The sequence below is a fragment of the Saccoglossus kowalevskii genome, chromosome 5 (assembly GCF_978046115.1).
Source record: "Saccoglossus kowalevskii chromosome 5, keSacKowa6.1, whole genome shotgun sequence".
Classification (NCBI taxonomy): domain Eukaryota; kingdom Metazoa; phylum Hemichordata; class Enteropneusta; family Harrimaniidae; genus Saccoglossus; species Saccoglossus kowalevskii.
This window is the reverse complement of record NC_140645.1, coordinates 13,068,486-14,221,918: the sequence shown is the minus strand read 5'-3', so window position 1 is coordinate 14,221,918 and position 1,153,433 is coordinate 13,068,486. Positions and strand designations below refer to the sequence as shown.

General features: G+C 36.0%; 27 protein-coding genes, 1 long non-coding RNA gene and 291 other non-coding genes across 325 annotated transcripts; 15 read left to right on the top strand and 304 right to left on the bottom strand.

Annotated features, from left to right (window-relative positions):
* Window positions 1–75,613: 75,613 nt before the first annotated feature.
* On the top strand, window positions 75,614–171,949 carry LOC144361222 (allatostatin-A receptor-like). Of its 4 annotated transcripts, none has more exons than XM_085499139.1 (3): window positions 75,614–75,715; window positions 105,596–105,845; window positions 167,812–171,949. In XM_085499139.1, the coding sequence occupies exon 3, from the start codon at window positions 167,820–167,822 to the stop codon at window positions 168,924–168,926; it is 1,107 nt and encodes a 368-aa protein (XP_085355265.1). In that variant the 5' UTR covers window positions 75,614–75,715; window positions 105,596–105,845; window positions 167,812–167,819; the 3' UTR covers window positions 168,927–171,949. The 4 variants fall into 4 exon arrangements, 2 of the variants coding, with proteins under 2 accessions (XP_085355265.1, XP_085355266.1); XR_014929412.1 differs by lacking the exons at window positions 75,614–75,715; window positions 105,596–105,845; window positions 167,812–171,949 and adding exons at window positions 141,840–141,988; window positions 150,254–150,388; window positions 150,682–150,936; XR_013422365.1 differs by lacking the exons at window positions 75,614–75,715; window positions 105,596–105,845; window positions 167,812–171,949 and adding exons at window positions 148,953–149,175; window positions 150,254–150,388; window positions 150,682–150,936.
* A 28,378-nt stretch (window positions 171,950–200,327) lies between these two features.
* On the bottom strand, window positions 200,328–210,771 carry LOC144363067 (uncharacterized). Its single transcript, XM_078014012.2, has 5 exons — window positions 210,669–210,771; window positions 209,247–209,302; window positions 207,118–207,221; window positions 201,430–201,523; window positions 200,328–200,546 (listed from the first exon to the last, which is right to left on the bottom strand). The coding sequence occupies exons 2-5, from the start codon at window positions 209,299–209,301 to the stop codon at window positions 200,374–200,376; spliced, it is 426 nt and encodes a 141-aa protein (XP_077870138.1). The 5' UTR covers window position 209,302; window positions 210,669–210,771; the 3' UTR covers window positions 200,328–200,373.
* A 2,543-nt stretch (window positions 210,772–213,314) lies between these two features.
* Window positions 213,315–220,849, top strand: LOC100377800 (uncharacterized). The gene is made up of 5 exons (XM_006823537.2): window positions 213,315–213,475; window positions 214,737–214,792; window positions 218,939–219,051; window positions 219,781–219,874; window positions 220,630–220,849. Exons 2-5 carry the CDS (start codon window positions 214,750–214,752, stop codon window positions 220,761–220,763), a joined length of 384 nt encoding a protein of 127 aa, XP_006823600.1. The 5' UTR covers window positions 213,315–213,475; window positions 214,737–214,749; the 3' UTR covers window positions 220,764–220,849.
* A 1,644-nt stretch (window positions 220,850–222,493) lies between these two features.
* On the bottom strand, window positions 222,494–227,474 carry LOC146745790 (uncharacterized). Its single transcript, XM_085499136.1, has 2 exons — window positions 227,364–227,474; window positions 222,494–223,008 (listed from the first exon to the last, which is right to left on the bottom strand). The coding sequence occupies exons 1-2, from the start codon at window positions 227,448–227,450 to the stop codon at window positions 222,610–222,612; spliced, it is 486 nt and encodes a 161-aa protein (XP_085355262.1). The 5' UTR covers window positions 227,451–227,474; the 3' UTR covers window positions 222,494–222,609.
* A 1,431-nt stretch (window positions 227,475–228,905) lies between these two features.
* LOC146745789 (uncharacterized) lies at window positions 228,906–230,644 on the top strand. The gene is made up of 2 exons (XM_085499135.1): window positions 228,906–229,069; window positions 230,130–230,644. Exons 1-2 carry the CDS (start codon window positions 228,983–228,985, stop codon window positions 230,496–230,498), a joined length of 456 nt encoding a protein of 151 aa, XP_085355261.1. The 5' UTR covers window positions 228,906–228,982; the 3' UTR covers window positions 230,499–230,644.
* Window positions 230,645–241,895: 11,251 nt separating this feature from the next.
* On the top strand, window positions 241,896–243,479 carry LOC102808846 (uncharacterized). Its single transcript, XM_006823536.3, has 2 exons — window positions 241,896–242,060; window positions 242,195–243,479. The coding sequence occupies exons 1-2, from the start codon at window positions 241,974–241,976 to the stop codon at window positions 242,591–242,593; spliced, it is 486 nt and encodes a 161-aa protein (XP_006823599.1). The 5' UTR covers window positions 241,896–241,973; the 3' UTR covers window positions 242,594–243,479.
* A 5,745-nt stretch (window positions 243,480–249,224) lies between these two features.
* LOC102800523 (uncharacterized) lies at window positions 249,225–250,627 on the top strand. Its single transcript, XM_006821735.3, has 2 exons — window positions 249,225–249,390; window positions 250,111–250,627. The coding sequence occupies exons 1-2, from the start codon at window positions 249,304–249,306 to the stop codon at window positions 250,474–250,476; spliced, it is 453 nt and encodes a 150-aa protein (XP_006821798.1). The 5' UTR covers window positions 249,225–249,303; the 3' UTR covers window positions 250,477–250,627.
* A 7,925-nt stretch (window positions 250,628–258,552) lies between these two features.
* LOC102808736 (uncharacterized) lies at window positions 258,553–260,030 on the top strand. The gene is made up of 2 exons (XM_006823535.2): window positions 258,553–258,704; window positions 259,511–260,030. Exons 1-2 carry the CDS (start codon window positions 258,618–258,620, stop codon window positions 259,877–259,879), a joined length of 456 nt encoding a protein of 151 aa, XP_006823598.1. The 5' UTR covers window positions 258,553–258,617; the 3' UTR covers window positions 259,880–260,030.
* A 4,210-nt stretch (window positions 260,031–264,240) lies between these two features.
* On the bottom strand, window positions 264,241–273,411 carry LOC102808546 (uncharacterized). The gene is made up of 5 exons (XM_006823533.3): window positions 273,294–273,411; window positions 270,076–270,228; window positions 268,627–268,770; window positions 268,409–268,510; window positions 264,241–265,819 (listed from the first exon to the last, which is right to left on the bottom strand). The coding sequence occupies exons 2-5, from the start codon at window positions 270,201–270,203 to the stop codon at window positions 265,273–265,275; spliced, it is 921 nt and encodes a 306-aa protein (XP_006823596.1). The 5' UTR covers window positions 270,204–270,228; window positions 273,294–273,411; the 3' UTR covers window positions 264,241–265,272.
* On the top strand, window positions 273,406–284,548 carry LOC100377646 (PIH1 domain-containing protein 2-like). Its single transcript, XM_085499134.1, has 5 exons — window positions 273,406–273,547; window positions 275,302–275,498; window positions 278,398–278,521; window positions 278,876–279,399; window positions 283,833–284,548. Exons 2-5 carry the CDS (start codon window positions 275,316–275,318, stop codon window positions 283,971–283,973), a joined length of 972 nt encoding a protein of 323 aa, XP_085355260.1. The 5' UTR covers window positions 273,406–273,547; window positions 275,302–275,315; the 3' UTR covers window positions 283,974–284,548.
* Window positions 284,549–288,720: 4,172 nt separating this feature from the next.
* On the bottom strand, window positions 288,721–341,191 carry LOC100377495 (uncharacterized). The gene is made up of 32 exons (XM_085499138.1): window positions 340,981–341,191; window positions 323,575–325,765; window positions 323,080–323,126; window positions 322,546–322,747; window positions 321,155–321,332; window positions 320,987–321,034; window positions 318,570–318,619; window positions 318,156–318,211; window positions 317,552–317,665; window positions 317,024–317,137; window positions 315,655–315,792; window positions 314,786–314,878; window positions 314,558–314,678; window positions 313,994–314,107; window positions 313,022–313,209; window positions 312,155–312,772; window positions 311,861–311,974; window positions 311,569–311,642; window positions 310,158–310,297; window positions 309,797–309,888; window positions 309,276–309,413; window positions 308,628–308,786; window positions 307,488–307,605; window positions 305,920–305,998; window positions 297,357–305,134; window positions 296,468–296,695; window positions 295,898–295,972; window positions 295,159–295,289; window positions 294,839–294,996; window positions 293,987–294,200; window positions 292,605–292,700; window positions 288,721–291,875 (listed from the first exon to the last, which is right to left on the bottom strand). Exons 1-32 carry the CDS (start codon window positions 341,146–341,148, stop codon window positions 291,702–291,704), a joined length of 14,208 nt encoding a protein of 4,735 aa, XP_085355264.1. The 5' UTR covers window positions 341,149–341,191; the 3' UTR covers window positions 288,721–291,701.
* A 7,237-nt stretch (window positions 341,192–348,428) lies between these two features.
* Window positions 348,429–428,919, top strand: LOC100377347 (dixin-like). 4 transcript variants are annotated; one of them, XM_085499131.1, is made up of 19 exons: window positions 348,429–349,291; window positions 412,887–413,016; window positions 413,212–413,337; window positions 413,749–413,992; window positions 414,744–414,806; window positions 416,084–416,326; window positions 416,928–417,054; window positions 417,426–417,515; window positions 418,488–418,592; window positions 420,878–420,982; window positions 421,548–421,694; window positions 422,459–422,563; window positions 423,408–423,512; window positions 424,369–424,470; window positions 424,609–424,665; window positions 424,909–424,990; window positions 425,135–425,258; window positions 425,456–425,564; window positions 425,753–428,919. In XM_085499131.1, the coding sequence occupies exons 1-19, from the start codon at window positions 348,995–348,997 to the stop codon at window positions 425,825–425,827; spliced, it is 2,436 nt and encodes an 811-aa protein (XP_085355257.1). In that variant the 5' UTR covers window positions 348,429–348,994; the 3' UTR covers window positions 425,828–428,919. The 4 variants fall into 4 exon arrangements, with proteins under 4 accessions (XP_085355257.1, XP_085355259.1, XP_077870136.2 ...); XM_085499133.1 differs by lacking the exon at window positions 348,429–349,291 and adding an exon at window positions 363,342–364,692; XM_078014010.2 differs by lacking the exon at window positions 348,429–349,291 and adding an exon at window positions 393,561–393,892.
* Window positions 428,920–432,819: 3,900 nt separating this feature from the next.
* On the bottom strand, window positions 432,820–459,760 carry LOC102809111 (uncharacterized). Its single transcript, XM_006823538.3, has 7 exons — window positions 459,654–459,760; window positions 458,774–458,840; window positions 457,029–457,223; window positions 438,216–438,368; window positions 436,617–436,895; window positions 435,787–435,864; window positions 432,820–433,423 (listed from the first exon to the last, which is right to left on the bottom strand). The coding sequence occupies exons 1-7, from the start codon at window positions 459,726–459,728 to the stop codon at window positions 433,272–433,274; spliced, it is 999 nt and encodes a 332-aa protein (XP_006823601.2). The 5' UTR covers window positions 459,729–459,760; the 3' UTR covers window positions 432,820–433,271.
* A 14,900-nt stretch (window positions 459,761–474,660) lies between these two features.
* LOC102808435 (uncharacterized) lies at window positions 474,661–488,899 on the bottom strand. The gene is made up of 5 exons (XM_085499548.1): window positions 488,793–488,899; window positions 476,408–476,510; window positions 475,981–476,096; window positions 475,589–475,676; window positions 474,661–475,029 (listed from the first exon to the last, which is right to left on the bottom strand). The coding sequence occupies exons 2-5, from the start codon at window positions 476,457–476,459 to the stop codon at window positions 474,737–474,739; spliced, it is 549 nt and encodes a 182-aa protein (XP_085355674.1). The 5' UTR covers window positions 476,460–476,510; window positions 488,793–488,899; the 3' UTR covers window positions 474,661–474,736.
* A 2,713-nt stretch (window positions 488,900–491,612) lies between these two features.
* LOC100372762 (uncharacterized) lies at window positions 491,613–500,609 on the bottom strand. The gene is made up of 7 exons (XM_002733464.4): window positions 500,555–500,609; window positions 499,560–499,675; window positions 496,201–496,291; window positions 495,342–495,416; window positions 494,900–495,018; window positions 494,253–494,349; window positions 491,613–492,312 (listed from the first exon to the last, which is right to left on the bottom strand). The coding sequence occupies exons 1-7, from the start codon at window positions 500,607–500,609 to the stop codon at window positions 492,140–492,142; spliced, it is 726 nt and encodes a 241-aa protein (XP_002733510.2). The 3' UTR covers window positions 491,613–492,139.
* A 4,778-nt stretch (window positions 500,610–505,387) lies between these two features.
* LOC102805926 (carbohydrate sulfotransferase 1-like) lies at window positions 505,388–511,138 on the bottom strand. Its single transcript, XM_006814862.3, has 2 exons — window positions 510,993–511,138; window positions 505,388–506,808 (listed from the first exon to the last, which is right to left on the bottom strand). The coding sequence occupies exon 2, from the start codon at window positions 506,782–506,784 to the stop codon at window positions 505,681–505,683; it is 1,104 nt and encodes a 367-aa protein (XP_006814925.2). The 5' UTR covers window positions 506,785–506,808; window positions 510,993–511,138; the 3' UTR covers window positions 505,388–505,680.
* A 4,050-nt stretch (window positions 511,139–515,188) lies between these two features.
* LOC102806041 (carbohydrate sulfotransferase 1-like) lies at window positions 515,189–519,182 on the bottom strand. Its single transcript, XM_006814863.3, has 2 exons — window positions 519,002–519,182; window positions 515,189–516,823 (listed from the first exon to the last, which is right to left on the bottom strand). Exon 2 carries the CDS (start codon window positions 516,797–516,799, stop codon window positions 515,696–515,698), a length of 1,104 nt encoding a protein of 367 aa, XP_006814926.1. The 5' UTR covers window positions 516,800–516,823; window positions 519,002–519,182; the 3' UTR covers window positions 515,189–515,695.
* A 10,286-nt stretch (window positions 519,183–529,468) lies between these two features.
* TRNAT-AGU (transfer RNA threonine (anticodon AGU)) lies at window positions 529,469–529,542 on the bottom strand. The gene has a single exon. It is a non-coding gene; the product is annotated as a tRNA-Thr (tRNA).
* A 271-nt stretch (window positions 529,543–529,813) lies between these two features.
* Window positions 529,814–529,887, bottom strand: TRNAT-AGU (transfer RNA threonine (anticodon AGU)). Its single transcript has one exon. It is a non-coding gene; the product is annotated as a tRNA-Thr (tRNA).
* Window positions 529,888–530,432: 545 nt separating this feature from the next.
* On the bottom strand, window positions 530,433–530,506 carry TRNAT-AGU (transfer RNA threonine (anticodon AGU)). The gene has a single exon. It is a non-coding gene; the product is annotated as a tRNA-Thr (tRNA).
* Window positions 530,507–531,442: 936 nt separating this feature from the next.
* On the bottom strand, window positions 531,443–531,516 carry TRNAT-AGU (transfer RNA threonine (anticodon AGU)). The gene has a single exon. It is a non-coding gene; the product is annotated as a tRNA-Thr (tRNA).
* A 936-nt stretch (window positions 531,517–532,452) lies between these two features.
* TRNAT-AGU (transfer RNA threonine (anticodon AGU)) lies at window positions 532,453–532,526 on the bottom strand. Its single transcript has one exon. It is a non-coding gene; the product is annotated as a tRNA-Thr (tRNA).
* Window positions 532,527–534,151: 1,625 nt separating this feature from the next.
* TRNAT-AGU (transfer RNA threonine (anticodon AGU)) lies at window positions 534,152–534,225 on the bottom strand. Its single transcript has one exon. It is a non-coding gene; the product is annotated as a tRNA-Thr (tRNA).
* A 259-nt stretch (window positions 534,226–534,484) lies between these two features.
* TRNAT-AGU (transfer RNA threonine (anticodon AGU)) lies at window positions 534,485–534,558 on the bottom strand. The gene has a single exon. It is a non-coding gene; the product is annotated as a tRNA-Thr (tRNA).
* Window positions 534,559–535,161: 603 nt separating this feature from the next.
* TRNAT-AGU (transfer RNA threonine (anticodon AGU)) lies at window positions 535,162–535,235 on the bottom strand. Its single transcript has one exon. It is a non-coding gene; the product is annotated as a tRNA-Thr (tRNA).
* A 271-nt stretch (window positions 535,236–535,506) lies between these two features.
* On the bottom strand, window positions 535,507–535,580 carry TRNAT-AGU (transfer RNA threonine (anticodon AGU)). Its single transcript has one exon. It is a non-coding gene; the product is annotated as a tRNA-Thr (tRNA).
* A 258-nt stretch (window positions 535,581–535,838) lies between these two features.
* TRNAT-AGU (transfer RNA threonine (anticodon AGU)) lies at window positions 535,839–535,912 on the bottom strand. Its single transcript has one exon. It is a non-coding gene; the product is annotated as a tRNA-Thr (tRNA).
* Window positions 535,913–536,183: 271 nt separating this feature from the next.
* On the bottom strand, window positions 536,184–536,257 carry TRNAT-AGU (transfer RNA threonine (anticodon AGU)). Its single transcript has one exon. It is a non-coding gene; the product is annotated as a tRNA-Thr (tRNA).
* A 258-nt stretch (window positions 536,258–536,515) lies between these two features.
* Window positions 536,516–536,589, bottom strand: TRNAT-AGU (transfer RNA threonine (anticodon AGU)). The gene has a single exon. It is a non-coding gene; the product is annotated as a tRNA-Thr (tRNA).
* Window positions 536,590–536,847: 258 nt separating this feature from the next.
* TRNAT-AGU (transfer RNA threonine (anticodon AGU)) lies at window positions 536,848–536,921 on the bottom strand. The gene has a single exon. It is a non-coding gene; the product is annotated as a tRNA-Thr (tRNA).
* A 595-nt stretch (window positions 536,922–537,516) lies between these two features.
* On the bottom strand, window positions 537,517–537,590 carry TRNAT-AGU (transfer RNA threonine (anticodon AGU)). The gene has a single exon. It is a non-coding gene; the product is annotated as a tRNA-Thr (tRNA).
* A 258-nt stretch (window positions 537,591–537,848) lies between these two features.
* On the bottom strand, window positions 537,849–537,922 carry TRNAT-AGU (transfer RNA threonine (anticodon AGU)). Its single transcript has one exon. It is a non-coding gene; the product is annotated as a tRNA-Thr (tRNA).
* Window positions 537,923–538,193: 271 nt separating this feature from the next.
* On the bottom strand, window positions 538,194–538,267 carry TRNAT-AGU (transfer RNA threonine (anticodon AGU)). The gene has a single exon. It is a non-coding gene; the product is annotated as a tRNA-Thr (tRNA).
* Window positions 538,268–538,538: 271 nt separating this feature from the next.
* On the bottom strand, window positions 538,539–538,612 carry TRNAT-AGU (transfer RNA threonine (anticodon AGU)). Its single transcript has one exon. It is a non-coding gene; the product is annotated as a tRNA-Thr (tRNA).
* A 258-nt stretch (window positions 538,613–538,870) lies between these two features.
* On the bottom strand, window positions 538,871–538,944 carry TRNAT-AGU (transfer RNA threonine (anticodon AGU)). Its single transcript has one exon. It is a non-coding gene; the product is annotated as a tRNA-Thr (tRNA).
* Window positions 538,945–539,214: 270 nt separating this feature from the next.
* On the bottom strand, window positions 539,215–539,288 carry TRNAT-AGU (transfer RNA threonine (anticodon AGU)). The gene has a single exon. It is a non-coding gene; the product is annotated as a tRNA-Thr (tRNA).
* A 257-nt stretch (window positions 539,289–539,545) lies between these two features.
* TRNAT-AGU (transfer RNA threonine (anticodon AGU)) lies at window positions 539,546–539,619 on the bottom strand. The gene has a single exon. It is a non-coding gene; the product is annotated as a tRNA-Thr (tRNA).
* A 271-nt stretch (window positions 539,620–539,890) lies between these two features.
* TRNAT-AGU (transfer RNA threonine (anticodon AGU)) lies at window positions 539,891–539,964 on the bottom strand. Its single transcript has one exon. It is a non-coding gene; the product is annotated as a tRNA-Thr (tRNA).
* Window positions 539,965–540,554: 590 nt separating this feature from the next.
* Window positions 540,555–540,628, bottom strand: TRNAT-AGU (transfer RNA threonine (anticodon AGU)). The gene has a single exon. It is a non-coding gene; the product is annotated as a tRNA-Thr (tRNA).
* Window positions 540,629–541,160: 532 nt separating this feature from the next.
* TRNAT-AGU (transfer RNA threonine (anticodon AGU)) lies at window positions 541,161–541,234 on the bottom strand. Its single transcript has one exon. It is a non-coding gene; the product is annotated as a tRNA-Thr (tRNA).
* Window positions 541,235–541,504: 270 nt separating this feature from the next.
* Window positions 541,505–541,578, bottom strand: TRNAT-AGU (transfer RNA threonine (anticodon AGU)). The gene has a single exon. It is a non-coding gene; the product is annotated as a tRNA-Thr (tRNA).
* A 258-nt stretch (window positions 541,579–541,836) lies between these two features.
* On the bottom strand, window positions 541,837–541,910 carry TRNAT-AGU (transfer RNA threonine (anticodon AGU)). The gene has a single exon. It is a non-coding gene; the product is annotated as a tRNA-Thr (tRNA).
* A 271-nt stretch (window positions 541,911–542,181) lies between these two features.
* Window positions 542,182–542,255, bottom strand: TRNAT-AGU (transfer RNA threonine (anticodon AGU)). The gene has a single exon. It is a non-coding gene; the product is annotated as a tRNA-Thr (tRNA).
* A 590-nt stretch (window positions 542,256–542,845) lies between these two features.
* Window positions 542,846–542,919, bottom strand: TRNAT-AGU (transfer RNA threonine (anticodon AGU)). The gene has a single exon. It is a non-coding gene; the product is annotated as a tRNA-Thr (tRNA).
* A 595-nt stretch (window positions 542,920–543,514) lies between these two features.
* Window positions 543,515–543,588, bottom strand: TRNAT-AGU (transfer RNA threonine (anticodon AGU)). Its single transcript has one exon. It is a non-coding gene; the product is annotated as a tRNA-Thr (tRNA).
* A 545-nt stretch (window positions 543,589–544,133) lies between these two features.
* TRNAT-AGU (transfer RNA threonine (anticodon AGU)) lies at window positions 544,134–544,207 on the bottom strand. The gene has a single exon. It is a non-coding gene; the product is annotated as a tRNA-Thr (tRNA).
* Window positions 544,208–544,465: 258 nt separating this feature from the next.
* On the bottom strand, window positions 544,466–544,539 carry TRNAT-AGU (transfer RNA threonine (anticodon AGU)). Its single transcript has one exon. It is a non-coding gene; the product is annotated as a tRNA-Thr (tRNA).
* A 616-nt stretch (window positions 544,540–545,155) lies between these two features.
* Window positions 545,156–545,230, bottom strand: TRNAT-AGU (transfer RNA threonine (anticodon AGU)). The gene has a single exon. It is a non-coding gene; the product is annotated as a tRNA-Thr (tRNA).
* Window positions 545,231–545,831: 601 nt separating this feature from the next.
* TRNAT-AGU (transfer RNA threonine (anticodon AGU)) lies at window positions 545,832–545,905 on the bottom strand. The gene has a single exon. It is a non-coding gene; the product is annotated as a tRNA-Thr (tRNA).
* A 1,496-nt stretch (window positions 545,906–547,401) lies between these two features.
* On the bottom strand, window positions 547,402–547,475 carry TRNAT-AGU (transfer RNA threonine (anticodon AGU)). Its single transcript has one exon. It is a non-coding gene; the product is annotated as a tRNA-Thr (tRNA).
* A 916-nt stretch (window positions 547,476–548,391) lies between these two features.
* On the bottom strand, window positions 548,392–548,465 carry TRNAT-AGU (transfer RNA threonine (anticodon AGU)). Its single transcript has one exon. It is a non-coding gene; the product is annotated as a tRNA-Thr (tRNA).
* Window positions 548,466–549,081: 616 nt separating this feature from the next.
* On the bottom strand, window positions 549,082–549,155 carry TRNAT-AGU (transfer RNA threonine (anticodon AGU)). The gene has a single exon. It is a non-coding gene; the product is annotated as a tRNA-Thr (tRNA).
* Window positions 549,156–549,426: 271 nt separating this feature from the next.
* Window positions 549,427–549,500, bottom strand: TRNAT-AGU (transfer RNA threonine (anticodon AGU)). Its single transcript has one exon. It is a non-coding gene; the product is annotated as a tRNA-Thr (tRNA).
* Window positions 549,501–550,448: 948 nt separating this feature from the next.
* On the bottom strand, window positions 550,449–550,522 carry TRNAT-AGU (transfer RNA threonine (anticodon AGU)). Its single transcript has one exon. It is a non-coding gene; the product is annotated as a tRNA-Thr (tRNA).
* Window positions 550,523–550,793: 271 nt separating this feature from the next.
* Window positions 550,794–550,867, bottom strand: TRNAT-AGU (transfer RNA threonine (anticodon AGU)). Its single transcript has one exon. It is a non-coding gene; the product is annotated as a tRNA-Thr (tRNA).
* Window positions 550,868–551,138: 271 nt separating this feature from the next.
* Window positions 551,139–551,212, bottom strand: TRNAT-AGU (transfer RNA threonine (anticodon AGU)). Its single transcript has one exon. It is a non-coding gene; the product is annotated as a tRNA-Thr (tRNA).
* Window positions 551,213–551,828: 616 nt separating this feature from the next.
* On the bottom strand, window positions 551,829–551,902 carry TRNAT-AGU (transfer RNA threonine (anticodon AGU)). Its single transcript has one exon. It is a non-coding gene; the product is annotated as a tRNA-Thr (tRNA).
* Window positions 551,903–552,173: 271 nt separating this feature from the next.
* Window positions 552,174–552,247, bottom strand: TRNAT-AGU (transfer RNA threonine (anticodon AGU)). Its single transcript has one exon. It is a non-coding gene; the product is annotated as a tRNA-Thr (tRNA).
* Window positions 552,248–553,195: 948 nt separating this feature from the next.
* TRNAT-AGU (transfer RNA threonine (anticodon AGU)) lies at window positions 553,196–553,269 on the bottom strand. The gene has a single exon. It is a non-coding gene; the product is annotated as a tRNA-Thr (tRNA).
* A 271-nt stretch (window positions 553,270–553,540) lies between these two features.
* Window positions 553,541–553,614, bottom strand: TRNAT-AGU (transfer RNA threonine (anticodon AGU)). The gene has a single exon. It is a non-coding gene; the product is annotated as a tRNA-Thr (tRNA).
* Window positions 553,615–553,885: 271 nt separating this feature from the next.
* Window positions 553,886–553,959, bottom strand: TRNAT-AGU (transfer RNA alanine (anticodon AGC)). Its single transcript has one exon. It is a non-coding gene; the product is annotated as a tRNA-Thr (tRNA).
* A 258-nt stretch (window positions 553,960–554,217) lies between these two features.
* Window positions 554,218–554,291, bottom strand: TRNAT-AGU (transfer RNA threonine (anticodon AGU)). The gene has a single exon. It is a non-coding gene; the product is annotated as a tRNA-Thr (tRNA).
* Window positions 554,292–554,562: 271 nt separating this feature from the next.
* On the bottom strand, window positions 554,563–554,636 carry TRNAT-AGU (transfer RNA threonine (anticodon AGU)). Its single transcript has one exon. It is a non-coding gene; the product is annotated as a tRNA-Thr (tRNA).
* Window positions 554,637–556,274: 1,638 nt separating this feature from the next.
* On the bottom strand, window positions 556,275–556,348 carry TRNAT-AGU (transfer RNA threonine (anticodon AGU)). Its single transcript has one exon. It is a non-coding gene; the product is annotated as a tRNA-Thr (tRNA).
* A 1,165-nt stretch (window positions 556,349–557,513) lies between these two features.
* On the bottom strand, window positions 557,514–557,587 carry TRNAT-AGU (transfer RNA threonine (anticodon AGU)). The gene has a single exon. It is a non-coding gene; the product is annotated as a tRNA-Thr (tRNA).
* A 2,370-nt stretch (window positions 557,588–559,957) lies between these two features.
* TRNAT-AGU (transfer RNA threonine (anticodon AGU)) lies at window positions 559,958–560,031 on the bottom strand. The gene has a single exon. It is a non-coding gene; the product is annotated as a tRNA-Thr (tRNA).
* A 619-nt stretch (window positions 560,032–560,650) lies between these two features.
* Window positions 560,651–560,724, bottom strand: TRNAT-AGU (transfer RNA threonine (anticodon AGU)). The gene has a single exon. It is a non-coding gene; the product is annotated as a tRNA-Thr (tRNA).
* A 604-nt stretch (window positions 560,725–561,328) lies between these two features.
* Window positions 561,329–561,402, bottom strand: TRNAT-AGU (transfer RNA threonine (anticodon AGU)). The gene has a single exon. It is a non-coding gene; the product is annotated as a tRNA-Thr (tRNA).
* A 258-nt stretch (window positions 561,403–561,660) lies between these two features.
* TRNAT-AGU (transfer RNA threonine (anticodon AGU)) lies at window positions 561,661–561,734 on the bottom strand. Its single transcript has one exon. It is a non-coding gene; the product is annotated as a tRNA-Thr (tRNA).
* Window positions 561,735–561,992: 258 nt separating this feature from the next.
* On the bottom strand, window positions 561,993–562,066 carry TRNAT-AGU (transfer RNA threonine (anticodon AGU)). The gene has a single exon. It is a non-coding gene; the product is annotated as a tRNA-Thr (tRNA).
* A 595-nt stretch (window positions 562,067–562,661) lies between these two features.
* Window positions 562,662–562,735, bottom strand: TRNAT-AGU (transfer RNA threonine (anticodon AGU)). The gene has a single exon. It is a non-coding gene; the product is annotated as a tRNA-Thr (tRNA).
* An 877-nt stretch (window positions 562,736–563,612) lies between these two features.
* TRNAT-AGU (transfer RNA threonine (anticodon AGU)) lies at window positions 563,613–563,686 on the bottom strand. The gene has a single exon. It is a non-coding gene; the product is annotated as a tRNA-Thr (tRNA).
* A 271-nt stretch (window positions 563,687–563,957) lies between these two features.
* TRNAT-AGU (transfer RNA threonine (anticodon AGU)) lies at window positions 563,958–564,031 on the bottom strand. The gene has a single exon. It is a non-coding gene; the product is annotated as a tRNA-Thr (tRNA).
* A 271-nt stretch (window positions 564,032–564,302) lies between these two features.
* Window positions 564,303–564,377, bottom strand: TRNAT-AGU (transfer RNA threonine (anticodon AGU)). The gene has a single exon. It is a non-coding gene; the product is annotated as a tRNA-Thr (tRNA).
* Window positions 564,378–564,978: 601 nt separating this feature from the next.
* TRNAT-AGU (transfer RNA threonine (anticodon AGU)) lies at window positions 564,979–565,052 on the bottom strand. Its single transcript has one exon. It is a non-coding gene; the product is annotated as a tRNA-Thr (tRNA).
* A 1,831-nt stretch (window positions 565,053–566,883) lies between these two features.
* Window positions 566,884–566,957, bottom strand: TRNAT-AGU (transfer RNA threonine (anticodon AGU)). The gene has a single exon. It is a non-coding gene; the product is annotated as a tRNA-Thr (tRNA).
* A 961-nt stretch (window positions 566,958–567,918) lies between these two features.
* TRNAT-AGU (transfer RNA threonine (anticodon AGU)) lies at window positions 567,919–567,992 on the bottom strand. The gene has a single exon. It is a non-coding gene; the product is annotated as a tRNA-Thr (tRNA).
* A 942-nt stretch (window positions 567,993–568,934) lies between these two features.
* Window positions 568,935–569,008, bottom strand: TRNAT-AGU (transfer RNA threonine (anticodon AGU)). The gene has a single exon. It is a non-coding gene; the product is annotated as a tRNA-Thr (tRNA).
* A 930-nt stretch (window positions 569,009–569,938) lies between these two features.
* TRNAT-AGU (transfer RNA threonine (anticodon AGU)) lies at window positions 569,939–570,012 on the bottom strand. The gene has a single exon. It is a non-coding gene; the product is annotated as a tRNA-Thr (tRNA).
* Window positions 570,013–570,973: 961 nt separating this feature from the next.
* TRNAT-AGU (transfer RNA threonine (anticodon AGU)) lies at window positions 570,974–571,047 on the bottom strand. The gene has a single exon. It is a non-coding gene; the product is annotated as a tRNA-Thr (tRNA).
* A 942-nt stretch (window positions 571,048–571,989) lies between these two features.
* Window positions 571,990–572,063, bottom strand: TRNAT-AGU (transfer RNA threonine (anticodon AGU)). The gene has a single exon. It is a non-coding gene; the product is annotated as a tRNA-Thr (tRNA).
* Window positions 572,064–572,679: 616 nt separating this feature from the next.
* Window positions 572,680–572,753, bottom strand: TRNAT-AGU (transfer RNA threonine (anticodon AGU)). Its single transcript has one exon. It is a non-coding gene; the product is annotated as a tRNA-Thr (tRNA).
* Window positions 572,754–573,024: 271 nt separating this feature from the next.
* Window positions 573,025–573,098, bottom strand: TRNAT-UGU (transfer RNA threonine (anticodon UGU)). The gene has a single exon. It is a non-coding gene; the product is annotated as a tRNA-Thr (tRNA).
* Window positions 573,099–573,369: 271 nt separating this feature from the next.
* TRNAT-AGU (transfer RNA threonine (anticodon AGU)) lies at window positions 573,370–573,443 on the bottom strand. The gene has a single exon. It is a non-coding gene; the product is annotated as a tRNA-Thr (tRNA).
* A 948-nt stretch (window positions 573,444–574,391) lies between these two features.
* On the bottom strand, window positions 574,392–574,465 carry TRNAT-AGU (transfer RNA threonine (anticodon AGU)). The gene has a single exon. It is a non-coding gene; the product is annotated as a tRNA-Thr (tRNA).
* A 616-nt stretch (window positions 574,466–575,081) lies between these two features.
* TRNAT-AGU (transfer RNA threonine (anticodon AGU)) lies at window positions 575,082–575,155 on the bottom strand. Its single transcript has one exon. It is a non-coding gene; the product is annotated as a tRNA-Thr (tRNA).
* Window positions 575,156–575,426: 271 nt separating this feature from the next.
* TRNAA-AGC (transfer RNA alanine (anticodon AGC)) lies at window positions 575,427–575,500 on the bottom strand. Its single transcript has one exon. It is a non-coding gene; the product is annotated as a tRNA-Ala (tRNA).
* A 272-nt stretch (window positions 575,501–575,772) lies between these two features.
* On the bottom strand, window positions 575,773–575,846 carry TRNAT-AGU (transfer RNA threonine (anticodon AGU)). The gene has a single exon. It is a non-coding gene; the product is annotated as a tRNA-Thr (tRNA).
* Window positions 575,847–576,117: 271 nt separating this feature from the next.
* Window positions 576,118–576,191, bottom strand: TRNAT-AGU (transfer RNA threonine (anticodon AGU)). The gene has a single exon. It is a non-coding gene; the product is annotated as a tRNA-Thr (tRNA).
* Window positions 576,192–576,450: 259 nt separating this feature from the next.
* On the bottom strand, window positions 576,451–576,524 carry TRNAT-AGU (transfer RNA threonine (anticodon AGU)). The gene has a single exon. It is a non-coding gene; the product is annotated as a tRNA-Thr (tRNA).
* A 272-nt stretch (window positions 576,525–576,796) lies between these two features.
* TRNAT-AGU (transfer RNA threonine (anticodon AGU)) lies at window positions 576,797–576,870 on the bottom strand. Its single transcript has one exon. It is a non-coding gene; the product is annotated as a tRNA-Thr (tRNA).
* Window positions 576,871–577,474: 604 nt separating this feature from the next.
* On the bottom strand, window positions 577,475–577,548 carry TRNAT-AGU (transfer RNA threonine (anticodon AGU)). The gene has a single exon. It is a non-coding gene; the product is annotated as a tRNA-Thr (tRNA).
* Window positions 577,549–578,153: 605 nt separating this feature from the next.
* Window positions 578,154–578,227, bottom strand: TRNAT-AGU (transfer RNA threonine (anticodon AGU)). Its single transcript has one exon. It is a non-coding gene; the product is annotated as a tRNA-Thr (tRNA).
* Window positions 578,228–579,178: 951 nt separating this feature from the next.
* TRNAT-AGU (transfer RNA threonine (anticodon AGU)) lies at window positions 579,179–579,252 on the bottom strand. The gene has a single exon. It is a non-coding gene; the product is annotated as a tRNA-Thr (tRNA).
* A 951-nt stretch (window positions 579,253–580,203) lies between these two features.
* On the bottom strand, window positions 580,204–580,277 carry TRNAT-AGU (transfer RNA threonine (anticodon AGU)). Its single transcript has one exon. It is a non-coding gene; the product is annotated as a tRNA-Thr (tRNA).
* Window positions 580,278–580,894: 617 nt separating this feature from the next.
* TRNAT-AGU (transfer RNA threonine (anticodon AGU)) lies at window positions 580,895–580,968 on the bottom strand. Its single transcript has one exon. It is a non-coding gene; the product is annotated as a tRNA-Thr (tRNA).
* Window positions 580,969–581,226: 258 nt separating this feature from the next.
* Window positions 581,227–581,300, bottom strand: TRNAT-AGU (transfer RNA threonine (anticodon AGU)). Its single transcript has one exon. It is a non-coding gene; the product is annotated as a tRNA-Thr (tRNA).
* Window positions 581,301–582,158: 858 nt separating this feature from the next.
* On the bottom strand, window positions 582,159–582,232 carry TRNAT-AGU (transfer RNA threonine (anticodon AGU)). Its single transcript has one exon. It is a non-coding gene; the product is annotated as a tRNA-Thr (tRNA).
* A 605-nt stretch (window positions 582,233–582,837) lies between these two features.
* Window positions 582,838–582,911, bottom strand: TRNAT-AGU (transfer RNA threonine (anticodon AGU)). The gene has a single exon. It is a non-coding gene; the product is annotated as a tRNA-Thr (tRNA).
* Window positions 582,912–583,183: 272 nt separating this feature from the next.
* TRNAT-AGU (transfer RNA threonine (anticodon AGU)) lies at window positions 583,184–583,257 on the bottom strand. The gene has a single exon. It is a non-coding gene; the product is annotated as a tRNA-Thr (tRNA).
* Window positions 583,258–583,861: 604 nt separating this feature from the next.
* Window positions 583,862–583,935, bottom strand: TRNAT-AGU (transfer RNA threonine (anticodon AGU)). The gene has a single exon. It is a non-coding gene; the product is annotated as a tRNA-Thr (tRNA).
* A 605-nt stretch (window positions 583,936–584,540) lies between these two features.
* On the bottom strand, window positions 584,541–584,614 carry TRNAT-AGU (transfer RNA threonine (anticodon AGU)). The gene has a single exon. It is a non-coding gene; the product is annotated as a tRNA-Thr (tRNA).
* A 618-nt stretch (window positions 584,615–585,232) lies between these two features.
* On the bottom strand, window positions 585,233–585,306 carry TRNAT-AGU (transfer RNA threonine (anticodon AGU)). Its single transcript has one exon. It is a non-coding gene; the product is annotated as a tRNA-Thr (tRNA).
* Window positions 585,307–585,564: 258 nt separating this feature from the next.
* TRNAT-AGU (transfer RNA threonine (anticodon AGU)) lies at window positions 585,565–585,638 on the bottom strand. The gene has a single exon. It is a non-coding gene; the product is annotated as a tRNA-Thr (tRNA).
* A 605-nt stretch (window positions 585,639–586,243) lies between these two features.
* TRNAT-AGU (transfer RNA threonine (anticodon AGU)) lies at window positions 586,244–586,317 on the bottom strand. Its single transcript has one exon. It is a non-coding gene; the product is annotated as a tRNA-Thr (tRNA).
* A 617-nt stretch (window positions 586,318–586,934) lies between these two features.
* TRNAT-AGU (transfer RNA threonine (anticodon AGU)) lies at window positions 586,935–587,008 on the bottom strand. The gene has a single exon. It is a non-coding gene; the product is annotated as a tRNA-Thr (tRNA).
* Window positions 587,009–587,266: 258 nt separating this feature from the next.
* TRNAT-AGU (transfer RNA threonine (anticodon AGU)) lies at window positions 587,267–587,340 on the bottom strand. Its single transcript has one exon. It is a non-coding gene; the product is annotated as a tRNA-Thr (tRNA).
* Window positions 587,341–588,198: 858 nt separating this feature from the next.
* Window positions 588,199–588,272, bottom strand: TRNAT-AGU (transfer RNA threonine (anticodon AGU)). Its single transcript has one exon. It is a non-coding gene; the product is annotated as a tRNA-Thr (tRNA).
* Window positions 588,273–589,222: 950 nt separating this feature from the next.
* On the bottom strand, window positions 589,223–589,296 carry TRNAT-AGU (transfer RNA threonine (anticodon AGU)). The gene has a single exon. It is a non-coding gene; the product is annotated as a tRNA-Thr (tRNA).
* Window positions 589,297–590,246: 950 nt separating this feature from the next.
* On the bottom strand, window positions 590,247–590,320 carry TRNAT-AGU (transfer RNA threonine (anticodon AGU)). Its single transcript has one exon. It is a non-coding gene; the product is annotated as a tRNA-Thr (tRNA).
* Window positions 590,321–590,925: 605 nt separating this feature from the next.
* TRNAT-AGU (transfer RNA threonine (anticodon AGU)) lies at window positions 590,926–590,999 on the bottom strand. The gene has a single exon. It is a non-coding gene; the product is annotated as a tRNA-Thr (tRNA).
* Window positions 591,000–591,616: 617 nt separating this feature from the next.
* Window positions 591,617–591,690, bottom strand: TRNAT-AGU (transfer RNA threonine (anticodon AGU)). The gene has a single exon. It is a non-coding gene; the product is annotated as a tRNA-Thr (tRNA).
* Window positions 591,691–591,948: 258 nt separating this feature from the next.
* Window positions 591,949–592,022, bottom strand: TRNAT-AGU (transfer RNA threonine (anticodon AGU)). The gene has a single exon. It is a non-coding gene; the product is annotated as a tRNA-Thr (tRNA).
* A 942-nt stretch (window positions 592,023–592,964) lies between these two features.
* On the bottom strand, window positions 592,965–593,038 carry TRNAT-AGU (transfer RNA threonine (anticodon AGU)). Its single transcript has one exon. It is a non-coding gene; the product is annotated as a tRNA-Thr (tRNA).
* A 513-nt stretch (window positions 593,039–593,551) lies between these two features.
* On the bottom strand, window positions 593,552–593,625 carry TRNAT-AGU (transfer RNA threonine (anticodon AGU)). The gene has a single exon. It is a non-coding gene; the product is annotated as a tRNA-Thr (tRNA).
* A 271-nt stretch (window positions 593,626–593,896) lies between these two features.
* On the bottom strand, window positions 593,897–593,970 carry TRNAT-AGU (transfer RNA threonine (anticodon AGU)). Its single transcript has one exon. It is a non-coding gene; the product is annotated as a tRNA-Thr (tRNA).
* Window positions 593,971–594,893: 923 nt separating this feature from the next.
* On the bottom strand, window positions 594,894–594,967 carry TRNAT-AGU (transfer RNA threonine (anticodon AGU)). Its single transcript has one exon. It is a non-coding gene; the product is annotated as a tRNA-Thr (tRNA).
* A 258-nt stretch (window positions 594,968–595,225) lies between these two features.
* Window positions 595,226–595,299, bottom strand: TRNAT-AGU (transfer RNA threonine (anticodon AGU)). The gene has a single exon. It is a non-coding gene; the product is annotated as a tRNA-Thr (tRNA).
* A 271-nt stretch (window positions 595,300–595,570) lies between these two features.
* TRNAT-AGU (transfer RNA threonine (anticodon AGU)) lies at window positions 595,571–595,644 on the bottom strand. The gene has a single exon. It is a non-coding gene; the product is annotated as a tRNA-Thr (tRNA).
* A 603-nt stretch (window positions 595,645–596,247) lies between these two features.
* TRNAT-AGU (transfer RNA threonine (anticodon AGU)) lies at window positions 596,248–596,321 on the bottom strand. The gene has a single exon. It is a non-coding gene; the product is annotated as a tRNA-Thr (tRNA).
* A 271-nt stretch (window positions 596,322–596,592) lies between these two features.
* TRNAT-AGU (transfer RNA threonine (anticodon AGU)) lies at window positions 596,593–596,666 on the bottom strand. Its single transcript has one exon. It is a non-coding gene; the product is annotated as a tRNA-Thr (tRNA).
* Window positions 596,667–597,264: 598 nt separating this feature from the next.
* Window positions 597,265–597,338, bottom strand: TRNAT-AGU (transfer RNA threonine (anticodon AGU)). Its single transcript has one exon. It is a non-coding gene; the product is annotated as a tRNA-Thr (tRNA).
* A 258-nt stretch (window positions 597,339–597,596) lies between these two features.
* TRNAT-AGU (transfer RNA threonine (anticodon AGU)) lies at window positions 597,597–597,670 on the bottom strand. The gene has a single exon. It is a non-coding gene; the product is annotated as a tRNA-Thr (tRNA).
* A 271-nt stretch (window positions 597,671–597,941) lies between these two features.
* On the bottom strand, window positions 597,942–598,015 carry TRNAT-AGU (transfer RNA threonine (anticodon AGU)). Its single transcript has one exon. It is a non-coding gene; the product is annotated as a tRNA-Thr (tRNA).
* Window positions 598,016–598,619: 604 nt separating this feature from the next.
* On the bottom strand, window positions 598,620–598,693 carry TRNAT-UGU (transfer RNA threonine (anticodon UGU)). The gene has a single exon. It is a non-coding gene; the product is annotated as a tRNA-Thr (tRNA).
* Window positions 598,694–598,952: 259 nt separating this feature from the next.
* Window positions 598,953–599,026, bottom strand: TRNAT-UGU (transfer RNA threonine (anticodon UGU)). The gene has a single exon. It is a non-coding gene; the product is annotated as a tRNA-Thr (tRNA).
* A 259-nt stretch (window positions 599,027–599,285) lies between these two features.
* On the bottom strand, window positions 599,286–599,359 carry TRNAT-UGU (transfer RNA threonine (anticodon UGU)). Its single transcript has one exon. It is a non-coding gene; the product is annotated as a tRNA-Thr (tRNA).
* Window positions 599,360–600,212: 853 nt separating this feature from the next.
* Window positions 600,213–600,286, bottom strand: TRNAT-AGU (transfer RNA threonine (anticodon AGU)). Its single transcript has one exon. It is a non-coding gene; the product is annotated as a tRNA-Thr (tRNA).
* A 604-nt stretch (window positions 600,287–600,890) lies between these two features.
* TRNAT-UGU (transfer RNA threonine (anticodon UGU)) lies at window positions 600,891–600,964 on the bottom strand. The gene has a single exon. It is a non-coding gene; the product is annotated as a tRNA-Thr (tRNA).
* A 1,548-nt stretch (window positions 600,965–602,512) lies between these two features.
* On the bottom strand, window positions 602,513–602,586 carry TRNAT-UGU (transfer RNA threonine (anticodon UGU)). Its single transcript has one exon. It is a non-coding gene; the product is annotated as a tRNA-Thr (tRNA).
* Window positions 602,587–603,439: 853 nt separating this feature from the next.
* On the bottom strand, window positions 603,440–603,513 carry TRNAT-AGU (transfer RNA threonine (anticodon AGU)). Its single transcript has one exon. It is a non-coding gene; the product is annotated as a tRNA-Thr (tRNA).
* Window positions 603,514–603,784: 271 nt separating this feature from the next.
* Window positions 603,785–603,858, bottom strand: TRNAT-AGU (transfer RNA threonine (anticodon AGU)). The gene has a single exon. It is a non-coding gene; the product is annotated as a tRNA-Thr (tRNA).
* A 604-nt stretch (window positions 603,859–604,462) lies between these two features.
* On the bottom strand, window positions 604,463–604,536 carry TRNAT-UGU (transfer RNA threonine (anticodon UGU)). The gene has a single exon. It is a non-coding gene; the product is annotated as a tRNA-Thr (tRNA).
* Window positions 604,537–606,066: 1,530 nt separating this feature from the next.
* TRNAT-UGU (transfer RNA threonine (anticodon UGU)) lies at window positions 606,067–606,140 on the bottom strand. Its single transcript has one exon. It is a non-coding gene; the product is annotated as a tRNA-Thr (tRNA).
* A 1,198-nt stretch (window positions 606,141–607,338) lies between these two features.
* TRNAT-AGU (transfer RNA threonine (anticodon AGU)) lies at window positions 607,339–607,412 on the bottom strand. Its single transcript has one exon. It is a non-coding gene; the product is annotated as a tRNA-Thr (tRNA).
* Window positions 607,413–608,016: 604 nt separating this feature from the next.
* On the bottom strand, window positions 608,017–608,090 carry TRNAT-UGU (transfer RNA threonine (anticodon UGU)). Its single transcript has one exon. It is a non-coding gene; the product is annotated as a tRNA-Thr (tRNA).
* Window positions 608,091–608,942: 852 nt separating this feature from the next.
* On the bottom strand, window positions 608,943–609,016 carry TRNAT-AGU (transfer RNA threonine (anticodon AGU)). Its single transcript has one exon. It is a non-coding gene; the product is annotated as a tRNA-Thr (tRNA).
* Window positions 609,017–609,965: 949 nt separating this feature from the next.
* Window positions 609,966–610,039, bottom strand: TRNAT-UGU (transfer RNA threonine (anticodon UGU)). Its single transcript has one exon. It is a non-coding gene; the product is annotated as a tRNA-Thr (tRNA).
* Window positions 610,040–610,892: 853 nt separating this feature from the next.
* Window positions 610,893–610,966, bottom strand: TRNAT-AGU (transfer RNA threonine (anticodon AGU)). Its single transcript has one exon. It is a non-coding gene; the product is annotated as a tRNA-Thr (tRNA).
* A 604-nt stretch (window positions 610,967–611,570) lies between these two features.
* TRNAT-UGU (transfer RNA threonine (anticodon UGU)) lies at window positions 611,571–611,644 on the bottom strand. The gene has a single exon. It is a non-coding gene; the product is annotated as a tRNA-Thr (tRNA).
* Window positions 611,645–612,515: 871 nt separating this feature from the next.
* On the bottom strand, window positions 612,516–612,589 carry TRNAT-AGU (transfer RNA threonine (anticodon AGU)). The gene has a single exon. It is a non-coding gene; the product is annotated as a tRNA-Thr (tRNA).
* A 271-nt stretch (window positions 612,590–612,860) lies between these two features.
* TRNAT-AGU (transfer RNA threonine (anticodon AGU)) lies at window positions 612,861–612,934 on the bottom strand. The gene has a single exon. It is a non-coding gene; the product is annotated as a tRNA-Thr (tRNA).
* Window positions 612,935–613,192: 258 nt separating this feature from the next.
* Window positions 613,193–613,266, bottom strand: TRNAT-AGU (transfer RNA threonine (anticodon AGU)). Its single transcript has one exon. It is a non-coding gene; the product is annotated as a tRNA-Thr (tRNA).
* Window positions 613,267–613,870: 604 nt separating this feature from the next.
* TRNAT-UGU (transfer RNA threonine (anticodon UGU)) lies at window positions 613,871–613,944 on the bottom strand. The gene has a single exon. It is a non-coding gene; the product is annotated as a tRNA-Thr (tRNA).
* A 271-nt stretch (window positions 613,945–614,215) lies between these two features.
* TRNAT-AGU (transfer RNA threonine (anticodon AGU)) lies at window positions 614,216–614,289 on the bottom strand. The gene has a single exon. It is a non-coding gene; the product is annotated as a tRNA-Thr (tRNA).
* A 604-nt stretch (window positions 614,290–614,893) lies between these two features.
* TRNAT-UGU (transfer RNA threonine (anticodon UGU)) lies at window positions 614,894–614,967 on the bottom strand. Its single transcript has one exon. It is a non-coding gene; the product is annotated as a tRNA-Thr (tRNA).
* Window positions 614,968–615,493: 526 nt separating this feature from the next.
* Window positions 615,494–615,567, bottom strand: TRNAT-AGU (transfer RNA threonine (anticodon AGU)). The gene has a single exon. It is a non-coding gene; the product is annotated as a tRNA-Thr (tRNA).
* A 604-nt stretch (window positions 615,568–616,171) lies between these two features.
* TRNAT-UGU (transfer RNA threonine (anticodon UGU)) lies at window positions 616,172–616,245 on the bottom strand. The gene has a single exon. It is a non-coding gene; the product is annotated as a tRNA-Thr (tRNA).
* A 1,197-nt stretch (window positions 616,246–617,442) lies between these two features.
* Window positions 617,443–617,516, bottom strand: TRNAT-AGU (transfer RNA threonine (anticodon AGU)). Its single transcript has one exon. It is a non-coding gene; the product is annotated as a tRNA-Thr (tRNA).
* A 604-nt stretch (window positions 617,517–618,120) lies between these two features.
* On the bottom strand, window positions 618,121–618,194 carry TRNAT-UGU (transfer RNA threonine (anticodon UGU)). The gene has a single exon. It is a non-coding gene; the product is annotated as a tRNA-Thr (tRNA).
* A 259-nt stretch (window positions 618,195–618,453) lies between these two features.
* TRNAT-UGU (transfer RNA threonine (anticodon UGU)) lies at window positions 618,454–618,527 on the bottom strand. Its single transcript has one exon. It is a non-coding gene; the product is annotated as a tRNA-Thr (tRNA).
* Window positions 618,528–619,053: 526 nt separating this feature from the next.
* TRNAT-AGU (transfer RNA threonine (anticodon AGU)) lies at window positions 619,054–619,127 on the bottom strand. The gene has a single exon. It is a non-coding gene; the product is annotated as a tRNA-Thr (tRNA).
* A 604-nt stretch (window positions 619,128–619,731) lies between these two features.
* On the bottom strand, window positions 619,732–619,805 carry TRNAT-UGU (transfer RNA threonine (anticodon UGU)). Its single transcript has one exon. It is a non-coding gene; the product is annotated as a tRNA-Thr (tRNA).
* Window positions 619,806–621,002: 1,197 nt separating this feature from the next.
* On the bottom strand, window positions 621,003–621,076 carry TRNAT-AGU (transfer RNA threonine (anticodon AGU)). The gene has a single exon. It is a non-coding gene; the product is annotated as a tRNA-Thr (tRNA).
* A 604-nt stretch (window positions 621,077–621,680) lies between these two features.
* On the bottom strand, window positions 621,681–621,754 carry TRNAT-UGU (transfer RNA threonine (anticodon UGU)). The gene has a single exon. It is a non-coding gene; the product is annotated as a tRNA-Thr (tRNA).
* Window positions 621,755–622,351: 597 nt separating this feature from the next.
* On the bottom strand, window positions 622,352–622,425 carry TRNAT-AGU (transfer RNA threonine (anticodon AGU)). Its single transcript has one exon. It is a non-coding gene; the product is annotated as a tRNA-Thr (tRNA).
* Window positions 622,426–622,684: 259 nt separating this feature from the next.
* Window positions 622,685–622,758, bottom strand: TRNAT-UGU (transfer RNA threonine (anticodon UGU)). Its single transcript has one exon. It is a non-coding gene; the product is annotated as a tRNA-Thr (tRNA).
* A 526-nt stretch (window positions 622,759–623,284) lies between these two features.
* On the bottom strand, window positions 623,285–623,358 carry TRNAT-AGU (transfer RNA threonine (anticodon AGU)). Its single transcript has one exon. It is a non-coding gene; the product is annotated as a tRNA-Thr (tRNA).
* Window positions 623,359–623,629: 271 nt separating this feature from the next.
* Window positions 623,630–623,703, bottom strand: TRNAT-AGU (transfer RNA threonine (anticodon AGU)). Its single transcript has one exon. It is a non-coding gene; the product is annotated as a tRNA-Thr (tRNA).
* Window positions 623,704–624,307: 604 nt separating this feature from the next.
* Window positions 624,308–624,381, bottom strand: TRNAT-AGU (transfer RNA threonine (anticodon AGU)). Its single transcript has one exon. It is a non-coding gene; the product is annotated as a tRNA-Thr (tRNA).
* Window positions 624,382–624,640: 259 nt separating this feature from the next.
* Window positions 624,641–624,714, bottom strand: TRNAT-UGU (transfer RNA threonine (anticodon UGU)). Its single transcript has one exon. It is a non-coding gene; the product is annotated as a tRNA-Thr (tRNA).
* Window positions 624,715–625,567: 853 nt separating this feature from the next.
* Window positions 625,568–625,641, bottom strand: TRNAT-AGU (transfer RNA threonine (anticodon AGU)). Its single transcript has one exon. It is a non-coding gene; the product is annotated as a tRNA-Thr (tRNA).
* Window positions 625,642–625,912: 271 nt separating this feature from the next.
* On the bottom strand, window positions 625,913–625,987 carry TRNAT-AGU (transfer RNA threonine (anticodon AGU)). The gene has a single exon. It is a non-coding gene; the product is annotated as a tRNA-Thr (tRNA).
* A 513-nt stretch (window positions 625,988–626,500) lies between these two features.
* On the bottom strand, window positions 626,501–626,574 carry TRNAT-AGU (transfer RNA threonine (anticodon AGU)). The gene has a single exon. It is a non-coding gene; the product is annotated as a tRNA-Thr (tRNA).
* A 271-nt stretch (window positions 626,575–626,845) lies between these two features.
* TRNAT-AGU (transfer RNA threonine (anticodon AGU)) lies at window positions 626,846–626,919 on the bottom strand. Its single transcript has one exon. It is a non-coding gene; the product is annotated as a tRNA-Thr (tRNA).
* Window positions 626,920–627,517: 598 nt separating this feature from the next.
* On the bottom strand, window positions 627,518–627,591 carry TRNAT-AGU (transfer RNA threonine (anticodon AGU)). The gene has a single exon. It is a non-coding gene; the product is annotated as a tRNA-Thr (tRNA).
* A 271-nt stretch (window positions 627,592–627,862) lies between these two features.
* On the bottom strand, window positions 627,863–627,936 carry TRNAT-AGU (transfer RNA threonine (anticodon AGU)). The gene has a single exon. It is a non-coding gene; the product is annotated as a tRNA-Thr (tRNA).
* A 258-nt stretch (window positions 627,937–628,194) lies between these two features.
* TRNAT-AGU (transfer RNA threonine (anticodon AGU)) lies at window positions 628,195–628,268 on the bottom strand. The gene has a single exon. It is a non-coding gene; the product is annotated as a tRNA-Thr (tRNA).
* Window positions 628,269–628,539: 271 nt separating this feature from the next.
* On the bottom strand, window positions 628,540–628,613 carry TRNAT-AGU (transfer RNA threonine (anticodon AGU)). The gene has a single exon. It is a non-coding gene; the product is annotated as a tRNA-Thr (tRNA).
* Window positions 628,614–629,211: 598 nt separating this feature from the next.
* On the bottom strand, window positions 629,212–629,285 carry TRNAT-AGU (transfer RNA threonine (anticodon AGU)). Its single transcript has one exon. It is a non-coding gene; the product is annotated as a tRNA-Thr (tRNA).
* Window positions 629,286–629,556: 271 nt separating this feature from the next.
* TRNAT-AGU (transfer RNA threonine (anticodon AGU)) lies at window positions 629,557–629,630 on the bottom strand. Its single transcript has one exon. It is a non-coding gene; the product is annotated as a tRNA-Thr (tRNA).
* Window positions 629,631–629,888: 258 nt separating this feature from the next.
* Window positions 629,889–629,962, bottom strand: TRNAT-AGU (transfer RNA threonine (anticodon AGU)). Its single transcript has one exon. It is a non-coding gene; the product is annotated as a tRNA-Thr (tRNA).
* An 868-nt stretch (window positions 629,963–630,830) lies between these two features.
* On the bottom strand, window positions 630,831–630,904 carry TRNAT-AGU (transfer RNA threonine (anticodon AGU)). The gene has a single exon. It is a non-coding gene; the product is annotated as a tRNA-Thr (tRNA).
* A 258-nt stretch (window positions 630,905–631,162) lies between these two features.
* Window positions 631,163–631,236, bottom strand: TRNAT-AGU (transfer RNA threonine (anticodon AGU)). The gene has a single exon. It is a non-coding gene; the product is annotated as a tRNA-Thr (tRNA).
* A 617-nt stretch (window positions 631,237–631,853) lies between these two features.
* Window positions 631,854–631,927, bottom strand: TRNAT-AGU (transfer RNA threonine (anticodon AGU)). The gene has a single exon. It is a non-coding gene; the product is annotated as a tRNA-Thr (tRNA).
* Window positions 631,928–632,198: 271 nt separating this feature from the next.
* TRNAT-AGU (transfer RNA threonine (anticodon AGU)) lies at window positions 632,199–632,272 on the bottom strand. Its single transcript has one exon. It is a non-coding gene; the product is annotated as a tRNA-Thr (tRNA).
* Window positions 632,273–632,543: 271 nt separating this feature from the next.
* TRNAT-AGU (transfer RNA threonine (anticodon AGU)) lies at window positions 632,544–632,617 on the bottom strand. Its single transcript has one exon. It is a non-coding gene; the product is annotated as a tRNA-Thr (tRNA).
* A 950-nt stretch (window positions 632,618–633,567) lies between these two features.
* TRNAT-AGU (transfer RNA threonine (anticodon AGU)) lies at window positions 633,568–633,641 on the bottom strand. Its single transcript has one exon. It is a non-coding gene; the product is annotated as a tRNA-Thr (tRNA).
* Window positions 633,642–634,258: 617 nt separating this feature from the next.
* TRNAT-AGU (transfer RNA threonine (anticodon AGU)) lies at window positions 634,259–634,332 on the bottom strand. Its single transcript has one exon. It is a non-coding gene; the product is annotated as a tRNA-Thr (tRNA).
* A 271-nt stretch (window positions 634,333–634,603) lies between these two features.
* On the bottom strand, window positions 634,604–634,677 carry TRNAT-AGU (transfer RNA threonine (anticodon AGU)). Its single transcript has one exon. It is a non-coding gene; the product is annotated as a tRNA-Thr (tRNA).
* Window positions 634,678–634,949: 272 nt separating this feature from the next.
* On the bottom strand, window positions 634,950–635,023 carry TRNAT-AGU (transfer RNA threonine (anticodon AGU)). Its single transcript has one exon. It is a non-coding gene; the product is annotated as a tRNA-Thr (tRNA).
* A 617-nt stretch (window positions 635,024–635,640) lies between these two features.
* On the bottom strand, window positions 635,641–635,714 carry TRNAT-AGU (transfer RNA threonine (anticodon AGU)). The gene has a single exon. It is a non-coding gene; the product is annotated as a tRNA-Thr (tRNA).
* A 271-nt stretch (window positions 635,715–635,985) lies between these two features.
* TRNAT-AGU (transfer RNA threonine (anticodon AGU)) lies at window positions 635,986–636,059 on the bottom strand. Its single transcript has one exon. It is a non-coding gene; the product is annotated as a tRNA-Thr (tRNA).
* Window positions 636,060–637,010: 951 nt separating this feature from the next.
* On the bottom strand, window positions 637,011–637,084 carry TRNAT-AGU (transfer RNA threonine (anticodon AGU)). The gene has a single exon. It is a non-coding gene; the product is annotated as a tRNA-Thr (tRNA).
* Window positions 637,085–638,026: 942 nt separating this feature from the next.
* Window positions 638,027–638,100, bottom strand: TRNAT-AGU (transfer RNA threonine (anticodon AGU)). The gene has a single exon. It is a non-coding gene; the product is annotated as a tRNA-Thr (tRNA).
* A 258-nt stretch (window positions 638,101–638,358) lies between these two features.
* TRNAT-AGU (transfer RNA threonine (anticodon AGU)) lies at window positions 638,359–638,432 on the bottom strand. Its single transcript has one exon. It is a non-coding gene; the product is annotated as a tRNA-Thr (tRNA).
* Window positions 638,433–644,583: 6,151 nt separating this feature from the next.
* TRNAT-AGU (transfer RNA threonine (anticodon AGU)) lies at window positions 644,584–644,657 on the bottom strand. Its single transcript has one exon. It is a non-coding gene; the product is annotated as a tRNA-Thr (tRNA).
* Window positions 644,658–644,915: 258 nt separating this feature from the next.
* TRNAT-AGU (transfer RNA threonine (anticodon AGU)) lies at window positions 644,916–644,989 on the bottom strand. Its single transcript has one exon. It is a non-coding gene; the product is annotated as a tRNA-Thr (tRNA).
* Window positions 644,990–646,278: 1,289 nt separating this feature from the next.
* TRNAT-AGU (transfer RNA threonine (anticodon AGU)) lies at window positions 646,279–646,352 on the bottom strand. The gene has a single exon. It is a non-coding gene; the product is annotated as a tRNA-Thr (tRNA).
* A 929-nt stretch (window positions 646,353–647,281) lies between these two features.
* On the bottom strand, window positions 647,282–647,355 carry TRNAT-AGU (transfer RNA threonine (anticodon AGU)). Its single transcript has one exon. It is a non-coding gene; the product is annotated as a tRNA-Thr (tRNA).
* Window positions 647,356–648,298: 943 nt separating this feature from the next.
* On the bottom strand, window positions 648,299–648,372 carry TRNAT-AGU (transfer RNA threonine (anticodon AGU)). Its single transcript has one exon. It is a non-coding gene; the product is annotated as a tRNA-Thr (tRNA).
* Window positions 648,373–648,631: 259 nt separating this feature from the next.
* On the bottom strand, window positions 648,632–648,705 carry TRNAT-AGU (transfer RNA threonine (anticodon AGU)). The gene has a single exon. It is a non-coding gene; the product is annotated as a tRNA-Thr (tRNA).
* Window positions 648,706–648,977: 272 nt separating this feature from the next.
* Window positions 648,978–649,051, bottom strand: TRNAT-AGU (transfer RNA threonine (anticodon AGU)). Its single transcript has one exon. It is a non-coding gene; the product is annotated as a tRNA-Thr (tRNA).
* A 271-nt stretch (window positions 649,052–649,322) lies between these two features.
* TRNAT-AGU (transfer RNA threonine (anticodon AGU)) lies at window positions 649,323–649,396 on the bottom strand. The gene has a single exon. It is a non-coding gene; the product is annotated as a tRNA-Thr (tRNA).
* Window positions 649,397–649,654: 258 nt separating this feature from the next.
* On the bottom strand, window positions 649,655–649,728 carry TRNAT-AGU (transfer RNA threonine (anticodon AGU)). The gene has a single exon. It is a non-coding gene; the product is annotated as a tRNA-Thr (tRNA).
* Window positions 649,729–651,004: 1,276 nt separating this feature from the next.
* Window positions 651,005–651,078, bottom strand: TRNAT-AGU (transfer RNA threonine (anticodon AGU)). The gene has a single exon. It is a non-coding gene; the product is annotated as a tRNA-Thr (tRNA).
* A 1,288-nt stretch (window positions 651,079–652,366) lies between these two features.
* TRNAT-AGU (transfer RNA threonine (anticodon AGU)) lies at window positions 652,367–652,440 on the bottom strand. Its single transcript has one exon. It is a non-coding gene; the product is annotated as a tRNA-Thr (tRNA).
* Window positions 652,441–653,025: 585 nt separating this feature from the next.
* On the bottom strand, window positions 653,026–653,099 carry TRNAT-AGU (transfer RNA threonine (anticodon AGU)). Its single transcript has one exon. It is a non-coding gene; the product is annotated as a tRNA-Thr (tRNA).
* Window positions 653,100–653,357: 258 nt separating this feature from the next.
* TRNAT-AGU (transfer RNA threonine (anticodon AGU)) lies at window positions 653,358–653,431 on the bottom strand. The gene has a single exon. It is a non-coding gene; the product is annotated as a tRNA-Thr (tRNA).
* A 604-nt stretch (window positions 653,432–654,035) lies between these two features.
* TRNAT-AGU (transfer RNA threonine (anticodon AGU)) lies at window positions 654,036–654,109 on the bottom strand. Its single transcript has one exon. It is a non-coding gene; the product is annotated as a tRNA-Thr (tRNA).
* Window positions 654,110–655,376: 1,267 nt separating this feature from the next.
* On the bottom strand, window positions 655,377–655,450 carry TRNAT-AGU (transfer RNA threonine (anticodon AGU)). Its single transcript has one exon. It is a non-coding gene; the product is annotated as a tRNA-Thr (tRNA).
* Window positions 655,451–655,708: 258 nt separating this feature from the next.
* Window positions 655,709–655,782, bottom strand: TRNAT-AGU (transfer RNA threonine (anticodon AGU)). Its single transcript has one exon. It is a non-coding gene; the product is annotated as a tRNA-Thr (tRNA).
* Window positions 655,783–656,713: 931 nt separating this feature from the next.
* Window positions 656,714–656,787, bottom strand: TRNAT-AGU (transfer RNA threonine (anticodon AGU)). Its single transcript has one exon. It is a non-coding gene; the product is annotated as a tRNA-Thr (tRNA).
* Window positions 656,788–657,045: 258 nt separating this feature from the next.
* TRNAT-AGU (transfer RNA threonine (anticodon AGU)) lies at window positions 657,046–657,119 on the bottom strand. The gene has a single exon. It is a non-coding gene; the product is annotated as a tRNA-Thr (tRNA).
* Window positions 657,120–657,710: 591 nt separating this feature from the next.
* On the bottom strand, window positions 657,711–657,784 carry TRNAT-AGU (transfer RNA threonine (anticodon AGU)). The gene has a single exon. It is a non-coding gene; the product is annotated as a tRNA-Thr (tRNA).
* Window positions 657,785–658,042: 258 nt separating this feature from the next.
* TRNAT-AGU (transfer RNA threonine (anticodon AGU)) lies at window positions 658,043–658,116 on the bottom strand. Its single transcript has one exon. It is a non-coding gene; the product is annotated as a tRNA-Thr (tRNA).
* A 258-nt stretch (window positions 658,117–658,374) lies between these two features.
* Window positions 658,375–658,448, bottom strand: TRNAT-AGU (transfer RNA threonine (anticodon AGU)). Its single transcript has one exon. It is a non-coding gene; the product is annotated as a tRNA-Thr (tRNA).
* A 931-nt stretch (window positions 658,449–659,379) lies between these two features.
* On the bottom strand, window positions 659,380–659,453 carry TRNAT-AGU (transfer RNA threonine (anticodon AGU)). Its single transcript has one exon. It is a non-coding gene; the product is annotated as a tRNA-Thr (tRNA).
* A 258-nt stretch (window positions 659,454–659,711) lies between these two features.
* TRNAT-AGU (transfer RNA threonine (anticodon AGU)) lies at window positions 659,712–659,785 on the bottom strand. The gene has a single exon. It is a non-coding gene; the product is annotated as a tRNA-Thr (tRNA).
* A 931-nt stretch (window positions 659,786–660,716) lies between these two features.
* TRNAT-AGU (transfer RNA threonine (anticodon AGU)) lies at window positions 660,717–660,790 on the bottom strand. The gene has a single exon. It is a non-coding gene; the product is annotated as a tRNA-Thr (tRNA).
* Window positions 660,791–661,048: 258 nt separating this feature from the next.
* On the bottom strand, window positions 661,049–661,122 carry TRNAT-AGU (transfer RNA threonine (anticodon AGU)). The gene has a single exon. It is a non-coding gene; the product is annotated as a tRNA-Thr (tRNA).
* A 931-nt stretch (window positions 661,123–662,053) lies between these two features.
* Window positions 662,054–662,127, bottom strand: TRNAT-AGU (transfer RNA threonine (anticodon AGU)). Its single transcript has one exon. It is a non-coding gene; the product is annotated as a tRNA-Thr (tRNA).
* Window positions 662,128–662,385: 258 nt separating this feature from the next.
* Window positions 662,386–662,459, bottom strand: TRNAT-AGU (transfer RNA threonine (anticodon AGU)). The gene has a single exon. It is a non-coding gene; the product is annotated as a tRNA-Thr (tRNA).
* Window positions 662,460–662,730: 271 nt separating this feature from the next.
* Window positions 662,731–662,804, bottom strand: TRNAT-AGU (transfer RNA threonine (anticodon AGU)). Its single transcript has one exon. It is a non-coding gene; the product is annotated as a tRNA-Thr (tRNA).
* A 270-nt stretch (window positions 662,805–663,074) lies between these two features.
* Window positions 663,075–663,148, bottom strand: TRNAT-AGU (transfer RNA threonine (anticodon AGU)). Its single transcript has one exon. It is a non-coding gene; the product is annotated as a tRNA-Thr (tRNA).
* Window positions 663,149–663,747: 599 nt separating this feature from the next.
* On the bottom strand, window positions 663,748–663,821 carry TRNAT-AGU (transfer RNA threonine (anticodon AGU)). The gene has a single exon. It is a non-coding gene; the product is annotated as a tRNA-Thr (tRNA).
* Window positions 663,822–664,080: 259 nt separating this feature from the next.
* On the bottom strand, window positions 664,081–664,154 carry TRNAT-UGU (transfer RNA threonine (anticodon UGU)). Its single transcript has one exon. It is a non-coding gene; the product is annotated as a tRNA-Thr (tRNA).
* A 526-nt stretch (window positions 664,155–664,680) lies between these two features.
* TRNAT-AGU (transfer RNA threonine (anticodon AGU)) lies at window positions 664,681–664,754 on the bottom strand. The gene has a single exon. It is a non-coding gene; the product is annotated as a tRNA-Thr (tRNA).
* Window positions 664,755–665,358: 604 nt separating this feature from the next.
* Window positions 665,359–665,432, bottom strand: TRNAT-AGU (transfer RNA threonine (anticodon AGU)). Its single transcript has one exon. It is a non-coding gene; the product is annotated as a tRNA-Thr (tRNA).
* An 853-nt stretch (window positions 665,433–666,285) lies between these two features.
* TRNAT-AGU (transfer RNA threonine (anticodon AGU)) lies at window positions 666,286–666,359 on the bottom strand. The gene has a single exon. It is a non-coding gene; the product is annotated as a tRNA-Thr (tRNA).
* Window positions 666,360–666,630: 271 nt separating this feature from the next.
* Window positions 666,631–666,704, bottom strand: TRNAT-AGU (transfer RNA threonine (anticodon AGU)). Its single transcript has one exon. It is a non-coding gene; the product is annotated as a tRNA-Thr (tRNA).
* A 513-nt stretch (window positions 666,705–667,217) lies between these two features.
* On the bottom strand, window positions 667,218–667,291 carry TRNAT-AGU (transfer RNA threonine (anticodon AGU)). Its single transcript has one exon. It is a non-coding gene; the product is annotated as a tRNA-Thr (tRNA).
* Window positions 667,292–667,562: 271 nt separating this feature from the next.
* Window positions 667,563–667,636, bottom strand: TRNAT-AGU (transfer RNA threonine (anticodon AGU)). The gene has a single exon. It is a non-coding gene; the product is annotated as a tRNA-Thr (tRNA).
* A 271-nt stretch (window positions 667,637–667,907) lies between these two features.
* TRNAT-AGU (transfer RNA threonine (anticodon AGU)) lies at window positions 667,908–667,981 on the bottom strand. Its single transcript has one exon. It is a non-coding gene; the product is annotated as a tRNA-Thr (tRNA).
* A 513-nt stretch (window positions 667,982–668,494) lies between these two features.
* Window positions 668,495–668,568, bottom strand: TRNAT-AGU (transfer RNA threonine (anticodon AGU)). Its single transcript has one exon. It is a non-coding gene; the product is annotated as a tRNA-Thr (tRNA).
* A 271-nt stretch (window positions 668,569–668,839) lies between these two features.
* TRNAT-AGU (transfer RNA threonine (anticodon AGU)) lies at window positions 668,840–668,913 on the bottom strand. Its single transcript has one exon. It is a non-coding gene; the product is annotated as a tRNA-Thr (tRNA).
* Window positions 668,914–669,171: 258 nt separating this feature from the next.
* On the bottom strand, window positions 669,172–669,245 carry TRNAT-AGU (transfer RNA threonine (anticodon AGU)). Its single transcript has one exon. It is a non-coding gene; the product is annotated as a tRNA-Thr (tRNA).
* A 271-nt stretch (window positions 669,246–669,516) lies between these two features.
* On the bottom strand, window positions 669,517–669,590 carry TRNAT-AGU (transfer RNA threonine (anticodon AGU)). Its single transcript has one exon. It is a non-coding gene; the product is annotated as a tRNA-Thr (tRNA).
* A 258-nt stretch (window positions 669,591–669,848) lies between these two features.
* Window positions 669,849–669,922, bottom strand: TRNAT-AGU (transfer RNA threonine (anticodon AGU)). The gene has a single exon. It is a non-coding gene; the product is annotated as a tRNA-Thr (tRNA).
* Window positions 669,923–670,193: 271 nt separating this feature from the next.
* TRNAT-AGU (transfer RNA threonine (anticodon AGU)) lies at window positions 670,194–670,267 on the bottom strand. Its single transcript has one exon. It is a non-coding gene; the product is annotated as a tRNA-Thr (tRNA).
* A 598-nt stretch (window positions 670,268–670,865) lies between these two features.
* TRNAT-AGU (transfer RNA threonine (anticodon AGU)) lies at window positions 670,866–670,939 on the bottom strand. The gene has a single exon. It is a non-coding gene; the product is annotated as a tRNA-Thr (tRNA).
* A 598-nt stretch (window positions 670,940–671,537) lies between these two features.
* Window positions 671,538–671,611, bottom strand: TRNAT-AGU (transfer RNA threonine (anticodon AGU)). Its single transcript has one exon. It is a non-coding gene; the product is annotated as a tRNA-Thr (tRNA).
* A 271-nt stretch (window positions 671,612–671,882) lies between these two features.
* TRNAT-AGU (transfer RNA threonine (anticodon AGU)) lies at window positions 671,883–671,956 on the bottom strand. Its single transcript has one exon. It is a non-coding gene; the product is annotated as a tRNA-Thr (tRNA).
* Window positions 671,957–672,214: 258 nt separating this feature from the next.
* Window positions 672,215–672,288, bottom strand: TRNAT-AGU (transfer RNA threonine (anticodon AGU)). Its single transcript has one exon. It is a non-coding gene; the product is annotated as a tRNA-Thr (tRNA).
* Window positions 672,289–673,154: 866 nt separating this feature from the next.
* TRNAT-AGU (transfer RNA threonine (anticodon AGU)) lies at window positions 673,155–673,228 on the bottom strand. Its single transcript has one exon. It is a non-coding gene; the product is annotated as a tRNA-Thr (tRNA).
* An 866-nt stretch (window positions 673,229–674,094) lies between these two features.
* TRNAT-AGU (transfer RNA threonine (anticodon AGU)) lies at window positions 674,095–674,168 on the bottom strand. The gene has a single exon. It is a non-coding gene; the product is annotated as a tRNA-Thr (tRNA).
* Window positions 674,169–674,786: 618 nt separating this feature from the next.
* On the bottom strand, window positions 674,787–674,860 carry TRNAT-AGU (transfer RNA threonine (anticodon AGU)). The gene has a single exon. It is a non-coding gene; the product is annotated as a tRNA-Thr (tRNA).
* Window positions 674,861–675,131: 271 nt separating this feature from the next.
* On the bottom strand, window positions 675,132–675,205 carry TRNAT-AGU (transfer RNA threonine (anticodon AGU)). Its single transcript has one exon. It is a non-coding gene; the product is annotated as a tRNA-Thr (tRNA).
* Window positions 675,206–675,476: 271 nt separating this feature from the next.
* On the bottom strand, window positions 675,477–675,550 carry TRNAT-AGU (transfer RNA threonine (anticodon AGU)). The gene has a single exon. It is a non-coding gene; the product is annotated as a tRNA-Thr (tRNA).
* Window positions 675,551–675,821: 271 nt separating this feature from the next.
* TRNAT-AGU (transfer RNA threonine (anticodon AGU)) lies at window positions 675,822–675,895 on the bottom strand. The gene has a single exon. It is a non-coding gene; the product is annotated as a tRNA-Thr (tRNA).
* A 259-nt stretch (window positions 675,896–676,154) lies between these two features.
* Window positions 676,155–676,228, bottom strand: TRNAT-AGU (transfer RNA threonine (anticodon AGU)). The gene has a single exon. It is a non-coding gene; the product is annotated as a tRNA-Thr (tRNA).
* A 272-nt stretch (window positions 676,229–676,500) lies between these two features.
* On the bottom strand, window positions 676,501–676,574 carry TRNAT-AGU (transfer RNA threonine (anticodon AGU)). Its single transcript has one exon. It is a non-coding gene; the product is annotated as a tRNA-Thr (tRNA).
* Window positions 676,575–677,191: 617 nt separating this feature from the next.
* Window positions 677,192–677,265, bottom strand: TRNAT-AGU (transfer RNA threonine (anticodon AGU)). Its single transcript has one exon. It is a non-coding gene; the product is annotated as a tRNA-Thr (tRNA).
* A 271-nt stretch (window positions 677,266–677,536) lies between these two features.
* Window positions 677,537–677,610, bottom strand: TRNAT-AGU (transfer RNA threonine (anticodon AGU)). The gene has a single exon. It is a non-coding gene; the product is annotated as a tRNA-Thr (tRNA).
* A 951-nt stretch (window positions 677,611–678,561) lies between these two features.
* Window positions 678,562–678,635, bottom strand: TRNAT-AGU (transfer RNA threonine (anticodon AGU)). Its single transcript has one exon. It is a non-coding gene; the product is annotated as a tRNA-Thr (tRNA).
* A 271-nt stretch (window positions 678,636–678,906) lies between these two features.
* TRNAI-AAU (transfer RNA isoleucine (anticodon AAU)) lies at window positions 678,907–678,980 on the bottom strand. The gene has a single exon. It is a non-coding gene; the product is annotated as a tRNA-Ile (tRNA).
* Window positions 678,981–679,909: 929 nt separating this feature from the next.
* TRNAT-AGU (transfer RNA threonine (anticodon AGU)) lies at window positions 679,910–679,983 on the bottom strand. The gene has a single exon. It is a non-coding gene; the product is annotated as a tRNA-Thr (tRNA).
* An 892-nt stretch (window positions 679,984–680,875) lies between these two features.
* TRNAT-AGU (transfer RNA threonine (anticodon AGU)) lies at window positions 680,876–680,949 on the bottom strand. The gene has a single exon. It is a non-coding gene; the product is annotated as a tRNA-Thr (tRNA).
* A 573-nt stretch (window positions 680,950–681,522) lies between these two features.
* Window positions 681,523–681,596, bottom strand: TRNAI-AAU (transfer RNA isoleucine (anticodon AAU)). Its single transcript has one exon. It is a non-coding gene; the product is annotated as a tRNA-Ile (tRNA).
* A 258-nt stretch (window positions 681,597–681,854) lies between these two features.
* TRNAT-AGU (transfer RNA threonine (anticodon AGU)) lies at window positions 681,855–681,928 on the bottom strand. Its single transcript has one exon. It is a non-coding gene; the product is annotated as a tRNA-Thr (tRNA).
* A 944-nt stretch (window positions 681,929–682,872) lies between these two features.
* TRNAT-AGU (transfer RNA threonine (anticodon AGU)) lies at window positions 682,873–682,946 on the bottom strand. Its single transcript has one exon. It is a non-coding gene; the product is annotated as a tRNA-Thr (tRNA).
* Window positions 682,947–683,205: 259 nt separating this feature from the next.
* TRNAT-AGU (transfer RNA threonine (anticodon AGU)) lies at window positions 683,206–683,279 on the bottom strand. Its single transcript has one exon. It is a non-coding gene; the product is annotated as a tRNA-Thr (tRNA).
* Window positions 683,280–683,537: 258 nt separating this feature from the next.
* Window positions 683,538–683,611, bottom strand: TRNAT-AGU (transfer RNA threonine (anticodon AGU)). The gene has a single exon. It is a non-coding gene; the product is annotated as a tRNA-Thr (tRNA).
* Window positions 683,612–684,555: 944 nt separating this feature from the next.
* TRNAT-AGU (transfer RNA threonine (anticodon AGU)) lies at window positions 684,556–684,629 on the bottom strand. Its single transcript has one exon. It is a non-coding gene; the product is annotated as a tRNA-Thr (tRNA).
* A 929-nt stretch (window positions 684,630–685,558) lies between these two features.
* Window positions 685,559–685,632, bottom strand: TRNAT-AGU (transfer RNA threonine (anticodon AGU)). The gene has a single exon. It is a non-coding gene; the product is annotated as a tRNA-Thr (tRNA).
* A 962-nt stretch (window positions 685,633–686,594) lies between these two features.
* Window positions 686,595–686,668, bottom strand: TRNAT-AGU (transfer RNA threonine (anticodon AGU)). The gene has a single exon. It is a non-coding gene; the product is annotated as a tRNA-Thr (tRNA).
* Window positions 686,669–687,597: 929 nt separating this feature from the next.
* Window positions 687,598–687,671, bottom strand: TRNAT-AGU (transfer RNA threonine (anticodon AGU)). The gene has a single exon. It is a non-coding gene; the product is annotated as a tRNA-Thr (tRNA).
* Window positions 687,672–688,615: 944 nt separating this feature from the next.
* Window positions 688,616–688,689, bottom strand: TRNAT-AGU (transfer RNA threonine (anticodon AGU)). Its single transcript has one exon. It is a non-coding gene; the product is annotated as a tRNA-Thr (tRNA).
* Window positions 688,690–688,947: 258 nt separating this feature from the next.
* On the bottom strand, window positions 688,948–689,021 carry TRNAT-AGU (transfer RNA threonine (anticodon AGU)). The gene has a single exon. It is a non-coding gene; the product is annotated as a tRNA-Thr (tRNA).
* Window positions 689,022–689,279: 258 nt separating this feature from the next.
* On the bottom strand, window positions 689,280–689,353 carry TRNAT-AGU (transfer RNA threonine (anticodon AGU)). Its single transcript has one exon. It is a non-coding gene; the product is annotated as a tRNA-Thr (tRNA).
* A 617-nt stretch (window positions 689,354–689,970) lies between these two features.
* On the bottom strand, window positions 689,971–690,044 carry TRNAT-AGU (transfer RNA threonine (anticodon AGU)). The gene has a single exon. It is a non-coding gene; the product is annotated as a tRNA-Thr (tRNA).
* Window positions 690,045–690,635: 591 nt separating this feature from the next.
* On the bottom strand, window positions 690,636–690,709 carry TRNAT-AGU (transfer RNA threonine (anticodon AGU)). The gene has a single exon. It is a non-coding gene; the product is annotated as a tRNA-Thr (tRNA).
* Window positions 690,710–691,658: 949 nt separating this feature from the next.
* Window positions 691,659–691,732, bottom strand: TRNAT-AGU (transfer RNA threonine (anticodon AGU)). The gene has a single exon. It is a non-coding gene; the product is annotated as a tRNA-Thr (tRNA).
* Window positions 691,733–691,990: 258 nt separating this feature from the next.
* TRNAT-AGU (transfer RNA threonine (anticodon AGU)) lies at window positions 691,991–692,064 on the bottom strand. Its single transcript has one exon. It is a non-coding gene; the product is annotated as a tRNA-Thr (tRNA).
* A 258-nt stretch (window positions 692,065–692,322) lies between these two features.
* TRNAT-AGU (transfer RNA threonine (anticodon AGU)) lies at window positions 692,323–692,396 on the bottom strand. Its single transcript has one exon. It is a non-coding gene; the product is annotated as a tRNA-Thr (tRNA).
* Window positions 692,397–692,987: 591 nt separating this feature from the next.
* TRNAT-AGU (transfer RNA threonine (anticodon AGU)) lies at window positions 692,988–693,061 on the bottom strand. The gene has a single exon. It is a non-coding gene; the product is annotated as a tRNA-Thr (tRNA).
* A 258-nt stretch (window positions 693,062–693,319) lies between these two features.
* Window positions 693,320–693,393, bottom strand: TRNAT-AGU (transfer RNA threonine (anticodon AGU)). Its single transcript has one exon. It is a non-coding gene; the product is annotated as a tRNA-Thr (tRNA).
* A 932-nt stretch (window positions 693,394–694,325) lies between these two features.
* Window positions 694,326–694,399, bottom strand: TRNAT-AGU (transfer RNA threonine (anticodon AGU)). The gene has a single exon. It is a non-coding gene; the product is annotated as a tRNA-Thr (tRNA).
* Window positions 694,400–694,657: 258 nt separating this feature from the next.
* Window positions 694,658–694,731, bottom strand: TRNAT-AGU (transfer RNA threonine (anticodon AGU)). Its single transcript has one exon. It is a non-coding gene; the product is annotated as a tRNA-Thr (tRNA).
* Window positions 694,732–694,989: 258 nt separating this feature from the next.
* On the bottom strand, window positions 694,990–695,063 carry TRNAT-AGU (transfer RNA threonine (anticodon AGU)). The gene has a single exon. It is a non-coding gene; the product is annotated as a tRNA-Thr (tRNA).
* A 591-nt stretch (window positions 695,064–695,654) lies between these two features.
* On the bottom strand, window positions 695,655–695,728 carry TRNAT-AGU (transfer RNA threonine (anticodon AGU)). The gene has a single exon. It is a non-coding gene; the product is annotated as a tRNA-Thr (tRNA).
* A 258-nt stretch (window positions 695,729–695,986) lies between these two features.
* On the bottom strand, window positions 695,987–696,060 carry TRNAT-AGU (transfer RNA threonine (anticodon AGU)). Its single transcript has one exon. It is a non-coding gene; the product is annotated as a tRNA-Thr (tRNA).
* A 931-nt stretch (window positions 696,061–696,991) lies between these two features.
* TRNAT-AGU (transfer RNA threonine (anticodon AGU)) lies at window positions 696,992–697,065 on the bottom strand. Its single transcript has one exon. It is a non-coding gene; the product is annotated as a tRNA-Thr (tRNA).
* Window positions 697,066–697,323: 258 nt separating this feature from the next.
* Window positions 697,324–697,397, bottom strand: TRNAT-AGU (transfer RNA threonine (anticodon AGU)). The gene has a single exon. It is a non-coding gene; the product is annotated as a tRNA-Thr (tRNA).
* A 931-nt stretch (window positions 697,398–698,328) lies between these two features.
* TRNAT-AGU (transfer RNA threonine (anticodon AGU)) lies at window positions 698,329–698,402 on the bottom strand. Its single transcript has one exon. It is a non-coding gene; the product is annotated as a tRNA-Thr (tRNA).
* Window positions 698,403–698,660: 258 nt separating this feature from the next.
* TRNAT-AGU (transfer RNA threonine (anticodon AGU)) lies at window positions 698,661–698,734 on the bottom strand. The gene has a single exon. It is a non-coding gene; the product is annotated as a tRNA-Thr (tRNA).
* Window positions 698,735–699,005: 271 nt separating this feature from the next.
* Window positions 699,006–699,079, bottom strand: TRNAT-AGU (transfer RNA threonine (anticodon AGU)). Its single transcript has one exon. It is a non-coding gene; the product is annotated as a tRNA-Thr (tRNA).
* A 270-nt stretch (window positions 699,080–699,349) lies between these two features.
* Window positions 699,350–699,423, bottom strand: TRNAT-AGU (transfer RNA threonine (anticodon AGU)). Its single transcript has one exon. It is a non-coding gene; the product is annotated as a tRNA-Thr (tRNA).
* Window positions 699,424–699,695: 272 nt separating this feature from the next.
* Window positions 699,696–699,769, bottom strand: TRNAT-AGU (transfer RNA threonine (anticodon AGU)). The gene has a single exon. It is a non-coding gene; the product is annotated as a tRNA-Thr (tRNA).
* Window positions 699,770–700,027: 258 nt separating this feature from the next.
* On the bottom strand, window positions 700,028–700,101 carry TRNAT-AGU (transfer RNA threonine (anticodon AGU)). Its single transcript has one exon. It is a non-coding gene; the product is annotated as a tRNA-Thr (tRNA).
* A 272-nt stretch (window positions 700,102–700,373) lies between these two features.
* Window positions 700,374–700,447, bottom strand: TRNAT-AGU (transfer RNA threonine (anticodon AGU)). Its single transcript has one exon. It is a non-coding gene; the product is annotated as a tRNA-Thr (tRNA).
* Window positions 700,448–700,718: 271 nt separating this feature from the next.
* TRNAT-AGU (transfer RNA threonine (anticodon AGU)) lies at window positions 700,719–700,792 on the bottom strand. The gene has a single exon. It is a non-coding gene; the product is annotated as a tRNA-Thr (tRNA).
* Window positions 700,793–701,064: 272 nt separating this feature from the next.
* TRNAT-AGU (transfer RNA threonine (anticodon AGU)) lies at window positions 701,065–701,138 on the bottom strand. Its single transcript has one exon. It is a non-coding gene; the product is annotated as a tRNA-Thr (tRNA).
* A 271-nt stretch (window positions 701,139–701,409) lies between these two features.
* Window positions 701,410–701,483, bottom strand: TRNAT-AGU (transfer RNA threonine (anticodon AGU)). Its single transcript has one exon. It is a non-coding gene; the product is annotated as a tRNA-Thr (tRNA).
* A 272-nt stretch (window positions 701,484–701,755) lies between these two features.
* TRNAT-AGU (transfer RNA threonine (anticodon AGU)) lies at window positions 701,756–701,829 on the bottom strand. The gene has a single exon. It is a non-coding gene; the product is annotated as a tRNA-Thr (tRNA).
* A 271-nt stretch (window positions 701,830–702,100) lies between these two features.
* On the bottom strand, window positions 702,101–702,174 carry TRNAT-AGU (transfer RNA threonine (anticodon AGU)). The gene has a single exon. It is a non-coding gene; the product is annotated as a tRNA-Thr (tRNA).
* A 943-nt stretch (window positions 702,175–703,117) lies between these two features.
* Window positions 703,118–703,191, bottom strand: TRNAT-AGU (transfer RNA threonine (anticodon AGU)). The gene has a single exon. It is a non-coding gene; the product is annotated as a tRNA-Thr (tRNA).
* Window positions 703,192–704,467: 1,276 nt separating this feature from the next.
* TRNAT-AGU (transfer RNA threonine (anticodon AGU)) lies at window positions 704,468–704,541 on the bottom strand. The gene has a single exon. It is a non-coding gene; the product is annotated as a tRNA-Thr (tRNA).
* Window positions 704,542–708,753: 4,212 nt separating this feature from the next.
* TRNAT-AGU (transfer RNA threonine (anticodon AGU)) lies at window positions 708,754–708,827 on the bottom strand. Its single transcript has one exon. It is a non-coding gene; the product is annotated as a tRNA-Thr (tRNA).
* A 3,284-nt stretch (window positions 708,828–712,111) lies between these two features.
* TRNAT-AGU (transfer RNA threonine (anticodon AGU)) lies at window positions 712,112–712,185 on the bottom strand. The gene has a single exon. It is a non-coding gene; the product is annotated as a tRNA-Thr (tRNA).
* Window positions 712,186–712,442: 257 nt separating this feature from the next.
* On the bottom strand, window positions 712,443–712,516 carry TRNAT-AGU (transfer RNA threonine (anticodon AGU)). Its single transcript has one exon. It is a non-coding gene; the product is annotated as a tRNA-Thr (tRNA).
* A 1,262-nt stretch (window positions 712,517–713,778) lies between these two features.
* On the bottom strand, window positions 713,779–713,852 carry TRNAT-AGU (transfer RNA threonine (anticodon AGU)). The gene has a single exon. It is a non-coding gene; the product is annotated as a tRNA-Thr (tRNA).
* A 1,262-nt stretch (window positions 713,853–715,114) lies between these two features.
* Window positions 715,115–715,188, bottom strand: TRNAT-AGU (transfer RNA threonine (anticodon AGU)). Its single transcript has one exon. It is a non-coding gene; the product is annotated as a tRNA-Thr (tRNA).
* A 257-nt stretch (window positions 715,189–715,445) lies between these two features.
* On the bottom strand, window positions 715,446–715,519 carry TRNAT-AGU (transfer RNA threonine (anticodon AGU)). Its single transcript has one exon. It is a non-coding gene; the product is annotated as a tRNA-Thr (tRNA).
* Window positions 715,520–716,467: 948 nt separating this feature from the next.
* On the bottom strand, window positions 716,468–716,541 carry TRNAT-AGU (transfer RNA threonine (anticodon AGU)). The gene has a single exon. It is a non-coding gene; the product is annotated as a tRNA-Thr (tRNA).
* Window positions 716,542–717,803: 1,262 nt separating this feature from the next.
* On the bottom strand, window positions 717,804–717,877 carry TRNAT-AGU (transfer RNA threonine (anticodon AGU)). The gene has a single exon. It is a non-coding gene; the product is annotated as a tRNA-Thr (tRNA).
* A 1,280-nt stretch (window positions 717,878–719,157) lies between these two features.
* TRNAT-AGU (transfer RNA threonine (anticodon AGU)) lies at window positions 719,158–719,231 on the bottom strand. Its single transcript has one exon. It is a non-coding gene; the product is annotated as a tRNA-Thr (tRNA).
* A 1,262-nt stretch (window positions 719,232–720,493) lies between these two features.
* On the bottom strand, window positions 720,494–720,567 carry TRNAT-AGU (transfer RNA threonine (anticodon AGU)). The gene has a single exon. It is a non-coding gene; the product is annotated as a tRNA-Thr (tRNA).
* A 257-nt stretch (window positions 720,568–720,824) lies between these two features.
* TRNAT-AGU (transfer RNA threonine (anticodon AGU)) lies at window positions 720,825–720,898 on the bottom strand. Its single transcript has one exon. It is a non-coding gene; the product is annotated as a tRNA-Thr (tRNA).
* Window positions 720,899–721,514: 616 nt separating this feature from the next.
* On the bottom strand, window positions 721,515–721,588 carry TRNAT-AGU (transfer RNA threonine (anticodon AGU)). The gene has a single exon. It is a non-coding gene; the product is annotated as a tRNA-Thr (tRNA).
* Window positions 721,589–721,845: 257 nt separating this feature from the next.
* On the bottom strand, window positions 721,846–721,919 carry TRNAT-AGU (transfer RNA threonine (anticodon AGU)). Its single transcript has one exon. It is a non-coding gene; the product is annotated as a tRNA-Thr (tRNA).
* A 948-nt stretch (window positions 721,920–722,867) lies between these two features.
* On the bottom strand, window positions 722,868–722,941 carry TRNAT-AGU (transfer RNA threonine (anticodon AGU)). The gene has a single exon. It is a non-coding gene; the product is annotated as a tRNA-Thr (tRNA).
* A 257-nt stretch (window positions 722,942–723,198) lies between these two features.
* On the bottom strand, window positions 723,199–723,272 carry TRNAT-AGU (transfer RNA threonine (anticodon AGU)). The gene has a single exon. It is a non-coding gene; the product is annotated as a tRNA-Thr (tRNA).
* Window positions 723,273–723,888: 616 nt separating this feature from the next.
* Window positions 723,889–723,962, bottom strand: TRNAT-AGU (transfer RNA threonine (anticodon AGU)). The gene has a single exon. It is a non-coding gene; the product is annotated as a tRNA-Thr (tRNA).
* Window positions 723,963–724,219: 257 nt separating this feature from the next.
* On the bottom strand, window positions 724,220–724,293 carry TRNAT-AGU (transfer RNA threonine (anticodon AGU)). Its single transcript has one exon. It is a non-coding gene; the product is annotated as a tRNA-Thr (tRNA).
* A 948-nt stretch (window positions 724,294–725,241) lies between these two features.
* TRNAT-AGU (transfer RNA threonine (anticodon AGU)) lies at window positions 725,242–725,315 on the bottom strand. Its single transcript has one exon. It is a non-coding gene; the product is annotated as a tRNA-Thr (tRNA).
* Window positions 725,316–726,577: 1,262 nt separating this feature from the next.
* Window positions 726,578–726,651, bottom strand: TRNAT-AGU (transfer RNA threonine (anticodon AGU)). The gene has a single exon. It is a non-coding gene; the product is annotated as a tRNA-Thr (tRNA).
* Window positions 726,652–726,908: 257 nt separating this feature from the next.
* Window positions 726,909–726,982, bottom strand: TRNAT-AGU (transfer RNA threonine (anticodon AGU)). The gene has a single exon. It is a non-coding gene; the product is annotated as a tRNA-Thr (tRNA).
* Window positions 726,983–736,534: 9,552 nt separating this feature from the next.
* LOC144350040 (uncharacterized) lies at window positions 736,535–745,088 on the bottom strand. The gene is made up of 2 exons (XM_078008419.2): window positions 744,509–745,088; window positions 736,535–739,158 (listed from the first exon to the last, which is right to left on the bottom strand). Exon 2 carries the CDS (start codon window positions 739,150–739,152, stop codon window positions 737,806–737,808), a length of 1,347 nt encoding a protein of 448 aa, XP_077864545.1. The 5' UTR covers window positions 739,153–739,158; window positions 744,509–745,088; the 3' UTR covers window positions 736,535–737,805.
* A 4,300-nt stretch (window positions 745,089–749,388) lies between these two features.
* LOC146745532 (uncharacterized) lies at window positions 749,389–750,302 on the top strand. Its single transcript, XM_085499546.1, has 2 exons — window positions 749,389–749,462; window positions 749,822–750,302. The coding sequence occupies exons 1-2, from the start codon at window positions 749,405–749,407 to the stop codon at window positions 750,244–750,246; spliced, it is 483 nt and encodes a 160-aa protein (XP_085355672.1). The 5' UTR covers window positions 749,389–749,404; the 3' UTR covers window positions 750,247–750,302.
* Window positions 750,303–750,865: 563 nt separating this feature from the next.
* Window positions 750,866–757,091, top strand: LOC146745531 (neuronal growth regulator 1-like). The gene is made up of 4 exons (XM_085498735.1): window positions 750,866–750,923; window positions 751,282–751,623; window positions 755,351–755,668; window positions 756,742–757,091. The coding sequence occupies exons 1-4, from the start codon at window positions 750,866–750,868 to the stop codon at window positions 757,089–757,091; spliced, it is 1,068 nt and encodes a 355-aa protein (XP_085354861.1).
* A 1,040-nt stretch (window positions 757,092–758,131) lies between these two features.
* On the top strand, window positions 758,132–759,451 carry LOC144342144 (cell adhesion molecule 2-like). Its single transcript, XM_085499544.1, has 3 exons — window positions 758,132–758,396; window positions 758,541–758,858; window positions 759,014–759,451. Exons 1-3 carry the CDS (start codon window positions 758,144–758,146, stop codon window positions 759,358–759,360), a joined length of 918 nt encoding a protein of 305 aa, XP_085355670.1. The 5' UTR covers window positions 758,132–758,143; the 3' UTR covers window positions 759,361–759,451.
* Window positions 759,452–759,940: 489 nt separating this feature from the next.
* Window positions 759,941–761,685, top strand: LOC146745530 (uncharacterized). The gene is made up of 4 exons (XM_085499545.1): window positions 759,941–760,108; window positions 760,315–760,407; window positions 760,773–760,865; window positions 761,062–761,685. The coding sequence occupies exons 1-4, from the start codon at window positions 759,941–759,943 to the stop codon at window positions 761,068–761,070; spliced, it is 363 nt and encodes a 120-aa protein (XP_085355671.1). The 3' UTR covers window positions 761,071–761,685.
* A 3,809-nt stretch (window positions 761,686–765,494) lies between these two features.
* Window positions 765,495–775,527, bottom strand: LOC146745529 (uncharacterized). The gene is made up of 10 exons (XM_085498734.1): window positions 775,455–775,527; window positions 774,265–774,606; window positions 770,895–771,212; window positions 769,479–769,808; window positions 768,164–768,481; window positions 767,721–767,987; window positions 766,927–767,060; window positions 766,641–766,732; window positions 766,173–766,265; window positions 765,495–765,956 (listed from the first exon to the last, which is right to left on the bottom strand). The coding sequence occupies exons 1-8, from the start codon at window positions 775,525–775,527 to the stop codon at window positions 766,691–766,693; spliced, it is 1,824 nt and encodes a 607-aa protein (XP_085354860.1). The 3' UTR covers window positions 765,495–765,956; window positions 766,173–766,265; window positions 766,641–766,690.
* Window positions 775,528–781,273: 5,746 nt separating this feature from the next.
* On the top strand, window positions 781,274–816,902 carry LOC144347721 (mixed lineage kinase domain-like protein). Its single transcript, XM_085499543.1, has 10 exons — window positions 781,274–781,748; window positions 784,380–784,466; window positions 807,826–807,900; window positions 808,476–808,632; window positions 811,012–811,118; window positions 812,872–813,086; window positions 813,892–814,034; window positions 814,975–815,024; window positions 816,296–816,439; window positions 816,771–816,902. Exons 1-10 carry the CDS (start codon window positions 781,280–781,282, stop codon window positions 816,812–816,814), a joined length of 1,491 nt encoding a protein of 496 aa, XP_085355669.1. The 5' UTR covers window positions 781,274–781,279; the 3' UTR covers window positions 816,815–816,902.
* Window positions 816,903–823,398: 6,496 nt separating this feature from the next.
* Window positions 823,399–824,346, top strand: LOC146745528 (uncharacterized). Its single transcript, XM_085499542.1, has 2 exons — window positions 823,399–823,486; window positions 823,780–824,346. Exons 1-2 carry the CDS (start codon window positions 823,441–823,443, stop codon window positions 824,154–824,156), a joined length of 423 nt encoding a protein of 140 aa, XP_085355668.1. The 5' UTR covers window positions 823,399–823,440; the 3' UTR covers window positions 824,157–824,346.
* Window positions 824,347–825,316: 970 nt separating this feature from the next.
* LOC144360747 (uncharacterized) lies at window positions 825,317–833,590 on the top strand. The gene is made up of 12 exons (XM_085498733.1): window positions 825,317–825,410; window positions 825,718–826,062; window positions 827,494–827,757; window positions 828,122–828,448; window positions 829,040–829,357; window positions 829,650–829,916; window positions 830,165–830,461; window positions 830,860–831,117; window positions 831,864–832,000; window positions 832,151–832,243; window positions 832,485–832,577; window positions 832,782–833,590. Exons 1-11 carry the CDS (start codon window positions 825,353–825,355, stop codon window positions 832,563–832,565), a joined length of 2,445 nt encoding a protein of 814 aa, XP_085354859.1. The 5' UTR covers window positions 825,317–825,352; the 3' UTR covers window positions 832,566–832,577; window positions 832,782–833,590.
* Window positions 833,591–835,296: 1,706 nt separating this feature from the next.
* Window positions 835,297–962,755, bottom strand: LOC100375589 (roundabout homolog 2-like; the record flags this gene model as incomplete). The annotated part of the gene is made up of 27 exons (XM_085498732.1): window positions 835,297–840,075; window positions 840,590–840,754; window positions 840,900–841,088; window positions 841,967–842,749; window positions 843,273–843,320; window positions 843,750–844,048; window positions 844,704–844,827; window positions 846,712–846,762; window positions 846,979–847,043; window positions 847,186–847,231; window positions 847,936–848,127; window positions 848,852–849,023; window positions 849,352–849,720; window positions 849,900–850,024; window positions 850,501–850,650; window positions 851,282–851,476; window positions 851,603–851,730; window positions 851,980–852,136; window positions 852,916–853,075; window positions 853,246–853,370; window positions 853,662–853,789; window positions 854,443–854,581; window positions 855,698–855,788; window positions 856,579–856,769; window positions 872,917–873,115; window positions 878,780–878,913; window positions 962,617–962,755. Coding segments are annotated over 27 exons (4,950 nt in total), but the record flags the coding sequence as incomplete, so codon positions are not given.
* Window positions 962,756–1,000,871: 38,116 nt separating this feature from the next.
* LOC146745527 (uncharacterized) lies at window positions 1,000,872–1,148,958 on the bottom strand. Its single transcript, XR_014929411.1, has 3 exons — window positions 1,148,787–1,148,958; window positions 1,087,439–1,087,537; window positions 1,000,872–1,001,065 (listed from the first exon to the last, which is right to left on the bottom strand). It is a non-coding gene; the product is annotated as an uncharacterized LOC146745527 (long non-coding RNA).
* Window positions 1,148,959–1,153,433: the final 4,475 nt, after the last annotated feature.

Sequence of the window (1,153,433 nt, the reverse complement as noted above, 5' to 3'; positions counted from 1 at the left end):
TTCATTTAAATACAATTTGTCCCCGAACCACCAACACAGGGAAAAACAAAATTCAAATTTGCCAGCAAGTTCAAAATGGCCGGTCTCTGCCTCGCGTAGCAACCATCTTTCTGATTGATAAGCTTGGATAATCATAGCTTTCTGAGTAAAATCTTTGTCTGAATCATATATATTAATATTAATATACAACTTGTATAGATTATACAACTATTTGACCACTTACCATGCGAAGAATGAAGATAATGCCGGCAACAGTTATACCCACAAGCTTTATCGTTGCGGGAAAGCCAGCGGATTGAGCATGCTCAGTACTGAGCTTATGGTCCATACCATTTTTTGGATAGGGGTGCAAAGATAAAAACAGTACTAGTATTTATCCGCAATTAAATTACGCTATAATAACGTTTTCATCAGAAAAATAATAATATTATTTAACAATTACATCTTTAAAATATAATATACATGTAAGTGTGATTGACTTAACTCGGTTTTCTTAAAACTGATGTGTCTACACAACTAAGTAAACAGTGAGTAGCTGCTAATAAATGACGTTATAATAACGTTTTAGAATTTTAGAATTATGAAATAAAACATGATTTCAATATACTTTATTTTTGAAAATGGCAAGTCATTACAAAACACTAATACTTAATACGTAATAAAATTTTGCTGTAATAACGTTTCTGTTTTGGACCAGTATAATAGCAGTATATAAAATTGCATTATCATTGTTTTAAAATAGTTCATATTGAGCCTCATTTTATTACGTTATCATAACGTTTGAAATAAAAATATTATAAATACGTTATGTGAAAACATTGATAGGAAATTATTTAATGATAGTCCAATACTGATATATAATAACATAATAAATACATTGTAGAAAATTACGTTATAATGATGTAATTAGAAAATGTTTCGATGTCATGATTTTTCAGATGGTTTTTATGACGTCTCAAAAATACGTTGCAAAATTATAGTTCTAAACGTCATAATGCCGTTTTCAAAAAAAACGTATTTTCACCATAACAATAAATAACAGTATAATTACGTAATTAATTATATCATAATTACGTTTCATATGATAACGCTATAATTACGTTTTCAATCAGCATCTATGTAGCCTTGACAAAAAGGCATTATTTTTCTTTGCCTTAATATTGCATTTTTTTTTTATATCTGTGTAACTTCATGTGGGAATCCTGATGAAATTTAAAATTCAGTTCACAACGGTTTTGCAATATTAGTGGCTGTGAACTTGTCCATGGAGACTGCAAGTTAATAAATACTGTATTCACTGACATTTATTTTGTTTCCACACTATCTTTTTCTTACTGGTGTGGCTACAGTGACTGTGAAGTGTTTGTGTTTTGTCGATTGTTGTCAGTTGTTTGTTTTGTGTTCTTGGAATTTTGTAAAAAAAATCAACAACGGTTAAATAAGTATGGTATTTCCATTTTGCAGTATATCGTAAAACAGTACTTGTATACTTTGTTATCCAGCATAAATATCAGATTGTTCGGAAGAATGATGTTGTAAATTTCGTTCATTAATGTTGTAAGATGACGCTTTCTCCGGGCCTTCAGAGTCCCATGTTGACTTTGTCCCGGTCCATTTACTCACTTGTTGTCAGCGTCTGAGTGGTACGACCACTCGACCAAGTGAACGTCAGAATATTAAAAAAACAGAAACCTGAAAATCAGTTGCCCATTCTAAGAGAGCCGCAAAACCAAAACAATCTTTCGGCCGTCGCCGTCCACAGCAGCGATATGATTTTACACATCGAAATTGAGAATCGCATGTGTAGACATATTGCATAGAAATGAACAATAAATACATCTATCCCGGCCATCAATCGAATCATCAATCTTCATGAGTGACGTAACTGGCATTTCCATCTATTTGCTTCTATTCCCACTATCCTAAAACTCTCAAGTGAATATTGTCAAATTCGTGAGTGTGCGTATTTTCGTACAGTGGCGTAAATATTGCTACAATCAAAGACGCGCTGAACAGAAAGTCAATTCTGGGCTAGTACCATTGTCAAATTCTGGGGAGTAGATGGCTATTTATATGGGAGACGTTACAATAAGGAACTATTAAAATTGTTCGATTTGCATATCAAAATCCTTTATTGGAACAGAGCATGTTCTATATTTACCAAAAAACAAAAAAGTTATTATGTTTCTAGACACACAACAGACTCGAAACAATAGAAACCGTCCGATCCGAGCGACCTTCGTTTTTGAAAATCGAGTCTTATCGCCCTTGTGTTTCCGAGCAAAAAAACGTTGAGGACAAAACTGACCGATTTTCGCCCAATCTTGTATGAATTTTTCATAATTTAGCTAATTCAATCCAGCGGTTAGATAGAGTATTTATTAGAGACGCCCGGAGAACCCAAATTTAGGACGTAAATCGCTCCGGCGACTAAAAATCGGCGAAAATGGCCAAGGGGGTGAGGGACTGCATTTCAAAAACATATTTTATATATAGGGTATATAATAATAATAATATTGTTTGAGGGCGCATGTCAAAAATGAAATACAGGACCTGTTTGTTTTCAATAATACAAATATATACCATATCTCATGGCAGTTTATTGTAATAAAGAAGTGCAATTTTATATATCTCCGATATTATGTAATACAAATTGGTCTTTGGAATCAGATTGACCTTTTGACATCATGATTGACTATCGCTGAATAAGAAAACGTCTCAAGATATTGGTGAATATTTCTAGTACTTTTATACGTTGGCTAGATTGCGTATATGATATAACATAGCATATATATGTGGGATGTTATTTTAAACTCTCCCAATCTATATGTCCATGAATTTATTTAACCGCTATTTATTTAAATAGCGATTTGGGAAACGTTCACGGTTTGAATTAACTTATATGTTACCAATGCATGGCTAAAACCGTAAACTTGTTGGTGTCTCCACAAATTTATCAATCGTAATAGGGTAAATTGGTAAACGGCGTCCATGCCCGCGCGATCGGTTATGCAAATTACCCAGAACCCTTCATGATGTCTTAGATATGCCCCCAAAATCTACGATCTTAGTTTGTAGCCTCTGCATGCTGCGAAATAGATACATGGAAACAACAGGATATAAAATTCGTGACCCTCCAATATCAGATTTATTAAACCCGTGTAGTAATTTTCATTTGTTCCTCGCCAAAGGCTCGGGCAAAATGAAAGTCATTATCCACTATATAGCAATCGGAAGCTTGTATCGATACAATATTGCTAATAAAATTTCAAATTTGGCATTTCATAACAGAGTTATAATCTGTTGTTATGTTTAAAAACATAACATTTAAATTATTATTGTGTACAACTACTTTCTTTTAACTTTCCATCCAAGAAAAAATAATATGAAGTTATTACGAAGTATGCACGAAGACACCGGAGTATCGAATGACGCGCGGCGGAGGTCGATGCGATGGTGTACTGTCTGAGTGCATACTGTAAGGTACCCTCGTAATAACTTTATTATTATACATATTTTCCTTCCAAGGATACATCATGGGAGTGCCGAAATCTAAAAACTTCTTTGTGTGGAGTCTGGTCAAACTCCGGTGGCAGCCATGTTGTTGTTTTTTTATTAGAGGACGCTTAGGCGCGTATTCATTCTATATTCGGAATTCGCATTTCCTAATATGGTAGGATGAAAATACCCCCGTAAAATACCGCAAAATTACGGCACGCTGTAACTTATGGCGTTACGGTGACAGATGCATAATAATAGAGATTATTACCACTTATATGTAAATAGAATGCTTAATATGAAATAGTATTTTTGCAGTGTTTAGGCGTGGTGACACGAGCACCAGTTCGAATCACGGGTTCGTGTTATAATGTATGTATATTTTCGTTTACCGGTGATCACAATAACTTCACGCAATGATTGTGGAAAGAACCCCCCTTCCCCCGGGAATAAACGTAATGTGTAGGGTTTATATTAAGCTATGAATATTTGATTTATATGTGTTATATTTTTTATGCTGTTAGTATACGTCAGAGATTCGACTTCCGCATTACCAACTAGTCACAGTGGGACTGTACTCATTACACTCCATTTGAAAATGTTGTTTCTAGAACAGTGACTGCGGCGTAATGAAGAGCACGCATGCCTGCAGTGGCGAAGCGCTTAACTGTGTTCTATGTTTAGTGTTGTAACGAATTTATAGTCGTTTGCCTGAATTTACATAATGGTGTTATTAACTCAGTCAACGCATATGATACAAAAGTGCTTTTTTTATCATATTGCTACTAGTTTGTGTGAATTTTACTCGAAATAATACAGCTTTACACTCGAAAGATATCAAAACTTATAAATTCGTAAGGTTCAAATGATGTTCTATTCTATGTATGCAGTGTGAATGTGAATAACATAAAATGTAACTGTCTAATTCGCCTTGAGGTTTCAGTCTTTAATGATGAGAAATATTGAGGCTTTTCATCTCTTACAAATCGACTAATTTACTGTCTCTGAATCCAGTCACGCACACGCATTTTTTTTTGCTTAGAGCGCTCACCGGTGCGTGTTTTATAAAGTCACCGCACGCTGTGCAACTGATCAGAACCGCACCTAGTTGAATGTTACCTCATAAAAGGAACGTTTTCGAGTGTGAATAATTGTCTTCTCGACGTCAGACGCCAGCCACTCGATGTGTTATATTATAATGCTATAATAACTGAGCACTTGTTCGCAATTAGTGTGTTTGTAATATTTGATACGTTTATAATAATGTGTGCGTCTAACGACAAGCGCCAAGACGTAGATGCTTAGACTATATTATTTAGTCACTTTTTTTATTAAAACTCATCTTTTTTTTCAATTTTCAAGTGTAGATGTTAATATACTGGGAGAAATTTGAACACTGTATCGTCAGTTGACAACACGGGAGGTGAATACTTCTTTCATTACAAAATATAGTTTGTTAGGACTTTATTTTTTTCATAATTGCTTGTGATTTACATAATAGACCATTTTCCGTTCACTGCGAGAATCATGCGTTATGCGTGAAATCGAACGTAAAAACAAAGGTCATAGCGTCGTAGTCGCGTCAAACATCGCGTGGGATTCGACAAACGCGAAAGTATTTCGGGGACATTTCCATGCTTAATAATGTGCTGTCCACATTTGATGATAGGCAATTTCAATTAAGTAAGGGTATTCGGAAGCAATATTCCTCTGTCGAAGATCGGCCGGCCAATGTAAGCTACGAAATAAAGAAATTCTAGTTCAAAATCAAATCGTTCGATTTTTGCGGCAGACATTCGACGCGCGTCTTTCATGCATCTCGCGAGATCTCGCAATTGTACGGAAAATCATCTATTGTAAATCGTCTGTATCGTCAGTTAAAAACACGAAAGGTGAATACTTGTTTCATCACAAAATATACATTTTTAGGACTTTATTTTTTTATAATTGTTTGTGATTTACATAATTAATGTGGTTTGTAAATAAAACAAGTGTCTATCTATTCAAGGGATATTTCCAGATATTTCACTATAAAAAATAGCGTGTGAACGAACACAGAAAAGATTAATTTTATAATATTTATAAAGACCTTTTTTTACATACTCTTGTACAAATAGGAATATTATGCAAATTAGAAAATTAGCTTCCAATGGATTTTTTTAAAAAGCTTTGAAATTTCAAACGTCCATCGCCTTGTGTTTCCCCTAAGTGTGAGGATAGGATTGAACGTTAAATGTAAATGTGATTGTCATGCAAAACGTAAATAAGTTTAATTTTAATTTCATATATATATAATGGTACGTCTTAAATATCATTTTCTTCATTTAATTGCTCATTCAAAAATGAATGAGACCCATTAACATTTGTTATGGCATCAAAAGCGGATAAAGAAGAACCAAGACTCGATCATCTTGCCCACAGCATTAAGAACGTCCTGTGTTAAAAAAAATCATCGTTTTCAATAGCGAAAAAAGCACAATAGCAAAAATTGACGTCAGGTAATCCCTTAGACAGACATTGCTACAGTATATGCACTTAGTCTACCACATTCGTCTGTATCTATGTTTTGAAATTGCAGATTGATATAGTACCATGCTTAGTAACGTTTAGAGAATATCTGAATCACGCATCAGTTTCAACACGTTTTACCCCAGTTGCTAACAACGTATATTTATAAATAGACCGCGTAGCCGCAAAACAGCGCGTAGCGTACGCGCAAGTTCGTGGACAATGTGCCTAGAGGATGACGGCATACTAAAAAAAAAACGCTAAATTTAGTGACACCACATGCTAGGTCAATTTCTGAATTTACAAACAATTACTCGAACGTCACAGTCAATTTTTTTTTCCGTTGTCACCCATTCTAAATCGCTGGAGTTTTATGTTTTCCCAAATCGACCGATTCATGAATATATATATTCACAATACGCAGAGTTTGGTAAGCTATTTTGACGGATAAACACTGTTGAAAGACCGCTATGATTTATTATCAACATGAAGTAAGCACGATTTAGTTTTTATGTTCAGGTGAGCTCTTAAAATTGCTGTGCTAAACAACGGTTAGTTCCCCAGGTCGGCTTTGATCCGCATTTATTTAGCCATTCTAGAGATCGCATAAGTATTCACGGACCCAAATGAACGTGGCGCAGGGTGGCTTCTTATAAGGCTTGACGCGTTCTAATAATTAGAATAATTATAAAATTAAAATCAACCTTGTGTCAGCTTGTACGTGAGAGTACGCAGCTAGTGCATACACACAGGTCATATAAGAAACGTTGAAACGTGCTGCCAAATCATCTTCGTTTATAAACCTCGAGTCCGCACTGGTAACGAGCACATTGTGCATATAGTATGATGCGTTAAAATGTGTTGATGTTAAGATTTGGATTAATTTTCTCGTGTAATATCTATTATTTAAAACAGCTCCATTAGGAAACTGAAAGAAATTACATTCTTTGCTTTTCTTATACTCAAGTAATTTGAATAACTATTATTAAAAGTCAGGGAGTTGTCAAGGTATGTATCACCAATCAAAGCCTTCGTACAACAGTTTCAGTCGAAATTTTCTAATAATTTTTCAATATCGTAATGTAGGCATACACACACATTTGAAATACTAATATATCAAATGCAACCTTTAAATCAATGTGAAACGACGCTCTTGTGCCTTCAAACATTATGACTGTTTCTCGCAAAAATGGTTATTACTGATATTTCTATCATTTCTTTGTTGATTGTAGGCCACTGATTACAAATCATGATCAACATCAGTTTCACAGTTTACTTAGAATCAAAATATTTAGGTTGATATGAGATTACAATCTGTTTTTGAAAACCCGAATCTATGAGCTGGTACCTAGTCTCGAACAGTAACATGTACAATAATTTTGAACAACCTAGGCTTACTATGCTATCTAAATGTTTCAGGAAGTCATTTATAAAATCCTCCTTACAAGAATAACATCCATTTGACAAACAAATGGAGGATTGTTGTATTAAAAACGACGTTCATTTACTCTAAGTAGTCTATATCTGACAGCAGAATTGCATAATCAACGTCCTGTTTATTGTATTTCCAGGACGCACTAAAAACATTTTAGTGAAGTATGCTTATCCAAATATCATTCTAAAGGCATCGCGATTACTAAAATATCACGACTAAGTGACAGCAAATACTTTTTCAATTAGAATCCTTTAGAAAGTGTTTCGTTAAGAAGTTAACAGCATCTGTTTTGTAATATTTGAAAATCGGAGTGAATAGGCAAATACGATAACGATCCAGAAGGGTTACTTATATTCTTCATTTTTCAAGTAAGTAGAATTGCTAGTGCAACATCCAAGACTGTTCAAAAGGTATTAATTGGACAGTTTATACCAACTTCTTGATCACATCGCATTCCCAAAAAAATAGTTTTGTAAAAATAAAATTGAGCAGAAAGACGAAACATCGACGCATTCAATGGAATCATATTCTATTTCTGTTGCTAAATGAACTGTTAAATAGACTACATAGTAAGCAACCCTGTCTGATAACAGCTTCCCTGAGTTTATAAACAAATTAATATGTTTTGAAATAACTTTAATTATGGTTCACTGAAGTAATGAATATACTCTTTGTGGGTTGATATCAACGTGAGCTATATGTTCGAATGTATTAAAAAAATTGACATGTTATTCCTAAACCTTGTATCTCTCTCGTCTCTTTAAAGTGTAACTGTGTATTAGCAAGATAAAAATTATAATAAATTTGTGTTTTTAAAAATACTTAAATATATTTGTAGATCACCAGTTTTAATTCTAGTGAAAATGGCTACGCATCACGATTGTCTCAGTAAATTTAAAGATATGTCATGATAACTTTCAAAACGACAGTATTCATATTCTTTCAGATTACTCCGAAAAACATAGTTATAACATAATTTGATTATCTGAATGCTTTCAATGGTTAATGTTTTACCAATATATTGTAGATATTTTTTTAATATTTCAGTTCAAACTATCTTACATAAAATGTATGCAGAAAAAAAACTTACTTTTCTTTATAGTACTTAACTATGGAATCGGAATGATTTATAAAAACCATTAGACCAGATGACACTTACAGTAATTTTGCAGATTAGTGTGCAGATTCGAAACGCGGTGTGCACAAGCATGCACTATTTTCAATACATCGAGACCGCTGTGAAAAGTAATTACACATTATATTGCAATCGTAGCGGAAAGTAACGGGTTCTTAAGTTACCAAAAGAAAATGATGTTCATCTTCTGTTAACCTAGCTTCGGAAAGCAACAATTATGCAGTCACTGTTTACAATAAGATTTTTACCACTTTGTCCGTTTATCCGACCACATAATCAGACCTTTCTGATATTATCTTTTAGAAATAACGCTTATTAATCTTGTGGACGTTGAAGACCCTCTTCGTGGATTGTATTGTGCTTACCCTAAGTTTATTTGTTTCCACTTTAGCTAGTATACGCTGCATGACTGTTGCAGTGTTTTCTATTTTTTAAATGAACCCACGCACGTATTACGCAGATTACAACAATCTGTCCGATATATTCAAATTATTCGTTTACAAAATCCGCCTGACAATAATAACATCAACTTGGAAAATAGTAAAGGATTGCTTACTACTCCCTTCCACTGTATAAAGATAAAACGAAGTTTATTTACTGTCATTCTGCTTGTAACAGCAAAATGGCACAATCGGCGTGCTCAATGTAAAAGATATAAAATACTTTCGTTGTATTTCCACGACGCACTGAAAAACCTTTTAGTAAAATATACTTGTCCAAGTTACGTTCTAAAGGCATCGCGATTTCTATAACATCGTGACAAAGTGACAGCAAATCCTTTTCGATTGTAATCTTTTGAAAAGTTGTTCATAACAAATTTGTATACAACATATTTCTGTAATGTGAAGGATGGAACGAAGACGTGCGCATATACGCTAATTAAAGAATATCTATGTTATTTATTTCCATAAATAAAGTACAAATGTTGATGCGGAATGCCGCATAGTGTTCGAGACGTAACAATTGCGCATTTTAGCTACATCAGTTGTTTCGTATGTTCACTAGACCACATCTCATTCTAAAAAAAAGGGAAAGACAAAGACCATTTTTCATCGATAGACTTCAGACGCAATGTGCCAATCAATGTGATCTTATTATTTGACGTTGTTGGACATAAGTAATCTTCTCCGATAAAGCCTTTCTTGTGTTTAAAAAAAACAAATTGATTGGTGATTGGTCCCCAAACGAGAGCTATATATTCGATGTAATTAAAACTGCTACATTTGATTTTGGACGTATATGTATGTATATTATCGTGGGCTCTCGTCGTATCTCTCAATAGTCGCTTTAAAGTTTACACACGAATTAGAAACATGGAAATGATAATTAATCTCCCTTTTAATGCACTTGGGTATTTATTTGACAATATATTTGGAGGGAACCGGTCTTTAACCTAGTGGAAATGACTACTCATCAATAATTGTTTGAGTGCATGTAAAGATATATCACCATATCTACGAAATGTAATTAACGACATGTGGTGACAGTTTTTATATCGTTTCAGAAAAATTTAATTAACTTAGTGCACAAAATGTCAGCCCAAACTCTCATACATAAAATATATGCAATAAATACACGTTGTCCATTTCATTATGGCACATAGTTATTTGTCAATTTCTACTATCATAATGTCACTTGGTCCCAATATACAATAATATATATATTTAATAGTTTGCCATGACATAGAAAGGTCATAAGATCCTATAACAGTTACAGTGAGATTTCACATCTGTGCGTAGGCTCGACACGTGGTCTGCGAACGAAGATATGGTTTGCAATGCATGGAAACCGCTGAGAAAAGTGACTGTCTAACCTATTAAAGGCGTAGTGGAAATGTAGCGGTTTTTTAGATAACTAAAAGATAATTGTTGTCATCTTCTATTTTTCTATTTTTGCGAAGCAAACAAAATGCAGTTCTTTTTCACAATATGATCCCCCCCCCCCCGCCCAGAAACGTTAAACTGGTCATGACTATATAATCTATCCGCTCTGATATAATTATCCGTATATTTTAAAGCATTCAATACTCATTTTTGATCCACACTTTGTGGATTTTGTATTGTATGCGCCTAAGTTCATTTCACGTTAGTTAATATTCGTGGAATAACTATTACTGTGAATTGAATGAAATTTAATCTTTGAAATTACGCAGGTTACAAAAATTTGCAATACGCACAATTACTGACACCTGTATATAATTGTATATTCCCGTGTTTGTCTCTGGGTAATTCTGTTCACTGTCTGTAAGATACTCTAAATTAGTTCTTGAATACGTTTAGATTTTTCTGTCTCTTTCCCTATTATTTGTTCGTACAATGTGAATCTTCTCATTCTCAATTCTCAACAGTTCTGGTTAAGAAAGACTGTAATAAGATTATATATATGTGTAAATATATTCTTATAATTAACTATATATCTTTTTTGTTTTTGTTTTTTTTTGTATGAACGTACGTCACTGTGAAAATAACACAGTGTTTTATTGTTATTTTAACATACAAAAATTGTAACAGAATATTTTATTTTGGGGCTCATAAAGACGAGTCGTGAATTTGCTTGACGATTACAAAGTTATAATTAAGTTCTACGTTTTCGTTTTTTGTTTTTTTTTATTTTTTATTAATCCAAAAATTAAAACCGCGACGAAATGCTTACCAACTTGTTTTGTTGACAAAACAACTTGTTTTGTTTTGTTTGTTTTGTTGTTTGTTTGTATATGTGAATTTAGACGAAATCTGTTCAACTTCATCTGTCAAAAAACTAATACATAAATTACACTTGAAAGTAGCCGTATAAATACTGTTTTCCCCCTAATCTACTAAATGTACAAAACGGCAAACAGTGAAATAATCATTTCTCAAAATTTGGACGTATTTAATCTTCTGTATTCGCTGGGGGACTACCGAAGCAGGGTATTTAGGTATGGTCACGTCGTCAAGAATTCTCATATATAATGAGGAACGTCATCATTAACTTTTATACCATTATGAAATTACTGATTAGTATGTTTGCTAAACACGCAAACAAAAAAACTATTGCTGTACTTCATTTTAGAACTAAATTAAAACTAAAACTATCAGGACATTGTATTCAACCACAACGCCTATAGATATAAGTGTGAAAACAAATTAACAAGCTGAAATATTAAAGAGTGGAAGTCGTCGTGCCGCGTCCCGTTAGATATTAGACCTATAGCGACGTATAAAACGCGTGTAAAATACATTGTTTGTTCACATGAAATTCGAACACGCGCTGCGCGAAGACCACCGCGCTTTAAATATTTAATCACGACGTTAATTATCTTTAAAAGCGATCCACGTTTTTTTCCTCTTTCTTACAAGATGTACTCAAACAAGATTGAAAAATTGAAAAGCTTGACAGCTGCATAGAATTCTTTAGGCAGTTGAAAATCGCCCCTCCGATGTAAGCGCAACACAAAACCGAAGTTTTGATTACAGGAAGGATCGCAGCATGAACGCTATTATTTAGTAGGTGATACGAAAGGGGGTACTATTGATCCTGGTTAATTAAATTTCAAATTGGCTGCGCCAACACATAAACGCGCAATCGTAAATTATGGGAACAGGACGTAAATTCAAACGATAGTAATTACTCCTTTTCTCACCCAGTATTTAGTCACGTGTTGCTTTATTACGCAATCGCATTGCTGTCGGTACATTCTTTGATGCCGTAGATGGCTTGCGTGCACTTTTGTTTCTGTCTTTAACACAGTATATCGGCATGCAGCGGGGTGTCTAGGTTACACAGCAATTAAATGTTCGCAGTCTGTACATGTCACACGACCCTCGTGTGTGCGTTTCGCAACATTTGAAATGTAACTACTAATAGCTACGCCGCAAGCTTGTGCAATATATCGTCGTCACGACTGTCGGTGCATTCATTGTGTGTAGTCATGGAAACATAATAGTCACACGAAGATTGTCTCAAATTGTATAGTATGACGATTTCAATAAGTTGTCGTTTTTTTGGGGGGAGGGGTAATTGATATTATAACGTGAGAGAAAGCTGACTGTAGTATATTTCAAAATATTGATATAGCGCGAAAAGGAAGTTTTATTGTAATTCAGTCACTTGCATCAGATATTATTACTAATGTTTGGTTGTCGTAATATTTTTTTTTCATTTCAGGCGTATTTTATTTCTTTGTTTGATTCTATGCTGGATACTACACGTTCCTACTATGCCCGGGGTGTCCCGGCTCAATATCTCAATAACAATTGAAATGTCGCTGATGTTTTATCGCTACGATAGTCATTCAGACGTGACTCACGGTTAATAAAACCCACCGCTGTGGTTAACTATTGCGATGTGCGCCAGGATTTCGGCTTCGCTAAGTTTCTTGTACGTATACGGGGAATGATTCACAACAGCATAAGTTTTGGGAGTGGCTTGACGGATCCGGTCCTGCATTTGATACTGCATTATTCCACTATGTTTTGAGGGAACACAGTACAGTACATTTTGGAAGATGTTATCTTTGAAGAAAAATCGGAAGTAATGCAAGCCGCCGTTATTTGGTTGTATCGTATAAACACCGCCCTCTGTCGGTAGGTAACGCGTGTGTATGATACTTATGTTGGCGGGATCCCATCACGCGCTGCTCTAGTGTCAGTAATCTGTTTGATGAATCGTCACACATGCCACTTTGTTTTATGGCGTATTTGATGTAGCATAATACTTACGTATACGGGTAATATACACTGTGTGGCTAATTGTAACATGATACAGATTAACTTTATTTCTACTAGCAGCGAAGGCGCCAACTACGCGTAAACTATACGTATCACAGAACGCGTAAACAATACAATTATTTTTACAAAAGCCCTAATTTTATCACAAACCGTATTAAAAATATTACAAAACGCATAAATGTAATGTAATACAGTATAGTACAGTACTATAAGTTGGTATTAATTTTGCCCAGTATGATTCGGGGCCACAGGCACGTAAGGAACGGCAGTTTAATACATTTCGACTAGACTGCAGTTTAAAACATTTCGACTAGACTGTCTTCTTTCGCAACCGTTCAGAATTATGCATTATATTGAGATGGTCGGGCGTGTCCAACCAAACAGCGCCCTCTATATTTTTAGTTGCGTGCACGGCCATGTAATTCTTCCACTACCATTTAAGTTCACATTCACAAAAATTGTACGCTTTAGGAAAAACATCAGTCTTTGTCAACTTTTAATGAATTGTAAGTGCCTGCATTAAAAATCAGAGTTAAACAACCCTGTGGGGAAAAAAACTCTGGAAAAGCATGGCTTACCAAGTTACATTGGCATTGACAAGTATTTATACCATATACTTCCCATTTATACACCTCTCGTATTGCTCTTCCTTCACATGGAAGACACCAGTTTTGTGCGCAGGACACAGCTTTTTTGCCAACAGCTGAATCGCAACTCAGTGTTTAATCATAGAGGGCGCTGTGAGAAATAAATGAAGGTTAAGTGTCACGTCCCATTCCATCCCATTCAAATATGTTTGCGACAACGCTCTCCATTTTCAATGTATCACTACACAGCAAAGTTTGTACTGAAAAACAACTTTTTTTCTCATAGAAACCCGTGTATTAACCTGAAGTGAACTAATATAATTACAATTTTTATATCACCTCAAGATAGTATCAGGCAACTCATAACTCTTTGCTCAAAAATGTATTTGTGTCGACCAACATTGATATTAGTTTCTGAAGGACGTTCAACCTGCGGAACGCGTTGGCAATGTATTAAGAACTGAGGCGCCCAGTCAAAGAAAAAGATTTATATGCAAAACTGCAGACACGTTCTGACATTACAGCTCATATTATAGTGCTTGCTAGCTAGCTGTATGTGCATATGTTTGCACGTAGTGCCCACACCACCGCGGGGGGAACTGTGTTTGTGAAGAAATCGCGACAATTCTTTTTAAAATTGAACGTTAATAAATAATCACTTCATGATAGAATCCCCTCGCGTCTTCTTAACGAACTAAATCATTTAGTACGTCCGGGAAAAACAAATCAATGTTCTTGTTATAAATAGTTGTTCGAATAAATCTATTCGAAGACATTAGCGATTTGACACGTGTGTACGTCCACGATTCTACGTCATCAACAATTTCCACCACATGTTTGATTTAGCACACGCCCACGCTCTTCTTCAAATTATTAGCATGTTCTCGCGTGCCCATGGGTCCCATGCAATATATAGAATACGTGTACAGATATTGTTCATTACAAACAATTTCAAGTTGAAGGCTCTTGGTGTGGCGACAGCGGCATTTTATTGAATAAATTAAAACGTTTTCTGGTGGCGTCTGTCTAATAAAATGCATCCGTCATACGGTAAATTCATACCTTGTTTTGACGAAGTTGATATTTCAAAACTTCGCAAGTATTTAAGTACTTATAAATTTTATTCCGGGGAAATTTGTATTCACAAAAATCCGAGTGCGAGAATGTTATCAAACCTAAAGTCATCTGACTCAAATCGTTTTTTAGATATGTATTATATATTCTAGGGAAAAATCGTAAGTTGGAAGGCATAATGCAGTTTTGTTTTTCGTTATACGCACTATTCAAAGTATTGAAAGGTGGGCCATACTTCAATTTGCAAATAAAATATGCTATAAAAATATTAAGATATTATTATTTATTGAGTGAAGGCAGTACAAAAACGTGAGCGCTGACCTCGTTACATCATATAGCCCAAAATGTCAATGACCGACGTCGTGTTCGAGTTTCACCAATGGCCCGCCACCCATTGCGCTAACGCAGCGTTGGAACGGAGCCAATGTGGTTACTTATTGGCACAATTATTCCTGATCAGTGTATCGTCTTTGATAACTCGTGACTTTTTATAATAATTCTCATTCCCTATGTACTGTGTTGGCATCTTTTTCTAAATCTCTAATATCCACACGTCTGAAATCCGCGATTTTTTTAGACCTTTCTCGGTAATATGGCGTCATCAGGTCATCTGTAACTGATATGTAAATGAATGAATAGCTTGTTTAATACCTCTTGCCTTGTTACAAAACATAAATTATAGTTGCCATAATTCTGAGTGTATCTGGATGGCATTTTCTAAAACTAACCACAATTTATATCTACTGTTACTGACTTCAGGGTAGTTTATAGTACCTTGGCTATAACATATATTTCAAAATCCGATGTCTGGAAAAATCCCAAATGTTCTGAAGGTAAACAAACAGTATTTTATTTGATACATGATAAGCTTTTTTTTTTTTTTTTTAAATCTGCATTTTTTTAGGGTAGGGATGGTCTGTGGTTACTGTATCAGTTTGTCTTTTTTCGTTTCACGTTGAAATCAGTGAATAATAATTTCCTATTTTGCATAACAACTAACATTTTGTTTTTCACATATATAGCAATGTCAAAGCTTCGCTAATATATCAGAAAATCCATAGTTAAAATGTATTGACCAACATTAGTCGGTTTTGGCCACTGTCTGGACGTTTTTTTTTTTTTTTTTGTTTTTTTTTCAATCAAGTATTCTTACTACAGTTTTATTGTAGACAGGGTCATAATGATAGAAAGAATAATATTGAACGGCGCCACGAGGAGACGTAGGTATCCCAGACAACCGCCAGGCCATCTTTTGATCTGACAATTTCGTGAGCTTGGATTTGATATCTAAATTGCGGTCTTAGCATACTATTAAGGCGAATCGGCAATGGAGTTAGACACGTCTCAAACGGCAAGGCGAATAAAGCGAATATTTATTCCGCGATTAGCCCGTGCAATTTATAAACGATTTCCCGACGAAATCACTGACGCGAGAAGAGTCTAGTGGTAGCCTTTCATGACACAGCGACTACAGGTGAACGATATGAGACAGCTTTGATTTGTCTTTGCTTGTGTAATAACCAATCATTTGGGATGATATTTCATATATAGTTGCATATGATTACTGAGGTTTAGAATTGTTCTCCGTCCTAAGATCTGTTATCTGTCACTTGCGGAATTAGTGTTTATGTTAGATGGTGTCATAGAAAGCTTGTGTGTGTTGTCAGCGCGGCGTAGCAGGCGATCCTAAAAAAATGTTTGTTTTTTTTTGTAATGGGTTCGTTTGCAACATCTATCAATCTATTATGTTACTAGGACAACGTTATAATTGTATTTTGTGGCGCCGAAGTTTGCTTCCTATGACCAGTGCCTTAATCTGTATTTTTGTCCGATACTCGGGCGTCCCAGTTGTATACAAACTAGAGTATTACAACATAATGTATACTGTATTATTATCGGTTACGGCGAGCAGCGAACCTGGAGTGGCTGAACACGTGTATATATCCAAAGAATAGAAAAGTAATCTAAATAGCCTAAGTGTTTGAAAATTGTGTCCATCCGGTCCATGGATGGCGCCATTTTGCTTATTTTTTCACCAGATATATAAAACGCCTTTCAAGATAATCAAATTATACAACACGCTAAAATTCTTTTATCTCTGAATGCGCGTGTGACTAGATGTTTGCATCCATTTTGAATCCTGTTCGACTCCTGGTTACGCGCTTAGTCTTCATGTGGCTAAGCGAGTTCCAATTAGTGTTTAGTAATTTACCCATTACCTATTATACTGTATATTTGCAAAAAGAAGATGACGTTCTATGTACTCAATCTATCATATTCAGCGATCTATAAATCTCATGATAACAAATACGTTCCTTTAGATTGGAAACAATTCATGAGTGTATCTAAAAATGCATTATTCATTATGCTCGAGTTATTCAGGTCCGTAAAATGATCCGTAATTAGCTGTCGGGTAATCCATTTATTCAATCAAGCTGTATATACCGGGCTACAGCCTCAAGTTTGTATCTGTGCCGCTGCAATACCAACCACTGTGAGTCACAATAGGGCTTACGTTATGGGTTAACAACGAGGAAACATGCTGTGATTCGTCGCGAGACTACATGTTGCGAGACGATACAGGGTGAGTTAGTACGAAGCTGTCCACCGATTGTCACAACAAGGCTAGGCACTGTGAGTCACTGCGTGGCTGAGCACTTGAGTCACCACGTGGCTGTGCACTGTCAGTCACCACGTGACTGAGCACATTGAGTCACCACGTGGGTGCGCACTGTGAGTCGCCATGTGGCTGAGCACTGTGAGTCACCACGTGGCTGTCCTATGAGTCAGTGGAGGGTTCAGCAAAATGTATTGGGGGGGTCCAAGCTACGCTTAAAATATACGGAGCGTAAATCGCAGAGAAACTATGCGTAATCCAGATGATATGAATCGTCATGCGTTTGGGGAGGGGCATGCCCCCCTGCCCCTGGATCCGCCACTACCACGAGTCACCACGTGGCTGGGCACTGTGAGTCACCACGTGGCTGTGCATTGTGAGTCACCACGTGGCTGTGTACTGTGAGTTACCACGTGACTGTGCACTGTGAGTCACCACATGGCTGAGCACTGTGAGTCACCACGTGACTGTGCACTGTGAGTCACCACGTGACTGTGCACTGTGAGTCATCACGTGGCTGTGCACTGTGAGTCACCACGTGACTGTGCACTGTGAGTCATCACGTGGCTGTGCACTGTGAGTCACCACGTGACTGTGTACTGTGAGTTACCACGTGACTGTGCACTGTGAGTCATCACGTGGCTGTGCACTGTGAGTTACCACGTGACTGTGCACTGTGAGTCATCACGTGGCTGTGCACTGTGAGTCATCACGTGACTGTGCACTGTGAGTCATCACGTGGCTGCGTACTGTGAGTTACCACGTGACTGTGCACTGTGAGTCACCACATGGCTGAGCACTGTGAGTCACCACGTGACTGTGCACTGTGAGTCATCACGTGGCTGAGCACTGTGAGTCACCACGTGGGTGTGCACTGTGACTCACCACGTGGTTGTGTACTGTTAATCACCACGTGGCTGAGCACTGTGAGTTACCACGTGGCTGAGCACTGTGAGTTACCACGTGGCTGGGCACTGTGAGTCACCACGTGGCTGTGCACTGTGAGTCACCACGTGGCTGTGTAATGTGAGTTACCACGTGACTGTGCACTGTGAGTCACCACATGGCTGAGCACTGTGAGTCACCACGTGGCTGCGTACTGTGAGTCACCACGTGGCTGTGCACTGTGAGTCACCACGTGGCTGCACTGTGAGTCACCACGTGGCTGAGCACTGTGAGTCACCACAAGGCTGAGCACTGTGAGTCACCACGTGGCTGTGAACTGTGAGTCACCACATGGCTGTGCACTGTGAGTCACCACGTGGCTGTGCACTGTGAGTCACCACGTGGCTGCGTACTGTGAGTTACCACGTGACTGTGCACTGTGAGTCACCACATGGCTGAGCACTGTGAGTCACCACGTGACTGTGCACTGTGAGTCATCACGTGGCTGAGCACTGTGAGTCACCACGTGGGTGTGCACTGTGAGTCACCACGTGGCTGAGCACTGTGAGTTACCACGTGGTTGTGCACTGTGAGTCACCATATGGCCGTGCACTATGAGTCAACACGTGGTTGTGCACTGTGAGTCACCACGTGGTTGTGCACTGTTAGTCACCACATGGCTGTGCACTGTGAGTCACCACGTGGCTGTGAACTGTGAGTCACCACGTGGCTTTGCACTGTAAGTCACCACGTGGCTGTGAACTGTGAGTCACCACGTGGCCGTGCACTGTAAGTCACCACAAGGCTGTGAACTGTGAGTCACCACGTGGCTGTGAACTGTGAGTCACCACGTGGCTGCGCACTGTGAGTCACAACGTGGCTGCGTACTGTGAGTCACCACGTGGCTGTGCACTGTGAGTCACCACGTGGCTGCACTGTGAGTCACCACGTGGCTGTGAACTGTGAGTCACCACGTGGCTGTGCACTGTGAGTCACCACATGGCTGTGAACTGTGAGTCACCACGTGACTGTGCACTGTGAGTCACCACGTGGCTGTGAACTGTGAGTTACCACGTGACTGTGCACTGTGAGTCACCACGTGGCTGTGCACTGTGAGTCACCACGTGGCTGCACTGTAAGTCACCACGTGGCTGTGAACTGTGAGTCACCACGTGGCCGTGCACTGTAAGTCACCACAAGGCTGTGAACTGTGAGTCACCACGTGGCTGTGAACTGTGAGTCACCACGTGGCTGCGCACTGTGAGTCACAACGTGGCTGCGTACTGTGAGTCACCACGTGGCTGTGCACTGTGAGTCACCACGTGGCTGCACTGTGAGTCACCACAAGGCTGTGAACTGTGAGTCACCACGTGACTGTGCACTGTGAGTCACCACATGGCTGAGCACTGTGAGTCACCACGTGGGTGTGCACTGTGAGTCACCACATGGCTGTGAACTGTGAGTCACCACGTGACTGTGCACTGTGAGTCACCACGTGGCTGTGAACTGTGAGTTACCACGTGACTGTGCACTGTGAGTCACCACGTGGCTGTGCACTGTGAGTCACCACGTGGCTGCACTGTGAGTCACCACGTGGCTGTGAACTGTGAGTCACCACGTGGCTGTGCACTGTGAGTCACCACGTGGCTGTGAACTGTGAGTTACCACGTGACTGTGCACTGTGAGTCACCACGTGGCTGTGCACTGTGAGTCACCACGTGGCTGTGCACTGTGAGTCACCACGTGGCTGTGCACTGTGAGTCACCACGTGGCTGTGCACTGTGAGTCACCACGTGACTGTGCACTGTGAGTCACCACAAGGCTGAGCACTGTGAGTCACCACATGGCTGTGCACTGTGAGTCACCACGTGGCTGTGCACTGTGAGTCACCACGTGGCTGTGCACTGTGAGTCACCACGTGACTGTGCACTGTGAGTCACCACAAGGCTGAGCACTGTGAGTCACCACGTGGCTGTGAACTGTGAGTCACCACGTGGCTGTGCACTGTGAGTCACCACGTGGCTGTGCACTGTGAGTCACCACGTGGCTGTGCACTGTGAGTCACCACGTGGCAGTGCACTGTGACTCACCACAAGGCTGAGCACTGTGAGTCACCACGTGGCAGTGCACTGTGAGTCACCACGTGGCTGTGAACTGTGAGTCACCACGTGGCTGTGAACTGTGAGTCACCAAGTGGCTGTGCACTGTGAGTCACCACGTGGCTGTGCACTGTGAGTCACCACGTGGCTGTGAACTGTGAGTCACCACGTGACTGTGCACTGTGAGTCACCACAAGGCTGAGCACTGTGAGTCACCACGTGACTGTGCACTGTGAGTCACCACGTGGCTGTGAACTGTGAGTTACCACGTGGCTGTGCACTGTGAGTCACCACGTGGCTGTGCACTGTGAGTCACCACATGGCTGTGAACTGTGAGTCACCACGTGACTGTGCACTGTGAGTCACCACGTGGCTGTGAACTGTGAGTTACCACGTGACTGTGCACTGTGAGTCACCACATGGCTGTGAACTGTGAGTCACCACGTGGCTGTGCACTGTGAGTCACCACATGGCTGTGAACTGTGAGTCACCACGTGACTGTGCACTGTGAGTCACCACGTGGCTGTGCACTGTGAGTCACCACGTGGCTGTGAACTGTGAGTTACCACGTGACTGTGCACTGTGAGTCATCACGTGGCTGTGAACTGTGAGTCACCACGTGGCTGTGCACTGTGAGTCACCACATGGCTGTGAACTGTGAGTCACCACGTGACTGTGCACTGTGAGTCACCACGTGGCTGTGAACTGTGAGTTACCACGTGACTGTGCACTGTGAGTCACCACGTGGCTGTGCACTGTGAGTCACCACGTGGCTGTGAACTGTGAGTCACCACGTGACTGTGCACTGTGAGTCACCACATGGCTGTGAACTGTGAGTCACCACGTGACTGTGCACTGTGAGTCACCACGTGGCTGTGAACTGTGAGTTACCACGTGACTGTGCACTGTGAGTCACCACATGGCTGTGAACTGTGAGTCACCACGTGGCTGTGCACTGTGAGTCACCACGTGGCTGTGAACTGTGACTCACCACAAGGCTGAGCACTGTGAGTCACCACGTAACCGTGCACTGTGAGTCACCACGTGGCTGCACTGTGAGTCACCACAAGGCTGAGCACTGTGAGTCACCACGTGGCTGCGCACTGTGAGTCATCATGTGGCTGAGCACTATTGAATTGTGGTTATTCACAACGTTTTGCACTGATTGTCACCAACAGTTTAATTGTGAATCATCAGGTTGTACATTATGGGCATCCAATTGGCTGTGCACTGTCAACACGAGGCATAATAGCAAATTGACATGATTGCAATGAAAGCAATTATTAGTAGCATCATCTTATATATCGTTTGCCATGTTTTGGTCAAATAACAACGATGAGGGCGTGATTTCTGTACGAGCTGAGAGGGTGAAGACAACTGCAGTACTCCCTCGGCAAACACGTAGGAATACAGATATCAGCACTTGAACTTAGTACATGAATATTCACCAAGGACTATGGAATGCATTAACATGGTGGCAAGAGGAGGCTTGCCTGTCATGAAATTGAGTTGGCAGTCGGTGATTTGATATACCAAGACATAAAGCACTCACACAAACATGGCGACTAGAAGTGTACGCATCGACGACCTCTCGTTGGTATTTTCCGAGCGAAGATAGCCTAGTAGCTTATCTTTAGTGCGCATTCGACGCTGTCTGACGCAATGCTATCTTAAAAAATCTCAAAGATTAATTTGAAATGCCAGCGTGCGAAATTTCAGATTCGGTTTCAGGTTTGTTTGTTTAAGAAAATTTACCTCCAATGTTGACCTTAACGCTGGTGGAATATTAATGAACCTTTCAATCATTACATTAGGGACTGGGGCACCAAGACCAGTGGCATTCATCACCAGTGAAACAAGAGGGCGTCTACAAGGGTCACACGTTTCTTTCGAATTAACCCGCCCTTCGCCATGGATAAACCCATGATTAAAATTGATACCCATTCTGATAGATTATTATTCTCAGATTTCTATCTTTCAATCTCCGAGTTCGGTCATCTAATCCCGGTCACGTGCAGAAAACAGAACAAACTTTGATGAATTGTTTGTTTTTCCAATGTAACATAGTACACAGTCATGTTACGGATAATATGATTGTGTTCAGGTATCCTCTTCAAGTATTCTTAAATGTCCTGTTTGTATAGGGACCTAGAAACTTGCCTCATCGACTGAGTAGGAATATCACATAGTATCTTTCTTTATTCATCCCAGAATTTTTGTGACAGCTGAGTTTACTGTCAGTTTTTGATGTAAAATGTTTGTGTATTTGAATATGTAATTTTAATTTATTTTTTGTTGTTGTTTTTTGGCATTTTCTATGAAAACATGTTATTCATACACCCTAACATTACAGCTCTTCCATCTTCCAAGCACATGGAAAAACAATTTTTAATAGCTTCGTCTTACTTTTCTTATAAACCAGCCCATCAAATAACCGTGTTTGCTGTAATGTGCAGACTCGGATTTAGAATCTACAAATAACACATTTTTCTGAGGTTAATTGATGTCGATATTATGCTAGATCACGTGATTGATAATTTACTGTGTACATGTCATTCCATCACCGGTCCAAATCTGGCGGGACCTAATCGTTCCTTTGTGTGGGTTTAACGCAAATAACCTTTGAACAACTCGAAGAACGATAAACTAAACGATAGGTCACCACAAGACGGCGCACTACAGTCCATCATAGAGTTCTGTTTAAAAAGAAAACTACCTAAAGGATTCGTCATTACAAAACACAGAATATTTAAATAGGGTATCATGCCAACGTAAATAAAGTTAAGTACACTCGGTGTGATCATTTTTTTTTAAAACTTTCTACCCCATGGGAAAATCACACAAAACTCATTAGTTTGTAATCTCCCGGTGGGTTACACAGAGAGTACTATTTACTACTATGGCGACAAGAGGGTTACTTCGGGAGAAGGTAAAAGCTTAATACCACGCACTTGGGAAAGCGCTACACGTGGCCGTTAGGAATCAAGGTCACGAAAGTACATTGTATTGTAGATCGTTTATGACTGCCATCGTGTTTAATCATTATACTTTAATAGTGCGATTCCCGGATTTGATTCGAACACACTAATTGATTACAATCCAAGCATGAACTTCAAGTTGTACTGCCTTCAATTTAAAAGATGATTCAAAAAGAGGCGCATATTGTTAAATGCCTCATAAAAGCAGCTTCCATTAACTGATGCGTGGCGTACTATAAACACGCGCACACTATTTTCTTCTTTGTGAGTTCACATTGTGTTTTCAAGTTGACTTCTGGAGTAAATTGGAGCCTGTATATTCAATCGTATACACAAAACGTTTCCCAAATTGCTTCTTCTTCTTCTTGGTCATATGCTGTATCAAGTTCTATGCTCTGCGTTTTAGCGAATAACGGGGACTAGGGATATTTCACATATATAACACGATAGGTTGTCTCTTTTCCTAGACAGACATATGAAGACAATTAATGTTGTATATTGCGTATAATCATAACTTATACTACAAATATCAGTCTTGTTTTACAGAGGCATTATGTATAATTTTAAAAAGGCATGTACATTTTAAATACGTGAATGCAATGGGGCTTGACAGTATATGCAAAAATTTGATGAAGAAACGTAGTGAGTCAATGAAATGCAATATTAATACATATCAGCGTGCATCACCCCATAATCATTTTGTGATATCACATCCTGGCAGATGTATCACAACAAATAAATTTGTCCCCTCCTTCCATCCGTCCCTAAAATCCCTCTAAAAAGATTAAACGGATGAATGGCCGTACAAGAGGATATTTTGTGTAATGCATTTCAATCATCTTTGACGATGTTACGCTAATAGGAAATTAAGGTGTATAATTGAATTCAAGTTCATGACTTCGAACAATATTAATTCGTACAACTCTTTCATTCGTCTCGAAACTAAACGTTATTTCTCATCTTCATTCATTCGTACACAGTCAACGCATTTGGGTCTTTTGGTCCAATTACCAGAACTGAATGGATAGTCGGATCGCGATATCTCAGTAAACTACTCGCGCTCTGTATGTCCGTAATAGCTACAGGCTTCAAACTTGGCACACATGTTGCGTATGTCATCCAAATAACACATCAATCTTCTGGTAACAAAAGGTCACAGGTTAAGCCCCATCATGTGTTGATGTGTTTTTGCACTTTGTACTGTGTTAAGAAAAATAGTCAGTGCCATAAAGATGAGGTCATGAGGTCAAATGTCAAGGCCAAGGTATGAGTTTTTTGTTATGTTCCCCTGAGCAGATTGTATGTATGTTCAGTATTTAGCTACAACTGGGAATAGAAAGAACTTCACACTTGATATGCATGTTTCTCTTGTAAGCCACAGGACATGATCAATTTCAGGATGAAGATCAAAGGCGAGATTATAGTGTGTATTATAGTGTGGGGAAATAGCGAGTGCCTTCAAAATTAACACACATATTTACTTTACGCGTCACAAAACTTTCTACATTTGAGATAAAAGGTATGAGCATGAGTTTGTGTATGTTTCTTTATAACTAAAGAGGGGAAATTGGACATAGAGTCAAATGTCATGGTCACGGTGTGTGTTTATGCATGTTCAGCTACGCGGGTTAATAGATATAAACTTCAAATTTGGCACACAAGTCTTCTATGTAACCGCATACAAGACAAATTTTAGGGACAGAATGTCAAGGGTCAAAAGGGCTTGGATATGAATATTGAAGAAATCTAGGGTAGGTTGCCATAACCGCCGAGTTAAGAGTGTTAGACAGTTGTTTTTGCCTCGATAGTACTATACGTCACCTGAACGTTGTTTTTGATAAAGACATTTCGATCAATATGTTCTAGGAAAATAACATGTCGAGAATTGTTTCCGCACAACATGTTTTGTTTTTGCTTCAAGAGACATTTTTTTGTGTTTGTGTATTTTCACACAAACAAAATCATTCCAGTACAATATAATACATTCTGTGTGTTCTTAAACAAGCCTGGGGGTACAAATACAACTAATTGAGTTCGCAACTAAATAATAAGACATCGATATCTTTCCCGAAAACGATTCTTCGCTGAGCCTATTAAATGTGAAAACCATTATGATAGTGTCTGGCGTGTATGTGCTTTTCAATCTTTCTAGTACATTGTTTCCGGCACCTGCTCGAGGTGATGCCGACTTGATTATTCCGTGTCGCATTATATTCGCCCGCGATTGAAGTGATGCAACAAAAGCCGAACAAATGTACTTTCTAATTCACGGTAAAACATCGCACATCGGTAAATCTAAACAAGACTCGTGATCCGACGGTAACAAATGCATTCTAATCGCTACACTTCACAACGGCGGCTGCCTTTATCCAGCAGCGGCTAACAAGGAGAAGTGAAACAGAATCGATTACATGTTTTGTTGTAGTGCTCACAGTGTAGCAGATGCCGCACTGTCAGCTCACGCAGGACATCTTTTCGTCATCTGACATTCATCCCAATAGATGTAGATCTTATCGTATCCTAGCAACAAATTTTGAAATACGTCTAGCATGACCTTATCTTTGCTCACACAATCGCTAGAGGATAATGCAATTATATGCTAATCAAATTTAAGTTTTATATAAATATTAATGCTGTCTCTTCCCCCGGGGGTGAAATATCGATTCGTTCACATGCAAAATAAAATCAATATATCATGCTTTCAAAGAGTTATGTGCAATTTTATAATGCCAGTAACTGTCATGGTAATTTAATTGAGGGGCACAACGATATATAGTTTAATTAATGCGTGTATTGTTAAATGTTAAAGTTTGCAATATGCATCCCGCTATTACATTTGTTGTTGTTATCTTTTTGGGCATTTTATTTCATTCGTTATTTGCTTCTTCAAAATACACGTGTCATCTTGTAGCACTGTTGACAATGTAACATTCAGACGGAGTTACCTTCAAGGCGTTACGCCAGCATAATCTTTATCCCATGAGATAGTTTCGGCCATTAATAGTCCATTCAGTTTTTAAAATACCGCCATTTTTATTTGCTTTAAAGCGGGGGAGGGTCGTCACCTGCGCACGCGTGAAAAATGGGTCCCAAACGGCAATAACAATACACGCTAATAACACATAGGCTCAGGGGTAGACGCTTGTTTGTAAACAATGACACGCTACGGCTATTTGACGACCCCCCCCCCCCCGCTTTCACATAGCCGTTGTTACATTTCATGCTCGGACATTTAGCCCCAGTTACCGAAAAATATGTATCGCTGTAGTGAAATACACTTACATGTCGTCTAGAAGAATAAATAACGAACTAATGTTTGTGTCAAAAACACCTCTTTTAGCCAGATTTAAACTTTTCTCATTACGCCTGGAGGTGTGAAGTCACATATAGTGATATTCAATAACAGTATGTACTTTGACATTTCTAACTTAAAATGCTTTTGTTAAAAGTTACTACACCTATGTTAGCACTACACGTAGAGTATAATGTTGCTGCCCGAGGCGTACTAGTCTGACGTCAAGGAATATTTTCTTTTATAAAGATCAATCAAACAAACCACAATACAAAAAAAATCGCGCATGAGGTGTTTGACCCTCGCACGAATACATGTAGATTTAAAATATCTGTTATCTGTTTTATGGCTCTGTTTAGGAACCCCCAAACCTCAATTTGTAGCAAAAACCATGTGAGTTTAAAATATCAGAATGGTAACATCTACAGGCGCGTTCTTACGAATTGTGCGTTCTTTGTAATGTACATTGTGCATATGGAATGCAAAAAAATATTTTCAGAATTCTGTATCTATACGTTTGCATCGATATTTTCACTAGCAACATCAACATTATAGTATTCATTTACTGAATCAGATATGAAACTCACAAGAGTTGTAAATTTCATACATATATATAACGTAAAATGACAGTGAATTATACAGAATATCGTACTTATTTGGAAAAGTTTATGCTTTTTTTTCTTGCTTTTTTTCCCGGACGGCAATTTCGCAGCTATCACCGGGGGCAAGTTTCTGACCATAATTTATTCACAATGATGTGATGGAACGCCGGATTAACCAATCACTGAGCAGAACGTCACGTTACTATCGCAAATACGGCCACCAGATACACAGTATCACACTAACGCAATGGATTGATGAATATACCTATTGACGGATAGAGAAGTCTTGTTCTGTTGCCATGTGTTTGCCTTGATGTGTCGAACACAGATCGGTGATTATGGACACTGACGCCGTTAAACGGGAACCCCGAGGCTCATCAAGATGCATACGAACGTACGGCAGTTGTGACAGCGCGTGCCGCCAGACTCCAGTAGAGTTAGTTCAGTTTTTAAAATACCGCAATTTTTATTTACTTTAAAGCGGGGGAGGGTCGTCTCCTGCGCACGCGTGAAAAATGGGTCCCAAACGACAATAACAATACACGCTAACAACACATAGGCTCAGGGGTAGACGCTTGTTTGTAAACAATGACACGCTACGGCTATTTGACGACCCCCCCCCGCTTTCACATAGCCGTTGTTACATTTCATGCTCGGACATTCAGCCCCAGTTACCGAAAAATATGTATCGCTGTAGTGAAATACACTTACATGTCGTCTAGAAGAATAAATAACGAACCAAAGTTTGTGTCAAAAAGACCTCTTTTAGCCATATTTAAACTTTTCTCATTACGCCTGGAGCTGTGAAGTCACATATAGTGATATTTAATAACAGTATGTACTTTGACATTTCTAACTTAAAATGTTTTTGTTAAAAGTTACTACACCTATGTTAGCACTACACGTAGAGTATAATGTTGCTGCCCGAGGCGTACTAGTCTGACGTCAAGGAATATGTTCTTAAATAAAGATCAATCAAACCACAATACAAAAAAAATCGCGCATGAGGTGTTTGACCCTCGCACGAATACATGTAGATTTAAAATATCTGTTATGTGTTTTATGGCTCTGTTTAGGAACCCCCAAACCTCAATTTGTAGCAAAAACCATGTGAGTTTAAAATATCAGAATTGTAACATCTACAGGCGCGTTCTTACGAATCGTGCGTTCTTTGTAATGTACATTGTGCATATGGAATGCAAAAAAATATTTTCAGAATTCTGTATCTATACGTTTACATCGATATTTCCACTAGCAACATCAACATTATAGTATTCATTTACTGAATCAGATATGAAACTCACAAGAGTTGTAAATTTCATACATATATATAACGTAAAATGACAGTGAATTATACAGAATATCGTACTTATTTGGAAAAGTTTAAGCTTTTTTTTCTTTCATTTTTTTTCCTGGACGGCAATTTCGCCGCTATCACCGGGGCAAGATTTTGACTATAATTTATTCACAATGATGTGATGGAACGCCGGATTAACAATCACTGAGCAGAACGTCACGTTGCTCTCGCCAATACGGCCACCGGATACACCGTATCATACTTACGCAATGGATTGATGAATATACCTATTGACGGATAGAGAAGTCTTGTTATGTTGCCATATGATTACCTTGATGTGTCGACCACATATCGGTAATTATGGACACTGTCGTCGTTAAACGGGAGCCCGGGGCTCATACATATGAACGTAAGGCAATTGTGACAGCGCGTGCCGCCAGGCTCAAGTAGCGTTATTGGATTCCGAATCTCATGCAAGAATCGTTTTATATATAATAATGGCAGAACTCTGTGATCTTTCCCCGAAGTTCGTGCATGAATGGCAGTTCTTTTACCACGTCCCGTGGCCATAGTCGTATCAGCGACGCGCTTACAGAATGAAAACCCGGACAGTATACATATATGTTTTGAGTACAATTACACCCCACGCAGTACTAAAAAAAATAATTTCCCATCAAAACCAATGAGTGAAAGTAATTTAAAATTCAAAAAATCCAAAAATAAATAGTGTGTCGAAGTGACAAAAAAAGTCCCAAAATCAAGCCTTATTAACTACACTGACATTGGCATTGATGATGACCCATGATGACGTATTATGATGACGTGTCGCTATTATGTTCGACGTTGTGACTTGTTTGGCATTTATATTATACAGTAACAGTGAACTGTGCCAATGCTATAATTTATTCAGCTAAAAACTTTGTCACGATTCCTAGTTGTAGCATTGTGTTGTTGAAAACCTTTTTACTAAATTGAATTAGATTTCTATAGGATCCAATCGATGTGTTTCGACCTTTCAGAAATTAATCAAGTATGCATCTACGAAAAGGCGGAAGGGCGTAGTAATGCACGAGTTGTCGGTAAACCCATTTTCATTACGTAACAGTACATTTGTGTCAATTCCGTGAACGACAAAGAACACCTCTAAGATGGTTTGGATAGTGTTGAGTTTCTTCCCTAAATTCTTCGCAAAGGCACCGCGAGTAGCGTCAAGTGAATCGCTGATTGCTACTGTGTTATATAAACTTATCGGCGCCTTTGAACGCACAGTACACTTCTCGTACATGCAAGTGGGTAACGTGTTTATCCACAACGTACGAGTGTGTCCTGATTGGCAACAACTTGTGAAGAAGAAAATGTTGTGAAGATATAACGTGGGGTCCGCAATAGATAAACGTCGGTGCTATTGTATCGATTATCAACTGCGCCAAACTGTCTGAAACGATTGAGGTGTTAGGTACGGAGGTGGTTTGAATTATTTGAATAACTGTTTCGGATGACATGGAATGATGTTACAATGGGGCAATGTACAATATCGGTATACTCGATTTGTCAATAACAAAATATCTTATTGGTCATATATTATGTCACGTGTTCTTAAAAATATATTTCTTTATTTTCAATCTATCTGTTTGTGATGATCACGTCGAATTATAAACTATTCTCAAATTGGCAATACTTTGTTTTACATAAAATTCGTAATGTTATGAGTTGAACACGTTCAATTCTGGTAAATATTTGTTTTAATTGCAAGTATTTGTTAGTTTTCATGTTACGCTCTGAACATGTTCAATTCACAGACACTCACAACTTAGCAATACTTGCTTTACGGAACATAAATTATGGGTTATATTTCCTGTCATTTTGTTTATTGAAGATGGCTAATTTAAGGATGTTATCACGTCGGTACTACCCTTTGATGGACCTTCATTCATTTTTGATATCAAAATTAAAAGATATTGTCAATAAAAAAATAGACAGTCATTTTCTTGGTTAACATTGTTCACTTTAATGTGTATTCATATCAAACGCCGTGTATTGAGTGTACATTGACGAGTGATGAACCAGGCCATAAAAAGACACATTTAAAAGGATGCTGCAGCATTTTGCACAGTACATTCTCACTGTGTATTACATAATAACATTCGCCGCTGTAGTCTTCATTCTTGAATAATTCAATATTGTTATTTTGTTTTTGTTTTCAAAAACTATTCACATTACAAACTCTATTCACGATGCAATGATAAATATTTATTAGTTATTGAGAAATAACATTAAAGTCTTTTAGCCAAATCCACCGTCTATATCAATTGTAACGGGTAAACTACGATGAAGCCTATATTTGCAATCTCTGTTCAGTGGCTCATTATGTTCAGTGTCAGTCATTTGAGTTAGAAAAAATAAGATAATATAAATAAACACCAACAATTTCATGCAGTGTCATTGAAAAACAATGCATCTTTGTAGTTATAATTATAAGTCATATTCGATACAGACGCGCCAATAGACAATTATTGTTGTATCCTATATTTCAAAGACTTTTAACTATTGTTGAATCATTTAAGCATGGTGTAATGAAATGGATAGTTAGTTGTTCATATATACAGTTCATATCCAAGATTTCTTGATTGTTTACAAACAAAAACACATCCATATTTTAAATCTACTTGACTAAACAATATCAGGTAAAAAAAAATTCTCCCATCACGTACATGTGTTGCCATGACAAATGATTCATTTAAGTACACTTAGACTTGAAACTGATGTATGAATTAAACTAATCGATTTCTTTTCAGAAACCATCACGAGTTTAAATTACTGCCGAGCACAAGCTGCTTTTTATGGATATACCTTTGAAGATCCCAATATAGCATTATTATAAGTACAGATCGAGAATGCCTGTTATCTTCGCATTAAACACTAAATTATCTAAATGGTAACCGGAAATACGTTCTTTTATGCCATTAAGATGGAAATGAATTTTAATTCCGTAGAGTACATAAGAAATGTTTAAGGTTATCCAGGTGTATTCAATATGTTTTAATGTGGAGGTCGACGCGGTCAGTGTTCGTTTCTCTCTTTATATGTAAGTGGCAGTGCTTGATTAATTCACCGACTATACGCGTGTATTCCACTGAAACCTAACTAAAGCAGGGTTTAGAATGCAGTTCAGTGTTATTACATCTCATTGGCTATTATAGTCTGATGGTCAGCAATGTACCCAATCAGGGAATACCTTGCATTTGATACTAAAGCTTCCAATAACTGGCCCCGTGTTAAATGGCGAACATGCATTGTAATCAGAGGATATATTTACGGTAAATTGATTTATGGCGTTGTGGTTTGAACATCGTGGACTAATACCGTGCTCACACTTACGCCAAAGAGCCAGCTTAACTTAGTAAACAATCCTTGTCAGTGGTTTCAATTGGTCCTGTTTGACGTTATTACCGGCCGCCACGTTTCTTTAATAACTTGCAATAAATGGAACTCCAGAGCGAGGCTGTTATTTAGGGCGTGCTTTTAAGGCCGAAAAAATCGCCATTTTAGGGTGGCTTAAACTAAATCGGCGTGGCGCCGGCTTATCTTGTTCTTGTTCAACGCCGGCTTAACTATAAAGCTGGCTTCCAAACCGGCTTTTTGGCACACGTGTGAACACGGTATATGAGGACAACGCGTCGAGGGAGATATAAATAACGTTGTATATAGTAAAACTGACATACACAACAGCAGATCCTTAAATACAACAACTATCTGAACCAAACACACAAACATAGTATATTACAAAACCAAAAAATATTGTTAAATGATTGAAACAATGATACAATGATTCTGAGGTATACAACACAGATGTTTTGAATTGTCTGGTGTTTCGCAGAAAGCTTGCATGGTATGCCCTACGTATCGATCCCGACGTCACAGGCAAATGTTATATATGTGCTACATACCAATTACTTATTAATAGGGTTAGTAATATTCATTGCCGGGACGCATGTGTTTTCACTACGTGTTTTAAGAGACGGAATATTGTCTAATACCTTGTGATCATGATCTAGTTGAGCTAAAATATTCGAATAAAATTAACCTGGTGCGTGGCACAAATGTTAGTGTGTCAGACCCTCATCAGGGAAATTGTAGGTTCCACCCCAGGAGTATTTTCGGCTGCAAACTGAGCAATGCAAAACAAAAGTACATTTTGTTCACTTTGTCAGACTCTCGGCATTCGTATTTGGGTGAATGGCGTCCTTTCGGATGGCACCGTAAGGCTGTCGGTCCCTTGTTCAATTCCTATATTATCAGTGCACGTAGATTCAGTTGCTCTTGTTGCAGAGATTTGAAGGTTTTCGTAGGAAAACTGACGTGACAATGTGTACGTTTGTATAATGTGCTGACCCACCTTTTTGCATCTATAAATGGACTTGGGGCGCAAATGATAGTATGGGTGAGTAATATGCACCTCAGTCTAATGAATCGTGACCTAATACTCGATAGTTTGACGTCACATTTTGATTTTTATGTGGCATTTAAATACGTCTGCATTTCTATAACTATTCCCTGTAATTTTAGAAATAAAAACTAAGTCTACATGATTTTATTGAAGCCAGAACAAATACGTTTGTCTAGCTCTGTGTACACACGCCAGTGTATTACGCAGTGGTCCCATTGCAAACGGAATAATGGCGTAACTTCCCACAGAGGATTGTTCACCCTGGCTAACATCGCTACCTGACAGAATCAGACATAATGAATCGACCACAGACACCTTTAGAGCTGCAAGAACTTAACTTGGTACATACTGCAATTTGATTATCCCTCACGCTTTCGGGTCTTTTCTGGATCTAACTTAATCGAATATATATTTTGTAATTTCTCTGAAATCAGAATCAGTGCGTTTCATTTCATGCATGTGTTCAATGTTTCTTTTGTCAAGCTCCGGAAGAGATATGTAAATATTGTATGTAATGATTGTTATTATGAGAATTAGTAAAACCTACACTGATGAATGCTGTGTGTGTTAATACATTGGACAGGTCCACACATCATTAAGGAAATGTTTAATATTATTTGTTTCTAGATCTGTTTAACGTGTCCCACGTTCAATTCAAGTTGTTCCAGTACATTTACCAAACTATACCACAGAGAAAAAAAACACTCTCGCTGCAGATTTTATCCATCTTGGCGTCAATAATGCAGTTGATCAAATGCAATTGATTAAAGATTCGAATTACCATTCACTAATTGTTTCTACGCGTGATATGAAATGAATCGAACAGTTCAAGATTGTAGTCTAAGATTAAATTCTTTCGTTAACATTTATCAAGCGTCTTAGGTCATGCGAGCGAAGTGTGTGTTTATAAAGTAGAGGACGTTGTTCTTGTAGTTGTTTTTGCAGCGATGTTCAATTCTCGTGAACTTCCATTCCCACCTACCATGAAGGTCGGTTTACCTATTGAACAGCTCAAGTGGTGATGTTTTTAAAACTGTTAATGGCGTTGTGAATTTGAACTCATCAAAGTTTAGGCACGTTTTGTTTGCACAATTGAAGCATATTAATTTCACTATAGATTTTTATGGCATATATAAATTATGTGATGTTTTAATTAGCTATATCATGCACAGACACGTGTACATTTGCATAAACGGATCACGACATCAGCGCATTGTTAGTTAAATTAAATGCAGATAGTTAAAACATCTTTTTGGTCATAAGTGAAAGCGATAAAATAATGATAATAAATCATTATTGTCGTTAAGCGCGCCAAAAATAGTTTCGGTTGTATACGTCTATTTCATGTGTATTTAAACAATATAGGGAGAAACATGGACCGTGCTATAATAATGGTATCGTGCTTATTCCAACAGTGTGAACATTTTAGGCTGAGGATATCAAAACACAAGATATTTTTATTTTGGAAACTAGGACCTATATTTGATTCACTGATCTCGATGTATCAGAAACGATTACATATGTTCTGGTATTATGTGTGTAAGACCTGGGCTATACTTAGAAATTTGAAGGACCCGAAGCAACTGACTAACTTTCATTCATTTATTCATTCATTATCACAATTAGTGTTTGGTGATTAAATGAGAGCCGCAATGAGAATAACTAAAAGACATGTGATAACAATTGTAGAAAAGGTATCTCTCATGTTTTCATATTCCATTATTTTGTGATTCTCGCATACATTTATTGAATTGTTAATTCTCATGATCATTTACATTCGAGAAGTTTAATGTTAAAAAGCATAATTGTCGTCAATATGTAAAACTATAACTCACATGAACTCACGTTATAAGTTCTGTAAAATCTTCCGTACACGATATCTTGTTTCATAATTAGCAATAGGATTTTACAGATTCGGGAACAAAAAAAACACAAATGCCAAATAAAATAGAATAAATAAATCGGAAGAGTCCCGGCCCTCAAAAATATGTATATAAATCTGATATCAGGTGTATTCAATAAAACTGCGATCAGATGTAACATTTGAACACGACTTTAAATCAAATCCAATCAAGTTGCCCATGTTTAAAAGGTATGTATGCAACAATATATAAGTACTTTACAAGACAAATTTACTTCCACTGCTTTCAGGTCAATCCAGTATTAACAAATATAATTGTTGAATCTGGTATAACAATCTACCAATCAAGCGATTCAAAGTACATGCTGATACTTAACAGTAAGATGACACATTATGCAAATCGATTACGCAAGCGGCAAACGGCCATAGCGTATCGTTGTTTACAAACAGGCGTTTGTCCACGAGCCTTTGCGTTTTTAGTGCGCGTTGTTATCGTCGCTTGGAACTCACTTCCCATGCATTCGCAGGTGACGACCCCTCCGTTTTAAACCTAAACGTTTAGTATGCGTATATTAATGAATAAACATAAACCATTCTATTACAGCCCGGAATGATTTAGAGTGGTTGCCACAAGTAGAGCAGGATGTATTCACTCATTTTTTTTAAACATCTGGTATCTCTTCGTGCATAGCATGGGGTTACATAAGAGTAGACTAGTGTACTTGCCAGTTCTTTTTGTGTTCTCAGTTTTGTAAATTGCTCCAAGCGACTTTTGAAGACATATTTATGGTGGGATGTGTTATTTCCACTTTTCTATAGGGGGAATAGCTGGTACAGATTACAGGCAAATAAAATGAAAGTTCCATTTAAAGTAAAAAAATAGGTTTTTACACTTTACAGATAACAAAAATTACATTTTACATTTTTATAATATATTTGATAATTTGTGTTTAAGAATCAACATTGGAAATTGTGTACTGATTATAACATTAAATGCGGAAAATGCTTCATACGCTTACTACAAAAATAAGATCTTTATACAAATTACGGACGAATAAAGTAACTGATTACATTTTACACCGTTGCCCAAGTCTACGAAGTTTTTTTTTATTTATTTAAATTACATTATTACGAACATAAAAACAATTGATTGCAGCTTACGAAAATACCCCTTGTCGACCCTCTTTCTACACCAGACATTGACTATGGGTAAAACAGTGATATAAATGTGTTGACAAGGCGAAAGTTACATTGCAATTATTTCTGTTGTCAAACAGTCTAACTGATGGGAAGGCTGCAATTCAAATCAGCTATAATGTAGAGGTCTATCCGCGAAGCTGGCCTGTCGTGTTTAAGTACCAACTAATTTGACAATGAGCTTCGCCGGTGACATCTATAGCTCTTGTCGATATCGTATAACGACATATTCCTCGTTTGTCTTCGTACTCATACAGTGGTACCATTAGCCGTGGGTTGCTCTTTAACGCACTCGGGAAATGTGTTTTGCTATTGGAGAATCGATCGTTGGAAGCGTCAAGTGTGTTTTGCCCTTCAATTGACCGCATACAAAATACCGGAGTTCAACAAAGTTCAATTCATTATCACTTAGTATCATGTATCAGTAACAATGATAGGATCGTTTTTCATTGTAGAAAAGGTGGCTACAAATCTTTATTATAACGCTTTGTGCTATGTGAGAATGTTCTGCGTAAACAACATAAAGACACTTAGAAGTTCTATTTTTGTCAAATAGACTTTTACGATTTGTAATCACGTGCGCGTCTCAATCCATTTGAGTCAGGGTTGATTTTTGTTTGGAATTGTTGGCAATTGTGCTGCATTTTCATTAGTAGTAATTGAGGAGAGGAAACTACAGGAAATACTAAATATTTTCGGCATTTCTATTTTTTCATACGTGTAAAAATGATTATGATGTTGAGATTGACAAGCGAGATAGAAATCATATTTCCGTTGAGATTTACCCGTTTTCTCAGAATCGAAATCATTATCGTTGGTGAGTGATGATCCAGTTCCGAAATGTTTATTTTACGAGGTCCAGCAAATTCCGTACGTCCCGCTGCAAATTATCACAAGATTTCTAAATTGGAAAGAACCGTTATGAGAAATTAACATCGACGTTTAGCTGTGTTCAATGATTGGCCAGTCACTATTCATCAACGAGAAAACGAATACAAATCACTGACGAGTTCAGTTTCAATATAAGCATGTGATATGTTTACGACACAGTAATTAGGTATGTAACCTATTGCCCTCGCAGGCTAATACACGTGCGATATTGTTATTTGTAAATGAACTATCTACGTCCACGCAATATTGGAAGTCAATGCTTTTTATTAACGCATGCACGTCACAGAAAATATAATACGAACAAATAGAATGTTATACACACCAATAACGGATCAAATATTTGTATCATTAGGGAATTTATTAACGCAGTACTGTATTTATTTGCTTCCGCCTAAACCGTATTATGTATGCTGTTGCATGAATGCTCATTGCAGTCTTAATAGATATTTAATACTAACTCACGAATCTCAGTTTATGTGTTCCTAACAAGAGAAGTAACGGGGCGAACTAATACAAAAACTAATACGCACGGAGGACTAATATAAACACTTTCTGAATAATTATTTCCTTTGATTTACTCTGCATCTGCCGATGACATTTAAAAGTTGAATAGATACCTGCAGTTTGTTCAATATTTTATAAAGGTTTTATGCATTTTTACATACGGTTTATTCGTCTTTTAAAATTAAGCCATACAACTTCGTAATAACTTATTCTGTTGAGTATAGTTCTTTTAGAATAGGATTTTAGTATATTTGTTTTAAGTATTAGATTGGCGGTGTACTATTTTTATTATACTTTTGTCTGCATTTGGCATAATAAATTACGAAAATGAGCTAAAAATCATGACAGAATTATTTCTAATAAACAAAGAATTGCCACATGATAGTTTATTTCGCATTTGTAACCAATGGAAAAAGTAGCCAATGTAGATCAAGGAGTGTTTTTACAGTAACAGTATATTCAAATAATCCCCGTGCGGCTTGATCGTAAACTTATTTGAAAAGCCACATTCGTCTCACATACAATGCGTTCCACGATGCATGGAACTCATGCCGAAGATGTCATGGCACAACGACTGCGGTGGCGCTATAATACATCGTTTCTATAAGTCACGCTCCTCAGAGAGTTGCGATTTTATAAAGACGAACGACTACTCAACCAAGCGTATTTTGTGTATTTGGAAGACATCGCTTACACCCATCAATGCAATTTTACAGAAACATGACGCGCGCGCTTATTATTGTTTATAGATTAGTCGTCACCTGATCTGCTGATTAAGCATTCTGCCAATTACTTCAATCTGTAAGATTACGTAACACATCAATATAAGCCGAAATGTTGACTTAAATTAATTTAAAATTAGATGTTTGGAAATCTTCTTGTTTCGCGTGATCTATAAGATGATTTACAAGCAAGTAATTACAAGGAAATCAATATCCCAACCAACACAAGCATCCTACTGCTACTACGACTCTAGGAATTTCGGTTAAGAAAGTTGGAAAAAAGTTCCGGCAGTGAGTGAAAAGGCATGTGCGCGAATATTTTGAATATTGCAGTTTATCGACAAACAAACTCACGCTTGATTAAAAATCCTCAAGATGGTTAACTTTGAATATGTAATTTGCTTAGAAATATACAATGAATTTAAGAACATATGTTTGGCCGCGGAGGTTAATAATAATAATATAATTACCTTAGTGTGCCTTGTAGTTATTTGAGGCTGTGTGACCTTCTTTGTATCTAATGCCACTTGATACGCTGTCCCGATGTTACCCAGGCAAGGTCAAGTGGGCATCGACGAGCCTTAATCTAATTTCTGTCATCTTTCGCATCAGCCAGTGATTCATCAAATTGAGTCTGTGGCATTCTCGCTCAGGATCCGAGTCGTCACCTTTTTTGGCGCGACGACTACCGCTTTTTAACCGGAGACCATGTTTATATACATAAATATAAATAGACTTTGAACTTTCATATATCTACTACTACTTTGCTCATGTAAATATTCTTCTTAATTTGAATTATTTGAATATAAATTTACTTCTACATAAGCCAAGTAACCATAGATATAATATATAATCAAATTTGTTAATAGGAAATTTGTTTACATCGGCAATAAATTATAAAACATAGAACACATTATCTGTTACATACATGCATAACTGTAATTATTAATCGCATTATTCTTCATTTATTTGAACCGATAGAAAACAAGTTATCATGAATATGCTCAAGTAATTGTCGGCTGGGAATACTACAAATACAACAAAACCAAATTCGATTACATTTTTATGGCCAAAATGGCCAAAGGGGATTTTTTTTTTTTTTGAAAATAACCTTAATGTCGTTAGTTAAGAAGACCGTAATCACCTGCATATATGTTTTAATGGCTTAGAGACTATATAATTTCCTGTCTCTAAGTCGAACTTGTTCCGTGTTTTTTTAATGATATAAAATTGTTAAATCAATCCAATTAAAATTAGTATAATAGTCTATGCATACATTCGCGCTCCGGGTCAGGTGATATAAAACGCATTGTACTCTGGGAAACACCTGTGATGGGCAACGTCTTCTTACGACCATCGTTACAAGCAATGACTGGAGTATAATAAATGTATGCGTTTCTATATACTGTTTCTAATAGCATACCTGCGTTGATACAGCAACTTCAAATATGTTCGAGTTTGTTTGATTTTGACGTAACCGGCGTGTACGTCCACGTTAATCGATTCAGTCGTCTTAAATGTGTAAGTGCCGTTATTTGGCTCTCTGTCACATTTTACTACCCGAGTAACATAGTCTCCTTCTTTGCAGCTGCCTCGTTTTAGCATCGTCGTAAAACTCCGGTTTTTTTTATTCACCTGGTAGTTAACACAAGAAACTCCGTGATAAAATATTACAAATTACTATTTTTTTTTTCTTCTAAACTATACAGCCTATTAAAACCCGGGCTTTAGGGGCACAATCAACATGTAGCGCATAATATATATTTAGAAGCGCCGTCGATATTTGCGTCTAATATAAACATTGGATAGCGGCGCAACTTGAAGAATTCATCGATGGCGCGGCGAAAATAACACTAATAATTGCCATCTCTTGGGATCTCTCCAATCAGCTTCTTTGCCCTCTGGCGTTAGCATAGGTTCCCTTTAACACGGCCTATGTCAAAAGCGCTAGACGGTTTTCTGGTTGAGATCGTAAGTCCTGTTTTTAGTGTAAAATATCTTAACGATAGAGAGCGTGTGTTCATAATTACTGTAAACGCCACTACCGCAGTATGCACGCTTATCAATCGTATGACTCACATGGTGTTTCATTTCAGTACGTGGTTAACCACTTCTGCTCATTTCATCGTGTTTATTTCTCGTTCTCCTTCCAATCTATTGTTAACACGGAAAATGCGATTCCGACAAATTGACATCGATCACAGTTTTGATTCGTTTCGCTCAAACAGTCAAAACAATGTTGTTTGCTTTGTAGTGGTGCTTTCTGGTGGTTGTGTTACCGCTGTTTTACAGTAATGCGATTTTGTGGTAATGAGCGCACGATTTCCGGCACCCATTTTCCTACATTCTTGGATTAGTCAGTGTAAGTATTTGCGACATGCATATGATTATAACAAACATGAAGGCATATATTTTTTACGTTGTATGTATATACCTTTGAGCAAAGAGAATAATTACAAACACACACTTTATTGCTCATACATTTCCCTGATTAAAGTAATTAAAAATATACATGACCACTTCAGGGTAAAGCTTGATATGCAGATTTGTCGGACCGAAGAGGTGAGGCCAAAGACAACATTTGTTTAAGGCGGGAGGGTCGCCACCTGCGCACGCGCGTGAATTGAATCCCAAGCGATGACAAAAACACACGCTAAAAAAACGCAAAGGCTCGAGGGTAGACGCTTGTTTGTAAATAATGACACGCTATGGCCATCTGACGCATTCGCAGGTTACGATTCTCCCGCTTTAAGAGACTCGACAAATCTGTTGAGTCGACCGCGGCTGTATAGGTCAATCTTTGTATTATTAGACCGAATAGAACATATTTTGATTGCATTTCATGACCTCTGTCGTCTAAATTATTCATTGACAACATCCAGAACTTCATCCATTCACAAGTATCAATTTCATCACGGGTTATATGTATTTATATGCCATAACCCGTTTCTGAATTACTATCACACTTATAACTTGTGTGGGTATAAACTAGCCAAGGATGGCCGGCGGACATTTCAGAAGCCGCGATGTTTGTTTGTTTTTTCACGTGACGCGCGCGCGCACGTAAGCGAACACTGCACAGTACATTCGAGCAGTTTCGCAAATATAACAACGCTTTTTCTGGTTAATGTATCAGTTTAATGAAAACAATTAGACTTGATGGAATCAATAGAAGCACTAAACGTCGTTAAACGACACACCGAAATGCAATAAACAGTGTTAGCCGCGTACACGGTGCGATGACTACGGTCAGAGTGACCGTTGTAGTAGCGTTGTTTAGTAATTATCCCCTGCTTATAATGCACGATACCTTGTTTATCAAAACATGTTACACTAGTTCGACCCGTTCCCAAATTAAATGTGATCCTCCGAGAAAATTACCTTATATTATATTCCCTTCTTGTATCGGTTTGTTGTTATGGCAACTAGGCACACTATTGCCCGCGCAGGAATTAATTGCGCTTAGATTTCAAAAAAAACAAAACACATGAAATAATTCCAGTACAATAATTAATATACTCCGTTGTCGACCAGTGCCCTTAAACATATCATTCTCTCAAAACCACTGACATAAAATATACAGGCAATTCAATATCGTGACAAATTCACTCATAAAGTATATTTATTATATGCAATTATATTCTCACCATGCTTATTAATGGCGCAGTACGAATTCACAAATACCCTTTCAGTTACTGTGACACGAAGAGTACAGTTAAAACGCGAGAACGAAGGGCTGGGATAATACCATGGTTTATATAGGTTAGTTTTATCCTTCTGATGTAAAGATACGGTAAAGACAAGGTAAAGACAAGGCTGAACAAATCTTTGACAGTAAAACGATGCGGTCAAAACCCAAGAGTATGTCAGGGGAATGTATGTCTCCTAATACGGGGATACAAACAAACATATATCTCATAAAAACGGGTTATGGTTATATTTATCCTACTTCCTTTTGGTCATTAGGTATTTGCGACGAGAAATCCGGGTTGCAATCCCTGAAAGATCAGTAAAAGCCCGCAGAGGAGTAGAAGGGAAAGCCCGAAAGTGGTAAGTTTAATTCAATTCAATGTACAAATATGGTTGGAAAACTCAACGCGATATACGACAGCGACGTTAACCATCCACCTTCTGCGTGAATGACTGAAGAGTTTACAGATTGAGCTTTGCCCTTGACGGATGCCCTTCCTCGAGATTATTTCTTGAATTTGAACATAAACAACTGAAATATTTTTTAAAAAAATGGAACATAATTACACGACAAATTTCAGATCTGTGTCGTTTAAGATGAGTTTACAATATTCCTGTGGGGTTTGCTCAAGTATATCTTTTCCCTCTCAGAAGCGCAAGATATGATACGCGCAATCTGTAAATTCATAATTTAAAGCGCGATGCAATCGCATATAAGATTCGCTACTGGGCTGATATCGATTCCATACGTTTATTACTGCGATAAGACGGCTAAAACTGCTTCTTTAATTTATATTTTTATATATCCCCGGCAGCAAAATATAAGTTCCTCCGTGTTTAATGGCTTAAAAAGACTAAATTAAACATGCGCGATCATGGCTACTAGATTAACAATATTAAATAAATAAATAAATAAATAAATAAATAAATAAATAAATAAATAAATAAATAAATAAATAAATAAACAAACAAACAAACAAACAAACAAATAAATAAATAAATAAATAAATAAATAAATAAATAAATAAATAAATAAATAAATAAATAAATAAATAAACAAACAAACAAACAAATAAATGAATAAATAAATAAATAAATAAATAAATGAATTCAGTGTAGTCAGAAAAACATGTTTTACACTCTTGTCAAAACACGACGATTTCGAAGTTTTACTTATCAGAGACGAAGTGTGCAATAAAACAGACATATCTCTAAAGAATTTAGTCTGACTCGAAGAGTCGCAATGTAAGTCTTTAAATCGCCATGGGGTAGCAGCGAGCAACGTGTTCCGCGACTTAAATCGTACACGCGGGATTGCTTGGCAAACACACAAGACGTGAATGCCAGTATGCGCTACAGGAAAGAATGTAATTATGATCAAAAAGACCGGAATAGAACACGAGCAGCTGACAGTCATTGTAAAAGAACAGTAAATGCCTTGTAAATTCAGCTGTAAAGCGAGAGGTAGGATTTAGGGTTTCAATTACCGCAACTCACAATTATACCTGAGTGCATGCATCAAGCTCACATATGCCTGGCAGTCATTATTTGTTGTTTCTGTGAGAGCTACTTTGGTTGACTACGGCGGTGGAGGATTCTATTTCTATTCACTTGATTGTGCCCATTACGAGCCAGTGTCTATGACTTTCAAGAGATAACAGTGCGTCGATGTGGATATGTAGATGTTGCGTTATCAGAACACAGTACAAAACGAAAATGAAATGAAACAAAATGAAACAAAACAGAAGAGATTGATACAGCTTAAGTCTGGCATGAACTTAATTTAAAATACATGGATCCAAAGTTAAGTATTAAAGAATACAATAATTTAAACAAATGCTTTATAAAGGTTTGTAATCTATGCGTGGATTTTATTTTACATTTAATACAAATATATGCACGGGATGATTTTAGTCGGATAGGCAACCCATTGGGATGGTCAATCTATTCAGATAGGTAACCTATTGGGATGATCAACCTATTGGGATAGACAGCCCATTGGATGACCAATCTACTCGAATAGGCAACCCATCGTGATGATCAACCTATTAAAATAGGCAACCCATTAGGATGGTCAACCTATTCGGATAGACAACCCATCGGGGTGATCAACCTATTAAAATAGGCAACCCATTTGGATGATCAACCTATTAAAATATGAAACCCACTGGGATGGTCAACATATTCGGATAGGAAACCCATTGGGATGGTCAACCTATTCGGATAGGTAACCCATTGAGATGATCAACCTATTGGGATAGACAGCGCATTGAGATGGTCAACCTATTCGGGTAGGCAACGCATTGGGATGGTCAACCTATTCAGATAGGTAAGCTATTGGGATGATCAACCTATTGGGATAGACAGCCCATCGGATGATCAACCCACTCGAATAGGCAACCCATCGTGATGATCAACTTATTAAAATAGGCAACCCATTAGGATGGTCAACCTATTGGGCTAGACAACCCATCGGGATTATCAACCTATTTGGATAGACAGCCCATTGGATGATCAATCTACTCGAATAGGCAACCCATTGTGATGATCAACTTATTAAAATGGGCAACCCTTTGGGATGGTTAACCTATTGGGATAGAGAACCCATTGAGATGATCAACCTATTCGGATATGCAGCCCATTGAGATGGTCAACCTATTCGGGTAGGCAACGCATTGGGATGGTCAACCTATTCAGATAGGTAATCCATTGGGATGGTCAACCTATTCGTATAGGCAACCCATTGGGATGATCAACCTACTCGAATAGGCAACCCATCGTGATGATCAACCTATTAAAATAGGTAACCCATTAGGATGATCAACATATTGGGATAGACAACCCATCGGGATTATCAACCTATTAAAACGGGCAACCCAATGGGATGATCAACATATTCGGATAGGTAACCTATTGGGATGATCAGCCTATTGAGATAGACAACCCATTGAGATGGTCAAATAATCGGATAGGCAACCCATTGGGATGGTCAACCTATTCAGATAAGTAACCTATTGGGATGATCAACCTATTGGGACAGACACCCCATCGGATGATGAAGCTACTCGAATAGGTAACCCATCGTGATAATCAACCTATTAAAATAGCCAACCCATTAAGATGGTCAACCTATTCGTATAGACAACCTATTGAGTTGATCAACCTATTAAAATATGAAACCCAATGGGATGGTCAACCTATTCGTATAGACAATCCATCGGGATGATCAACCTACTCGAATAGCAAACCCATCGTGATGATCAGCCTATTAAAATAGGCAACCCATTGGGGTTGTCAACCTATTGGGATAGACAACCCATCGGGATTATCAACCTATTAAGATAGACAACCCTTTGGGCTGGTCAACCTATTGGGATAGTCAACCCATTGAAATGATCAACCTATTTGGATAGGTAACCCATTGGGATGCTCAACATATTCGTATAGGCAATCCATTGGGATGACCAACCTATTCGTATAGGTAATCCATTGGGATGATCAACCTATTAAAATAGGCAACCCAATGGGATGGTCAACCTATTCGTATAGACAACCTATTAGGATGATCAACCTATTAAAATGGGCAACCCATTGGGATGGTCAACCTATTCGGATAGACAACACATCGGGATTATCAACCTACTCGAATAGCCAACCCATCGTGATGATCAGCCTATTAAAATAGGCAACGCATTGGGATGGTCGACTTATTGGGATAGACAACCCATCGGGATTATCAACCTATTACAATAGGGAACCCCTTGGTATGGTCAACCTATTGGAATAGACAACCTATTGAGGTGATCAACCTATTAAATACGCAACCCATTGGGATTTCCAACCTATTGGGATAGACAACCCATCGAGTTGACCAGCCTATTAAAATAGGCAACCCATTGGCATTGTCAACTATTAAAATGGGCACCATATTGTCATATACAATATACTTTGCAATTCCCTGCCATATACTCAACAAATCAATTGACAATAGCCGAGCCTTGCGTTCTCTGGCTGCTCAGCTACCGTTTGCGTGAAGGTAGATGAACACATATTTCACATTAAAGTACACTCATTGAATCATAATCAAGTATATTGGTATGCGTTCATTGTGACATGTTTCCATAGACCAATAGCCAATCATGTGTATTCAACATGTGAGCAACTAGAGGCAAATACGCCCACGAACGGACTAGCTATACAAAATTATCCTTGTTTTGTAACAGGAACGCGCTCAGTAGTTTAACAACTATGGAATTCGAAACTCACTTCAATCACCGTCTAGAAATTGAACACACGGGGGATGGACGGGGGATTCGTTTGCTTGTTGGTTTGCGATATTACCATTAAACTTGACATACAGAAATGCAGACTCTTGAAATAATTAGCAATTACATGATAACCTTTATTAACATGTATTACTATTAGCGAAGTTTTACTAACTATTGATTATTCAGCGAGTTATTTCTTACGATACTAATGAGCACGAAGCTCGATTTGTTTTTTTGTTTTTCCCGAGTTTTAATATTTTAAATTCATCTTTCTGGTGTGATTGGCGGATTGAGTCGCCTAATAACTGAATTGTTTTTTGTTTGTTTTTTTATATGTCATGTAATCTTATATACAATCATGTACGTATTTTTATTGTTTGTAAAAGATGTTTTAGCTCGCCCACACAAACTTTCACGATAAGATGACCTTCGTGTTTAATGAGCAATGTCGTATAACCTGGTCAAAATAGAGCACTAATCCACTGGCAAATGTATCATCGCTATCAAAATTCTGTATTCCTCGGTACATTTTGTCACAGTCGTCACAATGGATTATAAGGCCATATCATGTGAACATTAGCTCACACAATTGTCACAAGAAGTGAGATGATACAAGTAACCGATACATACGCATCACAGGTTAATTCACATTCAAGATTAGACATTTCTCATGATCAATTTATTAATGATAGATGTCTTAGAGTTTCAATATAAATTTTTAGTTAAACGGCATGTGATTTGTGTATAATTTAGTAAATTTCTGTTAATTGACTGTTCTGGTTACGTAGACGTACGAATAAGGTATAGCAGTTGTTTAAAACCGTTATTAAAAACATGTTAATGTTATAGTGTCGTAATATTTTGGTACTATCAACTATAGAGCCTTGAAATAACCTTAAGGATGTAGTAGAGGTTTTTTTCTATGAACATACAAAATTTACTTTTTTCCATATTCTCTCATACAAATATATGAAGCATGCATTTAACTAGAAAAAACAATTGTAGAGATGGTTTAGGAGGGTAATACATTTTGAATAAATGTGAGATACAGTATGTTTTATATTTTTTGTGATTTTTCACGCTTAAGTAAACATCAGTATTTGGGGGTTAGTCTAGAGAGTTGATCTCGACTCCCAGCTGCTCCACGATGGTGAATTTTGGCATAGGCATTCTCTGGTAGCTGCTAATGAAATCTGGCAAAGATAATTTGTCTACCACTTTGACTTTAGAAAATACGACACAACTCTCACCTATGTGAACTATGAAACAGGGAACCATATTTCAAAACAATGTTGACGATGTTTTTAAAAAAGCATTATGAGGTAAAATTCTAGGTCACGCAACAGTAGACGAACTGGGATATTAAATTCAAACCTTCTATAGTATCTCTGAATTCCGCGAACATGATTTCTGTGGCCTTATTCCCGTCTCTTCAAAAATAACACCTCTCTATTTGTACAGTGATCATGTGATTACACGGTACCATTTTTGTTGTTGGAATATTTATTTCATATTATTTGAAAAATAAGCTTTCTAAAAATATACAACTTGATGGGATTCAAAGAATGTGTTACTTTAGAAATGTGCTATGCAATTGCAATAGCAATAACCTCTAATACATCCTTAATCTATCGATTATCAACAAATCCGCAGTTCTAATCTTAGTAGAAATAAAAGTTGATGTCTAAACTGAATGTATATTGTCTAATTATAATGTATGTCACGGATATTGACCCACTTAATGTCCTTTGCTCGTGACCTAGTTTGTGTACAAATCGAACACGAATTTAGTCGCCGCCGTCGTTCAGTACGATACACACTGTGTTTTTAAATGGTTCTAATCTGTTGGAGGTATGCTGCCGTCTCGGTGTTCTTTGAACTCACGTCGTATGTATTAGAAGGCTTTTTTTTAGTTAAATGCAGAAATGTTCGAAAAGCGATGGGGGTTATTTCATACGATCTAAGAGGAAAGACATGTATGAATGCCAGTTTATTATGATTTTATTAAATTACGTTTTTTAACGTATGCTAGAATGAATAACGATAGCAGATACATTCTACTGAATTACTAATTACGTTAAACGGTTCCCTCGCGCGTTGATATGTTGAGTAATAGTAACAAAACTACCAATTAAAGAGGATATTATAAATATATATACGCTTATAGAAATTAATGCGAGGTAAAACCATTAACATTGTTTCACTAATGCGTTCTTCCACTGAAACTCTGAAAATTGGAATGCTCTAGAGAGCACAAGTAAACATAAATCAAAAACGGTATAATACGCTCTCAATGTCAATATTTGGGTACTCGAGTATGTTTTATATGGTTATTAATGATTGATTGTAAAAAGTTATGGTTAACAAATAACAGATGTGTTCTAATTGGTGGATGAAATCAGACATAATTAATGTTTTTGTATCGAGTATCGTTTTTCTTTCCTAATTTTCCAATATTACACAATATTAATTCACATTAGAGAGTTGTTATTTGTTTTTAAATTACACAATGTTGATTTCTAGTGGTTAGACACGTTACTAAACTCTATACTGATGGTCCGTTGGTTTTCGGTTGTCCAAATAAAATTGCCGATATTATCGTAAAATCTGTATCAAAGCAGTAAACTTTACTGTCCTCGTACATACATCGGCGTGTCTCTGCGTTCACACTGAATTTTCCGATGTGGTTATCCAGAAAAGCCCATTTCCAAGTTCGAATAGGAACACCTTATTTTCAGAGCACGTATTGCATGTATGTATGTGTATTCGTTGTCTCTTCCAATAAAGACTACATAACCAATACTTTGCATATTTGTTTTGTCTGGCAAGTATGGCCACGTTTCGTAACATGTCTATAGTATACCCAGCGCAAAGATGCATACTCCCCGTTCGTGACTGTATGGGGAAGGCGACGAACGATTAACGAAATTGCGTTTTGAATATAATTGCTGAAAGGCTTACACGGCCTTGATGGGGATTACATTATTTATAAGTATATTGACATGTATTGACTCAGGTCGTACTTTTATGGAATATAACTTAGAATTATTTCTCGCATACCGTAAAATAGTACCCACTTTTTAATTAGTTCCATGCAGTTAGCCACCACATGCGACAACACGAAGTGAATATTTCTTGCGGTCGAATATATTTAATCGGGTTTTGTAAATATCTATTTTTACAGTCATATCACGCACACCCGCGGATGATTAATCTGTTTGAATTTCTTCTTTGAAAAACAAGATATATTTCATAACGATGTTTGTTATCCTGCGTGGAAATCTACCAGCTTTTCCGCCTCGCGATGTGATCCGTTAATTTTAAAATTATCTACGTTTCAAAAACTGTTTACGTTTTAACATTTTCACGCGGTATATCCAATACATACTGTCACAAGACATATGCAAATTATTGTAATGCAATATGGTTCGTGTGGCTATTTGTTACACAATTTGTAATTCTTATAACGTATTTTAATACTAAAAATAATAACAGCAATCTTTGCAATATGAGTATCGGGCGCGTGCTATTAAAAGTATAGACAGGGCGTTTCTCAATAAATATTATTCATTTGTTATAGTTAGATACTGTAGTCATCCCGTGGTGTCCATTTAATTATTTTATATATCTATAACCAAGTTTTTAAAAAAATCGCAATATTTGCAATATTCATGACAACTGTTATTTGCCAGTATAATTAGATCTACGCCTAGTATGGCTGGATATTATAATATTAGTTTTTGGCGTAATTTTGTAAGTTTCATATTCGAACGTTCTGTACTATGCAATGTCGTCTTTATTTTCACCTATATTTGCTCAGTTTTTAATACAATCTATCGACATCAAATCATAGTAAAGAAATAGGATTAGGTAATGGAATAAACGTTCTATAAATTATACAAAAAGTACACTTTTTAACTAAAACGTTAACATCAATTTATTCTATCCAAGATGGAGTTCACACTTCATGAATATTATCATGTCATCTTTGGTATAAAAAAATGAAATGTTCATATTAAAAAATATAGAACCTTTTGAAATATTTAAATCGCTTTCAGCCGAGAATTCAATCAACATTTCTGATTTAGATATTTTGCCACTATAATTAATACATTAAATGTAAATTAGAAACATTATCCATCAAGCGATGTTATTGGGAATAATTCTAATCGTAAAGAGTGTTTATGTCCACCTACTTTGTTAAAAACAAGACTGGTGCAAAACATTGTTACACTGAAGATTATATAATCAGTATGTTAGAATTAACTTATTTGTCTAGTTTTAAGATTATAACTGCGGCTTTCCAATTGGAACAATGTGTTCTCTCTTACTGGCTTATTTATTTTATTCTAATAGTTGAAAATCAAATGGGCAAGGAAGTAATAATCTAATTTATTGTGTATGTTGATTTTTGAAGAGACAGATGTTTCTATTTTTGTACAAAATATTAAACCAGGAATTGTACAAAGGGAGATATACTTCATATTTTAAAAGTTTCTCGATTGATAGCCTGAGAATGGTCTGCTTATGGCTGTATAGGATAGAATTGTTGTAGCACGAATGATCCATCCCAATTGTCTGATGTAAAGTTTCTCACAGAAAGGCATTGTATTCACGGCCAAAATCGAAGGATTATATTTTATGTGGAGTTTGAATGTTATATTAGGCCATTACATATATTAGCATATCCCGTTTTTATCGTTGTTAATTTCATTCCTACGTAAAGACGTTTGATTTCCACATTAGGTCATTCCATTTATGTATTGGCATATTCCGTTTTTTATAATATGTCATTATGTGTACATTACTTTATATTACGTTTTTATTTTAGCTCATTTCATTCTTATGTGAGAGCGTTTGATTTTTATTTTAAGTCATTACTATCCTACATTAGCGTAGTCCGTTTTTACATTACCTAATTTCACCACGTTCCGTTTTTGCATTAGTGTGTCTCTCTGTGCGTACACGCACTCCGATTGGAGAACAGTCGATTTTATTTCTCATAAATACTGCTTGCTTAGGGGGGACTTTTATCGCTATCGTTACTCGATATATGGCGCTGCATATAAAATGGCGGAAAGCCTAACTCCACCAACTGCGGTTCGTTCAAAGACTGTTCATTAGTGATCCAACAGGTAGAAGACAGTGGAGGGTAAGAGCGAAGTTGCCCTTCATCTAGCCGCCAGTTTAATGACATCGTCGCCACTTTCTTTCAGTACCACCCTGACCTATACCGCGACCACAGTGGTTTAATACTATATTGTATGAGATTTGTCAAAGGTGCTTGAAATCGCCGTGAATTCGACGTGAAATTCATTATTTTTTTTAAATGCTGGGTACAATATTAATCACGCTTTTCAATCGCTAAGTTTATTTCCTTGAAAGCTGTATAATTCACCGTAGTATTTCGACAGTTTCTGCCGATTACAGTATAGATCCATGGCGAAAGAGTAATAATCGGTGGTCTTTTGGCGCGGAGATTTGTTGGTAAAACGGCAATGCGACGTTGGGATTGGCTAAAAGCGAGTTTGCTTATAGTACAATTACCTCATTGAGCATGGAACGTGACAGTCATTCATAAAACTAATAATTATATGACTTTTGTTGAAGGTCCATGTTTCACTATGTTATTTCCAGTTTAGTAATAACGATATTAAGAAAAAAAACTAAAAAAAACTAAAGTGAACTGATCGATTTATTTTAATTTTCGACCCTCACGTATGTGTGTCCACGACCCCGACACAGTTTGCCTAGCCATCACAGAAACAATTTAATCATTGTTTAATCTACCGAAAAATAGGAATCAAGAATCCAGACGCAGCTCTAAAAATAAAGACAATCACAGCTTTGCTAATCCTAGCATTTTTGTTGTATTTGGACTTAAAAAATTAGTTACTTAGAAAATTATTTATAAAGTGAACTGATCGATTTATTTTAATTTTCGACCCTCAAGTATGTGTGTCCACGAGCCCGACACAGTTTGCCTAGCCATCACAGAAACAATTTAATCATTGTTTAATCTACCGAAAAATAGGAATCATGAATCCAGACGCAGCTCTAAAAATAAAGACAATAACAGCTTTGCTAATCCTAGCATTTTTTGTATTCGGACTCAAAAATTTAGTTACTTAGAAAAATTATTTATTTAATTAATTATATCAACTATATAAAAACAATGGAATTGAATCAATTTGTTTTTTGAGGCTCATTTCCAAAATTAGTGCTTTGAAGTACGCGGCTTAGGACTGTAATATATCTTCTAGTTTGCAAATATACTAAACTATTTTTTTTTTAAATCCATTTCTTCCAATAATGCGCTTATGACAAAATATCACCACATTCATGAAACAAAGTTACTACCTTGATTGAATTGTAATTCTATGTACTGTGTTCTTTATGAGCAGATCTTCAAAACAAGATTCAACGTATAAAAAGGTATCAAATGATAAGCCTCAATTATTTCATTGGTTTACTGAGAATGTACGTAGTCCTATTATTTTGTAGGTATGCTTTTGTTTTGTTTTTTTACTACAGGGCTTCTTTTAAACTGCTCTTGGTTTGCCCTATACATTAGATACGATTCATGAATAATGAGGAACATTGGTGTTATCATTGATCAAAAACTGATTTGTTGTGATCATGTGAGATCAATATTGTAGAAAGAGTTTAAAAAAACTTTGGATTTATCACGGGACACACTGTTTGTATAAAAAATGAGAAAGTCCTTAAATTATTGTACTTTACGTTGATTCGCTCAAAACTAGAATATGCATCTATTATTTGGAACAGCATTAACCAATCAGTCCGAAGGAGTAGAAAAGGGTAACAAACAAGAGGTCAATCCTTAAAGGGGCACTTCAAGATATGCCTAATCTCACAACAAATTTACTTTCTGGATTAAAATTACAATTGATAACAAAAGATAGATTAACATTGTAAACAACATAAACAATAGTGTCCCATGATTCGTTGGCGCAATCCCTGGGCTTGGAAGATTCCCCTTTAACACAAACGTCTCACTGTGTCCCATAGCGATAACTATGTTTTTATACATAATCTGCAAACTTTGAAAGCTATAAACATAATTTTGTTTACAGTATTGTTATAAAAATTCAAAATGCATGGTCATCCTAACTACTTACTTTAGACTTTGAGCATAATGACAAAGCACTTTACCCATTATCGCATTTATTTATCACGCTAAATTGTGAAATTCGACATAACTGCGAAAACCTTTGTCAAACAACAAAGGACATTATGTAAATTATGTTACGTTGTCTTAATTTGCATGCGAATATCGATGAGTACTCTCCGAACAGACTTGATGTTACCCCCTGATATACCATGTTGAATGACATGAGTATGTGCTTATAAATGGAATATGATTTCACTGTGCCTTTACTTCTTTTGCATATACTGTAAAATGGTTAATTATTCACTGGGTTTTAATTTGGCTTATTTCGCTGACTGGAAAATGCGCTAAATTAAAACCCAGTGAATATGTAACATTTAGCATAAAACATATTATCTAAATAATAAAACCGTGAATATAAAACCCACTGAATATGCCTGAAATGGTAAATCAGTGAAATTTAAACCCAGTGAAAATTAGTCATTTTACAGTACTATCATGTAGCATAATAACATCTAAAAATAGAATCAAAACATGATGTTGCTCATTAACATATTATGTGTTGTGCAAACCCGGATAGTAGAGGCTTATAATAGGCAAGATGTACTGATATCAATGTCAATATATTTTCCTTAATTTTGAAAACCATTTTTTCTTCGAGTGAAAATAAAGTTGTCTCTAATTACATTGAGGGTTTGTAGGTATAAAAAATGTCATACGTTCAGGTACGGTTTAAGTTATGTCACCGATACTGTCACAGTACATTGATATAAATTATTTGTTCTAAACATCTATTTCATTCTATATTTAGCTTCAATGTAATGATAAAACAAACAAAACATGACCCACAAATCTATTGTATATATTGTGCAAGTGGGTTACTGTTACATACTACTTTAAATTGTAATAATTCATCTTGTTTTTCTACGTAAACATGAATCTATGAAAGTAATTTATTGAAGATATTGTGGCCATGAATTTATGGCGAAAAAATGAGATTTGAAACAATAATTTGCATAATTTGCTCAAAAATTGAAGCAATTATGCATATGACAAATTGACAAGAAAGTAGTACAATTACAAGAATGGTATGTCCGCCATTTATTTTAATAGTTGTTTTTCCAATATCTTTTAAGCTTACTGTGCTTAAGAGCAATAAAGTCAAATAAACTCACATTTAGGAATTTGTGTTCGAATAATGAAATGAGCTTACATATGAATTCCTCTACGAATAATGAAACGCGCCGATGGGAAGACTGAATGTGCGAAGGTGGGAATGAAATGCGATAAATTACAAAAGGAATATTCTAGAAATGTAATAAAAACGTAATATAAATATCAAATGTTCATGAATTTTGGCATGGATATCACCAAGGAAACTACTTTGTTATGACTCAGAATGATCTATGTCAATTGTCATATGAGAAGCAGGATGTGTCCACAATTTTCCATTACAAAAAAACAGGAGCTAGATTATACATGTTTTTTGTCATCAAATGACATCGGTTGTGATTGGATAATGGCCGCGATATACTTTGGTAATATTAAAATTGACTACCCACTGACTACTCATTATTGCGCATGTCCAGAGTACCTGCACTCTGATCAGCTACTTAGAAGAAAATGTCACTGGAATACAGATTCAGAGAATACGGTCATACGAGATAAATAACGCCATTCCGGCCATAACTCTCCCGCCTACACTCGTCTGACATCCAGGTGGTTTTGAAAGAACGTTCTTCCTTAACTAAGAAATCATCATTCTATCTCAAAGAAAGACTAATTAATGTCGAAAAAACACCGAACCACTGAGTTCACTGCTTACAATTATATATTATCTATACTGATTCATTCAGGGCGTGCTGCAATAAATGGGTGGTCTTGTTTCCGGGCAGACATGGCGTATATCTGTTCACGTCCGATACGTCCTCATATTTCAAAATAGTTACTGCTTAAGGGATTCTCCGGTCATACACTACTGTATTCAAAGGAAGATTCATCAACAGAGCCAGCTGTTAATTACAAATATCTCTGGAGCAGCGAGATTTTCTGTTTTCGATTTGTTACACTATTTCTCTCAACGCTTATCAATTATACAAGACAGGTCTAGACAACTCAGTGAGAATTATCTCAGAATTAAGCTTGATGATCTATCAACTTATGCTAGAAAATTAGTTTTTAGTTTACGTGATAGACATTTAATTTAACTTTCAATAAACAGAGATTAAATAGAAAGCAAACCTATCCTCCTCTCATAGCACTCAAAGTGTATCACCACGTGTGTCTGTAGCTCAGATTTGAAATTGTGTTTTGGAACATTATTATGTTAAGTACACCAACTTTAACGTTAGTTAGGGCTAATGTGACGTAAATGGTGCAAATTACACCACGTTTACAGTTTCCATATACTTAAATTTTGTAATTTCTAAATGACAAATAGCTACACAAACAAAGTCGAATGACATTGCTTCCATCCATCTATGTCGCGATGACGTCACATCCGTGGTTAGTCCCTATAAAGCGCGACTAATCGGAATCGTGTTCTGAAAATTACAAATAACAATCGGCAACGAATTGTTTTCTATTACACAGTGTATCAATATATTGGATAAATATTGGAATGCCGAATAAACATAGACGGTGCTAAGCGAGTTCCACTGAAATATTGGTTCACGAAATACGGTCATTGTTCGGAGTAAGTAAAATCATCAATCAGATTTTAAATAACTAGTACTGGTGTAACATAGGTGGAGCCATTACGGTCGGTAACACCCACATTTCTTAACATCTCTTTAAATGTTAATTTAGTTGCGTTATAGTCGATTAAATCGTAACTCTATATAAGAATGTAATTTAATTGGAGTTTTGTTAAACTCAATTAAATTTCAACTCGATATGAGATTGTGTTTTAATTGAGTTAATTGAATTGAATTCAACATAGGGGATATGACGTCATACAAATTGTAACTGGAATGTATCTCACGACATGGAAACCTCGAACTTGATTTATTGTAGTAGGAGTATCTTATGGTATAGTTTCTATTTTAATTTATGTATTAAATATATCTCGCCTTTTACAGTAACCCTAAGCTACGCAAATGTTTAATTAAGAATTGTGGAAACATTGTTAATAGAGACAACAATTACGATATAGCTTCACTTCTACAGTTAAACAGAATGTATAGTAGTTTTACTTCGATGGTTAATCAAACATACACACACACGTGATTGCGTCTAGCTATCTTTTTATGGTAGAAGAGGACAATGACTTGTTCATCCGCAAATATGTATTCGATGTGGATATGTGCAATATATATTCTTTGCGTATCAATAATGTAAAACGTTAATCTGATATCGAGCACCTCTATAAGACAGACAGTATCTCATTCATGTATACATGTGAGTTCCTCTGAAGAGACTGCAGTGGGAATTTATGTATATGAAATATTAATTCTCATCAAATTCCAATTTAATCATCTAAATATTATGTTTCGTAAATTCAGAAAAGTTAACCGGGCATCATCTCATGTTTTAAAAGTCTGAATTAAAAGTCAATTTATTTATTGTCATTTCTTACTGATTCATGAGTTCGTGTTAAAGTCTTTAGATCAAATAGTTCATTTATATTGATGAACATGTAGTCCTTGAGATGTTAATGAAACTAATATCCATTGATCAAGCTGCGTGGCATAAGAGTCTGTAATGTGGGCGATGTAATACATGGTACAACGCGTCAGTTATAAAGTATTACAAGACTCGTGTTTTCAACAAAAGCTTTAGCGAACTGTGCATTAAACGTGGACAATCATGGCCTGGACACAATATTGTTGCTGAATATTCGGCATCTTACCAGGACGAAAATGGAACGAGTTTGGCTTATTTAACTTACGGGTTATAGTACAATTGAATCAGTGTTATTGAGTGCTCGTTTTTTATAGATCCACAAATACGGAAATGCCGGTACTAATGTTTCGGCCATTCTGAGAAAGAATGATTTGAGCTGCGATATATATATTGATTTATTAAAAGTTACAACTTGAAAATACAAGTGTGTTGTAATTAAATGTTTCTAAATATGTAATTGGTGCAAAGTATATATGTTTGACAATCTGTGGTGAATGGAAATATATACACCCAGTGCCGTTCTTTGATCAGGATTTCAATGCACGTATACCGTGACTATGGTACCAAACCTTTCAACAACACAGGCGTTTTGAAAACAACTGGAGAAATTAATGATGTTGTTTTATTTTAAATTACTTCTCTTGTAATTCTCTCTGCTTCTAACGGGTGGCATACTTGACAGAGTACGTATAGTTTGCTATGACATCGCATGATAACATAATCCCGCTCATGTACACTTAGTGCTACACTCAGTTGTTCAGCGTGGTAATAAGGCATATACAAACTTCGTCAATCTTCGTCATTTATACTACGCAGGCTTTATTCAAATGTTTTGCTCTTATTGTTTTATTAATATTCACCCTTGTTGTGTCAGTCCTGAGTGTGTCCAATGCGGCAGTTAGTTAGTTAGTTAGTTAGTATTACTCCGCGGCCGGAGTCTTTGAAACGCTCGGGCAGTGTGCCGTCCAAATCATTGTTGCGGTTTATCCAGGGTATCAATGCACCAGGAATGCAAAGTCCGTAAAAAACATGATTGTGTGTAACCACTGAGAAAGTCAGTTATATGTTAATGTATCTATTAAAGCGGGAGGGTCGTCGCCTGCGCACGCGCGGGAATTGAGTCCCAAGCGACGATAATAACACACGCTAAAAACGCAAAGGCGTAGACGCTTTTTGTAAACAATGACACGCTATGGCCAACTAACGCATGCGCAGATGACGACTCCCTCGCTTTAAAATTTACTTGCGAAAATGAATGCGTTTCTTGGCCACAACAAGTGGTCACCAAGTTATGATTTGTGAGCGAGAAAAACTTGTCTGTGTTAATCAAATACTGTTTCATTCGCTTGCACATTCGCGTCCATTGCTTCCTTGACGCATGTAACAGTGACGGGATGACGGGAAAACAAACGGAAAACTATTTGAGACACAAGAACAAATCTCGTTGCTATCTCGCTCTCAGCGAGATCTCGGCGACCATTTACACCCGTGGTATATTTTGTAAGAAACCGAAATTGATTAATGTTAAAATAAGAACAGCTATACGACAAATCAATTAACTTTAAGTATTACTTGTGTTACATGATGCATTTCCAGAGATACATTTAAATTTAGTGTTTTGTTACATATTTGTTTGCCATGTCGGAACTTCGTTGCCTAGCAACACTGGGGTAATATTTATTTCGTGCACGCCTTAGAAGGGATTATAATTGCAGACTGCTCCCGGCTGAAGAGACATAAGTGTGATCCGTTATGCTAGGCTGTCCCAGTGTGTTATGTATGCTAAGAAGCTATGGTATTGTTAGGACGATAATCTGGATTCCACTGCAGAGACTATATGATGATTCAGCTTGTCTAGACCAAAATGTCAATGACCGCGTTGCCTTGACTAACACGTGTGTATTTGCCTGAAAATAGAAAATGAATAGAAAATGAAAGAATGAATGAATGAATGAATGAATTAATTAATTAATTAATTAATTAATTAATTAATTAATTAATTAATTAATTAATTAATTAATGTTCTGCCCCTAATCGAACAAGTGTTTTGGAGTTTTATCAATTCTAGCTCCATTGTTTATTGGCCAGTGTAATGAATGATTGGATTGGCTCCCTGCAGAGTCTATTTATCTACCGCCTTCACAGGGTGGTCAAGGCTTAGTTCATTTACCATCAAGAATTGCCTCCTTTCGTTTGCAATACATTCAACGTTATTTTTACTCTAATTTGAAGCATCCTAGTTTTTATTTCACCAGTTATTTTCTTGATCGTTTTAATAATTTAAAATATGACAAACAGTTGTTTGTTACAAATGTACCACTTTCTTTTCATAATATTCCAGTTTACTATTGTGAGCTTATGAAGGTTTGGTCCTCCATCTCAATTATTAGAAAAGGGCAACCGACCAACTATTACTCTGTTTGTAGGGAGCCGCTCTTGTACAACAGTCGGATGTTGCACCCTTTGCATGGTGTGCCACTCACCCTCACACATTTTCGTGATGCGGGCAATTGGAGATCTTGTCGCTTGGACTGGGTGGTTGGGACGTGACATCTTGTATAACAAAGTGCCGATATGTTCTAGAAGGCTTTTGAGTGTGGCACTTGATGTGGGGCACAGAGCAATCCCACCCCAATTTAAAGAAATTATTGCAAATTGCAGTAACAACACTACACAAGTCACCAACTCGAATTATTGTACAAGGATGAAGACAATGACATCCTTTTAAATTCTCCACTTTATAAGTTAGAAAAAGGAGTTATCTATAAATATCTTATTTCTAACCGTTATTTTTCAAAGCACACTAAATATTTTTACAACGTATGGGCAGATATTCTCTCGTTGGAAAAGGAACATCAGCCTCTTTTTCGCGGCTGTTACTTGAAATCAATAACTAAAAAAGATGGCGACTTACAGTGGCTGTTACTACATGACGTCTATCCCACTGGTAGCTTTATGCAAAATGCCCGTATCCAAGAAACCAGCACTTGTCGTTTCTGTGAAGAAAAGGATGATTTGCCACATATTTGTCTTGAAAGTAGCCGACTAAATCGACTCTTTGTCATTTTCAAATCTGTTATTTGTACATTACTCAATGTAGACAGTGTACCGATCTCTTACTACGTTCTGGGTCCGCCAAGACGTCAAGCAATAACACAAACGCGCCGTATTCTGTGTTACCTTTGTGTCTCGGTGAAAACTGCAATTCACATTACAAGATACAAGAAAATTAACGATGATTCGGATGTCTGTGCAGCAAAATGTTTCACTACTTGCCTAAAACACAGAATTAACAGAGAATACGATTACCACATGCTTACAAAGTCACTGGATGTCTTCGAATTTCAATGGCGCGTGAATGGTGCTGTGGCAATACTGGATAGAGAGATACTACGCTTCTTAGAAGTACTGGATACTGGCTGAGAAAACAAGAGAGACAGTCTGCTCCTAATAATATCGTTACATCATACTCGTATTTAACGCTTTTATATTATTGTGATTTTACAAATAAGCTTTTTATTGAATATAATGTAACCAATAGTTTTATAATTCGTATGTATTATATCGTTACATGTATGCATTGACTTGCATTGTGACATACACTCGTAATATTTTATAATTGAACATTGATACATATTTGATACTTTAATCGGATTTTGAGATTTTGACATTGTAATTAGTCAATGGTATATTTTTCTATACTCGAGGAATAAAAATCAGAAATGAATGAATGAATGAATGAATGTTCCCTAGCAAGTGTTTCGCAGGTGTTATCGATTCTAGCTCCATTCGTTTATTGGCTACTGCCTAATGCTTTCAACTATGTGCCGATTATCACAAGCCTCGATGACGAATGTGGTACTTAATAGAAAACAAAACAGAAAAGAGATGTCTTTTATAGGTGATAAAAAACTGTACAGTAAGAAAGATACGTATCAACTAGTCTCAATACACATAATCCATTACAAAAACAATCTGTACTCCCACATGTCGTTCATCATTCCTTGCCCGCATATCTGGCAGACACGATCATGCGTAACAAGCACCTACTGCCAACACATGAACTCGGCGACAGCAGCTCGCACAATATTTCCAGTCCATACGTTGCTACAACCGCAACCAAATCCATTGACATAGTTATAATATAAATTGGATATATGAAACCTAACGACAATTCAGCGGAGCGTGCATGCGAAGATCACGTACGTAATCGCGCGTGGTAATTACTGTTCATTGTTGTTTTGTTTTAGGTTAGTGTTGCAAATGAGTAGACACGTGACTTGACATGTACAGCGATATAATTAAAGAAAAACACGTGATTAAAAATAATCGAAAAAAAGTGGACTTCGTACACGCGCGTTCATAATACGTATTATACGCGTGTTCAAAGTGGTCTAAATTAAATTAAATTAAATACACGCGCAACCAATATAGCAATGCAAATTACGGGTATGTTCCATGAGGTTGGAGGTTGGAGTATTCACATCCCTTTACTGTAATGTGTTCGTCACATTCTTCCTTTCTGCCCGATGTGTTCTCGTAGATTATGTGAGTCTCGCTGACTAAGTGCGGTTAAAAATGCACTGTATTATTCTAATAAATATATAATAAATATCGTAATGAATAAAAAAAATCAATAATCAAAGACGAGGATACACTTTCACTAAGCTGTGTTCAAAAACATGTGCGGATGTGTTCCAAAAACTCGCTTTAGATTTTGATGTTATTTTTGACGTTACTAAGATTGCAAAACGGATTCATCAAATAATGTGGATGTTAAATACGTTACCTTACACTATCAAAGATATTTGTAGCCATGTTAAGCCCTAGACAATTAAAAAAAACAAGTTTGCATATACTAACACGCATAAAATGGATTCAAAATTCCTTTCATTAAATATACTTGGAGTAGCGTAATACTGAAATTCCCATAAGTAAATCTAGCTCTTTTTATTGACACGTGTCATATTAGTGTCTCAAACCAATATCAATACGAATATGGTGTTATGACTATGCAGTTGATCATCTTATATGTTGTATGTCAATGTGTATTTTTGGGAAAAATTTGTTTTATTTAGTTCTCTTCTCCCAAAGGATCGTTATTAATCAGATTAATCAAGCATGATCTGTCGAACCGTCTCGTCGCGTAGAGGATATTAATTTTAATTGTGACAAGACGTAGATAAAGCGTCAATGTAATTATGACCCAGGCGTCTCTGAGGCGGCATTTCCATATCATCAGCCACTAGTCTTTTATGGTTTTATTTTTTATCTTCCAGAGATTGTGTAGATATAGTATCTAGTATGGTGGAACGTTGACTTATACAAATTTCAATTCTGTTATAATTCAAATATGTAAAATTGATTAATATATACAATGTGCTGTTGTCTTTTAACCTGGGTACATCTAATTCTGTTTCATGGTCGTTTTTTTGTAATTGTATTTCTATTAGGTTTAAATAAATCTCATTCGCGTTGTCCACAAACACGTCAATTATATGACTTTTTAAACTTTATAAATTTTTAAAGATTATGTAATCTTTGAAATAAGTTCCGTGGCCGACTGTGTGGTAATTTTTGTTTTACGAAAGTGGATTGTTGGTCACATAATTTTCTAATTATTCATGAATATGAAAAACAATTTCATAGAATAAAAGATTGACTCTGAATCATTTTTCGCATTTGTGAGTTACTGACGAGCAAAATGTCAAGTTCGAATAAGTCAATATGATGACCGCTCTCATTTTACGTACCAGTAATAAGCAATGAGCGTCTGTACATTTTTGAGATTTTAAAGTAATTACAAATCAATTTACTTGCTAAGACATTGTGTTTGTATGTAAAGTGCATAACTATGTTAGTAAAAACAAAAGTGTAACCAGGATCGAGATTATAGTGGATTTGATGACCATCTCTCGTAAAAAAAATCGGCAATCGGTCTGCGTATAATAGGTATAAGGTTAAGTTCAAAGATCATATAACAGGCATAGGTTAGTTGGTTCACTTCGACGTTAGGATTGTACGTATTCAGTGAATGTATGCGATGTGCGATAGTATCTTCCTTAAAGTGCCGTAAACATGAACTTGCTGTTCCATATGTAAAAGAACATTATCGGTGGAGCCGTAATATCTCCCATTATTAAGTGGGATACGATGGATTGCTGAATTTCAAATGATATGCGATGTTATGGAATTTAGTACTGTGTTGATGCATAGGAAATGTTTTAATTAACCCTAACAGCTTATATGATAATCGATTATGTTAACATTATTGAGATGTCGACGCCAACCCCAGTTCTGGAAAATGACATTACCTCTTGAATTATTATGAAATGAATGCTATAGTTAATGTGTAAACTGTGAGAGGAAAATAATTTGTAGTCTGAAGTAATGTTACCCGGATGTGCTCATGGTGAATAAATAACAGGACAGAGAATTGGAGCAAATACGTGAGCTTTGCACTTAACTTTAACATATTTCGCATACATGAGGTGCACTTAGTTTTTCTTACAAAATGTTTAAATGCATCGAACCTAGACAAATGGTGTCCCCAGGGATGCGATCGCCGCCCTCTGTGCTGAAGTAATAACTTGTTTAATCTGATTTGCATCATGAACATCATCAGTACAATACATTTTACTTCCTAATCGATGTCAATGACAAGACAGCTATTTGTCATCTCACTATAACTGTGAAAATGTCTACTAGGGGCACACATTTCTCAACCCCTGTTAAAAGCTTTTCAGTGTTTTATTATGATATCGACTTTGCAGATCGGCCAAAGTCCTTCTTGGGTGTAGAATAGTGCGTGAGATATTACGTTCTGAAAGTTCGTTCGTGGGGATTAAGAAGGGTTTTCGTGTATGCTTTCTTTTTTACACGATATAGATTGCTGCCGCTGCAATTAGATGAGTCAACGATCCAACGCTATATTAGATGAACTTTAAAGGAAATTACATTATCATATCAGCGGGTCAATCTACTGTACATGTTGATACTATCCAGCGCTATCGTTCATGTTTGTGAATTATCCTCCGTTCCGCGATGCAACTGCTCTGAGTAATTGTCAAGCTACCGTGATGTCGAACACAATCTTCTATTTGTCACCAAAACATGAATTTCATTCATTGTCTTCTCGTTTTGAAGGAGATTGGTTAGAAAATGCGAGTATATTGGCTCTAAATAATATATTAACACTACACGTAATATAGGTAACAAATACTGACAGCTTTCAATAAAGATAGTGTTCCACTTTATATCCCTTCTGTCAATACGGATGTCAAAAATATTCACAATGACTGATTCAGTATTCCAATTTACGTATCGATTTACTAAATCCCATTATTTTGTCTCAATACGCAAATTAAACAAGCAAATGTTATTAGATATTCAACGTATATCTATATATATATATATACGCCTGGCGGTATGAAATATTATTTTCATTTTAAATATACTGACGGAAAAACGTTGTTTGTATTACGAGTAATTTAATTTCAGGAAAAGGGGAATAAAACTGCGATAATTTCGTATTTGTTGAAACTTAGTCACAATTAAAACAATCCGTATTGCTCTTAGTTTTCATTGTTTTGCCGCTAAGAAAATGCGTTTAACTCAGTAGTATTACTTGTCTAAATTCATAATTACTGCGCCAGGAATTGTCAGGAATTTAAATAAATTTATTTTCATAAACCACACGCGCAAAAAAAAGTGGATCATCAAATCCATCATTTCATCCTATACCGTAATATAGTGACGTGATTTCCGGCGGTTTAGTTCTCTAAATACGTACGTCGCAAATATGTGTTTGGGGCATTGCAATTAAGATTTTACATATTAGGATTCCATAATTAACACTCAGTACTTAGTTTGGTTTTAAGTTGGGTAGGTTAGCGGGCCGATGAGCGCCCCGTCGCACTGTGCGCCAGCTTTACACGTTCACATTAACGAGCGTGTTCCAAAATGTTCACGCGATGAATGTATACTCGAAATACAACTACTATTGAATTATGCGGGTTTCAATATAAAGTAAATAGCATCAGCTCCGCGTTCTCAACCCCCAAAATAAAGTGGATTCAACCACACTCGGCACTAGAGTAAATGACAATACTGTAAATGTAAATCAGTCCGCAAATTTCAAAATTGATTGGTTTTCGCTAAAATCTACTTCATGGTTGTTATCAATTATATTACGTGATATGTAAAAATTAAGGGCCTGTCACGAGTAGCATATTAGTGTCAGAAACTTGATAAATAAAAACATTTTATTATTAAGAAACCATTCCACAGGTATACGTCATATTGCACACCTTTAATATTGAGGAGATGAAAAAAAGAAAACAACATCAAATTTTGTCATCTGACACACAATAAATCTGCTTATTTTTTTCAGAACTTCTAGTAACTGTCATTCAAATTAGGTATATTTGGTATAAAAAAACAAATGCGTCACTAACAAACACATAATTTAGCAAAATATTGCACTGACATTTTTTGGGGCAAAATAATGACGTTCAAAAAGTACGAATTCAATACCTGTCATTGTCATCCCACATCTTTCATTTGTTAAAATTATTGTTCCGCACATTTTTGGAAAATGATAGCTAGAAATGAAAACAATTAACGGCCAACGATTAAATAATCTTCTAAAAATAAGTTTTTACCCATTATTCACCTGCCGCAATTAATACATGGGATATATCATTTTAGGCATGCGCTATTGAGGTGAATGTTAACATAAAATGTGAATATCCGCGCATGATTAAATATCGTCGACATCCACAAGGTTTATGGAATTTACAAAGCATTGCATATCTCCACCTAATACATTTCAATGAGCAATAAAATAGAGAAAACTGTTCTGTCGGTTCCCTTTTTTTAACGTGGGTTTTGTATTTCGATGTTGTAATTATGAATTATTTATGATAACGTAAGAATCGCGCTGCTCTGTTTTGTAAGAGATACTATCGTACACCGTTGCCGGCGCAGCAGTTGATCATTACACGGCATAACATCTTGATTATGATATGTTATACGTCGGGAATTGATGTTGAAAACATCGTCTTATTGCGTAATCCCAGGCGACCCTGGTTTGACAAATCACGGCGTGTGAGCAGTTTGCAGTGTGCTGTTCTATAAGTTTCCAATGACAACCTAACCAGCCCGCCCGCTCACCTCAGGCCCACCCTGTGGTCGACAAATAATGACGAGCCCCTCCCACGTGGTATATAGCGTTAACCCTGGTTGTATTCATGGATGATCGATTAGATATCGTCTATAATTACAGTTGTACACATGTTATGCATTTCCAAACCTAGACCTACAACATGTTACGGTCGATAGGGTGACATGATGCAGGTTTCCGTAATAGCCTATGATTTATTACCGAACTGCTCCCCGCAAAAAGTGCGACACACATTTAAATAACATCAGAGTCTAAAAGCCAATCCATATATAAAGCAGGTCAGTGCACCGTAGTGAAATATAATGGAGCCTCCGTGTTTCCACGTGTTTCAACATTGTTGTGAGTCTGTTTCATTAGATATATTTAATAGCGCATTTCGAAGAGTTCACCGCTGGACCTGGATGTAGGAACTATTCTTTAAAATAAATAAATATGTCTGACATATACACGCAGCTTAGCGCTGTTGACAGCTGATTACAAAGTATAGACGACGCTTAATCAATGTTAAGCGGTTATATAGCGCGTTACGCATTATTGTCGGCGACACGCGAAACTTATATAACCCGCGGGCGCCAACGTATATATTTGAGTGATAGGGTATCTAGGATAAAGATCGTCAAGAATGAATTCAAAGTAATCAATGTGAGCATTTTCTGTATTACTTTGTAATTCTATCAAACCGTACGTTCACAATCACATGGGTCCTCACTGAGTCACGACACAATCACTGTACGATGCACGTACTGTGCTGAGAGTGGGTCAGTACGCTACAGGCCCAGAGGATTTGCGCTAATGACATATCCCGAGTCCTGTCAGGATTGTGATGTATATATTTCCAAATGTTCTTCCCCGGGGTATCGTTAATGCTTGTCTGCACCGATGATGGGGACACATTTCTGAATATTGATAACTCGCATAAGATTCGTGTCACCTGGTTGCACTTTTGAGTGGTAGTTTCAATGAAGCAAAGGAGGGCCGTGTGTTGATTGTGGCGACAGTACGGAGTCAAGACACAGAGCATTCGTTTAGACTAGCGTATTTGGCGGTTACCGTTATTTTTTTTCAAAATTTATCAACGATTACACAGTAGTACTCTGCGTTCATTTGCACATTATCGCGAATTCGAGATGCATTGCGGGAAATCGAGACGCATTGTATGTGTAGACTTCATGAATCATTGAGCAGACGGTAAGCTACGTAATGAACACATTTCTCCAAATCGTTTGACATACACATGTTTTGTTCGAGTGTCGCAGAATATCGTATCATATCAAATCATAAATTCTAACTCTGATTTTGACAATCAAATATTCCAATTACAATTAGAATCGTGGAACGAGGTTGTAAAACGGGTTTATTGACCAGTAGACTTCGGTTACATAGCAACATTTTCCATAGCCGAATCTAGTTCAACTTTGAACAAGTTTGAGTTCCGCATATTTGTGAATAGTCTGCGCATGCTGTGCGCATTTTACTTATTACACGATCTGTAACCATGGGAACCCCAGTTTTTGATGTCCCTAAATCTATCTAAATCAAGACTAAGGTTGCTTTTGATTTGTGTCAGTGAGACAATCAACTAGCTTAAAGATTTAGTAAAAAAACGAAACATAACACATATTGTTCAGACTGCTTGGTGAACGTGATCAAAAATACTGAAATATTCGCTTCTCGACGTAAATAAAATATCAAAAGGTTTGATAGTCGTTTGTATTTTTGAAATGCATGCGATCCATAATAATTTGATGGTGGTTCGCTGCTAATATCATCTCTTGAAAATTAATAGATAATAGATTACTTGTGCATAATTCAGGTTCGACTGAAATAATATTTTGATTCGGTAATATCGGACCAAGCATGTTGAGCGAACGGATTGTATTAATATTTTTATCCGAATTGTATGTATCGACCAGATATTTTGTTATATATTAAGGGCAGCTTGGTACCGGTAGTCAGCGCGTAAGGCTGTTCTCACAAATATGTTTCTGAAATCAGACACATTTGTATGTAAATAATATCTGTCCATTGGTTAATTAAAAATAACAATGAAATACACATATAGCTATAAAATAAATATTGTAATTAGTGTATAGTGTATTCAAATTCGACTGTTGAACAGATTGCATCTAGAAATGAATCATTGCTCCGCACACACAGGTAAGACACACTATTGAATCGCGGCATAGTGTGGCCACTGTGACAGCAAGAGTGATGGGTATTCCTGAGATAACGCAGTTACAACAACATGCAGTTGTTGATTCGCGTATTGTACGGGTGTTGTATGTGCTCAAATTTCCATTCACTTAACCTCTGACCTTGACTTCCTTTTCCCAAACCGGTCTGCGCTTCAAGACCTAAATTTGCAACCATATTGGTGAGTGATGAGAATGATTTTATGAATTGAAAAAAAAAAACACAGCTATGATTGAACAACCCAACACGGTAGCCACGGTGATCACACTTATTGAATTCGACGAAGAAACGATCACAAGGCTTACAATAATTTCATTAAGTGCGTTTCCGATTAATACATTAGATATACAGAACTTCGTGTTATCACATTCATTCTAGGAAGTGCAAATGAACAAGTTACAACTATATATTCAATTACACTGTATTACACTACACAGCCAATTCTGATTAATTCAATTGTGCTAGCATCTAATGTGATTGTTCGGTTTGTAACTAAGGCATGCCGTGGGAAACTAACTTATTACAGCTCACTAATTTTCTGCATCTTGTCTTGTAACATTCAGCTTATTAAATGTATTATTCGTTTGGATGTAATGTCTCAAAATGTTCAAGACTACGGGGCCGGGCGGTGTAACCAACTTCCTATCACTATGGCATTATAATATAAGCATTTTTATGCCCCGCCCTAACGGCAAGTAGGTCTGCTCGAATTCAAGCACCTGGACATTAAAAGGCGGTAGTCGTCGCGCCGCGTATGTGCGACATTTGTGTTGATAGACATTGATTTTCCCACAATCCAATGCGCTCTTCTAATGAAAAACACGAGTTTTGACCCGGGTCCAACGTGCAATAAATTACCGCCGGTGACTTCTTCGATACCTTCAATCACCATAGAAATTACCTAGTTAAAGTTTAGTAACGTCTCAGTTTGTAGTCGTTGGGCTGGGCAACAGTCAAAGTCGCCATCTTGTTCATATGTGGCCAATATCTCGCGCATGCGTGGCGCGCAGACAATCGTTCTCTAAACAAGGTTCTTCTGGATAATCTGTTCTATGTAGGATTCAAACTCCGGTGTTTCATTAAATAGATGAAATAACCTAATAATCAGATTAGTCTCTACCCTCACATTCAAATGTACGAAACATTTAAGCGAAAAAATATAATCCCATTTTACATTTTTTCAAAACGATGTATGTAACACATTATCGGCATTTACATTCGAGTGCTTCATACAGCGAAGGCATTGTTCGGGGCGCAAAGCATTAAATAAGGTCATTAAAAAATGACGGAATGTAGGTTCCCGTACACCGTACGCTTCGGCATATATGCTTCGTTTGTGTTTTCGGCGATCAGGCTGAGTGATTGAGAAGTATTTGCCCAACCGAGCTCTGTCTGTACAGGAACACCATAATCACAAATAATCCCAGAAAAAACAGTACTACCACAGTGGACATTCAGCCAAACAATTTTCACTACACTATCAAAAAAATACTTGTAAATACATTACATTATTATACATCTGTCACCGGAACTCCATAAGTAACAACGTGTCGTAATTTTGCGGTATTGCACTGGGTATTTTCATTCTACCATATTCGGAAACGCGAATTCCAAATATGGAACGATTGCGCGCGTAAGCGTCCTCTAATAATAAAAACAAACATGACTGCTCCAAAGAAGTTCGCTAAATCTGTTCTAATTGTTATGGATTTCGGCATTCCCACGATGTATCTATGGGACGAAAAGATGCATAATAATAAGCTTATGACGAAGACACTGCAAAGTATGCACGAAGACAGTACAGCGAGACTATCGACAGACGCGCAGCGGAGGTCGATGCGACCGCGTGCTGTCATTCTATCTGGAAAAAACAGGCACACGGTCGAGATTACATATTTAATTACCAATTTGAATCATGCCGGGCAATTTGTAAGGTTTTAACGTATCCTGTGGACGACCAGTCGAGCACATTGTCCTAGATAAAAATAAAGACATACATTGAACATGTGAATGACAATGTCTTGTAGCTTGAATACGATTTGCATACAGTTAATAGTTTTTACGGATTCACTTGAATTTCCATCACAGAATTTCATTAACATGCCACATCATGATATGTTTGTGTGACGTCATGTTCAGACGAATCGATGAATTTCACAGATGTGTACGATTTTCTAGTCTTTGTGGCAGTAAATTTACCGCCTACCTGCACTTTTTACGGATGGCCAGGAAACGCGTTGATGTGCATTTCTGGAAATGATTTAGCATGTCTAAATTTATTCTCTTAGTACGTGGGATCGCAATCGTAAAATATCTGCGATATCTGTTTAATGCAATTGCACGCATTTCATCCATCGTTGCGTCTCATTACCGCAATAAAACCACTCCTGGTTTTGGTTACATAATTCAGAATGTTTACATGTAACGGTTAGAAGACAAGACAGGACTGCGCACGTGATTTGAATACGCACGCTCTCTTGAATTGGAAACCATTCGCGATACACGCGGCACTTTCATTTGAAGCTAGTACTGAAATACGTTTGAGGACATGCTACGAAGAAGGCAAAAGCGAAACTCGGCTACAACTGCAACATATATTCAGTATTCCCATTACACATAAAGTATAAACACATGAGTGTTCTGCCTCGTTGTCATGCACCGTTCACATAAATAAATAAAGTAGCCAACATAATAAAATAAACTGCGAAACCGGCAGTTTGTCGTGATTCATAAGAAGTGATTATGCAGAACTCGTCTGCACACAACTATTGTTTTTTACAAAATCTTTGCTCAGCCACCAACAGACATATTTTCTAAAAAATCATTAATCACAGTTTCGTGGTAAAAAATAGTAATTTTCATTGTTTTGAGGGCATGTATATAACACGTAAATATTTTTGTTACAATAGAAATGGCGGCAAAAATACGACAATGTGAAATAGGTTTACAGATAATAATTAAAGGCAGCCGTTTTCGTGTATAAAATTCACTTGGCTTAGGTGGGCTTTCGGAATCAGATAACGCGTGTTCAACACAAAAACAACACGTTATATTAACAAGTCTTTTTTTTAATTAATTTCATTACCTATAGATTTAACAAACAAAATTGAGATTTTATCACGATCACGTATCGCCTGCGTGGCGAGCTTGTTGTTGTTCAACAGACGATGTCAGATACAGTCATGTTCCGTTCTTACCACATCGACGTCGTCAGTTGTTATGTACATGAATGCGGCAATCGATGTTTGCTACTTTTCTTTAGCAAACCAGACAAATAGAAAGTATAAATATTGATTTTTTTGTCAGTTGCATGTAATCATGCAGGAGACGGTATTGATCATCGATGAATTCGGTTACTGAACTACGTCGATATGAACCTGAGCATTACATATGCGAAGTTTCACAATCGTGTGTAATATTGAGGCAGTGTGGCAGATTTATTAGAGGACAAAATGTCCCATGCGACGGCTACGCGCACATTTGCATCCCAAAATACGAGTCATAATGAGATGAAACAGACACTGACTGGCAGATGCATTCTTTTTTTTTTTCAAATCCCATCTTCTTATTGGCTATTTTTTTTTTCAAATATTCACATCTAATTTATTCTAGGTCTGATTGGTGGAGATTTTCACAGTTATGTTCTTCAAGGTGCCGATATGATATAAATGACCTTGTTTCCGCAGACAATTAACCTAAGTTACATCGTTAGCGCTCTGTGTCCCTGCATTCTCTTGTGCCAATGTCGTCGGAATGATGTTGATGAAAACAATCTTAAATACATACGCCCATAATTATGTATATCATCCACGCACAGAGTGGACGAAGTGACCTCCCGATTCTGCTGCGAACACGCCATTCAGGCACATTACTTGAAAAATAAAATTATATGTAATAGGTGCTGTCGACAGGGGAGCGGCGTAATTTGTAAAGTAATGATTTCGTTTCCGGTTTCCTATTGACCAGTCATTGTGTTGAGTGTCATCGTCGCCGGATCGACGTACAAAATAATGTCACCATCGTTCATTCATTCATTTATCAATGCAGTTGTCATTCGGGATGTTTCGATCATGAATTATGAATAGAAACAAGCACAAATCTGATTATTGATCACCGCGATAGTGTCTAAATAGTGTAAATAAATCGACATGTGTTTCCTTACGTCTATCGTGGCTCTGTTCATGTTCATTTCTGTTGGTGGCAGCGGTGGGATTTCCCGTGTGGCATGATGGGAAGTTCTTCACTTCACTAGTTAAATGTTCCGAATCAAATTAGTTATTCATCGGTCATTCCACGGAAAATATACTCCAAATTGTTTAAACCAATACTGCAAAACACATACATGTAATTTGACTAAATGTAGACAATGCTCTCGCGATGGGATATTCTTTAATATGCCAAGCAAGCGTTTAATAGGTTACATGGCACAGTATATTCGAAAACTTCTGCAGTCGAACGGTCGGTAATAAAATTTCCACAAGGCCAATCAGCTAGACCAAAATCCAATATTCAGAATGAATGCAAATAAAACGCTATCCCTATTCGCTAGGAAATCATCTTCCATGGCGATATTTAACATAATACTAAACTGCTTTCAAATATTCAAGTGTGCGAGGAAGAGTTGCCGCATGAGAAGCCCATTTAACTTGTTGTCGCATGTAATTTATGTTATAAAATGGACGACGACAGTTTCAACTTAAAACTCTGTCAAAATTGATAAAGAGCATGTTGAACAGTCTGTGCTATTGACCAAGAATGTTTGCTTGGCTAGAACATGCACTGGGTGAAATTAAAAGCAATTAAGAGAAAGATGCTAGAACATGTAAATATAGTTTATAGAAAATGGCAGTGGGTAATCGCAGTCATTGGTAATTATTCAATATAGCACGTGGTTTCGAACAATGTTTCCTCCATAAAAGGGTAATCTGAATAGAGAATTATTTTCAGATTATCCATTAAAGAAGGGTACATTGCCTGAAACATCTTGTTAAATTGAATAATTACCAAGGACTGGGATTACCTACTGCCATATTCATGTACTGGGTAGATGTGTGTGTCTAGAAAGTGGGTAAGCAAAGTCTGATACGGTCTGTACACATTCAATTTGCAACAGTGTCCCTGGGGTTATTCTTGCTATATATATATATAGGGAGAAAAAAAGAAGAAGATGATGTTGTTTTGGTCGATTGTTTTGGATTTTTGTATTTCAGTCATGTACTTAATTTTTAGTTTTACTTACGACTCGCTGTCAGATTTGAAAATAATCTCAGCATATATCTGTTCTTGTGGCATTGTAAAATGTGTAAAATTGCGAGGTTATTACGAGGATACCTCAAAGTATGCACGAAGATAGTATAGCGGGAGTATCGACCGACGCGCAGATGTGTCATACATCATGGAAATGCCGAAATCCGAAAAGTTTAGAATAGAATCAGCGAACTTCTGTGGAGTCCGATCAAACCCTGGTGGCAGCCATGTTTGTTTTTATTATCAGAGGACGCTTACGCGCGTAATCATTCCATATTTGGAATTCGCATTTCCTTATATGGTAGGATGAAAATACCCCGTACAATACCGCAAAATTACGACACACTGTAACTTATGACGCTACGGTGACGGATGTATAATAATATGAGGTTATTACGAGGATACCTCAAAGTATGCATGAAGGCAGTACATAACGTGTGGCGTTACGGTGACAGATGTTTAATATTGCGTTAGTGCCTATGTTTAAAATTCCCTGTCTCTTTAGCAAAGCAATGACATCATGGCCGCTATAGTTCTGTGATATTTTTGTTGATGCGTCGTCTTCCATCTAAATCTGCCACAACACTGCCTCAATAATACACACGATTGTAAAACTTCACATATGTAATGCTCTGGTTTATACAGGAAATAATCGTCTCTGCTTTTGCATAACGTAAGCTCCTATCACTCTATTACTCGTTGAGCTCTTCATCTGCATTGCACGACTAAACAAAATGAAAAAAGAAATTATACGGACGACGGAGTAAATATAGAATTGAGGGTTTACTCGGTAAGCTGTGTTTTCACGTATGGTGCACGTAATGCATAACTTAAAGTGAAATACGTGAACTCACAGTGTAATAGGTTATGATTTTACTTTACGTTATTTTGATTGATTATATTTATTCTCCATTTTTTTCTGCAGTTTCCATGACACAACACAAAATAACACTACACTAAAATACACTACACTACACTACACTACACTACACTACACTACACTACACTACACTACACTACACTACACTACACTACACTACACTACTCTACACCATATTACACGACACGACACGACACGGCACGGCACTGCACTGCACTGTACTGCACTACACTACACTACACTACACTACACTACACTACACTACACTACACTACACTACACTACTCTATACACTACTATAAATTACGTGCTGTTCATTTTCACTAGGACACGTCGGCGAAAATAATCGTATCTGTATTTGAATAATTTAGGCTCTAATCTGCATCGCACATCTCTCATGTTACTCGTTCAATGCTCAACTTTTTATCGGTAGATTTTAAAAGACGGAAATCCTGGAGGGTAACAACTCATAAGCCAAACCTCAAATTATCTTGACGCACTGGCACGATGTCGTCAATACGTGTGTGTGTGTGTTTAATTGTGTTAATGGCAATATATTACGCACTGTCTTGTAAACATATGTTGATTGCACGATGTCGCATCATTGGCAATTTCATTGTTTTTTAAATATTATTCTGAGAGATAAAATTGCCCTTTTTTTTCAATTTAACCCTAAGGGCACACAACCCGATTCACTAATTGAATACCTCAGTGGATTTTCCGATCATGACTTGTTCAATAATGTTACGTCATATGTAAAAACAAAAGCATGAACATCATCGAAAATGAATTATTCATATTTTGCATATGAAAAATTCACCGCAGAGTTCCTGCGTTTGAATAATTTGCGTCTTTTTAAATATTACATCAACCCTCGACAGCTATTAAATATGTGCATCTAACAAGAGCGTGTAAGGTAAAATGAAACCAAAATCAACTGAAATTGATTCTCATCTTGCTTAGATTGATTGTACAAAGCGCATCGCTAAATTGACGAGACGTTCTTTTTATCTGTTTTTTTTTTCTCTCTCAGTTGCTGCTGGCTAAACACGGGGAATTCAATTTTATGCAGGACCCCCTAAGTTTCCTGAAACTAAAGCTGGTTATGATTGTTGGGTGATTTCAATTCATCGTGGATGCATGTCATACCACTCGTCTGGTAAGTCGTTTGTCAATTATTGATAGATTTTCAAACCAATGTCTGTTGCTAGTCTTATAGTAGTATATATATGCAAAATGGGTCGGGGACAGAATAATATGAACATCACCTTAAAAGCATGCACCTTTTTCCCCCGTAAGGAGTGTACTGCTCTTTCATTGAGCGATAAACGGATAATTCATTTTGCTTGCATCGACATATTCTCTTTATTCGCCGGCGCACCAACGCAATAATAAGACGTGTGACAGTTTTGATCTTTGATAATGAATTAATTGTTAATTATACCTGCGAAGTTAAATGATGAGTCAAATGACATAATGAGTCACAACAGCAATGTCACTTTCTACTGTATTAGAGACATTGACTTTTGTATTATTCAACAGTGTAAATTCGATGTTATCGTTTGTTTGAGCCAACCGCTGTGTTCTGCACTTTTCAGCATTGACTATATATTCCTATTGTATCAAATAACAATATCGCGCTTATTGCATAACGTAATTAGGTAACAATTATGGCGCTCCGTCGTGCAATTGGGAATCAACAACACGTGACTCGTCGACAATGTTAATTTAGAGGTTTGCTTAGCTCTAAACATGTATACAAAACAGATGTGTTTTTCATTTACATTCGCGTGTCCTCTACTGACAGCGCAAATAGTTAACGCAGTAATGCAGAAACTTCAATGATTCGACATTCGGTGAATGTTGGAATGACATATAAATTATTATTGATTTATTAATTTTTGTTTTTACTTTTACCAATTGAAAATTTAGATTATCCGTATTGTATGAATGTTCTGTTTAATAGAGACAATATTTATATGCATATATTCACTACTTTTTTATCGTTCCCTATAATTGTAGAAACCCCATTGTATGTGTATAGTGATCAGGCAGTAAAGTAATCGATATATATTTTGTATCTGTGTTCTATTGAGAAGCCCCTGGGTCATTCATGATCTGTTTCTTTTGGTATTTCTCGTGACTGCAATTTAAGAAAATATTTTCTCAAGAGAATGAACGTTATTATCATGTAACATGAGTGATAGTCGGCGTTTCCTTACAAATGCGCCACTCAGATCATAGAATAAAAAACAGCAATATGTATACTGTATTGTATATCTATATTGTATTTTATTCATAAAACTATTGTATTAAACAGTCATTCGAATGATTGTGTGTGTTTTTTTTTGTGTGTTCTTTTTTATTTATCTTATTCTAACTGCATTCGATTGGCCCTTTCAATAAAATAAATAATTGTCATTTGCACTCATGAATCACTTCAATGCCCTTTCCAGTTCAGCAGAACTCGAATAACTTCCTATTCCGTGAATGTATATTTTGTGACTTTTAATAAGTAAATACATTTGTTTCAAATCACTTTATGCACTGATATAAAAAAAATATGCTCATAACGATGAAAATAGCATAATCTTTTCTAGTATTTACGGGTAATGTGACTTTTTTGCACGAGTTGACTGCTTGTGTAATTTAACTCAAATCACTCACACATTCCGCACATCCACCCGCACAATTCATTCGTTTATTCATTTCAGGAAACCATTTTATTTATCCTCAATGCAGTCTCCAAACAATTTGTTTGTACAAATATCCGATTGACCGGCTTAAATCATCATAAAACCTAAGATTTTAAGGCATTCTTCGATGGAAATACATTGATGCGGTTGATCAGTTTAGGTTCATGTATTAGGTTTTAAATATGGCAGATTACTTTTCGTCGTGGCGTTAATTGTATTCCCTTTCCTAAAAATAATCCGGAATTGAACACTCATACACTCATGCGTGCAAAAACAGATACATAATCGCTGTTGTATGACGATACTCAGGCTAACGAGCCTAATTTCCGACAAGTCGTTCAATAAAGTATGGTGTTCATTCACCATTTTACTACGTCATAAGTCCACCCTTCTGACTTGTCGAATACAATAGGCATTTGATTGGAACGACGTTTTGTTGAATGTAGAGAAAACCGAACTTCGGCATGTGTCAATCAATCCTATAGAAATAGTGTTGCCAGATGGATAATCTGAGTTTAAGAACTAAATCACTTTTAATAAGGCCACGACAATATATACATGTACTTCACAATTCTTCCCATTTTTAAAATAAATTATCCAATTATCTGCGTGTACATAATTGCCTTATAATTATATATTTTTACAATATTGCAATATGTTGATGATGTTTGCATATACCTGTTTTTATATTCCATAAATCTTGGTTTTATATATAAACATATGTTGTTTTAAGATTTCAAGACAATTGCATTCCAGTTGAAGGTTTAAAGGTATAAACAAGAATTATATCTTCACATATGAATATTTAGACAATGATCCTGTCCATGGCGATTGAATACATCTGAACGCAGTATAGTATTTATATAATGACATATGTAAATTACTCTTTGCTATTTGCATAATGTATGTATGTTATAAGTAACAGTTTATGTAGTATGTGTATGTACAAGTACTTAGTGTGCATTTGCATATAATGTATGTAGTGTATTTTAGGTATCATTGTATTTGAATGTTTCATAGTAGCGCTATACCAGTGGTATATTAATACTCGTTCAATAACATGCCTATAAAATTGTGTATATTAGTTCATGTACGCATGCTCAGAACATGCTTTACATAGAGTAGAAACAACACTCCGAATCAAAATCATTAATCGTATTCCAAGAAATGAATTCGAAGAATACCAAACAATAGTCAACAATATATAATAATAACACAGTTTACAATAAAACAAGAAAACAATAATATTCAAGAATACAAAGAAAAAATCAGTGAAATAGACATAGTGATGTTACAATACATTATGAAATCAGTGAAAGAAATATATGCACGAAGACAAGGCGTGATATGAACATGTGCATATATCGAGCTACATCCTATTGGACCAAGTAATCTATTTGTATACTTATGGACATGATATGCTATTAGCACATGTGAGTGCTGTGTTAATTTCAGCTAATCATCACGAAGTATTCTTCACATACATTCATATATACGCAGAGAGCATATTCTCCTTATGTTCGCGATGTAGACAGGGTATTATTTTCATTGATGCTTACTGCGTGTGTACTCGTAGTGTTATTTTTTATACCTTCTCACGTACTTACGTATTTGCATATATGCTTCTTATCTGTTATTTAACTCTTACTGCGCTTAAAATAATTCTTTAACGAGAACACGTGGAAAATCTTCAACTCGCTAGTCGTATAATTACAGAGTATAGCAAAGTAAGTTGTACATATAGCCACTCATGTTAGTATGCTGAAAGTGCCGTTTTTTGTTGTTCATTCCTGAAGACGCTGTTTATATATTTGTGCAGGGGGGATTTGTTCCGCTACTTTGCACTTCACGTTCACTGCAGCGCGTGTGTGTCCCCCTGAGTATACGATTAAATGATAGTCAATATAATTGGCTATCTTTTAGATTTTATGTTTTTCGGAGAAATGTCCCCGAATAGTTATTTGTTCCCTTATTCATTCATAGTTTTGCCTTTTACAGCTTTACACAGTTAAATAATTCCTTTGACGATATTTGACCTATGTCATAAAAAATAAAAAATAAACGTTATTCCTAGATTCTGATCACGGTATGAACACCTGTCGTCCGAACTGACGTTTTCCATTTACTCATCTCCCTAGATGTCACGCAGTGTTGATACAGAAGTTTTTAGTACGCCCATCAGCACGTTGAAACAACATTATTATTCACAATCCTCTTTCAGCGAAACGATTGATTTGACTTGTTTGCAAATTAAGGATATGTAAAACATAATATTCCATATCTTTTCTATCGTATCTGATCATCGTATCATAAGGGCATTATGCCATTTGAAAGTGCTATCCGGATATCAACGAGTCTCAGACGAACATGGGCATTTGTAGACTATAACAAAGCTTCTCACAAAGTCGCGTCCATTAGTGTGAAATAATTTTAGGCATTTATGTTCAATTCGTTTATTTAAAGTCAGTTTGAAATACCTAGCCAAAGGCTAATATCACTGACTACTAAAAATTACATCAAACAAAAGCAAAAATTGCAAACATCAAACACAGAGAAAAACCACAGTAAGATTTCACAAATAATCAATTAAATATCTTAAAATGATGGTGACCACAATGACACCATTTGCTTAAAATAATACAAATCTTTGCACTCCTTCATTGGATTAGTAAGCGAGTTCCACATTTTAGGACCATAATAAGACAATGACTCCAGTCCATAGCGTTTTGTCCTTGGTCGTTTTAACTGTAATTGATGAGAATTTCTTAAATTGTACATTACATTTTTCTCCTTGTATAAATCCTACATAAAAGATGGGGAAAGTTTGTTCATACTTTTATAAACTTCAACAAGTATGTCACGATTCCTGGACATCTTTAGTGTTTGTAGTCCAGCACGTTCCAATAAAGTTTGATAGCTGGACTGAAAATCATTGTATACAAATTTCAGAGCTCTCATTTGTATTTACACCAGTAGCTGATATAGTATTGTCATCAGCATAATTATAAAGTGACATATTTGTAGATATTGCAAAAAGGTCATTTACAAAAGTATTAAAAAATACTGGCCCTAAAACAGACCCCTGTGGGACCCCCTTACATAAACTGAGCCAGTCATGCCCAGATAGTTTGACTCTCTGCTTTCTAGATGTAAGATAAGACCAGATGAAAGCACATCCTTCCACTGACATGCCATAGGCTCTCAGCTTGGCAATTATCAGCTGATGGGGAGATACAGTCAAATGCTTTACTAAGGTCCATTAGAATGGCCCCTACTTGTTGCTTGTTTTCTAAAGCAAGCTTCCAGGCTTCCACAAGACGTAAAAGGACATATTGACAGCTATAACCCTTTCTATAGGCTGCAATTAGAATCCCATATATGATCCAGGAAAACTGACATCTTTTTATGAATAATAGTTTCCATCACCTTAGATATAGATAGCAAAATATTTTTTTATAACAAGTCTGTTGTCTTTTTTAAAAAGTGGTACAACCTCAGCTAATTTCGCATTTTCAGGAAAAATACTCTTATCAATGCATTGGTTGAATATGGTGGAAATATGATGGCATATACTGGAAGCACCATGCCTCAACAGCCTTGGCGGTATATTGTCATAACCCGTGGCGTTCCTTGTATTCATATGATTTATTATTTCTTCCACACTCTCAGGTGTTGTGTGACAAAAAGAAAAGTTACACGAGTTCAGATTTCGTTTTTTTATTAATGATACTAGGGTGATCTTTAAAATGTTCTTAACAAAGATTCACACATTTAATGTTTGAAGTATCATGTTCATTGTATAGTAGATCAATGTGGCTACCTATCTGTGACGCAATATTAAAAGTCGTTCATTAAATTGGAAACATCGCAAGGATTTGTTTCAATTTTGTTGTTTGTTTTAATCATTATAGAACCACTATCCTTATTGCCCTTGTCTGTCAAAAAGGGTTTGATAGTTTTCCAAAAGCCATTATTTTTGGGTCCCCCATTACATTTATTTTTAAAATAGTTTTTAATGGCCTGCTTACGTATCGAAGTTGTAAGATTTCTTTGGCGGCGGTAAGCTTCCCAGTTGTCATCAGTTAAGTGCTTCTTATATTTATTATGAAGGCTTCTCCATATATAGCACACTCGTCCATAGTGCAGGTAGAACCTGTAAAATGTTTTAACAATATTATAATTCGTATCAATATTACTATATGACTTTTTATCACGTGCAACCAATCATGCACAGTTGTGAGCTATGTGAATATTTTTACCATAGAAACCAGTATAAGAAATGTCAATTGTGACCATTTTCCATGTAGAAATTCTTATTTCACAATTTTCGGTTTACTGGTATTATGAACTCATTACAAGGAAAGATATGGACAAATTCGGCCTGTACACGTTTCATGACGTCATTCACTTTGTGAAACAAATCTACGTTGACTACAAGTACAATATGACTTGCACCTAAAAACAAGAAAACAAATTACCAGCGTCAAGGCCGCCGCCAACTTTACATATACCTTGCTAAGAGACGAAGAAAAGCAAATTACCTATCACAAATTAATGCTGCTGTCGTCCACCATGTGAATGAGTAACCGTAGCTGAGCAAAAATAAATCGGTACACGAGTTAAGTTACACAAAGAGCATCATTTAGCAATTACCAACCGAAAAGTGGACAAATTTGATTCTGATCAAGTGCGTTTTTCACTTAATGTTTCGAAAAAACTCATTCGCGAACGGATAATGTGTTGACATTGATCCTTGCGTGAGGGGTCTGAGCCTTGGAGGTGAAGGAGAAACTAAGGTGAATCTTTCTCGCTGTACTTATTTCTCATAGTGCACAGTGCCCAACGAAACTTTTTGTTCTGTCTCGAAGCCGGGTACTAGTGTCATTGTAAAATAATATAAGGTCATAGTCTGTTTATTGATTTATGAAACTTGTTCGGTAAAGAACATATGTTGTAATTGATATTTCACATTGATCGGCGTAACAAATATATATATAGACAGAGCCATGAATAAATGCCACTTCTTGTGTTTTTTTTTAAATCGATGTTTATCCTGAGGCGATGAAGGTGCTTGCTAGTTCACTTGTAGACAGTTTAACAATTTCGTTATGAAGAACAACTACGTATGTTGGAATATACATATTTGTATTAAGGTGAAAATGTACAGCCTCGATTCCTCTCTCGTCTCATTGCACCACGACAACCGTAACATAGATGACATTTGCATATGGCAAAAAAAATACGTTGAAAATCTGCCTTGTGTCGTGCCATTTGCACCTGGTAAAACACAATTCAGAGAATAGCACACATTTGTATCATGGTTGATTAATATCTTCTCTGGGTAATTCCTTTTGAGATAATCGAAAAGCATTTTTGTATTGTACAAATTTACACCAAAATAAATAAGCAAACGGAAATGCATGCCATTGGTACGAATTGAACACCATGTACATGTCAACGTTGTTGTTTCAAAAACGTATACCATGTGTTTCTATAATGTACAACGTACTGACTAACAGGTATGACACCCTTGGGAGGCAAACTATTTTGTGAAACTAGCCGTAATCATTTCAACTCGTTGAAACGTTTCCCTCCATCCACGTCTACAAATAGACGCATCGTCAAATATCCCCTGGGCTTCATTTTCCCTCTGTATTTTTGTTGTGCTTTTTGTTACAGGCTTTCGGTCTCCCATAGGTAAAGCGCGAATGCCACAAGGGTCAGTTTCCCGTAATTTGAACGAAATAGTTGGACACGCACTGTAAATGTAATAACCGATCTGTAAAGTCACTTGACATGTTCTGGTGAATTTATGGCATGCATATTTTGAATTCAGTGTATAATTAAATACGTTTGCTTATTACCACCTGGTTTCGTTTTTCAGTAGTAATGCTTTGTTGAGTTGTTTGTTAACTAATGTACAACTGAAAGAATTATAGATGGTTTCTCTTGACATTTTTAGAAGGGGTGCCAATCGGTAAAAAGTTGGTGCCATAAAAATACAATTTCGTTGCAAAATAATTCTTGAGTTTTTGCTAAACTAATCCATTGTATTCGGATTAGTAATGGATCCAGTTGCTTTGGAGATATTTTTTTAGGATTTTGTGCCATTACTAGATAGCGTCATACTCCGATTCCTTAGGTGAACAAACTTATTCAAGATTCAATTTGATCTTTCTTTTCAAAAGATATTAGAAACTTGTTATGTCCGTATGATAAATGTACACAATGGGGTAGAAGTATTAGTGAAGATATGTAATTTGCAGTGTAAGTGTGTAAGTTTGTGCTCTCCGAGTACCTTCTAGTTCCAAACACAACTACGCAGTACATGCACATGCCCTAAAATCCAATATTAAGCGAATACGTGAATAACGACTAGGACTATTTGGTGTTTCTGGAGAGTTTTTTTTTAATCACGTGAAGCAACTTCGAAAAGTAAAAAAATATATTCCATTAAGTCAACACTCTGACTGAGTAGAACGTCTGTATAAACTCGATTAGCAAGTCTCGCAGTTTACTTTAGCGAGTGTAAATTTACACTAAGCTTTTAAAATACCCAAAGAGTGGGCGCAAGTTGTTTTCGAGTGAGGCTGGTAGTCGTTTTACATTGTACAAAAGATGCCGCACTCAGTATGCATTCGTGTGTGTGTGTGTGTGTGTGTTTGTTTTTATTTGGGTTTTTTTTCAAGAGAAGATACCTACGTGCGTGGACTTTGTGTGTCATAAATCATTTAATTTACATGCGAAGCTTTGTTATTGTCAAGACAGCACGATTTCTCGTCAGGCACCACAATGTGTTTGTGTCCGCGGCGCGTGCATTGTCGAATGCTGAACAAAACAGTTCATTCACTGACATTTTGAGAAATTGCTGGACATCTCTCGTTATTTTATAATCTGTTTTAAATGACAATTTATGCGCCAGACTGTCACCGAATTTGTTTGTGCATGAGCAAAATCAATGCGGATTATCACTATTTTTACAATACAAAATGGCCGTCTAATTGATGTATAACGCTATATACACGGAATTGAGATCACGTTTTTAAAACACTTACAGCGAATCGTTAAACGCATTTTTTTTTTTTTTTTTTTTTTTTTTTTCGTTAAACGCATTTGTCAATACTTTATTGTCATAAAAGCGTATAACATGACGAATTAAATTTTCAAACAGGCACTTTGTGATTGTGTATAGTATATCAGTATATTTAAATACAAGCGTGTGTGTAGATCTCTATTTACTGAATTTTGTTGAATTCGTACAATAAGCGAATCAAAACAATTTCAGATCAGTATACCGCTCCACTCTAAGCACCGGTAAAATTATCTTACCGTCTTGCGCAAATAATCGTGTTAATATCCTCTACTCACAGTCTTCTTCTACAATACATTTCATTCGACATAATGACACAATTTTATTCAACTCCGTCGTGACTTTGTGTAAACACCGAGATGATTGTGTAACTAACACCACGAGTGTGTTTTGTCTCATAAGCACCGAAAAGTTCGCTACAGCGTGAAATCAGATGAACCATTATTATCACGATAGCATACATAATATGAATAATTTGCGATTCTTTTTGTCTGAGTTTGTATGAAACTGGCGAGTACGCCTGAAAATAAAAACGTGCGATCGCGATTCTTTCTGCTCACAGTTGCATTGAGTGTTTTCTTATCATTTTTATAAAACAGCACGACGCAGCGTGAAATTGAATGGGTTATATATTGTACCTGTTTCATGAGAATAATGAACACTATAGAATGACATGTACAACAGATAAACAACGCGCTTGGAAATAACACGTGAGATGTGCTAACTGGCAATGTTAACGCAGAAAAAATGTTACACTGTTATCTGAACTGCAAATAGTCTACGAGATTTCGTTGATAGCAGGAAAGCTACACCTTAATTACTCGTATTATTTTCGCACTTCCATCACATTTACTGTTTCGTGGACCTACGTAACAGTGGTATTCATACCAGTTCCCGCGATTTTATAAATGAACACTATGTCAGCGAGATCTCGGCGACCATTTTCGAATCAGGTCCATTACATTGTAAAAGAAAGAATATTGATGGATGTACATCACACTTGTGACGTCATTTCCTGGTCTCGTGTGTCATGCGCAATTAGTGCAGACTAATACAAATGAGCTACGATTCGAAGACAACTACGAAAGCTTCAAGAAAAAATCAACAGTGCGTGTAAAAAGGCGAACGTTTATACTAGTTGAAAGTCTGCACACAACTGCATAATTCTGGTGGAACTAGAAATAAAATAGTCCCAACTCCAATACATACAAACATACACTAATTAAACATTTTTTCTTCAGTTTTCTAATTTTCGAATAAACGTAACATTTATTATTTCCGTAAGTGTACACTAGTGAATAGAACATGTTTCTAGTTGTGTGTAAATGTCAAATTGTGGAACCGGAAGTATTTTGTCGAGCGCGACAGTGATGGATGGTAAATAGCGTAGGAATATGGAAGAGGTTACCAGTACGCCATCAATACAAATGTTAGTGTCAAAACAGAACAGATTATATTAGAAAACACATTTGTTTCATTTGAGCGATACATCATGTCATGAATTAGTATTTGCTCCAGAACGTTTCTATGGAAACCGCGTTCTTGCCTCTAAAATCAGATACCAAGACGAGCTTAGTCCTACATACGTAGAGCTGCGGTTAATACGGCACTCAAAAAAAGTCCTTTGTCAAGGTTATATTGCTTAAAGTAGAATACTACTCGTTTGTGCTTTGACTTGTACTTATATGTGTAACCCTATTTCAAAAAATATATATATTTGTTTTCTAGTGTTATATCTATGACATAATAGGTTCATGGTACTTTGCAGTTATTCCCCGACACTTCGACTTTATTGTAACGTGGTTTAGCAGTTTTTTACGAGTCATTTTATCACTTGTCTATTTAGCTATATCGGTGTGTGTATAAATAAAAAATCCTTTTTCTTGTGTTCCTTACTAGCTTCAACCATTTGAATAGAACACATAAGGGTCAAATTTAATATAGAGTTTAAGTAAGCATGTGTTTTCATCAAATGAATAAACTGTTATTACTCTAAGTTGACGTGTTGTATGATGCAATTACGTACATACAGCCTAAATCACTGTGTCTTGTATCATATGGGTATAACTGTTTGAACAATAAATGCATAAGTTGTTTATTTATTTGTTTATTTATTTATTTGTTTATTTATTTATAAAACTATTTTTCGGATACATTTCCAATCACTTAATTCGGCGTACGTCAACGTTCAAACCGAAATATGATTTTGGTATTTGTTTACATGTCTTGTAAAGTAGGGTCGTTACAACGCAGCTTCGTTGACTTGTTTATCAGTTAAAAGTGACGTCGCACATCTACTAAGGGTAATAAGAAAAATTATTCCAAGAAACCATCTTATTTTCGATGTGCGGCAAATACTAGGGATGACGCGTGGTATTGCGCTAAGTAATTTCCATATTGAGCTAAAACGAGGGAGTCGTCATCTGCGCATGCGGGAGACGGTCATATCGTGTCGTTGATTACAAACAAGCGTCTACCCATGAGACTTTGCGAGTTTGGCGTGCGTTGTTAGAACCCAATTCCCGCGCGTGCGCAGGTGGCGACCCGTCCGCTTTAATATCAATTCTGCATCGAGCTATATCCGACGTTATCTACGGTATTAGCCGCGAATAACCTTTTATCGTATGAGAAACTCAATCAGCGAAAACATCACTCAAGTAAACAATACGTTCCGTTTCAAAATGAACAAGACGTCATATCGCTTACATACGTACGGTAAATGCCAAATCATCAACACTGGCAGGGTTGTGGCAAATGGAGCTCTTCATTCGATGTTGCGCACTGTGTGCCATTGACCCCGAGTCAAAAAAACATTACCGAAGTCAACATACTTCAAGGGGGTAAAAAAAAAATATCGGTCAAGTACCACAGGATATTACTGCACCTAAAACAGTGAGGCACCGCGGATATCGCCGTTACTTATTGTAAATACCATCGCTTGTATTCACATCCCATTCTGTATTTAATGATTTTCAACATTTTCATTATTTCAAACCATCTTCTAAATCATTTTCTTCGACACGAAACCATAAAACTGGAGATATTTATTTAATTAGGTGTCTTGGGAGAAATATGAAAAATTGAAGTGGATATTTTGTTTTCATCGCCCTCTATTCATATGCAATATAGTACGAATATGAAAAGGTCTACTCGTTTTACATACAAATTATATTAAATTAGTGAATCCGGTAATTGGAGGCATGTTGTCCAAATAAATTCGCAATCACGTTACACCGTGTCCTACAAGCCCCAACTGTATTCATTTGCCAATTGCATTCATTTGTAATTGTTGTCGTTTGTCGAGCCATCGACTCGATCAACATGAATACGATATCTGATTGTAGGGCGACAATCTTATGGGACCGACTTCGAAAAGTTCGACGATCTGTATTTCCAAATTGCGTGCAGTGACAACGATCTTCCCCGTCATCGATTGCTTTTGACAGTGGTTGAAATGACACATGATATTCTCTTGGAGCGTAGTAGGAAACGTTCAGGGAGTGAAATCTCTAATTACATCAAATTATCAGGCTCTCGACACTTCTTCAATATCGATACAAACTCATTAAAAAGTCACGTAATTGTGTGCTACATAGATCAAGTCCGACATGAAACGTACATACTGTTGTGGATTTCCTTTTAATAATTGACCTAGCACTTTCATTCTTTCATTCTTGTAAGTGCAGTCATGTTATGTTGTCATACTATTCTCTCACAAGCGTGTTCCACGCTTTTGTGTTGTATCCGAGAAAATAATTCAGAATCGGGTTTTAATATCCGGCGGCAAAGTTAACCAATATCCGTTTAGTATTGAGTTGGAGGATGATCTTTGGATAAATTCGATGTTTTTCATTTACTAAAGTGAAAATTAAGACAGCCAGAAGTAATTTTTTGCAATTCTAAGATCCGTGTTATTTTTTTTTATAATTACAGTTAGGCAAACGCGAATAAATAGTATGAATAGCTAGCTACTAGTTTTATTGTCGACTATGTTTTGTTGAAGGCCTTTAATGTGTCGGTTGCTTATCAATAAATGATACTTCGGTATACGTCACAGTAAATCCTTCCATACATTGCTGTTTGTAACTACTGCTTTGGGTGCGCCCTTAGTTCGCTGAAGAACGTACTATACAATGTTCGAGGTGGCACAGACGCAGTAGCAGCGGGAGTGAAACCCCCATTCTATGCATTATGCATGACTGTACGGGAAACTACCCGTATATACTCATCTTATATACTTCTTATATACTACACATATTTCTTAATTACATCTTTTTTAGAAGAAAGCTGACGTGTAGCGACGCGCGTGTACCGATCTTAAAGATTGCGACTTGTTAATGTCGTTCCTGCTAATAAGCCAAATGCGTGGTCGCATATCGCAATGCTACTACGTTAACCGGTGAACGCGAATTATCTTGTTAAAAACAACTGAACAACCAATTCTAGATTTTCCACTAAAAACCGAATACCACAATCGCTTGGATTTATTTATGCTTGGAAAACTAATATTCTTAAAAAGAAAAATTGTCGTCATCTGTTTGAGTTATCAGGCACCGAAAACATCCTTCTTTCCATGGCAACAACATCCAAGATTGGTACTTGTCTTCATAGGAAAACTCTTCGGAAAATGTCATAAGAATACAAAGTGTTGAGTTATAAAAAAATTATTCCGAAATATTTGTTTCCATAGCAACCATATTCGCGTCTTCGCCATTGTACTTGTTTTCAAGACCAAGCCTTTTTAAACATCCCTTGTGAATCCATTTAATTTTTCTGAAATTGTTGTTTTCCTGTCAACATCTATACCGACATTTAATTGATTGATACAAACAAAAAAACGCCAGTTCTAGACACACGTGTGTAAATATTGCTGAGTTGGGGGACATTGAATCTTTGACGTCATATGTAGCTGAAGAAAATCTTACTTTTTTTTCTTGCGATTGTACATGAAAAATAAAACACAATGACAATGTTTTAGCTTCATTAACGGAAACCAGACGGACGGCCTGGCGGGTATGCAAGTCAATTTCATAAAGATTTAGAGCAATACACTCCAACACACAATTGATATCAAGATAATACCTTCCCACAGCTATTCTACGAATCCGCAAAATATATATATTACAAATACTATATAATAATTTGTTTTTGTGCTTTGAAGATGCCGTCTTCATTGCCCTGAGAAAAGTAATTGCGCAACCTTGTGCTACACGTATAAAACGACACAGCAGTGAATAGAAAGTAAATTACTCATTCATTCATTCTGCCAAAAGCATACACGCACACACTAACACACACTCTCTCTCCCTCCTTTGCGATGTGTCTCTTGTACAATTTGCGTGTGATTTGTACACTTTAAATGATGAAATTTAAAAAAACGTTTGATCATCATGAGTTTTTCAACTGTCCTATGATAATAATCATTATTATGGTTAGGTTTCTCTTCACTTCAGTTTCCAGACCATTGAGCTATTGTAGTTTGCTTTTGTGAGTAAAATCATTTTAAACAAGGCATGAGATTAGGGTGTTCGTGACTTTGCTATCCACACTGATGAGCCGTTCATATGATAGAGACATTAATTAAAACAAAATTTAACCACCCGTATTCACCGCAAAGCAGTCGTAAATACATGACAAGGTATGATGTCCAACTGCAAATCCAATACAGCGTACATGTCAAAAAAGTTCAATCCCACTATGACAGAATGCGCAATAACGTAAGCGGGACTTGTGTGTTCCTATAACGTCATATGCTTAAGAAGGCGTGATATTTTCTTTAAGGTTGCGTTTAGTGGTATTGTCTGTGATGGCGATTGAATATTGAATGCCGGTGACGGTTTTCAAGGTATGGTGGTCACATGACAGTGCGTGTCATTAGTGATTGCAAATGATTCTACTCAATCTTTGAAAACGTTTTTTTTTTTTTTACTATTTAGAAAAAAGGTTATCGACCAGACACAACTACCTTGTGATTACACCAAGATATAAAAATGTAGTATTGTATCTCTTTAATAACGTTTCGTTTTCAGTTATTGTCATAATGATATAGAATTATCTTGAAAAGCAGACATCATATACATAATATTTCTTCAATGTAATAAAATATAAAAAGTATAATGTGTACATGCCGGCATATATCATGTAAACACGTGCTGTTGTATTTTCGCAGCTTTGAGGTTATATAATGTATATTTCAGCTCATCAGTCATTGGACAATTTATTTTGCGAAAGGTTTTATTTTTTAGGTAATGTCATACCTAGGAAATCACTTTCGCTATTAAACAATGACAGCTTTCATTTTTACATGCCTATAAATTCTACAAATGGTTCAATATTTCCACAAAAGCTGATATCAAATCTTTGGTCAGGGGATAACATGTTTGCTACAGCTGGGCCTCATATCTATGTTTCAGTTGTGGATCACATTTCTGCTTTAGGTTGGGATCACACCTCTGGTTAATTGAGAGACCACATCTTTGCTTCATTTCGGGATCACATCCTTACTTCAGTTTGGGATCGCATTTCTACGTCAGTGGGGATCATATCTCTGCTTCATGTTTGGTTCCATTCCGACTTCAGTTTGGCATCACATCTCTGTTGAATTTGGGCCTCACATATCTGTTTCAGTTGGGAACCACACCTCTAGTTCAGTTGGGGATCACATCTCTGCTTCAGTTTCGGATCATATTTCAGCTTCAATTTGGAATCCCACCCCTAATTGAGTTGGGCGCCACTGCTTCACTTCTGCTTCGGTTGGGAATCACGTATCTGGTTTACGTATTGATCACATCCCTGCTTGAGCTGTGTATCTGCTGCAGTTGTGGATCACATCTCTGGTTCAGTTTGGGATCACATTTCTACTTTAGTTGGGAATCACACCTCTGGTTCAGTTTGGGATCACATTTCTACTTCAGTTTGTGATCACATCTCTGGTTCAGTTTGGGATCACATTTCTACTTCAGTTGGGGATCACATCTCTGCTTAAGTTGAGCCTCACATATCTGCTTTAGTTGGACCTCACATCTCTATATTTCCGTTGGGGATCACATTTCTGCTCCAGTTTGGGATCACATCTCTGGTTCAGTTGAGAACCACATCTCTGCTTCAGTTGGGCCTCATATCACTATTTCAGTTGGGGATTACATCTCTGCTACAGGTGGGGATCATTTCTCTGGTTCAGTTGGGCCTCCCATTTCTGTTATAGTTGGAGATCACATATATGCTTCATTTGAAGATCACATCTCTGCTTTATTTGGAGATCACATCTCTGCTTCAGTTTGGGATCACATCTCTGCTTCAGTTTGGGATCTCATTTCTACTTCAGCAGGGATCATATCTCCGATTCAGTTGGAGCTCATATCTCTGCTTCATTTTTGGTTCCATTTCGACTTTAGTTTGGCATCACATCTCTGCTTAATTTGGGCCTCACATAGCTGTTTCAGTTGGGGATCACACCTCCAGTTTAGTTGGGGGATCACATTTCTGCTACAGTTGAATTCACATCTCTGTTACAGCTTCGTATCATATTTCTGCTTCAATTTGGAATCCCACCTCTGGTTGAGTTGGGCGTCACATCTCTGCTTCAGTTGGGAATTATGTATCTGGTTTAATTGTGGATCACATACCTGCTTCAGCTGTGCATCACATTTCTACTTCAGTTTGGGATCACACCTCTGGTTCAGTTTGGGATCACATTTCTACTTCAGTTGGGAATCACATCTCTGCTTAAGTTGAGCCTCACATATCTGCTTTAGTTGGACCTCACATCTCTATATTTCCGTTGGGGATCACATTTCTGCTCCAGTTTGGGATCACATCTCTGGTTCAGTTGGGAATCACATCTCTGGTTCAGTTGGGCCTCCCATTTATGTTATAGTTGGGGATCACATCTATGCTTCATTTGGATATCACATCTCTGCTTCATTTGGGGATCACGTCTCTGCTTCAGTTCGGGATCTCATTTCTACTTCAGTAGGGATCATATCTCTGATTTTAGTCGAAGATCATATCTCTGCTTCATGTTTGGTTCCATTCCGACTTCAGTTTGGCATCACATCTCTGTTGAATCTGGGCCTTACATAGCTGTTTCAGTGGGGGATCACACCCCCAGTTTAGTTGGCAATCACATCTCTGCTTCAGTTTGGGATCACATCTCTGCTTCAGTTTGGGATCACATCTCTGCTTCAGTTCGTGATCGCATTTCTACTTCTGTGGGGATTATATCTCTGATTCAGTTGGAGCTCATATCTCTGCTTAATTTTTGGTTCCATTTCGACTTTAGTTTGGCATCACATCTCTGCTGAATTTGGGCCTCACATATCTGTTTCAGTTTGGGATCACACCTCCAGTTTAGTTGAGGATTACATCTCTGCTACAGTTGGGATCACATCTCTGCTTAAGTTTCGGATCATATTTCTGCTTCAATTTGGAATCCCACCTCTGATTGATTTGGACGTCACATCTCTGCTTCAGTTGGGAATCACGTATCTGGTTTAATTGTGGACCACATTCGTGTTTCAGCTGTGGATCGCATATCTGGTTCAGTTGGGCCTCATATCACTGTTGCATTAGGGATCGTATATCTGCTGCAGTTAGGGGTCACATCTCTGGTTCAGTTGGGCCTCGCATTTCTGCCTCAGTTGTGGATCACATATCTGCTTCTGTTGGGATTCACATCTCTGCTTCAGTTTTGGTCACATTTCTGCTTCAGTTGGGGTTCACATCTCTGCTTCAGTTTGGGATCAAATCTCTGCTTCAGTTGAGGTTCACATCTCTGCTTCAGTTTTGGATCAAATCTCTGCTTGAGTTTGGGATCACATGATAACATCTGCTTGAGTTTGGGATCATATATCCCTAGTCCAGTTGGGAATCACATCTCTGCTTCAGTTGAGGATAACATCTCTGCTTCAGTTTGTGATCGCATCTCTGATCATATCTCTGTTACCAGTTGGGGTCACATTTCTGCTTCTGCTTTAGTTGGGGATCTCACCCCTGGTTCAGTTAGCATCACATCTCTGCTTCAGTTGGGAATCACATCTCTGTTTCGTTTTGAGTCATATCCCTGCTTTACTTGGGATTTAATTGCTGCTTCAGTTGGGGATCACATCTCTGCTTCAGTTTGGAATCACATCTCCGCTTCAGTTGTAAATCACAACTCTGCTTCAGTCAGAATCACATCACTGCTTCAGTTGGAGATCATATTTCTGTTTCAGTTGAGGATCACATCTCTGGTTCAGTTGGAGATCACATCTTCAGTTTGGAATCTGTCTTCTGCTTCAATTGGATATTATAGAAAGGGATCTAGTTTCAATTTCATCTTTCAGTTTTGAGTTTCATCTCTTTTGAGTTTCATTTTTTGAGTTTCATCTATTTCATTTTATATCAGCTTTGAGTTGGGGTTTTCTTTTTGCTCCTTTTGGATTTATTGACAGTTATTGTATTGTGAATGTTCTATATGCAACATAAATGTTGACATTGAATTGACGAGGGTACGTTGACGTAGACTACAGATTATATATAGTAGTTATATTCTGAATCAACCTCCAGAATGGCTTTCCATGAAAAATACAGCATGGCATTCGATCCCATGAAGGGGCATTTGTATCTAGCCTAGCAACTCGACGTATCAGCTCAATCATCTCTGATTAGGGACCTTTGTACACCATGATAATACGGTTCCTTTCAATGGGTTATCTACCATATGTGCTTAATTATATTTAACATCAAGTTATGACAGTTTATTTCAATCAGTGTTGCATTCTGGGCGTATGAGAGTTAGGTTCTCTTGTTGCTGGGGCAAGCATGTGTGCGATTGTGATCAAATAAGCACAGTGTGACAACCTTTTGGTTATCACCAATATGCAAATGTATGCAGAAATTCTACCAGAACACATTAACGTGTATCAATCCTATAAAAAAATGTTCATTGAAGAAATCAAGCACGATGTATTTGAAAGTTTAAGTTATAAGGAAAAACAAAAATTGCTTAAACGAATGACTGATTATAGAATGAACACCCCTTATTTTTTTATTCTGGTATCCACGCTGGTGTGCGCCTAGCTCGTAGCAACGTGGCATGTCGGTGATCATCGTTGGTTGTATCACTGAAGCACTATTTTATTAATTTGGTATAACCTTATGTTTGTTGTAGTGATACCATTGATTTCATTCATGTCCAAAGAGACATTGATATAATACATACATGAATAAGCAGATCCATCAGATGTTTGTTGCCATTATCTTCTCGCCAGATGTATCACTAATTGTTTATTAATGAGTTTAGGGGGTTATGAGTAATCAACCACTCATGCATGGCATTGACAAGTTGACAAAGTAACACGTGACCTTGACAATATGACACCGTAACACGTAACACTTATGTCATGTAAGCGATGTTAGCTAATGTTACAAAGCATATGCAAAGGACGAAAAACATTTCTATTAGTAGACTTACTCAGAACATATCTAGCTTCCGTCGAGTACGCAAATATAGACAAATCGCATGATCTTTTGAAACTTTGCCAACATTGTTAAAAAAAGGCAAAATGGCATAAGTTGCCAACATTAACTATAAAAAAGTTGCATGTGCAAAGTTCCGCTTTCGTAAGCACGTCTAATTAATCACTCATTATCAGGCAAATCGTATAGCAATTGTCTTACGATTGAACTGACGTATTTTATCTGTTTGTACCCATCGCTGCATAAATATCCCGTGGCAGATGTAACAATCAACTGAAATGGCAGAACCCATCAAATGCTTAATGACATTTAAATTTCTCGCTAGCAAGCCCGCTGAACAAAGTTTCCGTGTTTTGTTTCACTCACCTCTGCACATGCGTAAGTAAGTGTGACGTGTGACGTATTTGAGCAAGCCAAATTAAATTACCATTTCGGTAAAAATTGGTCTCATAACATGACAGTTAGATAGAATGTTGATAAATTGTATGTCTGCTTTGTGTCAGTGACACCCATGTGCATTTACAAATTAACATGTTCGTAAAGAGCGATACCTTTAAACGTCTGGTTTTCAACAAAATGAAAGCGAAACTTAAGTTGAGACCAAACGTAGGTCACGAAACATTCGAGGACAAACGCGGAAAATAGGAGTAACTATATAATCAGTGCCTCGGTATCAATTAAACAGTCCACTCACATGCCATCTATTGCTCGCACAAATATTATATAAATAATGTTTTTGTTGACTGTTCTGTATATCCTTCACGTTACAAAAAACACATTTACGTTATCGTTTTATGTCTAGATGATAAGATATAAATTTGGGGTTTATGACACTTTTTTCGAATATAACTACTACGTCCCCCTCCCCGCTAAAACTGAAGCAAAAGTGATAGATGAGAAGGTGATATTGTGATTTTCTTCATTGATTATTTTTTCCAAAATAGTTTTAGGGGGGAGTTATGTTTCAACCTGCCTAGTTAGAAGTTCACTTAATGACGAACAATGAACAACTAATGCTAAAAGCGTGTTCTCTGTTTGATTGATAGAATTTCCTATTCACGCGGTGATAATACAATTAGAGCTAAGTCAATTACGTGTTTATATTTTAATTAAATTTAATGCAGAATCATATTTGAAAATATTGATATGCTTTTTGATTCAGTATGTTTGACAGTCTTTTTATGCGTACAATGTCAACAACGTTCATATGAAATGACATTTGTCTTCGTTTCAAGGAACAGTTATTTATTTTTTCTTTGCCTTGTTTAAACCTTGAGAATTGGAGAATTTTGTATTACAAGCCTTTCTGCTATCGGTTCAAATGATCAAACCCAGGATGTGTAGCAAATACCACACACAACACCGAATATTAACCACGCATGTCAGCAAATGACATACTTAAAGTATCAATTCACTCAACGAAGTATGTCACATCGTTAGAACCATTTTTATACTATGGTGAATATGTATCGTGACAGCACACACACGCTTTTTTCTAGGCGGAAGCAATTCAATGCGATTATCAGCAATTTGATTTATAATAATGTGTATCGCTAACTGCTTCTCTGTAATCAGTGTCATATATCACTCGTCTTGGGACGTTAAAAATCCAATGAAATACAAATGTGATTTCTTTGATTTGCTTACACATTTTCCATAACACATTTACATCACACTAGAAAAAAATATATATTTAACAGCGACCTTGTTGCATTATTATTTTTTTGGCGATTTGCGTTATGTAATTCCTAGTGAAAGGTGTTTGTAACCCTCTCCCCTCTTCTAGACGACAGGAATACTAACTTCATCACTTCGTACGGTTAAACGCCAATCGTCAACAAAAACGTCAATCTCCATCGCATGCATGAAGTAACGCCTTTAATATTAGATGGTGTTTTTTCATGTATATCCAATGTACGCTGGAGGAGTTTGGAATGAACGTTCTGCCCATTATTCATGCGCGTTATTGAACAGTTCAATATTTTCGTTCTTACGTCGATCTCGTGCGTCATATAATATTTAGAAGTCTAGCAGCACACCACAGTACTTGCATGCTTACATGCCCCCTCCCACTTTTATCTTGCGTTGTATAAGTGTCCTTATCTTAGAGATTATTTATGCTGGAGGGAATTTTTTCTATCTATGAAATTTACATTCGTTATTCTCATGATTATTTTACGTTCGTCGTGGTTGTACGTGTACGTGTGCATCTGTGTCGATATCATAATCCCATCATATTATTATATTATGGATTTGGTACGAAATTTACGTAATTATTTCTAGTGTGTGAATTTTTCAATTTTACGTTTCTCATCAACCGTCAACGTCCGAAATGTTAAAAGAAAATTGTATAAATCATCTTAATAGTCAATTGTCTCGGGTTATGCTACAAACAAGTGTGTTAAAATGGTTTAATACAATGTCTCGACAAGTTTTTAAAAAATGATTACAAAATGATTCCTAATTGTACAAATTTGTGACATTGTCGAGTTTCATCAACGTGGTCTTAGAACGTCATCTTGAGTAGCCTTTGCGGGAGAAGGTTGGTAGTAAAAGTAATAAAAGACTCACAGAGGTTCGTACTACGTATTTCAAGCGTGGTAACAAGTAATCATTGGTGTTCCCAGAAAACAAAATGATTCTCAATTTAGGGAAAGAAAGCAATTAAATATGCATAATTAAACACCGCAGAAACAGATATATACACTGTCTAGTCTGAAATTAGTAAATATCCGATATCAGCCGATATCAGCCGATATTTGCCGATATTTGCCGATATTGCTGAATGGTGCTTTGTGCAATTGTATGCAGACTACATTCGCAGTATGTTTTGATGTTTGTTTTCTTTGATGGGATTTGCCTAAGCTGATCACTTGGCTATGGGTATCTGACGTAACTACATTCACGTAAGGATTCGTAACGCCGACAAATGAAAACAAATCACAGAAAGACACTGGGGGGAAAATCCATTACAAATAATAAATAAGACTTGTTTATTTGTTTCAGTTGTAATTTGTTCCATAGCGATGCCGGCGTCACAATATTGATACGCAATTGAGGCGCCGAGATCTCACTGAGAACGAGCGTCACGTGACCTAAAATAGTGTCCACCATCGCGTCCATTGTTACAAATAGCTTGCTTTTTCTAGATGATTGGAACAGTAGACAGGAAATGAACGCGGGGTGAGTTAAGGGTCACCTCCACTAACGGGCATCAACAACACAAAGGTATGTTGATAGACAGTGTTCCACTCGCAACGACAGATATGGTGATTTTATAATCACGTGATCGAGGTTAGTGGGGTCACGAACTCACCTCGCAAGGTCGTGTTGCCCCTCGAGTGAAATCGAAGGTCATTTGAAACTGACAGATTAATTATTGATAGCACCTTGTTGATCAGAGAATCTAGATTATATGTAGTGTTTGTCGATACCCAATATACCGAGCATGTACGACAAAAACATCTGCTTCTAGCAAAAACTCAGCTGTAATATGCAACTCATAGATCGAATCTGATAAGACGGTATGTATACAAAGGTTGAAAGAGGAGCAGACCTTGCTGCGATTAGCAAAACATGTCGATGTCGATGCTGAATTCTGTTCCGTTTGCATTTGCTTGCAGCACATGTATGAATCCAACACATCCTGTTGTTGGATGAATCTATACGCGGCAGTTTCTAACGTACTGATTTGAATGGATTGTCAGTTGTCTCCTCTTCGCATTAACGTTAGTGTACTGAGTTCCCTAAATCCAGACATGTGAATCATATTCATACAAACCACCATTGAAAAAAAAGGTCATCAACAATTGCTTTTTGTGTGAATGCGTTTGTATCATTCAGAATATGAAAAGAACATAAATACCTAAATTTATCTGGATTTCCTAGCTGTGGATCGCATGCAGCTGTCACATGCATTCGCAGCGGGAAATAACTTCTCCACCAGAGACAAAGGATATGTTTGATCATCAGGGAATTTATTTCAGTTAATTGTATCTGTCATTAGGAATGTATGGGTTCTATTTGTCAGTCTCGGAGAGTAAGCGTCATGCTAATGTGGGGAATCTAAATGATATCAATACTATATATATTCAGTATTTGCCTATTTCCCTGTGTATACTAAGATTGTTTCGAGTAAGTTAGTGGTGTCTTTCATCTAGTCATTGTATCTGATTTCAATGCTTTGTTATCTCCAGACTATGTCACCATAAGAATATTCAATTTAACCGTTTGTTTACACCTTCACAACAATAGTCCACACTTCCCATTCTATACATTGCTCATCTCTTAATTCTTCATTTCAATCTGTATTCGTGGCTTTGCATGGAAAGCCAAGAAGATGGTATCAGAAGGCCTGACCACACATTTTCAACAAAAGTTCTTGATTTTACTTATATATGTCAGTTGTACCACGTGGAAAACACATGCGATCAGTCTTTGGATGTATGCATTGAAGTTTATATGTATTTCTCTTGCCATAATGCCCACTTGACGCAATGTACCTTTAGTGTTTTCCTTTTTCTTTTCTTTTTTCGATTTTGTGATTTTGTGTCCGAATAAGAACAGTATTTTCATTTAAGAATATCCACATTCAGAACTAATAACGAAATGATATTTTACATCGGTGGTGAACTACGAAGAAAAGATAATGTCCATTTTACCAGCACTCAGGGTAAAATGAAAGGATGTTTTATATATTTATTTAGATTGAATTGCAGTGTGCATGTATCATGTCCACATGCAGTGTACAAATGTTACCCCGGTGGCAGCCATGTTTGTTTTTTTTATTATTAGAGGATGCTCACGCGCGTAATCATTCCTTATTTGGAATTCGCATTCCATAATATGGTAGGATGAAAATACCACCTAAAATACCGCGAAATTACGGCTCGCTGTAACTTATGGCGTTACAGTGATAGATGTATAATAATATATATTATCAGCATAGCAATACAAATAAGATGTTCAATTTCAACAACTTCAGATTAGAAACTGTTTCGTACAGTATAACAGTAATCAGTAATGGAGACCAAGCAAGGAATACGCACAAATTAAAATATACAAATTCTAAATATCAATGTATTAGATAAATAACGTTTCTGCGCTTGGGAATTTCAATTCTCTTGACTGCCAATTGTTAACCCTTGTGCAATGTACGATTCAAATGATAATTACTCGTTCACAGAAGATTGTCATAAATAATACATGAAAACAACTAATATAAGTAATAATCATAAGAGGCACTTATATAATTACATACGGCGTTATTTATAGCAAATAAAATAGAAACTTATCACTGAATTAAACAACATTTGACCTGACAATAACCAAAATAAATTAAGCATCGATTTTGACAACAAGGTATTGCACACTATATTATTGACATTTCCAAGAAACACATTTGAGAAATATAATATAGCATGAGCAGATTTGTCTCTGGATATGTGATCATGATCAGTGGCACATACGGAAAAATGTCTAAACAGACCCATCTTCAGTAATGTTCCACAAAAGTAATTAGAACTACCCATGGGAATATGTATGATGGTTATGTTATTGTTCACGTGCCGACACGTCTACGCTACAGGGCCGTGAGAGTGTCATTTTTAAAGTACGTGTATGCTCGGGGCAAATGATCTAGCGTGATTAAAGGTTTTGGAAGACCAACAATTGGGCCGCTGAGAGTCCTGCGAAATAATTGTAATTATAAAAAAGAAATTCCTACCTTAACTGCTACGCCTACCTAGTTTATTCGGTTTCAAAATCAGCAAAATAACCATGATTTCTGAGATCTAATCATAATATACCTAGATGCTAATATATGATTTTGTAAAAAAAAAAAACATTAACATCAAATAACGCATTAAGTGTTATGTAACTCAGTAAATCAGGCCACTATGTCATTGGTGAAAGTTGCAACTGATGAAGAAACTGTTTCTACAGATATCTTTTTATTTAGTAGTAAATATTCCCAGGGTATGTGTCCTGGTTTGTTGCAAAATCGGGGTACACAAATTCCCATGTTTCAGGTACGTCATACAATATAAGATGGGAATCCAATTATAAATTGACAATTATTTCAACTTGATTTGTACGAACACGTATTGATTTCTGAATCTAATCTGAGTTGTCTACCCATCTCTAGAGGTTTACATTATACGTTGACAGTTTAGTCGAAGCATATATACACGGCACACTCGCATTGAATTTACAATAATACTCAATGGATATGTTGCTTATCCAGTAAATAAAAACTTCAGTAGATTTCAATGTCCGATATAGAATATATTTTTCTTGCAGGAACTATTTGATAATGTCTTGGAATAATACATGGCTCGGATTGATATATCATGGCGGATTGATATATGGCCAGGGTTGATACATGGCAAGTACCACACGCAGAGAACTATGTCTTCAATCTTTTTTAAACACTTGACATCAGTGACCCGTCTCTATACCTTAGGTCTATAAATATTTTCTTCATCATATATTGTATTAGGTTTCATAGTTGTGAGTTTGTTCTTTTATGTTATTTTATTTTATGAAGGTAAATTCGGGTTGGGTTTAAATAGTTTATTTTGGTACTCATACAAGTTATAGATCTATAACAAAAAACGCACTGTATGCGATTAAATTTGAAGAGGTATTGTGTCTGAGCATGTTCAAATATTTCTGTTTAGACATGCATATCAATGAATATTGGATATCGTAAAATTAAACGTTTTTGTTTTGTTTGTTTTTCTTTTGTTTGCAAACATGGCAGCGTTTGTTGATACAATAGTGAGAAATCTAGTGCGTGTACAGGAGCATCCAGTGCGCATGCGCATCTATGTTTGTTGTGTTTTAGTATTTTCATACTGCAATATATAATACTATATAGTTCCTGTCAAAAATGATAAAAGCGGACTTATTTAGAGCTAAAATTAACCAAACATTGCACAATTTCAAATAAGTGTAGCTTACCCATATATGTTGATCAGTTTTATTCCAAATGTATATAACCTAACATATATTCAAGGCAGTTGCGTATAACACCGTGAATGACATTTAGTGATCACACAGAATCCTATGCTCTGGTCGTGTTTCTTTTACATACGCGTTATTTTCAAATATACCACTACAATTTATATCATCATGATGTTAAAATGTTTCGAACTTTAATCATTAAAAATTATTACCGATTATTCCCCGGAGAAAGAAGTTGTAGTCATACTTGATTGTTCTGGTTGTAAATGCTATACAAAAAAAGGCTCAAAATGTTGTTTTACTAATTGACTGCCAAGCGCTAAGGTGCGTACAATGAAGTGATGTGATGGCGTGTAAGCATGTCAATAGAAACTAGTACGTAAAAGTAGTAGACACGTGTACAAATATCTTATTTTTTGTAGGGACTCTGTTTGGCATGACTTGTGGAATTAGTGTGCAGTAAAATATTCTATTTTTTTATTGATATTGAATGTTTACTCTCCGAAAATTCACGGATGTGTGGCTTCTAAAGGCTAAGCATAATTAATATTGCAGTAATCCTAAGGGGCTGTGAATGTCCCATGATTCATGTCATTTATTTGCCCTGCAGTGATACGAATAATCATTTCTTTCTATAATAAGTGTTCAAGGCGAACATTATAATTTCAATTCTATGCACGATACATCACAAATAGCAATAATCCGACAGAGATAATTACTCTATTTACTGACTCGTCCAGATGATAATAAATCATTTAATATCTTATCACAATCAAATCAATCGATTACGGTGCAATTAACAAGTGGAAGCTAATTTTGATAAAATTACGCTTTGTTTTATAAATCAAATTGTAGGCGTTTCCATATATTTAATGAAATTGAATAAAAATCCGCTTGGGGCGGTCATTTAAAAAATGTCAGTAGTTTACATTTCCACCATAAAACAAACATTCTCGCATACATCGGACCGACAGATTGGCGGGAAATTCCAGTTATTATAACGTCATGTGTTGAAATAACCTCAAGATTTGCATTTTGAAATATACATCATGTGATATTTGTGTACGCCACTAAATCCGCCATCTTGGTCCATCCTCGTTCGTAGCTGGTTATGTTATAATACTGAAATAGTCGCCCATATTTATATTAATAACAACTATCACTATCGGGCACTTTAATTATTTCACCCTTCCATTACCATTTTCCTTATGCTGCCGCCATCTGCAAATCAGTCTACCTATTTGAGCTATAAGTTATAAACGTTGAAACGTTTGATTAAATGTTTGTAAATGTCATAATCGGTTCGCCTGAAAAAAAAAACTGAAAGCAAACATTAAGGCCGAAAAAAAAGTCTGGTGGAAGTATTGTACGAATTAGTCGATATTTGTACAAGTCAGAGCGAGACAGCGAATGTGTGTCTGTGTTGTTTTTTTTCGGGGTGGAGGATTTAACATGGAAAGCGAACGGTCTTACAAGTAATTATGTTAAAGCGAGAGGGTCGTCACCTGCGCACGCGCGGGAATTGAGTCCTAAGCGATGATAACAACATGCGCTAAGAACGCAAAGGCTCATGGGTAAACGCTTGTTTGTAAACCATAACACTCTATGGCCACCTGACGCATGCGTAGGTGACGACTCCCCGCTTTAAACTCAGTATGGCTGGTAGTATGTAGGTCATGTTACTGAACATGTACCGTGCATGTTAGCGGTTTAGTCGTTTGCTTCAAATAAGATTACCCTACACTCGTGTCAGAACCATATGCAGTAGTTGTACGTCGATAAATGAACGTCTGTTGATTGAATCGCGCGTGTGTTGCATAAAGCAGGGATTACTACAAATCAGCCGAGGTAAAATAGCTACTTCCTTTTAAATAAATACGTGCAACATGTGGTGAAAGATCATCGTAAAACGGAAATAGAAATCAGTTCCATTGCGCGTTATATTGTGTGTTATATACCATGCAATGTTCAATGCACAGAGAGGCTGCCAAATTCCCCGTTCATTTGCACTGGCAACACTGCCTTCGTAACAAAACTCTGCTGCTAAAGACGTTGCGTCGAGTCGTCTGCCCCCAGAACGATACTGCGTCGCCACGGGACTTAACAGTTCAAAGGTTATAAAAAAAGGGGCAACGTCGCGCTCAATATCTATATACCGCGTAACTTAAAGTGTAACTGAATTGGGACAATTGACTTTCTTTGTGTGCAAAATTTATTTATAAACAACATTATGAAAAAAAAAAACAAGTGAAAAATGTACATAAATTAAATAAACAATCAATAATAATGTTCTGGATAAGGAAACGCCCACGTCCAATTTCTTGGCCGACTCAGAACGAGGCTTCAGCTAGAAAACCTAATTAGCATGTGTTGTGTGTAATGCATTATGGAGGGGGGAATACCCATGTACTGACAATTTGATATCAAAAGTCACCAACAATGTACAAATATAACATTATACTATTTATTTTTAAACTGGTGTCATTAAAATATTTGCATTAATACGAAAGAAGAAAATAAAATATAGATTTCACAAATTTCCACGAATATTCGGACACTTGTTGACGCAAAAACTAATCATTTTTATGTCAGAATGGCCGTATATTGTTTAAAATATGACGAAAATGATATTTAATTGTTAACATCTTTAGTACTGGAATAAACTATGTGTGTTCCAGTTATTGGTGGACTGATACAAGCCATAACAATTATAAAGTTATCCGGTCGTTTCAAACCTTTTGATGTGTTACAATGTAGAGGGCGTTTTTTTTTTTTTTTTTTTTTAGTGTGTGTGTGTGTGTGTGGGTGTGTGCGTGTGTGTGTGTGTGTGTTTTCGTGCATCGAGGGTGAGCCGAAGATGTGTTATTGATAAAAGAAAACGATCTTTACGTTTAGTAGTCCGGGACTAATGGACTAATTTGTTGTACCAACATACGTTAATGATCTAGCGGCATAATGTGTTCCCCGCCCACGATTAAGAATAAAAAGTAGCGTAAATACAGTTTTAACATTGATGTGTTCATTCCAAAATGAGATTTTTTTTTTTTTTTTTTAATTTTCCATATTTTAGTTATCGGGAAATAATATGCGCCAGCATGTTTGCCGAGCAGTAACTCGACTTGGTATCAGATTTTTCCGTTCGTTAGTTTCTCACCTATCCTAGAACTCGCTTGTTATGCAGCCAACCTCTTCAGAGATGTAACTTCCTAATATTCTCCTAAGATACTACATAACATGTGCCTAGTCTAGTGTTGATGTTGTTTATTTACATATTATTGAATGACGAACATTATAAACGAGCGAGTATTCGTGTAAGAGAAAATAGGGTGGGGTCGTCACGTGATAATACAGATTATCGCGGAAAATAGTATGTGTGTGGATTCAAAAAAGAGGTCACGTATGTTTTCTGATGAATGTACAGACCATCTCTGTTTTCTGGTTATGTATTAAAAATTAATATCTTAGATTTATATTACAGCTTCTTTTGGTAACGTGTTAGTCTTCGTAAACAGTGTATATTACTTATTTTGTTGCGTCGGTGGATAGTCGTATTTACTATTGAGATAGGGGGTCCAGGAAATTAACAAAGGCAGAAAATTGCCTGACTGCAATGAATAGAATCATTACTTAGTTTGCCATTGAGTCAAGCATCTCCTACCGATAACACTACCGTACCCCCTGCGCTGACGTCCACTAGCCTGTTCGAAACCGATTCACCGCTGGAGAGCGTTTCACTTCAACCCGTGCTCGCTGTGTGCTCGTGGACTATCTATATACATCACCACATTACTCTACGCGTGTTCCCATACTCTGTTCTTTTTCATTGCAGCAGTATCACGGACTAACTCGTCTCTGATTTCAGCGGGCAGACTCCAAGCTGCCGAGCCGTGTTGTCTTGAATCTAAGGGGTGAGGCAGCTCGAAGATTTAACTATGTCTTTAAAGCCACTTGTTTCTTTATCTATTGCAAAAAACAAGAAGGGTCGTCTACTGTAGTGTGGATGAACTGTCACTTCTGTGAAGAATATTCGATTTTTTTGTGAAACCAAATCATCTATTTTCAACGGTGTGTATCTGCAGGTGAGTGTTTCTGTTTTATTTGTATATGTTTGTGGCGATATAGCTGTCTCGCCTCTAAAACATCATTTACCGCATTGAACAAAAAAAAAACATCTTCTTGTTTTTGCGTGGTAGGAGCGATCTAATTGCCGTAAATGTCGTTTATTTTGTGCACTCAAACAACGGTTCCCTAGGTAATTCCCGGGTTAAGTTGCCGATTTTCAACGCGATACAGCAGTTTTACGACTCGGCGTTAGTGGCGTGGCGTTTGCATGGCGACGTACGGGAACACTGCAGCACGTCGCTGTGCCCTGATGAGGACAAAAGATTTTTTGCAGCGGGTGGTGGTACATTGCAAGGGTGTACGCCCAGGTTACATCACAATGGCCACAGACTATCAATACGACGTCGCGAACGGTTGGCCATGCGAGTACACGAACACAATTGTATAGTCACGTTGGATGCGAGAACCACTCGTGGATGACAACGAATGTTTTAATATTTTCAATTCATTTTGAACGCTAAATTAGTAATCCGTAAATTGTGTCATCAATTGTGATTTTAAATAAACATATAACCATCATATTATTGATTGGATTTTCGATAAATATAAGAGACAAAAAAATAAGAAAAAATTGGAAGTACTCACCTGATGCGTTTGTTATGAAGACGTATACGAAACGCTAGAAGACGTGTGAAACTAAATAATATAGATCATTACCATGGAAACGGCGACTACGCCGATATAATAAAACATTATTTGCGCAATTAGCCCGTCTAGGTAGTTAATGAGCCTGGACATCGGCCGATGAGTGCTTGCGGCCACGTTAGTGGGCACCATGTGCAGTTCCTTACCCTCGAACCAACGTTGACAACGTTAATTATCGATGCGTATCTTGGCTCGCGTTTACGACCACAATAAAACGTAGCAGACATACGCAATAAATACAACTGTATTGTACGTCCTCGATGCACCCATGCGAGTAATGAAGGGAATACACGCTGTGTTTCAAAAGCCGATCTGTATAAATAATGCAAACAATGGTGTCGTTAGGATTTGAGCGTGTGATTTCGGGTTACGACGAGATATAGTGAATAGTCGCTATCTCCTGTCCATCTCTGGCATGTCACAGTAATATTCAATAATCGATGATATGGTCAGAAGCAACGTACAATGAAAGCGTTCGTAGATATTAACAGTTAATAATGCCACATCGAATTTTGTATATAATGTACATTTCGATTCCTTGAACAAATTGTATTTTCTGGTTATTTTGTGAAATGCGTTGCGATAATAAACTAATCGATGCTTTCAATTTTTCACGGCTTTCTGTACTAGAATTACACTTGATCCAATGTTGTTGACGTTCAAAAAAAAACTTTGCTATGCTTAATTTCCCCCCAATTCCTAACGAGCGGCCGCGTACAATACATAACACACGGTCTAAAATCTGCCTTTGTACACAAACGTGGAACACCAGCGGCTACGTCGACTTCTGTTCTGCACAGCAAAGCGGCCTATATAGCAAACGCACTAATATTTCAAAAATATTCTCTGTAGTAAATATGTAAATATTAAATTGTTGGTAACTTATTTGACCGAGCACTTTGGCAAACACGGTGATTTGTCAGCCAGACAGTCCTGACAATAATCTATTAATTTTTAAACAATGGTCTCGTTAAAAAAGAAAGCCACAACGTAATCATCATAAATATGCCATCTAAATGAGCAATGAGATATGATTAAAACACCAGACTTATTAATTATCCATTTGCGCCCTTATGTAAGCATATGTCAGCGCAGTGTCAATGATAGACGACTGGTCACAGAAATAGCCAACAGCTAGCGGATACTGACTTAAACACATGAGCACAGAGGTACATACCTTTCTAGTATACGCCGGCGAAATATAACACATTACGTAACAGTGGTCGTCGCGACCACGTGCGTTTTATTGAAGGTTTTCTTACTATGCAAGGCAACGTGCAGTGCGCATTTGGGTTTGGGTATACGCGAAAATCACCGAAAACTGGTATGTTAAATATCACAGTGGGTCATTTTAGAGAATATAATAATATTACATGTAAACATATAATAATAATGCCACTGTGTGTTGCTGTATTGTCTTGTATCTTTTGTAGAATACATAAATGTCATCGAAACAGGCAGCCGAATCATCTTTTAGCGCGCCAGTTCATTTGATACATATTCATATTTATATTTGCATAATTCATAACTGCTAAATGTTCACCGCCAAATCCTCATTACCCAGCAGCGATACAAAATGCGCAGCGGCTGACAATTGTAAGTGAAAACTACGTATACGGTGTCTGTTTACCGTAAATCGCGGCCTTGAATTGATGAAAAGTATCTCCAAATCAGTCTCTTCTTATATCCGGGGCTTAAATATTCCGGTGTATATCGTTGGTGTTAAATTCGGCACGCATGCGCCATGTAAACAACGAGGATTACCCAAGTCCTAAAGCACAATGCGAGTACTGCTTGATTTCAGTTTTCCTGAATAATACATTGTGAAGTATCCAATGAGTATTATAGTTTTTCAAACATTTCGAGTTATGTATTCCCCTTTCTAGAGCCATGAAATGTTAGCCGTTGTGGGATCGGATAACTTATTGATACGAGGGGTCAAAGTTTACCTTCAATAACGCGATATTTATTAAAATGCAAATTAATTTATCTGAAGCTGATTTCATTATAACTGCTTACGGGGTTTTCTGAATAGTTTCGTTTTAGGTGCAATATTTTCCAGTCGCCACTGTTATCGGTTTTATCGGTTTTCTCTATCGTTGTGTTGCATTTAAGTTACCTCAAGGTACCCTGATTTTTCTCGCTCCAGAGAGCATACTAACCATATCCAGGCCGGTGCCGTGTACAGACACACGATAACTTATAATACAGTGCTTACAAATAATTACCCTGCAACAATCAACATCATTTATTTATTTATTTTTGGAAACTTCTGATCCAAAACTATAAGTTCGCAAATAAAATGGCGACATGGATTTCGTAACGCATATATAACGTGACCCGATAAAGTGCCGCAGCAGTGTCTCCAAAAAACATACACATACACAGATAACAATTTCTAATTTAACAAAAAACCTAAACTGAAACAATCAATTTGTTAGTAAGGTGGTCCAATAGATTGGTGGTGTAACAGACTGATGAATAACGCACACATGGGTTGCACGGAAATATACTTAATTCATACCGTATAACCGGATTCTAGACTGTTACAGTATATATCTCGATTACACTTGGCGGATATTAAAGTCGGCGTGAATTGCATATAAATTTCGCCCCGGCCGAAGAGAAAATAAATCATGTCTCATTTACGCATGTTGATTACTTAAGTTTTAATTTGTTTTAACACATCGCAAGCTTCTGTCGTCATGATAGTATTCTGTCCTCTTCATCGCACTAGGGGGCCGTTACAACTCAACAGGGTCCCGGACCTGATCTCGGCTTTCATAAGCAAATTGATTTTTGCCATGTGTTCTGATTTTAACACGCTTACGTCCCAGGTCAATGCATGTCCTAGTTTGGATTGGATTGCTGTCTATTCACCGGGAATGTATGTGTCCTGGAGGTGTGCGTGTATGACCACTTTGCCCAATACCTACGATATTGTGATATTCTTGTTTACTATCACTATCTGTTCACTGTTGACAGAGGGCGTCTTTCATATTCCGCCATTTTGGTTTTCGAGTTTATGACAGTTTTTCAAGTAGGCTGTTATTATCAACACGTAATAACCATCCAGAAGATGGTCGTTACGTGCAAGAAATTGTTAATAATATTATTTCGGAGAAATTATAAGTCGACAAAGCAAAGTTTGTACATTTGCATTATGAGTTGCTGTATTTTAAGAAAACATTTTAGCATGTACGTTACAGTGTCTTGATATCCAGTATCAAACGATTGTTTTGTTAGGTAATAATCCAATTAATATTGACCACGTCGAGTTTAGTATGGTAAATAGAACATGCAAATGTTATTTTCGGCTAATAAAGTAGATAAAATATTTTTTGAAGTGCACATTTGCTATGATAAATGTTTGCAATTGAAAATCCCTGTCGAACCAAACCCCGGAAGTGATTTTTTTTATCAGTGTGCATTCACTAATTGTTATGGTATGATTAATCATGTTTAAAGCGGGCATTTGTCACTTGCGCATGCGTCAGATGGCCATTGCCATTGTTTACAAACAAGCGTCTACCCATGAGCCTTTGCTTTTTAGTACGCGCTGTTATTGTCGCTTTGGACTCAATTCCCGCGGCGCGCGTGCGTAGGCCTTGACCCATCCGCTTTAATATCAGAAAACAAACCTTTTTTTCACGTTTTGTGAAATTATACTATAACATTTAATAATGAACTCTAATAAAACAGAATATTATTGGCATACAACACGGTATCTTATCATGAGTGTAAGCGATTGTTAAGTTCCACATTTTACCAAACCATTTTATAATCTAAAACAGTGAACTCTAATAATGTTGTTATTATAAATGTGTGGTATATCAGAAAATGAGTGCTGTTTTCTTAGTTTCACTTCTCGTGAAATAAAATATAATTCTTAGTAATTTTAAAATCTTCACAATAACCATTAAAAAGGAAAAAAAGTGTCTGCAATCATCATTACTTTTTTTTATATCAAAAAGCAAAGGCATTCCCCCCTCCCCCACTTATTTTATTAAGTCTAAACAGTGAACAGGGGTGTTACTTGAATTCACGATCAAAGGTAATTTCATGATTTTGTTTATATAAAGTTGAAAGTTTGTAAGCAAGACAATCGGGTCATTGAAGTGATGACCAAAGTTATATGAGACTGGCCTCCATGGCTGTAAGCGTAAACATAATTAGATTGTACGCTGCAATGAATAATGTAACTTACTTTTCAGATATTTTTTCAATTTAAATTTCATCGCGTGAAAAGCCCCTTCCTTGTATATTTAATGTGCTCGGACTGATAAAAACACGCAGCTCCCCCTCCCCCTCCTCGTAAAATGATATAATTTGTATTCGGTGGATCAAGGAAGACAAACGACGCTGTCATCATGACCTAATTTCCGATGCGTTTGTTTAATAAATTATAGTAACTTAATTAACCCCCGAGTCGCACATCATCAATCACTATTTTCAAAGTCGGTTATAAATCGATCGTTCGACTGTGTGCGCTATAAAGTTTATATTGTGTACATGTCTCCTTTAGCGTGTAGTTTGTTTCTGTATTACCGATCAGAACAGATACATTACTGATTGATCTGATGCGTTTTTTTTGTTTTTTTTCAATGTTTGCGTGTACGATATCTATCCGTCGGTGTGTTTGTTTCTCGGTTCCTTTTTAATACTTTGCCTATTGCGTATGGTATATACCTGGGATGTTTGAATGTTCATTATCAAATTAATCACATGTCTCGCCTTTGACAGGCTTTACATGTCAACGGATATTGGTTAGCCACGTGTACTTACATAAAGACCGATAGCACATTGTTGTCTCACGAATATGACATATTACTGTCCCAATTGATTATATTAGTGTTTTCCATATCTTGTAATTATGCGCGTGCTGACATAAGATGAGTAATTTGTATACTGCGTCTAACAGAATTGTCGATTGCCCAGATTTTTTTATTTTTTTTTTAAATCTGGATTTTCAGAAAGTGAGTTAAAAATGGTCTTTAAAATAGCGTTGTTTGCATAATTAATATTTGGCAAAGTGTGTGTTTTTTTTTTCAAAATAGAGTTTCGTATACAAAAACAGAGTGTTATTCGTTTACCTGAATAAAACTAGTCAGTAAAAATGAAACATCGCCAAGCCAGTTTTTACCAATTGAATATTTGAAGGTATATTTTGCGTAGATTTTAATCCAAATAATACTATGCCACTATAAACACACACACACACACATACACTGTGACTCGAATGAGCAATTTCTTTCGAACAACAATCATACATTTACTTGATATATGGCCTGGCATATTGACTCTAACACTTATTTTAGATAAGTATTGTTTGTAATGTACGAGCATATTTGCCAAGAAACTGCAGCCCTGAGCTTGTAACCATATAATGAGCAAGATAAATAGTTTATTACTATATATATATTGAAAACCAAACCAGTCTGTAATCTGTACATGAAGTGATAGCTGTATTGTATGACAATTCCCCTACTCAGCTCTCCATGTAGAATTGTGATACCACGTTTCATAATTTTCAATCCAGGCAAAGTCGATTTTCTAAAATTGATGCATTGGTATTCGAAAGACGTTTATCTTTCTCATTATAAGTAATGACGGTATTATTTTCTCTATTTCGAACAAATATGTCAATATTAACGGGAATTTAAAGTGCTAAATCGTGACATGTTTTTTTTTTAATTCTAAACATAGATCCTACTGTGCCATTTAAAATAGACTGTCAGTCATATGCTTACTAACGCGATCTGCTGCAGTTGTGTATGGAATGAAAATTATAATTCATGGCACGTGGAACGCGCGCGAGCTTCGAACGTTTGTCTTCTGTTTTGCGAATTGCATCGCGGGTAAGTGACAACAGAAACCCCGCTGAAATCGAAAGACGGCAAATAACACACTTCACGCGCAATATGGACAAAATTCCACTTCTGTGAAGATTATTCTTTTCCAATCGTTTTTGTAATTCCATTCCTGCTATAAAAAAATAACATTTCCGGCACCATCGTAAAACACGACCTCCGGAAGTTCGAAAGTCACGAAAGCCGTATTTCAAAAACTACGCAATAATGAAATAAATAAAATAGATAGATTGCCATTGCCAGTGTGCCCCCCACCTATGCGCCACCATTTTATCTTATGCATATGGCAAATCACAGACACATTCGATCATATTATAATGTTTCGCAAATCTTTCAGAATGTCAGAATAGTCATTCCATATTTAGGTGTTCCCACCTCGTACATAAGGCATGATTCAGCCGCATTTGACAATTTAGCCGCGTATTACCTGCCCGATCGATGGAATAACATGCATACGGCCTCTTGTGACCATTCGTCATTATTTAGACAGAGGAAGAGTTCATTTCCAGTACAAGGTCAAAAGTGCGCCCAGTGAAGCACATACATACGGTATGTATATATCCGTGTTAGCTCGGCGAGAGTAAATCAATTCAATTTCTATATTGGTTATATTAGGCAAAGGATTTTATAGTTGGCTGATTTTGCTCGAGAAGGATCACGGAAACTAGTGATTCCCGCCTCCATCTCCGTTAAAGAAACGCTATGTAGAATTACGCAGTCTCTTCATAGATAATCATCTTGTAGTTCAGTGACTTTCCCTGCGCTTTAACAAACCTACAAGTTATTAACGACTAGAAAGACTATGTGATAGCAGCTTAGGCAAGAGACGCGAATATATTGCGTGTGTCAATATGCCTCGTACTGTCGATAATTGAGTCTATATTTCCAAATTGCTATTTTAATGTCTTTGCCTGGCTGTCTAAGTATATTTACCGTGACGAGATAGCTGATTAGAGTTGGGAGACAGCTGTACGGGTGTGTCCGTGAAGCGCTGGGGGTTTGTCTTGAAGGATTTAGATCTTTTTCAAATGTTGCATTATGTTCTGAATAGGTTGTGTTTATTTTAATATCTATTTCAATCTCGCAAATGTACTGTGGCAACATTGCTACAAAAATTCTAATCGCGAGGCTTCGAGCTTTTGTTTTTTATAAATATGATTTTTTTTAAGTCAGTGTACAAATTCTGTTATACATAGTAATATGAAATATTATTTTTTCAGCTAAAAACGGGAACGTAATAATGCGCGAGAGTAGAATTTATTTGTTCACATTCCCTAGAAGTTTAGTGCGCCAGTGAGCTGACAGTGCCTTCGAAGTTGTATGTATAGTTTGATGTGTTGACCTGCGTACCATTATATGTCATTACGAGTGCACCAGTAGGACAACAATTATATTGTAAATATACGATACAATATTTTGAATGTAAACAACAGTTCGAGTAATTATTCATAATCAGTCACTGAATAATTGTATTGTAGTTCAGTTCAGTATACAGTGTTATATACATATCTATTATATTAAAGGCTTGCTGACTGGCGTGCCATTGTTCGTGGTGTTTGACACTTGGAATAACTTCCACTATGATTCGCCCTGTAATAATTGCTGTGTCGATCGTGAAATGATTACTAACGTGGACGAATGTACACAATTAAAAAGTATACATAGATTTCGTGGCGTCTTAGCTGATGGGGCGTTCATTTACGGATGGCGATCATTCTCCAATACCTAAATGACAGGTTACCACGTGACTCCTTTCGTTCCAGGCTCAGTAATATTTAGTAGCAATGGAATATGCACGGGAGGGGGGTCTATACCCCCGCCGACTTTTTCAATATTGTCATACTCCTACAGAAAACGTCTCATCATGCACATAATTTGTATGCCGCTCAGTGTTGACTCTTAACATTTGCTACATGTCTGCAAATTAATGGTGGGATTCGTGAAGTAGCATTACCCATTAAAACGATGTCGTCGGCATGTTGCATATTCGCCAGATCGTATCGTGATGTAACCGTTTCAGTAAAGGGCACAGATGATGATATGCCCAATCCAAAAAAATACGTTATGTTGCGTCACGGGACAGAATTCGAGGATATCTTCGCACATGGGTAGCTATACCTACGATTGCTTGCGATAGCCTCAGGAACGAAAGTATGTTGCCGAATTAGATATACTATTGTACAAAGAATATATATACTGATCCTAGTTTTAGGCATAACATTTCAGACAACACCGATGTGACTGTCACATGCGGGACACTATTATGCACCATAGAAAAAGAACGATGATGTACAAACATGATATAACAAGTTGTGTGAGTTTTATAATTTCGTTTGCGAATTGTGTAAATAACTAATTCAATACACCCCCGCGGACTTGTAAATTGATTGAGTTGTCTAAATTGACTATCTAACCGAATGAGCTGATAGGTTTGTCAATTGAATTTGTTAAATTTAATTACTATCCTTGAATTAGCGTCTCACAATAATTATTGAAATAGAAATTAAAATTTAATCGATTTGATGGAGATCCATAGTTATTATATAATATCGCACCTGTTACTCATAGCGTGGGCGTGAACATCCGACATCCATATGTATCGTGGAATTGGCATATGTGTACGCATGAAAGACTGTTTTTGATTGGCTGCCAAATTCTTACATGTAAGTGTAAAGCCAATCAGCGACTACCTTGAGTATATATTATGTATGGCTACTCTCCATTTGACACTTTGCACCGTTTTCTTCTTTTTTTGTACTAATGAGATAAAAAGTCTGACGTCTGTATTTTGTTTCCATCCATTTGACCAGATGATGATGCTCGAATGCCGCGCGGGGAACTCGGAAAGGTGAATTGTAGGCACTTTCTAAAGTTCTTGAAACAGAAAATTGTGTTGAGGATTACTTAGGTACTGTAATGTTTTCATAAAAAAAATTCTGGAGCACATGCTCCAAATAGCCGTACCACTTAATAATATTGATGAGTTTAGTATCATGTTCTTGTGTAGTTCATACCTCCTGTTGACAAAGCCTTGCAAGTCTGTAAGCATATATATGTAAACTCATTTAAAGAAAATGCATTTCAGACCGTGCCTTTTCGGACTACCATACAGGTTCGAGTTGGTTTTTCAATCTCCATGCATTATTGTGTTAGTTCATGCACCAACACTTGACACGGTGTACTTTTCTCAGTACACGGTGGACGAAAGCGGAAATAAGGTCATATTTGAACGTTCGAACTGGTGTTTTAAGGTAAAAATCATTGTGTGTAGCATAGACAGACTTCACATGAAGTTTGTAGGGAAATGGCATCGAATGACAGCAATTCGATCTTCTAAGGAAGCCATTTTGTCACTTTGTGTGGGCTGTTCAACCGAACACTAACTTCATGAACGCTGAACGTATGAATACAAAAACAACAAATGCAAGAGTACGTTTACCAGCTGGCATTTAGAATCAAAACAATCTGTGACCAAACGAATAAATAGTTTGTTAATGTTTTTTTTTTTAAAAAAAAACCTTGAAAATATTAAAGTGGTATTTATGGGAGGAAGTTTCATGCATTAAGTGAATCTCCCGGCGCAACAAAGGTATTTTCTTCATCTTCATAAATATTTATGAATTTCAATGGCAGCTGAATCAAACCAGCCATTCAAAGAGCACAGTGCACAACGATGTCATTTGAAAACGTCCCCATGTTATTCGATTGGTAACGCTGTGGGACAAATTGTAGCGGTGGAATTATTACGGCGTATATTAGCATATATTTTAGTCTGTATTAAAGGGTGGTGGTCGTCGCGCCACGCATGCGCTCAATGTAAAACTCATGGGAACAAAGATGGCGAATTTGACTGTTTTGCAGACCAACGAATACAAACTGAGACATTACAAAGCTTTAACTATTTTAATTTCGTTGATGATTGGAAGGTATCGAAGGAGTCACCGGTGGTAATTAGTAAAACGTTGCGCTCAGATCAAAACTCGTACTCGTGACTCCCTTTAAAAAGCGCATTGGATTATGGGAAAACAATATTCATCAAAACCGCCGCCCTTTACATATCCACACAGAAACGTGTAGCAATGTATTTACTATATTTGTATGTTTACTGCATGTAAAGCACGTGTATGGGCTGCAGCTTTCTGTGTTCTCCTGTATAAATAAAATGCTTATGTATTCTACTCAAAGCAACACAGGAGCGGCAATATCATCCGGAAACCACTCCATCGATTCTCGCTTATCCTGTAATTCAATCTCGCGGGAAAACAATGATACGTGCTCGTCGTCATAGTAACATTATTATGAAAAAAATGCCTGAATTCACAATCTATATATCTTTCACGTTGAATGAGAATAACTTTCGGATACAACAATCCTATTTTTTATGCGTTTTAATGTAAATATGCTATATTTCCGAAATGGAATCGAATGTAAGTGCTGGGAATACTAGTAGTGACAATGATCATTGTCGTACCCTTCATCGACAGAAGCTCTTATCACATCCTAGTGACGTCATAATGTAGTTATGGTGATTTTTCATGCTCTCCATTAGAACACTTTTATTTAGCCCTATCTACGCTTTTCGCATGTAATAATGACCATTATTCAGTCTCCGATTGTTAACAGTACTTGTGTTTTAAAGAAATTTAACCCGTTAACTTAGTATCGTAATAGGCTTCGGTTTCCGCTGGTTTACCATTATCATCAACTGTCAGTAATTGGTTGATGACATTTTGTCTCCGTGGTCAGTGGATGATCGTGACGTTGATTGGCTGATAAATATAGCACTCTGCTAATTTGAATATGTTAATTTTCTGAACAATGGATGACAGTTGTCTTTAATTGGCTGATAAATATAGTCCTATGCTGATCTGAATATGCTAATATTCTGAACAATGGATGACAGTTGTCATTGATTGGCTGATAAATATAGTCCTATGCTAATCTGAATATACTAATTTTCGACACAATGGATGACAGTGTATGTTTTTCAACATATAATGAACTGATAGTTGACCACCGATAGAACAGTGCGACCGTCCTATTCTTCATGGCGGTTAAATGATTGATAAGGAAGATGTTATCAGTTATTTCAGGCGTGAGTCGATAACCAGCGGAACTGTTGTCGGCTGCTCGATACAGTATTATATATAATTCAGCTTATTCAAAGCACAGTTCCTCCCCTCCCCCCATCAATGCGATTAGAGCATGTTTCATCTGGAAAGAAAAAGAAAAAAAGGTGTCAACGTGAATTACGTCGTTGATATAGGTCATTCTGTGTTTAGCTTCGGCTCTGTGGAAATCGCCAATCCATCACGATGGATGTCTATGTTTACCGAATCAGTCTGAATATATGTCGATTTCATCATGGCGGGTCATACCTTTGGTCGGGGTCGTCGCGTCGTCTGTAGGTTCTAATTTCCCAGTGTCTGACTAAGCAAACATGTCTGGCTGGACCTGAGCGAGATTGATATATGGAAATACTATCGTATTGCTGTTGTGATAACCTTTTGAACGCTAAGGTCAATTTAGTCACCTTTCACAAAAATAAACTTGCATTTTTATTTTTAACTTTATTTTTAAATGTATATCAAACCCTGTAACAAATTGAGAGTTATGTTTATTTGCTTCAGAACTCGTGGAAAAACTATTCAAATGTTGCATTGATAGAACCTCATTGCTGTATTGTTGAATACATAGCTCACTGTAAACGAGCAGCCAGTGTAAAATGTTTTTGATAAAATTTACTTACATAAAGTCTATAGTTTAAGTTTTTTTATACATAAGAAAAATACAGCGCGGCCGGTTATCCGGGACTGCGCATGCGCAATACTCGACTGAAGATACTTTCTTTCCCGCACTGGAGGAGCTTTCTGTCGCCCGTTTACCATGACTCATTACACTGCTTCGAGACACGTATATATGTGTAAATGATTATGATCACACTTAACGAAGGCTCTCATAGTCATTAATTACTATTGAGTGTTATCTTAGAAGAATGCGGCCATCTAAAACAGGGGTTGTAAGATACCACACTTGCTGTGATACACTAATGAACATTACCCAGAATGCCAGTACTATATTTTAATATCACAATGGCCTGCAGTCGCGATGGGTTTTTTTCTTTACAAGAATACGTATATTACTCTGTCGAATAGGCATATGAGAAAAGGTTGTTTTGTTCCCTACGATTATTGCAGAAATTTTTTAATGTTGGGTGTAGAGGGGTTGAGTACTTTTTGACACTTTGTGGAAACCTTCGCAGCTGTCACTCGCAAATAACCGTCAATTTTCTCATAAAGGTTACCAAGGTGACTATGAAGTGAAATTACAATTCTCAGGTTGCCTTTGGTAAGTATGCATTAGTATATTGCGCTTCGGAGGCACAATGAGAACCGTCGCGGAAAATGAGTGCTCGACCCTAACCCTAGTCACAGGTTTCGTTTTAAGTAAGTCTATTGCAAAACCCAACTCATAAGCTGCAATTCATATTCCCATGCCCCCGTACTCAAATAAGCAGTCGGTTTTTTGCCACTTGGGTATTCAGATCCTCCATAACAGAAGTGTGAGACAAAATTTACATGTATACGTGTATATCAAGTCTGTATGCCTCTAGCATGGCTGGATGAAACGCACAACCCGCGGAAGAAGTGTCCATTACCTGTCTCGCTCTGGGGGCTTTATAAAATTACACCTGTCAATGGAAATAAAACCATTATATTTACGACTCGTTGACAGAAGAACTCAACTTGTCACGAACCAGTATGTTTGTTTGCATCTTCAGATCTAAGATTACATCGAAGTTACCTAATTGAAGCCTGTCAAAAGAATCTGACAACCTTTTGGGAATACGATCAAATCGATATGTATAACCAGCTTAGATACGTAATTGTATTCATAGCGTTTTCAAATTAAATCTAATTAAATCTGCCATGCCAATATTTGAATCTTCGGCACTTGTCAGACATGCGGAAGATATCCAAAGATTCAATAACATGTTTTGCTTTCGCGCATCCGTCTTTACAGGTAAAGCTCAATTTCTGACGTACCGGTATTAGTTTCGTCCTGATATATTGAAGCGCGCACGGCACAGCTGTTTCAAGACAAGTTATTGAGAGAGGCTACTTATTGAAAAATAAGTTCTGAAATGAGAGTGAGTGATGGGTTTATAGATGAATGTTTTCAGTTGATAAAAGTGACAAACAAAATGAGAATAAGCCGCTGTGTAACACAGCAAGAGGTCCGTGACGTCACAATCTTCTCTGTTTTTAAACCCGGCTTCATACGACAGGTGCATGAATTCTAGCCTCCACAACTACCGCGCGTCCTCGAAGCAGCGTGCTGCGAGAAACGGTTAAGCCAAAGAACATCCAGTTGACATTATACCAGTATAGGCAAAGTCAGGTAAGATTGCATACATGCAATAAACTTTAAGACACATTTATGTAAGTATTGCGGTCGCTAGGAGACTGGAAGTGGACTGGATGAGTAATATCATTCCGTCGTGATATGACCTCGCTTAATGAGTATTCTTTTTCTTGTCGTGGTTGATAGATAACACAAGCAATTATTTTTAAAACAGTGCGTGCCTGTATTAGTTTTGCCGTGAAACTCGCGTTGTATAACAGATTCAAGGCAATTATTGAGAGAGACGCTACTCTCCTTCCTTAAGGGGTTCCAAAATTAGGGTAAGTGGCGAGTTTATATAATAACAGAATGAAAGGCATCGATAGAGTAATACTAGTATGTAAGTTTCGGATATTTCCATCCGGGTACCTTATATGAATGCTTGTGATAATGAATTATGATATCATTCCAGATAGAAAGTCGCCTAATGTCAATTGTTCTGTGTATTTGTTGTGCGTGGGTGGTTTCCAGATATCACAATTACGATCAAAAGAATATAGAAGATTTGTTTTACTTTACCTTCCCACCTACCTGCCTCACAAGACTCTACCAGCGTCTTGAGTCGATTTGCTAAACTTTTTCAGATTATGGGTCACTAGCCTACAGTTCTTACCTGTTCGTATAAATAATTATATTAACCAAACCCCAATGGGAAAGTCTCCGCATACGTTTATTTAAATAACTTGCTTTAATCGTAGCGCATATATTTGACTTATTTTTTTTGATATAATGTTGATAGACAAAGCTGAATAATGCGGTTATCTGTAGTGCGACTGTGCTCTTTTCCGGCGTTCAAAGAAATGTCACTGATTTTGTCTGTATTTTTATTTGTTTTTGGATTGTTTTATACTCTTCCCCAATTCATGATATTTGTTATCATTCATTTTCATTTATTTTTGTATGTATACATGTTTTTTTTCGGGTAAAAGATAAAAATGTTATAAAGTTAATCTTAAATGAATGTGAAAATGGCAATTTCTTGCGATTTATCCAAAATGATCTGCTTTTGTGCAAACCAAATATACATTTGTGAAATACTCACTTGCTCTCTGGTAATAGACGGAAAACGAATGAACCATGTATCGGGATCGGGTTACCGATCATGGTTTGACAAATAGGCAGTTGAGAAACAACCCGTCATATGAACGGAACAAATGCTACAGCACCAGAAGTTGTTGAACTTCATCCATGGCGTCATTTTTTCTCCCTACCTAAATGAACTTGCCTGAAAGTGAAAACATGTGTTATTATGTTGGTTCTTTCACATGAATGTGAAATGCGTATCCGCCATTTTTGTTTACTTTGAAATAAAATGTAAGGAAGTACGTGTAAAATTGTATATGTCAGAGTTAATAGATAAATGCGTGGATATGATATTAAGAAGCGATAATACACATATATACGTGGTTTAAGGTAGAGATGCAGGTTCATGGGCACTTGGGGTGAAAATTTGTTTGTTTTTTTTGCTTTTTATTATCCAAACAGTCTTGGCTATAGACTGTTAACATTTTGTAGAATTGTGAATAGTGGAACATACTCAAAAAACGATTTTAAAATATAGATAACAGGTGCAAACATTCTCTTTTTTGAATGCTTAGCAAGATTTAGCAAGGCTGTACTTAAATACTAATAAAAGAAACATGGTGAAAAAATGAAATGACGGGATCTCCATATTATGCACTATATTTAACTTTTAACAAAACAATAATACATTTAAATTTAGAACTGTTACAGCCATTTTAATTCTGAGCATTAGCAAACTTCTTACTGAGTGAATTGTTATGCAAATTAACAATTGTCTCAGCTTCTTTTTAGTACAAATCCCAGAACTTTAAAAAAAATAGCTCCTAGACGCTTCGACCTTTTGTTTTGAAATTTTCACAAATGATTAACAATGTGTTTATCATCAAAACGCCGTCGGGCATTGTTTTTGGTTGAACAGTGTTACAACAATCGTACAGACAACTAGCATGGGTGTTAATTTATGCATAAACTTGAAGTAGTGAAATATGAACTGCTGCCCTGCAAAATTTACAACTGGTAGACAGTTTTCAAGTTTTCAAGTAAACAGATGTACCCATAAACCAATTTTGAAATAAAGCTATTTTTTTTAAATCACTTTTGACCAAAAAAGCACATTTTTGTGCTTATTTCAAACTACAGTGTCCATAACAAAAACATACTAACAAAAATTTAGAATTCATACAATAAGCTTTCCAAAAATATATAGTTTTGTGGACAGGGGAGGTCATCTTGGTTTCCTAATTAACTAATTGATATACCTGTCAGGTAAACTACATCTCTACCTTAAGTATTCTGTTCCTAGAATAGGCAAACTACAAGTTTATTAATAATTTGTTTTGCTGGGTATATATCCGTTCTTATATTGAACTTTATATTACGATTCATCCATTTAATACATCGTCAAATCCGCAACGTATTTCAGGAACTTAATGTTTTTTGACATATGGCGATATTGATGTGTTGCATAAACAGATCCATCTCTATCGAAGTTATATCATGTTGCGTATATATATATATATATATATATAATATGAAGAATCGCCGGAATTACGGGGATTGGGGATTGCATTAAAACTTCTCTGGTCTTAATAAGTGAAGTGGAAACACGACCAGCATGCACTGCGAATACTGTATTACGATTATGAAGAGTATAGGTTGCTTTTTTTGTTACAAATACATACGTTGTACATGGAATGGCGACAACTCGATAATAACATCAGCCTGAGTGATTGTGCGTGGGTTTTCAAATCCCCTCACGGATTAAGGTAGGGGAAACCTTACAATCACCGGTCTCAAATATTCATGTGTGTTTTGTTCTCCAAGAATAAATTGCATTGCCCTTATGAACGTTTGCGATTATGCTCCCGCTTAATTTGCTGTTACAGAGTGGGAAGTAGTTTTCCTTGAAAAGTAAAATTCGTTTCTATCAGACTATAGAAAGGTATTTACGATTTATTGAAAAACACGTCGCTCAAGTCGGCGCTTCTCTTGCGTTACGCATGGTAATATGGTGACCACCCTCTGCTTCAGATAGAACGTGGTGTTCTGTCGTGCTGTGATTCGTCATCATTGTGTATAGATAGTATTTCGTTATTTATTCGTTCCATCTTGCATGTGAAAGACACAGTTAAAACGCCCCCTCCCCCATAAAACTCAACAAGCACGATTGTTTTGTAAGCAATTTCCTGTAGCAGTGTATTACTATGTGATTATTGTCCCCAACGTGGTTAGTTAACTCCAAGAGTAGCGCACTATCTTTGGGACAGACGGCCAGGCCATTGTCACCCCCCAAACCACATGTTCGTAATATACTGTACACCAACGGTGCGTGTCAGTATGGCTGCCTTAGTTCGACTCAAACGATCGAGAAGCTGTTATTTAATTTATTTCCCTGTAAAATTGCGTGTGCTTGTTCTACATGTCATACAAGGATGTGTTTACATCATAACAGTGGCGATACCGTTCTCAAATGTTCTTTTTTCGCGTTTTGTCTGCCATGGGAAATATCTGAACGATCTGCCTGTCTGATGCGAGTCGCTGGCAAACAAACACCGACACAAATCGGCATGGAGATTAGCAGACACAGACACGAATTATGCATTCCCGGGAACCAGCTCGGTTTCAAATATACTACAATCACAATAGAATGCACACATAGAAATCAATAAAACAACAATGCCCAATGACTCTATGATGTAATCTATGATACTACGAGTATCGTGTTCCTAAGACGTGCAGGTATCATTGCAGGCAGAACGAGGATGCATTTATGCAAGCTTTACGGTTACCATTCCCCGTGGTAGCCGTAAATGATTTCTGATAATAGCCATCGAACAACCAATCAACAATTCTAGAAGCAGCCGTTACCATGACAACGTAGTACTTGAACACGAAATGTAACATACGCTTAAGAGCCAACGAGCCTAATCATGTGGCGTCAAATAGAACCGTTTGCAGAGACTCGATTTCTCGTACAATTTCGTTTTGGGGTGAGAATAATAAATCTAATAGCACTTCTGCCTCGGTTGATATATTGGTTCATCCCTTAATCCAATATAGTGCTATGAATATATGTTCACCATTTGTTTTACAGAAAAACGAATTTACAGGTGTCCAACTCATACTACTTTTTCAGTTTCAGAAAATTAAGCTAGTATTTTGAATACCCTATAGATTCTGAAAAAGAAAAACATTGCTACTTGTAGCCGCCAGTGTTGCGTTCGAACGTTTATGAAATATACAGAGGTTTCTCACTGTGTTTTTTTATTCAATCGAAAGCTTTTTGATGAAATGTTGGATTTAATCGGTCGGATGACTACACAGACGGGGCGAGGTGTAAATACGACTAAAGTCGCACTTGAAATGCATCCCCGTGGGTCCATTAAACTGCACTTGACAGTGCAAGGACGTCGTGTTATTACAACGTCGGTTAAAATGCTCTTTGTTATTTCTTATGCATACAAATACGTGCGACCCAATTTCCTTGATGGCTGTGTCGTGAGGATCCTGCAAGAGAATTAGGCAGTATTCACGCAGATGTAATTCAACAAGAACGAGTCACAGTCGTCGAGTGATATATTGTGTTTTCTACGGTGGATATCGATCCAATCAGACAACGGTAGACACTAAATCACTGTCACATGGATACCAACTGCCGCCGCGCGTCGTGCACGTGTTCGTGTGCGATAATCGTTGTCGATTTCTGATTCCTGATAAGTAGTTATATTCATTTGGTTTATTAATTCAAAAAATCTTGCGAATAAGGATCTAACAATCAGATTCCGTCTTACCATGCATACTGGTTTTGTAATGCATTTTACTGAATACAATTATTTTCAATCGTATTCTGACACTACATTAAAGAAAACTAATAGGCAATGCAACTTAACTATCACGATATTCTGATTTTTATTTATTTATTTATTGATTTTTTTTCCAGTTATGCATTTAATTAATTTAAAAACTTAATGAGATCTGCCACGTTCATAACTCATAGGTTTGCCGAGTTCTGGCACAATCTAGCTCACAACAAAGCAAATTCAATGTTTTGTACAGTAGAAAATATATGTATGCAGCGTATAGTAAAGACGATGTCACCTAATAATCAGCCGTTTATTTGGTATGTTTTCCAATCAAATTAATTGCATACCACATGGCCTACAACACACCATCCGCAAACATTGTTCGTTTCATACGTGTACTATAAATATAACTGCACACACTCTCTTAAAGTTGGTAATTAGAATGTGGTTCATTTAAAAACAGCCTCGTTTGGGTCATTTTGACTGATGATGCTTGTTAAATTTAAAATTAACGGATTATTCATCGTCTACAACAAATTATACAAACCATATAGCATGTCGTTAAGTGGAATAGCTGCTCCATATTATTCGGCGACAATTGCATTTCTTTTTCAGGTAGGAGCTGTGTCACCCGTCTCTCAATTGTGTACTAGTATTTTACAATTGCTGACGTTGGATTTGTTTGGCTACGTGACAGGCTGACTTCTTGGCGTAATTGGGATTTTGTAATTATGACTGCGGTCGCTATAATAACTACTTGATGGTTACGGCGTATAATAATCTGTTGACGTGGCATTATGTGTAAGGTCAATTGTATGATTACGAAATTGTGAGGCGGCCTGACAGGACACCTGCGCACGCGCGGTGATTCAGTCCTTAATGACGATGACAACACACGTAAATATTTATGGCTAGGCGTTTTAAGGTTGTTTTCCTATTTTATATTATAGCCAGAACACCTTCTACTGAATAATGATATCACCATGAAATGTGATAACATCAGTTGGTATGGCAACAAATCCCGAAATTTTGAAATACTGAAGCTAGTTTGCGTTGAAGGTCGAGGTGTAATTTTCATTATTGTACTCACTCATGTTAGCAGATTTATCTGAATTCGGTTTCAGAATGTTCATTCTTTCATTATTATACTAGTAGTATTGCAATACTTGGAAGTTTGCTCGTAAACATAAGCTTACTCCTTTTGTTGGGATGATTGTGCATTGGACATGGTTGACTGTAATACAAACAGTACAAGAAGGAAGTGTTAATGGCATTTTAACGGCTTACGTTTTAGTGCACGGAAATGATTTCCAAATGATCGCTCACGTGATCACAAGCAGATTGTGCTCCATCAAGACATAAAATGTAGGTTCACCCCTCTGATGAATAAACCTTAGACGCAAATAACCGCTGATATCTCGCAGAGAGCGGGTGAGACACGTGTTCCATTCACCTTGGGTACGTAATCAATGGAACAGTAGACTTAACGATGGGGAAGACTGGAACTCTATTTTAGGGGGGTAAACCAAGTAGCATGGCAAAAAAAAAACGTAGATCTCGCTCGCGACGAGATCTCGGCGGCCATTTTCGTACGAGGCATATTACATGCCCGGGATATGCCGTATTTTAACCGTCCTGTAATTCAATGCTATATAAAAACTGTTTTATTTATTCTGAGTTATATTGATGTGTTCAACCTGAAAAGCAGTACAAAGCGGAAACCAAAATAATTTCTCCCATAGAATACTCGTTGTCAATGGTTAATCTGAAAGGAAAAGGTGATCTTTGTAAAGTGATTTCCCTCAATTACAGTTCTAGGAATTCTCAATATCATTCACAACAGATCCATTTACTATCGTAAAAAGTGTTTCTTTAACCTTGTGAAAGTCAAAGTCAACATTGTGACCTTTAACGCACAATTTAAGAACACATTCTAAACATAAGTGACCACGCTCTATAGCCAATTTGAACGGCATTCAAAAATGACAGCGCCGTGTAATATTGCACATTTTGGCAAACAATAATAGTATATGGCTTTTTAGCGGTTCAAAAACTAGTGTTAAAAACAAAAAGCGAAACTTACGAAGACGTATAAAATAGATCACTGTGACTGAAAGTGAGTTGCATTTTAGGGGTTTCGGTAATAAATATGTCTGGCACCTCGATATCACTTTTGATGATGCCTGGATATCACTTTTGATGAAGCCTGGATATCACTTTTGATGGTGCCTGGATATTACTACTGACCGTGCCTAGTTATCTCTATTGGCTGACTTGCTTAAATAAGTTACAATATTGCAAATGAACCAGACAAGTCGTTTGAACGAGTTGCTAGGCCCTGTTCTTCGTATTATCATATCAAATGACATGGCATTTTACCCCAAATAGCAACCATTTAAATAATTCGCATTCAAAGTCACATATAGTTAAAGCAGAGAGTTATTCTCAGTAATTGGAAAATTTGGCAAATCAGTGTGCTGTGTATTGTTCTTGCCACAATAAGCTCAAATATGGTTTATGCACTCATTTCCGAGAGAATAAAACGAAAAAGGAAAGGAAAATCTATTTTGATCTTAACACCTGTCGCCGGTAAGGTTTGCAATTAAACACTGTGATTTGTCAAAGCGACTGTTGGTTTACACCGCTCCTTTCATAAGCTTAAAACTAGAGCAATAATTTAAATACCACTCGAGTAAAATATAGTCACATGATCTCAGAGTGAACCCCTAACAGTGAGTAGGTCAGGTTCTCTAATACACAGGTAATTATATATTATATCGGCGAAGTATTTTCGGTACATAAACCGAAAACCCAGTCTAGCGCATGAATTGGACGCTGATTGCAGGTAATATGCCAGCTTAGATTCGTCAGGTATTTATTTGGCTTTGTCTTGTGTCCGGGGTCTTGTGTTGCAGTAATGGTAAAACAAGCGTACTTTGGGTGCTTAAGGTGGAATGGCGGTTCGTTCTCAAAATCTCCCACAAGTCAAGTATTTTATAGACATTTTAAACTTTACTTAGCAATTGGGAACACTTAGGCCGTCGAGAAAACACTTGTCATTACAACATAATTATGTGTCTTTGTCAAGTCGGTGTTTTTGGAATCCTTGCATAATTGCGATCAAACTAAACACGACCAGTCATGGAGTATGACAAATACGAACATCAACGTTGAACTAAAAAAAAACGCGACAAACATTCAGGACATATTGTAAAAACATGAAATGTTAATGACAAAATGCGGCAACATCGGTTAATCGACCGTGGAGTAATAGCGTATTATCAGCGGGCGTTGCCTCCTGTTTGATGTTTTCCCGTAATGCTAGTAGAGGTGGAAAAACATACGATTTTTTGTAACTGCGGTGTTGTTTTTTGTTGGGTGAATGAAGGCCAGACGTGTACGACATTTGAAGAGAAAGGCGTCAGGTTCTATTTAACGACGTTATTGCAGGTTTTTTGGTGATTAGTGTAATATACTAACAATGTGTCGTTTGTAATTTTATCGCAACTGCATCTCCTACGCGTTTTCTGCCCGAGAACAATTCTCTTCACTTCTCTGTATATTTTATTTTCATCGAAATGTTCAATTACTATTTATTGCTATGCAAATATGTCAATGGAAGGTTTTGTAGGCTGCTGTGTTCTGTTTCGAGCCTGGCGTTCGTCTGTCTTTGTACTTGTTAGTCAGGGCGCAGAATAATGATATATGGCACATGTGAAACAACACGAGTCACATGTTGGTTGCTTATCTCGGAGTCTATGTATCTATTTAGAATGATTAAATGTTTGTTTTTTTGGTTATAGTTGTATCGTATTCATGAACATTTTTGTCTTTACGCTTTCTTTTTATTTGACGACCTATGCTCGGCGGATATGTTATTTTCACTTTCAGTTTTTGTTTCATTTCATTATGAAATAAAAAAAAGTGTGTGAGATTGTAAATCAAATGACAGAGGTGCATCAAGTTGCCGGTAAATATCATTCAAACCTTCTGTGTAAAATCTTATTCCACTGCACGTTACACGTTACAATGTGCTCTTTATTTAATTCCCATGACTTGTCCATGTTTTCTTCTTGGGGAAAACAACAATAATTATACAAACACATCGTGAAGAGTCAACAATCAGGAAAGGAAACCCAGAAAGTACACCGACGTACTTCGAAAATCAGACAATCATACCGTTCTTGTACTGATACATGTTTATGGCAGTACGTAACGTCAGAATATTGTTTAAAATAAAATATTCCATTCCGATCAAATTTAGGTCAAAGGGTCAGGTTGTGTGCATATAAATATAGATTGTTAAAACCTAAATATATTTGGATTGTTGACGACTATTCAACGTTTGTAGAAACCAGAATGGCTGAAACAACATGTTCATTAGTGACGTCATCAGCTAGCGCCCTCTGGAGGCGAAATGACGCAAGACAAAGAGGACGCCAGTCGTCTACTTCCTAGCCTGCTTTATACCCGATATTTAATTTCGCAGCACATACAAGTTGTTTTCATCGCCAGAATTCATTCATTAATCCAAATTTCATGTACTGAATGACAAAGGCCAGACCCCTGCCCCCTTTAATATCGGTTTTTGTCTTTCTATTAGTTGAATTTGCTGGTTCGTATTGTAACGTTGGAAGTAACTTCATGCTATGCCAAGCTATCCCAACAATGTTATATTTAGGCTAATACAACTGTACTATGTTTGTAAACGAAACGCTATGGCCATCTGACGCATGCGCAGGTGACGACTCCCCCGCTTTAAGCTACGGTTATCGGACGTTTACAATAACCCGAACAGGTCATCAACTAACGTTAGCCTCTTCGTTACAGTCCTGTAACTATGAATTCACTGAGAATTTAAGTGAAATGACCAATTCAGGCATATGATGTAGTAACAAGACTTAGAACGCCAACATTTCAGTCTGTTGAACAATTACACATACATTTAAGATATACAGTCATTACAGCTAAGATTCTTTTTGCTAATGACAATAGTACTTCATTATCTTTCTCAATTAGACTAATTCCTTTGAGTGTGGAAACCAGTCATCTGTCCGTAACATGTGGAACGTACAATGCACTGTAAAAATTAGTCAGTAATGCATTCAGATGACAATAATGAAATGCTACAATTATTTAGTTGTCTATGTACTTATTTTACTCAATTTCATATAGTTTGTGATCTGCTGGTGTAATTATTTGTTTTTTATTTTGTGTTAGGTCGTTTTGTCGCAGACCAGTTTTAATAAAATACTAAAAATCTAAAAATGTATAATAACTAATAATATGACTTACTTATTTTTTTCAATGTGCGTATAGGGTGCAGATAAATAAGTTGTAAACAAATAAATATTTAAAATAAATACCTTGACACAATTATGCCCGAGGTCAGTCATAGCTAAGTAGATTTCATTCCATGAATTCATGGCTTCGTGTGTTGTACATGTTTTTCGAGATCCGACTTGTGCATTACAATTTCGTATTGTTCATTTAGGATGGCCTGGTAAGTATCGTATCTTCCTGTAGTGGGGAACTGTTCTCCTTCATCGCGAGTTCGAGTCCATCGGCACATACTGTATGTATGTGTGCCTGTGTTTGCCTGTAAGTTTGTTCTGTGTACGGTACAATATCGCTAAAACAACGAAGAGCTTGTAGTATATACATCGTGTGTAATATATCAGAACTACTTTGTGTTACCTTATCCCTTATTAATGGTCATATAAAATGTCGTAAAGATGAGATAATTGAAGGATACATGGTAATATCAGCCCGATATCTCAGACGATATAGCCTATCGGGTATTCTAATTCAATTAATTACGCTTGAAACATTACGATGACATTGATATGCGACATGAAGATATACGTAATGTCAGATTTCACTCAATTACTGCATTCAGATGTCGGGACATCGCGATGTAATCTTATAAAAAATGTTGAACCAGTTAAACCAATTTACGTTTCACTTTTTACGGCAGTTTTGGCAAAGATGATATCTATCAGTCTTAAAGGGCGGTGGTCGTAGCGCCGATATTTGTGCTGATAAACCTTGATTTTCCCATAATCCAATGCGCTCTTCTAATGGAGCACGAGTATGATACCTTCAAATCACCGAACAAATTACCTAGATAAAGCTTGGTAACGTCTCAGTCTTTATCCGTTGCTCTGCGCAACTGTTATTGTCGCCATATGTGTTCCTATGCGTAGCGCGACGACCACAAAGTTTGAATAACAAACAATAAACGTGAAGTTTGGGTTGAACAACATATGCGTTACCAGCTTTTTCTCACACATGTGTGATCCAATTCAGTTCAGATTTGGTACAGAGACAGGAATTGATGGTGTACAGATGCATATCAAGTTATTTTGTGATTGAATAAATTTTGAGTGGTTGGCGGTCATTTTTGTCTCCAAAAATCCATAAAAGTTGTTCAAAGTTGGTACACCGCGTTATATGTTGATTAAGTTATTTATTTGGCTTTTCTGAGACAATTTATATTTGTTTTACCCCATCCCTCCTAAAATTGTTCCACATCAATTCTGAACAATTAATAACGGAACTTTAGTACAGCTCATAATGAATAAATTCACTCTGCACAAACCCAGTTCAATATCAGTTTTAAATTGTTTTCTGGGCGGGGGCTATGACATGTCATGTCATGTCTTGTTATACGATCTATCACTGTTATTTTGAATACATTTCCATAGTATTTATTCTTTATGATTATTTTCCCATTAATTATCAATCGCTCGAGTGCTTACAATAATCGTTAGTGACAGTCATTAAATTATGGCTGCCAATCGCTTTGCAGAACATATATGCAGGTTGAAGTAATCAACGTGAATAACGCCTTGATGAGAAGATTGAAATTAACACAAAATTAACACGTCGAATCGAATCAATATACACCCAGTATCAAGTACGTTCTTTCGGACCCCACAAGTAAAGTATTCGATAAATAACGGTTTAGTTGTCATCTTTCCATATAAAAGTTGTGTAACTCAAGCTTGTGTACTTTTATACGTTCTGACATTTCACATTAGGATCAGGGGGAAATTGCAACTTAGAAAAAAAAACATAATATTACGCTTCCCGGAAAGCTTTTAGATCTGTAGATAACTCTAGAATGCCGAGTCGTAAAGTACTGAAGATACTTTTAAGATGACAAGTAAAATGCCTGATTTACTGGGCATGGAATGGCCATTAAAATGTGTGGACTCTGACAAATCGAAAAATACAGAGGCTTAATGTCGCATTATAGGGATTCAGTTTGTATTTACTCTATTTGTTTGAATAGTCGTAAAGCGGCTTTTACTGTTCTAGAGACGTGACAACTGAATTAGAAGCATCATGACCCTGTTTTGAATTGCTGGAGTTAAAGTAACCAATATACGATGGAGCATGTTTTGCTTCTGCGTTATCCTCGCGATTGAACGAGTTCCAAGCACGTTGTTATTGTTTTCGATGAAGAAATTTGTCATTTTAGTTAGTTGTTGTTGTGGATCACAATACAATAGCTCATTTTATTATATTTGTTGATCGAATTTATGGTTTCACGTCTCTCAGCTGGGACCTGGATTTCTGGGACGCTAATATATTAAGTACATTCACCACATGACAACCTTTTAAGTTAACGTATCACAACTATGAAATGTATCTGTCATTTTAAAAAGCGAATTCACTGGGTCGCCTTTTAGGTGTGTTATTATTAGTTTGTTTGTTTTTTTAAACTGAATATAATTATCAGCATATTAATCTGCCAATCAATACTTAATTAAATTAATTACCTAATTTTAGAATCATCAAATGAATTTAAAAACAAACCAATAGATAAGTTGAATTTTAAACCCCCAGGGACCTAATTAGCGAGATGACTGTAAATCATTGTGTTGTTGTTTCTGTTTCATTTTCTACTGAGAGGTGCACATTTGAAACAGCATCAAAAAAACGCAGCATCATGTAGAAATATACTATTGCACTGTTTAGAAAGCGGTAAATGTGCGCGTACTTAAAGCGCGGTAGTCGTCGCGCTGCGCATGTACGACATTTGTGTTGATAAACATTGATTCTCCCACAATCCAATGCGCTCTTCAAATGGAAATAACAAGTATGAGGTTTGAACTGGGCGCGACTTGTACTGATTACCGCCGGTGACTCCATCGATACCTTCCAATAACATGAAAATTACCTAATTAAAGCTTGGAAACGTGTCAGTTCGTAGTCAAAGTCGCCATCTTTGTTTATATGAGACTCATATATCTCGTACGTGCGCAGCGCGACGACTACCGCGCTTTAAGCTATCTCACTAACTGAATAGCATGTATTGTCTAAATTCATAAAATTCGTGAAAATTGCACACACACACAAAAACGGACACAGGTTATAAAGCGAGTCTGTTAGTGTGATGAATGCATGCATACTCGATACTCATTCACGATTCAGAACTGATTGTACACGTGTCTGAACAAATATATAATGAAATTACAAGATCGAATTAAATCATACCAATGTATTTTGAATAGGTATTGATGAACTTACTCAATGCAGCACCGTTTTGTTGCTAAGCAACTGCCATGTACCTGTAATATATGTAATGTAAGCATAACAGCGGGTCGATAAGATAGTAAAATAGAGCAATATATAATAATACCCTTAGTAAATGTTGACGTTGGATCATTGAGTTGGTAATACTTTCTAACCACCTACTGAGCGGCAATACCAATATTAGCCAAATTAGTTAAAACAAAACAGTTTTTCCGTATCATAGTACTACAAAACACAATAATCACACGCCAACGTCACGATGTTTTGCTTCAAGACCCAGCGTGGGTTGCTTGTCATTTCCACATGACCGCTATAAACTGAGCTACGCTGTTATACCCCCGTTGGCAGTGCACGCGAAACTCTGCTATATGCTGATCGGGAAATATTGCTAATTAAGCGAAGACCTTGAAAGCAACGAGTATTGTCGTCATCATTAAAGGCCACTTGTTACCCGTCAAGGAGTTTGCCTTCAAATAGATGGAATTAATAAGCGGCACATTGAATCTTCGAGAAAGTTCACGATCATAAAATTACTAGTAGTCGATCGTGCACGTTATAGATCTAATGACGAGTAGAGGGTCACGGGGCTTGTCTAATTAGTAAAACATCTTAGCGACTTATGCACGTATTAGTGCACAATAGACAATTTCCAGGTGCCTTAGTCCTGTATCGTTGACATTTGCAATGTGATTCTGATAAATAACTCGTTTTTTAGTTCAAAAAATATGACAAACAAAAGTTATAGTGTCTAAGTGGCGTCAAAACATCGCATGACATTCGACAAAAGTGTATTTGTTGGGTATTTCTGTTTTAAATAATTGATGATGGTCAATTGTCACGTGATGAGGTAAAGGTAGCACAGCGCCATATTTCCCTCTGGCATAACGACTTAACCATAAAAAAACGAATCTTCGGGTATTGGTGTTCTTCTGGGCATGATTGACGCCGACTTCACCGTATTTAGTTGACGTGATTCCAATATGCTAGGAAATGGCCGATCACACAGCCCCTACTCGTAATGCAGATTATGTGGCAAATGCTCTGTATGTGCCTGAGTATCAAGAGTAAACAACAGTGAAGTTCAAGGCAGGGAACTATAAGTATTATTAAATTTCAGGGAATAAATGAATGTTCAGTATTAAATAAGCTATATGAACGTATGGAACTTGAAGGCTGTTCAGTTTCAATAATCTGTGTGGGATCCGCCTGAAGTAAACTGTGCGAATCACTAATTAACTCTTATTAAAATGTGTCATGATTAAATACAAAAATTTACGACTTACTAAAATTACGCGTCTCCTCACAAGAGTGTAGGTTTAGTAATCGATCACGGGTGCATGTTTTTCATTATTGAACTTTTTACGCAAATCCAGTGACTGGTGAAAATGTATTTTATTTTCCCGCCGTGTATGCTGATCATTTTATATATTAATCTATTCCACATTCTCATCGAAGACAAAGTGTGTGAGTTTGCACAAAAACGCTCAGTGCAGTGTAAGGCACAATGATATAGACAGTGTGTACAGCTTATGACATACGTCACACCATCAAATGTACATCAGTAACGTATTGTAATTAATTATAAATATCTAGTCAGAGAATTGAGGCATTGACCACAAGCTTGTGTATAATGCCGCATTTTTTTTTCCTTTCGGCGTGTCAGTCTGTTGAGTGCGATCATGATAAAGGTATGCACCACTTAACATCATTTTCCGCATTTTGGGCGCAATTAGAAGTATAAATTCAGTACAAATACATGTGGGAAATGGGTCTAGACTTAACGTTAGATAACGTGGTGCCAGTGTAAGATATCACGCATTCATTATCCGTTTTATTTTTGTCGGTGCGTTGTGCTGAGTACTCTGGTGTGGCGTGGGGGGATTGAAATGTACGGAACGCCGCAAATGATCACAAACACGCCGACGTCTTTCGCTGTATATTTGATCTGTCATTTCGGTGTCTTTTGTCGTATCATTTGAGCGTAATTAAATAATTCTATTGATTCCACTAGTGAAAGCTGTCGTCATGTATTGTTTGGGAAATGGATGTGCGGGTGATATTGATACAGCTTGCGAGCTGCAGTGACTGAATAACTGGCGGCGGAATTATCTAATCTCGTGGCTGTGAAATCAAATTGTCTAAAATATTAAACAGAATTCATCAAATTTATTCTCGATTATAGTTTCTATATCACACCTTCTAAAAGATCAGCGTGCAAGAGCGTACATTGACCTTGCAGATGGCTATGAATATTGCCAGGAAACCCGTGTCACGTGTAGAGTACCCGTTATTGGCTATTAACACCCTCGAGTACGTCACTTCATAGAGCATTTGGGGGGATTTACGACGTTTCCATGACAACCTTACATCTACAGTACTATGTTGGAACAATTCGAAAGATAAAAAGATATTACAGTTTAATATCCAATATCACTTAATAACAAAAATGTCACGTGATTTGCAAAGTCGTCGGTATGCCTGAAACATTAGGATAACAGAGACTGTCTCATAGTGCTGAAAAACACCATGAAATGGACAGGCGGTCTGGAGTATTACATCCATATCGTGTCGGCCTTTTACAGTTATGCTTTGCGTTTATTTGATCTGCTTAGGATCGGCGAGGTGAAGAATTGTAGACTATGAAAAATAAATTTTACAACGCATATTTGTGCAAATAAATACCCATTCAGATATTGATTTGTCTATTCATCAATATTCAGAATCATACATATTACGCAATACAGAACAATTGGAGAACGCAAGTGGCCGTCATATTCTCGCTGAGAACGAGAAAGCCTCGAGACTTGATTTTCCCCCTCCATTGCTGTTGCATTTTCTTCCGCCGTCCTCCCTCTGCTCCAAATATCATGGTTGCACAGATTTGTGTCTAATATGTATCTTGAAATGGTGGCAGTCGTCGCGACTCGCATGTGCGACATTTGTGTTGATACATATTGATTTACCCACAATCCAATGCGCTATTCTAATGGAAATCACAAGTATGAGGTTTGACCTGGGCACGATATGCACTAATTGCCGCCGGTTACTCCTTCGATACCTTCCAATCACCTAAAAAAATACCTATTTAAAGCTTGGTAACGTCTAAGTTTGTACTCGTTGATCTGCGCAACAGACAGAGTCACCATTTTTGTTTATATGAGACCCATATATCTCGCGCATGCGTGGCGCGACGACCACCGCCCTTTAACATTGGGATACATCGAATCTTTCACTGTGCGAATCTGGATTCAGATTCAAGTTAGCTATGTTAAAATTACGATATTGATAATTCTCACGAGAATGCAATGTATAATCGGTGCAAAATGAAGGCTGAATTCAGAAACTTTCTTCTTCATCTGCGTTAGTTGTTCAGAGAGGATGATTACAGTTTACGGCATATTGTCTCTGGGCAAGTAGCAATGACATGAGCAAATGATAAACACACACAATCAATACCTCTTTATCAGCTCACGGATTGAACCGAAACACAAGACATATGTAATCGGAAGAAACAGAAATCCGCCCGCGGAGAGGTGCGAATCAACTCTGAAAAAAAGAAAAAAACGAGTTTCCAAATCATGCTGTCGACTTTTTAAATTGCGAGTATAAGTTATGATTGCTGGCTGAATGAAAATCGAGTATCGTGTTTAAATTTCAATAAGACGAATTTAAAAAAAATGCTATTGCATTGTAGAGTTGTTACTATGACAACCACGGTCATTGGATATAAAACTGGTATTTAAACGTGCACTGTATTCTGCCGCGATTGAATGTTTTCTGTGCCGTGAACTGATATTCAATGGTGAATAAAACGATTCATAAACAGCGTAGCGTGTGGTGCCAATTTGAAAGTACCCTAAATACGACATGATTGTGGTTTATCGAGTTCAGCATTGTTGACAATGCAATGGAATAACAGCTAGAATGATATCGAACAGCAGTGACTGGTTTATTCAGTACATTGTCTTTTTTTGTTCTGTTTAAACGTAATATTATATATATTATATGCTTAAGCAATTTCCCATGTTCCATATAACGTAGTTACTCAATCGAGTAACCTGACTGTGTTACTTCTGACAGAAACGTTACGGAAAGCACATGTCTCTCTATACTCGATTGCATTTTTCATCTCATAAACCCCCATTCGTCATCATCGCCTAAATATGAAAACATGCAGGTATGTGGTATGCCATGCGATCATTATTTTCGCTGCAACGTATGAATTCATTCACTTTTTTATATTGTTAATAGTTTTTTTGCTATTCTTATGGGATTACGTTTCCGATTATTTTTGGACTATTTCCTTACTTCCCTGGCATATAGAAAATTAAAAGGAAAGCCCCTGTTTGTGTTGTAAATATAATCATGCTTTAATCGACTGATTTACGTTACCCTGTAATAATGGGGATATTACTGTCTTCCTGGGCGGTTTGGGTAGCGCATAATTTTCAATTCAACGATAAAATAACATAAAGAACCATCTGTGTGTATTCAATCCACGGGAGACATACATCTCATTTCAAAGAACGCGTAATCAATAAATACCATTTACTGCAATATTTATGTGTGCTGTATTGTTCAGCTTACATTTACGACAAGGGTAATAATAAAAAACAGCAGTTTCAATAATAGAACTCTAGAAAAACTGTGTTTTTTTTAAACTTAAGTTACGTGTTTTCTTTATTTCTTTTTTTTTTTAATTGTTGACACATAATAATCACTGAAAAAATGTAGCTGTAGACGAAGAATGGGTTATCATCGGATGTAATTGTTATCGTATTTGATGTTCGGGGAATTGATGCCAATAAAAAATTTCACATTGTTGTATCGTTCTGTAACTTTTATTTCTTGTATCGAGAAAGATCACCGCGTCACAGATCACAACAATTCATCTCGAGCACGCTCATATTTTTTTATTGACTTGACGTAAATTATTCCGATTATATATGCATGTCTTTTTATCTACCCAAAGTAACTATTACAATCGTATGTGGGGTAATTATTATATATATATATATATATATATATATCCCTATTTGTAAAGAAAGTAACGAAATATTAATTGTTGCAACTGACAACTACCATCATCGAACTTTTCTGTAAATCGACGTCCATGATTTCTTTTTGTTTTTCATTGCGTTTGCCTCACTGTAAACACATCCCAGTCTGCACCCGTAACGTCACAGTCCATATTAACCACATACAATCTGTTGCGTTCGCTGTGCTATTATAAAAAACAAAAATATATTGTTACGTTTATGTTTATGTTATGCTCACGTTTTCTGCTACCTTCGAATTTCACAGATATATTTATTTAATTACCCAATAACAACGCAATTGGCAGACACTTGTAAATGAGATGAAACAAACAAACAAATAAAATAATAACATGATAAACATAACTATATAAAATCAAATAAAGCAGACCCAGAACTTTGACAAGTACATGGAATACCTGCTTACTTAAACCAGTTAACTGTTACGTAGAAAGATGGCGTGCATAAACAACGGTTAAAATAGATAACATGTATTTTCTTAGAAATAACATGCCTAATATCTGCCCGAGTGTACGCAAGGCCTGTTACCCGTGTAGTGAGATATGGTGTAATCAACAGTTTTAATTAAGTGACGACTAATGCCCGACGGTATCCGCCACGCGAATAAAGAAAAATCCCTTCTCCATCCGTCGCTCTCCCTACAGCAAACACGGTAAGATTAATTGCTTTTGCGTCTGATATGGAGTTATTCATTTGACGTTAGGCTTCACTATTGCTCAGTTAAAATAGACTACGTTTGATTCCCCCAAGTTAAGCATTGCCACTTTTTTTCACACCAGTCGTACGTCAGAACATTAAATACAAAAAAAAAATGAAATAACTTACCCATCTGTCATACCAGCACAACGTTGTGGGTAGTGAATAATCCAATTATTTGTATAAAGATCGAATTTCTATATTGTTTTGCATCTTTTGAATACGAGTAAATGAATACGTACCGGTTAGGCAATAGTATTATATTCTATTTCATTGCGTGAATACGTGTTGGGTATACAATTTATTTCTAAATAATAATCTCAGCACGCTGCAAGATGCATGGATGAGACATTTATTATTATCATTAGGTGTATCAGTAGTTGGTGATGTAATTCTACCTTATCAATCAAAGTACTTTGCCTCTACACTCTTCCATCATCTACCCATGGTATTAAAGGGCGGTAGTCGTCTCGCCACGCATGCGAGAGATATATGGGTCTCATATAAATAATAAAGATGGCGACTTTGACTGTTGAAACGCTACCAAGCTTTAATTAGATACTGTGTTAAGAGCCGCTGGTGGTAATCAGTGCAAGTCGCGCACATGTCAAAACTCATACTTGTGATTTCCATCAGAAGAGCGCATTGGATTGTGGGAAAATCAATGTTTATCAACAAAAATGTCGCACATGCGCGGCGCGACGACCACCGCCATTTAAATACCTAAACGCCGGATTGTTACGTCGTGTAACAATCCCAATGATTTTTTTCGAGATATAAGCAAATAAAATAAATAGAAATAATAAAATAGCGGTGGAACAACGTGTAGCGCGAGATGTAGCGTTTATTTACGACGAGTCTTGTTTATAAGAATTGTTCCCAATGAGGATCCATTGGTATGTAGCACCGGAACAATGGCAAAGTGAAAAAGACAGCCACCTTCAAATGAATTCAAATCCTTGATGTAGATGATTTTTCTGCAGACCCTGAGTTTTATGCGACCTCAGTTGTCTGTCACTTTATGAAATTAGATTACATGGCTGTATTTGTTTCTTATTTGAATTTGCCATATTTGTAAATTTCTGGTGAGGTCTCACTGAGAGCACGTGAACCACGAGATTTGATTTTTGCCCTAAATTGCAAATAAAGTGTATTGAACCAGAATTAGTAAATAACAATAGATGATGTCTAAATCATCATAAAGTGTTCTTAGAAGTACATTTTGTTTTTAGACAACCAGTTGTACTTTGTGTTGCACTTTCAATGAAATTGATCGTGTTGGATGATCGGTTTAAACTTTGCTAAATAATAATTCCTTCCGTTCATGGAACGCATACGACTCTAAAGTTATTAGCATGTGAGCAGTCGACCTTTAATTTATTAATCAATGTCAAATCATTATGAATCATTGCCAAATCATTAAACATAGAGCATCAATTATCAGTATTTTCAATAATTGATGTCAATCATAAGAACACAACTGTAGCCGTTAAAAAAAAAAATAATCACTAACGAACTTTAAAACATACGTCTTGAAATGAATCATTACATCCATACTATCCATGTTATCCAGTCAAGCAATGGAGAGTATCACGTGCGTATCACGTGACTTTTTTACAACTTACGAACAAGCATTGAACTCAGACCCGCTGTTTAACGACACAAATTAATTCCTATCACCACCTTGCTATCCACAAATCTTGGTGCGGTTGGCTGAGGATAAAACACAGGCTGTGTACTTAATAAAGCCCCTAAATCAAAGTTAGTTCAAACATTGCGTCAAGAAAGGGCTCGAAATTAATGTCGTTATCGGAAAACATTTATTTCTCAGTCTGTTTATACGACGTATCGTATGTATATCTGACATACTACTTGAAATACTCTTAAATATTCGACCTGCGCATAAAATAAAGTGAGTTGTGGTAGTAAAGTTAAACGCCGTGTCGGGTACCACCCAATGAAGATAAACATGGCTGCACTTGTGGTTTAAAATTGAACAGAATTTCGTAGCACTTTTCAAGCAAACGTTAACAGCGTGAAATGATGTTCAATATCTACTGAGCTAAATTTCGAAATTTGGCAAAAGAATTCTTGCCGCAGATCGTGAGAAAAATGTCGCCTATGAAAGAATAATTTTCTTACTGTGCTATAACAATCCCATAAAGAATATCTTTTAATTAATTAACATACCTGATTTTGATTTTATTGGTGAATGAAATAATTGAACGTTATATGATTCAATCTTCAAAATGGGATTTTTTGTATACTTACCAAGCCAACTACATAGACAAAGTGTTGTCCTTTATCATTATTAGGTATCCTGTCATGTACATTGCACAAACTGAGTCAATTTCGAACAGCTTGTAAAATTTTATCATGGGGAGCTTTCCCCATTTTATCAAACAACAACTAATGTTTTACTGTTTCTGTGTTTTCCACATTGTCAAACCTTTATGGATGCTCACATACGCAAAGAAACGCTCCGACATATTTTTCCAAGATTGCTAACCATTGGCCAACTGCCCCCCCCCCCCGAAAAAAAAATCGAAACGCATCAAAGCACATTCACGTGGCCTTAATCTGACCATTCAAAGCCGCCACAAATTAAAGCGCATGACTTCAATATCGTAAATCAAATAAATGAGATCCACGGCGCTTCCTAAACAACTAGTTGTCGACTTTCAACAAGCAGATTCAATATTGATTCAAACTGGGCACTCAACAAACGAGAAAGAGGTGAAACGTCACAGCTTTCGTCACTTACTACGCATGCTGACTCGCTTGGCGACAATGCACTCATTTTGCACTAGGAGCTTGGTAAATGTATGATTGATTTTCGATGGACGAGATACGTGCTCAATTACACAGAATAACAAAACCATTAACGTCGGTCAAGTTTACGGTGGGGAAGTTTGATATGAAGAGGTGTGGTCGCTTGTGAAACGTTATATACGCGTGTTGATTAAGAGGCATTGCTGCGCCGAGCTGCTGAGCTGTATTGAAGGATCGCTTTTTTTACGAACTACGCCGGTTTGTAGTGTATTGTAGCCGACTCCAGGTAGGTTCGTAGCAGGCATCTTAAGTGTTCAACGTACTAAATATAACGTCGTCGAAATTACGAACAGGCGCTGTACCTATCTTCGTCATCTTCATTTCACATTATGTACGAACACTATTCGGATCATTTGTTTCGTGTTTCTCCGCTGTTTTTTTTTTTTTTTTACATGTTGAAGTTGTTCGTGTAGCCAATATACATTACGTATGATATCGTATGCATACATGTATTCGTAACACATGTGTCAAAGTGCAACTCCTCTCTGATATTCCGATCTTTAATTAAAATTCGTTTGATGAGTAAAATAGTTATCCTGCTATGTGCATAGCTAAGTATACAGCTAAGCTCAAGTTCAATCGCCGTTTTGTTAGTTCCAACCTTTCGACCGCAGATCAAACGCGGTGAAGGCCTTGATTAAGTAGCAAATGTCGTGAGTTATTCATGTTTGTTTTAACGGTATATGTCAAACGTATTTTGTTGGGCGTGACGTTGTCCTGATGCACCAGGAGGTGAAGTCACGACGCCTTAATTCTCTCTCTGTATCCACGTCTGGCTTTATGCTAATTCGACCGTTTTAATTTCCTCTGTAATATATCAGGGTATATTAAAAGACCATGATCTAGTCGATCATTTCATTCCCGGTTAACTGTTAGTTGTTTCGACAGGTAATGGAATATAGAAAGTCTTTAGCGCCGCTCGTAGCCAAGAAAGCGCGTCGTAGTTAGACTCCAATATAGACATGTCCGCACTGAATAAAGTGTGTTCGGTTTGTTTTATTTAGATCCGTTGACATGGCGAAGTCATGTAAACTGCTTATTGCGTTGTAGTCGAACGTGGCCGGCTTGGGTTCGGCGTTCCTAATTTTATAAATCTTCCATTGAAAACGTGCGATCGTATCTTTTATCTAGAATTTATTAATCACAACATGCCACTGTTTTTAGTCACGTATAAGTGGTTATGATTTATCCCAAACCGTTACAGTACAATGTATATATTAGAAAATGTTTTTTAAATAATAATTGTATGTTTTTTCGTTTAATTAATCGAAAAAAATAGTATATTCAGTCATGTTTTTTTCTCTTATTTGATGAATTGATGAATGTAACACATTGGACAACGCGTGAGACATGTGTTAAATATCATTGTCAGTTATAATATCATAATTCATATTATAAATAGACATTGATATCTTATAATATTATCTTTATCTTATGACTAATTTATTAGATCTGTCAACAAAAAATGTCCGCTTAATTGTATGGCAAGTATAACTCCGCTAACTCTTTGAACGTCAAAGTCAACTTCTATAACCTTTTACAAACAAAATCCTTACACATTTGTTCTAACATAAACAGATACATTGCAGAAAAGTACATAAACATGTGCAAACGTTTTGTTGCGAAATGATACGACACTCAAAGGACAGATTATGCTAGTCTGTGAGTAACGTCCCGCATGTATTAGTCGCCTGTCAGTAAATTGTATTTAGCGGTCGCAAAACATTACACATTCATTCATTGTTGAAACTGAATGTATCCATTAGGATATCACGTGATATAACAAGATATACACTTTGTTCGGCTGGGCATCATACTTCAATCGTATAGTGAATTACTAGTACTTAAAGGGCGGTGGTCGTCACGCCGCGCATGCGCGAGGATATATGGGTGTCATATAAACAGAGATGGTGATTTTTACTGTTGCGCAGATCAACGAGAACAAACTGGAACGTTACAAAGGTTTAATTAGGTAATTTTTAGGTGATTGAAGGAGTCGCCGGCGGTAATTAGTGCAGGTCGCGCCCAAGTCAAACCTCATACGCATTGGATTATGAGAAAACCAATGTTTATCAACACGAATGTCGCACATGCGCGGCGCTACGATTGTCGCCCTTTAAGTCAAGCAGGGTGGATCAAGAAGTTTAGTACACGGGGATTAATTACATATTGGTCATAAATACGGACGCCATTTTTAAATGCATCACAGTTTGCCGTACATTTAACATCAAAGTGATTAAATAGTCATTGTCTGTTTATATCTTTATAATTTACGACCTTTCATCCACATGTAGTTTATTCTCTTGCTGCTAAAAGAAGCGCAGTCCAATTTTATCTTTCTACATTTTAATAGTTACGTTTGTCGTCAAACGTTCTTACAGCGGAACGTTTTGTGTGTTTCCAGTGCGCGCTTATACAATACGTCGCTCGGGCAATTCGATAAACCATGCCACGTTATTAATAATTTACCGATTATCGCGCCTGTACCAAAGAGTAATCAGCTGTTAAGGTGCTGCAAATATTCCACTTCAAATTCACAATCATAAATCGCACGTACCAGGATTGTATCATTTAGTCGAATTATGATAAACGAGCTTTTCCTATTTTTCCAGCTCAGTGCATAACAGCAAGTGAAATATCGTGCTTGCCAAATCGTATAGCCACTGCACACAGAGGAATAATTCCATTATTTTGATTTGTGGGGCATTAAAATCGGTATTAGAATGCAAATTGTTGACGACATAGGCAACTAATTATATGTTCATGCGTACGGTGTACTCACGAGGTGCTATGATTGACCAGCAAATGTGAAGTCACATTTCGGGGTTAGCTTTTTCATCGGTGGCCTAGATACAATCAATTCAGTAAGCTGAAAATAATTATAATTGAAAATGACAACCAGAATAATGACTTATAATATTATCCCCAGCTTTTGCGCGTCGTTTGTGTAGTTTTTATTCAGAATTCTGACAACCAGAATATGAAACAACCCTTATACGAACGTCATGTTATTATACACGGTGGACGGTTATGGTTGGTTGTTACAAATGTCACAGGTGCCGGCTGTTAAAAACAATTACAATACCCGTCGAATGACTTGCAAATGGCTGGTTCAAACCCGGTTATTTAATTAAAAAAGCCACTTATCAGAGTTCAGTTTAGTTCGTCTACTATAAATAAAACGCCGTTGTACAAAATGCATCAACTGTACAATAAAAATCCATTAATCATATACCCGAGTTGATCGCCATGCATGCGACAGCTGTGTGCGCGCTTGTTGATAACTGTTTTAACACTGCGTTTGAAATCATGGAATAAAACATCCTTGATTCCGAGAAAATAGACTAGACTAGACTAGACTAGACTAGACTAGACTAGACTAGACTAGAATAGAATAGAATAGAATAGAATAGAATAGAATAGAATAGAATAGAATAGACTAGACTAGACTAGACTAGACTAGACTAGACTAGACTAGACTAGACTAGACTAGAATAGAATAGAATAGAATAGAATAGAATAGAATATTCTTTCCATTTACCTCATTGTCTATACAATTCGGAGCGAAGTATGTTACACACAATAGGATTGACGCAAAGCATTAGATTGACGGGGAAAGGATTAATTCATCATTATGGATGTCATTATGTTTTTCAAACTATGAAATGGATATTCAGTGTTTTATTTGAGGCGCATATGTGTGCGCAGTTTCCACACGTGGTGTGTACGGTCGTGTACATTTCATCCCGTCTCTAGGGTACCGTAGTTATAACAGGTCATATGTGGGCGATCGAGAGTTTGATTTCAAGGGCAGCCAATGTTACCTGTCGTTCGGTGGAAAGAGTTTACATGCATTTTTTTTTTGTTCGTTGTGTCCTTTATATTGAATTGGGGCCGATCATCGTAGAGCGCGCTTTCGATTCTAGTTTAAATAAACAATAACACGCGCAGTAATCGTCGCATGAGTCCCATGCTAACACAGTTACTACGCAGGAAAATTGTTCGTGATCGTAAATTCCTAATCAGTACTGGTTCAAAGTCATTGCCTTGGTGCAGCATACATTGGATGCACTATGAGGGTTATATCTGGAATAGATACAATAGCACCCCCGCCAAAAAAAAATAGATATGATTACTATATGACGCCTGTTTTAAAATTATTCAATCGTCGTTATTAGAATAGAGGGTGAACATATTTATGCGAGACTTTAGGCCAGATATAGTGAAACGTTTTTACAGCTACTCTTCGCCATTCCTGCAATTTTACTTTACGGAGCCTCTGAATGAAATGCATTTGTTTTTCTACAAACGACGTGGCGCCACCCGGGGACTGTACTTATCGATGCGGTTTTAAACACTTGAAACGTACAGGACAATATACATAATCCGTGAAAGATCGGGACTTAAAGATGATAATATGGACGGTTTTATTTTTTTTTTATTATTACATCGATACAGAGTTGCAAACTGCAAACATTTTTTTGAAATTCGTACGTCGAAGTAATACACGTAGTACTATTAATCCATTGCGCATGCGTCGTTCTTATACCAATTAGATACTTCATATATCAAAATCACATATGTGAAGTTTAATTAATAACAAAATATTCTACACTGGTAACTACTGTGAAATTGTCATGTTCTGATTATTGTTTGACAATTTACTTGAAATAGGAGAACCGACGTGACTTAAATATATCATTTCGACATTGATTATAGTCACTACCTCTACACTACAAATACACAATAAGCATAGTCACTAAGAAAATATGTTGTTGTTTTTTACTTGATTCAGGCGGTTTTAATGAATAAAGTAGCTTTGTCTGACTTGCATCCTTACTCTCTCGATATATTCTGTAGCTCAAATGTAGAGATTGTGCGAGAACACAACAGTTGTAATTATTTGAACACCCGGAAGATATATTTCGCTCTAGACAGTTGAATAATCACTGATAGTCATTACTCGAAAATAACATTTAAATAAACGCACATCGAACTAATGTGTGTTCGTATCAAAGCATGAAATGTTCATTTAGTTCGTGAGACACGTCCGTCACATGTGCGTCGACCATGACTTTATAATATTCTATTCCGTTTCAACCAACGTCACCTGGAATTAATTTCCCCCCTTCACAAAATATGAGTCGTCCTTTGAGTCGTTTTTTTTTTGTAGGAAAATACATCCGTGATCTCCATACCACCGGAAGGCATCCATGTCAAAACATCGCATCCCCGGCGCTTCTCCGTGCGTCGCCTAGCAACTGCGTGTGGTTGCGTGGATGCGAGGGAAGTTTAGAATTAATCCTGGGACACGGGTTTCATTCAGATTACTATATAATGCGATACTCGTGTACACTGGTACGTTATGCAAATCTTCATTGTTTCTTCGACGAATATGTAAAACGCAATTAATTGATATAGAAATAATAATTACACTACAAGCACTAAACAAAAAAGAAAAAAAAAGTAGAAAAAAAAATCATCATTCGTCGGAACAAAGAAATTAATTCAGATAACACCGAAAATATCAAATCAGGGAAAAACAAACCGAGGACATACTGAGAATTCTAATGTTTGAAATGAAATGTTGTCAATCTCTCGCTTCCGTTTAGGTTACTCCAACCCCAAAATCGAAACAGCGGTGGCTTATTAAACCGAAATTACCAACAGAACAAAGAATCTTCAATGTTTGCTCAAATAATGAAATAGAAAACGAATACCATTTTATATAACAACACGCCCTTTTTACAGCGATCTAAAAAAGAAATTATATGAGGAAGCCGAAAGCAAATAAATGTTTACAAATTTGACAGAAGAAAACTAATTTCTAATGATAATGGGTATTAATTAAAAACATTGCAATGAATATTATATTGATCAAAAGCGTCATCTATTGTCGGCATAGCATAACCATCATCTTTTTAAACATTGTCTTAAAATAAGACCGCAGCATCCCGTAGTGGGAGTATAATTATAGATATTTTGTCACTATGACAGTGACTCTTCGTATTCTGTAATTTGTTCGTAATTTGTGTCCACTTTTTATCTTTTACTGTAACCATTTTTATTGTCTTGTAGTTTTTAGTGACTTTACCACTGTACTTTCCGAAGTCAGTGTTGTGCCGATAAATAAATATATTCAATAAAATGTTTTTTTTTCTGTTTTTGGAGATTAGTTAGTTGAAAACTTGGCCTATTGAAATTAGCGTGGTGACCTCATCTTTTTTAAACCATCTGTTTTGTTGTGGAGCAAAGTGAAAGGGGATGTTTCACATCCCTTACAATCGGCATATTTAAATAAAAAATTACCCTAGTCGCTTTAAATAAAACATGTGCACATGAGAACCGCTATTTGTCGTGTTCAGCATTTCAGATTGCTGTTAGTTTATTGAGTTGGTGTTTGAGGTCACAGGTCACAGTGACACCAAACGATTAGACGTGTCGATGTTAGTTGTGGAAGAGATTTTCCATTAAAACATATGTTTTCTACTTATTACCTTGCGCCTTCTTTGCGTCATAGGTAATTGCGTTTGATGTAAACAATTGTGCAATCTTAGATACGTAAATACGTAATGCGCGGGACTGCTCAGTGTACGTTCACTGCAGATGCGCAGTTCCGTCAGCGAAGTTACCCTCAGTGCGCATGTACCAAAATACAACGTGATCTTACGTACGATTTATGAATTACATAAATATAAATGAATTTATTTCAAAAATTAGAATTCAAAATGAATGCCATATTTAAAATAGATTTTTTACACTTGTTATGTCGACTATCCACCTGCTGCTGAGACGAGTAGGTTAATAGAACGTCATTTCCGTGTCCGGTTTCTTTCCCGCCAAATTGCTGGTGTAAACGTTCACAAATATTCTGCAATTCTAGATAGACTCGGTGGTAATTTTAGAGGAAGCAGACGATTTTAGGTCTAACATTACACATTTTGGTAAATATATTTTTTGTAAACAAGCCTATTTCGTTTTTAGTAGGGGAACTGTTGTGGATACACTGCAATATGTTGCCTAGCCCATGTAACGACAGCCATCTGTTTTCACTTATGAATTTAGAAGATAATCCGTGGGTACTATTTTTATGATTTATGATATTTACTGTATAGCAGTAATTGTTCTTTGATATTATTTATCAACATATCCACGCAAACACGTCGGAGTGGGCTATAATATAACCAGGTCGCCATTTGAATACTAATCCAATATGACTGCCTTGTTGAATAGGCAATCCTGTTCGAGTAGGGAACGTCGTCGTCGTCGTCTCCTTCTTGTTAGTTGTGCATAGTGGGTGTTTCGGTCACGGGAATTTTGCGGTCGTGAGAGTACACGACAGTAAATTAGTGCTGATTGTCCACGGTCGCTGTCACCGTAATAACGACTTCGCTGATCTCCGAACTAAATCAGGTAAGACCTCGTCAGTTCACAGTACCCGGCGAATTATTTTAATGATCAAAGTTCCCTGAAACTGACCCACTGACTGTAATGTACAGGCAACATGCAAAGTCACAGCAATTAACGAGCCCCATCATAAAAAAACGTCAAAGGCCGAGGGATAGGTATTTATCGACAGAGTGCCACATATCGAAACGATTCCCTTGTGACTCAACTCGCAACATAGCTTCGTTTTCCGAGCCGTGGCATGAACGTATCTTTATTAATTATCATGCCGTTGGTAAATCAGAGACGTGACTCATATATGTTGACTAAAAACACAACGATTTGTGTTATCATTTACTAATGATTTCGCCCTGGGCAGTGGTAGAATTGAACACATTTATCATATTGAATCGCTGTTTGTTTAATGACTTCCGCAAAATCGATCTGCCGTCTCAGGCAAGAACGAGCAGTTGGTTCAACGCAGACAATTTTGCTGCGCTTCTTTGCGGCGAGGGTAGTGGTTTATGCTGTGTTGCAGCCACGTAGAAACGAAGACGGTATATAAGCTATCGTCGTAATTTGTTAATTTCTATGCGCACCTGTAATGTACAACTTTAAGCTCTAGTCGCCATGTTTGCCATACTTCATACACGTGGCTTTAAATTGATTTTATCAAAACAGAAGTAGCTTGCAATCTAACGCCGTGAAATGAAGTGTTTCATGGGAGGTCTGTGATGTTAACTGAAATTAAAAGTATTAGCCCATGTTCGAATTAAGTCATGTGTTTAATAATCACAATCGCTCCATCATGATAGTGATACTATGGTCTAATGAAACGAAAACCTAGATCTAGTTTTCCAACGTTATCTTCTTGGAATGAAACTGTATCCTATTGTATAAATATTGAATCAAATATCTAACTCAGTCTGTTATTACTTCTAGTCGCAAATAATTCAAGCAATGCCGTGGATGTGATGATAATGCTGATTTTACAGAATTTACATTCATTTACATTGATTTAATTTACTTTGTAAATTGTCGTGTATATGTAATTTGCCCTCTAAGTTGGGTCGCGTCAGTTTTGTTTTTTTCCTTTCTTTTCTAGTTGTACAAGAATTCAATATTTTATCACTGATCGCAGAATTTGCTGAAATATGACGTTTATGAAGCTGATATGATAATGTCAACGTCACAATATTCACGTTAAACGTCATCATTTTGTGTCGGTTCAAAAAAAAGTGTAAGTACAAGACAACTACTCAAATGACACAATGACACTATCTCGTATTAACGGAAAGTTTATTTTGAAGAGATATTCATATAAGTGTTATATTATCGCTAATTACATTTAACAGCAGTTAGAGCCTACCGGACGTGGATAGTATTATGAAGACCTCCAAAACAAAAGGTCACAATATTTACAATTATCCAATCATCATTTCTAACTTTGGTATAATTGAATATTGAAAAACGAAACATAAATCGATTCGATATTTCCCGAAGATGTTTCTAATCTTTTTTTTTGTTGTACAGATATGACGGTAGACAACACCATAATAACATCATATCAAAAGAACAAGTTGCATGATTGAATCAGTGAACGATATAATTACGTGTGAACCGATGTTTTTTGCTTTTTTTATGTTTTCTTTTTACTGTCTCACCAATAAATAGGCGACAGGATGTGAATTACAGTTATAAAGGCCAAGTGGTTTAGAATAAACATATTCCTGTTAATGCGTAATAAAAAAAATACTGACTTCTCTTGAATATGAAGGGAATACGCAACTATTTTATGGAGTGATTTACTGCCCAAACTAGGAGATTAGAGTTTCTTGTTCCATACAGTTAGTTGGTGTTATCACAGTGCCGCTAAAGCTTCCTGTGTACATGCGCTCAATTGATTGCGTTATATCCATTTGCCTTTAGCAGTTGAGCCTTCGTTTCAGTATTGTATAAGATAGGGAAAGCCTCTTAAAATTTGTCCATCTAACTTCGAGTAGTTTATGTGCGATTCGCGACTTTCCGGAAGGGTACCCGAACACCCCGTACCTCAGCTGACTCCCAAATACCTTATTAAACTTTCGTCAACTTTCAAAAAAATAAAGTACTTGTTTCCATATGTTAATTTGTGCCCATTTAGACACAATTTAAAACGTGGGTAATCTGTTCCTGCGCACGCGCGAGAATTGAGTCCCAGCCGACGATAACAACGCATGCTAAAAACGCAAAGGCTCGCGGGTAGACGCTTGTTTGTGAACAATGACACGCTATGGCCACATGACGCATGCGCAGGTGACGACTTCTCCGCTTTAATTATTCATGAAAAAAAACTGACTCAAAAAATCAACTAAGTAAACACAAATTAATAAAGACACGACAAAATAACCCTGTCGGTAGGAATTAGTCGTTATCGTCTGCGTCCGTTGTGCGCCGGTCTTTCTAGACGTCTATTTCAAGTGCAGAATGGTTACGTCATTTCTATTTTTATGTAAGATTTCGTAACCGTGACAAATGTTAATGTGCCATCTACATAATGCTGCATGTACATTTCATCTATATCATGACTAGGTATTTTAAATGTAACAGAGTGGTCAATAAACAAAAATGGTGAAAATTGAATATGCACGCATCACGCAGACGTCTGTCAACAAGTCTTTAATGGGTTCTACTCAGCATACACGTGTATGAAACGTGCTGTGTGTTGGTCGCAATCAAATTGTGACGTGGCTAACGATTTAAGTCACCTGTAGAAGTGTTTTATCGACAGATGAACCCAATACCGTGATATGTTATTCGGTATTAATGAGCCGTGAAACCAATTTAGTTTGACAAACACGTTGCGTAATTTCTCTTTTCGAATGCAGCTGGCACCTCTTACTGAATGGTGTGTTCCAACTCAATTCCAATTTTAAGCTCTGACAACGATTTTGTTTCATTTTGACAATTGTTCATGCGGCTGTGCTTTTTTTTTTGGAAAAAAGGTAGGCAATTATGCACATTTACATTTTTTTCAGCCCGAACCTAGTATTTTATACTTATGTGGTTAGGGTATGACGAAAACAGCGTGTGGGTCAACATTGGTTTTCTAAATTATCTTTTAAATTTCATATAATTGGCCGAAGTATCCCATAGATTTGTTAGTGGGACATCGTTCGTTGCAGTATGTTTTGAACAATTAATTATACAACGACAATATCTTATTGTGTACTATTTAACTCACTGTAATTTTGGTTCATAATTGTTAGTTTTTAAGATTCGTCCACGATAGCTGAAACCAGGATTGCCAAAAGTCTGCAATTCGCGTTCGAATTTTGTGTAAACAAACGTAGGTCGAACACGACGCAGCGCGATGATGTCACATTATCACAGAGCAGCCAGATTTGCTACCTTATGAAAATATTTTCCGTCAGATTTCAGTTCCGATCGGCCGGAATATTGTCACTAAATCGTTCTGTTTAGGAATATAAACTATTCCGAGCACTTTTAAATAATAAAAGAATCTGTTAAATTATCGATGTTTGTGAAATTGACGATATAGTTAGTTATCGGTCTCTTTTATAATCTTCTTGTTACTTCTATACAATAGTTATATATAGTACCCCCTAGCCCAATGAAATATATTAATGCCGGGCGTAGCAAGTCCTTGAAGACATAAGGGGGCGCATGTTGTAATTTATTGCAATGTCTAATCTGTAAGTACCGGGAAGGTATTATGGCTGCTGCCAGGAGCACACTGTTTTGATTTAATACTGTTCACACTTCAGTGCTAGTTGCATATCAAGTTACAATAATACTCAGTATGCCCAGATTATCACGTGATCACAGAGATCTTATATGTGTAGCAAAGGGGGTTTGAAAGAGGCTTTATAGATACTATTGTTTATGTATTTATTTTAAATTTATTTTTCGATATTGTATGGTTGATTAAGATATATGGCAAATACATGCAAAACGACGTGGATTGGATCGCTCGTAGAATGCGCATGCGTATCAACTTGAAAGCGTTTGTGTGAGTACTGCAGTGTGCATGCATATTCGCGTAGTTCAATCAGTTCGAGCTACGTTCCCATGTGACGTAATAAGGCCGTGTAAAAATAGTTCATTGTGTACATGTTGTGATCTGAGCTTTCGCAATTCCTGAAAAAAAATCGCTGACTTTCAAGTTGATTGTGGCCTGGAACAATGCCGATGCCAAGCAGGTCGCCATTTAGTACTGGTCCAGGGTCGGGACAGTGCGTGCATTTACCAATTGCCTAAACTCATGCCGTGTGCAGTCGTCTGTGGAATCGGTAATGTAATAACTCGTAATTTTGTAAGAACCAGTCACGTGTACAATAAAAAATCCCATTGAAAACAAAATAAATCACCAAAGCAGAATATATCTATATGATCAAGCGTTAACGTTTCCCAGCATGCATTGCATGCTATTGACAACCATCCGTGCGTGCACAATATGTTATTTGTCAGCGATAATCTTCATGGACACTATATACTACTGCTTTGCTCGTTCTGTTTTTTTTTTCTCAATCTGTTTCCATGGTGATATAAAAGAGGTATATAAGTCGTTGCTTCATTGGACCGTGACGGCGGATATACAGTCGGTTAAATTTGTGTAATCAATTAATGTCAATGTGTGGCACACTAATTTGTTAACCAATCTCGTTTCCATTTCCATTGCGGAGGAGGATGTTAGATGTTGTGAGATGGTTAACCTTTTTCCCAAGAATTACGGGAAATATAATAAGACAGCCATACAGGTTTGTCGGGTAAATTTCTGTTGTAGTGAGCGTTTTAAGTGTCCACAGCGATAACAGTGTTCCCTATTTTAGATGTGAATTCGGTGTACGTACAGTTCCAAATGGTTGTATGTGTTCTTAGTAGTAGATTGTGTTCTTGCACACACAAACATAAGCATTTTTAAAATAAACCAAAACCTGACGAACATCATTTAGTGACCGGTAACAGCGAACACTACCCTCCAAACTATTTTAATGAATCGATGACGCAAATTGCCACGAAACTCTAGATCTCGTTGGGAGTAAGAGAACTTACCACGAGACTTGTTATTGGCTCTCAAATAGTTTTGCATTTCCACCCGTCATCAGGTCCACAGTTACCCTGATCTTTATATACCATGTTATTTGGAACAGCTTCCAAAACAAGCCATGTGGTAAGTTATCTCGCTTTCAACGGGATCTAGGCAATACGCGTCATAGATCCATTAAATGAGTTTGAAGGGTCGTGGTGGTGGTGGTGATGGTCTATCGATCATGGCGGCCTTCTGGCGTGTAAGCTCTAAAACACTCACGTATTTGAGCCGAGGCACGACCATCTTCTGGTGTTATCCCCTTGCTTCTGTGGTTATCTTCCATGAGATATGAACATAGTTCCTTCAAGCATTGGCTATTGTTATAGGCCCTGCATGCGTTTACATTGGGGATAGTTCAGCAGGCTATTACTCGGGAGGGGGGAGGCGTATATTAGTATACCCTCATGGTCAGTCAATGTGTGTTCAATGCATACAACGAGTCTGCTTGATAACGTAGTAGAGCTGTGTTTTCATCAAAGTGGCGAGTTCATTTTTTCAATTGTAACCAGATACGGATATTACCTAACAGTTCCTGACACACCGAAAACGTGTTCGATCTCACCATATGCGTCGATCAGAAGGATAAAAAATAAACTGGATGTCACTAAATTGAGACGAATTGTGACCATAACTTTATTGTTGTAATAAGGGGAATTATAAGAATACTAGTATTCATTGAATCGTGTGGCCGAAAATAATTAAACATTTATAGAAACAAGATTTTTTTTAAGATGCTCGAACAGTTAAAATATTTTAAAAAAAAATTCGACTGATTATTTTTTTGTTATTTTCTTTTATCATTTTATTGTCACTTGTGACATTCGCTGGATTGTTGCGAATTGACAAGTTACGTCACTGTCATGCGCATGCGCATATTAGTGCCTATAGCAACTAATCCTATTCGTTTATTTGCATAATACAAATACAATTGTGTTCAATTCGCCATATAGATATAGTGCCACTGTGGTTGTTTACTCCCTTGAACTAAAACGGAAAAAAAACATTGACACCGATTCCTTGATGAATGTTACATCTATACGCTCATTCAACGTTGTACGACCCCCCCCCCCCCCCAGTGTCGGAGCCAATATCATAGACAACGAATACGTTAGATGCAAAATGGCGTCGAACTGCTTCATATCTCATAAAATATCCGTAATTCACTGGTGTCACATAGCATCGACTTATGGTCAAAATTGTACAGTATGTCAACTTCAAACTCTGTGATGAAGAGGTACATTAGAAGGTATGATCGAACTGCCCAGTGAGTGAATACAATTGTGTTAGAAGGTCCCAAAACATACTCCCTGACATAGCATATAGTCAGGTTTATATGGTCCATTTTTTATCAAATCGCAATTAATGTCTATTCCCATCACTATATCTACGTCGTCTCTATAAGTTAAGAAATAAAATAAGATTCATTTCAATCTTGCGTGATGCATAACGTACTTATAGAAAGGCGAGTGCTGAAACAAAATTATTGATAAAGAACGAATTACTATTACATATGAACTAAAAAAAAACACCGCCGTGTGACTAATGTACATTCCTAGAATTCAATTTATACTTAGCTGTCTCATCTCGGAGCTTATAAAAAATATTAAACAAATAAAAATCGATTAGGGAATTGGCGAATTAAATGAAAAAGGGGTCAACCATATACATAATAAATCCAGACGTGTTACACTTGTTTCAATGAGATGGTAACTCCTCGATGTTTTTATTTCACGGCGGAATACTTAGATCTATCACTTTAATCGGTAATAGAAAGTAGTTGCTTTTCTCCAAACCATTTGTATAAGAGTTTTTGCCGGCTTTGATTGTTTTCGTAGATATCTACGGAGACACTCGTCGATATAATTCCCTTAATCCGAGGATGAAATAAGTGATGATGAAATGAGTTGTCTCGCCACTGCGCTCTCGTTGTCATTGAAAAACAAATGTTAGTAAGAGAACCGTTCTTAGATGGTTCAAGTTATCCCCTGCTGATTGCATCCATGTAAAAATGTCCGCCAACAAAAATGGTTTCAATCGCTCACTGAACTGCACCCAAAAAGATACAACTGTTTATGTTCAATTCAAACGGAAAACGCCTTTTGGGGAAAGAAATCAACATATCAGAAAGGAAATTATGAGGTTGGAATACCGAAAGGCGTATATTTCTTTTAATGTGGCCGATGACTTCGGTTTTTATCCGGTTTTGATGGAAGATGTGTTTTTGAATTTATATCTACATTATCGCATAAATTTGCAGAACTGTTTTTGTGTACCGAAATGACTTTTTTTGTTTTTATTTGCCTCGTTATACATATTCTTGAAAGGATGGTTCAACAGAGAACAAACTAAAGTTGGTATATTAAAGAACAAGCAAAGACTGATTCGCAACAGAGGGCGTAGTAATAAAACAAATGGTATACAGTATACCATATATAAAAGCCAATAATTGGCAATAAACGCGTCCCACTAACACGATGATATATAGACAATTCATTTTATACAGCGTGAAGTAAGTGTGTACGGATATTTATAAGTGCGAGAGATGACATAAAAAAACAGCCTTTCTAAACGAACCCCCATGGGCGTTACGTTGAACAACAACTCGTTAGCAAAGGCAATAACACTGCGTGACGTCATTGTAAATGCCCATTGCGCCACGACATCAAGTGATGGGCGCTGACAAATAAGGACTTGCACCCATTGATCCTGTTGATTTATCTCGGCGCAGTTTATCGTCTAAGCAGACGAGTCTAATGGTACGTGCAATTTCACGCTCTGTCCGGACATCACGTATCAATCTTAGGGCGAATCAATAAAGAGAAACTGTTTATTTTTTCTGACAACTGCCTCCGTTGCATTGTTACGTGCGCCAACGAACGCACCACGCCTCCCTCTTTCTGACACAAATGCGAGCACAAGCCAGAGTGCAAAGTAATGATGTAATAACCAATTAATTGTCACAAGCATTCATTATTAGAAGAGTGAATGGCGAAGATCCTAAGTCGCTGGTTCAAATTTAATCCGACTTCCTCGCCCGATATCCGTCTTGTTGCGTCAGCTTGCATTGATTAATAACATCAATGCAAATAGTCGTTATCTGTGAATATTGTAAGAATTACGTAACTTGTATTATCTCTGTATTTATCCATATATTGACATACTTTTATGAACTACCATGTGACGTCAATGAATTTTCTTCGTAAATACAAATTAAATCCCATTGATTCCGTCCGGTAATGCTATTACTCTGTCGTGTTTATTGCGGTATAAGCATTTTTTTTTAATAATGACGTCACTGGGTCCGATGGGGAAGAAAAAAGCTACGATTGATCGCAGTCCCTTTGCTGTAAAAAATAACTCTTAGTTTTCTATGTCCAGTGGGCATAACCTGTTGCGCTTAGTCGATGAGACACCAAAGCCGACGTTTGAATATATTAGGAACCTCACTAAGTTTAAATTAGGCGACTGCTGAAACTACTGATGATACTGAACGACATTGAATGGATAGTTGGTAGGGGTACGTGGTTGTTTTATTCACATAACGGCGAACGTGTATGTATCAGTCAGGATTGGTTTTCCGACACTAGTAGTTGATCGTTGGTTATTATGAGAACGTATTCGCCTATACATTGACGCGTCGAGCGTCGTACACATTGTCCAGTCGCAATGCACGCCCGCGCGTTGTGCGGCTAATTTACGCGTTTGGGCGCGATTGTCATTTCCATTATTTTGAAATTGTGCGCATCCCTACATCGGTGCTGTTCACACGTTAAGATGTCCATTTATACCACGTGCTTTGTCACTACGCTGTTGTCAATCGATATTTGTCTCTCAGCAGATTTTGTTTCTATTTTTCGGTGGTAAGACTTTCTTCAATTGCTCCCAAGAAGGTAAAAACAAATGCAAACAAAAAAAACGGCGTAAGACATTGCCGTCCCTGAAACGTGGGCGGGTATCACTTAATAAATAATCCCTCTGACACTGATACATGTATATTCACCCTCTCTCTTGAAATACCCACTCGGAAAATAGTTGGCAGTGTCAGCAATCTGTTTCCTAGATTAAAAAATGGAAAATTGGCTATATCGTCCACAGGGAGCCGCATTCGACAAGAAGGCTTGTCTAGACTGAGAACGAGAAAAGAATGGTAATAAAAGGAAGAACGCAATTAGGAATTGTAAATTCGGAAACCCGCCTTTTGAACGATTCGCAATACATTCTGACAAAGACACATACGTACATAGTAATAGCGAGTCAATCAGAAATGATGAATACTAAACCCCTCCATCAAAAAGGAAAATCCTGCGGTCAATATGTTGTTATTGAAGTTATCGCTAGTTGACATGTGCCATTAGCATCAATGTCCAAAAGCGATGCCTGACAAAGAACGCTGTCGCCAAATAAGACTGATTCGGGGAAGTGAGCTCGACTGACTCGTGTTCGGTTAATATCGGGATGCGAGTTCTCAAATGTCACGCGTAATCTATTCGGCATATTGCTGAGTCTACTACACTTGATGTCGTTCGATAACTGTGGTTAAAAAGTATCATATGCGTTTTTGATTTGACGTGACGATGTCATGTCCCCCGAGTCTATCGGTCGTTTTCGGATAAACATTGAGGTCCACTGAGTAGGGAGTGAGGTCGTGATCACTGACAAAAACTGTAATTTAAAAATCGTGAAACACGTATTTGCTCGTGTTCGAAACACCGTACATACTTATTGGTAAGAGGTAAATTTACACCATACACGTTCTCTTTAAATACCCATATGAACTATACACTTGTTCGTTTTAAAAAAAAACATTTCGACAATTAGCTTACGTGCTGAGATAACCAACTAAATAATGGGCCTTATGATATGTATATATTTATTGGTAAAAAGTAAATTTCAAAGAATTAAACGAAGCTATGTAATCGACTGTGCCTCGCGAACGCTGTCACGGTCGTTAACAATTTCGCCTAGCCTGTTCGGTGAAATGGGGCGAGGATTGCTGTTAGCCAACTGAGACAGTATACGAAGCATTATAATAGTGTCTCGTATATATATATATATATATATATATATATATATATATATATATATATATATATATATATATATATATATATATATATATATATATATATATATATATATATATATATATATATATATATATATATATATATATATATATATGTGAAAAACAATTTCAAAGTAAACGTATTTCTCCATGAAGTAGACAATTTAGAAACGAACATAATTACGACTACATAGCAGCGTCTAATACGTATTCTAAAGTGTGGTTTGTCTTAGTGTGCATCAAAGTTCCCTTATATCTCGCCCCTTTTAGTCGATGGCAACGCAGAACGTAGTTTGATGCAATCGAAATCAATAAATCGAAATACATAACTCTTAACCGTACAAAAACATCACCCAAGTGACTACTAAAATTATATACATAATTATATTTGCGAGAGATATACGCAGCAATGATGTAACTTCGGATTATCAACAATCAGTCTAACAAGAGTTAAGATAGCCAATTGGAGCGTGCACCAATTAGGTGATTGTCGCCAACGAGACTTCCTCAAGTGCTCGCGTATCCATCTGTATATTTGTTAATGGGGTAGATTTTTTTTTCTATACGATGTGTTTTATGTGATTTGAAAATCACTCTACTTCGGGGGCGGGGGACAATGATTAATTGGTATACGTTTCAGACAACCTATAGGCGTTGCCGAAAGTGTTAGGGTTAGTTCAAAGTCATTGTATGCCCTAGAGGAATCATTTACTTATATGTTTCACTTGGAAAAGTGCGAAGTAATATTTTCAGCCCCTAAAAACAAATGGAAAACGCCAGTCTAATCTATATCTAATTCTTTGAGAACCAAATGTGTGTGTATGCAATGTCGTTCGAATAAACAACTTTAAAGACGTTCCTGGTTTAGTATATATAAATCTCCTAGACGAACGATTATTGATCAAATCAATTTACGTCACGGGTGCGTTTCGTCAGCAAATCGTAATATAACTTTAAATGGAGATTTCGAGAAAGTTGCCATGCTATATTTTAGTACACAGAGTCATTGTAATACGTAATCCATATTAAGTCGAAATCGAAAACACAGACCGGAACTCCTGAACGCTATCACGGGCACGTATGCTTAAGGGTACTGAAAATAGCTATATTTTTCCCACGTGGAAAAGCACTCCACGTCTAATTCATTAAAACAAATATACACTGAGCTGAAGAGTACTGTGTTGGCCCTCGTCTTCAAAATATAACATTTTCCATGGATGTTGATTTCCCTTGGGTGTGCTTGTTATATTTATCTTTCTACAACTGACTACTTAGCCCAACTTGTAGCTTTCCTGTCTGTACGTCTGTTTTCGTGTTTACGCTTACATGTTCTTGTTTTGTCCTTCGGCTTCGTTAGTCGATCCCCAGTGCTGAACAATAAAGTCAGAGTTGTTGTTATGATTCATTGTCAATGTCAAATAGGATGTTCGTTAAATTGTTATCGCACATAACCGCGTGCCTAATTAGATACAAATAGTTGCGTCTGAATCGTGTATGCATGGCGACCAGTTCTAATAACTGGGGGGATAACGGGCGTGAAGTAAACAACAACTGCGCACACTCCGTGTGGTGTTCACGTCACGCCCATTGTAGTATGTTTTCGAAGACGTTTAACGTGTGGATGCAAAGTCATTGCACAGTCAGTGGTAGCTGAGGCGCAGAAGTAGGCTCACTCAGACTTTTCCTTTACCCACAAGCGTAGCCGTAACAGACAAGGAGCGATTATTGTTCCACGCACAGTCACACCGTGACATGTAACATATCCCGGCGTAAATTCTACGGGTGAGTTCCTATATAATGATTTTTTTTCTAGTCTGTTGGTGATCTGGATTTAATTTCTGTAGCATGGCAGGTGTTTGATACACGGTAAAGTAAGGAAACATCATTATTGCCGCTGGTCATCTGCATTCGCCATGAGCGCATTGATGCTATCGTAAATGGCACAGGTGTACACGGGAGTGTATATTTGAGTGTTCTCTGAACTGGAATACGTCGTTTTGCGTATTTCGAATAGTCGTAGTTTCCAATGCATATAGGTGTGGTATCATAAGTTCTTTTTTTTTTTGTTCGCTGGTGTAGTTAATTATATTATAAACCCAGAAATGTACTGAAGTACTACGACAGGTTATTACGCATATACGCATATATATATACACGCAAGGAACGGCATACTCCATTGTAATATCCCTTACGCTTCGATAGTTTCTGTAGCCAATTAACTGTAACACTATCACAGTTACTATGGAGATGAGTGTCATTCATCATATTCAACAAACAAAATGTCAGCACTGTTTTAAGGAATCGATGTGGCCGGAAAATTTACTTGCCAATCGTTAACATTTAAACTACAAAAGAACTCCGTATTTTGCCGAACGTCGTCGAGAAATATAAATAGGGTATGTTTAGGAGAATGGAGCCCGCGGTACCTGGGAATATACATGCGATGCGTGTATGGGTTTCTTTCATCGTTTCCACACCTAGTCTTTTCTTTTTGTCTTTTCGTACCTATTACAATGTAGTCTATGATAAGGATAGTCCGGCCAAAATTTGAAAATTCTTCTTCATGATTTCATTATCATTTTTTCATGTTCTGTATCCTAATAACTTTATTATTAGGATACAAAAAATGAAAAAAAAAATGGGGCATAAGTTTTCCAGAGTTTGAACAAAAGTTCGAAATAATTATGTTTTTTCATTTCTAAAAAATCCAAAAAGAGTCTTGAATGAAAAAATCATATTTTATTATTGCTCTGAATCCTAAAAAGATTTAAAACATTTGTAAAAATTGGCAATTATCTAATTTAAGTGAGTTTTTAGTGTGTGAATAGTTTCCGTTATTTACATTGGTTTGTCATCTCCCATAATGCATTGCATCTTTGTGCAACAATATGCTAAATAGTGCATTCGTTTCGATTTCCCTTGAGGTGGTATACGTCAAATGAATCATTATGCTGCATGCCGGGTATTTTTCGCGTGGATGTACATATTCCCGAGTCAAACAGTGAGGGAAACTCAATAGGATCATAATTGAGTACTGGACAAAACGCATTAAAAATGCATTAGGCGAAACGCATGCTTTTTTTGCACATAGCGATTTCACAGTTCATATCACTGTGTCAATTGCAGAACAAAAAAGTAATTTTAATCTTCACGGTTCATTTCCACGTTTGTCTAAATTACGAAGTTAATTTCAATCACAACTTGAAAAACGTGACGCAATTCACACGCACTCTGAGGACTGAGACGAATGTTGTTTCCAATGTATTGAACAAATGCATATAAGTTTGTCAGATCTATACATTCTAACAACCAAACAATTACGTTTAGTGACGTCATGATGCCCTTCGTTGAAAACAACAAGGGTTCGTCACCGTGACGGTGTAGCACGAGGCAACTTGTTCGTGTTCATCCTATTTTGTGTTTTTGTTTTTGTTTTATCCATTCAGCATTTGGCCCGACTGTATGTAAACTCGATAGCCACCCACCAGGATTATACTTTTTGATTCGATTAAAGTAGAATTTTACTGGAACATTGAACATTAACATTTTCCAAATTTCATTATTATGGACCAATCGGAAGTGACATACATGGTCAATATGATACTATTTTCTGAAACAATATTTTAATATTTTAATAACAGCAATGTTTTAATGTTAGAAATAGAATTTTGTTGAATTTATACTTTTTATGTATGTTATTTATCATCATAATAATTATTTAATTAGTAATAATTAATTATTTTGTAAATATGATTAAGTATTAATATTAAACATTAACTGTATTTAGCAAATTTATATATCAGCGAAATAAAATAAAATAAAATAAAATAAAATAAAATAAAATAAAATAAAATAAAATAAAATAAAATAAAATAAAAGCTAATAATTAGGTTTGTTATAGTAGTTCCATTCAAAATGGCGTAAAACAGATTACTAGTATGTTACTATTTCGATTACTACACAGTGTTTTATTTTTTGCTCTTTAGATCCTGTATGAGAAACTCAAGCAACAGTTGTCAGTTCAAATAATTATGTACATTCTAATAATAGCCTCTTATTTCATCTTCTTTGCTAAAACCAACATTATATAATAAACATAATTGCACCCAACATATTAATTTTCGCAATTTTCCAAGTAGTCACTCCGCAGGGAAGGGCATAGCTCATCTGCGTAATTAGAACACCGACATTCTCCCGCCACATGAGCAACGTTATATTTCGATACAAATAATTGCAGATTACTTCTTTTCTTTAAAAGAGGGAATTAAATAATCCCAATTGTGTAGTTGATGTGATATGTTTGTTTTTTTTTGGGGGGGGGGGATAGTGAATCATCAATAATTTTAGGTGGCATATTGTTCTCGACGTGAAATCCTGGCAGAGACCCCAGGGAGCCGCTATAGTACCGCCGTGTGTAAGGCGTTGAAGTGAAGATATAAACAAAAATCGACATGCCCGGAATTTGGTATGTTAGCTATCACCTGCAAGTGCGAGTACATTTCACGTTACCAAAAGTCGGTGTTTGCTTTTCAGAAGTAAAATTCGGGCTTCTCTGCTGCTGACATTACGGCTCATCTGTTAACATCCCACGCCCATTTTTCTCTTCGGCGCATAGCTGCGGTCGTTTCATTATCGATATTTGTTAACAAAAACAAGATTACCTACAAAACGGCTTTTAATTTAATAGTCATTTTAATTAGGCAATTAGGTAAAGTTCGAACAATAAACGTAATGTGATAAGATTATAACGAGATGCATCACGGGAGAACGTTTATTAAATTGGTTATATGGTAAATTAAAAACGTTGTATTGCAACACGAAAAATAGTATTTGTTCCATAGAGCTGCGAACGTGCTTTGAATTAACGGTACATACTAGTACTGTTGCATAATTATTGTCATTTTATTTAGCAGGAGTTGTAATAGTAGTAGCCGAATGAGAATGGACAATTGAAATGTTGTCGGTAGCATACATTTGTTGTAGTCATAGCCTTTTTTGCGCAGAACATGTCTGGCAGTGTGTGCCTGGAAACAAAATTACGTGGTTTTGATTGGGCGCACTGCTAATTGCAAACGAATGGATGGTTGCAGATGTTTTTATCGTTCGGCACTAAGAACATTCGCGGACTCTGTTTATTGAAAGGTAGTTCTAAAGATCGATGTATTCGAACGGTGCACCCGAAGACGTTGCGGACATCAATACTCCGTGAGTTTATTTCCCCCATGGTCTGTATCGCTGTCAGATTGGCAACATTTGACTTTACTGTAGTATTCTAAATGGGTATAAACGTGTCAGTGTCGATGCCAATTCAGATTTTAAGATTGTTCTTCAAACCTCCAGGAGCGTCTGTTTGAAATTCACAGCGAGTAATAAACATGTTAATGTACAGATTTTGAAAATAGTCAATTTCGATCGAAAATGCGCACAACAACCTCCTTAAAGCCCTTTCTTGTGTTTTCAAGATTACTAGTTTTTACAATGAGATCACCTACTCACAAGCAATAATGGACCGAATGCTCATTGGAAAGTGTCTAACAACCGTGTATCCCTTATACGGATCAATTGGCCACACATTAATCTGGATTTTCATGTTGGTCCACTTAGCGGTGATTGAACTAGCGCAGCATTATACGGAGTTGAAGTCGTTGTTTTTTAGGAAGCACCACAAAAACAATTTAAATCAATCGAGTGTCGGGTTTGTTATTGTTTTTTGTTGTTGTATAATCGCAAGCACCGGATTACAAAATAATGCCGAGCATGGAAACCAAATGTATACGCTTTCTCTGTCAGTGTGAACGCAATTCGGGTTGATTTGACATTTAAGGAGCGTTGTTGAATAAACACGAGTTATCGCCAGAATTCATTGAAAAAGACAAGTTCATTAGTGCGGGAAGTATTTATGTCGTTTTACGATTCAAATTCAATCACTCGTACCTCGTTTCTTTTGCCGCGGAATGAATGAAAGTATGCAGACTGCGGTGATTTAGGGAATCGTTAAAAGCTAGAGCTAACTAGAGCCTTGCAACAGTAACAACAATATACGAATTCCAGTCACCACAGCTAAATTGGACGTTATTGCATAAGACACAGTCTGATGACTGCCATCACTGTTGACGAGAACATGAAATTTATCCAACTAATTAAGACCACTAATATTAATTATATATATATATATATATATCCTCAGGGCGGAGCTACGTCACTAGACGTTCCACGTTGCTAAGACGCGCACCACTGTATCACGTATTATTTCTATGGGCTCTGTGCGCGCTGCTGTGGAACGCCGATCGAGCCGGTGAAAATTCGGGAAAACAACACAAACTCAACTTTGAAGTAATCCTGAACAACCAAATTTATATATGTTACACACGCTGGGCTGATTTTGTTACAATGTTCAGGGGAGTCTAAACAACCATCCCAAAGTACCGTTTTCTGCGAGTTTGTGGCCTTTGTTTTCACCGCGATGGTTGCCAGGCGGTGAAAATGCCTGGATGTCCGCCCGAAGATACTAGTAGTTTAATCATGCACTTTTCCAATATGTCGCGCCCTCTAGCGCCGAAGCGTTTCTGTGGCGTCAGAATGACATAGTTTGTGTAAGAAGGTCTGTCAAAGAGACGACTCTGTCTGATTGTGAAATCGTTCGTCATTTATATTATGGCCTGTATCATAAAAAGGTTGTTCTATTTTTTATTGACGAAATGTTCAAAGGTATCAACGCTGTGAACGGCTTCTCATACACCTATTACGTCAAAGAGACACCGATGCTTGAGTTCACGAGCAGGAATGATTTTTTTAGAATATCGTCGCGTCCAACCAAACTGTTGTTTCGTTAACAATCGTGCGTACCTTTTGCGACAAAATCGAACGATTTTTTTTTTTTTTTGCTATTCTTTGTGCAATTATTCCGCAGGAAATAATTATTTACAAACACAACCCGATGCTCAAAACTGGGGAGAAAATGATTCTTGTCGCCCGGCATAGCATTTGCTCCTGCGTTCCGGTTTTGCATATTCATCAGTAAATGGATACAGATTGTCAGCTTATCTTTAATACTAACTGAAATATTGCTCTAAATTCAATTCTATGATAAGCCGCCACCGAGACTCGGAGACGATCGATCGATCTGATTGGAGCTTCAAAACAACTTATAACAATAGCAATGTGTCGTGAAGAGGTAATGACTAACGGTCTGCCATAGTCTACGGATATTTTAAAGTGGGGAAGTCGTCCCCTGCGCATGCGTCAGATGGCCATAGCGTGTCATTGTTTACATACAAGCGTCTACCCATGAGCCTATGCGCTGTTAGCGTGTGTTGTTATCGTCGCTTGCGACTCAATTCCCGCGCATGCGCAGGTGACGACCTCCCGCTTTGAAAGTCAAAACGAGTAAATTGCGAAATCAGTCAACCAAATTTTACGCCACCATCTGCTGACCTGAATGATTTTTTCAGCGACCGTGTAACCATTTATCACGCGCAAAAAAAGCAATTCACTTCTCTTTATGCTAGAAAGTAACACCAGTACCTTGTTGCAATCATCTCACGGAAATTTGATTTACTACGTCCGATAGATGTATAAATCGATCGATTGTCGCAATAATGTGATTTTCGCGTCGTGCTAAGTAGACGCATGAAAATACATCAGAACACAGTTTGTAATCGTTCGAGACAGGTGCGCATGCGTATTTGTCTTCGTCTTTTCCTAAACTCCTTCTTCCTACATTGAAACTGCAATCTCCATGGAAACCTGACATATTTAAACTGCTATATCTTTAAACCATCGAATGCGTCAATTCAAGACGCCTCATTTTCACAGTATTTTGGTAAAAATCAGAGAAAAAGTCGTTAGCGCCGCCTTCCCTTTGAACTGGCGCATGCGCTGCGTATTGTTTTGGTCCTACATATTACAACGAACACTATTCAAACTTCAGAATGTATCAGTAATTACAAATTCATATTAATGAATTGAAACGTAACTTCCGGATTAGAATATGCATAAAATCGAGGTTAACTTGATTATAGTTAATGACAACTGACGCATGCGCAGTGGCTGTGGTTCGCAATTGTCTCCAATGATGACGGGCCCGGGGTACTAGTAACAGCTGCTAGTGATAATAAAATTAACCACATTACCCACAATGCCTCAATAAATGGAGAACACTGCATCAGCAAACCGTTTCCGAATTACTGTAAGCAAGGCCATATGTCGGTGTCTCAGCTGGACAGGACTGTGCTTTCAGACGTGGGCGCGGTTTCCATTCAGAATTGAGTTGCGCTTTAGGTATTGAAAAACCACAGACAGGTGTCGATTAAGTCAACTCATATAAATCTCCTATGTTGTTAGTGGCTGCAGATCAAAATAAACCTTAGATACGTGTTATGGGCAGTGGTCACCGGGCAACCCCGCTTATTTTAATTGCATAGTAAACATATGGTTAGATGACATAATACGTGTGACTGAACCGTCGTGCACGGCACTCATTGCTGTATTCTCTGTTTTGTTCTAGATATAAAGATGAGCGAGTTAGACTCCCCCATGTACGACATGAACAGTAGCTGGAATTATACTGCTTTGGACAGCATGGTCCTCACGGACAAGGACCTGGAGCTCCTACTTTACTCTGACATGGACGTGGTCCTGGTGACTATCATCATGCCCATTGTGTTCACTGTAGGGATGCTGGGAAATTCTCTAATAGTCTACGTGTTTGCCAGAGTGCGTGAAATGCAGACGGTGACTAACTATTTCTTGGTGAACCTGGCCGTGGCGGACATGTTGTTTTTGCTCTCGGTGGTGCCTCCAAAATTGATTCAGTACTACTCGACACCGTTACCAATGCTGGAAGATTGGTCGTCGCTCGGTGACTGGGGTTGCACCATTATAAGCTTTCCGTCTGCCGTCGCCATCACCGCCTCTAGCATGACTATCATTCTCTTGGCTCTCGAGAAGTTTCTGGCTGTCCGGTGGCCGTTCAAATTCAAAACTCTGAGAACGAAACCAAAAGCTATAGTTGCCTGCACCGTGATCTGGATGATTGCTGTTCTCTACTGCTTTCCAGAGGTGTATATCCTACGAATTCGGACCTACCCTATAATCTGGCCCTCGGATTGGAATGGAACGTGGGTGCCCGATACCCTGCGATTGTGCATGCACAGCTGCGGAATAGGCCGGCAATGTCAGCCGTATAACGCTTACTACATGTTCGATCGTGTCGTCTTCATTATGGTCGTCCCGATACTGGCGTTTCTCTATTTTATGACCCTGGCACACTTGAAGGACAGAGCTGGACATGGAACATCAAGTGCATCGATTCGTGCCAAGAAACAAGTAGTACGGATGTTGATTGCAACCACGATGATTTACCTGGTATGCGTCACGCCGTTTCGTTTTCTGACTCTTCTACAAACGTTGAATAACGTATGGATTCCACCTGAGCCGCTGTCATTGTTATTGTACACATCGCGTATTCTAATGTACATCAATTCGTCGATCAATCCGGCCATCTACAATGTGCTCAACGAAAGATATAGAAGGGCTTTCAAAGAGGCGCTGTGTTTCTGCAAGAATGAACGAGTCATCACGAACAGCAGTAAATACACCTCTCCTACCACCCGAACGTAAAAGACGACCGTCACCCATGGCTTGCGATGATGAGCTGAAAGGACAGGGAGCGTCGTGCAGCGTGAATGCGAATTTATGTGTTGGTAATGCATTTTACGCGTGTTCTTACGAATGAGTCACATGAGACCTACATCGATCGCGATCCATCACGGCCACCAACATAAAAAAAAAAAAACTATGTAAAATTTTAGAATTTTTTTTATAAAGATTATCCATACAGAATTCCAGTCGAGTAAATGCTATTGTATTTGAAGTAAGCGGTTGAACAACGAAGATTATTCAAACCCACGCGTGTGCACAAATCCAAGTAGGCAAAGTCACGTACGAACGTCGCAGACGATCGGGACATCACGAGCATGAATGAAACATTGCGTCATATGGGATTATCTTTGGTTTTATTGGAAGATTATCTTTCACCCGTGCTTACATGACAGAAGAAACGAGTGGGCGTCCAGAGAGTAGCTTTAACGCTTCTAGCATCGAAATGACTTGCCAGAAAAAAAAAAGATACTTATATATATAACTATACTGCTGTCGGATTTACGATAAGCTCTTCACTAAACACACACACACACACACACACTATTATCATAAGCATTCTAAATTACAGACCCTTCAACAGGAGTTCCAATTATCCGGGGAAAAAAAATAGGTGTATAGTTTTATTTCACTTTCAGACAAATTATATTGATATTAATGTGCACTTTTTGGCTTCTTTATTTCTAGAGCTTATATTCAGTCTTCTCTCCTATGACTGGCATCCCATATTCGGAAATGTATTCACTGGTATAATATGCACAATACACATTCGACGCATATCCTCGCTCTCCAAACCATACCCTTATTTCGTACCCCCCATTTTTTGGATAAAACAATCTTCATTTATTTATTTAGTGATCCACCTGTTTGTTTATTTATTGATTCGTTCAATTACTGAATGATTGTTTGTTTTTTTTACTTCAAAACTTGATACGGTTTGGCGCTGTCAGGAATGTGAATCATAAAATAGTCTGGTTATACATTGCGCATGCTCGCAATGCATTATCCCCCCCCCCCAAAAAAGCCGTTTATTTCAAGTTCCAAACATTCCATTGTAGACCCACCAAACATTAACCTCAAAACATACATTTCATATTTATATATTTTTCCTCGTGCAATAATTGAACACATATCTGCCAACAAATTGCTTTGTTATTGTTCTTTCCAATAGTCACACTATAACATCCTCTGTCATTACTTTTCATATTGATTTGCCCCCTCTAACGTTGTACACCCTCGTTCGCAAGTTATTTTTGTCATCAACTTAATGTGTGACATTTCATTATAAATTCATGATAATTATAATTAATGTATCGTAATTTGTAACTGGTGGGGGAACTGTAGCAATACTGGTCAATCCCCCTCCTCCTTCCAGGATGAAAAAAGAGATTAATTGTTATAAGCTGTTAACCATCTTCAACATTTCATGTGTTTTTTTTTTAAACTTGTAGTTAAACTATAAATTTGAAAGTCAGGTGAAAATTTGACGTACAATTACAATTATAATCTTATTTTCATTGTATGTTAATTAAATATAAATAAGAGGGTATCAAATTTGGATGATTGTATCCAGATGACGTCACAGATGTTAACAAGCAGTGGATAAATGTGTGAGTGGTATAGTGTATCTCTCCACTTTTCTGTTTGTTTGTTAGTTTGTTTGTTTTCTTACGTTGCATTAGTGTACATTGCGTTTTTACAGGATGTACTTATTTGGTTTACCAATGAGGACAATTTATTATGCCTTATGTACTTTTCTCTAATATATATCTTCTGACAAAAAAAACATGCTTGGAACTTGAAGTAATCAACTTACCATGATGTACGTAACGAGGTAATGACACCTACCGTGGCTATGCGTATATACACGTAAGTAGCGTGGGAATGGGAAGTGTGTACGGCAGTAAGGAAACATAATATCGACATGCAGCTTATACGTGTATGGATGCTTGCGATGGAGATCTCATTTATACTGATATTTGATTGCAAAAACAAATCTCACAACACACAATACGTTTTGACCAAACCATCTATTTTCACAGTAAGGTGTATGTTTGATGAGTTCTCGTGTTTAGCGTGATCTTCACAACATGTCGTCAGAACCTAGTTGATCTTTAATCCAACTTACCGTGCCGATATCGTAATTTCATTTCCCAGTGTTTACGACTACTGTAAAAGCAGTAATTTTCGCTAGTATTTAATTCAACTGTTTTGATATTTGATCTCATTCACTTAAGGGTTATTTTTTTTTAAATGTCATGGATTCTGTAGTGAAACAATGAATTTTATTGTTAAAATTAATATGTATTAGCGAATTAATTTCACTCATAAAGTAAACGCAGTGAATAATTAATGCGTTTACGGTATAAATAAGGTATATCATCATGGCGCATGCGTGGGAGCTGATGATATGTTGTATTTCTGAGAAGTGAAGTACAAACTGTTGCGTGTTTTCAAATATTACTATAAGAACGTGACATGCGCACTACGCCTTCTCGATAAGTCGTGTCCATTAGATATGTGAAAGCTGTTACTGGGTTTGGTTGTGTATTCGTTCGTTATTTGGAATATATTAAATTGCTCAAGAACGATATATGTTAATGGCGGGCGATTTCAGACGAGAACGCCTTACACCCATCACATCACAGGACGCAACTTACAGTGGCGGCGGGTTGTGCGCACGTTACCAAGATGACATTACTTGAATGCGCACTGTACACGATAGTGATTGGTTGGAACGCATACACACACACGCCATTATTACAAGAGTCGTTGTCTATTTCTCCTGACGTCAATGTTCCGATACATGTACGGCAAAGTGACGTCACGATTTGAACGGCACGCACAGAGTGTGAGTAGTGCACATCGATGCGACATTATTATCATTCCTCATTTTGTAGAATGTGTTTATCATATTTTGAAAACTGTATCTTTTCATGACGTATTGTATCAAAGTATTAATAAATTTTGTTTTTTAAAATGCCGTTCATTCGTGTTTTCAGATGTTAATATTAAGGAATAACGTGCTGAGTTTTCGATGTTTTCAAAACAATCGTCATTTTTTAAAACAAGGGCGATAAAACTCGCCTTGATAGGATTTCAAACTGTGGTGTGAACTAACAACACAAATCGAAATAAGATGCCCCAAACGTTCGGATTTTATAATGATGGTAAAGTCGGACAAAAAGTTAATTTTAATCAGCCCCGGCAATGTGTCTACTGATTATATTAATTAGTTCATTTTCTTAATTAGCATCTGTGAAAAAAAAACACATTATATAATCAGCATTTTCGAAAGTCAATTAATTATCATGATATGGTTACGCGAATAAAATTATTACTACCAAGTAATGAAAGACTTTTCTAACTATAGTTGTTAGGTAAAAAAAATACTAGCAGGAGGCAATTGTTAATAACCAAGACTGAATTGATCACAAATTATTGGTCATTGTTTGGTGCGAAAAAATAATTCGGTGCCCATAGCCAAAGTGTAGGAAAACAGCATTTATTTTTTGTGAAAACCAAACTGGAATGAACAACTGAAAATAAATTTAAAGTATTCCGATTTGTGAGGTAAGAAAATTCTTAAAAATTAAGTTCATTTCAGATAATATTTGATTATAAATAAGGTTATAAATGAAATAGATTTATAATTTCATTGCAATAAGCAGTGGGATTTTTGAGGAGTTGTTATGGTACGTGTTCTTTTCCCAGGGTTAGGTTTTGCAATTGCAATAATTTATTCCAATAGACGCTTCCGCCTTTCCAGCACTATGTGACATTGTCATTGACCAGTGCCCCCGTTCAAACCTAAACTTGGAAGAATAATATTTTATGCTGTATATTGGAATATTAAATGAATATATATTTTGTTTTTGTGACACGTACTTTAAACAGAGTCATTTTCAGAAAGTGCATGGTACATGTAATTATTATTAAACGATTTAAATGATAAGATAAAATGAAGGAATGAAGCGAATTGTTGAATTGAGAGCATGAGTTGAAAAATAGAAAACAACCTAGAATTAAGTTGCTTACTGGTCCGTAACAAGATTTCGGAAAAAAAGCTCAGGGCGTTGCACTGGAAGGTTAAGCATAGGCTACGTATAAACAATTTAATTGTTTGCAAATATAAAATACAGGCAAATCACGAAGATATAAATATGACCACGACAAAGTGCCTTGCGAATGTAACCGTTCCTAAAATACGGTTCGCAAGGGCATGTAATGAACGCGGCCATGCAGTGAATAGACGGGCATGCGCAAATCAAACTCTGAAGTCACAAACAACAGACAAAATATGCCTATTATGCTTATTATAAAAAATACATGACAAGTACATAACATTTAAGACGAGATCAATAAATAAATTACCAACAAAGATTTTTCAAATCTGTCTTATGCTAGATAAATACCTCAATCAAATCGATAGAACTGTTGTTTGGAAAAAAACAAGTTAGTCAACATGGCTGATAATAAAAGTAGATTACTGGTTATTTGAATGATAACCAAAAAGCATTAATTATTTTCGCGTCAAATTTAACATCAATGTAATGCACATTTTAAAACAAATTATAAGAATAAAAACAAGTTGAGACGGCAAACATGATGTATGGGATTATTGGTTATTTAAACGGTAATAAAACAGGCCTTAGAATGTTTCAATTCAAATTTAACACTAATGTTTTAGTAATGCCCCGAAAGCGCACAAATCATAAAACAGCTAGCCATTTGTTGTATGTAGCCTAAAGTTATATGGAAGATTTCTTAATACAATTAGCTTAAAATAATTTTAGCGTAAAACAATTGCCTTTAGGAATGTATTGGATAATTTACACTTCACTGAATCATATTTTGTCGTAAATATTTACATATAAATGCGCATTGTAGTAAAGATCGCATTTTCATCGAATACACACCGAATTATAGTTTTTTCACGATTCTGGGCGGCGAACCAAGAAACAGTGTTTAGCGTTTTGTAAAACTGATGTGAAGTTATACATTAACGCATGTATGACAGGTGTGCCCTTAGGGGGCTGCTATTTTAAACATTCAGCAGAAATCAGTGGGAGCTGTTGTTGCTCGTTTTAAGATCGAAAAAATGATATTTTAGGACACAGTCTCCATCTACCCCGAGGTCAATGAGGTTAAACCACGGGACATCGGCATCAGTACAAGACATCAATTTTAAAATCGCAGCATGGGTCACAGTGAACGCCATATTTCATCGGAGAGTAGCGTAGATCAGCGTTAGATGGACTGGAGGATGGGAGCGCAATGGGAGGCGCGGACATAATGACGGCGCTGGAAGTCTGATAATGCTTGCATGGCTAAGTCATTGTACTTGAACCGTGGGCTACATACAATCAACTACGATGACTGCTGTCAATAGTGACGTATGAAACCATTGTTAATCGGGTGAAATCGACATGGTAATTGCATATATCATCTGGCCTGATTTAAAACATGGTAACTTCAATTCAGTGTACCTGCCCATTAATCTGAACTGGTTTAGAACATGTGCTCAAAATCACGATGTTCCTAGACCGCGTGTACAGCACAGTTCATTTTAGTAGGCGCCGTCGCTGTTCCTGTAGTCTCTGCGATTGCTCAGGGGTGTGTGTTTTCCCAGGGAATGTTTTGTTCACGTCAAAACCTGACAAGTATCTGGAGATATATCAACGATGAGTATGTAATGCTAGCAACAAGGCCATCAGGGAATCCTACATTTTTTTTTACAATATTTACGTGTGTTCCTCGTTCCACTCTTTTCAGGTTAATTTTCAATGCAAGATGTCACATGACTGAATGACAGTCAACTTTAAGTTAATGATAAGTCAATTTATTTTTCAATATCTGTGTTGTACAGAGTTAGGTATGAATAATTTGGAAATAAAAACTCGCACATTCGTTGCGACCAGACGCATAACTGTAAACCACGAGCATGCGCTTTTTTATTACTGGTAAGTACTACTAATACTAAACTACGTACGTGTTCCCGTGATTCCTTGCAAACGATTATTTGTGTACGCGGTGAAAAAGAACGTTTTAGACTTTTCGTATCGCTGTTTGTACTAGTATTTTATTATGAACAGTTATGTACCTTCACGATTGATTGTAGTCGCCACTGATCAAACAGTAACTCACATGGATCAACTCCTCTTGGTGATGTAGGGAATTGAATATATTTTAATAGAAGCCCACATTCAATTCAAACATACGTATTGACAGTTAAGCCTCCGGACGTAGCTGAGCGAAATTTTTTTCTAGGTGCGGGTGATGGCGCCCTTCTATAATTTGGTATTCCAACAGATCTGTCACCATGGAAACTCATACTACTATATAACCAACCGGAATATTTGGAGAAAATATAATTTGTTTTTACTGTACATAGAACCAAACCAAAAAAAAATGCTACAAGAAAACAAAACTCAAACAAATGTACAACGACGTTGTCAAACATGATTTAAGATCGGTACTGGTGTATATTCACGGGGAATGATTACAGTGGACGAGTAAGTGTAGTATAATGGTAGGTTAAATTTCGATCATTCCCATGATGCTCCTCGGGAGAACCGATCGTACGAGAACACGAATATAATTATGGGAGTCGGTTAAAAGTATCTGTTTTTTGCAGACTTTTTCGGTTTTTTTTTTTTTTGTTCATTTCAACGATCGACAGGCTTAGGTGAAACAGAAACATTATTTATACTATTGCAAGTATAACGCGATACAGTCGTCGTGCAGCGCAGCGCGCGTCAAAAAAACTATTTACACGCGTTAATGCGATACAGTCGTCACGCAGCGCAGCGCTCTTCAAACAACGTATTTACACGCGTTAATGCGATACAATCGTCGCGCAGCGTAGCGCGCATCGCACGACATATTTACACGTGTTCACGCGACACAGTCGTCGTGCAGCGTATTCACACGCGTTGTATGCGACTCATATAGGACACGGCGCGTAGCGACTGAGCAGAATCGGTTAAGGAAGGTCGCTCGGCTGCGTGTGTTACTCTACAACATGACACTTCTTCTGGACTTCGGTCGTTTGCAATTCATTTACATCGATGTGTACTAATAAGAACGGACCCTCGTCGATTAACTGTGTTTTGCAATTGCAGTAAAATTCAATAAGCGTATCGATATCTTAGGTAGGTATTATGATATCGCGTCGACATCTGCGGTTCCAAAATTGGAATTTTCTATTTTCGTTTTATCTGGTTGATGTATTGTTAATAAATCGATAATGTATTTACATACGATAACATAGTACGATGACGCGAGATGAGCTCGACGTTATTTGTGCTACGCGTTGATTAGCCTCCTCTCCGAACCGCCGGTCTGTTGCAGTGATTCGAGCCCTGGTGGCCTTTCGATTAATATCGACGCCACGGTAGCTGCTGTTACGCTCGATGTACGTGTCACGCGTGTCAATCACGCCTGTCGTCGTCGGGTAAGTAGACCGATCGCAAGATTGCATGTCTAACAATGAGCCTAGCGGCTTCCAATCTATTGTATACTATTTGTGGCCTTGTACATATAGGTCATATAGGGTTAATGAATTGTCAAGCGAATGAGTGTGTGTGTGTTTTTCCTATAGGTAACAAGGAATATGTTATATAGGGCTCTAACGCCGTATCGCAATTATTCTATTGCATTATAAAGTTCTGACACAGTGTAATTTAACCAACAAATCTACTCAGCGTCCCACGCGCTATACGTAATTCACACCTAGCTACAGTGCTAGTGATATCTCATTATTATTCAAATTTATACAAACTTCACACTCATGCTATATATGGGAGGTCATAATTGTCTCTCGGGGAAAAAAAGGACTCATTGGTCAGTTTAAATGTTTCGTGGAGAATTCTCTTTTAACATTGACGTGATTTTCATTTAACCTAGCTGACCCTGGTAGGATTTTACTAGCATCGAAGCTAGGCGTTAGGAAGTGGCGTACTAATGGTGGAATCAGTGCCTCATATATTCCAAGTTACAGACAGTCTAGTCTCGAGTAAAAGAAAGATAACGGTTATTCAAAGTACAGTCAACTCTGAGCGTCGGCTGTCGGATACGACATAATATGAACTGAAATTATAGAGTCTTTGCCGGGTAAACAGGAAACGGAAGTTGCAAAGATAATGGCGTTAACATGAACACCGTGCGGCGCTGGTTTACAAAAAGAATTGCAATTCACCTATTTTGTGTTACATGTGGCGCTGGTTGTGTTTATAGATGATTTGTCTGGATAACGTGCATTCACACATACATGATTACTTTCTGATTAGGCACGAGTAAGTAGAACTGTCGCCATGAAAATTGTACCCTGAAACGATATGTTCGCTTCAGTAATGGCGGCAATCATGACATGTGTATTTTTTTTTTTATACTATTTTTTGATAAAATCGTCACTGAAAATACCAACCTCGACAATTAAATTACTCGTTTCTAAAATTTGTTAGCAATATTAATGTTAAAATTTACCCAGAAGTAAAACTGTATGGCTATGCAATGAATGTGTAACCCCGTTACTGTTATTTGGTTCGTAGTTTCATGTCGTGACTCAAAATGTCGCGCATGACCTTCCGCAATCTTCTTCTAGGTTGCGCCCTCTAGCGGAAAAGCGCTACTATGTAGTCTTTTCTCATTTCAAGAATATCAAATCATTCAAGACAGGACAAGAACTAATTTTGTTGATGGACTTCGATATACCAATACAAAAACTACGATGTATACAGTTTTCTGTTCACCATACTGTCCAATTGACACGGTCATTCGCCCATGAGGGCGCTATTTCGTTATTTTCTTTCAATGTATATGACCAATAACAAACTACCAATACTCTTGTTTTCCAGTGATGGTGCAATGAGTTTATCTTCCATGCCGATCATAATTTGATCGATCGATCGACTATCTATTAGAACGACGAGCACATTGCGACTGTAAAACCAAGTCAACTATTAGACTTCATCATATTAGATTTCTACTAAAATGTTATGTACTCGGGCATATTCAAGAACATGGTGTGGGTTAGTTTGATGGTATACGGATGGTAAATTTATAAAAAAGAAAACGAAAAAAAAGACTAAGTGATGTACCAGCAATATCGTTACGTGTTACCGCTAAATAGCTAAAACAGACGCCAGTGACAGTGGTTTGAGGGCCAATTTGGGCAATGATTGACAATACGCTAACAATTTGGCGCTTTAAGATCATTGCGTAGATGGGAAAAAAATAAAAAACATTATACGCATGTGCGGGAATTGTTATTGTACGTACAATCACTTTTCCACGCTTATTGCGTCATATTATAGTTTACAGTATTTGTTCGACATAGAATTATCAAATGTTTTGACATGTTTCTCAAATTCAGACGGAAATGGTCAAATGAAATTCGGATGTAGTTGAACGAATTGCATAGAAGCATATACTAGTACTTTGTATATGCTGGCAATGTTCAGATATACTTCGTGTTTTCAATAACCGCGGTACATCTTAAAATCTCGTTAGCTCACCTATTAAATCGTCCATTTAGCGCAAGATGTTGTAACGAGTCCCCCATGCTTAAACTCAAATGTAATGCATTGCAATGCAACGTGGTCAATGTGAGGCAAGGCTAAAATATTAAAAGTTGGAAATACGTGCTCGGTGTTTGGAATTCAACAAACTTGAACGAGTCCAATAACACTGATTAGGTAGTCGCGACGATACGCGAAGCACTCAATCTAAGACGAAACTCGTGATTAAAGCATCGCCCACTAATGCAAAGTCGTGATAAAACACGTCTAGTAATGGACTTTTAGAACTGAAAGTGCGTTTATCACACATGATGTTCCAGACGCTAAAAGCTGTTTAACATTAAGGAACGAGGTTAGGATTTGATATATATTCCAGTCCATCCGTAGATAAAAAATATATAATCGCTGAGTTTAATATTAAAGAACTTGATCCTGCATGCGGACACTCAGTGGTCTTTATATTTTTGTTTTAATTTTTTTAAAGACTACGGTGTATTAAATTTGTACAATAATTATGGTTTAGGTGAAATATAGTAAAAATTATGTTCAGCGAATAACTAAGTCGTTTAAATTGGTAAGTAATCTGCAAAAGGATGTAATACTGCACATTATGTAATATCACCGTTCCTAAATCACGTGTTAACATAAGAGTAAATTGAAATATTGCAGAGCCGTCAGTGTAGCGATTTATCGAGGCGTCTTATCGCTTTGGGAAGGCGCTTACAGGGATAGCGAGTTCGAATCGTGTGTTGCACAGTGTTCGCTTGTCTGACATTATATTACCTCGATCGAGCCCCAACACTGTGTGGAACGTCTTTATGACTTACTAGTATATACACGATACAGTCAGTCTGGAATACTCTCAAATTAGCAACAAAATGTTGATCAAATTTATTATAGTCTTTACTGAATACCGAGTCTCCAAGCAAAAATGGACGCAGTTTTATCCCCAAAAATTTAATATATTCACAACAGTGTTATAAAGTGTTATACTTGCATTCTAGACCAATGGCATATGTGTATGAGTAGCTCATCACATCCGCCATTTTGTTATTCTCGTACATCCCAATCAACGAACAAATTATTACATAGTTAAAACTTAGTAACGTCCCAGTCGCCAAAGTCACCATTTTTGTTCACACGAGTCCCATATCTCGCGCATGCGTGGCGCGACGACCATCACCTATTAAAATAGTCCTCCAAATATGCATTTATCATTCCACGAATTGCCACGTTCGATTTTTAAGCACTGTCAAAGCTAGAAAAAAGTAAAATGTCCGAACATTTAACTACATGGGAAATGTACTTTGACGAGTATTGTATTTGAATAGAAGGAGATAACATCGAGATGATTTGCCTTCGCTGCTGTCACTAGAGTCGACGTAAAATCACAGCATAAAGAGCCTTGTTTTATTTTGAAATAACTACTTTAGGTTTCTTGGGACGTTACTTGTCAGTGCATGAGATTGTAAGGGACCTATCTCGGGCATTGGTTCTAGAGTTGAATACTGGGTAGCATACACAACAAGTCAAAATATCGCATGTGAAATCGGAACTTGCGGCACTATAGTCGCTTTTATCAAATTATTTGGATTATCCACTTTTCACGAGCTGCATTTTTATGAAATATTTTACGCAGACGTGATTGAATATTCTGTGTTCTAAGTTTGTAGAATGTAAAGATTTGACGAAAATAATATGCATTTTGCGATTTTGTTCCATTACGTCACTGACTGCCACGTTGTGGTTTGTGATATATATATATATATATATATATATATATATATATATATATATATATATATATATATATATATATATATATATATATATATATACGGGTTATTTTGGATTGACAAAGAAGGCGTTTTGATTGTACTATGAAACTTTGAAGTAACAGTTACATATCGCAATAAGCGACAAACGATACACCGAATGAATATTATTACACCTCGTCCATTGGTTGAGATGACAACTGTATATTGTTTTATTCGTATGTTTGAATGCCAAAGCAAGTCAAGAAAAATACCACACTCAACACAACAGAAGGGTCGATCTGGACAACGTACTATAGACTCACGACTCTTGAGTTCCAAGGTACGATTGTGTTCGGGAATTTGTTGGGTCATTGGCTTCATCAAGCTGAGTGTCGGCAATTCGACTTTAATTGAGGGCAACTGTGCGTCCTTGAGAAATGTAAGCGGACTTCAACTGAATGTCAGTCAAATGAAGGTCTTTAACAAAACCATTGATTACCTCGATCTCTTTGCATAAATGACGTATACGACATATACATTGAAAAGGTCCTTTTTGACGGGGATTAGTCGGACATCTGGCAAGCGAATGGTACGGGACAGCAAGACACGAGATCGACATATTATCCTAACAGCTAAAACCGTCGCTTCCAGGCGTATTTTAATCATGGGAGTTTTTCCATTGCAACTGTTTTTCTACGTTAATAATGGGCACCGGTCATTAAATGTCGGCTACTACGTAACTCGCTGTTGATAGACAGTCAGTCGCCTTGGCAATTCCAGTGTCAGACAGGCTCTTCAGACGTGAACATTCCTGTGCTTGGTACTATGACAGTCGGTGTAGCGTTGTCGAATCGTCTCGGTGGCTTAAGGCGGTGTAGAGAAACAACATTATCGAAAAAAAAAAAAAAAAAAAAACACTTTGAATTTCTCGCAAAACTGAAAAATCGTGAATAAATTATTGTCCTGGCATCCCTATAATTATATTATTTTACTAATAATTAAAGTCTTTCATGACAATTTCAATGTTAATATTATTTCTAAATAGTAGCGAATTGACCTATTTATTTATTCATCATAAATATATACTTTTTTAATTTCTAAGAATTCTAGGGACACCAGTACAATACATTATATACTAAGAAATTACTACGTGATATAACTTGTTTGTAGAATAGGTCTATGCTAGTAACTGGTTTTATTCGCGAACCAAAGGTCCGTTAACTATTTTGGCAGATTAGCAATACCTGGTGTTTCCGCTCCAGAACAAGGTCAGTAACATTTGATATCTCGAACAGTGAGAATGAAAATAGCATTTATTAAAAGCATATTTTTGTGAAAATCATCAATATAGTCAATGTTTACTGACTGTTGGGTCCCAGCGGATGTGTAATACAAACTCGATCCCGTTATCCTAGTGACCATATGTTTTAAATTTGGACCAGTTAACTTTAACATAGGAACTGTTCAGGTTTATTTATTTTCAATTACTTTTTATTCCACGTTTTAGGTACAATAGTACGTTTTAGGTACAGTACAATACAAAACCATGTTATTTATGAAAAATATGCAGATTATCGAAATGGGGGTTAATTAAGAAGATGACATTAAAACTATTATTATACGTCTGTCACCGTAACGTCATAGGTTACAGTGTGCCGCAATTTTGCGGTATTGTACTGGGTGTTTTCATCCTCAGATGCGAATTCCAAATATAGAACATTTACGTGCGTAAGCGTCTATTAATAATAAAAAAAAACATGGCTGTCCAAGGGGTTTGATTGGACCCCACACGAAAAAAAGTTCGCTAAATCTGTCCCAAACGTTTTGGGTTTTGGCATTCCCATGATGTATTCCATAGAGGAAAGATGTATAACAATAAGGTTATTGCGAGGATACTGCAAAGAATGTACCCAGACAGTAAGCGGCCGCATCGACCTCCGCTGCGTTGGTCAATATACCCGTTGTAATGTCTTCGTGCATACTTTTCAGTATCCTCGTAATAACCTCATATTTTCACCATCTACCAATTCATTTTAAAAGTGTGTTTGCATTGGTACAACGATTTTTTAAACTTTCAACTCAAAATAACTCTGTGTTATCAAACAAGATGTTTTCTAGAAAACTCGTATTTCATCTAAATCAGCCGTGTCCATGCTATATCGTTACCGAGAAATTACAAAGTAGTACTATGCAAATTAACGCGGAGGGATACTTACTAATACCTTGATAGCATCGCGGTGTATATGTAAAATCTGCTAAACCGATCGAAAGATGTGTAATTTACATTTAATTATTTGCCTGGGGATTCCAACATGATGTATATTTTTTTCCGTAAATTGCCTGCTCAATTCAAGATCTGTACTTTATGACTGACAATATAATAGTTCTATTGCCTGAATCAATATTCGGTGTGGAATTAGGACAGGGCACTGAGCCAACAGCCAACAGCTGCAGTCAGTGATTAGATACTATCATTGGAGCAGCGGGAGTTGCATGTTACAAGAGAACGATATTTTTTTTTCTGAACAACTGGATATCATCATCATCGTCGTAAAACTATGGCCTCGTTGCGACTGCTGATGGTTTCTAAGAAAATCCTCCTGCGGGTAATATACCCCTGACACTGAATTATTCAGTAGCTTCGCAAAATACACCAATCATCGTCCGTGTTACTTTTTCATTACAGGCGACCAAGCAATGTACTTGTAGAAGACGCGCTGATTGATCAACTGCTTTGATGACGTCCTCGTGAAAATATTTAAATCATAGTTCCCAAATGCTGAGTATTTTGGGTATTTATAAATACCGCTCATTAGGAAGCGTAACTTTACTGTATGGATACAATATTGTGAACACATTTCCCGATTCTTTAATAGATTTGCGGTTTAATTGTTTACAAAAGACACGTTTCATATTAAGAAAACGTGTGTCTACTTCTGGTGTTCGCGATCGGCTATAATACGTGACCTCGTTTTAGCAAAATAGCACTTCCACATTTAACATATCCACAGCTGGATTTGTCTAAGTTTTAGTTTACAACTTGTTTATGTAATTCATTTTTAGCAACACAGACTGGAAAATTAGGAGCGGAATATACCACACTGGGATTCGTATTAACCTCTGATTGTATTGTGGTCATAGTAGTGACAAACAGTCGGTCGATCAACTTGCCTACACTTTATCGACAACACGGCTTTCGAGATCTCGTCGGAATCGAGAAGACCACGTTATTTGTTTTAAAAATACTGTTCCATTCTCTTTCATTGGTGACGTCGACTGTCCACTGACAAAGTTATTTAGAAAAGTGGACGTGGCGACGGGAGGAAAACAAACACTATATGAGCGGCAACAAGAAGGCGCGTAGTTCTCTTGTTCTCGACGAGATATCGAGCGCTATTTTCGTCTCAGTGGACACACACGAAGAGTTTCTGGCTAACCGACATATAGATGCCACATACTGCATAGGTCTGTTTCGTGACCCCCTGCAGCGTTGTACATCCGGGTTCTTTCGTTTCAGTGAATCCACTATTCTTATTTCTCATTCAACATAGAGTTCTGTTCAAACTTACGAAGTAATCTTTTAAGTACATAGATATGTATAAGTACAATTACATCGGAGTTTAAATAGAACATGTGCCGTGTTCTAGTCACATTTTGGACACCAATGTACCAACGAGTAGACAATACCTCAAAGAAATCACATTGTACTATCCTGTCGTCTTCAAGACAGTTCACAGAATGTCGAAGCCATACTATTCGCCTTCTCCGGGCTTAAGTTGACAAATAAACGTAGAAAACGTTTTCCCAAGCTGCTTACATTATAAAATACACCTCACAGGTACAAAACCATATGAAGTAATCATCTAAGTAGTACATATGTATTTATTTTTTAAAAAACTTGAATCCTGTATATGTGTCTGGTATAATTACATCCGAAGTCGAATCGAACGAGTGCCATTTTCTTCTACTCTCATAATGGAAAACAACATAATTTAACTAACACCTATCACTGAGTAGATAATAGCTTTTAAAATAAATCTAATTGTACTACTCTACTAAATACGCGACAGTTCAAGGAATGTCGACGTCATAAGAAGCCTTTTTTTTCCATATTTAGGCATAGTAGACAAATATAGATGAGAATCTTTTACCAAGCCTATTACATTATCAAATCTATCTCACAGGCTGTAATCAGAGGATTGGTTTCAGCTAGTACGCGAATGCCTTCCATGTTTATTTTTCATTACACGCAGAAGACCTGCCAGCGGGTGCGAGCAGGTGGGACAGCTGCAGATTGTCGACATTTAACAACTTCAGTGACCTCCGTGAACCTTTTAATACTGTTTGCTTATTTTGAATTCTGCCAGTATAAATCCGTTTAGTCGTTTAGGAATACTTGTATTGTGTTTAATGGTGATTTATTTTGTCAACAGCAAAGTTTTGCCAATTGTACTGAATGAATGCCCTCTGTGTGGAACTGCATTGCATTGTGGGTGAACATAAATTGTTCTATGGGAAAACTGTACCCCCTTTCAGGAATACACTTTCCACGCAAATGGCCGCCGGATTCTCGTTAAAAGCGAGAAATCCGCGAGACTTGTTTTTGCCCCTCAAATATCATGGTTTACATAAATCACTGTAGAGAATGGAACGCAGTTTGAGGAGGAGTAAGAACTCACGCGCCTTTCACGCTTCAACGACATCTCGGCGGCTGTATGCATCTGATGTTCATTACCAAACATTAAAGATTAGGTTTCGTTTCTAGACACCATCGCGTCAGTTTGAAACTTGCGTCTCACGCCTATTTTTTTTTTTTTTTTCAATTTTGAGTACGGATAAAGTGCGCCACACATGGTAGAATAAGGAAATTTATGTTTTATGGTGATGTTGTGCGGATCTAAATCAACCTTTAATGTATGAAATCGTAATCATTATTTGATTAATGTAATACTTTGTTGTAGTATTGAATAATCCTTATATAAATAAAAATTTAAACCGAGTCACCGCATTATTTTTTTCATTTTTTTCTATTTCCCCTAAGACGAAAAGCAATTCGAGATTATCGGAAAACACATGCGGCAGGATAAATTGAGTTGATGTCAGTGTTACACTATGTATATTTCATGAGAAACATGCCATTGTACCACACTCAGCCTATTAACCTTGTTACAAACTTCACGGAATTACATTCCACACCATAGTGTCAGATTGATTTAACCTTGCACTTGGTAGATATCATACTAGTAATAGTCGAACCTGTTTAGTATATGTTGCTACGATAAGAAATGCTTTAATGTGTACGGCATACACTTGGGGTAGAATGCTAAATGAAAAGATAATGTGTCGTGAAATTTCGTATTACTGGGATGAAGAAAATGAAATTGCAAAGTGTTTTGTTTTTTTACCACGATTTCTTCAGTAGAGAATATGCCCAGTAATATAGGGTGAAAACATTACATATAATTCACTTTAAATGTCAAAAATTATTACACAAAAATTGTGTTTACTTGCGGTATTATAAGAAAACTGCTAAAATGTAATTTTTAACAAATTTCGTATATTACAACATGGTTAGTCTGATTTTAGCAATCTGATTACTAGTATCTAACGCAGTGTCTGGCCATAGAAGACCTGTTATCCCGCAAACCTGAATAACCTGGCTTAAATATCTAACCGGATTGAGATCGCTTACGCTCGGTTATTATCTCTCGTCAAATATGCTAATTTTAACCAAACAGGTTAGCTACCAAATACCCTCGCTTCCGATTATAACCTCTAATTGTTAACTTGAAGTAAAATAATTATTTATAGACAGACATATGCATTAAAAGCGCATGCGTAGTATTGTAGAAACGCCCTCAACTCTAAACTGATTATGTTGACTCGAGACAGATAAGTTTTAAAAAATGGGTACTGGAGTTCCATAATTGCTTGGTAAACGAGACCATTCGAGTCTTTCTGAGGAATACACTAAAGACAGATAACATGCTAACATAGATGTATACAATGACGAGTTCTTCGCCTCGGGACGCACCAATTATTTTATCACATACGACAGAATTTGCATGTTGTGAAACTGTGCTTGCCGACGGGTGTCAAAAAGGTTAGTCATGATTCGTGCGCTTTGGGGATATGTGGCAAACAGTCTTATCCATGCCTGTGGCAAGGTGCTATTCAGAAGTGTGGACCATTCGATTCAGTGAGAGGGGGAGGGTAGAATAAATGTAATTAAATTGAGGGATTTTTATGTCTGATGATGTTGTTCATCTCGCTCATCCTGACAGTATCTCCCATACCAAATACTGACATGTTGATTTGATACTCGTTTATCGGGTTGATTTTTTTTAGCTTTTTGGAAATTTTCTGTTATTTCAATGATAATTAAGAACTGACAAGAGGCAATATGTTATTACCAAACAGTTAAAGAGGGAGGGTCGTCACCTGTGCACGCGCGGGAATTGAGTCTCATGGGTAGACGCTTGTTTGTAAACAATGACCGCTATGGCCACCTGACGCATGCGCAGGTGACGACACCCCCACTTATAATGTTACCAAATTGTGCTTCAGGAACAACCAGATTTATAACCGGACTATATTTGGTGGAAGGTTTTAACAATGACGGTAAACGGGTTAATACACCAGAGTCACTGCAGCGTAGGCAGACACAACTGTGTTTATGACTTGTGATGTCATTTGGAGTTCCATAATGTTGCATTTGAAAAAAAAAAATCCGAGTTAGTATTTAGTGATGGGTAAATATTTTTATCCAATTTATCTTTTCTATAAATCGCGCCCTCATCCGACGAACGCGTATAAAATACATTGTGGCGACGACCACCGCGCTTTAACTAGTACTAGTAATCGCCATATTGTTTCACTGGGCCGTGATTTCGGCCCTAGATTTACGCGACTTTGTGACGTAATTTACAATTGAAACAAATAAACAATGGAAAAAGAACAAAGAATACAGGAACTAATAAGAATACTGTATTCATTACTAGTTACCTGCACCCTTGTGATTTTGTGCGCCATGACACTTGAGTTGGGACCAGCCAATTGAATTGCAGTGCTTTCGCCCTTATACGTTATTTTGGCGCCATAGAAGAGTTCTGTCACTAGAGGGCGTGATTCATAGTTCGTAGGAAGGGTGTTATAACAGTGACCATGTCAGACAGAGAAGGATATATAGGCCTCCAGGCATACAGACGGGATATGATTTCCGATGTTTCATGATGAGTGGGCAAACACCTGCTCAAACGAATTTCTCTATTGATTGGTCTAGTACAGATATGTGAGCTATGACACATGGCATGCAACTTAAAAAATAAAGAAACAGTTGTTGAAAATTATAATTCAGGTGAGAACATTTCCATGTACCAAAAGCATGACTCAAATATTCAAAAATAAAATTAATGAAGAATATGCTAAGTAAAAATCACGTACACGGGAACAATGTGTGTTGTTTTATGGGTGAACGGGTTGGTTGGAGGCGTGGTGTTTGTTTTATGGGTGAACGGGTTAGTTGGAGGCATGGTGGTTGTTGTATGGGTGAGCGGGTTGGTTGGAGGCATAGTGGATGTATTTATGGGTGAGTTGGTTGCTTGGAGGCGTGGTGGTTGTTTCATTGATGAGCGGGCTGGTTTGAGGCATGATGGTTGTTTTATGGGTGAACGGGTTGGTTTGGAGGCGTGGTGGTTGTTTTATGAGTGAGCGGATTGGTTGGAGGCACGGTGGGTGTTTTATGGGTGAGTGGGTTGGTTGGAGGTGTGGTGGTTGTTTTATGGGTGAGCGGGTTGGTTGGAGGCGTGGTGGTTGTTTTATGGGTAAACGGGTTGGTTGGAGATGTGGTGGTTGTTTTATTGGTGAACGGGTTGGTTGGAGGTGTGGTGCTTGTTTCATTAGTTAACAGGTTGGTTGGAGGCGTGATGGTTGTTTTATGGGTGAGCGGACTGGTTGGAGGCATGATGGTTGTTTTATGGGTGAACAGGTTGGTTGGAGGCACGGTGGGTGTTTTATGGGTGAACAGGTTGGTTGGAGGCATGGTGGTTTTTTTATAGGTGAGTTGGTTGGTTGGAGGCGTAGTGGATGTGTTTATGGGTGAACGGGTTGGTTGGAGGTGTGGCGGTAGTTTTATTGATGAGCGGGCTGGTTTGAGGCATGATGGTTGTTTTATGGGCGAACGCGTTGGTTTGGAGGCGTGGTGGTTGTTTTATGGGTGAGCGGGTTGGTTGGAGGCATGGTGGGTATTTTATGGGTGAGTGGGTTGGTTGGAGGCATGGTGGTTGTTTTATGGGTGAGTGGGTTGGTTGGAGGCGTGGTGGTTGTTTTATGGGTAAACGGGTTGGTTGGAGGTGTGGTGGTTGTTTTATTGGTGAACGGGTTGGTTGGAGGTGTGGTGGTTGTTTTATGGGTAAACGGGTTGGTTGGAGGTGTGGTGCTTGTTTCATTGGTTAGCGGGGTGGTTGGAGGCGTGATGGTTGTTTTATGGGCGAGCGGACTGCTTGGAGGCACGATGGTTGTTTTATGGGTGAACAGGTTGGTTGGAGGCACGGTGGGTGTTTTATGGGTGAACAGGTTGGTTGGAGGCATGATGGTTTTTTTATAGGTGAGTTGGTTGGTTGGAGGAATGGTGGATGTGTTTATGGGTGAGATGGTTGGTTGGTTGGTTGGAGGCGTGGTGGTTGTTTTAATGATGAACGGGCTGGTTTGAGGCATGATGGTTGTTTTACGGGCAAACGGGTTGGTTTGGAGGCGTGGTGGTTGTTTTATGGGTGAGCGGGTTGGTTGGAGGCACGGTGGGTGTTTTATGGGTGAGTGGGTTGGTTGGATGCGTGGTGGTTGTTTTATGGGTGAGTGGGTTGGTTTGAGGCGTGGTGGTTGTTTTATGGGTAAGGGGGTTGGTTGGAGGCATGGTGGATGAGTTTATGGGTGAGTTGGTTGGTTGGAGGCGTGGTGGTTGTTTTATGGGTGAACGGGTTGGTTGGAGGTGTGGTGGTTGTTTTATTGGTGAACGGGTTGGTTGGAGGTGTGGTGCTTGTTTCATTGGTTAGTGGGTTGGTTGGAAGTGTGATGGTTGTTTTATGGATGAGCGGACTGGTTGGAGGCATGATGGTTGTTTTATGGGTGAACGGATTGGTTGGAGGCATGGTGGGTTTTTTTATAGGTGAGTTGGTTGGTTGGAGGAATGGTGGATGTGTTTATGGGTGAACGGGTTGGTTGGAGGTGTGGTGGTTGTTTTATGGGTGAGTGGGTTGGTTGGAGGAATGGTGGATGTGTTTATGGGTGAGTTGGTTGGTTGGTTGGTTGGAGGCGTGATGGTTGTTTTATTGATGAGCGAGCTGGTTTGAGGCATGATGGTTGGTTTATGGGTGAGCGGGTTGGTTGGAGGCACGGTGGTTGTTTTAAGGGTGAGAGGGTCGGTTGGAGGCATGGTGGTTGTGTTATGGGTGAGTGGGTTGGTTGGAGGCGTGGTGGTTGTTTTATGGGTAAGCGGGTTGATTGGAGGCATGGTGGATGTGTTTATGGGTGAGTGGGTTGGTTGGAGGCGTGGTGGTTGTTTTATGGGTGAGCGGGTTGGTTGGAGGCATGGTGGGTGTTTTATGGGTGAGTGGGTTGGTTGGAGGCGTGGTGGTTGTTTTATGGGTGAGCGGGTTGGTTGGAGGCATGGTGGGTGTTTTATGGGTGAGTGGGTTGGTTGGAGGCGTGGTGGTTGTTTTATGGGTGAACGGGTTGGTTGGAGGTGTGGTGGTTGTTTTATTGGTGAATGGGTTGGTTGGAGGTGTGGTGGTTGTTTTATGGGTAAACGGGTTGGTTGGAGGTGTGGTGGTTGTTTTATTGATGAACGGGCTGGTTGGAGGTGTGGTGCTTGTTTCATTGGTTAGCGGGTTGGTTGGAGGCGTGATGGTTGTTTTATGGGTGAGCGAACTGGTTGGAGGCATGATGGTTGTTTTATGGGTGAACGGGTTGGTTGGAGGCATGGTGGGTTTTTTTATAGGTGAGTTGGTTGCTTGGAGGAATGGTGGATGTGTTTATGGGTGAACGGATTGGTTGGAGGTGTGGTGGTTGTTTTATGGGTGAGCGGGTTGGTTGGAGGAATGGTGTATGTGTTTATGGGTGAGTTGGTTGGTTGGTTGGTTGGAGGCGTGGTGGTTGTTTTATTGATGAGCGGGCTGGTTTGAGGCATGATGGTTGTTTTACGGGCGAACGGGTTGGTTTGGAGGCATGGTGGTTGTTTTATGGGTGAGCGGGTTGGTTGGAGGCACGGTGGTTGTTTTATGGGTGAGTTGGTTGGTTGGAGGCGTGTTGGTTGTTTTATGGGTGAATGGGTTGGTTGGAGGTGTGGTGGTTATTTTGTTGGTAAACGGGTTGGTTGGAGGTGTGGTGCTTGTTTCATTGGTTAGCGGGTTGGTTGGAGGCGTGATGGTTGTTTTATGGGTGAGCAGACTGGTTGGAGGCATGATGGTTGTTTTATGGGTGAACGGGTTGGTTGGAGGCACGGTGGGTGTTTTATGGGTGAACGGGTTGGTTGGAGGCATGGTGGGTTTTTTTATAGGTGAGTTGGCTGGTTGGAGGAATGGTGGATGTGTTTATGGGTGAACGGGTTGGTTGGAGGTGTGGTGGCTGTTTTATTGGTGAGCGGGTTGGTTGGAGGAATGGTGGATGTGTTTATGGGTGAGTTGGTTGGTTGGTTGGTTGGTTGGAGGCGTGATGGTTGTTTTACTGATGAGCGGGCTGGTTTGAGGCATGATGGTTGTTTTACAGGCGAACGGGTTGGTTTGGAGGCGTGGTTGTTGTTTTATGGGTGAGCGGGTTTGTTGGAGGCACGGTGGGTGTTTTATGGGTGAGTGGGTTGGTTGGAGGCGTGGTGGATGTGTTTATGGGTGAGTGGGTTGGTTGGAGGCATGGTGGGTGTTTTATGGGTGAGTTGGTTGGTTGGAGGCGTGGTGGTTGTTTTATGGGTGAACGGGTTAGTTGGTGGCGTGGTGGTTGTTTCATGGTTGAGTAGGTTGGTTGGAGGCGTGGTGGTTGTTTCATGGTTGAGTAGGTTGGTTGGAGGCGTGGTGGTTGTTTTATGGGTGAGCGGGTTGGTTGGAGGCGTGGTGGTTGTTTCATGGTTGAGTAGGTTGGTTGGGGGCATAGTGGATAAATCGAGCTTTGGGTCATTAAATGTTGCGAACGGAATGTCCCGAGGGCAAAGGTGATGTAATAATTACTGCTCGACAGCGCCTATTAAAACCTATTAATAGTGGTCTTAGATTCATGTACGACAAGTGGTCACGGGTGAAGCAAGATGTGACCACGGTCTAGTACAAAATAAAAACTGCATTCCAATGTCAACGTTACTGCAATATGCAAATGGTGGAGTGTGTGGTCATTATGTATTCACACGCATGCTTTGACAAAAGTATTCCCCTCGCGATAACCCCTCCCAAACTCTGGGAAGTATAATTAATATTCTCAAATTTGAGAAACATCTGAGTGAAAGTCGAAGTACATGAGACTATATCAATAAAGCTAAGTTCCTCTGTTCATGTTTTAAAACTTTACGCCAAACTTAGTGCAGCATGTTTACAATAAAATAAAAATACAATGTAGGGCGATGTGGAGCATAATTACGCTTGTTTATTCCGTCAATCTATATACCCAATCAATACTGTTTTGATGTGTGAGGGCGTGACATCCTCAACAACATTGAATTTGTATAATTAACGTTTTGTTATGCATTTTAGCAAGATACCATTTCACATAGAAAAGATGACGGAGATTCCCCGTAGCAAACGAGATATTACGAAAACTCGCGAGATATATCTTTAGCACTGGTTAGTGGTCGGTAGACTTGCAATCAAATTATGACTCATATTTTATTATGACGCACACTCTATGAAAAATATTACATGATCAGTCCAACTATCGCGGGATTTCATCGAGACTACGCTTAATGATATATAATGACGGGTACAACCAAAGACAAAGTCTTTGGTACAACTTAATTAAATATTCACTTTACTAAATGGTAAGCAATAATCAGGGAATTAGAATAAGCTGTGCCCTCTGACGACAAATTGTGACGTCAGAATGCCGTAAATGGGTGTAAGAAATTTCGTTTAAACAGTAATTCGTCAATTAGAATAAAAGAAATCAATAAAAAACAACTATTTTTGGCGACATCCACTTACGTTACAGAAGCACTAAGTCGCTAGATGGCGTAACATATTGAGATACAGTATTAAACACATTTATTGCACAGAGCGAACGAACTGATAGGAAATGCTTAGTGCAAACACAGACCCTCCTCTGTTGAGGATCTGTAGTGCAAAGTATGTCCCGTATGTCCTGCAAAGCAGTCGCTCCTCGTTGGCGATACCTCGCACCCCTATGCATGGAATGATGTGATCCACCGGATAAAGTCGTGAGACAATCATCATGTTTTTTAATAATTTAGAAATGGGCAATTAATTCAATAATTATTTCGAAAATAATAAGTTAATTTCCCACTGTTTTAATTTTGTAGGGTAAAAGAGCAATTACTCAGTATTTTAGAGTTGTCATGTATCATCATCGTACCACGGACCATCTAGAACGGCGAGTTAGCAGCCCCACATCTTTACTCCCGGTCAGGCTGCTAGTAATTTTTTTGTTTGAAATCTCAATAGAAAATGTGAAAAATACTATATGTTTATCCTATCATTTCGGCTTAGCTGCGGAAAGAAAAAATAAATAACTGTGGCTTTACCCTGATCCGAGTCGTTGTTTTTCTAATAAGGGCGTCACTAATAACGAATATTAACGACCGTCTATCGTTTTTTTCGCAAGCACACAAATTAAAATACAAGATACCCAGCAAACCACGTGAGGTCACATGGGATCACGTGTTCTTAATTAGCATGATTCTAAAATCCGCGAGTCACGATATAGCGATCTAGAATGAAATTTTAGAACAATAAGCACGTACGTAGTGTTTGGAAAAAAAACCAATAGCCGTCGGTTCTGTCACGATGCACGTCTGATTCTATACAAGCGGCACCGAGTGTTCTATGTAACCATGACAACAGTGACAGTTATTGTCACAAACAAGAACGGATCGACTTTGCTTGCGGTTAAACCAAACAAAGAATCAAATTGTAGGTCTCACACTACAGTTAGAGCTTTAAATAACGAAAGCGACGAGTAAATAAGGCTATTTCACGCTTAGTGAGCCGTGACCTCATGTTGTGAAACTTGTATTTTGTTTGTGTGTGTGAATCAAATAAACAAAGTGGACACAACATGAAACTGAATAGACTACATTGATAATTTCAACATTGTCTCGTGCATTGTTTTTCCGCCATTACAAATTTCTTAATTTAAAATATGTATACTTCTCGTCCTAGTGTCATATAAAATAAAATAAACATTATTGATTGGATACGGGATTTCGCCGATTGATTCATGTTAGAGCTGGATTGTCAAATGATGTTAATCGTGAAAGGACGCCGCCATGGTAAATACATCTAAGCAACAGTGAACTGTAGAGGGCATTGTTTGATTATTTCATTCAAAATGACGATCTCGTCGAGGATATTCTCGGGGGCGGACATCCGGGCATTTTCACCGCTTGGCAACCCTCGCGGTGAAAACAAAGGCCAAAAACTCGCAGAAAACGGTACTTTGGGATGGTTGTTGAGACTCCCCTGAACAGTGTACCAAGATTAGCCCTACGTGTGTAACATATAGAAATTTGGTTGTTCAGGATTACTTCAAAGTTGAGTTTGTGTTGTTTTCTCAAATTTTCACCGGCTCGAACAGCAGCGCGAACAGAGCCCATAGAAATGCATGTACAGTGGCGCGCGTCTTAGCAACGTGGAACGTCTTGTGACGTAACTCCGCTCCCGATGATACTTAGTCACGTGATTCCTACTTTTCATGACGGAGAACTGGAAAAAGCAAATTTCCATTCAAACAAGCTGTTATTTGCCATAACTTTTCAATGTTTTTCGTAAAAAACACTTGTTCAATAGTATAAAACCACTGAAGGTTTTTAAAAACAACAAATTTTATAATATAATTATGAATACCTCCCCAAAATTGTATTCCAATCTCAATATATTTTACACTATTAAAGCGTTACAATGATGTGATATGGGTCCCACGTGATGTATACAACGTCAGATCCATGACGTAATCATATCTCCCAGAACAGGTCCGTTGCCATGCAACTCTCTACGTGCATCTTATACAGCTTTGGTTGTCAGCTGATAGGACCACAAACTATGACTGCAGACTAAAATTGGTTGAAAATTGAGTAAATATATATTGTGTTCCCATTATCACTTGTACTCAAAAACACTCAACATAAACAACAATAGCGAGACTTGGATAGAAGACTTTTTAAAATCGCGCGATTATATGACTTGATATAAATACAAATGTATTCCTGCTACTCGAAGAATCTAAAAATTCTTGTCGAGATCCTACTATGAAGACTTTAAAATACTATAAAATACTACTATCAAAACTTTAAAATAAATTGCGCTTGGCTTTTCGGCCGCGAAATACTGAATATGCAACTTCCAATTCGGCACTTAAATTTATAATCCACCAATTAAAGCTGATCCGCTCGAGCGACTCTCATGTCAAAAAAATCGCAATTCTTTCCAATGTAGTGCTGTGATGGTGTTGTTCGACAACGACTATTTTTTTTTCAAAAATCGGTTTACTATATATAAAGGAATAAAATCTATATATAAATAATATAACTTGAAAACCAACCTAACTTTGACAACGGCATATTAGAATTTACGCTGCCGCTCAGTATATCTCAAATTGTAATATTCTAGTTCCAGAGCTCAATATATTTTACTTCGTGTACGTTCAGAACGCGTTGTTGCTGTTAAATTTCCCTGATTGTTAACCTAATATATGTTTTCATGTACGAGGCATGTAATGTAACATTACTATGCATACTATAATAAAACGTACATATAATTGAAAACTATGTGCGTATTATTTTTTAAATGGCATGTGTTTTAAAATGACGTTTTATTGGAGTAAGTTTAACTTTTTTTAATTTTTAAATAACGTGTTGATTCAAAGAAGATGTGTGTTATTCAAAATGACACCTGTACTAGAAAATAAAATAAATTTGTATTATAAATATTGCGTTCTTTAAGGAATCTTGGGCATATTTTTAAAATATGTGAGTGCCCGGGAGTGTGTTATTTTGGAAAATGGTGTGTGTGTTTTAAAATCAATGGTGTATGCGAACGCTGAATGACAATTTAGTGTGTGTAAAAAAAGACTATAGTCTTTGGTGTAAACAAACGCGTGCATTCAGGCATGTGAGGGCGCTGTTTCCATTGGTGGCCATTTTTTTTTGCAATGAATCGGGGATATTCCTGTAGGTTTCTAAAATGTCAAAAAAGGTAAGTAAGAACGTGTGCAGCACAAACGTCACGGTTTCATTCAATCAACCCTATGCATTTACCGACCCCATGTATAACACAAAAGCTTGACAATCTATTTATCAACATTTCTTCTCCTTAGACGTCTATGTATTGACGTCATAAACCAACCACACGGATAGATCCAATCCACAGCATGAACATTGTTTGTTTGTTTTATTTTTGTATTCTTTGTAACCATGGTCGTTTACCGTGTTTAAGTTGCACAGACACAAAAAACACGACTTCCATCGAACTTCGGGATAATGTGAAGCCCTGCGTAATTGTACACGGTTGTAGAGGACCGACGATATCCTGGTGTTCGGTAAAAGTCGAGATTATCTTTATGTTATAAGCCACTATGGTACAGCCTATCTATCATTGTGGCAGCCAGGTGGAATGCCGCGAATCAGGCGACACTCATTGCTCATCTGTATTTAGTCGTGATAGTACTACGATTGGTGTATAAAAATGAAACCTCAAACGAAATAAATTTCAATAGCCGACGGCCACAATTATGGACTTTAAATAGATATAAAAGACAAACGAGAGATCATGAAAAGCAGTATGTTTTTTAACCTTTTTATTTTAATCCTAGGATTGGTAGGTACATGGTATAATGTACACCGGACTGATCGTGTGTTATTTTCGTTACGAACACCTTCTGCGCATGAGCTGAGTTGGCGTACTGGATACTGTACAATGTTTTTGAGGTGGATCAGCCATGATATTGGTATGAAACAGTTACGTCAATTTTACCACAACTTGATGATAGAGGGCTTGGATTTGATACGACATACTAGTGCAGTGTATGCAAAAAAGGTAGCTGTTGTGAGTAATTACGATTGGAGATGAGAATTTATTCTAGTTATTTAATAAATTGCGATGTAAAATATAGGCAAACTTCGAAGGCGCCATTATCGCCATGCCCAACGCACATGACAGGCACAGGCGCTCGGTACGTTTCTACGATAATAAACAGAACCGGAAGTACTATGTAGGGTGGTATACTTAGTTACTCGCCGACGCATTCGCCGACCGACTCATAAAAAACACAAGGTAGGAAAGTTTTCCACCATGACATCAAACATTGTTCGAAAATAACATGTTTTTCGAAACTCGCGATATCGGTAGAAACTATCGATCAACTTATATTACCTTTATTCGAACTAAACGGGGAAAATCCTGGTAAAATTGAAACTCCGAAAAAAAATGACTACACCTCCTTGGCGGCCATTTTGAAAACAGAGACCCGAGCATGCGCAGTCTCGCAATTTGAATATCTAGGGCCAATACATATTCGAAGATGATACAGATGTACCTGTTGATGCTGACAAATAATGTAGTCTGATATAAATTCATATGTAGCAACCTGGTAAATATCGCCCAAATACTCTGATTACTTGCCTTAAAGTTCATAATTTTTATTGCATATACCAAATTCAGTGGGAATTCAATCAGTAATGAGTAACTGGAATCTATTTTCAAAATATATGAACTGATGTGTGAAGTTTAAATTTGATTGGTTCAGGCATGTACGCGATATAGCCAGATTTCATTAGTGATACTGCATTCGTCTATTAAAACAAAATGACCGCCAGACAGCTATTTTGGATTCAATGGTAACTTCGTGTGCGTTTGTCCGATATGATTTATGTTTAAACTTGATCGATCCAGGCATGTTGGAGATGTGGATCCGGAAGTGCATTCTTTAAAACAAAATAGCCACCAGTCCGATTACTGTCAATGTATGTACTTGAACGTAATCTGAATGATTGATATGTCTTTATGAGAAAGCGAATCTCCGGATTCTTTTTGTTAAGATAATTCGTTTTTAGAATTGTCTTTATGTGAAGTTTGAATGAGATCGGTCAAAGCATGTCCGAGAAATGGCTGCAGACCTCAGACTACTATAGTACTTACGCATGCACGTCTTCTATATACACCAGTGCGGAAATATCATGTTCCAACCACTTCGTTATAAGAAGTGTCAATATCTGCGCAAACACTTATGAAATGTGAGATGTTTGAGCGCAGACGACAACAGAACCTGACCTCCTTCGCTAAAGCCTGAGCGTGGACTGGATCTTCTCTCCAAAATACCTGGCACTAAATAACCTATGGACCAATCAGCGTTCACCATGTCAACTACTAACGTTGCGAACACTTCCGTTGTGTTACCTGCCCTTTTCTCTCCTATTACAAAATCTTTGAAACTCTCTCACAAAGCTCCATGGCGTTGCAGACTAAACATGCAATCAGCCAACTCGTTGATGTTATTCAAAGGGGAATCTATATTGGTGTACCATTTACTATTATTTTTTTTTTATTTCTTGGCAAGCTAGTTTTAGTAATGGTTTTGACGAGTTCTTTATACGATTAAAATATTGTATCATTTGTTTTTCGATAAAAGTCTCCAATGGGTAACGTCCAAGTTCATCGTATAAATCCATTGTTGTGGTGTTTTTGGATTTCCCCAAAAGAAAACGAAGATAATTTGTATGTACATCTTCAATTGGTGATTTTAGTGAAATTTCATCTCCCCATACATCACTACCATATGTGAGAATTGGTCTGATTAGTTTATCAAACAGAGAGAGTGACAGTGGTATACTTAGATTTTTGCCTGTTTTTCCCTTTAAAGAAAATAAAGCCTTTAAATCTTTTCTTTTTATGCTTTTTAGGCCTTCCTTGAATTTTCCATTAGCGCTTACTATTAATCCTAGGTAATTAGTTGATTTTACTGTAATTAATTCACAACCTTCAAAGAAGAAAATATCATTCTCTAGAAGTCTGTTTGATCTGTTAAAGATCATAGTTTTTGGGTTTTTTCCGTGTTAACAGTTAGATGCCATTTTTTAGTGTATATCGATAAATTATCAAGACAAGTTTGTAATCCTGTTTTTGATTCAGAAAGTATTACAAGATCGTCAGCATACATTATACAGTTAATAGGTGTATTTTATAGTTTGGGTGGGTCACATCTAGGTTTATTAAGGACATCAGGTAAATCGTTTATGAAAATATTGAATAGGGTTACAGCCCTGTTTTACTCCCACCCTTGAAGTGAAGTGTTCAGTTTATCCTTCTTCGCTTTTAACTTTATATTTTACCTTACTATACATATTTTTGATAATTTTATAGATTTTGCCCGATATTCCAAGTTTTAACAATTTAATATACAATCCCTGATGCCAGACACTGTCGAAGGCCTTTCTTAAGTCAACAAAGCATGCATATATTTTATTTGTATTTTTACTATTATTTTTTGTATTTTAATATTTTCTTTGTTATTGAAAGTGCTACTATCGTCTTAAGAGTGAAGATATTATCTGTTGTGCGTCGATCTTTTCGGAATCCGAATTGCTTGTTTGAAATTATGTTTTTTTTTCTAAGAATGTGGTTAGTTTAATGTTTAGAATGCTTGTAAATAATTTGCCAAGGCAAGTTGAAATGGCAATGCCTCTATAGTTTGATGGATTGGATTTGGAGCCGGATTTGTAGATTGGTATTAAAAAACTGAGGTTCCAAGAATCTGAAAAGTGATTTGAATTAAAAAACAATATTAAAAAGCTTATGTATGGCTTTCAGTAAGTTGGCTTGGCTGTGTTTTAGCATTTCAATGCATATTTTATCTTGACTCGAAGCTTTATTATTTTTCAACAGGTTAATTCCTTTTAATATTTCATCTTTCAGAATTGAACCGTTCAAGTCAGAATTAAGAGTCATGTGTTCTTCTTTGTTCTTTAAATCATCACTGTGGGATGTGGAATTTGCATTAAATAACTTTTTAAAGTATGAAAGCCATTCAACTGGTTTTATATTGTTGTTACACTCTTTGTGCGATTCTTCAAGTTCATTATTCATTTCACGCAATGTTTTCCAAAATTCAGAAGGGATTTCTTTTGAAGTTTCAAGTTTGTTTAGTAGAAGTGCCTTGTTTGTGTTTTTCTTCTCTTTGATCGTTTTTTGAACAGTTTTCTTGTTTGGAAGTAACGGCCACGTATATTTGGGTTTTGGGGAAATTTTTCCAGCAAATTTGAAAGGCTTCTCAGCTCTTTTCTGATAGACCGACATCTGTATCATTGTCACTATAAGATATGTTAAGATAATATTCAATATCACTGTTATGTAATATTTGTGATGTTTCAAAATTCTGTTTTGCCTGGTTATCCCATATATATTTAGATGACAGGGGGTCTAATATACTTTTTTTGATGATTTATTTATTTTGAGAAGTTTATATTTCATTACTTGTATGGACAATGTTATTAAACATTGGTTTGAGATTAATGGGAGACCATGTACTTTAAAGTAATTAATTTTATCAAATAATGGTTTAGAAGTAATAGCAAAGTCAATGGTACTGTGACGATGGCTATGAATACGGCATACGAGCTCCGATAGACTGGCAAAGTCGGACTTAATAAAGTCGGGACTTAATTAATTGTTCTTTTAGTTCTTTTAGTGTGATCGCGAAAATTAACCTGACCGCTGAAGAAATCCCGACTGGACACATCTGCGGTCATTTGACTCTATTAATTATTCATGACCTTTTAAAGGTTGATTCGAATCGATTGCAGAAATTGGTACTTTTATGCAACGACGATACTTATGACGACGATAGTGTTAAAATCTTGGTTATATTTACTAATTCTAATCAAGTTTTAATTGGTGGTAATGAAATAAATAAGACTGACCTACTTTTTATTTAGCTTAAGATAACCCAATTAAAAATTACAGTAAGTGTAATAATGCTTGTACTGCAAGCATTTTGAATTCCTGTTCCTGGAATCTCTGTTACTGGACTTACACCTATCAGTACCCACTCGGGAGGTTCATGGTCATTACATAGGTCACTGTAGCAACACCGCGTCTCGATGCCTGAAACGAAAAAGAGGACACAAATGCGTAAAAATAAGACAGTCAGAAATCACTTGAGTTGGGCCCTATGTGACGATGGCTATAAATACGGCGTACGAGCTCCGATAGACTGGCAAAGTCGGGACTTCTTTTTTGTTTTACAAAAAGAAATAATTAATTGTTCTTTTAGTCTTTTTAGTGTGATCGTGAATATTAACCTGACTGCTAAAGGCTAAATGCTAAATGGACAATTAATTATATATTTTTTTTTTGGTAAAACAAAAAATAAGTCCCGACTTTGCTCCGACTGCGGGCGCTGTTATTGCAAACTCCAAGTGCTCGTCTTTATCGGCGATGAAGTGGTAAACCTCCAAGTATGGTTGACGCTTACTAAATTACAGGGAAGGACTATTGATTTTCTCCGGAGATGGGGAGACGGAACTTGGGTAGGAAACTACATGTCGCCGGGCATATGAAGGGATACTACACCGTTGGTTGAGGGCGTATTTCATGCAACTGGTCCCTGAAAACAATAGATCACGCTCGTGTTTTCCCTGTACAACAGGTCGACGTGGAAGCAATTCCAATCATATAGTTTGAACGACAATTATCCCTGGCGTTTAGGTCCTGGCGGATTGAGTTGACATAAAATAATCTGTTTTCTATCACCAAAGTTCACAATTCCCATTGGAAGTAGTTAAAGTGGAAGGGTCGTCACCTACGCACACGCGGGAATTCAGTTCCAAGCGACGATGATAACGCAAAGGCTCGTGGGTAGACGTGTGTTTGTAAATGATGACTCTCCCGCTTTAATAATCCCATTACAATGCATACAATAATTAGTATTACAATATAACCGTATTATCTTTCCAGTGTCTTGTTATAATAAAGTAGAATTACGTACCTCTACTCCAAAACTCCAGGTTTGTGACGTTACAGTTGTGTTCACAAGAACGTACTGATGCAATAAACATTCCAAGCAAGTAGATGTACTGTTCCTGTAAAATGTACAAAAATAATACAAAGTTGCACCAACTGTGTACGTAGTGATGATGTATCGTCATTAGTTCACTTCAATTGTTTTAATGTTCGTCATTCAAAAGAATTATATTTCGGTTTCCTCTTCAGATATTTCAAATATTGTAACTGAGTGAACCAAACTGTCTTCTCGAAATCACACATCACAACAGTGTTTCGTCTCCAGAGGGCGCAACTTATTGCAAATGTTTACTTGGTGCGGAATGTGTGCCAGTTTAACACTTCCAATTTGCTCATTGGTTCAGACAAAGATATTCTTGTAGAAAATAGTGAGAATAACTTTAAGGGACCCACATATTAAAAAAACTTAATTTGAGTAGATTGAAAAGTCGGCTGTTTAATATTCATAGTTAAAGCCAGTGAGTTATTTATGTTATAATATAGTTAAGCAATAACCCCCCACCCCCCGCCGAAGGCGGGTATACCACGAGATATTGCACAATTCACGACATATATGCACGAGCCACAGGCCAAGTGATATACCCAATATACCAGTATATTGACAATTCGATAAAACTAGTAAAGATCATGATTATGGCTTTTAAACATGAATATTTATAAGAATAGTATGGAGTTGTACACTGAATGCATACACAAATTACAACGCAACACAGTTCAAATTAAATACAAACTAATTTGATTCCGCGTGAAAACTAAACGTATCCGCAGTGAATAGAGCAGCGTAATACCTCAATATCATCCAGTTGGTCACCTGTTAAACTTAAAGATCATGTTTTCTTTGTTGGAAGTTCACAATCCACTTCAAAGTCACAACACGGAGAACACAGCGTTCTGGCGTTCGTTTAGTGAGAGACAGTGGTTTAGGTTTGTGTGGCAAACGACGATCACCCAGCGACCGATGCTCACAGCTCGGATTAAGAAAAAGCAATATTATGGTTATAACATTTTTCAGATGCTTTTAATACGGTATTTTTTTCTAAAATTCAACCACTATATTTCCCCCAAAAATCAAATACTACCAGTTTTATATATTTCCGCATTAAACCTGTAATAAATTCATGTTCCAGGGCCACTTTGTTTAGCTATGCATTACCAGCCAATATACCATTAATTGCATATGCAAATTTTGTGTTTGGATCAATCAAATCGATGAATTAACACCATCAATATACTGGTATAATATAAAAATAAATATACTACAGAAAAGGATAAAAAAACTCGAAACACGCTTGGAAGTCTTCTTCTTCAAAACCACATGGCACATTGATCTGACATTTGGTATTTAGCGTCTATGTATAAAATATATTACTGTTTTCAGATCTCTTATTGGGCACGTAGTTTTGCCACCATATAAGATTTATTTTAAACATAAAGTAGCCACAGTTACCTGATGGATTCGAATTTTTTTATGTTGCAGCTCTATATTGAACTACTTCAGACATCAGAAAAAATATTCGGACCAGTCACATAATTTGGCCGCCATCTTGGATTTACATAAACAATTTTGGGCATTTGTTTTTTTTATGAGTGCTTTAAATCAATCGACTAGTATCTGTGACCAAAGTCTCTTACGAGCAAAACACAAAATTACCATAATTCATAATATTTGACTGTCATCTTTGAATTTGTACAAAAATGGCAAAAACGTTTGATTATTAGTTCTTCATGAGTTGAAATAAAAAAACTTTTTGATCAGTCAGATGATTTGGCCGCCATCTTGGATTCCGTCAAATGTGGCAAACATTTTGGGCATTTGTTCTTCATAAGTGCTTTAACTAGTAGGCAAAGCTCCTTACAAAAAAATAAAATAATTTTCACCAGTCCCGTGATTTGGCCGCCATTATTGATTTTGTGTGGAAACATGTTGCTCATTGCCGTTTTTGTCAAGCTTTTTTGAACACCACTAGACGCCATATTGCCAAACGTGCTGTGCTTAGGTGCCCCTAGGTGAGTTGATGGCTGGCATCTAAATTTGATTGAAGTTTCCAAAATTCACCATAAAACAGTAATAATACAGATATACTGCCATGGATTTTAGTATGTTACTCTCAAAGGTCTTCATCAATTCCACAAACTTATTATATGATGGCAATGTAAAAGAGTATATTAGAATGTATTTGTTTCCTAATGACCTTAACAAATGGGCAAATTAATAATAAATAAAAGACAGATTCGGTCACTTACTATTGATTCGTACTATTCACAATAAATATTATCATTCGAGGAAATAAATAACGAACAAAGGAATCAAAATTAAAATTAATAAGCTGTCACATCTTGTAGACATTGTTCAGCTTTTGTGCCAATTTTGAATGAAAGCTGATAACCGGCATTTACAAATTTTAGAAATACGTTTATATGCAAAGTCCCAACTTTGTGCCTTTCATTGTAGAAGATCACAAGTGTATATTAACACAACTAGCAGCAAATAGACAGGTTCATTGTCGATAAAAACGAAATATAACATTGAAATTGAACAATTATTTGAATATATCGTCGTCTGCTCTATACACTGAAACACGGTTTATCATGGCAATTCATTTAGTTACGCGCGTTACAGATTCCGCGACTGATACCATTGAACTTGGTTGCCCGATCGTATTATTACGGTCAAGTAAATATGGTTAACCTGCGCGTTGACTATCTAAGTGAATGTAAAAGAAAAAACATAGTGGAGGAACGCCTAAAATAATGTGTAGGGATAGAAGAGAGGCATTTTATTTTCTGTTTTACTGTTATATAAATCATACAGCATTTGTTATAGTGTCAAAAATATCCAGTTTGTGTTAATTGTCGCGAATCTGATATGCTGGCATTGCTAATAACCCCAAAACCGTTTAATTTATATGTGTCGTCATGCCTCTTGTAATTTGTCCAATGCCTCGAACTTGTTGAAGCACGTCATAGAAACAATGCTCGACGTATACAATTCCTTGTTATGATAGTCATATATCTTGTCCCATGCCTTCATTATAGTATCAGTTGGAAAATCTTCTCCTCTGGGGTTCTCCACACTTGTCAAGGGGGAATCTCGTCCCGCCTCTCTATCGCGTCCCCTTGAGGTATGGGATCGGGAAAGTCACTTAAGCTTTACAGTCAAATAAGACACACACAACGAAATACGTTTCAACTCTCGTCTTAGTCGGTCAGTCGAGCACTCTATAAGACACAGCGCCTGGGGAAAAATCCTCAAGACTATCGCAAGGCTGACCCAAGACTAGCCCAAGACTCTCCAGAACTACACTGCCTCTGTCCTTGTGTGCTCGCCAAGACCAACTAAAACAACTTTATTCATTTTCAAAACCTAACCAATAACAAAGCAGTATTAAGACTCTAAGGCGTGGCTTTCACACATACAGCCAATCACTCTAAATACTGAATACGTCATATCTTTTGATTAATCGTTCACTACATTAATAACTACGAATACCAACTGTCAGAAATAGTAGTCTGAATAGCGACGGTTATCTCGTAATTAGTTCCGTCCAAAACTTCAAATAGGCCTAAACGATGACAGACATAACACAGCCATTCGCTAATAATCAACTAAATAAGTCGGTCAACAGATACGGGAAAAACAAATTCATCATAATAGCACTGCTTGCATGTTGTCATGGTTCTCTCAAGATATTACAATTATGCAAACTATATAGGCCACATGACCATATATGTTAATAACATGTTTTCCTGTTATAAAAAATATGGGTTATCCGTTTTCAGTCAAATTGATTTGCTTGTTATTTTTTTTTTCTGTAAGGTCGACCAAATACAACCACGTCAAAATAAGACATAGTCAATTTGCGGATGCTCTTTGTCAAGCTGGTCCCTTGAATAAGTAATGCTACCAACTGCGGGCATTCAGAGAACACACGAGTAAATCCGTCTGTTATCCGGACAATCACTCTCTCGAATGCCAGGATATCCAGCAGACATGAAAACATCATGCTAAATCAAATGCCTACCTTGGCAAACGAATTCAACATGAGGTTCAAATACCCGTGCAAAGTACATCTAGTGTTTTAGTTAAACATTGCTTTTCTCTCAAATGTCTGCCAATTTTTTGTCATTAAATCCACTGCTATTTCCGATAAAGGTTCTAACAAGTTATTACAAGGATCATATTGCCTGACAGATCGTCAATTTCTTTATATGTGGTTTTAATTGCTTAACTGCGTCAGTTAGCTCTTCAAAACTAGCAGATGAGTCAATCGCATTTCTACTTTCATTTGTGATTGTTAGTAAGTCTAACAACAGCTCAGTTTGTGCCATATAAGAAACACTGTCAGGTGAATAACAGGATCTTATATGTTTTTAAGTCTTAAATTTCCTATTTTTCGATTAGGCTTCCAAAAATCGCTGGGCGGTTCAAGTCATGGCATAATTTTTATTGAACTTTATATAATATTTGAGTCCTTGCATCAGTTTTATTAAGTTGTTTAAAACTAATTTTATCATCTTGCACTTAAAATCTAATGAGATTCTCTAGAAGTTGTTTCTTGTCGTCATTACGTTCTTTATTGTCCGTGACGGTGTCCATTATTTGTTTTTGTTTTCTAAATAGTGCAGCTCGTTCTCGAGATTGTATCTAGTTGTTTTGATACTATAGTTTTTGTTTGTTCTAGAAGAATTGTTGTGGGTTTTATTCTCAATTTGCCGATGTTCTTCCAAATTTCCAATGAGTCATATTTTTCTTGTCGTCCCAGCTTCCACCGAGCCCAAACAAACATTGATCAATTCACAGTACTTGTTTGTGCTCAAACACCATAACAGAGTGCGAGACTAAAACAACGATTGTGATCGTTTTACTTTCACCAGGGAATGGTCAGCCAGCCCCAATGCTGGCGTGGTGAATCTTAGTTAAAAGGTTGATCCAGCTGTGCAGCACTGCATTTTGATGTAAATTTTGTCTCCAAAGAAAGACGATCGACAAAAGCATATACATTGATAAATTTATAGATTTGATCATTACTTCAATGTTTAAAGGCCGGCTTGGAATTATAATAACTGACAATAAAATATAGAAATGCCACCCAAGTTAGACTGAGATGGCTGAAAATACCAGCGCTCTGCCACAAATGTCTCTATATATACATTGCGTGATTTCTTGTAAAACATTTTTATCAGTTTATATATTTTTGTTTCAAGAATTCAAATTCAGAGATGTCCTTCCTAGTCCCCGGATATCAAATGGTGTCAGTGTGACTGCAGTTAGATTTATATAGAATCTTTGAAGTTGTTAGTTATTGTGTAGAAGTAAATCGATTAATATTTTTTTAGATGAGCAAATAATTTCAGAAATAACGCCAATAAGACATAGGTACTTTAACAATTGATTCAGCATTTTCAAATAAGGTCAAAATCACTACAGAGGTATACCGGATTAAATGGTGTCTTGGCTACGAGGTGGCGCCTCAGAAACTAGTGGTTGTTGTTTAGATAGAGTTGCTTGATATTAAAGAGGGGCATGACATCAGTGATTTGCATGAACAGCAAGACCATCAATATCTATAGAAGTTACCACTGTGGCATACCACATACACACAATATACACTCGATATTATATTCGCCAACATTGAAGTAATGAATTACTCACGCTACATCCATCATCCGGGTACGAGCACGTGGTGTAATTGGTAGTGGAATTACAGTCGTAATCAAATATGTCGCAGCTATAACAGTCGAGGCATTGTACGCCAGCTGAAATAAATATTATGCGAAATTGGTAATGTTCATTTATACTTTATTTATAATTTATTCAGTCAAGGAAGAAAAAGTAATAAACAATTCACATAAGTGATGTATCATACTTGTTACATGTATTTTTGTAAATCCGTAATAAGTAGATAATCGATTATCTATAGCGTGATACGCCAAGTTCACTTTGCAGGAGCGATAGGATAGACCTTTCATTTGTAGTCGTGAATTCTGGATGTAGCATGGCTGTTAAACATTAGACAACAAAACATCCAATGAAGTAATTAAAAAAAAATATTTCTGAATTCTAAAAAAAGGTAATCACTGTGTATATGAGTTGAATATATCTAAAAATAAGACATGTCGTTGATGATGATGAACCATCCTAATAAAGAACGGCCATACCGAAAATAAATTGATAAAGGATTGGTTGACAAATCCGGCTTTGTGACGAGCTCAAGTGTCAACCATTCCGTTAGGGGGTGGAAACTACACTGAGGATTCAAATACATACCCAAAAGAGAATGTTACTGAATACTATTTTGGGTGGAAAGTGCAGACATATTCTCACTACTAAATTTGGCATTGAATATCAACCCGAATATTAGCACTGTGTTGTGCACGTTTTATTTTTATTTTTCGAAATTTCGAAACAAATAAAAATTTAAAAAAATAAACGATTGTTGCTGTTATTACTGTATTTAAGAAATTCTGCATAATGTACATACAGTCTTCACGCAGAATGTACATTTCACGTATACTTTGAGTTGATTCATATGGGGTACAATTTGCACGGATGTTTGAAAGAGTCTGTGTTACACTGTCTTGTAGATTACTGTAAAATATGTCTTTTTCTCGAGCATGTTTTTTTTAGCGAATTTAGCGAGAGAACTGATTCGCTAATTCAAGATGTTGCAAATGACTTCATTATAAATTCAAAATGGCCGCCAAACAACGTCTTCTTTTCTCCATCACAATGACATGATAGATACACTTTATTAAAAAGTTAATTAACACAGAAAAATAAACGTATTAATGAATATTTCAATGAAAAATAAATAAATGAAGTGATACTGATAGATTATTACGGAAAATAGTATGTACTTAGTATTTTTTTGAGTCCTAATATAAAAAGTCAATATTCTGGATGTAACGCAGCAACGATACCCTCTTTTTCAAATCCCTGTTGAATCAGTTTTTTATGATTGCGAACAGAATCAAATTACACTTGACAGTTTTTCTTTGTTTTTACGGTGATAACTGCGCATTTGTTTCGGCGCGCGACAGACAAGTATTGTGAAAACAGGAAATCAACAATGACAAGAGAAATTCGCTAAATCAACATTTCGCTATTTTGTCATTTTACCACAATTCGCTAAAATTACATGCCGCTTTTTCAACATGTTTTACAGTATGTTCTCAGCTTTAATTTTCTTGCACGCAAAATTCTTGAAATCATATTTCAAATCAGACACGATGAATACTGTTGTCATGGGAATGTATAAATTCGCACTGTAAGAAAAGGAATTTTATTTCTATTTTATTTGTTTATTTTAAAAGTTGGATTTATGTATATTTAGAACATTGCATGGATGTTTAGCATTCCTGGGCGTTATAGCAAACGGATCACCCGGGTACACTTTTATCCAGATAGTGATAGTGAAAATAGAGGCGATATTCAATGGAGTATTCATCAAGAGTACGTCAATGGTAAACAGCGGTTATTTAGGTACAGTCAGTATTTAGGTGTATTCAGTTGTCGGACTGTGGGGGTCAAACTAATATCCAACATTTAAATGTTACATTCAATGATGAGATAGTGATAAGTAATTGTGTAATAGAAAACCACCAGATTAGTTTTGACGTACTGTATACCATTTGGGGTTTTGTTGAGGGGGGGGGGGGTATTTCCATGGCAATATGGGACACAATCCGTGAAGCTACTAATTTCAGCTCAGAGTCCACTGTATGAAATAAGCCAAATTCAGAATGTAAATGTTGTTGTTTTTTTTATAACAAATTGCTTACCGTATAGGACGCACATTGTCAATACACATATCAATGACGTCATCGTGTGGGTCATTCTGTAGGTACAATACACCTTAAGTTAATTAAAACTTTCAACACATTCATTCATATTGTATATGTATGATACTCGAGGATTGACTGTGATGGTTGTGGTGAGTGTTCAGTAATTATCATTAGTTTCGTCTAATATTCGAAAATATTATGAGGTTATTACGAGGATACTGCAAAGTATACACGAAGACAGTAGAGTGGGACTATCGACCGACGCACAGCGGAGGTCGATGCGACCGCGCATTGTATGTCTGAGTGGGGGATGCCATGTCTGTCACGCACGTGATTATTCCATATTTTGAATTTGCATTTCCTTATATGGTAGGACGAAAAACCCCGTAAAATACCGCAAATTTACAGACTTATGACATTACGGAGATGTATAATAGTATTATTTACTAAACAAATTATTCCCATTCTCTTTTTTTGAGTGTATTCAACTAACAATCATATAGTGTGCAAATGTTCACGGCATATTAACAATGAAGTTTACTCTTGAAACAAATAGACAGTTTAAATCAAATATTGTAACTTGTAATCTATTATAAATTATTAGATTGGACTGTTTCCACTTTGTTGTATGTATTGAGAAAATAAAGTATGTCCGCTATGTCATTGTTTTCCATATAAAATAAAATATATATACATTTTTTACAGAATCCTCTAAATTGTATTACAAATATATATTTCAATATTTACGTTTTTCAACAAAATGCTTGATACTGAAAGTAAATCAACTGCCGCTCTTTGTAATTGTTCAAATAATATTACGATTCAGTAGAAATAAAAATATATATTTGTGGCATCAAACTTGCTTGTAAAAAAACTTGTTGAAATAATTTTAATCAAATTTCAAATATATTGAGTTTGAGAAGAATACCGTTTAAATTTTAAATTTAGTATACGTATCTGTTCTATACAACCTTCAAATTGATAGGTTGATGTAGCAGTTAACAATATTACGTCACTATTAAATTACGAATTATTTTCTAGTTGCCATAGATACATGTCATAATGAATATAAAATAATACTTTTAAATTATTGCAAAATAGTGTTGTTCAGCCATCCGCTGAAAAAGGGTGACATGGTTTTTACATTTGTAAAAATAAAACAGGACAGCTTACATTATTTCGCCATTCTTCAGAATTCAGGCCCCAAATCGTTGTAGAAAATTAGTAATACCACAAAACAACTGCTTGTGATATTTTTAAAATATTACACAGCGACATCCCTTGATTTTAGAGACAGATTGTCTATGTAATGTTGTACGAATCTGATTTTCTAGTTCACTTATTATTATTAAAAGTCAGCTTCTTGATTATTACATTGCTATAGAACAATGCGAATGCATCATGGAATTGTTAACTTACAGAGCGATCCAGAGAGTACTTCTTTTCTGTATTGCTTCGTTATGCGGTGATGTAGGGAATGGTCTGTGAGTAGACAAAATAATCCTTGTATTTCTGTTGTAAGTACCAGTAGAAATCAGAAAATGTGGTAATTTAAAATGGTAAAACTGAGAAAATGCGTGCAGGTCGCTGACCCCATGTTTATAATTTAATGAAATTCACTAATGATTAAAGCTTGAACTTAACAATACAACAACCTTCAGAAACGATGGATATGTTGACAAAAATAATTTTAAAAATGATTTTGAAATGTGGGTAATCTTAAGGCGGGCGCTCCGCGGCCTGATCATAAAGATGAGCCCCCTCAGGCAAGTTGATAATTCCACATAAAACACAAAAGACCCCCTATTTATACTAAAACTGGGAGAAATTTCAAGTAAAAAACACACACTTTTTTCAAAATCTGGGAGCTTGTATTTATTTACCTAACACTATGTGTGCATATTTTAGGAGTCATAAATAATAACTTGTATTATCCTTCTGGAACATGCTGTAGATGTTGCTCCACTGACAGAAAGCGACCATCTAATGTCTGATTTTTTTCCATCTGTCTTTGGTGGCCTTCTGTGTTTTGTTCTATTGGGGGTAGCATCTGCCAAAAAGCACTCCATTCTATGTTTGTCACTATCATATATATACAATTTGATTATTGCTTATGAGTAGGAAAATGCAATTTTATGATAAATAAAGAACTAAAAATACTTAAAAAAAACATTGGGACGGATGAGAGTCATAAAACTTGACACAAACAAAAAATCAGTAATCTGAAACAAAAAAAATATAAAACGGAATTAAAATATTATGATATGCATTATCATTCTTAAATATAGAACTGATCATCCCCAGGGATAAACTACTAGTACTCAGGTTTTACAGCGCCCTCACAGCGCCATCTATATACCATCACAGCCCCCTCACAGCCATAGATTCCCGGGCACACATTTCATCAAAACATTGAAACCATCTTTATATGAACGACAATTTTAACAATATTAAACCTCCGATTGGACCCTCACAGAAACAAGCAAATCCACCATTTAACTCATAAAACCTGGTGGAAATAATGACTCGCGTTTGGCCGGAATATGAACTTTGCACAGGACTTAAAGGGCGGCAGTCGTCGTGACGGCCGACTCATAGCGACGTATACAACGCGTGTAAAATATATTGTTTATTTACATGAAATTCGAACACGCGCTGCGCGACGACCACCGCGCTTTAATACATAAATTACAATGGCCATATGAGTACGATACTACGTGAATGACGAGGTGAAAGAATCACGCCTACTAGTGTTATGTGTTGTACAGCTCACCACATGAACCCTCTGGAACACAACCACAATAACCACATCGCAGGCTGTTTGGCTTGTTTTCATTCACAAACTCACTGCATGTTTCACAATTTTCGTTTCTGCCACGACGTACTCCGCGACTGTCGAACGCCATTTTCCTGTCATGAACGATACTATCACCTCTATCTCCCGATTACGAAGTTCACTCTGTTTAATATGCCGTGGCATTCTTCTTAGTGCATACACCGGGTACGTGCGCATTGAGCTGCCGGGGATCGTTGAACGCCACATTTTCCCCAATTGTTTTTTTTTTAAAGTACCTCTTTTTATGATATCACGGACCGCGGTATTCAACAAAAATAACCACCTTTCTCCAAGAATATAGGAACGCGCGCGGATGCGTACCAGTTTTTTTCTGGAAGTGCCACCACCGGGTACCTACCCTGATGTTTTGACATCACGGGTGTACTTTCGTAAATGTTTATTTATCATAGTTTATTTTATTTCCTAAACAGCGCCCTCTTCATGGTTATTTTAAACACACAAAAGTAAAAGCTGTGTAAACTAATTCACTTTTGGTCATTTAATTTCCAAACTCACTTATTTCATTGCTGCATTTGATCCAGGGCCGTGATTAAACCCTAACTAATAAGGCCAACGTCCACACGAATTTTTATGATACTGTTGTTCAAAAATACATGATAATGTCAAAACTGCATTATTATTGATGTTGTAAACACTGAATTATTTTCATGAATAAATAAATAAAAATAATACGCATATGCACTGACTTATTGTACGTTTCAAAATAATCCTCGCGCATGCGTATTTATAGGGTATCGTTGTTTCACTCAGTGATATAAATGATATAAGAACCACATTTTTTTGGCTCATGACAATTCATAATCGAACAGCGTCTTGCCCAAGTTACATATCCCATTCCATAAGTACACTATTTACACAAAACTTATCCCTGAATTTATTCAAACGCGATATGAGTTCATTTGCATATGTACATAAATATGTTTTGAGCTGATCCAATATGGCTGTCTGGTGGTCACGTTTACCTTTATACAAAAAAATCAGTGAATCATTCATTTGTTTTGATGCTTTCATCCAATTTTCATAAATAGTAAACCGCGCTAGTTTGTTTATTGGACCTCGGTGGATACCGGAACGCTATGTTGATCGTGGCAACTGTTCACTGACAGTTCCTTTAATTTGGAGATTTACATATTTCATATATTTATAAGGGTATATAGTGTACGTATTTAGAAAAGTAAACCAACGTCAGATGACAACCACCTGGTTACAGCTGATCCGATTGAAATAGCCTTCTCGTTCAGGCGATGGAGTAAATACGAATGCAAGATTGATCAAAAAGAGAACCTGAAATTCTTCTGGCTTATCAAAATTATTGACCGCCTGGGCGATACCGTTATTTGACTGACTACCAGTGTGTTCTACAAACACAGTAAGTATATCCCACAATGCTACGTTCCAGGAAATCCAATGCGCTGTCGTGACTTCTTGTAAGCGATCTTGCGCGCATATGTATGATAGCTAATGAGAGCCTCACATGCGAACAACTTATTGATATGTTGATTTTTACGGCACAAAATAATAAAGATTAAATTATCATCATTTATTATTAGTATATTTACATGTCAGTTCTGTGTGTGTGTGTTTTTTCAAAGTTCAACCTATTTTGTACTCATTATAAAAATGTACAGTCGAAGTAAATTAAATGTAGATTCGATTTCGTTTTTTCGTGCACACATATGGGACTTGTTCGGTTTATAAATCGGTATGATTATTTGTTTCGTCCACCATTCTTCAAATCCGTTAAAATTTCAGCTTGGTAATCCGGTATTAGCGAGCTATATAAAGAAAAAAAGAGGTCATTCCAATACAGGCGTCAGTGTCCTATACTCCACATTCAATTCTGTATTTGGCGGGAAAGTATAACACTAAAAAAGGAGAAAAAAAAAAACTATAGTCATTTCTAACATTAACTTAACAAAATGTGAATTACATAAAAACAAATACGACAGAATCAAGATATCTGTATAATTCCGTACAAACCTTGTATATAATGTAAAGAAACTAGGTAATGAAATTTGAAAACTATTTTGACCGGACAAGTTACGCGGTTTGTACATTTATTCGCGAAATCTTCAATCAATCAACGTGAATTTCTAAGCTCAAATGTTTGCCCCCAAAACACTGTCTGAAAATTAAAAAAACGAAAAGCATCGTTTTATCTTCAGAAATTTCTCAATTGACGCATTTGGAATGGAATTCAAAACACTTTTTGTGTGCATCAAAAAAAGAGTCCTTTTTTATCCCTGTATTGTCCACGTGTGTTCACGTTTAACAACACGTCGCATTGGAAACGCAGTGAAATTACAAGCGCGGTTGTCGTACGTCAATGGATCGACAAGTTCGACCGCCGGGCTCCTGTATTTCGATGATCTTAAATGCTATGTCCCGTTTAAATATTGTCCGAGTGCGCGGTGAAATGTGTAATCATACATTTCCACTCAATACTGTGTACACAACATAGTGTAATTTTGGTTTTACCCCGGTGAAGCTTTAATCTTCACAAACTCCATATTTAAACCTAATCCCCTCGAATCATCATGGATAAACTCACGCCTGAGAGTGTACGCCACCAAAATTTGAACACCCATCACTCTTTTGATAGATGTAATAAAGAAGTATTGTCTCTACAGATCTACTCACACGATGAAGTCCTTGTTGTGTATTTTTACAATGTGCGCCATCTACGGTAAGTTTAGTTCATGATTATATTATATGGTATGTTGACTCCCGATAATTAAAAAGCATTCTACATTAAAAATAAAACAGATGATTCTAAGCTGAAATTAAGATTAATGCTAAAAACTAGGACAGAATGTGATAAATGTTCTCACTGTTTATCCTTTATTTGGAGTCCAAGCATTCGGGACTTGGAGCTCTTTTGTAACCTGATTTTGTTTCTTCCGTTTTTTCTAGTTTGTTAGCATCTAGCAGTGATAAGTAGTAAATTTTCAAAGTTCTTTATGAATGGTCACGTGGTTTGGACTCAATCTCGGATTTCTTCCGAACAGGAAGTGATTTTACTGATGCCAACGTTATAAGATTTATTTGAAATTTGCCATTTTTGCATCTCTACACTAACCTCCTTCGACCAAGCACAACAATTACAATATCGGACCAGTCGTGCGATTTGGCCGCCATCTTTGATTTTTGTTTTTCTTGAATGTGTGTTATGCAATCAGCTTGACATTTTGTATGGGTTTTTCACTATACCTGTCATGTGGATTAGACGCCAGTTTTAATTTCCACCAAAAATTGACAAATGTTCACTTCATTCTTTCGTACATTGCCTTGATATCAGAAGCTTCTTGTGTGAAAAATAAAATGTGCATATCTAATCCCCACAGTTGCATTGTATACACGAATCCACTACTGATGATGATGTGTACATGAGTGAATAGTTTGACGTTTGAAATATCGTTGCAAATTTTGAAATTATTGCCTTCAGGATTAATAAAAACAAAATGTCACCATTTTAAGTAACGTTGACATGTTTAATTATGTTTTGTCGCAGTTACTAATGAAATAATGAGAATAACTTTGAGTATTTTTTGCATAATTCTGTACCATATTTTAATATGTTCGATAATATGTATCGTAGAATTTCAAAACGTTGACATGGTTGCAGCAACAATGGAAACGACGAAAATATACACCTTGCGGGTTTCAGTGTCATCTTGTATTTTTCTCCGATTACGTCATACAATCTATTGTATATGTCTTGTCTGTAACCAGTAATTACTAAAACTGTCTTCAAATATATATTTATCATACCACTGCATGATACGCAAATGTTTGATATAAAACACAACTTGTAAAGGTTACATTCATTTGTGTTCGTATATTAATATTCACTGTGCATCTAAAGAACCATCTGCGAACGAGCCTACTAGTCGAACATACTATCATGCGCACAAGAAACGGGCAGGTTGTCTCTCAGGCGACGGTAGCAACTCTCCTAATAAGGCTATATTTTTTAGTTTAATCTCAACTAAAACAAATCTCGGACATGTTTTATACAAAATTAAGTTTATTATACTTACATATTATTTTGTCATGTTGTGATCACTTGTGATTAAGGCATACAATGTGCAGCTTTGATCTAAATTGATCGACTTTATCGGCACAATGTTGTTCAACCTGCATGAGAGTATAGGTCATGATCTACATAAGGTTACCGTGCACCCCGCCTATGTCCCGGTGACTTTAATATGTGTAGGTCGCCTATGACGCCCTCTAATAGAACGAATGATGTTATCATTGAAAAAGATTACAATGACTAACTTGCAGGTTTAGGTATAATAATGACGTCATCGACTTAATCGCTATATCTTCTTATATGATATTTCTCAATGCATATCGTATGATATTTCTCAATGCATATCGTATGATATTTCTCAATGCATATCGTATGATATTTCTCAATGCATATCGTATGATATTTCTCAATGCATATCGTATGATATTTCTCAATGCATATCGTATGATATTTCTCAATGCATATCGTATGATATTTCTCAATGCATATCGTATGATATTTCTCAATGCATATCGTATGATATTTCTCAATGCATATCGTATGGTATTACTCAATGCATATCGTATGATATTTCTCAATGCATATCGTATGATATTTCTCAATGCATATCGTATGGTATTACTCAATGCATATCGTATGATATTTCTCAATGCATATCGTATGATATTTCTCAATGCATATCGTATGGTATTACTCAATGCATATTGTATGGTATTACTCAATGCATATCGTATGATATTTCTCAATGCATATCGTATGATATTTCTCAATGCATATCGTATGGTATTTCTCAATGCATATCGTATGATATTTCTCAATGCATATCGTATGGTATTTCTCAATGCATATCGTATGATATTTCTCAATGCATATCGTATGATATTACTCAATGCATATCGTATGATATTTCTCAATGCATATCGTATGATATTTCTCAATGCATATCGTATGGTATTTCTCAATGCATATCGTATGATATTTCTCAATGTATATCGTATGGTATTACTCAATGCATATCGTATGATATTACTCAATGCATATCGTATGATATTTCAAATTATGCGCAGAGTTGAGATATCGATATTTTCAGGAAGTGTGAATTAAAATGAAATAACATACATACCCAAATGTTGATATTAGTACTGCAGTTGTTAGGGAAGTTTAATCATACTATACTCAGCACTAAGTTATATCCATGAACAAAAAGGTAATTTCATACAAGCAGAAATGTATTTTTAACATTTAGAATAAAATATGATTATTAATATTATTATTAATATTAGTTCATGTCTTAGCACCTGTTTTTGTACAAACTAGTGAATATTCGCCTATGGAATAAATATGATTCTCATTTCCATGGTATTGGTGTTTTCAGATCTTCATAATTATCAGAAGTAGACAAATACGACAATATCAACAAGATGTGGCTGTGATTGTTGTAATTTGTGTTAAATATTTTTTTTTTATATTTGGGCACAATATGTTTAAGCACCTCAATACATAATATAACATTTGTTTAAATTTATCATATTTATTCACAGAAAAAAAAGTTACATGTTTTTGGATATTCAAATATAAGCATAGACAATTATTGTCGGTATTACACATTTTTACATTAGCTCACAACTTAAAACAATTTCAAAACGATAGCAGGAAAACGGACACAAATAAAAAATACATAAAATACAACATAAACAAATAAAAAATACATAAAATACAAATAAATAAATAAAACACAAATAAATATACGCTTGAATAGCATAATTAGTGGTTTTGTCATTTTATCATCAGACATGAACATTACTGTAATGATATGTTTTACATTGCAGTCAGTCTATTTTTATTATGTCACATTCATTCTGACACATTGAAGTAAAGATTGCTGACAATTCCCGCCAAGTCGTGATATTGTTCATATGGCAGAGGTAAATGGAAAGATGACAGGGAAAAAAAGGCCGGAATATGACATATGAATCTAGTGAATTAGCAATACGTCATTAAATTGCATGTAACAGATCCACTCTTACATTTTCGAGAGTGCTCATGTGTGTATTTCAACATATTTTAAATTATATCTTAGGCAAATCAAAATTATGCATATTACATTAATTGTATATATAATTACAAGAAACTGAAGGGCATTACATAATTTTTTAATTTGATACATTGTTTAATAAATTGGCATTTGTTATTTTTGAGATACTGGGAATTTGTTATGTTATTTTGCAGGTGTGTCACGTGATCACAACAGGGCACTTAATTTGAAAAAAAACTCTGACATTTATGTTGGGTGCGTTGATTGAATCTTAAAATGTTGTCACTCCTCAGTTAATATATAAAAACGAATAATGTTACGAAGAACAAAAATATACTTGTATTTATCATTTTTATCAAGTTTCACATTCAAATAAAATTTGTCAAATATTTTTCCTGTATGCTAAAAAATACTCAAAGTTATCCATAATTCATTTTTTATAGTTAAAGACAGTATTGTGAATACGGTGTTCCTTATATTGACAGGCTCATCAGCCTAATTTATTCTGTAATGAGAGAATCTAAATACCAATCCAGTTTTAGGGAGATTATTAGTATGTATGACGTAAAACAAATTTGCATAAAGGTGGAGCGAGTTTCACGAAATATCAATTGTTGACAATTATTTGTAGTGAGTATTTTTCGAGTTAAAATGCTTATTTTATGAAATAATTGGATAATACATTTTTCGTACGTAAGTGACCCAATGACGATGTCGACGTATAAACGAATACTGCAAATGTTGTATTATATTTGTTTCAGCTGGCGTACAATGTCTTGATTGCTATAGTTGTAGCATATTTGATGACCACTGTGGTTCTATTACGTCGGACACCAATTACACCACGTGCTCGCCTCAAGATGATGAATGTAGTGTAAGTAATTCATTTCAAGTGGACGATTTGTATTTGTATTGTCCAACATTATTTGCTTCAAAGTGCGGTTCCTTATTATCTGTTTCAAGGGGGGGTATTATTCCGGTACGATGACATCTGCTCCGATATGCAAAATGTTGCTCACCATTAACCAGTAATGACCTGACACGGATTCCTCGAAGCGGGAGTGTAGTCACGTGCGCACGTGCTGGAATTGAGTCCCATGCGATGATTGTAACACACGCTAAAAACGCAAAAACTTGTGGGTAGACGCTTGTTTGTAAACAATGACGCACTATGGCCATCTGACGCATGCGCAGGTGAAGGTGACGACTCCCCTGCTTTAACAATCGAACCGACATAGACCACTTAACCGGAAGTAGCGGGACAAGAATGCAAGCAAGGCGTCTGCCTTTTTCATTGTGACAAATACAAACATGTCTGTCATTTGATATTCAGTAAAAGCGAATGTTATTATGTCACGTCGATTAGAGCGTCTACAAGTACAATATAACGCGTGCTTGCTTCGTTGTGTCGTCACCGGAAGCGCTGTCCCAGCACAAACAGAAGACGCCGAACTGCAGCGTCAATGGTGCTTGCTTACTTTGTACCCCGCGCCCGGTATGCGCGCGCATGCGTATCGCCGTATCTTCGACTCTCGATGTTGATGGAGGGCGCGATTTATTTAAAAAGTAACATTTTCCACTCAGTTTTATGTTCATTTCACAGGAAGAATACATCTATTTGCTTGGAATGTTTATCGCATCAGTACGTTCTTGTGAACATAACTGTAATGTCACAAACCTGGAGTTTTGGAGTAGTGGTACGTAATTCTACACAGATAATAAACAGATAATACGGTTATATTATAATACACAGTTGACGCGTTCAACTTTAATTATTATATACGTTGTAAATTTCTATGGAATAATCAACTAATTCCAATAGCAATTATGAACTTTGGTAGGTATAAACAGTTTATTTTATATCAATTTTGTTTATCCGCCAGGACCTTAACGCCAGGACAGTTATCGTCCAAAACACAACATTGACACTGTTTCCGTCTCGATCTGCAGAATTCAAATACATTAAATGTTGTACAAAGAAAAAAACGCCGCTATCAAAGAGATCAATCATGAAATGCGCCCTCAGGCAGCGGCTTAGTACATCGCCACACGCCTGACAGAACCGTGTAGTTTCATTTGATATCATCATAAAAACAAATGATGAGTTAATCGATGGGAGAAATTAATGGGCGAAAACTGCCACCTAATACAGTAAGAGGGGCAGACATTTCGATATTAAACACAAAAATAATGTGCATGAAGGAACATGCGAAAAAACAAACCAACTTCCTTCTCCTCTTCATCAGGAGAATCAGTAGCCCTTCCCTGACAGTCAGTAAAGGCCATGCATGATCGTAGTTTCACCAACTTGGCGCTCAATGTTCATGTTAACGGCGCCCTCCCTCAAGGCTTACATCGTTGTAGAGGGCGCAACTCATGCGATTTCTCTGACGGCCTTCTGTATAAGATACCTTCATGGTAACGCTCACTATGTTCATCTCTTTCATTCCAGGCGTCGTGACGCGATGTTGTGATAGTGACCTTTGTAATGACGCAGATCATACCGATTTTGGCACGAGTTCTACAGTGATTGCATCCGGGACACTGATCGCCATGTCTATTCTCGTATCGATCAGTTCACAATAAAATAACGTCGTGCACCCCATGTTCGTGTTCACGACATATTATACTGATTTAGGAATTATATTTCCCATATTTTAATCCAGCATGAACATCATGGTTTTTACTATTAGGCATGTTTAGTGTATATCATTCTGAAATACGCCCACTGTCCATATTATGCCCCCCCCACACACACACACATACATACAACGCGATGTGGTGCAAAGAAGTACATCATTACTCATTGTTCTCTACTCCAGAATCCGAATTATACCAGTTAGTGTAGTGTTCCGTATTGCACCGGTTCAACTTAATATTTAAAGCGGGGGGCTCGTCACCTGCGCAGGCGCGGGAATTGAGTTCCAAGCGACGATAACACACGCTAAAAACGCAAAGGCTCAACCCAAAATTGCCATTCCAGCTCAGCAGCCAATCAGCGACGACGTTTCACAACTTGTCTCTTATTTAGTTTTATGCCGCATTCAAGATGGCGGACCCGCATATAGTAAATATCGCATTTATTTCATTATCACGCGTGCGCCAGATGACTGCGAGCGCTGCGTCACCGTGTATCTGAGTAGCAGCTGCCATTCCCTGCAACAGCGCCACCTATCATTACTTCAGGTTTGTTCACGCTACGTCATCTCATTTTTATTCATTAGCTTGAACGCTGAACAGTTCACAGGGCAAGAAAAATCACAGTTAACTATTATTTTACTGCTTACAGCTATAACAACTGAGATTGGAATAACATAACACAATTCTGGGATACAAAATTGAATCATATCACGTTATGGCAACTTGAAGCTCACTAGTATTTCGCTACTGTAATGAAATAAAGCGATCACACTACAAATAATACCCCCCTCTCGTCAAGTTCCCATTTTCGTCTTTGTTTTAAAATAGACTAGACATTGTTTTATTGGATTTCTTTATATTGATCGCCACTGAGTTTGGCAATATTATTCAGATTGCGTTGCATAAAACAAGTTCGAGATTACAATTGGTATTTTTGTTCACATTGATCTTCGTGTACCAAATATTTGCATTTACAAGCGTCATAACCTACTCCGTATACATTTGATACCAAATCAGAGTACTGGAACACGCGTGAAACGACATAACGAAAGAACATGGCCCTCTGTTCAGGAAAGGTTGGAGTAGAAAATAAAGACTTATTTATGTATGATTTATGTGCAACAAAGCCTTTGGACTGCATTAGTTTACACACAATTATAGGCCATGAATATTTTGATCCAAAATGGCTGCCAAACTAGATTTTACCTTATTATGCACGCACATGTAATTTACAACTTCCCGACTCGTCCGAACGGAAACCAAATATTAGTGAGTTTTATTTAAAACACATCGTTCTGCTCTCATAACCGCTCGGTTGTCATTCTGAGACCCAGATTTCGTTTATTTCTTATCGCCGTGGCATTAGAATAATGCTATAAACTCTTGGAGTTTTTATTTAAGAACTGTACATGTTGTACGTGATCGCCTCGTGCGTTTAGTTTTTCAGACCCAGGTCTGTCGGGACATGGTCAAGATTAGCAATGCTCGTCTAATTCCTGGACGAATAAATTAGTGCAATTAGAGAAACATCAATAGATAGAATGAATTGTGTACGGAAGTGATTCGCATAAATACAAACAAGTATAGGCAATCCGTATCCGATTGTGGACTAGTTGCTTTTGAATAGCACGATACCCCCCCCCCTTCCCAATCTCTGGTAATCATGTACAATACTATATTATTGCAATCATTTATTTGAAAATCTGAAATAAACACGTCAATAAAAAAATACAATTTTAAATTAAATAGTTAAATTATAGTGAAAAAATACATTCAATTATATACGATATGTTCAGTGAATTTTATCTTTCGGTATACCCAATTTAGGGTGTGCTGGGTTGCTTCTCTTTCCAGATTTACGTGCTTCTTTCTCCTGTTGGAATGTGCGTCGACGCCCGTCTTCAAGCCTGGCGGCGGTTTTAGCCTCCTTCGATAGAGCAGTTATTTCGCTTCTGTATTGACTCCTCAGGCTTTCTAATTTCAAAGATTTCTCTTCTGGTGAGAGCCTAGATGCTTTTATTTCTGCCATCTTTTCCTTCGAGTTTCTCATCAACTGTTTCTTCTCGTTCACCAGCTTGGTGTTGCTTTTAACTGCAGGCAGAGTCTTCAAAAATTCCTTTCTGCGATTTACCAGGTCAGATTTCTGTTCGGAAGACATGCGTGGCGACGGCCTTTCCACGGGTTTGTCGATCTGTTGGTGAAACGTACATAATGAATGTCGACTACTTTCTGTGATGCATTTCCTAATCAACAAAAACAATGAAGTTTTCGAGGGATGTAAAACGCTCATTACATCGAACTGACATAATTACGTTGGCATTAGTGTAGTACAAGAGTGCGCGATAGTTTCGTCATTTCATTTTACAAGAAAATATTTTCCAAAGTTGTACGGATTTGTCTGGAGAAATTGGGGTTAGGATGTTTGTAAAATTGGTCCGCACGATAGGGAGATTTGAAACATTAACTTATTTAGCGTAAAAATGGAAATATACATGTATACCAAACTCGTACTATGGGCACACCTGCGCAATTTCGCAAACTGGTGGTCGACTGTAGGCTGCGTTTTCTGCAACGTGCAAGAGTAACCCAGTTTTACTAAATGGAGTAAAAACAGGAAGGGTGTTCGGTCAATATTTTAACAATGTTCCAAAACTCAAACCGACCACAAGCTTTGAAATATACGAAGCTGGTAACCTTCCCAAACCCAAACGTTCTCCCAAGAACCGTATTACAAGTATTGCACGCACGACTTTGGCAATGGCAATGGAGATCCTACGGTAAGACTATTACGCATTCGTACATTACACCAATGCCACAGACCTCGGCACAGATCTAGAAGCAGTACCTACACACGAATTGGTGACGTCATAAAATACATGACCTTCAATCGGGGTCGTTTCCTCGGTATATACGAATTGGTATATACAAATTACAATAAAGATACTTAAGACATTACACATAAGGTAAAACAAATCACGTGACAATATAATGATAATAACGGTAATAAATCCTAGCTTAACAGTTGAACAGAACGCTCATACAGTCAGTCGGGTGACGCCGAGGGTCACGAACTGTGTTGCAAAATGGCCGTGTGGTTGAAACTGGGTCATGGCGTTACGGGTGAGGAAGACATCATTAAACACTCAAAATCACAATAAAACGGGGAACTGGTTGCATATTACGGCGTAGCCAACATGGGAAATAAAAAAACGCCCAATACAAACGACATGGGTTCGAATCACACTAGATACACACTCACCAGAACCGAAGCAATCAGAAACCAGCAATCGTTTTGGCTTTTCCGTTCAACTCATCGGAACACTGGAGTAGTTAGAAAAATGAACACCACTTAACGACCAACGTCGTGGCGTGGTACGCAAGCGTGCCATCAAAATAAAACAAAATTAGCTTGAAAAGACAGTGGGTTCGAGTCCCGCTCAGAGCTACCGTAAAAACGTAAATCAAATAAACTGAAATCTCTCAAACCGTAAACAAGTAAACAAAGAACGTCGCAAAAAAATAATAAACCTCACAAAACTCCACCATACAAAACTGAATGAATAAATAATAAAATAACTAACGTCTTAAACTGGACGACGCGCAATTTGTTCAACAGTTTCCAGATTGTGACAAGAGATAAACAAGACCCAAGTCAAGGTAAGTTTTGTTAAACTGTCGATGGCGTTCCCTATATTACGAAAACAATTCAGGCAACAGACGAATATCTTCTGTGGTGTTGTGGAATTTATACCGTGTCTGCGGAATTGTTGATTGAGGGTTCGAAGCCAGCAGTTAACATTTTGTTAGAAAGTTTCACAATTAAATCAAATATCCAATGATACCAGTATATTTATTTCATTATTTTAACAACTTGCAATGGTGGAAGTTGGTCAAACACGAGTTCTTACACCTAAATAAGTATCAAATATTTGTCGACACATTTATTCTCTCAACCTTGTAGAGGTGGAAATTAATTAAACAACAGGTATTTACTCACAAATATAATGGTCAATATTTGTCCATACATTCATTCTGTCAATTTAAGAACTTGTAATTGTTGGAATTAATCAAATGAGAGTTGTCTACACCAAAATAAGTTTCAAATACTTGTCCACACATTTATTCTCTCAATTTAACAACTTGTAATGGTGTATAATAATTAAACGAGAGTTGTCTACACCAAAATAAGTCTAAAATATTTGTCCGCACATTTATTCTCTCAATTTAACAACTTGTAATGGTGTAAAATAATTAAACGAGAGCTGTCTACACCAAAATAAGTCTAAAATATTTGTCCGCACATTTATTCTCTCAATTTAACAACTTGTAATGGTGTAAAATAATTAAACGAGAGCTGTAGACACCAAAATAAGTCTAAAATATTTGTCCATACATTTATTCTCTCACGTTAACAACTTGTAATGGTGTAAAATAATTAAACGAGAGTTGTCTACACCAAAATAAGTCTAAAATATTTGTCCGCACATTTATTCTCTCAATTTAACAACTTGTAATGGTGTAAAATAATTAAACGATAGCTGTCTACACCAAAATAAGTCTAAAATATTTGTCCGTACATTTATTCTTTCAATTTAACAACTTGTAATTGTGGGAATTAATCAAACGAGAGCTGTCTACACCAAAATAAGTCTAAAATATTTGTCCGCACACTTATTCTCTCAATTTAACAACTTGTAATGGTGTAAAATAATTAAACGAGAGCCGTCTACACCAAAATAAGTCTAAAATATTTGTCCATACATTTATTCTCTCAATTTAACAACTTGGAATTGTGTAAAATAATTAAACGAGAGCTGTCTACACCAAAATAAAGTCTAAAATATTTGTCCGCACATTTATTCTTTCAATTTAACAACCTGTAATTGTGGGAATTAATCAAACGTGAGTTGTTTACATCAAACTAAGTATTTAATATTTGTTGAGACATTTATTCTCTCAATTTAACAACTTGTAATGGTGTACAATAATTAAACGAGAGTTGTCTACACCAAAATTAATCTCAAATATTTGTCCACACATTTATTGTCACAATTTAACCACTTGTTAATAGTGGAAATTACTTAAATGCGACTTGTTTAATCAGTTGACATCAATGCAACTTACTGTAAATGGGGTAATTATTCACTGGTTTTAATTTAGCTTATTTCGCTGACTGGAAAATGCGCTAAATTAAAACACAGTGAATATGTACAATTTAGCATAGAACACATTATCTAAATGACGAAACCGTGAATTTAAAACCCACTTAATATGCCTGAAATGGTAAATCAGTGAAAATTAAACCCAATGAAAATTAGTCATTTTACAGTACCCGCAGACAGTGCACAACAGAGTATCATTATTGAGCAATTATAAACAGGAACGTGTCTTGGCATTAGGGTTAGGGTCGGGTCAGGTATGGGCAACGGAATTATTAACAGGAACGTGTCTTGACATTAGGGTTAGGGTCGGGTCAGGTATGGGCAACGCAAATGGCAAACACCCAATTGGTAAGATGTACACTAACGGGTTATGGCATGCATATAGTTTACACAAGTAAAAACACAAAATTGGCAATTTTTTTGGACAATTGTAACTCAATAATAGAAATATGTTGTATTTCTATATATATACACACTATATAGTCTTATCAAATGCAAACACATCCAGTTAATCCATTGTGGTCTTGTGGGTCAGTTCTTTACATAGTGATCAGGAGGACCTGGGTTCAATTCCCTTGCCTGCCCATCTTTTTCTCGCAAACACCATTTGGCAATAAAGCTAAATATGACAACAAATTATTTAATTTACATGACTACCCACATAGCTCAGTTGATTTGTACTATGTCAGCAATGTGAGCGATCGCTGGTTCGAATCCAGTATGTTTAGTTAGATTTTTGAATGCTAGTGAAGACAGTGCTCCTATGAGTAGGACTTAAATCCAAACTCCTGTGTGAAGACACTCGTGGTACAGTGGACAAGACAGTGCGCTGGGAACTCAAAGATCGCAAGTTCGAATCACGGATTGGACACTCCTACAAAAGACATGAAAGACGTTAAAAACATAAACAGCGGTTTCAAAACTCAAGTCAGGAAAACAGAACACAAGAATACTACCCCACATGGAAGCCAGTCGAAGTCGTCGAAGAACGAACACAGTCGAAGAACGAACTCTGTTAACAGCTGTAGGTCACGTGCAACAACAGACACGAGGAGCATGGCTGCTCTCCAAATGGGTCCCTTCTTTTGTATTGACCCCCTAAGGATTGCTAATCCCCCTTTCTAACTCTTCCCCCAAAAATAATATATCGCCCCTTTTAAAATGTATTGAGCCACAAATTAATGAATATTCATGAGCACAGAAACTGCTACGTCATGAATAAATTAGCATAATTTTAAAAAATTTGCATAAAGTGTAGGTACTCCTTCTGGAGCTCTGCCCAGACCTCAGCCAAGCAGTGATCATAACATGACGAATTTATATGCAGAATTTTCAAATTACTACAAGTAATGAACGACATTAGATCGATGCGGGAAGAACACACCCTGGTTTTCTTTCCTTCCTTGCCAACATCTTCAGCCATCGCGGCGCCGACAACGGCAAATAGAAGTAAAACTACACAGACATTCATGGTTGCGATGAGAACCGGACAAGGAGTAAAAAATTTGAAAGAAACAATCAACGAACACGAGGTTTTATATGCAAACAGTTGTAATTTGAATAACAATGGACTTGAGAAGTAAGCAGGCACTCATTGGTGCATGACAAACGCAGACTCTGTCAGCAGATAGGTGAATTTGATTTCAGGAATTTAACGAATATCGTGCAGGAATGTGTTATCTTCTAGGAGACAGCTGGCGTTATAGTGGCCAGTTAGTGGGATGATTTAATTTGGACAATGTCTGGCATATGGTAACTATTGTGTAACAGACAACCCACAACACCGAGGTGTTTCTGGCTTAGAATCGCCAAGGGCCGCAGTCATAAACTTCATGGGAAGAAGAGTTCTATAATTTAAACACAGCACAGCTGATGATTGAAAACTTAATTATAGCGTTATCAAATATACCGTAATTATGATATAATCAATTACGTAATTATCCCGTTATTTTTTGTTATGTTAAAAATACGTTTTTTTGGAAATGTTATTATAATGTTTTTAACTATGATTATACAACGTATATTTGAGACGTCATAAAAACGATCTGAAAAACACATCATCTCAACATTTTATAATTACGTCATTATAACGTAATTTTCTACAATGTATGTATTATGTTATTAAATATCAGTATTGGACTATCAATAAATATTTCCACATCAATGTTTTATATAACATATTTATAACGTTTTATTTCCAATCTTATGATAATATAATAAGATGACTCTTGATATGATCTATTTTAAAACATTGATACTTCAATTTTATATATTGTTTCAAACAGAAACGTTATTATAGCATGATTTTATAACGTTAAAATCACAATTTTCGCAAAACTATTATATTAGCGTTTTGTAACGACTTGCCATTTTCAAAATTAAATATATTATAAAATGTTATTATAACGTATTTTATTAGCAGCTATTCACTGTTTACTTAGTTGTGTAGACACATAATTTTTAAGAACCTGAGTTAGGTCAATCACACTCTATTATATTTTAAAGATGTAATTGTTAAATAATATTATTATTTTTTAATGCAAACGTTATTGTAGTGTAATTTAATTGCAGATAAATACTGTTTTTATCTTCGCACCCCTATCCAAAAATGGTATGGACCATAGGCTCTGTGCTGAGCATGCATATGATGGGCTAAACATCAAATGGTAATATTATTTTGTGTGCGTGGCGTTTAAGTAAGAAAACTCCCATTCCCTCGACGTTTATGACCTGTGACCCTTGGCTATTCCAAACCAGAAATTCCTCGTTGTTTTGTGTTCTCTGTTACATAATAATTACCATATGCCAGACATTGTCCAAATTAAATCTGATTGGTCAACACACAGAGTCTGCGTTTGTCATGCACCAATGAGTGCCTGCTTACGTTTCGAGTTCATTGTTATTCAAAGCATAACTGGTTGCTTATAAAACCTCGTGTTCGTTGATTGTTGCTTTCAAATCGTCTACTCCTTGTCTGGTTCTTGACGTGTTCTCATTGCAACCATGAAGGTCTGTGTAGTTTTACTTCTATTTGCCGTTATCGGCGCCGCGGTGGCTGAAGATGTTGGCAAGGAGGAAAGGAAACCCAGGGTATGTGACGTAGTTGAAATAACTTGTATATGTTCTTCCCAATAGTAGTTTATAAATAAATAATCGCTGCTCGGACTGATAAATATGATATATAGAAGATAATATTTGGTAATCGTAGTCCTAAATGACTATTAAAAATAGCTAGACGTTTCGAGCAATGGCTCTTTATCGATAGCACTTTCTTCTATGCTATCGATAAAGAGCCATTGCTCGAAACGTCTAGCTATTTTTAATAGTTATTTAGGACTACGATTACCAAATATAATCTTCTATATATTATATTCTTCCCATATCGTTTTGATGTCGTTCATTGCATGCAGTAAGTTGGTAATTTTGCATATAATCGATTCGTCATGTTATGATCACGGCCTGGCCGAGGTCTGTGTCATTTGTAGTATACGGGTGCGTAATAGTATTGTCGTGCGTACGATACTTTAGGGTTATACAATTTGTGGGAGAATTTATACGTGTCTACATTTCAAACTTTGTGGTCGGTTTGAGTTTTGGAACATTGTTAAAATAATTACTTAACAGCGTAATAGCCAAAATTGTGACGTAAACGAAACTCCACACCCATCTATGCAAACTTCGTCCATGCAATATGCATGAGAACGTAATAGCACTAACAATGCCGTACACCCTTTTGTCGCAGAACCATTCTGTTCTTTCTCTATTCAGTAATACTGGATTACTCTTGCATATTGCAAAAAAAAAATCACAATAAACTCGGCCTATTATCGACCACCAGTTTGCGTGATAGCGTAAGTGTATACGCAGTACAGAGTTTGGTATGTATGCATATTGCCAGTTTCATTGTTACACTGATTATATTGCAATCTACAAATCATGCCGACACTGTCAAAACTAATTGTACAAACCCCGGCCCTAACCACAATTTCTCCTAACTAAAACTATCGCGCACTCTTGTACTGTACATTAATGCCTACGTAGGTTCGGTTTAATGAGCGTTCGACAACCTCGCTCGCTAACTTCATTACTTTTGTTGATTACTTTCTATGCATTTCGTAATTAACATTCATTATGTACGTTTCATCAACAGATCGACAAACCTGTGGACAGGCCTTCGCCACGCATGTCTTCCGAACAGAAATCTGACCTGGTAAATCGCAGAAGGAAACATTTGAAGACTCTGCCTGCAGGTAAAAGCAGTGCCCAGCTGGTAAGCGAGAAGAAACAGTTACTTAGAAACGAGAAGGAAAAGATGGCAGAAATAAAAGCATCTAGGCTCTCCCCAGAAGAGAAATCCTTGAAATTAGAAAGCCTAAGGAGTGAATACAGAAGCGAAATAACTGCTCTATCGAAGGAGGCTAAAACCGCCGCCAGGCTTGAAGACGGGCGTCGACGCACATTCCACCAGGAGAAAGAAGCACGTAAATCTGGAAAGAGGAGCAAACCAGCACACCCTTAATTGGGTATATCGAAATAGATAATTCACTGAACATATCGTATATAAATGAATGTATTTTCACTATAATTATATTTATAATTGTGTTTTTTTTTAATTTGACGTTTATTTCACCTGCAGATTTTCAAATAAATGATTGCAATAATTAATAGTGTTGTACATGATTACCAGATCGGGGGGGTGTCTCGTGCGATTCATAAGCTGCTTGTCTACAATCGAATATAGATTGTCTATACTTGTATATATGCGAATCGCTTCCGCACACAATTCATACTGTCGGGTGATTGTTTAACTGCACTCTCTAGTTCAGAAATTTGGCAAGCAAGCAATGCCCATCTTGGCCATACTTAAACAATCTCCCAACAGACATGGAGTCGAAAAACTAAACGCACGAAACTCCTACAATCGTTTATAGGACGACTTTAACGTCATGGGCATAATTAAAAGCTCTGGGCTTCGGAACGAAAAACAGCGGTTAGTAAGAGTCCAGAGCGACAATGTCTATTAAAACGTGCCAATATTTAGTTGTCGGTCGAGACCGGAAGTTGTAAATAAGATTATATTAGCATGCATAATCTGTCGGGAACTTTGCAAGTTAAAACTCTCCGTGATTTCAATCTATTTTGACAGCCACTTTGGACTAAACAAATTACGTTTAACATGTTGTAGTCAAAATGCTTTATGTTGCGTATTTGAAAAATTGTATTTTGTACTCCAGCCTTTCCTTAACAGTTCACGTGTTCCCAGTACTGATTTGGTATCGAATGTATATAGGGCATTTGTAAATGCAAATTCTCACCACGTCTGCTTCATGAAGATCAATGTGAACAGTTTAAACGATAACTGACATAGTCAATAGTTTTGTTATACTTTACATAAAACAGAAAAAAAATACCAATTGTAATCTTGAACTTGTTTTATGCAAAAGCAATCTGAATATTACCAGACTCGGTGACGCTCAATATAATGAACTCCAATAAAACATGTCAAATCGGTTTAAATCCAAGAGAAACTTGACAAGAGGGAAATATTTGTAGTGTGATCGCTTTATTCCATTACAGTAACTATTTTAAAAGAAACTCGTAAACTTGGCCAAACGTGATACAATTCAATTTCATATTCCAGAATTGTGTTGAATGTTTGAAATAATATTGTACTGCGGCATAATCCGAGCATTCTCAAACTCCTAGTTGTTGCTATGAACTTTGAGAAAACTTGAAGCTAAATTTGTATTGAAACCACGATGTCACACTATAGTATTTGGAAAGTAATTGTCTAAATGAATAACTGACGACGCAGTAAGAACGTCCCGGAGGAACTTCTAGAATTTTCTACTGGTTTTTCAGACCGAGGATCAGTTTTTCTATGGCGACATTTCAAGCTGGAGTCTTACTTCCTCTTTATTTTTAAAACGTTTTGTAGCGGCAAACCCGAGACTCGAAGTTGGCTTTCTCAGGTTTCACAAACCTAATTGAACTAAGCAATTGAGCGGTGAGGCAATGACGTCACACTATAATTAAAAAACAATGGTACCGATTTGTGGCTTAAATATATTAAAACGTTCTTTTCCGCTTATCAGTTCAGCTGGAGTATTAGAAAGACGAAGAATATTGTGGCTTAAGATAGCAGAATCACCCCCTACGAAATTGTTAGTGTTAGAATCATCCGCGGGAGCGGTTGGTGGACTGCACTATTACATAATATGAATGCTGAAGATATGAGCTGTAAAATTTGGTCCCTCTTTGAAACAAAATATCTCTACGTCTACAACTCAATTATCCAATATTAATAAGGGTCTTTTGCTGAAATCATTAAATGCATTGCTCACCCCATCCCTCCCAAAATGATGATAGTCAAGCTTTAAACATGAACAACAATGATGGAGTTTATGCTGTGTAAAGTCAGCGTAATTATTTTTATTTGTACAGGAATAAACATTTTCGCATATTGGCAGACGCCCCCCCCCCCAACTTTCCAGAGTAGTATTCCAAGGGTAATGTTTAAATATATTCACATCGTGAATAATAAGTAAATTTATTTTGATGTATTCAAAATGGTGTTTTGATGACGGGTCATTAAGAAAAACAAAGGGTAGGTGGTTCCATAGTTAATATCATTGGTATTCTTTTTCGGTATTACACATAATTTGTACGGGAAACACTTTAACTATAATATTTAGTATATTTATTACAAAGCAGAAAGGCTATTGGCCCAAAGAGCCAATACAGTTTCACTTAACAATTGTAACAATAGAGAAAACAAAAAATCATTTAAGTTCTGCTTTTCATGGCGAAATAAACATAACTCGCTAACTGATTTAAAATTACATCGTTTCTTGAACTCATGAGCGAGATAAATTTGTTGTAAGTGGGTTTGGTGCGGAACCATACAGGCAAAAATTCTGCTCTAATACGTTGATAACGATGGCAAATAGCTATAAAATGATGTTCGTCTTCAACATAAAGTTGATTTCGTTCAACACAGTATTCACACAATCTATTATCGAGGGGGACATTTTCATGTCTTCCCTTTTCAATACGCAAATTGTGAGAAGAACAACGTAACCTTGACAATGCAGCTCTGAATTTGAAAACATGGATGCAAGACAAATATTTTTCTTGCTCAAGTGACGACTTAAAATCGAGATAGGAACGGAGTTTGGGGGAAGAAGCAGTGTCGTCGTGCCATACTTGTTGCGCACAATCTTTAATTCTTTGTGTGAACACCTTGGTTCAGCCATACATGACCGAATCCAAAGCGAAATAGCAAAATTTTTACATTAAAAGCCCAATTTACCGACGTTATAACACGTTGGTCGGATAATCTTTTTAACATTAAATAACATTTATGAGGATATCTATTACCGTCCATTTGTAATAATCTCAGTCAGTAGCTAATGCATCTTTTAAAGTAAATAACATAGAGAGGAAAACGACCACATTCGCCAACAGCTGATAAATCGCTTGAGTTATTACTCACACCGAGTAGAAATTTACAAAATTGCTTCTGAATTTGTTCAATTTGAGGAGCGCTCTCGTAACCCCAGATTTCACTACCATATAATAAGATTGGCACAATGATGGAATCAAATAATTTGAATGAATCTGATGTGGTCATACCACCAAGTTTTCGAATCAATACTTTAAGTTGAAACATTGCTTTTTTACCCTGTGCTGATTGGTTTAATTTGGTCGGATTCCAACTTAATCTGGAGGAAAATAATACACCAAGATACTTGTACTGAGGGACGATTTTAATTTCATGATCGCGATAGAACCATTTTTCACCTTGTTTTAGATAACCACCCCTGCGAAAAACAATTATCTGTGTTTTGTTTAGGTTTAGAGTTAGACCCCAGTGAGAACAAAATTTGTGTACTTTATTTATTTGTCGTTGAGTATGTATTGGCATATCAGAACCCACGGCTACGTCATCCGCGTCATCAAGATATTAAGGTTGTGAAGATCGTTGTCAATGCAAACACCCTCACATCCAACAGTACTAGTGTATGAAACGAGATCATTGATAAAAATAGTAAATAATATAGGGCTAAGCATACAACCTTGACGTGTCCCGATAGTGCATTTAAAATATTCAGTGAGACCACCAGATGAAATCACACAAGATTGCAACTTACTGTACATTGAGCGAATAACCGACAAGAATTTTCCATGAATCCCATAATTGATTAGTTTCGACCACAGAAAATCATGTTGAATCGAGTCAAACGCCTTAGCGAAATCAATAAAAATAAAATAAAAGCGCCCTTTTTTCTTCGTTAAATATTTTGCTGCCATGGCTTGGAGTGTAAAAATATTGTCACAATTCTTACGACACCAGTGGTCCAGACGTGAATTTAGGATTTTTGTTAGAATCTTGCTTGTTACTGATATAAGAGAGATACCCCTGTAATTGTTGACATCAGAGCGATCACCTTTTTTATGTAGTGGCGAGATAATGCTAACTATCTTTTATAAGATACATTTACGACTTGATTACATACGTACTTACTATATTCAAATACAATATCTCGATTTGAAGGGATTCGAAAGAAGAACAAATGTGAATAATGATTTAGATCAAGTCATTTGAGGAATAAATATATGTATTGTTTCATTAGAAACTGAATCACATAATATGATCATTCGTTTTAAACATATACCGGAAGCACATCAGATTTGACGTACATATACTTCCGGTTTGGGGACAAGATTTCTGTATTTCTTATTGTCACAGTCATTGCTCAGACAGGGCAAATCATACAAGTTTTGCTTTCCTCGCCAAAATTCAGCAAAGTATGACTGCCGAAATTGACAAGCGAATCCAGTTATTCCTTTCCTTCTCGATTCATATATTTTTCATAATATATTTTAAAAATATAATACATTTATTATTCTGTCGTAATAGAAACGGCTTCTGAATTTTCCACAGGCATTTATATGTATCGTGTTGGTTCTCCAATCCAGGCGTATTGCACATAGCTAATGTCACTTTGCTACCAAATCCGTAAAAACTAAATGAGTGTTAAAAAAACTATTACGTCAAAGTAAGCTGACCTTTTAAAACAAAGCCTTTATGACATTGGCAGAAGAATGAGACAAATGCAAAATGCAAATTCATATATAACACATAGTTATGACACCTATTTTTAAAAAAGAATTGGCTGCGTTCGTCTATTCGTGGCATTATTATTTTTATCATACATTAATTTTTGTGGATGTATTTAGTGTATGAAACGAGATCATTGATAACATCGAGATACCCCTGTAATTGTTGACATCAGAACGATCACCTTTTTTATGTAGTGGCGAGATAATGGCTTTACACCAGGTTAATGGAAAGTTGCAGCTGGAGAGTATGTTATTGAATAGAAGCAATAAGACAGGACCAATGTGAATCCAGCTATGTTTAAATAGTTCTATTACAAGGCCATCGTGAACCGGAGCCTTGTTATTTGCCAAACTTCTAATCGCTTTCTCAATTTCTAACATAGTTATATTTGCATTTAAATCAAGTGTCACATTATCAACACACTGGTCACAGTGCTCATCGTGTAGTTCTAGATTCCTAATTACAGCTTTTTTGAATTCATTTGCAGGTGAGATTGGTTTGTTTAACAGGCCATGAAAATAATTGTACCAACAGTCCGCTTTAATTTCATTGGTTAGGGGCGCATTACATTTAATATTTCGCAAAATAGCCCAGAATTTCACAGAATCTTGTTTTGCTTCTAAAAGTTTGTATTTTTGTTTGTCTATAGATAACCATTTCTTATTTCTACATATTGCTTTGAAATTATTTTTAGCAACTCTATAAGTGGTCAAGTCACTATTGATATTTGAGAGTCTGAATTTGTTTAGGCTTTATATTTTTCTATTTTAGCTGCGCTGCATTCTTTATCCAACCACGCTGGTTGGAATTTGTTCCGGATACGAGATTTATTAGTTGACTTCATTTCCGATGCAGCGTGATCAAATATTTCACCCAGTACATGTATGGCTTGGTCGTGATTATTCAGTGTGATATATTCAGAGGCTTGTGCAAGCTGTTGTTGCGTGAACTCATCATTCATACGACTAATGAATAATTCATGTCCCGAGATTTTCCAGTTGAAACGGCACCTGGGTGTAGTTTTCATTACACTTCCCGGTTTAATTTGGGGCGAGTTAGTATGAGTGAGTTTAAATTTAAGACAGATTGGAAGATGGTCAGATGCATCCAAAGTAATAATAAAGATGACAACAACAATATGAAACAACTCTGAAGATAAAATGCCATAGTCAACAACACTGACGCCATTGTTAGCGTAACACGTGAAATCACCGTTTTTATCCCCAGGAAAACTATAACTGCAACCAGTAAAAAAAATAGTTTATAACAGTTTGGTTTCTCTTGCCTGATAAAATGTTAAGACTGCCATATACCATTCAAGCCAATGAATAAAAATGAAAGAAGACGTGGCGTGAACGGACCTAAATGATAGGTGGCGCTATTGGCGAGAATGACAGTACCGCCCTCAGTGGTGGATTGTTTTCTACTACTCAAATACACGGTGGGCGTAACGCTCCTGCATTTACTGACAGACGCATGAATGCTATGTATCGGTGCCACATATTTCTGACATAATATTCCTAAGGACCCCCCACCATATGAATAAATGTAGCTACCTTCCTTAATAATCGATAGGCTCTTCTCGTGATCGCTGTCTGACAGTATACATCCAGATACGTTCATTGGTGGGAGCCTGCCATCTTTATTTTCATCTAGATCTGCCGAAAACTACGAAGCAAACAATTTAACTAATACGTACTAACGAGTAGAAGGGAATACCATAAAGGAATCTTATTGCAATACCCTAATATATTCAAGACAGTTACTTCTTAGTTTCCTTTTGATATTTTCTATCTATACGCATAGTTAACAAATTATAATATTCACTGAGTAAGAAAGCCCCCCAAGTCAATGAATTGTATCTAAATGAACAGCTGTCAACTATGGTAACACTTTTGAAAGGAACAAAAACGTGGTCCTTTTCTTGCTCTCATTTAGTAGTGGATGTTTGTGTGAATCGGTTTAGACATCAGTAATTGTATACGAGTTTTGTAGGTTTTAATGAGTTTTTAAGAGTTTTTCAGAGTTGTCGATTAATGTGTTGTTTTTGGAATAGTTCCTACACTTTGAGAGTTTGAATTTATTGATTTGAGAGTACCCCAGACCATTCGTCCCGGTGTTATCGCTATCGCCACACGAGACTCCAGCTTGTCTCCTATACAATTTGACTGCGCACATCCAGAAAGTAGATGTAGCTGTGATTGGTGGAATACTAATGAGTTGAGTGTCAATCAAACGCCCACGCTATCTTTAGTAAACAAAGTCACGTGACACGCGCCATTTTAGTTTTGATTAGTTCATCGGATCGGAGTGTCGGTGCTCGCCATCCATAAATCAAATCAAAATGATTTCTAAGGAAATTGTCGCTAAGTACATTTGAACTGCGGTCATCATTGCAAATTGAATGTGAGAAAGTTATGGAACGTCGTTTTGAACTTGAACGTGGTCGGGCAGGCGATTTCAAGGCAGCACGCTTAACCCTTTCGTTCACAGGTTGGGAGATATTAGAATGACTGACAATTTCACGCCACTGTTTTACATTATTGGCGGATTTTTCTGCGCTATCAATCTTTCTCTTACAAACTAGACATAGATGAGACGACAGAGTCGCTCCTTTCACAACGTCGCACTGGATCAAATTGGAAAGACGATTTCCATAAGTTATCCCTCCTGCTTTTCCTGGCTTGAATAAATTCACACACGACTTTAACTGTCCACAAACTCGAAGACTACACGAACACAGTCTACAATAGTCGTCCGCAACAATATGTATGTATTTCTTCGGTGTACTGATGCACGAATGCACCGTGACACGGTGTTTCTCGGGTGTCGCCATCGCTGAGAATGCCGCCGGCGCAATTTTTCACCCAACTCGCGATTCTGTTTTGCAACATTTTATCAATATTCCCTTTTACAAAATCGCCGACAAAAGCACCGCTTTGCTGATCTTTTGTTCTATAATTCTTAATGCAAACACCGACCCTAGTAGTAATTAGTAACGTCGCCTAGTACATATGAACGGTCGTCATTGCAAATCGAACATCCTTTTGAAATTTGGACGTCGGGCAGGCGATTTCAAGGCACCGCACTTAAATATTAGCAACATATTTTTCTGAGCGGTTGTTTATTCTCTTTCAAACGAGACATAAATGTGACGACATAGTCGATCCCTTATCCACCGCTAAGAATGCCGCAATGTTTCGTTCGTTTTGCAACATGCCACAAATCGTCGAAAAAAACACCACTTCGACGGAAGCTTGCGTAATAAGGGGGTTAAAACAAGAAAACAAATGTCATGTTTAATACATATCGACCTGTTTTACTTGCGAAAGATAACGGAACATGAACTCGTTTCGTACGATTTCGGAACCCGAAGGAACACACCAACAACGTTGAATTTACCCGCTATCTTCCAAATATGGTATATTAATTTATTCAGTTGTTTATTTAGAGTGACGTCCGCGGTCGAATGCGATTGGCTATCGATGTCAGTGCAAAGGTCATATGAATATTAAAATTAAGTGGGCGGAAGGAAAATTGTATAGGAGACAAGCTGGAGTCTCGTGTGGCGATAGCGATAACACCGGGACGAATGGTCTGGGGTAATTTGAGAGGCACTTTTGTAACGTTTTTGATATCTTTTTTGAAATGAGAGTGTGGTGCGCCTATGTACGTATTGTATGATGATCGCAAGCTTTTGTTCATGATTGACAGTATTGTATGTAACTCAGTAGTGTTTTGTGCTTTTAGACTTTTCCATCTTAATTGCCAGATGAGTAATGTGTTATGATAGCGACTTTGTCTTTCCATTCTGTTCCCACGCTGTTAGACTTTTGTTCAGATTAACGATAGGAGTTTGATTAATAGATTGTTTATCCATTGATTAGTAGTGACCGCTTGCAATGCTTTAACCGAGAGACGCATCCCTGGTAATCACGTGATCATGCTGTTGACTGCAGCGATTGGCATGGTTACACCGCCGCGCTCTGTTGACCAACTGGGTCAGCTGGTTACTAGTGAATGGCTGTGTTATATCTGTCATCATTTAGGCTCATGCGAGGTCCTGGACGCAACTTGACTCAGTGATTTGGAACTAATTACGATATAACCGTCGCCATCCGGACTACTATTTCTGACAGTTGGTATTTGCAGTTATTAATATAGCGGACGATTAATCAAAAAATATGACGTGTTCAGTACTTAGTGTGATTGGCTATGTGCAAGTTGAATGTGTGAAGGTTACGCCTTATGTCTTTAAACTTCTTTGTAATTAGTTAAGTTTTGATACGTAATAAACGGTCTAAGTTCTTGGTCCTAGAGAGAGCTCCACGAGGTGAGAGAGTCTTGGTCAGTCCTGGGCAGACAGTCTCCGATGAGGCAGTTCCCTTGAGGGGTTCTCGATATGGCTAAAGACTAGCTATTGCAACATATTTCGTTGTGTGCGTCTATTTGACTGTAAAGCTTAAGTGACTTTCCCGGTTTAGTACCTCAAGCAGACGTGTATAGAGTCAAGACAATTTTCCCCATGACATGAGTTTGAAAATGGTCGTGTCACATGAAACTGAAATGTTATGAACACTAGCGTTGTGTTCATGGGACTGTGACTCGCTTAGCTGATAACACTTACACATAGAGATACTATCACGGCCCTAAGGAATACGCATTATTACATATAGCCCACCTTTATTCGTCGAAACGATCAGCTGAGGTAACCCCTCACTGCCCACCATATACCTTAAAATTGCTAATGTCTATGCCTAAACATGCAAGTTGTTGATTGTAAACTTTAGTGCAACGGCGTGTGAACCACATATACGTACATGATGTCGCTATGATATCAGAACACTTAAGGGCTAAGATTTTAGCTGATTTAGGCTTATCTCACATATTTGCATTTCGGCTAGACCGAATTGCGTCCACGCACTGGGAAGGCAAGTCCTTATAGCACGGGCTAAGAGGCGCCATCAGTCGGTGACCTTTGTTAAGCCACTGTTTAGGAAAAAAACCTTGTAATTCAGCTTGCATATCCTGGTAAGCATTTTTTCTGTTCCTCGGCGAGCGAGGAATCCAACTGTCTTAAGATTTCGCTGTCTTTCCATATACTCAGTAAAGCCTTTGCGTCGCCTGGGACTCAATTCCCATGCGTGCGCAGGTTAAGACCCTCCCACTTTAATTAAACACCAGTACTCGGGATTCATCTATACGTATAGATAATTAGAAACGATAGTACGCATGCGCCCCGGATTTAGCCATACGTGCAGATTCACTCACAAATAATTCGTAACGCTAGTAAGCATGCGCCAGAGTTACCTCCACGTACAGATAACTCGAAACACCAAAGTACATTGCTTTTATCTAATAAAACAAAATAAATATTCACAGATCATACTTTTCGACTTGAAATTTGTGAACAATATGATTTAAAATTACATTGTAAAAGTAAAGTGAATATATTAATTTGTTTTTTAAAAAGGTAATATTATAATGTGTAGTTTTGGCTAGCATTATGTAATTTACGCGCGTTTTATACGTCATTATATGACCCATACCGAACACTATAACAACCGCCTTTTCACAAAAAAACGTAGATAGTGTTACCTCTTTTTGGCATGGCACTGTACGACGTAAACCCCCGACTCTCTCAAGTGACCCGATACCACAGCACAAACACGTGTAGGCCATAAATTAGAAGCTTGACAATTAAAATGATTTCGATGTAATGACTTGAAAAGTATATAAACGTGTGTGTATATTGCGATCAGAAGCACCGAATTGATTGTAGTGATGTATTTTATTGTTTTCAACCCGCCTCACATAAGTAATGACTCTGTTCTTTGTATCCCAGTTGAGTCGAAGCATATACGAAAGGCATAATTTTTGTTATTTGATTCGTCAAAAAAATACAACAAACAAGCTACTTTAAGATTGTTCGTACTGTCAGGTTGGGTGGCCCTGCTACTTTGGAAACAATTTTGCATCGACTCTCCGTGTGTATGTACAATCTCTGTTCTTTAAACTACTCTTGTGACTAAAAGCCTCCGTATTTTTTGTTGTTCTTCGTAGAATTCGCCTATATAATTCCCATGATGAGTGCAAATGTACATGTATGCTCAAATTTAAAATAGATTTGTTTGCAAAACTCGGGAATCGATCGCATTTTATTTAGATCAGTCAAGTCGAGAAGGAGGTCGCTGACTGGGCTAAGCTATGTTATGTACATCCGGGTATTTTGCCACTCGGCATTCTATCAATAATCTACACAAAACTGTTATATAACGCACATAGAGACTAAATGTAAATGACATGATATAGATAAAACAAACAAAGAGCATGTGGTTCGAGATCGTATCAATAACGTGTACTTTACAATTATGAGTGTTCTAAATAAGAACATGAATAAATGAGTAATATACTTTTGTGTGTGTATGTGTGTGTGTGCGTGGCGTTTAAGTGAGAGAACTCTTTTTCCCACGAAGTGTATGACCAGTGACCCTTGGGCGATTCTAAGCCAGAAACACCTCGGTGTTGTGGGTTCTCTGTTACATAATAGTTACCATATGCCAGACATTGTCCACTGGCAAATTAAAGCATCCCACTGACTGGTTCGTATAACGCCAGCTGTGTTCTAGAAGATATTCGTTAAATTCCGGAAATTAAATTCGCCCATCTGCTGACACAATCTATTCGTTATCTGATTGGTTAACACACAGAGTCTGCGTTTGTCATGCACCAATGAGCGCCTGCTTACGTCTCAAGTCCATTGTTATTCAAAGTACAACTGGTTGCATATAAAACCTCGTGTTCGTTGATCGTTGATTTCAAATCGTCTACTCCTTGTCTGGTTCTTAACGTGTTCTCATCGCAACCATGAAGGTCTGTGTAGTTTTACTTCTATTTGCCGTTATCGGCGCCGCGGTGGCTGAAGGTGTTGGCAAGGAAGAAAAGAAAACTAGGGTATGTGACGTAGTTGAAATAACTTGTATATGTTCGTACCATATCGATTTGATGTCTTTCATTGCATGTAGTAATTTTTGATTACTTTCTGTGCATTTCGTAATAAACGTTCATTATGTACGTTTCACCAACAGATCGACAAACCTGTGGACAAGCCGTCGTCACGCGTGTCTTCCGAACAGAAGTCTGACCTGGTAAATCGCAGAAAGGAACATTTGAAGACTCTGCCTGCAGGTAAAAGCAGTGCCCAGCTGGTAAGCGAGAAGAAACAATTGATGAGAAACGAGAAGGAAAGGATGGCGGAAATAAAAGCATCTAGGCTCTCGCCAGAAGAGAAATCCTTGAAATTGGAAAGCCTAAGGAACGAATACAGAAGCGAAATAACTGCTCTATCGAAGGAGGCTAAAACCGCCGCCAGGCTTGAAGACGGGCGTCGACGCACATTCCAACAGGAGAAAGAAGCACGTAAATCTGGAAAGAGAAGCAAACCAGCACACCCTAAATTAGGTATACCGAAAGAGAAAATTCACTGAAAATATCGTATATAATTGAATGTATTTTTCACTATAATTTACATATATTTAATTTATAATTGTATTTTTTTTTATTGACGTGTTTATTTCAAATTTTCAAATAAATTATTGCAATAATTAAGTGTTGTACATCATGATGATTACTAGATTGGGGGGGGTCTCGTTCGATTCGAAAGCGGCGAGTCAACAATCGAATACAGATTGCCCATACTTGTATTCATACTGTCGGGTGATAGTTTAACTGCACTCTGGTTCAGATAGTTGACAAGCAATGCCTATCTTGGTCATACCTAGACAATCTCCCAACAGACATGGAATCTGAAAAACTAAAACTCACTAGACTGGCAAAGTCGGGAATTCTTTTGTTTTACCAACAAAAATATAATTGTCAATTTAGCCTTTTTAACTCGTGTCCAAAAACTAGCGTGACTGCGAAAGAAATCCCGACTGGACGCATCTGCAGGCGCCCCCTGCGTTTGAAAAAAATTCCAATTGTAATTGTAAATTGTTTTATGCAAAGCAATTCTAAATATTGCTGCCAAACTCTGTGACCACCATGATCAATATAAAGAAATTCAATAAAATAATGTCTAGGCGGTTTAAAACCAAGGCGGAAAATGGAAACTTGACGGGGGGGGATATTTGTAGTATGATCGCTTTATTCCGTCACAGTAACGATTTTAAAAGAAACTAGTAAACTTGGCATAACGTGATATAATTTAATTTCATATCTCAGAATTGTGTTGGATGATTGCAATAATGTTGTAATACTGCGGAATAATTCGAGTATTCTGAATCTCTCGGATGTTGCTATGAACCTTGGGAAAACTTGAAACAAAATTTCAATTGAAAACCTTGACGTCCCACTATTGTATTGGAAAGTAAATGTCTACAAAAATTAATTGCCAGCACGATCGGTAAGGACATCTAGAATTTTCTACCTGTTTTTCCGACAGGTTCATATTTCCTACATTTGAAGATGGAGTCTAACTTCCTTTTTATTTTAAAACGTTTTGTGGAGGAAAACCAGAGACTCAAATTCGGTCTAACCTAATTGAACTAAGCAGTTGAGTGGTGACGCAATGAAACAACGCTGTAATTAAAAACAAATGGTACCGATTTTTTGCTTAAAACGTTATATTCCGCTTCAAGTCGGTTCAGCTTTTAGTAAATGCGAAGAATATTGTGGCTTAAGATAGAGAACTACCCCTACGAAATTGTTAGGTTTAGAATCACCCGGGGGAAGGTGTGAGCTGTCAAATGTGGTCCATCTTTGAAGTAAAACGTCTTGACGTCTACAACTTAATTACCCATTAAGGGTGTTTTGCTGAAAATAACCATAGAAATCATTAAATACATTGTTCAACCCCCAAAAATTAACGGTATTCAAGCTTTAAAAATGAACAATAATGGTAGGGTTCATGCTGTGTAATTTTTTTTTTTTTAAATTGTTTTTTTATTTGTACAGCAATACTCATTTCACTTGTCACCACTGTTCACTTTCCGGAGTAGTGTTCCACTGGCAATGTGTAAATATGTTCATATCGTGAATAATACGATACAATTTATTTAGATGCAGTTGTTCAAAATAGTTTTCTGATAACGGGTTATCAAGAAAAAAAAGCGTTGGTGGTGCCATAGTCACTATTCTTTTTCGGTATTAAACATAATTTGTACAGGAAACATTTGAAATATAGCTGCAAGCAGTAAAAAAATAGTTTATAACAGTGTGATTTCTCTTACCTGATGAAGTGTTCTCTGGTAGATTGTCATGTGCCATTCAAGCCAATTAAGGATGTAGTGGACTTTCGTGGTGATTTTTTTCTTCATTTTTTTTCTTTTATTAAACGGTGACTTATACTTATAGGCAGCCATACGACCTTGTTTTTTATCAAATCACGTTTTTATTTCAAGAAAAAACGGCTTATTAAAAATAAAAATTAATTTACAAGTAACGGAAATCCCGGGAATGTGCACTTCGGCTAAGCCCCTCTGAGCCTAAACAACAACATTTGTAATTAGCTTAATCCCGCAAATAAGCATCGCGTGTACGCGTCCGGCCAAATGACCGGATGCACTCACTCGTTGCTGATAGTTCATCGCATCGCTTTTCTCTACTATATATTACTGTTCATTTATTTTGTATTTACCAAGTTTATTTTGAAAAATGACACGAGAAAAAAATCGGAAAAAGAGTGTTCCAATGACAAGCGAAATCTCAAGTTTCTAAATAGCAGAAACCTTATTTTTTATTACGCAACACGGTCTTTCTACGAAACAAAGTCGGACGAGTCGACAACAGACAGTTTGAGTGAAAACCCAAGTGACATCTGCTCCAGGGGCGGATTTAGAGAGGGGCAGAGGGGGCCGCGGCCCCCTATTTTTAATCCCCCGCAAGGGCTTATTGCCCCCCTATTCCAGAATCCCAGATCCGCCCCTGTGCTCCACCACACCGGAGACTGAAGACACCACCGTAACCACCTCGAATGCTGATTAGGAAACCACTATACTGTCACTGGAGGCTGACGACACAGCATCAACATACAGGATGAGCATGTAGAAAGGAAAAATATCGCCAGCGACGTCTGCAGTATCTGGTGAAGCGAATAACACGAGGCTTGTCGACCAGGATATATTGATTTTGAATCTGGCTGACCACTGTAAATGTTCTCGGTGTAAAAGGGAAAAATAAATATCCATGAAGAATCTTGTTATGGCTGGGAATCTCCCTTTAGTATCCAGTGCACATGCGGCCTTTCGAACATAACACATGCACGCGGATTGGCTAAGAATATGAGGTAGTCAAAAATAGACTAATCAGGTCCATTGTGTCATGTGGGACGGCAGACTGACTTTCAAATTTGAGTGACGCCTCTGTGGTTCGTGGACAAAGCAGCTTACACGTACATTCTTAGTTATTGGAAATGAAAACTGTTTTGTGCTGGTAATAATTGTATAACAATCGTACTGCAAGTCGACAAAACTAAACTAAACGAAATTCCAATTGTAACGAGTTATAGAGCAAAAACGACGACCTGTAATTCACGATAGTGCTGTCTGCAAGCTTGACTGACTTGCTTCCAAGCGGATTCAGTCAGCAAATAGTAGGCCTATTTTTACTTCAATTACGATTTTTAATTGATAGTCAACAACAAAAGTTTCATCGCCGGTATTTAGTGAAAAAAAGGGTGGCTTTACTGAGTACTAGCATCTCATTATTTTTCGTTCTTCTCTGATGACATTTTCGCTCGGTTCAGGTGCCGTGGCTTACGAGCAAGGACACGACACGACAGTGTTCAAGTTTAACGGCCACATATCACGTTTTGTACAAAAACAATTGTTTGTTGTGATATGGTATAATACTCGAAACTAAGCTTATCAAGCAAATAAACTTAAATTGATAATGTGATTAGACTGTTTATTCAAGGGCGGCCATACTTCGTTTTCACGTTGCTTTTTTCAATTATCGATTTTTCATAACTTTATCGCCCATGTACCAAACGGGTTGTTTTGATTTTTATAAAACCAACACAATAGCTATCTTAAACATCAAAAAATAACTGAATACGATGAGCTGAACAGAAAATGTCCTCTCGACTGTGCTACTTTTGGTTTTTGAGTCTTTTCAGCCATTTGAAACGTAACGTGTCTGAAACCACAAAAATCACGATTACGCAAACAGTTCTTGTCCAATTTCATTGATTTTTCAGAGATTGAACTCAAGATAAATTGAAAACAAAATGTTAAATCTTTTTCAAGTATCAGTAATATTTCATTACTAATTGACCTGTGAAAACAGAGTATTCTAATTTATTACAGAATTTTTCTCCACCACTTTGTAAAAGAACCAAACAATTCAGAAACTATCTCTTTTACATTATTGTTAAGAACATTGTAGTCTTCCTTTTCTCATAAAAATGTGTTGGCTAACTGTTTTCGTTTAGCGTTTTTCAGTAGCAGAACAATCGATTTTGTTTATTTAGCAGTCACGTGACGTAATTAATATTGACATTAGTGTTGTCATAATGTTTGGATAGAGTGTTGCTACAACAACATGTAAAAATTGTTCGTCATTAATCATTATTATAATTTTTATCAAGTTTTTTCTGTTTTGCCCAATGAAAGTCTACTACTCTCACCTATTTCAACGAAATGTCAATTTATTTCCACGCGGCTGTCATTTATTTAGTAACTGTGATTTGTCGTGTTTTTTTTTTTTAATTATTTTATAGTGATCACTATAGTCTAATGTTTAGAATGTCAAAACATGTTCTCTTTTATTTTATTTTAATTTTGAAAGTTTTACTCAGACGATCGATGAAATAAAACAGTGTAGTGACGTGCCGAGTAACCTGCTAAATAACGAGATAATTCCGACGTCAAATTCTATTTTGTCCAGCGCCGGTGTCGGTGACGATCACGGTGACCAGCTACACCAGAACGGACATATTTCGCATCTAACTCAACCCCATGCAACAAAAATTGACACTATGTGTTCATAATGGTCCATTCTTCCTCGACAAACAAGTACATAAGTGACAATATAGTCAAAGACGAGAAAACTGTACAAGAAATTTGCCTTATTTACACGTATCGGCAATGCAAGCTGCCATGCGACTTCCCCTTCTGACGTTACAAGGGGAATTTTTGTATGCAAATGAGAAGCTAATGAGGAGCCTCGTTTTAAAATACTCAAAAATAAAGTTGCCGTAGACTGAGTTTAAAACACATTGTGTCACTTAAAAAAAACAATTTATGCTTAGAAAAATAAAAATTAATAATATTTATGTATCAATGGATAATTTTAGGCGTGAAAATAGCAGCCATTTCACAGGCACTTTAATACAAATGACAGAACACGTGGCGTGAGCGGATCTAAATGATAGGTGGCGCTGTTGGAGGGAATAATAGTACCGCCCTCTGTGGTGGATTGTAATTCTTTTTTACTACTCAGATACACGGTGGTCGTAGCGCTCCTGCATTTACTGACAAACACATAAATGCTATGTATCGGTGCCTCATATTTCTCACATTACTTCAAAAATCTAAAACATAAAATTCATAATGGCCCCCCCCCCATATAAATTAATGTAGCTACCTTCTTTTGTAATCGATAGGCTCTTCCCGAGATCGCTGTCTGATTGTATAAACTACGAAGCAAATAAGTTAACTAATACATACCAACGAGTAGAAGGGCATACCATAAAGGAATCTTATTGCAATACCCTAATATATTCAAGACAGTTACTTTTTAGCTTCCTTTTAGTATTTTCTATCTATACGCATAGTTAACAAATTATAATATTCACTGAGTAAGAAAGCCCCCAAGTCAATGAATTGTATCTAAATGAACAGCTGTCAACTATGGTAACACGGTAACACGAATAAAACGTAATTCTTTCCTTGCTATCATTTAGTAGTGCATGTTTGTCAGTGTGAATCGGTTTAGTCATGTTTAGTCACACGTTTTTTGACAAGTCAGTTTGAAAATAAATAGTTAAATTAAAAAAACTACTCGCCGGATAAAATATGACCTTATCCTGATTAAAAAAAATATGTGAAAAAGCTTGAATCCTGGAATAAACAACTAAGTTGTAAAAAAAACACACAGCACTGACGATATCAAAAATAGTGACCGACTGTGTACTGATCACGTGACAATGCTTTGCGCATACCTGCAAGGCGTCTTTGCCAGAGAAAGATGCCAATTCAGACCTAATACAACGACCGTTTCCAGACCGGGGATAGAGGGATATGGAATGAGCAAAGATATGGAAAAAGATTGACATATCAACATTGTTTGTCTTATTTTATTATGATGCCTCCTGCCAGTAATTGTAAACATAATCTGAAAGCTGGGACACAATATATGGCGAAGAATTTCGACAAGAGTGAAATGCGTAGCAAAAAAAAAATACATTTGTTATTAGCAAAACCCGAAAATCGATCCCCGTTTTATTTAGATCAGGCTGGATGGAAAGGAGGTCGCTCTACTGACTGGGCTATGGTTGTGATTGATAAAGGAATAAGTTGCTTATGATAAATATAAAGTGTGCGATTCTATGTACATCCGGGCATTTTTCCACTCGCCATTCTATTGTTCATCTAAGTAAACAAAAACAGTTTTACGCCGCACATAGAGACTAAAAATGTAAATGATATCGATAAAACAAACAAAGAGCAAGTGGTTCAAGAACTTGTCGATATCGTGTACTTTATAATTAGGGGTGTTCTAAATAAGATGGGCTAAACATCTAATGAGTAATATTCTTTTGTGTATGTGTGTGTGCGTGGCGTTTAAGTTAGAGAGCTCCCATTCCCTCGAAGTTTATGGCCTGTGGTTTTTGGCTATTCCGAACCAAAACTCCTCGGTGTTGTGGGTTCTTTGTTACACAATAGTAATCATATGCCAGACATTGTCCAAATTAAAGCATCCCACTGACTGGCTCGTATAACGCCAGCTGTGTCCTAGAAGATATTCGTTAAATTCCGGAAATTAAATTTGCCCATCTGCTGACACAATCTATTCGTTATCTGATTGGTTAACACACAGAGTCTGCGTTTGTCATGCACCAATGAGCGCCTGCTTACGTCTCAAGTCCATTGTTATTCAAAGTACAACTGGTTGCATATAAAACCTCGTGTTCGTTGATCGTTGCTTTCATATCGTCTACTCCTTGTCTGGTTCTTGACGTGTTCTCATTGCAACAATGAAGGTCTGTGTAGTTTTACTTCTATTTGCCGTTATCAGCGCCGCGGTAGCTGAAGATGTTGGCAAGGAAGGAAAGAAAACTAGGGTATGTGACGTAGTTGAAATAACTTGTATATGTTCGTACCATATCGATTTGATGTCGTTCATTGCATGTAGTAATTTGGTAATTTTGCATATAATCGATTCGTCATGTTATGATAACTGCTTGGCCGAGGTCTGTGGCATTTGTAGTATACGGGTGCGTTATAGCGTTGTCGTACGAACACCATAGCAATTGCAAAAGTCGGGCGTACAATACTACATGAATCGTTTCCGTACATTTTAAAGCATGTGGTCGGTTTGAGTTTTGGAACATTAGTCAAAATTGCGAAGTAAACGCAAACGCACCCATGATCTAGACAAAGGTACTCCTTGCAGTATGAATGAGAATGTGGTTGAATTAAAAATGACCGTACACCCTTTCTGTTCTACTAAATTTAGTAAAACTGGATTACTCCTGTATGTTGCAGAAAACTCGGTCTATAATCGACCACCAGTTGGCATGATACGAGTTTGGTCTACATGTCTCAATCATGCAGACACTCTCAAAAACTAATTGCACAAACCCCTAACCCCAATTTCTTCTGACAAATCCATATAACCCTAGAAAATATTGAACCATTTTCTTATAAAATGAAATGACGAAACTATCGCGCACTCTTGTACTACAGTAATGACTACGTAACCTCGCTAACTTCATTGTTTTTGACTACTTTCTGTGATCTATTTCCTAATTAACATTCATTGTGTACAATTTCATCAACAGATCGACAAACCTGTGGACAGGCCGTCGCCACGCATGTCTTCCGAACACAAGTCTGACCTGGTAAATCGCAGAAAGGAACATTTGAAGACTCTGCCTGCAGGTAAAAGCAGTGCCCAGCTGGTAAGCGAGAAGAAACAATTGATGAGAAACGAGAAGGAAAAGATAGCGGAAATAAAAGCATCTAGGCTCTCACCAGAAGAGAAATCCTTGAAATTGGAAAGCCTAAGGAACGAATACAGACGCGAAATAACGGCTCTATCGAAGGAGGCTAAAACCGCCGCCAGGCTTGAAGACGGGCGTCGACGCACATTCCAACAGGAGAAAGCACGTAGATCTGGAAAGAGAAGCAACCCAGCACACCCTTAATTGGGTATATCGAAAGAGAAAATTCACTGAACATATCGTATATAATTTAATGTATTTTTCACTATAATTTACATATATTTAATTTATAACTGTATTTTTTTTTATCGACGTGTTTATTTCAGATTTTCAAATAAATTATTTCAATAATTAATAGTGTTGTACATGATTACCAGATCGGGGGGGGGGTGTCTCGTGCGATTCATAAGCTGCTAGTCGACAATCAAATATAGATCGTCTATACTTGTATATATGCGAATCGCTTCCGCACACAATTCATACTGTTGGGTCATTGTTTAACTGAACTCTCTAGTTCAGATAGTTGACAAGCAATGCCAATTTTGGCCATACCTTGACAATTTTCCAACAGATAGTCTGAAACTAAACGCACGAAACCCCCTACGACAGTTAATAGGACGACTCTAACGCCAATGGGGGGGGGTTAAAAAACTAAACTTGGCATAACGTGATGCAATTCAATTTCGTATCGCAGAATAGACCATTTTCCGTTCACTGCGAGAATCACGCGTTATGCGTGAAATCGAACATAAAAACAGGACAAACAAAAGTCATAGCGTCGTAGTGGCGTCAAACATCGCGTGGGATTCGATAAACGCGAAAATATTTTGGGGGCATTTCCATGCTTAATAATGTGCTGTATACATTTGATGATAGACAATTTCGATAAGTGTGGGTATTCGGAATCAATATTCCTCTGTCGAAGATCGGCTTGTCGATGTGAGCTACGAAATAAAGAAATTCGAGTTGAAAATCAAATCGTTCGATTTTTGCGGCAGACGTTCGACGCGCGTCTTTCATGCATCTCGCGAGATCTCGCAGTTGAACGAAAAATCACCTATCCGTGCATTCCACATCTCCCAGTTGTTGCTATGAACTTTGAGAAAACTTGAAGCTAAATTTCAATTGAAACCACGACGTCACACTATAGTATTTGTGGTATTATGGGGTGGACCCGTAGCAAAAGCACTCGCATGCACAATACAATGACAAGACGCAAACACGACCAAGGTTATGGAATACTGACATTTTATTGAAATGCATTTCTTTTATAACAGTGCTTGCCAGATGTACATTAATTAGCATATTAATAGTGTGTACAAATCCTCTTCACCTTTAAATAGTAAGCTCTACAACAAATTATGATTAATCAGTATTCAATATTATATATGCAATACATGAATAACTATACTTTTACAAATTACAATTGTTAGTACATGTACATACAATACTTTTCTAAAATTTATTTGTCTTTTTTTATTCAACTTTTTTTTGGATTAGAACAATTATTTATTTTATTTAATCTATACATTTAATAAATAAATCTAATATTATAAATAATCTGGTCTAGTATTCGGTTTTCTTATTCGTGTCGACCTTCTAAGTGGTCGTGCTTGCTGTATATTTTGTTGCGTAATCGGTGCATCTTGCATTGTTTTCCGCAGGGAGTTTTTGGTTATTAATTTCATTCATAATTTTTCTAACTCCTTATCTTCATTATACTCATCCATATCAACATTATCTACATTTGGACCATGGTAACTTTTAAAGAAGGATTTATCTCGAGCTATTTGTTAATTATGTGCGTTGCTGGCAGTCACCATACTACCTTTGGAACGCACAACCCGAAATGTATCTTTCTTGTACCTTGATTTATATTTTGTTCGTTTCGTATTTTTCACAAACACTCTCTCCCCATCAGGGAATGATGTTTGCTTCACTCTAGCATGTTTATCGTGAAACATTTTATTTTTATTCATGCTACGATTATGTCTTAACATTATACTCTGATCACCTTTAGATAATTTCGTATCGAGATCAAAAGAAGGAAGTTTATTTTTAATTTTTCGATTGAAAATAACTTCTGCTGGACTTTTCCCAGTTGACGGATTGTGAGTTGAACGGTAGTTAAAAAAAAAAAATCGGTTTTCCAATTTTTTGTCCTACTAATGAGCAACGAATTATTTTACCTAAATTTTTCATAAAGTTTTTTGCCAACCCATTTGCTCTCGCGAATTCGGGGGTTATTTTCTGATGTTTAAAACCAGAAACCTTTGAATATGTCTTGAATTCTTTTGAATTAAACGGAGGTCCGTTGTCACTTTTAAGTTTATCGGGGTATCCATAAGAAGTGAAAATGCGATCGAGCTTTGGTATAACCGCTGCCGAACTTGTAGAGCTCGTAGTTTCAACTTCTGAAAACCGCGAATACTCATCTATAACTACAATTAAATATTCACCAGACGGCAGAGGGCCATACATATTCGTTGCTAGGGATGACCATACCGCTTTAGGTAGTTTCGTTGGTGTTAATGGTTCTTTGACCTTGGTGTCAATATTAAGGTGACTTGCATAACAATTAGACACTGCAGATTCAACGAGGGAATCCATTGCAGGGAACCAAATTTTCTCTCTTACAAGGGCCTTTGTTTTGGATGACCCCAAATGACCTTCATGTGCAGTCGAAATAAGGGACGGATCTAGGGTTATGGAATAGGGGGGCGATAAGTTGGCCGAAGGCCTGTTGGTTGTTGAAAATCTACATCATCTAAATCCGCCAATGACTAATAAGGGTGTTACCTTGACGTAGAATAGCGCCAATACCAACAGGGCTTGCGTCTACAGTCAAAGTAGTCTCCTTATTTATGTCAAAATATCCTAAAGAAATGTCAGAAAAGATAGCGTTTTTAATGGCATTAAACGAAGCTTCTTGAATATCACCCCAAACAAATTGTACACCCGTCTTTGTAAGACGTCTAATTGGCTCAGATAAAGTACTAAATTGGGGTACCATCATGGAAGGCAAACCCAACATTCCCACTAATGAACGTACCTCGGAGGCATTTTCCGGACGTTTTAACTCGCGGATAGTTTTGATTCGTTTTTCATCCCATCCCATTTTTATTAAACTTAAATCTAAAGAAGACTATTTCGGGACCCAAAAATTTGCATTTTGATAAAACCAGAGTCAAACCACTAGCCAATAAACGAGAGAGGCAACTACGTAGCGCTTTGTCGTGCGAATTGTGATCGTTGCCATGAATAATGATATCATCTGAAATAGTTTCTACACCTGGAATATTTTGCAAGGCCAATGACATTTCATTCTGGCAAATTTCAGCAGCCGAATTTATACCAAAGGGAAGTCGTTTGTATCGTCTAAGCCCAACATGTGTACTGATTGTCGTAATGTTACGTGATTCTTTATCAAGTTCAAATTGGAAATAATGTTTATTCGCATCTAATTTACTAAAAACAGTGGAACAATGAAGTGTTGTACGTATTTCTTGTACAGTGGGAGTCACGTGACGTTCTCTCTGTACAGCCAAGTTAGGAGCTCTATAATCACCACAAATTCGTACACAGTCAGTACCGGGTTTAGGAACAATGACAATCGGACTTACCCAAGGTGTTGGTCCTTCAACTTTTTCCAGTATGTCAGACTCTTCAAGTGATTTCAGTTCTGTTTCTACTTTCTTGCGCAGATGGTATGGAACACGCCTGTGACTTTGACAAGTTGGTTTAACAGTAGGGTGAACATAAGGTTTAATTTGCTTAACATTATATTTTCCCATTCCCGTAAAAACATTTGGGTTATCGCGTATTATTGCTTTTACCGACTCTGGACAATTTCGCAAAGCCAGATCATCAATTTTCGATTTATATGCAGGTGTTGTTCAATGACATCCTTATTAACAAAGGAAACCGTATCATTGTATGGGTTATAATTTGAATCATCTTGAATTTTCAAGGTGAATGTTCCGGCGAAGCACTCCGCTATCACCTTGAAGTATTTCATTAGGAATATGTGTATGTGACAATGCCCTCACAGTTTAGAATCAATTTACCAACAGCCAATCATATTGCTTCTTTCTTCAACGCGCTTGGCCAAGCTATCGAATTCTTCACGAGACGCCCCACGCTGCAAGACGCGCTCCACTCTATCATGTATTTCTGTGGGCTCTGCGCGAGCTGCTGTGAAGTACCGGTCGAAAAGCCGGTGAAAACGGTTAAATTTGAGAAAACAGCACGACCTTAACTTTGAAGAAATCCTAAACAACCAAATTTAAATATGTTGCATATGTAGGGGTAATCTTGTTACACTGTTCAGGGGTGTCAACGACCATCCCAAAATACCGTTTTCTTAGAATTTATTGGACTTTGTTTTCACCATGATGGTTGCCAGGCGGTGAAAATGTCTAACCCGAGAATAAATTACGCTGCGCACAGTGGAAGCTGTGTTGGCTTGGATGTCAAGGCAATACAGCGACGATATCCATACATCATGCAACTCACTGATATTCAGACTAAAGCTATTCAAACTATACTTAGTGCCGTGTTTGATGTGTTCGTTTTTAGTCGCACTGGAAATAGTAAATCCTTATGTTATTATGCTTTACCGGCCTTGCGATCATCGAGCGTGGTAATAGTTTTGTCACCACTTTTGGGTACTATAGAAGAGTAGGTGTTATACCTCAAAGTTCATGATGTCAATGCAAGATATATCGGCAGAAATGAAGCCGAAGACATCAGAAATGCAAAGCTCCAGCCGTTTCTGGCAGTCATTGTAACAAGGCTTTCTATTGGTAGGTAAACTTTCTATCGCGCAACCACGTGGCATACACGGTTATGAATAGAATTACCGCACGGTGTTGTAGAGGGAGGAATACCCCCAACGGAACAACACCGTGCAGGCGGACGATGATTTGAATAAAACCAAGCAGACTTGCAGAAGAATATCCCAAAATTGACGAGTCTTTCGTATTGACAACAACGAATTCCAATTTTTCAAATCCATTCCCCATGTTAATCTTGGTTTTAACAGTACCCAATACATCAACTCTTTGACGTTTCCCATATGTAAATAAATCTTTACTAGTTGGTTCAAGTACCACAGTATCGCTAATCAACTGATAATCACTAATATTAAGAACATTACAAGTTGCCCCTGAATCTATCATTAAATCTAAAGACACATGGTTGATACTTAATTTCGCAAAAGGGAGTTTTCCGCCATATTTCTCATAAACATGAATATTAAACAAAAAATCATCTTCACTGCTGCTACTGTCTAGAATATCATGATCATGTACATCGTTAATGTTGGAAACCTTAGGCTTGGGTCTTCGCGTTTTGTTCTTGCTTTTCAATTTACGACAACAAGAAATAAAATGTCCGACCTCGTGACAGTAATTACACTGCTTATCCTTTGCAGGACAGATGTATCGGTGTGGATAATGTCCGCCACAATAGAAACAGCTTGATGAACGTTGTGATGAATCTTTAGTTTGCCGACTTCTTGTATTGCGTCTTGATTTCGTAGGACGTTTCTGACTTTCTGTATATTGAAAAGTTTTGTTTACGGAGTCTGGTAATTGTGGATGTTCAATCCCATGCGCTTCGCGTTCTGATATCTCAAGTGATCTTGCTAGGGAAATAATTTTGTCAAGAGTTAGTTCTTCCTGGAGAGCTTTTCTGCGAACCCTTTTATTCTTACCTCCTTGGACAATCTGATGTTTTATTTCTTCATCCCTCACTGCTGGGTCAGAAATGCCACAATTGTTGATCAATTTTCGAAGTCGTGCAACGAACTGATCAATACTTTCTGTATCATGTTGTACGGCACGGCGAAATTAAAAAAAATCAAATTCAGTGTTCTTTTTAGGTGTGAAATAATCATCGAATGCCTTTATTATCTTTATTGTCGTCATATTCAGGTGCAGTAGGCATAACAAGAGTTTCGGAAATGTCAAATAGGTCTTCGCCACCTCTGTCCAACAGCATGGCCTTTTTCTGATCCGGGTCCGTAATTGTTCAAGCAATGCAACTGTTTTCGAAACGAGACAACCAGCGCTTCCATCGTGGAGCCAATGTTGTAGAATCTGTATGCACATCTAAAGGAGCAATTTGCGAAAATATAAAACCAGCTTCAACTGCCATTCTGACGACTTCTAAATGGCTAGCACGTGTAGACTGGCGTAATAGTACTCACTGTGTAACAACCTGAAAAAAACATTCACTCAAAGTGCAGCGCCTTCTCTCCCTGTTCAGTATTGTTTATCCTCGTCGCCAATTACAAATTGTCTAAATGAATAACTGACAACGCAGTGAGAACACCCGGAGGGACTTCTACAAACAGTTGAGTGGTGACGCAATGACACAACGCCATAATTAAAAATAATTGTACCGATTTGTGACTTAAATATATTAAAACGTTCTATTCCGCTTATCGGATCGGCTATCTGAAACTGCGAAAAATATTGTGGCCAAAGATAAACACCACCCCTACAAAACTGTTCGTGTAAATTGTGCGGAGGGGCGGCCGTTAGTGGCATTTGCTATTGCCGATTATCGATGCTGAAGATGTGAGCTGTTAAATGTGGTACATCTTTGAACCAAAATGTCTTGACATCTACAAATCAATTATCCAATATTTTATGGGTCTTTTGCTGAAAATAACCGTTGAAATTAAATGCATTGTTTCTTCACCCCGCCCAAAATGATGATAATCAAGCTTTAAACATGATAACGGGTGGGGTTCGTGCTGTGTAAAATCAACGTAGCTATTTTTTTTTAAATTTGAATTTTTATTTGCACATTAATATACATTTTCGCATATGGCAGACAACCGTTCACTTTCCAAAGTAGTATTCCACGGGTAATGTGTAAATATGTTCATATCGTGAATAATAAGATTCGATTTATTTAGATATCGTTGTTAAAAATAGTGTTCTGATAACGGGCCATCAAGGAAAACAAAGGGTTGGTGGTGCTATAGTTACTATTCTTTTTCGGTATTGAACATACATCCGGATACGTTCATTGGTTAGAGCCTGCCATCTTTATTGTCATCTAGTTCTGATTAAAAATACGAAACAAACAATTTAACTAATGCATGCCAACGAGTACAAGCGGATACATTAAAGGAATCTCATTGCAATACCCTAGTATCTTCATGACAGTTACGTCATACTTTTAGCTTCATTTTATTATTTTCTATCTTTACGAACTTAATTGACAAATATAATATTCACTGCGTAAAAAGTCCCAAAGTCAATGAATTGTATCTAAATCAACAATTGTCAACTATAGTAACACTTTTAAAACGAATAAAAAAAAACGTGATGCTCATTGCTCTCATTTAGTAGTGGATGTTTGTCGGTGTGAATCGGTTTAAATTAGTCATCAATTGTGCTCACAACTACTAAAGAAACGGAGGCTGTTTTTTTCTATCCAGTTCACACATGTTGTTATCACTAATCTAATCCACAGTCCCTCTATCACCTTGTAGAGGGAATGTGTCTGATAACAAAATATTATGGAAAGAGCAACGGCATCTTATTACAGTGGCACTATAGGCCCAGGAAGAAGAATGATACGATTTGATGATAAAATCGGACAAAGACAATACGTAAAGGGTCTGTTTAGTTGGCATAATTATATTGATGATGTCGCACCAGCACTACCTTTTCTCGTATCACCCAAACACAATATTTATCCCCGCTTAGATATTATCCCAATCTCAATATTTCTAGAAGCCTCCGTATTTTTTTGTTCTCCGTAGAATTCGCCTGAATAATTCTCACGATGAGTGCTCAAATTAAAAATACATTTGTTGTTAGAAAACCTCGTGAATCGATCCCTGTTTTATTTAGATTAGCCAAGTGAGTAATATTCTTTTGTGTATGTATGTGTGTGCGTGTCGTTTAAGTCAGACAACTCTCCTTCCCACGAAGTGTATGACCTGTGACCCTTGGCGATTATAAGCCAGAAACTCCTCGGTGTTGTAGGTTCTTTGTTACATAATAGTTACCATATGCCAGACATTGTCCAAATTAAAGCATCCCACTGACTGGCTAATATAAAGACAGCTGTGCCCTAGAAGATACCTCATTCGTGCAGATATTCATTAAATTCCTGAAATTAAATTCACCCATCTACTGACAACAATCTATTCGTTATCTGATTGGTTAACAAACAGAGTCTGCGTTTGTCGTGCGCCAATGAGTGCCTGCTTACGTTTCAAGCCATTGTTATTCAAAGTACAAGTGGCTGCATATAAAACCTCGTGTTCGTTGTTTGTTGCTTTTAAATCGTCTACTCCTTGAAGTGTTCTCATCGCAACCATGAAGATCTGTGTAGTTTTATTTCTATTTGCCGTTATCGGCGCCGCGGTGGCTGGAATTATTGGCAAGGAAGAAAAGAAAACCAGGGTATGTGACGTAGTTGAAATAACTTGTATATGTTCTTCCCATGTCGATTTGATGTCTTTCATTGCATGTAGTAATTTGGTAATTTTGCATATAATCGATTCGTCATGTTATGATCACTGCTTGGCCGAGGTCTATGGCATTTATAGTATACGGGTGTGTTGTAGTATTGTCGTACGAACACCATAGCAATTGCAAAAGTCGGGCGTACAATACTACATGAATAGTTTGTGGGAGGATTTTCAGATTCGGGTAGGATATATTTCCGTACATTTTAAAGCATGTGGTCGGTTTGAGTTTTGGAACATTAGTCAAAATTGCGAAGTAAACTCAAACGCACCCATGATCTAGACAAAGGTAGTCCTTGTAGTATGAATGAGAATGTGGTTGAATTAAAAATGACCGTACACCCTTTCTGTTCTACTAAATTTAGTAAAACTGGATTAGTCCTGTATGTTGCAGAAATGGCGGTCTATAATCGACCACCAGTTTGCGTAATAGCGTAGTCGTACATGCAGTACGAGTTTGGTCTACACGTCCCAATCATGACGACACTGACAAAACAAATTGTACAAACCCATAGCCCCAATAGCTCCTGACAAATCCATATAACCCTAGAAAATGTTGAACCATGTTCTTATAAAATGAAATGACGAAACTATCGCGCACTCTTGTACTACAGTAATGACTACGTAATTACGTCGGTTCAGTGTAATCTGCGTTTGACAACCCCCGAACTTGATTGTTTTTATTGACTTTCTGTGATCTGTTTCCTAATTAACATTCATTGTGTACAATTTCATCAACAGATGGACAAACCTGTGGACAGGCCGTCGCCACGCATGTCTTCCGAACACAAGTCTGACCTGGTAAATCGCAGACAGGAACATTTGAAGACTCTGCCTGCAGGTAAAAGCAGCGCCCAGCTGGTAAGCGAGAAGAAACAATTGATTAGAAACGAGAAGGAAAAGATGGCAGAAATAAAAGCATCTAGGCTCTCACCAGAAGAGAAATCCTTGAAATTAGAAAGTCTAAGGAGTGAATACAGAAGCGAAATAACTGCTCTATCGAAGGAGGCTAAAACCGCCGCCAGGCTTGAAGACGGGCGTCGACGCACATTCCAACAGGTGAAAGAAGCACGTAAATCTGGAAAGAGAAGCAACCCAGCACACCCTTAATTGGGTATATCGAAAGAGAAAATTCACTAAAAATATCTTGTATAATTGATGTAATGTATTTTTCACTATAATTTAAATATTTAATTTATAATTTTTTTTATTGACGTTTATTTCACCTCCAGATTTTCAAATAAATTATTGCAATAATCAATATACATGTAGTATTGTACATGATCACCAGATCCGGGTGGGGGGCTCGTGCGATTCAAAAGCAACTAGTTTACAATCGAATACGCATTGCCTATACTTGTATTTATGGGAATCTCCTCCGTACACTTTCATACTGTCGGGTAAACTTGGCATAACGTGATATAATGCAATTTCGTATCCCAGAATTCGAGCATTCCCAATCTCCCAGTTATGTACATTGAGAAAACTTGAAGCTAATTTTCTATTGAAACTACGACGTCACACAATAGTATTGGAAAGTAATTGTCTAATGGAATTACTGACAACGCAGTAAGAACACCCGGGCGACTTCTACACATTAAATTGAGCTAAACGGTTGAGAATGACACAACGCTATTAAAAAAAATAGTATCGATTTGTGGCTTAAATATATTAAAACGCGTTCTATTCCGCTTATCAGTTCGGCTATTTCAAACTTCGAAGAATATTGTGGCTAACTATAAACACCACCCCTATGAAATTCTTAGTGTTAGAATCGCCCGGAGTGCAGGCGGTCAGTGGCCTTTGCTATTACGGATTATCGATGCTGAATATGTGAGCTGTCAAATTTGGTCCCTCTTTGAACCAAAATGTCTTTTGCTGAACATAACCATAGAAATCATTAAATACATTGATCCCTCGCCCTCCCAAAATGATGATAGTCGAGCTTTAAACAATAACAATAACTGGTGGGGTTTCTGCTGTGTGAAGTCAACGTATTTATTTTGTTGACTTTTTATTTGCACAGGAATATACATGTTCGCATATTGGTAGAACCCCCCCCCTACCACCACCACCGTTCACTTTCCAGAGTAGTATTCCACAGGTAATGTGTAAATATGTTCATATCGTGAACAATAAGATACAATTTATTTAGGTGTAGTTGCTCAAAATAGTGTTCCGATAACTGGTCATCAAAGAAAAAAAAGCGTTGGTGGTACGTAGTTACTATCCATGGTATTCTTTTTCGGTATTAAACATATTAATTTGTATAGGAAACACTTGAAATATAGCTGCAATCATTAAAAGATAGTTTATAACAGTGTTTTCTCCTGACCTGATGAACTGTTCTCTGGTAGAATGTCATGTACCATTCAAGCGAATGATAGGTGGCGCTGTTCGATGGAATGGTATTAACGCCCTCAGTGATGGATTGTAATTCTTCTTCTGTAACTAAGATACGCTAGAGCGGTGCTCACCGCGAAGCGCTGTGATTTACTGTCGGACACATACATGCTATTTATCAGTGCGTCATATTTCTCACATTTTTCAGAAATCTAAAAAATAATATTCCTAAGCCCCCCCCCAATGAAAAAATTTAGCTACCTTTCTATGTAATCGATAGGCTCTTTTTGTAACTACTGTCTGACAGCATACATCCCGAGATTCGTTCATTGGTGGGAGCCCCCAATCTCTATTTTCATCTAGTTCTGTTAAAAACTACGACGCAAATAATTTAACTAATACATACCAACGAGTAGAAGGGGATACCGTAAGAAAATCTCATTGCACTACTCTAATATCTTCAAGACAGTTCCACAGAATGTTTACGCACAGCCCCTCTATCGGACTGTGGTCTACGTCACACTTTTAGCTTCCTTTTAATATTTTCTATCTTTACGCATACTAGTATAAAATATTCACTGTCTTTTGATTTATTGTATTTGTTACCGGTATATTTCCTTCCCTGCACAACCTCAGTTGTGGTGATATACATTCACCAAACGATCCCCACCCCATGACAGCGGACGAGCTGAAGAGAGAAGACTTATAAGATAAGCACGCTACCAGAGACGTCTATTATTAGACCTGTATTGAATATAAGCTCCCAGCTCCCGAATACTGAGTGGCCCCACAAAGGTCCCTCCCGCATTTGACGTCAAACAGACAAATTACGTGATAAATAACAACTCATGGAGGCAACAACCAATGTCACTGATTAGTTTAATATATTTACTTGTTTAACACATCTATTGTAAATAGCAACGACAAGCATTGGACAGGATATGTCTATATTGTTTTAGCCATTTTGAACGGTAACTATAAATATATTAAGGTTAGAGTCAAAGTAACGATTATGTCATGGTCATCATTTGGGTTTATGCCATCGGGATACCGGAAATGAAAAAAAGAAATTGAAACTTGAAACCGGAATGTTTCTATTTAATATTTCTTCATATCTCAACATTTTTTCTCAGTTATATCATGACATAAATCCTAATATTAAAAAAAAATAGTTTCCATAGTGACACTAATTCGGCTCGAGCAGCCTTGAAACTGAGGAGGAAAATGTAGTTATCTTACATAGTTGTGCATCTTTTATTACAAAATGACGAAATCGAGAAAAAAATACATTATCTTATTCAAACAGCAAACATGGCTATTATGAATAAAGAATTAACATCTAGATTGGCATAGTGTTGCTTTTGTTAATTACTAGATATACAGGTCTCAAATCGTGCATACGATTTTGCTGTTAACAATATCACACTGTGAGGGTCAAGTACGTAACCATTTGAATATAATAAATATTAATATTATAAGGTTATTACGAGAATACCTCAAAGTATGCACGAAGACGGTACAGCGGGAGTATCGACTGACGCGCAGCGGAGGTCGATGCGATAGCGTACTGTCTGAGTGCATACTCTGGGGTATCCTCGTAATAACCTTATTATTATATATCTTTTCCTACCAAAAATACATCATGGAAATGCCGAAATCTAAAATGTTTAGAACAGAATCATCGAACTTCTCTGTGTGGAGTCTGGTCAAACCCTGGTGGCAGCCATGTTTGTTTTTATTATTAGAGAATGCTTACGCTCGTAATATATGGAATTTGCATTTCCTAATATGGTAGAATGAAAATACCCCATAAAATATCGCAAAATTACGGCACGTATGGCGTTACAGTGTTTTAAGTATGTGTTTTAAGTTAAAAAAAAATAATAAAAATATTGAGTTCTCTTGTTATTTAACATTTACAGATGGATCTAATTTAGCAGAGTTTGCTTATTACTGGAAGTTTGAACTTGATCCGTTTGAGCATTGTAATGTACTGCTAGATATGGATAAACTGACATGCATCTGATTGCAGTTTCAACAAACACGCACACTCAATGTGCATGCTATATGTCCTCAGTTGTACATATATATGCAATAACCACATTCTCTGTTCCTCCCTTGTTAATATGCAAATTCAGCTTATGAATATTAATTACTACACTGTGAATGTGACACGGTACAAAATACAACCACTGAATTTGAATTGAAATCCTGGTAGACCAAAATAGGAGGTGTTTGCCTTTGAGCTTGGATCAAACCAGTGCTCTTTCTTCTGGTATCGTCACTTCAAAATTGGAGTTTTGTAAGTAGATTCAACGAAAATGCTCTTTTGTCATTGGTTGTACATGTACGTCCTTAGTTGTACAAGGACCAGCTAAAATAATTATGTTTAGTGACATCGTCAGGTGAAAATGTTGGGCTCATAGCTTTTTTTAAGGTTTTATTTTAAATTGTGGAAAAATTAAAGAAAATTTTCATGAACAATAAAATAGCACAATTTTGTATGCTAATTTTAAAATAAAAACCAAAAAATGTGCTTGTGCATTGATTGTGGAGTGAATTTTTGAGTGTGAATTTTTTTGCCTAAAAAGGCGAGAATAAATTTCTATCTCATAAAATCAAGCACATGTGTGACTGATCATCAGACTTCATTCCTCTCCACCTCCACGGTCAGTGAGTGAACATGACGTTGATTATCCAGCAAATATAACATGCTTCTGATCTGGATATGCTAATTTTTCAAATAAATAGAACAATAATTTCCTTTATTCACTATTTCACCTGATAGTTGTCAAGGCTACAAAAGAGCAGAAATTTGCAGACGACGGTGACAGTCTGGCATCGAGGTAACATATACTGTGGAATACTTTAGTTTAGATAGAATTAATTTTCGCTGAATAGACTTTTTGGGTGTTTTGTATGGAATTTATTTTCACTGATTTCTGTCAAGTTGAATGTAAAATATAGGAAAAAAGATATATTCGCTGTATTTTACTATCACTGAATCAATCCTTTAGCAAAAAAAGTGAAAATCAATTCCTAGCGAAAATAAAGTATTCCACAGTATCCAACAATTAATTATTCTCTTGAACTTTAACTGTGGAATACAAAATCAAGAATAAAAGTAGTAAAGAAAAGTTTTATTTTTATTCACATGCTATAAAAAGTATTCTAAAATACAAAAACAAAAAAATTTCCTGAGCTAACAAATTCAATCTTAGGTTCTCAATACACTTCACTCATAAATATTCAAGATATTCTAAAAATAGTTTTAAAAATATAATAAAACAATGGTAGCCTTTGCTGGCTGTGTTAAAACGAAAGTGAATCATGTGACTTACCATTGTGAATTAATCTAAAAAGTCATACTGGAAGAGCTAATAATAAACATTTTTTTAACAAAATAAAAAAAATAAGATTTGTTCTGGTTTACATCAATTTACTGTGACTGCAAGAAAGAGTGGAACAACAGTATTGCATTATGAGACACTTGTTTTCTAGCACACCAAAAAAAAATCACAGTTTGTACACATCACTCGTAACCCTGTACTCTGATTCTAGTACTTAAGAAGAAATGATTTTAGTGAATTCTATTATTAAAATTTCACATTCACTTGGCTTTCCTTTACCACATTTAGCTATTAGAGAAATAAGGATAATAAACAAATCTTTGGTTAATAGATCTTGTATGTGACCCCTAAAGGTCATACATCCTGGTACTTTCTGACCCCTAAAGGTCATACATCCTGGTATTCTCTGATCCTTAAGGGTTATACATCCTGGTACTTTCTGACCCCAAAAGATTATACATCCTGGTATTCTCTGACCCTTAAGGGTCATACATCCTGGTACTCTCTTACCCCAAGGGTCATACATCCTGGTACTTTCTGACCCCTAAAGGTCATACATCCTGGTACTTAAAGAGCCATAATGGTCACATATTCTGTTACTTTCTGGAGTATTGTTTTACTGTAATATCAATAACTTTCAATATCACACCTAATTTATTAAACTGTTTTTAAACTTCAATGAAAACTGTTTGAATGTGAAAATGTCATTCATAGATACTTTTCTTCTCCCCTTGCTGAGAAAGTCAAGGTGTGACCTTTCCATACAAAAGAAGTTTGACAATAACACAATCATCTGGAATCATCCTCTATTCATATATTATCTTTCCGTGATATTTTTTTCATTTTCCTTTTGTGTTTGTGTTTTCTATGACCCCTTCCATTGTCAGACACTTTATGTTGATCCTCTCTCGATTCCGGAGGTTCATCATCAGTCTCTTCATGACTGGAGCTTCCTTCTTCGTCATCTTCCCATCTTCTTTTAGACCCACTTTTGTAGCTCTCTGAAACATCTTTCCTTTTTCTCCTCTCAGAACTCTCTCTCTTTTTAGATTTTTTAGTATCAGATGAACGCTTTCTCCTTGACTCTGATTTCATACACACACGTTCTTTGCCATTCTCAGTTTCTCTCGAAAGTTTTTTTCTTCTTGATTTGGAATGTTTTCGTTTTGATTTATCATGTCTTTTTTGATGATGTTTCTTTGATATCCTGACTTCTTCTTCATCATCATCATCATCTGATGATGAGGAGGTGACCAACGATGATGATGACGATGAGGAGTCTGTCTCTGATTCAGCATACTTTGATTTCTTTCTCTTCTTTTTTGCTGATCTTTTCTTTTCCCTTTCTTTTTTGTGTCTAATAATAATAAAAACATGAGCATTCAGTTTTTCCATTTAAATGTATTTGATTATATTGATTTCGAGGTATGTAAATGAGTCTCTAGGTGGTAGTGGAGCATGGTAACTGAGCATCTCAGTTTTCACAAAAATACAAGTTGAGCGTACGCTCACTTTCAAAAGTAAGCGTGAAGCCAAACAATAGAAAGCTTGAGTGTGCTCAATTTTAAAAGTAATCGTGGGGACAAACCATGGAATACTGGAAATGTAATGAAAGTTACGCTCAGTTTAACCATAGACCCTCTATGGTTTAACATGAAGTTGATACAAGTTCGTTTCAGAGGTACAATCCAATCTGGATTCACATGAGCATGACGCAACCATATTTAATTAAATATTCACGCAGTTTGACCCCGCTCAGTTACCGCACTCAACTACCACCTAGAGACCTATTTACATACATGTGATTTCATAAGCCCCAAAACAATGGGTTATTTCAGTTTCAATTAAACACAATGTTAAAACATTAATTCATAAGACAAAGCATTTGTTCAGGCTAAAATCGTCTGGTAAATTCATAATTTAACAATTACATGTAACAGACGGCTTTTTAATTTTATCCTGAAAATCATCATATTTATGATTTTAATCATGAAAATTATTTTATTCTGATATTCATACAAAAAAAGAAGCTGTGACGCACAGGTTTTTAATTGGCGTGGGAGGGTCTTACTTATGCAGTGACTTGATAGCAAGAATTTGGCACATCTAAAGTTATTTGTAACTCTCACCCATGGCAATTGACACCATTGGGTAAAATTAAATTTCATATAATGCATATTGCAAATAGTTATTTGCATGCCAACACAAATATGAATGTACAGGGGTGTCGCATACAACTTGTTTACCACTTCCGTGTGACTGAGAATGTTCTAGAACCGTACTGTGTCTGGGTGGAAATTTTAGAAGCTGGTTGAATAGGTAATTGAACACTGTAGAAGGCAATAGAAGGTAATGGAACATTCTAGAAATTTGTAGTAAATTCCAGACTCATTATGTATGCTGATGTAATGGTCTATTTATAGACAGTATGGGTATATATAGGGGAGTTGTTCAGCACTGAGATCAGATCGGAGATCTCGTTGAATTGTATTGGAGTTTAAGTATCTAGTTATTGGAGTAGTGGAGTTTTACCGCGTTATTGTACTTGATGTTTGCAGAGTATAATTATAATACCAGTACCAGTTGAAACCTCATCTGTTGGCTCCGTGTTCGTATGTTATCATCGCCGCCAGGGAAGTCTTTATGTTACTGTTGCCATTTTGGTATTTAAACCATCACACCTGTACTATACCAATTACGGTAATATTACGTTGCGTGTGACAAGGGGTTTCCCCATGTGGTACAATGTCATTTTTGTTCAGTATTACACAAATTAACAAATAGTGAAAACACGGATCAGGACTCTTTACCACACCTGCCGACTATACCACTAGAAATATCCATAATTCCCACACTACTAAATGTGAGCCCTAGTTTCCAGTACAGAAATATCCATAAATCCCACACTACTAAATGTGAACCTCAGTTTCCAGTACAGAAATATCCATAAATCCCACACTACTAAATGTGAACCCCCATTTCCAGTACAGAAATATCCATAATTCCCACACTACTAAATGTGAGCCCTAGTTTCCAGTACAGAAATATCCATAATTCCCACACTACTAAATGAGAGCCCTAGTTTCCAGTACAGAAATATCCATAAATCCCACACTACTAAATGTGAGCCCTAGTTTCCAGTACAGAAATATCCATAAATCCCACACTACTAAATGTGAGCCCTAGTTTCCAGTACAGAAATATCCATAAATCCCACACTACTAAATGTGAGCCCTAGTTTCCAGTACAGAAATATCCATAATTCCCACACTACTAAATGTGAGCCCTAGTTTTCAGTACAGGAATATCCATAATTCCCACACTACTAAATGTGAGCCCTAGTTTCCAGTACAGAAATATCCATAAATCCCACACTACTAAATGTGAACCTCAGTTTCCAGTACAGAAATATCCATAATTCCCACACTACTAAATGAGAGCCCTAGTTTCCAGTACAGAAATATCCATAATTCCCACACTACTAAATGTGAGCCCTAGTTTCCAGTACAGAAATATCCATAATTCCCACACTACTAAATGTGAGCCCTAGTTTCCAGTACAGAAATATCCATAATTCCCACACTACTAAATGTGAGCCCTAGTTTCCAGTACAGAAATATCCATAATTCCCACACTACTAAATGTGAGCCCTAGTTTCCAGTACAGAAATATCCATAAATCCCACACTACTAAATGTGAGCCCTAGTTTCCAGTACAGAAATATCCATAAATCCCACACTACTAAATTAAGATTACGCAATAACACAGAAGAAAGCTGTATGTTCCACATTTAATATTTATTAATCATATGTATTAACCATTCATTTGGATCGACCAAACTTCCTCTGAAACAGAAAACAAGCATTTCCCCATTCCACTGTATGTGACACACTCGCAATAACAATCATGTGACGTGCAGGTATTAAAAAGTTTTTGTCAGGCTTACCGTTTCATTCTCTTTTTTATCTTATTCTTCTTTGCATCATCATCTGAACTGCGACTATCAAATTCATCAGGGTAAAGCTCTTTGAATCCAGCATGGCCCCACCTATCATATAATGGAATGATCCAATTAAATATTATATGTAATGTACTCCTTGATTTTTTTTAAATTTCTCCAATTTTATTTTGAACAAAAATGCTAAATAACATAAGCAAGCACACCGATTAGGATCTTGTTCTTCGGCATTATAGAGTTTCTTCATCCAAAAGTTGCCATGGCTACCACCTCCAGAATTCTGTTCATAACTGATGTCACAGCGGTCATCATGCCCGTCACTTCTCATTGTATTGCCACGTTTAGAATACCTAGTAAAAACAAAGAGGATTATTTTTTTTACCAGTTTTAACCAGCGTGCTCTCTAAGCCGGTATGACGTGTAATTGACGCAAACAAATGTGTTGTGACATAAATAGGTATGCTAATAGACCATTTTCCGTTCACTGCGAGAATCACGCGTTATGCGTGAAATCGAACGTAAAAACAGGACAAACAAAGGTCATAGCGTCGTAGTGGCGTCAAACATCGTGTGGGATTCGACAAACGCAAAGTATTTTGGGGGACATTTCCATGCTTAATAATGTGCTGTCCACATTTGATGATAGGCAATTATGATTAAGTAACGGTATTCGGAAGCAATATTCCTCTGTCGAAGATCGGCCGGTCGATGTGAGTTACGAAATAAAGAAATTCTAGTTCAAAATCAAATCGTTCGACTTTGCGGCAGATGTTCGACGCGCGTTTTTCATACATCTCGCGAGATCTCGCAATTGTACGGAAAATCCCCAATTATAATTTAACGATGCTTATTAATAAAACAGGAAATTCAACGTTGATATAATGACATTGAATAACTTTAAATAATAACTTAAATTTTTTTAAATAAAAGTCACATTTTAGAAAAAACTAATTATTATTTTATTACATACCACTTACTGCTATTTTGTTTTAACTTAGATATTTAATTGACTCAATTGACTGTATTTTTCTGATTAAGTACTTAATTATTTATGTTGCCACACCACTTTCTTTTCATACTAGTTATTTATTTTAAGTGATAGGACCATGAACGAGACTAGTTCTGCTGAACTATTTTCATGGTCCACACCAGAATTATTCAAATTGTGTACATATTACCTTGTATATTAATTTTCCCCTTTATATATCTCAATTATTGTATACATAATTTTCTGGTGAAATCAATCAATCAATCAATCAAATGTAAAAAAAAATAAAAGCAATTCAGTCACTTACTAATTTAGTTTTTCTTGAAGATCGACAACTTGACTTGACTTTATTTTGGGGGATTCCATTTTGAATCAATACAAAATTTGTCCTGTTTGAGAACACACTGGTTCTATCTTGTTCAATACTTAGGACTACATGACAGGGCTGTAAAATACATCTTACCATCCTTTTCACATTATGACAATATAATATATAATAATCTCAGAATCAAATGAACACAAGAACACTACACCAAGCAACCTCAGACTAAGTTTCCCCCGAAGTCACATCTGTGACCGTAGTGATGAATCTCAGCCCTTGAGTCTATGGTCTGAAGTAAAACAAAAAGGGAAGTAAAGAGGAAGTGAAGTGAAGTAAAGAACCAACCTTTCATTTTCATTCCGTGCTAGTCGATACGTTTTCCACATCTCAGCTTCTTCCTGTACTTTGTTATGTGCATCTGTGTGACGTATGTAATTACGTAAAAGTTGTTTATTGACACCTGTCTTCGCCATGGCGATGATTTATTCACTTTTATTCCTGAAAAAGATCAAATTTGATTGTTAAATGAGAAGTTCAGGTTCATTGTTTATTTTCATGTTGCAATTTATACAATTTATATTTGACATACCGGTACACGTACTGCAGCTGTAGGTATATACCAGGTGACCAGATTTCAGAATGTAAATCACGTTCAATGGTGATGTATCTCGTTGAAGTGCACCGAAATGGCGCTTCTTGTTAATCAGAATTCAAGGAGTACTTTATTTTTCTGTTTGTTGTATACAATCATAGATATTTACAGAATACAATTTTAATGTTAGTCGGGCAAAATTTAAGAGCAATTCTTGCCAAAATGTTGTAGACGTGACATGTTTTGAGCAGCCATACAAGTCTTTAAAGTAAAAATGTCAATCATAGTGTTACCTGGTAATTCAAACTGTATGCAAGACTATATGTTGTGTTAAATATAGGTTTAACACATCTGATAATGTTTGTATTCATAGTAAAAAAATGGGCAGCTCATTCAAATTACATTTCCTGTGACGCACTAGTGCAAGCTATGTGATTTCATAGTAGTATAGTTGCACTATACAAATTTCTGAGTGTTTTTTAAGGTGCATATTTTTTCTGGAAAGACTTTTCTTTTTAATTTCTTATATATTATATTCAAATATTAATTAATTCAAAATGCATATGGGGATTAAACGAAATCAGATATCTTGTTTTTATTATGTCTATCTGATTTGCAGCAGAAAAATAAATAAAAGTGTGCACCAACATTATGTCATGAAAATAGGGTGGTTGTTGTCATATAAATAAACAATGTATTCTACACACACTTTATACATCGCTATGAGTCCCATATCGAACTTGATGCGGCACGACGACCACCTTTAAAGACCAGTGTTTCAATCGACAATTGTATTTAAAACTTCAGTCAGTTAGGCCAAAAAAAGTTATGCTTCTTGCCAGTGTACACATCGGCAAAAGCCTGAGTGCGGTCATTTTTTTTTTTTTTGCAACAAGACACTTCGCGATGGGCTTTTTTCGCAGTCAGTAATATTTACAAAAAATTGTGTTCACTATTTTTAAAAACTGGCTTGGCAATTCCCATCACCAATTACACTTTTAGATTTAGGCTTTGGATTTTTTCAACAAAGCTATAATTACTCTCGATAATTTTGATTACTTCCCATTTTCACTACATTTGAATTTTTGATAATTTTAATGGGTATATATATTTTAATGCATCTGTGTACACTCACAAAAATACCCCCAAAATAACAGAATTTAGAATATAGCCTTGACAAAAAGGCATTATTTTTCCTTGTCTAATAATGCATTTTTTCGAACTGTGTAACTTTATATGGAAATTCTAATGAGATTTAAAGTTCAGTTCACAACTAACGGTTTTGCAATATTAGAGCTTGTCAACTTGTCCATGGAGGCTGCAAGATTATTTTTATAAATATTGTATTCACTACATTTATTTTGTATTTACATTGACCATGAGGTCCACAGTATATTTTTCTTACTGATGTGACTGCAGTGACTGTATGGTGGACTCAGCAGTTTTTGTTTTGTTTTGTCGATTGTTGTCAGTTGTTATTTGTTTTGTGTTCTTGGTATTTTGTGCAAAAAAAAAAACAACGGTCAAATAGTACAATACAGTACAAGTACTTTGTTCTTCACAGTCACCAGCATAAATGTCGGATTGTTCGGAAGCATGAGATGTAATGTAAATTTCATTCATCAATGTTGTGCGATGACGCTATGATCTCCGAGTCCCATGTTGACTATGTTCCGGCCCATTTACTCACTGTCAGTGTCTGACTGATATATACAAAATGCGACCAAGTAAACGTCAGAATAGTAAAACAAAAAAGCAAGCTAAAAATTAGTTGCCCATGTCAAAAGAGCCGCAGAGCCAAAACATTGTGTCAGCCGTCGCCGTCCACAGCAGCTATATAATTTTACACATCAAAATTGAGAATCGCATGTGTAGACATATTGCATAGAAATGAACAATAAATACAGCTATACTGGCCAGCAATCGAATCATCAATCTGAATGAGTGATGTAACTGGTATTTCCATCTATTTGCTTCTATTCCCACTATCCTACAACACTCAAGTGAATGTTGTCAAATTCGCGAGTGTGTGTATTTTCGCACAGTGGCGTAAACATTGCTACAATCAAAGACGCGCTGAACAGGAAGTCTTACTCTATTCTGGACTAGTACCATTGTCATTTTTTGGAGAGTAGAGGACCATTTATACAGGGGACGCTCCAATAAGAAATTGTTAAAATTGCCGGATTGGCATATCAAAATCCTGTATTGAAACAGAACATATTCTGTATTCACAACGAACTAGAAACCAAAGAAACAGTCCGATCCCAACAACCTGCGCCCTTGAAAATCGAGTCTTATCGCCCTTGCGTTTCCGAGTGAAAATACGTCGATGCCAAAAACTGCCGATTTTCACCAAATCTTCTATGATTTTTTGACAATATCATAAATTTAGTCCACCGTTTAAATAGGTTATTAGATAGATAATAGGTTAGATAGGTATATAATTATTTCACCACCGCACAGCGCCCTCAGATGACGAATTGATGAATTGTCCCCATAAAATATTTTATAATAAACAAAGATCGCCTCACCGCCCCATTTATGAAAAACATTTTGGCAAGACCTTATGATTGAAAGACTAAATGAGAACAAAGTCCCGGCCTGCTATCATAGATTGGGTTTGTGTTGCGAGATATACAAATATATGGTGATTTTATTAAGGTTGACCTGACCCGCACCAACCATGAATTCATTAGATAAATTCAACGCAACCAAACACAATCGAAAGAACTATGGCGTGGGTCGACTGACAAATCTCCGGAAACTCTCCCTGTGAATGAAGCAAAAGAAACCTCACCACGATCAAGTCAAACGCCAGTCACATCCGGCGAGGAACTGTGCTGTGGTCCATCGCACTCACTAACCCGTGTTTCATCTCCAGCTCAATCACTGGATAAAAAACACCGTGACAGCAATACAAAAAAAAAGCTACAACTGAATGTGGTAGTTCAATCAAAACAAAACTTACTCTTAGACTTGAATTATGAAGAAACCTTATTCCTTACAACGGCAGCAGCATTTTCGAGTGGCGCTGTGATAGTCGGAATCGATGACGTCACATCAATATCAGTGACGTAGTACGCACAAGGAAACCCCTTTTCCCCACACACCACCACTAATCGACATTCGTGTGATTTCGTATTCCGGGTACCCCAGGCAACTTATCTTTTACATTGACATACTTTCAAACAGAACATCCGTGCATTCGAACGCCCGTTTTAGGTAAGTTGACTTCCCCAGGCAACTTATCTTTTACATTGACATACTTTCAAACAGAACATCCGTGCATTCGAACGCCCGTTTTAGGAATCGGAGATCGATAACGTCTTAGAACAGAGTCATTGAGGTCACGAATTAATACCTTATCTATGCCGTAAAGTCTCTGATAACGTCTATGAATTATGTTTGGATGTTAATTCTGAACTTTTGGAGTTTATCTGTCACTAAAGCAATATCAGAGTTTGTTAAAATTACACACAAAAATGATAAATACCACCGTTGTCAAGTACCTTGTATATCAAAAAAAGAGACTGGAAGATTGAATAAAACGTGATCTGCATAGACTAGCGATGCCGTTTGTCATAGATTTGTGGGATTGTTTATATATGAAAACACATCCTTGTAATAAATTAACAACAACACTGCTAGGTTTTCCACCGAATGAAATAAACAATGTTGCGAACTTGAAGCTTAATCATGTCCATACACGTAATTTATTGTTCGAGTCGATCGTGAGTTAATTTTATTGTGAGCATGCACCATTAAGCTATGGGAATTTTTTTATAGCTCCATGCACAGTCCCTCAACACCTTGAGGGACTGTGCTCCATGTAAACACAAAGCACTTCATGTTTTACTTACTTGAGGTCATTTTCTAAATGTCCAATCATCTCCTGTTTTCGAAGATTTTCTTTCAAACAATCCAATTCATTCGCAATATGAGGAGAATGAATTGGCTGTCATGGTGACAGCAAAGTGATACATCATTTTATAATTTTACAAACAAGTTATACAAGTTTAAATATTACTTATGTGGGTTAAGGGTAGCCATGAATGTAGTTTACTGTTTATTTCAAACAAGTTAAAAGACATTTATAAAATCAAAATGACGATGTAGTTATAGCCTCCAATATTTTTATTGCTAACTTTTTATAATTAACTTATGTTTAGTTATTGTGTTTAGTTATTAAGCCTAGTCATAATGTTTGACAAAATTGGTCATAGATCGCATGACAATGTTCTTTAGTTTATTATGTACAATCATGAAGCTAATGTCTCATGGTACAATGAAATAGCATTATTTTGTGTGTTACAGTTATGCTTTTTGAGAAACATGCCCTAATATTTCTTGAAAATTGTTATTTTTAGAAGAATTCCATAGAACACAATGTTAAAGAACAAAATTTTGACACTTTTTAAAACCCAGATTTTTTAAATAATTCAGAACAAAAAGTATCTCACCAGGCTAGATTTTGAGATATTGCATAATATCTCTGCCATAGAAACCTATGGTAAAAATGTTATAATAGTGACAAAATGGCGACTTTCCACTAAAATACAGCCATCAGTTTCTCAAAAAAAAAGGCTGGTGACCCCCAACTTGTTTTAGGTCAATATCGTTGTATTGCCTTGGAGTACAGTTTATTGCAAAATGAATAAATTCTGGGTATTTTAATTTACGAGTAGTTAACCGAGATATGATATATAAAAACTTAGTAACAGCAAGTAAAACCCCAAAAATATTCATAAACAAAAATAACAATAAAAGAAATATACGGTTTTATAGGCAGTTGTTTTTTGAATAATTATTTTTATGTGAATAAATCAGAATAATTAAAAAATATTATGTAAATAAATTTGAATATTTATTAAGTTTATGTGAATAAATAAGAATATTTAATGATTTTATGTAAATAAATATAAACATTTATTTTTATGTGAATGTATCTGAATAAAGTAATATTGATGTGCTTACAGACGTTACAGACATAATGGCGAGTGACGCATCTCAGGAAGATTTGATGAAACAAGCACAACACATATGGAGCATGCTGGATGAGTTATCAGATAGTGATCCTGAAGCTTACAAGAAATTCCTTGATAAAACCTTACAGGAAGGCATAGAAAATATGGCGCCCCCAAAGGCATATATGTGCATACATACCGATATGTTTGTAAGTATAACTATCCAAGGTTGAGTTGACCTCTGACCCAGGTTTGACCTCTGACATAGTTTTCTATTCTCTGCCCAGGGTTGAACTCTTTAAAGGCCCAGGTATACTATAAATACGCTTTTAAACAATAGGGATTATTTCCTTGCTTGTCACGCTGTAGTAAACAGCTCCAGCCAAGCTCCGGTAAAAACTTTCCTTGCACTTACAGGTCGATTATGTCGTGCCAAAATGGATGCATGTGACTATGAATATCACAGCAGTGACTGTGTGTAATATTTATGACAATAAATAGTGTATGAGCTGAGATTTTGGCGGATAAAAGTAAAAAACATGAGCCGAGGAAAGGGACGTGCTACTAATCTTGAATAATTAACTTCTGTCAATCAAAGTCATGTGATGTTGGACCGCTGAAACAGGATGCGTCATAGGCTATGCAAGTGATTAACAACCATCATTAGCATAGCCACACCCCCAATTCACACTTGCCCAGGGCAAGTAAATTGGGCCTTTAAGAGGAGATACAGGGGGTGAAAGTTTTTTAAAAAATGAACTTTCATGAAAAAAAATAAAATTTACTCATAATGGACCAGCATATCACATATAGTCAGTGTGAAAAACCTTTTAAAGGCCATTATTTTTTCCCACATGAATTTAGGTTCAACATTCTGCCCATTGTTTTGTTTTTTTCCTATAATTTTGTTTAAAATTGACATAATTAGCTATAGAACTTGATCAACAACAAAAATATTGAAAACAAAATTGTGTGGGTTTCCTATTGTTAAAGGTGACATAAGTTGACTTGTACTCAAAGGTTTAAATAAATAAATAGCTTTCAGATTCCATTTCCTAAACCTTTTTTCAAGAACGATTACAACCTGGATTAAGATTTATTGTGTTTTTTAACGCTTATTTTTTACTCCTGTGGGCAAAGCACACGATGGTGTGAAGCTACACTTCTGTGTGTGCGAGGCACACAATGAGAGTCTTTGCAGTTACTCTGTCTGTGTGTATGTCTGTTCCACAAATATCTAAAGAACTGCTGGTCAGATTTGAAACTTGGTGCATAGGTGCTATGGGACGATGTGCAGACCTGGTTAATTTGGGGTTGAAATCTGTACAATATTAGTCAATTCCATGCTTTTCTACTAATATCTCAAGTTTTAATCATCACATTTAAATGAAACTTAGCACATAGATTCACAGATCTGATTAGTTTTTGGTAGAAATATTTTTGGTAGAAATCTTTTATTTTGGCTAAGTTGCGCACCGATGAGAGACCACTGGCACGATAATGTTACACTGTATCACGTAACTTTGAAAGAACTGTAAATGCTGCATTCAATCAAAGAATCCTGAAAATGCGATTGCGAAACGGTCGTGCACACTATATTTGTAGTTTAATTCGGCTTTTGTGTAGTATGTCAAACTAAAAACTATGAGACACTATGAGATGCAAACAAATGTGGCTGTGTTACACTGGAACAACAATACCGATCTCTCATAGACAAGTATTTGGAAATCATCAGTCAGATAATGTCATTTCAAAGCAAACGTAATACAACTCTTTACAGAGTGCATGAGCTAGGGTGATCAATGTAGTGTAATTGATGCGGTAATTACAGGGATTGAAATAGAATTTTTTCCCTGCATGCACAGTGTGCATGTTGAAGTTGAAATTTACCTGCACTAACTTATTGTTTTAAAGTTTTAATAAAATTTACGGGTTCTCGATAGATGTGATCATGAAAGAATTATTTTTTTTTAGTTGTCTTACAATATTGGTTGAACTTAATTTAGGCTTAGTGAATATAATGAGAAAATGTGTTAATTTATACATGCACAGCGTGCACATTATATTTTGAGTTTACTTGCACTAGGTAATAATCTATGTACATAGTGCAGTGTGCACCAGAGTATTTTGACCTCTGGCCCATTCAATTTATATCTGATTTTTTGAGTTATCAGAAATTGAGAATTGGTACCAAAATTAGGTGGTTTATAGACATGGTTTTTGAACATTAAACTAATCATGTCTATTGGATGAATTATCTCAGGGCATTTATCTACCAAATTTCAATGAATGTGATGATTATGCATATTATGCAAATGAGTTAATTTAAGCATAGATGGATTTCATAGCCAAACTTTAATCAGTTCTTTGCAATATCATCTATGTACCATGTGATGATTAGTACTCAAGACAATCCGGTAGGATGATTCGTGATCCTCTCCGCTCAGAAAACACCATTTTTGTTGTTGATTACCATGTTACGACATGAACCTGATGAAGTTGACTAAGATCACTCATTCGTCACAAGTCACTTCACTTTATCACCAGCGTGTCTTTTTCTGTTCCCGCAAGTTGACCCTAAAACCAAAATTTGATAAGATGCTAAACTTGTTCCCTTTTTTTACCCTGACATGGTTACTAAAATTTAGTTACATTGCATCCATTCCCAGTATTTTGCACTTGGTTCTCTATAATAAACCAGGGATCGAAATACCCTTGTGCACACTGCACTATGTACATAGATTATTACCTAGTGCAAGTAAACTCAAAATATAATGTGCACACTGTGCATGTAGAAATTAACACATTTTCTCATTATATTCACTAAGCCTAAGTTAAGTTCAACCAATATTGTAAGACAATTAAAAAAAAATAATTCTTTCGTGATCGCATCAATTAAAACAATAAGTTAGTGCAGGTAAATTTCAACTTCAACATGCACACTGTGCATGCAGGGAAAAAATTCTATTTCAATCCCTGTGGGTGCTTTGAAATAAATCAGACTGCAAACTACAAGTTTCTGGTATCAAAGCCTAATCTTAAAATGTTGAGTACATTTTAAATACCGGTACGCCTTTCTAAGTTTTCTTTGATTTCTTGTTTTCACAGACTCCTCGGAAAGAAAAACTGTACGTGAATATTGTAAGCTGGGATAAAATTCCTGAACCAAAAACGAATTTCGATCCAATTCCTGTCACTGCCACTGATATAACACAGATAACAGAAGACAATGGTATCTATTGCTATTTTCTATTGTCATTGTATTTATTTATTGTAACAATATTTTTTGATATTTGAAAAATTCAATGAAATCCTACAGTACTAAATGATCTTCATACATGCTTACAGAACATCTGTGGTACACAATATTTATTTATTTATTTATTTATTTATTTATTTATTTATTTATTTATTTATTTATTTATTTATTTATTTATTTATTTATTTATTTATTTTTATTTTTTATTCATTCATTCATTCATTCATTCATTCATTCATTCACTCACTCACTCACTCAATCAATCAATCAATTCATTTCAAATAATAACCAAAATTTATTGTCTTTTGTATTTTTTTTTTGAAATAGATACATTTTCAACTATTATATGTGCTTTCAATCCAAGTACACTCGATCAGTGTTGTAAAAATAGTAAAGATCAACATCTCTTGATTAACCTGGCGCTTGACTTGGTACGAGACAAGAATAAAGTAAAAATATCAAGAAAGTACGAACTCTGCTTTGATTTCAACTTCAAAGGTGACCAGCGTTTATTGAAAAACACCTTTAGCAAAAGTGAACCACAAGAGCAAGAAGGCAAAGATGTTGCAAGTTATATGGATAACCCAGAGTCTATGCTTCAGCATTTAGGACTATCCAAGTCAGAAGCAGGCATGTGCAAAGTGAACTTTGAAAAGAAAATGAATCTTGAGAAGAAGTCAAACTCGTCAAAAAAACTCATCCAGGAGATGGGGAATGAAGAGAAATTCGTAGAGCCGACATATGAGATATCAATCAAGGATGTCTCGGGAAAGAAGCCGAGAAGAATTGTTTTGAAAATTTCTCTTCCCGAAGTCCACTCAGTGCAAGAATGTGACCTGAATATATCAAAGGTATTTTATTCTATTTGTATTTTAATAGTGATAATTGCGCAATACTGTCAAGTGATAATTCTAATGTTCGACTATAATGCCCGAACTGGGGAGCAGCATGCACACTCTCAAGAATGGAATCCACTTTTAATCCATTATGATATGCATATTTATGACGATAAATCCTATTGGATATTTTTATTATTTCGTCTTCTATCTGCAATTTTATTTGTCCATGAACATTGGTTAAAAATGTACACTGAAACATAGTTTGTATATATGTGAATCTTTATTCGTTCTTAAAGGCCATCGGCCCATTTTACAAAAAATAAATACATACTATTCTTTCCTGAGGTCAAAGGTCACCTCATGTTAATACACTCTTGTCTCAGAATTTGTGCTTTATGTAAAAACATTGCTAGTTTTGCGATTATTTGGTCAGATTTATTTTGATAATATTTTATTAGACGCATAAAATCCTTAGGAAAGGATAAAAAGGTTCTTACAGAAAAAAATTTAAAAACTATAATCTAAAAAGAGAAAAAAAAAACTATTCTAAGAATATAAAACATATATACTGGAATAACATTTTTCTAATGTTGGATAAGTATATGACCATGAGGATAAATATTGTTTTCAAAGTTTTCATACAGAGGGCATTTTAAAACGAAGTGGAATTCTTCTTCTATTTCAAGGAATTCACAAATTTTACATATTCTCTGTTCTACACACAGTCCCACAAATCTACCCTGTTTCTAGCCTATGACTAGAGCACCTGATACAAGCAAGAGCCCTTTTTTAGTCCCCGTTCGGACGCAGTCCGAAAATGGGGACTTATGTTTTGCCCTGTGTGCGTCTATCTGTGCGTGCGTCCGTCCGTCCGTCCGTGATCACCTGTATCTCGAACATTCATGGACCGATTAAGTTCAAACTTCACTCATACATCACACATTATATGGGACATATGCACATGCATTTTTTTCATGATCCGATTAACGATAGCCGAATAGCGGCCATTTTAAGGCCGAAAATGCATCAAAATCGCACATTTTCACCATTCCGGACCCGGATCTCAGTTATGCATGGACGGATTTTGTTCAAATTTGGTACATACATTAAACATAATAGGACCTTGATGCACGTCATTTTTTTTTTGGATCGGGTTCGAAATGGCCGACTGGCGGCCATTTTGTTTTAAAGAATTCAGTTCTGGATCCGTATCTGAGACATGCTTGGATTGATCGAGTTCTAACTTTACACACACAAGGTACATCATGTCACAAATATGTATGTGCATTTGTTTCATGATCTCATTAACGATAGCCAAATGGCGGCCGCTTTAAGGCCGAAAATGCATTGAAATCGCACATTTTCACCATTCCGGACCTGGATCTCAGTTATGCATGGACGGATTTCATTCAAATTTGGTACATACATTAAACATAATAGGACCTTGATGCACGTCATTTTTTTTTTCGGATCAAGTTCAAAATAGCCGACTGGCGGCCATTTTGTTTTAAAGAATTCAGTTCTGGATCCGTATCCGAGACATGTCTGGATTGATCAAGTTCAAACTTCACACACACAAGGTACATCATGTCACAAATATGTATGTGCATTTGTTTCATGATCTCATTAACGATAGCCAAATGGCGGCCGCTTTAAGGCCGAAAATGCATTGAAATCGCACATTTTCACCATTCCGGACCTGGATCTCAGTTATGCATGGACGGATTTCATTCAAATTTGGTACATACATTAAACATAATAGGACCTTGATGCACGTCATTTTTTTTTTCGGATCAAGTTCAAAATAGCCGACTGGCGGCCATTTTGTTTTAAAGAATTCAGTTCTGGATCCGTATCCGAGACATGTCTGGATTGATCAAGTTCAAACTTCACACACACAAGGTACATCATGTCACAAATATGTATGTGCATTTGTTTCATGATCTCATTAACGATAGCCAAATGGGGGCCGCTTTAAGGCCGAAAATTCATTGAAATCGCACATTTTCACAATTCCGGACCCGTATCTCAGTTATGCATGGATGGATTTTGTTCAAATTTGGTACATACATTAAACATAATAGGACCTTGATGCACGTCTTTTTTTTTTCGGATCAAGTTCGAAATGGCCGACTGGCGGCCATTTTGTTAAAGAATTCAGTTCTGGATCCGTATCCAAGACATGTCTGGATTGATCAAGTTCAAACTTCACACACACATGGTACATCATGTCACAAATAGATATATGCATTTGTTTCATGATCTGCTTAACAATAGCGGAATGATGGCCATTTTAAGGCCGAAAATGCATCAAAATCACGTATTTTCACAATTCCAGAACCGGATCTCAGTCATGCATGGATGGATTTTGTTCAGATTTAGCACAATGTGTTGTACATATGCAGGTGCATTTCGGTCATGATCTGCTTTGAATGTGTATGTCACTCAAATATGAACGGAACGGGACGTGTCATTGACAATGACTTGTAATTTATCAATTTCTACACAATACAAATATACTTCTGGGTGAAATGAAGTTTTGATGTTTCGATATGTCCACAGCTTTTCTTTTGTACCCCCCCCCCCCCTCCACCAACCTTGCTTAAATATATCAGATGCTCTGGTTATAAATAGATGTAAACATGCATCAAAGTATCCTGGTCCCTGTCATAGCCATACCTCCCCGAACCCATGCACAGATAATAGATATTTTATCAACAATATATTGAAATAAAGAACTAGATGCTAACACATAATCCACAACACTAACTCCCCGGTTTGCTATGCATGTATATTCCCCACACATATCCTTCCCCATTTAAAAGTTAACAGACTGATCACAACAAAGCTCTATAGTAGACTTCTGCCAAAACTATTTTTAATATTATCTTTTGACTTTCGTTTTATATTGAACTTATCTACCTTGTATTGATCATCATCAATTGGAATATGATCTATGCTGTCATCAATTAAATAATCCATATCATTGGCAGTACGAGCATTGAAATCCCCCATGAGTAACCAGTCACTCCCCCGGTTCCTAGCATTTAAATTTGTAAGTCGCTCATCTAACCTTTCTATGCCATTTTTCTCTATTAAATATGTTTTTGAATACTTTGGAGAAATGTACAAACAGCCAAGCATGATATTTCTAGTCCATCCAAAATAGTTTGTATTTAACATCAGAAAAACTGAATCTGTCAGGTCCACAGAAATTCTGGTCACTCCTGGTTCACACCACTTTTTAACAAACACTGATAAACGTTCCCCCCACTTCTACCAAACTATGCAGTCTTTTTTCTGTTCCTGTCAAGACTTGTCACTCAAACCACTACTACTTCCTGTTAATTGGTGACCTGTTTCGCTCATGATTGGTTGATCGGTGTATGACGTAGTTTGAGTGACATAAGGGCATTACGTGCTATAACAGTCTCTCGGGCCTTACGACCATCGCTTAAAATGCATTTAGCATTTTGTTAAAACGTCTACGACATTTGTAATTAAGTGACTCTTTATTAGGCCCGAGAACTGTCTATAGTCTACCTATTGATGTTAATTTTTTTAACCTCCCCTGTGATATCATCAACGATGAATTTTCTTTTTCTACCACCTGGATACACAGCTGTCATTTTTATATAATTTATATAAACTTTCACACGACTATTTTCAATTAATTCTTTCTTCTTTGCGAAAAGTGCCTTTCTACTTTGTTTTGTATTCCAGGTAATTTGTATATATACTGGTATTAGTATGGGAATAATAATAAAGTTTACTGCAACAAAAATTATTTTAGCAAAAATCAGGAATTCTAATTGATAGAAAAATCAATCTATTAAAATCAATTTAAAAAAAATGAATGTAAATGAGCAAGATCATGGAAGAATTGGATATAGTGTTCATTTCAGGCTATTAGCCAGGAATTTGCTAATCTGCCAATCCAAAAAAAATCAACTTCATGAAAATGTACATGGTTTTGGATATATTTTGGTAAAATTATCAAAGAACAATAGGAAAAAAAAATGGGAAAAAAGTTGCCAGTCCAAAATGAAAGTTGCCAGTCCGTTTGGTGGGTGGACTGGTGGCTGGCTAACACCCTGGTTCATTTCTCTCAATGTCTTTTTAGTGTTCTACTTTTTCTATCTATTTGCAGTGTGTTTAATACGTTTCTTTCAAATACAGAAATTTTAAGCTAAGTTTTGTTTCCACCAAACACATAAAAGTGCCCTCAAGCGACAAGGTGCTTCCACGGCATAAACAGCCCCAATGTCACTCAAAGAGTTGATATCATTTTGATCTGAAGTCCACCAATGGATGGGATTATGCACTCACATTTTATTATATTCTAGGTGATATAAGACTTTGTAACCTGACACAGATTTGAACTTGTGTGTTGTACTTGTCCTTGATTTTTAATCTAATAGTTTTGCTATTTTTGTTGTTTTCAGGGTGATATCTCCTTGGATGTGCCAGATAAGTACAACCTTGTGTTAAAACTTCCTGAACATATTGATGAAGAAATAGCCAGCGCTAAATTCAACACAAAATCATCATCCCTCACCGTAACCATGCCAACACAAAAAACATAGCTACTTACTGTGGTGATAAGAACTTGCTAGATTGCCTTATGAATAATCATGATGCTCTGTCAGTGGTGAAAATTATTTACAAATATTTTTGCTACAGAAAGAAATTATGTTTTCTGTCTGTGAGGGCGCACTTCACAGTGGAAATATCAATTACCGGTATGCTCCATTTGTCAAGCTTGTTTAAAAATTTGTGTTTATATTCATTTTAAATGATACTCACAAACGTTTTTGTCTTAACTACTGTTCCAGCTATGTGAACAAAACCATAATAAATAAATTACATATTGAACAAAAAATAAAAAACAACTGAAAATAATTGAATTGTCAGGGAAAAAAAATACGAGTATCATGATGGTGATTTGAATAGAGGTTATATTCACTTCTTTCTCCATATTAAAACTACTTGATGTTCTGACTTCCTGATTTAGGAATGTTAATGAAAAGTGTATTCAGATGCAAATTTGTCAGATTTTGTATTTGTGCATTTCTATGAGAATTTTTCAAATTATTTTTCATATGAAATTTCATCAACAAATAACATGTACATGTATATTTTTGGATTGAAATAAAAAAAAATTTCAATAATTTTACAAGTGCTTTTGCATCCTCATTCTTTCTCAGCTTAGGAGTGAAACAGAACATCTAAATTGTTCACACTTATTTTTTTGTATTCACTTATTCACTTGTCAGTCTTGATTTCATGGTCTGCTTCAATTACATTTTTTGATATTGCAATTACAGTAAATATCATTGGATGAAGTTCAACAACATTTTCCTATCTTCTATGCTATCGATAAAGAGCCATTGCTCGAAACGTCTAGCTATTTTTAATACTTATTTAGGACTACGATTACCAAATATTATCTTCTATATATCATATTTATCAGTCCGAGCAGCGTTTATTTATTTATAAACATTTTCCTTGGTTGGCTGATCATGAAAACAATTTGAATTTGGAAGTTTGAAATATCTATTTTCATGTAGGCATGTGTTCAAGTTGTTTTTTGAGGGATTGTATCACTGAAATAAAAAAGGTCGCACAGAGGCACATTTAGAAGAAATAAAGATTCATGAATTATCAAGAAACTACGTCGTCATGGGAAACTCGGTATGCATGGCGTGAGGTTACGATAAAATTCAATTCTTATCTCTGTGGACAAAATATAATACAAGCAGGCTACAGCGACAAAACGAGCTGGTTTCGCAAGACGAGACATTTTGGATCTCATTGACATCACATGCACACAATGAATTGGTGCTGCTCAGTTTTGATTCCTATTCTGTGTAAAAATCAGATTCTTACTCTTATGAAAATGGAAGCTGTGCGGCATAGTTACAGCATGAATGCGGCATAACCACGACAGTGATACTGCACAGAATATCAGTGAAGGAATATAATTATAAATCAGTGCAGCTTGGTGCGGCTAGCTGCACTGGTACCACACAGATGAATTCTGTGTGGCATAGACACAGCTACCGTAACCCTATAATCAAAAGCAGGAATGTCTCCCATGCACTGTTCATTTCTGTGTGGTATAGACATAGCTACCATTACTGGATAAATAAACACAGAAATGCCTGTTATAAACTTAAATATTTCTGTGCAGCATAGATGCGGCTACAACTACTGTATGCCCAAATTTATTTGTAGAGTTTCATTTGAAAGTTTTCAGTAACTATCTGTGCGAGAAGTAGCTGCATCCATGATGCAGTGGTAATTTGCATTCGAAATGTGTACGTGACTATGCATCATATGACTGTGCATCATGGCTTAAAAATTGCAGATCGAGATGAAAGTGAAGACCAAAGATAATGATATTATTCACACTGTGATAGCTAAAGGGCGGCAGTCGTCGCGCCACGCCCTGTTCGACATGGGACTCATAGCGACGTATACAACTTGGAGTGCTCCTAAAAGTTGAACAAAAGTATTCGATAATACACTTTGATGCAGGGCCAGTTGATTTTGAAAGTTACCTGCCCTGGTGTATGGCAGGCTTTTTTGAGAAATTTCAAAAACTGGTGTTTTATACCAGACTGATACGTGCAATTTAATACAGACAAATCATTTTCAAATATCTGTTCACAAATTGAACTCCTTGAACTGAAAAATTGTCATATTATTGACAAAATATTTTATCTATATAAAGACCATCTATCTATAAAGAACAAATATTGGGTTATACACATCAAAAGAAAAAAATTGCCAAGATCTTTAGATGGGATATCTGTGTTACTGCGCCCCCAAAGTTCATTTCACATCCTAGTAAATATATTGATGAGGGCGCACTAAATCAAGCAGGCTACATGAAGAGGGTATAACATCAATTTAGAATATCATTTCTGAACTCCTGAAATCCTTTGATAATTGAATGTGAGGGGAATATTAGTTTGCAACAGTAATTTATGCTTTTCTTCGTTTTCAAATTCTACAATCTCACTAAAAGTTTATATGGTCTACCCCTTACCTTATTTGCTCTCCACCCATTTTTAATGGTCTACCCCTTAACTTATTTGCTCCCCGCTCATTTCTAATGGTACACCCCTTACCTTATCTGCTCCCCACTCATTTCTAATGGTTTACCCCTTACCTTATCTGCTCCCAACCCATTTCTAATGGTCTGCCCCTTACCTTATTTGCTCTCCACCCATTTTTAATGGTCTACCCCTTAACTTATTTGCTCCCCACTCATTTCTAATGGTACACCCCTTACCTTATCTGCTCCCCACTCATTTCTAATGGTTTACCCCTTACCTTATCTGCTCCCAACCCATTTCTAATGGTCTGCCCCTTACCTTATTTGCTCTCCACCCATTTTTAATCGTCTACCCCTTAACTTATTTGCTCCCCACTCATTTCTAATGGCACACCCCTTACCTTATCTGCTCCCCACTCATTTCTAATGGTTTACCCCTTACCTTATCTGCTCCCAACCCATTTCTAATGGTCTACCCCTTAACTTATTTGCTCCCCACTCATTTCTAATGGTACACCCCTTTACCTTATTTACTCCCCGCCCATTTCTATTGGTCTACCCCTTACCTTATTTGCTCCCAACCCATTTTTAATGGTCTACCCCTTACCTTATTTGCTCTCCATCCATTTCTAATGGTACATCCCTTACCTTATTTGCTCCCCACCCATTTCTAATGGTCTACCCTTAACCTTATTTGCTCCCCACCCATTTCTAATGGCCTACCCCTTACCTTATCTGCTCCCCGCTCATTTCTAATGGTTTACCCCTTACCTTATTTGCTCTCCACCCATTTCTAATGGTCTACCCCTAACCTTATTTGCTCCCCACCCATTTCTAATGGTCTACCCCTTACCTTATCTGCTCCCCACTCATTTCTAATGGTCTACCCCTTACCTTATTTGCTCCCCACCCATTTCTAATGGTCTACCCCTAACCTTATTTGCTCCCCACCCATTTCTAATGGTCTACCCCTTACCTTATCTGCTCCCCACTCATTTCTAATGGTCTACCCCTTACCTTATTTGCTCCCCACCCATTTCTAATGGTCTACCCCTTACCTTATTTGCTCCCCACTCATTTCTAATGGTCTACCCCTTACCTTATTTGCTCCCCACTCATTTCTAATCGTCTACCCCTTACCTTATTTGCTCCCCACTCATTTCTAATCGTCTACCCCTTACCTTATTTGCTCCCCACTCATTTCTAATGGTTTACCCTTTACCTTATTTGCTCCCCACTCATTTCTAATGGTCTACCCCTTACCTTATTTGCTCCCCACTCATTTATAATGGTCTATCCCTTACCTTATTTGCTACCAACGCATTTCTATTGGTCTATTCCTTACCTTATTTGCTCCCAACCTATTTCTAATGGTCTACCCCTTACCTTATTTGCTCTCCGTCCATTTCTAATGGTACACCCCTTACCTTATTTGCTCCCCACCCATTTCTAATGGTCTACCCTTAACCTTATTTGCTCCCCGCCAATTTCTAATGGCCTACCCCTTACCTTATCTGCTCCCCACTCATTTCTAATGGTTTACCCCTTACCTTATTTGCTCCCCACCCATTTCTAATGGTCTACCCCTAACCTTATTTGCTCCCCACCCATTTCTAATGGTCTACCCCTTACCTTATTTGCTACCCACTCATTTCTAATGGTCTACCCTTTACCTTATTTGCTCCCCACTCATTTCTAATGGTCTACCCCTTACCTTATTTGCTCCCCACTCATTTATAATGGTCTACCCCTTACCTTATTTGCTACCAACTCATTTCTATTGGTCTACCACTTACCTTATTTGCTCTCCGTCCATTTCTAATGGTATACCCCTTACCTTATTTGCTCCCCACCCATTTCTAATGGTCTACCCTTAACCTTATTTGCTCCCCACCCATTTCTAATGGCCTACCCCTTACCTTATCTGCTCCCCACTCATTTCTAATGGTTTACCCCTTACCTTATTTGCTCCCCACCCATTTCTAAAGGTCTACCCCTAACCTTATTTGCTCCCCACCCATTTCTAATGGTCTACCCCTTACCTTATCTGCTCCCCACTCATTTCTAATGGTCTACCCCTTACCTTATTTGCTCCCCACGCATTTCTAATGGTCTACCCCTTACCTTATTTACTCCCCACCCATTTCATGGTTACCCTTTACCTTATTTGCTCCCCACCCAATTTGAATGGTACACCTCTTACCCTTTTTAATGTACCCCTTGGCTTCTTTTCAGAATGTACAATATAAAAACAGACAGACACAAAAAAGTACAATTTATAATAAACAACTTATTTTATTACTTTTTTATTAAATCCAAAATTATTCACAATTATTTGTTTCATTAAACCTGAAGATCCTTTTTTTAAAAAAAAAAGAAAAGTATAATCACAGGAAACAATTTTGTTAAGTGTTACAATCTGTTTCTAGTGTAAATAATCATTTTGATATTTGCAGCGGCAGGATTCAACAGGTGTAGAAATTATAGGAAGATTTCTCAGGGTATTATTACAATTTTTTTAAAAGCGACAAAATATTCACACAGTAAACGACAAAAAAAAAATAATTCACAGAAAATAAATAGTAATAAAAAAATGCCCAAAAATATTCTAAACATTAAAATACAGTTATCATATAAAGGCAGTTTTCTAAGTTTTTAAAATTTTTTTTACATCAAAATGGTTAAATTTTGGCACAGTTGTTATATTTAAAAATGCAACAATGCCATTTTTTCACTTAAATTGCAGAAAGAAATAAAAAATGCATATACACCTTTACTTGCCCAGGAAATATTTGTTTGGAAGAAAGTAAACTCTGCATAGCTGGAAAGTGGTCTGCAGAAACTAGCATTAATATTTTTGCGTACCGAGTTTTGTCAAATAACTTTGAATGACCTTGTACCCACAAACTTAAAAAAGAATCAGAAAGGCCATGTATGAATATATTTACCTAGATCACCTGACCAAAACAGGGTACAACGATTGGCTGTTTGTGTTCATAATAGACTGTGATTGGTTTATTTCAGTCACGTGACCTTGTCTTTTAGTAATTCAATTGGTCAGCTCATGCTTCTTTCACTATTGCATCGGCTGAAGTTAATATTTAAATCAATAGTAGTTCACACTGGTGGGTAATATTTAAGATGTACATTTCAACAACAAAATGAGCTTTAAAGTAAACAACTTTGTAAAAATATGTTGCAGTCAGAGAAAGTCCTAAACTTAGCATTCAGAAATACAAATTTGTCACAAAAACTACAAATTTTTTGTTTTAAAATACTCTTTGGTTTGGTTTTATGAAATTGTACTAAGATTTGAAGTTCCTCCAAGTAAAAGCCAGCATGTCAATCGTGCGAGAAAAAAAACATGTATAATTACTCTGATGAATTGGAATGTTTACTTTCCCACCTTTCCCTCTATCTATATAATCCAATAATCCACATACAAACATTAGGTAAACCAGGCAGCCCAAAACAAATATAAACAATCGCTTCAACAACCGAACTCAGCCTCATGAATTAACAAAAATAAATTTCTAATTCATTGTCATGGAGAGATACAAACCATCATAACCAACACTAAGAAATGTATTGTATTGCTGTGGCTAAAAAATGTACACTTAAACTCTGGTGGGGAGGGGGAGGATTTGTCAGTATTTATTCATGGCTGTGTCACTCACGCTCTGAAAAACAAAGTCAACATTTTCTGTCATATTCTCTAGTTTTCGCCAAATTTCGAACCGCATATCGAGTATAAAACGAAGTGACGTCATCACGCGTCAAACGAACAATGTATTTTACCGCATTATTTACAGAACACATGGGATCCATTTCGAATCAAATGTAGTAAGATGTCTGTGGGAAACAAAGAGTAATTCTAATGTGGCTCCTCAAAAAAAAATAACACGGTCATGAAAACGCTTGTTATTATAGAATAATCATGAAAGGTTCATTCGTGGATCATTTCTCATACAGACCAAATGTTTGTGACACACGCAGGCATTAAAGTCAGTATTAATTCAGACTCCCGAAAAACTTATTTTGCTCTGGGGTAGAGACCACTGTTTCACTTGTTTTGGGCACAACGGAGCTGCCATGAGAGATACAACCAAGAGATAAACGATGAACATGTAAAGATCGCACGCCATTTGTTTACATTTTTGCCAACCATAAATAAGTATGAAAAAAATCCTAGTTACACCCCAGAAGAGAAAGGGGAAAACAGACAAGTATAGCTAGTACTTGTCACATCTTCAGTCATTTATGATTGGTGTGTTTCAACAACTCCCTTCTTTATAAAATTGTAGAGAAATTCAATGTTAGTAACCCTGTAACAGGAGGAACTAAACAACAAACAAATATTCAGCTGACTTCATAGTACTGCTTTGAAAATGTTATACTTGTAATGCTGTTAAAAAATACACGTTTCACAGTCAGTGAACATCTCTAGAAATTGAAGTAACTTGGATTTTGTGAATTCTAGATAAAATGTTGGGTTGTCGTCACAACGCAGATAAATTCAAAAGTTGATTTAAATATCACTGACGCGGTATCAAGCACCCGCAACTGACCAACACAATGAATGCACAAATTATTGTTAAAAAAATAAACCAAAACGAATCCTATTACAGACCTTTCTCAAATTCTTAACAACATATGTAAATACAAGATCCAATCATTGGCAGGTATTTTAAACCGACCGGTCAATCTTGGCGGCTCACGACCTGAGACAGCGTCACATTAAAACAAAAATCACACTGGAATTGCTCGGAGCAATTCTTGCATACCATCTGTTCATGTACTTTTTATAATAACCTCACTCATAGAAACATTCGCAGTTCGGCAAAATGAAGCCAAGATTCGTGAATTGTAATGTGTTCACTAACATCACATACCGTGCAAAGACATAGTTCCACAAAAGAGTTTGTGCAAGAAACATCTCCAAAGAGTTAATTCTTGCTGATTGGCCCACTAACCAATGCCGCAGACACTACTTAGATATTGTATCCTTGTTATAGAGACTGCTGCACCAGAGTCATATGCGATAAGCGGACCACAGACAATGCTGTAAAAAAACAGCATCAGTCGATAAAGTGACGGTGTCTCCTTAAAACAATCCACCAATGTCACGCTGCAGCCGACTAGCTCCATAGGTACCACCTTACATTCTCTTGAAGTAGATACTGGTAACGACAACTCGCAGACAAAGAGTGGCGGTTATATGTCATTAACCTCCAGTGCTGTTGCCCTCGCATCAGTTCAAGTGTTTTCGGCATTTCTTAGAACCACACGTGCATGGTATCTTTTCTTCTTCAAATGGGAATTTGTAATCGTACGTCAGCTCTTCACCGGGCATTATCTTCCGGCTGGCGAATATAACAATATGCTTTTTGCCGTCAACTTGGATAACACGCGAAAAACAATTTGGCTGAAAAAAAGACCAGAAATAAAGAAATCTTGAAGATGATACAGTACACTTTGATTCATTCACATCAAATCCACTAAAACAAATAAAATCTATTCAGAGATAAAATTTAGATTTGCAGCAAGGCTCTTTTCCCAGAAATGCTGATTACTATGGTTCAATTTTTCACCGGGATTTATTTTCATTTTGAATCAAAATCTGGTGAATATTTAACAATAAAAATATTCCTGCAATATCAAATCCAATAAAATGTATATGCAGTTAATATTCCCCTTTCTACAGTATCTCCAAATCACTCAAGAATACAGAGACAATTTTTGACAACCCCAAAATGTGTGATTTATCAGGTTCATGTGCATCAGCCCAACAAAAAATTCTACGTTTATTTTGAGGTTGGGGAAAAAATAAAGCAAGTCTCCTGATTGGGACATATTCACTCAATATTTTAAACTAATCTGGTCACACTTCATTGAAATAAACAGACTGAAACAAGAAAGTCATAAGAAACGGCAGACCCCCCTCCCCCCGGCTTCTTTATTGCAAACGCTGGTTAAATTTCTATATCTGCAATAGTTTTTCAGATATGATAGTTAATGAGGTCACATGACCATATATGGTCATTAAATATGTTGATCAGATCTAGCATCTGATAACTACTATATACCCCACCAGCACTACATGCCGGGGGTAATAGTCCTTCCAAAAATGCCACAATAAACAAGATCGTCTTACCTCACAAGAGTGGTTGATAAACCTTGCAGCGTTGCCATGCATCGTAGCGTCCACAACATCGTAATCATCAATACGAAACATGTAACACCCGATGCCCTGCAGTAATAAAATAGAACAGACAAAATGTCAAGAAAACAGTGTCAGGTTTTTCTGAATTTTACTGCTTGGGAACTAAGGAAATGAAATGGAATGCACGATGATGGATTAGATTTCATCTGCACATCATCAATATTATTGTTTTTTCGCAGTAAAATTATACATTTTTTGTAAATGACATAAAGCACCACCCACCAATACAATTCCTACCCACCCATGAATAATTTAAGTTTCTTGACCATTTGAAGTCGTATGAAGTCACTGAGACAAATTCAAAAGTAAAGGTCTAAGACAGTTCAGGGATCGAAATACCCTTGTGCACACTGCACTATGTACATAGATTATTACCTAGTGCAAGTAAACTCAAAATATAATGTGCACGCTGTGCATGTAGAAATTAACACATTTTCTCATTATATTCACTAAGCCTAAGTTAAGTTCAACCAATATTGTAAGACAATTAAAAAAAAATAATTCTTTCGTGATCGCATCAATTAAAACAATAAGTTAGTGCAGGTAAATTTCAACTTCAACATGCACACTGTGCATGCAGGGAAAAAATTCTATTTCAATCCCTGCAGTTCCATTAAACGGGTAGGGGAAATGTAAACAAGCAGCCTCCCGGCTGAGATAGCTCCACTGTTAGTACTGTAAAATCTGTATTAGAAACCGCGGCTTCTATTAAAATGGTACAATGCAATAGAGGGGACGCGGCTTCTATTAGAGCATCTACACATATGAGAAATGATGATTTTTTGGTTCTCAATTTTTCAAAAAGAATGGGTGCGACTTCTATTAGGGATGCGGCTTCTAATACAGATTTTACGGTAATGCTGATTTCAATTAAAGAACTGAAGATATCATCAGAAAAGGAACAAATCTGAGAGAGGTCTACCTGAGGTATGTATAGTATCAAAGCAATCAGACTTGCTGTCTTCAACAAGAAGTCAAAAATATCATATTTACCAAGGTACATATACACAAAGTATCAAAACATTCAGGCTTGTAGTTTTAAAGAAGTTGAAAAAGTAACAAGTTGACACGGACGACGGATGCCAACGACTGACAATCACTCATATGATAAGCTCCGCTCTACAAAGTGGACAGCAGAGTTAAAAACAGAATGGCTGAAAGTCATCCATCTTGAATGGTTCTCAAAAACAACAAAAATGGCACCTGCAACCTCGTATCTACCGTCACCATACCAAGTTTGAATAAAATCAGCTCAGTCAATGAAAACTGGCGGCGTACACATTCAAGTAAAAACTTAACACAATTTTCTATACCTTGCTATCATAGTATTTCTCTCTCTTGTCCGTCAGCGACGATCGTATTACCATACCAGCGTACTCAATCACCATCTCGGCCGCATCTATTGGGCGTTTGCAAAATAAACCACGGCCATGTATACCAGATCGATAGACGCCCACCGCTTCCTTTGATGTTTTTTGTAAATGACGAAATCTCATAGCCATTGGTAAATCCATACTCGTAGCTCGTCTGAAAATATATATATTAAATAATTTAAAAAAAAATTGATTTTTAGAGACCAGCCTACTCATAGTTTTTGAGAAAAGTGGTCATATATCACATGACAATGTTTATTGGATTATTATGTAAAATCATGGAGCTCTTGTCCCATGGCACTATGAAATTGCATTCTTGTGTGTGTTACAGTGATGTATTGTAAGAAACTTGTTTCAATATTTTTCAAAAATCGCTATTTTTATAGAACACATTGTTAATGAGAAATTGCATTTTTTGACACTTCTTACACAATTTAAGTCAATGAATAAATTTCGGGCATTTCCAGCCAAGATTGATAAAGATATAGGCACCCAATTTTATAACGATGTATGTGCTATCCCCATTGAAGAACCCGTCCTGTGTAAGTATACCTGTGTGTCATTCAACCAATAAAATTAATAGTTCTAGAAATATTTGTCTTGTGATTTTGCAATCAGCTGACAATTGCTGTGACTTAGAACGGGATCTTCATTCCATAATACACTAGTTGCAAACCCCTGTTTTATAAACCCTTGGTATTAAAAATAACTGATCACACGCCGAGAGCGAAAACAACCACAATAGGCATTATTGAAAAATCAATTTAATCACGCAAGAAGCCGCGTCCTTACCTCGCCGATTTATGCTGTATTTCTTCCTCGTCATCCATGTTGTCAGTCCGTACAACCAAACTACGGTGTTTGGACGCTAAGAAATTAAACATGTCAAATTTCGACCTCCTGGCAATGACCTCCGCTCTGGCACAACCACTGGGATTGACCACAGGTTCCTGAAAGAAGACAAGTCTGTTTAGTGCTACATCACAAGTTGCACATTTTTACTCGCAAGTAACCATAACAATTGCAAACACTGCCCTCTTCAATGCATGTTTATCGAAAGCAAATATTGTTAGCTTTTGTTGCAACAGAAACAAAAATAATCCCTTGCTTACCTCATCGTGTTGTATGTTGTGTCTATGGTATTTGAACCTATAGTTTTGACAGTTTTTGGCACCACGGAGCTGTTCAATTAAATATACCAATGCATCATGGGTAACACCTATCATCTTTATGCCATCAATACCTATGTAATCAAACAATGGAGATAAAGAATGGGAAAATCATTATTCAGCAAAAAGGCCTGTTGATTACTAGGACTTCATAATACAACCCAAATTGTTCAATTTATGGGGCCTATGTGCATTTCAGATCAGCCCAACAGAAAATTTATTTTGAGACTAGGTAAAAATGGGGCAAGTTTCCTGATTGGCAGATATTCTCTTGATATAAAGAGCTCATCTGCTCACACCAAAAAAAATTATTGGTAAATTTGTCAAACATAAAGCACAGCAATTAAATATTATTAGGAACTGTGTTTTCTGAATTTGAGATAATCTCCTTTTTCGAGAAAGGTTCTTTGCTGTTCTGTGACATCCCACAGTGTTGTAGCATCTGTTCATAACACTTAATCAGGTTAATCCATTATTAATCCACAACAGGTTAATCCATTATTAATCCACAACAGGTTAATCCATTATTAATCCACAACAGGTTAATCCATTATTAATCCATAACAGGTTAATCCATTATTAATCCATAACAGGTTAATCCATTATTAATCCACAACAGGTTAATCCATTATCAACGGTATTAACTTGCACTGCCTTTACAAACACGAGCACTACAACTTACCAGCAAATGATAAATACTTCATGCCCTGACTGTTTCTAGCTTCTTGCACCTTGTCAAGAACTTGACTCCAGGCCGCTAAGATTAAAACAAAAATCAGATCAGTTAGTAATTAGTATGCATAAATTTCAACATAGAAATCAATAAGATTATCCCAGAGCATCTAAGTACCAACTTTCATTTAAATATGTTGAGTGAAATGGATGAAATCACCCAATTATTAGGCAAACTATTATATACCATTTCAACCGAAAACTGATCCGGTCTGTGCATAATCAGAGCATTTACAAATCAAGTTTCATTGAAATTTGTTGAGCAGCTCTTGGGATAATCAGTTGAAAAGCTGAAAATTAATTAATTAAAAAGAGAAAACTAAGCACAAGTTCTCATGGATGTGGTAACCTTTTAACTTTCATAACATGTGACTTCTTTAAACACTGGTTCACAAATCCATGATTACTGGCACATACAACCATGACATTTTTTTTTCGTTCTTCCTGAGGTATTTTGCATTCTGACCTGTAGCCCATTCCAAGATCACGGAGGAGTGAAATTTGAAAATGTTATATCTACCTGTAATGGTATCAGCTTTTGTGTAAAACCCGTCATCACTGGTAATTTCAAAGACGAGATGCGGATCATCTTTATTCAGAAGCTTCTCCTTCTTTTTACGCTTCTCTTCCTGCTCCATCAACTTCAGCAGCACTGAATTGTCCTCTTCGCTCGCTTGTTCATTGTCATTGTGATTTAATAACTGTTGTCTTGGTTTCTGGCGTCTTGGTCTAATCAAACCAGCACTTTCTAAATGGGTCAAGATCAAAGAGAAAAAAAATTAAATTAGGTAAGCGGAATTAACTTGTTAAAATAAAGCTGATCCAAAAGTATTTAAATGTAACTGCAAAATATTAAGTAAGGTATGATGATAACAGCATGACAAATTAGAAAAATAAATCCGGCCAGCAAGACGAAAAACTATTTGGCAAGTTTCGCTTTTCAATTCACGTTGGCAATCCATTTTCCGTCTGCATCAGCGTGGGGACTATTATAGAAATGCTTCATCATATTTTGCAAAATTTTTTAAGAAAGTATTTACCTGCAATTAAATTTTACATCATTTTAATAAAAAAAAACTCCATTTTGATGATCATTTCAAATTTGACATTGTTGCAAAAGTAAAAATGAATATGAAAATAATTCTAAAGTTAACCTTTTTACCACCAGACTTTCTCACCCAAATTTGTCTGCACTTTTTTTTTATATTCAATATTTGAGGAAATAAACCTTACTCTTGGAACGAAGCCAAATTTGAGTCAACTATTACCCAAATATAATTTGGTTATCCAAATTTTCTGAAGGAAAGTGCAGATTATAAACAGAGCTATTTCATGAAACTAGTGATGAAAAAGTTAGGTTATGTATGTACCTATATCGGGAGTATGTAAAAATAAAGTGGAAATTGTACCTTGCATATAGTTCTCATCACTATCTCTGGCTTGTAACTTTTCTTTCCTTCTCTTCTTTTTCTTTGGCTGCTCTGTCTCGCTTGCACTCGCTGCACTGCTTCCTCGACTGTCTTTTAACACTGAGGGCTCCCTCAGAAGATTATAAACAGACAATTCAGGGTTCTTAATTCGTTGTTCAAATGCCTTCTCCCAGCTAGCATTGGCTATGTTTATCTGTGGCAAATCGCTTGCTTGGAAAGTTGGGTGTTTCATTCGCGGCCGACTACTAGCGCTGCCACCAGGATTCTTTATTCGCGGTTTGGTCTTCGGTTTAGATGGTGAAGGAGCGCATATTCGTTCAGGACTAGTGTGAATAGTTGTCATATCCTTTCTGATTGTATGGTTTGATTCCGTTAAGCTGCTCGGAGAATGTTTGATTAGCTTAGTTCTTTTTGATTTGTTCATAATAGTTGGAGGTTTTCTCTTCTTCGAGTTAGTCCCTAGAAGTCTCGCCGACACCATATCAATATTGATGGTTGACGCATCTGAACTCAGAGCCTGGTGAAGATACGTCAATTCATCTGGCGTCAATTTGCTTAAGCTTTGCATCCCGGCTTCAGAGAGGATGTTCGCTAGCTGAGTCACTGGGTTCATTGAACTTGTGACAATTGGCGCCGACACTGAGCTGGTAACGAGGGATGACACTGGAAGCGTCGGAAGCGAAAGCGGGATGGACGGCATCATGTGCTGACTCTGGGTGTTCACCATAAGTGGACGTAACATTGTTCCAGACGACATGTACACTCCATCAAGATTTTTCTGTTGGACGATATTCCTCAGTGCCGCAGAAGCACCCAGATTGGCTGACGAACTCACTTTGCTAGTGGGTATAGCAAGCAGAGCATGAGGCTGCGATTGTTGGTTGGCTATAGTTAACGAAGAAACTGTGCCTTTTGTTGCGTCTGTGTATAATCCAGTGCCAATGTCAGCGTGGTTGGACATAGATGAGTGTATAGAATAAACCCCTTGGGGTGCATGAAACTGTAGCTGCGTATTGTTTGGCGGATTGTACGTCTTCTTAACAGAGTCAACTCCGCTGGCGAGGTTGCTTGTGTTCTGTGCTATCAACAACTCATCAAGGTATGAAGGTTTACTAGTAGAGGGCATGGGATACATACCTTTTGTTAAAACCCCAGTGCTAGTGAGGGATGAGGTAGAATATGGCAGTGCCTGTGTTTGTAAGGACTGGCTTGTATGAAAATTGCTTAACGTTGAAGAAGATCGTGACGCATTTGATGCAGTCACCATTGCTTGTGCAATGATGTCGTTTGGAGAAGTCAGTTTCTGCTGCTTGTTTATATTAACAGGACTTTGCATAACTCTGATCAGATCATCCCATGTGTTCTGAGATGACAGTGGAGGTGTTTTGTTGATCATCTGATTGCTCATTCCTGTACAAAAAGCTGGGACACCAGCTTGCTGAGCACCCATCTGAATGCCCTGAACATTTTGTGGAACACCTTGGATACATTGGGAAACACCTTGATCATTCTGCTGAACATCCATCTGAACATTTTGTTGTACACCTATTTGAATACCTTGAACATTCTGCGGAGCACTTTGTTGCAGTCCCATTGGAATTCCTTGAATACATGGTTGAACACTCATACGAACACCTAATGAAACACCCTGTTGGCCTAAAGCATTCACAGTACCTGATGATGGAATGTTTTCTGCAACATTTCTGGATGGATTCTGTTGGAAATGATTAGACAGGTATGCCTGACTCTGTGTTGCAACACCTTCAAGTACAGACAAGGGTACAGCTCCTGCAGTAGATACAAGTTGAACAGCACTCTGTTGAGAAACAATGGCTTGTGGCACTTGATGCTGTTGAATCTCAACCCTCGGCAGTAATCCACCTGGCGGCTCTTGCGGCAGTGACGGGTATGGAATTCCTGCATCATGATATGCCTGTATCAATTCTGCTTGAGACGTCGTCGGGAACAGCGCTGCAATTGGTGATTTGTTCCCACCCACAGCTACATTTTCCACACCATGCGAGACAGACCTAACTGGGGAATTCGGCAGCTGCATTTGATGCTTTTGTGGGCTTGTCAGGAATAAACTACTCTGTCTTGCAGCTTCCTGGTCAACTGCCCTCTGGAAAGAAGACATGACATTTGTCGATATCACTGGTGGTTGAAACCCTCCAAAACCTTGAGGATTGTGAATAATGGGTGCAAGTACTGGCACCTGGTAGCCAGGGATATGATTGCTGGCCTGTGGTGGGAGTGTCATCGCAGGCTGTACTGGGAACTGAAAGCCACTTTTATCGGCTACGACTGGCAGAGTTTCATTCATGGGCATATGGCGCACTGTAGCAGATACATGGTTTTTCATATCAACGATTAATTTAACAGGACTGTGGCTCAAAGATGTAGGCTGCATTTGCAGGGCCCTTGTGACTACAACGTTTCTCTCCATTTTACCATTATTCTTGACTACCATCACTGGAAGCTCTGAAGGATTGACAACCATGTAGGACGGATTTCCTGCATTCGCCACTGGTAATCCTTGCACACCTGAATTCACTATTGGTAACCCCTGCACTCCAACCCTACCAACACCATCACCCATCCGTGTCGTCAAAGTCTGTCGTTTAATTCCATCATTTGTCATTGCTAATGGCATTCCCCCAACAGGGGGAACATTTGGTGCCATAACAACCATCTGTTGGGGCTGGAACGGAACAGGACTGGTATGAAGGGCAGGATTGTTACTCCCAAACTTAGGTCGGATTGCTACAGGAGAAGGTTTTCCTGCGGATTGAGGTGACTGACTTAGCGAATTTGATATACTAGGCGTGGGACTACAGAGATACCTTAGTAGTTCAGGAGACTGTGTTACTGTTGGTTGTTTCTCTTCATGTTGATGATGTGACAAAACTGAAGGATGTGCAGTATGCGTAGACATCTCCATTTGCTCATTGGGACCTTTTTCTGTTATACCCTTCACAAACTGCGACTGTTGTGGTTCCAAAGGGGACAAACTGTGGAACAGTGTTTTCAAGTACTTTGGATCAATATTATGCTTCTCTAGTTCCTCTGGAGTGTACCTTTTTATCTTCTCTTTAACTCGATCTGGTTTATATTTTCTGGTAACAAGGGAATCTTTTGTTACAGTTGGTTTTGAATCTGTTTTTGTTGAAGAGCCTGATACAGAAGTTTTCAAGTCTCCTGGCATAGTCATCAACAAAACATGTTCAGCCAGTTGAGAGATATTCCCATGCAATACAAAAGAGTTCGACTGGTGGTTTGATTTTAAATTACTAAGAGTGCTTGGCAGGACTTTAGCTGACACTCGTTTATCTAAGTTTCCCACCTGGAGAAGCTCTTTCAATGTCATAACATGAGGCTCTTTGGATGTTGGCTCTGTTGATGATGAAAGGTTCTTCAGAGATTTTGCAGATGGTGAAGGCATCTTTGGAATTTTTGCTGCAGCTGAAGATTTCCCCGGAGCTTCTGGTGTAGGAGAAAGCTTCTTTATCATTTCTGTTGAAGTTAAAGGTTTTCTCAAATCTTCTGATGAAGAAGAAGTACGGTTCCTCAGGGTTTTTGTTTTTTCTTTAAGAGCTTCTGGTGAAGCTGAAGGATCCTTCAGACCTTCGACTTCGGCTACAATTGTTATGTCTCCCTTGGATACCGTTTCATTTACACTGAAAAGTTTATTGGATGGATTTGATGATGGAGAGATGTGACTTATCACTGGATTTGTGGCATTAGCATCAAGAAGAAGAGTCCTTAATTTTAATCCCACTGGAGCATTTTCAACAGGTGATGAGATTTTTACAGTTGGGGATGTCTTAGTTGGAGTGACCATCCCTTTTTTCTTGTCCGAGGATGCATGTTTAACAGTTGGGGATGATTTTGGGGGGGTGACTATCTGTTGTGTTTGATCCGAGACTGGGACATCTACAACAATGCATGCTTGTGTGGTCACTACACGTTTTCCATTCATGTCAAAGCTGCTCAAAATAGATGATGTTTTTGGGATGCTGCTTTCCGGATGCTCAACCGCAGTCAGCAATTCAGGTTCTCCTGATGTCTTCATTGGTGTGATCAATGGTGGTTTGTCATGTGTACCTTCCACAGCTTTCACAAATTCTGAAGAGGTCAATTTTCCAAGCTTCCCAACTGCTTCATGAATATTGCTCTTTTCCTCAACTTGTGCATCTTGTTCAATCGATTCAACTGAAATGTCTGCAGATGATTTACAGTTTCCTGGTGTTTCCTCATCACATTTATTCAACATAACAAATGGATTAAGCTCTTTTATTGATGCTATCTTTGCCAAATCCTTGGTGTAAAACACACTGTCAGATGTTGGGCTGGTCACTTTCGACAACCTTAACTCGCTGTTTTCAAATGATCTTCTCCTGAATCTAGAATTAACATCTCTAATCATTTTTGTGTTGTCCTCACAGATGCTACTACTACGTGTCCTTCTCCTCCTTGGGGTTATGGTGGTGCTTTCTTCCTTTTCTGTTTTATTCTGTTTGTTATCTACCTCAGAAAGATGCTGATCAACACCCTGTACTAGAGCTGTTTTAGATATTAATTTGGCATCATCTGTGGAAACCTTGCAATCTACTTTTCCAGATTTACACTCATCTAATGCAGACATACCAACTGCTGAAACATCCTTAGCATTTAGTGATGTGCAAGCCTCTGAATGAGATTCTTGACTCCTGGCAACACACTCCTTCTGTGGCTCACTCTCATCTGTGCTGCTACCTCCACTCTTTAATCTCTTTCTTGTGGGAGAAGTCACCTCATCCTTGGTTGGAGACTTCAATGGCACTGTTGGGGAACCAAATTCCACAATCCGCAGCAACCTTGTCTTTGTGCTCCTCATAGGGTACCTTTTTCTTCCTTCAACACTAACATCGATTACATCCAAGTCTTTCTGAAACTTTTCATCATTATCAGAGTCATCATTCATCTCCACACATATTTTCATATGTTTTAAATATGGTTTTTGAGATCTGTATGGCTTACCACAGCGATGGCACAAGTATGACGGGGTGTGCAAATAATGAGTCTCTTCATTAACTTCATTCTGATGGCTCCTATCTTCCTTCTTATCCAAGTCATCTTTTGGAGAAGAAAAACTGTCTTCAGCCAACGTCTCTTTGTTCAAACCTAAAGCATGTGATTCTTCCTCAACTTTCTCTACTGCATCAGTAGTCTGTGTTGTTTCCATGGGAATTATAACATTGGAAACAGTTTGAATTTTTTGAACCTGAGAGCCATCAATCAAATTATCATCATGGTCCACAGATGAGTTCTCCTCGGCTATCTGCTTCTCTTCTACATTACTGTCACTATTTTTTCTTTTTTTCAAACCTGATTCCATGAAATGATCACCAATGTTAGAATCTGAATCAAGTCTTTGCATGATACTGACATCAGCCTTTGGAAATTTTGATATTTCTGTTGGAATGCTGCTCTTCTTTTGGAGTTCTAAAACAGAGTCTTGCAGGGATGCTGTGACAGAGTTTGAATTAGCTGAAGACAAAGTTTCAGGCAGAGAATCTAATGTTGCCTCTGTGACAGTTTTCAGTGATATTTCTACCACTGTGTTTTGTTCTGTGACAGGTTCTGACACAGCTTCTGTGGTAGGATTTAAGCAACTGGTAGCTTCTGTGATAGGTTCTGACTTAGATACTACAACAGGTTCTAACACAACTTCTGCTATAGGTTCTGTAATTTGTTCTGAGCTAGGCCCTGCAACAGATGGTAACAAAGCCTCTGCATCAGGTTCTGACATAAGTTTTCTGATAGGTGCTAACAAAGCTCCGACAACAGGTTCTGTGACAGGTTCCGCAACAGGATGTAATAAAGCTTCTGTGACAGGTTCTGCAACAGGCTCCAACAAAGCTTTTGTGACAGGTTCTGCAACTGGTTCTAACAAAGCTTCTGTGACGGGTTCTGCAACAGGTTCCAACAAAGCTTCTGTGACAGGTTCTGCAACAGGTTCCAACAAAGCTTCTGTGACAGGTTCTGCAACAGGATGTAACAAAGCTTCTGTGACAGGTTCTGCAACAGGTTCTAACAAAGCATCTGTGACCTTTTGTGACACAGCTTTGGCAACATTCTCTGATGAAGATTCTACAACAGGTTCTGCTGTAGGTGCTAAGACAGGTCCTGACAGCAGTCCAGTAACATGTGATTTCTTAGATTTATTGATGGGTTCCAATGAAGTTTCTAATTCTGCTGCAGATATCATATTACGATCTGCCATGAGCTTCAAAGTTGGTTCTGGTGGTTGTTCTGATGTGGTTTCTGTCTCCGACACTGGTATAATTTCTGGGACTGTATTTGTAATGGATTTTAGTTTGGCTTCTGTTATATCTATTGATGCAGTTACAGATGTGTTGTTTGAGGAATCTGTAACAGAATTTAATGCTGGTCTTTCAGCAGGATCAGTCAAACACTGTGTTGTATGGTGCATTAAAACATGTGAAACAGGGTCTGTGGACATTTTCGCTACTGGTTCAGCTGATGATGCAGTGTCTTTTGCAGATGTTGCTGCAAAAAGTGATTCTTCTACCACCTTATCAACAAGGTCTGCAATTGACATTTGCCCTGCTGTTTCACTTTGAGTACTTTCCACTGGTATGCTGGGTGTTGTATAGTTCGTTTTACAACTGGGATCAGTTTCTATCAAACAACTACCAGCAGAAGCAATGGCTTCCTCCACAAGTGCTCTAACCTCGTCACTGATCATTCCATCTTGAAGAACGGCTGCTGACTTTTCAGCAAGACTTGTTATTGTTTCATGCTCAAGAGCTGATGTTTTCTCTTCTTCCGTGACCAAACTATGTTCTTCTATTTCCTGAAGCTCTTCATCAATTACTGATACCTCTATAGCAGGGACCTCCTCAGTTGCTGTTAGTGTAGAACTGGAACTAGATACACAAGAACCTGCACAAATCAAGGTACTCGACATATCATCTGTTTCCATGGCAATCATCTCCATGGCAGCATCTGATAATGGAAGATCAGAATCCTGTAGGTCAAGAACAAGTTCAGAGACGTCATCGGAAGCAACAACTGAAGGAACATTTGACCGACTCCCACTTGATTCTTCCAATGATTCCTTTGTAACATCCTCTTCTTCTACTACTGAGACAATGTCAGCAGCTGTTTCTACCAAGCAAGGTTCGTAACTATTGGTTTCCGCATTAAAAGCAAGTTCCCTAGCACTTCTACGTTTAGCAGAGGCAGCTCCCGCATTAAGCCGGTCCACCATCATACCTAGACGTCTAGGTGACACAGTGAATGGTGACGCAGTCAAATCTACAGGTGCTTTGGCAGTATCAAGGGTTGAAGAAGGAAGCAACTTCAGAGTGTTTGGTGCTAGACATTCTAGAGCTGAACTTGAAATTGATGAAGAGTTATTCAAAACCTCCGTATTGGGTTCTTCAATAATAGTTACAGTATCCTTCTGTAATATGTTAGAGTCCTGAGAAATGCATGAACGACCAGCATTGGTTTGACCAGATATGTTTGTTCCATTGTTCAAATTACTTGACGATAAATCATTGTTTTCACCATGTAAGATAGTGTAGTTAATATCCTCATCACCACTTGACAATGTAGTGTTGTGTACAACAGTTCTGTTTAAGTCTTTCGTTGGTTGTGTCGGAGAAATTGGACGGTACTCTTTGATAGTAATTGTGTAAATACATCTTCTTCGTGCATCGACTGTGCTCCAGTAAACACGCGTTACTCTGTAACAAAAATAAACAGCATCAGAACATAGTAACGAAAAACACTCCACATAAACCTTGATTACTTGGCTTTCAAGAATGCATTTAACCTTTCAATATCAAAGTCAATTTCAGTCACTTTTCAAAAAATAAATCTTCATAATTTGTTTTCAATTTTCACATTTTTTCGCCAAAACGTTTAAGAAGACCTTAAGCCAACAGAAAATATGTTCTTTCTGACCCAAAATTAATGAAGACTTGACAGAAAAATAAACAAAAAATTGCAAAATGTTACAACATTTGGTGGGAACAATTTCAGCATTCAAGGGTTACCCATTTGTGCGTCATAATGTTCTACTGCGAAGTTTCTAACACTACATTTTGACATTTTTGTTCTGCAATTTTTTTTTTTCGATTATTTCCGACATGATTTTCAATTGGCAAGTTATCTTGATCAACACTTTGGAAGAAATGTGAAAAACAAAATGTTGGTTTTGATTTTGTGACAGTGACCAAAGTTGGCTTTATTAATAATACGGAAACATGGTTAATCATTAAAATTCACATTTATTATTTCGTCAAACATCAAATCTGCAGAGTAATTAGACATCAGACATTTGTTTTATTGATCATTTGCATAAATTTTACATAATATGTAAGGCACCATAAACAAATATAAAATACAAGTTAAGATGAAGTTGAATTAGATAGAAAGCTTAGCTAAGTTAAATATAATAAATTTAGTATCAAACATGGAATAAATTTATAAAAGTGAACACTACTTGATTACTGTATGTACTACTTACTTGAAATCAATTGGAAACAAGGCCTCTTTCTGATCTGATATATTCGATAGGAAACCAAGGTATTCAACTGTCATAGCACCTGAGAACAAAATACAACCAAAGAGGATCTAGTATTACATGTGTCAGTTACAAAACACGTAGGTAGGTCTAGTACCATGATGAGACAGTTAGGTGGTCTAGTATCACATGATGTGGCAGTTAGGTGGTCTAGTACCACATGTGGCAGGTAGGTGGTCTAGTATCACATGTGGCAGGTAGGTGGTCTAGTACCATGATGAGACAGTTAGGTGGTCTAGTATCACATGTGGCAGGTAGGTGGTCTAGTATCACATGTGGCAGGTAGGTGGTCTAGTACCATGATGAGACAGTTAGGTGGTCTAGTATCACATGTGGCAGGTAGGTGGTCTAGTATCACATGTGGCAGGTAGGTGGTCTAGTATCATGATGAGGCAGTTAGGTAGTCTAGTATTACATGTGTCAGGTGGTCTAGTAAACACATGTGGCTGGTAGGTGGTCTAGTATCACATGTGGCAGGTAGATGGTCTAGTATCACATGTGGCAGGTAGGTGGTCTAGTATCATGATGAGGCAGTTAGGTAGTCTAGTATTACATGTGTCAGGTGGTCTAGTATCACATGTGGCTGGTAGGTGGTCTAGTATCACATGTGGCAGGTAGGTGGTCTAGTATCACATGTGGCAGGTAAGTGGTCTAGTATCATGATGAGGCAGTTAGGTAGTCTAGTATTACATGTGTCAGGTGGTCTAGTATTATAATGAGACAGTTAGGTGGTCTAGTATCACATGATGTGGCAGTTAGGTGGTCTAGTATCACATGATGTGGCAGGTAGGTGCTCTAGTATCACATGTGGCAGGTAGGTGGACTAGTATCATGATGAGGCAGATAGGTAGTCTAGTATTACATGATGTGGCAGTTAGGTGGTCTAGTATCACATGATGTAGCAGTTAGGTGGTCTAGTATCACATGATGTGGCAGGTAGGTGCTCTAGTATCACATGTGGCAGGTAGGTGGACTAGTATCATGATGAGGCAGATAGGTAGTCTAGTATTACATGATGTGGCAGTTAGGTGGTCTAGTATCACATGATGTAGCAGTAAGGTGGGCTAGTATCACATGATGTGGCAGTTAGGTGGTCTAGTATCACATGATGTGGCAGTTAGGTGGTCTAGTATCACATGATGTGGCAGTTAGGTGGTCTAGTATCACATGATGTGGCAGTTAGGTGGTCTAGTATCACATGATGTGGCAGGTAGGTGCTCTAGTATCACATGTGGCAGGTAGGTGGACTAGTATCATGATGAGGCAGATAGGTAGTCTAGTATTACATGATGTGGCAGTTAGGTGGTCTAGTATCACATGATGTAGCAGTAAGGTGGGCTAGTATCACATGATGTGGCAGCTGTTATTTTTCTGTGAACTCAATAACCATTAACATAAATGAAAATCAAGGTGTCCTAATAACATGAGCTATTGCGTGAAAGTGGCTTCTTTGTTGATTTCAAAGTGGCACATCTTTGAGTACCAATTAGTGCTGCTTTGTTAATACCTACCAGTCAAGACATTGATGGTCCTTGGATCCCATCCCTTTATAAGTTCCTTCTTCAGTTTCATTCCCTCCATGTTGACACATACTCTTCTGATCACAGCAAAGTTATCGTCTTCAACAAGCTGCGGAGTAAGCGAATAGCAGAGTAAGCAAATAGCAGAGTAAGCGAATAGCAGAGTAAGCGAATAGCAGAGTAAGCGAATAGCGAAGTAAGCGAATAGCGGAGTAAGCGAATAGCGGAGTAAGCGAATAGCGGAGTAAGCGAATAGCGGAGTAAGCGAATAGCGGAGTAAGCGAATAGCGGAGTAAGCAAATAGCAGAGTAAGCGAATAGCAGAGTAAGCGAATAGCGAAGTAAGCGAATAGCGGAGTAAGCAAATAGCGGAGTAAGCAAATAGCGGAGTAAGCAAATAGCATAGTAAGCAAATAGCGGAGTAAGCAAATAGCGGAGTAAGCAAATAGCGGAGTAAGCAAATAGCGGAGTAAGCAAATAGCGGAGTAAGCGAATAGCGGAGTAAGCGAATAGCGGAGTAAGCGAATAGCGGAGTAAGCGAATAGCGGAGTAAGCGAATAGCGGAGTAAGCGAATAGCGGAGTAAGCGAATAGCGGAGTAAGCGAATAGCGGAGTAAGCGAATAGCGGAGTAAGCGAATAGCGGAGTAAGCGAATAGCGGAGTAAGCGAATAACAGAGTAAGCAAATAGCAGAGTAAGCAAATAGCGAAGTAAGCAAATAACATAGTAAGCGAATAGTGAAACCTTGCTGAGAGCTTGAATGTTATACAGTGCATTCTCCAAACGCAAGAACTAATTTAAGTTATTTAGCGTTTTATAGATGTTGAAGCAATTGTATGCAAGTTAGGTAAAGTTTGAGACGTATATTGGGGTTCATTAGGTTGAGAAGTCATTCGATGAAGGTGAAGCTGGAGTGGATGAGGGGTGCAGGGTTTATTATGAATGCAATTAAATGATCAAATCATAAAAATTGCTATACGCAATTAATCTTCATTAAACATAGTTATTTGCATGCACAAATTGCTAAAAATATGCAAAACTTGTGTTCCCTTCAAAATTTATAGATAGTTTAACATCTGTTTTAAATTAAGAATTTTAGACAATTTGTTTTCAGGAAAAACTTGAACCCATACCTCATGGTCCACTTTGTTTTTATGATTTCTACAAAACACTTTCTTGTCTTCCTGGAACACAGCGTTCTCGTTGCGGGCACACATGAAGTGATAGTTGCCGGGGCAACCTCGCATACAACAACCAACAGTAGCACCAAACCGATGACATCTCTCGCAACGCTATGAATAAATAAAAGAATCATTTATTTACAACACACACAGATGTCATTCAACAGATTTAACATATAAAATAGTTTTTAAGACTAATGAAAAAACAAAGACTTGTGTAATGCACAAGACAATGAAGCATGTGTACTCCTTTTCAGGGAACGAGACTTATTATTAATTGTAAGAATATCATTTGTTGATATCTCATGTCATGTGCTCAGTAAATCAGAAAATTTTGTCTAAGTGACAAAATAATATTTTATAAGATTTAAGACACTTTCAAGGCCTTAAAAAGAGGGAAATATTGCTGGAACTCTGTGGCTGCTAAGTTTTAGCGCTCTATTCATCATAAAAGATAGCAACATTGCTCACTAGCTGTATGTCCTTATCTCTATATACCTTTGATTAAAGAGGTACAGCTCAAGCACTGGTGGAGGGAGGAGTTTTTTCAACACGTATAAATTGGACAAAAAATCTAGAAAAACTAGATATATACTGTACCATTTGTCTTCCTCTTGTAACAGCAGAGTGAACATTGATCAGAGAGCCGTCAACTTCTTCAAACACTTCAGCAGACCACAATGCACAATTGATATGAATCCACTCATCCTGCCCACAGTACAACAAACGACCAGCGTCCTGCAAATAAATGATCCATGTATGTATGATGAGCACTGACTTACGATTACATTTCATCTGTTAGAAGCACAATGGTCACCATCAAGGATTAGTTCTTGAGTAATAAATACATAACGGGGATAGACACAACATAATATGCACACCCACACAAACACACACATGCAAATACAGACATGAAACTTGACGGACACAGCATCATAGTCAATCTAATATAGACTCGTAAACATACATACATGCATGCAGAGGAACGAACGGACGATGGACAGACGGACAATAACATAATAACCCACACAAACACACACATACAAATACGGACGGGCTGGCGGGCAGACATGCGGACGGACAGACATACTGATGGATGGATGGATGGACGGACAACTTACATTAGGTACATCATCTCCAAAATGTCCACACAAACAGCACCTTCGTGGATCCTCAATATTGATATCCATTGGAATATCGTCAATCCCTCCCTCTACAAAAAGATTTATAAAAACAGCAATGAGAGAACAGTGTAAAACTTGTCAGTGACTAATGTCAGCTTTCGATGAAATTAAATACAACAATACAATACAAACATTTCCAAATCAAAATATGAGTATATTAATATGTACATACATGTATGTATTCATAAATTGATCAATAACTTTTTATATTTCAACAAACAGGCACAAATTAACACTTGTTTATTATCGATGAAAATTCGCAACGTGAAAATGGTAATGTTCGAAGGTCAAAACTTACCTTCATCTATTTTTTTCGGTGTTGGCGGCAGTTTCTTTAGCGGTGATGGTTGCGGTGTTTGTGGTGTCATATATTTCTCCCTCCACTGAGCATATTCGTGATCTCGATGCGGCGGTAATGTAGCATTTGGCAACATTCCACTAAAATAAACAAGAAAAACATAAACTGTTAAATAACTGTTTTCAAAGCTAGAAAAAGAAAAAATGGTTAATTAAAAATTCTGCACATTGTCCACTGTTGCTGTTTTCTCATTTCCTCTACAACGTGGATACTTTCAGCAGACGATGTATGAAACCAAGTCTGAACACACAATTTACGATTTGAGGGATTTTCCAATTCCAAAATAATCAAACATGAAAACTTAACCACACCAGACAATGAAAATTAAAGCATAAAAAGCAGTTTACACATCGCATGGGACCCCACAACACAACACAACACAACACAACACAACACAACACAACACAACAAGACACAACACAACACAACACAACAAGACACAAGAACTATAGTGCTCTAATAAAAATCATAATAAAACTATTTAAATTTTTCAAGACAAATTAATGCAATTTTTGTAAAACAAATTTTTGGATGAAAAATCATGAAATTCAACTCCCACGAACACTCTTAGATTATATGAACCTACAATTTATAAACTTTCATCCAATGTGATTAAAATCTGATGCAGTTAGGGGCTCTAGTCGCTTTTAATTCCAATCGCCAGTGAGAACTAATCAGCAACAAATCAGAACTCTTGTTACAAACCGCAAACTGGAAAGATGCATCATTTGGTTGACAAATCCCATGAGAGGAAAGCTACTAGAACCAGACATGCATAGGTAATTGGTCAGACATAGTTAGTGGCGATGTGACCGACTAGACTGACAATCTACTAGAACCTCAGATTTTACTTAGATTGGCATTCAGCCAATATTGAACAATTTACCATGTGCAGTACATGTCCTGTCATAGACTAACTAAATAAAAATGTTTTCAGGATTTTTATTTTTATTCGAAAACTGTCCTTAAATTTCCTTAACATTTTCTAAAATTCTTAAAAAATATACTTTCAAAAAAAGCTAACAGACAAGCAGCGACCACAAATATGAATTAGAGAAAAAAAATACTGAAAAATCGTTTTATTTTCCCTTGCATTTAATTTCATTATTTATACTATGACAACATACATATTAACCTGGTCATCTCACCCACAATGTAAAATGGCCTGCCCCTTATACTTGTGGACATTATTGTGACAAGTATATACCAACTAGTGTACAGTGGTTGCACAGCACACAATGAATGTTGACACATGCATGTGGAGGGGGGGGGGTCAAGTAATTAAACAGAATTCACACCATGATGGCTGTGACCCTGCAATTTACATAAAAACAATAGAAACTAAACTCACTCGGGAAGGTTCTTGTTGTGATCCCAGAACGTTGACGTATGCACGTTGAACCACGGGAAGACTTTCTCCATTTGCTGCATTATCGAAAAGAGCGGCAAAAAAAATGTCATCATTATATATTTTTAAAAGGCACAACAGGAATGTAGACCGAATACGCCTACCAGTAACAAATTGGTCACGACTTATCCCTCCAAAAGATCAGCTAACACAATACGTACCCTTCTACTTTTATATACCCAAAGCCATAGGTTCACAACTTCAACCCAAGAAGTTTTAGACGAGAGGAACTTACCTTTATAAATACATTTTTTGCAACCCTGTTTCCTTTTTTAATCACCATGTTCTCGTCAGTCTCATTAGAAATTGATTCCTGGATAATCCTAACGATTTCGTCACAAAAGTGTGTCTAAAAAAAAGAGAGAGAGCGGCATTATGTAAATGTTGCATGTTGAAATGTATTCCTGAATAATTTTGAATAATCATAATTTTCAGATCAAGCCAAAGCAATGATAATCACAGGAACCAAAATATTCTTTGCATATCTGTGAATAGAAAACATACAATCTCACCCCCACACAATACTCACCACTGAGTTAAACTTTCCTGCCTCCATTCTTTCATTGACGCACATTAAATCCGGCGCATGGTCCTTTTTTGGTACTTTTGGTGAATCCGGAACTACTAACACAACTTTATTCTTATCCGGTACATGTACAGGCACAGGTGAGGTCTCCAGACAACCGGATTTTGCAGTCAATACATCAGTCTTTGCAAATAAAAGATCAGAAATTGTGTCTGGGGGTTTAATTTCATCATTGGGCTCTTTTGGAGACACACTCGCAATCTCTTTGTCACTCTGTTCTTGCTGTTTCGGTGGAGTCAGTAAATTATCCGAGCTTTCTTGCTGATTGTTTATAACACCCTCATCCTTTGGCAGTTCCTGATTGGTAGGTTCAAGTGATGACTCCATCTGATTGGCAGGTGACAAACTTTCTTCACTCTGATTGGTTTTTGGATCCACATTCTGAATCGTGTTTAAAACAGGTTCATTGCCAATCTCCATAGGTTCAACACTGTTTGTTTTTTGGTCGTCATGTACCGTGTTCATTTCACTTGTTTTTTCCGTACAGGTTGTTAAAGTTGGTGATGTTCCCTGCTCTGATTGGTCGACAGATTTTGCTAATTCCTTTGGAGGATCTTCCTTCTGCAACAAAAATAGATTAATTCAACACCTTATAAAGCCAGGTTTTGCATTCTTCTGCAACTTATGTTTAATTGTTGACTTTGACTATAAGTCTTGACAATAAATCTAAAAAACAAAGTGGAGAAAGATGACAAAAATGGAGAATGTCTTTGAAAAAGTCAATAATTCCCCCAAGCTATGATTTGACCTCTTAACAAGAAAAAAACTATTTTCTGTTTTTTCACAACTTATTGCATAAAGATCCGTTACCTTGTCTCGCTTCCTAAGTAGATGTTCCACACTTTTTGTCTCCAGTAGAATCCCTAAGACTAGCTGAAATCCCGCTTGCATTTCTTCATGGATATCCGTCTGCCACTGTGCCGACCGTTCAGGCTGGCATTTAGAGCATGTATAGTGGATGTCTTCGGGGAATTCGCACATAATCTGGTACATTTCATCTGATGAAAGAGAAGGAGATGTTATCACGTGAACGTAAGTAATTCTGAGAAATCAGAGACTACACTTTGTTGCTACTTGTACAACACAAAAAGATTAAACTACTGCCTATAATAGAATTTGTTACTGATAACTTAGACTTAGAAGTTTAGTAATAAAGATCCAATCATCTTCGGAGTTTTAAGATTTGTTGATCCCAGTACAGCAACCAGGTAGGTGTAGTAATTAAATATTAAAAAAATATATAATATATTCTGGCCAGTGATAATCTCTAATGATGACCTTTATAGGGGAACACATTCTCAGGACATTATTATTGAAATTAAGAGCCGAAGACTGAGATGGTCGGGTCATGTTCTCAGAATGCCACAAGACTCAATCCCCAAAACAGCACTTTGCTGGATGGCACAGGGTCAACGAAACAAAGGGAGGCCAAAAACTCGCATGGAAAAGAACCATTACCACAGAACTTGCCCAAGCAAACCTGACCTGGAGTAGAGTAGAGATGGTGGCCAAGGATAGATAGGAATGGTAGAACCTGATTGCAGCCTTATGTCACGGTGTGGGATGAAATGGACCACAGAATATATATGTTTCATGACATTTAATATCCCAGACATAAATCTCTCCTGATATAATGACATGGTGTGTGAACATCACAAGAATCTGATGATCTTAACCAAGTAATGTTGGCTTCCCCAGGAAACACACATTTTCCTTTTTCAATGTTTAACCACATGTAGGATTTCAGGTCAAAGATCACATGGCTATGTGCGATATAGTTACCTGTAAGTCCTTCACATTTAGCGTGCACCCAGCTTTCACAGCACGGACACTGCATCATTTTGGAATCGTAGTCGTCGTCTGTATAACATTGTTGACATAGAGGGCAGTAGTTACCTGAAAAATAAACAATGATGTTGATTTTACTTCAACTGCACGACTTTTATACAGGCCTTTTCGTACACCATTTTACCTAATGACTGTAAACCATTCATTTTTTGCCACAAGAAATATACAGCAGGAAATCAGAGAACACTCGGTCCGTGCTTCTTATACGTAATACCATGGACTGTGATAAATCACTAATACTGTAAAGGGGGTAATTATTCACCGGGTTTTAATTTTGCTTATTTCGCTGACTGGAAAATGTGCTAATTTAAAACCCAGTGAATATGTAAAATTTACCATAGAACACATTATCTAAATGACAAAACCGTGAACTTAAAACCCACTGAATATGCCTGAAATGGTAAATCAGTGAAATTTAAACCCAGTGAAAATTAGTCATTTTACAGTAATGCCCCCCCCTACTTTATTTCTAATGCCAAACGTAAGCAGTGTACTCACCTATGTCAAAAAGTTTCCCGCAATCTTGGCAAAGCGAGAAGTCATGTGACCATTGTGCGCTGGACGACTGTCCAGGAGTAGTAGCACCGCAACTTTTACAACGTACACACTTTGTACAAATCTGTCGGAACAATCGTAAACCACCATTGCCAAAAACGTGAATTAAAACATGAATAGAGAGATATGTATCAATTTTGATAATTCTGATATCAAAATAAGAATGCTTACCCAAACTTTCTTCTTTTTGGTGGGTTTTGTCGGGTAATTTGGACCAAGGCACTCGGCGTGATAGGTATTATGACATTTATCACACTGCAATAACTAACAAACAAACAAACAAAATACAGAGATTATGTCACATGACCAATCATAATCTGACTAAACTTTTTTAACCATATACACAAGTCAGACAACACTCATTATCACACAGTTAAATAATTTTTTCTCCCCCATTATGCCACTCACGCTTTTAAGAAATTTTCCGTAGCTTTATTATTTCTCTGACTGTTTTGTTACGTGTGTAGAGCCAGATTTAGAGATTGTTTTAAAGATCACAAAGGTTATTTCTACATTAGGCTTTATGTTTCTGGTCAGTGTGTGCTTCCAACCAGAAAAGAAGTGGTCTGATCTCTTTTTTTTTACTTTTATTTCACCACTACACAGTGTCCTCTAGTGATGATTTGATTTGATTTGATTAAACCTTTAAAATTTGCACACATTAAAATCAAATAATTTAGGGGGAAAAAATTGTCCCTCCATCTCATGTTTGAACAAGCCATGCGAGAAATGCTTGATTTCAGTACAAAAATCATTCGGCCATCTTGAATCAGATCGTGAAACAACAACTTGATGTGCATATGTATAATATTATGTATGTGTGAATGTAATTGGTCCAGGCATGTCTAAGATATAGATCTTGACACACGCCAATCAATAAGTTCTTAACTTCGAACTTAAAAAACGAATTGACCATAACATTTTTTTTTTCAAGGCCTGATTCAGCAAAGTATAAGCAACAAATATTTAGAAAGACCAAAAAAAAAACTAAATTCATTATCAATTGGTATCAACAATCCTCAACAACAAAATGAACTTACGTTTTGTTGTCTGCCGCACACGTGGCAAAATTTACATCGTTTACAGCACCAAATGTCGGTGTTGTCGTCTAGGGGCTTCTCATCTTCTTCTAAACAGAATTCATGGAATGGTTCACAGCACACGTTACAATAAACTAACTGAAATAATAAAAACAAACAAATACGATTATTACGACAAACTTTCAAAAAAGAAAAACTGAATAGTTTGAGTTGCGGACATTTAGAACCACACCCACTCTTTCTAAAACTCTGCCAAATTTTGACTCAATCTTCAATTAACATTTAACCAAACTTTGAGTTACGAGCAACATAGATTCTTTGTTTGACATTGTATGTATTAAAGTTCGGGAAACTGTTAATCAAAGTTTGAGTTAATAAATTTGAACATTAAACAAAACATGAAATCTATGATGCCCATAACTCAAACTTCAGTTAAAAAGTTTGAGTTGAGTAAATGTGAACATTCATCAAGAACCAAAATGTATATTGCCTGTAACTGGAAGTTCAAGTACAGAAAACAATAGAATTTGCCACTCTAAATCAGCAACTTGTTTTCCTTATATGGATAAACAATGTCATTAACAAGGTTATTGAGGTCACATTTAAATATTTTCCTTTGTTTGCATTGGTCACAGAAAAAATACAGGCGTGAAGAAAATAGATTCCCGTCAATCAATGGAAACTTGTGCACAACAAAAAAATTTGTTATGTCCATTTCAAAATAAGATCTTTCATTCAATTATTATCACATGAAGAAAAACGATACATAATAATAAGGTTATTATGCGAATACCAGAATGGGTCGATACGATCACCGTATTACTTTTTATAACATTATATTTATAACACAGTGTTATTGGGGGAACCAGAATTGTAATTGCATATTAGAGAGTAAGACATGGTGGGAGTGTGTACGAATCTATTGCTATCTGAGCGGTGGCTGGGTTGGTGTGGCTTGTTAGCTTGTGTATATATCTAGTACCGTCGCTTATGTGTGGGCTTCGAATACGAACGCAACGTTCAGCACCATCAATGTGGTTTGATTGACAAACCTCATTGACGGTGCTGAATGACAATTACACAAAACTTAAATTGCTAATAACCTTTAACGAGTTTTGACGTAGACATATCTCATTAATATTATTTGAAAGTTAAATTATTAATAGAAAGCATTTATTATGAAACGCCGTAATCATGTATATTCCACACCCTTTCTATCACAATAAACTGGTCACCAAATGTTTCTGGCTTTTACACTGTCAGGTTTTGATTGTATACAGCGCCACAAGTGGCTGTTCCCGGCTACATGTGTCAAGTAATACACTGGGACCCATACTAAATTCTGTGAAAGATGAAAGTTTACACATACCTCCTGCTGTCCAGTACTAGCACACAGAAAACACACTGTCCTGGTTACCATAGGCATGGTTGATATCAGCGGCATCCCATAATCCCATATACTGGAGACTTGATAGTCTTCAGGCTGTGTGGGTAATATAAAAACAATCACTGACTCAGGTAAAGCAGAGTACCAGAGAAGGTAATTCATCAGAGTCAATCAGTCGTACTAGCAGGTTTGTTAAATAATAATTATTGCATTGTTATACAATGTGGTTACATGCTATGTATACAACACATGTAAAATGCACTGTTTGTTTTCACAAAATGTGGTGTGACAACTGTGGTGTTTTAAAACAGAGTTTGCAGACAAAAAGTGTTTGAAAGTGCTCAGTTTTTATTTAGGGTAAATCATACACCGGTACCGTAGATGATATATTTGTCAGATGAAAAAGCAAAACTGTGTTGCGGTGAACATTACATTAGAGTGCTTGAAATTTTGAAAAACTTCTAACAATAAAGATTGAACAATTTACTGACTACTCAGAAATAAACTCACCTTGAACTCAATTTTAATTAGGCTACCGTCTTCTGTGACTGGAACAGTCTTTGGTCGAATCGCAACACCACTGCCAGGCACGGCGACAGTTAGCGGCATAGGCTTGGGTCTTTCCTATCAAGTCAGAGAAGTCACATAATGACGAAAACAAGATTTCGGCCACAATCGTCTCGTAATTTTTTAAGACTACAAAATCCAAATCTGATTAGGTCGTTTAATGTACGGTCACCTGAATACATTGCATCTAGCAACATCTGATAAAATCATGGTCAGTAACCAATCAGAACTCACAATACATGTCACTTTCCAGTAAGGGATGATATGATTGGCTGACAAACCTTAGTTACCTGAGATGATTTGCAAAGTCATTGGATAATACAGCTGTTTTTCAATGATTATTTCTAATCCACACGTTGCAAGTTCAACATTCTATACTTAAAGCGGTGGAGTCATCGCATGTGCATGCGTCAGATGGCCATAGCATGTAATTGTTTACAAACAAGTGTCTACCCATGAGCCTTTACGTTTTTAGAACTTGGGACGCAGCTGACGACCCTTCCGCTTTAAATAAAAGCTTCAATCGTAAAAAATATACATGTCTCACCTCTTTCTTCTTTTTTATTCTCGGTGGCGGTTTGTCCCTTCTCCGTGGAGCTGCAGCTGTTTGAAAAAAAAAACATTTATGTGAAAAGTTGAAATGCTGTACAAGTCGTTAAATCATTAAATCAATACGCTTAATCATTAACGTTTACGCCAAGAAAATGTTGGCTGATAAAAGTTACCTAATTTAATGAATGCGACTTAATACAGGCTGCGATAAAAATATATGAAAAAACATCAGCTTTTCAGTATTGAAAGTAGTAACAGCGATACAAATAGCACCAGCCAAGTATCTGGGAATAATCCATGTTACTGTGTTATGTTTGTTTTTTTCTGTCCCCACTGCAATTCCCCAAGACAGTAACCATTTCATGGTCTTTGGCAACATTAATGTCTAATGAAAAGTCATTTAACTTACCTTTATCACCAGTCGTTTCCAACCGAACAGGATTCTTGCATTTTTTCTCACTAGCAACAACAAAAATACAATTGTATAGTTTAATCATTTTTTAAATTTTTCACAAATTTTAATACATTTTAAAGATTTATTGAGAATGTTTTTGCATAACTGAGTGCTCGGTCATTGGGACAGTAATAAAGACTTTGTGGTAATAGCGGAGGACTGAAGGTAAAAACGAGTATTTACGTCACATGACATGCAAAGTAAAAACAACCAAATTATGACTACAATATGTTTATTAACTTTACATTGCTAAGGCCAAACAACACAAAGTTGGTGTTTCTGGTAATGAAAAAAAACAAACAAATATTTGGCAAGAAGGCAAGGAATTATTTTATTTTATTTTTTTATTCTCTACATATTTTTCTTTGATATAACTACCGTTAAAGTCCTAATATAAACCGCATACGTAATAGTAACCGCACCCCCAATTCCGGCTTCGGGGTTAAAGAGTTCCTAACAAAAATTGAAAACTTGAAAAGTACCTTTTACTAACCGCACCCCCAATTCAACAAGACCGTGACTGACTTCATTGTTTCAACCAGCTGTTCCAAAACGGCATTGTTCCTAATCCTATTCATTTGTTTTGGACAACATGCCTAAAAATATTCACACCTATTTATTGTTCAGCGGTGATAAGATGTCAGACAGGCAATGAAACTGCTTTTGTTCTGGCGGCGACCTCTGTCAATACTATTTCTGAATACGTCTGTGTTTCGTAAGTTTTAGACAATGAGCTTTTAGCATTGAAGATTAATAATTTATCTTTCGAAAACAAATAATTTCTTGATTTAAAAAAAAATCATGCCGTTTTCCCATGGAAATCAAAGGCAAAAGATCGCGCTACATTATCGGTAAATCTCTTCCGTGTTGCGTTCACCATGAGGTCGCTGAACTGTCATTAACATATTTAGATGAGCTATGTAATTTAGACACGTGGGCACCATCCAGCATTTTGATTGGTTAATTAGCGACTTGACCTATCCAGTCAATAATACGTCACGTGAGCATTCAAAACATGGCGGATATCATATCGGCTGTTTACATGTGACTGAAATCATTCGCTTACGGGGAAACCAAGTTGAATTTTACTTGCATTTTATAACAATTCAACGAATTTATTTTTCGTGCGTTATTGTAATCACTACTAAATAATAATCACCAATATCAACACTTCGAAAACAAGTAAGTTATTCACTTGTGACCCGCAGCATGGCTGGATCGAGCTACCGTTATGTGATCATTTGCTACTAAGCAGTGCATTCGTGTTTTTATTTGAAACTTCTGTGAGAATATACTTTTCGTTACCAAGAAAATTAAAAAAATAAATGCATATTACATTAAAAATACTGAGTATTCTTTGTATCATGTGGAATTTTTTTCTGATTGACTAATTTTTCAACATTTCGTAACGCCTATTTTAGAACCAAAATAATGCCTTTCACTTTTCCCCAACGCCTATTCAAGAGATTGTACGGTGTATTGTTTGTTTTGTGCATGTGTTGTGGACAAAAAATGACCACACCCATTTAATGATTGCAATATGTACGTAATAGAAACCGCACCCCGAACTTGAGCTTTTGATCCCAATTTTTAAATTGATACATTGTAATATAAACCGCGGTTTATAATAGGACTTTAACGGTAAGTAGTCTTTCCCCGAGATAAAAGAAAGTAAATGAACTAAAAAATTACACATTACATTGAGAGAATGAATTTAAAGGGAAGTAGTCGTCGCGCTACATATGCGCAAGTTATGGGTCTCATATAAACAAAGATGGCAACTTTGACTGTTGCGCAGATCAACTGAGACATTACCTTTAATTAGGTAATTTTTTGGCGATTGGAAGGAAGTCGTCACTGGTAATAAGTGTAATAAGTGCAAGACGTGCCCAGGTCAAAAACTTGTGTTTTCATTAGAAGAGAGCATTGGATTGTGGGAAAATCAATGTTTATCAACAAAAATGTCGCACATGTGCAGTGCGACAACCACCACCCTTTAACTAATTTGCATAGAAATAAACTATTTTTATCTCATTTGCATAAAATAAACTTTTCCCTAAATATATTGGGTAGCTTGGATTACCAGATACACCAGATTTATTTTTTCTAGCCTAATTTTAATAGGCGCTGAAACAGGTGCACCCTCTTATATTAACAAGGTATCTGAAATGTGATATACGGTAAACTGCTCAATTGTCACTGATAAGAAACATTCGCGATGTGCTGATTCTCTAGCAGTCGCAACAAGTTTTGCAAAAGTTATAGGACCCTGAGAAACTTTTACTACTACAAAATTTCATGTTTTCACAGGCTTGAAAATTGGTCTTTCCTGAAATTATAGCGATTTACAATATTTTGTGCATAACACTCACATGCAGCACTGTCGCTTGATGTTCGGCCCTCCATATTTCGTTTTGTCCCTGAAAATAAAAATTATAAAATTAAATTTGTAATACGTATGTAACAAACAGATGTATAGATTAGATGAAATAATTTTTCTTTTTAATGTATTTTTTAAAAATAACATAACGCTGGCTTACCGACAAAATTCACACTTTCGACAGTCGACATCATTGAGACATCCTTCGCATTTCATACAACGTTTTTTGCTACGAAATCGAACTGATGGTTTTTTCTTCTGACAACTGTCACCGCCTTCTTTCTTTGGAGATCCTTGCGTCATGTTCGGTGTTTCATCTGCAGCTTCCTCTAATTTTTCTTAAATTAAAAAAAACAAACAATTTGTAACATATTTCTTATAGAATTTAAAATCTATTTTTGTTTTTCATTTATATAACATGTGCTACCATTAACAAATACAATATACAATCCGAGGTCTGGACTAAATGTTTATAAAATGTTAATTATCCCTTGAGGGCTATATATTTTCACGCCAAAATTTTGATACATCATTTCACTTATTTTATGCATTTTTTTTTTTTTATTTTGAGCAAATATGACCGTCATTTTTTTCTTGTACACAGATCTTGGTTAAAAATACAAAAAAAAAATTTTTAAATTCGTGCAGGTTTATTTAGTGAACTGTGACAAAAGTTGAATTTGATTTTTTCACCACCAGTCTTTCTCGCCCAAATCTTTCGGGTACTTTTTTCTGATATTTTTCAATATTTCTGAAAATTAACTATTATTAAGAGTCAAATGAAATAATTTGAGTCAATTTTTTGTTTTTACTCAAAGAAATTTTTCCCAATCTTCTGAGGGAAAGTGCAGACTATAAACGGGAATATTTTGTGATGAAAAGAGGGAAACGGTGGTGAATAAGTTAAAGGGTTATATTGTTTATACTGAATGCCACACATTAGCTGTTTTAAAGGGTGGTTTACTGCATAAGCGTAATACATGTAGATGCCTAAATTTTGACCATACAATGTATATGCAAAATAATTAAGGCTTGTACAAGCAGTGTACGACTATTACCTACTACTACTAACCACAAAGTCAGTGTGCTCTTTGTAGTGAGTAATACACACAATGAGTTCAATAATAATACACACACAAAATACCTAAAAAATACAATAAATCAATAAATCCAGTCTCAGAAACAAAAAATCACTGCCAACTCATGCCAACCCTTCTTGACACGGCTAGACATGATGTCCTTTCTCATGCAGCCAAAACGGCAATATTCGTTCAGGGTAGCACCTCATATATACCATATTTGCACATCTCCAATAGAAGTGCATATAAACCAAAAACCATATTTGTTGTATTCTGAATTATTAAAAAGATATCTATTTAAACAATAGATACACCTCTAAATTTTATCCCTCACTGCAATAAGTCCATTTTGGCAAGTCAAATGCTTAGTAAACCCACACTGTCAAACAATTAGTGAGCAAGTTTGCTGGCCAAATACTTAAAATAAAATTATTACAGATGTCTAAAAAAACAGAAAACACAAAATACTCACTTTCATCTTTTTTTATGAGCAGTTTTTCTTTTTCTCTTTCTGGAAGAGCGCTGAGTCGTACCTCATGGTCCATTTCCTCATACGTCGCCCGTGGTTGGCCTAAGGCAACTGCAGCTCGACGACAGACGTGCTTGATACGAGGACCTCGACCAGAAGCACTGCTTGTAATACTGTCCTTGTCTGAAGAGTCTACCTCTTCTGCCTGTATTAAAAGTTTTAATTGTCATAAAATCAAAAATTTAATTTTTGTAAAATAATAAATTAATAAATAGACACAGTACCAGGATTACTTTGGTGTAATTTTGTTTTCACGAGCAAAAACTAGAGATTTTTTTTATTTCCATTTTAATGTTCGAATACCATAAATTTAGGCAAAATTTTGTACCAAATTGTTGGGAAAAATTATGGGGTTTAGAATGTTTATTTGTTTGTGATTTCTTTGCTATTTTGGGACCCTTTGCTATTTCGGGATCATAAAAAGTAAGGAAAAATTATTTGTTTTTGTGAAAAGAGTTAATAATAACAAATACATACACTCATGGACGGCTTCTTGTTTTCTATATCTAGTGCTTTGGATGAACCTGAAATTAAAAAGAAAAAAACAGTAAAAATTAAGACAACTGAAACAGAAACAAGGCTGTAAGCGACAACAAGGAGAAAGAAATCAAGAGGTAAGTACAATTTAAGTCATTAATTAGGTGAATTTAGAATAATGGACATTGCTTACATGTTAATTATGCTAATCAAATATTTACAAGTTAGTGTATTATTATTAATTACTGCTTAAATTGATCTAATTAAAATAAAAAATTATTGCAGAGAATATTTAATAAATATGCTAAATAGTAATGAATAAAAATATACTATTATTATTACTAATTATTATTAATATATAGAATTATTATAGATTTTATTTTTAATTTCATTAAACTCCCAATTATTCAATTCTGAATATGCAAATTATTATGCTAATCAGCTAAACTCAGCTTCATTTGATTGGAGGAAAAAAATTTATATTAATTATCCTACCTTTACCAAGTGAGAGAGCTTCCTCATTCCCTTTTTCTGATTCCAAGACCTGGAATTCATGGTTCTCATTCATCGTTTCCAGATTCACAACAGGAAATGATTTTAAATCCACAGGACTGTTTACTCGTTTCTGTTCCTCTTCCAACTTTTGGTTTAGTTCGGCAAGTTTTTCCTTTTTGATGGATTTCACTTTCTTTAATGATTTACTTAATGACGCTTTATGTATCTGTTGCTTAGCCTTCTTAATGAGCTCATTTGGCCTCCGAACAACTGTTTTGACTTTCTCTTGGCTGAAAATTGTACAAATCTCATTGTCTTTGTCCACTTCATCGTCCATCTCCATAGCAACCACAGACGATGTCAAATCAATATTGTTACCTTGTGTGGTCTCCTCTTTGGGCCGATTAAAACGCTTGCGGTCGTGTCCGAGTAACTTAGCAACTGACGATTTCAGAAACACTTTTCGCTTTGACCTGCGTTCAGGCACAATAGGTGAAGCACCTGAGTTGTCTTTTACTTCGATCTTTACTGCAGGGGCAGAGAAATGAAGATCACTAACATCAGTTTCCTGAGAACTAGCAATACTTTCTTCTGCTTGTGCTAGATTTTCCTTGACATCAGCGTCTACGACTTGTATTCCGTCATTTCCACCTTCCGGCAGTCTTACTATTTCTACTTTCTCAATTTGTTTTCCCGGAGCTGACCTTCTCGCGCAAGCCTTTTTCGCTTTTTTAGTCAATCTAGAAGCCATCTCCATTACTTTAGACTGTTTTGTCCTACTTTTCAAACACAATGGTGGAGAGATTGACGCCTTACTTTTTTTTTCAGTCCTGCCCGAGTTTGTTCTTTTCTTTGACAAACTGACTTCATCATCAACTGAAATTACTTCCAGCGGCTTTGCTTCCTCCGAGGCGAGACTCACAGCAGACCTTATATCAGGGGTTGAGTCAAGCCGTGGCAGCTTCGGTTTCATACTAGATATAATCTCCTCATTTAAAAACCGCTTACTCGGTTTAATAACCCGTGACGATCTTGCGCTGACTGTCGGCAAGACAAATTTACGAGGCACATTCTTAGGTAAGGTATTGAAGGGAGAATTTCTTTCACTGTTCGAGGACACTGATGAAACCTCGGGTGAGCAAGGCTGAGAAATTGGTATCTTCCTCGGCCTCCCCCTACCCCTTGGCACCCTTATACAGTCTGTGTTTTGCAGCACACTGCTTAGCTGTTTCTTAGCTTTCCCATTCAATTTACTACTACGTTGGAATCTGTGTTTTGACTTCTCTTTAAATTCTGGGCTTATTTTAGGACTTTTCAACTCCAGAGGATATTTACGCGGTCTACCGCGCTTGGCCTTTTGCAGTAGTTGCTTAGCGACATTAGTATCTACTTTTTTCATTGGAGGGATAACCCTCACAGGCCGCAGCTTTCCCCTTTTGCCTTTACCCAGGGTTCTTAGCTCTAGATCTCTTTCAAGTTTGTTCAGCCTCTTCTCATTCAATGACAACCGTGTACGCTCAGATCCATCACATGAGCTTGACTCTGATATTGATCTTTCATACTTACGAGGCCGCCCCGGACCACGATGGCGCATAATAAATTCATTCCCACTCTCCGAGAGCACCTTTTCATATATCGACGGCCGACCACGCCCTCGTACGATTTTAGCTTCTTTGCCATCGTTTGCAAGTCGTATTTTCAGTTTTTTCAAAGGTGGCAAATCCACAAGCCTCTTCACTTTTTTACCAATCACAAATCTTGGAGGTTCAGGAGACAGGGAAATTTTAGGAGACTGATCACCAGATTTTGTTTCTTTTTTATTAAACAGCACACCCTTCTGCATCTCAGGAGTCAGACTCAACTTCGGTGGAGACTTTCTAACCACAACATGATCATTAAGGTCCTTCACCCGTTTAATAATGTGCGTAGTCGTTCTGAACTCAGTGAGTTCTTCCCTTTTCAAGTCCTTGTACGATTTTCTGATCAATGTTTTCAATCGTCCCCGAGTTCGTTCCGATGCTGGCAATGCTTCAAGGCTCTGTCTGGCATGTGAAAGTCTGGTTGTTATTGACCCCTTTTTAAGAGTTTCTGAGGTAATAGGAATGCTAGGGATTTCGGCATGGCGCCTTGAGGTGCGGCGGTAAGCCCGAATTCCAACTTCTTCGGCAGAAAACCCAACAAACTCTTCCTCCTTAAACGTCAAAACGAAAAGATAAACTTTAGTCAAAGTAGTAGATTGTGCATTTAGTCACAATTAAGGAAAAATTATAGAACAGAAAATTCTACAACAGGCTAATCAAGATAAGCAAAACAATAAACCTAAAGAGAGCTAGCTCTGTGTCTTGCTATTATACTGACATTAAAACAATTCAGTTAATTGAACAAGTAAAACACAAGCACCTTCAGATATTAACCTTTTCACTACCAAACTCACTCACTCAAATTTTTCTGCACTTTTTTTCTTATATTCTTCAATATTTCTGGAAATGAATCTCAATTTTGGAGCCAACAGACAAAATTTAGGTAAATTTTCAATTTTTACTCAAAATTTTTTGCTGTTTTTGTCCCAATCTTCTGAAGGAAAGTGCAGACTATAAAGGGACTATTATGTGAATTTGTGATGAAATGAGGGAAGTGGTGGTGAAAAGGTCAACCCTACGTAGTGCCATAATTCTTCCAGCCAAAATTCTGCATTTTTTTATGTTTGTTTTTTTTTATAAATTTTTGACCACATGGACATTCCAATTGGCTATAGATTTTGAGAAAAAAAAATTGTGTTTTATTCTGTAAAAGTTGACTTTGGCAATAAAAAGTTGTAAAATGTGGACTACATTTTGTGTGAAGCTTTTGTTTGCCATACGAAATATCATGCTTTATATAATAAATGCACAAATTAAGACAATTGTGCAATTGTTTTGCAAATTACCAAATTTGAGAGTTCCTTAGATTTGGTTATAGTTGAGTTTTCAGAATTTTAGGGTGCATTAATGATTTGATTTCAGATATCACTCCTGAGCTACATCAACAAAATAAACTCATTACAGTACACCTAATACTGTGTCTTTTTAGCTAGCATGTTATTTTAGCTACTTTAACTAATCTGTAATTTCGCTAATTCAAAATGTTGCTAATTTAAAATACAATGAGATTGTTGGCATTTTAGCTAAATTAAGATACTGCTAAATTATGCACAGTCAAATTGGCAGAAATGGCTTGAATCTATTTCAACATGTTTTACATTAGTTTTAAAAGAAATTATTTTTCACCAGAATTAAGTATTGGTACTGTATCAGAGGATTTTCACCTGACCCAAAACTGTAGTTGCAAAATTTGTCTAATGTGTTAAAAATTTAAACCACAATTCAGAGTAAATTAGGCCAAAAAACTAAACACTGTGTTTCTAGTAACTTTTGAAAAAATTGAAAAGTTTATTTTATGCAAATGACTAAAAATTATTTATCTATTTGCAAATTAGTTAAATTCAATCTACCAATGTAATTTTTGAGTTCATTTACTTGCTTTTATGTAGGGAATGACTAGTACTTAGTTATATCGAAGAAAACTAACTTGGATGTCATTTTCATATCTGTAGTTAAACATTTATGTTCAAATAAAAATAGAAATCATTATCAAATATTAAATTTCAACTACACACAAAATATTACATAATAACAAAAATTTCTCGTCTAGTAATTTTTTTAGGCGTTACCAGAAAAATCGTTTTATTTGGCCTTATTAAAACGGTTGTTTTGATAAGAAACCACTTTCGAGAGAAATCGCGTCATTGTAAACACAAGTACAAGTATAATCAAGTATATTGCATCTACCATCCAATACTATGTGATAAAACCATGCCATATTTTCGATATCACATCCCAATATCACAAACTCTATCTACAATTTGATATATTTTCATAACAGTTTAAAATGTGGTGAATTGAAATGTTTCCACAATATACCTATAAATTTCAGATACTCGTCAACGAGTTTTTTGTGCTTTAATGTTGAATTTGTGGACATAACAGTTTCCAATTCTCCCAACCCCATCTTGACAGCGCTCACGATTTGTTTCTCTAATTGTGCCATTTGCCAATCTCGCATCAGTTGTGTTTATCACTGATAAAATTACCACACAATTGTAGAATAGAATTATTTTCCAATCGCAGACGATTAACTGAAGGTAAAACTGTGTTCAAGGTGAGTTGTCCCAATATGCAAATGAGACCCAACATGCTAATAAGGTTAGAGCACGGACACGCAAATAACAAATGATGTTATGCTTACTATTGAGAAAATAGTTGTGAATCAAATAGATAAATAAAATATCAAAACGTGGGACCCATGTTACCAGATTTATCAAACTAGTCAGGTGTTTTTCTAGAAAAAACTGCAAGAGGGAGCACTGTAATTCAGCGGCGCTTCCAAGTGGGGGGAGATAGGGTTCCCCTACCTGGGTCTGAAGGGTTTTTGATAATTCTAAGTTAAAATAAAGCATTCTATGACTTCCTTGGGGTCAAAATTACTATCAGACAGGTCACAGTTGAAGACTGTGGCCACATGTGATCCCTGGTCAATCAGAATGTTATGGTTGCCCGAGGATCTGCTCCCCAGGATAAGGGGGCGCATGGCCGTTGCATGAGGGTGCTGCGTCCTGTTCCTTTGTTTAAAAAAAAATCCTTGCTAGTGTTATAATTTTCACATATTCCGAGTCAATATGAAAATTACTACACTCGTTTAATAAATCTGATATCATGGGTAACCAGGGTTACTCGTAAGATATCCTCTAAATATAACCACGTAATCTCACCCAATCTAACATACCCCCCACCCCCAGTACTGCCAATGAACTATTTGGGTTTTTATTTTAGTTTTCCTATTTGTAAGTTACATTATATAGCGTTATTTCTTGAAGTAATATCGTTTCTAATAAAAATAAATAACATAAGAGTGGCTACCATATTTGTTCCATTAATAAGCACATATTACACGTATTTCTATAATCAAAATAAATATTATGTCAATATTTCAGTATACAACAATTTTGATTTGTGGTTATGCACTTCTATTGCAGATGCGCTTCTAATAAAGCAAATATGGTATTGTTTTGTTTTTGTCATGACCAGAAAATCAGAAGTATTACTGGATTCAATTTATGGTCCAGTATCTAGGATTTCGTAATCAATCGTTATGTTCGGTGCCGCTTCAGTATTACTTCACCATGGTCACGAGCCAGCCATCTGTTCATTTATTATTTTGTAAAGACAAAAAAACAATTTTCACCGCAATTTTGGAAAAAGGTAATAAATCTGGTATATCAAAATTGTCACCTGCAGAGCATTTATGATACTATAAACGCAATTTTATTGGTATTTATATTTGCTAATTTTGATATTCCATCATAATTATATAAATTAACTGACTTTACATGTTTACATAGATTTAATTCATCAAATTTCACTTTACAATTAAAATAATGAAATTAACACCCAAACAATAAGTAAAGTTGTAGATCCGATAAATTTTATTTGTAGGGGGTGATCTCATATTCAAACACCTGGGTCAAACCTGGGTTTACCCGACTTGCCCTATTCAGACCTACTAGACCTAAAATATGCAAATTAGTAGTAGGTTTGAACCTAACCTCCTGATTAACTGCCCATTAACGCCCCCACTGAAAACAAACAACAGAGAACAAAGAAGACAGACCTAGGGAAACCTAGGTTTTTCTTACAATACTGTTTCAGCCTGGTTTCAGTAGGAAAAAAATAAGATGTATACTATGGTGAAGTGTTAAGAATTAGAGCAGCGATTTTTTTTTCTTTGCAATACTTGTACATGTAAATGCTAATAAAAACAAACTTGCATTTGTTTCACAAATCTATTTACATCATGTCATTTATAAGTGTGATGAAAATTATATTCATTTATTTCTGTGATTGGTAATAATAATCAGTTTCCCACAACTTACATTTTGTTACAAGTCAATACAATTGTTATTGTTATTCAATTAATCTGGAATTAATTACAGACGTGATGGTTTGTTATATTTTGTCATTAAATGTGAATCAAGTGATACCATAAACCCTCTCTATTGTGATATATATGGTAAATTAATGTTTGAAACAGAACAGGGAAAAGATGCACTAGAATTTTAATGAGCAGCTTCTTAGGATAAATTACTTACGTTATATATATATTTGGCATAGTCAGTAAAATATGTTTATCCATGGAGCGAACTTGTACATTTTGTCCGCAACAAGTACGGTCAGTTTTGTGTCCATGTCAGTTCATAAATTCATAGAACATATTTTTTGGTTAAGTTTGTAAAGTCTGTGAGACTGCGAGTTATCAAAATATGATGAAAGTATTAAATCGATAATGGCAACATTGTTTTCTATGAAGGCATCTGAAAACCACAGTCCCTCTATCACTGTGTCAAAACTAAAGTCGGGGCTAATGCTACGATCCCGGCGCTACGACCACCGTAACACGGGTATTTACAGCTGCCGATATCTTACTTTTTTGTGACAAAATGCACACATTTCGAACCCCCGGTTAATTAAAAATAAACGATTATTTTAGAAAATACATCAAAGCACAGTGCCTTGAGGGACTGTGGGCGAAGTAGGCAGCGAGATATTGTTTTAAACACCGCAGAAAATCATGCACTCAACGCAGCCATCTTGGTTACCTCAATCAGAATTCCCCCTTGTCACCCAGCATGCATCGATTGCGATATCGCAACGTGCACTGTGTCGCCTTGGGTGACGGTCTTAGGTACAAGGCACTCTATGAATAAGGTATTTTCAGAGGTCGGGGTTCGTTTTTTATAAGCAGTCTCGTCTGCAGATGAATAGCCGTAAATAATCAGCGCGAGTCCATTTAATTTAATTTTCTGTTTTGATACTTCGTGTCACTGGAAATTGAATAAGAATCAAAGAAAGCTTAGAAAGAACTCCCATGTGCTGAGAGTATTGGAGACACATTAAATATAATTCGAAATTACTTAGCTGAAAACTAATTATGCAAATCAGAAAATTAATATGACCAGATTTGAGTGTAAAACTAATGAGGTCTGCGCAATGTAACAGAAAATCTATGTCTCCAAGTTTAATTGAAATGTGATTAGAACCAAAAAATTATGAATTATTATGCTTATTAGGGAATTAATATGAACAGATTTTTACCCCAAACTAATTAGGTTTGTACATTGTCCTAGAGCATCTTTGTACTAAGTTTCATTGAAATGGAATAATTAGTACCGTGAAAACTCAAAAATTTCGACCCCTCTAAAAATTCGAACGCCTATTTATTTGCCGGGTTTCGGTGTTTTATTTACCTTCAAATTTTTGACTCCACTAAAAATTGCCGACTCATTCTTATTCGAAAATTGCGACCAGTTTTAGTTTTCCCCCAAACGAAAAAAAAAAAACGATGTGAGCGTTCAAACGGGACCTTCCTCAAAGGCATGAATCCGGGTTTCTGATTGACTGAGAGATTTTTATTTTATTGGTAACGAAAATATATTCTAAATAAACGAAGTTTCAAATAAAAACGAACACAAAAATCTCGGCATGCTGCGTTTCTGAATTGTTGATTATTACTGTACTCAGTAGTGATTATAATAATGTACACAAAATAAATTTGTTGAATGGTTATGAAATACAAATAAAAGTCAACTTAGTTTCATCATGGAGCTAATTTTTTTAGCTCCATGGTTTCATCGTAAGCGAATGATTCTGGTCTCGTATAAACGTTTGATGCTGTAGGATATCCGCCATGTTCTCTTAGGTCAAATAGGTCAAATCGCTAATTAACCAATCAAAAAGCTGGATGATGCCAACGTGTTCAAATTACCATAGCTTATTTAAATATGTTAATGTTATTGAACGCAATGCGGAAGAGATTGATGTTGTAGTATGATATTTTGGCTTGGATTTTGATGCGAAAACGGCATGATTTTTTTTAAATAAAAAAATTAGTTGTTTTTAAAAAATAAACTGGTCATCTGAAGAATAATTTAACATTGTTCACAGTGATAACAGCTCATTCTCGAAAGGAAGCTTACCCGCTCACGCTAGTCACGATAAAAATCATACACGTGTACTCTTGAATAGACAGACGTCAATGACTACGGTAAAACTTAGACTCTATTTTAGCCGGCAGGATTGATTGAAATGTCCGAAAAATGACGCCAAAATACACCTTAAAAGTCCCATTTTATTTTCTTAAATCCCATTTTATTTTTTAATCCAAGGGCGAATTTACGGCAGAATTTGGTCCCTCAAATAAGGGACACGTAAGCTTTGATTCTAACCGGATACATTGCACTGGGTCGGGGAGATCGTTTGCTAAACTTCCATGTATCTTTTGTCCAATGGGTACCTGTACTTCGAACATTCGCAAGTTTTCCTAGGTAGTGCGAGACAGCTTTGTCTTTTGACCTATTAGTTTTGTGCTGACCTCTTCTCCGCGTCTTGATGTTTTGTTTTGCTTGTCATAATACTCACTGATTGATGACTTTGTTTAGATTTTGAGTTACAACTCGGCCACGACCTTTGCTTTTACCGTGAAACATGAGGAAGTTTACGTCAATTGACGGACATTGCATTTTTTAAAAACTAATGAAGCACACTGTCTATCATTCCCATTTTTTTTGCTGATTTCTATTCTGAAAAATTCGACCGTCCGAAAATGCTCCTTAATTTTGACTCTAAAAACACGTCACATTCCTAACACCAATTATTTAAAACCGGTCGAAATTTTGGAGTTTTTACGGTACTTTAGATATCAGTGTGAAAGCTTAAAATTGGTTAATTATGCAAATTAGGTAATTAATATGTACAGATTTTAACCCACAATTATTCAGGTCTGTCTATTGTCCTACAGCATCCATGTACATTCATTGATATGTGATGTATAGTACCTGAGATATCAGTGTGAAAGTTGGTTAATTATGCAAATTAGGTGATTAATATGCACAAATATTTACCGGAAACTAATTGGGTCTGCATAATTCTAGATTCATTGAAATCTGATGATTAGTACTTTAGATATCAGTAGAAAAGCTGAAAATTAATTATGCAAATTAGGTAATTAATATGCACAATTATTTACCCTAAAACTAATCAGATCTCTGCATAGTCCTAAAGGATCTATGTACCAAGTTTCATTGAAATGCGATGATTAGTACTTGAGATACCCGTGGAAAAGCTGAAAATTAACTAATTATGCAAATTAGGTGATTAATATGCACAAATATTTATCGAAAACAATCAATCTCTGCATAGTCCTTGAGTATGTAAGTACCAAGTTTCATTGAAATGTAATGCTAACTACTTATATCAAATGCTGAAAATTAATTAATTATGCAATTAGGTAATTAATATGTACTGATATTACCATAAAAACTATCAGGTCTGTGCAGTGTTGTATGACATCTATGTACCAAGTTTCATTGAAATGTGATGATTAGTACTTGAGATATCAGTGGAAAAACCGAAAATTGACTAATCATTATGCAAATTAGGTAATTAGTATCCACGGATTATTACCAAAAACTAATCAAAACCTAGCATTAGTTCAGAGCATCTATGTATAAAGTTTCATCAAAATCCAATGAGTGGTTGTTTAGATATCAGTGGAACAGTCATGGAACCACTAAAAAATAGCTAATTATCATGCAAATTAGGTAATTAATATGCACGGATTTTTACCAAAAATTAATCAAATCTGCGCATATGTTCAGAGCATCTATGTATCAAGTTTCATCAAAATCCAATGAGTGGTTCTTTAGATATCAGTGGAACAGTCATAGAACAGCTAAAAATTAGCTAATTATCATGCAAATTAGGTAATTAACGAGCATGGATTGTTACCAAAACCTAATCAAATCTGCGCATTGGCCCAGAGCATCTATGCACCAAGTTTCATCAAAAACCGATGTATGGTTCTTGAGATAGCAGTGGAACAGTCGGACACACATACACACATACACACATACAGACACACTAACTGCAAAGACTCCCATTTTGTGCTTCGCACATGGGAGTCAAAAACTGCAAATAACCGATGTGCTGCAAATCGAAATAAATTCTCATGGCGTACGCTGCATTTGTTTTTCCGGATTTTGCGATGCCGCACTCCTGAAAGAACTGTTTGAAAATTGAACGCGCATTAGTAGTAAAGGCTTGAACACAGTAGCGTAAGTCTCAAGTGCAACTTTGTATCAACAAATGTTCGTCTTTTGATACTTATTAGCTGTCAGAGACACATATCAATTGTCCAGCCCAATGAAAAGTCTGATTCACGTCCTCTGCTCAACTTGCGACTCGAGCATAACAGTTTATCAAAACAAAACAATTTATTCAGCACGCTGTTCACCGATATACAAGAGTGTTTTTTTAGGCAAGGCACACGGTAAAATGACTACTGTACACCAATAAATCGACACATTTTAGAGACAACTATCTAGTCTTCAAAAAGCAATGTAAACTCTGTCAATCCTAAAAATAAACAACAGCTTGAATGAGGTGTGAATGAGATCGGTTCGAAACGCAGTTTTTATGCAAATTCGTGCAGTCGTCCTGAACCGCACTGTCTATTGTTTAAACTTACGAACCGCAAAACTGGGTTTTGTTCGGGCGGTTTAGGGCGGTTTGGGTTTTCATAGGTTTGACCCGCATGATTGAATATGAGATCACCCTTAGCCTTTCGACGTACGAAACAGTACGTGACATTTCAAAATGCAACAAAATATCATATGAAACAAAGTATAGTAAGTTCAGAAAGGTTCCATCATTGTTATTTTTTCAACAGAATTGTCTGTGGAATAATTCACCAGTTAATATACAGCGTTTAGTCACATTTGGCCAATACTTCAGGTGTTTTTCTTCGCCAATTTCTAACTGGTTTTTAGTCACTTCGCAAATGGGAAAAATTAAAAAACAATCATCAAGTTGTCAAAAATGTCAAATGGAAATGTGCTACTGTAACATACACATTTGAGTGAAATTCACCATAGGTGACAGACGAAGGGTTAGCAAAAGCCCAGTCATATGGTTACCTTAGTCAGCTTTTTCGTTTTTCAGGCGATGACAAAATTGTATAATATTACTCAATCTTTTGACACCTGGGCCACTTAGTGCAGATGTACAAATGTAGACAAGTTTTTGTTGTGTTTGTATTTGAGGATCCTTATTTTGTAATTTCTGATGTGCCCGGCAAGACCTCGCCTGATTCGACAAAAGTCAAACCAGTCAAGACAATTTTATAGTTTTTATTATCATCATTCCTTTTATTTTTTCTTTAAAATCTTAGTCCGACCCGAAATTACTGCAATTGTTCTATTCTGAGGCATAATCATTGCTATTAATTATTAATGATATGCAGTGACGTTATGGAACCCAAGAGTTGAACACTTCCGAAAGAGGACAAGTCGGCATGTGCTTGCATGACAAATTCTACCTATTGGGGACATGCACGAGTTATAGATCAGATCAGATTAAAAGCTGCCTTCTGGTTGGTTGACAACTCACGACAATTCACGCCGCTGCGTCAAAATAGACCAGTCATGAAACATTGGTTCCAACGCCAGGTATTTTACAAATTTGTTCTTAAAAGCAATATAAAACTACAAAATTGACACGACTAGGCTACAGCAAGGTATTGTGGCATATCCCCCTGGTAATATTTCTTGTGTAATGCATTCTCTATTTTGTTTGATGTAGTTGCTATTGGTTTAGTAAATACTCTCTTTTTTTGTTGCGCGAAAAAAACTTTCTTTTACCTTTCACAGGGCGTCCTGGTTCCTGTTTTATGATACTTACAACAGTTTATCAATTTAGTGCATACTATTATTCAAATTAAGTCGATTATGAATCAGGACATTTTTCCAACTATCACTGTCAGACGAAGAAAAAAAATGCGTTCCTAGTAACGGGCAAATGAATAAATAAATATTTATTTTTGCTACTTAACATATCTGAATTTAAGTAGGCAGTCAGTATTTTGTTTGTTTTATTTAATTATTTTATTTAATTGACTAACCTAACAGATTATTTCTAACACAATCATGCATTTAGTACAGGCTTAGAATGCCAGATATATTTCCTACCCAGAATTCAGTGCACTAAATTTGTTCATTATGTTAATTATAGACCATTTTCAGATATTGCTTAGGGTTTTTGATCAAAAGGTTTGTCAATTTTTATTAACATTTTATGTGGGAATAACTTTGCAGCATGGTGCTAATAGTTGGCAATAACACTCAAATGGCTAAAGATTGAGAAAAAAGTATGACCAATTGCACCTTAGTCATGTTCTGGTTGTCCACTAGGCACTTTTGTCGAGGGGGGGGTAACTAATTTGCCAAATTAATAAAAAACAACACTGACTTAAAAATAAAAAAGTTATACCAAAAGTTTGGATTGGTAGCGATTATTAGAAACATAATTATTTTTTTTCTAGACCTTGACTTAAAATGTTTCATAGGATGTGATCAATTTCCACAGCACAGCTGACAAATCAAAAACATTCCAAAAAAATAGGAAAAAAAATCACAGTAAATAAGATTGTTTGCTATGACAGGACTGCCAGTAATGAAAGTAACACATTCTTTGTTACACAATTCCAAAGTTTTTTAACTCACTTCACCTCAAGTCACATTTGAAGTGTGGAAATTCCAAAATATCAGATATTCGGCATAGAAACTAGTGTGTCCACCAAATATCAGAGGGATTATGGGTTTGACTCCCATGGTTGGTTGCACACTCGGCCGGCAGTGGGAAAACAAATTATAAGAAATTCTTTTGTATGAGAAAATAAAGCAGTCAGTCCTGTTTCACATTTCCTATTATCAGTCCATGTAAAAAAAATCCAGTATCAGTTTTCGTGGGACAACTTGCATATTCCTTTCAACACATGTAAATGATTGGATTTCAGAGTCTGTGAAAAAAATCCGAAGCCCGGGAAATGATTGCGTGAGTGGAAAATATGCATCTTTAATCCAATGACTACCAGTATTAAATGAATAAATCAATATATTTTTTTCTTTGCTACAAGTTTATATATCAAATTTTTATCTTTTTTTGTAACCTAATTATTATACAGCTTGTTAAGCATTTCTTTGTAAGTTACATTGCACGAATCCTTATAAATAAATGGAGCACATCAAGCACGGCCTGGGGCACAATCATAGTTTAACATTAATAATAGTTCAGAACTAACCACAGAAACGGAGCACTGGGGTGTAACAATACAATAGCAATGTAGCATACTGTAAACTAGAATCCGAAACAAAGATTTCAGCAAATATTGATAATTTGCATCTCAACGTGTGAATTTCACCGACACATCCGACCCGACCGACTGCAAAGTTTTAAGTTTTAAATGTCAGATATTTTTCAAGAGAGTTATTATCAATTCACATAAACATTAAATCACATTTGGAGAGATTGCAATTTAATATTAATAAAATTTTTCATGCGAAATTTCATCATTTTGTAAATTGCATATCGCTAATTGATATGCACGGTAGCACATATGTCCAAATCAGTCATGCCAATAGACGCAAATTGCTGCAACGTGAGTACACATATACAAGAACAATAAATGTATTCAAATAGTGCAACAGGCGATTAATGTCATTTAAATATTACAAATCATTAACAAAGTGAATATATACTCAGTGCTCACAAAAAAACAAATATAAAGCAATGTACTTATATTTATAAAATTAATAGTTGAAATAGAATGCAGAGAGCAGTAATAAATCACTTACACGCAACTAAATACAAGTGAAGTAGCACTATACGCATGTCTGATCACAGCGTACTCGTGAAACTATAAATAGCAGCAATATTGTTGACAACAGTTCAATACAATCTGATGGGTTCAATTCAATTTGATCGCGAACAGATTATTACAAAAATTATTACAAAAACACTTCTGAAAATCCAGCTACCAATTCTTAAAAGCTAACATTCCACAGGTAATAAATGGGTGCTCCATCGAGTGGTGAGAACGAAAGGTGAAACATGAAGATCAATAAATGTCACTGTTCATTTGTGTGCAAGTACCAATTAATAAAAAGGACATTGATACACTAATTCAGTACCAACAAAGCATAAATTCTTCATACGTAGGGATACTCATTTTTGAGAATAAAAATTCACTGTTTCTCATATGTGTAGATGCTCTCATAGAAGCCGCATCCCCTCGGTTGAATTGTACCATTTTAATAGAAGCTGCAGCTTCTAATACAGATTTTACAGTAGTTTGAGTCTAAATTGATGTTATTTTACTGGTAAACACAATTTCACAATATCCGTTGTGATATTTAATTTATTTAAATAACGGATTATTCAATCCTTCTCGCTAATTGACCCCAGAATGATTATGATACGATGAGACTTCCTGAATCATTGCTGTGACTCAGCAACAACAAATCATGTCATTTTCACCTGCAGCAACCAAGATTTCCTGATGAAATATTTCGATAAAAATATCATGTCAAGGCTGACAGAAAAGTAAATTAAAGAAAAAAAAAACATTATTTAATAAGGTTACGATAAAGCATTTAAATTTGTTACAAATTGTAATCACTGGCAAGTAACTATGAAAAAGAAAATATTAGCAAACGAAGATTTCACTCCCCCGTCTGTCCACACATGCCTATATCAACACTGACGTAGGATTGCCTCATGTTTATTTGTGATACAGTTTTAGATTTAACATGCATCCATCACAGCTGTCACTCAAAAGCATATAACTGTCGGTGATTAGCAAGAGATGAAATCCAGCTACAAGCACACTTCTGTAATGAGCTAAGCATTTTTACTACGCCTGAAGTAAAAACAAATACAAACTTTCCCTCATTTCTCAAAATACCGTAAAATATTTTATTTTAGCTGGAATTAATTTTCGCTGAAAAGAGTTTTTGGGTGTTTTGTATAGAATTTATTTTCACTGATTTTTGACGAGTTGAATGTAAAATATAGGAAAAAGGGTATATTCGCTAGATTTTATTTTCACTGAATCATTTCTTCAGCGGAAATAGAGGAAATTAGTTCAAGCGATTTACCGATCATAGTTTGCCATCGAACACATGCATGTACCATAACGTTGAAACTGCATTCTTTAGACGGCGGCCAGTTTTCCTCGCTACATACCTACTCGAATTTGTTTACAAGAAGGTTTTGGTCAGAGTCCAAGTTACCAACTTACAGCGCCCTCCCCTACCTTTCCTCAGATTTTTTAGGCAGGCAAATGATCAGGTGTTATTTTAATTATATGCAAATTAAATTAGTAAGACTACCTCGCTAGCAGTACATCTCATGGAGCACTGATATACTGTAGAATACTTTATTTTCACTTGGAATTTATTTTCACTATTTTCACTGAAGGGATGATTCCGTGAAAATAAAATCCAGCGAATATACTTTTTTTCCTATATTTCACATTAAACTCATCAAAAATCAGTGAAAATAAATTTCATACAAAACGCTCAAAAAGCCTTTTCAGCGAAAATTAATTCCAGCAAAAATAAAGTATTCCACAATACTCACTTTCTTGGCTTTTGTCCTATTAACAGTAATACCTTCCAATATTAAGTTGACTCTTGAGCGCCATGATTTTTCATGTTTTTTCTCTAAAATGTTTTTTCATAATTTTGGACCGGATGCAAGTAATTTCCTAAACGCCACGAGCCTCAATCAAAATTGTAGAAAAATTACAAAAATATTATATAGTATTAAAAGTTGTGAATGTGACAAAAATTTACTTCGGCACTGTTTTGGACAACATGCAACTGCTTGTATTTTATGGGCAGAAACAATCAAGAAAATATTATTGGAAATGAACTTGTACCCACAAAATTACTTGGATGTGTGACCTTACAGGGTCCCACACACAAGGCGTATTACCGCAGACAATTGTTTGGGTAGATACATTTTTTTTGGAGTGTAATCGTCATGGTTATTATCAGCAGTCTGGTCACCCAATTGGACAGACAATGCAGACTAAAAACACCAACACTGTCAGGTTCTGACAACAGCACAAAACATTGTACAAAACATGTCATGAAGTTACTGAAGCTTTTTGACACATGTCGGCAAGTTTGAGCACACTCAAACCGAGAACACATTTCATGGCAACTGTGATTGTACCATGTGACTAAAAAAAAAACACGATTAGCTATTTTGAGAAACATGCCTATTATGCACATGACGTATTGATCACGAGGAATACGCAAAGAGTGCCGACTTATCAGTTTTGTTTTTCTTTTCGACGATTAGAAGCGCTGACATTCTATATTTGGTCTGACTATTAGACAAACCAAAGGATTATTCAGGGTTTTCAAACACCAAATCCCTTAGATAAACAATACCAAAAATAAAACTCAATTGCATGTTATTTTCACAATGAGAAAACCGACTTTAATAACGCATCAAAAATATAATTTGTGAAGTTACTGCAAGTTGAAAAATTTAGAATTTAATTTAATTGATTTAAAAATTAATTACTAAATTATACAACACTTTAAACACTTGCTGGGCAATAAAACCAGTTGCTATTATCAGCTTCCAGCGTAAACAACACAATCAATTCTGTCAAACTGTCAATTTAAAAAAAAATTATGTGTTACTGTATTTTAGGTGGTAAAGAACTCATCCACAATATTACAATAAAGTGACATGCTCGTGTCCCTGCCAAGGCCATTTACGTGAAAATGGAAACCACTTGTGGACTGATAATAATTAAGTTATTCCAATTTTAGTTAGTAATAAATTTACGTTGCAGTTCTGATTTATTCGCTTAAATTCGTGCGATGTGTTTGTCGTGGCACGTCAATTAATATAAGCCCAAACAGCATATGTATGACACGTTTAGTTTCGTACACACATCGACGAACTGCACTTGCGTGTGATGCAAGAACAACCCCCAAAATTAGATCACATTTGCTCTATAATTCCCGCCTTCCCTCACGCGACAAGTCGATACCAATCGCAATGAGACTGGAAAAATACGAAAATCATACAGAAACGCAACCCAGTGTGCGATTCCTCAGACAATGGCAATGCACAGATTGTGCTCTGTTTTGTGAATTATTTTCGACCCACCCACAAACCCAAGCACATTTTGGATCGGATGTTGCCTGAACTCGTTCGCCCAGCAACTCGGAAAAAATACAATTTTTCGGAGCGCTACCACGCTTAACAACGCTAACATAAAATCACAAAATCGACTATTTAGTGAAAATTAGTTATTTGGGGATCTTAAGAGGGTGGAGTGATCAGGTTTTAGCTAAAGGGTGGATTTAATTTTGGTATTTTAAAAACCCAAAGAAAGGACAACATGGCAGCTTGTATGTCGGTATTTGGAAAGAAAAATAGGGTTACAACTCACGTCATCTGAGTCACCAACAAGGTCACGAAATTTCTTCAGACCGCGCAGAATACCACTTGCATAAACAGAGGTCGGATCCTTGAAATTTTGGGCATCTTCAACAGAGAAAACGGCTCCTGATCGGCCAAATTTGTGACCGGGTCGACCTGGAAATCGGTAACGCGCCATCTTGTCTTCTTCGACGGCGGCGATGTGGCCCTGTAACTAGCATGACATCAGTGGCGTATATCTGTTTCTTTTGTTTACCGTCGATCGCGAGGTTAAAGGGCACGATCAATACCGAGAGGTGGTTTTCAAATTGATTGTTTTCTCTTATTAACAATCGGATTATTTAGGTTTCTACAACATAACTACGAAAAAAATACACCAGCAATATGAATTCAGTCATTTCCATGATATATAATATGAATAGCAGAGAGATAAGCGGATTTGCGTCAACTAGGTCAAACTGATGTTGACATTATTTTTTACTACAACTTTCATTCGATATACAATGCTTTTCAATTTTGTTTTTATCCATTTCAGCAGCAGTATTTCTCTTCTGATCGGGCAACATTTGCACATCGAGCATGGATTATATAAACCACAACTAAAACGCCCTGGAATCATGGCATGAACAATATTCGCCACGGTGCTTTCGGAATCTTGGTGTCACCGAGCAGGCCCACCCCGGAGACTCGCCATGAGGCGCCAGTCCCTGTCAGATTTTTTTCTTTTCATAAATTGAGTTTATACGCATTCTTCTGTCCGACCTTTCGTGCACTTCTGTTCTATTTAACTTGAAAAACGACTAAAGTAGAAAACTCAACTAGACTGTGGAGCAAATGATTGAATCGTGTGTCTAAAAAAGTGTTGTGGTGCAGCTAAGGTCACGGTGACATCAAAAATATGTTTACGAAAGTATTGCAAGTTTTCTACCAGTGTATCGATCATATCCGGTCTATCCTCAACAATTGTTATGTTCCGTGACTATATTTGTCTGGATAATCCTATCTGCCAGTCAGTTACTAATACTATAGAACATCGACGACACGCGACAACTGTGTAGTTTGCGTATTTACAACTATGATGTGTTAATTCTGTTGATTATTTTTGTGTAATTTTAGTTTATTCAAAAAAACGAGTTACGGGCAGAGATATTCACATAAAAAACAGATTAAAAACAGTTATATTTGTTATGTAACAGTTGGTCATTTCAAAAACAATTTAATGACGTAATGTTTGGATACGCTGACGGATACTGGTTGGCCGCCACAAGTTTCGATGTTTTTTCAGTCATTACGTAACGATATCAACTCCAGCAGCTTAGTAGTCGATCACAATTTAAATAGGACATGGCGGCATCCATTGCAGTCCGCATCGTGATTAACGCCAATGTCGACGCCACGTACGTAGGATCGGTACCAACATGGAACAGTAACCTAAACCCTTCATATTGGTTCAGTGGTTTGTCCCACGAACTTGAAATTCGTCAAACAATCGATTTGTGATGATGACGTCGTCTTCATGCCCTTTAAATTGTAAAATCGAGAAATTCGATTACAAAGTAGGACTACTAACTACGGCGTACGGTATGGATATCCTCGTATATCGATACAAGAATTGGATCAACATGGTGGTCATTCCAGTCGGCATGGCAGAACTACCTTCGGTGAGTACTTCCAATTTTCAAGATATATAGCCCAGATCTAGGACTTACCGTATCGCAAGCTAACCAGTATATGTTGATTAAGAAGGTAAAACATGTACTACGTATAGGCCAGTGATTGTCAGTGACTCACCAGCCTTGGGCAAGCCAACTACGATGAATTGGGATGCCAGGGACGTGATCAGTCATTCTGAAAATGGAACTGAAAATGATTGTGTTCCCATTTTGTGTCGACATCTTTTACATAACTCGCCAATTGTATATGAATCTGATCAGTTTGCTTGTTTTTCTGAACCTCTGTGATTTATGTCGGGGTCATGTCGTACTTGGGCGTACTTGCGAGTTAAAAATACACGCTCTTTCATTTGTCCCGCAATGCACAGCGCTCGGCCCTGCGAACGCGATGTCCGCAAATTATAGAAACGAACCTCATATATTTCTTATTTAAAATAATACACCACAGTATCAGTGAAAACGCCCGGTCCTGGCACCACATTCTGAATAGGTGTTTTCTTGCGTTTTTTGCAAAAAATGTGAAGATGCTTGGACGAGGCCGGGTGACCGAACCTGGCGATGTTGCTTCTGCGTCACGTTTATTTTTGCGTCTAATTTTTTCAATGCGTTCAAGTTATGTTACACATCATTGCCTATATTTTGTCTTATAATTTCGTGTAATGATGGAATATGTTTACACTTTTTCACACATTTTTCTTCGACCTTGGTCGAGACTAAACAGTGGTGTTCCCCAGCCTCTCTTTGATTCTGCTAAACCCGCAGTGACGTCACTCAGAATGATGGGAATCCCTCTCGTATACGCTGCAATATCGTTGTTTGCCTTCAGAAAAAATAATTTTAACCTTTTTCGGATTCAATTTTGTCATTTTGATGCGGTTTACAGTGCATACATAGTTGAACTTAGTGTGTGAAAACTGGCAAATTCGTAATGCTTTAAGTTGTATCAGGTTGTCGCGTCGTGGTGCGACTGATGTTCAGTCGAAATAAAACACTGCAGTAATTAACGAGTTTTAACGGGACTAATAAAAGCACAGATAATAAACCGTTTAATTACCATTGGAAGGAAAGACAAAACATGCGTAAATTGTCTAAATTCATGTAGCAATCAACACTTCAACGTGTAATGCAGTCAGTACTGGGCAATGAACCACCCCAGCGAAGGATAGAATATTCAGTTTCCGGGCGGCAGTTTCAACCAATCAGAGGAACGGGTTTGATAACGCAGGGGTTTTGCCGCCAAACTGATGCGAGTGCACCACTTATTTCTCTGGAAATCCAATGTATTGCGACATAGTATGGCATGGGTGTGATCTACGCGTCCACAGGGACTATGACTTAATCCGTGAAAACAATTTACATGACGCGACATTCCATCACTTAGCTGAGTATTTTACAAGAAGACAGTGACCTCTTTAAGTTTTCAATACTTCCGGGGTGGCTTTCCTCCTCGCGAATGTCTAAGTCATCATTGAATATAAATAATACAATACCGCTGTAATATCATGTTCACAATACATCTCAATATTGCCCACCGTAGGTACATGAACTCCCCAAAATTAACAGACCAAACTGACAACCTAAATTTAAATTATGCACGTGCGTTTAAATCACGTGGGTGCCGGCGGGCGTGTTACTTTAGTACGCCGGCCGGCCGGTGCGTTCGAAGTAGGATGCTCGCGTTAAAGCGTTCATCGAGATTTGTTTGTACATTTTCCGGGGGGGGGGTTGTGCTCGTTGTTTAATTTAATATTCATTGCGTTGTTATTGGCAGCCAGAGTAGTTTAAATGAATCAACAACACAAACGTGCTTGTCGGTCCAGCCTCCTACCGTGAGAAGTGGAGTACTGTATATCTAAACCGAGAAATTCAAGTTGAAGTTTCGATTCAGTGAGGATGATGGCATGACAGCCAACACATCATGCACAATTTATACCCGAATTGAGATCCCACTCAATTCACTCCCTCGTCGAATTAACCTGGACATATCAAACATCAAATCACCATTTACGCCGGGTTATATATGTCACTGTATATGTTTCTAATTTAAATCTGGCAACTGGGTAAATAGTATGATAGAGGGCGCTTTCGAAATTGACAAGACAGTTACCAACGTCAGCAACTGCGGCATGAGTGGATCATTGTTGAAAATTGTATAAAGTTCTTAAAAGGCGTATGCTATTCAAAGTGTTTGGAGGTGAAATGTACAAATTCCTTCTACGGTTACAATGAGTTGGGCAGACTAAAGGAAAGTGAAATTGTCTTCTATGTCTCTAGTTTGACAAACTTTGCAGTGTACCGTGGTACGAATTGAATTCCAGATCGTCTTCAAGTTCCCAGTAACAGTTTAAATAGAAGTGAATATCAGCGAAAATAAGCAAACATTTGAATACAAGAGTAGTTATATGTTGAAAGCCAACATTTTTCTGGCTCAAGTAAACCCCTAAAGCATAAATACATACTTAACTTGGGTTTTATTTACAGGACATATGAACATTTGTGCGATTAACTCTTTACAACTGATCATCAATTCTTGTTTTCAAATGTCTGAAACTTTTTTTAATAAAATGAGATAAAAGTATTCTATATTTGCTAATTTCCCGAACAATTCAACATGTTGCTTTGCCAAATTGCGCTACATAAAATAGGCTTGTTTCTGTATTTTTCAAAGGGACATCTCAAGCAACCTTAGTATCCAGACGCGCTTCAAAGTGTGGATAACAATGGTAAGTCGACTACATTCACCTGACACAGCCTCGTTCGCCTTGTGAATAGGTGCACCAAGTAGCGGTCTACGCCATTTTCTTTGAACACGTTTAATTGAACCGCAATATTTGAACCCCCATATCTCTGATGCGTAACTGCAAAATTGGAAGTATGACTGAGTCAGTTTTAAATGAGCTTCTTTCGGTCTCTCTCGGCTCAGACTAGTAATACATTGTATTACTAGTCTGAGCTCTCGGTAATCAGCTACTCGCTATGCCTAGGATGTTCTGATTGTTTAGGTGTACTGAGCATAGGAACAGCACGAGGGACCGTAATTTTTACGTCGATGTCCCTTCCGACTGTACACCGTATTCGAAATATTCAAAATAGAGTAATCAGTCATCAACAAAAATAAACCTGCATACCTAACATACAGAAACTTTGTAGGTTTTCTCTTATAAATTTGTTTCAAATCAAGGCTGGTGGCGCTATATAAGATCATCGCAATTTTGTCGATTGGGAAATAATGAAGTTAGTAATAGCAAAGGCTGCGACACGAAATTGTGCATAAAGGGGCGAGATCTGCTCACCAACCTTGCGCCGAAGTCGCGACCTTTCCATGGGGTCCGGGGGCATGGTCCCTCTTAAAAATGTTGAAATCTAGACTTTCTGAAACGGTATTTCCTGCATTTTGAGGGGCAAATTGTGCAGACCCAAAAGGTTTCAGCTTGATTTTGGAGGGGCGTCGCCCCCAACATTTTTTTTCGAGGAGACGATCGTCCCTCTGCCCCCTTTCGAGCATCCGCCACTGAATAAGGCTACAAATACAAAAGACTACCGCCTAAACGAGCTACGCCAACTGGACTATGAATGGGTATGCCAAAATAAAGATCTCGGTTTCTAATGCTAATTGTAATTATTTTAAAGTTTGAGCGACGACAGTTTGAGAGCTCCGAGTCTGAGATTTTCAGTTACTGTAAACGAAAAAACAACTCAGTTAGCAGTATTTCTCAACGTTTTACAAACAAATAGCAATATTGATAGTTCGAATGTCATAGTTTGTAATGGTAGTATTACTTTGTTATTATACTACACTGCTGGTCGAGTTTTCTCTTTCGTTCATAGTAATAGTTTTGACAATTTTCGTTTAATGTCAACTTTCACAATGCGTCTTAGCCGAGATGATTGTAAACTAACATTATTTAACGCAAAAGTGTGGGGATTTTAAGTGAATATAGCTTCCGTGAATCAAAGGCTTTGCGAAGCGATTATGTATCCATTTATTCGCCTCTCAACCACCGTAACAGCGCCCTCACTCAATCATCAGGTTTGCACATTTTTCACGGTGTTCATTTTTCATTTTCTTGAATGTGCCAACTGTTTTTCTTTGTGCAACACCTTGCTAGCCTTTTTTTCACTCGCCACCCAGCTTTCAATGCATCTTGCAGCCACCCCTGTTATTGTGATTTCAAATGCCCGACCCCTAAGTTACAACTCCATTGGGGTACTACGTTTTTCATGTATCTCTGTGTGAGAGAGATCACATTGTCTATTTGGCACGAATTTGTTCGACCTATATTTGTTAATCGGTGAAGATCGTTTATAGTCGACCAAGTTTGAAGAAGCATGTGATAGCAAACCCGTGAATTAATACCTGTACTGTAGGCATACTCGTCTGTCAACTTGAAGAACGCCCTCTGATGACTGTCCTAAAGCTGCTTTCCGAAAAAAAACGTTCAACTTTTACATGTGTGTTAATTTCGATTCTATGTTCCCTATAGCGCTTAGAAAATGTATGAAGTCAGTGACAAACCAAAATTCATAAATAATACAGAGTGACACATATAAAATGTCACATCAAATAGGGGGGATATTATGTTCACTTCAAAAACCACGTGCATGAAGTAGGATTCGTAATACTATGTTTACGTGTCGTCGTGAATGGTCTTATGATTATGGAACCGACCACGGTATGTTGCCAGCCATAGTTTATGTGACAGCACTTTTATAGTATCGGTCTGTCTGTGTGAATGGTATGGTCACTGAACTGTGACACAAACGCGTGCATTGTCCGCCATTATATAAATATGGCACAAACTTTGTCAAATTTTCTGTAGTTTTTCTCTGAATACAAACTTAAGGCACTTTTTTTGGTCAAAGATTCGTAAACCGGCACTACGTACGTAATTTGAGCAAGCAACTCAATATTGACAGTTTTCGGATGAACGGCTCCGATTATAAAAGAACATTTACATCAGTATGTGAGTGTGTGGAGCCTCTTGTTATCTCCAATGTGTGCGCAAAATTGAAGAGTCGAGTTATTTGGTCTTAGATTTAGGGATTGAATGGTTGACTTGAACTAATACGTTTTAGCGCCATTTTAGGCACAGTGTTAGTCTCATTTCATTCGTCACAGTATTATAATAGTTTAGTTGTTCTGATTTTTATTCACAGGTACGTGGTGTTGTTGTTGTTTTTTTTGTGGGAGGGGGTCAATGTCGTGTCCCATCCAGGTATTGTTTTTCATTTGGACTGTTTAAAAATTTGCGCAGGCCCTTCGGCGATTTAATTTACTGGACGCCTTCCAACAATTTAACAAATTATTTTCTTTTGCTTTCCACTAATTATCTAATCTGATTGTCAGTCAGCAACTGAATAATGGAATAAAGAAACTTAATTACGAAGATCGCTCGCAAACCAAAACTTAATTTTCACAATGTGTGCCAAGCTGTTTATTTTGCACCCATAATGCAACAGAGCGTCCTTTGGATATTTATTAACTAGCCCATGACCCCCTAGCGTCGTAAAATACCAAAGGTTCGCATTCAGGTGAGCCGCAGCGAAGAGACCAATAATTACACAGTTGTCAGTTTTACTTTATTCCAACTTATTTTAACCGTTCGTACTTCTTATTCGGGAGGTAAGTCTCTACTATAGGGTGGTAATGTTCAATGTTAGTACAAATATTTCTACTTTTCAAAAAAAAAATTATATTTACATTTGTGAATGAATCATCGCGATAGTGAAGCTAGGGGGTTCGGTAACATTGGTATCAGTTGGCTCACATTTCATTGACGCGGACGACGTAAATTTTTTTTAATAGGGGTATGGACGGAACTTTTATGTCCGCGAAGTTCTTTCTTCCGGTGTTTTTCGTCGGAGATCACAGTCTTAGTCTCAAAGTAACGGTTTAACGCAGCGAAGCGTTTCACACTGCCCGACACGCCAGGACAGGTACGCCGGACAACAGCGTGTGTTTTATTGGCTATGGCTCTGTATTCATTATACCGTGGTACGTGATTTTAATACACTGCGTTGAGGTACAGGATTTTATACATGTGTGAAGTACCACTACAAAGTAAAGGAAAACTGGTCATTATAGCAACAATGTCTGCCGTTTCATGATTCGCCGGCATGTGAGCTGGGCTGCGGATATCGACAAATGTTACAAGAATTCGACGCTGAATTGGAAGTGTGCTCAATGGAAATTTAGATGCTGACATTTGTTTTTAAATGGAGACTTTTAAGCGAGTGACCTAGTCGGCCAAAGGTCCTATACTTTGCCTGCGGCTGTAACAGTTTCTAGCCGAGTTATTCTCTGGCATTTAAAAATACGCGAAAAATTACTTTGTATATTGCTGTAACAAGATGTCCGGAGAGTCGACACCTGCTAATAGCGTTAACGGGGATTCCGGGATTGAGATGTCTCCCCAAGGAATGTTAAATCGTATCCACGGGAGGATTGTGCCGATACCTGGCGGACTGATCGTGGACGACGACGAAGTCACGGACCGAGACATCCCCGTACGGCCGACGACTCCGGGGATCAGTCGACCTGCAACGCCGTGCCTCGGACACGGCGAACGATCGAAATCGCCATCGCGGTCAACGTCATGGAGCGTGCTACGATATCAACAGGCACAGCTCGAAAGGCAGCAGGAAACGGTAAGATTGTGATTTTTTAAGTTAGATAAGATTCCCAATACTCGAAAAAAATTCGAGTTCTCTCCACGCATAGGTTCATTTGTACACCAAAATTCACAGCGTGTTTTAACTCTTTCGAGTTGGCAACTCGTCCGTCTATACATGGAGGTATGGTCTATATGTATACATGTATATATAATATGTACGGGAAATACGAGCCCCGGTGCTTTTTAACATTTATGGGCGTGAGCCGACACATGAATACAGAAGTTCATAGCCGTATGTCACCCTCGTTATTACTGGAATATCAAAGAATCTCACTTTGGTCCTGACCTATGCCAGCGAGCTTGCGCGTGCGTGATTTCTTTCGCGGTAAAGGAGGTTGTAGGGGTTTATGATCCACTGTCTGAGTAGGGATATTTTTTCAGCCATTTTGGAGTTCTCTTGAAATGTATACCTTTAGTAAACATCGAGGTGTTTGGGTTTCAACCCACTTACAAAAGGTCCCAGTAAACACCGGGGTTTGGATTTCACACAAGTCTGCGTGATGACATTGCATTGTTTTTTGTTCTGTGTGGAGTGCGATAGACTTCACTTATTGGTGATCACGGAGTTGGTTGGGGCAACGTTGTTACACATCTTGGCAATCCAGGAATGTTGTTGTTTTTTTCTACTGTACCAACACTCAGTTTACACCAATTTAGGTTTGTTTTGTGGTGTATGTTTGGACCATGGAGGTATATATTTGTCTCGTTTATCTCATGAATCGGGCACCAAAATGTCTGGTCCTATCGCTATGGGTCCATGGTGTTTTATAATCGTTGCACTTCGTTTTATTTCACACTGCTTTAAGAATATATATTAAGAATATATTCCAAATTACGTACCTTGGAATTTTACGAAAAGCTTTTAACTAATTTGTGAACATGCATCGCTAGATTAAATTAATCGACAAATTGAAAATTATCGAAAATGTCAACGAGGTACATGCCCCCTCATGTTAACGTAAATAAACTCCAGATAGATATGTTTTCTCTGAAACGGGTGAGAATTACCTCATTTAAAAACAAGAACATTACAGATAAAAAAAACCATTTCTTAGAACTTTATAATATTCCAAAATCAAACTTTTCGATACATTTGGGAATAGGGAAAAGCGACACGAGTGACAACGGGGGTGAAAATGACAACCGAGCCAGGTGGCATTCATGACGCTGACAAACTAAAAAACTCATAAATCAATTTAGGGACGAGGAGGAATGCACGCCATGTCTATATTGTATAATGGAGTCTCGGTCAATAATATTTACATTGTCATTCGTAGCTCTTGTTTAAAACACTGTTATAAGAGACGGGTCATTACTTTAACGTAGGGAAGTAACATATGATGTTATTCATATTTTTATACCGTTTTCTTCTTGTACAAATAATTCCAAATTGTAGGAAAATGAGGATTCACCTCTAGATCAAGAATTTTAAAGTTACCTTTGCTCGTACTTGCCATCTTGCAATGTGCTGTGTGCGATTTTAATTTGTTAGCGCTATACCTGTACATCCAAATCTGTTGGCGTGGCGCATGTGTGTACGTGTCAACCCGAATGTTGTCATAAACTACTAACCCAGATATACTAATAAAAACGTGTAAAATGAAACTAAAACGAATAAATATCATTAGCCAGCATCCAAAGATTTCAAAGATAGCAAAGATGAAGACGAAGAATGTAGATTGTCCGAGAGACTCATATTTATCACACACACGGTCACACTTGTAAGAAGAATTTTCATTCTGATTCGATGTTTGTTATTATAGTAAATTGCCACCTACGGCGAAGTCCATTTTTTGTTGTGTTGAAAACAATACGTCACTGCTATTGCGCTAATCCAGGAGTCATTTTAGTCCGTGGTTTTTGAGAGCTCTTCCGCATACTAAGTAGGTTTACGAGAACACAAAATAACAACCCACGAATCCACATATAACAGAAACACAACACTGTTTTTAACATATTTGTTCTCAGTTCAAAGGAGCAATTAGTCTGAAAGAGTAACAATGTGTTTCAATTATGTTGATAGCTTTCTGTACGTTACGGGTTATCGCGTGGAATGCCGGGAAATAGCGTTGGTCATCGCTTATGATGATCGCTTTGAAACTGTTGCAATTTTATCGGTATGTTATTGACCTTATTTTGGCGATCTATTATCTGACGTCATACACGCAAATGAGCGCGCATTATTTCTTTAAAATACTACTATTCTGCGTGCAACCTATCTTTTTTATAAATAGTCAGTGTGTTCGACTTACGTTCAATCTGATTGAAATACGATTTTTTTAAATTTCCATATTTTATTCATTGTTATCTATTTTTGTCTATTTATGGTTATTTTTAACGAGATTGACAAAAAGAACTTTCACAAAAGTACCATGTCGGACATTGTCAAGGTCATATCGCTCACACGCCCAACTCCTGAAATTGAAATTAGGCCTTCAGATTTGTACATACATGATTAGTTAATATGCTAATCAGTTAATTAGTATGCAGTTTTGGCAAAATGTATGATATGGTTGTTCACATGTTTTACTGGACGGTTAGTAGTATATATGTAATTGTGTAGCACTTTCCCACCGGGCGGGCGGAACATTAAAACCTCTAGTGCCTGGGGTATATATATGTGTAGGCACGTCGATAACTTCTTTTTTTTTTTCGTACCCAAGATGTTTTTATCATATATGGCAATCGTCATTTTGATTAAACCTTAAAACGGATATGAGTCAATCATGTTTTGTGGTTCGTCTGTTCGGCGATGATCACGTGATACACCGGGGGAGTACTCGTACAATGATGATTTGCTGAATGGTCGAGTACCGGATTTCCTGTCACTTCGGGTATTCATTGTATTCCTACCTGAGACAGTTTTAAAGATCATGTTGTCGTCACTCTGACGACATGTAATAAAATTGTTACTTGTCAGTTTTTTATTCAGTGTCACGGTGATATCGTGTGTACTTGCTATGATTGTAATGACAGGCAAGAAACGCCTGTTTTTAGCAGCCAAGTAGGCGACAGCACAAACGTGAAATTTTCTCCGAGTGAGCATACCCCCATTTGGAATGAAGATTTTCTAGATGTTTCTGAATTCGACGTTATTTTACATCTGTCATCTGCTCAGTCGTGGTATGGCGGATAGTTTGAGAATTACATTAGTTTATAACAAATTAAATGCTACGAACGAGGTTGAAACCAAAATGTCGGGTTTGAAGACTTACTCTGACAAAAATACCACGTGAGTGAATACAGCTTTGGAGTTTCACTTAATTTTGAAACAAGGTTGGTTACTCCCGTTTAATTTGTAATTACAGAAATTCACAAAATCTGCTTCACTATCACTTAAAAAATATCATATAGGAAATGCATTGATGAAATATCAATCAATTATTCAACTACGCTGCTAGCTCGTAATTTCGTTGTTTTCAACGCATAAGTTGACGTCATGAGCCACTTTACGTAAACACCTGAAACAGCGATGATGTGTAAAGATTACAACTGACCATTCACAGCAAACTACAATACCGACATGTCGGTCATTGTCCTGTACACAATTTCCCTTTTATTCAGTTACATGTATTTTTTATTGATCTGGAAACTCGGTGAAGACAATATGCAGACAATTGTACGAGGCTATATCCCGCTGTTTTTAAAGTATAGATTTCAGATCGGTTTATTATAGTTGATGTGAGTTTTACGACCAAACAAATTCACGGTTGACCGACGATGAGATGTTCATTATGGCGACGTTTCAGATGCATTGTTCGCGTCACCCTTCGCTACTAAGCCTATTGAGTCGAGTGTGCTTCTATAAAGACGGGCTTGGACGCATAATTGTGCTCGTTTTCCACCTGGCGTCATCTATAACAGCACACAAGTATGAAAGTAATTTGACCCGCTTCCTTAAATACCTGGTTCGGTTACCTGGGTCACGTGTCAGCATAGTTTGCTACATTTTCGGAGCATGGTTACGAATTGGACGCATGCGTAATGACAGTTTTATTAAAGGGAGTCCAGTCAGTCCTGGGAATTAATCAGTCTGACTATGGTGCTTCATTGTTTGATATACCACATTACTCTGGAGTGGCTATTTTGGATTTTCTGGCAGATGTATATTTTGTTGCTTTTCTGAAAAATGCACAAACATAGTTTATCTTTTACCAGGTGATGTATGCATGCATTCGTGGCAATACAGGAGGACATATTTGAATTCCTGTGATAATATAAATTCGTAAAGACCATCCCACATGTTTCGGGGTAGACATCTGTGTCCATTGGGGTGCATGGAGCTAGAATCTAGTGAGCAATTGTGAAAATGATTTAAATAATTAAGAGATCGAATTTTAAAACAAAGTTTCGTATTTCTCGATGATAAATTCAAACACATTATGTCCAAACATGGTACTAGTAATCTCGACATCCTCCGTTCTGCACAAATGCTCATTTTTTTCCTTGCCTTACTGGGATTAACTCATTATTTACCTGAGAAGAGGTCATTTAAGGTCAGCAAGTACGAGTAATACTAATACAGCCTATCAGTTGGTAATTGTATGAACCCGGACAGATTTACAAGTATCACGTGGTATAGCAACATTTCATATTCAGTCGTAAGTAATTTGCATGTTATGGATGTTAAATAAATTACGCAATGACAAAACCGGAAGTGACCCGCTTTGCGCATTTGACGATTGCCAATTTTGATGAAGTTAGGGTCTCAATGCAATATTCTCCTCGACATTTCGACGTAGAGCAATAAAAAAAGAAATTCAATTTGAAAATCAAATCGTTCGACTTTTGCGGCAGACGTTCGATTCGCGCCTTTCGACCCCACAGTGAACGGAAAAAAATCGTCTACTGCATGAGTATGAACTCGGCCTTTGACAACTATCTTCCCAAATAGGTACCTACATAGCCCTGCAATGCATCATATCATTTGGTTCGTTTTGCAGTAAAACAAACACCTCAATACACCTTTCTTAAAAGTATGCCCTCTAGTGACGAAGCTTTTCTATGACGTAATTGTGTAACACGTAGACCGCTACATACAAAGCATCGATATCGCTTTGATCTATAGTCAACGATCAATGAAGATTATGTTTTTGAGATTTACTATATTTACATGACAAACAACTACACAACCAACACTGTTGTCGATTTGAACTAATGTACGTCATTTTGACGTCATAGAAGTATTCCGCCACTAGATGGCGCGATTTATAGGAATGGCTTATTATAAATAGTAAATATGGACAATTTCCCATATTCAAATTGGCAACCCTTAAGTAGTTAACGTATTTGTGTTCGATATGTTCATGAGCCCACTGCGATGTGAAATACCGTAAATTGAAAACTTTCTGTTGGTAACTACATTTCAAGAACTTACAAAGCGTAACCTTTTCGGCCAACTGGTACCATATACATACAGGGCAGAATTTCACTATCGTGATAGGCGTGTGCACATCGAAGATATTTCTTTCAAAGTTGCACTCTGAGATCGCTCCAAAATCTTTATTTGGTGTCTGGAGATAATTCTGTTAAACATATATACGCCAAGTATTTTAAGATTCCCCTATGTGTTCCAAATATTTTGCTTATAACACTCGCACTTTAAAAAAGCATTAAATTCGAACTCACGATCAAACTGAATCCGCTGGTTATGAATTTTACTACACATTTTTTCAAGTTCTCACAAAATCAGACCATCTCTTATTTCATATATAGTACTAATATCCCAATGACATTTTAGAAATCACGTGAGAGCTACTTTAAAAACACCAGAACGCATGTGCACATTCGACTTTTTTTAGTGATTTGCACTGCACTGTTTCATGTCAGCAAATTTACTTAAAGCGGGAGGATCGTCACTTGCGCACGCGCGGGAATTAACGCTTGTTTGTAAAAAAAAAAAAAAAAAAAAAATGACACGCTATGGCCACCTGACGCATGCGTAGCTGACGACTCCCCCGCTTTACCTAAGTTCGACAGCCAGTTGTTGAAAAGCGTCTTGCACGGGAATGAATGTAAAAAAGAAGACAGACTTGGACAAATATCATTATTCACACCGGCACCTGTCAACGTGCTTTCTTCACACCGTCGCTTCCCTGTGAGAGCAAAGCAAACAACTCGCTCTCAGTCTTGTAAACCGAAGCCATTTATAACACACCGTATAACCCATGTTCAAATACATCGGCTACTTTGCGTGATACGCACGATTACGCGCTCCAAATACCTTGTTTTTTAAAACAAATATTGGTCGAATAAGGTATTCATGTGTTGTGTCTTTCCAGTCATCAAAACCATCTAATAATGGTGTTGTATTTACAATCATTCGGTCGATATACAAATATCTTCGAAGTGGTCTTTTGTGACAGTCAAAAAGTATTGCGCCACACACTTTCAAAAGTCGTTTGCGACCTTCAGTTACTACGTTTTCCATGCAACGCAGATACTGACTTGAGTAAGGGTTGGGTTGATGCCAGCTTTCTATACCATGGACCCCCTAGGCAAGTCAACAATGTACGACTTTCATTCACCAACGCATACGATATTTTTCAATAGTATGACAACGTTTTTTTTGACGTCGGTTCTAATTTTAAATTAGATTGAATTGTTCACCTGAACATTCTAAGAGCTAATTTTCTTAGCAGCAAACTTCAAATACGAATTTCGTATTTGAAAGTTAAACAGAAATTATTGCGTGAAGATTCTCTGGGACATCCTATCCCGCAACATTGCCCACCAGTTCTTCATCACGGCAATCCACTTAGAGCAAAGCACTATGCTTTTCAACATTTTCTGGCACATCAAATTTCATGTTTATAAAAATAGTTTCAGTAATAGTTTAGAACTGAAAAAGACACGCACATATATTGACGATCCGCTCGCAGGATTGCCCTTATAAATCTTTTGTGTATGTGCGTGCCATCTCCACGAATTAGCTCGAGTCTTCTGTGATTGTTTTGCGGGCTGGGCCGATTTTGTCCAAACTTGGCAGACAGATCACACCTTCATTCTAGTTAGGTGGTAAAATCTAAAAAAAAATCTGGCCCACTGTTGCCACGTACAAAAACTTTTAGTCGAAACCTCGGACATATCTCATTATAACTTGCTTGAATGTTTGCTTAAAGTTAGTATATTGTTTTTTAGTCTGTCCAATCATTACCATGGCAACACCAGAAAACGGTAGTGTAGTACCGGCTTGTTGTTTCTTGTTAGTTTTTTCTGTGATTTTTTTTAGTGACCTTAAAATATTTTCCCTGTTCTGCAGTATCATGAGCTGTACAATTTGCATAAGTAAACATGCGGACCCAATCATGGCGTAAAATTGTTTTTATTGGATTAATTTAGTCTAAAACAAAGTAAATAGCTTCAAACAGTGACCATTAAATAGCGTTCTCTCTCCCAAGTGTTTTAAACGGTGTATACGATGACATAGTTAGTACATTTTGTCATGGGCGGCCATTTTGAATTTATGGCTTGCAGGAGTTTTAAAGCGCGGTAGTCGTCGCGCTGCGCATGTGCGAGATATATGGGTGTCATATAAGCAGGGATTGCGACTTTAACTGTTACGCAGTTCAACGAGTACGAACTGATACGTTTCCAAGCATTAATTAAATAATTTTCATATGATTGGAACGTATCGAAGGAGTCACCGGCGGTAATCAGTGCAAGTCGTGCCCAGGTCAAATCTCATACTTGTGATTTCCATTTGAAGAGCGCATTGGATTGTGGGAAAATCGATGTTTATCAACACAAATGTGGCACATGCGCAGCGCGACAACTACCGCGCTTTAATATAAACAAACCGTCGATCTACACTCTTGACATTCACAGAAAGACAGTTCCAGTACATCAGGGAAAATAACAATAACAAAGCATTTCTAAAGCCAACCTAAAAATCATCAAACCGACCGACCCCTTAACAATGGCTTACATCTTGAGAGACTTCAAAATAATTGCTACCGCATTAGTTTCACCTTATACCATGTGCGATCATGCGCATATATTCACTTTGCGATTGTAGCGTGGACTTTTTAAATTGGTAAAATAAATAGCACAGAAAACACTCCCGAGGCGAACTTGTATTAGTTACGGAATAGTTCATTAAATGGGACGGCGTCTTGTAGTTGTAAGTGAGCCATTTAGTTCTAAGTGGTTATTGTACGTAACGTACAACCGTGCTATAATCATAGCATACACCTGGGACACGAGTAATCTGTTCGGGACACTATAAGTTGCGCTGTGTCGTCAAATGTAACACTTGCTCATTTCAGTGTCCGAGTAAGTGCTCATCCGCCACTTTGTTCATCCTCGTTCGTAGCAGGTCATGTTTAATAATCACTAAAATAACCTAAATGTCTATTTTGGGGACTTCGGCTAGGATCAAGAAGTATGCCCGTTGTGACAACTTACTATACATAGTTACGTTGTGTAAGTGTGACCCATTTAAATCGATTAATCATTCTGTAGGTCACCCAGCTGACAGGTGACTGTGACACTATGAATATGTGAGTTGACCGGGACGTAATCAACAATCTGTGCCAGTTGCCTCGTTTACCAGGGCTAGGTTTTGAACCACTCTTGTATTTGAGTCTGCATTCATAGTGACTGTCCTTGCATATTTTCGTACTACGATTCGGTACGCTTGCTGACTTCTCTTAAAAACACACACACAATATCTAATTAGCATTGTGATAACATTTTCAAGACCATGAACCGTTCCGTGCAAGTCATACCTGTTCAGGTGACGCGATAAAGTCGAGTACTCGAGGACGGTGGAACAATTGCATTGTTCAGGACAATACCATCGGACATTCAAGTTTGACGCTCATTAATTTCTATCCGTGAACACAACGAATGAGTTGACACACTTTCATTCCAAACACACCCATGTTTTAACTACTGTTATATTCAATGAATGTTTGTTATTGTCCGCAGTGGGGTTTAAAAGCGATTTTCAACAAATCTTCAGCGCAGCGCATTCAACGCTAAGCCATATTGAGCCTTGCACTTCAATAATGAACTTTTCAAAAGACTATCTGTTAAGGTGTTAAGGTGCCTTTGATTTGAAAACTTCACCCAAACTTGTCGAAAGTTAATCCTTTGGTACATGTATCTGACGTTGAACGCGTTTCGACATTTGTATACTAGTATACGCCTCGTCACGTGATACGATAGATTACACTCTTGGCGCACATCACGTATTCTTCAAAGAACCAATAACAAAATATGGCTGCCTTTAGACAACCAAGATAACGGTCATCGCAGGCTATTATTCTACACACGCCCATTGGCTTTTGAGAGGGTTAACGTAAAATGTTTTACTGAAATTTATTTTTATGTTACAAAGTCATACTTATTTTACTTACTAGTATATCAGAAACGTCCTCTGATTTTAACAAAAAAAAAGTCCTTATATTAACCTCGTGTCAAATACATTTTTGGCATTAATTCCAACATTCAGTAGAAATTTACAATCGGGCAGTTTTGGACTTGTTCATGTTGATGATACAAATGGAACGACAATATTTCTGAGTGAAATTCAAGATCTTACTTTGTGCTACTCGTACGATATACTTTTGAATAGTTGTGTCGTGTGAGGGCGCTGTGACGAGCTCGGTAAAATTGGCGAATATGAAATTGTATGTACTGGTCTGACTCCGACAAGCGTCGACTACCGGGCTATGTAGGCCCAATGTGTCTGCACATTAGATGGTCATAATGTCATTATTATTGGAATAATGCCACGCAGCCATGTCACGTAGTCCTAAAAATAAGGTTTATGTAGACACATTTCTTACTACATGCACGGTCAGTGCATTCACCTGCAATGCGCTCATAAACAAATCCATTGTGACAATCTTAATAACAGTGTCCGGAATATATTTAAACACGTTTCTCCTATAGCATACCTGTTGGCCCCACCAACCGTGATATATAAAGTACAAGTTACTTGGTTTTAATTAATGCTCTGGTGCCTATAGTTCAGTATACAGTATCCCATGTGGCGACGCCGGTATACCTAATAACACGTGTACGTGTTATTAAAGACGCATTAGCTTATATCGGCACATATTTCGTGTGATTAGATAGTCATGTACTGAGTAGTGTATCTCACCCCGCCATGGCAAAGATAGTGACCGTGACCATCTCCAAAGTCAAATGTCATTCATTCATTCATTCAAAGTCGCGGTTTCAACGAATTCGACATATTTTCAGATTATAGTATTGTATAATTTCCCTGTATTTATTTAACTAAAACTTTGAGAAAAACAAAAACAAAAAACGATTGATAATCGATTTATCGATGCCAAATATTAATTACATTGTAAAGATGTCTTAGTAATTGAAAAGGTGACGCGAGAACTTAGTAAAACACGACCCAATGCGATTTTCCCAATCTTTACCACACTCTATCAACCCAGCAGAGCAAACCCCTATTTACGAGTTACGAAGCTGTAAGTTGTGTGTGTTAGTCACATTTTTTACGATCCCGACAAAACTCCAAGGACGACGACGTACTCTGCGCGAACAAAGCATGTTTTATTTCATATCGATCTGTGTGTATTACAACCGTGTTTGTTTTCAGTTTAATATCAGTCCAAGGTTAAATAGCCGATCGATACACATGGTATGAAGTAGTCGTGGAGATAACACAAGACGCGCCCACTTCAGGCGTGTGATCGTCACCAAGCACGCCAATACAGCGAAATATATTCAGACAAATCGAGTTTTGCGTATCAATAAATTTTCATTGTTCTTAGATTAACGGGAAGTGGATATCGATTGATGCACGGAGTGTGCTATCTGAGTATCCTAATGGAATTTGTAACGCCTCCCGAGAAATGTAATTGTTTTTTTCTGACCACTCGATGAGTGCGCCCTCGTGCGAGTATATTTGTCAATAATTTCAGCATGCAGTAATTAATACATGAACTATGACATTGTACTTTCAATATACTCAATTAAATTCAATATGTGACCAATATCGCTATTAACTATGTGTTTTTTTCAGAATATGTATTTAATTATAGTTCTGCTTCAGCAAATAATAATAATAAATTAAAATAATATATACAAAAATTATAATTAAATACATATTTAAAAATAAAAAAAAGTCTTGTATTAATCAGACTAATTATTAGTGTGAACTGGTGATTTGTTCTTATCTTTATTATTAGATCGACTTCGTTGCTTAGCAACATTATGACTGGGGTGTACATAATGCCCTTAATGACTCCTCGGTTACGATATCGCGTATAATAAATTAGTTATCTGGTGTTTCGATAACCCCTCCAGGTCTCCATGGGAACGGCCACAACAAACCTCGTTTCCATGAGATGCAGGTCATTGCCAGGGCAGTGTGTGACCTACTTCAAGTCAAAAATGTCAAAAACAAATTTATGGTTTGAAATTAAATGCATTTAGGTCAACTGCGTCGATGGTTGGCCAAAATAAAAACAAAGAAAATAACCACAAGCATGTAAGAGGGCGCTATATTTCACTCGTTCTTCTGAGACCCGTTTCCACACTGGCTATAATGGTAGAATAACTTTTCACACATTATTTATAAAACACATACACTTGAATATTATCATTATTTTTGTTAACTATGTTCTCCCCATTACATTTTGTTCAATTAACTTTATTCCACGTGAATACTTTCAAGTTATTTTATAACGGAAAACAACCTCAAAATACCGATCTCGACCTACGAGTTTACTGTATTGGACTTTTCGTTACGAGGCATTCCGCGTTCATTTCTCTGCGCATGCATGCACAGACCATTATCTCAATCACCCCCGGTGTTTATTTAACCCCCTTCTCCCAGTAATGAAGCACATGGTGTGAACAAAGTGAAAGCCATGCCAAAAATCTGAAAAATTAATTGCCGTGGTGATATGTAAACATACTATTCAGACCAAACATATTTGTCCGTTTGTGACAATGCTGTTTTCTTTCTGCATTTTTCTTTCCGTCGAAGCTGTGCACATTCGCAGTGAATTTGTTTTTTTCACCGTGACAATTACGAGTAAGCTGATTTCAGTAGTTGTCGTGGCGACCGATCAAATCCGCGCAACTACCGTCATCACGTATTTTTTCTTTCTCGTCCTAAAATCAAATTCATGATTCATCGAGTCTAAAACAATGCCTAAATTAGTTTGTGACGATGTAGTAGTAGCGACATACCTAAAAAAATTTGATCGGAACACTGGTTGAAATTGTCACGTGATGGCTCCAGTCTGGGTCCTAGATCAGTGTATTCAAAGAAATACGATATTCGGAAAACTTTTTTTTGTTTTGTTTCAAGTCGGAAATATCATCGCATACATTCACCGATTTGCGCAAATGTAGAAGCGATAAATTGTACGCTGTTTATAAGACCAATTGCTTAATTATTAAAACCCAATATCCTGGTCTCCGTAAAAGAGTGCACTTAATATGGCCGCTGGTTAGAAACACAATCGAGTAAAATTGGAGAAAGACAAAACATGTATAAGTGTTATCAAGTTTATTGGTGACGAGAAACATGATGTAATAGTTTGCAATGCCTAAATAATCGACACTACTGTAATACTTACAAGAATAATGAAAACAAAAATATAAATATTATAAGTTGGTGGCTTGCAGTCCATGCGATGTCACATAGTACTCTGGGAATCGAACTGCCAGACCTAGTAGGAAATGTCAAGCTCTATTCACGTTCAAAAATAAAAAAACAAAAACAAAAAAAACAAACAAACAAAAAACACAGCTATGAATAAAGAATATATGTCGTGATATAAATACTACGCCAAGTTTAACTGTATATATGAAGAAAACCGCGCCTTATTATTTATTCAATATTTCGTTAAACTTTTATTTAATAAACATACTCTGTACCATTCAAGATTCGGCAACAAATGGCGCTGCCGATTTTTTTTCTCCTTTTGTTCCGTATATTGCAATCCGCCATGTAAACAGTTAAACAATTCTCCAAATTCAAACATGGAACTAATGGCTTAAGGAAAGTTAATCGTCCATACTACCCAGGTACCTGGGCGACTCTTAATAGGACATAGCGTGCCAGTGTGTACGTCGTAACATTTGATAATGTTTGCATTTTGAATGGATTTTACAATACGACAAAAAGAACCCGAAGCTCGTAGTTCGTTAATATTAAATCCCCATAATTCAATTAGGGATAGAATGATTATTTTACAATTTTACCATATCTGGGGAAACATGGAATGTGGCTTCTATTAGTACGTGGTATCTCAAATTGTTTCGTCACTATAGCAACGCTGTCTAAGTCGTTTGGCCACAGTCCGTTGTGGAGGGACTGTGGTCTGGGGCAAGACAGTCGATAATGCGGCCATATATATATATATATATATATATATATATATATATATATATATATATATATATATATAAGCAAGTGTGCTAAACCAGAATCGGTGCCCGACTTCAAAGTCCCCCGAAGTCGTTTTTTCATTCACGTGAACCCCCGTAACGTGTCAACAAATATTTAGTCAGGTCAGAATTCCCCCTACTCAGATTTTTTTCACCTGGATATTTCTGCCAACACTATACGTGAAAGAATCACTTGTAAGGGTACACATGAGCTTCCTTTGTTATGTTCTGTACTCCAATCCTGGTAATATGAACGCACTAATTCAGAAAGCAAACAATTTTATAGCGGATAGGCCCGTAGTATTTTCACAAAGTCACTTGAAAGTTTTGTTTGGGGTAAATTAGGCGCGCGTATTAATGCAAGAACTATAGGTATTGAAGGTATGGTTTTGAGGGGAGCGGACGGAATTATGAGAACTGGTTATCTCGTATACATAAACTTTTTAGGGTACTACGTGAAATGGGTACTTAGTCGTATTCGTCTTTGCCTCTGTGGTTGTAATAAGCGTGTCAGGACATCATTTTAAACGTAAATACCATTATAAATCATCGTATCGCCACGCCCATCGTGTCAGTGTATATGGCGCGTCTCCTATGATGAAAGTGAAACTGTCGATGAATAATTCATCAAAGCGCCATTTTGAATCTACACATTGTGTACAGATTGTGCATCGTTGACGGAGATTGCTGAACATAAGAAGCTGCTGAAGAAAAGATTACGTTAGATCTGTTCGATTTGATGAGATAATTCTGGCGGATATTTGTATTTGTATCAGAAAGTCGGCTCAGGTACGGGAATGACTCCCGTAATGGTTCGTAAACATCACCAGAGTATCCGTACAGCCGACGATTTGATTTACCTACGCTGTGTATAGCTGATTACATTTCAAGTTTGACACTGATCCCGCTGCAACCTATTCCGAAGCAACCAAGCCAAGAATTTATTTGACTTCAGAGTTATACGTAGCATCTACGGGAATCGTGAGTTATAGCGTTGTGGAGAAAGACGACCAACATCATCCGAGTGGCCATTTTGAATCGGGACCGTGCGTCGTCGGATCAATACATGCCATCCAGCTGTTTTATACAATTATATAGTTGTATAAAGCGAAGAAAAGCGAACAAATTGAATGACTTTTTGAACATTCCTTCTTACGTTTACCGACCTTGATTGCGTGAACAATCTTTGGCGGTCGTACAATTGACAGGACACCGTCAAAGGGAATCCTTCGCCATCAGCTTTGTTTGACAAGTCGGGAAGAAAGTGATAGATTTGTTTTGAAATTGGCACCGACGCCAAAGGCTTTTCAGTTTGTTCACGAGTTTTTGTTTTGCTTAGGAAACAACTTTAAGTACCGACGCTATATTGTTAAAGGACCTGTGCGGTTGTCTTGAACACGCGGAATTATTGTAACTAACTGGAAGTTTTTTTCCGTTCCTGAGACGATTATCAAGATTTGAAATCTAAACAGGTGGTTATAGGAGGTAAATTCATTGGCGGGTAAATGAGGCGAAAGTTTCGACTCAATTAAAACCAGATTTCGTAACTAACTGAAGAGTCTTGCAGACGGAACTTTAGGAAGTACAGCCCTGATCTCATTAGTGCATTCAGCACTGTTTTGTGTCTTCAGAAAAAAATGTTTTGATAGTTTCATGTCGTAAAAATCTCCGGGCGTGCATCGTTCATAAAAAAAGAAAGGAAACTACAAAACACAGACCGTGATTGAAATCGAATTCTTTCAGCTTTATCATGGAAGCTGCCACGAAGCGTGGAAAAAACGATTAAGGATTTAACTTTATTTAGTGTGTCCGCTGTACGAACCGGCGAAAACGTGATCAGACGGTGAACACGGCCTTCAATTTTCGAAGTAATTAGAAACACGCGATTTTCAACAAATCCTGATATAATTTGAAATGTCGGCAGCAGTGACATCATCACATCACCAGAGGCGTCACCGTTCTACACAGTCCTGGGACGAGTGGTCGGTAGGTCGACATCACTTTACTCACTATTCCGATATCGATACTTGGTGACACCTGTAGAATAATCTAGTGTAGCTGTCGCTGTTTTGACCCCAACATTTAGGTCAATGCTGCAGAGGGGGATTCTCAATATAAATTTCGGGGGTGGGGTGGGGTGGGGAGGGGGTTGATGACACAGTGATAGTGTCCTAACTGGTTTACTATTTCACTCTTGTTGCCACTGACATGTTAACTGTCAACGTTTTGTTTATTTTGAGTGTTGTTCTGTTTACAATCTTCAAGCAGTTCATTCAGGGTCAAGAGCAGATGTTGACTCTGTCTTCAGAAATGTTGGCTCTTTTAATTTTTCTACAATAATATTATTTTAACGTGAGGATTAGGGGGAAGTGCCATTTTTTTTTAATTCCAAGGCGGTGGCAGCCTCTGCTAGCTGTTGAACTAAAATATTCACAGATTACCATAAAAACAAAAGAATCATTTTTTCACTGGAATTAATAATAAAACTTTATAATTCACTCTGAAAAATAAAAACATGTCAGAACTTGGTGTAGCAATCAAATACTAACACATATTTGTTATTTTCCATGTACTTATACCCGTATATTTATATATCAAGCATTCATCTGCCATTCAAACAGTCAACTTAGTTGCACCTTTTTTATCTGAATGGGGATCACTTCATCGATTGTATTCGTCAAGTTTTGTTTTTCAAATATTTTCTGCACGGAAGACTACACATCTGGGTTTTTTCAAAGTCCTTTTTTTCTCTTCAATTGACATGTTTATGTCTGAAGTGGGCAACTATATAGTGTCTGTATCACACATTCCTTCACATTTACAACTTCTACTGGGTTGTAATGTCTCCATTGCTAACAGTCAAACAACAATTTTTCAAGTTTTTAATAAATATATGCAATGTTATAAATTAACGTTTTATTCGACGTTTAAATAACTGGAACGTCTTGCGCCTATTATACACACGTAAATGATGTGTGTGACATCACTTAGTCCTAAACGCTTTCCAACTTTTAACTGTCGCTACTAAAAGACATTTTAATTATATAACAACAGAGACAGGCAACGTTGTAGATGTTCTCAATAGGTCGCCATAGTGACCAGTGTAACAGCAATATTCAAATGAGACAAAGTTGGTGACCCATATCATTTGCTTCAGACTTGTGTGCATTGTGCAAGTTTTTAAGGGACGTAAGATTTGTCGATAAAATGTTTACAATCTTTTAGTTCTTTCGACCGCAGTAAGTTTCCTGTCGTATTACGCGTACTTGTAAATATGTACTTCTTGATCGTTCAAACGTCAGTGTTCAGGAAATTAGATTGTCTGAGAGATTTTTTCACAAAAGGAATTGAGGACATTTCACTGTGGTTCAACTATTGTCGTCCGAGTCTCACAAAATTAAGTTGCATAATTATTTTAATATTTTTAAAAAAATGTTGATCAAGAGCTGTAGCAAATGTGAAATAATGTCTGTTTCATCCAGATTTAACAAAGAAATTGTGGGAAAATACATAGAAATGTACGGTAGAAAATCTTGGCGGAAAAAAATATGGCACTCAAAAAGTTAAATCAAGTCTGGATCATTTTTTCCATTTAAAGATAACATTTTTTCAAACTAAAATTTTTTTCTTTAGAATATACATTTTTTTCTGCAGAGTATCAAAAGCTAGAAAAGTTAGTGGAATAAAAAAAAATAATTTCCTGTGCTTCTCTCTAATATGGCTGACAAAATTGGCTGAAAAGTACAGAACTACTTTTGAGGAATCCCATATTTGATGAACAAATTTTTAATAAAGAAATTTCTGTTAAAGGTGACTTCTTTTTTGCTCTACTTTTGAAACGACATTAGTAAATGACCTCGTTTTTTTAGTGAAAATAAACAATAGAAAGGTTTTTTTTTTAAAAAAAGAATAGGGCCAGTGTTCATGATTTCCTGTTTTGTTGGATTTTTGTTCATTGTTAATCAGTTGGCTACCGTTAAAACAGGTCATCAGATTTCTTGACTTTTGCGTAGTGATTTTATTTCATGCTATTGTTCATTAAATCCGGTTTAAAAAATAATAACTGAACTACTTTTTGTGCAGAATGTGGGTCTAACATCCATTAGTTCTCATGGTAAAAAAGGTCTTGTCATTTCTCAAAATTTTGTTCAGTATCTTTGCATTTGTATATAGTGATAAAATCTTATTTGGTTGTAATACGAGTACGTATGGTTGTCAGGATCTATTCGGTAATTTTGATGATCAACTTTTTTTTTTTTTTTTTAATGAAATATTGCAGATTGCATCACCAGGCCAAAGATTTAACAGCTTAGATCAAAATATTGTGAATAAATATTTTCAATACTTTGTTAAAAAAAATCCTTCTTCTGAAACTAGAATTGCATTCCCTTTATGCAATCAAACTGCTTTTACTACTGATTTGTTTTCTTCTTGACTCTACTACTCTCTCAAGCTATCTATGATGTATATTAAATAAACAAATTATGTGGTTTAAATGCGATTTATTTTGTGTCTGTCTAAAAAGTGATGATGTTTGTAAATAAACACCCCACATGTTGATATATGTTGCTACACATTGTATGGGACCCACATATTAGATAAGTTGTCACAGCAACCATCTCCATCACCCTTTCAAACTAATAATTTGAGTCCATTTCTTAACCTGACAGTAATAGGCAAGTGAAACTAGTACATGTTTGTTGCTCGTTCTGAGTATGAAAAAAACAAGGTACAAATTTACCCCTAACCAGTGTCAGTGTTGTACAGCCCCGTCAACATATACAAGTAAACGCCAATAGCAGTGAAATCAACACTTTGCAATTCAATATATTGTTCCTGTCGTCGTATTACCTATCACCTACTTGATTTCACTGTGCGTCGTTTTGTGAAATATTCACGTGTGCTTAACATGTTTTTCCTCTCGTTAGTTGTTTTTTTCTTGTCATCAGTTTCGTTGCACTTACTTGGTTTTTAACAGGGAATGCTGAAAATGGCTTCAAAGTTTAGTTGTTGTCTATTTCTTGGGGCGTGTTGAAGGACTTGTTTTGCTTCTGTGAATGCATAGATCTTTGCCGGGAGTTCATTTCATTTGACATATCGAGACATCCGATCGTTATCGTTATCCCGATCTTTGTTTTCTTTTTTCGCACTGTCATAATATTTGATTATTCAATGGCAGTGCAAGTTTCTCTCTTCACATTATAATGAAAAAAAAGTGCGTTTTTGAAATTACAATATTTCTTTTCATAAAAGTATTTGGTAGATAAGATATTTTGTGTTTGTCTAAGTGACACTAGAACCTTTGGAGTTATTTTCATCTCTTTTGTTAGTTTTGTCATCAAAATTGCATTCTGGGTAAGTTGCTGTAAATTGTGCGATTGATATAATGGAATGTTATGGTGACTATAAAGCTTTTTCTTTTAAAGCATCGATTAGCGGTTTACGTATATTATTAGAGTTTTGTCCTCCCAATAGAGTGCAGCAATCGGAAAATGAGTTTCAAAAAATGTGTTGTGGAATGTAGTAAAATTAACAAATTCACTGAGGTTATAATTTGACATGTTGCATAGTGAAGCCATACTTTCTTTATTAACTCATGCACGGAAAAAAAACATGTTGGATATCGTTACGCATCAAGTGTTTGCGTGTGACTGAAAGCATCTCTTTCAATGAAACTAAGTTGAATTTTACTTGTATTTCATAACGAACCAACCAATTGATTTTATGTTGTTATAATCATGATGAGTGATAATCAACATTTTTAACACATGTGAAACAACATGAATGCGTTCTACAGTAATCATTAGTTTCTGTTTGTTTTTATGTAAAACTTATTCCATATTTGATTACTAACAAAGCCAATGCACATTACATTAAAATCAGAGTACTGTGAAATACTTTATTTTCGCTGGAATTAATTTTCACTGAAAAGGCTTTTTGATTGTTTTGTATGGAATTTATTATCACTGATTTTTGATTAGTTTAATGTGAAATATAGGAAAAAAAGTATATTCACTGGATTTTATTTTCACGGAATCATCCCTTCAGTGAAAATAGCAAAAATAAATTCTAAGCTAAAATAAAGTATTCTTAGTACAGTATTTATTTTTGTCATATAGAAATACCTATTATAGAATCAAAGTAAAGCCTTTCAATTTTACCTTATTACAGTAATTAAACATAACATTCTACAAGATTTAGCAGATAAATTACTGTAAAATGACTAATTATCACTGGGTTTAAATTTCGCTGATTTACCATTTCATGCATATTCAGTGGGTTTTAAATTCACAGTTTTATCATTTAGATAATGTGTTCTATGCTAAATTTTACATATTCACTGGATTTTAATTTAGCGCATTTTCCAGTCAGCAAAATAAGCAAAATTAAAACCCAGTGAATAATTAACCCTTTTACAGTAACACACCACCATGTGATGTATGGAAGCAAATTTAAAGTTGAAGCATATGTCCCTTTAAGCAAACTCTCCATTTGTCGGTGTCACCAAGGGAACTCTCCTAAATGAATCACCATCAGTGCCATAATTTGCTGGCCAATGTGATTATTAACTCAACACTTTTAAAATGAAAAAAATTGGATTGTATGCCTATTTAGTTTGAATCAGAATCAATGCGATGTCTCTGACGATGACATGCCACTTTTCATGGTGCCATATATGTGTGAAAACTAATTAGTCACGCATGGAAATCGGTATTCATCTTATGTTCAGTAGTGGTGCTTTTATCTGCCATTTATATACCCTGGATGCAGTGTAAGAATGGAATGTTCCATTGTATCCTGTAGGGGCATATATTAAGGAGAAAATAACTACCCGGGTACTGTAAAATACTTTATTTCTTGTCGCTTGGAATTAATTTTCGCTATTTTCGCTGAAAGAATGATTCAGTGAAAATAAAATCTAGTGAATATACCTATAATCAGTGAAAATTAATTCCATACAAAACACCAACAAATTCCAGACAAAATGAAGTATTTTACAGTATGTGAAAAGAAGTTTTCATATAGAGCTTTCTACAACACACTTTTTCATCAAGTGTACTTACTAGTAGCACTGTAGATGATGCTGGTTCAAATTTTGTATTAATCAGTTAAGAATATTTTTCTTCAGATTTTTCAGAATAGCATATTTTCAATTATAGATGAGAGTCACAGGAGGATATAATATTAATTTAAACTAAAACATTACTTTTGTTGTTTGCATATGCCAGGTATTGTCCACGGTCCCTAAATGCAGGTGACAGGCACATAAGTTATAGCTAATGCAAACGTATGAGAGTGATTTATTTTACGTTTCAAGCTAATAAGTTCATTTCTGTTTCATCAATGTCGATATCTGTACCTGTTAACTTTCCTCAAAACGAAGCAAAATGAGAACTGTGTTATTCTGATGGGAAAATTTAAACGACTGCATTTTATGGCTTGCATGTTGCATGTTTTAGGACAGTAATTTGGCTTGTTCATCAATTTTAATACAACCCGCTGTGTGTCTCATTGTTCCATCAATACAATGTTTTATTAGACTGTCTTCTCTGCTGTAATACCACTATCAATCACTATTACAAGAACTAATGTCATTTCCTCGTTAAACTCAGACTGCACAAATATCTACTCATGTATGTTTCCATGGAAACCAGTGTATATAATATCAACAACATTTTCAGTGTCTAACAGAGAAAATAAGTGTATACTGCAAATGCATTAATTTTCACTAAAGGAATTATTAAAATTCAGAGAATATACCTTTTTTCTATATTTTACATTCAAGTCGTCAAAAATCAGTGAAACTAAATCCATACAACAACCAAAAAAATCTTCTCAGTGAAAATTAATTTCAGCTAAAATAAAGTATTTCACAGTATTCACCAGATTTTAATTTTTCTATTTCATTTGTAAGTAAAAAATAAATTAAATCCATGTACTGTAAAGTACATTAATTTCACTCAGAATTTCATAATTTTTGCTGAAGGGATATGTCAGTGAAAATAAAATTTAGTGAAATTTTTTTTTTCTCATATTTTACTTTCAACTCATCAAAAATCAGTGAAAAAAAACTTCATTCCTTTGCAGCGAAAATTAATTCTAGCTACAATAAAGTATTTTACAGTAAATTTGAAATAGAACTCATCGTATCACTGAAAAATTTAAACATTGAGTTGAATTTGATCAAATATGAAAACAGTTAAATTAAAGAGTGAAATTTAGCGCTTTTACAGTACTGTGCTTTCACACATATTTTGGGTCACGTATTTCAACTTCTATTGAGATAACTCGCTAATTTGTAACCGGACTATGTTGCAGAAGAATACAAAAGTTGACAGGCAGTGAATGAATTAAACTAATATGGATTCTCATTTAAAAATGTTTTTATAGCCTTGTACTATTGTGTTTGTTCTACATCTCAGTTATATTTTAATATTTACTTTTTATGGGACATTAAGCGCATAAAAAATGAGGATCCTGCTCTTAACTGTTGCTTGCCTGCTGAATATAAGTATATGCAGTTGTCATAACAACATGTTATCACGAATCATTTCATATTATTCTCGTTGATGTTATCATTCTTCTGTTGCTATGATATAAAGTTTAGTTGTAACATCTAAAGGCATTGTTTTTGTCGCTGAAATTGTTGGTGCAACATTTTAAGCATTTTAACGTATTATCCTTAAATTGCTAAGTTAATTTTGGATTTATTTGTACATACATGTACTTTCCTATTTCCTATGTGTATTGATGAACATGTATGGGAACAAATTAATAAGTTTTATTTTGTGAAAAATTGGATGTTCATTTATTATAATTTTTTTGCTTGTTAGTCCCCGTTCGAACGAAGTCCGAAAACGGGGACTTCCAATTCCGTCTCCGTCTGTGCGTCCGTGCGTCCGTCCGGAGTCATATCTCAGAATCCCTTGGATCGATTCTGTTCATTCTTTGCATGTGCCTAGTACTTTATGTGGGACATATGCACATGCAGTGGTTTAGCGATTCGATTCAAAATGGTCGACTGGCAGCCATCTTGTTTTTCTGAAAATAGTGTATTTTGGACATGCTTTGGCAGTTTTCTTTCAAACTTGGTACATAGATTATACATGTTAGGATACATGTCCATGACGATTTATTTCACAATTGGATCAAAGATGGCCGACTGGCAGCCATCTTGTTTTTTGAAAATGTCGTATTTTGGACATGCTTTGTCAGTTTTCATTCAAATTTAGTACATAGATCATACATGTTAGGATACATGTCTCCGGCCGTCCGTGAGTTCCTGAGTCTGTCCATCCGTCCGTGTGTCCGTCTGTCCGTATGTACGTCACTCTGTCTAGTCATATTTCAGAATCCTGTGGACCGATTCCATTCATTCTTTGCATGTGCGTAGTAACTTATGTGAGACATATGCACATGCAATGGTTTAGCGATTCGATTCAAAATGGCCGACTAGCAGCCATCTTGTTTTTTGAAAATGTTGTATTTTGGACATGCTTTGTCAGTTGTCATTAAAACTTGGTACATAGATTATACATGTTAGGATACATGTTCATGACGATTTATTTCGCAATTGGATCAAAGATGGTCAACTGGCAGGCATCTTGTTTTTTGTTTTTTTTATACGGTATCTCTTTATGCGTGCTCTGTCAGTTTTCATTCAAATTTGGCACATGCATGTACTTTATACATGTTAGGATGCATGTCCATGACAATTTGTTTCAAAATCTGGTCAAGGATGGCCGATTGACAGCCATCTGACTTTTTGGCCTTACTGCTATATTTCCACAATTTCATTTGTATTGGCATATACATCATACATATCAGTGTGTTTCATAATATGACTTTAGTATGACGAGCACAAAGAGAACTTTCCAAAATTTAATGGGGACTGTGTCATTTTCAATGACTTGTTTCATATTAGGGTGTAATTATTCAACATTTTGAAGCAAACTGTATAATGTGTCTGAAACAACATTTTGCAGTTCGTTTATATTTTTCTATAATTTCTATAATGACCAAATAGACATAATTACTCATTATTATACATCTCTCATCGTAACGCCATAAGTTACAGTGTGCCGTAATTTTGCGTTAATGGGTATTATACAGGGTATTTTTATCTTACCATATTAGGAAATACAAATTCCAAATATGGAATGATTATCATGTGCGTTAATGATAAAAACAAACATGGCAGCTCCGAGGGTTTGACCGGACTCCACACAAAGAAGTTTGTTAAATCTGTTCTGAACATTTTGGATTTCAGTATTCCCATGTATCCTTGGGAGGAAAAGATGTATAATAATAAGATTATTACGAGGATACCAAAAAGTGTACACTCAGACAGTATGCAGTCGCATTGACCTCCACTGCGCGTCGGTTGATACTCCTGCTGGGCTGTATTCGTTTGTCCACTTCTGCCAGTAGCACAGCTTCCGGACATCAGCCTCTAGGTCCCGTCACCAGGTGTTTCTTGGACGGCCCCCTTGTTACTTCTCACCAAACTACTGTAATCGTGAGGTGATAGACGGATTAATGGAGCTTGGCTAACAACGATGCAATCAACCTGACCTAACGTGCATCGTTAATCTCATAAATTCATAATTTTTTTGTTATAAAATATTTAAATAATCTATGTACATGTATCATATAGAAATCAATCACACCACTGACGTTCATTTCCCCTAATCCATCATTTGATATTAAATTAAATATTACATTTTAATATTTAATTATTTTAAGTATATTTGTCTCCAATATTTGGAGCCTGGTGATTATATTAACAAGCCTGTTGAGTATACTGCTGTATTTGTTCTATTAGAAGCACATGTGCTTATGTAAATGACAGAGGTGAGTCTAGAGCCAAAATAAGAAATATTTCATTGATCTGGCTCGCAATAAATGCAATTTAGGGTTTATATACAGTATGCTTCTTAATAAATATCATGAGTCTTTGTAATTAATTTTTGTCATCATATCTGTTTCATAAATTAATGAAATTTGAACAAAGATCAGTATCATGACCGTAGTGTTATAATCAGCATTGTCATTTTGTCTAAATTTGTTAAACAATGAAAGGTATTGTTTTTCACTAGGAGGATGGGTCAAAGGGATATTTTAGGTTGGCGACAAACTTTTGATTAATGGGGTTGCATTTCAGTTGAAGGTGATCGTCACTTTGCGCCCTGTTCAGTATGGGACCCATTGCAATGTACTTGTAAAATACATTGTTTGTTCGCATGACATTCGAACGCACGCTTCATAACGACCATCGCCCTTTTAATATTGATGATTTTGAGTGAAGTATTATACCTTGGTGCAACATATGGCCTGCTGGGAAACGCCTTTATGAATGGGAGAAAACTACATCAGCAACAATGTGTTATTTGGTCAGGCAAAGAAATTATGTTTTTTATTGGATTTTATAAATTTGCTGCTACCGGTAATAACATCTTCTCTAAAATATTAACCAAATGCTGCCCTTGTATGGGGGGGGGGGTAAGCTTTTTGGCGCCGGCAGTGTGTTATTAATACACAGTACTTTATCCCGATAAGTTCAAAGTTTAATGTGAGAGGTGGGAGGTCTATGATAAAAATGTTTAGCTAAACTGGTCAAAAGGGCTCTATTGAAAAATTCAGGTCTCCTCTATTAATATTAATACAGTTAAGCATTTAATCAAATTTGATTTTGTTTTTAGCCACTTATTATTAAATTTATCCATTGGCAAATTATTGCATTGATAGTGGGAGACTTGCCTTCTTGAATTTTCAGGGGAAACATGATTAATGCCAACCTCATACTTACAGCCACACCCTGAAACATGAATCACTTTCATTCTCTATTCCATGAGTCATTGTCATGGTAATAAATACATTTTTTTGGAACACAAAAGGGTGTGGTTGTTTTCTTACCTTTCCGTAAATTTGTCTTATTTATTGCAATTTAATTTTCACGATGTAATATTTTTGTTACTATTCACAATATTGAAATTTTTGTTTAAAGTCACTGTGAATGTTGTGGTTTCACTCATCCTACAAAATTTACAATACAATATATACATAATTCTATTGATTTTGTTGTCCTTCTTATCTGTCAGTTTTACAGTGTCAATCACTTTCACAAAATATCATATCCAAACAATTTGTTTTCATTATCCAGATTTGTTTGATTTATGTTCCTGGTTCACTGTAAAATTACAGTAATTACTGATTTTAGGAGATTGTATCCTTAGATCATGGAGCTAAAAAGCTTAATGTTTAGATCAGCATCAAATCTTTTAGTACCATAATTTTTCATTACAAAATTTTTCTATAATTTTTTTATTAATTTCGCATTTGCAAAATTTGTGAAATGAATTTCATGATGGGATGATTGTGGCACTGTTAATCTGTTTTCAATCTGTTATTGTAATTGATTCAAAATTTTCAATACTGAACATGTTACTGTACATATATGCAATGCATTATGGGAGAGAACTTTGATTTCTGTATATCAAGAAAACTGATCACACTGGGAAAAAGATAAATTAAATGTCAAGTTTTAATGAAATGTTTTAAAGTATATAAAATAAATATTCTTCAATCAAACGTCCTTAAACAACATTATTATTGCATAATATTGCTGAATTATTAGTGAGACAATTATTAAATCAGTTGCAAACATGAATTACTGACTAAAATATGGGTACATGCAGAAATCATACTGTGAGTTCATTTACCAAAAAAAAAAAAAAGTGCAGACAAATTTGGTTAAAATGGTGAAAAGGTTAATAAATAAAATATTTTACTAACATATTGAATGTCTATGAACTGAAAATTCATGTCTCCATATGGTATGAAATTACAATTAACACATAACAGCAGTCACTCAGTGTGGCGCTAACCAGGCATGTTGTGACTAGTAATTGGCTCAACAGGAAAACTCCCAGCATGCTTTGTTTACATTTCCTTCCCCAATGAGTGACAGGTGAGGCTGCCTTCCTATTAAACTTTTCACCTTGAGTCAAAGGTCAACACGACTTTATTCTTTGGTTTATCACAATTGTGAGTGATGTGGACAAATTAAACAACTATTAACACTAAAGTCACTAGTACATTCTATGTGACTCGCATCACCCTTCAATATACGCTTTGTAGATGATTTTACGTATGATTATTCGATCGCAATCGTTTACACATTGTTATGTATACTTTATTGTTATTTAATAACGGAATTGTATATATATAGTTTTAAAATCAACAGTGATCTGTATCATTATCAAAGTAAATGTAAACAGCTTTAAATTTGCGCAAGAAAAATTTTCATGAATTTCACAAGTGTGGAATTTTGTAGCAGTGACAATTTCTCTGGGGTCAGACTGCACGAAGTGTTCGTAACTATTGCAAAATTTAGTCTTAGGAATGCCATAGAACCCTGAAATCACACAAAATTGTAGCAGTGAAACTGTTAGTAGTAGTAGTTTAAAAAATGACATAAAATTAGCAAAAACTATATAGTAGTTGTATACAGTAGTTGATCATCCCAAACGGAAAACCAATGTTGAATTCTGTCACCACTTTCCTTAAAATAAAACCTGCTTACCGGTACATTTTTTCCATGTTTTTTTTACAAAAAAGTTGATCAAGACACTTTTAGCAATACGAAAATGTTAGTAAAATAAAAGAAAAAATAAATTAATTACTTTCTGTGGTTTTAAAAAGTGTGCTCTTCAAATATTTTGCTATATTTTTCTCCATAATCTTTTTAAATATGGAATTCACATCTATTTATTGCACACTCATCAAACAGTTTTTTTCTTTGTTCTATATAGCCAGTACAAAATATCAGGAAATGTTTTTCATCTCCTAATGCTTCAGGGTTACATTTTTTACAATAATAACGTACAATAAAAGCGCAAAGGCACCACTTTATGGTCGTTTGTCGCATGCGCAAGTGACGACTCCTCTGCTTTAAATGATGAAAATGCAATAAATATTTCAAAACTCATTAGTACTCATTAATTTCACTATAACAAAATTGAAAATTTGATGAACTTCTAATGAATCCATAGCGGCTTAGGTCAAACCACTTGAAGTTGCAATAACAGTATGTAGTCACATCTGTTACAAATTTACAATATATGGAAACCAATCTCATTGTACACGGTCAAATTCAATATCAAATGGTATAGAACTATCTGGGTCACAAGCTCAAAGATACCAATGGTGTTTATTTGCTTCATTAGTCAATTCCAATGTCAGCGAAATAAATGCAATTCAACATTTGAGTTTTTCTCATGAGAATTCTGTGATTGACAATTGTTTGTTTTTATATTTTCCGTATTGATTTTACAATAGGAGCTAAGCTATTAAACAACAAATTGCATTAATGACTAACTGTTTGTTTGGTAAAATCGGTTACTTGTGAAATATTTTATTTTAGCTGGAATTAATTTTCCCTGAAAAGACTTATTTGGTGTTTTGTATGGAATTTATTTTTACTTATTTTTGACAAGTTAAATGTAAAAAATAAGAAAAAAGGTGTGCTCGCTGGATTTTATTTGCACTGAATCATTGCTTCAGTGAAAATAGCGAAAGTAAATTCCAAGCAAAAATAAAGAACTTAACAGTACAGTAATTAGGCTGTTTAATACCATTAACTTTGTAAGATTTTTGTAGATCACTAGTTGTGTTTGCTCTGTAGCATGGACTAAGAGGTCAACTAATTTAGCCTGTGCTATAAGAAAACGTGTGTGCATGCTTAGCACAGGGTAAGATATGACAATCAATACAAGCACATTTAGGGACATTTTTCTTGAGAAAAAAAATGAACTTATGATGAGACTACAGGTACTTCCTGTTTTTCTGCAATCTGTCTTTTCTGAATTTGCTTTGGTGTTGTTTTATAACAGAAGAACTAACACGTATACCTTCCTGGTTACTGTATTGAGCACTGTAAAATACTTTATTTTAGCTGGAATTAATTTTTGCTGAAAAGATATTTTGGGTGTTTTGTATGGAATTTATTTGTATGGATTTTTGACAAAATGAGTGTAAAATACAGGAAAAGAGGTATAATTTGCTGGATTTTATTTTCACTGAATCATACCTTCAGTGAATATATAGCGAAAATTAAATCCAAGCGAAAATAAAGAACTGAACAGTATTCATAGTTAAACGGACTAAAGATTTGTATATTCCTAACAAGTGTGGCCCGGGCTAACCAATGTTTCTTCTCGTACGTGAACACAATTGTGACTACCCTAGTCAATATACAAACACATGAGACTAATTTAAATATTCACCCATAACTCTGTGAAGCCCATAACACGACTAATATTAAATGATGTGTAAATCTTTTTAGTGACAAAGTCAGCTTTTGTCACCTTTTACAAAATAACAGATTAAAATCAAGACCTGTAGGGCGATTGAAAATTATTTTGATTTCCGCTATCTTACTGTTTCCTTGAGTGCAGCTATGTGAGGCACTGTATATCCATAATTTCTTTTTTTAGTTACAGTTGCCTTAGGATGGAACACAGTGAACACATCTTCCCCCTTATTGCCAAATAAACTGTTATATCTTACCAAAGTGTTCTTGTCATAACTGAATTGTTAGGAATATTATGATTTGAATACTCTCAGTGCTCAAAGGTTAGGTTTGCAGATTGAATTACTGGTTTATGAATGAAAATAGTAACTGCACACCCATAAGGTGGAGATCTCATTTATACACTGAACATATGGTTTCTAATTGGAGAAAATTCCATTGAAATTTGAATCTGTGCTGTGACTGTTTCAGGTTACTGATTAGTTGTTGTTTTTTCTGTAAAATTGTGAAGGAAACATAGTGTTCTCTGTTAAAAGTGTGTGTCTAATTAGAGGCACACATAAACCATTTATTGTAAAGAAAATAATTAAAATAAGACTAGTTTTGGTGATTGCAGACATACCTCTGTCATTTATAATTATATGTGATACTTAGGGACTTAATTTATTTCTAAGAAAATGTTTTATGAAAAAAATGTATTATCTAAAAAATTTGTAAACCTATAAAAACAAAAGATTTTTAAAAATGGCAGTATGGGAGTGCTGTAATGAGTCACAGGGTGGGAAACAAAATTACTGTGACTAAATAAAATATAAAAAATAATGTTTCGTATATATTTTTAAATATAACATAATACAATAAAATTTGAAAAACTTGATTTCTTTGTAGTTCACTAAAAAATGGAGATTTTTCAGTATTAAGAGTCTCTCTCTCTCCTTGTCCTTGTACTTTTTAAATCTGCTTGGCATTGTGCCAATCAATGCAATAACCATCTTACTTAAAGCCAATCTGTGTTTAAGTATATGGTAGTAAATTTCAATGTCTGTTTCTTATCTCATTCCTGTTAATTGTGCTATTGGACCTTGTCTGGTATTCTGTTCTGATTCAGGGACTTGTTGAATAGAAATGCATTACTGTAAAATACTTTATTTTCACTTGGAATTAATTTTCGCTATTTTTGCTGAAGGAATGATTCAGTGAAAATTAAAATCTAGCGAATATACCTTTTTTCCTATATTTGAAAATAAATTCCATACAAAACAGCCAAAGTCTTTACAGCGAAAATTAATTCAGGCTAAAGTATTGTACAGTATTATGCCTTACATGGAATATTTTCTTTTTAAGTAAGTTTGAGCCCAATTCAAACTTTCTGTTTTTCGCTATAGGGTATGTTACACCACATATAAATGCAATGAAAGTACACTCACCAATGCTCAAGAGAAAACTAATATCATTGCCTCAACTCACTGGAGTTAAATGTCAATAACTTTTTCTGTCCATATGTCACCGAGTAAAGTTTTGAAATATGAAGACATAATTTCAGCGAGGAAACCAGTGCAAAAACATCAAGTTTGACCATTTTCCATGACATTTCATAACCTTCGTTTTTAAAGAAAAATTATTCGATCACCCCAATTTGTTTTCATTGTCAGCTAGTGCATTAAGGACATTACCCCCAGATTTTTAATCTGAGAAAGACCGTTTTTTTTGCTAATTCAATGAATGCCATTTTTTACAGCAAGAAAATAACTTTCAGGAACAAAATATCTCCCTTGAGGTAATCCCTTTATGTATTTACGATTCATGATCACTGTATTTTAAAAACTCCACAGTAAACATCTAACGTGCATTGTCCTATGTGGCCGCAATAGCCATGGTAGCGGCCATTGTACGACATGTACAGTGAACTTGTGTGCTTGTATTCACACGTCCTAATAGACTTGGATTCCAACACTACATAAATAAAAGACATTTGTTGTGCAGTTGTCGATAGCAATGGTTTTCTAAATCTCTACGGGTACAGATGTACTTCTCTTGTCTGGACTGCTGCTTGTTCAGTTGTTAGCTTTGAAATAAAATATCAGTCATGGGATTGAAAGGGTGTGCATGTTTGATCAAGGAACTGTATGGTCAATAAAGTTAATCATATTTTTTTCACTATGGATGGCATAGCACTTCCAGGATTTTCAAATTAGCTGGAATAGCATTTATCAGTCCAAGACTTTTTCATCATATTAATACGCAAATCAAATATTACCATGACGTTAATTTACCGCTTTGTGTAAGATTATTGGCCGTCCTTGAAAAGAAATTCACTAGAGCGAAAAAAAGATTGAACTGTAAATAAAAATAGTTAATAAATCACTAACTTTATTAATCAGACCATGCCTTATAACATGGATTTCTTTTAAGGAAATTTTAAAGTTGAGTGCACAATTGTTAGTGTCTAGTTTTATTGCTCTGTTGTTGTAACATATTTGGTAGAGATTTAAACTTGAATCTCATAAAACAGAATTATCAGGTGAACTCACTCTATGAATTCTTTGGCCATTGATTCTAAACTTTATGTTGTGCACACTTCTTAATCCAAAAAATGATTTATAACAATTGTTTTTATTTTGATATTGTTTGTCAATCAATATGATAAGATTATGAAAAAATCATTCATACGAATAATTTCTTTATTTCTGTCATTATTAATATCATGAGCATATATGGCTTTGGGCAAATTGAAAGAAATATAGAACACTTCAATTTAATGTATAATCGTCGATGTCCAACTTTCGCCGTTTATTAAAAACGGAGATAATAGTACTACGATTTTTGCTGTGAATGACAAAGTCAGAAAGTGTGTCCATCATGGACGCACCCAGATATTTTTTTTCAATCGAAGCAAATGGATCTCATATAGAAAATTAATAATTAATCAGTTTATGAGGGCGCTGTCTACACAAGTTTCTGTCAATGAAAGCATTTAGCAGATATGACAAAATTTGGTCTATCTAAATGGCGCTTAATCCTTTTAAACCAAAATATTTCTAGTAGCCAAAATTGAAAACCCCCCAAAAATACTTTAAAATATTCTTCATTCAGAATTTTTTTATGTTTTGAACAAAACCATTATGCTGCATCGTGTTTCCAGCTTTAGTTTTTCTTTATCTTTTTTGAAATGTGTTACATCCCTTTCAGCATGCTTGCAATTATGTTTTTGTGTAAACATAGTGACGCATTTTGGACATAAAGAGATAAGTGATCGCTACGCCAGCCGTAGATAATCCAGCTTTTGCAACGTTCTATGAGCAATTAAAGATTATTTATTTTTAACTTGTAGAATGGCCATTAAAGGTCATCAATATTATGCGTGATAATTTTTTGGGATCCTTTTCTTGCAGCTAACAGGGATTGAAATAGAATTTTTTCCCAGCATGCACAGTGTGCATATAGAATTTGAAATTTACCTGCACTAACTTGTTGTGAAATGCACCACTTTTAAAGTTTAAATAAAATTTACAGTTTATCGATTGATGCAATCACGAAAGAATTTGTTTTTTTTTTAGTTGTCTTACTATGTTGGTTGAACTTAATTTAGGCTTAGTGAATATAATGAGAACATTTTGTGTTAATTAATTTCCACAAGCACAGTGTGCACATAATATTTTGAGTTCACTTGCACTAGCTATATAAATAATCTATGTGCTCAAAGGTCGTTGATATCAAAGCTGTTAGAAAAGACATGATTTTGGACAATTTATACTCTGTATTTGTTCTTTTGGAGCGTTATTGCTAATATACATTGTTCTTGTAAAACTTACTGTTAACGTAAATAAATTAGTTTTTGTTTATATAAAGTAGACTTAAAAACTCATCAAAACATAATGCACAATATGTGATCAATTTATGATTTTCGGTTGCCTCAATGACGTGCCAGGGAATTTAATTGTGTCAAAAATAAAATCTCTGCGTGTCTGTCCGTGACGCATCAAACATCTTAGAGGGTCCAGTATGCGTCTCTAACTGAGGCACGTGAAAACCGAATAATCTATACCAGCGTACTGATCTTCATGTATGCAGGTGCTGACGTTTTTTTGCAGTCATAACACTAATAAATATCATGGCGAGAGGGATTGCTGTGGCCGTGAGGTCAAAGCATTTGTGTCTATATGTTCACAACGTGCTTGTAATTATTGACTTAAAGCTACTTTATTTCTTATGTAGCGCTGGATTAGAAAATTATAACTTCTAGCCCATGTAACAATATATTTATTTGACTACGCCAAACCAGACAATAAATCAGTTGTAGTTTGGACTTTGATGGACTCCGTATTAGCCCCTGTTTAGTTTTGGTACGTAAGTCACACTCTACTAAAAGTCAAGTTATAGGTTGTGGAAAGTATTACAGCAGATAAGGTAGTATATGATTCCGATATCGTCACTTGGGTTAAGTTTCCACTGTTGAACTATGCAATATAATGGAACAAGAGTACGCAGCAAAGATTCAAATTTTTATTGTAAGTTTATTTTTATTCTATTTTACGCTCATCAGTTAAGGTGTTCCATACTGTTAACTTCCTAAATTTGGCAAGAGACAAATTTTCTTGAATTTTACGAGTCTGTGAAATGCAAAAATTAAGCAGTTTACAGTAGCTATTATTCCTCTCCCCATTTCACTCACTTCATTACCGTAAAAAAATCTAAAGTTTCGACCACTTTTAATAATAATTTTTTAAAAAACGGTTGGGTTTTTAGAATACAAAATAACGACAAATTTTCGGCCAGTCGGATTTTTTAGAGTTAAGATTCAACAAATATAAAAATTGGGTTATATACAGTTGCAGAAATAGAATAGTTATAGAAAGTCATGTCTTTAAACAAATTGTTTGAGTAAAAATAAGTGAGCAATTTCTGGTGAGGTCAAAATTTTGGATTTTAATAAATTACAAAAATCCGCCAAATACTAAGGTGGTTGAATTTTTCGGGTGGGTGAAATTTTAGAGTTTTTACGGTATTATTTTTTTAAATAAGGTAAACCATTCATTATTTACTGCAATATTTTTGTGAGTTAAGCAAACTGTCAAAATTTCTTAAAAGTCTCTAATACTTTCTTCCTAAAGAACACCATTAAAATTTTCACTGCTACAGATACTTGTGGTTTTGCTCTGAGAATTATAAATTAATTTATAAAAATTTTAGTAGTTTTCACATAAAACCAGCAATTAAAATGTAAATTGGTTTATATCTGATCACCTATAAATTTATTTCTTCAACAAGAATATGGAAAACAAAATCACTGCACTTCCTTTTAATCAATTCATCAACAAAAACACAATAATTGAACTATAGCATCTTTTCTTTTGTAAAAATCAGACCAAAACCGCAAGTATCTGTAGTTCAATTAACACTTGCCACTAACCTAATTGTTGTTTTTTTATATTATTTTTATGCATGGCAGTTGTCATAGAAACATGTCTCAAATAGGGTTATTTTTGAGTTGTGAAAAATTGTCTCTGCATCAAGTGATTGTCTCTTACATTTGTCTCCCTAGCTGGTGAATTCTCCTAATATGGAGAAAAATGTTATTTATCATGCATGGATCAGTTTGGTATAAGTTCCATCAAAACAAACTTCATTAACTTGCATGTACCTGTAATGGAAATGCACATCTAATACATTTTGCTATTTTCTGAAGAGTATGAATCAGTTGAAAAAATCCAGTGAAAATACCGTTTTTCCTGTATTTTATGTTGAACTCATCAAAAAATGCCATTCCAGCTAAAATATAATATTTGACATTAGAGAAAATATGGTATAAGTGTTTGATTCATTGATTGATTGATGTATCCATGATGTTTATAGGTGATTATTGCTTCAATGTTCTGTCATTTCTGGCAGTAGCCGGAGGGAAAATGCTCAGTTGTCTATATCAGAGGATCTTTTTGCTTCACCTAATTTGGGCCATTTTCAACCACTATATTCGCCACATTAGAAACGCATGCACTTATGTCAACTACTTGGGTATGGTTGCTTTATTTCGTATGTCGTTTCATATATGTGAGCATTTCAGTCATTTCAGGGAGCATAGGATTCTTTATTTGAAAACTAAAGTAGTGGTTAAAATGATCTTATGTTTATTATTTTTTCATCATGACCAGAAAACACCCATATGTTTGTACAGAAATAACAAAAACGCCTAACTTATGAGTGTCACTTGGAGTTTAATTTGTTACCCTTGAAGATTTCTGTTTATAACAACTTAGTCTTGATGTCTATGTGCATTTAAGAAGGTGATCGTATCCTGGCAGTGTTGCCTGACTCGCATGTATCTATTGTTGACTATTTAATAAAATATAGACATCAATATTCATATGTTTTAACAGGTTTTGTACAAATTTCCCCTCCAAGTTAACCATGATACGAAACAGTTACTCAGTTACTAAGCAACACAATGCCATTCTGAATTAAAAACACTTGCCTAAGGAGCCACATGAACTACCTAGTTCAGTGTTATTTCTAGTGAATTTAAATACTAATAGTTGACAGCAATTTGTTCCACTTGACTGCTCAGCTAGGTGGTCAGGTCTAATTGACCTCCTTATGTGGGCCATAAATTGTCTCCGCTTCAGGTGTTTTCAAAAGCGTTTTACATTTAGTCACAGCGTTGATGCAAGCCTATAAATTTGACAGCTAACATACTAAAGTACGACACAAGTTTTCAACCAGCTGTTCATGTACCTGCATGCAAGTTTCTGTTTACTACAGATTTGTGGTCATTCCCGTGCATTCAACCTATTAAATAAAAGCGGGAAAATCATCAGGTGTTAGATAGTTTTATTTAGACATACATGTCTTTTTATACTGTGTACAAAGTTAGAGAAAAACTGTCTGAAATGTGCAAAACACAAGCTGTTTTTGAATTATTTTCATGAGAATTCATCTTAAAGCATTACTTCATGAAAAAATAAATAGTATTCACCAGAATTTCCCAACAATGCGGGATCACCATGAGTATCCTTCTTTTAACATATGATTTTCTCGCCATATTTACCAAACGAAATTAAAACCATGTGGTAAACACTAAAAAAAATCTGCCTATAATATTTAATCGTAACCATAGCCACCTTAATACATCATGAATCTTATTTTTTAGATTAATCCTCATGAAATTGTTCAATATGATTTTATTATGGTCTCCTCAGTGGTTTCTGAGATTATTTTCTCCTAAGTTTTTTTATCCTCCTTATTAGTTTTGTGTATGACCTGGTGACCACATTGCTGCAAGATATTTCAAGCCTCACAACTGTGTTTTTTTTTAATCTATCAAAGGTGATTGTTGTAGGGTGTACTTTGATTGTTATAATTCTGGAAAACTGTTTTTTGAACTCAAAATTTGCCAAATTACAAATTAATGAAGTACTTACATCTCCTTTGCAAAAGTTTTTCCTTTTTTTTTGGTATTTGCGCCTGTTTTTAATCTAATTTCTACTTCAGTTGACATTAACTGCTGAATTATCTATGACAATAACAAAAACTTTTACAACTGCTTATTAGATCACTAGAATCTTTTAATTGGAATTTTTGAAGTTTTTTTATTTTAAGAGTATTGTTGTGAATGAGCAGCTTAATTTTTGGTACAAACAATTTTCTTGAATCAATAATTTGTAGGGATGAAATTGCGCAATTTTATTTTTTGAAATTATGAAATTGTGTCTACTGTGATTTACAGGTAATTTTGTAGTCAACTTTTTTTTCCATAAAATGTTGGCAGGTATTATATTTTTATGCATTTTTTTTGTGCAAAATTTTGTCATTAATTTTTCAACACAAATCAATATTTTGAAAAAAAAGATGATAAAAGTAGTTCAGCTTTAGTTGAAATTGTTGCTAGGCTCATTTCAGTTCACAATACAGTCAACATGCTACTGATGGGGGCTAATCTGCAATGGCTCGGAAGGTTGTAAATGATTAGCTAGTTTGAATTTCCAATTTGCATAACATTACTGAGAATGAACGTGCATTCAATGCCACAAGTCTTTTGTTTTTTTAGCCAATCAGATTTCATCTTCCGAGCCAGTGCAGATCAGCAGACTGATGGTATTAGTCCCATGTGATATTTATAATACCTGAAAAATTAAATATTCACAGAAAGTTTTTATTTAAATATATTATTTAACATGTTTCCAGGTATCTTGTAAATGACAAGATGAGGTTTTTATCACCATCGGATCTCATTGAATGAGTTTGCAAAGTCTTTGTAAAAGTCATGTTTTTATGAGATCCTCACAGGCATCATATAAATCATCAAATAAATCAGAATGAATTGTGAGTGTTAAATGACAGGTAAATAAATTTCCAATCTAAACAGATTGTGACTGTAGAGGGCGCTGTCACATTATCTTGGGGCCTGTTTAAATTGACTGACAGGTGTTTTAATGGAAAATTAATTTTCGCAATAGATGAAAATCAACTTTATGAATAATTAATTGCTGTAATGTGTACATTTCATGTTTGAAAATCAGTGGAAGATGCTTTACATATGAGATGTGTTTCCGTGAAGTGTTTGTGTTATTTTTTTAAATTAACAACAGAGGCTAAAGAATTCAATTCCTTCGTTTATTTATTCATATCCTTGGGGGCGGACATCCGGGCATTTTCACCGCCTGGCAACCCGCTGCGGTGAAAACAAAGGCCCAAAACTCGCAGAAAATGGTACTTTGGGATGATTGTTGAGACTCCTCTGAACAGTGCAACAAGATAAGCCCTACGTGTGTAACATATATAAATTTGGTTGTTCGAAATTACTTCAAAGTTGAGTTCGTGTTGTTTTCTCGAATTTTCACCGGCTCGACCGGCGTTCCACAGCAGCGCGCACAGAGCCCATAGAAATGCATTGTACAGTGGTGCGCGTCTTAGCAACGTGGAACGTCTTGTGACGTAGCTCCGCCCCCGAGGATAAGAGCTTGCTTAATGAGGGGTATTCTATTAAGATCACTCAATTTCTCCAGGGTCCATATAGTAGTACACATACATGTTCGCTTAAAAAAAAACAAAACTCTTCGGTACAAACTCTATTGGTTGTATACCACACCTATCCATCCACACCACCATGTTCATGCAGTTCATGTATTAAAGTTCATTACCACAATGTATTTGTTAATGTACTCAATTTCAGAACTGTCACTATTACACTCTGTCTACAGAAATGTCATTGCTATAAAATTTCATGATTATCCCTGATAGTGAAATGAGAAAAGTTGTGTACACATGTTGAAAACGACCAAATCTTTCTCAAAGCTGTTATTATTTCAAGTTTTGAATACTCTCTGTTCCTAATATAATACTGTTACCTTTAATTTTGGGAAAGAATTCAAGAAATTTCGTAGCAGTGAGTTTTACTGGGGTCCTTAAAGCGAGAGGGTCGTCACCTGTGCACACGCGCAAATTGAGTTCGAAGTGTCGATAGTAACACACTTTAAAAATGCAAAGGCTCATGGGTAGACACTTGTTTGTAAACAATAACACACTATGGCCATCTGACGACTCCCCCGCTTTAAAGATACATCATCAGAGAGACCATGCAAAATTTGGTCTCTACAAATACATATCCCTTAAAATACCGTATTACCTCGGGCACGCGCCCAGGGGCCTGAACATACAAAATCGTGAAAAAATGGGGGTGGGCGCTTACCCGAGGACCACCCCAAAAAAGATTTTAAAAAGTTGTTTTTGTGATCGTATGATAAGGTCAAATAAAGGAATGCTTTCGTACACTTTGTACACGTACTTATTTCTTGATTTATGCGAGGTTTCAATAAACGTGAGCACTCGGTCAAGAACTGTGGGAACACTAAGACACAGGGTCGAATTTCAAGAATAAAACTTGTTTTATGTCAGCGAATGAAGTTGTATTACTCACTGAAATTGGCTACAAAGTATGGTAAGTACTGTAATCAATGCACGGTTACTTTTTTAGTAACCGTGATCAGTGCATGCAAGTCGAAACGGCCGGGAAAAACTACCGCTTGTAATCCAAGATGGCGATGACCTCATTAGCATAATTTTGTTCACGCACGTATTGATACATCGCATCGTAATTACTGAAGAATAGCAGACAGGGTTATGAAACAAATAAACCTTTTATTACTGATGTGAAATGTTTACAAACTATTGTGAATACATAAACATATCCAAATGGCGATACATAAAAAACAGACTGAAAGTAAACTCTGGTCGACCTCATTAACATGATTTATTCACGCACCCACACACGTAACAACATTACAAAAATAACGATGATGCAACAAGTTCCCATCATCGGCATGCCTCATTATGGTTATCGTGATGGACTTGAGGTCGGCAAAATGTTTTTTCTTCAACGACAGAAAAATAATGCACATGACCGTAATGCCATAGCTGTGATGAAGGATGGAAAGAAAGTAGCAAGTTTACGACGTGATGTCTCAAAAGTGCTAGCTCCCGTTATGGATTCACAGTCAGTTTTGAAACCAAGGCTAAGTGCTTCAAACCACTCACCAAGGTATGGATCGTTGCAATATTGCAATATTGGATTCATCGTGAATGAAGAGAAAGCAGAACGTGTGCGCCACATGCTGCGTGGTTCATCTTACGTCGTTAAGTTCCAATGAGTTTTTACGTAAAAACACAAACAAAGCGGCCCTTTTCAGGGCCACCACACACTCCAAAAAGAGAACTACCCATAACAAACACGCTATTTAAATAAATCGAACGCGTTCGTTTTTGACAAATAAAACTTTATTGTTGACCCCGTTCTTGGCTAAAAATCACCCTGGGCGTTTAACCGAGGATGTCCCCAACATGTAACTTTTGTGAAAACAGGGGGTGGGCGCTTGCCCAGGGAGGGGCGCGTGCCCGGGGTAATACGGTAATCAAATTGTAAAAAAATTAATCAGTTTACTTTGTATCAGCAGTGATGATGGATGAATTAAGAGGGCATTGACCTAGATTACACTTTATTTTGTTGATACAGTGACGCAGTACCACAGCTGTGAAATGGGAAAACAATTAGTGATAGTCGTATTCAGTAAAAATATAGACAATGTACGAGGCAGCTGGTGTTGTAGCTAATGCAAGTACTGTGGAATACTTTATTTTCGCTGGAATTAATTTTCGCTGAAAAGGCTTTTTGGACATTTTGTATGGAATTTATTTTCACTGATTTTTGATCAGTTTAATGTGAAATATAGGAAAAAAGTATATTCGGTGGATTTTATTTTCATGAAATCATCCCTCCAGCGAAAATAGCGCAAATAAATTCCAAGCGAAAATAAAGTAGTCTACAGTAATTTTATACCATTAATTTTTTTTTCTAATTTTCAGTTTAGTAGTGAAATTATTTTCTGTGATATTGGATCAAAAATGTATACATGTATGATCATTGTAAATTTCATAAACTCTGAATTTTTGGCTCCATTGAAAAGTATTTGTTCATTCTGTCGTCATAGCAACGCGATCAAAATCTTGCAACAAATTTTCACCAACAAAAAAATGCAAACATCAATTTTATTTATTTCATGAATACATGTGCATCCTCATCTGATGAGAAATAAGCCAATCATGGTGTTACCATGGTAACTGTATAAACTGGATTGACGTTTACCGTATTTATCACAAGTGCCTACATTTACATAAAAAATATAGGTGTTTTAATGGTCAACATTACTAATATTTTAATAATTCAGTATACAACAAACATGATTTTGGTTTATATGTTCTTCTAATGGGGAAGTGCTTCTAATAGAGCAAATATGAAATTTGGAATATCTATCAGCCGAATTTGATATTAAAAATCACCTGGGGAAGTACATGTGGATAAAAAATTGTCATAAAAATGTGAATTAATTTAACCATAAACACACCTCTTTCATTTGTGTAAGCATATTTGCTACTGGTGGAGCCAACTTGTCTTTTGATTTTTATAAAATTACCTGCTTTATACCTATTCACATGGATTTAATTTAACAAATTTTGTTTATCAGCAAAAATAACAAAGTCCAAAAGCAGTGAATAATTACAGTGTTTACAGTTGTTATATTGATCTTGACTGATGTGGAAACCAATAATGGGTTGTAGGTAAATTTTATTGATTTTTAAACTTTTAAATACTTTCTGAATTTGTTGGCCTTTTTTTGTGTTACTACTGTTGGTATTAGTATTTCCATGAGAAATTTGTAGCTTGTAGTACTTGTATGTTAACCTATTCACTATTTTTTGTCTTCTTCCACTAAACATTATCATTCACAGCATTTTTCTTACCAGTATGTTGGTGAGTATTTCAAAAATTGTGAATAATTACTTTGTTTGACCCAGAATTAAAAAACTTGCAGAAAAAATTACATAATGTGTACACATATTTTGGAGAGAAAATCTGCTGAAACTGTGATACAACTAAATAAAAACAAATGGTTTCCTATCTTTGTCACTTGGTGGCGCTCACAGCTAAAATTATCCTTGGGTAGTACAATGTAAACAATTAGGCCAAATACAATAAATTTTGTGTTTCTGATAATGATAATGATAAAAAAAGATTAAAATACTTGGTAGACAGGGTTTTTTATTTTATTTTTTCCAATGAGTTGTACTTTTTAGATTTTTGTTAGAGCATATTCATTGTTTAACAACAGATGTGAAAATGACATCTAAGTTTTCAGAATATGTTGCCTCAATACAGCTAAGTCTTTCACTACATTGACGAAAGTACACTAATAAACAAAATGTACAACATTGGTGAATTGACTTAACATAATTTGCATAGAAATAAATAATTTTGAGCTTAAAAACAACTTTTTGTTTTTATTCTCAAATGGATAGGTAGGATTACCGGAAACATAGATTTTATTTTATATTTGCCCTGTCAAAACCAAAAAAATAAAAAAAAAATTCTCAATTACTAGATTTTTGAAATTAGTTTATTTTGTAACCAAAAAAACACAACTCTAATCATCTCAACTTTATTTGACGAGTATTCAAAACAATAAATGTACAATTTAACTTTCCCACTATCTAGGTCACCTCAATGACCTCCGTTTACCTGCCCCACCCAGTTGTATTGGTAGATTAGTTTTATTTTTTTTTTCTTCACTCTGTGTGTGGCGTGTTCGATTGCATTATATTTATAACTGTACATGTTACCTAGATTAAACACAATGAATTCACAATATTTATTTTAATCTTGTGTATTGTAATACAGCAGTGAATAAACACCACTATTTACTAAGACTAGTAATCCTGGGGGAAACTACGTTGTAGGCCCATGCAGGCGCGCATGTCTTGAATTGATCATTTTGCTGTATTCCTAATCCCAACAAAATTTCATTATTTGGAACAATCACTCTTTTAAATTAGAATTTTTTCAAGAAAATTGAATTGTTAGAAATAATATTCACTGTTGTGCATTATGTATTTGTGTAGGGGGTATTTATTATTACTGTCATAGAAATTTACACTACCGGTAATTTTTCATTGCATTGGACTTGAGTGCAAAACTGGTACTTTAGGATTTATACTGTGTTTTTTTTTTTGGTTGGGGTAGGGTTAGGAGAAATTATTTATAGAGAGCAACCTGTTGAATAGATAACCAATTTTAAAATGTATTGTTATGTATGGAATAACAATTAAAAAATATTCTATAATGTACATATCCATGTATCACATTGACTATATAATATAGGTAGACAGACAGCCTTATTATTTTTTTTTACAATTATTTTCGTGACTTTCCTAATATTGAAGTCACTGCTGTCTTTTTTTGCCTTATGTTTTAATTATAAGTATGTGTGTGCAAACCAGTCTCTCAAACCTAATATTGCGTGTTTGGAAGGCAGTGCAAACTGTCTTATGATTTTTACTGCAACACTCCAGGAATCCAATCCCAAACCTTCCTGATGCAAGGTGAACATGCTGTACCCAGGCCATCCTGATTTGTTTGTTTGTTGTCTGCAGCCACTCAGCATCAATCACAGGCACTCTTTGGAACTTAAACCGTGGTTCCTCATAAGTTGCATCTCTTAGTAAAAAAAATATTGCCCGTGGTATTGAGCTCCTTATGTTACCGGTAGTAGAGATCCACCCCTTTCTAATATTTGACCCAATTATAGATTTCAAACTCTCTTGCTAATTATGCATACACCACAGACGATAACACTCTAGCAATGCAGTATGCTGCATGTTAAATATCCATTTTATCTGCCATGCTCGGCTTTACGTGGTATATGTTTATTCGACAAATGAAAATTACTGTAAAATGACTAATTTTCACTGGGTTTAAATTTCACTGATTTAGCATTTCAGGCATATTCAATGGGTTTTAAATTCACGGTTTTATCATTTGGATAATGTGTACTTTGCTCAATTTTACATATTCACTGAGTTTTAATTTAGTGCATTTTCCAGTCAGTGAAATAAGGAAAATTAAAACCCAGTGAATAATTAACTCTTTTACAGTATTAATTCAGATATTCAAATCAACTGAATCAAAAGATATCACAACTGGTGTCTTGAAAACAATTTTAAGTCGGAGGGATATTAATTATGATATTAAAAGTCTAACAACCAGTATGAATGTGTAGTTGTCGGCATTTTAAAATTATTGTTGTCGTTAACGTGATCCAAACAGGATCCTCTTAAAATAGTATCGCTTAAACAAACCATGGTTATTGTATTTCAAAGAGAATGTCTGTGTGTCAGCTGATGCTTTATATGCATATGAAATTTTATTGACAACAATGGAGTAAATAACTGCTCATTAATATGCAAACTACAAACAATATACTGTGAATTTGATTCTCTGTTCTTTTTGAACGCTTCCTCTTGTCAATGTAGTGATTATTATTTATTGAATGTTTAGTTTGAACTGAAGAAGCTAGGGGATTCATGTGAATGAGAATTGTCTTCTTTTAATATTTCACATCAATCCTTTGAGTGCCATTTTGGCAACAACAACAAAAGGATTTTCTATAGTCTGCTTCTCTGCACATAAAATGTTGATAAAAATTGACAAATTTTTTGATCAAAAACTAAAAGCAATACCTTAAACTGTTCATATGGACCAAAATGACGCAAAAATTTAGTGAAAATTTCACAAGATGTGAAAATATTTGCTCTGAATTTTGGGCGGAAAAAATAATAAAATTGATATGTCCATTATCATGAAAAGATTTTAATCTCAACAAATTTCCATATCTATGCCGATGTACGAGAGTGTATTGAAATTGCCGACAATATTAGTATTGAGGAAGTGGAGTTAAAATTACAAAAAAAATTATTTCTTGTGATATTCAGTAAATATTGTATAAAACAAGAGGGATATCAGGTTTAGTCGGTAAAATATTTGAAATTATAATTAAACCATCTTTAATTACATTATCCTGTAACAAGACCAATAAGTGGCGTATCAACCCCCATAGCTGAAATCAAGTATGGTTTCTGTTATTAGAGTGGCACCCCCGGGGGGTAAGCAACAGCTGTTCCAATAGCTGTGCCACTACAACCAACTCATTTTATGCAAAGCCCCCCTGATGTGTGTAGTTACCAATACTGCAGTGCTACCCTGCTAAAATGTAATCCATTTTGTTGACTTAAACAAATCACGACAATTAATCTTATCATCAACGAGACCACATGACCATCCTGCACTCGGGCAGGTCCATTCTGTGCTACTCTCAACTAGTGCAGTTTTCGTGGAAACAAAATTCCTCGTGTTTCTCCAGGAAAACTATCCGAGCGACACCATGTGACTCATATGTTGGGAGTGGTATGTTGTGCTCGGAGATCCCGGATTTTTAGCGATCAGCGATGGGGAATAAATATGGACATACTAAATCGCCATATACCTGTCCGGAGGTAGGTCAGATATTTAAATGCCCAATACTTCTGTCATAACAACCTGTGTTATACTGCTGTATGTGCGACAAAGCTTTATTTAACATGGCACTTTTCACTGTCGCGTTTAAAATATCTGTTGATTTATCTATAATTAAAATTATAATTATAATTATAGAAACATACGTGAATGATTCTTAAATGAAGGGGGCTATTCGTGTGTGGATTTATAACTCGAAGTGACATATGTTCACCTTGTTCACAACGACAACGTGTTGGTCACATTGGTATTCAGGCTCTGTACATGTTAAAATGCGTGTGCTAAAAATTAAAAAACAAAAATATTTTTGTCATTTTATGATTAAAGAATATTAATTTATAATAATATTTTAATGATATTTTTATTTTTACGTCATCGTTATCATCCCTTATGAAATCCATCAACACAGTGTAGTTTGTCAATCACATAACCTGAGGGAATATACCTCTGACGTAACTTATTCTTTCGGCAATGAAGACAAACAGGTGGTTACGTATGAACGTGTGTATAAAGTTGACGTCATAAGATAAGTTTTAGATAAAACTCAACTCAACTCATTGGTTAGATCTATATTTGTATGGCTGAGGTTTTCATAAATAGAAGATTAAAAAAAAAATTTGGATCTATTTTTACTGTGTCATTATCAGATTTTTAATTGCTGTCCGTGTTTATACGGCCATTGATCGATAGTGTTCCTATAGTTGTCTTTAATTGCTACATGCCACGACTTTCACGGTTATAGTAAATCTGTCGTTGAAGTTTTTATATTTTTTTATCACTATTGTTGTTTGACTGTGATGTGTGTTTATCCTGTATGCACCAAATAAAAGATAATGTCTCGTTTATTTTTTTAAAGGTATGTTTCAAAGGTGTTTTAGAGGTCAAAAAGATGTCCCCCATTCATCAAATAGCGGGACTGAGTTACCTTTCATTGTCGTTTGTTTTTTCACAATCTTTTTTTTTCTTTATTTAAGTTTCTTTACTTTAAAACTAACTGCAATTGTTGAGATTTATTTTTCATTTTTTTTTTTTTTTGAATATACGTTTTGATATATGATTATAAACTTTTGTTGAGGAATTTTATAAAAATGGCAAACTGGTTCAAAACAAACTAAAGAAAATGTTGATGATATGCATTTGTGCCATTATTACAGTGGGAGAAAGTTCTCAAGAGGCTTGTTTGTTGGGGACCTAAGTTCTGTAGATAACACATAATTCTAGTTCCATACAAAAAAACAGCATTCATTCGTGAACCTCTGACCCAGTAGAATTCCATCAAGCCAATGAAAGACATTTTATGTGGTGTCGTCCCCTTCCTTTAGAGATCAGTCTCGTCTTTGTGTTAGTCGTAGTCTTGTCACTATCACCCATAATACCATACATGCCATCGAAAAAAATTTAAAAGGAGAAAAAAAGTCAATTCATTTAAGCTATTGTCATACTGGTATTTAAATCATTTGCCGCCAATGTGCTTTATTTCATTACTTGCTCACTGGTCATTAACTTCTAGCAGTTTTAGCAAAATGATTTCACAGTCGAGTAAAACTAACTTGTTTTACCTTCTTACTAACTTGTAAGAATGGCTGAATAGACAATCATAAGCGACGTTTCCTCAATCATTTAAACTTTCCAACATTTTGCATAATGCCTAGAAAAAAGAAAAGTTGTATGGTCGATAAGTTTTTCAAAATCTGTTTTTTATTTATTATTTTTTTATTTCAAAACTATCATACATTAATAAAACAATTGACTTGATTTCTCATAAAAATTTACTTTTGATAAAAACATTTGTGATATGAACATTCTTAGCTGACAATAATATCGAAAAACACAAGTATTTTTTATTGATTTCTTGGCTGATCATTTTTATCTGGCAAACAATATTCACAACAAACAGAATAAACAACAATGTCACACATTTTTCAAATTTACCCCCAAAATATTTCACAGATATAATCTCACTGATTTGTTATGATAAACGTAGAATATTTAAATTATCAAAACAACAAATATTCCTGACTGTGTTTCAAGTACTTACGAGGCACACAAACAGACCATGTGTTCCTGTCACATCAATTGACAGTTGCATTTGTATAATTACGCCTAAAATTTCCTCACTACTGGATCATGTTTGTATTATGAACCAGTTTTGACCATTCGTTTTGCCAACCTGATGAAAGTCGATCAATTGTTTAACAATGACAATAATTGCGGAAAAGTGACAACAATTTGTCAGCGACGATGAGAGGATTAAAATCGTTAAGTTGGAAAAATTGGAGTTGTTTGTATCATGGTTTCTTGCCCAATTTTTTTTGCACTTTTTTCATTTATTCTTCAATATTTCTGGAAATGAACCCTAATTTTGGAGCCGACAGACAAAATTTTAGAAAATTTTCAGTTTCTACTCAAAAAATTTGTCTAGTTTTGTTTGTCCCAATCTTTTGAAGGAAAGTAAAGGACTATTTTGTTGATTAGTGATGAAAAGAGAGAACAGTTGGTGAAAAGATTACAGTTTGCGCATGTATTGCCAGCGTCAGATAACCGATATTAGTGCTTCGTAACTTAAGTGAATTTTTGTTGAGCTATAGTTTGTTATTCTGACTTATTCAAGAGGTGGCTGATTCAGAAAAATACTCTATTCAAGTTTTTGTTTGAAGGTGTTTTCTAGTCTTTAGCTATCACTTGTCAAAGATCCCAGTGTACTTTTGTGGATCCATGCAAGCCTTCTCTATTCATAAATTTTAAAGAATGGAGAAAACGAATTCTCTAATTTTAAGTTGTATGAATCCAACCTGAGCAATTTAAATGAAAACAATTTTCTGTACTTAACTGTTGTGGAGGAGTTAATATTAAGTATGGTTAATGCGAAGCCAATCTTTTATATTACTGTATACTAAAAACTACTTAAATAAAAAATCTGTGACAATATCAAGAATCAAAAACTGACCTTGTCGGTATGTGCATCTTGGTCGCGAGTTTCTCATCACACTAACTGCATGTCCCCCTCCCCTAATTAAATAGGTTCTTAAGTGCTGGAGATTCTTTGCTAAAATGTTTAAAATTTTGAAAATAATCCTAAAAATTCAATTTTTTTTCTCAAGTCAATCTTGCTCTTTAATGGTCATACCAAGGTACGCTTAACTTTTTTACCATCAGACTCATCAGGCTCAAATTTGTCTGCACTTTGGAGCCAACAGAGAAAATTTAATTAAATTTTCAGTCTTTACTCAAAAAATTTGTCTGTCTGTTTAAATGGGACTATTTTGTGAATTTGTAATGAAAAGAGGGAAATTGAGGTGAGAAGGTTATATATTTGTCATGTATGATTATTATACATCGAATAGCACAAACAATATTTGTTTGTATTCGTTCAAAATTTGTTTGTGCTCATTCAAATTTCCCTTTATTTGGAGTAAACATGTCACAAACACTAAACGCTTTTGGGATTATTGATGTCACATTCAAACACTTTCAATAATTTCTTTGTTTACTTTGGATGCAGATGTGCTATAGTGCATGACGAATTAAAATGCTGTCACATGAAATGTAAATTATGTTTGTACAGTGTAATATGTTTTTATTGTCATCTTGGACTGTTGCTGATTTGTACATGTAATAATAAGGTTATCAAAAGAATGCTGCAAAGTATGTGCTCAGGCAGTACAGGATTGCATTGATCTCAGCTATGCGTTGGTCAATGTGATCATTCTACTGCCTTTTTGCATACTTTGCAGTATTCTTGTGTTAACCTCATAATTCCATTCATCAGACAGAGAATTAAATACAGTAAAATACTTTATTTTAGCTGAAATTAATTTTCATTGAAACATTTTTTTAGCTTTTTTAAACACATTGAATTTGTTTCACTGATTTTTACTGAGTTGAATGAAAAAATGTATTTTAACTGTAATTTATTTCTACTGATTCAGCAAAAATGGCGAAATTAAACTCCAAGTAAAAGTGAAAGATTTCACAGTAACTCCTCCATATGAGAGATATTATCAAACATGTACATGTGCTTTGTGAGTAAGACCTCATGGATAATATTAGAACTGTCTACTTACTTCAATAGACTTTACAGGCGAATGATCCCGAAGATTTAGTGTTCAAATTTTTCTTCGTCATCACAACCTTTTTCCTTGGCCCTAACCCCACTGTACTTGGTTGATGCAATGACGCAAGGGAATTATAGAATGATGTCTCATAGCTCTTCCATTCTCAACCCTATTTTGGTGCACATTTACGTATAATGTCATTTAAAAATGCTTGACTCATCACTGCTATGATTTTTAACTTTTTACCCAAATGTTCATTATGTAAATCTCTCAGATTCTTGAAGAAAACAATGCAAGGCAAAGCAAAGCAAAGCAAAGCAAAGCAGTGGCCATTTTGCAGATGTATATTTTGTGTGTTTAGTTGAGTTCATGTCATAGTCCACATAGTTACTATGTTATGAAACATACCTGAGTTGTGCAGGCTCTGTTTTGTAAATCCTTAGAGATGGAAGGTTTGTTACTAGTTGCTTAGTGATACACATATTACAGGTGTTGTCATGACAATACAATAAACAATTGTGAATATTTATACTTTTACAGTACAGGATATTTGAAATATGAATTATGTTGTACATGTACTAATAAAAAAAAAAAATATTTTTTATGAGAAATTTTGAGGATAACATCATCCGGTACGGTATAACAGATGCTCTCGGAAATAACCAAAAAAGTGAATTCTCTTTTAATACTCTGTACTGAACTCTTCATGTTTCTTCTCCAATTGACTTGCTTTGACATTTTCACCACCAGTTCCCTCTTTTCAACACAAATTAACAAAATAGTCATTTTAGTGCGCTTTCCTAAAATAGCCACATTTTTGAGCAAAAACTGAAAATTGGCTCAAATTTTGTCTTTTGGCTTCAAAATTAGGGTTCATTCCCAGAAATATTGAAGAATATAGAAAAAAGTGGTGAAAAGGTTACTACAAGAACTGAGCATTTTCCCCCAAAGCCCTTTATTGTTTATCTTCATTTTTTACACTTTGATTGCCATAGTCATCTTTTCCAGATTAAAGCACCTTCATTTTTTTGATCAAGACTTCTAAGCAATGGAAAATTATGTCTATTTGGTTAAAAATTAAAAGGAAAATATAAAAATATGTAGAAAAATTATCATGACAATGTTGCACAAAAATGCTGGCGAGAAAAAGGCTTCCATTCAGAAGGTTAAGTATAATGTATCATGCTACAGATTGTATAAACCTTAAAGAACACCTCCTTTCTTCCTTTAGTTGGTATCATATTGTAGAATACTTTATTTTCGCTTGGAATTTATTTTCGCTATTTTCGCTGAAGGAATGATTCCGTGAAAATAAAATCCTTTATTTCACATTAAACTCATCAAAAATCAGTGAAAATAAATTCCATAAAAAATGCTCAAAAAGCCTTTTCAGTGAAAATAAATTCCAGCAAAAATAAAGTATTCTACAGTAATTTGGTAAAATTTTATAACAAATTGTTTTTCAATGCTGACATGCTTAGATCCTACATTATAGTTTCAGAAATGAATAAAATATTGCTTTAATATGTTTTTTTATTGAAGTAGATTTTATTGAAATACGATTCAATAATAATTCACAGCTTTTCTGTTACAAAGCGGTAATGAGGAAATCGCATTAAAAAAAGGCTCAATGCATAATCAAATTTCATGTAAGCAACATGTTGTATATACGTCATATGCAATCAACACAACGCAACATATCGCAACACATGGTGCTTTTAATAGTAATGATGCCTGTGACTCTTACACTCTGTCCAACTCACATGTGTGATCTTCTAAATGTGTCTAATTAGTTGCTGGTACTTGTTTTAAACACAGAACTATTAGATATAACAATAGCTTGCTGTTCTCAATCTGTTACAAGATAAATAATAATGTTACATTGTATCAGCAAAACAATGGAATCTGCGGATCTAGTCTGTATCGCAGCAGCAGTGCTGGAGATTGTCTAGGATTTAAGCAGAGAACTACAATCTAGGCATAACTTAAATTCCAATTCAGCTTGCTTAATTTTCTATTTCATGAAAAGTATCATTGTTATCAATAATATGTCTAGATTAAATCTAGCTAAATTTTAACTTGCACTCAGACAGCACTGTACGCTATGAATCTAACCTGTTTACCACCAGTTCCCTCTTTTTATCAGAAATTCACAAAATAGATCTATTTATAGACTGCACTTTCCTTCAGAAGATTGGGTCAAAAATAGCTAAATTTGGTGAGTAAAAACTGAAAATTGACCTAAATTTTGTCTGTTTGTTCCAAAATTTCATTTCCAGAATAGTGAAGATTATTGAAATAAATAAAGTGCCGAAAAATTTGGACGAGAAAGTCTGGTGGTGAAAGGGTCAAATCATGGTAGTCGGTACCCACAATGCAATGCGCTCTTCAAATGGAAATCACAAGTATGAAGTTGACCTGGGCACGACTTGCACTAATTGCCGCCGGTTACTCCTTGATACCTTCGAATAACATGAAAATTACCTAATTAAAGCTTGGAAGCATCTCAGTTCGTACTTGTTGATCTGCGCAACAGTCAAAGTCGCCATCTTTGTTTATATGAGACCCATATATCTTGCACACGACTACCATGCTTTAACACCAACAAGACAGAAAATTGTGTATGCATTACTGATAAGATGCATGTATTACATAATAGATTACATAAAGATGGATTTTTATTTGGAATGTGCCAAAGAAATCATTTCTCAGGTGAATTAAACATCTTGAAAATGTATTGTCGATTAAATGACTGTTACAGAAAATATTACAATTTACTACAAATTTCTGTTCACCAAGTGGTTAGATAGGTTGGTATTTGGCTAAGTATGATCCACTGAAACTGTATTACAGCAAGTGCTCAGACTTGATTTTCCCACAATTCAATGCATTCTTCTAGTTAAAATCACAATTAAAATACAAGTTTGACCTGGGTGCTACATGAGCTAAATTACCACTGGTGACTCTTCATTACCTTCCAGTCACCAATGAAATTATCAAGTTAAAGCTTGGTAACGTCTCAGTTTGTACTCATTGGTCTGAACAACAGTCAAAGTTGCCATCTTTGTTTTTATGAGACTCATATCTTGCTGCATGTGAAGCCAGGCAGCTGTGGAAATTGTTTTTCAACTGGGGGGGAGGGGGGACTCAATTAATTAAATATTGGTGAAATGTGTTACTGCCATGTTTACTAACTATAATGTTGCCAAGGGGTGTTAAAAGAAGTTGACTATGTACAAAAATGTTCAATTCTAAAATGGTGTCATCACTTGGCAACCATTGTCATGGCGGCATTGCAATTTTGGTTTCTATGACTGAAGGTCAGAGGTTAATCCCAGAAAAATTTATGATGTAATAATTTATCGTATTGTTGCAGACAAATATGGTACTGCATGGGGATTATTACGTCACATTCACGTCTGCTCATTGGTTACTATAGTTACCAAATTGCTGGAGTACATTGTTGAGTGTATTTATGCGTGTTTACTAAAGTATTCGAATGACAGCCTACAGAAACTATGGCTATAAGTTGTAAATAAAATTCATGAAATTTATGTACTTTCTAAAAATAGATATGCTGGCGGTATGTGCAACATTTACTTAGATGTAAACAAATTTCTGAAAAAAATAGTAATAGAAATTGCAGATCATAAAATTACTCCAAAAGTTTATTACCAAAAATTTTGAATAATATAAGAAATAAGTGCAGAACAATTTTGGTGAGAAATTAGTAATTTTATCTAAATACGGTTTTTGGGTGTGTCCGTTTTATGTCATTTTTGTGAAAGCTTTATATACACATTAATGAATCATAATTTCAGTATTAAATATGAAATCTATATCACTGATGACGTGTGTACAGGTGGTTGAGTCACACAAGTGTTTTTGTTGCTGCTAAGGGTTGGTGAAATGTTTGGGAGGGGGGGGGGGGCTTTTTGGGATGGCCAATTTGTATTTAAAAAAAAATGTAAAAATTAATGTAAAAATAATCCTGCAGGGATCAATAATAGAAAACAAATTCTTTACTCCTTAATCTCGGGGAAAAAATTTCACAAAACCAAGAAAAAAAAAACACAGTTTATAATGATTCATCTCAAAGAGGTCATTGAATTCAAGGCAACTTTTGAATCTTTTCAAAAACATTTTTTTTTCATGTTTCGAAAATAGGAGATTATGTTTATTTGCGTTCGCTACTTGCAGTTAAAATGGATCCTATATAACAACTCTGTGGGTAAATTAATTACAATGTTTATTCAAATTAGGGTGAGTGATTGCAAGAGGTCAAACTGCTATCATTAAGGGACGACGTCAAAAGATCGATGTCGGATAAAAAACTTATTTCCTTTAGTTTGGGGGTGGGGGGTTTTGACCTCAAAAAGCTCCCATCCTACAAAAACAATTTTATTTTTTAATGAAGTCAAAAAAATCTTGGAGTATTTGTAGTTCGTTTTTTTCTATCCAATCATGAACAGAAATAATCGAAAAAGGAAAAAAAACAGAAAATGGTTTGGTTCGAGTGTAAATCTGTGCGTCAAATGAGGTGCATTTGTGAAATCGTTTTACACCCACCCGACAACCAACTGCTATGCAATACTACTGTCCGATTATCAATTTGTATTTAATGGTGAATGTAGTCTGACGCCATGACCAATATTTATCAATTAAGTTTCAGTGGGGGATAGGGGGGTTTGGAAAAAAACTAAAGGAATTAAGTTTTTTATCTGACATCGATCTTTTGACGTAGTCCCTAAAGAGAGGATAGATTTCAATCTGTTCAACTATTGACCTTTTACTACCATTATCTTTTGTAACCTTTTACATAAAAAGTAGTCTTGTTTATTATTCTACACGATTTTGACCAAAATTCTGTTGATTTGTTGAGTATTGTTGACCAATTTGTGTTTATTTTCACAAATTAATCAACTCCATAATGTTTTTTTTTTCAAAAAAACAGTACATCTGATAGGTATTGTTTGCAGGAATATAAGATTATTACGAGGATACCTTAAAGTATGCACGAAGATGATACAGCCGGAGTATCGACCGATGCGCAACAGAGGTTGATGCATTGATGTACTGTCTGAGTGCATACTTTGCAGTATCTTCGTAATAACCTTATTATTATACATCTTTTTCTCCTAATAATACATCATGGGAACATCAAAATCAAAAATGTTTCAACAGAATCAGCGAACTTCTTTGTGTGGAGTCAGGTCAAACCCTGGTGGCAGCCATGTTTATTTTTATTATAAGAGGATGTTTATGCACGTAATCATTCCATAATTTGGAATTTGCATGGTTGGATGAAAATACCCTGTAAAATACCACAAAATTACAACACACTGTAACTTATGGTGTTACGGTTGCAGATGTGTGGTAGCATGGTATAACAACATTCTGTTCAAAGATTACAGCATTTGATCAACTTTCAAATAAGCAGAATTCGAAGACGATCGCTTTCTGGAATTTGACGACAGCTAGCAATGTTCGGCTCAAACCCTTTGTAATTTATTGCTAGATTCTATATTTGGCATACTGTAAATGAGCTTGAAAGTACAATTGTATAATGAACTCAAATCAACTGTAGACTTGAACATTTCATGACAACAAGCATATTAAAACTTCTTCCATTAACGTACACAAGACTGATCCCTGTCTATCATTGCAATTATTTGTCGGTTATTAAATTACATTCCGTGTGTATCAGGATCTTATCGCTGAGTTGCGGCCGTACCACTTTTTTTTATCCATCATGCTTTTCAGTTTGCTTCAGTGAACTCCGTGATGTTCATCTGTCTGAAATACCAGGTGCTACATGTAAAGAAGTCAATCATTTTGGAGGGAAGTTTTTTTGTTGTTGAATGCATGAATGATCTAAAATTTTAGCTGTCTCCTGTTTTTATGATGGTTCCCAACATGTAGTCTTTAAATTAATTTTCCATTATGAATCAAGATTTCTAAAAAATCAGTCCAGGTAGAGGGCACACGTCTCCAAATAAATATTTTCGAAATAGATGTATTTGTGAATTCTAAAAATAAAAGTTTGAATTCTAACTTGCAAATTTAATTGCATTTAATCAGCATTTTCCGAACTCTTTAGTAACTCTTCATGATGCCCATGTAAAAGTTTGTTGCAGCTTTTGTCAAAATAAATTTCCAGTCAGACTCCTTTTTGGTTTTCATAAAAGACATTGATGTCGATATTAAAACAAGAATCATAATTTACACTTGTTAATTTGTTTGAAGTGTTTCAATCAGAAATAAATAGTGTTTACATTGAAACAAGTGATTTGTGAGTTTTCAAGTTCAAATTGTTCCGTTGATTGAAAAGTCTTATCTCAAGTTGGAATGTGGCCGACCGAACCCAAACACACTATTTAACTTTTGAATGCCAATGTCAGTGTTTGTTACCTTTCGCAATATATACCTTCCATATCATTTTATCAATGTTTTTTTTTTTTCATACACTTTTATCAAGATATGCAACAAATAGGAAACTATGATCATTGGGCTTGACAACATATTTTAATGCTCACTTTTGTATTTGCTTGAAGGTTGATTGTTACATTGTACCTCTTTACAAAGGGCAAAGGTCAATCAAACTGGTATTAAAGTTAAAGCGAGGGACTTGTCACCTGCGGCAAACGGCCATAGTGTCATTCTTTAGAAACAAGCGTGTACCCATGAACCTTTGCGGTTTTAGCGTGTGTTGTTATCGTCGCTTGGGACTCAATTCACGAGCATGCACAGGTGACAACCCCTCTGCTTTAAATTGACATAGAAGAACTGTTGTTGTGGTTGACCATATAAAGGGAAGTGTATGAACAGACCTATCTTGAACTATTAATCTTGTAGGCCTTATACATGACCCCTAAAGGTCACACATCCTGGTACTTCCCGGGGGAGTGGGGGTGGGTGGGTACTGTCCTGTGAAATAATAATTTCTGATAGTATATGTCAATGTTCAACTGTTACCAGGATGTGTGACCTTTGGGGAGCAGGTCATATATAATGTTTGAGAGACGAAATTGCTTGCACTCAACTTGAAATTTAATCTGATGTTCTGTTTTTGTGAAGTCTGCCACATGGCTGCATGATATCTGCCATATGGCATCCATTAAATACTGCTCAGTCCTCTTAGTCTTCTAGAAATCATTTCTTTTTCCATTGCTTTTTTGTTTGTTATTGATTTCTTTTTTTCCCCCAATTGATGGTGTGTTCAGATATGTAGCTAGTGATAATTTACATAATTCTCTTGCTCTCCCAGCTGTTTTGTTTTTATTTAACCCTGAAACCAAAAATAGACCTAATATTATAATGATTGGTATACTTTGAGAGATGGTTAGTCATGTGAGTTATGGTGTGGAGTCACAGTTAGAGTTACCAGTCTGGGTTGACTACTGGGGTATATAGAATACAATACAATAGCTGGAATAGAGTTTTTTTAGGGGGTAATTTTTGGGTAAATCAACATAAAAATGTTATAAATCATTGATTTTTTTTTACCTATTATCAACTATATATATTTTTGTAGAAACACTGTCTGCAATATTGAGCATTTTTTGACTATTTTTTACAGGAGTGCAAGTTCATAAAAAATAAATATGTTTTATTATTAAAACCATATGGTAATCAAGCAAATCAGATCATCTTAATGGTAGCAAAGTATCTTAAATCCCCCTTCAGTAACAAGTGAGAAAAAAAATTTAGGAAATTGAATGTTATTATTATTAACTTTTATTAAATGCATTTTTATAGCATTTTTCAATTTCTGGTCACAGTGCCTATAATTTCGTTTTTAAGGCGTTTCAGTAATTTTGTTCATACCACTACTTATGACCATGCTTTGAAAAAAAAAAATAACAAAATGAATTTTGTAACTATAGTGACAAAGTAAAGATATATAGAGATAATAAAGTCAGTTCTTTAAAATGCTAAATATTATTGTGGCAAAATGTCAGTTATCTTGACAGAAAACTTTCATCTTTGTATAATTTATGTAATTGTTCTTTTAATTTTTACTCAAACTTGTTGAGTATTAATCTGTTAACTCGGCGGGAATTCATCCCATGACCTTTAGCACTTGTATAGCTTGTAGTTCGCATAAATTAATAACATCATCTTCTTGGTGTCTAATGGGCCTGAGTCAGTGCCCTGATTGGACGTGCTTACAAGTTCTCTCTAGTTTGGTTTTCTCTTTAGGAGTCAATATTCTGCTGTGCAACTGGGCTTCGTGTTTCCGACATAATGCCAGACAGGTAGGATACCGTACAGATGGTTTATTGGTCATTTTTGCTGGCAGGATACAGTGTATAATAACAACAAAACTACATGTTGTGTGTAATTTGAAAGTATTGTGTCTGTGACGGCCATGTTGACAGTCATTGTTTGACCTTGGTACTGGATAGTACTTGTACTCCACATAAACTATTACACTGCTGTTGTTGTTAAAAGCGATGTTCACATTAATTTAAGATTTAAAGCTTTATTCGCTTATTTGCATGGTGAAAAAACTGTTGATCGTAACTAAAAAAATACTTACTATTAAATTCCATTAACATGTCAGTTCAGAGTTCACAGACTGCATCTTTTAGTATCTAGTATCCCAATTTCATGGAATTCTTTAGTCATATTTAGGTGCCTTTGTGTATTATTTTTCAAATCTGTTTCAAGCACTGCAGCAGTTTGACACTTAACCTTTTCACCACAAAGACTTTCTCGCCCAAATTTGTTGGCACTTTTTTTTATATTCTTCAATATTTATGGAAATGTACCCTAATTTTGGAGCCAGCAGAAAAATTTTTAGTTAATTTTCAGTTTTCAATCAAAAAATTTGGTAATTTTTGTCCCAATCTTCTGAAGGAAAGTGCAGACTTATAAACAGAACAATTGTGAGTTAGTGATGAAAAGAGGGAACTGGTGGTGAAAAAGTTAATAGATAATTTTCACAAAAATAAATCCACATAATTTTGATCAAGACCTGGAATAGGAAATTATGTCCATTTTGTCAAAAATTATTAAAAAAAAGAAATATTGAAAAATACATAAAAATGTGAACCAAAATCTTGGCAGGAAAAATTATAACACTAAAAAAGGTTGTAATACAATGAGCTATTCACTGTAATTCTGTTCTTGCAATCATAATACTGGTAATTTATCACTTATCGTTCAATGAATACAACTTTTTTATGACTTCACACAGAATAAAATTATTTGATGCAATATTTACTACTGGTATGTGCGTTGTTTACATTACCTACTCTGTGTTATCACATTTACTAATTAACAAATATTTGAATTACTGTTGTGGTGGATCAAATATAGGGCAAAGGTCACAAATTCTAAATTCCAGGGAAGTTTTTTTGACTCCCTGCAGTATAGAACCACTGTGACAGTAAAATTGGCACTGGAAAAGTTTCGTGGTTTTTGACTCGAAGAAATTCTGTCTTTATAAGTCCTATTAAAGTACATTTGTAACTACCATATTCACCCGGGCCTATATCTAAGCTTTCAGAAGATGTATAGGTTGTTATAGTAGCATGCTTGGTAACTTTTACAGAATGTCTGAATCATAGTACAATTGTTAACTCTCCCCCCCCCCCCTGCTGCTACCTTAACAGTTGAAATACTGTACCTATACTTTACCTTAGTAAACCTTTTTTCATTTACAAGATTCCTCCCAAGTATTGTTTGATTTGCATGTGTATCTTGTAACATGATGTCACTTCAATTATTTTTTTTTCTGGAATTTTCACACATTTTTTTTTTGTAAATTTCTGAAATACTTATTTTTAACATGCAGAAATTGATACAATTTTTTGTAATCAAAAACTTTTTGCTCACATTTTTATTTATTCAAATACAAACTTTGAAACTTTTTTTTAATGGGATAAATTATGACCATGCCCATGAGTGGATTTAAAAATCTAATGTTACCAGGTATTATCACAGGGGTAAATAGTTGTCTTATATCCTGAGACAAGTAAACTTGCTATTCAGACAATTTAATAGGAACTTACTTGCCCTAATAGTCTATTCTCGAGAGTGAACATCCTAGCATTTTTCAATGCCTGGCAACCACAACCAATAAAAACAACAATCAAAAACTCTCAAAAAAACTTTACTTTGAGCTGCTTGTTGAGACTACCCTTACAAGATTAAATTTGGTTGTTCAGGATTGCCTCATAGTTGAGTTTGTGGTGTTTTCTGGACTTTACCTTTTTCCATCGGTGTTCCACAGCAGCTTGCGCAGACCCCATAGAAATACATTGTACAGTGGTGCGTGTCTTAGCAACGTGGAACGCTCTATGACGTAGCTCCATCACGAAAATAGTAAATATATATCTATAGACAACATATATTTGAACAAGTGAGTCCAAAATGAAATTAGCCCTATCTCATATTACCTTTCTGATTTAACGTAAATATTAAATTCCACTGAGATGTTATTTTAATTTCATTGCCTTTATAAGGATGAAAAATTTTCAAAATTCAGCATGACTGCCCTGTCAGTGAAATCCACATAATTACATGACCCCTCCTCCCTCCCTCCCCAACTCGTGAAATTCACAAAAGAATATGTTTAAGTTTGGATGTTTGTTTGTATATGTTGAATGATAAAAATTGAAAATCAATTAATTCAATATCCTAGTTGTTACTGAATTGTCAATTAATACCTAAGTGAGAAAGCAACAATTTAGGAGTTGAGCTAAATGATTAAAATTTAGTTTAGTTGAAACCAGGTATCTATTTTGATGGCATCTTTACTGAAATTTAGTCTCAGCAACCGCTTCCAAGTGATTGAATCATAAACCCATGAAATGCGATAATTTTTCCAAATATTATCTTTAATAACAATCAGAAAAAAATATTCAGATTGCTGGGCCTCATGTGCGTCTGTTAGTTAAAGCGCGGTGGTCATCACGTGTTTGAATTTCATGTAAATAAACAATGTATTTTACACGTGTTGTATACGTCGCTATGAGTCTCATATCGAACAGGACGGCGCGTGACGACTACCGCTCTTTTTTTTTTTTAAAGGTTTTTTTTGTCCGAATTTTAGAAAAAGTGTAAGAAAAATTCAGTTTTCATGAAACTCAATCATGAAAGCACAAATTTCAGATTATTGAAAAGCACAAAATGGGATGATTTTGGTCTGAATAACCAGACACATTATTTTGGTTCTAATATCAGTGTTAGAAACTAGACAGTTTATGCTAATTCAAATGTAATAATGTCAATAAATCTTGTTTACATGTGTGCATGTTCATATCCATCTGTATCACATGATACACCTACATGTGTATAGATATTTGGTAATTATTCAATTTCTGTTACCTGAAATTTTGGCTGATTGATACATTTATGTGTGTTGTGGAGGGATTATTTTGTGGATGTAGAACTGAAGAACCAAACCGCATTAATATTGTCATGGTTTATCGCAACTTGTGAAAATGTGTATTTTAATGGAGAAATCATGCATAATTAATATTTAAATTTTATTTTTAAAAGAACTGTGTGGTTGCATTTATCGGCAAAATAATGTTTTTTCAGAAAACAGATCAGTATTAGTTCTGGCAAAATAACAAAACTGATTTACCTACAGGTGCAGTTAACACCACTCAGGTTTTCATTATTTCATCGATTATGGCGTAATTAATCACTAATTTGTGCTAATTTCACTGATAGTTTAATGCACCAAATTAAAAATCAATCATAAAAAAACACTAAAACAAACTTTGAAACTTTGCTTTGAATTTTTCCAGTTCATTTAGCTTACTAAAATTTAGTATTATAATTTCCTTACAGTGCTTGAATAATTCAATTCTATGTTTATTGTTGAATTTAAAACCTCATGAATATCTCTGCAACTGATAAATCTGCTGTTTTTACATCTGAGCTCAAATCAACAAAAGACCCCCACTAATGAATGTATAGGAAAAACAAGCCTCTCACAGCTGCCACGCTAGCTCTGATCTGCTGATAAGTGAAACCAATGTATATCTATTCCTTCACATTACTGCTAAATATGTTTTTACCATTACATTTTCTTTTTTTTTTTTTTGATAAATCAGGCTCAATAAAATAAAAAACATAATTATTAAACTATTCATTACCTCTTGTATAACCTCCGTGCTCTGTCAAAAAAGTGACATTTTACAAATTTGAAACCAGAGGCTCATTATTACAGGAAAACATGGTATTGCAATGTAATGGAAGCCAAAGAATGTGGTGTGTGGTTCATATCACTGTGAAATATGTTATGACATACTATTAATAAATATTTAAAATTCACAATTATCTAAAAAACTCTGAAACTTCAATAATCTACTTCTTTAAAAAACTCTTTTCATAGTTTCATAAATTTTGTTTTGTAAACTACAGTTTAGATATTGTAGACTGGATCATTAAAATATGACCACAGACATACCACTGTGATTTACATAAGTGACTGCACTACTAATAGAGCAAATACAGTATTTTATACTGGATTATTAAAATATGACTTATTTTGACCATAAACACACCGGTGTTATTTACTTAAGTGACTGTACTACTCATAGAGCAAATACAATACCTAATTTTCTCTGTAGGCCCAAAATACAAAATACTATTCTGGAAAAGAACAATGGCATTTTTTCTCCCAAATTGGCTATCATGTCATTATACTTCGCCTGAAATACAACATGCAGAAATGTAGATGAAGGGTATCAAGTTATAGCTGCTTGGCAAAGGTCCATTACACATCCCATAACTCACTCTGTGCTGTTACATCAGTTGTGTCTACCAACTGGAGAAATCTTAGAAGTCTTGCTGTTACATTATTTGCTACCACCCCCTTATATATGAGGCTGTTTTTGCACTTCACTTGGAGATCAGATATTTGGCTTTCGACATCTTTTATCTGTTTTAAATTGTACCGACAAGAGTTAAACTCATTTGTGGTTTGGTACAGTGGGAGGGATGATACAGAATGGAATGTCTCATTACAGATAACTTGGGAGGCCATGGTGTTTTGTCAAGGAATGTTGTCCATCTTCCAGGCTTACCAGAACCTCAATTCAGCAAGTTTTAAATCTCTCTTTTACTCTATATTTCAAGTAGTTTTAAAGTTTAATCACTTGTTTTTGCCACTTCGTTTCAGCATGATATTTAAATAGGACATTCTCTGCATAGCTTCTGACCTCTACGTAGCTAGGCTAAAGTTCTGCGATACTGTTAAGATGTTGATCATAACAACTCTCTATCACTTTTGCTGAGACGTTGTCTGTCATAATCAGTGACTCATGCCTGGCAGAATCATTTTATCAGTTTTTTGACATTCCTTTCTCTTTTGATTGATATGTACCAGAATGATTCAATTCTCCCTCTTAATCTTTTGAATGTCATAATTTTTCCCGCCAAATTGTTGGAGTCACATTTTGTCATTTTTAATTTATTTTTCTGTAATTTCTTCGTTAATTTTAGACCAGATTGATATGATGTCCTATTTCCTACAGATTTTGATTAAAATTTTCATAAGTAATGATACTGATTTATTGTACCAGAATGATTCAATTCTCCCTCTTAACCTTTTGAATTTCATAATTTTTCCCGCCAAATTGTTGGGGTCACATTTTGTCATTTTTAATGTATTTTTCTGTAATTTCTTTGTTAATTTTAGACCAGATTGATTATGAGGTCCTATTTCCTACAGATTTTGATTAAAATTTTCATAAATAATGATACTGGTTTAATATACATTGTATGAAAGGTGACCAAATGTGAAAGTTCAAGGTTTCTCGATAACAGACTGCTAGAAAATGTTTAAACCTATAAATAATTTTCATTACGATATACATGTAGTTCCCATTCAATCATTCTAATTAAAATATAAAAACATTTTTGTGAAAAATTATTAAAAATAATTTTCTGATAAATTTTTGTACAAATTTAGTTTAAAAAAAATTATTCTGTGCATTTCTGGTAAAAATAACAAGGTGAACAATTGATATGAAAACCAAATTACAAATTATTGTTCTTTTATTTATTGAAAATTATAAAATATTCCATCACTCTTATACATGTAAAGAGTGAAATGATTAGCTTTCAGAGGTCAGGGTTCAATCTTCACTTTTAGAAAAGGTCATATAACAAATGTATTTTAATATATGTTTTGCCTTTACCATACAGTATACTCAGATGGTACCTGTAGAGTAATATTATATATAATAAAAGTTATTATTATACATCTGTAATGGTAACGCCATAAGTTACAGCGTGCCGTAATTCCGCGGTATTTTACAGGGTATTTTCATCCTATGATATAAGATAATGCGAATTCCAAATATGGAATGATTACGCGTGTAAGCGTCCTCTAATAATAAAAACAAACATGGCTGCCACCAGGGTTCCACACAAAGAAGTTTGCTGATTCTGTTTTAAACTTTTTTCCCATGATGTATCCTTGGGAGGAAAAGATGTATAATAATAAGGTTAATACGAGGATAACGCAAAGTATGCACTCAGACAGTATGCTGCGTGTCGGTCAATACTGCTTGCATACTTTTCGGTATCCTCGTAATAACCTAATCATTGTAACCACACTTATCGACTACGTACATACTGAAGTAGAACCCCCTTCCCTACTCTGAAAAAAATAACACTATTTCATCATCTCATATAGTGTGTGTTATTAATGGGATACTGAGATAATTATAGAACATTACACATCACATATCACATCAAAGGATCGAAAACATTAACAGTGGAGCTGAAATATTACATTTAATGTTTTATAAGCCACTTGTATTGTATTCACGTGTGAGTACAGTACCAGCCTGCTAATGTCTCCATAAACAAAGTTTATTCCCTGAATAAAAGTAAAAGTGTAACAAAATTGTAACTTATTTTTTGTTTGTTTGTTTGTTTGTTTCCATAGCAACAATTACAAGCCTATGTAGCATGGGCTAACTCCCAGTTGAAGAAGAGGCAAGGATGCCGATTGGTGGAAGACCTCCGGCTGGATATGCAAGATGGCGTCTTATTGGTCCATCTCGTGGAGATAGTCTGTAAGTTTATCCCCACATCAACCAGGTCTGGTTGACCTCAATCATTAAGTTTCCCCAAAGTCAACACGTAAACCAAAAATTGCTGATCGTTAAAATATGATTTATTTCGACCATTAACGTACAGTAACATAGCGAATATGGCTTTTATGATGAATGAAAAGTATTGAAATTTTTGTTTTTCATTTTTTGTTTCAGCGGGAGAGACGTTATCAGGCGTTGATTTCAATCCACAGAGTCATGTAGCAATGCGAGCAAATATAGAAAGGGTTTTACAATTCATGGCATCCAAAAAAATACGAATGCATCACACAGCTGCCAAAGGTATGTACAAACTTTCATATTAAAGTGTTCCCTCATACTTTAGGCATTTACGTATTTGAATCAAAATGCGCCCTCTAGAGGATATATAGCACCTTCTACAGTTCACTTCTTATGTCAACGCAGGATAGAATATAGAGTGGTTATCAATTCATAATATCTAAACATAATTATGCATGATTTGAAAGTGAGCCCTCTAGAGTTAGAATCCTGTTCTGTGGATGTATAGGATGTAGCACTAGTTTACGCTTAGCGCTCGTACATGTGAGTAGTGTTATCAGACATTTGCATACTGTAATCCTATGACGCCACAGCGTGACTGCCTATAGCGAACGCCCGAAAACAGTATTAGTGGTGAGTTATTTGCTGGATCGTCATTCGTAGCATACTATATTATTTTATTTTACATTACAGATATAAGTGAGGGTAATTTGAAAGCAATAATGCGATTAATCTTGGCGTTAGCCGCCCACTACAAACCAAGTAGTGTCAAACAAGCCACGGGTCACAAACCAGTACAGAGAACGCCGTCCGCTGCTGCTGTCGCCGCTGATATTGCCGCTGGATTGAGGGACATGCGTAATGAAATGGCGAATGCTGGCCAAGCACCAAGACGCTACAGGGACCACCACCACCACCACAATAGAAATGACCAAAGGTACCACACTTACCCTAAAAACTTTATTATTTTTGATATGTGGCTGTGTCTCAATATAAATAATGTTTTGAACCTGAAAATATTCCGGAATTTCTGAAAGTCAGCAATAGTGTACACAGGACTGATTATTATTGTTGCCATAGATATTTTATTTAAAAAATCAGGAAATTAGTAATTATTGGAAGCTAAACTAAGCAATAAAGATGTATTCATCCTTTTTGACTGTGATAACAACTCAATGACAAAACTGAGTTTACCTATTCATGCTAGCAGTACAGTCACAATAAACGTTATATCCTGAATAATCGTCAGTGACTTCAAAAAAACATAAATTTGACAATTTAGGCACCAGGAATGATTAATTTTTCCAAAAATGCCACCCAATATTTATGGTAGATACCTTATGTAAACTATACACAGTACTGAAAACTGATGAGTGGTCGAAATTTTGTCTAGGAAAGGAGTATATTTCTAAAGAAATGCTATTTTGATTATTGATCGAAGACTACAATACTAACGCAACTGCAACTGTTAACAATTCGCTCTGCTAGGATGCCCCTTCCAAACGCTTGAGTGAAGTGAATCACCAACCAGCCTACCAGCCAGTACTTATATCCCTGAATTATTGTGAACAATACCACAGTGTCATATAAAAGCTATAAGCTTAGTAATTTTAGTATCAGTTGTATTTACTAACAAACAATGATTTTTCTGCATTTCAATAAAATTGAAATAATTTCTTCGTCCACAGAAGCAACCATGTACACAGTTCAAGTCCAAGCAGTACACCTCCAATCAGACCCCCTAGAGTCAGGTAATGTACACACACTTCGTTTTTTAAAAACAGCATTTTTGTTTTGTTTTTATAAATCTTATTTTCAGGTGTTATGTAGCAACATACATGAATGACTTGATAGGAGGTGTGCTTAACTGCTAAAAGAAAATAGTCTTTAATATATTGCTGAATCCTTTCTCAACTTAGTGAAGATGACAAGGATTATTAGTTTATTCAGTTAATTCAGAAACCTGTGGTTCAAATCTGTTCATTTTTTGCATGTACCTAGTACTTTTCGTGAGACATATGTACATGCTGTGGTTTACTGATTTATTCCAAGATGGCCGACTGGCACCCATTTAGTTTTTGAAAATGTGGTATCTTATGCATGCTTTATCAGTTTTTGTTCATATTTGGTATATACATGACATTATACATGTTTTGGAGACATGTCTATGACAATTCGTTTTGTGATCGGATCAAAGATGGCTAACTGGCAGCCCTCTTGTTTTTTAGAAATGTTGTATCATGGACATGGTTTGTCATTTTCAAATCAAATTTGTTATACACATTGTAAGTTTTAGATTACATGTCTATGATGATTCATTTCATATTCAAATCCAGAATGATCTACTGGCAGCCAGCTTGTTTTTTCAAAATGAATCATTGAAAATGTTTCTTTTCTCTTCAAATTATACATGTTAGGATACATGTACATGTCCGTTACATTTATTTTCTCATCAATGATGGTTGACTGCCTGCAGTCTTGCTTTTTGACCATACTACTATATCTCTGTACATGAGTCTGAACAAATGAAATTCAGTTTGTATACAAAAAATGCTTGAATAGCATATCCTGTTTAATTTCTGACCATGTATTACGATTTTGGAAGAGTCATATATTACATCTAATTTCTAATGATACTAGACCAGCCAATTATTCACTCTAAATTACCAACTATCCTTTTGGTTCATATTACTTTTTTTTTGGCATGAATAACATTTCCCCTAATTCTAATGGGGACTACTGTGGAATACTTTATTTATGCTGGAATTAATTTTCGCTGAAAAGGCTTTTTGGGCGTTTTGTATGGAATTTATTTTCACTGATTTTTGATGAGTTTAATGTGAAATATTAGAAAAAAAGTATATTCGCTGGATTTTATTTTCACGGAATCATCCCTCCAGCGAAAATAGCGAAAATAAATTCCAAGCGAAAATAAAGTATTCTACAGTATAACATTAACAATGACTTGTATTAAATGTACTGATTCATAGATGAAATTAAACAATTCCTCTATTTCTTGTCAATTCAGGGATCGTTTCACAGATTTTGACAGTCCAGTGAGTAGTCCGGGAAGTAGTGCACATCACAGTCCGTCATCAAGTTTTATTGGCTCGACACCATCCATGAGAATGCAGGAAAGAAGACGCGCTCCACCGCCGCCGCCACAAGCACATCAGCAGCAACAGCAACCCACTATGCCAGCTTCTTATTCACCGCATCCCAGTAGACCTAACAACAGTAGTGGTAGAGCCTCGGATTCCGATCAGGGTAGGTGTGGTTACTGGAGAAGTCTGATTGAATGGATAGTGCTGCATATTTTAGTGTTAGGTTGTTTGTACTATTAGCTGATCATACTGATGTTGTCTTTGACTGCCATGATAAGAGTGAAACTGTCATCAGAACTGTGCATATGCGAAGGAAGGGATCACACAACAATGAATATTTACATACTGACAGTGGCTGGTATACAGATATAAATCCTGTCCCAGTCTTCAATAATTTTCATCATTCACAGAGAAAATCTTCTTCAGAAAATCAGTATATTCAAATTTATAATGGAACAGATAAATGTTTTAATCCGATTCATGAAGCCGATATAATTAGATACAATTATGCCTATCACAAAAGATGTTACATGATGAGTACTGTAAACTGCTTAATTTTTACTCCTAGGAATTTTCGTGATTTTGCGATTTTTTATGGCATTTATGAAAACACAATCTTGCGAAAGTGCTCACACTCCAATTCATAGAGCCCCAGAGAAATTATCAGTACTCCAAAATTTCAAGATTTTCACCGACTTAAGGCTATAATTAAGGCTCCATATCTACGCAATCTGAATCCTAATGATTGTGTTCTGATTTTGTAGGTAGCGGTTACGATGATAGGAGTTCGCAGTGTTCGTCAACGTCCTTTTGGAATGATTTACAAGATGAACAGAGCACTATGGCAAAAGAATTGGAGGACACTAAGAAAGCTGTTATTATGCTTCAAGATTTGGTAAGTCAGGTCACATAAATTTTGATTCATGTCATTGTCATCGTTGTTGTCTTCCCTGTTAATTAAACATGCATTAATGAAAGTAAAATGTGCTGAATTGCCAAAATGTTTCTCGGTCTTGGCATAGAGGATGCCACATCCAAATATGGTATCACAAAAGGCCATTCTGTATTACTATGAATCCTTTTAAAGGTATAGAATATCATATTTTTATAATTTTTGTCATAATTTGAAAGAGCGCCCTCATTACTGATTCTGAATAAAATTGTGAGCTTACAAAGCGTCAGTCGTCATGCGTTAAAAATTCGAACTTGATTGAGACATCTAATTGTTTGTATCACTTTGCTGACATTATTTACTGTTTATTGTAGTTATTAAATGGTCAGATTGGTGATGGTGATGCGTCAGACGCCGAAGAAGACCAGATTTTATTTGAAGGAACGAATCCCAAAGAGCAGGTGGTAAGTAGTGTATTTATCACATTATGTGTATACCTTATTAATCTGACAGGGCCTATATTATGACCAACTCTGAGATTTACGGAATATTCCTGTATTCCATTTTGAAGCATCACTGATTAATACAAGTATAAATGGTTAATTCTGATGAGTCTTTTGTTTAAACAAATTTTTTACTTTAATTATGTACACATAAATAAAATTGTTGTTTACTAGGTTCTTAAAATATGACTTATCATCACCTTACCACTGTTATGTATACTTACTACTAATAATGCAAATATAAATATCCTAAAGTGTGGAATTCGTCACATGCACATACGGCAGACGGCTTTAGCGTGTCGTTTTTTAACAACCGTCTACCCATGGGCCTTTCCGTATACTAAGGGATATGTTGTTATCATTATTTAGGATTTGATTCCCGTGTGTGCGACATGGTAGTTTTTATTTTTTATTTAACAACTACTGCTGTGTGTCCTGCAAATGACACATTTTTAGTTTATGACAAAATCATAGTCTGATTTGGTCTCCAGTTTGTAAGAAGTATCGAGTCTCTCATATCTATGTTAATTTTGAATTGTTTGTCATATCAATCACATATTACCATGACAATATTTATCTTTATTGATTCAACCCTTTGAAATTTCCTGAATAAATTTGTTTTATAGGTGTTAACCTATCAAATAGTTTAACCTTGTCAAATTTAGTATTTGGGTTAGTATTGCTATGACCCCTTTATTAAATTAAAATTACGTCTTTAATAATTCTTATTTTATAATTAATAATGGGATTTTTTACTCCCGTGTGTGAAGCACACAATGGGAGTCTTTGCAGTTACCCTCTCTGTATGTGTGTGTTTTCAAAAAATCGTATTTATAAAACATCATGTGTTTAATCAAAATGTGGAATGTGCATATTTTTTGGGATTGCAAATATTTTTATTTATTTATTAATCTTTTTCTGTTGCCTTTATAGATTGTCTTACAGTCCCGGTTAGACCAGAGTATCTCAGAATGTGCCGATTTTAAAGTGGAACTTACGAAATGTAAACAAGAATGCCGAAATCTACAGGGTGTTAAGGTAAGATGTCTACTGTTTTCTTTTAAATGCATAACTGTTGTTTAATTTTCCGGATTTCTAGATTTTGCGGCATTCTTGAAGATAATACTATCTTGAGAAAGTCACTGACAACTCCATGTTCTATGACTCCAGAGAAATTTGTACTGCTTTAAAATTCAGTGTTTTTTACTTGTGAAAATTGTTAATAAATGTCACAAAACAAAGCACTTCACATTATACTACAGCTATTTATTGATGGTTCTGAATTTTATGAGAAAGATCAAATCAGTGATCATTAACATTTTTTTTTCTTCCGAAATTCAGACTAACACCAAAATGGCTGTGAGGCTCATATTTAGTAACTGATGTGACATGACAAGAAACAGAAATGTGTTATAGTAATGATAATAACTTTATTGCATCCTTAGAAATACAATGTTTCTATCAGTTAATAGCAATAAAGATTAGTTGTGATAACTACTACTACAAAAAGAAAGTTAGTTGTTAAAAAAAGATAAAGCAAGTGTTACATATCAAATGGCATTTTCATTTCTTGATTGAAATGAGTAATGAATTATAGTTGCCAATCTTTTTTATTATTACATCATCTTTTGAAGTCATCAAGAAATTAAATTTCTGGAGATCATCCTGTGTTTCTTGTGGAAATATAATGTCTTGTACAATTTGTTGGCGTATTACTTTATATTGTGGACATTTCATAACAAAGTGCAGTTCATCTTCTATTTCATTCTGTGTACATTGTTTGCAAATTCTATTTTCAGTAGGTATTTTTGGTTGCATATGCCTTCCTTTTTCTATTGCTAAATTGAGATTACTAGTTCGAAATTTTGTCATTGAAATTTGTTTGTTTGTAAGATAGTCATTCAAAATGGTCGGTCATTAAGCTAAAGTAAAAAACCAGTTGATTTTTAAAACTGCTATTTATAGATAACTACCGGTAGATAACTAGTCTAGTGATATTTAATGTGTGATTTAAAAAACATTTGGATGATAAATGTGCAATAGTTTTATTTATTTATTTACTACCAACTATCATTGTTATATAAATACGTCTAACGCTATCAAAATGAACTTTAGACATTTTAATATCAGTTCATTATCGATGATAACTTAGGCCAGGGTACTTCGAACTCAACTGCTGGTCAAACATGCTAAGATATAAGCATCATGTGACTCAAAGATTTGTCTCCACAATCATGAATTAATATGTGCTAAAAAGGTTATTGAAGAGATAATGCTTGACGGCTTTGGTGACTTGTGAAGATTGCATTGTGGGGGTTGTTACGATCACGTACTACCTGAATGATAAGGTTATGCGGCATAGATAACTTGTGCTGAAGATTGCAACATAAGATAAAACTATACAACTGTGGTGATTTGTAATGAAGATCCCATTTCGGAGGTCACTGCATTTACATACTAGTACTGCCTGAGTGCCTACATTGTGGTGTTCTTGCAATAACTTTTTCATTATTTTAATTTTTCTATGTCTGTAGTAATAATTACATGAGATAACAGCCCCAAAATGTTGAAAACTGTTTTGCCCTATGCACATGTTTTGTGGACTTTGACAGGATCGTGTGTCAAATTAGCCTGACAAGGATGCATGAGTTGCGCTCAGCAGTGCTCCAAACCCAACACATGCCTGACAGAACAATGTAGTTTTTCATTTCCCCTGATGATTTTTTGTCAGTACCAATCAAATTGCAGGAACATCAGCCATCAAAAAGTAACCATTCACTGCAGAGTTATTCCCGCCCAATGTTCATCATCTTGTTAAAATCAGTCTGTGATTTTTGCCGATAATGCAAACAAGGTTTTGATTGAGAACGTAACCATGGCAACCAAAATGAATATTAATTGAAACTCATTGCAAGAAGGCATGAACTTTGCAAATTCACAGACCTGATCTTGCCGACAAGACATACACTATTCCATCAGACGTTAGTGAGGTCTGATGCCATACCGGCAAAGGCCACACTCGCGCCTACATGTCAGAAGAAAAGTATCTGAATGTTATGTCAATAGAACACATTTAAATATTTTAGTTTTTAGGGAAAATTTGAATGCTTGAACAAATGGAATACAAAATATAAATTGTGGAAGTTATTTAATATTGCATGTCACCATGGTTACAAAAGTTACCTGACATTATCTACTCATGATTGTTTTTACTCTATAAATACATATGCTTAGCAGATCAAATCTTCAAATCATTCTCCAGAAAACCATTTTACTGTTTGGAGTGTATCAATATCAATCTGTGTCTTCTTTTACCCGTACAGTCTGGATTACACACAAGACTTACAGAACAGGATAATTCTCTTCTTCAACTCAAAGCTGAACTTCTCAGAATTGGTTTTACGCAACAAAACTTAGAAGCAGAAAACGTGAGTATATACACGAGTAACTTGCCAACTTCTATTATGTATTTTTGCCTGTAACTAATGCTTGGGAGTTCATGAGCCTTCATTTTGTTTGTCACAGATGAACTTTCGGAAACTTTAATTAATCAGGACTGCCTTAATACATCAACTGATGAATGCCCCATAGATAGTCACAGATTGTCACTATCTAATGTATAAAAGAAATCCAGCAAGCGATCTCACTTGATCCCTGGATGATTGGCAACATTTGAGTTGATATTATTTGCAATTATCTGTCCAATTTCCCGATCCTTGAGTACCCTGAGTGGACGAGACTTGCATCTGAATCCTTATTCCCGCTTAATTTTTGCAGTCAGTTGACAAGATTTCTCAGTAACTTTCTTTGTAATGTATTTTGTTTTGGTGAAATGAAAACATTTCTTAATGCTAAATTTGCCTCAGGGAACACTGAAACTCTTGTAGATACAAATTGTTATATTTGTTATGTTACTTAAAAATGTTAAAATAAAAAGTTATTTTTTTTGTATAACTCCTGCGATTAACGGATAATACTTTTTCACTTCCCTAGGCTGAACTTAGGAGGAAGTTGGAGGAAAAAAGTCGTTCAATATCTGACATGACCCGCCAGATTCAACAGAAAAACAAACTACTTACGGATCAGCAATTACAAATAGATGAAATCACAAGGCAGTTGCAAGACATGAATAATTTAAAAGTAAGTAATTTGAGTGAATTTGCCAAGGGAATTGTTAACATTAGCCTTAGCTGGTTCCCGCCTCAAGTGTCATGGCGTACCAAGCCACAAGAGGCCGGTAACTAGTAACGAATCCGGCATTCCGATTGGTCCATCACTTTCTCTTTGCTTGTTCTATTTCCCTTGGTTACCTGACGTCAGCGCTTACGCTCGTGGCCGTTCAGGGGTTTTCTTTTACTTTCGAAATAACAAAAATAAATAAAAAACTTTTGTTATAAATTTGCACAGAAACAACGAGGAATGTCAGAAACATCTCAAATATGTATGTAAGTCGAAGCAGGCAGAATAAATGGACATGGCTTTATTGCAGTATTACAACACGTTTACGCAGAACGGAACTTGGAATGTTTTCAAATTACTTCACCCAGTCACGTGCTTTTGAGTCGGAAAACCGGCCCAAATGGAACATTATGGCGATTACTAGTTACCTGCGTCCTACCTGCCGTTCGCAAAGGACGCCGGGAACCAGCGAAGCATTAGCCAAGAGAGGGTGTTGTTGTTTATAATGGAATAAAGTGAAAGAAATTCTGACATTGGCCACTAGATGGCGCTGTCCATGATATGATTGTGCTGTGAGCCAGCTTCCTTGCAGAGTGAATAAGTGAAGAGTTAGTCACAAGTCAAAACTTTTGAATTTTGTTTGTCTCTGTTAACATTTTGAAAGCTTGAAGGAAAAATCTTTTCACAAAATTATTTATTAGTATGCTCTTTTTTCCTCCAACCAGATCGAACTACAAAATGAGGTGCTGGAACGAGATGATACTACAACGTGTTTAGAGACGCAAATAAAAGACCTAAGTGAACGATTAGGAACTGTAGGAATTTCAGAGGTATGTCCTGTTGCAGACATCTAATTGGTCAGTTTGTATGGTTCCATTCGATTGGTCAATTGTATGGTTACTTCTGATGACATCTGATTGGTCAGTTTGTATGGTTCCATTCGATTGGTCAATTGTATGGTTACTTCTGATGACATCTGATTGGTCAGTTTTTATGGTTCCCTTCGATTGGTCAATTGTATGGTTACTTCTGATTACATCTGATTGGTCAGTTTGTATGATTCCCTTTGATTGGTCAATTGTATGGTTACTTCTAATGACATCTCATTGGTCAGTTTGTATGGTTCCACTTGATTGGTCAGTTTGTATGGTTCCACTTGATTGGTCAATTGTATAGTTACTTCTGATGACATATCATTGGTCAGTTTGTATGGTTCCATTTGATTGGTCAATTGTATGGTTACTTCTGATGACATCTCATTGGTCAGTTTGTATGGTTCCATTTGATTGGTCAACTGACCTGAAATAATTGCTTTTTGTGCTACTGTAAAATACTTTATTTTCCCTGACGAATGATTCAGTGAAAATACAATCCAGTGATTATACCTTTTTCATCATATTCATTAAAAATCAGTGAAAATGAACTCCATAAAAAACACCCAATAATTCTTTTCATCTAAAATTAATTCTTGCCAAAATATTTTACAATAAATTATGATATATCTCAGATACTGGTTGAAGACAATTTTTTTTAAAAGCTGTCCTATGCTTAATTAAGTCAATCCATACATAGCTTTATTGACAAATACTTTATACACTAATCAATACATAGGACATTTTCATTGAAATGAAGGGGAGTGCATTTAGCTGGAATTTTATTTTGTTTATTTTACAGTCTAACATTGCCAGCCGTGTAGCAGTTCAGGATAGAATGATGGCTAAGTTAGAAGGGAAACTTTTACAAGTCAATGACATCACTCAGCATTCGTACCAAATAGAGGTGAGTTATTTGACTGAAGATCTTTTCTATGACTCCAAATAACTTTTAAATTTATAATATAACAAATAATTTGGTTTGTGTAATTAAAGTAGAATGCTACTCAATAATAAATATAATGTTGTTTTTACCAAAATAGCATGTTTTGTCTGTTTTTAGGTTTTTTACCATTGTGTTTCCCATGGCCAGGATATATCAAAATATCTCCAAATTTTGGAAGATGTCATGAAAAAATTATATATTGTGTCTGGCAATGTACTTGTTCATGTTTCGAAGTATTAAATAAATTGGCATTATTTTTAGTGGGTTTTTAATAACAAAATTGTCATTGTGAACTGCTGTGAAAACAGATAGACAATGAATTAAAAGTCCATGTATCGTTGGCTAATACAAAAAGAAATAAACAGATTTTGACACAAAATATTGTCGCTGTTGTATGTGTTGAAATATGTTTAAACTAGTAAAATTCTACTTTAAAATAATTATCGATTATTATGAAAAGAAAGCACTCAATACTCTTATACTGTAAAATACTTTATTTTTGCTGGAATTAATTTTCGTTGAAAAGACTTATTGGGCGTTTTATATTAAATTTATTTTCGCTGATTTTTGACAAGTTGAATGTGAAATACAGGAAAAAAGGTATATTCGCTGGATTTTATTTTCACTGAATTATTCCTTCAGCGAAAATAGCGAAAATTAATTCTGAATGAAAATATAGTTAGATATTTTTGCTATGTACATGTTACAACCTATTAATGACACCAAAAGCGTATTTACAACAGTTTAACTAACATCCAGTAATAGTGGAGTGGAAGTTGATTATAATAAACTAATATTCGTTTTGACCTTGTTTCAGATTGGCGAGGAGCTGCAGGTGATGAGAGACGCTTTACGTAACCTTCGCGCTAGTTTTAGCGGCCATGATCCACAGCACCATACGTTAGATTCGTTAGAACAGGTATCGTATTTTTTATCTAAAGCTTACACACAAACACAAACTGAGTTGTTGTCATAGGTTCCAATGAACATTGAATCATTTGATTTATTGTCATGATGTATTCATATATTTAATTACTGTGTATTTTTTATTTTGCAGAGTATAGCAACTTTAGTTGACAAAATAAAAACACGCTCGCGGCGAAATAGTGACTCGGTAGGTAACACTGCACTATATTCAACTTTGGAAAATAAAATGACAAATACCTTGAAGAATAGATATTGTAATTTGCATAAGCTTATCTTTATCTGATTACAACATCAAACAGATCAATATACTGTGTATATTTTCCATAACATTATTTTCCATGACACAATTTCTGAGATTGTCCGCTTTCCTTTAAAAAAAAAAACTCTGGTCTTTTAAAGCAGTATGTATTGATTTTTTTTTTTATTGCAGAGTTCCACCGAAAGTGTTTCACGTTACCGTGGTTACCCCCCAGATAGGGATCCTAGAAGATCACCAATAACATCTTTAAAAAGTAAATTTTTGTAAAATTTTCATCGGCAACAATTTTTGCAGAGATTTATTCTCGTACTTTTAAATGATTGAAATGTGGAAATGTTTTTTTCCACTAAAATTTAATTCTCAGAAGTTTTAAATGTTTATCCTTTGTTTGTTTCAGTGTCAGGTGGTTATGGTGGTGTGCCTCCATACACTACTAATGGACCCACCTCTATCCCGTGCACCAAAGTACTGTACTTTACGGAAAGAACTGTCACACCGTTCATGTCTTCCATACCAAAAAGGTAACTTTATCTCATTAGTGTATCATCATAGAAACAATACTAAGAACAATACTAAATGGAATATCAAAACTGAGAAGATACAGAATATTTTGTAGTTAACTGTTGAGGTCAACGTCATTGTTGTTGTTGTCCTCGTCGTTAACTTTGTCTTTGTTCATTCACCGACTTTTTTCTAATGTGAATCATTTTATTTGCAGACTTGGTGAAATTACACTCAGAGATTTTAAAGAGATTTATGATCGCCAAGGCAACTACAGATTTCACTTCAAAGCATTGGATCCAGAATTTGGAACTGTTAAAGAAGAGGTAACAATTAAAGTTGCATTATAAAATTCGATTACGATTTTATTACACCCCCCCCAACCCCCCCCGGTATTGTGGGCGGGGAATACAGTGGTTACCAGCATCTGTCTGCTTGTATGATGTCATATCAGGAGCACTATTGCAGATAGACATTCAACCAGTGCTCACAATTTCCACACCTTTTCTTGTAGATTTCAGGCGATGATGACTTTATCCCGGGATGGGAAGGTAAAATAGTAGCTTGGATTGAAGAAGACACTGGATAAACTACCTGGCAAGCTCCACTTGCATAATAGAGAACTAGTATGTTCCCAGGAAACTTGATATTATGAATGTCTTGTTTACTATTCCTATGAGGAAGATAATACAATGCCAATGACCTGACTCCCTGTTGTGACCTCTTCAGGAAGGTGGATTCAGCTTTGTATCGAATTTCAAGAAGCCACTTAAAAAAATTATGTGTATAGGTTTCTGCAGCTACTGATGTCACGCCTGTTTACAGGAGTTCAACCTTCCTCCCGTAGTACATGTAGAGAAGACATTGCCAGCATCCAATTGCAATTTTAAGTTAGAAAGAAGATTAGTACTTTCTACGCACATTAGGTGACTATAACTTTGTCCTGGCCACTTAACGGATCAATGTTTCTGTTCTAATAGGTTTTATACCAGTATGACATTGTAGTATTGAAATAGTGTCCTATGACTGTATTATTTCCAGAAGATAACGTGATGTCCTGTGGTGTGGCCTGCGAAGGACATTTGTGTTGAATTCTAATGTTACGAGAAAAATGCAGTATTAATGCGATGTGCTTCCTAATTTTAACTGAAATACCATAACCAATGTGCTGTGGTGTCCACTTCACTGCAAAATGTTTCAGCATGTATGCTATTATTTGTTACTGGACGCTTTCTGACAAATATTCCTATGCAGAATATTCAATTATTGACTTTTGTCTTGAAGAATGAGATTGTAAAAAAAAAAAAAAAAAAATTTACTCCATATTTTTGAAGTAATTTGCATACATATCTCATAATGCATTGCAGCTATATTGCGATGGTTGTCATCGATATGATACGTCATATGTGGGAATACATATGCTGTATGTTAACCCCCCCCCCTCATTTAAAAATCTAGATAATGAGGTACCTAGATTCTGAACAATATGGCATAAAGAAAACCCACCCACCCCCCATTTCTCAGACTCAAAGATCTTTCACTCTTCAGTGCTGCAGCATATTGTCGATGTCCGAAAATGTTCTTTCATAGATAAAACAATCAACATGTGATATTGAATATTTAAATCAATGTTTGTAAACTGTTTATACCAAAATCATTCCTTGTCACTTTTAACAAAGTATTTTCGAAATTTGTTCAAACAAATTCTGATCTGATTTTGTTTCAAAATAAATAAATAAAATAATAGAAATACACATAAAAGTGTGCTGAATATGGCACCCACTTTATGATAGGAAAAATGATGGCGTTCATAGGGATTAATGGAAGTGAATGAATCCGAAGCGAAACTCGATTGTGGGTTACAAAAGGGTTCAACTTGATGACAATTTTAAGCCCATTCACCTGATTTTAGGTTACGACAACCTGTATATTATATACTATCACTTTCTGTTTTTATCAGTATCATATAATGTAATTTAAATAAATTATTTAGTTGTAAAATTCCAGTTGCTAGATTTAAAGTCTTGGTCGATAGTTTGGCACATGCCTCAAATCATGATTAAATTTGATGAACAAATTAAGTTTCTCTTTTAATGGTGCTGATATCATGTTTCATATTGTAGGTGTTTATAACAATAATTGTACTTTATTGCAAATAATGGCCAGGTCAAAGGTCATAGGTGCATATTAAATAGGTTGGTGTAACCAAATCTTAAGGTTTCTATTTATTGACCATAAGATTTGAAATAAGTTGTACACCGATTGTTATTTGTAATTGATTATTTATTCTCATTTTATGCATCCACTGATTAAATATTCTGTATCATTTGTTACCAACACTGTAAAATCAATTTTTTGGGGGTTTTTTGCATTTTGAGGCATATTCTCTGGGTTTTCAAATCACAGATTTACTGGTGAAATAAGTTCTACAGTAGGACAACTTATATGATCACATAGATTTAAATCATTGATAGGGACCTGCCCAACTTCTTGTTTAATGAGAAAAATTAATAAAATATAATTTACAAAATCCGAATAATTATGATAAGACATCAGGCGTGGTCGCAAGTATGTACTAAATATTTACTTGAATGGTTAGCTGAATTACAGCTTTCCACACATTGTACAGTTATATTCATTACAAAAAAACTTCCAATAGTATGTATTTGTTTGCAATATTTGATTTACGTTTTTAGATTTTTTTCCCTTTGTGTGATGTATATACATAAAAACTATATCAGCATGACTCCAGTTGTTTAATTTCATGGTATTATCATGATCGTGAATACCACTTGCTCCAATTATATACTTTTTCAGCACCGTCCAGTCTGCTAGATTTTAAAGAGCACCAAAGGAAATTCAGAAACTATTTAAGTTATTTATATTTCTGCTGTAATTCATTATATGTAAATATATACATTGTTTTGTAAATATATGTAAATGTCTGGGTCAGAGGTCGTTGGAGCAGCTGACGTGTAACTACAAATTACTTAAAATATTTTCAATTTGTTTTTTTCATAACTAAAACCAATATTTATATTTAAATTTGTAGGGGAATCCAGTTTTTATGATGAAAACTTTTTGCAGTTCTGCTAAGAACGTTATGTATTCCTGCCTGTTATCAATTCCCTCTGACATGCTGACATAGCACTCTCACTTTGAGAGGGCGCTATCACAATGTGTGTTCTGAAATACTTGTCTGGATTTGACTTCAATATAATGCATGTTTACCTCCTTTTGTCTAAACCCGGTAAAGCATGTATTTGTTGAAAAAAATTACCTAGCCCTCATATTGTGCCCCTCCCTTTTTTCTCAGGAAATCACTAAAAATGTAAGTTCAAAATTTCAAAGCCCTTTTTATCAATTTAAAAAAAAATATTTTCAATACCTTGATTACTAACAATATTGCTCTAAATTTGGGGGCATTATTATCAATATTGTTAAATTAAAGTGTAACTGATCTGCATGTAAAGGTGTTATAATAAATAATGTCCTGATGTATTTGGGCAGTATTACCAAAGTTGTTTATTTAAGTATTCCATCCAAATGTGTTTGCTCATATAGTGCATTTATGACACAGTAATGTTATTGTTTATTGGATATACTTAAGGTTTATTTTATAACAGAATAGTAAATTGCTGTTTTGTAATAAAACTCCTTATTTCAAAGTTTAAAGGTGAACTTTCTGTGTACTGTGATTATTTGTTATAAATGTGTTTCTATTTCATTTATTTGCATTTAATTGACCCCAGAGGTAGTTCCAGTCACATCTGCATATATTTAGTTGAATCCAGGTACCTCTATTGATAGATCTAGTTGAATCCAGGTACCTCTATTGATAGTTCTAGTTGAATCCAGGTACCTCCATTGATAGGTCTAGTTGAATCCAGGTACCTCCATTGATAGATCTAGTTGAATCCAGGTACCTCTATTGATAGTTCTAGTTGAATCCAGGTACCTCCATTGATAGGTCTAGTTGAATCCAGGTACCTCCATTGATAGATCTAGTTGAATCCAGGTACCTCCATTGATAGTTCTAGTTGAATCCAGGTACCTCCATTGATAGTTCTAGTTGAATCCAGGTACCTCCATTGATAGGTCTAGTTGAATCCAGGTACCTCCATTGATAGATCTAGTTGAATCCAGGTACCTCTATTGATAGTTCTAGTTGAATCCAGGTACCTCCATTGATAGGTCTAGTTGAATCCAGGTACCTCCATTGATAGATCTAGTTGAATCCAGGTACCTCCATTGATAGTTCTAGTTGAATCCAGGTACCTCCATTGATAGTTCTAGTTGAATCCAGGTACCTCCATTGATAGTTCTAGTTAAATCCAGGTACCTCCATTGACAGGTCTAGTTGAATCCAGGTACCTCTATTGATAGATCTAGTTGAATCCAGGTACCTCTATTGATAGTTCTAGTTGAATCCAGGTACCTCCATTGATAGGTCTAGTTGAATCCAGGTACCTCCATTGATAGATCTAGTTGAATCCAGGTACCTCTATTGATAGTTCTAGTTGAATCCAGGTACCTCTATTGATAGTTCTAGTTGAATCCAGGTACCTCCATTGATAGATCTAGTTGAATCCAGGTACCTCTATTGATAGTTCTAGTTGAATCCAGGTACCTCTATTGATAGTTCTAGTTGAATCCAGGTACCTCCATTGATAGATCTAGTTGAATCCAGGTACCTCTATTGATCGTTCTCGTTGAATCCAGGTACCTCCATTGATAGGTCTCGTTGAATCCAGGTACCTCCATTGATAGTTCTAGTTAAATCCAGGTACCTCCATTGACAGGTCTAGTTGAATCCAGGTACCTCTATTGATAGTTCTGGTTGAATCCAGGTACTTCCATTGATAGTTCTAGTTGAATCCACGTACCTCTATTGATAGTTCTAGTTAAATCCAGGTACTTCCAATAATAGTTCTAGTTTAATCTAGGTACCTCCATTGGTAGTTTTAGTTGAATCCAGGTACCTCCATTGATGGGTCTAGTTGAATCCAGGTACCTCTATTGATAGTTCTAGTTGAATCCAGGTACTTCTATTGATAGTTCTAGTTGAATCCAGGTACCTCTATTGATAGGTCTAGTTGAATCCAGGTACCTCCATTGATAGTTCTAGTTTAATCTAGATACCTCCATTGATAGTTCTAGTTGAATCCAGGTACTTCCAATAATAGTTCTAGTTTATTCTAGGTACCTTCATTGATAGTTCTAGTTGAATCCAGGTACCTCCATTGATAGTTCTAGTTGAATCCAGGTACTTCTATTGATAGTTCTAGTTGAATCCAGGTACCTCTATTGATAGGTCTAGTTGAATCCAGGTACCTCCATTGATAGTTCTAGTTTAATCTAGATACCTCCATTGATAGTTCTAGTTGAATCCAGGTACCTCCATTGATAGGTCTAGTTGAATCCAGGTACCTCTATTGATAGCTCTAGTTTAATCTAGGTACCTCTATTGATAGTTCTAGTTGAATTCAGGTACCTCTATTGATAGTTCTAGTTGAATCCAGGTACCTCCATTGATAGTTCTAGTTGAATCCAGGTACCTCCATTGATAGTTCTAGTTGAATCCAGCTACTTCTATTGATAGTTCTAGTTGAATCCAGGTATTTTTATTGATAGTTCTAGTTTAATCTAAGTACCTCTATTGATAGTTCTAGTTTAATCTAGGTACTTCTATTATTAGTTCTAGTTGAATCCAGGTACCTCTATTGATAGTTCCAGTTGATCGAGGTACCTCTATTGATAGTTCTAATGTAATCCAGGTACCTCCATTGATAGTTCTAGTTGAATCCAGCTACTTCTATTGTTAGTTCTAGTTGAATCCAGGTACCTCCATTGATAGTTCTAGTTGAATCCAGCTACTTCTATTGATAGTTCTAGTTGAATCCAGGTATTTTTATTGATAGTTCTAGTTTAATCTAAGTACCTCCATTGATAGTTCTAGTTGAATCCAGGTACCTCTATTGATAGTTCTAGTGTAATCCAGGTACCTTCATTAATAGTTCCAGTTGAATCCAGGTACCTCCATTGATAGTTCTAGTGTAATCCAGGTACCTCCATTGATGGGTCGAGTTGAATCCAGGTACCTCTATTGATAGTTCTAGTTTAATCTAGATACCTCCATTGATAGTTCTAGTTGAATCCAGGTACCTCCATTGATAGTTCTAGTTGAATCCAGGTACTTCTATTGATAGTTCTCCTTGAATCCAGGTACTTCCAATAATAGTTATAGTTTAGTCTAGGTACCTTCATTGATAGTTTTAGTTGAATCCAGGTACCTCCATTGATAGGTCTAGTTGGATCCAGGTACCTCTATTGATAGGTCTAGTTGGATCCAGGTACTTCTATTGATAGTTCTAGCTGAATCCTGGTACCTCCATTGATAGGTCTAGTTGAATCCAGGTACTTCTATTGATAGTTCTAGCTGAATCCTGGTACCTCCATTGATAGGTCTAGTTGAATCCAGGTACTTCTATTGATAGTTCTAGCTGAATCCTGGTACCTCCATTGATAGGTCTAGTTGAATTCAGGTACCTCTATTGATAGTTCCAGTTGAATCCAGGTACCTCCATTGATAGTTCTAGTTGAATCCAGGTACCTCCATTGATAGTTCTAGTTGAATCCAGCTACTTCTATTGATAGTTCTAATTGAATCCAGGTACCTCCATTGATAGTTCTACTTGAATCCAGCTACTTCTATTGATAGTTCTAGTTGAATCCAGGTATTTTTATTGATAGTTCTAGTTTAATCTAAGTACCTCTATTGATAGTTCTAGTTTAATCTAGGGACTTCTATTATTAGTTCTAGTTGAATCCAGGTACCTCTATTGATAGTTCTAATATAATCCAGGTACCTCCATTGATAGTTCTAGTTGAATCCAGCTACTTCTATTGATAGTTCTAGTTGAATCCAGGTACCTCCATTGATAGTTCTACTTGAATCCAGCTACTTCTATTGATAGTTCTAGTTGAATCAAGGTATTTTTATTGATAGTTCTAGTTTAATCTAAGTACCTCTATTGATAGTTCTAGTTTAATCTAGGGACTTCTATTATTAGTTCTAGTTGAATCCAGGTACCTCTATTGATAGTTCTAATATAATCCAGGTACCTCCATTGATAGTTCTAGTTGAATCCAGCTACTTCTATTGATAGTTCTAGTTGAATCCAGGTACCTCCATTGACAGTTCTAGTTGAATCCAGCTACTTCTATTGATAGTTCTAGTTGAATCCAGGTATTTTTATTGATAGTTCTAGTTTAATCTAAGTACCTCTATTGATAGTTCTAGTTTAATCTAGGTACTTCTAATATCAGTTCTAGTTGAATCCAGGTACCTCTAATGATAGATCTAGTTGAATCCAAGTATACATGGAGTGTATAAAATGGCAGTTTCGTATTCCCACTCGTATTCCCATTCAAGAGTAGAATGAGTAAATTATTCAGGCTAATGTATTAAAATCCCACACTACTGGTAAAAATTATTGTTGACTCAAAGTGTGAATATGCTACCTGAAAACTTTGATGCTTCAACGTTTGAAATGACAGATACATGGATGAAATAAAGTATTTATTTATCTGATTATTTATTCCTTACCAACTAATATCTTTCACGCAACATATACACATGGAAAGCTGCACGTTTCCCAACACACATGGAATTTCATACAAGTAAAACAATTGTGGGAGTTTTTTTGAACGCCAAATATTTCAACAGTTGAGTCGTATTTTGTACTGTTTATTTCGCAATTATTTCGGGCCCACAACAAGGACTGAGTTTAATGAGGGAAACTTTCATGAGCATTTATTATCGAACGATCTGTGTATCGCAAAAACAGTGATGCTACATTTGAAAACATTTTGTGGTACGCACCCAGAAATGTCGCATCGGTCACTATAGACATTTTGTTTATTGGTAATAATTTAGAGGTGTTGATTTGTTAACATCGATCGGTTTAAATATACTGTCACATACAAGCACATTTACACTATTGAACAATTTACTGTGCAGGCTGTAACGCTCACTGTACACGTGGGAAGACATTCTTCTCAAACCGACCAATCACGTTTCCTGGAGGGTCGTACTCACAAGCGATGTAAATGGCGCCGTCTTTAGAAGCAGCTCCACACCCGAGCTTTGTTGTTCCAGCCCACAGTACTTGAGTCAAATGACCTATTGAGGTTAGAAATAAGACATCGATTTTATAAATGAAATCTTGCTCGTCCTAACAATAAACCTTTCATATATTAAGTCGCGCCCTCCAGCAACAAAGCGATTCTGGTATAAATTGTATAAATTACGCCATCTAGTGACCATACGTTTCTATGACGAAATTTGGTGACAGTAAAATCGCTCATATCATCGAAATCGTTTTTGTTCAATGCTATCCATCAATAAAAAATGTATTGAGAGATTCACAATATTCGAAATGACGAACGACTAAAGTACTAATCGCAGTTTTGAACTATGTTGCCTTCACCGACGACGCTATTTTGACGTCACATAAGCACACTGTCGCTGAGGGCGGGACTTGTTATATAGTTCGTAATAATTTAGTCGAGGCAAACACAAATTTAGCTGGTTCTCAACACCTGAAAGGTAAATTAGGAGTCAAAACATTTTGATAATTTGTTCGAGTAGCATGTTATTATTTGGTTAGTGGACAGTGTTGATATAGTGTGAACACATTGTTATTTTTTGTCACATGTTTAAAGTGGTTCTTTCATCCAAACCACGGTTTCTAAAAAATGTAACCGTTTTAGTAACCGTCCCAAACACAATAATAAGGTGCAAATGATGTCCCAGGCAGGACAGCAGCTGTCTTCAAATTCAGAAGGAAATTCCCCTATATGTTGCATCTTACATTAGGAGTACAAAGTAATTATTATTAGAAATGTCGTTGTCCCAGGATTGGGTGAAATGTAACTTACCGGTGAAATATGTTATGCTCTATAAATATGAGTAATGTTCTAATTCATAATATGTAAATAAAACAAAGCACGTGACTGAAATGTACAGTTATCGTGACAGCGAACCGGGACAAAACAGAAAAAATACCTTTTATGTTTTAAGCAACTGCAAATTCCTTGTCGTTTGTCATTTATAAACGAAGTCAAAGAAATGAACCCATTTTATTTTTTAAAAACCCGTATTTTAACGCTAGTTTGATCTGAGTTGTGAAACAATCTTTTGCATATGCATGTATCAATGTGTGGGGTATACTGCGAGGTACCTAATTTAAAACTGTTGTGCTAATATTTGCTAATGTATAAGCAATGTTTGTAAGTTATTAAGTAATCGCACAATCACACGCGATGTTTATTTTGCAGGATTATGCTAATTACAAATGTTATTGTTTCGGCTCAGAGGGGCTTAGCCGAAGTACACATTCCAGAGATTTCCGTTACTAAATAACTTATAAATTATTCTTTACTTTTAAAAAAGCCGTTTTTTTAAAATCAAAACGTGATTTAATAAAAAGAAAACAAGGTCGTATGGCGGTCTATAGGTATAAGTCACCGTTTAATAAAAGAAAAAAAAATGAAAAAAAAATAAAAGAAAAAAATCTCCATGAAAGTCTTTACTACATCATTTAGTTGGAATATATGTCAGCCATGTGTTTGGAATATCCCAATGAATTAGCTGAAATGTACGTAACTCAAGATAACGTCCATTTCAGCAACGTAATATTGCACTCAAGATAATCGAGTGTAACCATTTTCGAACGAACGTTGTATTTTGCGCATGTGTACTCATTGGTTTATTTATTCTACCCTGAGTAATTTATAATTTCTGTGCATATTGTTATATAACTTTGATGGTAGGCTAATATAAAAGTATGGTTTATTTAGTCCAAACAAAGCAACTAAAAGGGAAACACTACTTTCTTTTCTTCATGCGTGCCTCGCTGGTAGAAAAAATGAACATAATGGAATACGTTTGAAGAAAAAACATGCAATCCTCGGGGGCGGACATCCGGGCATTTCCTACCGCCTGGCAACCCTCGCGGTGAAAACAAAGACCAAAAACGCGCAGAAAACGGTACTTTGCGATGGTTGTTGAGAGTCCCCTGAACAGTGTAACAAGATTAGTCCCACGTGTGTGGTTGTTCAGGATTACTTCAAAGTTGAGTTTGTGTTGTTTTCTCGAATTTTCACCGGCTCCACCGGCGTTCCACAGCAGCGCGCACAGAGCCCATAGAAATGCATGTACAGTGGTGCGCGTCTTAGCAACGTAGAACGTCTTGTGACGTAGCTCCGCCCCCGAGGATAGACGTTAGGATATTTATTATACTAGTAAGATTGAGAATTTAAGAGTGAATAAATCAGGGAATCTGAGTGTCCCAGAAATCCTAGATGGTCTATGTTATGCACACCACTTTTTACATGCTATTGTAGCATGGTTAGTTTTAATTTAGCTATAATGCTACAGTCACAATATAACAAGTGAGCTGCAACATTGCATATAGTATGAGATAATCTAGTGGGCGAATATACAGTTAGGAAAATTCAAGAATATTAAAAAGTAATGTTTACCAGTTGAAGATTTGAATCCTTGTCTGGAGAAGTCGTACATTTCTATTTCATCATACCACATTTTAATAATTCCGTAGCCTGTCAAGAAAAAGAAATTGCCTTATTAACGTTGACACTGAATATTACATATATTTGCATATCGTGGCGAGTAGATGTCTGTATTTATTTGATTTACGGAGTAGGCCTAGAAGCGCCACCAAGCTCATATATTAAGTTTCGTTTGTTTTTTTATTATATAACTCTCATATACATATACCCATCTTCAGCGTGTGCTGGTAAGTATTGTTGTAACGACATCTTTACTCCCTGTTCTTCGGAATTAATACTTCTATTTAATTTTATTTTCCAAAAAAATAATTGTTATTTCCGGCTATGCGAGTTGTTGATTTAATATGAAAAATCATCAATTTTACAAAGTTTGGTATTTGATCAGTGTTAAAAAGCTGTAGTCGTCGCGTCGCGCATGTGCGACATTTTTGTTGATGAACATTGATTTTCCCACAATTCAGTGCGACTTTATAATGCAAACACAAGTATGTACTTTGCCGTGGGTGCCATTTGCATTTATCACCACCGACGACTCCTTCGATTCATTAAACCCCCCCCCAAAAAAAACCTAATTAAAGCTTGGTAACATGTTGTTTTGTACTTGCTGGTCTGCGCAACAGTCAAATCGCTATCTTTGTATATACGAGACCCATATCTGGCGCATGCGTAGCGCGACGAGCACCGCCCTTTAAGCCAAAGATGTATAATGTAGTACTCTCCGACCACGCTGTTGCCACGTGACCTCTCACGTGACATATTATCAACATTACTATTGGCCATACCTGAAATATGGCTGATATCTGAAATTTGTACCATCGCTAGATTCTCGCCATATCCATAACTGCTGTGTTTCAAGTATCCACGCATCATGTTGTCACTTGCCACTCTCCGTGCCACGTTAGCTAAGCTGGCGTCCCATGACAACGGGCCAACCCTGTGAAGGCACCGGAAGTAGTTGTGGGCGTCGAGGAGCTGAGAATTTAAGTCACGCTGACCGGTGTTTCCAAGATTGCGACTGTCAATTGGAAGCCTACATTTATCGCTGCCACCATAACTGTAGTCTAGAAATAAACACGGTACAGACATCGCATTAATATTTTCATCACCAGATTTTCCCGCCCAAATTTATCTGTACTTTTTTCTTGTATTCTTCAATATTTGTTGAAATGAACCCTAATTTTGAAACCAACAGACAAAATTTGAGTCAATTTTCCGCTTTTACACGAGAGAATTGGCTATACTTGTCCCAATATTCTGAAGGAATGTGCAGACTATAAACGGGACTATTTTGTGATGAAAAGAGTGAACTGGTGGTGAAAAGGATAACAAAGAGAAATGTTGGATAGATAGTAAATGGGGACGAGACTGGAGCCGAAAATGAAGGGAAACGATGGTGGTTACGATGTCTTTAATTGAGGGCTATTTTTTCGCATTTTTAATCCATGTAATACCAAGCCAAATAGCACCTAAACAAATGAAATATTTTTTTTTATTAGTAATTTGCATGTTATTAATATAATTATAGGTCATGAATTATACTACTAGTACTCCTTTGCCACAATCTCGGACTTTATTACTAGTCTGAGCCACAACGATGTTTATCTTGTTAATTTACGGCTTAGCGGGACGGTCGTCACCTGCGCACGCACGAGAATTGAGTTCCAAGCGACGATAACAACACACGCTAAAAATGCAAAGGCTCATGGGTGTCTTGTTTGTGAACAATGACACGCTTTGGCCATCTGACGCATGCTTAGGTGACGACTCCCCCGCTTTAAAACTTGAACGCAGGTTATATCCTATTAATGAGGAGACTTTTTAGTCACATTATCATCAATAGATTTTTCCCACCTTAAAAGACGACATAACATCTTACGACATTTTACATCTTTGACGCCCATGGTCGCCGAGTTCTCGCTCAGAGTGTGAGTGTCGCGTGATTTGTTTTTGCCTCTCAAAGAGTGTATTATTCTTTCCGGTCATCACGTAGCCTGACAAGTTTGCGTAAGAGGCGCCCTGGATTGCTACAGGGGTTCGCAGCAGTCCAGGGCGCCACCTACGTCAACTTGTCAGGCTAGTCATCACGCCCAGTGTACCAAATATCATATCATATCATTGCTGTTTATAAAATTAACATATTGAATAAACAGGATAGAATAAACAATTTTATAAACATATGCAACAACAGTTTTCCTCTAGTTAAATACCTAAAACAAACAATATACAAAAAGTAACGTTTTTGTTCTTTGTAATCTTTTCTTTATAGTATTATTATTGTAATTTTCTCTTTATTGTTGTATTTGTCTTACCATACATTACCCACAGATGGTAATTGTTGAGTAATAAAGTTATTATTATAAAAACAAACAATTTAATCTTACCACATCCCATTTCATCGTTGTAATTTGGACACTGTGCCAACCCGTCACACAACTGATGAGCCCCAAGACATAGGCTGCCACCTCGTGAGCATCGGTAAGGATATTCCGGTAGCATGGTTGCACAGACTCGGGCATCGTAAAATGCTTTGGTATCTAGAGAACAAACACGTAAACTAATTTAATAGCTGAACACAAACATGGAGAAATAAATTGTACAATGTTCCCAATAAAAAGTAAGGCAAGAAAGCTTCTGATGATTGCTCAAGTTACTTTATCGCAATACCCCATTATAGTGTGATAGGTATTTTTGATGGTTAAAAACCTTTCACTTAGGTAACCGGGATTCGGTCGTTTCCACGCTAGGCTAACAAAAGACACACACGAGCTTCGTTCATGTTCCCAAAACGATTCTCCGCCAAGTCCCTGGTTTTCACCCGAGACAGCATTAAATCCATCTTTATTTCTTGTCACCCCTTAACCAATTACAATCAGTATAAGAGACTCCAAGGCCTTGCCTTCAAACAAACAACCAATCACATGAAAGTTTTACACATCATAATCAATTAATTACTCGTCAAGCTGTCTAGAGAAAACATTTCTATACATTGTCAACGCTAACTAATATTGATGGGGTAATAATCTCGCACTAACATTCCACAAAGATACTACCTTAGTTAAAATCGCAAACAACATTGGTTTAGAATTACAGCTACTGTCTTGTATCTTAAAAACTGCAGAGTCATAAGATGTTTTTGGTTGATTTCGACCAGCTCGCCATCTGGTCATGTCATTAACCTTTATCAGTATATGTCATGGCAACCACTGTCAAACTGACTGAAATATAAATCATGATACAACCCCCTGTTTTACATTCTGCATGTTCTCCGAACACACCGTTCCAATACCAAGGATGTCATCACATTTATATTTCACACGTCAAATACATCAACAATTGTTAAGCAAGTAAAATACACTCTAATATAACCAAATACATAGTTTCAAATGAGTAAATACAATGATTACATATGGTAATTATAATTTCAAATAAAAAGCTATAAATTTAAACACTACTGTTATGATTCTAAAATACAATAGTTATATATATATTTAAATAAAAAGATTATGAGGTTAAATACATTGGTTATATTTTTGAATATCCTACTCTATCAAGGAGAGGTGCCAGCACTTCACTTGCTATCCCAATTATTCAGTATTGGGTTCCCTATCTACTGCATACTAGTAATATCCCTGAGGATCTCAGTATATACTTCAGATAGACCTACCAATAATCTATAATGATTCCCTACCTCTTCCACAGCCATGCACTTACTATCTTTCCACTTTGGTATCTTAACGGCTTTGGGCAAAGGAATTACACGTTCTACACCATGAAATTTGTATTTTAAATCACCCCATTCGATATTCAACACGGACGAAATTATACCACGTTCAACTGTTAAATTCTCGATCACGGGTCGCTTTGCAAAGGCCAAATGACTCGGAGACACGTACAGGGTCATAACATTTACCAAGACATACAGCTTGTCATTGGATATCTCTAAAATTAACTTAGTACAGGGCAATTTAGGTGCACGATACATTATAGAGCGATTACGATAACACTTGCACAATCGAATAACCGCCAATATTAATAAGAATCCTGAACACATTAAAATCAGAATTAACGTTTCATTTCGAAGTTGGATCATGGAACTCTTCAAATCTCGCAAGGGATGGTCCGTAATTAACTCGTCTACTGGCAAATATAACGTTTTAGCCCAGATCCTGGGAAGGGTTGCAATCAATATGCTCAAAGTTCTCACCTTACAAACTGTATATACTGACAAAATCAGTGACCATGTGCTTATAATAGCCAGAATGGTTTCAATTATAGTAATAGTTTTGACTTCCAAAAACGGTAAGGCAGGGGTTTCATCCGTAATGTCGCTAAATAATTTGTCTACTTTAGAATAATAAATTGGTTTATTTTTCCTTAATAAATCTGCCGTTCTGTTTAAATCTACCGCCAAACGTGCATCAGAACGTACAATTTCCTCGAAATTCCCTCTGTTAATGGTGATGTTAGGGAGTTGTACTCGCCACGGGTTTTCATACATCGATTCCCCCGTAATTTCTGTCAAATCATCTGGGTCATAAAAGGGTATTAAAAATGGCAAATTTACCGGATGCAGAAACGTGGGGGCCTCGTCTTCTGTGCAACTGGTTAACAATGGCGATATGTAGAGATTGTCGGAATTTATAGCGCATCCACAGGGCAATTTAATTATACACATTGTACAACCTTCAATAGGCTCAGGGCTTTTATTCCCGCATGCTATTAACCATTTAGTATCATTTCTATTTACCAAAATATTCCCCTGTCCGATTTCGAGAATCTTAGGGTTGTATACTGGGTTGAGTATTAAATCTATTTTACATGTGTTATGAATTTCCTCTTTATTATCATAGAACAAGGCCTTCGTACACGACGACTTACGCATATTTATCATGGTAATCACAGAGGGACAATCTTTTACTGTCAGACCAGTACAAGACGAAATTTGGTCTGCACTCATTTCAATGTAGTAAGTTTCATCTTCATTAACCCCAAAATACTCTGCAACTGACGTTACCTTCGTGCGCCCGTTCTTTGCTGTATTATTGTCGAAATGCCGAGGTTTATCACCTAAATCATAAGGGAGGGGCATAGGCATGACTATCACTTTATACACTTCGAATATGTCGTTTTTTATAGTAATGGGGATTCCAACCTTTATGTACACATTATTGTCTGTACGCCGAAATGTCACTCTCGCATTATGGTAATAATAATTCAAATTCGTGTATGCTATATCAAAATTAGGATATTTCTTTCGTAGTTTCTTTCGCACTGCCCTTAAAGCATCCCCTAACACTCTCGGTCCTATCAACTGCAAAGGTAATCTTTCTTGTAATAACACGTCAATCGAACTCACCCTACGTTGTGTCTCCCTTTCAAGTAACTGTAACGCTTGTAGGCGTTGAATAGCATATCGAAACATTAAATGTGTGGATCGCCGTTCATAATTTAATTCTTTTTCTAACGCCTCTTGATTTAGTTCCATTCCGTTCAAGCGCTTTTTCCATTGCGATAAATCAGATACGATCGAATAAATGGCTTCATGATTTTCCTTAATCCCATTCAGAGCATTCTCTATTCTTTTATTCGTTGTGAAAACATATGAATTTAAATCATCTTCGTACGCAACAATTTGATCTGTCATAACCTTGGTGGAACTTTCCAATGCCGCTACATGTCGTCTCAAAATATTTACGTCGTTCGACGTGGCCGTTCCGAATAAAGATTTCGATACCTTCCCTACAAAGTCTAATAATCCCCTTTTCTGCCATTCATTTCTCAAATTCTTTTTCTCTATCTTTGGAAATAACACACGAATCGCTCGTTCATCTCTCGAAATATGATACATATAGAACTTATTTTGTTGCTCGACTAACTTCAAGGTTTCCCCGTATTCCTCACAAAACTTCGGAATGAGGTGAACTGTTTCGTTCGAACATAATGACTCATTCACACTCATCATAGGAATATCTAAATAAGGTATTGCGAACGTATGATGCCAGTACGTTAGGCTGTTATCGATGTTTGCTACCCGTTCAAACAATACTCCATAATTGGGGCGCAGAACATAATCTCTCATCTGCACAGACGGTTTCCATCGTACGACCAGTAATACACTAATAAATATCAACGCTATTCTCATCTTGACATCAATTTCTCGGGAGACGCACTATAAATTAGTAATGAAATGAAAAGAAAGGGGTATGACACATGATAAATGAAAAATTCGTGGCCAATTCTCAATTTGCGTGGTCGAATGGTAGAATTAAGTACCCACCTAAAGCGTTTCCTATGTTCTCATCAAATTGTCCATGGCGTCACCGCCCGGCGTCTTCATGACAGTGTGACCCCCAACACCAAACCCGTACGTAGCTATAGTGCGGACATCACACCTCCATGTAATTTAAACTTAGGCTTTATCATGGATTCTTTCCACGCTCCTTGAGAAATGATCTCGTATGAATGAATTCGTTAAGTATTATCGTTAGTAATGAATAATGTGCGTCCCAAGGCCTAAATAACACTCGTCTTGTCACACACTAATCTCTTTTTAATATACTTCTAAACCATTAATCAACTTTTCCCGCCTTCTTTTATTCGCTTTTGTCGACCCCATAAGGGGTATCGGATGGTCTTCTAAAAATAATCTCGCCTGTTCGTTTAAATTCTCATAACATTCCCAAGAATTTTGATCTTTTGGGTACCCCACCCATTTAATAAGATACTCTCTTCTACCGTTCCTTAGCCTACCCTTAATAATCTTTTCGATACCAAAATATCCGCTATTCTTACTATTCATCTCTGTGTCTCTGGGCCCTACCGAATCATTTTCTCCTTCGGGTATATCATCTAAATTAGGAACATTTTCTCCAGGAATTTCCGTTTGAGTGGGTGAGGGTTCACTTTGCATTTCCGTACCCCTCTCATCAGCATTCACGATTTCAAACTCAGGGGCTTCCCCAAATATATCCCCTTCATTTTGTTCTTCGCGTAAAGCTCCGCGTTTCAGTCTGTTTACATGAACTATATTTTTAAATATTTTCCCATCGCATACGCGTTGCAATCGAAAGTTCACGGGAGATACTTTTTCGAATGTGCGATATGGGCCGTGCCACCGATGTTCTAGTTTTTTACTCAATCCCGATGTTGCTTTAGGCGTGTACAAATAAACAATATCCCCAACTTGGAACGTACTTTCTTTCGCTCTCCTGTCAAAATAATATTTCATTCTTTCTTGATTAGCCTCAATGCATTTTAAAGCAGTCTCATGGGCAACCTTTAATTTTTCTTTCAGTAATTCCGCATAATCTCGGGGTACCTTATTCTCTTGTTCTGGTTCTAATAACACTGTGTCTATTGGCAACGTCGCCCGTCTCCCATATGTTAAGTAAAACGGTGTTTCTTGAATCGTTTCCTGTTTAGTTACTCTATACGCAAATAACGCGGCCGGTATAAATACATCCCAATCTTCCTGTCTAGAGTCGCAAAACATACTTAATATTTGAATTAATGTTTGATTAAAACGTTCTGTATTCGCGTTACATTGTGGGTTATATGGCGTCGTGTTTGCTTTTCTGATTCCAAACATTTGGCAGGTCGCTTTGATTACTTCCGACAAGAAATTTTGACCCCTGTCTGACAAGAGACATCTTGGTGCTCCGTACCTGCATATAATTTCATCAAATAGAATCCTAGCTGTTGTTCGAGCATTCATGTTTTCCGTCGCGAACGCCTCGGCCCATTTCGTAAAATAATCAGTAAACACAATAATATACCGATTTCCCGCCCGAGTTTTATGCATGGGCCCAATAAAATCAACTCCGACCCTATGCCAAGGGGCTTCTATTTTTAACGGTATCAAGGGGGCCTTGGAGCGTAGTTTAGGAGATTTCCTAGTGGCGCAATCTACACACGTAGACACCCAACTATGGATTTCAGAAGCCATTTTTGGCCAATAATAACGCTGCCTGATTGAAGCATAAGTTCTTGCAAATCCAAAATGACCTGCCGTTACTTCATTGTGAAATTTTTCTAAAACGCGATTTCTTAATTTATGCGGAATGACTAACTGTTTTACGCAATCCTGTTCTTTACTAAATTTACCCTTGGGGAACCAGAGGTGATATAATTTTCCATTCTCCATAACATATTCGTCTCTAGTATATGCTAATATTCGCGCCTTGCGCGGTTCAGGCGGTAGGGTCCCGTTTATTAAATAATCTATTATTTGGCTTATCTCTGGGTCGGCTCGTTGCATTTCGCTAACATTACACCAGCCTGTTTCTGCAGGCGTTCCACCGACTACATTTTCTTCACAATATACGTCTACTGTTCCTTCAGTATTAATTTCCGGTTGGACTTTATCAGTTACTAAGGATACTATTCCAATCAAATCATCGTCCTCCTCTAATTCTGTGATCGTTTGGGGCCCCTCATAGGTACATCTAGACAATGCATCCGCGTTTTGGTGAACCTTACCGGGCCTATGTACAACTTCAAAATCATACTGTTGTAGGGCAATGACCCACCTTCCGATTCGGCCCTTAGGTCTTACTAACCCAAATATATACTTTAAACTTGAGTGATCTGTTATTACCTTGAACTTTGCGTGCCTTAAATACGGGTCGAAGTATTTAATTCCTACCACTACGGCCAAAGCCTCTAATTGTGTTATAGGATAATTACGCTCTGCCGGGGTCAACGCCCGCCCGCCATACGCAATAACTCTCTCACGTCCGTCTTGTATTTGCGATAAAATAAAACCGATGGCTTGGCCAGAGGCGTCGCAACTTAATATAAATGGCTTCTCAAAATCGGGGTATGCCAATATAGGCGGATTTGTTAGCGCTTCTTTCAGCTGTTCGAATGCCTGTTGACATTCTTCCGTCCATTCAAACGCAATATTTTTGCTAGTCATTGTATTCAAAGGCCTGGCTATTTTCGCATATTGGAACACTAACTTTTTATAATAATTACAAATACCTAAGAATCCTCTCAAACTTCTTACATCACGTGGAACGGGGAAATCCCTTATGGCTGCACATTTTTCTGGATCTGCTCTGATACCGTCCTTACTTATCACGTGACCTAAATATTTAACCTCTCTACACGCAAAATTACATTTTGATAACTTCAGTTTTAAGTTAGCCTTTCTTAACCTTTGGAATATTTGATTCAGGTCCCCCAAATGTTTCTCAAAAGTATCGGAAAATACGATTATATCATCTAGATAAACTAAACAACTCTTCCAATTCAATCCCCTAAGCACAATATTCATGAGCCGTTGAAATGAATGTCCACTCCCAGCGACCCCCATCGGACATCGGTTAAATTGATAATTCCCAGCATGGGTCGTAAACGTAGTGAGTTCACGACTATCTGGATGTAGGTCTAATTGGAAATATCCACTTTTTAGGTCAAGCGTCGAAAAATATTTGGGTTTGGCTATTCCCAAGGAGTCAAAACAATCCACTATTAAGGGTAAGGGGTATGGTTCTAATTTTGTGATTGCATTCAACTTCCTATAGTCGACACAGAATCGATAAGCACCCCCAGGTTTCGTAACCAAGACAACCGGAAAACTCCATTCCGAAACAGAAGGTGAAATTATATCCTCAGATAACATATCATTAATTTGTTTTTCAATCTCCGATCTTTTTTGAGGAGTGACCCTGTATGGCCGACAACTAATTGGGTCGGGGTCGCCTACTAATCTTATTCTATGTTGGATTAATTTCGTGTGACCCATGTGTCCTGCAATTTCGGCAAATATATCTCCATTCATATTTAGGAATTTCCTTAACCTTTCTTTTTGTTCAGAGTTTAAATCTGCCCTCGCCATGTCAATATTGAAAGGGTTTACTGTTTCACTAGGGTGATCATCGTACTTGAACTCATTCAAACTTAAGTGCTCCCCCCCTGAGCCGACGTTAATTATGCCAGTATCCGGGGTCAAACATTGTATCATTCCAACTTTAATGCCTCGAGGAATTTGAATTTCTGTGTCTAACGGATTCATTACTCTAATTGGCACCTTATTCTTATGTATTTCAAAAATGCCTTTTGCAGTCAATAACCCGTACTTAGATAAATTATTCACGCACTTATTTTCTGCAATTACCCCGTTTGGATAATGATATCGAGTTTTACAAGTCATAATTTGCTGTGTCTTGGGAGGAATTGTAATACTATTTTGTGTCCATATTGGCGACTTCGGTCTCAAATGAAACTTTCGGGATGAGAAATCAATAACTGCTTTATGTTCCGCTAGAAAGTCTGCTCCAATTATCACATTACTTTTTGTATAGTCGACAATGTGGAAAGGAATAGTCACTTTTTGATCCGCTATTTCTGCCCTAACATAGATTCGACCTCTGAGCGGAACTATTTGACCGTTCACAGTATGTGCTGAACTTCGAAGGGGGGGATATATTTTACGATTTCTCAAGTTTGGAAAGTTTCGTATGAAACTTCTTGAAATAACTGAAATCTCAGCTCCCGTGTCTACCAATGCCCATACATAATCATTATCTAATTTTACTTTAATTACATTATTTCTATAGATATCGGTTGATACTGAACACAAAAGAGGGCTGTCTACCATTCTTTTCTTATGGCTAGTCAGTCTATTCTCCGCCCTTACTAAAATAGACTTTTTGGGTTTAAATTACCCCCTTGTTTTTCGTTATCACAATTTTTAGCAATATGGCCTTTCGCCCCACAACTATAACAAATTATATCTTTCGAATTTCCTTTTTGTGCCCCTCTTCGACACTCCCTTGACCTATGACCCCTTTTGCCACAATTATAACAATTTCCACTAAAATAATTTCCACGGCTGTAACAGCCGGCTGCTGAATGACCCTGCTTATTACAAATGCCACATATCGGAATTGTATTGAATTGTCTACCTTGGTAAGTTAGGTTTGAACCAACCTGACTCTCTGGTCCCTGGAACTGCTGCGGGCTGTATACGTACTGAGGTCGATGTTGTTGTAATAATTGTTCAGTTTTCTGTGCTAACCTTTCCACGCTGAATTCAATCGCTGATAGATCTGCGCCATTCTTTTTTTTCTCGCCTTCCTGCATCTGAAAAGCTATCTCACTCAGTCTGGCTCTTCGTCTCGCTTCATCAATGGTTTGAGGTTGATGGACAATCACCTGACTCTTGATGTCATTCCGTAGCCCGGCGCGAAAATAACGTAATTGTTCTTCGGGTGTTTTACGAAGTCGGGCACAACGCGACTTGATATTTGCCGCGTAATCTTCTACGGATTCGTCGGCCCCTTGTTTTCGCTCAGACAATTCTTGTTCTAGTATCCAGTCTAAATCGGCGTTTTCAAAATATGCAATAAGGCCGCCGCTAAAGCTTCATAATCATCTCTTACTTGGGCTGGCAATTCATTTACCCACATCTCGGCTGGGCCAGTCATCAACATTCTGAATCCTGCCGCTTTTCTATCATTCGGCAGTTGGTTAAAGTCTGCGTACGCATTAAATCTCTGTAACCAGGATGTTGCGTTCTCTGATTGTTTACCTTTAAACGGAGCTGGCCCGATTCCCATGTTGACAGGTGTTGGACGATTTTGAAGATCTTCCACCACTTCCTGAATTCCTTCTACCGCTTGTTGTGTCATTCTTTGGTCTCCAGCAATGGCTTGTGTCATTTGTCCAAGATGTTCCGTTAAAACTTCACGAATCCCTTCCATCATGTATGTCTTTTGTCTTGTAATCATACAGTGTTCCCATGATGATTTTTGTGTTGAACACAATGCCCAAGGGTTATCCACCACGTGTGATAGGTATTTTTGATGGTTAAAAACCTTTCACTTAGGTAACCGGGATTCGGTCGTTTCCACGCTAGGCTAACAAAAGACACACACGAGCTTCGTTCATGTTCCCAAAACGATTCTCCGCCAAGTCCCTGGTTTTCACCCGAGACAGCATTAAATCCATCTTTATATCTTGTCACCCCTTAACCAATTACAATCAGTATAAGAGACTCCAAGGCCTTGCCTTCCAACAAACAACCAATCACATGAAAGTTTTACACATCATAATCAATTAATTACTCGTCAAGCTGTCTAGAGAAAACATTTCTATACATTGTCAACGCTAACTAATATTGATGGGGTAATAATCTCGCACTAACATTCCACAAAGATACTACCTTAGTTAAAATCGCAAACAACATTGGTTTAGAATTACAGCTACTGTCTTGTATCTTAAAAACTGCAGAGTCATAAGATGTTTTTGGTTGATTTCGACCAGCTCGCCATCTGGTCTTGTCATTAACCTTTATCAGTATATGTCATGGCAACCACTGTCAAACTGACTGAAATATAAATCATGATAATAGTACCGCCTTGCTACGATGTTAGTAGGGTCTCATTCAGATTGTCGACAATGTTCAATGGAAGTAGCATATAGCGAGTGAAACCATGAATACCAGGAAGAATATTTTAATAGTGTTTATGGTAGAAATCAGCTCATATTTTTGGCTCAAAGTATTGAGATACTACGAAGTGGCCACAGAGAGCTTTCACCATGATCGCAATGCAACAGCATGATTAAATAAGAAATACATGAGAAACGCCGTAATTATTGACATCTTGAAATACGATCCTAATAACATTTCATTCAAGTGGACGAGGCGAGTATAGCAGGGAAGGCCTGCATGCAGACCGGGGTGTAAATAGGGGTGCTTCTGCGTTGTCAAAACAATAACTCCCTCATAAACCCCTCATCAAGACATGTTTATACTTTGATGTTATCCCTTCATCTCGTTTTTTTTCAATTATGCCTTCCGAACAGTTTGTAAACTTTATCTTCGATGACAGAGATGAGATGATTTGTTGTAGTTGTGTTCTCTTTAATTCTGACATGGTCTAAAGGTTTGGTGATAGTCGCATTATTTGATGTTGGAAGACTTGTACGACTAGTTTATAAAGTGTAGTAGAGGTACATTTCATATAAAGCTACTGAAAGAACATATGTGTTGTATATACTTGATTTTATATGGTACGGGACCCATTTTGAAGTTAGTGTAGTTTTATCATAAGCAGCCCAACCGAGTCTGATTTTATGGTTCACAGTGATATTTCCGTTGTTTTTTGAAAAAAAAGTCTTTATCCGAAGTAACATCTTCGCTCGCCAAGGTTCGTTTATTCGAGACTCGTCGTCTCACCGCTTTACTATGTGCCTGGTGTCATGATATGTTGATAGAATGTCTGGTTTCTGTAGCATGTATCAATAGATTAAAAAAGTCTTGACAGTGTTACCATAGCGACATGATCATGTACGTACATTTCGTTCAGACGACAATGCAGTATTTGGATCAGCAACTTGCATGTTTTAAAGTAGACATTAATAACATATACTACAAGAATTTTATGAATATACTGTTTAATAATTGTATTCAGTAGTGGCAACTTTACAATGTTTTAGCAGTGAGACACACCCCTGGTTATCATGAAATTCTTTTGTGATCGTGTCAACGGTTGCAGCGACTGGCTGATCGCATGTTTACTCTGTCACGCCTTAATATTTTATTGTTGAGTTTGTAAGATTGGATAGGAAAGAAGGGACAACGTGGCGTTACCTCAGCTGACTGTTTGGATGAATAACGCTGGACCATCTGTAATGAACTAATGTGTATTCATTTGGGCCGGACTTGGTATTTCTACGTGTGAATGTTATCTGCCAAGTGTGTCGACGTTTCCTGAACACAACGCCCTATTCACAACATTTGGTGGAGAATCCGGGCACTGTGGGTGAAAGCCACATATTACAACCACTAAACTACTAGGCTTTATAGTGAGCTGAGAATAGAGAAGAGTTTTCGCCGCCACTTCTCAAGATTGTTGTAATGTCTTTCTTCAAGGAGTCGCCAATTGCATCTTGACTGGTTAGAAGGTTGCCATTCTGTGGTTCTTGATCCCCAACTGATATTTTTAGGTTATATTTTTAGCTTTTTAAGGACAGCATGGTGGGAGGTGGGAGAATACTTTCAATATCATACTGTATTTGTTTGATGTCTTTTTCACCAACTTTTTTGAATCTTCCTCAATTCTGTATCAGTGTCTGTAATATTTTATAGACAGGATAATGATTTTTGAGTTTGATTTGGAATTGCTGTGCTGTGGAATTGCCGTCAATATTCTTCAATTGTTTTAGGTCATATTTTGGCTTAGAAATGTGTTTCCTTGGCCAGGAGCAGGAGTTTATCCTGACTAAGATCGTTTTCTTGTCTCATCAAAACGATATTGACGTTTTGAACAGCCTTTGACGTCAAGAGAAAAGTACAGTCGCTAGAGATAGGAATTTATAAAATGATGTATCCATAGTTCACGCTTTTTTCAAAGTTGAAGTGCATCCCCGTGTAAGTAGCGACCATGGCACATTCAATGTCGTCGGAGCCTGTATGCGATTACACACGACGCATTGTCATACTGTGTCAGACGGTGCATTTGATTGCACTATTACAATCACAAGTTTAAATTTAATTTACATGTTATATTCATAACTGCGCATGCGTTGACATATACTGCCACAACTATAAAATTGAATGAATAATGGCACACCTAATCGTGATTACAAACACGAATCAATTTGATAACTTTTAAGTTTTTATCGGTGATCCTAATATTTAATAAATCACAGCACCGGTGAGATTGATTTCAAATTTATTGATATTGCAGAATTCATCGCAAGGGATTTGAGGTATCCATAAAATAGAGTATCAAGCAATAAATTGAAGTGTATGTAATGTCAGCGCAGGTCATACGCTGTATACTTCAAGTTGTTCTCGGAGATCTCAATTCTCGTGATCTCATATAGTGAATTATTTGGCTGCGACATGGTGGAAAATTAAGACTTTTCTCGCAATTATTCTTGAGTACATTTTCCTTTAGAATTTGAAAGCTTGCGTTGTGATTTCGTACGTAAATTACGAAGGTTTTGTTGAGCATATAAGCTATTTGTATAGATATTAAACAGTATTGTCACATTGCCATGGAAACTAGAGAATAATAGATTTGAGAAAATTTAAATCTCCAATTTGCTAAACTTCGGAGGCAAAATAAGATACTCTAAAGCACGCCACCAACGGCGAACTCAGTTGTGGCTGAGAACATGGATACATGGGGGGGGGGGTTCTGAATAAAATATGGTACGCAAGCTGTAGTAAAAAACGCGTAAAGGGGGTGTTATTTAGTTATTTGACGCGTATACGCGTGTACCTTAGTAATATGTAACTTAGAAGTATAGTAATAAAGTGTGAAAAAAAGGAATCTCATGAATTCATGTTATCTCAAATTGGAAACAGTATGTCTTTAGTATATCTATTTTAAGTTTCTGCACTTAAAAAGGGGTATAAATTCACAAAAATAATTACGTGTTTAGAGGCTTTTTTGAAAAGCTATACTTCAGCATGGGTACCAGGTCTGACTTGGAGTACCCCCCCCCCCGGGATACATGCGCCCAAAGGGTGCCAATAGTACGACCTCGCTGCGCCTGTATCGCTAAGCAGATCCGAGAAATCACATTAAAAACTACGCGACATGACGACTTTTGCACTTCAACCAGACTGTTCAGTTTAAATAGAAAAAAAAAACTGCGCTTTCGTTTTATTTTGGAAATGTGTACGACGGCGAAACTATACTACATTGTCAGGAAAGTTACCGTCTAATCATTAAGCCAATTATTAGTCTTTAGATTTTAGAAAGTTGTTTTCATAAATTTATCGTTTTAATTAAATGTTACCTGTTCATAAAATGGCTTGATAGCCATAATCAATTGTTTTCTATCATTAATGTTGAATGTTTTAAGGGTATGACAAATTTGGCGTATATTACTTGAATCCGACGTATAATTTTGTGGTCGTTTTTAATTAAAAATGACTATCAATGGTAGTTAGGTTACAAACGAGTAACGAGTCCCCTGGCCGCTGTCTCATTGTGGACGACTTATCTGAACATTCTGGGCACTGTTTGAGGAATTGGGTATTTTTTGTATTTTACGAAATCAATAGCGTAGGTCCAATTAGCAACGAGAACATCTAAGAATCAGCTTAAATTTGATTGGCTGAGAGATTCTAGAGGCACAGTACAAAGAAATTAATTACTAAGTATATTGTCTACACTATCCGTGTACCTGTACGCAATATTTTTTTTTTGTAGATTAAGAGAGATACTCAGTCGCCTCAGATTTGCCAAATCACGAATAACTAATTCTGCTTCTACATGAGAAAGTTCAAGCTTGTTCAGAGCTTTGTTCAGTGGTACATGACCATTACAAAATTACAAAACGTGTCAACTTTTTTTTTATTTAATGACTCTTTTTTATTTGCTTGACACATTATACCCACTATTTGATACTTTCTCACTGTATGCTCGTAAAGAAAAAAAACAGTATTGACTTCGCATTAGTGGTTGATTTTGTGAGCTTAGATACAGGGTCAATAGTTAGTGAAAAGAACGAGGCGAAAGAAACAACGGGACTGAAAGAATGTCCAGCCCAAAAGAATGAATAAATGGGTAAACCCCACGCACCGGTTGCAATCAAGCCGCCACTTCTTTTTCAAATCAACCATCCACATACATACATCGTTTCTAACATCGATTTGTAATATCGTATTTTGTATTATCATAATCTCGATTGATTGCACTTGTTTACGTGTTGCGCGCGCGTGCGTGTGCACAGTGAATGGTTCGCTCCGATGATAAAATAAAGACGTCGTGGGCTGCTTTCCTTATTGAATATTCATGTACGTCTTCCTGTTAACAAAACAACTTTTAGGCAGTGATGTCGCCGCAGATTGCGAGCCAGTGTTGGACAGTGAGCGACATTCTATTTCTGGTTGGCAAAAATGTATACAAATAAATTCGGAATGCGATGGCCTATATTGTACCTGAGACATACATGTATATGCACTTGTAGCAAAATGCGTAGTGTGTTATTAGTTACACTCAATAAGTGCGATTAGGTTTAATACAATTATTAGTTTTCAACAATAAAAACGTGATATTTGCACCACCTTTCAAATAACAGGCTTCTTTCGATATATATATATATATATATATATATATATATATATATATATATATATATATATATATATATATATATATATATATATATCAACTTGCAGAATACATTAAACTAAATCAATACAATATTATATATATTTATGTGTGTTCGATTGTTTTATGAACAGTGCACGAACCCGATGAATCATTCTCACATGCGACACCTCACATATTGTCAAATTTCGACATATAACTATTAAATCAACAATTTAAAAAGCTTCGCCGCCTCGACGTGCGTGTATCCACCTGCCGTGTGTGTGTGCTGACTGTCAAGAGATAACACTTTTGATAGGAAATGAAAGCAAACATATTTAATAGGTAATTAGTATTATCGTCGAATAACGTGACTGTAAAGTCGTTGATCAGCTCAGGACTTGTGCAGAATGGTAATTACTAGTATTGCTTTGGCCGATATGACTTCGGCGACAGACTTGTTTTACGGACAAGCGTCGTCGCACGAAAAATCATTGGACAAAAAACGAATCGAAGTAGTAATTATCGGGCATGTCCACTGACACTTTGCTGGGAAACGCCTTTGATGTGGCCCGGCTGGTTATCTAAATTTCCCTTGAACGTTCGTCTGTCTTCTGGCAGACTCTAACTCAGACTCAATACAATATATATATTTATTCGATTGTTTTATGAACAGTACACGAACCACGATGAATCATTCTCACATACGACACCTCACAAATTGTCAAATTTCGACATAAAACTATTAAATCAACAATTTAAGAAGCTTCTTCTCCCCATCGTGTGTGTACCCACCTGCCGCGCGTGTGTGCCGACAGTCAAACGATAACACGTTTGATATATTTATTTAAAATGAAATGAAAGTAAAGATCTTAACAAGTTATTAGTATCATCGTCGAATTGAACGTGACTGTAAAGTTGTTGATCAGCTCAGAACTCATGCAGAGAGGTAATTATACTTCTGCCTTGGCCCATATGACTTCGCGCCAGTTTTACGGACGAGCGTCGTCGCACGAGAAAATATTGGACAAGAAACGAGTCGAAGTAGTAATTATTGGACATGCCAACTGCCACAGAAACTGACACTTTGCCGGGAAACGCCTTCGACGTGGCTCGAGGTGGTTATCCAAACTTCCCTTGAACGTTCAATTCGTACGTCTTCTATCAGAGGCTCTAATTTCAGAGAGGGTCTACTCAACGCATGGATAGTTGTAGTATGAAGTGATACTATTAAAATGACTCGCGTTATCCCACCTTCTCGGCTTAGTACACTACACTCGATGAATCTATTGTACATAATTTAACATGGCGTATTTTTATAACAACTGAAATGTGATTTTCTCGGCTATCCGAGGTTATCTGTCGTCACGTATCTCCCGATTCCAATTGACATTACCCGGCTTATTATAATCGAAGAAACGAAACGAAACGGAATAATACACATAATGACAATTAAACTGTAATCAGAGAAAATGGGTTATATACACACAATATTTACAAAATATTGGCGGTATTGATGATATTCCAGTAGAATGTTTCAAATACCTTGGTTCTAATTGTACTCAGCTTGTTTGCAATATGTTAACAAAATATTTAATCTTTGCCAATTCCAATAGTCTATGGGCAGAAGGTTCGATCGCTCCAATTTTTAAAAAGGGGTGCCACGAAACAGTTGGAAATTATACAGGCATCACATTACTTCCTATTATTGGCATTTTTTTTTATTTCTAAAAACGCGATGTTTTATAAACTTTTCAAACTTAATATGAATAGCAAAGTGTTAGAAGTTATAAAATAAATGTACAGCAATGTAAACTCGTGTATTCAGACACGTTCCGGAATTCCAGACTTCTATAATTGTACTTATGGTGTACAGCAATGCTCCACATTATCCCCTCTTTAGTTAAAGCGCGGTGGTCGTCGCGCAGCGCGTGTTCGAATTTCATTTAAATAAACAATGTATTTTACACGCGTTGTATACGTCGCTATGAGTCCCATGTCGAACAGGACGCGGCGCGACGACTACCGCGCTTTAATCGTTTCATTTATGATATAGGCGATATACAGGAAAGTGGATTATACAATGGGGTATATGTAGGAAGGTTGAAATTACTTTATCTGCTTTATGCCGGACGATTTATCAATTCCTTGCAATTCTAGGATCAGGTTACAAAGACAAGTCTAAAATTAAAGTGGTTAGAAACAGGGATAGGCGTAAATCAGATGAGCATTTATATATTAATGGGGTAAGAGTAGGATTCGTCTCATATATTAATTATTTGGGTATAGCATTTTCATCATCGGGTTTATGGACATACGCTCCGCATGCTCTGGCAATCCAAGTCGTGCGAGTAAAGCGGTGTATAGTGTAAAAAATATACTAAGCCAAATATGTTAAATATGTTGAAATTAATATTGCCCTGAAGATCTTTGACGTCAAAATCGTACCAATATTGAGTTATGGTTGTGAAATTTGGGGATCCCATGCTAGAGAAAATATTGAAAAAGTCCATACCTCTTATATAGTTTATACTAGTCTTAATGTAGGTTATAATACCTATAACGCCGCTGTACATGGCGAACTTCGTAGATTTCCGCTGAGAACCCTTAGGATGTCTCGTATTGTATGAAATTGGTTAAACATCCTGGATCATGACAAGTGAAATGGCCGAAAAGTGTTACACGTGCCGGGCATATAATATAAAGGGACTGTTGTTTAGTTTCGGTTTCGGTATGGCCTATAAACAAAGATCGTCTGATATTGCTGCACAACAATGGTCAATAAGTCTGCAATCCTTTTCCAATCTTTACATCTATTGTCTCTATAAACATAATTTGGTTTTAGAGAAATATCTGTTTTTATTGACAAAAATAAATCTTAGGAGTCCCCCATGCAGATTTCGCATTAATTTTCTAGTCACAGATTGCGCATCGAGATTGGTAAGAAAAATCTGCGCTTTATGTGCTTTACAGAAAGTGAGAGACGAATTTCATTTTTGTTGCGAATGTCACTTATACAAACATTTGATAGAAAATGTTCCCTTTTCTTATTATTACAAATATCCATCAAAAATAACCTATTTGTACTTCTGTCTTCATTAAAGTATATATTCTACGGTTTCAAATTGAGAGATATTGACTAAAATGATGGCATGACCGTTTCTTTGTTTTTGTAAACTTTTTGTTGTATATAAGTCCAACAGCCTACAATACTATAATAAAATAAATATAAATATGGTTTACAGAATATTTGCCGAAAATAACAATATTTTAATCAGTAAATGGTTCGTGTCGCTTACAGATAATCGGAAAATGTTCGGCAAATGTTTTATGTCGTTATATGCACGAATGAAAGGTGAATATACTGGACGGGTTTTACCCGAAAGTTTGGAATAATTTTGGCAAATAATTTAGTATTTTGTAAATATTGTGCGTATAAAACCAATTTTCTCTGATTACAGTTTAATTGTCTTTATGTGTATCATCCCGTTTCGTTTCGTTTCATCTCGTTTCGTTTCTTCGATAACAACGAGCAATGATACCCTACCATAATTTCATCCTTGTTGACGTTCCTTTATGCGTTTTGTCTTGGTGAGCCCTCGGCGACAATACAAGTAGGTAAGCACATGGCCGGACATGGGATTATGAACACAGCGCATATTCATTTGATATAGGGTTTACCACGATTACGAAATCTTACCAGTAGAACGCGCGGATTTAAAGGGAGTCGCGCCCGCAAAGAAAAAAAATGACAAATCAATTGACAAACCCAGCCCACTTGCAGTCACGTCAATAGTTTAGGAGCCCCCCCCCCCTCCTCACCGAATTTCTTGATCCACCAGTGATTAGAAATAACGGAATCACAGAACGTGACACAGCGCGTGAAACAGATCAAATAAAGACAATGCGCGCAGACGGTAAAGGCAATTTTCAATCTCAGCTGCATTAATTGACATGATAAATTAAAAACATACGAAAACATTCAGATTGAATAAAGTACAAAAATACAAGATTCGGAAAAAAAAAAAAAAACATCCGTTGCACTAAAAACAAAAACAAATTGAATTCACCCCACCAATAATAAATTGCCAACACTTTTCGTACGGTCTCGAAAAAGTTCAAATGCCAGCTTACCTTTAGCATCACCGCCACCACTCTCTTGGCAGTTCTTTTCGTCACTTCCGTCCTGACACGTCACATGCCCGTCACATATCTGGGTTTCCGCCAGGCACCAGCTGAAATCAGCGCACATGTAGGGAAAATCTGGATACACCTTGGCACACACATCGCTCTTTTCGATCTCACCGCTTGGTGTCCGTTTCAAGATATCTACATTATAACAGAAATAAGAACTTTAACTCTAAGGCTTAATTGTTTAAAAAAGCAAAACAAATCGATATTAAAAACAAAAAATATGACAAATAATCGGTCATTTATTTATTTCTTGAATCAAATAATCCGTGACAGTAGTGGGACATCGTTAGACTCCCATGAATTATGGGTAATTGAGAAATAACAAATGTATCTAGTACAGCTCCTTCACTATCTTGATTTAATATTATTTTTTATTAGGTTTTCGTGTAATTTAATGATCGGTTTTCATACTTCTGTCTGTATGTTTTACAACTAATAATAAAACAAATCACTTTTCGAATGGATGATTGATCCATTTCACTAAGAAGAAATCGCCGTACATATTTCATATCAGTGAGTAAAGCGTAAAGAGACTAAAATTGGCAGCGGATTCAGGTTAGCTTTTATATTCAGATTCAAGTTCGAGTCACTTACAGTAGCGGCACTTTGCAAGATGCCACATTTTTTTAGTAAGAGTTATGTGTTTCTGTTTCGCTGTTAGTGAATGTAGGGCGACTAGCCGCGAACGATGATGTACGATAAAATGGGTGCTTGATGACTTGCTCAGACAATTCGCCAACTATGCATTATGAAACTATGATATCGATATTCTGTTAGACATGTCTTGTAACTGTAATGTTGTTTTCACCAATTAATGGAAGCAATCGCGGTACAAATCCAAAAAAAAATCCGATTTTCCAGTCTGACTGAAAGAAGAAATAAATTGTCAACTATTCACATGCACTCGGACCATTAAATACAAATATTACATTTGCCTTTACTGCCAGTAAAATAGTATGTAATGGAAAATTCGCTTCTGCCAGACATAATTTGTATATATTATTACAACGCCCGTGGAGTGTTTACCTAAATGTGTACTTCAAGTTGTTAAACTTTGAATAACTGGGGATGACGTCACGTAATCAGCACACTGTAAACATATAACGGTAAAGCTAACGCAGAACCGCGATTGATCTTTAAAAGTACTCGAGATAAAGCACAAATCGTGAGGCGATGAGAGAGATTAACTTGATATAGAAAAAAAAACTCTCCACGTTTCCTCGATACTACTTGTTTGATTTCCTATTAATATCGAGGCAGGGGGTCGACTTTTACCTACATAGGTAACCTACATAATCATCCTCGTTCAATGACTTTTTTAAAGTGCTTCCTTCAACATCACAAAAAGCGCAAGAATAAGAGTTCTGGTTATTACGAGCGAAAGTAAACTTAAACAGCAATGCCTATACGAAATAGATTGAATATGAAATTCGAGATACATGACAATAATTATGGACGATGATACATATTTATTGACCTTAAAGGTGGGCGATATTCCTTAAAACTTTGATTGGTTACAGTGGAAGGAGTGCTGCATAGCAACTGTGAGCAGTTAGGTTCCGCTCAGCAATATATCGTTAACTCCGTGGGAGTGAAAATATTTTCATAAATGTTGTGTTGCGGTCCGACTCTTATTACATGCTGGTCAGTAAGTACACATAGTAATTATTATGTGTATTTCTTACCTTGCTTCAGAATTTTTAAATCATCAATATTCGCTTTAGCGGGGACCTCCTTGCCTTTTGAGATAACCTGAAAATATAACATGGAATGGGTTTTTTTATAACGTTATGAGATATTGACAAAATATGCCACTCATTACTGACACGGGAAATCATTGATTGGTTGTCATGGGCGACTTTCAGTTGATTATACTTGGAACCAGGAATGCTGACAGTTTTCCTCATTTTTGTCTACAATCGTTTAGTGCAATTATTTTGCGTGATTCTCTGATTATTTGATGCTTCTTTAAACAAAACATTGCTGCCGAGTTATTTTCTGACTCAGATGTGTTGTAATGTAATGTAACTGTAATGTTGCACAAATATCATCTGCGAGTTCATACCCAAGGTGTCTTAAACCAAACACATCTGCATTGTTCAGCTTTTCAAACGTGTCTGCAAAATAATAGGTGCAAGAAGCTGTGATTCATCAATCCACGGGATAAATTCTGTCCGGAATGGCGTAATTAAAATATGCCAATCAATGCTAGTACTGAAAATGATCAGTTCTTGTTGTTTTTTAAACACAATTTTAATTAATTTCCGTTAATATCTTGCCCAGTTTTAACCCAAATCATAAACTTACAGAATTGAACTAGGCTCATGATCAACGACATTTGTTGTCAGAACTGCACCCATGTCACGGAATTTCTCGTGGAAAGTTACCCATTTGGGGGAAATGTTCCTGTGTATCTTCTGAAGTAAAGAAACGTACTTCCAACCACCCGAGCGGATATTCATAAGTTTACTTTTTCCAAACTAAACCCCCACACGCCACCTCACTCTAAAATACTCAAGGCTCGATGAAAAAAAAAAACGATGCTGTTGAATGTGTGCTACTCACCCCTGCCTCGACATCAGAGAACCCACATCCAACGGCGATAATCAGAGCAGTGACGACAATGTACGTGGCAGCCATTGTGGTTCTCTAACTAACCCAGTCTTGGAAATGTGACTGCTGTTTCGAGTCAAACCGAACATTTATAAAACTGGATTCAACCATAACAGTACAGGTAGGTTAACGGCGAAGCCGAGGAGCAGATGTGTCCTGTTTCTAAGCCTCATATTTATCAGTGAAATAGTAGCTGAATTTACTTGTAGACAAAGACCAATGACATGATTTGATTTTTTTCCCAACCTTGGTTTCACTATACCGGTTTTTGTATGTTGTAAATGCAGGCGCTAACTTATGCATGTAGAACATTTTGCCACAGAAACCATGTTCCATGTTTTGCACTATGTGACAGGGCTGACCATCTTTTCTATTACAATGACATGGTTCTGTGAATTATATATATATATATCCTGGCATCACCTATGCGCGATAACAAGTTTTTGTTGTTGAAAAAAATGGTCACAACGCGCAATGGCTACCCATTGGTTTCTTATATACAGCCCCGCCGAACTATATAATAGTCCAATAGTAATACGAGACAGTGTTATTTTGTATGTTACCGAACCGCATTTTGAGAAAATCGTCGAAATACATATGATAACGCACTTTTCAAAAAAAAAAATGTATCTTTGTGTCTTTTTAAAATCCAGATTTTTAAAATAATTCGAGATGCATCAGACACGGTGTATCAATTTTTCACCCTTTGTCATCAGTCTGTAATTTGAAATATGACATAATTTATACGAACCATAGAAACAATGGTAAAAGCGTTATAATATAGACGATATGGGCAACACTCACTAAAATACATCTATAACGGACTGGTACCCTCCCAACTTCAAGTTTTTAAGTCAATATCCTACATTGACCTGGTGCACAATTTATAGAAAAATAAATGAATTCTGGATATTTTCATTTATGAAAAGACTCCACGCCAGTTATGATTTGAACACGTGACTTGGGAATGACCACTCACGGATTCTGCGCAACAAACACTCCGCTACCGAATAACAAACTAATAATGACGTTTACATATGAAGATTAATGTACTCACTGCATTTCATAATGACTTAATCCATCAATGATTATCAATATCTTGTTGCGTATTTTATTGCACTTTCAATACAATACGTTTAGTCCAGCAAAATATTTAATTCACTATGGAAACAGTGCCAGTTTTTAAAGCAAAGATTGGCTAAATAGTACTACATTGCCTTAAAATAAAGGGCGGTGGTCGTCGCGCCGCGCCCTGTTAGATATGGGCTCATAGCGACGTATACAACGCGTGTGAAATACATTGTTTGTTTACATGAAATGACCATCGTCCTTTATAGGTTATAGCTTGAAACCCTCAGATGTATTCTGACAAAGTCAGAGTTTACGGCACAGTGAGCGAGGGAGTGGCTATAATCTGTGTAACACATAGCGTCACCGGCTTATCCCTAAAATAAGTGCTAACATACCAAGTCATTCCTTAGGGGGAAGTAGCACAAACAAGATAAAATAGCATTCATTATTTTCTTGGTAAGACACACTGACCTGACTGCCACAGATTGTTAATGGATATATGGTTATATTGTGACCCGTCGCAAACCTGCGTGTCCGTTCATTATAACGGTTATATCGACATCAGTTTTTCCAAACGGCAATTAATAATTTAATTTCAATGAATATATAACCCGTTACATGAAACGGGATGTGACATTGTAATCTTTCATACACACCACACCAGAGCAAAGTTGAATTCTACTGAATTAAAATCTGTCTACAGGGAAATTACGTTCCGATTAAAACAGCTAGTCTTATAGAAACAGTGTAGACTAAGGAATCCCAAATGCATTTGAACATTTCGATAATTAAACCATTGGGGCGTGGAGCTTCTTTATTTAACATTCATTTCACGATTTTTTTAATTTGCATGCTTACGTAATTAAGCTTTCTTGACACAAATCACTGTTCTTTGCTGGGACAAATTGGCAATGATCCCGATCCGGTTGGATTATTTGATAATCCATTAGAGTGGTCACGGATCGGGAATTCCCCAGATTGGTTGTTAGATTTGAAGGACTCCTTGGCGAGTTACGTCACGTACTCGAAGAATCAGTGCGCACGCTCAGCATATTGTAAAACAATCACATTTTGGCTTGACCGTTATTTTGATTTTCTAACTTGGAAGTAACTACTAAAAGGTACACGTGTTCTTACTTATATTTGATATTGGTTTTTTAGCTCCATTGTCTATACCAGGTAAGACTTGACAACGCCCTCAGGATCATAGTCACTTTCCAGGCGCTACATGCCAAGGCTTAAACTTTTCAACAGCAGTTCTCTCTTTTCATACAGATTCACAAAATAGTTCCGTTTATAGCCAGCAATTTCCTTCAGAAGATTGGAACAAAAATAGCCAAATTTTTTGAGTAACAACTGAAAAATTGACTCAAAAGTTGTCTGTTGTTCCACAATTAGGGTTCATTCCAAAAATATTCAAGATTATAAGAAAAAAAGTATAAACAAAAAAATCGGGCAAGAAATTTTGTTGGTGAAAATCTATTTCATGGGTTAATAGTAAAAACTATTTGTAAAAGGGACATAGTTGATTCGACGATGGCCCACGGTCGACTGACTTCAAAACGTTCCTTTCAGATCACACGTCCACCTCTCGTGCCAGTCCTCCGATGCATTCTAAGCTGTTTTGGAAAGCAGCTCAAACGGAGCTGGTGAAAACATCCAAAGCCGTGAAAACAGCATAAACTATCAAGTAATTCCAAACAACCAAATTTATATACTAGTATGTTGCACATACAGGATTAATCTTGTTACACTGTCCAAGGGCGTCTCAACAACCATCCCAAAGTACCTTTTTCTGAGAGTTTCTGCCAGGTGGTGAAAATGTCCGCCCGAGAATATTTCGGAAATAACCATATAACGGATAAAACACACAGCGCACTCTGTGCATGATTGCGGGCCTGTATTAACGTATCTAAAATTATTACATATGTAATATATAGGAAAAGAATCACCCACAGTGCCATTTATATGACACAATAAATAAAAATAAATTTAAAGACTTCCTAAACTGAGCAAAACGTTTGGTCAGACTGGAAAAGAATATAGGTCCACCACTTTGAAACGAAATTGGAACACAGTGTTGTTGAGAGATTTAAAGCTGCATTACCGTTAAACTAATACTCTTAAATCAATAAATCGATTCATACTGTTAGAATATAGATTTTGTTATTCACCATCATTAATAGTTTTGTATTACTTTATTTTCACAGGGGAATCTACCAGTAGTTGACGGGGAAATGTTGCTCTTTTTGATTTCCCCCACTCTGTATTTAGTGTGTCAAACGCATGTAAAGGTGTATTATTTATTGTATTATTTCGAGTGGAAATAAATTACTTACTTACTTACTAAATTATTACTTATTGGGGTTTACGGTAAACTAAAAAAACTGTGTTTTTATCTTCCAATACGCACTCTCCCTTGCAGAGTCTTCGTGGCCTAGGGAGCAACAGAGAGCCGAAACTAGTGGGACGTTCCCTGGTGACTACCTAGTTTAGTGATAGAAGACCCATAGTTTCTACGACGGAGAATGGTCAATAAGGTGCCGTATATGTGACCAATATCGCTATACGAACGACAAGTACGTGTGCTATATGGAAGCCGTGCGTCCCCAAAGTGAACGTAACTAATCGAATGGTTAAATTATTACGATATGTTATTAATTTTTCAAGACTATAGATTACGCTTTTTCGACTATTAAATAAATATTCCTTAAGATTAAATACAAACAGAACTGTTCATGTATATATATGATATATTTATTGACTGAACCATATATGATCACCCAAAAGCAAAAATATTTTCACCTCATGTTGTCTTTGTTTCTGGCTCCAAGTATTTGAGTGTATGTCAAGAAATATCGGATATTTCCCACTTTCTTCCAAATCGATTACATTTGCCGCTTTCAATTCGTTCGGGAAACTTGTTTTTTTTTTTTTTTTGAATCCCCAGTTTTTAGCCCTGTACGTCTCATATGGGCAATTTGGTCACGCAAAAACAAAAACAAGAAAATATCGGATATTTCTCACTCTCTTAAGCATCCTTGAAATTAATGACGCCCGAACAGTAATTAGACTGTAGAAAATGTTTGAATTCATCTAAATTGTGTGACTGTAACTATGACGACAGCCATACTCTGAATATTGTTAGATACTACGACTGTGTAGCCGTGACGAGACATACTAGTAACTGGTTCAAAGAAACCACACATAATGAAAAGGCGCCCTCTTCGGCATGTGTATATATTCTTTCATTATCTAGTTATCTTCTAGTAGACATTTAGACGTGAACAGAAACTAAACAGAAAAATCAGATCATTAGAGGTGGGAATTAAATAGGACATAACGATTCTAGAATTAGTTCCCAAATCTTTGCAAACAGGTAATCTCTTTCTCTGAGAAAATTCTGATATCATCATGTTTATAGTTCAGGCGACAAAATGAAGAATTACAGTTCTGTATGATAAAGAAACAAAATACAGTAAAATGAGAAAAAATATAAGTAAATGATAAAATATTTTTGGTAAAAAAAACACCACATCTTATACTCACAGAGTTGTGATTAAACTATTTTGAGAATAAAATAATGTTACTTAATTGTAATTATTTTTACAGATTCAATATGAAATACTTTGATCATTGAGTGATTCACTCAAAAGTGTGCTAAAATTAAACTGTATTTTGAAAATAAAATGAATACTTCGTTTTATTAAAATAAAAATATTAAAATGCGGGTAAAAATATCACGTGATTAAATTTATTTAGGATAACAAATTTCACTTCGGTTTAAAAGGCAAGATACAGAAATTACTTGCAATTACTCGCAATAGAAAAAGAAAAACAATTGCGCTGAGCAAGAACATAACAACACTAACAATTTTGAAAAAGGCTTACAATTTGTGACTTATTCCAACCTAACAAAACTGACAGCAAACTGTATTTCAAGTGAGATAGTAAACCGAAAGGCATTGTGGTATATACCTGTGGTGCAACAAATATGCACATGCGCAGAGGTGATAGAGTTGGGATTAGGAGTATTGACCGTGAAATACGGACAAGTTGTATTATTGAGGGATAAAAATATAAACTTAAAGCGGGAGTGAGGCCTGCGCACGCGCGAGAATTGAGTCCCAAGCGACAATAACAACACACGCTAAAAACGCAAAGGCTCATGAGTAGACGCTTGTTCGTAAACAATGGCACGCTCTGGCCATCTGACGCATACGCACGTGACGACCATCCCGCTTTAAGTATTGAACGGCTTTGTAATTTTACATGTTTCCAACGTAATCGTTACACAAACGATACACAAAAGCGATCAAAAATGTACGTTTGATGTTAGTTATGATACCATCTGAACCGAATTAAAATAATAATCAAAGCATCTCGTGCCGTATTTCTTATAATTAGGAGCGCTGATTCGAAAAATCAATGTAAACAATAATATGTCTTATTTAAAGCGCGGTGGTCGTCGCGCAGCGCGAGTTCGAATTTCATGTAAATAAACAATGTATTTTACACGCGTTGTATACGTCGCTATGAGCCCCATATCGAACAGGACGCGGCGCGACGACTACCGCCCCTTTAAACATCTTTCTTGTCTTTTTTTTCTCTGCCAACAAGATACATTCCCATAAAGGTCGATTCCTGCTTGGTATCCAGTGTTAACGACCCCTCTAAAAATGCTTTCATAAATATCGCATCACCCTTCTTCAAATGAAAAACACCGGCCTGGTAACTGCTGTAGAAGACGTTCCCACTGGTTCGATCTCCGCGAACGTTCTGCATCAATATGATATGCCGATTACCATAATCGCTAGTCACTGAAATAAAACAATTTTACACTGAATAGCGGTAGTCGTCGTAAATTTTGTGTAAACCAATGTGTTTACACGTTTCACGGGATCGACATTGTACCAGACATTTTGCGGGAAACACCGTTATTTTAGTCATATTAATAAATCGGGGAATCTGTTCTGCTATACTAATTGACATAGTTATTTATGCTCATATATGGTCAACGAAGCTGACGTAATGAGTCACGATGCCACTGACCTCTTTTGGGCAAAGTTTCAAGTTGTCACGAATATGTACAAACTGAAAAATGAAACATTACTCACTGCGTACAATAGACTGTGCGTAGTCGCTGAACGTCGTTCCAGTCTCCTTTCCATCTAAGAAACGCACCTATGTCAATATATGAAAGCACGTACAAACACGGTTACTAGAAGGATTTTAGTAACCGTGGTATAAATAAGTAGGTGGAAGTTAGGAATTCCAGTTAAGTCACCGTGTCCAACCAGTGGGGATGCAGTAAACAGGTGACACTTTCATTCAATTAACAAGCAAGTTATTCGAACACGAGAATTCGCATGTGATTAAAAACACAAGTCGCGTGGATTTGCTTAATCTGTGTCAGTTTATTCATTCACCTGACTATAAATATGATAGTACCCGGATGAAGGTACCACCATGCTGAGACCATCCTTGGTGGTGCTGATACCGTTTTGATTGTGCGCCACGCCATGTTTACCAATCCAAGGGCCAATAATTCTTGTCTCCCCTCCTGACACCGTTTTCCATGCACCGTGACCTGTTAGACAAGATCAACAAAAAACTGATAAGCCACTGGGTAAGCTAAGAAACAGGGTCAAAGGTTGAAACTGACGATAACAATGAAGATAAGAAGGTAAATGAAATGTTGGCCGTGAAGAGAATGTCATAATAGTGCATACAAATCAAATAAAACGTTTTTGCCTGCAAATAGCAGTATTCTTTCGATAAAATTAAGCAAAACGCAAAATGCGCATGCACCCATATATACTTACACGTATATGCGAACTAGCGTTTCATGTAAATCGTTATACAATATTACAACGTTTTATTTCACGATAAATCAGACATATTGTTTATAATAAGATGCGTTTTCGAACATGATTACTCAAACATGCTCAAAATGTTCAAGCTGCACTTTAAAGCGGATAGGGTCGCCACCTGCGCTAAAAACGCAAAGGCTCACGGGTAGACGCTCTTTTGTAAACAATGACACGCTATGGCCATCTGACGCATGCGCATGTAACGACTCCCCGCTTCACTATATATTAATATTTAAAACTTTAAAATATATTTATATCAATATATTCAAGACATTCAAGTCCACCAGCAGTCACTCGAACATTATAATATCCCAACGCAAATTCCGATTATCGTGGTCTCCTCTAACAAAACCCAAACTTTCGTAATGTTGAGCCAAACAGCGTTTATCCCCTTGTGTACAAGTTATTTTTTTCTTTCGGTGTGATAACCTCTGCTGCATTTGGTTTATTTCCCCTTCCTTGTTTCTTCAGGTTAACTCTACTGACTGTCAAAGATTTCCGCGATCGAGCAAAATCTTTGTCGCGGTTTTGCGTAGTAGTTGTTGTCCTATAGAAACCGACTGGACCAATCCCACGTTGTTAGCTACTGTAAAGGGGTTAATTATTCACTGGGTTTTAATTTAGCTTATTTCGCTGACTGGAAAATGCGCTAAATTAAAACCCAGTGAATATGTACAATTTAGCCCAGAACACATTATCTAAATGATAAAACCATGAATTTAAAACCCACTGAATATGCCTGAAATGGTAAATCAGTGAAATTTAAACCCCGTGAAAATTAGTCACTTTACAGTATAGTCAGCGTGTTCGATTCATACTAGCCACCCGTCATAGTTGGCAAACGGTGACGATCTAATGCCTCTGGTGCAATCTCGTAAATAGGCCGAATCTCGTCAGGACACTCAGATCACCTTCATCCCTTTATGAAATTGGTCCAATGCCGTGTTGGTCATCGTCCGAATCGCACGGTCCCGTGTCTTCGACCTATAGGCCTCTACACGATACCGTGCGGGATCGCATAGACTAATTGCGTATCTTAAGCAGTGAGATCTGATTGGGAGCGCCTCGAAACAAGGCGCCCAATCAGCTTGGACGTACCAAATTATAAAACAAAATTCCACTTCCTGTTTTTGTCGCTATGAAGACATCCTTCCCACACAAAACAGCGTCGATTGCCTGTTCCAGATGAGGCTTAAGGGCACCAACACCGAAAACTTTCGCAAACTGATTGGACAATGATTAGCCGTAACTGACTACCGGGGGCGCTGTTTGAATACGCATATTCAATGGTCGTTCTGCCAATGTTTGTTTAGGAGGCTTGGCCGAATAAACTTTGACCTTGGCTAGCGAAGATGCGTGTTGGTGGGATGCACGGTATTTTGTTTCTGCTATTCGATAAACTCATCAGCGCCGGCAAGCCAATATCATACAGTCGCCAAAGAGGTTCATTGCAATTTTTTTCAAAAGTGTCACGTTTTTTTGTATTTTAGGTTTTTTTGTTCGTATTTTACGTATTCATATTTTAAAATTATTTTGTTGATTTCACTATTAAAATTGATTAGCCTGTATGCGAGGGTGGAGGTATCGGCTAATATCTACCGTACCCCTAGTCTAATGTCCAAGTGTCTAATGTAAAAAAAAAATAGGCAAGGGGTGAAGCCGTCCAGCGATCCAACATTTTTAAACTGGAAGACAGAAGAAAGTCAAATATAATTTATAAAAATACTAGCTTTTTACAAAATGATAAGATAAAGGGTTATTTTTTTTCACACGTGTTACATTGTGACAGCGTCGTTGGAATGACAGCTTGTTATTAATTGGCTAAGCAATTAGAGATCAAGAAGAGGTAAAGACCAAGGGGCAAAGTGCTAAACTGAAGAAATCAAAATGACTTTTGAAATCTAAATGAAAAACCAAAGTCATTCTTAAAACTAAAGCGTGAATGCAATTTTAAACTCATTTAAAAAATAAAGTAAATTTTCAAATTTAAATCCATTTTCAAAAATAAAAGGAATATTGCAAATGTAAATTATATTTCACATTTTCGCCTGTATGTTATTTGTATTACGTTATAACAACAAATTTTACTGTACTTCCGCCTATTGTGTTGGCATGGAATATTGTGACGTTTACCGTGCCATATCGGCAGTAATATTCCGTGTTAAAGTATAATGGAACTATATTTTACCATGGTCATATAAAAGATATAATGTCAAACGCGACGTATATCAATTTTAAGGCAATGCACTGTGGGTATGTATGTCACCGCCGATATATGTATCGTTTTAGAAACATTATAATCTAACGATTGTGTCATCCAATTTATGACGTCTTTCGGGAATTAATCATATAAGTCGAGTATAATACAACCCAGTTTGGGACCCCCCCCCCAACAAATTCAGTAACATTATGGTTATATTTAACGCGAAACTGAAACCAACCAATAAGTTACCTAAATTGCATGTTTTACCATGTATCTGTTGCCTATACAAATACAGGCATCACGCCACTAATAGGATGTAGATAGCCCTGGTCTCACGACGTTGTAAGCGTGGGTGTTACATTCCGTCGTCATCTACTCACTCGTGCATCACGATACCTGTACATGTCCAAACGTAACATTGCGTTTTTAACATAACACCCGTCACAAATATCAACATTTTAAAATAGCTGCGGGAATACCGACATTTATATACAAAGTACACTAATTCGCGTCTGCAATACTAAACAACTTTAGGGTTTTTGATAAAAAAAGTTTGCTTGAGATGTTATTTGTGAAAATAGCTTCAAGCGAATTTGTCAACAATGTCACGGTTATTAATTGATATGTTTAGTAAGATGCCACTTAGAGTCATTTTCGTTCAATAACAACAATGCACCCACTGAAAGCGTAAAGTTTTACAAACTATTCACTTATAATTGGGAAACTTTAAGAAGAGTTTGGCATCGCACAGAACGGGTGGTTCCATGAGCAACGCACGCCTTTATGTTGGTTGAATTCACTTCATCCTCGAAAACTTACCTCTAGAGGTATCTGCCGTCAGGTGAATTGATACCATCCCAGGAAGATTTTCGAAACTGGATCTCACAAAATCTTTAATTTCTACATTAACAAAGATTTTCAACATCAGTGTCGTGAATAATATGACCATCATCAACGCGTTGTCTTTTTCTCTCGCGAGAACCTAATGATCTGATACATTCTGACGCCATATTGAGACTTGTTTGGTGCGCATGCTCCATAAAAATTCAAATTAATGTGCAAATTAATTATGTTTGATCTTCATCTTTTCTTACCTTTCATTTCTTTTGAATAATCTAAGTCCTCATTGTTTTCACCAGCTGCTGTAGTTACCTTCGATAATTACAGTTTTAGATACAATAAAGATAATTAGTTTACGATTCAACATTTACAAATCTGTTGTTAAGACACTCAAAATAAAAAAAAAAAACGTAACGAGGGGTGTATATTACCGACTGAAATATGTCGTCATTAGACGTATTGTCCCCCGTTGTCAACACTTTACCGCCTATTAACTCAAGTTCAAGTCGATGTACGTAGTCTTGTGTCTTAATAATCCCGATGAGAATGATGGCCGGATAAATAAAAAACACAACGAAAAGTGTTGTTATGTTTGCCACGTTAGAGCAACGTGGAGACTTGCTACGTGCCTCAATCATGGTGACCACGGAGTCTATCTCGAAATAGTTATATGTAGACGAGTGAACGACTCCGCAGAATGGATCGGTTCTTATAGTCCGCACGGCACTGCACTGTTACTAAATATAAACTACGGCGGGAGAGAAAGGGGATATATTTTGGGGTGATGGGAAGCCCACAAGGACCATTCTCGGAAAAAAACCTGATAAACATGTATAGCGTTGATAAGAATTTTAGAACAGAAACTTAATTATTACCTTCATGTTTTGATATTTTAATATGTTTCTTTTGTCTTTCTTTTAAATATTTCTATGCCAGGTAAGAGTACTTGCATATCGCATATATAGTGTGTTTGCCGACACGAACATAACACAAGCATCTGTTGATTACACTCGTTAGTAATGATGAATTACGGCGAATAAATCAAAGTCTTCTACGTGCCCACACCTCGTGTAGGATTTGAACTAAGGTCTACCAGCTGTGAGTCTGATACGAAATATGCTAATTTTAACCTTTGACTCGATATCCATATATGTCAACATATTTGGATTTTACAATGTTCGGTAATGACTAAGGGACGACGTCAAAAAATCGATGTCGGATAAAAAACTTATTTCCTTTAGTTTGGGGGTGGGGGCTTTTGACCTCAAAAAGTTTCCATCCTACAAAAACGATTTTAGATTTTATTTTTTAATGAAGTCAAAAAATCTTGGAGTATTTGTAGTTGTATCCAATCATGGACAGAAATAACCAAAAAAAGGGAAAAAAAACAGAAAAAATGGTTTGGAGTGTAAATCTGTGCGTCAATTGAGGTGCATTTGTAAACTATTTTTCCACCCACCCGACAACCAACTGCTATGCAATACTACTGTCCGATTATCAATTTGTATTTAATGATGAATGTAGTCTGACGCCATGACCAATATTTATCAATTAAGTTTCAGTGGGGGGTGGGGGGTAGGGGGGTTTTGAAAAAAAAACTAAAGGAATTAAGTTTTTTATCCGACATCGATCTTTTGACGTCGTCCCTAAATGGACAGATTGATAGAGTTTCATTATAGGTGTCTCTATAGCAACCACATACGGTTTCAATTACATGTACCGTGGAAAAGACCACCTATATTCCAAGAATTAAAGTTAAATAATTAAACACGTTTATAAAATTGATTACGTGCATTGTCGCAAGCATAATTTTGCTGTTACAGCACAAATTGCCACTATATTCTAGTTCAATACTGACGACAAACCCCACACTGTGACAATTTCACAGTTTTGCACGATTTCAACACAATATGAGTGGTAATTGCAATTACAACGAGGCGAGAATTGTATGTACCCCACAAATAGAAACACGACAATTTCTTAAAAAAACAACAACAGGTTTACAGGTCTGTCATCTTTCATAATAACCAGCCAACAATTCTAAGACATGTTAAGTTGACGTTAAATACAATGTATTAGGAATATTACCGTAGCTAAATGACCAATACGTAGCGCCCTCTAGTGTCTATTGCATCAGTAGTCAACTCTGATTGGTTGTGCAGTCGTTTAAAATATAACTAAAATATAACAGAAGACTTTTGGCCAAAATGGCTGAATAACGTGGTAACTAATGGCCATCACGCTTCAATTGTCATTTTAGACGCAGATCAGCAAGTAAAGACCCCAATTTTTGATCTGGGGCGAGGGTAAGTTCCAGACACCACGTGGTAATCTGTTACTTGTAGCGGCAAGGATTCTGTGATGTTTTATTTACGTGCAGGGGGATAGAGACGGCACCGGCACCTACAAGTTGTTGTTCTATCAGACTGCTGGAACCCACATCCCCAACGCTGATACGCGGGCAGTATGTATGTCTTTGTTGTCACGTAATCTTTTATGTTGCAACCAAACTTTGGAGACGAACTCACATTATTGTCCACAGATCAGATTAAGTCATTAATGGTAATCTGATTGTCTGGGTCAAATTTGTATCTGGGGGTCAAATATAATTAATCATGTAGATAAGAGCGATTTAAGTAAATATTTGTTTCACTTTGTTTTTTCAAAACTAATGTAGATATAAATAGTAGATACAAAAGTAGATATAAATAGTATGAGTCCCGGTGGTATGACGGAAACCTCTTTTCGGTGTTTCGTTTTTTATGTGGGCATTTGCAATGCGCATTATTTCAGGGTGACGTGTCAACATGTCAACCTATCAACGATAAGCTTTTGTCGTGACAGAGACATCCAGGACTACTGCATCATTTCCAATTCTCGGGAATTTTTCTCTTGCAGACTAATCTCCTTCCAATCTGATTAAACTAAGATCCTAGTTTTGGCTCTTTTTTTTGCATATATATTTTATTTTATTTTGATCTAGTATTTATCTTTGGTAATTGGGAAAAAAGTAAAATAAAAAATAAAATAAAAATAACTTTATAGCCAAAATAATTAAAGCCCGTGCACTACATTAGATTTTAATCAGATTGACCTCCCCCATACCCAACTTCCACTTCACTGTATATTATGTACGTTGTTTTTTTCAACGTATAGGATTCTGTCTTTTATATGCTAAAGATACTGTAGATGTCTCGGTGTGTTAATCCGCAATTTCAAAAGAGGTTCGTGTGGGTTTCCCACTACCACAAAATATATCTCCCTTCTCTCCCCACCGTAGTTTATTTTTACTACAGTGTGCCGTGCGGACTATAAAACTCACAAACTCATGCCTCGCTTCAAGCGTTTGAATTCTGTCGTAAATAAAGATAGTCTTCGACTTTTGATGTGTATATACTTGAATATAAAAGAGAATATTCACTACAATTATTTAACGCGTAGAATTATTTTTAAAACAGTTTTTTTTTTCGATTTCAACAGTTTATTCTGTAGATTTAATTGCCGATCTGTCGACCTGGATTCGGGTGGGCGTGGAATCGGCTGATTGCTTGGGCACATCAGCCACCTGCTTATAGATACACCATGGACTCCCTATGCTCAGCTTTAATCTCAAATGATTATGTTAATCTGTTATGACTCTGAAAGTAGGATCATAAATACTCAGTAAAACTTCGGGCATCTAATAAGCCAGATTAGAGTGTTTTTCAGACCACTCGTATGGATGGACCGAAAGACATAAATGCATTAGTGCCAGAACCAATACAGGAATCGACATCTACACACTATCCAATACTGAGTGCAATTCCCTTTCCCCCTTAGCGAAATAATATGAGATTATTACGAGGATACCTCAAAATGTACACGAAGACAGCACAGCAGTATCGACCGAAGCTCAGCGGAGGTCGATGCGACGGCGTACTGTCTTCATGCTCAGACTAGTAATACAAGTCTGAGCTTCATGCATTACTTTGAGGTATCCTCGCAATAATCTTATTATCATACATCTTTTCCTCCGAAGGATACATCATGGGAATGCCGAAATCCGAAAAGAATCAATGAAGCTCTTTGTGTAGAGTCCGGTCAAACTCTGGTGGCAGCCATGTCTGTTTTTATTATTAGAGGACGCGCGTAATCATTCCATATTTGGAATTCGCCTTTTCTTATAAGGTAGGATGAAAATAACCCGTAAAATATAATAATGAATAATAAACACCGTGTCAGTTACGATATTACGATATTAATAGTGCCTAATCGTTAGCGTACATTCAAGTTCAGTTTAAGTTCGCCAGAGATTTGTCCGCGGTATTCATTTTACCACCAAATAATGTAAAATCTATAAAATGTATGCGCGATATATCGAGATGTTTATCTAATTCAGGCAAAATAAATCCCAAGTCAAAGTTCAAAGACATATCCCAAGCCACAAACAAGTCACATAAAATGCTCTCAGACTTCCTCGGAGACGAACACATAAGTTGAACCGGGCTCCGCTACGCAAAATACAAAAGTGGGCATCGATACAACGTAATAATGACAAAGTTGTATTTAAGAGGCTGATTATTTTGAATGTTTGGTGGTTGTAACTCATTGTATAAATTCTTCTAAATTCTGAAATCTCTAGTCGTTCTACAATAAAAGATAAGGTTCGAGAGGTTTACACTTTTCTAAATGATAATCGACATTTTTTCGTCCACTTACGTTACGTGCGCGTTCCATTGCTAGAAGGCGTTATTATAGAAAAAGTGTATTTTCATGCGCACACTAAATTGAACTAAAATAATTCTTCTGTGTTCAATACGATGCTGTTATTGTTATGTTACGTTTAGTTAATAAAATCTTACCTACTCCCAGAATATTACTGTTGAAGTGATTTTCTGTGTTTACTTCTTTATTGAAAAAAAAAATAAATAATAATAATAATAATAATAATAATAATAATAATAAAACAATAGCACGAATCACACACGAAATATCTGGTATAACAATTTACTGGCGAATTCCATTATCATCAAATCTAATTGTACGTATGTAAATGATACATGCCATGATTAAATATAAAACGAGTACAATATGGCGGATGTGAATGATATCACCATGGTTACGACTGATGTTACCATTTGAGTGGCACCATCACCATTACCATCATTATCATCATTTTCGTCTCCGCCATCATCGCCCTGATCATCGCCGCCATCGTCATTATTTGCATCTCCACCATCGTTATTATCATCGACATTGTCACCGTTCCCAGCAACCTCTGTACTGCTGGAGGGGCTCGTTGATGGCGTCGAACCACTGTTACACAGGGAACCAGTGCAACATTCAGTTATAGTTTTTGGATCTGTAAAGATATATTGGACACAGGGTAGTACAGTCCCGGGGTTGCCCCTATAATTTAAGTAAGCGGTATGCGTCGCTGACCGCCATTTTTTTTTACAGCTGAGTCAGGTTTAGTTTTAACTACTCGCGAGATACTCTGAAGTGAACCATATGTTTATCTAACATCCCGACATGCCGTGCTTAAAGCGGGAGGGTCGTCACCTGCGCACGCGCAGGAATTGAGTCCCAAGCAACGATAACAACACACACTAAAAACGCAAAGGCTCATGGGTAGACGCTTGTTTATAAACAATGACACGCTATGGCCATCTGACACAAGCGTAGGTGACGACTCCCCCCCTTTAAGTATAAGTAGCGCCCCCTGGTGACGCGAATAGAACGAACGCAGTTCACTGCGGCCATTTTTTTTTCGTAGTGGTCTTCCATCAATATACAAAATTTGAAATGACGAACGACAGCACAACCAGCTGATGATTTGAACTACATTGTTATGTAGTTGACTATGTAAGAGTACAGTTCATCAGATTGTTAAATCCCCATTTTAATAAATTCATACTCACCGCCATTAACTGTACTTTCGATGCAAGAACTTGGTGAACATGAGCGCGTGACGGCGGTAACAACATCATTCGATATAGAAAATATCGTCTGCAGAATAATCATGATAGTACAGTGTACCTAAAATTTGTTATTTAATAATTTCTCTGGTCAACATGCAAAACGTTCAAATCGGGATCTGACGTCCGACGGCTAACCGTGACAAAGCCCTTCATCTCAAACATTACAGCCATGTGTTTACAGTATATATTATTTTTTTTATTTTTTTTATTACAGATATTTTAACTTATCTCTAGTGAACCAATTATATAGAACCCCCTAAGTTTATTATGGTTAGTCCCTAAATCGACCAGAAATCAGGGGCGTGCCCCCACCCTCTCTCGTTTCAACTTACCGTGCAGCTATCGCAGCCAGTGATACTCATGGAGACGGTATTTTCACTCGGGGTTTTACAGTTGCTTTCGTCTTCGCCAGAATAGCTACATACATAACAATCGCCACTCACTGTATCTGTAAGGTAAACAAAATCGTTTGTCTCACTACGCACCATAGTCACCACAATAATAGATTGGTATCGCCGGAATAATCCATTATTTTTTTTAGGTCAATGTTTGATTTGAAATACTTTTTCTGTCATTCGCTCACTCGGCGAATTCTTGGTATGCACGCACCGTCGCGACATACGTCGGAACGTCTCTGCCAATTACTTACGTGATCATACTATTACGTGCTTGCATCTGAAAACTCGGTAAATGATAATCAGCAGCATTATGCTCGCCAAACAATATGTGTAATATAACTTTTGACCTTCGTTTACTCACCGAATGAGACGGCGAATAAGGTAGTTAACAGTACGAACGCGTACGTAATCATCGTGACAGATCAGACTTGTTGGTTGTACTCCAGGTGTATTCGGTGCCTGGACTGCATAATGAGAATGGAAAGAGTACAGGCACACAAATTAGATAGTATAATACTTATATATACATAATAAAGTTTTATTCCCACTTTATACTATATACACCTCCGACTGATTATTGCAATCGCCATGACAACTGATAAACTCAATTGGTTTGGCGAAAAATCTTGAAGTATTTGAGCGCTGAAGCTAATCTGTTTCGGAGGTCGCCTTGTCTAATCACAAAATCACTTTTCATTGTTTTAAACACTCGTTCACTTTACTGTATTTTGTGCTATGGACCTTCTAATTCGTTTTCGGGATCATGTTGCCTGAACATTTTCTCAGGAACCATACGAAATCCGAAACCCTTATGCTGTTTACAGGGACCAGTGAGAGGTTATGTGCATACCACTGCAAAGGGAGAAATGCAAATTTAGGGCGGTCTCCGTGTACACTACGTGAACTGTGACTCATTCGGTGCTACGCAATTCCTGGCGTTGATTTCTCCGATGTTTTGCTACAGACAGCGAACGACTTCAAGAAAGAATTTGATCCACCGGCGATATTTTTTTTAATTATGTGAAGTTGAGTTTTTTCGCTTCTCGTATGATGTGGCATAGTACGACGGGAATACAAACTAATTCACGTATTCATACCACACAACGTAGTAACATGACCCCGTGACGCTCCGATACACATTCCCTATAAGGAACGCCCTCTGCCAACGAAACGCTAAATGTACAGCCGTTTGTGCTCATAATACACGTATCACTTACGCGGCAGTGGGATAAACTGTAATAGTTGGTTGTCATGGAAACGACGAGGTATTTAATATGTTATGCAGCTTGCTTGCGGAAATAAAACCAATTCTAATAATTACAGCTATTTAAAAAAAAATACTCGTTACACACATTGTCACCACTGTCGTCAATATTGCAATTAGTTGTTCCGCCGAGCTTCTGTCCCAGTCACGTTTCTTTCGAAAGGGAAATGAAAAAAAGCTGTTGACATTTTTTGTTGAAAATAGATGCGTGATAATATTATATAATTGGTCATTTATCCACGTTTTTTTTTCTCGAATACCTGATGAGATCTAGCGATGCAAAAAGAATAACGCACACGTAATATCTCCATGCGTTGTGAAATCAGTGCTGTTCGTCAATTTCACTTAATTTCACGTAATAAAAAAAAACACGCTGTCGGCACCTTATGATGTACAAGTCGCTGCATCTCGAGAATTCAATATTCATCATGAATCATCATGAATAATTAAAAGAAAATATAAATACATGAACAATCAGTAGTTTCTTTTTTTCAGAGTATAATATATTATAATGATTCATTTATTTCCGACAATAACAAAAAAATCACCGTGGATATATCAGTGATCTCACTGACACCTTCCGTCGGTAAAGCGCATTGCTTTTGTTTTACATGCTTTGTATGTAAGTACCTATATTTTAAAATCACTAATTATTAATCTGTAGATTCGGGAATACCCCATATATTCTTCACAAACTGAGATGTTCCCTGTAAAACGTTGCTTTATAAAGTACACCATGATAAGAGAAAATGCTACGCACACCGTAGTTTCATTGTTATAATCATTTAATGTCCATCGTCGTATCACTGTCACATCTTCGTATCACCGCGTCCTATGGTCATATCATTGTCGTATCACCGTCCTATCGTACGCGTCGTATCACCATCCTATCGTCGTATCACTGTCCCATCATTGTATCACTGTCCCATCGTCGTATCACCGTCCCATCGTTGTATCATCGTCCTATCGTCGCATCACCGTCATATCATTGTATCACCGTCCTATCGTCGTATCACTGTTCTATCCTACGTGTCGTATCACCGTCCTATCATCGTATCACCGTCCTATCATCGTATCACCGTCCTATCATCGTATCACTGTCCCATCGTCGTATCACTGTCCCATCGTTGTATCACTGTCCCATCGTCGTATCACTGTCCCATCGTCGTATCACTGTCCCATCGTCGTATCACCGTCCTATCATCGTATCACTGTCCCATCGTCGTATCACTGTCCCATCGTTGTATCACTGTCCCATCGTCGTATCACTGTCCCATCGTCGTATCACTGTCCCATCGTCGTATCACTGTCCAATCGTCGTATCACCGTCCTATCATCGTATCACTGTCCCATCGTCGTATTACTGTCCTATCGTTGTATCACCGCGTCCTGTCGTCGCATTACCGCGTCCTATCGTCGCATTACCGCGTCTTATCGTTGTATCACCATCTCATCGTCGTATCACCGCGTTCTATCGTCGCACCACCATCACATCGTTGCATCACTGTCCCATTGTCGCAAATTATTGTCATTTTTTAAAATCTTTGGCGACTTCACGGTCCGAATCCTTGTATTCATAGGCCAATTTACGATCCCATCGTCATATTCTATGTCCACTTTTCAGTCAAATTCATGGCATGGTCAACTCATTGTAATCTATTACCACTTTATGACCTAAACGTTGTAATTTATGGTCACTTTACGACCTAAACGTTGTAATTTATCGCCACTTTACCATACCCTCGTTGCAGTCTATGGTTTCACGCCACTTTATGGACCAAATGCCTATAATGCCATGTGAATGCCTATCACGTCGTGGTGAATTCCTATCACGTTGTGGTGAATGCCTATCACGTCGTGGTGAATGCCTATCATGTCGTGGCGAATGCCTATCACGTCGCGGTGAATTCCTATTATGTAAGTGTGAATGCCTATCACGTCGTGACGAATGTCTATCACGTCGTGGCGAATACATATAATGCCATGTGAATGCCTATCACGTTGTGGTGAATGCCTATCACGTTGTGGTGAATGCCTATCATGTCGTGGCGAATGCCTATTATGTCGTGGTGGAATACATATCACATTGTGGTGAATGCCTATCATGTAATGGTGAATGCCTATCATGTAATGGTGAATGCCTATCGTGTAATGGCGAATGCCTATCATGTAATGGTGAATGCCTATCATGTAATGGTGAATGCCTATCACGTCTTGGCAAATGCTTATCACGTTGTGGCGAATGCTTATCACGTTGTGTTGAATGCCTATCACGTTGTGGTGCATGCTATATGCCTATCACATTGTGGTGAATGCTTATCATGCCATGGCGAATGCCTATCATGTTGTGGCGAATGCCTATCACGTAATGGTGAATGCCTATCACGTAATGGTGAATGCCTATCATGTAATGGTGAATGCCTATCATGTAATGGTGAATGCCTATCATGTAATGGTGAATGCCTATTATGTAATGGTGAATGTCTATCACGTAATGGTGAATGCCTATCATGTAATGGTGAATGCCAATCATGTAATGGTGAATGCCTATTATGTAATGGTGAATGTCTATCATGTAATGGAGAATGCCTATCATGTAATGGTGAATGTCTATTATGTAATGGTGAATGCCTATCATGTAATGGTGAATGCCTATCATGTAATGGTGAATATCTATCATGTATTGGTGAATGCCTATCATGTAATGGTGAATGCCTATCATGTAATGGCGAATGCCTATCATGTAATGGTGAATGCCTATCATGTAATGGTGAATGTCTATCATGTAATGGTGAATGTCTATCATGTAATGGTGAATGTCTATCATGTAATGGTGAATGCCTATCATGTAATGGTGAATGCCTATCATGTAATGGTGAATGCCTATTATGTAATGGTGAATGTCTATCATGTAATGGTGAATGCCTATCATGTAATGGTGAATGCCTATCATGTAATGGCGAATGCCTATCATGTAATGGTGAATGCCTATCATGTAATGGTGAATGTCTATCATGTAATGATGAATGCCTATCATGTAATGGTGAATGTCTATCATGTAATGGTGAATGCCTATTATGTAATGGTGAATGCCTATCATGTCGTGGTGAATGCCTATCACGTTGTGGTGAATGCCTATCACATTGTGGTGAATGCATATCATGCCATGGTGAATGCCTATCATGTAATGGTGAATGCCTATTATGTAATGGTGAATGTCTATCATGTAATGGTGAATGCCTATCATGTAATGGCGAATGCCTATCATGTAATGGTGAATGCCTATCATGTAATGGTGAATGCATACCATGTAATGGTGAATGCCTATCATGTAATGGTGAATGCCTATCATGTAATGGTGAATGTCCATCATGTAATGGTAAATGCCTATCATGTAATGGTGAATGCCTATCATGTAATGGTGAATGCCTATCATGTACTGGTGAATGTCTATCATGTAATGGTGAATGCCTATCATGTCATGGTGAATATCTATCATGTATTGGTGAATGCCTATCATGTAATGGTGAATGCCTATCATGTAATGGCGAATGCCTATCATGTAATGGTGAATGCCTATCATGTAATGGTGAATGTCTATCATGTAATGGTGAATGTCTATCATGTAATGGTGAATGTCTATCATGTAATGGTGAATGCCTATCATGTAATGGTGAATGCCTATCATGTAATGGTGAATGCCTATTATGTAATGGTGAATGTCTATCATGTAATGGTGAATGCCTATCATGTAATGGTGAATGCCTATCATGTAATGGCGAATGCCTATCATGTAATGGTGAATGCCTATCATGTAATGGTGAATGTCTATCATGTAATGATGAATGCCTATCATGTAATGGTGAATGTCTATCATGTAATGGTGAATGCCTATTATGTAATGGTGAATGCCTATCATGTCGTGGTGAATGCCTATCACGTTGTGGTGAATGCCTATCACATTGTGGTGAATGCATATCATGCCATGGTGAATGCCTATCATGTAATGGTGAATGCCTATTATGTAATGGTGAATGTCTATCATGTAATGGTGAATGCCTATCATGTAATGGCGAATGCCTATCATGTAATGGTGAATGCCTATCATGTAATGGTGAATGCCTATCATGTAATGGTGAATGCCTATAGTGTAATGGTGAATGTCTATCATGTAATGGTGAATGTCTATCATGTAATGGTGAATGCCTATCATGTAATGGTGAATGTCTATCATGTAATGGTGAATGTATATTATGTAATGGTGAATGCCTATCATGTAATGGTGAATGCCTATCATGTAATGGTGAATATCTATCATGTATTGGTGAATGCCTATCATGTAATGGTGAATGCCTATCATGTAATGGCGAATGCCTATCATGTAATGGTGAATGCCTATCATGTAATGGTGAATGTCTATCATGTAATGGTGAATGCCTATCATGTAATGGTGAATGTCTATCATGTAATGGTGATTGCCTATCATGTAATGGTGAATGCCTATCATGTCGTGGTGAATGCCTATCACGTTGTGGTGAATGCCTATCACATTGTGGTGAATGCATATCATGCCATGGTGAATGCCTATCATGTAATGGTGAATGCCTATCATGTAATGTTGAATGTCTATCATGTAATGTTGAATGCATACCATGTAATGGTGAATGCCTATCATGTAATGGTGAATGCCTATCATGTAATGGTGAATGTCCATCATGTAATGGTAAATGCCTATCATGTAATGGTGAATGCCTATCATGTAATGGTGAATGCCTATCATGTACTGGTGAATGTCTATCATGTAATGGTGAATGCCTATCATGTCATGGTGAATGTCTATCATGTAATGGTGAATGCCTATCATGTAATGGTGATTGCCTATCATGTAATGGTGAATGCCTATCATGTAATGGCGAATGCCTATCATGTAATGGTGAATGCCTATCATGTAATGGTGAATGCCTATAGTGTAATGGTGAATGTCTATCATGTAATGGTGAATGTCTATCACGTAATGGTGAATGTCTATCATGTAATGGTGAATGTCTATCATGTAATGGTGAATGCCTATCATGTAATGGTGAATGCCATCATGTAATGGTGAATGCCTATCATGTAATGGTGAATGCCTATCATGTAATGGTGAATGCCTGTTATGTAATGGTGAATGTCTATCATGTAATGGTGAATGCCTATCATGTAATGGTGAATGCCTATCATGTAATGGTGAATGCCTATAGTGTAATGGTGAATGTCTATCATGTAATGGTGAATGCCTATCATGTAATGGTGAATGCCTATCATGTAATGGCGAATGCCTATCATGTAATGGTGAATGCCTATCATGTAATGGTGAATGCCTATCACGTCTTGGCAAATGCTTATCACGTTGTGGCGAATGCTTATCACGTTGTGTTGAATGCCTATCACGTTGTGGTGCATGCTATATGCCTATCACATTGTGGTGAATGCTTATCATGCCATGGCGAATGCCTATCATGTTGTGGCGAATGCCTATCACGTAATGGTGAATGCCTATCACGTAATGGTGAATGCCTATCATGTAATGGTGAATGCCTATCATGTAATGGTGAATGCCTATCATGTAATGGTGAATGCCTATTATGTAATGGTGAATGTCTATCACGTAATGGTGAATGCCTATCATGTAATGGTGAATGCCAATCATGTAATGGTGAATGCCTATTATGTAATGGTGAATGTCTATCATGTAATGGTGAATGCCTATCATGTAATGGCGAATGCCTATCATGTAATGGCGAATGCCTATTATGTAATGGTGAATGTCTATCATGTAATGGTGAATGCCTATCATGTACTGGTGAATGTCTATCATGTAATGGTGAATGCCTATCATGTAATGGTGAATGTCTATCATGTAATGGTGAATGCCTATCATGTAATGGCGAATGCCTATCATGTAATGGTGAATGTCTATCATGTAATGGTGAATGTCTATCATGTAATGGTGAATGCCTATCATGTAATGGTGAATGCCTATCATGTAATGGTGAATGCCTATTATGTAATGGTGAATGTCTATCATGTAATGGTGAATGCCTATCATGTAATGGCGAATGCCTATCATGTAATGGTGAATGCCTATCATGTAATGGTGAATGTCTATCATGTAATGGTGAATGCCTATCATGTAATGGTGAATGTCTATCATGTAATGGTGAATGCCTATTATGTAATGGTGAATGCCTATTATGTCGTGGTGAATGCCTATCACGTTGTGGTGAATGCCTATCACATTGTGGTGAATGCATATCATGCCATGGTGAATGCCTACCATGTAATGGTGAATGCCTATTATGTAATGGTGAATGTCTATCATGTAATGGTGAATGCCTATCATGTAATGGCGAATGCCTATCATGTAATGGTGAATGCCTATCATGTAATGGTAAATGCCTATCATGTAATGGTGAATGCCTATAGTGTAATGGTGAATGTCTATCATGTAATGGTGAATGTCTATCATGTAATGGTGAATGCCTATCATGTAATGGTGAATGTCTATCATGTAATGGTGAATGTCTATTATGTAATGGTGAATGCCTATCATGTAATGGTGAATGCCTATCATGTAATGGTGAATATCTATCATGTATTGGTGAATGCCTATCATGTAATGGTGAATGCCTATCATGTAATGGCGAATGCCTATCATGTAATGGTGAATGCCTATCATGTAATGGTGAATGTCTATCATGTAATGGTGAATGCCTATCATGTAATGGTGAATGTCTATCATGTAATGGTGATTGCCTATCATGTAATGGTGAATGCCTATCATGTCGTGGTGAATGCCTATCACGTTGTGGTGAATGCCTATCACATTGTGGTGAATGCATATCATGCCATGGTGAATGCCTATCATGTAATGGTGAATGCCTATCATGTAATGTTGAATGTCTATCATGTAATGTTGAATGCATACCATGTAATGGTGAATGCCTATCATGTAATGGTGAATGCCTATCATGTAATGGTGAATGTCCATCATGTAATGGTAAATGCCTATCATGTAATGGTGAATGCCTATCATGTAATGGTGAATGCCTATCATGTAATGGTGAATGCCAATCATGTAATGGTGAATGCCTATTATGTAATGGTGAATGTCTATCATGTAATGGTGAATGCCTATCATGTAATGGCGAATGCCTATCATGTAATGGCGAATGCCTATTATGTAATGGTGAATGTCTATCATGTAATGGTGAATGCCTATCATGTACTGGTGAATGTCTATCATGTAATGGTGAATGCCTATCATGTAATGGTGAATGTCTATCATGTAATGGTGAATGCCTATCATGTAATGGCGAATGCCTATCATGTAATGGTGAATGTCTATCATGTAATGGTGAATGTCTATCATGTAATGGTGAATGCCTATCATGTAATGGTGAATGCCTATTATGTAATGGTGAATGTCTATCATGTAATGGTGAATGCCTATCATGTAATGGTGAATGCCTATCATGTAATGGCGAATGCCTATCATGTAATGGTGAATGCCTATCATGTAATGGTGAATGTCTATCATGTAATGGTGAATGCCTATCATGTAATGGTGAATGTCTATCATGTAATGGTGAATGCCTATTATGTAATGGTGAATGCCTATTATGTCGTGGTGAATGCCTATCACGTTGTGGTGAATGCCTATCACATTGTGGTGAATGCATATCATGCCATGGTGAATGCCTACCATGTAATGGTGAATGCCTATTATGTAATGGTGAATGTCTATCATGTAATGGTGAATGCCTATCATGTAATGGCGAATGCCTATCATGTAATGGTGAATGCCTATCATGTAATGGTGAATGTCTATTATGTAATGGTGAATGCCTATCATGTAATGGTGAATGCCTATCATGTCATGGTGAATGTCTATCATGTAATGGTGAATGCCTATCATGTAATGGTGATTGCCTATCATGTAATGGTGAATGCCTATCATGTAATGGTGAATGCCTATCATGTAATGGCGAATGCCTATCATGTAATGGTGAATGCCTATCATGTAATGGTGAATGCCTATAGTGTAATGGTGAATGTCTATCATGTAATGGTGAATGTCTATCACGTAATGGTGAATGTCTATCATGTAATGGTGAATGCCTATCATGTAATGGTGAATGTCTATCATGTAATGGTGAATGCCTATCATGTAATGGTGAATGTCTATCATGTAATGGTGAATGCCTATCATGTAATGGTGAATGCCTATCATGTAATGGTGAATGCCTATTATGTAATGGTGAATGTCTATCATGTAATGGTGAATGACTATCATGTAATGGTGAATGCCTATCATGTAATGGCGAATGCCTATCATGTAATGGTGAATGCCTATCATGTAATGGTGAATGCCTATAGTGTAATGGTGAATGTCTATCATGTAATGGTGAATGTCTATCATGTAATGGTGAATGCCTATCATGTAATGGTGAATGCCTATCATGTAATGGTGAATGTCTATCATGTCGTGGTGAATGCCTATCACGTTGTGGTGAATGCCTATCACATTGTGGTGAATGCATATCATACCATGGTGAATGCCTATCATGTAATGGTGAATGCCTATCATGTAATGTTGAATGTCTATCATGTAATGTTGAATGCATACCATGTAATGGTGAATGCCTATCATGTAATGGTGAATGCCTATCATGTAATGGTGAATGTCCATCATGTAATGGTAAATGCCTATCATGTAATGGTGAATGCCTATCATGTAATGGTGAATGCCTATCATGTACTGGTGAATGTCTATCATGTAATGGTGAATGCCTATCATGTCATGGTGAATGTCTATCATGTAATGGTGAATGCCTATCATGTAATGGTGATTGCCTATCATGTAATGGTGAATGCCTATCATGTAATGGTGAATGCCTATCATGTAATGGCGAATGCCTATCATGTAATGGTGAATGCCTATCATGTAATGGTGAATGCCTATAGTGTAATGGTGAATGTCTATCATGTAATGGTGAATGTCTATCACGTAATGGTGAATGTCTATCATGTAATGGTGAATGCCTATCATGTAATGGTGAATGTCTATCATGTAATGGTGAATGCCTATCATGTAATGGTGAATGTCTATCATGTAATGGTGAATGCCTATCATGTAATGGTGAATGCCTATCATGTAATGGTGAATGCCTATTATGTAATGGTGAATGTCTATCATGTAATGGTGAATGCCTATCATGTAATGGTGAATGCCTATCATGTAATGGCGAATGCCTATCATGTAATGGTGAATGCCTATCATGTAATGGTGAATGCCTATAGTGTAATGGTGAATGTCTATCATGTAATGGTGAATGTCTATCATGTAATGGTGAATGCCTATCATGTAATGGTGAATGCCTATCATGTAATGGTGAATGTCTATCATGTCGTGGTGAATGCCTATCACGTTGTGGTGAATGCCTATCACATTGTGGTGAATGCATATCATACCATGGTGAATGCCTATCATGTAATGGTGAATGCCTATCATGTAATGTTGAATGTCTATCATGTAATGGTGAATGCATACCATGTAATGGTGAATGCCTATCATGTAATGGTGAATGCCTATCATGTAATGGTGAATGTCTGTCATGTAATGGTGAATGCCTATCATGTAATGGTGAATGCCTATCATGTAATGGTGAATGCCTATCATGTAATGACGAATGCCTATCATGTAATGGTGAATGCCTATCATGTAATGGTGAATGCCTTTCATGTAATGGTGAATGTCTATCATGTAATGGTGAATGCCTATCATGTAATGGTGAATGCCTATCATGTAATGGTGAATGTCTATCATGTAATGGTGAATGCCTATCATGTAATGGTGAATATCTAACATGTAATGGTGAATGCCTATCATGTAATGGTGATTGCCTATCATGTAATGGTGAATGCCTATCATGTAATGGTGAATGCCTATCATGCAATGGTGAATGCCTATCATGTAATGGTGAATGCCTATCACGTTGTGTTGAATGACTATCACGTTGAGGTGAATGCCTATCATGTAACGATGAATGCCTATCATCTATTGAAAATGACTTGAATAAGACAGTTGCTTTCCATGCAAATCGATGTAATTTGTGTCCATGTCTATTTTCAGTGGAAGTGGTTTTCATCATTGTTTCTAGTTTGGATACCGTGTTACATTGTATTGTTTCCGATTACATTGGTATGATCAATATGATAATCTGTTTTGGCTTGTCCCTTGTTAATCAAATAGTATTGTTTATCATGACATGCCGTTGCCCATATTTGTGCGTTACGTCATTACTATATGACGGTAGTGCATAAGCCCACAGTCACTCTACTAGGAGAGTGACTGTGATAAGCCGTACCGGCTGTCTAAGTGATTACCGGATGCCAATTTCGTTAGTGCACTTTTCAACTACCCCGATTATTGACTGAAAAAACAGTTTTTAATATTTGTAATCACTTGAATGATTTTGTTTTCTAGCAACGACTAAATGACAACAGACAACAGTCTTAATGCACTATTATGAAATTTGAGCGTTTTTGTTTGATAATATAAATTGAAATAAAATTGATATGGCATATTCAATACCGCATTCGCCCATATCTAAGCTTTCAGAATATGTATAGGTTGTAATGGTAATATGCTTAGTTAGCGAATATCTGAATCGCAACAAGTTTCACACTTGTTAATGGACCACACGTTTTGTGCTAGACACGATGAACATTACGTAACTTCGGCACGTTTGGTGACTAATCCGCAGTGTCTGACGCTTAAGGGGGATTTACACCGATACATTGCATAAAACAGAACCGCCAATGACAATTAATAGTGCTTGGATGGCTTCTTCTAAGAGAGCGGGAAAACTGCCAGTGGAGCGATGCTAAAGTACTTTTGTATAGAAGTATACGGTAAAAAATCTCAAAATATTGAAAGGGCGGCAGTCGTCGCGCCGCGTATTGTTCGATATGGGACCCATAGCAACGTATACAACGCGTGTAAAATACGTTGTTTGTTTACTGTAGAATACTTTATTTTCGCTTGGAATTTATTTTCGCTATTTTCGCCGAAGGGATGATTCCGTGAAAATAAAATCCAGTGAATATACTTTTTTTCTATATTTCACATTAATCTCATCAAAAATCAGTGAAAATAAATTCCAAGCAAAACGCCCAAAAAGCCTTTTCAGCGAAAATTAATTCCAGCGAAAATAAAGTATTCCACAGTACATAAAATTCGACCGCCGCCCTTTAACTTAATTTGAACTCGACATAAAAAAACTTGAATTCTGGGAAATGTTTGTCAAAATGTTGAGCTAAACGAAATAAATAAATATTATATTGGAGTTTGTCGAATATTTTGCAGAAGATTATCTCAACATACACTAACGACAAGGAATCCGTGACGTATGCAAGTCGTTCAATTAAAGTCACTTACCGTCCGCGGAAAAAACTGAAGAGAAAGACGTTTGGACTGATCAGATCTGTTCCCAGGTAACAATACGAGATGAGTGGGCTTTACACACGGGTTTTATTTATTACGGCGATACTGAAAATAAATTATGTTTACCATCTCTTCTTTCCAATAACTGGCACCATAACAAATCCATTCTTTGACGTCATCGCGTACGCTGTTCCAAATACCATGGTTACATAGGTCGGTGGAACAGTGAACGCGATGTAGGGAGGGAACGGAACATTATTTGAGGGACAAAAAAAAAAACAAGTCTCGTGGTTCTCAACGAGATCTCGGCGGCCATTTTAAAGTCTATTGTAATAATAAGCGCTCCATTAATGAGTCGAAAATGATTTTTTGTTTGTTATCTTACACAAAATGTTGAAAATTAATATACTGATAATAAAAATGTGTGGTACAACATGGACTTATACGTAAAGAAAAACGGTATGTGAATGGGAGCGTCTCATAGACAGTTGAAAATAATTTGCTTTTCGACTATTAACTCTAATTTCATAAACGCTGGTCACATGACTACGTTTTGTTTACACAATTGGTGCCGCAGTGATAATTGATGAAAATATTAAAAATACGCCTTGAAAAAAAGTTGATTGAACCTACATGTATATGTAATCGACAGTGAATATTTTGAATTAGTCTGAGTGGATTCGTGGTGAAAGTAACTTATGAATAACCGAGTGTCACTTCAGCATAATGAAAATACTTCCGTTATGGTGAGTCTGCACAGAGTCAGGTAATCTACAATTGGCAATGCGATACAAATCCAATGAACTACCTTTCCCCGCACCTGTAAGGCCATCGCTGATTGGCTCCTGATACCGGATGACGATTTCAGTTTCAAATACCCCGGAAATGTGTAGTTTCATCGGAAAATTAGGCGCTGGTATGCACGTGCTTTGTTAACGCAAAAGCGCATTTTTCATTTAGTGATGCTCAAATGTTACCTCTGATTCACTGCTTCTTTTGTACGAAATTTTGTATTTTCATGTTCGTCAAAAACTATTTTGTATATGAAAGCAAATTACATCTTGAAGAAAGAGACTGACTAGTTCACCGGAAGTGGTTAATCTCAAATTGACAGCGTACTACTTGATATGTCTCCTTAAATCATCACAAACGGATATGCCACGATCATTATGTCATTTAACGCTATAATATTTCTACCTAAATATGAATGAATATCCTCAATCAGAGCTAATATGTTCAATTTCCAGCCGTATTTAAACCATTGCCATGACAACAACATGGCTGCCGCATAAACACCTGTCAAATGTAGTCCCTAGAATTCAGTGTCACGAAAGGTTCATTTTAGCTTTTACATAAATATGCGATTATACTTCTATTATTATTGATGAGAAAATAAATACTATGTTGAGTCGTGATTCACTGTTTGTTTGTTTGTGCGTATTGACTTTTCGCGCCAAATAGTTGTATTCGAGCGGTAAAAGGTTGTAATCGAGCAGTAAATGGTTGTATTCGAGCGGTACCTTTGCACACACCTTCGTATCTCTCTAAGCACGTACGTTATTAGACTGGGCAAATGAGATAGACATCTTGGGTCAAGCAAATATGGCTGATTTTATATTTCAGCGAAGACTCCACTCGGCAAAAATATCACGGAAAGATACAACAGTCCCAGAGCTTGACTTACATAAAAATAGTGTTAAGTGTTATTATTTATACGCTGCGTTGAAAACTGTTCACAATAATTTAACCACTGATAAATTTGTTTTCGTTTTCGTGATTAAAGATGGCGGACAGACGAAACGATCTCAGCAAGTGTCATTAGCGATGTATTCAAGTTCAGATGAATGTTGGCGCTGTATATTGCAGTACTATATGCAAATGAACATAAAGTCTCATAAATAATATTCACTTATTCGATTTTCGTGCGATTTGCTCGTATTTTGCTAAGCTGTTTATGCGCTTGGGACTGAAAAAAAAACAATTATATTTTGATAAGAGTCTTAATTTAAGCAGCGAATCAAATGAATTATAATCACAGCTTATTATATTAAATGGAATCACCAGGAGTTAAATGTCACATCCGTATCTGTGTATTCTTCCAATATATGTGTATGGCAAAGAAGTTCATTGTCAGGCCTGGTTTGGTGTTCTATTCGTTAAACCAATTCAGTATTATGTAAGGTAAGACACACTGCGGGGTTTCCCCGAGTACTCTTGGGGAAATAAAATACTCAGTACACTTTGAAAGCTATACACAGGAGTCACCGAAACCACGTGATCGCATGTTAGTTGGCAATGAACGCTTGATAAGTTATTTTTAAAAAGCCTATTTCCCATTTACGGTCAATAGCTGGCTTAATTGCTAGCATCGTATCTAGCCGATCGCGGAGCTGCAAGTATCTATTTCTTGTATTCAAACATGGTATTTTACATGTTTTATATGATAAAACGAATAACTATTAACGTATAACAGTCTTTTACTGACTCATTAATACACAACGTCGACCTTTTTGCTGACTGGACGATAACATAAACAGAATGGGCTTGACATTTTTTACTGAATAAATGAATAAATTACTAGCCGAATTGTAACGTTTACTGGCATATACTGCATACATAATTTAATGACTCCATCTACTGCCTCTACCAATAACGTGAACAGGTTTTTTAGCGCATTTTACGCTGCATGGTTGACAATAATACTTGTTATTATTATTTTGCAACTTATTTCTCCGTTTCACACGGGACTTAAGAAGTCCTCGGGAAGACGTCTTTATCGGACATGTGATGATTCAGAATGCGAAAAACCAGAACTACATTTGAATATTGATTTTATAGAACACATAGAAGACATGGAACATTCACTCAAAATATCTTTTTGTAGTATGTTCTAGTTGTGAGATCATTACCCAGAAAACGTATTCAAGTGAAATGTGCGCTAGAAATTAAACTGACTGTCTACTGTATAGTTTGTATTTTTACTTTAGTCATTAATGAAAAACTTTTGATTATTTGATTATGATTCGTCTCTCACAGTCAGGATTGTCAATTTTACCGATTAAAGGGAATTCTAAATATTTACTTTCGATATTTAAAAAAAATAATTTTTCACTATGTACAAAATATTCTGCATCCGAACTACAGATAAAGTGACCTTTGACCTCTGATAACCTTTAATATGCGTTGCCGCAAATACGGGTTACGCTCTGTTAGTCCACAACCTGTTGGTTTTTAGTAAAATCCTTGTCAAAAAATTGCAGGTTTCGTATTTATGAAAAGATATCAACTACAATCAGTTAATCACTGGAAAAAAAGGTGTGTTCACGTATAAAGTGTGAAATCTACAATGCATACAAGATGGCGACTGTTGATGACATCACCATGGATGCGAGCACCGACCGGACTTGGACAGCACTCGAGTAATGACTGATCAAGTTGTTGCTGCTTGGAGTCAATGAGGGCGTCGCTCCGCTGTTGCACAATTCATCAGTGCAGCAATTTGTTACAGTAGTTCCTATAAAAGCCAACAATATTGAGCATTAAGTACTAGTTCTATACAGTTACAACTGTATAAAATGATATTACATTTTTGTGATTATATCACTCCGCGGCCGCATTCCATTGGCACGGACTGGAACTCATGCGTGGGTGAACTATTCCCTAAAATTCGACCGCGATTCAGGAACTACGTTTACAATTCAAACAACAAATGCGACCTTTCTTTCTTACATTTTTCAGTTGATTTAGGTCATGGATTATATTTCGATTATATTTCTTTCGAGCGTCCAGTGATCGACTGAACCCTTCACACCATGCACGTGTCACTGTGGCTGTCTTAGTTCGACTAAGCCGGAAGTTGTAGTTATTAATATAATTCCAAGAATTGACAATATAAAATTTGTTTATTTATAAAAATAGTCTCCTCCGCAATTTTACAAAATGTACAAAGACTGTGCACGCATTGTACTCGTGGAATTTGTAAAGATAAAGTTTTTGAAGAGTTTTCACTGAAATTTTTGAAGTTTGCTATCAAGACATGCAACAACGGGAGATTAAAGTAAAAAAATCCATTTCAATTCATCAATTAACTGATGAAAATAGGTTTTCCTGACCGGAGGAACGTGAGAACATCCTTAATAACAACAGAACGGAGAGTGCAGAATACAATTAAAGATAGGTCACGTTTCCATGGTAAAATTGCATTAAAATAATTTAACCAGAGAATAACCCAATACTTTTTGTCCGACACAATATCATGGGAATAGAATTCTAGATAAAATATACTTTTGTTATTGATTAAAATATTTTAATTAGTCCAGATTATTTGTGGAATTTATCACTGACTAAACGTTTAACATTGTATTGTAAAAGTCCGTAATATTTATAGGCGTTCCAGTTTGTAATCGCATTTAAATATAAGCATCTCTCCAAGTAGTTGCAGATGTCTGTCCAGGAATAACTCTCAAGGGTGTTTTATTTCTTTGTTTATGTGCCGTTTTACAAAATATAATGGTTATGGTTAATATAAATCGTGCCTCCCGATCACATTTAACCCACCTTTGTCAGTATAACCATTTATCATATTTCGAGCGATTCTATCATGTCCTTTCCAAATAAAAAATAATTATACTTTTAATTTTCTTTATATCGATTGGTTCGATGTTGATAAAATTAATTATGTCTATCATTTTTGGGTGTATCATTGATTTGAAAATTGTTATTTTACCGATTATAGTAAGTCTTCTAGATGATCACAAATTCAGTATGGACTTGACTGAGTCTAGTACTAGAAAGATAATATTCAGGTCGTTTTCGTTGTACGAGAAAAACGTTTCAAAAATTTTAATTCCGTGATGTTGGTCATTTGACCCTGAACGAATGATCTCAACGAAGCATAAAGGGCGGTGGTCGTGGCGCTGCGCATGTGTGACATTGTTGTTGATAAACATTGATTTTCCCACAATGCAATGCGCTCTTCTAATGGAAATCACAAGTATGAAGTTTGACCTGGGCACGACTTGCACTGATTACCGCCGGTGACTACTTCGATACCTTCCAACCACCTAAAATTCCCCCAATAAAGCTCGGCAACGTCTCTGTTTGTACTCGTTGATCTGCGCAACAGCCAAAGTCGCCATCTTTGTTTATATAAGACCCATATATCTCGCGCATGCGTGGCGCGACGACTACCACCCTTTAAACATCAGCATTCTAGGCCGTTCTGATATGACCTGCTTCACACGTTGTCTTCAGTGCACCGAGGGGCATATTAGGTGTCAGTGAGATGTAAGTCGCCGGCACACAAATTAAAATCGATGCACTAAATCTGCATCACGTAGAAAAGGCACAATATGCGTCGATCCGTGGCAACTCTTCATACATTGTCAAAGCGGACGTGGTTAAATTTAAGTTAAATAAGCTTCTGACATTTTTCACAAGAGAGCGAGTACTTACCTCCTTCCAGCAGCTCTTCGACTTGAGTACACACCGCACTATTTACACACGAACGTACGATAGATGTCACATCACCGTCCATTGTAATATATACAGACTGAAAATAAAACGAAAAAATTTATAATAATATTTAAAAGTCAAATAAACTGATACTTGCGTACGCATAAAATGTTGCTCAGCAACAACGCATAAATGGACAATTCGCTCTTCATGCATGCGACAATAAAAGAGAAAATTACGGTCACCCGAACTCAGATCCAACAAGCATTCATAGTCCGCTTATGCAAACAAGTATCTTCTGTAGCAGTATTCTGGGAAAACATTTTGCTGTTGAAAAGACGTATAAAACATCGCGCAAATAAAAAAAAAATGGAGCACCTCGTTCTTGAACTGAAACGTTCGCTATATGAAAATATGAAATCCCGTCATGTTATCCATGATTCAAATTCACCGCATGTTCACAGACCCGTGCTCCGTTTTACGTCCGAGTACTTTTTCTGTATCTGTTCACGTAAACTAGAATAGTTGGAACGTTTTTATGTATTTGTTCATGTCTTTCTTTATCGACATATTTGGAATATTAGACAACAAATCGTGCGGTTTATTTTGTGTGATATTTTTAAACTTTAAAAGGTTAATCTAATCACCATGCAACTTTCGCAACCGGTGATGGTAGCAGTCGATACATCCGGGTTCTTACAGCTAGACACATCATCGCTTAGGAAACTGGAATAACTGCATATGTAACAACTGGTAGAGTCTGTATCTAAAATGCAAACGACGAAAAACGGATCGGAGATGACAATATCACACTGACATCAGATTATAACGATATGCGTTTTCATAGATTCAACATTTGGAAAGTGAAGCTGCAAAATTACCCGATAAAGGACAGACTGTTCTTACAAAATAGAGAAACATTTTTGATGAATAGCGCCCTCGACGACGGATTTCAATGAAAGAACACATGACGTCGATTTCGAAAAATTCGACAACTTGAATTCAAAGCACAATCTTGAACTTCAAATACTGCAATTGTAGATGACGTCACAATAGTGCCAATCCGTCATGTTCACTGATAATACTTACTGGAAGATGTTAATGACGGTGTCGCCCCATTGTTACACAGATCACCAGCACAGCAATTTGTGACAACTCCAGTTCCTACCGAGTAACAATTTGAATATTATCTTTTCTGTAAGTTGCGCCCTCTAGTGTCTCGTGGCTATCTAGCTTTCGTGAACGAGATCTCAAACTGAGTTAGGTGAACGAAAGTAATAACCGTTCGTTGACATTAGACACTCAACACTAATACCCCAACGAGTTACATCAGATCATGATCAAAGCAATATCGACGCTGTGACGTCACTAGAGGGCGAACCTACCAAAGATGTAACCAACTTCACGATAGAACGACGTGAGTTATATTGTTAAAGCGTAATGGATCTTCACCTGCGCATGCGCGAGAATTGAGTCCCAAGCGACGATAACAACGCACACTAAAAATGAAAGGGCTCGTGGGTAGACGCTTGTTTGTAAAAATCGACACACTATGGCCGTTTGCCGCATGCGCAGGTGACGACTCCCCCGCTTTAACCGGAGATGAGATGCAATAACAGTTTGTGTTAAATCGGCTGTGTGAACCCATCTGCCCCTTCGACAATCATAAAGAATGGACTAGTGATTATTAAAAATACCAAATATTTTAAAGAAGAATAAAAACAACAACAATACAATCTTATTTTAATCACACTAATCAGACTACATATGTAGAACATTGTTAAAAGTGAAATGGACACTGTCGTCATAACTACGCATGCGCATACTCTACTATCACACTGACGAGTAAACATTCGTGTTTGTAAGCACTCGACCTCTACCCCCTCCCGCTCCACACACGCGCACATGTGCAGTTACGACGACAGTGTCACGTGACCCATGAATTCACCTGCAAACGTTATGTCTTCAATGCAAGCAATGCCTGTGCTGCAAGTGCGTGAGATAGTCGTCACAACACCATTCACCTTAGTAAACACGGACTGCAAATAAAACGAACATTGTTTAATTGTTTTTAAAAGTATTGAATACAACAGTTCCAATCCACAGTTTGTGCCGAACTATGTGGATTTTCTAATAACCTTATTATAGTTGTAGTGTCTGTGTCATATCTTAAAGCGCGGTAGTCGTCGCGCTGGGTCTCATATAAACAAAGATGGCGACTTTGACTGTTGCGCAGATCAACGAGTACTGAAACGTTTCTAAGCTTTAATTAGGTAATTCTCATGTTATTCGAAGGTATCAAGGAGTCACCGGCGGTAAACACTGCAAGTCGCGCCCAGGTCAAACCTCATACTGATTTCCATTTGAAGAGCGCATTGGATTGTGGGAAAATCCATGTTTATCAACAAAAATATCGTACATGCGCAGCGCGACGACTACCGCGCTTTAAGTCTGTCTGTGCCATCTTAAATGGTGGTGGTCACGCATGCGCATGCTCAATTATCACAGTGCCGCGAATGCCCACATATCCACAGAAATAACTTTGAGTATTTCGCAGGGTTTTCAAGAAAAGAGACAGTACTTAGGTTTACATAGGCTTCCAGGTTCCTAACTACAATGTATTCATTTCGTCAATCCAAAACCGACTTGCACGCGTACTTGCAAACATATTAGGAGAGCGTGGCAGGACGTATTTGTTGACGCAGATTGTGCAGGACGACCACCACTCGTTAATCATTATGCAATGGGTGTACTGCGCATGCGTGCATGATGTTCAATACGCGCTATTTACCATTCCGAGCATGCGCACAATAACGCATGACAAGTACATGAGAACAAGAGATCCGCACATATCGCATAAATTTTTTAGGAGATTTTTTTTTTCTGTCTGTTGCGATTATGTAAACAATAGTATGCATATGACATACATTCACTTTGGTCATTGGTCATAAAATCATGTTCGGCATGCCGCTATTTTCTTATACAATAAGCGGCATAGGATGGCTAAATCTTGTTTCATTCTCGCCCGCCTTCACGTGCAATGTTATCCCGATCAACGTATGTACGTATTTGGGAGAGTGGACTCGCTGATGGAAGCGAAAAATGTAACAGTATTAGAGAGACAAAAAACAAGTCTCGTGACGACTCTCTCGGAACGAGAGATAGATAGCCAATCGCATCAAAGGTATATTGGGTAACAATTTTTCTTAAAGTGTATGGGGTGAAATACCCATTTATCTACACATTTATGTTCATGGTTTCTGTTGCCCTGGAATGGATATTTGCAAACAAATTAAAATTAAATTTAAACAATAAAGCATCTTCGAGTAAATTGAAAAAAAAGTTTCCGTTTTGTAGCCACACCCTTCCTGTCACAGTGCGACTGTTTCTGACTTCTCCCGAAGTGAAACTGCGCCACCAAACGTAAGACAGGGGAATGTATTTGAAGATTCATTAAGGTATAGATGCAAGTTCGTGGGCACTTGGGAGTTATTTTTTTGCTTGTTATCACCCTAACAGTCTTGGCTATGGACTGTTTAATTTTCGCAGCATTGTGAATAGTGGAACATACTAAAAAAACGTTTTTAAAATGTAGAAAACAGGACTGGTACAATCATTCTCCCTTTGGAGTGCTTAGCAAGATTTCGCAAGGCTGTACAAAAAGGCTGTGAAAAAAGAAATGACGGAATCTCCATATTATGCACTATATTTAAGGGACTGTTACAGCCATTTTAATTATTATGAGTATTAGCAAAATTCTTTCAGAGTGAATGATTATGCAAATTAACCATTATCTCCACTTGTGTTTTTCAGAGAAGTTCAAATCATGGATAGTTCTAACAATATTTGTATATTTCAATTGAAACTTTCACACTATGTTTGTCTTTTGTTTATTAAACCCAGCCGTTATTTTGTTCGTAAAGACGTCGTCGAAGTAGTGTGAAAATTGCAAGAAAAACTGACAAAAACTGTGGGAGCTAATTAAATTTCAATCTTTTTGACCAACCGGAAAACGCGAACAGAGATAATGCCGGTTTTATGAAAGTGACGTTTATCGTCTACAAAAAATGGCTATCGCATCACTACTAAATGCCAAAATCCGCCGCACACCGACGCTGATGTTCAATCGTCAAATAAACAAATAAATAAAAATATTTACAATTCTAGGGAAACGAACGAAATATCGTCGCGAAGTTACAACCTTTCGTGAAAACTGTCATGGCGTCGAGTTATCAATTCTACTGATGGATTGCGTAAAGCCGATGAGATATTTATACAGTTATATAAACATAACAACTACATTTACCTTTCCTCAAACCTTTAAAAAATACTTTGTATGACGCAATTTTTCGTGATCCAAAATGAAATGAATCTTGCGAAGTTCAACATTATTCTAGTTTTAGTTAGACGAGCCGGTTGAAATAGGCCGTAACATTTTGCTGAACAGCTGCTATTCGCAGTTTTTACTACTCAATCGTCAAAGACATTATCGAAATGAAGTCGCATTGGAAGGGGAACTATTGTAAATCAAGGCAGGTTTCATTCAAGTACAGACGAGACGGGCCGATAAAAATGAAACGAACCCTGACCTCTGGAAACACCTCATTCATAGAGTGCCTAAAGTTAGTACCAGATGTCGCCGAGTACAACCATACAACGTACTTTGTGACACCGCTACTGGTACATGCTGGGTGACAAGAGGATTTCCGATTACGGTAACCAAGTTGGCATCGCAGAGTACTTTATTTGTCCGTGGTGTTTAAAAACAGCATCTCGTTGCCGATTTTTCAGTAATTTCCAGGGTATATTTTTGTTATTTTTAATTACCCGAGCATTTTACTTTTGTGTATTTTGACACTGAAAAGTTAGTTACCGAATATACGTAGCAATGCTATAAACACGGTGATCATTACAGCGAAAATTGTTTACTTCAGTGTTAAAATGCCTTCGGAGAAAAGTGTATGTTCCAGCATTGACAATGCTTCGAAATTTTAACACTATCTAGCCAAGACTGTCTGGGTAAGAAAACCACGAGCCTGCATCTATACCTTAAATATGGAGTAAATCATACCTTGCCAATGAAATATTAGTTAGATTTTGATATTTTATGCCATACTTACATTCCTGACTAACACCCTATTGGGGTATTTTAAATATTAACTTACATGAATGTTTTTGATTAAGAGTAAAAGTTGTTGCAATTAATATACCTGATTTAAAATAGTTGTAATAGTTAAAAATCATCAAAATCTGTCCGAGTTTTTATTTGGGGTCTGAGCTGTAAGTATGTAGTATTTTTTGACTCACCATACAATCGGTACATCCGGTGGCGGTTATAGTCGATGCACCTGGATTGAGACAGTTGTATACATCGGTGATATAACTACTGTACGTGCAAACGTAGCAGTCCCCACGTGCTGTATCTGAAATATATGGAAATCATTACGCCATTACCAAACTGAAATCAAATACTAGTATGTCCCATTCACGCCCTCTAGCGGTGAAAAAAACATCATGACGTGCGTAGGTGAAAGCAATGTCTTCACCTTTCTCTAGAGGCTTTCGTCATTGAGAATATAGTTAATCTCTCAAAGGCATTTATTTTGTTTTCCTTTCTCAAAGGCATTTATTATTGGCGAATGACAGGCCGAAAAAATTTCGACGCAGTGACGGGCCTTCTGCTTATCCAATTACGTCATTGAAGCGCTTCGTCGACAGAGGGCGCAACTTACAGGATATAATTATGTCTCCTGAAAACTCATAAACAGGCGCCAAAATTAATCATTACACACGCGGTCATCTATTTTTAGAATCGAATATTCAATGATTCAATACATAACAAGTCTTCAAGTCAATGAAAATGCCCCCCCCCCCCGCAAAAACCTTTAATTTTGTTTTTATCTATGCATGTAAAAAAGTGTCAGTTTTGGACGAAAAAGGCTACAAATGCGCGTCGCGTCATAACTCTGAAACATGTTGGCCAATTTTCACGATATTCACTACAGATGTACACAAAATACACTTTTAATATAGGTGAATTAGAAAATTAAAAAAAAAGTATTATTCAGTTCGTCACATGTGTTCAGCGAGAGCTAACAGACATTTCACTTTATCTGTAATATATTCGTGAGTTCATCGTATAGTGTATAGTGCGCCAGATAGTTTGTCTAGCAGACGAACCATCCATATATGTGATCACGCTACCATGTCAACGTGTCATACTGCTATGATGTTATGAAGAGCCTCAGCCTGGCGTTTGTTGTCAACCGATGCCCTATTGGTCTTTTCGCATTTATACTCACCCAGCGACATAGAAAACACAAAGGTCAACACTACGACTTTGTACGCCTCTTTCATTGTGATAGATCAGTGCCTTCTTTAGAAGAATGCTGCGAGCTGTAAAAACAATTTGTTAAACGATGGTTGTTTACTATTATCCACGGAAGGCATGGTGAGCCTGAGAGACGTCCCGCTATCCATTGTATGTGGGTCTTTAAAAACGCTTAAAATTTATCGTGTTTTATAATCAGTGATGGGTTGAAGCAATACGAAAAAAGGATCGACGCACACACTGGCAGAGTCGGCGATCATAAAACCGATCTTTTTGTGTGTAATTGACATACCCTGACTTTTGATACGTGAATTTCTGAAATGTTGCCAAACTTTTTCATGAGGTTACGTGTAATAAAAATAGGGTAGGTAACTGAAATAGATTCTAAATTATGAACTTTAGTTTTGACCAACTTTCAATTCAAAATGCCGAAAAAACACCCCAAACTGATTGTTTACATACAGGATTAAACAAGGGGGTGGGGTGGAGGAACATGACGGGACAAACAACTACACATCGTGGCCGTCTGAGTGTCTTGGTAGTGTTATTTTTCTATTATTTATTCGGGCATTTCTGAGATATGAAAATTAGGTCAACCTCGATTCATTGCAAAGTCGCACATCCTTCGCAATGCACGGGACTTTTATCTTCTGTACGTCGAAAATAATTCCCCATATATCAGCCTGTTTGTTCACCTCGGTCAAATCATGGACGTACTGGTCAAATCAAGCTACAAAATAGACGAGTCGCGACGCAACGAATAAACAAACCCACGACCTCAATCAAAGATCGGACAACTAATCACACTATGAAAATATACACAGTCTCACTCTATAAGATAATAATAATAATAATAATAATAATAATAATAATAATAATAATAATAATAATAATAATAATAATAATAATAATAATAATAATTATCAATTCTCAAACATTCAAAAAGTAGAACATGTTATAACGTACCTTGTTATTGCCACTGTGATGTACCTGTTATGTTTTTCACACTACTTCTCTTTCTATATAAATACATCAATGATAATACTATTTCTGTCTCCACAACACGACAATAATACTCCTTAGCAACCGACTCAAGAATGAGGTCGCTTCATTATAAACACTACCGCTTATGCATATGACGTACAGAACCTATCTGTCTACGTTGAGTTTGAAGCTTCTATTCGAGTGAGTGTGCCAGTCCCATTCTCTTATAAGTAGTTCGTTTGTGTCACCTCCGGGGGGGGGGGGTGTCGCCACGCAGTTCTCAGCATTGCCCTGACTTGTTATTGTATGTGCAAAAAATGAGCTAGGCCGCTGCACTTCTGTTACTCAGCTGTTTTGAAGATTGTTTTAAAAGGAAAGAGACGTTGCGGCTTGGTGTTGGGGAAGGACACAGGGCATTCTACAACAAAGAATATAGTGTAACTGCTTAGCTTCTATCATTAAATGACAAATTCATGCATCATACAGCGCTGGTTGTTTTTATAGTGTATTCCATTTACTTGGTTTGTAGATGGTTTGGGTGACATACTTCTATTCGGATAAAGCACCTTGGAATATAATTTAAAGCGCGGTGGTCGTCGCGCAGCGCGTGTTCGAATTTCATGTAAATAAACAATGTATTTTACACGCGTTGTATACGTCGCTATGAGTCCCATATCGAACAGGACGCGGCGTCACGACTGCCGCCCTTTAAAAGTTCTCACTGCTTGCAGACTTTACGTTGATGCTATCTCGGATCAGTTTTTTTTATCCCAGTCCGCGTACTCGAAATTCGCTTTACACAAGATGTTTCATTTGAACACATTCATAACATAAATTTAGTTTGTACAACGCCTGAATTCCATAAAAACAGAACTTTATAAACAAACGTACATAAAACTATGATGTAGCAATCGATATCGTGACTGGGGAACACTTTTATAAAACTCTCATCCATGGTCAGCTGCATGGGTTTAGGGCATAAACGGATCAGAGAGGTCATTTCAAGTGCCGCTTAGTTAGAAATGTGGCGTTTTCATCTCCATGCCTGAATTAAATATGAAAATCAAATATTTTTCCACAACCGCGCCATATCGAGTGTACGATTTGACGCATTTCACCGTCTTTATACAACCTTAATTTTGTCTTCGAGTATTCAGAGTTTTTTAGTTAACTATAGCGCGGCAGATCAACGCCGGATTGCCGAGGTCGGTCTTGCAAACCACGCAAATTTGCTTCAATAGTACGACTTCTAAAATCACATCCCGCATTTTGCGCATTGCTTTGTGGTGCACAGATTGCTTAGGAACGTAAATAGCCCACAAGACACGCCCTTGATTGCTGTACTATTGCACAGTACAGTACGTGGTAGAAGTATTACCACAGTACCATAAGTACTGCCCACAATGAATGCTGGCCAAAACATTACATGAATTGTTTGGAGCTAAGGAAAGAACATGCAACAGTGCGTACTCTGACCACACCTAATCAACAGGGTGCATGCCTGCTATATTGTGAAAGAACGGCCTGCGAGCTTGAGTGGACCATACGGGCGGGATACAAACTAGAGCGATTGTCTTTATATTGTGATAACAATACACGACCTATAAAGGTAGTACAAACACTTTTGTCGATTTGAATGACCTTAATTTCACTTATCTACGTCACAGGAGAGCATTGTCGTTAGATGGCTTGACTTACTAGTAGGGATGCATGGCATAGGGGGCGTACTTCAGTAATGCAACACCGCCAATCAAACAAAGTTTGTTGACGTATTTCTAAATCTGTTTTATTATCACATTCCACTGTACGATAACCACACATCAAATACATGGATATTACAACGTATAAAGGGCGTATGCTAAAATATGGAACACTGTCAAGAGGACGTCACATTACTTCACCGTTTTATTTGCAAACGTCAATTGATACAAGCCCGACCAAAGATAAAATGTTTACGAGCCAAACCATCTTTAAATATAAATTTTAGAGAATGCATCGCACTTTGGATGAATTCAGAAAGTCGTTTCTACGACCCTTTACGAATTTCGTACAGGGAAAATGTCGCATTTTTAAATAGTGAAACAATATTCGCACTCTCACCTTGGATCATGCGAGCACCTCGTTCTAAAAACGAACGACTTACTAGTATTAAATTCGAACGCATTTTCAAGAAAGGGTTTTCCCAATGTTAAAGGGAAATTCTTAGAACACAGTCCCCCAACAAGGGAGGGACTGTTCTTAGAATAATAACACTAATAAATGCGGATTGCTTCGAGCAACGAAAAAATACACTATGATAAATACGCAGAAAGTAATGTCAGCAAGTATCACTCTAAAAAGCTACAGTCGAGTCGAGTCGACAAATATAAGTTAAAAAACTCGCCAACAAACAAGCTGCTCTGATTGGTCGAACTTTTAGGGTTGGGTAGCCAATCAGACACGATCTTGTAAGTAGCTTCGCGTGAATTATTCGTGCTCTCTGTTATAGAACTTGGCAGCTAAAACGAGGCACGTTAGCTGTCGGGTATCTTGACATTCTAGTTCCATTTAAACTCACCCACAATAAGAAATACAATAGTTTACGTGTAAATTTAATAGGATTCAAAATATGCAAAAATATTTCTGTAAATTCAAAAACCACTACCCTTACCATGGCCGTCGATTACTTGTTTCGAATAAACCGTTGATGGCGGCATGCATAAACTGATTGAGATAAGGTGGGACAAAGTCCGAGACAAACGCTTGTAAACAGAGAGAAGGACCCATGGTTTAATGCCGCATTGTCGTAAAACTGCCTCATTGTGGCTCTTGGTATTCACCACAGTCATTTACTTCAAGGAAGTTTATTCATGACAATGCAAATCGTACCTCCAAATACAAACCACATCAAATTTGTCATGTGTTTGAGAGTGTAGCGAAAATAGAGGGCGCGAATCGGTTGAATAGTATAGTGTGTAGTTACTTGGCTGTTCGAGTAGTTTATTTAGCGTTACTGCGTGAACCATGCATGACAAAGCAGTACAAACAGCAAATTGCATGAAAGCCTTGTAGTTTATGTCAAATGTATTTAAAAAAAAACCAAAACAATTTCATACCACTGGATTCTTCAATTGTCCACAATATATATTATATATATATAAATTGAAAATCGTATAAAATTAGCAATTATCCGCATTTTTAAATGGTGGTGTCGCGCTCTAACATCGTATTTTACATTCGTCGTATACGTCTCTACGAGTTATACGCGGCTGTGCGACCATCGCCCTTAAAATGCGGAGTGTGCCTACTATGCGCCAATATTTCACATCAACTAAATATATCAACACATTTTCTACACGCTTGAGCGTGTCGTGTTCAATATGGGTCCCATATAGGATACTGTAAATGCATGAATTATTCACTGGGTTTTAAGTTCGCTATTTTCGCCGATAAGTAAAATCCGCTAAATTGAATCTACGTGAACATGTAAAATAACAATAAAACTCATTGCTTCCTTAACAAATTGGTGAAATTAAAACACAGTGAATATGCTCAAAACATAAATATGGTAAAATTAAATGTCAATGTAAAACAAATGGTTGTACAGTTTACAATGTGTTTCAAATATATTATGTTTATCCACTAACATGCGATAGACAGACTGATGTATCGTAATGCTATGCACAGACATCCAAACAAAAAATAACTTTAGTGTTACTAACGTCGATGTTCACGCGAAAATACTGTAAAACGGGGCTTTTGTTAGCGAGCATGTTATTTTAGCTTATCCATACTTTCGCTAATTCAAGTATCGTAAATTTCAAAATAAAGCATTCACACATTGAGACTTTTTGCACTTTATCTAAATTATTTCAACGTCTTTTACAATAGATGGTACAATGATTTATATACTAGTATATAACTTACAATCCGTTGTGGGTTCCTAACCACCATGGGCATTGCGTCATTCTCACTCTGATCACACTACGACCATGCCTTTCAACACAAATATAATTAATTTCGATTTCATTTTAAGAATTTGTGTAGATATTCAATTCTGTTCACCCACAGACCATCTGAAGTTTCAACCCGCAATGTGTACGGCCTATATAATAAGTCAGTTGCAATGACGTTCTACTTCAGAAATCGTATTTTGTCTGATAATTCAGAAACGTTTCGCATCAGCAGAAATGACTCATCACGCAATTCGTGTTCACTCTTGGCTTTTACATATCCAAATACGTCAAACACATTGCCTGGGCAAGACGACTGGGCAGTCAACGTTCTCTCCCACGGTAGCACGTGTCGCCACGCCATCCCGTTGCCAATCTTCGTTACATTGTACATTTCAGCTGAGATGTCTTTCGCATCCAGGCCTATTAAATCATACAACTTCGGGACGAGTTCAAATGGCCTATCTGTTAAATCTTCGTAGCGTACAACTATGTAACTTGCTTTAAACCACTCTGGACCGTATAACACAGCCTGTATGTTGGCGTCTAACCACTGACAATGGTTTTGTACAGCATGTTTGAACTTCGGTAAATTAACCTTACGCGACCATTCATTGCTGAACCGCCATACTTGGAACCGCTCTCTGGATGAAATCATTCCTCGTGGATCACGGACAAGGATAATAACTTTTACGTTATATCTTTGTAGTAAGGACATCGCTTCAAGAATATTGGTAATTCGAATAGTTTTAACAATACTGTGACGTTTTGTTTTACAATATGAAGTCAATTTTTCGGGAGTGATTGTTTTGTTTTTTACCCCTAAATTACTGATGTTCATTTGAGTTGTGACCCAGGGGGCGCGATTCAGAAAATAGACCAATAAAGGACTATGGGAATAATTACATTGAAAGAAACCCTCTATCACTTCAGAAAGCTCCGGCTGCAGTGGCGATAACTGCGAGAAACTGTCGTCATATGCATTAAACGTGTACTGTTGAGAATGGCGAAATATCAAACCAGGCTCGTACAAGTACTGGAAGTCAGGACGTGAAGAAATATATCTCGCGGTCGAGGACGAACCAGTTCGCATCCGGGCATGTATCAATACACGTATTGGTCCAGGTGCTGTAGCGCTCGTTGTTGGAATGTTGGCATCCTCTCGCAATTTTATCGAACTTCGGTAATAATTATTAACGTTATCCCGCCATGACGTCATTAACAAAACATTCGCAATAACCAGGGCCATTACAACAACTGCCACTAGTCTTTTGACTGGAACCATATTTGTTATTTGTTTCCTCCAGACCTATAGTAGAAATAAAAACAAGTCATAAACTAGAGATACATTTCTTACGAACAATCAGATTTTTGAGGACTTATCTTGTTGCTCAGGTTGATGTGCGCTTAGATTGTGGGGTGATCGACATTGATATACTTCCGGTCAGTAGGAATAAAGCAGATATATAACAACTTCAGTTTTATTAAACTGAACATGTTGATTCTGTATTGTATTGTAGGCATCCATAATAATATGGAACAGTTATAAACTGTGGCAGATCTTCAATATTATGGACTTGATTTCGATTTATTAATAAAATATACAGAAAGAACAATAAACCATACAAATATTTATAAATAAAATATACAAATATCGCATTATTATATTATGTATATGTACAAAACCGTAATTGTTATCATATCCAATTTCTTGTAATTTAGGTACAACATACAAATAACCTTTAAAACACTCTTTGAACGTCTGGCCATATAAACTGTCGCTAGCTTATGGTGTATGTATCCAGTGAATTTATTTGTAAACGTAGTTATTGTTACCCGTATCCTGCCCATCCCCATGTACTTTTACATTATTGGCTTGACCAGTTAGAGTTGAATAATAAATAAACGGCACCATTTCTGTATCAAGTCGTATGTTAGGAACCTGCTTTGGCAACTTATTTAAAAACATATTTTTCTTTTTTTATAATTATGACAATATAAATTAACGTATTTGGAAATCATAGTACAAGTATGTCAATATACAAATGAGCAGTTTTTTAAAATTACATTACAACATTTCCAGATATAGTATAGGTCATGTGGCCTATCACATTGCCCTGTTCTCACTAATTTGGGCCGATAATGTTTCTCTTGTGATTTGGTTTTTACATTATTTTTTTATAAACGTTCAGTAAACTCAGTTTCGCAAGCTGCCCGATCAGTTGGTGGGTCTAATGTTCTTATTGGTGTAGGCACACTTTATGCAAATCAACTAATTGTTATGCATAACTGTGTACCAAAACGCAAGTATAATATAATATTATTTGGATAGTTGGATATCGAGTTAGTTGTGAGCGAAATCTCATAAACAATCACAAACACAATGTAATATAATATAACTTAGCTGTAGATAATTACTGATGCAAAATAAATGTCAATCTAAATAATATCCATCTAAAAGACTGGGACCACAGGGAGTTGGACAAACTTATGTATTTTAATAATTTTTTAAATAATAACATGTTATATAACTTTTCTTTTACCCCCCCTTCCTGGTATCGATTTCAAGTAATCACTGATCTTTGTTCATACCACTCTTTCCTTTATCACAATCTTTGTTACCCGCTAATGCTATATGCAAATTTTAATGCGCTATGTAGACACAACATTCACGCCCTATTATAGAAAAATATCCCAAGGGTTGAAACGCGCCAGGACTGTGGCATGAGCACAACCGTAAAGCGGGTGGGCATTTAATTTATTCATTAATATTAATTTAAATCAGGCGAGTGTAATCTCCGACGCGACGCAACTTCAATGAATCAGTGACTGTAAAATGGTTTCTACTTCAAATGTCGTTCGCGTTGCTCTTCGAGACCTTTCTAATGAAAATAATCAAAGCGTCGCGTCGTCACATAAGATTATCGAGCATAACCTTTAACCTTTAAAAACCCAATATAATTCATGGGGAAATTGTTTACTTCTGATCATGTGACACAATAATATACGAGTTATTCTTTGCGATAGAGGTCAAAGATCGCAACATCCGGTTTCCGGCTTTACGGTTGTGCTCTTGCTGCAGTTTAGCAGCTCTTATTGGCCGCTTAAGCTATTTTGATATTACGTTGCGGCCATAGAGCTGCAGATCGCGTCCATTGAGAACCGCACAGTTCGCCGCCCCGGGATCCCGGGGCGCACGCTATTTTTGATGTTATCGAACGATTTTAATGAAATTTAAAACAAATAAAAGTTATCCTTGCAAACACAAACATCTTAGGTATCTACTGACCGAAAATGAAGGACTATTTCTTCTTGAAAAGTATATATTTCTGTGTATAATTAGACCGAACGTAATTTAATCGATTGAACGACGGATTTCAAGATGACCTCTGTCATGTGACCTGATCACATGACAATGACGAAACATGCGCAGTTGACATTTTAACTGAAAATTGAGAATGGCAGGTTCTTGCATTCATTGTGGAGATGAGTTCCAGAAGAAAGTTAAAGGGTATCGCAGGCAATCCATTGCATCTAGACTTAAAACCTCGGAAACTGTTGACAATGCATTAGTGAATGTTCTAAAGCTGAAACCCATTACCCCGTTGGCTTGTTGTCTCTTTCCGCATAATATTGAGGAGCATTGGTGGTAAAATATACATCATACTTTTGCCATACCCTGTTGGTAATATGGCCAATGTGTGTATATTATTTAAAATACAAGTAGTACCTTCTACTTGTTGAGCTTTTAGGTCAAATTTAAAAATATCTTTCAGATTCTGGTCAAAAGACTCAACAATTTTGTCCTTTGTGAATTCCATGCTGTCTGCTGTCTGCTCCTGTCACTTGTAACACTCTTTGGCAAGTTACAAGATTATTTTTAGATTTTTCACAATATATAAATAAAACTGCTTGAAAAAAATATTTTTAATAATACATGTACTTTATTTGATTTTTTCAAAAAAAGATGAGTCACTTAATGGTGAAATGAAATTAAAATTATAAAAAGCCGTCTGCCGATGTTTCGTCACATGAAGCGCTGTCCCAGACAGGCGCCGATGGCAGTCTGCTGTAGTCACGTGATTACACTCGTCACTAAAAGAGCCAAGTCACGTGATAGAGGTCGGCTTCAAAATGGCGGCGTTCAATCGGAGATTTCACTTCGGCACAGTTTTAACGTAAAATAGTCTCATTCACACGGGCAAATTTGCTTAAAGCTTGCTGTAATCAGTAACAGATATATTTGTGAGAACATATTTGTCTATTTTTTCCTGCAAGTCGAGGTAATTTTATTACAATCACAATTTTAATGATACATAACTGGCATATTTAAAAATCTGTGCATTTCTTTAGGGAAGGGAACTGCAGCTCTCTGGTCGCCCCGCAACGTATACCACGACCAAGAGAGCTGCATAAACTGCAGCAAGGTTGTGCTCCTGCCATGTCGCTCGATCGCAATGAGTTTTAATTTGACAAATATTCAAGTGGAAATGCACTCGTGTCACTTTCTAATGCCATCCATGTCACTACAGATGCCATATATGTAAAGAAAACAAACTTTGAAAGGTTCGAATGCGTGATTTTATGCCACAGTCCTGGCGCGTTTCAACCCTTGGGATATTTTACTATAATAGGGTGTGTCTACATCGCGCATTAAAATTTGCATATAACATTAGCGGGTAACAAAGGTTGTGATAAAGGAAAGAGTGAAAAGTTATATAACATTTTACTATTTAATAATGTATTAACATGTATAAGTTTGTTCAACTCCATGTGCTGTGACTAATAATAATTAGCCTCTTGACTAATAATGATATTAATTTCCATCATCTACATCACAAAAAGTGAGGTAATTATTTTTAACAAATTCCCAATGGATTACCCAAACAATTAGGCAGCAACACAGTAAATTTACAAAAATAAAATGTCCATATTCCACGATTTAGTCTTCATTTAGACACTGAGATTATATTATATGTGCATGTAATTAGAAAAATACAACCCTCCTGGAATCGAGCTTATTGTTTGTTTAAATATTATCTTTCTCAGTGCAGTACCTTAAAAGGCATCAACGTGTTCTGTGATTTACCGGAAGGCAAGGCTTCTATGATTTCCCTATTTTTTCTATGCTACAATATCATATTTTCAATATGCATAATTTCAATAAAAATATGCTGTGAATGATAAATCCTAACATTTGTTGTGCATTTAATTTATTAACAATAATCTACATGGGATCTTGAATTTAAACGTTAAACGTTAATCTTAAAGCAAAATGCTGACAGCGAAAGTCGTCAATATTTTAAAAAGTTACTACTGTGACCATCTTCACCCTAAATTATTTCATGGTTCAGTTGAGGATCTGATGTCATAAAAATGCCAAACCCTTTTTTACAGGTGTGGGTCATTCACTACATGAAGCTTCGAAGGATACAGTCCATAGTGTTGATTATTTAGCAAAAAACACCGCTACTACACGTATGGTTCATTTACCTGGCAGGCTCTTTTAATATGAATTTTCAGTCTGGCTCCACCAACCGCAGCTGCTCGACTGGCCTAAACTCCGTGTTCTCCAATCCAATTATCGCCAAGAGAACGCCACAAACATCCTCCAAACACTTCGAGTGTCGGCTTGCAGCAACAACTGTGGCAACATACGGGGACTGACGGTGGAAACGGACAGTGGAAACGGACATCATTTACAGCTGTATTTATTAAGCTATTTTAATTAACTGTGGTGCAACCAATCAATAACGTTGGTTCATACTGCGTTAGGTCAGTGTAATTACAGAGGTCACGTGAGACACATACCGAAACAGACTGCAATGTTATTACAACACATTCAGCGATGACGTAGTATGTTAATACAAAGAAAACCCATCAGCACAACTGTCAAAGATTACACTGAAATACAGCTCAATTTAGGTAGAAAAAAAACAGGTACGTTGTTTGTAATATTTTTTTGGTATTGAAGTCACAGCAAACTATTCAGGAATTTTAGGTTTACATCCATAAAAATAAAACGCAATTTTTGTATTTGTACAAATGAACAAATATATTACTTACTATTATTATTATTTATTTGCTATTCGTTTTTTATTATATAGGATACAACTTTTGATAATCCTTCAAATTTGTGAACATACAAAATGCAAATGTTTAATCTATTCCCCAAATCAACTGTTATCCACCGGCAAATACATAATTGGGTAATGAATTTAATTGTTTATTAAAATAACAAATTTCTTACAGAAATATATCAAGTCATGACGCCCTGGTTACGCATTTGAGCTTTCGTGGTCGCTATATATATCGATACTATAATGCACTGCAATCAATAACATTCAATTAAAAAAAAAACAGATTTATTTTAAAGATTATGAGTATGCGAGATAGATCGTGAAAATATGATCATTGAATTATTAAATCTACAGCTTTTTTCACGATATTCATCTCAATATCATCTATCAGTCAATAGCAGTTTCCCTGACACAACTACGTAAGTTATGGAGCTCTTTCATTTCGACCTCTCTCGTACAATATATGGTCATTATTATGTCATAACCTTCATCGATATTGTGACACTTTAATTTCCAGGTCATTTTAATTTAAACAATAATAGCTTGCTCATCTGATGAATAATACTGTTATTGAATTAAACTTGGATTTGAAAGTGGAATTCTGATATTTTGTATGCGTTATATGAGAATCATAACAATCATCGACATTGTGATACTTCTCGCCAACCAACGCGAGTGCCGTTCGCTCATGAAAATTAATGAGCTATATGAATATTAATTAGTCAATAAATATTAAGTCAAAAAAAATGTTTCACAATTTAAAAAAGTTCGAAATTAAAAATGCAAATGATGCAGCTAAAAAACAGAAACATGTAATATATATATTGTTGCGATGTCCATTGTAAAAAGGTTAAATGAAACGCTTAGGAATATGTTCACGAGTTTCATGATCTTATTTTTAGCATAAACACTCTCCTTTAAAAATATCGACCTCGTAATTATTTGACAGATTGTTATTTATCGTTCGTACCTTCAGCTTCTAAAACATTTACATTTACGACGTATATTAATGAACGAACAAATAAAACTTCAAAACGATCATCAAAGTTACGACATGACAAACCTTCTTCGCCAAGTTTTACATCGGTTATACCAATAATTCCTCTTACGCAGTCATGTCATGCAAAAATATGTTATTTCTCTCTTTAATCTGATATGTTTACTAGATCACCTGTTTACTAGACAGGTCCTACTAAGCCATGTCGCCCTGGTCACGAACTTTGATCTTTTATTTCGACCTCTCTCGTTCATTATATTGTCATTATTATAATCCATATTAAGTGTTATATTATTCATCGGCTTTGTGATACTTCAATTTCAAGGGCATTTCAATTTTAACAAATATAGCATTTTCATGTGATGAATAATATTGTTATTGAATTAAACTTGAGATTCAAGGAATTCTGATATTTTGTGCGAGGGGCGTTCGATAAGTAATGCCCCTGACCCACTTCCAGTTGTCTGATCTAGATGACATTTTGCATGTGTGATGATTTATATGTCTATGGGTTATGTTGCAAACAACAGCTCTGAACTAATTGTGGTTTCTGATCTACAGGTGTTCGAACCGAGTCAAGTGTGAAATGGAGCCAGTTGAGTGTCGCGCAGTGATCCGGGTTTTGTATTTCAAAGGACGCACACCAAAGGAGACTTTTGATGAAATGGTGATGATTCCCCATCATATGAACTTGTAAAACGCTGGCATCGTGAATTCTAACGTAGCAGTCTGTGGAAACAGCTCCCAGACCTGGTCGCTCCTCTTCTGCCATTGATGAGGCATCTGTCCGTCAAGTTGAGGCAGCCATTTTGGAAGATAGACGCATTACTGTTCGCGAAATAGCCAAAGAGGCCAAGATTAGTACAGGGTCTGTGGAAACTATCATTCATGACCATTTGCATATGCATAAGGTGTCTGTCAGATGGATTCCCAGGTTGCTCACACCTTTCCCAAACCATAGACTAGTACTCGATCATTAGTGACAATGTAATTATCAAACGAATTACATCATAATTAACCAACTTGTATTACATCATTTCATATGGCATGTCACATTTCCCCGTTCTTACTAATTTGGGCAAATAATGTTTCAATTATAATTTGATTTTTACAATAATTATTATAAATATAATTGTGGTATTCACTTGCATGATCTAAATCACAATGGATTAACCAATAAAAACAAGTAGCAACACAGTAAATTTAGAAAACAAAATGCCTACATTCCATGATTTGGTCTTCGTTTAGCATTGAGATTTCCGCTTTGTTTACAAGATTCATCTTCATATCAGTCAATAGCAACTTCACCAAGCCCTGTGTACCAGTACTCAATCGCGAGTGAAAGTAATGTAATTATCAACAATGAATTGTTTGAAAATAAACATAAATAAAAAGTGAACCATTGAGATTCGAATTCAGGGTACCTGCTTTCTAGACGGGCGCATTAACCTACTAAGCCATACTCACATACGTGTTCATCATATGGTAATTTATATCATCACATTGTTACTATATTCATCGACATAGCGATAAAATTTAAAAAAAAAATGATTTGTGCATCGAATAATATTGTTATTAAATGAAAATTGTGATTTGAATTATAATCCCGATGTTTGGTATTCAATATGTTTCTTAGCCCATACAAATGTGAGCATTGGATTTTTACTTGCATCACCAATGTGTTCACGGAATTCACCTCCATTTCACCCATCAATCGATAACAACTTCGCCAAGCCAAAGGATATTATTCAATCTTGAATGAAAATAAAGTAATGTAATTATCAAATATGGAACTTGTTGGTAATGAGCGGGATAAACAATTCAGAAAACAGGTCTATGTTTAGTAATATACCCGGGATAAGGGGCACCATGGTTTGATACTTTGTTTTTAAACTTCCTCTTTGCGGCACCTTGTGGCAACCATAAGAGCGCTGTGGTAATACAAGTCGACAATGTATTTATTTAATAGCTTACAAAGGCATTATCTTGTGTGTTTCCTTACCATGATACAAGCAATCACTCAATTTGTAGAAGCAGTTACCAAGTTTCGAAACAAGTGCTCACTAGTCATTTGCTTCAAGTAAGTGTATTCTTGAATAGGCAAACCATACCTCGAAAATACAGGTCGTATGTCGTATTTGGCATGTGTTTAGAGTGTAACTTTTCGAAAGGAACCAAAATAAAAATGTTAATTTTCTAATCGGTTAGAATAAAGCATTTTTTTCCAAACTTTGATAACAAAGGGTGATTTATTTACCGTTACTATCCAAACCATGCTTGACAAAGCAGTAGGAAAAAAAAAGAGTTGTAATCTATGAATTTAAAATATTTTTTTATACCTTTGTTTTATTTTTGTAACAGGAAATTCCCAAATTGTCCACAGTATATCTGAATGGAAAATAGTATAATGTTTGCGATTATCGGCATTTTTAAAGATTGGTGGTCGTGGCACGTGTTCGAATTTCATGTAAATATTGGATGCGTTGTATATGTCCCTACGAGTCGTACCGAGCATGTTGACTATGCGTCTGTATTTTACAACCTACTAAACATATTTTTAGACGCTTGAGCGTGTCGTGTTCAATAATGGTCCGGTGTAGGGATACAACATGTTCAAAATATGTTAAATTTATCTACTAAGTCATTCTATGACACGATAGATGGACCAAAATACAATATACACACACACCTAAAGATACAGTAAAATACAGAAGTCTTTTTTTAGCCAGCACGTGATTAGCTAATTGTGTGTGGCACTTTATCTAAATTAAGATTCATGCATTGTATTAAGCAACGGCGTGTATCTATTATAACGTGTTTTACAATGTATTGTACAATGATTTACATATATAAATTACACACCGTTGTGGGTTAACCGCCATAAGTATCAAATCATTCTCACCAATATCAGTCCTCGCACGCCTAGTGCGAGGGTAGTAAATGTCAATCGGCATGCGTGACGCGACGATCACGCTCTTTAACTAATTTATACTTAATCATAACTGCATATACGTGCACGTTTTAGAATTTGTGTAGATAATGAATTCATTTCACCCACTAATCGTATGATGTTTCAACCCTCGCCCTGTACGGCCTACTAATGAAGTTGCAATAACGTTCTACTTCAGAAATCGTATTCTGTCCGACATTTCTGAAACGTTTCGCATGAGCAGAAATGATTCATCACGCAAATCGTGTTCACTCTTGGCTTTTACATATCCAAATACGTCAAACACATTGCCTGGGCAAGACGACTGGGCAATCAACGTTCTCTCCCACGGTAGCACGTGTCGCCACGCCATCCCGTTGCCAATCTTCGTTACATTGTACATTTCGGCTGAGATGTCTTTCGCATCCAGGCCTATGAAATCATACAACTTCGGAACGAGTTCAAATGGCCTATCTGTCAAATCTTCGTAGCGTACAACAATGTAATTTGCTTTAAACCACTGTGGACCGTATAACACGGCCTGTATGTTGGCGTCTAACCACTGACAATGGTTTTGTACAGCATGTTTGAACTTCGGTAAATTAACCTTACGCGACCTGTCATTTCTGAACCGCCATACTTGGAACCGCTCTCTGGATGAAATCATTCCTCGTGGATCACGGACAAGGATAATAACTTTTACGTTATATCTTTGTAGTAAGGACATCGCTTCAAGAATATTGGTAATTCGAATAGTTTTAACAATACTGTGACGTTTTGTTTTACAATATGAAGTCAATTTTTCGGGAGTGATTGTTTTGTTTTTTACCCCTAAATTACTGATGTTCATTTGAGTTGTGACCCAGGGGGCGCGATTCAGAAAATATACCAATAAAGGACTATGGGAATAATTACATTGAAAGAAACCCTCTATCACTTCAGAAAGCTCTGGCTGTAGGGGCGATAACTGCGAGAAACTGTCGTCATATGCATTAAACGTGTACTGTTGAGAATGGCGAAATATCAAACCAGGCTCGTACAAGTACTGGAAGTCAGGACGTGAAGAAATGTATCTCGCGGTCGAGGACGAACCAGTTCGCATCCGGGCATGTATCAATACACGTATTGGTCCAGGTGCTGTAGCGCTCGTTGTTGGAATGTTGACATCCTCTCGCAATTTTATCGAACGTCGGTAATAATTATTAACGTTATCCCGCCACGACGTCATTAACAAAACATTCGCAATAACCAGGGCCATTGAAACAACTGCCACTAGTCTTTTGACTGGAACCATATTTGTTATTTGTTTCCTCCAGACCTATAGTAGAAATAAAAACAAGTCATAAAATAGAGATACATTTCTTACGAACAATCAGATTTTCGGGTTATCTTGTTGCTCACATTGTTGTGAGCTTAGATTGTGGGGTGTTCGACATTGATATACCGTTCCGGTCAGTAGGAATAAAGCAGACATTTTACAACTTCAGTTTTATTATACTGAACATGTTTATTCTGTATTAATGTATTGCAGACATCCATAATAATATTGAACAGTTACAAACTGTGGCAAGGCTTCCATATTATGGTCTTGATTTCGATTTATAAATAAAAAATACAGAAAGACCAATAAACCATAACAATTAATAAACAAAAATCTACATATACCTCGATTCACTTTCAGTACATGTTCTAAACCGTAATTTCGATATCATATCCACGTGCTGGTAACTTAGGTACAACATACAACTACCTTTGAACGTCTGGCCATATAAACTGTCGATCGCTAGCTTATGGTGTATGTATCCAGTGAATTTATTTGTAAACGTAGTTATTATTTAACCTTATCATGCCAGCGCCATGTACTTTTACATTGACTTGACCAGTTAGGGATGAATGATAAATAAATGGCGTCATTTCTGTATCAAGTCGTATGTTAGGAGCCTGCTTTGTCAATATATTTAAAAAAATATTTTTCTTTTTTATAATTATGACAATATAAATTAACATATTTGGAAAATATTGTACAAGTGTGTAACATTTCCAGATATAGTATAGGCCATGTGGCCTGTCACATTACCCCGTCCCTACTCCTGTAAAAAATTCTTTTTTGCTAATTTAGCTAATCTGTAATTTCGCTAATTCAAGATTTCGCTAATTTAAAATAATAAAGTATATTCTCACAATGAGATTGTTCATGATTTAGCTAAATTAAGATTCATGCATGGAGTTATTTAGCTATTTAAATATTTTTAAAGTAATTTGGGCCAATAATGTTACTAATATCATTTGATTTTTACAATAATTCTAATAAACATATAGGTTAACTCAGTTCCACGGGCTGTCCCGATCAGTTGGTGGGTCTAATGTTCTTATTGGTGTAGGCACATGCAAATCAACTAATTGTTATGCATAAATGTGTACCAAAATGCAAGTGTAATATAATATTATTTGGATAGTTTGATATTGAGTTAGTTGTGAAAAGAATCTCAAACAATCACAAACATAATGTAATATAATATAACTTAGCTGTAGATAATTACTGATGCAAAATAAATGTCAATCTAAATATATCCAGGAGATATCCATCTAAAAGACTAATGAGAGACATTCTGTAGTAGCCCTATGAAAACACAATCTCTTGACTAATAATGATATTAGTTTCCATCTTCTAAATCACAAAAAGTGAGGTAATTATTATTAACAAATTACCAATGGATTACCCAAACAATTAGGCAGCAACACAGTAAATTAACAAAATAAAATGTCCATATTCTACGATTTAGTCTTCATTTTGGCACTTATTTAGATTATATGTGTATGTAATTAGAAAAATACAACCCATCTTGAACCGAGTTAATTGTTTGTATGAATATTATCTTTCTCAGTGCAGTACCGCGCTTCAATGAAGGTTATTTGTAAAAAAAATGTATATGATTTCACTATTTTTTCTATGCTACAATATCATAATTTCAATAGGCACCACGTTCGACGATTTCAAAACATTTCAATAAAAATATGCTGTGAATCATAAATCCGAACATCTGTTGTGCATTTAATATATTAACACTATTTCGAATATAATTTATACCATTAACCAACATGTTATAGTGCCGTAGCGTTCAAAACCAGAACGATAAACTATATTTTTCATCAGGGCCGAAAGCAACCAGAGCCGAAACGTCCAACCTGTACGTAAAACATCTACAGTAATATCGTTATCATCAAGACAAAGTACACGAATCTACACGGGATCTTGTATTTAAACATTAAAACAAAGTGAAATACTGACAGAAAAAGTCGTCAATATTTTTAAAAGTCACTACTATGACCATCTTCACCCTAAATTATTTCATGGTTCAGTTGAGGACCTGATGTCATAAAAATGCCAAACCTTTTTTTACAGGTGTGGGTCATTCACTACATGAAGCTTCGAAGGATACAGTCCATAGTTAGTTATTTGCCGAAAACACCGCTACTACACGTATGGTTCATTTACCTGGCAGGCTCTTTTAATAAGAATTTTCAATCTGGCTCCACCAACCGCAGCTGCTCGACTGGCCTAAACTCCGTGTTCTCCAATCCTATTATCGCCAAGTAAACGCCACAAACTTCCTCCAAACACTTTGAGTGTGGGCTAGCAGCAACAACTGTGGCAACCTACGGGGACTGACGGTGGAAACGGACAGTGGAAACGGACATCATTTACAGCTGTATTTATTAAGCTATTTTAATTAACTGTGGTGCAACCAATCAATAACGTTGGTTCATACTGCGTTAGGTCAGTGTAATTATAGTGGTCACGTGATACACATACCGAAACAGACAGTAATGTTATTACATCACATTCAGCGATGACGTGTTAATACAAAGAAACCCTATCAACACAACTATCACAGATTACAGTGAAATACGAATCAATTTAATTAGAAAAAAAACAGTACGTTGTTGGTAATATTTTTCTTGGTATTGAAGTCACCGCAATTTATTTAGGAACTTTAGGTTTACATCCAGAATAATACACACAATCTTTGAGTTGTTGAGTTTTACACAAACCGATCAGACACGTGGTTATGTGTACATTTTCCACATAATACTGTCTCTATTTGTATTTGTACAAATGAATAAATATATTACAGTATATAGAGAGCATACACGCGTATATTTATTATGTTATATGGCCAGTAATATGATCCATACCACGATGCACTGCAATCAATGACACCGTGAATCAAATACATTCAATTAAAAAAAAAACATCTTTATTTTAAAAATTATGAGTATGTGAGATAGATTGTGAAAATATGACCATTAAATTGGTACATTTACATATTTTTTCACGATATTAATTTTAAGATCATCTATCAGTCAATAGCAACTTACCTGACACCACCAAATCATGGCGCCCTTTCACCCTTTCATTTCGTGATTCGAACTGAGGATTTCCTGTTCTCTAGACATGCGCTTTAACCAACTAAGCCATGGCGCCATAGTCAGCAAAGAGAAAGCTTTCATTTCGACATTTCCGTACGATCACTATTATGATCCATATTAAGTGTCACAACATTCATCGGCATTGTGGTATTTATATTTTTAAATTTTAATTAATTAATAAACAATGATAGCATGGTCATTGGATTAATACTGCTATCGAATTAAACTGGGGATTGGAAGTGGAATTTTGATATTTTGTATGCGTTAGGGGTTGTTAACCCAAGAAAATAAAATCAGTGGATTTGTACATTTACAAATGTGTTTGAGACTTATCTCCATATCATTAAACAGTCAATAGCAACTTTTCCAAGGCTTGGACGAGTAATCAATCATGCACGAATGGTAGTAAATTATTTATCAAACAACGAATTGTTTGGTGAAGAACCTGAATAAAAAAGGAAAAACAGAGATTCGAACTCAGAATATACTTTTTATTAGGGTAGCGCCTTAACCAACTAAGCAATGGGGCCCTTGCCGTTTAAATTGACCTTTCGTTTCGCCCTCTTTGGTTCATTATATGGTCATTGTTATGATCAATATTAAGGATCACAACATTCATCGACATTGTGATACTTCTCGCCAGCCCAATGAGAGTGTCGGTCGCTCATGAATATTAATGAGTTATTTGAATATTAATGAGTCACATTGAATATTAATGAGCTTCTCCGCAGTGCTAATAATTTATTGGAGTAAAAAAATTATGTTTCACAATTTAGAAGAGTTCGAAATTAAAAATTAAACATTCTCAAAATGCAAAAAACGGAAACATAAAATATATATTGTTGCGATGTTCATTGTAAAAGGTTAAATGAAACGCTAATGAAATGTTTTAGCTAGTATATTTTCACGAGTTTCATGATCTTATTTTTGGCATAAGCACTCTCCTTTAATTATTTGACAGATTGTTATTTATCGATCATATCTTCAGCTTCTAAAACTTTTACATATACGACGTATAGAAATGAACGAACAAATACAACTTTCAAGCGATCATAAAAGTTACGACATGACATAACTTACTTCGCAATGTTATACATCAGTCATACCAATAATTCATCATACGCAGTAATGTCATGCAAAAATATGTTACTTCTATCTTTGATCTGATATGTTTACTAGACAGGAGCTTTAGCCAACTAAACCATGGCGCCCTGGTCACGAACTTTGACCTTTCGTTATGACCTCTCCGTACATTATATGGCCATTATTATGATCCACATTAAGTGTCATGAGATTCATCGAAACTGTGATACTTCAATTTCATTTTTAAAATGATAGCATGTTCCGATTTACTTGCATATCATCCACCAGCCTAAAGAGAATTTCCCAACCCTGGACGAGTACCAATCATGAGTGTCAATAATGTAATTATCAAACATCGAATTGTTCGGTGAAGCACCTAAATAAAAAAGGCACCACTGAGATTCGAACTAGACAGGCGCTTTAATCAACTCAGCCATGGCGCCCTGGTCACGAACTTTGACCTTTCGTTTCGACCTCTCGGTACACTGTGTGGACACTATTACCATCCATATTAAGTGTCATAAGTTTCATTGACACAGTGATATTCAAATTTCCAGGTAATTTTTATTTTATAATGATAGCATGTTCCGATTTTGCTGCCTATCATCCACCAGCCTAAAAAGAATTTCCCAACCCTGGACGAGTACCAATCATGAGTGTCAATAATGTACTTATCAAACAAGGAATTGTTCGGTGAAGCACCAAAATAAAAAAAAAGCACCACTGAGTTTCGAACTCAGGATCTCCTGTTTACAAGACAGGCGCTTTAACCAACTATGCGATGACGCCCTGGTCACGAACTCTGACCTTTCGTTTCGACCTCTCAGTACATTGTATGGTCATAATTACGATCCATATTAAGTGTCATAAGTTTCATCGACAGATTGACATTTCAATTTCCAGGTTATTTTTATTTTTTAAATGATAGCACGTTCCGATTTTGCTGCATATCATCCACCAGCCTAAAAATAATTACCCAACCCTGGACAAGTACCGATTAAGAGTGTCAATAATGTGATTATCAAACAAGGAATTGTTCAGTGAAGCACCTAAATAAAAAAGGCACCACTGTGATTCGAACTGAGGATTTCCTGTTCACTAGACATGCGCTTTAACCAACTAAGCTATGGCGCCCTAGTCACGAACTTTGACCTTTCTTTTCGACCTCTCCTTACACTGTATGGACATTATTACGATCAAATTTCCAGGTTATTTTTATTTTTAAAAATGATATCATGTTCCGATTTACTTGCATATCATCCACCAGCCTGAAGAGAATGTCCCAACACTGGACGAGTACCAATAATGTAATTATCAAACAAGGAATTGTTTACTAGACAGGCGCTTTAACCAACTAAGCCATGGCGCCCTGGTCACGAACTTTGACCTTTCGTTTCGAACTCTCGGTACACTGTGTGGACATTATTACGATCCATATTACGTGTCATAAGTTTCATCGACACAGTGATATTCAAATTTCCAGGTTATTTTTATTTTTAAAATGATAACATGTTCCGATTTACTTGCATATCATCCTCCAGCTTAAAAAGACTTTCCCAATCCCTGACGAGTACCAGTCATGAGTGTCAATAATGTGATTATCAAACAAGGAATTGTTCGGTGAAGCACCTAAATAAAAAAAGGCACCACTGAGATTTTAACTCAGCATCTCATGTTTACTAGACAGGCGCTTGAACCAGCTAAGCCATGGCGCCCACGTCACAAACTTTGACCTTTCGTTTCGACCTCTCGGTACACTGTATGGACATTATTATGATTCATATAAAGTGTCATAAGTTTCATCGACACAGTGATATTTCAATTTCCAGGTTATTTTTATTTTTAAAATGATAACATGTTCCGATTTACTTGCATATCATTCTCCAGCCTGAAGAGAATTTCCTAACACTGGACGAGTACCAATCATGAGTGTCAATAATGTAATTATCAAACAACGAATTGTTCGGTGAAGCACCTAAATAAAAAAAGACACGACTGAGATTCGAACTCAGGATCTCCTGTTTACTAGACAGGCGCTTTTTTTTTCTTCTCTTTTATTAAAAAGGTTAAAATTACATTATTATATTCAATTGTAATTACAGAAAATTCAAAAATAACAAGGATATTTTCATTGCTTGTCTCACATTGCGTTGCATGCTTACCATTCAGTAAATAAACTACAATAACAATAATAGTTATGCGTGGCTCACTGTTCTTTTTCCGTTGTAAATATTCCAGGATTACATTAATGTAAACGTTCATAGGTGCACAATTCCAAGATTGTGGTACAGTATCTAACCGACGGTGGAAATATGGAAATCAAACAGTGTGACAGCTTTCAATTTACTGATATTTCACTTATCATAATATAAATACGGTGTAATAATACTGATCCAACCTGTATGAGACTCGCAGAGCAGTTGATTGATCTAAGTTAATGTGAGTAAATAATTGTATCCCTCCATCATCTGAACGATCGACTGATTTGTAGCAAACAGATTTTCAAATTGTATGATATTGTCTTCTCAGAGAGAGACGTTGGTATTCAAAGTCAACTTTCAATTTTAATCTATGTTTGAAGTATGGAATTAGCCTTAAAGTATTGTCTCTTTTTAGTTGTACAGTTCGACGTACATTTAAGCAGTATTTGCCAAGACCAATAAGATAGTTTATTATTGCCCAATCGTACTTATCGGTCTTGTCATGGAAGCCAAAAATAATAGTTTGCTGCAGGCTATTGAATCGCAGTGCTGGAGAAATTTTAGAGATTATATTAAATACATAGATCCAGAAATTTTGAATAGTCGAACATTTCAGTGAATAAGTGGAGGATACTTTCATTTTCGTTTTTGCAAAAGCTGCACAGAGGGCTATCGATTTCTTTTGCTTTGTACATAACTCTGTTTGTAGTTAAAACGTTGTGTATTATTAAGTATTCAATATCACTAATTTTGTTTTCTTTTATGCCACCGTAAACATTTGCCCACAGTTTTTCACAATCAATGTTTGGATATTTTTCCAGCCAGTAGGCAATACATGCTGGTTTATAATCGGCCGGGAATCGTGTTTTAAGACGTGTGTGTACAAGTGCCGATAGTTGTTTTGTTGTCTGTTTTTGTATGAGAATTTCTTCTGTGCCATTTTCAGATTTAATATTCACTGTCATATTGTCGTGCTGGGGTGAGCAAACATTCGTTATACAGAATTCGCACCAGTCCGGCGGTAACGAACTTAATATGGTACGACGTTTTTTTCTAACTGCATCTTGTGCACGGAGCCCAAAATCAGGCGAACCTTTTAAAAGCTCTGAAATGGCTGCCAGGGGTAATAGCCCTGGAACAGTTTCATAAGTCAGATCTTTTACTTTCACAATATTTGCCTTTATGAAATTTGGAAAAAATAAAGATTTGTTATCATGTTGTATGAACTGATTACAAAAGAGTGGTTCAAACATACTCGACTCTTGTGCTGAGAGCGGAATGCGGTTGCCATTGGCAACAATACCCCATGCTCTCAGCATTTCTGCGCAGAATGGCGGCAGGTCTGTAATTTTGGAGAAATCAATATTAATTTTAAAAATACTTTTTCCAAGCTTCATACTCCTATATTTGTTTAGAAAATATAGCATCAAGCATTTAAATTTGTGCGAGAAATTTGGGTCCATCATTGTTTTAATCCATTTCAAGCGAAAGGCTAGCTTCTTAGTGTTAATGTCCACGAGGTTATGGCCACCTTTTGATATGTGGCTGGTTATTATAGTGTGCTTGACAAGGTGTTTTTTGTTGTTCCAAAAAAGTCAGTAATTGCTTTTTTAACCTTATTGGCGTATTTTTCAGGTAGCGTTGTCACTGACAATGTGTACCACAACGTAGATGACACAAGTGTATTCGCCACAAGGGTTTTACCGCGGTAACTTAGTTTTCGGCGACTCCACTGTTTAAGTATTTTCATACATTTTTCCTCCCGTTTTTTCCAGTTTTCCTCAAGGGCGGCATACTGATCATTTCCCATCACGATACCAAGAATAGTAATTGTTTCGTGACAGCGTTTGAATGAAAATGGATTATCGATACGACTCTTGTACGAACCTATAAACATATATTCACTTTTATCATAATTTATGCAGGCCCCGGATGCTGCTTCATATGCGCTCATTATTTGCATTGTGTTGTGAACAGAGTTTTCGTCTTTTAGAGTGAGCGTCGTGTCGTCAGCGTGTTGGTATATTAGCGAGATGTCTTTTGATTCTGGCATACAAATACCCCGGATATCTGAATGACATTTAATTGCTGCGTTCAGCGGTTCTGCTGAAATCACATACAGAATCGCTGAAATTGGGCACCCTTGCCTAATTCCCCTCGTTACTGGGAATGGCTCAGATGTAAAACCGTTGCATTTGATCGAACTTAAGGCATTATTGTATAAGACTTCTATTCAGTTGAGAAAGTTATTTTCAAAATTGAATGCCCGCAAAGTATTTAGAACGTAATTATGCTCAACACGATCGAATGCTTTCATCTGGTCTAATTTTAGAATGATGCCAAGTGTTTATTAGTTTCATTTACATAATCAATGATGTTGTTCATGCACAGCACATTATCTGAAATATCACGTCCTGGGATACAGCATGTCTGATCCGTGGAAATTATTTTTCCTACCACGTTGCGAAGTCTATTGGCAAGAGTTTTGGACAATATTTTGTAGTCAGTGTTGAGAAGACATATTGGGCGCCAGTTTTTGAGCATTCTTTTATCACGACCGGGTTTGGGGGTCAGAGTAATAATAGCTCTTTGCATGTTTTTAGGGAGCGTACATTTTTCAAATGCTAATTCGCATATGCTAAGCAGCTCCTGGCCAATTATGTCCCAAAAGTGTTTGAACCATGCTGCACCGAGACCGTCACTACCGGGGCTTTTATCATTAACCATATTCTGAACAGAGTAACCAAGTTCTTCCAGTGTTATCGATTGATCGCAGGCCTCTTGGTCTTCTGTATCGAGTTTTGACGAGAGATATTTGGTGAAATTATTTATGGCAGTTTCTGTACATGCATTTTTACTGTATAATTCAGAATAAAATTTGACTGTTTCACTTAGGATAGCTTTACTGTCGTCAATAAAATCGCCATTTTCGGTAATTGTTGTTTTTATTGTTTTAGTGTTTTGGCGAGTTTTTTCAAGATTATAAAAGAATTTCGTACTCTTTTCACCTTCCTCAAAGTGTTGTATTTTACTTCGAATTATGGCGCCCTTAAGTTCAAGATCAATTATGATATCTAACTCTTGCTCCAACATGGCGGCTCGTGTTAGGTCATAGTCAATATATTTCGCGGCCTTTTTATATTCGAAAGCAATTTGTTTTTGAAGATTTTTTTTTAATTTTTGGGTAGTTTTGTTTTTGTTCTTAGAGTATTTAATTGCGTGGTTGCGTACTTTTATTTTTAGTTCGTCCCACCAATCAAATTTATTTGAGGTAAAACTCTGGGAGTTTTTGGATGTTGTGATAATTTGCCGAGTTTCGGAGTCATATGCTTCATCATTTAGGAGACTATTGTTAAATTTCCATATTCCTGGACCCATTACAACACTTTCAAAATTGAAATGACATTTGATGATATCATGGTCACTAAAAGGAAAACGAATTATTTCTGTGGAGAGACAGTGGTGTAGAAAACATGTGTTCACGAGAACATAGTCTATTCTACTTTGGAAAAGGATGTCGTTAATACTATCATAACGACGCCATGTAAATTGCCTGGAATGAGGGTGTTGGTTGCGCCAAACATCTACAAATTGAAAAGCATTCATAAACTGGTGGAGGCGTTTGCGAGACTGATCAATGTTAGCAAACACATTGTTAGAATTGTCTAACGCTGGATTTGGCTTACAATTGAAGTCACCAACAATAACATTAATAGCGTCCGAAATTATACATGTATATTGATCGAGAGCATTGAAAAAAATTGACCGATCACTGACGCCATTAGGAGCATATATATTAACAATATTCACAACTTTGTCGTCAATGTCGCAAACGAGTTGTAAAAGTCTGCCTTCGTCATCCTTTGTTACGTTTTTAACTTCTATTCCGGAAGTTTTGCTCACAAGGCAGCACACGCCACGCCTCCCTTCAGGATTGCTACAAATATTAGTGAATACATTAAATTCATTCTCGAACATAGATGTGTATGAATTAATGTTTTCCAAGGACCAGAATATCTCCTGAATGCAGACAATATCATAATGACATTTCTTAAATAGATGTACACTATTTTGAATTTTATCGGCATTACATAAGCCATTGGCGTTAATGGAAGCTAACACTGCCATTTTAAGGCAGAGAAGTAGTATTACATAACTATCCATTATTCATTGTCAACCTTACCCTCTTTGCATACTACACTGTTGCTATGTGCTGATTTCGGGGTGAACGCACTACGGGAGCCTTTGATATTTGGCGTCGCTAATTTTTTTTACGACGCGAGGATGCTGTTGTTTCTGTGTCCGTTGACTCTGATTCACGTTGTCTTTTATTTATTTGCAGTGGAGAAATAGAATCTTCCATTTGCTCCTCTTCTGTATCGTCGTCGTCGGTGTTACATTTCTCGATTTCCACGTTTGTGCTGTTCTCTTCTGTGGACTCGGTGTCTTTTCCTGTCTTTAGTGGTGCATTATTGTCCGATTTATTAGTCTTGCTGCCGCTCAGCCACCTCTCAATTTTTGTCTGCACAGGTTGAATTCCTATTTCACAATCCGCACTAGAAATGTTGATTTCCTGGTTATCGTCCGATATATAACTTGATTTATCAGATGGAGAGGTTTTAGGGCAATCTCTCGCGCGATGACCGACCAGTCCACATTCGTAACATTTTCTATTGGCACAACTTTGTTCTGTATGACCAACACACAAACATATCTTACACTTGTATTTTGGACACTGGTGGATTATATGGCTATCAGAGAGGCAGTTGTTGCAAACTTTTCTCTGGTCGTTATGTAGGAGTCTAATGTAGGGGCAATCATCATCAAATTTGACAGCATATGGTAATGACTGAACTCCAACAGGCAGTTCCATGCGAACAAATCGCGTACCAGTTTCCACAGTGGGCGCTTCTTTATAGTATTTCCTTATTATAGGACTCCGTAGTTTGCAGCCCAAACTTTCCATTTTCAACTTAATCGAGTTGTTGTCAATAAAAGCAGGCACATTGACAAATGACACTGTTAGAAAGTTTCTTAAAATACCTCGGACTTCTCTTTCCAGTCCATTGATGGTGACTCCCTGTTGAAGTTGTTGCTCGGCGTAACAGTTTTCAGAAAGTGAGATTTGCCATATACCGTTAATGTTCATACACGCCAACACTGACTTGCTGGAGGTGGCATTATGTACAGATTCAATAACATCGATAGCACGGAAGTGGTCATCAACTACTGTAACAGTATTTCCTTTGGTGGCGTGGGGTCTTGGTGCCGGTGTGTCGGCCATATTGGCCGGCACACCAGCCAGAGCAAATTGTTTGAACAGGCTGGAAAGTCCGGATCACGTATGATATCAATCAAAATGGAGAAATAACACAAAGTCACAATGTTTTGCTTGTAAAAGCAGCGAATATATAGCACAGGATGACTGTCAAAGACACTGATTACAGTGGATTTGAAGAGCACCGGTCCGGAGCGTCCATCATTTCCCAACCCTGGACGAGTGTCAATAATGTAATTATCAAACAAGGAATTGTTCGGTGAAGCACCTAAATAAAAAAGGCACCACTGAGATTCGAACTCAGGATCTCCTGTTTAATGGACAGGAGCTTTAACCAACTAAGCCATGGAAGACTGGTCACGAAATTTGACCTTTCGTTTCGACCTCTCGGTACACTGTGTGAACACTATTACCATCCATATTAAGTGTCATAAGTTTCATCGACACAGTGGTATTCAAATTTCCAGGTAATTTTTATTTTTCTAATAATAGCATGCTCCGATTTACTTGCAGATCATCCACCAGCCTGAAGAGAATTTCCCAACCCTGGACGAGTACCAATCATGAGTGTCAATAATGTAATTATCAAACAAGGAATTGTTCACTGAAGCACCTAAATAAAAAAGGCACCACTGAGATTCGAACGCAGGATCCCCTGTTTACTAGACAGGCGCTTTAACCAACAAAGCCATGGCGCCCTGGTCACGAACTTTCGACATTTCGTTTCGACCTCTCGGTGCACTGTATGGACATAATTACGATCCATAATAAGTGTCATAAGTTTCATCGACACAGTGACATTTCAATTGCCAGGTAATTTTTATTTTTAAAATGATAGCATGTTCTGATTTACATGCATATCATCCACCAGCCTAAGGAGAATTTCCCAACCCTGGACGAGTACCAATCATGAGTGTCAGTAATGTGATTATCAAACAAGGAATTGTTCGGTGAAGCACCTAAATAAAAAAGGCACCACTGAGATTCGAACTCAGGATCTCCTGTTTACTAGACAGGCGCTTTAACCAACTAAGCCATGGTGCCCTGGTCACGAACTTTGACCTTTCGTTTCGACCTCTCGGTACACTGTGTGGACATTATTACGATCCATAATCAGTGTCATAATTTTCATCGACACAGTGATATTTCAATTTCCAAGCTATTTTTATTTTTAAAATGATAGCATGTTCCGATTTTCTTGCAGATCATCCACCAGCCTGAAGAGAATTTCCCAACCCTGGACGAGTACCAATCATGAGTGTCAATAATGTAATTATCAAACAAGGAATTGTTCAGTGAAGCACCTAAATAAAAAAGGCACCACTGAGATTCGAACTCATGATCTCCTGTTTACTAGACAGGCGCTTTAACCAACTAAGCTATGGCGCCCTGGTCGCCAAATTTGACATTTCGTTTCGACCTCTCGGTGAACTGCATGGACATTATTACGATCCATATTAAGTGTCATAAGTTTCATCGACACAGTGATATTCCAATTTCCAGGTAATGTTTATTTTTAAAATGATAGCATGTTCCGATTTACTTGCATATCATCCACCAGCCTAAAGAGAATTTCCCAACCCTGGACGAGTGCCAATAATGTAATTATCAAACAAGGAATTGTTTACTAGACAGGCGCTTTAACTAACTAAACCATGGCTCCCTGGTCACGAATTTTGACCTTTCGTTTCGACCTCTCGGTACACTGTATGGCCATTATTACGATCCATATTGAGTGTCATATGTTTCATCGACACAGCGATATTTCAATTTCCAGGTTATTTTTATTTTTAAAATGATAGATTGTTCCGATTTACTTGCATATCATTCTCCAGCCTAAAGAGACTTTCCCAGCTCTGGACGAGTACCGATTAAGAGTGTCAATAATGTGATTATCAAACAACGAATTGTTCATTGAAGCACCTAAATAAAAAAGGCACCACTGAGATTCAAACTCAGAATATCCTGTTTACTAGACAGGCGCTTTAACCAACTGAGCCATGGCGCCCACGTCACGAACTTTGCCCTTTCGTTTCGACCTCTCGGTACACTGTATGGACATTATTACAATCCATATTAAGTGTCCTAAGTTTCATCGACACAGTGATTTTTCAATTTCCAGGTTATTTTTATTTTTAAAATGATAACATGTTCCGCTTTACTTGCATATCATCCTCCAGCCAAAAGAGACTTTCCCAACCCTGGACGAGTACAAATAATGTAATTATCAAACAAGCAATTGTTCGGTGAAGCACCTAAATAAAAAAGGCACCACTGAGATTCAAACTCAGGATCTCCTGTTTACTAGACAGGCGCTTTAACCAACAAAGACATGGCGCCCTGGTCACGAACTTTGACCTTTCGTTTCGACCTCTCGGTGCACTGTATGGACATGATTACGATCCATAATAAGTGTCATAAGTTTCATCGACACAGTGACATTTCAATTGCCAGGTTATTTTTCTTTTTAAAATGATAGAATGTTCCGATTTACTTGTATATCATCCACCAGCCTAAAGAGAATTTCCCAACCCTGGAAGAATACCAATCATGAGTGTCAATAATGTAATTATCAAACAAGGATTTGTTCGGTGAAGCACCTAAATAAAAAAGGCACCATTGAGAGTCGAACTCAGGATCTCTTGTTTACTAGACAGGCGCTTTAACCAACTAAGCCATGGCGCCCTGGTCTCGAACTTTGACCTTTCGTTTCGAACTCTCCGTACACTGTATGGACATTATTATGATCCACATTAAGTGTCATGAGATTCATCGAAACTGTGATACTTCAATTTCATTTTTAAAATGATAGCATGTTCCGATTCAACTTCATATCATCCACCAGCCTGAAGAGAATTTCCCAACCCTGGACGAGTACCAATCATGAGTGTCAATAATGTAATTATCAAAGAAGGATTTGTTCGGTGAAGCACCTAAATAAAAAAGGCACCACTGAGATTCGAACTCAGGATCTCCTGTTTACTAGACAGGCGCTTTAACCAACTAAGCCATGGCGCCCTGGTCACGAACTTTGCCCTTTCGTTTCGACCTCTCGGTACACTGTATGGACATTATTACGATCCATATTAAGTGTCATAAGTTTCATCGACACAGTGATGTTTCAATTTCCAGGTTATTTTTATTTTTAAAATGATAACATGTTCCGGTTTACTTGCATATCATCCTCCAGCCAAAAGAGACTTTCCCTACCCTGGACGAGTACAAATAATGTAATTATCAAACAAGGAATTGTTCGGTGAAGCACCTAAATAAAAAAGGCACCACTGAGATTCAAACTCAGGATCTCCTGTTTACTAGACAGGCGCTTTAACCAACAAAGCCATGGCGCCCTGGTCACGAACTTTGACCTTTCGTTTCGACCTCTCGGTGCACTGTATGGACATGATTACGATCCATAATAAGTGTCATAAGTTTCATCGACACAGTGACATTTCAATTGCCAGGTTATTTTTATTTTTAAAATGATAGAATGTTCCGATTTACTTGTATATCAGCCACCAGCCTAAAGAGAATTTCCCAACCCTGGAAGAATACCAATCATGAGTGTCAATAATGTAATTATCAAACAAGGATTTGTTCGGTGAAGCACCTAAATAAAAAAGGCACCATTGAGAGTCGAACTCAGGATCTCTTGTTTACTAGACAGGCGCTTTAACCAACTAAGCCATGGCGCCCTGGTCACGAACTTTGACCTTTCGTTTCGACCTCTCCGTACACTGTATGGACATTATTATGATCCACATTAAGTGTCATGAGATTCATCGAAACTGTGATACTTCAATTTCATTTTTAAAATGATAGCATGTTCCGATTCAACTTCATATCATCCACCAGCCTGAAGAGAATTTCCCAACCCTGGACGAGTACCAATCATGAGTGTCAATAATGTAATTATCAAAGAAGGATTTGTTCGGTGAAGCACCTAAATAAAAAAGGCACCACTGAGATTCGAACTCAGGATCTCCTGTTTACTAGACAGGCGCTTTAACCAACTAAGCCATGGCGCCCTGGTCACGAACTTTGCCCTTTCGTTTCGACCTCTCGGTACACTGTATGGACATTATTACGATCCATATTAAGTGTCATAAGTTTCATCGACACAGTGATGTTTCAATTTCCAGGTTATTTTTATTTTTAAAATGATAACATGTTCCGGTTTACTTGCATATCATCCTCCAGCCAAAAGAGACTTTCCCTACCCTGGACGAGTACAAATAATGTAATTATCAAACAAGGAATTGTTCGGTGAAGCACCTAAATAAAAAAGGCACCACTGAGATTCAAACTCAGGATCTCCTGTTTACTAGACAGGCGCTTTAACCAACAAAGCCATGGCGCCCTGGTCACGAACTTTGACCTTTCGTTTCGACCTCTCGGTGCACTGTATGGACATGATTACGATCCATAATAAGTGTCATAAGTTTCATCGACACAGTGACATTTCAATTGCCAGGTTATTTTTATTTTTAAAATGATAGAATGTTCCGATTTACTTGTACATCATCCACCAGCCTAAAGAGAATTTCCCAACCCTGGAAGAATACCAATCATGAGTGTCAATAATGTAATTATCAAACAAGGATTTGTTCGGTGAAGCACCTAAATAAAAAAGGCACCATTGAGAGTCGAACTCAGGATCTCTTGTTTACTAGACAGGCGCTTTAACCAACTAAGCCATGGCGCCCTGGTCACGAACTTTGACCTTTCGTTTCGACCTCTCGGTGCACTGTATGGACATGATTACGATCCATAATAAGTGTCATAAGTTTCATCGACACAGTGACATTTCAATTGCCAGGTTATTTTTATTTTTAAAATGATAGAATGTTCCGATTTACTTGTATATCATCCACCAGCCTAAAGAGAATTTCCCAACCCTGGAAGAATACCAATCATGAGTGTCAATAATGTAATTATCAAACAAGGATTTGTTCGGTGAAGCACCTAAATAAAAAAGGCACCATTGAGAGTCGAACTCAGGATCTCTTGTTTACTAGACAGGCGCTTTAACCAACTAAGCCATGGCGCCCTGGTCACGAACTTTGACCTTTCGTTTCGACCTCTCCGTACACTGTATGGACATTATTACGATCCATATTAAGTGTCATAAGTTTCATCGACACAGTGATATTCCAATTTCCAGGTAATGTTTATTTTTATAATGATAGCATGTTCCGATTTACTTGCATATCATCCACCAGCCTAAAGAGAATTTCCCAACCCTGGACGAGTACCAATCATGAGTGTCAATAATGTAATAATCAAACAAGGAATTGTTCAGTGAAGCACCTAAATTAGAAAAGGCACCACTGAGATTCGAATGCAGGATCTCCTGTTTACTGGACAGGCGCTTTAACCAACTAAGCCATGGCGCTTGGTCACGAACTTTGACCTTTCGTTTCGACCTCTCGGTACACTGTATGGACATTATTACGATCCATATTAAGTGTCATAAGATTCATCGACACAGTGATATTCCAATTTCCAGGTAATTTTTATTTTTAAAATGATAGCATGTTCCGATTTACTTGCATATCATCCACCAGCCTAAAGAGAATTTCCCAACCCTGGACGAGTACAAATAATGTAATTATCAAACAAGGAATTGTTCGGTGAAGCACCTAAATAAAAAAGGCACCACTGAGAGTCGAACTCAGGATCTCCTGTTTACTAGACAGGCGCTTTAACCAACAAAGCCATGGCGCCCTGGTCACGAACTTTGACATTTCGTTTCGACCTCTCGGTACACTGTATGGACATTATTACGATCCATATTAAGTGTCATAAGTTTCATCGACACAGTGATGTTTCAATTTCCAGGTTATTTTTATTTTTAAAATGATAACATGTTCCGATTTACTTGCATATCATCCTCCAGCCAAAAGAGACTTTCCCAACCCTGGACGAGTACAAATAATGTAATTATCAAACAAGGAATTGTTCGGTGAATCACCTAAATAAAAAAAGGCACCACTGAGAGTCGAACTCAGGATCTCCTGTTTACTAGACAGGCGCTTTAACCAACTAAGCCATGACGCCCTGGTCACGAACTTTGACCTTTCGTTTCGACCTCTCGGTGCACTGTATGGACATGATTACGATCCATAATAAGTGTCATAAGTTTCATCGACACAGTGATATTTCAATTTCCAGGTAATTTTTATTTTAAAAATTATAGCATGTGCCGATTTACTTGCATATCATCCACCAGCATCAAGAGAATTTCCCAACCCTGGACGAATACCAATCATGAGTGTCAATAATGTAATTATCAAACAAGGATTTGTTCGGTGAAGCACCTAAATAAAAAAGGCACCACTGAGATTCGAACTCAGGATCTCCTGTTCACTAGACAGGCGCTTTAACCATCTAAGCCTTGGCGCCCTGGTCACTAATATTGACCTTTCGTTTCTACCTCTCGGTACACTGTGTGGACATTATTACGATCCATATTATGTGTCATACGTTTCATCGACACAGTGATATTCAAATTTCCAGGTAATTTTTGTTTTTATAATGGTAGCATGTTCCGATTTACTTGCATATCATCCACCAGCCTGAAGAGAATTTCCCAACCCTGGACGAGTACAAATAATGTAATTATCAAACAAGGAATTGTTCGGTGAAGCACCTAAATAAAAAAGGCACCACTGAGAGTCGAACTCAGGATCTCCTGTTTACTAGACAGGCGCTTTAACCAACAAAGCCATGGCGCCCTGGTCACGAACTTTGACCTTTCGTTTCGACCTCTCGGTGCACTGTATGGACATGATTACGATCCATAATAAGTGTCATAAGTTTCATCGACACAGTGACATTTCAATTGCCAGGTTATTTTTATTTTTAAAATGATAGCATGTTCCGATTTACTTGCATATCATCCACCAGCCTAAAGAGAATTTCCCAACCCTGGACGAGTACTAATCATGAGTGTCAATAATGTAATTATCAAACAAGGATTTGTTCGGTGAAGCACCTAAATAAAAAAGGCACCACTGAGAGTCGAACTCAGGATCTCCTGTTTACTAGACAGGCGCTTTAATCAACTAAGCCATGGCGCCCTGGTCACGAACTTTGACTTTTCGTTTCGACCTCTCGGTGCACTGTATGGACATGATTACGATCCATAATATGTGTCATAAGTTTCATCGACACAGTGACATTTCAATTGCCAGGTTATTTTTATTTTTAAAATGATAGCATGTTCCGATTTACTTGCATATCATCCACCAGCCTAAAGTAAATTTCCCAACCCTGGACGAGTACAAATAATGTAATTATCAAACAAGGAATTGTTCGGTGAAGCACCTAAATAAAAAAGGCACCACTGAGATTCAAACTCAGGATCTCCTGTTTACTAGACAGGTGCTTTTACCAACTAAGCCATGGCGCCCTGGTCATGAACTTTGACCTTTCGTTTCGAAATCTCGGTACACTGTATGGACATTATTACGATCCATAATAAGTGTCATAAGTTTCATCGACACAGTGATATTTCAATTTCCAGGTTATTTTTATTTTTAAAATGATAGCATGTACGGATTTACTTGCATATCATCCACCAGCCTGAGGAGAATTTCCTAACACTGAACGAGTACCAATCATGAGTGTCAATAATGTAATTATCAAACAAGGAATTGTTCGGTGAAGCACCTAAATAAAAAAGGCACCACTGAGATTCGAACTCAGGATCTCCTGTTCACTAGACAGGCGCTTTAACCATCTAAGCCATGGCGCCCTGGTCACTAATATTGACCTTTCGTTTCTACCTCTCGGTACACTGTGTGGACATTATTACGATCCATATTAAGTGTCATACGTTTCATCGACACAGTGATATTCAAATTTCCAGGTAATTTTTGTTTTTATAATGGTAGCATGTTCCGATTTACTTGCATATCATCCACCAGCCTGAAGAGAATTTCCCAACCCTGGACGAGTACAAATAATGTAATTATCAAACAAGGAATTGTTCGGTGAAGCACCTAAATAAAAAAGGCACCACTGAGAGTCGAACTCAGGATCTCCTGTTTACTAGACAGGCGCTTTAACCAACAAAGCCATGGCGCCCTGGTCACGAACTTTGACCTTTCGTTTCGACCTCTCGGTGCACTGTATGGACATGATTACGATCCATAATAAGTGTCATAAGTTTCATCGACACAGTGACATTTCAATTGCCAGGTTATTTTTATTTTTAAAATGATAGCATGTTCCGATTTACTTGCATATCATCCACCAGCCTAAAGAGAATTTCCCAACCCTGGACGAGTACAAATAATGTAATTATCAAACAAGGAATTGTTCGGTGAAGCATCTAAATAAAAAAGGCACCACTGAAATTCAAACTCAGGATCTCCTGTTTACTAGACAGGCGCTTTAACCAACTAAGCCATGGCGCCCTGGTCACGAATTTCGACCTTTCGTTTCTACCTCTCGGTACAATGTGTGGACATTATTACGATCCATATTAAGTGTCATACGTTTCATCGACACAGTGATATTCAAATTTCCAGGTAATTTTTATTTTTATAATGATAGCATGTTCCGATTTACTTGCATATCATCCACCAGCCTGAAGAGAATTTCCCTACCCTGGACGAGTACAAATAATGTAATTATCTGACAAGGAATTGTTCGGTGAAGCACCTAAATAAAAAAGGCACCACTGAGATTCGAACTCAGGATCTCCTATTTACTAGACAGGCGCTTTAACGAACTAAGGCATGGTCACGAATTTTGACCTTTCGTTTCTACCTCTCGGTACACTCTGTGGACATTATTATGATCCATATTAAGTGTCATACGTTTCATCGACACAGTGATATTCCAATTTCCAGGTAATTTTCATTTTTAAAATGATAGCATGTTCCGATTTACTTGCATATCATCCACCAGCCTAAAGTAAATTTCCCAACCCTGGACGAGTACCAATCATGAGTGTCAATAATGTAATTATCAAACAAGGATTTGTTCGGTGAAGCATCTAAATAAAAAAGGCACCACTGAGATTCAAACTCAGAATATCCTGTTTACTAGACAGGCGCTTTAACCAACTAAGCCATGGCGCCCACGTCGCGAACTTTGCCCTTTCGTTTCGACCTCTCCGTACACTGTATGGACATTATTACGATCCATATTAAGTGTCATGAGTTTCATCGACACAGTGATGTTTCAATTTCCAGGTTATTTTTATTTTTAAAATGATAACATGTTCCGGTTTACTTGCATATCATCCTCCAGCCAAAAGAGACTTTCCCAACCCTGGACGAGTACAAATAATGTAATTATCAAACAAGGAATTGTTCGGTGAAGCACCTAAATAAAAAAGGCACCACTGAGAGTCGAACTCAGGATCTCCTGTTTACTAGACAGGCGCTTTAACCAACTAAGCCATGGCGCCCTGGTCACGAACTTTGACCTTTCGTTTCGACCTCTCGGTGCACTGTATGGACATGATTACGATCCATAATAAGTGTCATAAGTTTCATCGACACAGTGACATTTCAATTGCCAGGTTATTTTTATTTTTAAAATGATAGCATGTTCCGATTTACTTGCATATCATCCACCAGTCTAAAGTAAATTTATCAACCCTGGACGAGTACCAATCATGAGTGTCAATAATGTAATTATCAAACAAGGAATTGTTCGGTGAAGCATCTAAATAAAAAAGGCACCACTGAGATTCAAACTCAGGATCTCCTGTTTACTAGACAGGCGCTTTTACCAACTAAGCCATGGCGCCCTGGTCACGAACTTTGACCTTTCGTTTCGACCTCTCGGTACACTGTATGGACATTATTACGATCCATAATAAGTGTCATAAGTTTCATCGACACAGTGATATTTCAATTTCCAGGTAATTTTTATTTTTAAAATGATAGCATGTGCCGATTTACTTGCATATCATCCACCAGCATCAAGAGAATTTCCCAACCCTGGACGAATACCAATCATGAGTGTCAATAATGTAATTATCAAACAAGGATTTGTTCAGCGAAGCACCTAAATAAAAATGGCACCACTGAGATTCGAACTCAGGATCTCCTGTTTACTAGACAGTCACTTTTACCAACTAAGCCATGGCGCCCTGGTCACGAGCTTTTACCTTTCGTTTCGACCTCTCGATACACTGTATGGATATTATTACGATCCATAATAAGTGTCACAAGTTTCATCGACACAGTGATATTTCAATTGCCAGGTTATTTTTATTTTTAAAATGATAGCATGTTCCGATTTACTTGCATATCATCCACCAGCCTAAAGAGAATTTCCCAACCCTGGACGAGTACAAATAATGTAATTATCAAACAAGGAATTGTTCGGTGAAGCACCTAAATAAAAAAGGCACCACTGAGAGTCGAACTCAGGATCTCCTGTTTACTAGACAGGCGCTTTAACCAACAAAGCCATGGCGCCCTGGTCACGAACTTTGACCTTTCGTTTCGACTTCTCGAAACATGTATGGACATGATTACGATCCATAATAAGTGTCATAAGTTTCATCGACACAGTGACATTTCAATTGCCAGGTTATTTTTATTTTTAAAATGATAGCATGTTCCGATTTACTTGCATATCATCCACCAGCCTAAAGAGAATTTCCCAACCCTGGACGAGTACTAATCATGAGTGTCAATAATGTAATTATCAAAGAAGGATTTGTTCGGTGAAGCACCTAAATAAAAAAGGCACCACTGAGAGTCGAACTCAGGATCTCCTGTTTACTAGACAGGCGCTTTAATCAACTAAGCCATGGCGCCCTGGTCACGAATTTGACTTTTCGTTTCGACCTCTCGGTGCACTGTATGGACATGATTACGATCCATAATAAGTGTCATAAGTTTCATCGACACAGTGACATTTCAATTGCCAGGTTATTTTTATTTTTAAAATGATAGCATGTTCCGATTTACTTGCATATCATCCACCAGCCTAAAGTAAATTTCCCAACCCTGGACGAGTACAAATAATGTAATTATCAAACAAGGAATTGTTCGGTGAAGCACCTAAATAAAAAAGGCACCACTGAGATTCAAACTCAGGATCTCCTGTTTACTAGACAGGTGCTTTTACCAACTAAGCCATGGCGCCCTGGTCATGAACTTTCACCTTTCGTTTCGAAATCTCGGTACACTGTATGGACATTATTACGATCCATAATAAGTGTCATAAGTTTCATCGACACAGTGATATTTCAATTTCCAGGTTATTTTTATTTTTAAAATGATAGCATGTACGGATTTACTTGCATATCATCCACCAGCCTGAGGAGAATTTCCTAACACTGAACGAGTACCAATCATGAGTGTCAATAATGTAATTATCAAACAAGGAATTGTTCGGTGAAGCACCTAAATGAAAAAGGCACCACTGAGATTCGAACTCAGGATCTCCTGTTCACTAGACAGGCGCTTTAACCATCTAAGCCATGGCGCCCTGGTCACTAATATTGACCTTTCGTTTCTACCTCTCGGTACACTGTGTGGACATTATTACGATCCATATTAAGTGTCATACGTTTCATCGACACAGTGATATTCAAATTTCCAGGTAATTTTTGTTTTTATAATGGTAGCATGTTCCGATTTACTTGCATATCATCCACCAGCCTGAAGAGAATTTCCCAACCCTGGACGAGTACAAATAATGTAATTATCAAACAAGGAATTGTTCGGTGAAGCACCTAAATAAAAAAGGCACCACTGAGAGTCGAACTCAGGATCTCCTGTTTACTAGACAGGCGCTTTAACTAACAAAGCCATGGCGCCCTGGTCACGAACTTTGACCTTTCGTTTCGACCTCTCGGTGCACTGTATGGACATGATTACGATCCATAATAAGTGTCATAAGTTTCATCGACACAGTGACATTTCAATTGCCAGGTTATTTTTATTTTTAAAATGATAGCATGTTCCGATTTACTTGCATATCATCCACCAGCCTAAAGAGAATTTCCCAACCCTGGACGAGTACAAATAATGTAATTATCAAACAAGGAATTGTTCGGTGAAGCATCTAAATAAAAAAGGCACCACTGAAATTCAAACTCAGGATCTCCTGTTTACTAGACAGGCGCTTTAACCAACTAAGCCATGGCGCCCTGGTCACGAATTTCGACCTTTCGTTTCTACCTCTCGGTACAATGTGTGGACATTATTACGATCCATATTAAGTGTCATACGTTTCATCGACACAGTGATATTCAAATTTCCAGGTAATTTTTATTTTTATAATGATAGCATGTTCCGATTTGCTTGCATATCATCCACCAGCCTGAAGAGAATTTCCCAACACTGGACGAGTACCAATAATGTAATTATCAAACAAGGAATTGTTTACTAGACAGGCGCTTTAACTAACTAAACCATGGCGCCCTGGTCACGAGCTTTTACCTTTCGTTTCGACCTCTCGATACACTGTATGGATATTATTACGATCCATAATAAGTGTCACAAGTTTCATCGACACAGTGATATTTCAATTGCCAGGTTATTTTTATTTTTAAAATGATAGCATGTTCCGATTTACTTGCATATCATCCACCAGCCTAAAGAGAATTTCCCAACCCTGGACGAGTACAAATAATGTAATTATCAAACAAGGAATTGTTCGGTGAAGCACCTAAATAAAAAAGGCACCACTGAGAGTCGAACTCAGGATCTCCTGTTTACTAGACAGGCGCTTTAACCAACAAAGCCATGGCGCCCTGGTCACGAACTTTGACCTTTCGTTTCGACTTCTCGAAACATGTATGGACATGATTACGATCCATAATAAGTGTCATAAGTTTCATCGACACAGTGACATTTCAATTGCCAGGTTATTTTTATTTTTAAAATGATAGCATGTTCCGATTTACTTGCATATCATCCACCAGCCTAAAGAGAATTTCCCAACCCTGGACGAGTACTAATCATGAGTGTCAATAATGTAATTATCAAAGAAGGATTTGTTCGGTGAAGCACCTAAATAAAAAAGGCACCACTGAGAGTCGAACTCAGGATCTCCTGTTTACTAGACAGGCGCTTTAATCAACTAAGCCATGGCGCCCTGGTCACGAACTTTGACTTTTCGTTTCGACCTCTCGGTGCACTGTATGGACATGATTACGATCCATAATAAGTGTCATAAGTTTCATCGACACAGTGACATTTCAATTGCCAGGTTATTTTTATTTTTAAAATGATAGCATGTTCCGATTTACTTGCATATCATCCACCAGCCTAAAGTAAATTTCCCAACCCTGGACGAGTACAAATAATGTAATTATCAAACAAGGAATTGTTCGGTGAAGCACCTAAATAAAAAAGGCACCACTGAGATTCAAACTCAGGATCTCCTGTTTACTAGACAGGTGCTTTTACCAACTAAGCCATGGCGCCCTGGTCATGAACTTTCACCTTTCGTTTCGAAATCTCGGTACACTGTATGGACATTATTACGATCCATAATAAGTGTCATAAGTTTCATCGACACAGTGATATTTCAATTTCCAGGTTATTTTTATTTTTAAAATGATAGCATGTACGGATTTACTTGCATATCATCCACCAGCCTGAGGAGAATTTCCTAACACTGAACGAGTACCAATCATGAGTGTCAATAATGTAATTATCAAACAAGGAATTGTTCGGTGAAGCACCTAAATAAAAAAGGCACCACTGAGATTCGAACTCAGGATCTCCTGTTCACTAGACAGGCGCTTTAACCATCTAAGCCATGGCGCCCTGGTCACTAATATTGACCTTTCGTTTCTACCTCTCGGTACACTGTGTGGACATTATTACGATCCATATTAAGTGTCATACGTTTCATCGACACAGTGATATTCAAATTTCCAGGTAATTTTTGTTTTTATAATGGTAGCATGTTCCGATTTACTTGCATATCATCCACCAGCCTGAAGAGAATTTCCCAACCCTGGACGAGTACAAATAATGTAATTATCAAACAAGGAATTGTTCGGTGAAGCACCTAAATAAAAAAGGCACCACTGAGAGTCGAACTCAGGATCTCCTGTTTACTAGACAGGCGCTTTAACTAACAAAGCCATGGCGCCCTGGTCACGAACTTTGACCTTTCGTTTCGACCTCTCGGTGCACTGTATGGACATGATTACGATCCATAATAAGTGTCATAAGTTTCATCGACACAGTGACATTTCAATTGCCAGGTTATTTTTATTTTTAAAATGATAGCATGTTCCGATTTACTTGCATATCATCCACCAGCCTAAAGAGAATTTCCCAACCCTGGACGAGTACAAATAATGTAATTATCAAACAAGGAATTGTTCGGTGAAGCATCTAAATAAAAAAGGCACCACTGAAATTCAAACTCAGGATCTCCTGTTTACTAGACAGGCGCTTTAACCAACTAAGCCATGGCGCCCTAGTCACGAATTTCGACCTTTCGTTTCTACCTCTCGGTACAATGTGTGGACATTATTACGATCCATATTAAGTGTCATACGTTTCATCGACACAGTGATATTCAAATTTCCAGGTAATTTTTATTTTTATAATGATAGCATGTTCCGATTTACTTGCATATCATCCACCAGCCTGAAGAGAATTTCCCTACCCTGGACGAGTACAAATAATGTAATTATCTGACAAGGAATTGTTCGGTGAAGCACCTAAATAAAAAAGGCACCACTGAGATTCGAACTCAGGATCTCCTATTTACTAGACAGGCGCTTTAACGAACTAAGACATGGTCACGAATTTTGACCTTTCGTTTCTACCTCTCGGTACACTGTGTGGACATTATTATGATCCATATTAAGTGTCATACGTTTCATCGACACAGTGATATTCCAATTTCCAGGTAATTTTCATTTTTAAAATGATAGCATGTTCCGATTTACTTGCATATCATCCACCAGCCTAAAGTAAATTTCCCAACCCTGGACGAGTACCAATCATGAGTGTCCATAATGTAATTATCAAACAAGGATTTGTTCGGTGAAGCATCTAAATAAAAAAGGCACCACTGAAATTCAAACTCAGGATCTCCTGTTTACTAGACAGGCGCTTTAACCAACTAAGCCATGGCGCCCTGGTCACGAATTTCGACCTTTCGTTTCTACCTCTCGGTACAATGTGTGGACATTATTACGATCCATATTAAGTGTCATACGTTTCATCGACACAGTGATATTCAAATTTCCAGGTAATTTTTATTTTTATAATGATAGCATGTTCCGATTTGCTTGCATATCATCCACCAGCCTGAAGAGAATTTCCCAACACTGGACGAGTACCAATAATGTAATTATCAAACAAGGAATTGTTTACTAGACAGGCGCTTTAACTAACTAAACCATGGCGCCCTGGTCACGAATTTTGACCTTTCGTTTCGACCTCTCGGTACACTGTATGGACATTATTACGATCCATATTGAGTGTCATATGTTTCATCGACACAGCGATATTTCAATTTCCAGGTTATTTTTATTTTTAAAATGATAGATTGTTCCGATTTACTTGCATATCATTCTCCAGCCTAAAGAGACTTTCCCAGCTCAGGACGAGTACCGATTAAGAGTGTCAATAATGTGATTATCAAACAACGAATTGTTCATTGAAGCACCTAAATAAAAAAGGCACCACTGAGATTCGAACTCAGAATATCCTGTTTACTAGACAGGCGCTTTAACCAACTAAGCCATGGCGCCCACGTCGCGAACTTTGCCCTTTCGTTTCGACCTCTCGGTACACTGTATGGACATTATTACGATCCATATTAAGTGTCATGAGTTTCATCGACACAGTGATGTTTCAATTTCCAGGTTATTTTTATTTTTAAAATGATAACATGTTCCGGTTTACTTGCATATCATCCTCCAGGCAAAAGAGACTTTCCCAACCCTGGACGAGTACAAATAATGTAATTATCAAACAAGGAATTGTTCGGTGAAGCACCTAAATAAAAAAGGCACCACTGAGAGTCGAACTCAGGATCTCCTGTTTACTAGACAGGCGCTTTAACCAACTAAGCCATGGCGCCCTGGTCACGAACTTTGACCTTTCGTTTCGACCTCTCGGTGCACTGTATGGACATGATTACGATCCATAATAAGTGTCATAAGTTTCATCGACACAGTGACATTTCAATTGCCAGGTTATTTTTATTTTTAAAATGATAGCATGTTCCGATTTACTTGCATATCATCCACCAGTCTAAAGTAAATTTATCAACCCTGGACGAGTACCAATCATGAGTGTCAATAATGTAATTATCAAACAAGGAATTGTTCGGTGAAGCATCTAAATAAAAAAGGCACCACTGAGATTCAAACTCAGGATCTCCTGTTTACTAGACAGGCGCTTTTACCAACTAAGAAATGGCGCCCTGGTCACGAACTTTGACCTTTCGTTTCGACCTCTCGGTACACTGTATGGACATTATTACGATCCATAATAAGTGTCATAAGTTTCATCGACACAGTGATATTTCAATTTCCAGGTAATTTTTATTTTTAAAATGATAGCATGTGCCGATTTACTTGCATATCATCCACCAGCATCAAGAGAATTTCCCAACCCTGGACGAATACCAATCATGAGTGTCAATAATGTAATTATCAAACAAGGATTTGTTCAGCGAAGCACCTAAATAAAAAGGGCACCACTGAGATTCGAACTCAGGATCTCCTGTTTACTAGACAGGCGCTTTTACCAACTAAGCCATGGCGTCCTGGTCGCGAGCTTTTACCTTTCGTTTCGACCTCTCGGTACACTGTATGGATATTATTACGATCCATAATAAGTGTCATAAGTTTCATCGACACAGTGATATTTCAATTGCCAGGTTATTTTTATTTTTAAAATGATAGCATGTTCCGATTTACTTGCATATCATCCACCAGCCTAAAGAGAATTTCCCAACCCTGGACGAGTACAAATAATGTAATTATCAAACAAGGAATTGTTCGGTGAAGCACCTAAATAAAAAAGGCACCACTGAGAGTCGAACTCAGGATCTCCTGTTTACTAGACAGGCGATTTAACCAACAAAGCAATGGCGCCCTGGTCACGAACTTTGACCTTTCTTTTCGACTTCTCGAAACATGTATGGACATGATTACGATCCATAATAAGTGTCATAAGTTTCATCGACACAGTGACATTTCAATTGCCAGGTTATTTTTATTTTTAAAATGATAGCATGTTCCGATTTACTTGCATATCATCCACCAGCCTAAAGAGAATTTCCCAACCCTGGACGAGTACTAATCATGAGTGTCAATAATGTAATTATCAAACAAGGATTTGTTCGGTGAAGCACCTAAATAAAAAAGGCACCACTGAGAGTCGAACTCAGGATCTCCTGTTTACTAGACAGGCGCTTTAATCAACTAAGCCATGGCGCCCTGGTCACGAAATTTGACTTTTCGTTTCGACCTCTCGGTGCACTGTATGGACATGATTACGATCCATAATAAGTGTCATAAGTTTCATCGACACAGTGACATTTCAATTGCCAGGTTATTTTTATTTTTAAAATGATAGCATGTTCCGATTTACTTGCATATCATCCACCAGCCTAAAGTAAATTTCCCAACCCTGGACGAGTACAAATAATGTAATTATCAAACAAGGAATTGTTCGGTGAAGCACCTAAATAAAAAAGGCACCACTGAGATTCAAACTCAGGATCTCCTGTTTACTAGACAAAGTAAGCAAATAACACCGAATAAACGGCAAGGTAAAGACTATGTCTAATTATAGTAAATACGTACTGCGTGCGTGACTCGAACCGGCGCTCGCGTACGGCACCTAATCGCCTAGCTTCACGCCACTACATAACCGAGCTTATTACATGCAGAGAACGTGAAACCCGTCCACGCGATACGCGCCACACAGCATGGCCAGAATGCGGCAAAGGCCTTCAGATCTGGCTGTAGTAGGATGGTGAAAGTAATGGTACAGCATTTTAACAGTGAATAAGTACTGAGAAATAATTTTTAAACTCATAGTTGCTGTCGACATAGGAAGTAAAGTAAGCAAATAACACCGAATAAACGGCAAGGTAAAGACTATGTCTAATTATAGTAAATACGTACTGCGTGCGTGACTCGAACCGGCTCTCGCGTACGGCACCTAATCGCCTAGCTTCACGCCATTACACGTCTTCCCCTCGGCCAACAACAACAACTATGAGTTTAAAAATTATTTCTCAGTACTTATTCACTGTTAAAATGCTGTACCATTACTTTCACCATCCTACTACAGCCTGATCTGAAGGCCTTTGCCGCATTCTGGCCATGCTGTGTGGCGCGTATCGCGTGGACGGGTTTCACGTTCTCTGCACGTAATAAGCTCGGTTATTAAGCATCCTTTTTTGGTGATGCCCGGTGGCCGAGGGGAAGACGTGTAGTGGCGTGAAGCTAGGCGATTAGGTGCCGTACGCGAGCGCCGGTTCGAGTCACGCACGCAGTACGTATTTACTATAATTAGACATAGTCTTTACCTTGCCGTTTATTCGGTGTTATTTGCTTACTATACTTCCTATGTCGACAGCAACTATGAGTTTAAAAATTATTTCTCAGTACTTGTTTACTAGACAGGCGCTTTTACCAACTAAGCCATGGCGCCCTGGTCATGAACTTTCACCTTTCGTTTCGAAATCTCGGTACACTGTCTGGACATTATTACGATCCATAATAAGTGTCATAAGTTTCATCGACACAGTGATATTTCAATTTCCAGGTTATTTTTATTTTTAAAATGATAGCATGTACGGATTTACTTGCATATCATCCACCAGCCTGAGGAGAATTTCCTAACACTGAACGAGTACCAATCATGAGTGTCAATAATGTAATTATCAAACAAGGAATTGTTCGGTGAAGCACCTAAATAAAAAAGGCACCAATGAGATTCGAACTCAGGATCTCCTGTTTACTAGACAGGCGCTTTAACCATCTAAGCCATGGCGCCCTGGTCACTAATTTTGACCTTTCGTTTCTACCTCTCGGTACACTGTGTGGACATTATTACGATCCATATTAAGTGTCATACGTTTCATCGACACAGTGATATTCAAATTTCCAGGTAATTTTTGTTTTTATAATGGTAGCATGTTCCGATTTACTTGCATATCATCCACCAGCCTGAAGAGAATTTCCCAACCCTGGACGAGTACAAATAATGTAATTATCAAACAAGGAATTGTTCGGTGAAGCACCTAAATAAAAAAGGCACCACTGAGATTCAAACTCAGGATCTCCTGTTTACTAGACAGGCGCTTTAACCAACTAAGTCATGGCTCCCTGGTCACAAACTTTGACTTTTCGTTCCGACTTCTCGGTGTACTGTATGGACATTATTACGATCCATAATAAGTGTCATAAGTTTCATCGACACAGTGATATTTCAATTTCCAGGTAATTTTTATTTTTATAATGATAGCATGTTCCGATTAACTTGCATATCATCCACCAGCCTAAAGAGAATTTCCCAACCCTGGACGAGTACCAATCATGAGTGTCAATAATGTAATTATCAAACAAGGAATTGTTCAGTGAATCACCTAAATAAAAAGGCACCACTGAGATTCGAAATAGACAGGCGCTTTAATCAACTCAGCCATGGCGCCCTGGTCACGAACTTTGACCTATCGTTTCGACCACTCGGTACACTGTATGGACATTATTACGATCCATATTGAGTGTCGTTAATTTCATCGACACAGTGATATTCCAATTTCCAGGTAATTTTCATTTTTAAAATGATAGCATGTTCCGATTTACTTGCATATCATCCACCAGTCTGAAGAGAATTTCCCAACCCTGGACGAGTACAAATAATGTAATTATCAAACAAGGAATTGTTCGGTGAAGCACCTAAATATAAAAGGCACCACTGAGAGTCGAACTCAGGATCTCCTGTTTACTAGACAGGCGCTTTAACCAACTAAGCCATGGCGCCCTGGTCACGAACTTTGACCTATCGTTTCGACCACTCGGTACACTGTGTGGACATTATTACGATCAATATTAAGTGTCATAAGTTTCGACGACACAGTGATACTCAAATTTCCAGGTAATTTTTATTTTTATAATGATAGCATGTTCCGATTTACTTGCATATCATCCACCAGCCTGATGAGAATTTCCTAACACTGAACGAGTACCAATCATGAGTGTCAATAATGTAATTATCAAACAAGGAATTGTTCGGTGAAGCACCTAAATATAAAAGGCACCACTGAGAGTCGAACTCAGGATCTCCTGTTTACTAGACAGGCGCTTTAACAAACAAAGCCATGGCGCCCTGGTCACGAACTTTGACCTTTCGTTTCGACCTCTCGGTGCACTTTATGGACATGATTACGATCCATAATAAGTGTCATAAGTTTCATCGACACAGTGATATTTCAATTGCCAGGTTATTTTTATTTTTAAAATGATAGCATGTTCCGATTTACTTGCATATCATCCCCCAGCCTAAAGAGAATTTCCCAACCCTGGACGAGTACCAATCATGAGTGTCAATAATGTAATTATCAAACAAGGATTTGTTAGGTGAAGTACCTAAATAAAAAAGGCACCACTGAGAGTCGAAATCAGGATCTCCTGTTTACTAGACAGGCGCTTTAACCAACTAAGCCATGGCGCCCTGGTCACGAAATTTGACCTTTCGTTTCGACCTCTCGGTGCACTGTATGGACATGATTACGATCCATAATAAGTGTCATAAGTTTCATCGACACAGTGACATTTCAATTGCCAGGTTATTTTTATTTTTAAAATGATAGCATGTTCCGATTTACTTGCATATCATCCACCTGCCTAAAGTAAATTTCCCAACCCTGGACGAGTACCAATCATGAGTGTCAATAATGTAATTATCAAACAAGGAATTGTTCGGTGAAGCACCTAAATAAAAAAGGCACCACTGAGATTCAAACTCAGGATCTCCTGTTTACTAGACTGGCGCTTTTACCAACTAAGCCATGGCGCCCTGGTCACGAACTTTGACCTTTCGTTTCGAAATCTCGGTACACTGTATGGACATTATTACGATCCATAATAAGTGTCATAAGTTTCATCGACACAGTGATATTTCAATTTCCAGGTTATTTTTATTTTTAAAATGATAGCATGTTCCGATTTACTTGCATATCATCCACCAGCCTAAAGAGAATTTCCCAACCCTGGACGAGTACAAATAATGTAATTATCAAACAAGGAATTGTTCGGTGAAGCACCTAAATAAAAAAGGCAACACTGAAATTCGAACTCAGGATCTCCTGTTTACTAGACAGGCGCTTTAACCAACTAACCCATGGCGCCCTGGTCACGAAATTTGACCTTTCGTTTCGACCTCTCGGTGCACTGTATGGACATGATTACGATCCATAATTAGTGTCATAAGTTTCATCGACACAGTGACATTTCAATTGCCAGGTTATTTTTATTTTTAAAATGATATCATGTTCCGATTTACTTGCATATCATCCACCAGCCTAAAGAGAATTTCCCAACCCTGGACGAGTACCAATCATGAGTGTCAATAATGTAATTATCAAACAAGGAATTGTTCGGTGAAGCACCTAAATAAAAAAGGCACCACTGAAATTCGAACTCAGGATCTCCTGTTTACTTGACTGGCGCTTTAACCAACTAAGCCATGGCGCCCTGGTGTCGAACTTTGACCTTTCGTTTCGACCTCTCGGTACACTGTGTGGATATTATTACGATCAATATTAAGTGTCATAAGTTTCGACGACACAGTGATACTCAAATTTCCAGGTAATTTTTATTTTTATAATGATAGCATGTTCCGATTTACTTGCATATCATCCACCAGCCTGAAGAGAATTTCCCAACCCTGAACGAGTACCAATCATGAGTGTCAATAATGTAATTATCAAACAAGGAATTGTTCACTGAAGCACCTAAATAAAAAAGGCACCACTGAGATTCGAACTCAGGATCTCCTGTTTACTAGACAGGCGCTTTAACCAACTAACCCATGGCGCCCTGGTCACGAACTTTGACCTTTCGTTTCGACCTCTAGGTGCACTGTATGGACATGATTACGATCCATAATAAGTGTCATAAGTTTCATCGACACAGTGATATTTCAATTGCCAGGTTATTTTTATTTTTAAAATGATAGCATGTTCCGATTTACTTGCATATCATCCCCCAGCCTAAAGAGAATTTCCCAACCCTGGACGAGTACCAATCATGAGTGTCAATAATGTAATTATCAAACAAGGATTTGTTCGGTGAAGTACCTAAATAAAAAAGGCACCACTGAGAGTCGAAATCAGGATCTCCTGTTTACTAGACAGGCGCTTTAACCAACTAAGCCATGGCGCCCTGGTCACGAAATTTGACCTTTCGTTTCGACCTCTCGGTGCACTGTATGGACATGATTACGATCCATAATAAGTGTCATAAGTTTCATCGACACAGTGACATTTCAATTGCCAGGTTATTTTTATTTTTAAAATGATAGCATGTTCCGATTTACTTGCATATCATCCACCTGCCTAAAGTAAATTTCCCAACCCTGGACGAGTACCAATCATGAGTGTCAATAATGTAATTATCAAACAAGGATTTGTTCGGTGAAGTACCTAAATAAAAAAGGCACCACTGAGAGTCGAAATCAGGATCTCCTGTTTACTAGACAGGCGCTTTAACCAACTAAGCCATGGCGCCCTGGTCACGAACTTTGACCTATCGTTTCGACCACTCGGTACACTGTGTGGACATTATTACGATCAATATTAAGTGTCATAAGTTTCGACGACACAGTGATACTCAAATTTCCAGGTAATTTTTATTTTTATAATGATAGCATGTTCCGATTTACTTGCATATCATCCACCAGCCTGATGAGAATTTCCTAACACTGAACGAGTACCAATCATGAGTGTCAATAATGTAATTATCAAACAAGGAATTGTTCGGTGAAGCACCTAAATATAAAAGGCACCACTGAGAGTCGAACTCAGGATCTCCTGTTTACTAGACAGGCGCTTTAACAAACAAAGCCATGGCGCCCTGGTCACGAACTTTGACCTTTCGTTTCGACCTCTCGGTGCACTTTATGGACATGATTACGATCCATAATAAGTGTCATAAGTTTCATCGACACAGTGATATTTCAATTGCCAGGTTATTTTTATTTTTAAAATGATAGCATGTTCCGATTTACTTGCATATCATCCCCCAGCCTAAAGAGAATTTCCCAACCCTGGACGAGTACCAATCATGAGTGTCAATAATGTAATTATCAAACAAGGATTTGTTCGGTGAAGTACCTAAATAAAAAAGGCACCACTGAGAGTCGAAATCAGGATCTCCTGTTTACTAGACAGGCGCTTTAACCAACTAAGCCATGGCGCCCTGGTCACGAAATTTGACCTTTCGTTTCGACCTCTCGGTGCACTGTATGGACATGATTACGATCCATAATAAGTGTCATAAGTTTCATCGACACAGTGACATTTCAATTGCCAGGTTATTTTTATTTTTAAAATGATAGCATGTTCCGATTTACTTGCATATCATCCACCTGCCTAAAGTAAATTTCCCAACCCTGGACGAGTACCAATCATGAGTGTCAATAATGTAATTATCAAACAAGGAATTGTTCGGTGAAGCACCTAAATAAAAAAGGCACCACTGAGATTCAAACTCAGGATCTCCTGTTTACTAGACTGGCGCTTTTACCAACTAAGCCATGGCGCCCTGGTCACGAACTTTGACCTTTCGTTTCGAAATCTCGGTACACTGTATGGACATTATTACGATCCATAATAAGTGTCATAAGTTTCATCGACACAGTGATATTTCAATTTCCAGGTTATTTTTATTTTTAAAATGATAGCATGTTCCGATTTACTTGCATATCATCCACCAGCCTAAAGAGAATTTCCCAACCCTGGACGAGTACAAATAATGTAATTATCAAACAAGGAATTGTTCGGTGAAGCACCTAAATAAAAAAGGCAACACTGAAATTCGAACTCAGGATCTCCTGTTTACTAGACAGGCGCTTTAACCAACTAACCCATGGCGCCCTGGTCACGAAATTTGACCTTTCGTTTCGACCTCTCGGTGCACTGTATGGACATGATTACGATCCATAATTAGTGTCATAAGTTTCATCGACACAGTGACATTTCAATTGCCAGGTTATTTTTATTTTTAAAATGATATCATGTTCCGATTTACTTGCATATCATCCACCAGCCTAAAGAGAATTTCCCAACCCTGGACGAGTACCAATCATGAGTGTCAATAATGTAATTATCAAACAAGGAATTGTTCGGTGAAGCACCTAAATAAAAAAGGCACCACTGAAATTCGAACTCAGGATCTCCTGTTTACTTGACTGGCGCTTTAACCAACTAAGCCATGGCGCCCTGGTGTCGAACTTTGACCTTTCGTTTCGACCTCTCGGTACACTGTGTGGATATTATTACGATCAATATTAAGTGTCATAAGTTTCGACGACACAGTGATACTCAAATTTCCAGGTAATTTTTATTTTTATAATGATAGCATGTTCCGATTTACTTGCATATCATCCACCAGCCTGAAGAGAATTTCCCAACCCTGAACGAGTACCAATCATGAGTGTCAATAATGTAATTATCAAACAAGGAATTGTTCACTGAAGCACCTAAATAAAAAAGGCACCACTGAGATTCGAACTCAGGATCTCCTGTTTACTAGACAGGCGCTTTAACCAACTAACCCATGGCGCCCTGGTCACGAACTTTGACCTTTCGTTTCGACCTCTAGGTGCACTGTATGGACATGATTACGATCCATAATAAGTGTCATAAGTTTCATCGACACAGTGATATTTCAATTGCCAGGTTATTTTTATTTTTAAAATGATAGCATGTTCCGATTTACTTGCATATCATCTCCCAGCCTAAAGAGAATTTCCCAACCCTGGACGAGTACCAATCATGAGTGTCAATAATGTAATTATCAAACAAGGATTTGTTCGGTGAAGTACCTAAATAAAAAAGGCACCACTGAGAGTCGAAATCAGGATCTCCTGTTTACTAGACAGGCGCTTTAACCAACTAAGCCATGGCGCCCTGGTCACGAAATTTGACCTTTCGTTTCGACCTCTCGGTGCACTGTATGGACATGATTACGATCCATAATAAGTGTCATAAGTTTCATCGACACAGTGACATTTCAATTGCCAGGTTATTTTTATTTTTAAAATGATAGCATGTTCCGATTTACTTGCATATCATCCACCTGCCTAAAGTAAATTTCCCAACCCTGGACGAGTACCAATCATGAGTGTCAATAATGTAATTATCAAACAAGGATTTGTTCGGTGAAGTACCTAAATAAAAAAGGCACCACTGAGAGTCGAAATCAGGATCTCCTGTTTACTAGACAGGCGCTTTAACCAACTAAGCCATGGCGCCCTGGTCACGAAATTTGACCTTTCGTTTCGACCTCTCGGTGCACTGTATGGACATGATTACGATCCATAATAAGTGTCATAAGTTTCATCGACACAGTGACATTTCAATTGCCAGGTTATTTTTATTTTTAAAATGATAGCATGCTCCGATTTACTTGCATATCATCCACCAGCCTAAAGAGAATTTCCCAACCCTGGACGAGTACAAATAATGTAATTATCAAACAAGGAATTGTTCGGTGAAGCATCTAAATAAAAAAGGCACCACTGAAATTCAAACTCAGGATCTCCTGTTTACTAGACAGGCGCTTTAACCAACTAAGCCATGGCGCCCTGGTCACGAATTTCGACCTTTCGTTTCTACCTCTCGGTACAACGTGTGGACATTATTACGATCCATATTAAGTGTCATACGTTTCATCGACACAGTGATATTTCAATTTCCAGGTTATTTTTATTTTTAAAATGATAGCATGTTCTGATTTACTTGCATATCATCCACCTGCCTAAAGTAAATTTCCCAACCCTGGACGAGTACCAATCATGAGTGTCAATAATGTAATTATCAAACAAGGAATTGTTCGGTGAAGCACCTAAATAAAAAAGGCACCACTGAGATTCAAACTCAGGATCTCCTGTTTACTAGACTGGCGCTTTTACCAACTAAGCCATGGCGCCCTGGTCACGAACTTTGACCTTTCGTTTCGAAATCTCGGTACACTGTATGGACATTATTACGATCCATAATAAGTGTCATAAGTTTCATCGACACAGTGATATTTCAATTTCCAGGTTATTTTTATTTTTAAAATGATAGCATGTTCCGATTTACTTGCATATCATCCACCAGCCTAAAGAGAATTTCCCAACCCTGGACGAGTACAAATAATGTAATTATCAAACAAGGAATTGTTCGGTGAAGCACCTAAATAAAAAAGGCAACACTGAAATTCGAACTCAGGATCTCCTGTTTACTAGACAGGCGCTTTAACCAACTAACCCATGGCGCCCTGGTCACGAAATTTGACCTTTCGTTTCGACCTCTCGGTGCACTGTATGGACATGATTACGATCCATAATTAGTGTCATAAGTTTCATCGACACAGTGACATTTCAATTGCCAGGTTATTTTTATTTTTAAAATGATATCATGTTCCGATTTACTTGCATATCATCCACCAGCCTAAAGAGAATTTCCCAACCCTGGACGAGTACCAATCATGAGTGTCAATAATGTAATTATCAAACAAGGAATTGTTCGGTGAAGCACCTAAATAAAAAAGGCACCACTGAAATTCGAACTCAGGATCTCCTGTTTACTTGACTGGCGCTTTAACCAACTAAGCCATGGCGCCCTGGTGTCGAACTTTGACCTTTCGTTTCGACCTCTCGGTACACTGTGTGGATATTATTACGATCAATATTAAGTGTCATAAGTTTCGACGACACAGTGATACTCAAATTTCCAGGTAATTTTTATTTTTATAATGATAGCATGTTCCGATTTACTTGCATATCATCCACCAGCCTAAGGAGAATTTCCCAACCCTGGACGAGTACCAATCATGAGTGTCAATAATGTAATTATCAAACAAGGAATTGTTCGGTGAAGCACCTAAATAAAAAAGGCACCACTGAAATTCGAACTCAGGATCTCCTGTTTACTTGACTGGCGCTTTAACCAACTAAGCCATGGCGCCCTGGTCACGAACTTTGACCTTTCGTTTCGACCTCTCGGTGCACTGTATGGACATGATTACGATCCATAATTAGTGTCATAAGTTTCATCGACACAGTGATATTTCAATTTCCAGGTTATTTTTATTTTTAAAATGATAGCATGTTCCGATTTACTTGCATATCATCCACCAGCCTAAGGAGAATTTCCCAACCCTGGACGAGTACCAATCATGAGTGTCAATAATGTAATTATCAAACAAGGAATTGTTCGGTGAAGCACCTAAATAAAAAAGGCACCACTGAAATTCGAACTCAGGATCTCCTGTTTACTTGACTGGCGCTTTAACCAACTAAGCCATGGCGCCCTGGTGTCGAACTTTGACCTTTCGTTTCGACCTCTCGGTACACTGTGTGGATATTATTACGATCACTATTAAGTGTCATAAGTTTCGACGACACAGTGATACTCAAATTTCCAGGTAATTTTTATTTTTATAATGATAGCATGTTCCGATTTACTTGCATATCATCCACCAGCGTGAGGAGAATTTCCTAACACTGGACGAGTACCAATCAATAATGTCAATAATGTAATTATCAAACAAGGAATTGTTCGGTGAAGCACCTAAATAAAAAAGGCACCACTGAGATTCGAACTCAGGATCTCCTGTTTACTAGACAGGCGCTTTAACCAACTAAGCCATGGCGCCCTGGTCACGAATTTTCACCTTTCGTTTCTACCTCTCGATACACTGTGTGGACATTATTACGAACCATATTAAGGTAGAGATGAGGGTTGGGAGACTATATTTCTAATTGTCTCTAATTACTGTAATTACATGAGTAAAATATACTTTTTACCAATCAAGTTATATATCATTTGAAAGAGTTTTATTTAAACTTTTGAGTTTTATGGTTTACAATAATGTACTATGATACCATATTAAGTGGTGTTGATTTTGGGTTAAAATCATGCATTTTATGTGAAAGTGCACTTAAAACTATTTAACTTTTGAATGCATACCCTGATTTTAATTTAAGAACACTTATTTAAAACTTCTGTTTACTAGGAACATAATGGCTTATTTATTAGTGCTTCCATTGAAAAGTTTTTACACAGTGCTCTTTGAAACATTCACATTTTATAAATCGTTCACAGTTAACATAGCCGCTAATTGGCAGCTCTATTGATTCTGTTCCAGTAAAGACAGTGAAACCATACGAAGCCATTTAGTTAGGATAGACTAACCCATGGCGCCCTGGTCACGAACTTTGACCTTTCGTTTCGACCTCTCGGTGCACTGTATGGACATGATTACGATCCATAATTAGTGTCATAAGTTTCATCGACACAGTGACATTTCAATTGCCAGGTTATTTTTATTTTTAAAATGATATCATGTTCCGATTTACTTGCATATCATCCACCAGCCTAAAGAGAATTTCCCAACCCTGGACGAGTACCAATCATGAGTGTCAATAATGTAATTATCAAACAAGGAATTGTTCGGTGAAGCACCTAAATAAAAAAGGCACCACTGAAATTCGAACTCAGGATCTCCTGTTTACTTGACTGGCGCTTTAACCAACTAAGCCATGGCGCCCTGGTGTCGAACTTTGACCTTTCGTTTCGACCTCTCGGTACACTGTGTGGATATTATTACGATCAATATTAAGTGTCATAAGTTTCGACGACACAGTGATACTCAAATTTCCAGGTAATTTTTATTTTTATAATGATAGCATGTTCCGATTTACTTGCATATCATCCACCAGCGTGAGGAGAATTTCCTAACACTGGACGAGTACCAATCAATAATGTCAATAATGTAATTATCAAACAAGGAATTGTTCGGTGAAGCACCTAAATAAAAAAGGCACCACTGAGATTCGAACTCAGGATCTCCTGTTTACTAGACAGGCGCTTTAACCAACTAAGCCATGACGCCCTGGTCACGAATTTTCACCTTTCGTTTCTACCTCTCGATACACTGTGTGGACATTATTACGATCCATATTAAGGTAGAGATGAGGGTTGGGAGACTATATTTCTAATTGTCTCTAATTACTGTAATTACATGAGTAAAATATACTTTTTACCAATCAAGTTATATATCATTTGAAAGAGTTTTATTTAAACTTTTGAGTTTTATGGTTTACAATAATGTACTATGACACCATATTAAGTGGTGTTGATTTTGGGTTAAAATCATGCATTTTATGTGAAAGTGCACTTAAAACTATTTAACTTTTGAATGCATACCCTGATTTTAATTTAAGAACACTTATTTAAAACTTCTGTTTACTAGGAACATAATGGCTTATTTATTAGTGCTTCCATTGAAAAGTTTTTACACAGTGCTCTTTGAAACATTCACATTTTATAAATCGTTCACAGTTAACAGAGCCGCTAATTGGCAGCTCTATTGATTCTGTTCCAGTAAAGACAGTGAAACCATACGAAGCCATTTAGTTAGGATAGACCTGAATAATGACCCCCGAAAATTTCATCGAAAACAAATGAACCGTCTTGAAGTTAAATAGTTTTAAAGTTGAAATTTGGAGTAAAAAATGAAACTGAGATAATCGCCATTTTGTAAAAAAAAAAAGATTTAAAACGAATCATTTGCTTCATATGTGTAATAGAAACTCCTAGAAATACACCATACACCGTAATTTGCCGATGTTAAATCGTCAGGTAAAAAAAATAAAATAAAAACATTTACAATTCGAGGGAAACGAACAAAAAAATCGTCCGCGAAGTCTCAACCTAGCGTGAAAACTGTCATGGCGTCGTGTTATCAATTCCGCTGAGGGAGGGACACAATGGATTACGTAAAGCCGATGACTTATTCATACAGTTATATAAACATAGCGATCGCCATTGGGTGGGTTGAGTCTAAATTTACCTTCCCTCAAACCTTTAAAAAATACTTTGTATGTTGCAGTTTCCGTGGACCGTGCGAAGTTAGACGACCAGGTTGAAATGGACCCTAATATTTTACTACACGACGGCTATTCGCAAACGCCGGTGAAACAAATTCGAAATAAAGGCACATTGGAAAGGGAACTATTGTAAATCGATGCAGGTTTCATTCAACTACAGACTAGACAGGTCGATGCAAATTAAACGAACTCTGACCTCTAGAAATACCTCATTCATAAAGCTCCTTAGTACCAGAGGTCGCCGATCACGACCATACAACGTAGTTTGCGACATCGCTACCGGTGCATGCTAGCTGACAAGGGGGTTTCCGATTAAGGTAACCAAGATGGCATCGCAGAGTGCATGATTTGTCCGCGGTGTTTAAAAACAGCATCTCATTGCCGATTTTTCGGTAATTTCCAGGTCTTTTTATTTATTTTTAATTAACCGAGCATTTTATGTTTGTGTATTTTGGCACTGAAAAGTTAGTTATCGATGACAGCAACAGCAGTGTTGTTTGTCAATTGCATCACAATTCTATCAGCACGATAATCATTACATCGAAACGAAAAATGTTTACTTTAGTTTTAAAATGCCGTTGGAGTAAAAATTTGTGGAAACATTTTTTAGTTTCGCCCACAATGCGAAAAAGCTTGAAATCTATGCACCAAGAAAACAAAAAAAATTGTAGCCTTGTTTTGCGCGAAAATTAAATCGCCCTATCGACGCTCCCTCCTACATGAAAATAAAAGAAAAACCAGTTTATTTAAGGATGAAAAAGTTTACTTATCAGTTACAAGTGTATGTTTTGTTTCATTCCGCTTGCATGCTGGAAGCGTCTACGTCTTGTCTGTTTTTTGTAGTTTGCTAGTTGATCGCGCTTGAGGTAAGTAAACAGAGAGCCAGGACAGGAAGTCGCACATCGGCTGCTCCGTAACTGGGGCCAGCAATCATTTGCATATAACATCAACAGTGACTTGTCAATCAAAGAGCAACGCAAACAAACTTTCGGGACTTTTAATCACATACGCGTGCCTCGGTTTCCTATATTTTAAAATTAATTTTTGAGTATGTTCCAACAATGACAATGCTCCGAAATGTTAACACTATCTAGCCAAGACTGTCTGGGTGAGAAAAAGCAAAAAAAAAAAATAATTCACGAAAAATGCCCACGATCCTGCATCTCTACCTTAAGTGTCATACGTTTCATCGACACAGTGATATTCAAATTTCCAGATAATTTTTATTTTTAAAATGATAGCATGTTCCGATTTACTTGCATATCATCCACCAGCCTAAAGAGAATTTCCCAACCCTGGACGAGTACTAATCATGAGTGTCAATAATGTAATTATCAAACAAGGATTTGTTCGGTGAAGCACCTAAATAAAAAAGGCACCACTGAGATTCGAACTCAGGATCTCCTGTTTACTAGACAGGCGCTTCAACCAACTAAGCCATGGCGCCCTGGTCACAAACTTTGACCTTTCGTTTCGACCTCTCGGTGCACTGTATGGACATTATTACGATCCATAATAAGTGTCTTAAGTTTCATCGACACAGTGATATTTCAATTTCCAGGTTATTTTTATTTTTAAAATAATAGCATGTTCCGATTTACTTGCATATCATCCACCAGCCTAAAGAGAATTTCCAAACCCTAGACGAGTACCAATCATGAGTGTCAATAATGTAATTATCAAACAAGGAATTGTTCGGTGAAGCACCTAAATAAAAAAGGCACCACTGAAATTCGAACTCAGGATGTCCTGTTTACTAGACTGGCGCTTTAACCAACTAAGCCATGGCGCCCTCGTGTCGAACTTTGACCTTTCGTTTCGACCTCTCGTTACACTGTGTGGACATTATTACGATCCATATTAAGTGTCATAGGTTTCATCGACACAGTGATATTCAAATTTCCAGGCTATTTTTATTTTTAAAATGATAGCATGTTACGATTTACTTGCATATCATCCACCAGCCTGAGGACAATTTCCTAACACTGAACGAGTACCAATCATGAGTGTCAATAATGTAATTATCAAACAAGGAATTGTTCGGTGAAGCACCTAAATAAAAAAGGTGGCACCACTGAGATTCGAACTCAGGATCTCCTGTTTACTAGACAGGCGCTTAAACCAACTAAGCCATGGCTCCCTGGTCGCAAACTTTGACCTTTCGTTTCGACCTTTCGGTGCACTGTATGGACATTATTACGATCCATAATAAGTGTCATAAGTTTCATCGACACAGTGATATCTCAATTTCCAGGTTATTTTTATTTTTAAAATGATAGCATGTTCCGATTTACTTGCATATCATCCACCAGCTTAAAGAGAATTTCCCAACCCTGGACGAGTACAAATAATATAATTATCAAACAAGGAATTGTTCGGTGAAGCACCTAAATGAAAATAGGCACCACTGAAAGTCGAACTCAGGATCTCCTGTTTACTAGACAGGCGCTTAAACCAACTAAGCCATGGCTCCCTGGTCGCAAACTTTGACCTTTCGTTTCGACCTTTCGGTGCACTGTATGGACATTATTACGATCCATAATAAGTGTCATAAGTTTCATCGACACAGTGATATTTCAATTTCCAGGTTATTTTTATTTTTAAAATGATAGCATGTTCTGATTTACTTGCATATCATCCACCAGCCTAAAGAGAATTTCCCAACCCTGGACGAGTACCAATCATGAGTGTCAATAATGTAATTATCAAACAAGGAATTGTTCGGTGAAGCACCTAAATAAAAAAGGCACCACTGAGATTCGAACTCAGGATCTCCTGTTCACTAGACAGGCGCTTTAACCATCTAAGCCATGGCGCCCTGGTCACTAATATTGACCTTTCGTTTCTACCTCTCGGTACACTGTGTGGACATTATTACGATCCATATTAAGTGTCATACGTTTCATCGACACAGTGATACTCAAATTTCCAGGTAATTTTTGTTTTTATAATGGTAGCATGTTCCGATTTACTTGCATATCATCCACCAGCCTGAAGAGAATTTCCCAACCCTGGACGAGTACAAATAATGTAATTATCAAACAAGGAATTGTTCGGTGAAGCACCTAAATAAAAAAGGCACCACTGAGAGTCGAACTCAGGATCTCCTGTTTACTAGACAGGCGCTTTAACCAACAAAGCCATGGCGCCCTGGTCACGAACTTTGACCTTTCGTTTCGACCTCTCGGTGCACTGTATGGACATGATTACGATCCATAATAAGTGTCATAAGTTTCATCGACACAGTGACATTTCAATTGCCAGGTTATTTTTATTTTTAAAATGATAGCATGTTCCGATTTACTTGCATATCATCCACCAGCCTAAAGAGAATTTCCCAACCCTGGACGAGTACAAATAATGTAATTATCAAACAAGGAATTGTTCGGTGAAGCATCTAAATAAAAAAGGCACCACTGAAATTCAAACTCAGGATCTCCTGTTTACTAGACAGGCGCTTTAACCAACTAAGCCATGGCGCCCTGGTCACGAATTTCGACCTTTCGTTTCTACCTCTCGGTACAACGTGTGGACATTATTACGATCCATATTAAGTGTCATACGTTTCATCGACACAGTGATATTCAAATTTCCAGGTAATTTTTATTTTTATAATGATAGCATGTTCCGATTTACTTGTATATCATCCACCAGCCTGAAGAGAATTTCCCTACCCTGGACGAGTACAAATAATGTAATTATCTGACAAGGAATTGTTCGGTGAAGCACCTAAATAAAAAAGGCACCACTGAGATTCGAACTCAGGATCTCCTATTTACTAGACAGGCGCTTTAACGAACTAAGGCATGGTCACGAATTTTGACCTTTCGTTTCTACCTCTCGGTACACTGTGTGGACATTATTATGATCCATATTAAGTGTCATACGTTTCATCGACACAGTGATATTCCAATTTCCAGGTAATTTTCATTTTTAAAATGATAGCATGTTCCGATTTACTTGCATATCATCCACCAGCCTAAAGTAAATTTCCCAACCCTGGACGAGTACCAATTATGAGTGTCAATAATGTAATTATCAAACAAGGATTTGTTCGGTGAAGCATCTAAATAAAAAAGGCACCACTGAGATTCAAACTCAGGATCTCCTGTTTACTAGACGGGCGCTTTTACCAACTAAGCCATGGCGCCCTGGTCACGAACTTTGACCTTTCGTTTCGACCTCTCGGTACACTGTATGGACATTATTACGATCCATATTAAGTGTCATAAGTTTCATCGACACAGTGATATTTCAATTACCAGGTTATTTTTATTTTTAAAATGATAGATTGTTCCGATTTGCTTGCATATCATCCACCAGCCTGAAGAGAATTTCCCAACACTGGACGAGTACCAATAATGTAATTATCAAACAAGGAATTGTTTACTAGACAGGCGCTTTAACTAACTAAACCATGGCGCCCTGGTCACGAATTTTGACCTTTCGTTTCGACCTCTCGGTACACTGTATGGACATTATTACGATCCATATTGAGTGTCATATGTTTCATCGACACAGCGATATTTCAATTTCCAAGTTATTTTTATTTTTAAAATGATAGATTGTTCCGATTTACTTGCATATCTTTCTCCAGCCTAAAGAGACTTTCCCAGCTCAGGACGAGTACCGATTAAGAGTGTCAATAATGTGATTATCAAACAACGAATTGTTCATTGAAGCACCTAAATAAAAAAGGCACCACTGAGATTCGAACTCAGAATATCCTGTTTACTAGACAGGCGCTTTAACGAACTAAGCCATGGCGCCCACGTCGCGAACTTTGCCCTTTCGTTTCGACCTCTCGGTACACTGTATGGACATTATTACGATCCATATTAAGTGTCATGAGTTTCATCGACACAGTGATGTTTCAATTTCCAGGTTATTTTTATTTTTAAAATGATAACATGTTCCGGTTTACTTGCATATCATCCTCCAGCCAAAAGAGACTTTCCCAACCCTGGACGAGTACAAATAATGTAATTATCAAACAAGGAATTGTTCGGTGAAGCACCTAAATAAAAAAGGCACCACTGAGAGTCGAACTCAGGATCTCCTGTTTACTAGACAGGCGCTTTAACCAACTAAGCCATGGCGCCCTGGTCACGAACTTTGACCTTTCGTTTCGACCTCTCGGTGCACTGTATGGACATGATTACGATCCATAATAAGTGTCATAAGTTTCATCGACACAGTGACATTTCAATTGCCAGGTTATTTTTATTTTTAAAATGATAGCATGTTCCGATTTACTTGCATATCATCCACCAGTCTAAAGTAAATTTATCAACCCTGAACGAGTACCAATCATGAGTGTCAATAATGTAATTATCAAACAAGGAATTGTTCGGTGAAGCATCTAAATAAAAAAGGCACCACTGAGATTCAAACTCAGGATCTCCTGTTTACTAGACAGGCGCTTTTACCAACTAAGCCATGGCGCCCTGGTCACGAACTTTGACCTTTCGTTTCGACCTCTCGGTACACTGTATGGACATTATTACGATCCATAATAAGTGTCATAAGTTTCATCGACACAGTGATATTTCAATTTCCAGGTAATTTTTATTTTTAAAATGATAGCATGTTCCGATTTACTTGCATATCATCCACCAGCATCAAGAGAATTTCCCAACCCTGGACGAATACCAATCATGAGTGTCAATAATGTAATTATCAAACAAGGATTTGTTCAGCGAAGCACCTAAATAAAAAAGGCACCACTGAGATTCGAACTCAGGATCTCCTGTTTACTAGACAGGCGCTTTTACCAACTAAGCCATGGCGTCCTGGTCGCGAGCTTTTACCTTTCGTTTCGACCTCTCGGTACACTGTATGGATATTATTACGATCCATAATAAGTGTCATAAGTTTCATCGACACAGTGATATTTCAATTACCAGGTTATTTTTATTTTTAAAATGATAGCATGTTCCGATTTACTTGCATATCATCCACCAGCCTAAAGAGAATTTCCCAACCCTGGACGAGTACAAATAATGTAATTATCAAACAAGGAATTGTTCGGTGAAGCACCTAAATAAAAAAGGCACCACTGAGAGTCGAACTCAGGATCTCCTGTTTACTAGACAGGCGATTTAACCAACAAAGCAATGGCGCCCTGGTCACGAACTTTGACCTTTCGTTTCGACTTCTCGAAACATGTATGGACATGATTACGATCCATAATAAGTGTCATAAGTTTCATCGACACAGTGACATTTCAATTGCCAGGTTATTTTTATTTTTAAAATGATAGCATGTTCCGATTTACTTGCATATCATCCACCAGCCTAAAGAGAATTTCCCAACCCTGGACGAGTACTAATCATGAGTGTCAATAATGTAATTATCAAACAAGGATTTGTTCGGTGAAGCACCTAAATAAAAAAGGCACCACTGAGAGTCGAACTCAGGATCTCCTGTTTACTAGACAGGCGCTTTAATCAACTAAGCCATGGCGCCCTGGTCACGAACTTTGACTTTTCGTTTCGACCTCTCGGTGCACTGTATGGACATGATTACGATCCATAATAAGTGTCATAAGTTTCATCGACACAGTGACATTTCAATTGCCAGGTTATTTTTATTTTTAAAATGATAGCATGTTCCGATTTACTTGCATATCATCCACCAGCCTAAAGTAAATTTCCCAACCCTGGACGAGTACAAATAATGTAATTATCAAACAAGGAATTGTTCGGTGAAGCACCTAAATAAAAAAGGCACCACTGAGATTCAAACTCAGGATCTCCTGTTTACTAGACAAAGTAAGCAAATAACACCGAATAAACGGCAAGGTAAAGACTATGTCTAATTATAGTAAATACGTACTGCGTGCGTGACTCGAACCGGCGCTCGCGTACGGCACCTAATCGCCTAGCTTCACGCCACTACACGTCTTCCCCTCGGCCACCGGGCATCCCCAAAAAAGGATGCTTAATAACCGAGCTTATTACATGCAGAGAACGTGAAACCCGTCCACGCGATACGCGCCACACAGCATGGCTAGAATGCGGCAAAGGCCTTCAGATCTGGCTGTAGTAGGATGGTGAAAGTAATGGTACAGCATTTTAACAGTGAATAAGTACTGAGAAATAATTTTTAAACTCATAGTTGTTGTTGTTGGCCGAGGGGAAGACGTGTAGTGGCGTGAAGCTAGGCGATTAGGTGCCGTACGCGAGCGCCGGTTCGAGTCACGCACGCAGTACGTATTTACTATAATTAGACATAGTCTTTACCTTGCCGTTTATTCGGTGTTATTTGCTTACTATACTTCCTATGTCGACAGCAACTATGAGTTTAAAAATTATTTCTCAGTACTTGTTTACTAGACAGGCGCTTTTACCAACTAAGCCATGGCGCCCTGGTCATGAACTTTCACCTTTCGTTTCGAAATCTCGGTACACTGTATGGACATTATTACGATCCATAATAAGTGTCATAAGTTTCATCGACACAGTGATATTTCAGTTTCCAGGTTATTTTTATTTTTAAAATGATAGCATGTACGGATTTACTTGCATATCATCCACCAGCCTGAGGAGAATTTCCTAACACTGAACGAGTACCAATCATGAGTGTCAATAATGTAATTATCAAACAAGGAATTGTTCGGTGAAGCACCTAAATAAAAAAGGCACCACTGAGATTCAAACTCAGGATCTCCTGTTTACTAGACAGGCGCTTTAACCAACTAAGTCATGGCTCCCTGGTCACAAACTTTGACTTTTCGTTCCGACTTCTCGGTGTACTGTTTGGACATTATTACGATCCATAATAAGTGTCATAAGTTTCATCGACACAGTGATATTTCAATTTCCAGGTTATTTTTATTTTTAAAATGATAGCATGTTCCGATTTACTTGCAGATCATCCACCAGCCTAAAGAGAATTTCCCAACCCTGGACGAGTACCAATCATGAGTGTCAATAATGTAATTATCAAACAAGGAATTGTTCAGTGAATCACCTAAATAAAAAGGCACCACTGAGATTCGAACTAGACAGGCGCTTTAATCAACTAAGGCATGGCGCCCTGGTCACGAACTTTGACCTATCGTTTCGACCACTCGGTACACTGTATGGAAATTATTACGATCCATATTGAGTGTCGTTAATTTCATCGACACAGTGATATTCCAATTTCCAGGTAATTTTCATTTTTAAAATGATAGCATGTTCCGATTTACTTGCATATCATCCACCAGTCTGAAGAGAATTTCCCAACCCTGGACGAGTACAAATAATGTAATTATCAAACAAGGAATTGTTCGGTGAAGCCCCTAAATAAAAATAGGCACCACTGAGAGTCGAACTCAGGATCTCCTGTTTACTAGACAGGCGCTTTAACCAACTAAGCCATGGCGCCCTGGTCACGAACTTTGACCTATCGTTTCGACCACTCGGTACACTGTGTGGACATTATTACGATCAATATTAAGTGTCATAAGTTTCGACGACACAGTGATACTCAAATTTCCAGGTAATTTTTATTTTTATAATGATAGCATGTTCCGATTTACTTGCATATCATCCACCAGCCTGATGAGAATTTCCTAACACTGAACGAGTACCAATCATGAGTGTCAATAATGTAATTATCAAACAAGGAATTGTTCGGTGAAGCACCTAAATATAAAAGGCACCATTGAGAGTTGAACTCAGGATCTCCTGTTTACTAGACAGGCGCTTTAACAAACAAAGCCATGGCGCCCTGGTCACGAACTTTGACCTATCGTTTCGACCTCTCGGTGCACTTTATGGACATGATTACGATCCATAATAAGTGTCATAAGTTTCATCGACACAGTGATATTTCAATTGCCAGGTTATTTTTATTTTTAAAATGATAGCATGTTCCGATTTACTTGCATATCATCCCCCAGCCTAAAGAGAATTTCCCAACCCTGGACGAGTACCAATCATGAGTGTCAATAATGTAATTATCAAACAAGGATTTGTTCGGTGAAGTACCTAAATAAAAAAGGCACCACTGAGAGTCGAAATCAGGATCTCCTGTTTACTAGACAGGCGCTTTAACCAACAAAGCCATGGCGCCCTGGTCACGAAATTTGACCTTTCGTTTCGACCTCTCGGTGCACTGTATGGACATGATTACGATCCATAATAAGTGTCATAAGTTTCATCGACACAGTGACATTTCAATTGTCAGGTTATTTTTATTTTTAAAATGATAGCATGTTCCGATTTACTTGCATATCATCCACCTGCCTAAAGTAAATTTCCCAACCCTGGACGAGTACCAATCATGAGTGTCAATAATGTAATTATCAAACAAGGAATTGTTCGGTGAAGCACCTAAATAAAAAAGGCACCACTGAGATTCAAACTCAGGATCTCCTGTTTACTAGACTGGCGCTTTTACCAACTAAGCCATGGCGCCCTGGTCACGAACTTTGACCTTTCGTTTCGAAATCTCGGTACACTGTATGGACATTATTACGATCCATAATAAGTGTCGTAAGTTTCATCGACACAGTGATATTTCAATTTCCAGGTTATTTTTATTTTTAAAATGATAGCATGTTCCGATTTACTTGCATATCATCCACCAGCCTAAAGAGAATTTCCCAACCCTGGACGAGTACAAATAATGTAATTATCAAACAAGGAATTGTTCGGTGAAGCACCTAAATAAAAAAGGCAACACTGAAATTCGAACTCAGGATCTCCTGTTTACTAGACAGGCGCTTTAACCAACTAACCCATGGCGCCCTGGTCACGAAATTTGACCTTTCGTTTCGACCTCTCGGTGCACTGTATGGACATGATTACGATCCATAATTAGTGTCATAAGTTTCATCGACACAGTGACATTTCAATTGCCAGGTTATTTTTATTTTTAAAATGATATCATGTTCCGATTTACTTGCATATCATCCACCAGCCTAAAGAGAATTTCCCAACCCTGGACGAGTACTAATCATGAGTGTCAATAATGTAATTATCAAACAAGGAATTGTTCGGTGAAGCACCTAAATAAAAAAGGCACCACTGAAATTCGAACTCAGGATCTCCTGTTTACTTGACTGGCGCTTTAACCAACTAAGCCATGGCGCCCTGGTGTCGAACTTTGACCTTTCGTTTCGACCTCTCGGTACACTGTGTGGATATTATTACGATCAATATTAAGTGTCATAAGTTTCGACGACACAGTGATACTCAAATTTCCAGGTAATTTTTATTTTTATAATGATAGCATGTTCCGATTTACTTGCATATCATCCACCAGCCTGAAGAGAATTTCCCAACCCTGAACCAATCATGAGTGTCAATAATGTAATTATCAAACAAGGAATTGTTCACTGAAGCACCTAAATAAAAAAGGCACCACTGAGATTCGAACTCAGGATCTCCTGTTTACTAGACAGGCGCTTTAACCAACTAACCCATGGCGCCCTGGTCACGAACTTTGACCTTTCGTTTCGACCTCTCGGTGCACTGTATGGACATGATTACGATCCATAATTAGTGTCATAAGTTTCATCGACACAGTGATATTTCAGTTTCCAGGTTATTTTTATTTTTAAAATGATAGCATGTACGGATTTACTTGCATATCATCCACCAGCCTGAGGAGAATTTCCCAACACTGAACGAGTACCAATCATGAGTGTCAATAATGTAATTATCAAACAAGGAATTGTTCGGTGAAGCACCTAAATAAAAAAGGCACCACTGAGATTCAAACTCAGGATCTCCTGTTTACTAGACAGGCGCTTTAACCAACTAAGTCATGGCTCCCTGGTCACAAACTTTGACTTTTCGTTCCGACTTCTCGGTGTACTGTATGGACATTATTACGATCCATAATAAGTGTCATAAGTTTCATCGACACAGTGATATTTCAATTTCCAGGTTATTTTTATTTTTAAAATGATAGCATGTTCCGATTTACTTGCAGATCATCCACCAGCCTAAAGAGAATTTCCCAACCCTGGACGAGTACCAATCATGAGTGTCAATAATGTAATTATCAAACAAGGAATTGTTCAGTGAATCACCTAAATAAAAAGGCACCACTGAGATTCGAACTAGACAGGCGCTTTAATCAACTAAGGCATGGCGCCCTGGTCACGAACTTTGACCTATCGTTTCGACCACTCGGTACACTGTATGGAAATTATTACGATCCATATTGAGTGTCGTTAATTTCATCGACACAGTGATATTCCAATTTCCAGGTAATTTTCATTTTTAAAATGATAGCATGTTCCGATTTACTTGCATATAATCCACCAGTCTGAAGAGAATTTCCCAACCCTGGACGAGTACAAATAATGTAATTATCAAACAAGGAATTGTTCGGTGAAGCCCCTAAATAAAAATAGGCACCACTGAGAGTCGAACTCAGGATCTCCTGTTTACTAGACAGGCGCTTTAACCAACTAAGCCATGGCGCCCTGGTCACGAACTTTGACCTATCGTTTCGACCACTCGGTACACTGTGTGGACATTATTACGATCAATATTAAGTGTCATAAGTTTCGACGACACAGTGATACTCAAATTTCCAGGTAATTTTTATTTTTATAATGATAGCATGTTCCGATTTACTTGCATATCATCCACCAGCCTGATGAGAATTTCCTAACACTGAACGAGTACCAATCATGAGTGTCAATAATGTAATTATCAAACAAGGAATTGTTCGGTGAAGCACCTAAATATAAAAGGCACCATTGAGAGTTGAACTCAGGATCTCCTGTTTACTAGACAGGCGCTTTAACAAACAAAGCCATGGCGCCCTGGTCACGAACTTTGACCTATCGTTTCGACCTCTCGGTGCACTTTATGGACATGATTACGATCCATAATAAGTGTCATAAGTTTCATCGACACAGTGATATTTCAATTGCCAGGTTATTTTTATTTTTAAAATGATAGCATGTTCCGATTTACTTGCATATCATCCCCCAGCCTAAAGAGAATTTCCCAACCCTGGACGAGTACCAATCATGAGTGTCAATAATGTAATTATCAAACAAGGATTTGTTCGGTGAAGTACCTAAATAAAAAAGGCACCACTGAGAGTCGAAATCAGGATCTCCTGTTTACTAGACAGGCGCTTTAACCAACAAAGCCATGGCGCCCTGGTCACGAAATTTGACCTTTCGTTTCGACCTCTCGGTGCACTGTATGGACATGATTACGATCCATAATAAGTGTCATAAGTTTCATCGACACAGTGACATTTCAATTGTCAGGTTATTTTTATTTTTAAAATGATAGCATGTTCCGATTTACTTGCATATCATCCACCTGCCTAAAGTAAATTTCCCAACCCTGGACGAGTACCAATCATGAGTGTCAATAATGTAATTATCAAACAAGGAATTGTTCGGTGAAGCACCTAAATAAAAAAGGCACCACTGAGATTCAAACTCAGGATCTCCTGTTTACTAGACTGGCGCTTTTACCAACTAAGCCATGGCGCCCTGGTCACGAACTTTGACCTTTCGTTTCGAAATCTCGGTACACTGTATGGACATTATTACGATCCATAATAAGTGTCGTAAGTTTCATCGACACAGTGATATTTCAATTTCCAGGTTATTTTTATTTTTAAAATGATAGCATGTTCCGATTTACTTGCATATCATCCACCAGCCTAAAGAGAATTTCCCAACCCTGGACGAGTACAAATAATGTAATTATCAAACAAGGAATTGTTCGGTGAAGCACCTAAATAAAAAAGGCAACACTGAAATTCGAACTCAGGATCTCCTGTTTACTAGACAGGCGCTTTAACCAACTAACCCATGGCGCCCTGGTCACGAAATTTGACCTTTCGTTTCGACCTCTCGGTGCACTGTATGGACATGATTACGATCCATAATTAGTGTCATAAGTTTCATCGACACAGTGACATTTCAATTGCCAGGTTATTTTTATTTTTAAAATGATATCATGTTCCGATTTACTTGCATATCATCCACCAGCCTAAAGAGAATTTCCCAACCCTGGACGAGTACTAATCATGAGTGTCAATAATGTAATTATCAAACAAGGAATTGTTCGGTGAAGCACCTAAATAAAAAAGGCACCACTGAAATTCGAACTCAGGATCTCCTGTTTACTTGACTGGCGCTTTAACCAACTAAGCCATGGCGCCCTGGTGTCGAACTTTGACCTTTCGTTTCGACCTCTCGGTACACTGTGTGGATATTATTACGATCAATATTAAGTGTCATAAGTTTCGACGACACAGTGATACTCAAATTTCCAGGTAATTTTTATTTTTATAATGATAGCATGTTCCGATTTACTTGCATATCATCCACCAGCCTGAAGAGAATTTCCCAACCCTGAACCAATCATGAGTGTCAATAATGTAATTATCAAACAAGGAATTGTTCACTGAAGCACCTAAATAAAAAAGGCACCACTGAGATTCGAACTCAGGATCTCCTGTTTACTAGACAGGCGCTTTAACCAACTAACCCATGGCGCCCTGGTCACGAACTTTGACCTTTCGTTTCGACCTCTCGGTGCACTGTATGGACATGATTACGATCCATAATTAGTGTCATAAGTTTCATCGACACAGTGACATTTCAATTGCCAGGTTATTTTTATTTTTAAAATGATATCATGTTCCGATTTACTTGCATATCATCCACCAGCCTAAAGAGAATTTCCCAACCCTGGACGAGTACCAATCATGAGTGTCAATAATGTAATTATCAAACAAGGAATTGTTCGGTGAAGCACCTAAATAAAAAAGGCACCACTGAAATTCGAACTCAGGATCTCCTGTTTACTTGACTGGCGCTTTAACCAACTAAGCCATGGCGCCCTGGTGTCGAACTTTGACCTTTCGTTTCGACCTCTCGGTACACTGTGTGGATATTATTACGATCAATATTAAGTGTCATAAGTTTCGACGACACAGTGATACTCAAATTTCCAGGTAATTTTTATTTTTATAATGATAGCATGTTCCGATTTACTTGCATATCATCCACCAGCGTGAGGAGAATTTCCTAACACTGAACGAGTACCAATCATGAGTGTCAATAATGTAATTATCAAACAAGGAATTGTTCGGTGAAGCACCTAAATATAAAAGGCACCACTGAGAGTCGAACTCAGGATCTCCTGTTTACTAGACAGGCGCTTTAACCAACTAAGCCATGGCGCCCTGGTCACGAACTTTGACCTATCGTTTCGACCACTCGGTGCACTTTATGGACATGATTACGATCCATAATAAGTGTCATAAGTTTCATCGACACAGTGATATTTCAATTGCCAGGTTATTTTTATTTTTAAAATGATAGCATGTTCCGATTTACTTGCATATCATCCCCCAGCCTAAAGAGAATTTCCCAACCCTGGACGAGTACCAATCATGAGTGTCAATAATGTAATTATCAAACAAAGATTTGTTCGGTGAAGTACCTAAATAAAAAAGGCACCACTGAGAGTCGAAATCAGGATCTCCTGTTTACAAGACAGGCGCTTTAACCAACTAAGCCATGGCGCCCTGGTCACGAAATTTGACCTTTCGTTTCGACCTCTCGGTGCACTGTATGGACATGATTACGATCCATAATAAGTGTCATAAGTTTCATCGACACAGTGACATTTCAATTGCCAGGTTATTTTTATTTTTAAAATGATAGCATGTTCCGATTTACTTGCATATCATCCACCTGCCTAAAGTAAATTTCCCAACCCTGGACGAGTACCAATCATGAGTGTCAATAATGTAATTATCAAACAAGGAATTGTTCGGTGAAGCACCTAAATAAAAAAGGCACCACTGAGATTCAAACTCAGGATCTCCTGTTTACTAGACTGGCGCTTTTACCAACTAAGCCATGGCGCCCTGGTCACGAACTTTGCACTTTCGCTTCGAAATCTCGGTACACTGTATGGACATTATTACGATCCATAATAAGTGTCATAAGTTTCATCGACACAGTGATATTTCAATTTCCAGGTTATTTTTATTTTTAAAATGATAGCATGTTCCGATTTACTTGCATATCATCCACCAGCCTAAAGAGAATTTCCCAACCCTGGACGAGTACAAATAATGTAATTATCAAACAAGGAATTGTTCGGTGAAGCACCTAAATAAAAAAGGCAACACTGAAATTCGAACTCAGGATCTCCTGTTTACTAGACAGGCGCTTTAACCAACTAACCCATGGCGCCCTGGTCACGAAATTTGACCTTTCGTTTCGACCTCTCGGTGCACTGTATGGACATGATTACGATCCATAATTAGTGTCATAAGTTTCATCGACACAGTGACATTTCAATTGCCAGGTTATTTTTATTTTTAAAATGATATCATGTTCCGATTTACTTGCATATCATCCACCAGCCTAAAGAGAATTTCCCAACCCTGGACGAGTACCAATCATGAGTGTCAATAATGTAATTATCAAACAAGGAATTGTTCGGTGAAGCACCTAAATAAAAAAGGCACCACTGAAATTCGAACTCAGGATCTCCTGTTTACTTGACTGGCGCTTTAACCAACTAAGCCATGGCGCCCTGGTGTCGAACTTTGACCTTTCGTTTCGACCTCTCGGTACACTGTGTGGATATTATTACGATCAATATTAAGTGTCATAAGTTTCGACGACACAGTGATACTCAAATTTCCAGGTAATTTTTATTTTTATAATGATAGCATGTTCCGATTTACTTGCATATCATCCACCAGCCTGAAGAGAATTTCCCAACCCTGAACGAGTACCAATCAGGAGTGTCAATAATGTAATTATCAAACAAGGAATTGTTCACTGAAGCACCTAAATAAAAAAGGCACCACTGAGATTCGAACTCAGGATCTCCTGTTTACTAGACAGGCGCTTTAACCAACTAACCCATGGCGCCCTGGTCACGAACTTTGACCTTTCGTTTCGACCTCTCGGTGCACTGTATGGACATGATTACGATCCATAATTAGTGTCATAAGTTTCATCGACACAGTGACATTTCAATTGCCAGGTTATTTTTATTTTTAAAATGATATCATGTTCCGATTTACTTGCATATCATCCACCAGCCTAAAGAGAATTTCCCAACCCTGGACGAGTACCAATCATGAGTGTCAATAATGTAATTATCAAACAAGGAATTGTTCGGTGAAGCACCTAAATAAAAAAGGCACCACTGAAATTCGAACTCAGGATCTCCTGTTTACTTGACTGGCGCTTTAACCAACTAAGCCATGGCGCCCTGGTGTCATACTTTGACCTTTCGTTTCGACCTCTCGGTACACTGTGTGGATATTATTACGATCAATATTAAGTGTCATAAGTTTCGACGACACAGTGATACTCAAATTTCCAGGTAATTTTTATTTTTATAATGATAGCATGTTCCGATTTACTTGCATATCATCCACCAGCGTGAGGAGAATTTCCTAACACTGGACGAGTACCAATCAATAATGTCAATAATGTAATTATCAAACAAGGAATTGTTCGGTGAAGCACCTAAATAAAAAAGGCACCACTGAGATTCGAACTCAGGATCTCCTGTTTACTAGACAGGCGCTTTAACCAACTAAGCCATGGCGCCCTGGTCACGAATTTTCACCTTTCGTTTCGACCTCTCGGTGCACTGTATGGACATGATTACGATCCATAATTAGTGTCATAAGTTTCATCGACACAGTGACATTTCAATTGCCAGGTTATTTTTATTTTTAAAATGATATCATGTTCCGATTTACTTGCATATCATCCACCAGCCTAAAGAGAATTTCCCAACCCTGGACGAGTACCAATCATGAGTGTCAATAATGTAATTATCAAACAAGGAATTGTTCGGTGAAGCACCTAAATAAAAAAGGCACCACTGAAATTCGAACTCAGGATCTCCTGTTTGCTAGACAGGCGCTTTAACCAACTAAGCCATGGCACCCTAGTCACGAACTTTGACCTTTCGTTTCGACCTCTCGGTGCACTGCATGGACATTATTACGATCCATAATAAGTGTCATAAGTTTCATCGACACAGTGATATTTCAATTTCCAGGCTATTTTTATTTTTAAAATGATAGCATGTTCCAATTTACTTGCATATCATCCACCAGCCTAAGGAGAATTTCCCAACCCTGGGCGAGTACCAATCATGAGTGTCAATAATGTAATTATCAAACAAGGAATTGTTCGGTGAAGCACCTAAATAAAAATAGGCACCACTGAGAGTCGAACTCAGGATCTCCTGTTTACTAGACAGGCGCTTTAACCAACTAAGCCATGGCACCCTGGTCACGAACTTTGACCTTTCGTTTCGACCTCTCAGTACACTGCATGGACATTATTACGATCCATATTAAGTGTCATACGTTTCATCGACACAGTAATATTCAAATTTCCAGGTAATTTTTATTTTTATAATGATAGCATGTTCCGATTTACTTGCATATCATCCACCAGCCTGAGGAGAATTTTCTAACACTGGACGAGTACCAATCATGAGTGTCAATAATGAAATTATCATACAAGGAATTGTTCGGTGAAGCACCTAAATAAAAAAGGCACCTCTGAGATTCGAACTCAGGATCTCCTGTTTACTAGACAGGCGCTTTAACCAACTAAGCCATGGCGCCCTGGTCACAAATTTTGACCTTTCGTTTCGACCTCTCGGTGCACTGTATGGACATTATTACGATCCATAATAAGTGTCTTAAGTTTCATCGACACAGTGATATTTCAATTTCCTGGTTATTTTTATTTTTAAAATGATAGCATGTTCCGATTTACTTGCATATCATCCACCAGCCTAAAGAGAATTTCCCAACCCTGGACGAGTACAAATAATGTAATTATCAAACAAGGAATTGTTCGGTGAAGCACCTAAATAAATATAGGCACCACTGAGAGTCGAACTCAGGATCTCCTGTTTACTAGACAGGCGCTTTAACCAACTAAGCCATGGCACCCTAGTCACAAAATTTGACCTTTCGTTTCGACCTCTCGGTGCACTGCATGGACATTATTACGATCCATAATAAGTGTCATAAGTTTCATCGACACAGTGATATTTCAATTTCCTGGCTATTTTTATTTTTAAAATGATAGCATGTTCCGATTTACTTGCATATCATCCACCAGCCTAAGGAGAATTTCCCAACCCTGGGCGAGTATCAATCATGAGTGTAAATAATATAATTATCAAACAAGGAATTGTTCGGTGAAGCACCTAAATAAAAATAGGCACCACTGAGAGTCGAACTCAGGATCTCCTGTTTACTAGACAGGCGCTTTAACCAACTAAGCCATGGCACCCTGGTCACGAACTTTGACCTTTCGTTTCGACCTCTCGGTACACTGCATGGACATTATTACAATCCATATTAAGTGTCATACGTTTCATCGACACAGTGATATTCAAATTTCCAGGTAATTTTTATTTTTATAATGATAGCATGTTCCGATTTACTTGCATATCATCCACCAGCCTGAGGAGTATTTTCTAACACTGGACGAGTACCAATCATGAGTGTAAATAATGTAATTATCAAACAAGGAATTGTTCGGTGAAGCACCTAAATAAAAATAGGCACCACTGAAAGTCGAACTCAGGATCTCCTGTTAACTAGACAGGCGCTTTAACCAACTAAGCCATGGCGCCCTGGTCACGAATTTTGACCTTTCGTTTCTACCTCTCTGTACACTGTGTGGATATTATTGCGATCCATATTAACTGTCATACGTTTCATCGACACAGTGATATTCCAATTTCCAGGTAATTTTTATTTTTATAATGATAGCATGTTCCGATTTACTTGCATATCATCCAACACCCTGAAGAGAATTTCCCAACCCTGGACGAGTACAAATAATGTAATTATCAAACAAGGAATTGTTCGGTGAAGCACCTAAATAAAAAAGGCACCACTGAGATTCGAACTCAGGATCTCCTGTTTACTAGACAGGCGCTTTAACCAACTAAGCCATGGCGCCCTGGTCACTTCCTTTGACCTTTCGTTTCGACCTCTCGGTGCACTGTATGGACATTATTACGATCCATAATAAGTGTCATAAGTTTCATCGACACAGTGATATTTCAATTTCCAAGCTATTTTTATTTTTAAAATGATAGCATGTTCCGATTTACTTGCATAACATCCACCAGCCTAAGGAGAATTTCCCAACACTGGACGAGTACCAATCATGAGTGTCAATAATGTAATTATCAAACAAGGAATTGTTCGGTGAAGCACCTAAATAAAAATAGGCACCACTGAGAGTCGAACTCAGGATCTCCTGTTTACTAGAGAGGCGCTTTAACCAACTAAGCCATGGCACCCTAGTCACGAACTTTGACCTTTCGTTTCGACCTCTCAGTACACTGCATGGACATTATTACGATCCATATTAAGTGTCATAAATTTCATCGACACAGTGATATTTCAATTTCCAGGTTATTTTTATTTTTAAAATGATAGCATGTTCCGATTTACTTGCATATCATCCACCAGCCTAAAGAGAATTTCCCAACCCTGGACGAGTACAAATAATGTAATTATCAAACAAGGAATTGTTCGGTGAAGCACCTAAATAAATATAGGCACCACTGAGAGTCGAACTCAGGATCTCCTGTTTACTAGACAGGCGCTTTAACCAACTAAGCCATGGCACCCTCGTCACGAACTTTGACCTTTCGTTTCGACCTCTCGGTGCACTGCATGGACATTATTACGATCCATAATAAGTGTCATAAGTTTCATCAACACAGTGATATTTCAATTTCCTGGCTATTTTTATTTTTAAAATGATAGCATGTTCCGATTTACTTGCATATCATCTACCAGCCTAAGGAGAATTTCCCAACCCTGGGCGAGTATCAATCATGAGTGTAAATAATGTAATTATCAAACAAGGAATTGTTCGGTGAAGCACCTAAATAAAAATAGGCACCACTGAGAGTCGAACACAGGATCTCCTGTTTACTAGACAGGCGCTTTAACCAACTAAGCCATGGCACCCTGGTCACGAACTTTGACCTTTCGTTTCGACCTCTCGGTACACTGCATGGACATTATTACAATCCATATTAAGTGTCATACGTTTCATCGACACAGTGATATTCAAATTTCCAGGTAATTTTTATTTTTATAATGATAGCATGTTCCGATTTACTTGCATATCATCCACCAGCCTGAGGAGAATTTTCTAACACTGGACGAGTACCAATCATGAGTGTAAATAATGTAATTATCAAACAAGGAATTGTTCGGTGAAGCACCTAAATAAAAATAGGCACCACTGAGAGTCGAACTCAGGATCTCCTGTTAACTAGACAGGCGCTTTAACCAACTAAGCCATGGCACCCTAGTCACGAACTTTGACCTTTCGTTTCGACCTCTCAGTACACTGCATGGACATTATTACGATCCATATTAAGTGTCATAAATTTCATCGACACAGTGATATTTCAATTTCCAGGTTATTTTTATTTTTAAAATGATAGCATGTTCCGATTTACTTGCATATCATCCACCAGCCTAAAGAGAATTTCCCAACCCTGGACGAGTACAAATAATGTAATTATCAAACAAGGAATTGTTCGGTGAAGCACCTAAATAAATATAGGCACCACTGAGAGTCGAACTCAGGATCTCCTGTTTACTAGACAGGCGCTTTAACCAACTAAGCCATGGCACCCTCGTCACGAACTTTGACCTTTCGTTTCGACCTCTCGGTGCACTGCATGGACATTATTACGATCCATAATAAGTGTCATAAGTTTCATCAACACAGTGATATTTCAATTTCCTGGCTATTTTTATTTTTAAAATGATAGCATGTTCCGATTTACTTGCATATCATCTACCAGCCTAAGGAGAATTTCCCAACCCTGGGCGAGTATCAATCATGAGTGTAAATAATGTAATTATCAAACAAGGAATTGTTCGGTGAAGCACCTAAATAAAAATAGGCACCACTGAGAGTCGAACACAGGATCTCCTGTTTACTAGACAGGCGCTTTAACCAACTAAGCCATGGCACCCTGGTCACGAACTTTGACCTTTCGTTTCGACCTCTCGGTACACTGCATGGACATTATTACAATCCATATTAAGTGTCATACGTTTCATCGACACAGTGATATTCAAATTTCCAGGTAATTTTTATTTTTATAATGATAGCATGTTCCGATTTACTTGCATATCATCCACCAGCCTGAGGAGAATTTTCTAACACTGGACGAGTACCAATCATGAGTGTAAATAATGTAATTATCAAACAAGGAATTGTTCGGTGAAGCACCTAAATAAAAATAGGCACCACTGAGAGTCGAACTCAGGATCTCCTGTTAACTAGACAGGCGCTTTAACCAACTAAGCCATGGCACCCTAGTCACGAACTTTGACCTTTCGTTTCGACCTCTCAGTACACTGCATGGACATTATTACGATCCATATTAAGTGTCATAAATTTCATCGACACAGTGATATTTCAATTTCCAGGTTATTTTTATTTTTAAAATGATAGCATGTTCCGATTTACTTGCATATCATCCACCAGTCTAAAGAGAATTTCCCAACCCTGGACGAGTACAAATAATGTAATTATCAAACAAGGAATTGTTCGGTGAAGCACCTAAATAAATATAGGCACCACTGAGAGTCGAACTCAGGATCTCCTGTTTACTAGACAGGCGCTTTAACCAACTAAGCCATGGCACCCTAGTCACGATCTTTGACCTTTCGTTTCGACCTCTCGGTGCACTACATGGACATTATTACGATCCATAATAAGTGTCATAAGTTTCATCGACACAGTGATATTTCAATTTCCTGGCTATTTTTATTTTTAAAATGATAGCATGTTCCGATTTACTTGCATATCATCCACCAGCCTAAGGAGAATTTCCCAACCCTGGGCGAGTACCAATCATGAGTGTAAATAATGTAATTATCAAACAAGAAATTGTTCGGTGAAGCACCTAAATAAAAATAAGCACCACTGAGGGTCGAACTCAAGATCTCCTGTTTACTAGACAGGCGCTTTAACCAACTAAGCCATGGCACCCTGGTCACGAACTTTGACCTTTCGTTTCGACCTCTCGGTACACTGCATGGACATTATTACAATCCATATTAAGTGTCATACGTTTCATCGACACAGTGATATTCAAATTTCCAGGTAATTTTTATTTTTATAATGATAGCATGTTCCGATTTACTTGCATATCATCCACCAGCCTGAGGAGAATTTTCTAACACTGGACGAGTACCAATCATGAGTGTCAATAATGTAATTATCAAACAAGGAATTGTTCGGTGAAGCACCTAAATAAAAAAGGCACCACTGAGATTCGAACTCAGGATGTCCTGTTAACTAGACAGGCGCTTTAACCAACTAAGCCATGGCGCCCTGGTCACGAATTTTGACCTTTCGTTTCTACCTCTCTGTACAATGTGTGGATATTATTACGATCTATATTAACTGTCATACGTTTCATCGATACAGTGATATTCCAATTTCCAGGTAATTTTTATTTTTATAATGATAGCATGTTCCGATTTACTTGCATATCATCCAACAGCCTGAAGAGAATTTCCCAACCCTGGACGAGTACAAATAATGTAATTATCAAACAAGGAATTGTTCGGTGAAGCACCTAAATAAAAAAGGCACCACTGAGATTCGAACTCAGGATCTCCTGTTTACTAGACAGGCGCTTTAACCAACTAAGCCATGGCGCCCTGGTCACAAATTTTGACCTTTCTTTTCTACCTCTCGGTACACTGTGTGGACATTATTACGATCCATATTAAGTGTCATACGTTTCATCGACACAGTGATATTTCAATTGCCAGGTTATTTTTATTTTTAAAATGATAGCATGTTCCGATTTATTTGCATATCATCCACCAGCCTAAAGAGAATTTCCCAACCCTGGACGAGTACCAATCATGAGTGTCAATAATGTAATTATCAAACAACTAAGCCATGGCGCCCTGGTCACGAATTTTGACCTTTCGTTTCTACCTCTCGGTACACTGTGTGGATATTATTACGATCCATATTAAGTGTCATACGTTTCGTCGACACAGTGATATTCCAATTTCCAGGTAATTTTTATTTTTATAATGATAGCATGTTCCGATTTACTTGCATATCATCCACCATCCTGAAGAGAATTTCCCAACCCTGGACGAGAACAAATAATGTAATTATCAAACAAGTAATTGTTCGGTGAAGCACCTAAATAAAAAAGGCACCACTGAGATTCGAACTCTGGATCTCCTGTTTACTAGACAGGCGCTTTAACCAACTAAGCCATGGCACCCTGGTCACGAATTTTGACCTTTCGTTTCTACCTCTCGGTACACTGTGTGGACATTATTACGATCCATATTAAGTGTCATACGTTTCATCGACACAGTGATATTTCAATTGCCAGGTTATTTTTATTTCTAAAATTATAGCAGGTTCCGATTTGTTTGCATATCATCCACCAGCCTAAAGAGAATTTCCCAACCCTGGACGAGTACCAATCATGAGTGTCAATAATGTAATTATCAAACAAGGAATTGTTCGGTGAAGCACCTAAATAAAAAAGGCACCACTGAGAGTCGAACTCAGGATCTCCTGTTTACTAGACAGGCGCTTTAACCAACAAAGCCATGGCGCCCTGGTCACGAACTTTCGACATTTCGTTTCGACCTCTCGGTGCACTGTATGGACATAATTACGATCCATAATTAGTGTCATAAGTTTCATCGACACAGTGACATTTCAATTGCCAGGTTATTTTTATTTTTAAAATGATATCATGTTCCGATTTACTTGCATATCATCCACCAGCCTAAAGAGAATTTCCCAACCCTGGACGAGTACCAATCATGAGTGTCAATAATGTAATTATCAAACAAGGAATTGTTCGGTGAAGCACCTAAATAAAAAAGGCACCACTGAAATTCGAACTCAGGATCTCCTGTTTACTTGACTGGCGCTTTAACCAACTAAGCCATGGCGCCCTGGTGTCATACTTTGACCTTTCGTTTCGACCTCTCGGTGCACTGTATGGACATTATTACGATCCATAATAAGTGTCTTAAGTTTCATCGACACAGTGATATTTCAATTTCCTGGTTATTTTTATTTTTAAAATGATAGCATGTTCCGATTTACTTGCATATCATCCACCAGCCTAAAGAGAATTTCCCAACCCTGGACGAGTACAAATAATGTAATTATCAAACAAGGAATTGTTCGGTGAAGCACCTAAATAAATATAGGCACCACTGAGAGTCGAACTCAGGATCTCCTGTTTACTAGACAGGCGCTTTAACCAACTAAGCCATGGCACCCTAGTCACAAAATTTGACCTTTCGTTTCGACCTCTCGGTGCACTGCATGGACATTATTACGATCCATAATAAGTGTCATAAGTTTCATCGACACAGTGATATTTCAATTTCCTGGCTATTTTTATTTTTAAAATGATAGCATGTTCCGATTTACTTGCATATCATCCACCAGCCTAAGGAGAATTTCCCAACCCTGGGCGAGTATCAATCATGAGTGTAAATAATATAATTATCAAACAAGGAATTGTTCGGTGAAGCACCTAAATAAAAATAGGCACCACTGAGAGTCGAACTCAGGATCTCCTGTTTACTAGACAGGCGCTTTAACCAACTAAGCCATGGCACCCTGGTCACGAACTTTGACCTTTCGTTTCGACCTCTCGGTACACTGCATGGACATTATTACAATCCATATTAAGTGTCATACGTTTCATCGACACAGTGATATTCAAATTTCCAGGTAATTTTTATTTTTATAATGATAGCATGTTCCGATTTACTTGCATATCATCCACCAGCCTGAGGAGTATTTTCTAACACTGGACGAGTACCAATCATGAGTGTAAATAATGTAATTATCAAACAAGGAATTGTTCGGTGAAGCACCTAAATAAAAATAGGCACCACTGAAAGTCGAACTCAGGATCTCCTGTTAACTAGACAGGCGCTTTAACCAACTAAGCCATGGCGCCCTGGTCACGAATTTTGACCTTTCGTTTCTACCTCTCTGTACACTGTGTGGATATTATTGCGATCCATATTAACTGTCATACGTTTCATCGACACAGTGATATTCCAATTTCCAGGTAATTTTTATTTTTATAATGATAGCATGTTCCGATTTACTTGCATATCATCCAACACCCTGAAGAGAATTTCCCAACCCTGGACGAGTACAAATAATGTAATTATCAAACAAGGAATTGTTCGGTGAAGCACCTAAATAAAAAAGGCACCACTGAGATTCGAACTCAGGATCTCCTGTTTACTAGACAGGCGCTTTAACCAACTAAGCCATGGCGCCCTGGTCACGAACTTTGACCTTTCATTTCGACCTCTCGGTGCACTGTATGGACATTATTACGATCCATAATAAGTGTCATAAGTTACATCGACACAGTGATATTTCAATTTCCAGGCTATTTTTATTTTTAAAATGATAGCATGTTCCAATTTACTTGCATATCATCCACCAGCCTAAGGAGAATTTCCCAACCCTGGGCGAGTACCAATCATGAGTGTCAATAATGTAATTATCAAACAAGGAATTGTTCGGTGAAGCACCTAAATAAAAATAGGCACCACTGAGAGTCGAACTCAGGATCTCCTGTTTACTAGAGAGGCGCTTTAACCAACTAAGCCATGGCACCCTAGTCACGAACTTTGACCTTTCGTTTCGACCTCTCAGTACACTGCATGAACATTATTACGATCCATATTAAGTGTCATAAATTTCATCGACACAGTGATATTTCAATTTCCAGGTTATTTTTATTTTTAAAATGATAGCATGTTCCGATTTACTTGCATATCATCCACCAGCCTAAAGAGAATTTCCCAACCCTGGACGAGTACAAATAATGTAATTATCAAACAAGGAATTGTTCGGTGAAGCACCTAAATAAATATAGGCACCACTGAGAGTCGAACTCAGGATCTCCTGTTTACTAGACAGGCGCTTTAACCAACTAAGCCATGGCACCCTCGTCACGAACTTTGACCTTTCGTTTCGACCTCTCGGTGCACTGCATGGACATTATTACGATCCATAATAAGTGTCATAAGTTTCATCAACACAGTGATATTTCAATTTCCTGGCTATTTTTATTTTTAAAATGATAGCATGTTCCGATTTACTTGCATATCATCTACCAGCCTAAGGAGAATTTCCCAACCCTGGGCGAGTATCAATCATGAGTGTAAATAATGTAATTATCAAACAAGGAATTGTTCGGTGAAGCACCTAAATAAAAATAGGCACCACTGAGAGTCGAACACAGGATCTCCTGTTTACTAGACAGGCGCTTTAACCAACTAAGCCATGGCACCCTGGTCACGAACTTTGACCTTTCGTTTCGACCTCTCGGTACACTGCATGGACATTATTACAATCCATATTAAGTGTCATACGTTTCATCGACACAGTGATATTCAAATTTCCAGGTAATTTTTATTTTTATAATGATAGCATGTTCCGATTTACTTGCATATCATCCACCAGCCTGAGGAGAATTTTCTAACACTGGACGAGTACCAATCATGAGTGTAAATAATGTAATTATCAAACAAGGAATTGTTCGGTGAAGCACCTAAATAAAAATAGGCACCACTGAGAGTCGAACTCAGGATCTCCTGTTAACTAGACAGGCGCTTTAACCAACTAAGCCATGGCGCCCTGGTCACGAATTTTGACCTTTCGTTTCTACCTCTCTGTACACTGTGTGGATATTATTACGATCCATATTAACTGTCATACGTTTCATCGACACAGTGATATTCCAATTTCCAGGTAATTTTTATTTTTATAATGATAGCATGTTCCGATTTACTTGCATATCATCCAACAGCCTGAAGAGAATTTCCCAACCCTGGACGAGTACAAATAATGTAATTATCAAACAAGGAATTGTTCGGTGAAGCACCTAAATAAAAAAGGCACCACTGAGATTCGAACTCAGGATCTCCTGTTCACTAGACAGGCGCTTTAACCAACTAAGCCATGGCGCCCTGGTCACGAACTTTGACCTTTCATTTCGACCTCTCGGTGCACTGTATGGACATTATTACGATCCATAATAAGTGTCATAAGTTACATCGACACAGTGATATTTCAATTTCCAGGCTATTTTTATTTTTAAAATGATAGCATGTTCCAATTTACTTGCATATCATCCACCAGCCTAAGGAGAATTTCCCAACCCTGGGCGAGTACCAATCATGAGTGTCAATAATGTAATTATCAAACAAGGAATTGTTCGGTGAAGCACCTAAATAAAAATAGGCACCACTGAGAGTCGAACTCAGGATCTCCTGTTTACTAGAGAGGCGCTTTAACCAACTAAGCCATGGCACCCTAGTCACGAACTTTGACCTTTCGTTTCGACCTCTCAGTACACTGCATGGACATTATTACGATCCATATTAAGTGTCATAAATTTCATCGACACAGTGATATTTCAATTTCCAGGTTATTTTTATTTTTAAAATGATAGCATGTTCCGATTTACTTGCATATCATCCACCAGTCTAAAGAGAATTTCCCAACCCTGGACGAGTACAAATAATGTAATTATCAAACAAGGAATTGTTCGGTGAAGCACCTAAATAAATATAGGCACCACTGAGAGTCGAACTCAGGATCTCCTGTTTACTAGACAGGCGCTTTAACCAACTAAGCCATGGCACCCTAGTCACGATCTTTGACCTTTCGTTTCGACCTCTCGGTGCACTACATGGACATTATTACGATCCATAATAAGTGTCATAAGTTTCATCGACACAGTGATATTTCAATTTCCTGGCTATTTTTATTTTTAAAATGATAGCATGTTCCGATTTACTTGCATATCATCCACCAGCCTAAGGAGAATTTCCCAACCCTGGGCGAGTACCAATCATGAGTGTAAATAATGTAATTATCAAACAAGAAATTGTTCGGTGAAGCACCTAAATAAAAATAAGCACCACTGAGGGTCGAACTCAAGATCTCCTGTTTACTAGACAGGCGCTTTAACCAACTAAGCCATGGCACCCTGGTCACGAACTTTGACCTTTCGTTTCGACCTCTCGGTACACTGCATGGACATTATTACAATCCATATTAAGTGTCATACGTTTCATCGACACAGTGATATTCAAATTTCCAGGTAATTTTTATTTTTATAATGATAGCATGTTCCGATTTACTTGCATATCATCCACCAGCCTGAGGAGAATTTTCTAACACTGGACGAGTACCAATCATGAGTGTCAATAATGTAATTATCAAACAAGGAATTGTTCGGTGAAGCACCTAAATAAAAAAGGCACCACTGAGATTCGAACTCAGGATGTCCTGTTAACTAAACAGGCGCTTTAACCAACTAAGCCATGGCGCCCAGGTCACGAATTTTGACCTTTCGTTTCTACCTCTCTGTACAATGTGTGGATATTATTACGATCTATATTAACTGTCATACGTTTCATCGATACAGTGATATTCCAATTTCCAGGTAATTTTTATTTTTATAATGATAGCATGTTCCGATTTACTTGCATATCATCCAACAGCCTGAAGAGAATTTCCCAACCCTGGACGAGTACAAATAATGTAATTATCAAACAAGGAATTGTTCGGTGAAGCACCTAAATAAAAAAGGCACCACTGAGATTCGAACTCAGGATCTCCTGTTTACTAGACAGGCGCTTTAACCAACTAAGCCATGGCGCCCTGGTCACAAATTTTGACCTTTCTTTTCTACCTCTCGGTACACTGTGTGGACATTATTACGATCCATATTAAGTGTCATACGTTTCATCGACACAGTGATATTTCAATTGCCAGGTTATTTTTATTTTTAAAATGATAGCATGTTCCGATTTATTTGCATATCATCCACCAGCCTAAAGAGAATTTCCCAACCCTGGACGAGTACCAATCATGAGTGTCAATAATGTAATTATCAAACAACTAAGCCATGGCGCCCTGGTCACGAATTTTGACCTTTCGTTTCTACCTCTCGGTACACTGTGTGGATATTATTACGATCCATATTAAGTGTCATACGTTTCGTCGACACAGTGATATTCCAATTTCCAGGTAATTTTTATTTTTATAATGATAGCATGTTCCGATTTACTTGCATATCATCCACCATCCTGAAGAGAATTTCCCAACCCTGGACGAGAACAAATAATGTAATTATCAAACAAGTAATTGTTCGGTGAAGCACCTAAATAAAAAAGGCACCACTGAGATTCGAACTCTGGATCTCCTGTTTACTAGACAGGCGCTTTAACCAACTAAGCCATGGCACCCTGGTCACGAATTTTGACCTTTCGTTTCTACCTCTCGGTACACTGTGTGGACATTATTACGATCCATATTAAGTGTCATACGTTTCATCGACACAGTGATATTTCAATTGCCAGGTTATTTTTATTTCTAAAATTATAGCAGGTTCCGATTTGTTTGCATATCATCCACCAGCCTAAAGAGAATTTCCCAACCCTGGACGAGTACCAATCATGAGTGTCAATAATGTAATTATCAAACAAGGAATTGTTCGGTGAAGCACCTAAATAAAAAAGGCACCACTGAGATTCGAACCCAGGATCTCCTGTTTACTAGACAGGCGCTTTAACCAACTAAGCCATGGCGCCCTGGTCATTTCCTTTGACCTTTCGTTTCGACCTCTCGGTACACTGTATGGACATTATTACGATCCATATTAAGTGTCATACGTTTCATCGACACAGTGATATTCCAATTTCCAGGTAATTTTTATTTTTATAATGATAGCATGTTCCGATTTACTTGCATATCATCCACCAGCCTAAGGAGAATTTCCCAACACTGGACGACTACCAATCATGAGTGTCAATAATGTAATTATCAAACAAGGAATTGTTCGGTGAAGCACCTAAATAAAAAATTCACCACTGAGATTCGAACCCAGGATCTCCTGTTTACTAGACAGGCGCTTTAACCAACTAAGCCATGGCGCCCTGGTCACTTCCTTTGACCTTTCGTTTCTACCTCTCGGTGCACTGTATGGACATTATTACGATCCATAATAAGTGTCATAAGTTTCATCGACACAGTGATATTTCAATTTCCAAGCTATTTTTATTTTTAAAATGATAGCATGTTCCGATTTACTTGCATAACATCCACCAGCCTAAGGAGAATTTCCCAACACTGGACGAGTACCAATCATGAGTGTCAATAATGTAATTATCAAACAAGGAATTGTTCGGTGAAGCACCTAAATAAAAATAGGCACCACTGAGAGTCGAACTCAGGATCTCCTGTTTACTAGAGAGGCGCTTTAACCAACTAAGCCATGGCACCCTAGTCACGAACTTTGACCTTTCGTTTCGACCTCTCAGTACACTGCATGGACATTATTACGATCCATATTAAGTGTCATAAATTTCATCGACACAGTGATATTTCAATTTCCAGGTTATTTTTATTTTTAAAATGATAGCATGTTCCGATTTACTTGCATATCATCCACCAGCCTAAAGAGAATTTCCCAACCCTGGACGAGTACAAATAATGTAATTATCAAACAAGGAATTGTTCGGTGAAGCACCTAAATAAATATAGGCACCACTGAGAGTCGAACTCAGGATCTCCTGTTTACTAGACAGGCGCTTTAACCAACTAAGCCATGGCACCCTCGTCACGAACTTTGACCTTTCGTTTCGACCTCTCGGTGCACTGCATGGACATTATTACGATCCATAATAAGTGTCATAAGTTTCATCAACACAGTGATATTTCAATTTCCTGGCTATTTTTATTTTTAAAATGATAGCATGTTCCGATTTACTTGCATATCATCTACCAGCCTAAGGAGAATTTCCCAACCCTGGGCGAGTATCAATCATGAGTGTAAATAATGTAATTATCAAACAAGGAATTGTTCGGTGAAGCACCTAAATAAAAATAGGCACCACTGAGAGTCGAACACAGGATCTCCTGTTTACTAGACAGGCGCTTTAACCAACTAAGCCATGGCACCCTGGTCACGAACTTTGACCTTTCGTTTCGACCTCTCGGTACACTGCATGGACATTATTACAATCCATATTAAGTGTCATACGTTTCATCGACACAGTGATATTCAAATTTCCAGGTAATTTTTATTTTTATAATGATAGCATGTTCGGATTTACTTGCATATCATCCACCAGCCTGAGGAGAATTTTCTAACACTGGACGAGTACCAATCATGAGTGTAAATAATGTAATTATCAAACAAGGAATTGTTCGGTGAAGCACCTAAATAAAAATAGGCACCACTGAGAGTCGAACTCAGGATCTCCTGTTAACTAGACTGGCGCTTTAACCAACTAAGCCATGGCGCCCTGGTCACGAATTTTGACCTTTCGTTTCTACCTCTCTGTACACTGTGTGGATATTATTACGATCCATATTAACTGTCATACGTTTCATCGACACAGTGATATTCCAATTTCCAGGTAATTTTTATTTTTATAATGATAGCATGTTCCGATTTACTTGCATATCATCCAACAGCCTGAAGAGAATTTCCCAACCCTGGACGAGTACAAATAATGTAATTATCAAACAAGGAATTGTTCGGTGAAGCACCTAAATAAAAAAGGCACCACTGAGATTCGAACTCAGGATCTCCTGTTTACTAGACAGGCGCTTTAACCAACTAAGCCATGGCGCCCTGGTCACGAACTTTGACCTTTCATTTCGACCTCTCGGTGCACTGTATGGACATTATTACGATCCATAATAAGTGTCATAAGTTACATCGACACAGTGATATTTCAATTTCCAGGCTATTTTTATTTTTAAAATGATAGCATGTTCCAATTTACTTGCATATCATCCACCAGCCTAAGGAGAATTTCCCAACCCTGGGCGAGTACCAATCATGAGTGTCAATAATGTAATTATCAAACAAGGAATTGTTCGGTGAAGCACCTAAATAAAAATAGGCACCACTGAGAGTCGAACTCACGATCTCCTGTTTACTAGAGAGGCGCTTTAACCAACTAAGCCATGGCACCCTAGTCACGAACTTTGACCTTTCGTTTCGACCTCTCAGTACACTGCATGGACATTATTACGATCCATATTAAGTGTCATAAATTTCATCGACACAGTGATATTTCAATTTCCAGGTTATTTTTATTTTTAAAATGATAGCATGTTCCGATTTACTTGCATATCATCCACCAGTCTAAAGAGAATTTCCCAACCCTGGACGAGTACAAATAATGTAATTATCAAACAAGGAATTGTTCGGTGAAGCACCTAAATAAATATAGGCACCACTGAGAGTCGAACTCAGGATCTCCTGTTTACTAGACAGGCGCTTTAACCAACTAAGCCATGGCACCCTAGTCACGATCTTTGACCTTTCGTTTCGACCTCTCGGTGCACTACATGGACATTATTACGATCCATAATAAGTGTCATAAGTTTCATCGACACAGTGATATTTCAATTTCCTGGCTATTTTTATTTTTAAAATGATAGCATGTTCCGATTTACTTGCATATCATCCACCAGCCTAAGGAGAATTTCCCAACCCTGGGCGAGTACCAATCATGAGTGTAAATAATGTAATTATCAAACAAGAAATTGTTCGGTGAAGCACCTAAATAAAAATAAGCACCACTGAGGGTCGAACTCAAGATCTCCTGTTTACTAGACAGGCGCTTTAACCAACTAAGCCATGGCACCCTGGTCACGAACTTTGACCTTTCGTTTCGACCTCTCGGTACACTGCATGGACATTATTACAATCCATATTAAGTGTCATACGTTTCATCGACACAGTGATATTCAAATTTCCAGGTAATTTTTATTTTTATAATGATAGCATGTTCCGATTTACTTGCATATCATCCACCAGCCTGAGGAGAATTTTCTAACACTGGACGAGTACCAATCATGAGTGTCAATAATGTAATTATCAAACAAGGAATTGTTCGGTGAAGCACCTAAATAAAAAAGGCACCACTGAGATTCGAACTCAGGATCTCCTGTTAACTAGACAGGCGCTTTAACCAACTAAGCCATGGCGCCCTGGTCACGAATTTTGACCTTTCGTTTCTACCTCTCTGTACAATGTGTGGATATTATTACGATCTATATTAACTGTCATACGTTTCATCGATACAGTGATATTCCAATTTCCAGGTAATTTTTATTTTTATAATGATAGCATGTTCCGATTTACTTGCATATCATCCAACAGCCTGAAGAGAATTTCCCAACCCTGGACGAGTACAAATAATGTAATTATCAAACAAGGAATTGTTCGGTGAAGCACCTAAATAAAAAAGGCACCACTGAGATTCGAACTCAGGATCTCCTGTTTACTAGACAGGCGCTTTAACCAACTAAGCCATGGCGCCCTGGTCATTTCCTTTGACCTTTCGTTTCGACCTCTCGGTACACTGTATGGACATTATTACGATCCATATTAAGTGTCATACGTTTCATCGACACAGTGATATTCCAATTTCCAGGTAATTTTTATTTTTATAATGATAGCATGTTCCGATTTACTTGCATATCATCCACCAGCCTAAGGAGAATTTCCCAACACTGGACGACTACCAATCATGAGTGTCAATAATGTAATTATCAAACAAGGAATTGTTCGGTGAAGCACCTAAATAAAAAATTCACCACTGAGATTCGAAATAGACAGGCGCTTTAATCAACTAAGCCATGGCGCCTTGGTCACGAACTTTAACCTTTCGTTTCGACCTCTCGGTACACTGTGTGGACATTATTACGATCCATAATAAGTGTCATAAGTTTCATCGACACAGTGATATTTCAATTTCCAAGCTATTTTTATTTTTAAAATGATAGCATGTTCCGATTTACTTGCATAACATCCACCAGCATAAGGAGAATTTCCCAACACTGGACGACTACCAATCATGAGTGTCAATAATGTAATTATCAAACAAGGAATTGTTCGGTGAAGCACCTAAATAAAAAAGGCTCCACTGAGATTCGAACTCAGGATCTCCTGTTTACTAGACAGGCGCTTTAACCAACTAAGCCATGGCATCCTGGTCACAACTTTGACCTTTCGTTTCTAACTCTCGGTACACTGTGTGGACATTATTACGATCCATATTAAGTGTCATACGTTTCATCGACACAGAGATATTCAAATTTCCAGGTAATTTTTATTTTTATAATGATAGCATGTTCCGATTTACTTGCATATCATCCACCAGCCTGAGGAGAATTTTCTGACACTGGACGAGCACCAATCATGAGTGTCAATAATGTAATTATCAAACAAGGAATTGTTCGGTGAAGCACCTAAATAAAAAAGGCACCACTGAGATTCGAACTCAGGATCTCCTGTTTACTAGACAGGCGCTTTAACCAACTAAGCCATGGCACCCTGGTCACGAACTTTGACCTTTCGTTTCTAACTCTCGGTGCACTGTATGAACATGATTACGATCCATAATAAGTGTCATAAGTTTCATCGACACAGTGATATTTCAATTTCCAAGCTATTTTTATTTTTAAAATGATAGCATGTTCCGATTTACTTGCATATCATCCACCAGCCTAAGGAGAATTTCCCAACCCCGGACGAGTACCAATCATGAGTGTCAATAATGTAATTATCAAACAACTAAGCCATGGCGCCCTGGTCACGAATTTTGACCTTTCGTTTCTACCTCTCGCTACACTGTGTGGATATTATTACGATCCATATTAAGTGTCATACGTTTCATCGACACAGTGATATTCCAATTTCCAGGTAATTTTTATTTTTATAATGATAGCATGTTCCGATTTACTTGCATATCATCCACCAGCCTGAAGAGAATTTCCCAACCCAGGACGAGTACAAATAATGTAATTATCAAACAAGGAATTGTTCGGTGAAGCACCTAAATAAAAAAGGCACCACTGAGATTCGAACTCAGGATCTCCTGTTTACTAGACAGGCGCTTTAACCAACAAAGCCATGGCGCCCTGGTCATATCCTTTGACCTTTCGTTTCGACCTCTCGGTGCACTGTATGGACATTATTACCATCCATAATAAGTGTCTTATGTTTCATCGACACAGTGATATTTCAATTTCCAGGTTATTTTTATTTTTAAAATAATAGCATGTTCCGATTTACTTGCATATCATCCACCAGCCTAAAGAGAATTTCCAAACCCTAGACGAGTACCAATCATGAGTGTCAATAATGTAATTATCAAACAAGGAATTGTTCGGTGAAGCACCTAAATAAAAAAGGCACCACTGAGATTCGAACTCAGGATATCCTGTTAACTAGACAGGCGCTTTAACCAACTGAGCCATGGCGCCCTGGTCACGAATTTTGACCTTTCGTTTCTAACTCTCGGTACACTGTGTGGATATTATTACGATCCATATTAAGTGTCATACGTTTCATCGACACAGTGATATTCCAATTTCCAGGTAATTTTTATTTTTATAATGATAGCATGTTCCGATTTACTTGCATATCATCCACCAGCCTGAAGAGAATTTCCCAACCCTGGACAAGTACAAATAATGTAATTATCAAACAAGGAATTGTTCGGTGAAGCACCTAAATAAAAAAGGCACCACTGAGATTCGAACTCAGGATCTCCTGTTTACTAGACAGGCGCTTTAACCAACTGACGCCATGGTCACGAATTTTGACCTTTCGTTTCTACCTCTCGGTACACTGTGTGGACATTATTACGATCCATATTAAGTGTCATACGTTTCATCGACACAGTGATATTTCAATTGCCAGGTTATTTTTATTTTTAAAATGATAGCATGTTTCGATTTATTTGCATATCATCCACCAGCCTAAAGAGAATTTCCCAACCCTGGACGAGTACGAATCATGAGTGTCAATAATGTAATTATCAAACAAGGAATTGTTCGGTGAAGCACCTAAATAAAAAAGGCACCACTGAGATTCAAAATAGACAGGCGCTTTAATCAACTAAGCCATGGCGCCTTGGTCACGAACTTTGACCTTTCGTTTCGACCTCTCGGTACACTGTGTGGACATTATTACGATCCATAATAAGTGTCATAAGTTTCATCGACACAGTGATATTTCAATTTCCAAGCTATTTTTATTTTTAAAATGATAGCATGTTCCGATTTACTTGCATATCATCCACCAGCCTAAGGAGAATTTCCCAACACTGGACGACTACCAATCATGAGTGTCAATAATGTAATTATCAAACAAGGAATTGTTCGGTGAAGCACCTAAATAAAAAAGGCACCACTGAGATTCGAACTCAGTATCTCCTGTTTACTAGACAGGCGCTTTAACCAACTAAGCCATGGCGCCCTGGTCACGAAATTTGACCTTTCGTTTCTACCTCTCGGTACACTGTGTGGATATTATTACGATCCATATTAAGTGTCATACGTTTCATCGACACAGTGATATTCCAATTTCCAGGTAATTTTTATTTTTATAATGATAGCATGTTCTGATTTACTTGCATATCATCCACCAGCCTGAAGAGAATTTCCCAACCCTGGACGAGTACAAATAATGTAATTATCAAACAAGTAATTGTTCGGTGAAGCACCTAAATAAAAAAGGCGCCACTGAGATTCGAACTCAGGATCTCCTGTTTACTAGACAGGCGCTTTAACCAACTAAGCCATGGCACCCTGGTCACGAATTTTGACCTTTCGTTTCTACCTCTCGGTACACTGTGTGGACATTATTACGATCCATATTAAGTGTCATACGTTTCATCGACACAGTGATATTTCAATTGCCAGGTTATTTTTATTTTTAAAATGATAGCAGGTTCCGATTTATTTGCATATCATCCACCAGCCTAAAGAGAATTTCCCAACCCTGGACGAGTACCAATCATGAGTGTCAATAATGTAATTATCAAACAAGGAATTGTTCGGTGAAGCACCTAAATAAAAAAGGCACCACTGAGATTGGAACCCAGGATCTCCTGTTTACTAGACAGGCGCTTTAACCAACTAAGCCATAGCGCCCTGGTCACTTCCTTTGACCTTTCGTTTCGACCTCTCGGTGCACTGTATGGACATTATTACGATCCATAATAAGTGTCTTAAGTTTCATCGACACAGTGATATTTCAATTTCCAGGTTATTTTTATTTTTAAAATAATAGCATGTACCGATTTACTTGCATATCATCCACCAGCCTAAAGAGAATTTCCAAACCCTAGACGAGTACCAATCATGAGTGTCAATAATGTAATTATCAAACAAGGAATTGTTCGGTGAAGCACCTAAATAAAAAAGGCACCACTGAGATTCGAACTCAGGATCTCCTGTTAACTAGACAGGCGCTTTAACCAACTAAGCCATGGCTCCCTGGTCACAAACTTTGACCTTTCGTTTCGACCTCTCGGTGCACTGTATGGACATTATTACGATCCATAATAAGTGTCATAAGTTTCATCGACACAGTGATATTTCAATTTCCAGGTTATTTTTATTTTTAAAATGATAGCATGTTCCGATTTACTTGCATATCATCCACCAGCCTGAAGAGAATTTCCCAACCCAGGACGAGTACAAATAATGTAATTATCAAACAAGGAATTGTTCGGTGAAGCACCTAAATAAAAAAGGCACCACTGAGATTCGAACTCAGGATCTCCTGTTTACTAGACAGGCGCTTTAACCAACAAAGCCATGGCGCCCTGGTCATATCCTTTGACCTTTCGTTTCGACCTCTCGGTGCACTGTATGGACATTATTACGATCCATAATAAGTGTCTTATGTTTCATCGACACAGTGATATTTCAATTTCCAGGTTATTTTTATTTTTAAAATAATAGCATGTTCCGATTTACTTGCATATCATCCACCAGCCTAAAGAGAATTTCCAAACCCTAGACGAGTACCAATCATGAGTGTCAATAATGTAATTATATAACAAGGAATTGTTCGGTGAAGCACCTAAATAAAAAAGGCACCACTGAGATTCGAACTCAGGATATCCTGTTAACTAGACAGGCGCTTTAACCAACTGAGCCATGGCGCCCTGGTCACGAATTTTGACCTTTCGTTTCTAACTCTCGGTACACTGTGTGGATATTATTACGATCCATATTAAGTGTCATACGTTTCATCGACACAGTGATATTCCAATTTCCAGGTAATTTTTATTTTTATAATGATAGCATGTTTCGATTTATTTGCATATCATCCACCAGCCTAAAGAGAATTTCCCAACCCTGGACGAGTACGAATCATGAGTGTCAATAATGTAATTATCAAACAAGGAATTGTTCGGTGAAGCACCTAAATAAAAAAGGCACCACTGAGATTCAAAATAGACAGGCGCTTTAATCAACTAAGCCATGGCGCCTTGGTCACGAACTTTGACCTTTCGTTTCGACCTCTCGGTACACTGTGTGGACATTATTACGATCCATAATAAGTGTCATAAGTTTCATCGACACAGTGATATTTCAATTTCCAAGCTATTTTTATTTTTAAAATGATAGCATGTTCCGATTTACTTGCATATCATCCACCAGCCTAAGGAGAATTTCCCAACACTGGACGACTACCAATCATGAGTGTCAATAATGTAATTATCAAACAAGGAATTGTTCGGTGAAGCACCTAAATAAAAAAGGCACCACTGAGATTCGAACTCAGTATCTCCTGTTTACTAGACAGGCGCTTTAACCAACTAAGCCATGGCGCCCTGGTCACGAAATTTGACCTTTCGTTTCTACCTCTCGGTACACTGTGTGGATATTATTACGATCCATATTAAGTGTCATACGTTTCATCGACACAGTGATATTCCAATTTCCAGGTAATTTTTATTTTTATAATGATAGCATGTTCTGATTTACTTGCATATCATCCACCAGCCTGAAGAGAATTTCCCAACCCTGGACGAGTACAAATAATGTAATTATCAAACAAGTAATTGTTCGGTGAAGCACCTAAATAAAAAAGGCGCCACTGAGATTCGAACTCAGGATCTCCTGTTTACTAGACTGGCGCTTTAACCAACTAAGCCATGGCACCCTGGTCACGAATTTTGACCTTTCGTTTCTACCTCTCGGTACACTGTGTGGACATTATTACGATCCATATTAAGTGTCATACGTTTCATCGACACAGTGATATTTCAATTGCCAGGTTATTTTTATTTTTAAAATGATAGCAGGTTCCGATTTATTTGCATATCATCCACCAGCCTAAAGAGAATTTCCCAACCCTGGACGAGTACCAATCATGAGTGTCAATAATGTAATTATCAAACAAGGAATTGTTCGGTGAAGCACCTAAATAAAAAAGGCACCACTGAGATTGGAACCCAGGATCTCCTGTTTACTAGACAGGCGCTTTAACCAACTAAGCCATAGCGCCCTGGTCACTTCCTTTGACCTTTCGTTTCGACCTCTCGGTGCACTGTATGGACATTATTACGATCCATAATAAGTGTCTTAAGTTTCATCGACACAGTGATATTTCAATTTCCAGGTTATTTTTATTTTTAAAATAATAGCATGTTCCGATTTACTTGCATATCATCCACCAGCCTAAAGAGAATTTCCAAACCCTAGACGAGTACCAATCATGAGTGTCAATAATGTAATTATCAAACAAGGAATTGTTCGGTGAAGCACCTAAATAAAAAAGGCACCACTGAGATTCGAACTCATGATCTCCTGTTAACTAGACAGGCGCTTTAACCAACTAAGCCATGGCTCCCTGGTCACAAACTTTGACCTTTCGTTTCGACCTCTCGGTGCACTGTATGGACATTATTACGATCCATAATAAGTGTCATAAGTTTCATCGACACAGTGATATTTCAATTTCCAGGTTATTTTTATTTTTAAAATGATAGCATGTTCCGATTTACTTGCATATCATCCACCAGCCTAAAGAGAATTTCCCAACCCTGGACGAGTACAAATAATGTAATTATCAAACAAAGAATTGTTCGGTGAAGCACCTAAATAAAAATAGGCACCACTGAGAGTCGAACTCAGGATCTCCTGTTTACAAGACAGGCGCTTTAACCAACTAAGCCATGACGCCCTGGTCACGAATTTTGACCTTTCGTTTCTACCTCTCGGTACACTGTGTGGACATTATTACGATCCATATTAAGTGTCATACGTTTCATCGACACAGTGATATTTCAATTGCCAGGTTATTTTTATTTTTAAAATGATAGCATGTTCCGATTTACTTGCATATCATCCACCAGCCTAAAGAGAATTTCCCAACCCTGGACGAGTACAAATAATGTAATTATCAAACAAAGAATTTTTCGGTGAAGCACCTAAATAAAAATAGGCACCACTGGGAGTCGAACTCAGGATCTCCTGTTTACAAGACAGGCGCTTTAACCAACTAAGCCATGACGCCCTGGTCACGAATTTTGACCTTTCGTTTCTACCTCTCGGTACACTGTGTGGACATTATTACGATCCATAATAAGTGTCATAAGTTTCATCGACACAGTGATATTTCAATTTCCAGGTTATTTTTATTTTTAAAATGATAGCATGTTCCGATTTACTTGCATATCATCCACCAGCCTAAAGAGAATTTCCCAACCCTGGACGAGTACAAATAATGTAATTATCAAACAAAGAATTGTTCGGTGAAGCACCTAAATAAAAATAGGCACCACTGAGAGTCGAACTCAGGATCTCCTGTTTACAAGACAGGCGCTTTAACCAACTAAGCCATGACGCCCTGGTCACGAATTTTGACCTTTCGTTTCTACCTCTCGGTACACTGTGTGGACATTATTACGATCCATATTAAGTGTCATACGTTTCATCGACACAGTGATATTTCAATTGCCAGGTTATTTTTATTTTTAAAATGATAGCATGTTTCGATTTATTTGCATATCATCCACCAGCCTAAAGAGAATTTCCCAACCCTGGACGAGTACCAATCATGAGTGTCAATAATGTAATTATCAAACAACTAAGCCATGGCGCCCTGGTCACGAATTTTGACCTTTCGTTTCTACCTCTCGGTACACTGTGTGGATATTATTACGATCCATATTAAGTGTCATACGTTTCATCGACACAGTGATATTCCAATTTCCAGGTAATTTTTATTTTTATAATGATAGCATGTTCCGATTTACTTGCATATCATCCACCAGCCTAAGGAGAATTTCCCAACACTGGACGACTACCAATCATGAGTGTCAATAATGTAATTATCAAACAAGGAATTGTTCGGTGAAGCACCTAAATAAAAAATTCACCACTGAGATTCGAAATAGACAGGCGCTTTAATCAACTAAGCCATGGCGCCTTGGTCACGAACTTTAACCTTTCGTTTCGACCTCTCGGTACACTGTGTGGACATTATTACGATCCATAATAAGTGTCATAAGTTTCATCAACACAGTGATATTTCAATTTCCAAGCTATTTTTATTTTTAAAATGATAGCATGTTCCGATTTACTTGCATATCATCCACCAGCCTAAGGAGAATTTCCCAACACTGGACGACTACCAATCATGAGTGTCAATAATGTAATTATCAAACAAGGAATTGTTCGGTGAAGCACCTAAATAAAAAAGGCACCACTGAGATTCGAACCCAGGATCTCCTGTTTACTAGACAGGCGCTTTAACCAACTAAGCCATGGCGCCCTGGTCACTTCCTTTGACCTTTCGTTTCGACCTCTCGGTGCACTGTATGGACATTATTACGATCCATAATAAGTGTCTTAAGTTTCATCGACACAGTGATATTTCAATTTCCAGGTTATTTTTATTTTTAAAATAATAGCATGTTCCGATTTACTTGCATATCATCCACCAGCCTAAAGAGAATTTCCAAACCCTAGACGAGTACCAATCATGAGTGTCAATAATGTAATTATCAAACAAGGAATTGTTCGATGAAGCACCTAAATAAAAAAGGCACCACTGAGATTCGAACTCAGGATCTCCTGTTAACTAGACAGGCGCTTTAACCAACTAAGCCATGGCTCCCTGGTCACAAACTTTGACCTTTCGTTTCGACCTCTCGGTGCACTGTATGGACATTATTACGATCCATAATAAGTGTCATAAGTTTCATCGACACAGTGATATTTCAATTTCCAGGTTATTTTTATTTTTAAAATGATAGCATGTTCCGATTTACTTGCATATCATCCACCAGCCTAAAGAGAATTTCCCAACCCTGGACGAGTACAAATAATGTAATTATCAAACAAAGAATTGTTCGGTGAAGCACCTAAATAAAAATAGGCACCACTGAGAGTCGAACTCAGGATCTCCTGTTTACAAGACAGGCGCTTTAACCAACTAAGCCATGACACCCTGGTCACGAATTTTGACCTTTCGTTTCTACCTCTCGGTACACTGTGTGGACATTATTACGATCCATATTAAGTGTCATACGTTTCATCGACACAGTGATATTTCAATTGCCAGGTTATTTTTATTTTTAAAATGATAGCATGTTTCGATTTATTTGCACATCATCCACCAGCCTAAAGAGAATTTCCCAACCCTGGACGAGTACCAATCATGAGTTCAATAATGTAATTATCAAACAACTAAGCCATGGCGCCCTGGTCACGAACTTTGACCTTTCGTTTCGACCTCTCGGTACACTGTGTGGACATTATTACGATCCATAATAAGTGTCATAAGTTTCATCGACACAGTGATATTTCAATTTCCAAGCTATTTTTATTTTTAAAATGATAGCATGTTCCGATTTACTTGCATATCATCCACCAGTCTAAGGAGAATTTCCCAACACTGGACGACTACCAATCATGAGTGTCAATAATGTAATTATCAAACAAGGAATTGTTCGGTGAAGCACCTAAATAAAAAAGGCACCACTGAAATTCGAACTCAGTATCTCCTGTTTACTAGACAGGCGCTTTAACCAACTAAGCCATAGCGCCCTGGTCACTTCCTTTGACCTTTCGTTTCGACCTCTCGGTGCACTGTATGGACATTATTACGATCCATAATAAGTGTCTTAAGTTTCATCGACACAGTGATATTTCAATTTCCAGGTTATTTTTATTTTTAAAATAATAGCATGTTCCGATTTACTTGCATATCATCCACCAGCCTAAAGAGAATTTCCAAACCCTAGACGAGTACCAATCATGAGTGTCAATAATGTAATTATCAAACAAGGAATTGTTCGGTGAAGCACCTAAATAAAAAAGGCACCACTGAGATTCGAACTCAGGATCTCCTGTTAACTAGACAGGCGCTTTAACCAACTAAGCCATGGCTCCCTGGTCACAAACTTTGACCTTTCGTTTCGACCTCTCGGTGCACTGTATGGACATTATTACGATCCATAATAAGTGTCTTAAGTTTCATCGACACAGTGATATTTCAATTTCCAGGTTATTTTTATTTTTAAAATAATAGCATGTTCCGATTTACTTGCATATCATCCACCAGCCTAAAGAGAATTTCCAAACCCTAGACGAGTACCAATCATGAGTGTCAATAATGTAATTATCAAAGAAGGAATTGTTCGATGAAGCACCTAAATAAAAAAGGCACCACTGAGATTCGAACTCAGGATCTCCTGTTAACTAGACAGGCGCTTTAACCAACTAAGCCATGGCTCCCTGGTCACAAACTTTGACCTTTCGTTTCGACCTCTCGGTGCACTGTATGGACATTATTACGATCCATAATAAGTGTCATAAGTTTCATCGACACAGTGATATTTCAATTTCCAGGTTATTTTTATTTTTAAAATGATAGCATGTTCCGATTTACTTGCATATCATCCACCAGCCTAAAGAGAATTTCCCAACCCTGGACGAGTACAAATAATGTAATTATCAAACAAAGAATTGTTCGGTGAAGCACCTAAATAAAAATAGGCACCACTGAGAGTCGAACTCAGGATCTCCTGTTTACAAGACAGGCGCTTTAACCAACTAAGCCATGACGCCCTGGTCACGAATTTTGACCTTTCGTTTCTACCTCTCGGTACACTGTGTGGACATTATTACGATCCATATTAAGTGTCATACGTTTCATCGACACAGTGATATTTCAATTGCCAGGTTATTTTTATTTTTAAAATGATAGCATGTTTCGATTTATTTGCATATCATCCACCAGCCTAAAGAGAATTTCCCAACCCTGGACGAGTACCAATCATGAGTTCAATAATGTAATTATCAAACAACTAAGCCATGGCGCCCTGGTCACGAATTTTGACCTTTCGTTTCTACCTCTCGGTACACTGTGTGGATATTATTACGATCCATATTAAGTGTCATACGTTTCATCGACACAGTGATATTCCAATTTCCAGGTAATTTTTATTTTTATAATGATAGCATGTTCCGATTTACTTGCATATCATCCACCAGCCTAAGGAGAATTTCCCAACACTGGACGACTACCAATCATGAGTGTCAATAATGTAATTATCAAACAAGGAATTGTTCGGTGAAGCACCTAAATAAAAAATTCACCACTGAGATTCGAAATAGACAGGCGCTTTAATCAACTAAGCCATGGCGCCTTGGTCACGAACTTTAACCTTTCGTTTCGACCTCTCGGTACACGGTGTGGACATTATTACGATCCATAATAAGTGTCATAAGTTTCATCGACACAGTGATATTTCAATTTCCAAGCTATTTTTATTTTTAAAATGATAGCATGTTCCGATTTACTTGCATATCATCCACCAGCCTAAGGAGAATTTCCCAACACTGGACGACTACCAATCATGAGTGTCAATAATGTAATTATCAAACAAGGAATTGTTCGGTGAAGCACCTAAATAAAAATAGGCACCACTGAGAGTCGAACTCAGGATCTCCTGTTTACTAGACAGGCGCTTTAACCAACTAAGCCATGGCACCCTGGTCACGAACTTTGACCTTTCGTTTCTAACTCTCGGTACACTGTGTGGACATTATTACGATCCATATTAAGTGTCATACGTTTCATCGACACAGAGATATTCAAATTTCCAGGTAATTTTTATTTTTATAATGATAGCATGTTCCGATTTACTTGCATATCATCCACCAGCCTGAGGAGAATTTTCTGACACTGGACGAGCACCAATCATGAGTGTCAATAATGTAATTATCAAACAAGGAATTGTTCGGTGAAGCACCTAAATAAAAAAGGCACCACTGAGATTCGAACCCAGGATCTCCTGTTTACTAGACAGCCGCTTTAACCAACTAAGCCATGGCGCCCTGGTCACTTCCTTTGACCTTTCGTTTCGACCTCTCGGTGCACTGTATGGACATTATTACGATCCATAATAAGTGTCTTAAGTTTCATCGACACAGTGATATTTCAATTTCCAGGTTATTTTTATTTTTAAAATAATAGCATGTTCCGATTTACTTGCATATCATCCACCAGCCTAAAGAGAATTTCCAAACCCTAGACGAGTACCAATCATGAGTGTCAATAATGTAATTATCAAACAAGGAATTGTTCGATGAAGCACCTAAATAAAAAAGGCACCACTGAGATTCGAATTCAGGATCTCCTGTTAACTAGACAGGCGCTTTAACCAACTGAGCCATGGCTCCCTGGTCACAAACTTTGACCTTTCGTTTCGACCTCTCGGTGCACTGTATGGACATTATTACGATCCATAATAAGTGTCATAAGTTTCATCGACACAGTGATATTTCAATTTCCAGGTTATTTTTATTTTTAAAATGATAGCATGTTCCGATTTACTTGCATATCATCCACCAGCCTAAAGAGAATTTCCCAACCCTGGACGAGTACAAATAATGTAATTATCAAACAAAGAATTGTTCGGTGAAGCACCTAAATAAAAATAGGCACCACTGAGAGTCGAACTCAGGATCTCCTGTTTACAAGACAGGCGCTTTAACCAACTAAGCCATGACGCCCTGGTCACGAATTTTGACCTTTCGTTTCTACCTCTCGGTACACTGTGTGGACATTATTACGATCCATATTAAGTGTCATACGTTTCATCGACACAGTGATATTTCAATTGCCAGGTTATTTTTATTTTTAAAATGATAGCATGTTTCGATTTATTTGCATATCATCCACCAGCCTAAAGAGAATTTCCCAACCCTGGACGAGTACCAATCATGAGTTCAATAATGTAATTATCAAACAACTAAGCCATGGCGCCCTGGTCACGAATTTTGACCTTTCGTTTCTACCTCTCGGTACACTGTGTGGATATTATTACGATCCATATTAAGTGTCATACGTTTCATCGACACAGTGATATTCCAATTTCCAGGTAATTTTTATTTTTATAATGATAGCATGTTCCGATTTACTTGCATATCATCCACCAGCCTAAGGAGAATTTCCCAACACTGGACGACTACCAATCATGAGTGTCAATAATGTAATTATCAAACAAGGAATTGTTCGGTGAAGCACCTAAATAAAAAATTCACCACTGAGATTCGAAATAGACAGGCGCTTTAATCAACTAAGCCATGGCGCCTTGGTCACGAACTTTAACCTTTCGTTTCGACCTCTCGGTACACTGTGTGGACATTATTACGATCCATAATAAGTGTCATAAGTTTCATCGACACAGTGATATTTCAATTTCCAAGCTATTTTTATTTTTAAAATGATAGCATGTTCCGATTTACTTGCATATCATCCACCAGCCTAAGGAGAATTTCCCAACACTGGACGACTACCAATCATGAGTGTCAATAATGTAATTATCAAACAAGGAATTGTTCGGTGAAGCACCTAAATAAAAAAGGCACCACCTAGATTCGAACTCAGGATCTCCTGTTTACTAGACAGGCGCTTTAACCAACTAAGCCATGGCACCCTGGTCACGAACTTTGACCTTTCGTTTCTAACTCTCGGTACACTGTGTGGACATTATTACGATCCATATTAAGTGTCATACGTTTCATCGACACAGAGATATTCAAATTTCCAGGTAATTTTTATTTTTATAATGATAGCATGTTCCGATTTACTTGCATATCATCCACCAGCCTGAGGAGAATTTTCTGACACTGGACGAGCACCAATCATGAGTGTCAATAATGTAATTATCAAACAAGGAATTGTTCGGTGAAGCACCTAAATAAAAAAGGCACCACTGAGATTCGAACTCAGGATCTCCTGTTAACTAGACAGGCGCTTTAACCAACTAAGCCATGGCTCCCTGGTCACAAACTTTGACCTTTCGTTTCGACCTCTCGGTGCACTGTATGGACATTATTACGATCCATAATAAGTGTCATAAGTTTCATCGACACAGTGATATTTCAATTTCCAGGTTATTTTTATTTTTAAAATGATAGCATGTTCCGATTTACTTGCATATCATCCACCAGCCTAAAGAGAATTTCCCAACCCTGGACGAGTACAAATAATGTAATTATCAAACAAAGAATTGTTCGGTGAAGCACCTAAATAAAAATAGGCACCACTGAGAGTCGAACTCAGGATCTCCTGTTTACAAGACAGGCGCTTTAACCAACTAAACCATGACGCCCTGGTCACGAATTTTGACCTTTCGTGTCTACCTCTCGGTACACTGTGTGGACATTATTACGATCCATATTAAGTGTCATACGTTTCATCGACACAGTGATATTTCAATTGCCAGGTTATTTTTATTTTTAAAATGATAGCATGTTTCGATTTATTTGCATATCATCCACCAGCCTAAAGAGAATTTCCCAACCCTGGACGAGTACCAATCATGAGTGCCAATAATGTAATTATCAAACAACTAAGCCATGGCGCCCTGGTCACGAATTTTGACCTTTCGTTTCTACCTCTCGGTACACTGTGTGGATATTATTACGATCCATATTAAGTGTCATACGTTTCATCGACACAGTGATATTCCAATTTCCAGGTAATTTTTATTTTTATAATGATAGCATGTTCCGATTTACTTGCATATCATCCACCAGCCTAAGGAGAATTTCCCAACACTGGACGACTACCAATCATGAGTGTCAATAATGTAATTATCAAACAAGGAATTGTTCGGTGAAGCACCTAAATAAAAAATTCACCACTGAGATTCGAAATAGACAGGCGCTTTAATCAACTAAGCCATGGCGCCTTGGTCACGAACTTTAACCTTTCGTTTCGACCTCTCGGTACACTGTGTGGACATTATTACGATCCATAATAAGTGTCATAAGTTTCATCGACACAGTGATATTTCAATTTCCAAGCTATTTTTATTTTTAAAATGATAGCATGTTCCGATTTACTTGCATATCATCCACCAGCCTAAGGAGAATTTCCCAACACTGGACGACTACCAATCATGAGTGTCAATAATGTAATTATCAAACAAGGAATTGTTCGGTGAAGCACCTAAATAAAAAAGGCACCACTGAGATTCGAACTCAGGATCTGCTGTTTACTAGACAGGCGGTTTAACCAACTAAGCCATGGCACCCTGGTCACGAACTTTGACCTTTCGTTTCTAACTCTCGGTACACTGTGTGGACATTATTACGATCCATATTAAGTGTCATACGTTTCATCGACACAGAGATATTCAAATTTCCAGGTAATTTTTATTTTTATAATGATAGCATGTTCCGATTTACTTGCATATCATCCACCAGCCTGAGGAGAATTTTCTGACACTGGACGAGCACCAATCATGAGTGTCAATAATGTAATTATCAAACAAGGAATTGTTCGGTGAAGCACCTAAATAAAAAAGGCACCACTGAGATTCGAACCCAGGATCTCCTGTTTACTAGACAGGCGCTTTAACCAACTAAGCCATGGCGCCCTGGTCACTTCCTTTGACCTTTCGTTTCGACCTCTCGGTGCACTGTATGGACATTATTACGATCCATAATAAGTGTCTTAAGTTTCATCGACACAGTGATATTTCAATTTCCAGGTTATTTTTATTTTTAAAATAATAGCATGTTCCGATTTACTTGCATATCATCCACCAGCCTAAAGAGAATTTCCAAACCCTAGACGAGTACCAATCATGAGTGTCAATAATGTAATTATCAAACAAGGAATTGTTCGATGAAGCACCTAAATAAAAAAGGCACCACTGAGATTCGAACTCAGGATCTCCTGTTAACTAGACAGGCGCTTTAACCAACTAAGCCATGGCTCCCTGGTCACAAACTTTGACCTTTCGTTTCGACCTCTCGGTGCACTGTATGGACATTATTACGATCCATAATAAGTGTCATAAGTTTCATCGACACAGTGATATTTCAATTTCCAGGTTATTTTTATTTTTAAAATGATAGCATGTTCCGATTTACTTGCATATCATCCACCAGCCTAAAGAGAATTTCCCAACCCTGGACGAGTACAAATAATGTAATTATCAAACAAAGAATTGTTCGGTGAAGCACCTAAATAAAAATAGGCACCACTGAGAGTCGAACTCAGGATCTCCTGTTTACAAGACAGGCGCTTTAACCAACTAAGCCATGACGCCCTGGTCACGAATTTTGACCTTTCGTTTCTACCTCTCGGTACACTGTGTGGACATTATTACGATCCATATTAAGTGTCATACGTTTCATCGACACAGTGATATTTCAATTGCCAGGTTATTTTTATTTTTAAAATGATAGCATGTTTCGATTTATTTGCATATCATCCACCAGCCTAAAGAGAATTTCCCAACCCTGGACGAGTACCAATCATGAGTTCAATAATGTAATTATCAAACAACTAAGCCATGGCGCCCTGGTCACGAATTTTGACCTTTCGTTTCTACCTCTCGGTACACTGTGTGGATATTATTACGATCCATATTAAGTGTCATACGTTTCATCGACACAGTGATATTCCAATTTCCAGGTAATTTTTATTTTTATAATGATAGCATGTTCCGATTTACTTGCATATCATCCACCAGCCTAAGGAGAATTTCCCAACACTGGACGACTACCAATCATGAGTGTCAATAATGTAATTATCAAACAAGGAATTGTTCGGTGAAGCACCTAAATAAAAAATTCACCACTGAGATTCGAAATAGACAGGCGCTTTAATCAACTAAGCCATGGCGCCTTGGTCACGAACTTTAACCTTTCGTTTCGACCTCTCGGTACACTGTGTGGACATTATTACGATCCATAATAAGTGTCATAAGTTTCATCGACACAGTGATATTTCAATTTCCAAGCTATTTTTATTTTTAAAATGATAGCATGTTCCGATTTACTTGCATATCATCCACCAGCCTAAGGAGAATTTCCCAACACTGGACGACTACCAATCATGAGTGTCAATAATGTAATTATCAAACAAGGAATTGTTCGGTGAAGCACCTAAATAAAAAAGGCACCACTGAGATTCGAACTCAGGATCTCCTGTTTACTAGACAGGCGCTTTAACCAACTAAGCCATGGCACCCTGGTCATTTCCTTTGACCTTTCGTTTCGACCTCTCGGTACACTGTATGGACATTATTACGATCCATATTAAGTGTCATACGTTTCATCGACACAGTGATATTCCAATTTCCAGGTAATTTTTATTATTATAATGATAGCATGTTCCGATTTACTTGCATATCATCCACCAGCCTAAGGAGAATTTCCCAACACTGGACGACTACCAATCATGAGTGTCAATAATGTAATTATCAAACAAGGAATTGTTCGGTGAAGCACCTAAATAAAAAAGGCACCACTGAGATTGGAACTCAGGATCTCCTGTTTACTAGACAGGCGCTTTAACCAAATAAGCCATGGCACCCTGGTCACGAACTTTGACCTTTCGTTTCTAACTCTCGGTGCACTGTACGAACATGATTACGATCCATAATAAGTGTCTTAAGTTTCATCGACACAGTGATATTTCAATTTCCAGGTTATTTTTATTTTTAAAATAATAGCATGTTCCGATTTACTTGCATATCATCCACCAGCCTAAAGAGAATTTCCAAACCCTAGACGAGTACCAATCATGAGTGTCAATAATGTAATTATCAAACAAGGAATTGTTCGATGAAGCACCTAAATAAAAAAGGCACCACTGAGATTCGAACTCAGGATCTCCTGTTAACTAGACAGGCGCTTTAACCAACTAAGCCATGGCTCCCTGGTCACAAACTTTGACCTTTCGTTTCGACCTCTCGGTGCACTGTATGGACATTATTACGATCCATAATAAGTGTCATAAGTTTCATCGACACAGTGATATTTCAATTTCCAGGTTATTTTTATTTTTAAAATGATAGCATGTTCCGATTTACTTGCATATCATCCACCAGCCTAAAGAGAATTTCCCAACCCTGGACGAGTACAAATAATGTAATTATCAAACAAAGAATTGTTCGGTGAAGCACCTAAATAAAAATAGGCACCACTGAGAGTCGAACTCAGGATCTCCTGTTTACAAGACAGGCGCTTTAACCAACTAAGCCATGACGCCCTGGTCACGAATTTTGACCTTTCGTGTCTACCTCTCGGTACACTGTGTGGACATTATTACGATCCATATTAAGTGTCATACGTTTCATCGACACAGTGATATTTCAATTGCCAGGTTATTTTTATTTTTAAAATGATAGCATGTTTCGATTTATTTGCATATCATCCACCAGCCTAAAGAGAATTTCCCAACCCTGGACGAGTACCAATCATGAGTGCCAATAATGTAATTATCAAACAACTAAGCCATGGCGCCCTGGTCACGAATTTTGACCTTTCGTTTCTACCTCTCGGTACACTGTGTGGATATTATTACGATCCATATTAAGTGTCATACGTTTCATCGACACAGTGATATTCCAATTTCCAGGTAATTTTTATTTTTATAATGATAGCATGTTCCGATTTACTTGCATATCATCCACCAGCCTAAGGAGAATTTCCCAACACTGGACGACTACCAATCATGAGTGTCAATAATGTAATTATCAAACAAGGAATTGTTCGGTGAAGCACCTAAATAAAAAAGGCACCACTGAGATTCGAAATAGACAGGCGCTTTAATCAACTAAGCCATGGCGCCTTGGTCACGAACTTTAACCTTTCGTTTCGACCTCTCGGTACACTGTGTGGACATTATTACGATCCATAATAAGTGTCATAAGTTTCATCGACACAGTGATATTTCAATTTCCAAGCTATTTTTATTTTTAAAATGATAGCATGTTCCGATTTACTTGCATATCATCCACCAGCCTAAGGAGAATTTCCCAACACTGGACGACTACCAATCATGAGTGTCAATAATGTAATTATCAAACAAGGAATTGTTCGGTGAAGCACCTAAATAAAAAAGGCACCACTGAGATTCGAACTCAGGATCTCCTGTTTACTAGACAGGCGCTTTAACCAACTAAGCCATGGCACCCTGGTCACGAACTTTGACCTTTCGTTTCTAACTCTCGGTACACTGTGTGGACATTATTACGATCCATATTAAGTGTCATACGTTTCATCGACACAGAGATATTCAAATTTCCAGGTAATTTTTATTTTTATAATGATAGCATGTTCCGATTTACTTGCATATCATCCACCAGCCTGAGGAGAATTTTCTGACACTGGACGAGCACCAATCATGAGTGTCAATAATGTAATTATCAAACAAGGAATTGTTCGGTGAAGCACCTAAATAAAAAAGGCACCACTGAGATTGGAACTCAGGATCTCCTGTTTACTAGACAGGCGCTTTAACCAAATAAGCCATGGCACCCTGGTCACGAACTTTGACCTTTCGTTTCTAACTCTCGGTGCACTGTACGAACATGATTACGATCCATAATAAGTGTCATAAGTTTCATCGACACAGTGATATTTCAATTTCCAAGCTATTTTTATTTTTAAAATGATAGCATGTTCCGATTTACTTGCATATCATCCACCAGCCTAAAGAGAATTTCCCAACCCTGGACGAGTACAAATAATGTAATTATCAAACAAAGAATTGTTCGGTGAAGCACCTAAATAAAAATAGGCACCACTGAGAGTCGAACTCAGGATCTCCTGTTTACAAGACAGGCGCTTTAACCAACTAAGCCATGACGCCCTGGTCACGAATTTTGACCTTTCGTGTCTACCTCTCGGTACACTGTGTGGACATTATTACGATCCATATTAAGTGTCATACGTTTCATCGACACAGTGATATTTCAATTGCCAGGTTATTTTTATTTTTAAAATGATAGCATGTTTCGATTTATTTGCATATCATCCACCAGCCTAAAGAGAATTTCCCAACCCTGGACGAGTACCATTCATGAGTGCCAATAATGTAATTATCAAACAACTAAGCCATGGCGCCCTGGTCACGAATTTTGACCTTTCGTTTCTACCTCTCGGTACACTGTGTGGATATTATTACGATCCATATTAAGTGTCATACGTTTCATCGACACAGTGATATTCCAATTTCCAGGTAATTTTTATTTTTATAATGATAGCATGTTCCGATTTACTTGCATATCATCCACCAGCCTAAGGAGAATTTCCCAACACTGGACGACTACCAATCATGAGTGTCAATAATGTAATTATCAAACAAGGAATTGTTCGGTGAAGCACCTAAATAAAAAAGGCACCACTGAGATTCGAACTCAGGATCTCCTGTTTACTAGACAGGCGCTTTAACCAACTATGCCATGGCACCCTGGTCACGAACTTTGACCTTTCGTTTCTAACTCTCGGTACACTGTGTGGACATTATTACGATCCATATTAAGTGTCATACGTTTCATCGACCCAGAGATATTCAAATTTCCAGGTAATTTTTATTTTTATAATGATAGCATGTTCCGATTTACTTGCATATCATCCACCAGCCTAAGGAGAATTTCCCAACACTGGACGACTACCAATCATGAGTGTCAGTAATGTAATTATCAAACAAGGAATTGTTCGGTGAAGCACCTAAATAAAAAAGGCACCACTGAGATTCGAACCCAGGATCTCCTGTTTACTAGACAGGCGCTTTAACCAACTAAGCCATAGCGCCCTGGTCACTTCCTTTGACCTTTCGTTTCGACCTCTCGGTGCACTGTATGGACATTATTACGATCCATAATAAGTGTCTTAAGTTTAATCGACACAGTGATATTTCAATTTCCAGGTTATTTTTATTTTTAAAATAATAGCATGTTCCGATTTACTTGCATATCATCCACCAGCCTAAAGAGAATTTCCAAACCCTAGACGAGTACCAATCATGAGTGTCAATAATGTAATTATCAAACAAGGAATTGTTCGGTGAAGCACCTAAATAAAAAAGGCACCACTGAGATTCGAACTCAGTATCTCCTGTTTACTAGACAGGCGCTTTAACCAACTAAGCCATGGCGCCCTGGTCACGAAATTTGACCTTTCGTTTCTACCTCTCGGTACACTGTGTGGATATTATTACGATCCATATTAAGTGTCATACGTTTCATCGACACAGTGATATTCCAATTTCCAGGTAATTTTTATTTTTATAATGATAGCATGTTCCGATTTACTTGCATATCATCCACCAGCCTGAAGTGAATTTCCCAACCCTGGACGAGTACAAATAATGTAATTATCAAACAAGTAATTGTTCGGTGAAGCACCTAAATAAAAAAGGCGCCACTGAGATTCGAACTCAGGATCTCCTGTTTACTAGACAGGCGTTTTAACCAACTAAGCCATGGCACCCTGGTCACGAATTTTGACCTTTCGTTTCTACCTCTCGGTACACTGTGTGGACATTATTACGATCCATATTAAGTGTCATACGTTTCATCGACACAGTGATATTTCAATTGCCAGGTTATTTTTATTTTTAAAATGATAGCAGGTTCCGATTTATTTGCATATCATCCACCAGCCTAAAGAGAATTTCCCAACCCTGGACGAGTACCAATCATGAGTGTCAATAATGTAATTATCAAACAAGGAATTGTTCGGTGAAGCACCTAAATAAAAAAGGCACCACTGAGATTCGAACTCAAGATCTCCTGTTAACTAGACAGGCGCTTTAACCAACTAAGCCATGGCTCCCTGGTCACAAACTTTGACCTTTCGTTTCGACCTCTCGGTGCACTGTATGGACATTATTACGATCCATAATAAGTGTCATAAGTTTCATCGACACAGTGATATTTCAATTTCCAGGTTATTTTTATTTTTAAAATGATAGCATGTTCCGATTTACTTGCATATCATCCACCAGCCTAAAGAGAATTTCCCAACCCTGGACGAGTACAAATAATGTAATTATCAAACAAAGAATTGTTCGGTGAAGCACCTAAATAAAAATAGGCACCACTGAGAGTCGAACTCAGGATCTCCTGTTTACAAGACAGGCGCTTTAACCAACTAAGCCATGGCACCCTGGTCACGAACTTTGACCTTTCGTTTCTAACTCTCGGTACACTGTGTGGACATTATTACGATCCATATTAAGTGTCATACGTTTCATCGACACAGAGATATTCAAATTTCCAGGTAATTTTTATTTTTATAATGATAGCATGTTCCGATTTACTTGCATATCATCCACCAGCCTAAGGAGAATTTCCCAACACTGGACGACTACCAATCATGAGTGTCAATAATGTAATTATCAAACAAGGAATTGTTCGGTGAAGCACCTAAATAAAAAAGGCACCACTGAGATTCGAACTCAGGATCTCCTGTTTACTAGACAGGCGCTTTAACCAACTAAGCGATGGCACCCTGGTCACGAACTTTGACCTTTCGTTTCTAACTCTCGGTACACTGTGTGGACATTATTACGATCCATATTAAGTGTCATACGTTTCATCGACACAGAGATATTCAAATTTCCAGGTAATTTTTATTTTTATAATGATAGCATGTTCCGATTTACTTGCATATCATCCACCAGCCCGAGGAGAATTTTCTGACACTGGACGAGTACCAATCATGAGTATCAATAATGTAATTATCAAACAAGGAATTGTTCGATGAAGCACCTAAATAAAAAAGGCACCACTGAGATTCGAACACAGGATCTCCTTTTAACTAGACAGGCGCTTTAACCAACTAAGCCATGGCTCCCTGGTCACAAACTTTGACCTTTCGTTTCGACCTCTCGGTGCACTGTATGGACATTATTACGATCCATAATAAGTGTCATAAGTTTCATCGACACAGTGATATTTCAATTTCCAGGTTATTTTTATTTTTAAAATGATAGCATGTTCCGATTTACTTGCATATCATCCACCAGCCTAAAGAGAATTTCCCAACCCTGGACGAGTACAAATAATGTAATTATCAAACAAAGAATTGTTCGGTGAAGCACCTAAATAAAAATAGGCACCACTGAGAGTCGAACTCAGGATCTCCTGTTTACAAGACAGGCGCTTTAACCAACTAAGCCATGACGCCCTGGTCACGAATTTTGACCTTTCGTTTCTACCTCTCGGTACACTGTGTGGACATTATTACGATCCATATTAAGTGTCATATGTTTCATCGACACAGTGATATTTCAATTGCCAGGTTATTTTTATTTTTAAAATGATAGCATGTTTCGATTTATTTGCATATCATCCACCAGCCTAAAGAGAATTTCCCAACCCTGGACGAGTACCAATCATGAGTGTCAATAATGTAATTATCAAACAACTAAGCCATGGCGCCCTGGTCACGAATTTTGACCTTTCGTTTCTACCTCTCGGTACACTGTGTGGATATTATTACGATCCATATTAAGTGTCATACGTTTCATCGACACAGTGATATTCCAATTTCCAGGTAATTTTTATTTTTATAATGATAGCATGTTCCGATTTACTTGCATATCATCCACCAGCCTAAGGAGAATTTCCCAACACTGGGCGACTACCAATCATGAGTGTCAATAATGTAATTATCAAACAAGGAATTGTTCGGTGAAGCACCTAAATAAAAAAGGCACCACTGAGATTCGAACTCAGGATCTCCTGTTTACTAGACAGGCGCTTTAACCAACTAAGCCATGGTACCCTGGTCACGAACTTTGACCTTTCGTTTCTAACTCTCGGTACACTGTGTGGACATTATTACGATCCATATTAAGTGTCATACGTTTCATCGACACAGAGATATTCAAATTTCCAGGTAATTTTTATTTTTATAATGATAGCATGTTCCGATTTACTTGCATATCATCCACCAGCCTGAGGAGAATTTTCTGACACTGGACGAGCACCAATCATGAGTGTCAATAATGTAATTATCAAACAAGGAATTGTTCGGTGAAGCACCTAAATAAAAAAGGCACCACTGAGATTCGAACACAGGATCTCCTGTTAACTAGACAGGCGCTTTAACCAACTAAGCCATGGCTCCCTGGTCACAAACTTTGACCTTTCGTTTCGACCTCTCGGTGCACTGTATGGACATTATTACGATCCATAATAAGTGTCATAAGTTTCATCGACACAGTGATATTTCAATTTGCAGGTTATTTTTATTTTTAAAATGATAGCATGTTCCGATTTACTTGCATATCATCCACCAGCCTAAAGAGAATTTCCCAACCCTGGACGAGTACAAATAATGTAATTATCAAACAAAGAATTGTTCGGTGAAGCACCTAAATAAAAATAGGCACCACTGAGAGTCGAACTCAGGATCTCCTGTTTACAAGACAGGCGCTTTAACCAACTAAGCCATGACGCCCTGGTCACAAATTTTGATCTTTCGTTTCTACCTCTCGGTACACTGTGTGGACATTATTACGATCCATATTAAGTGTCATACGTTTCATCGACACAGTGATATTTCAATTGCCAGGTTATTTTTATTTTTAAAATGATAGCATGTTTCGATTTATTTGCATATCATCCACCAGCCTAAAGAGAATTTCCCAACCCTGGACGAGTACCAATCATGAGTTCAATAATGTAATTATCAAACAACTAAGCCATGGCGCCCTGGTCACGAATTTTGACCTTTCGTTTCTACCTCTCGGTACACTGTGTGGATATTATTACGATCCATATTAAGTGTCATACGTTTCATCGACACAGTGATATTCCAATTTCCAGGTAATTTTTATTTTTATAATGATAGCATGTTCCGATTTACTTGCATATCATCCACCAGCCTAAGGAGAATTTCCCAACACTGGACGACTACCAATCATGAGTGTCAATAATGTAATTATCAAACAAGGAATTGTTCGGTGAAGCACCTAAATAAAAAATTCACCACTGAGATTCGAAATAGACAGGCGCTTTAATCAACTAAGCCATGGCGCCTTGGTCACGAACTTTAACCTTTCGTTTCGACCTCTCGGTACACTGTGTGGACATTATTACGATCCATAATAAGTGTCATAAGTTTCATCGACACAGTGATATTTCAATTTCCAAGCTATTTTTATTTTTAAAATGATAGCATGTTCCGATTTACTTGCATATCATCCACCAGCCTAAGGAGAATTTCCCAACACTGGACGACTACCAATCATGAGTGTCAATAATGTAATTATCAAACAAGGAATTGTTCGGTGAAGCACCTAAATAAAAAAGGCACCACTGAGATTCGAACTCAGGATCTGCTGTTTACTAGACAGGCGCTTTAACCAACTAAGCCATGGCACCCTGGTCACGAACTTTGACCTTTCGTTTCTAACTCTCGGTACACTGTGTGGACATTATTACGATCCATATTAAGTGTCATACGTTTCATCGACACAGAGATATTCAAATTTCCAGGTAATTTTTATTTTTATAATGATAGCATGTTCCGATTTACTTGCATATCATCCACCAGCCTGAGGAGAATTTTCTGACACTGGACGAGCACCAATCATGAGTGTCAATAATGTAATTATCAAACAAGGAATTGTTCGGTGAAGCACCTAAATAAAAAAGGCACCACTGAGATTCGAACCCAGGATCTCCTGTTTACTAGACAGGCGCTTTAACCAACTAAGCCATGGCGCCCTGGTCACTTCCTTTGACCTTTCGTTTCGACCTCTCGGTGCACTGTATGGACATTATTACGATCCATAATAAGTGTCTTAAGTTTCATCGACACAGTGATATTTCAATTTCCAGGTTATTTTTATTTTTAAAATAATAGCATGTTCCGATTTACTTGCATATCATCCACCAGCCTAAAGAGAATTTCCAAACCCTAGACGAGTACCAATCATGAGTATCAATAATGTAATTATCAAACAAGGAATTGTTCGATGAAGCACCTAAATAAAAAAGGCACCACTGAGATTCGAACACAGGATCTCCTGTTAACTAGACAGGCGCTTTAACCAACTAAGCCATGGCTCCCTGGTCACAAACTTTGACCTTTCGTTTCGACCTCTCGGTGCACTGTATGGACATTATTACGATCCATAATAAGTGTCATAAGTTTCATCGACACAGTGATTTTTCAATTTGCAGGTTATTTTTATTTTTAAAATGATAGCATGTTCCGATTTACTTGCATATCATCCACCAGCCTAAAGAGAATTTCCCAACCCTGGACGAGTACAAATAATGTAATTATCAAACAAAGAATTGTTCGGTGAAGCACCTAAATAAAAATAGGCACCACTGAGAGTCGAACTCAGGATCTCCTGTTTACAAGACAGGCGCTTTAACCAACTAAGCCATGACGCCCTGGTCACAAATTTTGATCTTTCGTTTCTACCTCTCGGTACACTGTGTGGACATTATTACGATCCATATTAAGTGTCATACGTTTCATCGACACAGTGATATTTCAATTGCCAGGTTATTTTTATTTTTAAAATGATAGCATGTTTCGATTTATTTGCATATCATCCACCAGCCTAAAGAGAATTTCCCAACCCTGGACGAGTACAAATAATGTAATTATCAAACAAAGAATTGTTCGGTGAAGCACCTAAATAAAAATAGGCACCACTGAGAGTCGAACTCAGGATCTCCTGTTTACAAGACAGGCGCTTTAACCAACTAAGCCATGACGCCCTGGTCACGAATTTTGACCTTTCGTTTCTACCTCTCGGTACACTGTGTGGACATTATTACGATCCATATTAAGTGTCATATGTTTCATCGACACAGTGATATTTCAATTGCCAGGTTATTTTTATTTTTAAAATGATAGCATGTTTCGATTTATTTGCATATCATCCACCAGCCTAAAGAGAATTTCCCAACCCTGGACGAGTACCAATCATGAGTGTCAATAATGTAATTATCAAACAACTAAGCCATGGCGCCCTGGTCACGAATTTTGACCTTTCGTTTCTACCTCTCGGTACACTGTGTGGATATTATTACGATCCATATTAAGTGTCATACGTTTCATCGACACAGTGATATTCCAATTTCCAGGTAATTTTTATTTTTATAATGATAGCATGTTCCGATTTACTTGCATATCATCCACCAGCCTAAGGAGAATTTCCCAACACTGGGCGACTACCAATCATGAGTGTCAATAATGTAATTATCAAACAAGGAATTGTTCGGTGAAGCACCTAAATAAAAAAGGCACCACTGAGATTCGAACTCAGGATCTCCTGTTTACTAGACAGGCGCTTTAACCAACTAAGCCATGGTACCCTGGTCACGAACTTTGACCTTTCGTTTCTAACTCTCGGTACACTGTGTGGACATTATTACGATCCATATTAAGTGTCATACGTTTCATCGACACAGAGATATTCAAATTTCCAGGTAATTTTTATTTTTATAATGATAGCATGTTCCGATTTACTTGCATATCATCCACCAGCCTGAGGAGAATTTTCTGACACTGGACGAGCACCAATCATGAGTGTCAATAATGTAATTATCAAACAAGGAATTGTTCGGTGAAGCACCTAAATAAAAAAGGCACCACTGAGATTCGAACACAGGATCTCCTGTTAACTAGACAGGCGCTTTAACCAACTAAGCCATGGCTCCCTGGTCACAAACTTTGACCTTTCGTTTCGACCTCTCGGTGCACTGTATGGACATTATTACGATCCATAATAAGTGTCATAAGTTTCATCGACACAGTGATATTTCAATTTGCAGGTTATTTTTATTTTTAAAATGATAGCATGTTCCGATTTACTTGCATATCATCCACCAGCCTAAAGAGAATTTCCCAACCCTGGACGAGTACAAATAATGTAATTATCAAACAAAGAATTGTTCGGTGAAGCACCTAAATAAAAATAGGCACCACTGAGAGTCGAACTCAGGATCTCCTGTTTACAAGACAGGCGCTTTAACCAACTAAGCCATGACGCCCTGGTCACAAATTTTGATCTTTCGTTTCTACCTCTCGGTACACTGTGTGGACATTATTACGATCCATATTAAGTGTCATACGTTTCATCGACACAGTGATATTTCAATTGCCAGGTTATTTTTATTTTTAAAATGATAGCATGTTTCGATTTATTTGCATATCATCCACCAGCCTAAAGAGAATTTCCCAACCCTGGACGAGTACCAATCATGAGTTCAATAATGTAATTATCAAACAACTAAGCCATGGCGCCCTGGTCACGAATTTTGACCTTTCGTTTCTACCTCTCGGTACACTGTGTGGATATTATTACGATCCATATTAAGTGTCATACGTTTCATCGACACAGTGATATTCCAATTTCCAGGTAATTTTTATTTTTATAATGATAGCATGTTCCGATTTACTTGCATATCATCCACCAGCCTAAGGAGAATTTCCCAACACTGGACGACTACCAATCATGAGTGTCAATAATGTAATTATCAAACAAGGAATTGTTCGGTGAAGCACCTAAATAAAAAATTCACCACTGAGATTCGAAATAGACAGGCGCTTTAATCAACTAAGCCATGGCGCCTTGGTCACGAACTTTAACCTTTCGTTTCGACCTCTCGGTACACTGTGTGGACATTATTACGATCCATAATAAGTGTCATAAGTTTCATCGACACAGTGATATTTCAATTTCCAAGCTATTTTTATTTTTAAAATGATAGCATGTTCCGATTTACTTGCATATCATCCACCAGCCTAAGGAGAATTTCCCAACACTGGACGACTACCAATCATGAGTGTCAATAATGTAATTATCAAACAAGGAATTGTTCGGTGAAGCACCTAAATAAAAAAGGCACCACTGAGATTCGAACTCAGGATCTGCTGTTTACTAGACAGGCGCTTTAACCAACTAAGCCATGGCACCCTGGTCACGAACTTTGACCTTTCGTTTCTAACTCTCGGTACACTGTGTGGACATTATTACGATCCATATTAAGTGTCATACGTTTCATCGACACAGAGATATTCAAATTTCCAGGTAATTTTTATTTTTATAATGATAGCATGTTCCGATTTACTTGCATATCATCCACCAGCCTGAGGAGAATTTTCTGACACTGGACGAGCACCAATCATGAGTGTCAATAATGTAATTATCAAACAAGGAATTGTTCGGTGAAGCACCTAAATAAAAAAGGCACCACTGAGATTCGAACCCAGGATCTCCTGTTTACTAGACAGGCGCTTTAACCAACTAAGCCATGGCGCCCTAGTCACTTCCTTTGACCTTTCGTTTCGACCTCTCGGTGCACTGTATGGACATTATTACGATCCATAATAAGTGTCTTAAGTTTCATCGACACAGTGATATTTCAATTTCCAGGTTATTTTTATTTTTAAAATAATAGCATGTTCCGATTTACTTGCATATCATCCACCAGCCTAAAGAGAATTTCCAAACCCTAGACGAGTACCAATCATGAGTATCAATAATGTAATTATCAAACAAGGAATTGTTCGATGAAGCACCTAAATAAAAAAGGCACCACTGAGATTCGAACACAGGATCTCCTGTTAACTAGACAGGCGCTTTAACCAACTAAGCCATGGCTCCCTGGTCACAAACTTTGACCTTTCGTTTCGACCTCTCGGTGCACTGTATGGACATTATTACGATCCATAATAAGTGTCATAAGTTTCATCGACACAGTGATATTTCAATTTGCAGGTTATTTTTATTTTTAAAATGATAGCATGTTCCGATTTACTTGCATATCATCCACCAGCCTAAAGAGAATTTCCCAACCCTGGACGAGTACAAATAATGTAATTATCAAACAAAGAATTGTTCGGTGAAGCACCTAAATAAAAATAGGCACCACTGAGAGTCGAACTCAGGATCTCCTGTTTACAAGACAGGCGCTTTAACCAACTAAGCCATGACGCCCTGGTCACAAATTTTGATCTTTCGTTTCTACCTCTCGGTACACTGTGTGGACATTATTACGATCCATATTAAGTGTCATACGTTTCATCGACACAGTGATATTTCAATTGCCAGGTTATTTTTATTTTTAAAATGATAGCATGTTTCGATTTATTTGCATATCATCCACCAGCCTAAAGAGAATTTCCCAACCCTGGACGAGTACCAATCATGAGTTCAATAATGTAATTATCAAACAAGGAATTGTTCGGTGAAGCACCTAAATAAAAAATTCACCACTGAGATTCGAAATAGACAGGCGCTTTAATCAACTAAGCCATGGCGCCTTGGTCACGAACTTTAACCTTTCGTTTCGACCTCTCGGTACACTGTGTGGACATTATTACGATCCATAATAAGTGTCATAAGTTTCATCGACACAGTGATATTTCAATTTCCAAGCTATTTTTATTTTTAAAATGATAGCATGTTCCGATTTACTTGCATATCATCCACCAGCCTAAGGAGAATTTCCCAACACTGGACGACTACCAATCATGAGTGTCAATAATGTAATTATCAAACAAGGAATTGTTCGGTGAAGCACCTAAATAAAAAAGGCACCACTGAGATTCGAACTCAGGATCTCCTGTTTACTAGACAGGCGCTTTAACCAACTAAGCCATGGCGCCCTGGTCACGAATTTTGACCTTTCGTTTCGACCTCTCGGTACACTGTGTGGACATTATTACGATCCATAATAAGTGTCATAAGTTTCATCGACACAGTGATATTTCAATTTCCAAGCTATTTTAATTTTTAAAATGATAGCATGTTCCGATTTACTTGCATATCATCCACCAGCCTAAAGAGAATTTCCCAACCCTGGACGAGTACAAATAATGTAATTATCAAACAAAGAATTGTTCGGTGAAGCACCTAAATAAAAATAGGCACCACTGAGAGTCGAACTCAGGATCTCCTGTTTACAAGACAGGCGCTTTAACCAACTAAGCCATGACGCCCTGGTCACGAATTTTGACCTTTCGTGTCTACCTCTCGGTACACTGTGTGGACATTATTACGATCCATATTAAGTGTCATACGTTTCATCGACACAGTGATATTTCAATTGCCAGGTTATTTTTATTTTTAAAATGATAGCATGTTTCGATTTATTTGCATATCATCCACTAGCCTAAAGAGAATTTCCCAACCCTGGACGAGTACCAATCATGAGTGCCAATAATGTAATTATCAAACAACTAAGCCATGGCGCCCTGGTCACGAATTTTGACCTTTCGTTTCTACCTCTCGGTACACTGTGTGGATATTATTACGATCCATATTAAGTGTCATACGTTTCATCGACACAGTGATATTCCAATTTCCAGGTAATTTTTATTTTTATAATGATAGCATGTTCCGATTTACTTGCATATCATCCACCAGCCTAAGGAGAATTTCCCAACACTGGACGACTACCAATCATGAGTGTCAATAATGTAATTATCAAACAAGGAATTGTTCGGTGAAGCACCTAAATAAAAAAGGCACCACTGAGATTCGAACTCAGGATCTCCTGTTTACTAGACAGGCGCTTTAACCAACTAAGCCATGGCACCCTGGTCACGAACTTTGACCTTTCGTTTCTAACTCTCGGTACACTGTGTGGACATTATTACGATCCATATTAAGTGTCATACGTTTCATCGACCCAGAGATATTCAAATTTCCAGGTAATTTTTATTTTTATAATGATAGCATGTTCCGATTTACTTGCATATCATCCACCAGCCTGAGGAGAATTTTCTGACACTGGACGAGCACCAATCATGAGTGTCAATAATGTAATTATCAAACAAGGAATTGTTCGGTGAAGCACCTAAATAAAAAAGGCACCACTGAGATTCGAACTCAGGATCTCCTGTTTACTAGACAGGCGCTTTAACCAACTAAGCCATGGCACCCTGGTCACGAACTTTGACCTTTCGTTTCTAACTCTCGGTGCACTGTATGAACATGATTACGATCCATAATAAGTGTCATAAGTTTCATCGACACAGTGATATTTCAATTTCCAAGCTATTTTTATTTTTAAAATGATAGCATGTTCCGATTTACTTGCATATCATCCACCAGCCTAAAGAGAATTTCCCAACCCTGGACGAGTACAAATAATGTAATTATCAAACAAAGAATTGTTCGGTGAAGCACCTAAATAAAAATAGGCACCACTGAGAGCCGAACTCAGGATCTCCTGTTTACTAGACAGGCGCTTTAACCAACTAAGCCATGGCACCCTGGTCACGAACTTTGACCTTTCGTTTCTAACTCTCGGTACACTGTGTGGACATTATTACGATCCATATTAAGTGTCATACGTTTCATCGACACAGAGATATTCAAATTTCCAGGTAATTTTTATTTTTATAATGATAGCATGTTCCGATTTACTTGCATATCATCCACCAGCCTGAGGAGAATTTTCTGACACTGGACGAGCACCAATCATGAGTGTCAATAATGTAATTATCAAACAAGGAATTGTTCGGTGAAGCACCTAAATAAAAAAGGCACCACTGAGATTCGAACTCAGGATCTCCTGTTTACTAGACAGGCGCTTTAACCAACTAAGCCATGGCACCCTGGTCACGAACTTTGACCTTTCGTTTCTAACTCTCGGTGCACTGTATGAACATGATTACGATCCATAATAAGTGTCATAAGTTTCATCGACACAGTGATATTTCAATTTCCAAGCTATTTTTATTTTTAAAATGATAGCATGTTCCGATTTACTTGCATATCATCCACCAGCCTAAAGAGAATTTCCAAACCCTGGACGAGTACAAATAATGTAATTATCAAACAAAGAATTGTTCGGTGAAGCACCTAAATAAAAATAGGCACCACTGACAGTCGAACTCAGGATCTCCTGTTTACAAGACAGGCGCTTTAACCAACTAAGCCATGACGCCCTGGTCACGAATTTTGACCTTTCGTTTCTACCTCTCGGTACACTGTGTGGACATTATTACGATCCATATTAAGTGTCATACGTTTCATCGACACAGTGATATTTCAATTGCCAGGTTATTTTTATTTTTAAAATGATAGCATGTTTCGATTTATTTGCATATCATCCACCAGCCTAAAGAGAATTTCCCAACCCTGGACGAGTACCAATCATGAGTGTCAATAATGTAATTATCAAACAACTAAGCCATGGCGCCCTGGTCACGAATTTTGACCTTTCGTTTCTACCTCTCGGTACACTGTGTGGATATTATTACGATCCATATTAAGTGTCATACGTTTCATCGACACAGTGATATTCCAATTTCCAGGTAATTTTTATTTTTATAATGATAGCATGTTCCGATTTACTTGCATATCATCCACCAGCCTAAGGAGAATTTCCCAACACTGGACGACTACCAATCATGAGTGTCAATAATGTAATTATCAAACAAGGAATTGTTCGGTGAAGCGCCTAAATAAAAAATTCACCACTGAGATTCGAAATAGACAGGCGCTTTAATCAACTAAGCCATGGCGCCTTGGTCACGAACTTTAACCTTTCGTTTCGACCTCTCGGTACACTGTGTGGACATTATTACGATCCATAATAAGTGTCATAAGTTTCATCGACACAGTGATATTTCAATTTCCAAGCTATTTTTATTTTTAAAATGATAGCATGTTCCGATTTACTTGCATATCATCCACCAGCCTAAGGAGAATTTCCCAACACTGGACGACTACCAATCATGAGTGTCAATAATGTAATTATCAAACAAGGAATTGTTCGGTGAAGCACCTAAATAAAAAAGGCACCACTGAGATTCGAACTCAGGATCTCCTGTTTACTAGACAGGCGCTTTAACCAACTAAGCCATGGCACCCTGGTCACGAACTTTGACCTTTCGTTTCTAACTCTCGGTACACTGTGTGGACATTATTACGATCCATATTAAGTGTCATACGTTTCATCGACACAGAGATATTCAAATTTCCAGGTAATTTTTATTTTTATAATGATAGCATGTTCCGATTTACTTGCATATCATCCACCAGCCTGAGGAGAATTTTCTGACACTGGACGAGCACCAATCATGAGTGTCAATAATGTAATTATCAAACAAGGAATTGTTCGGTGAAGCACCTAAATAAAAAAGGCACCACTGAGATATCGAACTCAGGATCTCCTGTTTACTAGACAGGCGCTTTAACCAACTAAGCCATGGCACCCTGGTCACGAACTTTGACCTTTCGTTTCTAACTCTCGGTGCACTGTATGAACATGATTACGATCCATAATAAGTGTCATAAGTTTCATCGACACAGTGATATTTCAATTTCCAAGCTATTTTTATTTTTAAAATGATAGCATGTTCCGATTTACTTGCATATCATCCACCAGCCTAAGGAGAATTTCCCAACCCCGGACGAGTACCAATCATGAGTGTCAATAATGTAATTATCAAACAACTAAGCCATGGCGCCCTGGTCACGAATTTTGACCTTTCGTTTCTACCTCTCGCTACACTGTGTGGATATTATTACGATCCATATTAAGTGTCATACGTTTCATCGACACAGTGATATTCCAATTTCCAGGTAATTTTTATTTTTATAATGACAGCATGTTCCGATTTACTTGCATATCATTCACCAGCCTGAAGAGAATTTCCCAACCCAGGACGAGTACAAATAATGTAATTATCAAACAAGGAATTGTTCGGTGAAGCACCTAAATAAAAAAGGCACCACTGAGATTCGAACTCAGGATCTCCTGTTTACTAGACAGGCGCTTTAACCAACAAAGCCATGGCGCCCTGGTCACATCCTTTGACCTTTCGTTTCGACCTCTCGGTGCACTGTATGGACATTATTACGATCCATAATAAGTGTCTTATGTTTCATCGACACAGTGATATTTCAATTTCCAGGTTATTTTTATTTTTAAAATAATAGCATGTTCCGATTTACTTGCATATCATCCACCAGCCTAAAGAGAATTTCCAAACCCTAGACGAGTACCAATCATGAGTGTCAATAATGTAATTATCAAACAAGGAATTGTTCGGTGAAGCACCTAAATAAAAAAGGCACCACTGAGATTCGAACTCAGGATATCCTGTTAACTAGACAGGCGCTTTAACCAACTGAGCCATGGCGCCCTGGTCACGAATTTTGACCTTTCGTTTCTAACTCTCGGTACACTGTGTGGATATTATTACGATCCATATTAAGTGTCATACGTTTCATCGACACAGTGATATTTCAATTGCCAGGTTATTTTTATTTTTAAAATGATAGCATGTTCCGATTTATTTGCATATCATCCACCAGCCTAAAGAGAATTTCCCAACCCTGGACGGGTACTAATCATGAGTGTCAATAATGTAATTATCAAACAAGGAATTGTTCGGTGAAGCACCTAAATAAAAAAGGCACCACTGAGATTCGAAATAGACAGGCGCTTTAATCAACTAAGCCATGGCGCCCTGGTCACGAACTTTGACCTTTCGTTTCGACCTCTCGGTACACTGTGTGGACATTATTACGATCCATAATAAGTGTCATAAGTTTCATCGACACAGTGATATTTCAATTTCCAAGCTATTTTTATTTTTAAAATGATAGCATGTTCCGATTTACTTGCATATCATCCACCAGCCTAAGGAGAATTTCCCAACACTGGACGACTACCAATCATGAGTGTCAATAATGTAATTATCAAACAAGGAATTGTTCGGTGAAGCACCTAAATAAAAAAGGCACCACTGAGATTCGAACTCAGGATCTCCTGTTTACTAGACAGGCGCTTTAACCAACTAAGCCATGGCACCCTGGTCACGAACTTTGTCCTTTCGTTTCTAACTCTCGGTACACTGTGTGGACATTATTACGATCCATATTAAGTGTCATACGTTTCATCGACACAGAGATATTCTAATTTCCAGGTAATTTTTATTTTTATAATGATAGCATGTTCCGATTTACTTGCATATCATCCACCAGCCTAAGGAGAATTTCCCAACACTGGACGAGTACCAATCATGAGTGTCAATAATGTAATTATCAAACAAGGAATTGTTCGGTGAAGCACCTAAATAAAATAGGCACCACTGAGATTCGAACTCAGGATCTCCTGTTTACTAGACAGGCGCTTTAACCAACTAAGCCATGGCGCCCTAGTCGCGAATTTTGACCTTTCGTTTCTACCTCTCGGTACACTGTGTGGATATTATTACGATCCATATTAAGTGTCATACGTTTCATCGACACAGTGATATTCCAATTTCCAGGTAATTTTTATTTTTATAATGATAGCATGTTCCGATTTACTTGCATATCATCCACCAGTGTGAAGAGAATTTCCCAACCCTGGACGAGTACAAATAATGTAATTATCAAACAAGGAATTGTTCGGTGAAGCACCTAAATAAAAAAGGCACCACTGAGATTCGAACTCAGGATCTCCTGTTTACTAGACAGGCGCTTTAACCAACTAAGCCATGGCACCCTGGCCACGAACTTTGACCTTTCGTTTCTAACTCTCGGTGCACTGTATGGACATGATTACGATCCATAATAAGTGTCATAAGTTTCATCGACACAGTGATATTTCAATTTCCAAGCTATTTTTATTTTTAAAATGATAGCATTTTCAGATTTACTTGCATATCATCCACCAGCCTAAGGAGAATTTCCCAACCCTGGACGAGTACCAATCATGAGTGTCAATAATGTAATTATCAAACAAGGAATTGTTCAGTGAAGCACCTAAATAAAAAAGGCACCACTGAGAGTCGAACTCAGGATCTCCTGTTTACTAGACAGGCGCTTTAACCAACTAAGCCATGGCGCCCTGGTCACGAATTTTGACCTTTCGTTTCTACCTCTCGGTACACTGTGTGGATATTATTACGATCCATATTAAGTGTCATACGTTTCATCGACACAGTGATATTCCAATTTCCAGGTAATTTTTATTTTTGTAATGATAGCATGTTCCGATTTACTTGCATATCATCCAGCAGCCTAAAGAGAATTTCCCAACCCTGGACGGGTACCAATCATGAGTGTCAATAATGTAATTATCAAACAAGGAATTGTTCGGTGAAGCACCTAAATAAAAAAGGCACCACTGAGATTCGAAATAGACAGGCGCTTTAATCAACTAAGCCATGGCGCCCTGGTCACGAACTTTGACCTTTCGTTTCGACCTCTCGGTACACTGTGTGGACATTATTACGATCCATAATAAGTGTCATAAGTTTCATCGACACAGTGATATTTCAATTTCCAAGCTATTTTTATTTTTAAAATGATAGCATCTTCAGATTTACTTGCATATCATCCACCAGCCTAAGGAGAATTTCCCAACACTGGACGACTACCAATCATGAGTGTCAATAATGTAATTATCAAACAAGGAATTGTTCGGTGAAGCACCTAAATAAAAAAGGCACCACTGAGATTCGAACTCAGGATCTCCTGTTTACTAGACAGGCGCTTTAACCAACTAAGCCATGGCACCCTGGTCACGAACTTTGACCTTTCGTTTCTAACTCTCGGTACACTGTGTGGACATTATTACGATCCATATTAAGTGTCATACGTTTCATCGACACAGAGATATTCTAATTTCCAGGTAATTTTTATTTTTATAATGATAGCATGTTCCGATTTACTTGCATATCATCCACCAGCCTAAGGAGAATTTCCCAACACTGGACGAGTACCAATCATGAGTGTCAATAATGTAATTATCAAACAAGGAATTGTTCGGTGAAGCACCTAAATAAAAAAGGCACCACTGAGATTCGAACTCAGGATCTCCTGTTTACTAGACAGGCGCTTTAACCAACTAAGCCATGGCGCCCTAGTCGCGAAATTTGACCTTTCGTTTCTACCTCTCGGTACACTGTGTGGATATTATTACGATCCATATTAAGTGTCATACGTTTCATCGACACAGTGATATTCCAATTTCCAGGTAATTTTTATTTTTATAATGATAGCATGTTCCGATTTACTTGCATATCATCCACCAGTGTGAAGAGAATTTCCCAACCCTGGACGAGTACAAATAATGTAATTATCAAACAAGGAATTGTTCGGTGAAGCACCTAAATAAAAAAGGCACCACTGAGATTCGAACTCAGGATCTCCTGTTTACTAGACAGGCGCTTTAACCAACTAAGCCATGGCACCCTGGCCACGAACTTTGACCTTTCGTTTCTAACTCTCGGTGCACTGTATGGACATGATTACGATCCATAATAAGTGTCATAAGTTTCATCGACACAGTGATATTCTAATTTCCAAGCTATTTTTATTTTTAAAATGATAGCATGTTCCGATTTACTTGCATGTCATCCACCAGCCTGAAGAGAATTTCCTAACCCTGGACGAGTACCAATCATGAGTGTCAATAATGTAATTATCAAACAAGGAATTTAACCAACTAAGCCATAGCGCCCTGGTCACGAATTTTGACCTTTCGTTTCTACCTCTCGGTACACTGTGTGGACATTATTACGATCCATATTAAGTGTCATACGTTTCATCGACACAGTGATATTCCAATTTCCAGGTAATTTTTATTTTTATAATGATAGCATGTTCCGATTTACTTGCTTATCATCCACCAGCCTGAAGAGAATTTCCCAACCCTGGACGAGTACCAATCATGAGTGTCAATAATGTAATTATCAAACAAGGAATTGTTCGGTGAAGCACCTAAATAAAAAAAAGGCACCACTGAGATAGGAAATAGACAGGCGCTTTAATCAACTAAGCCATGGCGCCCTGGTCACGAACTTTGACCTTTCGTTTCGACCTCTCGGTACACTGTGTGGACATTATTACGATCCATAATAAGTGTCATAAGTTTCATCGACACAGTGATATTTCAATTTCCAAGCTATTTTTATTTTTAAAATGATAGCATGTTCCGATTTACTTGCATATCATCCACCAGCCTAAGGAGAATTTCCCAACACTGGACGACTACCAATCATGAGTGTCAATAATGTAATTATCAAACAAGGAATTGGTCAGTGAAGCACCTAAATAAAAAGGGCACCACTGAAATTCGAACTCAGGATCTCCTGTTTACTAGACAGGCGCTTTAACCAACTAAGCCATGGCGCCCTGGTCACGAATTTTGACCTTTCGTTTCTACCTCTCGGTACACTGTGTGGATATTATTACGATCCATATTAAGTGTCATACGTTTCATCGACACAGTGATATTCCAATTTCCAGGTAATTTTTATTTTTATAATGATAGCATGTTCCGATTTACTTGCATGTCATCCACCAGCCTGAAGAGAATTTCCCAACCCTGGACGAGTACAAATAATGTAATTATCAAACAAGGAATTGTTCGGTGAAGCGCCTAAATAAAAAAGGCACCACTGAGAGTCGAACTCAGGATCTCCTGTTTACTAGACAGGCGCTTTAACCAACTAAGCCATGGTGCCCTGGTCACGAACTTTGACCTTTCGTTTCTACCACTCGGTACACTGTGTGGATATTATTACGATCCATATTAAGTGTCATAAGTTTCATCGACACAGTGATATTTCAATTTCCAGGTATTTTTTATTTTTATAATGATAGCATGTTCCGATTTACTTGCATATCATCCACCAGCCTGAGGAAAATTTTCTGAAACTGGACGAGTACCAATCATGAGTGTCAATAATGTAATTATCAAACAAGGAATTGTTCGGTGAAGCACCTAAATAAAAAAGGCACCACTGAGATTCAAACTGAGGATCTCCTGTTTACTAGACAGGCGCTTTAACCAACTAAGCCATGGCACCCTGGTCACGAAATTTGACCTTTCGTTTCGACCTCTCGGTGCACTGCATGGACATTATTACGATCCATAATAAGTGTCATAAGTTTCATCGACACAGTGATATTTCAATTTCCAGGCTATTTTTATTTTTAAAATGATAGCATGTTCCGATTTACTTGCATATCATCCACCAGCCTAAGGAGAATTTCCCAACCCTGGACGAGTACCAATCATGAGTGTCAATAATGTAATTATCAAACAAGGAATTGTTCGGTGAAGCACCTAAATAAAAATAGGCACCACTGAGAGTCGAACTCAGGATCTCCTGTTTACTAGACAGGCGCTTTAACCAACTAAGCCATGGCACCCTGTTCCCGAACTTTGACCTTTCGTTTCTACCTCGCGGTACACTGTGTGGACATTATTACGATCCATATTAAGTGTCATACGTTTCATCGACACAGTGATATTCCAATTTCCAGGTAATTTTTATTTTTATAATGATAGCATGTTCCGATTTACTTGCTTATCATCCACCAGCCTGAGGAGAATTTTCTGACACTGGACGAGTACCAATCATGAGTGTCAATAATGTAATTATCAAACAAGGAATTGTTCGGTGAAGCACCTAAATAAAAAAGGCACCACTGAGATTCGAACTCAGGATCTCCTGTTTACTAGACAGGCGCTTTAACCAACTAAGCCATGGCGCCCTGGTCACGAATTTTGACCTTTCGTTTCGACCTCTCGGTACACTGTGTGGACATTATTACGATCCATAATAAGTGTCATAAGTTTCATCGACACAGTGATATTTCAATTTCCAAGCTATTTTTATTTTTAAAATGATAGCATGTTCCGATTTACTTGCATATCATCCACCAGCCTAAGGAGAATTTCCCAACCCTGGACGAGTACCAATCATGAGTGTCAGTAATGTAATTATCAAACAAGGCATTGTTCAGTGAAGCACCTAAATAAAAAAGGCACCACTGAAATTCGAACTCAGGTTCTCCTGTTTACTAGACAGGCGCTTTAACCAACTAAGCCATGGCGCCCTGGTCACGATTTTTGACCTTTCGTTTCTACCTATCGGTACACTGTGTGGATATTATTACGATCCATATTAAGTGTCATACGTTTCATCGACACAGTGTTATTCCAATTTCCAGGTAATTTTTATTTTTATAATGATAGCATGTTCCGATTTACATTGCATGTCATCCACCAGCCTGAAGAGAATTTCCCAACCCTGGACGAGTACAAATAATGTAATTATCCAACAAGGAATTGTTCGGTGAAGCACCTAAATAAAAAAGGCACCACTGAGATTCGAACTCACGATCTCCTGTTTACTAGACTGGCGCTTTAACCAACTAAGCCATGGCGCCCTGGTCACGAATTTTGACCTTTCGTTTCTACCTCTCGGTACACTGAGTGGATATTATTACGATCCATATTAAGTGTCATACGTTTCATCGATACAGTGATATTCCAATTTCCAGGTAATTTTTATTTTTATAATGATAGCATGTTCCGATTTACTTGCATATCATCCACCAGCCTGAGGAAAATTTTCTGAAACTGGACGAGTACCAATCATGAGTGTCAATAATGTAATTATCAAACAAGGAATTGTTCGGAAAAGCACCTAAATAAAAAAGGCACCACTGAGATTCAAACTGAGGATCTCCTGTTTACTAGACAGGCGCTTTAACCAACTAAGCCATGGCACCCTGGTCACGAAATTTGACCTTTCGTTTCGACCTCTCGGTGCACTGCATGGACATTATTACGATCCATAATAAGTGTCATAAGTTTCATCGACACAGTGATATTTCAATTTCCAGGCTATTTTTATTTTTAAAATGATAGCATGTTCCGATTTACTTGCATATCATCCACCAGCCTAAGGAGAATTTCCCAACCCTGGACGAGTACCAATCATGAGTGTCAATAATGTAATTATCAAACAAGGAATTGTTCGGTGAAGCACCTAAATAAAAATAGGCACCACTGAGAGTCGAACTCAGGATCTCCTGTTTACTAGACAGGCGCTTTAACCAACTAAGCCATGGCACCCTGTTCCCGAACTTCGACCTTTCGTTTCTACCTCGCGGTACACTGTGTGGACATTATTACGATCCATATTAAGTGTCATACATTTCATCGACACAGTGATATTCAAATTTGCAGGTAATTTTTATTTTTATAATGATAGCATGTTCCGATTTACTTGCATATAATCCACCAGCCTGAGGAGATTTTTTTAACACTGGACGAGTACCAATCATGAGTGTCAATAATGTAATTATCAAACAAGGAATTGTTCGGTGAAGCACCTAAATAAAAAAGGCACCACTGAGATTCAAACTGAGGATCTCCTGTTTACTAGACAGGCGCTTTAACCAACTAAGCCATGGCACCCTGGTCACGAAATTTGACCTTTCGTTTCGACCTCTCGGTGCACTGCATGGACATTATTACGATCCATAATAAGTGTCATAAGTTTCATCGACACAGTGATATTTCAATTTCCAGGCTATTTTTATTTTTAAAATGATAGCATGTTCCGATTTACTTGCATATCATCCACCAGCCTAAGGAGAATTTCCCAACCCTGGACGAGTACCAATCATGAGTGTCAATAATGTAATTATCAAACAAGGAATTGTTCGGTGAAGCACCTAAATAAAAATAGGCACCACTGAGAGTCGAACTCAGGATCTCCTGTTTACTAGACAGGCGCTTTAACCAACTAAGCCATGGCACCCTGTTCCCGAACTTTGACCTTTCGTTTCTACCTCGCGGTACACTGTGTGGACATTATTACGATCCATATTAAGTGTCATACATTTCATCGACACAGTGATATTCAAATTTGCAGGTAATTTTTATTTTTATAATGATAGCATGTTCCGATTTACTTGCATATAATCCACCAGCCTGAGGAGAATTTTTTAACACTGGACGAGTACCAATCATGAGTGTCAATAATGTAATTATCAAACAAAGAATTGTTCGGTGAAGCACCTAAATAAAAAAGGCACCACTGAGATTCGAACTCAGGATCTCCTGTTTACTAGACAGGCGCTTTAACCAACTAAGCCATAGCGCCCTGGTCACGAAATTTGACCTTTCGTTTCGACCTCTCGGTGCACTGCATGGACATTATTACGATCCATAATAAGTGTCATAAGTTTCATCGACACAGTGATATTTCAATTTCCAGGCTATTTTTATTTTTAAAATGATAGCATGTTCCGATTTACTTGCATATCATCCACCAGCCTAAGGAGAATTTCCCAACCCTGGACGAGTACCAATCATGAGTGTCAATAATGTAATTATCAAACAAGGAATTGTTCGGTGAAGCACCTAAATAAAAATAGGCACCACTGAGAGTCGAACTCAGGATCTCCTGTTTACTAGACAGGCGCTTTAACCAACTAAGCCATGGCACCCTGTTCCCGAACTTCGACCTTTCGTTTCTACCTCGCGGTACACTGTGTGGACATTATTACGATCCATATTAAGTGTCATACATTTCATCGACACAGTGATATTCAAATTTGCAGGTAATTTTTATTTTTATAATGATAGCATGTTCCGATTTACTTGCATATAATCCACCAGCCTGAGGAGATTTTTTTAACACTGGACGAGTACCAATCATGAGTGTCAATAATGTAATTATCAAACAAGGAATTGTTCGGTGAAGCACCTAAATAAAAAAGGCACCACTGAGATTCAAACTGAGGATCTCCTGTTTACTAGACAGGCGCTTTAACCAACTAAGCCATGGCACCCTGGTCACGAAATTTGACCTTTCGTTTCGACCTCTCGGTGCACTGCATGGACATTATTACGATCCATAATAAGTGTCATAAGTTTCATCGACACAGTGATATTTCAATTTCCAGGCTATTTTTATTTTTAAAATGATAGCATGTTCCGATTTACTTGCATATCATCCACCAGCCTAAGGAGAATTTCCCAACCCTGGACGAGTACCAATCATGAGTGTCAATAATGTAATTATCAAACAAGGAATTGTTCGGTGAAGCACCTAAATAAAAATAGGCACCACTGAGAGTCGAACTCAGGATCTCCTGTTTACTAGACAGGCGCTTTAACCAACTAAGCCATGGCACCCTGTTCCCGAACTTTGACCTTTCGTTTCTACCTCGCGGTACACTGTGTGGACATTATTACGATCCATATTAAGTGTCATACATTTCATCGACACAGTGATATTCAAATTTGCAGGTAATTTTTATTTTTATAATGATAGCATGTTCCGATTTACTTGCATATAATCCACCAGCCTGAGGAGAATTTTTTAACACTGGACGAGTACCAATCATGAGTGTCAATAATGTAATTATCAAACAAAGAATTGTTCGGTGAAGCACCTAAATAAAAAAGGCACCACTGAGATTCGAACTCAGGATCTCCTGTTTACTAGACAGGCGCTTTAACCAACTAAGCCATAGCGCCCTGGTCACGAATTTTGACCTTTCGTTTCTACCTCTCGGTACACTGTGTGGACATTATTACGATCCATATTAAGTGTCATACGTTTCATCGACACAGTGATATTCCAATTTCCAGGTAATTTTTATTTTTATAATGATAGCATGTTCCGATTTTCTTGCTTATCATCCACCAGCCTGAGGAGAATTGTCCGACACTGGACGAGTACCAATCATGAGTGTCAATAATGTAATTATCAAACAAGGAATTGTTCGGTGAAGCACCTAAATAAAAAAGGCACCACTGAGATTCGAACTCAGGATCTCCTGTTTACTATACAGGCGCTTTAACCAACTAAGCTATTGGCGCCCTGGTCACGATTTTTGACCTTTCGTTTCTACCTATCGGTACACTGTGTGGATATTATTACGATCCATATTAAGTGTCATAAGTTTCATCGACACAGTGATATTTCAATTTCCAAGCTATTTTTATTTTTAAAATGATAGCATGTTCCGATTTACTTGCATATCATCCACCAGCCTAAGGAGAATTTCCCAACCCTGGACGAGTACCAATCATGAGTGTCAGTAATGTAATTATCAAACAAGGCATTGTTCAGTGAAGCACCTAAATAAAAAAGGCACCACTGAAATTCGAACTCAGGATCTCCTGTTTACTAGACAGGCGCTTTAACCAACTAAGCTATTGGCGCCCTGGTCACGATTTTTGACCTTTCGTTTCTACCTATCGGTACACTGTGTGGATATTATTACGATCCATATTAAGTGTCATACGTTTCATCGACACAGTGTTATTCCAATTTCCAGGTAATTTTTATTTTTATAATGATAGCATGTTCCGATTTACATTGCATGTCATCCACCAGCCTGAAGAGAATTTCCCAACCCTGGACGAGTACAAAAAATGTAATTATCCAACAAGGAATTGTTCGGTGAAGCACCTAAATAAAAAAGGCACCACTGAGATTCGAACTCACGATCTCCTGTTTACTAGACAGGCGCTTTAACCAACTAAGCCATGGCGCCCTGGTCACGAATTTTGACCTTTCGTTTCTACCTCTCGGTACACTGTGTGGATATTATTACGATCCATATAAAGTGTAATACTTTTCATCGACACAGTGTTATTCCAATTTCCAGGTAATTTTTATTTTTATAATGATAGCATGTTCCGATTTACTTGCATATCATCCACCAGCCTAAGGAGAATTTCCCAACCCTGGACGAGTACCAATAATGAGTGTCAATAATATAATTATCAAACAAGGAATTGTTCGGTGAAGCACCTAAATAAAAATAGGCACCACTGAGAATCGAACTCAGGATCTCTGTTTATTAGACAGGCGCTTTAACCAACTAAGCCATGGCACCCTGGTCACGAACTTTGACCTTTCGTTTCTACCTCGCGGTACACTGTGTGGACATTATTACGATCCATATTAAGTGTCATACGGTTCATCGACACAGTGATATTCAAATTTCCAGGTAATTTTTATTTTTATAATGATAGCATGTTCCGATTTACTTGCATATCATCCACCAGCCTGAGGAGAATTTTCTAACACTGGACGAGTACCAACCATGAGTGTCAATAATGTAATTATCAAACAAGGAATTGTTCCGTGAAGCACCTAAATAAAAAGGCACCACTGAGATTCGAAATAGACAGGCGCTTTAATCAACTAAGCCATGGCGCCCTGGTCACGAACTTTGACCTTTCGTTTCGACCTCTCGGTACACTGTGTGGACATTATTACGATCCATAATAAGTGTCATAAGTTTCATCGACACAGTGATATTTCAATTTCCAAGCTATTTTTATTTTTAAAATGATAGCATGTTCCGATTTACTTGCATATCATCCACCAGCCTAAGGAGAATTTCCCAACACTGGACGACTACCAATCATGAGTGTCAATAATGTAATTATCAAACAAGGAATTGTTCGGTGAAGCACCTAAATAAAAAAGGCACCACTGAGATTCGAACTCAGGATCTCCTGTTTACTAGACAGGCGCTTTAACCAACTAAGCCATGGCACACTGGTCACGAGCTTTGACCTTTCGTTTCTAACTCTCGGTACACTGTGTGGACATTATTACGATCCATATTAAGTGTCATACGTTTCATCGACACAGTGTTATTCCAGTTTCCAGGTAATTTTTATTTTTATAATGATAGCATGTTCCGATTTACTTGCATGTCATCCACCAGCCTGAAGAGAATTTCCCAACCCTGGACGAGTACAAATAATGTAATTATCCAACAAGGAATTGTTCGGTGAAGCACCTAAATAAAAAAGGCACCACTGAGATTCGAACTCACGATCTCCTGTTTACTAGACAGGCGCTTTAACCAACTAAGCCATAGCGCCCTGGTCACGAGTTTTGACCTTTCGTTTCTACCTCTCGGTACACTGAGTGGATATTATTACGATCCATATTAAGTGTCATACGTTTCATCGACACAGTGTTATTCCAATTTCCAGGTAATTTTTATTTTTATAATGATAGCATGTTCCGATTTACTTGCATATCATCCACCAGCCTAAGTAGAATTTCCCAACCCTGGACGAGTACCAATCATGAGTGTCAATAATATAATTATCAAACAAGGAATTGTTCGGTGAAGCACCTAAATAAAAATAGGCACCACTGAGAGTCGAACTCAGGATCTCCTGTTTATTAGACAGGCGCTTTAACCAACTAAGCCATGGCACCCTGGTCACGAACTTTGACCTTTCGTTTCTACCTCGCGGTACACTGTGTGGACATTATTACGATCCATATTAAGTGTCATACGGTTCATCGACACAGTGATATTCAAATTTCCAGGTAATTTTTATTTTTATAATGATAGCATGTTCCGATTTACTTGCATATCATCCACCAGCCTGAGGAGAATTTTCTAACACTGGACGAGTACCAATCATGAGTGTCAATAATGTAATTATCAAACAAGGAATTGTTCGGTGAAGCACCTAAATAAAAAAGGCACCACTGAGATTCGAAATAGACAGGCGCTTTAATCAACTAAGCCATGGCGCCCTGGTCACGAACTTTGACCTTTCGTTTCGACCTCTCGGTACACTGTGTGGACATTATTACGATCCATAATAAGTGTCATAAGTTTCATCGACACAGTGATATTTCAATTTCCAAGCTATTTTTATTTTTAAAATGATAGCATGTTCCGATTTACTTGCATATCATCCACCAGCCTAAGGAGAATTTCCCAACACTGGACGACTACCAATCATGAGTGTCAATAATGTAATTATCAAACAAGGAATTGTTCGGTGAAGCACCTAAATAAAAAAGGCACCACTGAGATTCCAACTCAGGATCTACTGTTTACTAGACAGGCGCTTTAACCAACTAAGCCATGGCACCCTGGTCACGAACTTTGACCTTTCGTTTCTAACTCTCTGTACACTGTGTGGACATTATTACGATCCATATTAAGTGTCATACGTTTCATCGACACAGAGATATTCAAATTTCCAGGTAATTTTTATTTTTATAATGATAGCATGTTCCGATTTACTTGCATATCATCCACCAGCCTGGGGAGAATTTTCTGACACTGGACGAGTACCAATCTTTTTTTTTTTTTTTATTTTAATAATAATTTTTTTATTAATTGTATAATGGCCTCCGGCCCATTACAATCATGCAAATTAATTATTGACAAGAAATAAATTTACATTACAAAATATGTATGAAAATATAGATGAAGAGTGTGTCAATACAAAATATAAGCCCTATATAATAATGTGATGGGGATATTAATATATATATACATACAAGCTTATTAGGTTATTCTCATTTGATCTTTGATTAAAAAACACTTATAAATAAATAGAGCCAAAGAGTTAATGATTTGGCTTTGAGAGGAACTTAATAGTTGTACTAGAGTATTCAAATTTGGGGGTTGTGTCTCATTTGGAAGATACTTTTTCCTAATTGTGTCCCATGCAGTGCATTTTAGTAAAAAATGATATTCATCATCAATTTCTTGCAGGCACAAATGACAAATACGGCTCTCCCTAGGGATATTATTATGTCTGCCTCTTTCTATTTCTAAGGGATGGCACGCACATCTTAATCTTGCTATTGCTCTGCGCAATTTTAATTGTGGCAATGACACATAGTTTTCAATCCCAAAATTTGTTTTGTATTGCCTATAATACTGCGTTTTTTCGACAGAACAAACGTCTATATACCAATCTGTAATTCCAGTATCTTTGACCCTTTCACAAACTTTATACAAGAACATATCAGAGTCCCCCACCCCTTGATTAAACCAGACATAACCAAATCCATATTTAAATAGCAGTTCTTTAATTTCTGTGGCCCATGACCTTTGTCCTTTTTCGTCCAGTGAAAGTAGCATCCGGTAAGCTTTCTGGGGTAATCTGTTTTCATCCATGCTAGTAATTTTTAACCAATATTTCACACATCGTTTAACATGGTAACAAAATAAGGGTAGCCTCCCACAATCCCCTAATACTGTACAAGTTGGAGCATTTTTACCTACACCGAGGTATTGCCTACAATAAGATGTATGTACACTTTCTAAATGTTGATATTGACCATATCCCCAAATTTCAGACCCATATGTAAGTACTGGTTGAATTAATGTGTCAAAAATCTTAAAATACAAGTCTGCTTTAAAACATTGCATATTTCCTAAGTATCTTTTGATTGCAATCAATTTCTTTTTGCCTTTTATAGCTAAATTTTCTGTGGTAATATTAAAAGAGCATTTACATGACATTACCAATCCCAAGTATTCATATGAACTAACAGTACTAAGTTGCTTGTTCCCGAAGTACCACTTTTCATATTTACTGAGATATCCCCCATTTCTGTATACTACAATTTTAGTTTTATTTAAGTTGATATTTAGATCCCACTTGTTTGTAAACTCATACAATATACTAATTAGTCTTTTCAAGCCCAAAACAGAATTTGAAAATAAAGCAATGTCGTCAGCATACAATAATGAAAACAACTCTAACATGTCGTTCGGGATCAATTGTATTCCTCTATACCCAGAGTCATCCAACATGCTTTGTAGCTCATTAATGTAAAATGAGAATAAAATAGGGCTGATCATGCACCCTTGTCGAACCCCATTCTTCAATTCAAAGAATCTCGAAGTGACTCCTCCTTCACGAACACATGATTTGACGTCTTTATAAATACTTTGTAAAATTACATACATTTTCCCGTTGATACCATTATTGGCCAGTCTAAACAATAAAAAATCCCTGTTAACAGAGTCGAATGCCTTCTGGAAATCTATATAGAGGCAATACAATTTCCCCCCTTTCCTGGCTAACTGTTTCTGAATTATGGCATATAATGTAAATATTTGATCAATAGTTGAATAGCCCTCCCTAAATCCAGCCTGTGTCTCTGGGATTATATCAAAAACCCTTGCCCATTTTGATAGTCGTGCTTCAATGATACTGGTGAAGATTTTTCCAAATATACTCATGAGTGATATAGCTCTATAGTTACCGGGATCATTTCGACTGTTTTTCTTGTGGATAGGAATAATAATACCTTTTGACCAACCTTCCGGAAAGATACCGGTATTAAAAATTAAGTTAAAAAGGGCATTCAAAAATGTTATCGACACATCACATGAAAATTTAAAAAATTCAGCGATTAAAAGGTCAGGACCTGCAGATTTGCCATTTCTAAGTTTATGTATTGACTGAATAATTTCTTCATTCGTTATTGGCACATTCAATGATGTGTCAGTTTCCCCAAATTCTGTAGAATGCGGATCAAAACTATACAGAAAGTTTTTAACTTCAGTAAGATGCTCTCGATCTATGTTATTGTTACATGAATCCTGGTTATACAGTTTTTCGAAGTACATGGCCCAATCTTGTAATGGGATTATAGATGTTTGATTTTTACTCTTATTCTTTCTAATAGTTTCCCAGATACATTTTTCACTTGTTATGTTTTCTCTAATTGTATCCTGCAATTTTTCGTTATATGTATGTTTCTTTTTTCTCACCAGTGAGCGAAATGAATTACGGGCACTTCTGTAGTTATTTAAATCAATCTCACGACCAGTATCACGATATCGACGTAAACGGGAAAGTTTATATAATTTTGCCATGCGACATTCCTCATCATACCATGGTTGTTTATTTTGTCTGTGTGAAGATAATCTTTTGTTAGGGATCTGTACTTGCATAATTTCTCCCGATTCTTTTAAAATATCTGTAAATTGTGTAACTGTTTCATTTAAATTATGAGCCCCGAGTTGATTAGTCAATAAATTAATTTCAGCAGTTTTCTCCAGAACACGTGTTTTATAAATTTGCAATAGTTCGTTGTTCCAACGAAATTTCACAATGGAATTATTTCCGATCGAATTTTCGTCTGAATTAAGTACACCAGAAATTCTAAGTTTATAACAAAGTGGAAAATGGTCAGACTCACTCCTGACTGGTATTGTGAAGGATGTCACATAGCCATACAAATCCAGGGATACCAGGGCGTAGTCGACTACACTTCTACCATCATTTGCAATACACGTGAATTCACCAGGCTCTTTTCTGCCGTTTAACATACATACAGACAGGTGTTTGCACATAGACAGAAGTGAAATGCCAAAATTATTACGGGTAAGGTCCCTAGAATGGCGTGGAATATCAAAATCACACTGCATATAATTAGGATCGATTCCAATGCTATAACGAGCATCATCATGTAACATGTAATCAGGGTCAGATGCGGTTCTAGCATTGAAATCCCCAGCCATTATTATGCTAATATCACCAGCATTACATTGTGACAAAGAATTTACCACGTCATTTTCAAGTTTAATTATACCATCCATTACGTCATCATTCTGTAAATACCACGTTGAGCCTTCTGGAGGGACATATGCAGAAACAAGCAAAATGTCATTTTCAAAACCAAAAAATAGACTATCTAATAACAAAATCACCGCCCCCGTGGTTTCAGGAAGCATTCGTTTAACCCCTTTTAAATAACTTTTTTTAACATAAGTGACGACACCGCCACTTGCTCTTCCCCGGTTCTTAAACTTCACAGCGGGACAATTAAATGCTACATAACCAGAAAACAAATTTACATCATCTATATCAATACACCATGTTTCAAGTAAACTAAATACATCAAAATTATTACAAAAACAATGAAAATCTGTGTCATCTTGTTTACATAATAGACCATGCACATTCCATGACATAAAAGATATTGCTGCATGTGCACCTCGTAAGTTTGAGCCTTGGCCACATTCTTAGCTATTGTGTTGGCGTAGTTGTTTAACAGCTTGGCTAGCTTCGTCATAGATGTAAACCAATCGAACACCGGATGGTTTGTATACAATTAGCTTATCATAGCGTACGGTAACTTTATTACTCCGGTCATCTTGTAACAACGAGTCGCGATATGCAAATAGTTTCTTTCTTTTCATGCGAATTCGTTTTGAAAAGTCTTCTTGAATAAAAATATCAGACCCTTTCAGTTTGTATGCGTTTTTCCTTATTTCTTCTTTATCTTTATAATCATTAAATTTAGTTGCAATTAGCTTTGCCCCGGCCACCACTGGTCCATTAACAATACGATGCGCTCTTTCAATTCCTATCTCCCTGTCTATTCCCAACCTGTCTTTTATAATTTCCCTCACCTTTATCTCGGATTGTTCCCATGTTTCATTTCTCTGATCTTGCTTAACACCAGAGAAAATCAAATTACATCTTCTTGTTCTGTTATCCAAATCATCGTAGTCATCTCTCATTTCCTTCATCATATCGTGCATCTGTTTTAGCTCGGACCCTAAATTTTCGCTCATTTCATGGCTACTGTTCCTCCTTAATCTATCAATATCTTCACGCATAGTAACCATGTCGTCTTCTATATTATTCATTCTCCCTTCAAACAGCTCAAAGCGCTTATTTATGTTTTCTAATACATTGGAAATGCCCCGCAATTGACCTTCCATTGTGTCCTTTAGTTGTTTAATGTCCTGTCGTACTGGGTCGTCTAAATTCGATTTACTTCTCAAATTTCTGCGTGCACCTCCACCGACCTCATCCGAGTCACCATAGTTTGGACCAGGGTTCACTTCCACATTACCAATTACTAAGAGACAGAATAGGCATGTCCGAACTGCTAATGTTGTTTTACCACATAACAATAGAGAACAATAGGTCACTACCAATATGGCGAAAGTACCGTCACCTTTACTCAGTTTCCCGCCACTAAATCTGCCTATTCTTGTTCTATAGGTAATCACATCCACACCCATCATCAAAACATGTCACTATATACCTCGTTAGATGGAAACGTTGTCAGATCCTACCGATCGTGTCTCAAATTCGGCAAAATTCAGGAAAGATACGGAGCTCCAACGTAAACGATGCACTGCCACTCACCGACACCCAATCCAATCATGAGTACCAATCATGAGTGTCAATAATGTAATTATCAAACAAGGAATTGTTCGGTGAAGCACCTAAATAAAAAAGGCACCACTGAGATTCGAACTCAGGATCTCCTGTTTACTAGACAGGCGCTTTAACCAACTAAGCCATGGCACACTGGTCACGAGCTTTGACCTTTCGTTTCTAACTCTCGGTACACTGTGTGGACATTATTACGATCCATATTAAGTGTCATACGATTCATCGACACAGTGTTATTCCAGTTTCCAGGTAATTTTTATTTTTATAATGATAGCATGTTCCGATTTACTTGCATGTCATCCACCAGCCTGAAGAGAATTTCCCAACCCTGGACGAGTACAAATAATGTAATTATCCAACAAGGAATTGTTCGGTGAAGCACCTAAATAAAAAAGGCACCACTGAGATTCGAACTCACGATCTCCTGTTTACTAGACAGGCGCTTTAACCAACTAAGCCATAGCGCCCTGGTCACGAGTTTTGACCTTTCGTTTCTACCTCTCGGTACACTGAGTGGATATTATTACGATCCATATTAAGTGTCATACGTTTCATCGACACAGTGTTATTCCAATTTCCAGGTAATTTTTATTTTTATAATGATAGCATGTTCCGATTTACTTGCATATCATCCACCAGCCTAAGTAGAATTTCCCAACCCTGGACGAGTACCAATCATGAGTGTCAATAATATAATTATCAAACAAGGAATTGTTCGGTGAAGCACCTAAATAAAAATAGGCACCACTGAGAGTCGAACTCAGGATCTCCTGTTTATTAGACAGGCGCTTTAACCAACTAAGCCATGGCACCCTGGTCACGAACTTTGACCTTTCGTTTCTACCTCGCGGTACACTGTGTGGACATTATTACGATCCATATTAAGTGTCATACGGTTCATCGACACAGTGATATTCAAATTTCCAGGTAATTTTTATTTTTATAATGATAGCATGTTCCGATTTACTTGCATATCATCCACCAGCCTGAGGAGAATTTTCTAACACTGGACGAGTACCAATCATGAGTGTCAATAATGTAATTATCAAACAAGGAATTGTTCGGTGAAGCACCTAAATAAAAAAGGCACCACTGAGATTCGAAATAGACAGGCGCTTTAATCAACTAAGCCATGGCGCCCTGGTCACGAACTTTGACCTTTCGTTTCGACCTCTCGGTACACTGTGTGGACATTATTACGATCCATAATAAGTGTCATAAGTTTCATCGACACAGTGATATTTCAATTTCCAAGCTATTTTTATTTTTAAAATGATAGCATGTTCCGATTTACTTGCATATCATCCACCAGCCTAAGGAGAATTTCCCAACACTGGACGACTACCAATCATGAGTGTCAATAATGTAATTATCAAACAAGGAATTGTTCGGTGAAGCACCTAAATAAAAAAGGCACCACTGAGATTCCAACTCAGGATCTACTGTTTACTAGACAGGCGCTTTAACCAACTAAGCCATGGCACCCTGGTCACGAAATTTGACCTTTCGTTTCTAACTCTCGGTACACTGTGTGGACATTATTACGATCCATATTAAGTGTCATACGTTTCATCGACACAGAGATATTCAAATTTCCAGGTAATTTTTATTTTTATAATGATAGCATGTTCCGATTTACTTGCATATCATCCACCAGCCTGGGGAGAATTTTCTGACACTGGACGAGTACCAATCATGAGTGTCAATAATGTAATTATCAAACAAGGAATTGTTCGGTGAAGCACCTAAATAAAAAAGGCACCACTGAGATTCGAACTCAGGATCTCCTGTTTACTAGACAGGCGCTTTAACCAACTAAGCCATGGCGCCCTGGTCACGGATTGTGACCTTTCGTTTCTACCTCTCGGTACACTGTGTGGACATTATTACGATCCATATTAAGTGTCATACGTTTCATCGACACAGTGATATTTCAATTTTCAGGTTATTTTTATTTTTAAAATGATAGCATGTTCCGATTTATTTGCATATCATCCACCAGCCTAAAGATAATTTCCCAACCCTGGACGAGTACCAATCATGAGTGTCAATAATGTAATTATCAAACAAGGAATTGTTCGGTGAAGCACCTAAATAAAAAAGGCACCACTGAGATTCGAAATAGACAAGCGCTTTAATCAACTAAGCCATGGCGCCCTAGTCACGAACTTTGACCTTTCGTTTCGACCTCTCGGTACACTGTGTGGACATTATTACGATCCATAATAAGTGTCATAAGTTTCATCGACACAGTGATATTTCAATTTCCAAGCTATTTTTATTTTTAAAATGATAGCATGTTCCGATTTACTTGCATATCATCCACCAGCCTAAGGAGAATTTCCCAACCCTGGACGAGTACCAATCATGAGTGTCAATAATGTAATTATCAAACAAGGAATTGTTCAGTGAAGCACCTAAATAAAAAAGGCACCACTGAAATTCGAACTCAGGATTTCCTGTTTACTAAAAGGCGCTTTAACCAACTAAGCCATGGCGCCCTGGTCACGAATTTTGACCTTTCGTTTCTACCTCTCGGTACACTGTGTGGACATTATTACGATCCATATTAAGTGTCATACGTTTCATCGACACAGTGATATTCCAATTTCCACGTAATTTTTATTTTTATAATGATAGCATGTTCCGATTTACTTGCATGTCATCCACCAGCCTGAAGAGAATTTCCCAACCCTGGACGAGTACAAATAATGTAATTATCCAACAAGGAATTGTTCGGTGAAGCACCTAAATAAAAAAGGCACCACTGAGATTCGAACTCAGGATCTCCTGTTTACTAGACAGGCGCTTTAACCAACTAAGCCATGGCGCCCTGATCCCGAATTTTGACATTTCGTTTCGACCTCTCGGTGCACTGTATGGACATGATTACGATCCATAATAAGTGTCATAAGTTTCATCGACACAGTGATATTTCAATTTCCAAGCTATTTTTATTTTTAAAATGATAGCATGTTCCGATTTACTTGCATATCATCCACCAGCCTAAGGAGAATTTCCCAACCCTGGACGAGTACCAATCATGAGTGTCAATAATATAATTATCAAACAAGGAATTGTTCGGTGAAGCACCTAAATAAAAATAGGCACCACTGAGAGTCGAACTCAGGATCTCCTGTTTATTAGACAGGCGCTTTAACCAACTAAGCCATGGCACCCTGGTCACGAACTTTGACCTTTCGTTTCTACCTCGCGGTACACTGTGTGGACATTATTACGATCCATATTAAGTGTCATACGGCTCATCGACACAGTGATATTCAAATTTCCAGGTAATTTTTATTTTTATAATGATAGCATGTTCCGATTTACTTGCATATCATCCACCAGCCTGAGGAGAATTTTCTAACCCTGGACGAGTACCAATGATGAGTGTCAATAATGTAATTATCAAACAAGGAATTGTTCGGTGAAGCACCTAAATAAAAAAGGCACCACTGAGATTCGAAATAGACAGGCGCTTTAATCAACTAAGCCATGGCGCCCTGGTCACGAACTTTGACCTTTCGTTTCGACTTCTCGGTACACTGTGTGGACATTATTACGATCCATAATAAGTGTCATAAGTTTCATCGACACAGTGATATTTCAATTTCCAAGCTATTTTTATTTTTAAAACGATAGCATGTTCCGATTTACTTGCATATCATCCACCAGCCTAAGGAAATTTCCCAACACTGGACGACTACCAATCATGAGTGTCAATAATGTAATTATCAAACAAGGAATTGTTCGGTGAAGCACCTAAATAAAATAGGCACCACTGAGATTCGAACTCAGGATCTCATGTTTACTAGACAGGCGCTTTAACCAACTAAGACATGGCGCCCTGGTCACGAATTTTGACCTTTCGTTTCTACCTCTCGCTACACTCTGTGGATATTATTACGATCCATATTAAGTGTCATACGTTTCATCGACACAGTGTTATTCCAATTTCCAGGTAATTTTTATTTTTATAATGATAGCATGTTCCGATTTACTTGCATGTCATCCACCAGCCTGAAGAGAATTTCCCAACCCTGGACGAGTACAAATAATGTAATTATCCAACAAGGAATTGTTCGGTGAAGCACCTAAATAAGAAAAGGCACCACTGAGATTCGAACTCAGGATCTCCTGTTTACTAGACAGGCGCTTTAACCAACTAAGCCATGGCGCCCTGATCACGAATTTTGACCTTTCGTTTCTACCTCTCGGTACACTGTGTGGATATTATTACGATCCATATTAAGTGTCATACGTTTCATCGACACAGCGATATTCAAATTTCCAGGTAATTTTTATTTTTATAATGATAGCATGTTCCGATTTACTTGCATATCATCCACCAGCCTGGGGAGAATTTTCTGACACTGGACGAGTACCAATCATGAGTGTCAATAATGTAATTATCAAACAAGGAATTGTTCGGTGAAGCACCTAAATAAAAAAAGGCACCACTGAGATTCGAACTCAGGATCTCCTGTTTACTAGACAGGCGCTTTAACCAACTAAGCCATGGCGCCCTGATCACGAATTTTGACCTTTTGTTTCGACCTCTCGGTGCACTGTATGGACATGATTACGATCCATAATAAGTGTCATAAGTTTCATCGACACAGTGATATTTCAATTTCCAAGCTATTTTTATTTTTAAAATGATAGCATGTTCCGATTTACTTGCATATCATCCACCAGCCTAAGGAGAATTTCCCAACACTGGACGACTACCAATCATGAGTGTCAATAATGTAATTATCAAACAAGGAATTGTTCGGTGAAGCACCTAAATAAAAAAGGCACCACTGAGATTCGAACTCAGGATCTCCTGTTTACTAGACAGGCGCTTTACCCAACTAAGCCATGGCGCCCTGGTCACGAATTTTGACCTTTCGTTTCTACCTCTCGGTACACTGTGTGGATATTATTACGATCCATATTAAGTGTCATACGTTTCATCGACACAGTGTTATTCCAATTTCCAGGTAATTTTTATTTTTATAATGATAGCATGTTCCGATTTACTTGCATGTCATCCACCAGCCTGAAGAGAATTTCCCAACCCTGGACGAGTACAAATAATGTAATTATCCAACAAGGAATTGTTCTGTGCAGCACCTAAATAAAAAAGGCACCACTGAGATTCGAACTCAGGATCTCCTGTTTACTAGACAGGCGCTTTAACCAACTAAGCCATGGCACCCTGGTCACGAACTTTGACCTTTCGTTTCTAACTCTCGGTGCACTGTATGGGCATGATTACGATCCATAATAAGTGTCATAAGTTTCATCGACACAGTGATATTTCAATTTCCAAGCTATTTTTATTTTTAAAATGATAGCATGTTCCGATTTACTTGCATATCATCCACCAGCCTGAAGAGAATTTCCCAACCCTGGACGAGTACAAATAATGTAATTATCAAACAAGGAATTGTTCGGTGAAGCACCTAAATAAAAAAGGCACCACTGAGATTCGAAATCAGGATCTCCTGTTTACTAGACAGGCGCTTTAACCAACTAATCCATGACGCCCTGGTCACGAATTTTGACCTTTCGTTTCTACCTCTCGGTACACTGTGTGGACATTATTACGATCCATATTAAGTGTCATACGGTTCATCGACACAGTGATATTCAAATTTCCAGGTAATTTTTATTTTTATAATGATAGCATGTTCCGATTTACTTGCATATCATCCACCAGCCTGAGGAGAATTTTCTAACACTGGACGAGTACCAATCATGAGTGTCAATAATGTAATTATCAAACAAGGAATTGTTCGGTGAAGCACCTAAATAAAAAAGGCACCACTGAGATTCGAAATAGACAGGCGCTTTAATCAACTAAGCCATGGCGCCCTGGTCACGAACTTTGACCTTTCGTTTCGACCTCTCGGTACACTGTGTGGACATTATTACGATCCATAATAAGTGTCATAAGTTTCATCGACACAGTGATATTTCAATTTCCAAGCTATTTTTATTTTTAAAACGATAGCATGTTCCAATTTACTTGCATATCATCCACCAGCCTAAGGAGAATTTCCCAACACTGGACGACTACCAATCATGAGTGTCAATAATGTAATTATCAAACAAGGAATTGTTCGGTGAAGCACCTAAATAAAAAAGGCACCACTGAGATTCCAACTCAGGATCTACTGTTTACTAGACAGGCGCTTTAACCAACTAAGCCATGGCGCCCTGGTCACGAACTTTGACCTTTCGTTTCTAACTCTCGGTACACTGTGTGGACATTATTACGATCCATATTAAGTGTCATACGTTTCATCGACACAGAGATATTCAAATTTCCAGGTAATTTTTATTTTTATAACGATAGCATGTTGCGATTTACTTGCATATCATCCACCAGCCTGGGGAGAATTTTCTGACACTGGACGAGTACCAATCATGAGTGTCAATAATGTAATTATCAAACAAGGAATTGTTCGGTGAAGCACCTAAATAAAAAAAGGCACCACTGAGATTCGAACTCAGGATCTCCTGTTTACTAGACAGGCGCTTTAACCAACTAAGCCATGGCGCACTGGTCACGAATTTTGACTTTTCGTTTCTACCTCTCGGTACACTGTGTGGACATTATTACGATCCATATTAAGTTTCATACGTTTCATCGACACAGTGATATTTCAATTTTCAGGTTATTTTTATTTTTAAAATGATAGCATGTTCCGATTTATTTGCATATCATCCACCAGCCTAAAGATAATTTCCCAACCCTGGACGAGTACCAATCATGAGTGTCAATAATGTAATTATCAAACAAGGAATTGTTCGGTGAAGCACCTAAATAAAAAAGGCACCACTGAGATTCGAAATAGACAAGCGCTTTAATCAACTAAGCCATGGCGCCCTAGTCACGAACTTTGACCTTTCGTTTCGACCTCTCGGTACACTGTGTGGACATTATTACGATCCATAATAAGTGTCATAAGTTTCATCGACACAGTGATATTTCAATTTCCAAGCTATTTTTATTTTTAAAATGATAGCATGTTCCGATTTACTTGCATATCATCCACCAGCCTAAGGAGAATTTCCCAACCCTGGACGAGTACCAATCATGAGTGTCAATAATGTAATTATCAAACAAGGAATTGTTCAGTGAAGCACCTAAATAAAAAGGCACCACTGAAATTCCAACTCAGGATTTCCTGTTTACTAGACAGGCGCTTTAACCAACTAAGCCATGGCGCCCTGGTCACGAATTTTGACCTTTCGTTTCTACCTCGCGGTACACTGTGTGGACATTATTACGATCCATATTAAGTGTCATACGTTTCATCGACACAGTGATATTCCAATTTCCAAGCTATTTTTATTTTTAAAACGATAGCATGTTCCGATTTACTTGCATATCATCCACCAGCCTAAGGAGAATTTCCCAACACTGGACGACTACCAATCATGAGTGTCAATAATGTAATTATCAAACAAGGAATTGTTCGGTGAAGCACCTAAATAAAAAAGGCACCACTGAGATTCCAACTCAGGATCTACTGTTTACTAGACAGGCGCTTTAACCAACTAAGCCATGGCGCCCTGGTCACGAACTTTGACCTTTCGTTTCTAACTCTCGGTACACTGTGTGGACATTATTACGATCCATATTAAGTGTCATACGTTTCATCGACACAGCGATATTCAAATTTCCAGGTAATTTTTATTTTTATAATGATAGCATGTTCCGATTTACTTGCATATCATCCACCAGCCTGGGGAGAATTTTCTGACACTGGACGAGTACCAATCATGAGTGTCAATAATGTAATTATCAAACAAGGAATTGTTCGGTGAAGCACCTAAATAAAAAAAGGCACCACTGAGATTCGAACTCAGGATCTCCTGTTTACTAGACAGGCGCTTTAAGCAACTAAGCCATGGCGCCCTGGTCACGAATTTTGACCTTTCGTTTCTACCTCTCGGTACACTGTGTGGACATTATTACGATCCATATTAAGTGTCATACGTTTCATCGACACAGTGATATTTCAATTTTCAGGTTATTTTTATTTTTAAAATGATAGCATGTTCCGATTTATTTGCATATCATCCACCAGCCTAAAGATAATTTCCCAACCCTGGACGAGTACCAATCATGAGTGTCAATAATGTAATTATCAAACAAGGAATTGTTCGGTGAAGCACCTAAATAAAAAAGGCACCACTGAGATTCGAAATAGACAGGCGCTTTAATCAACTAAGCCATGGCGCCCTGGTCACGAATTTTGACCTTTCGTTTCTACCTCTCGGTACACTGTGTGGATATTATTACGATCCATATTAAGTGTCATACGTTTCATCGACACAGTGTTATTCCAATTTCCAGGTAATTTTTATTTTTATAATGATAGCATGTTCCGATTTACTTGCATGTCATCCACCAGCCTGAAGAGAATTTCCCAACCCTGGACGAGTACAAATAATGTAATTATCCAACAAGGAATTGTTCGGTGAAGCACCTAAATAAAAAAGGCACCACTGAGATTCGAACTCAGGATCTCCTGTTTACTAGACAGGCGCTTTAACCAACTAAGCCATGGCGCCCTGATCACGAATTTTGACCTTTCGTTACTACCTCTCGGTACACTGTGTGGATATTATTACGATCCATATTAAGTGTCATACGTTTCATCGACACAGTGTTATTCCAATTTCCAGGTAATTTTTATTTTTATAATGATAGCATGTTCCGATTTACTTGCATGTCATCCACCAGCCTGAAGAGAATTTCCCAACCCTGGACGAGTACAAATAATGTAATTATCCAACAAGGAATTGTTCGGTGAAGCACCTAAATTAAAAAGGCACCACTGAGATGCGAACTCAGGATCTCCTGTTTACTAGACAGGCGCTTTAACCAACTAAGCCATGGCGCCCTGATCACGAATTTTGACCTTTTGTTTCGACCTCTCGGTGCACTGTATGGACATGATTACGATCCATAATAAGTGTCATAAGTTTCATCGACACAGTGATATTTCAATTTCCAAGCTATTTTTATTTTTAAAATGATAGCATGTTCCGATTTACTTGCATATCATCCACCAGTCTAAGGAGAATTTCCCAACCCTGGACGAGTACCAATCATGAGTGTCAAAAATATAATTATCAAACAAGGAATTGTTCGGTGAAGCACCTAAATAAAAATAGGCACCACTGAGAGTCGAACTCAGGATCTCCTGTTTATTAGACAGGCGCTTTAACCAACTAAGCCATGGCACCCTGGTCACGAAATTTGACCTTTCGTTTCTACCTCGCGGTACACTGTGTGGACATTATTACGATCCATATTAAGTGTCATACGTTTCATCGACACAGTGATATTCCAATTTCCAGGTAATTTTTATTTTTATAATGATAGCATGTTCCGATTTACTTGCATATCATCCACCAGCCTGAAGAGAATTTCCCAACCCTGGACGAGTACAAATAATGTAATTATCAAACAAGGAATTGTTCGGTGAAGCACCTAAATAAAAAAGGCACCACTGAGATTCGAACTCAGGATCTCCTGTTTACTAGACAGGCGCTTTAACCAACTAAGCCATGGCACCCTGGTCACGAACTTTGACCTTTCGTTTCTAACTCTCGGTGCACTGTATGGACATGATTACGATCCATAAAAAGTGTCATAAGTTTCATCGACACAGTGATATTCAAATTTACAGGTAATTTTTATTTTTATAATGATAGCATGTTCCGACTTACTTGCATATCATCCACCAGCCTGAAGAGAATTTCCCAACCCTGGACGAGTACAAATAATGTAATTATCAAACAAGGAATTGTTCGGTGAAGCACCTAAATAAAAAAGGCACCACTGACATTCGAACTCAGTATCTCCTGTTTACTAGACAGGCGCTTTAACCAACTAAGCCATGGCGCCCTGGTCACAAACTTTAACCTTTCGTTTCGACCTCTCGGTGCACTGTATGGATATTATTACGATCCATAATAAGTGTCTTAAGTTTCATCGACACAGTGATATTTCAATTTCCAGGTAATTTTTATTTTTATAATGATAGCATGTTCCGATTTACTTGCATATCATCCACCAGCCTGATGAGAATTTTCTAACACTGGACGAGTACCAATCGTGAGTGTCAATAATGTAATTATCAAACAAGGAATTGTTCGGTGAAGCACCTAAATAAAAAGGGCACCACTGAGATTCGAAATCAGGATCTCCTGTTTACTAGACAGGCGCTTTAACCAACTAATCCATGCCGCCCTGGTCACGAATTTTGACCTTTCGTTTCTACCTCTCGGTACACTGTGTAGACATTATTACGATCCATATTAAGTGTCATACGTTTCATCGACACAGTGATATTCAAATTTCCAGGTAATTTTTATTTTTATAATGATAGCATGTTCCGACTTACTTGCATATCATCCACCAGCCTGAAGAGAATTTCCCAACCCTGGACGAGTACAAATAATGTAATTATCAAACAAGGAATTGTTCGGTGAAGCACCTAAATAAAAAAGGCACCACTGACATTCGAACTCAGTATCTCCTGTTTACTAGACAGGCGCTTTAACCAACTAAGCCATGGCGCCCTGGTCACAAACTTTAACCTTTCGTTTCGACCTCTCGGTGCACTGTATGGATATTATTACGATCCATAATAAGTGTCTTAAGTTTCATCGACACAGTGATATTTCAATTTCCAGGTTATTTTTATTTTTAAAATGATAGCATGTTCCGATTTACTTGCATGTCATCCACCAGCCTGAAGAGAATTTCCCAACCCTGGACGAGTACAAATAATGTAATTATCCAACAAGGAATTGTTCGGTGAAGCACCTAAATAAAAAAGGCACCACTGAGATTCGAACTCAGGATCTCCTGTTTACTAGACAGGCGCTTTAACCAACTAAGCCATGGCGCCCTGGTCACGAATTTTGACCTTTCGTTTCTACCTCTCGGTACACTGTGTGGATATTATTACGATCCATATTAAGTGTCATACGTTTCATCGACACAGTGTTATTCCAATTTCCAGGTAATTTTTATTTTTATAATGATAGCATGTTCCGATTTACTTGCATGTCATCCACCAGCCTGAAGAGAATTTCCCAACCCTGGACGAGTACAAATAATGTAATTATCCAACAAGGAATTGTTCGGTGAAGCACCTAAATAAAAAAGGCACCACTGAGATTCGAACTCAGGATCTCCTGTTTACTAGACAGGAGCTTTAACCAACTAAGCCATGGCACCCTGGTCACGAACTTTGACCTTTCGTTTCTAACTCTCGGTGCACTGTATGGACATGATTACGATCCATAATAAGTGTCATAAGTTTCATCGACACAGTGATATTTCAATTTCCAAGCTATTTTTATTTTTAAAATGATAGCATGTTCCGATTTACTTGCATATCATCCACCAGCCTAAGGAGAATTTCCCAACCCTGGACGAGTACAAATAATGTAATTATCAAACAGGGAATTGTTCGGTGAAGCACCTAAATAAAAATAGGCCCCACTGAGAGTCGAACTCAGGATCTCCTGTTTATTAGACAGGCGCTTTAACCAACTGAGCCATGGCACCCTGGTCACGAACTTTGACCTTTCGTTTCTACCTCGCGGTACACTGTGTGGACATTATTACGATCCATATTAAGTGTCATACGGTTCATCGACACAGTGATATTCAAATTTCCAGGTAATTTTTATTTTTATAATGATAGCATGTTCCGATTTACTTGCATATCATCCACCAGCCTGAGGAGAATTTTCTAACACTGGACGAGTACCAATCATGAGTGTCAATAATGTAATTATCAAACAAGGAATTGTTCGGTGAAGCACCTAAATAAAAAAGGCACCACTGAGATTCGAAATAGACAGGCGCTTTAATCAACTAAGCCATGGCGCCCTGGTCACGAACTTTGACCTTTCGTTTCGACCTCTCGGTACACTGTGTGGACATTATTACGATCCATAATAAGTGTCATAAGTTTCATCGACACAGTGATATTTCAATTTCCAAGCTATTTTTATTTTTAAAACGATAGCATGTTCCGATTTACTTGCATATCATCCACCAGCCTAAGGAGAATTTCCCAACACTGGACGACTACCAATCATGAGTGTCAATAATGTAATTATCAAACAAGGAATTGTTCGGTGAAGCACCTAAATAAAAAAGGCACCACTGAGATTCGAACTCAGGATCTCCTGTTTACTAGACAGGCGCTTTAACCAACTAAGCCATGGCGCCCTGGTCACGAATTTTGGCCTTTCGTTTCTACCTCTCGGTACACTGTGTGGATATTATTACGATCCATATTAAGTGTCATACGTTTCATCGACACAGTGTTATTCCAATTTCCAGGTAATTTTTATTTTTATAATGATAGCATGTTCCGATTTACTTGCATGTCATCCACCAGCCTGAAGAGAATTTCCCAACCCTGGACGAGTACAAATAATGTAATTATCCAACAAGGAATTGTTCGGTGAAGCACCTAAATAAAAAAGGCACCACTGAGATTCGAACTCAGGATCTCCTGTTTACTAGACAGGCGCTTTAACCAACTAAGCCATGGCACCCTGGTCACGAACTTTGACCTTTCGTTTCTAACTCTCGGTGCACTGTATGGACATGATTACGATCCATAATAAGTGTCATAAGTTTCATCGACACAGTGATATTTCAATTTCCAAGCTATTTTTATTTTTAAAATGATAGCATGTTCCGATTTACTTGCATATCATCCACCAGCCTAAGGAGAATTTCCCAACCCTGGACGAGTACAAATAATGTAATTATCAAACAGGGAATTGTTCGGTGAAGCACCTAAATAAAAATAGGCCCCACTGAGAGTCGAACTCAGGATCTCCTGTTTATTAGACAGGCGCTTTATCCAACTGAGCCATGGCACCCTGGTCACGAACTTTGACCTTTCGTTTCTACCTCGCGGTACACTGTGTGGACATTATTACGATCCATATTAAGTGTCATACGGTTCATCGACACAGTGATATTCAAATTTCCAGGTAATTTTTATTTTTATAATGATAGCATGTTCAGACTTACTTGCATATCATCCATCAGCCTGAAGAGAATTTCCCAACCCTGGACGAGTACAAATAATGTAATTATCAAACAAGGAATTGTTCGGTGAAGTACCTAAATAAAAAAGGCACCACTGAGATTCGAACTCAGGATCTCCTGTTTACTAGACAGGCGCTTTAACCAACTAAGCCATGGCGCCCTGGTCACAAACTTTAACCTTTCGTTTCGACCTCTCGGTGCACTGTATGGATATTATTACGATCCATAATAAGTGTCTTAAGTTTCATCGACACAGTGATATTTCAATTTCCAGGTTATTTTTATTTTTAAAATGATAGCATGTTCCGATTTACTTGCATGTCATCCACCAGCCTGAAGAGAATTTCCCAACCCTGGACGAGTACAAATAATGTAATTATCCAACAAGGAATTGTTCGGTGAAGCACCTAAATAAAAAAGGCACCACTGAGATTCGAACTCAGGATCTCCTGTTTACTAGACAGGCGCTTTAACCAACTAAGCCATGGCGCCCTGGTCACGAATTTTGACCTTTCGTTTCTACCTCTTGGTACACTGTGTGGATATTATTACGATCCATATTAAGTGTCATACGTTTCATCGACACAGTGTTATTCCAATTTCCAGGTAATTTTTATTTTTATAATGATAGCATGTTCCGATTTACTTGCATGTCATCCACCAGCCTGAAGAGAATTTCCCAACCCTGGACGAGTACAAATAATGTAATTATCCAACAAGGAATTGTTCGGTGAAGCACCTAAATAAAAAAGGCACCACTGAGATTCGAACTCAGGATCTCCTGTTTACTAGACAGGCGCTTTAACCAACTAAGCCATGGCACCCTGGTCACGAACTTTGACCTTTCGTTTCTAACTCTCGGTGCACTGTATGGACATGATTACGATCCATAATAAGTGTCATAAGTTTCATCGACACAGTGATATTTCAATTTCCAAGCTATTTTTATTTTTAAAATGATAGCATGTTCCGATTTACTTGCATATCATCCACCAGCCTAAGGAGAATTTCCCAACCCTGGACGAGTACAAATAATGTAATTATCAAACAGGGAATTGTTCGGTGAAGCACCTAAATAAAAATAGGCCCCACTGAGAGTCGAACTCAGGATCTCCTGTTTATTAGACAGGCGCTTTAACCAACTGAGCCATGGCACCCTGGTCACGAACTTTGACCTTTCGTTTCTACCTCGCGGTACACTGTGTGGACATTATTACGATCCATATTAAGTGTCATACGGTTCATCGACACAGTGATATTCAAATTTCCAGGTAATTTTTATTTTTATAATGATAGCATGTTCCGATTTACTTGCATATCATCCACCAGCCTGAGGAGAATTTTCTAACACTGGACGAGTACCAATCATGAGTGTCAATAATGTAATTATCAAACAAGGAATTGTTCGGTGAAGCACCTAAATAAAAAAGGCACCACTGAGATTCGAAATAGACAGGCGCTTTAATCAACTAAGCCATGGCGCCCTGGTCACGAACTTTGACCTTTCGTTTAGACCTCTCGGTACACTGTGTGGACATTATTACGATCCATAATAAGTGTCGTAAGTTTCATCGACACAGTGATATTTCAATTTCCAAGCTATTTTTATTTTTAAAACGATAGCATGTTCCGATTTACTTCCATATCATCCACCAGCCTAAGGAGAATTTCCCAACACTGGACGACTACCAATCATGAGTGTCAATAATGTAATTATCAAACAAGGAATTGTTCGGTGAAGCACCTAAATAAAAAAGGCACCACTGAGATCCGAACTCAGGATCTCCTGTTTACTAGACAGGCGCTTTAACCAACTAAGCCATGGCGCCCTGGTCACGAATTTTGACCTTTCGTTTCTACCTCTTGGTACACTGTGTGGATATTATTACGATCCATATTAAGTGTCATACGTTTCATCGACACAGTGTTATTCCAATTTCCAGGTAATTTTTATTTTTATAATGATAGCATGTTCCGATTTACTTGCATGTCATCCACCAGCCTGAAGAGAATTTCCCAACCCTGGACGAGTACAAATAATGTAATTATCCAACAAGGAATTGTTCGGTGAAGCACCTAAATAAAAAAGGCACCACTGAGATTCGAACTCAGGATCTCCTGTTTACTAGACAGGCGCTTTAACCAACTAAGCCATGGCACCCTGGTCACGAACTTTGACCTTTCGTTTCTAACTCTCGGTGCACTGTATGGACATGATTACGATCCATAATAAGTGTCATAAGTTTCATCGACACAGTGATATTTCAATTTCCAAGCTATTTTTATTTTTAAAATGATAGCATGTTCCGATTTACTTGCATATCATCCACCAGCCTAAGGAGAATTTCCCAACCCTGGACGAGTACAAATAATGTAATTATCAAACAGGGAATTGTTCGGTGAAGCACCTAAATAAAAATAGGCCCCACTGAGAGTCGAACTCAGGATCTCCTGTTTATTAGACAGGCGCTTTAACCAACTGAGCCATGGCACCCTGGTCACGAACTTTGACCTTTCGTTTCTACCTCGCGGTACACTGTGTGGACATTATTACGATCCATATTAAGTGTCATACGGTTCATCGACACAGTGATATTCAAATTTCCAGGTAATTTTTATTTTTATAATGATAGCATGTTCCGATTTACTTGCATATCATCCACCAGCCTGAGGAGAATTTTCTAACACTGGACGAGTACCAATCATGAGTGTCAATAATGTAATTATCAAACAAGGAATTGTTCGGTGAAGCACCTAAATAAAAAAGGCACCACTGAGATTCGAAATAGACAGGCGCTTTAATCAACTAAGCCATGGCGCCCTGGTCACGAACTTTGACCTTTCGTTTAGACCTCTCGGTACACTGTGTGGACATTATTACGATCCATAATAAGTGTCGTAAGTTTCATCGACACAGTGATATTTCAATTTCCAAGCTATTTTTATTTTTAAAACGATAGCATGTTCCGATTTACTTGCATATCATCCACCAGCCTAAGGAGAATTTCCCAACACTGGACGACTACCAATCATGAGTGTCAATAATGTAATTATCAAACAAGGAATTGTTCGGTGAAGCACCTAAATAAAAAAGGCACCACTGAGATTCGAACTCAGGATCTCCTGTTTACTAGACAGGCGCTTTAACCAACTAAGCCATGGCGCCCTGGTCACGAATTTTGGCCTTTCGTTTCTACCTCTCGGTACACTGTGTGGATATTATTACGATCCATATTAAGTGTCATACGTTTCATCGACACAGTGTTATTCCAATTTCCAGGTAATTTTTATTTTTATAATGATAGCATGTTCCGATTTACTTGCATGTCATCCACCAGCCTGAAGAGAATTTCCCAACCCTGGACGAGTACAAATAATGTAATTATCCAACAAGGAATTGTTCGGTGAAGCACCTAAATAAAAAAGGCACCACTGAGATTCGAACTCAGGATCTCCTGTTTACTAGACAGGCGCTTTAACCAACTAAGCCATGGCACCCTGGTCACGAACTTTGACCTTTCGTTTCTAACTCTCGGTGCACTGTATGGACATGATTACGATCCATAATAAGTGTCATAAGTTTCATCGACACAGTGATATTTCAATTTCCAAGCTATTTTTATTTTTAAAATGATAGCATGTTCCGATTTACTTGCATATCATCCACCAGCCTAAGGAGAATTTCCCAACCCTGGACGAGTACAAATAATGTAATTATCAAACAGGGAATTGTTCGGTGAAGCACCTAAATAAAAATAGGCCCCACTGAGAGTCGAACTCAGGATCTCCTGTTTATTAGACAGGCGCTTTAACCAACTGAGCCATGGCACCCTGGTCACGAACTTTGACCTTTCGTTTCTACCTCGCGGTACACTGTGTGGACATTATTACGATCCATATTAAGTGTCATACGGTTCATCGACACAGTGATATTCAAATTTCCAGGTAATTTTTATTTTTATAATGATAGCATGTTCCGATTTACTTGCATATCATCCACCAGCCTGAGGAGAATTTTCTAACACTGGACGAGTACCAATCATGAGTGTCAATAATGTAATTATCAAACAAGGAATTGTTCGGTGAAGCACCTAAATAAAAAAGGCACCACTGAGATTCGAAATAGACAGGCGCTTTAATCAACTAAGCCATGGCGCCCTGGTCACGAACTTTGACCTTTCGTTTCGACCTCTCGGTACACTGTGTGGACATTATTACGATCCATAATAAGTGTCATAAGTTTCATCGACACAGTGATATTTCAATTTCCAAGCTATTTTTATTTTTAAAACGATAGCATGTTCCGATTTACTTGCATATCATCCACCAGCCTAAGGAGAATTTCCCAACACTGGACGACTACCAATCATGAGTGTCAATAATGTAATTATCAAACAAGGAATTGTTCGGTGAAGCACCTAAATAAAAAAGGCACCACTGAGATTCGAACTCAGGATCTCCTGTTTACTAGACAGGCGCTTTAACCAACTAAGCCATGGCGCCCTGGTCACGAATTTTGACCTTTCGTTTCTACCTCTCGGTACACTGTGTGGATATTATTACTATCCATATTAAGTGTCATACGTTTCATCGACACAGTGTTATTCCAATTTCCAGGTAATTTTTATTTTTATAATGATAGCATGTTCCGATTTACTTGCATGTCATCCACCAGCCTGAAGAGAATTTCCCAACCCTGGACGAGTACAAATAATGTAATTATCCAACAAGGAATTGTTCGGTGAAGCACCTAAATAAAAAAGGCACCACTGAGATTCGAACTCAGGATCTCCTGTTTACTAGACAGGCGCTTTAACCAACTAAGCCATGGCGCCCTGATCACGAATTTTGACCTTTCGTTTCGACCTCTCGGTGCACTGTATGGACATGATTACGATCCATAATAAGTGTCATAGGTTTCATCGACACAGTGATATTTCAATTTCCAAGCTATTTTTATTTTTAAAATGATAGCATGTTCCGATTTACTTGCATATCATCCACCAGCCTAAGGAGAATTTCCCAACACTGGACGACGACCAATCATGAGTGTCAATAATGTAATTATCAAACAAGGAATTGTTCGGTGAAGCACCTAAATAAAAAAGGCACCACTGAGATTCGAACTCAGGATCTCCTGTTTACTAGACAGGCGCTTTAACCAACTAAGCCATGGCACCCTAGTCACGAATTTGACCTTTCGTTTCTAACTCTCGGTACTCTGTGTGGACATTATTACGATCCATATTAAGTGTCATACGTTTCATCGACACAGAGATATTCAAATTTCCAGGTAATTTTTATTTTTATAATGATAGCATGTTCCGATTTACTTGCATATCATCCACCAGCCTGAGGAGAATTTTCTGACAATGGACGAGTACCAATCACGAGTGTCAATAATGTAATTATCAAACAAGGAATTGTTCGGTGAAGCACCTAAATAAAAAAGGCACCACTGAGATTCGAACTCAGGATCTCCTGTTTACTAGACAGGCGCTTTAACCAACTAAGCCATGGCACCCTGGTCACGAACTTTGACCTTTATTTTCGACCTCTCGGTGCACTGCATGGACATTATTACAGATCCATAATAAGTGTCATAAGTTTCATCGACACAGTGATATTCCAATTTCCAGGTAATTTTTATTTTTATAATGATAGCATGTTCCGATTTACTTGCATATCATCCACCAGCCTAAGGAGAATTTCCCAACACTGGACGACTACCAATCATGAGTGTCAATAATGTAATTATCAAACAAGGAATTGTTCGGTGAAGCACCTAAATAAAAAATTCACCACTGAGATTCGAAATAGACAGGCGCTTTAATCAACTAAGCCATGGCGCCTTGGTCACGAACTTTAACCTTTCGTTTCGACCTCTCGGTACACTGTGTGGACATTATTACGATCCATAATAAGTGTCATAAGTTTCATCGACACAGTGATATTTCAATTTCCAAGCTATTTTTATTTTTAAAATGATAGCATGTTCCGATTTACTTGCATATCATCCACCAGCCTAAGGAGAATTTCCCAACACTGGACGACTACCAATCATGAGTGTCAATAATGTAATTATCAAACAAGGAATTGTTCGGTGAAGCACCTAAATAAAAAAGGCACCACTGAGATTCGAACTCAGGATCTCCCGTTTACTAGACAGGCGCTTTAACCAACTAAGCCATGGCGCCCTGGTCACGAATTTTGACCTTTCGTTTCGACCTCTCGGTACACTGTGTGGACATTATTACGATCCATAATAAGTGTCATAAGTTTCATCGACACAGTGATATTTCAATTTCCAAGCTATTTTAATTTTTAAAATGATAGCATGTTCCGATTTACTTGCATATCATCCACCAGCCTAAAGAGAATTTCCCAACACTGGACGAGTACAAATAATGTAATTATCAAACAAAGAATTGTTCGGTGAAGCACCTAAATAAAAATAGGCACCACTGAGAGTCGAACTCAGGATCTCCTGTTTACAAGACAGGCGCTTTAACCAACTAAGCCATGACGCCCTGGTCACGAATTTTGACCTTTCGTGTCTACCTCTCGGTACACTGTGTGGACATTATTACGATCCATATTAAGTGTCATACGTTTCATCGACACAGTGATATTTCAATTGCCAGGTTATTTTTATTTTTAAAATGATAGCATGTTTCGATTTATTTGCATATCATCCACCAGCCTAAAGAGAATTTCCCAACCCTGGACGAGTACCAATCATGAGTGCCAATAATGTAATTATCAAACAACTAAGCCATGGCGCCCTGGTCACGAATTTTGACCTTTCGTTTCTACCTCTCGGTACACTGTGTGGATATTATTACGATCCATATTAAGTGTCATACGTTTCATCGACACAGTGATATTCCAATTTCCAGGTAAGTTTTATTTTTATAATGATAGCATGTTCCGATTTACTTGCATATCATCCACCAGCCTAAGGAGAATTTCCCAACACTGGACGACTACCAATCATGAGTGTCAATAATGTAATTATCAAACAAGGAATTGTTCGGTGAAGCACCTAAATAAAAAAGGAACCACTGAGATTCGAACTCAGGATCTCCTGTTTACTAGACAGGCGCTTTAACCAACTAAGCCATGGCACCCTGGTCACGAACTTTGACCTTTCGTTTCTAACTCTCGGTGCACTGTATGAACATGATTACGATCCATAATAAGTGTCATAAGTTTCATCGACACAGTGATATTTCAATTTCCAAGCTATTTTTATTTTTAAAATGATAGCATGTTCCGATTTACTTGCATATCATCCACCAGCCTAAAGAGAATTTCCCAACCCTGGACGAGTACAAATAATGTAATTATCAAACAAAGAATTGTTCGGTGAAGCACCTAAATAAAAATAGGCACCACTGAGAGCCGAACTCAGGATCTCCTGTTTACTAGACAGGCGCTTTAACCAACTAAGCCATGGCACCCTGGTCACGAACTTTGACCTTTCGTTTCTAACTCTCGGTACACTGTGTGGACATTATTACGATCCATATTAAGTGTCATACGTTTCATCGACACAGAGATATTCAAATTTCCAGGTAATTTTTATTTTTATAATGATAGCATGTTCCGATTTACTTGCATATCATCCACCAGCCTGAGGAGAATTTTCTGACACTGGACGAGCACCAATCATGAGTGTCAATAATGTAATTATCAAACAAGGAATTGTTCGGTGAAGCACCTAAATAAAAAAGGCACCACTGAGATTCGAACTCAGGATCTCCTGTTTACTAGACAGGCGCTTTAACCAACTAAGCCATGGCACCCTGGTCACGAACTTTGACCTTTCGTTTCTAACTCTCGGTGCACTGTATGAACATGATTACGATCCATAATAAGTGTCATAAGTTTCATCGACACAGTGATATTTCAATTTCCAAGCTATTTTTATTTTTAAAATGATAGCATGTTCCGATTTACTTGCATATCATCCACCAGCCTAAAGAGAATTTCCCAACCCTGGACGAGTACCAATCATGAGTGTCAATAATGTAATTATCAAACAACTAAGCCATGGCGCCCTGGTCACGAATTTTGACCTTTCGTTTCTACCTCTCGGTACACTGTGTGGATATTATTACGATCCATATTAAGTGTCATACGTTTCATCGACACAGTGATATTCCAATTTCCAGGTAATTTTTATTTTTATAATGATAGCATGTTCCGATTTACTTGCATATCATCCACCAGCCTAAGGAGAATTTCCCAACACTGGACGACTACCAATCATGAGTGTCAATAATGTAATTATCAAACAAGGAATTGTTCGGTGAAGCACCTAAATAAAAAATTCACCACTGAGATTCGAAATAGACAGGCGCTATAATCAACTAAGCCATGGCGCCTTGGTCACGAACTTTAACCTTTCGTTTCGACCTCTCGGTACACTGTGTGGACATTATTACGATCCATAATAAGTGTCATAAGTTTCATCGACACAGTGATATTTCAATTTCCAAGCTATTTTTATTTTTCAAATGATAGCATGTTCCGATTTACTTGCATATCATCCACCAGCCTAAGGAGAATTTCCCAACACTGGACGACTACCAATCATGAGTGTCAATAATGTAATTATCAAACAAGGAATTGTTCGGTGAAGCACCTAAATAAAAAAGGCACCACTGAGATTCGAACTCAGGATCTCCTGTTTACTAGACAGGCGCTTTAACCAACTAAGCCATGGCACCCTGATCACGAACTTTGACCTTTCGTTTCTAACTCTCGGTACACTGTGTGGACATTATTACGATGCATATTAAGTGTCATACGTTTCATCGACACAGAGATATTCAAATTTCCAGGTAATTTTTATTTTTATAATGATAGCATGTTCCGATTTACTTGCATATCATCCACCAGCCTGAGGAGAATTTTCTGACACTGGACGAGCACCAATCATGAGTGTCAATAATGTAATTATCAAACAAGGAATTGTTCGGTGAAGCACCTAAATAAAAAAGGCACCACTGAGATTCGAACTCAGGATCTCCTGTTTACTAGACAGGCGCTTTAACCAACTAAGCCATGGCACCCTGGTCACGAACTTTGATCTTTCGTTTCTAACTCTCGGTGCACTGTATGAACATGATTACGATCCATAATAAGTGTCATAAGTTTCATCGACACAGTGATATTTCAATTTCCAAGCTATTTTTATTTTTAAAATGATAGCATGTTCCGATTTACTTGCATATCATCCACCAGCCTAAGGAGAATTTCCCAACCCCGGACGAGTACCAATCATGAGTGTCAATAATGTAATTATCAAACAACTAAGCCATGGCGCCCTGGTCACGAATTTTGACCTTTCGTTTCTACCTCTCGCTACACTCTGTGGATATTATTACGATCCATATTAAGTGTCATACGTTTCATCGACACAGTGATATTCCAATTTCCAGGTAATTTTTATTTTTATAATGACAGCATGTTCCGATTTACTTGCATATCATTCACCAGCCTGAAGAGAATTTCCCAACCCAGGACGAGTACAAATAATGTAATTATCAAACAAGGAATTGTTCCGTGAAGCACCTAAATAAAAAAGGCACCACTGAGATTCGAACTCAGGATCTCCTGTTTACTAGACAGGCGCTTTAACCAACAAAGCCATGGCGCCCTGGTCACATCCTTTGACCTTTCGTTTCGACCTCTCGGTGCACTGTATGGACATGATTACGATCCATAATAAGTGTCATAAGTTTCATCGACACAGTGATATTTCAATTTCCAAGCTATTTTTATTTTTAAAATGATAGCATGTTCCGATTTACTTGCATATCATCCACCAGCCTGAGGAGAATTTCCCAACACTGGACGACTACCAATCATGATTGTCAATAATGTAATTATCAAACAAGAAATTGTTCGGTGAAGCACCTAAATAAAAAAGGCACCACTGAGATTCGAACTCAGGATCTCCTGTTTACTAGACAGGCGCTTTAACCAACTAAGCCATGGCACCCTGATCACGAACTTTGACCTTTCGTTTCTAACTCTCGGTACACTGTGTGGACATTATTACGATGCATATTAAGTGTCATACGTTTCATCGACACAGAGATATTCAAATTTCCAGGTAATTTTTATTTTTATAATGATAGCATGTTCCGATTTACTTGCATATCATCCACCAGCCTGAGGAGAATTTTCTGACACTGGACGAGCACCAATCATGAGTGTCAATAATGTAATTATCAAACAAGGAATTGTTCGGTGAAGCACCTAAATAAAAAAGGCACCACTGAGATTCGAACTCAGGATCTCCTGTTTACTAGACAGGCGCTTTAACCAACTAAGCCATGGCACCCTGGTCACGAACTTTGATCTTTCGTTTCTAACTCTCGGTGCACTGTATGAACATGATTACGATCCATAATAAGTGTCATAAGTTTCATCGACACAGTGATATTTCAATTTCCAAGCTATTTTTATTTTTAAAATGATAGCATGTTCCGATTTACTTGCATATCATCCACCAGCCTAAGGAGAATTTCCCAACCCCGGACGAGTACCAATCATGAGTGTCAATAATGTAATTATCAAACAACTAAGCCATGGCGCCCTGGTCACGAATTTTGACCTTTCGTTTCTACCTCTCGCTACACTCTGTGGATATTATTACGATCCATATTAAGTGTCATACGTTTCATCGACACAGTGATATTCCAATTTCCAGGTAATTTTTATTTTTATAATGACAGCATGTTCCGATTTACTTGCATATCATTCACCAGCCTGAAGAGAATTTCCCAACCCAGGACGAGTACAAATAATGTAATTATCAAACAAGGAATTGTTCGGTGAAGCACCTAAATAAAAAAGGCACCACTGAGATTCGAACTCAGGATCTCCTGTTTACTAGACAGGCGCTTTAACCAACAAAGCCATGGCGCCCTGGTCACATCCTTTGACCTTTCGTTTCGACCTCTCGGTGCACTGTATGGACATGATTACGATCCATAATAAGTGTCATAAGTTTCATCGACACAGTGATATTTCAATTTCCAAGCTATTTTTATTTTTAAAATGATAGCATGTTCCGATTTACTTGCATATCATCCACCAGCCTGAGGAGAATTTCCCAACACTGGACGACTACCAATCATGATTGTCAATAATGTAATTATCAAACAAGGAATTGTTCGGTGAAGCACCTAAATAAAAAAGGCACCACTGAGATTCGAACTCAGGATCTCCTGTTTACTTGACAGGCGCTTTAACCAACTAAGCCATGGCGCCCTGGTCACGAATTTTGACCTTTCGTTTCTACCTCTCGATACACTGTGTGGATATTATTACGATCCATATTAAGTGTCATACGTTTCATCGACACAGCGATATTCCAATTTCCAGGTAATTTTTATTTTTATAATGATAGCATGTTCCGATTTACTTGCATATCATCCACCAGCCTGAAGAGAATTTCCCAACCCTGGACGAGTACAAATAATGTAATTATCAAACAAGGAATTGGTCGGTGAAGTACCTAAATAAAAAAGGCACCACTGAGATTCGAACTCAGGATCTCCTGTTTACTAGACAGGCGCTTTAACCAACTAAGCCATGGCGCCCTGGTAACGAATTTTGATATTTCGTTTCTACGTCTCGGTACACTGTGTGGACATTATTACGATCCACATTAAGTGTCATACGTTTCATCGACACAGTGATATTTCAATTGCCAGGTTATTTTTATTTTTAAAATGATAGCATGTTCCGATTTATTTGCATATCATCCACCAGCCTAAAGAGAATTTCCCAACCCTGGACGGGTACTAATCATGAGTGTCAATAATGTAATTATCAAACAAGGAATTGTTCGGTGAAGCACCTAAATAAAAAAGGCACCACTGAGATTCGAACTCAGGATCTCCTGTTTACTAGACAGGCGCTTTAACCAACTAAGCCATGGCACCCTGGTCACGAACTTTGTCCTTTCGTTTCTAACTCTCGGTACACTGTGTGGACATTATTACGATCCATATTAAGTATCATACGTTTCATCGACACAGAGATATTCTAATTTCCAGGTAATTTTTATTTTTATAATGATAGCATGTTCCGATTTACTTGCATATCATCCACCAGTGTGAAGAGAATTTCCCAACCCTGGACGAGTACAAATAATGTAATTATCAAACAAGGAATTGTTCGATGAAGCACCTAAATAAAAAAGGCACCACTGAGATTCGAACTCAGGATCTCTTGTTTACTAGACAGGCGCTTTAACCAACTAAGCCATGGCACCCTGGCCACGAACTTTGACCTTTCGTTTCTAACTCTCGGTGCACTGTATGGACATGATTACGATCCATAATAAGTGTCATAAGTTTCATCGACACAGTGATATTTCAATTTCCAAGCTATTTTTATTTTTAAAATGATAGCATTTTCAGATTTACTTGCATATCATCCACCAGCCTAAGGAGAATTTCCCAACCCTGGACGAGTACCAATCATGAGTGTCAATAATGTAATTATCAAACAAGGAATTGTTCGGTGAAGCACCTAAATAAAAAAGGCACCACTGAGATTCGAACTCAGGATCTCCTGTTTACTAGACAGGCGCTTTAACCAACTAAGCCATGGCACCCTGGTAACGAAATTTGACCTTTCGTTTCTACCTCTCGGTACACTGTGTGGACATTATTACGATCCATATTAAGTGTCATATGTTTCATCGACACAGTGATATTTCAATTGCCAGGTTATTTTTATTTTTAAAATGATAGCATGTTCCGATTTATTTGCATATCATCCACCAGCCTAAAGAGAATTTCCCAACCCTGGACGGGTACCAATCATGAGTGTCAATAATGTAATTATCAAACAAGGAATTGTTCGGTGAAGCACCTAAATAAAAAAGGCACCACTGAGATTCGAAATAGACAGGCGCTTTAATCAACTAAGCCATGGCGCCCTGGTCACGAACTTTGACCTTTCGTTTCGACCTCTCGGAACACTGTATGGACATGATTACGATCCATAATAAGTGTCATAAGTTTCATCGACACAGTGATATTTCAATTTCCAAGCTATTTTTATTTTTAAAATGATAGCATGTTCTGATTTACTTGCATATCATCCACCAGCCTGAGGAGAATTTCCCAACACTGGACGACTACCAATCATGAGTGTCAATAATGTAATTATCAAACAAGGAATTGTTCGGTGAAGCACCTAAATAAAAAAGGCACCACTGAGTTTCGAACTCAGGATTTCCTGTTTACTAGACAGGCGCTTTAACCAACTAAGCCATGGCGCCCTGGTAACGAATTTTGACCTTACGTTTCTACCTCTCGGTACACTGTGTGGACATTATTACGATCCATATTAAGTGTCATACGTTTCATCGACACAGTGATATTTCAATTGCCAGGTTATTTTTATTTTTAAAATGATAGCATGTTCCGATTTATTTGCATATCATCCACCAGCCTAAAGAGAATTTCCCAACCCTGGACGGGTACCAATCATGAGTGTCATTAATGTAATTATCAAACAAGGAATTGTTCGGTGAAGCACCTAAATAAAAAAGGCACCACTGAGATTCGAAATAGACAGGCGCTTTAATCAACTAAGCCATGGCGCCCTGGTCACGAACTTTGACCTTTCGTTTCGACCTCTCGGTACACTGTGTGGACATTATTACGATCCATAATAAGTGTCATAAGTTTCATCGACACAGTGATATTTCAATTTCCAAGCTATTTTTATTTTTAAAATGATAGCATGTTCCGATTTACTTGCATATCATCCACCAGCCTAAGGAGAATTTCCCAACACTGGACGACTACCAATCATGAGTGTCAATAATGTAATTATCAAACAAGGAATTGTTCGGTGAAGCACCTAAATAAAAAAGGCACCACTGAGATTCGAACTCAGGATCTCCTGTTTACTAGACAGGCGCTTTAACCAACTAAGCCATGGCACCCTGGTCACGAACTTTGACCTTTCGTTTCTAACTCTCGGTACACTGTGTGGACATTATTACGATCCATATTAAGTGTCATACGTTTCATCGACACAGAGATATTCTAATTTCCAGGTAATATTTATTTTTATAATGATAGCATGTTCCGATTTACTTGCATATCATCCACCAGCCTGAGGAGAATTTTCTGACACTGGACGAGTACCAATCATGAGTGTCAATAATGTAATTATCAAACAAGGAATTGTTCAGTGAAGCACCTAAATAAAAAAGGCACCACTGAGAGTCGAACTCAGGATCTCCTGTTTACTAGACAGGCGCTTTAACCAACTAAGCCATGGCGCCCTGGTCACGAATTTTGACCTTTCGTTTCTACCTCTCGGTACACTGTGTGGATATTATTACGACCCATATTAAGTGTCATACGTTTCATCGACACAGTGATATTCCAATTTCCAGGTAATTTTTATTTTTATAATGATAGCATGTTCCGATTTACTTGCATATCATCCACCAGCCTGAAGAGAATTTCCCAACCCTGGACGAGTACAAATAATGTAATTATCAAACAAGGAATTGTTCGGTGAAGCACCTAAATAAAAAAGGCACCACTGAGATTCGAACTCAGGATCTCCTGTTTACTAGACAGGCGCTTTAACCAACTAAGCCATGGCACACTGGTCACGAACTTTGACCTTTCGTTTCTAACTCTCGGTACACTGTGTGGACATTATTACGATCCATATTAAGTGTCATACGTTTCATCGACACAGTGTTATTCCAATTTCCAGGTAATTTTTATTTTTATAATGATAGCATGTTCCGATTTACTTGCATGTCATCCACCAGCCTGAAGAGAATTTCCCAACCCTGGACGAGTACCAATCATGAGTGTCAATAATGTAATTATCAAACAAGGAATTTAACCAACTAAGCCATAGCGCCCTGGTCACGAATTTTGACCTTTCGTTTCTACCTCTCGGTACACTGTGTGGACATTATTACGATCCATATTAAGTGTCATACGTTTCATCGACACAGTGATATTCCAATTTCCAGGTAATTTTTATTTTTATAATGATAGCATGTTCCGATTTACTTGCTTATCATCCACCAGCCTGAAGAGAATTTCCCAACCCTGGACGAGTACCAATCATGAGTGTCAATAATGTAATTATCAAACAAGGAATTGTTCGGTGAAGCACCTAAATAAAAAAGGCACCACTGAGATAGGAAATAGACAGGCGCTTTAATCAACTAAGCCATGGCGCCCTACTCACGAACTTTCACCTTTCGTTTCGACCTCTCGGTACACTGTGTGGACATTATTACGATCCATAATAAGTGTCATAAGTTTCATCGACACAGTGATATTTCAATTTCCAAGCTATTTTTATTTTTAAAATGATAGCATGTTCCGATTTACTTGCATATCATCCACCAGCCTAAGGAGAATTTCCCAACACTGGACGACTACCAATCATGAGTGTCAATAATGTAATTATCAAACAAGGAATTGGTCAGTGAAGCACCTAAATAAAAAGGGCACCACTGAAATTCGAACTCAGGATCTCCTGTTTACTAGACAGGCGCTTTAACCAACTAAGCCATGGCGCCCTGGTCACGAATTTTGACCTTTCGTTTCTACCTCTCGGTACACTGTGTGGATATTATTACGATCCATATTAAGTGTCATACGTTTCATCGACACAGTGATATTCCAATTTCCAGGTATTTTTTATTTTTATAATGATAGCATGTTCCGATATACTTGCATGTCATCCACCAGCCTGAAGAGAATTTCCCAACCCTGGACGAGTACCAATCATGAGTGTCAATAATGTAATTATCAAACAAGGAATTTAACCAACTAAGCCATAGCGCCCTGGTCACGAATTTTGACCTTTCGTTTCTACCTCTCGGTACACTGTGTGGACATTATTACGATCCATATTAAGTGTCATACGTTTCATCGACACAGTGATATTCCAATTTCCAGGTAATTTTTATTTTTATAATGATAGCATGTTCCGATTTACTTGCTTATCATCCACCAGCCTGAAGAGAATTTCCCAACCCTGGACGAGTACCAATCATGAGTGTCAATAATGTAATTATCAAACAAGGAATTGTTCGGTGAAGCACCTTAATAAAAAAGGCACCACTGAGATAGGAAATAGACAGGCGCTTTAATCAACTAAGCCATGGCGCCCTGGTCACGAACTTTGACCTTTCGTTTCGACCTCTCGGTACACTGTGTGGACATTATTACGATCCATAATAAGTGTCATAAGTTTCATCGACACAGTGATATTTCAATTTCCAAGCTATTTTTATTTTTAAAATGATAGCATGTTCCGATTTACTTGCATATCATCCACCAGCCGAAGGAGAATTTCCCAACACTGGACGACTACCAATCATGAGTGTCAATAATGTAATTATCAAACAAGGAATTGGTCAGTGAAGCACCTAAATAAAAAGGGCACCACTGAAATTCGAACTCAGGATCTCCTGTTTACTAGACAGGCGCTTTAACCAACTAAGCCATGGCGCCCTGGTCACGAATTTTGACCTTTCGTTTCTACCTCTCGGTACACTGTGTGGATATTATTACGATCCATATTAAGTGTCATACGTTTCATCGACACAGTGATATTCCAATTTCCAGGTATTTTTTTATTTTTATAATGATAGCATGTTCCGATTTACTTGCATATCATCCACCAGCCTGAGGAAAATTTTCTGAAACTGGACGAGTACCAATCATGAGTGTCAATAATGTAATTATCAAACAAGGAATTGTTCGGTGAAGCACCTAAATAAAAAAGGCACCACTGAGATTCAAACTGAGGATCTCCTGTTTACTAGACAGGCGCTTTAACCAACTAAGCCATGGCACCCTGGTCACGAAATTTGACCTTTCGTTTCGACCTCTCGGTGCACTGCATGGACATTATTACGATCCATAATAAGTGTCATAAGTTTCATCGACACAGTGATATTTCAATTTCCAGGCTATTTTTATTTTTAAAATGATAGCATGTTCCGATTTACTTCCATATCATCCACCAGCCTAAGGAGAATTTCCCAACCCTGGACGAGTACCAATCATGAGTGTCAATAATGTAATTATCAAACAAGGAATTGTTCGGTGAAGCACCTAAATAAAAATAGGCACCACTGAGAGTCGAACTCAGGATCTCCTGTTTACTAGACAGGCGCTTTAACCAACTAAGCCATGGCACCCTGTTTCCGAACTTTGACCTTTCGTTTCTACCTCGCGGTACACTGTGTGGACATTATTACGATCCATATTAAGTGTCAAACGTTTCATCGACACAGTGATATTCCAATTTCCAGGTAATTTTTATTTTTATAATGATAGCATGTTCCGATTTACTTGCTTATCATCCACCAGCCTAAGGAGAATTTCCCAACCCTGGCCGAGTACCAATCATGAGTGTCAATAATGTAATTATCAAACAAGGAATTGTTCGGTGAAGCACCTAAATAAAAAAGGCACCACTGAGATTCGAACTCAGGATCTCCTGTTTACTAGACAGGCGCTTTAACCAACTAAGCCATAGCGCCCTGGTCACGAATTTTGACCTTTCGTTTCTACCTCTCGGTACACTGTGTGGACATTATTACGATCCATATTAAGTGTCAAACGTTTCATCGACACAGTGATATTCCAATTTCCAGGTAATTTTTATTTTTATAATGATAGCATGTTCCGATTTACTTGCTTATCATCCACCAGCCTGAGGAGAATTTTCTGACACTGGACGAGTACCAATCATGAGTGTCAATAATGTAATTATCAAACAAGGAATTGTTCGGTGAAGCACCTAAATAAAAAAGGCACCACTGAGATTCGAACTCAGGATCTCCTGTTTACTAGACAGGCGCTTTAACCAACTAAGCCATGGCGCCCTGGTCACGAATTTTGACCTTTCGTTTCGACCTCTCGGTACACTGTGTGGACATTATTACGATCCATAATAAGTGTCATAAGTTTCATCGACACAGTGATATTTCAATTTCCAAGCTATTTTTATTTTTAAAATGATAGCATGTTCCGATTTACTTGCATATCATCCACCAGCCTAAGGAGAATTTCCCAACCCTGGACGAGTACCAATCATGAGTGTCAGTAATGTAATTATCAAACAAGGCATTGTTCAGTGAAGCACCTAAATAAAAAAGGCACCACTGAAATTCGAACTCAGGTTCTCCTGTTTACTAGACAGGCGCTTTAACCAACTAAGCCATGGCGCCCTGCTCACGATTTTTGACCTTTCGTTTCTACCTATCGGTACACTGTGTGGATATTATTACGATCCATATTAAGTGTCATACGTTTCATCGACACAGTGTTATTCCAATTTCCAGGTATTTTTTATTTTTATAATGATAGCATGTTCCGATTTACATTGCATGTCATCCACCAGCCTGAAGAGAATTTCCCAACCCTGGACGAGTACAAATAATGTAATTATCCAACAAGGAATTGTTCGGTGAAGCACCTAAATAAAAAAGGCACCATTGAGATTCGAACTCACGATCTCCTGTTTACTAGACAGGCGCTTTAACCAACTAAGCCATGGCGCCCTGGTCACGAATTTTGACCTTTCGTTTCTACCTCTCGGTACACTGAGTGGATATTATTACGATCCATATTAAGTGTCATACGTTTCATCGACACAGTGTTATTCCAATTTCCAGGTAATTTTTATTTTTATAATGATAGCATGTTCCGATTTACTTGCATATCATCCACCAGCCTAAGGAGAATTTCCCAACCCTGGACGAGTACCAATCATGAGTGTCAATAATGTAATTATCAAACAAGGAATTGTTCGGTGAAGCACCTAAATAAAAATAGGCACCACTGAGAGTCGAACTCAGGATCTCCTGTTTACTAGACAGGCGCTTTAACCAACTAAGCCATGGCACCCTGTTCCCGAACTTTGACCTTTCGTTTCTACCTCGCGGTACACTGTGTGGACATTATTACGATCCATATTAAGTGTCATACATTTCATCGACACAGTGATATTCAAATTTGCAGGTAATTTTTATTTTTATAATGATAGCATGTTCCGATTTACTTGCATATAATCCACCAGCCTGAGGAGATTTTTTTAACACTGGACGAGTACCAATCATGAGTGTCAATAATGTAATTATCAAACAAGGAATTGTTCGGTGAAGCACCTAAATAAAAAAGGCACCACTGAGATTCAAACTGAGGATCTCCTGTTTACTAGACAGGCGCTTTAACCAACTAAGCCATGGCACCCTGGTCACGAAATTTGACCTTTCGTTTCGACCTCTCGGTGCACTGCATGGACATTATTACGATCCATAATAAGTGTCATAAGTTTCATCGACACAGTGATATTTCAATTTCCAGGCTATTTTTATTTTTAAAATGATAGCATGTTCCGATTTACTTGCATATCATCCACCAGCCTAAGGAGAATTTCCCAACCCTGGACGAGTACCAATCATGAGTGTCAATAATGTAATTATCAAACAAGGAATTGTTCGGTGAAGCACCTAAATAAAAATAGGCACCACTGAGAGTCGAACTCAGGATCTCCTGTTTACTAGACAGGCGCTTTAACCAACTAAGCCATGGCACCCTGTTCCCGAACTTTGACCTTTCGTTTCTACCTCGCGGTACACTGTGTGGACATTATTACGATCCATATTAAGTGTCATACATTTCATCGACACAGTGATATTCAAATTTGCAGGTAATTTTTATTTTTATAATGATAGCATGTTCCGATTTACTTGCATATAATCCACCAGCCTGAGGAGAATTTTTTAACACTGGACGAGTACCAATCATGAGTGTCAATAATGTAATTATCAAACAAAGAATTGTTCGGTGAAGCACCTAAATAAAAAAGGCACCACTGAGATTCGAACTCAGGATCTCCTGTTTACTAGACAGGCGCTTTAACCAACTAAGCCATAGCGCCCTGGTCACGAATTTTGACCTTTCGTTTCTACCTCTCGGTACACTGTGTGGACATTATTACGATCCATATTAAGTGTCATACGTTTCATCGACACAGTGATATTTCAATTTCCAAGCTATTTTTATTTTTAAAATGATAGCATGTTCCGATTTACTTGCATATCATCCACCAGCCTAAGGAGAATTTCCCAACCCTGGACGAGTACCAATCATGAGTGTCAGTAATGTAATTATCAAACAAGGCATTGTTCAGTGAAGCACCTAAATAAAAAAGGCACCACCGAAATTCGAACTCAGGATCTCCTGTTTACTAGACAGGCGCTTTAACCAACTAAGCTATTGGCGCCCTGGTCACGATTTTTGACCTTTCGTTTCTACCTCTCGGTGCACTGTATGGACATGATTACGATCCATAATAAGTGTCATAAGTTTCATCGACACAGTGATATTTCAATTTCCAAGATATTTTTATTTTTAAAATGATAGCATGTTCCGATTTACTTGCATATCATCCACCAGCCTAAGGAGAATTTCCCAACCCTGGACGAGTACCAATCATGAGTGTCAATAATATAATTATCAAACAAGGAATTGTTCGGTGAAGCACCTAAATAAAAATAGGCACCACTGAGAGTCGAACTCAGGATCTCCTGTTTATTAGACAGGCGCTTTAACCAACTAAGCCATGGCACCCTGGTCACGAACTTTGACCTTTCGTTTCTACCTCGCGGTACACTGTGTGGACATTATTACGATCCATAATAAGTGTCATATGGTTCATCGACACAGTGTTATTCCAATTTCCAGGTAATTTTTATTTTTATAATGATAGCATGTTCCGATTTACATTGCATGTCATCCACCAGCCTGAAGAGAATTTCCCAACCCTGGACGAGTACAAATAATGTAATTATCCAACAAGGAATTGTTCGGTGAAGCACCTAAATAAAAAAGGCACCACTGAGATTCGAACTCACGATCTCCTGTTTACTAGACAGGCGCTTTAACCAACTAAGCCATGGCGCCCTGGTCACGAATTTTGACCTTTCGTTTCTACCTCTCGGTACACTGTGTGGATATTATTACGATCCATATAAAGTGTAATACTTTTCATCGACACAGTGTTATTCCAATTTCCAGGTAATTTTTATTTTTATAATGATAGCATGTTCGATTTACTTGCATATCATCCACCAGCCTAAGGAGAATTTCCCAACCCTGGACGAGTACCAATAATGAGTGTCAATAATATAATTATCAAACAAGGAATTGTTCGGTGAAGCACCTAAATAAAAATAGGCACCACTGAGAATCGAACTCAGGATCTCCTGTTTATTAGACAGGCGCTTTAACCAACTAAGCCATGGCACCCTGGTCACGAATTTTGACCTTTCGTTTCTACCTCGCGGTACACTGTGTGGACATTATTACGATCCATATTAAGTGTCATACGGTTCATCGACACAGTGATATTCAAATTTCCAGGTAATTTTTATTTTTATAATGATAGCATGTTCCGATTTACTTGCATATCATCCACCAGCCTGAGGAGAATTTTCTAACACTGGACGACTACCAACCATGAGTGTCAATAATGTAATTATCAAACAAGGAATTGTTCCGTGAAGCACCTAAATAAAAAGGCACCACTGAGATTCGAAATAGACAGGCGCTTTAATCAACTAAGCCATGGCGCCCTGGTCACGAACTTTGACCTTTCGTTTCGACCTCTCGGTACACTGTGTGGACATTATTACGATCCATAATAAGTGTCATTATTTTCATCGACACAGTGATATTTCAATTTCCAAGCTATTTTTATTTTTAAAATGATAGCATGTTCCGATTTACTTGCATATCATCCACCAGCCTAAGGAGAATTTCCCAACACTGGACGACTACCAATCATGAGTGTCAATAATGTAATTATCAAACAAGGAATTGTTCGGTGAAGCACCTAAATAAAAAAGGCACCACTGAGATTCGAACTCAGGATCTCCTGTTTACTAGACATGCGCTTTAACCAACTAAGCCATGGCACACTGGTCACGAGCTTTGACCTTTCGTTTCTAACTCTCGGTACACTGTGTGGACATTATTACGATCCATATTAAGTGTCATACGTTTCATCGACACAGTGTTATTCCAGTTTCCAGGTAATTTTTATTTTTATAATGATAGCATGTTCCGATTTACTTGCATGTCATCCACCAGCCTGAAGAGAATTTCCCAACCCTGGACGAGTACAAATAATGTAATTATCCAACAAGGAATTGTTCGGTGAAGCACCTAAATAAAAAAGGCACCACTGAGATTCGAACTCACGATCTCCTGTTTACTAGACAGGCGCTTTAACCAACTAAGCCATAGCGCCCTGGTCACGAGTTTTGACCTTTCGTTTCTACCTCTCGGTACACTGAGTGGATATTATTACGATCCATATTAAGTGTCATACGTTTCATCGACACAGTGTTATTCCAATTTCCAGGTAATTTTTATTTTTATAATGATAGCATGTTCCGATTTACTTGCATATCATCCACCAGCCTGAGGAGAATTTTCTAACACTGGACGAGTACCAATCATGAGTGTCAATAATGTAATTATCAAACAAGGAATTGTTCGGTGAAGCACCTAAATAAAAAATGCACCACTGAGATTCGAAATAGACAGGCGCTTTAATCAACTAAGCCATGGCGCCCTGGTCACGAACTTTGACCTTTCGTTTCGACCTCTCGGTACACTGTGTGGACATTATTACGATCCATAATAAGTGTCATAAGTTTCATCGACACAGTGATATTTCAATTTCCAAGCTATTTTTATTTTTAAAATGATAGCATGTTCCGATTTACTTGCATATCATCCACCAGCCTAAGGAGAATTTCCCAACACTGGACGACTACCAATCATGAGTGTCAATAATGTAATTATCAAACAAGGAATTGTTCGGTGAAGCACCTAAATAAAAAAGGCACCACTGAGATTCCAACTCAGGATCTACTGTTTACTAGACAGGCGCTTTAACCAACTAAGCCATGGCACCCTGGTCACGAACTTTGACCTTTCGTTTCTAACTCTCGGTACACTGTGTGGACATTATTACGATCCATATTAAGTGTCATACGTTTCATCGACACAGAGATATTCAAATTTCCAGGTAATTTTTATTTTTATAATGATAGCATGTTCCGATTTACTTGCATATCATCCACCAGCCTGGGGAGAATTTTCTGACACTGGACGAGTACCAATACCAATAAAAAAGGCACCACTGAGATTCGAACTCAGGATCTCCTGTTTACTAGACAGGCGCTTTAACCAACTAAGCCATGGCGCCCTGGTCACGGATTGTGACCTTTCGTTTCTACCTCTCGGTACACTGTGTGGACATTATTACGATCCATATTAAGTGTCATACGTTTCATCGACACAGTGATATTTCAATTTTCAGGTTATTTTTATTTTTAAAATGATAGCATGTTCCGATTTATTTGCATATCATCCACCAGCCTAAAGATAATTTCCCAACCCTGGACGAGTACCAATCATGAGTGTCAATAATGTAATTATCAAACAAGGAATTGTTCGGTGAAGCACCTAAATAAAAAAGGCACCACTGAGATTCGAAATAGACAAGCGCTTTAATCAACTCAGCCATGGCGCCCTAGTCACGAACTTTGACCTTTCGTTTCGACCTCTCGGTACACTGTGTGGACATTATTACGATCCATAATAAGTGTCATAAGTTTCATCGACACAGTGATATTTCAATTTCCAAGCTATTTTTATTTTTAAAATGATAGCATGTTCCGATTTACTTGCATATCAACCCTGGACGAGTACCAATCATGAGTGTCAATAATATAATTATCAAACAAGGAATTGTTCGGTGAAGCACCTAAATAAAAATAGGCACCACTGAGAGTCGAACTCAGGATCTCCTGTTTATTAGACAGGCGCTTTAACCAACTAAGCCATGGCGCCCTGGGCACGAATTTTAACCTTTCGTTTCTACCTCTCGGTACACTGTGTGGACATTATTACGATCCATATTAAGTGTCATACGTTTCATCGACACAGTGATATTCCAATTTCCAGGTAATTTTTATTTTTATAATGATAGCATGTTCCGATTTACTTGCATGTCATCCACCAGCCTGAAGAGAATTTCCCAACCCTGGACGAGTACAAATAATGTAATTATCCAACAAGGAATTGTTCGGTGAAGCACCTAAATAAAAAAGGCACCACTGAGATTCGAACTCAGGATATCCTGTTTACTAGACAGGCGCTTTAACCAACTAAGCCATGGCGCCCTGATCCCGAATTTTGACATTTCGTTTCGACCTCTCGGTGCACTGTATGGACATGATTACGATCCATAATAAGTGTCATAAGTTTCATCGACACAGTGATATTTCAATTTCCAAGCTATTTTTATTTTTAAAATGATAGCATGTTCCGATTTACTTGCATATCATCCACCAGCCTAAGGAGAATTTCCCAACCCTGGACGAGTACCAATCATGAGTGTCAATAATATAATTATCAAAAAAGGAATTGTTCGGTGAAGCACCTAAATAAAAATAGGCACCACTGAGAGTCGAACTCAGGATCTCCTGTTTATTAGACAGGCGCTTTAACCAACTAAGCCATGGCACCCTGGTCACGAACTTTGACCTTTCGTTTCTACCTCGCGGTACACTGTGTGGACATTATTACGATCCATATTAAGTGTCATACGGCTCATCGACACAGTGATATTCAAATTTCCAGGTAATTTTTATTTTTATAATGATAGCATGTTCCGATTTATTTGCATATCATCCACCAGCCTGAGGAGAATTTTCTAACACTGGACGAGTACCAATGATGTGTGTCAATAATGCAATTATCAAACAAGGAATTGTTCGGTGAAGCACCTAAATAAAAAAGGCACCACTGAGATTCGAAATAGACAGGCGCTTTAATCAACTAAGCCATGGCGCCCTGGTCACGAACTTTGACCTTTCGTTTCGACCTCTCGGTACACTGTGTGGACATTATTACGATCCATAATAAGTGTCATAAGTTTCATCGACACAGTGATATTTCAATTTCCAAGCTATTTTTATTTTTAAAACGATAGCATGTTCCGATTTACTTGCATATCATCCACCAGCCTAAGGAGAATTTCCCAACACTGGACGACTACCAATCATGAGTGTCAATAATGTAATTATCAAACAAGGAATTGTTCGGTGAAGCACCTAAATAAAATAGGCACCACTGAGATTCGAACTCAGGATCTCATGTTTACTAGACAGGCGCTTTAACCAACTAAGACATGGCGCCCTGGTCACGAATTTTTACCTTTCGTTTCTACCTCTCGGTACACTGTGTGGATATTATTACGATCCATATTAAGTGTCATACGTTTCATCGACACAGTGTTATTCCAATTTCCAGGTAATTTTTATTTTTATAATGATAGCATGTTCCGATTTACTTGCATGTCATCCACCAGCCTGAAGAGAATTTCCCAACCCTGGACGAGTACAAATAATGTAATTATCCAACAAGGAATTGTTCGGTGAAGCACCTAAATAAAAAAAGGCACCACTGAGATTCGAACTCAGGATCTCCTGTTTACTAGACAGGCGCTTTAACCAACTAAGCCATGGCGCCCTGATCACGAATTTTGACCTTTCGTTTCTACCTCTCGGTACACTGTGTGGATATTATTACGATCCATATTAAGTGTCATACGTTTCATCGACACAGTGTTATTCCAATTTCCAGGTAATTTTTATTTTTATAATGATAGCATGTTCCAATTTACTTGCATGTCATCCACCAGCCTGAAGAGAATTTCCCAACCCTGGACGAGTACAAATAATGTAATTATCCAACAAGGAATTGTTCGGTGAAGCACCTAAATTAAAAAGGCGCCACTGAGATTCGAACTCAGGATCTCCTGTTTACTAGACAGGCGCTTTAACCAACTAAGCCATGGCGCCCTGATCACGAATTTTGACCTTTTGTTTCGACCTCTCGGTGCACTGTATGGACATGATTACGATCCATAATAAGTGTCATAAGTTTCATCGACACAGTGATATTTCAATTTCCAAGCTATTTTTATTTTTAAAATGATAGCATGTTCCGATTTACTTGCATATCATCCACCAGCCTAAGGAGAATTTCCCAACCCTGGACGAGTACCAATCATGAGTGTCAATAATATAATTATCAAAAAAGGAATTGTTCGGTGAAGCACCTAAATAAAAATAGGCACCACTGAGAGTCGAACTCAGGATCTCCTGTTTATTAGACAGGCGCTTTAACCAACTAAGCCATGGCACCCTGGTCACGAACTTTGACCTTTCGTTTCTACCTCGCGGTACACTGTGTGGACATTATTACGATCCATATTAAGTGTCATACGGCTCATCGACACAGTGATATTCAAATTTCCAGGTAATTTTTATTTTTATAATGATAGCATGTTCCGATTTACTTGCATATCATCCACCAGCCTGAGGAGAATTTTCTAACACTGGACGAGTACCAATGATGAGTGTCAATAATGTAATTATCAAACAAGGAATTGTTCGGTGAAGCACCTAAATAAAAAAGGCACCACTGAGATTCGAAATAGACAGGCGCTTTAATCAACTAAGCCATGGCGCCCTGGTCACGAACTTTGACCTTTCGTTTCGACCTCTCGGTACACTGTGTGGACATTATTACGATCCATAATAAGTGTCATAAGTTTCATCGACACAGTGATATTTCAATTTCCAAGCTATTTTTATTTTTAAAACGATAGCATGTTCCGATTTACTTGCATATCATCCACCAGCCTGGGGAGAATTTTCTGACACTGGACGAGTACCAATCATGAGTGTCAATAATGTAATTATGAAACAAGGAATTGTTCGGTGAAGCACCTAAATAAAAAAGGCACCACTGAGATTCGAACTCAGGATCTCCTGTTTACTAGACAGGCGCTTTAACCAACTAAGCCATGGCGCCCTGGTCACGGATTGTGACCTTTCGTTTCTACCTCTCGGTACACTGTGTGGACATTATTACGATCCATATTAAGTGTCATACGTTTCATCGACACAGTGATATTTCAATTTTCAGGTTATTTTTATTTTTAAAATGATAGCATGTTCCGATTTATTTGCATATCATCCACCAGCCTAAAGATAATTTCCCAACCCTGGACGAGTACCAATCATGAGTGTCAATAATGTAATTATCAAACAAGGAATTGTTCGGTGAAGCACCTAAATAAAAAAGGCACCACTGAGATTCGAAATAGACAAGCGCTTTAATCAACTAAGCCATGGCGCCCTAGTCACGAACTTTGACCTTTCGTTTCGACCTCTCGGTACACTGTGTGGACATTATTACGATCCATAATAAGTGTCATAAGTTTCATCGACACAGTGATATTTCAATTTCCAAGCTATTTTTATTTTTAAAATGATAGCATGTTCCGATTTACTTGCATATCATCCACCAGCCTAAGGAGAATTTCCCAACCCTGGACGAGTACCAATCATGAGTGTCAATAATGTAATTATCAAACAAGGAATTGTTCAGTGAAGCACCTAAATAAAAAAGGCACCACTGAAATTCGAACTCAGGATTTCCTGTTTACTAAAAGGCGCTTTAACCAACTAAGCCATGGCGCCCTGGTCTCGAATTTTAACCTTTCGTTTCTACCTCTCGGTACACTGTGTGGACATTATTACGATCCATATTAAGTGTCATACGTTTCATCGACACAGTGATATTCCAATTTCCAGGTAATTTTTATTTTTATAATGATAGCATGTTCCGATTTACTTGCATGTCATCCACCAGCCTGAAGAGAATTTCCCAACCCTGGACGAGTACAAATAATGTAATTATCCAACAAGGAATTGTTCGGTGAAGCACCTAAATAAAAAAGGCACCACTGAGATTCGAACTCAGGATCTCCTGTTTACTAGACAGGCGCTTTAACCAACTAAGCCATGGCGCCCTGATCCCGAATTTTGACATTTCGTTTCGACCTCTCGGTGCACTGTATGGACATGATTACGATCCATAATAAGTGTCATAAGTTTCATCGACACAGTGATATTTCAATTTCCAAGCTATTTTTATTTTTAAAATGATAGATTGTTCCGATTTACTTGCATATCATCCACCAGCCTAAGGAGAATTTCCCAACCCTGGACGAGTACCAATCATGAGTGTCAATAATATAATTATCAAACAAGGAATTGTTCAGTGAAGCACCTAAATAAAAAAGGCACCACTGAGAGTCGAACTCAGGATCTCCTGTTTATTAGACAGGCGCTTTAACCAACTAAGCCATGGCACCCTGGTCACGAACTTTGACCTTTCGTTTCTACCTCGCGGTACACTGTGTGGACATTATTACGATCCATAATAAGTGTCATATGGTTCATCGACACAGTGATATTCAAATTTCCAGGTAATTTTTATTTTTATAATGATAGCATGTTCCGATTTACTTGCATATCATCCACCAGCCTAAGGAGAATTTCCCAACACTGGACGACTACCAATCATGAGTGTCAATAATGTAATTATCAAACAAGGAATTGTTCGGTGAAGCACCTAAATAAAAAAGGCACCACTGAGATTCCAACTCAGGATCTACTGTTTACTAGACAGGCGCTTTAACCAACTAAGCCATGGCGCCCTGGTCACGAACTTTGACCTTTCGTTTCTAACTCTCGGTACACTGTGTGGACATTATTACGATCCATATTAAGTGTCATACGTTTCATCGACACAGAGATATTCAAATTTCCAGGTAATTTTTATTTTTATAATGATAGCATGTTCCGATTTACTTGCATATCATCCACCAGCCTGGGGAGAATTTTCTGACACTGGACGAGTACCAATCATGAGTGTCAATAATGTAATTATCAAACAAGGAATTGTTCGGTGAAGCACCTAAATAAAAAAAGGCACCACTGAGATTCGAACTCAGGATCTCCTGTTTACTAGACAGGCGCTTTAACCAACTAAGCCATGGCGCCCTGGTCACGAATTTTGACCTTTCGTTTCTACCTCTCGGTACACTGTGTGGACATTATTACGATCCATATTAAGTGTCATACGTTTCATCGACACAGTGATATTTCAATTTTCAGGTTATTTTTATTTTTAAAATGATAGCATGTTCCGATTTATTTGCATATCATCCACCAGCCTAAAGATAATTTCCCAACCCTGGACGAGTACCAATCATGAGTGTCAATAATGTAATTATCAAACAAGGAATTGTTCGGTGAAGCACCTAAATAAAAAAGGCACCACTGAGATTCGAAATAGACAAGCGCTTTAATCAACTAAGCCATGGCGCCCTAGTCACGAACTTTGACCTTTCGTTTCGACCTCTCGGTACACTGTGTGGACATTATTACGATCCATAATAAGTGTCATAAGTTTCATCGACACAGTGATATTTCAATTTCCAAGGTATTTTTATTTTTAAAATGATAGCATGTTCCGATTTACTTGCATATCATCCACCAGCCTAAGGAGAATTTCCCAACCCTGGACGAGTACCAATCATGAGTGTCAATAATGTAATTATCAAACAAGGAATTGTTCAGTGAAGCACCTAAATAAAAAAGGCACCACTGAAATTCGAACTCAGGATTTCCTGTTTACTAGACAGGCGCTTTAACCGACTAAGCCATGGCGCCCTGGTCACGAATTTTGACCTTTCGTTTCTACCTCACTGTACACTGTGTGGACATTATTACGATCCATATTAAGTGTCATACGTTTCATCGACACAGTGATATTCCAATTTCCAGTAATTTTTATTTTTATAATGATAGCATGTTCCGATTTACTTGCATGTCATCCACCAGCCTGAAGAGAATTTCCCAACCCTGGATGAGTACAAATAATGTAATTATCCAACAAGGAATTGTTCGGTGAAGCACCTAAATAAAAAAGGCACCACTGAGATTCGAACTCAGGATCTCCTGTTTACTAGACAGGCGCTTTAACCAACTAAGCCATGGCGCCCTGATCACGAATTATGACCTTTCGTTTCAACCTCTCGGTGCACTGTATGGACATGATTACGATCCATAATAAGTGTCATAAGTTTCATCGACACAGTGATATTTCAATTTCCAAGATATTTTTATTTTTAAAATGATAGCATGTTCCGATTTACTTGCATATCATCCACCAGCCTAAGGAGAATTTCCCAACCCTGGACGAGTACCAATCATGAGTGTCAATAATATAATTATCAAACAAGGAATTGTTCGGTGAAGCACCTAAATAAAAATAGGCACCACTGAGAGTCGAACTCAGGATCTCCTGTTTATTAGACAGGCGCTTTAACCAACTAAGCCATGGCACCCTGGTCACGAACTTTGACCTTTCGTTTCTACCTCGCGGTACACTGTGTGGACATTATTACGATCCATAATAAGTGTCATATGGTTCATCGACACAGTGATATTCAAATTTCCAGGTAATTTTTATTTTTATAATGATAGCATGTTCCGATTTACTTGCATATCATCCACCAGCCTGAGGAGAATTTTCTAACACTGGACGAGTACCAATCATGAGTGTCAATAATGTAATTATCAAACAAGGAATTGTTCGGTGAAGCACCTAAATAAAAAAGGCACCACTGAGATTCGAAATAGACAGGCGCTTTAATCAACTAAGCCATGGCGCCCTGGTCACGAACTTTGACCTTTCGTTTCGACCTCTCGGTACACTGTGTGGACATTATTACGATCCATAATAAGTGACATAAGTTTCATCGACACAGTGATATTTCAATTTCCAAGCTATTTTTATTTTTAAAACGATAGCATGTTCCGATTTACTTGCATATCATCCACCAGCCTAAGGAGAATTTCCCAACACTGGACGACTACCAATCATGAGTGTCAATAATGTAATTATCAAACAAGGAATTGTTCGGTGAAGCACCTAAATAAAAAAGGCACCACTGAGATTCGAACTCAGGATCTCCTGTTTACTAGACAGGCGCTTTAACCAACTAAGCCATGGCGCCCTGGTCACGAATTTTGACCTTTCGTTTCTACCTCTCGGTACACTGTGTGGATATTATTACGATCCATATTAAGTGTCATACGTTTCATCGACACAGTGTTATTCCAATTTCCAGGTAATTTTTATTTTTATAATGATAGCATGTTCCGATTTACTTGCATGTCATCCACCAGCCTGAAGAGAATTTCCCAACCCTGGACGAGTACAAATAATGTAATTATCCAACAAGGAATTGTTCGGTGAAGCACCTAAATAAAAAAGGCACCACTGAGATTCGAACTCAGGATCTCCTGTTTACTAGACAGGCGCTTTAACCAACTAAGCCATGGCGCCCTGATCACGAATTTTGACCTTTCGTTACTACCTCTCGGTACACTGTGTGGATATTATTACGATCCTTATTAAGTGTCATACGTTTCATCGACACAGTGTTATTCCAATTTCCAGGTAATTTTTATTTTTATAATGATAGCATGTTCCGATTTACTTGCATGTCATCCACCAGCCTGAAGAGAATTTCCCAACCCTGGACGAGTACAAATAATGTAATTATCCAACAAGGAATTGTTCGGTGAAGCACCTAAATTAAAAAGGCACCACTGAGATGCGAACTCAGGATCTCCTGTTTACTAGACAGGCGCTTTAACCAACTAAGCCATAGCGCCCTGATCACGAATTTTGACCTTTTGTTTCGACATCTCGGTGCACTGTATGGACATGATTACGATCCATAATAAGTGTCATAAGTTTCATCGACACAGTGATATTTCAATTTCCAAGCTATTTTTATTTTTAAAATGATAGCATGTTCCGATTTACTTGCATATCATCCACCAGTCTAAGGAGAATTTCCCAACCCTGGACGAGTACCAATCATGAGTGTCAAAAATATAATTATCAAACAAGGAATTGTTCGGTGAAGCACCTAAATAAAAATAGGCACCACTGAGAGTCGATCTCAGGATCTCCTGTTTATTAGACAGGCGCTTTAACCAACTAAGCCATGGCACCCTGGTCACGAAATTTGACCTTTCGTTTCTACCTCGCGGTACACTGTGTGGACATTATTACGATCCATATTAAGTGTCATACGTATCATCGACACAGTGATATTCAAATTTCCAGGTAATTTTTATTTTTATAATGATAGCATGTTCCGATTTACTTGCATATCATCCACCAGCCTGAGGAGAATTTTCTAACACTGGACGAGTACCAATCATGAGTGTCAATAATGTAATTATCAAACAAGGAATTGTTCGGTGAAGCACCTAAATAAAAAAGGCACCACTGAGATTCGAACTCAGGATCTCCTGTTTACTAGACAGGCGCTTTAACCAACTAAGCCATGGCACCCTGGTCACGAACTTTGACCTTTCGTTTCTAACTCTCGGTGCACTGTATGGACATGATTACGATCCATAATAAGTGTCATAAGTTTCATCGACACAGTGATATTTCAATTTCCAAGCTATTTTTATTTTTAAAATGATAGCATGTTCCGATTTACTTGCATATCATCCACCAGCCTAAGGAGAATTTCCCAACCCTGGACGAGTACAAATAATGTAATTATCAAACAGGGAATTGTTCGGTGAAGCACCTAAATAAAAATAGGCCCCACTGAGAGTCGAACTCAAGATCTCCTGTTTATTAGACAGGCGCTTTAACCAACTGAGCCATGCCACCCTGGTCACGAACTTTGACCTTTCGTTTCTACCTCGCGGTACACTGTGTGGACATTATTACGATCCATATTAAGTGTCATACGGTTCATCGACACAGTGATATTCAAATTTCCAGGTAATTTTTATTTTTATAATGATAGCATGTTCCGACTTACTTGCATATCATCCACCAGCCTGAAGAGAATTTCCCAACCCTGGACGAGTACAAATAATGTAATTATCAAACAAGGAATTGTTCGGTGAAGCACCTAAATAAAAAAGGCACCACTGAGATTCGAACTCAGGATCTCCTGTTTACTAGACAGGCACTTTAACCAACTAAGCCATGGCACCCTGGTCACGAACTTTGACCTTTCGTTTGTAACTCTCGGTGCACTGTATGGACATGATTACGATCCATAAAAAGTGTCATAAGTTTCATCGACACAGTGATATTCAAATTTACAGGTAATTTTTATTTTTATAATGATAGCATGTTCCGATTTACTTGCATATCATCCACCAGCCTGATGAGAATTTTCTAACACTGGACGAGTACCAATCGTGAGTGTCAATAATGTAATTATCAAACAAGGAATTGTTCGGTGAAGCACCTAAATAAAAAGGGCACCACTGAGATTCGAAATCAGGATCTCCTGTTTACTAGACAGGCGCTTTAACCAACTAATCCATGCCGCCCTGGTCACGAATTTTGACCTTTCGTTTCTACCTCTCGGTACACTGTGTAGACATTATTACGATCCATATTAAGTGTCATACGTTTCATCGACACAGTGATATTCAAATTTCCAAGCTATTTTTATTTTTAAAATGATAGCATGTTCCGATTTACTTGCATATCATCCACCAGCCTAAGGAGAATTTCCCAACCCTGGACGAGTACAAATAATGTAATTATCAAACAGGGAATTGTTCGGTGAAGCACCTAAATAAAAATAGGCCCCACTGAGAGTCGAACTCAGGATCTCCTGTTTATTAGACAGGCGCTTTAACCAACTGAGCCATGGCACCCTGGTCACGAACTTTGACCTTTCGTTTCTACCTCGCGGTACACTGTGTGGACATTATTACGATCCATATTAAGTGTCATACGGTTCATCGACACAGTGATATTCAAATTTCCAGGTAATTTTTATTTTTATAATGATAGCATGTTCCGATTTACTTGCATATCATCCACCAGCCTGAGGAGAATTTTCTAACACTGGACGAGTACCAATCATGAGTGTCAATAATGTAATTATCAAACAAGGAATTGTTCGGTGAAGCACCTAAATAAAAAAGGCACCACTGAGATTCGAACTCAGGATCTCCTGTTTACTAGACAGGCGCTTTAACCAACTAAGCCATGGCGCCCTGGTCACGAATTTTGGCCTTTCGTTTCTACCTCTCGGTACACTGTGTGGATATTATTACGATCCATATTAAGTGTCATACGTTTCATCGACACAGTGTTATTCCAATTTCCAGGTAATTTTTATTTTTATAATGATAGCATGTTCCGATTTACTTGCATGTCATCCACCAGCCTGAAGAGAATTTCCCAACCCTGGACGAGTACAAATAATGTAATTATCCAACAAGGAATTGTTCGGTGAAGCACCTAAATAAAAAAGGCACCACTGAGATTCGAACTCAGGATCTCCTGTTTACTAGACAGGCGCTTTAACCAACTAAGCCATGGCACCCTGGTCACGAACTTTGACCTTTCGTTTCTAACTCTCGGTGCACTGTATGGACATGATTACGATCCATAATAAGTGTCATAAGTTTCATCGACACAGTGTTATTCCAATTTCCAGGTAATTTTTATTTTTATAATGATAGCATGTTCCGATTTACTTGCATGTCATCCACCAGCCTGAAGAGAATTTCCCAACCCTGGACGAGTACAAATAATGTAATTATCCAACAAGGAATTGTTCGGTGAAGCACCTAAATAAAAAAGGCACCACTGAGATTCGAACTCAGGATCTCCTGTTTACTAGACAGGCGCTTTAACCAACTAAGCCATGGCACCCTGGTCACGAACTTTGACCTTTCGTTTCTAACTCTCGGTGCACTGTATGGACATGATTACGATCCATAATAAGTGTCATAAGTTTCATCGACACAGTGATATTTCAATTTCCAAGCTATTTTTATTTTTAAAATGATAGCATGTTCCGATTTACTTGCATATCATCCACCAGCCTAAGGAGAATTTCCCAACCCTGGACGAGTACAAATAATGTAATTATCAAACAGGGAATTGTTCGGTGAAGCACCTAAATAAAAATAGGCCCCACTGAGAGTCGAACTCAGGATCTCCTGTTTATTAGACAGGCGCTTTAACCAACTGAGCCATGGCACCCTGGTCACGAACTTTGACCTTTCGTTTCTACCTCGCGGTACACTGTGTGGACATTATTACGATCCATATTAAGTGTCATACGGTTCATCGACACAGTGATATTTCAATTTCCAGGTTATTTTTATTTTTAAAATGATAGCATGTTCCGATTTACTTGCATGTCATCCACCAGCCTGAAGAGAATTTCCCAACCCTGGACGAGTACAAATAATGTAATTATCCAACAAGGAATTGTTCGGTGAAGCACCTAAATAAAAAAGGCACCACTGAGATTCGAACTCAGGATCTCCTGTTTACTAGACAGGCGCTTTAACCAACTAAGCCATGGCGCCCTGGTCACGAATTTTGACCTTTCGTTTCTACCTCTCGGTACACTGTGTGGATATTATTACGATCCATATTAAGTGTCATACGTTTCATCGATACAGTGTTATTCCAATTTCCAGGTAATTTTTATTTTTATAATGATAGCATGTTCCGATTTACTTGCATGTCATCCACCAGCCTGAAGAGAATTTCCCAACCCTGGACGAGTACAAATAATGTAATTATCCAACAAGGAATTGTTCGGTGAAGCACCTAAATAAAAAAGGCACCACTGAGATTCGAACTCAGGATCTCCTGTTTACTAGACAGGCGCTTTAACCAACTAAGCCATGGCACCCTGGTCACGAACTTTGACCTTTCGTTTCTAACTCTCGGTGCACTGTATGGACATGATTACGATCCATAATAAGTGTCATAAGTTTCATCGACACAGTGATATTTCAATTTCCAAGCTATTTTTATTTTTAAAATGATAGCATGTTCCGATTTACTTGCATATCATCCACCAGCCTAAGGAGAATTTCCCAACCCTGGACGAGTACAAATAATGTAATTATCAAACAGGGAATTGTTCGGTGAAGCACCTAAATAAAAATAGGCCCCACTGAGAGTCGAACTCAGGATCTCCTGTTTATTAGACAGGCGCTTTAACCAACTGAGCCATGGCACCCTGGTCACGAACTTTGACCTTTCGTTTCTACCTCGCGGTACACTGTGTGGACATTATTACGATCCATATTAAGTGTCATACGGTTCATCGACACAGTGATATTCAAATTTCCAGGTAATTTTTATTTTTATAATGATAGCATGTTCCGATTTACTTGCATATCATCCACCAGCCTGAGGAAAATTTTCTAACACTGGACGAGTACCAATCATGAGTGTCAATAATGTAATTATCAAACAAGGAATTGTTCGGTGAAGCACCTAAATAAAAAAGGCACCACTGAGATTCGAAATAGACAGGCGCTTTAATCAACTAAGCCATGGCGCCCTGGTCACGAACTTTGACCTTTCGTTTCGACCTCTCGGTACACTGTGTGGACATTATTACGATCCGTAATAAGTGTCATAAGTTTCATCGACACAGTGATATTTCAATTTCCAAGCTATTTTTTATTTTTAAAACGATAGCATGTTCCGATTTACTTGCATATCATCCACCAGCCTAAGGAGAATTTCCCAACACTGGACGACTACCAATCATGAGTGTCAATAATGTAATTATCAAACAAGGAATTGTTCGGTGAAGCACCTAAATAAAAAAGGCACCACTGAGATTCGAACTCAGGATCTCCTGTTTACTAGACAGGCGCTTTAACCAACTAAGCCATGGCGCCCTGGTCACGAATTTTGGCCTTTCGTTTCTACCTCTCGGTACACTGTGTGGATATTATTACGATCCATATTAAGTGTCATACGTTTCATCGACACAGTGTTATTCTAATTTCCAGGTAATTTTTATTTTTATAATGATAGCATGTTCCGATTTACTTGCATGTCATCCACCAGCCTGAAGAGAATTTCCCAACCCTGGACGAGTACAAATAATGTAATTATCCAACAAGGAATTGTTCGGTGAAGCACCTAAATAAAAAAGGCACCACTGAGATTCGAACTCAGGATCTCCTGTTTACTAGACAGGCGCTTTAACCAACTAAGCCATGGCACCCTGGTCACGAACTTTGACCTTTCGTTTCTAACTCTCGGTGCACTGTATGGACATGATTACGATCCATAATAAGTGTCATAAGTTTCATCGACACAGTGTTATTCCAATTTCCAGGTAATTTTTATTTTTATAATGATAGCATGTTCCGATTTACTTGCATGTCATCCACCAGCCTGAAGAGAATTTCCCAACCCTGGACGAGTACAAATAATGTAATTATCCAACAAGGAATTGTTCGGTGAAGCACCTAAATAAAAAAGGCACCACTGAGATTCGAACTCAGGATCTCCTGTTTACTAGACAGGCGCTTTAACCAACTAAGCCATGGCACCCTGGTCACGAACTTTGACCTTTCGTTTCTAACTCTCGGTGCACTGTATGGACATGATTACGATCCATAATAAGTGTCATAAGTTTCATCGACACAGTGATATTTCAATTTCCAAGCTATTTTTATTTTTAAAATGATAGCATGTTCCGATTTACTTGCATATCATCCACCAGCCTAAGGAGAATTTCCCAACCCTGGACGAGTACAAATAATGTAATTATCAAACAGGGAATTGTTCGGTGAAGCACCTAGATAAAAATAGGCCCCACTGAGAGTCGAACTCAGGATCTCCTGTTTATTAGACAGGCGCTTTAACCAACTGAGCCATGGCACCCTGGTCACGAACTTTGACCTTTCGTTTCTACCTCGCGGTACACTGTGTGGACATTATTACGATCCATATTAAGTGTCATACGGTTCATCGACACAGTGATATTTCAATTTCCAGGTTATTTTTATTTTTAAAATGATAGCATGTTCCGATTTACTTGCATGTCATCCACCAGCCTGAAGAGAATTTCCCAACCCTGGACGAGTACAAATAATGTAATTATCCAACAAGGAATTGTTCGGTGAAGCACCTAAATAAAAAAGGCACCACTGAGATTCGAACTCAGGATCTCCTGTTTACTAGACAGGCGCTTTAACCAACTAAGCCATGGCGCCCTGGTCACGAATTTTGATCTTTCGTTTCTACCTCTCGGTACACTGTGTGGATATTATTACGATCCATATTAAGTGTCATACGTTTCATCGATACAGTGTTATTCCAATTTCCAGGTAATTTTTATTTTTATAATGATAGCATGTTCCGATTTACTTGCATGTCATCCACCAGCCTGAAGAGAATTTCCCAACCCTGGACGAGTACAAATAATGTAATTATCCAACAAGGAATTGTTCGGTGAAGCACCTAAATAAAAAAGGCACCACTGAAATTCGAACTCAGGTTCTCCTGTTTACTAGACAGGCGCTTTAACCAACTAAGCCATGGCGCCCTGGTCACGAACTTTGACCTTTCGTTTCGACCTCTCGGTACACTGTATGGACATGATTACGATCCATAATAAGTGTCATAAGTTTCATCGACACAGTGATATTTCAATTTCCAAGCTATTTTTATTTTTAAAATGATAGCATGTTCCGATTTACTTGCATATCATCCACCAGCCTAAGGAGAATTTCCCAACCCTGGACGAGTACAAATAATGTAATTATCAAACAGGGAATTGTTCGGTGAAGCACCTAAATAAAAATAGGCCCCACTGAGAGTCGAACTCAGGATCTCCTGTTTATTAGACAGGCGCTTTAACCAACTGAGCCATGGCACCCTGGTCACGAACTTTGACCTTTCGTTTCTACCTCGCGGTACACTGTGTGGACATTATTACGATCCATATTAAGTGTCATACGGTTCATCGACACAGTGATATTCAAATTTCCAGGTAATTTTTATTTTTATAATGATAGCATGTTCCGATTTACTTGCATATCATCCACCAGCCTGAGGAGAATTTTCTAACACTGGACGAGTACCAATCATGAGTGTCAATAATGTAATTATCAAACAAGGAATTGTTCGGTGAAGCACCTAAATAAAAAAGGCACCACTGAGATTCGAAATAGACAGGCGCTTTAATCAACTAAGCCATGGCGCCCTGGTCACGAACTTTGACCTTTCGTTTCGACCTCTCGGTACACTGTGTGGACATTATTACGATCCATAATAAGTGTCATAAGTTTCATCGACACAGTGATATTTCAATTTCCAAGCTATTTTTATTTTTAAAACGATAGCATGTTCCGATTTACTTGCATATCATCCACCAGCCTAAGGAGAATTTCCCAACACTGGACGACTACCAATCATGAGTGTCAATAATGTAATTATCAAACAAGGAATTGTTCGGTGAAGCACCTAAATAAAAAAGGCACCACTGAGATTCGAACTCAGGATCTCCTGTTTACTAGACAGGCGCTTTAACCAACTAAGCCATGGCGCCCTGGTCACGAATTTTGGCCTTTCGTTTCTACCTCTCGGTACACTGTGTGGATATTATTACGATCCATATTAAGTGTCATACGTTTCATCGACACAGTGTTATTCCAATTTCCAGGTAATTTTTATTTTTATAATGATAGCATGTTCCGATTTACTTGCATGTCATCCACCAGCCTGAAGAGAATTTCCCAACCCTGGACGAGTACAAATAATGTAATTATCCAACAAGGAATTGTTCGGTGAAGCACCTAAATAAAAAAGGCACCACTGAGATTCGAACTCAGGATCTCCTGTTTACTAGACAGGCGCTTTAACCAACTAAGCCATGGCACCCTGGTCACGAACTTTGACCTTTCGTTTCTAACTCTCGGTGCACTGTATGGACATGATTACGATCCATAATAAGTGTCATAAGTTTCATCGACACAGTGATATTTCAATTTCCAAGCTATTTTTATTTTTAAAATGATAGCATGTTCCGATTTACTTGCATATCATCCACCAGCCTAAGGAGAATTTCCCAACCCTGGACGAGTACAAATAATGTAATTATCAAACAGGGAATTGTTCGGTGAAGCACCTAAATAAAAATAGGCCCCACTGAGAGTCGAACTCAGGATCTCCTGTTTATTAGACAGGCGCTTTAACCAACTGAGCCATGGCACCCTGGTCACGAACTTTGACCTTTCGTTTCTACCTCGCGGTACACTGTGTGGACATTATTACGATCCATATTAAGTGTCATACGGTTCATCGACACAGTGATATTCAAATTTCCAGGTAATTTTTATTTTTATAATGATAGCATGTTCCGATTTACTTGCATATCATCCACCAGCCTGAGGAGAATTTTCTAACACTGGACGAGTACCAATCATGAGTGTCAATAATGTAATTATCAAACAAGGAATTGTTCGGTGAAGCACCTAAATAAAAAAGGCACCACTGAGATTCGAAATAGACAGGCGCTTTAATCAACTAAGCCATGGCGCCCTGGTCACGAACTTTGACCTTTCGTTTCGACCTCTCGGTACACTGTGTGGACATTATTACGATCCATAATAAGTGTCATAAGTTTCATCGACACAGTGATATTTCAATTTCCAAGCTATTTTTATTTTTAAAACGATAGCATGTTCCGATTTACTTGCATATCATCCACCAGCCTAAGGAGAATTTCCCAACACTGGACGACTACCAATCATGAGTGTCAATAATGTAATTATCAAACAAGGAATTGTTCGGTGAAGCACCTAAATAAAAAAGGCACCACTGAGATTCGAACTCAGGATCTCCTGTTTACTAGACAGGCGCTTTAACCAACTAAGCCATGGCGCCCTGGTCACGAATTTTGACCTTTCGTTTCTACCTCTCGGTACACTGTGTGGATATTATTACGATCCATATTAAGTGTCATACGTTTCATCGACACAGTGTTATTCCAATTTCCAGGTAATTTTTATTTTTATAATGATAGCATGTTCCGATTTACTTGCATGTCATCCACCAGCCTGAAGAGAATTTCCCAACCCTGGACGAGTACAAATAATGTAATTATCCAACAAGGAATTGTTCGGTGAAGCACCTAAATAAAAAAGGCACCACTGAGATTCGAACTCAGGATCTCCTGTTTACTAGACAGGCGCTTTAACCAACTAAGCCATGGCGCCCTGATCACGAATTTTGACCTTTCGTTTCGACCTCTCGGTGCACTGTATGGACATGATTACGATCCATAATAAGTGTCATAGGTTTCATCGACACAGTGATATTTCAATTTCCAAGCTATTTTTATTTTTAAAATGATAGCATGTTCCGATTTACTTGCATATCATCCACCAGCCTAAGGAGAATTTCCCAACACTGGACGACTACCAATCATGAGTGTCAATAATGTAATTATCAAACAAGGAATTGTTCGGTGAAGCACCTAAATAAAAAAGGCACCACTGAGATTCGAACTCAGGATCTCCTGTTTACTAGACAGGCGCTTTAACCAACTAAGCCATGGCACCCTAGTCACGAATTTGACCTTTCGTTTCTAACTCTCGGTACTCTGTGTGGACATTATTACGATCCATATTAAGTGTCATACGTTTCATCGACACAGAGATATTCAAATTTCCAGGTAATTTTTATTTTCATAATGATAGCATGTTCCGATTTACTTGCATATCATCCACCAGCCTGAGGAGAATTTTCTGACAATGGACGAGTACCAATCATGAGTGTCAATAATGTAATTATCAAACAAGGAATTGTTCGGTGAAGCACCTAAATAAAAAAGGCACCACTGAGATTCGAACTCAGGATCTCCTGTTTACTAGACAGGCGCTTTAATCAACTAAGCCATGGCACCCTGGTCACGAACTTTGACCTTTATTTTCGACCTCTCGGTGCACTGCATGGACATTATTACAGATCCATAATAAGTGTCATAAGTTTCATCGACACAGTGATATTTCAATTTCCAGGCTATTTTTATTTTTAAAATGATAGCATGTTCCGATTTACTTGCATATCATCCACCAGCCTAAAGAGAATTTCCCAACCCTGGACGAGTACCAATCATGAGTGTCAATAATGTAATTATCAAACAAGGAATTGTTCGGTGAAGCACCTAAATAAAAAAGGCACCACTGAAATTCGAACTCAGGATCTCCTGTTTACTAGACAGGCGCTTTAACCAACTAAGCCATGGCACCCTGGTCACGAACTTTGACCTTTCGTTTCGACCTCTCGGTACACTGTGTGGACATTATTACGATCAATATTAAGTGTCATAAGTTTCATCGACACAGTGATACTCAAATTTCCAGGTAATTTTTATTTTTATAATGATAGCATGTTCCGATTTACTTGCATATCATCAACCAGCCTGAGGAGAATGTCCTAACCTATCATGAGTGTCAATAATGTAATTATCAAACAAGGAATTGTTCGGTGAAGCACCTAAATAAAAAAGGCACCACTGAGATTCGAACTCAGGATCTCCTGTTTACTAGACAGGCGCTTTAATCAACTAAGCCATGGCACCCTGGTCACGAACTTTGACCTTTATTTTCGACCTCTCGGTGCACTGCATGGACATTATTACAGATCCATAATAAGTGTCATAAGTTTCATCGACACAGTGATATTTCAATTTCCAGTCTATTTTTATTTTTAAAATGATAGCATGTTCCGATTTACTTGCATATCATCCACCAGCCTAAAGAGAATTTCCCAACCCTGGACGAGTACCAATCATGAGTGTCAATAATGTAATTATCAAACAAGGAATTGTTCGGTGAAGCACCTAAATAAAAAAGGCACCACTGAAATTCGAACTCAGGATCTCCTGTTTACTAGACAGGCGCTTTAACCAACTAAGCCATGGCACCCTGGTCACGAACTTTGACCTTTCGTTTCGACCTCTCGGTACACTGTGTGGACATTATTACGATCAATATTAAGTGTCATAAGTTTCATCGACACAGTGATACTCAAATTTCCAGGTAATTTTTATTTTTATAATGATAGCATGTTCCGATTTACTTGCATATCATCAACCAGCCTGAGGAGAATGTCCTAACACTGGACGAGTACCTATCATGAGTGTCAATAATGTAATTATCAAACAAGGAATTGTTCGGTGAAGCACCTAAATAAAAAAGGCACCACTGAGATTCGAACTCAGGATCTCCTGTTTACTAGACAGGCGCTTTAATCAACTAAGCCATGGCACCCTGGTCACGAACTTTGACCTTTATTTTCGACCTCTCGGTGCACTGCATGGACATTATTACAGATCCATAATAAGTGTCATAAGTTTCATCGACACAGTGATATTTCAATTTCCAGGCTATTTTTATTTTTAAAATGATAGCATGTTCCGATTTACTTGCATATCATCCACCAGCCTAAAGAGAATTTCCCAACCCTGGACGAGTACCAATCATGAGTGTCAATAATGTAATTATCAAACAAGGAATTGTTCGGTGAAGCACCTAAATAAAAAAGGCACCACTGAAATTCGAACTCAGGATCTCCTGTTTACTAGACAGGCGCTTTAACCAACTAAGCCATGGCACCCTGGTCACGAACTTTGACCTTTCGTTTCGACCTCTCGGTACACTGTGTGGACATTATTACGATCAATATTAAGTGTCATAAGTTTCATCGACACAGTGATACTCAAATTTCCAGGTAATTTTTATTTTTATAATGATAGCATGTTCCGATTTACTTGCATATCATCAACCAGCCTGAGGAGAATGTCCTAACACTGGACGAGTACCTATCATGAGTGTCAATAATGTAATTATCAAACAAGGAATTGTTCGGTGAAGCACCTAAATAAAAAAGGCACCACTGAGATTCGAACTCAGGATCTCCTGTTTACTAGACAGGCGCTTTAATCAACTAAGCCATGGCACCCTGGTCACGAACTTTGACCTTTATTTTCGACCTCTCGGTGCACTGCATGGACATTATTACAGATCCATAATAAGTGTCATAAGTTTCATCGACACAGTGATATTTCAATTTCCAGGCTATTTTTATTTTTAAAATGATAGCATGTTCCGATTTACTTGCATATCATCCACCAGCCTAAAGAGAATTTCCCAACCCTGGACGAGTACCAATCACGAGTGTCAATAATGTAATTATCAAACAAGGAATTGTTCGGTGAAGCACCTAAATAAAAAAGGCACCACTGAAATTCGAACTCAGGATCTCCTGTTTACTAGACAGGCGCTTTAACCAACTAAGCCATGGCACCCTGGTCACGGAATTTGACCTTTCGTTTCGACCTCTCGGTACACTGTGTGGACATTATTACGATCAATATTAAGTGTCATAAGTTTCATCGACACAGTGATACTCAAATTTCCAGGTAATTTTTATTTTTATAATGATAGCATGTTCCGATTTACTTGCATATCATCAACCAGCCTGAGGAGAATGTCCTAACACTGGACGAGTACCTATCATGAGTGTCAATAATGTAATTATCAAACAAGGAATTGTTCGGTGAAGCACCTAAATAAAAAAGGCACCACTGAGATTCGAACTCAGGATCTCCTGTTTACTAGACAGGCGCTTTAACCAACTAAGCCATGGCACCCTGGTCACGAACTTTGACCTTTCGTTTCTACCTCGCGGTACACTGTGTGGACATTATTACGATCCATATTAAGTGTCATACGTTTCATCGACATAGTGATATTCAAATTTCCAGGTAATTTTTATTTTTATAATGATAGCATGTTCCGATTTACTTGCATATCATCCACCAGCCTGAGGAGAATTTTCTAACACTGGACGAGTACCAATCATGAGTGTCAATAATGTAATTATCAAACAAGGAATTGTTCGGTGAAGCACCTAAATAAAAAAGGCACCACAGAGATTCGAAATAGACAGGCGCTTTAATCAACTAAGCCATGGCGCCCTGGTCACGAACTTTGACCTTTCGTTTCGACCTCTCGGTACATTGTGTGGACATTATTACGATCCATAATAAGTGTCATAAGTTTCATCGACACAGTGATATTTCAATTTCCAAGCTATTTTTATTTTTAAAATGATAGCATGTTCCGATGTACTTGCATATAATCTACCAGCCTAAGGAGAATTTCCCAACACTGGACGACTACCAATCATGAGTGTCAATAATGTAATTATCAAACAAGGAATTGTTCGGTGAAGCACCTAAATAAAAAAGGCACCACTGAGATTCGAACTCAGGATCTCCTGTTTACTAGACAGGCGCTTTAACCAACTAAGTCATGGCACCCTGGTCACGAACTTTGACCTTTCGTTTCTAACTCTCGGTACACTGTGTGAACATTATTACGATCCATATTAAGTGTCATACGTTTCATCGACACAGAGATATTCAAATTTCCAGGTAATTTTTATTTTTATAATGATAGCATGTTCCGATTTACTTGCATATCATCCACCAGCCTGAGGAGAATTTTCTGACACTGGACGAGTACCAATCATGAGTGTCAATAATGTAATTATCAAACAAGGAATTGTTCGGTGAAGCACCTAAATAAAAAAGGCACCACTGAGATTCGAACTCAGGATCTCCTGTTTACTAGACAGGAGCTTTAACCAACTAAGCCATGGCGCCCTGGTCACGAATTTTGACCTTTCGTTTCTACCTCTCGGTACACTGTGTGGATATTATTACGATCCATATTAAGTGTCATACGTTTCATCGACACAGTGATATTCCAATTTCCAGGTAATTTTTATTTTTATAATGATAGCATGTTCCGATTTACTTGCATATCATCCACCAGCCTGAAGAGAATTTCCCAACCCTGGACGAGTACAAATAATGTAATTATCAAACAAGGAATTGTTCGGTGAAGCACCTAAATAAAAAAGGCACCACTGAAATTCGAACTCAGGATCTCCTGTTTACTAGACAGGCGCTTTACCCAACTAAGCCATGGCACCCTGGTCACGAACCTTGACCTTTCGTTTCTAACTCTCGGTGCACTGTATGGACATGATTACGATCCATAATAAGTATCATAAGTTTCATCGACACAATGATATTTCAATTTCCAAGCTATTTTTATTTTTAAAATGATAGCATTTTCCGATTTACTTGCATATCATCCACCAGCCTGAGGAGAATTTCCCAACCCTGGAGGAGTACCAATCATGAGTGTCAATAATGTAATTATCAAACAAGGAATTGTTCAGTGAAGCACCTAAATAAAAAATGCACCACTGAAATTCGATCTCAGGATCTCCTGTTTACTAGACAGGCGCTTTAACCAACTAAGCCATGGCACCCTGGTCACGAACTTTGACCTTTCGTTTCGACCTCTCAGTGCACTGCATGGACATTATTACAGATCCATATTAAGTGTCATACATTTCATCGACACAGTGATATTCAAATTTCCAGGTAATTTTTATTTTTATAATGATAGCATGTTCCGATTTACTTGCTTATCATCCACCAGCCTGAAGAGAATTTCCCAACCCTGGACGAGTACCAATCATGAGTGTCAATAATGTAATTATCAAACAAGGAATTGTACGGTGAAGCACCTAAATAAAAAAGGCACCACTGAGATTCGAAATAGACAGGCGCTTTAATCAACTAAGCCATTGCGCCCTGGTCACGAACTTTGACCTTTCGTTTCGACCTCTCGGTACACTGTGTGGACATTATTACGATCCATAATAAGTGTCATAAGTTTCATCGACACAGTGATATTTCAATTTCCAAGCTATTTTTATTTTTAAAATGATAGCATGTTCCGATTTACTTGCATATCATCCACCTGCCTAAGGAGAATTTCCCAACCCTGGACGAGTATCAATCATGAGTGGCAGTAATGTAATTATCAAACAAGGAATTGTTCGGTGAAGCACCTAAATAAAAAAGGCACCACTGAGATTCGAACTCAGGATCTCCTGTTTACTAGACAGGCGCTTTAACCAACTAAGCCATGGCGCCCTGGTCACAAACTTTAACCTTTCGTTTCGACCTCTCGGTGCACTGTATGGATATTATTACGATCCATAATAAGTGTCTTAAGTTTCATCGACACAGTGATATTTCAATTTCCAGGTTATTTTTATTTTTAAAATGATAGCATGTTCCGATTTACTTGCATATCATCCACCAGCCTGAAGAGAATTTCCCAACCCTGGACGAGTACAAATAATGTAATTATCAAACAAGGAATTGTTCGGTGATGCACCTAAATAAAAAAGGCACCACTGAGATTCGAACTCTGGATCTCCTGTTTACTAGACAGGCGCTTTAACCAACTAAGCCATGGCACCCTGGTCACGAACTTTGACCTTTCGTTTCTACCTCTCGGTACATTGTGTGGACATTATTACGATCCATATTAAGGTAGCGAGAAGGGAAATTTTCACTTTTTTCTTGATTTTTCAAAAATTTATAAAACGGTTACTTTAGACCTTGATACATCACCCCAGGTTTACAAAAGATCGAAATTGCGAAATAACGTTGCTCAAATTAGTGTTTTAAAACACTAGCAGAAAAGACTACAACTGCCGTTTCGTGGATATTTGCATAGTGTTTATCTTTGGAAGGAATTAAATGATAACATCTTATCTGTATACTCTGTTGTTGACGATTCTGATATAACGGGTGATAGGCTTCCAGTTGCAAACAATGTGTGTTTATCTAACGTCCATTGTCAGCATTATTGTTAGTCGAGACTTCGTCGGAGAAACATGGTCATACAGTACTCATTTCGCCCAACCTTCCGCTTTTACATCGACCGCTTATCGCTTAATTTACGACCACGCGGTCTTGTCCGACCGGAAACCGACCGCATTTTAATCGCGTTTTTTTTTCGCTCGCTCGCTCATTGAAAACATTGACCGCTCGCCCAAACACTGAAAACTGGCACATGGGTGGTCGAAATGGTGGTTTTGATAGTAAAGTGTGAACATACAACTAGTATTAACTATTATTACATTCTGAACGACACTTCAAATCTAATAGCTGTATTACACTTGTATCGTGAAAGCAACTGAACTGGGACTTCTTGTTACGTGTTTTGGGTGCTTGTTCTAGATGTAATATTTTTATTTTTATTTTAATGAGACAGTTACGTGAAAAAAAGCCTAGGTAACTCCTTTTGACAGAGCAGAGAAACGAGGAAATGTTAGTGATTAATTCCAAAAATAACGATATCGAATCCACATCGGTCCACGTCACGGTCTGGTAAAATTTGACATTCAATTTTTAAAATTAAGTCACGATCATTGAATGAGCTCGGTCTATACCGTATACGTATCGCAAAAGTGTTCCCACAAAAAATATTTTCGACTAAAAACGGCCACATGCCCTGTAAAAATCGAACAGAGCTTGACATGTATGAATAATTTATTGGGCTTAAATGAAAAACGTGTCAAATTTAGTTATAGCCATAACTATTTGGTGGCCAGTCGATGAACAATTCAAAGTCCTTCAGGGCTGAAAATCATCGACGCTACTCTGGTTTACTTTATTTCACAACTTGCAGAGAAAACTGATTCGCGTGAGCTCTAATGTATCTTAGCCTAGTATTTTCTTTTTGAACTAAGGTCAAATTCCATCAGTTTGTCAAAATATATGTTTTTCAGCGAATAATTTTGAAGCCTGTCACAGCACAAATAACTATGTGAATCGACGCCGGTGATTGGATTGTACGAAGACCCTTCAATTAGCGTCAAATATGCTTTGTTACAACATCATTGATTGGCTGAGAGTCACCTGATCGGAGCACGAACTGGGTCACAGAACCATATTTGTCCGTATTATCAACAGGACTTTGCAAAATAACCACACCCACATTTTCAATCATTTTTAGCGCGGAAGTTGCCAACAAATGTAAAAAAAATCGTGAATTTCATGGATTCGAATAAAATAAAGCAAGCGATTGATAAGGATGATTATTAATATTTTCCCCGATGCTCTTCGAATATTTTTTTTTTTTATTTCAAGGTAAGAAATGGCTAGCTGAAGTTGCATCGTCTTCAATGCGGTTGTTTCACCGCGAACAACTCTAGCTCTGTTTTGGGCATGGTTTAGTTTTGCGATGTAAAATAAAATATATATTAAAATAATAATACTTGATTAATTATTTGGGGTTTCAGCCCACAAATTACGGACATGATCTTCATGAATTACGGTCAATGTTTGTCTTCTCTCGGCTGATTGTCAAGGTGTTGATCGACGCCCTTCCTAAACTCAGTATGGAGAAACCAACGGGGATCGACATTCCAAACAAACAATCGAAATTATCAACGAAAGACGAGATTTTTCTAGATATTTACAAACATACTGTCATGACAAACATATGTAAAATTAACAAATACACAAAGAGGTGTAATATTAGGTTTTATTTTAGGCTTAGAAATATTTTCTTTCACTCAGCCCATGCATGTAACTGCCATTTAGCTTTACGGTCCTTCAGCATCGGGGGGAAACAACAATAATTATACAAAACACATTGCGAAGACTCAACAATCAGGAAAGAAACCCCAGACAACCCTGTCGTACTTGTGTTGAAATACATTTTGTATTTCACGTCAGAATATTGTTTAAAATAAAATATTCAGTCCAAGCCAAATCGAGGTCAAAGGGTCAGGTTGCGTGCATATAATTATATATAGTTAAAACAAAAAGTATTTGAACTTTTGTCAGCTGTTCAACATCTATAAAAAACCAGAAAGACAATTATAAGACAATGTGAACCTCGGAAATTATTCTGTTAGTCACGGTCCGAATTTTAAATGCGCGCGAGCGAGCAGGTGGGCGGTGATATTTCGGGGTTTGCGCGGTCGAAAATAAAGCGGAAATTGTTCGGTCGAATTCAACAAGCGGTCGCAAAAACGAGAGAAAAAGGTGATTGGAAAGCGAAAGCGGGCGGGAGGTTGTGCGAAAGGAGTACTGTAACTTTGCACAACTTTCTTTTAAATCGTTTTATTTTCCAAGTCAATATTCTATTTTACTAATATTTTTTTTTCTAACGCAATGGCGAAGAAAAGAAAGAAAGCGTTGACAGACGAGGCAAAGAAAAATCTGCCACTCAGTGTCGCACTCTGACACAGCAATTTTTTTTTCAAACATCGGCCATTTTGTTTCACCATGAAAACCGTTTTATTAGATGTCTTATCTGAGACACTTGAAGGATTAGCTTGTTTGTAAACTGTCAGCGTGTACAGTGAGACAGTAATGTTTGTCAGAGGATTATCCCTCGTTGTTCGTTTGCATAACAATGGAAAACCCGAACGTTCCTGGAGTACGGACTCAAATGCCAGCAGTTTTCTTCATTTTTCGCGCTCGAGCTTGAAATTATTCATTATCTGACACTCTTTATGAGTTCTATGATATCAGTGGTTAATATGTTTGGCCATTTTTAGTGTATATTTATAATAATGCAGCAAATCTACAGTGTTTTATTAACCAAAACTGTTTTTCGCGTTTTTCTCGAGTTGAAGTTTTGATCGAGAACGACTCATTGGGACCGCCGCCAAATCAAATGCGTTCGGACTAGGACATTCAAACTCGTAGTTATCGTTCAAAAGATAAAGATGGTGCGAAATATGTCTGGGTTTTTAAAGAAAATGCTTTGTCACAGAATAATAGTCTGTTAAAGGTGCCAAGTATGAAATAATTTGGGGACAAAAAAACAAACCTGCATAGAAATCGGAATAATAGGTCTTTTGATTATCGGAGACGCATTTCAATGGACCTGATTACGGACAATGCATAACTTAAATTTCACCAGGAAATTCCGCAGTGTGCTCTCGCAATCGCGTACTTAGTCATTTTTACAAGGTTCGCCATTTTTGATGTCACGTGATAATTATGTAAACAATGTCTGTCCAGTTTGTGCGAACTTGCACCTCTATACTTAGTCTTTTGATATATATAACCTAAATTACTGTTCTGAACGAGACAACAGACAGAGAATGTTTTATTTAAAAACGTCACAAAACCTTCTCGCTACCTTAAGTGTCATACGTTTCATCGACACAGTGATATTCAAATTTCCAGGTAATTCTTATTTTTATAATGATAGCATGTTCCGATTTACTTGCATATCATCCACCAGCGTGAAGAGAATTTCCCAACCCTGGACGAGTACAAATAATGTAATTATCAAACAAGGAATTGTTCGGTGAAGCACCTAAATAAAAAAGGCACCACTGGGATTCGAACTCAGGATCTCCTGTTTACTAGACAGGCGCTTTAACCAACTAAGCCATGGCGCCCTGGTCGCGAATTTTGACCTTTCGTTTCTATCTCTCGGTACACTGTGTGGACATTATTACGATCCATATTAAGTGTCATACGTTTCATCGACACAGTGATATTCAAATTTCCAGGTAATTTTTATTTTTAAAATGATAGCATGTTCCGATTTACTTGCATATCATCCACCAGCCTGAAGAGAATTTCCCAACCCTGGACGTGTACCAATCATGAGTGTCAATAATGTAATTATCAAACAAGGAATTGTTCGGTGAAGCACCTAAATAAAAAAGGCACCACTGAGATTCGAACTAGACAGGCGCTTTAATCAACTAAGGCATGGCGCCCTGGTCACGAACTTTGACCTATCGTTTCGACATATCGGTACACTGTATGGAAATTATTACGATCCATATTGAGTGTCATTAGTTTCATCGACACAGTGATATTCCAATTTCCAGGTAATTTTCATTTTTAAAATGATAGCATGTTCCGATTTACTTGCATATCATGCACCAGCCTGAAGAGAATTCTCCAACCCTGGACGAGTACCAATCATGAGTGTCAATAATGTAATTATCAAACAAGGAATTGTTCGGTGAAGCACCTAAATAAAAAAAGGCACCATTGAAATTCGAACTCAGGATCTCCTGTTTACTTGACTGGCGCTTTAACCAACTAAGCCATGGCGCCCTGGTCTCGAACTTTCACCTTTCGTTTCGACCTCTCGGTACACTGTGTGGACATTATTACGATCAATATTAAGTGTCATAAATTTCGACGACACAGTGATACTCAAATTTCCAGGTAATTTTTATTTTTATAATGATAGCATGTTCCGATTTACTTGCATATCATCCACCAGCCTAAGGAGAATTTCCCAACACTGGGCGAGTACCAATCATGAGTGTCAATAATGTAATTATCAAACAAGGAATTGTTCAGTGAAGCACCTAAATAAAAAAGGCACCACTGAGAGTCGAACTCAGGATCTCCTGTTTACTAGACAGGCGCTTTAACCAACTAAGGCATGCCGCCCTGGTCACGAACTTTGACCTATCGTTTCGAACTCTCGGTACACTGTATGGACATTATTACGATCCATATTGAGTGTCATTAGTTTCATCGACACAGTGATATTCCAATTTCCAGGTAATTTTCATTTTTAAAATGATAGCATGTTCCGATTTACTTGCAAATCATGCACCAGCCTGAAGAGAATTTCCCAACCCAGGACGAGTACAAATAATGTAATTATCAAACAAGGAATTGTTCGGTGAAGCACGTAAATAAAAAAGGCACCACTGAGATTCGAACTAGACAGGCGCTTTAATCAACTAAGGCATGGCGCCCTGGTCACGAACTTTGACCTATCGTTTCGACCTATCGGTACACTGTATGGACATTATTACGATCCATATTGAGTGTCATTAGTTTCATCGACACAGTGATATTCCAATTTCCAGGTAATTTTCATTTTTAAAATGATAGAATGTTCCGATTTACTTGCAAATCATGCACCAGCCTGAAGAGAATTCTCCAACCCTGGACGAGTACCAATCATGAGTGTCAATAATGTAATTATCAAACAAGGAATTGTTCGGTGAAGCACCTAAATAAAAAAGGCACCATTGAAATTCGAACTCAGGATCTCCTGTTTACTTGACTGGCGCTTTAACCAACTAAGCCATGGCGCCCTGGTCTCGAACTTTCACCTTTCATTTCGACCTCTCGGTACACTGTGTGGACATTATTACGATCAATATTAAGTGTCATAAGTTTCGACGACACAGTGATACTCAAATTTCCAGGTAATTTTTATTTTTATAATGATAGCATGTTCCGATTTACTTGCATATCATCCACCAGCCTGAGGAGAATTTCCTAACACTGGACGAGTACCAATCATGAGTGTCAATAATGTAATTATCAAACAAGGAATTGTTCGGTGAAGCACCTAAATAAAAAAGGTACCACTGAGATTCGAACTCAGGATTTCCTGTTTACTAGACAGGCGCTTTAACCAACTAAGCCACGTGGCCCTGGTCACGAATTTGGACCTTTCGTTTCTACCTCTCGGTACACTGTGTGGACATTATTACGATCCATATTAAGTGTCATACGTTTCATCGATACAGCGATATTCAAATTTCCAGGTAATTTTTATTTTTATAATGATAGCATGTTCCGATTTACTTGCATATCATCCACCAGCCTGAAGAGAATTTCCCAACCCTGGACGAGTACAAATAATGTAATTATCAAACAAGAAATTGTTCGGTGAAGCACCTAAATAAAAAAGGCACCACTGAGATTCGAACTAGACAGGCGCTTAAATCAACTAAGCCATGGCGCCCTGGTCACGAACTTTGACCTTTCGTTTCGACCTCTCGGTACACTGTGTGGACATTATTACGATCCATAATAAGTGTCATAAGTTTCATCGACACAGTGATATTTCAATTTCCAGGTTATTTTTATTTTTAAAATGATAGCATGTTCCGATTTACTTGCATATCATCCACCAGCCTAAGGAGAATTTCCCAACCCTGGGCGAGTACCAATCATGAGTGTCAATAATGTAATTATCAAACAAGGAATTGTTCAGTGAAGCACCTAAATAAAAAAGGCACCACTGAGATTCGACCTCAGGATCTCCTGTTTACTAGACAGGCGCTTTAACCAACTAAGCCATGGCGTCCTGGTCACGAACTTTGACCTTTCGTTTCGACCTCTCGGTGCACTGTATGGACATTATTACGATCCATATTACGTGTCATAAGTTTCATCGACACAGTGATATTCCAATTTCCAGGTAATTTTCATTTTTAAATGATAGCATGTTCCGATTTACTTGCATATCATCCACCAGTCTGAAGAGAATTTCCCAACTCTGGACGAGTACAAATAATGTAATTATCAAACGAGGAATTGTTCGGTGAAGCACCTAAATAAAAAAGGCACCACTGAGATTCGAAACTCAGGATCTCCTGTTTACTAGACAGGCGCTTTAACCAACTAAGGCATGGCGCCCTGGTCACGAACTTTGACCTATCGTTTCGAACTCTCGGTACAATGTATGGACATTATTACGATCCATAATGAGTGTCGTTAGTTTCATCGACACAGTGATATTCAAATTTCCAGGTAATTTTTATTTTTAAAATGATAGCATGTTCCGATTTACTTGCATATCATCCACCAGCATCAAGAGAATTTCCCAACCCTGGACGAGTACCAATCATGAGTGTCAATAATTTAATTATCAAACAAGGAATTGTTCAGTGAAGCATCTAAATAAAAAAGGCACCACTGAGATTCGAACTCAGGATCTCCTGTTTACTAGACAGGCGCTTTCACCAACTAAGCCATGGCGCCCTGGTCACGAATTTTGACCTTTCGTTTCTACCTCTCGGTACACTGTGTGGACATTATTACGATCCATATTAAGTGTCATACGTTTCATCGACACAGTGATATTCAAATTTCCAGGTAATTTTTATTTTTATAAAGATAGCATGTTCCGATTTACTTCCATATCATCCACCATCCTGAAGAGAATTTCCCAACCCTGGACGAGTACAAATAATGTAATTATCAAACAAGGAATTGTTCGGTGAAGCACCTAAATAAAAAGGCACCACTGAGATTCGAACTCAGGATCTCCTGTTTACTAGACAGGCGCTTTAACCAACTAAGGCATGGCGCCCTGGTCACGAACTTTGACCTATCGTTTCGAACTCTCGGTACAATGTATGGACATTATTACGATCCATAATGAGTGTCGTTAGTTTCATCGACACAGTGATATTCAAATTTCCAGGTAATTTTTATTTTTATAATGATAGCATGTTCCGATTTACTTGCATATCATCCACCAGCCTGAAGAGAATTTCCCAACCCTGGACGAGTACAAATAATGTAATTATCAAACAAGAAATTGTTCGGTGAAGCACCTAAATAAAAAAGGCACCACTGAGATTCGAACTAGACAGGCGCTTAAATCAACTAAGCCATGGCGCCCTGGTCACGAACTTTGACCTTTCGTTTCGACCTCTCGGTACACTGTGTGGACATTATTACGATCCATAATAAGTGTCATAAGTTTCATCGACACAGTGATATTTCAATTTCCAGGTTATTTTTATTTTTAAAATGATAGCATGTTCCGATTTACTTGCATATCATCCACCAGCCTAAGGAGAATTTCCCAACCCTGGGCGAGTACCAATCATGAGTGTCAATAATGTAATTATCAAACAAGGAATTGTTCAGTGAAGCACCTAAATAAAAAAGGCACCACTGAGATTCGACCTCAGGATCTCCTGTTTACTAGACAGGCGCTTTAACCAACTAAGCCATGGCGTCCTGGTCACGAACTTTGACCTTTCGTTTCGACCTCTCGGTGCACTGTATGGACATTATTACGATCCATATTACGTGTCATAAGTTTCATCGACACAGTGATATTCCAATTTCCAGGTAATTTTCATTTTTAAATGATAGCATGTTCCGATTTACTTGCATATCATCCACCAGTCTGAAGAGAATTTCCCAACTCTGGACGAGTACAAATAATGTAATTATCAAACGAGGAATTGTTCGGTGAAGCACCTAAATAAAAAAGGCACCACTGAGATTCGAAACTCAGGATCTCCTGTTTACTAGACAGGCGCTTTAACCAACTAAGGCATGGCGCCCTGGTCACGAACTTTGACCTATCGTTTCGAACTCTCGGTACAATGTATGGACATTATTACGATCCATAATGAGTGTCGTTAGTTTCATCGACACAGTGATATTCAAATTTCCAGGTAATTTTTATTTTTAAAATGATAGCATGTTCCGATTTACTTGCATATCATCCACCAGCATCAAGAGAATTTCCCAACCCTGGACGAGTACCAATCATGAGTGTCAATAATTTAATTATCAAACAAGGAATTGTTCAGTGAAGCATCTAAATAAAAAAGGCACCACTGAGATTCGAACTCAGGATCTCCTGTTTACTAGACAGGCGCTTTAACCAACTAAGGCATGGCGCCCTGGTCACGAACTTTGACCTATCGTTTCGAACTCTCGGTACAATGTATGGACATTATTACGATCCATAATGAGTGTCGTTAGTTTCATCGACACAGTGATATTCAAATTTCCAGGTAATTTTTATTTTTATAATGATAGCATGTTCCGATTTACTTGCATATCATCCACCAGCCTGAAGAGAATTTCCCAACCCTGGACGAGTACAAATAATGTAATTATCAAACAAGAAATTGTTCGGTGAAGCACCTAAATAAAAAAGGCACCACTGAGATTCGAACTAGACAGGCGCTTAAATCAACTAAGCCATGGCGCCCTGGTCACGAACTTTGACCTTTCGTTTCGACCTCTCGGTACACTGTGTGGACATTATTACGATCCATAATAAGTGTCATAAGTTTCATCGACACAGTGATATTTCAATTTCCAGGTTATTTTTATTTTTAAAATGATAGCATGTTCCGATTTACTTGCATATCATCCACCAGCCTAAGGAGAATTTCCCAACCCTGGGCGAGTACCAATCATGAGTGTCAATAATGTAATTATCAAACAAGGAATTGTTCAGTGAAGCACCTAAATAAAAAAGGCACCACTGAGATTCGACCTCAGGATCTCCTGTTTACTAGACAGGCGCTTTAACCAACTAAGCCATGGCGTCCTGGTCACGAACTTTGACCTTTCGTTTCGACCTCTCGGTGCACTGTATGGACATTATTACGATCCATATTACGTGTCATAAGTTTCATCGACACAGTGATATTCCAATTTCCAGGTAATTTTCATTTTTAAATGATAGCATGTTCCGATTTACTTGCATATCATCCACCAGTCTGAAGAGAATTTCCCAACTCTGGACGAGTACAAATAATGTAATTATCAAACGAGGAATTGTTCGGTGAAGCACCTAAATAAAAAAGGCACCACTGAGATTCGAAACTCAGGATCTCCTGTTTACTAGACAGGCGCTTTAACCAACTAAGGCATGGCGCCCTGGTCACGAACTTTGACCTATCGTTTCGAACTCTCGGTACAATGTATGGACATTATTACGATCCATAATGAGTGTCGTTAGTTTCATCGACACAGTGATATTCAAATTTCCAGGTAATTTTTATTTTTAAAATGATAGCATGTTCCGATTTACTTGCATATCATCCACCAGCATCAAGAGAATTTCCCAACCCTGGACGAGTACCAATCATGAGTGTCAATAATTTAATTATCAAACAAGGAATTGTTCAGTGAAGCATCTAAATAAAAAAGGCACCACTGAGATTCGAACTCAGGATCTCCTGTTTACTAGACAGGCGCTTTCACCAACTAAGCCATGGCGCCCTGGTCACGAATTTTGACCTTTCGTTTCTACCTCTCGGTACACTGTGTGGACATTATTACGATCCATATTAAGTGTCATACGTTTCATCGACACAGTGATATTCAAATTTCCAGGTAATTTTTATTTTTATAAAGATAGCATGTTCCGATTTACTTGCATATCATCCACCATCCTGAAGAGAATTTCCCAACCCTGGACGAGTACAAATAATGTAATTATCAAACAAGGAATTGTTCGGTGAAGCACCTAAATAAAAAGGCACCACTGAGATTCGAACTCAGGATCTCCTGTTTACTAGACAGGCGCTTTAACCAACTAAGGCATGGCGCCCTGGTCACGAACTTTGACCTATCGTTTCGAACTCTCGGTACAATGTATGGACATTATTACGATCCATAATGAGTGTCGTTAGTTTCATCGACACAGTGATATTCAAATTTCCAGGTAATTTTTATTTTTAAAATGATAGCATGTTCCGATTTACTTGCATATCATCCACCAGCCTAAAGAGAATTTCCCAACCCTGGACGAGGGCCAATCATGAGTGTCAATAATGTAATTATCAAAGAAGGAATTGTTCGGTGAAGCACCTAAATAAAAAAGGCACCACTGAAATTCGAACTCAGGATCTCCTGTTTACTAGACAGGCGCTTTAACCAACTAAGCCATGGCGTCCTGGTCACGAACTTTGACCTTTCGTTTCGACCTCTCGGTGCACTGTATGGACATTATTACGATCCATATTACGTGTCATAAGTTTCATCGACACAGTGATATTCCAATTTCCAGGTAATTTTCATTTTTAAATGATAGCATGTTCCGATTTACTTGCATATCATCCACCAGTCTGAAGAGAATTTCCCAACTCTGGACGAGTACAAATAATGTAATTATCAAACGAGGAATTGTTCGGTGAAGCACCTAAATAAAAAAGGCACCACTGAGATTCGAAACTCAGGATCTCCTGTTTACTAGACAGGCGCTTTAACCAACTAAGGCATGGCGCCCTGGTCACGAACTTTGACCTATCGTTTCGAACTCTCGGTACAATGTATGGACATTATTACGATCCATAATGAGTGTCGTTAGTTTCATCGACACAGTGATATTCAAATTTCCAGGTAATTTTTATTTTTAAAATGATAGCATGTTCCGATTTACTTGCATATCATCCACCAGCATCAAGAGAATTTCCCAACCCTGGACGAGTACCAATCATGAGTGTCAATAATTTAATTATCAAACAAGGAATTGTTCAGTGAAGCATCTAAATAAAAAAGGCACCACTGAGATTCGAACTCAGGATCTCCTGTTTACTAGACAGGCGCTTTAACCAACTAAGGCATGGCGCCCTGGTCACGAACTTTGACCTATCGTTTCGAACTCTCGGTACAATGTATGGACATTATTACGATCCATAATGAGTGTCGTTAGTTTCATCGACACAGTGATATTCAAATTTCCAGGTAATTTTTATTTTTATAATGATAGCATGTTCCGATTTACTTGCATATCATCCACCAGCCTGAAGAGAATTTCCCAACCCTGGACGAGTACAAATAATGTAATTATCAAACAAGAAATTGTTCGGTGAAGCACCTAAATAAAAAAGGCACCACTGAGATTCGAACTAGACAGGCGCTTAAATCAACTAAGCCATGGCGCCCTGGTCACGAACTTTGACCTTTCGTTTCGACCTCTCGGTACACTGTGTGGACATTATTACGATCCATAATAAGTGTCATAAGTTTCATCGACACAGTGATATTTCAATTTCCAGGTTATTTTTATTTTTAAAATGATAGCATGTTCCGATTTACTTGCATATCATCCACCAGCCTAAGGAGAATTTCCCAACCCTGGGCGAGTACCAATCATGAGTGTCAATAATGTAATTATCAAACAAGGAATTGTTCAGTGAAGCACCTAAATAAAAAAGGCACCACTGAGATTCGACCTCAGGATCTCCTGTTTACTAGACAGGCGCTTTAACCAACTAAGCCATGGCGTCCTGGTCACGAACTTTGACCTTTCGTTTCGACCTCTCGGTGCACTGTATGGACATTATTACGATCCATATTACGTGTCATAAGTTTCATCGACACAGTGATATTCCAATTTCCAGGTAATTTTCATTTTTAAATGATAGCATGTTCCGATTTACTTGCATATCATCCACCAGTCTGAAGAGAATTTCCCAACTCTGGACGAGTACAAATAATGTAATTATCAAACGAGGAATTGTTCGGTGAAGCACCTAAATAAAAAAGGCACCACTGAGATTCGAAACTCAGGATCTCCTGTTTACTAGACAGGCGCTTTAACCAACTAAGGCATGGCGCCCTGGTCACGAACTTTGACCTATCGTTTCGAACTCTCGGTACAATGTATGGACATTATTACGATCCATAATGAGTGTCGTTAGTTTCATCGACACAGTGATATTCAAATTTCCAGGTAATTTTTATTTTTAAAATGATAGCATGTTCCGATTTACTTGCATATCATCCACCAGCATCAAGAGAATTTCCCAACCCTGGACGAGTACCAATCATGAGTGTCAATAATTTAATTATCAAACAAGGAATTGTTCAGTGAAGCATCTAAATAAAAAAGGCACCACTGAGATTCGAACTCAGGATCTCCTGTTTACTAGACAGGCGCTTTAACCAACTAAGCCATGGCGCCCTGGTCACGAATTTTGGCCTTTCGTTTCTACCTCTCGGTGCACTGTATGGACATTATTACGATCCATATTACGTGTCATAAGTTTCATCGACACAGTGATATTCCAATTTCCAGGTAATTTTCATTTTTAAATGATAGCATGTTCCGATTTACTTGCATATCATCCACCAGTCTGAAGAGAATTTCCCAACTCTGGACGAGTACAAATAATGTAATTATCAAACGAGGAATTGTTCGGTGAAGCACCTAAATAAAAAAGGCACCACTGAGATTCGAAACTCAGGATCTCCTGTTTACTAGACAGGCGCTTTAACCAACTAAGGCATGGCGCCCTGGTCACGAACTTTGACCTATCGTTTCGAACTCTCGGTACAATGTATGGACATTATTACGATCCATAATGAGTGTCGTTAGTTTCATCGACACAGTGATATTCAAATTTCCAGGTAATTTTTATTTTTAAAATGATAGCATGTTCCGATTTACTTGCATATCATCCACCAGCCTAAAGAGAATTTCCCAACCCTGGACGAGGGCCAATCATGAGTGTCAATAATGTAATTATCAAAGAAGGAATTGTTCGGTGAAGCACCTAAATAAAAAAGGCACCACTGAAATTCGAACTCAGGATCTCCTGTTTACTAGACAGGCGCTTTAACCAACTAAGCCATGGCGTCCTGGTCACGAACTTTGACCTTTCGTTTCGACCTCTCGGTGCACTGTATGGACATTATTACGATCCATATTACGTGTCATAAGTTTCATCGACACAGTGATATTCCAATTTCCAGGTAATTTTCATTTTTAAATGATAGCATGTTCCGATTTACTTGCATATCATCCACCAGTCTGAAGAGAATTTCCCAACTCTGGACGAGTACAAATAATGTAATTATCAAACGAGGAATTGTTCGGTGAAGCACCTAAATAAAAAAGGCACCACTGAGATTCGAAACTCAGGATCTCCTGTTTACTAGACAGGCGCTTTAACCAACTAAGGCATGGCGCCCTGGTCACGAACTTTGACCTATCGTTTCGAACTCTCGGTACAATGTATGGACATTATTACGATCCATAATGAGTGTCGTTAGTTTCATCGACACAGTGATATTCAAATTTCCAGGTAATTTTTATTTTTAAAATGATAGCATGTTCCGATTTACTTGCATATCATCCACCAGCATCAAGAGAATTTCCCAACCCTGGACGAGTACCAATCATGAGTGTCAATAATTTAATTATCAAACAAGGAATTGTTCAGTGAAGCATCTAAATAAAAAAGGCACCACTGAGATTCGAACTCAGGATCTCCTGTTTACTAGACAGGCGCTTTAACCAACTAAGGCATGGCGCCCTGGTCACGAACTTTGACCTATCGTTTCGAACTCTCGGTACAATGTATGGACATTATTACGATCCATAATGAGTGTCGTTAGTTTCATCGACACAGTGATATTCAAATTTCCAGGTAATTTTTATTTTTATAATGATAGCATGTTCCGATTTACTTGCATATCATCCACCAGCCTGAAGAGAATTTCCCAACCCTGGACGAGTACAAATAATGTAATTATCAAACAAGAAATTGTTCGGTGAAGCACCTAAATAAAAAAGGCACCACTGAGATTCGAACTAGACAGGCGCTTAAATCAACTAAGCCATGGCGCCCTGGTCACGAACTTTGACCTTTCGTTTCGACCTCTCGGTACACTGTGTGGACATTATTACGATCCATAATAAGTGTCATAAGTTTCATCGACACAGTGATATTTCAATTTCCAGGTTATTTTTATTTTTAAAATGATAGCATGTTCCGATTTACTTGCATATCATCCACCAGCCTAAGGAGAATTTCCCAACCCTGGGCGAGTACCAATCATGAGTGTCAATAATGTAATTATCAAACAAGGAATTGTTCAGTGAAGCACCTAAATAAAAAAGGCACCACTGAGATTCGACCTCAGGATCTCCTGTTTACTAGACAGGCGCTTTAACCAACTAAGCCATGGCGTCCTGGTCACGAACTTTGACCTTTCGTTTCGACCTCTCGGTGCACTGTATGGACATTATTACGATCCATATTACGTGTCATAAGTTTCATCGACACAGTGATATTCCAATTTCCAGGTAATTTTCATTTTTAAATGATAGCATGTTCCGATTTACTTGCATATCATCCACCAGTCTGAAGAGAATTTCCCAACTCTGGACGAGTACAAATAATGTAATTATCAAACGAGGAATTGTTCGGTGAAGCACCTAAATAAAAAAGGCACCACTGAGATTCGAAACTCAGGATCTCCTGTTTACTAGACAGGCGCTTTAACCAACTAAGGCATGGCGCCCTGGTCACGAACTTTGACCTATCGTTTCGAACTCTCGGTACAATGTATGGACATTATTACGATCCATAATGAGTGTCGTTAGTTTCATCGACACAGTGATATTCAAATTTCCAGGTAATTTTTATTTTTAAAATGATAGCATGTTCCGATTTACTTGCATATCATCCACCAGCATCAAGAGAATTTCCCAACCCTGGACGAGTACCAATCATGAGTGTCAATAATTTAATTATCAAACAAGGAATTGTTCAGTGAAGCATCTAAATAAAAAAGGCACCACTGAGATTCGAACTCAGGATCTCCTGTTTACTAGACAGGCGCTTTCACCAACTAAGCCATGGCGCCCTGGTCACGAATTTTGACCTTTCGTTTCTACCTCTCGGTACACTGTGTGGACATTATTACGATCCATATTAAGTGTCATACGTTTCATCGACACAGTGATATTCAAATTTCCAGGTAATTTTTATTTTTATAAAGATAGCATGTTCCGATTTACTTGCATATCATCCACCATCCTGAAGAGAATTTCCCAACCCTGGACGAGTACAAATAATGTAATTATCAAACAAGGAATTGTTCGGTGAAGCACCTAAATAAAAAGGCACCACTGAGATTCGAACTCAGGATCTCCTGTTTACTAGACAGGCGCTTTAACCAACTAAGGCATGGCGCCCTGGTCACGAACTTTGACCTATCGTTTCGAACTCTCGGTACAATGTATGGACATTATTACGATCCATAATGAGTGTCGTTAGTTTCATCGACACAGTGATATTCAAATTTCCAGGTAATTTTTATTTTTAAAATGATAGCATGTTCCGATTTACTTGCATATCATCCACCAGCCTAAAGAGAATTTCCCAACCCTGGACGAGGGCCAATCATGAGTGTCAATAATGTAATTATCAAAGAAGGAATTGTTCGGTGAAGCACCTAAATAAAAAAGGCACCACTGAAATTCGAACTCAGGATCTCCTGATTACTTGAATGGCGCTTTAACCAACTAAGCCATGGCGCCCTGATGTCGAACTTCCACCTTTCGGTTCGACCTCTCAGTACACTGTGTGGACATTATTACGATCAATATTAAGTGTCATAAGTTTCGACGACACAGTGATACTCAAATTTCCAGGTAATTTTTATTTTTATAATGATAGCATGTTCCGATTTACTTGCATATCATCCACCAGCCTAAAGTGAATTTCCCAACCCTGGACGAGTACCAATCATGAGTGTCAATAATTTAATTATCAAACAAGGAATTGTTCAGTGAAGCATCTAAATAAAAAAGGCACCACTGAGATTCGAACTCAGGATCTCCTGTTTACTAGACAGGCGCTTTCACCAACTAAGCCATGGCGCCCTGGTCACGAATTTTGACCTTTCGTTTCTACCTCTCGGTACACTGTGTGGACATTATTACGATCCATATTAAGTGTCATACGTTTCATCGACACAGTGATATTCAAATTTCCAGGTAATTTTTATTTTTATAAAGATAGCATGTTCCGATTTACTTGCATATCATCCACCATCCTGAAGAGAATTTCCCAACCCTGGACGAGTACAAATAATGTAATTATCAAACAAGGAATTGTTCGGTGAAGCACCTAAATAAAAAGGCACCACTGAGATTCGAACTCAGGATCTCCTGTTTACTAGACAGGCGCTTTAACCAACTAAGGCATGGCGCCCTGGTCACGAACTTTGACCTATCGTTTCGAACTCTCGGTACAATGTATAGACATTATTACGATCCATAATGAGTGTCGTTAGTTTCATCGACACAGTGATATTCAAATTTCCAGGTAATTTTTATTTTTAAAATGATAGCATGTTCCGATTTACTTGCATATCATCCACCAGCCTAAAGAGAATTTCCCAACCCTGGACGAGGGCCAATCATGAGTGTCAATAATGTAATTATCAAAGAAGGAATTGTTCGGTGAAGCACCTAAATAAAAAAGGCACCACTGAAATTCGAACTCAGGATCTCCTGTTTACTAGACAGGCGCTTTAACCAACTAAGCCATGGCGTCCTGGTCACGAACTTTGACCTTTCGTTTCGACCTCTCGGTGCACTGTATGGACATTATTACGATCCACATTACGTGTCATAAGTTTCATCGACACAGTGATATTCCAATTTCCAGGTAATTTTCATTTTTAAATGATAGCATGTTCCGATTTACTTGCATATCATCCACCAGTCTGAAGAGAATTTCCCAACTCTGGACGAGTACAAATAATGTAATTATCAAACGAGGAATTGTTCGGTGAAGCACCTAAATAAAAAAGGCACCACTGAGATTCGAAACTCAGGATCTTCTGTTTACTAGACAGGCGCTTTAACCAACTAAGGCATGGCGCCCTGGTCACGAACTTTGACCTATCGTTTCGAACTCTCGGTACAATGTATGGACATTATTACGATCCATAATGAGTGTCGTTAGTTTCATCGACACAGTGATATTCAAATTTCCAGGTAATTTTTATTTTTAAAATGATAGCATGTTCCGATTTACTTGCATATCATCCACCAGCATCAAGAGAATTTCCCAACCCTGGACGAGTACCAATCATGAGTGTCAATAATTTAATTATCAAACAAGGAATTGTTCAGTGAAGCATCTAAATAAAAAAGGCACCACTGAGATTCGAACTCAGGATCTCCTGTTTACTAGACAGGCGCTTTCACCAACTAAGCCATGGCGCCCTGGTCACGAATTTTGACCTTTCGTTTCTACCTCTCGGTACACTGTGTGGACATTATTACGATCCATATTAAGTGTCATACGTTTCATCGACACAGTGATATTCAAATTTCCAGGTAATTTTTATTTTTATAAAGATAGCATGTTCCGATTTACTTGCATATCATCCACCATCCTGAAGAGAATTTCCCAACCCTGGACGAGTACAAATAATGTAATTATCAAACAAGGAATTGTTCGGTGAAGCACCTAAATAAAAAGGCACCACTGAGATTCGAACTCAGGATCTCCTGTTTACTAGACAGGCGCTTTAACCAACTAAGGCATGGCGCCCTGGTCACGAACTTTGACCTATCGTTTCGAACTCTCGGTACAATGTATGGACATTATTACGATCCATAATGAGTGTCGTTAGTTTCATCGACACAGTGATATTCAAATTTCCAGGTAATTTTTATTTTTAAAATGATAGCATGTTCCGATTTACTTGCATATCATCCACCAGCCTAAAGAGAATTTCCCAACCCTGGACGAGGGCCAATCATGAGTGTCAATAATGTAATTATCAAAGAAGGAATTGTTCGGTGAAGCACCTAAATAAAAAAGGCACCACTGAAATTCGAACTCAGGATCTCCTGATTACTTGAATGGCGCTTTAACCAACTAAGCCATGGCGCCCTGATGTCGAACTTCCACCTTTCGGTTCGACCTCTCAGTACACTGTGTGGACATTATTACGATCAATATTAAGTGTCATAAGTTTCGACGACACAGTGATACTCAAATTTCCAGGTAATTTTTATTTTTATAATGATAGCATGTTCCGATTTACTTGCATATCATCCACCAGCCTAAAGAGAATTTCCCAACCCTGGACGAGTACCAATCATGAGTGTCAATAATTTAATTATCAAACAAGGAATTGTTCAGTGAAGCATCTAAATAAAAAAGGCACCACTGAGATTCGAACTCAGGATCTCCTGTTTACTAGACAGGCGCTTTCACCAACTAAGCCATGGCGCCCTGGTCACGAATTTTGACCTTTCGTTTCTACCTCTCGGTACACTGTGTGGACATTATTACGATCCATATTAAGTGTCATACGTTTCATCGACACAGTGATATTCAAATTTCCAGGTAATTTTTATTTTTATAAAGATAGCATGTTCCGATTTACTTGCATATCATTCACCATCCTGAAGAGAATTTCCCAACCCTGGACGAGTACAAATAATGTAATTATCAAACAAGGAATTGTTCGGTGAAGCACCTAAATAAAAAGGCACCACTGAGATTCGAACTCAGGATCTCCTGTTTACTAGACAGGCGCTTTAACCAACTAAGGCATGGCGCCCTGGTCACGAACTTTGACCTATCGTTTCGAACTCTCGGTACAATGTATGGACATTATTACGATCCATAATGAGTGTCGTTAGTTTCATCGACACAGTGATATTCAAATTTCCAGGTAATTTTTATTTTTAAAATGATAGCATGTTCCGATTTACTTGCATATCATCCACCAGCCTAAAGAGAATTTCCCAACCCTGGACGAGGGCCAATCATGAGTGTCAATAATGTAATTATCAAAGAAGGAATTGTTCGGTGAAGCACCTAAATAAAAAAGGCACCACTGAAATTCGAACTCAGGATCTCCTGTTTACTAGACAGGCGCTTTAACCAACTAAGCCATGGCGTCCTGGTCACGAACTTTGACCTTTCGTTTCGACCTCTCGGTGCACTGTATGGACATTATTACGATCCATATTACGTGTCATAAGTTTCATCGACACAGTGATATTCCAATTTCCAGGTAATTTTCATTTTTAAATGATAGCATGTTCCGATTTACTTGCATATCATCCACCAGTCTGAAGAGAATTTCCCAACTCTGGACGAGTACAAATAATGTAATTATCAAACGAGGAATTGTTCGGTGAAGCACCTAAATAAAAAAGGCACCACTGAGATTCGAAACTCAGGATCTCCTGTTTACTAGACAGGCGCTTTAACCAACTAAGGCATGGCGCCCTGGTCACGAACTTTGACCTATCGTTTCGAACTCTCGGTACAATGTATGGACATTATTACGATCCATAATGAGTGTCGTTAGTTTCATCGACACAGTGATATTCAAATTTCCAGGTAATTTTTATTTTTAAAATGATAGCATGTTCCGATTTACTTGCATATCATCCACCAGCATCAAGAGAATTTCCCAACCCTGGACGAGTACCAATCATGAGTGTCAATAATTTAATTATCAAACAAGGAATTGTTCAGTGAAGCATCTAAATAAAAAAGGCACCACTGAGATTCGAACTCAGGATCTCCTGTTTACTAGACAGGCGCTTTAACCAACTAAGGCATGGCGCCCTGGTCACGAACTTTGACCTATCGTTTCGAACTCTCGGTACAATGTATGGACATTATTACGATCCATAATGAGTGTCGTTAGTTTCATCGACACAGTGATATTCAAATTTCCAGGTAATTTTTATTTTTATAATGATAGCATGTTCCGATTTACTTGCATATCATCCACCAGCCTGAAGAGAATTTCCCAACCCTGGACGAGTACAAATAATGTAATTATCAAACAAGAAATTGTTCGGTGAAGCACCTAAATAAAAAAGGCACCACTGAGATTCGAACTAGACAGGCGCTTAAATCAACTAAGCCATGGCGCCCTGGTCACGAACTTTGACCTTTCGTTTCGACCTCTCGGTACACTGTGTGGACATTATTACGATCCATAATAAGTGTCATAAGTTTCATCGACACAGTGATATTTCAATTTCCAGGTTATTTTTATTTTTAAAATGATAGCATGTTCCGATTTACTTGCATATCATCCACCAGCCTAAGGAGAATTTCCCAACCCTGGGCGAGTACCAATCATGAGTGTCAATAATGTAATTATCAAACAAGGAATTGTTCAGTGAAGCACCTAAATAAAAAAGGCACCACTGAGATTCGACCTCAGGATCTCCTGTTTACTAGACAGGCGCTTTAACCAACTAAGCCATGGCGTCCTGGTCACGAACTTTGACCTTTCGTTTCGACCTCTCGGTGCACTGTATGGACATTATTACGATCCATATTACGTGTCATAAGTTTCATCGACACAGTGATATTCCAATTTCCAGGTAATTTTCATTTTTAAATGATAGCATGTTCCGATTTACTTGCATATCATCCACCAGTCTGAAGAGAATTTCCCAACTCTGGACGAGTACAAATAATGTAATTATCAAACGAGGAATTGTTCGGTGAAGCACCTAAATAAAAAAGGCACCACTGAGATTCGAAACTCAGGATCTCCTGTTTACTAGACAGGCGCTTTAACCAACTAAGGCATGGCGCCCTGGTCACGAACTTTGACCTATCGTTTCGAACTCTCGGTACAATGTATGGACATTATTACGATCCATAATGAGTGTCGTTAGTTTCATCGACACAGTGATATTCAAATTTCCAGGTAATTTTTATTTTTAAAATGATAGCATGTTCCGATTTACTTGCATATCATCCACCAGCATCAAGAGAATTTCCCAACCCTGGACGAGTACCAATCATGAGTGTCAATAATTTAATTATCAAACAAGGAATTGTTCAGTGAAGCATCTAAATAAAAAAGGCACCACTGAGATTCGAACTCAGGATCTCCTGTTTACTAGACAGGCGCTTTCACCAACTAAGCCATGGCGCCCTGGTCACGAATTTTGACCTTTCGTTTCTACCTCTCGGTACACTGTGTGGACATTATTACGATCCATATTAAGTGTCATACGTTTCATCGACACAGTGATATTCAAATTTCCAGGTAATTTTTATTTTTATAAAGATAGCATGTTCCGATTTACTTGCATATCATCCACCATCCTGAAGAGAATTTCCCAACCCTGGACGAGTACAAATAATGTAATTATCAAACAAGGAATTGTTCGGTGAAGCACCTAAATAAAAAGGCACCACTGAGATTCGAACTCAGGATCTCCTGTTTACTAGACAGGCGCTTTAACCAACTAAGGCATGGCGCCCTGGTCACGAACTTTGACCTATCGTTTCGAACTCTCGGTACAATGTATGGACATTATTACGATCCATAATGAGTGTCGTTAGTTTCATCGACACAGTGATATTCAAATTTCCAGGTAATTTTTATTTTTAAAATGATAGCATGTTCCGATTTACTTGCATATCATCCACCAGCCTAAAGAGAATTTCCCAACCCTGGACGAGGGCCAATCATGAGTGTCAATAATGTAATTATCAAAGAAGGAATTGTTCGGTGAAGCACCTAAATAAAAAAGGCACCACTGAAATTCGAACTCAGGATCTCCTGATTACTTGAATGGCGCTTTAACCAACTAAGCCATGGCGCCCTGATGTCGAACTTCCACCTTTCGGTTCGACCTCTCAGTACACTGTGTGGACATTATTACGATCAATATTAAGTGTCATAAGTTTCGACGACACAGTGATACTCAAATTTCCAGGTAATTTTTATTTTTATAATGATAGCATGTTCCGATTTACTTGCATATCATCCACCAGCCTAAAGAGAATTTCCCAACCCTGGACGAGTATCAATCATGAGTGTCAATAATGTAATTATCAAACAAGGAATTGTTCGGTGAAGCACCTAAATAAAAAAGGCACCACTGAGATTCGAACTCAGGATGTCCTGTTTACAAGACAGACAATTTAACCAACTAAGCCATGGCGCCTTGGTCACGAAATTCGACCTTTCGTTTCGACCTCTAGGTACACTGTATGGACATTATTACGATCCATATTAAGTGTCATAAGTTTCATCGACACAGTGATTTTCCAATTTCCAGGTATTTTTTTGTTTTTAATATGATAGCATGTTCCGATTTACTTGCATAACATACACCAGCCTAAAGAGAATTTCCCCAACCCTGGACTAGCACCAATCATGAGTGTCAATAATGTAATTATCAAACATCGAATTGTTCTGTGAAGCACCTAAATAAAAAAGGCACCTCTGAGATTCGAACTCAGGATCCCCTGTTTACTAGACAGGCGCTTTAACCAACAAAGGCATGGCGCCCTGGTCACAAACTTTGACCTTTTGTTTCGACCTCTCGGTACACTGTATGGACATGATTGCGATCCATATTAAGTGTCATAAGTTTCATCGAAACAGTGATATTCCAATTTCCAGGTTATTTTTATTTTTAATATGATAGCATGTTCCGATTTACTTGCATAACATCCACCAGCCTAAAGAGAATTTCCCAACCCTGGTCGGGTACCAATCATGAGAGTCAATAATGTAATTATCAAAGAAGGAATTGTTCGGTGAAGCACCTAAATAAAAAAGGCACCACTGAAATTCGAACTCAGGATCTCCTGATTACTTGAATGGCGCTTTAACCAACTAAGCCATGGCGCCCTGATGTCGAACTTCCACCTTTCGGTTCGACCTCTCAGTACACTGTGTGGACATTATTACGATCAATATTAAGTGTCATAAGTTTCGACGACACAGTGATACTCAAATTTCCAGGTAATTTTTATTTTTATAATGATAGCATGTTCCGATTTACTTGCATATCATCCACCAGCCTAAAGAGAATTTCCCAACCCTGGACGAGTATCAATCATGAGTGTCAATAATGTAATTATCAAACAAGGAATTGTTCGGTGAAGCACCTAAATAAAAAAGGCACCACTGAGATTCGAACTCAGGATGTCCTGTTTACAAGACAGACAATTTAACCAACTAAGCCATGGCGCCTTGGTCACGAAATTCGACCTTTCGTTTCGACCTCTAGGTACACTGTATGGACATTATTACGATCCATATTAAGTGTCATAAGTTTCATCGACACAGTGATTTTCCAATTTCCAGGTATTTTTTTGTTTTTAATATGATAGCATGTTCCGATTTACTTGCATAACATACACCAGCCTAAAGAGAATTTCCCCAACCCTGGACTAGCACCAATCATGAGTGTCAATAATGTAATTATCAAACATCGAATTGTTCTGTGAAGCACCTAAATAAAAAAGGCACCTCTGAGATTCGAACTCAGGATCCCCTGTTTACTGGACAGGCGCTTTAACCAACAAAGGCATGGCGCCCTGGTCACGAACTTTGACCTTTTGTTTCGACCTCTCGGTACACTGTATGGACATGATTGCGATCCATATTAAGTGTCATAAGTTTCATCGAAACAGTGATATTCCAATTTCCAGGTTATTTTTATTTTTAATATGATAGCATGTTCCGATTTACTTGCATAACATCCACCAGCCTAAAGAGAATTTCCCAACCCTGGCCGGGTACCAATCATGAGAGTCAATAATGTAATTATCAAACAAGGAGTTGTTCGGTGAAGCACCGAAATAAAAAAAGCACCACTGAGATTCGAACACAGGATCTCCTGTTTACTAGACAGGCGCTTTAACCAACTAAGACATGGCGCCCTGGTCACGAACTTTGACCTTTGGTTTCGACCTCTTGGTACACTGTATGGACATGATTACGATCCATATTAAGTGTCATAAGTTTCATCGACACAGTGATATTTCAATTTCTAGGTTATTTTTATTTATAAAATGATAGCATGTTCCGATTTACTTGCATAACAACCACCAGCCTAAAGAGAATTTCCCAACCCTGGACGAGTGCCAATCATGAGTGTCAATAATGTAATTATCAAACAAGGAATTGTTCGGTGAAGCACCTAAATAGAAAATGCACCACTGAGATTCGAACACAGGATCTCCTGTTTATTAGACTGGCGCTTTAACCAACTAAGCCATGGCGCCCTGGTCACGAACTTTGACCTTTTGTTTCGACCTCTCGGTACACTGTATGGACATGATTGCGATCCATATTAAGTGTCATAAGTTTCATCGACACAGTGATATTCCAATTTCCAGGTAATTTTTATTTTTAATATGATAGCATGTTCCGATTTACTTGCATATCATCCACCAGCCTGAAGAGAATTTCCCAACCCTGGACGAGTACAAATAATGTAATTATCAAACAAGGAATTGTTCGGTGAAGCACATAAATAAAAAAAGGCACCACTGAGATTCAAAGTCAGGATCTCCAGTTTACTAGACAGGCGCTTTAACCAACTAAGCCATGGCGCCCCGGTCACGAGCTTTAACCTTTCGTTTCGACCTCTCGGTACACTGTATGGACATGATTGCGATCCATATTAAGTGTCATAAGTTTCATCGACACAGTGATATTCCAATTTCCAGGTAATTTTTATTTATAAAATGATAGCGTGTTCCGATTTACTTGCATAACAACCACCAGCCTAAAGAGACTTTCCCAACACAGGACTAGTACCAGATCATAAGTGTCAATAACATAATTATTAAACAACGAATCGTTCGGTGAAGCACCTAAATTAAACGGCACCACTAGGATTCGCACTCAGGATCTCCTGTTTACTAGACAGGCGCTTCAACCAACTAAGCCATGGCTCCCTGGTCACGAAATTTTACCTTAAATTCGTTTCGACCTCTCCGTACACTGTATGGTCATTATTATGATCCATATTAAGTGTCATAAATTTCATCGACACAGTGATATTCCAATTTCCAGGTTATTTTTAATTTTTAAAATGATAATATGTTCCGATTTACCTGCATATCATTCACCAGCCTAAAAAGACTTTCCCAACGAAGGACTAGTTCCCGATCGTGAGTGTCAATAATATAATTATTAAACAACGAATTGTTCGGTGATAGCCGTGAACATAAGTGCAGGAGTTAATAATGTTTTGATAATACAAATAAATAATGTGCATTCATTGCTAATGAAAAGGAAAAGGAAGGGATCAATATGAGTGTAATGCGCAGTTTTAACCTCACTACATATGTTTACTTATATATTGGTGGCCTTCCCAATGAAATCCCACCATCTAAATGGTTTGACTATTTTAGTGAACTATTAAGAAAACAGAATTCAAACAACCAACTGCCAGACTATTCTTTAAGTATTTAAAAGACGGTTGAAGAACACGATACAAATTGTAATAAATGTAATCCTAATCTCCCTTAGTTGCAAAATGACTTAATTTCCATTGAGGAAGTACGGTCTGCAGTAAATAAGCTAGCAGAAAACAAAGCACTGGGCCCAGATGGATTTATTCCACAATTCTTTAAACGTTCACTGACTTTTATATCTCCTTATCTACGTAATCTCCTCAAGGCTATTATGAATTCCGGGGTGTACCCGAGTGAATGGTGCAAGGGTATTATCCAACCTATATATAAAAAGGGTTCTCGTTTTGATGTTAATAATTGCAGGGGCATCTCACTTTTACCTATTGTAAGCAAAATGTTTACCAGTATTTTGAACAAGCGTCTTTATGATTGGGCCACTGAAAATGTTATTATTATTGAAGTTCAAGCGGGTTTTCGGAAACAATATTCTGCAATTGACAATATTTTTGTTTACAGGCCATTGTAGGTGGATATGCATGCTTTCGTTCAGACAGTAATTAGTTGGGTGGTATTTCTGTATCTGCTGCTTTCAAACTTTTTGATGCGATGATTGTACCCACCTGTTGTTATGGGAGTGAAATCTGGGGCTACGAATATAGTGAAATTATTGAACGTGTTCAGGTAAAATTTTGTAGATTTTTATTAGGGGTCAATAGCAGTGTTAATAACATAGCAGTTCTGGGCGAATGTGGACGAATGCCATTATGTTGTATTTATTTGAGGCGATACATCGCCTATTGGTTAATACTTTTAAAATTAGATAACAATAGATACCCGAGAGCATGTTACACAATGCTCAAACGTTTGGATGAAGCTGGTAGAACTACCTGGGCTTCTCGCATCAACAATCTTTTATTTAAGTATGGTTTTGGTATCGTTTGGATGGAGCAGCAAGTTGGGGATACTGACAAATTTCTCGATTTATTTTTCCACAGAATTAATGATTGTTGCCAGCAGGAATGGCACAGTGACGTCACACAATCGTCCAGACTTGCCACTTATAGAAAAATAAAAACAGCACTTGCACCTGAAATGTATTTAAATGTATTAACAAGGAATCATAGATTAAAACATATACTTGCAAGTTTTCGTTGCTATGAGTATAATATCAGGGGTAAAACCTTCTTTCTGGGGTTCTCCACTCTTGTCAGGGGGGAATCTCGTCTCGTCTCGTCTCTCTATCTCGTCCCCTTGAGGTACGGGGTCGGGAAAGTCACTTATACTTTACAGTCAAATAAGACACACACAACGAAATACGTTTCAGCTCTCGTCTTAGTCGATCTTTTGGAGCACTCTATAAGACACAGCGCCCTGGGGAAAAGTCCCCAAGACTCTCGCAAGGCTGACCCAAGACTCGCCCAAGACTGGACTGCCTCAAGGCTCGCCCCTGGACTCTCTTGGACTGGACTCGACTGCCCAGGACTGCCTTCTCTCTCTCCTACTGCGTCTATCGTGGAGTATTCGCCAAGACCAACTCAAACTCTCTTTATTCATTTTCAAAACTCTAACCAATTACAAAGCAGTAAAAAGACTCTAGGGCGTAACCTTCAATCATAAAGCCAATCACACTAAGTACTGAATACGTCATATCTTTTGATTAATCGTTCACTACATTAATAACTACGGATGTCAGAATAGCGACGGTATCTTGTAATTAGTTCCAAACCACTGAGCCAAGTTCCGTCCAAAACTTCAAATAGGCCTACACGATGACAGACATAACACAGCAATTCGCTAATAATCAGCTAATTAAGTCGGTTAACAGATACGCAAAAACAAATTCATGACAATAAACTCAACATTGAAACGGGTAGACATCTGAAGCTGCCATTTGCACATAGAATATGTAATTTTTGTAGTAACTCTGGAGTTGTGTTTGTAGAAAACGAGTTTCATTCTGTTTTCAAATGTCCCCTTTACAACTACTTAGCCGATTTATTGCCAAATTCTCTGTGTACTTATCCCAATATTGAAAAACTAGTGTCTCTTCTCTCAACATCCCAACCTTGTATTATTCGTCCTTAAGTTATATACTTGTTACAAGCATTCAAAAGAGGAGATAATTATGAGACAAGTTAAATGTAATATTTTAGTTATTTATTCATTCTTTACATGTGAATTGATTTATCAATATTTTTTTTACTATTTTTGTGGTGTTGTAATTAGTAGTTTGTGTTTCTTTTTCTCTGTAAAAACACCTCTACCTATGTATATGTTGTATTATATTGTAGCATTATTAATACCAGTGAATTTTATGACGTCATTGCAGCAGATTATTCGCGATAATGTATTACATTATTGAGCATCAAGGCCCTGTCCCATGGATATGAATACAATGTTGATTTCGAAAATGAATAAAGAAGAAACTATTGAAAAAGAAGAAATATTGTTAGATAACAAGTATTTAATATCACAATCGACATCAAATAAAACGGTCCATAACCAATAACAGCGGATTTCAATATCGAAATCAGACAATATTTTGAAGGCATCGTCGTCTGCTTTGTACGCTAAGGCGCGTTCGGTCGAAGCGTTCCATCTAGTACGGGCGCTTCTAGATTCCGCGACTGATGCTGCTGTCCCGGTGGCCTCCTGATTAGTTCGCCTTATCGTGTTGTTGAAGTGAGGTTAACTGAGAATGATTTATCCGAGCAAATGCGATAAACGAAATGGGGGTGCAATATATGTCTACGAGTACAGAGAGATGAATTTGTTCTGTTTTTGTACTACACAATTTGCGAAACGAGATCGACGAAAGACCGACGTGACTCTTATTTCCTCGGCGTCGACTCCCGGTAAACGTAACAGTCCGGGCACAGTTTGTATAAATAAATGAAAGTATCCGTGTTCCCAGGTGTGTATCTGTTTATTTATACAGTGAGATTAAAATCAATGTTGGTTCTCCTTCTAGGATGGCTAACACCCACTGGCCTTCCGGTCATGTTCGTTCGCCCGCTACGCTACGTTTGGCTTCATAGTATTCGTTAAATCCCCACCCTCCCGTGAAATTTAAAATAACTATTACACAGAAAGAACAGTTGCCAATAATATCTACCTTGATCGTTAGAAAACACTAGTGGGATGGGGTAACGATGCAACTACGTACATGTGCCCGGGTACGCATCCCTACGCACAGTCGATCCAGCTGGACCACGGCGGCGATCTAGCGTAGTGTAGTGCAAGCCGCGGTGGACACCGATACGGCGTACCAGTCCCCGGTACCAGTCGGGCGATCACTGTAATGCTACTCCACATCACACATCAGTCACTCATTCACTCGCAATGTAAATGAGTTCAATACAATTATATTTGATGGATTAAAACTAGTTTCTTCCTTAGTTTTTCATATGAGATTGTGGAAACAATTTCCAGAAAGACATTTTAAATTATTCAGATTCACGGGCCAGTGACTTTGAAACTATTCCGTTCACTGTAGATTTTTTTCCAAATTTTTCCGCTTTTTAGATGCAGCAAATCCACTGGTAATGACAACGCTACAAAATAATAACAATAATGAACTCCCCGACAACCCATAATGTGAGCTTTCGCCCATTATGGGTTGGCGGGTCGTTCATTATTGTTTAAATATTGTACGATGGGTCGCGGCCCAGTACTGAATAAAGATTGGTCGATTGATTGATTGTACTTGTACGCATTCTACGTGATGTATTCAGTATTAATGTACCCGACGTAATGTATTCAGTATGGTGCGCCCTCTGGCGACGAAGCGCGTTTTCTGTAGACGCAAATAGGTCAAGTTGAAGCAATATATCTGAAATAGATAGATCTGTCTGGTTTTTTTAATCTGAAAATACTGACGAACAACCGTCGAACAAAACAATATCATTGTTGTAACCAGGTTATTCCTTTAGCAATATTAACATCCAAAGAACACCTCGCCACTAGAGGGCGTACTGTATCGTGGTCTGACTGTGCTGTATATAAGGGACGACGTCAAAAAATCGATGTCGGATAAAAAACTTATTTCCTTTAGTTTGGGAGTGGGGGGTTTTGATCTCAAAAAGTTTCCATCCTACAAAAACGATTTTATTTGTCAATGAAGTAAAAAAAAATCTTTATTTGTAGTATTTGTAGTTCGGTTTTTTCTATCCAATCATGGACAGAAATATCCGAAAAAGAAAAAAAAACATCCAAGACGAGAAAATGCTTTGGTTCGAGTGTAAATCTGTGCGTCAAATGAGGTGCATTTGTAAAATCTTTTTACACCCACCCGACAACCAACTGCTACGCAATACTACTGTCCGATTATCAATTTGTATTTAATGGTGAATGTAGTCTGACGCCATGACCAACATTTATCAATTAAGTTTCAGTGGCGGGTAGGAGGGTTTGGAAAAAAATAAAGGAATTAAGTTTTTTATCCAACATCGATCTTTTGACGTCGTCCCTAATATCATGCTATTTTGAAATACCTATAGATATATCTTGGACTTGCTTTGTGAGCAGCTGGTCCATGTCCCCTACCACCCTCAACTCACATATATACAACTCTTTCACTATTATTGAATTGGAGTAACTTGCTTTCTCTCGTCTCCATCGTTGTTTAATACGAAAATTCGAAAACTTCACACATACAAGTCACACATACACTGTTCAGGGCACTCACGTCCATTTCCTATCCACTGTAAATTATGTCAGCCTTTTGTTTTCTTGGCATTGTGTCTTTTTATTCTAATATTAAAGGGCGGTAGTCGTCACGCCACGCATGCGAGAGATATATGGGTCTCATATAAACAAAGATGGCGACTTTGACTGTTGCGCAGATCAACGTACATACTGGGACGTTACCAAGCTTTAGTTTCGTATTTTTTAGGTGATTGGGAAGTATCAAAGAAGTCGTCGGCGGCAATTAGTGAAAGTTGCGCCCAGGTCAAACCTCATACTTGTGGAACCCATTAGAAGAGCGCATTTCATTGTGGGAAAATCTATATTTATCAACACAAGTGTCACACATGCGCATCGCGACGACTGTCGCCCTTTAAAATTGGCATTTTGAGACGATATATGTGTCTATTTAATTATGTTTTGGAACAACACGTGATACTTATTCCATCTTTATCAATAGCCGAATTATCATAGCCCGGTACAGTTGACAAAATACAAATATTTCCCGGCTACCAAGTTAGAGTTCATTGTTTCTTGGTTAAGAAAAAATGCAAATGATTGAACTTAGCAGTAATATTTGTTTCTGCAAATAATAAAATACTACTGAATCGCTGCCCTTTAACCGGGAATAAGTGATAACAGAAAAGTAACAATAGACACTTTTCATGATACTGGAACCACACAGCTTTCAGATGGACGTTGGAATTCACTTTTTTCTGCATACATATGCATATAAAGCAGCTCCCAGTACCTCTCAATCACTCCCCGCGGATGTCGTGGCAACGACAGCAGTTGAAACTAGTTCATATTTTCTCTTTACAACGGAAAGCTACTTTCAAACACACCATAGTTGAAACCCATGATGGGCTGAAATTAAAAGACACAATACATTTGAAGTGTTTCTTATCGTGGGTAGTTAGGTTTCCTATGTGTGTCCACAACAGTTCACACCGTAAAACATATTCCGAACATTTAACACATTTTTATTTTTTTTATTTTGCACACTGGCTGAATATACAGGTAAGTTGGGCCCTTGTAGTAGTCTTTCAATGTTTTAAGATTTGCTATAGGTGGCTATTTATAAGTACATTTTTTGTACTACAGCCAAATAACGTGGTCATTGCAAACGACGGAGACTAATTGATGTCATAGAATCGATTTGTCGCTAGAGGTCGTGATTCATTAAAAATATATATTGCATGCAATCATTGTTCCAGAAACTTCCCGCACGCATCAAGTAACTGGCCTTAGTTTGTTGTCTCTTCGTTACATTTATTTATTTATTTATTTATTTATTTATTTATTTATTTATTTATTTATTTATTTATTTATTTATTTATTTATTTATTTATTTTGTTGACCGATGGCGGTGGCATTATTGTACTCGTTTCCGTCATTGGTGGCTGTGCCTAATTCTGGACGGCAGACGACGGAGTTTTAAAAGTAAATTAAATTTAAATGTTCAATGTACACTATACACCACCGCAGAAAGCTAATATAACGCTTTGAGAACCAAGGTTAACTTGTGTCACCATTCACAAAAATGCTAGAATTGTTTCCATATACTTGAAATAGATCTGTGGGGAATAGGTTATTGAGTCTAGTCAGTCATGAAGCATCGTCCGAATCGCACAGTTTCGCTACAGCCGGTCATTCATAACCAGCCCACGAACCCGTGCGTGAACGTGGTAGGAAAAGCTGTATTTCATTGCATTGGATTTTCTTTCGTGAGTTCTGATTGGGTGATGCAAATGAGCTGAAGTGAATCTTATAATCGTTTGAGGGCGTGCGACATACAGTAAATCGTGGTGAAATCTGCCAAGGGTTTATGTTGAGGCTTCGGCCGAATAAATGGTCCTTGGCTGGCGAAGATGGCCAAGAAGTAACACAGAAATTAAACATATATAATAATTAAATACATAACATTACATTATTGTCACTCATGATCGGGTACTAGTCCGGGGCTTGTAAAGTCGCTATTGGCCGGTGGATTATATGAAGTTCAACCTCTACCACTAATCATTCATTGTCATTCAAAGATGTTAAGGTCAAATATTTATAAAAAAAAAAAAACCCTCATGGAATAAAACCCTCACAATTTTCCGAGTACACCCATTATTTTGGGACCACTAAACCGAGTTCACTTATTGTGGAACCAATTCGGATATCCCTGTTTTCGGATACTTATTTGTTACAAAACATGCGCATGCGCATACAAAAGTGTTCGTTTATGTCATTTGCATATAGTGAGTGAGCGCACCATATTCGTGAACCGTGGATCTGACAACACATTCTTGGCAACTTCTTTTCTGCTCTTTTCCAGTAATCGTTTCTTTTTGGATCTAATCGATGATTCAGCCCCAGCTTCCGATTCCCGCTGGTACGTTTTTACCATCAAATGAGTTGGTAGAGTACGTGTCAGCCTCCGAAGTAGCTTTTCTCGTTCTTTCTCTTTGGCTTCTTCTGTCGCCGCTTCCAGTTCCGCCTCGTCGATTTCGTCTGGTTCAAATCTGTATTTTTGGCTAATCTCTGGCAAATAGGTTCCTTCTCGGTCATTGCCAGTTAGTGGGATTTTTGATGACAGGTCAGTACGTTCACGCACGATTTTTCGGGGACTGTGTGGAGCAGATGCAGTGTTGCGTGCTGGTGCTACTAGCATTGGAAGAACTTTCGTTTTCTTTTTCCCAACACCTATTGTAGTCTGCTCTCTGCGCATCGGTTTGTACAACTCTTTCATGTTCGCGTTGACGGCAGCAGGCAACTGCGGCGTATCTTTTATCTGATGCTCATTAAACCCCGTCTCTTCCTCCCCGAATTCTTTTTCTTTCTGTTCAGTCTTCTTCGCGTCTGTTTCAACGCTTTCATGTACAACCCCCATTGCGCTTCCAAATTTTCCCGTGGTTGTCATAGCAGCCGCATCAGTTCCTTGCTCACGTTCATTCAGAGACGTGTCAGTATTTTCTTTCACAAGTCGGGATTGTGTCAAGCTCATCGTTGACTGAGTTCTGGTTAAAGGTCGACTTTTTGTTAGTGGCACCGTCCGTCTCGTCATTGGTCGACCGCCACCTACAGCATTGTGACGAAATTGCGTGCCGCTGGCGAAAATCCCAAGAGATTTGACTCTAATCTTCGGTAAACGTGCTTTCGTTTGCCGATGCCTCTCCCCGTTGAAACCCGACACACATCCTCGCTTTTCCATTGGACTATTTCTCTTATCCGTCAAAACTGGGTAACTTTCCCGCATTGTTTCATTCCCGTCGTTCTCTTCCTCCATTGCAGGGATTCCCGCCATATACGCCGGCCGCTGTTCAGCTTTCACAAATCTGAAATCATTGTCCTGATCAAATACCTGTTTCATGAAAAAGTTTCGCTGGTTCCACGTCATGTGACCGACTCGCCGACGTCGTTCATTTTCCAGCCTCTCAAGGCGTTTGCGCAGTCTCCGTTGTTCAGCGGGGTTTTGTGTTGTCAGAATGCCGCCCAGGGAGCCTGCTTTGACATTGAAACCCTTTGCCACTTTCTTGGCAACCTTCTCTTCTTGCGTAATTTTGGACCCAGCTACACTGGTGTCGATAGCCATTGTTACCTGGTGAGAAAAACAGAAACACAAATTACAACAACAAATAAACATCATCAGATCACACAAGATCAAGAATGTCCATATACATACCATATATATCAAACAAACTTTTGTTGACCGGAAGGAGTTTGTTCGCTTCCGTTTCCGGTTTGGCGGAACAACTCCCCACCTTTGGTTTTAATCAGTTAAGGTTTGCCTCGTATGTACCCAGAAGAACAGTTTTCAAGATGACGGACAGGCCCCTGTGATGATAGACGTCTACTGAGTTTGCGGACTCCATGTTGAGAGTGTAGAATATGTGTTCGACAATATCGGTTTGCTTGAAGTTAAAACCGTGCTAATTTGTAGCTAACAATAATGCCGGGAGTACTTTTAATCTTGCCAGCTTACTATGTTTATGGCCACTACTATTTTGTTACACGTAACACCGGATATGACGTCAGTTGTTGTCATGGCACGTTCACAGAAATCGATTGATAATGTCAATTATTCCACAGACCTTGGAAATTTCTATGGATATTTGAAATCAATATATACAATACCTCTATATGTAAATATTGAATACACGATTAGTATTTTATACTGGAAACTCTGAGTGTTTGGATTGTGTTTAATCAAATTCGATATGTTGCTGTTTTGAGTGAAGTCTGACTACTAATGCGATTTTATTAGGATATGTGACCACGGCTTCTTCTAGAAACATTAGAGTTTATTGCGTTGGTCATGAGCCAGGTAACTATAGAGTATATAGAATAAAACAAAGTTCTCCCAAAATAGTGCCACGCACCTTGATAATAATTATTGAGTGAGACATATAGTTCTTAGTCACATAGAATCGTGCCCTTGGGCAGACTAATGCCTGGTAAACAATAAAAGAATTTATGATGTTTCTGAAAAAAAAGTTGAATTTTCTGAAATGTTTTAAAGATATTCTTGAGGCTAATCTACTCAAATGTCGCCAAAATAATATTTAGGGGTTCTCAGCCTCAAACCAACCAACGACTCTCCCTGATATTCATTGAACAAGATATATAAACGTAATTGCATAGAAGTGCGTGGCAGTAGAATATACACTGCAGTTAAGACATCCCACGCACAATATTGTAATCTTTCCGCCATTAGTAGCCACATGCACGTGTTTTCAGTTGCTGGTTTTGAAATTTTTGCTGTTTACAACTCCAACAAACCCCCTCCTTCTTCCCATCCTCACTCTCGCTCGCCAAAACAGGTAGTACATCCATGATAGACTTATACAAGAGTAAGCATAACCCCGTGAATGAACTCAGGCTTTGAATAGCGCTGAGCGGCTACATAGCCATACATGTAAGGACAAAAAATATACATGTTTCTAGTCCAAGTTTTTTGAGGTGAGGGGATGCGTTATTGTTTCAAATGTTATATTAAAATTCACACATACGTTAACAAGATATAGCGCCACCAACGACAGGTAGTTTTTGTTCCGATGGATGCCTTTAGAACAGACGCAGATAAGATATAATTATTTTTTGACCTGGCGATGAAATAAAGATGTAGTATTGGGGAAATGTCCACGTAAGCGATGAATACTGGGACTCGGAGAACCGCAGACATGTTGGCGCGTTGATTACTGTTTGGAATTCGGTTGTCCCGAACGATAATCAGAATTAATCAACTAACTCAATATAGTGGGTTTATTGTCGATGTTTTGACAGTTATTGACAAATAAATTACAAATAGTTCACGAGTGGATAGCAACAGCAAATATACAAGATCTGTTACGTTAAAACAACAACAAAATACAAAACGAAGCCTGTTCTTCAACGAATAATTTTATACAGTGTGTATAATTTTGACGTCAAAAAACTGATGGATAACTGTGGGCCAACAACTGAACCCTTCTAGCGCCGCATATATATTGTATTAGCATATCGTAGGGATATTGAACTCTCAGGCTATTCTGGATTGTACAGGCAACAAATGTAATTTAATAAGGGTTGTGATATGGTCATATTTTTACTGCCGAAGATAAGTCTGGCAGCAGCACTCTGGCTCCTTTGCAATTTATAAATCAATCCCCGGAAGGGGGTCACTCTGTATGCCGTTACTACCCCATGTGCGTTACAAATTTAGCGGGAAAGGAAGGTGTTTTTCACCTTCTAAAGCGGGCCCGCACAGGAGGCAAATATGCCCCTTTTTAAAACGCTAATGTATGCAATAGGCTCCAAGGAATAAACTCACAGGGTTGCTGTGACCGCTGTAGGCCTCTCTTGCAACAACCACTCCCATACAGGCACCGCACTCGGCCCAAAATTGGCGGATTCATAGCCATGGGGTAGAATGTTCTCTATATATGTCTGCAAAAGGATTTTTTTCTTCAATATGTCTGCTGTAGGGGGTACTAAATTTACATTGTGTCCGCAATAGGGGGTATGCTTTGCCAGTGTGGCCTATTATTTTTAGCAAGAATGCATAGGATGAAGGTTTTAATATAGAGTGACCCCCCCCCCCGGGAAATCAACACACCTGATTAGGCTATTACAATAGGGTATTCTTGAACAGACAAGGGCATGTACCAACAATTCAGTTGTTTCAATTAATAGACAATTCCTCAATTTGTGATATTCTTTGAAGATGATAAAATGACGTTTTAGAAATACGTGCAATGTGACCGCATAATATCGCAATCTCGTTTTCAAATAAGACACCAAGTCTCCTTAAACTATCCTTCACGGAAATCAACGTAATTTAAAAAGGGTCGGAGTGATATTGTCATATTGTCACTGCCAACATTCTGGATCCTCTGCAATGTAGCAATCCACGCACTTGATGAACCATGCATCAGTCAGCAGTCAGTGGCGGCGGCACGAACTTTTGCATGATGGCGCGAGATCTGTTCACCAACCTCGCGCGACCGGGTCCGGGGGCATGCTCCTCCTTAAAAAATTGAAATCTAGACCCTTTGAAACGCTATTTCCTACATTTTGAGGGACAAATTTTGCTGACACAGAGTTGCAGCTTGATTTTGACGGGGCGACGCCCCACCCCCGTGCCGCCGCCACTGGTCAGTTCAGTACAACAGTCTATTCTAGAGCTAACAAGGACATGTACCAACATTTCGGTTGTTTCAATGGATAGACATTGCCTAATTTGCGATATTCTTTGAAGATAATAAAAACGTGTGCAATGTGACGGCGCATCGCTATCTCGTTTTCAACGTGACATCAAGATACCGTACACGATCGTTCGCTTAAACCAATATACCATCAATGTCTACGTATTCCAAACATTTTTTGTTTAAGAATTGCTGTGGCCTTCCGATTAAATATAACTTCAAGTTCATGCTTACTGCAGGACCCTGGCAGACTCCCGGGACACATCAGACATTAAAATATGGCTAGATGAGTGTTTACTATTGATTATAACTTATTGGTGTATGTCAGTAAAGTGGACCTAAACCATGAATAAAGCACACCAAGAATACCAGAACGACTTTTCAAAATCTAAAACAACTCAAAATAGAGATATACTAGAAGTGTATCGTCAATTAAAACCCACCTAGTGCTTGTCGACCAATCAGAAAGTTCCATTACCGCACTTCCTATACATATAAAACACTGTCTCGGCAAACAAACACTATTCGCTTGACGAAATACAAGACACACATGTTGCACCTACGAATGATTCTGCTGCGCATGCGCTCTAGTGATTTTACATTTCATATCGTACGAATACTATGTTTTTTGTCAAAACAACGTTTTTTTTATTTAATAAAGATGAATTTAAAATTAAAATTAAAAATGTAAAATTATCAAAGTTATTATTATTGGTACGGAATGAGAATACCCGTCTGCGTTTAACTGTTAACAATTGGAATGGAAAATGTATTTTCATATGACAACGGATTCACCTGTCTGATCCTTTGGGATAAATACAAGAACCAATATTTTTTTTTCGAAAGCACTTTTTTGGGGGGACGGCGATTCCCTTCATTAATTGTGTTTGTATTTCGTCGTGAAGGGGAACCATTTTATCACTCAACCCAACAAGTAACGACTTGTCGTAAAAGAGTAAACATGAAAAGCGAACAAATACGCACCTCATTACTAACCATAAATGGGACATATAAACACCATATTAAACTTCACGCCTCTAGCTAATGTATGTGTTTAGTAGTTCACATTCAAGAAATCCTTCTTAGTCACGCGGCATTTGAGAATGAGGTCACGTGTCGTCTAATTCAGAAAAAAGAGCGCATTGCGTAAAAGTAATTGAGGTTTCTTTGAAGATAAACGGAGCGTAATGTAAATGTGGACACTGTAAACTCAACGTCCGGATTAAGAATCTATAGTCGGGCTTTTAACCCATTTGGCGCACTACTTTTCTTTTGAACGTACACACTTTCGTGCGATACGCTGCGAATTAATGGAGGAAAATGATACAATGGACGCATTTTATTTAATAAAATGTTGTTTTGCAATGGCAGGCGAGATTGTCGCATGTTGATAAAAACACTAAATAACCTGTATTGTGCTATGAATGTAGTGAGTCACGTCCGGGTACTTTTCGTAATGGGTTGGAAGTTTTCTGTTGTGCGGTACTAGTGTACACTGGTTATTTGTAACAACATGTATACCTAATCGGATCATATCCATGGCCACGACGTGGCCTACACTTCAAATGTAAAAGATTGGATAACTACATGGATTAAAAAGATTTATACCAATCAAATTATAAATTCTCCTGAATCCTCAGACGCACGTGTATTCATTCTGTAAACATAAAATTACGCCGGTGACGACGATTGAATGAAACAATTTATCAACTAAAAAAATATTGTTATTTGGTAGTGAATACAATTGAATAACAAATTGTAGAACTGATATCTATGTTTTGTTTCAGTGATCAATACCGTTCCCTCAGCGAGTCATTATTCGCTAGACGTACAACTGGCCAATTTCATTAACAACAATGTCCAGCGTCTTCAAGTTGTCGCGAAGGTCGCGAAGGTCGCGGAGATGGAGATGTCAAGTTCATTTAAAATTTAGTAGAGTCAAAATTCTAAATTCGAACACGGGCCGTTTTGTCAAACTGAACAAACTCAGTGTTACAGTTTGTAGTTGTTTATATTTATTTACGTGTAAATCGATTTATTTAAACCCAGGTCACGTCCTCTGCTTAATCAAAATCATGCAGTATCCAATTACAGCCAACAGACAACTCACAGCAACTCTGCGTGATCTCCAGTTACGCTTCATCGAAATTCGACAGTCCGCTGGGCGGTGTATCTCCACCACACGTTAGCAACCACCAATCAGGACAAAACATAGCACGTAGTTACGTAACATGTAACGAAAACAAACATGTATGGAATACTTACCTAATTGACCACCATTATAGGTATATCGAGAGATACCAAATTAATTAGTCCCTTTTTGGCACGATGTTGATTTCGACACGAGTCTATCCAGAGGACGCAAACAGAGATACACACGCCATTGAAGTTTACTGGGGATATTAACAAGGTGCGCCGTGTTTGCTCTTAATAAAATCGATACTAGATCGCCGATACGATGTACGATGCGCGTATACAACAATGAACTCATACACAGCACGCTTGTCCACACTATAGTTCATATAGACACGTCGTTTTATAGCTACACTTTGCTGAAGGTCTTAGTATCTTCGGAATAAAGTTCGCCCGCGGCACCGGTAATGATACGAACAAGATGACGTCGAAGTCGCCTTATTATCTCAAGCCAGTCGGCGGTGTTACGCGGAATCACGTCATGTGGGTGCAGCAACAAGTGGACCCTTTAACTACGCAGCATCGCACGAGAATACACCTGTTAAAGCCAGCTAATCTCTTTTTGTCCGAACGATTTCATTCACTGAGAATCAACAAGGCGCGACTTGTCCCCTCGAGGTCTTGCATTCGAGTCATTATAAACACGCCTTCTCTTCGACTTGTTATATTGTTCGCGCGGATGGTAATTCCAAAGGTCTCACCGGGCCAAATTATCGAATTCCTACGTTGTTCCGTGTGACCCGAAAACGTGTGACAGCTTGCCATCGCAACTGTACACAGACGCAAAATTGTCAACTCAAAAAAATCGGACCTGTAACGCCGTTTTATGCTGAATAAACTCGCCTTTTTACCGGTATTCGCGTTTCCAATTCGCCAGGCAATATATATTCGATCGAAGTGTTTTTCAACGCGTTGGTACTAAATATTCCTTAGGCTAAATTCAATTACACCGAATAACAACTTAGGGGTACGCCTTCTTTTAGAGGAAAATCGATACTCAACGAAGAATTAATAGACGTGTCATTGTTAGATCGTGTATTTTGTGTCAACACGCCGCCGTCTGTTTGAATATCTCCCGGGAATCGACAACTGTTAGCAAAATTGCATCGATTATGGCTATGTCTGGAATTTTCAAATACCGTAAGAGTATTTGTTTATTGTAATATCAAATATTCATATACAGACATTTTTTTCTTCAATTAATTGACCGCATTTGTCGCAAAATTTTTAATTTTTGTTCAAGATGATAATAATCCATTTTTTTTTTGTACGGACATTTTTATCAGGTCCTCGGGTCTAGGCACAGTGCCCCTGATCAGTAAACCTACGAACCTGACGATTTAGCGTGTACGACTATATAAGTCTGAGTACATACGTTCCCCTTGTGTATAATATGCCAATAATGTTTAAGAGGATTTTATACACAATGAAAATATCCAGGGATGGTTTACGGTAGCCCTACGCATTTTATCCGCCAAATCTCACCTCGTACACTATTTATTGTCATAAATAATATATATAATCACTGCTGTGACATTCATAGTCAGATACATCCACTTTGGCACGACATAATCGACCTGTAAGTTCGAGAAAACACAACTTTACCGGAGCTTGGCTGGAGCTGTTTACTACAGTGTTACTTGCAATGAAATAATCCCTATTCTTTCGAAGCGTAATCATAGTACGAGCATACCTGAGACTATAACGTCTGCAATGCGACCGGGTTTTGTACTTTAAGTGCATGTACATTAGACATGAACCTAAAACCTATGTCTTATATTAGAAGACATCATCCCACCCCTTTGACCTACAGAGCGTTCATTAACTCGATAGCACATCTATCGATCCAAATGTCGCTATAACCCAGACGACTAAAAGACGGAAAACCATACTGGGAAACAAGGAGAAGGTGAACGGGGATGACTATAGCACCCATATCCTGATTCATTCTCACAATTAATTAATTAATTAACTAATTAATTACAATTAGTTAATTAATCCAAGTTATTTTTTTATTCATTCCCCACTGATTTCACCTGCATCATCGCGTCATGTCCTCGTTCTTTATAATTTCTGACGTTTATCACCTCTTTACTCTCCAATAAGCAATTCTGAATTGTCATTGAAGCTCAAATATCGTTAGACAACGATGGCAACAATTCACATATAATTTTAGAAATTCGCATTTTGACAAGGCAACAATATTAGCACTTTAAAGAACCGCGAGTGGGTAAAGAGCCATGTAAACAGAAATTGCTAGGTGATAAGGCGAACAAAACTCAGTCAGCAACATTTTTGGTGAGCGAAATTGTGCAAGTCTTGAGCATTTTACTCACCAAATAAAACAAGCAACTCTTTTAAATGTGAGCAAAATACTTTAGTATACTAATAGTATACTAGAGGAATCATTTCACGTACACAAGTATCCTGACATTGATCGTACTTGTTCTTGAATATAGAGGTATATTTTTTTATACACACCATGTTTTAAAGAACTTGCTGTCTTTTAAATATAAAAAATAGCTAGCTCTTCCACCCACCCTCGTCTATTTCAGGGTGCCAGAACTCTTATCTGTCACCGGAGAACCGGGGAATTGTGGATCACCGCTTACGTCGAAGATTCTTATCTGATTCAATGCATACTATTTCAAAGACTTGCAAAATTCTGCTCGCCGATTTTTGTTCATCATTTGTCTTTGAGTGTATGGCCAACAAAGGAGAACTACGGGAAATCAAGTATAAGATTGCAGGTAACACCGTGACGAACTCATGTTTTAATAGAAGACGATGTGCGCGAATATGTGTGTTGCTGAAAGGAATGAAAAAAAACAACAATGTCATCTCGCTTAGAAGCTTATGGTTAAATGTTATAAACATTGGGGTCTACAAAATTATGACTGTTCATCTGAAACTTGACGTACGAGGGCGCACTTTTATTCATGATTCCAAATACATGTACTGTAGACTGTACTGTTTTTCATCTAAACAGAACGGAGCAACTTAAAATGCAATCGATTTGCCGCTTCCGGTCGGAAGGGCATTGAAAACTTCGTGGCCGTCGATAAAGCACCAAATATTGTCTTCTGTGCAGATCGCGCTTCACTGTAACCCGGCGAGATAAAGCTACACGCAGGCTACTTCTCTCCATTAGAATAATTTGTACGGAACGTTATAAATACTAATTCGTTTGTTATGATTGATGATCGAGAAACTTTAAGACACATGAAATCTTCAGGGACAAAGGTTAACTAGATATTGTTTAAAAGTCAAATTACTCTGATTGGATAACAGTTCTGCTCATTACCATAAAAACTAGTATGAAAACACACTAGTTCCTACTTTCACCACAGAGGGCGCGGCAAAAACGTCCAGTCTGGGTGATTTCGCAGTTACAGGGGATTTCCCGATTTCGCTATTTTTTTTATTTCATTTTAAATTAAAAAAAAAATCGCTTAGACTGTGCCAGTCTACACCTACTGGTATGTGTCGAACTGTGTACCAATATATTGTGGTACCTTTCGCTTTGACACTCGTAAAGTGGATGACTTTTCTGAGACACATAAATATAGAAAGCTTGAAATCTGTGTGTACGAATTGCCTTTATTTTGTCGTGGTGACATTTTTAACTACCAGGTTTGCCAATAAAAGTATGGTAATTTTTTACTAGTTAAAATATGCTGTTTATCAACAAACGGCTTTCTCAAATTACCCCAAATTCTCAAATTTGCACTGATTCACCTATCAACAATATTAGCGTGAACAAATATTTAGTGGTCTGAGACCTGACATCCGGGTTCCCTGAAAATATATCCATGGTACTAGGTTCATATTTGAAACACTAAATATTTCAATAAGAAACACAATTTTCTTATATCTCTTTCACGGCAGAACACATTCACTTAAAAGCTAAATATCTAAATAAATCCATTTCTACTGTTTATTATTATCCCTCCACCCGTTTTGAGTAGTTACGCGTCTGATAAAGAAACTCGCAATTTTTTTTAAATTGAACTGAACTCCACTTCATCAATCTGATGCATTGTCCACGTCAACGATCAATTTCCAGTTCTAGTTTTTCTTGAAAGTAAACCCATGTCTAAGATATTTTTGGAGAAATATGAAACCATTTGAGCGGCACATCACGACACGACAGCCGAGGAGATTATATATATTTCCCCCATGTGTTCTGACCACATCAATCTTAGCGTCAGATATCTGTCGATGATTCATATATGTATAATTGCCAAAACACACTTTACTCAGATCTGTGCGATGCAATGCAATATATATATAACTATTAACGCAAAACTATGAATCAGCGTGACGACGATCACAATGACGCACATCCTGCGATCCCCGATGGAAATACCAGTCAAGTCGGCAAACGACGGTCTCGGACACTGCAAAAACACCCCGTCGTTCACCTTTCTGGCTCGAGACAAATCTCGGCACACCCCATTCAACACGCGTGTTACTCTTTACAACGGTGTTGAATTGACAACTTGTCATTCTCAACAAAGCTGAAGTGAAAATGCCATTTAAATTAATTTTCAAAAGTAATTAAAAGCGAATTTACTCAAGTGAATCCAATTTTCAAAAATAAAAATTAAATTTTCAAATGTAAAAGTAAGTCAAAATACAAATGTATACATTGCATTTTGATTTGTAATTTTCATTTTGACTCATTCTTTTAAGATTGATAACCATTTTAATTGTGAAATGGACAAAAAGAAAATTTAAAATGCGAATAAAAATGAATCCTTAAATACGAAACAAAAAACAACAACAACACGTGACACATTACAAACATGAATGGCCGTGACTTTCCTCGGCTGCCGTACGTTTACCTCTCCCATGTGAATTCTCCCTCCGAGACATTGAGTCTGCCGCGGCGTACACCATACGACCTTCAAAACTATCACGTGACGTAAAAGGTCAAGAACCAGGAACACGACTTATTCTTTCGAAATGACTATCAACACAGTTCTAGTCGGCTGTGCGTTGGTAATTACTTGGACTCAGTCAGGTGAGAACATTGTCATGTTTGCTTGACGCTAACCAGTTCACCATACGTCAGTGGAAGTTGGGTCAGCGTAGGTCACAGTCCCTCAACACGTGTTGAGGGTCAGTGTTAGGTGTATCGTGGACCTACTGCCCATGGACGTACACTGTTTATATTTACTCCCGCATTACTGTTGTTGACAAGCGAAAATAAATAAGACGATCTTTTGACAATTGTTTAAGATTTCTGGTTTTCTTTTTTTGTTTTCTTTAGTGAATATTTTATTTGTACATTCAATGGCTACAACTCACGCGTTATTAGCGTGAAGTTTGACAAGATTTCCTTTTCTATACCTGATTTTTTCCATTAATTCGTGTATACAGTGTGCAGTTTTGATGTTATTGGACCGTTGGATGCTGATGTCCTACTAGGAGAAGATGCTATTCTGGATTGTATCATCACATACTTTGATGGGTCATCTGGAAAGTGGTCCAAAGTGAATGGTGCTAATGATATATTCGGTTTATACTACTCTGCATTTCAAGGCACTGGATATGTCTCCGCAAAACACTCTGACTGGAGTGTGGATACTACTCGTACAAACCACTATGATTTAAAGATACCCAATGTAGATATCAACGATGAAGGATGTTATTTTTGTGGGATTGGAACTGCAGATTCCAACAGTATGTCAAACACGTGTGGGAATCTGAGAGTTATAGGTATGGTCTGTCTGTCTGTCTGTCTGTCTGTCTGTCTGTCTGTCTGTCTGTCTGTTATAGTTCAGTACAAATTCGTAATTTATTAAACCGATTCGAATATGCTTCACTAATTCAAACTTGCATTGCTTTCACGGTGTGTGTCTCAAACCGAAAATATATACCACAGGACAGACATCTTGTTTGAAATGCGACGGTAGTTCGATGCGCATGCGCGAGATATGGGCCTCATATCAACAAAGCAAGCGACTTATATTGCTGCGCCAGGTAATTTTTGGAATGACTGTGACGTATCAAATGATTGAAAAAAGTCAAAGTACGTATTTAATGTACATTGCGACCAGATCAAAACTCGCATTCACTCGCATACTACTGGGAGAGTGCGTTAGGTCATTTACAAATCACTAATATCAACACAAAACTCTAATGTAGAATATTCACACCAGCGATAAACAATGGTTTCTATAACAATAAGCTTAAATTCTTACACAATTTATAAAACCATGATATGCTTCTAAAACCTGATCTTGATTTTCTTGAGAAGTGATCTTGGTGGTCGTTCACATTTGATATATGGTCAGATCCCGGGTCAGATGCACCCACTGTTCACTACGCTGAAGGACGGCGACATCAATGTATATTGTATGACCTTGAGAGTAATCACGTGATGTGTAAGGTCAAGAACCCGGAACAAGAACACTTGCTGAAATGACTTTCAACAAAGTATTATTCTGCTGTGCTTCAGTAATTATTTTAACTAAATCAGGTGAGAAAGTATTCCTAAATAGTCTTCGTAAAGTTCTCGGAAGCTAATCAGAGTACTAATCAGAGTACTGTACGTCTGTGACGGTTGTGTCAGCGTTAGGTATACCACGGACCTAACAGTAGGTCAATTGAGCGTACACTTTTTATATTTAATACCGCATTGTTAAGATTGTTGATGTAGACAGTCGAGAATAAATGCATTTACGCCGTTACCTGGTTAAACTGAATGGTTTTTAGCCTTAAAAGAAATAATTTCCTGTATGTTATTAGACCAATAAAAACGCGGACACGTTACTTGTATTTCCATTGTTGTCAAAGTTCCTAATGTATATATGTTTTCTGATAACACATATTTATAGGTAACAGTTTTGATGTTGTTGGGCCCTTAGATGTTGACATCTTGCTAGAAGAAAATGCTACTCTGAATTGTGTCATCACAGACTTTGCTGGTAGTGTAGGAAAGTGGTCTAAAGTTGATGAAGCTGATGAGATATTCACTTTACTCAGCTTTTCTGGATTCATAGGCCCTGGTCATGACTCTACAAAACACTCTAACTGGAGTGTGGATACTACTGGTACAAACCACTATGATTTAAAGATACCCAATGTAGATATCAACGATGAAGGATGTTATTTTTGTGGGATTGGAGATGCAGACTCCAACAGTATGTCAAACACATGTGGAAATCTGAGAGTTATAGGTATGACGTGTATATAACAGTACGTGACGCTCTCTAGTGACGAAACGCGTATTCGACGGACGTGGAAATGAATAATATTTGTGGGACTAACTTCATTCATAGCCACGGCTGTTCAGTTTTGTGGTAGTTGGCCATTCCCAGTATAGACAATTTGTTTTTCCCGTGTACAAATTCCGTAACGATAAATTCTCTGTTTGTTTGTCTGTGTGTGTGGATGTGCGTGTGTGGTACCAACGTTGTGACGGCATAACATACATTGTGACGACACTCACTATTTTCATAATTTATATATAATAATATTCCATCGAATTTATATCATGTTTGCGAAGCTTAGGTTTAGTAAAGGTATGGTTCAATTTATATTGATATTAATATAATTGTATCATACCTTCCCTCTTCACTAAACCTAAGCTTCGCAAACATTTCTATGTTCAGTCACGGGATATTCAACTTTTATTTAATTAAACTTAATTAAAACGCAACTTCATATAGGAACGCGTTTTAATCGAGTTCACATCGCAACTATATTAAAAGTTAATTCAATGGGGCGGGCAAGGGGGTACAGTTTAACGGGAAATAAAAAGGCTTTTTACAATTTACAAGGAAAATTGAATTTTGCAGTGAATTGTGTCATCTAGTCGTTTTACAGTTTCGAAAATGTAATTTCCCTGGATTATTCTTTACGAGTTTTTTTTTATTTGGATGTAAATTCTTCTACGTGCCGAGAAAAATGACACATTTTTATAGTGTACGAAAAAAATATTTAATTGATTACGTTGTACGTCTAGCCTATGATTACAGAATTACGGATTTTTTTTTCAATTTACGTTGTACTAACAAAAAAGTATTGCATTACGTTGAACGAAAATAATCCTTGCCCCCCTCTTCAATGCATGTCGTTACAACGACGGTAATATGTGTATGCACGTGTGTGTGTCAAATCTTGTTTCAATAATACAACACGAACCACAGGGTGGATTGGAATACAATTTGATAAATAACATATATTTTAAGATGAACATAGGATTATATCATATAAGTTCAATAACATTTATATGCTACATATATGCTTTAGTACAATAGTTTTTGTTGGAAATCCGGGCATATCAATTTTCATATTCATGCACAGTAATTATTCATTTTATTATAACGCATCTCTGTTATTTATTATCTTTTGTACTGTAGGTCAGATTGCATCCACAGTGCTCGTTTCAAACTGTATAAATGAGCTATAACACGAGAAATACTACATTCTATATTTATTCAATGGCTTTCGCCATTGCCTCATGAACACCCTCTTTGCATAATAATTAACTGTATCTTTCATAATCTATATTCTAACAGAAGTTATGTGTGTGTAGTTGAATATTTGATACTAATTTGAAATAATCTGTCAATGTATTTATTATTTTCAGTATGTTTAATTTGTATCATAATAACATTTTGGCCAATGGATTAAAATATGGTGTATTATTATTTTTGATAATTGTTTAATGGTTGTACTATGTTAGTTGTTGGTTAACATCGAATAATATTGAATTAACTTCACACGGGAGCACTTTCTACCATCTCTAGTTTATTGGTGAACAACACAAATTGATCAAATCAATAGTGATGTTACGAGTATGTATGTTGTGCTCGATGTCTGGAAGCATATTTATTGAAAACATTTGTCGTTTTAATTGAAATGCAATGTAGATAGGTTCTATTTTTGTGGTATGTATTATTTGATAAAACTTCTTAATTCTGATTCTGAATAGAACTATCTTTTTGCAAATATATACATATCCATGTGTGTTCTCATGTATGTAGAAAGTCAGTGTTTTATACATAAGCTGGGCAGAAACCGTATGAAATATCACATGTAGATATATACATATTATGGTCGCAGTAGTGTGCATTATTAAGCAACATTTCTATTTAGAGCTACTTAAGTTGACTGTTGAGAAAACAATGAGAAAATATTGTAACCATAACCAGTGAAGCAATTTAGAAAAAAATATGCGAAATTACTAAATTACGGTAAAATTTATATTAGCTTTGTTGTTTCGGATTTCGATGCGTGTCGAGATTTTAATGTGAACACAGTTATGCTTCTTTTATTAGTTCCACTATCAAGGCCGCCAGTGCTTACCAACTATAATCATGGTGACACAGCAGTGGTGACCAGGAATGTCATGACCACGTTTATCTGCACTACTTTGGGAACTAAACCATCAGCGACTATAGAATGGTATATTGGTAGCACACAGATAACAAATGATATAACAACAAGTGATACACAGAGTAATGGTTTATATGACACTACAAGTACATTACAGTACATACCAGTATGGAATAGTGACCAAGATAAAGATATTAAATGTGAAGCCTATGTATTTACCACACATACGCACTACAGTACATATGTGACATTGGATGTATTAGGTAAGTAATGGTTTATATGACACTACACGTACATTACAGTACATACCAGTACGGAATAGTGACCAAAATAAATATATTAAATGTGAAGCCTATGTATTTACCACACATACACACTACAGTACATATGTGACATTGGATGTATTAGGTAAGTAATGGTTTATATGACACTACAAGTACATTACAGTACATACCAGTATGGAATAGTGACCAAGATAAAGATATTAAATGTGAAGCCTATGTATTTACCACACATACACACTACATTACATATGTGACATTGGATGTATTAGGTAAGTAATGGTTTATATGACACTACAAGTACATTACAGTACATACCAGTATGGAATAGTGACCAAGATAAAGATATTAAATGTGAAGCCTATGTATTTACCACACATACACAATACAGTACATATGTGACATTGGATGTATTAGGCAAGTAATGGTTTATATGACACTACAAGTACATTACAGTACATACCAGTATGGAATAGTGACCAAGATAAAGATATTAAATGTGAAGCCTATGTATTTATCACACATACACAATACAGTACATATGTGACATTGGATGTATTAGGTAAGTAATGGTTTATATGACACTACAAGTACATTACAGTACATACCAGTGTGGAATAGTGACCAAGATAAAGATATTAAATGTGAAGCCTATGTATTTACTACACATACTCACTACAGTACATATGTGACATTGGATATATTAGGTAAGTAATGGTTTATATGACACTACAAGTACACTACGGTACATACCAGTATGGAATAGTGACCAAGATAAAGATATTAAATGTGAAGCCTATGTATTTACCACACATACACAATACAGTACATATGTGACATTTGATGTATTAGGCAAGTAATGGTTTATATGACACTACAAGTACATTACACTACACACCAGTATGGAATAGTGACCAAGATAAAGATATTAAATGTGAAGCCTATGTATTTACTACACATATACACTACAGTACATATGTGACATTGGATGTATTAGGCAAGTAATGGTTTATATGACACTACAAGTACATTACAGTACATACCAGTATGGAATAATGACTAAGATAAAGATATTAAATGTGAAGACTATGTATTTACCACACATACACACTACATTACATATGTGACATTGGATGTATTAGGTAAGTAATGGTTTATATGACACTACAAGTACATTACAGTACATACCAGTATGGAATTTCTAATGCAGCCCATAGTTTTTAAAGCATGTATAAGACACCATTTGTAAAACGCAAATGAAAGATTGACAAATCTGTTTCAGTTCCGCCATCGTTGCCAGTGATAAATGGATATAACAATAATGATGACTTTACTGTAAATGCTGGAATGTCTTCTACCCTGACTTGTATAGCCACAGCAAAACCTGCACCTACTATAGAGTGGTATATCGACAATACACTACAGTCAACTACTATGACGTCACCAACCCCTAATTCAGAAGACAGTGGATTATTTGATGTATCCAGTACATTCACATTTACACCACAGTGGAGTAACCATCTACAATACGTCAAATGTAAAGCTGATAATGATGCTATTGGAAATGCTGTAGTGACGAGAGTTAAACTGGATGTAAACGGTGAGTAGTCGTTCGATTGTTTCTATGGTTATAAATTCGCGATCACACCATTTCTATACTTTTAGGCCATGTGATGCATATGTCTAACACTAATTGTTTCGAGAATGACTATAAATTACAGCGGGAGATATCGCAACAATCTATCATAGTTAATAAGTTTCGCCATGTTTCTGAGATGAATCGATATAGCTAATTAAAAATATACATTTCACCAGGATACTACTCAACGATGCGTTTGGAAAAATGAAACAAACGAATACTGCTATGTTTTGTATAGACATTATATGGAGTGCATATTTGATTGTTTATTGTGTCTTATCAAATGTACTTGAACCAAAGCTTATTTGAAAACAGTCAGCCAATAGAAACATTAATGTTTGACAATAGATTATCTTTTGAATGGTATATTTGCATAACAATAGATGCTATCTTGTTACTGGCAACACGCACAAGATTTCTCCCTATTTTTTCCATTTTCAATGAAGTTATTCTTTTAACAACAAGATTAACATATTCTACATTAGCACTGGTCAACAATTATACCATTCATACCTATTTTGTTGCAATAATAGAACAAATTTTAGATGTTACACTTTTTCAAAGTTTTCTAAACTTTGAATAATGAATGTAACTATATCGCAAGGTCCTCTTGAAATCTACAACGTCAGCTTTAAATTAACAAGATAATGATAGATGAGAATGTGGTTGGGATTTGAAATACAATACTTGGGCACAGAATAATATAATAGTCAGGCACATTTACATGCAATCAGTAAAACCAGTGTATGCCGTAAAATTCAGCAGGAAATACAGTTGTGTTTTCTGAAAAAAAAACGCGAGTTAAGTTATTTTGACTAGTTCCCGTGATGAGTCTGTCACGTGACGCTTATGTAAACAAATGACTATATAGTATCCTCAAATGAGTTTTTATGCTTTCAAAGAATGTATAGTAAATGACGGTTTTGAATGAGATAACGAACAGAGAACTCATTATTCATAACTGTCAACACACCCTTCGCGCCACTTTGGGTATCACTCCATTCTTCATTTTCATTTTCGTGTGATATATATAGTTGCTGTCAGCACAATAATTATATCAGATGATGCTAACACAGGAGGATATATATCAGGTGATGACGTCATAGTTACAGATGGTATATCACATATACTGACGTGTGAAACCATTGGATCCAAACCTGCAGCTGCTCATATAAACTGGAACACTCAAAATATACCAGTTGTACAGTCATCAGACTCTGACAGTCCAAACAGTGGAGATAATAGATTATTTGATACAACATCTACTATAGAATTTACACCATTGTGGTCATATCATAGTAAAACTATTACATGTGAAGGAAGTAATTCAGCAAATATACAACCAGTTATCACAAATATTAAACTAGATGTACAAGGTAAGTAAACAATGATATAATATAGTGTAGATAATAGATTATTTGATACAACATCTACTATAGAATTTACACCATTGTGGTCATATCATAGTGAAACTATTACATGTGAAGGAAGTAATTAAGCAAATATACAAACAGTTATCACAAATATTAAACTAGATGTACAAGGTAAGTAAACAATGATATAATATACTGTAGATAATAGATTATTTGATACAACATCTACTATAGAATTTACACCATTGTGGTCATATCATAGTGAAACTATTACATGTGAAGGAAGTAATTAAGCAAATATACAAACAGTTATCACAAATATTAAACTAGATGTACAAGGTAAGTAAACAATAATATAATATAGTGTAGATAATAGATTATTTGATACAACATCTACTATAGAATTTACACCATTGTGGTCATATCATATTAAAACTATTACATGTGAAGGAGGTAATTCAGCAAATATACAACCAGTTATCACAAATATTAAACTAGATGTACAAGGTAAGTAAACAATAATATAATATAGTGTAGATAATAGATTATTTGATACAACATCTACTATAGAATTTACACCATTGTGGTCATATCATATTAAAACTATTACATGTGAAGGAGGTAATTTAGCAAATATACAACCAGTTATCACAAATATTAAACTAGATGTACAAGGTAAGTAACCAATGATATAATATAGCGTAGATACTAGGTTTAGGGTTGAAAGATACGCTACACAGTACAGTTTGGATGGCGATGGTCATTAATATTGATAATAACTCGTAGAAAAGATTTCAAATTGTGAAATTTAACAAGTTGTCAAAATGAATAATTGAAAGGAGCATAATACATTGCGTTCTGAATATAATATTCATGTTAATGATATAGACTAAATTAGGTATACAACGTAGATGAAATATATAATACATTTTATTTTATTTTGATTTATTAAAAAAGCATTCTATGTTATATCTGTTGTTGCTTAGTACCTCCTGGCAGTGTGGAAATACCAGGTAGTTCGCCTGCTAGAATTGTCATAGTTATTGCTTATCAAACAACGATTATGACGTGTGTTGCTATGGGAGCAAGACCATCTGCTGAAATAGACTGGACAACTGACAGCACTAGTTTGAGTGATAATGAGATAATATCAGATAACGCGGATAATAGTTATCTTAAAGATACCACAAGTACCATGATATTCACACCAAATTATCTAGATCATCAGAATACAACGCTGACATGTGAAGCCATCAATAGTGCAACTGTTGCTAAGAGACAAACTATTATAGAAGACATTACATTAGATGTATGGGGTAAGAGTTGAATTAACAGATCATTTATTTAACTGAAGTATAATTAATTATAATTATAATTGGCTAATCAACAAAGGGGTAATTATAATACAAAATGTAGTTAAACATACAAAAAACACGGTAATTCATCTTTTACTTCTTCAGAACCTCCAGACTCATTATATTTTGAAAATTACCTTGACAACAGTGATGTTACCATAGTAGCCGGGGTTCCGTTTCTACTGACCTGTACAACTACCAATGCGCATCCTGCTGCCAATTTGTACTGGTATAAAGATGACGATGTAATAACCAATGACGTCATTAGTAGAGTATTATGGGATATCGACGGTAGACAAGATACAATCAGCCAACTATCGTTGACAGCAAAAAGGAAAGATTTTGGAAAGAAAATAAAGTGCAAAACTGACCATGGTGCTCTAAGTACTCCATGGAGCATTGCAATTCATATGGTTGTGAAATGTGAGTAACTACGTTTAATTGTTACATCAACATTGGCCAGATCTTTCACGACATTGCTAAGGCATGGTTTTATTCCCAAAGCTTTGTTTGACTTTGACAACAATTCATGTATTATATGTATGAATAAAACACACATTGGCATTGTTAAATCACAGATTTGCCAGTTGTTATTGGCGGCAGTCGACACTTCGGTGAAGTAGGTAGTTCAGTATCTATGGTGTTATTTGTGGATGCCTACCCGTTACCAGTAACCTTTGGTAATTGGACCAATGAACATTTACATTTAGACAATAAGAACGACACGTTATCCACCAGTACGGTTACAATAGACACTGTCACTGAAAAACACTTTGGTATATATAATATCACTGCATTTAATGACGTAGGATTGGTTATACTTCAAGTCGAGTTGATTCCATCAGGTGAGTTCAAACAGTTTAAAACAAGTTGGAATAATATTTATTTTATTATACTTCTAATGGGTATTGAATATATATGGTAGTCGAATTATTTTTGTATATATTTCATTCCTCTAAGAATCAGACAATGTTAATAAATGCCGTTGTAATCGTGTCATGTCACGTATAAAGACAGACACTGTAGATAACTGTATATGGTCCTCCGGGCAATGAATTTAAATTTTGCCCGACTTGACGTATTAATTATCAATATCAATTTCAGACAAACTTTCACTAATTTTAGCTTATGCATTTCAGAACCTGAACTCACCGTGCAATGCAGTGTCGAATATTGTTTTGGGAACTATGAAATGTTCGAAGTCCAATACAAATGTTTAAGTGTTCTTCACTACTATATTGAATATTGGTCTTGACGTCAGTTCGGTCTTAATTAACATAGCAAAATTGTGTAACTAATTAATGAAAAAGATGCAGTTGCTGACAAAATAAAATACTTAAATTCATTTGTATTGCAGATCCTGGATAAAACCATGAGAAAAGTGTGTGAAATATACCAAATTTGCATATATAATTGCATTTTCTGTTAAAAGAGCCAATAGTATATCCGACAAGCAATAATTAAATTTAACATGACTCTATTAAATATATTTTATTTACTTGTATATGATACTTACATGTGTATGTTTGTTATATTTAGTTCGTGTTGCTTCATGTTCGTGCAGTGTTGGTATCATTATAGCAGTATTTGTATCTATACTTGGATGTGGTGTACCTGCCATCGTTGTTATAGTAACGTTGTATAGACGTATAAAGAAGCAGCAATCAACACTGGTAATTAGTATTCTGTTTTTCGAATCATTTCCTGACTATTGTTACAATGCGTATCCTCAAACAATCCCCGATTCAACAGGCAGTTCGTCAAAATAGCAGCGTATCACACTCTGTATAAATGAGTTCATAATGAAATTATTTTATTTTTATTTATGAAAATGTAATACACTTTCATAAAGTCATTATGTAATGATGTAATTTTCTAGAACGCAAAACAAGATGAAGATTATACAACATTATCTCACGTAACCAAGGAAAGGCAACATACATATGAACAACCATTACCTATGACAAGTAAGGTGAGCACAAATGATAAGTAAACTATGATGTCACGTTTGTCGTTTGTTTCATTTTACTAAAACGGATTATTAGTTTAGAGGCCTTACATAACATTAATTTAGTGTTGATTTGTATCCATCCACTAGGTTGGGAAAGTGATCACTTGGTCTACTTGACAGATAGAGGCACTTTTGCATTTGATTAAAGAATATTTTATTAATTTGACATCATTTAAGTTGAATTTTGTTCATTTGCAAGAAAATTATAGTGAAATTCATTAGGATATTTGTTTTGTACATACATTCCCATATATCTACCCTACATGCTACGGGAGTTCAAGAACCCCTACAGCGTAATATTTCCACGTTTAATCTTATCATCACAGACTGTGGAGGATGACGGTCATTATACATCGCTTTCTCCAGCTACCAGAGAAAAAGAACCGACCTATGAAACACCGACATCAAAAACAACGAAGGTAATACATGTAGTGTAGAGCAACCTTGCGACTATGTAAGCCAATATTAATACCACGTGACACATGCGTGCATGTTCATCGATTATTTAACAACGCCACTTTTTACAATATTTTGTTTATGATGAAAACAAAACAACTACTTTAATTTGCCATCAATTCGAATTAACATTTCCCTTTACCGTTTTTTTTATTTCAGAACATCTAGTTCATGATCGCATAACATCATTACACACTGGACATACAAACAGGGAATAATATGTCAAATTACGAATGTCGTGACATTGGTGAAATTTTATAAATGTTATCTGGTCCTTAAACGTTGATCCATCAAGAATTTTCTGTACCGTATAGTACTTAGATATCTTATTTATTATGCAAAGAAATATCCTCTTCCCTGTGTAGTCGTGTATTATAAAGTTCATATACATGCTGTATATTTAATTTTCCCCAAATTAGAAATAATGAGAATAAAATAATAACAAATTTTCAGTTTAAACTTTAGAGGCGATGACATGAAGGAGGGGGGAAAGGGGGTAGCTGGTACAGGTTACAGAAAATAAAAATGCATTTTACGTTTTTACAGAAAATAAAATGGAAAGTTCCATTCACAGTAAAAAACAGTTGTTTACACTTTACAGATAAAGCAAATTCCTAATTACATTTTACATTTTCATAATATTCTTGATAATTTATGTTTAAGAATCAAAATTGGAGATTGCGTACGAATTACGAAATTTAATGTTGAAAATGCTTTATACGCTTACAAAAAATAATATCTTTGTACAAATTACGAACGAATAAAATAGCGGATTACATTTTACACCTTGTCCATGTCTACGAATTTACGTTTTTTTAACATCATTTACCAATGATGTTAAAGTGTGTACTGAATATCAGGATATCATGGCAATACTACTTTACTTGTTGCTCGTTAATGCAATACTGTATTTGATTAGAGAGAGTCAGTTTTAGCAATGATGAGTACCAACTGAAACTTGCCAACTCATTCTGTGTAGTAGCTCGCCATGAAATGTAACCAATGACAGTTGTCGATGAATGAGCATTAGCAATTAATCGGATTAAATCAGGCTGATTTGCATTACTCTTAAAAGTGTACCACATGTCAGTGGATGTTGTGTTGATTAGTATTACGTTCATGCATGTATTATAAACAACTTAACTTTCATAACTAGGATTTTCTCTGTCACAATGTTTGTACTAATTTTGATTGAAGTAAGAAATGCTTTGTGCTGTAAACAACTGTTTTAAGTTCAATGTATGTTCATACACGTTAGAAGTATGTTATTACGTAATATGTGCATATATTAGTGTTTGAACTTGAAATGGTAAAAAATTACCAATCATACGTATATAAAACCATATTCGAGAACATTCTTTTCTACATTTTATTGTCATTTTTAGTTAGCTTTTTTGTTTCAACGAGCTTTCAATTTGTTAGCGTCTTTTAATATTTTTACATACTGTTGCTTTATATATAATAGTGGCATTTTGCTAATGAAGTTCTTTCAAAATTTTAGTTTAACCAAGTTTTTTATCATATTTGTATATTCCCATTAGCAGCAGACAAACAACATGGAGATGTTCTCACCTGATTGAATCCAAACAATTGCTCACGAACACCAGACTAGTACTAAGTTGACAGTCATTTCAACAAGAGTGTTTCATGTTCCGGGTTCTTGACCTTATACATCACGTGACTACTTTCAAGGTCATACAATGCACACCGATGTACCCGTCTTTAAACGCAATGTATAGCTGGTGCGCCTGGTCATATACAAAATGTGAACAAACCCCAAAATCACATGATGGAAATCAAGTTTATAAGTTATTGTTTATAATCTACACAACTTCCTGGAAAAAGTTATGAAATTAAAGTTAAGTTGTTAAGTTATAATTCATGCATGTAATTCATATGTAATGTTTAAATAAAAAAAAACATCTCTCACATACAATTATGATTCAGAAGATCTGGTAGTTTCCCTGTTAGTGGAGGGGGGCAGATATCGGTTTCAAATCACAGAACTTTATTACTATTTTTTCAAGGATACTACTCATGTATTGGTCAGCTCAAACTCCACCTACTATTACAGAATGGATATGCAGCATATATATGTTCAACTCTCATCATGTATCCAACTATATCACTCTACATTGTACACACCTCAAACGTTTATATAAAATATAATTCGTATTTGAACCCATAAACCTCAATTGTTAACAAGACCATGTTGTCGTCCCAGATTATCGAATTCAAGCAATTGTTGGCTACAATTTTCGGTGGGTCGATTAGTTTTTCTCATGGATATGCGTCAAATCTGTTCTGTACAAAAAATCTATTCACGCACTTTATATGTGAAAATATAATATAAATACGCAATAAACCAGAAACATGTTAAAACTGTTTGTGGGCAGAGCAACGCATCCACCACAAGTGATAACAACGGTACGATAACAACGTTAAGAGATTCTCAATTGTTATTAAGGTAGAGATGCAGCTTCGTGGGCACTTGGGAGTGAATTTTTTTTTTTTGCTTTTTATTATCCAAACAGTCTTGGCTATAGACTGTTAAAATTTGGTAGAATTGTGAATGGTGGAACATACTCAAAAAACGATTTTAAAATATAGATAACAGGTGCAAACATTATCTCTTTTGAATGTTTAGCAAGACTGTACATCAATAATAAAAAAAAACATGGTGAAAAAATGAAATGACGGGATCTCCATATTATGCACTATATTTAACTTTTAACAAAACGATAATACATTTAAATTTGGAACTGTTACAGCCAATTTAATTATGAGCATTAGCAAACTTCTTACTGAGTGAATTGTTATGCAAATTAGCAAATATCTCAGCTTCTTTTTAGTGCACATCCCAGAACTTTTTTAAAAAATAGCTTCTAGACACCTTTGACCTTTTGTTTTTAAATTGTCACAAATAATTGACAATGTGTTTATCTTCAAAACGCCGTCGGGGCATTGTTTTTGTGTTTTTGGTTGAACAGTCTTACAACAATCGTACAGACAACTAGCCTGGGTGTTAATTTATGCATAAACTTTAGGTAGTAAAATTTGAGCTGCTGCCCTGCGAAATTGACAACTGGTAGACAGTTTTCAAGACGGCACTTTCTTTATAGTAAACAGATGTACCCATAAACCAATTGTGACAGGAAACAGAAGCATGGTTTAAAGGCTATTTTTTTAAAATCACTTTTAACCAAAAAAGCACATTTTTGTGCATATTTCAAACTACAGTGTCCATGAAAAAAATACTAACAAAATTTTAAATTCAATAAGCTTTCCGATAATATATAGTTTTATGGATAAGGGAGGTCATCTTGGTTTTCTAATTAACTAATTAAAATACCTGTCTGGTAAACTGCATCTCTAATTTAAGCAGTGCTTTGCTTATCTGATATCATGAACCTTTTGCTCAAGTCACATAAAAATTAAATTAACAAAGTTGTAAATTATTGTTATGTATTAACCTTAAAGTAATCACTAATTAAACAAGTGTACTCTATTTACAAATCCATGGGAACATACAACTTAGGGGTACTTGAATCATTTTGTGTCCAAGTGCTAAACACATGTTTATACGCTGTTGTATTCTGGAGATTTACATCTCATGAAATAAAACAAAATCAGGTATTTTCTATTTTTAACTATTACTTTATATCATTGGTAATGCTAGCAAATAATCAAGGTACGAAAACACGTAATACTGACCCACTCAACTCAACCCACTGCACGTGTGGTGCAGTTTTAAACATGATGCAAATCAACCTGATTTACTCTGATCAATTTATAATACTCATTCTATGAGAACTGTTTGGTTAGTCATTTCGGCAAGAGTGTATCATGTTCCGGGTTCATAACCATGCTTGTCACGTGATTACTTTCAACGTCATATAATGCACACAGGTGTATGTTATGCACTGTGACCTTGTTGACCCAGGATTACGTGCATTACAATAAGTGCCCCTGACCACGTGTAGTTACAAATTTTAGACTGATCTCTAGGATCAATTCTGAAGAGAATTGGAGAGAGGAGTTAGAGAATCATATCACGAGTTTTAAGTTGACAAGTTGTCTACTCGATTTTCATTTCTGGTTAGGAAATCTTCATGGCTTCACGGGAAGTCTTCGCTTGGAATCAGGCGAAACAGTCGTTGGATGTATTTCGGGGCGAGCTACTACACCGAATGAGTTGGGTTCAAATTGGGGCTCTTCTTTGCTTAAACTGTCTTTCCTTAACCAAATACATTGTTGTATTAACGAGTAAAGTAGTGTTGCCACGATATTCAGGTATTCAGTACACACTATGACATCATTTGCAGTTTATAGTGAACACGTTCGTAAACTACGATTCACACAAATTTTCAATTCAGTCTCCAAAACATTGATCCACATACTTTAAGTCATCGCTTCTAAAAACTAAAAATCTATTATTTTGTTTATTCTTATTTTTTTCTAATTTGGAGGAAATTAGATATAAATATTAAAAGACAGCTCGCTGATAACCGGAGAAGAAATTTGAACTCCTAATTACACATGTTTTGTTCATGTATGAAAGTATAAAACATTTGAAAAGAATGTACATGACATTGTTTGTACGAGTTACAGTAGACAACTACACAAGAATGGGGATATTTTATTGCATATGCATAATAAACAGATAATACATCAGATTGCTCATTTGCAAAATATATCAAAATCTAATTGGAAAAAGATATCCAGGTAATTTACGACATACACACATCTTGATGGATTGACGTTTTAGGACCAGATAACTTTTATCAAATTTCACCAATGTCAAAATGGTTGTCACGACATTCATAATTTGACATAATATACGTTGTTTTCTTTTGTTACTCAAACAATAAACCGTCCTAAGCTTATACGTTAATAATTAAATAGTTAATTTTTATATAAAATAAATTATAATAAATTGTTGTTACGCGATCAGTCCGACATCAGTATAACGAACATACACTCAAATTGTCCACTTCAAGAATAACCTGAATGCTAAATACGTATGTATGTTCTCCGACGATGAACTAGATCTCCTGAAATAAAAAAAAACGGTAAAAAAATGTTAATTCGAATTAATAAAATAATTTGTTTTCATTATAGACAAAATATTGTGAAAAATGGCTTTGTTATATAATCGATAAACATGCTTGTGTCACGTGGTATTAATATTGGAGTACATTATCGCAAGGTTGTGGGATTGTTTGTTTGAAATACATTAACTATGTAGTACATTACACTACAAGTATCACCTTTGTTGTCTTTGGTGTCGGTGTTTCATAAGTCGGTTCTTTTTCTCTGGTAGCTGGAGAAAGCGATGCATAATGACTGTCATCGTCCACAGTCTGAGGTGATAAGATTAAACGTTAAAAATATTACCTTCTGGGGGGTCTTGAATTCCCGTTGTATGTACGGTAGATGTAAAGGATTGTACAACATATACGGGACAATATCCAAATGAAATTCACTATAATCTTTTTAGAAAATGAAAAAAATTCAATTTAAATGATGAAAAATTAATAAAATGTTCTGTAATCAAATGCAAAAATGCCTCCATAGAAGAGTTTGACAAGTAGAAAAAGTGACCACTTTCCCGACCTAGCGAATGAATACAATCCAACTCTGAATAAATGTTATCTTAGCCCTCTAAACAAATAATCCGTTTCAGTCAAATGAAACGACGAACGTGACGTCACAGTTTACTTATCATTTGTGCTCACCTTACTCGTCATGGGTAATGGTTGTTCATATGCATGTTCCCTTTCCTTGGTTACGTGAGATAATGTTGTATAACATTCATCTTGTTTTGGTTCTGGAAATTACGTCATAACATATAGCTTTATAAAATTGTATTACATTTTTATAAATAAAAATAAAATTATTTCACTATGAAATTATTTCTACAGAGTGTGATACTCTGTTGCTATTTTGAACTGCCAATTGAATCTGGGATTGTTTAATGATGCGCACTGTAACGATAGTCAGAACATGTTTGACAAATTATACCAGTATTGATTGTTGCTTCTTTAGACGACTATACAACGTTATTATAACAACGATGGCAGGTACACCACATCCAAGTATAGATACAAGTACAGCTACAATGATACCAACACTGCACGAACATGGAGTATCACGAACTAAATATGACAAACATACACATGTAAGTATCATATACAAGCAAATCAAATATATTTAATAGCGTTATGTTAAAATTAATTACTCCATGTCAGAGATACTGTTAAAGCTTTTAACAGAAAATGCAATTATATATGCAAATTTGATGGTTTTATGCCAGGATCTGCAATAGAAGTAAGTATAGGTATTTTAACTTGACAAAAACTGCACGTTGTATTCATCAATTAATCACACAGTTCTGCTCATTTAATTAAGACAGAACTGACGTCAAGACCAATATTCACTATAGTAAGTGAAGCACACAGAAATATTTGTATTGAACTGCATTTCCCGAAACAATATTCGACACTGCATTGCATGGTTCGAGTTCAGGTTCTGAACTGCATAGGGTAACCTTAGTGAACGTTTATCTGAATTATTATTGTTAATTATTTTAAGGTGAATGAAATAAAAATCCATCCATTGGTTATTGCCTGGAGGGCTATATACAGTTATGTACATAAATGACATGACATAAATGATTACAGCGGCATTTATTAACATTGTCTCAGTCTCAGAGAAATGAATTGACCATATATATGCAATACCCATTAGAAGTATAATAAAATAAATATTCTTCCATATTATTCTTGTTTTAAACTGTTTTAAAAGTTTCAACTTACCAGATGGAATCAACTCGACTTGAAGTATAACCCATCCTACGTCATTAAATGCAGTGATATTATATATACCAAAGTGTTTTTCAGTGACAGCGTCTATTGTAACCGTACTGGTGGATGACGTATCGTTTTTATTGTCTAAATGTAAATGTTCATTGGTCCAATTACCAAAGATTACTGGTAACGGGTTGGCATCCACAACTACCATCATCGATACTGAACTACTTACTTCACCGAAGTATCGACTGCCGCCAATAACAACTGGCAAATCTGTGATTTAACAAGTGTAAATAAACATGTTTCATGTCAATGAGTACTTTATTCTTACATAGATTACATAATTTTTTGTCTGAGTTATACAAAGTTTTGGAAGACAAAAACATACCTAAGCAATGTCGTGAAAGATCGGACCAATGTTGATATAACAAACTTACATAGGTACTCACATTGCGCAACCATATTAATTGCAATGCTCCATGGAGTGCTTAGAGCACCATGGTCAGTTTTGCACTTTATCTGCTTTCCAAAATCTTCCCCTTTTGTTGTCAACGATAGTTGGCTGATTGTATCTTGTTTACCGTCGATATCCCATAATACTCTACTAATGACGTCATTGGTTATTTCATCATCATCTTTATACCAGTACAAATTGGCAGCAGGATGCGCATTGGTAGTTCTACAGGTCAGTAGAAACGGAACCCCGGCTACTATGGTAACATCACTGTTGTCAAGGTAATTTTCAAAATATAATGAGTCTGGGGGTTCTGTAGAGGGAAAAGATGAACTACCGTTTTTTATTCGTTAGTACATTTTCGTTATAATTACCCTTCCGTCGATTTGTCATGTTTTCAATCATTAAGTAATTAGCAAACTTAATTAATTATATTTCAATTAAGGTAGAGATGCAGTTTACCTGACAGGTACTTTAATTAGTTAATTAGGAAACCAAGATGACCTTTCTTGTCCACAAATCGATATATTTTCGGAAAGCTTTTTGTATGAATTTTAAAATTTTGTTAGTATTTTTTGTATGATCACTGTAGTTTGAAATATGCAAAAAATGGGCTATTTTGGTCAAAAGTGATTTAAAAAAAATAGCTCCAAACCATGCTTCTGTTTCCGGTCAAAATTGCTTAATTATGAAGAAAGTGCCGTCTTGAAAACTGTCTACCAGTTGTCAATTTTGCAGGGCAGCAACTCAAATTTCACTACTTCAAGTTTATGCATAAATTAACACCCTGGCTAGTTGTCTGTACGATTGTTGTAACACTGTTCAACCAAAAACAATACCCGACGGCGTTTTGAAGATAAACACATTCTCAATCATTTATGAAAATTTCGAAATAAAAGGTCAAAGCGTCTAGGAGCTATTTTCTGGGATGTGCACTAAAGAAAGCTGAGATAATTACTAATTTTCAAAACAATTCACTCAGTAAGAAGTTTGCTAATGCTCATAATTAAAGTGGCTGTAATAGATCCAAATTTAAATGTATTATCGTTTTGTTTCACCATGTTTCTTTTTTATTATTTATGTACAGCCTTGCTAAATCTTGCTAAGCAATCAAAAGAGTGAATGTTTGCACCTGTTATCTGTATTTTAAAATCGTTTTTTGAGTATGTTCCACTATTCACAATTCTACACAATTTTAACAGTCTATTGCCAAGACTGTTTGGATAATAAAAAGCAAAAAAAAAGAATGTCACTCCAAAGTGCCCACGAACCTGCACCTTAAATATATTACATGTTAATTACACTCTTACCCCATACATCTAATGTAACGTCTTCTACAATAGTTTGTCTCTTAGCAACAGTTGCATTACTGATGGCTTCACATGTTAATGTTGTATTCTGATGGTCTAGATAATTTGGTGTGAATATCATGGTACTTGTGGTATCTTTAAGATAACTATTATCCGCGTTATCTGATATTATCTCATTATCACTCAAACTAGTGCTGTCAGTTGTCCAGTCTATTTCAGCAGATGGCCTTGCTCCCATAGCAACACACGTCATAATCGTTGTTTGATAAGCAATAACTATGACAATTCCAGCAGGCGAACTACCTAGTATTTCCACACTACTAGGAGGCACTAAATAACAACAGCAACAGATATAGCATAGAATAAACTGTTACTAAATTACAATAAATAAAATAATTTATTATATATTTTATCTACGTTGTATACCAAATTCAATCTGTATCATCAAGGTAATTAATATATTCAGAACGCATTCTCAATGTATTATGCACTCGACTCTACCCTTCAATTATTAATTTAATAATCGTACAAATTGTGACAATTTGATATGTTTCACAATTTGTAATCATTCAACGTTTTATTATCAATATTAGTGACCACCACCATCGGAACTGTACTGCGTAGCGTATTTTGGCAACACGTAGCCTATTAGCTACGCTATATTATATTACCTTGCACATCTAGTTTAATATTTGTGATAACTGGTTGTATATTTGCTGAATTACTTCCTTCACATGTAATAGTTTTACTATGATATGACCACAATGGTGTAAATTCTATAGTAGATGTTGTATCAAATAATCTATTATCTACACTATATTATATTATTGTTTACTTACCTTGTACATCTAGTTTAATATTTGTGATAACTGGTTGTATATTTGCTGAATTACTTCCTTCACATGTAATAGTTTTACTATGATATGACCACAATGGTGTAAATTCTATAGTAGATGTTGTATCAAATAATCTATTATCTTCACTGTTTGGACTGTCAGAGTGTAATCACTGTACAACTGGTATATTCTGAGTGCCCCAGTCTATATTAGCAGCAGGTTTGGATCCAATGGTTTCACACGTCAATATATGTGATATACCATCTGTAACTATGACGTCATCACCTGACGTATATCCGCCCATATTTGCACCATTGGATATCATAACCGTGTTTACAGCCACTATATATATCATATAAACAAGAATTTAAACAATGGTATGGCAGTGTATTATTGTATTCATTTAATCAACATATCAATTATATTCAGGACATTCACACACAAAAACCTCATATAGTGATATTGAAATCTACAATAATAAATGATAGATTGTGACGTATGATCTATAAACAGGAGATATTAGTACGCGATTGAGATAACGTTCTGTAATGTCGCTATTAAAATGATGAACGTCACTCACCATTTACATCCAATTTAACCTTCGTTATTACAGCATTTCCAATAGCATCGTTATCAGCTTTACATTTGACGTATTGTAGATGGTTACTCCACTGTGGTGTAAATGTGAGTGTACTGGATACATCAAATAATTCACTGTCCTCTGAATTATGAGTAGGTGACGTCATAGTAGTTGGTTGTAGTGTATTGCCAAAATACAACTCTATAGTAGGTGCAGGTTTTGCCGTAGCTGTACAAGTCAGGGTAGAAGACATTCCAACATTCACAGGAAAGTTATCGTTATTGTTATATCCATCTATCACTGGCGCCGATGGCGTAACTGAAACAGGTTTGATAATCTTATATTTACTTTGTTACAACTGGTGTTTTATACGTGCTTTGAAAAATGAGGGCTTAATCTCTATTCCATACTGGTATGTACTGTAATGTACTTGTAGTGTCATATAAACCATTACTTACTTAGAACATTCAATGTCACATATGTACTGTAGTGAGTATGTGTGGTAAATACATATGCTTCACATATAATATCTTTATCTTGGTCACTATTCCATATTGGTATGTACTGTAATGTACTTGTAGTGTCATATAAACCATTACTTACCTAGAACATTCAATGTCACATATGTACTGTAGTGAGTATGTGTGGTAAATACATATGCTTCACATTTAATATCTTTATCTTGGTCACTATTCCATATTGGTATGTACTGTAATGTACTTGTAGTGTCATATAAACCATTACTTACCTAGAACATTCAATGTCACATATGTACTGTAGTGTGTATGTGTGGTAAATACATAGGCTTCACATTTAATATCTTTATCTTGGTCATTATTCCATATTGGTATGTACTGTAATGTACTTGTAGTGTCGTATAAACCATTACTTACCTAATACATTCAATGTCACATATGTACTGTAGTGTGTATGTGTGGTAAATATATATGCTTCACATTTAATATCGTTATCTTGGTCACTATTCCATACTGGTATGTACTGTAATGTACTTGTAGTGTCATATAAACCATTACTTACCTGATACACCCAATGTCACATATGTACTGTAGTGTGTATGTGTAGTAAATACATAGGCTTCACATTTAATATCTTTATCTTGGTCACTATTCCATACTGGTATGTACTGTAATGTACTTGTAGTGTTATATAAACCATTACTTACCTAATAAATTCAATGTCACATATGTACTGTAGTGTGTATGTGTAGTAAATACATAGGCTTCACATTTAATATCTTTATCTTGGTCACTATTCCATACTGGTATGTACTGTAATGTACTTGTAGTGTCATATAAACCATTACTTACCTGATACACCCAATGTCACATATGTACTGTAGTGTGTATGTGTGGTAAATACATAGGCTTCACATTTAATATCTTTATCTTGGTCATTATTCCATACTGGTATGTACAGTAATGTACTTGTAGTGTCGTATAAACCATTACTTACCTAATACATCCAATGTCACATATGTACTGTAGTGTGTATGTGTAGTAAATACATAGGCTTCACATTTAATATCCTTATCTTGGTTACTATTCCATATTGGTATGTACTGTAATGTACTTGTAGTGTTATATAAACTATTACTTACCTAATACATCCAATGTCACATATGTACTGTAGTGTGTATATATGGTAGATACATATGCTTCACATATAATATCTTTATCTTGGTCAATGTTCCATACTGGTATGTACTGTAATGTACTTGTAGTGTCATATAAACCATTACTTACCTAATACATCCAATGTCACATATGTACTGTAGTGTGTATGTGTGGTAAATACATAGGCTTCACATTTACTATCTTTATCTTGGTCACTATTCCATACTGGTATGTACTGTAATGTACTTGTAGTGTCATATAAACCATTACTCTGTGTATCACTTGTTGTTATATCATTTGTTATCTGTGTACTACCAATATACCATTCTATAGTCGCTGATGGTTTAGTTCCAGAAGTAGTGCAGATAAACGTGGCCATGACATTTCTAGTCACCACTACTGTGTCACCATGGTTATAGTTGCTAAGCACTGGTCGACTTGATAGTGGTACTAAAAGAAATATAACTGCGCTCACATTAAAGATCTCAACATGTGTCGAAATCACAACAAATCTAATAAAAATACTACCGTAATTTAGTAAATTTGCATAAGTGTCTACCCAACTTATGTATAAAACACTGACTTTCTACATACGTGAGAACACACATGCATATGTCTATATTTGCAAAAATATAGTTTTAGAATTTTCAAGCCAGTGCGCTTACTAACAAATGTTATCGAATAAAACATGCTACAACAATAGGGCCTGTTAATACTGTCTTTTAATTAAACACACGAATCGTCTTGGTAAAATGTTTTGCAATAAGACACGCTCCTGGACATAGAGCACGAAATGAAGACTCATAACGTCACTATTACTTTGATTCGATCTGTTGTCGTTCACCAATAAACTAGATATGGTGAAGAATGCTTACGTTTATTCAATACTATTTAATGTTTAACAAACATCTAGCATACATCTATTAAACAAGTATTCAAAGTAATAAATACACTGTGTTTTTATCGTATTTGACCAAACTTTTATAATTATGAATTAATATACAAATTAATATTCACAGCGTATTCAAAACTAGTATCGGATATTCACGCACATAAATTCTGTTATAGTATGATATAGATTATGAAAGATGCGGTTAATTATTATACAAATTGGTTACTTTATCTGCACTAACATCAAGTAGATACACAGATTTAGACCATTGGATCAAAACAGGTACATTGTTATGCAAATTAGCAACTCATTAGTTATCAACTATTGTTATCAATAAATCAAAGATATCTTAGAAATCCAGTGTGCTTAAGTTATCACGAAGCAATGCGGTAAGGCATTTAATAAATATAGGAACTGCTAGTCTTGTGATATCGCTCCACTGTTTGAAATGAACGAAGGGGAAATAAATCAGATTCGCAGTAGAAAAGTAGATAATAATAACAGATATTTTATAATAAAATTGTCTTATTATTATGCACATTTTGGAAAGGAATATGTTCAGATTTTCAACAAAAACTTATGATGTCGTTTCATTTAATCAGAGCATCTATCTGCAAAGTTTAATTGAACACCGATGATATATGAAGTATTAGTGCATCAAATTGTATCATCGGTACGCAATCTGCCCACGGAATATAATGATTTCAGAGATTTCCTATATCGTAACTGACAAACGATGGACTACACAGCTACGAGTTTGTCGCAATGAACGAGCTCCTTTCCTTGGCAATATGAGCATTCTGTCCCTAGAGGGCGCTACATGTTGGTAATGTGTACGTCATACCTATAACTCTCAGATATCCACATGTGTTTGACATACTGTTAGAGTCTGCAGTTGAAATCCCACAAAAATAACATCCTTCATCGTTGATATCTACGTTGGGTATCTTTAAATCATAGTGGTTTGTATCAGTAGTATCCACCCTCCAGCCGGAATGTTGTGTAGAGTCGTATCCAGTACTTTGATATGCAATATTACCGAGTAAACCAAATATCATATCAGCGTCACCAACTTTAGACCACTTTCCAGTGTAACCAGCAAAGTCTGTGATGACACAATCCAGAGTAGCATCTTCTCCTAGTAGGGTGTCTGCATCTAGTGGTCCATCAGCATCAAAACTGTGACCTATAAATATGTGTTATCAGAAAACAGAAAATATACATTAGAAACTTTGACAATAATGGAAACGCGTCCTTGTTTCTTATTGTCTAATAATATCAAGGAAATTATTTTTTAATCTAAAAACTAAAAAATTACTCAGTTGTAACGGTGTAAAGATTATTTATCCTCGGCTGTCAGCAACAACAATGCGGTATTAAATATAAAAAGTGTACGCCCGATGGTGGCTCGTGGTACAACCTCCGACTAATAATTCTATATTAGTCTGAGGTACAACTAACGCTGACACAATCTACACTGACGTACGGTACTCTGATTAGCTTAGGTAAAATTTTCGGAAACTATTTAGGAATACATACTCACCTAACTTTGTCAACATAATTACTGACGCACAGCAGAATAACACTTTGTTGAAAGTCATTTCAGCAAGATTGTTTCTTGTTCCGGGTTCTTGATCTCACACACCACGTGACTACTCTCAAGGTCGTACAATGTACCCGTCCTTCAGTGAAGTGAACAGCTGATGCTCCCGACCACATATAAAGTTTGAGCCACCGCCAAGATCACTTCTCAAGTAAATAAGATTTTAGAACCATACCACGCATTTTATAAATTTAAGCTTGTTGTTATGGAAACCAATGTTTAGAGTTGTCTTTAAATACCTACATTCATTTTCCAGAAACAGTTTTAACTAAATAATTCAATATCATTTTGTGACAGTTGACAGTAGAGATTTGACATTAACAAACAAACAGACGTTAACGACTTTAATCTCACCAGTCTACGTCATTTTAAAGTCTCATAACCTTTCCGTCACTAGTGGGCGCTACTTATTGGTAATGAGCTCGCCATACCTGTAACTCTTAGATGTGTTTGACATAATGTTAGAGTCTGCAGTTTCAATCCCACAAAAATAACATCCTTCATCGTTGATATCTACATTGGGTATCTTTAAATCATAGTGACTTAGATCAGTCGTATCCACACTCCGGTCAGAGTGTTTTGTAGAGTCGTATCCATGACATAGAACTGAGTAAAGTGAATATATCATTAGCTTCGTTCACTTTAGACCACTTCCCAGTTGTTCTACTAATGTCTGTGATGACACAATACTGAGTAACATATTCCCTTAGTAGTACATCAAAATCTATTGGTCTAACAACGTCAACACTATGGTTTATGTGATCGGATGACAGGCGACATGAATTAGAAGCTCTAAGAATAGTAGAATTATTTGTAAGATGTTCGCATTACAGTTTATTTATTGGTCCACTGTTATGAAACTGAACACAAGGAATTTAAAATAAACACTAAAAATAACTTAATGGTGTATGGATCATGTACTTCCGCCTAACAATTAATTAAATAAATCCATATAATCACTAACACACAATAGATTAATACTATGTTAATAATCATTTTAAAAAGTGTTTCGGGTCATTGACCTTACAAACATCGTGACTAGGTGTACACCAATGTTCAATATTCTGGTGCATTTGATGGGTTTTATACATGTGTTTATAATTATAAGTTGGGTGCATTGGAATCTAAACTTGAGTTATGAGTTAATGTTATGATCTACACGAACGGCTTCATACCATTTCAAAGGTTGAACCCGAAACTCAGCAGGTGTGTGAATTACCTAAGACTGTATAATATCTAAAATGAGTATAGTGGTTCAAGCATAACCAGAACCTTATTAAACCACGAAACCTTATTATGCATAATAGACAATTACTATCCACCAAAAACTAAATTATCTATGTCATCTGTATATATGTACCGCGTTTTAGTTGCTAATTCGCATAACAATTTGCATAATAATTAACTTCTTATTTCACAATTGTATCATACAGTATTTATGTGCGCGTAGTTGAATACATGTTACTAGATTGGTAATCTGTGAATATTAGTTTGCACACGTATACATAATTTGTATCCTGATAATAGTTTGGTCAACTAGATTAAAACGTAGTGTAATATTAGTTGGAATAATTGTATAATAGTTGTATGTTAGTTGTCCAGTAAACACCAAATAGTATTGAATTTACTTCACATGGGAGCCCTTTTTTTCATCTTTAGTAAACGACCACAGATAAACGAAATATAGATAACATGAGTGGATTTCATTTCGCCAAATTACGTCATAACAGCAGTGCTTGATCTCAGAGATCGTGTTTTATTGAATACATTTTACAAGTAATGATGTGTGGTTTTAATTAAAATTAAGTTATACGAGGCAGAATGGTTGATTTCAAATAGTTTAGTATGTTTATTCGATATAACTTGCTATTATGAGCACTGGATAATGATTGTGATACAATAAAACTATCGTCTTGCAACCCAAGTTATAATCACACGAACTATTAATTATTATGTGCATACACGTTTGCCTTCTAATTATTTACAAGCAAATAATATATGTATGTGCTTCTTATATGTTGCGTTTATCTCAAAATTAAATCGTAACAGCAGGCACTATTGTGATTATATATTAATTAAAGAGAAATACAAAAACGTATCGTCTGAATATTGATGTATTAGTAAGACGTATCCATGTTGTGTTCTCGCGTATAAAGTCATTGTTTAATATATACGTTGGGAAGACACCGTAGGGAATATCACATGCAGTAAGGTCACAGTTGAGAGTATTAATCAGCAACACTTTCATTTTGAAAAACTTCGCAGTTGAATATTGAGAATATCTTGAGAAAATATTACAACCATAACCTGAGTTTAGAAAAAGATGTGCGAAATTACGAAATTGTAGTACTTATTTAATAGCTTTGGTATTTCAGATTTCGACACGTGCCGAGATTTTTAATGTGAACACGGTTATGTTTTCTTATCAGTGCCACTATCAAGTCGTCCAACGCTTAGCAATTATAACCATGACGACATTAGGTAAGTAAAGGTTGATATGACACTACAAGTACATTACAGTACATACCAGTATGGAATAGTGACCAAGATAAAGATATTAAATGTTTACCGACGCTAATCAGAGTACTAATGAGTGTACCATACGTCAGTGAAGGCAGTGTCAGCGTTAGGTATACCACGGACCTAACAGTAGGTCAATTGAGCGTACGCTTTTCATATTTAATTTTTGTTGACATTCGTGTCTTAACACGGTTACATTGTTAAACTGAGTCAATTTTAGATTTAAAAAATGTTTACCTTTATACTAGACTAATAACTAATATGGACATGTTACAAGTATTTTCATTATTGTCAAAGGTTCTAATCTGTTTCTATCTGTTTTCTGATAACACACATTTATAGGTATCAGTTTTGATGTTGTCTGACCGATAATGTTGACATCTTACTAGGAGAAGATGTTACTCCAGATTGTGCCATTACAGACTTTGATGGAAAAGTAGGAAATTGATCTAACGCTGATGAAGCTGATAATATATTTGGTTTACATCCATGGATGTTTATTAGCTGTTCAACGATTGTTCGACAGATATTTAAAGAACAATGTTGTTAACCATGAATGTTAGCGAAACTTTGTACATAAATGTCATAGGACAATGCACAGACCTGATAAGTTTTGGCTTAATATCTAAGTATATCAATTACGTTATTTGCATAAATAGTAATTCTTTGGCTTTACCACTGATATTTCAAGTAATAATCACTACATTTCAGTTATCCTTGGTGAGTTATCATTGAGTTATAGTACATTGATGCTCTAGGACAATGTCCATTATTAGTTTCACATTAAAATCTGTGCATATTTTTAGTTTTTCCATCAATATCTCAAGTACTTATCGTATTTCAATGAATCTTAGACAGGTACATACATACTCTAAGACATTGCAATCATCTAACATAATCTAATGTTTTGCGTTTATAAACATCCATAATAATTAGCCAAATTTAAGCATTTTCATTTGTTTCTCAACAGATATTAATGAAACATGTTACATAGATAATGCGCAACCCCGATATTTTTTTAGTTGAGATCAATGTGATATGATTTATGTTTAGAAAACAATATATGGTCACGTGTCCTCAACTCAATAATATGCACTGTAATATCCTAAGTAGAGTTAGGAACATTCAACTGGTGTTATAATGTTGTTGTCTGACATGATATATGATATATGAACAAAATCAAGTCATAAGATAATTATTTCATAGAAATATTTATAATTGTTGAACCATAGTCACTTAGAACCAACCTAATCATTGGTTGCAGTTATATTTTTAAATGGTATATCTGCTTTAATGGAAGCACATGTGCTAACTTTAAATACTGTAAAACATGTCTTTTTTGCAAGCATGTCTTTTTAGCAAATTTAGCGAGAGAACTGTTTCGCTAATTTGTGATGTTGCTAATGACTTCATTATAAATTCAAAATGGCGGCCAAACAACGTCTTTTTCTCCACACACACTTTGTAAACGTACTGACAAGATATATACACATTATTGAAAAGTAAGTTAACACAAACAAATAAACGTATTCATTGTGGTCATTATTTCCACGACAATAAATAAATGTGATAAAATAAATAAAAGTGATACTGATATATTATTACGGAAATTAGTAGTATGTACTTAGTATTTTTTGAGTCCCAATATAAAAGGTCGACGTTCTGGGTGTAACGCAGCAACGATACCTGCTTCTTCAAATCCCCGTTGAATTAGTTTTTTATCATTGCGAACAGAATCTAATCACACAATTTGTTTTTATTAAGGTGATTACTGCGCATGTGTTATGGAGCGCGACGTACAAGTATTGTGAAAAAATGAAACTAGAAACAGTCATTTTAACTGAGAGGTCAAATGCGAGTAATGATCTACACAAACATTGCAAGTAATAACGTGTGAAGTGGGAATATCACACGCCATATAGCAGTTAGACCGATACAGCAACCCATTAAGGTAGGACATTACTGCTGTCGCTGATAGTGGATCATTCACGAATACTGCTGCTAAACTGTTCAGACGCACCACCTACAGTAGCAAAGATCATGCATATGCCTCTCTTACATAGCTCAGTCAGATTATACAAGTGCGCCTCGGGGTATTACAGAAACTGGTCTTTTGAATCTCTCTATGCCCCAGCTCTTCTATGTAACCAATACAGGATAGTAGAAACATCACATAAAGGGTTAACTCGTCCCAGGTTGAATTATAAAATGTTCTAAGTTTATAGTTTTATTCAGAGTGCATCATACAAACTTCACTTATAGAAAGAGTATAATTCAAAATGATAAAGATGCGATTAACAATGAAATATGAATAAAACAATCCAAAACATGGTAATTCTGACGTTTTTGTGTGAATCGGACATACGCACACATCTCAGTTGATGGAACATTCCGATTGGCGGAATTTAGAGGGTGTCTGATCGAGTAGACATCCAACATGCACAACATCTAACCAACATCTCTCATAACCACTTCCCACAAAATTTCACCACTTGTAATTGTAGTACGCAATATTTTATTTCATGTATTATAACACATACAGCATATAACGAATTTAAAAATCCAAATATAGGATATACCTCGGCTAATCCAGAGTCATTTTAAACTCCAGCCACTTACTATTTAAGTTATTTTCTTTTTTAAATGTTTTTGTTCTCGGCGACAATTCATTAAGTGTCCCTGTTGTCTCTCCTGATTTTTTTGTATGTGCATGTTGCAAGTTCTAGTGCTGACACATTGTGTATTTTTGCCATAGAAGCCATATGCATGTCCTGGACTACATTACAGTTCTGTGCCGCCATCTCTCTATCAAATGGCAATTTAATGCGCTATCCTCGCGTCAACCAGGCTCAGTCCAACACAAGCACCTGTTGAGCTTGAAATTGGGTGTGCGAATCATGAGTCTGCTGCAACAACCACTATGCTATCACTGACCGGTCTGACTATTTAAGTTTTTTGAATGCCTTTGATATCGATTAAAGTGACTCCTTATGGCGGTAAAAAACGACCTGTAACCTGTACTGTATTTCCCACACTAAAACAATTATTGTTAAGCAGGTGTACTTTGAGTTTGCTCGTAAAAATAAAACTTGGACAGGTTTATATGTCATAAGTTTTATGTCATAAATGTGGTGTGAAGCAACTACATTTTACATTACATTATAATGCCCCAGCAATACGTGAAAGAATTTAAACCCTTATAAAATTGTGACGCCGACAGATTTGTAATGACGTTCAATCACCCGTCTGCCAAGACATTTTTACTGGGTAACATCACAGTAATCACAAATGTATAAGGGGAAATAAACCCTTAAAAACCTAGTTGGTCTGAAAAGTTACTAAAACCATGTTACACCTTAAGCAGGTTATACAATGACACGACCTTTATACTTAGATTTGAAATACAATGTGTGCAGCATTACTTCCTGGAAACATTTTTCTCAGTAAAGGAACATACCACATCTAATAGGGACCGGAAGCATTAACTTAGGAGGGAGAGAGGGACTGTGCCATTGATGACAAGCTTTCTAAGACGGTCAGGCAACCATGGTAGATAAAAGAAGTCCAAGTCGTTTTAAAATTCGATTCGAACAAATCCCATGATAAAACCACTGAGTGTGAATCTGGCACACCCACATGGATCTCAGTTAATGGAACATTCCAATTGACGGAAAAGTTATAGGCAGTGTTTGCTTGTTGTGGTGTAACTATAGTCATTCAGGCATGTAGCAACAATATGGCGGACACTGCGCTGCAAGTTTTGCAAGTTGCTCGCGATATTTACGCTATTGCTCAAGAAGTGAAGGCAAACAAAGAGCGTAGTTTACGGTTCTCGATTCGTGTACAATGTCTGGTTGATCCTCTCAAATGCATTCGGGATTTGAATGACACAGATTCTGCAACTTATGAAGATGCCCTGATCAAGCTCGACACATGCCTGCAAGAAGCGAAAGAGTTTCTTCTTGAATTCAAGAAAGCCCACGCCGTCATTAAGCTTTGGAAACGAGGAGACTATAAGGACGAGTTTGATAACTTCAATAAGCGACTGGATGGCCTTGCTTCGGCGCTGTCTTTGGGATTGGAAGCAGCTACAAAGGCCAGAATTGATGAGATGTTTGAACAACAACGAAAGCTCCAGGAAGACCATAAAGACAAAGAAAAGGATTGGCAACAAATAGTGGATGTATTAGAGGACCTAAGCGAAGGTAATTTAGGGGGTTATTTATAGTATTGTAATTCTGAACATCTGGAATTTAATTGACATCTGTTTGATTTTCAAGTACATTAAATTCTCAAGTAATCAATTTTTTCTTGCAATAAACATATATATTTTGAATTGTCATATTATTTTTAAATTTGTTTTGTTTGGGAAATTTCACCCATTACGGATTAATTGTTGTGATGGCTTAAAAAGGTACTTTCTATTTACGGAAGGTGTTTTGAAATAATTTGTTAAAACACAAGGCCTTAAACAGATAACCCCAAACGCCTATATAACATGCATTTTTGAAATAACCCACTTCCCTCATTCAACCCCAAAATCTTTTGATATGCCAAAACATGAAATTGTTACACGGGTCTATTCGGTAAATTTCGTGTCTTCGCAGGTTAATATGTTAATTCTTCATTTATAAAAATAAAATATGTAACTTCAAAATATGATAAATATGTGACATATCCCATATATCAGATATGTTAGACATGAAAAATGTTGTTCAATGCAGCTAAAACTGTATATTGCATAAGGCCTACCATATTTCAAAACATGAAATCTATGTAATTCGATTTACAGCGTGGGAGTTCTCAACTGAGCATGCGTCAGATGGCCATAGCATGTCATTGTTTACAAACAAACGTCTACCCATGAGCCTTTGCGTTTTTAGCGTGTGTTGTTAACGTCGCTTGGGACTCAATTTCCGTGCGCGCGCAGGTGACCCTCCCGCTTTAACCTCTCTTCGGTGCACTGTATACATAATAAACAGACAAAAAACACTTAAAATCAATTCCAAAATTATTTAATAAAGCAGAAGTTTAACATTAGAGTCACATATGTAACATCTTTTACCGAGATCCCCGAAATACTATTAGTTTTATGCATTTCGTCAGGCACGACGTGAACAGAGAAAAAAATCAATTCGCATATTCATACCTAGGAACAATGTAACCACAATTGTTTGCACATAATGACACATATCAGTTTCCAAAACCATACAGTGGCTATCCCACCAAAAATAAGAGCCGCACAACAAGTGGGTTTTAAAAACAAGTTATATGAATATTTTGATGCTACATAATACACCAGGAAACTGTCAATAGACTACTTTGAATACATACCGAACACCCCAATCAGTAACCACGATTTTTGTAATAGCGACCTCTGCGACACAAATGAAACAGAAATAAAGAAACTGATCTAAACTACAGAGGGCCACAATCACATTTGAATATCAAATTTGTAAGAAAAACTGTTGATATATAAATTGTTAAATAAGTGCACGCATTTTGAAGTAGAATGATTCCGTACCAATACATTTTAATATGAAGTTTAACTAAAGTTTGACTAAAGCTCAAGCAACCTGTCAGTTCATATAGGTTTCAAACAATCATTGTGTATCAACGTAATCCGCATAAAATCAACATTTTTCAGGGATGGTTATATTGTGTTTGAATCCTTAGAATCGCGAAAGTAATTTTTGCGAAAACCAAGAGCCTTTAATACGGTGGACTGCTACGTTTAGGGAGTACCAGCTTTATTTGTATTACGATATGTGATGATGCTTTTTACTAGTTTGTTGTTCATTTATTTATTTCCTTTATGAGTGAAATACACTGTTGTCTATAATTGTATTTTGTGATCTGTAGACCAACATTAATCTTCATTTCTAATTATATATATGTAAATTAGTGGGCTTTTTGCATGATGTAATTTATGGGAGTTACCATACCGACCATTTGATGTGGATCAAACTTGGAAATGTTTATTGTTATTATTTTTTTCACACTAGTCGAGTTAACAGTAATAATTGATTTATTTTAATTTAATTTTTAATAATAATTCAAGCCAAATCTTTTAGAAATTGTAGTGCCAATGTCTATAAATAAATTATACCTTATTAATCTACTAAAACCTGTTAATAGGCTCACTTTTATGCAACCCGTAAATTATGTAACATTTTCAACTTCATCAAATATTGAATTTTTATATATTTAATAATATACAATAATGTATCTTTTTTCACCTGTCGAATGGTACGCACGTCACTGTATTTATTATATACCAATTAATTAATATTCGATTGTATAATTAACATTAATTTTTATATTTTCCCTTTGCAATAGCCATAATGACACACATCAAGTGAACACACTCCTAGAATAACCACGCTCCAGTCGATTCAAGGACAAAAATAGAAAAAAACATGCCACCCTTACCTCATGGCGAGAAAAAAATGATTGAGTGGGGATAGTGCGCACACGAACAGTATCACAATCATACAACAATATTTACAAATCGAGTAACAGCTTATCAATTGCCAACCATCTAGTCGCTGCTACAATACTATGTCGGAATTAAAACCATAATAATAATAATAATAATAATAATAATAATAATAATAATAATAATACGAAAGCCGTTGCTAAATTTTAAATATACTATCTATGACAATAAATATATACAAATATCCAATAATATGAAAAATACTATATTCGAACAGAACCATATATCATTCTCAGTCAATATCAAATAGTTTTCAGTAGACAAGTGGTATTCATGCCATCAGAGATCCTTTTAATGATATATCAACCCAATTAATCTAATTCTGTTATAAATACAGGTCAGCAAAAGATGGGGGATGAATTGGATTCTGGATTTAGAAGTTTGCGGGATAAACTAGATGAATCTCAGAAGAATGAGAAAATGGGTACGTCTTATTATTTATTACCGGTTACGTAATTTTATTTTGTTCATTGTTTGGTGTTCAAAATAATTGAATTTTCATGAAATTCTAATTTTAATTCTTGGTTTTACTTGATACATTCAAACACCCATAAAACAACATACTAGTATAGGAAAGAAGACCTTTGGTTGAATCCTAATTTTATATAATTGAATGTGTCTGAAGTAAGAAATACTGTTTAATGCACCATATTTGAACAGAAGAGGTAAATTAGTTGAGCTGGAAAATAATTTTTACCCACAAATTTGCCTGTTGAGTAGATAAAAACATACCCAAGCTATCTGCAAATTTGCAGTTATTTATCTAATTCCAGAAAACGGAGTTAATGACTGACAAAGCGTCATTCTACAATTACACTGCATCCCTTGAAAACGACCAAACAGACGATAAACAAACAAATGAACAAAAAACAACATCAGTAAGAGAATGATACCCTATGGAAAGCCACAGCTATCTTAAGTCGTAAAATATTATGTTATGTAGTGCATTTACCATGTTATGTGGTGCATTTACCATGTTATGTGGTGCATTTACCATGTTGTGTAGTGCATTTACCATGTTATGTAGTGCATTTACCATGTTGTGTAGTGCATTTACAATGATACAAATGTACGGTATGTGGTGCATTTACCATGTTGTGTAGTGCATTTACCATGTTATGTGGTGCATTTACCATGTTGTGTAGTGCATTTACCTTGTTATGTAGTGCATTTGTAATGTTATGTAGTGCATTTACCATATTATGTGGTGCATTTACCATGTTATGTAGTGCATTTACCATGTTGTGTGGTGCATTTACCATGTTGTGTAGTGCATTTACCTTGTTATGTAGTGCATTTGCAATGTTATGTAGTGCATTTACAATGTTATGTGGTGCATTTACAATGTTGTGTAGTGCATTTACTATGTTGTGTAGTGCATTTACCTTGTTATGTAGTGCATTTACCATATTATGTGGTGCATTTACCATGTTGTGTAGTGCATTTACAATGTTATGTAGTGCAATTACCATGTTGTGTAGTGCATTTACCTTGTTGTGTAGTGCATTTACAATGTTATGTGGTGCATTTACCATGTTGTGTAGTGCATTTACCTTGTTATGTAGTGCATTTGCAATGTTATGTAGTGCATTTACCATATTATGTGGTGCATTTACCATGTTGTGTAGTGCATTTACCATGTTATGTGGTGCATTTACCATGTTATGTGGTGCATTTACCATGTTGTGTAGTGCATTTACCATGTTATGTAGTGCATTTACCATGATGGGTAGTGCATTTACAATGATATGTGGTGCATTTACCATGTTGTGTAGTGCATTTACCATGTTATGTGGTGCATTTACCATGTTGTGTAGTGCATTTACCTTGTTATGTAGTGCATTTGCAATGTTATGTAGTGCATTTACCATATTATGTGGTGCATTTACCATGTTATGTAGTGCATTTACCATGTTGTGTGGTGCATTTACCATGTTGTGTAGTGCATTTACCTTGTTATGTAGTGCATTTGCAATGTTATGTAGTGCATTTACAATGTTATGTGGTGTATTTACAATGTTGTGTAGTGCATTTACTATGATGTGTAGTGCATTTACAATGTTATGTAGTGCATTTACAATGTTATGTGGTGCATTTACCTTGTTATGTAGTGCATTTACCTTGTTATGTAGTGCATTTGCAATGTTATGTAGTGCATTTACAATGTTATGTGGTGCATTTACAATGTTGTGTAGTGCATTTACTATGATGTGTAGTGCATTTGCAATGTTATGTAGTGCATTTACCATATTATGTAGTGCATTTACCTTGTTATGTAGTGCATTTGCAATGTTATGTAGTGCATTTACCATATTATGTGGTGCATTTACCATATTATGTAGTGCATTTACATTGTTGTGTAGTGCATTTACAATGTTATGTGGTGCATTTACAATGTTGTGTAGTGCATTTACTATGTTGTGTAGTGCATTTACCATGTTGTGTAGTGCATTTACCTTGTTATGTAGTGCATTTATCATGTTATGTAGTGCATATACCATATTATGTGGTGCATTTACCATGTTGTGTAGTGCATTTACAATGTTGTGTAGTGCATTTACATTGTTGTGTAGTGCATTTACCATGTTGTGTAGTGCATTTACCATGTTGTGTAGTGCATTTACCATGTTGTGTAGTGCATTTACCATGTTATGTAGTGCATTTACCATGTTATGTAGTGCATTTATCTTATTATGTAGTGCATTTACCATGATATGTAGTGCATTTACCTTGTTATGTAGTGCATTTACCATGTTATGTAGTGCATTTACCATGTTATGTAGTGCATTTACCATGTTGTGTAGTGCATTTACCATGTTGTGTAGTGCATTTACCATGTTGTGTAGTGCATCTACCATATTGTGTAGTGCATTTACCATGTTATATAGTGCATTTACCATGTTATGTAGTGTATTCATTTACCATATTATGTAGTGCATTTACCATATTATGTGGTGCATTTACCATGTTATGTAGTGCATTTACCATGTTGTGTAGTGCATTTACCATGTTATGTAGTGCATTTACCATGTTGTGTAGTGCATTTACATTGTGTACTGCATTTACCATATTGTGTAGTGCATCTACCATGTTATGTAGTACATTTACCATGTTGTGTAGTGCATTTACCATGTTATGTAGTGCATTTACCATGTTGTGTAGTGCATTTACATTGTTGTGTAGTGCATTTACCATATTGTGTAGTGCATCTACCATGTTATGTAGTACATTTACCATATTGTGTAGTGTATTTACCATGTTATGTAGTGCATTTACCATGTTGTGTAGTGCATTTACATTGTTGTGTAGTGCATCTACCATGTTGTGTAGTGCATTTACCATGTTATGTAGTGCATTTACCATGTTATGTAGTGCATTTACCATGTTATGTAGTGTATTTACCATGTTGTGCAGTGCATTTACCATGTTGTGTAGTGCATTTACCTTGTTGTGTAGTGCATTTATCATGTTATGTAGTGCATTCAACATGTTATGTAGTGCATTTACCATGTTTAAGTAGTGCATTTACCTTGTTATGTAGTGCATTTACCATGTTATGTAGTGCATTTACCATGTTATGTAGTGCATTTACCATGTTATGTAGTGCATTTACCATGTTGTGTAGTGCATCTACCATGTTATGTAGTGCATTTACCATGTTGTGTAGTGCATTTACCATGTTGTGTAGTGCATTTACATTGTTGTGTAGTACATTTACCATATTGTGTAGTGCATTTACCATGTTATGTAGTGCATTTACCATGTTGTGTAGTGCATCTACCATGTTGTGTAGTGCATCTACCATGTTATGTAGTACATTTACCATATTGTGTAGTGCATTTACTATGTTATGTAGTGCATTTACCATGTTATGTAGTGCATATGTTGTGTAGTGCATCTACCATGTTGTGTAGTGCATCTACCATGTTATGTAGTACATTTACCATGTTGTGTAGTGCATATACCATGTTATGTAGTGCATTTACCATGTTATGTAGTGCATTTACCATGTTATGTAGTGCATTTACCATGTTGTGTAGTGCATTTACCTTGTTGTGTAGTGCATTTATCATGTTATGTAGTGCATTCACCATGTTATGTAGTGCATTTACCATGTTTAAGTAGTGCATTTACCTTATGTAGTGCATTTACCATGTTATGTAATGCATTTACCATGTTATGTAGTGCATTTACTTTGCTATGTAGTGCATTTACCATGTTGTGTAGTGCATCTACCATGTTATGTAGTGCATTTACTATGTTGTGTAGTGCATTTACCATGTTATATGTTATGTAGTGCATTTTTGTAACAAATATAGGCTGTCAGTGAAAACATTCTAAATAGATAGAACTATGGAATGTTCAATATATTAAATATTGGCCAGTGTGATTTCCATGAGGGCATTTCCAGTTTAGCCGAGTGTGGATTAGTTTGATTAGTTTGCTAAAATCAATTTAATTCACATAATTGTGAAGAAATATGTACTTTAGTCAGTCTATTATTTGGCCTGTACAGACTTCCTTGATTAGTAGTTTCCTTCCAATTGAATTTAAAATACTATTTTCATTGAAAATGAAACGTTAGAATCAGTTACAGGAACAGGGAACTGTTTAGGTTTGAAAACTAAAAATATATATTTCAGTATTGACAGATGATGGGGATTCATTCATTAACTCTAACAAATCACTGAACAGCATTGTCAGACTGCACTGGCAACTAGCTAGATGGCTGTATGAGTGATTCTACGACAAATTCTTAATTTGTTATGAGTTGCCTGCTGAAAAACAAACTGAAAATTGAAAAGCAACAGTTCTAAAGCACAAATTTTGCAGTGGGATATACTATATAAAAAATATATAGAAACTTACTCCAATATTTGATGAAAATATGGAATAATGAACACAGATGACACATTTTTCTTAGCTTACTTTAATTTTTAATGCAGAACTTGTAGAACAGGTGATAAAAAAACATGTCAAAAAATGTTTTCAATACTGTTTTCATAATACTGCTACAACTAGTGTAAATCACAAAACTAATGCAAAAGTCAACACATTATGGAAGCTGAATAAAAAGCAAAATATTTTTAATATAGAAAACATCTTTATAACTGTGTGTAGCCTACTACTATGAAATACTTTAATTTCAACAGATCTTATTTTCGCAGGTGACTTTGTACAGAAATAAATTTCACACCATGAATTTCACAAAGTGTCATATGGACAATACAGTAGACGATAGAGTAGACGCAAAACAAACTAAAGAATACCTGTAAACAATCCTTGAATAAAATCGAAATACAAGATATAAATATCAATCATTACTTGGACATTCGCCTGCAATACTTGAAATTTAACCAGTGATACTCAAATTGCTTGATTTACAAAATTACATTGTTAATGACACAGTCCTCATTCAAAATTTTGTGATCTGACATCAATTTGATGCTGATGAAGTCATTGAGATTAGATTGAAACCATTAATTGGAGATGGATTTGTAAAAAATTATGATTTAGTGCTTTTACACGAGAATTTGACATTGGGCAGTCATATTGAATCAAATTACAAAAATAATGTTCATGTTGATGTACCTATTGGTATAGTCTTTATATAATATTTAAACAGAAATGTTCATTGCATTCATGGGAAAGTAGGCATGGGTATCATGAAAAACAAAATGGCCACCAGTCAGCCATATTAGTTTGAAGCACAGACAAAATGCAACTATAACCCAATATGTATGATCACCATATCAACTTTGTTTTAAATTGGCCTAGTCATCTCTGAGAAACAGCTGCGGACATGTAAAAAATGACAATTTAGCGCTTTTACATGAAAATTGGGCATCGGCCAGCCATATTGAATCAAATCACAAAAATAATGTTGTTACAAATGTATTCCTTGGTATACTATCTTTGTACAAAATTTAAAGAGAAACGTTCATTGCATTCAAGAGAAAGTAGCATGGGCACCATGAAAAACAAAATGGCCACCAGTCGGCCACATATGTTTGAATCACAGAAAAAATATGACGTGCACCTATAACCCGATATGTATGATCACCATACCAACTTTGATCCAAATTGGCCCAGTTATCTGAGAAACAGCTCCGGACATGTAAAAATGACGTTTTAGTGCTTTTACATGAAAATTGGGCGTCGGCCAGCCATATTGAATTGAATCACAAAAAATCATGTTGGTGCAGATGTATCTCTTGGTATACTATCTTTGTACAAAATTTAAACAGAAACGTTCATTGCATTCAAGATAAAGTAGCATGGGTACCATGAAAAACAAGATGGCCGCCAGGTGGCCATATTTTCTCGAATCACGAAAAAAATATGATGTGCACCTACAACCCAATATGTATGATCATCATACCAACTTTGATCCAAATCAGCCCAGTCATCTCCAAGAAACTGCTGCGGACACTTTAGGTATCAGAAATAGCAAATTTAACATCCAAAATGGCCGCCATCGACCATTTTTGCCCCGATCATAAAATAACTTGACGCGAAAGACATTATGTATTGTCTTCATGTAAAGTTTGAATGAAATCCGTCAATGGGTGTTCGAGATATAGCCTCGGACGTACGTACGGATGGACGGACGTACGTACCGAGCCCAAATTAAAAATAAAATGCAAAGACAGTAATCAATTGGAAGAAAGTAAACTTTGACAAAAACAAATTTTACAATGCAAGTCATGAAGATCTACTTTATTTGCCAAACATCTGCTATTTGCAGTTTTTACTTCTTAATTGCTGGTGAGAAAAATTATCAAAGACAGAAAAAAATGATGTCGCATTAGCTAGAAAACTACTGTAAATCAAAAAAGGTTTTATCCCACCTGCAGGCGAAGGACCGATAAAAATGAGTCTAACCTGACCTCTGTAAATACCTCATTTATACAGTGATTTAGAACTGGAGATTGGCAATCATGGGTATACAGCACACTTTGTGACATAACGACTGATACATGCTGGGAGATAAACAAGATTCCTATCAAGGTGAACAAGAATGAAGTGCAGATTTTTGTTTGAAAACAAAATCTTTTTGCCAAATTTGGTGTAATTCCCATGATATTTTTATTTATTTTATCAAGGACTTTATGTTTGTGTATTTTGACACTGAAAAGTCAGGTACCAATGAAAAGCAACAAAATCTATGCACCAAGAGAACGAAAGAAATCATGACACTGTTTCGCAGTATATCAAAAAATGAAAGTGCAAATATTGAATTAGGGCTACAACTAAATGGAATACAACATGATACAGTTATAATGTCATGAGCACATCACTCTGTCCAGATTTGAAAAATGAAATTGGACTTAAGGAGTAGGCAAAACAACATGTATTTACCCTACAAGTAACTTTACATGCATATACTAGTACCGGTATATGGAATCTGCCACTACAAAAGCCAAATTGTAGCGGACTATATGGCATCATATATTGTCTTTGCACCCAACAGTAAAATATCAATATAGGTCATCAACTTGAATTACATAGATGTATTAACAAAACAGAACCATATAAAAAGTTATTTTATACAGCAGTTTTAATCTTTACCAAAGTATGTATTAGAGAATGCAAAGTCATAAACATTAAACAACCTATCTTCCTCTGGTAAAGTGTCGCTGATAGTTGGTCGTGGTAGGATCATACAATGTATACATGTATTTGCGACAGGTAAGAATCCTTGGTACACTTCAACAAATTCCACTGAAGGGTGTATCTGAAAGCCCAAAACCGGTTCCTCTTCTGCACCAGTGGCAAATTTCAAAATATCTGACAGAGTGATTTTTCCAGAGAGTCTTCTGCCAACTGAAAAGAATTAACTATGATCATATCAACTGATACAATCATAACAAAACATGCAGTCTGTCTGTTGAAATAGCTTCAATTTAACAAGTATTAACAAATATAAGTGACAAAAATAATTCACAAACAAAAATTTAAGAGTTTGACATAAAATAAACAAATATATATCCAAGGTACCAGTGCATCAAATTTAAAAGCATATTTTGACTCAAAAATATCAATTATTTGACCAAAAAAATCTGTGACTGACCACGGAAGATACTTGTACATCAAATTAAAATATTTCAGGGTCAATAGAGATAAGAAACCTGTTTAACCCCTGTTACATAAACACAAATAAATTCACATATACAGTATAACAGTAAAATGTTAAATTACCTGCAACTTCTCTCATATATTTAATGAAAGCAGCATAAACTAAACGTTCATGCCTGTTAGCATTTGACCCAGCATCACTGAAGGAAGGCGTTAACAATGACTTCAACATACGAAATGTCAACGTATTTGATATGTTTGGTTGCAGTAGATAAACACATATTGGCATAGCTAAAATAATAAACAAATATTTGTCAGAATAGAAAAAAATGTGCATTGGTAATAAATTTGATCAAAATGTCTTAGTCATTCATCTTTTTAAACATCAAAACTAAAACTATATAAAAGCTACATAGTTTAATCATAACATTATAACACCATTTTGGGGGCTACCTAACTTAATGAATGTTACAAAACATTTATAAGTAAATATCATTACTAATAAAATATTTCCTTTGCTAAATTTCAATGTAGAAAATGTTGAACCATATCTGTGAAACAAGAATTAATTAACATACAGCTAAAATTACACCTCAATAAAACTTATTACACAGTATCTGACGTGTTGAGTTTCCTCTGACTCTGATGACTGGTTCTTGGATTATTATCATTGCAAGAAGCTTCTGTTTTGTGCTCTACAACAGTGGTAACACTGTACAATATTTTGTGTAATTCAAATTCAGCTAAACATTACTGTTATATTGTTAAAATTACATTTGATGCCATGAATTATAGTGTTGTCATGACAACATACATTGTTAATAAACAATGAATGTTGATAGTAAACTTGTTATTCAAGAAACTAATCAAATAGTATTATTACATAGTCAATTGTGTTGTTTGTAGCTCTTGTTGTGCAGGAGCATATGTTAGGGTGATGCCTGTGGGTGCGAATTTGACAAATTGAAGATCTTATAAGACCAATAGTTCATTTAAAATGAAACTCAACAAGTCATTGTCAATGACACGTCCCTGTTCCGTTCATATTCGAGTGACATATACATTCAAAGCAGCAACAATATGGATGTTGAACTGCATTCAGTAAAAAAAAATAGCCACCAGTCAGCCATTTTCTACACAATCCCAAAAAAAATTTAAACTAAATTTGCCCACGCATGACTAAGATTCAGTTCCGGAATGGTGAAAATGTGCGATTTTGATGCATTTTCGGGCTTAAAATGGCCGCTATTTGGCTATCGTTAATCGGATCATGACAAAAATGCATGTGCATATGTCCCATATAATGTGTGATGTATGAGTGAAGTTTGAACTTAATCGGTCCATGCATGTTCGAGATACAGGTGATCACGGACGCACGAATGCACGGACGCACACAGAGCAAAACATAAGTCCCCGTTTTCGGACTACGTCCGAACGGGGACTAACAAAGGGGTACTGCAAGACAATTGCAAGAACTGATCGGGGTTGACATCAATCTGTGCATCATTAATTAGCTCAATTTACATATGAATAGATAATGAATGGATACTTGTTCTGCTGATGTCTCAAGAACCTTTCACCAGATTCTTATAAAAGTCAACAATCACATACTATAGGGGAAATTGCCTAGGTGTTGGTTATACCAATACTTATATATTAAATTAGGCTAATAAGTATGTGAATGAATTCAAATAAATGTAGTCGGTTTCAGAATACATCAGTAGTGCACACAAACAGCATATGCCAACAAGTATGGAAATGACCAGGTGACCCCATGTTTTTAAAGTATTTTTCACAACTTGTAGATATGACATTGATAATATTGTAGTACTAATTAAGATTTTATGTCCTACATTGATCTTTTGACACAGCTAATTCACATGTGTAGTTTGGAATGATTGGGTTATGCATGCAAATCGTACTATGCGAAATAAAAGCATAGACAGACTAATCATATATACATGCATGTAAAATGTAATCAATACATTACTTCTTAATAAGTTACAGTAGAAGCTAGAATTTAAATAATTTACCTGATATATGTCTAGTGTACTAAGACCCTCACGAAGTTTAAGAATACATGGTGATATCACTTCACTTGTTGAAAATAATTCTTTTCGAGTATCTTCCTCTAGTACTAGTATTTTACCATTTTGCAGCATACTAAGAGCTATTAGAAAAATAAAATAGACTTGTTTATAATACTACAACATGCTGAGTGTTCTTTGTAGATTATTAGGCACCATATTTTTATTATTGTTTGGTTATTAGCCTATATTGTAGTGAACTTGTTATGAACTTCAGTCAGTTTCAACAAAATACTGAAGCAAGCTTTAACACATTTTATTATTATTATTGCTTAATTCAAATCATAAGATCCATAGCAGAACAGAAGAAGAAAAAAAAATAAAAGTCATAGTTATTACAGTTGATTTTTCCAGTGTTTGAAAAGTGCTGACTTCCACTGTATATCAGAGTTATACAGACTCAAAAGCAGACTATTTGACGACCTCTGCCCTGTTCATCAAATTTAAAAATGGGATTACGAGAAATACACACAAACGAATTAATGCGGATTGTAACGAACATAGTACTAGCGCTACAGTCACTTAGATAACCAAACAGTCTGCGGCACGCACTATTGTAACATACTTTATGAGCGTTCATGTTCGATTTACGGTACATGTAATAAAATGGCTGCAATAAAAATTGGAACAAAACGTTTTAAATAAAATACATTTCACACGATAACTGCATTTGGTGAATTTACGTAACAAGCTATTAGCTCTCATGCATAATGACCGTCTCTGGTTGTCAATATCCATATTGTCATTTAAATCCGTAATCAATACAAGACCTAGGTAAGTAAAACTCCCAACAATGTTAATGTCATGACCATATATAGTAATTGCAGGTAAAGTGTTAAGTTTAAGACGTCCTGAAAAATGCATACATTTTGTTTTGGTAAGATTATATTCAATACCATGATGGATCGCATAGATTTCACAAACATGTACAAGTTTTCTCAAACCCTTGATAGAGGGCGCGATCACGCGCAATTCCCACATGTGCACAGGTGACAACCCTCCCGTTTTAAAATTGCAAGTCCATATTTGTATATGGACTTGCAATTTTAAGTTTGTTTTGTCTGTTACAGTGAATGCACCATTTTACAATAAGCTAACACAAATCAAATTAAAAATATATTTCTCTTACCTCGGTGTAAAATTCCACAACTAATGTTTTCCTCAAGTTCTTGATAGTTTGAATCTCATCAAAAGCAGTCTGCAGCAGGTTATATCTATCTACAATTATCATATTAGTTTCTCCTTCAATGCTCCGATCAACATTTTGAATGTCAAGATCTCTTCCCTGAATAACCTTTGTTTGAAAATATCGCAGTATTTCTATAGGATTAGTAATATCTTCCTGGTTGCAGTACTGTACTGTTTCTAATACGATATCATCTACTGTCTTCTGTCTTCTCCACTACAGATACTTCCTGGAATGCATGTGAAAACATATATGCATTACAGACCTTGCAAATGTGATTTAGGTGTCACTAAGTTGGCAAAATGAAGTCTCAAAGTTTATTTTAACCCACTGTTGAAAAACTTATAGTATCATCAATGATATGTTAGAAAGGGCTCTTTTATTTGCATTAAATTAAGTCCATTTCTAACTCAAATTTCTAATCCCATCCCACTTTACCAACCCAGGAAAGTAAGGTCAAAAGAAATCAAAGAAAGCTTAGAAAGAACTCCCGTGTGCTGAGAATGGAGACACATTAAAATTAATTCAAATTTGGCTCTTAAACGAAAAGCTTAGCAACTAATTTTTGTCTGCTATTTGAGATGCATAACATGAAAAAAATGTGATTCACATTATCAAAATTTATAATACATACAGAAAATACATTTGATTTTTCATCCATTGTTTTTAGTCTAATTTATTTCAGAGCACCTGTGTGATGAATTCAATTTAAATCTGATTTTTTTAGATATCAGAAATGGGCTAATAATAGATAATCAATATGCATGTTTATCAATATTAAACTAATCATGTCTGTGGATTACCTCAATGAACCAAATGAATTATTATACAAATTAAGAAATTATTATGCATAGATTTAGGTCTGTATATTGTTTCAGGATGCAATTTTTTATTATAATGTGATAATTAATACTAAATAAATTAGTGGAAAGCTGAAAAGTAAATTATTATGCAATTAGGTAATTATTATAGATGTATATAAGCCTAAGCCTAATACTAATTTGATCATCACATTGTGTTAGAGTATATATGTACCAAGATATACCAAGTACTGTCACAGACCATCTATGTACGAAGTTTTATTCAAATGTGATTAGAACCAAAAATTATGATTTATTACGCAAATTTATAATTAATATGATCTGATTTTCATTCAAAACTGAGCCAGTCTGTGCATTGTTCTAGAGCATCAATGTACCAAGTTTCATTGAAATGGAATAACTAGTACATGTGATATCAGTGTGGGGGAAACTGCCACAAACAGTATAAGATCTTTAAATCTCACCAGATAGATTATAGATACATCAAGCAGTAGACGGTATACCCCAATGTGCAATGTTCTAATGGTGAACACACATTTATTCAGTTGTACAGGAACAAGATAACTACATATGCTAGGACGATTTAGAACAAGTCATTGTCAATGACACGTCCCCGTTCCGTTCATATTTGAGTGACATATACATTCAAAGCAGATCATGACCGAAATGCACCTGCATATGTACAACACATTGTACTAAATCTGAACAAGTCATGAATGACACTGCCTTCGCTAGTTGTCATTCTAAAGTAGCATGGACATAAATTGGCAAACGTGATTTCTATGGCATTTTCAAGTTTATAGCACTCTCCATCCAGGTCAGCATTATTCTCAGCAAGGAAACCAGATAGCACCAAACCAGTACAACAGGTAAAATGACAAGGAAGTATACAAATCAGATCTGCAAATATGTAGAGTCAGTGTTGTGTCTGTTTGTATAAACTAGTTTGTGGCCCTGGATTAGTTTCAATATCTCTAATAAGGACAAGATTACTTCTCATACGACAATGATACAAATAAAGTCCAAAAATCCAGAAAAATATTATCAAGTTTTTAATATCATACATTAATATTAACAAATCGTGTGAAATTTTATGTACAGAGAAACACATATTTATGCTTTGGTTGACAGAACTTCTCAAAGTAAAAAAAAGAGGACCTGCGAAACTTTATACAATTGTCAGACACGCAGTGAATAGTACCGGTATGTTTTTGTAATACATGCAGTTCCATTTTGATGCATTTTCGGCCTTAAAATGGCCGCTATTCGGCAATCGTTAATCGGATCATAAAAAAAATGCATGTGCATATGTCCCACATAATGTGTGATGTATGAGTGAAGTTTGAACTTAATCGGTCCATGCATGTTCGAGATACAGGTGATCACGGACGAACGGACGCACGGACGGACGGACGCACACAGGGCAAACCATAAGTCCCCGTTTTCGGACTACGTCCGAAGGGGGGGGGGACTAACAATGTATCACTTGGAGTACAAAGGATGAAGTCTGTCTTAATTAACTCTCTTTGTCTATTTAAAGACAAGGCTGGATTCACACCTTGGAATTTTAATCCTTGGCGTCAATTAATATGATTGGTTATTTTAATCGAGCCAATCAGGGAGAACACACTTACCGGTATGTAAACTGATAGAAATGGCTGAATACAGGCCAAAGTGTGTTTCTTTGCGTCACGAAAACAGCATAAATCTATAGAAACTTTGATTACAACTACTCAATTTTGATAACATAACTGGAGATAATAAACACTGATAATTACATACAACAATGAAATAAATCTTATAAAAAGAAGCGAAGTTATGGTTAAATAACATGAAAAATATATGTATCCACATGGTAATAACGATAATCAGTGTAAAAGCAGAAAATTGGCTAATTATGCAAATTAGGTAATTAATATGCACTGATTTTACCCAAAACTAATCAGGTCTGTGCATTATCCTAGAACATCTATGTACCAAGATTCATTGAACTGGAATAATGAGTACTTGTGATATCAGAGTAAAAGGCAAAAATTAACTACTTATGCAAATTTGTTGATTAATATACACACATTTTTACTTAAAATTAATCAGGTCTTTGGATTGTTCTAGAGCATCTATGTACCAAGTTTCATTGAAAAGTAATGATATAATAGTACTTGAAATATCAAAAGCTGAAAATTGATTAATTATGCAAATTAGGTAATTATTATTTCACATACAGACCCGCCAGAAAGTATTTACGCACCTTTCATTTGATCGTTTTCGTACCTAAAAATAACAATTCCGGGTAACATGATGTGTTGATTTTAAAATATACTAAATTTAAGAAGAACTAGTGCATTTATTTTTAGTCAAAATAAAATGGTTGATTTGTGTTTAGTTTTTTTGTATGTCGACGTTTTTTTCAGTGAGCGAAAATCCCCATGGTTAACTCTATGGGAGCGCGCTCATTTGCATACATTTGCATCTCATTAAAACTTTGCGCGTTAAAACATGTGCGATAGTCATGTCCTTTCTCATGCAAATTTGAACCAATTGGGAAGCTGAAATTATTTCAACACACGCTTCTGGGCGGGAATAACTGTTAGTTGTAGTTTATGAATATTCCTATCGAGGTCATAGTGTCAGATACATAATTTTTATTTACAAACATTTAGCCATGCCGAAAGTTAGGGAATTGTCAGAATTTACCAAAGGAAACATTGAAGCTCTATATACAGAATGAGTTCCTAACAGGGAAATAGCAAGAAGACTGGGAATTTCTGAAGGCTACATACGTTTCAACCTGCGAAAACTTCCTCTACGTAGTAGTATGGGCAATCATCGTCAATCAGGTCAACCAAGGCGTACAATGCAACGCGAAGACTGGCTACTCATCCGGTCTAGTTTAGCGAATCAGTTTCACACTGCCCGTGATTTGCGTGCCAATTTTAATCAACTCACTGGGAAAAGATTGAGTTTGAGCACTATAAAATCAAGACTATATAAAGATGGTAATTTTCGCGGCTGTGTTGCTAAAAAGAAACCAAAACTACAACCTCGACACATCGCTTCACGGTTGCAATTTGCCAGACAAAACATCGACTGGACTCCGGCGCAGTGGGCTCAAGTTATCTGGTCAGACGAATCTAAGTTTACGGTGTTTCGTAGCCGTGGAAGATTATTTGTACGCTGGAGACCAGGTGAAGAGTACAAGCTGAAATGCATTAAACCTACAATAAAATTTGGTGGTGGAAGCGTCATGGTGGGGATGTTTTTCGGCTACCTGCTTAGGGTCGCTAGTTCGTGTACCGACGACCATGAACCGATGGAAGTATTTGGATATCCTACAAAACGAAATGATACCATCGGCACTAAGACTAGTTGGACCCAATTTTCATTTCCAACAGGATAATGCCCCCGTTCACACAGCATTGGCAGTGAGGGATTTTCTAAATAATCCACAAGAGTATGGATAACTTTTCGACAACTTGATCACTTTGAATTGGCCTGCAGTCTCCAGATTTGAACCCTATTGAAAACCTTTGGAAGTTGATCGATTTAGAGGTGCTCGCTAACATCGAGGATTTATACGCGACTATAATGGAAGCTTGGGGACAGTTCCAGGTGAACATGTATCGGAAACTCGTCGATACTATGCCAAAACGGCTTAGAGAAGTCATCCAGCGAAGAGGTGGTCACACGTATTATTGACAATTGCCGCATTCTATTTCTTCATGAATATTCATGAGCTTGCGTTTACACTGTATTCTCCGTAGAGAATTCAAACGTTTTTTCACTGTTTCGTTCAGATTGCCGTTTTTATTCAATCTTGCATGAAAATGACAATTTTGTTGTTTTTAGTGTGTGTAAAAACGCATATTTTATTGAATGATATCGTAGGTAGTAACTGCGTGTAGTGTGGTGCGTAAATACTTTCTGGCGTGTCTTTATCTGTCTCTACATCGTCTATCTATGTAAGTTTCATTGAAATGTGATAATTAGTACCTGAGACATGAGTGGAAAAGCCGAAAATTGACTAATTACTATGCAAATTAGGTTAATTATATGCATGAATTTTTACCCAAAACTAATCACATTTGTGCATTAGTCCAGAACATCTATGTACCAAGTTTCATCAAAATCTAATGAGTGGTTCTTTAGATATCAGTGGAACAGTCAAAAAACAGCTAAAAATTAGCTAACTATCATGCAAATCAGGTAATTAATATGCAAGGATCTCAACCAAAACATAATCAAATCTGTGCATTAGCCCAGAGCATCTATACACCAAGTTTCATTAAAAAACAACATAGGGTTCTTGAGATATCAGTGGAACAGACAGACACACACACACATACAGACAGGGTAACTGCAAAGACTCCCATTGTGTGCTTCACACACGAGAGTCAATAAAATCTCAGGGGAAATTAAAAAGTTCATTTTATGGAATGAGCACAAAATAAATTATTTCTATGCAAATTAGCTATGGTCATTCCACCAATGTTGTATCAGAGAAATATGATATGAAAAATAACGAGACGAATGGACATCATAACACAGTGTACCACAAGACAACATGACAAACGCACCACACAACAAGACGAAAGAACATCACAACAAGATGAAATCACAGCATATCATGGCGGATAGTATGCATTTTTACGATATGATTTAGATTAATTTTGCATACAGTCTCGTTTATTCTTTTAGTGTTTTTTTACTACCTTATACTAAAATATGTTTGGATATTTAGAGTACTAACTAGTAGCTTCACGGTGAGGGGCCTTCGCGGCAAGCAGGTTTCGTATCTGGTGGGTGTCGCGGGGAGTAGGGCTTTGTCTCAATAACTGTTTTTTCATCCTTGTTGAGAATTAAACGTTTATGTTTCTTTAACAACTGGAACTATTCTGGGAATACCATTCTGGCAGGAGTTCCAACATAAGACCCATGCTCTGATAATGCCTCTAGTTTCAAAGAGCAATAAACATTACCATTATGATCTTATTGTTTATTGAAATTAATAATAATCCCCATAACAGTTTTCCAATATAGATAAATTGTAGTATGTAACAAACTATATAACTCAGTCTCAACAATAAAATAAAGGAATGTATTATATATATTTACATTATTGCAATACAATGTTTTGTAAATGTAAAATGACACCAAAAATACTGCATAGTGACACCACTTGTATTACTTGATTATAGATTCCCGGGGAACAAATACCGGATTCTACCGTAAATTCGCCCATCCAAAAAATCGCCCTGGGCGGTTTCACGGCTGGTGGGCCCTTATTTGGTGTTCAAATTTTCAAAAAATTATCATTAAATATTTTTAGAGGCTTATATTTTCATTGAAAAATCCACCTACGTCGATTTTCAACGCCGGCAGTTGGACCACCCAAAACGAATGACACTATTGCAATTTATTAAATTTTAAACATTTTGTTCTTGCTGGATTAAAAAGTAGACCGCGCATCTTTCTCCCAAAAAATCACATTAACGAACCTCGTGCGCCAAATACAATTATTTTGTTTCATTTTATAACGGAAGTATATTCTAAAAAAAGTTTCAAATAAAAACGAACCAACTGCATTACTTAGTAGCAAATGATCGCGATAGCGCAATCCGGTCATGCTGCGTTTCACGATTGTTGATTATTACCTAGTAATGATTAAAATAACGTGAAACAAAATAAATTCGTTGAAATGCAAATAAATTTCAACTTATTTCAACGGAAGCGAATGAATCCGATCGCATTTTCAACATTCGATGCTGTAGAAATGAATTTTGATGGGAAAGCGACATGATTTGTTTTCAAATAAAAAAAGATAAACTGGGCATTTGAAGAATAATTTAACTGACATTGTTTACAGCGATAACAGCTCATTGTCGAAACGAAGCTAACCATTCATGCTAGTCGCAATAAATATCAATACTCTTGAATATGCGTTATTGACTGCGGCTAAACTTTCAGTCATTAGAAAAAATTAAAATAACACCTTAAAAAACTGCCGAAAAATCGGCGGTTTCTTGGTCCCATTTTTATTTTTTTTGTAAACCCGAACTCAATTATTTGCAGAAAACCTCGACTTTTTCCGCTCGGAAAGCCATTCACGCTAAATCTAAGCGCTGGGCTGAATCATTCTTATCACCAAATAAACATGGAGAATTGGGTGAACATTTGAAATGTTCGTCGTGATATTGCATTACATTGCGTTTTGTTGTGCTATAAATTGTTTCAAAGACTGCAGTCACACCACACAGAGATAACCAGAACATTGAAAAGTTCGTCGTGAAATGCTTTCCGAGCGAAAAATGTTGGGGGTAAAAAAAAAGAAAAGAAAAAAAAAATTCGCCCATTCATCCATTTTTGGGGGTGATATATCATTGATTCAGCCCAGCAGTAGTGTAGTTTATTTATTAGAGGCGCCAGGGAACCAAAATTTTGGACGTGAATTATTTGGACGACAATTATAACCAAGAGGTGAGAGACTACTTACCGCAGCGACATGCAGCTATGGTGACTGCGACCCCAATAATATTTTAATTTTACTAAGCTAGGGTAAACCCATGTTTATGCTATGAGAAAGTGCAGATCTTGAACGTATTTTAATGGAAATACATTTTTGCTTATCACGGCGAACGCAATTTAATGCGAGTGAATTTCCCTACTAATTTCCTTAGTTGTATGCGGTATCCAATATGGCGACCAATGTCAAAAACATTGTTATGCAAATTAGCTTTAGTTGTAAATTTGAGTTTTCTAGACGATAGATACGTGAATTTGGACCAAAATGTTATCGGCAAGATTCAGAGTATGACAGCCACTGAAACGTTATTGAAGGCAAATGAACACATCAGGCAAAAAAGGCTGTTTCGAGTCGTGACATAAGGCACATACCATTTTGACATACCATTTTGAGTATAGTTCATATATTGCATGCATATTACAGATAACGGCTACACCTCATCAACAGAGTTGTTGTGCCATTGTATATTCAATTTGCTGATCATGCGATGTGAAATAAATAGTTTTCTAACAGTCTAGAGCATTATTCGTGTATATTTTCTATTCAATTCTATAATCATTTATGAGAATTAAATCTTAGTTTAGTGTTAGAGGCACTATGTGCGACATGGCACCAAGTCAATTTTGTATCGATCTAATCGCCGCTAAACAATACATGGTTGAACCATGGAGGTAAAGGTTGAACACATTGTTCATTTCCGTCCGTAGTGAAATCATACTCCGCATCGCATTGTAGGTTTGAAAGTAATAAATAAGTTATAAATAAATATAGAAAAGAGCTCACGCTGAGTGAAACAAAAACGCAAAATATCGATTGTATATATTATCATTATTTTACAATCATTTTAGGTTAACAACAAGTTGTTTAAAGAATATTTGGGAACTCAAAATAGCGGTTGGAACCCATCCAACAAACAACAGCAGCTTTCAATGTGACATGGCATTGATCTGAGCGCCCTCAGGCTCCAAACAGTTTCGTACATTGGTTTCGAATCTATACAATTGCATTTATAAATGTTGACAAAAATCTGCAGCAACCACAAAGAATCTCAAATTAAATGCGTTTATAATTAATACGATTTAATAATATCGAGTGCGGTGTTGTAAATGTCAATTCCGTAATTGATAGATGCCCAGTCAATAGGTACACGCATTGAAAGCTCATCCACGCGGGGCTGACTAATCTCGTATGCTAACGAACTGATTACAGGCCTAGAATCAACCTCATGTCTGCCATTACCGGACTCGGATTCATTCACAACGCCTTCAATGCCATATCCCATGGTATCCGTCAAGTCTATTCCCACAGGATCTTGCCATTGACCTGAAAGCCACATACGCATCGGGGATGACCTTGTTGTGCGTATTCTGTGTCGTGCCCATGCCTTTTGCCAGATTTCTAACTTCTTGTTTATTCTATGCATATACACATAGTGGAGTGCGGCAATGTTCTGTTCGTCTAATGGGTCAAGAATATTGCTTTTTTTTCCATAAAGTAAAATAGCTGTGAGTACAGACTCAACACACCTTCGTAAACATCTCTCCATCACCGTTCAATTCGCTGGTTGTGGACGCTTCTGTCAGTGATGATACTCCCACGATTTTCGTCTCTTTGTGATATCATGAAATCCGCAATATCAACGTTTTCCTTTCCCTTAATCGATCTCACACGACTGGGTAGACCATACTTCTGTACACCAGTCTTAAAACATTGAAGGAGTGTTGCTGCTTGATTGTTATCAGTGCATTGTAGAACGACAGGTAATCGGCTAAAACCATCTATACAGCCAAATATAACAAAATGCCATCGAATCAATTTATGATTGGCATCAATATGCCACAAATGATTAGGACCTTTTACATTATATACTCGCCGTTGTAAACGACCCTTCTTGCGTGATTCCACACCATCATCATCAACACGATGAATACTGTCTCTTAATCTAATCCGCTGGACTGTTACACCTTTCTCATGGAGTAGCTCTTTCAGCAGTTTCTCAACACAATAAGGGAAATCTGTAACTAGCTGTCGGACATGCGAGTCTAGGTCAATGTCTGATATATCACTGAATTCCATCTTACTCAATCCGTAGTACCTCATTCTTCGATAGACAGTAGCCTCAGAAACTGATAACATATTTGATATCTCTGAGACAGTAAAACCTTCGATAATGAAGCTTTCCAACACGCTACGCGGGATAACAAACGCTGGTGCACCGTGCACCTTGACCTCTGAGTTGTTTGGTTGGAGCATGACCCCCATGTGTAGCGCAAGCTAGCCGAAGTGACATCATGTCGTGTCTACTATTCACCCCCAGTTGTTCCAACTCCACGAATGTTAATTTACATACCAAGTCTGGGGATACTTTTTGAGCTTCAAAGTTTGGAACAAGATGACCAAGACGTATTACAGCCAGTATATTGGACATAGATGCAGCCATATTTAGAACATGGAGCGTGGTCACATTAGATGCATTGTGGGACACAACTGATAATTTATTCAAAAGTAAATAAAACAACACATGATGGATGCACCACATGGCATAATGATATACCAGTAAATGCACTACATAATAAGATAAATGCACCACATAACAAGGTAAATGCACTACACAACATGGTAAATGCACTACACAACATGGTAAATGCACTACACAATATGGTAAATGCACTACACAATATGGTAAATGCACTACACAACATGGTAAATGCACCACATAATATGGTAAATGCACCACACAACATGGTAAATGCACCACACAACATGGTAAATGCACTACACAACATGGTAAATGCACTACACAACATGGTAAATGCACTACATAACAAGGTAAATGCACTACATAACAAGGTAAATGCACTACATAACAAGGTAAATGCACTACATAACATGGTAAATGCACTACATAACATGGTAAATGCACTACATAACATGGTAAATGCACTACATAACATGGTAAATGCACTACATAACATTGTAAATGCACTACATAACATGGTAAATGCACTACACAACATGGTAAATGCACTACACAACATGGTAAATGCACTACACAACAAGGTAAATGCACTACATAACAAGGTAAATGCACTACATAACATGGTAAATGCACTACATAATAAGATAAATGCACTACATAACATGGTAAATGCACTACATAACAAGGTAAATGCACTACACAACATGGTAAATGCACTACACAACATTGCAAATGCACTACAAAACATGGTAAATGCACTACACAACAATGTAAATGCACTACATAACAAGGTAAATGCACTACATAACATGGTAAATGCACTACATAATAAGATAAATGCACTACATAACATGGTAAATGCACTACATAACAAGGTAAATGCACTACACAACATGGTAAATGCACTACACAACATTGCAAATGCACTACACAACAAGGTAAATGCACTACACAACGTGGTAATTGCACTACATAACATTGTAAATGCACTACACAACATGGTAAATGCACCACATAATATGGTAAATGCACTACATAACAAGGTAAATGCACTACACAACATGGTAAATGCACTACACAACAATGTAAATTCACTACACAACATGGTAAATGCACTACACAACATGGTAATTGCACTACATAACATTGTAAATGCACTACACAACATGGTAAATGCACCACATAATATGGTAAATGCACTACATAACAAGGTAAATGCACTACACAACATGGTAAATGCACCACATAACATTGTAAATTCACTACACAACAAGGTAAATGCACTACACAACATGGTAATTGCACTACATAACATTGTAAATGCACTACACAACATGGTAAATGCACCACATAATATGGTAAATGCACTACATAATATGGTAAATGCATTACATAACATGGTAAATGCACTACATAAGGTAAATGCACTACTTAAACATGGTAAATGCACTACATAACATGGTGAATGCACTACATAACATGATAAATGCACTACACAACAAGGTAAATGCACTACACAACATGGTAAATGCACTACATAACATGGTAAATGCACTACATAACAAGGTAAATGCACTACACAACATGGTAAATGCACTACACAACAATGTAAATTCACTACACAACATGGTAAATGCACTACACAACATGGTAAATGCACCACATAATATGGTAAATGCACTACATAACAAGGTAAATGCACTACACAACATGGTAAATGCACCACATAACATTGTAAATTCACTACACAACATGGTAAATGCACCACATAATATGGTAAATGCACCACATAATATGGTAAATGCACTACATAACATTGCAAATGCACTACATAACAAGGTAAATGCACTACACAACATGGTAAATGCACTACATAACAAGGTAAATACACTACACAACATGGTAAATGCACTACACAACATGGTAAATGCACTACACAACATGGTAAATGCACCACATAATATGGTAAATGCACCACACAACATGGTAAATGCACCACATCACAAAGTAAATGCACTACACAACATGATATTTTACGACTTAAGATAGCTGTGGCTTTCCTTAATACCCGGTATTTAGGTATTTCAAAAGTGAGTAAATGTTACGCTACATGTTCATCGGTCATACATTATTCGGAAATTATAACCAACTGAATTTTAGCTCCGATGTCGACTTTGTTGAGCGGAGCTTATCATATGAGTAGTTGTTTAACTACAAGACTGATTGGTTCGAAATTGGTGCATATGTACATTGAGTAGACCTCTCTTAGATTTGTTCATTTCTTGATGACCTTTAATTTTCTAATTTTGGTAAAATTGTTTTGTAAAAAGACCAATTGCTTTGATATTATACATATAAGTACTACAGATGGACATCTCTTAGATTTGTACATTAACTGATGATGTCGTCATTTTTTTAATTGAAATGTGCATTGCTAACAGTCTAGAGGCTGATTGTAGCTGGGAACCTCAGGTATACTTCATACAAAACATCATGATGCCATCTGATATCATCTAATTCAGTGAATATGTGTTACTTATGCGGAAATGACTTCCGGCTAAACTAAATAATCCAAAGTATGTTTCAATATTTCATTCTGTTATAAATAAAGATCGGGAAGAGATTAAAGAGTATTTAGAGGATATAAAAAAGAAACTGGATGATCTTCAGCTGGGAACAAAAACAGGTACGTTTATTATATGTTACCTATTAGTTTTCATAAAATTCTTTTATAGATTCTTGGTATTACTTGACACAAGACATTCATACAACTATCCACCAAATAAGATGTTGGAACACATCTCACCTGTAAATGTCGAGTTATTTTTATTGTGTAAATATCCCATAAAATATATGACAATGAATAAATAAAAAGTGGTGGTACCTGAACTTGTCTTCATGGAAACAATGATTCTATGATGTATCTGTTGGATTTTGCTCAAATCTGGAATTCATATTCGAAGCTTGTTGTGGTGTCTCAAGTTGTTTTTTTACGAACAGACAGTAGTTCACAAACGTGTTGTCAAATGTATGCTAGCTACACCCATCTTTAATGGTGAGTATTGCAAAATTGAAATGCCATTATTTGTGTTCAGCATATTCAATGCTCATGGTCTTGTTGAATATAATAACCTACCACCAGTTTTTTTGATGGAAGATACATTTTTCAGTGTCTAATCACTAGAGAGATATACTGGGATAGTGAATAAAAACTTACAATGTGATTAACATATATGCATGTCATTTTCACAATTGTTTCAGAGCACGATAGAAAGACCAGTCAACCAAGTGATGAGCTGAAGATCATAGGAAGTAAAGAATTGAAATTTAAAGAACTGATAGGAGAAGGTCGAATCGGTAAAGTCTACAAAGCTGTTTATAACAAGCACGCTGTTGCTGTTAAACAATTCACAGAAGAGTAAGTGAAGCTATTTACATAGAAACTCACATACTTCTTTTTCACGTGTATATGTATCTCCAGGTTGGCCTGTCCCAGCATGGTTGGTTACTTGCATATAAATTAAAATTAAATGATTATAGTACAATTTCCTTGCAATACACTATATAAAGTTATAAACTAATATTATATTGATATGAGTGATGAATCATTTGCGATCTACCTGGTATTTGATTAAAGTTTTGTAAATACAAAATACATTTCATTTTGTATGTGTCCTTCAATAGCAATGTTTGATAACAATGTGGCAAACAACAAAATCACAATGTTCTCATTAATGAGTTGACAAATTTACTAAATCATCTCTGATGGTATTACGACATAAACAGTGATGATATTGGAAAAAACATGTTCTTCAAATTGCTGACCTAACAATTTTGAAATTCACTGGCAATGGCATTCTTATGCATGGAACTGAGCCCTCATTGCTAATGGTTACATAGCTTTTTTTGACTACCAAGTTTTAAAACTAGCAATTTTTCACTCTTCTTATAAAATAGTGCCTTTATATTTACTGGTTTGTTCTAATGCTTTATAGTAGTAATTAAGGGTTCTGGTTGGCTTTCTTTTTAAGCATTTGAGCATTACATGTTTCAAAATACGAAGTTGATCTTCTATAACAGAGTTAGAACCCTCATTCTGATTCACCACTTCCAATGCAACTAACAACGAACACACAATACTCGAAATTAAGTATAGCTTAATAGCTTTGGTTTAAATATCTGTTAGTTGTATGATGTCTCGATATCATCGCTGTACTGCCTCGAAATCCAAGCCAACACAACGTTCACTGTGCACAGCCATATTTGTTTTAATAGCTTGCCCAAGCGTGTCGATGAAAGAAGCAATCTGATTAGCTGTATACAAACTGATGCTAAACTGTGAGGGCACTGTCACATACACACAGTCCTAATGAAATACTTCAAGGAGATAATGGAGTGTTTTGCCGGAACATTCACCTTGAAAATTCAAGATGAGAATAATCTTGTTTTCTGTCATTGGAATATACAAGTCATTTGTCTTGTCACAATGGTCCGCGGGGGACAGGACATCATAATTAAGAAAGTCCGTCGTAATTAAGGAAGTCTGTCATAACATATTTCAGCACATTTCAGTTAGACATCACAATCAACTATGGTCTTTAATCTCTGAAGTTTGTCCATTTCTGGCTTTCTGGTTGATTGGTGGCATTTGCAACTTATAAAAAATGTGTACATAATTCAAATGTACTGTTCTTGTAATTACTCGACAACCCTTTTCAGTCTGAGAATAAACTTCAACCCTTATCTGAATAGCGGCCAGTTTATATGTATGTGACCTGTACGTTTCATAAATAATTAAAATAAGAAGCACTGACACACCCATTCATTAGTCCCAAATAGAGGGAGGTCATCGCTGACACTCTTCATGGAGTTTTTCGTTAAAACTTTCCATACTTTTTGTGTCTTGAGCGAAACAAAGATGAGTCACGGTTCAACCCAATTCGGTTTAAAGGTTAATGAATTCCAAAAATTTTTTTCCAATTTTGCGAATGTCTATTGTTGACTTAAACAACAAACGTACTACTGTTGCACATTTTCTCCCTGTTTCTTGATCTTGCTTTTTGTTCCACAAGGTTACTACAGCATGGACCCACAGCCTCCTGTTCTAGAGTGTTTATTTTGCATTTCACCTTTATATTCTGGACAGTCTTAATAATATTCCTCATCTTTTTCTCTACATCTCTCATATCAGCTCCAGTGGCTTTTAAGATTGAAAACATTATATCAGAATGTTATCTTTCTTCTGTAAACTTTAAGGGTTCAACAACATGTTGCTAGTAGTTTGTCATTTGTTTAGTCAGGGGTCTAAGGGTTCAACATGTACGACTCATTGGACATTTACCTCCAAAACATTAATGTACACAGCAACCAATTATCATCCTCCATGCTCCATTCTTAATACTTATTGTTCATTAGAATCTTTTTAGTCACCTAATTGTGAAAATAAATTAAAATTTAGTGGCATAAATATCCAAACATGAAGATAACTTAACAAAGAGACACAATCTCTGTTTTACCATGTCAGTGCGGTATTATAAACTATTGTTCAATTGTAAAGTTGTCAGTAATTGGTTAGATTTGTTGGAAAAAAAATCAATCAATGATCAAGGGCGAGATTCAAAAACGCCCTTCTGACAGAGCGTATCATTTTATCTTTTTCTTTGGCTATATTCTAGCTAAAGATGTGGCATTTTTAATCATTAATTTTAACTTGTAAATAGATTGAGTAGTGTGACTCAATTAACTTAACAATGATACTGAAACAGTTAATGATACCAAAACATGTTTAATTCCACAGGTCGCATGGGCCATTGTTAGCTAAGAACCTTAGAGCCGAAGCTGAGAAAATGAAAAAATTTAATGCTGAGAATGTAGTGAGATTATTCGGAATTTGTACAGAGACTTGTAAGTATAATGTGAAATACCATATGTGTCATGCCTCCTCATTCATGACTGTTTTCATACATCCTACCATGTTATTTCTGTAGGTACTGTCCTCCTGTGACATACAAGCAATCTGACAGTCAAAATAGCTCCACTGTGTTAGAAGAGCACAGTCAAACAATAATTGCATGTACATAACTCCATAAACATCATAGTTGGGGAAACAAATAACCTTAGCTTTCTTTATATTCAAATTGTTTCCACTCTTGTGTTTAGATCTTGTCACTGACAAAACAAGTTTAGTACCGATGTCTTGAATTCATCCAGTCCACTAAAAAGATATGCATGTGAGTGTTCCCGTTTTGGCACGAAATAATCTAATCTATTAGTCTTCCACCCAAGACACTTGTACACATATACAAAACTATACTCACTATAAACTAGCAGTCATAAAGAAGAAGTAAAAAATAGCATAAAATCAAAATATCTTCACTAAATATTCGCATCTAATGGAGGCCCACCTATATATACCAATATGATTTGAACAGAAATCTTTTTTGATAGTTACTGCATTCAGAATGTTTACTGATAATGACCTGTTGCATTGCGCTGTTTAATTATCGAAGTTATTTTTTTGCCTTCAAAACAATAAATCTCGTCATCCACTGCTGTTCAATTTCTGCCTTGGAAGTGTTATGAACACAACTAACTTTAGCGGTTTCCTGTTTGACATTCACTTGGATGATGTGGTAACATGAGTAAAATATTTGTATCATATATTCAAATGGGAGGTATCAAACGATTATTCAGAAAACAACTCAAGGATGTGCTGTGTCTCGATTCAATCTTAATGGGAATTACTGTACATCGAATATTTATCTTGTAATATAGTTCATATTCAATATTCAAAAAGTGAATCCCATGTGCAATTTAGTGACTTGTTGAGAGTTCAATTACCATGGAAATTCTCACTGATGGCAAGGCCGATAAAGTCACAAACACAACAAATACAATACAATTTAAAACAGAAATATATGATAAAATGTTTGTCAGATCTCAGTAATAGAGGTGGAAGTAAATGCAGAAAAAGTGAGGAATACCTCAATGAAATCATAGATCTGTTATCAATCAGCATTACTTCAAAAGTCGACATTTCAATCCAATTTGAAGGCAATGCTGAAGGAGTTTTCCCCCAAACCTGCAAAAAATCACAAAGCCATGCAGGTTGAAAACATTGGCCCAAAACCACCTTCATGAAAAATGTAAAAATGGCAGGATTGATGAACTGAGGGAGTTTGACCCCAAACCTGCAAAAAATCATAAAGCCATGCAGGTTGAAAACATTGGCCCCAAAACCACCTTGATAAAAACAATGTAAAAAATGGCAGGGTTGGTGCTATCACGAGTCATGGGGCAGTGAACAGAATCTGTATGATATTAAGGAGATTGGCGACATATGCTCATATTGTAATTCAAAATTGTTTAAAGTCAATGCTTCAAAGTGATGAACATGTTCATACAGTAAACTTCCTCCACTGTTTAATTTCCCACTTTATTCTGTGATAAGAGAGCACAAGAGACATTTCACAAATGCCAACTGTATGTATCCTAGTTGGATAGCAGTCTGATCTCCGGAGCTCCGAATCAATATAACTCACAAGAACTGATGGGTAAATTAAACCATGGTCAATTATGATCCACTCAACAACTTATGAAGCCATCACCCCGCAACACAATACTTATATAATCTTATATACTTCTAATATCATTATAGACTCTCATCTCCTTGTTATGGAATACATGTCAGAAAAAGATCTGCGAAGTGTTTTAGATAACCCTTCTAAATACAATTTAACCTGGAGACGCCGACTGCGTATGGCCCTTGAAGGCGCTTGTGGTATATATCGAATCCACAATGCAGAACCACCAATGTTACATCGGTTAATTTCTAGCAGTAAGTTTCTTGTTAATGAAGATCTACACATCAAAGTAAGTAACTCCATTACCTGTCATTATGTGGATAATGTCCACTCGCAATTGTTGTGTTACGTTTTGTATCTGGTGCACCTTGTGTTCAGAATTTTGTTTGCTCAAACCGTTCCCTATCTATATTTTGCTGAATTAAACACAGAAGTGGTAGTTGTGAAGTAGAAGTACGGTATTATGTTGGTCTAGGCAAACTGTTATTTGTGTTGTAGCATAATTCCCAAATTGAAAATTCATCTGGTAAATGGATTTTATAATTTTCGATAGAACCAGTAATACCAGTAATGTCTTATTTGGTTTTTGGCCCGCTGTACCAGGTTAACTAAAGATAATTACATAAATTATGTAAATTACACACAAAATGGACATTCAATTGACATTAGTGATATTTATGGATTTATAGATATTAATATTTGAGAAGCTTAACACCACATTGTGCGGTCTTCAATTTCCATTGAGTGCAAACAAGAAATGCTTCTTTGCTCTACCTTCTGATCGTTTTACAGACCTGATGTTCCAGTTAAGCTTATATTCGTTATGAACACCCAATATCCTGGCACCCAATATCATATCCGACTTAGCCAATTATATGGGTGCATTCATTATGGTTCTTTATCTGATCGCTGAGATGTTGCTTGCATCTTTATTTTCATCTAACGTTTTACATTAACAAAATATATTACACATGGGGTTGTCCGACACATGATACATGCTTGGTCACTGATGCATGTAATTCTGGTTTTATAAATTTCATTTATTTTCAAATTGGTTTTAAATAAAACAATGTGTTGTATTCTTTTTACTCTAGATTTCAGATTGTGGATTTTCTCTAACCAGGTCTTCCGCTTGTAGACATGAAAGCAGTTCTAAAAAGACAACATTGAAATACATCGCACCAGAACATTTAAATAAAATCAGTACTGGATACACTGATAAAAGTGAAGCATATAGGTAATCGTTCAGTAATCAACATATCAGTCTTGTAATCCAGCTAGAATAGTTACATATATTACAATAAATTATTTAAAAATATTTACACTATCCAAAGTATTGTGATGTAATCGTCACATTCAAAGCATTTGTGTAATTATGTTATTAAATTTTACTCAGTGCACAGCGCCTTGACAAATCTGCTAGTACATACAGAAAAGATGGTTCTGTCATCGTATATATATCGTATAGGCTATACTTGAATCATATCAGTCTTCTATTTACCTGCGGCCAGATAAATACTTACCATTTACATATCCATATATCGTTCAATCTGTGCACCAATGTAACATAAGCAATTCCACCAAAGAATGCATTGAACACTTCATTAACTGCTTATATCAGGTTGACTGCTTATATCAGAAATGAGAGAGGTTATCATCTACATAATAATAGCAAACTAAACATAATCCGTGCTTTGCAAATAAGCAAGAACGCTATAAAAAGACAGAAGCAGACACAAACCGATTCATGCTACCAAAGCCAAACCGCAACTAGACAGCTGTTAAAAATGCATGTTATTATAATGAATATATAGAATGTTATACAACATAACTATTTAATATTACAAAGTTAATTTGAAATCAGTATTTTATGGTATAAAAAACTATACGTTATTGTTATGTTATGCAAAAAAATTGAATAGATTGACAATGTACGTTATTTGTACTATTCATTGCACTCATCCATGTGCTCTCTGGCCTCTGGAAGCCCACAGCAAATACTATGTCAATGCAAATACAAATCTGCTCTCATCCAGAAAAGTCCAGAACAATCTTATCTTTTTTTCATATTTATATATAGTAAACTCCTGTATTACTTATTCAATGTGCACATTTGTTATAATCAACAAGGCAGATATAGATGTGGCAGCTATTTAACTTTTCGTTCCTCTTTATAGTTATGGAATTGTGATGTGGGAAATAGCTACTTTGAAGAAACCATTTGATGGTAAGCACACATTGTAATCTATTCACCATTGTTCTCCTATCCCTGTGAACAACATATTGTGATTTCATCAAGCAATGATACTAACATTAAATATAGAGTGGGTAATTAAACTGTCATTTTAATGATGAGTGGAAGTATAGGAATGATCCAATTACCATGGGTAAGGATGTCATGAATGAGAAAAGGCTTGCATTGGAAGTTCCAAAAGTTCAGATATTGTGGAAATACAATGACAGTGGCTAGACCAGACCATGGGAATTCCCCCCCAACATACTGTGGGACCAATTCATGTAGGTGACCAGCGCCTAGCTGAGTATATGCCACAGCACAAATGGGAAGGCCCATTTATGGGAGAGACCAATGCTGTAAGTGAATATATGTCACTAACGCTAATACGGAAACCAATACATGTGAGTGGCCAATGCCCTAGCTGTTATATGCCACTGACTTAAACAGGAACACCAATCCATGAGATTGATCAATACCTTAGGCGAGTTTCCGCCACTCAAGTGGTGGAGACCAGTTCACGATGGTGGTTGATGCCTTGGGTGAATATATAGCACTGCTAATAACTAAAATGGAAAGACCACTTTATGGGATTGACCACTAGTGAATATATGCCAAAGACAAAAATGGCTTATGTGCGTGTGTTACTAACGTAGTGAAGAGCCCAGTTGATAGGAGTCACTTGATATACATGACACGTAACATAATTAAAAAGGTTATCACATTACCATATCATCACATGTGCATATAAATCATAGATGCGATGTTTAGTGGGGAATATCACTAACTGGTATTCCACGTGGTGATATGCAGGTAAATGTCATTGGTACATGTATGCTCAAACATTACTCGAAAAAATCGTGCCACAGTATTAAATATCGCTGCAATATGAAAATCAAAGACCGAATTACACAAATTACTCAGATGAGAGAAAAAAAATAGTATTGCCTGTTTCAGAAATCATCGGCGGCCATAACTGCGAATGCGTGTACACCAACGCGCTTATACGTCACGCATAATTAGCATAAATTAGGATAATTTTGTAAAATAACTATTAATCTGCCGTTTTGACACTCAGAGTTGGACTTATCACCTTGGCTTTCATGTCATAAAGTTGACTGATACAATGCTATTTTAAGTTACAAATATGGAATTAATGAGAACAATTTATTATATATAAACCATGAAATAAATGAAATCGCTTCTAGCTGTATTATTTGAACAAATATCACAACGATTCTGACAATAAAACTATTATTTTTCAGGAAAGACTGATTCTGAGGTGGAAAGATATGTCTGTAAACAAAATAAAAAAGAGGAAATTGAAGATCCAGATTGCCCAGATAAATTTGGTGATCTAATTGATAGATGCAGAGATTGTGATCCATTCCTCAGACCCCAATTTGAAGGTGGGTTTATATATTTTTTTAAGCCTTCGGTTAATCTAAATGAGCTCTCAGATGAAAGAATTAATCTCCTTGACCGAGATGTGTCATGTCATTCAATTGGTCAAACATGAATTCTCCTCAAGTTAACTTTGGACAATGCAATGCACACGTAGAATTTCAATTAAACAATGAACAAGAATAAATTGAACCAAATTGAATGGTGTTATACCTTACGGCAACAAAATATTCCACAAAAGCAGTTGGAACAATGCAAAGAATCTCAATCAGTAGCACTCACAATTATTTTTTTTCTCTAATCGCACAATGCTATGTGTATTTGTTTGTTTTACAGAGATTGTGGACACGTTGTCATCTATATTAGAGAAATACAACTAAGAACCTTGCAAACGTTGTTATTAACTGTAGATCCATGTCCTTGTATAAATTGTACTCGATAAGTAAAGTTCAGATTGAGATCTATGAACTTATTATTTCTTTTGGTATTGCCTTAATACTGCCAGTCTTAATGCTATATTGCTACTCTCTGGTATATCTTCTGCGCTTACACATTAATATATATATATATATATATATATATATATATATATATATATATATATATATATATATATATATATATATATATATATATATATATATATATTATTTCTGGACAGGAATTTGATTGAAATGCACGAGTAGGGTCAGACAACAACCTAGTATTGGTCTTAATATTTGGTATATTGAAATTGTACCTCCTCCCACAGTTTAGCTTTTGAACTAATGTAAAAAGATGAAAACATTCACCTGCCAACTAATTGGAAGTCCTGCAATACCTTTACTCAATTCATTATACATAGTCATTTTTGCAATGCACAAGTACTTTCACTCATACAAAAAAAATGTTATATTTAATCTAGATACCAGCACGAAGGACAGCTACCATAATGATTTGTGACGGAAGGGGTTGTACCCTGACCGTAACACCATACACTCGGAGTATGTGGTAATGAGACATTGCTTCACTCCCCTCTAGTTAAAGTAAAAAATGCAATTGCTTTTGCAATGTGAGAATTCCAGGATCTCTTAATTGTGCTGGACCCAGTCTTCTGAATCATTCCATTATATCATGTTACTTCATGATTCATTGCCTGTAGACATATCCTCATTTGCATCATGTAAACCAGATTTTGCATTATCCACTTGGACATTCTCGATCTAAGTTTTACTACCTACATTTATGTATGCAGTTATGTTACTAGCAATACCAATCGTACTGCAGAATATATTTGATATGTTATTATTTGTGTGTTGATCATAAGTAGCCGCTAACTATGCTTCAACGAGCAGTTGATTTAATTCTCCTGAAGCCCTGCTGTGTAATTCTAAATCACCAGGACCATCCTAGTGACTTTAGTCATATATAGGTGTATTCACTTTTACATTCTTAATATTAATCTAATTCAATGTCATATCAGCCCATGGAAAAATTCTAAAGGGCTGTTCTCATAGATATGTCAACTTCATCCTCCTTATCACTTTTATCAGTGTTAAAAATCTGTTCTTATTTGTTTTGTTGTATTTATGTGGTTGATGATTTTATTTTGAACAAGCTTAGCATGGATTTTCCTTAATGCATGCCTGGTGAAATACGAAGAAAACATACAAGTCAACAGGCTCAAATATATATTCTTCTATATGCTTGCTCTCGTTAAAATGGTATCTGAAAAGGGAGTAAGGTGAACAACACTACCATTTAAAGGACTATCTGCTTACCAGATATCTAGATTTGCTTTTATGTCGAGAAAGTCTGTAAACTATAATGTGACTTAGAGGAACATTTTATTGTTAATTCCAAATGTTATCTGATTTATTATATAGTTTGTATTATTTTATTTCATCAGTTAATTTTTTTCTGGATATCTAAGTATTATTTTAATATTTGTGTAATTGTTTTATTTCAAATATCTTATTTTATTCTATTTTAACTATCTTGCAGTCAAAACTAACTGCAAAATAATAATAATAATAATAATTAGTTTGAATTGAATACATTTTAAATACATAAATATAAATGATTGACTGTTTAAAAACTAATAATTATTATCATATTTGAACACCCACCAATGAATGGCAAGCTATTTAACTATCAGTTCCTCATTGTTGCTCTGGTTAATGAAATTGATATGAGCAACACAAACTAAGTTTAATGTAGTTGATAGAGGTTAGAAAATCTCCATAGAATTTGCGTCAGTAGCATGTTCGAGAAATTAATATTAAGTTCATTAGGGTATAATAATGCACATTAAGAATTCTCATTCATTATGTGGGCGTGGGTGTACTTGGATTGCTGTATGTTGCGAGTACTCTGCATGATCAAACAATCTTTATTGCGAGGACCTAGGGAGACTTCCGAGGACGTTTTGACTGGCAGGGGTCCTCGGCAGTTACAGAAATATTGATGTGTGTGGTTTTCTGTCTCACAGCGCCGACAAATTAGCATATCCTAACACACTATGCATACACACTGTACGTGTGTGAACGCGGAATTAGCTGTACTAATTGGTGGGAGCGCCACCAACCATAATTTTTGGTGAATACACACACTATGTTGAAAAGGGTTTTAGACTGATTGTTGAGCTTTGTTGTAAGGCTAATTGACGTTAATTAACGTTTAATACCCTCAAAGCCCCCAATCATTTATAAATTCAACATTGAAACAACTCCATTGTTGAAAAAAAAGACTCATTAACAGGAAAAAAAGTGTACGGTATTGCCATATTTCAGTGACATCCGAGGATTCAAAGCTGCACATAGCCTGTGAACGCATACATCAGGTTATCGACCTAGACGACCCTGGTATGTAAGCTTACAAATACACTCAGGTAACGAACATATGTTAATTTACACCACAGTCCTGAAAAGTACAAATCATTTTAAAATAAAACTGGTATGATGATTGTGGTTGTTATATTTTACATGCCCTGATTTCAAGAATTCGTCATAGTGAACGCTCTATAATGCATTGCGATTGTAAAACTAACATGTGAAAAAAATATTTGGTACATTAATGTTAAATTACCGTAGCTTTACTCCAAGTATGTAAAGGTCATATGTCAATTTTATTTTAGAAGGTACCTATGCAAGCGATGTCGATTTTAAAACATCCATACACATGAAATAGCCGACAATTCGACTTAATTTGAAATAATCCATCCAGATGTGTGGTTAGGTGACCGACAAATGTTTAAAGTAAAGCACAATCGGGCGTGGTTATTACTTGCACGGGAAACTTACTTGCCTGAGTAAACGATCTGTTGAATTTATTTTTTTTTTGTTTCATCACACACATGGAAAATATATAACGCAACGTTCCTGTATTTTTTTACTGTGATGTCAATAATTTATAATGGAAAATCTTGGCATATTTGTAACTTTTTGAACTAATGGAAAGTTTTCACATTCCTTCCAATTTTCAAGAACATGTTGTTGGTAATGTCGGCACGTAGTGGCATTTGGCTGTTAGCGCACCGTGAAAAGTTATTCAAAGTGATTGAAAAGTTGTGCAAAGTTATTCCAAAGTTGGTAGATTTATTTGTATATATGACCTAAGTTGTTGGCATTTAGAAACGCGCAGTTTTGAAATCGACAAATTTAACAAAAGCCACTTGAAAAGCATCCTATAGATGTTCACGTGAGCTGACTTTAAAATGTTAGAAAACAGAGTGCAAAGTTTGAAAAAAACGATCCATATGTTGGTGGAGTTGCTTGTATATTTAACCTAAGTCATTATCATAACAACCCTGCAGTTAAATTTCGAAAACATTAAGAAAATGTTCTGAGGATGCCTCATTTATAAGCAGATTATCACAACAGTCAACCGAAAAATCGACAACAAACTGGTTACAAAGTTGTGAAAAGCGTTCGAACAATTGGTAGTTTCAATCGCGATTGTTACCTGTGATATCATATTAACAAGTTCCATTGTTAAAAGTTCGAAAATGTGAATAAATATTTCGTAAATTAATGTTCAATTACAGTAGTGTTTCACCAAGTATGTAGAGGTCATAGGTCAATTTTAGAAGGTACCTGTGCAAGCGAAATCGATTTTAAAACATTCAAAAACATGAAATAGCCATCAATTCAACTTTATATCAAATAAACCATCCAGCTCTATAGTTAAGTGAACGTTAATTGTTTAAAGTAAAGAACAATCGGGCATAATTAGTACATGCATGGGAGACTCCCTGAGTAAACGAGCTGCTGAGTTTATTTTTGTTGTTTCATCACACACATGGAATTTTTTTTACTGTGATGTCAAACATTTATAATGGAAAATCGTGGCATATTTGTGACTTTTTGAACTAATGGAAATTTTTCAAATTCCTTATAATTTTCAAGAACATGTTGTTGGTAATGTCGGCACGTAGTGGCTTTAGGCTGTTAGCGCACCGTGAAAAGTTGTTCAAAGTGATTGAAAAGTTGTGCAAAGTTATTCCAAAGTTGGTAGATATATCAGTATATATGACCTAAGTTGTTGGCATTTAGAAACGCGCAGTTTTGAAGTCGACAATTTTAACAAAAGCCACTTGAAAAGCATCCTATAGATGTTCACGTGAGCTGACTGTAAAATGTTAGAAAACAGAGTGCAAAGTTTGAAAAAACGATCGAAATGTTGGTGGAGTTGCTTGTATATTTAACCTAAGTCATTATCACGACAATCCCGCAGTTAAATTTCGAAAACATTAAGAAAATGTTCTGAGGATGCCTCATATATAAGCAGATTATCACAACAGTCAACCGAAAAATCGACAACAAACTGGTTACAAAGTTGTGAAAAGCGTTCGAAAAATTGGTAGTTTCAATCGCGATTGTTACCTGTGATATCATAGTCCCATTGCTAAAGTTCGAAAATGTGAATAAATATTTCGTAAATTAATGTTCAATTACCGTAGTGTTACTCCAAGTATGTAGAGGTCATATGTCAATTTTAAAAGGTACCTGTGCAAGCGAAATCGATTTTAAAACATCCAAAAACATGAAATAGCCATCAATTCGACTTTATTTCAAATAAACCATCCAGCTGTAGGGTTAGGTGACCGATAATTGTTTAAAGTAAAGCACAATCGGGTGTGGTTGGTACTTGGATGGTAGACTCACTGAGTAAACAAGCTGTAGGATTTATTTTGATTTAGTTTTATCATACACATGGAAAAGATATATAGCAACGTTCCTGCATGTTTTTTTACTGTGATGTCAATCATTTATAGTGGAAAATCTTGGCATACTTGTAATTTTTTTAACTAATGAAAAGTTTTCAAAATCCTTCTAATTTTCAAGAAACAAGTTGTTGAGGCTGTCGGAACGTAGTGATTTTATGCTGTTAGCGTGCCGTTCAAAGTGATTGCAAAGTTGTGCAAAGTCATTGCAAAGTTGGTAGATGTATTTGTATATATGACCTTAGATGTTGGTATATAGTAACGCGCAGTTGTAAAGTCGACAAATTTAATAAAAGCCAGTTAAAAGCAGCATATACATGTTCACGTGAGCTTACTGTAAATTGTTAGAAAACAGCGTGCAAAGTTGGAAAAACGAAAGAAATGTTGGCGGAGTTGCTTGTATATTTAACCTCAGTTATTATCATGACAACCCTCTGGCACAAAATCTCTTTTTTTTAATTGTTCCCGCCAAAATGTTGCTCGGATATAAAAGGGTATTGATAGGGTATAGTTAGATAATCCTCAGTGCTATAAACAATCTTTGATTTGTTCATTTTTAATTGTTATTTATTATATAATATCTGGATTCCCAAATAGCAATGTTGTCATAGTTACGCTATACTTTGCTATGTTGTTGTTCGTATATTACAACACAGAAAATCACTAAAAATTGTTTTTGTGCAAACGGGTGGTAATGTCGTATCGTGTATGTTTGTCTGTCTGCATTGTAGGAACGGACACGTAAAATCTCATTCCATAATGAAGCACAAGGACCAATGGGCAGACTGAAATGCAGTTTTGTACACTGATACTTTGAACTTCCGATCACCGACTTAAGGTAGCAACAGGGGTAAAAGGTGATAAGAACTATCTGTGATTCATATATTTCCTCAAAGTTAAGCTTCGATATGGGAAAATACGGTAGCATGTTTTTAGTTATTTGGTCGTAGCAACGGCAGATAAAGAGAAAACGGGACACATTCGCTTAGCATTTCGCGGGCCATTTGCGTGACTGAACGTGTTAACTCGGTATCAATAGAGTGTAACAGTGAAACTGTATTGAAACTAGATAAAAACATTATGTGCGTCGTTGAATTTCTAAAATTGTTATGGAATTAACCTGCACATGTTGATTAACTAATTTGCCTATTAATTATGATATTTGACTCTGTCTCTGTGCGCGTGATTTTCAATGATATCTAAACAACCAATGACCAGAGTGTATTGTCACTTGGTACCCATAGATATAGATGACATAGACTATTTTTGGTGGCAGTTCGTGCATATTATTTACCTATTTTGCATACGAATTTTGATTATACTGGTACATAGATGATCTGAGATAATCCACACACCTGATAAGTTTAAAGTTGAATTTTGTACTAATTAGTTGCATGATTTGCGTAATAATTAACCATGTGTTTCTTTTGTTACAACGTATCTCGAATTTTCCACTACTATTATCAATACTGATAATTAGATTGTTGTCATAGTTTTTATCTCACACCACTAAGCTATATTACTTGGTATAATACTTGTAAATAGGGCAGCAATAAGGGGCCGATATTAACGAAGATGGCGACTCATAAACTTTAGCTTTCTTATTTATAAACATAATTCATAAAACCCACAATGTGGCCCTAAAATCTAACTTTGAGAAGTGATATTAGTCGTTGTTTACAATCAGGTGCACTATCTGTACACGAAACGTTTACATCGGTGTACATTGTGTGACCTTAATCACGTGATGTGTAAGATTGAGAACCCGGAACATAAATTACTTTTGCTGAAACGACTATCAACATGGTATTTGTCTGTTGTGCGTTAGTAGTTACGTGGATTCAATCAGGTGAGAGACTCTTCCCAATCAGTCTTCGTATCGTTTATATTAGCAACGCTAATCTATGCACCGTACGTCCGTGGAGAGTAAAAAGGACGTACTGTTTACATTTCTTAGAGTTACTACCGTATTATTGTTGTTGTTGTAGTCTATTTACCATTGAATTGTTATACTAAGTGAATATTAGTGTTCTTTTTAAAATTTCTAGTACTAGTATTCAGCCTCAAAATAATGCGCCAATAATTAATGTGTATACAATACAAATGTTTCTTATATATGTTATCTGTCTTCTGATTAAATAGGCCTCATTGTTGGTGTTGTTGAATCGACACATGTTGATATACTACTAGGCGAAGATGTTATTCTGAATTGTGTCAAAGACTTTAGTGGAACCTCTGGAAAATGTTCTAAAGTAAACGACGCTAATGATATATTCAGTTTACTCAGTTCTGATGCATACATAGGCTCTGGTTACGACTCTACAAAACACTCTGACTGGAGTGTGGATACTACTGGTAGAAACCACTATGATTTAAAGATACCCAATGTAGATATGAGCGATGACGGATGTTTTTTTTGTGGGATTGGAACTGCAGACACCAACAGTATGTCAAACACATGTGGAAGTCTGAGAGTTATAGGTATGACGTGCACATTACCAATAAGTAGCGCCCTCTAGCGACGAAACGCTTATGTGACGTTGGAACGACTTAGATTAGTGTAACTAACGACGTTCACAGTAACAATTTTACTAGCTGTGTAGTCGTTCGGCATTTACTGTGTAGTTAATCTGGTGAAAACGTGTTTTGGTTACCTATTGTAAAGCACGAATGTTACTTAGTAAAACGATTACAAAAATATCAAAATAATATCTGTTATATCCATGTTTGTCTGTCTGCATGTGTGTGTGTGTGTGTGTGGATGTGTGTGTCAAATCTTGTTCCATCAACATTTCAAGAAATATTGGTTTTCTGTGATGTTATTTGGCACACATATATTTTATGATAAATTCCTGATTACAGTTCAGTACAATTTTGCATATTAATTACATTACAGTAATTTAATTAACCGATTTCAACATACTGCTTGTGCATCTTTGCAACCACATCGTGTGGTCAGTATATTCTGTTTTTATATTTGCTCCAATGATTTCAAACTTTGTACGTTTTTCATATAAGTGTAGATGATTATCTGATATCAGTGTTAAGCACATAAACATGGTTCATACTTAAAGTAGTGTCGTTTAGTGTGAAATATCACAAACAAATATTTCACATTGGACGTGTTGATAAACATTGAAAACGTCATCAGTCTGTGTGTGCTACAACAGTACACAGATGAACCCTTCAATGCTTATTCTATATCACAATAGTAGTTTTTTTCGAATGGTTTCAAACTTGGTACTTACATACTGTGCGTGTAGTTGCATATCAAACGGTATGCTGTCTGTTACACTGTCTGATCGTCAACCTTCACAAACGTAATGTGGTTGGTTACACTGTCCAATCGTCTACCCCTACAAACGTATGTATTGTATGTCTGATTATTGATTCTCAGTCGGCCATGAGACAACAGGTAGACAATTATTTATAAACAGTATATTTAAGTGTCAGTCAGAAGTCACAATCACATTACGCTCTAGTATTTAAAGTACGTAATGATAACAATTAACAGTGAACGTCAAACAATAATAGTATTGTCTGTAATATTTAAATAAAAGCATGACATTTATTACATATGGCTATTTTGAATACGATATATAACTTTAGTGCCGGTAAGAAACCTTCACTGTATACCTGTGTACTTCATATGACCTTGGAAGTAATCACGTGATGTGTAAGGTCAAGAACCCGGAACACAAGATATTTTGCTGAAATGACTGTCAACGTCGTACTATTCGTCTGTATTTCAGTAGTTATTTGGACCAAATCAGGTGAGAATTTATATTTCCTCACACGTTACTACATGCATAACGGTAACCCTCATACTGAACATTAGATAGTGTTAGATGAACACTCTTTGTATTTACTACTGTGACGTTATAACATCGATAAATGGCGGAAATGAATAAGCATAGATTTCTTAAATTATTATAAATTTCTATTTACTGCATAGAAAAACTATCAATGTTATGCTATCCATTTCGATGTGAAAGTAATAGCAAATTTATTGAGTTTATTCCCAAATATGCATTCGATTTATATTTTCATATTTTTATCTTTTTTATGCGTGTATTATAGGTCACAGTTTTGATGTTGTTGGGCCGACTGATGTTGATGTCATATCGGGAGAAGATGCTACTCTGTATTGTGTCATCACAGACTTTTCTAGTAGAGTAGGAAAGTGGTTTAAAGTTGATGACGCTGATGATATATTTGGTTTATTTGTCGGTATAGAACCATTTTACGGCAGTGGATATGACTTTACAAAACACTCTGACTGGAGTGTGGATACTACTGGTACAAACCACTATGATTTAAAGATACCCAATGTAGATATCAACGATGAAGGATGTTATTTTTGTGGGATTGGAACTGCAGACTTAAACAGTATGTCAAACACATGTGGAAGTCTGAGAGTTATAGGTATGACATATACATTACCAATAAATATCGCCATCTAGCGACGAAACGTGTATCTGACGTAGAAATTACGTAAATTGGTAAAACGAATGTCGTTCCTAGCATCAATTTTATTGGTTACGTAGTCTTCGGAATTATTAGTATAGAGTCTTGCTCCACTGAGTAGTTTCATACATCGCCAACTTATTTGCATACTAATTAATTATTTTTTAGCTTCGTTTATTTGTATTATAAAGCGGGAGGGTCGTCACCTGCGCACGCACGGGAATTGGGTCCCAAGCGACGATAACAACACACGCTAAATACGCAAATACTCATGGATAGACGCTTGTTTGTAAACAATGACATGCTGTGGCCATCTGACGCATGCGCAGGTGACGACTCCCCCGCTTTAACAGACGTTTAGTCAAATAGAATGAAACATGGTGTTTCATTGGTTTGGATCAAATTATATTATGCTCGTTAATTTATGTACGTAATCAAGTGAATTCACTTCACATGGGACCACTTACTACCACTTGTAATTCATTGTTGGACGACCACAAATGACGATGTGAGTGGTTTTCTGTTCTCCCAATTACGTCACAGCAACAGTGATTGATCTCAGAGAGTGTGACTAACTGAAAATATTTTACCTGAAGACTTGCGGTTTTAAAAATAGTTATGTGTTTATGTCTGTCTTGTTCGATTTTACTAGACTGGAATATGTTTTCCAATAAAATAAAAAGACTTTTCCGCAATAATAAATAATAATTCTCATCTACAACTATTTAACATTGTGCATTTGAGGTTGTTTTGTTAAGTTGATATATGTATATGCTTAGTTGATTTTGTTGTATTTTGACTCGATGTGCAGGGAATATTGTGAATTTCTATTTAATTATACATTAATTAAATACAAATGCAAACATTTTCCATGATAAAAAAAAAACGATATCATTGTTTGGATACTAATACATTAGTCTTATCCATAGCGTGTTCTAACGTATACAGGCCATTACAGTTCCCTACAATTCTCTATGTTTTATTTGAATAATTAATGTAATAATGATGTTGGGGCAAACTCATGTTTCAAATTTGCAAAAAAATGAGAGATGAGAATATGGCGTGGTTTTGAAATACAATGTTTTAGCAAAGAATAATAATAATGAAATGCTGGGCTAGAAAATACTTCCCTATAAATGTTGAAAGTCCAGCTTTTCAAAACAGTCGGGACACATTTACATACACTCAGTGACACTCAATGTAGCCTGTGAAATTCAGCAGTGTTTTTTTTGGAAATTGCGGGCTTAGTCATTTTGTCAAGGTCTGGCAATTAGTCTGTCACGTGACGTGTATGTTAAAATAGACAGGCTTTCAAACTATGAATGAGATAACAGACATCACACCCTTCACTTCATTCTTCATTTCAATCTTTTTATGATATATATATAGTTGCTGTCAACACAATTATAATATCAGATGATGCCAATACGGTTGGATATACATCAGGTGATGACGTCATAGTTACAGATGGTATATCACATATACTGACGTGTGAAACTATTGGATCCAAACCTGCAGCTTCCAATATAGATTGGGATACTGATGGTATAACAGTTGTACAGTCATCAAAGTCTGACAGTCCAAACAGTGAAGACAGTAGATTATTTGATACAACATCTACTATAGAATTTACACCAATATGGTCATATCATAGTAAAACTATAACATGTGAAGGAAGTAATTCTGCAAATATACAACCAGTTATCACAAATATTAAACTAGATGTACAAGGTAAGTAAACAATGATATAATATAGTGTAGATAATAGATTATATGATACAACATCTACTATAGAATTTACACCATTGTGGTCATATCATAGTAAAACCATTACATGTGAAGGAAGTAATCCAGCAAATATACAACCAGTTACCACAAATATTAAACTACATGTACAAGGTAAGTAAACAATGATATAATATAGTGTAGATAATAGATTATTTGATACAACATCTACTATTGTGGTCATATCATAGTAAAATTCTTACATTAAATATTATTGTACTTTCTATTTCAGTGTCTCCAAGGGGTGTTACTATCTCAGAAGAGTCATCTGGTGTTGTCGTAGTTACTTCTCATCACTTGACTACATTAACTTGTGTTGCTATGGGAGCACGCCCTGCATCTGACATACAGTGGACTATTGATAATGATAATCCAGATGACGATGAGACAATATCAGATAATACACAAGATAGTGATCTGAAAGATACAACAAGTACCATGACTTTCACACCAACTTATCTAGACCATCAGAATACAACGTTGTCATGTAAAGCTACTAATTATGCAACTTTTGCTAAAGGACAACCTGTTATGAAAGAACTTATAGTCGATGTATTGGGTAAGAGTTTAATTATCATAGTATATTATTATACATCTGTCACCGTAACGCCATAGGTTACAGCGTGTCGTAATTTTGCGGTATTTTACGGGGTATTTTATCCTACCATATTAGAAAATGCGAATTCCAAATATGGAATGATTAAGCGCGTACGCGTCCTCTAATAATAAAAACAAACATGGCTGCCACCATCGATTGACCGGATTCCATATAAGGAGGTTCGCTGATTCTGTTCTAAACTTTTTGGATTTCGGCATTTCAATAATATATTCTTGGAGCGAAAAGATATATAAAGTATGCACTCAGACAGTACGCCGTAACATCGACCTCCACTGCGCGTCTTTCGATACTTCCGCTGTACTGTCCCCGTGCATGGTCGATTTGTCTACCTGAAAACAGCATTGTTGACCGAGGCAAAGCCTCTGACAAATATGTGTATTGACCATGATATGACTTGTGTCCATATTTGTAATGTCATGCATGTACCGAAATCAACAAACATTTTGTAAAAAGCTGCATTGCAAAATCTCTCTTGTCCTTGTTCTCTATGACAACACCCAGAATGTTCTCTATTCACTTTTCTTTTCACAGTATCCCCCGACTCGTTATATATTGAAAATTACCCTGCCAACAGTGACGTCATCACAGTATCAGGTGTTCCGGTTCACCTTACCTGCACAACTACCAATGCGCACCCAGCCGCCAGTGTGTACTGGTATATGGAGGATGATGCAATAACAAGTGGCGTCGTGAGCAGAATATTATGGGATAGCGATGGTAGACAAGATACAATCAGCCAAATATCGTTTACTCCAAAAAGAGAAGATTTTGGAAAGAAAATAAAGTGTGAAGTTTTGCACGATGTTCTGAATAGTCCAATGAGTATTGTAATTCATATGGTTGTACAATGTGAGTAGAATCATAAATTTAAACTTCTTACGACATTGTTCATGAACATCAAACTTTGCAAGGTATTTTATGAATATATAATATGTAAAAGATACATTCGTGAAACAAACTTATTAATTAAAAGAATTCAACATAAGGCACTAACTGTCAATCCCCGTATTGGCCCCAATAATGTTGACCTAACCAACAGTATGTGATGACGTACATTTTAAGTACACCAATCCCTAAATTAGTATAATGATCTGTTCATTATAGGTTACAAATATATATTTATAGATTATGTTTGTTACAGATTTACCAGTTGTTATTGGCAACAGCAGATATTTTGGTAAAATTGGTGATTCGGTGTCAATGATGGTAGTTGTGGAGGCTTACCCGTTACCAGTAATCTTCGGTGATTGGACCAATGAACATTTACAGTTAGACAATACGGACAATACGTTGTCCACCAGTACGATTACCATAGACACGATTACTGGAAATCATTTTGGTGTATATAATATCACTGCATTCAATGACGTTGGCTTGGTTATACTTCAAGTGGAATTAGTTCCATTCGGTGAGTTCAAATTAATTTGCCAAATTCGGATATCATGTTGAAATTTGTGTCTCGAAAAATCAATGCAAGTCACGAGTGTCTGTGTGCTTTAATATGAATATTTCATGTACGGAATATATGCGCACAAATCGAGAAAATATCCTAAAATTGAAAGGGAACATTCAATACCGAAAATGTCGTCATATATATGAGTTATATGGTTAGCCTTGAATGCCAAATTACGCAATTTAATTGTGTGTCTTTGACAGGTGTACCCGCTCCTCCTGAAAACATAGATGTAATAGAAAGGTATTACGATGCTTTGATATTACAAATAACGCCTGGACATTCTGGAGGGGACCCTGAAAATGCTATTTACTATATCGAATACCGTTCGTCATTGGATGCGGTATTTTTGTCTTGGCCGCCCGACGGAGCAGGGGCACGAAACAGTACAGTGTTCTTGCTACAGTTGAAACCATCTACCGTTTACGAAATAAGGGCAAAGGTGAAAAACAACAACGGGATAGGGGATGTTTCCAATATATACGTATTTAACACTTATTGTAAGTAAATATTTTATTCTTTCGAAATTCCATCTACTATGTGACCTCACTTCTACATGCAAAATAGTAATAGAATGACTGACAATGATACCCGGATGTGTTCCACGTGAATGAAAAGAAAACCACCAATCCAATTAATAAAAAGAAAGAAACGATTGACAAAAATATTACTACAATAAATAGATATGGAAATAATACAGTGGAGTGATGTCAGGTGTTACACATGTTAAGATTGTGTACGTCATGCTTTTCATTGACGTTTTAGTAAACAATGGAGCATTTACTACATCAACGAAATCGGCAAATGTATATCCCAACAATTCGTCACAAATATACTCTACATAGCAAGTATAGATCATTACTCAAACTTAATTATTTGTTGTTTTTCACTGATTTAGACGAGCCAACCATTCGGTTTAATTCTGAGACTGGTGCATTGTCATGGACACGTCATGAAAATATGAAATACAAATGTGTAAAAATAGAGAAGAAATCTGCAGGCGATAATTGGAGTGTTCTAGAAGAGTGTGTCAACAGAGACGTATTAAATTACACAGTGGAAGCAGGGAATGCTGGGTATAAAGTGACGTATTGCACACTCGATGGTGAATGTGAGGATCGTGGTTTTCAATCAAATACAGACGCACTTTGCAGAGGTATACATCCGGGTATTATGACTGTCATTTTGACTTTGTCAATTAATTACCAAACTTTTAGTGGACGAGTAACGAGTGTCTGGTTGTTATGCTTCTGTGTATATTTTGCGCCTGTGGTGAGGTTTGACCAAGCGTATAATCTGCTTTCTAGCGGCCTTGAAAATATTGGTCGAGTTTCGAAGACATCCATGATCATGAATGACATTAACAAACCTGTACTAAAGTCAAGCTTTTTGAATGAAAACTGTTGATAATATATATTTGTGATGGCAAATGATATTGCAACACTGCAATCTGCACGTGACGTCGACGATGGCGAACATGATTAGCCCAGTGAATATGAAACACGCATTGCGTTAGAGTTAACAATCTTTCTTGGCGTTGTTGTTAGTGAACTCTCTGTCACGCCACATGTTTCCACGTGAACTATGATTTGTTTGAAATAGCGAAACAGTTTTAAAGTCTAGAGACACTGTCAAAAATAGGTAAACAATAGACGTGAAAGGCGGGGGTCGTCGCGCAGCTTGTCTTCGAGTTACATGTAAACAAACAATATATTTTGCGCACGTTGTATACGTCGCTATGAGTCCCATATCGAACAGGACGCGGCACGACGACTGCCATCCTTTAATGTTTACCGTTTTTAAAAAATATACGTAGGTTAATTGATGAACGAAGTACTAGTAATATTCAGTATAAGTTAGCTTATACTGTTAATGGTAATACGTGTATTTTCGGCTTTCCAGATTGTGATACTGATTCGTGCAGTGTTTATATCATCATTATAACTTTACTTGTATGTATCATGTTTGTATGTGGCATATCTGCCGTCGTTGTAATAATAAAGATGCATAGACGTCTAAAGAAGCAACAGTCAAAACAGGTAAACTGTATGTTTTGTTTTACTGATTCAACACAAGTTTTACGAACACAATTCAGTCTAAGCCGCCACATTAATTTGTAATTTGTCGACCAAGGAAACAAATTATTTTATTTTACTTCTCTTTTACATATAATACGACGTCATTTTCAGAACACAAAACAAGACGAGGATTATACGTCATTATCTCACGTGACAAGAGAAAGGGAACATACATATGAACAGCCAATACCCATGACAAGTAAGGTAAGCACAAATGATAAGTAAACTGAGACGTCACGTGTTATATTTTTCTATTGCCGGTTTTATTTCAGTTGATCTTTGGCGTATTCACTGGCATGTTTTAATGTAATTTTTTGTTATGGAATACATTTACAATGTTTGTGGCATATTTATGTACATCGTTGCTATAGGCATACTACAGGGAGTCTGACACCCCGCGGTATGGAATATTTTTTTTTTATTTGTATCATTTTTACCGTCACAGACTGTGGACGATGACAGTCATTATACATCGCTTTCTCCAGCTACAAGGGAAATAGAACCGACTTATGAAACACCAAAATGAACAATTGCCAAGGTAATATAAATGTTGCAATATGAAAATACAAAGTAATAAATTAACATTTCATAGCCTAATGCAGATTCGGTATCCAATCACGTGATGGTGTTATAACTGCGCGTGCGCACTGAAATAATATTCGTACATTTACATATCATTCATGTAATACAGGCGTGTTGTCTACTTAATTAATTTGGTTTACAATTTTATATTATATCATAGGAGGGTTCAACCATTGGAATGCTGATACCATTTCATTGTAGACTATGATATCACACATTATCACGAGGCGGAATTTAATGCGGTTATTGTCGTAACTGTGCTTCGCTGGTTTGCATAGTTACATAGTCGGTTACAGACTAGTAGTTACATTTCATCTAACTCGTGACATGTAACACGTATATGCGTTTGTGATATCTTAACCTTTTCACCAACGGTTCCCTATTTTCATCACAAATTCACAAAATAGTTCGGTTTATAGTCAGACGATTGTGACAAAATTAGCTAAATTGTTTGAGTAAAAACCAAAAATTGAGACAAATTATGTCTGTTGGGTTTCTAGGCGAGAAAGTCTGATGTTGAAAAGGTTATGTTAATTCCATTTACTATACGAAAAATGTAAATAACACGTGACAAGCATTCCTTTGTTCAAACCAACATAAGAAATTAGTTTGTCCGACTATTAATATATTTGTTTTATAGACCATGTCATTTGAAATTCCAAGTTTCGGTAAATGTATCTTTCCACGATCAATGTAAATACGTCAATTTTTAATAATGTACATTTAGCATATTTGGATTTCATTACTAGTATCTCTTTAAATTATAATGTATATATTTCTTTATAAGCTAGCAATTGAAGCGCATTAAAAGCTATGTAATATATATAACTTTAAAAGTAAAAAACAGTTATATCGACAACTTACAAATGTACTTATTTTAAGGACTGTCCTACACTTGTATATCCTTAAATGAACATAATCATATGTTTAATTTTATATTTCCAATAAAATTTCTCTCTCACATAAAAATATTTGATTTTTTAATTGCTCATTGGTTGCCTAGTAATCATACTGATGTTAATGTAAATTAAGTCACGTGACTAGTAAATGAACACGAACGTCTTGGTATATTTTAGCTTTACTAGAAAATGAAAAAAAAGTTACCAGAAAAATTTTCAAAATAAAAAAAAGAATGCAATGTTTTCAAGTAAAATGTAAAATACCTTTTTGCTGAAGTGTTTCGTTGATTCGCAAAATGGTGTAAAATAGTTCTATACCAAATTTGGGTAGTCACATCCCAATAATTCCAGAAGTCTCAATATTTGTTTTGAAATCATTGTAAATTGAATTAAGAAACCATTTACCAAAGTCTATGAATATTTGAGATAAATTTAAAATTCAACAACGGCGACTGTAAATATTTATGTTGCATTTTGATCATATGTACGATATAGGTATAGAGTATGTTAATTTTTATTCAGTATTGTAATTATTGATATCTTGATTTTAAAATTATTTTGTAGACTATAGTGTTGTCACTGTGTGACATAAAAAGACACACTTGAAGAAATAAAATAACTGAAATGCTTTGACTGACTGGGGTCTGATACCGTACACTCTTTGGATGCTCACATATATTGTCTGATAGAGGGCGCTCGACCATAGGTTTTTACGTTTTCGCCTATGGGGGCGCTATCTCAAGATTTATACTCAATGTGTCACTGAATGCAGTTAGACGTTTCTTTCAGTTGTACCAGTGATAGCGATACATCAGGATCTTCTCATTTTGGCTGTAATTTGTAATTAGCAGAATTACTGATTTTGGTAATAAATATTTATACATTTTAATTTTGATGACAGTAGGATATTATATAGCTATTATATTATATGGTGTTTGGCATAGCACCAAGAGCCAAATGAATTCCAAATGAATTCCAGACTTTTCCCAAACTTTCTTGCTCTCCCCCCCCCCCAAAGACATTTTGACCCTCAATTCAGGCCAACATCATCACCAAAGCTCAAGTTCTGAGGATATGGTAGTTCCCTGGGGAAAACGGGCCTTTCTAAAATGTATTAATAACTATGAAAATTTAAAGACTTTTCAAAGATTTCTTTTTATTTTTCCTGTAATTTAAAGACAACTCAAAGACTTTCCAGACCTCAAAAAATCAAAAGACTTTCATAGGATTTTTCCAGCGCTATGGACTCTGTAGCAGTGAAGTTCAGACATACTTGTGATGAACACTGTATAAATTCATGGTTTTATCACACCAAGATATCTATGTGAAGTCAATATTCTTTACTGCCCAAATAACTTGGTTATTAAGCCAACAATTAATATTGTGTAGCATGTCATCTTTTTAAATTTGTTTGCAGTTTCTAGTGATAAACTAATGCTTCAAGTCATGTTCGATAACATGTTGCATGTAGATATATTGTTTATGAATGATGTGAATTTATGTCTTTGATAATTAACCGAAAACCTTAGGTATAATTATGTAACCAGCTGCTGAACACTTCCACCTAGATGTTAATTGAATGGTTCAGATGCACTGCAACTTAGTTGTACATAATGTGATGGGAGTAGGCTAAAACTTGAACTTGCATATTTATTTTATTTCTCACAGAATTATAGAGCGATGGGCTTCATTAATTCAAATATTGTGTAAACAATGTATTTACAAATATACTACGGTGGTGTTGTGAGTGTTAGAAGAAAAACAAAACAAAAAAAATTGATGAAATAAGCTTTTTTATTTATTCAAAAGCCACATACACTGTGGCTAAATACAAGAACAATATTTATGTTTACAGTTTCCATAGCAACATTCCCCCCAAAAGTTAATAAACTTCTTCAATCTCATATATAACAAACAAAACAAACTATATAAAAAATGTTGAACTTTAATAAAAAACGATGGCTGCAGATATACATGTGTTGCAAGAAGGCATATTGCACAATAATTGGGATGCATGCATGGCTAGTTAGCATAAATTATTCATGTTTTCCATAATTTAGAATGTTATGTTAAGTATGCATGTCGGCTGATCAGAATTGTTCATGTATACCTTATTTGGCATCACAAAGAAAAGCATTAGCATAAATTATTCATACAGACCATATAACGTTTTCTATTCAGTACATATGCACAAGTAATCAACATAAATTATTCATGTAACCTTATAAGGTATTACAATCAGTACTTATGCACAAGTTATTAACATAAATTATTCATGTAGACAGTATAAGGTTTTACATTCAGTACATGTGCACAGGTGATTAACATATGTTATTCATGTACACCTTATTTGGAATTGTGTTTAAATATGCATGTCAGCTGATCAGAATAAATTACTAATGTTTACCTTATTTGGCAATAAATGCACAGATCATTAGCATAAATTATACATGCATATCTTATTTGACATGTTTTTTATGTACACTGATCTGATTAGAATGTTTTAATGATAAAATCTAGCAAGGATAAACTTTCTTGAAAATAAGTGATTGTTTTGTTTTTTCTAAGATGATATCCTTAGTTTAGGCAGTTTTTTAATATTTTTTTCGCACTAATATCAATAGAACGTTGTCTCATAAGCATATGGTAACCAAGGTAACCCTTTGAACACCAAACAACTTTAGTCACACTTCAAAAACAAAACAATTTGTGAAATATATCCATTAGGAAATGGTGCCCCCATGGTTCAAAATTAATAAAAAAAATACAAAAGTGTGAAAAATGTACCAACAACTGGGCATTCGTGGGGGGGGGGGGATGTGTTATATTGAAGAAAAAAAACATTTGTGTTGTTGTATCAACAACTGGGCATTCAGGGGTGGTGTTATATTGAAGAAAACAAATATTTTGGATAATGGCATTAAATTCTGTGATAAAGTAACATAAACATGATATGCTTTTATTGAAATAAAAGGCCCTTTTTTTTGAAAAAAAAAATACTGTTATAATGTTAATACATTAGGCAAAACAAAAAACAGACACCTTTACTCTTTAACAAATTGAGTTCAAGAAAAATTTGGCAGGAAACCAAAATCATTATTTTATTGGTGTGGGGTCACTGTGCCGAATAAGAAATTGAAATATTTGAATCAGAATTAAGGTCAGAACTGTGCAGACTCAGACTGAACAAGTTCTGAAAAGAATTAAGAATAAAAATATTTGATGATTAATAATCATTGAACAAATGAAAACTGAACAAGTTCTAGGAACTAAAGAACAACTAAAACAGTATTCAAGAAACATTGTATAAGGGGGAAAAACAGAACAGTCTGAAATATATTTATTTTTAAATAACATTTTCAAATTTTAAAAGTGTGTTAAAGTTCTTACAGGTATTTCAGTTTTCCAACACTTAAAAAATATATACAACAGCATGAAAAACGTACACCCAAGTTTTGGAAACTCAAAACGGTGAGGTGACTACGTGGACTGGTGACGTTAACTCAGATATACAATGGCATGTTTAATTTGCTGCTTGCTAAGGTGAACAAACATGGCAGACAATTTGCATGTAATTAAAATATATGCAAATCACGTTTAAAAAAACAACCATTTTTGAAGGTGATAGATAGTATGTACATTGTTTTTTAAAGAACAGAAAAAAGAAAAAGACGAAGATCCCACCAAACTGTTGCCTTGATACCTGACACATGTTTCACTTGCAATGTAATATTCACAAGAGTGTAGAATTGATGTACTAGTATATTAATCTTTGAGCGCCAGAGTAAATTTCTGCCACAATTCACAAATTTTAAACACATATAATTTCTTCATAATTTTTCCAAAATGTTGATCGAGACTTGCAGCCCACAAGAAATTATTCCTTTTGGTCCAAAATGATCCGAAAAAAAATATAGATTCATAAAAACAGGTAAATCGCTGCACCAAAAGTTTGCTCAGAAAAATATTGTGCTTACAGGATTAACTGCATAAACATATTTTAACACTATGAAGAATAGAATGTTCATACTTTCATCATGTGACTAACAGTTGCTATATACTGCTCAATGAGGGAAATGGATTGGTCGGATATTCAGCAACTGGTAAGTACATGCAAGCTATTCAATGGTCATGGACAACAGCTAAAGTGAGATAAACCTCAATTCCAGAAATATGTGAAGATAACAATCTTTACATGGATCGTTTTTTTTTTTTACTTAAGTTGATGGTGTTATACAAATAAAAACAAGATCTTGGCAACCTGACATTACGACACAATCTTGGAAGCACCTCTACACATTTTATATAAAGCCCTCTAACAACAGACATACCGACTTCTTTTGTTTTTTTAATATATTAAAATACACAACACTTTTCCGCCATCTGAGCAACCATTATATATAAAACAAAAAGAAACTTTTAGTTTGAAACAAAAAGTAAATCTGCAGCTGAAACCACCACCTGGGTGCAAAGACTATTTAATGTCTCACAGTCACGAGCATGTGTCCTTGGTTTGATAAATAACTATAAAAAATATATACAAAAGCAGGCGAGAGTTTGATTCAACAGAAACTTACTTATAAGAGAACTTGGTGTATAAAAAATTAGTATAAAAACAAAAGAAAGATGCAAGATGGACAATGGGGGCGCTGTTCTTTAAAATCAAGATGGCCATTCAGAAATCAAATGGTGATAAAAGATTTGTTTTTTATTTAAAGTGTGGTGGTCATAGCAACAGATTTTGTACAAAATGCATCACAAACAATGTTCACAGTGAACATGTTGTGTGACTGCCCATATGTTCTTAGGGAATGTTTTTTATAAATATGCAGAAGATCATACTATGTCACTGAGGTGGGTAGGTAGAGACGTTTAATATCTCTATTATCGAAGTACAAAGGCAAACTAAATGAATTAATCTAAACGCTGAGTAGAACATTTTTCAAATATTGTGGATTGTTTTAGTTTCACTGGATTTAATTTTCACTGAACATCACAAATTGGGTTACATGTTTTAATATTAACGGACTTGTAAACTACCTGATTTCCAAAAAGCCATTGATGTTCGGAAGGAGTCAATTTTTGTATTATTAATATTGGACGATAGTATCCATTTAATTCTCATTTGTAAATGCATATTTATTAATTGGGCAGGAAAAATTTGGAACAAAGGCTCAACAGTGAGTGAGAGATTGTTTTTACTTAAAAATGTAATAAGCATCAACATACTTTCAAATACCAATGTTTATTTACACTACAAGCCAAATTAATATTAAATGACTTTTCAAATACAAGTACCAATAGACCTACTGTAATAAGCATGGGACACATCTTCAGTGAAAGTAGAAACATAAATTTCAACTGTGAATTGTTTGTTCTGACGATTATGAATTTTGAGTTTAGTTCTGAGAAGTGGTTTACAAATAAAAACATGGCTGTTTGTGCTTCTGCAACAATTTCGCCTGTCCTCATGCTATAACTCATTGCAAGAGTTACTCTGATTGGTTAACACATATTGCCTGTGATCCAATCAGAGAAATGCATTTCCTGGGACAATCCTAGATTGGCACGTTTTTCCACTATGATGCTGTCAGCTGATAAAATATAAAAAGCAAAAAAATATTATTTCCTATCAGCAGTCTATTAGCATCAACCCCCTTTACGTAAATGAAACAGTCCGCCTGCATTATATGGTCTACCTTGTTGGGTCAAACCATTTTCTACAGAGGGGTGAGTGGGTGGGTTAAATTTTTGATCATATGCTTATGAAGTTTGAATATCAAACTGAAGTGATTTTTCAAATTTTGGCAAATATCCACATAAAAATACACCAATGCCTGCTTCGCTTAAAAAAGTGTTGTTTCTGTAATACCAATTAAAAGCACATACAACTTTATGAGTGTATTAATTTAGCCTGTACAAAAATACAATCAACATACTGTACAAAGTTTATTTGGATATCCATCATTTCTAGTCATGTCATCCCTCTGGCAATCATGGTATGGTCCGTTCCTTATTCAGTGTTGGAATATTCCATTCAAACACAGGTATGGCAGGTGTCTACAAAATCTTGTCTCTCAATTGCACATGGAGCCAGTTTAACAAATGAACATGATCATGGCATGGTCCTGTTACAGGAATATTCCATTTAATCATGGGGATGGTGAGCTCATGCTTTGAAATGATTACTAGTATCGTGTTCAAACGCCATTGGGTTGGCAGTGACATGTAATCCAGAGTCATTAGTCTCGCGAAGGCAGTAGCCAACCTCGTTGCTCCCTTCGTTAATCACCGGTGGGTGGTACGGTTTCTCACACTTCCGTCTGCCAGTTGAACCACGTGATGATGTATCACTCGATGACTGCGAGGGGAAATTTGGCTTATTATACGGTATTACTTCATCCGCAGGGTTTACCCCTTGCTGGTGCTGTTGGGAATGTCCTGTTTCTTGTCTCGCCTTCTGAGGTCGTTTGTGACTACTCCTTCTCTCGCTCAATTTTTCAGGTTTATCAGGCTTTTCCGGTTTAACTGGTTTAACAGGAGGCATGACTCGTTCTGTGCAAAAAAAAAAAAAGAGTCAAGCTTTCAGTGAATTTTGGAAATTATATTCATATAATTCATGCAAAAATACTAAATCAACAATTTATGTTTAAACATGGAATCTCAGACTCACTGTAGTAAAGTTATGCATGTTGCTGGCCCTTTGTTTTATCCACTCTTTTTCAGTATTTTTCCAAAAAATCAGAAAAGCAAGAATTTAATGAAAATGAATTAGATATACTGTATAAATTGAATTTGTCATTTTCGATAAAAATGTTTTCAGCTAAAATAAAGCTAATCAGAGAAATAATTTACTTTGACGTCATAATAAGGCAGCTTTTAACCAATATGTGATTCAAAATGGCAGCCATCCTTACCAAAAACTTGCTTATATTAAAAGATAAAAATTCTCAGAACTAAGCAATCAAATCAAACTACAGGAAAAGTTTATGATTAGTTTTTGTTGTTATTAAATTTTAATTTATGGTAAAAGTCAAACATTTAATTAAACATAAAATGGTGGACTTACCATTTTTAGCTGCTACGATTGGTTTCATTATATTTCTTTGCAGATCATGTGGTTGTTTTCTGTGATATTTCTGTTTGTGATTACCACCAGCATTGCTATCGCTATCTGTCAGTGGGCTCCCTGATCTTTGTACAGCCCTCTGTGCAGGAGTTAGCCTCCTGTTACCTAAGAGAAATACATACAGCACCAAATTAATGTATTGAATATACGGTAATCAAATATTTCAGCTGCATTACAAATACTGTATTTTCGAGATTGGTAAGCAAAAACAAAAGTAAAATAATTATGAGTAATCAACCGTTCTACGTACCCCCACGACTCGGATCGATAACTTTGGTTCCTTCTACTTTAAGGCCGGCACTCTCAGCTGCTGCAGCCACAGCGCTCGCGAAGTCAGCATCGTTGAAGAACGAACCATCTGACGTGTCACTCGCTGCGCTACATCTCACACTTGTACCACTGCTGCCATCCAGCGATGCCCACGATGCCATCATTGAACCTGGGAGCAATGTAACATGACTCAGTCAGATATAATTGTTTTAACAAGAGCAACTACAGAAAGCCCAGTATTGTGATTGAGTGGGGTTGATTGATTTCTTTTCGTAGCAAATCTATTTAAATATAATATTGCATCTTACTTGTAATTTTTTTTTAAATCAAAGATTTAACATTTTGTTTTCACAATTGAGTACATCGCATCTAAACACAAAGGTGAAAATGATTCAAAAAAAATGTTAATGCAAGTCATACATTATTGTACAACCGTTCATGAAAAATTTTTCATTAAAAGCACAGTAGCAGAAACTATCAACAGATTTTCTGTTGTTTTTTGTTTGTTTTTTAATTAGTTTATGAAGAACACTGAAATGCTTGCTTGAAAATATGGTTGCCGACTGAAAGCATTATAATGACCTTATGAAAGTCATTATACATAGATAATTGACTTAAAAAGATTAATATGCAAAACTGCACGCACATCCAATCAATTACCATATCCAAAATACAGTAGAATTTTCGAAAACCATTCCTGACAATCAGAAAATTAAACACAAAACTCTGTTAGCTGATATAGCTTCCCGGATGCATAGTCTGAAAGCACTGATCCAATTCAAATTATCATAATAAAATGACCAAATCTGAAAAAAGTCCACCCAAGGCATTTGCCTATGCAATCAGGTTTGCCATTTTCAAAAAGTCAAAAATAGAATTTGTTATGAAAAATGTTCACTCAAATCATGAAAAAAACAAATCTGAGGAAGAATCACACAATGACGATTCTTGCAAAATATCAAAGCAATATGTATAACATAAAGTTGACACTGACAGTCGTCTTTGTGGACAACATACTAAAAATAGAATAACCAAAAAATGTTTTACCTGTACAATTACTCTCTGTGTCTCCATCAATTTCTTCTGGATCGTCTTCTTTAGCCGACGTATCCTCATCAGACACTTCTGAATACATCATGTGATCAGACGGCCGTAAATCTATACAGAGTCCAGGGCCATGTGGGGTGTCTTCTAGCCGTGCTGGCAGCATGGGCATCAAATGCTCATCTGGCGGTCCGTCCTCGTTGTCTGTGTAGTCAGTCTCTATTGCCGACTCGCAATTCTGTAACGGCAATGAATTGCAAAGTTCATGGCACTCTGGATCATTTCTCATATCCCGATGCGATGAGCCGCTTCGGTTCGTATTATGGTGAGTCGGCCCATTTCGTGAGTTTTTTTTACTACGTGATGTTTTATCAGATGAATTATCTCGGTAGATTCCATGATCGTTCCTCATTGATCCAGGCAATAGCATTTCAGTCCCCATGTGACAATCAGGGTGTCGGCGTGTTGGAGGTGTTGGGTTTGGCGTACTGTGATTCGACCCTTGTAAATGATGTCGGTTAACAACTGATCCGTGTGATCGATGAGATGGCACTAGAGATGCAATTTCATCATGTGGATCAGTTTGATATCCCTGTGACGATTTCACGCTATACTGCGACGGAATTGGTGACCCTAAAATGTGGTACTGCGGTGATCCCGGAGGAGTCTCGTCAATGTCAGTAGGAGGAGGGTGTTCAGGGGGAGGGGGCAACAAATCGGCCCAATTCAGTGCAGGTTGTTTTGGACCTTTGGATTTCTTCTTCCTTCTTCCACTTCCACTGGAATCTGAAATTTTAAATTTGTTTGTTGTATACATGTATATTCAAATTTATGTATTTATGTAAATATGTATTCAAATTTATAAGATGGTAACTATAGCAATGATCAGTTGTTTCTCAGGATATCACAACAACCAATCTCAACTGACAATATTAACATAAAACAATGCAAGATCATAGAGCCACACACATTTATGCTACATTCTCATTCTCAACCACAGACTACAAAGTAACAAACATTAATCACTTCTGATCAACCAATCACACATTAACAAAAACTTTTCACCGGCCAATCATATGTCAAGAATAGTTTTTTTGCATCAACCAATCAATAAGAACAATTTTAATGTGTGAAATAGTAGAGTTAGTCCAACTACATATGACAGGGGTGCACACTAGAATAGTGACTGAATAATGGGAAATGATGCAGTTTTTAAACAACCAATCACAGTAGGAACAGTATGCAACCAACCAATCACAAATAAAAGCAGTTTTTAAACAACCAATCAGAGTTAGCATTATATTAGTACCTTGTGTGTAACTGCCAGAATCACTGACGGGGCTAGTGGCACTGGAGTCTATAAGTAAAGAATTATATTACAATGCACACAATTAGTAAAAAATAATAATGAATTAATGTTAATTATAATAATAAAACATTTATTATTCAAATTGGTTTTCCCTGATTGGCAAGTTAGGATTTTACATGGTTGGGCAGCTAATAAGGATGAGTCAAGTATTACTTTAAAAAGTAGACATTTTAATGTAATGTAATGAAATGGAGTGGAGTGGAGTGAAGTGAAGAATCTTTGAACTTGACAGCCTTATGATGATTCAACAAATGAATATGATTAACAATAGTATGATCTGACTTATAAAAATAACTTAATAATAATAATATATATAGGCATATGTAAATATTACAGAAGCAGAAAGACACTCCCCATGAAAATAAGCATTATAATTGTTATTGTAATATTCCATTATAATAATAGGTAAATACTTGCCATGCATTCGGAGGTGCGACGGCAGTGTACATGACGAGGAATCGCCGGAATTCTCGGTATCAATCGATTTATCATGCCTCTTTTTACTCCCATAATAAGGAGGTTGCAACCATGGTTTATCAAGATTATTTCCATTCCCATAATTTTTATCCAAATTGTCTTTGATGTTTGCCGGCATTACTAGCGTAGTGGACGCATATGGTTGAGTGATGTTGTGTTCTTTTCCGCACACATTCAAACTTTTGTGGTCTAGCAGTTCCCGTGGCAACGAACCCACCTCTGCATACTCTGGAATGTTACTGCAATGATAGAAAAAAGATTAAGTTGTACAGTGCATTAACAACTACTATTTTAGTTGACCTTAAGTTACATACAAAAATTAAATATAATACTTCTTTGTATTATGCCTTACAATATGCACACAATAAACCACTTTGCATTTGGTGTACTTAGGCTGAAGGATGAGACAGAGACCAAACGAAATATGAAAATCTATATTTCGGAGAAAACTAATAAATGTCCACTCAGTATGTTTCTGTAACAAATACTGAAAATTGAGTGGAGAATTTACAAACAGTGAACTTCATATTCAGTGATGACTATACACTACATTTATCATAAATAACTGTACTGTTTTGTTCATGGTTTTAACCAATCATGACATCACAATCAAAAACATGTCATGTCACTTTTGTCTGCACCTTTTTTTCTTACATTTTTAAATATTTCTCGAAATGAAATTTTATTTTTGAGCCAACAGACAAAATCTGAGTCAATTTTCAGTTTTCACTCAAAAAATTTGGCTTTATTTGTCCCAATCTTCTCTAAGAAAGTGCAGACTATAAACGGGACTATTTTGTGATAAAAAGAGGTAGTGGTGAAAAGGTTAACAAAATTATATTATTAGCAAACACTAATAATTTACTTTCAACTAAGAAACTACAGAAAACTTACCTTTGTGCAATCATATTAGGATCCAAAAACATATTCCCGTCATGTGACATAATATTAGTTTCCTTGATTTGTCCATCACCATCCAATGCATTGGGCGGGTAGTTAGTTCCCAGAGCCGAGGGATCTGGCATAAAAACAAAGAAAGTATGATTAGTGAACCATGGGGGCGCTGTTCTGCAAAATCAAAATGTGAGCCCACAACTCATTGTTATATATATTCTGGACCATCAAGATTAATATCGCCATGGATACCACATTATTCCCACAAGCAAACAAGATATGTTAAATATTACAAATGATTGAGATAGAAAGTTGAGTAGTTTTAAAACATAAATATTCATGGTTAGGGCACATCATACCATTATGGATGAGGGACCCATGCAACAATTACAACACTACAATAACAGCGGTATTTGAATTCTTTGTATGCCTTAAACCCCCTCCCCCTCTCCAGTTTATGTACATTTTTGATAATTTTATATAATCTCCTTATCAAATTTATCAAATGAACATACCTCTACTTTGGCTACTTGTCTGGATCAAATTTGTTTTTAATATAGAAATAATTCTTCAGGAGTATTTTGGTTTTTTAAAGTTTTTGAACAATCGTATGAGAAAAGCTAAACATATATAATAAAGCTATTGTGTTTTTTATACTAAAAGCAAGTTCCATATCCAATTGTTACTTTTCATGCAATTAAATTACTGAAAAATACTTTATTTTCGCTGAAGGGATGATTCAGTAAAAAAAATTCAGCGAATATACCTTTTTTTCTATACTATATTCAACTCATCAAAATTAAGTAAAAATAAATTCCATACAAAACACTGAAAAAGTTATTTCAGTGAAAATAAAGTACTTTACAGTAATTATTTATATTTATCACCACAAGACATTGTAATTATTTGCTTATAGAAAATTTAAATGATAAGAAAATGCAACTTTGATATCCATGTATGATGATGTGCAGTGAAGATCCAGTTCCACATGTTAGACAATTAAACGTTTTTTACGCAAAATCAGAAAATACTTAGAAACTTAGAAAACAGAAATGAACCGGATAATTGTAATATTCAAACAATTTGTGAAAATAATCACTAGTAAAACAGTCCGAGAAGAACACTAAGCAGAAGTACTCCTTTGCATTAGTCTTTCTGGAAATGTTCATTAGTCGTGTGATTTTGAGATCATCTCACAATTCGTGAATTTTTTTTTTTTTCAATTTTTGTGACGACTTCATCGCATACCTTGCAAACCCTCATCTTATAAATCATAGCCTTTAGTCAATGGTGATATATGCAAATTAGCTAATTACATATTCATAGAACAGAACAAATATTTCATAAGTGCTTCTTATATATATATACACACACGTAAAATGATTGAAAAAGAAATTTTAAGATAATGTAAAATATTTTACGATGGAAAACAACAAAAACTTTTCTGTTACGCTACAGAAATTGACATCATTTGAAATGAAGCATAAATCAAAAGTACATTGTGTCTGTATGGCTTAGTGACTGACCAAAAATTATGTCTGCATGGCCTAGTGGATTATGACTGAAAAAGGGATAGACCATTTGAAATTCAATTGAGGAAGACAGCAAGCTGGAGTCTTGAGGTAATTTTGTGAATGGTCCATCCCTTAATTATTTGTACGGTGTACCTGCTTGACATAATAGCAAAAAGTTGCAAAGAACGAAAACATAAAAAACTTATTCACAGAAAAAAAGTACATTTCTGAGTCATTTCCTGGAGCAGTTTAGTTAGTGTAAATTTGCTCAGCGCTTGATCATACAGTTGAAAAAAGAAATGAAACAAGAAGAAGCTAATATGTTCTTTTTCAAGAAAAGGATCATGTGAAAGCAGAATAAGAAATGTAAAGATGCACTATACAACTTGGTTTGAAATATGTTAAGTTTTGATAATAAAGCATGTAATAGACTAGTTTAGTTTATATTGAGAAGTGGCAAAGAGGTTAGAGGTTAAAGGTTAGAGGTCACTCACTTTGGTAACAGCATGAATGCTGTTGCTGGGTTAGAGCCTTATATTGGGCAGCTGGTAGTTGGTGCAAAAAAGTCAGAGAAAATTGTTATTAGTAGAGAATAAAAGACAAGCTAAGACACACACACATTATAATGGTGCAGAATTGTCAGTGCCAATGTATGTGCAGAGATAACAAAAAAAAAAAATGCAAGCATGCTCGGAAAGACGCACCACAGGAACACCGACAAGGGACAACATAACCGGTCAAGTCATGGCAGCTGTGCTCACCAGAGTTTTGTTGCCAGCTCTGTTCCATCCATGGGGTGGTGCCATCACGATTCAATGAACAATTTCTGTGAAAAACAAAACAAAATGTCAATTATTAATTAAGATTCTCTCATAGATACTTTCCCATATTTGCTCAAGTCGAAGTTCATCGCCAATAAAAATGCATGGAAGACAAAAAGTAAAAGTATGAAGAGGTCAAGTACCTACCTGTTTGTACTAGTTGATGTATCTCCTGGCTGTCTGGAAACGTGATCTAGTAAGACAATTGATACACAAAATATTTGTAATCCCTTCATAATAAAGACTATAACAGAGTGCATGCAATTACAATACATTTATGTTTGTCATCTTTATATCACCTGAGTTGCTCTAGAAATGTCACAACACATCTCAAATTCATATATGCCTCAACAATCATAAATACATTTATCACTAGATCTTTGTAATATATTTCCAGGATATAAATAGCAGCCAATCTACTACAAGTAAATGTAAACATGAGAGATAACAATGACAACGACGAGAATGAAGACAGACTCATTCCCTTCCATGTTTTCTCTCCAACTTAAATTTTTCACTTTTGTGCACACATTTTTCTGCAATTTGTTTTATATTCTTCAATATTTTTTGAAAATGAACCCTAATGTTGGGAGCCAATAGTCAAAATTTGAGTCAATTTACAGTTTTTACTGAAAAAATTTTGCAATTTTTGTTCCAATCTTCTGAAAAAAGTTGCAAACTATAAACAGGACTATTTTGTGAATTTGTGATGAAAAGAGGGAACTGGTGATGAAACATGAAATAAACAAATCAAGCCAGAAATGATACGAGAATGTTGTTCAATACTCTGTACAGTAAATGAGTAATCTTTGAAAGAATGAATTCAGAAAAATTAGTGGTATTTTTCCACCCAACATTCACTTTTTTCGGTAAACAAAGAAGAATTACAATTCATACCAAGCTTGATATTGTCAAAACAGTTTGACTGCTTCTTCTTTCTTCGTCTGTACAGCACAATACTAAACACAAGCAGTGACATCCATATGATGACACCTATAGTGCCAATAAACCAAGGCTGGGATACCACTCCACGAATTTTCTTTGCTAAGCTGGGAGATTGGGGCTCCATGTTAGCAACTAACACAGGATCTGTGAATATATAATATAACCATGATTTTAATACACTATGTAGTCAGATCTCCACGAAATTCCATAATTTCAGTTACTGTACTCTTATAGGTTGCATCTCTTAAAGGGAGGTAGTCATCAAGCCATGCTCATAGAAGAAAAGATGGCGACTTTGACTGTTGCGCAGATCAACGAGTACAAACGGGGACGTTACCAAGTTTTAATTAGGTATTTTTTAGGTGATTGGAAGGTATCAAAAGAGTCACTGGCGGTAATTAGTACAAGTCGTGCCCAGGTCAAACCTCATACTTGTAATTTCCATTATAAGAGCGCATTGGATGGTGGGAAAATCAATGTTTATCAACACAAATGTCGTACATGTGCGGCACGACGACCACCGTCGTTTAATCAAGCATACGTGTACAATGAATACAATTTCTGGTTCAAGAGGATCTAAAAATAAACCATTTATTTTTCACTGCTAGAGATTACAGGATTTGATGGCATTTATGAAGACAAAAAGAAAGTAGAAGAAATTTTCACTGCAAGAAAAATTGCAGTTTTTATTGATTCGCAAAAGAAATGTGTTTGTGGCACAACAAAAACAGTACCTATTCGTTTCACTTAATGCATTATTTTGGCTAAATTCTTTCATAGACACTACACTGAGCCAGCTGTTTACACAACACGACACCCTTCCTCTCTTCCCAACTCTCATCCAAAAGACGTAAAATCATATTCTTACCAAGCTGTACCAGCTGTGTTTCACTAGCGATACCAGCTCCACCATTTGTGAAGGATGTGACTTTTACCACATATAACATTCCAGGCACAAGATCATTGAATAAATACGAAAACGTGGTATTATCGGTTGTTTTGTTGACATTGAAACGAGTTTCATTACCCTGACACCAAATCTGAAATTAAAGAAAAAAAATATATTTCAATAAAAATAATAATTGGTAATTCAAAACTTGATTTTGATTGGTCAATTCAAAACTTGATTTTGATTGGTCAATTCAAAACAGTTTACTGGTAGTTTCTTTACTCCAATAAACTTACATGTAGTTTGACGTTTAATTAACAACACATAAGCGTGATAGTGCAACTGATTTATATAATCTAATCTTGTCACCTATCTGTATACAAAAATCTGTTCCCATATTGCACCTAATGCATCTTGGGTAAATCCATTGGCAAAGTGAGTTCAAGAGAAAAACCAACACAACACATAAACATAACTACCTTATATCCACGAATTATTCCATTCTGATGGTCTTTTGGAGGAGGCTGCCACTCAACAAGAATAGCATCACTGCCATTACTTTTAGCAGTCACACTCCTCGGGGGAGCACTAGGAGATGCCATTAGTGTTGTCACTTCCTTGGGAGCACACTCATTGCCGTTTATAACTGCATTAGATCCATAATTAAATGGTGCAGCTGTTATTTTATAATGAGTGAATGGGCTCAGCTGACCAATCGAAAACTGTCTAAGGCTGTTTCTCCCCCTTGATTCATGGTTGTTTGATACCGTTTCAATATGCTCAGAGCGGCTCTTTACAGCAGTAACTTTCAGATGAAATCCATCAATGTTATTGTGGTGTTTTTCAATCTGCAATTAAATAGGGGGGATGTCATCAACATAAAACAGCCAACTTATGCTACTTGCACTGACAATAATGCATACACAGAGTAAGTGAAATTTAGAGTTTTTAAAAGCAGAGGAAGCATTCAGTAATTGACACCGCCAGATTTGATTGAATTAATTAACTATTGACCGTTTTGACTTACATGCAAAAATACTGTAACTTCTGTAGCACTACTGGCTTCAATTTTTGAAATTGTAATTCCAGCTTCGTTGAGTTTACTCAATACATCCAGATCAGCTGTCTCTTGAGCTGCGGCTGGGACTATGCCTGAAAAAGTATGCCAGGAAGTTGTTGTTAACACATACGAGAAAAAATGTTAACACATACGAGAACACATACGACAGACGTCCACACATCAGGGGTAAAATGAAATTTCCGTAAGTCAGCAGATGGACAACGAGAACACATATGACAGACGTCCACACATCAGGGGTAAAATGAAATTTCCGTAAGTCAACAGATGGACAACGAGAATACATACGACAGACGTCTACACATCAGGGGTAAAATGAAATTTCCGTAAGTCAACAGATGGACAACGAGAATACATACGACAGACGTCTACACATCAGGGGTAAAATGAAATTTCCGTAAGTCAACAGATGGACAACAAGAATACATACGACAGACGTCTACACATCAGGGGTAAAATGAAATTTCTGTATGTTAACTGATGGACAACAAGCTTTTAAGAATAAAAATATAAAATTTGAAATATTGCAACTCTAAAAGTTATGACAAACCTTTTGTTGTGATGGGCTGTGAAACGCCACTGGGAAGACTAACACCATGTGAGTTGACAGCTCTCACCAAAAAAATATATGTCGTAGCTGGCCTTAGTTGACGTACTGTGTAAGTTTCAGTGCGTACACTTCTTGAGACCACTGTCCAGCCTGGAATTCAATTTTTACAGAATATTATAAACTAGTTAAAGGGTGGTCATCATTGCATCGTATTTGATATAGTACTTATATCAACGTACACAATATGTCTAAATACATTGTTTGTTTATAAAAACAACTTTCACACTCTCATAAGAAAATACAGAGCAAGCAAGTATTGCCTAGCAAGCAGGGTTATAACTTAGAATATGAAAGAACAATAATATAGAATATAGAGAAATGGTATAGTCTAGCTAAACCATGGTATAATTTGATCAATTTCACAGACAGGGCAAAAGTAAAGTGCAACAGTGATTGATTTATGATATAGGGCAATAATGGTATAGTCTTGTAGGGCAATAGTACATTTGTGTAGGGCAAGAGTACATTTTTGTAAGGCAATAGTATTGTCATGTAGGGCAAGAGTACATTTTTGTAAGACAATAGTATTGTCATGTAGGGCAATAGTACATTTTTGTAAGGCAATAGTATAGTTAGGGCAATAGTACATTCTTGTAAGGCAATATTATTGTCATGTAAGGCCATAGTACATTTTTGTAAAGCAATAATAAAGTTTTGTAGGGCAATAGATTAGGTTGTGAAGAATCAACAGCAATTTGATGGAGACAAGAAAATAGTTTACCTGATCCAACATCCCGACTATAATATTCAACGATGAAACTGGTAACTTGTGAAGTTCCAGAATTAGAGTTTTGTCTCCAGGTCAGTCTGACGGATGTACCGGTTATATTACTGGCAACGGGTCGGGACGGAGGGCCAGGAAATGATGACGGTTCCGGTGTTCGGTGCAACTGCGAGGTTGTCGACTCTGTTGGTTCTAAGTAAGAAACAGAAATGTATTTAATTTGAAAGTGATTCATAAGTTTATTATTATTCTCCCAGAAATTGAAAATCTAAATTTGTTTTATTAGTATCATTGTACTATGATAAGTTTGCCACCTACCTATAACCAGCAAAGATGCACTCCATAATGTCTCACCACTGTCACTTGATGCTATGCATGTATACATACCAGTATCGGCCACTCTCAAATCAGAAATCTGAAGTGTACCTGAGTCAAGAAGAGCAATCCTACAAACAAACAAACAAACAACGATATAAATATTTTGCAGATCAGTTGAAATATATTCTTTTATAAAAAAAAAAAATTTTAATAATGCATATCAAGCATCAGAAAGGTTGTGGGTTTTTAAAACATAAATTTAATATTAATTTTTGAAAAGCAATAAAAATAAGTAAAATTTTACTTAAATTTTAAAAATATAAAAAAATTTTCTTTGATGTACATATTTAAATCACTTTAATGTATTCATATATTACCTTGGGTTGCCTAGCAACATGAAGTTATCCTTCATCCATCGGATGGTTGGTGATGGATTGCCCGATGCTTGGCACGGTAACATTGCAATGCCGCCTACAGCTAACGTCTGGTTGGACGGTCCCAGTCTAACAATTGGAGGAGGTCGATCTGTTAATACTGAAAAACAAACAAACAAATATTTGAACTATCCCAGATCACGATGAATGTCTCCAAATCTGAAAGTTATTTTGTTAGTGAAGGTTTTTGTTATTAACTTTTTGCAGTTACAGCTCAATGCCGAGCTACATCACAGAACGTTGTACGCTGCTCAGACGTGCACCACTGTACCATGTATTTCTATGGGCACTGTGTAAGCTGCAGTAGAATGGTGAAAACAGCTGAAGTCGAAGAAACCACACTATCTCAATATTCAATCATTTTGAAGTAATCCTGAGTTTTACATATTTGGGTAATCTCATTACACTGTTCAGTCTTAACAACAACCCCAAAGTACAGTTTTCTGAGAGTTTTCAGCCTTTGTTTTCACCATGATGGTTGACTAGGTGGTTAACTGGCCAGGATGTCCGTTCCGAGAATAATATATTTTGCCATAGAAATCATGTTCCACATTTGGTACTATGTGACAGTGCTGACAATCTTCCTATCACAATGCCATTATGACAATTTAATGTGATATCTTATAGCTAAGCCGTTGAACAAACACATCCTGTGGATTAAATCTAAAGTTCTTCAAAATCTGATCCGTCAGTTAATGAATTTGCCTCATTATTGAGTTTGTGACACACTCACCCTAGGGTAGGGGAATCACCCCTTTTTGGTGTTCAATCCCTATGTAACACTTGAACAAAGGCTCAAGAGTCCGATGTAACAACCACAACACTAAGGTGAATGTTTCACTGTTGATACAGTGTATATTCATTTATTTGTAAACTAACCTGTTACTCTAAGGTGTGCTTTTACAGTTGACGTCCCAGCTACACTGAGAGCAGAGCATGTATAGTAACCCTCGTCTTCGCGTCTCACTTGCGATATCTGTAACTCCCCGTCCTGAGTAACTGCGAACCGACCTTGTACTTGTCCAGGAAATAGCAGTTCCTGGGGAACGGCAAGAAATGTAGACAAACGTTAAATAAATCAAATATTCATGAATTTATTTATTAAACAACAAAACTCTAAATGTTTTGACAGAAATTATACCCACAAGAATTCCCCCGTCAGAATGAATATCCATCTACCCATTCATGATATAATGGTTTATATCATACCTGTTGCCCATCTTTCTGCCAGAATATAGCTGGTTGTGGGTTGCCAGTGGCAACACACTCAAAAGTTGCCATTCTGTTCACTGCCACTACCCTATCTCTTGGCACTGTTGTGAATGCTGGCTCATCTAAAATAAATTGACACTGAACATTTAGACACTGAAGACAAGCAGCAATCATTATCAAACAAACATTGCATGAAAGATGAAAGAAAATAAGTTGCAATAAAAACAATGTAGCATCCTGAATCAACACTAGGTGGCCCTAAACTGCAAGTGAGTTCACAATAGTTTAAATAAAAGTTGTTTTTGCAGTAAAAGCTATCCAATTTCAGGATGAGTAATAAAATGTCAACTCCCTAAACATTTATGTGTAAAAAAACAAAAGTAGTCAACACTGACCACAGAGGGCGCCCTTACCATGTATACTGAGTTCTGCACTTGCATGACTCTCTCCTACCATGTTTTCTCCAATACAAATGTAAGTCCCCTCATCATCAATTGAAATGTGACGTATCCTGAGTGTGTAGTCATCTAATATTTGAAACCTGCGAAGAAATATTTTAAATTTGTTAGAGCACCACTGCTTGCCACACTGCGTAGTTTCTGATATAGTGTTACATAAAACACAACACGTGCTTACAGAAACTTTTAATGTATACCAAACAAAACCATCACCCTTAAAGGGTGGTTGTCATGTCGTGCATGTGCAACATTTGTGTTGATAAACATTGATTCCCCCCATAATCCAAGTACATGCTTTGCCCTGCACTGATTTACCCCCGGTGACTTCTTCGATACGTTCCAAGAACCAAAATTACCAAATTAAAGCTCAGTAACATCTCAGTTTGTACTCATTGGTCTGTGCAACAGTCAAAGTCGCCATCTTTGTTTATATGAGACTCATATCTTGTGCATGCGGGGTGCGACAACCACCGCAGTTTAAAAAAAAAGTTTTTTTTTATCACATGAATAAACAACAGTCATTTTATAGCTGACATGCCAAAAAATGTTGTTGCTTTTATTTTTATTTTCAACAAATTTTCAAAATTACATTTTGCGTAATTAGTCAATTTTATTATGGGAGAAATATGTAAAAATGAAAAATAAATACTAAAAATTGATTTGTATTGCAACTCTAAATTAAAAATCTTACAGCAAAGTTATAATGGGAGGTTCAAAATAATCTTGAAAAACTTACCTTCCTTGCGGTAGTTGGCCGTTTTCCCTCCCCCATCGTACAGTGGGCTGTGGATCACCCGTAACACTACAATGGAATTCCACATTATCGGCCACCACGGCTGTCACATCCTGCGGTGACACTAGGAATGTTGGTTTTTCTAGAAATACAAAAAAGAGCAAATCAGACCAACCTGGTGAGTCTTGAAATATTTTGCATTAATAAACAAAAAAATTTACAAATTGGACATTGTCATATAGAGTATATGTTATTTCATTTACATGTGAATGACAATTCAGTTAAAAAAGAATAAACATTATTAACCTGCTAATACCTAGTACGTCAATAAGTGTAAACAATGTTTGCAGAGGGAATCTAATGATAATGTTTAAAATGTTTATTTACAATGAAATCGTGCTTCAACAAGAAAGATTGATTGTTAGTGACTGGTCTGAATAAAGCAATTTTCGTTGTAATATAAACCGTTTCACAATCAATAGCATAGATGTAGAACAACTTAATTAATCTAGGTATGTAAGCAAATAACACCGAATAATCGGCAAGGTAAATACTACGTCTAATTATAGTAAACACGTACTGCGTGCGTGACTCGAACCGGCGCTCGCGTACGGCACCTAATCGCCTAGCTTCATGCCACTACACGTCTTCCCCTCGGCCACCGGGCATCCCCAAAAAAGGATGCTTAATAACCGAGCTTATTACGTGCAGAGAACGTGAAACCCGTCTAGGTATGGACAGTTAGCTATACAACATGCAGTAAGTCAAGTTTTTTGCAGTAAATTGGAACCTTGTCATAGTCTTTAATATTACCTAATTCTGCCAGAAGAATCTCCAAAATTGAGCTAACTTCTGCGCATCTGAATAAATACAGGCCACATGATTTTTGAAGCAGGGTATATTTTAATTTCAAATTAATTGGTTAAGTCTACCTTACCCCACAGTAATGATTAACATCCATTTGCCCATTCGATTCTCACTTTTATTCTTGTTTTTCTGATTACCAGTGTCGCTTTTAGACATCTAATGACCCCACCCGTTAATGGTCTTTCCTAAAGTCATTTGATTCCCATTTTGACTCTAACTACCACTGTTGCTTTCACACCTCAACCCACACATCTAAATAATGGTCTTTCCCGAATTCATTTGATTCCCACCTTACCTCTATCTACCATGAATTCTTCCAAATTTCAAATCGAACTTTGTCACCCTTCCCCCAAATAATGGTTTTTGCCAAAGTCATTTGATTCCAGCTTACCTCTCACTACAAGTGTTGCTTCGCGACCTCTTATGGAGCCTACCATATTTACACCTATACATACAAATGTGCCGCCATCTTCTCTCCGCACCTGAAATCAACGTCATAATTTATCAATTAAGAGAATTCTAAAGCCATCTATGGTATCAGTCCAGAAACAGAATGTACCATCAAAATGAACAAACCATGACATTAAAAATAATAATAATTCAACGATAGCCGAAAGTTCAAAGTGCACCCCAAATATAGCGACTAATGCCGTTGTTAATTAACATTCCTGTTAAAATCAAGTCCAAGTTTCTAATTATTAATGAACTATTTTCCCACATGGCTACAAAGCGACATTATGTTTTTGCCCATGTAGAAATTCCACATCTTGGAACATCAAGATCCCTTGATTGGAATTGTTTCCACACACGTTCATATACAAACTAATCAGCGTTACATATTGGATTCATTATCACCGAAGTTCCAAAGAACTTAACTTTTTGACCCTACATTATTCCAAAAATTGAAATGATTCAAAAAAGAATAAAATTTTTTCTGATATAAATTTTGAAATTACATTTTACCACCCAACGTTATTTCAAAAAATCAACTTTTGTTTTTTTCCCAGGTACATTTTGTAAAGTTTACTTTTCAGATAAAGGTTTTTGGAAAAAACAAACAAACTTGCAGCCATACTTTGTGTTGTCATTATATTTTGATTATTACAATTATCCTTGTTTTATAAGTTTGTTTTGAATTCATTTCTGAATCAATTAATTTACTAAGATACCGTGCATTACTTAATGGATCAGACGAAAACATCGATAAACTGACGGCCATATTTTGCCGATGACGAAAAAGTTACAAATGTTGGTAAATCAGTCATATCTTACCTCTGAAAATACAAGATTTCCTTCCACCAAAATCTGTACCCTGTCATTATCCGGAACTATTATTTCTCCGTCCTTTTCCCATTGTGCAGTTGGCTCAGGATATCCTCTAGGTGGAGCACACTCCATGATGGCAGTTTCTCCAACAGCTGCCACTGTGTCTATTGGTTCTATTCGAAATTCATCTTTTAAAACTAAAAGAGAGAGAAGAGAATGAATGAATTACTTCTAATACACTTTATTGTTTACATGTATTGTTATGAATCCCAAATACAAAGATACATGTACTAAAGACAATTGGATGCCATATAAGGAGATACCAGAGACAATTGGATGCCATATAAGGAGATACCAGAGACAATTGGATGCCATATAAGGAGATACCAGAGACAATTGGATGCCATATAAGGATATACCAGAGACAATTGGATGCCATATAAGGAGATACCAGAGACAATTGGATGCCATATAAGGAGATACCAGAGACAATTGGATGCCATATATGTAGATACTAAAGACAATTGGATGCCATATAAGGAGATACTAAAGACAATTGGATGCCATATAAGGAGATACCAGAGACAATTGGATGCCATATAAGGAGATACCAGAGACAATTGGATGCCATATAAGGAGATACCAGAGACAATTGGATGCCATATAAGGAGATACTACAGACAATTGGATGCCATATAAGGAGATACTAAAGACAATTGGATGCCATATAAGGAGATACCAGAGACAATTTGATGCCATATAAGGAGATACTAAAGACAATTGGATGCCATATAAGGAGATACCAGAGACAATTGGATGCCATATAAGGAGATACCAGAGACAATTGGATGCCATATAAGGAGATACTAAAGACAATTGGATGCCATATAAGGAGATACTAAAGACTATTGGATGCCATATAAGGAGATACCAGAGACAATTGGATGCCATATAAGGAGATACTAAAGACAATTGGATGCCATATAAGGAGATACCAGAGACAATTGGATGCCATATAAGGAGATACTAAAGACAATTGGATGCCATATAAGGAGATACCAGAGACAATTGGATGCCATATAAGGAGATAATAGAGACAATTGGATTCCATGAGAAGATACTAAAGACAATTGGATGCCATATAAGGAGATACTAAAGACAATTGGATGCCATATAAGGAGATACCAGAGACAATTGGATGCCATATAAGAAGATAATAGAGACAATTGGATTCCATATGAGAAGATACTAAAGACAATTGGATGCCATATAAGGAGATACTAAAGACAATTGGATGCCATATAAGGAGATACTAAAGACAATTGGATGCCATATAAGGAGATACTAAAGACAATTGGATTCCATATAAGGAAATATTAGAGACAATTGGATTCCATATAAAAAGATATTAGAGACAATTAGATTCTACATGTATATAAGGAGATATTAGAGACAACTGATGCCATATAAGGAGATATTAAAGACAATTGGATTCCATATAAGGAAATATTAAAGACAATTGGATGCCATATAAGGAGATACTAGACAACTGGATGCCATATAAGGAAACAATTGAAAGTTAGCCACAAATTAAGGTTTCATAATAACTGTAAGCATAACTAAAGAGACACAAAGATGTTATAAGGAACATATTGGGCTAATTCAAAAAGGCCGATCAGTCTAAAATAACAAATTGATGTCTTTGTCTTCATCTTTCAGATGAAAATGAGGTTAGAATGGCATCCAGTCAAATGGTGCATGGGAAGCAATGATGCATCCAGCTGACTAAATCCGATCCTAAGAGATCGGCCCCTTGGAAGTAATAACACGTCCAGTCATGCGAAACATACACACCAGGGGAAACATTATTTCCAACAAATTTATCTCTTAATTCAAACATGACGATGACTAGGCATGTTGTGCCGATATTTTGGTGGTACTTTGATGTGGTCTTTTCAATGTACAGATAAGTAGATAGGCCGGTAAACAGTCCTGCATTGAAACTTCATGGAGTGTCTCTATTCTGAACCAGTACTACCTACTGGTCGGCAAAACAAAGTCATAGGTCTACCTAACAATGCATTCTAGTAATTCAAATATGTCCCACAATGCTATGTCTAATTCCGACATCTATATTGGCTTCTATGAATTTTACACTGTAAACTGAAATGTAAAAAAAATACAATTTTTTTTTTGAAAAAAAAAAACAGCATCAATTTTCTGTGCTTAACCCAGTTCATCGATTAAAGATTTAAACCAGTTCATCTACTATTCATCAACAGACTCGTTTGGTTCAGATTAGTTCTTTGTTTACATTCCACAGATGGCTCCTTGCTCAGCTCTTCCACCTGATTAGGTTTAGTACAGAGCACTGGGGTCGCTATGGTGTGTGTAATTGTCTGTAACAACCACACACCACGTTTTCATATTGGAGGCTGGTGTGAGTAAATAAACTTACAAGTTATTAAATAGTGAGAATGCTTTGATTGCAGATCAGCACACACAAATGATTGAAGATGAACTGAGTTTAGATAACAATGTGCCAATTATACACAGAGCAGTGACTTGGATGACTGTCTAACACTTTGACTGTCATGATAGACACATTCTTCATTTCATTGTAGACATTATTTTGACTATTTAGAATGTTAGAGGGATATGGGAATCCATCTTAGCTGAAATCACTGGACTAGTTGGTGATGTCACTGAACTACATATGTAGTTGGTGATGTCACTGAACAAGTTGGCGATGTCACTGAACATGTTGGTGATGTCACTGAACAAGTTGGTGATGTCACTGAAAATGTTGGTGGTGATGTCACTGAACAAGTTGGTGATGTCACTGAAAATGTTGGTGGTGATGTCACTGAAAATGTTGGTGGTGATGTCACTGAACAAGTTGGTGATGTCACTGAAAATGTTGGTGGTGATGTCACTGAAAATGTTGGTGATGTCACTTAACAAGTTGGTGATGTCACTTAACAAGTTGGTGATGTCACAGAACAAGTTGGTGATGTCATAGAACAAGTTGGTGATGTCACTGAACAAGTTGGTGATGTCACTTAACAAGATGGTGATGTCACTGAACAAGTTGGTGATGTCACAGAACAAGTTGGTGATGTCACAGAACAAGTTGGTGATGTCACTGAACAAGTTGGTGATGTCACTGAACAAATTGGTGATGTCATTGAACAATAATTTCATTAAGCAATTCAAGCTTAGATTTTTTAGGGTTCATTTTTTGTTTAATAAAATCTTTTTAGATGATTAACATAATGAAAATGTGTATTGAATATATACAGGGTTAGAGTGATTTAAGTGTTACTAAGTAGCAATGAGTAATCCACTTTTAAGTAGGTTTGAGGAACACTTCATGTTCATAGAAAATTACTAATATTTTGTGTCGGTAATATTGATTTTTACTGTACTGTACAAGCAATTCACCCGAAACCATATCCTGACCTCCTTGAACAAAACAGATATACCTGCAGCTGTCAAATGACTCAACATTCTAATTGTATGACTGAATAACCACTAATCCAGGTCAAAGTTCAACAATGCACAAATATTCCCACCAAGCACATCCAACCTTTCAGAGTGGAAATGCACCACATAACATATTATTGAATTCCCATGACGACATCATAAGTACTGTTTGGTACATTTTGGTAAAATAAAAACAAATTTTATTATCATGGATGACGTGTGATTTTAATTGCAGTTGACATGTTGAAAGTAAAAGTGGTTATCAAGGTTGTATATTAATGGCCATTATTTTTTTAATCCTTTTCAAAAAATCTTATATTATTTTTATTTTTTTCATTAAGAGTGCAAATATTTATAATTAGTAAAAAAAAAAAAGGTGAGAATATTCATTTGGGATTAAATCTCATTATTGGAGGAAAGTAGTAATGTGCAAAGACGGACTAACAGTTATCACCATTAGCAACGAAGTATATTACCCATATTTTCTATAACTTAGAATAATACTGTCAGAATTGTATTCGTCAAAATGTCAACTTTTGTCACATTTGAAAAAATAAACGTACAGAATGATTTTTCTGAACATTTTCATCAAGACCTGAATCAAAGGTGAAATTACGTCTAAATAGTACAAAATTAGCAAAAGAAATTACTGAAAAAAAATACAGAAATATTAGCAAAATTTCGACAATAGAAATAATGAATTTGAACAAGCAAACAATAGCTGTAACTATGAATGCAAATCATAATGAACAAAGGGAAGTTAACAGCAGTCACGGAAAAGACCAACTGTGTCTTTAAAATCTGTAATATAAATTTTCGGCTTAAATAATAACATTTTATCCCTGAACAAAAGTGGTAGACTTGGCCTGAGGACATGGCAATGAGAGAGAGGTGCAGAGCGTCTGATGAAAATTATGAGTCAATGACTTCAATCACGGTAAATGCATTGTTATATACCAAAGGGACTTGAAAACATTAATAACAGACAATTTACAAGGGAACTACTGGGGGTTAAATTAAGAGGTAACGAACCAACTGCATGGCAATATCTGTTGTGTGGTACATTTAATAAAATGCCAATTATTATTACTGGTGGGTTACCATATTTGTTCTATTAGAATTCCACCTCCAACTGCTATGATACAATGTAAGGGTTCTCCATTAAAAACTCTGGAATGATAATGATTTATATTAAACAGCTATATTACAAGTACTTCATTTTTGTAGTTGTGGATAAAACTGGCCGCCAGTTCTTTAAATCAATGCAAGTGTAAGCTAAATACCAACTGTTGTGATCATGAAAACAATTTTCTTGTTTTAATTTTTCTAATTTGCCCTCCAGAAAAAATACTGTGCAATATATATTTTTCTTTTACTAACTTTTGAGCTAGAATTTTATCTTTACAATTTTTTTGCTGTGAATTAGTTTCTATCAAGTATGTGTATGACTTGTTTTATACTGTAAAATGACTAATTTTCACTGGGTTTAAATTTCACTGATTTACCATTTCAGGCATATTCAGTGGGTTTTAAATTCACGGTTTTATCATTTAGATAATGTGTTCTATGCTAAATTTTACATATTCACTGTGTTTTAATTTAGCGCATTTTTCCAGTCAGCGAAATAAGCTAAATTAAAACCCAGTGAATAATTACCCCCTTTACAGTAAATTTAATTTTTCATTCTCTATTTTTCCCTCATAACATTTTTTTAACAATTTTCTGTGTAGATTTTACTTTTGCAATCCACTATCTATTCTGAAAGATTCTTAAATGGTCAACTCATAACTCAGAGAAATCATATAGTTGAATAGCAAAACAAACACACAAATGAGCTCACACCATTACGGTGATGACATCTTTTTTTGAACAGTTCAACTCTCTGAACATAACTTTTCCTACTAACATTTCGGTGCCACATTTCGTTAATTTTTTTTTTCCAATTTTTTGTTAATTTTGAATGAAACAGACTTGATCAAAGGTTTTGAAAAAAGGAGCAAATGATTATGCAGGAAACATGACAAAATTAACGTGTAGTATTAATAGATCAAATATGGTGGCTGCAGGTAAATCTATGAGGTACGTCTGTTCATTTCAGAATTTTCTGAATTCTCATATCCTGTTTTTTCTTTTCTTTGAAGTTTATATTTCCAAGTCCAGGAAACCAATACGCCATATTTCCTCAAAGCCATTTTCACACATCACTGGTTTGTTTTCAGATTTCAAGTTCATGGGACGCCAGCAAAAACAGCCTTAGTACATGAAACGTACACCACATGTGTCGATCTAAGCCTGTTTCACACATCAGCAAATTTCAAGTTCATTGGACATCACAGCAGAAACTCTGCCTCCAGTCCTTGAAATCAATCCCATGAAGTACACCTACAGATGTATGTACACACATGGGAGTTGTTCTCGGTTGAATTTCTAATTTGCCCTCCAAAAAAAAAATGATTTGCTAATCTTTCAATATTTAGGCTGTGAAGTGCTAGGAGTTCTGGAAAGCCTGGCGTGAGTGACCATTAATAAAACTATGCAAATTGTTCATTTAATGTTTTTATAAGCTGTGTTTGCTCCGTTTCGACACGTATGTGGCGTCTTTTACTGTAACAGAAAGACAGCATGACAACAAACATGGAGTCGATCCCTTAGCTACAGTAAGTGTTACGATTTATAATTTACCATGGAAACATACAAGTGACTACACAGGATTTTCAGTATTTAAGACCGTGCAGTCTGTGTGTGTATGTGTGTGAGGAGGGAGGGGGGGGGGGGGGGGTGTCTCAAATATGAAATAAATCAACACTTGTAGTCATCAACAGTAACAGACCATGACAAAGAACCTTGGAGCCAATCACCCCAGACCAGTAGACTACAAGCAAGAAGGCTCTTGTCTGTATTTTATGGCCTGCACTTGAGAATGCTGAGTAGTGCATAAATCCATACAATAGACCCTTCAAGAGTCCATTTATAACAAAAATCAAGGATTAGAACTCTATTGCCAAATCCTGAGGGAGAATAACTTATTAACCTAAACTCTCACAAAAAATTACAAGCCATATCGCATGGATTAGATTTTTTAATTTATACAGACGAGAAAAATATACTTGGCGATATGAAACATTTACAGTGAAGAAAATACAATTGGCATGCAATTGAACTGTATTTATTTTATTAGATGGCCTGTGCTTTGCGTTTTTGGTGCATGCGATACAATATTAACTTTACCCTCCCAAATCGAACGACTTGCGTTTCCCTGGACGTCAGTTTTAATGGTTGACGGCTGCTTAGTCTGGTGACATATCTAAATGGACTTCATTGTTGCAGTGAAGTTTGAGCATCGATGCAGAGACTGTATCCCACAAGGCAGTCACAAAGGCTACTTACTGGCTCCACACAGTATCAATGTTACTGTAATGAACTACTGTAAACTACAATCAATTCCATGTGTCCTAGCCACATCAGGTGAAGGCCAAATTGAATTCTTCAAATAACAAAGTCAACGAAACATCATTTACTTCTGAAAAATATGCTGTTAATTAGTAGCAATTTGTTGGTAAAACATTAATAAATAATAATTCCTCTTTAATTTGCACCAGCTGAGTCTCAAGCAGCTTTTATGTGTATGGTTGATATCAGTCCATGTTTTGGTAACCTCTGAATACCAATGTATCATCAAATATTTTTAACATAGCAGCACCACCAAAGTTTGAGCAAATACCAAATATGACCTTAAAGCGCGGTGGTCGTCGCGCAGCGCGTGTTCGAATTTCATGTAAATAAACAATGTGTTTTACAGGTTGCTATGAGTTCCATATCGAACAGGACGCGACACGACAACTGCCACCCTTTAAACTGACAAAACTGAAACATTTTTACTCAAAACAGTACATCAATTTAATGCAACAATTATGTCATTCTAAAATTTATCCTATCTTCAAGTTGCGAAATCCATTGTCTAAAAAGTACTCAATATTTCGGTTTTATTTAAACGCAAGTCAATATTCAAAATTCTTTACAGACCAATCCTTCATCTCCTTCAATTACTATTTGACAGAAAGAACACACGTTCCACTTCTGTAAGCAAAGTACTACTTTCAATGGTCCTTTTTTTAAAAGAGCAGCAATTTAACCATGATAGGTAGTTGACCCTCGTGAGAGGACATCTATATTAAGACCTAGTGGGGTCTTGTGGAGAGCCAACACAATATGCCTAATAAGTCTGACAATGATTATAAGAAATTTAATCTCTTAAAGAAGGCACTCTCCAGGGTGGAGGCACAACTGGTGTGGTCCAAGTTCTGCTGAAGCTAGCTCACAGGTGCATGCTTCCTAATTTGTTAATTTCCTCCCTGCCATCGTTGAATAGGCCTGCCATTTATTCATTCCATGTCACAAAGTCTAATAACATGCCATTATGAGCTTCTGAAGAGCTTGACTATTGTTGGCCGCCGAATCAAATGTATTAATTAAACTTGTTTGATTGTAACAAGAGTTGATTCATTCTATGCTCAGGTTAGAGCATTTTATGTATTTTAAAGAGAGTGCTGTCAAATGTACATACCGGTAATTTACCATTCGGTAGAAGTCTTGATAAATTTGAGAAAATCCGCAAATATAGTAATCAAGAACAAAAGTTAAGTTCAGCGTTTATAGAATATTAATGTGTCTTGATTTCAATTGGGATTCTCTGCGAGATGGCTTTTTTAATATTACTTTGTTTTGATTTGATTTGTTCTGATTTAAAAAAACATTTAAAATCTCAGGGACTCATTTCTGACATTGGATTATAGTTATTTTCATTCAACATCTGGGATTTCAACATCCCGTAATATTGGTAAAGAAGAAATTTGTTAAATTAAATTAGTTGTAAATTGTTATCAACAATCTCACCAAATTTTATAATGAGTCATACAATCATCAACCCCAGCATGACATCATTGATTAAAATTATAAGAATTTCAATACAAGTTTAATAGGAATTAACTTTCTCTATACGTCAATAATTCAATTGTCTGAAGTAACGAAAAAAGAAAAAAGAAGTTTCTGCATAAATAATAAAGAGCTGATTATAATTTCAATGTTCGCATAATCTTTGATTATAATTATGACACAGAAATCTCAGAATTAAAGAATTAACAATTAATCTTAGAATCTAATTTCTCTATTATTAAAAACTGCAAGTAACAGAAGACCACAGACAAGAATGAAAAAGTGTCCCAGATTTTCAATTTCCGTTTTGTGAAACTAGATCAAGGGGATTATTCATCAGACCACCAATTTAGTCAATTATGGTGTATGTGTATGTACCACCCAATAAATAGTATATTATACCAATCTCTGAGCAAACAAGAGCGTTTTTGTCAGGGCTTACAATCTATTGACTACCAAACTTTTGTCACTCTACACAGAATAAACCTGCATTTTTTTCAAGAATTTCTAACAAGACCAGAAGACAACACAGAATTACATCCATCTGGTTCAAAATAATGAAAGAAATAATAGAACAAGCAGCCTGTCGGCTGAGATAGCTCCGCTGTTAGCAATGCACATTTCAATTAAAGAACAGAAGACATCATTAGAAAATGAACAATATGTATAGTATCAGACTTGCAGTTTTTAACAAGAAGTCGAAAATATCACTTTCTACCAAAAATGACAAAAATATTCACCAAAATTAGAGAATTGAAGATATCATCACGAAATGAACAAATCTGAGAAAGGTCTACATGTAGTATCTATATATGTAATATCAAAGCAAATGAACTTTTGGTTTTTAACAAGAAGTCGAAAATATCACTTTTTACCAAAAATTACAAAAATATTCACCAAAATTAGAGAATTGAAGATATCATCACAAAATGAACAAATCTGAGAGAGGTCCACATGTAGTACCTATATATATAATATCAAAGCAATCGGACTTACAGTTTTTAACAAGAAGTCGAAAATATCACTTTTTACCAAAAATGACAAAAATACTCACCAAAATTAGAGAATTGAAGATATCATCACGAAATGAACAAATCTGAGAAAGGTCCACATGTAGTACCTATATATATAATATCAAAGCAATCGGACTTACAGTTTTTAACAAGAAGTCGAAAATATCACTTTTTACCAAAAATGACAAAAAAATTCACCAAAATTAGAGAATTAAAGATATCATTAAAAAATGAACAAATCTGAGAGAGGTCCACATGTAGTACCTATATATGTAATATCAAAGCAATTGCACTTGCGGTTTTTAACAAGAAGTCAAAAATATCACTTTTTACCAAAAATGACAAAAATATTCACCAAAATTAGAGAATTGAAGATATCAACATGAAATGAACAAACCTAAGAGAGGTCTACCCAAGGTACATATACACCAAGTATCAAAGCATTCAGGCTTGTAGTTTTCAAGAAGAAGTCGAAAAAGTAAAACATTGACACGGACGACGACGACGGACAATCACTCATATGATAAGCTCCGCTCGACAAAGTCGACAGCGGAGCTAAAAATACAAAGAAATGAGAAAATATTGAAACAAAATCAGATTTTATAATCTAGTTCCATCAGTCAGGAAAGGGGAGGTCTCTCAATTTCATTTTTTTCTGTCTAAGAAAACCGCAAATATTAAAATAAATTTTCACCAAAAATTCATTGAACATGAAAACTTTTATAAGCCAACTATTACTATACATTTAATGTGGCGAACCCAAATAACTGATCAATTCCACCAACTTTAATCACAAAATTCTGCAACCCGTTAAACAAACCAATTGCACCCTTTTTTTTTAAATTTCCTTAAATAAAAAAAAAAAAATGTGTTGAGTCATACTCTCGAGAGATGAGTGAAGCAAATCAAAATCGTAAACCGTGCGATCCACAATCAACGCTATGGCGCCATTGGATTTTATTAGACGTTACTCAGCCAACTTTCATAAGTGAGTTCTCGTTCCCCAGTGATTATTTGTAGCCCAGTAGTCTTTATGTAAATTTAATTGTTGAATATTAGGTTACTGACATTTATTGTCATAGTGTTCACCAACCAAATCTAATTGTTTCTTTTGTTCGCAACACCCTTCGTCTCACCTGTATCTCGCTAATATACAGTGCTGACCTACGGGCGATACTGACTACCGTATTCACTCCATTAGTGTTGCAATGTTAGGCTCAAAAATCAAGGTCTTGGTTTCTCTTCCCAGAAAAAATTAAGAAATGATGCGATGTCTAAGTTTGTTTGTTTTTTATTTGATTATTTACTGAGAATTTTACAACAAAATACGTAATTTAACATTAGTTGAATAATGTTTTTTGGAATGACAAAACATCCTCTGAAACAGAAAACAAACATTTCTATCATATGAGGAGTACTCTATCCGCACATAAAATTTCAAAGAATAAAAAAATGTCTGAAGCGAAGGTTTCCAGAAGGACGAAAAACAAACCCTTTTTTTATTCGACATAGTGATGTTATCCATTTTACCAAAACTTTTCTTGTAAGGCATTGACTCCAATAAAAGTGCTATTTAATAGAAGTAAATGTGTGGCTAAATTGTTTTCAACAAATTTTATGTATACCAAACCAAAAATTATATCTCAAAATTGAGTATTCGTGGTGTATTTTAAGTCTAACCGGGCCGGAAGTGGGAATTTCTTAGGTACTCTAAATATCCAAACATATTTTAGTATGAGGTAGTAATCATGGAGGTAAATCTTTCCTTCACCTCCATGACTAAATCAACTTTAATCTGGTAAAAATCTGGAAGTTGCGTAAATGGGAATGCTTCCAATGTAGCTAATATATTCACATGCTAGTAGATGATTAACTAGTGAAATAATAACCATAATGAAAATACTTTATTTTCGCTTGGAATTAATTTTCGCTATTTTCGCTGAAGGGACGATTCAGTGAAAATAAAATCCAGCGAATATACCTTTTTTCTTATATTTTACATTCAACTTGTCAAAAATCAGTGAAAATAAATTCCATACAAAACGCCCAAAAGGTCTTTTCAGCGAAAATTAATTCCAGCGAAAATAAAGTATTTTACAGTGCATCAGTGATACATGGATATGACAGACAGTTTTTTATACTACATGACAACTTGGAAATTATACCAATACAGAAACAGATAAGAATTAATCTGACATGTGCGCAACGACTTACAATACAGGTCGTTATTAGTAACCCCTTTATTCAGCATGCACTTGACAATTCCCTCATAAAATAGATTTATCCCAAAAATCATGGTATCATGGAGTTTTTACAAGGCATTGAAGAGCATTTGTTTATTGTGAATCTTAGGTCAACAGGTTCATCAAACAACAGCGTGCAAATATCACTGGTACTTGAATGCGATTCGTGCACCATGTGTGGCTGATGTCACAGTTCGTGTACGTGTTTAATCAGAGTACTCGCAGATTTTTACGGGATTTAATTGTTGCAGTTCATTCAGACAGAAGTAGGCTTCTACCATCCAGGCCACATTAACACAAAGACTAGACCATTATTTGTGTATGGGGGTGGTCCGGTTAGAAATGTTTTCAGATTTGTAAGGTACAGGATTTTCCTAGTTTAGATTTGTTTGTTTTCTATTCCCTTTAAATAGCTGAATCAAATGAACATTTATATCCTGTGTATGCTTTAATTTTTTTTCCTGCCCAAAAGTTTACAGATTTTATAACTTGCCTGTTCCTTCAGACAGAAAATCACTGTGACTCCGTTGTATAAAAATTTGTAATGTATCCAGAACTCAATATTTAACTACATGATAGCGATTTTGTGACCACAAACTAACATTTTTGATTTTGATTTATTTTTATTTTTATTTTTTATTTGAATTTTCTGTGGAACAGATCAAATCATTTGCAGAGGAAGGAATATGATATGTCTTTGTGTCACACAGATAGATTTGATAAGATTATGATTATAATGAAATTAAATTAAATACATGAAAATCCTATGATCATTATTTTGTGGAATTGCTGTCAAAAATGGCAAATCAATCGATTTTAATTTTAGTTTATTTCTTTAATTTTATTAAAAAATGTCAAGTCAATCAATCTTTACATTAAATATTACTTACAAAATGTGACAACCTTAACTGCTTTAGATCAAAAGATTTTGACTAAAATTAAAAATATTATTAATGAAAAGCATATAACCAAAAGTAAGCAGACATTTTCTTATTTTTTTATCACAATTAAATTAGCATATTCACTCTATTAGTGGAGGTATACACATCTTTTTGGTCAAAATAGGTAATATTTTAATAATTCTGTTTAATGGAAATGTGCTTTATTAGAACCATGGTTTGTAGTTTCATAATAGATCACATTATGGTAACTATTTGGAATTCAAAGTCAAGTTTTCTTACTTTTGTACACTTTGATTAATTTTTATTTTCTATTTTGTGTTTTTATTGTATTTTTAATTACTCTAGTAAATATTTTTGCTGTGCAATTAGACTTAACTGTAGGCAAAGGGAAATTACAATTGTAGGTCTATTTGATCAAAGAAATTATAGAAATATACATAGGAAAATAACAAAATTTTGCACCAAAAATGTTGGTGGGAAAAATGATGGCACTTCATATGGTTAATAAACATAGAAGGAAAGTGGACAATTCTTCATTTTGATTACAAGTCAGGTTAAATATTCAAGCTAGTTGCAGAATTCGGATCACAGGCCAACTTCGGTGTCTTTTCACAATCAAAACATTGAGAAAAACAGGTGTCACGTAATGCACACTCAATACAAATTTGTAGCCAGATAAAATATGTTTCCCATCTGAAGTGTCACAGTAGCATGCAAACAGTTTAGTAGTACCCTTCTCTGTTATGTCAGAAAAAATGTAACGAGCACAGCTGTTTCAGATCAGTGCCTTCTCAAATGTCCCTATTACATAAACTACAGGAAGCCGATCCTCAGCATAAGTTGGAAGTTACAAAAAAATGAATCAGAACAAATTCTTTCAACTTAATTTTACACATATCAACTCCTAACAATTATTTGAATCCTAAAGTTTGTCATTGGAAGGTATTTTTCCATTATAAAGATCAACACTGGACCATTTGTTTTTAAAAGTATTTCTAAACATTTCTAATTTCAATTTTCATCAAAATCGATAATTTGAACTGCACATACACTCATTTAATTTTGATAAAACAAAAGCAACCGATATCACCAATATATAAAGAAAGACGCAGAGAGAAAAGACTCAACTGAATTTGTTTTTTAAATTTTCTTTTTTTTTTATCTTCATCATTTCCAATAAAGTCAAATTTAATCATATAACTAATATGGGGTAATACCCAAACATTTTTTTTTCCCATGAAATCATGAATCGTTAAATAAAAATGTCCCACTGCACCAAGAGCTTGAATCACCTTGTCTGCCAGCTTTGTTGTTAACACATTTAGCTCTAACTTTTCCCTTCTTTGATGTAAAGCTGTCAAAATTGACTAGCTGAACTTTAATCTTTTTAAAATTTGAGCTCAATGCATAGAACATCTAATAACTACTGAGAAGACCTGCTTTTTGGTTTAATAGGCCAATCACCTTGTCAATCTAAATCGAGATGACTCAGTGACAGGTCATTGGTTTTATCGTTGTAAAACATAATTGCCAAACAACACAAATAGATGTCTCAAAATGTATAGCTGCAATCATAGCATATCCCACAATGCACAGCTGCAACCCTAGTGTGTTATACAATGCATTGATGCAGAGTGTATTGCTTCAATTGTGGGGTGAAACACAATGCATTGCTTCAATTGTGGGGTGAACCACAATGCATTGCTTCAATTGTGGGGTGAACCACAATGCATTGCTTCAATGGTGGGGGTGATCCACAATGCATTGCTTCAATGGTGAGGGTGATCCACAATGCATTGCTTCAATGGTGGGGGTGAACCACAATGCATTGCTTCAATGGTGGGGGTGAACCACAATGCATTGCTTCAATGGTGGGGGTGAACCACAATGCATTGCTTCAATGGTGGGGGTGATCTACAATGCATTGCTTCAATGGTGGGATGAACCACAATGCATTGCTTCAATGGTGAGAGTGAACCACAATGCATTGCTTCAATGGTGGGGGTGAACCACAATGCATTGCTTCAATGGTGGGGTGATCCACAATGCATTGCTTCAATGGTGAAGGTGAACCACAATGCATTGCTTCAATGGTGGGGGTGAACCACAATGCATTGCTTCAATGGTGGGGGTGAACCACAATGCATTGCTTCAATGGTGAGAGTGAACCACAATGCATTGCTTCAATGGTGGGGGTGATCCACAATGCATTGCTTCAATGGTGGGGGTGAACCACAATGCATTGCTTCAATTGTGGGGGTGAACCACAATGCATTGCTTCAATGGTGGGGTGATCCACAATGCATTGCTTCAAAAAATGGGGGTGATCCACAATGCATTGCTTCAATGGTAGGGGTGATCCACAATGCATTGCTTCAATGGTGAGAGTGAACCACAATGCATTGCTTTAATGGTGAGAGTGAACCACAATGCATTGCTTCAATGGTGAGAGTGAACCACAATGCATTGCTTCAATGGTGGGGGTGATCCACAATGCATTGCTTCAAAAAATGGGGTGTCAAACAATATACTGTTGAACTGATGGGGTGACCCACAATGCATTTCTACAGTGATGGCGTGTCAAACATTTCACTGATGCAATGAAATGATATCCCACAATATAAGGCAGCAGTGACTGGGTGTCCCATAATGCATTGCTACAACCACAATGAAAGTTGCATGCTTTTTCTTCCAACAAATCTGAACCTGCTATGATAACATTCTAGCCTTGACAACAACCGTTGCTAGGGTATGGGGTTACAGGCATTAGATTACAGTGTCCTTCAGCACAGTTCAGTAGATCCAGAATCCAAATACATCAAAGAAGAACAACATCCAATGCCTCTCTCTGTGCCATACCATGAAATCAATGCTGCTTAATTAGCTAAGTGTAATAAAGAAACCCATCAAAACTAAGAGAGTGTGGACTTTATAAGTACAACAGGAGTAAAAAATAAACAAACAACTTTAAGTTTAAGCATAAATCAAATAAACCAATCACAGTGGTGTATTTAAGGTTGCGCAACACAGCTGTTGATATTGAGTCAAATTATTTATGAATAGGGTGGCTGACATTGAGGAGACAGGGACATGCATGTTTCTAAAAAAAAAGATTTTTAAATATAATAAAGAATATACTTTATTAATGTATCAGGGCCTGAAAATAGTATTCGTAAGGCGGTTTAGAATTTACTGTATCAAACAATGTAGATCATCTGACGGAAAAAAGTGTGCCGTATAATTTCTAAACCGGCGGGGCTCTGAAGAAGTTTGAAAACACTGATGCCCTACACCTACGCTTGCAAGTTCTCAGGATTTAATTTGGAATCTGACATTTCTAATAAAATGGAGAACGTCCGGAATGCAAACAAGGAGGGATTGAGAAGTAGGGGGTGACATTATTTTCATACATGTGGACGTGGAACCTCTTGAAGATATTGTTGAGATTAGTCACCTGTATTGAGATAGGTTGAGTTTGTAACAATCACTGGTTGTGTTTTAACAACCTGAGATTTAACAAGATCTGGCTGAAAATCTAATTTTTTTTTTTATAGAAATGTACATCAACCCAAAATGGCTGCCATTTTGAATTACTATTGCACAATGGAAATGTTGTGCAATATTTTTATTATTACTTGACAAAATTTCAAACTAAGTCTAGTAAAAGTGTTGTCTCTGTGATCTCCCAAAAAATTGAAGCATCCTATAGGAGTGGTAGTTACTATGGGACGCAGAAATGTGAGGGGGGTTTACAGAAGTAAAACTTACTTGCAACTTCTAACGTAGCATTATTACTATATGCAGTTCCTAAGTAGTTTGTAGCCACACATTGATACACCCCTGCATCTGGCTTAGTCCGTCTTCCATGGATTATCCTAAGGAAAAACAGGGATCCACTGGGGAGTAATGTCCGATGACTTTTGGGATTTTCGGCTATCGTCTCTACCAATTCGCCATCCTTATACCACTGTAAAAAAAGAGAAATAAGTGTTTACCAATTATTATGATTATGAAAAAATTTATCTCTAATAGAAGTGATTTATTATATTCAGTGTGCCAAGTATGTTCTACATTTGTATATTTCATTAATTAGTTTTTAATCGGAAATTATTTTTTTGCCATCTTTTTATTTAAAATTGTTTAGTCTACGTAATTACTGAGCCAAATTGACCGACCAGGGTGGTGCCAAACAAACACACATATGGTAAGATACTAGTTAGTATGCAGAGGCTATACATATGTAACTAGACAGCTGGTAGATTAGTTTTTGTTCACACATAATTTTTATTCCAGCTGTATATCTGCATTAAAAGATGCCACGTCATCATTCCTCAACATTGAGGGCTGGTTTCCCGCATGAAGTTGGATTGAGGGTAAATCCCCCACGTGTAGTTGGTAACATACATTGTACTACCATATTGACAAGTTGTACCAATATTCATTTTGTAGTAGTATATCCAGCTTCTTTCACATTGATGCAAGAACTAAAAATTTTATGTAGAAAATTTGCAAAAATATGCTTTTATAAAACAGTACAAAATATGATTAGACAAAGATTTATACTGTAAAGGGGGTAATTATTCACTGGGTTTTAATTTAGCTTATTTCGCTGACTGGAAAAATGCGCTAAATTAAAACACAGTGAATATGTAAAATTTAGCATAGAACACATTATCTAAATGACGAAACTGTGAATTTAAAACCCACTGAATATGCCTGAAATGGTTAATCAGCGAAATTTAAACCCAGTGAAAATTAGTCATTTTACAGTACTGCTTTGAAGAGCAAAACATTTGGAAAGAACAAAACAAACAGTAAATTACTGGTGGTATAATTTTTCATTGGATGAAACACAAAATTACCCACAAAGCACCACTTCTATTAATACATCGCCTGCTGACCCTCTCAGTCGAGGCTTTCAGCAAACATCGTGTTGATCATACGACCAATTACTATCTTCCCTGGTACGTTTAACGTTAACGAGGTACATTTCATAGACCATCCTATGTGTCTCATCATGAAAATATAAAAGTCACATAATCATCATTGATTTTAACAATATCCAAGAGAAAATACGGTCCACCAAGTTGTTTCGTTTGTTTCACCATATATAATATTTTATTCGTATTAAATCGTTCATCCTTCCCACTATACATGAATTATTGATGTGAATTTAACGATCTATTACTTGAAATCATAGTATCAATTCTAAAGGGATATGGAGTCGGTTTTAATACCTATAGTGCAAGTATTAAATTATATACTGTCAGTTTTGACGGGTTGACCGTGAAATTAATTACCATAGTAAAAGCACCAAAACACCCGATGGGAATATAAGATTTAGATAAATATACCAAATGTTTATGAATTATGAACAAGTTAATGGGCGGTGGTTGTCGCGTCTCGTCCTGTTCGATATGGGTTTCATAGCTACGTAGACAGTTTGTTTACATGAAATTAGAATGCACGCTGCACAACAACCACTACCCGTTTAAGGATAATTTATCTTTCTTTTTTTTATCAAAATGAAGAACTATTTAAAGTAGGGATATTTCTGATGTAGAATTTGTTGTTGAAAAAATTAAATTATTGAGAATGAATTTCACAAACTGAGTAATTTTTTTTTTTCAAATTTGGACACAATTTATAATACACAGAGTAACAAAACAATTACCATGGCAACCGTAAGATTAACAGTACTCAAAACTAATACAATATAAATCAGAATTCTTGATAAAAAAATTTTATGTTGTCAAAAAATATTTTGAAATGTTGGGGGAAAACGATAAAATGTATTTAACGGTATGTTGTGTGTCACAAAAAAAAATTTTGCGAAATTACAATAAAAATTATGGACTGTCAAATCTGTTTTGTTTTTTTTATAATATCGCTCAAAAGAAAAATCAAATTATAGCTAAATCTGTTAATTCAATATTTGTTAACGTGAGTAGACTAATATTATTATTTTAAAATAAGATAAATAATATTATTAAAACTTTAAGCAAATTATTAAAATAACATTATAACTAAAAGGGTTCTGAGTTATAAACTAAAGAGGACAACATAGCTACTTGAAATAATCTACATCATGAGAGATTCAGTACATTTGCATATGACTGCCAATTCTAATTAATTTCCAAATAATAAACATGTGTTTGATAACAGTGCTATAAGTTGCTGATAAGTTTGCCAATGGATACATGGTGGTGAGTTAAAGGGGCACCTTCCAGTTAAGCTTAATCTCACAACAAATTTACTTTTTGGATTAAAATAACAATGGATAACAAAAGATAGATTAATTTTGTAAACAACATAAACAATAGTGTCCCATGATTCTTTGGTGCAATCCATGGGATTGAGCGATTCCCCTTTAAATTGTCTGCACTTCCAAATAGTGATTTTATCAGATATAATGCACGCACTAATACTGTATTTGCTCTACTCAAATTTGTATGCTGGATCATTGAAATATGATTTATTTTGATAGCAAACACACCTTTTAGTTATTTAAATAAGTGCATGCGCTACGAATAGAGTGAATACAGTATTTAAACTTTTGAAAGGTCATGGATTCAGTCTGTCTAAAAAGTTTGCTTAATATAACAAAAGAATTCAAATCAACTTTGACAATGAACTACGAATCTCCATTTAGTCAAATTCATGACAACTATGACAATGAAATAATAATACGACGTCAGTTTCAACGTCTATTCAAATAACTCAAACATAAGATCAATTTTGACAATGAAACATAAATCTATATTTTTGGAACCAAAGACAGATTTAATCTTGTAAACAAGAAAGAGCAATTATTTGACAAAAAGATCGAATGACAAGATCACTAACATTTATTTGCAGAGATGCTGTAGATGGAAGCCACGAACTGAACAAATGATCAGGCTTAATATCACGATGTTTGAATGTAGTAATGTGCATACAACTATGAAGCAAACCAGTCGCCATCACGGCCGCATACGAACATGTAAATACATGTAGCAATCTGACGTAGACACGTGTCAGAAATATACATCTTAGAACACGCTGACGTATACGTCTAGCATTTTCAAATCACCACTTTTGAATAAATACATTACTTATACATTGTGTTGTCTACACTGCCCTGATCCAAATACTTGTGCAATGCCTAAACTACTGACACAATCCAGCTGGATTCTATCTACTGGTATCTTAACTACTATTTTATCTTTTCTGTTATTATTACTTTGGAGTATGTGATTAATTAATCTTTTTTTTCTGTGACAATTGCAACCGGCTAGGTCAAATCAATTTCCTTTACGTCTATCACGAAACACATTCTCAAGGAACACATGCGTTTATTCGTAAACCATACATTCCGGCTTTTAAGATGCGCATTCATTAGTTAGAAAACCTTAGTTCCCTTATTAGTATTATTTTTTTCTGTAGAAGTACATTGGTCAAGTTTTGGACTTTTTCGTTTGGGTTTGATCGTCACAAAAAATAATTAGCATGCCCTGCCAGAGGATGCCAGTTTGGTTGTTTAACAATCTTGCAGACAGATTGTAAAGCTATAATAACCAATATTTCTGTCTACTTCGTCTAATACCGAAAAAAGCATCGATATACTTGACCCTTCATCTTTTGGTGGTATTACTGTCAAAATACAGCAACATTTTTTCAACACCGACTTATTACATTATTTGGGGGGAGGGGGCATAACTGAAAAATTCTCATCGAATGGTTTTACTTTCCCAAAGTACCAGGATGTGTGACATTTTGGGGTCATACATATTTCTCAACTTAATTAGTGAGCACCAGGGTCACTAACTTCTGTCTTTCCAAGATGTGGAGATCATTATTAGTCAATACAGAGACCCCCCTATAGGGCAATTTTGTTTTTACAAGTGCTACAAGTGTAAAATATTTCCTACCAGACTACAATGTGGAATAAAAATGGTTTTCATTTTTTCGAGGAATTTTTCAATTAAAACGTTTTTATCTGAATGCATTCAGCAGAAAACTACTCATTATTTCCTGACTACTGGTCTTGCAAATTCAAACAAACTCGGCGAATTTGGACCGTATGATCTCAGTGTATTCCAACACGTTGACAGAAAATGTGGAAGCATTTTCGAAGAATCTACGCGCAAGGTTAATTTAAGGGTGACAATTTAGGATCAAATTAGTGATTGGCAGAATAAAAATTGTGGGACTTTATTCCAATCGTGCATCAGTGTGCCCCATGTGTCAGTATGATGTGCCAGTGATCATGTATAAAGATTTGCTATGACACAACTACTTGCGCTAATTCACTGGCACGTAATTGATGCAACAGAAAATCGTACATTGATATTACAGTGATCTTAAAAACATTTTACTATAGTGATTGGATTGGTAAAATGAAATTCACATTTTATAAACAAAATAAGGGTAAAAATGAATTAAATCGGGGAACACAAAATTTTTGGGTGTGCTTCAACACCAATAAAGTTGTACACAATTTAATTTTTTTCATGAAAACCGACTTCCCCAGTTAGGCTTTAATACTCAACTCGATTTTGTGGATTTCATTTCGGCTCGAGATCTGCACAGAATCAGTTCTGTTAGAGGGCACACTATTGTGCATCAAGGTAAAAATTCAAAATTTTGTTTTCGAATAATTCAGATTATTACAATAAATAGCGTTGAACACAGATACTATTGCTGGAAAGAAAATGTTGACTCGCTGTATTTATTTTTCTCAAGTGAAAAAATGTAATTTTTTTGGCACGACTTAGTTTTTGTAGACGCTAAAATAAATCTATACATACACTGGCAATGGTGTGGAAAAAAGTTTTAGTGGAGGGAATCCTGCGATCATTGTCTGAACCAAACAGTATCATAGCGTTACGTTTGCATAAAAGTTCACGCCTCCACATAATGCGCGTTCGCTATTGTCATAAGAGACTCCGATATTTATCATGTGTGCATTCATTTAACTATGCAAATTGACACAGGTGGAAATGAGTTGATTTTTCGTGATCGATCTTTGAACATGGGTACCCTTCCTTTGTCAATATAAGTATAGCGACTGACATCACCCACTTGACCTGTTGACCTCCCCCTATACTATGAAGTGGTGTGGTGCATTTAAAGCATGCTGGATGAAACCATTGAATTAATAGGGGTGGAAGTGTAAAAATGTATGATGGGGTAATTTCTGAATTTAACATTATAGTTTTACATGTTTTAAAAAAGTTACTTTGTATTTTATAAAAGTACACATAAACCAAATATTCTATCTATTGTATGCTGGATCTTTAAAATATGATTTATTTTGGACTTAGACATATCTTAGTCATTATCGGTAATAAAAACAATTTTTTTTCAACAGAGACAATTTACATCTGAAATGGTATTTTTGTATCACAGGTCATCAGAAGTGGTGAAAATACAAACAAAATTTTTTTCTGCAAAAATGTAAATAACATTTTAGTACGATAAGTGTATTGCTACAAGTCCCAAAAACATTTTTTCATGTATGTATGTGCCAATTTTTCCAATTTTCAAAGCAAGATTTAACTTTGTGTGTAGTCTTCCAATCGTGAAAAACTAAACCTTATTAAACTAAGATGTGAGAGAATTCCAATCAGAAATGGAAATTGTGTTATACCTCTATCTCGGGCCTTGGCTGTCCCTCGGCTTTGCAATTCAACGTTGCTGGTTCGGCTTTTGGAACTATGATGCTGGTTGGATGCTCCGTAATCCGAGGTGCAAAGTCATCAGTGTGTCGTCTGGCCGCAGCAACTGTGAAAGAAATAATATCAAGAGATTAGTAATTCAAGTCACACAGTCAATTGATGAAACTGTCAGCAACTCCTGTAGTCTGTCTTCGGTTTACACAGATGTGGGAATTATGGTGACGATGTTCGCGAAATTACAATTTCGGCTAGTCCAGAGAAGTATCCTAGAAGAGATGGACAGCTGCATCATGCTCACAACCACACTTGACCATTCATTTTTGTTTTATTTTTATTTATTCAAAAAAATGTGAAAGTCTAATAATGTGATCATTTTATCTATGATAGTAAAGCAGCAAACCAGGGTTGATAACGCCTCACTGATCTGTCCTGATAATCCACAATTTGAGTTTATAATTATACATTTATGCAACAACATGAACAAGATGGCTGATGCAGTGAGTAGCCCCATACAGTTTAACCCTTTGAAATGCAAAGCCAAAATATTTCCTCTTTCACAATTTTTTTTTTCAAATTTTTTCAAAGAATTTGATCAAAACCAATGGCCAATAGGAAATTATGTCAAGCTGATCCAAAATTAACAAAGGAATGACAGAAAAATGTTAAAAAATGTACAAAATGTTGCACCCAAGATTTTAGCGGGACATTTTGATGCCACATTTTGCCTATTTCTATGTATTTTATTCATAATTGTTTAAAAGTAACCCTAACCCAATTCATAATTTGACTAAATGGACATTATTTTTTTCTGACTGCAAGTCTTGATGGACATTTTAAAAAATTCATGAAAAAAATTAAGCATGATTTACTTTTTGGAAGAACACTACTAAAACATTTAAAGAATTTCGTTGACTGGAATATTTGTTAAAAATTAAATTAAAGTAGGTAACTGCAGGTCAGCCAGCGAAAAGAAAAAAATGCTGATGAAAAAGAAACTAGTGACAGAAGGGTACAGTTGTTCACAGACAAAGTGGTATACCTTTCGCAATGGAAACTTAATACACAGACACAATCGCCTGCTCGGAAATGGTGTAAAACACGTAATATAGAAGGGGTGTACAGGTGAACATTTACGACATAAGAACAAAGCACATTTGAGGATGCTCATTTCAAAAATCCATCCAAACCCAAAGTACATTGAAAAATATTTCTACTAAATTCACGAGTACACATTCGCATCCACTTAAAATATTCGGTGTGATTTTAAGCAGTAAAAAAATTTGGTTACACCATTTGATTTTTGTCGCTGGCCCCAATTGACGGAACTTGATATACACCACTTATAAGGTAAGCCAAATAATGGAGTCTCTTAAGATTTATTCGAAAATTGGAATTTTGGAATTTGAGCTTTCTGATGGTAGTCCACATTTGTAACAGGATTACTAAAATTTGAGGACCACGATGAAAGCATGCGATTGATATGCGAAATAAACTGAATGTAAAATTTTTACTGCGCGGAATTTCAACGATTTGATGATTTAAGAAAAGCCGTTATTTTTAATAAAATTAGTTGAAGACCCTTCCATACTTCCGTGTTTATAAATCGCCACTTTTTAATTGTAGTTTGTATTAATCGTTCTTTTGTTCGTCATTGTTCGTGTGCATATTTACATAAATGTATATCACATATGTACGAACAACATACGCTACTGGAATACGTCAATTTCAAACGATAAATTTCAGATGCCGCACAGGAAATAGAACAAGCATAACTTTTGAGCGGTACTTCATTTAGGTTTTGCCTGTACGAGTTTAACTTTAAAAAGTACAAAACATAGAATTAAATAGAACCAATTTCGACAGCAGATTAAGCTACAACGAAGATTTTACACTAGCTGATAATATATATGAAAGTTTGTGTAAGACTATAATATATATGAAAGTTTGTGTAAGACTATAATATATATGAAAGTTTGTGTAAGACTATAATATATATGAAAGTTTGTGTAAGACTATAATATATATGAAAGTTTGTGTAAGACTATAATATATATGAAAGTTTGTGTAAGACTATAATATATATGAAAGTTTGTGTAAGACTATAATATATATGAAAGTTTGTGTAAGACTATAATATATATGAAAGTTTGTGTAAGACTATAATATATATGAAAGTTTGTGTAAGACTATAATATATATGAAAGTTTGTGTAAGACTATAATATATATGAAAGTTTGTGTAAGACTATAATATATATGAATGTTTGTGTAAGACTGAATGAAAATTGTTCAAGTTAAATTTATTTTAACCACAAGAAAATATCTTACAACAACAATAACAGACAGTTTTTCGCTCATACGCTGTCTCAGTTTACAATAAAGCAAAGAAAAGACAAGAATGCAAAGTTTTGTTTTGAACTGTGATAAAAGATGGGAGATGTTATGCTTCTCTTTTAATCCTGGATCATCTCGTTAAAACTACTTCTACTTTATAATAGAATTGGTCTGCATTCAGAGGCAATTAGGCCAAGACATGTAATTTTTACATCTACCACAGTTCCCCTATTGTGGTCACAAGGTCTCTTCTCATTAAACAAACTATACAAGTGCAGCTATTCTCATCCTGACTCGTGTTTTGCTTTTCCTAATGTGCACCACGTAATTAGGATACTCTGAACTGACCCTGCTTAAAAGGGTGGCCAATTTTGAAATGTCAATAAAAACTTGACTGCAAAATACACGCAGTTCGTCAGCTTTGTGAGAAGCCATTCACGGTGGCGAGTTGTTGGGGTGTGAATTATATGTTGTGCATTAACAGGCAATTTTTCAGTGAATCGTTTTCATACTGGGAACAAATCAGCAGGGTAGAACAGAGATTGTTTTGATACATGTTGATCTGCGAGTATCATGGCGAATAAGCTGGAGATAAATACCGCTAACTAGAAAACAATCACAGAAAGCATTGATAGAAAATTTTGAGTTCTAACATGGTTTTGTTTGAAAATTAATATTTAAGAATAAAAAAAGACATCAATTTTTTCAAGCAAATTGCATGGAATCTATATTGTAGCTGTAATTCAGAATCAATAGTCCTGGGAAAATCGCGATTCTGACCTCAGTTTTGAGTACAACAGTGATCCTGCAATGTGGACCTTATTTAACACTTGGACATATCAAGAGCCATGTTACATTCATAACAGCTGTCGTATTACAACAGATAGATGAAAGTAATTTGCTTCGGCAAATCTGTTACAAATATTTCTATACACACATATATAAACTACTGCATTTGAATAATGAAATAAAAAAAAAAAGCGTCAAAGGGATTAGACTTCCTATAAACTCATCCGTTAATCAAAGACCGGCTTAATTTCAAAAAACCTGAATGAATATATCCTTGATAAGGTAAGTCAGTTCGTTAGAATGGATGATCGGTAACATGTTGAATAGTGTAAACTAGCATCAGACTTTCTATTCTACTCCAAGGTCAACAATCATCAACTCATTTTAGTTTTATTGATTGGTCCTTCATTGCACACTTTACAGCCAGCCAAACAAATTAGCACTATTGGTGTTGTGATATATCAGGCTACTGAATGATTAACATGGAAGGAGTCCATTGGAGAGAGGGAGATAGAAGGCTAGAGTCAGTCGGAGAGCTAGGAAAGCACTGAAGCAAAACCCCAAACAAAGTAACCCTAACCCAATTCTCTTTCTTTTGGTGTTTAGTTACTTTTTTGTGTGTATTACGGACGTCCTTCGCTACAACTACAGCCCAACAAAATGTGATTTTAACCTTTATCAGAGTGGTAATCCATGGTACGGTACATTCCTACCAACAGAAACCACACCTAAGCACAGAAGGCTGGCGTGTCTCTCTCGCATTTGTCATGATTTAACAAGCCCAAAGGCATCTATTTAAGTGTTAATATAGAATACAGTTAAGCACAATGAAATGGCCGTTTATTTTTTTTGAATTGCAGGTTTTAGTGAAAGTCAGTAAATTACACGATTTTTTTTTATATTTTAGTTGATTTATATTGCAAGCCATTATAATATTCCATTTTCATACTACTACACCATAGCCATATGTTCTATATAGTGAGATGATGGGGAATAATTCGGTGAATGAAAGCCATTCTTTTTCAGAGAGCACTGTCCATATGTTATAGCCATTCTTTCTTTTTAAAATAAATAAATAACCAACAACGAAGTATAACATTCGATTGAAAATACATGACAAATTCATTTTTCTTAGCATATGTAATCTGCTCTGTTTAAAGATAAGCATATTTTCAAGTACTCTTCACATCAGATTACTAAAACCAAAAAATATTGTGTGGAGAAAAAAAAATTATGTTCTATTTATATATTAATAAATGCAAACATTTCAGAAAATATGTAAAAACTAAAAAAAATCAAAGTGTGCTGCTAACATGCAACACATGTCTGACACTTTTCCTGCTTTCTTTAAGTTCAAATTTTACTTCCTAATGTTTAATTTCCCAACATACTGAATTTTAATTAATGATTTTAATTCTGCCTAAAACTGCCAAGAATTTTTGAGAACTGTTTCTCAATTGTTTTTAAACATAGAGGGATGCCTTCACGTTTTTTTGCTGGTCGTTAATGCTTCATTCCTCCATGCTCATCCCCCATCAACTGGGAACACTAAAAACAAAGTGAGAAAACAAAGTGCTGGAGATTGCCTTTAATGATGTTGGCAAGTTGAAAGATACAACCCAGGAGTTTGACAAAGGTCACAGCCAGGCGCTGACTTCACAAAACAGACTTTACTCACCAGAAAAATAGAACAGAGCACCTAAAAAGATCCGCAGACAATACATAGTCCTATATAAAACACTCCAAACATAACAGTCAGTCCATGTTCCGGTCAAAAATCTCGATGTGGCCAACAGCAGTTACTATCCATGCATGTTTGACACTGTTACAAATGACTCCTTGTCAGACACTTAATCAATCGAAGCTGAATGCCTCCCTCCACCAAGATTAATGAGACTCCAAATATTTACAGTCTTAAATGCCGACCAATAGCAGCACAACTCTCACTGTGACTGCCATAGGACTTTTGTCTTTAGTGCTTGACTTAGGGGGTCTGAAATTGTGAGAGAGCCTCTAGGTGTGTATGTGGGGGCAACAACAAAGCTGTCCAAATCTCTGCCTGATGTTGGGGAGCACAATGGATGAGTTTACAAAAGGTTTTGTTACAAGGCCAAGGATTGGTTATAAAACAAACAAACTACTGATCAATAGCTGATAAATTACACAAACAAAAATAAACAGTTTAGATCACAGCTATTGTCTTGTTTTCACAGAGAAATTTACAACCAACGAAAAAAAAAAAAGATTAACTGTAGTATTTAAAAAAAGATACTCTTTTACCACATAGTGAATTTTTAATCCCTAGAACTGTAGATAATCTCTATATCCCACCTGATTAAAAGTGAGAAAACCTTCATTTAAAACATTAAAAACATGAAAGTCTAAAAATAACACAAATATACGATTGAAGGGTCCCAAATTTAAAAAATATTATTTTCATTTTGAACAAATGTTAGCAAAATATCTGTAATGCTGAACAACACTGATAACTATGGACTACTATTTGTTAGATTGGGGGGGGGGGGGTTTGCATTTGGTGCATCATTTCCAGCCTTTAGTTCAAAACACAATATTTGCTACTACTGTAAAATACTTTATTTTAGCTGGGATAAATTTTTGCTGAAAAGACATTTTGGAATGTTTTGTATGGAATTTATTTTCCCTGATTTTTGACGAGTAGAATGTAAACTATAGAAAAAAAGGTATATTCGCTGGGTTTTATTTTCACTGAATAATCGCTTCTGCAAAAATAGCAAAAATTTGTTACGAATGAAAATAAAGTGTTTAACAGTAATTTAAAAAAAATATATTAACAAATAAGATAAATATAAATATATAAATTCAGAAAACTTGCGTGTAAGTCCATCTAAAATTCCCCACTCCTCACTTTAATAATGCTCCTCCTCACTGAGAAAGGTTTTGAACAGCAAGTGCATGTACCAAAGTTGGCGCTCAAGGTCCTTTATATTATAAAAAGTACCATATGGCTTATCCAGTCTGATGCTGTGCGCGTCAGCTTTAATTAAAATTGCTAACATTCATCTTTTGATAGGGATTTAGACTTTATTGCGCTGCGTATTGTGGAATGCCAATCACTGGTTTTAGTGAACGACATGCGCCACGGCAAAAATGAACAATATCTACAATCAAGCAATGAATAACAGAACTACAAGCGGCAGGGTGTACGCTTTCACAGTGTGGTTTCCTTTACTGCAATAAAGGGATGGTTTATTAAAATAACTGATTTTTTTCTTTATGATAATATCATAAGGAAACCATAAAATCAAAGTAAGGTCGATGAGTTGTGATCCTTTCTGTGTTAGATTTTTTTTTTCTTGTCCAAAATTTACGAAATTTTTTTCTGAAATGTTTGACAATTGCAGCTTTAATTTTGAAGTGAGTGGTGCACCAAATAAAACAACCTCTACAAATTCAAAACAAAAATTCTAATTTCTGGTTCTAATTGCAGTAATTCTTTTTCAAAATAGACTATTTTATAAAATATGTACGTTTGGAAATTGACAATAGCAACAATGCAGTCCTGATGCTAGAAATTGTTTGGTGTATAGTTCTCGTTTTCTATTGTTAGAGCAAAGGTTTAATTGGACACACAGACAAGTAGCATTTTCAATTAAATTAAATTAAATAGAAAGCCTTAATTACTGTGCATGACGTATTGTAACAATATCAAGATCACCTTGATATACAAGTATTTTGACAATGCTGCGTTATTCAGTGTATATGCACTCCATATGCAAATTACACCACCATATTTACCTAATCAAAAGCATGCCTTATTTTAAAGCCAATTAGATACTACATTTGTTCTAATAAATGCAATTTTCCATCAGTTAATGTATGCTTTTATTAGAAATATTCTTCACAAGTTAAAGAACATGTTTGTTTCTTTTTATTTCAGAATATTTGTGGTTTGTACTCTACAAAACACACACATCAAACAGATAGATTGGTACAAAGAAAGTCTTCCTCAATAAACACAATATATTTAATAACCTTTCCACCACCAGACTACCTTACTCAAATTTTTCTGCACTTTTTTCTTAGAATCTCCAATATTTGTGGAAATGAATCCTATTTTTGGAGCCAACAGGTAAAATTTGAGTAAATTTTCAACTGGTGGTGAAAAAAACTGTAATATGAATACCCTCGCCCCCATAAAATTTGTTTTTTTATTTGTCAAAGTTTATCCAGCTGATGATCAAGATTTTTTATAAGCTTTCATACCATCTGTAGAATTGAGTAAGACTTCTGTTTGCGATTAACAAACTAGATCTTATGAAAAGTTAACATGTAGAGACACGATTTTGAATAAACTACCTCAAAGTTAACAGTACGGCGTAAGGGGACAGTGTAGTTCAACTTCCGGTTTAAGCCGGCCAATGCCTTTAAAGAAAGACAACATCATCCTTATTATCAGTTAAATCTCTTTTATTCAAACATCAATGTCTTCTTAAAAAAATGAGAGGCTGCTAATTTTCTTTTCATTCTACTTAAACAAATAAATAACCCTCAATTGGAAAAAACAACACTTATCTGGTTTCCATAGTTATACAGACTCCCCTCATCTGAATCTCATTTCGTTTAAATCTGTCTTCCCTGTAGGAGTGTTAGCTCAACTTCAGTTACCTTGGCAACAATGAAACCGCTTTCCTGTCTCACCAGTGCTCATTTTGATTTGATATTCTAAACTTTATTCACCCTAACCACATAAATACAACTTTATGACAAGTTGCTTATTCTTTTCATGATTTCAGGAAAGACAATTCAAAAATACCAGTAGTTTTCTAATTTGTTTCAAAATTCCAATCTGTTGATTTATCTAACAGACAGATGAGGTTAAAAAAAAATATTTTCACGTTATTCTCACCCTTGTTTGAGAGTGGTCGGAGGTGAAGTAAAGAATTTTGACTGAGAAACAAAATAGAGTAATTTTCCCATGGATATATAAGTCACAAGTTACTCAAGATTTGGAGGGAGGTGTTGCCATGTCAACAAGGAAGACACTATTTCCTGCAGCTGGTGGTATTAAATCAGCAGGGAGCTGTCTAAACTTGGTGATTTGTAAGATCTACACTTGAGGTATCAATGTCAATAACACACTGAAGGAGATTTATTTTAATCAAGAATTTGATGAGCTTGGCAGCTTGGCTGACTGGATAGGAAGAGACATTGAGTCAACTCTCATTAACATAGCACAAGTTGAGAAGTAGTTGACCTATGACCTGAGAAAAATAAAGACCCTAACAGAAAAGAAGAGAATATTCCTGAGATATTATTAAGAAAATTAACTGTTTGCATCCAAGCAATGACAGAAAATCGGTGAAATTTGTTGTGCTAAAATCGTGCTAAAACATCCTATATTGTACTGTATAAAAAAATGTTTTAAACAGTTCTCTAATGTACAGTTACATGATGGCTCAGCACTCCCTGTAAGGTTTAACGTCAAGATAAAAATAGTCCCAAATATTATACGATTTGAAATCAAAACACACCTATGTGTATACATACGCTGATCTGTTAAAAAGTAAAATATACTGGGTTTATACCTAGCTAACATTTGACATCAAGCACGTGCTTGTTAATTTCGTGTTTTTTCATTCATAAACACTTTTTATTGAACACAAGCCACACATCAACACTTTCCCAAAGTGCACTCTAATTTTTATTAAGAGTAGATACAAATGATCCATGAAATGACTTGGAGCCAATGTTTAAACAGTTATTCACATAACACTATACGCCCAAACCCGGAGATCAAGACACTGTTCTTATCAGTTCCACTTCATTATATTTCCTTCCTTCCTTCCCACCATCGCCCCGAAATAATCAATTCAGCCATGGCACTATTGATTTCTATTGTCCGTTAAGTTGGCGGCACCTCCTTAAAATGTCTGTTTTTAAACAAAACAGGAAGGGGTCACTCAGCAGGTGAGGTCAAATATTATCATATCACCTGATACTGTATTGCAGGATTTCAAATTTCATTACGAAAGCCGATACGCAAGGAAGTCGTATTACCGGTGCCGAAAAATATAGCCCTGATAGTATACGTATGGAAGTTAATGGACCCTCCACTGATGTGCAACGTTTTTGAACATAAACTAAGCATGGCGGTTAAACAAACTATCAGTTTTGATTCGTGGAGTCAACATTTGTTATACTTTTAAAAGTAGACCAATGAAATTAAATTAACAAATGGATTTTGAATAAAAATTGTGTACAACCTTGAATACTATAAATTTGTATCCAAAATAATATAGACATCGAAGGAAAATTAGAAAATTTGCAAGAAATATTGTTCAAACTCTTTGATACAAATTTAAAAAAAAAATGTTGTAGGAGTTTTTCAGTATTTAAAATAATCTTCAAAAAAAGGTGTGGAAACATATACAACAGTTCAGTTACGGAACCCAGTCAGACAGGACTTATTCGTTCACACTTTTTATTGTTCATGAAAAGTCAGAGGACAAGTGGGTGTTTAGTATGCCCTGGGGGGCTTCCATACTGGCCATCTCAGACCACCGAAACCAATAAAAAGCAACGACTGTACACTAAAATATATGTATGTCAGCAGTAAACTCAATCGTTAATTGTATTTTATTTACCAAAGGGTTGACCCACAACCTGAAAAGAAGATTTATCTGCAATAACTTTTTGGGATAAACCAATCAATAACAAGACATCATTTAAATTTCTTGATGAAGATGTTAATGGTGATCATAATATGCTGGTGCTGACGATGATAATGATGATGATAACGATGATGATAATGATTTGATGATGATGATGATGATGATGATGATGATGATGATGATGATGATGATTTACTAGGTTTGCATATGTATTTGTGATTGTAAACTTTTGGCCTTGAACATGAAAATAGTGATTCATGGCTGCCATGCACCTTCTCACAATGTTTGTTGCTTTGGAAAGGAAACCCCTTTGTTTACACAAAACTCATACAGACAGACCTGAATTGAGTTGTCTCATTCGATAAAAGTCACATAATAAATTTAACTGGGTACTTACAACATGATTGTACTTTAAAAAAGTTTTAATATTTGAAAAGGTATATTCTGCAGTGTTAAACCATGACGATAAAGTCATCGTTAATTTGTTCACAGTTAATTTAATTTCTTATTACAGATTATTACATTATAATGCAGAGTGTTACACTGTGCTATATTTTGTCTAGTTAAATATTTTATATTTAGCCATCATAATCTCGCCTGGGGAGGTTTACATGTTTCAATAAAGTGTACATCTGCACTGTATTCCCGTTATAATATTGTGTAGTCATACAATGGATGGCTGTGTGTTATCGCCGCTATGCCCTAAGACTGCAGATGGGTGTGGTTGCAAGATGAAAGCATCACATATTTAGTTTTTCGAGCTGTTGTTCCTTTGCCATATTAAAATTATGCTTTCATAATGAAGACACAGCTGCAAAGCATCTTGGGATATTTATGCAAATTTTCAGACCTTAATGCTTGAGATTCCTATTAAAAATATTTCATTGGAATCTCATAGCCATTAAAGGAAAGGAAAGGGGGATAAGGAGATTTGGGTGTCCTAGACCACCAGCTCCAATAGCAACTGAAGTCAGGATAAGGTTACAAATCAACACACTGCCAGGCTCATGTCAGCAACATTGGGAGCCAGTTTGCCTGGTTGCCATGGCAATAATCTCCATTGGAGGCAAGTATGAGTTAAACACTGTCAAAACATTATCCTGGTTTGTGTCATTGATACAGGATGTTCCATCTTCTTAGAAGTCACGCTTGGCTGAGGTTACCTGGCACCTATACTACAAGTTTAGAGAGACTGGACTTGTTGGAGGGTTTTCCCAAGCCGAGCTAATAATAAGAACAGTCTGTGATAATCATCACCAATTCTGAGATCATTATCTGGTGGTGTGGTGGACTTCCCTTGTGGTTTCAAGGTTTTGTTGGCAGTGGAAAGTTGATGGCTCACTCAGTTTTTGATGAGTCTCACAGAAAACCATAATTGGATTGTTTGTTTCTCGTTATTAATTTGAGACACTGCGTTATAATTTAAGACACATTGTCGAGGGGAGAGGGGGTAGGATTTGAAAAAGAAATGCTTTACACACTGAGTAACGGAACACAAATTCACTCATGAAATTTGCATCGAAAAAAATGTTTTCAAGGAAATTTATTTATGGTGTTATTTAGTTGTTTTTTTCAAAGTAAACTTGCTGATATGTCTTGAATTGAATGAAACTTACATGTACATGTGCTTGCTTGTTTCATATGTACTATGAAGTCACCTCCTTTTTGAGTTTGTATGCAACACAATATGAGGGGACGACTGTGACAATTGAGATGGCGCCGAAATAAATCACTTTTTTTTTAAGTTTACATATGCTTTTATTGGAGATACACACCTAGGAGCAAAAGTTAACAAGGTTGATAGGTAATTCAACAGACACAAGAAACTTCAAGTAGGATTTATCTTCTTTTAGTTTTAAAACTGCCTCAAGCTAAGTCTGGCTTTTTATGTGTATAAAGGGGGTGAAAATGAAGCAAAACTATGCTTATCATGTTGACAGAAAAATGCAGCTCTTCTATGTGATGACCATCCATCCCTTAGGCTCCCACGGTAACAGATACCATGGATACCACACAATGAGGATCTGAATCCTCACTTGCTGGCATCCATTTAGTTTATTTATGTGGATCAATTCCCTGATCATCCGAGCACAATTATTCTCAACTATATCAGGCCGTTTTTCTGTTTGTTTGTCTCAAACCAGTCACCAGATCTACCGGTTTCAACTTGAGAGGGGGAATTGCAATCGCAGTATTTGCAAGGTTTATTTGTTTCTTGGTGACAGCTATTTAACTTGATAATGGTGAATCGTAAACACAAGATGTAATTACAGATGTAAGAATTCCTCCACTATCAAAAACCTGTCTACAACAATTTTTTTTTTTTTATTTCAACCTGTTTTCACAGTGAAGGGGTTGGACCATTATATTATATACCGTGGGAAGGGGTGATGGTAGCAAAACAGAAAATGATTTTTTTTATCATGAATAGTATTTGGTGTCTATTCCTGTATGACTTTTAATTCAAAGATGTCTAATGATCAACCCCTCAGTTGTCCCTAATCACAATGTGGGTGAAACCAATAAAATATAGGAGGAACAGCTACAACTGAAGATGTTTTCATAACAGTGTCTGTCATGCCAAGCGACATGGTTTGATAAGCTGGAGGGTTACCATGGTCATTGCATCTTACACTATGATTACACAATCAGTTGCAATGAGATACAATGGGTGTGGTGGGAGGTGATCCAGACACAGCTGCTTTGGGGAGGAACAGTTGCTGTCTTGGAAGACAGTATAGATAACCTAAGATTGAGTAATCCGGCAAGGTTTTGTAACTGAGAAAATCACTGCATTGCAGTCATTGCGAGAGTCAGTAACAAAATGTGCGCATCATAGTTGTTGTTTTTTAAATCAGAATTTTTGAATAATTGAGAGAATAATACAGTTCATATCATAATAAAAGCAGAAATTCAATGACAATTTTGAAAACTACACTGGCATTGACCAGAAAATGTTCACCCCCTTTGAAGAAATTTTGCATTTTCAGAGTGAAAAACTGGACGCCCCACTTCAAAAAGACATTCTGCACTTCCCTAGAAGGTGAAACACTACACCCCCTCAGAAATACACTAACACTAATCATTTTAAAGCAGCAAAAAGGAATTCATTAATGCCAAAAAAAAACAAAACACTGAAACTTAAAAACTATACAATTATCTTGAAAGAAATGAGGAAAGATAACTTATCGTGATTGTGACAAGTAATTGCTACAACTACTGAACTTAATTAGTGTAATTGCAAATAACATTATGAAACAGTATGGTACTCTATCAAATTTCAGAAAGTGATGAATTATCCTATTAAAATAAATTACATAATAAAACATTAAATAAACATTGATTCTGCAGGTTCTGAAATTATAGACTTTTTATAACTGATTTTCATCTTTCTGAGAGGGCGCTTTTTTAAATATAATTAGAGACGTACAACTATTTGACCATTTCAGGAAACGATTAAAAAGCTGAATTTTAAAAACATTCAGAAAACATCATTGGGATCAGCATCAATTTGTTACCATGGAAACCAGAAAATGGAGAATTGTGTGTTTATCTTCTCCAATGCCATGTGGTCATAAGACCAGACAGTGCAAACATCCATATCGCAACAATTCTACACTACATTAACTAGTGGCATTAAAAAAGGAAAATATTTGTGAATAATTCGGATTTACCAAGTCCATGGTATTATCACAGCTGTTGGTTATTTGTCACTGTAGTTTAGGAAGTCAGACATAGCTATGTTAGCAATGTATGGATCAGATTTCAACCATCAGGAAACCTGAAACATCAATTTGTCAACATCCAGGGAAAATTATGAGAGCACAGATTTTTTGGCAGAAGATTTAATGAATGTGTCATCTTCCTGTCTTGTTCAGTTTGCTTTTGTTAGTGTTTGGCCATTGATAGTTCCTTGTCGAAAGCGATTGTTTGTCAAGTTTCAGTATTTGTTTATGAAATTAATGTTAAAATTTGACATGAATAAATGAATTGTGAATGTGTTAAAAAAAATTACACTGCCTGAATTTTGTGTATAAATGTGTACATGATTTAGTTTTTTAGTCGTTGTTGGTCTGAAAACATCAGGTCATGAAAACTTTAAAATAGTTTAGTTTATAGAATTATTATACATGCATGTCTATGAAGAATGTTTTTTTTTTATTTATTAAAAGAGAAGCCAGATTTTTGGTTGCAGAAGTATATTTATAATTGGAGGTTAATTATTCATAGAGTTTTTAATTTGTGAGACGAGTGAAAAATTATTGTTTTTTCCCACTTAGTTTTGAGATAAACAAAATTTTTCATTGAAAAAAAAATTACACACAACTAAGTGAAGAAAAAATATTTTGCACAGTATTTCTGCCACCCCTAAGAGTTCCTACTGGTCAATAATACAGTAGTTCTAGCCCATCCCCCAATCCACAACTGAATTGAATTGAGCAGACAGAGTACTGTGCTGGCCGATCTAATTACCACATCCTGTATCTAGCAATAATCACCCACTTAATATCAATAACACTGACCAGAATGTTGATCTGTCCACTCAAAGACCTTTCAATGTCCGCAGAAACACCACAGTTTCAGATCATATTGATTTCTATTGCTATATTAAGAGCGTTGTATATATGATTCCGCAGAACGCACCATGCAGGCATAACACCCCAAGATACTTGAAGCGGGCAATTAACACATACAGGAAATTGTACACACTAGGTTACAAGAAATGATACACTAGCATAGAAATTGACACAAGGTTTCAGGAAACAGACACTTCCTATTAAAGGTGTAGTTACATTTCTGAACAGAGGAAACATGTTTTGCAACAATTCAGGAAATTGTTTTTGTTACTGGTCATTAACTTGAAACAATGACCTTAGTACCTGAACTTGAATACTTGAAGGGAATTACCATTGGAATAATAACACTGAAATGACCATTATAGCTGAAACAATGTTAACAAAAGTGACAACTAATTTGAAATGACCATTTCAGCTGGAACAATATCGAAATTGACAACTTACTGAAAATGACTAATGTAAAAAACTGTATTTTCGCTTGGAATTAATTTTCGCTATTTTCGCTGAAGGGTTGATTCAGTGAAAATAAAATCCAGTGAATATATAGCTTTCTTCCTATATTTTAAATTAAACTTTTCAAAAATAAGAGAAAATATATTCCATACAAAAACACCCAAAAAGTCTTTTCAGCGAAAATTAATTCCAGCTAAAATAAAGTATTTTACAGTATATAGTTTGAACAATGTTCCTGAAATAGTAGAAATGCACAGCATTAAACACTGTTCAGTAGACCCAATACAAAGGACTTCTAATATCTTTCCTTGCATGCCTTCACTTTACCCTGGGACATCTAAGTTTTCACTAAGGTCAAGTGACTCAGCTCGCGAATTGGAATTTGTCGACAGCTCTGCTTGCAAGATTTAATCTGTTTCTAAAGTGGGGTTAAGGAACCCAAGATAACGATTGAAGTGATCAAGTTCTGAAGAATTTAGTTCTTTATAAACTTGAGGAATATGAATTATTATTGCATCTTTACAAAAATATAATAATTTCTGACATGTTTTATGGTTTTTGAAGTTACGTGACATCTGCTTGCATTTGGGGGGATGTGAAAATTATTAAAACATTAAAAGTGTATTTGTACTGCTAGAAAGTACCAGGATGTGTGACCTTTAGAGGGATCATACATAGAAAGTACTAGGATGTGTGACCTTTAGAGGGGTCATACATGGAAAGTACCAGGATGTGTGACCTTTAGAGGGGTCATACAAGGAAAGTACCAGGATGTGTGACCTTTAGAGGGGTCATACATGGAAAGTACCAGGATGTGTGACCTTTAGAGGGGTCATACATGGAAAGTACCAGGATGTGTGACCTTTAGAGGGGTCATACATAGAAAGTACCAGGATGTGTGACCTTTAGAGGGGTCATACATAGAAAGTACTAGGATGTGTGACCTTTAGAGGGGTCATACATGGAAAGTACCAGGATGTGTGACCTTTAGAGGGGTCATACATGGAAAGTACCAGGATGTGTGACCTTTAGAGGGGTCATACATATGTTTAAATGCCTTATTTAACCTTTCTCAGTGAAAAGTTTTTTAACTTAAAAAAAAGCAAATAAAACGTTAGATAACTAAAGAATAATAACTGGAAAGCAAGGATCATTAATAACCATAACTGGTACAAACTGGTCTGTCATCAATGAAAGACCATTTTCCCACCAACTTGTTATCATCCAAACATTTATGATATTTCCAAACAAATTCTAGGAATAATTTGGGATAAGTTATAATAATATCATCCATAACCAAAAACAACACCAAAATTATTCTCATCTGTGCAAAGAATGAACCAAAATTATGAAATTTCGACCAATATCATATAAATTGAAGGTAAATGATTTGTGCTATTTTTTGGAATATTTCATGTTTGTTTAAAATGAAAACACTGGAAAACTGACAACTTTGGAAAATAAAGCATCTGTTTGGTCAGGTCATTACTCTCAAAAAAAAATACACATATATTTGTACCCTAAACTGTTTACTACACACAATTGACCCTATTCTCAACTATTTTCTCACCGCTAACACAAACAGAATAATTTTCTGCCACATACGAAACAAAATATTTCTAATTCCATCAGAGTGCGTAAGATCACCCACATCCTTTCACACAAAGACTTCTAAGTATTCCGGCAACCGTTTCGTTCTGACACCTCACCACAAAAGACTTTTACAAAAGTCAAAGGACATTCGAGTCACTGGAATTTCAAGTTCTAAGTCACCGTGACAACAATTCTATTACTGACGTAAATGGGTTTAAAGAACCGAAGAACAAAATCCTGGGAAATTTATAGTTTTTGACAACAATTAGCAGCTAGATTTCAAATTTTCTTTGCTGGTGACTTCTTTCCGGGACAACGTGAAGGTTAACAAAATAGTACACGACAAGTAGAAGGATGTCCTGTATAATGTTCACCTGATTAGCAATCATCCAAAAACAACACCGATGTTGAAAAACGAGAATTTGTCATTTGTCTCAGTTAATCTTCTCGGAACTGCAAAAATTGACAAAATACAAACTTCCTAGTTTTTGTTTGTACAACCGCTATATTTCGGTTGTAAAAACCTGTTCAACGAGTGCATATTAAAAGTGCGCCCTCTTTGGCAATTCAACATTCCACCATATTGTTTTTCTTTCCATTGCCAATAAGTACCTGCGTACGTATGTTTTACAAGTGCTTTTAACCAAATTTTATCAATTTCCCAAAGTTCAAATATACAGTTGTCTTGGTAGAAACACGCACAGGTATGTGGAGGCTATATTTACACCAATTTTGCAAAACAGTACAAAGCAAATGAACTATTAAAGTGACAGGTTCTGTGTTGTGGTAATCACCATAAAACATAGCAAGGAAAAATGGTTGTATACATGTATAGCAGTGGGCTGTAATGACAGGTCACTGACGTAATAAGATTTGCTCGGACGCAACTAGATATGCAAATTAAACAGCACGTCATTGACGCAACAGAACACTGATACATACACTGATAGAGCAATCTTGAAAAACATATTGCTATAATTATTGTATTTGTGATTTGGTAAAATTAAATTCATATTTTGTAAAATTTTGGCATTAAAATGAAGTCACTGTCACATACAATTTTATTTATTTCTTGAAGACCAACCATCACCAGCAGCAAACAAGCTATAACACAACTTTTGGAGATTTCATTTTGACTCGGGATCCATTCAAAATCAATCCTGTTAAAGGACACACTGGTATGTACTGTCTTAGGCCAGAAAACAGTGACTTCTTTTAAATGACAGAATGCCAAAATCATGATGTTGATGGATTGTGACGAAAAATGTAACAAAATACCAAACGAATAAAGGAAGTAGTAGTTCAATGACTTCATAATTTTTCACCCGCATCCTACGGTACTTTTGTTCAAAACTCATTACTCATTCAGTCACATGATGCAAAAAAATCACCAAATCCATAAAATTTTAATGTTTTTTAACACATAAAACTTTATGTTACAAACTGTTTATACAAACATCACCACAGGGCCCTCTATATCCAACGAGTGTGTGAGTGTGTGACCGTGAATGCTTAACAGCCTTTGTTTCAAATGACGTAATAAGCATAAGGTACGCCATGTGATTAATTATACACAAAGACGTTCTACTCTGATAAACAAATGAGTAACAAATTATCAACAGACTTTTGTTCTGACAGTAAACATCATTGTGACTCACAACAAATCACCAAAAAACCCACAAGAAAGTAACACATTTTGCTCACGTTTTATATGTTTGATTCTTTTAATGATGTTATACATTACATCAGTGCTATTTTTGTAAGAAATTATAATCCTGCAATCCGACCTAAGAATTTTTCACATATTTTTGTATTTTTCTTACAATTTCTTTTTTTACAATTTTAGCAAATTATTATGGGCTACAAGACTTGATTAACATTTGTGACAAAAAAATATGTAAAAAAAATCATGCTCATTTTATGCTGTGAATGTTGACAAGCGCAAAGGCTCATGGGTAGATGCTTGTTTGTAAACAATGACATGCTATGCCCATTTGATGCATGCGCATGTGATGACTCCCTCGCTTTAAAGGATCGTTGTTATGGCAATGTCAACTTGATGAAATGTTTATCACTAAATTACTTTTTTATGAAGTTTTCAAAACTTTCATTTTGCTCAAATAAATAAAACTTTTAGGAATTGTTAGGGTACAACAACTGGTTTGAATTCTTCAACTCGGTTCAATTTTTAACCCGCAAAACATACATTTCCCTCTAACGATTCTTGCTAAGTGAAACTGATCGGTTGCAATCTGTCACAATCTTCTCCATTACGACATTTTAACCAGGCAATTCAGAATAAAGCGCAATGACGTACATTCTAATTAGGTTTAACATAGTGTCTCCATAGCCTTGGGGACGGATCCACACGTCCTATGAGCAACATGTAATTTTCTTGTCAATTCAGACTGCCTCCGCCCATCAGTATAATTATATCCCCACATTACAAAAGTGAATCTATTGCATCAAAATTTATAGCTCTGTCAAGCAACAGTACTGATGGCAGTTCAAAAGCCGGGAACCTTTTTTCAAAGGAACTAATCCTAAGGGCAATAAATTCGCAAACACAGTAACGACTTATTTTAAATTGTTTTTACATCTCCCACTGAAATTTATTTTGCTCCAAATTTTATGATATTTGGAGATTTGTTGTTCATTCCTTAATTCCAAACTTATAGATGATCGCATATTTAATATCGAAAACTCCCACGACCTTTTCCGAATTGTAAGCAGCCCACCCGTAAAACGTAATGAAAAAATTCTTTCTATAGCTTTAAGGTACAACTGGAACATAATAAAGACACATCAAATAGAAGTCAGGGGGTGTTAAGAGGGCATCCGTACTATAAACCAAACTGTTAATGCTACTGGCAAGACTTACACAGACAAAAGGTGAGTCATTGAATTCTTCATGACCAGACTACAATCTTTTGAAAACTACTTGAAAAAGTTACACGGGTAGATTTTCCTGCGTGGGTAATTATTTTTTTTTAATCTCCTCCAAAATAGAACCGTAACAATACCAACATTAAGCAATCACAATAGCCAATATGAGGAGGTGTATTGTGAACGATTTAAACACAAACCATAGACATTTGATAGACATTTCTTCAAAAAAAGTCCACTTTTTGTACATAACTTTTTTAATTAATTTTTTTTTTTTTCCGAAAAAAAAAAGGGGGGGGGGGATGTAAATGTTGGTTTATGTGCATGGCTATTAGAGCCAGAGAATGAGTTTAGTCTTTTGGGAAAGGTTTGCTCAAACTTGGCTGTGATTTGCAGTTACTGATAAATGGTATTAATATTTTAAATAATAGAGAAAACAATGTAAATCTGTAAATAAACAATGACATACAATAAGTAAAGTTACATGGAATACATTCCCTGCTCCCCTTAAAATGATTTAACTTTACAGCCCACAACAGAAGTGATTTTTTTAGGGAGAGGCAATGGGTAAGGGAATTTATCAACCCTATTCCTGCCTAAAATTCATTTGCAAATATTTTCACATTTTGTAAAATTGTCACTAAACTTCACAATTATTTTGGACCATACAGACAGTTTCAGATTATTGCTTTTAGTTTTTTGCCAAAAAGTTTGTCAATTTCTATAAACATTTCACGTAGGGAGGAGCAGATTATAAAACAGTTGACAATCATGCAAAACAGAGCTTTTCCTATACTTCCTTGTAATTCAATTGTGAGTAGTCAAGTCTAATTTCACAGATAACTTTTACTGCTCTATTTGCTGATTTGTAAATATACAAATGTATATTTTTTGCTGTCTGAAATTTGTGTTTTCTGAAATATATTCACTGTTAATTTACCAATGTCTAAACAATAATAGAAATCCTCATAGATCAGTCATCTAGCTGTACAAGCGCTAAAACTTTTTTCTCGCTAAAAAAAAACATGTACCTGGTATGCATTTTTTTTTGAGTTATGAATAAAAAATGTTTCCTAATTGGATGCAGAAACTGTTTTTTATCAATGGAGAGATGTTTTTGTTTTTTCAATTTCATAAATGATAAATAATGACATTTTAGCATTACAAAAACAAACTTACCGAGTACACTGAAGAGAAATACAAACACAGCACCAAAATATTTCTTTCTTGAGAACATTTTGAAAAGTGTCTATCAGCAGATTAATCCATAGCCCCCATTTATTGAAGAGCAGACTAGGAAAGAAATCCTGGGAAACTGAACAAATGCCAAGTAGGTGACAAGTGCAAGCATGAAACAGTCCACGTGTTTACGGACAGGCAGCCACTTTAGTTTAATTCCCAGTATGAAAGAACAGACGTTAATTTGTCAGCTAACTATAATAGCAACAACTTCAGTGTGTGTCCACAATGCTGTCTATATGGACAATCAACACTGCCTACTTTGTATGCAAATAAGATACAGTTCATTGAAGCAAAGTATTGTGGGTACACAGGAATTTCTTAGACAAGTGATAGAGTAAGGGATGTTCCATTCAATATTTTCATTTTGAAGGGGGCTTTATCTCGGTTGTGATCAATAATAAATACACAAATTTTATTTTATTCATTTTGAAGAATATTTAAGTGATAAGATATCACATATCACCTCTTCTTTCATTTCACCCCCCCCCCCCCTATAATGATTTATGGTATTATGTGCTTGCTACTTTTGGACATTATTACAACACATTATTTTTAGATAAATTGGAAAATTTACCATTTCATCGACCTTTAGCCTGTATGGAGTAGGGAAAGACCAAATTTGTGAAAGAGGGAGATTTAAAACAAAAGTTATACCAGTATTCCAATGCTTTGTAACAAAAATGACAACATTGGTTATAATTGTGAACAGTATTTTAGAAGATATAGTATTCGTGATATTGACATGTCCCAAGATGAGATTGAACTCTTAATGAAGTGAATGTGACAGATAATTTGTGACTTGCTAGGAGAATCCTGATAATTATCTACGATAATCACAATTTAATTGCTTGAATATTCCCAAGTCCATTGCCCTTACATGTTAACTCACTAACTGATTTTTATGTCCCCTAGAAACGCATTAAAATGCCACTTTCAGATAAAAATTACAGTTTGCAAACTGAGATCTTCACAGACGATTTGTTTTAACTGCAGCGCAGACAGTTCAGACAATAAAAGTCAATTTTATTGATAAACCATTTTTGGTAAATGTTACAATGTGTCAACTTTGACCTGAGGAGTCAATAAATTAGAAAGCTACTGTGGTTTCATTAAACATTTAATTTTTGAAAGATAAATTCAATTGTAATTTTTTTAGCTAAGTCTTAATTTTAGGTCTATAAACCATAGCTGAAGATTGGAACTGAAGATGGAAACAACAGACAAGGTCACCTCACTTTCACAATCTACCCACCCCTGCACACAGAATGGAATAAGCCATCAGTTGGACCACAAACCAGATGAGACCAGCTGTTTTTAGCATTAATACTCATCACAATGGGGGGGGGGGGGGGGCGATGCAAAGAACCAGAGTTTAATGAATTTGAAAATTAAGAACAGAACCATATAATATGATTTTTTTTTATTTATTCTAGATTCTAATTATTTTTCTAAAATTTTAATATTTACATCTGTACATTTTTTGTAGAGCTCTTAACCTCCACCAAATTAGACACATACATGTACATGGGTAGTTTGGAGGCTGATATTTGTTCAGTCTCAAACGACTTCATCAGCCTGGTGATACCCAACGGGCGATGTGGTTCAAATTTCATACTTCCTAACTTGAATTCACACTTGCACGGTACAAGTGGCATGAGGACAACTCGAAATATTTACTAGTGCGAAACTGTGAACGATATTGATACCGTAAATAGGAAATTATATACGCCTAGTACTGTACTCAGTTCTCTATCGGCAGTGGAAATATTTCCTGAAAATGTTGCCATTGTGAAAACATTTAATTTGAGCATGTCTTTCTGCATGCCATGGGAGAGACTTCACATAGGCTTAAAATTGTCGGCATTTTCATTTGAATTCCTACTATAGTTTAAGCAGAACTCCAGGTGTATTCAAACAAGACTCCACTGTACGCTGTCGTCAAGTTTCTATAATGCTGTAATCTTTTTCCATTATGTCTTCAAAATACAGAAAAAAAGATTTTTACTTTGGACTCTAAAATGCATTCCACCCTCACTAATGGTTTGGCAGTTTTGATTGACACAATTCTTGTACTCTAAACAGTCCCATCTATTTTTAAGTTACCACCCCCACTTATAAATAGAATAACCCAAGTACAAACACTAACATTTCCCAGTGAATTGTGAAACATTTCACCACTTATTACATATTTTTTATATCATTTCTTGTTATTTTTTCACCACATGGTCATGATTTCTCATTGGCTATAAGTCTTAAACAAAATTTTTGAATAAAAATGGAAAAAGTTTATTTTTATAAAAGTTATCCTTATTATTAAAGAGGGTTAATCCATTATTCAGCATTCATTTTTGACAAAATCTCTTTTTTAATTTTTCTTGACTATGTGCATTTCATATGCAAATCAGCATAGGTCAAATGCAAATTAGTATAGGTCATATGCAAATTAGTACAGGTCATGGAACCTACCACTTGATAAATGTAATACATCCCAGCCCAGGAGGTAAGACTAAGTTCTTTTTACTTTCGAAGTGAAAAAGAGGCCATAAAACTTTTTTACTTAGAACCTGTTCATTTTATTTTATTTTTCAGATATCGAAAAAAAAAACATGTTGTCATGACAACAGTTAAAACTGCAACTGAAAGACTGACTATTTGGGAAAAGCCTTAGAAAGTGACCTTGGAAAAGTACAACTGGTAGAATGTATTGAATTCTAAGATGGAACCTAGCTACATAAGAACAGGTCAAGTGGAAATGATTTTGTAAAAACTTATTGTGTCTACTGAGTTAAAGACTTGGTGATTAATTGAAGTTTTTTAATTACTCAATTACATCGTTTGTTTTAATAAACAAGTAATTGCAAAATGAGAATATTTCACAGTGAATTAAGGGATGAACCATTTTAACTATGTAGTGAATTAAAGAATAAGCCATGTATTTAGTTATGTAATGGGGGGGGGTCAGGGTCAAGTGATTGTTACAAGTAACAATCAATTACGCTTTGTATGAGAAAAATGCAGTCTAACAACGTAATTAGTAACACAGATTGAGAAAAGTAGCGGAATTTTGTTGCAAAGAGTCGCATTAATCATTTCTGCATGTTTTATGGTACAGTCGAGCAAGTTATAAAAACAAGAAACAAATGTTACAGTCCATGATTTCACAAACGTTTCACAGTTGAGTGTTTTTCTAAAGTCATGCCCAGTGGACAGGAAACTCTGTTTCTTCCGGATTTTCTTTCAGGCAACATCCTGGCGACCGATTGGGACTTACGGACAAAGGACAGACATCTCGTTAATTTCAACCTCCTTTAAAATGAATGACACTTAAACTTGTAAGGATCTCACTTTTTGTCTTCATGATGCAGTACTTTTAAATCAAAGGAGGTCTATTTTGAGTGATTTACATTGATTTAAAACCCGTAAACAAGACCCCCAGCGTGTGTCATTGCCGAAACCAAAACAAAGTAGTACAACACTTTACCATTCAATCCAATCCTTCGCGAGTAATTTAAGATGAGCTGAAAATTGTTACAAGTGAAGCATTTATTGGAAGAAAAATTTAAAAACTTTAAAAGCAATCTCTTCTATAATTGGTTGGATGGTTAGATTTCAGGAATTGGTTTCCTATGTGAAACAATATTATAAATCTATTTCTAAAATACTTTGAACTGGTTTTGTTTTTTTTGGAAAAAATTGTAATGATTGTCTTTTGGTATGCTTTTCTTATATCCGTGCTAAATTTGGCTGAACAAACATAAATCATCATCTTCATAAAATTTTATTGAAATAGAAGAAAGTGACATCAATGGCCTATTTTGTGAAAAAGATGTAAAATAGTAAAATAAAATTAAGTCACATTTTCATTTTCAGTGATTAAGATGGACAGAATAGTAAATTATAAGACCACAGTTCCAAATCAAAAAATCAATTGCTATAATTTCTACTGAACTCATAAAGAATGGCTTCAAAACCAGAAAGTCACTTTCATCATGGCACAAACTCAGCAGCGTGACTAATTTGTTGTTGCTATGCTTACCCATCAACACAGTGTTGCAGTCACCACCAAAGTTGACAAATTAACCATCATCCCCCCCAGGGCTGAAATTCCTTAACCTCCACACTAGTCTCAATCTTTATAATCTATGTGGCAGAGAACTGTTTTTATAACATCAGGATGACCAGTCCTTGGAGACCTATAAATTTTTTTTATCTTTTTTATTTTTTGTGAGAATTGTTGGGTGTAATGATGTTAAGTTCAAAAAACGACAGAATGTAGTTTTTGGAGTAGAGATCTATAAATCGATTCTTGAATAAACTTAACACCAAGGTGGCAGAGAATAATGTTCCATGAACCAGTATTGAGTTTTTAAACACCTGAGCAGGTTTTATTTGAGAGGAGTGATAAATCAAACAAACGAACAGTGGTTGTCATTGGCAATTTCAAATATTTTATTGATCTTTTTCTCTGATCGTAATTTGATGGTAATGCTAAGTGGTCGTCGTGCCGTGTCCTGTTCGACATGAGACTCATAGCGAAGTATACATGGAATATACATGGCATTTTCTTTTAATGCGCTATCCTGGCGTCAACCAGGCTCGGTCGAACACAAGCACCAGCGGCTCCCCCAAAGTCACATTCGTTAGTGAATGAATCTCGGCCAGCGGAATTGGCCTTGTCATTGAGTCTGTGGCACACTTTCTCAGGGTAGGGGGTCGACCCTTTGATGTTCAACCTATTTGAACTTGGGACTACCGATCATGAGTCTGATGGAAAATACATTGTTTATTTACATGAAATTCTAGCACGCACTGTGCGACAACCACCACCCTTTAAATGCTCAAATTTCATGTAACAAATAATGTATTTGACATGCGTAGTATTGTGCGTCGCTATGAGTCCCATATCAAACACAACGCTATACGATGACTACCTCCATGCGACCTAATCATGTCAAAATGGAGTTCTCTGACACTATATTCCTAAAATTGTTAATTAGATAAAATAAACGACAATACAACTGTATTCAATTAGAGGATAGGTCATTTAAAATACTGAACCTTTTGGCAATCATATTTAAATGATCAATGGCTATAAAAGAAATCAGAGATCCAGAACGAAACAATTCATTGGTTTTTTTCATCCCTGGGACATTTGAAACACATAATATATTCATGACATCGAAAAATCGGATGACAAACCATGATATTCATCTAAAATGGATGAAGAATCACAGTTTGCATCATAGCGATAGCAATTCACATAAATAAGAAGGATGCAAAACCTTGTATGAAAGGGGACGTAGGATAAAATAGGACATCATAACTCTGAACTTCATTGGAGCGTTTTAATTTATAGTTCACAGCTGGCGGCCGTATGGGCTTAGGAGGACGTAGACTAGTAAACTTTCCCCGTAAATAACATTTATTTATTGTCGTTGCAATTCTCATGTACAACGCTACAATGTATCTGGGTGGAAAAGAACTCAAGAACGAGAATTGTGACGTTTGCAATGTATCGCTTTTACCCTCAGCGGCTCCAGAGTAAACTCTATAACCACAAGAGAAGTAATTCGAAAACCTGTCTCATGTGTTGCGTTTATTTTATCAATGACTCTCTGTAGACGTACAAAGTTTGGATAGGAAAACAGTTGTGACGGAATTGGAGAAGAAATATATGCTAGCAAGTATATGCATTCGAGAAAATGAAAAGTAAACACAAAATAAGTGAAATGAAATATCCCGCTGGAATCATTCTGATGAATTGTTGATGCAAGTGATTTATACATGTATTGACGCATTACACTTGTGTTGATAACATTTTCAAAGAAATTTAGTAAAAAAAAAAAGTAAAGCAGTTTTCAGTTAGAAGGTGGGAAATATAAAATGTGCCTCCCCTAAATTTCAAATGGTCTACCCCTAAATATAAAGTGCCCCCAGGATATAAGATGGCCTATCCCTGAACAGCAAGATACCCCACATGATTTTAGCCCCCCCCCCCATAGAGGTTCCCCAAGGATAAAAAATAAGCCATCCCCAAATAGGGAAAACTTTTTTCATCTTAAATTTTACTTATTGAACTATTTCCACAGTTTTCAACGGCACTTTACTTCCATAACTTCTAATTTAAGCAGTTAAGGCTCGTCTGCATAATAAGGACTTCTCTTTCAATTCAGGTGATGGTTCTAATTATGCCTCTGAATTGGTGGCAAACGCAAAAAATCAACTCGATACTGTCTTCTACAAGATTATGAACTGTTATTGAAAGATATACTTAGTTCTGGTCTACTGGACACACAGGACGGCTCAGGAATACCACCCCTCTTGTGTTAAGATGAGACAGTTTGAACACATCATTGAATCGGCTGTCTCACTTTTGTTGTTTGGGAGCCCACACAGATTGAGGTCACTGAGAGAAATAACAACACAACGCAAGCACCGAAGCAATGAGGTGTAGCAAATTATAGCTAGCGAGGTATGAGTGACAAAAACAACATGGCTGATTTGTGAAAGGGAAAGATAAGTAAACAGTTATGGACAAGATCTTTTTAAGCGCAATAATCCCTTTGACATTTGTCTCCGTTACTGGATGGGATTACTACGATGACAAGGAGCCGCGGACAAGGGTTGTCAACAACGGAAAGTATACTGGCCATTTTAATAATAACAAAAATGAACTTTTTTTACTTTTTTACGTGCTTTTTGTTATTTTACAACAAGTTACGCTGAAATTTGAACATCCATTCATTTTTTTTGTGATAATCATTACATTTTTTATGAGGCAAAGTTTTTATTTATCAGCTGTTCAAAAGAAAACTACAATGAACAATTATTAAATACCAGTAGTACATTTTCCAGCACAACATGCAAATGAGAAAAACACAATATATCCACAATTCGGATAATTTCTCATTTTTTACATAACACTGATAAAACTTTCAAAAGTTTTTTTTGTTTTTTTTCCAAAATTAAGTGAAAAAAAGAAAGACTTTCTTTTACAACAACCAATACTGTATTTTCTCTATTAGAAGTGCACCTCCTGTAGAAACACGAGATAAACCAAAAGTTGCATTAACTGTATATAGTGGATCATTAAAATATAACTTATTTTGACCATAATCACACCACTGTCATTTACTTAAGTGACTGCACTACTAATAGAGCAAATACAGTATTGTATACTAATAATAATAGTTTATTACGCAACTGTAATCAGCTGTGGATACAGTAATGGTAAAAAATATGGTGTAAAAAAAAGCAACTAAAAATAGCTACAAATTTAAAAGTTCTAATAACTACAACAAATCAGAAAGTAATAAAAATACAGTAAGTGAATCATTAAAATATGACTTATTTTGACCTAAGTGACTGCACTATTCATAGAGAAAATACGGCAATAGAAATGAAGTTCAGCCTTCTTTCTTCAATGCAAGGTACACCTACCCAACAATTCAAGGATCTTTATTGATTAGTAAACACAAAACACTGATGTATCTCATCAGGCAAACAAACTTCTTTTTTTTTTGTCTTCAGTCATCACAACTATCCCCCAATACAAACACCTTCATGGATCACCGAGTTTTAGTTGTTTTTTTCTGATAAATGAGAGAGATAGCCATGACACAAATCTCTAGTGAATTCATACCTACAGGAGAGATCAAAGGAACTACACCTCTTCTAAATCCACTCTCATCAAGGAATGCACTGATGACAGAGAACCAAATAATGATAAAAGACAATGCCATCTACCCTATAGTAAACAATGGTTTGATCCATTGCAGGGGAGACTGCATTATAGGCTTGTAACAAATGGGCATGTTCCAGCACAAATTTTTACACATTTTATAGCAACTTTTTAGATAATAACTGTAATTCTAACTTTATTAGAAATACGAAAACATCCTAATTTTAATAAAAATATATAAACATTTTGTCATTTTTCTGTTTGCATCAAAGAAAGCCTTGTAAACAACATAGTGGGATGTCCCAGAGACCGAAAAGACAGTACACCTGCAACTATATTTTCAGACTCTTCCATCATTTTTATTATGAGCTAATTATAAAATCATTGGACTCTTCAAATGGCTTGCTGCCTTTCATTTGACTCACAATTCCTTTTTACAAAGTTGAGTCATATCCCGGATAGAACTGTTGAATATTTGAATAAACGACAGTAATTACCTAACACCTTCTAGCGATGCAATTGATTTTAACGCCATTCAACGAAACAGTTACAAATCTATTCACCTTAATAGTTTTCTGCCTAAAGTGGTAATTTCACCCAAAGCTCTCTATTTTTACCCGTTTTCAGCCGAAAATAACAAAGTTGGACATTCTAAAATTGATCAGACTGATCTGAATCTAAAACTTCAGAAAAATTTTCAAAAATTTTACAAAATTTGTAGTTTAGGATTTTTGTTGTCTGTGTCCAAGACTAAACAAAGTGTGGTTTAATTCATTTTACTGTCAACAATAATCCCATATCAAGTAGCTTTGAATGGGATTAACATACATTTGTTTACAGCCAGGGTAAAGATGTGATGGTGCAGGATCAAAGATTGTGGAATAAAAGTGCCAACTAGATGGTAAAACTTTGACAAGACATCACTGTGTAAACGTCTGTCTGTCTCTAGGTGCAAATTACTGGTGACATATCAGCATGGTGCTAGACTCTGATACCCCATTCCTTGATACAGAACCTGGGAGCTTAATAAAACGAATATAGCAAGTTATTACTTGTGGAAAGTTTAATCATTTTCTTGAATTGTAACAACATTTGGGCTTTTTTATCATTAAAAATATCATATATTTATTTATTTATTTAGGCAAAAATACTAACAAAACTGTTACTGATTGGTTCAGTGGAGGGGAATTCATTGACTCTACTACCTATCACATATTCACAAAACTTTGGCAACTTCGATATGATTTATGAACTGTAAATAAGTTGTTAACTTTGTTAATCCACCAGTACCTGACAGAATCTCTTGACTGAGTGGAATTCCAATCCAGACCTCACCATGGCCCTCCAGTATATCAAATATCATATCTGGTAGATTAAAAATTCATTCTGACTATAAATAACTTTACTATCCCATGAAAGGGAAATTATTGGTCTACCAAAATTGTTTTCGTCTGAAAGTTTGTTGGTGATAATGGAAATTGATTTTTCCTTATCATAACCTTTGATTCATATTTAGTTATGATGGTGATGATTATTTTTCCTGATTGGTTTTAAAATTATTTACACAACAAGGTGTGGTGTATTTCAGAAAACCATTCAACTAAAACATAAAGTCTACATTTTGACAATTTTTCAATAGAATGTTCAGATCAGGGTGGCATCAAATTTGTTATGGCGAAAGTAAATCCAGAGAACGATGCATTTGAGATAACATTTCTTCTTCTCATTACATGCATTATTACTGGAGATACGATTCTATTTAATCGAAGAACAGAACTTCGCAATAAAAAAAAACAAGCCAAATTTGTTCATTTCTAAATACCTACTTGCATTGAAAAAATATTGCAAGCCCTTTTTTTTTACTGCGTTGATCGGCAACCCACAGTTCAAAGTTGTAAGTCGTGTGTGTACAGATGTAGACAGGTCGGCCGAGTCAACACAGGAGTAAGCGAACTGATGAACTACCGCAATGATGAGAACCCTCGCACATTAATCTCCCAGCCTCGGGTAATTTTACACACCAGAGTGAAATTACAAATTGGACAAAAAGTCGATAACCAACTACATCGCCATAGTTACATGCTATTATCTTTAATGGTGATTTATGTTCTGCTATCAGCAGTTTATGGTGATGTTTTAAAATGACGGTTTTCAGTGTTAGAAAAAAAAGACTTTAAAATCAAAGGAGCTAAATTTTAACACCTTCCTTGAAAAGCGTCGTGAAGTTTGTCAATGCTTCTGATCGCTATTAAGGCACTACTGAGCGTATTACTGCACATATGTGCAATGCATTGTGGGGGAGAAACTACAATATATAAAAAGTTAAAATATTATCACACTGGGAACACACTAAAATAAACATTTACTTCTACGCTATCGATAAAGAGCCATTGCTTGAAACATCTATTTTTAATAGTTACTTAGTACAACAATTACTAAATATTATCTACTATATATTAAATTAAATGTAAATTTTGAACAATACTGAGTTTTTATAAAGAATAAGATATACATTTATCATCACATATCATTGAGCAAAATTTCAAGATATGACTATTTTCTTCTTGTCTAGTGACCCCAATTTTATTTTCCATTAATTTGTAGTTTTTGAATGGCATTAAACCATAATAATAAAAGTAAGCAGAAAGATGATATATAATCTTCAATCCATAATCCTTCAAGTACAACCTAGATGTGAACTTACTGCAAATGACTAATTTTCACTGGTTCAAATTTCACTGATATATTCAGTGGGTTTTAAATTCATGGTTTTATCATTTAGATAATGTGGTTTTAATTTAGTGCATTTTACAGTCAGCGAAATAAGCAAATTTAAAACCCAGTGAATAATTAATCCTTTTACAGTAATCCTGATAACTGTCAGAATGCTATGGTCAGAATTAGTTATTTTTTTTATGTTTTATAAATAAAATAAGAACATAACTAAAAAAAACTACATTTTATGAATAAATTGCTACTATTATTAACCACAAGAAAGACATAGTTTGATTTAAGATATAGTATAGTGACAAATGTTGTTGAGTTCTCTTCCTAGCCTTTCCCATTATGAACTATTGAGGGCAGTGTATCACAGATTTTTGCAGCAAGCCCAAAGTAACCCAAAACTATGGTAGTGATAAACCCTTACTTAGCAAACTGAGCAATCATGAAAGAATGTAATGAGTAACAACAAATTAGTGAAATAGCTCATATGAATATTATAAAATATATCATATTTATAGCTGACTTTTTTTAAAAATTCATTAAATATTAACTGAAGATGATTTTCTCAGTTTGAAAAATGTAATCAATTAATTTTTTTTTTTTTTGTAGTCAACCCAAAAAAACATTTTGGTTTTCACATACAAATATTAATTCAACAAAAACGTGATGAAGGTGAAGATGATGATGACGCCCTCAAGTGGCAGGTATTGAAAAATCTTTCTGTTTCGCTTCCATCTCAATTAGTATAATGAGGAACATGAGGAAAGGCAATAAATCAATCAAGAAATATAAAAATCTTTCAAATTTTTAATCCTTGATAAGAAGTCGCTAAATAGCTTATTAAAATTTGTCACTGGTAGTTAACACTTTACTTGAATAATAGCAAGACTCAACGCTAAGCTCGTACTAGAGACAGACTGACTGACTCACAGGGAACCATTCAAGCCATCATTTTAATTAAAACGTCTGCTGTTTAGTATTCCGGCTCCAAATTAAGTGCTGATGTTGTTTTATAGCTGTAATCACATCGGTTTACAAGTTACGTCGCCAGCTCGGATGATAAGACAACACCTAGGGCTGAAACATAGTAGAGATAGCTACACCAACAACGATGTGCTCAAATCTCTGCAGATCCCTTAAATGTTTCCAGCGACTGATTCAAGACGAGGCGTCTCATGGTCGGCTGTTGATGGTGTAATCTTTTCCAATCTGTCTATTCACATTGGTATTTGTAACGGAGATTACGAAAAAATTACATGATGTCATCACATTGTCGGGCTTTGTTTTTAGTGTGGAAAAAAGCGATGGAAAAGAAAGGACATCATTTAACAGGGAAAGGAGAGGGATTCTTCTGATATTGTGTTGTTTCTGTCAAAACAAAGTAGAGGCGTAAAAAAAGCAGAAAAGTTTGTTCGACTGACATTTTCAGTTTTGCATCAGTTGTTCTGACAGAGTGCTCAATATTGGTTTTATACAAATGTGTGTCAAATGTTCATTTTCATCAAAATTGACAACTTATCGATCAATCACTTGAAAATAAAATTTCATTATCGTAAAATATTATAGTAAAATGAAAACCATCCCTCCAACCTCTTTCCAACCAACAATTTGTCTCCACACATTATTTCAACTCAACACGATTTTTTTTTAATTTGAGACATCTCGTCTCACGAGGTAGCCAGAAGATTTCCCCTGATTAGACCTAGTTTTCCAATTTGCGGCTGTAATCTCTGTCTTAATTAACTGTTGCCTTGAGGCCGTCTAAGAGACAGCACTTCGGTTTGATTCCGCATCTCAGCGGCACCACCCAGTCGGGTAAACTTTCACCCACCCATTCAGCTGGAAGCTTTCTGAACTTCAGCTCGCCGTCTCATCCGGTCAAAGACATTGAACATTAATCTTTTCGGTGGTTTACCGACGCGTGTGTTATCAAGCCCTTCGCGGTGAATACTCATTTAAACACCTCATCAGATTTGCCGCTTTCTTGTATTCTCCCTGCGACTGCACCAAGTCAAACGAGAAAAATCATGATTCCAGATTTTGTTATTGATAGAATTCAACATTTTTGTGTTTGCTTTTCTTTTTTTTTTTTAAATGCAGTACGAATTACTTATGCTTTTCTGAAAAATCTGTCAAATTTTTGAGCTTTTGAACAAGAAAGCTATCTGGGAAATTTTTAATTTCATGGAAGATATTTTAATCATGGTTCAGGAAAACACAGTTATACATGTGACCTCTGAAGTTCACACATCCTGGTACTTTGCATGTGACCTCAAGGTCACACATCCTGGTACTTTCAAATGACAAATGGTTGTATCTAAGTTTTTGTGGAAATGTGATTGAGAAATTCTCACTGATGGTGAAGTGAGTTTAAGTGTCTCTAATTTTTCACTAAAATTAAAAACTATTAAATTTTATAAAAAGTTTAATCCTGCATACTCTTTGATGACCCATTGTCACAGAAAACAGAAAACGATGGAAGATGATTTGTTGAACTGAAGTGGATTCTGAAGAACACAGACGGAGATCTTTCAAACATTTCCAAATTCATTCGCTTGAGGGCAGGCTCCCTTAAGAATGTTTCATAGAAGAGGGCAGATGAGAAATATTATAACAAAATTTGGTTTTGACAGACTGAGATACCATTGATTTGATACAGCGGCAGAAATTTACCAAAAAACATTATTAAATATTGAACTAATTTGAGCATAATAGATGGGCAAAGGAAAAATGTTATCCAAAATAAAATCTTGAAAAGATATAAAATTAGACAAAAACATCAGAAATCTGATGAAATAAATCCTGCGATGACATATTTTTCTAATCGTAAATGAGTATTCTGTGTCCAACTTAATTTCCTGTCCATTTGCCCGGAAATAATAGGCAAGAATTGAAAAGTACGAGGCAACTGAATCGTCGAACAGATAACATAACTATCTAGGGAGCATAATCATTGTAACTGTCAGCACTCAGGTCCATGAAAGTAGCTTAACATATCAAATGATGAGATATTCAGATAATAAACGTTTTACCTCGTTTTTTCAAAAAAAACACAACATATAATTTTCAACCACTTTGTTATTTCGATAAAAAAGAAAACTATCATTATATAAAATGAACGCCCTCAGGTGTTGGACCAGAGAGATGATGTCACATCTATATTAAAAATTTATGAATGAACATATTAATGATGGGATTATTAATTTCTGTGTTTCAATGATTAATTAATAATTAATTGATAGTTATTGCAATCTTATGTCCAAATATGTGTTAATTGTTTGATAATCTTAATTGCTATTAATTATCTAGAATAGTATTTAGAATATATTTTGCAACAGTGTTTTTCAACACATCAACCACCAAATGCCTCCACAAATAGTCGCAAATTTGTTGATATCTATAGAATAAAAACTCCCTAGCATGCAGATTTTGACAATATCATTGATCAAAACCAGAACAATTTCATTTGCAGGAGGAGGTGAGGCAGCCTTAACTGTTTATCATGATTTTAAAATTGAATTTGGAGACAACCCAGCAAATATCACACATCAATAAATTGAATTTTCAAAATTCTATTAATAAATCTGAGAAGCTCCCACAAACAGTAAAGATTGCTTATCTATTGAAATCCATTGGGGGGGGGGGAGAATTCTTTCAATTAGTATTACTAGTATTCAGATTTTATTATTAAACATATAAAACAAGATTTTTGTCAGATTTTTTTTTTTTTCAAGTTGTGAAATTAAAATACAAACTTTTGACAAAACTATAAATTTGTAAATTTTCAACATTTATGAAATTTCAGAAATGCGACTGTGATTCTGCGTCTTAGAACGCCAGTAAATAGTTGAAAGCTACAACATTTTTCAGACTAGCGAGATTCGCGAAATTTAAAATAATTACGTTTAAATTTTGACAACAAATTATTTTACTAAAAAAATTGTTATTGGTGAATGTTTCCATGCAAACAGCATAATGCTGCAATATCTCATTGTTTGAACAGATTTTAATAAACATTCAACTTTTGTACTTCTGATCAAAATTATTGAGGAGCGTCAAATATTTCTTGAGTGTAACATACTTTTTGAGTGAAAGCCAATTTCCTGTTTTCCCTCAAGTTATGAAAATATTCAAAGGCCATGAGGTCAAAGTTCAAAGGTTGAGGAGCATAATAATCAACAAAAGTGACTTCAAAGAAAGGCGAGAAATCGATCCAACGGTTTAACAAATAAATTTAATATCTCATTCAGTAGGTGAAAATGCGTCAAAATAAGGTTGAGATTTCGGGTCAAAACTATCCATTTAGGTGATTGAAATGCTATATTATCGTCATGGTGATACAGTTCTGACGACACATTTGAATAAAAGCGGCTTATTAACAAAAAAGATATGTTTTCAATGAGTTCATCTGAAATGCCATCAAGATATTGAAAAGCAAATTTCTTTCTTCCAGGCATGTTTAGAAATCAGAATTCATCAGTTTCATTGACATATCATACATACATCCACATTTGAGTTTTCAAAAAAAATGAAGGAACTGTTCAAATGGATGGTTACTTCATTATAATAATATTAATTTTTTTGGAAAAACAAATTTTTCTGCAGTTTTGGACATAATACGCTACATCACAAAGAATCTGTTTTATGTTGATTTATAACAATTATTGAGAAAAATTATTTTCATACAATCTTTTTAAAAATGTAATTATAGAATTTATAACATGCATACAACCATAGGCAGGAAGATAATTTACATACTAAATTAATGTAATAACTTTTAAATTTGAATAATTATGATTCATTAATTATCACATTTAAATTAAAATAATAATGATATATAGGAATAAGAACCGTTGAAGGAATACTGGGCAGCAGAAAAAAAAAGAAAAATGAACTATCAGACGCAAATAGCCTAGTGAAAACCATTATCAAGGAAGTCATAGTTGGAAAATGAAGCAAAGGTAGATCTGCAAAAGCATGGGAACAATGAATGGACGGGGAAAAGCCTGACAGAAACAAGAATGGCCAAAGATTATCAAAAGATTTGTTATCAAAGTGGCAGCAGCTCAATTTTGAGTCACCTGACCAGAGGACGAAAGAGTACTAGGGAATAATAATGTACACTAATTTCTAAACTAACACTAAAAAAGATTCTATTCTAATTCTATTTCAATTTCAAACCAACTTTAATAACATTTTCAGATAGGGACTCAAGTTTATGGCCTTCCATTTTAATGTGTGGTGTGTGTGCTTCTTGGATTTTTCAAGTCTACTTTCCACAATCTGGAAACTGCAATTATACGTAAAATTGATTAATCACTCGTTATATCAATTAAAGATTGTACATTCATATTTTATTTTGTTTGAATCGTCTGTATTCAACATTTATCATAAATTATTAGCTTGACCAAACCTTATGAATCAGCCTTAACTGTTTACAAAATGCGGAGACAACCCAGCAAATATCACACATCAATAAATTGAATTTTCAAAATTCTATTAATAAATCTGAGAAGCTCTCCCAAACAGTAAAAATTGCTTATCTATTGAAGTCCATTGGAAGGGGTTCAAATTCTTTAGTATTATTCTGATTTTATTATTAAACATATAAAACAAGACATTCAACATTTATCATAAATTATAAGCTTTATTAAAATCAATTTCAGTCATCAAGTAAAAACATTTCATTTGCTCTCGACCAATAAGAACAGTAACAGTTAAACTGGAGCCTCGACAGAATCATCGACACAATCTAGAAAAATATTGACTCCCGTGAACCAAACCCACACTTAAGTAACAACGTTATTTCACCAGTGAGGCTCATATTGATGAAATTAAACAAAAGCCGTGTAAAACTAATTCAATTTTAGAGTGCAATCGGCCTGGCACAACGTGACAAGAAACCAATCAAAGATATGCAGAGTGGACTGGCAGAATTTTTTTTCTTGTTTCTCACACTAATGACTTAATTTAATTTCAGCGCAAAGATTAACAACAAAAGACTGTGATGTAATAGTTTGCTCAACTTTAGTATAACGATGATAAAATATGCGATAATAATTGGAAATATAATGATTAAGAAATACCAAACATAAATATTTATCAGTATGGCCAAAACAAGCTAGACTTGCATTTGCTTGTTTCCTCTGGTTTCGTTTGCTGAACTGAACTCCCCAATCAGTTGAACAATTCACTTTAAACGCTTTTTATTCTGAGTTTAATTTCAAAAAACGCACAATGATATGCCTCGTTTGGCAAACAAATTGTTCCAATTTGTATTCAGGTCTCTCAAGTATGATTGGTAACCATGTATTGTAACATACACATAATTGAATGACACTCAAAGTAGTCCGGCAGTGTAGGTGTACTGCGTGCAAGAAAATAGTCCAGCATTGTAGGTGAACTGTCTCAAATAAAATAGTCCAATGAGGCAAGTGTACAGCGTTCAATAAAACAGTCCAGTAGTGTAGGTGAAATGTCTCAAACAAAATAGTCCAATGAGGCAAGTGTACTGCATTCAATAAAACAGTCCAGTAGTGTAGGTGAAATGTCTCAAATAAAATAGTCCAATGATGCAAGTCTACAGTCTTCAATAAAATAGTCCAATGGTGTAAAGTGTACTGCAATCAGTAAAACAGTCCTGTAGTACAGGTGAAATGTCTCAAATAAAATAGTCAAATGAGGCAAGTGTACTGCGTTCAATAAAACAGTCCAGTAGTGTAGGTGAAATGTCTAAAATAAAATAGTCCAATGACGCAAGTCTACTGCGTTCAATAAAATAGTCCGGCAGAAAAGGTGGACAGTCTTCAATAAAATAGTCCAATGGTATAAAGTGTACTGCGATCAGTAAAACAGTCCTGTAGTGTAGGTAAAGTGTCTCAAATAAAATAGTCCAATGAGGCAAGTGTACTGCATTCAATAAAACAGTCCAGTAGTGTATAGGTGAATTGTCTAAAATAAAATAGTCCAATGACGCAAGTCTACTGCGTTCAATAAAATAGTCCAATGGTGTAAAGCGTACTGCGCTCAATAAAACAGTTCAGTAGTGTAGGGGAAATGTCTCAAATAAAATAGTCCAATAGTGTAAGTGTACTATGTTCAATAAATATTGTTGCTGTCACATGACTAATTTTTGGAAGACGACATTGGATGTGAAATGCAAGTTGAAAATATTATGGTAATCTTTTTGAAGGTCACAGGATGAATACTGCTGACTTGTCGTATTTTGATAGAATTATCGTAATTTGCAACAAATTCAGACTCTTCCGGGAAGAATATAATGGTTCCGAAAATTTACAGTAAATAGGGCAATTCATCAATGTAGTAATAAGGTCCGGGGTCATACAAGAAACTATAATATCAAAGTAGCATGGTTACCAAGACAACAGTTCTGCTGGTTATCCACTCTTCACTAATGTCTGGATTTCTGCTGAAATTAAATATGCAAAATTTATTGCAACGTCATGAATATTGGTACGGTTGCACTTTCATCACTATGGCAACAGGTGAGGGTAACACAAAAATGTAATCTATTGTTTTGAAAATTAGCATATTCAGATGAGCAGCATGCTATTGACCAATCAACATCACTTTCATCAACTAACTATTGAGCGGGGAGGGGTAATTTTGGTTACTTTTATGGAGACTGTCTGACCATCAAGAGAACACCGATCATCACTAATTTCAGAAAAGCATGTGCCAGTTCAAATTTCTTCATACTAGTATTTGTTTTGCTCGTCATTTGACACCACCGAATTATACATTATGTTTTTCCATGCAGTAGAACATCCCTCAAACCCTGTGTGGTTATAATTAAGGAAATGGATAAGTAATACATACATCACTGATATCATCCTGTGATGATGCCAGGTAGTGGGAGTTGTTCAATTACTACATCCCACGTCAACTAAAACTATTTTTTTTTCTGAAGTAAACAAAGAAAAGTGCTCACTTATGACGTAAACGTGACGCAGCAAGTAACGAAGACATATTAATGCTTTCGTAACACTTTCGTACTTGTCTGTATGGTGTTTTATGAACAGGTAAATTCTATGATGTCATATGTATAATAATGAAATTTATTTAAGATATTCTTTATCTGATATACCAATTTTCTATCTTGATTACAGTTATCCCGGAGTACGAATTTTGTATATGCACTTAATCGCTAAATTATTGGTGAATATACCGTAAATACGAAAAATGCGTGGGGATGGGGACTAAAAAGTTAACTTTGATCTTTTGAAGATAGCATAATTATCAAAATTATTTCTACTTTTTACAGAAATTGTACTTTTTTATTCAGGCAATTTAAGCGTTCAAAGATGATGGGACGTCGTCCAGCTGGAAATCATGTCAGTTTAATGGCTTACAAGAAAGAGGAAATAACTACTGACGCAAAAAGCTGGAAAATTACTGTGATATTACAAATAGACGATGCAGGGGTGGCAGGATTTAGGGTTTTGATCAGCGCAGTGTTGTGGTTCCGAAAATGATAAATACAATTCATTTTTATCAGGCATTTTAAATTGGCGATGTTCACAGCAATAAATAATACCTATCAGAGTATAGGTATACACCCCATAATGGAACAGTCAAGCTCACAAGAAAATAATAGCAATAGCAGCATGACCTTTCAATGTTTAAAATATCACTTCACTTTAAAACCAAATATCAACAGTCTTATGCATATTTGATTTGACTTCTGATGTTGTTTTTTCTATTTCCATAGAGTGGCAGTGAGAGCGTGCATTATATTCATACGCGGGGTGGGTGTATGCAAAATATCGAAGTCTTCTTTGCCTTCAAAATCCATTGCGTAAGACCCAAGAAAACTACCTGATATATACAACATCGTATTTACATATGCATCAGGTTATTAAAGTGCTACAGTCGTCACACCGCATTGTGTTTGATATAGGACCCTTATCGATGTATACAACACATTTAAATACATTGTTTCACGACAACTGCAGCACTTGAAGCAGACACGTAACTATGTTGTGTGACGACAGTTTGAGTAGTGCATGCAGTATGTACCTTTTTGGGCTATTTTATTATATCCCTCAAAATCATTGTTTGTGCAACTCTAGAGGGAGCTTTTTATTACCAGAAGGCGCTATATACTATCAAGTTTTATTTATATACCACAAAATGGAGCTCTACAATTAATTGAGGGCACATATACATATATCAGAAACAGAAATGTAGATTTCATATACCCTGTTTTAATACTTCAATGACAAGAGATAAGACAACACAGAAAGAAACAATATCAATGATAGAGGGTGCTATTTTTTCACCAATTATAAAGATAATGCAAACAAAACTATTTGTTATGAAATAAAATTGTATTTTCATTCAGAATTTCATGTTCATGCAAGATTTTGAAATTTACTGCCCTTTGAAAAAAAAATACACATTAAAATGATGGAAATAATCAACTGATATAGCAATAGCTACTGAGCAGACAAACACAGGAGGAAAGCAAAAAAAAAAACATGCAAGATTACACCTTGTAACAAGTGTGAATTTGGCAACGATAAATTAACACGACAATTTATAATACAATCTACAAAGGTTATGGTTAGAGAGGAGACTGCCTGTCCAAGCCGATGAACATTAATGTTCCTTCTGCAGACTGCAGTCTTCCTACTGGCACCTACCATCATTAAAAAAATCCAACAGGCTAAGGGACAGAACAACTACATACAATAATTTCCCCATCAAAAGTTCAGCTTCACAAATAATTACATTTTTTTTTTTTTGAATTTTTGACATTTTCAAATCAAAAATACATAATTTGATATTGTTTTCAGTATTCGATTAAAAGTTAATTTTTTTAATGTGTTTTATTTTATAAATGCTGCTATGGTGTGTCACTGATACTCAGGTGTACACAAAAAAAAACACAAAAGTTGGTAAGTTGGTTTAGGTGTTCAACACTAATTTTTGTGTGTTTTTTTTTAAATTTAATATGTATGGCTATCATTTTGTAAGAAATGTTAAAAATATTCCCTTGTTCTTCCTCTCATTTCTAAGACTAATAAAAATCACTACAAATAATTTTATCAAAATTGGTAAATTTCAAATAAAGTTGATGAGAATATTTTCATTCTCATTGCAGTTGGCAGTAACAAATACTGTGAAATACTTTATTTACGCTGGAATTAATTTTTGCTGAAAAGGCTTTTTGGGCGTTTTGTATGCAATTTATTTTGACTGATTTTTGATGAGTTGAATGTGAAATATAGGAAAAAAAGTATATTCGCTGGATTTTATTTTCATGGATTCATCCCTTAAGCGAAAATAGTGAAAATTAATTCCAAGCAAAAATAAAGTATTCTACAGTAACATAATCTACTAGCGAGAATACATCTCTTCTCACTAACATCAGTAAGGGACCAACCATTCGCAACCGTGGGGGATGAAGAAAGAGTGTGACCAGTGCATTGTTTTGTTTTTTTTGCATTTTTATTTTTCTTGAATGCGTCACAATTTTCCCTACAATACCTTGCATGTAATCGTTTGAAAAGGCCAATTCTAGTATAATTCTCACAAACCCCCCATTGCATTGGGTTTGTTTATCCCTGAAATTAGTGTCAAATACTAGTAGTGTGAGGAAACAATAAAGCAACCCAGGAAACAAATATATTGTTCCATCCCTCAATTACTCATTGACCAGAGTGAACTCATTCATGTATGAAAGCAGCCATCATCAAGACATTTCAACATGGCCATTTTCTTAAAAGGCTATTGAAAGTTTTCCTGATAACAGAAAACGGAGCTCCTTAAATTGATATGGGATGATGAACAGTTGACCTAGATATGGTAGAAGAAAACCAATCCAAAACAGATGGTTCTGAATTCACTCATTAAGGCCTATATATCTTGTCTTTGAAACAGAATCTGCGCCAGAGGGTGTCTGTTCTGTATTGAGTGAAGCTAACACTTTTTGGTTTACCATTTCTGATGAACTCTTTTACAGTCATTACTGGTCCTTCTTTGTTGACACGGTTTCTGGTGATGTAATTTATTGGTATCACCATAATTGATGATGTCATCTCATGTTACACCATTACTGTTGATGCTATCTCATGTTACACCATCACTGGTGATGTAATCCCTGATGTCATCTCATGTTACACCATTACTGGTGATGCCATCTCATGTTACACCAATACTAATAATGTCATCTCATGTTACACCATTACTGATGATGTCATCCTTTGATATCACCATAAATGATGAAGTCATTGCTTGTTAACACAATTATGGATGAGATGATTTCTTGTTAATAGCAGTACTGATGATGTCATCGTTTTTAATAACATTCACTGGTAATTCAGCAAAACGATTTTTTGATAAAAAATATTGAGGATCACATACATTGGGGCCAGCAAGCAAAGCAGAAACTTTAAACCCTTCCCCTGTGGGGAAATGGAATCTCCCAACCTAAATATAAACATATCTTGCTGAAAGACCATACCATTCAGTTTTAAGGGAGGGAAAGCACCTTAAAATCAATCTTCCAATATTCTGAAAAGGAAATGGATTAATCATATTTTCCCTTGAGCTTCAAATCATTAATTACTTTGAGAGGCCAAGGTTGAAAGGTCACAAACTTTAAAAATATGTCAGATTTTGATTGATTATCTACTAAACACTGGAGCCAGTCTATGTTGATCTATGTTACAGTCATTAGCTTTGGAAACAAGACAGGCACACTTCAGCTGTTGTAAGCTTGCAGTCATATGGAGCCAGACAGTTTGTATGTAATTTAGTCAGATCTGGAGGTATCATTAATAATGTCCCTTAAAGCCCTGGGGGGGGGGGGGGGGCTGTCATACAAGTTTAAAGAATGGCAAAATATGAGATTACAATTTTGAATGTCAGTGTGTATTTATCACTGTTTTAAGGCTCCAGTCACATGACTTGAAGGGGGCTGCTACAATACTGTAGAACACGTTGAAATAGCTGCATGCAATTTTAGCAGATTTGACTCTTGGCATGAATTAAGAGAATTTGAATTTAGCTAAAGTGTCGACTATCTCATTGTGAGAATATACTTTCTGTTAAATTAGCTACATCTTGAATTAGCGAATTTACAGGTTAGCTAAATTAGCTAAAATAGCTATAATGACATGTTTTACAGTACATGGAGGTATATGGCTGCCTTTTAGGTGACACAAGCTTCAACATTGGAGGACTGGGGTGGTCATTTGTATTCAGCAACATCATGAATAAATTATAGCTGCTGGATTGCAACGCTATTCAATTTTTGGGTGTGATGAGCCAGACAGGCGTGGTTCAGTTATATCAACACATCACCTTGGCAACTGGACTACTTTCAGTTGCCATATGAGTGATTACAGTATCAACAACAGTTTGCAAATAAAAATTCTGATAGGGAAAGAAAAAAACTACGAAAGCAACATCCTGTGATCTGTGAAGCGGTAGTCTCAGCACAATTGAGAATCGCTTCTAAATTGAAAATTAATGTTGCTCTCATGTGAGATTTGTCAAACATCGAGGGATCAGTAAGACAGGTAAAATATTGACAGTGGAGATAGCTGCACACAAATCACATGGCATCAGTGGATTTAGATAACGATCACCAGTTGTGTATAAAAAACACAAACTAAACTAGCTGAAAAATAAACACAGCAGTGTAAAGTACCCAGATAAAATCTCACAATGTGTTTATTTAAAAACATGCCCAGGCAGTTAGTTTCCTGTTTGCTATACCATGGTGTTGGTTTTTAAGCTGAAGGTTGGCGATTGCTCCAAGATGTACACCAGATAAAGGCAGTAATGGTATTTGATATTCGATGATGGGGTATGTCTGCTGCAATCTGAGAGTGAAAACTTTCTGTGATAATGTCATGCTTCATAACAAAAATTGAATGTCTAGCGATCGTATTTCACTAACATTTTCCTGATCAAACAATTGAGAAAAGTTACAGAGAAATCATATATTGCCAGTTACTATGAACTAATATTGCTTTAACACATGTTTTTTTAGTTTGGAAATCAGATAAAACTGCCATTTCGGGTTCCATATTGAATTCCTGCTCAATACAATTGGACTAGACCATTGAAATAATAGGGGTGTACAATTGCATAAGAAGCAAAAAGAATCAGGTTTTGAAATGTTCAATGTTTCCATGGAAACATAAAATGGTATGCTATAAGGTATGTCTGTGGTTGATTAGGTTAAAATTTTAACATCAGCATATATGTAAAAGTTTTAATTACTTTATTTTCTTATGCAGTATGATTTTATGAACTTTATGCAAACTTTTTGTGCATTTTTCTGAAGCACAAACTGCAAATTATCACCACTAAGTTATTTTTTACAACTTTATACAAAACTATACATGCCTCCAGGGCTAGAATGAGGCTCAGCCCCACCATTAAAATAGTTGTAGAGACCTGGATGCAGTTGCCATGGCAACACTTAACACTCTGAGTCATTATCTATCATTTCGCACCTGCCTGTCATTGAATCTAATCAAATCTTTCCTGTTATCATCACCATTCAAATGAACTAAATGAACACTTCAGATAGAATATAGACATCGGCCTGACTATGTTAGTTTTAGTGCTACACCATAGTTTTAAGGGGGAGGTCATCTTCAAATGTATATAGATAGTTTTTAAGCAAATTTATTTAACATTACTGTTAATATCATGTTCAGCTTCAATAAATTAGCTTTTCACTTTCCAATTTGCTTCCATATTTTTTTTTCTTTTCGCTCTTTTACATGTAAACCATGCACTGATTTAAAATTGTTGTGCAGAAGTTTTATTTTATCAAGAACATATATAGGAATCAAAAACTGCAATTTTGTGTACTTCTCATCAACAAAAAACAAATCAACGAAAAACAAATCTAAAGGGCAAAAGAAATATAATTTTTCGGTACAAAATTCCTAGAAGTTGGATGACCCAGTTCACAATTTTCCCCTGGGGTGAAGAATATTCTTTGTTTTTCTGCATTTGCAAATACTTTTCGTTATAAAAAGCATGGATGTCTGCCCCTGCACTCTGATTTATTACATAATTGATGGACCACAGAGAACCTTCAATTGTTTTCTCTCTGAATCCCATGACACACCATGTCCTTCAGCTGTTAACTCCCAAAGCAATACACTTCAGTAAAGCATATGGACCCTGTCCAGACTAACCATCTCAGGAGGGTTGCTTCATCTTCATCATACCGTTGCCTAGATACGCTTTAATTTACATCCAAATTATGTGCTAAATTGCACAATCCAAGTGGAGTGAATAGATTTGGTAATTTGTAAAGATGATGGACATCAATTGCTAGATCCTGGATGGTATTTTCTATGTGCTTAGAGTATTTTTTTGGGGCAAGTGTATATTAATAATAAATTCAAGGTCATGTGATATTTGTGCCCAAGTTAGTTATCAGATCTTCCATCTTGTATATTCTATTTCATAGTTAGCCATCATATAATTGCTAATTCCATATTCAGTCTTGTAAAAAAAAATGCTTGATTTGACACAAATCATGAACTAATATGGAGGTGACAAATTTAGGTCTATACATATACCCATGATATTAAGATACTCCGTGGGAGGAGGTATTTTAGCTCTGCTGATGTGCCCCTCTCGATTAATATTCCAACCTCACTCGCTGTGAAATTTTATCTAATTATAGCGCTTCCTGACACGTCGTGACAATTTTGTTAAATGTGTGTGTATGACAAATCGTGACGATATTGCCAAATACATGTGTATGTATGACGTACTATTAAATCCAGTGCATATATAAATGTACAATTTACCATTGAATAAAATATTTGTCAAAAAAAACACTTTTTATAAATTGTCAATAGTTGTTACCTTTTAAAAATGAACTTAGAGCATGCTATTTGCTACATGTTTTCCAAAATGTGTTTGCAGCATTTGGCATAATTTTATATACTTAATTTTTTGCGAATTTTGGACAAAATAATGTTCATTATATCCTGATCGAAATTTTGGGGGAAAAAAATGGAAAATGTTATTGGTTTATTTATGTGACAAAATTTGATTTTTGTCAAAGGGTTAAATGTGTGGTACAAAGGTCATAGGTCATTGAATCAATTCTTAGGTTATCACTAGTTACCATGACTGAATCATCAAAGGTTGTTAGCTCTTTAAAAAAAGAAAGTGCCCCCCCCCCTGACTCACTCTATGAAGTATTCTTGGACAACCAAAACCAGTATTACAATGACTGACAATCCACTATTGTTCATGTACACCCCCAAACATTTCACATCATACTTTAAATGTAAAGAAGTATATATATATCGTATTTTTTTTATACACCTTTTCTCTCATTGTAGTAATAATTTATTTAATTAGAGATAACATGACCATGAAGTACGTTTCGTGCTGTGCGACCATTTGCGTTCAGTGACAGGATTCTGTTTCTCTGTGTCTAAAATAAACAAAGGAATGTGTTCGAAGGTGGCGTAAATGTGACGCCACACGTAACACTTTCGAACAAGTTCATATGCCGTTTTACAGACAAGCAAATTTAATTGTTTTTCGGTGTGAGATGTGAAATATTGAGACATCACAAAAACACTGATAACTTTTATCTGAGATAAACAATTTCCCAAACGAAAAGTCATTAACCCCTAAGGAAGTGAAAGTCAACTGTCGAAAAGTAGCTGATCTTCTAGTAGAAAACACTACATGGGTAAAAATCGATTCAACAAATTCCTTGATGCTAGTTTAAGAATAGCAGCATGGACGTTTTAAGTGCGTAAACGTCCTGGAAGGAATTGTTCTGGTGGTTCCCTAATGGAAGCAACAACAAACCAACATTATAAATAATGCCGGGACGATCAAGTTTCTTTCCAAACGTATTAGGTTAAATGGGGTAAGTCCCGACAATGAAGAAATGTTATTTCTAAATTATGGTGCGTGTCCTTTATGAAAATGCAAGTGGTAGGGTTCATTGAATACAGGTTACCCAGTACCTTCAGTAAGGGTTGAGCCAATTAAAAATTTGGGGATGGAGGCAAGACATTTTGGATGATGGTACTCAAATTTATATTGTACAAAAATAAATATGTGAGATGTCTGGTTGGGATAGAGATAATATTTTCAAACTTTTTTCTTCAATGTGTTAAATGATTCACCCCTCTACTTGGTTATACAACACCTATCTCCAGTGATGCTGATGCAGTTGTCATGATTACAGTAACTATGATACCAGCAACTCTGAGCTGATCATAAGTTTTTTGTGATAGGTTTGATCTACCAGTATAAAAAATTACAATTTCAACTTGCATATCATAGTTTTTAAACATAAATGATTCTAATCACATATTTCTACATGAGTTTCAAGTTCTCTAGTTGCTAAGCAACAATAAACAAACCTGTTCATCTTGTAACTAAGGTGTGGGCTGCTATATGGCTGTTCATTATGAATATTCAGATAAAGGTAAAGTTTTACTATTATATTAATTTCTGATTGAACTGAAAATATGGCTTTATGGAGGCATCTCAGCTTTCTTATTATTCAGATTTATTATACACAAGTTGAATAAATGAAAATAAATAAAAATAAATAAGAATAAATATAACTGACATCCTAAGTTTAATACATACAATAAACCATTTTAATTTTGCAAGAGACAGCTTTTCACGAATTTCATGAGATAGTGAAAATTCATCTGGAGTCATACAATTGGAGTGTCAGCAAAAGTTATAAAGTTTTATCAAAAAACTAAAATGCCTAGTAACAAAAATTAATGGTTTACAGTATACATTGTATATTGCAGGATTTCTTTTTGGGGGAAATCTAAACAACTTGTCAAAAAATCGACCCATCTTTCAATATGAGAATTGATATACCCGGTAGGCATATACCTTTGTACATAGCAACTGGGGAATTCAACACATCCATTCTGACAAAAAAGGAAAGGAAAAATTCACCCAAAATAAAGAAATATGTAATTGAAAGTGAAACAAAGAGGACATGTGGGGGGGGGGGTAAATCACCCTCAGCATAGCAAATACTTAGTTGCTACAACCAAAAACATTCAATTTCACTTTCCATTAACATATCGTTTAATTTTATTTTTTCTGCTTCTCCCATGATGATTGTTAGCAAAATAAATTACACACAAAGGTATGGTGACTTCCGAAGTATAATTGACTCACTGATAAAACTGCATCATTTGTAGTTCAAATATAACTTTTAGTCTCAAAAAGTTAATATTACTATAAATTTAAAGAAAATCAAAACTTAGTTTGAAATTTCTAAAACACTAAATATATTATGGATAGGAAAAAACAGAGGTCAGAAGGTTAGTTTGAAATGTCAAAGGTTAAGTGCATGCTTGTACACTGATCTTTGAAAAGTAAGATGATCCCATTGGGAGATATTCAACTGACTCATCACAGGAAAAAGACAAGTCATTCGTAAAACCAACTTTAATTTATACGTGTTGAGACTACCAAAATTCCACGTCAATGCTAATCTTGGCCAGTAGTGTACACCAATGACCACTTAGAATAGAAAATGGAGTATTGATTTGTTAGAAGGATTATGATTGGTTGAGAAAGACTGGCAGAAACCATCATTCACAAAGAGTGTAAAGGAGGGAGGAGAGGGTAAGGGCTAAAATTTGAAGCATTATGATTGGTTGAGTGAGACTGGCAAAAACCATCATTTACAAAGAGTGTAAAAGAGGGAGAAGAGGGTAAGGGCTAAAATTTGAAGCATTATGATTGGTTGAGTGAGACTGGCAGAAACCATCATTCACAAAGAGAGGAGGGAGGGGAAGGGTAAGGGCAAAAATTTGAATGAATTTTTGTATCACCAGACAGGGTTCTATTATAATTGAGCAAGATTAGGAAAACAATTTCTAAATTAAATTATTATTAATTAATTAATTAATATTAATTATCAATTAGCAATGGTTATTTAATGACTAATTATCAACTAATGATTTAATTATCAAAAATTATATAAAATTTTGCACCAAAATTAAGCAGGATAATTTATGTCATGAGTATGTTGGTTAAATAGTGATGGGAAAACAGCCATAATGTGATTAGAGCTGACTTGAACTGAACCTGAGTTGAGAATTAAATCCCACCAGTGCTTTTGACTATTTAAAAGATTTGTACATTCAGTTTTGCATCTGAACGGTGAAATTGATGAAAGTGACGACTTTCAAAGTGATTGTGGCTGAGCATACAAAATTGAATCTGACGCAAATGCTTGATATCAAGAGCTGATCTATGTGCATGTCTTCCGTTCTCCGCACAAGTCTACTTTAAACAAATTATGATTTTATATCTGGTAAATATAATACACTGTATCAGCATGTTCGGCCATATTTGACAGGATCATTTGTGGTTTTTGGAACGTTTGTAATTTATTATAATTTATGCGGATTGTCTAAATGAATGGAAGCAAAATGCATCAGCAGACAAGGTGTCAAACATAGTCAGGACTTGTTTTATTTTAAGAGATGATAGTCTGCGACAACGATGGCAGTGTTCGATATTTATAGACAAGTAAAATAGTTACCACAAAATCGCCCATATTTGTCCAAAAGCGGGAAGAGGGAACTGGCGGTGAAATATACAGTAAAACCTGTCAAAACCGACCCCTGGATAAACCGACCTACTGTCAGAACCGACCGATTTATGTAGTCCCGAAATTTCTCCATAGACGCCTATGTTAAAACAACCTGTGAAATCCGACCACTGTCTACTCCGAACACCGACCGCATTGATCGGCCCCAAGTCCAATATTCACACTGAATACATCGACCATCCGACCAGTTGCACCACGTCCGCTGTCTAGTAATCCGGTCTGCCCGACCTAAAAAGTGTGCATTGTGTTGAATTTACCGTGAACGTCACAGAAACAATATCAAATCTCACACTACAAGTAACGTCCCGTGTAAAACAATAGCAACTGATTAAGTTTTTCACACCACACGCCATCGCATCGCGTGATGTCTGGACAGTGTAATGACCCCGGATATAAACAAATGATCGGGGTCATCAACTTCAATTGCGGTGAAGCACACTGCATTATCACTTCTTCAACGATCAAAACATTGAGTTTTCTTCTTTCCATAACGATTCTGATCGACAATTTTGTGCTTTCGAATGTTTCCGTAAAGGGGGCTTCAAGATTGAAATTTATGATGACGAAGAAGCAGACGATGACAAAGAATTCGGAAACCTTATTTAGCATGTTGCAGAGCCGCAAACACAGTGTAGCGTTGTAGAATACCTCCACTTTGATGAACGTATACCGACTGAAGCAATGTATGACGGCGAGTGGGAGCAACAGATTGTTGAAAATTTTATTGCAGACAAAGAAAACCATGAATCTACAGACAACGATGACAACGACAGTCAAATTATTGACCCCCACGATGACCGTGCCTTGACGCATGGCGATGTGCTAGACATGTTGACAAGATTACAAAACTTCGCAATAAACAAAGACTCCAGCTACTTGACAGATATCCAAAATTTCATAATTCGAACGAACAAAATCGTTGAAAAAAGATGTTCTTTAAAGCGGTGAAAACTTGATGATTTTTTTACATCGTAATTTGATTCATTGACTTAACTTACATGTAGCTCACGTGAACTTACGTTGTGATGTCATTCAAAATGGACGCCTTCAGTTACGATACGCGATACTTACCCGGTCTGTTCCAACAGTTATTTTAATGTTTATTGATTTCATGTACATACCATAATATTCTTGTCTTGTTTGGTAAATTATTTTATTGAAACAATACAATAAATGTAAATACATGTATAATCACCGGAGGCAAACTCCGGTGTCTTTCATTTGTCCCGTGTTTACAGCACATGTAATTGTTGTTTCAATCGAAGTTATGCCCACCCTGAATAAACCGACTCCCTCTGAAAACCGACCATAGATCCCAGTCCCAGTCATGGTCGGTTTTGACAGGTTTTACTGTACTTGATAAATATTTTTATATATACACACTGATACATAATTTGCATAGATTGCCAAATGTAGCCAGTAGAGGGCGCTATATAACCACTAGAGGGCGCTGTGCCTATTTCTGCTGACAAGCTGTAGAAATGAAACTAAATCCAAGAAATGTCAATCAGTCTTATCGTTTATTCAGTACCGTAATCTTTTATCGTTGGGAAGCAAATATGCATGCATGTTGCGAATACCCGAGGCATTTCACTGATGAAATATAGCCAGTAGAGGGCGCTATATAACCACTAGAGGGTGCTGTACCTATTTCTGCTGACAAGCTGTAGAAATGAAACTAAATCCAAGAAATGTCAATCAGTCTTATCGTTTATTCAGTAATCTTTTATCGTTGGGAAGCAAATATGCATGCATGTTGCGAATACCCGAGGCATTTCACTGATGAAATGTTTTGTTATCTTTTTACACTGCACAAGTTATCGTAAAAAAACTTGGACCTGCTTTATCATTATGTTAATTCAAGATAACAAATTTGAAAACGTAGAGGCTTCAAAAAAAATGAAGTTAGAAATTTGACACAAATCTAGATGGCTGCGAAGAGCTTGATACTTCAATACACATCACTATATTTTATATTCACGCAAATATATAGTGTCTGTGTTCCCTATTTTTGATTATTTGGCAATGATAAATAATTCTAAGCATTTTGAAAAAATGTTTGATATTATATCTTGATACGAACAATGAAGTATGATTCATCATATTTTTTTTTTAATATTGATCAATATTATAAAACTGGTCCAAAAATAATATTCAAATCAGATAATATTTTGGAGATTTCATAGCTTAGTTACTATGGAAACACAAGTATTTTTCTTTTTAAATAGATTTGGAAGCAGTAATGTGAAAATTTGTCACACTGCGCCTACAATTACGAGCTGCTAACACCATCACTGCGGCTGTTACCACGGTGACAATCCGGCAGTAAAATTTCACTCACGTAGTAAAGGGTGAGAAAAACGCCACAAACAGTCGCACACTATAATGGTGCTAGTTTTATGAGGAAAACCAATCTCAATCAGTGGATATCCGGAGGCAAATTGCAGAAGACAAGAGTTTTGTATCTACTGGCAGAGATATTCGTGTTTGCTAAGGTGATTGCCAGGAGGGAAGTCTCCCCGCTCGACACTCTTCTCAGAACTCCTTCGAGACCCGACAACAAAATACAGGATTCACAATCCTACTGTGTTGCAGTTTATTTATACTCGGGTTTAACGAGAATTATACCTACGTGTATAATTCAATTTATTTGGAACATATCTTGAACTGTGACATCAATTATTTGAAATTTACTTCAAGAAGTTCTGATTTTCATTTTAAATCTAATACCATACATAATAATGTTATATGTGATTTGTGTCTTGTCCAAAGTAGCTGTTTCTTTCTTGATTTGTTATTAGCATTGTTAACCAAAAAGATAGAGCTTGTCAATGACAATTTTCGGTGACATATGCCATTATGCTGGTTTTGCGCAATTTTCGTTCAGAAATTGTTGCACCAGGTTTACTTATTTCTCTGTTTTCATAAGTGAAGTGGTACATGGTATTTTGCATTGTAAACTATATATTCTATGTTTAAGACTATGTGACTGGGAAGTGTGACTATATTTTCACATCATCATGGCTATATCTCAATGTCAACCATGGTTCCCCTAAAAGTCGCATTCATTAGAGATTAAATCTTGGCCAGTGGCTTAAACCTCCAACTCGAATCGCCATTACACTCACCCAGAGGGGTAGAGGTTGGCCCCCTTTTTGGTGTTTAACCTCAGGTCATGGGTCAGGAACCACAAGCAACAATCAGCAGTTCGTATTGATATTTGAATTCCGATAGAGAAATGAAATTCAACTGAAAATAAAAATTAATTAATTAATCTGCTCATTAGTTTTTGTGAAATCTTTCAAAATTGTTGATCACATTCTGGATCTGTAACGTCAAATATAAATAGAAAACCTGAAATACGTTGATACAAGTAATCTGACATAAAATGAAAGCAAGATGAAAGATTACTGTAAAATACTTTATTTTACACATGGAATTAATTTTCACTGAAAAAGGTTTTTGAGGGGAATTTATTTTCACTGATTTTTGTTGAGTTGAGTGTATAATATAGGAAAAAGGTTATTTTTGGGGGATTTTATTTTCACTTAATCATCCCTACAGCAAAAATAAATTCCAAGCAAAAACAAATATTTCACAATAACTCTTTGAATGCCAAATTCATCTTTTGTCACCTTCGATTGTCAAGGCTGCATAATTTTCTAATTTTTTTTAAAACATTTGAATTAGACCTGTAGCCAATGGCAGGGAAAATGATGGTGCACAAAACGTTAAACATGATCCTTGACTGTATTAATGGTTTTGCCGTCAATTAATGTCAAATAACGAGAGATATCATGAGGGAAAACACAATTTCAATCAAAGCTTTTTATGTTTTTTTTTTGTATTCCTTCCATTAAATGAAAAAAAAAATATACCGAATCAGAATTTAACAAAGTAATAGAAATAGGAATGTCACTGAAATCATGAAAAAGCATTCTAAATAGAGGTTCTAAACAGAGCATCTTTTTAATGGAAACTGACATTTATTCATCTGATGTTGCAGAACAATTTTAAGAGTTGCTATTAACAAAACATTTCAGGCCAGCTGTCAACGCTATTTGCCCAAACCTGATACAGTAATATTTTTTACTTCTTTCTCTCGCGCTCAATTAATTTCCCTCGTCCATTATCTTATGCAAATTAATCTAGCAATGATGACACGATGAGGTACGGATAAGCGAATTCTATGATTAATCAAATTTTTACTAGCTTTTTACTTATTGGCATGTTTTTTCATGATTGCCTCATCAGCTATATTACACAGTGAAATGGAGTGTAATATCGGACGCGGCATTGTTAAATGAAGACGGGATGTGAAAATGATATATTTATACTCACAGTTAAAGAATTAAGTTGCGATTTCATTACGAGATGTGAAATAGAAATACTTTGCTTTTTCACGAAGTCATCCATAAATTGATCTTGACAACCTTGAACCTGAGTAATTAGACGAAGCGCCACCGAATCTCGAATTTCTTGATTTTACCGAGTAATTGAGCTACGTTTTGAGTGAGTTAGGAATACAAGATCATCTCTCAACAAATACTCAGTCAGTCATTTACTAATGAACACATTGGGGGGGGGGGCATTGGTTAATATCCGCAGGTACTTGTGTTTGATTGGGCCTAGTTGACGCCAGAATAGGGCATTAAATTGATATAATGCCATTATGATAGGAAGATGGTCACACAGCCCTGTTGTGTAGTCCCGAACCAGAATATAGTCTCCGTTACAAAATAAACCATGTCATTACAGGCAGTTGTAAATAGGCATACAAAAGTCAGGAGACACAACAGTGACATTCAATGTGAGGAACTGTCGCGTTGTACAAAAATATTATACTGTACTTTCCAGAGAAAATTTGTGTATATCATTTTCCCAATTTGTGTATTTATAATTATCAATTTTAAAACAAATGGACATAATTTTTAATTGGCGAGAGGTCTAGATCAAATTTTTTTTGGAAAATCTAGAAAAAGTTAAGACTGTTTTTTTTTTTAAACTTAAACATTCATCCTAATTTTTGTTGAACTTTTCAGGAAGGATTAAAATGCATCCACACATTATAATTGTATTTATATTTACTGGATCATTAAAATATGGACACAACTTTCATTTACTTATGCTGTCAAGCCACTAATAGCAAATAAAATATTAGTCTCAAAAGATTATATAATTAAAAGTAATTGTTTTGTTTTTATAAATATTTAACATTTATTTAAGAAATGACTTAGCCACCCTGCTCAACAATATTAAATGAAAAAAATTTAAATGTGAAAAAAAAAAAGATGTTGAATCATAGGACATATGAGGTTTAGACGCTTTGTTTCGATTATATGTGTTATATTGTAATATATCTACGATAAGGGCTGACACAACGCTAATAGTACTGATGAATTATTTGACACATTTAATTCAGATTGCCCACTTACTTATTAGGGCAATTTACATAACAATTGAACATCTTGCAATTAGGCCACACAAACTAAATTTTGTGTTTACCCGGCGAAGCATTATTGAGATTTATATCCTAGTAGTTGTGAGGCACACCTTCACCAAATTTTGCGTAACCAATGTATTTTACTCGCTTTCTTGAAAACCTAGCATGGATCCATAATGAACATGACAATGTAATTTTTTTGGGCCAACACTACATAGCCAGGAAAAATTGAATTCATTCAAATTGAATTTGTTTTTGTCCAAATTAATAAGTCATTTCTTTATTGATTATACTATAGAGAACTGAGTGGAATACAAGAGAAATCTAAAGTTGTTTTAAATGAGAAACAAAAAATGGAATTGGTGTGGCCTGAAGGTGGGAAAGATTATAAGATGGAGGGCGTGTTTTCACAACTAATGGGGGGAGTTCACAAATTTGTGAATGTGTATCACTGTCAAGTCTTGTTATTCTAATGCAAAATCTAGTGGACAAACAAAGCAAAAGAAAGGATTAAAAAAAAAAAGCATGAAATGCCACGCGTATTGACGTAGGAGGTGGAATCGTAATATACGCCTCATTTTCGAGGCCACAATGTCCTATACATCATCATCTTGTAAATTAAAAGATTTATGATCAGATTTTGTAATGTCAAATAAAGACCGGTGTTTTCTGGTAACCATGAGCGATGGATAACAATTCATAATCAGGAAGGATTACTGACATAAAACTCTCTGGTAATTTACACCATTATTCTCGATAATCATCAGTTTTTTTCTTAAATCTGGGGAGGAAAAATCGTACCTGATCTGAAAATGACAACATTATGACATTATTTTAATTTTAAAATGTTCACCAAATGTGGCAAATACAAAATCATTGTTTCCATAGTAACCAGTAGTTTATTTTATTCTCACCTATTCATTGTACACAATGTAACCTTTGCTCATCAAAATAAAAAAGATTAGTGTCAGTGAAATCTTCTCAATTTTTTCGATAGCACTAAATTTATCGACACACATGAGTATAATTGATTTTGAAAATCTGATAAAAAAAAATCCTATTATTGATGGATAAGCTGACAATAGACTATGTTCAGTTTATTGCGAGGTCACGCATACTGCTTGAAAGGTGTGGACGGAACCGAACGTCAATCTCGAAAATCAAATGATTTGATTTTGAACTTGCTTGAACTTGCTCACAGTCAACATGCTAATCATTCAAAGGTGAATATTGTGTTGGGATACTTTTACTTTATCAAAACTGACCATCATTAAGTTTGTACAGCACATTATTAAGCGTGAAAATACATCAAAAATACCTTCACGATCGTTGAATCCCACACAAGGTTTTTTTGCCATTACGGTGCTATGACTTTTGTTTGTCCTGTTTTTACGTTCGATTTCACACATAAAACACAATCTCACAGTGAACAGGAAATGGTTTATTGTAAAAGTCTTTGGTGAAAGATTTCTGTGCATCACAATTTTTATGTTAAGCAGAAACGTCCATATTGTTGCATTTGTTCTACAAGGTTATGTAACTATGGTTACGCAAATAGCACACATTACATAATGAGGTCATCGAACTTAGTTATTATAACAAATTAAAAACATGATTTGAATATTATACTAATTACTCTATAGGTCTTAATTATTTGCTAGGTTCTATTTTTAATTATTTTGCTAATGGGAAATTTACAACCCAGTCAATATTCACGTTTAAAAATAGAAAGTATTGTATTGTACTTCACAACCAATGGATATAAAACAAAATAAATATCTCTGCAACCCCTCAAAAATTTGTTGAAATTAAACTATATATATCGCCTTCTACAGTACATGTATAATAATTTGAAAATTACTTTTAAAAAATAATATCAATTTTGTGAGCGAGAAAAAATTTCTGGTTACATAACAATTCTCATAATTTATTTTCAATGCAATTTATTTATAGAATTTTGTGACAACAACTCAACACACAAGTATAATTATCTCCGTGAGTTTACAAGAATTATTATTATTAATTTTCAAATATTTATTAAGCAAATCATCAATCATGAAGTATGCACAATATTACGGTAACATCACTACCCATCAGAAGATATTAACGTCATGCTAACAGCGTGAACGTACTTCGGTAGCTGCCGGGCAGTTTCGATTCACATGTTTGTGCTGTTTTAATTTTCCTGAAAACTATTTTGGGGCATTTCGTCTTAAAACCCTGACTGATGCGATGATGACATCACACTTGTCAGTATTGTGAGGAATTAATCATAAAATAAGAGAATGTAGATGAACACACGGATTCAAAGAATAGTCCTGATTATAGTCTCCACTTTCCTTCAGAAGATCGGGACAAAAATAGTCAAATTGTTTGAGTAAAAACTGAAAATTGACTCAAATTTTGTCTGTTTTCTCCAAAATTAGGGTTCATTTACGGAAATATCGAAGAATACTGTCAAATACTTGATTTTCGCTTGGAATTTATTTTCACTATTTTCGCTGAAGGGATGATTCCGTGAAAATAAAATCCAGCGAATATACTTTTTTTCCTATATTTCACATTAAACTCATCAAAAAACAGTGAAAATAAATTCCATACAAAACGCCCAAAATTCCATTTCAGCGAAAATTAATTCCAGTGAAAATAAAGTATTCCACAGTATAAGAAAAAAGTGCCGAATAATTTAGGCTAGAAAATCTGGTGGTGAAACAGTTAAAGTTTATTGAACAAACATTTAGAAATGAAAAATATATAAAACATACTGTGGAATACTTTATTTTCGCTGAAAAGGTGTTTTGGGCGTTTTGCTTGGAATTTATTTTCACTGATTTTTGATGAGATTAATGTAAAATATAGGAAAAAATGTATATTCACCGGATTTTATGTTCACGGAATCATCCCTTCAGCGAAAATAGCGAAAATAAATTCCAAGCGAAAATAAAGTATTCTACAGTAGCTTCTAAAGAATGAGGTAACTTGTTAACCATTTGAACTACGTATGTGCAGCGAATATTTGCACATGGACAGTGGTGACTAAGTTTTTATAGAGATCTGCTGAAACCCAGTTCTACAATTAAATGCAAGCTAGTAAATTTAAACAAGAGTTATAAGTATGCGTCATACTTTTTGCGATGATGAATTATTAGTTTGAGCACTGTATCCCGCGTGCGGTGTGAAATGTACAATGGGACTATCCTGCGAAACAGTAGAACGCGCTGTTCTGATAGCATTATCACTTTAGGGGTTTTCACTAACCAGACTAGCCAGGGACAGCTGATAAAAAACAATAAAGTCAACACATTCATCAAATTTCTGATAAAAACCTTGATAACTAAATAGACGCTGGCAATAAAAATTACATGTTTCACGCGAATGTTCATGTTAGCTGTGTCTCTATACATAATCACCGATAAACCGACAAGAAAAAGAATGTATTTCACAGGAATTTAGACAGAAAGGTTGATCTTATCAATTCAGAACAGAATAAATTTATGATTCTCATAACAATATTTAATAAATAATAATTAAGTTCAAAGAAATTCAAGCAAGTTGGGTTTATTGGCGTTCTTGTCTAATGAATTTTTGTGATAAATGATGTGAAAGCCAACAAACCGTAAGATCACTAAAGGAAAGACAAAAACAATTGCTTAACACTGGGAGAACTATTTTTCCTGGTGCAGTTACAATTTCTGAATGATCAGTTTATTGTTTATAGTACATAATCCCCTTCAAGAAGTCAACAAGAAAGAAAAAAAATGTCATTTTAAATATTTATAGAACATATTCACTTTGAAAACATAGCATAATGATTTTTTTTATAGTACATCATTCTCTTCCAATGGTTGGAATTCTGAGTTCAGTTTCACGTCTGAATGTGTTATTTATAGTTCGTCATCACCTTTAATGGTGACATACTTGGTTATATCATCACATTTTGAGAAGATTGCATTTCATCAAGAACATTTTATAGTTTATCTTCACATTTAAGGTGACAATAGACATGTATACTTACTTAACTTTTATAGAGCATGCCTTTAATATGCATGAAAGTTTTGTTTCTCACATTTTATAGTTCATCTTCTCTTTTAATGTGTCAAGCTTTGTTTTTTCATAGAATACTAATTCGTTAATTCATTTATATTTCTAGTAAACAATCTACTTTTAAACCAAATCAATTTCTATGTTGCATCATTTAAGGTAATATTTTATAGTGCAATTGCACCTTTAACATAAGCAAACATATTTTATAGGGCAATTTCACCTGAAAGGTTCCCACCTCTTTTTTAATTTCACAATTTATAGTGTGTGACCACCTTTAAATGCCTCTATGGGATATGACTGACTGCAGTCAGTTGATGTACAATACTGTTGTCATGATGATGGATGTTACGTCCCATAATAGTAACCTTACTACTATTTCCGGCCTATGGGGGATTCATCTTAAAACAAACTTTTCAATAAATCATCATTCAGAGTTGTTTTTTTTAGTTTTTCTCAACATCCTGCTATATCACTCATAAATATTCATCATTATATCGTAGAATATTGATTGGCTAACGATGATCATGAATATTAATCACTATATTGTGGAGCATTGATTGGCTAGGTATAATCATGAATATTCATCACTATATTGTGGAGCATTGATTGGCCAGGTATAATCATGAATATTCATCACTATATTGTGGAGCATTGATTGGCTAGGTATAATCATGAATATTCATCACTATATTGTGGAGCATTGATTGGCTAGGTATAATCATGAATATTCATCTATATATTGTGGAGCATTGATTGGCCAGGTACAATCATGAATATTCATCACTATATTGTGGAGCATTGATTGACTAGGTACAATCATGAATATTCATCACAATATTGTGGAGCATTGATTGGCCAGGTATAATCATGAATATTCATCACTATATTGTGGTGCATTGAAAGGCTAGGTATAATCATGAATATTCATCTATATATTGTGGAGCATTGATGGCCAGGTATAATCATGAATATTCATCACTATATTGTGGAGCATTGATTGACTAGGTACAATCATGAATATTCATCACTATATTGTGGAGTATTGATGGCCAGGTATAATCATGAATATTCATCACTATATTGTGGAGCATTGATTGGCCAGGTATAATCATGAATATTCATCACTATATTGTGGAGCATTGATTGGGTAGGTATAATCATGAATATTCATCACTATATTGTGGAGCATTGATTGGGTAGGTATAATCATGAATATTCATCACTATATTGTGGAGCATTGATTGGCTAGGTACAAGCATGAATATTCATCACTATATTGTGGAGCATTGATTGGCTAGGTACAATCATGAATATTCATCTCTATATTGTGGTGCACTGATTGGCTAGGTACAATCATGAATATTTATCACTATATTGTGGAGCATTGATTGGCTAGGTACAATCATGAATATTCATCTCCATATTGTGGTGCACTGATTGGCTAGGTACAATCATGAATATTCATCACTATATTGTGGAGTATTGATTGGCTAGGTACAATCATGAATATTCATCACTATATTGTGGAGCATTGATTGGCTAGGTACAATCATGAATATTCATCTCTATATTGTGGTGCTCTGATTGGCTAGGTACAATCATGAATATTCATTACTATATTGTGGAGCATTGATTGGCTAGGTACAATCATGAATATTCATCACTATATTGTGGAGCATTGATTGGCTAGGTACAATCATGAATATTCATCACTATATTGTGGAGCATTAATTGGCTAGGTACAATCATGAATATTCATCACTACATCGTGGTGCATTGATTGGCTAGGTATAATCATGAATATTAATCTATATATTGTGGAGCATTGATTGGCTAGGTAAAATCATGAATATTCATCACTATATCGTGGTGCATTGATTGGCTAGGTACAATCATGAATATTCATCACTATATTGTGGAGCATTGATTGGCTAGGTACAATCATGAATATTCATCACTATATTGTGGAGCATTGATTGGCCAGGTATAATCATGAATATTCATCACTATATTGTGGAGCATTGATTGGCTAGGTATAATCATGAATATTCATCACTATATTGTGGAGCATTGATTGGCAAGGTATAATCATGAATATTCATCACTATATTGTGGTGCACTGATTGGCTAGGTACAATCATGAATATTCATCACTATATTGTGGAGCATTGATTGGCTAGGTACAATCATGAATATTCATCACTATATTGTGGTGCACTGATTGGCTAGGTACAATCATGAATATTCATCACTATATTGTGGAGCATTGATTGGCCAGGTACAATCATAAATATTCATCACTATATTGTGGAGCATTGATTGGCTAGGTACAATCATGAATATTCATCCTTTTAATGCTGAACCCTGATTGGCTATTGATGATTGGCTAAATGGGTAAAATTTCTCCTAAAATCACTAAATATTATTTGAAAATAATCCAGAAATAAGAGAGAAACCAAACATCTATAAAATCAAAACACATTTCTAAAAGCCCTGGTTCTTTTAGCAATGACATCACAGAGTACATAAAAAAGATATATTGTTCATTTGAAATCCGATCAGGCATCAAAAGCAACTACATCCAACTTAAAAGCCAAAGAAAGTAACAAACAATGTTGCTATTTGTTTCTCTTTAACCTGTTCTCTCAGAGTTTTTGATCCGTTCATTTAGTCTTCTTTGGATGAAAACGAATTGAAGTTCAACAAGACTTGATTACAATAGCCTTGTCCAATTTCACCAACGACCATAAATCTTTGCAAATTACTCTCTTCCCATTACATAGGATCAATTTATCGACTTTCGTGCCTAGAATTCATATAACGTAATCAACAGACGAATTTCAGTTCTGTCTGATACACAAATCTCACCGTCAACAATTCAGTGCAGTATGGCACAGCAGTAAAATGTGCACAATAAAGGAGGGGTCTACCAAAATGTTACAAGATTTAATTTGCTTTCAGTTTTCTATGGCTATATACAAATTTATGAGAAGATTTATGCTAGGAAGGGATGAACCATTACATCTTGGAGGGGGTATCAAATATGTTTGTGGAAAGTCAGATTGAAAATTTAACCTCTCCTCAAATATTAAAGCCCTATCCCCTATTAAGTCTTGTCTAGAGATTGCTGATGATACTCTGTTTTCATTTCACATAGCTTAAGAAGAGAGGATTTTCTTTTGATAGTTTAGACTGAATGTGTTTTTTTAACCTACACTGCAGGATATCGTGGAGAAAGAATTTTCTGAAAAAGCAAAATTGAAGAAAATAAAGTCTTGTCAAATTTTTAGGTATTTACAAATGTATCTTGTCTGTAAATGTGAACCGACATTTCAACAACCTAACTAAATTGGTTTCTATGAAAACAATGATATTGGATGAGACTCAACAAACGCGCATGCATAGATACGACGACAGTGCGACTTCGACCACATTTTACAAAATTTGCTCAAGTACCAATATCCATGCAACATGCACACGCATTGCGTTCAAGACGAACAACATCAGAAATCAGACCCATGAAGCGAGGTGATTTAAAAGCATACATGTTCATAAAATTATGAGGCATGCAGCGGACTTATTGTGTCATATTGAGAACGGTAATTTCCTGTTATTAACAGACGGTGGGAAGGAAAATATAATCACATTCAATTCACGGTAACCATGAATTCATAACGTTGCAGAGTAACACAAATGTGCTAAAAACGAAAATAAAAATAATGGATAATAGTGTTTTACCACAATGTATGTTTTTTTTTAAATTAATCCAAAAATTGAAGATTTAATTTCAATTTTTAAGTAAAGGGCTTTCATTTCCTTTGCTGTATTCCACAAACGCAAGTTTCATTAAATTGGAGATGATATTAAAGTTCCTATGCTACGGGTAAATAGACAGACAGGGCAGGGTGTCACAGAAATCAACATTTTCTTCAATTATCTCCATTTTTCTTCTTTATATTAAAAAAATTGTTGCTGGCAACTTTTTTTACAAGAAAATACGTTGGCAGGAAACAAGAATTGTGATCGACATAAAAAATCACTATTTTGACAACAACAAAAAAAGAAAAATTGCAGATAAATTAATGTCTGGGAGATACAACAGGAAAGAACACCATTTTGTGAGTTTTATAGTCTGCCTGAAAAATCAACTAAAGGCAGCTGTTATTATGCACCTGCTGTTATATAGCTACCCTCCCTGCATTAACAGTAAATGTGTTAATTTCTCATTGTATGGATCGCACCACTATGAAAAAACGGGGGCTATGTGTCTATAATGAGGTGCTGATACAAAATCTTTCCCAGTCACAGTCAATCATCTCTCTACCTTCCTCCCCCGAATATAAAAGTTGAATCATCCAATATTACAGAAGATAAAATGTTATTATCTGAAAGACAGAGATGACATGCAACTTCATCTTTTTGTCCAATATATCAAACTGTGGTCATAAAAACTAGTGCAACAAGGATGTTTTAGAAAGCAAGAATCTGTACAAATGCGTTTTACGCTCGTAAAAAACAGACAATGGCCACATGTGGTTCTGACGAGAACGATAAATTTAGTTTAAAGCTGTGTAAGATATCTGCTCAAATGTTTTTCCGCCCAAAGTTTTTATTTTATTTTAGGGAATTTCAATTACGATTAAGAAAAATCAATAACTAACAGAAAAATATTTCTACTTTTTGTGAAAAATTAAACAAAAATTTTGAACAGAGTTGAAATAAAGCACAAATTTTTATCAAAAAATGTTGATCAAAAACTTATGACAGAGGGAAATTATCTGTATTCGGGGCAATATTAACAAAGAAATTATAAGTAAAAATACATAAAATTAACAAAATCATGGCATTATCATATGAAAAATAATTTTCAGAGATATCAGCTGCAGTTGATAGTGGGAACATCGAGGGACTCCGTTGTGAAATACAACATGTGTGGGTGAATTCTGTCAAAAACAGCTGATACATCATATGCAAGTAATTTGTTGTAAGAGCCACAAAATGGTGAAAACAGTAGTACTCAAAAAACAGGTCAATGATGGGTCAACTGCAACCTAGCATTTTATACAATTTCAGACAACGAACGTTTATCTTTGACTACAGCTGGTAGAATCAGATTACATATGTGAAGCGAGCATCGCACACATATCGTGCGATAATATTTATGTCATAACGCACGTCGATCACATGACCAACTTTAAAACCCAATCTGTTTTAATCATTTCTAGTGAGCAAAATCATCAATGCAAAGAGAAGTATGGGGAAAATTTTTTTCTATTGCAGGATAATTCATGATTTGCACCTACACGTACATACACGTACTGATACGGCATTCGGCTTTGCTTCATAAGCAACCAATAAATGCAATACAAATTGCATAGAGTGCAAAATAAAGTAGAATTACCGGCCGTGTACTTTGTTAAACTTAAAAGTCAGGTCAAGGGGCTTTGCAAATAATTAGATCAATATCTAATATCACAATTTAATGAACAGAATTATTCTTAGATGTTCTAAAATGATAGGCAATATGAACAAATACAAAAGCGTCAAGGGGTGTACCATTTATATTTGGAGGGAGGGCAACTCTTTGATGCATCATATTCCTATATCGTGATTTGTCTGGATCAGCCTCGATATCCTTTCTGATACACACATTTTCACTCAAATGTTCTACTATTACCTTGTATTCTTAAACCAATTTGATTGCTTATTGTCGCAAACCTCTCCACGGTCCAATGGGGAAAACGAGGTACACCATCATTTAGTTACATGTTGTGGGAAAATGAGCGCACATCGATAAAAAGAAGTCGTCATTAGAACAGTACAATAGGCATTGAGCCATACAAATGACTGGTACGTAATAAAAGTGATGGATATGTCATGCATTTATATAATTTGTGCTGCCGAAGCTTTTTTCTCTAGTCGTCCTCATGGTATATATTTGACAACAGTTGTAGCTCCACATAGCATTCAATATGGACATCATCAAGGATTTTTATAAAATATCAAGGGAACACAACTTTCATAACTATGTTTTGAGATATGTGCTGTAGACCTCGTGGGAAGTGAACTTTTATGTTTTGCAAGTGTTTGTAATCGATGCCATTCCAAGCACGCCATGCAAGAGTATTTCTTCACAATTGGCAGACACTTCGAAAGGTTTTATCCATTCATTCAAAACTTATATATGACACACCTTGCGATTATTAAAACAAGGACACTATCCAAAACCAGCCAGTGACGACCACTATAACCAGTTATTTCACAGAATCGCAAATTTGCATGAGAATTTCATGAAATGTCGATTGATCTCACTAATAATTAGATTTGATGAGAATTACAAATTTGCAGTTGCAAAAATCACTGATATTAGGACCCCAGTAAAAGTTTGCAACAAATTGTTCACAGAATCACAAAATTTAAACAGTTTGCCCCATATTGTTATTGTTGTCGAGCCATTAAAAGCAAATATAGACTTTTGTTATTGTTCACAAAAAAAAAATTGTCACCATATTTTTAAAGAATTTTGATCAAGGGGTATCAGCAATTATAAATAATGCCTATCTGTTCAAAAAAAAAAAAAAATTTTTAGTAAAATTTATAAAAATTTGCAAAATTTTGCACCAAAATTGTTGCAGAAAAAAATATGACATTTGTATTACCGGGTAGTCAGATTTGAAATGCACCAACCTAATAACATTCCCAACAACAAATATGTTTTTATATTAATATTAATATTTATATTAGTAAAGGTGACTTTAACAAATGTTTAGTGGAAAGCATGATCACAACATTAATTCTTAATACTTCGAGTAAAATACAAGATGGTTTCTGTAATTCCATCATAAGACTAATTTGTTCTCTAGTCGTTTTTAAGTCTCGGAGGAGAACTCAGTTTAAATTCAGTTTGGATTCAGCTGAGCGCCTATCACAAGGGAGATTATAGCGCCATGAGACTTATAGTCCCAAACATGGTATTAAGGGATTACGTTGTCTGACGACGACGAATCAATGTAGAACATATCTTTACAATACAAATGTTGTATGTGCAAGTACGGAAATCAACATATACCCCTCACCATCAAATATACCCACCAATTATGCTGATTAATAATGATTTTGAATATTGTAACCTTTATGTCTGATCTGACATCAGAATTATTTTTCGTTTTTTGCTACATAATAATCTAGCCTTTTTTTTTAAATAAACAATAATTGGGATAAAACTTTCTGATTTTTTGAATTCAACTGAGTAAGCTTACTTCTTTTTGTTGTTTTATAATTGAAAGTCAATTTCCATGCTTCAAAAATTTGAAACATTGGCTCAATGAAGAATGACATTGTATTTTTATTTGATTTTCATCAAATTGAGAAACTTTCTTGCAGTTAAACAATAATAGTTACTACTGGTACCTAGTGTTATTGCCAAAAAAAAAAAAAAACCCTAAAAACTTTATCGAAATGAAAGATTCAGTCCAAAATCAATTTTTTGTTGGTTATTTATCGTTACTTGGTAATGTACTGGTAATTTTCAATCAAAATTGGACAGGTTTGTAGAAATTTTGTCATGCCAAATGAATTTTAGACCTGGCTAAAATGTGGAGCGCCTGTCTAAAACAAAAGGTAGACAGGTGGCTGGCCGAAAGCCAGTTACTATGGATACAGTTTTATCCTCCAGTTACTTTCTTTGACAAGTTAATCAAAACACGTTATCAAAAATCATGTCATGTTTTGTTTTTCCCAAAACAGTCAGAATTTAAGACTATTATATCAGTACCGAATATGTAGATGGGAAATTAGGAATCGAAAAAAAAAAAAAAACGATAAGTTGAGAGGGGTCAGTTAAATGAAATAGGGGTTTGTAGTTAATTTCCGCTTCTTTCCTGTATAAATATTAAATCTGATGAACTTGTGTCTTCTATTTCCTTATCACTTCATTATTATCTCATTGTATCTAATCAGTATATTGTTCATTATCTCATTATCAGTATATTTCTGAGACCAGACCCCAGCCAAACTAATAGTTCCCAAGCCTGAGGTTGAATCTATTAATAAGTGATTCAATGAGTTAGGGACACACTTACCTCAGATAACGATCAACCTTCTTTCCCTCAACTAAAGAAATGAAGATCTGAATGCAGTTTACCGAAAACGAGTACAGCATAATTAACAAACAATAATGCTACCAGTGCCTTGGCGTTATGAGTTTGACCAATAGAAAATGATGATCAATATAATGTGGTCAATATTATGAAATTCCAATGTAGGAATACTTTAACATGATAACACCTCCAAATTATTATGTTGCATTTTCAGGCCACTGTACAAAGTCACGATACACTAAGTTTAACCATTAAAGTCTATTAATGTAAAAAAAAATATACTGAGTCAATATACGAACAGTTAGTTGTCGGTAATAAATCGAACCCTGTCAAATTATAATAGCTTAATAAGGACATAAAAGCAAATATTCTCCAACTATCAAATATTTGTTTATTTCAATTAAATAGTCGTTATTCTCGGCAAATTTCACTTATGCACATACAATACAGTAGAGTAACCACAACAAAAACAACAAGTGAGTAATCCAGTAGACAACCAAAGTTATTTCATTCCAAATTCACGGTCTTATTCATATTTTTTTTTTCTGATAAGAGAATGTGATTAAATAGATGGTTAGATTGATAGTGGTTCCCATGGGAACCATCTGGGAAATGACCACATAACCTCTAAACTCCATAGATCAGTCAAAATAACTAGGAAAATTCAGAAATGGTCCTTTTTTTTCTGTTTCACTGGTAATTGATGAGTTGTCATCTTGTGACAATAAGTCTACAGAGCGATTCGATATCAGTAATCAGACCGTCTGAGCCCTTTATCTGATGACATCATACACAGGATAAAAACATTATTTCCATAATTCCTTGCAATTGCTGGGTTTTTTTTATTCTTGTTAAATATTTCCCAAAAAATGTGAGTTAATGCTTGTTTCATTCTTTCTGTTTGCTTTCACACTTCAAGACTGTTGATTTAAGAAGTTAAAATAAGTAACAAGTTTTGTCGATTTGTGTCTATATGGTCAGATTTGTTTTTGGCCAAATTTTTCGTGAACCAAAAACTTGATCCATTAACACTATAGTGTCGCTTCTGAAGAAAATTAGCACTAAAATCTGAATATATTTTAAATTTGAAATATTTAATCTTAAAAGTCCTTCAACTTGCAATTTGCTGACATATATTTTTGAAATTTTGAAGAAACTCTAGGAAAACATCACGTTGGGCCACCTATTCTGATTTGAGCCATTAAATCAGTCACTCCAACGACATTTAGTTGTCATAAAGTGCCCCGCCCCCAAATTACACAATAGTTACGGTAATTAAACATGGCAAATGTTAACTTTTGACGCTTTCACAAAATAAAAAGTGCACAACTGTCTCTTTATTTTGTCAAAAAATTCAATGAAGTCCTGTAAAGCAAATTGTCCATTTGGTTAAAAGTTTTAGAAAAGTATGGAAAATATGGCTGAACAAGTTTCCAGAAGGTCAGATTTTAAAAACTGATTGAAATTTATCACCATATTGTTAAGGCAAAAAAAAAAGATAACCATTTGGTATTTGGATATTCCATAAAATGAACATAAACAACAATCTTGTTCTATGTTACACACTAACAACACAATTATTTCATGACTCTCCTGTAATAAATATCAGTTAATCAACCAAATAAATAAAACATGAAAATAAAACATTCCTGAAAACTTAGCTGCATTTGAACAGTGAATAACACCCAGAAGATTTATCGTGTCTTGATGACAGGCATGAAGCCAGCGCCAACAAAGTTGGCAGCACTTGCCACAGCAAGAACTCTTCAAAAATCAACACGGCTTTAGTACCTGGTGAGTTCTTAATTCAGAATTTAGAGTGTGGAACCATTCTTTGTGTAAAAGTAGATCCTTGTACGCAAGTAGTGGACACAAAGTATGCAAAGGGCTCTTCAGAAGTGGCCTGCATGCATGAGAGGGGCATATGGGCAAAGAGGATGTTATATACAGCGTGAAAACAAGATCGGATATTAATAAGAGACAACCGTACGGCATTGTGTCCGTGGCTGTCAAAACCATTGTGTGACTGAGAATGAATGATGATCGCTTAGTCAGTATATGGGAAGTTTTCGCCTACAACATGTTAGGTGTGAAGACTGCCCGGGGGGCAATGTCACGTTATCATTGTATAAGGTGTCATTCAATTAAATAAAAGACGCACACCTGTAATTCGTTAGTTTTGTGAGGTTAATTCAGCTTTTGATGCGTAGATCCTTTTATTTCAATTGTAGGTGGGAATCGTGCTTTCATGTGAAAAAAAAAACATTTTACACGCTAGCCAGAGTTTTCTTGATTCTGTTTGCTGGATTGCGTGTATGGAGAAAGTTAACATCGTTGAAAGATAAGCATGGTTAATATGATTACATATATGAACGTCATTGAAGTATGAAAAGTGTAAATACAAACATGTGAATCACAATGAGAGTGAATTAAATTGTAGTATAAAACATTATTGAAAAGTATGCACGAAGATTTTTTTTGATCAACAAGTCGGTAGAAAAAAAGTTGAATGTGAACCTATTTATTGTATATATTTATAGAATCCTTCTTACCCATGAGTTATACATATAATAGTTCAATTGTGTAACTTAATGGCTTTACAGGTATGAAAAAGAATTAATACACAGTTATGAAAATCTGTTTTTGTAAACCTTTATGTTCTGTGCACAATGAAGTCCATCAGCGAAGTATAGATAGATTGAATGACAGACAAAAGATTGGTCTCCATGAATGACTAGTTCAAGAATACTGTACGCACAGATGGTTCGTCAGTGTAGTATATCGGGGGAAATAACTCCACTGCTGAACTTGGGTGTAGACTGTTGTCGTATGCTATTGTAGGGTGAACGTCACACCTAAAGTTAGCAGTCCATTTTGAAATTGAAAGCCTGAATTAGTCAAAGAGAGTATATACGTGTAGAGGAATCGTTAAGGCATTCTTCATGAACAGAGACCAAACTCATTCTTGATGTACAGAGTCTTATTAAAATGTATTGAGTATCTCTTTCTGTGACTAGTTCATGAATCAAATAGTTTCTGAGCGGAAACGGTTTCCCAGTGAGACCATCCTCGGATTTCATTTCATCGCCTCCTGAGAGAAACGTGTTTCTGAAAAGACATTCACAGCCGAGCAATTTCACAATTAATTGAAAATTACTGTGAGATTAATAAGTATTGATCTAGCAAATTATCATCAATGACGTGACAGTCAAGTGTTTATGCCACCAGACAAAAGGAATTGGCATTGGAAAAGATACAATGGAGTGGTTGCTATAGCAACCACGGTATTGCTCATTCTTTACTGACAGGATATGCTGTTTAATATGAACATGCACTTTCCCAAAATGCAATGGAAATGTGCGAAACAGGAATTGAGACGATATACAGTATTCACTTTATTAGTAGAACAATTAGAAACATAAAATTCCTGATGATTTTTGTGTACCTGTAATCGCCTGGAAACAAACAATCTACATATTTTGTATATTGCTTTCCCGGAAGGAATTTTGCTCTATAAAGCCAGAAAAAAACTAAATCTGTTTCTTGCATCAATGGAATTAAATGACTTTTTTATATTTATTGATTTGTTTTGCTTTTTTTTTACATGACCTAATGGGGGAGATGGTGGTTACAAGCTAACATAGCACAAACAGTGCTTAAAATGAGAGATAATTTCACTGTGAATTATGCTTGACTTCACATCGAGATGATCCTGGAACAAACACTCATATTTTTGTCTTTTTCCAATCAATGACAACCGCAAAATTTTGTTGCAGTGAAAATTTCATTTTGTATTATTAATAAATCAGTGTGGCTTTTGAAAAATTACAACTGCAAATTATCAACCCCCAAAATTGATATTGAAATCAAATCGTATAGTATGGTACATGATAGTGAATGAGCATCAAATACAGTAAGTTGAATCACGTTACAAGTTTAAACCAAGAACAAGTGCGATTGTATGCAGACATTGTTTAATACTAGTAACCAATTATCAAAATTTAGTTTATACAAATACTGTAAAATGACTAAAGATTCACTGGGTTTAAATTGTATTGATTTACCATTCCAGGCATACTCAATGGATTTCAAATTCACGGTTTTATCATTTAGATTATGTGTTCTATGCTAAATGTTACATATTCACTGGGTTTTTTAATTTAGCGCATTTTCCAGTCAGTGAAATAAGCAAAATTAAAACCAAGTGAATAATTAACTCCATCATCTTTTATACAGTATAATATAATGCTATAATTAAAATAAAATAATCAAGAGTTTGATTTCTGTAAACTGACATATCCTAGAAGTAAGCAGTAATTAATAAGAAAAGAATAAAATTATGCTCTCAGGAGATTAAGGTAAGGAAGTTTCAGGAAAATACGTTTGTCCATGCATGTTGTTTGAATTTTATGCAGTAGACACGCTACATAGGGGTGTCTATACATCAACCTAAGAATCAGGTCAGTTCAGTCGTAGCCAATAAATCCATAATTTTGTTGCCTTTTGTTACAAAAATCTTCAGTATGACTTTTTTTCTATTAATTCTATGAATCTATGTGCAGAGAGAGCTAGCGATATGATGATACTCATTTTGTGGGGGGAAAAAATACCTGCAAGTAATAAAATGAATATTACTCATAAATAAAACATACATATTTAATAAAAAAGATGTGTAAATAACACAGACCAATGATTAAACTACATGATGAATTGGTCTGTTTTGTGGGATCATGAAAGCGACAAACTGTGGCGGGGGAACAGACGATCCATCTAGCGAGACGACCACGGGATGCCCGATGGTTCCCTTGAGCTATTGATAAAATCTTTCAAGCTATTTCTTAATGACAAACAAACACTTTTTTTTCACGATTACTGTCACAACAGCTCATAAAACATTCCATTTGAATACACTTGAATGACAACTTTATTTATTCATGTTTAGGGGCCGGAGGGCATTTGATATGCACAACATGGGACTCTTAATCTTTTATCGATATTAAAACCTGAAAATAAACATTTATTACTTGAAAATGAACAATTAGTTTTCGTTAATTCGGTCGTTTCTGTCATGAATCGGTCGTAATTTTTTCGGAAAAGTATACGGACAGGAATTAAACAATCTTCTGCAGATGCAGGATTTGCTGAAGCCTCGCAGCTGTAATGTTTCAGATTTGCTCAGCGGTAGATCGGTTTAAGAGTCATAATTTTCTAGAATCCCCACTGAGCCATAAATCACCTCCCTTCTCATTTTCAATATCAAATATTCGGGGAAAAAATCGTTAAAATGAAAAAGAGCGATTAACAACAATAATTCTCTCTTGATGAAATGAATCCATTTGCCGATTTTATTGTTTTGTTTTTTGTTTTGTTTTGGATCGTCAAATGTTGCATAAAAAACAAGAAACAACTATCCAAACTAAAGGTAATTAAGAGAATGACAATTAATCACCTCAAATAAATGAATGAATGAAAAAATAAATGAAATAAAAACTGTAAAATACATTGTTTGTTTATGTTTAAATCGAACAAGTGCTGCTTGATGACCACTTCCCTTTAAGTTGAAAAAAAACAAAAAGCGTAAACTATTCCCCCTTCAAATATAACAGTTGAATCCAAATTTGTTAAACATTTTAATTAATTATTAATGTAGATCAATTACAAATGAGGGGAAACATATTTGATTGCTTATTAGTTTACATTATTTATACCAACGACAAAATCCTCTTCAGGTTCACAGTCACCTATTATCAGATACCAAGTCATTTACATTTTAAAAAGATTTTTGAGGCTTAAAAAATTCATGAAAAAAATAATGATTTTTTTACCGATGGCGGAAACAGGAAACTGAACTCATTTCTTTTATTTATTGACAACTGATCCAATCAGAAGTAGGAAGAAAGTCATTCAAATTATCTCAATGACTTCCTTCTTGAAACCTGCATGTTTAAAATCAGTCAATTACGGTAGTCACATGACCACTCTGATTACGCAACATTGTACTGTACTCAGAATTCGGTAGATTTGATTTAATAAGAACAATTTTTTTTTTGCAAAATTCCCCGGGAAAAATGATGTAGCTATAAATATTTGACTGGGATTATTCAAAGCAGGGAGACAAAGTGATTTTCGTGTATTTATCAGAGCAGTTCGCTGAACGCCATCTAGTTGCGAACATATCTGGCAGCAAGATTTTTAACAGTTTTAATGTAATATTCACTGAGCTCTAGCTTAAATTTGGGAAATTGGTCACTAGTCTGTCAACCTTATAAGGGTGCCTGTAGTAATTGACTTAAAGATTCTGATGCCATCACCAACACATCATAGTCTCTGAATTCTAATATATTCTGTTTATTATTCGAATCATCAAGAATCGATTTGAGACTTACTCAGACGTGAGAGAAAGGAGTCAATCCTATGAAATTTTACTGTTCATTTTAATAAGTAAGATAAGGGTTATTCACTGTGCAAGGCCAAGAACAACAAATGAAACCTTTTATCTTTCAAAACTAACACTTTTTTTATCATTCAAAACAGAGAGTTATTTTTTTTTTAATTCAAAATAGGCATGATTTTTTATCATGCATAAAATCATTGAATTCCTCAGAATGAATATGCAACATTTCATTTAACATGAGTCAGCAGCTTTTTAGAAACACACACAAATACGAAGACGAATGGACAGACGCCAGTACAAATCATAGATGCACATGCACTTGGAAAAAATCAATGTCTTAGGCGTAAAAAGAAATTCCAGTTCAATAATCACGAGACGTGGTCAAAAATAAGACTAGCGGTATTTAATGTCCATCACAAAGAAAATCCATTTTACCACGATGGCTAAATGAGCACATATGCGTTGAAAGCACATCTAAATCTTGAAGCTTTCCCCCGGGGTACCAATAACTATCAAGTTCAATACCATCGGAAATTCAAGTATATTCCCAGCGTACATGTCAATGTCAGAACGTCAATGAAATCAGGAGGAGTAATTTGAAGCTAACATGGGATTATTGCGAAAGCTAACCGTGGAATGAATCCAATTTTAATAATCCTGATAAAATTTCACTCTTCAATATATAGCAAGAACATGAGAATTTGAATTACAAGTTGCCATCATCTGAAAATAATACCATCATACGATGACCCTAATAACAATATGAATATTTCAATCTTTTCTGTTATTTCGTTGATACTTTCTTTAAATCCATATTCAAAATCACTTCTGAGTCCTTTGAACAAAATAGGATGAAGTAAATATGATTAAAAAAAATGATAAGCTTCTTGTCTAGAAAAAGAAAAGATTTTTTTTTAAGTTGTCATGGAAACAAGGCAAGTTTATTTATTATTGCAATCATGTTATAAAAAAGATGCAATGCCAAGCTGTTTTTGTTTTGTTCTAAAACCTTTCTGATTCAGCTGTGGATATTTCCTTTCAGACGCAGCTGTCGTTAAAAGGATAAAACTCAAGAGATGAGATTTACACTGCAAGGGACATTTTACAAATAGACCAATTTTCGATGAGATGCAATGACTAAATTTTGCACTGTTTCACAGAAATAATTTTCTACTATCAATCAACCAATAGACATTCTCAGTCATTACCTTCGAAACTTACACACTCTGGTGTCAAAGCGTTCCAAATTCACCTGTGTAGGGAGAGCGGGTGACTTACCAAATGAATGTTCAATTGCTTATCAGAACGCCGGGAGCCAGGGACACAAGCGAACAAATCAACCCTTCATTCTTGTACGAAAGTCGACTGATATCGCTATATAAACCAAAATTCATTTATTGTTTTGTTATGACAAGGAAAATCTTGTGAAAGAATATAAACTATGTAAAAGCATATTTAAAAAAATAAAATTTATCTATCATTGCAAATTGAAGTACCAGACATTTTTTGACCATTTTTTAAGATTTTTTGGATCAGCAAAACTAGTTTTGTTTAAAATTTTAAGCTGTTCGAAAAATTGCATCAAAGTAAAATGTTTTATTAAAAGCATCTAATAATTATAAAACAGTCATCTTTTTTGACCAGTGGAAAAGCCATCTTCTTTAAAGGGGAAGCTGTCAATCCCTGGGATTGCATTTGGGAATCATGGAACATGGTTGCTGTAATTGCACCAGGGAATCATGGGACATGGTTGCAGAAATTGCACCAGGGAATCATGGGACATGGTTGTTGGGATTGCACCAGGGAATCATGGGACATTGGTGCTGGGATTGCACCAGAGAATCATGGGACAACTTTGTTTGCTGTTGTTAAAATTATTAATATCTGTTTTGTTTTCCATTGTAATTGTAATCCAGTAAATAAATTTGCTGCAAGATTAGGCTTAACTGGATGTGCCTTTTAAAAACAATATATCAAATATTTTTCATACTAATAATTAGATTTTTTATTCAGAAAGTCCACTAATTAAAATGCTATTTTGCCTTATTTGCAAATAAAGATTTTTTGTTTTGTTATTTGAAAATTAAAAGAATCAGTGGAAAAATAGTGGTGGTGAGTGAACGCAGCCAATATTTGAGCTACCTCACTAAAATTACTGGCACATCCCTGAATCGAAACTTCAGATTCTCAGCTAGAAGGAAGGACAGTCACCTTTACCCTCTATTGGGAAATCAATTCAAGAAAAAAAGAATAGGGATTCAAAAAATGTAATGAACTGGAACCAAATATCGCACTTTATACCATGCGATACAACCGTCAAAAATAAAATACCAATTGCTCTCAGTCTACTTCTCACTCCCAGTTGCTACTCCGACACGCTTCATCGATAATAACCATCGGAATTGTTTCTATGATGATGTCGTCAAAATTACACATTTTCGATCAGCATCGATTTAGTTTCTAGTTCGCTTGAGTTTATTATCCAAGGGTTGTTAGTGAAGTACAGAATGTAACGTTAACCTTTGAACCTTTGAGTGGTCATATAACGTTCAGTGGCCATGTTTTAGATAATTTGAAAAATAAAATGATGAAGGACAATGATTCAATTGTAGTTCAAACTGTTGAGAATATAAAAAAACAAATTTTTTGAGTAAAAACTAAAAATTGACTCAAATTTTGTCTGTTGGCTTCAAAATTAGGGTTCGTTTCCAGAAATATTGAAGAATATAAAAAAATTGGGTGAGAAAGACTGGCAGTGAAAAGGTTAACAAGCAGCCTGTCGGCTGAGATAGCTCCGCTGTTAGCAATGCACATTTCAATTAAAGAACTGAAGATATCATTAGAAAATGAACAATATGAATAGTATCAAAGCAATCGAACTTACAGTTTTTAACAAGAAGTCGAAAATATTACTTTCTACCAAAAATGGAAAAATATTCACCAAAATTAGAGAATTAAAGATATCATCACGAAATGAACAAATCTGAGAAAGGTCTACATGTAGTATCTATATATGTAATATCAAAGCAATTGAACTTTTGGTTTTTAACAAGAAGTCGAAAATATCACTTTTTACCAAAAATTACAAAAATATTCACCAAAATTAGAGAATTGAAGACATCATCACGAAATGAACAAATCTGAGAGAGATCCACATGTAGTACCTATATATGTAATATCAAAGCAATCGGACTTACAGTTTTTAACAAGAAGTCGAAAATATCACTTTTTACCAAAAATTACAAAAATATTCACCAAAAGTAGAGAATTGAAGATATCAACATGAAATGAACAAACCTATACACCAAGTATCAAAGCATTCAGGCTTGTAGTTTTCAAGAAGAAGTCGAAAAGTAAAACATTGACACGAACGACGACGGACAATCACTCATATGATAAGTTCCGCTCGACAAAGTCGACAGTGGAGCTAAAAAAAGCTTGAACGTACGGAAAGTCACAATAACAAATATCTGGAGTGGATTTTATTAAAAAGATAAAAAATATAACTTTCTCATTTTTGTGGTAATTCTATAGTGGTCATACAACTAAAAGGAATAATGATTGGAAATAAGTAGACTCAACAGAAATCCAAAATTGTTAAAGTTTATGCAAGGGAAAACAATTTTTTACTGACAAATTAAGAAATTTTGAATGCAAATCCAAATAACACATTGTTCTATTAAAAGAGCATTTCCAATAAAAGTTTAAATAAACCAACAATTGCATTTATTGCATATGGAATCATTAGAATATGACTTACTATAAAATACTTTATTTTTGCTTGAAATTAATTTTTACTATAATCACTGAAGAAATGATTCAGTGAAAAATAAAATCCGGCAAAAATACTTTTTTTCCTATATTTTACATTCAACTCATCAAAAATCAGTGAAAATAAATTCCATACAAAACACTCAAAAAGTCTTTTCAGCAAAAATTAATTGTAGCTGAAATACAACATTTTACAGTAGCTTGGCCATAAACACAACTCTGTCATTTACGTAAGCCCATGTGCTATGAAATAGATCAATTCCTGTATGTTACAATACAAGATTCAAAATTGTGATTGCGAATTTGAAAATACAACAAATGACGACATGATGCTGAAAATGAAGTCACAGAACTGATTCACAATGCTTTTCTAACAAACCAGCAGGCAGAGAAAAATTCCTAAAGCATTTTTCAGAAAAACTCTTTTGTGTCACGCCATAATTTGGAAAATATTGTAAGTTGTATTGCCTACTCTCAGTAGGCAACCTAAACAAACAGTTTCATTATCCTGTTATAGTCCTGACTACCCATTTCCACGGAAACCAATAATTAAATATCATCATCGTGATATTATGGGGAATTATTTTCATTACCGATGGCGTTAAAGCAGAAAATTTCACTCATGTCACCAGCAACAAAACAATCTTCTATAGAAGAAATAAAATTCAAATCTGCTATACTTCGTTCAACATATTGAGTGGGATAAATAGAAAAGTGTATGTTTCCATGGCAACCATCATAATTTCACACAGTTGCAAAGTGCTGACGTTGGTTACATTGATCTGTGGGAATAACAAACTCGCGCGCGAATTATTGCACCAAATAGTACCTTTTGTTTACATTATTTCCATTTTAATGGAATGTTGGCGTACTCTGATAAATAGGGTAATAGAGGATGGATTTTAATCAACAGACACATACCATTTTGCATCAAGCCATGAAAAAAAAAAACATGGCATGCAAATTTGCTAGTTTACAAGGAAATTAATAAGGAATACAAATATTGCTAAGAAAGTTTTGAAATTCAGATTGAAAAACATATCTTTTGGTTATCATAGCAACAGTAATGAAACCATGCGTTTACTTCATTGCCATGACAACGAGCGCCTTGAATAACTTACAAGAGCTCCAGTTAGCTATTAAACTCCCTGGTATGTGTGATACATATACATTGTAGTAAAAACCAAATGGACAGCTGTTTCTGTCACGGATTCACATAATACAATGAACACAGGTTAGCTGCAATTAATAAGTAAGTATCCTTTTATGAAAACAAAATAATAAAACGAGAAAAAAAGTGGAATATATCTAACCTGTATTTTAAAAATTATGTATATTCATACAAATGTACTGAAATGTATTTAAGTTACATAAATACAAAAATATTAAAATATTCACCCCACCTGCATTATAAAATGGATGGTCCCTTATTAGTTAACACTGTCCACGATGCAACTTGCATACACGTAGTAGTTCACCTCACCGACAATATAAAAGGGTTTGACCCTTATCCTGACAATTTGGACTATGGAGACATGAATATAATCCAACTCACCTCACTCACAATATGAAATGGCTGGACCCTTATTCTGAAAATATGCACTATGGTGACATGAATACAATCTAATTCACCTCACCCACAATATAAAATGGCTGGACCCTAATCCAGACAATATGCACTATGATGACATGAATTTATAATTGTCCACCTCACCCATAATGTAAAGTGGTTGGTCATATTACCATAACCATTCACACCATGGCAGCGTGAATATTGACTAGTACACTCACCCACAATGTGAAATGGCCTGTCCCTTTATTATCATAACCATTTACACTATGATGACATACATATTAATGAGTATTCTATATTTTAATTGGTTTATTGACTTTGGAAATCAGCTCACAGTCAGGCCATAAATAACCAGATAGTGACAAGGGATTAGAGAAAAGGAAACAGTCTAATTATAGAAAGACAAATAAACAGCAATTACTGGAGCCCTTCAGTTGAAACCAATGTTTTATGGGCGATTGCAAAAGTGACATAATCTCCAGTTTATTCAGTTGTTTAAATGTCAAAGTCACATGCTGTCCTGTGACAAGGAGCATGAACATGAAATAGTGAACATAAAAAAGTATTTTAAGTTACAGCTGTGAGACAAAATTTGTTTTAACCTTTTCACCACCAGTTTCCTCTTTTCATCACAAATTCACAAAATAGTCCTGTTTATAGTCTGCACTTTCCTTCAGAAGATTGGGACAGAAATGGCCATTTTTTGAGTAAAAAACGAAAATTTACACAAATTTTGTCTGTTGGCTCTAAAATTAGGGTTTATCAGAAATATTGAAGGAAATAAGAAAAAAGTACAGAAAAATTTGGATGAGAAAGTCTGGTGGTGAAAAGGTTAAACTATGAATTGTTTCATCTACAATGCCAATAATTAAAAAAAAAAAATTTTGTTTATGAATCTCAAAAAATGCATAGTTTTATATGTTATCTGATATTTTGATAAAAATGGAAAAAAAAAAAATTCTTATAAAGGATCCTGAGATGTCATTTTCAAGAACACTCTGCTTTGTATTATTTCATTTTTTTGTATACTGATTGACATTTCAGCATACCGAACTGAAAAATTAATTCTTTCAGCAAGATATTTAACAGCCTGGAGCAAATGATCATTCAAACTGAAGTTTAAGATATAAAAGATTCATTTGCGAATAGACAGCGAGAATGCAAAGTATCAATCCCTAGAAAGAATCAATAGTCAGGTAGGATATTGCAAGGAATGCAATAAGGATCTCACCGAAAGATATTTTAAAATATTTCAATAAATATAACCAAGGCTTATACACATGAAATTAAATAAATTCCAGAATTTTCTAGGCTTTTTTTTATTAGTTTTCCATGAATTCAAGGCCTTTTTTATTAGTTTTTTGGCAATTCCAGGGCTTTATTAGTTTTCCTGAACTTTCCAGGACTTTTTTAATAGTTCTGCTGGACTTTCAAGGACTTTTTTTATTAGTTTTTCTAGACTTTTCGATAAGTTTTCCTTGACTTTTGAGGCCTTTTTTATTAGTTTTCCAGGACTTTTTTTATTAGTTTTCCAGAAGTTTTCCAGGCCTTTTTTATTAGTTTTCCAGAAGTTTTCCAGGCTTTTTTTATCAGTTTTCAAGGAGTTATTCAGGTATTTTTCAATCAGTTTTCCAGGAATTTATCCTAGACTATTTCATCACAACTTATTTTTATTCATGTCGCTCATCATGAAAATATTTTTTTCCATTTTAATGTTGATTTCAATTATTTATTTATTTATTTTTTACGCTGATTGTTCATTTTCAGGGAGTTTCTAAAACACCTTTCATTTTCCATGACTTTCCGGTATATTCAAGGACACTAAGAACCCTGATAACATTTCATAACATACCATACCATACCAAGACTAGTCTCAACACAAGTTTAAAATAATTCATCTGTCATGAGTGACACAAAACACATTTTTTTAAATTATTTTTCAAAATTAGTAAAATAACATCATTGATGCCAATTGGATATTATATCATAAAAACATTGTTACCACGGCGACTTCATTAGTTATAAGAAAAAGGGTTTAATCTCCTTTGTGAAAATAAATCCTAACTACAATTTTTAGTACCCCCCAAAGGATGGTTTCTGCAATTCCATAAATCAAACCAATACCAACTGGGGAATGAATTAGATTTTTTTTTAACTGTGTCGGAATTTCAAATGATCATTGAAAGTAGCCTCCATTGGAATTCAGTGACAGAATGAACCACATCACTTTCTATACCATAGCCCACACAGATTGAATTAATATGAAGAGGTTTCATATTACAAGGAATAATCATTTAACAAGACATTTACAAAGTTAGAGTCATCAGATTTCATCATAAGCCTGCCATGAATTTTTAAGCAATTAGGTTTGACGAATATATATATATTTTTTAAATAATTTTTGCTTTTTGATGAGACTGTGAAGCAAAATTCAAATTTATAAGCATATTTACAAGAAACGTTTTTTTTTACCAATTTCATAGCTAACTCACTTGGGATGCAGCCAGTCTGATTGTACATCAAAGAGGAGAGGACTCTTTTGTTGTTTTTTATCAATTTGCCAAAAATTGCCTAGTGTGTAATTTTTTTTTTTGGAGAGTTTATAACAAAGAATAATTCAGAATCAGACAGACAGCTGGTTTCTATCAACATAGACATGACAGTACATCTTCAAACATAGACGAAACCGATCTATATAATAATGATGATGACGAACGGACAATTTTAAAAATCTCAGCAACAATCATAGCTATCATTTATTTTCCAGAAAATCTCATTATTACATTATTATTTTTTTAAGTTCTAAAATTTGAATACAATATGAACACTCAATGAATACGGCATGTGAAATGTGTCCTAAATATTTGCCAGAAAACACTGCGTGCTAAACAACCAAACTGTGGAGCGTTGTAGGGATTAACGATGAACGTCATTAGCACCATCTTGGTTTAAATAACCTCCCACCTTTTGTTCATTATATCTTATCAATAAGACATTATGATAAAAAGAAGGACCAATACAGATAAAGGAGACTGCTACCAATGAATCTGAAAAGAAGCTGTTGTAGTAACGTTAACTGGAAACACATTGGACTCCAGCGATGAGTTAAAAAACGGAGTGGATTGCAAGTAAAGATTACATTCACAGTCCGACAAACAGTTTATCTGTCAAACACTGCATTTCATCATCAATATTAACAAGTTTTTGTGATAAATCTTGTGATTGTGATATTTATATATGTAGATTGTTCTCTCACAACTGTATTTCAAAATTGTTATTCAAGAGCAAAAAATAATAACTTTTTTTTCAAAAGTTTATAACAAATTTTCTGATTCTGAACCCTTCATAAATTTTAGTAAAAATTGTATTTTTAAAAAAAAACAACAATATATTATAATTATGAATGTAAGCAAAATCTGTTATTAACAATAATTAGGTACTATTAAAAGTGTAACTATGGCAACTTGTGAAATATGTCAAACTTATTTATTACTTAAATTGAAACCAGCATTTATTTCATTGTATTTCGTCAATGAATGAAAAAAAATAAAAATTATATTGATACGAAAGAATCAGGGCTAAACATGATACTGACGATTTAATTGTAACTGACTTCAAATCAAACAGTGCTGTTACACACACACTTCCTACACGCTTGTAATTCAAACAAGAAACGTGTTACTGAGTATGATAGATAAATAACACAGAAAGTGTGAAAATAATATTCAGATGAAAGCAAAAAAGCGAGAATACAAAATTTTACATTCAGCTGTTTGTCATTAAATACTACATGGGCATAAACACTGTTTTGGGATCCTAATAAAAGTTTCAACTTGCAGAAAAAAAAAATATTGCTGCATTTGTATAAACAGAGCAGCCACAGAACTGAGAGAACGAAGGACCGCGTAACTCTACACGACAGAATTGGTCAAACGTAAAGAAAACGCTGTATGCATTAATTGCTTTACGCATGTACAGTTAACAGTGGAAGCATTAGAATACATACAGTTGCATTCTTACAACAGATTAGTATACACCGTGGTACATACTGGGTTTCATTTCAGACACTGTCTTCAGCTAGACATGGGAATAAGAGCTTTTAACAAGACCTATCTATACACCAGCTCTGTCAAAACAGACTGGCACATTGATTTCTGTGTGTATATATTGCCTAGTCTTAGCCCCCAAGATCACCTGAGTCTTAGTCGGAGGCCACTCCAGGTGATAGTCTGGTGTTTTTAGCACCTTTCTTATTTAATTTAATTAATCATCAATGAAGCCAGCTTTTTTTTAAATAGCTGACACTGGATTGCAAAGAGACCATGATTTTTATTTGGCTTGGATTAATAGCTATTACCGGATTACAGGAAACCTAGCGTTGTATTTACTAGTAGTTATTGATGAACGATATCCACACGGCCGTTAATTTTAGTGGGAATGTTTCCATAAGGGAGTGTATTAGTAGATTTGCAGACACTAAGAGCAGACTGAGCTGCTTTTCAAAGCAATGTCAGTGGACCACGGCAATCACAACGGGAACTGGACTCACTTCTGCCACAGGCAATTAATCGCAAGACATGACTCAGAACTACGTTCATTGCCGGTCATATTTCAGCAATGTACCCGGTAGAAAACGTGTATCAGATACACTGTTGTTTTTTAGGCGGCTGCATGCATAGTTGGAAAAAAAAATCTGAACAGTGCCTTGTCCATCGCGACTAAAAGATACATTTCAGAATGAAACAAATATTGTCAATGCAGAATTCTTTGTGAATGATACGTACTGCGTAAAAGGTGTCAATTCGAGGATATCACTGTATAGATGCATATACACTATACAAAGCAGTCAACAAAGTGGGCTGAACGGCAAGTCGCTTTACAAGGACATGCCAAGGATAGAGAATAATAACAATGGCTTACCTTGGCAGAGGGCAGGCAGGACCGCTACGCACACCACCAGGAACCCCAGGTAGCAGATCTTTTTAGTTAGTTCCATATCATTATGGTCAGTTCCATTGACTCGATACAAGACCCTACAAAGATTGCGAATACAAGCACAACAGTTAGTTCAGCACTGCTCCAGCACATCTCATGGAATCAACCATTCAATACACAAGGGGGTGGGCAGCTTACAATCAGATGGGCAAAAAAATACATGAACACACACTTGGCTGATTTAAGGAAGTATCTTAAACTCATTAAATAACTGAATTAATTAACTATTAATGGCCATGCATTCATATTTAAATTAAGTGAGTTTGCAAGCATAAATTATCTATTATGACCTGGTGTAATGGTGTACTGGAGCCAAAAAGGGCAATAAAGAAAACCTGAAGACTTAAATCACATGGTAAATAAACTGCCATTATTCATTCTGTCTCTGACCATTTTTTTTGAAGTAGTAGAAATTAACTGGAAAACAAAATAACCCAAATAAAAATACGCTGATGATATAATTTTGATTTATATAATTTAAAAAAAATAAAACAAGTTAATAAAAAGTGTTTTTACAACTTCATTCTACGCTTAACATACAATTTTCCCTGCGAAAAAACAAATTTGTATGAAACTTGAATTTTCTACTATGGCAAATTTGGTCTAGTCTAGTTGTTAACAAAAAATAAAGAATTAATAAAACAGAATTTTTAAAGTAAAAAAAAAAAAACAGGTGATAAAATTCTGAAAGAAAATGTCAATACTGATGATGATTGATTGAGTTCAACGACCTTAAACTTGTTAATTTCGTTGTTTGGTATTGTTCTCCAACCATATGTTACAAATTATTTTACAACAGTAAAATTAAATTAAAAAAAGTATTCCAACTGAATTACATACATGTACAAAACAAAATTGTTAGCGTAGATACCAGTATAAACTTGCACGGTTCATTGGGCGTTAAACGAACCTTACCAGTCACACCAATCGAAAACATTTATATAGACGCATACATCCACATCAGTTAGAACATTAATACGCAAAATAACACATTGATATGCAAATTATACATTAATATGCTAATTATACATTAATATGCAAATTATACATAAATATGCAAATTACACATTAATATGCAAATATTACACTATTTTTTAGCAGAGAGAAAATTATCAACTATTTTATTTATTTTCTCCAGAATATAACTTCTTTTAAAGGAAAATAAAATACTGTAGAATACTTTATTTTCACTGGAATTAATTTTCGCTGAAAAGGCTTTTTGGGCATTTTGTATGGAATTTATTTTCACTGATTTTTGATGAGTTTAATGTGACATATAGGAAAAAAAAGTATATTCGCTGGATTTTATTTTCACGGAATCATCCTTTCAGCGAAAATAGCGAAAATAAATTCCAAGCGAAATAAAGTATTCAACAGTACAGTTCGCTCAATGCACACAGGACAACATTTCACAAATTTCACAAGTTAATGAAAATTACTAAATCTTGCAAGCAAGTTCATATCTGAAATTCAGTAACAAAAATTTAAGGCATTAAAGAATTACCCCCTCCCCCACCCCAAAAAAAAAACTGTAATAGCATATACTAGTTACAGGAGACTTTTTGTTTGAAAAATGATACACGAAGAAATTATACCATATTTTAAATTATTTGTAATTTGCACTATTTCATGTTTGTGCTGAAATACATTTTAGAAAATGACTTCCTATTGGTTGGTTGTCATTTCAATCTTCTCGGTTGTGAATAGCTGCAATACAAATTTTTTGAACAAATTTATGTTACCAGTACCTACAATATAAACCAATAAACTAATTTCTATGACGGATAAAAATTAGAAAATGTTACAAAAGAAGATTTGAAGTGTGTATACCGAAAGAATGCAAATACTTTCACCAAGAATAACTGGAGTATAAAGTATGATATAAAATTATCGAGAGTCGTGCATATAACCGTAACCATACTTTTTAATCAATTGCCATCATACTGGTACATACGTCATCGGGCCTCGATTTAAAACTTTTTTTCTTTCACACTCAATTGCGATGACATTTGCAGAGAAATTACCTTAGGATGTACAATCCTTATCAGAACAGAACAACAAAGAAAAAACGTCGGTCGAGCAGAATATTGTCTGCCGACCAGAATATTGTCTGTATAGATATAATATCCCCTTTGTGGCAATGCAACTGCTGAAACCATACGTATGGAAGAAATTGTTTCGCTGGAAATTATGTTTGGACTTTGAAGCGTAAAAAATTATTCTAGTTCTAACTATGATTAAACTATTGTCGACATATTATTGTGCAATAGTTCGGCTGTTTTTTTTCCCAAATACATTTACCACTGTCAGTAAAATTGTGACTAAACACACTAGCAAGTCCAATTTAAATTGTAACGACTATTAGACAATTGATGAATTGTATATTCTATGTGTTCTTCAAATACAGTTGGGTTAAGAATTTAAATTGCACGCTTATGAAACATAACTTTTGACGATGATTGTCTCTATTTGGGAGAAAAAAATGAATCATGAAAACTGTAGTTCACTTTTTAACTAAAATTAGGTTATTTTTATAAAATTTACTAAATACCAAATTTGTTATTTATTTTTGTACATTATTTACAATAGAAAGGTTTTATTTGTGATATTCATAGTAAATCATTTTCAGAAAATTGGCTCAATTTTACATTGTGTTCATTTCAGTTTAACTTATATAAACATTTCCACTGTCAAAAAATAGGAATTGTGCCAAATTAGCCACAACTGGAATTAGTAAGGAAACAGTTACTAGGAGACTAAAAATATTGCAGCTTACGAGTACTGTACAGCAAATTTTGCAACAGCGCCCTCTAGTGTCCATAAAATGAAACACCAGTGTGAAAAGAAAGTTTTAGATTAGTACTGTTAAATCTGTAATAGAAACCGTGGATTCTATTAAAATGGTACAATGCAACAGAGGGACTACGGCTTCTATTAGACCATAATCACATATAAGAAATGATGAATTTTTGGTTCTCAATTATTCAAAAAGAATGGGTGAACTTCTATTAAGGATGCTGCTTCTAATACAGATATTACGGTACATTGTTGTAGCATTGATTGAGACAATAAAGTTAAAAATATTCGCAAAAAACTTGAAATTGGAGAACATCTTTAAAAATATACGATAATCTCGATTGTGGTTATAAAACCTAGACATCTGCTTATCACAATTCAACTAACAAGAGGCTTTTGCGGCGATATATTAATATTTTATCAGCATTTTAACCATCTATAAAGCGAACCCCCTCACACCAATAAATGCTTAATGACGTTGATTAATAAATAATTTTAATGGTTTCTGAAGTTTCTTGTTCAGAATTCGAGAACAGATTTCTATTTAACATCTCTTTATGCCAAACAATTTAAAATCAAAAATTTATTTTTTGTGTCTATTAGAAATAGACAAGATGGATTCTTGTGCACATAACACACTGTACGATTACATCAATCAGTTAACGTCACACACAATCAGTATCCCCTCAAAGCATTATCTTTTGATTCAAAACCCAGCGCATTGCATACGAAATTGGGCAATCTGAGAAACATTTTTTTTTTTAAATTTCATGATTTTCAAGCCGCATTTCACATCATTTTTCTGTACCAATGAGGGTTCCTTTAGGCCTAATTTTCGAAAAGTAATTTTCTCGGTGAATTTTACCTAGATTTTGATTTTAAGGCATTTTAGAATTAAATACATCTGAATCTTTTTTGAGATAAAATTTTCCTTTTTATACTTAAGTTTGAATAGCACTGGTGATCTCCAGCCTCATGCTTAAATTGAAACAACATACAGTTTATATTGTCTTTTTATTACTAATATACCTGTCAACATAAAATAAGCTAACAAATAAATAAACAAAATGGCCGACTGACGACTTACTTGGACTCATCACATGACACTAAAAAAAACAGAGATGCTCCATTAATGTTTATTACCACTAAAGCTATACCAATACTTTTAAAGGTATTGACCATACCCATTATTTGACAGAAAAAAGAGACTCATGTAAATTTGGGAGTTTATAATTATTGCATTATATTCTATTGTTAATATTTTAATTTTAAAATATTTCAAAGACCACATTAAACCACTCCAACCATGAAAACAACCCTTCCCACATACACACATACACACACACACACACACACACACACACACACACACACACACACACACACATGTACACGTAAATGCAACATAAGACGCTCTCTATTAACACAATAATATGCAAGAATCAAATTCTCTCCTTCATTATCGCCATGGAAATTGAATTTCCAAGAGCTGTGAATTGATAAATAAAAGATATACAAAAGTGAAAAATAAAATTTGTACACGTATAATTAGATTTCAACTGAAGGGCCATTCACCACGGTAAGAAGTCTTTCATCTTGAGAATGGACAAATAAATCGCATTCCCAAGAACACAGCGGCGAGAAACAAGGCTTTAATGATCCCTATGGAAACTGTTAATGAAGTACTCTTGACGATAATTACCACTGCTTCAAGTATGGCGCCAGACGAACTAATATATATGGTGTAATTTAGCGCCTCTTCAACTGCTACTTGAACTGACCACTGAAAGAGATTTATTTTATCGCAGTATTTTGTTTACTCGTATAAACCATACAAAGTTCATAACTTGATTTTTTGTTTTTCCAAAAACTAAAATGTTAACTTTATGTTTGAAATAAACATCAGATTTGCATGTTCACTTGATACCTCAATTAGACTGATGCTCTTGTCATATCTTAATTCTCAGACAAAGTTTTGGTCACAACAGAAGATTTATGTGTTTTAAATGTGATAAATCTCTTAAAAAAAAAAATAAAAAAAATCCAAAAATATTATTTCCCAGAATTGAATACCATAGTTTGGACCAATTTGGGGGGTCAAAACAATATGTACCAAAAAAGTATGAAATATATGCTAATTATATGTAAATTTCTCAAGACGTCATTGCCATTGTCATTGCTGATTGGTCTGATACAAATTGCCAATGAAAGTAACAAAAAATAAAGTATTTGATATCAGTCATCAAGTAGACAATGTTACATAGAATATTTTACATAAAATGATGAAATAAAAAAAAAAATAAAAAACAATTATTTTGTTAAGGTCATCTTGGCATGAATCTGATGAATTCTGGGTAAGCACTACTGTTAAATCCTTGAATTTAGTTTGAATTAATTTCCGATGAAAAGATTTTCACTGTTTTTTATGAAGTTTATTTTTACTGATTTTTAAAGAGTTTAATGTAAAATTTAGTAAGCAAGGTATTTTTACTGGATTTATTTTCGGTGATTCAACCCTTCAGCCAAAACAGCGGAAATAAATTCAAAGTGAAAATAAAGTACTTTACAGTAACACATTCCAATGTATAACATATCACTGATTTGTTTAGCACACCTCGAACTACTCTGATTTAATCAGATTCAGTCATTAACACCACACAGCTATACCACAAAGCACTGTGCGAATACCCACAGGCTATTTAGCGCAGTCAATTTCGAGGCAAGCGATTCACACTTCATTCATATTCCTCTCGCAGAAAGTGACCTCCGCGACCTCTGCTTCATCAGCTGTGCAGAAAGAAAGAAGGAAACACACTTAGACCCATGTCACATGACCAAAAAAAAAAACTGATCAGTTGGAAGTTCTGTTTGAAGACAACGCTAAAAACGACCTTTTTGTCTCAGACTTTTGCCAAGAGTAATAAATACAAGTAGAAGGCTCTGAATGTAATCAATCAAACTCTTCGAGATCGTGCAAAATTGTTATTATTTTTTTTTTTGCTTAATCTGGGATGTTTTGTTAGAATATACTTTAAAAAATGGGATTGAGACACAATTGTATACAGTTCAGAATTGTCAAATGTTAATATAATTTCCATCCCTCCCAGTCTCTAGGATGCCAGATAATTAACAACTGCTACAAAAATTTTCACTGATTTGCAATTCAATGCAATTTGTCGCTCACAAAGTGAGTTCACAATATTTTATTGGCATTTTTGTTGAGTTAAATGTAATTTATCACAAAAAACAAATAAATAAAAACTTCTTCTTAAACAAATAGCAACAAATTCATTGGAGTCAAAGGTCAGAAACAACCACTTGTTGGAGAAGTGCTCAGCTTATATTGACAGTTTGTTTGTTTGTTTGTTAGTTAATTATTAACTCTGACAATGTGAAATTAATAGTGTTGTATTTTAATGTTATTAACTTGTGAACCATATAATGTGATCATAATCATGAATGGAAATCTCAGTAAATATGTTTTCCCCATTATTATGTGTAACTAGTTTTACACCTTTAGAATCCAAAAATTCAATCAAATTCATAATACCCCAAATTTATTTTTAGTTTTTTCAGCGACATCTCATTACTTTCACTAAATTACAATGTTAGTATTTTTCTCATAGATTTTTATTTATTTTACTTTGATGAAAATTATTTGAAAATATACGAATGAAGATACAAAAATTGAGCAGGAAACAAATTCTAATTGATCTCATCAAAATCGTATATGGTTCTACCAACTACGATTTTTGAAGAGCTCCCTCAACATCTACTTTAAGAAAATGTCAAATCATTGACTATTAAACAGAAATCGGTTTTCTTGTTGTGTTTCAACATCAAATAAATAACATTCTTTTTATAAATAAAACACTCACAAACCATAAATAATTGTCATTCTTTAAATTATATCAACTACATACAGGGACCTGAGGTGCATTTTCCGTAATATAATTCATATGCAACACTGTAAAGTAAACACAGGGTGACAAGTAATATGGCACAATATTAGTGATTATGACTTGCAAATACATGAAAAATTTATTTTCTGTTCAGAAAAATATAATTTTTCAGCTGTATTGTTTATAACAGTGCAGAATGAATATCCTAATATATTACTTCAATGTGTGTCCACAGTACCACAGAGGTCATTTTGGTTCAGTATCACAAGAATTAATAATAAAGATATTAAAAAAAAAATTTACTAAAGTTGCAGGTAGGTTAAAGTTCATAATGTGTTCAAATTTTATGTAATCAAAGTACCGGTGTATCACACGTTGTATAGGTCACATTAATGGGCGGTGGTCGTCGCACCATGTATGCGTGAGATATACATGTATGGGTCTCATATAAAAAAAGATGGCGACTTTGACTGTCGGGCAGATCAACGAGTATAAACTCAGACGTTACCAAGCTTTAATTAGGTATTTTTTAGGTGATTGGAAGGTATCGAAGGAGTTACTGGTAATAATTAGTGCAAGTTGCGCCCAGGTCAAACCTCATACTTGTGATTTCCATTAGAAGAGCGCATTGGATTGTGGGAAAATCAATGTTTATCAACACAAATGTTGCACAAACACGACTATCGCCTTTTAAACACTACCCAGTGCAATAACTATAGTGCATCAATCGAATAATATCAGAAAGTTGGTATTTATTTTTTGGTTTAAGCATTTTGTTTCTGTGGTTGTGCTAGGCAACAGTTTGAGACACAGATTGCTACTGTACATTGTGTCATTCTGAAAAGGTTCAGTATATTTGCAAACAGGTTTCTAATCAAACACAAGCACCAGACGTCTGCCAAGGTTCCCCAAAGTCACATGAATGAATCTTACCAGTGGCTTTGCCCACCCCAATTGAGTATGAAGCAAACTCACCAAAAAGTAGAAGTCAATGACGCATTTTGGGATTTTCGACCTCAGTTCGTATAGAATGTATGAATTCAGAACTGGCGATCGGTCGGGTGCGACGATGATTGATTGAATCGTAACTTAAGGCATTCAGTGTAAACTATTAATTATGTAACTACAGATATGAATAAATCATTCCCAAACGCAGATATCTGTGAAATATTGAATTCTAAGTAGGCATGATACAAATCATTGACTGTAAAGGAACAGTGATCGCTGCAACCGCTAGCATATAAAATGACCCAGTCCGTACTGCACATAAATAATACCCACCTGCGGGGCTGAAATGTTGTTGATTTACATAAAATTCAAATGCATTTAAATATGAATGTAATGGACAAAATGTTATTACGTATAATTTCATTACTGAATTTTTTATTACGTACATGTAACTGTGTGCTGGGCTTTGTTTTTGCTTTCGCTTACAACTGAATGCGACGAGTATAATACAATAAAACTGTTTTTTTCACAAACAGTAAATTAAAAACCGGGTAAATTTAAAGCCAGTGGATATTTCTTCTACAGTCAATTTATTATTCAATTGGTAGGTGATGGTGTATGCTGAAAAATCAAATAGATTTACTGTATTTGCTTTATTAGTAGTGCAGTCACTTAAGTAAATAACAGTGGTGTGTCTGTGGTCAAAATAAGTCATATTTTAATGATCCAGTATAAAATACTGTATTTGCTCTATTAGTAGTGTAGTCACTTACGTAAATAACAGTGGTGTGTCTATGGTCAAAATAAGTCATATTTTAATGATCCAGTATACAATACTGTATTTGCTCTATTAGTAGTGCAGTCACTTACGTAAATAACAGTGGTGTGTCTATGGTCAAAATAAGTCATATTTTAATGATCCAGTATACAATACTGCATTTGCTGTATTAGTAGTGCAGTCACTCACGTAAATAACAGTGGTGTGTCTATAGTCAAAATACGTCATATTTTAATGATCCAGTATACAATACTGTATTTGCTCTATTAGTAGTGCAGTCACTTATGTAAATGACAGTGGTGTGTCTATGGTCAAAATAAGTCATATTTTAATGATCTGTATACAATACTGTATTTATTCTATTAGTAGTGCAGCCACTTACGTAAATAACAGTGGTGTGTCTATGGTCAAAATAAGTCATATTTTAATGATCCAGTATACCATACTGTATTTGTTCTATTAGAAGCCATGCAATTATATAAATAAAAGCAGTTAGTCCATGGTCACAATGTTGATCATCAGATCTATCACCGATGTAGTCATGCTATATCTAATATACACACCAAGCGATGAGTTATAATGAAATAACCCCGAATCAATCGTATTTTCATTTGAGGTAGATATCAGAACAAATACAATGCTTCTTTTAGAGATGAGCACGAGGGAATACAGTATTTTTCTTTTTTTTAAATTATGTGGTACAAAATGGCTAGATTGTTGGTGAAGAATTATCAAGAATTTTAACAATCTGAAGGAAGACTATACAATTGTAACTTTATCTAATAAAAACATCCACTCTACAGAAAACTGGAAAAAAAATGAAAAAAATAATTCCTTTACACACTACACTAGTGCGTATAACATTTTTTTAATTGATTAAACAGCAAATATTTTTTGGGAAAAGAAATCAGATCACTCTGTTTGGGATTAAACAGGAAACATTAAATCTCAATGTCAATTCTACTAATATTGCACAGTACACATTGTGAAAGTGGATAGTGATGCTTTAATGGACCCCTTAACACACTGGAAAAAAACACATTTGACCCTCTAACTCAGTAAAAAAAATAACCACACCTCTTAGGTGGGTGGCCCGATATTTTGAGAAACGTAACTTAAATGTGAAGTGGTGTTTTTGAAAAAAAACCTCGCTTGAAGCATTGCCCTAAGAAAAATACAGTTTAAACTCACTTTTGTTCAGAAACAATCTTAGTTTACTTAACTTCTCCTTGTATAAATCCACAAGTGTCAACAAAAAATGCCAATTTACTTTCGTCCATTGAATGGCATCCCACGAGACAAAACCCAAGATGTTTTTGTTATTTGTCTTTCTTTGACTACTGTCTCTACATTTTATTGAAGTGGTAAAGGTTTCCGACTCAAAAACTTTTAACATAAGGTACTTCCTACGGTATTCTCTAGAGCAAGCATCCAGGCATTTTCATGGCCTTGCAACCATCACAGGTGAAAACAAAGGCTGAACATTCCTAGAAAACTGTCCTTTGGGTTAGTTATTGAGACTCTCCTGAACAGTGTAATGAGATTACCGGTATCCCTACTACATGTGCAACATATATCAATTTAATTGTTCAGGATTGCCTCAAAGTTGATGTTTTCTTGACTTTAGCTGTTTTCACTGGTGTTCCACAGTACCTCACATCAAGCCTATAGAAATGCATCATATAGTGGTACACATCCAAGCAACATAGAAATGTCTGTGAACTTGTCGAATTTCAGAAGTTACAAACATTTTTTTTTTTTCCATTTATTCAGAAATGTTTGGTTATTTTTGCTTGAAATCATAAAACTTTTAAAAACTCTGATTTCACTGTTACATGGCGTTGCTATGTCAACAGGAAACAAAGATACTGTAGAACCATTTATTTTCACTATTTTGATGTTTTGAGAATATTCAGTGTTTAAATTTCACAAATTTGTCAGGGAAACAATGAGTTTTATTGTTATTTTACATGTTCATGTAGATTTAATTTATCAGATTTTACTTATCAGCAAAAAGAGGGAAATTCACACCCTGTAATTAATTAATGCATTTACTGTATAATATATAGGATATATGTGTTGAAAGAGAACGACACTGAAAATAAGTTTACAATCAAACTTTTAGTGTCTAGCTCAGTTCTCAGTTCTGTGTAAACTTAACCCCAAACTTGATCATATTTTGCTCTACAAGATTGCCATATGGAAGCCAACATGGGGTCGCGTCGATGATAAAAAGAGGGTTGTGCCGGGTGATGAATGTAGGGTTGCGCCGGTGATAAAAGTGCTTCTGAACCTGGTGAATAAAAGGTTGATAAAACCAAGAAGGTGAAAAAAAAACATTCATGATAAAACGCAATAAAAGTCGATCACAGCTCGTGAACTCTTTTTCAACTGATAGATTTATGGAATGCATCCCGCTCTACGATGGTAACCTGTCAGATTGCTATATACAACTGGGCACCACGTATTTTGTTCTAAGATTAATTTGGGGTAAATTTTGCTTCTGTTGACAATCTTCAGGTCACTAAAAGTGTATGCCACCTCTTGTAACGTGAACCTTTGGATACTATCAAACTGTAAATTTGCAGCACTGTGAAACTAGAATCGAGAACCACATTATTTTTTTCTCAAATGCACTGGGATACATTTAAAAATAAAATAAAAATGTACTCATCATTTTAATATCAGAAAAGACATGACCCTAAGAATTATTTCAGAAGAAGAAGAATTAAATTCCTTCTTGAAATAAGATAGCGTTCTTGTGCGGTGTAGGTCTTGTAAATAATATCAAAATTACTGATGAACCAAGCACAATTTGCTCAGTAGAGAGATAATGATCATCATACTCATTGGTTACCCCCGGCAACCACATCATCTTGAGTCTGCATCATTGCAATCAAATTTTCTTCGCTACCTTTACAACAGGTTTCATTTTATCAACCCATTTTTTTTTTCTATACAGTATTTTAAAGGAAAATTGTAAGTCCTTTATGTCCCGCCGTATCATCGTCATTAGACAGCGCACAGGAAATGATCGTAATGTATGCATTAAATATGCTGACAGAAGAGAAAGTAATTTTCTCCAATTTTGATTCTCAAATAACGAAACCGTTTTATTTTTCTCCAGTCTCCCCTTGAGGTATTTTACACGGCACATACTGGGAGTGTTAAGAGAGCAAAATAAAACAGATTCAAGTAGTTTAATAGATACTGGGCAGCACAAAAACGATGCGGAAATAACGTTTCATGTATCATATTTGCTGTCGGCATACGCACATACGACTGATGTCAACCGCTGATGATAACTTTGACGACATCTTCTTTTGTCAGTATTACAAAAAAGAATGAATTACCAGTGCAAAAAATTGGTGGTAATCTTGCTGCTAGATATTTTCTCATTTCAATTTAAAGGGAGGTAACAAAAAAACGCTAGTAGCTACAAAATTTCATGATACTAAGTGACTCGTTAAATTGAAGCAAATTTTAAAAAGTTAAAAAGTGATTTACAGTTTTGATAGGAAGCGTTCAAAGTTTGAGGAAAAGTTGGATGTCAATGTACGAGGTTTACCGGTATAACAAATCAGAAACCCATTGCTGAATTCATAGAATTACAAGCAGAAACTTTAAAGTAGAACTTAAAGTAGCATTCATAGAGCACAGACCTATTTGATAGACTGAATATGCACAATTGTAGAGATCATAAACAATAATTAGTCAAATTTTAGGTTTCTCAGGTCACCTGACCTCCAGGGATCATTTTATTTTTCTATTTGATTTAAATTTCCCTGATAAACGCTTTGAATAGTGTTCCAATGTTCATGGATTCTCACATTTTTGTTTCTGTTTCGAATTTCCTTGGGCTCTAGTAATTTGAAAGAAGGCAGTAATCCTGACAACTCCTAATTTTTTGGTGCAATATTTTGTGATTATTTCTAGAATTTATGATTATTTCTAGAATTTCATTGCCTATTGTCGTCATCCTTTTTTCCTCAATGATTTTGTATGTTCATAGTGGTTTCCTGATGGCAACATATTGGATCAAATACTGTGGAATACTTTATTTTCGCTGGAATTAATTTTCGCTGAAAAGGCTTTTTGGGTGTTTTGTGTGGAATTTATTTTCACTGATTTTTGATGAATTTAATGTGAAATATAGGAAAACAAGTATATTTGCTGGATTTTATTTTCACGGAATCATCCCTTCAGCGAAAGTAACGAAAATAAATTCCAAGCGAAAATAAAGTATTCTACAGTAATCAAAATCAGCAACTGGGCTTGATTTAAATTTTCAGAAACAATTATGCAGGTATCTATTTTGTGGAAAGAGAAGATCAAACATTTAAAGTGAAAAAATACTTATCATTTAGACATATTTCATGCTTTTGGTAATTTTTTTCTTTTTTGGATTGTAACAACAATATTATTTCGTCAGTTCAAAATTATATTTTTTTCCATTTCCTTGCAAGATACACCAAAATTATATTATTCCTGGAAGAGGCCGTTAATTTGCATATCATTTGCAAGATAAATTAGATAGTGATGTAATCTTAGCAATGAACAATGTCTTTCAAGATTGTTTGTGTTTTTTAGCAAAGACACGATGACAGACTAGTAACCATAGCTACAATTTAGAAATGATTCTTCTCTGTTTTTTGGCTGGGGTATTAAAATGGTATAACTATCCTTGCAGGAGCCTGACTCATTTGCAAGTCAAATTAGAAAGTAAAGTAGTCTAACCAATGAACAAAGACAACAAGGAAGTTGTCTATTTGCATTTCAAGGAAGTTATGATGACCGACTCCTAATTACTGGCACATTTTTAATTCTAATTTGAACAAGTTACATTTTATAGCAGTTTAAAAATACAGAATGCTCAGGTCTGCACATAGCCAAATGACTGAGTGAAAAGTGTTATGCTGCACACTTTTTTTGGAGGAATTTTTTTATTTTTTCCGCAAAAAATATATATCTGCATCAATTAATGACAAAATCTTTTTATCATAAAGGAGCATTATGGCCAATTTGATCTTTTGAGACTAAAAATAAAAATCACAACTAAAATGAAAAAAAAATTCTGTAATACTTCAACCAATTATAAATGAATTTTCATACTTTTATAAACTACCTTTTCATCTGACATCAGAAATTTAATAATTATGGCAGAAAATTAAAAACATTTTTTTTTAATTTTCTTTACAGATACATTCTCCCAATATTTCCTAATAATCAACCCCGTACTCAGAAATACCCAGTAGAGAAATTTTTGTTGAATAAAGGTAGAATTTTCAACAAATAATCGTTAGACAATTATACGTGTATATGTGAATGTTGTCTGGAAACACAACAAAATATTTAAATTAGGTTCACTCAATAACGAGTTTCAATATAATCAATTTTGCGAGAAAGGGGATTTTAGTCATCGGTGTAGAAATCACTCTCTTTAAAACAAACCAATCTCTATACGTATTAGTGAATGAAAGCCGAGATGGAAAAATATACTAAAGGCAATTTCCAGCGAGTCGCTAAGTAAAAGTCGATTAGAACACATCAAGAAAGGAAAACTAATAACAAACTGTGATACTCTTTTTCAGGCAATATTTAGTCTGGCTTTTTTTTTTAATCTTCTCGAACACCCTTTCAATTTATTTGACAGTCTATTACTATTATACTTCCTTTCACAGCAAAATGTCAGATCCTCGGGAATTACGAATATAATGAAATATCCTTTGAAACAAATGCATCATCTTGCTTCTGTTCTGACTGGCATGTGTAGACATGAATCTGAGCAAAACATTCCCTTATTTGAAGAGTTGACACCCCTATCCAATGTAAATGGTATAACCCAATATTCAACATAGATAAGTTGGTATTTATTTTACTAAAAGTTTATATTGAGGGGGTAATTAAGATGACGATTAAATCTATTAAATCGATATTACATGTGAAGTATATTTGTTTACTGGTGGAACACCCCTATCCCATGTAATGGTATGTTCCAGTATTAATAACTTAGTATTTATTTTATTCAAAGTTTATATTGAGAGGAGGTTGCTTATAATGAATCTCAATCTAAATTGATTACAAGTCAAGTAAATATGTTTACTGCCATAGCACCCCTATCTCATGTAATGGTATAACCCAGTAATAATAAGCTGGTATTTATTCCACTTTGTAAGTTTATATAAGGGGGGAGTCAGGTAATTATGATGCTGTCCCATCTATTATACCAATATTACACAAGATATATTAGTTAACTGCAAGAACACCCCAATTCCATGTAATGGTATAACCCAGTAATAATAAGCTAGTATTTATTCTACTTTGTAAGTTTATATAAGGGGGGAGTCAGGTAATTATGATGCTGTCCCATCTATTATACCAATATTACACAAGGTATATTAGTTAACTGCAAGAACACCCCTATTCCATGTAATGGTATAATCCAGTAATAATAAGCTGGTATTTATTCTACTGTGTAAGTTTATATAAGGGGGGAGTCAGGTAATTATGATGCTGTCCCATCTATTATACCAATATTACACAAGGTATATTAGTTTACTGCAAGAACACCCCTATCCCATGTAATGGTATAATCCAGTAATAATAAGCTAGTATTTATTCTACTTTGTAAGTTTATATAAGGGGGGAGTCAGGTAATTATGATGCTGTCCCATCTATTATACCAATATTACACAAGGTATATTAGTTAACTGCAAGAACACCCCTATCCCATGTAATGGTATAATCCAGTAATAATAAGCTAGTATTTATTCTACTTTGTAAGTTTATATAAGGGGGGAGTCAGGTAATTATGATGCTGTCCCATCTATTATACCAATATTACACAAGATATATTAGTTAACTGCAAGAACACCCCTATCCCATGTAATGGTATAATCCAGTAATAATAAGCTAGTATTTATTCTACTTTGTAAGTTTATATAAAGGGGGAGTCAGGTAATTATGATGCTGTCCCATCTATTATACCAATATTACACAAGGTATACCTAATAATCCTTGCCAATATCAATTTACTCGAAAAGCTATTAAATAAGTTCATCATGTGCTAACCGAATACCCCGCTACACTCATTAATCACGGCGTGGACTTTTGTCATAGCGGCTAAAAATAGAGCTGCAATTTCGTTTTCATTCAATCGATCCAGTACACACTGCTAAGAAAATCCACGAGCTAATGCCATGAATTGTCAAATGCAATAACGAATATTGTAATTGGTGTCAAAATACTGCAAATTTAACAGCAACAATTAAATTTCAAAATATTCATACGCTGTGAAATTCTAATAAAGACTAAAATATAACCCTAATATTTACACTTCGTCACATATCAACCAATCTAATGACTCTTTTGTTTCAAATCATTAATCAAACCACCCAATGATGAGCTGCACATGACTAGAATAAACCAATCGCAGCTTAAGATACACAGCCAGCCAAGATGAGGGAATGTTGAACACCTAATCAGATTTAGCAAAAGTTGTCACGGTAACCACAAGGTGATAATTAAGACATTAATATACAGAATATTAAAAAATCTACTGCTGTGTTGAAATGGAATTTTTTTTTTTTTTTTTTTTATCTGCTTTGCTGATCCAATATAGAAATATATGTACAATATTAACGCAGATTGTCGGGAAAGTAGCCGTGATACACCGCTCTTTAAATGTCACAGCATCAAGACGTAGAAAGAAACATGAGTGTACATTAGCAGCTGACAGAAAGCTGTAAACAGAATTATTGACCAAAGGATGACAAAAATCCGTTTTATGAATACAACATGCATGTAACAGTGTTTTGCTAAATATCAAATTTACAGCGATCACAGTTTTTTCGTGCTTTTAAGTTGTATTTGACAAGATACTGAGTTGTTGTCGCGAACAATAGAGTGTATCATCTGCATGCATGCGTTGCCCGTACTAGTCGGCAACTTTCAAGATGCAACTCGCTAACAGACACATTTTGTTATTGGAGTACCATCCAGTTACTTTCACCTTTTCACCCATCAGTGTCCTTTTTTCATTACAAATTCACAAAATAGTCCTGTTTATAGTCTGCACTTTTCTTCGGAACACTGGGAGAAAAAAAAAGCCAAATTTTTTGAGTAGAAACTGAAAATTTACACAAATTTTGTCTGTTGGCTCCAAAAGGGTTCATCAGCAGAAATATTGAAGAAAATACAACAAAAAGTGCAAAATAATTTTGAGCAAAAAAGTCTAGTGGGGAAAAGGTCTTCTGTATGACAATTTTATCCATATGAACCAAAGTTGTGTTGAAATGACCAATAGGCATTCTACAATTTCCATGTTAATATGTCATAACCTGATATGGTAATCAAGTACAACAATATCAAATACTTAAGAAATCTACTTCTAACTACTAACCAACTCACAACCTCTCAATAGTTATTATGCTACTGGTAATCACGTGACATGTTCTGGTCATAAGAGAAGTAAATTAAAAAATCAATTAATTATAATTTGCATAAAATAAAACTTAGAATTTGACCCAAAATAATACTGTAGGTATAAGGTACATTTTGTGTATTTCTTTACTCTGTTTTAGGACAGACTGCATTATTTGGTGTTTTGGGCACTGCTTTCCAGGATTACCCATGCAGTACAATTATAAGAATATCATAGAAACTTTTAAGGATGAAATGTTTCCACAACCTGTATTTGTGATATTAATTAGTAAATTTGTGTATCTGGGTAGTTTCTGCAATTTTTGATAGACGAGTATATACACATATGGTTTGAATGGGTTGTGTATTTACTCAAAATTGAAATGCAAGCGATGACCCCCGTCCTTCAATCTTGAATAAAAATAGTGTCCATACTTTCAAGGTTTAAGTAAGATAAGAAATATACTTCGTTTATGGCAGATTCACTTCCCTATGACATCATGGTTGCCATGGCACCCAGAGGTGATAATAATCCAATGGCAACTATCAATGAATTGACCACGTTGGATTTTCAAAGTACGGATAAGTTGAGAGTAGGTGTAATCAGAATTGGCCTTCAGGGGAAAAGCGTTCGTTCACTCAAAACCTTATCTTTTTTATTTGTAGCGATGAAATAAAACACTACTCCGAGAATAATCACGATTCAAGGGAATAATATCTAATATTCTTGCCTACAGCAAAATAACACTAACAGAGATAAACCGATTGCCATATTTTTTATTTTTCCAGGATTCCTATTTCCTTTCTAATTGATACAGCGGATTGTCGTCAGTAAACAAGGAAGTGACAGCTGAGAGAGTTCCGATTGTCAAAATCATTGTATTAAGAAAGACAAAATAGAATTCTGACAGATGATTTCACTACTATTTTATTATTTCAATCATACTTTTAATCATGATTTTTTTTTCATAATGTTACAATGCATGCTGGGAAACAATTGTCACATGTATTTTGAAGAACTGTAAAAACAATTGTGGTAATTATCATTGGAAATGTTCTAATTGTGTGTTTATTTGTAAAATAGAATCAGACTGGCGGTTTCCAAAAAGAAGTTAAAATATCACTTTTTTTGACAAAAAAATTCATCAAAATTAGAGAATTATTATAAAAGATATCAATAAAAGATCCATCGAAGGTACCTATGTTTAATATCAAAGCAATCGAAAATGTAATTTTATACCAAAAATGTAAAAAATATTTATCAAAATTAAAAAATTAAAGATATCATCACGAAATGTACATCTGAGGTACCTATATGTATAGTATCAAAGCAATCAGACTTGCGATTTTCAAGTAGAAGTCGAAAGAAAGACAACAATATTCATCAGATTTAAAGATATCATTGCAATACGAACAGATCTGAGATAGGTCTACCCAAGCAACAATGCACAAAGTATCAAAGCAATCAGACCTGTGGTTTTTAAGAAGTCGATGGATGACAACCAGTAACCAACATTTCTTTGCTTGTTTTTTCTCTTTTATTTTCATAGTATTTTAACAAAAAGGTTTGACACACGCCTTTCAACCTGACACACGCACTGACCATAAACAAGTCTATTCTATGTTGCCGCTATTGTATCGTAAATTATCTCTTTATTGAAGAAATGCACACACCTATAGTCATGTTGTCAACGTATATAAACAGTTGTCGCGAGTATATACCAACCTTTTTATTTACAATACTAAAATTATTGATTTTTTTCATAGAAATATTATTTTTACCATTATATTCAATGGAAATATTCTCCCATAATGCATTACCAAATACACAACACACTCAGTGGACAAAACAATGCAAAACAAGAATATCGTGTGAACTCTCGTAAAACAACCTAGAAAAAACTGAGGCACATAATGCTGCTAGTTTCTTGTCAACAATGTACTGATGTCATCACCACAATTCCAGCAGTGAAAGCGGAATGTATCTCACCTGCTCAGGTGTCCTTATCACTCATTTCTTACACATTAACTTTCTTAATATTCACATGGCCAAAACACAAACTGAGAATCTAACCGGCCACTGGGCGTATATCCTGCTATACTGTAGTGAGCAGCCCATACTTCCAGTTAGGGCCTAATTTTCTTAATAAGTCCATGTATGGAACAATTTTATAATTAAATCTGTAACAATGAAAACATCATTGCGTGATGGTAACCTTATAAATCGATATCGCATAGAATTATCAAAATTTTTCGTCATAGTGATTAGATTTATCTGTCAGTGAGATTTTAACAGTGTTGTGAGATAAATTGATATGGGTTGATTGTATTGCTTTTTTTCTGAAAACAGGATGGCCTTCTATTTTTAATATCATTTGAGAGTCAATTCAACAAATTGGTGCCTACAGGCAGACACTTCAAATAAGCTGACCATTGCTGATAATACTGAAAAAGCATTACATATTTAGAATTCTGGTTGTGCAGTTCAAGGAAGTGTGCAAGGACTGAATTTTGCTTTTTTTCTGAAGGTTGAATTTTTTTTATTAAATTTGTTTAGATCTGCATCAAGTTTTCTTAAGAACTTTTAAAATGATGTACATGTTGTCAAAACAATGTCACGAAAGTTGACGTCAAAATTTGTTCCATTAACTCAAATGTCCGTGACATTTTGAAGGGACTGGAATGTGTGCCGACATTTTGAGTGACAGGAACTGAGAAAGTGACATTTGAACTAAATACATTATTTGCCACGTATCAGTGCATCTGATGATAAAATAGGAAGATAGGTGATATTTAAAATTTTTCTTTATAAAAAATAGTTTAAATTTTAAAATATTAAGATAAATATGAAAAAAAAAAATCTCAAAATTTTGAAAATCCAAGGTTCATAAAAATATCCTGTAATGCGACAACAGTGACAGTATTTTGTTTTAGTATTAGTCAACAGAACGGGGAACTTTTTCGGTTCAGTGTCAATCAGTTTTTTGAGGAACACAGTAAATAATATGCATAACATGTCATTTTAGCAGTGGTTTCCATAGATCACAATGAAAACATATTTCCTTGATAAAAACCACTCAAAATATTGTCAATACTTCTAGACATCAAAGAGTACCATGCAAGAAACTATACACCTTTTTTTCAAAATATGTCACAGAGCAAAACTTTGAGATATTTCCGTTCCATAGGAACCAACAGTAAAATGCCTGAAAACAGACAAAACATCCGATTTTCACTCCATTTTGTACATTGATTTTACGGTGACCCTATATATTTTCCTTGATCATAAATTATCAAATATGTGAGTATGAGGAAAATATTTTTACTTTTGTGTAGCGTTCTACCTTAAAGGAAATGATTTTTAAAAAATAATACTCATTATTACTAATTTAGGTGTAATAAACTGTCACACGCAACGTAATATTACCGTAATTGGTATAGTACAGGTGTGATGGTTCAAATATCAAAATGGCAACAGTAACAGAAAGACTTCCCTGGCGGCGATGATAACATACGAACACGGAGTCAACAGATGAGGTTTCAACTGGTACTGGTATTATTATACTCTGCAAACATCAAGTACAATAACTCGGTAAAACTCCAAACCTCCAATAACTAGATACTTAAACTCCAACACAATTCAACGAGATCTCCGATCTGAACTCAGCGCTGAACAACTCCCCTATATATACCCACACTGTCTATAAATAGACCATTACATCAGCATACTTAATGAGTCTGGAACTTACTACAAATTTCTAGAATGTTCCGTTACCTATTCAACCAGTTTCTAAAAATTCCACCCAGACACAGTACGGTTCTAGAACATTCTTAGTCACACGGAAGTGGTAAACAAGTCGTATGCGACATAAACATTACGTTTTTTAAAGAAATTATTTACTTAGTTCGCTGTAAAAACATCCAATATCAGCTTTTCAAGGGGCCGAGTAGCTAACAATTTGAGAGACTGTACTTGTATTCAAAGTACAGACATTTGTCTCACTTTGAAAATTAGATTAGTGTCAATTGTATCATCAGTATGCGAACAAGATCTAACTGTTGTGTCTGGATAATGTTTCTCTCAGACGTGTGAAACAAGTACTTCAGAAAAACGATAGAATATCTTAAAATACCAATATTAAGGATGGTTGAAACATGATTGAATTAAATCAGGCACAAACATGTTTTTACAAGTTTACTTAATTTGCATTTTGATTCGTAGAAATGTACGTTTGTCTTGCGATTATGTGATCATCTCTCAATTCACATTACCTTTTCAATTCGGGAGAGATTTTCATCACATATTTAACTCTTACATTACCTCATCTTTTAAATCCTTGATACAACTAATATAGATAATCTAAGTCCTTATTAGTTGACAAACAAACTAACTTACTTGCTCTTTATTGAGCAATATTGATGATGCAGATATTAACATATATCTTACTCATCCGGCTTAGCGCCATGCTCGGTCATGTTAAGCTAAGCCCTATCCCCTTCAATTCGCCCCCAATTTGACTGTCTAATGATGAAACCCGGATTTTGATCATTGCTTGACTTTTCCTAAATGCTAGTATTCGTATTTATATAATACAGAGTGGATAATGACCACGCTTAATTCTCACTAATCCATTATGCAGAAAACTGAGCTAGTCTGGAAACTTAGTAGTGCGAGTTGCAGCCACATGTAATATAGCTTATCGAAATCAAAGACACCAAAGCTAATTTAGCTTATACATATTTTCACTAATTCATTATGCAGAAAATTGAGCTAATCTCCATTCTCACTAACTTAGTATATAGCTATTTGAGCTAATCTCCATTCTCACTAAATCAGTATATAGCTATTTGAGCTAATCTCCATTCTCACTAAATCAGTATATAGCTATTTGAGCTAATCTCCATTCTCACTAACTCAGTATATAGCTAATTGAACTAATCTCTATATTCTAGGTAGGTAATTGAAATAATCTATATTTTCACTAATTCAATATATAGCTAATTGAGCTAATCTCTTTTTTCACGAATTCGGTATATAGCTAATTGAGCTAATCTCTACTCTCATTAAATCAGTATATAGCTAATTGAGCTAATCTCTATTCTCAGTAATTCAATATATAACTAATTGAGCTAATCTTTTTTTTCACAAATTCAGTATATTGAGCTAATTGAGCTAATCTCTATTCTCAGTAATTCAATATATAGCTAATTGAGCTAATCTCTTTTTTCACAAATTCAGTGTATTGAGCTAATTGAGCTAATCTCTACTCTCACTAAATCAGTACATAGCTAATTGAGCTAATCTCTATTCACACTATTTCAGCTACATGTACTTTATCTAATCGGTAAACAGACAAGTCCAAAATCCAGGTGATTTATTCCGTTTGAAATGCAGCTAATAAAGCACAAAGTTGATTTTCGGAATGTGATTGATTTTTGCATCTAAAAAACGAAAACCAAGCTCACTAAAAAAAATGTGCAGCTGTTGCAAAGCATTTTCCAGCATTTAAAAAAATTATCATAGCTTGCAGGTATTTTCAAACTGGACAGCTTGCAAGTGAAGTGCATCATATAATGCATCACCAATGAAACAGACTGTGATGTTTTGGTTTTGTCTATCACGATCTATTTATTCTTGAATGTATCTCAGCCATTGGCTTTGGCCTCCCAATTGAGTCTGTGACACACTCACCCAGAGTACAGTGGCTTTGGCCTCCCAATTGAGTCTGTGACACACTCACCCAGAGTACAGTGGCTTTGGCCTCCCAATTGAGTCTGTGACACACTCACCCAGAGTACAGTGGCTTTGGTCTCACCATTGAGTCTGTGGCACAATCATCCAGGGTACAGTGGCTTTGGTCTCGCCATTGAATCTGTGGCACATTCACCCAGGGTACAGTGGCTTTGGCCTCGCCATTGAGTCTATGACACACACTCACCCAGAGTACAGTGGCTTTGGCCTCCCCATTCAGTCTGTGACACACTCACCCAAGGTACAGTGGCTTTGGTCTCGCCATTGAATCTGTGGCACATTCACCCAGGGTACAGTGGCTTTGGCCTCCCCATTGAGTCTGTGACACACTCACCCAGAGTACAGTGGCTTTGGCCTCCCCATTGAGTCTGTGACACACTCACCCAGGGTACAGTGGATTTGGTCTCCCCATTGAGTCTGTGGCACATTCATCCAGGGTGCAGTGGCTTTGGCCTCCCAATTGAGTCTGTGACACACTCACCCAGAGTACAGTGGCTTTGGCCTCCCAATTGAGTCTGTGACACACTCAACCAGAGTACAGTTGCTTTGGCCTCCCCATTGAGTCTGTGGCACATTCACCCAGGGTACAGTGGCTTTGGTCTCCCCATTGAGTCTGTGACACATCCACCCAGAGTACAGTGGCTTTGGCCTCCCCATTGAGTCTGTTGCACATTCACACGGGGTACAGTGGCTTTGGCCTTCCCATTGAGTCTGTGACACACTCACCCCAGGGTGCAGTGGATTTGGCCTCCCAATTGAGTCAGTTGCACACTCACCCAGTGTATAATGGCTTTGACCTCCCCATTGAGTCAGTGGCACATCCACCCAGGGTACAGTGGCTTTGGCCTCCCCAATGAGTCTGTTGCACATTCACCCGGGGTACAGTGGCCTTGGTCTCCCCATTCAGTCTGTGGCATATTCACCCAGGGTACAGTGGCTTTGGTCTCCCCATTGAGTCTGTGACACATCCTCCCAGAGTACAGTGGCTTTGGCTTCGCCATTGAGTCTGTGGCACATTCACCCAGGGTACAGTGGCTTTGGCCTCCCCATTGAGTATGTGGCACACTCACCCGGGGTACAGTGGCTTTGGCCTCCCCATTGAGTATGTGGCACACTCACCCAGAGTACAGGGGCTTTGGCGTCGCCATTAAGTCTGTGGCACATCCACCCAAGGTACAGTGGCTTTGGTATCCCCATTCAGTCTGTGGCACATTCACCCAGGGTACAGTGGCTTTGGTCTCTCTGTTGAGTCTGTGGCACATATTTACCCAGGGTACAGTGGCTTTGGTCTCTCTGTTGAGTCTGTGGCACATCCACCCAGGGTACTGTGGCTTTGGGCCTCCCCATTGAATCTTTTGGACTCAATACATTGAGAAGTGCTATTACACTAACCCAGGGTACAAGTTGACACCCTAAACCACATGCAAACACATCTAACATTTATCAGTAATGAAAACAACAACACTACTGATGAAGTTGTTACAAATTAGTAAAACCTTACACTGGATAAATATTGTAATATTCCTCCAATGAATCATTAGGGAATTAAAGTACTTTCAACATTATTCAGGATTTTTACTTGACTGCACAAATTAAATTTCTTTTGGTGAATATAAAAGGTTGCTTACTGAGCAAATCCCATCAAAATGTTGCATTTTTTTTTAATATAAACAAGTTTCAGGACCCCCGTAACGATGAGCTGAGATGGTTGCTACAGATGACTGCACAGACGGTAGATTGCTAAAAATAAAGAACACTTGTTGTTGTATCACCAGGGTTTGTGCTCATCGATACCATCAAATGCTTCAGAGTATTTCCAGCTTAATATGCTCTCACAGGGAAATTTACTTCAAATTCCCTCAATTTTCAAGCTCATTAATGAAAACTAACTTGTTAGGCATAGAGAATTGTGCCAAGAACACTGACAGGAACAAACTATTTTATTCAAGGAGGGGAGGGGATGAGACTAATTAGATTCAACTATTAGTTTTTGGAATACATTTTCAGATGAGTACATCTCATTAAATTTTCGCTTAATGAGTTTAAGCATAGACCTTAGGAAGACAGATAATAAAATAAACAATTTGACTAATTTTCAATATTTCTTATCCTTTCTTTCACTCCCCGTCTTGAAATGGAATAGTCGAACTCAATTTCAACACCGTCAGAACACTTTAAATTGAAACTAATTTAGCCAAGCGCAACTAACGCATACAACTACGACACTAACTCTTGAAACGTTGTGTCTTCATATTAAAGCGATTCATTTAAGTCTTGCTGAATAATCAAAGCAATAACAACGTCTCCAGAAACAAACCCGAAATAGTTATAATGAAAGCAGTTAAACAAAAATACAATTACTCTTGGTAGAAAGATTATTGTCGTTGATCGTTTTTGCAGGTAGTTTTGAACTATTTTTGTTAGCAATCGTCTAACTCCTTCACGTAAAAATTGATTATAAAGCGTTATATATTTTACAGTGCATGTTTGAAGTCAGCGTAAACAAACAACGCATTTTACACATGTATACATTACATGAGACCAATATTAAATGTGACGTGGCATAACCACTGGGGTGCGTTATGCCCGACGGTTTAGCAAGTTTCAGAGAATGTAATATTCATCATACAAAAACCATAGCTCCATATAATCTAAATAGTTTAAAACTTTTATTTAAAAATAACTTTGTGTGAATTTTGCGTATGATAATCAAAATCACTCCTTCTAAAAGGAGACATTACGTTTGCTGTGTGCATACTTTAACCTTTTCACCTCCAGTTTCCTCTTTTCATCACAAATTCACAAAATAGTCCTCTTTATAGTCTGCACTTTCCTTCAGAAGATTAGGACAAAAATAACTAATTTTTTTGAATAAAAACTCATTATTGGCTCAAATTTTGTCTGTTGGCTCCAAAATTAGGGTACATTTCTAGAAATATTGAAGAATATAAGAAAATACTGCAGAAAACATTAGGCGGGAAAGTCTGGTGGTGAAGAGGCTAACTCTTAAGTACTTTTCCCGCTAACATTTTGGTAAAAAATATTGCCTATTTTTAAGTATTTTTCTATATTTTTTTTAATCATTTTGAACCAAATAAACATAATTTTCTATTATCTGCAGGTTTTGATAAAAAGTTTGGAAAAAATCGGTAAAAAATGAAACATACCTTGTGAGTTGTGACGAAAGTTCACTCCCCATTAAAGGGATTAAATAATCCACAATATCTTACATTGTTACTTATCACCAAAAACCCTAGTGTCGTTGGCATTCTAGATTTCATTTTAAATGATTACAATGAACATAAAATTACATTCAATGACTGTCATGAGATTTTAACTCCATGTCACTGTCTATTGTTATGGAAATAACCCCGCCCTTATCTTATCCGCTCTTGATATCAAACAACACAGGAAAACACTTGAACACCACCTGACACCAACTTAACCAAATTTGTGCAAAAGAGCGAGATCAAGTGGGGTAATTAACATTCTGACCTGTGTAAACTGGAATAACTGAATAGTAATGATTCAATGCACACACAACAATTACTGTCACAGAGTCAAAATTCTAAATTAGTGCTTTATTCCCCTGAAATTTGTAATTATTTCAGAACAAATACTTTACACCTACTTCACTTTTCATATTTTATAAACCATTTCTCTATACAGTCAAAACTCTTTTTATCTCTATACCCATTGAAACACTTTCTTTTTTAGACTTATCTTTTATTAGTAGAAATTATCATCTAAAACCACACAACAGATAAAGAAGAAAAGGAAGTTTATCAGACATTTAATTTTAAAGATTTTGTGAAGAGAAAACAAAACAAAATATTGCTCTAAATATAGTTATATTTTTGTTTTAGACTGAAGACTGAAACCTGATTTTTTTTTATGGTTTACATGTATACTGAGAATTGAAAATTTCATTGGTATTTGCTTTTTATTGTAGTACACCATCTGTAATATACATATAGCTCTGAACCAGTTAGTCTATTATGCTCGTTGGATACTAATACACACATTTCTGGGCGACAGAATGACAAGAACTAATAAAATTTAAAACGCAACGTTTTCATACATTTTTATATATTTCTGTAATGTGTTGTTGTAATTTGCTGCTTGTTGACAGATGGGAGGAATCCGTGCTTAAATAAATCAAAATGAACTCATGATTCGGGTGAAATGTTCTTTTTAACAAGTCAGACAATTTATTCAACTCCGGTCACATTAAAGAAAAGAAGCCTGTAAGCACTCCAACGCAGAATAGGGCAATAAATTATACGTTTTCAAAGGTGTCTCGCAATTTAACCTGACGAAATAAATAAACCATATTCATTACAACATTGTTCAGCCACCGCATCAATACGCAGTCAAGTAATCCGAGACAAACAACGACAGAAATAAACATAACACGAAGGATTACATAAACAATTAGTGAAACCAATAATTTGCTCAGTTCTCTGCCTTTTATCTGTAACCGTAAGGCTCCATTGAAATACACGCCTGATCAAAAGCTGATTGTTGATTCACACCTCATCTGGGTCGAGGCTATTATCCCCGATTGTGTCAATATCAATGCTTTTCCTATATGTGGTTTTGTTGTTAGAAAAGTGGCACTATTCATGACTGATTCCGGGCCACTGTACACACTGTTTCTATGCATAAACTGAGGGCTTGAAAATTGACAAATGGCTGTATTTGATCTCAAATCGGGGAACTATGGGAGCTTAGGAAAGCATTAGAATGTGTAGTTAACATGCTAAACTGCTTGGCAATTCACACGACAAAATCCACGACATGAAAAGTGAAATTAACACCTATATTACTGACTTACTTGGTATGATCCGGTGGTTTTCGTCTTCTAATAGGAACCATTTTAAGATGTACTTTCCGAGCACGACTCCAAACTATTTTCATTTTACCTAATAACGTTTCTAACTCACTGAATCGGCAAAAAAATGATTAAACCGCAGTTATTTGTTCTGTTAACGCTAATGAACACTTTTTGTGATTGCGAAACAATCAATCGCTGCAGGCAAGATTGCTGCAATAAAATGAAACGCACGGTTTCCTCGTCAAATCTTTCCACAGCCTGACCACCGAGCTCCTGTACACATTCTATCAGGCTCTCACTGTTCTTGCTTCAAAACCGTCACCATGACAACATTTGAGATAGGCAGTCAGTGCGAATTTTCACACCTCGATGTCTCAACCAATCAATGCAGATGACTGACAGCTTCAGTCCGAGGTCCGTACCCACCCCCAGCAATGCCTAGACCAGAGCATCATTGTAAAAAACCAACAACAGAGAAATAAGCCTCAGGCTATATGATAATATGATTTCTAGCATTCACTCAACTTGTCCAGTAGAATGCGGTGGTTTGACTTTCCTTACAAAGCCCCGTTATACATTGTTGTTTTCCCATGATGCATCTCAACTGATCTCAACATTTGAAGATATTTAAGATGAATTATTTACATTTCAGACTTCATTGGTTGGTGCAGTAGTTACCTCCAAATAATAGGTAACATCTCCTTGTTTCATTTGGTTGCCATGGAACGGTAGACTGACAATGATCCAAATTGTGGTTCGATTGGTTCATTTCAATCATGAACTATTTGAAACTTAATCGTCAACCGATACAAAAAATTATTACTTATATTTGACAGTTTAATAACATTTAAGTGGAGATTATATTTTACAAAATTTATCACTGATTTTCCACTGACCAATGAAACTTTCCTCCTTACAAAATTAAATCAGTTCCAGACATAACAAGAAAACGAAATGTTTTTAATTTAATGCCATTCGCCCTTTCCATATTTCCAACTATTTTCCACTATGTAGATTTGCATAATTCCACCAAACAGTCATGTAAGATACTTAAAAACAATCAAAATGTAAACTGAATACACAAACCTTATTTAGAAAGAGAGATGTGATACTGACTTGCAACGTACCGGTATCATTGTACATGTATCTATAGTTCTTAACTATTAATCGTAACACCATCAGATTTGCAGAATTTTTTTTGATTGACTTCTCATGATGACCATATCAGGAACATTTTGTAAGCGTACAGTTGTGGGGAAAGTCACAATCTATTTAGGAACGTCTACGGTTGACTCAGGAGAATCAGTCATGAGAATTTAATAGTTAACAATTCAGTAGTTTTATTCTGAACACCAAGAGATAACAAGATGGTGGCACAACCAGCAAAGTGACAGATTGTAACAATAACAAAATGTCAAGCGGCAAACCGTGTAATATTTCTACATAAACTAAAACATGTATGGATTCCAACGATAACGGCTAAAATAAACCTCATTTTCGTAACAACAGATTGGACAGACAGGCTACGTAATAATCTGACTATTAGATTCGTTGCCGAGTAACAAACAGCATGTTATTACAAATACGTGCAATGCTTCGATTCTGTGGATTTAGAAAGTTTTTAAAAACTAACCTAAATTAAAAAGTATGTCATGAAAACAGAATTATCAAAAAAATACATTGCAATGCAAAATCTTTCACCAAAATTTGGGTGAGAAAAATTATAACATTCATGCACAAGCGATAAATTCTGAACATTGCACTTCCTATAGATGAAGCGTGTACTAATTTAAAACACAGCTAACAGATCATGTACGACAAAAAATGACAGACATCAGTCTGATTGCTAAATCCAAATATAAAGTGCCAAAAAGTAATGACTTCTGACATTTTCATGATTGCAAAAAGTGGCAAAAAATTCTGTCTGTGTTAGCGATGTTGATTTAAAATATGAATAATAAACTTCAATTACATTCTCAGTGCAGTAATTTCCATTTTGTATCGTCGGCTGAATAGGCTTTCTTTAATACCGTGGTTTTAACCTGCTGACCTCAATTCTTGATACATCAGGAACCCACCATTATATCAATAGGAGGAATAACCACAAATGGTTTCCCGCCAAAATTAATTTCCACAAATTGTTGTATTTTCATAACTTTTCCGCATTTTCAGGTAGGTTTTTCATACAAAACTACGTAATTTGTTTTTCTTTTCAACACATGTGACAAAACATGACCTCAATTATCTGACTCTCAAAATTTGAGTATTTTTGAAAAAGTTCGACTAGATTTGAAGTTTGATTCAGACCAAAGTAATTCTTTTCAATTCATGCATCTCAAAATTATGTTGCAGAAAATTGAAATTCATTAACTCAATGCTTCTTGTTAATTTGCGGCAGCGCATCAAAAAAAGAAGTAGCGATCGATTCAGACACAGGGTATCAATTATATGAAATTAAACCACAAATTTGATTATATTAAACCAAAAAATAGTACAAGTAAAAGATACTCTCCTTGAATCCGAATATGAATTGAAAGCTGGCCACTTCAGGCCACCGACATCGGTACTGCAGCGAAACACTACACTGTGATCGGAAATAATGACCAATTAGGACTTGACGAGATTGGTAACACTTCACAGAGTCGTTTATTGATTTCCATGTTTCACCTGATCAGCATTCCCCGCTGGGAAGCTAACATGATCGGTACAAAACGCGCTAATTGGTAAGGCTACGACTGACAATCATGCCACAAAGACGCGAGAATTAGAAAAAAAATTGAATCTACTTAAGAGCTGGGATGTTTCAAGGATTTTTGAATACGTAGTAGGCACAATGATAGAAAGCAAGGAATTAATTTATTTATTTATTTCAAGTGATAGTGAGAAGAGCTGTGTTTCTGTAAAATCATTGGTGGAATAAGGAACTAAGTGAGAATATTGGGACTGTGGGGATGAATAATTATCTGTGGGTAGTGGAAATATAGGAAGGAGGATGGGTAATAAAGATGGTAGATGAGGTAAATAGCTGTATGTAAGACTAGTATGAAGGGTACTGTGGTATACAGGGAATGGATGAGCGAGTGTGGATGGGATTATGGGTGTACCTGGGTAGATAGGTACTGTGGGAGCAAGGAATGGATGGGTGAATGTAGGTGAGATTATTGGTGATAACCTGGGTAGATGGGTACTGTGGTAGCAAGGAATGGATGGGTGAGTGTAGGTGAGATTATTGGTGATAACCTGGGTAGATGGGTACTGTGGTAGCAAGGAATGGATGGGTGAATGTAGGTGAGATCATGGGTGATAGCCTGGGTAGATGGGTACTGTGGGAGCAGGGAATGGATGGGTGAATGTAGGTGGGATCATGGGTGATAGCCTGGGTAGATGGGTACTGTGGGAGCAGGGAATGGATGGGTGAATGTAGGTGGGATCATGGGTGATAAACTGTGTACTGTGGCAGCAAGGAACAGATGAGTGAGTGTGGGTGTCAATATGGGTGATACACTGGGTTGATGGGTTCTGTGAAAACAAGTCATTGTCAATGACACGTCCCCGTTCCGTTCATATTTGAGTGACATATACATTCAAAGCAGATCATGACCGAAATGCACCTGCATATGTACAACACATTGTGCTAAATCTGAACAAAATCCATCCATGCATGACTGAGATCCGGTTCTGGAATTGTGAAAATATGTGATTTTGATGCATTTTCGGCCTTAAAATGGCCATCATTCCGCTATTGTTAAGCAGATCATGAAACAAATGCACATATCTATTTGTGACATGATGTACCATGTGTGTGTGAAGTTTGAACTTGATCAATCCAGACATGTCTTGGATACGGATCCAGAACTGAATTCTTTAACAAAATGGCCGCCAGTCGGCCATTTCGAACTTGATCCGAAAAAAAAAAAGACGTGCATCAAGGTCCTATTATGTTTAATGTATGTACCAAATTTGAACAAAATCCATCCATGCATAACTGAGATACGGGTCCGGAATGGTGAAAATGTGCCATTTCAATGCATTTTCGGCCTTAAAGCGGCCCCCATTTGGCTATCGTTAATGAGATCATGAAACAAATGCACATACATATTTGTGACATGATGTACCTTGTGTGTGTGAAGTTTGAACTTGATCAATCCAGACATGTCTCGGATACGGATCAAGAACTGAATTCTTTAAAACAAAATGGCCGCCAGTCGGCTATTTCGAACTTGATCCGAAAAAAAAATGACGTGCATCAAGGTCCTATTATGTTTAATGTATGTACCAAATTTGAATGAAATCCGTCCATGCATAACTGAGATCCGGGTCCGGAATGGTGAAAATGTGCGATTTCAATGCATTTTCGGCCTTAAAGCGGCCGCCATTTGGCTATCGTTAATGAGATCATGAAACAAATGCACATACATATTTGTGACATGATGTACCTTGTGTGTGTGAAGTTTGAACTCGATCAATCCAGACATGTCTCGGATACGGATCCAGAACTGAATTCTTTAAAACAAAATGGCCGCCAGTCGGCTATTTCGAACTTGATCCGAAAAAAAAAATGACGTGCATCAAGGTCCTATTATGTTTAATGTATGTACCAAATTTGAATGAAATCCGTCCATGCATAACTGAGATCCGGGTCCGGAATGGTGAAAATGTGCGATTTCAATGCATTTTCGGCCTTAAAGCGGCCGCCATTTGGCTATCGTTAATGAGATCATGAAACAAATGCACATACATATTTGTGACATGATGTACCTTGTGTGTGTGAAGTTTGAACTCGATCAATCCAAGCATGTCTCAGATACGGATCCAGAACTGAATTCTTTAAAACAAAATGGCCGCCAGTCGGCCATTTCGAACCCGATCCAAAAAAAAAAATGACGTGCATCAAGGTCCTATTATGTTTAATGTATGTACCAAATTTGAACAAAATCCATCCATGCATAACTGAGATCCGGGTCCGGAATGGTGAAAATGTGCGATTTTGATGCATTTTCGGCCTTAAAATGGCCGCTATTCGGCTATCGTTAATCGGATCATGAAAAAAATGCATGTGCATATGTCCCATATAAGGTGTGATGTATGAGTGAAGTTTGAACTTAATCGGTCCATGCATGTTCGAGATACAGGTGATCACGGACGCACGGACGCACGGACGCACGGACGCACACAGGGCAAAACATAAGTCCCCGTTTTCGGACTGCGTCCGAACGGGGACTAACAAGGAAAAGGTTTGTAGGTGGATGTTTAGGTGGGATTATGGGTGAATAACATGACAGATGGGTACTATGGAGATAAGAAAAGGATTGGTGGTGAGCACAGTGAAACCAAAAATCACATTCTGCTAATAGAATGAATTCAGTATAATGAAATTGTTCGAATAATGAAATCAACAAATTAATTTACTTTTCATGATTCCTAATTACTGTCACATTTTTTGAAATGTTTTACCAATATTTAAGATTCATACTACTAATAACATATGACCCTTTTCTCCCATGTCACTGAGCAAAAGTTGGATATACAATAAAAACCATTTTGGACTCTTGCATCTCAAAAAGTTTTCTAGTAACCTCATGTTTGTTTCATTTTCGGTATCCTGATGGCATGACCCAATACATGATGCACATGACATGTAATTAAATTTGGTTCGAACCTCCGTAGGATAAAAAATGTAAGGTTCATTTGGCTACAAAATGTTGTGATTTCCCTGAATGCTGAAATTCATGTACATTGGTGTTCAACAAAATTAACTGTTTTACAGATTTATTCAAATATTTTGTTAAATCTGCTATAAATTATGCACAGTACCGTATACGTTGCATGGGACCCATGCCAAGTTTTGTGAGCAACAGTTTTGAAATATTGATATTTCAAGTATGAATAATTTCACGGAAATCAATTTTAGTAGAGTTCTTTGTAGATATATTTAAGTAATACGAGTCCCTTAAGCGTGCGTTTATGTTTATATAATTTATAGTTTTTTTATTTTAAACATTGTACCTTGGAAGAATTCATTTTATTAAGGGAGTGACGGGTGATGAGAGGAGGGGGTATTGATTGTCAAAACTGAGAAGAATTCAAGTAACAAACATTACTACCTGAAAACCTGTGTATTTTTATTTCTTCGATTATTCCATTTATGGGTGGTGAGCTATGGTGCAATATGAATTTCACAGGTTTGTAGTTATAGTAAAATACTTTATTTTAGCTGGAATAAATTTTTGCTGGGTGTTTTGTATGGAATTATTTTTCACTGATTTTTGAATGTAAATATAGAATAATCCCTTCAGCAAAAATAGCAAAAATAAATTCTATTATTAAAGTAGAAATAAAAAAATTTACAATATGTTTTTTTATTTCTTTTTGCTGCCATCTGCAATTCCCAAGTCTCCACAGCTACATAAGGGCTTCACAATAATCACTATGTTACATGTATGCCAGTTACTGTAAAATCTGTATTAGAAGCTGCAGCATCTTTTAAAATGGTAAAATAGAACAGAGAGCTGCAGCTTCTATTAGAGCATCTACACATATGAGAAATGGTAAATTTTTGGTTCTCAATTATTCAAAAAGAATGGGTGCGACTTCTACTGGTATTAGGAATGAGGCTTCTAATACAGATTTTATAATATTCATTTTTACAACCATTTTTTTTTTTTTTGAAATATTTTTGTTTGTCTTCTCTTTTTTTGTACCGGTATGCTTTTCAAATAAGTTTTTTTTTTTTTGCTTTTTTTTTAACACTTTGAATTGTGTCTTGAAAAAAGTTTATGAAGTTCTACGACAAAAGATAAATATGTGTATAATTATAAAATAGCCATCCAAGTAAGAGATGAAGTTTGTTCAAAGGGATCAGGTATTTCATACTCCTCGTATTTTCTTTTTTTTAATTTTGTTATGCCAGGCAATCACTGCTGTTTCTTTTGATATTATTTGTTTTTCATGCTAATAGCAAGTACAAATGTTAACCAGTCTCCTAAACATAACTACGGTACTGCATGGATGGAAAAAGGGACAGACTGTATTCCTGTATTCTGAATATACAGTCATCTTCTGCAATTGAATTCTCTGGAGTGGGCGAACATGCTACTGAAGGTGCTATCTTTCAGGCGTTTCAAAATCCACACAAACAAGATATTCAAGAATAATTCTTATACCACAGTCAGTAAAATGGGTGTTTTATATTCTATTCAAATAAAGCCACTAATTGCTAGTCTATTATACAAAGTGTTTGCACCAAATAATTAGGTTTGCATGCCTGAGGCTGAATTTTACCCAAGCCAGAAACACTCCCAATATACCATTCTAAAGACGTGCTCCATTTTAACAATTTGTGATAAAAAAATTGAATGTGATTCAGATTGACTGGATTAGGGATTAATATTGATAATTTGAAAAGTAATCAAATATAATATAAGTAAATCCTTTAAAATTATGTTTAAATCAAATTTTTGTCAATTAAATGTTTTTTTGAAATTCAAGAAAGACTTGCATGGAAATAGCACAACATAAAATTATCTACACATTTTTTAAATATTTATTTAAGAGCCATGTCGCGACAAGACATGAATCCTATATATGCGATCGATACCGAGAAGTACAATATATTGTTTGTAAACATTGAACGCACGTTATAACAAGCTATACAATTATGGTAGATTCGGTTACAATGTACATACCAAAATGTCTCTAAATCCAAATAAAATTTCTTTTTTGTATTGACTACCTTTTCATTGGTACAAAATCTTGCGACATTTTTTCTCTTATTAAATTTAACAGTTATCCGACAGGAACTTGCAATTTACCTCCTTTTCATTCACCTTTGATAAATGTTGCTGCCTTCACCTTTTCATCACCAGACTTTCTCACCCAAATTTTTCTGCACTTTTTTCTTATATTCTCCATTTTTTTTGGAAATGAACCATACTTTTGAAGCCAACACATACAATTTTAATAAATTTTCAGGTTTTACTCAAAAAAATTAGCTATTTTTGTCCCAATTTTCTGAAAGAAAGTGCAGACTATTTTGTGACTTTGTGATGAAAAGAGAGAATTGGTGGTGAAACACATTTCTATATAATTTGACTACCCTTGTTGTATATCAGATGGCCATGTTAAGATGAAGCTTTGGCCAGTAAATTAAACAAAACTATTTAGAGAGGCGAATATGTGCTCATCTAACCTAGCGAAATAAAGAAAAACATGTTCTTGGAAACGAGGGGCATTGAAAAGCATGTACATGGAAAAATGTTATACACAGTACTAGTAATATTAACCTTTTCATCACCAGTTCCCTCTTTTCATCACAAATTCACAAAAAAGTCTTGCTTATAGTTTGTACTTTCCTTCAGAAGGTTGGGACAAAAATAGCCAAATTTTTTGAGCAAAAACTGAAAATTGACTCAAATTTTGTCTGTTGGATTCAAAATTAGGGTTCATTTCCAGAAATATTGAAGAAAATAAGAAAAAAGTGCAAACAAAAATTTGGTCAAGGAAGTCTGGTGGTGAAAGGGTTAAAATCAAAACAATAATGCTGTTCCCCCCGTCTAACAATGGAATGACCTTTCAAGTCTTTAACTAAATGTTTGGTAAGACGTCCTATTGGCCAAGGAGCAAACAATTCAAGCAATTGATCGAAGTGGAAATAAACGAGACAGATGTCGCTGAAAGAATGACGGAAACATAACCTGACAAAAGGGTGTTGTAATTAACATAACAATAGGTTTATTTCAGGACCACCTGAAAGATACAACTGAAATGTGGACTTCATTGACCCTGACAACATCATGGGGATTGAAGCAAATATAGTCTGGCAATTTAACTCCTCATTTTTTCTCAGCCAATATTTTTGAGTAATGTTTTACAAATTTATGATATTTTTCTGTAATTTCATCTCAATATCTAATTATCCAGAAGTCATAATCAAAATTGAAGAAAATATGACCAAGTTATGCAAGTTTAATTGTGTGTGAAAGTTAATTGATGTAACACAAAATCCTCATTTTTTTCTAAAAATTCATTGTTTTTAATTATTTATTGTGAAATGCACTGCTCCCTGGAAACACTCATTTCATTGGGAAAGTTAATGATGGGAGAAAATGTTAACAAACGTGATGAGAAAAAAGTAAGTCAAGAATCCATGATAAAACACATTTTGAAAATCTGTTTTTCTCCACAAGAACTGACTCAATATCAATTTAACAAGACCCATTTATGAACTCTTTAGTCTGTCTGTAAATTATCCGATTATATCACCAATTAGAGGTTTAGAGCAGATATCATCTAATACTACCTCAATTACCATCACCCCATTGACACGTGTATGTGTGAAAACATTCAACTTTCAATTTTAAATGTTTATAATCAATTTAAACAAATTCTTCAAATATTAAATTAAACAAATTGAGAAACAGAACATCTAATGGTAACCCCCACCCCCACCCGTTGCGTTGCGGTGACAGTTGCATAATAATAAAATATATTTTGAAAATTTTCTACTATTCACGCAAACAGAAATAACTGGAATAAATAGATTACACTTTTATGAGTAAATAAAACTTACACCACATTAACAAAGCAGGAAAGGAAACATCTCGGCAAGAGAAAAAAACAGGCTGTTTGAACAAATACCGAAACGTAGACATAATCCCTGCTGTATGATGCAGTGACACGTCTCGACAAAATGGAATACCCATGGTAAATTTGCAAAAATGGACACACTGTTTTCTTTCTCTTTCAGCAAACAATGAACAGTAGACCATCAATTCATTCAAAAACCAATCAACAGCGGTGAAAATGCCGAGCAAAGTGGTTTAAGTAAATATTGATTTGAAACTTTGAGTAAGTGTTAACAAGTCTGCTACTTCACGTTCTTATTTCCCTCAGTGCAAATTATTTTAAATTATATTTGTAACACTTTGCCCCAAAGATTTTGAACCAAACAAACCTGGATTTGTCGCTGTACACAACCAGATACTTCAGTAAAAAAATGATTCAAATTTGACAGAATTACAATTAAAATAAAGAAAACAAATGGGAGACAATTACAAAATATTTTTTTTTTAAAAACACTATGACAATAAATTATGCATATGTTATTAACAACAAATATCAGTATATTTTAGTTGCCACAGAAACAAGACAGTATGAACTGGATACATGACACCATGATTTACGGTGAAAATTTCATAAACTGTAACATATTTTCAGCACATTATCAGAAAATATATACATAATAAATTATTCACTATCATGCTTCAAATTACCAAATTTTTAAATTAGTTATATTATTTTTCCCCACTTGCTGGGGGATTTTTGAAATAAACAATTTGAAAATATTAAAACAAGGAGTCCCAATCAGCTGCTAAGTTAACAAATGGTGAAGAAATAATGTACACGTAAATAATGAAACAAACCCAAAGCAAGCATAAAAAAAACAGCGCAATGAATAATTTCAAATTTTGAAATCCGCACAAATACAAAACATGCTAACATAATATCAATGTGTGAAAAAAATTTTTACAGTAATAAACACATAAGAATAGCAACGACATCCTTATCAATGCGCCGGGCACAACGTACCTAACAAAGCGTTAAAGTGGATGGGTAACTGGGTGATCAAATTAATATAAAAAGACGCTCACCTTCAAGAAATCCAGCTGTGCAGGCCTTTCAAAAGTTTGTGTCTCACTCGTCGCTGGAGGTATTTTGGGAAGGTATCCTCTTCGTAAATTTGTCAGCTTTCTTTCAAAACTCTGAATACATGCACGTGTTTATTGTAAACACAATACACCGTGTTCTTTTGTCTCGCAACCCGAAAACGACACGTCAAATCACAGCAGACGCAGATTACTGGGATACACACCAAATGCAAAGATCACAGGTGTTCCTCGGAGTCGGATAACAGGGATAACTTTACCAGGTTTGGAATATTCCTGTAACAACAATTGAAACATGCATCAGTCGGTTGTTTATATCCATGGGGGAGTTGACCATATAAACTTGAAGATTAAGAACAGTTTATTCATCAAAGAGCTCCTTTTACAACAATAGACATTACGCTCAGTTTGCCTCAATCAATGTCCAATGATTCGTCTCGGTTGGGTTGCTGTAGACAGTCACACTCAACCCCCTAGTGGCGAAGTATTCCACTCTATTATAAAGCGCAAATGATGGTGCCATAAGCAATGTGGTAATTACAGTATGGAGACATGGGCCAATGAAAGGATGGTGGCGCGCCTGACTGGCACAATAAGTGTCAGTAGCGAGGTATTCATCAACGAAGTAAGATAAGAAATAGACCATAATTATACCAAGACAAGCCGTCTCAATGTCCCAGACTCAACTACTTTGCATGAGAGTCCAACAACTCCTGTGTCCCGAATCCACCTCTAGGTACAATAAGATGTCTACTTTCTCCTCAAATGTAATGAGCGAAACACAGTCAGCCTGGAGTCAGGCGTCTTTCAGGAGGAATAAAAGAATAAAACTGCGTAGTTTCAGAGAAAAAAACACTTGTTGACAAATTGCAAAAGAATGAGAGGACAAATAAGAAACATTTCAATTATTAAATTAGAAATGATGTATAAATTTTGTGAATGAATAAAATAATTTGTTCTTGAAACTTTTACTTTCTTTCATTGACTTTTTAGTTTTCTATACACCATGCCATTATTTGTAAAGATATTCAACTTTTGAAATGAGACTACAGTCAATTCATGATTGAAATGGCAGATGTGCTGACCATACAACAACAAAAAAAAAAACTAAAATTTTGTTCTCACACTAAATAACTGGACTTTTAATAAAAGAAGAACCAAAGAAAGAACAGAACAATCACTCCCTAAACCATTTTGCTTGCCTTCTTCATGTACAGATGTATGTGCTGAATTGTCTGCATAAGTTCTGATCCCATTGAACAAGAAATGTTGAAATTTGTTCTTACGATTCAAATTACAAATTACCCAAAAAAAAAATTGCTTGAAGTTCTAGTGTAGCTACTTACGGGGATTGATGGATGTATAAAACCTGTAATTACATCGTTTGTAGGAATACACCAGGAACAATACCAGTAAGAGGTATTAAGAACGATAGCAACAGTACAACATAGGACAAACAATGAGCTCTTAACATCAATGACCATGGAACTATTATAGAGTTGTCCAAGGCCTTCTTCTTAGTACACTTGTATTTTACTTTTAGCCATTTTTTCAAATACAATGCACGATGGATTTCGTTCTTAATGACATGATATTTTAGCAACAGTTTCTTTTAAATTGATCTTGAAAATGTATGTTTTTTAATTATTCAAACAGCATTACACAATTCTGAAATTAGCAGGTTTAATTGACTGCAAGAATTGCCCTGTACAAGCTCACCACTACCTAGCTTGGTCATCCCCACTACAAAATGAACTAGTCCAAAAGTTTTTAATTATTGAATTAATAATCCTGCAGATTTGCATACTCATAGTCAACCACCTGTTGATTCGCACAAGCTTTCAACTCAAATTATACAGAATGTTCATTTTTATTAAAAACAGTGCATACTCAGAGGGATTCGCATTCTTAGAAAAATATAAAAAAAAGTTTCTGATCAATTTCCTTTCTAAAATCAATTCAGACATGATTTTTTTTAATTTTAAAATCATCGTTAGACACGTGCTTTGGTTTCAATCCTGACATGGCAGTATGCACTTCTTCTGAGTCGCTGAGTGAAATGTGCTCGACCTTTTATTGACATCAACCTTGTGTGAATTTATTTTGGCATTATATCATTGCTACATTTTTCATTGGTATGCGCGTCCCAGACTTGATGATAGTGACCCAGGAAAACTAACAGTATAACTAGACAAGCGGCAGTGGCAGCGGCACTGAGTCTCGATGATCACCAACTGCCAAAGACCCTCAAACTACACACCCAATGTTAGAGGAGGGGGCATATTCAAACTACATCTCCAATGTTTTGGGGGGGGGCAGACCCAAAATGCTCGCTCAATGTTTGGAAGGTTGGTACTCAAACTACGCACTCGGTGTCGGTCGGGGGGGATACTCAAACTATGCACTCAATGTTGGGGGGTGCCCAAACTACACATCCAATGTTTGGCGGGGGCATACTTAAACTACACATCCAACAGACTTTTTAAAAAATTACATGTATGTCAAAAGTGATATGTGTCTTTATGCTATGGAAAGTGACAAAGGTTGATGTAGAAAATAACTCACATTGGAAGGAAACAGAGACAATGTTTTCATCATACTGACCATAAATACTCATATTTACATGTATGTGATAGTCTGTGACATTGGAGATTCAACTTGTACACTACTGCAGAATACTTTATTCACGCTTGGAATTTATTTTTGCTATTTTCGCTGAAAGGATGCTTCAGTGAAAATAAAATCCAGCGAATATACTTTTTTTCCTATATTTCACATTCAACTCATCAAAAATCAGTGAAAATAAATTCCATACAAAACACCCAAAAATTTTTTCAGCGAAAATAAATTTATACAAAACACCCAAAAAAACGTTTCAGCAAAAACAAATTACAGTATTTCAAATCATCTTTTTTTTTTGGCAATTAGTGTTGCATAGTGAGGTGTATCTCTTTAGTTGCGAGGCATTTTGTTGTGGTTATCAGTTTGAGTCTTCTACATGTATGGTGCATATTTATAAATTCGTAATATGTCTGTAATTATATTTCGGGATAATTGTTCTGACATAACTGAAAGCCTGATTTTTTTTTAGGCCAGACTTTTATTATCCCTTGTTTCGCGAACCCGCCGAATGAACAGGTGCCGAAAATGAAATAAAAATATAATGCTATTTCAGCGTAATTTCTTGCACCCGCCGACTTGTAAGTGCAAAAATTTGCTAAAAAAATATTATTTTTATCTTCATTTGTTTACCGCCCGTCGCATAACAAACCCAAGTTGCATTTTCGTGGGAGTATCATGATCAAAGTACCGAAGTCTCGCGCAGGTGAGAAACAAGGTTATACATGGAATACAATTTTACTTCATTTCTTCTCTCTGATCAATGATCTCACTTACAATCCAATGGAAAAAAATAATTAATTTTATTTTTTGTTCGCTCTCCTGAAAAAAATTGCCTTATAAAAACCCGAGAAACAAGGAATAAAAAAAGTCTGGCCTTAATTATCAAATGTTGTCAAAACAACTATAATTTTTTAATTTCGCTACTCTGGTGGTAATCTTTATTTGTAAAAAAAAAAAAATTATCAAAATCTCCTCAATTGAAAAATGAGTAAAGAAACACAAAATTTATAACAAATCAGTATGAGTAAATTTTAGAAACAACAGCAAATTCTCAGACTTTGAAAAATGTTTGGTAAAGAACATCCATCCAGGATATTGAAGAGGGACAGAGTTTATACAACTTGTTTAAAAATCCTACTGAACAAAATCTGAAACAACTTTATAAATGCAAACCATATCACTGATTCAATTAGATTCCTTGAATTCAACCGTCGAAATATGATTTTCACATCATTGCCAGCGGGCCATGAAGCAATGCTATGATTAAGAAAATGAGATAGCAAAGAGACGAGGAATGCACACACTCTACAGTTGCCATGGTGATGTGAAGATTGCGAACAAATCACCACAATACAGCTCCTGGGAGAAAAACGAAGCGGAGACACAAAGTCTGAGACGTGAATAAGAAAACTGCAAGATAGAAGGCTATATAATTAATTTTTGGTTGGGCATCTGCGAAGAAGCAAACCAGTTTTGGTGGTTACCCGGGCAACTGCTTCCATTCAAATATTTTAGAGATAAGTGAGATGAAACAAATTCTTCGTTGGTTTTGTTCTATGAAATATGAAAGTTGATTTATCTTAATAGTTTCAAGAATATAGTTGCCCATTCTATAAAGCATTTTTCAACACAGCATTCGGCGTGTTGGATCTGCAAGACTGTGCAAGATAGTTCAACGCTCATCAAATTCCTGCATCAACAGCCTTCTTTTTGATAGAAGAGGTGTGAAAAAATATCCCCACTGGATGTTTGGCAAACAACAAGTTGAATCATTAAGTCAGTGCGGACAATTTCTTGACATCGCTCTGAGGTGATGGATGGGCTTGTCGTTGGGCGATACAGAATCCAAGATTTATCAGGTATTAAATTATACATCCTGATGCAGTATTGCATTGTGGGTATTTTTATTTTATTTTTGTCTTCAAGGGATAAACAGATTACTCGGAAAATGTAATAGTGCTAGCAGACATTCTGTGTTAGTTACAAGTATAACTAGTCCATAATGGAGACACTCCATGTCAGTCCAGTGTAGTACTGGTCCATAATGGAGACACTCTATGTAAGTCCAGTGTAGTACTGGTCCATAATGGAGATACTCCATGTCAGTCCAGTATAGTACTGGTCCATAATAAAGACACTCCATGTCAGTCCAGTGTAGTACTGGTCCATAATGGAGACACTCCATGTCAGTCGAGTGTAGTACTGGTCCATAATGAAGACACTCCATGTCAGTCCAGTGTACATGTAGTACTGGTACATAATAAAGACACTCCATGTCAGTCCAGTATAGTACTGGTCCATAATGGAGACACTCCATGTCAGTCCAGTATAGTACTGGTCCATAATGGAGACACTCCATGTCAGTCCAGTGTAGTACTGGTCTATAATGGAGACATTCCGTGTCAGTCCAGTGTAGTACTGGTCCATAATGGAGACACTCCATGTCAGTCCAGTGTAGTACTGGTCCATAATGGAGAAACTCCATGTCAGCCCAGTGTAATACTGGTCCATAATGGAGGCACTCCATGTCAGTCCAGTGTAGTACTGGTCCATAATAAAGACACACCATGTCAGTCCAGTGTAGCAGTGTAGTACTGGTCCATAATGGAGACACTCCCTGTCAGTCCAGTGTAATACTGGTCCATAATGGAGATATTCCATGTCAGTCCAGTATAGTACTGGTCCATAATAAAGACACTCCATGTCAGTCCAGTGTAGTACTGGTCCATAATGGAGATACTCCATGTCAGTCCAGTATAGTACTGGTCCATAATAAAGACACTCCATGTCAGTCCAGTGTAGTACTGGTCCATAATGGAGATATTCCATGTCAGTCCAGTATAGTACTGGTCCATAATAAAGACACTCCATGTCAGTCCAGTGTAGTACTGGTCCATAATGGAGATATTCCATGTCAGTCCAGTATAGTACTGGTCCATAATAAAGACACTCCATGTCAGTCCAGTGTAGTACTGGTCCATAATGGAGATACTCCATGTCAGTCCAGTATAGTACTGGTCCATAATAAAGACACTCCATGTCAGTCCAGTGTAGTACTGGTCCATAATGGAGACACTTCATGTCAGTCCAGTGTAGCAGTGTAGTACTGGTCCATAATGGAGACACTCCATTCAGTCCAGTGTAGCAGTGTAGTACTGGTCCATAATGGAGACACTCCCTGTCAGTCCAGTGTAATACTGGTCCATAATGGACACATTCCATGTCAGTCCAGAGTAGTACTGGTTCATAATGAAGACATTCCGTGTCAGTCCAGTGTAGTACTGGTCCATAATGGAGACACTCCATGTCAGTCCAGTGTAGTACTGGTCCATAATGGAGACACTCCATGTCAGTCCAGTGTAGTACTGGTCAACCATGGAGATACTCCATATCAGTCCAGTGTAATACTGGTCCATAATGGACACATTCCATGTCAGCCCAGTGTAATACTGGTCCATAATGGAGGCACTCCATGTCAGTCCAGTGTAGTACTGGTCCAAATGGAGACATTCCATGTCAGTCCAGTGTAGTACTAGACCATAATGGAGACACTCAATGTCAGTCCAGTGTAGCAGTGTAGTACTGGTCCATAATGGAGACACTCCCTGTCAGTCCAGTATAGTACTGGTCCATAATAAAGACACTCTATGTCAGTCCAGTGTAGTACTGGTCCATAATGGAGATATTCCATGTCAGTCCAGTATAGTACTGGTCCATAATAAAGACACTCCATGTCAGTCCAGTGTAGTACTGGTCCATAATGGAGATATTCCATGTCAGTCCAGTATAGTACTGGTCCATAATAAAGACACTCCATGTCAGTCCAGTGTAGTACTGGTCCATAATGGAGATACTCCATGTCAGTCCAGTATAGTACTGGTCCATAATGGAGACACTCCATGTCAGTCCAGTGTAGCAGTGTAGTACTGGTCCATAATGGAGACACTCCATTCAGTCCAGTGTAGCAGTGTAGTACTGGTCCATAATGGAGACACTCCCTGTCAGTCCAGTGTAATACTGGTCCATAATGGACACATTCCATGTCAGTCCAGAGTAGTACTGGTTCATAATGAAGACATTCCGTGTCAGTCCAGTGTAGTACTGATCCATAATGGAGACACTCCATGTCAGTCCAGTGTAGTACTGGTCAATCATGGAGATACTCCATATCAGTCCAGTGTAATACTGGTCCATAATGGACACATTCCATGTCAGCCCAGTGTAATACTGGTCCATAATGGAGGCACTCCATGTCAGTCCAGTGTAGTACTGGTCCAAATGGAGACATTCCATGTCAGTCCAGTGTAGTACTAGACCATAATGGAGACACTCAATGTCAGTCCAGTGTAGCAGTGTAGTACTGGTCCATAATGGAGACACTCCCTGTCAGTCCAGTATAGTACTGGTCCATAATAAAGACACTCCATGTCAGTCCAGTGTAGTACTGGTCCATAATGGAGATATTCCATGTCAGTCCAGTATAGTACTGGTCCATAATAAAGACACTCCATGTCAGTCCAGTGTAGTACTGGTCCATAATGGAGATACTCCATGTCAGTCCAATATAGTACTGGTCCATAATAAAGACACTCCATGTCAGTCCAGTGTAGTACTGGTCCATAATGGAGATATTCCATGTCAGTCCAGTATAGTACTGGTCCATAATAAAGACACTCCATGTCAGTCCAGTATAGTACTGATCCATAATAAAGACACTCCATGTCAGTCCAGTGTAGTACTGGTCCATAATGGAGATACTCCATGTCAGTCCAGTATAGTACTGGTCCATAATAAAGACACTCCATGTCAGTCCAGTGTAGTACTGGTCCATAATGGAGACACTTCATGTCAGTCCAGTGTAGCAGTGTAGTACGGGTCCATAATGGAGACACTCCCTGTCAGTCCAGTGTAATACTGGTCCATAATGGACACATTCCATGTCAGCCCAGTGTAATACTGGTCCATAATGGAGGCACTCCATGTCAGTCCAGTGTAGTGCTGGTCCAAATGGAGACATTCCATGTCAGTCCAGAATAGTACTGGTCCATAATGAAGACACTCCATTCAGTCCAGTGTAGCAGTGTAGTAGTGGTCCATAATGGAGACACTCCCTGTCAGTCCAGTGTAATACTGGTTCATAATGGAGACACTTCATGTCAGTCCAGTGTAGCAGTGTAGTACTGGTCCATAATGGAGACACTCCCTGTCAGTCCAGTGTAGTACTGGTCAATCATGGAGATACTCCATATCAGTCCAGTGTAACACTGGTCCATAATGGACACATTCCATGTCAGCCCAGTGTAATACTGGTCCATAATGGAGGCACTCCATGTCAGTCCAGTGTAGTACTGGTCCAAATGGAGACATTCCATGTCAGTCCAGTGTAGTGCTAAACCATAATGGAGACACTCCATGTCAGTCCAGTGTAGCAGTGTAGTACTGGTCCATAATGGAGACACTCCCTGTCAGTCCAGTGTAATACTGGTCCATAATGGAGATATTCCATGTCAGTCCAGTATAGTACTGGTTCATAATAAAGACACTCCATGTCAGTCCAGTGTAGTACTGGTCCATAATGGAGATACTCCATGTCAGTCCAGTGTAATACTGGTCCATAATGGACACATTCCATGTCAGCCCAGTGTAATACTGGTCCATAATGGAGGCACTCCATGTCAGTCCAGTGTAGTACTGGTCCAAATGGAGACATTCCATGTCAGTCCAGTGTAGTGCTAGACCATAATGGAGACACTCCATATCAGTCCAGTGTAGCAGTATAGTACTGGTTCATAATAAAGACACTCCATGTCAGTCCAGTGTAGTACTGGTCCATAATGGAGATACTCCATGTCAGTCCAGTATAGTACTGGTCCATAATAAAGACACTCCATGTCAGTCCAGTGTAGTACTGGTCCATAATGGAGATACTCCATGTCAGTCCAGTATAGTACTGGTCCATAATAAAGACACTCCATGTCAGTCCAGTGTAGTACTGGTCCATAATGGAGATATTCCATGTCAGTCCAGTATAGTACTGGTCCATAATAAAGACACTCCATGTCAGTCCAGTGTAGTACTGGTCCATAATGGAGATACTCCATGTCAGTCCAGTATAGTACTGGTCCATAATAAAGACACTCCATGTCAGTCCAGTGTAGTACTGGTCCATGATGGAGATATTCCATGTCAGTCCAGTATAGTACTGGTCCATAATAAAGACACTCCATGTCAGTCCAGTGTAGCAGTGTAGTACTGGTCCATAATGGAGACACTCCCTGTCAGTCCAGTGTAATACTGGTTCATAATGGAGATATTCCATGTCAGTCCAGTATAGTACTGGTTCATAATAAAGACACTCCATGTCAGTCCAGTGTAGTACTGGTCCATAATGGAGATACTCCATGTCAGTCCAGTATAGTACTGGTCCATAATAAAGACACTCCATGTCAGTCCAGTGTAGTACTGGTCCATAATGGAGATATTCCATGTCAGTCCAGTATAGTACTGGTCCATAATAAAGACACTCCATGTCAGTCCAGTGTAGTACTGGTCCATAATGGAGATACTCCATGTCAGTCCAGTATAGTACTGGTCCATAATAAAGACACTCCATGTCAGTCCAGTGTAGTACTGGTCCATAATGGAGATATTCCATGTCAGTCCAGTATAGTACTGGTCCATAATAAAGACACTCCATGTCAGTCCAGTGTAGTACTGGTCCATAATGGAGATACTCCATGTCAGTCCAGTATAGTACTGGTCCATAATAAAGACACTCCATGTCAGTCCAGTGTAGTACTGGTCCATAATGGAGATACTCCATGTCAGTCCAGTGTAGTACTGGTCCATAATAAAGATACTCCATGTCAGTCCAGTGTAGTACTGGTCCATAATGGAGATATTCCATGTCAGTCCAGTATAGTACTGGTCCATAATAAAGACACTCCATGTCAGTCCAGTGTAGTACTGGTCCATAATGGAGATACTCCATGTCAGTCCAGTATAGTACTGGTCCATAATAAAGACACTCCATGTCAGTCCAGTGTAGTACTGGTCCATAATGGAGATACTCCATGTCAGTCCAGTATAGTACTGGTCCATAATAAAGACACTCCATGTCAGTCCAGTGTAGTACTGGTCCATAATAAAGACACTCCCTGTCAGTCCAGTGTAGTACTGGTCCATAATGGAGACATTTCATGTCAGTCCAGTGTAGCAGTGTAGTACTGGTCCATAATGGAGACACTCCATGTCAGTCCAGTGTTACAGTAGTATTATAGTCCACATTGGTGACATCGATACCATTGCAGATTTACTATATCAAGTTGACTACAAGGTCTATGATAAAGTTAGAATGTTGAATAAATCATGGATTTTCAAGATGAGGGTATGCAACTTTCATAACCATCTGCAATGATATGTCAGTAATATCTCTCTGTGCTTGGAAACGATTCTATTTCATGCCTGTGCCTAACTGTATATCTAATCAATCACATCACAAAATGCAGTGGTTGCATGGACATTTTCTAACGCCTAAACAGAAATGAGCGCAGATTATGACTACATTTAAAAACATAAAACCAGGGGTTGAAATACTCTTGTGCACACTGCACTATACACATAGATTATTAGCTAGTGCAAGTAAACTCAAAATATAATGTGGACGCTGTGCATGTAGAAATTAACACATTTTCTCATTATATTCACTAAGCCTAAATTAAGTTCAACCAACATTGTAAGATAACTCAAAAAAGCAAATTCTTTCATGATCACATAGATTGAGAACCCGTAATTTTTTTTAATACTTTAAAATTGGTGCATTTCATAACAAGTTAGTGCAGGTAAATTTAAAATTCAACGTGCACACTGTGCATGCAGGGGAAAAATTCTATTTCAATCCCTGAAAACAGATATACACTTTGCAAATTAAGAATGTGAACCTATTCTTTGAGTGACTCACTAATTTGCATTAAGACTTCTATAAATGTAGGTTTCCCTCATGCCTTTGGTATTAAAACTGTATAACACAATTCGCGTGAATTCTTCAATTTGTATGTGATATTCATCATACCATACCTACCAGCATATCATACACTAATATCTTATAAGCTTTTATCTGAACATGTCATCATTTTTTTTATTTTTAAAAAGAACATACCTACATACACCATTATCAAAAGTTTAATGGAGAATGAAAGTAACATTCGATGTAATTGTCACAGTGGTTGCACTTTACTATACCAATAAGCAGGGTTATTATGCTAATGAAAATGGTTCAACTTGATGAAAATTAATCAGAAGGGAAAGTCACCGCATAATATTAATTAAAGCGGGAGGGTCGTCACCTGTGCACGCACAGGAATTGAGTCCCAAGCGACGATAACACACACAAAAAACAAAGGCTCATGGGTAGACACTTGTTAGTAAGTAATGACAGGCTGTGGTCATCTAACGCATGCACAGGTGACGACTCCCCCGCTTTAAGTATAGCATTTATACTGCAATAACTAATTTTAAATATAAGGATATTGACACAAGCATTATTGAAGGAGAACTTACGGGTATGATGGAGTGTAATCTGGGAATATATTTTAGACTTGTTTGCAGTCTGTTGCGATTCCGATAAAAAATATAAAATAAATATAAATTGCATAAACAACGAGGGGTGAATGCGAAAGTCCTGTAACCGTGAAATTCTAACAGACTTGCCATCAGTGTAAGCGCCCTCACATTACTGGCAAGATTCGGGCTGTTTCTGTTTTGCAAACACTTGCAAACACATTCAGTGACAGGATTCTATTTATATCATGCTTCTGCGTTCAAGATAAATAAAGGAAAGTGTTTGAATGTGACATCAGTAATCTCGAAAGCGTTCAGTGTTGGTGACATGTTTACTGCAAATACAGGAAAATGTTTGAACGAGCACAGATATGTTTCAGAATGAATGCAGATACGGCTTTCATGGAATCGTAAATTATTTTGAGTACGAGGTGTACAACAATGGAAATTGCTACTACAGAAAGTTCTAGGATGTATGACCTTAGGGGTTGAAAGTACCAGGATGTATGATCTTAGGGTTGAAAGTTCCAGGATGTTAAACCTTAGGGGTTGAAATACCAGGATGTATGATCTTAGGGGTTGAAAGTTCCAGGATGTGTTACCTTAGGGATTGAAAGTTCCAGGATGTATGACCTTAGGGTTTGAAAGTTCCTAGATGTATGACCTTAGGGGTTGAAAGTACCAGGATGCATGACCTTAGGGTTTGAAAGTTCCAGGATGTATGACCTTTAATAGGGGTTGAAAGTACCAGGATGTATGAAGCTCTATAAAAGTGCAAAATAATTGCATTTAATGTACACTGGATCATTATTATATATGGCTTATTTTGACCATAGATAAGTGCCACAATAATAAACAAAATATAGTATAATTATTATTCAGATTTTTTGTCTGCAAGTGCTGAAATTGCAACACTTTTTAAATTTGTCTTGGAAAACAGGTGTTCCATCTAACCCAAATGAGTTTGCTAGAAAGCATAGCCTCTTCAATTTGAAATAAAAGCAATAGTACTTGTCTGTTTTTTACGTAATTGAGTCGCCAAGCTATAGAAACGCTACAAATTAGAAACTCATTTGCTGGAAGAAATAGATCTTCAGCGAGTAAAAACATGCATGCATCGTTTCCCCATTTAGGTCAAGAGTTTGTAAAGGTGTGGTTGCCATGACGACTGTTTCCCCACCTGTTGTAAGTAAAGACGGAGGACGTGCAAAAACACACACATCAGACATGAAGATTCACTTTCGTCTTCTGTAAAGTATTACATGAGACATCAAATCTCCATTACGACATGCAATATGAAGATTGTTTCTGAACACGGGGAATTGAAAAGGGTGTCGTATTTGGGCCTACAAGCGTAACAGGTGTCTTCCTGCTCATAAGATAACATCAAACTGCCGTGCTAAAGCAGAAAACTATTAAAGTGAAACAGGTCAGGCCTTGCATGATTATTTCAAAAAATTCTACCATAAATGTCAACTTTCAAATCACATTTTACTAGACATAACTGCTATAATGGTAATTTAAAATCATTTTACACGATCCAAAATTATGAACACACAGGAAAAGCAGAAAAATATAAAATTATTAGTTTAAAAGTTATTTGATATCAAACTATAAATCTGTTGCATATTTGCAAAAGATAAAATTCATATTTGAACCAAATAGACAGAATATGATAATATTCTATCAAAGTGGAAATTTCGGACATGGCCGCGATGATTTTATGGAACAATGTTACAGTGAAGTGATGATTTATACGGTAACATTTACTGACACGCCACCATAACCTGATCCACAGACGGTGAAACACATGAAAAATTTTAGTTTCTACTGATTTTATTATTAAATGCTAAACACGTATAAAATAAAACAAGAAGGGAAAAGCTAATTCTTGAAAATATACCTATTTCTGTATCTTGTACCTGCACTACAATGACTGAACAGAAAAAAATGACATTTTGCGTCCCACAACACCCCTCTCAACATAACTTAACACCAAATCCGTGTGATTTGTCACTGCAACACCTGACTAAACAACTTTCAATGGTATACAACTTGGAAATTTTCAGATTTTCCCACACATTCTACATATTTGTTTTTTTCTGAAATTAGTTTACTTAAAGTGGGAGAGTCGTCACCTGCGCATGCGTCAGATAGCCATAGCGTATCATTGTTTACAAACAAGCGTCTGCCCATGAGCCTTTGCATTTTTAGACTGTGTTGTTATCGATGCTTGGGACTCAATTCCTGCGTGTGCGCAGGTGACCACCCTCCTGCTTTAATCCTTTGTACATGGTTACTTTTTTTGCTGAAATTGTGGTGCTATGTTTTGCACATTTTTATTTATTTTTTCTAAATTCCTTCATCAATTTTGGATGAAACAGACATTATTATCATAGCACTTACAGAACTTGATTCAAATTGTTGAAAATATATAGTAACAATAATGCCAGTGGTTACAAAAAAACTTATTATACCCAGACTGAATTTAAACGGCCATGTAAATCCCAGAAAAGTTACGTTGACTCAGTAAAAAAAGAAGTAAAAGGTTTGCTGCATAACAATATTTCAAATTTATATGGCCTTCTTATCTTTGACCGATTGCGCAGTAAGAATTAATATCTGTGTCGTTGAAACTGTTGGACCCCACGCCATCAAGACTCTCTGCTTTATTGGTTATAGCAATATAAAGGTAATAAAATAATAACGATGACGTTTCATTATTCATTAAAGCAATATCCTTTCATTTTACGTGGATGTAAAAGAAGACAAATATCACTTAACAAAATAAATAACAGAAAATTGCTATTTACGCGAAATGAACTGTCAACAGCTATTAGATATCACTTTTTTTTTTATCATGTTCAGTATATTTTTCAGGTTAGTTTTACAGATTCGTTTGCTGGGCGACAGCTCTAAATGAGAATGACCTTTCGCTTACTCCTCCACAAATTCATATCATAAAATTTGAGTGAAAGTGTAAACCGTAAAGATTGAGAAATAACTCATATTTCCACGAGACGGCTGTGTGATCATCTTCCCATCAAAATGACAAGTTAATGCGCTTTCTGGCGTCAACCTGTCCACGTCGAACACAAGCACCTGCGGACCTTAACCAAGGTTCCCACAAAGTCACATCCGTTAGTGAATGAATCTTGACATAAGGATTTGCTTTTCACATTGAGTCTGATGCACACTCACCCAGAGTATGACCCCCTAACAACAAGAAATACTATGAACAAATAAATACTTATTAATTTGTGTGTATTATTCGGTACAAAAAGTGCAACAGGTGTTTTTTTTTTACTTCACTGCCATTTTCAAATTTTGTCACCATCCATCACAAAATAGTATCATTCTATATCAGATTTTGGTGCACAAGATTTTTAACGGTCAATAAAAAAAAACATTCAAATTTCTAACAATTGATGACACCTCAAGTATACGCATGTAGATTGAATGATGACCAACCCCCCCTCCCATATCATATATGGCGCCCTCAAGAGGTGATCTAATATTGTCATTTACATTGACACTGAATACCACATAATAATATAGAAAACTGTCAATTTTTGAGAACAATTTGACCAGGAATTTTTCTCAGGAAGTTTACATAGACAACGCATGAAAAACAGAGAAATGAGGAACACCTCCATATTGAAGGAATGAATTTCGAGAATATATAGAAAATTCTTAGTAAATATACAAAACAATTAGAATGGGGAAGAAATATGTTAACTCCGTATTAGATTTTGCAAAGAATTGTGGGATATAAAATTGAACTGCAGAGGGCATTTGGGGAGGGGGCTCACATCTTTCCCATAGAGCCCTATGTTGGAATATGGCCTTGAAATACCCTTACTTATCGTATAGCTATCGAGGCAATATCCATAATATTTCAAATCAGATATGAGAGGGAAAAGTGGGTCACTCTGACACTTAAAGCACAAAATAAACTGAGAAAACCACATAAACCACAGAAACAGCAAAGAAAATCACTGAGCCTTTGATAATTAGCTGAAACTGAAAGTTTTAATTACAAACACAAACTTAGAAAAAATCTTTCTGTTCAAAAGAAACTAATTGTAACACAATCTGAGACTACAGCAGGAAAAGATTATAAACAAATACACTGTAGAACTGATGTCCTCAAATTTGACTTATCTCTTACGCAGAGGCAAGCAGATCTCATACCAATAAAAGAGTTCAATTGCTATATTCAGTTTAAAATTCCAATCTCATCATTAAAAGCATTTTCACTCCAGTAAGCTTAACCTTTCAAATGCAATATTTCCTGTCAAATTTTTAGAGCTATATTATGCACATTTTTAAGTATTTTTCTATAATTTATTTACTAATTTTATACCCGATGGACATTTCCCATTGACAAAAAGTCTTGATCCGAATTTTTTTTAAATTATTGAACCAGTGTTTATGAAAGCTGACTTTGATATTCATGTTCATACTGTTATTGGTGGACTTTTTTAAAAACTGGAATGGCGAACTCGATACCTATATGAGGGGAACACAAACTGCTTACTACGAAAATACTCTGAATTTAACCCCTTCCCCTTTCATTGGTAATATACCTTATGTGCGAGTAACGCAAATCTCGACCACAAGAAAGAGAACGAGCATAAAAAGTAGCGACGAGACCTGTGAAAGCGGCATGAGCACAGTGCGAGTATTTCAGGATGCCATTTCGTCATTATTGTTGAGTATGCAAATATTTGATGTGGGGATTATTGTTGAATATCAAACAATCTGCTTTGACCAATTATTGACTCAAATCATAACTAAACCTATGAGATGTTAAATATTTTCAAATATCAGGTACTGAGTAAATCTGAATCTGTAATGTTAAATTTGCAAAGAATTTTGACTGATGACAAAACTTGATGATCTGCATTTTGGAATGGAATCACTAGAGACTGTTTGACATGAAGTTTTTTAAAGTATTCTTTTAACTAATGAATATGTACATTACAAAGTGATTAATACTTGCATGGTTGCAGAAAAAAAAGATGTTATTCATGGATTAAGAGTTATGCTGAATGTGACATTTGTTATTTGTTGAAAATATTGCCGCAGTGAAAACAATAGAAAGTCACTGATATCATAATTGCTCAATGTACCATTTCTCAAAAAATTGGATGGTGACAGAGTGAAAAATTATATATACCAGAAATGGACTGATGGTATATGAATTTGCTAACTTGTTTTATTTCAATACTTTCATTTAATAATTTAACATTTAATCATTGAACATTTCTATTAAAAAAAAAAAAAAACTTGCACATGTTTGAATATTGTTTACTGTCACCATGGAAACTATAATTCCATTGCAGTACATAATAACGCGGTTAACATGAAATTTATGACCAACTTTCTCAACCATTAGGTGAGTAGGTGCTCCTATCTTATGAGCAGAGCCGCACCTACATTGAACAGATACATATATGTAGGAAAAGATCTACTAGTATGTGGTGAACACTTACAGATGGAACTGAAGTAGAAAGGGCGAAGATGATGTTTGTTTCATTTTTATTTCACCTCAGTGCGTCACTTATCCATTTAAAAGCTTTAATTTGAACTAAAACCACCTGCTGTTTTGAGCATGGGCCTTCTCCGATCCATTTCAAACATTTGCTCAATCACTGCTTCCTATGAAACAAGGTTTTTGGGGACCCTAGGGGGACTGTGGACAGCATGGACCACCACACAATCGCAAGATAGACAGGTTCCATTTAGTAAAAGTCAAGCAAATACAGTGACATGATTGTGTCATCAGAAAACATCCAGTTCAACGCAACTTCTTGCTAAGTATATGTAGCGCCCTCTAGTGGCAAAGTGCTTCTTAACAGAGAAAAGCATTGTTATCGTTTTGTTCTTTATCGCTAATGTCTTTTTTAAGATATTTGTTACATTATAAGACTAAAACAAGATTAGATTGTTGGCGTTTTTTTCTTTTATTTTTAAAGTATCTTGGCAGAAACCAGAAAAATGCTGTGAGCAACTTATTTTGAGCTGACGCACATTCTGACCAAAAAACAAATCATGGATTTTCTTGCCATGATTGTGAAAACCAATCAGCATTGGCACTGCGAATGACATTTTCTTTCATTGCGATCTACGTCGTTTTTACGTCACGAACAAAACATACTAGAGGGTGCTACTTTAATAGGGGAATCAAAATAATGTTTGGAATCAGTGTAGCAGACATGTTTGCATCTGTTGCAGATCAAATTGGCCTGATCAAGTAAAACTCAAAAACTGATTTTCACTGACTCTAGGCATACTTTTAAATTGGATTCAGTTTTGACCAGGAAACGTTGAGCTATACTACGCATACAGAAATGTTTCTTGGAAAGTCATTCAAATCTCAGATTTAATAGTATAACTCAAACACAATATTTAAGGGAGACATTACAGGAAGATTATTTTTGTTCAATATAAATATACAACTTTTTAGTCCAAACAAGATTTAAAAACACAAAATGGTTGTTGAAACGTAAATACAAAACACAGAAGAAACATATTTCATATTGATTATCTGATACTCTCCTATTTAATTTTGTAACTTTAGATATGGTGTTATTTCTACATGTACTATTAATACTTTGCAGTGTTCTTATTCCTTCCAGTTTACCTTCTAGAGGATTTTGTAGAGATCTTGAGCCGTTTTTTTTTAAACATTTATCATAAAATATTATTAGGGATAGCAATTAATTTTGGTTGAACTCGGTAGATGATTCATTCATGGTGCGAGACAATGTTGATGTTTCACGCATGCATACATAGAATCTCATAGTAGTTACCGGTACTTTGAAAAAACAAATTATATATTAATATTTAAATATGCGTATTAAATATGAAATGGTTTGCAATTTATAGAACTTGTACGTAGACACAATTCATAGATGGCAACTGTATTTTAATGGAAAGTAATCCTTTTCAAAAAAATACAAAATGTCCAGGGGCTGGGAAGGAAATGAAAACTCATCAAGCATTTTATTATCAATAAATGATTCAAGAGAAAAATCAATAAAATATGAAGTTTTTTGTCTTCATATAAATGCAATTTGACAAAAAAAAGACGGTCCTTGTTAGAATAATATTTTTGAATTTTTCGCAAATTGGATGGGCGGGTGCCGATCAATCAGATGGGTTAAATATTAATATGGATGTTTTAGAGAATGTGAATAAAATGCTAGTAGATTCTAAAAACATCATAAATTATTTGTTTTGTTCATTCTTATTTGTAGCTTCATATATAGCACTATAATTATAAATATTTGATTAAGATTAACGTTGAAATACTAATCGTTATGCCACATCCTGTCTTTAATATATAGGCTCAATATGGATTCCACGCAACATATACGTGTGCTTATAAAAGTTTTGAAATTCAAATACGGGCTGTACGACAAATGTGCGGTTAAATGTGCTACTTTTAGTCATATAGCTGTATTACGCGATATTAATTTTTTTGTAGCATTTGGCAAATGACGTAGTATGTGTCGTATACCCAATGCTACATTTGCGGTATTCGCAAGATATTCGCAAGGTCAATAAATGACAGTAAACGGCAGAATATTGTCGTGCATTTATGTAGATTCGGCAATCAAATTTTCAGTAGCCTAGGTTATCAACAAGTCCATTGAATCGTGCATAAAACTGACGTGTCTCTAATGCAACATACGTAATTATTCCAAATTTGAAAAACATTAATAATAATAATAACTTTATTGCCTACTTGTGAATAAATTTACATTAGGTTTTAGCAAAAAGAGATATTTTGCACTGAACGGCGACTGAAACCCGGTTAAGATACATACATGTATATATAAAAAGGCAGTGCATTCACGTACGTGCCATCTCCCGATGGCCACTTTGTCATTAACATTTCAGATAAAGTATCGATCTTTCGGAAAGACACTCTCAACAAGTATATTGATGATAACCTTCTACGCTCAGTAAGCAACAGGGGATGATAGAATGTTTAAACAAAAAAGCATCAATCATGATCAATGTGGTTTGTACGTACTGATATTACTGATTAGATTAAATCTTCTAACAATGATGACAAGTCTATTCCCAAACATGTACTAGCCACATTGCTCGTATCAAAGAAGGTCTTTCAAAGTATAACAAATTTTTCATAAATATTTATTTAGATACATCACTATGTTTTCTAGAGAAAAACTTTTTGTGAATTAAGACATTTGAAAAATTTTAAAAATAACAATTATACAACAAATTAGATGAAACAAGATTAACACATTATTTTATAAAACTAATGAAGAATAATGTGTCCTCAAGTACTGTGAAATTCTATATTTTACCTGGAATTAATTTTCGCTGAAAAAACATTTTGGGTGTTTTTTATGGAGTTTAATTTAACTGATTTTAACGAGTTGAATGTAAAACATAGGAAAAAAAAAAAAAAAAAAGAGGTATATTTGCTGGATTTTAATTTCACTGAAACATTCCTTCAGTGAAATTAGCGAAAATCAATTATTTTACAGTAGCATATTTTTTAACATTGGAGATTTCTTTAATGTGTTGTATGGGACCTACATCAAGAACAACAAAACATTACAACTGTGGGAAGTTAATCATCAAATCATCATATTTCATCCTAGAAAAATAGTGAAAAACTCAAAAATCTCAGAAATAACTCAGACATTTGTTTATCCTTTTCACCACTAGTTCCCTCTTACATGTATCATCACAAATACACAAATTAGTTCCATTTATAGTCTGCTTTCCTGGAGATGATTGGGAGAAAAATAGCCAAATTTTTTAAGTAAAAACTGAAAATTTACTCAAGTTTTGTCTGTTGGCTCTAAAATTAGGGTTAATTTCCAAAAATATTGGAGAATATTAGCAATTATTATATTTGGGCAAGAAAGTCTGGTGGCGAAAAGGTGAAAAGGTAAGAGTAGTTTGATGACCATTCAGGATTGATGAACAGCAGCTTAAAATGTAACCAAAACAAATGATTTATATCAGTGGGAGTTACAATGTCTCAAGTCGGAAATTTATAGACCACATTGCATTGTTTATATTGTTCTGATTAATCAAACACTAGAAGACACTAATTAGTCCCTCAACGAATTTTCTTTTAAATTTATAAAAAGGCAATAGCTGTAAATATTGTAATATAACACTAGAGGGATTAAACTGGCCACTAGAGGGGGCTATTGATCTTATGCAAAAGATTACCAGTCAACTTTTTATTTGACTACTTGAGGATGTGCAGTGGTCACTAGAGGGCACACCAGTTTCTACAGTATCATTTCAATTTAAATCAAGACATTAATCAGCATACAGTAATCCTTCAAACAAAGTAATTATATACATCATCACATCAGTATGTCTCTTTTCAGTTTTCAACCATCTTAAACATTTCAAGGTTTCACTTTAATGTGAGATCTAAGATGTAAGAACAGATTTCAAAATAGTTTAAACTCTTCAACACTTGAGGGCGCTATTGTACTTCAGATAAAAAAGGGGTCCTCCTACCATGGACCCTTAAGGGTCTGGCTACTACTATTATTCACAGACAATATGAAATTGAGTCAAGTTTTTATTTTGCAAATACTGTGTTGGTAAACTAAATTATAAAAGTTTTTTTTTTTTATTTATGATAGTTTTTAGCTATTAATAAATAGAAAACTTTGAATATCAGAGAAAAAATAATTAAATAAACATAAAAAAAATGTGGTATGTGACTACAAAAGAGGGGGAGGGAAGTGCACTGGTTATAGAGGGGGTAGTTTTTGTGAAGGGCTTCCAAGCCTAAATGTCACAAATACAAGTGATTTCAGTCCATATTTGGGCGCATTAAAAACGCCAACCACCTTCATTATCCATATAGTATCCTGAGGTCACATGACTGTATTTAACACCTTAATTGGTGCAAACCGCCGACAATTAAAGTGTCTATTTGCGGTATACAGGGTCGCTTTAAGCAGAAATCAGTTACCGACTGAGCAGACTTACAAATGGCGCAATTAAAAGAGAAAGTCTTGTAACAGCTATACCCAATTTTCTACAGAATATCGATTTTCTTAATGCGTAGGTGTAGTATATATTTAAAGAAGGGTTCAGTCAAATACACACAAAATGAAATAAAATTTAAACTTTTGCGATCTTCTCCTTGAAAATGTATGAAATTTAAGAGGGTTCAATTGGAGGAGTGTGAATGAATATGTAGGTCACAGAGCGTGGTTATTTATTACTGTGGGTGATGCAGCATTCACTCCGTGAGACTTAAAATTGTGGGGGCTGTAGTTCTCAATGTATGATACATAATATCGTGTGATCTGACTTAGCTGGTTTACATTGATCAGTAAGCACAGTAAAAATGAACACAAAACGTGTCTTATTTATATTCTAAAAAAAGAAAAAGACAACTTTTGTCACCTTTTAATTGTTTTTAAATGTTGCTCTAGACAAGTAACTGATGTGTTATTTACAGAAACAAACATACATGATATGGTGAACACGATATATAAGTGAATTGCAAATCATTGGCAATATAGTATGCCTATGTTTGTATGGACGGACCCAAATTTGTCATCGTAAATAACGGCTATGATAAATGTTTCAAATTTTGATCACACTTTTCGAAAGTTTGGGGCTATAGTATTACAGTGAAATCAAATCATGAAATAAAACCAGAAATTTCTAGTTTAGATTCCATATCGCGTTTATTTCAAGGTAGGTTTCACAAATGACATAAATGATTGTAATCAAAATCAGGCTGGTTATTTTAGAACAAGAATATTCATCTCGATTGGCATACTTATTTCTTATTGGTTCATTTGTGCAGCAATAAAGGAACTGTAGAATACTTTATTTTCGCTTAGAATTTATTTTCGCTATTTTCGCTGAAGGGATGATTCCGTGAAAATAAAATCCAGCGAATATACTTTTTTTCCTATATTTCACATTAAACTCATCAAAAATCAGTGAAAATATATTTCATACAAAATGCCCAAAAAGAATTTTCAACGAAAATTAATTCCAGCGAAAATAAAGTATTCCATAGCATTTCTTAGTAGAAATGTACATATAGTGGAATACGGCACTTGTGGTCAGTACTGGAAATTGAAGCTGGTGACCACAGATAATTGGTTTCTGTATCACTCGCATACATACTAGCTACAATCAAATTGAAACAAAATTGCATTTCGTTGCATGACAAAAAGGTTAACAGCAAATTATCTAGTAAATATGAAATAGATCTAAAAGTAGACTAAAACAGAACAATGAAAGTGCACAACTGTGTTCGCTAAAAGTAAATTTGGCATTGCCATGAGCAACTGATTTTGTTGTTTGCTTTCCCAACATGAAAAGGTAATAAAAATTGAAAAAACCTTTCGATCAAAAACTAAAAGCAATATCTAAAACTGTCTGTATGATCCAAAATGATGATGTGGTAATTTGGTGATAATTTTACAAAATGGTGAATTTTGGCGGAAAAAAATGTTAATGTTTGACAGCTGCATTCCCACTTTGCAAATATGTAAACCCTCACTCCCAGACCAAGCTGAAATCAAAATCCAATGAATGGCTTTTTAGATATCAGTGGCACAGTCAGGAAACCGCTAAAAATTAGCTAATTATCATGCCAATTAGGTAATTAATAAGCATGGATTTCAAACAAAACCTAATCAAATCTGTGTATTATCCCAAAGTATCTATCTACATACGGTTCTTGAGATATCAGTGAAACAGACGAACACACACACAGACAGACAGGGTAACTGCAAAGACTCCTATTGTGTTCTTCGCACACTGGAGTCAAACATAAATTGTGTTCCAATGAAGCTGTTTTAGCCACACAAAAAATATGTGATAAATATTAGAAGTAGATATCTTGTTCTCACTTCTTCCCTATTTCATTTTGAGAATACTGTTTTTTTTTTACAAACTTGTAACTTGTCTACAAAGACAAACAAAGCCCCTTAACTCAGTGAGTTTATTATCAAAAATCTAGCTTAATTTAGGACCAGTTAAAGCGTGGTGGTCGTCGCGCAGCGCGTGTTCGAATTTCATGTAAATATACAATGTATTTTACACGCATTGTATACGTCGCTTTGAGTTCCCTATCGAACAGAACGCGGCACGACGACTGCCGCCCTTTAAATACATATTTTGCAGCTACCGGTAATTTGTCATAACAACTCCACAATCTCAATATTTAATGATAAATATCCTAGTTAGTGAAAAGAACCTCCCAGATTTGTAAAGTGGGAATGCAACTTCAAGCGTAAAGTTATACAGTTTATGTCATTTTACTGCCCAACTCGGGGAGGTAACTCTGAACGATGACGGAAAAAATATAATTTATAATCATTGTTTATTTTTTGATACATTTAGTTGTTTTATTTTGTTTAGGAATTGTATTAAAATAATCAGGTCTCTCTTAGTGCTTCTAAATTACTCTGCACAATTCAAAAAAAATATTGAAATGATTCATTTAAAAATAATAATCTTTATTGCATTTGTATGATCCTTATTCAAATTTTTCTGGAAATTTAGGGTAATATTTTGGTGTATAATGGCTAAACGACATGTGTATACTAACATTTTTCTACATCAAGTTATCGTAAAACAGGCGAAACACTAGTGTCAGTAACAACACAGACAGCGAAGACAAGGACAGATGTTTTTCCACCAAATAAAATACATGCATAGTAATATGCAAGCAACAAAAATATATGAAATGGAAGGGGTGCAAATTGAAATAATCTACCCACCTCTAAAGTGAAACAAAAAAGTATCATGATTTCATTCTGCTCATACTAATGATGTAAAAAGGTCAGTACATCAAAAATAAGTTTATTATCACTTCACAGTTCATCAAACTACTGTAAAGGGGGTAATTATTCACTGGGTTTTAATTTTGCTTATTTCGCTGACTGGAAAATGTGCTAAATTAAAACCCAGTGAATATGTAAAATTTAGCATAGAACACATTATCTTAATTACAAAACCGTGAATTTAAAACCCAATGAATATGCCCGAGATGCTAATTCAGCGAAATTTAAACCCAGTGAAAATTAATAATTTTACAGTATGTCAAAGGTTCGTATCTTAGAAAAGGGATACTAATCAGTCACCATGCCTGTCTCCAAGTATCTGTCTATCGGCCTGTCTACCACTTTTAATATTAATTATTGAGTCAATAATATAATAATAATTATGTTGAATTTTGTCACCTTTCAAAAAAATCATACCAAATAATATTGCAATGTTTTTGTAATAATTTTAATCACGATATCTAGCCAATAGTACACTATATCTATTTGGTCTAAAATTAACAACAGAATTAAAGAAAATATAAAAAATGCAAAATGTTGGCATCCAAATTTTGGCGGGAAAAAATCTGATATTCAAAGCATGAAGGTAGAAACACTGACATAAGGGTCAAGTCACACATACTCATAATTACGTAGCACACCAAGCAGTTACCGGTACAGTGTCTTTTGGATAATTACAAATTTGTGGATATATAACTTTGTTAGTGAACGTCTGCATATCCCGAGCGGATACCAAAATTGGCAAGTCCTATTGAATTGAAATATGCAAGCATTGTCAAATTGCAAATATTTTGATTAACTTGATTCTTATATATAGATGAACTTTTTTTTAACCATTGACAAAAAAAAACACTCAAAAAAATTGCATTTTTATTTTAAGCAGCCACCTATAAACAAGCTTCATAGTTCATTTATTAAAACACTCAAATTTTCCACTGGGTGAATTAAAATGGTTAAATTGAACAAAAAGATGAAATACAGGCTGAAATACTAGCAAATCATAAAAAAAAAAAGTAGTGTAGGAATAATGAAGATAGACAGTAATAGACACGTATATCCTAACCTTCATAGGCGAGAAATACATATTCACGAAATACAACTCGGAAATAATCAAGTTAGAACAGTTACTAGTGTCTCAATTTTTTACGATCTTTAAATGAATAAGAAAAAACAGCAACTTACCGAAAACAGAATCTTTAAAACAAATTTGAAAACGATGCAGCGTCACTTAAAGAAGCTAACATGCGACCATGTACAGAAGCCTTCCCATGATCCTCTGGCCAATCATTGAGGAGACCCCAGGAACTCATTAGCTATAAAACCGTATTTGGAAAGTAAGAAGATTTGACTGCTCAAAGAAAAGAACTTATAGGATATGTAAGAGAGCTCAGTATCACCCAAGACGTGAACATCTTGCAATCGTTAAGTCTAAAGATCTTACAAGAAAAAATCCTGAGTTGTCGCTATGGAGCTTGTTAGGAAGACCACCGCGAGCAACAACAAGAAAGCAAGTTTTTAAAGTAACTGCTGGGAGACACAATTATATTGCAATATGTTCAGGAAAGCGAACATATTCTCGATAAGTTCAAAATACCAAAACGCATAAGAGTGCCTACCTGCCATAAATGATGTGATTCCTTTAATATGTGACACCAATGATATACCTAATTAGTCTCCATGCTATACCCAAATGAATCTTATGCATTGCAACACCCAAATAGTACCCATTTTATGGCCAAATAATACTCATACTATATACCCAAATAGAACCTATGCAACACCCAAATAGAACCTATGCAACACCCAAATAGTACCCATTTCATACCCAAATAACACCCATACTATATACCCAAATGAAACATATGCAACACCCAAATAGTACCCATTTTATGGCCAAATAATACCCATACTATACACCCCAAAAGAACTCATTTCATACCCAAATAGAACCTATGCAACACCCAAATTGTACCCATTTTATGGCCAAATAATATTCATACTATATACCCAAATAGAACCTATGCAACACCCAAATAGAACCTATGCAACACCCAAATAGTACCCATTTTATGGCCAAATAATACCCATACTATACACCCCAAAAGAACTCATTTCATACCCAAATAGAACCTATGCAACACCCAAATAGTACCCATTTTATACCCAAATAACACCCATACTATATACCCAAAAAGAACCTATGCAACACTCAAATAGTACCCATTTTATGGCCAAATAATACCTGTACTATACACCTCAAAAGAACTCATTTCATCCCCAAATAGAACCTATGCAACACCCAAATAGTACCCATTTCATACCCAAATGAAACCTATGCAACACCTAAATAGTACCCAAGTTATGGCTAAATAATACTCATACTATATATACCCAAATAGAACCTATGCAACACCCAAATAGAACCTATGCAACACTCAAATAGTACCCATTTTATACCCAAATAACACCCATACTATATACCCAAAAAGAACCTATGCAACACTCAAATAGCACCCATTTTATACCCAAATAATACTTATACTATATACCCAAATAGAACCTAGGCAACTCCCAAATAGTACCCATTTTATACCCAAATAACACTAATACTATTTACCCAAATGGAACCTATGCAACACCCAAATAGTACCCATTTCTTACCCAAATAACACCCATACTATATACCCAAATAACCTAGGCAACACCCAAATAGTACCCATTTTATACCCAAATGACATCCAAGCTATACACCAATTCATACCCATGTCATTATGGTACCCATTTTATATAGCCTATTTTAGATTTTTATTTTGGATTTTCATTTGGTGAATGCTTTTGAAGCATATGAAGCAAGATCCAATGATTTGGCCAGCTACAAATATGAACCGTAGCAAAACATATTCAGACCACAACATGTCACACAATAGTTTTAATACTATCTTGAGATCCCAATACACCTGACGAGAATGATCTCAGAATGCAACTTTTAACACTATATCAATAAAATAAAACACTAAATGTAAATCTGACATGACCCAAATATTTATATCATTGAACAGAAAACATAGAAATGAACTCCAGGTAAGAATACTGTCATTTCCTATTGTATGGCCTACTACTTCCTCTTCTGAGTAGAAAACTATAACAAGGTGGTCATATATAAATAAACACAGGAGTGTAATTAACAGACATTTCCCGCAAGCCACAAAAAGAAATAACAACCATGTATATAGTCATTCTAAATAATCAGCTGGTTGAATTAACATTTGAGAATAGAAAATTATACTTCTCTTTGCAACAACAAACATCTGTCAAAGTATCCAAGACACATTTGAATCATATCACAAATTGAGTTGTAAAAATAGGTTCAAGTATGTCTGAGAAATGGCATATTAACATGTTTTTAACCGATTTTCAGTTGGTTGAATTTTGTTATTTCCAGACACACCGAAAAAATAGTTAATTACATGTTAAAATGTTTTTTGGGGGTAAAAAACGTGCACATGTTTCGTCTTTTCATGAACATTGAACAAAATCTGCTGAAAAATGTCTGGGAAATGACGTTGGACATCAGTTCACATTTCAGACCACGTCCGATGGCAACTAATTAATTGACAAGTTTCAAACCATGACAGAACGTGTTGCAACGCAATATGATGAGAGGCATTTGAGATAAAGCTCCTTTTTTTTTTTTCTTAAAATAAAAAAACAAACCACAAGCTCGAAAATTTGCCAGTGCTGACGATAACTCTTAAAACTCCCTACTGTAAGTATTCATGACTTAAGCATTCCGATTCTCGCGTGTCTATTAAACTTTCATGTCTCACTTGACCTTTCAAAATCCACAAAGATGTTTACATTGGGCCACCTGAAGATTAAAACGGTCTTAATATCGATACACCTCAGGGATGGCATGGCGACACCTTGTCGATACGAGAGTCCCTCGCAGTCTGGTAGAAGTTAATGCAATTATCCACATATGGGCTATAAGCAGCAGTGGTCAATTCATCAAAGCAGAGGAAAGCTCCCTATAGTGTACTGAGTTTCAAAAATTGGCTGAATGAAAATCTGCCTTTGGGGCATTTTTTTGATGATAATTGCAGCGGCCGATAGCGTTAAAGCCGATTCGGTTTTCTATTGATAGTGTATTTTTTGCCTTAATTGTGTTCCCAGAATACTTTGCAATGAAGTAGTTTTCATCTTCAGGATGATCACAGTGTTGAGTTTCAAACAGCGAAACTGATTGGTTGAAAGTCATTAATAGTTGGTTTGATGACAGTTAAATAGCCAATTAGAAGTTGTGTACAGAAATAATCTTCTTCAACTATAGACTTCTACATAGATATAAAACACCCGATTTTTTCTAAACTTTCATTGGACAAAACCTGTCTATGACAATGCCATTTCATAACATGTAATCTCACTAGTCAGAATATTAAAACTGGTTTGAATATCACAACAACTTTTCGTAACATGCAATTTCATTGGACAAAACCTGGCTATCACAATGCCATTTCATAACATGTAATCTCACTGGTCAGAATATTAAAACTGGTTTGAATATCACAACAACTTTTTGTAACATGGAATTTCATTGGACAAAACCTGGCTATCACAATGTCATTTCATAACATGTAATCACACTGATCAGAATATTAAAACTGGTTTGAATATCACAACAACATTTTTGTAACATGCAATTTCATTGGACAAAACCTGGCTATCACAATGCCATTTCATAACATGTAATCTCACTGGTCAGAATATTAAAACTGGTTTGAATATCACAACAACTTTTCGTAACATGCAATTTTAGATATGCAGAATCTACTAAGGTAAAACAAACTATGAAAATTTCAGCCAATCAGGAAACTTTCTAATAAATACTTAAAAAACATGCGGTCTTTCTCTAAACCTGCCATATATTACTGTGAAGTTAAGACAATCTAATATAGTTACTTAAAAAGGTTTTTTCTTTTTTAAATTTCATCAAGTGTAAGTTCAAGTCCACTCTCCAAGATTAAATTCACATTTGAAAAGTAACCTTAAAGTAGCTGCTACACTCGGTAAAGTTTAAAGGATACTTCAACAACACACCAGAGAATAATCTTTTGTGCCGCAGTTAGAGAGTTTTAAGTACACTTAACAAATTCATGAGAACTTAAAACGCTACTATGTTGCAATTGTACTAGTTGAAGTGCAGACCACATTTAGGCTTACTGTTTTTGTCCTCATGATCGCAATATCAACGATATCAACGAGCACTCCATACTGACCAGATATCCTTACACACACAAAGAATAGTTTCCATTCAGCAGAGTGAAATCAAACAATATTCTTGCGTCAAATGTGCCTTCATCTTAAACTTGCAATGCTTACATTTCAAAATTTTTTTAGTATATTGATCCAAGTTTGTCTTGCATTATTAAAATTTATATGAAAATCGAATTGAGTTTTATCGCAAACATGAAATGAGAGAGAAGAGTAGCACTGAGGCTGATAAATAAAACTAAAACAGCAGGAATAAAATACGCTTTTAATGAAGTGATAAAAAGATATAAAACATGTTTACTGTGTTTTAAAAAGATGGTTGTTTTAAGGGCCCACTAGCCCCTGGCATTTCCCGTAATTTTGTTATGGCCGATACATTTTATCCATAAATAAATAATGTCATAATTTACAGCGTACCACAATTTTGCAGTATTGCACTGGGTTTTTTCATCCTACCATATCAAGACATTCCAAATATGGAGTGATTATGCGCATGTGCGTCCTCTAATAATAAAAACATACATGTCAGTTCCCATGGTTTAACCAGACCCTACACCAAGAAATTTGCTAAATCTGTTTGAAACTTTTTGGATTTCGGCATTCCCATGATGTATCCTTTGGAGAAAAGGATGTATAATAATAAGGTTGTTACGAAGATACCGCAAAGTATGCAAAGTATGCACTCAGACAGTACACCATTGCAACGACGACGGTTGATTCTCTCGCTGTACTGTCTTCGTGCATACTTTTTTCGCTATCCTCGTAATAACCTCGTATTACTATAGTAATCAAAAATTATTTTCTTGGAGTTTAAGTGTGTGAAAACAGTAGTCTAGGTGAAGACCATTTCTGAGCTCATACAAGACATTCAATATACATTCAATGCTTCAGTGTAAATGTACCATCATTATACATGTTCAGTACGTAACGCTGATAAAGTTCACTGAAGCGAAGTCTGCATCATCAAAGTTTGAGTGTGAGACACATGTACAATTTATCTGATAATCATCAAGTACATTTTAATTATACTTAATTATATTTAACTAGTCAATATAATACAGGTTTGGTTATGCATTCGTAAAATGTAAACAAAACACTCATATAACCTGTCGATTATTAAGTTATTATTTTAATTATATTCTATGCCATATCTCAAATTGTTTACTACATGGTAATGTTGAGTGAATTAAATAATTAGGTACCTTTTGTTATTCTGAATTATTTCAAATACTGTAAAATACATTATTTTCGCTTACAATTAATTTTCGCTATTTTCGCTGAAGTAATGATTCAGTGAAAATAAAATCCAGTGAATATACCTTTTTTTACCATATTTTACATTCAACTCGCCAAAAATCAGTGAAAATAAATTCCATACAAAACACTGAAAGTCTTTTCAGCAAAAATTAATTCCAGCTAAATTAAAGTACATTATAGTATGTGGGTTTTAAAAAGTGATAAAACTAACATATCTGTGACAATTATAAAAATACATGTATCTAAATAAAAATAATCATTTTTGAATATTAATCAGCCAATTTTTTTTTAAATATGGTACTGTAATGCACAACATAAGTCTGTTAACTGTTACCATGGGAATGGTATCTTAATTGCTTGTATACCCCAATAAACTCTGTTTATGACATTTATAAGCAACTTTCTCTGAAAAATGAAAGTGAAAGTTATCTACTAAAGACTGTCTATGACTAAATTTATTTTACACAGAATTTTAATGAAAAAAATAATTTCAGTCAATTCAAGATCAAGTAAATTTTAATTATGCTAAAAATTTTTTTATTGAAGTGTAAAGTACAGCTATAAATTGTGTTGAAGGCTGATATTGAAAATGATATTGACGATGAAAGTGATATTGATGATGTTTCAGATATGTCAATTATTTCAATTCTACGGAGCACTATCAATCAAATGTCATCTTTGAACTTGAACTTCAGAAATCAACTGGCGACGCCACAATGTCTGCTGACATTTGAAACTACTCTGAAATATTAATAACACTAATCTATTTTGCCTCTTAATTTCAGTTTGTTTTCTTACCGGGAGTTATATATCTTCCATTGCACATGTCAGGGCTATGGTTCAAAGATATGAAATGCCCTTATAAGGATAATGTTAAATTATTAATCATGGAATTCAAATGAGAAACAAAAAATAATTTATATTTATTAAAAATTATTATCTAGGACCATATTTGTGGGATTTTATATACAATTAAACGATTATACATTTTCAAGAACTATTCCTGCCATAATGATAATTTTCCAAAGCATTTCATCTTTTCCAATTTTTCTCCCCAATTTTTATCAAGAATAGCACACAAAATTAAATTCCATTGTTTTGATCCAAAATTAATAAGGAAATTTACAAAATCTATAAAATATGAAAAAGTTGTATTTTTTAACAAAACCAGATGTATGGTTGTTTATGATTGGATTAATCTCCTAGCATTATAACTGACGTACATTTAATGGGATACAACATGTGATAATATATATGAACAATATGAGTCTGCGATAAAGCTTCCAGTTTCAGCTGTATAATTCTTCAGTGATTTGTTCTGAACCTTGAAGTGAGTTAATATACTGCCGAAATAGTAGAAAAATTATTTTAAATTATATACTAGTCCGACTTGTCAATAGATATAAAAATAAAGAGCCACTCTTTCTCTAATGTTTACATTAGACTATATTTATAATCAGGTGGTTATTTGCATATACTTGTGTTGCATAAGGCTGCATGTTTTTGTCAACATCAGAGGTTATATTGTTGTCAAGTCAGAGAATAGATTTCTACTTTCCAGGAATATCAAACCAACTTCAACAAAACAGACACACTAAGAAAATCTTGGGGAGAAAACCATGCCTGTAGCTATGGCCTCTGCCATTTTAACTTGACAGGTTGCATCGGCAACCTTACTAACTTGTCACAGTCTCAGCTTTCTCTGTTTCTGCTAGTAGCAATTTCCACGGCACTACTTACAAGATACTTGATTCAGGTAGACAAAACCTGTTCTACCATACACACCATAACTACTGCTATTTCATCTTGTCTTAGCTATTAAGGGGGGTGGTCGCCGTGCCTCACGTGCACGAGATATGGGAATCATATTAACAAAGATGGTGACTGTTACGCATACCAACAAGTAAAAACTAAGACGTTACAAACATTTTACTATAATTTTCTTTGTTGATTGGAAAGTATAGAAGATTCACCGACAGTAAACAGTTCACGTCGTGCCCAGGTCCAAACTCCAATTAGAAGAGCGCAATGGTTTGTGGGAAAAATCTATTTTTTTATATAAACACAAAATGCGACACATGCGCGGCGCAACGACCATTGCTCTTTAAAGTGCGGCAATCGTCGTGCCTCGTCCTGTTCGATATAGGACTCATAGCGACGTATACAAAGTGTGTAAAATACACTGTTTATTTACATGCAATTCGAACACGCGACGACCACCACGGCGACCACCACGCTTTAACATTGTAGTTGGCAATTGTTGACACTTTATAGCTTTATTGCGGTTTTGTGTTTTTTAGATGATTGCTTTCTGTGTATTACCGTTTTCAAGGTGGTTTCTATTACAGGTCGTTAATGACTATCGCACTAACTGACCGTCTTTTGTTAGTGACTACTGCAGCTTTGAGACTATTTTGAGTAACTTAGAGTTCTCTTTAGGCATTGTTTCAGGTAGATATGTCCAAACGGGCTACATCCCACCCTTGTTGCCGAATAAAGTTCATTTACCAGCTTATGAAGTGTGTCATTAATTATGGAAGTAGTTTTCTACTTGAATACATACTACCGGTAGAAGCTTACAACAGCAATATGTTGGTTGTCTCAGTATCTTGAAATGAGCTACTGCGATGCTATTGGCTAGAATTCTGTTCACATGTCTTGCATGGAACCTGGTGGAAAAGTGAGTAGAAGAAGTTCTCCTTAGTAATAATCAGGGATTTTTTTTAAACAAGGGAACAGGGCTGCAGCGCCCTCATGCCATGGCCATCCGACCCCTTACCCTGGGGAGCAGATTCCCTGGCAACCATAAAATTCTGATTGACCAGGGATCACATGTGGACATGGTCTTCAACTGTGACCTGTCTGATAGTAATTTTGGCCCATGGAAGCCATAGAATGCTCCATTTTAACTTAGAATTATCGAAAAGCCTACACCCTGGTAGGGAGAACCCTATCTCCTCTACTTGGTGACGCCTCTGAATTACAGCGCTCCCTCTTGCAGTTTTTTTCTAGAAAAACTCCTGAATAATCAAAAGAAATTTTGACAATATTTTATGAAACTGTATCTAACCCTTGACAAATTTTATACCCATACTACTGCAAAATATACATTTTCTTTGAAAATAGTCATCATGCACTTTTTATTGTTAACATCATAACTTGGCCTACAAATTAATCCTGACATTTATCAATACAATTTCCAATTGTTAATTCATCTGTCACAAACACTGGCACGCTAACACACTTCCACGCACAATCGGCACGGGATGGAGACGCAATGTCTGAATGCAAGCTCGATGCAAAAAATTTAATAAGACTGATGACAAAGAAAACTGCTCTCCAGTTTCCAACTTGTCCTTTAGCCATTCATTTATATCAATATTTTTTGAGATATCATATTACAACTTGCAAATCTGAGGTCATTTTCTCCTCCTCATTTGGTAAATCTGCTGGCTCATGAGCGTAAAATTTATACTTCAACTACAATCACTTCATTTGAAGATAAAGTTCGACACAACATTTCAAATTTTTATGAGCAATCATATCACAATAGGCAAATTTTTTTTCAAGTTTCTGATAAGATTAATTTTTAACATTATCGTATTTTCTTGTCAACTCTCTCCTCGATGATGCATTTATCATTGAGTGGATTTAAATAGTTAAACATGTACAAGAGATAGTGACAATTAAACCAGAAGTGACTGAATCATAGAATAAATGCCAGCAGCAGACACCAATGGATTAACAAGTTGAAGGAATTGCTTGGAAAAGTGGAGGAATACTTTTTTTTTTTTTTTGCAACCACATCAAAATGGAATAATCTAACATCTCAGTAACAGGATAATATGATAATAATGAATTTATTTCATCCTTAGAAATAGTTTCCATTGGTTAACAGCAACAAAATGTTAGAAATAAAGTACAATACATATAAAAAGTAAGTAAAAATAAATGCCAGCAGCAGATACCAATGGATTAACAAGTTGAAGGAATTGCTTGGAAAAGTGGAGGAATGCTTTATTTTTATTTTTTTGCAACCCCATCAAAATGGAATAATCCAACATCTCAGTAACAGGATATTAAGACCAAATTAATAGGATTATAAAGAGACAAAGGCAGGAAAGTTTGCATATCAATCTAATTGTAAAATAATAAAAATTAAAAATGAAAAAAAAAACATCCATAACTTGTCAAGACTGCTTCACAAAATTCTACTTAAACTTGAATCCCTACTATAAAATTAGATACTACATATGCCCTCTTAAGACCCTGATTTTTTTTCAATTGAGCATTATAAGAACTCATGAGACCAAAAGCTGCTTGACCTTTGACTTGCTCACAATCTCCTTGTTCCCCTTATTCCCATTGCAATATGTGTGCCGGCTCCACAGGCGTGTCCCTTGGCATTTGAGTTGCATAAATACAGGTGGGCAGGAAATAATACAATACATGTACTAGTAGAGAAATAGAAAAGAGATCGATGTTCGAAAATACAGTAACTTTCCTGCTCGCACATGTACTTATCATAATAATATGATAATAATGAATTTATTTCATCCTTAGAAATAGTTTCCATTGATTGACAGCAACAAAATGTTAGAAATAAAGTATACGGTAATACATATAAAACTAAAGTAAAAGGAAAATGTCAGTTATTGTTATTTCTGATTTCAAATATTTTGTACAAGTATTCACCAACTTGTCTTATTATTACATTTTCTCTTGAACTCACAATATGTTTAAATATCTGGACATCACTTTTTAATTCTTCTTGAATATTGATATTATTAAATAACTTTTGTCTTTCTGTTTGGTACTTAAGACATTCCATGAAGAAATGTTCTTCATTTTCAATTTTGATCTGGGAACATTGCTTATTTTGAAACTACAAAAATACAAGTAACATTGCTAATATAAGTATTGGTACACGAGATTTTTGTGACCATAATATAGTGTATTGATTAAACGGCTGCAAAAAAAAGGACAAAATCTGACATAGATGATGTGATCTCACATTCCTTCAGTGGGTGTCATTTCAAAATGAACAGTGACTGATAGACCTTATCAATGATCAATTTTGAATCAATGATAAACTTTGAATCAATTATAAACTCTGAATCAATGACAAACTTTGAATCAATGATAGACTTTGAATCAATGATAAACTTTGAATCAATAATAGACTTTGAATCAATGATAAACTTTGAATCAATGATAAACTTTGAATCAATGATAGACTTTGAATCAATGACAAACTTTGAATCAATGGTAGACTTTGAATCAATGACAAACTTTGAATCAATGATAGACTTTGAATCAATGGTAAACTTTGAATCAATGATAAACTTTGAATCAATGATAAACTTTGAATCAATGATAAACTTTGGAAGCAGTTAATTTGAATCAAGGGCAGATAAATTTTATTATACATCTGATACCAAAACCATAAAATTTACTTATCTGTAAATCGTTATACGAACAGCACCAAACATTCTTTGTTGCCAATAATTATCTCACATTTAATTATTATTATTATAATAAGGGGGAAAACGTAAAATAATAACTTTAAGGTTATTATGAGAATACCGCAAAGTGTGCACTTAGGCAGTACAGAAACACATCGCAACATGCCGGTTGATACAACCACTGTACTGCCTTTGAGCATACTTTCTGGTATTCTTGTAAAAACTTCGTAAGATGAGTAATTCGGGATGCTAAATATCTTGTTGAAATCTCGCAATGATGTTAACTCAACCGAATTGTACATTAAGTTTGTACTTTACGAGACAAATGACAGACATCAGATGAGGTAAGGGGTTGTTGATCACTAAAACTGGTAATGACCTCATCCCCTAAAAAATGTTTTTTTAATGTGAGAAAAATACAAAACCTTATGCTTGTTCAAATCCTAGTACATTACCATGTATAGATAATTGTGTTATATTTCCAATTTTTTTATCGTGTGTATAATGTTTTAAGAGATCTTATTGAATTGACACAATCAATTCAACAAATGGGATATACATGTATATGCAATATTTGTTATCAAAGAGTGGATAAACTTAAGGGCAAAGGTACCTTCCAATAAATATCTAATTGAAATCACAGTGAATCACATATGGGACATTTAGGTGATATTATTAAAGAGTGGATAAAGATAAGGGTATAGATAGGAGTAAATAAAAATCTCACTAAAATCATACAATGGACTCACACACAAGGCATTCATTTGACATTATCAAAGAGTGGATAAAGATAAGGGTATAGATAGGAGTAAATAAAAATCTCACTAAAATCATACAATGGACTCACACACAAGGCATTCAATTGATATTATCAAAGAGTGGATAAAGTTAAGGGTATAGATTGGAGTAAATGGAAATCTCAATATAATCATACAATGGACTCACACTCAAGGCATTCATTTGATATTATCAAAGAGTGGATAAAGATAAGGGTATAGATAAGATTAAATGAAAATCTCAATATAATCATACAATTGACTCACACACAAGGCATTCATTTGATATTATCAAAGAGTGGATAAAGTTAAGGGGATAGATAAGATTACATGAAAATCTCAATATAATCATACAATGGACTCACACACAAGGCATTCATTTGATATTATCAAAGAGTGGATAAAGATAAGGGTATAGATAAAATTACATGAAAATCTCACTAAAATCATACAATTGACTCACACACAAGGCATTCATTTGATATTATCAAAGAGTGGATAAAGATAAGGGTATAGATAAGATTAAATGAAAATCTCAATATAATCATACAATTGACTCACACACAAGGCATTCATTTGATATTATCAAAGAGTGGATAAAGATAAGGTATAGATAAGATTAAATGAAAATCTCAATATAATCATACAATTGATTCACACACAAGGCATTCATTTGATATTATCAAAGAGTGGATAAAGATAAGGGTATAGATAAGATTAAATGAAAATCTCAATATAATCATACAATTGACTCACACACAAGGCATTCATTTGATATTATCAAAGAGCAAGTAATGATAAGGTTTACCTTTAGGTGAGTTTAAATGAAAATCTCAATATAATCATACAATGGTAAGTAATGTTGTTGCTATAGTAACATTGGGCACTGTATACTGCCTACTTATTACTTAAAACGATATTAGTAAACAATACACTATTTCCATGTGGCCCAATCAACGCAATCTGAGAGATATATTTCAACAAATTATGAAACTGCTATAAAATATTTGTTACTTTTCGTTTTTTTTTTTAAATTTCTTACTGTTCAACTACAAGAATATAACGATTATTTATGAAGACAAAATAATGATGATTTATGAAGCAAAAAATAATACCGATGTCAGTAGTTCACGAACAGACGAGGGATTGTGGCCATTAAAATGATGTTGAGAAAACCCCGGAGAGAATACCACGGATCAAGGAACAGATAACAACACTCTTACTCCGGTGCCAGACTGGCTGGGATTCCTTGTTATGCTCATTTCCTATTTTATACTTCAATAACTTTACAAACAGTCACAGTAGCGTGGTTTGCACAGCAAAAACACACATTGACACTCAAACGAAACTTTTAGTTACTGTAAAAAAGGTTGAGGTGAAAACATTTTTACTTGGTGTATGTGAAAGTATCAGTATAAAATTTGGGGAACCTCATCTCTCAAATACCTTTTTACTGTAATATAACATCACAGAAAATTATTAATTAATGGTAGTTGTCAATTTTAAAATTTTTAATGCGTATACTGAAATATATTTAAAAAATATATCAAATTCTATAAATTTTTTTTCATCACTCAATTTAAACTTTAAAGATATATTAATATTTTCGGTTGGATATTCAGAAATTATGTCTGTCATTAAAAAAAAATTAATAGTACAAGACAAATTTTAAACATGTATTTTTTTCAAAATGGCCTAATTCTGGTGATAACTTCCAACAGTGTGTCGACATTAAATAACAAATTCCCATGCATTTCAGATACCTAGCAGCAAACTGTTGCAAATTTAATACCTATTTTCATTTTTTTTTTCTTCTCTTCATCAGTGCATTACAGCAACAAGCCAACCATTACAGCAATGACTTCCTCATCCAACGCCATCACAGGATCATCAACTCTCCGAAAATCCTCCGGCCGATGCAATTCACAATCAACGCACTTTACTTGATTTTAGATTGCCGGTATATTTACGCTATTTAAACACTAACTATATACACTTTATACAAGAATTCCAGACATGACAAATTATTTCAATGTTCATGACGAAAAAACCTCGGCATTATATTCATCGTTAACAAAGAATCGTAGAATACACAATCGAGAATATTCCCGAACACTCATTATCAATCAATACATTACGTTGAGTCAGAACGATAAAACTTTCGGTCGATATGATAAGGCATTCATAGCTATCTCTTTTTACAGTTATATTGTATGATTGTAACTGTATCAAAACGTATTCCTATTAGAGATGTCCATACAGTAAATGTATTTGCATCAGTATCTTTATTCATGTTACGTTACATGGCTATGAAAGTTGCATAACAGTCATCTTTTTTTCGTGGGTAATTGTATTACATTTTTTTTTCTATCTTATCTCTGTCCACGTATGCTCAAACTAACCAACTTTCACAAAGGAAAATTGGGAATTTTTTCACTGAAAAAATCTTTAACTAATTAATATTTCAATACATGTATATATATATATTTTTTTTTTGAAAAGGACATGACTAAACAATTAAAAATGCCGAAAATAAAAAAAAAAAGCATTACAAATATTTGATATTTTGTAGACTTGTTATATCAAATAAGAGCAAAAAACGATAGGACACAAAATTTGCTGCCATGGAAACAATTTCCCACAGCGTTAAGCTTTCCGGTGGACATACATTATATTGAAATGAAAATTGGTCAAAATAAGAAAAATTACACAAAAATACTTTTGGTACCCCCCAGTTTTTGTCTTCAGACTTTCAAAAAGCCAGTCAGAGAATAATTTAGCAAAATGTTCATTTTTAAATGCATTTTTTTTAGTGAGTTGATCTGTATTTGACCCTGGACAGTCATCTTTTTTGCATAATAATTCAATTTTATGAGCATAATTAGTATGCGAACTCAGCTCTCGCACATATTGAGACAAAAGCAATGATTCTGATGCCAAATGAATTAGAATTCCACGCTTAGAGTTGCACTCTGCGAGCATTCATAAAGATTTATTGAGGTCATGTGCATGTTATTTTGAATTATTTGAAGAAATTTATGCTAATTGCTGAAAATATCCGTTGCAATGTGCATAGATTCACAAATATTGTTACTGTTACAAACTACTGTGGTTCACATGTATTAAATTTGGAACAAAATGAATATGAAAAATATTTCATGCAATTCTTTTTTCACTATCTTTTCATATGGGGGGGGGGGGTAATAATTTTTATGCAAATCAATGTAAAGATGAATACAGAATTTATGGCTCAGACAGACACTATTTTATGGGGGGGGGGATAGTTTAACGTTTTCACCACCAGTTTCCTCTTTTCATCACAAATTCACAAAATAATCCCATTTATAGCCTGCACTTTTCTTCAGAAGACTGGGACAAAATTAACCTAATAACCTACATGTAAGTAGACACATTCCCAGAAATTGAAATACCAAACAGCTATGAATTCCCCAAAATTTGGATTGTGCTTATTTAAATATTGAATTCATTTCACAAATCAATATTAATAGATTCAGTTAGGATAATCACACTTTATAAGAAATTTTCATTATAATATTAACATCGTATCAAATAAATCTTATAAAAATCATCCATATCATATTATCATTATTATTATTATTCAACAAGCAGTTTGAATCTCCAAGGTAATCGTTAACGAATACTACATTCAAGTCACAGAATACGCCCTGATAAATTATGAACAAGTAAATCAATTGCTGCATGCTTCAACTCAACGTGCAAGGACTTCTGTCTTGATCTCATTCTAGGTTATATACACACAGTTGACCTGTGTAGTCAATGTTGATTGCTGCAACGAATGCTTCATGTCCTGACTTTTTAACTTATCATATCATCTTCATTGACTACTTCGCCAATTAATAGCGTTCAAGAGGCGACATAATCACCAAGATATCTTGAGATTAGACAAAAATAAATGTATCATGACGTATAATTGAAATGCCAGCCATTGAAGATTCTTTATTCTGATTGTCTGTGTTTGTCTGTCCGTCTCTTCCATCTGTCCATTCACCTTCTCTTTCACAAGAGCGAAATGTTTACTACTGTAGATTCTTTATTCTGATTGTCTGTTTGTCGTTCTGTCTGTCTGTATGTCTGTCCGTCCTTCCATTCACCTTCTCTATCATAAGAGTGAAATGTTTACTAATGTTCATTCTTTATTCTGATTGTCTGTCTGTCTCTCTGTCTGTCCGTCAATTTGTCGGTCCATTCACCTTATCTATCAAAAGAGTGAAATGTTTACTACTGTAGATTCTATATTCTGATTGTCTGTCTGTCCGTTCATTCGTCTGTCCATTCACCTTCTTTCACAAGAGTGAAATGTTTACTACTGTAGATTCTTTATTCTGTCTGTCTGTCTGTCTGTCTGTCTGTCTGTCTGTCTGTCTGTCTGTCTGTCTGTCTGTCTGTCTGTCTGTCTGTCTGTCTGTCTGTCTGTCTGTCTGTCTGTCTGTCTGTCTGTCCATCCATTCACCTTTTCTATCACAAGAGTGACATGTGTACTACTGTAGATTCCACATTTCCCTTTAGTTTCTGTTTGTCTGTCTGTCTGTCCATCCATCTATACATTCATCTGCTTTATTATAAAAGTGAAATGTTACCTACTGTAGATTATTTATGTTTACTTTGAAGTAGTTTCTGATTGTCTGTTCATTTATATTCTCTACTTAGTGGAATGTTACCTACTGTAGAATACTTTATTTTTACTAAAAAAATTATTTTGATTGTCCGTCCACTCATTGTCCGTCCATCTTCTCTCAGTGAAATGTTAGCAACTGACTATATAGTTCTTTAGTTTCACCAGACATTTATTTTTTGACTGTCTATCCATCAGTCCACCTCCAATTTCAGCTACTGTAGAATTCTTTATGTGTACTAGGAATTTATTTTTTGTTAAATCAGCAAAATCAAAATCAAGCTAAAATATTACTTGCGGAATTAGTGAAAATGTACGACACAAAATATTAAATTAAGTGAAAAGCTATAAAAAAAAGTGTTCAACAATATCTTACTTCTCTTATTTGACTTCTCTTGAAGAAAAAAATGAACAGTAAATCAGGTTACTATTAATAGAATAAAGAGCGGTGGTCATCGTGCCACGCATGCGCGAGACATGGGTCTCATATAAACAAAGATGGCGACTTTGACTGTTGCGCAGACCAGCCTTTACAAACTGAGAGATTTTTAATAGCTTTAATTAGTGACGTTGAGATCCAAAACTCGTACTCATGATTTCAAAATACACAATGTTGTTGTTTTCAGAATTTAAACTGTGACTAAAATCACAACAAAATAAACAACTACATTTGAAATGTCGGCTGTGTACACTCGCTGCTCAATGTTCTGTTATTACATCATTTTGATGGGAAGTGTTCAATACCGAACTCCGCTATTGGTTTACAACTCAGACAACCACTTTAGGTTAGCATAGACTTCCTTTTTTCTTTGCTAGTATAAAAGATGTACTCCTGATACAATAATTGATTCGCGTAAATAAATTCTTATTAGTTCGAAAAAAATTTCTTTCGAAATAATGGCTGCAAAATTCTGAATAGTCCACTTTAGAACACAATCTGGTTAGACGTACATTCAATTGCTATTCCCGCTTTATACAAGAAACGAATTATAAAATAAGATTTTCCCGAGCTGAAGACAGCGACGCTATTGTAATTGCAGGTTTCAATGACACTACATTGCTGCCATTATCTTCGTGGCAAAGCAATTACCAGAAGCATGAATGCACGATTTAAATGACGGTACTATTCAGATATGCAAGGAATCTATAACATGGCTAAAGTGAAGCAGGGATCTACCATTGTTATACAGGGTAGGATAGACTGGGGGTGAAAATCACCTTGATGCACAAATCATTTATATTATAAACAACGTGATTAAAAGTTACATTTACAATTTTTTTTTCTTTATAAAGGACTTTTGGTATTTCAATTTCATAACAATGAAATGATAATATTATCTGTCAATTTTAACACCATCTGTTTTAAAATGGTTTGACCTTTGTTGCTTGAAAAGTATACCTAAAGCAAAGATTACTATGCAACGATATACGACTAAAAGAACGACGACGATGTCACAAGACGCCATCACAACGATCTTGATGTATACGATGATGAAGGTAGACACTAATGGGTTACGTACGCCGTGCCGTTCACAAGAGAAAACATGACAGATGAAACTGTATGAAAGGGTGGATTATTCCACTATGTGGTGGGGATGGATTATAGGCTTTAACACAACTCTTGGTGGTTCCCTTTTTTCCCATTTATTTTGGTAGTATGCCTGTGGAGACTTTAAGGTGTGTTAAAAATGTTGAGTGTAACATTAATTGATGTTTCCTGTAAGTTAAAAAGTGCAGGGTTTCACTTATTACATAAATGTCAGAAGAATATTGAAAAGATATTTTTAACAAAACATAAAGTTTGAATCCAACTCATTAATGGTTTATATTGATTCACCTAAACAGGTGATTTAAAAAAAACACCAAATGGTCATCTTTCATCACATTGCAAACAAACTGCTGTGCACTTGAAGATCATATATTGATCAAATTAGGATCAATATCTGTTGGCAGCCTACTATGTTCAACCTAGTCCACACCTATATTTTCAAAAATATTAGATCAAGGTAATAAATGAGAAAATTTATACCATTTTTGGTCAAATTTAACAAGGAAATTAAAAGAACATACATTGTAAAACAAATGCAACAAAATGGGGGGACTAAGACTTAAGCTGAGGGATTGAGAATGGCCACCAATTGGCCATTTTAACATTTATACTTTAAATTTTGTTGTATGTTAAGTATATCTCAAAAGTTAATAATGGCATGCAATGCAGACGGACCGCCAGATTGACAGATGGATGCACACAAACTATTCAACAGGTTGTCGTGATTATGAGAACTTTCTAGAATTGACGTAATAATAAAACGCTTGCTTGAATTCACAACTCTGCTTCAAATTTTGAACATAAACAAACATTATACAGCGCAAAAATTGCTGCTGACCTACACATCGCTTATTCCCCCCCCCCCCCAAGTGTGTCTGGACACTCCCACGCATGCCCGCGTGTTAATTAGTAGGGCCGATGTACATGTACTGACGATAAACCCCAAATTCGTTAGTTCACTGTGACTTTTCAATGATTTGTTATGAAGAAAAGAACAAAGCCCTTGAGAAATAAATTCAACACCATGAAATTATACATACATCTGTCGCTCGTTTTAATTTTCTCATTTGTTTTTCTGAATCAAACGTCTTCATAAATAATTAATCACATAACGTAACGTTTGAACAAAATTTCACACAATGAAGCAATTATTCACTGGTCCTTCCTGGATTTTAGAACAATTGCATTTTGTTTGTTTTTTTAAAGGCATGCTTCACATAAATATGTTTCAGTTAAATTTATTTTTTTGCAGTACGGTATTTATGGTATATGTATTCCCAATAAAATTAGGAAATGGATACAAATTTTGCAAAAAATAAATAAAAATTATTTTACAAACAATAATTAATAAACTATAGCAACATATATGATTTTACAAAACAAGATGTTGTGGTTATTACAATCATCCGACCTCCAACCCAGCGGACTTACAGATTAGACAATTCAAAAGACACCAACAATTCCCAAGACTGCCAACGCTAAAAAAAACCAAGCCTTCCCGCATTTTTGTTTTAAATATTACATGAAAACAAAACATTGAATTGCTCTTAAAAAATGAATTCATAACAAATAAATTATACAGAATGTCCTCAGGGAGAAGCTCAAGCGATGTGTTTTTTTTTTTTTTTTTTTCAACCAAAACAATACATCAGTGCCACACCCATTTGATTAAGTAAAATACAGCACTGTATGACATGTATACAATTTTAAACAGTCCCTCCTTGGCTATCAACATTCAGAATGTAGGTATGACAAATGATCAGTTCTTGGGGTAAACGATAAGGTATAATTATCGTTGACAAAAGCCAGACCATTTGTCATCCGGTACCTTCATTATCGGATGTATAGAATACATTCATCGATGCCATTTCAGGTGTATCACATGTAGCAATCTGAAAACAAAACCTAAATTATTTTTGTCTTAAGAAAACATGCCCAGAATACAAATGATGTATTTTCTCCCCACATCACAGATATTGATAGAAGCTGCGTTTTAACTATGAGTAGTTAAAAGTCATTTCCCTAACAACAAAAATGTTGGCAATTTATTAAATTACAATGTAATTTCTAGAGTTCACCAAATTTGATCTTGCTTTTACTTTTCAATTCTGAGCAGTTTCGAAGGTAATTATGTTTTTGGTTTTTTATTGGAAGGACAAACATATTACATGTCCATAGTTTGTGTAGTAGTGTTCTTTTTATACTGATATTAAACTGATAAACTGATTAGCTTAGTGACATCACCAACTTAAGCAGTGACATCACCAACTTAAGCAGTGACATCACCAACATCGACAGCGACATCATCAACATCGGCAGTGACATCACCAAAATCAGCAATGATATCACCAAAATCAGCAGTGACATCATCAAAATCAGCAGTGATATCACCAAAATCAGCAGTGATATCACCAAAATCAGCAGCGATATCACCGAAATCAGCAGTGACATCACCAAAATCAGCAGTGACATCACCAAAATCAGCAGTGATATCACCAAAATCAGCAGCGATATCACCAAAATCAGCAGTGACATCACCAAAATCAGCAGTGACATCACCAAAATCAGCAGTGGCATCACCAACATCAGCAGTGACATCACCAATTTGAGCAGCAACATCATGAGCAGTGACATCACCAATTTGAGCAGCAACATCATGAGCAGTGACACCACCATCAGCAGTGACATCACCAACTTGAGCAGTGACATCACCAACTTGAGCAGTGACATCACCAACATGAGCAGTGACATCACCAACATGAGCAGTGACATCACCAACATCAGCAGTGACATCACCAACATCAGCAGTGACATCACCAACATCAGCAGTGACATCACCAACATCAGCAGTAACATCACCAACTTGAGCAGCGACATCATCAGCATGAGCAGTGACATCACCAAGATCAGCAGTGACATCACCAACATAAGCAGTGACATCACAATCTGTTACCATAAATCAGCAATATATTCATGTTTTCAACGTTATTCATACTGATTAAGACACATAATTTTAAAGATGAGTCTTGGATTTTTTGCAAGGAAAATAAATAAAATACTTTCTGCCAAAATTCGTGTTTTTAAAAATAAATTCAAAAAAAGCATATGGTATTCAGCACATGAAGGAGTTGCTTACTATTATAATTTGACATTCCTTTTTCGTCTTTAATGTTTTGTAGACTATTTGAACCATAATTGCTTTACTTTAATGGCATTTTAGAATGTTACATTGTCTGTTACAAAATAGTTTAGCAATTCCACAATAATTTGAGTTTTAATAGTTTTTCACTTCCACGCACAAAACTATCGATCATTCCCCAACAGTTATTGACAAAACAACAGTGATTCTATTGACTTTGATCATATGTAAATGTAAACACTTTAGTTAGCCTTAATTTTTCCTGCTAAAATATTAGGTTGAAATTTTGCACATTTTGATGCAATTTTTCTATAGTTTTTTTTTGGGGGGGGGAGGGAGCAAATAGACATAAACTCATCAGATTAAAACAAATTATCATAAGAAAAGTTTGAAAAATGAAAAAAAAAAATCCACTTGAAATGCAGAGAAACATAAATTTTATTCTTTGTGGTCTGAATCATGGCATTTTTTTTTTTTTGCCTGTCTTCCTGTCCACACTGTCACTTTCCATTAGCTATTGTAACAGTCACCTCTTTGCTGTTAGAGACTCAGCTTCTAACACTGAGGATTACAACATTAATAACATGTACCACTGTCAAGAGGTATTAGAGGTAATAAAAACCTTCATTTCATTCCCTTTGAGGGATAATGCCAAGGTTAGGATACAAGCACTGCTAAATCTCAAAGAACAAGTATAAAATGTGTAAGTCCTTTTTAAAGATATACTGTGAAGTACTTTATTTTTGCTGGAATTAATTTTTGCTGAAAAGACTTTTTGGGTGTTTTGTATGGAATTTATTTTCAATTATTTTTGATGAGTTTAATGTAAAATATAGAAAAAAAGGTATATTCGCTGGATTTTATTTTCACTGAATCATTCCTTCAGCAAAAACAGCGAAAATTAATTACAAGCGAAAATAAAGTATTTTACAGTACTGTATCGTAAAGGATTTTTACAATTGGACGATTTTATAGCATTTGTGAATTCAAAATTCGCAAAAGTCACTAACACTCAAAATTTCTTGGATTGAGGTTGTCTCACATAAAATGCCATCAACAAAGCTGGGAAACCCAAGTTACAAATAAGTCAAAGGGCCAGTTAAGTTTGAAATTGGGTTTTGTGAAAAGTTAAAATATTGATTAATTCAATTTTGTGAAGCGTGACAATAGTTGACATTCAAATGGTTAAAAGGCAATGGCCGCCTGGCCCCCGTGTGTTAATATGTGCCTACACTGTATAAAATCAAATAGGCCTGTGAGTCTAAGTTATTGTTTAACAACTTCCATTCAAAACCGGTATTTATAGTGACTTTCACACAAATATACTCAAATTGTAAAAATTTCAAAACTTAAAACCAACAAAAATGAAATGATTAACATAATGTCTCGTTACTAATCCAATGAGTCACCCTAAGAAGAGAAAGTAAGGGATGAGACATTCAGATTTTGGGAGGGTGACAAAAAAGAATGGGATTTAACCTAAATCATACAGTCATGATTGCGTTTCATGTAAATTATTACCAAACACAATAGCAACTACATTCTACATATTGTATATTGAAGTAATAAACCAAAAAAAATGCCTCTAGTACTTCCCCTATTTTTCACACGGTTCATCCCTTATTGAATGAAGTGAGACATATACTGAAATACAAACTCCACTCATTCCTAGCAAAACCTCAACAAATTTTGTGGTCAAACCTTCAACATTGACAAGGAATCACATTTCAATATATTTGCATGTACTGGTCCCCTGGAAAAAAAGTCGGCCCAAGGCATGTAGATGTCGCCACAGGATTTTTTAAGGATTAATTAATAATTAAGAGATCCTGATAGCTCAAAACCAAGTTCATGTGTTTTTATGAGTTATTTTCCATGCACTGCTTTCAACACTGCCCCAGTATTATTAACAAGCGACCTGTCAGTCCAAACAGCTCCAGTAATGCACAGGTACAATTGTACATCCCCGAAGCTTGTCCCATTGGTTTAAGATTTTACAGACTGAAAAACAATGATTGGTAAAATTAATGAACACCATTTTGTATAAGTGTGCCAGTTTTTTGAACATTTGCGAATGATATATATTCCAGTAGGATATCTGGATATGCCTACGTAAAAAAAATTTAATGGAATATTTTTTTCTTCATTGAAAATAGTAAAATTTTGTAGCACTGAATGTTTCCCTCGGGTTTTACGACATGATATGTCAGCGACTTTCTTGAGATATTTTCTTCACAAATGCCATAAAATTCTCAAATCGGTTAACAGCACATACTGAAATGTATTTATAGACTTTTTAAAACAAATATTTGATGCTATACATCAAGAATTAGTCATGGTTTATTTAGCAGCAACAATCGATTAATCAGTAGTAAATTGTGAGTTTCTGAGAAGCGGGCAGCCATTTTCGTTGAAGGTGAATGTACTGCAACATTACACTAAGGCCACACACAAAAAAATTAAGGTTTCTAATCACATGAACATCACCAAAAAAAGTGGAGGGTTGATATTTGTTCCTATTTATTTTGCGACAGCGCCCTCTATAGATGAATTGGTTAAAGCTGCAAAATCTGGGGGTGGGGGTGGGGTAGGAATGGGGGTGTCAGAAACTTTTTTTTTTTTCAACACCTGACCTTTTGACCTTTAATCCTCTGAATGTCAAAGTCAAATTGTGGCACTACATATGTATTAAAATAAGCCTGCCCATACAGTTTGTTTTTTTAACATTGTTGACCAAGATCTGTTATTGAAGGGAAAATTACACCCATTTGGTTTGAAATTAACGAAAAAATTATAGAAAAATATATTACAATTTGCAAAATGTTTCATAAAAATTTGTTTAAATTTGAGAACAAATTTTTACCATTTTTGAGAGGGGGGGTCACAAATATTTTTAGCAATGAACATTTCATTGGTGCAGGTTTTCAAGACTGGGATTGGGACACACAGACAGTATTTCTAAATACCAACCTTTCTGGCAGTGAAAATTCAACAATTTTACACATTTACGCAATCCGAGAAGAACAGCAAAAAGACACACACACCTATCAAGGTCAAAACATTCCACCCTTGCAGTCACATTCATTACATTTAATCGCATTCTGTCTCTACTTAAGCCTCGAATGCAGCCGTCTGGAGCCATTGCAATATTAACAGTTCTCTTGATGCGGGTAACGCATCGCAGCGTTATCTGTACCCAAGCAAGAGATGATGTAATTGTCACAAACAATTACCAGGTAGATATTGGGATTTAATGCACTCGAGCAGAAAATACATCATTTTGATTGGTTGTTAAGAAGGCATTATTTAGATATAGGATCTCGGTGTTAAGGGAAAGTGATGCAGATTAAAAATTTCATTTTTCTTAATCATTTAAAAATCTAATTGGACTGAGATACTGGGTCACAAATTAATTTTCCTTTCTGTGAAAACAAGCAATTTATAATTATTCTAAAATCAAATCGCATTTTATTTATCATATTCTCATTTTAACCAGCCCTGTTTACTTGTACAGATCTCTGTCCCGACTTCCCTGACCTTTCTGATTATAATAAATTACAATAATTAATTTTAATTTTTTTCATATCTTTTCTTTATTTATTGTGATTTGATTTTGTTCATAAACTAATACCAATACAGAAAATGATGAAATAGGGAAAATGTTTCAATATTTGATGTTCTGAAGATGGATGAAAAAATATTAAATTTTAACCATCTCTCATCGTTACTACTATTACTGTAAAATCTGTATTAGAAGCTGTGACTTCTATTGAAATGGTACAATGCAACAGAGGGAATGCGGCTTCTATTAGAGCCATCTATACATATGAGGAATGATGAATTTTTGGTTCTCAATTGTTCAAAAAGAATAGGTGCGACTTATATTAGAGATGCGGCTTCTAATACAGATTTTACGATATACATCGTATAATAGATAATCCTAACATTTTCGTTTAGATCCAAATAAAGTACTTTTCTCACCAGATCTCAGAGGGTGCAGCATTTGCACAACATTCTGACTTTTAAATAACAACTCCCCGGGTAATTTATTTACAATTAGCGAGGGTCATGAATTGCTGATTTGTTTTAAATTATGGATCCGAGAGTGAAATGTCCACTTGCGAATTCCCGAAAATTGAAAAAAAATCAAGACACCTTGAGTTCCAACACACATTTGCATTGACTAGTGAATTAACCAGTAGTACCCTCCTCTTAGTGGCACACTTACAGGGTACTTATTTTTACAGTGTTTAACCCTCTTCAACCCAGAATGGGATTTGCATGAATGAATGATGGTTGAGCCTGAAGCAGTGGAAACTATGGTATAGATGCATGCATCCATGATTGAAAAAAGTGATAAGAATCAAGTCAGGGATACAAGGTAAGCTAGGACCTGTCAAAAAACAGACAATGGCAAAATAATTTATTGTGTCTTGCTGTGTTTAAAAATAAGAGTCGTGGATCCTGACTCTTGATGTTAATACACTCATGTGAAAGCATGTGTAACAATGCTATGCAATAAATTATCCATCTCCGATGAGAGGCAAAGATAAGTTGAACTGTATTAATAATAATGCGCAAATTATTAAGTGCTGGCCAATATTTGATATTTTTAATAGTGTCCCAAGAGACCCGTCTAGAATACTCAGTTGTCTAAGCTAGGACTCGCGCAGAGCAATCAAATCACGTCAGATAAGAATATGTATGGTTTTGAAGCGTTCCCATGACGATACCACGTTTATTAGCCAGGAAACGAAATTCCATCAGACTCTCTGTAAAGCTTGGAGTCTGAAGGTATGCACATTAACAGGGAAAATAACCCAATATGTATTGTGTCAGCATCCCATAGTGATTCATTGATACGTAAAGACGACACACATGCTCATCCAAGCAACTGGAACATTATTTGTTTCCCCATCGGGAAGTGCTAGACTGAAATATATTTAAAATGATGACGAAAACAATTGATATTAATGACAACTGCTTTGAACAGAACGTGTTACAACGTATTAAACATCGTTGTTTTTTTAACAAAAACATCAAATACTGTGGAATACTTTATTTTCGCTGGAATAAATTTTCGCTGAAAAGGCTTTTTGGGCGTTTTGTACATGGAATTTATTTTCACTGATTTTTGATGAGTTTAATGTGAAATATAGGAAAAAAAGTATATTCGCTTGATTTTATTTTCACGGAATCATCCTTTCAGTGAAAATAGCGAAAATAAATTCCAAGCGAAAATAAATTCCAAGCGAAAATAAAGTATTCTACAGTACATTTACAACATAAAGGAAATGCAGTTCAAAATTAAGAAATTTTATGTTTTTAGTTAAAATTTCAGAATTTTACTACAGTGCCATAATTTTTCTAGCTGAAAATGTTGGGACAACATTTTTCACACTTGTGTGTATATTTTTTATATTTTTTCTATAATTTTTTTTGTTTATCAATAGATCGAATAGAAATAATTAATCTGGAGAATTTAGATATTGTCAATCAAAGGGTAAGCTCTTGTTTGCTTTAGGGAAGACGTCAAAAGATCGATGTCGGATAAAAAACTGATTTGCTTTAGTTTGGGGGTGGGGGGTTTTGCCCTCAAAAAGTTTCCATCCTACAAAAACGATTTTACTTATCTTGTAGTTTGTAGTATTAGTAGTTCATTTTTTTCTATCCAATCATGGACAGAAATAAACGAAAAGGAAAAAAACAAACATCCAAGACGAGAAAATGGTTTGGTTCGAGTGTAAATATGTGCGTCAAATGAGGTGGATTAAAAGGTTGGAAAAAAAACTAAAGGAATTAAGTTTTTTATCCGACATCGATCTTTTGACGTCGTCCCTTATTTTATTTATATTGATTAAATTAAACAAAATAAACAAGTAAAGCAAATTCATTGAACTTATAAATAATTGGAGAATAAATTATTAGATTGATTATGTCAACAACAAAAAACAGCCCAAATATGTCTGCACCTTTTTCTCATATTCTTCAATATTTCTGGAAAAGAACCCTAATTTTGGAGACAACAAACAAAATTTGAATAAATTTTCAGTTTTTAAAAAATTGGCTATTTTTGTCCCAATCTTCTGAAGGAAAGTGCAGACTATAAACAGGACTATTTTGTGAATTTGTGATGAAAAGAGGAAACTGGTGGTGAAAAGGTTAAGGTGTAGTAGGTCTAAAATTGTCATTGTTTGAAATGTGTGAGAATGTAAGAGTAGCCGTAAAATCACTCTGGCTTCCTGCATTTAATGTGCAAAATTGTACGCCAAAATCCGATTGACACCAGAGTGAATCAAGTTTATTATAACAAAAGAATACAAGCATAATTGTGTTTTAAGAAATATTAACAACATTAACAATTTTAAATTTATTCTTTCAATATTTTCTAAAATTTGGTAAAAAAATTTATTTCATAAAAAGTATAGCATGAAAGATGGATATGGATCAGAAAGCATTTGATTATATTTGTAGAATGTGATAATTTTGTCTCACTGTCTTAAAGGTGGTGGTAATCCCGCAGCGCGTGTTCGAATTTCATGTAATTAAACAATGTATTTCACATGCGTTGTGCACGGCTATGAGTCCCATATTGAACAGAACGCAGCACGGCGATCACTGCCCATTAATTAAAAATTTGTGATTATTAAAAATTTTCAAGAATGCATCTCCTGTGAAATCAAAATAACAGCCTTATAAGCATGTACAGAATACCTGGTTAGCATTTGAGAGCAACATCGTTATATATCGCTGTTTGTCTGCATTAAAAAGTTTGTGGGATTCATAGCCTGAGCTGACACTATGAAATGGAAACCACCATTATGCAAATTTTGATTGAAATAGTCATAAAAAAACATGTATTCTGGAGACTCTTAACAATAGCATACTTTTTAGGTTTTAGATTACAAATATGCAAATTGGGTCACAAAAATGCAAATCCAACTAACAGTGTTAACCGAAGATCTTTTTCGGAACTACCGAGACCGGGATGATTGCATAAAATTTGAATAAGCAAGCGTGAGAAAGAATAAAAACAATAATTTATGTCGTTATTGCTGACAGAAGACGATAACATCCCATAATTATTGATGAAAAGTGTGACTTATTGCCATTGTTATTGGCCAACAATGTGAGACAATTCCCATTACCGTGGTAACGTGTTAGATATTCCAAGCTTCTCCTAACATTTCCCAGTGCACAGGCCATCAAACTCTCATTCCCATTATTCTTACTTGCACACACTAATATAATTTGCATGAAAGATCAAAAAAAAAAAACTTAAAAAACATCCACTCAAAGCAAGAGTGCATTTTGTATGACTTGCACATTTTTTTTTTCATTTTATTCATTTCTAGCCAGGTCTACACTTTTATGAATGTAAACTATTATTTAAAAAAAAATTTAAATGTGAATTCACATCATGCATCGCATCTTTTTATCTCAACACCGGAAACATTTTCTTTCTTTTTTTTTGCTCAAGTTGAGGATATTTTTGAGTGTAATAAGTTGCTTCTTCCGATGACACCTGAAGGGCAATAAATATTAATAAGGACCTCTGCTTTGATTTGTGGTGCATTATAGTGTTATTGCCACTCTGTGAATAAGAAACTACCAACCTTTAATAATAGGGGTATTACATTGAAGCTACTACAGGAAATTACGGCCGGACAAGGTAGCCATTTATCATCAGTTGTGTTCTAACCTTTCATGTACTACAAGTGCTATACACTTTTGGAGATCTAATGAAAATCTTTAAGAATATCTGTCTCCAGCATCATCACTATGGCAACCATTCTAACTTCAGCGAAGCAGTTTATACATGCCGAGAGCTTGTGTTAACTTATGTGTTTTTTAATTACTTTGACCTCAGAGCATTTTCATTTTTAGTGCCAAAAACGTTAATAAAATCTTGTGAACCCCCCAAGTCAACTGTAATTGTTGCCATGACTACTAGAGCACAAGGAAGATAATGCGAACATATACAACAGTTTTTTAAAAAAAAATTTCTGGGTTTCAAGAAAGTAATTTCATGGTGGATTGAGGCAGGAGAAAATACATCATTGCAGTTTTTTTTCATAGGTTTTCAAGAATTGTGATCAAGACTTAAAAAAAATACTTTAGCATTCAAAAAAGTGGGACATTCAAATAAAAATCATTTTTTCATTTGCAATCTGTGTAATTATTTATATTAAAATGCCTACTTTTGTTTTACAATCCACAAAATGCTAATTACATATCAATTGTAAAATACATTCCGATCAGTAATTCAGTCACAAGGATTATAAAAACTAAATGCAATATAATTTTTTTTTTCCTGTCATATACATTAACTGTACAACAAATCAACAACAAAAAAATTATATTGCGTAAACCCCCAATTTATGTTTGTTTAACGAAAATACAGTAATACCCAAATCCACAGAACAAGAAGACGTATTGTAACATACACAAAAGCTGGTAAAAATCAATAAACACGTCACGAAATTTATACCCCTTCCTCGTTAAACCTAAAGACATGAAATATACGTGTTACGTACTATCATCGACCTTAACAGAATGCAGCACAAGGCACTTGTACATTGCATAACATCATTAACCAACAGGCAGAGTTAATATATGTTATTTACAAAAGCATGTTACCCATGTCTATCTGCCTGTCTTGTTTATACAGCATGACTGTCATCAAATTTGACGACTCAATCAATGCTAGGTTGGCCGATTCAAGACATTCCTGTCTCCCAGTGGATTAATCTTGCACAAAATGCGAAAATGTGAAAAAAGTAAAAGCGAGGGTGTCATCACCTGCGCATGCGTCAGTTGGCCATAGCATGTCATTGTTTACAAACAAGCGTCTACCCATGAGCCTTTGCGTTCTTAGCGTGTGTTGTTATCATCGCTTGGGACTCAATTTCACCGCATACGCAGGTGACGACCCTCCCGCTTTAAAGAAACTCACGGACCAATAAGAATCTTGCTTATCTAGCTTATATCCCATGACTACTTTAGTACGCAACCACTGATTGGTTGATCTCCAACTACTTGGAAGACACCATCAAATCGCATCACTGCCTTTTTTGAAGTTTAACCGTAGTTTGTTTGTTTTTTCAAATCCATGCCTAGTCAGATTAATCTACTTTAAATATCCAGTGATTTGTGGCTTAATTTATGTCAGTCTACGCTCATTCTCAGTAAACCATCAGAAGTACATTGTACGCACATGTAAGGTAAATACGTTTGTAGTGTTTCAGCAATCAATAAGGTTTACGTTGGAACATCGAACAACAAGTGATTCGTGAGTTTCTGATTTCAAGTTGTTCTATATAGATCTATCATCTACGTAATTTTGAACATCTTTGTTCAGATTTAGCAGCCATTGAGGAAGCAATGCTCAAAATTCTCCATAGGTATTACATATGGAACATCTCGCGCTGGAGGCTTTGTGACGTAACATGAATGTCCTGTTTCATCATCTTGGCATGTGGCCAACCAACCTCAAACCACATGAGCAACAGTTTACACAATATATTTTAATATTTTATGAAGAAATTTACATAAAAATATTTTTTTATCATTCCTTAGCTCTTGCAATGTGCATTTTATGGCTTGTACTTGTACATGTTTACATTTTTTTATCATACTAATCATGTTTTGATAACTTACGGAAGTTGATTTTAAGTTTGAACTATATGGAAAAATTAAATTTGATATATTACATTGCAAATATTGTCATTATTTGATAAGGAACAGTCACATCAACATTATGGCAAAAAATGAAAATCCACAATTCAGTTAACTTGAACTAGTTTCTATGGAAACAACAATTTTGAAGTTTCCTCCTCCAAGGCGGCCATTTTGAATTTAACAATATTCACAGACGATATAACTACTGAACTTGTTTCCATGGAAATAACAATTTTAAGGTTTTTATTTTCCAAGCATTTAGGCTATTTTGAATTTAGAACTTGTCAAAATGATACAAATGACAAAAGTTTCTAGCTGCATTTCAGCACCAGTTCACTCTTTTCATCACAAAGTACTTGTAGTTCTGTTTATAGTCTGCATATTACTTCAGAAGATTTGGAGAAAAATAGGCAAATTTTTTGAGTAAAAACTAAAAATTGACTCAAATTTTGTCTGTTGGCTTCAAAATTAGGGTTTGTTTCCAGAAATATTGAAGAATATAAAAAAATTGGGTGAGAAAGACTGGCAGTGAAAAGGTTAACAAGCAGCCTATCGGCTGAGATAGCTCCGCTGTTAGCAATGCACATTTCAATTAAAGAACTGAAGACATCATTAGAAAATGAACAATATGAATAGTATCAAAGCAATCGGACTTACAGTTTTTAACAAGAAGTCGAAAATATCACTTTTTACCAAAAATTACAAAAATATTCACCAAAATTAGAGAACTGAAGATATCATCACAAAATGAACAAATCTGAGAAAGGTCTACATGTGGTATCTATATATGTAATATCAAAGCAATTGAACTATTGGTTTTTAACAAGTCGAAAATATCACTTTTTACCAAAAATTACAAAAATATTCACCAAAATTAGAGAATTGAAGATATCATCACAAAATGAACAAATCTGAGAGAGGTCCACATGTAGTACCTATATATGTAATATCAAAGCAATCGGACTTACAGTTTTCAACAAGAAGTCGAAAATGACACTTTTTACCAAAAATGACAAAAATATTCACCAAAATTAGAGAACTGAAGATATCATCACAAAATGAACAAATCTGAGAAAGGTCTACATGTAGTATCTATATATGTAATATCAAAGCAATTGAACTATTGGTTTTTAACAAGAAGTCGAAAATATCACTTTTTACCAAAAATTACAAAAATATTCACCAAAATTAGAGAATTGAAGATATCAACACAAAATGAACAAATCTGAAAGAGGTCCACATGTAGTACCTATATATGTAATATCAAAGCAATCGGACTTGCGGTTTTTAACAAGAAGTCGAAAATATCACTTTTTACCAAAAATGACAAAAATATTCACCAAAAATAGAGAATTGAAGATATCATCACGAAATGAACAAATCTGAGAGAGGTCCACATGTAGTACCTATATATGTAATATCAAAGCATTTGCACTTGCGGTTTTTAACAAGAAGTCGAAAATATCACTTTTTACCAAAAATGACAAAAATATTCACCAAAATTAGAGAATTGAAGATATCAACATAAAATGAACAAACCTAAGAGAGGTCTACCCAAGGTACATATACACCAAGTATCAAAGCATTCAGGCTTGTAGTTTTCAAGAAGAAGTCGAAAAAGTAAAACATTGACACGGACGACGACGGACATCACTCATATGATAAGCTCCGCTCGACAAAGTCGACAGCGGAGCTAAAAACTGAATCATCAAATATTCTGAGAAAGTTCGTGCTACACAAATGTTTATGTCATTTGTCCTCGAGGGGATGTCTGCAACTTTAGCGTCAAAGTCTGTTAATTTTTGGAAATCATACACACAGGAGGATTTTGATAGACTTTTGTGCTATTGGTTTCCATGGGAACAAAATTGTGTTGTATCTCTAAACATGATCACAATAATGGTCAAAATAGATGTTTTGTCATTAATAACAGGAAAATTTTCTTCTTTCAATAATTTCAAAAAACTTGCATATGATATAAAAATATTTGAACGCGATTATTAATAATTTGATTTTTGCTATACCAGAAACAGAACAGACAACATGGGACAAGTGCACATACTCTGAACATTATTATGTATGTAACTATAATTATGTTGGTTTAGAAATAAATAAATATAATTTTCTATTATTTTCCCTCTTAAGCAATACTGTAAATCATGTCTTTTTAGCGAGCATGTTATTTTAGCTAATTTAGCTATTTTGTAATTTAGCTAATTCAAGATGTCACTAATTTAAAATAAAGTATATTCTCACAATGAGATTGTTGACACTTTAGCTATTAAAATTAAGATTCAGTTAATTCATGCATGGAGTCAAATTCGCTAAAATGGCATGTAGCTATTTAAACATGTTTTACAGTATTTTCCAAAATTTTCTCAGTCATGTGATCTGGTTTCTCAATGAAATGAGTCACTCTGAGAAATATTCTGTGTAATTTCATGCATTTTGTATTAAAATACACCAGATTCAGGATGAATTTTAGGATAACAAATTTGCAAATACCGTTGTATACAAGTCTAAAACATAATAGTTCAGCAGCCCCCTAAGGTAAATTAAGTGGGGTCATACTATGGGAAATGTGACAATAGCGTTAAGACTGTTACCATCGAACTTGACATTATTGTAATACGAATGATTTAATGATAAGAATAATTAAAAAAATAATTGAAGAATTTTATTATTAATATATTAATAATAATAACGGCCATAATCCAGTGATATATAAGCTAAATAAAAATTATATTTTCTAATTAATACATAGATTCAGGAATAGATGTCAGAGTCACGAACATATCTTGCCCTAAAGTGGTTATTGTCTTATCTTAGTTTTAAATCTCTGTCATTTGTTCAAATGTTCAGCTGTTAATGCAACTTGGCAACATTGCTGTGTCTGCGTTCAACTTCCTCACGCATGGTGAGCTTAATGCTCACAACATACTACAAAATGATCATCAAAAGACATTATCGTTACCGATTCCACCGTTGTAATATTATCCGCAGCAAGCAAGAATGATCAAGGCTGATTCAACCCAGGGTATTTGAAGAGCATTAAAATGCAACGAGTTCAAGCCATCCAATAGCGTGTTATATTTTAACCACAATAGCATTAGCCAAATGCTAATGGAAAAGGCCAGATAGTGGTAGATTTAACCTTCTGAGTATATACTCAAAAAAAAAATCTTTATATGTAAATTAAGAATAAATACCATGCAAGTTGTGTTGAAATTAACCACATGTAAGTGACATGCAAGCTAACTAGATTATGTAGATTTTGTAAATATGCAAATTAGTACAGTTCTACACATGGCAATGTGTCTGTTCTTATTCATGTATTGTACTGCTTTACGACTCGGCTTCCACGCAGGTAACCACGACTTGCATGCAAGATTAGAATGCCAGCCTTCAAGGTATGAAATTTAATGGCATCTCCCGAAAAGTTTGAAGCTATTTATCAACGAAACAAATTTTGAAATTGATATCAGTGACGAATTTAAACGACGACAAAAAAATGTTGCTAAGTGCATTTAATTATTATCTAAGAAAAAGAAAAAACTATGCATTCTAAATTCTCACTAACTCAAATAAGAACAAGTGGGACCTTGTTTCCACTGTTTTACGTCATTCAAACAAAATCGTTAAAAAGACAACAAAAATGCATAACAGAGTACATAATTTCACTTGTACTATGACCAATACAATACAATACACAATTTTTTTCAAGCAAAAATATCATTTCATACAGTGGAACACGAAATGTGTGTTTAAGTGTATAAGATACATGATCTCTGTCGGCAATTATATAAATTCAAATCTATGTTTACAATAATTTTCAAACAAACGCACAATATGCATGGAGAGTTTTTGATTAACAAGTCATTGTAAATAATTGAAGTGACTTGGCAATTTTTTAAATCATACAAAGCCACTGAAATTATGCTTAAAAGTAATGATTTGAAAAAATTTAACTTTGATCCAGAGAAACACATTGAAATCTGCAGACATGGTGAAGTATTACTATTTAGGCCACTGTTACATCTAAACTGGCCCCCTTCAGCCATATTTAATCAAACTAAAAAGTACCGGTATTACACTGGACTGACATCGAGTGTTTCTATTATGGACCAATATTACACTGGACTGACATGGAGTGTCTCCATTATGGACCAGTACTACACTAGACTGACATGGAGTGTGTCCATTATGGACCAGTACTACACTGGACTGACACGGAGTGTTTCCATTATGGACCAGTACTACACTGGACTGACATGGAGTGTGTCCATTATGGATAAGTACTACACTGGACTGACACGGAGTGTTTCCATTATGGACCAGTACTACACTGGACTGACATGGAGTGTCTTCATTATGGACCAGTAAAACACTGGACTGACATGGAGTGTTTCCATTATGGACCAGTATTACACTGGACTGACATGGAGTGTGTCCATTATGGACAAGTACTACACTGGACTGATACGGAGTGTTTCCATTATGGACCAGTACTACACTGGACTGACATGGAGTGTTTCCATTATGGACCAGTACTATACTGGACTGACATGGAGTGTGTCCATTATGGACAAGTACTACACTGGACTGACACAGAGTGTTTCCATTATGGACCAGTACTACACTGGACTGACATGGAGTGTCTTCATTATGGACCAGTAAAACACTGGACTGACATGGAGTGTCTCCATTATGGACCAGTATTACACTGGACTGACATGGAGTGTCTCCATTATAGACCAGTATTACACTGGTCTGACATGTAGTGTCTCCATTATAGACCAGTATTACACTGGTCTGACATGTAGTGTCTCCATTATAGACCAGTATTACACTGGTCTGACATGTAGTGTCTCCATTATGGACCAGTATTACACTGGTCTGACATGTAGTGTCTCCATTATAGACCAGTATTACACTGGTCTGACATGTAGTGTCTCCATTATGGACCAGTATTACACTGGTCTGACATGTAGTGTCTCCATTATGGACCAGTACTACACTGGACTGACATGGAGTGTCTCCATTATGTACCGGTAATACACTGGACTGACATGGAGTGTCTCCATTATGGACCAGTATTACACTGGACTGACATGGAGTGTCTCCATTATGTACCAGTATTACACTGGACTGACATGGAGTGTCTCCATTATGGACCAGTATTACACTGGACTGAGATGGAGTGCTCCTATTATACATTATGCATATTATACATACGCTTTGACCTATATCACATGTGCATGTAGGCAGCAGAACTGTTTTTGTAAAGCCTTTTTACCAATGCATTACTTTGTAATAATGTTGAGCTATATAGCCTGATATTACTTGCATGCATGTTATGAACAGTTCACAATTCCAGTAAACAGTTTATTCTCAACTAATTTGCTGGAATCTGACAAAATGAATGTTAAATTCTGACTGCGAGTTAAAACACACGGACTTGGATTCAGTGGAGACATAGTGTCACCAAACACAGTAAAAGCAATGAATATTTAATGACTACACATCATCTTTTGACTCGATACGGCTTCAACCGTGACATTCTTAGAAATGATGCGATAAACAGCATCTCAAAAAGCACTTCTGAAATGTAATTTGCCAAATACTTCCTGTTTTCATCAAAGTGCATGTAATTTCAGATTATATCAAATGCAAAAACCACAGATGCAACCTGTCTGACGATTACACTTTTGTTTTTTGAAAAACTGGAAATATCTTTTATTTTCGCAATCGTGCCTTCACATTGTCTCCCAGCAGGAAGACATTTACAGGTGCACACAATCAACTGACTGCACGGAGATGTGATTAGAGAAATAAATATACACAAACTATCTTTTTTTTTCAAATATGGTGTTTGGAATTCAAATCATCTTCCTTTTAGTATTAGATAAACAAATGAATCCAAGAAACCAGTTTGTTTTAGCTTCACGCATCATCTTGCCGTACATTACAATGCATCGCAGCAGCATTTTTCCTGCAAGCCACCGGTAAACAAGCTTTTTTTTTTGTCACATAATAGTATGACTTCTTTAAAATCTACAACACGATACAGCCTCATCATCTCAACATTGCCTTCACAGTTGCTATGCTAGTGCTCTCAAGCCAATCCATGGAGACACTATGGCTAGTGACCTGTCTTGCTTCATTATATCGCCATGGCAACCACCTCTCTGGGAAATATTCAGTTTCTCTAGATCTTCTTAAATTATGGCTTACGAGACTGAATGCTATACACTTGGGCGTCAGTCCAAATATTCAGTTTGTGGGTTGTGAGATCTCCCATGGGGGCTCCAGCTGAGAGATAAAATCATGTACAAGACAGTGTATTGTAAAATTTGTACGTAGACTCAATGGCCATTTCCATCTCGCTTATTGCACAAGATCACCAATGGTCTTCAATAATTTAGGATGCAATTAAAGCGTTAACAAGAATATTTATTCTCCGTAAAAGAAGAAAAAATTAATATGTGACTGGGAATTCTTCTTTGAAGTCATTTGAAAAAGTAAACTATTTTATCTTAGAAGAGATGGGTCATGTGGGACTCAGGAAAGTCAACTTTATTCAAGAAATTGTCTTACAAATTATTCAATTTAGGTTTAATTTGTTTACTTGAATATGAAATTGAATGAAAAAAATAATTTCTAACATTAATTCAACACAGAATTCAAATTAATTACGGTATATGATTTTTTTTGCAAATTTTCCACTCATCTATATTATTTATGCAAATTTTTCTCAATTGCATCACCATAGAAACCGTACATATTGAGCTTTTGATTATAAAAATCTATAAAATTTAGCAGAGAAAAGAAAGAAAGAAAAAAAGATCAATTCATAGCAATTGTTTTGAAATTGATATTTGGGGTAAAATGTTATATTTAATGGAAATCGTGCACTTTCATGGATTCCTAACAGTCCCCCTTAGTTGTAAAATTAATCATACACCGACATTACAACGATCCTTCACGTAATCAATTTCCAGTCTAACTTGATAGAATATACTCCTGTACTCATGATGTAACGTGCCAAAGAAAAAAAAAGACGATGATATTACGATAACCTTCGATGAACTAACAATCATTATAATGTAATCCGTCAAAATACCTTCTGACATGTATGTGTATGCAGTTAAATTAATAGCTATGATCACAAGTGTATAAAAGTGCTAATGACGATAATTAGAAAGCTACGAAAAATTTATAAGTGTGTAATATTTTTTTTAAAAAAACAGACATTGATATGAAATATATGTTTTTTCCCTGTGTGATAGTCACGTGACACCACAATTGTTCGAGCTTTTGGGTAAGTAATACAAAGCCTGAAGCGCATCCTGTGTTTTTAAACAAACACCGAGTATTAGCGTTATTCAGAATTCACGCAAGGACATACATGTACATCTGCCATATCTGAAGCACACATTAAAAATTGACAGGTTACGGCTCACTAAAAAAATAACACTATTTATAACGGTTGTTACTGCTGAATGTTTGTCAACTCTGACTAAATGATCTAAGAGTAGTAGAACCCAAAATTACGAATACGAGTTTGTTTTTTACATATTTTTATAAATACATTTTTTTTGATAATTTTGAACCAGATCTTGTTCAACAGAAAAAAGTAAGCATTAAAACCACTAGACAAAAGTTGGCTTCATAGGGGGAAACAAAAACATTTTCTGAGGCTCTCATTTTTAATGTGATAGTTGTCAAGTAAATTAACATACCTACTAAAATAAATTTCTAACATGTGCACAATCAATTCCTTAAATCATTTTTTCACCTAAAATGATTATTGTTTTACAGAAAAACATATTTTTTCAATTGATATTAATGTTCCTCTTGGGAAATTGGTTCCTTTTAATTGCTGTATACATCTACCATGGCTTTGTTTATTTGTTAGTTTTTTTTTTACCAAATAATGCTTAAATCTCATCACCTTCATCTTACCAAGCTGAGAAATCACCCTCCCCCCTCAAAAAAAAAAGAAAGACAATCCCACTATAATTCATTATAATTCACACCATGATTTGAGCAATCACCATTGTGTAAAATTAATTCATTTTTAACGTTGCATGAGAATGTTTAATGGAGAGGTATCAGAAGAGAAATTGCAATGCACATGAATAGGGGCCAGCAGTTGATCAGCAAGATGTTTTCACACTTTCTTATAAAATATATCATGCAGAGCAGAGAGAGTGAAACAACTGAAATTGTACATCCTGTTTGTAAAATAAAGGAAGTTATTCTGGGGAATATCTTCTGCCAAACGCAGTGATTGCAATCATCAGTCAGGACAATTGCAGAAGAAATGAGAAGAAAGATGAAGCTTACCTCCTGATGGAGAAAGAATGAGCCTAGTGATCTCCGTACGAAATCGCTGTATCACAGACCTCAGATATGAACTGGAGACGATACAGAATTCTAATCATAGGTACGGAACTTGTAATAATTGTCTACGAACACTATCAATCATCTATCGCATGGTGGTTTTACTCGTAGAGCAAAAACTAGGTGCATTGCTATGCGATGCCTAAAACACAATTGTTGACAACGTGGCTCCCTAGGTTAGTGGTAATTCACAATAGATGACGCCTCTGATTGGAGATGCTTATCTATACGTAATGTAACTGCACTTTGGGCTCATCTTTATTTCGATATTTTCACTTTAGATTTTTTACATCATCTTAGAGTTGCAGCCAGGAGGAGGAGAAGAGAGAAAAGATAAAAACTGATAAACCTATCACCATGGATACTAAGGTTGGAGAGGCATACAATTCAATCACTGTCTCCATTTCTCACATCAGTATTGTAATGTTGACAGTATTTTTAGCGCTAGAAAATAAACTTACTGCAAATTACATTTATTTCCTCAATTTTTGTTGTGAAAGGTTGTATAAAATCAGATCAAAAACTTTATTTCTCACTCGACCTTTTTTTTTTTGCATTAATTTCTAGAAATTCAGAAACTTTTTGTTTTGTCTATTTCATCCAATAAAAATTCAATTTCACGATGAAAGAATCTAAATACTTATTCAAGTACTAGATTCGTTGCTATAGTAACCTGATCACCACCATAACCAGGAAGAAAAATGTCATCTCCACGATATTTTGATATCAACTGACATTAATTAGTTCACTCAGTTTCAAAGCAGTGAATTGCGACAAATCTGTATTACGGTCATAAGAAATATATTTTACTGAAGAAATGTTTTTGTGGTCAGCATTATCCATCATTTAAAAAGCAGTTACTCACAACATTTTTTTTCCTGATTTCTATCAATATATTGTGAAAATGAGAAGAAAAAAAAGCAAAAAAAAACACTTGCTGAACTGAGTACTTGTTTATATACATTTAAATTTAAAGATGCTACTTTTGAAAAATAGAAATAATGGAAGCATTAACACAATATGTTTCGACATACAGTTAAATAAACTGATCCTATGTCTCAAATACATATTCCCAACACATAAATATGCATATTTCAGTGACAAACCATTTTATTGACAGGGGTGGTATATTTGTGTATGTTTCTGGCTATCAATTACTTAGCGAATATTGTTTTACAAAGAATTAATAATTTTTACCATTTTTGTCTGACAAGATGTCTTTCAACACCTCATCCGAGTTTGTTAATGGTTTAACCCTTACTTTCAATGCCAAGATTATTCATCTTGATGTACAAATCATGCATGACTTCATATGTGATACAAGCGAAGAATGATAAGATAAATAACAATAATAAATTTGATATGTTAATAAGAAGATTTTTACTAATATTTGGGTATATTTATACATATGACTGGGTGAATATACAAAATATATCTATTCTGTGATTGGGTAAATAAATATAACTGTTTTGTGATTGTGTGGATACAGTACACCTGCTTTGTGATTGAGTGAATACATCTACTTTGTGATTGGATGAATACACCTGCTTTGTGATTGGCTAAATATTATTGTTTTGTGATTGGATGAATACACCTACTTTGTGATTGGCTAAATATTATTGTTTTGTGATTGGATGAATACACCTACTTTGTGATTGGATGAATACACCTGCTTTGTGATTGGCTAAATATTATTGTTTTGTGATTAGGTGAATACACCTACATTGTGATTGAGTGAATTCACTTGCTTTGTGATTGGATGAATACACCTGTTTTGTGATTGGATCAATACATCTGCTTTGTGATTGGATGAATACACCTACTTTGTGATTGGATGAATACACCTGCTTTGTGATTGGCTAAATATTATTGTTTTGTGATTGGATGAATACACCTGCTTTGTGATTAGATGAATACACCTACTTTGTGATTGGATGAATACACCTACTTTGTGATTGGATGAATACACCTACTTTGTGATTGGATGAATACACCTACTTTGTGATTGGATGAATACAACTGCTTTGTGATTGGCTAAATATTATTGTTTTGTGATTAGGTGAATACACCTACTTTGTGATTAGGTGAATACACCTGCTTTGTGATTAGGTGAATACACCTGCTTTGTGATTAGATAAATATATCTTCTTTGTGATTGGGTAAATTCTGCAAAACTAATTTAATTGTAGAAGAAACAATTTTGTGACGAGAAATTTATGGCAGTGAAAATTTCACTGAGATTTCAGTTTTGTAAAATTTAGTTATGAAGTGCCCCTCAAACTTTCTTTTTTATTAAATTTAACCATTTTTTTAGCTCAATTTTGATACAACCGGCCAGGACAGAGTTCTGTCTAACAAGTGTCTTTGAGTGTAAAGAAATGATTGTTATACGATGCGAGAACAAATCAAGACCACTAATGCTCACTTCCACTTGAGCTGGCAAAATTAATACGATATATTCTAATTACTTATGTATGGTTTAGTAATTCCCACTGGTGACTTGGGGCGAGTGTGCAGTTAACAGTGTCTTCATTGACCGGCAACTGTAATCAACCGTAACAAATGAAGGAGTATTTACATTGTGAGAAAATAAACAATTTAACGGTTATTGTAAGATTACTCTAAACCGATAAAATTCTGCCACTGGAAACTTTCGTAATTTGATTTTGAAGACACTGGTGTCAGAAATGCTTGACGTGTGTTATTTTTAAAATTTTATTAATTAAGTCCTCTGATTGATCTTTAACACATTACTGTGACTCAAGGTCTTAATCCTGTGTGCAAGAAGTTAAATTTTGTCACTATTTACAAAATAAATCTTTATAACTGTTTCCATATTTTAATAATCAAAAATGTTGATCAACACTTGTAGCCGAGGGGAAATTCTGTTCATTTGCTCCAAAATGAGCGAAGAAATTATTGAAAAATACATAACAATGTGCAAAATCTTGTCCCAAAAATTTTGGCAAAAAAATTATGACATTCAACGGATTCCATAACAGCCTCAAACCCAGAAAATTTGTTCTGATTAGAAAAAAAAAAAAAAATTTTTATGTAAAAGCAAAATTGAATATAATGAGAAAATGTGCATAAATTTTACAAAACCAATTTGACTAAAATCTTTTTTCCTGGGCATAATTTTAGGTGATCATTTCCAAATTGTGTAATTTTCTATAAAATCTGATTTTCTGTCAAAATGAAAGTAGGTGACAATACATACATGTACAGTATGTGTAATCAAAATCAGAGATAATTTACGGCTGTGTTCAGGTCATATCAATACACAAGTCGATTGAGAAGTGACTGAGCAATTGATGTTTAGTATTATTTCAGCAGAAATATTCAGTTGAATAGAAGCATTTATAAAAGACAAGATTTGATTTGTTGAAATAACCTGCCATCAAAGAAGCTGTTTTCTGATTGGCTTGAAGATTTGATGTTGAGGTTGTGCAGCCAATCAGATACAATCAAGTTATTAACATTGCACCATACGAGTACTAATTGCTGTTATCCAATCTAAAATATTCTAAATTGCGATGATAAAAAAGGTATCGTCACACAATTTCACTTTCTCCATATACTGTTCGAACACACACAAATTGACGATGAGTAACGTGACGTCTATCATACAACATCAGCAGCTACATTTCACACAGAATGACACAACTATAATTAATATGGATGATGGTTATTGATAATAATGATAAATGTACTCATCAAAATACACATGTTCTTTAACATAAGCCAACATTTTTTATAAATTGCTGAGTCTTTTTCTTTAATGGATAATGCTTATTCGTTTCACTACAGTCACCTCGTTTTGATTCAATTGAGCACTTATTGTTTTTACGAGTGTTATTCGCAGCGTAAATTGGACACTCCATAATCTCATTATAAACTTCGAGCTGAGAATGTAGAATTGTGTAACAAAGTTATTTCTCACTTAATTGCCTTAATTTTTTCATCGGGAGAATTCCAATTCAAAATACTTTTAAAATATTCCATATATGCGCTTTTAGTCGGAAAGGGTTACATAGGTCTTGCATTAGTCTTTTAACGATGAAACACGTAAATGCATATTAAAAGAAATCAATTGAAAAGTTTTTCAAAACTAAATGGCTGTTAATGTGTGTAAAGAAAAAAATGTTATGATAATTTAAATGACTGTCACCATAGCAACCACACGATTAACATTTTTAAGTGGTGGTTAAAAAAGTTTCCTTACTCTTAAAATGGCTTATAAATGTCAGTTCAAAAGTTTTCAGGCCCACACGGTGGCACTAGTCTCCCATAATGCATTGCAAATTACATGCACAGCATATGATCACGGAAATCATCACTAAATCCTGAAGCGTATTCAATCCACTCGTATTTCAAGTCTGCCCATGAATGAAAATCAGAAAATGGAACAAGTTTGTAATAAGAACTTTTCAAACTATCTGGCTGAAAGATTTTTTGTGGTTAGACAACATAAAATTAATGTTTTTGCTATGGCTGTGAAGAAGCCTAGAAGTCTAATAAATCCAGAATGACGATTCAACTACTAGTTGATTATTAAATGCTAAATTTATTAAGCTATAGAACTCAGATATTGTACAAAATAAAAATAAAACAAATTTATTCCAAAACCTGACTTTATTTTATACTGTTTTTTTTAAACTGTGGCTAATGTTTTTTCAAATTTAATGTTTCGTATCCACTGATGAGCAGTGATAATGTGTCAGGGCAAGTGTACCAACATTTAAAACACCCGCTCACTCACTCACTCACTCTATATATATATATATATATATATATATATTTTAAACTATACACCCCTACAACACAAGTGGTTTGCGCCATTTTCATTATCGCCTCCAGTCCATATGTGTACTTAAATTCTTCGCATGGTGGCTCACATATTAATAGGCACCATCTTTTTCAAACACAAATATAAAGCCTGAGGCTGGACGGTACTAGTAATATTCGTAAAAGAAAGAGAGCCGCAAGATACTAGAATGAAATGACATGACAGGACAAAAGAAGTATTTCCTTGATAACGACTACTATCATCCAGTAAAAATTGATTCAGCGACCACGCAACATCTTTACAAGAGCTGGCAGACAAGAAATGTCAAAAGTAACATTGGTTTATGAAAAAAAAAATATTTTGTTATACAGAATTTTTATCTAGAAAATGAAAGATTTTCAAATTTAGGATGGTTAAGAAAAGTCTTCCAGGAGGTAAACGAACTAAAGTGACCTCTAGTCAATAAAGACAATTTGGATCTGGCATAGCAGTTTACCCAGGGTCCTTTGCAAGTTTTCCAACTATTGGGTCAACTGACATTTAGAAACAGTTGAATCAGATTCAGAATTAGTTGATACTGCCATAACAGTGATATGTGGAAATGTTGGAGGACTTCACACAGTGAGAACTTCTCAAAATAATTCAGGACGAAGATAAAACATAAAGTGCGTTATTCCCTGTCAGATTTGTTTACAGTTAGTGGAAACAGAATCAGTTCATTCGCCTGTCAAGAATTACAACTTAAGATGAGTTGAGACAAAATAAAAATCGAATGAGTGGTTCTGGATGAATCTGATAGAACACACATACAGACAGTGTAAACTCGTAGGCTTATATTGTGCACACAGGAAGCAAACATCAGTTTCCAACTTCCGTGTACACTCACCATAACATAATGATATTAAAATAATATTGTTACTACAGGAAACATCCTGTCAAAACAGTCCATCAATGCTTCATTTAAATCATGCCAAAAAGTTAAATCTTTTAACAATATTTTATAGCGTGCAATTACATGTAATTAGACACTGATTTATCACTCATTAAAATAATAATGACAGCAATTTTATCTATGACAGACATATAACAAGATTTGAAATATGTGAAAGCATATTTTAACATGTAACCTGTTTTTAAATCTGCGCATGTATACATGATACCTGAAGTGGACGCTGCACATGTACAAAATTGTAGATCACTAGTACATGTGTATCCATGCTCAAAAATAATAAGAAAAGTTGGCCTAAAGATCAAAATATGCATCCATTGCATATTATGTCAGTATCATAGAAGTTACTGATGTCAGTGATGCAGCTTTAATAATCAGATATTGGATGTAATTTGCACTTGCGTTGACTTCCCTGCTGTTTTTTTTTTAGATTGTGCATACATTGCAGAAGTTGAGATCTTACACATAGGGTCCCGAAAAAACACTAACTGATGGTGCTATACATGCAAGAAGTGAATTATTACATCTTTCAAACAAAGACCTGAGTTCAAATCCTACCTTGGGTTAAACACTAAAAAGTGTTGACCCTAACCCTGGGTGAGACTCGATGGGAAGGCCAATTCCACTGGACGAGAATCATTCACAAACGAATGCAACTTTGGGGAAACCTCCATGGTAAAAAAATTAAGGTCCCCAGGTGCTTGTATTTGACCAGGCCTGGTTGATGCCAGGATAGTGCAATAAATTGCCATAATGCTATTATGATAGGAAGATGGTCACACAAAGCTGCCACGTAGTGCCAAACAGGAATATCGTCTCTGTGGCAAGTACTTACACTTGCAAAATAAAAAAAGTCAGGAGAGACAGCAGTGGCATTCAATGTCCTGAATAATATTATTTAAAACAAGCCATGCATGGCACAGTCCCCGTTAGTTATCAAATTTATAATATATAGTTTTGTTTATAGTAATATAGCTGAAATATAACCATGTCAGGAATATGATTTTTCAACATTAAAATGATTGACATTTGTATCTGATCGTCAAAAAAGTACTTGTCCATATTGAGAGATATTGCTCTGGAACAGCTTTCAAAATCAGCCATTTTGAATACATGTATATATATAACATGATGTATAACAAATATATAAAATTTAAATATAATCAGTCAAAGCATTTAGGAGATATGGCTCTAGAAGCCCCATCATTAAGACAAAATGGCTGCCAGTCAGCCACTTTGAATCCAATCTGAAAAATAAAATGACGTGCATCAGAAACCTGTAATGTCTAATGTACAAAATGTATGTTCCAAGTTTGAACAAAATCCATACATAAATGCCAGAAATGCTTGATATTTGATGATTTTTTAGCACAAAAATGGCCACCATTCAGCCATTTTGAATAGGATCATCAAACCAATATAACTGTTTATATATGACATGATGCATAATGAATATTTAAAATTTGAATATAATCAGTCAAAACAAGTCGGAGATAAGGCACGAGAACCACATTCATTAAAACAAAATGGCCGCCAGACAGCCATTTTGAATCCGATCTGAAAAATAAATGATGTGCATCAGGAACCTGTAATGTCTAACATATGTACCAAGTTTGAACAAAATCCATCCATAAATGCTTGATATTTGATGATTTTTTTAGCACAAAAATGGCGACCATTTGGCCATTTTGAATAGGATAGTCAAACCAATATATCTGTCTATCTATGACATGATGTATAATGAATATTTAAAATTTGAACATAATCAGTGAAAGCAAGTCAGAATTATGGCACGAGAACCACATTCATTAAAACAAAATGGCTCAGCCATTTTGAATCTTATCTGAAAAACAAAATTATTTGCATCAAGGTCCCATAATGTCAAATGTACTGTGGAATACTTTATTTTCGCTGGAATTAATTTTCACTGAAAAGGCTTTTTGGGCGTTTTGTGTGGAATTAATTTTCACTGATTTTTGAGTTTAATTTGAAATATAGAAAAAAAAGTATATTCGCTGGATTTTATTTTCACGGAATCATCCCTTCAGCGAAAATAGCGAAATTAAATTCCAAGCAAAAATAAAGTATTCTACAGTATATATCAAGTTTGAACAAAATCCATCTGTAAACAACCGAGAAATACTTGTTTTTGATGATTTTCAGCACAAAAATGGCCGCCATTCAACCATCTTGAATCAGATCGTGAAACAAATTGACGTGCATATGTATACTATCCTGTATGATGTATGTGTGAAGTTTGATTGTGATTGGTCCAGGCATTTCTCAGATACAGGTCCGGACGCACGCACAGACGCACACACGCACGCACGCACAGACACACGGAGGTCAAAACATAAGTCCCCGTTTTCGGACTGCGTCCGAACAGGGACTAAAAAGTTACACTGCTTGGTGCAGGTAATTCCCAAAACCAACAAGCAAACTTAGCATGCTGGGAAATTTGCTATTTAAATTTTTATATAAATTGAGTAACAAAATTTATTTTTATTGTGGCTGCAGCTGTAGGCTAGGTGAACATAGAACTTAGTTTCTTTTATTTTCGAGATAAGAGATTGTTTAAAGGAATAGGGTTTCCCGCTCCATGTCTCCAGGTGTTTTTCATTTACAATCAGTATTACCATTTCTCTCCTGCTTTTTTTTAACATATAGGATTCCAATAATGGCGAACAACGACATCTGTTGGTGATACATATATACATCACTTAAGGTGGCGTACTAGTAGCACATGTTAAAATTTCAATTTTCTGCGCTGTAACCGTCGCATGGTTCCAAACCTAACTTGACACAATGGGAGGGATGCTTCACACATCTCTGGCCGCTGGGTTTGTGAGAACACCAGTATAAGAACAGTACAACCACACACTCTGAATTCATGCATGAACATGTTTTGTAAAACGTTCTCTGATTCGATACATTAGTATATACATAAAAAAACTGTCCAATGGTGCGATACGTAGCCTGTAAATCTACAAGGTGATCGAACAAAAAATTCAGAAATGACAGATGCCGTACGACCCGGGAATGCTGACGTTTAAAGATGAGACAAACTACAATTTTTAATATGATTACTGAATACAGAACATCTTAGAAGTATCACCACTGTGCTATAAAATTAATGTCTCATCTGTGGAAGATGTGAATCGTTCAGCAGAAAAACTTAATGTGAGTTTATGCCTGCAGCACCAGAAACTTCAAAATGCTGTTTTGTTTCTGTCAGTCGCTAGTTACTGTGTATGTGGTTTGTACTAAACCATAAATATGAATCTTTCTATGTGCATAGTTACAATACTATATGTTGTTGTCCAAGATTCAGTTTTATATTTCTATCTAGCAAATATTTATTTTGGCCATTTTGGAGCCGATTTTTTGTGTCAGTGGGTATGGTTTACCGGTATTGGTTAGCATGGCCGCCTGCAATTACAAGGCGATATATGCAGTGTGTGTGAGTTTGAATCAGACGTTGTATGTGTAAATCTTTTTTTGTTTCGTTTTTGTGCCATGCGACAGTTCCGGACATTGAATATCACTGTTGTCTTTCCTGACTTTTTTTTGTGTTTTACAAATGCTGACACATAGTGCATTTTTGCCACAGAAGTCATATTCATATTTGAGACTACATGTCAGGGCTGTGCGGCCATCTTCCTATCAAATGGCAATTTGTGCTATCCTGGTGTCAACCAGGCTCGGTCGAACACAAGCACCTGCGGACCTTACCCAAGGTTTCCTCAAAGTCACAATGAATCTCGGCCATTGAGTCTGTGGCACACTCACCTAGGGTATGGGTCAACCCTTTTGATGATCAGCCTGAGGTTAGATTTGAACTTGATCATGAGTCTGATGCGACAACCACTATGCTACCTTTGACCGGTTGTAAACGTGTAAACGTTTGTTTGCCTATAATTATATTAATATTATTATATTCATTCAAGTTACTATAAAGTAAAACTCAAAATATATTATTATTTAATTTATATCCATTTGGTAATCATATATAATTATACAGCTGATGATATGAGAACATCTTTGGATTTGAAATATTACATCCACTGATTTGAGTCGCCTTGCATCTACTGTAAACAAATCAATCTTGTTTTCTCTATTTAATAACGGATTTTGTGGTAATGTGAGATTGTCATCCGCAAATCCGCAACTTGCATGAGAAATCACATCCCAAGCCCTGGAGGTATGGGATTCTATTTCTATTCTGTTCTCAAGGTTGGAGCAACGTCACAGACTGTTCTATGTTGCTAAGATACCACTGTACTATGTATTTCTATGGGGTCTGCGCAAGCTGCCGTGAAATACCAGTCGAAGAGTTTTCACCCTTTGTTTTAACTGTGATGGTTGCCAGGCAGCAAAAATACCTGGATGTCCATCCCCGAGAATAGGATATGATTATATAAAATTTTTAGCAGCTTGAATTCTTTTGTGGTTGGGGAAAGTATAAACTTGAATGTGTCCCACAAAACATTTGAAGATTTCCCAGAATAGATTAGGAAGCAAGTTTTTTCATCAATGGGTATACATGTATTTATTGAAAAATGAAACAGAGTCTATGAGATACCTCCTGTAAGACTGCTCACAAAATCTAGACTAAAAGTGCACGACCAGCACGTGGAAATGTATACAACAGTAACAAAGTTCTGGCGCCAACTTAGACGCATAAATTAAGAACTTATTTAGTAACAATGAATCACCTACATGCAATAGATGTAAACGATTGAATGGAAATAAATGATTATTCGAACCCGTCTCTCAAGATGGAAATTGATGTAATGCATCTTATTAAGTCAACTTTCATTTAAATATTACACCACAGTTAAAAAAGGAATAATTATATTATTATAGCATAATAAATAAATACTGTAATTGAATCAATAAGAATTAAATGGATATGGTCTGACATTAATAAAATAATATTTTATAATAATAAACAACTTTTCATAGACAAGATGGATTTTCAAAATTATTTTGCCCATTGTTTGAGGTTTGTTTTCAGGCCGACATTCTCGTCAGGCTAACTTACTCATCGCGCACATTTGAAGTCGTTTACGCTCCAATATTCCTTGAGACTTATAACTATGTTGTTTCTGACACTGTAATAGACTGTTACTTTCACAGACAGGGTCAATAACTGACGATAACATTCAATAGAAATACTTTTATCCGAACATAATTTTAATCTGACAATTCATTGAATATAAATTACATGTGTCAACCCAAATTTACAGTTTCAGCCAAAAATTAATTCCACCAAAATAAGGTTACGTACAGTGTTATAGATCTAGCATGATAGTTTAACATTCCTAGATTTTACCCAGGGTTGCACTATCTATTAAGGTAGTCTCCAACTATTCAAACTTATAGAGAATGCCCACGAACGTTGAAGCGTTATTTTTGCAAACTTTTCTCAATGAAGCCTAAATTTCATTGAAATTGGAAAATCAGTGACACATTCTTTTTTTTTAATTCAAATACATCTAATTCAAACTGTATTTTGCAATTTGTTAAAGCGTTATTTTTGCAAACTTTTCTCAGTGAGGAGCCTAAATTACATTGAAATTGAAAAATCAGTGAATCTTTTTTTTAATTTAAATACATCTATTAAATTCAAACTGTATTTTGCGATGCAATCACAGTATTGAAAATTAGATTGAGAAGAACACTGATAGATGAGCATTTCATCTCACTCCATTGAAAAGGTGTGGGTTTTTTTAGAAAAATGATCAATAAGAACATTAATGTGTGAGTGAACCTTTTTTTTCAAGTCATGAATTGACAAATGCATGTACATCAATAATCTTGCAACTGCACTCATTATATATTACTCCACTACATGCTTAGCTACAATGCTAGTATTATCTTATCATGCTCAACTACTGGCCATAAATTTAAGTGCTTGTGAAATGACATCAACATAAGCATTATGTCAATCATTTTAGTGACGGGTGATTATGGAGTATTCCTTGTGCAGAGCATTTAAACTGGCCAATGAAAATAAAGCGACCATATTTTATTTCAATTACAAAATTACAAAATCTTATAGGGTGTGATGTTCACATAAATCTGAATGGGTAATGTGATATTACTAGCATGACAGCTAGGCATTAGTGCAATGTTGTAAAGTGACTGGATTATGGGGGATTCTCTGTGCTAAGCATTCAAATTGGCCAATAAACATATTTGAGTATCTTATTTCCAGAGACCAATTATGAATTCGCATAGTGTGCAACATTTGCATAAATCTGAATGGGTAATGAGATATTACTAGCATCACAGCTAGGCATTAGTGGAATGTTGTAAAGTGACTGGACTATGGGAGATTTCCTGTGCTAAGCATTAAAATTGGCCAATAAATATATTTGAGTATCTTATTTCCAGAGACCAATTATGAATTTGCATAGTGTGCGACATTTGCATAAATCTGAATGGGTAATGAGATATTACTAGCATCACAGCTAGGCATTAGTGGATTGTTGTAAAGTGACTGTATTATGAGGGATTTCCTGTGCTAAGCATTCAAATTGGCCAATAAACATATTTGAATATCTTATTTCCAGAGACTAATTATGAATTCGCATAGTGTGCGACATTTGCATAAATCTGAATGGGTAATGAGATATTACTAGCATCACATCTAGGCATTAGTGGAATGTTGTAAAGTGACTGACTTATGGGGGATTCTCTGTGCTAAGCATTCAAATTGGCCAATAAACACATTTGAGTATCTTATTTCCAGAGACCAATTATGAATTCGCATAGTGTGCAACATTTGCATAAATCTGAATGGGTAATGAGATATTACTAGCATCACAGCTAGGCATTAGTGGAATGTTGTAAAGTGACTGCATTATGGGGGATTCCCTGTGCTAAGCATTCAAATTGGCCAATAAACATATTTGAGTATCTTATTTCCAGAGACCAATTATGAATTCGCATAGTGTGCGACATTTGCATAAATCTGAATGGGTAATGAGATATTACTAGCATCACAGCTAGGCATTAGTGGAATGGCGTATGTAGGATTCCACATAGATTCTTGAATTGTTCTACTTTATGATCACAATGGAATAAAACTAACTCAGATAAGCTTTAAAATGGCAAGTCAACCAACCATCTCGAAAAAAACCTCTATCATTCCTTCCTATCAATATATACATCCTTGTATTTGCACGTTTTGGTTCTTGATCACAGAAAGGTTGATCAGGTCAGGTAAATGGCAATCCCATGTATGAGTTTGGAAATGCCACCTCAATTCATTGGTTCAGTAGTGAGACTCAGATGTTCGGTTTCATCGTCTCCAGGGAAACAAGTCCACAGCGGTAGAAAGCATAGAAATCTACTACTATGAATCATTTGTACTTTTTTTTCGCAATGCCAACTGAATAACAATTTTTTTGTCTGTATTTTTAGAGAAAATATCTATAATATATAAAATAGGACGGTTAGAAACTAAAATTAGCATAGTTTATCCAGCTAAATGACGGCAATTATGAATGTTGTTCACAAAATATTATAATTCTCTCAAAAATATTTGGTTGAAAATTAAATAATAAACAAAATGATGAAAAAATTTGGTGTGTGTGTGTGTGGGGGGGGGGGGGGGGGCAGGCAAAACGGACAAGTTGGGCCACATTTATCTATTTATTTGTGTTCACATGTATGCCCACAGCTCAAGTATTTTGTGTGTTTTTTCAATTGGTTAAGGGTTATCGAATCCCCAAATGATAAAATTTCAATAATTTTCTTAAATATACTGCTGATGCACATAAAATCATGAAACGCAATCATTGCTTAAAAAGTAATGCAAAATCTAAATAAAATATATGAAAAAAAATAATTTCTGTCAGAACTTGTTTGTCAGTGAAAGGTACAATGATATGACTCATCGCATCAAATGACCAAAAAAATCATGTTTTTTGAGTAAAAACTCTGAAATCCAACAGTTTGGCAGAATTAATTTTATACCAAATTATAACCACGCATAAATTTGACAATTAAAATGAAATAAAAAAAAATCAGCAGAAAGCAACAATTTGTATCGGAAATGTACAAATATGCGCAGCAATGCCAATTAACCTTTTTACTACCAGACTTTCTCGCCCAAAATTTTTTTGCATATTTTTCTTGAATATTCTTAAATATTTCTGGAAATGAACCATGATTTTGGAGCCAACAGATGAAATTTTAGTCAATTTTCAGTTTTTACTCAAAAAATGTGGCTATTTTTGTCCCAATCTTTTGAAGGAAAGTGCAGACGATATAGGGGACTATTTTGTGAATTTGCGATGAAAACAGGGAACTGGTGGTAAAAAGGTTAAAAACAAGTTAAAATTCATACAGGTAGCTTATGACTCATCCACCTGAATGATTAAAAATATATGTGACAATGCGCATGTTAAGCGGATATCTTGACGAAACTGAGAAAAGAAAAGAAAAAATGCAAATATAAAGTTCAACTAGTGTCTACGAAGAATTCTGTTTAATTTATCATTTAATCATAATTTGATTAATTAAATATGATTTAATTTTTTTTTTAATTTAATGACGTATTATTTATCATTTATGGTAATGTGTTTTTTTTTTTCGTATTCAATTTAGATAATGTTGTTTAATACATCATACTGTAAATCATGTGATTTTCTCTGCTAAGAATTTTCAGGATTTGGTCATTTTATGGTATCTATAAAAACAAAATGTTGTGAAAGCTGCTGTGTTGTAAGACTAAAAAAAAATCAAAATTTTCACAGACCCATGAAAGTTTTGTATCTCAAATCAAATTTCTTTAAAGTGATTCATAGTAGTTATTAACTACTGTAGAATACTGTATTTTCGCTTGGAATTTATTTTCGCTATTTTCGCTGAATGGATGATTCCGTGAAAATAAAATCCAGCGAATATACTTTTTTTCCTATATTTCACATTAAATTCATCAAAAATCAGTGAAAATTAGTTCCATACAAAACGCCCAAAAAGCCTTTTCAGCGAAAATTAATTCCAGCGAAAATAAAGTATTCCACAGTATTACCCCGGTAAGCGCAATCGATTTTCATACCAAAATTTTGGAGCAAAATTTTGAAAATATTCATAAATTATTCAATTTTTTGCTAATTTTTTAACCAGATGAACTAAAATTTGCTATTGCTTACAGGTTTTAAACTAAAATTTTAAAAATTTTAAAATTGGAAAAATGTTTTCGCAATGTAAGTGCGAAAAGCAAATATGCTACAGAAATAAGGTTGTTAAGTGGTTCGGAAAAATTTGTAAAAGTATATTCTGTAAGAGAATTTTTCAAACTTAACTGAAAGAGGAATAAAATTACTTGAACTGAAAAAAATCCAAACGTAGTACATTATCTAATAATAATTTAAAAGCAGTTTGTGATGAGAAAGAATCAAATTATAGAGGGAAAAAAAATCATGCTGATATTAGAGCAATTGGCATCGAATAGTTTTTAAATGCATACAGGAAGGGCTTGGAACCCTCTGCAAGTCATTTGAAAAGGCAGCCGTACTGCTGAAAACTGCACATTGGGGTTATTGTCACACGAGACAAATTGGCAATTTTTTAACACTTTTTAATGATACGAATGAGACAAAATCTTTGCGTCTGAGATAACAATTATAGTCTGAGTACTCCAGCAGTTATTGAAAAAAATCACACTGTTGAGTTGAATTGAAAATAGTATGAGTCTTTTAGTAAGGATTGAATGCTTAAAGAATTCTATAATAAATTGTATTTGTTATTTAGTAATTGGTACACATAGCATCAATAACAAAACATATGTATAAGAAATTTCATTGTATGAACTAAATATAGTCACGCACGCTGTTCTATCGTTCACTAAATATATATTTGAATATTTTTTTTTCATTCATACGAAGTCCACAATTCACGCCAAGACCACCCCTTAAGCTTCCTCTCATTTCCTTCAACACAACCCCCTAAGTTACATTTTATTGCACAGAACCAGGCATCTAATGTACAATGCACTTCACCACAACCCCCTAAGTTACCTATCATTACACACTACCAGGTATCTAATGTATATTGTACTTTAACACAACCCCCTAAGTTTCCTATCATTACACACTACCAGGTATCTAATGTATATTGTACTTTAACACAACCCCCTAAGTTACCTATCATTACACACTACCAGGTATCTAATGTATATTTACTTCAACACAACCCCCTAAGTTTCCTATCATTACACACTACCAGGTATCTAATGTATATTGTACTTTAACATAACCCCCTAAGTTTCCTATCATTACACACTACCAGTATCTAATGTATATTGTACTTTAACACAAACCCCTAAGTTTCCTATCATTACACACTACCAGGTATCTAATGTATATTGTACTTTAACACAACCCCCTAAGTTTCCTATCATAACACACTACCAGTATCTAATGTATATTTACTTCAACACAACCCCCTAAGTTACCTATCATTACACACTACCAGTATCTAATGTATATTGTACTTTAACACAACCCCCTAAGTTACCTATCATTACACACTTCCAGGTATCTAATGTATATTTACTTCAACACAACCCCCTAAGTTTCCTATCATTACACACTACCAGTATCTAATGTATATTGTACTTTAACACAACCCCCTAAGTTTCCTGTCATTACACACTACCAGTATCTAATGTATATTTACTTCAACACAAACCCTTAAATTACCTATCATTACACACTACCAGTATCTAATGTATATTGCATTTCAACACAACCCCCTAAGTTACCTATCATTACACACTTCCAGGTATGTAATGTATATTGTACTTTAACACAACCCCCCTAAGATACCTATTATTGCACACAGATACAAGTAATCCAATACCTGAATTGGATCACTAAACTATGCATCAGGTGTCCATTACAATTCCTCAATCAGACCCTCCCACAGAAGTTCCTGTTACATTCCCACTAGCATTCCTCATCTGGACCCTGGAAGTACCCCCCTTAAATTCCCACTAGTTTTCTCAACAAGACCCTCCAAGTTCCCCATTATATTCCCCTACTATATTGCAACAAATATCCCTTAAATGGGCCCTCCAAGTTCCCTGTTATATTGCAAATATTATTTCTCAACAAGACTCTCCAAGTTCCTCATTATATTCCTCCACAATATGCCCTGTTATATTCCAACTAGTATTCCTCAACTGGACCTTCAAAGTTCTTCATTATATATTCCTGCAACAAAAACTCAACTGGATTCGTTTGTTACAATTATACAAAAATCTCCCCTCTAATAATCAATAATATTCATCTCTCAGTAATATTCAATCTATGATATACAGCGATAAATTTGAGAAATAAACACAAAAAAAGTTATTCATTTGGAACACATCAAGTATACCCCTGGAAAATTACTACAGAAGAAAATGAGATAGTTGTGTTTTTCATGTTTCTCTGAAATCCAATTTGAATCATCAATCCATCTCATGCATCCTAAATATGAGAACAAGTAATTCAATTTGGAAATATTCGTTAACTGTACGTCTGATGTAACTAATTCTATTACCTTTACGTCATGCAATATTTGGTCTAGTATATCACCATGGCGATAACTATCATCCGCAAACCATGGAAACAGAATATAAAATCTATAGGAGAGATGTCGCCCTAATAAGCATGACCTATGACCCAAGCAATGCAAACTAAAAATACATCTTTAGATGGAGGAAGCATTTCTCTTATTACTAATTATAATGTCTGGTTGCCGTGGCAACAGTCTGGGAGAGGAAATCACAGAAAAGATTTCTTTTTGTATGAGTTTATAAGTCTGTTGTGCAGTAACCGGTGAAGGAATGAATAAAAGAATGTTCTGATTTGGATTCTGTCGTTCGTCTTTGGAAAGATTTAGAATGAGCCATTCAAGAATGAGAATTACTGCTTCTGACTATTTTTTTCATCTAAGTAGGTTAATCAATTAAACTTGTTAATTTTTCACAAAATGCGATAATTTGAAAAAAAACGCATAGTTGGAGTGTAAAAGTTTAAACTTAATGTATTTGTCAAAAGCATTTTTATTTATATCTGTATTTAATTATTCTGCTATAGTAATGTGCATTGGCAGGTGAATGCTAACAGGTGGCACACACCTATACATATTCAGTATAAAACGAAAGGTTTTATTTTTCTTGAAGTAATCTGGTACTTACTGCAACAAAATACTGTGGGGGGGGGGGGTGTATAAGTACAATGAGAATTGAAAAAATAAAAGCTCAAACAACCGACAACTTTACGACTCCCTCCCACTGAACACTTTTCTCACATACGCCACTGACTTGCGTTCTCTTCCACTGAACACCGTTCTCGCATAAATCTCCAATTTACGTTCCTTTTCCACTGAACATCATTCTCGCATAAGTCCCTGATTTACGTTCCCTTTCAACTGAACATCATTTTCACATAAACATCCAATTTACATCCCCCTTCAGCTGAATCCCATTTTCTTAACTAGGAATAAAAGAATCCTGGAACTAACAACAGACATTTTTTTTCTTGACAATCAGATCATTAAAACAACACAGTCACCACACAATGTTGTATTCGATGAAAGTCCCATGAAAAATGTGTAAAACCAAATGCATTACCTTGACGCTTTAAATTCAGTTGTGCAAGACAATTTTTTGTGTATTTTGCGATTCACTAAGAATCGCAAAATGTGTTGGCTGTGTAAATTTCACTAGGGTATTTAGAGTACTGCATATGAAATATTATACAAACAAACGCCATTATAGTCACCAAATCTTAAAAATTATTAGTAGCGAAAATTAACAGCATTCTATATTATCTATATTTTTATATTATGTTGTAACACAATTTTTTCTGGTTAAACTAAGCCTTGAAAAGTCAGGTTTTCATTGCAAAGCTTACCCCAGTATCCATCTTTATTTTATTCATAAATCCATTCGCGTCTAACTTTATGACTACTACAGTTAAAAAAACGAGCTTTCATTACATTTTTTTATTGTTTTCTAGTTGTTAGTAACTATGCTGTACTTTCTAAAGTCATTGTTGTGACGTGTCACTAAATGAATAAATGTAAATGTTAGGTTTAGATCTGAAGGTTGTTGCTATTGCAACAAAGTTGTGGGCAGCCATTTTGCTAAGCCATGTATGAGATTCTAAGAAAAGGGTTCAGAACTAAAAATCAATGTGGATTTCAACAAACAAGGAAATTTAGTTTTGGCTTCCTTTGGTTCATATCCTTGATATGGGTGCCAGTGATTAAGGCAGGATAAATGTCGCCAGGAATACTGCAGGTATACCCATGATGAGTAATCAAGTATTTCCTGGAATCCTAGGATGAAAACACTGATCACCATAGAAACTAGAATTCACAACTGTAAATCAATTTCAACATATCAAATTTTATTTTCAAAATTTGGTAAATTAATGGTCATGTAAGAAGATGACATATCATGAAAGTTGTTGTGATTTGCCATAAAAAACGTAGATCTCGTTGTTAATTTGGAGAATTTATAGAGAAATGTGAATATATTCCTCAAATCTATAACATTTTTATCATTGGTTAATATAATAAATGTATTTAGCATTTTTTTTCACATATCACGTCATATTTACGAACAGCATCCGACAATTTGCAAATCAACATGTTGAAGTATGAATATCAAACACTGACGGTTCTCACCCTTGATGGAGGGCGGAGTGTCCCACTAGTGACACTAGAGGGCAGCAGACTGACCAATAATAACAAATCAGACAATATCCTCGGGGGCGGAGCTACGTCACAGACGTTCCACATTGCTACGACAAGCACCACTGTACCATGCATTTCTATGGGCTCTGTGGAACACCGGTCGAGCTGGTGAAAATTCGAGAAAACAATACAAACTCAACTTTGAAGTAATCCCGAACAATCAAATTTATATATGTTACACACGTAGGGCTAATCTTGTTGCACTGTTCAGAGGAGTCTCAACAATCACCCCGAAGTACCGTTTTATGCGAGTTTTGGGCCTTTGTTTTCACCGCCGCGGGTTGCCAGGCGGTGAAAATGCCCGGATGTACGCCCCCCCGAGGATAATACTGTTTTCTCGATCAAGCATTAGAATATAGTTGCTACTTCATGCAGTGGTCTTTGCACTGTTTTTTGTTCAATAAAAATTGTTGTTGACTCGCCGAATGATATAAAACATGAGCTGCTATTTCTTGCAATATATTTAATCAAAAATACACATAATAATTATCAAAATACAGTTTCTGACTGAATATTTACTAAAGGTTGACAAGCAGGATATTGTTGCCAGTGTTTGGAGAAAAGCTGCTGTGACACTTGGCCAGAATAAAGATCGAATGACTGAGGGAAAATGAATCAGTTTAAAAATACAGCATATCACATGAATCAGTAAGGAGACAATAGTTAGGCCAGGTAAAAAAAATTCTCTGTTTCTCGTTTCATGGAAATTTTAAAATGAGGCGGCGGGGCATTTTTTTTTTTAAATAGTGAGCTTAAATAGGGGAAACTTGAGACAAGTGCAAGTACAAGCGCATTTTGGAATGCTTTAGAAGGAAAAAAACGTCTGAGGCACATATAAGAGAAACAGAGATATTTTTTTTCTCAGCCTTAGGACAAATTTACACATTGACCCTTGATCCATTTCCCTTTCTTTTTTATGAAATTCAATAAAAGCGATGATAGTCATGTTGCATAATTATCAAGCATTTAGGAGAATTACAAGCAACCAATGACATCATCCTATTTAATACATTGATCTCACCTGATCAAAGTCAATTTTTTTGTCAGGGAAACTTTTAATTTTCCCACTAAAATTTTGAAGCAGCATTTTGCGTCTAATTATATATTATTTTTTGGAAATTTTTTTTGTTAATTTTGGACACAATAATGAACATCTCCAGAGTTTGATAATTTTTTTAAGTAAGGGCATAAAAATGAAGAAAATTGAATATTTATATATTTTGCTGAGTTAGCCCTGCCTTGGGTCGACCCCTAAATCAATATACAAATCGCGTTTGTTAGGATCCTGCTATAATTTCAAGACTTCCTCATACTGTTTAATACTGCTAATAACACTCCACAAAAGTTCAGTAGTGTCCTATATAATTTACTTTGCAATATATCATACTATTAAAGGCAGCCATAGTAAGCTTTCAGCCTGACGTCTAAGCAATATCTAGTATTAAAAGTCACTGAAAGTCTATTAGGAACAGCAGCCTCTGTAGAGTCGTATAAATTATTGACTCCTCTAGACACACCAAGATTATAGCAGTCTCTTAACTCGGATACTAAAAATCTTTATCAAACTTCCCTTACAAGCCTAGATACAGGATAATAAACCTAGTTAGGCCTGCACAATAAATAAATGTGCCATGCATTTTTTAACGGCAGTTATATTTACTGAATAGCAGGCATGAATTAATTTTAATATTTTATGTTATGTAGTTTAACCCATGAGTAGAATAAAGTTTAAACGAACATATATATATATATATATATATATATATATATATATATATACGTGGACAGAGAAATTAAGACACGACTACATGAGTAAAGTTCACTCTACAGTACTGTTTCGTAAGGTACATGGAGTACCTCACTCATCAGGAGTTAAGACTTTATTAAATAAACCACCGAAACAGACTACGTTATAAGCGCTACAGATTTGCATAACAATGGAGTGTGTTTACGATATTAAAACTAGTTGTTGCATAGCAACGATTTGGCTCTGTGAAAGAAAAAAGCTCATTTCTTTTATTTAAACTACAGTAATGTGGTTGGAAAATTATAATATATTTCTCTCTAATACATAAGTTGCAACATTTGCTTGAAGTATTGTATGGTGCAGCACGCGATAACACTCCATTTGATGTCGTAATCGATGTTATTGTCTTTTAATGACCAAGCGTATTTACTGAGCTCTGTTGCGTTTCTCAATGATTGGTTGCGTAGCAATGCAGTGTGGTTTCTGTATATATATATATAGCTTTTTTTGTGATATACTGGTAAACATACCCTCAGTCTTATTATCTGGTAAACTTGTTTAAAGAGCGATGGTCTCCACACCACGCATGTTCAAGACTTCTGTTGATAAACTTTCACTTTCCCACAATCCAATGCTCTCACTTAGTGGCAAGCATGAATACGAATTTGAAACTGAATACAATGTGCACTGAATACTGACTTCTTGGATTACTGACTTTTCGAAATACTGACTTCTTGGAATACTGACAATAAATTTTAATCATTCCAAGAATTATGTAACATCTCTTTCTTTGTACTCATTGATCTGTATAGCAATAAAAGTCGCCATCCTTGTTGTATGGGACCCACATCTCTTGCATGCGTGGTACAATAACCACCACCTTTTAACCTGTGTGCTATTTGCTATAATCATTACAAAACCTGGTGTTATACCAATAGGTTTCTGAATTTTGGCCACAACAAAAAAATATATGGACCTGGAAGACCCACCATGTCTTACTGGAAGATTATATGACATTAAGGCAATTTTCTACTCCATGAGATGTTTAACATACACAAAAGGCAGTCATTTTATAATGTACATATATGAATAAAGACGTCAAATTTCAGACTCAGGCATTCAATACGTCATGCATACTTTCTAAAACACATTCTTTCACAGCATAATCTCATTTCTTCTTACCTCTGTGAACCTCAAAACTATCAGACTTGGGTAATATCTGCAGATGAAATAATCCAATAGGCAAATTGTCAAAATCCTTGAAAGTTCACAGAATTCGACCTGAAATGAATCAAAAATAAATATATAAATTACTGAATAATAATTTTTAGTTGAGTGGCAGTTTATTGTTATAGATTTGATCATCATCTACGATGGGGAAAGGCAGATTTTGATGGATTAGTTTGAGCAAATTTGTTCGTCATCAATCTTCGTAGGAGACACTCTTGATATAGTAGATTTGTTCGGTTTACTTCAAAGATTTACACTTAAGGTATTGAAAGAGAAACTTCCTAATATCCAGCAGCGATACATCCTTCTGCATGGCAAGAAAACTGTGATACGCCAAAAAAGTGGACAGAAAAAATACACATTTTCAGTGGGAAGAGATGGCTATGGAAATCAAACCCATATATTTCAATCATACGTAAATTCCATATAACAAACAACAGTGTTTAAATGTGACTTTAATAAAAATAAATTTTACACATATGCCAAGTAATGAAGTTGCCTACATAGGGTGCAACGAACAACACAATGTTACCATTTCATTGCATAATGTATAAAATCTATCAAAGAGATGAATAGTCCTTATACGTATCGAAGCATGGGGTATATTAATTTTTTCCGGTTTTAGCCATGAACATGTACATGGCCAATAAATGTTTACCATAAATGTCGGCCATCAAAAAATGACTGTTGATTAGTAACGACACATGACTCTAACTGACCAGTGGATATTGAGCAATGACATAATGACCACTGTCAGTAGACCACTGAAAACTGCAATGCTCATTGACTAAGACCATAACAATCAATGATCGTTGGCCAGTTAATCAACCATTGACACAATGACCAATGATAGTCACATATGACCAGTGCAATTCAATTAATTAACAGTTGACCCCTGGATATTCATAACAATTAATGAATGTAAATATGAATGATAAATAATATAATATTAATTTAAAATAACTTTGTTGAATGTCAATACTGATCTGATTAATTTCAGTCAAATTCTGAACTGTAAATCTTTGTCACCTGGAACAAAAATATTATACGAAAGCTGAACTGTAAATATTTATGAATCAATTTCTGATAGATATAATTCATGGCACCTCGATAAAATGTAAACAATAACAGTTGTAACAGTTATTCACTAAAGAATATATAGTGATAACATTTCACAACGAAGAAACCTACTAAGAACCTACCTTTCGTATATCCATTACAGCTCAAAGCAAAGTTCATGTTTTTTTATGAGATATTTTCCATGCACTGCTTTCAACATTGCCCCAGTATTGTATTAACCTTTTCACCACCAGTTCCCTCTTTCACAAATTCACAAAATAGTCCAGTTTATAGAAGATCTGGACAAAAATAGCCAAATTTTTTAGGTGAAAACTGAAAATTGACTCAAATTTTGTCTTTTGGCTTCAAAATTATTGTTCAATTCCAGAAGTATTGAAGAACACAAGACAAATTTGAGCGAGTAAGTCTACTGGTGAAAAGGTTAATGTAAAAGGGTGGCTCAGTAAATGAACTTATAAGTGACAGAAAAGTCTTAAAATATGTGGTAGGGTGGGACAGAAAGTTGGGGTGGGAAACTTATAGTTTCTGCTTAATTTTGTTAACATTAATGTCATATTTTTATCTCAATTTGAAACAAAAAAATTTGTGTGTGTATTTTTTATTTATTTTTTAAGAAAAAAACATGAAAAACATTAAATTAAATATGTATAAGAATTATCCGCACCCATTGTGTCTTTATCTTTATCCCACCCAACATAAGCATTAATGATAACTCCCTGTCCATTTTTACTGACAAGGCCAACTTGTCTATCAAGATTATTGGAGTTGAATAGGTAAGATATAGTTTATGATTCAAGCAGTGTTTGATTTGCAATCATTTTCAAATTGTTGTTCTCATTCTTTTTAATTTGACTGTACCGAATGCAACCAAGTAGAGAACAAGAATGTTCTCTGTGGGTACAAAGACAACGATATTAAGGTGGAAAAGTCACTTTGAGTCAACATAAGTTCAGCTGTGTTATTAATCACTTTAGAAGTTACTTGTTAATGATTGGCATGACTATTTACAGACTAAAATCCAATGTAAACAAACGTGGTTCGTAGGAATTGAGCCGATGTGACTATGTATATGATATCAGGAACAGGTAAATTTTAGTTCATCAAAGCATAGAGCGTAAAATTACAATTCTGTCTAAAATCTTACAAATTTTCACAAAAATTGGACGAAAATGGCAAAAAAGGGTAATCGTGCATGCAACTGTCATTTCACACTGACAAGGTAATGTATTGTTATTTAGCAAACTTATCAACTGTGCTCAACGACATGTAATAACTTTAGTCAACAAGGAGTAAAGACGATAAACAAACACGCAGCTGGCACCCGAGGATCGCTAACTATTCAGAGGCAGAACTGTTCTGAATGAATGCACCTCTCTAATTTCATTCTGAAATACATTTCTAGTATGTTTGTCGAAAAAAATACCATTTAGAAAAATGTGCAGCAAGTGAGAGAAAAGATAAAGCCATTTATTGTACTGACAATTGAGACATTACTGGTATATAAACCAGTATCTTATATATTTGACTAGAACTAGATTATATTTCTGCCAAATATTCTTCATAGTCCCATTTTTCACTTTTTGTTAGTATTACATTAAGTAACAGTTTATTTTAAGTGTCTGTTAAGAGAGTTTTCAAAATTTTGATAAAATAAAAAAAAAAAAAAATCTGAAAAATATATATACATTTATATATGTTTTTAACTACCGGTAACTTGTTTTTGCGATTAAAATGGTACTCCCAAATACAAGCAGATTTAACAAAAAATCATCTATGTCGTTTACAGTCAATTTCATGAAGGCATGAATTTTTTTTTATATAAAGCACTTCTAAATATTGACCATATAGGATACCTTTTGCATCTACGGCAGTAAATCGGTCAGTGAAATCGAAAGGAACCTCCAAATGGTTTTTATAGCCAAAAACTGTATCCTTTTGATTTTAATAAGAACAAGGCTATCCTGGGTTGAATGTTTTATGAATATTTTATTGATTTCTATGAAAAAACATTCATGCCTTTGTGAAATTGACTGTAGTGTTAGCAATGTGTTAAAAAATTGACGAAATATCAATGACATTATCTCATATCATTTCAAAGTAAGGAACAAGTTATAATCTGTCAAGAATAAAGAGACTAAACAAATTTATTTTTTCAAAAAAACATGAGACCAATGAAATTAAAATTACCTTTCATGTTTGTATTTTCAAATTAATGTTGTAATGTTTATGGTCATTAACTGCAATCAGACAACCCCCCAAATAAAAATAAAATGTTCACAATCATTAAGGGCAACCAGACGAGCGCAACTAGAAATAAAATGTTTACGACGATTATGGGCAATCAGAAAACCCCCCAACTAGAAATTACAAGTCATTGTCAATGACACGTCCCCGTTCCGTTCATATTTGAGTGACATATACATTCAAAGCAGATCATGACCGAAATGCACCTGCATATGTACAACACATTGTGCTAAATCTGAACAAAATCCATCCATGCATGACTGAGATCCGGTTCTGCAATTGTGAAAATATGTGATTTTGATGCATTTTCGGCCTTAAAATGGCCATCATTCCGCTATTGTTAAGCAGATCATGAAACAAATGCACATATCTATTTGTGACATGATGTACCATGTGTGTGTGAAGTTTGAACTTGATCAATCCAGACATGTCTTGGATACGGATCCAGAACTGAATTCTTTAACAAAATGGCCGCCAGTCAGCCATTTCGAACTTGATCCGAAAAAAAAAAAGACGTGCATCAAGGTCCTATTATGTTTAATGTATGTACCAAATTTGAACAAAATCCATCCATGCATAACTGAGATACGGGTCCGGAATGGTGAAAATGTGCGATTTCAATGCATTTTCGGCCTTAAAGCGGCCCCCATTTGGCTATCGTTAATGAGATCATGAAACAAATGCACATACATATTTGTGACATGATGTACCTTGTGTGTGTGAAGTTTGAACTTGATCAATCCAGACATGTCTCGGATACGGATCCAGAACTGAATTCTTTAAAACAAAATGGCCGCCAGTCGGCTATTTCAAACTTGATCCAAAAAAAAATGACGTGCATCAAGGTCCTATTATGTTTAATGTATGTACCAAATTTGAATGAAATCCGTCCATGCATAACTGAGATCCGGGTCCGGAATGGTGAAAATGTGCGATTTCAATGCATTTTCGGCCTTAAAGCGGCCGCCATTTGGCTATCGTTAATGAGATCATGAAACAAATGCACATACATATTTGTGACATGATGTACCTTGTGTGTGTGAAGTTTGAACTCGATCAATCCAAGCATGTCTCAGATACGGATCCAGAACTGAATTCTTTAAAACAAAATGGCCACCAGTCGGCCATTTCGAACCCGATCCAAAAAAAAAAATGACGTGCATCAAGGTCCTATTATGTTTAATGTATGTACCAAATTTGAATGAAATCCGTCCATGCATAACTGAGATCCGGGTCCGGAATGGTGAAAATGTGCGATTTCAATGCATTTTCGGCCTTAAAGCGGCCGCCATTTGGCTATCGTTAATGAGATCATGAAACAAATGCACATACATATTTGTGACATGATGTACCTTGTGTGTGTGAAGTTTGAACTCGATCAATCCAAGTATGTCTCAGATACGGATCCAGAACTGAATTCTTTAAAACAAAATGGCCGCCAGTCGGCCATTTCGAACCCGATCCAAAAAAAAAAATGACGTGCATCAAGGTCCTATTATGTTTAATGTATGTACCAAATTTGAACAAAATCCGACTATGCATAACTGAGATCCGGGTCCGGAATGGTGAAAATGCCTTAAAATGGCCGCTATTCGGCTATCGTTAATCGGATCATGAAAAAAATGCATGTGCATATGTCCCATATAATGTGTGATGTATGAGTGAAGTTTGAACTTAATCGGTCCATGCATGTTCGAGATACAGGTGATCACGGACGCACGGACGCACGGACGCACGGACGCACACGCACACAAAACATAAGTCCCCGTTTTCGGACTGCGTCCGAACGGGGACTAAAAAGTTTACGATCATTAACTACGATCGGACAACTCCTAACTAGAAATTAAATGTTTACAATCATTAACCACGATCGGACAACTCCTAACTAGAAATAAAATGTTTACGATCATTAACCGCAATCAGACAACTCCCAACTTGAAATAAAATGTTTACTATGATTAAGGGAAATCAGACACGCCTAACTAGAAATAAGTGGGCTGGAACTAAAGCAAGGAAAGATACGGAAGACATGCTGAAAATTATAATTTGTTTGTGTCAAGCAATTAATTAATTAGATCGTTAGGTACACATTAGACTGTAATCACTACTTAATACCTCATTTATTATCTGATTAATGATCAAGAAAATGTAGTACTGATTAAAATGTAGTATGTTGCATTGTGCATATCTAATGAGATTGCAACTTTCTCTTGAACCAGCTCAACAATCAGTAGACTGCCCTCTATTGTTGACAATTGATTTTTACTTTGTTTTTTGTTTTCAAACTTGCAAAATATCACAGTATTTATTTTGCAGACACTTTATTTGAATGAAGGCATTGACACAATTTTATACAGAAGAAAATTTAATTTGATCGATACTAGAAAATTATATTTTGAACTGCAAATGTAGGTCAGTCACTTGAATGTGTAAATTTGCTTTGCTTTTGGAATTGAATTTCAAAAACTTTCCAAAAATTACATTCCCCATTTCTGAGCGCCTTTTAAACTATCTGAGGTACCACATACTACAAATACAAGTCTATAATATACAAGAACATAAAACATTTAAAAAGCAGTTTGTCACTACACATAATAGACCCCACATGTGTAACTAAAACAGGTTTTCACACAAAATCTGAATGAGTGGTTCATGACAAAAGGGCAGCATTTCAAGATTTTATTACAACTTGATCACAAACTGTAATTTACTACAAATAACACAATTAATTCATTCTCACTTTTAATCAGTCGCCACTCAGTGTTACATTATTAGTATTGTTATATTTTGTTTATATAAGAGATTATATTTATTATATTATATTTATTTATATGTATTGTTATATTTTGTAACCATGGCAATTTTAGAATTATATTTAAAATGGCAGAACATATTAAAAGTTTGTGTAAAGAAAACAATGATTGTTACATGGCGTTGTTTACGTTGCATGGGACCCACAACACATCACCAATTCTATAATCTATTCAAAACTGGCAGTTATAAACATTATCAACAGACCTGTAAATCCTGAAAACTTTTTTTTTATATTTCAACCTAAGTTTGTTTTCGTCTTACCAGTTGAGAAAAGAAAGTCATTACAAAAAGTAACAATTTTTAAAAACAGTTAATTGTGCGACTTATCTAAAGGAAAATGGAGCACTTATGAGTCTGTGACACCGAGAATAAACTTAAATCCTATCATGTACATTGTACCCTGTTCAAATAACAATGGGGGGGGGGGGGGTTAAATTTTGAAGTGAGGACACTCCACAAAAACATTTAATGACTGCAGCGGTGACACCTACACGTCTATTGGGTCGCAGAGAGTTACCTGAGTCAACTTACAAGGGTACGTGAAGGCGTCCATTAGTCCAGAGACTGTGAGACAACAGACACAATAGTAAGGTATGCACGGTTTAAGTATGGGTCAACAAGTGGCGCTGTACACTTTATTTGCGTCAATCGTATGCTGTAGATGTTGATCAGTAAAACATAATGTCATTGAGAAGATAATATATTTAATTTATTTAATTTTCACTTTGTATATGTTTGTTTGGGTTAATAGACTATTCTGAACAAATATTATTATTATATTATTTCAATTATATATATTATATTTCGAAAGATACATTAAATACCAAAATACACATTTTTTTACGAGTAAATGTTGTAAATCAGATTATTTTAATGTACAGACACGTCTGAAAAATAAAAAGACTTTGTTTTTATACCTTACCGGTACTCTAATTATTATGTTCTCGTGCACAATAAACAGGTCAGATTTGGTAACTAGTTAAGAACTACTAGATGTTTAAAGACAAAGGGACGATGACCTCATTTTCTGTAATCTACTGGTCATCAGACAGTCAATGAGAAGACAGTTAATGTTAAAAATGTCTACACTTGATTGCAGTCCTTATTTTGATCTCAAATTTAGGGTCAGTTTTTGGAGGAAGGTTGTCCACAATAGTAGGGAGACACAATAACTATTTCATAAGGGAGGTAATCTAATTTCGTAGTGAGGGACGAACAGTTGAAAGCCTGGAGTTTTGTACAATGTGTCATGAGAATGAGAGGCAACAGGTACATCATTCACCTTGGCAACAAGTGGTCCAAACCCTAAAGTCTGAATTACTTCACAAACATTATAAAGAAATCTATCAATATTTGAAGAATTTTCATGAGTAAAAAATCTATGAAATTTTAAATAATATGTTGAACATATTGATTACATTTTCTGATTTTGATAACTTTGAAAACTTATGTGCATGCAAATTGTGAACAATTTTAGAAGTTTTACTTAATTCTCAAAACCCATCCCACCCCCACCTCAAAAATAGAATGACCCTCACTATTTGTATCTGATTGGCCAATCACCTCCTTGACGCCACAGATGCACCCCTCAGAATTTAATTAACTTCATGCTTGTGTTATGAGGGAAATACGATAAGAAATGTTGTTCGTTTCTACGATACGGTGAAGTTTCTGAATTTCAAGTTAAACGTTTCAAAACTCTGGTGGCATTGTCCTGGTATTGAAGTGTTTTAGCAATAAATCTCGGTAACAAGTCTGTCTTTAAACAACAGTTTTGAACACTGTGTCAATGGCCAACTGTTGACCTTTTTTTTTTAAATATGGGTCGAACAAAATACATGGATTTCATTTTCGGTGATTTATAGACCTTTACACAGTTTATATTTGATATTTCTATAACTGACATATTTTTTTCAATGCTTTCTTCCCTCAGTTTATTTACGTTTTCCTCACTTGGATTGAACATCTCCCTAGCATAATCCAATGAATACTTTTATTGTAAAAACCATGAGTGGAGACTAGAATTAACAAACACACATATACACAGATTACTCCATTTGTACATTTGTATATCAGTGTCCATGGCAACACTCAACCATCAGCTTTATACATATTTATAACAGATGGAAACACAACCCACTTAATGCTAAACCAATAAATGGCAGCAATTCGGCACAATTACAAATCTTACCTTTGGTTGTCTATGCATACCGCAAACCCAAACAAATCCGTGTTCATGTTCAGAAATCAATTTTCGTTCAGTGTGCTAATTTTACTATTTGTTGTGTGTGGAGGTATCCCACTTGCTGTGTTTGTTTGTGTTCACATTTTATCACCAGGAAGCACAATAGAGTGATATTAAAGAGCGGTAGTCGCCGCGCTGCCTATGTGTGATATTTGTGTTGATAAACATTGATTTTCCTACAATACAATGCACTCTTCTAATGGAAATCACGAGTACAAGTTTTGACCTGAGCACAAATTTCACTAATTACCGCCAATAACTCCTTTGATACCTTCCAATTACCTAAAAAAAACCTAATTAAAGCTTGGTGCTGTCTCAGTTTGTACTCGTTGATCTGACTGCAACAGTCAAAGTCGCTATTTTTGTTTATATGAGACCCATATATACATCGCACGCATGCGTGGCACGATGACTAACGCCCTTTATCCAATGTTGTAAATATAACTGGTATGTTATGGTATTGGTACGAGGTCTTAAAGGGAGATGGTTGTCTCAGAGCACATGTACGAATATTATGTAAACAAACAATGCATTTTACCCATGTTGTACACGTGACGACCACCACCACCCTTTAAGTTTGAAATTCACAAATAATACAAAACAAATCTTTAAACGTAATATTTCAGAGGCAAGAAAACTTTAAACAAATTAAAAAATACTTAAAAATTATTTTTTAAGACTAAACTTTGATACAGAACAATTCTTTAAAACAAGTTTTCTGTTGAGTTCCCTGTTCAAATGGGAATAAAAATCTCAAATAAAATAAAATATTTAAATATATCATTTAAGTATCAACAAAACTCAGGAACGTATAAAGATAATAAGGATGTATTACTGTTGTTTCCAATTTTAAAATGTCATCAAAAATGAAGAAAGTGATAGTTTTTCTTACAAGAATTTGAGACAGCTAGTGTTCATCAATAACATAACTGCTTGGATGGGTTTTTATTACTAAATTACTTCATCTTCTTCTTTATGTGTGACAGTTTTTTACATCGATTTTCAGTAGTAATTGCAATCAGAATAAAAAAGTACTTTATAAAATCACTGTAATCTGATTGGTCAATATAAGGAGATTGGACTTTTCGCATCATGGCTGATGATCTCAAAACACTCCAATCTATTAACAGCTTGGTGGTTTCAGACCGTATCTCTTGAAGGATAGTTATAAATTACAGTAATTTGAATATTTCTGTAGTTTAGTGCAAATAACACAAGGATTGTCACGACAATACACCTGGTCAGTTCTGTGATGTTTATTCCAACGTTTCGCCCTAGAAATAGGGCTTCTTCAAGAAAACTCTGTTGGGATACCGTGAGATGTAAATTGGCATCTGTAGTTTAGGATATGGGTTTAAATGGATGGTGAAGCCATGTATACTCAAGGCACAATTTCTAATTTCCTTAATCTCAACAGGTCCATGCATCATAGTTTGTTTTCTACCCTTGTGACTATTTCCCACAGATGTGTAAGTCTTATGTTACCAATGTGGCCCCAAAACTGTAAATATAGGGACTTTTCCATGGTCAAAATAAGTAATATTTTTATGATTTATTATATAGCCAATGTGATTTTTGGACTATATGCCCTAATATTAGGAATGTGCTTCTAATAGAAATATTACGATATATGTGATAAGTAACATTTGTGACTATATATGTATGATATCAAATTTGTTAAACTTGTCTGTTATTGTAGGTTCGTTAACAAGATATCTACTGTAGATTACTTTATTTTTGCTTAGAATTAATATTTTCGCTGAAGGAATGATTCAGTGAAAATAAAATCCAGCGAATATACCTTTTTTCCTATACTTTACATTCAACTTGTCAAAAATCAGTGAAAATAAATTCCATACAAAACACCCAAAATGTCTTTTCAGCGAAAATTTATTCCAGCTAAAATAAAGTATTTTACAGTATTATGTGTTTCACTGCTAAAAATTGTCCATCGAAAATATATGAACGCAACATTTTCCAATTTTGTCTATTTCCTGGATTTTTTTTATACAAAAATTTCAAATCTGAACTGTTCACATTTTTTACCAAAAATAGCTAAAAACACCAAAAACGTTTTGCATTAGTACACTCTATTAAGATAAAAATGTTGGTGATACGAGTCAATTTTCATCACTTTTCAGGTTAGAAATTTCCGCAGGAAACTGTTTAAATCAACATACAAAATCATTTGTTACAAACTCGTCAGATTTAAATTCTGATCGGTATACTTAACGATGACGATAAATTCAAAGCACGGTACATTAAACACAAAACTCGTTCAAATCTTTGTGACAGACTGTAAAGTGACTGAGTAGACAAAAGAAAATTGCTACTCTGTGACAATTACGGAAATACATTGTAGTAAGGACAATCCATCAGACAGAATTGTATTGTCTTGATTGACAGTGATTTGTAAATCATCGAAAAATGACTCATCGAAAAAGAGTTATGCTCAATAATCCATAACAGCAGAACAAATGATAGATTGGATCTGGGACTGTTATTCTCAAAGAAAATTAAACACAAAGCATAGTGTGCATGTCAGATGGTATTATCAAAGCTGCATGTCAGTTTCAGAGGGACTCAAACTCTGTAAATTTTACGGCTTGTCAAAAAATGTATATAAATCTGATCCATATTAGGAAGATATTACACTTGAAGGAAATACAAGATGGAATAAATCAAATCTACTATCAATACATGACGAAAATATGTCAAAGCATAGTGTGCATGTTAGATGGTATTATCAAAGCTGCATGTTGGTTTCAGAGAGATTCAAATTCTGTCAATTTTACGGCTTGTCAAAAAATGTATATAAATCTGATCCATATTAGGAAGATATTACACTTGAAGGAAATACAAGATGGAATAAATCAAATCTACTATCAATACATGACGAAAATATGTCAAAGCATAGTGTGCATGTCAGATGGTATTATCAAAGCTGCATGTTGGTTTCAGAGAGATTCAAATTCTGTCAATTTTACAGCTTGAACCATTTACATTGATATTAGGAAGATATTACACTTGAAAAAATTAAAGAAATACACAATGGAATAAATCAAATCTACTATCAATACATGATGAAAATATGTCAAACTGATGTAGGTGTAGTCTGCAGTTTTTGTGTAGTCTGCAAAATGTTAGTATAGTCGGCAAATTTTTGTGTAGTTTGCAAAATGTTGTGGACATCATAGTGTTGGTTCAGTCTGCAAGATGTTGGTGGTCTTCTAAATGTTTGTGTAGTCAACACAATGTTGACATAGACTGCAAAATGTTGGTGTAGTCTGCAAACTATTAGTATAGTCTGCAAAATGTTCTGTAGTTTGCAAAATGTTGTGTGAATATCATAATGTTGGCATAGACTGCAAAATGTTGGTGTAGACTTCAAAATGTTTATGTAGTCTGCAAACTATTAGTATAGTTTGCATAATGTTTTGTAGTCTGCAAGATGTTGGTGGTCTTCTAAATGTTTGTGTAGTCAACACAATGTTGGTGTAGACTTCAAAATGATTGTGTAGTCTGCAAACTATTTAATTAAGTCTACACAATATTGTAGTAGTGTGCAAAATATTGGTATCGTCTACAAAGTATGGTGTAGTCTGCAAAATGTTTTTGTAGTCGTCAAAATGTTAGCGTAGTCTACAAACTGTCTACTGTCTGCTTGTTACCCATATGAAAATTGCCAAATTAATATGCATAAATTTGTATATCTAACCAAACCAGTTTTTCTTGAAGAGAAATGGACAATACAAGAAGAGATGGACAAACCAACATCAGTACAAAATTATGTTGTGTTGAAATTAAAGAAAAAGAAAGAGAGAAAACACTTTGAAGGGGATTGTCAAATCTTGAGAAGCTCACAAAACCGCCTCGAAATATATACTACATCATGAAGCCCATACTGAAGATAAATCCAGTAGATAAATCAAAGGGAAGTAATCAGAAAGCAAAAAAAAAAAATACCTGGCTGTTTCTCAGCGTGCCGTGATTGCCATCATGCTGAGACGGGACAAATAAAACACACGATTTATGTAGCTCATAGAACATTACAGTCATCGGATTGTATGTGTCATCCACTTTAAACGGTTACTACATGCTCTATGCCAGGTGGGTTTGGTTGCTATGTATAATTTGGCTCTGGGTTAATCATAGAGAACGTTAAAATCGGGTAATGATCTTTGAAACTTTTATTATTGCCCATTTTTTGGTTGATATGGAATTACACAGTACAAATAATGAATAATAAGTTAAAAGATATGAACTTTGACCTTTATATTTTATTTATATCAACAACATTTATTAGCATTTTCTAGATATTAATTTCTGATAAATCCTTTAAACAAAAGTTTAAAAACTGGTTGCCAACATTCTACTACTGTAAAATCTGTATTAGAAGCCGCGACTTCTATTGAAATGGTACAATGCAACAGAGGGGATGCGGCTTCTATTAGAGCATCTACACATATGAGAAATGATGAATTTTTGGTTCTCAATTGTTCAAAAAAGAATGGGTGCGACTTCTATTAGAGATGCGGCTTCTAATACAGATTTTACGGTAGTAAGCACTATTATCCTGGGAATAAATTAGATAAAAATGGTAAATATATTCAAAGTTTTTGTACCATTATTCCTTTGCCAGTGTTGCCACTGGCTCACTTTTTACGAAAGCTAACTAAATCTGGTTTGACACAAGTTTTTCACTAAGACATTGCTAGCAGCATTTTGCAAATTTTTTTGAACTTATCTACAATTTTTTTGTTAACTTTGGACAAAATGAACATGAATTTTCAATTGGCTATATTATTGATCAAAATTGGTGAAAAAATTAGTGCAGATTTATTTTGTGAATGCTATCAGAATTGACATTGGTGTTTGAAGTGTTAAACCTCTGTGACAGTCTCTTTCTATCTATCTATCTATTTCGTGACGTGTGCCACGACACGTAAAAGTCGTATGTAAATACAACTAAACTTTACACATACGAAGAAGTATGTCACCACAAATTACCATAACAGAACGTGTCATATATTTTATGTGACAAAACTAGTTGTGCTAATTCACTGGCACATTGACGCAATAGAAAATCGTATGTTGATATAGTGATCTTAAAATAATCTGTTAAAATGAAATTCACAAAATAATGGACATAAAAGCGAAAATTCACCTACTACATGTACGTTTATTAGTTCAAGACTTGTTATAGTATACTATTTACCAGTATAGTGAAAAAAAAGTTCTGGGTGCATTTCGATTTGAAAAGACCCCCTAACCCCCTCCCTTAGTATCAAATGGACAACCCTTAATCTGTTTCCAGAAAAACTTTTGGCTGATATTCTTTCGCACAACATTTAAAATTACCAATCTCCTCCAAGTATGTATCGAGAATACAGAAACTTGTCAAATATCACAACACAGACTCAAGTTCAAAATCAGCAATTTACCTTTATATTTTACCAATATTTTTCTTATTTAGAAGAAATTAAATAAAATTTGGAATAAAATTGAACCCATTCACAACGTTCAATGTTTCCTTCCGAGCGTAACTTTCACAGCTACTGGGCACCAAGAGTTGCTAAATATAATCCCACTCACTAATTCAAAGTGTCACGTTCACAACTACTAGCTTCTGAGAGTTGCTGGGAAATGTTACACAGAGATTAGATTTAGCATGCCAAAATTCACATCAACTTGTTGGATTTCACAATATATACCTTGCAACCAAACCTGAATGTTTTTTGTCAGTGTTCCTAAGCAAGCGAGAAATTCGCAGGTGTCTTTCAAATTAGCACACCTGGTGTATGTTTCTGTATACATTAATCTGACACTTTGTATCCTCAAGGGTCAAAGGTTATGCACGTCACTGTTACGCTCCACCAGCACATTTTTATTAGCTCTAATGTCAACTCGCTGTCGAGTGGAACTTATCATATGAGTGATTGTCTGTCGTTGTCAACTTTGCCTGTGTCAACTTTTTATCTTTTCGATTTCTTCTTAAAAACTACAAGCCTGATTGCTTTGATACTTGGTATATATGTACCTTGGGTACACCTCAATTTGATTTGTTCATTTCATGATGATATCTTCAATTCTCTAATTTAGATTAATATTTTTGTCATTTTTTGTAAAAAGAGATATTTGTTAAAAAACACAAGCAGATTGCTTTGATATTATACATTATGGTACTTTGGGTACACCTCAATTTGATTTGTTCATTTCATGATGATATCTTCAATTCTCTAATTTAGATTAATATTTTTGTCATTTTTTGTAAAAAGAGATATTTGTTAAAAAACACAAGCAGATTGCTTTGATATTATACATAAAGGTACTACAGGTAGACCTCTTCAGATTTGTGATGATATCTTCAATTCTCTAATTTAGATTAATATTTTTGTCATTTTTTGTAAAAAGAGATATTTGTTAAAAAACACAAGCAGATTGCTTTGATATTATACATAAAGGTACTACAGGTAGACCTCTCTCAGATTTGTTCATTTTATGATGATATCTTACTCTATATGTGCATTGCTAACAGCAGGGCTATCTCAGCCGAGAGGCTGCTTGTTCCTTTTTTTTTAAATTCATCAAATTATCCTAACTCCCAAAAATGAAATGAAGGTTGTTCACTCAAAATTGTATATTTAATAAAAAACATTACATGAAAATGAAAATAAAAAAATCTACACAATTAATGCTTCTAAACAGCACAATTCGAGCAATGACACTAAAATCTTAAAATAGATATTGTTCATGAACATTTCTGTTTAATGACAGTACACCTGAGCATTTGTGTTACAGCGCCCCCACACAATATCTAAAAAAACTTTTGTTTTTTTTTACATTTTAGAAATAATTTGATTAGCAATATTTTGTCCAATTTTGATCAAACAGAGATTAAATCTGAAACCCATATAATAACCATTCAGTGGAATACTTTGCTTCCGAAACATACAAGGAGCCTAATGTTTTAATTCTATTTTAAAATAATGACATGTTAACTGTTGTGGCTCTTAGCCAATGTAATACAAACAAACAATTTTCATGACACAACTAGTTATGCTCATTCTGTATGAACTCCAAATGATGCAATAGAAAATCATACATATCCTCTGGCAGGCATCCGGGTATTTTCACCGCCAGGCAACCTTCATGGTGAAAACAAAGGCTGAAAATTCCCAGAAAACTGTATATGGTATAGTTAATGAGACTCCCTTGAAAAGTGTATCAAGATTACCCCTACTAGTGTAACATTCAGTTGCCCAGGATTAGTTGAGTTTGTGGTGTTTCCTCGACTTTAGCTGTTTTCACCGGCATTCCACAGCAGCTCACACAGAGCCCATAGAAATACATGGTACTGAGTGGTGCGCCTTAGCAAAATAGAACATTGTGTGACGTATAGCTCCGCTCCCAAAGACAGTTTTTCATCAAAAACATTCTTTTGGTAAATTACACTTCTCATATTTTATATTTAACACAAAATGAGTCTAAAACGAAGGATATCGAGTGTCAGAAGCATTTAGTTTTTACGTTTTTTAAAAGTCACCTACAGCCACATAAATCTTTATATTTCCCTGAAGACTACTTCCCCTAGTAGTCAATAAACTGACCCAACTTGAGTTTTGAAATTCCATTGTGACTCAAAACCCCTGCAAAATCAGTTCTGTTAGAGGGTGCACTGATAGAAACTAGTTTTATTTTCGCACAATTGCAGAGCCTGGCAAACCAGCAGCCATTTTTGAGCGAAGTACATATGTATACTTAACTTTGAAAAGATTTGCATGTTTTTGTCAATCTTTATAGGCATTACTGCTTTTATTCCAGACACAATTGTCATTTACATAAATATCTATATTTATACTATAAACGGAATAATTTACATTAAAAAAAATCACAGAGGGATTTTTGAGGGTGACACACTTTTTGAACGGCGCCGGTAATGATTAGATGTAATTACTTCACATTCAGTTCAGTATAATTTGTCGATTCATTCATCTGAGCGTTAATTCAGTGGTCAACAAAGCGGAAAAACACATCGCTAAACCCAGCTTGCTTTAATTTTAGTAATTACAAGATTACTTTCAATACGGGCAGCTTGTGACAGTTCATTTACGTTTCTTTTGTTCGAGTAACGTCTTATTCGCATTTGCGATATTAGATTCATCAATCCATGTGGCGTTGGCGATTTCGAGTGAAACTTAGCGTAATCGTCACTAGCATGCTCATTTCATCCAATCATTTGGATCGTCCTGCTTGAAAGCCATACTGAAAAAAAGATTCGTTTTGCTCGCATGCATTAAATACATTACTATATACTAAATTATAGAAATTTTAATTTAATTTTAAACTTTAATTCAACATTTTTGATATTCGACTTGCAAATTCAGTGAGTGAGCTAGGGTTGATGAAGTAGTTAGTGGAATGAATCTTCTAATCAGTAAAAGTTGAGTTTTGTTTTAAAGCGTGGAGTCATCACCCTGGCATGCAACAGACAGCCATATTGTGTCATTGTTTAAAAACAAGTGTCTACCCATTAGCCTTTGCATTTTTAGCGTGCATTGTTATTAATGTCGCTTAGTACTCAATACCCACTTTAATTAAAGCATGATTTATTACAATCCAACTACGTAGAAATAACTAACAGATAATCCTAGCATTTAGAGTGTGGCCTAGATACATGTACCAAGATCATGGTACCCTCAAAAATTTGTTTTTCTTGTCTGTATTGCAGTGGAAACACACACTTCCATATGGTACATATACAAGCCTATACGTGACGTCATTCTCACCACCACCATTGAACACAGACCCAAGCCCTTGATTAACCGCCTTTTAGAAAATAATTCAAACAAAATTTTTGTTATTAACCCTCTGAATGCCAATGTCAACTTCAGGTACCATCCACAAAATAGGTACATTTATAGTCTGCCTTTTTTCACACAAAATTTTGATGAAAATTTCAACTTTTTTGATCAAAAACTAAAAACAATTTTCTGTTTGGTCCAAAATTAAGATTGAATTCAGTGAAAATTACAGTAAATGTGAACAAATTTACGTTATTTTGAGCAGGAAAAAAATTTGGCACTGAAAAGTTTAAACGAGCAGTCACAAAAAAATCACTCATAACATTTTCAAGATTTATCAAGATTACTCTCTGATTTACAATGCCACAAGATCTTCAGAAAATCACAAAATAATTAATAATATGATAAAATAACACTTAAATCTCTTGCTTTGGTTTTTTTTTCTACACAAGAGTAACAGCAAGGAAGGAAAAAAAAAAGTCTTTACCTAAAACTGATCATAAGTCATGAGATGGGAAATGAAGTGCAGTCACATGATTTGCACATCACTGAGATAGACTCAGAAGATTGGTGTTATCAATCTTTCTCAAAGCCTGAGGCAGGAACTCCTGTTTCTATCTGTACATTAAAAGCAAACAGAAAGAAATTCACGATCTGCATGTCGTAATTTTCAAACGAACAATCTGCAAACATCAATTTACGAGATCATTCGGATGCGGTTGACATGGCAACCAGAATTTATGCTTCAGGTTATCCAAATACTTGTGTTTTACCGCTGTGACGAATTTCTAGCCTGCTAAATTATCGATCATAAAAAAGAAGTTTTCAGTCTTGTGCATTGCATCAAGGGAAACATTCAACAATAAAAACATTTGCATATTATAAAACCCAAAAACAACAAACATTTGAAATTTAATTCAATCTATATTTTAGTGACTGAAACACAATGCATGGAACGAGAGACATAATTGCATATGTTTAACACCCACATTTATGAACAGAATTTCCAGTAAAACAAATTACATAATATTTGTTGAACATAGAAGCCGAATGATCAATGCCAACTTATTCTAGAACATTCTACAGTAGTAGAAATAACTTTTTTAACAAAAGCACAAGAACATTTTTCACGAAATTACGATTGATTTGCGTTACATCATCACCATCTCATGAATATGCATGAGCACGTTTCATTTGACCAAAAAAATCAGTAGTCAAAAACTGGAATAGAAAATGATGTATTATTCATGACTTTTGTGGCCTGGAAATAATTTTGCAGTGTCATTGTACAGGAAGTAAACTTCACAAAGATTCATAAAAAAAAGTCACTGAAAAGCTGCAACAAGAAGATGCATATAAAGTAGAAGAGATCTGTCCATGTTGTTCATGTTTGATCCGTTTTACTCATTGAACAATGTTCTAAGGTTACGGCAGTGCAGTTCAGTTAGAAAATCTCATAATCATAACTAATGCTATTAACAAAAAAATTGAAAAACTTTAATTTATCATCTAATTGAAAAAAAGTATGTATCAATATGGAAACAATAATTGATTGTAAAAATTATTACATTCAAGTTAGGTTTCATGTTTCATGGCACATTGGAGTAATATTTTCCCATCTAAAAAACAAACCAAAATGGATCATTGCACTTGATGATACAAACTGATCAATCAATAATATGAAAATGCTAGAGGTACATGTACATGATAACGTTTAGTAGCAAAGAAAGCTACTCTCATTATGATGGAGTATGTGATAGATAGGTGACATCATCCGGCTATCATTTATATCCTCGGGGGCGGAGCTACGTCACAGACGTTCTACGTTGCTAAAACGCGCATCACTGTACCACGTATTTCTATGAGCGTTGTGCGCGCTGCTGTGGAACGCCGGTGGAGCCGGTGAAAATTCGAGAAAACAACACAAACTCAACTTTAAAGTACTCCTGAACAACCAAATTCATATATGTTACACACGTAGGGCTAATCTTGTTACACTGTTCAGGGGACTCTCAACAACCATCGCAAAGTAACGTTTTCTGCGAGTTTTTGATCTTTGTTTTCACCGCGAGGGTTGCCAGGCGGTAGAAAATGCCCGGATGTCCGCCCCCGAGGATACATATATGTCTGAGCATACATGTGAAGTGTATTCTGCTACAGGAACCATTTAGTGACACAGTTGCTGTGTGACAATCTTCCTAACATACTGGCATTTAAAGGGCAGTGGCGATAAACATTGATTTTTCCCATAATTCAATGCTTCTAATGGAATCGCAAGTACCGATACAAGTTTTGACCTGGCGTGACATGCAAGATTACCGCTGGTGACTTCGTCGATACCTTTTGACCACCTAACAAATTACCTAGACTTAAAGCTTGGTAACGTTTTAGCTTGTACCGGTACTCGTTGGTCTGCGCAACAGTCAAAGTCTCCATCTTTGTTTATATGAGACACTTATTTCGCACATGCGTGGTGCGAGAAAACAGTTTTGAAAACGGTCTGCAAGCTTAAGATGGTACTTCTTAAAAAAGTATTGCGAGTGATTGGGGGAGCTAATTAATATTAAAATCTTTTCGAAATGATATGAATTTAGAGAGTGATACATGTAATTAGTTTTTCTGGGTTGTTTTGATTTGGGGATTTTGAGTGATCACTTTCTTTAGAAGGTAAGGTCTACATTATGCCAATTCAATGAGCTATCCCGGCAACAAGGCACTGGTCAAACATGGACCCATGGATCTTCAATTTTACACATTTTCATATAATTATATAATTGATTATTAATAAATACATAAATTCCTTGGGAAAATTAAAAAGTATCTCCTGCCAAATTTGTGTACATTGTTTGAAAGCCTCCAGAAACCTCCAAAATGTATGAAAAAACCAGTAGGCAATGTGTTAATAGAAGGGCACTCTTTGAGATTAGCTTTTCCTATTAAAATTCACATTCAAAAATGATTCCCGACCAGTGCAGCTTAATCAAGTCAAGCACACTTGGGCTACACTGCACAATCATACAGTAGCGGCAATGTAAATTCTGATCACATGCCCCAAGCAACAAATACAATATTAGTGGCAATTCAATTTGTGTACTAAAAACAATGTTTGAAATATTTTTGTGTTAGACGTATATATAATAAATTTAGTAATAATACTGTAAAGGGGTTAATTATTCACTGGGTTTTAATTTAGCTTATTTCGCTGACTGGAAAATGCGCTAAATTAAAACCCAGTGAATATGTAAAATTTAGCATAGAACACATTATCTAAATGATAAAACCGTGAATTTAAACCCCACTGAATATGCCTGAAATGGTAAATCAGCGAAATTTTAACCCAGTGAAAATTAGTCATTTTACAGTATATTTATTGAATTCTTAAAAATAGCTTACATCGGTTAACAGCGTTAAAAGGCTAGACAGTGTGACAGTTATCGGCACTAGGGCTTGAACTTCGCCGAGACATCAAAAGACATTGCCTTGATGACCCAATGAGTTTGCCTTGGTGCTTTTTTGATATCCATTTTATAAATTTTGGCTTAGAAAATTGGTGCCCTCTCAACTCTCAAGCTCAAGCTCCGCCACACTTGTGTTTCATGACTTTTTTTAAATGTAGAATTTGTAAAAGTGTTGGTATGTATTGCGTATACAGCATGTTTTCAGAAAGGCAGTATTCCATAGGCGTACTCTAAAACACCAATACAACATAGTATATGCAGTCACTACTCTCGTCACCATATAGAAGACGAAATACATTTACATATGATATGCTCTAAATACCAAAACCATCAAACTGATATACTTCCAAACGTAGTTTCCATCTGCAATCACAAATGACCAACAAAAATTCATATACTTGAATGGAAAGTACTAACAAAAATATAATATTATTGGTTAATTTTAACATTTTCTTGTTTTGACTAATTTTCTTTTGTATCATTATTTGTTGTTTGTATTTCATCTTTATTGCTATAAACTGATAGAAACACTGATATATTTCTATCGATGCAATAAAGTTATTATTATTTTTATTATTATTATAATGCCATTATTATAAACATGGATATGCTATTGTGGCGCAAACGTAACCAATCATACTTAGTCGCAGAACCATCAGTAAACAAATCACAGCTAGTGGCTTTATTATTATTATTATTATTGAAATGCAATTATTATAAACATGAATATGCTATTGTGATGCAACCGTAACCAAGGTTACCTAAAGTCACAGGATCATAAGTTAACAAATCACAGCTGAAACCTGCATACCTGGGCTACAATGTTGATGATTAATTTACCTGAAAAATCTATTCACCTTACATGTGTATACTCAGCCTAAAACCATAAAATGTTACTATTTTAATGTTCTCACTTTGCGTAATTTCAATTTCCCCTGTTTTGCGACTGTGAAATTGATTTCTCAAAGTGCACAGACACCTTGAAGATATTTTGAAAGCAAGCCATTGTTCTCTCTGTCACAATAAATCTAGTAACCATGACGATAGTATATTTTATCAATATTTTCATCACGTATAGATAGTAAAACTCGATTGCAATTGACAAAATCGTAAATTTTCAAAAAACAACTACCATGATACCTGTCATCATTTTTAAAAGCCAAATATAACAGTGATATTGTGTTTTCTGATTTTTTGGCTTGAGTAAATTTATATCAAAACAATTATGCAAATTTATTATTAGACACTGCAACTGATTAATCATATAAAGTATTATTTTTCCATGATACTAATAAATCAAACAACTGTATTTTGTGCAGCCATGGAGGTAAAAGACAGCAGCCAATAGCTACGGTCATTTGGCTGTTTAAAAAATTTAGGAAATCAGAAGTACAATGACTGACTATTTATTTTTATTATTATATGAATTGTATTTTATTACTAACGTTTTATTGCTGATAACCAATGAAACTATTCCCAAGGATGCAATAAATTTATTATTATTTATATTTGGCATGCGTAACTGCAAACAACTACAGTTGTTCTGACACTAACAGGCACTAAATGACCCAATGTCCTGAACGATCAGTGGTTGATTCATTCATGACCGAAGCATCAGTCTATTAAAACTCAGTGAAAGCACTTTGGTGACAAGAAAGTTTAGGTCAAAGATATAATCAGAGAATTAAATCATGATTACGAAAGTTGACTACATAACAGTGTACAATTAATATGGGTCATTGTGAACAGAACACCAGGTATTCGTATTTTGTGCAACCAAGGTCTGGAATTGTCCTTTCTTTAACCCGATGGAATGTCACTAAATGACTTGTGTCATTCATTCTAGTGTAACTGTAGCTAATACGTCACCATTGGCAATGTGCTAACATTGAAAAATTCACATCCCTATTTCCCTAAAAAGTAAACAGCGCCACCACAGGCAGTTCAAGGATACAGTAAAAGCATGATTTGTAATATCAAATTATATACTGTGGAATACTTTATTTTCGCTGGAATTAATTTTCGCTGAAAAGGTTTTTTGGGCGTTTTGCTTTTGAATTTATTTTCACTGATTTTTGATGAGTTTAATGTGAAATATAGGAAAAAAAGTATATTCGCTGGATTTTATTTTCACGGAATCATCCCTTCAGCGAAAATAGCGAAAATAAATTCCAAGCGAAAATAAAGTATTCTACAGTATCGCAGTTTGTTTTTTTGCTGATGGATTCTCTGACATATCATCATACACTATGGCAATTTGTACACATACAAAGGGAATATGGGACTATCGACTATTCATACTGTTTTCGCTATTTTTTATATAAAGCTGTTGCTACTAATAAACTTCCCAATCACCTCCAATTTATAGCACTTGGAATCAATAAGCCAGAAATTATACAATTCTGAATGATTGGTACTTTTCAACAAGCAAAACAAGGCGGTGATGACGGATATTAAAACCATAGGTGAAATAAATCACTATTATAACAACTAAACATGTCATTTTTATTAGCTGCTTAACGACTAGAACATTACATTAATTCTGAAAATCTCACACCCCTTGATGATGTCATTGAGACACTTTTATTATCATATTTGTGGCAAATTGTTAATACATTAATAAAATATTAATAAATCTGATGATAAATTATCAGTGGTGAAGTCTGGTAATCTGAATTCATTCATCGGATTAAATGGATTTCTGATTGTTAAATCAATCTTTCTACATTTTATAAATATTAATCATAAAGCATTACTACATTACTATGTGGTTCAGCAAATTATCATTTTCAAGGAATATTTTTTAAAAAAACCATGCCCACTTTTGTGAAACCACGCCCAAATTGTTACTCGTTGTTCGAGTTACTAAATGTGAACATTCAACAAAAACAAAAATATATGTTGCCCATAACTCAAAGTTCCGTCAACTGTTAATTGAACATTGAGTTACATTTTGGGCGTGATTTTGCAAAGGTGGGTGTAGTTTCTAAAATATGAGCGTGGTCATTTTTGTAACTTGACGTTCATAACTCGAACAATTCAGCATCTCGAAGCAGACACACTGATATTAAAGTCTCACAGTTTGCAAGAATCTTTAAGCACCTGCAAATGCCAAGTGATTTTTATTGGTGAAAATATAAAAAAAAAACTAAAGTGATCCAACAGGTACAAGTGACTTCAATAAACAAGAATTTATTCAACAGGTTTTATGAAAATGTGCAAAAAAATATGTAGGTTTATTTTATGAAAGGTGACGACAGTTGATATTAGCATTTACAGTTGAACAAATATTTTTTGGCAAGAAAATCATATTTGGAGAAAATATAATATAATAATATAATAATATAACACTGATGAAAGGGATATTCTGTACACTGAATTAACCAAGGAAATCCCCACTTCCAGTCTGAAAACAATATCAACAAGTTTATTATCATTATTAATATTAACCATCCTAAACTAATTAGATATGTGAGACAGTATCTGAAAGTGTGTTTTGAAAAACACAAACTACCGGTACATTCATTTTTTACTACCTAATCTTATGTTATTTTAACATTCTGTTTTTTACTTACCTTTCTTTTCATTACTTTCAGCCAAAAATGAATTAGTAATTTCATTACGGTGTAATAAATCTGTATTATTATTATTATTGTTATTATTATTATTATTGTTATTATTATTATTATTATTATTCCTATTACAGTCTGGAAGCTTTGTTATACTACACCATCAATAGTTACATATTTCTAAAAATAAAATTAATTAAATCTACCTGATCAATTACACGGAACCTACCAGTAGAAGTGTAAGAGTGAATCTAAATAAATATGAAGTCTTTTGTTTGGCCGAATTATGTTATATTCAGCTACTGAAACATTTTCTGTCAAACATTATTTTGTAACAAATTTTGTTTTTAAATTACTCAACTATTTGAACAGAAAAATGTGGCTGTACCATTAGAGATAGACCAACGATATTTTAGTAGAACAAAGTTTTTTTTTCATTGTGTGACTTCTTTAATCTTTTCATCACCAAAATATCTCGTCCAAAATTTTTATTATTATATTCTTTATTATTTTTGGAAATAAACTTTAATTTTGAAGGCAAAAAAAATGTCAATTTTCAGTTTTTACTCAAAACATTTGGCTATTTTTGTCTCGATCTTCTTAAGGAAAGTGAAACTATGAATTGGACTATTTTGTGAATTTGTGATGAAAAGAGGGAACTGGTGGTGAAAAGGTTAGACGCATTGGCATGCCCCTACTACATATGGAAAAGAAAATGTATCATAGCAAGATCTCATTGGTCTTTTTGCCCCCTGCAGAAAGCTCAATATTCTGAGACCCTCAAAGTAGTATATACTGGGTACAAAAAATAATCTCCCCTGATACGAGTCACTTGATATTTCACCTGATGCATGGTGACTTACAGGAGACAATATATCATCACTGGCACCAACATGGATGACTTATTAAATATCAAATTTCACAGATCAAAGGTAAAACTGTTTTTTTTTTATTTCACCAGAGTGTAACAGAAACCAAATGGGAGTGTCTACTTGATTTGGCTTATCATGTGACTAAGTCATAAAAAAGATAGATTTATGGTCACTGATACAAATACTGCTATTTCATAAACAAGATCCTAAAAAGTAAAGAAAAATGTTGTCAGTCTATAATTCCAGACATTGAAGTCACTGCTCTCTCTCACATTTAGGTATTAGGAGCCAACCATTTAAAATCATGGGGGAGGTGGGGGTATTGGGGGGGTGGCTGGAAGAGTGTGACGAGTGCAATTTTTTTTCAGCGTCTTATTTGATAATTTATATTTTTTTTTAATTTGCCAATAGTTTTTCTTCTTTTGCTGTCTAATTTGCAATTTTTTTTAACAAATTTTCCAGCGACACTCCATAATTTCACATGATTGAGCCTTTAGGCAGTAATTGCAATTGCTTGTGTGCAAACTAGTCTCTCAAATTTACGAAGCTCTACTTGTATCTATACTGTTGAGTGAAACAGCTGCCTCTGGCAATCAAACCCAGCATTTCACTGATCCTGTCTTTCTAAATCAAAAATTAACAAAGAAAAATACAGGAAAATATGCCAAATAATTCATCAAAAGTTTGGTGAGAAAAATTGTGGGATTAAAGGTTTAATCTTTTCACCACCAGTTCCCTTATATTATCACAAATTCACAAAACAGTCCTGTTTATAGTCTGCACTATCCTTCAGAAGATTGGGACAAAAATAGCAAAATTTTTTGTGAAAATACTGAAAATTAACTAAAATTTTGTCTGTTGGCTCCAAAATTAGGGTTCATTTCCAGAAATATTGAGGAATATAAGGAAAAAAAAGTGCAGGAAAATTTGGGCCAGAAAATCTGGTGGTGAAAAGGTTAAAGTCACCATGAGTTTTTGCCAGTACATCAACTCCATGTATTGTATGGCAACACGATTTTGAAGCCTCATGAATTCCCATAAATTGTGTTGCAAAATTAATTAGCTTACAGTATACCTGTGCACTTTAAATAGGGTTAATACAATAGTATGCCACACATTATCAGGAAGTGACTATAAAATTGAAATTGCGTACGATTTTTTGTTAATACAAAATTGCCTACAGCTTTATGAAGATTAAACCTCACCAGAATATGCCTGCCTATAGAGCCAGGAGTTGATTGTATACAATTATGTAATACTCAAAAAAAAAACGCCTATAGCGATGGATTGGGTATATTTGTAATGTTTCTCATTCCATTGTTCAAATTGCAGGAAAACACAACAATGGCAGACAGTCTACGATTGGGAACACCAATTATTTAAAATTATCTGAACTTGTTGGGCACCCTTGCCCTGAGGTGACAAATATGAGTGATGCATCTGTTCGTCTATAGAGGTAATATTGTAATACGATCGCGACAATCATTTGCATTTAAAACCAGCAGTCTGGTAGACTGGGTTTGGAATTACTTTAAAGCCGAGTGTTACTTAACATTGACAGCGCATGTTTTAAAACGTTGCGAATAAATCAGGGAATGTATTATTTTAAAAGCACTGAGTTAACACAGTACTATAGGGTTATCGATCATCGAGTGATCATGGCGAACTTTTAAGTACGCCTAACATGATGCGATACGGAACCATTGTTTTACGTCTGGCAGATGGTTCCAGCTTTCAGAAAATAATTAATCCTTTGACCGCAACGATGTGCTTGTTTTATCTCTCACTGAAATAAACCTACATAGTGTTTTTTTTCAAAAATTTGAAAGAACTAGTCTAAGAATCCTATGTGAATGTATACATATATTCATTTGGTCTGAAACTAACAAATTCAAGAATAATACAATGTATGGAAAATTGTGTGCCACACCCATTTTTACATGATAAATTATATACATAAACTTTTTTTTGTATATTGTTGATGGATATTCACAGAAGGAAAGTAACACAACTTAGAACTACTACTGTAAAATCTGTATTAGAAACCAACGCTTCTATTAAAATGATACAATGCAACAAAGGAGATGCGGTTTCTATTATCTACACATATGAGAAATAATGAATTTTTGGTTTTCAATTATTCAAAAATAATGGGTGCGACTTCTATTAGGGATGCAGCATATAATACAGACTTTACGGTAATAGCTTTTAATTTCTCTGAAATTGTACATGTGTATCTGAGATTTGAACCGCCAAATCTATGCACTTTCAATCTGATGGAAACATGTAGTAGATGGTAACCATGACAACTAGACTGGCACATCAGTTTCCTCATAACTTGAAAACTAATTTAATTACTCAAGCACTATTCTTTCATCCCAGCATCGCCATGGAGACAAAAACACAGATTGCTAAGGGTAACAATTTAGGAGACAATAGATTAGTGACCAAACAATTTATAAAACAACAAAGAGGAGATAACATTATTTAAACATATTTGAGATGGTAAATGAAGTTGTCTTTCAATAGTTCTGTATGACAGATGCCTCATTTAATTTCTTTATCATATTACAATAAAAATCGGAAAGGATGAATGACTGGTATGACATAAATTGAGTCGGCTATTGTGATGTACACACATCACGATTGAAATTAGAATTTTGTTCCTGAGAAACCTGGCTTAGTTACTATCTGGAAAGCTGTAAATGTAGCTCTGTTGGTTGTGTACTTAAGGAGATTACATAACACTGCAAATACAATATAAATACACTCCATACCTGTTTGATTAAACCAAGGCAATTGATTCAGTGTATACAACCAGTTTGAGCCAGTTCATGCCAGTTTCTGTAACTGGGTTTATCCAGTCTATGCAACTGGTTTGATCCAGCCAATGTAACTGGTATGATCCAGTTCATAAAATTGGTTTGATCCAGCTTATACAGCAAGGTTTAATGTTGTTTATAAACGGGTTTGATGAAGCTCTATGAAGCCTCCACCCTTTCGTCTAGAACTCCTACTGTCTGCAAGCTATATTTGGGGAAATTATCTCCCATACTTTCTGCATGATATGATTCTGTATTTTTGTAAAAAGCTAATTCTGTCAAATTGGAAGAGTTTAACTCCCTGAGGACAGTCAACATTCTTAATTTGGACTTCAAACATCAAACAAATATTGTGTCTGGAGGTTTAGGTCTAATCAGTGATAAAAATGAAATAATGTTCTTCCTCCGAGCTAATTTGAGAGTGCCTCTAACTGGATTACAGATCGTATCACGACATGTAACTTTGTTACAAAGAAATTACTTCCAGTCAAGCATTAACCCCCTTGTAGTCAGAATGATTTCTGTTGTAGACTTGATGTACGCTTTCCCTTATTCTCAATATTATTTCATAAATTTAACTTTTTTTTTTGGACTAAAATTAAAAAAAAAAAATAATTTAAAGGGTCCAGTGTATTTCAGAATACGGATTGAATCAAGTTTGTATAAATAGAAAAGATTGGAGGTGGATGTGAATAGCACTGAAAGCATGAAATACTAAGTGAGTCCGATGGGGGATTTGGGAAAGGAGGTCGAGAGGGTATTAGCTTGGCTATAATGATAAGGATATGCCGGCAGTACCTCCAAATCTCTACTTGTTTCAGACAGCAAAAATATTAGTTTTCAGACAGTTTTGCGCTAAATGTATGCATGTATATCCTTCTTAACCTATAGTTCATCTTCAACATATAAAAACATTTAAATACACCCTCCCTCCATTTAATTTATCAACCATCATTGGCTTTATCAATAATTTATTGATTGTATTAACCATTTACTATTATTATTTTTATTAATATTATTACTATTTTTACTATTTTTAACTTTATCAACCAGTATACCTTTATCAATAATTTATCAATTGTATTAACCATTTACTATTATTATTTTTAATAATATTATTACTTTTTAACTTTATCAACCAGTATACCTTTATCAATAATTTATCAATTGTATTAACCATTTACTATTATTATTTTTAATAATATTATTACTATTTTTAACTTCATCAACCAGTATACCTTTATCAATAATTTATCAATTGTATTAACCATTTACTATTATTATTTTTATTAATATTATTACTATTTTTAACTTTATCAACCAGTATACCTTTATCAATAATTTATTGATTGTATTAACCATTTACTATTATTATTTTTAATAATATTATTACTATTTTTAACTTCATCAACCAGTATACCTTTATCAATAATTTATCAATTGTATTAACCATTTACTATTATTATTTTTATTAATATTATTACTATTTTTTAACTTTATCAACCAGTATACCTTTATCAATAATTTATTGATTGTATTAACCATTTACTATTATTATTTTTAATAATATTATTACTATTTTTAACTTTATCAACCAGTATACCTTTATCAATAATTTATTAATTTTATTTACTATTTAATAATATTTTTATTTTTAACTAATTATCATCAACTTTATTCATTTACTACTTATTACATCATCAATTATATCAATATATTAAATATCAACCAGTTGTAAATTTTATCAACCATTTATTAACTAGTCACAAAATATTATTAACCAGTAACAATATAAGTGTGCCAAACATGTATCAATATTATAAATCATCTATGAACTTTTTACTTGAATAAAAAAACAAAATCTTGTATTTAAAAACACACAATCATGTTTGTTTTTCCTGCAACTCATCTCAAATAAGTACAAAATGTACACAACTAGACAAACTGCTGGTTTCCGGGGAATTGAGCTCTTGAAAATGTCAAAAAGAATCACTGATTCTTTTTTTTAAATAAAGCATGGAAAACATGACATTTTGGACTGACAACAAAAATTGAGTATTACAAATTCACAATTAAGATCTAGTGTCCAAACTTTGATAAATGAACTTTTAATAGCAATTTTGCCCCGAAACATTTTCAATATCAGTTTTGATGTGACCCTAAATGTAGCAAGCTTTCATCACCGATTTCGTCAGACTTGCATAACTGACAACACAGCGATTGCTAGATGCATTGTTCTACCTTCGTCTTCCCACTGGGAATCGATGACTCAACAGAAATGAGTGATACTAAAAATAAAACCAAAGCACTCTAAAGAAACCACCCATTTACAAGCATGATGACAATAATGGTTTCTGACAGACGACACTTATGTTTTGCTTGAAAATGCAAAAAGAATTTTAAATATCGCTTCTAATCATTTTTTTTTTCAATTTGATTTCAAGCAGAAAATGTTTGGGAAACATACAGAATGTTTGGTTTACAAAAAAAAAATACATTAAAATGCAACTACTACTGTAAAATCTATATTAGGAGCCACATCCATAATAGAAGTTGCACCTATTCATTTTGAACAATTGAGAACCAAAAATCCATCATTTCTCATATGTGTAAATGCTCTGATAGAAGCTGCATCTTCACTACTGCTTTGTACTATTTTAATAGAAGCCACAGCTTCTAATACAGATTTTACAGTGTTATTTGTTGTTTGCAAATAAAAAATATTGGAAATTCAATCTGTCATTTTTTATGAAAACTTATGTGTGCATGTACAAAGATGCAAATTACCATACATAGTCATTAAAATACAGCCAATATTAATATTGGCATCACGCAATGGATTATTCTTGATGATAAAACAAACATGCTGGACCAAAAATGATTTTTGATGACCATGTGACTTTTGAACTTCTAGGAAGTGACTGAAAAAAATACAGAAAAGATAACACTCGAACATAAAAATTTAAATGGAGGTGGAGATGCATCTAATTCTATGTATTGTCATAGAAGACAATGATATAAAAGTACAAATTACATTTTCAGTTTGTGTTTGTAGTTTTTGTTTGATATAAAGGTCCTCTTTGGTAACTTTTCCCATGATGCAACAGATTAAAAACATTTGCATCATGCATTCATACTGGAGATACTGAGAGAAATAGAGATTTTTTTTTTTTACATAAATGTTTTTATCAGACACACGTATGGATTGTTTGACAAATTATGTAAATCACTTTAACTTTGTAAAAGAGGTATTTTCATGAATTTGGAGAGTCAGGGAAAATTGCAAAATTTTGCTATAAAAATCATGAAAATAGGTAGAAGTAAAACCAGTTTAAAGAACATTTTTATCAAAAATTTTGTTATATTATTATTAGAGTATTTTTTGAAAATACATTCTTTATTAATTTCATAAATGCTGAAAATTTGGTAATGTTGAATCATGTTCATAATGCTGGAGACAGACATGCCAGTGTATTAATTGACGTAATTCCTCTGAGAAGTCAAAATTGAAATGTCACATTCAGTTAACGACCGGAATCATCAAACAACGCTACAACTTTTCACAATATGGAACCCAACCCTCCACGGAATGCTTTTAATATTTGCTTAGGGAATTCAGAATTTAAGAAAGCAAATACTAAGGCATCATTCGATCTGACCTTTGACTTTGTCTATGATTTTACATGTTTGCAATTTGGGTTCAGAAAAGTAATTATTGTAACTCAGAATGCCGGTTACGTATAACGCCTGGGAGCTGTATTGTTTACATGGAAACCAATTGCGTTCAAAATTTAGTTTGAGTGAAATATTTCAGACAGAAACCACTTAGAAAGAAATATTTCTGTCATATTCAGATGATTTATGTATAGCTCTAAGGCAAAACAAGAATCATAATCTACATATAAGTATTGACATTTTTTAAAGACAGGAGAGTTTATTAATATAGTCATGATCGATTATGTCTTCAATCAAAATGGAATTGGGACTGGCTGAAGAGAAAGCACAAAGCAAACTCTTCGACACCTGATTTCCTTTGTTTTTATATTTTGCTTGTTTCCACAACTATGATATATACGTTTTTCTGAGTCAAAATATGGTTTTCTTTTGCGTCATTGGTGTGCAAGGGAATACCAATCTGAACTGCAGACTAGAGGTGTTGATACTCTGCCGTCAACCGAGAAAATATCAGGGCGGTTATATATTTATAACAAGCATATTTTCACACTATTACACAGTGAAAGAGTATTAACAGTGAAACTATTGCTAGAATAATATGGAATATAAATATATCACTTGATGCCTCATATGTTAGTTTTGTTGATGACCTGTTGTTTTATTTCAGGCAAACACCTTGCATACACTGTGTGGCGATTTTGCTTGTTGGTAATACACGATGCATGCGGAAACGAGAAACAGAGATATTTTTTTTGGAGGGACTAATACAAACATGAGCTTGTCATAATGAACTATTATTACCACAATCTGCAGTTATCAAAACATATATAAAGAATAAGCTCTGAACAACGTTTAGGTAGATTGAAATAAAGTTCAGTCGTATATGACGTTGGTTACAGTGGTGATATGGATTTATGATCTGCCCTATGTCACATCACAGTGTGGTGATACACAAATTATGCATGTGAAACAGATCTTGTCCTTATTTATGTAAGACATTATAAATGGAAAATCTACTCAACATATGCATGACATTTCCAAAACCCAAATTTGGTAAGGCCAAATAAAACAAATAATATGTTTCTAGTAACCCAACCTTGCTTAGATTTTTCAGGCTGATCCTGTGATTTTTTTTATGGCCAAATAAAAATTCTTCATTTTTGAAGCAAAATGCCAACTTGTACATGCAAGATGAGTTATGATAAAATAAAAGTTTATTCCAACCTACATTACCTTGTTTTGTTCTCAATGTTACCAGAAACACAATATTAAATTTATTTGGCCTAATCAGAATATTCATGCACTGAAGTACCATTTGTTATGCAATGCATGAAGCAGAATATATTTACATGAAAAATATTGTTATTATCCACAGTTCAATTATTATTATATAATAATCCCTTAAATCATTTCAATATTATGTATAAGTTTTATTATTATTGCTTTTTTGAAAGTGGCGAGACCAACTTGGCAACCCGCAGGTATGTAAATTACTGTACCTTGTGTAATCAACAGTGCGTGTAACGGATCTACTGGGCCCGACTACTCTAATGAATTCAGAGGATTCAATACTTACAATAGCGTGACAACGGGCTATGACTCAGAGTTATGACAATCAACTCGCGCTGATACTCCATGAAATGCATTTCAAAAGAATACCACTCAAGAAATCAATGAAATGGTCACGTTCTCGTCACATAGGGCGAATTATGTGGCATTTGTTCAGATAATGATCTGGAACATTTTTTTTATACATTTTGCAAAATTTTGTGTATTTTTCTAAAATTTCATCAATTATGGACAAAATGAACATATTTTCATGTAGACAGAATTTTGTAATTTTATAAAAGTGACGAAAGGGAAATTTTAACGGACTTGTATGCCAACCTTTGGTGGAGGGCATTGACCACTTCCTCTGAAGTCAAAAATACAGTATTTTGTATGCAGATGCAACCTACTAGTATATTAAGGATGCATCTGCTATGTAAGTTGCACGCGTGATATTGTGATTGTGATTGTACCAACCAACATGACAAAGTAAGATTTCATTTACCGAATCTCAGCAGACTGATATATTTGTATTTGGATCCCATGAAAAAATACAAACGTCTTGTTTGCAAATTAGTCTCACGACTTCCGGCAACATGGTTTATCTTCTAACAACACTGCACACATAAGTAATTTCAAAGGAATAAAAAAAAAGAGAATATTTTTTTCAACACAATTGATTTTAAAGCGCACATAAACCAACATTTGCATTCATTGAATACAAATCATGAAATCACTTTTGTTGATCATGAACATACAATGTATTTCTGTTGTTTACGCAAATGCATGCGCACTAGAGCAAATATGGTAAATACTGTAAAATACTTTTCAATATTTTAGCTGGAATTAATTTTCGCTGAAGAGACTTTTTGGGTATTTTGTATGGAATTTATTTTCACTGATTTTTGACAAGTTTAAAGTAAAATGTAGGAAAAAATATATATTCGCTTGATTTTATTTTCACTGAATCATTCCTTCAGCGAAAATAGCAAAATAAATTCCAAGCGAAAATAAAGTATTCTACAGTACATTTTTGGGGGTTCAATTTATACAAGTGAAAGTGCAAATTATCCCTAATATTAAAAAAAAAACAGAAAAAATGAATAAATCTGTGCAGACTATAATTTGTAAAGAAGGCACTCAGTATGCAGGTCAGGAAGCTCACTGGTTGTCTTCTCTTTGATCATGATTTATCCAAAGTACCTGTAATCTGTACATTACATCAAAGACTCTTTCACTAATCTTGCTGTTTTTAATGATCTCACTAGGACATTTATAACTAATAATTAACTGTTCTTAGTTGCATCTTGTATTGGCAAAACAAATGGCCGCCGGAGCCACGCTGATTAATCCTACTGTTTCTCATCATCAGTACTAAATTAATCAGAGCCACTGATATTTTTAGTTTTGTATCCTTGCATACAATTTTATTAAAATTACTTTTTCAAAAGAAAATTTAATATTGGTCGATTTTACATTGCAAATGAGTCTGAATACGAATAGAGTCTAATTTAGGGTTTAATTTTAGGGGATTTTCTCCAGATTTCAAATTCAGTAATTTGTGAAATAAACATTTTATTATCAACTTTGACCTGGATTTTAATTTAGCAAATGTAGCTATCAACGAAATATGTGGGAACAATAAATGGCTAATAATTACCGTAAGCTTGAAAAAGTATCTGAATATCTGTAAAGTTAGGGGAACTTGCACACCAGTATCTAATTTGCATATTGAACTGAATCTAACTACATGTAGTAGAATTAGGGGGAGCATATACATGATGGATTCTGCATTGAGAATAAATATGAATATGAGAGGAGTTAGGGGGTTTAAATATAAGTATCAATTTCACTTTAAAGATAAATCTGAATATGAGTGGAGTTAGGGAGCTTGAATATAAATATCGATTACAATTTAAAGATAAAGCTGAATATGAGTGGAGTTAGGGGGCTTGAATATTAATATCAATTTTACTTTAAAAATAAATCTGAATATGAGTGGAGTTAGGGGGCTTGAATATAAATATCGATTACAATTTAAAGATAAAGCTGAATATGAGTGGAGTTAGGGGGCTTAAATATTAATATTGATTTTACATTAAAGATAAATCTGAATATGAGTAGACTTAGAGGGCTTAAATGTGAGTATCAGTTTCACTTTAAAGCTAAATCTGAATATGAATGGAGTTAGGGAGCTTAAATATTAATATTGATTTCACATTAAAGATAAATCTGAATATGAGTAAACTTACGGGGCTTAAATGCAAGTATCAATTTCTCTTTAAAGCTAAATCCGAATATGAGTGGAGTTAGGAGCCTTAAAAACAAGTATCAATTTCACTTTAAAGCTAAATAAGTATGAGTGGAGTTAGGGAGCTTACATGTGAGCCTCCATTTTGTATTAATTTAAATGTGACTAAGAGTGGACTAAGGGGCTTACTACAAAGCCATATTGTTTTGAAGACCAAAACAACAACATTGCTAGATTAAAGTTGCTGACTGGTTTGCGATGTGAGTTAAGATTATTCGATGATTGGAACAAGTTGGGTCAAATCAAACCCAACAGGAAATTTCAAACTAATATTCTGAGACAAATTGAATATCAAAAGAAGATGCGATTATATAATTTCATCAAATCATATGAATTGCTGTATGACAAAGTTATCCAAATAAATTAATATAAATGTATGTACTGACGTGGTCTCACATGTCTGGACACAGCTGCTCACAGGTGTGCATCTAGTGCGTAGAATATCGCTTGTAAAGTCACGCATTTAGCAGAATGGCGCACACTCATAAAAAAGGTTTGATCTAACAAGTTCCGTCCATGCAATGATTTCTTATAAAAGCAACTTAGCTGGCATTGTCGCTGTAGTTATGTATGAATATGAATGGAGTTCTACATCAGATCCATCACACATCACACAAGTATCTATGTGCAATAGCATTTGAACAATGCAAGATACATGTATCTGCTAGATATTAATACAAAACGTTTCAACAACAGAAGAAACAATGGCTGTATAAAGGGCAATGATGCATTCTGGGAAATCAGATGGATTGCTACACTGAATGTAACTACAAAGCTAAGGTATATCACTCCCGCTAAAATGAACGAGCTGATTAAGCTTTACTTTACTGGATTAATCTAGCCTTCCTCGCGACATGAACGCCACTTATCCATCATTTGATGACAAACAATAGAACAGGTTAATAGCTTCCGTGGTAACCAGGTCGTGAAATGTCAACCCACTTTGAAACAATGCTGGAGGTTAAACAGCGTTGACACTGTTCAATTCATGGATGCATTGTTTCCGGAGTGGGATGCCGGTCACAAATATCGTGATTAGTTGAAACTATTATAAAATCTGACAGCCTGTTCTAATTTTTTAAGAGACTGTAAATTCATTTAACGTCTGTGGTATAATACAAGCTAGACTCTACACCAAAACAACCCACCCATCCACCCACAGTGAAACCCGCCAAAAAAAGTTTCTGGTAATTATTTTTTCTAAAAATTTAAAAGAGATAATACTGATTCTTTCTTTGTTGGAATGAACAACAGGAGACGTGATCTATAATCAATTATATGAGATTTACTATATAATATATTTTTTTTTAGCTGGAATTAATTTTTTGAAAAGACATTTTGGGTGTTTTGTATTGAATTTATTTTCACTGATTTTTGATGAGTTAAATGTAAAATATAGGGAAAAAAGGTATATTCGCTAGATTTTATTTTCACTGAATCATTCCATCAGCGAAAATAGTGAAAATTAATTCCAAGCGAAAATAAAGTATTGTATACTATATGATTTAATTTGATTTGATTTTGACATGGACTTGAACTTGACGGATGAATTGAGGGGTATTGTCCCAATGCCAGAGCTTGATTTGGTGCCCTTGTCTTGGCAATTTTATACAAATTTTGTCTGATAAATGAGTGTCCTCATCTCCAAAGTTCAAGCTCTGATGATTATACGAAACTATATTTTTATATAAAAAACATTAAATGTTTAAATATACGTCAATATTGTTTGCGACATTGAACACAAAACCAAGTTTTTAACACAAACTAAGCCTTCACATGTTATTAAACAAATGGTAATCCAGACATGAAGCCTATGGGAATAAATAAATTATAGAAAAACCAAATATGAAATGTTGCACCATAAGATTGGGGGGAGGAATTTTCCCTAATTCCTTGATTTTTCTAACATTTTTCTAAAACTTAGTAAACTTACAAACAAAATAACATCAAATTAAAAAAAAAAAAATTATCAATTATATAACTTGTTAGGCACAGAAAGAGAAAAAAAACATTTCAGGTCAAATAGTTTTCAAAAATCAATGTTTACAGATTTCAATTTTTTTAAATTATCATAAAACGTGATTATATTTGAATTTTCATGAACACAGAATTTCTCTTCTGTTTAAAAAAAAATTTAAAAACACAAAAGCAATCAAATACTAAAAAAAAAATATTTAAGTTCTAACAACTGAAAATACTGTCAATCAGGTAAAAAAAAAAGAGGGGTTAATTTTTCTTCATGTGATGTCACAGTGCCAGAGGGTAGATTTGTAATGCAGGCTCTTCAATTGGGGTTACTGAGCTTTGTAACAATCTAAGATGGCCGCCTGCAGTTGAACAGATATCGAGGCAACTTTATACATAAAGATAATTATGCAATATGTCCACAGACATATGAAAGTATTCCAGTGTTGCTAAGCAGGACACGTTATCACGAACAGACAGACATCTTTTTAAAGTCAATTTGGCTATCTTCAATTTTAATAACTGAATTATTCCCACCAAAAAAAATCACCTCTCCAATAACAATTCTGAAAGCATTATCATGTTTCAAATCTCCTGGATATTGAAAAAAATCATATTTCCCGTTTTCTGAATTTATCTGATTAATTTACGATGAAAGTCTGTCAGCAGGAGTTGAGATTCTCAATATGAAATACTACACCGAGGTTAATGAAAAAAAACTTGATAAATTTTAGTATTACTGTCATACATGTACCAGCGATTATGATGAAACAGACATCATCAAATTGATATTTGACAACAATGGCCACTTCACATAAAAGTTTTGTATATGATATCATTGATCTTAGTATTTTCATGTCTAGGAAAGTATAGTTGTGGCTTGAGACATAACATCAGTTTTATAATATTTCGTAAAATTTTAATCAAAAACATTGCAACAATGTTAAATTCTGAAAGTGCCTCCACCACACAAATTTGATGTTAGATTTTAATTAATTCTTTGAGCACCAATTTTTTTTTTATGGAAAAACATTAAAACTGTGATTGTGAAGATTTTTTATTTAAATATAACCATATAAAAATGTCCTAATCTTATCGAAATATGGTTTTAGACACAATTGCATATACAAGGCTAATGTCACACGAAATGAAATGTGAAAACTAAGGATCGAGTGCCATTACATTGAAATTAGATTTTAATGGATGGCGCCTTCTGGAGACCTAGACGTGACCCAGCAGCCATCTTTTTTCACTTGCAAGTGATTTATTATATAAAACGATGGAATTTTGCATACATGTATAGGCTAGGCTTTCAGTGTTCACATTTTGGCACTAATGACACAGGGAATGCTTTATTAAAAATAGAAAATCAAAAAAAAAAAGTTAGAGCTTTAACATCAAAATATGGTAATTAATTAGTACTTTGGGTCAAAAAAACTGTCAAACCTTTTCACTGAATAAACCCAAATATTTTGATCAATACACTTTTTGCCAATAAGAAATTTTGTTCATTTGGTCTGTTAACAATGCACATTTCAATTGAAAATATCATCACAAAATAAACAAATCTGAGATCAGTTCACAGGAGGTACTATATATGTACTATATCAAAGCCATGTACCTATATGTACTATATCAAAGCCATCAAACTTGCAGTTTTCAACATGAAGTCGAAAAAATCACTTTTTACCAAAAATGACAAAAATATTCACCAAAATTAGAGAATTAAAGATATCATCATGGAATGAACAAATCAAAGTAAGGTACATATACACCAAGTAGCAAAGCAATCAGGCTTGTAGTTTTCAAGAAGAAGTTGAACAAATAAAAAGTTGACGCGAACGACGATGACAGAAAGTCAACAGCGGAGCTAGAAATACTTTTGGCCGGAATGACATATAAAGCATTAAAGCCCCATACCGGTACCATATGATAGCTGTCACCCCTATACTGGATTAATCTCGCCCAATCCAATCCACTTTTGTCAATTTCACATCCACTACCAATTTCACTCATTAAAACACAAGACACACTTGGAAATTTGTCATGCTCATAACACAAAAGACTTCCCAGACATTGTGGCGACCGAAAAAGAATACATTGAAAATTACCTTGATGATTGCTGACGAGCAGGTTTTTTTATTAAATTCTCAGGTTCACCACATCCTATACTGTCGCATAACAAACCAATTTACTAACATAACAAGACAATATAATAGCATATTTTTTGAACTTGAGTGTTTTCAATTAACAATGGTCCTCCCAGACACAATGGTGCCAACCATTAGGATGCATTTCATTTACCTTTCATCTTTTGTCGATATCAATTTAAAAAAAAAAAATTCCCAATGTCATGTTTAAATTGATCTATATTTTCTGAGGTAACGATTATTGACAATTTGTCTGCACTTGGACGATCCATTAATTCAATCACAAAATGAGATTGATTTCAAAGAACAGCATTGATATTAATATACCAGATCTGATTTTAATTTTTTAAATAAACAAATAATTCTTATCATACAAATATTTGAACAAATATCTGACAAAGATTTCCTTGACAAATTATTGAAAAGGAAATTTTGTTGATGAAAAAGATATTTTTTTAAGAGAATGCACATTAACTTATTTTTGTGTACAATTATGGCATAGGCCTTTTATCCAATCAGCAAAAAGAAACACTTTTAAATGAACCAATCAAATGATCTCTCTTTTATAGTTTGTATAACAGGAACACACTTATTTTATTTATCAATTTTGTTATGGCTATACGTAGTTTGAAATCTGAGTCTTTAGTCGGCCCAAGCATTTTACCACACATTCCACGCCTATAGTCAAAATGATTGGTTACAGTTACACCCTGACAGTGAGTTTGAATGGCTGATTACAAATTCTGTAGCTGCAAATTGGTTTCATACACTAATATCTTCGGCTAGTTGGCTGAAGATACAACAGCTGTGGTGGAGGCAATGTTGGTTTCAGGAAGCCAGTCTCTAGATCATTATCAGATTCCCTGATGATACAGCTGTAGAAAAACAAAATTTGTGGCCACAGTAAAGATACGATGTATAAATAAAACAACATTTAAAACCCATCCCTTTTGGATCACCTGTTACCACAAGAAAGCCGTTATAAAATTTACCCACACTGCAGTATACAGTAGCTTGCAAATGCATCAATCAGCATTCCTCCCTTCCATTACAGGGGGCCTATCAAACTACTTACAAACAGACTCTCTGTGCCCTCGTTCAAATGCTGTTTGCTTTCACAGCGATTACTACGCTTTGTTGCTATATTTCGCCAAAGTATGTTTGTAGGGTAGTAGGAAAAATACTACGGTGGACGAGAATGAAGTAATCATACCATAAACAAACATGAGGATAACCAGTTGACAAATTTCTTAAAATCAATATAATTGGTCAATGAAAAGAAGGATTGATTCATATTTCAGTATGTTATTTTCTGCTGTTTTTCATTAATCCTAGCAAACTTGATAAATACCTCATGTATGTTCAATAAGGAAATCGTTTGGAGCTCTTTGGTATTTTTCTCTTGAACAACCCAAGTATTTCGTAGTTTTACCTAACAATTTCACTATGAAGTTTAATACCCGGTACTCATCAATGAAACAAAAGTTGCAGGAATATTTGAAAATATTTTGTGTTTCTGAATGCACACCTGGATGTTGTAAATCATTAAATTTTGGGGATTAGACAGTTTAATTTTATTTGCGAGGACAACATTTTGCAAAAATTGCTATGACGTTGTGTCTTTACATAAACTTGAAGAGATATTGTCGCGGATACAAAATTTAGCAAATATTTTTCTCTCATGAAATTGAAACGGCTACCAGTATAACTCCAGGATTTAAATTAAGTATTCAACCCATTGGACCATAATTTTACCAGCCAACAATTTGGTTCAATATTTGTATACTTATAATATTTATATATTTGTAAATTGCATACTCCACATGTAAGGCCAAAAAAAATATGTTGCCCTCAAGTCGGAAAATTGAAAAATTGGGTTGTCGTCAAACTTTTTTTTTTTTTTAAACTCGTGAAAACTAAGGATATTGTAAATAGCCGAGGTATATGGGGAAAAAAACGCAATCCGATATTTCATATTTTTCGGTCGGTCGTTTTTTTTGGCCTAATGCTACTGCAGCAAGTTAAATTACTTTATTTACACTTTGAATTTATTTTTGGCAACAAAATGAATCCATGAAAATAAAAGCCAGCGAAAGTATCTTTTTTTTTTTACATTTAACTCATCAAAAATCAGTGAAAATAAACTTCATACAAAACAGCCAAAATGTATTTTACAGAGAAACAAAATTTTAACTAAAATAAAAATAGTTAATGTAAGTAAGTGCATTTTCTAAATATTTATTTTAATAAATTTATATTGATATACAGTAATGTTAATTGAAAATGGAAAATTTCAAAAAACAATTAAATAACAAATCTCCTTATGGATTCAGAGAAACAGAAATTTTATTCTGCATGGCCAAACAACAAAAGGGTATTCAAATATTTATAGAAACTGAAGAATAGTCAAAAAATGTCTATAGTTTGACTGAAATTTGAAATAAATTGTTACTATACCAACAGATAAATCTTTCAAAAAACATAATTTTTACCATGAAAATTTAAATTTTGTACTTTGTTATGTATTTTTCCCTCAAAGTTTGAACCAAAGTGTAAATTTTTTTTCCTTGGTTGCGGATCTTGATCTAATTTTTAAAAAAATAATGCAGGTTTATTTTGCGAATGGCGACAAAAGTTTCATTTGGCGTGAAAAAAAATGTTTAAATATTTTTACAAACAAAATTCTGTGCCAAATTTTGTGCGAAATGAAGTTAGGTGACCAATCATTTTTTCATCAGGATTTTGAGAGCAGCAGTAACAATGGTAAAAATGCAGGAAATACAGAAATAGGTGGTAGCCAAATACCATAGTAACTAACATGGTCCCTCTAAGCCTTATAATTTGCACACTGACAGTTCAATAAAATTGAAAAATTAAATGAATTTTTTATTTGTTTTTTGAAAGCTTATTTTTTACTTTATAAACTCTGTAAAATGGCTTTCAGTGCAATCCCATCATTTCACTGAAATTGATCCTTATCTACTACGTTCTTATCCATTCTATTTTCACCTAACAATTTGTATTCATATGAAAATCAATAACCGACATGTTCCATAATTTCAATAATTCTTTCTCGCTTCAAGCTAAAAGCTTTTTTTACCAAAAGTGTCAAAAGATTTACAATGTTTCGTTCACCCTTCATCAATTGCATGGCCTGATGTGAAAATGGTTGCCGCGAACAACAAAGAACGAGAAAGATAAGAATAGATAATAGTCCTTACATATAAGTATGTTTTGCCTGAGGGAAGGATCAAGCCATTTCTGGAAGCGGGTATGAGCAAAATGTTCAAGAAAACATTTTTAATTCGGAAATTGTAAATAAATATGTATATATTGAAATGTACTTACTGTTTCAAAGTAGAGATGACATTTAAAATTAATTTTAATATCGAAATATGCTGCCTATCATGACCCCCCCCCTTCCCCCTCCCACAAATCAAATAGTTTAGCCCAGCTGGTCTCACCTGAGGATGAATTGTGAATAGGGATGGTCGCTCTATTGTCCGAGTTTTCTTTTTTGACGCTTTTACTCAACAGTGACAAAATGATTGGTGTAGGATTTCACAAAAAAGGATGTACATAACTAAGATGCAAAACTGAAAACAAAAGTTTTCAATAAAAAAAATCTTAGATAAACAAAAAATTATACTTACTGTAAAATCTGTATTCGAAGCTGCGGCTTCTATTTAAATGCTACAATGCAGCAGAGAGAATGCGGATTCTATTAGAGCATCTATACATATGAGAAATGGTGAATTTTTGGTTCTCAATTGTTCAAAAAGAATGGGTGCGTCTTCTATTAGATGTGCGGCTTCTAATACAGATTTTACAGTAATTCTGCTAGCAATTCAAAACACTATAATTTTACATGCACAGTGAAGGAAATAAATGCAATGATGAGATACGCCTCTAGAAATCAACGTGTCAATAAAAGCAAATTACAGGATAGGACACATGCGTCTGGCAGATACTGACCAAAATTGAAAAGCGTGGGTTTCATAGGGGAAAGTTGCAACACCTTTTCTATACAATACACATAGCTCAATTTCCGTAACCTATTGTTACATCTCTTCTCCACTCGTCAAAAAACCTTAAAAGCAAATGGCTGCTAAAATATTGTTGAGAGCGAGAGCAACAAAATTTTTATTTTGACCCTCATGTTGTGTTCCATTATCTCCCAACATAACGCCCACTGATGTATATGTAACCATGGTAATTGTAACGAACGTGATGGGGAGAAAGAATAGAACGCTATTTAAGAGCAAAAACAAATCTTGGGTTTTCTCATTGTCTTGGTTCATCATTTTGTACATTTTAGTAATTTGCTTTAATTTTTTTTTAATATTGGACGAAACAGCAGGGATTTTTTTAAACAAGGAAACAGGGGCGCAGTGCCCTCATGCCATGGCCATGCACCCCCTTACCCTTAGGAGCAGATCCTCTGGCAACCATAAAATTCTGATTGACCAGGGATCACATGTGGCCACAGTCTTCAACTGTGACGTGTCTGATAGTAAATTTGGCCCCAAGGAAGCCATAGAATGCTTCATTTTAACTTAGAATTATCAAAAACTCAACACCCTGGTAGGGAGAACCCTATCTCCCTAACTTGATGGCGTCACTGAATTGCAGTGCTCCCTCTTGCAGTTTTTTTCTAGAAAAACCCATGAAACAGAAATACTTTTCCCATTTACTCCAGGTTTCCAGTGTCATGGTAGTTTGTCGTCAAGAAAACACTGGATTAAATCATCAGACTGAAAAAGTTTCTCGGAATTATAAAAGGTTTATAGCGTCATTGAAGATACATGACATTAACATGTCTGAAGTAATCAGAGAGATGAGTCAAGTGTTACGCTTGATGAAATGATGATGTACGATTGCTTCGCGAGTGGCAATATGTTTTTCGCTCTGATTCAAGGAAAGTCTTTCTCGTCTACTGATTCAATTTGCAACACGCTTTTGTTCAGTTTTCAATACATTTCAGGGAAATTTCTATGGAGGAAAATATCTACTTTCTAAATCTTTTCTGCACTTATCAAGACGTTACTCCAAGACTGACCAGCTATTCATAGGTAGAGCAACAAAAAAGACGTTCCAATGGGAATTCTGGAGAAGTGAAAATTCACAAAAATCACTTAAATTTTTTGGCAATAAACGCATTTATAAAGAGACTTTTGAAATCATACATTTAGAAGCACTATAAAAATATGCACATAACGTTTTTTTTTTTTTTAATAATAGAAACATTTGGTCATACAAAATTACGGCCTGCTATGAGACTTAAAGCTCTTGTCATGTAACAGCAAATGATCAGAGCTAAAATTCTGGTTAAGGGACAGAAACAAAATTCATGCCTGAGATACTGAAATATTCTATAAAAATTGAAAATTTGGTATAGTTCTGAGGATAATTATATTTAATTTTATTCAATTTAACGATGAAAATGCAAGCAAGCATGTGCCGAAGGTATATGTACAGATGAAGTGCAAACATACTAAGTTTTTTTTTCATTTTTTTTTAAATACTGTTAATTAACTATTATTTTTGCGGAACACAATTTCTTTTCAAATTCTGGAAATTTGTTGAAGAAAATTGCAACAATTTTGTAGCTGTGGATATTTTACTGGGGTCTTTCTGAAATAAAGACTGAGACTCAATGTCATTCATCAAATTTCTTCCCCATAAATCCATAAAATCAATTGGAATATTTTTGTTTTGAAATTTAAGATATTGCCCCCCCCCCCAAAAAAAAACGTAATCATTTTTTTTTTTTCAAAACTGAAACATCTAAAGACTCAGAGAAATCTGTATTACCTCACTTTTGAGAACTATAACATGAAAAGAAGTTATACATCAAAATTAATTTGTTTCCACACATATATAGAAAATCATCAATTGGCCCAATTGATACAAGAGCGCTAACTTGCAACAAAGATGAAGAAAAAAAAGATGCTATAAAAATCATAATTGGTTGAATTGGATACTCTGAGTGTAAAGCTGCAAGATTAGTTGAGCCACAGACAGCATGCAGAGAACAAAACAAATCATATCAGAGGAAGAAGAAAAAACATTTAGCGTTCACTCATGCTTTTAATGTAAAGAAATTTTGTGACAGTATGACAGCATGTTCTGGTCATCAAATAGTTACTACAATCGGATGCTATTTGCTGTTAACAAAGTCATCACACAGACTCCTATTTCCTGACAAAGGACAGCTTTTTATCAGAAATATGATATCGTTCTTTGAATCTACTTAAAATGTCACAACTTGAGTCACTGCGTAAATAATAAAACCAACCTATTATTTCTCAAATTTGTCACCCATAAAAACTATCTGCTTTGTACACAGAGCTTCATACACTAACATCAATATGTAGTTGACAGAAAATTCTGTTCCAACAAGAACACCCTAGACTACTTTTTATGAGTTGCTTTTAAAGCCTACTTAACTTTGCAATAAATCTACCTGTAGTCTATAAATCACTCCCAAGCTCTGTTATATGGACAACTGATTCACATAATTGTTGTTTTCATTTATAAATAAACTCATACTTGACCAATCAGGTATTACCTTGCTTATGGCCAATCAGATTGGAGCTTTTATGAGGTTATCTGATTGGCTACTCACAATTCGGCTCTCACCTTTAACCCTGAACATGCAAACCAATCAGCCATCACTTGCTAGTTAGCTTGCAGCTAATTTGGTCAAAAATAGGAGGAAATATACATGTAACTTGGGAGGTATGTCTCCATGGAAACAGTCCAGTGAGAGACCTCGTAATAGAACTTCACATTGTCATTCAAGCGAACAAAAGAACACATAATAAACCTAGGGTATATTCAATAAGGAAATCGTTCATGAGTGCGGGGAGTATTTTTCTATCACATGATCCATTTTTAGCTAACGGCACTACGAGGTGACTCACCAGTGTAACTAAATGTTTTGTACTACTGACTACTGTCAAAATATCGTTTTTCTTGCCAAATTATTTTCAAAACAATTTTTACATTTTTATGTATTTTTGGTGATTTCTCAAATTGTAAACTTTAAAACAAATGAATACAATTCCACATTGTTATAGTTTGTGTTCAGAGTTTTTCAAAAAACAGTGGAGAAAATGTTTGAATAGAAAAAAATGAAATAATTCCCTCATTTTTTTGTGATTTTAATTGCCCGCTTTGTAACGAATCCTTATTTTGATGTGAATGTGTAGTGACAGTGACCTCCGACAACTGTCACAATAATGAACGTGATTATGCATGCCGATTACAGCATCGTGTGTGACTAAAACTCAACATTACAAACTTAAAAAGTGATTTCATTTCTACTATGAAAACAAAGGTTTTAAACATATGCACACTTGTCATGAAACTGCAGGCATGGTTAGTTGACAAGCACAATAGGTGACGATATCATATTGGACATCGGAATAACGACAGCTTTACAATGGGATTTATGCATGGCGAACGAAGCGGGAGTCACTGATACCTCTCAATTACCGTTCATTAATTATACATGTTTGAAAATAATTACAACAGCAGATGCAAGTATTGGGTGTGTCATTTGATAACAAGGAAAATTAACTTTTGTGATACAACAGCTGTTTGCGACATGTTGTGGCAAAGGCGAGAAGAAATTATCGAATTATCGGTCATATTATTCAGCGTAATTACAGTTCGACTGGTATATATATGCGAACAGAGAATTAAATGAAATATTCCTTAAAAGTACAGACATTTTCATTTTTTATAAAATATAAATCAACAATATTCATTTTCTATATAAAATTTGCATCCATAAATCTTTCCCAAAATTGCAAATGTTGTATCAAAAGATGAACAAATTTTAATTTGAAATGAACAAATTTCAAACTCACGCATAACATTTACATTTATTTACACTATTTTTTACTATTTTTAGTTGCTTTATTTTACACTATTTTTTTTTACCTTAATGTATCCACAGCAGATTGCAGTTGCGTAATAAACTATGATTATTATTAAACTATTATTATCAAACTCATAAAATTTTTATCAATATCAGACAAAACTGTGATCAAACCAAATTTTTATATATAATCCCACAATATTTTCTCTTATGTTCACGTCAGCAAACACATATGATTACCGACAGAGTTTTGTATCAATCCAAGCCACATATTACTCTGGCGGTAATTACGTGTGTATGCTGACGTCAACGTAAGAGAATATATCATGTGATTGTATATATGTAATACATGCATATTTCTACAGTGTGACATAATGAAACAGTGAAGTGAGAACAGTGAAACTATTGCTAAAATAACAATTAAATCAAATGTATCATTGCAATTACTATTATAAATTTTGACGCCACAACGTTCTATTTCATGCAAACATCTTGTGTATACTATACGATGATTTCGCTCGTTCAGGTCATTTGCTAAAATTTATTATAACTTTAAAACTTTTAAAACTGATTAATAATTTCCAAAATTTATATGTGAGTTTGCCAAAATGAATCCGTACAAACCATGGATACATTGTATCCAACTGCATATAACCCAAGAAGTTTCAGACAAACTTCTGCAATGTACATGTAATGTCCATATTTAGAGGTGCAGTCCATATTTGGAGCTGATGTCCATATTTGGAAAATGTGATGAAGCAAACCCTATTGGACACCAGTGCTTATAGTGCCTAGCTAGGAGGAAAAAAGCTGTGAGTCGAGTTTATCAAGCATTTCACTCCCTGCAGCTACTTTTATTGCAGGAATTCACTGTCTATTGTTTGGAACCATGTAACTGATATTGGTTTGAATTATTAAAACATTTATGTGCTGCAAGCATATTGCACTACAGCTAACTTTTCAATGGTTTATAGCTCAAAGACGCAACCTTTGTCAAAACTTCTGAACTATCACGTTTCTTTAATGGGAAGAAGAGGAAGACAGACACAGAACTGCCTATCAAAGCCCCAAACAGAAATGGCAGCCATTTTTTTTTAAAAAAAGGACATTTTTATGTACATGTACATTACTAGCCTTTTCACCCCAGTTTCCTCTTTATCATAAATTCACAAAATAGTCCCATTTATAGTCTTGTACTTTCCTTCAGAAAATTGGGACAAAAATAGCTAAATTATTTGGGTAAAAATTGACTAAAATTTGTTTCTGTTGCCTCCAAAAGAAAAAAGTGCAGAATAATTTGGGCGAGAAAGTCTGGTGGTGAAAAGGTTAAACAAGTGTTTTCAAAGAAGAATTCTAATTTTAATCAATCAAGAACTTTACACCATTATCCAAAAAAAAGTAATTATTTTTTGAAGAAAAGAAAAATATATTTTTCACAGGGACACCGATTATGTATTGAAAGTGAGAAACGGTGTGCATGCTCAGAAACAAACAGAACTATTCAAAAACAAAAAATAATAATAATGAATTCATTGCATTTTTTGTATTGGTTAACAGAAAATGAGTAGATATTTTGAAAATGTAAAAGTTTTGATAACTGTTTCAATCCTTGATACATCGTAAACAAGTGCAAGTGTGCTGGTACATGTAAAATAGTAAACAACCCAGTACCCCAGTATCATTTACAATTTAATTTTTAGCAAGGATCTCAAGAGTGAAGATTGACACTATCTTTTGTGATGATTCTACAAAAATAGTACCAGATGGATTCATCTTTGGGTTCAATCAACTGATTTATTCAACCACCTGTGAATATGAGGTAAACTAACCGATCTTTTAGACGACATTTGTGAGAATCTGCAATAAGTACTATACTATTTTTTTTTCTGAAAGAGTGATTCAGTGGAAATAAAATCCAGTGAATTTACTTTTATTTTCCAATATTTGACATTCAACTCATCAAAAATAAGTGAAAAAAAAAATCAAACAAAAAAAACTCGAACTGTCTTTTCAGCAAAAATAAAGTATTTTACAGTATGTGCCGAACAGTGCCTTATATGAAATTTGTAAAAAATTGTGTCACAAGAAAGCTCTGACATTTAAAGTTGGACTAGACAAAAATAGTGTTTCAATTTGTGTTCCAGTTGCCTAGCAACTACATCTCTAAGGAAGAATGAAAAGAGGGAGGAAACTCAGTGCATACACTTAACATTAAACTTGAATGACATACTGACAAGCTTACACTGATTTCTAAATGTCTACTTTGAGAAAATTATTTAATTTTTTTTTCCTATTTGAGTAACAATGCTGCACACTGAAAGACGTGATGCTATTACATACAATCAATCTCACAACCTGTCGCTCAAACCGGATTTTAGATTCCGCTAGTTTTCATTTACATACATCAACTAAGAGGCTTCTTTTATGAACTTTAGATTCCAGCGGTCAATGAATCGGCTATTAATATTACAATCACAATGTATACTGCTTTAAATCTCATATATGATAAATCACAGGAAATCTGTGCCACTTAAGCATGGACAAAGACAAGAATTTCTTTTTTTGTTATTGAGTTCCTTAATAAATAGTATTGACAGTTTCCTATCAATAGCGGATGGATATACGTGATCGGACGTTGGCTGATTCAACAATGACTTATACTTTACAGAGATGTCGTTGGCGCATAAAAAACACATCAACGTTGCAACAATTATTGGAATATCGCAGAAAAATATTTTCTTGCATTCTAAAAATGAAAAAATTGATGCATCAAAGGACTTACGTTCTGACTTATTCACACAAAAGAAATAGAAATTAAAGTCATCATCAAAATTAGTAACAATTAATTAATTAATTAATTAATCATTAGGTAAATTAAAAGTTGACAAAAAAGTGATGCATCAAGGCAATTACCCTATACTTGTGTTTGAAACGAATTCTTGTTTATTTTTGTTCTTTCTGACAACGTGGTTGGCATTATAGAGACAAAATTGTACATATTTTTGTTCATGTTTACGTCCAAAAGGTATGGAGATAGAACCCAAAGTGCATATGTTTGGACTATGTTCTTTTCAAAACGAGTTATCAGCCAGGCTAGTGGAATCCAGTTCAGCTTTAAGCGAAAGAGATGAAAGTTCTTTAAACTACAAGTCATTTTTGTATCAGAATCATTTAAAAGTACTTAATCTTATATAATTCATACTGATTGCCTGAATGCCTGAATGCGATATCGTTTCGGCATAAAAAATATCGCGTAAGGAGTGCCGGGAGGTTGTTTGGAACTTCAAACATATTGAAGTCAATCATCGGTTGCCCATATTTTACGGATACATTATAATAAATCTTTTCAGTGATTTCTTTACTAAATAATAATAAATGAAACTTAGAGACATCGTAGAAATGAGCTGAGCAAAAAAAAAAAAAATGTTCACTCAGCAGTCAGTTTACACTGATAGTTCCTTGAGTGGAGTGCGTTCTACGCATGATTTTTTTTTTACGCTTGAAGACGTTCTATTTCAAGCTAGTTGAAACCTGAAATTACGCAGGAAATATTGAACTTCAAACACAAATTTTATTATCGTTATTTTGTGTTAATTTCTTCTGTTCTAATGATTGAATTACGTATGACATTAATATTTCACTAAAATATGTGATTAAAAAGCAACTGAAATTGTAAAAAGAAGTTTCAAGTTTCGTGTATGAATACTAGTGTAAAACGACAGCATTTAGCCAAAATCTGCTAGTAAGGCGCCATATGACACAACACTTGGTCACTTTATTATGAATGATATATTCCATCTGCTCAACCAAAACACATACCATGTAAATTGTTATTCATGTTTGACATGTGTATCATCACTTGTGAGTAATATCTCTCTTTCATCATCAGTTAACATACGTCTATGAATACTAGTGTAAAACGACAGCATTTAGCCAAAATCTGCTAGTAAGGCGCCATATGACACAACACTTGGTCACTTTATTATGAATGATATATTCCATCTGCTCAACCAAAACACATACCATGTAAATTGTTATTCATGTTTGACATGTGTATCATCACTTGTGAGTAATATCTCTCTTTCATCATCAGTTAACATACGTCTTTATGACATATTAAAACTTATAGTATGTCACAATTTTTAGCGCCATCTTTGTTATTTAAAGCACTTTGATTCATTCAGAACAAGATTTCTCAGCAGTCGATAATTTCCAAGAGTTTTCAAGCATTTTTATATTTCAACAGATGGAAGACCCCCTAAGCTGCTGATAATAATTGATATCAGTCATAACGAGGACACATCAGCGAAGAGAAGGCTGTCACACATAATACACACTATGGAGAAGCAAAGGAGTCCTCCCGACCTCAGCATCCATTAAAGGTGTCGCATAAGTCGATCCGCAGATGGGAAAACTACTAATCCAATATTGAAAAGACAATTTAAGTGGTGAAACATTTCAGTCAGAGGGCGACAGATAACAAAGACAAATTACGGGGCTGTCAAGGTTCATAAAATGTCGGTTAAACCTCAAAGTGTTACAATGTTTCAATTGTGTGAGTGTAAAATCATGCATCTTTAGCTGATTTGCATACTTCTACTGTTATAAATACCTTGCTTGTTTCAGGAAGCCCTGAGGCGTGTACAATAGGACTCATTTGCATGGAAATTGACATGATAACTGATCTCACTGTCATCCTCTTCTATTGTACTATCTGGTTTCCATTGTTCCTTACATTACTTTAAGAATATCCAATAGTTTAACATTATTCTATTGTTTTACGCTGTATTCTATTGTTTTACGCTGTATTCTATTGTTTTACACTGTATTCTATTGTTTTACGCTGTATTCTATTGTTTTACGCTGTATTCTATTGTTTATCTAAACAGAAAATTGTTGAAATGTCAATTTTTGCTCACCATGTGACATGTTTTGGAGACAATATATTGATTTATGAAAAGAATTGTATTGTCTTATAATAACAACTTTATTACATCCTTAGAAATACAATGTTTCTATCAGTTAATAGCAATAAAGATTAGTTGTGATAACTACTACTACAAAAAGAAAGTTAGTTGTTAATGGGATAAAGCAAGTGTTACATATCAAATGGCATTTTCATTTCTTGATTGAAATGCATTATGAATATAATTGCCAATCTTTTTTATTATTACATCATATTTTGAAGTCATAAAAAAATTAAATTTCTGTCATTTTTACAATGAAGAACATATAATCAGATTTTATGATGTAATATTCATTAGAGCATGTGGGGATAAAAGTTACATGATTTGATGCACAGGATTAGACATGCAACTCCATCCTTTGACCCGATTGGTCAAGTTTTGCCAAAGTTGCTTCAAAAAAATGATAGAGACAAAAATAAAATTATTTACAATAATCTGATGACTCAGAGTAGAGTAACATAATTATTTCTTAGCATGGCCCAACTTCTGATAATTGGTGTAGCATATCCATTTAGGGCTAAAGATATAGGGCCATTTACAACAGTCCATATCGCGGAGATTTGTCAGAATTAATACTCCAACAAATCACAACTATGCTCGCTTAAATGAAAATGAAACAAGTGCATCTTTGAGCTACTTTGTGTTAATTATCTAGCGTACAATGCATATGCCAGAATTTCCATTAAAATCACGTATAAAAACATGGCCTTCTGAAAGCCTCTTCGAATAATCGAAATGAATGGTCAAAAATGGTGTTAGTCAGCAGGCATAAATAGAAAATTTTAAAAAAATACGTATATTATATTGTGCCCTGGAAAAAAAAATAAACATCAATTCTGATTGTGATGTGATGTTGCATGGTACGCGTCAACACTGTAGTTATTTTTATCTTGGTTGAGAAATTTTAAAGTACTGAAGTGGCACACTGGTATATATATACAGAGAGAGAGAGAGAGAGAGAGAGAGAGAGAGAGAGAGAGAGAGAGAGAGAGAGTTGATCAACTAGTAAAGATATTTCATTTTTTACTGGCAAGATTTTCAGTATCTGTTCTATGCATGTACCTTGGGTAGGGTGGATAAAAATGGATAAAAGGTGACTAACGAATTCATCAAAAGGATGAAAGAAATCTGGTTCATTCCACTCCACTTTCTCCACCCTCATGGCAATGCCTACCCACCCCCGTTGAATAATGGTTTAACTTAGCTCCTCCCAGTCAAGCTTATCACATTCAGACTCACCAGTCAGGTGTGCAAAAAAAAACAATGTCTATACATGTAACAGGGTCAACTGAGGTCAACAAATTTAAAATACAGTCTGGCAAACAATGGGGGACAATCCCACATCAGTTTTCTATAGAAACAGAGATTTCTTTTTTCCAAAACTAAATATTATGAATAATCGTCACATTTTTTGATGCAAACAATTATTTCAAGAGTTTTAATAATATGAAAATAAATTTTGCAATCTATGTACTGATTTTCAATACACAGAGATATAAATCATATTGGAAATAACAAAACGATGGTTACCATGGAAACAAGCATAATCCTTCTCCCTATTATTTTTTTTTATCAAAAATATAAAAAATGTGCAGTAGTGTGTTTAGGAATGAATTCACAGCCAAATAAACCATTGTCACCATCATGTAATTTTTCCTGCAGAAATACTGTTGCAAGATTTTGCCTATTTTTGTATAATTATTTGGCTAATTTTGGACCAAACGGGCATAGTTTACCATTTGAAAAGGCTCTACTCAAAATTTTTAAAAAAAAAATGTGGATATTTTGCGAAATGAAACAAAATTCAACTTTAGAGCTCAAAAGGTTAAAATATTTAACAACAGTTTTTATAAAAATATCTCATAATACAAAATTATAACAAATATTTTCAAAGAAATGGCACAGCTATAAGCTATGACACTGAAAACCCAAAATTTTAATAAATTAATTCGAATATTTGAACAGCAAAGATTATTATTTTTTAAAAACTATAAAAAAAAATTTTACTCAATTTACAACATCAGAAAGGGATGCATCCATGCATGCATTTACACAATTTTTCAATAATCCCCTTAAATCTATTAAATCCAATCTGTCAAACTAAATGGGCCGCTCCCAAAGATGCTATGTTGTTAAACGTTAATAGTTCGATGACAACACAGCTGTCTTCCAATACTTTTCACTGTTTTCCCAGAAGTATTGTCTTCCACGGTCGAACAATTAACTCTGCTTTGTTGATAGTTGGAGATGTTAGAGCAACGCAAACAAAGTGAAGTACTCTCGCTGTCAAAAATGTACTGTCACGTTGACGAGTATCTATGTTTACATTAAGCAGAATTTAAACACGAACATCGCTTTGTAAATATGAAAAAGTGAAAATTAATATTCTCTTGTGAGGGCAAAGTACATAATGTTAATTATTTGAAGAAATATTTCTTCTTTAAACTGATTTAGTGTCACGAACGTGATTTAATGTGTTTAGATACTAATACTTTTAAATTTGGCAATATTTTTACTACCTGATAGAGCCAAAATTACCATGGTACGAAAAGAGAAATATCTTGTACATCCCAACATTTCACCTGTGTACTGTATTTGCTCTATTAGTAGTACAGTCACTTACGTAAATGACAGTGGTGTGTCCATGGTCAAAATAAGTCATATTTTAATGATCCAGTATAGAATACTGTATTTGCTCTATTAGTAATACAGTCACTTACGTAAATAACAGTGGTGTGTCTGGTCAAAATAAGTCATATTTTAATAATCCAGTATACAATACTGTATTTGCTCTATTAGTAGTGCAGTCACTTACATAAATAACAGTGGTGTGTCTGTGGTCAAAATAAGTCATATTTTAATGATCCAGTAAACAATACTGTATTTGCTCTATTAGTAGTGCAGTCACTTACGTAAATAACAGTGGTGTGTCTGTGGTCAAAATAAGTCATATTTTAATGATCCAGTAAACAATACTGTATTTGCTCTATTAGTAGTGCAGTCACTTACGTAAATAACAGTGGTGTGTCTGGTCAAAATAAGTCATATTTTAATAATCCAGTATACAATACTGTATTTGCTCTATTAGTAGTGCAGTCACTTACGTAAATAACAGTGGTGTGTCTGTGGTCAAAATAAGTCATATTTTAATGATCCAGTAAACAATACTGTATTTGCTCTATTAGTAATACAGTCACTTACGTAAATAACAGTGGTGTGTCTATGGTCAAAATAAGTCATATTTTAATAATCCAGTCAGGCTATTAGTCAGGAATTTGCAACTGCCAGTCAAAAACAATTCAACTTCATAAAAAAATGTAGATGGTTTTAGATATATTCGGTAAAATTATCAAAGAACAATAGGAAAAAACAGAAAAGTGGGACAAATCTGCCAGTCCAAAATCAAAGTTGCAAGTCCTTTCGGTGGGTGGACTCGTGGCTCTCTGGATCTAGTATACTTTGTAAGAGAAATTTGCTCTATTTAATGTACATGTTCGTATCAATTGGAGACCTGCTTCCAATAGAACAAATGCGATACATTAGTAAAATAATTACAAATTTAAAACAAAAACTCTCATCGGAAAGGAAAGATGCATGACGGGGATTTTAAGTAATTTTATTTTCACTTAGCAATCAAACTAATTTTCCAATACTCCTAGGTACTGTTTGAAAAGTGACTATTTCCTGTGCTTGTTTCACAAAGGAAATTACATCTCAGTCAGTTTAGCATGTAACGCTGCGGCATCCGTACACACAATATACATTACAAATATTAAACAGATAAATATCGCCAAGAGGTGAAACACGCTGTTACCATAACAACAGAAATACTCCCTTTCTGACCTCGTGATGAGTTATCCAGTTTCAACCTAGAATGTTAAGAACCAAAACTACATCTATTTAGATTAAAGGGAACAATAAAATATGATATAAATCTTTATTGAATATATGTGTTGTTTTTTTATCAGCGAAGGAATCTGATAAAAAACAGGATGAGGTAACCTGCACACAATCATTTACAGTCATTTGCGCTACTTTGTTACAATTAAGTAAAAAATTTGTAGTAGTAAAAAATCTATTGTATTGCTTTTTTCATTTTTTTAGTAGCCTGTAAAAAAAATACAGCTGTTTTTTTCATTGTATACATTTATTGATTGTTATTTGTCTAGACTTGATATAATAGATGTGCACTCCTTTTTTTCTGTGAATAAACCACAAATAGGTTTTAAATATTTTGTTAAACAACATTTCTTTTTGTTCCCAATCCCCCCAATGTTCTACTCAGTTAACTAGCATTATGTATCAGATATTATTTTCATATTAAAATGAAAAACAATCTCAAATTGAGGGCAAGTTCATTGCAAGTATCAGATTTTTGTTTTCAAGTTTTCTTTTCCAGATTTTGAAATAACAAAAGAAATATCGAAACTTGAAAAGCATAAACAAATTGTCTTGAAATTTTTTCTTAGCCTTTAATTAATTCTACGTTTTATTATTTTCTAGTTCTTCTTTTTATTTCGTTGACCAACAAGAAATAAAAATCTTCAATTTTACGCTTTATAAATCCCATTGCATTGTATTGAATTGGTCACAGACAGCATCTTTTTGTCTGACTAGTAACAGGTGGGTAATCACTTAAAATTTTGAAAAAATAAAATAAATTATTCAAGTTCACCAGCAGATGATAAGTCAAATTACTGGTGAACTAATTTTTTTTAGTTTAGTAATCATATTTTCAATGACTCAAATACTCGAAACCAATGTCTGTTGATTCCATGAAAAATGGCTATTGTTGTGAGGTTGGTGTAATTAAACAGAAACGTTTTTTTCTAATAGAGCCAAGTACTGCAGGCATTGTTTGAACTTCACCGAGACATCAAATGTGATTGCCTTGATGCCATATAAGTATGCCTCGCTGATATTCTCTATGTTAGTTTTATTTGTCTGAATTTTAGCCTTTAAAATGGATGACCCTTTAACTTAAAATTTCAAGCCCTATGTTCGGCTGGTCAAAATTTTGTCAAAACCTTTGCACTTTTTCCAAAAAAATTTTAGTTTAATTTTTTCTTTTGCACAGAAGGTATATGTCAGCATGTCCACTTTAAACTACTGTATAAAATACTTTATTTTTGCTTGGGAATAATTTTTGCTATTTTCGCTGAAGGAATGATTCAGTGATAATGAATTCCAGCGAATATACCTTTTTTCCTATACTTTACATTCAACTTGTCAAAAATCAGTGAAAATACCCAAAAAGTCTTTTCGATGAAAATTAATTCCAGCTTGATTGAAGTATTCTACACTACTCTCCATACTACTGTATGATCCGTAGAAAACTTCCCACTGAGACTTGTACACAGCCCATAAGGTTTTTTGATTTTATACAATTCATGAAAAAATCATATCCAATAGAAGCTGTAAGTCAATTTTAGAAGACCCTTGCTAAAATAATCTTGTTGCTATACAAACTGATTTTATTATTTTTCAAGGCAATCACAATATTCAGTGACAGGTGTTCTGCATATACTGTAGAATACTTCATTTTCATTTGGAATATATTTTCGCTATTTTGGCTGAAGGGATGATTCTGTGAAAATAAAATCAAGCAAATATACTTTTTTTCCTATATTTCACATTAAACTTGTCAAAAATCAGTGAAAATAAATTCCATACAAAACGCCCAAAAAGCCTTTTCAACCAAAATTAATTCCAGCAAAAATAAAGTATTCAAGAGTAATGCAAAGTGTTGTTCAGACTCTCTGTAAACCCAAAACATTGTAAATATACAAATAGATCAGGATCTAGTCTTAACAGACACCAAGGAATAAACTTATAAAAATTATTGCTAGACTGTTTTCGCACACTTAAATTCAATGAATTTTCATAGACACTCAATATAATTGAGAATTCCAGACAATTGTCCACCTTTCAACAAATTTATACTAAAACTACAGGAAAAATTATGGAAACTCATAAAAAAAGAAAATCACTACGTCAGGTCTCAATTATGAATGAACACTGCTGGTTAAACAAAGTAGTATAATATTTAATGGTTGAATACAACCATTAAAACGAATTATATTGTATTTCCTATCACAAGCAATTTTATGACAATAGAGTCGTTTTATGAAACCTGACCCTTTTGTTTACAGTGAAGGATATTTATTTACTCAAGTTTATTTTAAAAAATTATAAATTTACACAAGTTATTGAGAGCATTTTAATAGGAAGAACTAAGGCTAAAAAACACAGAAAATTGAAAAACACCACAAAATCAGAAAAAGCAAATAAAAAAATGGGAGGGGTGGGGTAGGGTTTTACCTCCGTACAAAAAAATGCATTGAAATTTGACCAACACTGTGATAATAACAAACTGCCTAAGCTTCAACTAATTTGGGTAATATTATACCCAAAGTTTCTTTAATGGAAATTTTAGGAAATTCCTGCATTTCTAGATTTTACATGAGCATTATATTATAGTATCATCATACTGTTTTTTTAAATGTTATTTTATTGTTGACTAACATTTTCACATCAATCCTTTTATTTTCAGAAATCATTCAAATAATGTTTTCATCCTACAGCTGTATTTAATGCTTCAATCCAAATTTAGCAACGTTTTTTGGTGTTTTTTTCTTTTTTTTATTTTTGAGAACATACTTCACTTAGTTGGAAAACGACAATTGGAGAATCTTGGGAATTGAGGAAAGTTGTCATGTGCAGGTTAAATGAATTTCTGACTCATAAAATGAATGCATTTTGATTAAAATGTAAATGAAATGTCTGCGAGTAATTGAAAAGGGCGGTTGCAAATCTGACGTAAAACTCACATCATTTTGAAGTACGCTTCATAATCGGTGTTCGGGAACAAAGAAATTTGTCAGGGCTATTGTCAGCGCTGTTACAGACTTCACGCTATGGCTCATAAAAAATGAACAGCCCTCATAACTCATGTGGTGCTCGTTGTCAAGTCGGCCTTCACTGAACACAATATGGAACAGTTGGATGTGACACAAACTGCTGCGGGTTTACGCAAAATATCCATAAGATAAAAAACTAAGTGAAGCAAGAGTTCATTGATCGATGATTACTATCTTTTATTTTTTCCAACCTGACAATTTTCTGAAAGTGCACATCAATTCGTTTATTTTCATCGATGTCTGACTTTTATCATAACCCACAAGCCCTTTATATTAATTCAGTTAGTTACGTATTTGATACTGGATGATAGCATATGTTAGTTAGTTAGTTATGATTAAAAAAAAAAACTCAACTCGGGAGTAGGGAAAATGCATTTTATTTTCTGTAGAGAAAAATCTTATTTCCCCACTCTCATGTTTTTTTTTTTTTGTTTTTTCAATTTTATTTTTAAAAAGATGGCTTCTCTCCCCCCTCACACATTTGACCATAAACAGCTCTGATTTCCAGGGACTTGTTCTTAATTGGTGGGGGGGGGGGGGTACTTTTCAACTGAATCCACCTCTTCCATTTCACAAGAGACAGACTTTTGCAAATTTCAAGCGATGAAATAATTATGTGGGCCAGCCAACCATGCTGTCAACTAGCCAACATTTTACAGTTTCAGAAATTATATTTTTTTCCCAGATTCCGTGAATTCCGGACGGAATTAGTACCTAAAAGCCTTTTACAATCAATTTTATCACAGTAGACTGAAAAATAGATCAATTCTTTGTTGATACATGTATCCAATTATTTTTACATATTTAATTATCATGTGAGTAAAGTTTGCAAAACACAAAAATGAAACATTATTGTTTTTTTTCAAAAGATTCCTTTCAATGAATCTGGAACCGAATAGCATATGTTAAATTGAACGCTATCGTATTGGAAACATTTGATCTCTATTTATCCCTGATCTATGTGAGGGATTACCTGGCAGGACATGATTTAATAGCATTTCCAGACCCCTGTCACTTCATTATCTGGATCACGGTAAAAGAAGACAAAAGAGCTGTCCGGTTTTGCATCATTAAACTTCGACGGCACGCGAAGAGACGATATTTTATTCCTCGTCTCTAAATTGCGTTTAATAGCAGCCACAACGACGTGAGGGAAATTTAAAAACGCGATCGAAGTGTTAACTTGGACACAATGCCTTGAATCTCCTGGGTCAATTTAATTCCTGTTTTTAGTGTTGTTTTGAATAACGCCGAATCTGTCAGCGAAATCAGTGATTCCCCCGATAAGGTGGCACGATTCCATTATTGTTATAAAAAAAACGCGTTTAAACTAGATTCACAATTTTTTTTTAAAATGTTTTGTTATAGGTTTGTGTTTGAATAATTCATTGCAGTGAAAAAAGTTCAAGCGTTTTATATTAAAAGGAAACGTTGACAAGAAGTCCAGGGCGTTATTACGTCGGCAGATGCGTATGGTTTTCACAGATCACCGGAGTGGTATGTCCCACAGGCCTGAGCTTCGTCGTGAACATCATTATCGTCATTATCGCTTCACACTCTCGCAAACCGTATCCCATCTTACACGTTAAACTCGGGACTGGTGTGTTGTGTTGTGTTGTGCAAAAAAAAAAGTAATGAAACACTGAGATTTATCATTAGCGCCAAATTAATATTAAAAACGCGTAAAGTTTTAATCACGGCGAGTTACCACTACCAGAATTGATATTTAGTGGCGAACCAGCGAATGCGACGACAAAAAAGTGCGTCCGAATCGCGTACATTGATGTATTAGTCATACTCCTGCTTGGTAGCATCACAGATTTTACTAAACTGGCGTTAATCAATAAATTTGCAGTGACAACGCCGTATTGTTATGGTTTGAAATGAAGCGAGATTTCTAGACTCGCCCCCTCCTCCAGCGATCGCCTGCAAACAGAACGGAAATGTGATGGGGAAAAAAAGCATTACCTTAACGCCAAAAAGTACCAAACTGTTGAGCCTTGAAACCAGGATTTGACAATATCCGAAGAACTATAGCAATTTGATTCCAAACTCGGTAGTTTCCTGTCGAACACGCAAGACAACAACCCGAACGCTGAGCTCACACATGTGCCAGTCGCAATAACTGAATTCATAAACCGGAAACAGACTGGCACACTCCATTTTATTAAATAATAGGGGTGGCGCCGTAACAAAGGAGGGGTCCGGAGAGCGACAAATAAATGATACGAGTATCCCGTAATTGGTACAATTTTCGATACGCCGCTGGGAAAATGGGCTTTTTGGTCGATTAGTTAGTTTTCCGAGTTTAGAACCTCATCAAACTTTCATCAGTCGGTATAATATACCTTTGTTAAATTTTTTATGGTGTTCATTGAAAACTTCCGAGCAAAGAGACGATCGTATCGCTAAGTATGAGAGCGGATGATGACATAGCCTTTAGAACACCCAAACTACCGTAATTTTTGTCCTCGTCATCCATAATACTCGACAGTCAAATTAAATGGCGCCCATGATAAACGTTAAGTTAGAAACATGTTTTGTTCGTTCCCCAGGGGAAATCAGTGTGCCAACATCAATGTTGACGACACCGTCACGAAATTTTGGAATCATACTTGGTGAGTTCGCCGATTACGTGCCTTGGGCCCAAAATGTGATACCGTTTTTTTTTTCGTCGGTGCCAAGGTGATGCCGCGATTTCCCTTAGATCTTAACCGATACAAAGCGTGCCTCACCGAAGGCAACTTTTATGAAAATCATACTTTCATTGATACGACCGTTTTTTCATCATTTTAAAGGAGAAAATGGGATAATGGAAGTGAAACTTGACGAGGACAGCATGGCGCCAAGGAAACTTCAGAGACAGCGAAACGTTAAACCATCAACGGCAAGCACAAAAAATAAACTAATTTTTGTGCGACAAAACTCGATAAATCCATATACCCGTGTAAGGGCACATTATATTGACCCTTCCGTTGGCTGTAGTCTAGTCTTCTCTCGTAAATGTTTTTGTATTGATACAATTTTTCGACAATGAATAGTCCAATATTGCAACATTCGCGCGTAGCAAATTTCAATATCATCTATCACACGTATTACCATAAAAAACTAGTTAAATGTTAAAAAATAATAATAAAAACACGTGTACAACAAATTGTTATAACTACATATCCATCATGACAACGCATAAACTTTGTGGACGATGTCAAGGCGGCTTTGCACGAGGTCGCTTTTGTTGAAGCAACGCGCGGGGCAACGCGACGCCAATCATCATGATAACAAAGCAACCAACTGTGGTGTTGGACGACTCGTTGCCTGAAAAACAAACACGACGTATTTCCGGCGACTTTGCGACGTACGCGATCATTATTTCTCAGATACGAGGCAATTCGCGAGAAACAGCGCATATATTGCACAGTGCGTTGTCTCAAGAATTGCGTAAAACGGCTTTATTATAATGTAGTCATTATCTTTAACATCTTTACTATCACACTACAGCCTCAGACCAGAGGTTAATCGGCGAAAATAGAGCCTTCGCATGGTTATTATGTACATTTAGGACAAATATATTTGTCATCTCAAATTGAAGTCTTCGGCGAAAATTAATACCTTTTAAAACTTACAGAGCAACGCCCATTTCGTATTTTTTGTAATGTCGGTTTTCGTGTGAAGTATACAAAACACGGTAGTTTCGGTGCAAGTTTAAGCTCGGATTTTCATACTGACTGAATCATGGTGTTTCCTGCAAAGAAATCGCATTCATCACGCTCATGTAGCCATTACAAAGCACGCCAAATCAATTTATTGGGTCTGCAGTTTTATCCGGGGGTCCCCCGCTGGAGAGAGTAGATACCTGGGGGCGAAGCCTTTTTTTTATTCAGACGCCCCGCGGGCATGAGACAAACTCACCAAAACTAATACGCAGGCAGTCGATTCTGCTAATGTCTTTTCCTTTCTTCCTTTCATATACAACGAATATTTAAAAAAAATATACCCTGACAGCAATATTTCGTCCCAATGCGGGAATTGGCCTTATCAGTTCATGACCTCAAAAAAGGTCACATAATTCGGGTGCTTTCTGGGATACATACAAAGTATAAATCTGAATTTCTCGATTATATTCAGAACAAATTTAATTGAAAACAACTGTCAGTAAGTTCAATGTATCACCAATTTACATAACATATAATGCATAGTACACATCTACATTCACAATTAAAGCGCGGTGGTCGTCGCGCAGCGCGTGTTCGAATTTCATGTAAATCATAAACAATGTATTTTACACGACCACCACCCTTTAAGTATTTCAGTGCAATATGTTATAGTTTGGCTGTATTTGAAGACTTTTAGTTTTCTATCACTATTAAAATGAGAATTTTGTTTTTGTTTGAGTTATCCTAATGCTCATGGACATGGACAAGCAAAAGACTTTCACATTTGATCTTGTTTTTAGAGTATCTCGCTTTTTTATGTGACTTGATCGCCTGTTACGTATACTATGAACGTAAGAGATTGCCTGTACGTGTGTAACATTTCTGATGGAAAGTCAGTTGATGAGCATTCTGATGTGCACTGATCGAAAGTTTATTCGTGAATAACTTGTTTGTTTGTTTGTTCGTGATGTTTTAATATTGGACATTGCTTTTAAGAGTATATAACTAGAAATAATTCGTGGTGAGTGTTAGTTACATGACAGTACCCGGATGTGTGACATTTAGGGGTAATGCATATAACTTGTTGTCCAATATGATTTAAATTCAGGTAACACATTCATGATACAGGACTTTCCAGACACTATGCCAAGTATCGTCGCAAACCACGACCCTTTTACGGCAACATATTAGCCTCTAAGTTTGCTTTGAGTCGAGAGAGGGTTCAGCAAAAAAGTCTGGTGTATATTTTAAAACTGTGGAATAAAAGTAACTTGATCTCTTTTTTTAATTTACTTGATTGAACGTTTCGCTCAATAAAATGAATTTGTAGTGCTTCAAACTAGTTCGCAGTATGGAACGCACATCAAATAATGATAATACCTATATATTATTAGTTTCCGTCTGTGACTGAGAGCGGAGTGATTCCGCCCGGATTATGTCTTCCGATCTAGCTACACCACCCCCTTGGAGCCATGATATACTTTTTTCCGCATGACAGAACGTGAAAGCGTCGATGCGAGCTTACGGGAGACAGCGAGACACCAATCGGATTGCACAAAGCCCATGGGTTTCTTTTACCGAGCACACTGGTCGAATCATATTGATAAGAAACGAGATACAATGCAACTGTCTGCCGAAATTAATACACACATTGGTGATGAATAAACCGCCCGTGGGCCGTGATATTTAATAGGCATTTCGTCACTCGTTCAACGTGAACCGACCCCGAATCTCCGACATTTCGTTTCAAATGATGACAAAACCCTAAAAATTGCATGTGAGTCGAAGGAGAATAATATAGTTATAGAATACATTGTATAAAAAAACATTATTTTTTAACTATTATCAGTATTACATTTAACTTATTATGTAACTGGAAAAAATGATACGGCGTCAAAAAGATCTTTGAAGAATTGTTTAAAAACGACAGATGTGTTAAAGTGGCTGGTGATGGTTTAACCAAAAAAATAAATAAAAATAAATAAAAATAAATAAATAAATAATTAAATGAATAAATAAATAAATAAATAAATAAATAAATAAAAACTTGGATCAATATCATGATGACATAGTCAGCGATTTCACGATATTCTATCTATCCATAGAAGGTACTAACGGATGCTCTATCCAAGTAGTGCCGTGACTGAGCCAAAATTACCTTTGACGTAATTTGTCCGGGCATTTTCACCGCCTGGTACTCACCATCACGGTGAAAACAACGGCCGTAAAGTCTCAGAAAAAGGTACTTTGAGATAGTTATTGAAACTCCCCTGAACAGTGTAACAATATTTTCCGCACATGTGTAACATATAAAAATTGGGTTGTTTAGGATTACTTCAAAGTTGATATTGTCTGGTAAATCATTTCTCAACAGGTTTGTTTACCGATGCGTAGCATGAACATCGTTGTCCTATCAGTATTCCCCCATGTGTGTCCATTTGGTACCACGTGTCATTTTGTAATATAGTGTCAAGCCGCGTCGGAAAGACATCGTGTTGGTGAAAACCTACTACAAAGTCTACAAATGTCCCACTTCCTAGGCAGAAGACAATAATAACTAATCACACAGAAGACTAAACATCGAACAGTGTCAAATTTTACAATAAACCCAATCAGATCTAATAGAGCTTCTTTTTTTTCACATTTTTTAAATTTAAATTATTCCCCTAATTTTATTTGATTTTGCAGTTGCCTGGTTTCGCAAGCCCAATGATCGGAACAATCTCAGCTCTCTGGGAGATCCAGGCTGTGAGTGGTTCAACTCTTGCAAACTTGAATAACCAATCAGAGAAGGCTTTGATATACATAACAGCCATGATTGGACTTTTGCGCTTTCGCACAAGTGGCATATTCACTGTATACGAGGCATTCTCTAATTAGTCAATTAATCGTGTTATTTGATCTTCTATGCAGGTTTTCAGATCTTTGGGCGTTCGCAATAAGAAAATTACAAAATAGAGAA

Coding starts and splice junctions, on each gene's coding strand:
- LOC146745530 (XM_085499545.1), top strand. CDS start 759,941: ATGATACTTACATGTGTATGTTTGTTATATTTAGTTCGTGTTGCTTCA. Junction 760,109..760,314: donor AGAAGCAGCAATCAACACTG/GTAATTAGTATT, acceptor GTAATTTTCTAG/AACGCAAAACAAGATGAAGA. Junction 760,408..760,772: donor CATTACCTATGACAAGTAAG/GTGAGCACAAAT, acceptor TTATCATCACAG/ACTGTGGAGGATGACGGTCA.
- LOC144363067 (XM_078014012.2), bottom strand. CDS start 209,301: ATGACCCACACGATGACGTCATTGATATGTGTATTGACAATGTGCGTC. Junction 207,222..209,246: donor GACAATGTGCGTCCTATACG/GTAAGCAATTTG, acceptor TATTTATTTCAG/CTGGCGTACAATGCCTCGAC. Junction 201,524..207,117: donor ACCCGGATGATGGATGTAGC/GTGAGTAATTCA, acceptor TACATTTTACAG/GAACAGTACATCTACTTGCT.
- LOC144350040 (XM_078008419.2), bottom strand. CDS start 739,152: ATGGCTATCGACACCAGTGTAGCTGGGTCCAAAATTACGCAAGAAGAG.
- LOC102808435 (XM_085499548.1), bottom strand. CDS start 476,459: ATGATTACGTACGCGTTCGTACTGTTAACTACCTTATTCGCCGTCTCA. Junction 476,097..476,407: donor CTTATTCGCCGTCTCATTCG/GTGAGTAAACGA, acceptor TTTACCTTACAG/ATACAGTGAGTGGCGATTGT. Junction 475,677..475,980: donor CTGGCTGCGATAGCTGCACG/GTAAGTTGAAAC, acceptor ATTATTCTGCAG/ACGATATTTTCTATATCGAA.
- LOC102808546 (XM_006823533.3), bottom strand. CDS start 270,203: ATGGCGAAGACAGGTGTCAATAAACAACTTTTACGTAATTACATACGT. Junction 268,511..268,626: donor GAAGAACAAGATCCTAATCG/GTGTGCTTGCTT, acceptor ATTATATGATAG/GTGGGGCCATGCTGGATTCA. Junction 265,820..268,408: donor ATAAAAAAGAGAATGAAACG/GTAAGCCTGACA, acceptor TATTATTATTAG/ACACAAAAAAGAAAGGGAAA.
- LOC100377495 (XM_085499138.1), bottom strand. CDS start 341,148: ATGGCGCGTTACCGATTTCCAGGTCGACCCGGTCACAAATTTGGCCGA. Junction 321,333..322,545: donor GCTCATAAAAAAAGATGAAA/GTGAGTATTTTG, acceptor TTTTAATTTAAG/AAAAATTAGAGGAAGCTGCA. Junction 311,975..312,154: donor CAGGAAAGTTTAACTCAGTG/GTGAGTATTGTG, acceptor TCTTTTTTTTAG/ACACACTTTTGTGACGAAAT.
- LOC144360747 (XM_085498733.1), top strand. CDS start 825,353: ATGACTGTCAACGTCGTACTATTCGTCTGTATTTCAGTAGTTATTTGG. Junction 827,758..828,121: donor ACCAATATGGTCATATCATA/GTAAAACTATAA, acceptor TTTCTATTTCAG/TGTCTCCAAGGGGTGTTACT. Junction 829,917..830,164: donor AGTGGAATTAGTTCCATTCG/GTGAGTTCAAAT, acceptor TGTCTTTGACAG/GTGTACCCGCTCCTCCTGAA.
- LOC102805926 (XM_006814862.3), bottom strand. CDS start 506,784: ATGGTTCCAGTCAAAAGACTAGTGGCAGTTGTTGTAATGGCCCTGGTT.
- LOC146745531 (XM_085498735.1), top strand. CDS start 750,866: ATGACTTTCAACAAAGTATTATTCTGCTGTGCTTCAGTAATTATTTTA. Junction 750,924..751,281: donor AATTATTTTAACTAAATCAG/GTGAGAAAGTAT, acceptor ACATATTTATAG/GTAACAGTTTTGATGTTGTT. Junction 751,624..755,350: donor TGGAAATCTGAGAGTTATAG/GTATGACGTGTA, acceptor AATCTGTTTCAG/TTCCGCCATCGTTGCCAGTG.
- LOC100377646 (XM_085499134.1), top strand. CDS start 275,316: ATGGCGAGTGACGCATCTCAGGAAGATTTGATGAAACAAGCACAACAC. Junction 275,499..278,397: donor GCATACATACCGATATGTTT/GTAAGTATAACT, acceptor TTGTTTTCACAG/ACTCCTCGGAAAGAAAAACT. Junction 279,400..283,832: donor GTGACCTGAATATATCAAAG/GTATTTTATTCT, acceptor TGTTGTTTTCAG/GGTGATATCTCCTTGGATGT.
- LOC102808736 (XM_006823535.2), top strand. CDS start 258,618: ATGAAGATCTGTGTAGTTTTATTTCTATTTGCCGTTATCGGCGCCGCG. Junction 258,705..259,510: donor AGGAAGAAAAGAAAACCAGG/GTATGTGACGTA, acceptor TTTCATCAACAG/ATGGACAAACCTGTGGACAG.
- LOC144361222 (XM_085499139.1), top strand. CDS start 167,820: ATGAGCGAGTTAGACTCCCCCATGTACGACATGAACAGTAGCTGGAAT.
- LOC146745790 (XM_085499136.1), bottom strand. CDS start 227,450: ATGAATGTCTGTGTAGTTTTACTTCTATTTGCCGTTGTCGGCGCCGCG. Junction 223,009..227,363: donor AGGAAGGAAAGAAAACCAGG/GTGTGTTCTTCC, acceptor TTTCACCAACAG/ATCGACAAACCCGTGGAAAG.
- LOC102806041 (XM_006814863.3), bottom strand. CDS start 516,799: ATGGTTCCAGTCAAAAGACTAGTGGCAGTTGTTTCAATGGCCCTGGTT.
- LOC102800523 (XM_006821735.3), top strand. CDS start 249,304: ATGAAGGTCTGTGTAGTTTTACTTCTATTTGCCGTTATCAGCGCCGCG. Junction 249,391..250,110: donor AGGAAGGAAAGAAAACTAGG/GTATGTGACGTA, acceptor TTTCATCAACAG/ATCGACAAACCTGTGGACAG.
- LOC100372762 (XM_002733464.4), bottom strand. CDS start 500,609: ATGAAAGAGGCGTACAAAGTCGTAGTGTTGACCTTTGTGTTTTCTATG. Junction 495,019..495,341: donor ACCGTCATTAACATCTTCCA/GTAAGTATTATC, acceptor TTTGCATTTTAG/ATACAGACTCTACCAGTTGT. Junction 494,350..494,899: donor CCGGTTGCGAAAGTTGCATG/GTGATTAGATTA, acceptor TTTTATTTTCAG/TCTGTATATATTACAATGGA.
- LOC146745789 (XM_085499135.1), top strand. CDS start 228,983: ATGAAGGTCTGTGTAGTTTTACTTCTATTTGCCGTTATCGGCGCCGCG. Junction 229,070..230,129: donor AGGAGGAAAGGAAACCCAGG/GTATGTGACGTA, acceptor TTTCATCAACAG/ATCGACAAACCTGTGGACAG.
- LOC102809111 (XM_006823538.3), bottom strand. CDS start 459,728: ATGGCTGCCACGTACATTGTCGTCACTGCTCTGATTATCGCCGTTGGA. Junction 458,841..459,653: donor TCTCTGATGTCGAGGCAGGG/GTGAGTAGCACA, acceptor TTATATTTTCAG/GTTATCTCAAAAGGCAAGGA. Junction 457,224..458,773: donor TTTAAAAATTCTGAAGCAAG/GTAAGAAATACA, acceptor GTTATAATGTAG/ATATCTTGAAACGGACACCA.
- LOC100377347 (XM_085499131.1), top strand. CDS start 348,995: ATGTCCGGAGAGTCGACACCTGCTAATAGCGTTAACGGGGATTCCGGG. Junction 416,327..416,927: donor TCGGATTCCGATCAGGGTAG/GTGTGGTTACTG, acceptor TTTTGTAGGTAG/CGGTTACGATGATAGGAGTT. Junction 422,564..423,407: donor GAACTGTAGGAATTTCAGAG/GTATGTCCTGTT, acceptor TTTATTTTACAG/TCTAACATTGCCAGCCGTGT.
- LOC146745532 (XM_085499546.1), top strand. CDS start 749,405: ATGACTATCAACACAGTTCTAGTCGGCTGTGCGTTGGTAATTACTTGG. Junction 749,463..749,821: donor AATTACTTGGACTCAGTCAG/GTGAGAACATTG, acceptor TCGTGTATACAG/TGTGCAGTTTTGATGTTATT.
- LOC102808846 (XM_006823536.3), top strand. CDS start 241,974: ATGAAGGTCTGTGTAGTTTTACTTCTATTTGCCGTTATCGGCGCCGCG. Junction 242,061..242,194: donor AGGAAGAAAAGAAAACTAGG/GTATGTGACGTA, acceptor TTTCACCAACAG/ATCGACAAACCTGTGGACAA.
- LOC146745529 (XM_085498734.1), bottom strand. CDS start 775,527: ATGAAGGATGTTATTTTTGTGGGATTGAAACTGCAGACTCTAACATTA. Junction 769,809..770,894: donor GGTTAAATTGGATGTAAATG/GTGAGTGACGTT, acceptor GTTGTTATTTAG/TGCCTCCTAGTAGTGTGGAA. Junction 767,061..767,720: donor AGTCGAGTTGATTCCATCTG/GTAAGTTGAAAC, acceptor TGTCATATTTAG/TTCGTGATACTCCATGTTCG.
- LOC144342144 (XM_085499544.1), top strand. CDS start 758,144: ATGACGTGTGTTGCTATGGGAGCAAGACCATCTGCTGAAATAGACTGG. Junction 758,397..758,540: donor CATTACATTAGATGTATGGG/GTAAGAGTTGAA, acceptor TTACTTCTTCAG/AACCTCCAGACTCATTATAT. Junction 758,859..759,013: donor AATTCATATGGTTGTGAAAT/GTGAGTAACTAC, acceptor GTTAAATCACAG/ATTTGCCAGTTGTTATTGGC.
- LOC146745528 (XM_085499542.1), top strand. CDS start 823,441: ATGGTATTTGTCTGTTGTGCGTTAGTAGTTACGTGGATTCAATCAG. Junction 823,487..823,779: donor AGTTACGTGGATTCAATCAG/GTGAGAGACTCT, acceptor CTGATTAAATAG/GCCTCATTGTTGGTGTTGTT.
- LOC100377800 (XM_006823537.2), top strand. CDS start 214,750: ATGAAGTCCTTGTTGTGTATTTTTACAATGTGCGCCATCTACG. Junction 214,793..218,938: donor TACAATGTGCGCCATCTACG/GTAAGTTTAGTT, acceptor TATTTGTTTCAG/CTGGCGTACAATGTCTTGAT. Junction 219,875..220,629: donor CCTGGAGTTTTGGAGTAGTG/GTACGTAATTCT, acceptor CTTTCATTCCAG/GCGTCGTGACGCGATGTTGT.
- LOC144347721 (XM_085499543.1), top strand. CDS start 781,280: ATGGCGGACACTGCGCTGCAAGTTTTGCAAGTTGCTCGCGATATTTAC. Junction 808,633..811,011: donor GTTAAACAATTCACAGAAGA/GTAAGTGAAGCT, acceptor TTAATTCCACAG/GTCGCATGGGCCATTGTTAG. Junction 815,025..816,295: donor TTTGAAGAAACCATTTGATG/GTAAGCACACAT, acceptor ATTATTTTTCAG/GAAAGACTGATTCTGAGGTG.